The sequence below is a fragment of the Cetorhinus maximus genome, chromosome 2 (genome assembly GCF_964194155.1).
Source record: "Cetorhinus maximus chromosome 2, sCetMax3.hap1.1, whole genome shotgun sequence".
Classification (NCBI taxonomy): domain Eukaryota; kingdom Metazoa; phylum Chordata; class Chondrichthyes; order Lamniformes; family Cetorhinidae; genus Cetorhinus; species Cetorhinus maximus.
The window spans coordinates 204,542,798-205,696,230 of NC_135880.1; the positions used below are offsets into that span (position 1 = coordinate 204,542,798).

The following is a 1,153,433-nucleotide window of genomic DNA, read 5'->3' on the forward strand; positions in this document are numbered from 1 at the left end:
GGGATGGACAATAAAAATGCTGTCCTTGGCAGCAATACCTACAACCCATGAACGAATGAAAAAAAATGAAGTGTTTCCTGACATCAACCTTGAATAGCCTCGCTCTAACTTTAACGTTACACCTCCTTGTTTTGGATTCCCCTGTAGTATAAGGGTGTTTGGCATAAAAAGGGTTAATGTGGGACGGGAGAACAGTACCACCTACAGTGTGATGTAAAGAGTCACATGACAAGAGACCCAAGTCAATCTAAGAATATGCAGATATAAGCATGGCGTTAGCTCTTAGTTTGGGTTATACTTTGTATATATGTAAGTTGTTACGTGTTACCAATAAACACCACTGTTCCAGTTTACAAGCCTCTAAACCTCTTAGTGAGACCTACTGAACAAAGCCTTGCAGCATCCCTCACCAGAGGAAATAACTCTATCTACCTTAGCGATTCCTGTAATCATCTTATACACCTTGGTTAGATCAACCCTTAATTGAGGAAGTTCATGGACAGCACTGTTCATGGGCAATGGGTGTAAAGGATTAACAACCATTTTTATGCTGCCTTGCATGTCTCTTGTCTATTTCTTTGGAATGAAAACTTCATTCAGCATGATCCTAACTGATGTCTGCAAGGTGGTAGGGATGGGGGTGAGGGGTTGATGGGCACTATTTGGGAGCAGGGCAGAAGAAAATTGGCCCATATAAATTTACTAATCTCTAACCCTTTCAGATTCTACTGTTCTGGATTAAATACCCAAGCTCCATCAGGGCTGTGCAGTCCAGGATACTTCTGCACAGGTGGTGCCAGCAGTCCAACCCAGCATGGCACGCCAGAGGGACACTATTCACTTGCTGGAGCAATGAACCCTGAGGCCTGCCCACTCGGCACGTATCAATCGGTATGTAGGATTCAGTCTCTCCATACCTCAATCAACAAGTAAATGAAGTTCAGAACCTTAATATTTGCATATCCTGATTTTTCTGACATTTGCTGATTATTCAGACATGCTGATACATAATAAAGCAGATGTTGCACAAGATTGTATCATATTTTACAGAACAACTAATGCAACCATAACCTCATGTTTTAACCTATCACTACGACTGTGAAGGATGGCTGGCATTATCCCAGCATAAGGCACCTTCCCCTCCCATTTGAAAGCATTGTTTAAAATTCCTCACTATTGTCTTTTATGCTGGGACAGGGCTTTCAAGTAACGGAACCCTGGCAGTGTTAATCTGGCCTTGGAATCACTCGGAAGCTAGAGTTGAACAAGATGAGGTTGGTTTCAGTGCCAATAAACCAAGAGCACGTCATATTACTGCATGGTGAAGACTGCAGTGGATATGCTTCTCAGTGTAACAATTCAAATCCAAATTCATTAAACTCAAACATGTATCTACTACGGTGACAAGCAACACAATGAACTGAGAAATTATTTTGTTACTTGTCACAGGTTTTATTGCATTATTTCCAATTCCACCTTGACCCCCCTCCTCCTCCCCAGGTGCGTTTTCAGCAAAGGGGACGTAAAATACAAGGGGTTCTCTGCCCATCACCCTCCCCTCCAGCCCCAAGCTGTCCTCCATAATACAGTGGGTGGGCAGGTGCCAAAACCGGCAGTCTGCCCCCCTCCCCCCACCCCATTTTTAAATAAATTAATGGTTAGTTAAGCATGTTACCAAGTCGATTAACCTGAATATTCCACTGCCCACACAATAGTACAGTTGTTGTGGGCAGGCAGGCTGGAGTGGGCAGGCCATTTTAAAACACAAGTTGTAAAAAGGCAGGAAGGCAGGGGGGGGAAACCACCCTTCGAAGGGTGTGCACATCGGGGGGCACCACCTCCCAAAATGTTACCCTCCCTTTGTTCCTCTCTGCTTGGCCTCCAAATCTAGCCCCCAACCAACCCCCTTCGCATCCCCCTCCTTCCCAACCAAACCCTCTATCCCTAATGCAAAGGACCTACCTGGTTCCAGGATCCAGTGAAGTTCTACATGGGCTTGCTTACAGTCCCAGCAGTGCCAGAACTCCTATTGGGTGCTGCTGGGAATGCTAGAGCTGCCGGCCAATCAGATTGGCCTGCAGCTGTCGAGGGTGGGGCTTCTTCCTACATAGGGGCAGAAGTCCCTCCCTCTGCCTGTTTAGCCCACTGGCAGTGCACTCCGGCTGCTTGGCGGGTTTCTTCTTTAGATTCATCGGCTGCCAGCTGACTCTTGCAACGTGGGGTTTGTGGAACAAGCAATACACACTACCCAGCCCATGAAACCCAGCCCATGTTCTTAGTCAGTATTGACATTGGTAGGAGAAAATAGTAATGGTAGAAATGTTACATTAGATAAATGTTATGAAATATCTAAGATATGTAGTATTTATTATCTTCATGTTAATATATCCTCTTGATCTGATCCTCCAAGGCATCTCTCCAACCATCTTGTTCAGCTTGCCTGCAGGGCAGGTATTGTAACATGACGGGCCTGGTCAGTCCTCCGCTTTGTATCCAAGGACACTACTGCCCGACTGGGAGCATCCTGCCCATTCCATGCCCTGTGGTGAGTTATTTATGGTGATGATTAAGCCAAAGGGTGTTTCTTTGTTTTGCAGCTACAGGAAAGAAAAATGGTTCATATCTAATCACTCAGAAATGTGTTTGTTAATGAACCTAGTTACACAGGGAGAGGTTGTGTCATCAGAAAGTAAGCAAAAATTTAAAAGTTGGTGATTCCTTTATGAAACAAAATGTATCCATGTCCCACGTGTAGTCCCTTGCTATAACAGTAACTATATGAATATTCTCTAGGCCTAGCATATTTTGGTACATGTTTCTTCTGCAGTAACTTGTAAGATAACTGCAGTTATCAATGCATAGACTTCCCATAATAATTTACAGAAATAATATATATGGATAAACACCCCAACGTGTATGCAGAGTTTTAATCATAATCATTTCAAACAGGTCTAGCGACTCAAAACTAGATATCCATGAGGCACAGTGAGTCATCAGCAGCAGAATGATATACAATCACAATCTGTAATCTCATGGCCCGGCATATCCCACACTCTACCATCAAACCAGGGGATCAACCCTGGTTCAATGAAGAGTGCAGGAGAGCATGCAAGGTGCAGCAGCAGGCAGTCCTAAAAATGGGGTATCAGTTTGGTGAAGCTACAACATAGGACTACTTGCATGGCAAACAGTGAAAGCAGCAAGTGATAGACAGGACTAAGCAATCCCACAACCAATGGAGCAAATCTAAGCTCTGCAGTCATACAGTCATGAATGGTGGTGGACTATTAAACAACTAACTGAAGGAGGAAGCTCCACAAATATCCCCATCTTCAACAATGGGGGAGCCCAGCACATCAATGCAAAAGGCAAGGCTGAAGCATTTACAACAATCTTGAGCCAGAAGTGCCAGATGGGTGATCCATCTCAGCCACCACCTATCTCGGCCTCCTCCTGAGGTCCCCAGCATCACAGATGCCAGTCTTCAGCCAATTCAATTCACTCCACATGATATCAAGAAACAGCTAAAGGCACTGGATACTCCAATGGCTATGGCACCTGACAACATTCCAGCAATCGCACTGAAGACTTGTGCTCCAGAACCCATAGCCAAGTTGTTCCAGCACAGCTATAACACTGGCATCCACCCAGCAATGTGGAAGATTGTCCAATTATGTCCTGTCCATAAATAGCAGGACAAATCCAACCTGGCCAAGTACTGCCCCATTGGCCTACTCTCGATCATCAGCAAAATTATGTAAAGTGTCATCAATACTGCTATCAAGCAGTACTTAGTCATCAGTAACCTGCTCAGTGATGCTCAGTTTGGTTCTGCCAGGGCCACTCAGTTACTGACCTCATTAGAACCTTGGTCCAAACATGAACAAAAGGACAGAACTCAAGAGATGAGTGAGAGTGACTGAAGTCAAGGGCAATGCAGCATTTGACTGAGTATGGCAATAAGAAATCCTAGCAAAACTGAAGGCGATGGGAATCAGAGGAAAAATCTCTACTGGTTGGAGTCATACCTAGCACAAAGGAAGATGGTTGTGGTTGTTGGAGGTCAATCATCTCAATCCCAGGACATCACTGCAGGAGTTCCTCAGGGTAGTGTCCTAGGCTCAACCATCTTCAGCTGCTTCATCAATGACCTTCCCTCCATCTTAAGGTCAGAAGTGGGGATGTTCACTGATGATTGCACAATGCTCAGCACCATTTGTGACCCCTCAGATACTGAAGCAGTCCATGCCCATATGCAGCAAGACCTGGACAACATTCAAGCTTGGGTTGTTAAGTGGCAAGTAACATTCATTCCACACAGGTGCCAGGCAATGACCATCTCCAACAAGAGAGAATCCAATCACCTCCCTTGATATTCAATGGCATTAGCATTGCTGAATCCCTCACTATCACCATCCTGGGGGTTACTATTGACCAGAAACTGAACTGGACCAACCATATAAATATTGTGGTTACAAGAGGGTGGTGGACATCTGGAATTCACTGCCTAAGTTAGAGGTTGAGGCTAAAACGCTCAACTCATTTAAAAACTACCTGGACGTGCACCTGAAGTGCTGTAACCTGCAAGACAATAGACCAGGTGTTGGAAAATAGGATTAAAATTAGGGGCTAGTTTCTTTTTTATTTTTTGGCTGGTGCAGACATGATAGGCTTCGTGCATCATAACTTTTCTCTGGTTCTATGGTTCTAAGAGGAGGTCAGTGGCTGGGAATTCTATGGCGAGTAACTCACCTCCTGCCTCCCTAAAACCTATCCATCATCTACAAGGCACAAGACAGGAGTGTAATGGAATACTTTCCACTTGCCTGGATGAGTGCAGCTGCATCAACACTCAAGAAGCTTGACACCATCCAGGGCAAAGCAGCCCATTTGATTGGCGCCCCATCGACCATTGACGCAGGGTGGCAGCAGTGTGTGCCATCTATAAAATGCAGTGCTGCAACTCACCAAGATTCCTTTGAATGCATCTTCCAAACCTGTGACCCCTACCATCTAGAAAGACAAGGGCAGCAGATGCATGGGTACAACATCGCTGCAATTTCCCCTCCAAGTCACACACCATGCTGACTTGGAACTATATCACCGTTCCTCCACTGTCACTAGATCAAAACCCTCGAATTTCCTTCCTAATAGCACTGTGGGTGTACCTACACCATATGAACTGCAGCGATTCAAGTAGATGGCTCACCTTCTCAAGGGCAATTAGGGATAGGCAATAAAAATGCTGGCCTAGCCAGCAATGCCCACGTCCTGTGAAAGAATTTTTAAAAATGTAATTCCAAAGTTTAGGGCCTAGTGACTGAATCCATGGTTATCAACTGTGGGGTAAAGAAACGGGGAAATTCCCAAGAGTTAAAAGAATGGAGCATTCAGGGGAGGAATTATAGGACTAAAGAAGGACATAAAGACAGGAATGGGCAAAAATCATGATGGGATGAGAGTGAGGGGGGTTTTAACTTTGCATTGTTTTGAAGGCTAAGAGTCCATATAGGTCATGTAGGTCAGGGTTATGGGGCATGTAAGGTAGTGCAGTATTGGATTCAAACAGCAGAAGGTGGACAAAGGAGTAGACCATTCAGCCTCTTAAGTATAAAAATACCTGGAAAAACTCAGCAGGTCTGGCTGAGTTTTTCCAGGTATTTTTGTTTTTGTTTTGGATTTCCAGCATCCGCAGTTTTTTGCTTTTAGCCTCTTAAGCATGTTCTGCCATTCATGTAGATTATGATTGATAAGTATCTGAGCAACCTGAGAAGACCTCATCATCAGGAAGTATTTCCCAATAAAATCCTGATCTGTGGTGTTACTATGCACAATACATATTCTTACGAAATAGTTGGACTATTCCAGAGCTGCTCCATAACAAAAATCTAAAATGTTCATTTGGGAATCAAGAACATTTTTCAACATTATGCAGGCTGCAACTTAATCCTAGCTTCAGACAATCATATAAACTTCTGCGATCCATTGTTCCCTGCTTGGGTGAGGTTAACACTGAATCCCGATTCCATTTTTGCTCCCAATCAGTAATTTCTGTGGATTTGGTGGCAGGCAAGTAATGCACCGGCCAATACATAGGGGGCTGAATTTCAGACCCAATGCGGGTGGGAACAGAGCTGGGCAGGCCTTAAAAATAGTGCCACTCCTAGCTGCCAGCTCCTCTCCTTCCGGGCCATTTTCCCGGAGGTGGGATGTGGGAAGAGGAGGGCAGTGATGGCAGGGTTACTCTCTGCGAGCAACCAATTCACCTTAAGGGCCTATTAATGCGTGTTACCGGAGGCTGACTGGGATTTTCCAATCAACCTCCAGATCCACAGGCAATGGGGGACAGTGCAGCTGACTGGAGGTAGCATCCACAGTTACCACTCAAGGCCAGGGGGGCTATTTCTACAAGCAGGCTTCAAGGCCCTCCCTGCCTGTCTGGCTTTAGTTGCAACCGCAGGTTGCCCTGTGAGAGATCTCCCTCCACACTAGTGGCCTGGCTGCAAAAGCCTGTTTTTCATTGTAAAGTTCAAAAACTTAGAGAGAGAGTGCACTTCCATCTTGGGTCATCCTCTACTTCATTTACCTGCTCATGGCATCCTGCTGCTGCTTTCATGCTGGAATGTCTCCTGTTGGCCCTCCAGCCTCGAGAGCCCACCTGCCATCTCCATTGGATGGCAAACCCAAGCTCCGGCCATTAATTGACCAAGTTGGGGAAAATCACATTGAGTGACTTTTTCCCATAGAGTGCAGACTTCTGACCTCAATTTGACAGCGGGATCCTGAAGGCCACATGAATATGCTGTCCAGGGTAACATCCGAGAGAGGGAAATATGTTGTTCCAGGCTCTGCAAAGACAACCTTTAAAAATGGCAGTCCGCAGTTGAGATTTTCATTCCGGGGTCGGGAGGGTGCTGGATTGGAAGTCGGGCCCGCCAGCGCCAGAACAAATGTGCAGAGGCTGCCAGGTGCGAGGCAGGCCGGGCAGACAGTCTGCCTGTGTGCTCAGGACTTTGTTTTAGTTACTTTTTAAAAGATTTTTTAAAAACAGCCCTCCAGCCCTCACCCCTCAACGCCCCTTACCCACCCAAACCCTCCCTATTCCCCATCCGTGCCAAACTATGCCAACCCATCCCCCATCCACCCACCATGGCCCCTCATGCCCCCACATCCCCATGACCATTTATAGCCCTATGCCAATCCATGCTTCCCCCATCAACCTTTGCCCTTACCCCCTCCATGCCTACTCACCTAGTATCCTTTGACAGCTTTGACAGTTCGTTGACAGCTCGACAGTTCCTTGACAGCTTCAATGAGTTCCAATGAGCTTATGCGCTTTTTACGCACAATAATGTTTACTTTTGCCAATCCCAAAGGGTGCTTTACCTCTCCCAATGGTGTCCCATGACCATATCCAAAGGGGTACCCTAAATATTCAAACAAATTCACCAAGTTCAGATACCCTCTTGCCTGGACTAATATGCAAAATCTCACTTCAGTGGAGGCAGCTGGTGATTCAAATGGCCAGCTGTTTCTATAAACTGCACATGAGGGAGCCTCAGCCCAACTCTGCGAAAATAGGAAATGCCATGTTTAGGGACACAATTTAGAATTTCCGGCCATTTCCGGGATTTTCACCACAACAGAGGGCCTCTCCATCGTAGCAAAAACCTGGGCACTGTGTTGTGTTTCATTATGCCAGAACCTGGGAAGTGTGAGTTGTGATAAAACTGAGACATTGCCAAGTCATTTGTTTAAATTACACAAAGAATGTTTCTTTTAATCATCAGAGGAATGAAAATGTTACATTCTTAAACTACATTGAGTGAGGCTAGGCAAGATGGATGATGTGACTAAGTACAATAATTTGTGCTAATGTGTTTTTAAAAGTGATAACTGAATGGTTTAGTTCCTGTTTCCTTGCTTTTCAGGGATACTACCTACGTCAAAAAGGGGGAGTGGACATTACTTCATGTAAGCTTTGTGATTTGGGGATGTACTGCAGTGTGGCTGGTCTGACTGCACCTGAAGGACCCTGTCAGCCTGGTTATTACTGCACCAGGGGCTCCAACTCTTCCATACCTGTAAGTTCACAAAACACAAGTTACCTGAAAACAAAGCACTTCAAAATTATATCTCAGAGGAAATCCAACTATTGCTGTTTCAATTTACATTATTGCCAGTGTCAAGAATTTTAAAACATGCAACTGAATGTAAAATGCACCTGACTTCTGTCACGTTTTGTGTACCAGGCTTTGCCTTCCACCTTAATCAGGTAAATTAGATGGGAGCAATGGTAATTACAAGGTAGCAATCTGTTTAAGGGTTTCGAAGGATGTCATAAGCAACGATGTATTTTCAACCTTGACAAGATTGGATGACAAGCTAATCTTACTGAAGTTTTCCTGTGACCTTCAGCATAATCACTGACGGCCAATGAGATCTTATGGTCAAAATGGCATCACAACTGAAGGATTGATAATTAGGAGAAAATCATTGGACATTTGAGAAGTAATTTTCTTCCGATTAATAGGAAATGATATGGTCAATATTTACATATACCATGGTGAACAATGAGTGGGGCAGGTTATTTTTTTGTAGCATGAATTACTATCAGCTTCCTGCAAGTGGCACATTTTGCAATGAATGTATTGAAATTTTGATTTCCTGGATGCATTTAAAATGTCACCTCCTGGTTAGTGGCTGAGCAGGTACATGCACCTCAGAAAGAAACAGAAACACCAGCATGGAAGTCGCAAGAGAAAAGTGAGGATGTCAAGCTAAGAATAGGATTGAGTAGAAGAGACAACAACGCAGTGGGTCCCACATTAAGACACAGCTTGAGAAATGCCACAGCTGCCTTTGTCTTTCCATTTGCATTTCTTTTTAAAATTACGTAAATTAAATGCAGTTAATGATGCCAACATCAGCTCAACTGTTGGCATTAAGTCACAAGGTTATGGGTTCAAGCCCCACTCCAGAGACTTAAGCTGTCACTTCTGATTGAGACATTAAACAAACGCCCCATCTATTGTGTCAAATGATATTATTCAAAGAAGAGTGGGGGAAATTGTTCCCGTCTCCTGGTAAACATTTATCCCTCAACCATTATTTATCCCCTTGCTCATTGTGGTACCTTGCTGTATGCATATTGGCTACTGCGTGTACCCACGTTATCTCCGTGATGGCATTTCCAAAATGATTTCATTGGAAGTGTTTTGTGACAAGCTGAGGATATGCATAGGTATCACCTTCTTCCTAGTTGTATTTAACAATATCCAACTGGAATCCAAAACAGGATGAGTCCAGTTTTCAGTTTTGTTTAAAATGTTCTAAAGTGAAGGTAACACCTGAAGATATTTACTCTTAATCTGTTTTTCTAGGTGGAAATGTCCTTTGGTAATGTTTGCCCAGCTGGTTATTATTGTCCTCTAGGAACCAAACATGCTTTTGAAAAACCATGTCCAACAGGGACATGGAATAATGCCACAGGTGCCCAAGAAATTGCACAGTGTCTTCCCTGCACTCCTGGATATGCCTGCAGTGGTACGGCACTGACACAACCGAATGGATTGTGTGCTCCAGGTAAGAACTTCTCATTACCGCAAATGGGGGATCATCAAGGCCACCAACATTCTTCTAAAATCCTCAGGTTGTAATTTACTATATATCAACAGCATGTATTACATGTTAATTATTCACTATTACGTTTAGGTTTTTATTGCAAAGAGCGGGCTGAAAGCACAAGACCTTTGGATGGTGAAACAGGTGATTTGTGCCCTGAGGGTCACTACTGCCCAGAGGGTACAGCAACACCTTTACGATGTGGAGATGGATCTTATAACAATTTCACTGGTGAGTAAATAACTGAATGGAATTTATCCAGTTTTTAAACCAAATGGAATTTTATAGAAAAGTGGGACTAAAGAGATCAGGCAGAATTTTACCATCATAATTTTTAAACGACCATTTCAGGATCCTGACCCCGATAGTTTATGGGGTCTGCCCGCCTATACAATCTTCCCAGAGGTGGAAAATTAACAGATCGCCTCTGGGAATTCCATCCAATCAGGGTTGGTGAGCAGACTGCATAGCCGGGAGGGCCAATGGGAACGCCCAAAGCTCTGGAGGACTGGCAGCCCCACCAAGAGAGGTAGGCACTGCCAATGTAGGAAGGAGACAGCAAGGACACCTCAAGGTGGAGACAGTCTCTGAACACTTCAAAAGTCAGTAAAATTAAGTATGGAGACAACTGCCGGGCCATCACTGCGGAGGGTGAATGGGAGTGGTGGGGTTAATGTAGGAGGTCACTTTCCCCCCCCGTCCCATCCCTGGACTGCTGCTGAGAGGCCGTCTCCAGCCAACTCAGGATTCAGCTTCAACAGGGGCCACCCAGTCACCATCAGAAAAATCTGTCCTTAAATTGTCCCAAAGCAGCCACTTAATTGCCACTAACTGGCTACTGCCACTACCTGGCAGGTAACCGATGCCAGTATGGCTCCTCCCCTGGCAAAACCACTCAGAGGCGGGATCATATCAGGTAAAATTCCCACTAACCCTCTCCCCACCGCCAAAACCACCTCATAACTAATTCCTGTTGTAATTTTGTAATCACTTAAAACTGTGAAATATCTAAAAACAGATCATTTTTTTTCTGTTTGTCTTTTACTGATTGTAGGTCAAGAGAAGTGCTTTGATTGTCCTGCTGGGTTTTACTGTGTTGAAGGACATGCAATAAGACCCTGCCCAGAAGGTCACTACTGCACAAAGAACACAGGATGGAGCCATCTACCTTGCCCACCAGGAACCTACAATCCAGCTGTGGGATTGAGTGAAATGGAGCAATGTCTGCAGTGTCCTGCTGGTCAGTTGAAACAATAGAAGTTAAGCAGCATCCACTGTCTGATGGACATTGGTAAATGGAAAATAGAATATGGAATGTTAGAGTCCAGAAATGGAACCTTTTTCAAGCTGGATACTCAGGACTGAGTTTTTAGTCCATGCTAGGGCCAGGAATGGAGGTGGCTGGGAGCTAAAGATAGCCCGCTGGCCCGTTTGCCGATTCCCCGGCTCCATCAAGCCCCTGGGCAATTTTCACAGAGGTGGGATGGTGGAGGGGACAGAGCTACCTGTGCAAATGGTGGGTAGCCAATATAGCTTGTTAAGAACGCCCTAAGGGCAGTTAAAGGAAGCAGAATGGGATTTTTTCAGTTGGCCTCCAGGCCCTCACAAGTGGTGGGGGCCAGTTTAGATGCCAGAGGTGAAGCCCCAGCGGGTAAGCACTCCAAGAAGGCCCAGAGGCCCTCGCTGTCTGCCGGGTATTGCAGGTAGTGGCCTAGCTGCCAAAACCATTTTTTAATTTGAATCTAAAAAAGTTGGAGACAGGGTGTCTCCATCCTCAAGCATCTTCCCTTTCACTTAAGAACATAAGAAATAGCAGCAAGAGTAGACCATACAGCCCATCGAGCCTGTTCCACCATTCAAGAAGATCATGGCTGATCTTGGGCTTCAACTCAACCTTCCCACTTGCTCCCCACATCCCTTGATTTCCTGATGAAGAAATCTCACCTCATCTCAGCCCTAAATGATCAGCCCCTTATCCTGAAACTGTGCCCTTTTGTTCTAGATACCGCAGCCATTGGAAGCAATATCTCAGTGTCCACCCTGTCAAGCCCCTTCATAATCTTGAATGTTTATTGAGATCTTCTAAACTCCAGGGTATATGAACCTAATTTACTCAGCCTCTCATTATAGGGCAACCCTCTCATCCCAGGGACCAAGCTAGTGAACATTCTCTGTACTGCCTCGAATGCAAGTATATCTTTCCTTAAATATGGAGACCAAATTTGCACACAGTATTTCAGGTGTGGTCTCACGAAAGCCTCACAATTGTAACAAGACTTCTTTATTCTTGTACTCCAATTCCTGTTGCAATAGAAGCCAACATGCCATTTGCTTTCCTAATTGCTTGCTGTACCTGGATGCTAACTTTTTGAATGAATAAACCCAAGTGTAGCTGAACATCAACATTTACAAGTTTCACCTCTTTTTAAAAATATTCTGCTTTTCTATTCTTACTACCAAAGTGAATAACCTCACAGTTCCCCACATTGCACTCCATCTGCCATGTTGTTGTCAACTCACTTAACCTGTCTATATTTCTTTGCAGCCTCTTTGTATCCTCCTCACAGCTTCCATTCCCACTTCATTTTATATTGTCAGAAAACTTAGATACATTACTATAATAAAAACATTGTACTACAGAAGCTGGAGATCTGAAATAAAAACAGAAAGTGCTGGAAAAACTCAGCAGCACTGGCAGCATCTGTGGAGAGAGAGACAGCGTTAGTGCTTCAAGTCCAATATGACTTTTCCTCAGAACTCTGCTCGGTATTCCGAAGAAGAATCATATTGGGCTTGAAACATTAAATCTGTTTCTCCCTCCACAGATGCTGCCAGACCTGCTGAGTTTTTTCCAGCACTTTCTGTTTTTATTTTAGATACATCACTCTCTGTCTCTTCATCTAAGTCATTGATATAGATTGTAAATAGCTGAGGCCCCAGAACTAATCCTTGTGGCAATCTACTAGTCACAGCCTGCCAACATGCAAATGCCCCATGTAGGCCTATTCTGTACTTTCTGTCCATTAACCAATCCTCTAGCCATGCTAATATATCACCCCCAAATCCATGAGCCCTTATCTTGCCTATTAACCTTTTGTTTGGCACCTTATTGAATGCCTTTTGGAAATCCAGGTATACCACATCTACTGATTCCTCTTTATCTACCATGCCATTTACATCCTCAAAAAACCCTAATAAATTTGTCAAAACAGGATTTGCCTTTTGTAGAAACTTGTTCTAATCATGCTATTGTTATGGCCGATGGTAAATTCAATTTGCATAAATTTTGAGATACATGCCTTGAATTCAGTGGTAATAAAACCACCAAGTCTTATAGGTTTTTACAAAACTAGATTAAACATTTATTAATAGAAGAAATGACTTTATATGACATAATAGATCCACAAATTACTACCACGATAACTTCTCAATACCTGACTTAATTTGACTCCCAGTTACACCTTTGTTAAGGCAACAGTAAGATACATAGATTTTAAAAGACCCAGGCAAAGGAACATCATATCCTGAACCAGTCATATTCAAAGTGAGTTTTCTTAACTTCAGTTCTTTGAAAACAGCAGTTTGAGGCATAAGTGATGATGGATTTTCATACTTGTTAGTTCTTAAAATGCCTACCCTTACACACAGCCTTCGCTCTTTTATATATATTTTCCCCGCTGAATGCAAATTCCCATTGTTTCATTATGTCTTTGGACTTTACCTTCCTGATCATTAAAAATTAGCATAATCCCCATTTTACCAGTAATCTTTGGGAAAAATAAACACACTGTTCCTGAACTTCACCTGGCTAGGTGACACATTTCACTCCCTCTTTTGAAAACAATCTAGTCTGTTCTCTTTACCTCTATGTTTATCTACTTAACATTTCAACCCTAGCTTCCCTTCTAAACATCAAAGCCTTCAGACCAACTGCCTTTAATCCAATTAAGTCTCACACACCCCCACACACACAGACACATATAGACACAGATACCACTATTTTACAATAAATTCCAATAACAGTATGAGAATTATATCTTCCTGACACAATGCATTTCAAAGTGCATTGTTATGACACCCTTAATAATAGATTCCAGCACTTTCCCGATGATTGGTGTCTGGCTAATTGGCCTGTGGTTCCCTATTTTCTGTCTCCCACCTTTCTTGAATAGCAATGTTACATTTTCTGACTTCCAATCCACTGAGACCATTCCAGAATCTAGGAAATTTTGGAAAATCATAGCCAGTGTATTCACTATCTCTGCAGCTATCTCTTTGAGAACCCTAGGATGTAGGCCATCAGGGTCTGGAGATTTGTTGGATCTTGAGTTTGTCCAGTACTTTTTCTCTGCTGATATTAATTACCTTAATTTTCACACTCTTATTAACCCTAGGTTACCCTCTGTTTCTGAAATGTAACTTGTATCTTCTACTGTGAATACAGACACTAAATATTTGCCCAATGTCTCTACCATTTCTTAATTCTCCATGATCACTTCTCCTGTCTCTGCTTCTAAGGGAACAATGTTTACATTAGCTACTCTCTTCCTTTTCATATACTTGTGATAGCTTTTACAATCCGTTTGTATATTCCTGACTATTTTACTCTCATTCTATTCTTCGCCTTTTTATCAACCTTTCTCATGGCCCTTTGCTGGTTCCTAAAACACTTCCAATCCTCAAACTTACTGCTGTCCTAGCAACATTATAAGCCTCTTCTTTTAATCTAACATTATCCTTAACCTCCTTATTAAGCCACCAATGGTTCTTTTCACTGAGTTTTTATTTCTCAATCGAATGTGTTTTTGTCAAACATTTTGAATTGTTTCTTTAAATATTTCCCACAGTTTATTTATCACCATACTTTTTAGTCTATTTACCCAAACAACCTTAGTCATTTCTCCCCTCATACTTACGTAATTGGCTTTGTTTAAGTTTAAGATTCTTATTTGTGATTGGAGTATGCTATTTTCATATTAATCTGGATTTCGCTTGTATGGTCATTATTTCCAAGTGGATCTTTTACTATGATATTATTAATTACACCTGCCTCACTACACAATACCATTGTGCATTGTAGCTTACTGCTGCTTTCAAGTTGGAAGTCCTATGATTGGCCCTGCAACTTCGAGAGCCTGCTCATTGTCCATAATTGAACAGCATGCCTGTTGTTTGGAGAAAATCCCCTGTGCACTGCTGCTTTTTGTTTGTACTGTGGCTTGTCATAATCATGTGACATTTGAGGTTGTCTGTGGTAAAACAAAGCTGTTGGGCAGAAGCCACTTGACCCACCACATGGAACATGGTGTCAGGAGTGTGGGGTTGAAATTCAGTGGATTTTAGCTGTAGGAGAGTCAGCAGCTACTAGAAACAGCAGAGAATAGTCTGCAATTTTGTACAGAACATTGACAGCTGGGTAAGCCAGTATGCCTTTGAATATCCCAGTACCTGCTCCTATAGAGGTGAAGGGGGATTTGAAAATGAATTGGAAATTCTTCCAGTCTCAATGGCAGAATTATGAAATTGCCACAGAGTTAAACAGAAAACCCGAACAAATAAGAGTGGCAACTTTGTTATACATGCTGGTGAAAGAGTGTTACAAGCTTTACTGCACTGTAGATCTCAGTGAGGAGCAGAAAAGCCAGCCTTGTCAAATTTTGGAGGCTTTGAAAACCAACTTTGAACCCTCTACTAATGTTATTTATGAGCACTCCGTGTTGAAACCAGAGTTCAGCAAGAGTGGGAGAATATTGATCAGCATATGACTACCTAAATCTTGTGAGTTTGGGCTACTGAAGGACGATCTCATCAGAGACAGGATTGCCCTAGTAACAAGAGATCCCATGGTGAGAATACGTCTGCCAAGAGAAGTGAAACTTACTTTCAAGAAAGCCATTGACATGAGCAGAAGCTCTGAGGTAGTTAATCATCAGTTGAAGAGTATTGAAGAGAAACTTGACGAGGCTTTACACTATCTTCAGAAGCACGTTAGGCCTTCCAAGCACAAGACAACGGAGAAAAGGAAGAACTATTTATAGAAAGGCAGGCAGAAAGATCAAGGCCAGAGAACTGGTTGTAAATATTGCAGAGGACACTACACAAAAGAAAAGGAAGCATATCAGGTGTGGGGAAGCAGTGCTCTAGCTACAAGAAGCTGAAACACTTTGCAGGCGAGTGTTTTACTGGAAAGAAGAAAAGCAAGTCTATAAAGATGGTTGGCAGAGAGATGTTAGACAATGATTCTGATGATTCACTCTACAACCTAAACAAGGTTGGCACCGTCATGTCTCATGGTAAAAAATGGTTTGTGACTATTGAAATGATGACAGCAGAAGGAGAACATCAAGCTAATGTTAAATGTCAGATAGATACTGGTGTTATGTGCAACATCATGAGTTCCGCAGACCTATGAGAAGTTTCTCAAGATGGTGACCCAAACATGAAGCTATTAAAGGTAAAGTTGAAGCTATAAGAGGCTAAAATAAGCTACAAACCCAATGCAATGGGAAGAAAGAAGAACTGCAGTTCTAGATAGTAGACACTAAGCACATGTGCCAAGCCATTGACTGCTGAACATATCCTGACAAATTATAAAGATGTTTTCACAAGTCTTTGATGTATTCCCAGTGAACATCATCTTGAATTAGACGAGAGTGTTAGAGCAACCAGCATCTGCTGAGGAGAGTTCCAGCTGCTCTCAAGTCCAGCCTGAAAGACAAGATAGGGGAGCTTAAAAAGGTGGGAGGAATCAAGAAAATAACAATTCATACAGACTGGATTAACAGCATGGTAGAAGTGAAAAAAACACAAAGCTGAGAGTGTACATAGATCCAAAGGACTTCAGTAGAGCTTTAAAGAGATCTCACTACCCTATGCCAACCATTGAAGAAATTTTGTCACAACTTGCCAAGACAAAGGTTTTTACCACCATAGATGCAAAGGATGAATACTGGCAAGTGAAGTTTGACGTAAGCTCACTACAAAGGATGTCCAGTGGCATTAGGGCACAGAACAAGAAGCAGCTTTCACTTGCATCAAACAACTGGTGATGACAACTCCAGTGCTGAGGTACTACAATGTCAATGGTGAGGTTACCCTGCAGTGTGATGCCAGTAAAACAGATTTTGGAGCAACCCTCATGCAGCAAGGAAAAGCAGTTGTGTTTGCATCCAGAGCATTGACGCAAACAGAACGATGTTCCACACAGATTGAAAAAGAGTGCCTGGCAATTGGCTTTGCTTTTGAGCATTTTAATCAGTAACTGTGTGGGAGAGAGAAATTGATGATAGAGTCTGACCACAAGCCACTTCAAAGCATCTTTCTCGAACCCTTTATAGCTGCTCCAAAGCATCTTCAAAGGATGTTATTTTGCTCGCAGAGATATCATTTGGAAGTGAAGTACAAGCATGGGAAGTAGATGTACATCACTGACATGCTGCAGAGACCCACCACCTGGAACATGGTGTCAGGAGTGTGGGGTTGAAATTCAGTGGATTTTAGCTGTAGGAGAGCTTCCCTTTTGAAGGAAGCTAGTACAGATTGCGAAATCTTCCGTGTTCAATGAGAAACAATGGCACAACATACTATGGAAATCACCAACCCAGTAGAGGCATTGAATCTGACAGACAAGCATCTTGCTCTGATCAAGCAAACTACATAAGAGGCAACTTCCTAGGTGCTGCAGGAAGTAGTGATGAAAGGATGACCAGAAACCATCGAGGACACACCTGTTGCTTTGAGAGAGTATTGGGCATACAGAGGTGAAGTGGTGGCCCAAGATGACATAGTTTAACAAAGGAACTAGAGTCATCATCGCTAAGGAGTTGAAAAGAGAGATGCTAAAGCCCATCCATGCAACTCATCAAGGAGTTGATTCTAGTCTGAGGAAGGCAAGAGAAATGCTCTACCGGCCAAACATGAGCAATGAGGTTAAGGACCACATCAGCCAGTGCAGTGCTTGTAATACATCAAGCTAAACAAGCTAAAGAGCCACTCATGACTCATGACATCCCAGACATACCATGGATGCCACTTGGGGTAGACCTCTTCACTCTCTTTGAAACTGACTTTCTCATCACAGTAGACTACTATCCAGACTACTGTGAGTGAGACAAGCTGATGTCAATGACTACTAGTGAGATCATAGAATTCCTGAAAGCACACTTCAGTCGTTATGGCATTCCCAACATTGTGATGACAGACAATGGCCCTCAGTTCACAAGTGAAGAGTTCAGGCACTTCATGAATGTTTGGGAAATTCAGCAGTACACATCAACTCCACACCATTCCCAGTCAAATGGAAAGGCTCAGGAACCTGTGAAGGGGATCATCAAAAAATCGACTAGATCGGGCACAGATGTGCAATCTTAGAGTGGAGAAACACACCTACTGATGGCATGGAAAGTAGCTCAATCCGGTAACTAATCTCACGCCACACCCAAATTACTCTTCCAACAGCGAAAAAATTACAGAAGCCAGAAGTAGTGAGTGAGTGATAAAATCAAAGTGAAACAACAGAAAGCCAAATTTCACTTTGATAAACCTGCCAAATCATTGCCAGAGCTGAGTTGGAGAGCTGGTCGGAGTGCAAATATTCGACACACTCAACAAATGTCAGCCCACTCGGCAATTTGGAACCTGTGTAATGCAATTGTCACCTTGATCGTAAAGGGTGAAAGTAAATGACCAGATATATCTTCGCGACCACAGGCAAAGATGTGCAATGAGCGAAGCTGCTCCTTCACAGCTGACAGCTGATGAGGAAGATTTGATTTTGCCAGCTGAACAAGAAACGGAACGACCATCAGTCCCAGAGGTCAACTGCTGCCCAAAAAATGCAACAGATCAGCAGCAACACTCGCCACGGCAACGACATTCACCGGAGAGACAACATCACCTCAGGAACGAGCAGACATTAGACAAGCAATCAACAACTACGCACACACATACAGTTAGAAGCCCTGGACACTTTAAAGGTTATGGGCAAACTTTTATGGTCCTATTTCCATGGGGGTGGGGCCATAAAATGCGGCGGGCTGTTCAAAAATGCATTGACTTCGGCTGGACCATAACATCTGCCGGCATAAAATTCCATCCTATGTGGAGAGACAGATGAAAGTGAGACAGATTAGCTTGAATAGTTTCTGTTCACTCATGCAACTGCAAATGATATTGCAAGCAAAGTGGGTTTTTTCCTTTTTATGAAAAGAGGTATGTTTGGGGAAATGCCTTTGTGCACTGCTGCCTTGTGTGTGTGCTGTGGCTTGCCATAGTCCTGTGACCTCTGAGGTTATCTGGGGTTAAAAAATGATTTTGGGCATAAGCCATTTTATCCACCACATGGAACAATTTAGGGGGTGCCTCTGTGAAAGTTGGGGCCGGTGACTGTTAACCCTTGGGAGCAGGTTCAGGACCCAGAAATAATCCCAAACTCTGTTGCCCACTCCAGAAGGAAAATCCTACTCCAGTGTCAGCATCAAGTAATCTAGCATGGCTAAGTGCAGAGCAAAATTATTTCCAATTTGTATCAACTGTGTACTTTTCCCTAATCCTTGAAGAGCAGCCCATACCATTGCTGCATTGTTTATTCCAGAAATCGGCAGACTCCAGAAATCCCTGAATGATATTTCCATTTTGTGTAGAAGATGGGGTACTTATGTGGTGTTGGCCGACACACAGATGGAAGTGGTTTGAGGCTCCCTACATTCATTTCCAATTTAACACAATTTGAAATATGCATATCCAAGAATGTATTGAATGTATATATTTAAAGCATTGTTACAGTAAAATACCTGTTGGACCAATGAACTGATAATTTGTTGCCTGAAGTATGAATATAACATTTTTGCTAAGCAGAGCAGTTAATCTAATTGTTCCTCTGTAGTTACTCCAAAAAACTGATGAGAGGGGACTGAATAATATTCAATATTATTTATGGACTGTTTATTGGATAATATTAACATTTCATGATTTTTCACATTAGTTCTTCAACTATTGACTTTTAATTTGAAGGCACATTTTGTGGCGCATGGGGATTAACAACTCCGTCTGGATTGTGCCAGCAGGGATACTTCTGTTTAACAGGTTGAGTATTTGCATAGAATCAATTCTGATACTGACTCTTTAGCCAGATTTACAGTTGGTTATATAAGTTATGCAGTAACTATGTCCACAGACCAATCCAAACAAAAATGGAGACAATGCATTCTACATTATCTGGCAGCTTCACCTAATCAATAACCAGTTTTGCTGACAGTAAATCTGAAGAGGATTTCAGTTTGAGTTTGTCGAGTTGCATTCAAGGGAAAGTGATGGACTACATGAAAAATCATAGAATAATAACAACTTAGAGCACAGAAGGACCCCATTCAGTGCTTCTACTGGCTCTTTGGAAGAGCAGTCGTGCTTAGTTCCACATCTCCACATTTTGTCCGTAACCCTTTAAGTTCCTCAACCTTACTACCCACCCAACTCCCTCTTAAAATTAGTTATGGGTCAGCTTCCATCACTTTTTCAGATAGAGCAGCACAGATCATTCTCTGAGTGAAAAAAAATCTTCTTACTTCTCCTTGATCTTTTGACAATGATTTTCAATCTATAACTCCTAGTTATTGACCAACTCGCCAAAGGGAATCATTTTTCTCTATCTACTCTATCAAAACCTCTAATCATCTTGAGAAGCTTCATTAGGTGACCTCTTAATTTTCTCTGTTCAATGGAGAACAATTTTAACTTGTCAAACATCTCCTTGCAATGGATTTCTCTCATCCCTGGTAACATTCTGTTAATATTCATCTGTACTCATCCTCAAGCCTTTAGATCTTTCCTGAAATGTGCTGCCCAGAATTGTTCACAATACTCCAATTGAGGCCTGGTCAGTGATTTATAAAGTTATAACATGGTCTCTTTGTATTTATATTCTAACCCTCTGTTTAAAAAACAGATTTTGCCTGATTAATTTGAGACAAATGTAGCAGCCTGGTTCATAGAGAGAATTGAATCCAGTTAGAGGGAACTTTAATCAAAATAGCCAGTGAATTCATTATTTTTCTTTTTCTAGGAAGAAAACCTAGTTCACCAAATTTAAGCTGAGACAAAGCACAATGCTTGTGCTACATGAATTCGTATAACTTTTCATTCATGTTTACCTTCCATGTAACTTACATTAGCTTACATAATCATGAATTTGATATGAAAAATAATTACAAAGCAATTGTCGGTTAACTCTGAAAATTGCTTTCAAGTAGCCACCTATTCTCAAATCATGGGAATATAGTGTTCAGAAAATAATCATGCCTTTTATTATCACTGTAATTAGGTGTGGCTGTTGAAAACCCCAATGGTAACCTCAGTACAGGAGTAGGAGGGCCCTGCCCAGTGGGACACTATTGCCCAGCTGGTGCAAGTATTCCCCTGCCCTGTCCAATGGGTACATACTCTGACAAGTAAGTAAAATCTTTAGCTAGAGATTAATGAATGATTTTATATACAGTATGAAACATCCATCATACTTGGCTTCCTTGCAGATTCTTATTCTGAATTCATAATAACTGGGAATATAAAGGTTCATTTGGAACTATGATAAACTCCTATTAACCAAAATTAATTATCATTCAAAATTAGCAGCTTGATTGTTTGTCTGTTGTCCAAATTATTACTATTTATATTGCATTATCAAGTAAGTACTCTGGAACAGCCTACCCCAAAAGCTCTGTTCAAAGATCTCCACCTTAGCCACATGTAGAGGTTTGAGTTGTAGCAGAAACAGTCAGTGCCATAGCGCAAACCTTTCGGATTATTGTCCTCCGATTTCAATGCAAAGTTTTTAACAATAAAGTAGATGTGATGATACTATTGCATTACTGATCCACTCTGTTCAGCATATCTCTGCTTACAAAGTCTTCCAATATATATTAAGCTGATTTTATATTAGGCAATGCCAGTGATAGGACAGCCAGCTCCTGATTTGTTTGTAGGCGCTGTAATCTAAGAGAAATCTGTTGGTTTAATTAGTGTTGCACTCATACTCCACTCACACCCACAAAAACTGGAACTTTAAATCACATGTCCAGGCCCAAACTGACTGCAAAATGGAATGGACTGAGACTCCCTCCTGCAAGAATTGCACACTGTTTTGCCCCTAATGCCATATTCTGTCTGCAGACTGCAGTATCCATGGAAGGCCAAACCACTTTGCTCCTTAAGATTGGTACTAAGTTAAAATGCTCAGAGAGTCGGTGCAGAACAGTGGGTCTCTTTCTACACCGTAACAATTCTGTGACTCTGTGATCCAACACTGTGGGCGGAATTGTCCCAGATTTGCAATAGGTGCGGCAGCAGGCAGGTAAGACGTTTTACCCACCAGCCACAATGGCAGCTTTTCACTTCGTATCATCCCAAACCCGCCACGTTATTTATGCATTCCTGGAAAACACACCGTTTCCATGGCGGGTGGGCTGTCATTCACCCGCCACACCATCACCTCGCCACTTCATCACGCTGGGCGCCATGTTTAAAGTTCAGCCCACTACGCTTCCAGCCCACAATGGCTGCACAGAAGACAGGATGGCCCCGAAAGGCAAAAAGACTGCAGCCCCGGTTTAGTGACACATCCCTCGAGCACCTTTTGGACACATTGGAGGCCTCACGTGATGTCCTCTACCCCATCTCTGGCCGCAGGAGTGGGAGCGGGATCACCAATCCAGCATGGGAGGCAGTGGCAGCAGTGGGTGGTGCCACTGCCCTGCAAAAGAGGACAGCCACCCTCATCCATTCCGCCAGGGTATGTCACTCTTCTCATTACTCTCAACTCACACACTCAAACCCGTCACACATCCACAGGGATCTCACACCTCAAGGGAAATTATCATTAACCCTCACACACACCCTCACATCTCCATCAGGCTCATATCCTCTTGACTCGCACACTTTACCCGTCCGTCCCCGCTCACCGCATAAACATTCCACACAGTGCCAGGTGTCCTGCTCACACTCTTTACATCTGTTTCCATTCAAGAGAAGCCTGTTCACATCAGCAAGGAGAGGTCCCAGACTGGGAGGGGGAGTGTGCAGTGGAGTGGCCCACATTAGGCCCTTCACCCATTTTGAGAAGCTTGCCATCACACTGACTGGTGAGGACATGGACCCTGCCTGCAGTGACAGTAAGATCAGCGGCGAACACCCACCTGAGGATCCTGCACCACATCACCCCTTCTCAACGCAACTGTGAGTGCTCTCCCTCATGCTTTTGACCCTACTTCCATGCACCACTTAGGTCTACTTTGGTTCACAGGGACCTCTGCCAAGAGACGACACCCTCAGCCAACCAGTCCCTCAGCTCCATCCACGTCCTAACCTCCAGCCAAGAGAACACCTCCTCCATTGAAGAGCTGGAAATAAGCAGCTTGGAAGACCCATCACAGCGCTTACCCACACCCTCCACCAGCACAGAGACACACACCTTGCTGGAACCTAGATCTAGAGCAGGCTCACGTTCACAATCTGGTGGTCACTGCACGGACACGTCTGCAGCAGCAGGAAGCAGGGTCATGTGAGCTCCCTGGCACTGTGAGGACTGCTGGGGATCAGGCATCTGTGAGGTCCAAGTCAGATGACGAGCCTCTAGATTTGGCCTTCCAACTCATCCTGGAGAGTCAGCAGATAGTGGGAACATCACACAGAGCTGTTGGAAGTCTTCAACAGAGCAGCATGCAAGCCGGAGAAGTGCGTCCACCTGCTCTCTTATGAAGTGCTGCCATATGAGCATATGGAGATCTCCATGGGGAGGATGGTGGACACCATGGAGAACCTGGTCTGGCAGAACGCGGAGATGTGTACAGGTCTGCACTCCATCGCGGTAGCCATGGGTGAGTTCCTGCAGTGGCAATGGCCAGGGAATGAGTCCAGCAGGCTTCCCTTATAATGATATGCTGATGTATTACATTGAGATTTCCGATGTCCAATGGCAGGGAATGCAGCCCGCCATCAACAGGCTGAGTGTACGATTGCAAACTGGTTTCACGACATCGTGAAACTGATTTTTGGCCTTCTCACCATTCTCACTGCTCACACTGCCGAACACGCCCGACACCAGTGGGCACAGAAAATCCCGGCCTGTATTCAGAATGTGAATACACTCTGCAACCAATGACCAGCAGGGCTCATCAACAGGTGGCCTTTGCATCTGGCAGCCATGTCAAATTGAGTACATTTATCTTCGGGTTTAAGCTAGGGGTGAGAGATTCATGCAGCAGGAACTGACAGTTCTGGCAAAGATCTTGCATATTACAAGAACAGCTTTAGTGACCATAAGAAGATTTAGGAACATATGAGTTAGTACATCCACTATCTATTAATAAATTACATCCACCCACCCAGTTTTTTTACCATATACTTTATTCCTTTCTCTCTTCAGTAATGTACCTAATTGCCACTGGAATCCAATTTCTATGTCATTAAACCCAACTCTCCAGGTCAAAAAGTTCCACTTTACATCCCTTCTTTCTCCTAACTTAAATTTAGACTTATGGAAAACAAAGTCTAAGTGCATTTCTATTCCTGGTAACTTGTGATAATGCATGATTTTGATTTGGGTAACCTATTTTATTCCAAGATAGGAATTGTTTATTATCTTGTTCATTTGACTTACTCAAATTAAAATGTAGTTTTGCATACACAATTGTACCTGGAGTATGTCAGTGAACTGAGATTAATTTGCATTACTGATGATTTTCGGTCTGGATTTTATGTTTCTTTTCTCTCCATGTCACAGATTATACCTGACAGTGGCTTCTAACTGCACCATGTGCAGTCCAGGAATGTATTGTGGATCTACTGGTCTGGTGAAACCTTCAGGACTCTGTGAGCCTGGTTTCTTCTGCTTGGCTGCTGCCACTACATCAACACCACTGGGTAAACCAATCTTAAAACATTTACTGGTGATTGATTTTCTGTCAATTGAGCATTACATCGAGTGGAGCTTTTTAAAAAAGAAAGAATAGAATCTGAACTGTCTCTATCACTCACTTTTCAGCTATCTTACATACCATAGATCATAGTGTAGAAGTCAACACGGTGTATAAGACAATCCCATTTTTCAGCACCAAAAATCATGTTTAGGCCTATATACATATATAAGTAAACTCCCCAAGAAATGCTATACATGCATTAGGAGTCAGCCTCATTTCACCTGAGAAATGCATGTTTTACTCACCTTATAAATTGGTGCAAAGAATATTCAAATCAATGGATGGAGAGGAAGATGATTTGTTATGGAAGGATGATTTCTGAAACTGAAAGTGCCAAATGTAGGATCCTTACAGGCCATAGCCAAAGTGACTCAGAATTATTTTGATGAACTTCTTATACTGGATGCTGAAGACGATGAATTTGACAATTTTTAAAATGCCTCGAATATGGTTAAATGTATCCTTGTAGAATTAATGCGTTCAATAAAACATGTTACATTGATTTAATCTGAATTACAAGAGTTAGGTTTTCTTTTTATATTTCAAATTGGTGACCACCTAAGCCAACACTGATGTTTCACATTTTATGCTTGGCGCATAAGTCAACCTCCATTTTGGAAGGATTTTTTGAGGTTTCAAAGGTCAACTCATGTGCCATAATCGACAATAATAAACAAATTTAAATGGCAGGACCCTTAATGTTAACCTAAAGTAGCTCTGATTCAAATATTTTCACGAAATAAAACCTTTGAAGTGTGATTAATACACTTCCCCGTCTGTCTTTAAACTGAAGGAAGAGCACGTCGCTAAATCAGTAGTAATTTACATGTTGAAATGAACTCCTGAATACCACATAGTACTGAGAATAGGACTGACATCTACTCCTTTATATTGATTGTATGTTGGAACCCATACTCATTGAATATGTTGCAGCACTGGAACCTCTAGAATTGCAAATTAAGTAGCCTCTTCGTATGTCGAATCTGTAGGAGGATGTTACAGTATTGGAAGCCACACTGGTTACTACATTAGAACACATTATAGATAGCTTTTTCAGTTTCTCCCAAAAACTAGATAGGCTAGAGTTTCAGGGCGGATTCAACAGTTAGTTTGGGATAATCTTAGGATGAACTGGCAGTTATGCAGGCCTCTGATAGAGAAAAAGAGAACATGCATCCCTTGAAGGGCAATATAAGGGACTCCAATATCCACTATCCTACTATATGCTCTTTGCTAGATGGAGCCAGTAGAATGTTGAACAATCCAGATGACTGTAACTTTGGTAGTTTTTCAGACGCTCATGAAAACTCTTCATAAATCTGGTAGATCCACACTCCAGATAATTCAAAGCTCATGTTTCACTTTGAAGAGATTGCAGTTCTTGCTGTTTAAACATTGGCTGCATCGTAAGGGAATGTTTGCAACAACAGAATTTTCACATTGAGTTTTGAAAACCAAGACTAAAATCTGAAGATTCGGATGCTGAATTGACACTGTATAAATTATCTTTGACTCGGGTATCAACTCCTCTTCCTAATTAACTAACACACTTTTCAACAGAAAAAATAGGGATTAAAAGATAACTTGCAATGTTGTGTGCAGCTGATAATACCTGATGATTCTGCAATCAAGACAAATAATCAACCTTCGGGCTCAGACTGTGACTATAAACTGTTTGAACATTGATCTTGTAGTTTATGACCTATTCCGAACCCTTGTTTGGTCAGTTGTGAACCACAAAAAGGTGTCCATCATGTTTTGTTTTCATCTCTTCTGTTGGTCTCACCTAAAACAGGCACTCCCCAGAGTCTACCAGAAAACCGAAAGCAATGTAATGATGTCTGAAAAAGGATATTTAACATTTTGTATTTAAAATGTTGCTCTATTTGTAGGTTCAGATGACACTGGAGGCCTCTGTCCTGTGAGTCATTATTGCTCAGCGGGCACTGTCCAGCCCATGCCATGTCCAGCCGGGACATACAATAACCTAAGCGGACAAGCCAGATGCTTCCCCTGTGCTTTGGGATATTTCTGTCCGGAGAATGCTACCACATACAGTGACTTCCCCTGTCCTGCGGGATTTTACTGCCCCAGTGGTGAGAATTACAGGTCCTCTCTCTATATCTTTGTAGTGGGAGGGCAATGAAGTGATCTGCATTCATGTCATATGTAAGCTACCCACATTGGATACTCCATTGAGCCTTAAGTTCTGCAATTTGATTAGTTGAGAGCTTTCCGTAATCATTACTTTATTTATTTGCGAATGCCTGATGAAATCCTATTGGTTGTGCAAGAAGAGTATGATATTGTCATCGGCAGGTTTGTCCAACTGAACTCGGTTGCAGGGGAGGAAGAAGGCTATATCATTGGTGGAGAATTTTGGTCCGAATAAGGAAATGACATGGAACTAAAACATTAACACATTCATACTATGTTGAAATTGTAATAATTGAAGGTGGGGTGATCTGGTTGGACTATTTAATTAATGGAAGCTACATATTATCATTGATTTGGATTACTTAATTGAATAATGTTCATCTAATTATACTATCTTTAATAGTTCTGCAATTCATAATACTTAACATGCAATTTTATTCTCTGTTTCCAGGAACGAAGCATGCTACAGAGTTTCCCTGTCCTAGGGGTTACTATAACCCTGAGCCAATGACCCAAAGTGTAGACAGTTGCCTACCTTGTCCTCCAGGGCACTACTGTGAGAAAGAAAAGCTAACCAGTGTATCAGGAAAATGCAAAGCTGGTGAGTACTTCATTCAACTGACTGTATTAGAAGTCTAACTTGCTTCTGTTGGTACCACTCTCACCTCCAAGGCAGAATGCTGGAGTTTCAAGACCTACTCCAAGATTTGAGCATATAATCTAGACCTGATATTTCAACAGAGTATTGAGGCAGTGCTGCATTGCTAGAAGTACTGCTCTTCAGGTGAAACTTTAAAGTGAAGTCCTTGTCAATGTATTAATAATCACACCGCATGGCAATCACCTTGTTAAAGACAATTGCTAGTTAAACAGGTGATGGGCATTGATTATCCCATCTAAACAGAATCAAAAGGAACACTTTGGGGAAAGCTACATGGAAGTCAGTAGTACTGAGGAGTAGTCTTGAAAATAAATTCGCTTGAACCAAAAGACCAGCCTGGATTAATTCTTCCACCACAATCTCTTATTGTGAGTAACAGTCCTGTCTGACATAAATATCCCATGATGCTATTTGAAGAAGAGCAGGTAGTTGTCCTGGTTTAACCTTCCTCCCTCAACCAACGCTGCCAGAAACAAATTAAATAGTAATTCATTTGCTGTTTGTGGGACCTAGCTGCATATTTTTTCTGCCTAAAAACAGTTTTGCATTAAAAAAATAATTTATTGATTGTGAATCACTTTTGGTGTCCTGTGGATATGATAGTTGCTATAGGAACCCAAGCAGAAAATTAACATTCACACATAGAGGATGTACAACTATCTAACATCAAGGAGTGTTAAATGGGAAGGATTACAATGGGTTTTTAATGTACATTTTTAAAATCTAATCTTTCCAAATATATCTTTAAATTTTCCATCAAGTGTAATGCCTGTGTCCCAGTAATTGCTTTCACCATTTTTAAAAACCCATGATTTTATTGTATGAAGAAGTGAAGAAGAGTCATACAGACTCAAAATGTTAACTTTTTTTTTCTCTCCACAGATGCTGTTAGATCTGCTGAGTTTTTCCAGCATTTTCTGTTTTTGTTTCAGATTTCCAGCATCCCCAGTATTTTGCTTTTATCTTAAGATCATGGCTGATCTGATTGTGGCCTCAACTCCACATTCTGCCTACCCCCCCAATAACTTTTGACTCCCTTGTTAGTCAAGAATCTATCTACCTCTTCCTTAAAAATATTCATTGACCCTGACTCCACTGCTCACTGGGAAAGAGAGTTCCAAAAATTCAAAACCTTCTGAGAGAAAAAGATTTCTTCTCATCTCCATCTTAAATGGGAAACTCCTTATTTTTAAGCTGTGTCCCTTACGTTACCTAAATTAGTTATCACCAATTGGAAAATCTAGGCCATAAAGAACAGTTGTACATGATGCAGAACATTGAGGTTTAGAAGTGGGCCTGTGGCCTAACAGGATAAACTATAGCAGTGTATTTTATGTCACTATAAGGGCTTTCTGAATACTCCATTCCAATTGCATTGACCACAAATATACAAAGTGAAAGGCATTGAATGTGTATATATTGTTGGCATTGATGATATATTGTGTGGGTTTCCAGTTAACTTATGTAATTTTTCATGAATCTGAATGCTCATTGTTAAATTCAGCCTTTTACGTAGCATTTTTTAAAAATCCCCCTGGGGACTATACATAAATAATTACCATCATAATGCCTCTACACTGGATACTTAATCCTTAATGGTCTCAAATGTCAGAAGACGTTTAAGACTACGTATAGATTGGGGAAGCAGGTTTGAGGCCACAGCTGATATAACCTGCTTTTTAATTATATTCTCGCCTGGGACACCCATGGGATTGGGTCCAAATTGATTTAATTGAAAATTTTAATTCTATTTGCACGGAAATATATTGCAAGCAGATATGAACATGCTTAACAGAAATAAAAACACTTTCAATGTGACTGAACTTAATAGAAGAAGTGCTGATTTGTAATTTTCTACTCTAATCTTGTTAGGAATGTGATTTTGTTTCAGTATATAGACAACCTACGTTTGTATTAATAATGAGTTCAAAAGCGGCGGGGGTGGGTGTAAAGCTTCTGCTTTTGGCGCAATCAGCAATTCTGGCACAAACCGCATCCAAAATTGAGCCTGCTTTGGTTTTTATATACACATTTCTGCTCAAACTCATTTGCATATCGACAAATGCAAACTCTGTCACAAACTGGTGCAAACAAGCCTGGTTTTAAAATGTGCTTTTTTTAAAATATAAAAATAGATTCCTTGATAAACTTAAGAGTGGTAGCTTGGTAAAGTTTGACTAATGAAACTGAAGATAGGCTTATCACAAAATAAACATTTTAAATCAGCGTCAACTCGTGAGTAATCAAATTTTACTTAACTAAAAATGACTTTCTGTCATGTCAGAAAAAAAACACGCCAACCTGTTTTCTAGTTAGATTGGGATACAGTAATCAATTCCATAGGATATTTTTTTAAATTAGCTGCTTGTATGTAACGTGTCTTGATCACATTTAATTTTGTTTTCTCACATCACACTTGCTTTAGGCTGGTTTTGTGTATCAGCTGCTTGGACCTCCCAGCCATTTGACCTTGATAACTACACGACTGCAAATTGCCTCTGCCCAGCAACAGCTACGGGAGGAAAATGCCAACCAGGTTTTTACTGTCCTGAAGGTAGCGTTGAACCAATGCCCTGCCCACCAGGGGCTTACTGCAATAATTCAGGTTGGTTTGACAGTTTTTTTTCAGCATTCTTGTCCCACGTTTTGCACACTCGCTCAACGAGGGCGGAATTTTTCCGAGCCGAGTGAAAGCGGGTTCCAGTGCAAGTCGGGAGTTAAATCCCCTGAAATTGATGTTAGGTCAGAATCCCAATGCCGTCCTGCCCCCTTCGAGCGACCCCTGGGGCAGGCTCCAGGTCCAGCAAGAGCTGGCGGGAAAACAATTGAGCCAATTAAAAAGCAATCAACAGCCTTCAAGCTCACCGTTTCCACCAAGGTGACGTTCTTTATTGTGCAAGACCTGTTGCCAGATGAGCAGCAGACCCTAAAAGTAGTATCTATTGAAGTTTTTAAAACACGATTGCTTTGACTTGTAGTATAAGGTTGTTCGGCAACGGTTGCAATGTGGAACTGGAGAACAGCACCATCCACATTGTGATGTAAAGAGTCACACGATGGTAAACTATGTGTCGAGGGAGTTTGAGAGGTGTTGGCGCAAAGGTACCACCTAGCTAGGGGTATACCTTAGAGAGAGATATATATATATATATAGTTGTGTGTTAACGATAATGTTCAACCACATAAGCCTTCAGACCTCTTAGTGAGAGACCAAACAACCTTACAACATAACTAAAACCTGTAAGTCTTTAAAACAGTAGATAATTGGATATTGAGGAACATAATTTGAAAGTCCAATTATTATCTGCTTTGTGACATTTTGATCAATACTGATAGATTTTGATTGAAATTAAAAGCATTTGTGGTTGATACAAAATGACCTGGAAAATAAAAAGTTCTCTCACAGTATTTCCATAGGTTGCAGTTTATGTTTAAGAGTAACTTGTGGAATCTGTTTCTGTTTCTGTTTCACTCTATTCATGCTGTGCTGCAGGTTTGGCAGGGCCAAGTGGAGAATGCAGCCCTGGTTATTATTGCATAGGAGGAGCCACTCAACCACAGAACACTGATGGTATCACTGGCAATATATGTCCCCAAGGTTCATACTGTGGTAAGTACAGTAAATACAAAGATATGAAAACAACAAACAGAAAAAGGCAAGTCTATCCTAATCTGTCATGGTGCAATTTAAACACATTATGAACCACCCCCAAGCACTGCAGACCCTGGGACCCCACCCCCACCCCGACCCCCACCCTGACCCACCATCTCAAAAGGCAGCCGCACAGTCTCCTTCAAGATGGAGAGAAGAAAAGCCCATCTAGCAGTTAAAAAATCTGGGCAATTCCTCTCCGACCACCAAAATTCCAGGAGACCACTGCGACCAGGAGACGCATCCCTCAGTGTTTCACCCAGCTTTTAAACACTCTGATATCAGCCACGGGCAGGTATGCGGCCAACTCCAGTTTGAATGTTTGCAGCAAATGTGCACTTGCTGGGTAAGCCAGCAACTTGTTCCATTGGTCAAAAATCCCCTGTGAAAAGAAAAACCTCCTGATCTCTTAACCAAATTCTAAGCCTGCGTAACTTGTACACTTGCCCATGGTCAGCCGTAAATAATCTACCTCAAATAGCCTATTCATATGGACCAAATCTACTGGACAATAGGTTTGGGGAGTAGAGGAAGCTACTGCATTTAGAACTAAGATAATTATTCCACAAACTTAAAAATGAATAGTCAAACATACTGTTATCTTGATAGGCGGATAGATAATATGTGATAAGAGTCCATGAGTCCAATGATGGACTGACCTGTTAAATTAAAAATGACAAAGCCACCTTTTCTAATTTAATCCACCTTCCAGGTTTAACTCTGGCCAGCCAGGCTCCCAGCAGCTAAGGTTAAGTGAGGAATTCTGTGTGGAAGAGGTAAGGGCCTTTTCCCCCACTGTTTTGGGGTCAAAAGAAGCAGGAGTGCTTTCTCCTGGCCCACCAAGCTTATCTTCTTCGCTGCCTGCATCAGACCTGCCCAACCCTAGGAAAGACCCGGGGGAATCAGGGATCAGACTGCCCCCACCCAACACCAACCCCCGTGACTGAATCCCAGAATCAGAGATTATAATCTCCCTGATTAGATTTCCCTAATTTATGCCAGCTACAACTCCCTAACTGTTACTGGACTGTGGCCTTCACTGGAGTATTCGCCATACAACAGTCCCTCAAAATCAGGCTGATATCCAGGCAGAAACCTGCTTGGATTAGGTTTGCAGGTGAAAATAACTCCTCCTGCCCCATACCCAGTTTCTCCTCCCTCTACCCCTCCTCCTTCCTCTTCCTGCCACCACCCCCCACCCCCCAAGCCGATGGCCTTGTAAGGCGGGAGGCTCTGTCCCGCAGGGCCACCTCAGAAATTTGCACTCACCAGGATCCAAGCTTGTGGCCATTCTGATGGGCTCTCACTGGAATTATAATGTCCTTTAGGGAAGGAAATCTGCCATCCTTACCTGGTCTGGCCTACATGTGACTCCAGACGAAAAGCAATGTGTGACTCGTAAATGCCTTCTGAACAAGGGCAAATTGGGATGGGCAATAAATGCTGACCTAGCCAGCGATGCCCACGTCCCATGAATGGCTAACCTCAGTCCAGACCCTTAACGGCCAGTATAGAAATGTCTTCTTCAGTCCCATTGCTCATTGAAGCATGGTTTTGTTTCTACGTCACTAAGATGTGATCCCAGAGCAGCGACACTAGTGCGACCATTGCCAAATAAAATGTTTACTAAATAAAATTGTTTCTGGAAATACACACAAGTTGAAAATACTGGCATGCTCCATAAAAGGAAATAATAATCCAGCTATGTAAATAGTGTTAATGTGACAAATTCTGCAATGGTTCTTCAGAGTCAACATTTAACCAAAGTCCTGTCCAACTGTGCCTTGAGTTCAGGTGGACTTTACATGGAATTCACTTTTTTTAATTCTGTCGTGAGATGTGGGCGTCACTGGCAAGGCCAGGTTTGTTGCCCATCTCTACCTGCAGGGGAGGTGGTGGTGTAGTGGTATTGTCTCTGGACTGGTAATCCAGAGACCTTGGGTAATGCTCTGGGGACCTGGGTTCAAATCCCACCATGGTAGATGGTGAAATTTGAATTCAATAAAAATCTGGAATTAAAAGTCTTATGATGACCATGAAACCATTTCCAATTGTTGAAAAAACCCATCTGGCTCACTAATGTCCTTTAGGAAAGGAAATCTGCTGTCCTTACCTGGTCTGGCCTACATGTAACTCAGACCCACAGCAATGTGGTTGGTTCTTAAAATGCCCTCTGAACAAGGGTATTTAGGGATGGGCAATAAATGCTGGCCTAGCCAGTGATGCCCACATCTCGTGAACAATTTTTTAAAAATTGCCCTTGAACTGTGTGACTTGCAAGGCCATTAAGAGTCAACCACATTGCTGAATTGACTTGACAGATTAAATGCTCTTTTCTCTCTCTGGATTTCTTATAATTTAAAATGTTCTAATTTGGTTAACCAGGTCCTGGTTCAGGGGAACCAACACCATGCCCACCAGGAACTTTCTCTGATATCCAAGCACTGAGAGACGTGTCAGAATGTTTGCTTTGTACAGCTGGGTTTTACTGTGATTTGCCCGGTCTCACTGCTCCAACTAAACCCTGCTCGGAAGGTAAGGTCACAATCTTGATTTCAGTTGCTGGACCATGCTGTAACCAGTCTTCATATATTGTTTGATCAGAGCTAGATTTTTTTCATATTACATTGGCAATAACTTTGCATGATAAATGTGTAATTTCATGGGATCCACAGCAGAGAACCAGGCCATTCAGCCCTACTGGTATGTTGGTACTAATGCTCCATACGAACCTCTTCCCACCCTACTTCATCTAACACTATATATCCTTATGTTTCTCTTTCTCCCTCATTTACTTATCTAGCTTTCCCTAAAAAGCAACAATGCTATTCACTTCCCACGTGGTAGAAAGTTCTGCGTTATAATGCTATAACGACTCTCTGGCTAGTGAAGTTTCTCCTCAATCCTTTATTAAATTTATTGGTTGTTGTAATACGCCTTTAAGGGATATAAGCATGACATCATTGGAAGGGAATGTGTCATGTGGTACAATCTTAGTTTCACTTTTGCTTTGAGCAGAGCACCCATCTAGTCCTAATGCTTTTAAGGTTTGTGCTTATTTATAACTGTATAAATGAACCCACTACATGGTTACCAAATCCCTTATAAGCAACTGGTGCCCTGTATCTTGTACAGTAAATAAACTCAAGGTATTATATTATTTTGATGACTATCATATTTCTGGCCTGCAGATTTTGACTCACCACAAGTAGAAATAGCTATGTAATTTCTACCCTTTCAAATCCTATCCATTTTAAAAACCTGAGCCTTCTCTTTTCTGGAGAAAAGAGCCTCGGGCTCTTCGGTTTTTCCTGAAAGTTGTTAACTCTCAGTTCTGGTATCATCTTTATCATTTTTTTTTTGCATCTTCTCCGATGTCTCTGTACACATTTTGTAATACATTAACTAATATTGTAAATACTACTCTAAACATCTCTAACCAAGGTTCAATACAATTTTAACACAAACTCCCTGCCCTTCAATTCTAATCTTCTGAAATGTACACCACTGCTTTGTTTGTATTTTTATGGCCTTGTTAACTTGCCTTTAATGATTTTTGAATGTGCACCCTCGATCCTGTTGCTCCTGCACCCCATCTAGATCCCTACTTCAGGAGTATGTGGCCTCTTTATTCTTCCTACCAAGAAGGCTGCCCTCACACTTAGTCAGGCCTACATATAATTTCAAGGCAACACCACATTGTTTAACCCTTAATTTTCTCAGGACAAGTAGTGATGCACGAAATATCCTGCATCACCATCCCAAAAACAAATCTTAAAAAGACAAACATCCTAAGTTACTATGGCTGATTTATCCATATCTTCCTGTTCTGTCACTGTGACCTATTTAATTATTTAAATATCTGTTTGTCTTAGGATTCTTCTGTCCGCCAGGGCAAAATGTGAGCAGGGACGTTGCATGTCCTCCAGGACACTACTGTCCAGAGGGAAGCGCCATGCCTAAACTGTGCGACTCAGGCTCATGGCAGGACCTAGAAGGCCAGATGGAGTGCAAGACATGTGAAGCAGGTACAGTCTAATTGGTGCATTAAAGCATTTAGTACCTCAGTTTTGTTCAGTAACACTACTCTCCCCTTTGAATCAGAAAACTGTGGGTTCACGCTCCACTCCAGGGCTGCAGAATGTAAACTAAGGACAGTGTCGTCGCTTTGAAGACATCACGGGCAGCAATTCAGCCCAAAGCTGAGGGACCTAATTGAGGCCCATTTGCAGAAATTGCTTTGGATTGAAAGGGAAAGGCTGAGGGCTGATCTATAAAATGGTGAAGGGGTTTGATAGCCTAGATGTAAAGAAAATGTTTCCACTATGGCAAGTCCAAAGGCAGGGGCCATACATTTAAGCTAGTCAGCAATAAATCCAATAAAGAATTCAAGACGTTGAGGCAAATAGGTGCCAGAGCTGCAGAGAAACAAAACCTGGAGATCACTCACTCAATCATCAGATAGTACCATGGAATTTTTAATGTCCCCTAAACCAGTTAGATGGAACATCAAGCCTCATTTCTAGATTAGCTTCCAACCACGGTATAGTATGGCAGCCCAATAAAATCAGGCCCTGTGTTTTCTCAAGACAGTCAGGTTATACAACAGTTGATGATGTAAACTGGATGTATTTAAGCTTGCCCTAAGAGAGCAGTGCTGTAAGGACTGTAGCTTAAGTTCAATTAAAGATTTTATTGTCATTTGATGAGCGAGGTTTGCAACACTGCAAATTTCTGGCTCCAGATCAGAAAAATATAGAATGGCAGCTTTTCATTCTCTTTTTAATTGTGGTTCTAAGGTGTGACATCTGACATGTTATGAATACTGCCAAAATTTTAATACATAAAATAGAGCTGAACACTTCATTTGTAACATTGGGCTGGATTTTATGCTCCCCTGATGGCTGGTTTGAAGGGTAGGGGGCTCATGGCATGCCCACCACCTACCCAACCGTCCCCAACTTGTCTCAAATTTTACAAGGGGCAGTGGAGGTGTCGGCCAGTCCACCCTAATGAGGCCCTTAAATGCTGATTAATGTGGCCTTTAATTGACAGAAGGAGGCCCATGCCAGCCCATGCTAGCCCGACAGCTTTAGCTACGCAGGCTGGTGCTGAGCAAGGGGGCTGCATGCCCTCAGTTGGGGGTTCCCTGGGTCATCATAGGTAACCCCACCAAGATCATGATTCCCCCTCTTACTATCACTCATGGCCTCTCAAACCCAGCTCCCTGAACCCACTCAGTTCCCCCCTGCTCCTCTCAAACCCAGTCTTCCTACCCCTCTCACACCACACCCCACCCACCTTTGTTAGGGCCTGCCAGCCTGGCCTGAGAAACACTCCGAACTTAGTGTCTGGGCTCCTCTTCCTCAGGACAGCCTGTAGTCCCAGCAATGGTCCTCACTTGAACCTGGCACTGATTAGCCTGTATCTCCATGGCAGGGCTTCATTCCGAGATAGGGGCGGAAGTCTCACATTAAGGCAATTAACGTTGCTCCCAGTGTTAAATTGCTTCAGGGCAGCCAGCAGTACTGTGGGCGGGCATCCCCCCGACAATTTAGCCCCATAAAATCCAGCCCAAAAATTAAATGAGCAACATAAATTGTTGTTATCTTTCTACTCAGGCTATTATTGTGACAACAGCATTGGACCAGTTATTGATGTTAAACTTCACCCCTGCCCGGCTGGGTATTACTGCCCAATGGGGACTCGGGCTGCCACTCAGTATGGATGCCCTCGCGGTACGTTCGGTCCTAGTACAAGACTGAAGAATATCATTGACTGCCAGTCATGCTCTCCTGGAAAATATTGTGCATCATTTGGATTGAACGCACCTTCAGGTGAGTTGCAGTTCAGTCACCTGTTTGTGAAATGGGCAAAGAACTGGGTCTTCTTTTGCTGTAAGCAAATTCCTTCCTGCGTTTCAGTATCACAGTTGCTATCTCTGCACAGTAATCATTTGCATTTAGGGAATAAGCAGATATCCTGTCACAGTGGATTCTGTAACAGGTAAAACACCTGATCTAAATCCTATTTGGAAGAAGAAGCTCACCTCTTCTTTTGGTAACCTCTGCCTACAGGGCTACTGTGGATCTATGTAGTTGAATAGTGTAAGGTTTCCTTTTCGATAGTTGTTGTTTATACTGGGACCTTTGCAGTTACTAAATCCGTGTTCTTCATTGTAAGGCCCTCGAGCCAGTGGCAGCTCCCATCGACACTAAGTGCAGCTCCCCGACTCCGTCCATCCATTTTCAGTTCCCACTTTATCCTCAGAGGGTCGCAGCAAGCAGGAGCCCAACCCAGCATTGTATTCCTATTTATTTTATTTTTAACTTTTAAAAATGTGTACCGAGCCTATCAAAAGTCAGCCTTCGTTACATGTCAAATTGACCATGTGGTACAATGTGCACCAATAAGTATATCTAAGTATGTGCATTGTACAGTAACAGTTATATTACCATAGCAACCAGCATAGAACAAGCAGAGTATTCAGCCGTTGGTGCCGTGTACGTTTTTGGCCCAAGTGAGTTAGTGGAGTAGTAAGCAATGTGGCTCTCTCACTGCGGGTTGTTTTTGCTAAAGTGCTTGAAAAATAGTGAAGGCTAAATGGTTTTCTAACATAACTTACAAGATTAGGATACAATGCACAATATATTGTCTGCCGTTGATTGGGTTTTCCACTGCATTTGATGTAGGAATTCATTAACTGAGTTTTCAGGCATGTTGGGCCAGCGAGGTCTCCTCTATTTATCCCTTCGCCTCGCTGGAGCTGTTTCTGCCGTTAGGCTACAACTGCGGCTGAAGGCCATCCTCATCCTCCGCCATGATGGCCTGGCTGGTGTGGTCACGAATAACTGTAAGAATTTCATGCATCTTCCAAGGGCATCTCCATCTTGAAACGCCCTTGGGTTCTCCTGCCTGCTGCGGCAGAGTGCCCTTCTCTCCTAGTGAGTCTGCCAGCAGGCCCTCCCATCGGTGCCTGTTCCGCCTCTTAATCGGCCACTTCCGGGAAGATCGCGGGCAGCCAGTCGTCGCCAGCGAGCTTAGGACTTGCTTTTGGTCCCAACCTCAGATAATCTTCAAAGATGCTGGTCCCCAAGCTCCTTAAAGAACTGAGTCTGTTTAAATCTCTTCACTGACACAAGCTCAGCTGAAGCAATGCTTGTTGATAAAGTCCTTGAGCAAATCAGCGGAAAAGGTATTTGAATTGAATTTTTATGCAAAGTGGGAGATGGACAGACAGAGTCTTGAAAGGTGTTAAATATCTATCGAGTTTAGTCAGTCACGAAGTGCTATTACAAGTGCTAACATATCTAACAAAACTGATGAAAAATACCACAGAGATATCTTCGACATGCATATTAATACATTAAATGGGTTAGTGACTAAAAATAGCATACACAGACACTCAAACACACTGAGCATTTTTGTCTGAAATTATAAAAATGTGCCCAGAGGAGTAAAGATTTGATTTAAGTTTCAGAGCTTCCTTCATCTTCAGAAATAGTTCTTTTGCAGATTAGAAAGACGGTGAGGAAGATTTCTTTATGTAAAACCGCTGTAAGCAACCTCGTTACAACTCAGGACAAGAAGTGGTAACACGTGCTACCTCAAACAAAGGTTACTAACAGTTCATCAACTTGAAATGTTATCTCTGGCCTCGATTATCATTCTCACGTCAGGAGCACAGAGCCTGGTAAAGTCCTGACTCCACAAACCCGACTCCTGAGAAACTGCAATGGTTGCTCTGATTTTAGTTCCAGCGGGGGTGGGGGCGGGGTCTAAAGCGAGTCAGGCCAGCCATCCCGGAAGTAGTGAGGAGGCAGAGGCAGGCCAAATAAGTGTCGGGCATCTCGGTCATGAATAAGAAGCAAGGCAGGAAGGAGGTCCTGAGACAGTAAGTTGATGGTGGTGCCGCTGTGGCTTAGAGGAGACATTGAGCAATCAGGTGAGTGAAAACTGTAATAGTTGTCCAACCTGTTGCTGACACTGGACCAGATGGGCTTTCCATAGGAAAAAAATAGTCATTGCCTCTGCCTATTGAATGAGCACACTCAACAACTTTAAGGATTGAGAAGAGTCACAGGACACACTGGTCATTGATGAGGTATAGAACATGGTCAGCATATGTAAGCACACAAATATGTGTGAGATCATTCGAAACTGGATGCCTCACGAGACTTTTGATTTTAAATTTTCCATGCCGGAATGTCTCATCGAGGAGAGGTTGGAGGAGGAGGGGCTGGGAGGGGCTGTGCCCGGTTTCAGCAACTAAGACATCCAGACGCTGGTGGAGAAGGTAGTGGGACGGCAAGAAATGTTATACCCAATTGACGGCCATAACCCACCCACAACCAAAAAGTGGTCATGGCAAGATATTGCAGCTGCTGTGAGTGCAACAGGGGACCTTAGAAGAATATGGATACAGTGTAGAAAGAGGTTCCATGACCTGTTGCACTCCAGCAAGGTGAGTTGTTTGGCACAAGCACATGGAGTTCCAAGTGACAGTTCACAGCTGAATGCTCCACTTAAGGTGGGAGACCTGACACATATATCTCTGTATGTAACATGGAGACTTATATATCCAAACCACTCCTGGAGATGCACACGGTATGAATGTGAATAAACACTGTGTGGCACTAACACATTCAAAACATTTCTCCCTGGCAGCATTATATATTAAGCTAGCATTACCTTTTATTGTAATTCCAGGCGAAGAGGACCCAGAATGCCAGAGAGATGGCCCAGACTGGGGGTGGGGCCATGAGGCTCCAGCGACTAGGAGTATTGAAGTGACAGCCATGGAGGTAGACAAGGTGCCTGCTGGCAGGCTATCAGAGATGGAGAATCACCCGTAGCACTTGATAAAAGTGGTGGTAAAGGAACTTTGGAACATGGTGGCAATGGTGGATCTGATGCTGTTACTTCATTGAGCACAAGGGGACGTTGGCATGAGAGGCAGTGCAAAGATGGGGTTGCATGATAAGAGCAGTGTGAGCATGGTTAAAGAGCACATCAGAGCGAGCTTCCTCAATGAGAGTGGCTAAATAACTCCTTTTGTATTTGGCGTAGATCCCAGCGCTGCACACTCAGAACCCGGGGCCACCTCATCCCTCGGACATCACGAGGAGAAAGAGGTGATCAAGGAGGCAGCGTCACATCTTACTCGTCAGCACCCTGCCAACACAGATAACGGCATATCGGAGGGATATAGAGTCGGTGGCACAGGATGAAGGGCACCACACAGTTCGCAGTAGAAGCTGTCAGAGTCAAAGACATCCGTGCACAGTCCCCATTGAAGGAGAGGTGAAAGTCTCGATGATGCTGTAGTGGGCAGGAACGTGGAGCATCAGGAGTCACTTTTTGTAACATGGTATTTGGACAATCAGGTGCATGTGTGTGGACATCTGGCAGAGTTCCCCTAGGCAATGTGAGTTCATGCACTGCAGATGGAGGAGTCCATTGTGGTGATGATCTCCGCATTGTCTCAGGGGCTTGAGTGCATGAACTCAAACCATGAAAGAATGGCCAATCCCACGGAGAGAGACACACAGCAAACCTTTGAGTGGATGCAAGCACAGCATCACTGCCTGTAAATGGTGCAAGTCCCTCCCAGTAGCCTGGATCAGTCCACTGAGAGTACGAGTGCTGACATCCACGGAATACATGAAGAGCTGCGTTCCTTTAACAGGACATAGGCACAGCGGCGTTGGAATGAATGACTGCTGCACACCAGCAGCCAGCCCCACCTGAAGACCAACCTGGGACTGTGCAGCTAGTGAGGAGGGTGAAGACACCAAGAGCATCACAGAACCCCCACCTTCTTCCAACTTCCCAGCCGCTCTGCCAGAGCCTTCATCTGTTCCACAGGCGCCAGTGGCAACAGATGCTCATACAGAAATATGGAGGCTGCAGTCTGAAGGAGGTACCTAACGTGTCCCTACGTGACAAGGCTGGCCACTACACTCCTCATTGCTATATAGAATGATAAGTGAGCAGCCTATCCCCACCTCTTCTGAAGCAACATGTGGGGCACTTTGTAGGAGCGTACACAAGCACAGGGCACCCTCTTGCCTAGAACACAAATGGATTCACCGTAGTATTACATACAGGAGAGAGACAAACTTAACTTCTTTATTCCTCCCCCTATCTGTCTATAAGCAGAGGTGTTTTTGAATTAGTTTTAAAGTAGGCTGTAGCATGTTTTCCCAAACCCTCAGTCTATGTAGTCCAATTTTATAGGTAACATACAGAAAACTCTCTTTGATTATTTCAGAAGATTAATTTATTTCATATTGAAAGCCAAGGGTATTGTTCACAACAACGCAGACACACTCATACACACACAAATACACACATGCATGTACGCATACACAAGGGGAGGCAATGGTGGAATGGTATTGTCACTGGACTGGTAATCCAGAGATCCAAGATAATGCTCTGGGGACCCAGGTTCAAATCCCACCATGGTAGATGTATAAAAGCCTATTGATGACCATTAAACCATTGTCAATTGTTGTAAAAATCCATTTGGTTCACTAATGTCCTTTAGGGAAGGAAATCTGCCATCCTTACCTGGTCTGGCCTACGTGTGACTCCAGATCCACAATAATGTGGTTGACTCTTAAAATGCCCTCTGAATGAGGGCAATAAATGCTAGTGATGGCCACATCCCATGAATGAATAATAAAAAAACACACACACGGGGTGGGAATAGAAAAGAGGGAATTTTTACAACTATGGATAAAAACAGTAAAAGAAGCACAGAAATGAAAATCAGTCCACTTGAAAAAGTCAAAGGCCGGAGGGTGGTTTCCTTTCTGTCAAATGAGTTCCTAGTTGGAGACAGCAACACAAAAATCCTTGAAAGGAATGATGATGCAACACGATGGGATTTCAGAGACACTTAAAATCAAGCAGGCTTTGATGAGTTGAGACACGTGGGTAGGATTTTTTGGTCCATCCAGTGGCAGGTATCATCGCAGGCAGGATAGGAATATTTGGAGAGTGGCCGAAAGGGCCTTTTGGCCGCGCTTCAAATATTCCCGTCCCACCCGTGACGACGCCTGCTGCTGGTGGGACTGGAAAATCCTGGCCACAGTGACCAGTGCTTGGTCATCTGGGAATTCTACCGTCAAGACTGTTCGATTAGTTGGTAATTCAGCAGACTGAGGGTTTCTCAGCTCTCAAAGGAATATAGAGATTTCAAAATGATCACTCGAGTCATGTGACCTTTTTTCTCCAAAATGCTTTCAGAAGGGTTGTGTATCTAGTGTCTGAGACTGGCTTTGGTTTCAGGACTGATGATGTTCCAGCCATTAGCTTTTGAAAGAGTTGTCATCCATGTTGGGGTTTTTGGGTTAGGGTGTCATTGTCTGGGCAGACCCTCTGACTCCTCTAGAGCGATAAGCTTATCAAGATGCAAATGACATCCATTGTCCACTTTTGAAGTGGATCTTGGCAGTTCCAAGTGCAAGATGAGTCTGTTAGCACCTCTGCAGGAAGAACGAGTTTCAATCTGCGAGTCCCCAGGTTTCGTGAGTATAACGTCTTTACAATTGGGCATGACATTCCGCCATAATGAGAGGAGGATCCTTTTGTTCTTGTAACTCCTGTTGGGAACTTCCAGATCAAAGGGCCAATCTTATGGTCATGTGACTTGTAGCAGCCATCGTTAGGTTCAGCAGAAAGTCCATTTTAAAAATAGCAATAAAGAATAAAGTCTGATGTATACAGTTTGGATTTCTTTCATGATTTTTTGACATTACAGTAGTTGCAATGTTGCAATGCTGTTGAAATACTGAATCGCAAACTCCTGGAACTGGGCCCTGGAGCTGTATAGATAATGTGCAAGTTAATTCAAGGAACTGATCTACCAACAGCTGTGGCCTCACCCTACACAATGTGCATTAGCTTCAGTACTGTTACCACATACAATCATATCTGAAGGTATCGGGTGTGAAGTCCTGCTTCCTACTGGCACTCTCTCCATGGTGGGCATGGTTTGAGTATGCACAGGGTGGTGCCTTTGCCACCTCCTTTACTGATATTCCAGATATGTGAAGGGTCCAGGTTGTGAAGGACTTCTCAGGTTGTGCTTGTGCAATATGTTGAGACCAAGGGTTATATTGATGATGATTTCAGCCACGTTTATGTCACTGACTATTTCTTAGATGTTGGCTTTCTCCCTTGTTGGAGATGGGCATTTCCCTGAGGAACTGTGGCTTCCATGTTAAAGGTTCATTATGTGGAAGCTGCTCACCAGGGACTAACTGATGTTGATTGTGAGCTTTTAAGAGCCTAGGTAAAGCTATTATGGATTAGGAAGCTTCTGGCGATGACCCCCTCCTGCAGCCATGGCTACTTGGCCAGCCCCTCAGCTGCTCTGCCATTGCCACCCTCTTCCTCCTTCTCTGTGTTAGATCCCTGAGAGTGGCCAGGGGCCTCCTTGTCCTGCTCCTCAGATATTGTAACTATGTCACAGCGTCTTCTGCTTCCAGTTATCAGCCCCGCCACGGCACCATGTTGTGCAGAATCCAGCACGCCACTACTGTTTGGGAGACCCTTGCAGGGGAATACTGTAGAGCTGTTCCTGAAGCACACATTGAAAATGCCAATAACCTGCTCTATTGTACCCTGGGTCACCACATGGCCTTTGTTATAGTTCCATTCAGGCTCAGTTTGTGGCTGCCTAAAGGGAGTTATTAGCCGCTTCCTTAAGTGGTGCCCCTAGTCCCCCAGAAGTCAACCATAGGCCCGTGGCTATACTTGAATGAGTCATGGTAGCTACCAGGGTAGCATGAAAAGACATGCATGAACACATTGCCATGGTCACACACACCACCCACACATAAGGGATGGAGGATTTCCTGTTCACGAAGGTGTCAGGTTGATGAGTTGATGCCGTTATGGTGATGCGGGTAGCCGTACGTCAGTACATATAGCCCCCTGCACCTGAGGCCCCAGATGCTGTTGGAAAATGTCACAAATGTCGGTGACCAATTCCCAGCTTAATTTTAGCTACCACCTGCAGTGGTTCACAGTCATATTCAGATCTGACCTACTGTCAGTAGACCCTTACCTCAGGGTAATACGTGGTCATCCTCATCCTCCCTGGTGTGTGCAGTGCTGCCTTTGTCCTGGTAGCCTGGTGCCCTGCCTCTGGCCACATGTTGGTCACATTCACTTGCCTCTATGGTACGAATGTGTGAAGGTGCCATCTCTATTATGGCTCTCCTTTGGCATGATGTGCACTGATCCCATCTCTGGCGTACTCTTCTTCCTGCCAGCTACATGCCCAAGTCACTATGGGCAAAACCTTTTGCCCTTCCAAGGCCACTGGTCCCACCCTCCAACTCCCTTGCGTGTGAGCCACACACCTATGATTGATTTTTTTAAAACTTCTATACCAGTTGTTGCAACTTTTTAATGCTATCCAAAAGGGGACCTGAGCTCTCCAAAAGGGTTCCCAACCTACCAAAGAACTCCAGTAAGTTTAGGCCCTCTCTTGAAAAGTGTAAAGCCCACAAGTCCTGCTTCACATTCCTTGCTGATGAGAATCACATCTGATTGAAGGCAGCTGTAGTTTTATATGTGTCCATGAACCACACATGTCCAAAGTACCACCCAACCCTCACCCCACCCACCCCCCCCTCTGCCACCAGTCAAAATGGTGGGTGCAAGATTTGGGGTTAGGACTGCCAAAATCAGGGCTCGGGGCTATTTTGGCTAAGCCGGAGATCCTTACCATCCCAGTGAAAATTCAGACCTCTGTTTCTTTCTCCACAGATGCCTGACCTGCTGAGTATTTCCAGTATTTTCTGCTTTTATTTCAGATTTCCAGCATCCGCAGTAATTTGCTCTTGATTAAAGGTTTTTGCGCTTAGTTGCATATGTCTGTGAAAAATCTCCACTCTCATTCAAATGAACAGATTTTTCCCTTTGTATTTCACACCCAGGAAACTGTTTGATGGGCTTTTGGTGCAGAAATGGGGCTGAGACTGACAGTCCAATTGATGGGAAGACCGGGGGACCTTGTCCAACTGGAAACTACTGTCCATCAGGTATTTTCACTCACAAGCACCCAGTATTTAAGCAGCTCAATTGTCTTTAAAGAATTTACAGATGAGGAAAGGTCCACAACATGGAGCCACAGTGCAGCTCCCAGTAAGGCCACAACAATTTTAAAACAGTAATTCACAGTTAATTCCCTTAACTTGAATTCTGGAAATAACAAACTCTTTATGAATGTTGCAGAAATGGGCACACCTGAATTTCGAGACTATGATCCCCAGCAACCCATATTTCTCAAATGTTAGTTCTACTCCCTGTCTGTTATTGAGGTCTTTCCCAATTAGCTTCACCTCCAGCTTCACTCCTGTCTTCCCACCAAATTCCATCCCGGTTACATAAGTCCTGTGTTCTGTTCTGAGCAATGGTCTTGCTCCTTGCCGGTCCATGTGTTCGTACACTGTTCTCTGCATCTGTGTCAGGACAATGTAGACTCCATCAGCACTCGCACTGAAGCCCAACTGAAATACCGCCTTCATCCCAATCTGTACAGCATATCCTGGTCTCGCACAAGCCACAAGCTCACTCTCAAGCTCTGTTCCCTCCCAGTCCCACAATCTCCTTGCTCCCTCCCAACTCTGCCCGGTCTTTGCCAGATCGAAGCCTCACAACTCTATCGCACCCTGAGTGCACTCCCGCCCACTGATACCCTTGCTCTGGTCCCTCCTATCACTCTCACACAGGCATATTACAACTACCATTTTAATTGCGCGCTTTGAGTTTTGATGAGGGTAAAAGAAGCAAATTAAGTGAACTAGTGATGCAGGACATATATGAGGCATAAAGAAAATGTGGAAAACATACAGAAGAGTGAAGAGACAGGAGACAAGTCCTAGGGGGGCAAACTGAGTGTGCCGGTGATAGGATGGGATGGTGATGGTTAAAGGGGGCAGGGGGAGCTGGTCGGGTTGGAGGAATATGGTGCAGTGATGTCGAGTGAAGGGGTGACGAGGGTTGTTGGAGGGGATGCAGATGGTGATGCGGATTCAGGGATTCAGCAGGATAAGGGGGGTTGCATGTCTATGGTAACAGGATTGGGCTGTTTGGGAAAGTAAGACATTTCAAATTGACCTGTACGGGACAGAAGATGATGTGGGAGGGTTGGAGGGTGACCATGGGGAGGTCAAAAGTGATTCTTGGGGCGGTCAATGGTTATGGAGGGGGAGGGTGTGGGTGACGGGTGGGAGGGGAAAAGGTATTAGAATCGACCCCGAAGGTGACAATGACCATGGCGGCAAGTTACTATGCAGAGCTCATGGTGGAGATCTTGAGATTCTGCATGGGAGTTCGGTCATCGGGGGTGGGCAGAGACACAGGTTATCTCAACTGGACAACTGAAGGGGAATCCCTGCATGTAGTTTTAACAATGCTAGAGCCTTGGGACAGATGAGCATGTAAAGGGCAAAGGCTCCGTGTGCACAGGAGGCTTCTTGCACATAGCTCACTAGGGCCCTGGGGAAGATCTTTGCTTCCCTGCATATGCCTGATTCCAGAGGATATGAGGTATCCCTCGGAAGATGTTGGGGGTACAGAAGCTTAAGGACTACCACAAATAAACCACATCAGACATGATTAAAGCACAAGTGAATTACATTTTCAAAAGTGTGATATGTGTAACAATCATACTGCCCTGTGCAACCACTTGTGAAATCACAACTTCTTAATTTTTCTTTTCCTACCACTTCTTCCAGGTGCTTCCCCGACATCCGCATCAGGGGTGGAGGCAGCAGCAGAGGTGGAGGCGGCAGCAGGGCTGGAGGCAGCAGCAGGGGTGGAGGCAGCAGCAGGGGTGGAGGCAGCAGCTGGGGTGGAGGCAGCAGCTGGGGTGGAGGCAGCCTGCTAACCACTGTGCCCTGCTGCCTTGGACGTCGGTGGCCATCTTTGGAGACCTGAGGTCAGAGGGCCCCAGCTTACTTTGGCTGTCCTGCTGTGGGCCAGCTGCTCCCTCTATGGTTACACAGAATGAGGCTGAAGTGGTCACAGGAAGGGCCAGACACCCTCGGAGAATCCTGAGTGGAGCTCCCAGGGGTGTCACTGCCACTCCTCCACCCTTTGGGTGCCCGAAGGCCCCTGCCTGACTCCTTGAGGGGGAGGGGCACCTGAAGGGGGGTCGAGGTGCCCCGTCCCCCTCGTGTGTAGCCATAATGAAAGCTACAGTGATGGAGTGCAGGTCTGCGCGCATCTCTGGCAGAATCTGCTGGACCAGCTTCTCCATGGAGTCCTCCACCCTACCCCTGGAGGCCTCAACGTGTGCCCAGGTTGGATGGGCTCCTCCGCCTCACGTGCCACTCTGCTGAGGGCCTCCAACATCTCTGGCTGATTTTCCTCCGTCTCTTGCTGCCTCACCAGCATCTCGTGGAAGGCAGATTCCAAAGACCCATCATCGGACTCGAACCTCCCAGATGTCTCCTCCCCGGCAATCCTCCAAGTGCCGGTGAGCTTGGCTGACCCTGCCTCCTCCTGCTCCAAACATGTGTCAATGCAGTTACTACCAAAATGTGAGACCCTTCCTAAACTAGATCTAATACCCACCGAGGTGTGTGTCTCTGAGCTGATAAAGGGTGCAGGTGACTGCTGTGATGCCTCTACAGGTGCACTTTCTTCCTCTGCGATGTCCTCGCTCCTCTCCGGGCTTGTCTGAGTGCTGGACAGAGCTTCTTCACTTTGGGGCCTTGCCCTCTTCTTACTGGCATCTGTAAGTGAGAGAGCAGAGAGCGAGTGACTGCATGAGCTGCCTCCAACATGGAGGAATACGTGACCCTTAGGTTTCTATGACATGCATGGATCCTCACGGGATGGAGGCTGCAAGCCAACCTCTCCATCTCCAATGAATCTGTCCCACTCTACCCCAGCTGCCCGCTCCTCAAAGTCAGTCGGCTCTTTTAAGTGTGGCCGGCCCCTTCCCGTCTTCTCCCTCTCTCTCCGTATATTGTTTAACTGCTGCGCAAAGAGAAAAAATGGGGTTGAGAGAAATCAAGTTTCATATAGCTTTTCCATGCTCCCAGCCTTACACTGGATTGTGTGCTATCTGACTGATGCACTGTAGGTTGTCCAGAAGGATTCTGGGCCAGCACCCTCCAGAGTGGTTAAAATTTGCAGATATATGGATAAGGCTCACAGAGGCATGCCATTAGCGATACTTGTTGGTGCCCTGAATGCCTGAGACCCTTGCCCCCACCCTCCTCCCAGACAGCATGTGAACTCTGTGTGGAAGGGTGAGGGACCCACAGTAGACGGACTGCAGTGGGGCTATGAGGCATCACCTTAACATGGTGCCACTGAGGCCCATGTCCCCTGTACCATTCAGTGAGGTAAACGTGAGCAGTTGAGGGTTCACTTACCCTGGCGAGGCAGATGAGGTCATTCATCCTCTTCCAGCACTGCAGGGCAGTCCTCCAATCATGTCTTGGGCACTGTCTGCCATGGAGGCTTCCTCCCATGCCGGGTTCATCTCCCTGCCTGGCATCCTTCTCCCATCTCCTGGACAGAGGATGTCCCTCCTGGCCTCCACTTGGTCGAGGAGGACACCCAGTGAGGCGTCACTGAGGCACCGAAGCTCCCTGTCCTCTTTGGGCCATCCCCTCCCCCAACATTGTGTAGGTTGCTGTCCAGATGCCTTTTAAATATGGTGCCCAGGTATAACAGCAGGCCATGAGCCATCCAGTCCGTCCTGCCGCGCAAAACGTCGGGAAGCCTCCAACAGCAAAGTTATTTCGGCCGGGGTCGCGAGATACTGCGCAAATTCCCAGCAGCCTCTGTGGTGGACACACTCCTCGTCCCCACCCCCGGCACCGCACCACACCCTGGAAGGGAAAATTCCGCCCGATGGTTATGGAGGGGGATTCTCTCCTGCCCAGGGAGAGACTGGTTGCTGTTCATGAACCATGCAGTAAGAGCTTGTGTTTCCAAACATGCACAATCTTCAGAATCTGTTGGTCCAGCCAGTAATTCATGAAAGAGCCATTGATCTCTATTTAACGCATCTACAGGTTTAAAGTGCATTTCAGAATAACAAACCTCACAAAATTGTATGCTGTACATCTGAAACACGTTTTCTAGTTTGTGTACGATTTTATCCTTGACAGGAACCACTGCTCCAATCCCGTGCCCCGTTGGTACCTGGACAAACAACACAGGCAGTAAAACCCAAACGGGATGTGACCCGTGCCCCGGGGGATGGTATTGTAACAGGATTGGACTGAGGGCACCGTCAGGACCCTGTGCCCCTGGGTGAGTCATTATTTGGCTTGCAATGTAGCAGGATGGGTTTTTGAAACTATATTGCACTCTCCATCATATGTTGTAAACCAGTGCAGGTTGCTTATCTACAGAGGAGGGAATGATGGCTTACACTATAAAGACCTCCGTGCTCTCACATGATGCCTGTTTATCCAAAAGCAGTGCTGCATTTTTGGTTTGGATCTATGATAGACAGAGGGGCAAAGAAAAAACTAATTGAAAGCCGAATGGACATAACCTGAGTGGTACAAAATTTTAGGGCAGATTAAGAACTCAGGAGGAAAGATGGACATTTCACAGTGGTAGATGTTATTCCAAGGTTAGGCACATTGGTGGGGCACAGTAGAGGAAGCTTTACCACATACCTAGGAGTGCTTGATACTAGTGCTAGGGTTAAATAATGATAAATGTTCTATTGATGTGTCAGCCGTGGCTCAGCTGATAGCTCACTCATCTAAAAGGTTCTTGGTTCAAGTCCCCAATACAGGACTTGAGCATGAAAATCTAGGCTGACACTCCAGTGCAGTACTGAGGGAGTGCTGGACTGCTGGAGGTGCTAGTCTTTTGGATGAGATATTAAACCATGTCTGCCCTCTCTGGTGGACATAAAAGATCGCATGCCACTATTTTGACAAAGAGCAGAGGGTTATCCCCAGAGGCCTTCAGTCAAGATACTGGGTGGTCATGAAAAGCGCTATACAAATGTAAGTCTTTATTCATTCCTAAGGAATACACTGGGAGACAGTGATATAGCAGTAATGTCACTGGACTAGCAATCCAGAGGCCCAGGATAATGCCCTGGGGGTATAGGTTCAAACCCCGCCACGGCAGCTGGTGAAATTCAAATTCAATTACTAAATCTAGAATTGAAAGCTAATCTCAGTGATGGTGACTATGGCAACATAAAAACCCATTAGGGAAGGAAATCTGCCATCCTTACCTGATCTGGCCTACATATGACTTCAGACCCACAGCAATGTGGTTGACTCTTAACTGCCCCCTGAAATGGCCTAGAAAGCCATTCAGTTTAAGGGCAGTTCGGGATGGGCAACAAATGCTGATCTTACCCGTGATGCCCACATCCCATTAAAGAAAACATTTTTAAAAATTTATTTAATTAATACAAAATTTATCCCCCCCTCCGCCGCCACCCCACCACCCAGCCCAAAAAAAATATTATTTACAAAGTGTGAGATGTTTTTCTGCTTCTGAATTCATTTGGCTTCATTTTCTATTTGACAGCCCAGACTATCCTGTCTCCGGATTGCACTGATAGGCAATTCCCCTCCTTCCTGGGACCCTCCAAGAAAGTCTCCAACTCTGAGTTAAGGTCGGAGATTTCAGGCAGTCCCAATTTACTCACCTTGATGGTCACCCAGGAAATGCCAGACAGAAAAAAAACCTAAGGCTGAATTTTACGTGTCCCCGGTGGGCATGTTTCCCACGGTGGGGGGTGGGGGGCACATAAAATAGGGTGGGTGCCCATCTCACTACATTGCTGCCCATGCTCCAATCTCACCCCCATAATATGGGGGCCGAGGTGGGCACCGAAATTGGCAGCCCGCCCACCATATTAAAATGACCAATTAAGGGTCAATTAGGCTTGCTGTCAAGTCTATTGACCCAGATAATATGCTGCCCACGCCAGAATACGTTTGGCATGGGCAGCAGGGTGGGAATGGATAGCCCAATTTTTAACCTCAAATTGTTAAAGGGTGAGAAGGAAGAGGGGAGGGTTCATTCTTCGGGGTCTGCCCTTTGTCGATCGCAGAGTAGCCCTCCCTTAGATTGAACTCACCCTTCTTTCCTACCTGCTCCCTCTCTTAAAACCACCCTCCCCTCCACTGCCTCTGTCCCTAATGTGCCTGAACCCTCCAAGCCGAAGACCCCAGGCATAAGTGCTCTAGGATCCTAGGCCATGGGCTCCTCTCTTTTGCAATCCCAGCAGCTGCCATTGACGCCTTCCTGGCGTTGCTGGACTGATGGAGCTACTGGCCAATTGGATTAGCCAGTAGCTCCAAAGGGTGGTCCTTGTTAATAAGCAGCGCTTTTTTGCTGCGGGGCTGGTCAGTGTGGAGCTGGTTAGCTTCACACCAACATGGTTTCCGGTTGTCGGGGGTAGGGGCTTGTCATCCACTCCTCCGTGTTATTCGACCCCTAGTCTAACTCCTGAGCAACTATACAAGTGACCCCCCCCACCGACTCCCCCCTCAACCCCTCCCCCGCCAATTCCCCCCAGCTCTCCTCTGACCCGAACTGACTAACCTCCCAACCTGGCTCCCCTCTGACCCAACCTGACTAGGCCCCATCATCTGACTCCCCCACCCCTCCCATTCCTCGGCTGACCTGACTCTGCCCTGACCCAACCTGACTAGCCCCCACCGCCCAGCTCACCCCCTACCCGGGATTCCCTCCTGACCTGACCTGACCTGACTACCCCTCGCCACACAACTATCCCTGAGAGATCACCCGGACACCCCGAAATCCACCCACCCCCAGCTCGACCTGACAACCCCCTGACCCACCTACCCTTTCACCCATCTACCCACTTGCCACCATACCTGCCTACCACCCTACCCAGCTGCCTCCCTACCCACACACCCACTCACCTCGCCCACCTACTCACTTACAAACCTACACACACACCCATTCACTCACTCACTCATTCACACACAATTCACTAACACACTGTAAAGTGTTGGGAGCTTTAAACATTCCCGAATACAGCAGCCAATGTCGTAAAAAGGGGGCGTGGCTTCTACACCGATTCTCTCCGTTGCTCTCGCCATGGATTTGTAGGAAAGAAAGACAATTTCCGGGATTTTCCGGCCTTTCCGTGGCAGGTTTCCCTGCGGCAGATGCAGCAGGCCATTCAAATCTCCGTTGACTTTGGCAGGCCTGGAAGGTCCCACTGGCAGGAAGGGACAGAAAATCCTGTCCAATAATTCTACTAAACAGACTGAGAACTGGTTTCTATAGATACAACACAAATAATTATCAGAAGCATTCATGGCAGCTGAGTATAAATGGGCACATCCTTTTAAACCTTCTCTGTAATAGTTTTTGCTGAATAAAATAACTTCTTACAGGGTTCCCTTAACCTCACTGTCGTGATTGTAGGTAAAACCTTTCCTACTGTTCTAGGGGTCATGTGATTGTACTGACGAATCAGCCCCAAGTGCAGGTAATCTTAGGGGTGGAACTTTCTAGTCTTGGACATGGTTCACTCATGTAGCTTCTTCAAGAGCTCTGCAAATCAAGTTAACTGTCTCAAGTAAGAGACTGTCTGGTTCACCAAGTCTATTACAATTGGCAACGAGGATAAATAGCTCCGACACTGCACTTTGCCACCTGAATGTGAGTACATCAATTCTTAATTCTCAGAAAGAAAAGCATACTCACTAGTCATGCCACTCTTCAGCAGAATCAACCCTTATGACTCATCCATGGAAGACTGGAACCAGCACATAGAGCGCCTAGGTTTTTAATTCATGGTGAATGAAATAACAGTGGAGGAGAGGCAGAAAGCAATGCTTTTAAATGTCTGCAGGAGCAAGAAATATAATCTTACCTGTAGTCTGACGGCCCTGAATGCCCCCAATTTTAAATCTTTTAAATAGGCCTCATGAAGGCACATTTTCAGCCAAAGCCATCGGTGATTATGCAAAGATTTAAGTTCAACTCCAGAGTAAGAGGCCCAGGTGAGTCAATTCAGCTTATATCACGAAGTTAAAGCAGCTGACTGAGCACTGCAACTTCGGAAATTCACTCAATGACATGTTGTGAGATCATTTGGTTTGGCTTGTGGCATACACGACAATGCCATTCAGCACAGTTTACTTGCAGAAGTAATTATTGATCTGAAGTGCGCCATGGAAATACCGCTAGCAATGGAGAATGCTGAAAGGGACACGCAGGCTTTGCAGAGTGTGCAACATGGTGCCATTCTTCATTTGGGGTGGGAACCTACCACGGGCATGGCACAAAAACCAGAGAGACGGCCGCAAAGCGGGAAACAATCTCTACTGCTCGAAAAATGAAAAGGCATACTGGAAGCGTCTCACCAGTGATTCAGAAATTAATTTGTTACTGATGTGGGGATAACCATGTACTGGAAATCTTCAGATTTAAAGAGGCAAAATGCCACCACTGTCACAAAATGGGCACGTTATAAAGCAATGCAGGGTGAAACTGAGACAGTCAATGAGACAGCAGACCAAGATGATTGAAGTGTACAATATAACCGAACCAGAGGCTGATGATACTGATATCTATTCCCTTTACAATGTCAAAGCAGTAAAAACTGAACCAATCACCGTCACCGTTCAAGCGAATGGGAAGCCTCTAGTCATGGATGTTGACACAGGAGCATTGACCACAGTGGTGGGAGAACACACATTTAAATACCTAAATGAAGATACCCAGCCACTGAATCTGGAGCAAACCACAGCTCAACTGAAGACGTACACTGGAGAGGCAATACAGGTAAAAGGCATCGCCTCTGTACCTGTACCCTACAGGCAACAGACAGCCCAGCTTCCAGTGATTATTGTAACAGGTGAAGGACCTAGTCTTCTGGGCTGCGATTGGTTAAAAGAAATTAAGCTCAACTGGTCAGAAATTTTTCAAGTTAGAACAGGAGGAATTTCTGAGCTGTTAAAAATGTACTTTGGCATAATTCATGATGAATTGGGAAAGATAAAAGGCCCACAAGCAAAAATATATATAGATTCGGAGGCAACACCGAGTTTCTTTAAGGCCAGACCTGTGCCTTACACCCTAAAGGAGAAGGTGCTGCTCAGAGGAGCTAGGCATCATCCAGCCAGTCGAATTTTCAGAATGGGCAGCGCCCATAGTTCCTGTGATGAAACCAGATAAAAACTATTCGCATTTGCGGAAACTACAAATTAACTGTGAACAAGGCTGCTAAATTAGATAAATACCCTATCCCGAGGATTGAAGATCTGTACACTAAGCTAGCTGGAAGAAAACCTTACACCAAACTGACATGAGCCATGCATACCAATGGCTAGAGCTGGACAGCACATCTAGAGGGTATGTAACTATCAACACATACAAGGGCCTGTACCAATATATTCGCCTACCTTTTGCTGTATCATCTGCCTGTGCGATTTTTCAAAGAACCATGGAAAGCTTATTGCAAGGGCTTCCCTGAGTAGTAGTGAACCTGGATGATGTCCTGATCACAAGATCAACGGAAGTCAAACATTTGGCCAATCTAGAAGAGGTTTTAAGAAGATTTTTGGAAGCTGGTGTATGATTAAAGAAAGAGAAGTGTACTTTCCAAGTGACTAAAGTCACTTATTTGGGTCATCGAGTGGATGCCCATGGGTTGCAACCAGTGGAGGAGAAAGTCAGATCAATCAAGGAAGCATCCTCTCCTGCCAGCGTCACTGAACTGAAGTATTTTTTAGTCATGATAAATTATTACGGTCACTTTCCTGCCAAATTTATCAACAGTGTTAGTTCCTCTACACTTCTTATTGAAAAAGAACCACCAATGGTTCTTTTAGGTACCATGGAACACTCAACAACAAGAAACCTTCATAAAAGCCATGAAGCTATTATGCTCATCATGTCTACTAGTGCATTATGACCCATTAAAATAATTGATATTAACCTGTGATGCATCTCCCTACAGTGTGAGAGCGATGTTGTCACACAGGATGGAAGGTGGTTCTGAAAGGGCAATAGGCTATGAATCCAGAACCCTGTCTGCAGCTGAGAGCTTGAAACAGAAGGTTTATCCGTAATATTTGAAGTAAAGAAATTCCATCAATATTTATATGGTCAACATTTCACCATAGTGTCAGATCATAAGCCACTAATGGGGTTATTTAGTAAAGATAAAGCAATTCCGCCAATAGCCTCTGCTAGAATTCAATGAAGGGCATTGATTTTGTCAGCATATGAGTACACCTTTATGCACCGTCCAGGTGTACATATTGTAAATGCAGACGCCTTCAGTTGTCTTCTATTGCCAGATAGCATTGTACAAGCTCTGTTGCCATAAAAAGTAGTGCTTGTGTTGAATTTCTTGGACACTTCACCAGTCTGTGCAAAGTAAATACGGAATTGTACAAACAAGGATCCAGTTTTATCAAAAGCTCGAGACCAGGTATTGCAAGGATGGTCAAGTGGACCAGTCTCTGAAGAGATAAAACCATTCCATGCCCGAAAAACTGAGTTCAGTTATCAAGATGGAATTTTGTTGTGGAGAGCAAGAGTTGTCATCACTTTGCAAGGAAGAGAACCACCTTTGATAGAACTTCACAGTGGGCATCCAGGCGTGTCGAAGATGAAGATGCTTGCGTGAAGTTATGACTGGTAGCCAGGTATAACCAGTGATATAGAAAAAAATGATTAAACATCGTCTCCAGTATCAGCAACAACAGAAATTTCCTGTTTCAGCTCCACTGCATCCGTGGAAGTGGCCTGGTCAACCCTGGGTTAGACTACACATAAACTACGTAGGTCAATTTTTAGGTACCATGTTTTTATTGATCATCGATGCACATTCTAAGTAGATGAATGTGTATGAAGTTAGATCACTGACACTGAGTGTGCAGCTATTGAAAAACTGCGTCAATATTTTAGTAAACGTGGCCTACCAGAAGTCATTGTTTTGGATAATGGTACTGTCTTCACTAGTACAGAGTTCCAGAGATTCATGAGCTTAAATGGAATTAAACATATTAAAACAGCACCGTATCATCCCTCATCCAAAGGATTAGCAGAAAGAGCATTGCAGACCTTCAAAACAGGAATGAAGAAGTTACCGAAGGAATTTTAGAAACACGAATTTCACATTTTCTTCTCAACTATCGCACAACTCCTCATGCAACTATGGGTTTAACACCATCTGAATAGACCTACTTGATGTCTCAGTTGAATTAAATAATTTTGAGCTGCCATTGTCTAAGGATGTCCCTGATGCTGCAGTTCCTGATCATATCAATCCAGTGGGAGAATCTCAAGTTGTAGAGCTACATCGCTCTAACCAAATTAGAAAACCACCTCAGAGACTTAATCTATAATCGCATGACCTATGATATACGTATATGTTGTGGATCAAGATATTCTTGTAAATAAGGAACATAAAAAAAAGGGGAGTAGGAATGTAGTGATTGTAGGTAAAACCTTTCCTACTGTTTTTGGGGTCACCTGATTGTACTGACGAATCAGCTCTAAGCGCGGGTAATCTTAGGGGCAGAGCTTTCTAATCTGGTTCAAGCCTATAGCTTCTTCAACAACTCTGTAAATAAAGTTAACTGTTTCAAGTGAGAAACCTGTCCGGTACACCAAGTTTATTACACTCACACTCTGTGATTTCTAAGCAACTTTCTGTTTATCAGTAAACATCATTATTTTGGTTATTTTATATCCATAGTGAAATTTGTTTGCTTTAAGATCAAGGTGATAGTTTGAGTGTGTGCTAGAAAGTGTTAATTTGAATTTATAATTTTCTACAGAACTCCTTGATCATAGAGCATGTGGAGCACCTAAGACAATATCAGCAGCTAATTTATGAATTAGTAACAGGGTAGAAGGTTCAGTCTCCTCTGTTCTGACATATAAAACCGTAAAGGTTTACTAGAAAGCAGGAAACCACTCGATCCATTGTGACTAAAGCAATCCAACACCAATCCCATTATATACACATATTTGAAACGTTTCAACATTTTTCCTTAAGAGACCTAATGGTCTCTGCTTTAATCTTTCCCTGTGGGAAAGCATGCCACACTTCAAAATGCCTCCACGTAAATAAATCTCTCCTAATCTGTCTTCTCACTCTCTCAGTGGCATACCTTATGCTTTGTGATAATATCAACTGTGTGATGAGGGCGATAAAGAGGCATTTTACTGTTATTGTTTTAGTGCTTTGAAACAAAGCAATGGATGAAACTAGTACAGGAATCTTATTGAGGTTAGAAATCTGTAATAGTGGCTCTAAATGGTGATTCCATTGAAACAAGCTTGGAAAATGTGCTACAATTTTCCAGTAAGTCAGTTAATATCAATAGTTGGTTCTTACATTTGGGAGATGTTAGCTTGTGTCAGGCCATTTCAGTGATGCTTTTGATATTAAACTTAAGTCAGTGTGAGCTATTCCTCTTCCCTGCTTATTATTAACAGGTATTTTTGTACCGGAGGAGCTTCTTCTCCCAGACCCACTGATGGGATTACTGGAGGCCTGTGTAAAGCCGGCCATTTTTGCCCAGAGGGAACTGCTGACTCTATTCCCTGTAAGCCTGGAACCTACATAACAGTAACACATGCAAGTGAGTGTTTGGTCTGTCCAGGTGGCAGATATTGCATTACTGGATTGGAACCATCACAGTGCCCTTCAGGTAAGGAAGATACCACAGTTTTCTCATTTTCATGAAAAAGAACACTTCATATAATTTACATTTATGAACACTATCTTTAAAATCTGAATATCACTGCCATAAGTCTGTTTGATATGTCGGATCTTACCAATGTTTGTATTTGTACAATAGGTTTCTATTGTCCAGAGGGAACCAGCTACAATTGGCAACCGTGCCCACCTGGAACCTACAGCCCTGCAGATGGTTTGGCACATCGCTCTGAATGCAGACCCTGTGATGGAGGAAATTACTGTGCATTTCACAATGCAGTGAAAGTCACAGGGGAATGTTGGGAGGGGTACTACTGCATGGAGGGATCAGTCTCCCCAACACCTGAGTCCAGTCTAACAGGTAAGCTGAGAACCAGTAGATCCTCCTGTGACATTTCTCACAGCGAGTTACAGATTTACTCTGTCCATTATCTTACTGTTCCCTTTCTGTCAAGGAACATCCATGTGTGTACTTCCCTCCCTTTACATTTTCTTTCCTATTTCTGTCACTTATTTTTGCTTTTCTCTCTGTGTGCTTCTTTCTGCTTCCATCTCTTTATTCACATCCATGTTTTTATCCTTCTTTCTTCCCTCTTCAGCTTCTCTCTGTCTCTGCTCCCTTTCATTAATGCTCCTTTTCAGCTAGGATTTGTGAGTGTTCCTTTTTTGCATTTGAAGCTATTCACAACCAAGCCCAATTCATGTTTTACCAGATATCCATGCAGAACAGGAGTCACTGGTTGATGTTCAAGAAAGAAAATCTCAACTGACTTTATTTTGTTTTCCCGATTTAATATCATTAAGATTGATTGTAGTGTTCCACCCAGGGCCCTGGTTGAGATTCTCTATCTCACCACTTCATGCCTGGGACCTACTGGCACTTCAGATTGGAGGGTCTTTTTATCTAGTAAGAAATTGGGGCAGACAGGGACTGTTAATTATTGCAAAGATACCGGGCAGAATCTTCTCTTGGCGCGAACGTCTTGTCTGCCGGCTGAAAAGCCAACGAGAGACCCATGCTGCCTCTTCTTCAGAAGGCCCGATAGATCTTGTGCCAATCAGATAATCAGATCTGGAGACACCAGCGAGCCCTCCTCCAGAATCAAGTCTCCAAGGGCGACAAGTCCCACCTGTCAAGAGCTGCTGGCCAATCAGAGGCTGGCAGCTCCTGTGATTGATAGCGTCATGGAGGAAGCCATGGCTGCTGTCGAAACAGCAGCCACCCCACCCGCCACCTACCCGGAGTCCCAGGACCCAGGATAAAGGTAAGTAATGGAGGGTGGTGGGGGGTGTGGTTCTCAATGTAGAGGTCACTGGGAGAAGAGGGCAGAGGTGTTGGAAGCAAGAGTATGAGGGTGGTTCTCAGTAAGTAAATCCCCCACCCGATGCCCATTCCCCCGATCAGGCACTGAGTGCCTTTGATCGAGGGGCCCCGCCCTGCCCCACCCCACCCCAACCCTCACATGACAGACATCCCACACTCTTACCAGCAGTGACAAGAAGAGGCCCTTAAGTGGGCGTTAATTGGCCACTTAAGGTTCTTAATTGGCAGCGGGGCGGGAAGGTCAATCATGGGCCCTCTCGCCCAGAACTTCATTCTAGACCAGGTGGGAGGACAGCGGAATTTGGACACACCACCATCCTGCCTAACTAAAGGCCCTTGCCAGCTCCAAGCTTTGGAAGCAACAGATTCTGTCCACTGTGTCTAATATAAAGAAACTGTGTGAGACACTGCAATAAAAAGTCATCCTGTTGTGATGGGGTGGTGTAAGTGTCAGCCCTCTTATCCTCATTACTAATTAATGTTAGTATTTCTGGGGCATTATTGGTTTAAAAAGTATATATTTTCCTGCTCCAATATCTGGATATTAGGGGACATATTTTGGAATTATTGTTCTAATAACTCAATGTATCATATTCCTTTTATTATCACAGGGAAAGCTGGTCCTTGTCCAGTGGGACATTATTGCCCCTTTGGGACATCTAGTCCCAGGCCGTGTCCAGTTGGAACTTTTAGTAATCGATCCAAACTAGTTTCACAGGTACAGTATTAAACAAAGACACAACTCCTAAATGTGAGCTGGGCTGTACCTTTACTGGAATTATGTAAAATAAGGCATGGAAACAGGCCATTCAGCTCAATAGGTCTATGCTGGTGTTTATACAAGCCTCCTTCCATCTTATCTCACCCAATTAACGGATCCTACTTTCCCTTTCGCCTTTATGTACTTATCCAGCTTTCCCTTAAATAAGTCTTTGCCATTTGTCTCAACTACACCATGTAGTCACAGGTTCCACATTCTAACCACTCTCTGAGCTTTTTTTTATTCATTCATGAGATGCGGGTGTTGCTGGCTGGGCCAGCATTTATTGTCCATCCCTAGTTGCCCTTGAGAAGGTGGTGCTGAGCTGCCTTCTTGAACCGCTGCAATCCATGTGGTGTATGTACACCCACAGTGCTGTTAGGAAGGGAGTTCCAGGATTCCAGCAACAGTTTCTGCCAGAGATGCAGCAGACCTGCACTCCATCATGGTAGCCATGGGTGAATTCCTGCAGTGGCAACACGAGGGGACCTGGGCACCTCGATCTCCCTCCAGGTGCTTCTTCCCCTCAAGGAGTTAGGCCGGGGCCCTAGGACACCCAAAGGGGTGAGGAGCGGCAGCTGGACACCCTGGGTCATCCATTCAGGAATCTCAGAACTTGTCCGCTCCCTCTGAATCATATTTGCCTGTGACCCCTTCAACCTTGTCCTCCATCACCACAGAGGGAGTAGTTGGCCCACAGGACAGCCAGAGGAAGCCAGGGCCCTCTGGCCTCGCCTCTCCAAAGGACGACCACCGAAGTTATCAAAGGCAACAGGGCAAACAACTCCACAGGCTGTTTCCACCCCTGCTGCAGATTTCAGGGCAACACCTAGAAGTGGTAGGCCGAGGAAAATCATGAAATTTTCATCACAAGTGGTTGCACGGGTGTACACAATATTGTCACCGATTAATCTGAAAATATTTTACTTTCACTGCATTATGTCAGCTGTTTTCATTCAGCATCATTACATAGGCATTGCAAGGCCTCCTCCCCACCCCCTCCCCACTAGGAGTTCAGCTACATGCAGTCGGACCACCAGTGAATCCAGAGGGAGAAGTGGATGTGGCAGGGCCTTTCGGAACCTTGTACAAACGCTCTCCCGTGCAGATGGAGCCTTCATCCATCACACACGACTCGGTGTCCCGAGCGTTTTCACTGCTGCCTGCTGAGGTTCTCTTTCAGTTGTCCATCTGAGCCGACCTGCAATCAGCCTACAGATTGATCCCACTCCCATGGATCACCTGTGCCCATCCAACACGAGGCTCCTCTCAGTTTCGATTTGACCACCATGGCAGTAATGATATTCTTCATGAGTTCCCTCACCTTCTCCTCTTCCCCTCCCCCAAGTCAACCATGTCCTTTCCCCATAACCGTCAGCCCCCATGGCGTAACCTTTGACTTCCCACCGTCACCTACCAGCTTCAACCCTTCACATTCCGGAATGTCCAGATGAATGTGCACGTTCCCTTCCTCCCGGACAATCCCAACTCCATCCACATTAACCTCCTGGACCTGCTCCTTCCCATCCCCCCATCTCCATGTGATTCCCCCGTGTCCCCACCAACAAACCTTGCCACCCCTTCTGCTGATACCGTCGAACTCTCTCCTTCCCACCCTACTGGCTCCCTCTGTCCCCTGTTACCTGAACCATCCTGTCCTACCATGCCCACCCTCAGTTCACTCTCCAGAGTCAGATGTTGACTCCACTGACCCCTGCCTGTGAGCACATTCATCTGCACATTCCCCCCCTTCACACCTGGGCATTCCCGCCTCAGTGTCCCCCCCCCTGCCCTTCACCACTCATCCGTACCTGCCCATGCCAAAGTCACTGGAAGAATGTTGAAGTCCACGCCAAAGTCTCTGGAAGAATGTTGAAGTCCACGCCAAAGTCTCTGGAAGAATGCTGTAGCCTATGACGAAGTCTCTGGAAGAATGCTGTAGTCCATGACGAAGTCACTGGAAGAATGCTGTAGCCTATGACGAAGTCCCTGGAAGAATGCTGTAGTCCATGACGAATTCTCTGGAAGAATGCTGTAGTCCATGACGAATTCTCTGGAAGAATGCTGTAGCCTATGACGAAGTCCCTGGAAGAATGCTGTAGTCCATGATGAAGTCACTGGAAGAATGCTGTAGTTCATGACGAAGTCTCTGGAAGAATGCTGTAGTTCATGACGAAGTCTCTGGAAGAATGCTGTAGTCCATGACGAAGTCTCTGGAAGAATTCTGTAGTCCATGACGAAGTCTCTGGAAGAATGCTGTAGCCTATGACGAAGTCCCTGGAAGAATGCTGTAGTCCATGACGAAGTCTCTGGAAGAATGCTGTAATCCATGACAAATTCTCTGGAAGAATGCTGTAGCCCATGACGAAGTCTCTGGAAGTATGCTGTAGTTCATGACGAAGTCTCTGGAAGTATGCTGTAGTTCATGACGAAGTCTCTGGAAGAATGCTGTAGTTCATGACGAAGTCTCTGGAAGAATGCTGTAGTCCATGACGAAGTCTCTGGAAGAATTCTGTAGTCCATGACGAAGTCTCTGGAAGAATGCTGTAGCCCATGACGAAGTCTCTGGAAGAATGCTGTAGTCCATGACAAATTCTCTGGAAGAATGCAGTAGCCCATGACGAAGTCTCTGGAAGAATGCTGTAGCCCATGACGAAGTCTCTGGAAGAATGCTGTGGCCCATGACGAAGTCTCTGGAAGAATGCTGTAGTCCATGACAAATTCTCTGGAAGAATGCAGTAGCCTATGACGAAGTCTCTGGAAGAATGTTGTAGCCTATGATGAAGTCTCGGGAAGAATGCTGTAGCCCATGACGAAGTCTCTGGAAGAATGCTGTAGTCCATGACGAATTCTCTGGAAGAATGCTGTAGTCCATGACGAATTCTCTGGAAGAATGCTGTAGCCTATGACGAAGTCCCTAGAAGAATGCTGTAGTCCATGACGAAGTCTCTGGAAGAATGCTGTAGTCCATGACAAATTCTCTGGAAGAATGCTGTAGCCCATGACGAAGTCTCTGGAAGTATGCTGTAGTCCATGACGAATTCTCTGGAAGAATGCTGTAGCCTATGACGAAGTCCCTGGAAGAATGCTGTAGTCCATGACGAAGTCTCTGGAAGAATGCTGTAGTCCATGACAAATTCTCTGGAAGAATGCTGTAGCCCATGACGAAGTCTCTGGAAGTATGCTGTAGTCCATGGTGAAGTCACTGGAAGAATGCTGTAGTTCATGACGAAGTCTCTGGAAGAATGCTGTAGTTCATGACGAAGTCTCTGGAAGAATGCTGTAGTCCATGACGAAGTCTCTGGAAGAATTCTGTAGTCCATGACGAAGTCTCTGGAAGAATGCTGTAGCCCTTGATGAAGTCTCTGGAAGAATGCTGTAGTCCATGACAAATTCTCTGGAAGAATGCAGTAGCCCATGACGAAGTCTCTGGAAGAATGCTGTAGCCCATGACGAAGTCTCTGGAAGAATGCTGTAGCCTATGATGAAGTCACTGGAAGAATGCTGTAGCCCATGACGAAGTCTCTGGAAGAATGCTGTAGCCCATGACGAAGTCTCTGGAAGAATGCTGTAGTCCATGACAAATTCTCTGGAAGAATGCAGTAGCCTATGACGAAGTCTCTGGAAGAATGCTGTAGCCCATGCCGAAGTCTCTGGAAGAATGCTGTAGCCTATGACGAAGTCTCTGGAAGAATGCTGTAGCCTATGACGAAGTCTCTGGAAGAATGCTGTAGCCTATGACGAAGTCTCTGGAAGAATGCTGTAGCCCATGACGAAGTCTCTGGAAGAATGATGTAGCCCATGACGAAGTCTCTGGAAGAATGTTGTAGCCTATGATGAAGTCTCTGGAAGAATGCTGTAGCCCATGACGAAGTCTCTGGAAGAATGCTGTAGTCCATGACGAAGTCTCTGGAAGAATGCTGTAGCCTATGACGAAGTCCCTGGAAGAATGCTGTAGTCCATGACGAAGTCACTGGAAGAATGCTGTAGTCCATGACGAAGTCCCTGGAAGAATGCTGTAGTCCATGACGAAGTCTCTGGAAGAATGCTGTAGCCTATGACGAAGTCTCTCGAAGAATGCTGTAGTCCATGACGAATTCTCTGGAAGAATGCTGTAGTCCATGACGAATTCTCTGGAAGAATGCTGTAGTCCATGACGAATTCTCTGGAAGAATGCTGTAGCCTATGACGAAGTCCCTGGAAGAATGCTGTAGTCCATGATGAAGTCACTGGAAGAATGCTGTAGTTCATGACGAAGTCTCTGGAAGAATGCTGTAGTTCATGACGAAGTCTCTGGAAGAATGCTGTAGTCCATGACGAAGTCTCTGGAAGAATTCTGTAGTCCATGACGAAGTCTCTGGAAGAATGCTGTAGCCTATGACGAAGTCCCTGGAAGAATGCTGTAGTCCATGACGAAGTCTCTGGAAGAATGCTGTAGTCCATGACAAATTCTCTGGAAGAATGCTGTAGCCCATGACGAAGTCTCTGGAAGTATGCTGTAGTCCATGATGAAGTCACTGGAAGAATGCTGTAGTTCATGACGAAGTCTCTGGAAGAATGCTGTAGTTCATGACGAAGTCTCTGGAAGAATGCTGTAGTCCATGACGAAGTCTCTGGAAGAATTCTGTAGTCCATGACGAAGTCTCTGGAAGAATGCTGTAGCCCATGACGAAGTCTCTGGAAGAATGCTGTAGTCCATGACAAATTCTCTGGAAGAATGCAGTAGCCCATGACGAAGTCTCTGGAAGAATGCTGTAGCCCATGACGAAGTCTCTGGAAGAATGCTGTAGCCCATGACGAAGTCTCTGGAAGAATGCTGTAGTCCATGACAAATTCTCTGGAAGAATGCAGTAGCCTATGACGAAGTTTCTGGAAGAATGTTGTAGCCTATGATGAAGTCTCGGGAAGAATGCTGTAGCCCATGACGAAGTCTCTGGAAGAATGCTGTAGCCCATGACGAATTCCCTGGAAGAATGCTGTAGTCCATGACGAATTCTCTGGAAGAATGCTGTAGCCTATGACGAAGTCCCTGGAAGAATGCTGTAGTCCATGACGAAGTCTCTGGAAGTATGCTGTAGTCCATGATGAAGTCACTGGAAGAATGCTGTAGTTCATGACGAAGTCTCTGGAAGAATGCTGTAGTTCATGACGAAGTCTCTGGAAGAATGCTGTAGTCCATGACGAAGTCTCTGGAAGAATTCTGTAGTCCATGACGAAGTCTCTGGAAGAATGCTGTAGCCCATGACGAAGTCTCTGGAAGAATGCTGTAGTCCATGACAAATTCTCTGGAAGAATGCAGTAGCCCATGACGAAGTCTCTGGAAGAATGCTGTAGCCCATGACGAAGTCTCTGGAAGAATGCTGTAGCCCATGACGAAGTCTCTGGAAGAATGCTGTAGTCCATGACAAATTCTCTGGAAGAATGCAGTAGCCTATGACGAAGTTTCTGGAAGAATGTTGTAGCCTATGATGAAGTCTCGGGAAGAATGCTGTAGCCCATGACGAAGTCTCTGGAAGAATGCTGTAGTCCATGACGAATTCTCTGGAAGAATGCTGTAGTCCATGACGAATTCTCTGGAAGAATGCTGTAGCCTATGACGAAGTCCCTGGAAGAATGCTGTAGTCCATGACGAAGTCTCTGGAAGAATGCTGTAGTCCATGACAAATTCTCTGGAAGAATGCTGTAGCCCATGACGAAGTCTCTGGAAGTATGCTGTAGTCCATGACGAATTCTCTGGAAGAATGCTGTAGCCTATGACGAAGTCCCTGGAAGAATGCTGTAGTCCATGACGAAGTCTCTGGAAGAATGCTGTAGTCCATGATGAAGTCACTGGAAGAATGCTGTAGTTCATGATGAAGTCACTGGAAGAATGCTGTAGTTCATGACGATGTCTCTGGAAGAATGCTGTAGTTCATGACGAAGTCTCTGGAAGAATGCTGTAGTCCATGACGAAGTCTCTGGAAGAATTCTGTAGTCCATGACGAAGTCTCTGGAAGAATGCTGTAGCCCATGATGAAGTCTCTGGAAGAATGCTGTAGTCCATGACAAATTCTCTGGAAGAATGCTGTAGCCCATGACGAAGTCTCTGGAAGAATGCTGTAGCCCATGACGAAGTCTCTGGATGAATGCTGTAGCCTATGATGAAGTCACTGGAAGAATGCTGTAGCCCATGACGAAGTCTCTGGAAGAATGCTGTAGCCCATGACGAAGTCTCTGGAAGAATGCTGTAGTCCATGACAAATTCTCTGGAAGAATGCAGTAGCCTATGCCGAAGTCTCTGGAAGAATGCTGTAGCCCATGCCGATGTCTCTGGAAGAATGCTGTAGCCTATGACGAAGTCTCTGGAAGAATGCTGTAGCCTATGACGAAGTCTCTGGAAGAATGCTGTAGCCTATGACGAAGTCTCTGGAAGAATGCTGTAGCCTATGACGAAGTCTCTGGAAGAATGCTGTAGCCCATGACGAAGTCTCTGGAAGAATGATGTAGCCCATGACGAAGTCTCTGGAAGAATGTTGTAGCCTATGATGAAGTCTCTGGAAGAATGCTGTAGCCCATGACGAAGTCTCTGGAAGAATGCTGTAGTCCATGACGAAGTCTCTGGAAGAATGCTGTAGCCTATGACGAAGTCCCTGGAAGAATGCTGTAGTCCATGACGAAGTCACTGGAAGAATGCTGTAGTCCATGACGAAGTCTCTGGAAGAATGCTGTAGCCCATGACGAAGTCGCTGGAAGAATGCTGTAGCCCATGACAAAGTCGCTGGAAGAATGCTGTAGCCCATGACGAAGTCGCTGGAAGAATGCTGTAGCCCATGACGAAGTCTCTGGAAGAATTCTGTAGTCCATGATGAATTCTCTGGAAGAATGCTGTAGCCCATGACGATGTCGCTGGAAGAATGCTGTAGCCCATGACGAAGTCGCTGGAAGAATGCTGTAGCCCATGACGAAGTCGCTGGAAGAATGCTGTAGCCCATGACGAAGTCGCTGGAAGAATGCTGTAGCCCATGACGAAGTCTCTGGAAGAATGCTGTAGTCCATGACGAAGTCTCTGGAAGAATGCTGTAGTCCATGACGAAGTCTCTGGAAGAATGCTGTAGCCCATGACGAAGTCTCTGGAAGAATGCTGTAGCCCATGACGAAGTCTCTGGAAGAATGCTGTAGTTCATGACGAAGTCTCTGGAAGAATGCTGTAGCCCATGACGAAGTCTCTGGAAGAATGCTGTAGCCCATGACGAAGTCTCTGAAAGAATGCTGTAGTTCATGACGAAGGCTCTGGAAGAATGCTGTAGTTCATGACAAAGTACCGGCATGTTTTCCCACTGGCGTATGGAGAATTGGGCGTGCGGGGGTGGGGGGCGATTCCAGCCCAGCCTTCATTTACACCCCATTAGCGGGATTCCCAATCTGCCATGGCAGGCAGCATCAGAAGGTCCCACTATCATTTCACACTGGCATGAAACTAAATTTTGGACCTCCTGCCAAATTCTCCCAAACCCCCCATTGGTGGCGACATGGTAGAATTTCACCCTCAATGATCAACATTGAAGTCCTCCACCCAGAGTACACTCTGCGCCCATGCCACCCTCAGCGCTTCCTCCAAGCAGTATTCAGCATGGAGGAACACTGATTCATCAGCTGAGGGGAGAAGGTATGTGGTAATCAGCAGAGGGTTTCCTGCCCATGTTTGACCTGATGGCGCGAGACTTCATGAGGTCCGGAGTCGATATTGAGGACTCCAAGGACAATTCCCTCCTGACTGTATACCACTGTGCCACCACTTCTGATGGTGGATGATGTTGGCGGTGCCTGGGACATTGTCTGTAAGATATTACTCTGAGTAAGCCGATGCTTGAGCTCTCCCAATTTTGGCACAAGCCCCCCCCAGGTGTTAGTAAGATGGACTTTGCAGGGTGGACAGGACTGAGTTTGCCATTGTCATTTCTGGTGCCTAAGCTGTTGCCAGGTGGTCCAACCGGTTTCATTCCTTTTAGACTTTGTAGCGGTTTCATAAAACTGAGTGGTTTGTCTGCTCGTTTAAGAGTCAACCACATTACTGAGGGCCTGGAGTCACATGTAAGCCAGACCAGGTAAGGACGGCAGATTTCCTTCTCTGAAGGGCATTAGTGAACCAGATGGGCTTTTACAACAATCGACAGTGGTTTTCTGGTTATCGTTAGATTAGACTTTTAATTCCATTTTTTAAAATATTGGACTCAAATTCCACCGTCTGCCATGGTGGGATTCGAACCCAGGTCCCCGGAGCATTACCCTAGATCCCTGGATTTCTAGTCCAGTGCCTCCCATGTAAAGAGGTTTCTCCTTATTGGATGTATTGGGAACTATCTTATGTATAAGGCCCCTAGTTTTGGGCTCCCCCGAAAGTTGAAAACCCTTCCCTACCTCTACCCTATTGAAACCATTCATAATTTAAAATCAGGTCACCTCTCACATTTCTCTTTTCAAGAGTAAAAAGCAAACTAAATTTGAACAACAAAAATACCAGACAAAATGTAGACATTGATAAAGGAACAATCGTTGGAAACCAGTTCTGTGATGTTGATGTGAAAGTCTAAATTTGATATGGACAGGGTTTGAATTCTGAAAATATTGGATAAGTGTTAGAATTCTGTATTTAAGGTGCATTTAATTTCCTCACTATACCTTGTATACCTCCTCTGTAGAACAACAGTGAATGAATATCCAATTCCTTCCTTGTATGCAAAGGGTTTTGAGCAACGTGAGAAAGTTCCTTTCTTTTATTTTCCTCTCACTCAAAAATCTTTTGTGTAACCTGAATTTAACCTACGTTTACACAACTTTTCTTAAATAATTTAAACAGCTAGTTGTTCGAGGAGAGATTTTTTTAAAAAAACGTGATTATTTTATTTTCCCCATCATGAAAATTTCATACTGAGGATGACAACTTACTGGGGAAGCACTTATTCATTATAGGCAGGAAAATCAAAAGTATGTTGGTTGGGGTGTTTTAATATACCATATTGTCACTTAACGTTAGTGTTCTTTTTCAGAGTGACTGCACCCCTTGTGTTTTTGGTCATTATTGTGGTTCAGAAGGTCTTGTGACACCTTCAGGTGAATGCTGGGAAGGTTTCTACTGCTTACAAGGAGCCAAGGTGCCAGAAAATCCAGTCAAGGATGACACTGGAGGCCCCTGTCCCCCAGGTAGTTACAACGCTTTGAATTTTGTCCATTAATGCCCTACCCAGAGCTCATAGAGCCAGTTCCCCAAGCACTCTGGTGTTAGGTCTTGTGGACATTCCTTTTTGCATGTTCTGGATTTGCAAACTGCACTTGGAAATTGTCAGCTCATTCCTATGTCTCTGAATGGAACCCTCAGGCCTGTATTTGTGCCAATGACGGAGAGCCTCTTCGTATCGGCGAAAATCCCAGAAATGGCTGAAAATTCTAAGTCCTGCCCCCGAACCCGGCATTTCCCACCTTCTCAGGGATGGGACTGATTCACGGAGGTATCTGGCCATTTAAATCACCAGCTGCCTCCACTGAATTGGGATTTTGGAAGAAAAGGAGTGTGGAGTCTAGAGTGTGCAGATTAGAACAGGCAAGGTCAGAACTTAGTGGATTCTTATGGATAGCCAGGGTACCTCATTGACGAGGTAAAGTATATCTTTGTACAGGGTTCCAGGGCAACTTTGAGAGAGGTAAGTCTCACTTAGGGAGAGTTAAGGCACTCTTTGGGATTGTTAAAAGTGATTATCCACTTTTTACACAAACTCATTGGAACTGTCAAGCTGTAAAAGAAGTGTCCAGCTGTCCAGGAATGGCCTAACTGTCCAGGAGATGTCCAGCTGTCCAGGAGACGTCCAGCTGTCAAAGAGATATCCAGCTGTCAAATCTGTCAAAGCTATCCAGGAAGTGTCAGACCTGTCAAGTCTGTGTCAAAGCTATCCAGGAAGTATCAAAGCTGTCAAGAAATTGTCCAAAGATACTAGGTAAATTAGCATGGAGGGGGTAAGGGCAAAGGGTGGTGGGGGTATGGGTTGCCATGAATTGACACACTAAATTATTATGGGGGTAATGGGTCTGGGTAGAGGGACATTAAATTGGCATGGGGTGAGAGGGGCCACAGGGTGTGAGTGGGAGGCATGGGTTGGCATAGGTTGGCATGGATTGAGCATTGTGAGGGTGAGGTCTGGAGGGATTTTTTTTTGTTTTATTATTTTTTATTTATGAAAACACAGTGCTGGAGCACAGAGACAGGCCTTGTGTTCAGCTTGCCCCTGCTCCTGGCACCCTGTGGATTCATTGCAGGGTTCCCACCCAGGGCCCTGTTTCAGCCCACCCACCCCCGGCAACTGACAATCCCACCTGCAGGCGACCATTTTTAAATATCGGATTCGTCGAGCGGGAAGTCGCCTGACTCTGTGCCCCCGACCTGGGAACAAAAATCTGAGCCTCAGCTTTCAATAGAATGGTCAAGGTTTAAATACAGGGAACAGATATTCTACTTGGTTCTAAGGTAAAACTTTTATCAATATTAATAAGCACCAAGTTAAAAAAAATCACATCACTTAAGGATTAATGTACTTGAAAAATATAAGCTTTGCCAACAGTCATTTGTTGATGTTTAATGTTTAACAAATTACTCCTACATTTTGTCTCCTTTTGTTTATTCAAGTGCCCTTATAATTTTTATTTTGTGGAGTTTTTTTTAATGGTGATAGCGTGTTGGAAAGTTCGGCTGGTAGAATTTTCTGTTTCTTTCCCACCAATGTTATTCACTTTCCTCCTCCTCTCTCAAAGACACTGATTGTCACTAGGGTGCAGTTCCACAGGCACCAGTCACCCTCTGGTACCTTGACCAAGCAAATATTCTTCATTTGTGAACCTACAGCCAATGGGGTTATCACAGCCAAGGCTGACACTGTCCTCAGCTACTGTCCAAACACGGTGACTTAGAGCCAGGGTCAGAAATTAGCCAATTTTCCCCAACTCGGGCATCTGAGGCCAATTATAATGCCCCTATCACCACCCTGGCTGAGATCAGCTGCCTTAACACAATGAACCTGATCTTGCCTTAACGCTATGGCTCAGCCTGACATCTGAGAAACATTAAAAGCATTTTTGTAACTGATATGCATTAAGTAGTGTGCCAGCTACTTCATGCTCATGTCATGCTGGTTAGTGAGAATGTTACTGTGTCCCTATATTAACCTATAGGAAGGAAGTGGGGTCCTATTAAATATGCAGATCAATTATGTCTTCAGTACCCGATCAATAATATTCACCAGAGACCTGAGTGGGTTTTTAATTTTAGGCACGGGGGTTGGTCAGTGTTGTTCCCCTGTCATTATGCATGTCATAAGATAGCTGAAGCTGTGACTTGAATTAAACACACAATGGTTATTTTGATATTGGGTAATTGTATCCACTGTAACACTCATTTCTTTTGTAACAAATATCACAGCCGCTGTGTATATATTTCATAGACCACAATTATTTGACCATGTGAAAAATGCTAGAGTAATTTTGTTTTTTGCCCTTACACGGTCACTGATTTTACATTGTTACTTATTGCAGGTCATTTCTGTCCAAATGGCATAGCTTTTCCACTGGGATGTCCTGCAGGAACATACAGTGCTCTCGAAGGGCAGGGTAGTTGCAGTCCATGTGTTGAAGGGTAACTTGCATTCAATTATTAATTTACTTTGTGACAAAATTCATTGTAAACTGGTGTATGAATTGGAACAGATTGGAAAGCTCTCTGCATTCTTAAAATTTATATTACAGTGTAGTACAGCCGTAAAAGGCCTTAGAAATTCAAAAATGCCTTAATAATTTACACCTTTATGTTGTATAATTTAGAACTTGGTTACCATGCATTCACCGGTCCTAGAACTGTGACACCTTGCGAACGAATGAATCTAAATTGCTGCAGGTGGCATCGCTGAAACAATACATCATCTTAATGATCACCAATTGGGCAGTAAACCTACCATTCAGTTCAACAGAACAAAAATCGAGCAATTTTATATTTGGTGCTGCTGATATAACAATGGAGTAGTGAAGATGAAAGTTGTCCTCAATTAAGTAACTATCCTAAGAATACATGGGATAAAATATTAGTTTTATTAAAGGAAGTTACTATTTAACAATAAAATGATATGGACCCCGGACAATTTGTACAGCTTCACTGTGGAGTCAATCATTATCTTTGTTTATGGAAGACTCCCTTGATTTTCAAAGCAAGGCAAGCACAAGTCATTAGTGCACTTTTCATCAAATGTACTTCACGTGAGGCATAAAATATTATTTAAAATCTGAACAGAATATGCTGGAAATACTCAAGAGGTCAGACAGTATCTGTATAGAGAGACAGAGGCAGAGTAAAGAGGCTGGATTTTCCAGCAGGTGCAGAACCCTGACAGTGGGCTCATATGGCGTTGCCAAGCCCACCCATGTCATCAACACAGCACTGGCACAACCTTTCATGAGGCAGCTACTTAATTGACTACCTCTGCGCTTGCCATCCTATTAAGGCTGGCAGGCGGGCCCCAATTTTGCCGACCCAACCAGACGTCAGGGCAGCAGGCCCACCAGGAGGGTGAGAGTGAGGACACAATGACATGGAGGCGCCCTCTGCTGCCTGCACAGAATTAATAAAGAGGCCCGAAGCTGATGGGGACATCGGATTGGAGAGGACTGGAGCTTCGGCCTTTAATCCCCATCATTGGGGCACAGAGCCTCTGGCCTCAATTGAGTCAGTGGCCTCCGCACATGGTGAGGGGGAATACTGCTCTACCATTGGTTAAATGTTGTCTCAAAATGGTCCCTGCGAGGGACCTGAATCGCACTAAATGGCTAGCCACCTCCATGGAGCAGACAGATTCATAGCCTGCACCTGGGAAAAGTCTCTCGGGAAAAGGGATGTTTTGAGGAGCTATCCCCGTGCAGCTCCCCCAATTTTTCCCAGTACCCGCCCCCCTCCCCTGCCACCGCCTCGAACCCCATCTCCACGGGACTGGGAAAATTCAGGCAAATGTTTCAGGCCTGTGATCATTTGTCAGAATCATTCACTATAAACGATTATTTGCCAGCCTAACCCAAATTCTAGGCACCAACTTCTTCTGTAGCGCACGACCCACATGAGATAAAAACTGAAGAATATTTAACTAGATATATTTGGTATTGGGTTCAATGGAAATTCTCTTTTGCTTTCTTACAGGCATTTCTGTCCTTCAAATGCTTCATCTTATGAAAGAAACATTTGTGTGCCTGGGCATTATTGTCCTCTAGGAACAGAATCTAAAGACAAATATCCCTGCCCCAAAGGGACATACAACAGACTGTCAGGGAGGACCAGTATTTTGGACTGTATGCCGTGTGATGCAGGTAGAAAATTAAAATATTTGTGTTGGAACAGCTCACATTTATCACAAGGGCAAAAATGCAATGCACAAAATAATCTGATGAGTGATGTCAACCTGCAAAACTCTCAAACTAAAAGTCTAAATGAATTTTTTTTGCATATTCCACCAAATCAAGATTCTTCATTATATTGTTCATTACTTGGCAGCTCACATAGTTGACTTCACGTTTAACGAAACCATGTATGCCCAAATAGATGGTGTTGCTATGGGATCCCTCGCAAATATCTTTGTTGGGTTCCATGAGAAACATGTCTTCAATGGAATGACACCTAACCTCCTACCCCTCACATATTTCCGATCTGTGAATGATACGTTTGCTATATTTAAATCTGCAGCTGTAATAATTTCCTTACGTGTCTTAATGGGATCCATCCTGCACTCAAATTCTTTTGAAGTGGAGCAATCAAATGAGCTTCCTTCCCTTGACGTACTAGTTGAGAAATCTGCCGGGGGTTCTCTACCATGGTCTACCGCAAGCCTACCTTCACTAGTCAGTATACGCATTGGGATTCTTGCAGTTCCACACGCTATAAGATTGGCCTTATTAGAAACCTCATAAATAGGGCCCCAGAAATCTGCTCACCATGCAAATTTGATGCTGAAATAGAGTGCATAAAAGGCATCCTATGGGATAATGGCTACCCTGGTAAGATCATTTCGCGCTGTATATCATGCAAACTCATTAACAGGCCTAAGACAGTCACTTTCAGCCCTGAAAAGTGCCCAGTCTACCTCAGATTACCCTGGAAGGGAAAGGTATCTCAAATATTTGAGCACCAGGTGAAGCTAGCTATTTCACGCTGCTCCTGTGCAGTAGCAACATGAATGGTATCCGCCACTAACAAATCTGCCATCAAGCCTAAAAGACATTCTGCCTATCATACAAATGAGTAATGTGGTATATGAATTTCAGTGCCAGTGTGATGCTAGGTATGTATGCCGTTTTTCCAAAGACTGGCAGATCGTATCAAACAGCATGTCCCTTCCACTGTTCACAATGGGCAGGGTATAGACTGTAGTTGCCGTGCTTGCAAAACTCAAAACGCAGTGTCCAACATTAGATGTGATTCTGCAATTGGACAACATTTGCTAAATAATCCTCAGTGAGCTAAGAATTATGTTGACAACCAATTACAGATAGTCAGTCAGGCTCACAGTGTGGCACATTTGTGTGTACTGGAAGCTACATATATTAATACACAAGGCCCAGAAAGAACATATATACACATTGTGCCTGTTTCAGCTAAACAAAATAAGTGACAGCCATTTGCTGGTTCAATCCTCGGGGCAATGCCTTGGCCAATCAGAGTTAAGCTGCCTGGTTTAAGTTTCAAAGAATGCTTGGCAGTTAACTGTCAGTCACCATCAACTGGTGCATTCCCCATGGCAATGCTTCTACCAATCAGAGTCCACTTGCCAACCAATCAGCACTCTCTTATAAAGTATAAATTGTTGTTCCCTTTACATTTGGTGTTCTTACAAATTGTCCTGATGAGAGCAAGATGAAAAGCTTCAACAAAAAATGTCTCTTTTTTTCAGCAATATTCAAGTTCTGTACTACCAAATGACTATTTATTAAATAATCCTTAAAGATGGTTTAAGTTGTGGGGGGATTCATTGATATAATTTTTATTATAGTATAACAGTTAAAGTTTCTGATTCTGTCACAACACCTGGAAAAAGAAAAATCCTTGTCAAGTGAAACATCAATAATTTTTCTCATTCTTTCCCTCCCCACCATATAGTTCCCCTACATATAGTTCCTTACCACAAGCCTTAAAGACTGGGCAGAGTAATTATTCTACTTGTTTGATAAGACAACCTTATCATTAGATTTAAAAAGAAATCAGATAATGGATGCACTTCCACCCAAAATCTAGAACCATCTTCTCATAAATTGGTTAATATTGCTTACTGCTCAAGTCAATGCTTATATATGTTGACTCCACAATTTGCACAGTACATAATTGAATATCTTCTGTTATTATTACTCATACATCGCTATAAGATCCTAGTACTCAGGCAGTGACTTCAAAATCAACATGAATATTGTGTCATTTTGATATTTTCACATTGGTTTGTGGCAGTAACCATCCTGTTATATTGGTTATTTTACATTTATCCTTTAACTAATACCACCAAAAGAATTATCCCGTCATTTATCTTGTTGCTCTCAGAGAGATTCTGTGTGCAAATTGACTGCTGCATTTTCCCCATTACAACAGTAACAGCATTTCAAATCATTTCATTCACAATGAAGCACTTTGGGACATATCCTGAGTTCATGATAGGTACAAAATAAATGCAAGATCTTTCTTATCTGTTTTTAACAATCAGTCCATTTTAACCTAGACTTAAACATTATCTTTAAAAATGTATTAACTTACTAGAAAAATAGCTGATTATAACAGGACTACCACTTTCAAACCTATTCTTGTACCATCGCTCAAGTCCTTTACAGCTTATTCCCAACTTCCGGACACCAACTTTGAATCTTCCCTCAGTGGCACTCTGGTCTCTATTATCCTTCATAAGGCTCCCAATAATCATTGCTACACTTCTGTGCAAAAGCTTTTCACATTAAAGATAATTTGCATCCGCTGCTGTTAATATTTTAAACAGCTACGTACCTAAGAGCTGTTATATTTTAATTATACTTTTTGTACCCATCAGGGTTCTGTGAAGTAAGAATTGCTCACAGAAAATGATGTCTGTGTGTCTGTGTCTGTATCTGTGTGCCTGTGCAACTTTGTCAGTGTGTGTGTGTGTGTGTAGATGTGTGTGTGTGTGTAGATGTGTGTGTGTGTGTAGGTGATGTGCATAAAGTGGAAGAGCCTCCAAAAGGAGTTAATTGCTGGAGATATGGGCAAACCCAATTCTTTATTTGAAATTTTGAGATTATCCCCAGCATCTTGTCAAAGTGAGATGTCCTCTCACAAAGGGCAGTTAATATTCTGTGAAATTAATATTCTTATTTCTTCCCATAGGACATTACTGTGAACGAGCAGGTCAAGAAAATGTCACAGGATTGTGTGCTGCTGGTTATTACTGCGTGAGGGAAGCCACAACTCCCACACCAACTGATGGTATCTCTGGCAAAGTGTGTCCTCCAGGTCATTTCTGTGTCCGTGGAGCATCTTCTCCACAGCCATGTCCAACTGGTTATTATAGCAATAGCACACAGAACACTAGGGTGGAAGACTGCCTCCCTTGCCCACCAGGTATTCCTTCCTATTCCATCTCATTTCCCATTGCCTCAAATGGGTCAGTGAGTGCGAGAGCATCTTGGTGTGGCCAGCTGTCTTCGTCTATCTTGTAGCTCTCTTGTTGTTTCCTAGGAGGCTGTAATTCATTTTCTGTAGCCTTTCCTGTCATATGTTGTTAAATGTTTGATTAAAATTTATAAAATTACATAATTTTCTGATCATTGGCAAATGCAGTGGAGCACTGCTGTATGAATGGTCAATACCTGAAGGGAGTTTTGCTGTATGTTCAGCAGTATAACGGTATTATTCAGCTACTACTAGTGTACTGCTGTACAGATTAGTTGACCCTTATACTTTAGTCAGCTCTAGTAGCATTCCCGCCACTCGTCAGAAGGTTGTGGGTTCAAGACTCACTCCAGAGATTTAAGCACAAAATCTAAACCAACACACCAGTGCTGTACTAAGAAAGTGCTGCATTGTCAGAATTGACATCTTTCGGAATAGACATGAAACCAAGGCCATCTGGTCTGCGCTCTCAGTTAGATGTAAAAGATCACATGGCACTATTTGAAGAAGAGCAAGGGAGATCTCCTGTTATCCTAACAAATACTTATTCCTCAAATATATGATTTGGTTGTTTATTTCATTGCCGTTTTTCATGTCTTGCTTTGTGCAAATTGGCTGCAACGTTTTACATTACAAAATGGACTAGAATTCAAAACTACTTCATTGGTTGCGAAACACATTTAATGATCCAAAATTGTTAAAGGTGCTTTGTAAATGCAAGTCAGTCCTTTCCCCTTCCTCTTTTGACTCCACCTGTTGGGTCTACCACCTGACCGGGCCTCGTGCCTAAAAATTGGGAGGAGATCGGGATGGGCTACAGGCTTGAGATGCCTCTGGGATTCCTGTATAACCATTTGTCAATCTTCCCTCTGACTTTTAGGTGTAAAACCCAATCAGAGGTGCCTGTGCCTGGAGTTCCTCAGTCCCTTGGGCAATGCAAATCCATAGAGGGAATCTTGAGTCTCTAAAGTCACTGGCACCACTAGAAGAAATCTTGAGGCAGTACCCATAATGCTAAGTCATTTTATCCTTATAGGACAATTCCCAGCCACAGGGCGGAGGGAAATTCCACCCCCGCCCCCCTCGCACCCCTCCCCATAATAACATAAAACAGAAACCTACGTATCTAAAGTGCTTGCAAAGAGGAAATAGCAAAACAAGTCATACTGTTACAATTGCAATATAATTAGGGGTGAAAACAAAGGCAACTCGAAGATATGAAGTGAGGAAATATTCTTAACTATCAATTCTATTCCCTTCACAAGTCTTGGGAAATTTGTAGGATTGTAAGGCCCACCTAACGTATAGAGATCACTTTCAAGGAGATAAAAGCTCTCCAAAATTTCTCTCAAGCCCCAAATACAACCCCAAATGAAAACTAGCAAAACTTCAAGATGTCAAGCTAGCATTATGACCTACATTATTCAACCTGTCCATTTTAATTTATGTCTGATTTGCTGAGTCATTTATGTTGGTGGGGAGTGTGAGTCTATGATTGAGGGTTTTGGCTGCATGCCAATGTTAAAAAGAGTCTAGACTCTAAAAAGAGTCTGGTTTGCAAAGTTTTTCAGGTGCTTTTTGGAGAACACTTGATAGCCCCCTAATGGGAGTAAGCACATTGTAACAATTACATCCTGCTTCTGCCCCTTCAATGTAAATACCCTTGTACTACTTTGTTATTCCAGGAGTCTAGCAATGCAAACAGTGGTCTGTTTGTCTGAAACTAGACGTACAGTTTCTGGTCTCAGTCTCTGTGGTATAAATAAACACCGAGTTTCTTAATGGTGTGTTTAGTGATGGGGGGAATGTGCGTCTATCTACGTTATGTGGGACCGAGTTGTGTTTGCCTCCGAGGTGTCTGGTATTCTAGTTGGAAAAGAGGGTTTGCATACCAGTTGCTTATTAGCTGACTGGTAATAGTGTGGAGTGGGGAGAGACCCGTTAATGTTTCTCAGTGGAATGCCTCTCTGCCCTGCTGCCAACTTGATTTTGAACTATCAATTTTTAAGCAAGGCATTTGGAACAAAAAGAAAGTACTGATGTTCTGAGATGGTCCTTCTTTCTGTGGACTCTAGGCGTGGTACTTAGTTAGTAGACAGACTACAGTCATACTCTGGTATCTGTTTAACACTTGTTTATTAGTATTGCATCTAAACAGGTTACAGAGTAGGCATGTTGCTCCTAGGCATGATTCCAACCTCTCATGATTGACTGATGTCAGTGATACATCATCATCAAAGTCATACATTTGCATACCCCATCTGTTAACCCTTTATATTACAAATGTCAGTTTTCATTTCGCAACAGACTGAATTGAACAGTTTCTCTTACTGTTTTCTTTCTTAGGATTGTCCTGTGACAGGCAAGGACTTGTTTCACCTTCCCAAGCTTGTGAAGCAGGGTTTTATTGTCCGCCTGGTCAGAACTCCAGCAGACCAGCTTCTTTCATCTGTACTAAAGGAAACCAGTGTCCACAGGGGAGTGTAAAACCAAGACCATGTTCCCCAGGGACCTTTCAGGAGCAGATTGGGCAGGTACAAAGTTCAGATTTATTGAAGTTTTGTCACTGGTTTGGATGGAAAAGGCATAACATGGAGTCTACATCAGTAGATCAAAAACATAGGCTTTGCACCAAACATCACAAAAGCAGGTTAACTGGTCATTATCACATTACTGTTTGTGGGATCTTACTGTGCACAAGTTGACTGCCACATTTCCTACATTCCAATAGTCATTAAACTCAAATTTGACTGTTAGGCACTTTGGAACATCCTGTGGTTGTAAAAGGTGGTAAACAGATGCAAGTCTTTTCTCTCCTGCTAATAGTGAACACTGCCTATTTTTACATTGTAGTTGTCAGATGTAATGAGCCTGCCTCCAAAGATTTCAATTTAACTCGAGCATCCAGTAACTATGTAGCTTTGTTATAAATTTATCTTTAAACTGTTAAAAACTGCCTTATCTGCTTGCATTGAAGACCATTGAATATCTTTTTTAAAATATTTCATTACGCCCTCAAACTTTTTCTGTCTTATCATCGTGCTGCATCATAGCTACACAGTGGCAACACTCCACCCCACCCAAGGTGCAGCCACAATCACTCATGAAAATTGTATTGTACAAGATGCTTTGAATACCTTCCTCCTGCCTGCTTTAGCCACAAGTTGAAGTCAGGCCCCCTGTTCACACTGTGCCCAATTTTCAAGTGAAGATTTCGATGAAGTGAATGGGTTTGGGTGAACTTCATTTAAAATGCTCTGTTTACATATAGTGAGGTGCTGCACTGAATTTCATGATTTTGGTAAGATGAAAATCTCAGTGCAACATTGACCTCCATATTCCCGCCATTGTTTGTGTTGCCAACATTTTGATCAGTCTTTTCCTTGAAGAGAGTTGCCCAGGTACTTGCCGAATGCAGAATAGACCATGACGTCAGGTACTATAGTATGGGGCGAGCACGCGCTCTATTTATTGGTACTTGACATTGTGCGGTCTGAAATAGTGGGTCCTTAAAGGAAAAACTGCAGCCCTTTCAGTAAAAAGGAAGGGTTATGGTTTAAAACTGATTAATGCTCCTCGAGACCCCACATATGATGCCAGCAATGCTCAAACTTCCACTCCTCTCCACCAGGATCACCTCCCCCCTCTTTAACTCGTCTGCACTGGTTCATTTGGAGTTGCCAGATTTTCAGGGCCTCTTTGCTCGTGAGTTGCTTGAATTGGGCGAGCAGCTCACTGGTAGAATGGTAATGAGGCCAAACCACGCCGGCCATATTGGGTGGTTGGGCCAGTGGGCAAGCTTGTCAACAGCATGGTGACACACCTTTAATTCCAAAGGAAACCACTTTCTTTTAAGCTTTTTCTTTTTGTCTTCGGGAAATTTTGCTCATTGTTTGACAGAATTATGTGGCTGAATACCTAAACCATCATTTTTCCCATTTAGGCATCTTGTATCCCTTGTCCTGCTGGATTTTTCTGTCATTTAACACCCGACAGTGATTCTGATCTTTTACATGGAGTACAGACTCCCCTTCCATGCCCCAGGGGATACTATTGCCCAGAAGGTAATGTTCACGTTGCTTACTTTCTTGATTAAAAAGTTAACAAAATCACAGACGTCTAGCCCTTATGAAAGCAAGAGAAGTCTTTCTGGATAACAATTAAAATCTGATTTACTGTCATTGTGAAAAAGAGAAGATTAAAAGGAAATCCGATGGAGATGTTTAAAATGATGTGGGGCTTTAATAAGGTAAATAGAAAAAGATTCTTTCCAGTGATTGGTGAATCAGTAACAGGAGGGCATAAATTTAACCTAAAAAGAACACAAGGAGGGAATTTTGTCACACAGAGGTTTGTCGGATGTGGAGCGCTCTATTAGAAACAGAGGAGGCGGCAGTATCCTTAGTAGTCTTTAAAAGCGAAACATTCAATTTCTAAAAAATATATATGGGACAAGAGTAGTCTAATGGGGCTAAGACTAAATGGCCTCCTCTGGTCAATAAAATTCTGAGATACCCATCAGAAGCAGTAAAAAAATACAATGGCCTCGAACTTGAATCTGATCACACTTTTTTTTTACAAGCATAGTATGGGTGCCTGAGGTTCTACTATATAATCATGTTCATTTTCCTCATGTATCTTTTCCTGCTACTGAATGTTATTACCTTCAGTTCACATTCAAAAGCATGGTAAGGGTTAGGACTTGTTTGGTGAGAGGTTTCCGTGGATTTGCTTATATCCCGTCAAACTGAAAACCGTGTAGAATTTCTGCATTATTACCTGGAGTAACTTTGAAAGATCAGTAGAAGACCTTGGGAAACATGAATGAGAGATTGAGAATTGCCACGATATCCCACCTCAGTAGCTCCTCTCGTGAAGGGCCTTTGCAAACAATTGATTTCCAAGTCTTTCCTGGGGGGAGTTTCAAAATACTCCAGCCCAAAATATTATTCCTAATTAATGAATTCTTTCACTATTATATTCAACCAGCTTGTAATGCCAGGCCTTAATCTTTTTTCAAATAAATACAAACATATTACTGGAAAAAGAGACGTGTCGAAGCTTTTTGTCTTACACTCATTAGGATGTTCGCAAGAATATCAAATATAAAGGGAGCAACAATTTATACTTCATGAGGAGAGAGTGATGATTGGTTGGCATGTGGACTCTGATTGGTAGAATCATTGCCATGGAGAATGCAGCAGTTAACTGATGACTGACAGTTAACTGCCAAGCTTTGTTTAAATTCAGACCAGGCAGGTAAGCTCTGATTGGTCAAGGCATTGCCCTGGGGAATGAACCAGAACACGGCTTTGCCTCTTTTGTTCAGCTGAAACAGGTGCACATGTTCTTTCTGTCTGTAAAGAACCTTGCTCTGTGTATTAATATTTGTAGCTTCTAGCACATGTAAGTGCGTCACATTGCGAGCACGACTGATATTCTTAAATTGGTTGTCAGCGTGATTCTTAGAACACTCAGGATTGGTTAGCAAATGTTGTCCAGTCGCAGAATAACAGCTAATGTTGGACACTGTGTTTTGAGTTTTACAATCATGGGCTGATTGGATACAGTCATTACCTTTCTTGTTGCAAACAGCTAGAGACATCCTGTTTGATACAATCTGCCTATCTTTGGGACGTATGACCTACATACCTAGCATCATACCTATCACATTACTCACTTATGTGATAGGCAGAAGGTCTTTTTGGCTTGACAGCAGCATCCTGTTAGTGGCGAACAACACTCATGTTACTAATGCATAGTAGCAGGGTGAAACAGTTAACTTCGCCTGTTGCTCAAATTTTTGAGATACCCTCCCCTTCCAGGGTAATCTTAGGTAGTCTGGGCACTTTTCAGGATCGAAAGTGGTGGCCTTAGGCTCATTCATTAGTTTGCAAATGTACCTTTTATTTTGTTAAAAGTTTTATCATTTGGGTTGGAGAAACATAGCACCATGACCAACAGTTGCCAAACCACCCAACACAGGTAGAGCTCCTGCTTGCCCAATAGACAATACATGCCCATATTTTATTGCATTAGAACTGACCTGAATGTATGTTATTAATTAGTGAATGTGTAAAAAATCTTTCCCACAGTAGCAACACATCATAAAGGTGTGCCGAGGAAATTAATTGAAAAAAAGACACTGACTCAGTTCTCTTATTTTCTACTTGAAGGTGGCAAATATTAGAGATGCAAATGTAGGATGTGTTCTGTGGTGTATAGGTGAACTTATGTTTCAAAGGATATAAAAAAAGTTTGTGGTTTCTTTCGTGTTTTTATAATGGTATAATGGCACCAATCATTCACAAGGAATTGGGTAAACAGGTGAACAGATATGCATGGGTATAAAGCTTGAAGACACACCAGCAATAGAGCTGTGTTTGTGTGCTCTGATCAAAATCAAAAGTGAAACTAAAACTGGATCACATGACACACTTCCTTTCTAGTGATGTCATGCTGCAATCCCTTAAAGGCATATTGCAACAATTTTTAGGTGATGCACACACATGGATAATACAAAACAAAAGTTATTCAGCACAATCATTAAATCAATTAGTGATCTGTGGGGCAAGGGATTGGGGGGATGTTTTCTCTGTGTAAGGAAAACATAAACCTCATTTAGAGGAAACACGTCTGCAGTCACATTACGCAGAGGAAATCTGCCCCGCTGTAGTAAAGGCGGGTCAATATGGAATAGTCAAGGGAGAAAACCAAAAACATCAGTGCTCACAGTTAACTAAGAAATAGCATCCTATCAACAGTTGAAAATTGCGGAATAGAAACATAGAAAATAGGAGAAGGAGTAGGCCATTCAGCCCCTCGAGCCTGCTCCGCCATTCAATATGATAATGGCTGATCCTCTATCTCAACGCCATACTCCCGCGCTCTCCCCATACCCCTTGACAACTTTATTTATCTACTTATATATTTATTTATCTATTTCCTTTTTAAATATATGCAGTGACTTGGCCTCCACAGCCTTCTGTGGTAGAAAATTCCACAGGTTCACCACCCTCAGAGTGAAGAAATTTCTCCTCGTCACAGTCCTAAATGGACTACCCGTATCCTGAGAATGGTGCAGTTACTTGTTACTAACAATTCATCAGATCTTCTTGAATTCTAGGTACAAAGTCTGCTTCCCATTTCCCATGCCCTATTGGAACATATAGCAACCAAACTGGGATTGGTGCAGTCACCGATTGTCTTCCATGTCCACCTGGGAAATACTGTGACAGAAGAAGTCTGACCAAGCCAACAGGAGATTGCTGGGAAGGGTAAGAGACAGCTGTTTTTAGTTTTGACTTTTTGCAGACCAGATATTTTCCCCGATGTTTGGGAAGGAATATCTTATTGAAAGTGAAAAGCCGTGATTTATCTGCGGCTATCACATATTCAGGCAGTTAACCTTTCTCTCTGTACCGAAAAGATTAATGACTGGAAATTGCACAGACAGACTTGTTATAATTTTGTGATTTTGACAGAACCATTTCCCTCACAACTGTTTTTTAATAGTTCCACTAGGCAGACTGTGGGGTGAATTTTATGCTGATCGGGCAGGCGTGTGCCCAACCTGATCAGGCATGAAATAGCGTGAGATGAGGTTGGGTGAGCCGTTCCGGCGTCATCCCATGCTCACGCGATATTTCGCTCAGCGGGCGCGCACAAAAGTCAGAAGCGTGCCCGTCGACATTTAAGAGGCAATTAAGCCCCCTAACGGCGCAATTGTCTGTCATTTTATGTAACACGTCCAACCTTATGGTTGGCGGACGGGCGAATCAGCCAGGCGGCCTTTACATTTTTCATCAAACCTCATCCAAGGGCAGGGTGAGGTTTCTGTTACTAAATAAAATAAAAATAGAAATCTGCGGACAGAATTTTTTTAATCAGATAAAAGCGAAATACTGCAGATGCTGGAATTCTGAAACAAAAACAAAAATGGCTGGAAAAACTCAGCAGGTCTGACTGCATCTGCGGAGAGGAACACAGTTAACATTTCAAGTCAGTATGACTCTTCACCAGTTCTGATGAAGAGTCATACGGACTCGAAACGTTAACTGTGTTTCTCTCCGCAGATGCTATCAGACCTGCTGAGTTTTTCCAGCTATTTTTACTTTTATAATCAGTATGTTCAGGTGCCTGATTGTGATGCTTGGACGTTTTTTTCCCCTGATTTTAAAAAGCCTATTTCCTGGGTTTTGGGTCTTCAGCTCCCTGAGGCAGCTCCCTGCCTTCAGGGAGCTTTCTGACAGCGCTCGCCCGCTCCCGCGTTGACATCATCCCCCGCCCCCACCCCGGCAGTGCTGAGTTATTCAGTGTGCGCTTCACGTTGGCTGACCGTTAGTTGGCCAGCCAGCGTGAAATTGCGGTCAGTGGTCCGTTTTCCGGCTGTTCCCGGGCCCACCGATCGTGCCCGCCCGCCAAGCTGAAAATTCAGGCCAATGTTTCATACAATCCAGAAGTTAGATCTTTTCAGCAATCTACTTGCGCCATGTTATGTAACCTGTATGATTAGTCCTACTTGCAGTAATGTGTACATTGGATTGAAATGTACTTTTCTTGAAAAAGTACAGAGAGTCTCTAATATATTTATTTACAAAAAAGCAGCAGGAATCCACAAAGTATTCAGTAGATACTAGAATACACAAATATAAAAGTTAAATAACATTAGAGCTACCCTCCATAATAAATAAGTCTCTATATGTAAACAAGAAGTTTCTGAATTGCTTCCAAAGTCCCTGTTAAACAAAGTTATTACATGTGTAGTGTTTGTTCTCTTTTTCAAGTATCTAATTCTGTTCAAGAGCATTTCACAACTAGATCAACATCATTTGGAAGTCCCAGTGTTTTCTCAGTCTCCTGTTTTATCCACTCCATTGACTTGAGGCTAGGTTTTCATCCACACATAAAGATATTTATCGTAAATAAAATGTGACAAGAATGAACCACCAAATAAACAAGTGTGAAACTCGATGATCCTTGCACAGCAGGAAGCACGTCCCTGCACATTTTCCAATCCTACATTTTCCAAATAAATGAGTTTATTAGGTAAGAATTTTGAGAGATTCTCCTCTATCAATCAACTATTGAATACCTCTCTTTGAACTTTGTGCCATGCTGCTCCACTATATGGTCCTTTCTTGCACCATTTGTGACCCTCCCTCAAAAAAAGGTTGGTTTTCCAGGATTGCATTCACCCTGACCCTCCAGCACTAGCCCTATCAGAGATTGCAAGATCGGTAGCACTCAGGTTCACTTGAGACTGGCAGACATCACCTCTGCTATGCAGGCAGAAATTTCAGCATCTTGGGGTTAAGGGGACCCCAGGACCCCATTGGAGACCCTAGTCAGTTCATACTCACTTATAAATGAGGGGAACTGATTTACTCTTTGGGAATCTATAGTGCTTGCCTGTCCTGGGGCACCACCCACCAATCCTATGGGACCCACTTTAGTACTTCTAGAGGCCAATCTGTCCCATCTCACACCAGGTCCCGTTTAGACTCTGGAAAAAGGAGCTCCCTACATTAGGAGTCTCCTCCAACTGAGATTACTGGCTCACATTCCTGACTGGGATTTTCCAACTACAGTCAGGTCCTTTTACTGAATTAAGATGAGGAACAAGTTGAACCAGTGAGTGAATTCAGCCCGACTGTATTCACACACGTTTGTATGCCTACATTCAGAGATTGAAACGGAAAAGCGTGATCACGTTATTTGCTTTTACTTGCATTGGACTTGTGCATATTGGACGGGATTTTCCGGGGTCTCCTGGCGGCAGGATCTCCCCTTCCCGCCAAAGTGAATAGACGCTTGAATGGCCCGACACATCCTCTGCGGGGGAGCCCGCTGCAGGGTGGGCCGGAAAATTCCATCCAATGAGCTATCGATGATGACTTCTAGTAGTGTTTTTTAAAAGGTAATTATTTTACAATTTTTTTCTTAGTCATTGCTTTTGATAAAGCACATTTAATGAAATGCAGGGAACAAAATCAGCACTGACAGCAGCGTCAGAGCCACAGGAGAAAAGAATTTGTTGTGATTAGGGGTTTGTGTAATGTGCTTCCCTGTAGGAGGTTTAAGATGAATTTCCTTTGACAGATCTTTTTTTTTCCGCACGTTGCATTTACTTTGCTAGGATCACTTCAATCAGTGGCCGCATTTTTAAAACAAATGCAGTCAGCGATGCCGTAAGTATTCCAGTTCTCTAATGCTATATGTTTTGTTTCTTTTTCTGAATTCCAGATATTATTGCATTCAAAATTCTTCCTCTCCAAATCCAACTGATGAAATTACGGGTCGAAAATGCCCTCGTGGCTCGTACTGCCCTAGGGGTACGAAGAACATGTTGTCCTGTCCAGTGGGGCACTTTGGACCAGTGCAAGGTAATTAATACAACCAGAGTTATTTTCTCTTTCACAGACTCTGGAAAACAAATGTCTTTTCTTCTTTTTTAGGTAGTGGGTCAGAAGCTGATTGTCTCCCATGTCCCCCGGGGCTATTCTGTAACACCTCTGGACTGGTGTTTCCTGCTGGGAAATGCAGTGCCGGCTACTATTGCACAGGAAAAGCAAGAAGAGCAACACCCATTGATCACGTCACAGGTAAACAGCAATACCCACTCACCATAGCTGAGAAAAGCAGAAACGCCCATTAATCACGGGTGCAATGATATGTTTGCAAACCCATCAATCAACCTCTCCACTGTGTTCATTTGCTAATTAGAGTCACGAATCTGTGCCCCAACACACGTTTTGCACCATTTGTTGTGAGGCCTGGGTGTGCTGGATATGTACCAGACATATTGGGCTGGATTTTCTCATGGGCTTTGGGACTCCAACATCGGGATCAAATGGGGCTCCCGAGCCTACATTTGCCGGGAGCCAGACCAGTGGAGCTATTTTCCCAAAGGCAGCATCCTAATTGGCTGCCAGGGGCTCCCGGTGCTGCTGGTCCAATCAGAGGGCTGACAACTCTAGAGCCTCACCAAGGGTGGTGGGCGCTGCTGAGGTAGGTAAGAAACCTTGAGGGACCTCAAAATGGAGGCCCACCCTGGGAGGTATATATTTACAATATCAATTCAGAGGGACCAAACATGCAGGCGACTCGGAGTGTGGGAAAACACCTCTGGCATATTTTGGGCCATGGTTGTGGACTTTACAGGCGGCCCCCTCTTTGGGTGGGCTGGAGCTCCTGGCTCCAATGCAACAGCCCCACCCAGGCTGCTGTAGGGAGACCGCTTCCATGGAGCTGGTGGCCTCACCATACAATAAGGGGCTGCTCCGGCATTGGCAAAATGCCGGTCACCTGGAAAAATTGCTCCTAATTGGAGCTTTAATTATTTAAATTGGTTGCCTGTCTCCACTCAGGGGGCAGTTGATATGCATCCCAGCCCATCTTTTTGAAGCTTCCCCAGTGGCAGGATTGGATTCGTGGTAGCGGGGGGGTTGCCCCAACATGGCTCACTGCTATTTACCTGGCGTAACCCCCCTACCTCTTCATGCCTCCAAGCCGGTCATCCCCAGGCTGGGAAAACTCAGCCTGTAGTCTTAGTCCTTAAAGCACTCGATATAATCTGATGGTTTGAGATCCAATAGCTGGTTAAAAATGGAAACCACTATCTTGATATAATGGGGCTGGAAGAAGCTCAGGTTAAAGCATGGTCCTGATATTTATGTGGAGCCCAGCAGTGCTAATTATGTAGCGGTACTAATTATGTAGCAGCACTTGGCACCAGTGATGTTAAGTGGAAAGAAGTCCCAGTTTTCAGCAGTGACTACTGTACCATCATAAATATATGGATGAAATCAACTGAAGAGCCATTAGACTTGTGTTTCTCATGCGGCTGCTCCATGAAGAACCTGGCAAAATGATTCAGTAATATCTTGAAATCTTTGATTATATCACTGCATGGGCATGCTGTTGAAGCTTTTCATCTTGTGCTCATTAGGACAGACACAAGAATGCTAAATTTCAAAGAGAACAATAATTTATACTGCATGAGAAAAAGGGCACTGATTATTCACTTGTGTGGTAGGCAGAGCATCTTTTTGGCTTGATGGCAGCATCCTGTTAGTGGAAAATGTAATGTGGTATATGAATTTCAGTGCCGGTGTGATGCCAGGTACATAAACTGTCCATCCCAATGATTGGTGGATCGTTACAAACTGCACGTCCCTTTGGCTGTTCGCAATAGGCAGAGTACTGACTGTACTCAACCAACTAATGCTTAAAAAACTCAGAAAATAATGTCTAATATTAGATCTGAGTGTGCTAAGAATTACACTAACAACCAATTTATGATTATCAGCCAGGCTCGCAATGTAGTTCTCTGCTTTCTAGAAGCTACATACATTCATATGCAGGGACCTGTCCTCTGCAAACAAAAGAAATACATCCTTTAACCTTTTTTGAATAAACAAAAGCATGGGAGAACAATTACCCCCTGGTACATTCATCATGGCAAAGTCTCGACCAATCGGAGCCCACTTGCTAACCAATCAGCACCCCTTCTCTCATGCAGTTTAAATTGATGTTCCCTTCGAAATTTGGCATTCTTGTGTCTGTCCTGATGAGTGCAAGATGAAAGGCTTCAACAGCATGTCTCTTTTTCTCAACAATACTCGACTTCATAATCTCATCTCTTTCAAAGAAGACGAGCCCAGTTTAGCTACTCTCAACTTTCCTCGATACTTAATCAATGAATAACTTAAAACTCCTGTAATCCTCTTTGACATTGTGTGGGTGAACATAGTTTAAGTGGATACAAACCAGTTATCCATCCTTCATGATCTGGAGAACTGTGATGGGATTGGAGTCACTTTTCAACAATTTGCTCATTTGTAACTGTAACAATGTAACTTTTTTTTTACTCTTCATTTGAAGGATGACAAAGGACCAGGAAGTAAAATATTAAGGGTAGATTTCCCTCCACCACTGGAGCTTAGCAAGAGGGTGGAAGCCCTAATCACAAAATCAGGCACAATTCGCTCACAATTTCCAGCATTTAAATTGAATGGGTGGAAAATTGTTACCAACTCTTGCCTCTGCCCCAACAATCTCCAGCACTGAAGAGCAAAATCCTACCCCTTAATACTGCAAACATAGTCTCCCTAATTAAAATACAAGCTATTTTTGATAGAAATATTTGTAGTGAAGATCATTTTGCTTCATTGTAACAATACCCTTCATTTCCTTATGAAAAGCAGATTTGAACAGATTAAAAATGACAACATAAGCCGTTTCATGAATCGATTCAGCCAAGAATAACTTTTTTTTAAAACTTTTTTTGTGGTTAAGGTGACCATTGTCCAGTTGGTCATTTCTGCCCCCCTGGTAGTATTCAGCCATTGCCATGTCCTGCTGGGCAGTACACAGACATCATACAGAGCTTCATATGCCATTCCTGTCCTCCTGGGCATTATTGTCCTCTGAAATCTTCCATCCCAAAGGTAAGAATCAAAGTATAATGTGCTTAAATTGTTGGGAAAACGTGTATCTCCATTTAAGGGAGGAATGCATGTCTATTGTGAATGTACAATGATTAGTGTGTGTAATAGCAGAAGAAACAGCTTTCTGCGTTTCTGAGGAAGATGTGAATAATATACGGATATAACATGAGGCGAATTTAAGCTATTACCCTACACTGCACTTTCACCTGCTCTTACAACATTCTTGTCAGTAATTATTTTTGTTCTCTATCTGTCTTCAGTTTTCAAACACTTTTCATCACCTGGTTAGGTCCATTTGACCCAACCGAACATCTGACTGAAAGGTCAGGCAACAATCTGCTGTAACATTTAAGTAGCATTGCTCCATAGTTGGCCACTGGGGAGATGTATGTTAACTGATGTCTATTAAGAACATGAACATTTTTTGGAATGGGAAAAGGCCTTAAAGCCAATAAGTCCATCATTTTTAGGAGTCCAAGCCCACTTTACCTGCCTTCTTAGATTATTTATTAATCCTTTCTCTTTGCAGAAGAATATTCAATTGTGTCTTGAATCCATGCTTAATTTTTTTCTTCAGTAGCATTTATAATTAAATTACCTTTTGGGTGAAAACATTCTGTCTGACTTTCCTACTTATTCCTAACTTGCTAACTTTAACTTGAATACTGCTGAAAAATAGATATTTTTTTGTCAAAGCTTTTCTCTTCCCACTTCTGCACTCTCTTCTCATACAGTTTAAATTGTTGTTCCTTTTACATTTGGTATTCTTGTAATTTGTCCTGATGAGTGCAAGATGAAAAACTTCAACAGAAAATGTCCCTTTTTTCAGCAGTACAAGTTCTGTATTACCAAAGGACTATTAACTTTAACTTGTCAGCATGTCTCCCTTGAATATCAGCACCAACAACAGATCAGCTAGTCACTCAGCTCATTGCTCATTTCTATGTGAAATTTTACCTAGATAATGACTGTTAGCTTATTTGACAGTCACTGTGTGTGAAGTGTTTTGTAGAAAGGCGATATATAAATGCAAGAATTTTTTTTCCTTGTCTCCCTTAGTATTTGAATCCTTTACAATGTTAGACAATTTGCTTGCATCAATTTTATCAATTTACTTCATTATCTTGGCAAATTCAATGTTATCAGTTCCAGGTCTTCTCTTTTCCAAAGAAAACAAGCCTGCTTAACTTCTTAAAACTTTCCTCTTTTTTTGTGTAAATTGCCAGAGTTTGAAGTATTTTTATTTCCAATCTCCAGCAGCCATGGTATTTTGCTTTTACTTATTTGAAATATTTTTAAAGTGTTAGTTGAAGAAGTGTGAGATTACTTGCTTTAATTCATTAATTACCTCTTTACCCAAACTAGTGGTTTTCTGACATTTCTGGCAGTAGAAATAGAAGAGGTTGAATAACATGAGGATGAATTCTGAATTTGTGCAGGAAAGTGGAGTTGAAACACATGATCAGCTATGATCATATTAAATGACAGAGCAGGCTCGATGGGCCATGTAGTCTACTGCTGCTCCTATTTCTTGTGTACCTAAGCAGGTGTATCAGATTTCTAAACACTAAAGATCTTTATTTCTCTGTGCCCTGATATAGATGTGTCCTGTGGGATTTTATTGTCCAGTTGGTTCAAGTGATGTACTGAAACCTTGCCCTCGTGGAACCTTTGGAGATCAGACAGGCCTGATAAACTCTTCAGATTGTAAACCTTGCTCCCCAGGTTACTATTGTGATCGACAAAATGCAACGTCAGTAACAGGTACTTAAAACGAACCATTAATACCCTCCTCTTGTTGTAATATGCCTTTAAGGGATTGTAGCATGACATCACTCAAAGGTAACATGTCATGTGATCCAGTTTTAGTTTCACCTTTGCTTCCAAGCAGAGCATAGGACATACAGCTCTGCTGCCGGTGTCTTCAAGCATTATACCCATGTGTATCTGTTCACATGCGCCTAGTCTCAATAAATGAACCCACAATGTGTTTACACAATCCCTTATGAGAGATTGGTGCCTTCTTTCATTGTAAAAACATGACACCCCTACCCAAACCAGTGTATGTTTGGAATTAGTATGCCTTCAAAATTTAGTAGAACAGAACTGGGGAGCACATTTGTTGGAAACATTCTCCTTTCCTATTCAAGAACTAGGTTTAAGCATAATGGGATGAAGGTCATTACATTTTGATAGTTTCTCCTTGTGTCTCTATATCTATGTTTCTTTGTCTCTTTTAGTCTTTGCAAAATTAGTTTGGGGTATTTTCAAATCAGTGCCCGTTGAACTCATGTCAACTATACAACTGTACTCTCAATTTTGAATCAGCAGCTGCTCTAAAATGACATTCTCCAGGGGATCAACTTGATGCTAATTCAGCAGTTGTTCCAGTTGATTTAACTCAACAAACACCAATCCTTTTAAACCAAGTAGATATTATTTGCAAGGTTAGCATATAAACAAACTGAACCACTTTATCTATATCCAGAGATGCCCAGTTAGACCGACAGTCATTAGTTTTAGAGTAGAATTATGGTGTATCAGGCATTATGGGATGTTAAGCTTTAAAGTATAGAACATGCCTTGGTAGTAAAGCCCTCAGCACTTCAGGAAATAGCCTTCTATTTGCACTGCTTTAATTCTGAAAAGTTTGCATAATAAGGAATTGTGGAATTTGGTAAATGTTACATTCCTCTTGCAGGTCTCTGTGCTTCAGGGTATTATTGCCGTTCTGGGTCTGATTCTAAAGAGCCGACAGGTGATCACAGAGGAGATGCTGGTGTATGCCATCCTGGGTACTACTGTCCACTCGGTAGGACCTTCAACTGTTCGTAGGAACATCATTCCATCACTTTTCCCCACCACTTTCTCTTGCGTTTTTGGCCATACAGCAATTTTCACAAGCAAATCGAGCTCTTTATCAAGCGAAACCTGCATCTTTAATTTGTTGCTTTATGCCGATTAATGTAAATAATTAATGAAATGGATGTAGTAAACTGCTATACTGTTAATGTGCTTCCATTTCTTTTTATATCAGTTTCTTTTGAACATCAACATTTGCCGGTAAAACGTTAACTGGGACTTTGGCCCCTGTTTAAAATGGCATGACTGCTGCCCTGTTTCATTATCTGTGACTAAGCCCAGCTCTGGATATCCTACCAACAGTGAAGTTCAGTAACTTCTTCTTTTAGAACAGGAGGCAGGATTATTTGATACAAAAGTGAAACACTGCGGATGCTGGAAACCTGAAATGAAAACCAAAAAAATGCTGCAAACTCTCAGCAGGTCTGGCAGCATCTGTCAGAGAAAATGGAGTTAACGTTTCAGATCGATGATGACCTTTCATCAGAAATCATAGACCTGAAAAGTCAACTCTGTTTCTCTCTCCACAGACCTGCTGAGTATTTCCAACATTTTCTGTTTTTATTTTGGGGTTACTTGATGCTAATATTTATTTTATTTGTATGAAATGTGTGATTGAGAGTTTTTTCTACAGGAACTGTGAATCCCATTGCATGTCCAGTGGGCACATTCAGCAGTCTTCCGCAGCTCAGGTCTCTGGTTGAATGTCAGCTGTGTTTACAGGGTAAAGTATATTCATGATGCATGGCTACATCCAAATTCATATTCTGGTAAATAACGTGCATGGTTGTTGCATCAAATTATCACACGCTATAATTAAAAATATTCACTGACAGGCCTGCAGTAAGTCAGTGTCAGACTTTCCTGGTGTGTTTTATCATTTTTAGCGGGATCTCCTGTTATAAGTGTGGCTCGGCCTTTCAGACCAGCTTTCAGAACGCTTTACATAACAGTAGCTTTTGAGGCTAACTGCTGTTCAGAATTACATCTCTCTATATATTCATGCCACTTGTATTCAGTTTGCTGTCTCTTACTTTCTTTGTCTTGTTACGGCTTCCGTGTCAGAACACTTGGGGAGGGGGGGGGCGCGAGGACGATTGGGGGGCAGGGAAAAATTCTTCCAAATACAAATACATTTTGTATTGGTGCTGTCAGTGATTGAGTGCGGAATGTTTTTTTGGATCTCATGGGTTTTTTTTGAGGTCAGGAGCATTTCACACAGCAATGCACCTTAACTCCAAACAGCTCCGTTCCTGATACCTGTCAGACTCAGGGTGCCAGTTCAATGTCCTTTAGGGGTAATTTTGTGTCACAATGAACCAATGCCTTGAAGAAACTGGGTTGATGCCACACAAACAGATTCCACATAGGACCCTTGGAGCTAGTAGTGTGAGAGCACTGTCACTGCATCATTTTCAGCCAGGTTAGAAAAGATGAAAGGACAGTGCCGCCACCCTGATGCCACTCATTATTCCATGAAATGTTGCATTCATCTTAATGGCTGCCTTATAGATGAGTGACAGAAAACAGCTTAATTCACATTACGATGTTGTTTAAAAGCTAGAACTTTTATTTGAGACTACATATAGTCCACTCTGATTGGATTGAAAGTGTGTTATATATTGTATTTGTTTAGCTGACATAAACCCATTAAAGATGAAAATGCATTTTTTTTTAATTGGGGTGAGGGGAGTAATTTAATCTTCTATTTCCAATTATAATAATGAGTACAACATGATATACAGGTCGATTTTAACCTCACTCGCCCAGCAGACAGTTAAAAACAAACCACTTTCTTAGACTCACTCTGATCCCGATCCTTTCCAACTGTTTGTAATGTTAAACTGAAGAATTTTGTGAGTGGACGAGCCCCACCCTCCTAAAGCAGCTGAGAGCTTTGTATATCTTATACAAGTCCAGGTAACTAGGACCACAATGTAATTTTAACCAGGACCTAAGCGGGGAAGCCACTGCCACTGCGAGGTAAAAGCAGGCTGCAGCTGGTCTGAAAACAGGAATAGGCCCTTTGGTATGTGTAAAGATTTTCTATCTGGGACCTGAAGGATTCTCAACCTCGCTATTCCCTCTTGAAAGCTACTGCATGGACAACCAAAGGCCATCTCATCTTTGCCTGGTAGCAGCCATTTTGTGCCACCTTTATGGTTAGGCTGCTTCCTTGTTCAAATTGGTCTACCTTAAACAACAGGGTACACACACATAACCTTTGTAACGTTGCAATGTCAGGTCTTTATTAAGACCCCACGCTCATGATTCTTCTATGAGTGCCCCCATGCAGTTACACGTTAATCCAAAGTTTTTCTTTCATCATTACATTTCATGCATATTATCAATAAAGCAGCAGATACACATACAAGCGACAGTATACTCAATAGTGGTTAATCAAAGATACCTACACATGGCTAAAATACATGTTATCCTTCTCAATCCCTTCCAGTTATTATGTAACCATGGTTACATTGCCTTACTTAGCTCAGTATCATTTCTCATTAGCATCAGTAATCAGGCATATTCCAGATCACTTCAGACATTACTGAGAACTTACTTTCAGTCATTATATCATCCTCTTTACCTGTGAAGATGCCTGTGCCCTGCTTCTCATACATAATGGATGGCTTACAATCCTATATTTGGCAGAAAGCTGTTTTAACTCATTATACACTGGTCCTAATTTAATGTGTGGGCTGGTCCCACAGGCTGCCCAGGACATTGAGGTACTCGGGTAGTGTGGACTCTCATTCCCACATCCACGCCTAGCAAGAAATGAGCTGATGCAATTTAAATGAGGCCTAGTGATTGAAAACACCACAGTGTTGCCTCTGCCAAGTGGAAACAACTTGCTGGAGTGGTTCCTGCTGAAAACAAACCCAACATTAAAATTCACCCCTTACCATTAAAGGATTGGAATGCAGATTATAAATGACACGTATTTATTCTTGGAAATAGGCTATTACTGCGACCGAGTGGCCCTTACAACCCCTGTCGGGCTCTGTGAGGCTGGATTCTATTGTGTGATGGGATCAAACTCATCCAGACCAGCACAGGTAAACTTGCACAAGTGATTATTTAGAAATGTGAACGTCAAAGCTCAAGGATTAGGCTGGTACTAAATGGAAATTTTAAAAGTGATAGTGTTTAGATCTCCAATCACACTAACAAGAGCAGTTACATCATTAATTAATAACACGAGTTGTACGACTATACAAAGTGGAGTAGATGCCTATTGTAACTGACAGACCATTCCTCAAAGAGAAAGCTGCGGAACACACACCTAATATTCCAGTAGAGCTGGATTTTCATTCACCCATGGGGGTGAGGTTGGGTGCAGGCGTGCTTTGAAAATGGCTTTCCCGGATGGCGTGTCCATCTTACGTCATCTCCAGTACGCCTTGCAATTTTCAACACGATGGGGAGGGGCAACCGGCAACCCACTCATCTCCAATTAACTGCCTGTTAATCTCCTTGAGGAACTTGTTAACAGGCTAGGGAGGGATAGAAGGAATTGTTCAAGGGTAAAGTGAGTGGGCAAAGATCTGGCAAATGGAGTATAATGTGGGAAAATGTGAAATGGTCCATTTTGGCAGGAAGAATGAAAAAGAAGTATATTATCTAAATGGTAAGAGACTGCAGAGCTCTGAAATGCAGAGGAATCTGGGTGTCCTAGTGCATGAATCGCAAAAGATTAGTGTGCAGGTACAGCAAGTAAATAGGAAAGCTAATAGAATGTTATTGTTTATTGCAAGGGGAATTGAATACAAAAGTAGGAAGGTTATATTCAGTTACACAGGGCATTGGTGAGACCACATCTGGAGTACTGTGTACAGTATTGGTTTTATTTAAGGAAAAATATAAACGCATTGGAAGCAGTTTAGAGAAGGCTTACTGGACTAATACCTAGAATAGGAGGAAAGGTTGGATGGCTAGGCTTGTATCCACTGGAGTTTAGAAGAATAAGAGGCGACTTGATCGAAATATATAAAACCCTTTAGGGGTCTTGACAGGGTGGATGTGGCGAGGATGTTTCCTTCTGTAGGAGAATCTGGAACTAGGGGTCACTGTTCAAAAATAAGAGGTTGCCCATTTAAGACGAGATGAGGAGAATTTTTTCCTCTTGAGGGTCATGAGTCTTTGGCACTCTCCTTCTGAAAAGATGGTGGAAGCAGAGTCTTTGAATATTTTTAAGGCAGAAGTAGATAGATTCTTGATGAGCAAGGGGGTGACAGGTTATCCGGGGTAGGCGGGAATGTGGAGTTGAGGTTACAATCAGATCAGCCATGATCTTATTGAGTAATGGAGCAGACTCGAGGTGCCGAGTGGCCTACTCCTGTCCCTAATTCGTATGTTCATATGTATGTACAGCTGAGGACAGGAAGAGTGAAAGATCTGGGACACATTAGTGCACATCTGTCAGGAGAACAGTGGTATTTATTGTTGCTGCTGATTTAAAGTTTCAAGAAGAAAGGGTAATTCTAACTGAGGTGCTCAAGGGAGTTGCCAACACTTGAACAGAGCAGATCAATAATTTTATGACTGACCTTTTGGACACTGGCCCTCTGCTCTCCTGTCTGTTACTTCCTCTAAGGCACTGGCAAGCCCAACATGGCTGTTGTTTGCCTTTGAGATTCTTTTTTCAAAGCCAATTTCCACCTCCAAGCAAACACTAATTGGGTGCTGGGCTCAACTCTAAAAATATCATTGTGTCAGCGACATAGATGCAGCACCAAGTCGACACCCAGAAGTGATCTGGGCATCGGGTTCCCAAGCCCGGGTTGAAAATGAAACCCATAAGAGCAAGATTATTTCATTTAACCCTCGAGCCTCTTCCACCATTCAAGAAGTTTATGGCTGATCTGCTGTGGCTGAACTCCATATACTTGCCTCTTCCCCATAACCCTTAATACCTTTGATTAACAAAAATCTATCAATCTCAAATGAATTGCTATTTGTGAAAGTGAGCTCCAACTTCCATCATGTAGAATTGTTTCTCAACTTTGCTCCTGAAAGATTTGGATCTGATTTTTAGACTATGCCTCCCAGTCCTGGACTGCCACTGCCCAACCAATAGTTTATCTTTCTCTCGACCCTATCAGCTCCCTTTACTATCTTGAAATCACCCTTCCTTAACCTAATAAATTCCAGAGAACACAACCCTAGTTTGTGTAATCACCTCTCGTAATTTAACCCTTGTGAGTCCAGCTAACATTTTAGTAAGTCTACACTGCACTGCCTTCAAGGTCAATATTTTCTTCCTAACGTGTAATGCCCAAAACTGAACATAGTATTCCAGGTGTGGTATAATTAGTCTTTATAGACCTGAAGCATGATTTCTACCCACTTGTATTCTAGTCCTTTAGCTATAAAGGCCAGTATTCTATGAGTCTTTCTGATTATTTCCTAAACCTGTCTATGGCATTTTATGGAACCATGTACATGAATCCCTCAGTCTCTTTGGATCTCCAAGTTTCCAATATTTTGCCATTTAGAAAGTTCTCTGATCTGTTCTTTTCACGCCCAATGTGAATGACATCACACTTGCCTACATGAAAATCCATTTTACCACAATTCTGCCTGTTACTTAATCTATTAATATTTATTTGTAATTTTATGCTTCCATCTGAACTGCTTACAATGCAACCTATCATGTGTCACCAGTAAACTTGACTTTCTATCCCTTCAACTAAATTGTTAATAAATGCAGTAAATAGTCAAGGCGTCAACTAGAGAGAATTTTTATGTAAGAAGAAAATTCAGTGATTAAAGAGCTTGGAGGTGATTAATGCTGACACAAATAGAATACATCCTTTTAAAATCACGGTCATAATGACAGAAATAAGAGATAAAGGCAGAGAACATGACAATTGTCATGATGTAAATCAGTAATGAAAAGAAACAGCCTGGAGAAGAGACAAGGGGCAGAATTTTCTGTTTGCCGGTCGGGCGGGCAGCCGATTGCCGCTGCCAAAACGGCCCGCGCCGCCATTTTCCGCGGGCGGGCCAATTAAGGCCCACCCAGCGGGTTAGCGACTCCCGTGGAGAACGGGAAAATAGTCGCGGAGGCGGGCTTGCTCAGACCGCCGGTTCCAGTGGGGAACCTGCAGCCTGTATAAAGAGAGGCCAGGCAGCTTGCTTGAGGCAGTGCACCATGGCCACTCGGGGAGCGAGGGAGGGAGGTCTGCATGCACAAGAGCATGAGCAGGAGGAGGGGGGCAGGCTGTAGGATAGGCCAGCGGGGGGGGCCACTGTGCCCCTCGATTCTCCGATGCATGCCTTGCTGTCCTCCTCCAAGAGGTATCCATCCATCGGCACCTGCTGTATCCAGAGGATGGGAGGAGGAGGGCCCCCCATGTGCCAGGCGTGGGAGGAGGTTGGTGACGCTGTCACTGCTTATGATGATGTGCGGCGCACTGGCACCCAGTGCCGAAAAAGGTTCAATGATTTGCTGCGCTCTGGAAGGGTGAGTACCATGTCGGCCTTGGCCATTTGACCCTGAAGGCAGCCTTAGCCTTTGAGCTCCACTCCTCCCATGTCTTGCTGTCGTTACTGCATTGGGCATTTGGCACACGCTGGGTGGGCAAATGGGTACTGACCATGCTTACATCAGCCTTAGTGGTTGAGGAGAAGAAGGGTTCTCCCCGCAGCATATGTTGGTGTTTGTGGCATTTGAATATTCTGGGGGCAACCTGCAGGGGAGGCCGCTAAACACATACTCAGAACTCCAACACATGTCTTATTGATGGTGATGAGATGGTGGAAGGGGAGCCTCAAGGTGTTGTGGCCAAGAGCCATCTGCTGGTATCGGCGCCGCACCTAGTTGCGCCTCCTTGCCATGGGCACTAAGAGCCGTGTGATATTCAAAGTGATGAACGCCGAATGTGTCCAAGGTGGCCATTGGGGGAGGGGGTTAGGAGCAGCCGTACTATCTTCTGGGGACTGATCACCAGTAGTGTGGACAGGAGCCGCTGGAGGCCTCAGATGGGCCACTGTGGTTGGGGTGCGCCGTGCGCGTGCAGAGTACATGAGCGATCAGCCCCAGTAAATCCTCTTCCCTGTTTTGCAGACAAAAAGTCAACACAATCTGCGGGAGCGCCAGAGGACTGGTGGTGGGCACGCCCTGCTCTAGCGCCTCACAATATTTGAAGAGGAGGCCATGGAGCTGGGGAGAAGGCAGGAGGCCAGGGCGGCCGGGGGCGGCGAGGCTGGGGTCCAGCGACCAGGTATTTGAGGTCCACAGTCCCATCCACTCTCTGCCCACCATCCAAAGCACTGATGGTTGCTGCAATCGTTAATGCTGAAACACTGCTCATTCACAGACTGAGTCATACACAAAGGTCCCTCGTCCCCTTGAGGATTCGCGTCTCCACCACCTTCCAAAGTCATCTTATCCCATTTTTGACCACTATCCCCATGGCCTAACATGCCATGGCATCGCTGCTGCACATTCAAAGACTTATTGCACCTTAGGGGGTTTGGGACCTCCACCATCCTTTCAGCCAGTGCAGCCCACATTACTTTGTCCAAAAGGTCCTCAGCACCTCAGCTGTGAACCTTATGGCACTCAACTTAGATAAATGCCACCACGTAACTCACCCCTGCGCCAAGGGGATATGTTGCCTTCTGCCCACCTGGTCCATGACCCTCCTAATGGAATGAAGGTCAATAATGTGACCTCTCAATCTCCTGTTCTCCATGGCAAATGTCGCAAGTGTATGTAATGTTTTCTCAGTACCTCAACTCTCCAGGCCAGCATGCATCTAGGTCAGGAACCTCTGCACTCTCCCCACTCCAATGGTACATAACATGCCATGTGGCATTCCTGAGGCCATCTGACCAGCCTGTCTGCATGTGTGTTTAATGGTTGGGGCTCCTCTTGACTCTTTTTCATTCCACCAATGTTTGTCTCCTTAGGGTCTTGAAGGGCGAGTGACTTATGAGGCTGGGGGGGAAAGGAATGAAAGGTGTTACTGACTGTACGCTAACTGATGCACTATCCTTGTTGTTAATTTCAGCATCACCACTGCATGGCTGCGCCCAGAGACACCGCAGCCCCCCCTCCACACCTGAGGCCCAACATGTGCAACTTGTGGCACATCATTTCAGCCAGTCAGGCACGAGCGCAGACACAAACACCTCGGTGGGGAATTTACCGTCGGCTAGTGTCCCGGGTCACAGTGGAGAGGGCACTTCACAATCGCTGGAGGAGATGGTAGGGACAGAGAGTGCCGATGGCGCCAGCAGCCAGAGGGCTGAAGGGGACGAGGCACATGCTGAGTCCGGCACTGATGACGTGCCTCTGGAGTTGTCACCAATGCAGCAGCTGCAGGACAAGTGGCAGGAAGCGCGTTTGCATCTGGCAGGGTTGCATGAGGGAATGATACATTGGTCTCTGCGATGGAGGAGTCCAGGCAGAATACACGTGAAGGCATGAACCTCAGGGCAGAGCTTCAGGCTTCCTCCACTGAGAGATTGGCGACTCTCATGGAGAGGGGGTTCAATCGGATGGAAATACTTCTGATTGGGTTACGCTCTGACCTGCAAGCCCTCACAGCGGTACTGGCCACAGGTGGTCATTCCCAATGTGGGAGATGTTGTGGGCACCAAGCGTCGGTGCTCGATGCCCATGCACCTGCAGTGAGCAGGGAGGTCGAAAGGGACCTCACGTTGGTGTAGCAGCTGCCTGTCGTCTCTGCGGGCTCCTCTCAGGATGATCCGGATGAAGGCGGCAGCTCCTCCGCCCCTCTGCCAGTCAACATTGCTTCCATTGAGGCTGCAACAACTGGGGAGGTGCCAGTTCTGGAACTGGCCACTCCCTCCCAGGCGGGGCCATCACAGGCTCCACGGGCCAGAGGACACCCGCCAAGGTCATCGATGCCAACAGGGCAGCAGAGTCAGCAGGCTGTCTCACAAGCCGCTCCGAGCGATGGGGTGGCACCTAGACGTAGCACCCGCAAACGAAAGCATAAGGCACATTTGGCACTCAATGGGTATGTCACTGGTGATTTTGTGTTGGCCTTAGAATAGGGAACTAAATTCTTCTTATTGGAATGGAGAAGTATGTGTACTTTTTTTGGACATAATAAAGTCCACTTTTCTGAGCATGGCTGAGGGTGTTTCCTTTGTGCTGCATTTTTCTTTTTCACAGACATATCATGAGTGTTTGAGTGGACATTGATGTTTCTGTACTAAGCCCTTAGTTGCAGCTGATGAGGTGGAAGATGTAGCACCTAAGTGCCACGTGTGGAAGCGCCAGGCAATGCTGTTCCTGCTGATCCATGTGTTTGGAGCTAGCTGAAGGTTCTTTGGATTAAATTGTCCCATGTGTCCCTGCCTCCTTGGTGTAAACGCGGGTCAGCGTGCTGCCCCTCATCATCGCCCTGTGCTTCCTCATCCTCTGAGCCACTGCTGGATTCATCGTGTGCAGCTTCATCCAGTGCATCAAGGTCTTCATCGTCAACTGCATCTCCCCTTTCCAGTGAAAGATTTTGCAGAGCGCAGCATGCTACCACTATCACAGAGAAGCAATCTGGGGGGTACTGGAGTGTGCCCCCTGAGTTCCAGGCAACGGAAGCGCATCCTGAGAAGACCGATGGCTCTCTCCACCACAGCCCTTGTGGTGCTGTGGCTCCTATTGTAGGCTTCTGTTCTTGGACAGCGTACTGGTGTCATGAGCCACCTTCGCAGGGGATAGCCCTTGTCACCCAGCAGCCAACATCCAGCTGAGCCGGAGCACTGAAGAGCCCCGGCACCTGGGAGTGTCTGAGGATGTAGGCATCATGGGAGCGGCCTGGGTACCTTGCACAGACTTGTAGAATCAGCATCCTGTGATCACACACTATCTGCACGTTCATGGAGTGGAAACCCTTCCTGTTGACGAAGGCACCGGGCTCACCTGCTGGCGCCTTGATGGCCACATGTGTAGTCTATTGCACCCTGGACGCGGGGGAAGCCAGCAATGGCCGTGAAGCCTCTGGCTCGCTGTGCCTGACTTGCCTGGTCACAGCAGAAGTGGATGAAGGTCAATAAACATCAGAACAGAGCGTCTGTAACCTGCTTGACACAAGTGTGGACAGCTGATTGGGAGACACCGCAAAGGTCACCCACCGAGCCCTGGAAGGAGCCAGAGGCATAGAAGTGGAGGGCAACTGTGAGCTTCAGAGCCACTGGCATGGGGTGTCCACCCACACAGTTAGGGGAGATCTCAGGGCCAAACATCTGACAGATATAGTTGACTGTCTCCCTTGAGAGTCAGAGCCTCCTCCGGCACTGCACCTCAATTATATTGAGGTAGCTGCTTTGCCGCCTGTATACCCTGGCAGCAGGATAGTGGCATCTTCTGCAGCCCCTTGCACCTTGGACAACCTCTTGGCCCTGCGTCCTTGTGCCTGCGCCTGTCCTCCCAAAGGTGGCTCCCCTGGAGACTGATTGTCCAGTCCTGGCCTCCTCCTTATACTATCCCTTCCTTCCTCCTCAGGGGAGCTGCCTCCAGTGGAGATGTCAGAACCCACATCCCCAGGCTAAATGGAGGCCTCCGGAAAGCTGCAGGCCCGAGAAAGATTACAGTCTGCAGACTGGTTTCAAAGTACACAAAAAGCTTTTGGAAATCAATGAGAACTGCTAACAATCACACAGGCAACTTTAAAACACTTTCTGCAATTAAAACTTCATGGAAAAAATGAACAACCCCTCTGAGTCCATATATTCCGACATTGCATGAGTTTTCTTTATAAATCGCCTGCCCGTTGGGCCTGTGCGCCGACCCGAAGTTCGCACGGGCTCCTCAAAATCCTGGACAATTGGGAAGTTAAGGGCCTTAACGAGGCCTTCAATTTATGGCGGGCGAGCGCCCTGCTGAGCGCGCCCACCGACCGAAATATCGCGATGCCGCGCGCTGACGTCGGCACGTGCGACATTTTAAGCGCTGACGTGCGGGCTCCGCCACCCGCCCATCAGCCGGAAAATTCTGGCCAAGGTAGAAAATGAAGAATGCAACATGTTTAGTTATGCTTAAGGAAATACAGGACTCTTTAAAATACAGGTTCATGTTAAGTCGAGTTAACCTTTCACAAATACTTACTGTGATTTTAAAAGGATGTAGTCAGTTTATAGGCAATTTAAAAGGGTAATTTTTGTCCACATCAGGAAGAGGGATGTAAGATCTATGGAAAAATTATTTTTTCCATTTCAAATGCGCTGTGTCAGCATCAATCGCTTTCCAACCCAGTGTACATGCTGAGGAAAGGATCCTCATCCTGCCCTATCTACAAGTCTAATATTTTCCGTTTGTCACATCACTCGACCTGTGGATTTTATGAATAAGTTTCTCAATTAATTTTCAATTGGTAATTTTGCATGTTGACAGTAGGTTGACAATTGGGATCAAGTTAGCTGAACTCAATTCACAAAGGACTCTTGCAGCCAACGAAAGAAGAATTTCACCCCATCAGCCTGAGTGAGATTCAAACCCTAAGTCCCACTGGTGAACTGTGTTGATTCAGTGCACCATCCAGTCTCCTTTGGAAGGGTTTTTTTTAATGTCTTCTTAATTGTTTCTTAAGGTTTCCAACTAATTCAGTAAGAGGTCTTTGAAAATGAAGAACTGTATTCTGTTTGACTTGCATCCAGCTAGTACGTTATAAGAATATTTTTCATTTATTGGGGTTAACAAGGGATACGAGAAAACAATTTAAACAATAAAATCTGACAAAAGATTGAGCAAATGAACTGTTTCAAACTACAGACAGAGAATGGAGAAGATCAGTTCTGGGAACAAGAAAGATATGGGAATGAGAAGATCCAATTTATCTCACCAGCTTGTTACAGCCAAATTTCAGGTTGTAATGAGAATAAACTAAGTGTGTTTGATCTTGTAGCTTAGTGACTTGAGAACAATGTTTGGGAGGCTCCTTCAGTTAATTTTACAGAAATTAATTTCAAGAGCACTGTGAATCTGGTGTGCTGATCTTGAGACTGTATTTTCCTGTCAAGTGGGGGAAAAATGTATTCTTTGATCTCTGTAGTCATCTTTGTTGCCTACTTAATCCTCTCCTCTGTCCTTTTGTTAACTAGAATTGAACTCAGCTGGCCAAAGATGAGTATTCGCATTACTGCCCTTGACTTAACCTCTTTAATAGCACTCCCAGCCTTCTGGCAGCAGTGACAATTAATACATTACAGTATGAAGATATTTTCAGTGATTACTGAGAATGCAGATTCTTCTTCTGCAGTGACATTTCTGTTAAAGCTCTTCATTCACTGCTCTGTTTATCGTTATAGCACCTTATATACATTGCTTTTCAATCCTCCCCAACGATATCCCTCTCCACGGTGTACCTAACATTTCCATATGACTTGTTCTTAATCAACTTATGCCTTCTCTTTACAATATCCCTGCTGAAATTAATACATATTGTCAACTTTCTTTCTGATTGTCAATACTTTAATCCTATTGCTGATTCAAAGTTTACTTGCTATAATGCAATTAATGGTTTTATATATGTTTTCTCTTTGGGTGGCGTCATGACTTGACTGTAAACATGAAATTAGCATAATTTACATGTGTAAATATATTACAGATTAAATCTGTAATTCAGCAAAGACCATTTAATATGTTTAACAATTCCAGTTGCTTGTTCTGTAGGTAACACATACTGGCGGTCCTTGTCCACCAGGATATTACTGCAGTGAAGGAAGCAGCAGACCACAGCCTTGTCCTGCAGGAACCCACAACCCTTCCTGGGTGCAAAAAGAATGCTTGATCTGTCCTCAAGGCCACTACTGTGAAGCTGAGAACATTAACTCTACAGTCTGTCCCTCGGGTAAAGGATCACTTTCTTAGCATATTACCAGTTGCACAGTGACCTTGCACCTTCATGGTTGGTATCTGGTGGATTGGGTTTTAAAACCCAATAAGATATCCATATCAATCTGGAAACATAGAAAATTGCAAACAATGGGGAGGATCTTGACCTTGTGCAGTAGTAATAAAGATGAGTTACAGTGAACCAACAACTTACTCTGCCATTCACTTCCAACTCCTTCTCTCTCACCTGTGTCTCATCTGTTTCTGTTTCCCTCCTCCATTCATATGTTTTCTCTCTATCTCCTGAATTTCTTCTCTTCCTCCTCTATTTTATTTCTCTCACTAATTTTCTTTTTTTTCTTCCCCTTTCTCATATCTCTATTTTTACTCTTTTGTCCCATGTGTCATTCCAGCTGTAGATTCGAGCAGCCAGCAGCATTGGGTCTCAGGCAAGTGAGAGTCAAGAGCGTGTGGCATTATCCCCACCTACTTTCCCACTAAAGCCCTCAATTCCAGCACCACTGTGTGTTGGGTGGGCAGAAGTTTGGATATGCTTGGGCTCAGCTGCCTTTGTGAACTTTTTTTAAAGGCTGTTTTGGGTTAACCCAAGTAGTTCTAGCCCAGCTCTGACAGGAAGTTGCCTTCTTGCACCCCATTAAGCCTGCCCCAAGCAAAGAAATTAACAATAAATGTCAGTGGCTCACAAAAAATGTTAACAGTTTGGATTAGAAATGAAAAGTATTTTGAGATCTCATCAGGTCTTTTACTTGCAGAATAAATGTGTTCAACAGTTTAAGCAGATAATAAGCCATACTTAACCCAATCTACATCTGTCCAATCTATTTTTCACAGAGTTCATTTGCCCTACTCATCACCAATGTCCTTCTGGTAGTCGAACACCCAAACCGTGCCCATCTGGACAGTATCAAGATGAGATTGGACAAACGCAATGCAAACCATGTCCATTAGGAAAGTAAGTCCCCAATAAATTAAATATATCATTTTTTACAGACATTCTTATATGTTTACAGTTTTCTGATAAGAGGTAAAACGAATTGATGGGTTTTAAAATGGATCTTGAATGCTGAGGGTGAGGTAGAGGGTTTTATTTCAGAGTTCCCAAGCATTGGGTCTGGGGAGTATACAAACAAGTTCAATGTCTGAGGGAGGTACAGTTAGGAGGATGATGGTGATCGTAACAGTCAAGGAGGTAACAGAAAGAGAAGGGCAAAACCATGGAGAGATTTAAATAGGATGGATATTTTAAATTTGAGGCATTAGTGAACCAGAAGCCATTGACCTGTGAACAGTACAAGCAGAAGGATATTGGAGGAGCTGCTTTAGGAAGTCTGGAGGATGATGGTTGGCTCAGACAACATTGAGATGGCAAAGGCAATGAAGAGGGCATTAGTGGCAAGTGGGCTAAAGTGAAGAGAGGCAGTAGATGGTCTTTGTGATCAAGAAGCTATGGTGTACAAGTTTGGCTCAGTGTTGGAGAAGATACTGAGATTGTTGAGCTATTGAAGTTTGAGCAAAGAGCCAAGAAAGGTAATGGAAATGGAAAAAACGTATAGAGTTTTAGTGGGCGTTGGACAGAGTATTGTTAAGATGAAAAAAGCTTGTTTATAACATTGATACGTTGATTCCAGCTCAGTGGATCCCTGCTGAAGTTGTTTTTAGATAAATATAAAATAATGTAGAAATATTGTATACTATTTAATTTTTATTGTTTGATTGAAATGTGTATCTAAAAAAATCTTCAAATCTTTCAAATGTGTCTCTAGACAGGAAATTAATACCATATATTTTATTTTGTTTTGTTTCAGGCATTGTGACCCACTCCATGTAATTGAACAGAACAGTGAAAGTAAACCTGGCACAGTCCAGCCCATTGACTGTCCGGCCGGACATTACTGCATTAAAGGAATACTGTACCCATGTCCGAAGGGCACTTATAGTAATAAAACTGGCCGATACAGTGCTGAGCAGTGTGAGCCTTGTCCTAGTGGAAAATATTGTGCACTGAAAGGTATTGCTGTTTACTCCTTAATAATTATTAATGAGGTATATTGGAAGTGATGTTGCCACCAAAATCCATGTGGTCAGTGGTGTAAATGCACTTTTGTGATTTTAAACTAAGCTCAGTTTGGACACAACTTTGTGCTGCCTTCCTAAGGCCTGAATTTAAGGCTGGAATTTTCCAACACCCCCATCCCCTCGCCCCCCACGGCAGATGCAGCAGGCCAATTCAAACTTCCATTCACTTTGGTGGGACTGGAAAATCCCGGGCTTAAGTTTTGTATCTTTCTCAGTCGAAACAATTTGCTCAGTGCTCATCTTTAATCCTGCTGTATTCAACTTTTTCCAGGAATGAGTGGTTACTCTGGAACCTGTGACCCAGGTTGTGTGTGCTTCATGGGTGCCTCCTCCCCCTGTCCTTCAGATAACATCACTGGGTACAAGTGTCCACCTGGGCATTATTGCCCCCTAGGATCTGGCCGTGGAATTAAATGTCCAGCTGGAACATTTTGCCCTCGGGATGGTCTATATTCTGTGCTAGATTGCATTAGCTGTACACCAGGATTCTACTGTGACACGGAAGGTATGTGAAAAAACATTCAAACCTTGATCAACCCTGCCTGCCTCTGAGAAATTGAATGCTACCATGTATGATAACGATAGACAAAGGAATTTTCTACAGTCCCATATTTTTTTAAAAACGATAACTTTTAAAATGTTCTTATATTAATGCTCAGAATTTCCTGAATTACTGAACCCATAATCTTCTGACGTCAGGCAAGTGTGTTACCACTGAGCCAAAGCTGAAGTATAGGGCTTGATTTTAACCTGGTGCAAGAGGATGGATTTTGAATGAATTAAAGTCAAGCCCATTGTTATTCTTTACTCTTATCCGGGTGCAATTATTCTCATCATGGAAAATGAGGATGAAATACACCCTGTATCCAACATGCAATGCAGCAGATAGTTGGAGATGTATATATCTCATCATTGATTTATGTATTCACAAGCAGTCATGATGTGATATATTCAACTCATTGTGCAGGCCAATTTCAAACTCTGCATAAAAACTGTGTAAAACCCAAGTATGGTCCTTTGGCTCATATTAACATTTCATTCCTGGGATCGCAATACCAGGACATCTCATCACTCCAGCACTCTGGTTCCAACTCTCATTCAATGCAGTTATTTTTGACTGATTTGTTGCTTCCTTAACCAGTTTCCCTGACCTACAATCATAACAAAATGTTTTCATGAATCTACTGCAGTTAATATTGTAGAAAATAGATAGATTAATGAGTGCAGATATTTCAGTTTGTAGCATATTCAGATAATGTTCACTTGCATCCAAAGAAACCCTGCTTGATCCTAAAGTTGTTACAATCCTATAATTGTAAAATAAATAATCTATGAACTTAAATACCTGTATCCAGCATGGGAATTAAAAAGGGATAATTGTACAGATTGAAAGTTGTGTAGGTTAAAAAAAATGTTTTTCAATTAGTTCACATAGCTGTACTGCAGGACTGTGTAGCTTTGTTATTTTCTGTGTAATTCCTGTATAAATATGCAGTCATGTTTGAGGGTGTAGAGAATTAACGCAAAAATTGTTGTCACCTTATCCCCGATTACTTCCTCAAAATGTACCCCCCCCCCCACCCTACCCCTGCTGGCAGAATAGGATAATGGAATTTATTGGGTAGCGTTTTTGAGATATTTCAGGGGCTTATGCCTATGTAGGCAGTCATGGCTGTCTTGATCCTATAGCTGAGAGCCCTCTCTTTCTTCCCTCCCACAGGACTTGTTACTCCAACTGGACCTTGTTCCCCAGGATATTACTGCCTACTTGGTGCCACAATACCCAATCCTGTTGGAGCTCTAAAAGGTGATAAGTGTCCACCAGGCCACTTCTGTCCTTCTGGGGGCATCAGTCCCAAACCTTGTCCCCCGGGTACTTATCAACCTCTCCTTGGGATGTCTTCCAAAAACGAGTGCCTGTCTTGTACAGGAGGGAAATATTGCCAAGGTCAAGGACTGAGTGATGTGTCAGGTAAGGGTTTGTTCTGATATTTTAAGAATAAATTACATGATTTTAATTTCATTGTATTTCTAAATGACAGAATGTATTTGCATATTTATTTATTGAAATGTAACATCTTTCCTATTGTAGGGCATTAGTGCAACATGACACATTCATCTGTATATCATGTGAATATTAATTCAGTAAAATGACATGGCGTTCAAGGTTTAACAAATAATTGTAAAATGATTGATGTGGTGGTATAGCATGTTGGAGGCCAAATATGTACATGGTGGAAGGAAACATGATCACACTGTGATCTTCCACATGCTGTCATCTTGAACTTAGTCTGTTGAAATCTCAGTACAGTGATACCCAGATTCATCCCAATGTAGGGAAAATGGATGGAATGGTCCAGGGAGACAAAAGGGAGGATTTTCCCCTCGACGGGTGGACGCGGCAGGCAGGCCCGGGAGCGGCCGCACAACGGTCCACCCTCCGCAATCGGGCCCCGACCACGATTTCACACTGGCTGGCCAATCAACAGCCAGCCAGCATGAAACACACGCTGTTAACCTCAGCGCTGTCTGGGTGGGGGCGGGAGGAGTGCGAGCGCTGAAGTGTGCGCATGCACACCATAGAACACTACAGCACAGAAAACAGGCCATTCGGCCTTCTAGCCTGTGCCGAAATATTATTCCGCTAGTCCCATTGACCTGCACCTAGTCCATAACCCTCCAGACCTCTCCCACCCATGTATCTATCTAATTTATTCTTAAAACTTAAGAGTGAGCCCGCATTTACCACGTCAGATGATAGTTCGTTCCATACTCTCACCACTCTCTGAGTGAAGAAGTTCCCCCTAATGTTCCCCCTAAACCTTTCCCCTTTCACCCTAAAGCCATGTCCTCTCGTGTTTATTTCTCCTAATCTAAGTGGAAAGAGCCTACTCGCATTTACCGTGTCTATACCCCTCATAATTTTGTAAACTTCTATCATATCTCCCCTCATTCTTCTACACTCCAAGGAATAAAGTCCTAACCTGTTTAATCTTTCCCTGTAACTCAACACCTTAAGACCCGGCAACATCCTAGTAAATCTTCTCTGCACTCTCTCAATCTTACTGATATCCTTCCTGTAGTTAGGCAACCAGAACTGCACACAATACTCCAAAGTTGGCCTCACCAATGTCAAATACAACCTCACCATAACATCCCAACTCCTATACTCAATACTTTGATTTATGAAGGCCAGTATGCCAAAAACTTTCTTTACAACCTTGTCTACCTGTGACGCCACTTTCAGGGAATTATGTATCTGAACTCCCAGATCCCTTTGTTCCTCCGCACTCCTCAGTGCCCTACCATTTACTGTGTATGTCCTACCTTGGTTTGACCTTCCAAAATATAACATCTCACACTTTTCCGCATTAAATTCCACCTGCCATTTTCTGGCCCATTTTTCCAGTTGGTCCAGATCTGTCTGCAAGCTTTGAAAGCCTTCCTCGCTTTCCACAACGCCTCCAATCTTAGTGTCATCAGCAAACTTGCTGATCCAATTCACCACATTATCATCCAAATCATTGATATAGACAACAAACAACAATGGTCCCAGCACAGATCCCTGAGGCACACCACTAGTCACAGACCACCAGTCTGAGAAGCAATCATCCACTACCACTCTCTGTCTTCTCCCACACAGCCAATTTCGAATCCAGTTTACAACCTCTCCATGGATACCAAGTGTCTGAACCTTCTGAACTAACCTCCCATGTGGGACCTTGTCAAAGGCCTTACTAAAGTCCATGTAGACAACATCTACAGCCTTTCCTTCATCTACTTTCTTGGTAACCTCCTCGAAAAACTCTACAAGGTTCGTTAAACATGACCTACCACGCACAAAGCCATGCTGACTATCCTTAATCAGCCCTTGGCTGTCCAAATAATTATATATCCGATCTCTCAGAACACCTTCCAATAATTTACCTACGACTGACGTCAGGCTCACTGGCCTGTAATTACCTGGTTTACTTTTGGAGCCTTTTTTAAACAACGGACCAACATGAGCTACCCTCCAATCCTCCAGTACCTCACCCGTGGCTAAGGACATTTTAAATATTTCTGCCAGGGCCCCTGCAATTTCTACACTAGTCTCCCTCAAGGTCCAAGGGAATATCATGTCAGGCCCGGGGGATTTATCTACCTTTATTCACTGTAAGGCAGCAAGCACCTCCTCCTCTTTAATCTCTATATGTTCCATGAAACTACTGCTTGTTTCCCTTCCTTCCTTATATACACTATGCCAGTTTCCTGAGTAAATACTGATGCAAAAAAACGGTTTAAGATCTCCCCCATCTCATGAGGCTCCACACATAGACGACCACTCTGATCTTCAAGGGGACCAATTGTGTCCCTTACTATCCTTTTACTCTTAATATACTTGTAGAAACCCTTCGGGTTTACCTTCACATTATCTGCCAAAGCAACCCCATGTCTTCTTTTTGCCTTCCTGATTTCCTTTTTTAGTATTTTCTTACATTTTCTATACTCTACCTCATTTGTTTCTTGTTGCCTATACCTGCTATACACCTCTCTCTTCTTCTTAACCAGATCGCCAATATCCCTTGAAAACCAAGGTTCCCTATGCCTGTTAACTTTGCCTTTAATCCTGACAGGAACATGCAAACTCTGCACTCTCAAAATTTCGCCTTTGAATGCCTTCCACTTACTGAACACATCCTTGCCAGAAAACAACTTATGCCAATAAGTTGGCACACGGGTGCGCTCAGTGAAAGCTCCCTGGAGGCATAGAGCTGCCTCAGGGAGCTGAAGATTTTTAACATTAAAAAATAAAGATTTCAAAAATAGGGAGAACATATCCCTGCTCATGTGACATGAGCAGGGACATGTTAAAAATGAGTTTTAAAATTTTTTATTATTTTTTTAATCACTGTTCGAAATCTCATCCTGCCCGTGAATGAGGTTTCGCAAAAAATGCAAAGGACACTTGGCCTATTCGCCCGCCTGCCAACCCTAAGGGCAGGGAAAATTTCACTTTCAATTAATTGATTAAATGTCAAAATTGAAATATCGCGCGAGGGCACGAAGACGCTGGGGTGCTCGCCCGATGTCATCGCACGTTATTTCACACTCGTACATGTCGGGCGCGCGCCTGCACACCGAGCTAAAAATCTTGCCTGAAGAGTTTCTTTTCTTTTAAAACTTGGGTTTGAATTAGAACCTTTCTTCACCTGAAAGACATAAGTGTGATTATCACACAATCATCAGTGGCTGTTTTGAAGCTTTTGGAAATCACAAATTAAATAACTTCCAATAATTTTCAGTTCAGTTACCAATAAACGTAAGTACACAAGGATCTGGCACCAGCTCAGTAATCCCACAGTCAGAGGTCACCTATAAGGAGCAGAATACCTCCTCTTGTTGTGTTTCTGGAACATGTCATTGGAGTGAACGTGGATATTACATTTACAATCACATGGAGTAATGAATTATGATTAGAAAAATGCATTGTTCTATTGCTTCTACATAGTGCCAATTTGAAAAATGCTGCTACCTTCTCTCTGCCTCTGAACAAGAGGATTGCTAAACAAATTCTCGGAAAGTTGTAACAGCCTTTAGTCCATCTTGTATTCTCCTTTAAGGCAGAGTTTGCACAGGGGATTGACTTTAGTCTTAAAATCCAATCCATAGAGGGGAGTTCAGTTCGGGTTGTTGCAAATAAGGCTGAGTAATAAAATACAGCATAATGTTAAAACAATTTTGTGGAGAAAGATCTTATTTTTCAATATATTTATCAACTAGACTAATCAGAAATATCAACCATGGGTTTTGAAAGCAGAGTTAGAAGTGTCCATTTTCCAACAGAGTTTAAGAAAACAAGATGGAAGAAAAAGAAACCTTGTATAAGGCTGACCTAGTGGTGATTTTTGTGGTGATTCCATTTATGTCATTCTAAGTAATTGAGCCAACCACGCTTGATGGAAAAAAAATCTTATGGTTTGTTACAGTTGAAGGAAGCCTCTCCATTTCTTCACTCTTTTGTTTCAGGAGATTGTTCTGCTGGGTTTTACTGCATTTCTGGTGCTAGCAGTGCCTACCCTATGGATGGTATCACTGGTGGCCCCTGCCCACTGGGACATTATTGCCCAGCAGCCTCAAACCAACCATTGACATGTAAAAATGGTAAGTTATACTTGATAATGTTGCTTCATAGCAGGCGGATCTCTCTTCAGGGATTATTGTAGCAGTGCAAGGAATTCTGATGCAATTCAGTGCTGTAATTCACAAGCTGAATAGTTTTGTTCCAGTGTAATGGAGCTCAATCTTATCTCTGTCAGAAGAATTATGAAAGAGCTATAAATTTAGAATTAGGATTTGAAATATTTGTATATAAAACATGAGATTGATCTTTCAAAAGCCTGAAAACAATGTGGAATACCTCGTAAATCATGAAAGGAAGGATTGGGCAGTGCAGTAGGATAATGCATTGACCTATAACCTTGAGGATCTAGGTTTAAACCCAGCCAGACAGGTAACTAGAGCAGTTTCTCTGTCAGCTGTATATCCCCAATGAATTTGAACAGCCCAAATCCAATTCCCACTTGGCGTGAGTTTGTGACTTAAACCTACAGATAATTCAGCATTCACCATCTTATTGAGGAAGACAATAAGATAACTGGTGTTAAAAGCACCAGGTAGAAATTCTTGTGCTTTTTGAGATGTGAAACTGGCACAAAGCATATGAGTTTAGCAGTGTGAGGGTCTAAATTCTAACACAGCTAAATTCATAGGACCCCTTTTTAGGCAGCCCTCATGGACAAATAAAACAAGTGTTATGACCTTCAATATGGAAATTAGAAGCTTGATGATTGTTGAAGGACCTTGTTGGTAATGAGCGGGGAGGTGTCAGCCTGCTCCACTCAGAAACCGTCAGGTCTCATGGTTGCCAAATCCATGTGAATTTTTAAAAGTTTTTTTTTGGTTTTAAAACTCATTTTGTGTAGCAAGGAGGAGCAGGAGTGCTCACCTGACTCCCCAGAAGTAGCGATTGCTTGTTCCGCCACTTGCATGAGGACTGCTGCTGGTGAGGCAAGCTGACCAATAGTAAAACCTTCACGATGGAAGTGCGAATGGCACCTTAAGCCCACACCAAATATGCTGATAAAGTCTGAAAACCAATTCTCAGACCTATTGATTTGGGCACAGGCTAATCAAGCAGTGTCATCAAAAAGGGGCCCTGACTAATTCCTAGGGCCACATACCTGTATGTGGAATGGGGATGGCTTTACTGAGGCTAGGGTAATGGAACATTGTTGGAAAGAGTTGACAGATTTTTGCTCTACGTTTAACTTATTACCCAGACATGTTCTTTACTGACATTGCTGAGCATTGACTTCCAACATATGGAAGACAATAAGCACACAAGAAAAATGTTTTCCAATATGTGTTTCAGAGTGATGGGTAAGTCAAGAATTTCATGGTGCCCATGTCCTTTATCCTTTGCGACGCTATGGGTGACCTGGTTCGACTTTTAAAACTCATAACTAATGCCCTGCTTGTTTTAGTTATTCCACCGCAGAGCTAGGTAATCTAATTAAGGAAAATATTCATCTATTCATTCCTAGGAACATACATGCTATACAAGCAAGCTACTGCCTGTGACATCTGTCCATCGGGGCACTACTGTATTCATGGTGACAGGATTGAGAAATGTCCTAAAGGTTATTACTGTCCAGCTCAAACTAGTCTCAACCGGAAGAAATGCCCCAAAGGTAAATGTAACGTAACTGGACAGATTTAATTAGACAGCTTTACCAGAAAACCTTTCCTTTCTGATTGGCGCGCACGTGTGAACTTGCCACTAGCTCTTCAGTACCTAGACATAAAAGATTAACAATTCTTAGCTTTGAATAATCAGAATAGCGTGCCCCTTTCAGTGCTTTTCCAGGCTGTCTTATCCATTTTTGATATGATTTTAAAACGCCCTACTAACAGTTTGCCAATAAAATAAATTTATCAATGGCAATAGTAGAAAGGAGATGAGCACTCACAGGACAGAATGGAACTGATGTTGGTCAAAATAATAGTGAATATGTGTGTATTCACTCATTCTCTGGTAGTTTGCAGGCTACAGATCTAAACCTAGAACTAGGGGTTACTGTTTAAAAATAAGGGGTCACCCATTTAAAACAGAGATGAGGCGAAAGTTTTTCACTCAGAGGGTCGTGAGTCTTTGGAACTCTCTTCCTGAAAAGGTGGTGGAAGCAGAGTCTTTGAATATTTTTAAGGCAGAGGTGGATATATTCCTGGTAAGCAAGGTGGGGAATAGGTTAATAGGGGTAGGTGGGATGCAGATTTCAGGTTACTAACAGATCAGCCATGTTCTTATTAAATGGCGGAGCAGGCTCGAAGGGCTGAATGGCCTATTCCTGCTCCTTGTTCGTATATATGTTTCGTACGAGGGTTACCTTGGAGTCAAGTGGAGCAGAATTTCTCCAAGTAGTTCGGTGAGAAGATATGCCCAACTGAGCTCTGTTTTAGCCCACTTGGAAAAAGAGGCCATTTTATCCCTGGTCTTGTGAGGCTCTCCTCAGTTATTACTTTTCAGGGGCAGTGCACAATGTTCATATGTGCCAATCCTGTTCGAAATACTGATCCCAATCAGAAATTTGCACTTTCTCTAATTACTAGAATGTCACCAAAACATGGAATTAAACATATTTAATGGAAATTGCGAGAATATTTTTGTATGCATACAGGCAACATTGCAACAATTGTCAGTTTCAGTAACTCAATATATTTTGTTTTTATAGGTACATATAGTTCGATTGTGGGACTGCAGGCTGTGTCTGAATGCACTCCATGTGATGCCGGTTACTTCTGCAGTGAAGCAGGAGCGGATCGGGTGACTGGACCCTGCGCACCTGGGTATTACTGTGAGGGTGGAGTGGATACTCCCACACCAGAGGCCAACAACACAGGCAAAGGAGGTGAGATTACAACTGGCACCGTGAGATACTCAAGTTTCCTTTTGTCTGCACTTCCAAAGCAAATGGATGAGTCTTTGTGTAAATCTGTGATTTATAAATATCAGAAGATATCAATTGTCAGTTTTGTAAGCAAACTTAAAAGTCAGAGAAAATAGGTTGCTATTCCTGCAATTGGGCATAAAAAAAGAGAAGACTGATTTTGATGAAAAATGAACTTGGACTGAATTAACCTTTTGAAATTTTGGAGGTCTTAACCTTGCAAGGTTAGCCATACAATTTGTGTCAGCTGTGGCTGAATTGGTAGCACTCTCACCTCTGAGTCAGAAGGTCATGGGTTCAAGTCCCACTCTAGGTCTTGAGCATAAAAATCAAGGCTGATATTCCAATGCCATTCTGAGAAAGTGTTGTGCTGTTGGAGGTGCTATCTTTCAGGTGAGCTGTTAAACCAAAGCCCTGTTGGCCCCCTCACATGGATGTAAAAGATCCCACAGCACATTTTCAAAGAGCGGAGTGCTCCGGTGTCCTAGCCAATGTTTCTCCCTCGATAAACATCACAAAGTCAGATTATCTTATTGTTGTCTGTGGGAACTTGCTGTGTGCAAATTGGCTGTCGCATTTCCTATATTACAACAGTCACTATACTTCAAAATACTTTATCGACTGTACATCCAGTAGTCATAAAAGGAACTATGTAAATGTAAACCTGTCCTCATAACTATAATTATTTCAACTCTAGTACTCCTTTATGTTGAAAACAAATGGCTTTATACTTGGGGCAAAATTTTGCCCTGTCAGGTGGGTCAGCAGGGACGAGCGAGAGCGGTCGGGAAGCTGACCACAGCCCACACTCCGGCAGTGACCACAATTTCATACCAGCAGGCCAATTAAGGCCTGCCCAGCGTGAAACATGCGCTGTAGCACTCAGCGCTGCTTGTGTTGGGGAGGCGGGGCGGGGGGAGGTGGCGCGGTGGTGAGCGAGCTTCCCAGTTCACACATGCTCACAGGTGCACACAGGAAAAGTTCCCTGAGGCACAGAGCTGCCTCAGGGAGCTGAAGATATAAAAAATCAAAAATAAAGAATGGAAAAATGTTGAAGAAAACATGTCGCCTCTGTCACATGAGCAGGGACATGTTATTAATGAAAATTAAATTTTTTTTTTAGTTTTAATTATTATTGGAAGCTTCATCCAGCCCGTGGATGAGATTTCCTAAAAAGTGCAAAGGCCGTTTGGCCTTTTTGCCTGCCCGCCAACTGTAAGTTGGATGGGCAGCGAAAAATTACATTTAATTGGCACTTGAATGCCCTTAATAGGCCTGTTAATTGTCAGCGGGCACGCTGCCGACCTCCGTGCGTGTCCGCCGACCTAAATACTGCGCGAGTGGGTGATGACATCGGGACGCTCACCTGAGGTCATCGCGTGTCATTTTACGCTCATTCGGATCGGGCGTGCGCCCACCTGACAAGGTAAAGATTCTGGCCTTGGAAACTTTTCGATAAGAATTGGGTTTTACTGCAGGATCTGTAAAAAGAGTCTAACTGAGTGCTGCACAATTGCGACACAGACGTTAATATAACAATTGTAATAATTATATATAGTCATTACAGGGGTGTGATCACAATTCTTTTCATATTCATCTTAGGGCCTTGTTTGGCAGGAACCTTCTGCCCATCTGGGAGCTCAAGGCCAATTGGGTGTCCTGCTGGTAGCTATAGCAACAGAAGTCATCAGTCAGAGTGTGATCTTTGTAGGCCTGGATATTATTGCACACCATACTCCACCTCATTTCTCCTGACACCTTGCTGGTCAGGTAATTTCATAGTTTAATGGTTTTTAATGAGCAGCTAAGGTTACCATTACTGCTCGCCTACATGATGTTAAAATAAAAGCCTACAGTAAAATCTGTCCTAAGTAATTTGCATTTTAGTGCATTTCTCTAACCTGATGCCTTTTCTATGGCTTGTTCCAGTTCATGGTGACAATGTCTGTTGACAGCATGAAAACTTTCAGTATTAGTATTAATTTGTTAACAGGTTGCAAATTTATCTGTTGACTGGATGATTTTAGGTTATTACTGCCCTAGTGGTACTATGGATCCTGCCCAATACCCGTGCCCAGTTGGGACCTATAACAACAGAACAATGGCTCAGAGTGTCTTGGACTGCCTTTCTTGTCCAGGTTCGTGAAACAACTAATGTACTAAAGAGTTTGGTAGACACACAAAAGAAGGAGTTAGCCTATTTTAGGTTTGATGGGTAAATAAGTCTGAGGATTTGTTTCTGCAATAAACTGATATAGTGCTTTATTGTGCCAAAAAAATCTGAAATCACTTCATGCAAAATGAATCATTTTGAAGTAGGTAAAATACAGCAGCAACTTTCAACAAATGCCATGAGATGAATAACTGGGGATTTTAGTACAGCTGAGGATGTTGAGAGTTACCACCTCGAGGTTGTCATAATAGCGTCAGCTCTCTTAGATTACGTTCATTGCTCAAGTGAGTCAGTAATGATGTAGCCCAAATTTAGAATAATCACAAAAAGAACCAGAGAGGCATTCAGAAATGTTTTTAGCACAAAGGGTGATTAGAATGTTTTATTCACTGCCTAAAACATTATTGAAGAGAGTCAATACGTGCATGCGAAGAGATTGAATAGGAAAAGACCAACTGGTCCATCTCATCATCCAGCAAGCCTGTCCACTATACAACAGGATACAGGCCCTCCCCACCTGTCCAGTGTCATGTAATCTCCCGGGAGAAGTGAAAACCAAATAAGATGCCAGGCCAATTAGAGAAGATAAATCCTCCTAGACTGTTTGAGGGGACCAAATTACCCCTGTATATACCATAGAGCATCTATCTCTTGTACAATGCCCCGTCTGCCCTAGCCTGAAATAGGTTCAGCTCTTACTCGAAGGGACTCAGTAAATTAGTGCTCACCACATTTGGTCAGCAACCTGTTCCATAAGTCTGCTATTCTCTGAGAAAGGAAGAAGGACCAACATCCGACTAGATCTGCCCTTAACAACTTGTAAGCATGTCCCCTGGTCCTCTCCAACTTAGCCAGTTGAAACAATTTGCCCACATAAACGCAATCTAATTACTTTGTTATTTTAAATTTTGATTAAATTGCCTCTAAGTCTACACTTCTCTAGAATACAGCTCATTAAGCCTAAGGCATTTTAAACTTGAGAACCAACCTTGTGGGTTTCCTCTGCACCCTTTCCAAAGCCTCAGTAACTCCCGACATGTGATGAGATCAAAATTGAATGCAGTGTTCTAACTGGGGTGTAACCAAACTGTTGTATAAGGACAAAATGGGATGTTTTGTTTTGTGGTTAATCATCTGTTGAACACAATCAAATATCCTGTTTGCTTTGTAGTTGTGAATCTTTAGATTGTGAGGCACCAGGCCTTCATCTTTTGCCATTAGCATCAATTACCTTTGTAGGGTATATACCTATTTAACATTAGATCTACCCATGTGTGTAACACTAGACTCTTCAAGTTAAATAATCTTTTAAAAGGGACTTGGATAATTGTGTGAGAAAGAGGAATTGGGAGTGAGCAAGATGATGGGATGTGTTTAGAAGACATGTGGGAAAAGGCACCATTGCAAACCTTATGGGCCTGTTTCTATTTTGTGATAATATTTGACTTAATAACAGTTGGTTATTAAAACCAAAGTGATTAACGTTATGGTTGTTCTTTTTTGGTGAACATTGGTCTGAACATTAGCCATATTCTCGATGAGGCCAGAATACCAATCACTACATTTACTTTGTAATGATCAGAAGTTTGACCCAACACTGAGCTGTGAAGCTAATGTTGATTTTCATATCTTTTGGACAGATTTTGAACCATAACCTTTAACTCCTGCTTAAATTCTGGATTTTATCATCATTAACTCCATTTTCTTTTTTGAATTCATCTTCCACAGCTGGTCAGTATTGTGACAGTAAAGGTCTAAATGCACCTTCTGGCCCCTGCCCCCCAGGGTTTTATTGCCCAGGTACTGTATGCAGCAACCAACTTCAACTTCATGCCAACATATCGGATTATCTTGAGACCCATGCAAACAGCCTTGACCATTGCCAGAATTTTACAGGGAATGTTTGTCCTCCAGGTAGTGTCATTAATTCATGTTGATTATTACATTATATTGCATTATGAGAAAAATATAGCATTGAATATAGATTTTGATTATATGAAAAATAAAAAGGAAATCTCTGAGGCTCCAGATTTCATTTATAAATGCTATTAATATTATCTTATTAAATGTTTTTCTCTTCCTTCTGTGTTGTACTATTGCAGGGATTGGGAACATTTTTCTCATCATGAGCTATTCATATATAAACAAAATCAGTCGCAGGCCACACACACACATAACAATCAATTTAATTTAGTTTTTTTTAGAGAGAATATAGAAACTTTCAACTCACCCGTTGATTTAATGCACTGGCTGAATTTGAATATTATATTGTTAAGTATTATTATAGCAATTTAGCTGACGCTTTTATCCAAAACAAATTCATAATGATGATGATTAATGCCGTTTTGAAGGCGCTACTGGCGTTATAGGTCTATATTTTTCGAAATCTTGCTGCAGGCCAAATAAAATTGAGCAATGGGCCGGATTCGGCCCACAGGCCGTAGATTCCCAACCCTGTACTGTTGTATGATTCTATGATTTTCAGCTGCCTACTCAGTCTTTCTGGTAGGCCTAGCACAGGGAATAATCCCGAGATTACTGTTTTAAATTTTATATCACAATAATGATATGTGATCCGATAAAGTGTCTGAATGTGGTGATTTGACCAGTAGTAAGCACAGCTGCAAAGTTATACTGTTCAGCCCTCTCCAGTGACAGAAGCATGACTTTGTACCGTAACTTAGTTTATGAGTTGGCAAAGAATTTATTCTTTTTGCCAAAACTCGTAGTATTGCATTGAACGCTGGGGCTGGATTCCCACCACACCCCTCCCCCCACCCCCCACAGCCAGGTATGTTTTTGGCACGAGGGCACGCAAAATATAGGGGGTAGCTAGCCCACTACTTTCTTGCCACCCCAGAGCTGTCCCCCATAATACGGGAGGGGTATGGCCTACCATATGTAAATAAGTAATTAAGGGTCAATTGAGCTTGCTTATAAGCCAATTGACCTCACTATTACACTGCCACGTCTGGTTGTGACATCTGTCATCCCATTGATTGCTAGGGTTGGTCTGGCTGGCGAGGTGGGTGTCTCCCTTCCCTCACAGCTCCATGTGCGTCCCTCCCGAACCTCCGGTCGCAGAGGATGACCCCCTAGAAGAGGAACACTCTGCTGGTCTAGGGTATATGACGTAGCTACACTTCCCTGCTAGGCTCATCCTCCAAGACCATTTGTAGGATGACGTAGGGAAGTCAAGCTCCAAGACTTCAGATACATCCAAGTCAGGCATTGCACGTGGCAGTCTGCCGTTCTCAGAAAAAAAGATCGCTTGGGCAGGCAGGCAGGAGTGGCCAGCCCGTCCTTTCAAAAAAGTTTTTTAAAGGGCGGGAAGGAAGGGGGCTACTGTCTTCGGTGGGGGCTATAGGGGTGCCTTTTATGCATTGGGGGTATCTCACCAAAAATAGTACTCTCCTTCCACCCTCCCCGCAGCACTGCAAAAACCACACCCCTCTTGCCCCACTGCCCCAAGGTGCCCAATCCCTCCCCACCCAATACCCCTGACTTACCTGAGTCTGGGATGCATTGGGGCATTCATCCTGGGCCTGCTCGCAGTTCCACTACTGAGCTTTGGCGCTGCTGGCCATGCCAGGACTTCAGCTGCCAGCCAATCAGATTGGCCAGCAGCTCATGAGAATGGGACTTCCTCCCAGTGAGGGATCAAAGTCCCATACTTTCCTTGTGGGTTGCTAGTTGCTGCAGGACCGACTTCTTTTTGATGTTCGGTTTCTGACTGACTTTTTAGTCAGGGGGCGGGGTGGCTATCGCCCCCCCCATAAGATCCAGCCACTGGTATCCACTGCATAAAACACAATTTCCATGACACAGTTAAATTGTGAATACTAATGCTGATTCTGAACTTTTTAAATTTAAACACAATAATTAATTGGCTTTAGATATTAAAATGTTCAAATCAGCACAATAATGAAAAGATCTTTTAATTAAAATCGGATCACTGTCAGAAAACCAGCAAAAGCCTTAGCTATGCAGATAATAGATTTGATTTTAAAGAATATAATGAACATTTCTTAAATTAGTAAACCTAGTTTATATAATGCACTGGAAATTCTTTACTAATCTGCAAACGTCTGTGTAATCATTTTTTAACTACTATAGAACTGAAACTTTGACATTTTCAAAGAATTTACTGATACAGCATTTTAAAGCATTTATTTCATAAATACATCATAAGTTGGGATGAATCTAAAGGCTGTAATTTAAATAATTGCTTTGCTAATGTTGATAAACCAGTTGTTCTAGCTTATCATATTTCAATCCAAAAATTGAATTAAATCCCACTTTAAAGATTTCATTACAATAAATTACATGACGATATTAAATAAAACACCATGAATTCAAGGCAAAAATAAAAACATGCGCAGCCTTTTATTCTTTTAAGCAAAATGAGGTAAATGTTGCACTCATCCAGTTGAAGAACATTAGCAATGGAGGACATCCTCCCTTTTGATAATTGATGTCATCTTTTATTACCTGTAAGTGTTTCGCTCTGCTCTAATAATGGAGACAAATTTCTGCTGTTTGGTATTAATTGTCCTTGAGTGTTTACAAAATAACATTAAACAGCAAGCTGTGGGAATCTTTCCTCAATGTGCTTTAACTCAGCCTGTGAAGAACATCATCGTTTCCCATGGCACCTCCTGCATAACCTGTGTCTATGCCAGTTTGTGTTGCATTATGCATGAACACGTCCTTGTAAGTTCACAAACCAACATTCGTTGGCAACTGGATCGACACCACCAAAGCTGATTCTGCATGCAACCATTACAGCTGTCAAAGAGAGCTGAATCAGTGTCTGCTGTATTTGAACTCAAACCCTAGAGGTGAAAGAGAAGGATGTAGTTGCATGATTTTGCACATTCCAATCACAGAGTCATGCGCATAAGGAATACAGATGAGAGGATGGACTGCATCCCAGTAAGTGGGATCATAAAATCATCCCTAGTGTGTTAACCCATTGTATCACCCTGTCCTTTCCTTACTATTCTATTGATTCAAGAGCTACTTTCTATTTTGATTGATTAATGGATAGCCAGATGACAAACTTCTTTCTCCCTCAGGGTTCTACTGTCCTGAAGGTTCTTCCCAGCCAGCCCCATGCGATCTTGGCCAATACTGTGAGCAGTCTGGTCTGTCGAGCCCAACTGGACCATGTGCTGCTGGGTTTCTGTGTGGTGGCAATGCAACTGTCATCAACCCAAAACCCTGTCCTGCCGGACATTACTGCCCAGAGGGAACAAGGTATTCCAAACCCTGTCCTCCCGGAACCCTCTCAGGTGAGAGTGTTAGCTACATTAGTTTACAGTTCTGCTTTTATAAGAAGTTTTTATTATGTAAGATTAAAAAGCTATAATTTTAGTTATTTTTTTTATTATGAAGTACAAACCTACATCAAGGGAAGGAGGGAAGGACAGGGAAAGACCAGCTGAACCATCATGGCCCTAGGCCCCTTCACCAATCAGTATACTTTCCCTGGGATTGGGGGGTGGGGGTGGGTGGGGAATGCTCTTAGCCAACCATATTAGGAAGGAAAACAATCTCTGCGGAAATTCAAGTTTTTAATTGCTACTTAAAGGAATATTCTAAGCTTTCTCCTAGGAGCATCTTTTAGGCTGCATTTATATCAATGTTTTCACACCAGTATGATAGATAGATCGCTGCATTTACCAAACCTCATTCAGGGAACCATGTATCCCAGCCCACTCTTTAAAGACTCTTGGGTGCAAGTGGCAATCTGATTGAGTTGCTGATGCTGTCGTTTTGCTCCATAGTATTTCATGTTTCATTTATAAGGAGAAAAATAAATGATTTTGATTCTTTTAGAAGCTTTGAAAAATTTCAAATCTGTTCCAGGTGCTTGCTGATAAAATGCCAGTAGATGGCAGACAGGCAACATCTCTTTATTTCACATGTGCATTTGTTTTTTTTTACTGGTGTAATTCTCCAAATTTACAATACTCCTATCAACATGAGTGAGAAAAACATCCTTATGCAGGTACCTGAATCTCAGTTGAATTTTTTGTGAAGCCTTCGTGTAGAAAGAAACTCACTCTCACAGTCTAAGATAAAGACAAAATATTGCAGATGCTGGAAATCTGAAACAAAAACAAAAACAGCGCTCTGAAGAAGAGTTAAACGGACTCGAAAAGTTAACTCTGTCTTTCTCTCCCCAGATGCTGTCAGACCTGCTGAGATTTTCCAGCATTTTTTGTTTTTGTTTCACTCTCACACCTTCACCATCTGAGCAAGACTCCTACCTGTAACTGAAATAACTTACGAGAAACGCCAAGCTTTCTGATCAATAACTCCATATCCTTGACAGTGCAATTACTCCAAGAAGAGTTACTTGGTTCCGTCTTTCAGTAACAGATGCACCCTAAGGCTGCGCAAAAACTTTTACGCCAAGAACTACAATATGTAATTATTATATAAGTAAATTATCCATCGTGTTGCCCACAATCAGGTGATGAATCTGCCCTTTTTCCTACATTTGGCAATGGAGTTGGGGCAGAGAGACACACACAAACTCATAGCTTCCTAAGGGGTGATAACTTGCAACTACATTTTGATAGTTTGAATGGGAAAGTTTGGTGTAAGAATTACAGGGGTAAATATGGACATGGAAGCCTGGCCAAAAGCCATGAACTAAGGTTTTTGGACAGGAAGTGTGCATCCCAATGATTTTTCATATAGATGTATAAAGTGCCTATAATAGAATATATAATTTATTATGAGGTGGTATGGATGTTTTGTGTTAATTGATTCTTTTTGTTATTTTTCTCACACAAAGTTCGTCCAGGAGGAGCTGCATTGACTGACTGCAGTCCTTGCCCATCTGGTCATTATTGTGAGGCCTATGGCCTCTCAGCTCCATCAGGTTTATGTTCTGCAGGATATTATTGTCCTGGAGGACAGACTACATCTGAACCTTTAGATTACATATGTTCTCCAGGTCATTTCTGTCCTGAGGTCAGTATTATATTGTTTCCTAATTTTTTTAACTTGTTGTGAAGTACTGTAAAATAACTTGGTGGAATACCATTGTAGTGTATAAATTACATGTTGCTGATGTGGTTTTGGCTTTTTACCCTACACTTTTTCCACTGGTCACAGCTAGACTATAGCTTCCATAAATAGGACAGAACCAGAGGCTCGATAGACACCTTTGGATTTGTGTACCTGGCTTTAATAGGCAGCAACTACTTAGCATAAACCATTTAATGTAGGGATCCTCCGGACCAGATTTTCCAATTACTTCCAAAGGTGAAGATAATGTGATGTCAGACCAATGTTTATGGGCTAAAACTATTGGTCAGCTTTATTTATAGAAGAAAAATGTACAACCATCAAGACAAAATAAGATAAAATGGTGCAATAAGAAAATAATGCAATGTATCAATTGCTTTATAACAGCACAATCATTAATTCTTACCAGTGGTTCTTAGTAACAGTCTTTGATGATGACTATGAAAGAAGGTTACTGTTTAAGCTGGCTTTTAAACTCTGGCATATGTTTGGTTGTGGATAGGCTAGAAATTTTGGCAAATGTCGGAGTAGAAACTGGTGTAAATTGCTGGATATGCCATGTCAGGAAATTCCAAGCCATTGTGTTACTGGAGTGAAGGGCCCTTATTTCTCCACTATTTTGAAATGGACCATAAAGATAGAATTACACTGAATCTCATTAAAAATTTATCAAATCTCAAGTCCAATTAAAAGGAATGAATTTGGCACACATGGAGAGATATTTTCTGACCATAATTTCCCAACTTATGTGCACATATTGGTTGAACCCAATTGAGGCATAGAGGTATGTAGTGCCAAATCTCCACTCACTATTTCTGAAACCTAGTTCAGCATATAAACAGTGGAGACAGGAAACCTGGAAATTTCATTAACATAAGTAAATTAGTCACCCAGTGTTGTGTGCTCATTGTCCCAGACTTTGTGCAAACTGAATAGTCATTAATAATTATGCTGTGTGAAATGAACTCCCAGGCCTTCTAGCTAAATGGAAGTAGATGGAAGTTCATTTGAAGGCTCCACAAGCGTTGGTGTTAAGTGGTTTTTTATTAGACTTTGGGGGCCGGATCTTCGTCATGGAGTCGGGAGATCTTCCAACATTGCAATCCCGCCTTCCGCCCAACAGTACCAGACAACTCTATTTTCATGGCGGGGAGTTTGGGATGGGCTGGTGTCGAGCCGGCCGCCTCCTGCAGCAGCCCCAAGGTGGAAGTGGAGGCAGACCAATGCCAAGTTAGCCATGTTAAAAGGCCTGCCTCTTGCTTCCTGAAACATCAGACCAGTCCTAAAGATGTATGTGAAGCCCCTAACCCTCATCCCCTGCTCCCGTAACTCCCCTGTCACACCCTCCGCCCCCATAACCCCCTGCAACCCACTCAGCAAAAGGGATATTTCACACAATTAAACCTGAATTTCACTATTGTGCATTGCAGAATTGCACATTATTCAGTGGATAACGTACTCTAATGCATCTGAAGACATCCGTTTTCATAATGCCACTCATTGTCTTGACAGCTTGCCAGATATGAGAAGTGATAACCTGACAAACATATTATTTAATGCTCACTTATCTTTTCAAAACAAAACCCTATGATCACTCACTGTATTAAAAACATATAACTTATGATACAACATTTCCTTATGACATGTGAAGTTGGCCACATCTTTTGGACTTACCTTTCATATGGTTCCCAAATCCAAACTAGGGTTTCCCTATGGTTCACAGCACCTGAGCTGGTATGTAATGCACCACCTTCCAAAATATGCCCCCCTGCTTGAAAATTGCTGAAGTTCTGAAATGCCCACATCTGCAATGGAGCCAGCAATATTGGGACATCAGCGTGCAGACTCTCGATCTGCCCCTCATCTCACACCACTAAAAATCGTCAGCGATGAGAATGGGGGCAGAAATCCCAGAATCAGGTCCCGTACACCATTTTAAAATTACACCCGACAAAATTTGTCCCCTGCAAAAATTCAGCCATTTGTGTATGTTTTGCCATTCCTAAGTCTTGAGAGTACGTGAAAAAAAGCACAGTACAACCTAAACTGAAATACCCACCAAGGTGGCCCCAATCATATTTGTAGATGTAACCAGGCAAAGGTTATTGAGGAATTGTAGGCCAGGGTCTTCAGAGAGCCAGATGCAGAGTGGTATCAACTGCTACTAGGAGAATTGCAGCCAGTGGGACACAGCCAGTGACACTGCCAGTCAGCCGCACCTGAAACATGCCTTAATTCTTTCAAGGATGCTGCCATGCCCATCTACAGGGATAGTGCTGTGGAGAGACAGGGAGGGCCTCCTCACAACCACGTCATGCAGCAGCTTTACTTCAGCAGCCATCATGCACTAGGGAAAGTGTGGCACTGTCAGGTGCCTGTGGATTGATGCCTACCTACACTTAAATTTTCTTTAGTGACTGGTGCTCCAGGAGGGTAATCTTCCCCAATAGATGCTATAATGGGATTCTTTGCTTTTCAATTTTATTAAATCTGCTCTCATACAGGGAAGGGAATTGATTTTGAGTTTTCTTTTCATAAGTATTTTCAATGCTTCTCGACAATGTGGGTAAGGAAGATTAGAAAAATAAACTTAAGTATGTATTTAATAGCTGTGAGGAACATTAAAGCTACCGCACTGTAGATCTGTTCATAAAGACAAGTCCTGATTAGGCTAAAATATTACAACCTCAATTCCCTCGAATAATGTTGCTTTCAATATTCACAGGGGAGTGCCAATCAATCCAGCTGTGCACCAGGTCATTACCAGCCCAAATGGGCAAAGAAAACATGTGAGGTTTGTCCTCCAGGATCGTACTGCCAAACTCTAGGTAAAAATTGAATAAAACAATGCTAATAGTGTATTTGTCATAGGGCTGATGTGAGGAATGAGACTAATCTTCCCTCCCTAACAGCACTGTGGGTGTATCTACACCACAGGGAATGCAACGGTTCAAGAAGGCAGCACACCACCACCATCTCAAGGGCAATTAGGGATGGGCAATAAATGCTGGCCTAGCCAGCAAAGCCCACATCCCTTGAATGAATAAAAAACAAAAATCAATGGCTACTCTCAGAAATGTCATTCCATTTTTTTTAAACTCCTTCTTTGTAGTTGATAATATTTTGGATTACCTGTATTCTTTTCTGTGTCCGTTTTTCCAAGGAACACTCAAACCTGCCATTTGCCTCTTGGGATCTTACTGTCCAGCTGAATCTGCAAGCCAGCACTTCTGTCCTGAGGGTACCTATGGAAACCAAACTGGGTTACACAGAGCATCAGACTGCCTGCCTTGTGATCCTGGAATGTACTGTCAGGGTTCAGGTATCCTCCAATCACTTTGCACTTGTCAACAAATATATGGCAAAATTCATTGGGTGATCATGCATTCCTGTTGCATTGCACTAATGACCTGATACTTTGGGTGGGATTTTAACTCCCTCCACTTGGTGAATACGTGGCAGAACGCCGCTAAAATTGCACAATTCTATTTTCTGCTCCATTGCCACCCTACAGCAGTTTTAATGCTGCTATTTTTGCCAGCAGCTGAGAAATCTGCTTCACTCAGCCAGGAGCTTCATTGACATATGTTTATCAGGTCATGCAGGATCCCAATGGCATTTTAATAGTGTACCAAACAGGGCATGTGCCTGCTTGGCAAATCTTGTAACAATTGCTTGCCAACACATACAGTCTGGACTCAGACACAGAGAGTGGTTAGTTGGTTGTGGAACGGTGAACAATATAAAGTCCAAGCCTTGAGGAGATGAGTTGGGGGGAGTCACCAAGTATTTATCTAGACTTTTTAAAAATTCTTCTTACAATATATGGCAGCCTTCCACCTCACAGGACAACGGTTTGATCCGTGGTAGTGTGTGGCTGTACCCCTTATACTTATTATTTTCTTACTGACTCCAAGCAACATTGCATGTATCAAGCGAGTGAAACATCGTGAAGAGCAGTATGTCCCATTTCTGGAAACAAGAGGTATAAAATCCATGAGGGACGAAAGCTGAATTGAAATAAGAAGTCAAAGCAATTTAAATTGACCCATTTCCAATTTACTATACATTCCCAGACTTATAGTTAAAGTTGAATATTGTCAGATTTTGCTGCTTGAATGCAATTTGTTTTTTATTTATTTTTACATCCTGGATTGAACATCAAGCACCTTCAGGCCAAGTTAGTTGAATAGTAGCAACATTTGTACAGTGCACTAACAATCTGGCTTATGGTCTGAAACCTTAAGCATAGTACCCGGATTAAACTGGACAGGATAGCAGGCTTACATGTAATTCCTGGTGTTGATGTTCTCTGTGATAAAAGCTAATGTGAGATGTACAATGAGAAGAAATAGCAACAACTAGTTCAGTATTTGAAGGGACTGACTTGCATTTGCAAGAAGCATTTGACCTGGTAAATAGGGCTCTGAACTTCCATTTGTATCATTTAATATTTCACCCACTGACTGGACAAATTTTCTGCGGTATTGAGAAAGTTCTCCCCTTGTCTTTGATTTACATTACCCCACATACTAAAACAAATTGGCTGTTACCCAACAGCAGACAAATGTTTAATGGTTTAAACTCAGCAATTGCCTGCCAACTGGTGAAATGTGGAGGCCAAGTTGACCAAATCTGACTTTATTAGGCACTTCCAATCCCTTGACCTTAGCTCCACCCATGCTGAGTGGTCTTTGCCACCTCAAATTTTCCACATGAAACAAAAACCTATGACATCCTACAACTCCACTTCATTCTGCTTCGGATCTTGCTTTGCTAAGAAACTTTCAGGGTAAATTTTAACTTGTAGCTTCACATGGAGCTCTGTGTCATGAGTGCTATATTGCACATCACCCTCAATATGGCAGATGTTTAGTATGTATGTACCTAAAAGAATAAAACAGGAAAGGAAGGTTTTTGTTTGCCAGTTTCCTTTGTTTTTATTTAAGGGAACACAAAGCCAACCGGGCCATGCCATGCTGGGTATATGTGCCTCCTGGGTGCCACTCTACCAACCCCAACTGATGGCATTACAGGAGATAAATGCTTGCCAGGATTCTTCTGTACCAGTGGCAGTGTCACCGGGCAGCCTTGTCCAAAAGGAACCTTCAGGTATTTTTGATCAGATGGTCATTATTTAAGTGTAAAAAGTGTAGTTTTATAATCAGCACAAAATCAGAATGCCCAATAACGTTCCTCATGTATTCGATTCAAATCTCACACTGAGGGCCGATTCCCCAACTGAGTGCTCCAGGGAAAAAAATTTCCCCCCGTCGAGGGGGAAGTGCAGGAGTGGGTGCGCCTCCGATCGGCGCCCCCAATTGGGGGCATGCCGCCATTTTAAGTGGGTGGGCCAATTAAGGCCTGCCCACCGTGACGTCCGCCAGGAAGAGCTATGCACTCCCTGTGCGGGCTGGTGGGAATTCCCTCAGCCGGGAGTGCACTCTTACGCGCATGCGCACAAAAGAGCGCGCAAATCTCCCTGAGGCTAAGTGCTGCCTCAGGGAAATCAGCTCCGATTTAAAACATGTTTTAAAAATTTCCCTGCCGTGCTCCCTCATGTGACACTGTCACAAGAGTTGGGACATGTCCACAAGTTTAATTGAAACCTTTCTTAAAAATTTAAATACCCTCGTGAAACCTCATCCCGCCCGTGGATGAGGTTTCGTGCTTTTTCCGAAGCCCACCAGGGCTCCTGACCTGGACGGGCAAGTCCATTAATGATCTTAATTAGTTTTTCAATGGCCTCAATAGGCCGTTGATAGGTCGGCGGACACGCAGCTGACTCGGCTGCGCCCCCGCCGACCTGAAAATTAAAATGAGGCAGGGTGACGTTGGGAGTTCCGCCCAATGTCACCCCACCACATCATTTCACGCATCATGAGCCAGCCCCACCCCCACTTGCCGACCGGAAGATCCTGCCCCAGAATCACAATAGCTAGAATCTTTTCATGCCCCTTCAGTTTAGCCCCAACTTTAGAAGGATAAACATGGGTGTATAACTTTTAAGAGGCTGTCAGAAATACGTCTAGCTATTGGTCAATCGGGGCTTTTCTTCTGTCAGTTAAAAGAAAAATCATCAAGCATTGATGCAAATAGTAAAATTGGTAAACCATTCTACCCAGCTAGGCGTCTTCCACTTGGTGATGTTCTAGCTGTTGTTTGTAGGCAGTTGGTTTTGTATCAATGTTTTTAAAATTTCAGCATTTTAACATTTTACTCATAATATTCATCCAAAGCTCATCATAATTGATGTCCTCGACGTTGGTTTTGTGAACTGTCCAGAGGCAAAGTCTGATTTTTCATTCCCACAGTCCCCCCAAAAAAAGAGGATTGATGTTTTGAGGTGAATATTAATGCCTCAAAATGGGGTGAGTTTCAGTCAGATGTAAAAGTTTTTAAAATCTGAAACCTGCCTCCAACCTGCTCACTCCCCAGTTTAGAGAAGGTGGGCTAAGGCTGAGCAGATCAACCCACTATCTGGAAGCAATTTAAATATTTTGATGTGACAGGCAGACTCTGATATAACCTGCTTTGCACCTGTGTTAAGTGCCTTTACAGCACTGCTTGTGGACCAGGAGCAGCAAAAGTGTTTCCCCCCTCTCAACCCCTTCCCTCCGCCATTCAAAGACACACCCCTCCCTTTCAGAATTGGGTATTGAACCTACCAGCTTTTGCGACCTGCTCTGGAGTCCTCCCCGCCCAACTTGAAGCCAAGTTTATCAATTAGGCTGATTTTTGGGAGGGGAGCCTGTCAAGACCAAAAAGCACAAGCTGTGGAGTTAAAATTCCACAACATGCAGGGAAACCAAAACTTCCTGGTTTCCATCAGAAATCTCACCCGCATAACCCACCCCTATTAAAATCCAAGCCTTTGACCTGTACCTCTAAAATTCATATTCCCTCATATTTATTTCCTTTGCAAATGTTTGGAATAATACCATTACGCTGGAGTTCCTGTCAACCTTTTAGAATATGCCATTTGATTTGTGACTTTGACAGTGAGAAGCAAGGACTGTCTGAAGCTCGCCACTGTCAGACTTGTACTCCTGGGCACTTCTGTGCGGAGATGGGACTTACCGCTGTCTCAGGACCATGTTGGGCAGGTAATAAATTGAATGTATTAAGTATCACCATGAGCCTTCATGATACCTGTTGGAATTCTCAGGACTGCCTATACATGACTGGTAAACTAGCTAAAAATAAAATCTTTCCGCCTACCATTTCTAATCGTTCTATTAGATTTCAACCAAACAAATAGCTCAGGAGTAATGTGAGTTTTGGTTGGATTAATACCATAAAGAACCTCGGCATTTTGCATTCCTGTCACCTGCCAGAAGTGGTTATTCTATGTTTCCACTGACTCCTGTTCATTTTGGACGTGACTGAGCCAGATTGCAAAAAAAAACTATTTCTCCCTCTTAAAGCCAAGTGCAAACCTAAGCAAGAAAGGAAAATGTTCCCCAGCAGCCAATGCACTCACCCCATAAGCAGCAGTGCTCTCATAAAATGCCTCCATCTCTCTCACTCATGTATTTTTTTAAAAGTTAACCCATACCACATTTCAATGGAGAACCCAAATGCTGAGCCTATTATCTATATAATTACATTTTTCGTTATCACTTTCAAATCATTACTTCCTCCTCTTTAGGATTTTACTGTCTTGAGGGATCTAAGACTCCCACTCCCATTGCATCTGCCTTTGGTGACATTTGTACCTCTGGCCACTTCTGCCCCAGTGGTACAGCCCTCCCTGTCCCATGTCCATCTGGAACATTCCAATCCACATCAGGGGGAACAAGTGAGGAAGACTGCACACCATGTCCTTCAGGTTAGTGTGGATTGAGCAGTATTTATTTATGACTAGTGTTTTAGTGCTTCTGGTAACTTTGGAACTGATATTTTAAGACCAGATTGTTTATTTTTAAATTCATTTGAACTTATTCTCCACTGGGTCAAGTTGAATCATATCAATGTTTCTATAAGAACAGTGATTCCTGTTTCTCAATGTACCAAATAGCCTGAGATCCTGTATCAGGGATGTCATGTGATGAGCCTATCTGACTGTTTCTGTAGGTTCCTACTGTAAGGAACCAGGCAAGGACAGTGTCGAAGATTTTTGTGAGGCAGGATTTTACTGTTTGAAGGGAGCAAAGACTGCAACTCCTCTTGATGGCCTTACAGGTACCACACTTAATTATCATCCATTTTATTGACTTAAGTTGTATAAACAATGAGTAAACGTTGGTGTCTCTTGAGCTAGTCTCACAAATAGTGAAATGGCTACCAATATAATAAATACCAATATAATAGTTCTTGATCAGCGTTATGCTATACTAATTTTATCACTAGAATAAATGTCAAAGCATCAAATATGGAGGTAAGGTGGGTAAATAGAATTGAGATACCAAACAGCCATGACCTCATTTAGTGGCAGAGCAAGTTCCTGTTCCTAGTTTCCTATCCCTAACCTACCTTGCCTATACTTCCACTCAACCTTTGCCACCTCCAGATTCACTTGCTCCAAAAAAATTTCTCCTGTTCTGAAATCTCAACCGCTCATCTTTTCCTGAATTGACCCCCATCCTCACTGACCTCAGTTAGCATCCAAGAGGCCACCACCTTAATCCTGTCCAGAACTCAGTGCTCTTCAGCCAATCTCCTAATGTGCTTGTCAACTTCCAGTGGCATTGAGTTCCCACGATACATTGAATTCAAAATTCTTAGCCATATTCGCCAATCTCTCCAGGTACCGACCTTTTATTTCTTCACTGGTGGGAGAACATTCGGCCATCTCATTCCTGTTCTCTAGAATTCCTTCCCTAACCCCCTCTCTCCTGGTATTTCTCTCCTGCTTTTAAAAGCCAATCTTTTTGACCATCATTTTGGTCATTTCCCCAAACTCTTCCTACACTGATCAAAGTCCGTTTTTCCTCTGTGAAGCACTTTTGGAAATTTGACATTTCAGAAAACTATATAAATGTTACTACAGCTTCTTTCAGTACATTCTGTCAAGGTGAATACTGACCTGAAAACCTTCCTCTCAACTTCTTTTTTCAATTGAAAAGTACATATAATCGTTTCACATGGAATCAGAATGTATTAAAATGATTGTAGCGGAAGCTGATCTTTTCATTTTCACCTGTAGTATTCTTAACATATTCTTTCAGACGGCTTTCAAACTCTGTGAATTAGACCGAGGGGCTGTGATTTGACATGTTTTTCTTCATATTGGAAATGCTGTAGCAACATTTAATTTTTAAAATGTGAAAAGGATGTGATATGATAGATATGAATCAACTATTTCCTCTGGTGGGGAACCAAGAATATGGGGACACAATCTTAAAGTTAGAGTTGGACCATTCAGGAGTTAAATCAGAAAGCGCATTTTCACACAATGGACAGTAAAAATCTGCAACTCTCTTTCCAAAACGCCTTGGGTGCTGGGGCCATTGGAACTTTCAAGACTGAGATTGATTGATTTTCGTTAGGTCAGGGTATCGGGCAAGAAAATGGAGTTGAGATAGAGACCCGCCATAATCGAATTGAATGGCGGAACAGGCACAAGGAGTAAAAAATTATCTGCTCCTTTTCCAATTAGTTACAGCCCATATAACAAGAACAGCTCAATGATTTGCACTCTTCCTCCTGTTTTTCTAATTGCCTTTGCTCCAATTTGTCCTAAGGAATGAATATGGAATGAAAACCTGAAATATAAAATGCAGATGTTCAGAAAGCCTGCAGAAATGTAGCTCAATGAGTTATATGCAAGTCAGAATGGGTACAGAATGCACAGTAAGGTAGAATAAAAAGGGCAATCTTTCAGTCATGCTAAAAAGACAGCGCAATAATTAATGCTACATAATTTTTTCACCATTGAGCAGTTGTTCTTCGTTTTTGTGAATTCAGGTGACATTTGTCCTGTTGGTCATTATTGTCCATTGGGTTCTGCTGCCCCCATATCATGTGAGAATGGGATGTTTGTGAACTATACAGGGGCTGAAGAATGTAATGTCTGCCCTGTAGGGCACCTGTGCACAAGTAGGTAAGATATAAAAAAATGGTTACCGGGATTATTTTACCTCATCCAAAGATTGTTTACAGGTACTCTTTTCAAATCATGATGCTGCAAGTTTCATCTGGGGAGTCACAAAGTGAAATCTGGGGAGGAATTTTACGGCAGCAGGATTTTACCTTCCCGCCAAAGTCAATGGAGTCTAGAATGGCTCGCTGCATTTTACGGTTCTGTCCCCGCTGTGATGGGACTGTAAAATTCCTGCCCAGAACTTAAACGAAGGAAGAAAAATAACTATAAATGAAGAGTAAAAGATTCCAGAAAATAAAAGGACCATTAAGAAGATATGAAAATCCGAAAGAAGCATGTGTGAGAAATAAGAAATGGGAACATAACTTGCTGTGTTATGCAAAAATAAATAGACATCAGAATACATTATCACATTTACCAGGAGTTCAAACACACAGCAACTGAGAGACAAAAATTAACCAGCAGATGTTTTTGACAGAAATGTAGGTGCATTTATTCTTCAAAATTTACATAAAGATCTGTTAATAGTTGAGTAAAAAGCATCACACAAAAAAAAAGCTAAAATTTACAAATGCCTGTGAAATTTTTTTCAAAAGTACTGAGTGTTGTTAACTGGTTCCCAAACCTGGATGGAGTGCCCCCATGTGAATTTAAATAGAATGTGAAATCCAAAAGATGGTTTTAATAGCTTTTTTAGACATACCTGGCAGATTTCTGGTTGTGGATCGGGTGACATCGGGGTCAACTATTGATCCCGAACCCACACTGTGTCAGGAACAGTAACCTGGCATTGATTTTGGCTGGATTGCCCAATTAGTGGTCAGAGGGCATGCTCGCCATCCAATTGCAAACGACAGGTGGGCTCCAATACTGGACGGCCAATAGGAGGGTACCCCCAGCAGCCAAGGTGGAAGGGAGAGAGAGAGAGACGGCGCCTCACAACGCAGGCACTCTCTGAAGTGAAGGTAGAAATACTTAAATTTAGAAAAAGGCACAGCACTCCCCTGCCCCCGTCAGGAGGCCACCTTGTTTAGCTGCCTGTTTCATGGCTGCTATGTGGGGCCCGCCCGCCAACAAGAAAATTCCAATAGGCACAGGAGAGGAGCCTTAATTGACCCCTTAATTATCTCATTTGGCCAGCAGCTGTTCTGCACCTGAGCCAAACTTTCCAAACTTATGCACCCACCTGCCTCAGTTCCCACCCCATCACCCTCCGAAAATCCTGCCCATCATCTTACTTTACAGTCTATCATTGCCTTTCTTTAAATTTTCAGTGCCTTATAAGGAAGTATAAAAGCTATCATTTTGGCTAGCTAGTATTTTGAAGCTAAAAATTCTGTAGGTCAATTAAGTTCTAATGCTTACTGAAGATTGAAGTTTGTGGGAGTAAAACTGGTCTTCAGCAATGGTGTGAAGCAGACAATGGCGCATCAGCAGCAGTTTTATACAGTGCCCAATTTTCATTTGCATGGAGTGTAAAATGAGCGACTGATTCACACTCTCATCACTAAAGACCAATTTCAGCATCTATTTCTTTAAGGTTAACAGTTGCTATGACGTGAAGATGATGTGTGCCAGGCAGGCCAAATCCACAAGGGAAATTTGGTTGCGCTATCACAACAGTTTTGCCATTTGTATTTATTGCAAGATGTGTGCACTGAATTCAGAAGTAATAAGTCCACCAAGACCTTTGGAGATTTTAAAAATTAAACTAAAATATTTATTAACAAAACATAAAAGATTTCAAGCACCTACGTAAGACTACAAATTACTACAAAAATAACACCTAAAATTCAGGATTAATCTGACCCCCAGTTACACTTCCTTTAAGGCAATGGTCCAAAATAGATCTTATATTTAATACAAACGCAGTAAGGTAACACAATACTCTGGACAGTGGAATTCCAAATGGCTTTTCCCCAACTTAGTTTCGTTGGACTTATGTACAAATGCTGGATGCTTCATTAAGGTTATTTCACACACTCCTGTTTGGGTCTTACATGGCCTCTGACACATAGCCTTTCATTCTCCTTTATATATGTTTTTCTCTTTTTAATATGTAAATTCTATTGTCCCATAAGTCTTAAACTTTCATGTTGCCAATATTGTATTGTCAGTATCCTTTGGGAAAAATAAACACATTCTTTAGCCTTGCTTATCGGGCTAGTTGTAAACAGACAAAGATCCCTTTGAAATCCAAATATTCCTTCATTTATCTAAAAATGCAAATTCCCTTCATACCCTAAATGCTTAACCAGCATTCATGTTTACCCATTAGCATGTCAAGCACCTAGCTTCTTTTGATGATTTCAAACTTGCAGTGCACTTGACTCCAAATGTAATTAAATCACACTCAGACCCAACTGTACTTACCCCCATAAAATTACTTTACAATAAACCAGAAAAATATTATGAAAATTATTATGCTTTCATCACACAGTCAACATTTCCAATCACCTTTATTCACATCTCCTTTTCTACAGAGTGCGAGCTGAGCCATGCCCTCAAGGTTCATACTGTCCAGAAGGTACTGGTACCTTCCCAAAGCCTTGTCCTGTTGGGACATTTGGAGCATTCTGGGGACTAGGGAAAAGGTCTGACTGCACTCCATGCTTTGGTGAGAGAAATACAAAGTGGTTCTTGACTGTACTGATTTCCCTTCCATTTTCTTAATATTTTGGAGACCAAATAATAATCAATTGTAATCTTTCTCACTTGTATTTAGTACAGCTTTTAGACTTTCACAAACTCAAAAATGCACGATATATTTATAAAGGAGGATTTTTGTGTGCATTTATTCACTTTATTTCTGTAATTGTTTGTTCTATTTCAGAACTGTTTGTTAGATTGTTGAATTTTCAGAGACCAAGTTAAAAAGCATTTCATGAAGTTTCAAACTATGTCAGCATGAAGATCTTGTAGACATGTGGGCCAACACTGCGGATTATTCTTCTTAACTTACAGATTTTAATCATTTCTTGAACGGGAAAGAGTTAAATTTACACGGTGAATACCATAGATTATATGGGACAGAATTTTCAGGCTAGCGGGGGGTGGGGGGGGTGCGGGCGGGCGGGGACCTGATCGCCGCCCGCGATCGGGTCCGCGCCGCCATTTTACGCGGGCGGACCAATTAAGACCCGCCCAGCGTGAATCTTGGTTCCTGAGGACAGCGGGAGTGGGCGGGCGGCGGTGGGACTGCAATGAACGCCCGGCCCAATGGCGACCCGGCGGCCTGTTTTAAAAAGCTGCTGCAGCCCTTCAAAGGCTGTGAATCACGGCCAGTGGAAGGGCTCCCCAGAGCGCTGCTGGTGAGCAGGCCGGGCAGGAGGGTAAGGCAGGGGGTGGGGGGGAGTGGGCACTATGCCTCTCGTTTTTCTGACAATTGCCTTGCTGCCCTCCTCAAGGAGGTGGCAGTACAGCGGGAGGTCCTCGTACCCCAGGGGCAGGAGGAGGAGGCCCCTCCCCCACATGACCAAACATGCCTGGGAGGAGGTGTTGGAGATGATGAGCTCCCACAATGTGGTGTGATGCACATGGATCCTGTGTCGCAAGCATTTCAATGATCTGTTGCGCTCAGGAAGAGTGATTACCATGTTGGCATTGGTCACTTAACCCAGTAGGTAGGCTTGCCCCCTTGTTGCCCTCCAGCCCCCTCCAAGACTGTGTAGTGACTGCATTGAATCATTGCCGGCCTGTGTCCTTCACTGGGTGAACCAGCAGATATTGCCCAAGCCTAGGTCACCCTGAGAGGGTGGTGATGAGATGGGTTCCGCCCCCGCAGCATGTGGTACATTGAGACCCACATTACTGTTTTGGGGGCAACCTGGAGGAGCTGCACCCAGGCGCAGGGCTGGAACTCCAGGACATGCCAAAGTCAGGGTGATGACATGCTGGGAGGGGAGCTTCAAGGTGGAGTGGCACTATCGATCTGCTGCCCTCTGCGCTCCACGTGCTTGTACCTCCTTGCTATGGAAGGTTAGACCGTGTGGTGCCTAATGTGATGTAGACGGCATTTGGCCAAGGGGGTGGGGGTGTGGGAACAGGCCTAGCATCTTTGTGTGAGTGTTCGGCAGCAGCGGGGTGAGGAGGCACTGGAGCCCTGCAATGTCCCACTCTGGTTGGGGTGGGCCGGCTGCGAAGAGAGTCCAGGTACAATTAGCACTAATCAATGCTCTTCTCTCCTTTTCAGAAGAAGAATGCACATAATGCCGCCAAGCGGGTGAGGACTGGCGGTGGGCCGTAACAGTTAGCGATTCTCAGCTTGTTCGAGCAGGAGGCCCTAGATTTGGAGAGGCACCATGCGCCCAGGTCGTTGGTGAGGCTAGGGTGCCACAGGCAGGTCTGTGCGCCCAGCAGTGAGGCCAGCATTGTTCTCCCAACAGCCATAGCAGTGCTGAATGTTCAGTGATTGAAATTTGCAACATGGCTTGACCGTTGCACATGGATGGATGAACGCATAATGATCCGGGGGTCAGGGATGCACATTGACATTGTCTCCATATTAACTGATCCAATGTCCTTGTTCTTCCTTTCAGCATCAGCAGAGCAGGGCCAGGAGGAGAAGCAGCAGAAGGCCCCTCTCACACCTGAGGGCTGAAGTCTCGGTCTCACCAGCGTCACACCATCTCTGCCAGGCAGGCGCCAGCGCAGATACTAGCACCTCGGGAATTAAAACATCGGCCAGTGTCCCGGGGCACAGCAGTGAGGGCATTTCACAGTCACTGGAGAAGCTGGCAGAGACAGAAAGTGCCATGGTGCCAGCAGTCGGAGGACTGCAGGGGACCAGGCTCAGTCGGTGCCTGATGATGTGCCTCTGGAGTCGTCCACAATGCAGCAGCTGCAGGAAATATGGCCGGGTGTGCGGGAGCATCTGGGGGAGATACATGAGGCTATGCTTGGCTTGGTGCCCATGGTGGAGGAGTCTACGCGGACTATCGCCGATGCAATGAGCCACATATCCGAGCGCCATGCATCCTCCATGGAGAGAGTGGTGACTCTCGTGGAGAGGCTCCTCCAGGAGACCCATCAGGGCTTCCTGGGGATGCGCTCTGACCAGCAAGCCCTCACATTGGCATTGACCTCAGCTGGTCAGTGCCAGTGTCGGAGATGGTCTGGGCACCAAGTTTCCCAGCTCGGTGTCCATCCATCCACAGTGAGCAGGGAGGTCCGAAGCGACATTACGTCGGCGCAGGAGCTGCCTGTCATCTCTGCAGGCTCCTCCGGATGAGGGCAGCATCCTCCGCCCCTCTGCCAGTGACCATTGCATCCATTGAGGCTGCGACGACTGGGGAGATGCCAGTTGTGGAACTGGCCACTCCCTGCCAGGCGGGGCCATCACAGGCTCCATGGGCCAGAGGATGACCGTCAAGGTCATCAAGGCCAACAGGACAGCAGAGTCAGCAGGCTGGCTCAGCTGCCTCTTCCAGCGAGGGGGCAGTACCAAGATGTAGCACCTGAAAATGTAAACATAAGGCACCTTAGGCACACCACGGGTTTATCACTGGTGCTTTTGTGTTGGCCCGCAATGGGGTCTTTGAGTTGGTGTGATTTTGAACATCTTTGTCATTTTGTTTTATTAAGTTCCTTTGGTTGCAATATTAAATTCAAACATGTCACCATGGTTGAGGGTGCCCCTTTCCTTCTGCAGGTAGATGGTTTCCAATAATGTAATGAGTGTCTTATAGGACATTCAGTTTTATTAACAAGGATCTTAGTTAATGTTCCTAACCAGGCAGATTTTGCACTTAGGTATCGAGTATGGAGCCTACAGCCCAGGCTTGTCCTGGAGGTCCATATGTGGTGTGCTAGCTGAAGGTTTGTTGGATTAAAGCCTCCCGGGTGTCCCTGCCTCCCTGGAGTATGCCCGGTTCAGCGTCTACCCCCTCAGCATTTCCCTGTACATGCTTATCCTCGGACTCACTGCTGGAGTCATCGTGTGCAGCCACAGCCACTGTGTCGACGTCTTCACCATCCACTGCGTCCCCTTTCCAGCGCAAGATTGTGGAGAGCACAGCATGCTACAATTATCAGCGACACGTGGTCTGGGGGGTACTGGATTGTGTCCCCTGAGTGGTCCAGGCATCAGAAGCACATCTTGAGAAGACCGATGGTTCTCTGCACCACAGCCCTTGTGGTGCCGTGGCTCCTATTGTAGCGCTGCTCAGCTTCTGATCTTGGATGGTGGAGAGGCGTCATGAGCCACCTTCTGAGGTGCCCTTGTCACCCAGCAGCCATCCATCCAGCCGTGCTGGAGCATTGAAGAGCCCTGGAACCTGCGAGTGCCTGAGGATGTAGGCGTCATGGGAGCTGCTTGTTACCTTGCACAAGCTTGCAGAATCTGCATCCTGTGATCACACACTATCTGCACGTTCATGGAGTGGAAGCCCTTCATGTTGATGAAGGCACCAGGCTCACCTGCTGGTACCTTGATGGCCTCATGTGTACAGTCTATTACACCCTGGAGGCGGGGGAAGCCAGGAATGGCCGCAAAGCCTCTGGCTCACTGTGTCTGGCTTGCCTGGTCCCAGTGGTAGTGGACGAAGGTCAATGCCCGTCTGAACAGAGCATCTGTGACCTGCTTGACACAAGTGTGGACAGCTGATTGGGAGACACCGCAAAGATCACCCAGGGGCACCTGGAAGGAGCCAGAGGCATAGAGGTTGAGGGCAACTGTGAACTTCAGAGCCACTGGCATGGGGTGTCCAGCCACACAGTTAGCGGAGATCTCAGGCCCAATCATCTAACAGGTATAGTTGATTGTTTCCCTTGACAGACAGAGCTTCCTTCGGCACTGCAACTCAGACATATTGAGGTAGCTGCTTCGTCACCTGTATACCCTTGCAGCAGGATAGTGGCGTCTTCTGTGGCCCCTTCCACCTTGGACTACCTTTTAGCCCTGCACCCCTTGTGCCTGCGTCTGACCTCCCAAAGGTGGCTCCGCTGGAGGCTGAATTTGCAGTCCAGGCCTCCTCTCCCTTCTAGCCCTCCCTTCCTCCTCAGAGGAGATGCATCCAGTGGAGAGTTCAATTCCTATTCCAAGGCTAAGGGAAGGCTTCCTGAAACATGCAAGCCTAAAAAAGATCCCTCACTGCAGAGTGCTGACCTGAAGGTTGTGAGTCCAGACCAAGCAGCTGGTCTGCGTTTGGAAGTATTGCAGATCACACAGGCAAGTATCAGTAACTTTGAAACATCAATATTTGACAGAGCACACTCGCGACCCCACTGAGCCCTCTTATCCCGCCCGTGGATGAATTTTATACAAATGTGTCCTACCCGAATACCTATTGCGCCTAGTGGGCGACCTGAAGATTGCACGGGCGCCGAAAAATCGCCGTCAATTGGCGCCTCAAGGGCCTTAAGTGACAGGTCACTTAATGGCGGGCGCGCATCGGAGATCAACGCGTGTCCGCCCAACAAAATATCGCAATGGCGCACGGTGACATCAGGATGCTCACCCGACATCACCGCACATCATTTTACGCACGTACGTGTGGGGCCCGCCCCCGCACGCCAACAGGAAAATTCTGCCCCTAGTTTCCAGGAGGGTGGCCTGAAGAAAAGTGGTATTACCACACCCTGAATCTAGAGTATTTTGGTCCAGTGCCACATTACATCACAGGTGCAGCTTTTCAACTCCAGGTCCATACACAGCGAGTTCCCAATCTCAGAACACTGATTTTTATAGAGGAAAAGAGCAAAGTTGTTTGTTTCTGCTAGCTTCAATATAAGAGCAACATCAGTGGAAGCCTGGAAACAATTAATTGTCAACCTTTTTTACTGTCAGATTGTGAATAGTGTCTAAATACCTAAACTTCGAGGAAATGGCACATCTAAGATAGGAAATTAAAATTACTTTGTGCCATTCCCAATGTAGTTTGTTATTACGCAACAATAAAAACTCTCTTCGTTCATCCTCAGGTGGCTTCTACTGCAGTCGGCCAGGCCTCACAGAGGTTGAAGGTCCCTGTGATCCTGGTTTTTATTGTGAATCTGGAGTGAACTCACCTCGGCCTTCAATGCACCTGGGTCACACAGGGAATGGTGGTGAATGTAGTTTAGGTGCCTACTGCCCTAGAAACTCAACTGTGCCTATACCATGTCCACCTGGAACCTACAACTCAGAAATAGGTAGAGACCGTTCTTGTGTGAAATGTGAAGCTAGGACTCTGTCTTTAAATTGCATTAATCTTGAAACACGACAATATGAATCACATCACACTAATATTCTACTTTAATAACTTGGTTGCTTGTACATTATGAATAGGTAAAATAATTTGAATTATTCCTGCTTTTTCATCATTTTTAATAATTCAGGTCAGTCACTTTCTCTTACGCCTTGGAGAAATCCATGTTGTAGCATTTTGCACTTTCAATGAGTCTTCACTCCCAAGTTGAGCCTGCAACCAGAGCGTTGGACCATCGTATTCCTTCTTAAGTCTGAAATCAATGGTTCACACCAAGTTGTGTGGCCATTCAATAATGGAGTGCATACTGAAGGCATCTGATTATGAATTTAATCTGGCTTCAGTGGAGGGACTGTGCAGTGAAATCACGATGAGTCAAACTCAGATGACGCAAAATTCCCGCCAAGCTGAAGTCACCATTCCCACCAGCAGAATAGCAAATCCCATAGGATGATGCCTGTGATAAACCGAAATTCCCAACTGGATAACTCCAGATTAACCAAACTTGTTTAAGCTTGTCATATCACCTTGCCGCCGACAAATCGGAGCAGAGTTAGACCACACAAGAGCACAAAATCACGGAGCACTGGGCAAGCCATCGTTTGGCATTAAGATCTCCCTGTGAACGAACCTGAAAAACCTGCGAGTGTGACGAAACCTACGAGGAAGTTAAACACGTTGTGATTGGAGATTGGGTTCAAACAGGCTACGACTGCACAAGACGAGGAAGAGCCGGGTGAGGACAAACAACCCAATGATGAGGCACTTTTCGTTCGCCTGAGGGAGGCCAGCATGGAAATTCCAGCAGAGACAACCACGGAAAGCTACACCGAGGTGGATGGTGCCGTACGCAGCACGGCAGAAGCACAGATGGTGCAATACGTTCTTAACCGAGGAGGCCGATGACCCTGAACAGTCCTGCCTGCTCGTCTGAACAGAAAAAGAGTATAGAGCTTTTCCAGAGCTAACTCCCAACCTTTTTCAAGGCAAAGCTCTAGCCTTTTACAAGGCCAGGCCATTTTAAGGTGTAAACAAATTGAATGAAGGCTTTTACACATCTGCTGCTTCACTGTGTTTTCATTTGGCATGTTAACCTGTTCTTTTTGATATAGACCATGTTTGTAGGCATATCGGGTTACATAGAGATGCATCCATGTGGGAATGGGGCCTCCTTGACTATCATGAAGCTCTGCTTAGCACAAATTCCCTGGGATTTTACTGTATTTGAAATACGGTGTGCAGTATTTATTAATGTTACCGTGAAAAATATTATTTCATTGGGGGAAATTTGAGAAGAATAATGAGAATTAACCTGTATTATGAGACTCAAGTTACAAAGGTAGGGCTGAAATGTGGGCAAGCAACGAAAATATTTTATTGACTTATGAACAAGAGAAACTAAACAGCAAATAAGCATGGAAGTTTCCTTTTCTGTGCATCAGAAGCTCTTTCTGCATTCTTCTATCTAACTGCACATGCCTTTGAAAAATTTCAGGCCATAGAGTCTGCCAGATATGCTTGGCTGGATATTTCTGTTTGGGTGGTACTTCCAACCCCTTCCCACTGAAATGCCCGTCAGGTCACTACTGTCCAGAACAAACCCGCTTTGGAGAAGAACATCCATGCCCCCCTGGGACCTACAATAGTTCACCTGGTCAAGGAAGCTCTGCTGGCTGCTTAATTTGCCCTCCAGGTAAGTGTGAATGGTACAGTTGGGGAAGTATTCACTCTGACCCTTTTTCAGAAATGATCCCTGGGGCTGCATTTTTCTGGTCGGCGAGCAGGGGTGGGGCCCGCTCACTGACGCGTAAAATGACGCAGGGTGCATCCCGACATCACCCCGCGTCATTTACATTTTTAGTCAGCTACGTGCCCACCGACCTGTCAACGGCCGGGAGCCCAGGCGGGCTTCTGAAAAAACATGAAACCTCATCCACGGGTGGGATGAGGTTTCATGAGGGATTTTAAAATGTCACAATGTTTCAAAATAAAAGTTCTGGACATGTCCCAACTCATGTGACAGTGTCACATGAGGGAACATGGCAGCGAAATGTTTTCTATTGTTTAAAGTACTTTTCACATTTGAGCCGATCTCCCTGAGGCAGCACTTTGCTTCGGGGAGATCTGTGCACTTTTTCGTGCACATACGTGAAAGAGCGCGATCCTGGCTCAGGGAACTCTCCCCCCGCCCCCCAACCCCACTGCCTGCATAGGGAGTATCTGGGTACAATGTGTGCATTTCTTTTTAAAACTCTAAATCATTCAAAACCACCCACTTTGCATTTTGTTTTAGAGTAAAAGATATATTAAACTTGCAAGTTGCAAGCAACTACCTAGTAACCATAAAATGAACCCTGTTTAAAGGGTAAACAATCACCTATAAGGGCATCTAACATTAAAATTGTAAGTCATTATAAACACAGTTACTATATTTTCTGTATGATGTGTGAATCACTACAGTGTTTTCTGTGTTCTATTTATTTACTCTCATAAATAAGCTTATCAAATTCTTGTAAAATAATAAAGTTCATATTATATAAACATCTTCATATTAGTTAAAGAATGCTGTACTTCTTTACAGAATTGTGAAGTACAATTTAGAACTTCAGAAGTCTTTTGACTAAGTAACGGGGCATCATTTAGTTTGTGTATTTTAACCCCTAATATAACTATAGTTTAACCTTTGATGTGGGACCAGACACTAAGGGCTGAATTTTCATCCTGAGGCAGAGGCAGATTTGGAGGCAGGCGTGCTGGTGCTGTGTACCATGTACCCCCAGCAGCTGGTGGCCAATTAAAGTGCCAATTATGCCATGGGGATTTTCCAGATGGTGGACAGGCCCCCCCGATATGACCTGGAGCCTGTAGGTGGAATGGTGGTGACAGGCCAGGGGGCCAGAGACACATCCTGCAAAGCAGCCCAGCTCGGAACTCTGGCCTGCGAGAGCCAGAACTGTGGCTGCCAGGCCATCCTGTGGAGAGACTCTCCCCTCTGCAATGATGGCCTGCCAGCTGCTGTCACATTATGTTTAGACACAGTTACTCAGCTTCAGAGGGAGCTTCCAAGTTGAGGTGCCCTCTTGGTCCCCACCTACCCTAGCAGCACCTGCCTTTCCCAGCAGGGCTGCCGGCCACCCAAAGCCTTGCATACTCCTGGATATGAAGCCCACCTGCTGTTCTTAATTGGATAGGGCTCCCAGGCCTCTTACTTGGCTTCCTTCTTTAAAATATCCAACAGGGTCCCACCAAGGCCACTTCCAGATTTCTGACCAGAATTTGGCCTGGCATTGGGATTGGGATCCTGGAACTAAAATTCATACCCAAGAACCTCGGCACCCAGTGACAGAACTGCTTCCTTCCAGGTTCTGCTGGTGCATGGCCATCCTGCCTGGTCAAATATGAGAAATAAGGGGGAGGAAAATCTCTTTTAATTATGTAAGTAATTGGGAAAAATATTTTTGGGGAGGAAGAAGTAAGGAAATGAATTATTTATATCTTTCGGCAAGCATTAGAAATAATGGGAAGTATACGGCCAAAAATGAATATAATGTAATACATAATATAGGCTGAAATGAGGAGGTTCTAGAGAGCGAAGAGAGATAGTTACTTGCATTCATGCAACTTTCTAAAGTAACAGTTTAGTCATAATTAAAGATATCTCAGAGCTGTGCATATTTCAGTATCAGCACTACTGTGAAGGTTTGCAAGTTACATAAAATATATCTAAAGTTTAAGATCACAAAAAAGCTGGAAGTCTGAAATAAAACGGAAAATACTACAAATAGAGAAAGTTGTTTTAGCATCTCAGGTCATTTATCAGATAAAAGGGGAAATACTGCAAGGAAAAATGAATGCACAATCAAAAGCAGCACACATCTGATAGTGTTGGCTATGTGGGAGTACACAACAGTGGCATTAGCAAAATATCCTCTCTCAAGTTTTATCTAATGAAAAATAGAATCAAATATTATCGAAATATGTTCTGATTTTTTTTTCAAACCATTGTAACTTTTTAGGTCAGTTTTGTGAAGGGAGTGGTTTGAGTATGCCCAGTGGGAACTGCTCTAAAGGCTGGTATTGTACAGGAGGTTCAATCACAAGCAAACCCCTGCCTCCAGGTATGTGGGTGCCAGAGATCGCAAATTATCATGGAATATTTACTTCTTGTTCAAAGTGAAAAGGGTTTGCAGATCTACAGATTGTTACAAAATGAAATTTTCATAATAAGCAAGAAATATATGTGAATTGACCCAAAATCAAATCATTGATTTGATCAAATCATTAACCTGGACATCCTCATTACTTAGGTGTGTACTTTCTACAAACAGAAGATTAATCTAACCCTCCTAAATTGATAACTTCCCTATAAACCTTCAGTGTCCTCCCAGTTATCAGTAAAGTGATGGAAAGATTTAGCAATAGTGCATTGAGTGACATCTACCTACTGCTCACTGGTCTTGAATTCTACCAGGCCTTTTCCGTTCCCACCTCAACACAACCTTAGTCCAGATATGGCCCTAAGAGCTGAATGCTAGTTGGATAGTTTTCGGCTGAGTATGATGCCAAGGAGACCTTACCAAACTAAAGTCAATGTGGGGGAAATAAGGAAAAAGCCTCAGTGGTTGGAATCATATAGGCACAAAGAAAGATGTTGTGGCTGTTGTTGAAAGTCAGTCACAACAGCCAGAAGCACATGACAGCAGGAGTTCCTCAGAATGATCTTGAGTTTGACAATCTTCAACTAGTACATTGATAACTTCCCTTAAGTTTTAAAATCAGGAGTGAGAACTGTTCACTAGTCTTTGTTAATGCTTCCACAATGTCCAACTCCATTCATTGTTCCTGCAATTATGAAGTAGCCCATGCCAGGTCATAGCATGATGTTACTAACATCCAGGTGTGCTGCCACATGACAGATTACATTTATATGCAGAAAGCAAATGACCATCTCAAACAAACAAAACTCAGTCATCTCCCACTGACTTTCAATGGCACTGATATCATTGAATTCCCCCCACCAACAACATCTTGGGGTGCAACCATTGACCAGAAACTGAACTTGTGTAGCCATGCAAGAGCAGGGCAGAGGCTGGGTTTCTCCAACCTGTGGTTAACCTCCTAATCCCATAAAGACTCAAGCCAGGAGTGTGAGGGAATACTACTCACTTGCCTAAAGGGATGCAGCCGCAACAATACATGAGTGGCTCAGCACCATCCATGACAAAGCAGTATGCTTAATTGGTGCCCCTGTCATTAGATTCAACATCCATCACCCACTCCATCCCTGCCACACTGCTGCAGAATGTATTTATATGTATATATATGCTGCAGCAACTCATCAAAGTATTTCAATAACATCTCACTTCCTTCCTACTTCTACTGCCTAGGAAGAAGAAAGAAAGAACTTGCATTTATGAAGCACCTTTTGTGATCTTAGCATATCCCAGAGTACAGCCAATGGTGTACTTTTTAAAATGAAATCACTGTTTTAATGTAGAAAACATGGCAGCCACTTTGTATGACAGAAATGATCAGATCATCTGCTTTAGGTGTTTGTTGAAGGATGAGTGTTAATCAGGGAGAACTCCCCTGCTCTACTTTGGATTGTACCATTATTTTTTTTTTTGCATCTACCTGAAAGAGCAGATGGGGTCTCAGTTTAATGGCCCATTTGAAAGACAGTGCCACACTTTTAACACTGCCGCACTCTAACAGTGCTGCACTTCCTCCGTACTGACTGAAGTGCCAACCTAGATTATGCAAAGTCTCTGGAATGGGGCTTGAATCCACAACCTTCTGACTCTGATGCTTCAATGTTACCATTGAGCCAAGACCTAGTGAAAACTCCATCAGCTCCGACACACTAACACGTAAAATGACGCGCGATGACATCAGGCATCCTGACGTCATCGTGCGTCGTTTCAATATTTCGTTTGGCGGGCACGCGCTGAAGGCGGCTGCATGCCCACCGAACTGTCAACGGCCTATTAAGGCCATTAAAAAAGCAATTAAAGTAGATAACCACGCTGCCCATCCAACCTTAAGGTTGGTGGGCAGGCAAAGAGCCCAAGCGGCCTTCGCGTTTTTCAGGAAACCTCATCCATAGACGGGATGAGGCTTCCTGAAGGTTTTACAAAATAATGAATTAAATTTTGCAAAATTCACAAACATGTCCCAGCTCATATGTCACACGATGGGACATGTTTAAATAATTTTTTACTTCGTTTATTCAAAAGTTTTATTATGAGCTTAATCTCCCTGAGGCACGGAGCTGGCTCAGGGAGATTGCTGTGCTCTTTCTCCCTCCTCCCCCAGCCACGCATTACATGGGCGGGTCTTAATTGGCCCGCCCACGTAAAATGGCGGCACACAGCCGATCATGGGCAGCGATCAGCTCCCGCCTGCCCCCACCCTCTCCCACCCAGCCCACTCGACATAGGTAAGATTCAATCCTATCCTCACTTGAATACATGTCTACGTTCCTTCAATGTCATTGTACAAATATCCCGGAATTTCCGACGTAAAAGTATTGTGGGGACACTATAACTCCAAGGACCCGATCAGTTCAAGCAGAAAGCTAACCACCACAATCTCAGGGCAACTGTGAAGGGGTGACGGCTTTGCTAGCGTTGTTTGCATTCTGAGGAATAAAATTTTTCAAAAGAACTGAAAAGAATTTTAAACTACTTTCATAGTGTTTCTCAAAAGCTGCAGTTAAAAATTCACTTTTTTTTTTTCTAAAATCATATCTCTTTCCAGGTGAATTCTCAGAAAGTTCAGAGTGTGCTGGCCCAGAAGATGTTTCCCCAGGAAATCGTTGTTCACCTGGGTTTTTCTGCCCAGAGGGATCATCTCTTCCTCAGACCTGTATAGCAGGATGCTACTGTGATCAGTATGAGCTTGGTGAACCAACAGGTTTGATCTTCCTATGATTTGTTCTGAGGTGAAATTTCAGGACAGACCATTTCGTTACAGGTCATCTCCACATTTAGCAGTGGATGAGCATTTTTCCTCAGTTAATGCTGGGTATTTGGTTTTCCTTTATGTTTAATAACACTCCTTTCTCACAAACCATTCATTCACTGCTCCATGGTAGGAGATAAGCTTTCACACTTCTCCAAATTGAGGTTTGGACCCTTGAGTTTCAGATTAGTAAATAAGAATACAAAATTAACAGCAAATGAGGAAAGTTGGCAGGCAGAGCATCGCTAGATCACCATAGATGTCACCTCATTGGATACATAGCTGCCTAGACCATCGGGGAAATGGATGCCTATGACTCTTAGTCATTTAAGCCACTAGCACAGTAGGATTATCGTTACATTTTAGTCAAGCTTTCCATGGGTCAAAATCCTGGAACTCCCTTCCTAACAGCACTGTGGGTGTACCTACACCGCATGGACTGCAGCGGTTCAAGAAGGCAGCTCACCACCACCTTCTCAAGGGCAACTAGGGATGGGCAATAAATGCTGGCTCAGCCAGCGAAGCCCACATCCCATGAATAAATAAAAAAATGTATCCCTCCAAGTCATGTTACTGAGAAATGTGTCTCAAGTTGGAAGACAGCATGGTAATTTTGACAAATTAAAACGTAGTCAATTAAAATGTAGTCAGTCTTTTGATGGGATCTTTCTAAATTGAATTGAAATTGGGTCCGCAACCCATCAAACACCTCCACCCTTGACACCTTTATATTTTTCCAGATGATCTTCCACTGCACTTCGTAATAGCCGTCTCCATGGCATCAAATTTGGATGTTCCTAGAAATTGTGCAGCTTGGCTGTCCACCGCCAGATGTAGCTTGTATAATTACTCCCTTTCCCAGCCACATGCACTCTCATCAAGGTCATCTTGGGGTGTAAGGACAACTCCAGACTCCTCTCCTCCAACACGTCTCTGACCTCCCTGCAACACATGCTCCATCTCCACTTCAGGTACTTAACATGAGGACTTCATTAGGCCCAACACTGAGGCCATCCACATAGGCTGGCTCTACAGAGAGAAAACATGGATTCTGTGGACCAAGCGGCCTTGTTCTGTGCCATAATGACTCCATGACAGCATAGCTACTATTTCCTCCGCTGACCTATCTGCTCCCTGTCCCCTCAGCTCAGTGCTCTCTCTCCGAGAGAAAGAGAGAGAACGTGCTCAACAAACCCTCAGTCAGCCCATACACTGCACATTGTCACCCAACCCCCACTCCACTTAACTCTCAAGGCACTCATAACTCATATGAAACCCCCTTGATTCCTTTTTTGCCCCACCCCCAGCTCCTTGCTAGCCAATTTCTCCATGCTCACTGATGTCACTGTGATTGTATCTTCTGCCAGACTTTCAACCTCTCTTTAAACTGTTACTGTCACATCCTCTCCTGACAAACCACCGTCAACCCATATGTTCTCTTAGTGCAGTTGTATCTTCAAGACAGTCTCTCTTTCCAAAGCCTTGCAAAAGGTTATTGCTGAATAACAAGAACTGCCTATATGTGAAGCACTTTGTAGAAATGCAAGTTGGTAATTGAGGAACCAGAATTTTAAAATTGGATTTGGATTTTGGGTTAAAAAGCTATTGCCATTCTTTGAGGAAGTTTTGAGAAGATTCCTGGAGTAGTGTCTTCCCAAAACTCTGCTGTCATTCCTATCATATTGAATGCAAGGAGGATTCCTAACACAACAATTGCCATCCAAACTACCAGGATATTCCTTTATGGGGCTATTTTAACTGTATTTCTATTGTTATTGGAATAACTCAGATTAATTCAAATATATAGCATATGGTGTCATTGCTCTGTTTGCCATGTTTGATGAAATGTTAAACTTGTTTATAAAGAACGGCTTACAATTTCATCACACTGAGAATCTTTACTGTCGTGTGAAGTTAAATCATGATTATATTTTATGATGTTGTACATTTAGCAACAAAATCAACATATTTTTGATTTTTTTTTTAATAGCCAGTTGACCATTAAAAGTTATCAAAGAGAATCACTACAGTTCAGTGAGGCTATAATATTAGAAAACCCCTTCGGATCCAAAAGAATAAACATTATTTGCTATTTTTCATTGTATCCTAGGTCCTTGTGATGCAGGATATTATTGTCCAGTTGGCAGTGCTGAGCGTGCCCCAGACCCTTTCAGGTGTATTGCTGGGCATTATTGCCCTGAGGGATCACCATCCCCCAAGCCATGTCCCGAAGGAACATACTCCAGTACCCCCAGGAACAAGGCGCCCGAAAATTGCCTGCCTTGTACACCAGGTATAAAAACAGTACTCATCTCTCGAGTTGTTTTATGTGCATTTAAAATGGATATTGGCTACTTCAAAATAATTCACCAGCTTGCAACAATCTGTTTGTGCTAAACATACTTTATATACTTATACTTAAACATAATTTAACATTAACTCAGTTAACAATGGTTGCCGCAAGTATCTGCTGCGTCTGAAGCGAACATATTTACAGGGCTATGGAGAAAAGGTGAGGGAATGGGACTAGTTGTGTTGCTCTTGCAGGTGCTCTAGCTTGTCGTGCTCGAGCAATGACATGATAGGCTGAATGGCCTCCTTCTGTGCTGTAACCATTTTATGATTCTTTGATTCTGCTTAACATATCATTTGCTAAAGATTTTTGCTATTTGCATGAAATGGATACTGATGGTTGTCTTTTGTTAGGATTCTTCTGCGAAGGCATTGAGCTGCTTCACACGACAGGTCTCTGTTTATCTGGTTACTACTGCCCAGAAGGCCAGAGTTCTCCCACCTCAACAAACTTTTTATGTCCTGCTGGGTCGAGGTGTCCAGCAGGAAGTCCCAGTCCCGAACCCTGTCCAAGAGGTAAAGTGCTTCTTTTAAAAACCTATTCAGTAATGTAGTAATTGTGAATTTTACAAATTTAATCTATTTTTGATTTCAATTTCTGCATTTGCTCTTCTCCCCTGAGTTATCATTTCTACCCCTTTCTCCATCCTTCTTTGTCTGGTCAATAGAGTTAGCTATGTCTTCAATCATGGCTTGATGGCAGACAGTGGCAGATTGTCTGTTTTTCCGCTCCCAAGATGAGGTATCCAGTGTGTGCCTTTTGGAGGTAACCAAACTCATCAATGCTAATTAATTAGATCCATGATGTCAAGCAATCTTTCTGTTTCATCAATGGAGTCATAGGAAGATTTTCCTGATCCTATGCCCAATTGTATTGGAACATCTGGACACAGCGAATGCAGAACAATCCAGTAGGGAGGAGTCCACATCTGTACAAAGGTCCACCAAAAGATGGAAAATCAAATGCATTTCCTAAAAGACAGATGCTCGTTCTGCCTGATTTTCTTCTTTGCTGCAGCCAGGTGATCTAGGTGATCTACAATTGGTTTAGGACTATTTGGCCCATTTTTCCTTTGCTAGCACCTACTGTCATCCAACTTTCTTTCACTTTCTTTCAGTACCCTGTCTTGAATACTTCTCCAAAATGTCTTAATTGGCTTAACTTCAAAGACAGCTGATGGAAATGCATTCAGTATGTTGAAATGCCTTTCCATGAAAAGAATTCTTCTGACCCTCTCCCCACTTTAGGCTTCTAGTTTTATATCCTAAATTTAAGCCCCTTGTTCCCAGTTCTCTACAAGTAAAGATAATCTTTCAGTATTTACCCTGGCCATAATTTTCCAACCCTGTTGGCATCAGATGTCATGGTGGACAGGGGAGGACAATATGGCAAGATGGCCAAAAATCAGTTTCATGCCATCGTGAAACCAGTTTGCTCCACCTGTCAATGGCGGGCTGCATTTCCCGCTGCTGCACATTAGGAACCTAATTTTAATACTTTAACACCTCATTATAAGCCCTGTTGGCGAGCTGCACTTCACTCGGGACTTTGAGGTTTGTTTGCCTACATTGCTTCGGGCAGCACTCACGGTCATCAGTGCCAGGCTTCGCAGGCAGCACCACATCACTTTTAGGGGGGCTCACGGGCAGGTCTCTACCTACCAGACCAGACATAAGTCTGGGGTGGCTTTTCAACAGCTGCAGGGCTCGGGCTTGCTGGGGGAAGGAGGAGAAATGGCCTCAGGCAAAGGAAGATGCTGCAGGAAGAAGGTTGTACTGGGGAAGGAGAGTAACCCAGGGTGTGTGTGGGGACACAAGTTGACCTATGCAAGTGACCTCAAGACGGTGAGGGCTGAGGAGGCAGTCTCCAGAGGTGATGAGGCCAGATGGCGATGTGAGGATGTCTGTGAGAGAGTGAGTGGTGATGTCCCTTGAGCTGGCAGTGAGTGAGATGCCAGTGAATGTCTGATGGCCTTGTGAGTGGGTGAGTTTAGAGTGATGAGATGGTTGCCCTACCCTGGTGGCACAGATGAGATCATTCATCCATTTTCTGCACAGGATGGCCGATCTCTTGTGTGCAACATTGGCACTGACCATCTCTGCTACTGCCTCCTAAGACAGAGTGGTGAGACTGATGAGCCTCCTGCAGCCAGAGCAGGATAGAGGACATCGTGGCTGGCCTCTGCAGCATCTAGAAGGTGTCCCAGGGATGTGCCACTGAATCAGGAGAGGCTGCTCTCTTCTTTTGGGACCATGTCTGAGAGCAATCCTGGGCTACAAGCACTAAGAAGTGCGCACGCGGCTGCAGTTTAAATATGGCGCCCTGCATGAAGAAGCGGCGAGGTAACGGCGTGGTGGGCAAATCAGAGGCCGCCCGCCAGCGAGACGGCATATTTCCTGTGGCTGCATAATTAATGAGGCGGGAAGGGGATGATACGGCTTGAAAACTCACCATTGCGGCCGGCGGATGAAATGAATTTGTTCCCGCCTGCAGTCACACTTGGTGCAAATCTGGGACGATTCCGCCCCCTGTTTACACAGAACATGTGGTGAAGGTACTTCCGCAGTACTGTTTGGTGGGAAGTTCCAGGACTTTGATCCAGTGACAGTGGAGGAATGCCGATGTATGTCCAAGTTGGGATGCTATGTGATTTGGAGGGGATCTCGAGGTGGTGATGTTCTCCTGTGCCTGCTGCCCTTGCCTTTCTCGGTAGCAGTCTTGACTCTCGGGTGTGCTGCCAGAATTATTTGGTCACCTTAACTCCCAGGGTAAATATCCGAAACCATGAGAATTAGCTGGGTTCCCTTTATCCCACATCAGCATTTTTGTTGAGCAACACAACAGAGATTCTTTCTTAAGAGTTTTTTTTTCCTGGCTAGTAATACTAGCAACAATTTTTGTGATCAATAGGTTTCTATCAAGCACTGAAAGGCCAGCCTGACTGCAATCCTTGCCCTGCTGGAAGCTATTGCTACACATCTGAGATGGAGAACAGGGGAGTGGAAGTCCCTCTGCGATGTCCACCTGGGCACTTCTGCCCACTGAGAACAGAATTTGCTACCCAGTACAAATGTCCTCGTGGAACTTTCAGCAACAAAGAAGGACGAACCTCAGCAGGTAAATGCTTATTCCTCTTCAGCTAACCAGTCACTCTGAAGAAACAATTGGTATTGTTGCAGAAAACTGAGGTCAGTCAAGCATCACATGCGGCCGGCAGGGCAACAAATAAATGAAGTGCTTGACTAAAGAAAGAAAAGTACATTGCGATGTTACATCTAACCTAGATTAATCTTTGCCAATTTTCTCCTTTCCATTCTTCTGAAGATGTTGGTTGAGTTGTGTTAAGCTGCCAGCTGGAGTCAGGTTAAGTTGGACTTATCAGCAGAAGCTGGGTAAAGTCCATTGAGGTGATTCCCAAAGGGGGATGGCGTTTGGGCATGCGGCCTATGTCCATCCATCGTGACTGCATGCCTCCAATTTCTCAGTGTGCTCCCTGTAAACACTGCTTCCCACCAGAGGTGCTACATCTCACACTTGGCACTATTATCTATCCATAGTTGTTTGCTCCCTGCAGGCATTTTTAAAATTAGTCTGTCCTGTGGTCCTGAGTATTCAATCACTAAAATTAAACAAATGGGACAACCATGTGCCACATCTCTTCTTATTGCAGCTGTCTTTAACTGCACCCTCTCCTGTGTTTTCTTGTGTGCAAAAGCACAATCTGGAATAAAAAATATTGTATTCAAAAGAATGCTTTCCTCTGATTCTAGCCGAGTGTGATCTTTGCCCACCAGCCCAGTTCTGTAACCAAGAAGGTCTGGTTGAACCCTCTGGTCCCTGTTTTCCTGGTTTTTATTGCCTCGGAGGAGCAATATACCCGAATCCAACAGATGGCATCACTGGTGATACTTGCCCAGTGGGCAAGTACTGTCAAGCGGGCTCCTTTGCAGGTAAGAAGCCTTCATGGTTTAGTCTTTTTTCCAAAATTTGTACAAATATACCTTAGAAATAAGCCACCATTTTCATTTATATGTACGTTGTGTACATAGTCTGGAAATTGTGTGCGCAGCGACGAGTGAATAAATGTTCATGTTATTTTCTTCCATGAAGTAGGAAAGTGGAGATGAGCACTTTGCAAAATAAATGTCTCCATATTGTGAAGCTCTTACGAGAAAGAGTGAATGAAGTTCTCCTGCCCAAAATGGTGTTATTAAGCTGCTTAATGTTAAAAGAAAGAGCAAGGACTTGTCAGCAGCATTTTATTGTGACAGGCAGCTAGTTGTCAGGGCTTGCTTTCCCATAAGGCACATCAACATGACTCCAAAATGGTTACACAAAGGAATAGCTCTTAACATAAGTATCTTGCCTTATGTTACTTCTATTTTAAAGGCACCAGTGATGTTTTTCTTTGGCAGCACATTTGACTCCTATGTATCTCTTTTCACTTTGGTGCTCCATTCATCATTAGTCTGGACTACATGTAGAAGTGTCACTCATTTATGGGATAAAATGTAAAGACATTGAGAAGAAATGGCTACCCAGATCCATACAGTGAAATGCTAACCATATTATTCAATCTGTTTAAATATAAGATCATTATAGGATAAATATTACGAGGCCCTGATGCAACACACAGTCTTAATCAAGAAAAGTGCTGCTTAGCGAATTGGGTAGATGGGCCAGCACACCTGATTATTAGTGTTTCTGGTTTTTTTATATTAATTCACAGGATGTGGGCTTCGCTGGCTGGGCCAGCATTTATTGCCCATCCCTTGTTGCCCTTGAGAAGGTGGTGGCGAGCTGCCTTCTTGAGCCGCTGCAGTTCATGTGGTGTAGGTACACCCATGGTGCTGTTAGGGAGGGAGTTCCAGGATTTTGACCCAGCGACAATGAAGGAACAGCAATATATTTCCAAGTCAGGATGGTGAGTGACTTGGAGGGGAACTTCCAGGTTGTGGTGTTCCCATCTCTCTGCTGCCCTTGTCCATCTAGATGGCAGTGGTCATGGGTTTGGAAGGTGCTGTCGAAGGAGCCTTGGTGAGTTCCTACATTGCGTCTTGTAGATGTTACACACTGCTGCTGTTGTGCATCGGTGGTGGAGGGAGCGAATATTTGTGGATGTGGTGCCAATCAAGCGGCCTGCCTTGTCCTGGACAGTGTCAAGCTTCTTGAGTGTTCTGGGAGTTGCACTCATCCAGGCAAGTGGGGAGTATTCCATCACACTCCTGACTTGTGCCTTGTAGGTGGTGGACAGGTTTTGGGGAGTCAGGAGGTGAGTTACTCACAGCACGATTTCTAGCCTCTGATCTGCTCTTGTAGCCACAGTATTTATATGGCTAGTCCATGTAAATTACAGCAGAACCAGAAGGTGCCTGTCTAATTTCACAGCTTTTGCAACATCTGTAATTGTAAAAAAAAAGTGATATATCTAAACAGAAAAGCTATCAGTTCTTCTGATATTCTTTAAGTCTCCCTCTAAGTCAAATGTAAATTAACTAATTTTCTGTTTCTTTTTTTCTGGTGCTTCTCTAATACTTTCTTGGTCTAGCTGTTGTAAGAACGTTTTTTACTTTACTTAAATCACATCTTGATGTCGCCCTAGTGATTTGTGAATGAATAGCTCTCTTGCACTCTGGCTTGAAGTAACTGGTTTGTTGTAGAAAAGTTATGTTTCTGGAGTAAAGAGCAAGGGAGGGTTGTGTTATTTATGATTATTATTTCCTCCACTTGTCGTAGGTGAATGTTTTGCGGGATATTATTGCAATGCTGCCTCCGCTCAGCCTGACCAACACATCTGCCCTGCTGGTTTCTACTGCCCAAATGGTACAGCTATTCCTGTGACTTGTCTACCTGGTACTTACAGCAACAGCACTGGAAACAGAAAAGAATCAGACTGCCAGCCTTGTCTCAGCGGACAGTATTGTGATGGTAAAAATGTCCAATGTTGCACTTAAACCTGGATCTCAGTAAAAGGTTGTGTGTAGGCCTGGTTATGAGGCAGAATAATGTGAAAGAGCCATTAAAGATAAGATTACTTCAGTTGTTTGAGAAATTGTACAAATTTAAAAATAAATTGGCATTGTAACCACTGTCCTTTCTAAATCCTTTAAGATTGACGAAGGAACCATTGCTTGGGTGTATCTTGTTTGTTCCTCACATGGTACATTCCCGATTCCCGCACAGCTCAGTGGAAATGTTGATTTTAACACACTAGGAGGTGCTTTGCACCAATGTTAAAATTGCAGTATGAATGCACCCCAAACAATTCTGCCTAAGGGAGAAAATGTATTGATAAGCTTAGAATTTGCTTTGGCAATACTAGTGAATGAACCCTTAATGTGTTCATAATGGGGGTAGTGATGATGTCATTAGACTCGTGAGGCCCAAACTAATGCTCTGCGGACACAGGTTCAAATCCCACCACGGCTGCTGGTGACATTTAAATTCAATTAATAAATCCCAAATTAAAAGCTAGCCCTAGTAATGGTGACCATGAAACCATTCTTGGTTGTCATAAAAACCCATCTGGTTCACTAAGGCCCTTTAGGGAAGGAAATCTGCCTTCCTGAGCTAGTCTGGCCTACATGTGACTGCAGACTCACAGCAATGTGGTGTCTCTAAACTGCCCTCTAAAATGGCCTAGCAAGCCACTCAGCTGCATCAAACTGCTACGAAGCTTAAAAGGAATGAAACCGGTTGGACTGCCCAGCATCGACCTAGACATCAGAAACGAAGGGCAATCTTGCCCTTGTCGGGCGGGCTCAGCAGGGGCGGTCAGGAAGCCGACCGCCGCCCACAATCGAGGCCGGAAGGCGATTTCACATTGGTGGGCCAATTAAGGCCCACCCAGCATGAAGTGCAAGCGGCAGTGCTCAGTGCTGCCTGTGCGGGCAGGGGGAGGGGGGGGCGAGTGGGTGTGCGGGCGGGGGGAGGGGGGGCGAGTGGGTGTGCGGGCGGGGGGAGGGGGGGCGAGTGGGTGTGCGGGCGGGGGGAGGGGGGCGAGTGGGTGTGCGGGCGGGGGGAGGGGGGGTGAGTGGGTGGGCGGGGGGAGGGGGGTGAGTGGGTGTGCGGGCGGGGGGAGGGGGGGTGAGTGGGTATGCGGGCGGGGGGAGGGGGGGCGAGTGGGTGTGCGGGCGGGGGGAGGGGGGGCGAGTGGGTGTGCGGGCGGGGGGAGGGGGGTGAGTGGGTGTGCGGGCGGGGGGAGGGGGGGCGAGTGGGTGTGCGGGCGGGGGGAGGGGGGGCGAGTGGGTGTGCGGGCGGGGGGAGGGGGGGCGAGTGGGTGTGCGGGCGGGGGGAGGGGGGGTGAGTGGGTATGCGGGCGGGGGGAGGGGGGGGCGAGTGGGTGTGCGGGCGGGGGGAGGGGGGGTGAGTGGGTGTGCGGGCGGGGGGAGGGGGCGAGCGGGGCGAGGGCGAACTTCGTGAGTGTGTGCTTGACAATCTCCCTGAGGCACAGAGCTGCCTCAGGGAGATGAAGAATGTTAAAAAATAAATTAATAAAGAAATGAAAAATGTAATAAGACATGTCCCCTCATGTGACCCTGTCACATGAGCAGGGACATGTTATTAATTAATTTTTGAATTTTCTATTTTATTTTTATTTGTTTTAGGCAACCTCATCCCACCCATGGATGAGGTTTCCTAAAAAGTGCAACGGCCGCTTGGCCTTTTCACCTGCCCGCCAACCATTAGGTTGAATGGGCAGCGAAAAATGTCAGTCAATTGATACGTTAATGGCCTTAACAGACCTTTTAATTGTCGGCAGGCGCGCGCCCGCTGACTGAAATATTATGCAACTGAGCATTGATGTCAGATGCTTGCCCGACGTCAACATGCGTCATTTTATGCTCGAGCGGGTCAGACACACTCCCACCCGTCGAGCTAAAAATTTTGCCCAAGAATGGCAAACCGAGCCTGGTCGAACCTGAAAAGTTATCCTGACTAACATCTGCGGACTTGTGTCAAAATTGGGAGAGCTGTCTCACAGATGAGAAAAGCAACAGCCTGACATAATCATATTTTCCAAACCATACCTTACAAACAATGAACTGAATAATATTGAGGAGGGGTAGGTCAGATGACTCATTGCAACTAACCCCCTCCCAACCCCCCAAGAAGCAAAATCCACGTGGAGCCGGCCTAATCCGCATCCATGAGGTGCTGAGGGTTGGCTTATCAAGGGCCACGTGGGGCTTCCTACCATCACTGGGAGGAAGTCCCACCCTGAATCGGATTGGTCGTCAGCTCCATCAGTCCCAGCAGTGCCAAGAACGCATTAATGGCTGCTACCAAGATTGCAAGAAGAGGAATAAGAAGGCCTATGGATCCCCAAAGTCAGTAAGCCTGGAGACATGGGCAGGGAGGGGGGTCGGTAGGTCAGGCAGCTCTGCGGGGGGTTTTGGGTTTAAGGCTGCATGCAGGTCGGAAGAAAGGCCGGGGTTCGATGGGCCACCCCACACCGACATGCAAAGGGCAGCCCCTGAAGATCAAACCTCATGCCCCCTCCTTCCTGCCTTTTGATAAATGTCTTGTATTGAAGAGAGCAGGTGTGTCTTTTGCTCCAGGATTTTATTGGGAGAATTTTCTCCCTGTCGGGCGGGCCAGTCGAGGGCGGGCAGGTGCGGAGACGATCGCTGCATGCGATCAGCTTTGCGCTGCCATTTTAAGTGGGCGGGCCAATTAAGACGCACACCCAGTAGTGATCAGCACTACCTGTGCGGGCGGGGAAAAGAGGGAGAGTCAGGGCCTGTGCTCCTTCATGCATTAAGTTCAGTTTCAAAGTTTAAATAAAGAAAGTTAAAAATCACTTACACATGTCCCCTCATGTGACAGTGTCACATGAGCTGGGGCATGTTATGAAATGTTTAAAAAATATTTATTATTTTAATAAACCCTTCAAGAAGCCTCATCCTGCCCGTGGATGAGGTTTCATGAAAAATGCGAAGGCCGCCTGGGCTCTTCGCCTGCCCGCCAATCTTAACTTTGGACAGACAATCCTGTCAAATTGGTTGAGTGGTTAATTAATGGCCTTAACAGGTCTTTGACAGTTCGGCGGGCAAGCAGCCGACTCTGGTGCGCGCCCGCCAAACGAAAGATCGGAATGACGCGTGGTGACATCAGGACACACGCCCGACATCACCGCACGTCGTTTTACGTGTCGGCGTGTGGGGCCTGTACCTGCATGCTGAACAAAAAATTCTGCCCTACATGTACTACTGTTTGAGTGGCCATAAGACAATGGGAAATGCAGCCTGATAACTACCCTCCCCTTAAATGTCACTCTCCTCATGGGAACATACCTGTTCTTCACTCAGCATTTCCTCTCTGGTCAGCACATCTCCATTGCCGCATGACCAAGATCAGGAATGCAGTGATGAGTAGGTGAAAGGTTCTTATATCTTCACACGCAACTGTGTATTAGTGCTGCAGTGCATCCCTCCATTATGGCATCAGTGCTATGTTTCCCGTCATTTGCACAAATGATGTGAAGTCTACTGGTAAGGCTATTATTTGTAATGTGTGGTTTGTTTGAATAATATTTCTCTAAAATGGCATTACTTTCTTTTGCAAGGGCCTGGTAATGATGTTCCTGATGGTCCTTGCTCTGGAGGATTTTATTGCCCCCCAGGTCAAAGTTCAGCTCGCCCCGTATTGTTTGTCTGTCCACTCAGCTTCTATTGTCCTGGAGGAACTTCCATTCCATTGCCATGCAAGGGAGGAACTTACCAAGCCAAGCAAGGCCAAGAATCATGTGACCTGTGCCCAGCTGGTTTCTTTTGTCAGTTCACTAATGGTGAGGAAGTCAATATAATATTCTGCCCAGTTTCTAATTTACATGACATGTAAGTTGCTTTGAGAAAGAAAATGGAGGATAGTTGTTCATCAAGGCTTGGTTTTGTTGTAATCTAAATGGCGGTGCAGTTATTTGTTTCCCATGCTCTTTGATTCATGCCCTTACAGTCATCCACGTGTCAACCTGAATCCAGCTTTATGACTTTGGAATATGTCTCTGATTATGTATCCCCTTCAATTATACCACCACATGCATTCCTTGACTTGCTACGAGAATAGGAATGAGACACATTTAGGCAGGCAGACATTAGGCAGGAGAATAAAAGGAAGACAGATTAGAGAAAAATCAAGTCCAATACCGCCTGCTTTTAAGTTCCAACTGCTGCTCAGTGGCTGACTCTCACTGTCAGTACATGTCAACTGGTGGCATTGGCACTATCCATTTTTCATGCTTTCCAATTTGCCCATTGCATCCATTACCATGAGTCTTGTATCCAGTCTGATTTTATACATGCTGCAAGATCCAGTAGTAAGGGTCTGGAGTCATCTGATTGCAGTGTCTTCCTGTCGTGACTGCTGCTGTAGAGAGAAAGTTCACAAAGTAATTGATTGTATAGAGAGACTTATTCAAGGAGGATGCTGTGTCAAGCCCTTGTATTGAACTAAATCATTGGAACATATTTATAATTGTATCTTCCATGGCCTGTAATCCATGATCCTCATTCCATCAAAGAAAATTAATAATAAAAACTAGAATTTTCTTCATGATAATATGAAACCATTTGGCAAGATGAGCTCTTCAATGGCCCCAGAAGGCTCATCCATTGCACTAAAAAGGAAAATCGTATCTGATTGAATTATACAGTTAACATAGAGTATTTCAGAGCACCAAGCCATCTCTTTTCCTCCTGCTCTTAACTATTATACTGCTCGATTTTCTTTGTCATTTAAGGTTCAGGTGGGAAATTGCCTCAACTGTGCCCCCCAGGCTTCTTCTGTCCAGCTGGCACCTCTTTCGGCACAGAGCGTTCCTGTGCAAAGGGTACATTTGGTCCTCGGCCTGGTGCAGCTAATGGGTCAAGTTGTGTGCCCTGTTCACCAGGTAGGAAGCAACATTTAATATGACAGAAATAAAAAAATGATGAAGAGTACTGTATAAAATCTAAACCTTTGAGTTGTAATATACTTCAGGGTATGTTGTGAAAAGGGTGTTGTATCCAATTTCACTGTTGGAAAGGGAGTAACCTTAAGCATAGTAAGTTCTTCTGAGATAACGGTAGGTAAGTGCTTAAGCAACTTTTCTAAAAATAAAGATAATCTGCAGAATTTTCCCCTTGGCGATTTGGGGGCGGGGCCCGCTCGCCGAGGGGAAAATGACGCGGGATGACGTCGGGAGGAACCCCCAACGTCATCCCGGTCCCTTTAAATCTTCAGAAAGGCGGGCGGGCAGCGAAATCAGCTGTCCGCCCGCCGAACTGTCAATGGCCAATTAAGGCCATTGACAGGCTAGTTAACCTTGTTAAAGACCCTGCCCGTTCAAGTTTAAGGCTGGCGGGCAGGCCAGGAGCCCCAGCGGGTTCCAGATTATTCATGAAACTACATGAAACTAAGTGCGCGAAAGAGCGCACTTTGACACATGGGGAATCCCTCCACCCCACGCACAGGAAGCGCATCTGTCGGGCAGGCCGCTGGGCGGGCCTTAATTGGCCCACCCACTCAAAATGGCGGCAGGCCCCGTTTCAGTGGCAGGAGTCAGCTGCCCGCCCGACCATCAAGGGCAAAATTCTGCCCTATAAAATTTTGGAAAACAGGGAAATCTAATGTTAACATTGCTGAGATTATATAAATGTGTTCTTGTGAGTAAAATACAAAACAATATCAAGACATCTATTTATACAAAGTACAAGATTATAAAAGTTATATATTTTACTTAAAGTATCTTGCTTGACTTGGGAAAAGTCAAAACAATTATATTTTTGATCTAAATATATATATACTCTAGTTGTAGACAAACCAAATGAAAACTTCATACCAAATATGCTAAATGTTTAATGTCGTACAATGTGATTTTTTTCCTTGCATAAATGCATCTTGGTTTATGTATATTTAATATCAACAACAACAAATTTATATAGCACCATTAGTGTAATAAAACATCATGTCACAGGAGCCATTTATATGAAAAAATTTTCTCAGGATGTAGACCATGCTGATAAGGGTGCCTTTAACGCCTGTCGTCAGTTGCCCTGAGAAAGTGGTGGTGATGGGCCAAGGGCATTTCAGAGTCAACCATATAGTGTATGCTGGGGTAACCTAGGCATGGCACCTTCCCTTCCCCAAAGAACCAGTTAGCTTTCATAAGAAAATGGTAGCTTTCATTGTTATTTTTTATTAGATTAACTTAATTTGTCCTGGTGTGATTTGAAGTCACAGCTGAAGGTTGCTAGTCTAGTATCACAATCACAACAGTATTGTGGCCATGTAATAAATAAACTGAAGCTGAGTTCAGTTTTTGACATTCTGATAACTGCTCCATTGCTGACCAGTTTTTTTTTAAAGCTCTTGTGTATCTCCCTCACAGGTATGCATTGTGCTTCCGATGGACTCTCTAGTCCTACAGGACCTTGTCATCCTGGCTACTACTGTACTGGAAGTGCCATCAGCCCAACTCCTATCCAGCATTTGGTACAATCTGCTTCGACAAATTGGGATTAGATCTACTTAAAATGATAATTAAGCAGAATATTTTGGTCAATTACCTATAAATGCTGCATAAATTAATATTGCACTATAATATTTTACATTGCGCCCTCAGATCTTATATAGTTCCAGTAAGGAGATAATCACGATAGCAATATTTTACTATTTTTTAAGTTCGGAAGTTGATTTTCTTCCTTAGTTACTACTTAAGTTATAAAAAGGACTTTCTTTAGATTTTCTTTATTCAGTAAAGATGGTAGGTGCTCAGATATGCAGGAAGTGTAGATTGAATTGAGCTACGGATGGCTTAGAAGATGGTTTGTGGCATGTCCAGCATAGGAACTAGGAGATGAAAAGCCACCTAACTGGCTTTCTTTCATCCTGATGGTCACATGATGCAGCAATAATGGAATTGTTGACAAATCAAACTAATCAATCTCTGGCAATTAATCTACAATAGACCCAGACATGAAGTGACAAAAAGCTGCCAGTGCTGAGGAGATGTGAGAACCATAAGTCCAAAGTCACCAGTCTTTTCAAGCTTGCTACACTTATCATAAGTCATATCACATGTTACTCATTTACTGTATCCCAAAATATTATTTTCTGAAAGTAAACTATCTAATTTGAGCAAATCAGCACCTACTGCTTTGACCATTTCTAGGGGGACAGTTCCATAGATTTAATACTCGCTCACTGAAGTAATGGCCTAGCTATTAGCTTGGGGGAGCAGTGGGCTGTTTAGAAGGTGGGAAGAATGGGTTTTCCTCAAAGCCTGTTAAGTTTAACAGCAGAACCTGATTAACACTTTAGTTCCCTCCATCCCTTCAATCATTCTGCTAGCTCTTTTCCGTATTCTCTCAGTAGTTTCAATATCCTTCCGACTCTGCAGTGAGCAGAATTACCCAAGGGTACTCTCAGTGCAGTTGCACCAATGATTTATAGAGTTGCAGGAGTGCCCCACTATCTCAGCTTAACATTAAATTGATAATACATCCCAGCACCTGATTTGCCTTATTCACTGCCAATAAGCAGTGTTGTGGGGGCTTCAATTTATTGCCAAACATTTTCAATACACTTTATTTTCTTTCCTTTCGAGTAATTGTTCCTTCCTACATGCTTTTTGTCCCCATGCATTTCACTTGTCTCAACTGGGAATTTTATCTGCCACCTGTCTGCCTAATTCCCAAATACGTTCAAATCCCCCCTGTAGCTTACACTGCTCTGCTTTGCCATATACCCTTTTTATTATTAGTTAGGTTTTAAGCATGTTCTGGGATTACTGCATCCTATTTAGCCGTTAGAACAGGAATTTACGTGTTGGGTTTAGATACATAACCAACAGGTATGTGCTCCCATCAGTTGTATAGTCAGCACAAAAAAGCAGCAAATAAATTATTCTGCTTCAACAACATGCAGCCTATATGTAGTTTCTGCATTAATATGTCTCCATTAAAAATATGTAGACAGGTAGATATTGCAGCATATGTTTCTCTGTATAGCATTCGTCATGTTTTGAATTAAAGATTTTACAATGGATCTTGAATAGGTCCAATTATTGTTTTGTATATAACTTTTTTTTGAAGTAATGTTGTGGCTTGGTTTATTGAATATTAGCTGTTTGAGGCAGATGTTTACACAATGTGAGTTGCTGGATTAAATTATATCTATTTACATTTTAAATATTCCTTGTTATAGGTTGAATTTGGTAATGCCACTTTTACCGGTAACGATATCTGCCCCATTGGTCACTACTGTCCAAAGGGGAGTGAGCATCCACTGCCTTGTCCCCTGGGATCATATTCTCATACCACAGGGCTGGCCAGTGAAGCCCAGTGTCAACGCTGTCCTCTTGGGCACTATTGCAGCCAATTAGGACTGACGAACTTGAGCCAAGCTCAACTTTGTGACCCTGGGTAAGTGTCAGCCTAGTTCAGCCCTACATTTTAGTGTGTAACGGTTAATCTGTTCTGTACTAACAAGTTCTTAAGCACCAGACTGTGATGCAGGGTATGATGTAGTCAAACCTGCAACCACAAAACATTTGGCATCTGAATACCCCTATCAAGCATGTCACTTTCTCGCTCTCTCTCTTGATATAATTGGCTTATTAATTTGCATTCACTTTTAGTCATTATTTTAATTTCAAGCAAAAGCACCTTTCAGAAAAACTTAACCACAACACCCATTATCACTGTGTAACCTACAAATTGATGGTGCTTTGGAAGACTTGAGCAGCAATTAGATAGCCAGCAATTAGATGGTACTTTAGAAGGCTTGAGCAGCAATTAGATGGACAGTAATGATAGGACTGGACTGTGTCACAGTGACTGATCAATCCAATGATAAAGGAATGGGAAAAAAACTGCAGTCAAGTTAATCCGCTGCAGGATATTGGTCCAGTTGGATGTGAGTGATTAGTGAGTCAAACAAAGCTACTCTGAAAAACTGGCTTTCATATAAAGCTACTAAAGCTAAAATGGTTTGTAGTTAGTTGCTTACACGTCAAGTAATTCATTGCATGTGAAATGCTTCAGAGAGATATAAGGCTAGAATTTTGTCTCAGTTAGTGATGTAAAACAGGTGATATCGAATAGGCTGTCTGTTCTGACTACAATGAAACTGAGTATCCGGTGCTGTGTAATAGGTGGTTTATCCAATATGGCCTGTTTTGTGCCACCAGCCGTGATGAATTTCTCGTCCTTAATCAAGTTCTAAGAAAGCAGATTTGTCAATGAATCTAAAAGCTTTTCACCAGGAGAAGTCCTCTTTTTTTTAATATTTCTTATTCCACCAGCTACCTGCAAGAAAGTACCATAACCTGTTTTTGTGAATAGCTTCTCCTAACAGGTCTTGATATTTTTGCATTTTATAGTATCTCTTGGAGGGAGGTCTTGTGGTGCAATGGGCAGTGTCCCTACTTCTGGGTCAGAAGCTCCACGTTTAAGTCCCACTTAAGGACTTGATGACGTGGCCAAACAGGTAGATTATTAGCCTGTAAATTCTTCCAATATGCCTGATGGCAGGAAGTAAGAACGGGAGAGTTTCCTGGTCAGCCATACTGCAGAAGGCAATAACAAACCACTGCAGTATTTTGCCAAGCATAATCATAGACCAATCCAATGGGAGTCCGTTGTCACCAACTCCCTCTTAGAGGAGGAGGAGGAGGTTGAGTTCCTCTTGCCACTGCTAGAATGTTTGTGTTCATACAGATGTCATACATGTATACACAACTGTAACTGTATTCTGAGAATGAATATTTGCTCTTTGTATGTTCATCTGTGGATTTTTCACAGGTACATCTGCCATGCTGGAAGTACCATGGCTCGACCCTCAGATGGTATTCAGGGTTATGTGTGCCCCAGGGGCTTCCGCTGTCCTGCTGGTACGATCAGTGAGTTACCCTGTAAAGCTGGTACATACAATCCATCTCCTGGTGCTGGTATCTGTTTGCCTTGCCCTGCTGGTACCGTGTGTGGCAACAGCAGCACAGTGGAACCTGCTGCTTGCCCCAGGGGTAAGATTTTCTAATTAATCTCAAACAAGCTCACACCAGCCAGCTGACGAATGTTGCATCAGCGCAAATGGAGTTTCGGTGAAAAAGTGCCAAACTTCTTGAAGGTCATCATGTTAGAGCATACTACACTACTGTCAAGGAGCAGAGGTTTTCTTAGTTGGCTTCAAACCTGGAATATTGGCATAGCTTCAAAATTGAAGCTGATTAAGATCCAATTGGTGAGCATAAAAGCTCCCTTCATTCAGAAGTGGACATTAAAACTTCCTCTACCAATGGGAGTGTGAAAATTCAACGTGGGTAAAATTCAATGGCGGGATTTTCCGGTCCCGTCCACCACCAGGATCGTCCAGTCCCGCCGAAAGTCGATGGACTTTTGGCTGGGCCACCGAATCTCCCGTGGCGGGTCCCACCGTGACGGGGTTGGAAAATCCCAGCCAATGGCGGCAGGCGGTGCCGAATCAGACGGTCGGTATGGGCCCCGCCTGATTTTTCTTCTCTCGCTGAAGCTGAATTTTACCTCCAATGAGTGATATGTGCACTGGAATACCAGAGTGGGTGCACAGATATATACTCCTCTCTCCAGCACTAACCCCTAGACCTGCCCCTCCCCCAACCACCACCCCCTTAACACTAGAGAAAAAAAAAAGGTTTTGTATTTATATAAAGCCTTTCATGACCTCAAGACCTTCCAAAGCGTTTTACAGTAGATGAAGTATCTTTGATGTGTTCCATTGAAAGATTCTGTTGAAAGGTCATAAACCCGAACTGTTAACTCTGTTTCCCGCTCCACAGATACTGCCAGACCTGTGATTTTCCGGCATTTTCTATTTGTATTTCAGATTTCCAGCATCCGCAGTATTTTAATTTGTATTTTTGAAATGTAGTCACTGTTATTATAACATAGCAGGAATAATTAATACACTCCCGAATCTCAGTGAAATATTACGGATCAATCAATCTCTCTGCCCTGGCTATTAACGGGTGGGTTTTATGAGGGGTGGGGGGAGAGGTATTGGACGGAGCTTTAAACAGGAAATTTGGAAACTGACTCTGCATGCTTTAACTCCAGCATCTTTTGGCCCTGACAGGTTCTCTGCCCAAAAGTCAGACAGACTTGCCTTCCACAACAGGCTGTAGGGCCAATTCCTAATCCCGGGGCATAGGTGAGGTCCAATCCTGAACCCCAGAGGTGATCAGATTCCTGACTCCTGAGGGAGTAGTGTGAGTAGCCTGGGTGGTTGCAGGGAAGCACTCCTCTTCCTCAACCCCAAGCAATGCTGTGAAAATGCTTACCTTCTCCCCGAAGCAGTCTCCGCCACGCTTTAGCTGCCTTGTTCTCCGAGGCTTGAGAAACCCAGCCTCCCATTATAAAACCTGCACCAACAGGTTAAATCAGAGGCTGCCAGCCTTATTAACATATTTAAATGAATCCACCTCCTGGAAGTGGGTTGGTTGCCTGCCTCTTTTCCCCACTTCCCTAAAACCCAGAAGCAGGAGATTGGGAACAGGTTTTAAAATTTTTATCATATAAACCTACCTGGTTTTATGTGCTAAAACTCCCTGCTCTGCTTCTCTCTTTCTCCGTCTTTTCCTTCTCTCTGACTCTCCAGGATAAAATTAAACTTTAAAAATAGTATAGCTGCATCAACTATGTAGTCGATACATTTGTTTAACTTTTTCTTTGTGACCCTTGGCTTTGACAGGCTACTATTGTATATCAAGGACAGCTTTTCCATTGCCTTGTCCAGAAGGAACATATAATACATTGGATGGGGCCTCTTCTGCCACTGTATGTGTAAGCTGTCCAGCTGGGTTGTACTGCCAGGGCACGGCAAACTCTGAACCGGATGGTGGGTATCAATGCCTGATAGAAACATATATTTATCAAGAAGTGCTGTGGTTTGTAAAGGGGCAAGAATAAAAATCAGGAGTAGTATTGGCTTGGTCTGGTGCAATAATATTATGGAGTTAAAGTCACACTTTCAATTGGTTTCCCAGTCATTTGTCGGACTCTGGTTGGGTTAATGTGCCGCCTTCAGTCAATGAAATATAAAGTATCATCGGTCCTCATGAGCTGTGTGATCCTTCCAGTGGAACTCAGTTTGAATATGTGCTAAAGATTTGAATTGCTATAAATGTCTTTGCTGTAGGTCCATGTGCAGGGGGATATTACTGTCAAGGAGGTGCAAAAGGCCCCATACCACAGAGCGATCCAGAATTTCCAATGAGTGGTCTTTGTGCTGCAGGTTATTATTGTCCAATAGGCACCGAAGCACCAGTTGCATGCCCAAAGGGAACATTTAAGAATACAACTGGTGAGTGAAGAGAATTAACCTGATCATGGTTTGTCGTATAGACTTTTTCCGCAATTAGTTCCGCAATCCTTCAGTTTGAAGAATAAACTAATCTGAGAGACTTTAAGATATCAAGTGATGTGCCTATTGGCTGCAAAGGAGTAATTCTCCGACTTTCTGTTGGTGCCTTGTCAGAAATTGTATTTATGCATTATACGTAATGTTCTGACATTTGCTCAGCAATTGGAAAGGGTCACTACATCATGTGCAGCACCTGGATATCAGCTCCCAGCAGGTAAGGCTCCTTGTCAGCAGCCTGACAACCCATGGTCTCGTCACTTCTCCAGAATTTGATGATTTCTCTCTTCTCCCCAACCCCACCCGTCCTTTTGACATTTTGAAAAGTGCTCAATTAGCCCCCTGAAAGAAGGAGGGCAAGAACCGAGGCGACGTTTCCATTCAGATATATTGGTGCACTCTTCAATATAACCAGAGTTGTATGAAAGAACGTCATAAGAAAATGAAAATTAATGTGACTTGTACAAATCTGTCCCAGCTGTGTAACTGTAACAGGCAATATGTCAAAGAAAATCACCATAGCACGTGATGAGATGGATATTTTATTTTAAACCATATTAAGGGAAAAATCGTCCCAAATTTGCACAAAGTGCAGTAACAGGTGGGAAAAAGGCTGTTTTAACCTTGCTGTTCCATTCCCGGTGCATCCTGCCTCATTAATTATGCATTCACGGGGAACGCGCCAGATCGCTGGTGGGCGGGCTCGCATTTGCCTGCCACATGGTGACCTCAGTGCTTCCTCGCTCCAGGTACCATATTTAAAACGCACCAGAGCACATGCTTTCAAACCAGGACTGTTCCAGGTGACAGGTGGCTCCGAAAGCAAAGAAGACGGCAGCCCCCAAATTTAGTGATGCTGCTCTGGGGCACCTGCTGGATGCAGTGGAAGGCCAGCGCAATGTCCTCTACCCCTGCTCAGGAGGCCCACCAGCACCGCCAATCCAACCTGGGAGGTGGTGGATGAGGTTTCATGTTTTTTCAAAAGCCCGCCGGGGCTCCTGGCCTGCCCACCAACCTTAAGGTTGGACGGGCAGGGCCTTTAATTGTTTTAATTATCCTGTCAATGGCCTCAATTGGCCATTGACAGGTCGGCGGGCGGACAGCTGATCGCGCTGTCCCCCCCGCCTTCCTGAATATTTAAATGGGGCAGGATGACGTCGGGGGTCCCCCAAACGTCATGCCACGTCATTTTCGCGTCGGCGAGTGGGCCCCGCCCCCTGCTCGCCGACGGCAAAATTCAGCCCATTGAGTCCCATTAAAGGACCTATAATTCTTTATAAACTTACAGAGCTTGGGGAAAGAGTGGGGAATGGGACAAATTGGATGCCTTTTTCAAAACGTCAGCACAGACACGATGGGCCAAATAGCTGTTGTCTGTGTTGTAAGAAGGTAAGGAATTTTTGATGCCTTTCTAGGAGGCAGGGTGCCAACTTTGGCATTTTAAATAAGGGGCTAGCATAATAACTTTTGGCTATCATACATACTTCTCAATTAAAGACAATGACTGCTGAAAGACCCAAAAGGGTACATTTAAAAAAAAATGTTTATTCATTCATGGGATGTGGGCATCGCTGGCTAGGCCAGCATTTATTGCCCATCCTTAGTTGCCCTTGCTGTAACATCTATGTACAGTGTTTTATAATTCTGATATGCTGGTTAGGAGACAACATTAGGGGCTCAACTCTTCTTTCTGTCATGATATGAAATCACGTTCTAGAGATATGGACAGAAACAGGAGGCTGAAAATAGCACTCCCGTTCAAGATGTCACTGGACTAGAAATTTGGGATGTCATTATACAAAATGCATTCAAAATGGTGCTTAGAGACATCCTGCAGCCACCTTTAGTATGAGAACAAGAGGGGAAAAGTACCAATAAGTGCATTGTAAATTATCCAGAAGTATATGGAGGCATTGAAGAGGGTGCGGAGGAGGTTTACTAGGATGCTGCCTGGTCTGGAGGTTATTAGCTATGAGGAGAGGTTGGAGAAACTCGGATTGTTCTCACTAGAGCGACGGAGATTGAGGGGCGACTTGATAGAAGTTTACAAAATTATGAGTGGCATGGACAGAGTAGATAGTCAGAAGATTTTTTCCCAGGGTGGAAGAGTCAATTACTAGGGGACATAGATTTAAGGTGAGAGGAGAAAACTTTAGAGGAGATGTGCGGGGCAAGTTTTTTACGCAGAGGGTAGTGACTGTCTGGAATTCGCTGCCAGAGGAGGTGATGGAAGCAGGTATGATAGTGGTGTTTAAGAGGCAGCTTGACAAATACATGAATATGATGGGAATAGAGGGATACGGACCCCGGAAGTGCAAAATGTTTTAGTTTGACGGGCAATATGATTGGCGCAGGCTTGGAGGGCCGAAGGGCCTGTTCCTGTGCTGTACTTTTCTTTGTTTGTTCTTTGTAAATATTTCTTATAACATTGATAAATAATAGGTAGCGCAATAAACTATACTTTGATCATATTCATTTCATATTTGTAGACCAATTGAAGAGAACATTTTTAACCTGGGAACATAATGTTTCATAAAATTGAGCCCATCCTCCACTTCTATATATTAACAGACATTTCTTCAATTGTTCTGCACATTCAAAGGATGTTCAATGTATAACTTTCTCTCTCTGGGATTGGAGTTTCAATTACCTTCTATCTGAAAAGGTTAAGAGAAAATAGGGCATCAATTGAGAAATGTAGACTGGTTTTGTTGTGCTGGTACTACACAACTATTCAAACTAATCTGATTATGTTTTGCTAATAGGAGGAGCTTCATTGGAGTTCTGTGCACCATGTTATTCTGGCTATTACTGTGCAAATGAAGGTCTGAGCCATCCCAGTGGTCTATGCTTTGCTGGATTCTACTGTCCTGCCAATCACAGTTCAATCAGTCCCAATGCTTTCTCCTGCCCAAAGGTATGTGTTGGGATTTGAGTCAGCACAGATTGAAGTTGTTGCAGTTTCTGCCTGAACCTAGCTATCAGACTGATGATGGATATTAAACCCTATTGAAAATAATTGTAGTTCCTGAGTTCCGTCAAGTAAAATTAATCATCAATTTCAATTTGTATCATTATTCCTTAAATTCACTTTGCAGTGCGTATGTGGACAGAGCAGTCAGATGAGAACCATGTTACATTGATCTGATTTTGAATAGCTACATTGATGTATAATTCATAGCTGAAATTCTTAAGTATTTCAGAATATTTCTCCATACTTGTTATGCACTAACCTTAAGAATAGGTGGAAAAATGCAGTTAGAATTTGGTGATGCTTTAAAGTGTACAGTCAAAAATAATATACCTACAAGTATATTTCGTGGAATCACAAAAAATTACAAAACAGAAGGACTCCATTCAGCCCATCATGCTTGTGCTGAATCTTCATGCTTGGTCCCACATCCCCACTTTTTGCCTAGTGCAGTACTGAGGGAGTACTGCAATGTTGGAGGTGCCATCTTTCAGATGAGACATTAAACTAAAACCCCATCTGCCTGCTTGGTTGGATGTAAAAGATACAAACATGCAAATTAGGAGCAAGAGTGGGCCATTCAACCCTTCGAACCTGCCCCACCATTTAATGAGATCATGGCTGATCTGATCATAACCTCAACTCTACCCTCCTGCCTAAACCTGAAAACCTTTCACCCCCTTGCTTACCAAGAATCTGTCTACCTCTGCCATAAAATTATTCAAAGACCCTGCTTCCACCGCCTTTTGGGGAAGAGAGTTCCAAAGGCTCACAACCCTCTGAAAAAAAAAATTCTCCTCATCTCTATCCTAAATTGGCAACCCCTTATTTTTAAACAATGGCCCCTAGTACTAGATTCTCCTACAAGAGGAACTATCCTCTCCACATAGATCCTGTCAAGACCCCTCAGGATCTTATGTGTTTCAATCAAGTCGCCTCTTACTCTTCTAAACTCCAGCAGATACAAGCCTAGCCTGTCCAACCTTTCCTCATAAGACAACCTGCCCAATCCAGGTATTAGTTTATTAAACCTTCTCTGAACTGCTTCCAATGTATTTACCTGGTTCCTTAAATAAGGAGACCAATACTGTACACAGTATTCCAGATGCGGTCTCACCAATGCCCTGTATAACTGAAGCATCTCCCTACTTTTGTATTCAATTCCCCTCGTAATAAACGGTAATATTCTATTAGCTTTCCTAATTACTTGCTGTACCTGCGCGCTAGCCTTTTGCAATTCTTGCACTAGGATACCCAGATCCCTCTACATCCCAGAGCTCTGCAATTTCTCACCATTTAGATAATATGCTTCTTTTTATTTTTCCTGCCAAAATGGAGAATTTCACAATTTCCTAGATTATACTCCATTTGTCAGGTATTTTCCCACTCACTTAACCCATCTCTATATCCCTTGGTAGCCTCCTCTTCACATCTTACTATACTATCTATCTTTGTGTCATCAGCAAATTTAGCAAGCATATCTTTGGTCCCTTCATCAAAGTCGCTTATATAAATTGTAAAAGGTTGAGGTCCTAGCGCCGATCCCTGTGGCACACCACTCATTACATATTGCCAACCAGAAAAGACCCATTTAATTCTACCCTCTGTTTCCTGTTAGCTAGCCAACCTTCTATCCATGCCAATATATTACCCCCTACACCCTGAGCTTTTATTTTTTGCAATAACCTTTGATGTGGCACCTTAACAAATGCCTTCTGAAAATCTAAATAAAGTATATCCCTTTATCCACAGCATATGTTGCTTCTACAAAGAACACCAATAAATTGGTTAAACATGATTTCCCATTCACAAAACTATGTTGACTCTGCCTGATTACCCTGAATTTTTCCAAATACCCTGCTATAACGTCTTTAATAATAGCCTCTATCATTTTCCCTATGACAGATGTTAAGCTAACTGGTCTGTAGTTTCCTGCTTTCTGTCTCCCTCCCTTTTAAAATAAAGGAGTTACTTTCCCTGTTTTCCAATCTAATGGAACCTTCCCTGAATCTAGGGAGTTTTGGAAAATTAAAACCAACGCATCAACTTTCTCACTAGCTACTTGTTTTAAGACCCTAGGATGAAGTCCATCAGGATCTGGAGACTTGTCAACCCGTAGTTCCAACAATTTGCTTAGTACCACTTCTCTGATGATTGTAATTTTCCTAGGTTCCTCCCACCCTTCCATTTCCCGATTTACAGCTACAACCCATGGCATTATTTCGAAGAAGAGGAGGGGAGTTATCCCCTGTGTCCTAACCAATATTTATTCCTCGGTCAACAACACAAAAAAATAGACTATCTGGTCATTATCAAGCTGCTCTCTCCGAAACACATGGCGGGTCAGGGACTGATTGGTCCGTCCCGCTGTTCCTAAAAGAGTCGAAGGTCTGGACACCATACTCAGACGCCACCCGAGCGCACACATTCACTCTCTCCAGCCCAGCTGTCTCCAGGAGACCCACAGAGATGGCTCAAACCAGAAGCGGAAGACTACACCCCATTTATGGGAGTTTGTTGTGTGCAGAATTTCTGCCATGTTTTCTACTTTACAATAGTGACTACACTTCAAAAACTGCTTCATTGGCTGTAAAGCACCATGAGATATCCAGTGGTCATGAAAAGCGCTATATAAATGCAAATCTTTTTTAAAATTCTGTAAGTTCCTCATCCTCCAGCACGTGTCCAACTCCCTTTTGAAATTATTTATGGTGTCAGCTTCCACCACCTTTTCAGGTAGACCTTTCCAAACTCTGAGTGAAAAAAAATTACGCCTCATCTCCCCTCTTGGTTGATTCCTAATGATTTTGAATTTATGGCCTTGATTTATTCACTGGGGGGAATAGTTTTTCTCTATCTACTCTATCAAAACCTCTTACTATCTTGAAAAGCTCTGTTAGGCCACCTCTTAACCTTTTCTATTCCAAGGAGAACAGTCCTAACTTTTCCAACCTCTCCTCATAACTAAAATCTGTCACCTCAGTAAACCTCCTCTGCATCCTTTCTCAAGCCTTTACATCTTTCCTGAAGCGTGGTGCCCAGAATTGTCCACAATACTCCAACTGAGGCCTGGTCAGTGATTCATAAAGTTCGACATGATCTCTTTGTTTCTATATTCTATTCCGCTATTTATTAAGACCAAACATAATCCATATGCCTTTTTAACCATCATATCAGCATTCTCTGCCACCTTTTAAGGTTGGGCATGTGGATACCAGGTCTCTTATCAACGCTTCAAAATTCTGTCAAGTTGAACATTTTTACAGTTTGATATTTTCTGGTCTCTTTCCATTACTTTAAACCAAATGATGTTGTCGTCATTGTTAGTTCGATGATCTGCTACCGTAACACATTCCACTTGCCCTATTTCATTTCCCAGAACCAGATCCAAAACTTCCTTGTTGGACTGGAGACATATTTAAGGAATTTTGTGGAAATCAGTGAAAGTTTTTCAAATATAACCCTTCCAAATTTGAAATGTTTTATTTGTTGACGTAGACTAATGTGCATCATATTGAAGTTACAGTATCATTACCACAGCCAATTCACTATGATTTAACACTGAAGTCATTTTATGGTGCCTATTTCCTTCTGCAAATGGTTATGTTGCTTTATTTATTTTGTGGTCTGTTTTATCATTGACATTGACAATGACCAATGAATGATTCTGGTTTAATGAGTTAAATTTGCAGAATGGTCAAGGTTAATTACCAAAAGACAGTATAATGCATTTCCATACTTAGAATTGCGCTCTTGGACTGGTATCCTTTTCCTATCTTGTATTTCCAAATCATGCACCTCTGTGCACCTTTGCAATCTCTGCAGAATACACAGCTGCTAAATTCTATCAAATATTGTTTGAGAGATGCTTATTACAGTCGTGCTACCGAATTGAACAATTGCTGATGAACGGCTAAGCGTGACTTTCTTTATTTTCTTTGTTCAGGGTCATTTTTGCCCTGAAGGTTCAGGATCTCCAATCCCATGCCCAGTGGGAAAATATCAACCAAATGAGCATTCTGATACGTGTATCCCATGTCAGGCTGGATTTTACTGTGAGGAAGCTGCGGCAGTCAAACAAATACTCTGTCCGCCGCATTTTTACTGCCCGGAAGGTTAGTAATTCAATGATTTGTTGCAGGATAGATTTTTGTATCAGGTTTGCATTTCCACTGTGCATTTTGCTATGGTGCGTTTTACATTTATTATTATTAAGATAAAGTAACCCTCACTGTGAATGCTGTCAGTAACTTGAAACGCACTGAAGTCATAGCCACTCTCTGTCTCTACCATGGTTGTCAGACAATTCTTCAGTTTACATTTGGGACTCACGTTTCCATTCAATAATGTGCAGGCTCCATGTTCCAAAGCAGGTTATTAAAGTAAAACTGTGGAACGTGATATCCCCAGATTGTGTTGGCATCACTTGGCAGGAAAGATAATTCCATTTTTAATATCCTGTGCTGAGGTCATGATTCAATCTCCTTATTGCTAGCTTGCTGTAATTGTAACCCAGTTCCAAGGCTGAACAAAGTCAAAATCAGCCTTAAGTAAAGCGTCAAAATTTGTTGAGTAGTTTTGTAGTATATGCAGGCAGATTAAACTACATATTTCACAGAATTTTGGCTACGCTACTTAATTGAGTAGTTATTAGTTTTGGAACACCGTGCTTGTAGACTGAGAGTATCACTCTTCTGAGTACGATTTAACTGAAACTATTTCAAGCAGTGCTGTAGAGTGAAGCCCATTTAGTTTCACACTCACTGCAATCTGACTGTGTCTATTGTAGAACAAATTGTAAGGGCGGAATTTTCCATCTTTGAAGCTAAGTGTGGTGGCAGGCGGGTTCTGCGGCGCATTTCCCGCTGGTCGGAATGGGGGGAGATTGTGCCCAATTCCATGCTCGGTAGCTCATTAATTATGCACAGGCGAGTATCTCTCCGAATCACATGGCGGGTCAGGGACTGATTCGTCCAACCCGCTGTTGCTAAAAGAGTTGAAGGTCCGGGCACTGTAGATGCCACCCGAGCGCTCACATTCGCGCTCTCCAGCTCAGCTGTCTCCAGGAGGCCCACAGAGATGGCGCAAACCAGAAGAGGAAGACTACACCCCACTTCTGCCACAACACCATCCAGGCATTGATCAGAGCAGTAGGACAGCATAGGGGCGTGCCTTATCCCAGCGACGGATACAAGAAGCACGGAAGAACGTGATATCCCCAGCTTGTGTTGGCATCACTTGGCAGGAAAGACAATTCCATTTTTAATATCCTGTGCTGAGGTTATGACTCAATCTCCTTATCGCCAGCTCTTTGTAATTGTGATCCAGTTCTACAGCAGAATGAAACCAAATGCAAAATCAGCCTTAAGTAAAGCATCAAACCTCTCCGGCCTGGGAGGCCATAGCAGAGCAGGTCAGTGTGGCTGGCCTCTGCGCATATAACGCTGTCCAATGCAGGGAGAGGATTTCTTTTTTATTAATTCATGGGGTGTGGGCATTGCTGTCCATGCCAGCATTTATTGCCCATCCCTAATTGCCCTTGAGAAGGTGGTGGTGAGCTGCCTTCTTGAACCACTGCAGTCCATGTGGTGTAGGTACACCCAAAGCACTGTTAGAGAGAGAGTTCCAGAATTTTCACCCAACGACAGTGAAGGAATGGTGATGCATTTCCAAGTTTGGATGGTGTGTGTTACTTGGAGGGGAACTTCCAGGTGGTGGATGAATGATCTCATCCACTCGGCCAGGGTAAGTCAACCTTCAACTCCTTCCGATATCAAGCTCTCATCCTGGCATCATGTACTCAAATGGTTACTCTCTTCAGGGATCTCACACAACCACTAACGGGGGATACATATCGCCTCTGCTTGTCTCACGGATACCTTCACATCACCACCAGCTCATCTATCATGTTGCTCACACTCCATCCTCAGTCCCTTCTGGGGAGGCATGTTCTCCAACCTCTGCTCCAACCCTTCTCGTCACTTTCCTTTCTTTTGTATTCATGCAGTCAAAGCTGGCCCACAACAGAAGGGAAAGATCCCAGACTGGAGGACAGACGGCCAACATCATCGATCTCACTACATTCGAGGAGGATGCTGCCGAGCTGGCTGGGGAGGACAGGGATCGCGCTGGGGGGGGGGAAGGGGAGATCGGCTTGTCCCAGCAACCTAGTATGGATAACACCTCCATGAGTTCATCACATCCTGACATTCGCAGCGAGTGACATGCAAACTTCTAATCTGCTTGCTCATGAACTAAAATTATCTTTTCTCTCTTATAGGCACCAGCAGATCCAGGCAAACGAGGAGCATCAACATAAGCCCCAGCCCCACCACCTCGGAGGAGGAACCTGAGGAGCCCACTGAATGAGAACCATCACTGCACTCACTCGCACCCTCCACTAGCACAGAGACATACACCTCAGTGGGACAGAGCTTTAATTAGGCTCAGACTCCTGCTGGACAACACCTCACTGACACGTTTCTGCAGCAGTCAGAGGCAGGGAAGGTCACATTTAATGTTGACGTGAATGGCTTGCTCAACTGAAGGCATTGTGATTATTTACATATGAATCCTCTTATTTCAAGGTTCAGCCATCCTCTCACTCACTGATAGTCTCCCTTTGAGAGTTTCATGTTCATGTGATGTCAACCTCACTGAAGATAGTTTCCGCACCCTTGTGTGCTGTGATGGAGATGTGTTAAAATCTTTATTGGAAGTGTATGCTTAATGCGTTTGTAGCCCTTTTTTTTCATGACGCACCATTGTGCGAGGGCAGCTCAGCATTAGTTGCAGTTGTGTCTCCTCAGTGGGAGTGCCAAAGGACAAGACCTGGCTGCTGTAGTTTCTCATTAATGCGATGACGATTGCATCACGTTAGCTGACACAGTGTTCTTGCTGTTGTCGACTTTCACTTCCCAGAGTGAGTGCGTACAGCGTGCACTGCTGACCCTCTTAGAGATCATGGCCTGGTCAGTCATGAGGCTGAAAGGTGCAAGTCTGAATGCTGGACTTGCTCTCGATGTGACTGGATGGACATCCCTGATTGGAATGGCATTAAGGGACAGGAGAAATGTGGCCATTTCCCGTTGCCTTCACTTTACTCCTCCTGGAACCTGGTAGCGATTAAAGTGGCACAGGCACATCCTCCCCATCATGCTTCCTTGATGGCATCGTCCCGTGGAAGTTGACCCTCCTCACCCTCTTCAAGCTCCTGGCCCTTCTGATCTTCATCCTCCAAGGAGCTGTCATCCTCTTCCATTTCTTCCTCTGGCAAGGGATCACCCCTTTGCAGTGCCAGGTTGTGAAGGGCGCAACACACAACTATGATGTGGGAGACCCTATCTGGAGTGTACTGCAGTGCCCCACCTGAGCGGTCCAAACATCAGAAATGCATCTTCAGAATGCCAGTGGTCTGCTCATTAGGTACCGTGTGGAGCTTTGAGCTGCATTGTTCCTCTTCTCCGAAGCACTCTGAGGTCGATGCACAGGTGTCATGAACCAACATTTCAGTGGGTACCCCTTATCTCCAAGCAGCCATCTCTGTAGACACTCAGGCCCTTCGAAGCACCTCGGAGTGACTCAGGATATACCAGTCTGGGTACCTGGCACAAACGTACATTAAGTGCTTCCGATGATCGCACATCAGTTGCATGTTGATGAAATGAAAACCTTTACAGTTGATAAACATTAGGGACTGCTACCATGGAGCCCTCAAAGCCACATGGGTGCAGTCGATTGCACCCTGCACTCTAGGGAAGCCTGCAATAGCTGCAAACCCATTGAATCTCACTGCCTGACTATCTTCGTCAAGTGTAAACCTCACACAGTGGAGGGCATCTGTGACCTCTTCAATGCATCTATGTGTGACAGACTGCGAGATGCCAGACAGGTCCCCTGTGGACCCCTGGAACAATCCGCAGACAAAGAAATTGAGCATGGCGGTGACCTTCAAGGCCACTGGCAGGGGATGGCCTCCCACTCCACAGGGCGTTAGCGCTTCCTGAAGAATGTAGCAGATGTGACCCACCAGAGCTGGGGACAAGCGCAGATGTGCACGGCATTGTCTCTCACTCATCCGCAGATAGGAGAGTCTTCTTCGGTAGACCCTTAATCTAGCAAGTCACCTCTGTGGTCTGGGTCTATCCCCCTGATCCTCATGTTGTTGTTGTGGCTCCACTGCACCCTGGACCTCAGGTGGGGCCCCCTCCTGAGGATGCGCTCAGCGGCACCTCTCTCTTCTTCTCCTCTTCCTTTCTACTATGACCATCAAGAAGGCAGCATTGAGCCCTAGATCCATTATTGTTTTCTCCTCCTTTCTGCCAAATGATAGATTCAGGACATTAATGAATAACGGGTAAAAACAGTGAAGCTCAAAATCTTGCACCAAAAGCAACTGTAATGGCCTCAAATGGCTTTTGTCCTACTAGCCTTGGCGACAAAATTCCGGAATTCCCTCCCTGACAGCACTGTGGGTGTACCTACACCACATGGACTGCAGTGGGACACCATCTTCTTGAGGGCAATTAGGGATGGACAATAAATGCTAGCCTAGCCAGCAATGCCCACATCACATAAATAAATAAAAGAAGAGCCTTGTGTCTGAGGCACAAACAGACACCTTGAGGTAACCAAGATACTATCCCTGAGACTTAACAACTCAATCCCACAGAGGTTGGAGAAGGTTTGAATGAGATGCATAATCTAACCTAGCTCAGTGCTCCCATATAAGATTTGCCATACTGATTAACAATAAGTTGCTCATGATGAATGACTGGATGCCCTTTGGCCTGTTATGCATGCCAATTGTGGAAAGCACATGAAAGTTCATTGATAGGATGCCATATATGCAACAGCTGCACCTCCTTAATAGTTACCTGCATTCCTAAATTTCACATTCCTGTGTGTTAATGTTGAAATGGAGCATCTGTGATGTGAATCCAGTAACTCCTACGTTTCCCTATTAATGTGCGCAAAAGGCATGGGTTCCAATGGGAACCTTCTTAAGTAAATCTTCCTAACTTCTCTCAGCTCTGACTCAATTTTAATCTTGTGGCACCAACAAGCTGGAGGGTGCCCCCCAGAAAGAGCCCGTTAGTCCAGCATTGCGCTCCTCCCACACTCAGACACTCCGACAGAGATCCGTTTGTAGTTTCAATTTTAAACTACGCCATTACTTCGCGTGTGCAAGATAGTGGTTCTACACAATTATTTTGAGACCGGTTTCAACGCTCCCCATTTCTCTATCCGCATCCCAGAAATTTACCTGGAACCTCACGATGAGCAGGCAGACTCCCTCTTGTTACTCTCCAGCTCCCCTCAGTAATACTGGATCCAATTGTTGTGGTCAACATTCATACCTTCCCCCTGAGCCCATCACTGTTGATGTGCCCATGCCCCATGTGGACCTCACCCCTCCCCATCTTGAGGTTGTGTGCATGGTCACCTTCAGAGGAGCACCCCCCACCCCACAAACCCACTACCGCCCCCCCGTCACCACCCCCCCCAACCCCCCCACCCCCCCGACCCTTCATTATATTTTCCCCAAATACAAGCTACAGATGCCTCCCATAACCATTAACATCCTATCTGCAGACCAGTACAGAGCCAGACAAGCCAATGAGGACTGTGAAAACACCCTGCACACCAGGCTGTGCATGATCCCAAATGAGCACACAGCCCTTGCCCCTCCCTGGAGTTGGGGTACAACGTATGTGCCAAGCTTAGCCCTGTAGCATGGCCCACTGCACCCCAGGGCCAGAATTTTTCCATTGGCGCACGGGATTTGCCCCTGCATGCCAATGTGTAAAATGACGCGCAGTGACGTAGGGCGAACGCACTGTGCGCCATTGCGATATTTAGGTGGGCGGGCGCGCGATGTTCTCCAATGCACGCCCGCCATTAATTATTCATATAGTTAAGGCCCTTGAGGCGACAATTGACTGCAATTTTTCGGGGGCTGTGCAATCTTCAGGTCATCGCACGGCCGCAATGGGCAGGTGGGTAGGAGACATTTGTATAAGCCTCATCCAAGGGCAGGATAAGAGGGGTGAGTGGGGTCGGGAATGTTATCTGTCTTATGTTTAATTGTGAAAGTTACTGATACTTGCCTGTGTGAGCAGGAACATTTCAAAACTCATACCAGCTGCTTGGACAGGAGTAAAAGCCTTCAGGTCAAGACTCTACAGTAAAGATCATTTTTGGGGCCTGCAGGTTTCAGGAAGCCTTCCCTTATCCTGGGAATGGGAGTTGTGCTCTCCACTGGAGGCCAGGAGTCCACGTTCAGCCTCCAGGGGAGCCACCTTTGGGAGGAGAGGCACAAGCACAAGGGGCGCAAGGCCAACAGGAAGTCCAAGGTGGAAGGGGCCGCATAAGACGCCACTATCCTGCTGCCAGGGTTTACAGGCGGCGAAGCAGCTACCTCAATATGTCTGAGGTGCAGTGCCGAAGGAGGCTCCGTCTGTCAAGGGAGACAGTGACCTCCATCTGTCAGATGATAGGCCCTGAGATCTGCGCAAATGGTGTGGGTGGACACCCCATGCCTGTGGCATTGAAGGTCATGGTTGCCCTCAACTTCTATTCCTCCGGCCCTTTCCAGGGGTCAGTGGGTGATCTTTGCGGTGTCTCCCAATCAGCTGTCCACACTTGTGTCAAGCAGGTTACAGACGCTCTGTTCAGACGGGCATTGATCTTCATCCACTTCCGCTGGAACAAGGCAAGCCAGACACAGCGAGCCAGAGGCTTCGCCGCCATTGTTGGCTTCCCCTGCGTCCAGGGTGCAATAGACTGTACACATGTGGCCATCAAGGCACCAGCAGGTGAGCCCGGTGCCTTCGTCAACAGGAAGGGCTTCCACTCCATGAACGTGCAGATAGTGTGTGATCACAGGATGCTGATTCTACAAGTCAGTGCAAGGTACCCAGGCAGCTCCACGACACTTACATCCTCAGATACTCCCAGGTGCCGAGGCTCTTCACTGCTCCAGCCTGGCTGGATGGATGGCTGCTGGGTGACGAGGGCTATCCCCTCAGAAGGTGGCTCATGATGCCTCTCCGCCATCCAGGAACAGAGGTTGAGCAGCTGTACAATAGGAGCCACGCCTTCACAAGGGCTATGGTGGAGAGAGCCATCGGCCTTCTCAAGATGCGCCTCCAATGCCTGGACCATTCAGGGGGCTCACTCCAGTACCCCCCAGATTGTGTGTCACTGATAGTGGTTGCATGCTGCGCTCTCCACAGCCTGATGCTGGAAAGGGGCGATGCAGTGGACTAGATGCACATGATGAGTCCAGCAGTGAGTCCGAGGATGAGCACGCACAGGGAAATACTGAGGGGGTAGACGCTTACCTGGGCATATTCCAGAAAGGCAGGGACAACCGGGAGGCTTTAATCCGAAGAACCTCCAGCTAGCCCACCACAGATGGACCTTCAACACACACCAGGGCTGCAGGCTCCATACTCGATACCTGAGTGCTAAATTTGCCTGGATAATAACATTATGAAGCTCAATGTCAAACAACTCATTCATAACATCATGGGTTCCTGTCCACCTGCAGAAGTAAGGAATCACCCTGAGGCATGGCAACATGTCAAAATATATTGAGATAACAAACATGACTTCAGAAACCAAAAAAAAAGGTGTTGCACATCACACTAAGTCTTTAATGAATTACTGTGGGCCAACATAAAAGCACCAGTGAGAAACCCGTGGTGTGCCTTAAATTTACGCTTATGGGTGCCATGTCTAGGTGCTGTCCCCTCGCTGGAACTAGCATCTGAGACAGTCTGCTCACTGTGCTGTCCTGTTGGCCTCGGTGACCTTGGTGGCCGTCTTCTGGTCGGCGGAGCTTTTGATGGCCCCGCCTGGGAGGGAGCAGCCAGTTCCACAGCTGGCTTCTCCCCAGTCGCCGCAGCCTCATCGGATGCCACAGTCACTGGCAGAGGGGTGGAGGAAGTGCTGCCCTCATCCGGAGAATCCTGAGAGGAGCCCGCAGAGATGACAGGCAGTTGCTGTGCCAACGTGAGGTTGCTTCAGATCTCCCTGCTCACCGTAGAAGGATGGGCACCGAGCTGGGATACTTGGTGCCCAAACCATCTCCCACACTGGCACTGACCAGCTGAGGTCAATGCCGCTGTGAGGGCTTGCAGGTCCGAGCGCAACTCTAGGAGGACCTGACTGTTCTCCTGGAGGAGCCTCTCCATGAGAGTTGCCACTCTCTCCATGGAGGAAGCATGGGCGCTTGGCCATGAGGCTCATTGCATCGGTGATGCTCTGCGTTGAGTCCTCCAGCACGGGCACCATGCCACGCGTTGCCTCATGTATCTCCGCTAGATCCTCCCACATATCCTGCTGCACTTTCAGTGTTTGCTGCCTCATGGACGACTCCAGAGGCAAATTATCAGCCACCGACCGAGCAAGTACCTGGTCCCCAGCAGTCCTCTGACTGGTGATGCCCTGGGCACTCTCTGTCTCTGCCCGCACCTCAAACGAGTGTGAGGTGCCCTCACCGCTGTGCCCCGGGACACTAGCCGAAGATCTAATGCCCACTGAGGTGCTAGTATCTGCGCTGGTGCCTGCCTGGCAGAGATGTTGTGACACAGGTGAGTCAATTTCCTCTGGGCCCTCAGGTGTGAGGTGGCCCCTCTGCCTCTTCCTCTCAGCCCTGCTCCAGTGATGCTGAAAGGAAGAACAAGAACATTTGATTAGTTACAGTGCAGACAATGTCAATGTGCATGCCGGTCCCCCAGATCATTATGCGCTCATCCTTCCATATTCAAGGGTCAACCCATGTTGCAAACTTCAATCACTGAGCATTTAGCAGTGCCATGGCTTTTGGGACACACATGGTGACCTGAGTACTTGCCAAACATACCCACCTGTTGCACCCTCAGCCTCACCGCCCCTGGTGGACCTGGGGGCATGGCGCCTCTCCAGATCCATGGCCTACTGCTCAAAAGGTGTCAGGATCACCAACTGGGCCTGGCCTTTGCCAGTCTGCATCCACTCTGCGGAATTGTGTGCAGTCTTCTCCTGAAAAGGAGAGAAGATCATTGATCAGTCGATCTTGTACCTAGATTCCCATCGCATCCCTGCCAACCCAGCCAGAGTGGGACATTGCAGGACTCCAATTCTCTGTTATCCCGCAGCTGCCGCACACTCACGCAAAGAAGCCAGGGTTGATCCCCCACCTTTCCCAAATGCTGCCTCCTTCACATGTGGCACCACAAGGTGTAACCTTGCTAAGCAAGGAGGCGGTAGATGATGGATTGATGCCCCACCACCTGGAAGCTCCCCTCCCAGCATGTTCGCACCCTGACTTTGACATGCTTCCCAGTTCCTGCACTCTGCCTAGGTGCAGACCCTTGAATTTCACCCCCATTTTATACTCTGGGTGTCAGTGTCACACATGCTGCAGATGCAGAACACATCCTAGCTCAACCCTCTCAGGGTGAACTAGGCACCAGCAATCTCTGCTGGCCGACCCAGCAAAGGATATATGCCATTAAGGATTCAATGCTGTTACTGTATTCAGGGTTGGGGGGAGGTGGTGGAGAGAGTTTGGTGGGGAGGGTGGTGGGGGTGGGGTGGGATTAAGGGGAAAGGATGACGCCTGCATTAAGTGACACCAGCCAACATGGTACTCACCCTTCCCAAGCACAGGAGGTCGTTGAATATTTTTTGGCACTGGACCCATGTGCATCGCACCTAATCATGGGATCGCACACTCTTGGCCACCTCCTCCCTCCCACATTTGTCAGGTGGGGAAGCCTCCGCCTCCCGTCCCTCAGAAGCAGGACCGCCTGCCGCACTGCCACCTCCTCCACCCAGGCACTCATCCGAGAAACGAGGGGCACACTGCCCTGCTGGCCTACCCTCTGGACTTGCATGCTGCACAGTAGCCCTCTGCTGTGTTCTTGTGCCGGCCATTGTGAGCAGCCTTGCAAAGGCTACTGGGCCTTCATTTAAACAGGCCACCAGGTCTGTACACGCCCGCTGCCACCCGCCCACTTCCGCTATCCTCAGGAGTCGAGAAATGCGCTGGGTGGGCCTTAATTGGCCCATCTGCGTAAAATGGCGGCACGGACCCAATTGCAGGCGGCGATCGGGTCCATGCCTGCCCACACCCGCCCCCACTCCCACTCGGCCCGCCCGACATGGGGAAAATTCTCCCCCAGGACTGTCTCTGCTCTCTCACTCCTGACTGTGAGCCCCAGGATTGCCTCTACTCTCTGGGTGGACTCGTCCCAGATTTGCACTAAGTGCAGTAGCAGACGTGTAAAACAAGGTTTAACCCGCTGGCCGTGATGGTGGGTTTTCATGCCATATTGCCCCAAACCCGCCACATTATTTATGCACTCCCAGGAAATACGCCGTTTTCAGGGTGGGCAAGCTCTCATTCACCCGCCAGTCCTCACCCCGTCGCTGCATCATGTCGGGCGCCATATTTAAAGTCGGGCCGCGCACATATCTCAGTGCTTCCAGACCACCACTGCTGCACGGAAGGCATGGCCCTGAAACTGGAGAAGACTGCAGCCCCCAGGTTCAGCGACATGTCCCTCGAGCGCCTTTTAGATGCTGTGGAGGCCTGTTGGAATGTCCTGTACCCCTGCTCTGGCCACAGGATGGGCAGCAATAGCACTAACCCGGCTTGGGAGGTAGGAGCAGCTATGGTCAGTGCCAACACCCTTCAAAAGAGGACAGCCACCCAGTGCCGCAAGGGGATGAATGATCTCCTCCGTTCCGCCAGGGTAAGTCACTCTTCTCATCACTCTCAACTCGCACACTCACAAACCCATCACACACCCACAGGGCCCTCACTCACTGCCAGTTCAAGGTACACCACCATTCACTCTCTCACATTCACCATCATTATCCTCATCTTTTTCATGGGAACACTACCCCCCAACAATCTCTCTCCCCCCCACCCCCAATCTCTCTCTCTCTCTCTCTCCTTCCTCCCCCCACTCTCTCTCTCCCTCTCCCCAATACTTATCATCTGGCCTGGCAGGCATCCTGCTTACACTTTCTCCATCTGGCACACAAGAGGGAGAGGTTGCCATCCAGCTGGCCGGTGAGGATCTGGACCGTTCCTGTGCTAACAGTGAGGTCGGCGATGCTGTACCAAGTGAGGATCGAGCAGTTCAACATCCATCAGACAACCATGCCGTGAGTGATGTGTCCTGTCTCACAGGCCACTGCCATGCACTAATTATCTCTCCTTGTTTTCACAGGCACACCTGGGAAACAGCCAAAATAGTCCATGACCCAGGGCATCCAAACAAGTCCCAAAGAAACCCGAAGAGCAATATGGAGGCGCCCTCCCTGAAGTCCCATCACAGCGCCCACTCACACTCTCCACCAGCGCAGAGACACACACCTCAGTGAGACCTATCTTTAGAATAACCTCGGGATCACAATCTGGTGAGCACATCGCACTGTCTGATCCACAGCAGGCGGAGGCAGGGATTTCCCAGGTTTCTGGCACTCGGAGGACTGCTGGAGGCCAGAATGTTGCTGAGTCCAAATCACATGATGAGCCTCTGGACTCGGTCATGTCACAGTTGCTGGAGCTGCAAAGGCAAGCTCAGGAACATCAGGAAGGGATGTCCGCTGCACATTGCAAGGTACGATGGAGGAGTCCGTCCGCCTTCAGGCTGAGGTGATAGTGCCAGCATGCCAATGCACCAAGGGCAACACTGGCAGGATGGCTGCCGCCATGGAGACCTTGGTCCAGGACTTCGCTCCTGCACTGCTGCACGGACTCAACTCCATCTCTGATGCCATAGTTGGCCTTCAACAGTGTGTACGCGAGAGGGTTGCCAGGCAGCTCGATCTCAATCCAGCTACCCCTGCTCCTCAAGGAGTCAGCCTGGGGCCCCCAGCCAACCAGAGGGAGGAGGATTAGCAGGTGCACACTTTGGGCCCATCCATCCACATGACCCCGAGAGTGTTTGACCTATCCGACCCCCCTTTTCCTGTGACCTCAGCAGCTCCAGCTCCACAGGCTGAGGAGTGTGCCGCTGCCACACAGCAGGACCCCAAAAGCAGGCCCGGGCCCTCCAAGTCTCGGCCTGATGGGGCGACCTGATCGAGGTGTACAAGATTATGAGGGGCATGGACAGGGTGGATAGGGAGCAGCTGTTCCCCTTAGTTGAAGGGTCAGTCACAAGGAGGCATAAGTTCAAGGTGAGGGGCAGGAGATGTAGGGGGATGTGAGGAAAAACTTTTTTACCCAGAGGGTGGTGACAGTCTGGAATGCGCTGCCTGGGAGGGTGGTGGAGGTGGGTTGCCTCACATCCTTTAAAAAGTACCTGAATGAGCACTTGGCACGTCATAACATTCAAGGCTATGGGCCCAAGTGCTGGTAAATGGGATTAGGTAGGTAGGTCAGGTGTTTCTCATGTGTCGTTGCAGACTCGATGGGCCGAAGGGCCTCTTCTGCACTGTGATTCTGTGAGATTGGTCCAAACTGGAATGCTGAGATTGCAAAGAACTGTGAGCACCTCCAGCAGTGACTGCTACATGGCCAGCTTTAGCGAGGAGATTGTACAACGTGTTGCATAACGTTACTGTATACTCACCTCATGAATTCCCCTCAAAGTGCAGCCCGCCAAGTGTATGCCTTTTATGTGCTGTTGTAAAACACATTGGCGTGGACGGACGATCCAGCTGCGGCGGGGGGTGGGGGGATGATTCTGGCGGGCTGGCCTGATAATGAAATGCTGATGTATTAACAATGAGGTTCCCGACATCTGATGGCGGGAAACGTGGGTCGGCCCTGGCGGGCTGAGCAGACAATCGCAAACTGGTTTCCCACCGTCATAAAACCGATCGCGCCATATTGTCTGCTCACACCACCAAACACGCCTTACACAAGCGGGCATGGAAAAATTCCTCCCTCACTCCGACTTGTTGGCTCCGGACTGAGGACTTTGGCTTTCACTCAGCTCCCCATTGCCCTCATGACTGAACACTACACTGTCTCCCTTCCCACCGCACCCCCCCCTCCCCCACTTTATGAGTCTTAGTGCAACTCATCCCTCCTGTGCCACACTAACACCCACACCCCTCCCCCCGTTACCTTTCCTATTCTGGATTCTGCTTGCATCCCCTCCTATTCATTCATGTGGTATCCCATCCACCCCTTGTATGTTAGCATTTCACTTTCCCTTGTCGGACTCCAGCTTCCCACCAAGATAAAAGCAAAATACTGCAGATGCTGGAAATCTGAAATAAAAACTAAAAATGCTGGAAAAACTTAGCAGGTCTGGCAACCTGATCTGTGGAGAGAGAAACCGCGTTAATGTTTTGAGTCCGTATGACTCTTCTTCAGGCTGAAAAAGATCCATATAGAGTCAAAACGTTAACCCTGTTTCTCTCTCCACAGATGCTGCCAGACCTGCTGAGTTCTTCCAGCATTTTCAGTTTTTATCCCAGCTTCCCACTCCTCAGTCTCTTCTCTGTCTGCCATCATTCCCCCTCCCCCCCACACCCTTGCAACGCCTTCCTACCCCTTCACGCACCCCCCCCCCCCCCCCCCCGCCCCGTGTTCCCCCTCCTCCTACCGCTTTCCAACATCTTCTTGCCACTTTGCCCCCCCCCCCCTACAGTGTGTCTGTTATCCTCCCCCCACCCCCTACGGCCCACTCCAGTCGTAATGCTCTGTTTGAATGTGCAGTCCTGTATGAGTACTGCTGCACAGTGGTGTCCATCAGGACTACAGAGGGCACCCACCAGGAACAGGCCAACCCAACTACCCCAACAGTGTGGCTCACCACTGGCATCGCAAGGAGACCAGCGCAGTGCTGTGGCCGTTAGACTTTGAATGTTGCACTCACTTCAAAGTCGTGGGCCAAGTGGGGCCTGACCACTGCACGCCACTCTTTTTTTTTCAAGGCGTGATTCAGACCGTCGTGATTCCCCGCTGGCATGACGCAAGATTAGGAGTCGCTGCGTAATTCTGGAGAGAACCATATTTAAGGAGCAGTCATGAGACGGTAATGAATGCAAATGGCACTTATGTCACCAGTCAGCGGGATTCCCAAGCCGCCATTAAAGAGCTGTTGGGAGAATTGCAAACTGTTTCCATACTGGCAGGATGGGAGAATTCCACCCCAAGAAACTACCTGGGAGTTTTATAATACAATTTTTTAAAAACTTTCTAATGTGCAAAGCATTCTATTAGCTTTTCATTAATATTAAAAATGAACAAAACGATGCGTATTCAGAGCTCCATCTTCTCTGACTGTAGAACAGTCCTGGGCCAGCAGTATAACTCACCAAAGCAGGTACTGCAGTCAAATGGCTTGACAGAAGGAATCAAATTTAGTGCTTAGTTGCATAATGTGTGCTTTGGCTCAGTGATAATGCTCTTGTGTTTGATTCAGGTAGTGGTGGATTTGAGTCCCATTACAGGATTTGAGCACCTAGCCTAATGTTGCTAGTTCATTAAAGTACTGTAAGAGTGCTTCATTGTCAGCGGTGCTGTCTTTTGGATGAGATTTTACACGTCCAACTTCTCCAGTGAATGTAAAAGATCCCTTGATATTAATTGAAGTAGACCAGGGGCAATTCTGTTGGTGTCGTGGCCAATGTTTATCCCTCAGCAATGCTTCCAAACACAGATTAACTGGTTATTACCTTACTCCTGTTTGTGGAGCCTTGCCCTGTGTCAATTGACTTCAATTGCTGCACTTCAAAAGTAAGTCGTTGACTGCAAATTTGATTTTGTGATGTGCCAAATGTGACTGGTGCTATATAAATGCAAGTTCTTTATTTAAATATTAACAAAATAATTATTCATTTTTTTCATCAATCCAAACAATTTAGGAACCATTGTTCCCAGTTACCTCCTCCTAAGCTAATGTGATGAACAAGCTAAGAAAGACAATTGTTTTATTCATAGGCAAGTTTTATCTTTTTCTATATCTATCGCTTTCTTTGTAACAATTTTTTCAGGTACCCAAATTCCTTTCCCCTGTCTTAGTGGGACATTCAACTCAGGACAAACATCAGGCTTGAAGGAGGAGAGGGAATGCTTACCATGTCCCACTGGCAAGTACTGCAGGTCAGCCAATCCAGTTTTTCTTGTTCAGACACAAGCTTATAACTGTTCTATTACAATCTGTGCTGAAAGATAATTAAAAATATCTTTAAGATGCAGGGGCCAAGTGTTTTGTGCTGTCAGTAGGTCATATTAACATAACAGCAGTCAACACCTGTTCTTTCACTCACCCCTCCATTTCAAACCTCAAAAGCTTTCACACAAAGTGTCAACTGCCGATTCCTGTCTCTAATGCAGCACGCCCGCCGACAATAAAAAGGCCTATTAAGGCCATTAATAAGGTAATTAAAAGAAATTTTTCGCTGCCCACCCAACCTTACAGTTGGTGGGCAGGCGAAAAGGTCAAGCGGCCTTTGCATTTATTAGGAAACCTCATCCACGGGCGGGGTGAGGTTTCCTAAAGCAAATAAAAATAAAATGAAAATTTTTAAATTGAATTAATAACATGTCCCTCCTCATGTGACAGAGACACGTGAGGGGACATGTTTTCTAACATTTTTCATTTCTTTATTATTTTTTAAGCTCTTCGTCTCCCTCAGGGAGATTATCAAGCGCGCTCTCACACGCACGTGTGAAATTCGTGCTCGCCTTCCTCCCCCCCCACCCACAAAGTCAGCGCTGAGCACTGCCACTCGCGTTTCACGCTGGGCGAGCCTTAATTGGTCCACTAGTGTGAAATCGCCTACCGGCCTCGATCGCGGGCAGAGGTCAGCTTTCCGACCTCCCACCGAGCCCACCCGACAAGGGCGAAATTCTGTTCTTAGTGATTTTGTTGTAAAGTGAAAGAAAAGAGAATTCAGGTCGGTGGGCATTTGAAACAGAAAAGGCAGATGAGTAATAATTTTAGACTAAAAGATTAATCCTCTGATGAGAATGATTCTCTCAGGGCGTTAACCTATGTTTCTTTTCAGAGGCTAACTGACTTGCTCTACATTTCCTGAATTTTCTGTTCATAGTTTAGATTTCCATTGTTTTATCTATAACTTTATTGTAGAACTGTCCTTAAAAGCCATATCAATACACCCTCAAAGATTGATACTCCATGTTGCAGTTTTAATCTAGGTACTCTCAGTTTATAACTATATATAATTACAATTATTATGCAATCATTACAATCACATTGCTAATATATTAGCTTATTCGCATCCCATAAAGAACTGTATCCACTTGAGTTACATAATAAACCAAAGACTACGGGTAAAATTTTCCGCCTACTGGGCGGACGGGCCTGACCCAACCTCCAGCTGGCGGGGAGCCAATCCCTGCTGGAGAAGCGGGTCCCGCCGCCATTTCAAGTGGGTGGGCCAATTAAGGCCCACCCAGCGTGACACCCGGCGGGAAGCGCTATGCGCTTCCTGTGAGGGCGGGGGGGATTTCCCCAAAAGCGAGAGTGCGCCCTTTCGCGCATGCGCACGAAAGAGCACACATCTCCCTGAGGCAAAGTGCTGCCTCAGGGAGATCGCTGACATCTGCATAAACTTTAAAAATATAAAAATAAAAAATCCTTAATATGTCCCCATCATGTGACAATGTCACATGAGATGGGACATGTTAATAAATTTCATTGAAACTTTAATAAACTTTTTTAAACCCTACATGAAACCTCATCCCGCCGGTGGATGAGGTTTCATGTTTTTTCTAGTTGCCACCAGGTCTCCTGGCCTGCCCGCCAACCTTAAGGTTGGATGGGCAGGTCCTTTAATTGTTTTAATTATCCTGTCAATGGCCTCAATTGGCCATTGACAGGTCAGCGGGCGGACAGCTGATCTCACTGTGCCCCCGCCTTCCTGAAGATTTAAATGGGGCGGGGTGACGTCGGGGGCTCCCCCGCAATGTGATCCCGCGTCATTTTCACGTCGGCAAGCAGGCCCCGCCCCCTTCTCACCGACAGAAATATTCAGCCCTACATCACAAAATTACCATTATGAACCCATTTGTAAATTCAACAGGATAAATGTCACTGCTGCAGAGTTTCAGAAATTATAATTACAATTTTTAATTTAGAAATTGACATAAGATTCCTCCGTTTCAACCAGAGATTATCAGCACGTGCTGGGTAAGAACATAAAAACAAAGATTAAGAAAAGACATTCAATCCATTGACGCTCAACCTTGTAATATGTTAATTCTCCAGTTATAATATTGTGTTGTGCTTTGAGTAGCCCAAGGTTTTTATATCCATTGCTTTGTATGGAAGGTTATTCTAAAGATGTATTATCTGATAGATGTTCTAATTAAATTATCGCTCAATTTCATTTCTGCCCTTTGGCCCTACTTTCTTGATGCGCTAGGAAGTAATTTTTTTGGGCAGAGAATTATTGAACAGTAAGTTTCCAGTAATGTTGCCCACAAAGATATTGACCACAATCTCAAACAATGTTCTAAACACTTGTTCCAAAAATATAACCATACACTTGTGCTTGTACATTTGGATACATTTAAACCTTGTTTCATCTATATTTAAACCTTGTGCCTCTTTGCAGTGGAGGAAAGATTCAGGGATTCTGTGCGGCTGGTTACTTCTGCTTTGCTGGCAGCTATACTTCTACCCCTCACAAAATTCTCCCCAATGCCACGAATGATCATAATCTATGCGAGTGGGGCCAATCATGTGCTGGACTATGCCCTGCAGGTATGATTTTAAAATAACATTTAATTTAATAATAAGTTTCATTGTTGTTTCTCTGTGGTCCGTATTTCTATTCAATGCTAAAAACAAGGTTTCTTCATGCTACTTGGGGTCTACTTTGGAAGTCTTAGCAGTTTTACTGTGAGTTCATGGCATATTTCAGAATTTGTCTTTTATTTTCATGGAAAACAATTGAGAATTACCTATGTTTGGATTATTTAATGATAACAGTGAATTCCTGCCTCAAACTGATACAGTGAGGGTCACTTGTCTCAATCCCAGGCCCATTAAATCCTCATTCATATTCAGAATAGCAGGACGTATTTTCTTTAAACCCATAACCCATGGAGAGAAGGTATACTGCTTTACTGACAAGTGAATTCACTGACCAGAGAAGGAGTCAAGAGGTCCAACCATTCTTCAGATGGATCTATGGGGAAACTCATGAGCTGTCAGTCAGTCAGCTTGATCTGGGGAAGAGCTTAACCCAGTGAGAGGAAACTCACTCATATCAAAACCAGAACTGTTCAGGACATTTTTTTCTTGTTCCCAAGGAGGGATCATTGATTAGCTAAATCAAGGAGATATTTTATGACATGGCCAGAATCTTCCGTTTGGCGTGCAGGGGCGGGCCCCACATGCCGACGTGTAAAATGATGCACGGTGACATCAGGCATGCGTCCCGACATCACCGTGCGTCATTCCAATCTTCAGTTCGGAGGACACACACCAGAGTCGTCTGCGCGCCCGCCGAACTGTCAAAGACCTGTTAAGGCCATTAATTATCTAATCAAAGTAGTTATCAGGGCTGCCCATCCAACCTTAAGGTTGGCAGGCAAGGGAAGAGCCCAGGCGGCCTTCGCGTTTTTCATGGAACCTCATCCATGGTTTGATATGAGGTTTCATGAAGGGTTTATAACTTTAATTTAAAAATTTATTAAAATTCATAACATGTCCCAGCGCTTGTGACACTGTAACATGAGGGGACATGTCTGAATAATTTTTTTTATTCTTTTCTTTAATTTTTCATAATCAAATTAATCTCCCTGAGGCAGCTCCATGCCTCTGGGAGATTTCTGAGCTTTTTCACGCGAAAGAGCACAGTCCCCGACTCTCCCTCCTCACCCCGCCCGCACAGGTTGTGCTGAGCGCTTCCAGATTTGCATCACACTGGGCAGGCCTTAATTGGCCCGCCCACGTAAAATGGTGGCGTGCAGTCGATCGCGGGCAGCAATCGGCTCCGCTGCTGCTCCCAAACGGCCCGCCCAACAGGGAGAAAATTCTCCCCCATGTGTTATTCTATTCTATAACACAGGAGTATGCCACTTGAACCTGTTCCACCATTCAAAGACATCATGGCTGACCTGCTACCTGCCTTTGCCCCATATCCATACGCATTGGGGGAGACGGCTGCCACGGAAGAGCCACGGAAACTCCAGTAAAATGCCATGAGCAGCATCTAAGCCATTTTGCTGGTGCTTTCGCAGTTGTGCTGCTGAAGTTATGGTTTTTGGGAGGGGGGTGGGTGGGGGGGTGGATGGGAGAATCCTCTCTGGAAATTCACCCTCTAGGATTTTTGCGGAAGCCTCTTGGGTAAATTGGGAAATGTGGGGCCTGACAAAATTGATACGTTTCAATTCCCCTTTGAATGTGATCATCATAATTGTTCCTCCAGGTTTCTATTGTCCCGAAGGCGCTGAAGCAACCAAAGCCTGCCCGGCAAACACAGTTAGATTACTGCCCGGTGGGAGACAGCTAGAGGAATGCCAACCTTGCCCACCTGGGCACTGGTGTAAAGAAGGTACCTGTTGAACTTATTGGGCTAAAAATAACTTAACAAATATATTCAAGTGGAAGTGATATGAGATTTTGTACGTTAAAAAAATCAAATTGTTTAAGCCATTCTCTAGTACAATACCCTTTCAAATTCAATTTGAAATTCTGCTAACATGTGTAAACTTTACTGATGTTGTTAATAGCCAATAATTTTATAGTATGTGTTTCAAATCTCTTCCGTGGTGTGTTATAGTAAATATTTGCCAAAACTCAGGTGATCCTGTTCTTTATCATTGTCCTGCGGGGTATTTTTGCGATGGAGTTATCCAGGCGCCCTTTAAGTTCCCTGGTGGACCCCAGAAGTGCCCTGTCTACACGTATTCCAATGTCAGTGGAGCAGCCAGTCAGGCCGTGTGCCAGCCCTGCCCTCCAGGATACTACTGCAATGAGACAGGTACAATTCTGGTTCCTACCCAAAAGCAGCACCTATTTTCATGGAAACATCTAGCAGTACAGCAAATGAAGTTTAGCATCTGGAAAAAATTGTTTCCTGCGAAGTATAGTTAAAATGAACTTATTTTTCTATTGCTTTGACAAAAGGTCTCACATTTTTAACTTCAGAAGCAATGGAAAAACTGTAAGGCCTAAAGTCTGTGAATGCTGTGAAACACAACACCTACAGCAGCTTCTCAATGTCTCTCAGGAACCCCTGGCTAGCATGCTTTGTCTCCTGGAACTGCTGGGGGGGGAAACTGCTTGGGAAAAACAGTTTTAGATATCAAATATGGGAACAGAAGGTTGCATTCCAGTGAACAGTGGAACTTGAGGACTAGACTGTCCATGAATAGGGACTGTGTGTTCATTATTCATTTTTTAAAATGTCAGCTCTCAACCTGTGATTCAAAGCTTTTAGTTAAATACACAGACAAGATCCTTTATAACATTTAGCAGTTATGCAACATTCCAGAAGCATTTATTTCCATTCTAATGCACTAAAACATCCATTTAAATCACCTTTAATTTTTTTACTGAAATATTTTCAGAAATATTTGACATTGTATTAATTTTTATTTATGATTTTCATTTATGATGTACCTTGATGACCTTGAGTATTTAAATAATTCTGCCTCTTATGTGGCAAATGATAGTGTACTGCAGTAACTACTGTGACTGTTACTAGGATTAACGACCTATGAAAATTACCTCTGCCCGTTGGGGTACTGGTGTCCTGGGAAAGGAGGTCCTGCGCTCTGTCCTGGTGGAACTATAGGAAACAAGACTGGTGCCGCCTTTCACAAAGACTGCCAACCATGCCCACCTGGTTATTACTGCCCTGATCCAAGAGAAACCGGTGAACCAAATATCAATGGAGTGTCTTGCCGGGCTGGATGCCAGTGCCCTGGAGGTAAGATTAAAATAAAATCCAGACGAAGTTCCTTGTATGCTTCTGGTGCAGGACCTCACCTCACCGAAACATTGCATGTAGGAAACCCTCAGTCTTCCTTCCATTAATTTTAGTGAACAGATGTTCATGCATACAATTCTCCAATTTCTGATCCTGACTGGGAGAAGGCAAGAAAAAGAATTTGCCCTACCATTTTGAAATATGAGCAAGTAGAATTCAAGGCCACGATTTGAGCACGAGATCTGCGGCCTTGTGCCAAATTCTCAATTGAACAAGGTGCAAAAAAGGAGTTTGATTCTGATATTTGCAAATGGCGAAAATCCTTTGAAACTTCGGTAACTAATGGCAACGCCTCACAAGGCTCAAATAAAACACATGGGCAAATGGATTTTGATTTTACAAATCAAATTTTTAGGATCTGTTTTTTTCCTTTTCGAACACCACTTAAAAAGCAAGCATGCAACAAATCTATTTTCTGCTGCTTTTATCGTGAAAACACAACTAGCATCCATAAATTCAGTTATCTCAACTTAATGTTAAATGCTTGACAAGGAACAATTTGATTGTACAGAGCCTAATTTCTTTTGGTACCTATGAAAGAAATTCTGGTATTTGCTTGTGTAATAAATCTCCTATTCCATTTGTAGATATGCACATTGTCATGAATGCTAGAATTTCATAAACACCATTGACTTCGTAGAGACCCAGGGAGTTCCATTAATTTTTGGATGCTGTTTAAAAAAAAATCTCAGCTCCTATCATCTTCTTAGTGAAGTAGCTGTCAGTTGGCAGACTAGAGCACATAATTCAGGCTGACACTTAAGTGCAGTACTCTGAGATTGCCATATTCTTGGAGGTCTGTCTTTTAGATGAGATGGTAAACCTTTTATATGTCTGTATCCTTCTCCCACAGACATAGAAGAACTAATAGCACTGTTTGAAGAAAAACAACAGACTTCTTCCCCAGTATCCTGGCCAGTATTTATCCCCCAACCAATATTACCAATACTGATTTCTGGTCATTGTCGCAGTGTTGTTTGTGGGATCTTGCTGTGCACAAATTGGTGTCTGCTGTTTCCTACATTATAACAGTGACTGCATTTCAAAACTAGTTCATAGACTGTGAAGTACTTTGGGACATCTTGAAACTATAAAAGGCACTATATGAATACTAGTTCTTTTTATTTACAGCTTAGATTTTTGAACTGTGCTTAAATCTTTGAGAAGGTGATTATAACGAGTGTGTTTTTTTGTTGCAGGCTCAGTAACTGAGACTCCATGCAGGCTAGGTTCATACTGCAGCCCAATGACAGGGATTGCACCTGTCTGCCCCGGTGGTTATTTCTGCCCACAAGGTTCCCCCACATACAACACCCCAGAGCAATTGTACGTATCAACCAGCAGCTTTACTTACAGTTACATTGGACCAAATTTTCCTGTTAGAATAACAATGAGGTTAATGGTGTTCAATCTTAGTTATGCATCAATGGTACAGCAACTTCAGGCAATGCTCAGTTATAATTAAAAATCCAAAGGCTGCTGTAGGAATTAGTTTCACGAAAACAGCACCTTGCTGTCTGCTGCACAATTAAAATGCATTGAATGGAGTGTAGTTGCTCTATTTGCTCAGTAGCTACAAGCTAAACTCACCACAGAAAGTTAAGCCTTGCTCATTTCAATCTAAGTACCCTTTTAACAATGTGACAAATGTTAATTGCTGCTAAACAATCTCTGACACGGACAATTAACTTTTATAAATGTGGAACCTCATTCCTTCAGGTTTTAATTGTTGGAGATTTTAAAACTGTCATTTTTTTTTCCTTTCTGCTTTTTCCTCTCCCTTAATCCCTGTATTTCTCTTTCTCTACCAGATGAATTCATTCACTCCAATTTACACTTCCACACAAAGGTCGGAATTTTATGGCCCTGTTGTGGTGTGGACGGGGCCATAAAATGCGGCAAACCGTTCCAAACTCCATTGACCATGGCGGCGCTGTAAAATCCTGTTGTCATAAAATTCCGCACTTTCTCCATCCTTCTTTTAAAATTTGTTCTTGGGATTTGGGCGTCTCTGGCAAGGCCAGCATTTATTGCCCATCCCTAAATGCTTTTGCAAACTGGTGGTGAGCTGCCTTCTTGAACCGCTACAGTCCATGTGGTGTAGGGATTTGATACAACTGAGCTGCTTGCTACTCCATTTAGGAGTCAACCACATGGTCTGGCATCACACTTAGGCCAGACTGTTTAAGGATGGCAGCTTTCCTCCTTTGAAGGACATTAGTGAACCAGTTGGGCTTTTAAAACAACCAGACAGGTCGGGGAGTGCAAGGGTACCTTGGAGGCATTCAGGTCAGTAAAAAAATAGTTTCATAATCATTATTGATGAGACTAGCATTTAATTCCAGATTTATTAATTAATTGTACTTAAATTCTCCCAGCTGCCTTTGTGGGATTTGAACTCATCTCCAAAGCATGAGTCCGGGCCTCTGGATTACTAGTCCATTAGCATTACCACTAGTCCACAGTCCTGACAAATCTGATTGGTTTAGGCAACACACAGTTTTTTCCTGTTCACTCTAGTCCCAGATACCCCAGACTGGGTTTCTCCACAGGCTACAGGAGCCTGACATCAGGACCAAATGGGAATCGTGAGTCTGCATTTGACATAAGCAAGAGCGGCATCACAATCTTCTCGAAGGCGGCCTTCTAATTGGCTGCCTCTGAGCTTGCTGTCCAATTAAGGATGGACAGTGTCCTCTCTATGCTGCCAGCCCAACCTGGACCCTCAGCAGCCCCAGCAGGAGATGTGGGAGCTGCTGAGGCAGGTTGGGGAGCGCGAGGGCACCTTGGAGGCGTTCAGGTCTGTAAGAAAAATAAAATTCAGAGGGAAGAAGGCGGTAGGCTCCGCAGAGAAGAAGGGAACGCCCCACAGCAGCTGTATGTGTGGACTTTCCTGCCCGTGGCCTCATCACTGGGGGACCATTGAGCTGGCAACTACGCACCTAGTGGTGGGTGGGGAGGAGGGGGGGTGTGGTGGCACACTCTGCCCCTGACAAAATGCCGGCAAAGCTTCAAAATCACCCCAACTTGAGCCTCAACTGTGTAACTTGACATTCCACCTGTGCAGCAGGCAGCTGATTTGCTTTGCAAGTTGCCCCTGGAGAAAGCTCCATGGCAGCACGAATGCTTCAGAGAGCTGGGCCGAATCGAATCCCCCTATTTTCCTGGTCCCCCTGCCTCCAAGCCTGCCAACATGAGGCTGGGAAACTTCAACCCTCTTTTTCCCTCACTGTAAGATTAGAAGCTCATTCCTTTCAACAATTTACAGCCTAAAATAGCATCAAGATTAGACAGGCAAGTAAATGTCAGTAAGCAAGGTTAGCAGACAAAGAATATCCAACAGTCTATCAATATTTTTCTTAGTCTTGCTTCAGGGCTAAAATACATTCATAGAAGTTGGCACAAAATTGCTTGTGCAAGACAGTGAAGGCCTTCCAACAGCCACGTTAGAGAAATTCATGTGGAATAGCATGGTGCAGGATGAAAATGAAGATTTAGTACAGTAAAATAAAAGCAAAATCATCTCAGTCCCAGGACATCACCGCAGGAGTTCCTCAGGATAGTATCCTAGGCCTTGCCATCTTCAGCTGCTCATCAATGACCTCTCCATCATAAGGTCAGATGTGGGGATGTTCACTGATGATTGCACAATGTTCAGTACCATTCACAACTCCTCAGATACTGAAACAGTCCATGCTCATATGTAGCAAGACCTGAACAACATTCAGGCTTAGGCTGATAAGTGGCAAGTAACATTTGTGCCACACAACTGCCAGGCAATGACCATCTCCAATAAGAGAGGATCCAACCATCTTGCCATGTCATTCAATGGCACTACCATTGCTGAATCCACCTCTATCAACATCCTGGGGGTTACCATTGACCAGGGACTGAACTGGACCAGCCATATAAATACTGTGGCTACAAGAGCAGGTCAGAGGCTAGAAATCTTGCGGCGAGTAACTCACCTCCTGACTCCCCAAAGCCTGTTCACCATCTACAAGGTACAAGTCAGGAGTGTGATGGAATACTCTCTACTTGCCTGGATGAGTGCAGCTCCAACAATGCTCAAGAAACTTGGCACCTTCCAGGACAAAGCAGCCTGCTTGACTGGCATTCCATCCACCAGATTCAACATCTGGTCCCTCCACCACCGATATACAGTGGCAACAGTGTGTACCATCTACTAGGTGCACTTTTAGAAACTCGCCAAGAGTCCTTTGATCCTCCAAACTCACGACATTTACCACCTAGAAGGACAAGGGCAGTAGATGCATGGAAACACCACCACCTGCAAGTTCCCCTCCAAGCCACACACCATCCTGACTTGAAGCTACATCATTATTCCCTCACTGTCGCTGTGTTAAAATCCTGGAACACCCTCCCTAACAACTCTTTGGGTTTACCTACACCACATGGGCTGCAGCGGTTCAAGAAGATGGCTCACCACCACCCTCTCAAGGGCAATTAGGAATGGGCAATATAAATGCTGGCATAACCAGTGTTACCCATGTCCCAAGAACGAATTTTTTAAAAAACTACAGATGCTGGAATTCTGAAATTAAAAGCAAAATGTGTTGGAAAAGCTCAACAGGTCTGGCAGGACCTGTGGAGAGAGAACAGAGTTAACATTCAGAGTTGAATATGACTCTTCTTTGGAACTGAAGGGAGGTAGAAATGTTTAGATTTTGTACAACATTTGTACTGGATCTGATGGGTTTGCTGTATGAAGAAAGGCAAAATTTCTCATTTGTGCCATTACATTCACCAGATGTGAATATGAAAGAAAGGCACTCTCGTATTTTGCCGTGAAATATCCAAACACCTCTCTCTCAATTAATTACTTTTGGAGGACGGGTATTGCCCAGTTTTCATCTTTGCACACTGCTCGTCTCATCAGAGATCAAATATAATAATATAATAATAAACATAAGAATATTGAACTGATATTTCAGGTACTAAAGCACCACATGCACCTGCCATTTTGATTTTCATCCATTAAGATCGAGGCGAATCGGGCCATATCTACGAAAAGAAAGCAGGAAACTAAGCTCTTCAGAAGTTAACGGCTGTTTGGGCTATGTTGGATTCTGTGATGAGATCCCACAAGCTGCCTTTCAAACTCTGGCAATAATGGATTATTAATTCTCCCACCCGATGTACGGGTGATGTGTTTGCCACAGTTACAGAGTTGGAGTGACATTTCTAATTTTATTTAGTTACACATTACTCTAATAAGAACCCCCAATTTAGGAGGATGCTTAAGAAGGGTTGCCCCTATGGTAAATTAAGAACAAAATTCAACAAAAACTCTGTCAGACCCTATTTATAACTCTGACAAATCTGTGGTGAGGTAATTGCCTTCTTGTTGCAGGTGTGTGTTCCCGTACTTCTGTCCTGCAAATAGTTCTTCGATGCTGCCTTGTTATGGAGGGTACGTGCCAGTCAATGTGACAGGGCTAAGGGATCGCCTGGAGAAAGCTTGTCTAATCTGTGAGGCTGGAACCTATCGGAGCAGTTCTGCTGCTGAACTCTACTGTAGCCCTTGCCCAGCAGGCTTCCACTGCCCAGCGGGTAAGTCAGATCAGGGCCACTGTAGATACTATAGCCCCTATTTTAACTTGGAGCAAATTTTGGGCAGGGGGCATGGAAGAGGCCATTGGCAAACCTTACTGACTTGGCAATGCGAGGTCCAGGTGATTTAACTCATCTGCAGACTCAAAATGACTGAGAACTGGAAGCTGGCCGGTGAATGGGAGTGAAAGTTCAGCCAACAAGGTGTCCCTCAAGGTTAGCCTGCTGACAAGAAGGCAAGTTGTGGGACGATGTTGAGAGGATCATATGGTGAAGGGTGGGAGCCAGAGGCAGGAGAGGCCTAAACCTTCCTGCTGGGGCCTAGGATTCAATGCTGCTTCTCCTGACCCTACAAGGATAGTAAAAAAATCTTGCCTCTTCGGGTACACCACAGATCCTCTTGCCGCTATCTCACTTTTTTGGAAAGCGGGGGCAGGGGCGAGGAAACCACATCAGCTTCCCACTCAAGCCTCAAATAAAGTTGCATTCAGAGGCTGGGGGCTGGGGATGTTAATCAGACCACAGTCTACATGTAAAGAAGGAAAAATTATAAAGATGGTCCCTGATGCTTCAGGCAAGTGTCTTTTCTACCTGCCTAGAATAACTTGTTAAAACTGAAAGCAGATGATCAAGGTGTGCCATTGGTGAGTACTGGCCGATTTTCACTACCCTCATGCCTGATTTCTTTCCATTTTCAGGTTAACATTGCTTCTTAACACATTGAGATTTTCATACAATGTACTCTTAAAGTTGCTTATTTCAAATAATCTGATAGTTTAATTTGTTTCATCTTAAATTCCCACTTTGCTGTGTTATATTGCTTCATTCAAATTTGTAGATAATTCAATCTTTTGCATGAAAAACTTTGAGTTATCAGGAGTACACTGTATGGTTGAGCTTATGATTTATCTTGGCTCCTTTATCTACCCTGCTTTTATTTTGTTTGGATTTTGATATCATTTCTGTGAAAAATATTGGAAATTTTCTAAGAATTTTGGTTGTAGTAAAGAACTAATGTGTACCTTTCAGCGAATTTTGTGTGTAAGTGGGGATAACAGGAGTTAGTTTATTGAGTGTTCATGTCACTAACTTGAGGAGGATGTTTCCAGTAGAGGGCTATCAGTTGTTTTTTTTCCCTTCACCAAAATTTATTACCAAAATGTTCACCATTAATGGTTAGATTACAATTTAAAGTATGAAGTAGGCACATTATAATTTAATATATTCACAACTTTAGGAAGTAGTTCAAAATAATTACTTGTCTTTCGGATTGGAGATCTTCAATCTCTGGATTATTGCTGACAGAGAATAAAAACAGAACATTTAGCGAGAGAGTTGCGAGGCTCTGGAATTCACTTCCAGGGTTAGTGATTGAGGCAAAAACGGCATCAACGGGCGGAACTTTCCGTGCCCGCTGGCGTCGGGCATGTTTGGTGGACAATATGGCAAGAAGGCCAAAAATCGGTTTCACGATGTCATGAAACCAGTTTGTGATCATCCGCTAAGCCCATCGATGGCGGGGAACATGACCCACCATCGGACATCAGGAACCTCATTGTAATACATCAGCATATCATTATAAGGCAAGCCCGCCGGAATTATCCCCCCCTTGCAGGATCGTCCACCCACATCAGCAGGAAAACACGCTGATGCAGAACATGTCTCGACAAGTGAAATGTACAGAAGTCATGATTTACTGCCAGGCTCTTGCTCACATTGCGGACATCCAAGGAGCAGAAGTTGCTGGAGCCCAACAGCAATGGGACCCTGGAGGAACGTCCATGGCGTGCTGGGTAGATTCTCATGAACTTGGCTCCACTGCGAAGCAGCTCTGCAAAGATGGACAGTGTTGAGAGTCTGCTCACAATGGATGATGGTTGAGGGGGTGGGAGAGGAAGGTCTAGGTTGGGAGGGGGGAATTAAGGTGTTTGGGGGAGGTTAGGAGTGGGGATCGAAGGCATCATGTGGGAGGTGGGGTGTGGGGGAACAAAGGTGTCAGGGAGGTGAGGTGGTGGGGGGTAAAGGTATTGAGGGAGGGAGGTTGGGAGGGCGGGAAACAAAGGTATTGGGGGTGGGAGATTGGGAGGAGCGGAAACGAAGGTGTCGAGGGGGAGGTTGGGAGGGGAATGAAGATGTCGGGGGGGGAGGTTGGGGTGCTAAGACTATTTGGGGGAAGGAGGGGGTAACGGGGGAGAAGATGGCAACTGGGGAGGTAGGTGCAAGAGGAGTTGTTTAGGGGGGGGAAGGAAGGAGTTTGAGGGAAGGAGTTCAGGGGGAGGAAGGACTGTGGAGAGGGGATGGTGTCCTGGCAGAGGAAGGAGCCTGTGGGGCGGAAGGAGTACGGAGAGGGGAGGGAGTAAGGATGGAGGAAGAAGTAAGGGTGGAGGAAGGAGTTGGGAAGGAGGAAGGACTGAGGGCGGGGGTAGTCCAGGAGGGTTCCAAGGGGGGTGGGGTGTGGAAGGACTAAGGGTTTGGGGGGGGAGAGCCTGTGGGCGGGGTGAAGGACTGAGGGATGGGGGAGCCCGGGGGGTGCTGGGGAGAAGGAGTCCAAGGGGGGACGGAGTCCGGGGGGTGGTGGGGGGGATGTCCAGATGAACATACAATGGAGGGCTCTGATGAGTCCATGACTGCCTCCTGGGGAACGAACTGAGGTGGGTGTTGTATGAGGTAATGGTGAGAATGACTGAGGGCAGAGTGAGACGGTAGGGTGGGAGGGTGAGGGTTTAACAGTATCGGTAGAAGGGATGGCGAGAGTGGTTGGAGGGAACTCAGAGGCAGACACGGACCCTTGGGGGTGATAAGGAGGAGGTCAGGGAGGTTAATGTGGAAGGAGGTGGGATTTTCAGGAAGGAAGGGAAAGTGCACATTCACCTGGACCTGAAAGAAAGGGTTGTAGTTTGTAGGTCATGGAGGGGAGGTGGAAGGTGATGCCAGGGGGCGACGACAGTGATGGGGGAACAGAAATGGGTGACTGGAGAGGGGAAAGGATGGGGGAGCGAAAGAAAAACTGTAGCATTACCATTGAAAGTGAAACAAGAGTCATGGTGGGCGAGATCAGGAGCTGCATGAGAGTGTGATCAATGGGTGGGCAAAGATGCAGGTCGGCTCAGATGATCAACTGAAAGCAAACCCCAGCAGGCAGCATTGAAAATGCTCAGGACATTGAGATGAGTCTGATACTTGAAGGATCTGCGTGTATGGGAGAGTGCTTGCACGAGGCTCCAAAGGGCCCTGCCAAACACACACTTCTCTTTCCAGAATCATTCATGGGCCGGCTGTGTGCAGCTGAACTGCTAGTTGCAGGGGGGGAATGTTGTGTGAGGGCTCGCGAAGTCTGTCAATGAAGCTGAAAGACACCATTTCACATTATTCAGTGGAAATGGATATATTTCCAGATTATAAAGTGACAAAATGTGTTCACCCGTGCAACCACTTGTGCTCAGAATTTCTTAACTTCTGGACACGTTAGACTTCTAGGTGCTGCCCTGACATCTGCAGCAGGGCTGGAGACAGCCTGTGCAGTGGGTGGCCCTGTTGCTTCTGATGCCTTTGGTGTGGGTCCTCTGGAGAGCCTAGGCTCCTGTGGGCCAGCTGCTTCCTCTGGGGTGACAGAGGACGAGGTGAGGAGTTCACAAGGATGGAGAGGAGAGGACAGCCTCTGAGCTTCCTGAGTGGATGACCCAGGGGTGTTCAGCTGCCGCTCCTCCTCCTTTCGGGTGCATGGGGGCCCTGACCTGACTCCTTGAGGGGAAGGAGCACCTGGGAGGACGTTGAGGTGCCCTGTTTCCCTCTCGTGTTGCCACTGCAGGAACTCACCCATGGCTCCCGCTACGGAGTGCAGGTCTGCGCGCATCTCCGCGTCCTGCTGGACCAAGGTCTTCATGGCGTCCACCATCCTCCCCATGGAGACCTCCATACACGCAGATGTGGGCACCACTTCATCAGAGAGCAGGCAGATGCACTCCTCCGACTCATCTGAGAGCTTCCAACAGCTCTGCGTTATGTTCCCCCGCCTCCTGCTGACTCTCCAGGATGAGTTGGAAGGCCAAATCCAGAGGTTCATCATCTGACTTAGACCTCACAGATGCCTCTTCCCAGCAGTCCTCCGAGTGCTGAGGAGCTCAGCTTTATCTTCCTCCTCCTGCTGCGGACATGTGTCCATTCAGTGACCACCAGATTGTGAACCCAAGCCGGCTCTACATCGAGGTCCCACCAAGATGTGTGTCTCTGCGCTGTTTCAGGGTGTGGGTAAGCGCTGTGACGGGTCTTCCACGCTGCTTATTTGTAGCTTCTCAATGGAGGACGAGTCCTACTGTCTGGAGGTGAGGACATGGATGAAGCTGAGGGACTGGCTGGCTGGGGGTATTGGTCGCTTGGCAGAGCTCCCTGTGAACCAGAGTAGAGATAATTAGTGCATGGCAGGAGAGAGAGCACTCACATTTATGTTGAGAGAGGGATGATGTGGTGCAGGATCCTCATGAGGGTGTTCGCTATCGACCTCTCTGTCGCCGCAGGCACGGTCCACATCCCCATCATCAGCAATTCAGATGGCACACTCCTCAAAGTGAGTGAAGGGCCTAATGTGGGCCACTCCACCCTCAGTCTGGGACCTCTCCCTGCTTTGTGAGCAGGCTTCTCCTGCATGAAAACAGATGGAGAGAGTGTGAGCAGGACACATGGCACTGCACGGAATATTTGTGTGGCGAGCGGAAACATGGATGGGATGAGGCCGTGAGCTCCAGAGGATATGGGTCTCAGGAAGATATGAGGTTGTGTATGAGAGTTAGTGGTGTTGTCCCTTGAGGTGTGAGATCCCTGTGGCTGTGTGATGGGTTTGTGAGTGTGAGAGTTGAGAGTGATGAGAAGAGTGACTTGCCCCGGCAGAATGGAGGAAGTCATTCAGCTTTTTCAGCACTGAATGGCTGTCCTCTTTTGCAGGGCGTTGGCGCTGACCACCGGTGCCAGCACCTCCCAAGCTAGATTGGTGATGTTGCTGCCCATCCTGTGGCCAGAGCAGGGGTAGAGGACATCACAGCGTCCAAAAGGCATCCCAGTGACACATCACTGAATCAGGCGGCTGCTGTCTTCTTGCCTTTCAGCAATCATGGTCTAGAAGCACAGAGATGTGCGCATAGCTGCACTTTAAATATGGCGCCCCACATGATGAGGCGATGGCGTGGCGGGCGAATGAGAGCCCACCGCTATTGAATGGTGTGTTTCCCGGGAATGCATAATTAACACAGCGGGATTGGGATGATACGGCGTGAGAAGCCGCCATTGCGGCCGGTGGGTAAAACATCATTTTTCCCACCTGCTACCGCACTTAGTGGGAATGATTATGCCCAACATTTGAGATTATATTGGCTAGGTGGTTGAAGGGAAATGAAATCAAAGCAAGTAAATCTGATTTGGATGATATACTTGTGTGGCGGGTTAATGTAGATAGGGGCTGATCGGGCCAAATGGCTTATTCCCAAGTTGTCCTGTAAAAGCCACAACCCCCAAACTAGGTACCTAGTGGTGGTGAATGCCTGTGTCCTGATATAATACACCCGGGGCTGGATTTTCAAAGTGAGGTCAGAAACCCAGCACCCAGATGAAATCTGGGTGCTGATCCCATGCCTCAACTGCATCGCTATTGCAGCACTATTTTAAAAATTCAAATGGTCTAATTGATCAGGAGGCAAGCTCAGTGCCCAATTAGAGGCCAGACAGCAGTCATGCTGGAGCTGCTGCTGCCTTGCCAAAGAGAGCAGGCAACTCCTCAGAGGGCCAGCAGCATCAACAGCGATGAAAGAGGCCAGAAGGGGAAATGAAGGTACAGGACTCTCACTGGCGTAAGAAGGTCTATTAAAAAAACAATTACAAGTCAAAGACAAATAAACTTCATTTGCTCCCACAATGAACCCAACTACTGTGTGCTAATATACATCAAACTGCTCGGGCTCGCCAAAATAAAGTTTGAAAGTTCAATTATGCACTAGATGGGCTCCTTAATGAACGCCTTGAGGAGCTTAAGGAGCCATTAACTAGTGACAAGTGGGTTTCCTGTTCCCTCCCCACTGCCGGCCTTTTGAAAAGTGCGAACTGCCCCTCAAGTGTCAGGATCCCAAGATGACCTCCGGGACTGTGAGTTTCAAATCCCAGCCACACTGGGTCCCTATCCCATGGCCCGTTGAAATTCCAGCCCCAGATTCATTAAATGTTACTGAATTTTCAACCTCTGAAACTGATACCATAATGTATTTCTGATTTTCTTTCTTTGCTCTTTTGCTCTATTTCCTTTCCCTCAGGTTCCGAAAACTACTTGTCACATCCTTGTCCAGTCGGCTACTACTGCTCCGGAATGACCAGGCTCCCAGTGCCCTGCCCTCCAGGGACTTATGGAAACACTAGCCATGCTAAGCATCACAGCGAGTGCTACCCATGCCCTGAAAACATGTTTAACCATCTGTATGCACAGAGAGCTTGTTTTCCATGCGGAAGTACTTCATATTCAAGACTAGGTGAGCAACCAATTGGGGCAATTAAAAATAAAGACCAAAGATCCACTAATAATTGAGATAGAAGATCAGCCATGATCATATTGAGTGGTGGAGCAGGCTCCAAGGGCCAAATGACCTACTCCTGCTCCTATTCTCTATGTTTCTTAATACAAAGGGAAGCACACATCTGTTTCCCAGATCTGGTGCAGAGAGCACTTAAGAGCCATTTTTCCTAACCTTTGGCCCCAAGAAATTCTAGTCAAGTTGGAAGGTCTGATAGATGATCCCTAACAAGCATCTAGTCCTCAGCTCTTTCTATATTGTAGTCCTTTGATTTTATTATAGTTTTGCTGCAGTCAGCAGTTCTCTGAGCCTTCCTCTCTTGTACCTCTACATAAGCTGCTCTTCTTGCTCCAGATACAAGAGTGGCCATCAAAAGTTAATAATTTGAATGTTCAGAGGACGGAGAAAAAAGAACTCCCGCTTGCTAAGCATTTTAAAATAAGGGAAAATAGGTTTACAAAGTGCCCAGGGGGAGTATAAAGACACAGTCAATAAACATGGTTGGATAACACGCTAGATTTGCTACCCAAGCTGTGTCAAAGCAAAACATTATGAGACTGCCTCTCCAGGGAATCTCAGTCCACTTCATTCCAGACACAGTTAAGAATCTGACTCCAGGTTTGCACTGTCAATTCAGAATGGTGCCGAGCTTACAACGCTTCATGCAGATGCTAAACACATAATGTAAACACAGCCTTACTGTTGTCACCGTTTTATCAGAGGGACCAATCACTGTCATCCAGAGAGTTGTTAAATTAGAGAGGAAATACTTAAAAAGAATAAAAACACTTTTTCAGATGATTAAAAGGTCTGAAGTTTTGGCAATGCTTGAAAGTTATTTGTTTAATGATCCTTGTCTCCTCTAGGTTCCATGACGTGCAAGTGCCGTGGTTTCAATCGTGCTTTCCAAGAATCAGATGGATCATGTATCTGTAAGGCTGGACATGTTTATTACAATGAGGCAGATCAGAAAAGCTCAAATAGCAACAGTGACATGGACTGTTACCCAGAGGTGAGAGGAAGTTCTTGAGGAGTGATTCTAGCAACTCTGAATTATGTAATTGGGAGTTTGAGTGACATATTTGAGGCGAGTTGCCTTTTGTATGGGGAGCTCAACAGTCAACTACGGAGCCATGAATTGAAATTCTAGCATTGCCTATTAATTTAATTCTCTACTTTCACTCCGGCAGGTATTGCTACCACATATTGTATATGTGGTTAGATTTTATAGCTTGGCATTTCCAGTGTAGGGCATCACACGGCAAGAGTGCCTCAGGATTTCAAGCAGAGAGGCTTGATCAGTTGCAATGAGCAGAATATCGTGTGCCTCAATTCCTGAAATGCATTCACATCAAAACATACAAAACAGAAGACCACCATTCAGCTCATTGTGCCTGGAATAGATAGCTCTTTGATAGAGCTATCCAATCAGCCCCACTCCTCTGCTCTTTCCTCATTGGCCTGCCAATGTCTCCTTTTCAAGTAGTTATCCAATTCATTTCTGAAAGTTTCTATTGAATCAGCTTCCCACACCATTTGAGGTATTGCAATCCGGATCATTCCAGATCCAGGCATTGAACAAGGATCACAGTGATCCTAACATAAAATCAACTCCATGAATTTTAAATTTTTGTAATTTTTGTTGTTTGGAAACAACTGATTGCTAACAGTATCAAATGGTTTGTTTACAATAATCTATCCTTATTTTTAACCTTTAAGCTGTTTACAAGCTGTTCTCTGTCACTGTCTCTGTCAGTTTTGCATGTTGTGATGCTCAAATAAACATTAATATTATATGATGAAGTTACTTGGATTTCAGAAACGTTAATCCTTCATACCAAGCACCTAAAATATGTTTAAACATCAATAAAACCTGAGCACTTCTGCACGTTATTTGACGTTTTCCCCATCCACACTGTCAGTTCTTAACTTTATTTCTAATAAATTTATTTTCTATATCCTTCCCTTCCGAAAAATAGCTTTTTCTAAAACATTATTCTTGCGCTGAACATATTCTGAACATTCATTTTTCAACAAAATTTTTTAAGCTAGAAATAAACTCCACTTAATTTTCACACCGTTATGCAGTACTTTGAAATGGAAAAATAGTTCAAAGCAACATAGGCGAACAAGAGATGATTCCAACTCTCACATGAGAGCCCACGTGCCCGGACATGTAAACCTGACGAGCAACGAGATAAATAAGCTTTTCTCTCATTTTAAAGTCGTTTATTCCCAGTTTTCAGAACTCCTCAATCAATGTATCATTTGCGATCAAGACTATTGAAAGGAAGCCTTATTCCATTTCAAACTCATGAGAACAATAGGCTTGATATAATTGAGACTGTCACAGCCAGGATGCAACAATTAATTAACGTTTGTGTAGAGATAACCACTTAACTTCTGGCCTTGATTCTTTTTCATTTCTTTCAGATTTGCATATGGTGCATATTTAAGTTTTTGACTGGCATTTGTGTCTTGACTCCCTTTAGGTGGATCATCGTTGCAGTGTCGGCGAGGCTCGGCTGGCTTCTACAAGAAGATGTGTTCTTCCAGAGCATCATAACTGCACTCCAGCGTGCGGAAAATATGGGGGCAAGCTGGATGTGGAGCTGGGAATGTCAGTCACACAGAAATACCTTTCTAATATAGCACCTCAAGAGAATTACATTTGCAGTAAAAACGGGTGCTATCGCGTAATGTTTGCATGCGCTTATTGTCAGCCTTCTCCATTATGAATTCCTATGGCTGGGATTTTCCATGCGCACCAGCGTCAGGCGTGTTCGGTGGCGTGAGCAGACAATGTGGTGCAACCGGTTTCACAACGGCGTGAAAGCAGTTTGCGATCGTCCGCTCAGTCTGCCATCGCATCGCACGGCGGCAATGTCATTGTAATACATCAGCATACCATTTTAGGCCTGAATCGTTCCCCGTCCCCCGCTGGATCGTCCACCCGTGTCAGCAGGAAAACACAACACTTACGCGACGTGCACCTGGCGGGCTGCACTTCGCTCGGTACTTCAAGATTTGTTTGCCTACCTTGCTTCATTCAGCACTCGCAGTCATCAGCGCCAGGCTTCACAGACAGCACCACATCACTTTTAGGGGACCTAACAGGCAGGTGTCTACCTACCAGGTCGGCCATATGTGGGTGGCCTCTCAATGGCTGCAGGGCTAGGGCTCGCTTGGGGAAGGGGGAGAAGTGGCCTCAGGCAAGGGAAGAGGCTGCAGGATGAGGGCTGTACTGGGGAAGGAGGGTAACCCAGGATGTGTGTGGGGCACATGTTGATCTGTGCAGATGACCTCAAGATGCTGAGGGCTGAGGAGGCAGTCTCCAGAGGGGATGAGGCCAGCTGGACGTATGAGGCTATGTGTTTGAGAATGGGTGGTGATGTGCCTTGAGCTGGCAGTGAGTGAGATGCCAGTGAATGTGTGACGGCCTTGTGAGCATGTGAGTTTAGAATGGTGAGATGGTTGCCATACCTTGGCTGCATGGATGAGATCATTCATCCTCTTTCTGCGTTGGATGGCCAACCTCTTCTGTGCATCATTGGCACTGATCACCACTGCCATCGCCTCTCAAGCTTGGTTGGTCATGCCGCTGCCCATCCTGTGGCCAGAGCAGGGGTAGAGGATATCATGGCGGGCCTCCACAGTGTCCAAAATGCATTCCAGTGACGCTTTACTAAACCTGTGGCTGCAGTCTTTTTGCCTTTTGTGGATATCTTCCCTGCAATAGCCATGGGCTAGAAGCACTGAGATACGTGCACGCAGCTGGACTTTAAATATGGCGCCTGGCTTGATGAAGCAGCGAGGTTAAGGCGTGGTGGGCGAATGAGAGCCCGCCCACCATCGAAACGGTGTGTTTCCTGGGAACGCATAACTAATGCAGCCGGTTTGGGACGATACAGCGTGAAAACCCGCCATTGCGACTGGCGGGTAAAACATCAACCGCACTTAGTGCAAATCTGGGACGATTCTGCCCTATATCCATATTCATTCTGGAAATTACAGTGTTGCTGAAAGGTACTGAGCACTGACTGAAGGGTACAATTACAGGGTGACAGTGGCTTCATTATGAATGTGAACAGAAGAATTTATACAAGGAATTTAAATGCAAGGACAGAATACATGACAGTAAAATGGGGATTCCAATTACATCAATCCTGGTCCATTAATACTCAGGTCTTTAATCTCACTTTACCTGAAGACTACACTTAGTCCGGATTGTCTGTGTGTAATGTTGCAGGTGATTAACTAAATCCACAAAACGGTCACAGATTCATATGAAGGTCCTGCTAAATATAAACCTTATGAATAATTCTCTAGTGAACAATATAATGTGAATGGTATAAGGAGAGAAGAACATAAGGAGTAGGAGCAGGAGCAGACCGTTTGGCCCCTCGAGCCTGCTTCTCCATTTGTTACAACCATGGCTGATCGGATTGTAGCCTTAGCTCCACTTTCCTGCCCCTCATAACCCTTGACTCCCTTGTTGATCAAAATTCCGCCTAACTCAGCCTTGGATATATTCAATGACCCAGCTTCCACGGCTATCTGTGGAAGCGAATTCCAATTTAAATTTATCGACACTCTGAGGGAAGAAATTCCTTCTCATTTCCATCTTAAACGAGGGATCCCTTATTTTTAAACTGTGCCCCCAGTTCTAGATTCCCCCATGAGGGAAAACATCCTCTCAGCATCTGCCCTCTCAAACCCCCTCAGAATCTTATATATTTCAATAACATTACCTCTCATTCTTCTAAACTCCCAATGAGAATAGGCCCAACGTGCTCAACCTTTCCTCATAAGACAACCCCTTCGTCCCAGGAATCAACCAGGTGAACCTTCTCCAATCCACTTCCAATGCAAGTATATCCTTCCTTAAGCAAGGAGACCTAAACTGCAGAGAATATTTTAGATGTGGTCTAACCAGTGCTCTGTACAGTTTTAACAAGACTTGCCTAATTTTATTCTCCATCTCCTTTGCAATAAAGGCCAATATTCCACTTGATTTCCCAATTACTTGCTGTACCTGCACGCTAACATTTTATGATTTATGTATGAGATCCCGCAGCATTCTGCAATCTCTTCATTTAAAAATATTCTGCTTTTCTATCACTCTTGCCGAAGGAGACAACCTCACATTTTCTCACATTATACTCCACCTGCCAAAATTTTGCCCACTAACTTAACCAATCTATATCACTTTTCAGACTCTTTGGGTGGAATCGTCCCAGATTTGCACTAAGTGTGGGAGTGGGCGGGAAAAACGACATTTTACCCACCGGCCGCTATGGTGGCTTTTCATGCCGTATTGTCCCAAGCCCGCTGCATTAATATTGCATTCCCAAGATACACACCGTTCCAATGGTGGACAGGCTCCGATTCGCCTGCCACACTGTCACCTCGCCACTTCATCATGCCAGGCACCACATTTAAAGTACAGCCGCACTCAGTGCTTCCAGCCCAGGACTGCAGCAAAGGAGACATGACCCCAAAAGGCAACAAGACTGCAGCCCGCGAACGCCTTATGGATGCCATGGAGGCCCGCTGTGATGCCCTCTGCCCCCGGTCTGGCTGCAGGAGGGGCAGCAACATTACCGCTACAGCTTGGTAGGTGATGGTAATGAGCAGTGCCAATGTTAGTGAAGAGTTTGGCCATCCAATGCAGATAGAGGATGAATGATCTAATCCGTGCAGCCAGAGAATGGTAACTATCTCATCACTCTAAACTCACACACTCAAGCCCATCACGCATTCACTGGCATCTCACTCACTGCCAGCTCAAGGGACGTCAACACCCATTGTCACACACATACCCTCGCATGTCCATCTGGCCCCATCTCCTCTGGAGACTGCTTCCTCAGCCTTCACCATCTTGAGGCCACTTGCATAGATCAACATGTGCCCCCACACACACCCTGGGATACCCTCCTTCCCCAGTACAGCTCTTGTCCTGCAGCCTCTTCTCTAGCCTGAGGCCACTTCTCCCCTTTCCCCAAGCAAGACCTTGCCCTGCAGCTGTTGAAAAGCCACCCACATATGGCTGATCTGATAGGTAGAGACCTGCCCTTGAGCCCCCCTAAAAGTGATGTGGTGCTGTCTGAAGCCTGGCGCTGATGACTGCGAGTGCTGACTGAAGCAAGGCAGGCAAACAAACCTTGAGGTCCCAAGTTAAGTGCAGTCCTTATATATGCTGTTGTGAAACACATCGGCGTATTTTCCTGCCAACGTGAGCGTACGATCCAGCAGGGGGACCAGTGGGCTGGCCTAATAGTGATATGCAGATGTATTACGATGAGGCTCCCAATGGCAGGAAATGCAGCCTGCCAATGGTGGGCTGAGCAGATGATCACAAACTAGTTTCACGCAGTGGTGAAACTGATCATGTCATATTGTCAACTCACGCCACCGAACATGCCCGACACCAACAGGCACAGAAAATCCCAGCCTCTCAACTTTCTTTCCTATCTATTTTTGTATCATCAGCAAATTTGGCTACAATACCCTGGTCCCTGCATCTAAATCACTAGTATAAATCGGAAATAGTTGAGGCTCCAGCATTGATCCCTGTGACACTCCACTAGTAAAAATGTTTGCCAAGTTTAAAATGACCAATTTATTCCAATTCTGTTTCCTGTTATTTAGCTAATCCTCTATCCACGCTAATATATCATTCCCAGCTCCACGAGCTACTATCATGTGGCACCTATCGAATGCCTTTTGGAAATTCAAACACACTACATATATTGGTTTACCTTTATCTACCCTGCTTGTTGCATTCTCAAACAACTATTAAACATGATTTCCCTTTCATAAAACCATTTTTAATATGCCTGATTGTATTATGATTTTCTAAATGTCCCGCTACTTCCTTAATAATAGATTCTAGCATTTTCCCAATAGTTTCCTGCTTTCTGTCATCTGTCGTTTTTCAATCTGCTGGGGCCTTTCCAGAATCTAGAACATTCTGAAGAGTTGGAAGATTACAAACAATGCATCCATTATCTTTGCCACTACTTATTTTAAGATTCTAGGATGTGGGCCATCAGGTTCAGATAACTTGTCAGCCTTTAGTCCCATTAGTTTTCCTTGTACTTTTTCTCTAGTGATCGTGATTGTGTTAAGTTCCTCCCCTCCTTTTGCTTCTTGATTTTCTCCTATTCTTGGGACGCTTTGTGCCTTCTGCTGTGAAAACAGATGCAAAATATTTGTTTAAAGACTCTGCCATTTCTTTGTTTCCGCATTATTAATTCCCCAGTCTCATCCTCGAAGGGACCAACCTCCTTTTATATACTTGTAGAATCTTTTACTGTTTATCTTATATTATTTGCTAGTTTTCTCTCAAACTCTGATTTTCCCCCTTTTTTTTAAGTCATCCTTTGTTCGTTTCTAAAATTGTCCCTATCTTCTGCCCTACTATTAATCTTTGCAGTATTGTAAGCTTTTTCTTTCAATTTAATACCATTCTTAACTTCCTTAGTTATCCACGGATGGTGCATCCTTCTCATAGTCTTTCCTTCTCAGTGGATTATATCTCTTTTGAGAGTTATGCATTATCTCCTTAAATGCTGATTGCAGCTTCTCTACTGTCTTACCTTTTGACCTATTTTACCAGTCCACTTTGGTCAACTGCATCATCATACCCATGTAATTGCCATTAGTTGAGCTTAAGAAACTGGTTTTGGACCTATATTTCTCAACCTCAAACTGAATGTGAAATTCTACCATGTTATGATCGCTCTTGCCTAGAAGATCCTTCATTATGAGGTCATTAATTAATCCTATCTCATTACACATTACCAGGTCTGATGAAGCCTGCTCTATTATTGCTTCCAGAACATATTGTTCTAAAAACTGTCCCAAAAAAACCCTATGAACTCATCCTCCAGGCTACTTTTGCCAATTTGATTCAGCAAAAATCGCCCACAATTATTGCGGTACCTTTCTTACAAACTCCCATTTTTTCTTGATTTATACTCAATCCCACACCGTAGATACTGTTTGAGGGCCTATAATCTACTCCCACCAGTGACTTCCTTCCTTTGCTATTTCTTATCTCAACCCAAAGTGATTGACATCTTGCTGTGTTATGCATTGGCAGATCTTATAGTTTGGCCTTTTCCAATGATCAAAAGTACTGGGATTGCACCATTTTTAAACATATCAGAACTCTGAGTCTGTGGATTTAAATATTTCTCCCTGTTCATTCGAACAATTTCAAACATTAAAAGAGAAGCTACCTGTTGTTGTATTTTAATCCCACACTTAGTGCATCTGGGTTGATCAGAACTCTTCAATCTGTGATAAATTCACAACACGTAAGTGTACTCCTGCTGGAGTGGAGGGGGAGGGTTGGGTGGTGGGGGGGAGTCTTCTGCATAGATGCTGGTGGCAGGAGCTTTGCCTGCTGGAAGGGAAAATCAGAAATTTGAGTGTGCAGTTTGCATTGTTCAAATAATGATGGCAGGGGAGGCTCTCCACCCAGCAAGTGGCTGTGTTATTCCTTACTTTGGAGGTGATGAGTGCAGTGAGGACCAGCAGATTGAGCAATTTGTCATTTTCGCCTGCATTATAATAAATCTGGATGAAGAGCCAGAAAGACTTGCATTTATCTAGTGCCTTTCATGACCTCAGGATGTTACAAGCAAATAAATACTTTTGAAGTGTAGTCACTGTTACAGTGTAGGAAACAGCAGTGAAATAAATTACCTGATCATCTGCTTAGGTGTTAGTCAAGGGATAAGTGTTGGCCAAACACCAGGGAAAATTCGCCAGCTCTTCTTGGAAATGCACTTAAGCTGAATTACAAGGGTATGAAGATAGAGTTGGCTAAGGTAGACTGGGAAAATAGCTCAAAAGGTAAAATGTTCGAGAAGCTTTTCCTGGCATTTAAGGAGATTATTCATAACTCTCAACAAAGATATATTCCATCGAGAAAGAAGGACTCTACAAGAAGGATACTCCACCTGTGACTAACTAAGAAAGTTAAGCATGGTATCAAATTGAAAGAAAAAGCTTACAATGCTGCAAAGATTAGTGGCAGGCCAGAAGATTGGGAAATATTTAGACAACAGTAAAGGAAGACTAAAGAAATAGAGGGAAAAATTAGAGTATGAGAGAGCAAACAGTGCCTTAGTTTAACATTTCATACAAAAAATGGCACCTCCAACAGTGCAGCACTCACTCAATACTGTCTAGATTTTGTGCTCCACTCTCTGGACTAAGGCATATACCCACACGCAACATGCAAATAGTAGCTGCTTGGGTGGGGTATTGGAGAGTGTTTAGCATCCATAAGATGCTAGTAGAGGAGAAGAGAACAGGAGAAAACTAGCAAAGAACGAAAATGACCATTTATCCTTGAACACTCTCATCCCACCCATTCACTTCCAAATATTTTGTAACCTATGTTGAAGTGTTGGATTTATACTTTAATTGGCTCCAATGCCTGAGATTTCTCTCTTACTCCAGATGCCATTGTAATAAATACATCTCTGCTGAAGAGCTCTGCAACAGAATCTGTATGGCTGGAATTCTGAATATCTCTGCGAGTACCCGACCTACTGGGGAGCTTGTGTTAACCATTCAGAATAGGCCAGCGGTGACCAGGGACCATAAAAATTGGGTGAGTCAGCAAGATGAAAATCTAATGTTCTCTTCCCCCTTCCTCCTGGTATCAGTTCCTCCATGTCACCAATTTGCTCCTTCGGTAAGATGACAGGTAAGTAGTTTTTGAAAGACTTCAGTCACCAAATTGATGACTTCAAGTAATTGACCTGCTATTGTTGTGGAAATGTACAGTAAGATCCCTGACAACAGCAGCATAAATCCAGTCACATGCAACAGAAGATTAGATTTTTCTTTCCACTAGGCATTTAGGAATAGATTTCAGTCATGCATTCAATTAACTTATCTGTGATAAAATGCCTTCCTACCTTCAAAAACAGTATAAGACCCGTAATAATAATAATATGCAGTTTATGTCTGTCCAGATTGTTTTGATTGGTCAGTTTAACGTCAGGGTTTTATGGCCCTGCCGCAGGGTGTCTCCCCCTAGTGGATGCAGCGAGCCATTTAAATCTTCATTCAGTTTGGTGGGACCGTAATATCCCACAGGGATCATAAAATTCTGGCCAAGGGGTGCATCTATTGGTAGATTTATATGGTGGGTGGTGCCTGACTACACTCAGTACCCAAATCTTACAGTAAAGTTTTAAAGCATCTAATTAACCAAACTGTCAACCCACAAAGGCAGAACAGAGTTTTGCAGAACAACCTGACCCAACATAAAGCACTCCACAAGATGGGGAAGGAGGGAACAACGTGGGAGGGAAACCAGAAGGAAAAACCAGTAAAAGTTGGAAATGAAGGGTACCAGTACAACTTGCTCAAAGTGGTCTTGAATATCTTAAAATGGAACTCCAGTGTTACTGGCACCATATTACTGATATATTTTACTGGGATTTGACAATTTTTAACTGTTTTTTCCTTCTGTTGGGGCGTGGGGGTGGGAATGAGGAGGCCGGAACGGGGGGAGGGGGAAAATAGCATAGGAAGGGGGAATGCATGGGAGATATGGAATGGGGGGTGGAGATGGCAAAGGAAGAAGGAATGAGATTAGGGGTTGTCCCTGGGATGGGGATGAGATGAGCAGAATGAAAGGATTAGGATGGCTATGGCATGAGAAAGATTAAATGGCAAGGGATGGGGATTTAAAGAAGTCTTGTTGCAATAAAAATACTAATTGCATCGCAAATGTTTTGTGAGCCTCTGCTAGTTGTATTTTTTTTAATGATTCAGTTATCATTCACTTAACTGACAGATTAGGTAACTTTTGGTGTCTTTTACCTTCTTAGGTTGTTGATGATGTGCTGGGCCCAGAGGAACATATTTCATATAGTCTTAGAGTTCTGTTTATCGTATTTGAGCCTGATGGAATTTTTGGTTTGATTTTATCTGGGAAGAACGTGGTTGACACGTTCCTAACAGGTCAGTGACCAAAGTGAGTCGAGCTCTGATTTGCTACAGCAGGGACGTTGGCAGCACCCGGTATTGGATGAGTGCAGTAATCAGAGAGACATGGAAAATATTAAAGTATACCACCATGGCACAGGTCTCTCTTAACAAGTATTTCTAACAGGCCGTTTTGTATTGAGCATTTATGCAACAGGGGATACATATTAAATGATACACTGATGATATAATGAAATGTTTTCCTGTAGTTTAAAAAGTTTTCACCATTTGCTCCTTGGGTTTTGAGTCATGGAGTTATTTACAGTACAGAAGAAGGCCATTCAACCTACCGAATCCATGCTGCCTCGCCGCAGAGTAATCCAGTCAGTCCCACTCTCCTCCCTGATCTCCGTAGCCCTTCAAGTTTATTTCCTTTAAGTTCCCATCCAAGTTCCTTTGGAAGTCATTGATTGTTTCCACATCCACCACCCTCATGGGCAGCGCATTCCAGGTCATTATCACTCACTGCGTAAAAATGTTCTTCCTCACATTCCCCCTGTATCTCTTGCCCAAGAACTTAAATCTGTGTCTGCTAGCCCTTGTACCATCAGCTAATGGGAAGAACTTTTCCCTGTCTACCTTATCTAAGCCTGTCATTATCTTGTATACCTCTATCAAATCTCCCTTCAAGTTCCTTTACAATCCCAGCCTTTCCAGCCTAACCTTGTAACTAAGACCGCCCCCATGCCTGGAATTGTTCTGGTAAATCTCCTCAGCACCCTCTTAAGGACTTTCACACCAGCTATGAAGAGAGACTGGATAGGCCAGAGTTGTTTTCCTTCGAGCAGAGAAGGCTGAGGGGGGACCTGATAGAGGTATACAAAATTATGAGGGGCATAGATAGAGTAGATAGGAAGAAACTTTTCCCCTTAGCGGAGGTGTCAATAACCAGGGAGCATAGATTTAGGGTAAGAGGCTTGAGGTTTAGAGGGGGTTTGAGGAAAAAAAATTTCACCCAGAGGGTGGTTGGAATCTGGAACACACTCCCTGAGGGGGTGGGAGGAACCCTCACAACATTTAAGAAGTATTTAGATGAGTTCTCGAAACGCCATAACATACAGGGCAACAGGCCAAGTACTGGAAAATGAGATTAGAATAGATAGGTTATTGGTGGCTGGTACGGACACCATGGGCCAAAGGGCCTGCTTCTGTGCTGTATAACTCTATGAATCTATGACCATTCCTAAAGTGTGATAACCAGTACTGAATGCAAAACGCTAGCAGGGACCTAACCAGAGCATTAGAAAGGTATACGGTTTAAGGCAAGATTTTCAATCCTTTGTTTATAAGTGGGTAGCTATACATATATATTATACTTTTTAAAATTGCTTATGTACACATTCTCTGTCAACAGACTTCACTTTTTGTTGTTATGATTTTTGTCATGATATTTATGTCACTATTTTACATTAGAAATGGCAATGTAACCAGCTCTAATGGGAAATTCCTATCTGACAGGTCTCATTGATGCTGTAGTTGCAGGTTGAGGCCATTTGGCAAAAGTGCATGTCAGCTGAATCTTGTCCACTGTCTGCTCTAACACACTACGAACAATCCCACAATGAATCTACCAGTGAAGTTAAGTCATCTTCACTGGAACTTGGATTTAAAATAGAGCAAATTAGTTTTTAAATGAATAAAATAGACCTTTTGATGCAGAAGGCTATTGAGATAGGAGTGTCTTAAATAGAACACGAGACTTAGCCCTAGCTAAGCCCTATTACATCATAAACTAAAATAAAAAGGTTACTGCCTCAATTAAAGTAACATCATACAGAGAACCTGAGGCTGAAATTTTCCAGCACCACCACAACCCCCCCCCGCCAACCCCCCACCACCCGCACCCCTGGCGGTGCTGAGAAACCATTGAAATCTCCATTCACAACCGGAAGATCCCGTCGGTGTGAGGGGTTGAGAAATTCCAGCCTAAGCCAAAGGATCAGGAACAGAAGAACAGCCATAGTGGAGAAGGGTGATGTCATACATTACAAACTTGCATTTCAGTTCAACCAAACTCAAGATGATCAAAGCTGTTGAGATGAGGCAAGTTCAGAAAGTGTTGTTCCACCCAAATATCCATGATGGATGAATTACGACATTTCCCAAAGCTGTAGTTTGTCTAGTTCACCCAACTAACTCAATAAAACAAACATTTAAGAACACTTGTAACTTTAAACAAATGAAATCTTATTATATTTTGTAGATTTTGAGTGCATTTATAATCCTTTACTCTACCATTGTCAGGGTTCTACTATCTTAACCCCCTTGCAAGGTAAATTTATTCAGTCGAACTTGTCAGTCTTAATCCTCAATGAGGAAATATTTTAAATCATTATAAGAGCTTAGTCAGCTCTACTAGCTAGATTTGATCTTAAAAAAGTCCTCCCTACCAGGAGTATTTTAGACTAAACAAGGTATTTCAGAGTAAAAATAGGTATATTGTAGCAGAGATAACTCTTCTGACTTAACATTTGGACATAGAATTTTCCCATTGATGAATTCCAGAGAAATTAGGGTCCTGAGGTACAAAGTAAGTCTACAACTTTTTGTAATGGTTACTTAATATTTTATTATAAGCTTAAATCTTAGATTACATTATAGTGATGGTTGCAATATTGCAATGTGTAAAGTAAGTAAAATAGACTAATCCATCTAAAATATAAACGCAAAATAAACTAACCCACCTGGAAGTAAATGCAAGATACAAATCCACCTAAAAATAAATGTAGGATATTCAAACAAATATCATACTGAATTCATACTCTCAAAGTATAAAGCACTGTTTCTGTCTTGTCTCAGCTAAGAGGAGATCTATATGATCCCTACTCTGTGTCAGCCATACAGACCTGATCTGATGTTTACCAGAGAACCTAATTTGAAGAAAACCTTTTGCTTTAAGGATAACAGAACTATTGGTCTCTCAAGCTCTTGGGTTCTTTGCTTTAGAATTCTTGGAGGATCAATTAATATGTTTTTGTGTATGCAGGTGTCCTCAGCATGTTGAAAATAGTCTCAAGGCCTTGTCTAGCAAAGCCTCCTCAAGGTTTTCTGCTTTTCTGTGTGTGTGATGTTAACTCCCTGTTATTGGCAAAAATTCAAATTTTTCATCAGCTGAGTTAAATCCTTAACACCATAATTTGGCAGGCAGCTTCACTGTATAAAGAATGAGAAATAGATGGCCATTAATTTGGGATACTTATTCATTTGCAAGGCTTTTTAATGCTCAGAAGTCTGTTGAAGATTGTTCTTTCAGTTTATGGTGCAGTATGAGATGTTTGAATTGCTGCTGCACATCTGCCTCATATTGTATAGCCAAGACCCAATTTTAACATAACCCACCTAGCAGGAGCAGTTTCAGAGTGGAGCATAAAATCAGGCGGGTTAGGTTAAAATCAGGGCTTCAGCATTAATCACTCTGATCAGCGTTAATTTTCAAGTACTGTCTTCATTTTTCCCTACACAGAAACTGAATGGCCTGATATGTTTCGAAACCCACGATTCTTGGCAAAAACGGCAAGCTATTTGCAAAGGACCATTTCCACTGTTATGAATGGTGAAATTCCCAAAGTTCCAAACCCCATTGTCTGTCTGAGGCCAAACGATTTAATCCTCTTCAAACTCAGCGTCCATCAGAGCAGTGAGTGTCAATCTCCTATGATAAAAAAGCTTCTATTTAAAAGAACCAGACTTGATGTTATCCAACTACTGCCGCCTAATTTATCCCATTTTCTCTTCAACACCTTTTCAGCCTTGGTCAAGTCTCACCATGGGACGATGACTTCTTCAGGTGCCATGTTTTGCAATGTCGGTGATTGTGGCTCTCCAACTTCCACAGTCTTTTATAACAGCAAACAGCTTGTTGTTGATCTCAAACCCTGCACCTGTTCTACTTCTTAAACTGTGGGTGTATTTCCTCCTTTGTCTCCCTCTTGCTCTGCTGTCCTCAATTTTACCAGTCATTACCAGATGTTCTAGTTTCTATTTCCTAAGTACGTGCCCAAGGGATTGTAGTTGTCTCTTGGTGACCTTCTTGTGTGCTTACTGTAGTAGAAAGGTGTTTGGCATAGCAAAGGTTAACGTGGGACTGGAGAACAGTACCACCCACAGTATGATGTAGAGAGTCACATGACATTAGACAGGAGACAGAGTTGTATGGAGAGACTTGAGTAGAAGTCAGCATGAAGTTAGCTCCGAGTCTGGGCTATACTTTGTACATATGTATCTAGTTATGTCTTACCAATAAACACGACTGTTCAACATTACAAGCCTCCGAACCTCTTTGTGTGACCTACTAACAAACCCTTACAACACCTACTTTACTCAAAACTTCCTCGTTAGTTGTGTGTGTTGCCCAATTAATCCTCATCCACATCTCAGAAACCACGGGTTGAATAATACGGTCGCGAGTAGATGGCATGTTCCGCGCCCAGCAGTTGGCAGTGTTCTGACATCCAGCCCTGCCATCGGAACGCAGCCGATGATATGTTAATTGCCGCCAATTAACGGCAAGGGTGGGTTATAGCCTTCATCCCACCCAATGAGTGCTAGAGGGTGGGATGGTCAGCTCTCGGACGCTGCAGGCCGTGACCCAGAGCAAAGTCACAGCCAACGTTTCAAAGGGCCCCCTCATAGGGGAATATGTCAGGGGAGTTGTACAGTTGTTACATGTTTCCATACATAGATGCCTGCGACATCAGAATGAGAGGAGAGGCTAGAAGGGCCAAAACCAGCCCCTAGACTCAGTGAGGCCTCCCTTGGAGCCCTGCTGCATGCAGTTTATGACCGACATGAGCAGCTCATGCCAACCCTGACAAGAAGAGGAAGCTTAACCAGACCCATGCCGCGTGGGAGGGGGTGGCCCTGGTGGTCAACAGTGTGGGCGTAGTGAGAAGGACTTTAGACCCAGTGCCACAAGATGCTCAGTGACCAAATGAGGTCAGCCAGGGTGAGTATGGTTTCAGTATGAGCAACCTTGGTCCAGTGTGCTACAGATCTCATTAGCAAATGCAGGAGGTAAATGAGATTTGCTGCTCCTCAAAGGTGGAATGATTGCACAAGGACACATCTGTCCTGGCCAAGCCATTGTGCATTTCAAGCCATGGCCTTGTTATAGGGCGGGTGAATTGTAGGATCACCGTATGATACACGAGCAAAGGCTCCAGGCTGGCACCCACTGATCTGATAGTGGGTTGGAGGCATACCATATGATAGTTTGAAACTTTTGATGAATGCTCTGTGAAAAATCTTTTCCGGAGAAGCGAGCTCACAACACCCATGAGAGAGGCAGCGGCTGTGGGGATGCAGCGTCACGTCCTCTCACAGCACCCAGTGCCATCGCAGGTACTGGCACGTCAGCAGGGAAGGTTGCGACAGAAAGAGGTCATGCGCACACAGGTGAGGGGACTTCACATTCGTATGTGCAGCTGCTGGAGAGTGTGATGGAGCAAGCCTTGGGCAGCCGGAGCAGTGTCCGGGGTGATCCGGAGACTGAATCTGAGTCAGATGATGAGCCTCTGGAGTCATCGGTAAGGCGGCAGATGCTGGTTGTCCAGTGCAAGCTCCGTGAAGATTTGGCGAATATACCAGAGAGGTTGCGTGCTCTGGAACAGACTGTGGAGGTGTCCATCCAGGCCATGTGTGCTGCAATCGCCCACTCTTCGGAATGCCAAGCTTCCTCCATGGACAGACTGGCGACTGTCCTGGAGGGGCAAACCAAGTACATTACAGACACAATCGTCGATATGCGCTCCAACCTGTGCACCATCGCCCTGGCTCTGAGGATCAGGGGCGCAAATCTAGGGGAACTGGGAGCTTGGTCGCTCACCCAGGTCCTGGAACCTCGCCAGTTGGAAGGGGGGACCAGCCAGTCCTAGTGATGGGGGGTGAGCAGCTGCCTCCATCTGGAAGTTCCTCTCATGGCACTTCTGACGGGGGCAGCATCCCTTCTGTCCACCAGCCATTGACACAGATCTCAAGCATTGCCATGGTGACTGAAGACTCGCATGCATGTCAGCAAGAGTCTCCTGGAGTGACCAGCTACTCAAGGCCACAGCCATACAGAGGATGCCCGCTGAGGTCATCCAGGCCAAGGGGGGTGGCAGATCAGCCACCTCTCTGCAGCGCAGCCACAAGCAAGCGGGGAGCACTCCTAAACATGTTACTAAGCCACAAAGAGGGGCACATGAGTGAGCTTATCATTTACTGATGTTATTACTCCTTTGAAGTTTGCGAATAAACATACAACTCACATTCCCTCATGCTGATGTTGTCATTAATTGCTGTGGCTGTGAATGGTATCTGGAGGTTGAGAGAAGCAATAAAAGGCTAGGGGGGTGCGGCAGGAGGAATCATGTTCTCATGTGGGGTGATGGATATGTGTGGATATAAGGGCGACAAGTCTCCCTCATAGCACAAGGGAAAAGGAGGGCCAATATTTCCCCAAATCCCTTCTGTTCCAGTGACAAGACGCACTATTGAAACCTTTGCCATTTTAAGGCATTCCTGGTGTCACAGCCATTCATTCGATCATGGCCAGGACCATCAGCAGGAGCATTGCCATGATCCCTCAACCCTTCAGCGCCTTCGTCCTCAGAGAATTGGACCCCATCTTGCTTGACTTCATCCTCCACGGCATCTCCTCTTTGGATGGTGAAAATACGGAGTGCAAAGCAAACCACGACCATCAGGGACACACGTGACGGGGAGTGCTATAGTACTCCTCCAGATCTGTGCAGGCATCGGAATCTCATTATCAGGAAACCGATGGTCTGCTCCACTATGGCCCTGGTACTACTGTGGCTCTCATTGTACCTCTTTTTCACCTCAGTTCTGGGCGCTCTCACAGACGTCATTAGCCATCTTTTTAATGGATAGACATTGTCACCTATTAGCCATCTCTCCAAAGAATCAGGGCCGGTGAAAAGTTCTGAAATCTGTGAGTTCTGAAGGATGTAGTCTTCGTGACTGCTGCCCAGGTACTAGGCACACACCTGCATGATCTGCCAATGATGGTCGCACAGCAGCTGAACATTCAGTGAGTGGAAGCCCTTTCTGGTGATGAAGGTGCATGACTGGTCCAGCAGGAGCCCTTATGTCAATGTGTGAGCAATTAATGGCTCCCTGCACCCTGACAAAACCTGCAATTGCTGCAAACCCTCGGATTCTATCCATTTGATTCAAGGCATCCTGTGTGAAGGAGATGTAATCACCCAGCCCTTCGGAACATTGCATCCGTGAAGACCTTTATGCAATGGTGTGCAGCAGACTGTGCAATGCTACTAAGATCTTCACAGGCTGCCTGGAATGAGCCTGTTGCGAGAAAGCTCAGTGTGACAGTGACCTTCAATGCAACAGGGATTAGTGGCCCCCAGTGCAGTTGAATGCGACCTATCCTGCAAGCATGTCACAAAGTGATGTTACCATGGCTGTTGAAAGCCTGAGTCTTCTCCTGTATTGAGTCTCGGTCAGTTGCAGGTAGCTAAATCTCTGCCTGTAGACTCTAGGGGCAGCATAAGATCGTCTGCCCTTTTGCTGAGGATCTCTGGGTTCCTCCTGACCCTCGGGATGTGGCACTGCTCTGTCCCCTTCCTGCAATACCACAGCATCCTGAGCCTCCCTGTGTCCCCTTCTTCCCCTCATCCTTCTCCTCCTTCTTCTCCTAATCCTTCTCTCCAAAGAGGCCTCTGAATCAGAGGAGAGTCTCCAACTCAATCGCCAAATGGTCAGTCTGCTCATTCACATGAGCTCTCCCTGCAGTCACTGAAGTGTTAACTGCAAAGCTGAGATTCTAATACGCCTGAAGGCGTATTATTGCTTTCAGATTGTATTATTGTTGTCAGTTGGGTGTTTAATGATCTTAATTACTTTCTCAATTGCCATTTAAATAACACGGGCAGATTTCCAACTTTTTGCCCCACCTTATATTATTGCAAATCAGCGTGATGACGTCGGAAAAGGCACTTGAATTCATCTCACCCCATAGTACACTTGGCACTGAGGGGAACACCCCCAATCAGGGACCGTATTATTAAGGCCCACATCCCTGTTGCCTTTATCTTCCATTGCCTTGCTTATTCCAACTATCACATCCATTATTCATATTGGCCAGATGACTTACTCTCTGTTTCTCAATTAAAATTAATTGTTCTTAACACACTTCTTGATTTAGATTTTTCATGTAACTCCATTGTGTTAAAAATGCTACTGATTCAGAAAGAAGCAGTTTACCTGTACAATTGTTGAACTCAGATGCTCTGCTACCAAGATGTTGGTTCTCCCATCACCATTCCCTTTGGGCCTGCAAGACTAACTCTTCCTTCATTCAATCTCTCTTATACCGCCCCATCACAGACCTTCCTTTTGTCCTTTTCCCACCCACCCCTTATTCAAATTGGTCAAAATGATGTCTATAGCAGAATCAAGATGGCGAACCATTTAAGTATTGACATTAGTCAGCATTCATCTTTGCAGAAAGCAAGATTTGGGGGTATTACTTACCAAGGAGGCTTTAGTGGCTATGGAATTCCTAGGAAAGTATTTGTGAAATGGGTTAATACTTCTGTTTAAATAGTGGACGTAGGACTGTCAAGATAGCCATGTTGAGCTTTTGTTTTGTGAACACATCAAGCCATCATTTCTAGGCACGTGTTTTCCCTGAGTAACTGGTTCCCAATAACTCAATAGTCAGTTCTACACTAAGGGCAATTAGCGTTTTTTTCTTATTCTCTTTAACAGATCGCAGTTTGAGTCACTACCCTGTCTACCAGAAAGACCATCTTTTCAACACAAATTCGGACTGGGACTTTGGGCCCTTCAGGAATTTGGATCATTTCATTAGGGAAACGAATTTCAACATTTCCAGGTAACAGCATTTCAAATCTGTGGATTCATATATTTGCCCTTGACTGGCAAATGGAGTATTAGCAGAATTTAATTTACGGTCGGTGAGCTGATGCTCTTCAGTTTTCATTCTGGTTGTTTGATTTGATCTGAATACTGCAGCTGCTCATTAATTCTAAAGTAGACAGAATCTGTGTTGTGATAATTAGACTTTTGACTATCGGGCATGTTTCAACCTGGCTGAACATAAAGTGCATGAGCCACACATTCTGTCTTGCTCCATCACATACATGCACATTCTCTCTCACACACAAACAGGCCTGAGTTTTACAGGGCAGCTGTGGCCCCTGTTTACAAGCCGGAAAGTCCATGGGCATCTCGGCTGTTTCCAGCAGCCCCAACCCCATTCTGAGGCAATCATGCAATTCGCTGCCGCCATCGGGGCTCCTGTTTCTTTAAGGGATGAGATTCTGCCTCCAAGACAACCAACCAATTGGAAGGCTGGTAGTTCTTTTGTCCTAGCAGCGCCAATGGGTGTGGTGGCCACTGCTGGGACTGCACCCAACCCCAGATAAACATCCTGAATGCTTCCCATGGAACTGAAGTAAGTGGGACCACAGTCATTGGGGCCAGTCAGGTGGACCTTATAGGGAGAGGTAGTGGGCGTGGTTGGTGCGGGAGGGTGGAGAACAGTGCCGTCAGAGGTGGCCACCTGAGTCGCAAGGTGCCTGATTAGGAGGGCCTCCGGCCTTTTGGCTAAGATCAAGTGTAGTGTTGCAGGGGCGACACCATGGTCCTGCCAAGGCAAGGTCGGGATGGAAGGGCGATAACCAATCGCAATCCGAATCCATACCGTGGGTTACCTATCACCCTCCGAGTCACGGTGAACCACAGCGACGAAGGAGGATCACCTATGGATCGGGGCTTCTTCACCAGGAGGATCCTGTTGAAGGCGTGCGGCTTCCAAGCTACGGAGATCTTCACCCTGCACGACTCCCGCAAAGGTGGTTATTTTGACGTCACGTTCAAGCGAGTGGCAGACTGCGTCCGGCTCCTGAGGGTGTTCGAGGAGAAGAGAGACCTGCCGGAGATGAAGATCCTGACGGCGGAGCCGCACTTTTCTCTGCCGTTGCAACGGGAACGTGAGGTGATGGTGCATGTGTACAACCCCTTCGTCCCTGTCGCCGACGTGGTCACCTTCCTCACCAGGTACTTCGATAAGGTGGGGAGCGGCACTGAGATTCGAGACGACTTGGGGATCTGGACAGGCAAACGCCTGTTTAAGGTCACGCTAAAGACCGATGGTAAGGGAGCCATTTTCCACCCTCCTTCCAGTTTCGCTATCGGGGGAAACCGTGGCTACCTGGTCTACGCTGGGCAACCCAAGCATTGTCGCTCATGCGGCAAGGCTGGTCATGTGGCGGCCAACTGCAGCGCCTCCCTCTGCAAGATCTGCAAACAGGAAGGGCACCAGACAAAAGACTGCAAACAGGCCAAGTGCTGCAACCTGTGTGGCGAGGCAAGTCACCTCTACAGGACCTGCCCCAAACGCTGCCGTACTTACGCACAGGCAGCCAAAGCCGACCAGGGGGAAGCAGAAGAAATGTTCCGTGTCACTCCAACCACCAAGGCCCCCAGGGAGCTCAACAGGACAAAGGAGGACACAGAGAGAGACAAGGTGGAGAAAGAGATTGAGGCAACAGAGAGCCAATCAACAGCACTACCCCCTGAACCTTCCAGTCCTCAGGACAGCGAATCAATGGAGGAGGAGGCAGCAGTGGAAAAGCAGCAGGGGGAGTGGCGGACGGTGAAGAACAAGAAAAGTAAGAGGGAGCGAAGAAGAAGCAAAGGCGTTTCCCAGAGAAGCGGCAAGAGGCGTCTCCCATCCGACACGGATGACAAGGGCAGCAGCTCTTCGGATGAGGAAGTGCCAGAGCGGCACTGACAGAAGAGGCGGCAAAGCTCCAGGGCGTTGGAGGACGAGACACCCGAGCTCCAGAAAATTGGAGACAACAAGGAGCCCAGCGCACCCCAACTTTGCCTGCAACCTGAGGAGGCCAGTGCACCACAGCCCCTGGAATCTAGGAGCAGTGAGGCAATCATCGCACCCCAGCTCCAGGAAGCCGGGAACAGCAACCCCCCAGAGGGGGTGAGTTTTGGAGAAGCTTCTCCAGCAAAGGTCATCTCAAAACCCGCTCTCTACGTGAACCTCCAGATGCCACTGGAGCAGAACACGGCCAAGGAGATCTACCTCAGCCCATCCAAAGTGAAGGAATTTGAGCTCACTACGGGTATGAAGGAGCAGACTAAAGGTCTGGGACTCTCAGAGACAGTGGGTTTGGTAGGAGAATAAATGCTTTAAAATGGGTTTAAAGATTGTATCCATAAATGTGCGTAGCATTAAATCTACTACGCGATGTGTTGCGACCTTGGACTACCTAGCCAAGGTCAAAGCTGACCTGTTGTTTCTGCAGGAGTGTGCGATACCGCACCTCAGCTCCTACAGGCAATGGTCACGATGGTGGTCCCACGGGCCATCGATCTGGTCGGGCGGAAACGACTCTCGTTCCTCCGGCCTGGGTATTCTGCTGCGGGGAGGCAACTTCACCGTCTCCGAGGTCAAGGAGGTGGTGGGCGGGCGACTCCTCGTAGCAGACGTAATGTACAAGAACGCTCCACTCCGGTTAATTAACGTGTATGGCCCGGCACAAGGGGCTGAGCGGCTGGAGGTTTTTCAGCAACTCCCACTGCTGCTGGCGACCTCCAGGCCGGTCATTCTGGGCGGGGACTTCAACTGCATCATCGATGCGGCAGGACGATCCGGCAGGGCCGGAAGCAGATTGGACGCTACGTCCAGATCCCTGATGGAAACAGTTAAGGATGCCAAGCTGCACGACGTCTTCAGCAACCCTGCAGACGGAGCGCAGCGTAGATACACCTGGTCGCGGCCAGACGGGTCCATTCGTTCCAGGATAGACTTCCTGTTTGTGTCCCGTGCATTCACAGTCAGATCCACCGAGGTCAAGCCGGTGTTCTTCTCTGACCACTGCCTCCTACTGGCGGACTGCCACTTGGAGGAAGACCTGAGGGTGGGCAGGGGGGCATGGAAGCTAAATGTGCAACTGCTGACCCCAGAGAACATTGAGGAGCTCAAGAGGGATTACAAAGGTTGGAGAACCGTGAAACCCCTCTTTGAGTCCCTGACACACTGGTGGGAAGTGATCAAGGGAAGCATCAAGAGGTTTTTCATCCGCAAAGGCACCCAGAAAGCTAGAAAGGAACAGAGGGAAATGTCCCGACTCCAGGAAAAGATGCAGAATCTGCTCCGGCTGCAGTCGATGGGGGTCGATGTCAAGGAGGAGCTCCAAGAGGTGAAGGGCCAGCAAGCCTCGCACTTTGCCTCGGAGGCCTCCAAGATCATCTTCCGTTCCAGAGTCCGCTCCGTGGAGCAGGATGAGACGTGCTCACATTTCTTCTTCCAAAAGGTACACAGAGAGCGCTCTGTGATCAGCAGCCTGAAGGAAGAAGACGGCTCAGTAAAGTCATCACGGTCCGACATTCTGAGGATCAGCAAATCCTTTTATGCCGGACTGTATGACGTGAAGCCCACGGACAGCACGGCCTCCCAGTCCTTCCTGTCCTCTATCACGGAGGTCTTAGACCACAGTACGCGGGAGAGCCTAGACAAACCGCTAACTCCTGACGAACTGACTAAGGCCCTCGAGTCCTTCGAGAAGAGTAAAACCCCCGGAAGCGACGGCCTGCCGGCGGAGTTGTATTCGGCTCTGTGGGACTTGATCGGCCCAGACCTGCTAGAAGTGTACGAGAGTATGCTCCTGGCCGGCAGCATGTCAGAATCCATGAGGAAAGGCATCATCACCCTCATCTACAAGCACAAGGGGGAAAGGGAGGAAATTAGAAATTGGCGACCCATTTCACTGTTGAATGTGGACTATAAGATTCTGTCCAAGGTCATCGCCAACCGGGTCAAATCCGCTCTGGAATTGGTGATTCACCCTGACCAGACCTGCTCTGTGCCAGGCAGGAAGATCTCTGACAGCCTGGCGCTGCTCAGGGATACGATTGCCTATGTACAGGACAGGGGTGTGGATACCTGCCTCATCAGCTTGGATCAGGAGAAGGCCTTTGACAGAATATCACACACCTACATGGGGGATGTGCTCTCCAAAATGGGCTTTGGGGAGGGAATTCGAAATTGGATCCAACTGCTCTACACTAACATCAGTAGCGCAGTCTCAATCAATGGGTGGGAAACAGATAGCTTTCCGATTAAATCTGGAGTCAGGCAGGGCTGTCCTCTCTCGCCTGTCCTTTTCGTGTGCTGCATAGAACCCTTTGCCGAGTCCATCAGGAAGGATCCGGGCATAAGAGGAGTGACGATCCCAGGCAGTGGAGGCACTCAGGTAAAAGCCTCCCTGTACATGGACGACGTCGCCGTTTTCTGCTCGGATCCGCTGTCGGTGCGCAGACTGATGCACGTCTGCGACCAGTTCGAACTGGCCTCGGGAGCCAAGGTAAATCGTGGGAAGAGCGAGGCCATGTTCTTTGGGAACTGGGCTGACCGATCCTTTGTCCCCTTCACTGTCAGGGCTGACGGCCTGAAGGTGCTGGGGATATGGTTCGGAGGGACCGGGGCATGCGTTAGAAACTGGAAGGAGCGAGTGGCTATGGTGAAAAGGAAACTGGGCATGTGGGAGCGACGCTCCCTCTCCATTGCGGGTAAGAACCTGGTCATCAGGTGTGAGGTACTCTCGCTGTTGCTGTACGTGGCGCAGGTCTGGCCCATTCCACACTCCTGCGCGATGGCGATCACTCGAGCCATCTTCCGCTTTATCTGGAGGTCGAAAATGGATCGTGTCTGCAGGGACGCGATGTACAAGCCTCTAGATAAAGGGGGAAAAAACGTGCCCAACATCGCCCTCATACTGATGGCCACCTTTGTGTGTGGCTGCATCAAGCGGTGCGTAGACCCTCAGTACGCAAACACCAAGTGTCACTACGTGCTGAGGTTCTACCTGTCCCCGGTGTTGCGAAGGATGGGTCTGGCCACGCTGCCGCGGAACGCTCCAAGTAGTTGGACCGTGCCGTACCACCTGTCCCTGGTGGAAAAATTTATGCAGAAAAACACCTTTGACCACAAGTCCATCAGGCAGTGGTCAGCACGTAACGTCCTAGAGGCCCTGAGGGAAAAGGAGAGGGTGGACCCTGTGGGATGGTTCCCCGAGCAGACTGTCAAAGTCATTTGGCAGAATGCCTCATCACCAGAACTTTCCAACAAGCACCAAGACGTAGCTTGGCTGGTGGTGAGAAAGGCCCTCCCCGTCAGATCCTTCCTACACGCCAGGAGTCTCACCCCCTCTGCACGTTGCCCTCGAGGTGGCTGTGGTGGGGAAGAGACCGTTGTTCACCTCCTTGTGGATTGTGCCTTTGCAAAGAAAGTCTGGAGAGAGATGCAGTGGTTGCTGTCGAGATTCATCCCGAGCAGTTCTGTGACACAGGACTCTGTGCTCTACGGGCTGTTCCCAGGGACACACACCGAGACAAACATCGACTGCAGCTGGAGGATCATCAACTCGGTGAAAGACGCGCTTTGGTCTGCCCGAAACTTGTTGGTCTTCCAGCACAAAGAGTTGTCCCCGACCGATTGTTGCGGACTGGCACAATCCAAAGTCCAGGACTACGTGCTGAGGGACGCACTAAAGCTTGGGGCAGCTGCCGCAAAGGCGCAATGGGGAAGGGTCGCTGTCTAAGACCTTTCTACCACAGCGCACCGAGAGACTGGGAACTGTTTAGAGCCCCTCGGGCTGTACAGATCAAAATGAAAGGCTGTAAATGATTGTAATATTGTTTGACCTGATGCACCTGGTGATACATTTTGTAAAAGTTTAACCTGGATTGTACCCTTGTAATGTTGTTTTTGAAATGGTTTTGAATGTGATTGAAGATTTTTTATGAATAAAGTATATTTTTACAAAAAAAAAAAGATTAGGAGGGCCTCCCCCTTCCCACGCCACTCGCCCTAGCCCACAAAAAGGCTGCCAATGTATACCTGACAGTCTCCCCACATGGCAGAGGTAGAGCTGGGACTGGATAGCTTCACAAATGATATTTTGATTTAGGAAAGCACATTCAGAGGCCTTCGCTCATTCCTTTCCCCATCTGTAGCATCCTCATCGTGAAAGGGATGCAAAAGTCAGATTTGTTTTAATACTCTTTCCCAGCCGCCCATCCCCCACCCCGTTTTCTCTCCAATGACACAGAATCCCCAATTATGATGACATCATCGCTTAGATGGTGACATCATCTTGTGTGTGATGTATCACCAAGTGCATTTTGCAAAGGTGTCTGGTATTGGTGGCTTCTCCAAATGCCAGAGGCAGCGGGAACAGGCCATTAACTGGCCTTTTATTGGCCACTTAAGGTCCTCAAATGGCCTCATGGTGGGAGTGTTGACTGCTACCTTCCCTGCCACTGGTAGATAAATAGCTGGATAAATTGGCAGGAAGGTGACAGACATACCAACCCTCGCCATTCCAGCCAATTTTTCTGCACCCCCCCGCCCATCTCCCAGTCTGTTCCCTGAGGCCCCAGTAAATCCCATATACTCTCTCTCCTCTCTCAATCTCTCTCTCTCTTTCTTTTTCACACATACACACATGGCTGGATTTTCATTTTTGGTTTGGGAAATGCGAATTGGCATTCCTGACTTCAGAAAGTTAGCCCTTTCGTCCAGAATTTTGGTCTCCGAAAGTTATGTACAGATTGGAGTTGGGGCTACTGCCTCCCAAGGTAGTAACTGGGCGGTTGGAAGGACCATCTGGGACTTAACCCGGAAGTATTACTGGTTGTTAGGCCTGCTAGTCCTCAACCCCAACCTGCCCCTATGCATCCTCCATGTCCACCCACCCAAGGTATAGAACTAATGAGCTATATAATAACTTTGAAATGCTCTTAAAATTTTAAAAATCAGCCAATCAAAATTCCCTTTTGAAAATGTTGCTCCTGTTACTAGCTTATAAAGCTGTCAATCAAGCAAAGCCATTTATACTCCCATTGAATAAAAGTTTTAATCCATTTAACATCTCCTAGAGCAGAATTATTCGCTCGGCGTGCAGGCGCGCACTTGACCTGCTCAAGCGTGAAATAGTGCGTGATGATGTCGGGGCTTTTTCATTACCCATCCAATGTTATGGTTGGCAGGCAGGCGAATCGGCCAGGCGGCCTTTGCCTTTTTGAGGAAACCTTATCCAAGGGCAGGATGAGGTTTCCAATATTAATTTAATAGGATAAAAATGTTTGGACAGAATTTTCATCAGCCAGATGTTCAGGTGACTGTTTCTGATGCGTGGACATTTGTTTTGGCATTTCAAAATCGTTATTCATAGCTTTTGAATTCTTCAGCTCCCTCAGGCAGCTCTCTGCCTTCAGGGACCTTTCATTCCGCACTCCCCGGCGCCCGCACTTACATCAGCGCCCACCCTCTTACCGCCCCCACCCCAGCAGCGCTGAGCATTTCAGTATGCCTTTCACGCTGTCTGGCTGTTAATTGGCCAGCCAGCGTGAAATCGCAGGCGGCAGCCCATTTCCTGTCCGCTCCTAGGCCCGCCAACTGTGCCTGCATGCTGAACTCAAAATTCTGCCCCAAATCTGGTCCAGCTAAACAAACAGACATTGAAAGCCACTTCAAGGAAAGGTAAATTTATTACAACTTATAAAATTGTCAAACAAAGTTAGCAGTCCCCTCTGCAGCTGTGTAAACTGTATCAACAAACCTAGGCATCAATTTTGCCATATAGCCTCATTATGAATGCCTGTCTGACTTCCAAGACTCACTAATGGCTTCAGCTCTGTCAGAGTTATTTTATAGCTGGCTTTCTCTGAGGTTCATGAACTGACTTACCTGGTGTGGTTCCCACAGTCTTCATGAACCCACCAACCTCACTAAGAATAGTAACATAAGGGAAAGTTTTATTTGGAGCAGGCATTTAAAAAGGAGACCCAACCTCACATTAAGTGCATATCGGGTCACAACCAGCCATGTTTTCCAACCTGGGAAAAGGGCAGACAGCAGGAATGACCTGGTATTTTTCAATTTGCAGCCCCACACTCCTCCCATTCGGTCCTCCTGATGCGGGGTTGTTCAGCTTCGGGAGGTGTATATCTGGCCCACTCTCTCTCTCACTCTATCTCGCTCTCTCTCCCTTTCACACACACACTCTCCCACACACTCTCACAAACTCTTACACTATCTTTATTCCTCACACAAGCTCTCTCTCCCCTACCCACACACTATCCCTTATATCACACACCCTCCCTCTTACATTCTCCCTCACACACTCTCCCTCACTCTCTTGGAAACACTTAAAAAATGTTACATTTATGTAGGACTTTTAATGACCACAGGGCCAATGAAGTACTTTTGATGTGTAGGCAGTGTTATAATGTAGAAAATAAATCAGCTAATTCACACACAGCAAGCTCCTGCAAAGAGTAATGTGATCATGACCAAATAATGTAATTGTAATGTTGACTGAGGGATAATTATTGGCCAAGATGCCGGGGCTTACTCCTTGTTCTTCTTTGAAACAGTGTCATGGGATCTTTTCATTCACTTGAGAGGGCAGACAGGCCCTTAGTCTAACATCTCATTCAAAAATGCAGCAGCACAGTACTGCAATGAAGTGTCAGCCTAAATATTTGTGTTCAAGTCCTGGAGTGGGACATGAACTCACAACCTTCTAACTCTGATGTGACAGCGTTACCAACTGAGCCACAGCTGACACTTACAAGCACCCATATACAGATGTAGCAATTATCCAGATTGCTGCTCAAAATCTGGAAGAAACCAGAGAGAGAATCTACAGTGACTAGGAACCTGCCGAGTATTGTTGCTGTTTATTGTTGAATGGTACAATGTATTGTACCGATTCCTTTTGTTTTAATTTAGGTTTGCTCATGCTTTCATGGAACCTGGAAAATATGTTTTTCATGATAATGCTGAACCTGATCGAGCCTTTATCGTGAGTGTCAGTAAGTTTAATACAGATTGTGACTCAGTACCTTTACTTGTCCAACCATCCTCTCCAATCCAGCTGGTAAGACATGGAATTCTAAAACAGCAAAAACTCAATGTGGCACCTGATTGGGCCCTCATTATAGGTAAATAAAGAATTTTGTTCTAGCATTATGACTGATATAAAAAGTGCATTAAAATCTCTGATAGATGATCTCAGGCATAAATATAAGGATATGAGTATCTGTGGCAAGGAAGAATGACACTATCTTTATGATTTTTAGTTATTTGCTGGTAAATTTGTGAAATGAAAAAGAAACCTGGTGATAACTTGATGTGTTGACATTATCACTAGGAAATTTTTGACCATAATTTCAATCCTAAATAGGACTCAAAACTCCCATCTGAAATTGTTTAGTAAAAATCAGCTGCATTCATTCACCCCACTGACCCAAATAATGCTTTGGCAGTGGAGTTCAAGTGCTAACCGGGAAAGAGAGAAATCCTCTTTACCAATAGTAGCCTTGAGTATTAGGTCAATGGTTCTCAAGCTTCTTCATCCATGGACCATTAGACAGCATAAAAGACCCTGCAGACCACCTACTACTACCCCACCCTCTTTCACTTGCCACCACAAAACAATCTTCAGAATTAATGGGAACTAGCAAAAACTATAAATATTTTGTTGCTTTTTTGCCACTAAATGCAATAAATTTGTGCCTATTTTATTATATCTCATAAGTAAATTATTAATTTATGCCAGAAACAAAAGTATAACATTTTCATATCATAAACATACAAGAGAACATGTTTATTTAAAATATTCTAATATGTGTTACAACATCATCACAATAACCTTCTTCTGAGAAACTGATACTTACACCTATATCAATCAAACACAATCAACAGTAACATAAATCTTATGTATAAAACTATATTGTTGTTGCTTGCATTTCTGCTAGATTGTGCCGTGCACACGGGAGCCGCTCTGATCGTGTGAGGTTATGCAAGCGGTGAAGAGAGGGTTCTGGTTTGTTCTCTCATATAGCCTCAGCAGTGACATTGCACATCAGTGACTTGCTTTTTGGACAAGTCCACGGACAATCTGTAGAATCCTTGTGGAGCCTCAGTTGTCCACGGACCACACTTTGAGAACGATGTTGTTCATTCTTATTGAGCTCCTCGCATCTAGCAGACATCTCTCACACACTGGGCATCGATCACACTTTGTCTCAGATACAAAGTAATCAATGCAAAACTAGTTTTTGACCTCGAGCTGAAGTCTGCATTTGATTTCTTAATGAAATTTACAAGCAGCTACAATTGTCTACATTTCCAGGCAGTACACATGAGTACTAACCTTAAAGGGACTGGCCAGGTAGGAAGTTAAACATTACAACCATGCTCCAGATCATGAATAATGACACAGGAGAGCTGCTGGGGATTTGTGAAACCTTAGTCACACATGCACATTTTTGGGCTGAACATAAAAAGAACTTGAAAAAGCAAGCCACCCGGTGATGGCTGCTTCTGACCTTGGAAACCAAAAACTGTCATTTATACAGTTCCTTACACAACCTATCGAGAAACAGTTGGATCTATTTGATCTCAAAATCTGTTTAGTATCAGGCTAAACTATTTAAGGCAGATAGTCCTTGTATTCTTAAAGGGACAGGGCATTGAGCCCAGAGCTACATTTAACACTGCAGTAATACATTGTGTTACATGGTATAATAATAATACACTACATCTTCTACCTTAGTGTGAGCAATGTCATGGGATATCTGCTCGGATTTTTTAAAAATATAATTATTGATGTTTCCTTCAGTTCTTCAAAATTTCTGTAATCAATTCAGTAAAACATTTATGTTTTCCATACTAATTTGAAACTGGGAATGAGTTCGCTTGCTATTGTTTGCTTCAGGTACAATCTGTCTCCTTGCTCTGATTACTGCCCTGTTTACAGTGGCTGCTCTGCTAGTGAAGCCTATTCAGTCAGCATTAAACCCCATGCAAAAGTGGAAACCAAAATGGCGCAGTTTGGGGGAACCTTATATCCCTCCTGGGTATGTCATACTAAAGGACAGGTAAGGAAATAAATCACCTGTGTTTAATATAAACAAAGATATCTACTAGTTACCAAATAATACCACATAATTCAGATATTGGAGATGAAGTCCATGAAGATGTGCTTTGTAAAATGGTGCCATAGGGCTGAATTTTTAGACCTAGATGGGGATGGCACGGAGGTGGGTGGGTGCAGAATATCCCCCTCCACAATGATGGCCTGGTGACCATTTTTTTAATTTAAAGTTTAACAAGTTAGAGGGCACCTCCATCGTGGGACACTCTCTTGCTTACCCGAAAAGGCAACCTGCTACTTCTTCAGTGCTGGAGGCTGGAGGACGTCCTGTTGGTCCTCCTGCTTTGGGAGCCCACCTGCTCTTCTGAATTGTATGGCAAACCCTGAATTGGCCAATTTGAGGAAAATCACAGCCGGAGGGGTGGGGGGCTATTCCCCACAATACCCGGGCTTCTGATCCCCATTTGACCATGACAGACAGCTTCCGAAGCCCACAGGGAAAATTCTGGCTCAGAGTTCTGATGCTACAAATGACATTTTCCAACTTCTTATTGAAAGGATTCCCCCTACTGTGGCTTTCAGATTTGTAAATGCCTTTGCTAAAAGATGGCGCTGTTGTGCAGCATATTGTTCCAATGCATTGTGTCTTTGAGTGGCACAGTGGGATTTTTGCTTGCATCTCGCTCTCAGTTCTGCCACAAAGAGAGGCAGCAAGGAGAAGGCAACACCTCCTGAAAAGGGAAGGGAAAATCAACAGTTGAGTCACCATGTGTCTGGTCAGTTGCAGAAGGCATTGGCAGAGGCCTTAGAACACATCACCTCCCCATCATCCAAACCATCTCATGGAGGAACCAGAAAGGAAATAACAAAAGTGAATTGCGCATAGCTAAATGATGCTTTAATGTATAGTTTGCAGATGTGTTGTAGGCTGCGTGGTCACAGATTTTTCCTGTGACTAACGTTTTAGTTGCGGACAGTGAATAAGAATGCAATGTTTTTCCTTAGTTTGGATTTTTATGAAGCTCTTGGACCTCGAGGTGCTGGAGAAGGAGCAGAAGCAGAAGACGAGTCGACCATAATAGCAGGTAATTAGACCTCTGCTCCTCCCTCCCCTGCTCCCTTGGTCTTGAGTCAGCACATTTTGTCTGATAAAAATACTTCCTATTCTAGACTTTGTAGAGTAATCGTTTCATTAATTTATAAGTGCCCTATAAATAATTCAACATTTTTCTTATTTATTTATAGAAACACTTTCATGAAAATGAAGGCCTCCCCATAGCAGGGCCTAGGTTCAGCACTGGATTCAAGCCCCACCTCAGGGCTTGAGCACATTACCTAGGCTGACACTTCAGTCCAGTGCTGAGGGAATGCAGAGTGCCATAACTCGAATGACACAATAAACCAAAGATCCATCTGCCTGTTCAGGTGGTCACAAAAGAGTTTATGACACTTTTTTAGAAGAGAAGCAGGGAGCGTTCTGGTACCCAACGCCATTTGACCTTCAGTCAACACCTCCAAAGTAGATAAATGGATCTTGGGTACAAACTGTCTACCATATTTGGCTACACTACAACAGTAACTACATTCCATTGGCTGTGAAGATTTATGGGGATCCTGAAAGACAGTTTATAAAATACATTTTTTTCCTTATCTTCCTTCCTTGCATGCCCTAATTCATTGTTCTTATTAAATTCTTTGCCAACTTTACGAAATATCAGGATTTGAAGGCAGCCTCTCATTAGAGTCCTGCTAGGGGTAGATGCTCATACAGAATAAAAGGAACACTGAATTATCTAGTCAGATAAATATTCACTAATGTCCAAGATCATTTGCTCTTCTTTTATATACTACCAGGCAAAAGGCAAACAGAGACCGAACTGGAGGATTTTAGCGTCCGCACTTTGTATGACAAACTGGAAGATCAGAATTTGCATCTTGCTTCTCAGCTGAGTAAACACAAGAGTGATCTGCAGGCTTTTTATCGACACATCAGCCAACAGACCCAGGAGTTAAAGGTTTGAAATACAGAGGGCTATATTTCAGAGGGATCAAACTTCCAACTTGCATTTCAAAAATAGGGTGAAATACCATAAGATATTTATTTTCTAAAATGCAATCCTGCACCATAACAAAAAACAGCATTATTAAGAGTGCTCAATGTGAAGCAATTTCCCCATTACACAAATTTATAGTTAACATAATGTAGCTAATGCTGGCATCTTGGTAATGTATCCTGAAAATTGCAGCTCTCCATTGGCAGCATAGAATCTGGAATCAGCCCCATATTTCTCAAATCGGAACAAGGGTAGTTCTTTCGGCTCTCATATCTGTTCCCATCAAATTAGACCATGGCTGATCTGCACCTCAACTCCATTTTCCCACCTTAGATCCACATTCTCATGATACACTCACCTAAGCAAAATCTTAAAGGTTTTAATTGACCCCAGCTTTCAAAGACAGTTTCAGGCTATCCTTTCTGTATAGAAATGATTCATGATTTCACTCCTGAATGGCCATGATCAGCAATGTTTGATTTGAGTTTTTTTTTTAGGAAATGTTGGAATGTTTAAATCCTTATGAATGCCAAAGCCAGGAAAGAAAATGGATAACGGTAGAGGAATTGGAACCTGTGAGCAGAACACGGGCTGAAGCTTCGTGTATAATGATGAGTGATAGAGTTGGCAGCAGCACCACCATTAACTTCCAAGAGAGGAGCCCAACAATACAGAGTAAGGAAGACTTCTGTTCCTCTTCCGTCCTGCGCAAAATACATTGGCCCAGATTTTCCTGGAAATTTGCACTGAAACATCAGTGCAAATGTGGCATGATGTCAATTTTCAGCATGAAATATTGAAGGAATTCTCATGCAAGTGATTTACATTATGCCCAAACTTCCTTGATCCTGTGTGCCAATTCTGAAAAGTTTTGTCAAAATCTATGCAGCTGCATTGATGCAGGTTTTGAACAGTCTGTAAATTTCCGCCTAAAATGTTGGGCACAACGTGACCCAATGTCATATTCCTTGTTTTAACTTGCAGTTTTTAATTTTCTTTTTTAATTTCTCCTCACAGACCTGGGGGTTGTTTTTTTTTTCCTTTTGGGGGCTCAATTGTCCGAGTGTGCCGACTGGCCTCCCATTCCAGCATTAAAGGAGCGGCCACCATATTCTTGCCCCCTTTCTTTTGAATGTGGCGGGCGAGTTGTGGACTTCAAAACTGGAGTCCTAATGCAGATAGCCATGGCCAGGCCTTAGGAATGTCGGCTGACTGAAATGCACAAATAGATGCTGAGGAGGAACACGTGGCTGAAATGGGCCTGCGATATTTTTGTGGAGCCTGGAGGTGAATTCTTTTTCTGGCCATTCCCAGTTCGGAACCCCTGTAAACCTGTCCGGGTGTTCGTGTCACAAGCTTCGCCTCTGTGTCCCTTAAAATTGTGATCAGGGTCCTACCAACCTCATTAGGATCCCAAGTTACATGGGAACAAGGCCAATTCCTTGATTCAGGCAATCGTGTGGGCCAGCCAATGGTAAGCCTCTGTGAAAATTACTGTAAGCCCATCATTAGGGATAATGGGACCCATATGGCTACCAACTGCCGTTTTAGACCCTTACTACCACGTTAACAACAAATTTTCAAGTGAAAAGCAATTCCTACCATTCTTCCTTTCAGCTTTTTGGTGGATTTTTACGTCATCAGAATGAGTTATATTAAAAATTGAAACGTTTCCACAGTTGCATTTCCTTGAGTATGCTGTGTATAAGTCATGGCTTGATGGCTCCAAAATTTAATTTTTAAACATATTGAGGATTTGAGGAAGGAATATCGCAAAAGTTCCACGTTTTCCTTGGGCTTTGATTGCTTACGTTGTTTTCTGTTTATTTTGCAGCAGTTTTTAAATTCCAATTTTTGGCACAAGGTGCTGATGGAAACATCAATGTTAATTTCGGTGCAACCTTGCCGATCGCTGAGAATCTAACCCAAATTACATTTGATTTACCGGTTTCTTCCAAACCAGTTTTCTGCTGTTATTGAGTAAATGAGCAGTTGACAAACACAGGACAAAAGGAGGGTTCTCATGCATGTTTTGCATTTGTTTAATTTGAGAGATCTATTCTGTCCCTTATAGATTAATTCTAGTAGTTTGTGATCTGCATCACATGAATTCTATAAATGGGAACAATTTTTTGTTTAATAATAAAACTGTACAGCTCCACATTAAGCAACATTATCATGCAATGTTGTTCACACCTTAAGTTATATTTAACAGTTTTAATTTTACTTTTTTTCTATTTAGGAGACCAATCCAGCCAGTGCCTTGAGGAACTTTTTAATAGTCTACATACCTTGGTTCATAAAATCAACTCTGGACACATCACCATCTCCAAAGAAATGATTGCAAAAGCACAAGCTCTGTATAGGTTTCCAGATGGACTGACTAAGCCAGCTCATGACAGTACAGAACTAGAGGTAAAAAGTTATACAAGACGCACAGTTTTGTATTTGAACAAGAACTCCAAACAAAAATAGTATCATCAATTTTATGGCTTATTATATACTATAATAGGATCTCTCTGCAGTCAGCAGCCAGCATCCAGCATCACAAGCAGGCTCCTTCAGTAAACTTCTCAGGGATCTTCCACATATACTACTAATAAGGCAACATTTACGGTGACAGTGGTTCATAAAACAAGCCACACTGGTTCATGGAGCACAAGAAGACAGCAAAGTGGTGCATCATGATAAATGCAAGTGTTGAACATTTTAAAGCTTGCAGGAGATGCTTCCTGACAATGTAAAAAATAAATTATCCACATACAGAGTAATTATCAACTGTAATCCGCCCTTCATGCTAGCCAGTTCAGAAAGCCAAACTACTCAAATAATGCTAAGTCGTAAAACGATTGCCCTTTTATGCATGAGTAACCTGTATTAACTATACCACACAAAGCACATTATGCCCTCTTCGTTTCAATGCTTTTTCTATAGGAAATGAATCCTGTTGAAAAATTTGCCTTTAACAGTGCAGAAATATCGGGCAATGTTGAGAAAGAAGGAACAATCTTATCTTCGGTGAAAGGTGAGTCTGAAATTATTGTTCACTGTTCTTACAGTGAACTGCAACTTCCAGCATCCACACATACACAGTTAAACTTGAAAATCAGGAAGTTGCTGTCAGAGTTGCCCTGGCTCTCCAGAGGCTTTGAGATATTTGGTATTTCACCAAGAGACTCGGCATTTACTCTGGTTTGTTCCAATTATAGCAAGTTTTAAAATTGTCTTAGAATCCCATAAATTTCATTCTGAAAGCTGGCAGATTTAAAAATTTCCTTGCTCTTCACAAAAGCGTTTGGCCACTCCATGGGCAGTGGATGCCCTTCAATGGCTACCTAAGTGATGCACTATGTGGAATGGGGAAGTGGTGGCATACTAGACTAGTATTCCATGGACCCAGGGTATTGCAGTGGGCACGCGGGTTCGAATCCCACCACAGCAGATGGTGAATTCAATAAAAATCTGGAATTAAAAGTCTGATGATGACCACAAACCCATTGTTGTAAAAGCCCATCTGGTTCACTAATGTCCTTTAGGGCAGGAAATCTGTTGTCTGTACCTGGTCTGTCCTACATGTGATTCCAGCAATGTGGTTGACTCTTAAATGCCCTCTGAACAAGGGCAACTAAATGCTGGCCTAGCCAGTGACACCCACATCCCATGAACAAATAAAAACAATTGGTGATTATCTGACTATTGGGATCATCAGGCCACATGCAAGTGGCCACTGGGCACCTTGTCAAGTGCAGGAGTCTTGATTTCTACTCCTTAGGCCTAGGGCTCTGAGGATAAGTGTGCTGCACCTCCTGCCAGTCCAGCAAAGTTTAGCTAATAATACAGACCAAAAATTAAAATTGTATCTTCGAATCTGAATGATTCATTTACTGAATCATTTACCAACTGAGCCATTGCAGAAGCTTTATGATATTTTTTGAATGAGTTTGCCTGTTTTATTGCTGACATTTTTTTTCAAATTTTATTTTCAGCATGTAGGTGGCATCAACAAGGAAGTATTTATTGACCACCCGTTATGGGTGCGAGGCCATGAGGAGTTATTCAAATGGGCCATGAATTTCCCCAGAAATGCTAGTACTCTCCCATCATAGCTTCACCCAAAGTGCAGCAGAAACTCCACTCATGTGCATAAATTGTGTAACCACTGCACTTCTGGTGAAGTTGCATTAGCATAGAGGGGGCAATTTCAAGGAAAGTCCCGGCCGTAATGTGGGACTGGAGTCATGTGTAGGAAGCCTAGGTAGTCTGCTCATTGGGGTTTGACGACAATCCAGCAGCTTTTGTTGCCATTTTATCTGGTGCCATCCCACAAATTATCAGATTTACTGAATCCACATTTCACAAATTTCCATTGTAGAGATTTGAATATACAGTGTGTCTATGGTTGTGCTTTGAGTATCTAAAAGACACTCGATACAAAGTTGACTGTCGGTGAATTCAGTAGTAGTTCTTTATTAGTACAAGTATGCACACAAGGGAAATGCTCTCTCAGAATGCTCTAAATAGGCAGTTCGAAGTTACACAGTTTCTGTTGGTTATATATATATCAGCTTTTGGGTAACTCATCGTTAACTCACAATGTTCTTATCCTGTATGTCTAATTGTTACATCCTTAATTACAAATGAGTTTACACATAAACACAGAATGACCCGTTCATCACCTCTGCAGTTCCAGAGGAATTTGTAAAACAGTCACAGAATGACCTGACCTTCAGCATAAAATGATGTTCCAAAACATGTACTTTGTTATCTATCTTGATGTTTCACTGATGTCGAGCATTCTGCATATCTTGACGCTGAGGTCAAGCCATCAGTTTATTACAGTACAATCATAGACCATTCATCAACTTCCTGGCTTGGCCAGAAGACCTCATTCATTCCAGTTTCTTTTTAACTACAAACAATTCTAAAACTTATATCCACAACTTGACCAATCCCATGACGTATCCTGATGTGCCACTTCAACTGCTAGCCTAGTACCATAACCATGAGCATGTATCCCCAATGAACTCAAGAGTATGATGAAACGCAAGGAGCAATGTGTAAGAAAGAAGTTAAGAGTTGACAAGTGCATATTAGAATGAGCTGCAACTGACGGGAATATATCATGTGTTATTTTTCCCATCATTTGTGCTTTTAGCAATTTCTCTTCATTCCCTGTGAGGGGGTTCCCCAGTGCAAGCAGAACCCATCAGTAGCTTTCCCAAAATATTCAAATGGCCTTTGTCCTGAGATATTCGATACAACCAGGGGCATGAGCATTGAACAGGTGTAAAGCTCTGAAATTGGAGCAGCCCAGGAGGAACATTGGTCCTTTCATGTCAACTCATTTTCACCTTCATTCGAAATATCTTCTTTTGAAACAACAATAACTTATATTTATATAGCGCCTTTAATATAGTAAAACATCCCAAGGTACTCAATGACAACAAAATTGCAAAATATAAACTCAGCATTTATTTGAAAGAATCAGTGCTCTGCCTTCGCAACAAATTGGCCAATATATGTTTCACTTGGAACCTAAACCAGATCTGTACACTTTGTTAACTCTAATGACTATATATGCTTTTGCTTTCAATCTAAACAATGTGTTTGGAAATGTTTAAGGAAATGTTAGATAGGTTTAGTGGGTGTCACTAATTGTAGTGGAGAGTGCATGTGCTCCATTACGCTCTACGTAGACTCTATTTATGCCCTTCAGTCAACTAAGACAACAAATTCCAAACACCATCATGGCAGAAGTAGAACACAAACCTACCATAGGGCATGTCTTCAATCTCTTTGTAGTATGTTGTATTATTGATATGAGGAGAAAAACAACACGGGGGTAGGAAATATATTTGCGTTATTATTCTTTAATTCCAAATTCTTCCCCTAATCCACACACTAATTGGTTGGTAGGGAAATAATTCGCACACCATGCATTCTTTCCTTGAATGGTCTGTTCCTTGATTGAACCACCAGAGGGTGCAGCTAAACAATGAAAGGAAGACATGTCCAAGTGTAGATTGCGGGCAGTGTGCATTGTACATTATGTCTGGATAGGTTGCAAGTTAATCCATTGCTACTATATTTACAAATGTTCTCCTTTGGCAGAAGAGTTGTCAATGTCTGATTCATTCGCCGTGTCCCCTGCTTGTAATGAAGATGTAACTGAGATTCTGCTTTCCTCTCCACTTCTGAAAAAACTGAAAAACCTTAAAGATGCATTACTAAAAAATCATCATGAAGACAAAACAGGTAGGAATGGGAGCTGGTAAGACACAAGCTAATCAATATTTTCTGCTCCTAAAGTACCAAATTGAGAATTAATACCAGCTATTCTGCGTAAAGTAAAATTATTAATTACAAGCTAGCTTAGTTTAATTGCACCAAAGCCTCACCCTGTCTAATTTGTTGGTATTTAGGTTGTATCCAATTAGTGTCTGGCTCTAATTTCCTGGTAGGCCTCAATCAATGGACAGAAGTCTGACACGGGTGCCTGGATTTTTCTAAATAAAGCTGCCTGTTTTAGTGTGGTGTTGAGGCTATCTGGCAAGAAAAATAGGACAAAGAGCCTCTCCAAATCAGAAATGGCCAGCAAAATTTCCTTCCCTGATCAGGCCAGTAGATGCTCTCCCCACCCACCAAAATTAAGGGAAGTGGGCAGGGGGTAGTTTGGCCAAGTTGACCTCCCCCACACCATGAGATTTTCCTGTGTTTATGCCTAATTTGGTTATTACATTTGAACTGGGCTGACCAAACATAGAAGATAAAGAAGACATTAAGATTTTTCCAAATCAGTCCAGGAGCAATTTTAGCATGGAACTGAATTCACAACTCCTGGATTACTAATCCAATGTCATGACCCTTGAGCCAATGAGGCATTCTAGTCCTGCACCTAACTGTTTGATTTTTAATGCTCTCAGGGCAACTAGGATTGGGAAATAACTATGGGTTTTAAGCAAGCATGGTGCGCGAATTTTGAGCGAGAGATGTAGAAGTCCAACTGATCTTAACAGCTGGACCTTATTGTTGTGTGCTGTATGTTCAGTAGGTCTCACAAAGAGGTTCCGAGTCTTGTATGGCTGAACATGAAGTGTTTATTAGTAACATATAACTATGTACATATATACAGGGTATAGCCCAAGCTATAAGCTAACAACATTGTTGCTGCTACACAGATCTCTGTCTAGTCTACAACTGTGCCCGAAGTGTCCCAAGCGGTTGCTTTACTAGCTGGACAGTTGGGGTTGCTCTATACCATTGCTTGCTTTCGCCACGTAAAATGGATCGGAGCTGTTGGCAGATTTCAGATGGTCAGACTATTTGAATGGTCTTTTCTAGAGTCAGACTTTCTTGGCCTGTAGTATGTCTGAAAGGGCATTGTCAGCCACTGCAACAACTATTCTGTCCCTTTGAGTTCTGACTTAATGTCACCGTTATCACCGTTATTCAGCCAATCTGTATAATTTTTTAATAAAAGAATCAACCTGTTCTCCAGACTGCTGGACATGTTTGGTGAATTTCACTCTCTCTAAAATGTTGTCACTTCTTAGATTAAAATACGTACCTAATGATTTTAGAACTTCATCAAATTTATCTGAGGATTTATGTATTCCTTGCCTCAGTAATATCATTGGCTATCAGACCTACTGAATAAAGTAGCGTATTCACTTGTTCAGCTTCTGTCTCTTTATCTAATCCCAAAGCTATCATATATCTTAAGAAGCTTTTCCGCCAAAGTTCCCAATTTCATGTTCGGTCCTGCGCTTGGATCAGTCCACGTTGTTCTGGTAATGTTGATTTGTTGACCATGGTTGCTTTAAAGTTCAGGTGAGTACAGCTTTAAATGCTGAACAACATTTTAAGATGGTGCCGCGTAATCGTTTCTGAAAGAGTCTCCTCGCGTTTGTCACGTTTTGGCGGGCTTCCACAGCGACGGTGGTCCTGACCCCTTTGCCTTTAGTTTTGTGCAGCAATTTAATCAATAAACTATTCTGGGCCTTCCCCGCGACATCAGAGGAATTTTGGACGTTTTATAATCGATTCCCGACTTTGGCTGAGGTTTTTAAACCTTCCACTTCTTTTTCTTACAGCAAGCTCGGCCGCCACATGGCATGGTGCTGATTCTGAACTCGAGATAGCCGCAGTGCTTTTGGAAACGGGCTGTTCTGACTTTTTTTTTTACATTCACTGAAGATTTTTAAACTGGTCCTGGCTTAGAACGGAATCTTTTTGCTCACTCCTGCTAAGTCCTTTGGCTCTGCACTCTGTGGGCATTCACAGTGGATGTCCACGAGATCTTCTGGAGTTCTCAGCTGCACAGTGGAGTTTTTTCTTCTGCCTTTCTGCTTCCAATTCTGCAATGGAGCTTCTTTCAGGCCATTTCCCTCTATGTCTTCACTTCAGGTGCTTTCAGTCAGACCAGAACGCTGCTCCTTTAATTTTCCAGTTTTGAATTTCTGCTCCAACTTGCCTGAGTTTCTGGGTTTTTCCATTAGATGCCACCATGTTGTATGATGTATGTTCAGTAGGTCTCAAAGAGGTCTAAGTCTTGTCTGGTTGAACATTAACTGTTTATTAATACATAGCTATGTACATATATACAGAGTATAGCCCAAGCTATGAGTTAACTCCATGCTTGCTTCTGCACAGGTCTCTGTTCAGTCAACAACTGAATCTAGTCTCAGGTCATGTGTCTCTTTACATCAGACTGTGGGCAGCACTGTTTCCCAGTCCCACATTAACCTTTGCTATGCCAAATACCTTTATTACCATAATTTCCATCAGAGTCCCACCTGAACCAGGCCAAATGCATCACCACGCTGGGTGGGAACTGCAAATGCAACCAGAAGATGATCGGTAGGCCCTGATGTGCATATCTGAACAAGACCCCAACAGCACAGGACAGGCACCCTTCTCAAAACACAAGGTTAGCATCGGGCTATAGATAGGAAGGCAGTGAGATCTGAGCCAGTCAGCTGTTGCTCTTGTTTTGACTGAGCCTCCCACCAGCTTTCAGTTAGTCTGCGGGGGAGAGGGAGGGGAGGTAGTTAAAATCAGGGTCACTGTCTTTAAAAATAGTTGCTCTTTCTTTGGCCTGGAGTTGGAATAAAGCTGAACTTCACCTGATGCTAGAACTCATGTCCATCATGGGAAGGAATTTCTGCACTTGGAGGAAGAAGTAAGGGCCAGCCTCCTGGAACAAGGCTGATTGTGCAACAAGATTATCACCATGGTCCAGCAAGCTTATCCAGTGAGTAGCTCAGCCATAAAGACCAGGAAGATCTTGAGTTCAATCTGCGGTCCATGCTGAATTAACTAATCTTGGTTGGAGAATAGTAGCACAACCTTCTGGAATGGACAAAAAAAATGAACTGACCGAGAAACGTGTGTCATTTTACTTGATTATCGAATCTATTCTCTTGCACAGAAATCATTTAAAATTTTTAATTGTGTTCATTAACACGTTTTTCTTTATAGAAAGCTGTGATATTAATCAATTGGATCCCATTCCTTTGAGTGATCGAAGCCTCATTCCAGCTGACCTGGGCAACCTGTCCCCACACCACTTTGTGGTCTACAGATTTGGGTGTTACATCACCCGCCTGCTCTGCAATAGCTGTGGTCACTCTCCTCTTACCCTCCTACTGGCTGATAGCATTCCCACTGAAGTAAGGAACCGCTGCCAGAATAGTTCATACAGGAACAGTTTTTACTACGATGCCAACAACAGGATATTATACATCAGGTCAACCTGGCTTGACAATGCAGGAGGGTTTATCGTCAGCATTCTCCACACAATGGCACATATTAAAACTGGTAAGTGAAAAAGTATTGCGCATGTCAGGGTTTTGTGATTGTACCTATATCAGTATAGCTGGTCTCCAGCATCTTATGGGAAGAGCATTTGGAGTGTTATTCATAGTATCTCATAGTTAACACTGTAGCCTCAGGCTAACTGCTACATCATACATGTTCATACACTATGTCCTAGATTTTGCAGTCAGAGGCTGTGTTCGCCACTCACTGCACCAAAAAATTCGTACTCACATAGCTGGGTGGCTGGAGCAATATTTTCAACTTCTGGCTGCATCCAGGCCTGCCACAGAGTGAAATTGTGAAATTGTCTCCAAATCACCCAACAACTCCTCCCCAAACCAACTAAGAAGCCAGAAAGATATTGATAAATGATCTGTAAACATGAATGACTTTTTAAAAGTCACTTCAATTTTATTAAACATATCAGATAAATAAAAATCATTTAGGAAGCCTGATGTGCCATATGCTAAAGGGTTATATTAACAATTAACAAATAAAATTCAACCTTTGAAATGTTAGCGCTTACCTCTATTCTCATATGCTGCCGCCAGTGCCCTCTTGGTCAGAATTAGCCCTCCTGTGCGGGTTCTGTGCCTGATAATACCAGCTCTAAACAAAACCACATAAAAGTCAGCATTAGTTGTGGATAATTAACCCAAATTGATGAACTATGAGTCCCTACCATTTTACAGAACAGGTTGTCAAGGCCATCAGCAGAGAGCCCTTCCAGTGCACATTCTCATATGGCAGCTTCTGGTTTTTGGCACATGCATGCACATGTGTGCACGCCAGCAAATGTCTTTAAGTTCACCACAATTGCAACTGCAAATCCAGCCCTGCACGTACGCCAGTAGTGGGCAGTTAGCTACATAATACTTCCTAAAAAAAAATAAACCGAGCAATATTTATAAAACTTTTTCTTTAAAGTAAAAATGTATCTCTAGTAAAATCTCCCATTATTTGTCTGATTTGCATCAAACATTGGGAGAGATTCGTTAATGAAGTCCCTTTGGACATTGACATTTCCGATGGGCAGGTGTGTTTGGAGTTAAATAAAGAGGAAAATTAATAGGGGCACTAACCATATTGATGAAATAAAGAAAGGCAAGAAAACCTGCAATGGAGAGAGTAAGTAGTTGGGAGGCTAGAGATCAGTGACTTGTCAAACGATGATCTTTTTCTTGTATCCTATCCAGGAATGTGGAAGAGGCTGTAGAAGGTACTCTCTAGGTAAAGGAGTAAAATTCATGTCTTGAACAGATTTATTTTTTTAAAGAGTTAAGAACTCTTAATGAGGAAAGCTGTGTTTGGCAAAAAAATGTAAACTAAGTTCCCTAGAGGTATCTTCAGCAATGGAAAGGGTGTGGGAGTCCCATTTGAGATCAGATTCAATAGTAAGGCCAACAATGTTGAATAAACATAGAGACATCAACATTGAGCGTCAAGAAGAAATGACGTATTTAAAAGATTGGAAGAAACAAGGTTTGCATTGGCTTTTGAAGGTAATGGGGAGATCAAGACCGAGTGATTTATCCATTACATTGTTAGAGGATCAGAGGTTGTGATGATGAAGAATGTGTAATCTGAAGGAAGCTGATCAAGAGCAGCACCCTCAGTGTCCAACAGATGGGTTGAGGATATGGCTCAATGGCAAAATGGAGGGAATGCAGTCAAATGGCAGCAAAGAAGCAGAAACTAGTGCTCTTGGACTTGGCCACATGATCTAAGGCTTTAGAGTATAGTTCTGCATGAAAGTAGACAGTGTGAAAAAAAAACTATCATATTCTGATCATTTACTGTGGTACCTAAGGTCTGGCAATCATGCTGCATGATTACAGGGTATGAACACTCAATGCACATGATATACTTTTGTCCACTATTTATAAATGTAGTTAACAGGTCCACTAACATCTCACAGCACTCAACATGTCAAGCATTCTTGAATTATTACCATTGAATATAATTGCAAGCCCTATATTAACAGATTACAGTATGGACCGCTTTAAACTGGCATAACTGTGTTTTTGCATATAACTGACAAAGATGCATTTGTTTCTTAAATTCTCTCTGTGTCTTCAGGAATCCAAGTAAATGATGATCACCCCATCTTCATCGAAGAGTTTGAGCGTGCAGTTGCCACCTTAGGCACCACTCTATTCTTAATGTGTTGTGACACTACTGCTCATGAGACAGAAGAGCGCAAAGACACTGAAACATTGGTAACAAAAAAACACTGAATGTGTAGCCTGTAGTAATATGATTATTGGAATCCTGAAATTAAACAACAACAGGACAAGTAATTAAAGCACAGCACTGCTGGTAGTTCCATTAAATGTCTGAAATGGTTACATTTCCTGGGGTAGGGTTTCTGCTGTAGGCACAATCAACAAACGCGGAACAAATTGTTCCGCTTTCCAAAGAGAAGTTGTGGTTTAAGTTTCCGCCCCAAACTTTTTTGCATAATCACAAATGTAAAATCTTCCTTGAACGAGCATAATCAGGTACCATAATAGAACATATTTGTTTTTTCTTTCTTTGCCTTAAAAATATTCAAATATTGTTATGGAAAGGGAGGGATATGGGATAATTTTCCCCACTTTATCCCTTCTCGGCTGACTGCAACAAGATGTATTTTTAGAGGAATTTTTTAATCCCTTGAGTGCTGTGACTTTAAAGAACAGACATGAACAGATTTTCTTGTAAGTTTAAATCAAAAGAAAAGATAAATATTCATTTCCATAACACCCAAAATGTAAACACAACAAACACCCACTTCCCAAATAAATAGACACACACACTCACATACATAACAAGAAAATATGAATTGTAGAGTCGAGAGTTGTAGCTTGCACTTGGATTAGTAGAAGAGTAAAACAGAATGAGGTCACTTCTTTAGAGTCATTAAGATGGTGGTTGAAAATGTTGCAGGCCTGAAGGATTCTTTCCTGGTTCCTTGAAGACAAATTGAAGTTGGAGGTTTCTGGCTTTTCAGTTGAAATTATGGCTGAGTCTCTGTACTAAATAAATATAATCTTGCAGATAAAACAAATTGGCCCATCTTCATTGCCTGAGATGACTTTCTTTTCCTTTTGCCGGGAAAGATCTCTCCCTCAGAGGTGCTGGTCCCAGACTACCTTGCTAGGCTGCCCTTGTGGATTAATAAGGTATCAGCTCTGTTTACAGCCAGTTTCAGTCATGTGATGACCGTATCAATGTATTCCATTGCCCACACAATGGGTTGAAGCCGATGTAATTTTCACACAATGGGGAGATGTTTGATGTCCCACCAACATTCCGGCTATGATCATCCCCATTGAATGGCTTAATTTGAAATCCCATATTCATGGGGCTGGCAGATCTAGCAGCCTTTGTCATTTTAAATCTCTTCCATTGAAATGTTGAGGGGTAATCAATTAGTACCTGGGAAGGTCATTTGCATTTTAAGTAACTTCCTAGAGATATGTGGTCATGTCTGTCTCTGTCTATCCAGAAACCATAGAAGAAGTCACCAGACTTTCAGGAGTCCATTTTGTGAATGTGCAATGTCAATATTGAACGTTGCTTTTTCTTTCTCTTCAATTTTAAAAGTAGTGCCCATTTCCCAATAAGCTTTACTGGCATATGACGTAACCATGACAATATTTAAGAGTGGTAACCTGGAAAAGCTTTCTCATTACAGCTGGACATAGGTTTGTCACAAAAAAGTAGCATTTTTGATCAGTGTCTGGTTCATTATCTGAAAATGTCTTAAAAACTATACTGAACCATTTGCTGGTTTCATTGGTGTAAACTAGTCAGTTCTTAATAAATTAAACTTTTTTAATATTTAAAAACATCAAAAATATACCCTCACACCAAAAAAAAAACTTTAGCTTAATTAGAAGAACCATCTCGAACAGTTACACATGTTCATTAAACCAGCATTAAAGGTTGTGGAAACTCAGAATGCAACATGTGTTTAGAATTCTGCAATATTTTTCTCTGGTTTGGCTAACTTTGGACCAATTTCACTGAGTGGAAACTCTAGATCATAATGTCAATCCTGAGAGTCCAGTTCTAAGATGTGATTCTTTTTCAGATCTGGAAACGTTGGAGTAAATTTTGACTTTGTGTGGTAGTATAAAATGGATGATAGTTTTACAACTTATTTCCAATAAAAACAAAACCTGGAGAGATGCAACTTGGGATTCCTATTCACCAGCTCCCAATTTACACTGTCACACAGTCAAAATCTACCCCATCACATCACAACACAATACTTTGTAATTTTGCCTTAAGAAATTTATTGATCAAACTTAATTTTTTTAGCGAGCATGAGTATCACTATTATACTTGACACTGTTACCAATTTCAACCTGGGACAGTATCTTCTGTTAATGAGGACTGTCTATCAAAAGAATGCAAAAATCCAAAAGTCATAATTTTCATAGTCCGCACATCTTATTTCAGCTAGTTTAAATAAACACCGCAGGTTTGGCTGTTTGCTTATCTCTCATTTGTCTAAAAAAATATCTTCCCACCTACATCGTCCCACCTTAGACCAGACGTTCCAATTTTCATGGTTTCAACAATGGAACTCTTAACCTAGAAAGTCAAGAGTGACCTTTGGTGTTTTGGTATTAATTGGTCTTTTCCGCCAAGGTTGTTTGTAGAAATCTTGCTACCTCATTAGTTTTACCAGTTGCATGAATTCTTATCTGATAGTTCAAAGATATCACTTACATATTTTACAGCATAAGTTAAAGTCATCCTGTTGTGTATGTTAAAGTACAAGCATGCGTTTCTGCAATCTAGTTTGTCCTTGCTGTTTGTAACTAGCATAAAGTAGCACAATTAAGCGAGTATAAAAGAAAACTATTTTTTTTAGCATATCACAACCGACCATTATGCGTCACAACATCTGCTATGCACTACAACAGTTTTCTGCACTTTGTCTTTCCTACTCTCCATTTTAGTAGGAACAGCAGTGATTTAGTGTACTCGTGTTGGCTTCTCCTTCAGCTGAGAACTAAGAGTGAATTATGAAGTCAGTAATTGATAGAGGACTGATAGTAAAGAATGTCTAGACTGCTCCTCTATAATTCATTTATTTCATTTCCACAAATCATTATATCTATCCTGCTCTCATCTCTGCTATGCAACCAATTCAGTTTCAAGCATCTCCAATTTAAATCCTGATATTTGTTGAACCTTATCTAATGGATCATACCCCTCTGCAATTAAAAACCTTTCTTTTCGTAAAATAAATCTATAATTTCTGGATTAACCATATTGATGATTGATTCCCATATTCTTTTCCATAAAACTTTGATGTCCTTTTTGTGTTAAGTAAGAAAAACTTTCATTCCAACAATTCCTTTTGAATTTTAACTTCTTAACTTCTATTTTCTCCTCCTACTTCATTTGAGGAAGAGTAACGGATTTCAGGACCCATCGTCAGTACTTGAGTTCAAGCCTAAAATCATCATATTTGTTCTTCTCCTTGACCTTTGTAGTTTGTCTGTAGATTTAAGCATTCCTTTAGAATGGGACACTATTCCAAGTGATATCTTTGTGGAAAATCAGTAATTCTTCACCTTATTTGTATTTGGGCTATTTGCATTATGTCAACCACACTCCCATTTCCATATTTTTCACTTGTTCATTAGTGAGCCCCCCCAACTTTGTGCTACAAAGTAATGTGTATTGTCTTACCTTTTCCAACATTTGAAGCTATTTAACTCTTCGCAGCTAGGTACTCCATCGTTTCCATATCCTTATGTCTCCTCACAGTACGTCACTTAACCTGATCTTCATTATTTATAAATCGCTGTTTGGATGTTAACTGTGGTGCTGTTTCCATTTTACAGGACTCTGAAAACTGGAACCAAACTAAACATATTTCTTCTATTCAGTCAATGTTGAATGATCTCATCCATATCAAAGTGCCACCTGAAACAAAGTTTATTGAGGAAATCTTAAATGAAAGGTAGATATCTTCCCACATGATGTTAAATTAAACCATGTGATGCTCTTAGTTGCACTGAAGCACTGACTGATATTCAAAGATCATATGTTAATATCTTTTAAATTCCCAAAGGCCACTTACCCAAAAAGTATTGAGCAATTTGGCTTCTCTTTTCAAATATTAACGTCACAAGTTTAGCTCACTGAACAAACACAGTCCAATACTTTGGAAGGACTCATTGATTGAATGTTTTAACTGGGATGACCTGTCACTGCTGGCAAGCTCCAACCACAAGATATCAGTAATGGGGTGAAAATACTCCAGCTCCTATCTACCTTCACCATGTTGGCCTATGCAGGAATTTGTTAGTCAAATCATTGCAATATGGCTATGATAGGAAGAAACATTTGAATAAAGTTGTATAACCCAGTGCCTTCTGGGTGAGTGTTGAGCAGATAATGATTGCCAAGGATTTGGCTGTTGTATATATCTTTATATATATATATATATATATATATATATAATATATATTTATTTATATTAAACAAGTTGTGTAGGTTTAACACCCATATTTCTTTCGCTGCTGCACTTTGTTGACAACACACACACACGTTAATATGTGTAAATTAGATAAATAGAGCAAAATGTATCCCAGCAGTGCATTTGCAAATATTATGTTCATGTTCATTGAGTTGTACTCGGTGATTGTCACAGGAACTAGTGGAGATGAAACTGCCGCCAATAGATTCAAGCAAACTTCCCTCGTACCGCATTGTTCTGGTTTGGTCAAAAATCCAGTTCTGTCTAACAGGAAATACTTCTACCTGAAAATTTGTCTTAAAGATTGCAGGGTATCATTACCAGGTTAAGAAATGCTATCCAAGGCAATTTTTGGTATCTGTGTAATATTGTAAATCTCCTAAAGGGCAGTTTTCCTGATCCTTGCTCCCCAGGAATTGTGGAAATTCCCCAGGGTCAAAGGCTAGCTGAAAGTGCAATGGACCCGAGCTCTTTGTCTTCTGTTGCTCTGGGATTTCAGACTTTTGCCTCTGTTGGTGGGGGTGGGGTAAAGGGCAGCTGCTACATTTGGTACAGGCCTGCAGAAGATATATACTTTACACAGACATTTAAATGAAGGCACGCTGCAACCTTCGTTCCCAGTTTCCCACTTCATATTCTTTTTGGACAGTTGGCTGGGCTCCCTAAGAAATAGGGAGCTACAGCCTGCTCCCCAACCCTTGCTGACTGCAGGGCCTGTAAGATCCGAGGATGAGCTGAAGAATGGACGTAGGATTTCTTTTCATGACACTGTTCTGCTTGGCACTCAGTAGGTCTCTATCTCTGAGGTTCAAATCGCCTCATTTTCTACCCTTTCTGCTGGGGCCTCTAAGTGAAGCAATGCAAATAGTCTAGGCCAGGAGATCCCAGCGTTACTGGGTCTAAGGAAGAGCAGCAGCCTTCAGGTGCAGGGCACCTTTTCCACCACCAGGTGGTGTGACACTGCAAAATCTGCTCAACATATTTTATGGTTGCAATTCAGACAAGCTTTTATTGCCAAGAAATCATTTTTGTCATTATTGCTCTGGACCAATTTAAAAATTTAAATAAATTGACTGTTAATTGCATTCACTGGAAGCTGCCTTGGGCAAAGTGCCAAAGTGTAAAAGAAAATTAGATAGAAAATGTAAATAAAATTAAATCTCCTGAATGTTAATGCTGTTAAAGAAATGGGAGAGGCAGTCCAGAATGAATCAGCTGCTTACGTTCTTTCAGCACAATGTTGAATGTATAGTTTGCTGGTACAGTTGATCAATCCTGGATGAGCACTTGGCTAGTCATAACATAACATAACATTCAAGGCTATGGGTCAAGTGCTGGTAAATGGGATTAGGTAGGTAGGTCAGGTGTTTCTCACATATCGGTGCAGACTTGATGGGCTGAAGGGCCTCTTCTGCACTGTGTGGTTCCGTGAATCCAATTTTCATGTTTGAGAACACTAAACTGAAATGTAGGAATTTTATCCACAGTGCCAACTAAAACTGCCTTTTGCTTGTGGTGGACCAGCATGGAAAACCATTGGTTCTGAATATAAATTTGACTAAAGAGTATCCTAATCATAACCTTTCAAAATGAGCCAAAGTAGTGAATAACATTTCACTGAAATTTATTGAAGTTTGTAAAGAATATAGAATTGTATCAAATAAGATTTCCACAAGTGACAGTGGAGTTTCTTGTCGAGGTATGACCAGCAATAGTACTTGTCTGACCTCAAGCACCAACGTTATATGAAATGTTGCCAATTACCTCAAAGTGCTTACCGTTCCCATCCATAAGCTCTGTAATTTCCTCCCTAAGATCTCTCCCCTTCTCTCTCTCTGTCCTTTTAAGAAATACATTAACACCTACACTTTTGACCAAACTTTTGACCACATGTTCTAATATCTCCTTATGTGGCTCTGCATCAGGTTTGGTCTGAAACCGCCCCTGTGATGCAGCTTGGGACATATCATTATGTTAAAGGTGCTGTATACATGCAAGTTGCTGTTGTGTTGCCACTGTGTAAATTTGGATCAGAAGCTAAGACCTTTGGTCCAGCAGAAAAATAAAGCATCTTAAAATCTGTAGTTCCTATGACAAACCCCTCAGTGAAAAGGAGATAGCTTTTTGAATCTAATTTCAACCTGCATTACTTGCTTTTATTCACCTTCAGACCATTAATGCTGTTTTCTAATTTCCAGACTTAAGAAGTACACATTCTTTAAACTGCACAGTGTGCTAAAACAAATCCTGAAGCCTACAGGAATGTACAGGAGATTTTCAGTACAGGAGGGAAGAAAGGTAGCCGATGACATGCCTTGTACTGAAGCAGGTAATTTACGGGAACATTGAAGTAAATTTCTGTACAACTTTAACCATTTTTTTACCATGATCAGGTCACCTGAGTTCTTATTTAACGGAGAAAAAATATTAATTCATTGGTTATAGAAGGTTACAGGAAGTACAGAACGAAACTAGAGCTGGATCTTGAAACACATCTGCCAACACATTTTTTGATGTTGATGTGTGATTCTGGTCCTTTAAAATGATCATTTATGCCGCCAACAAATTCTGCAGATTATTTATTTCACTTTTTCACCCTCATGCAATGATGGGTAGTTGGTGTCAAGATCAAGTTGAAATAATGTCAGAGTTTGAAGCAGCTTTTTCCATTTCTAGTGAAGAATTTAGATTGACTAGTTATTAAAAATGAACAGGAAGTAAGTACTGAATATTAGAGTGACAGATTCTAGAGGATCTCTTCAGAAACTCAAACCATTGATTTTTTTGACAGTTATTAAATGACTTTAACTCTGAGTAGTTCAGAAGGCAAAGTTTTAGAAGAGGGAAAAGACAGTGGTACTTCTGGCCCAGGGTAACCTGTTTTGTTGTTTGAAGTACATTGCCAACAGATCATATTTCTGATTAATCTTAGAATATTAACTTTCTTACACTAGATCCTGAAGCTAAAGATGAAGGTCTTGTGGAATCCAACATACAGGTACTCCATCAGTATGGTGCAGATCATAAATACTACCTTACGTCTTCCACGTCCAATCATGCTATCTGACGTGTGAGGTTACCTCTCTGCTCTAAAGTGATCTATCAGGTTTGATGTGGTATATTGTTCAATGGCTGAACATCGGTTTGATGAAGTTCCTATCGAATTGCATTTCTTCACACCATTATCTCATTATTATCCTGAAACAATGAAGCATTTCTCCAAAATTACTAGAGTAGAAAATTTGTTTTAATTGGCCATCTAGTAATGAAAGTGGAAGATAGATTGGAAGTGTGAATTGGAGTAGAGAGATGTTTAGATTTCACTCACAGACATATCATAGTTGTCTTCAATCAATATTATATGGAGTCGTCAATGTGTGTCATGGTACGAGTGACTTTTGAAACATCCTGAAGCAGAGTTTGCTTATTTGGTGTCATATTGACATTTATTAGTGTTGCCATCATATATATATATATATATATGAATTTACAGGCAGCATGAAAACCCCTCATTTAAGATTTGCATTGCTTGCAAACAAAAGAAAAGTTAACGTAGATTTTCAAAATAGCCACAAAAATAAAACGAAGCAGCGTTTTCCTTCCAATGTTCTCGAGAATGTGGTGGAGACAAATTCAATGGCAACTTTCAATAGAAAATTATCTGAACAGGAAAAATATACAGGGCTACGGGGAAAAAGTGGGGGAGTGGCACTAGGTGAATTGCTCCTACTGAGAGACGATGGGCTGGATGGCCTCCTCTGTGTTGTAACCATTCTATAATTTCTTGGCCTCGCCCCTGCAGTGAGAATTTATCCCTGCCTCCTCAACTCCCAACTACTCTTCTTTACAAAAGCATGCATTTTCATTTCGAGCTACGCTATTTTGTTTTCTTAAACCAAGATCATCGATGTTATCAAGGCGTAGAGTTTTGCCAAGTAGGTCAGCCTTTTATTTTCCAGTAGAGGTGCATAAATACTTGACTCCAGGTCTAGATTGACTGGCTGTGCAATAGTATTGGGTTCCTCAGCAGGATTCCATATTCCCTCTGGCAACTTGCCTAAGGGAGAGGAAATTCAGCCAAAAATCCGGCTTCTGATCTTGGCCCAGTAACCTTTCTCGGAAATTGGCCACTTTGGCAGTGCCAGAGGGCTGCCAACACTGTTGGATTGTGCAGGAGCGTGATTCATCACCCTCAGGACAGGAAAGGGAAATTCATTTAAAAGAAATTCACAGTTGAAGTAGATCATTGCCCAACCGTGCAAAGCTAGACAATTGTATTCTTCCCACGCAAGGTACATCCCATTGCTTTTCTATGGGAAATATTTTAATGATATCAAAAACAAAAATTAGGAAAACCTACCTGTTAGGAAACAGTATAGTGATGGGAGATCTTTGTGAACTGTATGTGTAACAGGGCAGGACAAACACCTTGCCAAGTGTTTCAGATTTTCTCAGTGTCCTGTATTGCATAGTACAACTTCTACCAGCAAATTGTGACATGATGGCTGTTAGGTCAATTAATTGCTAAGACATGCTTACAATCTTTGTTGTAGACAAGAATTGTAGAACTGGAAGATGAAGTGGATAAAATGAATGAAGAATTTTCTCTTAACACAAGCAGGATTGCAGAGTACAACCAACAGATAGAACGTTTGGAGAAGGAACTAAGGATCCAGGCTAACTTGGGACAGGTATGGATCTATTTGTGGAAAATTTTATTTATTTTTTTACTGCCTTAGTAGTCATTTTTGCTCTTTCCTGAAGCACCTGCACAGATTAGAACTGATCCGACAGGGTTCATATTGGAATAGGCATTGATAGCTGAGTAAAAAGTGAACAAAGCCCAATTGTTCTGATTGCTTATGACCGGAACACACACTCCATCACTTCTAAATTAGAAGTGTCAACTAAATAGTCAATTGGACCATTTTATAGGATTACAATAACTGTTACAGTTTCAAAATACAGTACTAATATTTAAGTAAACTAATATTTCTACAAAACATTCTGCTCATGTTTCGTAACAATATTTGTCTGTGAAATAAATGGACCTCATGCCATACTTTGGCTTTAAGGAAGAGAGAGCTCTCATTTTTTTTCTCTTACTGAATATTGTTATGACACAGCAGTTGGTAAAGGCTGAGTTATTTAAAACCCCAGAGGGAAACTTCAAACAGCTGTCATAACATATATTTTCAATTGGTATGTTTGAGATGCAACTATGAATTCAGAAATGGAAACCACCAGAGGTTTTTTGTATAAATTAAATTAAACATTTATTAATTTTAATAAGAAATTAAACACACACATGTCTACAAATTATTACCATAATAACTATTAAACAAATCCCCAAGTTAATCACTCCCAGGTAATCTTCCCCAAGGCAACAATAACCCATTGACTTAGACACCAGGCAAAGTACATTTTATCTTACAAATTCAAAATAAGGTCCCTTTCAATTTGGTTCCTTCGCAGACACAATGGTAAGGCTTACAGGCTGCTTAGATATTACATGCCTCTGACCTGCACACAAACTACTCTCGGGTTATACCTAGCCTTTCCTCTGAATGTAAATTCTCATTGTATCACCAGGCCCTTTGAATTCCACTTCTTCTAACAATAAAACCCCTTTCATAGTATCAATTTTATTAGTAATATAAACATATTGCTTGATGTCTCCTAGCTAGGTGCAAGATTTCACCCCCAGTCTTTGAATGATTTATTCAACAAAATGCAAATGTCCCCTCTACCTTACTGTTTAACATCTCAAAACTACTATACACCAAAGCACCCAGACTAGCTGGCTTTAATCCAATTAAGACACACACACTCACACCCACAGATACAGACCCTACTACAAGACCAATTTAAAATAATTTCCAATAACATTATATACATTAATATCTTCATGACAAAACTCATTGTGACAAGAAGAGCTTGCACTTGCGTAACAATTTTAAGATGTTCCAAGGTGCTTCATTAATGGCATCAGTGAAAGGAAACTGGACACTGAGCCAAAGAGGTGACCACAAGTGTGGTCAAAGTTTCAAGGAAGATTTTAAAGAATGAGATGGGGATTGAGGAAATTCCAGAGTGAGAGGCCCCATGTGACTGAACTCACAATCACCAATAACCAGAAGAGAATGTATAAAAAGGAAGATTCAGAAGCCCTTCATGAGATGCATTTAACACCTCCTCAAAAACAGCTTGCCCTGTCAATGCAGGGATGCATACAATGTTTCCTCATCTAGAATTCTTGTTCTGCTCAAAGGAATATGGGGTCTATAGAGTTTCTATAAGTAACTTGACTAATCCTGTCTGAAATCTCAGGTGTTTGTCTTGTTTGTGATACCATCTTTTCATGGTTTCAGGAGTCTGGGGACAGATGTGAGTCGCCTCTTGAAGATTTCAGCAACCTGTGGGAAAAGCTCTCGCAGGCAAGAGACATGCTGTCAATGCTGCATTTACAGAGACGTTGTGTACTAAACAGGCTGACAGAACTGGAATCTGAATTAGCAGGACTTTACACAGCGCTGGAAAACAACTCATCCAGAACTTCAAACCCTGAGAACAGAAGCACGGTCAGGAAGTGAGGCGTAAAGTCAAGGAAGATTAAACTGGAAAACTTGTAACATGAAGCTTAAATAATTATGATTGTTACTGTATTTGAGTAATCAGAGGAAAAACAATTCCTATCTGCTCTCCTAATTATTTATCGACACTGCTTGGAGTCTAATGCTAAAAAAGCCCCTTGGCTCACCTTCCCATCCAACTCAATCATCTACCAAGGTTAGACCCTGGCCTTTCCAATTGGCAATAACATTCAAATGTTCAGGGCTTTGTAAGTGCTGTATTGTGTGTCGGGTGAGTATTACACCATTTATAAAGTAGCATGCATTGTGCACTCTAATGAATTATACTAATTTATTTGATTTCTCCATTATGATTGGCAAAGTATTGTAGTGGTTTGCTGTTGCCTTCTGCAGTATGGCTGACCAGGAAACTCTCCTGCTCTTTTACCACCTACCATTGGGCACATTGGAAGGATTTACAGGCTGATAATCAACCTGTTTGGCCACATTACGCACACACCTTCCGTGACCATCAAGTCCTGAAGTAGGACTTGAACCCAGAGCTTCTGGCCCAGAGGTAGGGACACTATCATTGCGCCACAAGACTTCCACAACCTAATATCACTAGCTACTTTATAACGTCAAAGTATAATCAGGGTTAATTCTGTGCTCTAGTAGGGAAGCTGCATTTGAAGGGGGCCCTGATTCACTGATCCTCCACACAAGAATGAACAATTATCCCTTTAGTAATTTAATATATCTATATATGGCCTAGAAGCAGAGGTTTTATCACTTCAACCACGTCAACCCACTTTTCCTTTCAGCTTTAGAATGCCACGCTTTCACTTATAATTATACAGCATTGGCTGTTCAGTAACCAGTGGAACTATCCTACTCAAAGTTGCCTTACTTAAATTTTACTTCAAATTTTCAGAAATATGGCTAATGTTTAGTTTGTGTCCTCATATTTTAATTCCTTACAACAGGATGCAAATAATAGATAACCTGACCTTGTAATTTATATGCTTCCTGCAGAAATGTGATGAGTGTTAATGTATCACACTGGTCAATCGCTTCTGATGATTATCACCAGAATGAGAGATTACTGCTTTATAAACAACTAAGCCTATGTTGTAATATGCCTTTAAGTGAGAATTTTGTTTGTTCACTATTTCACCAGCCTCTTGTGATTCAGATTTCAGTACAGAACAAAGTTCTAGTTTTTCTGGAGGTATCTTAGAACAGGCTTTCCCTGTTATACAGTTTGTTTATTTTGGAATGAGCGTTACCTCTGTTTCTTCCTGATCTTATTTCCTTGGGCAACTGCCCAACTAGAGCAGAAAGGGTAGCCAAGTAAACAAACCATCTAAGCCTCAGCCTGTGTCACTATAAACTGACAGTTAGAAGATGCACAAAAGCAGAGTGGGATCACACTCTCTTTTCTCTCTCTTTCTCACTCTCTCTCTCTTTCTGATTTTCCCTCCCTTTGGGAGGAAAATAGTTAAGACTTCAGAGCTTTATGACCTCACCACTGTGAGGAGCTAAGATTGAGACCCCAAAGTATGGGTATTTTATCCCTCTACAGCTTTGCTTCTCCCTCCTCTCCACAGTATCCCTGATTCTACCCTCACTCTTCAGAGTTTCTACATCAAAGCATTTGCTCTACCAGCACTGACAGATCCTTCAACCATCACGTCCCTACACTCCAGAATTATCTGCATGAAACCCTCCCACCTTGCTGTACCTCTGCCAAGCTTCCAAAAAAAAGCCTAATCAAAACCTCCTATTGCAATCATTTTCTCAGTTGCCTCCTCTAACTATCTCCTTCCACTTCATATTCGGTATCTGCTACAGGGCGTGGGAGTTCAGAGCAGTTTGCCTCAAGTGAGGAAATAATTCAAAATGCTGCTACATAAATTAAATTAACCTTTCAAATAATCTTGTTTGTGAACAACGTAGCAGAAGTTCAGTCAGCTGGAATAGCTGTTGCTATATAGCATTGTGTAGTAATATGGACATTTAGAAGTGTTGGGATTTTACCTGAAAATCTTGAGTTTGTTGATGAGTTGAATTTTAATGTGGGCAGTAGAATAGTTACAATATTCCTCATGGAAAGATATAGTAAATTTTATTTGAACAAATATTGGCAGTATGGTTTATACATAACAAACACTATCACAGCAGCAATCTAATCTCCCCACCCCACCATCATGTGCCTGCGTCACATTCTTTTCCGTCTTCTCTCCTGCCTGTAAGCAATGAGGCAGACAGCAAGATCACTAGGCTCCATTTTCCTGATGGTCTCCTCACTGCAAAATGAAAGCAAAAGACACAAGGGTCAGTAATGGTCTGTAAGGACCACTCTTGGTCAAATCATCACCTTCGGGTGACTCTCAAGGCCCCTTAACTAATGCCAGGGAGTTCTGACCACCAAATGGATGTCCAGAATTTAGTGCACATAATGGTTGACCAAAATCCCACCAAGCACTGCCCCACACCACATGATTGAATGGTGGCAGCTTCGGCCGCTCGACTACATCCTGAGCTCTCATCTCAGGCACAGGCATTGTCCTAACCTGCAACCCAAGGCTTCGCACTTTGCTTGGACCATGAGGGTGACTTTTCAATGTCAACTTAAACATAATGCAAGGGATTAGGAGTGCACCCCTCCATCGGTGTTCCATGGCCACCTTTCCCAAGGGATCCTCAAGCGTCCCAGTCACCCAATGGTTCTGTAGCACCATAGCACTAATTTGATTTTGAAGTCTACACGCGAGGGATTAAAAGTGGAGGAGCAATCATTGGCACTGTCAGGGATGATTGCTGCTTGAGTGCGTACAATTGATACAATTGTTTGACTAGCCTGACTCCAAGCATGTCAATTTAGCTCAAGCTAGATAGTCTCAGTTACGGAAGAGTGCTCATCTTTGACATGCTTTCTATTTGCCTGACAGTTTTCTACTTCCCCCACCCCACCCCACCCCCTCAGCATGCGTTAGTGTGCAACCTTCAGTCTGTGCCGCCGTGACTACCCCCTTGCACTGGCTACGAAGAAGCCACTGTGGAGACTTGCCTGTGTTGCCACCCCCCCCCACGCCGGACCCTGAATTTGTGGAGTCATTTTGTTTTGGAATCCTTGCAAGCAGTGTGCACTGACCTCCGTGTTCCCCTCAAATTTCAGGTCTCCTTTTAAAGGCAGTTGTAAATCACACCGTTCTAAAATCACACTGATGTGGGATTTAAATTTGATGTGGAGGAGGGAAGCGATTCCGGCGTGTGGCCGCAGTAGTGGTATGGAAACGTATCTAAATTAAATTCCCAACGTCCAACAGCGGGAAACATGGACAGCCATTGACGGAGGGAGGGGACAATTGCTTACTGGATTTACATCGCTGGGGAACACACCTAGGGTCTTTTCATGAGATTTTCCGATCTTTCCACCGAACATGCCCATCTCCAATCAGGTGCGGAAATTCCCGGTCATAATCTTCAACCCATAAAATTTGGAATGTTTGCCATTTTCAGGTACCTTCACTAATGGTTCTACATCATAACTTTGCTGGTCCAACAGTGAGGTATCAGGTCCCTAAGAATCCAGCGGAAACAGATATTGGCTTCCAAATTTGGGTAGCGCCTATTTTTGGGAACCTCAGCCACAGGATGCTAACCACCCCGGATTTTGTTCCTTGGGCCTCATTGTCATGTAGAAGGTGCAGTGGTAAAGCGTACACTGACTCATGTGCTAATGTGCAGGTAAGTGATTGGGTAAGCTCACAAGGGTCTGGACGAGGAACGGCAGGCCTCTGAGTGACATCAGTATGGGAGGCGAGAAGGTCAGGAAAGAAGGTCACAAGGGTCTGCAGTATTGTTGACTGATCCTCAATGTTGATGGGCCTGGAGGTCAGAGTCAGGACTGAAACTAAAGACCTCAAGATGGGGAGCGGCAGTGATTAAGGTGAGTACTAACCTTTTATCCATTCTATGCTGCCTAGTGTTAGTTTTTCCCCAAGACAATCAGCACTGTGCTTGTGCATTGGGCACAAGCTTAAAAGGGAGTAGAAGCAGCCATTGGGCCCCTTATCTGCATATGATAATTGCCTAACATGCTTCTAATGGATGCCTCTTGTTTGGCCCCTTACTAGAATGGTGCCCAGCATGACCCGCAGCAGAACTGTGCTCACTGTCCCCTCCCTCCGTCAATGGCTGCCATTTTGGACAGAAGATGGCACCCATTGTATCAAAATCCCAGGTCCTATGGAGCCAAATTTCTAACCCGTTGTAGTCGTTTTTTTCTGGTCATCTAGAGGCACATATCCCAGTGCCCCCATCGATTAGCTGTGGTACATCGAGCTCTGTGGGGTCTATTATGCCTACTTGAAAGGGTAGACTGGGCCAGTATTTAAAAGGCAGTACCTCCAAAAATTTAGCATTCCCTTAGTACTATACTGAAATGCCAGCCTAGATTACATGTTCATATCCTGATGTGGGACTTGAACCCATAATCTCCTGATTTAGTGGTGCTACTAATGAGTAAACCCAAGATAGAAAAAGTAGAAGCTAAGTAATTGGATAATAAATCATATTTATTTGATGAATAATGAAATAAGATCAGGTTCTACCTAACCCAAGGAACAGAACAGTATGTTCCTTCATGCGAGTATTATATTGTAAATGGCCTTTTAAAAAACCATTATGTTAAAAGCACTGAGGATTAGATTGGCAGGTTAAACCTCCTTAACCTCCTTTTCTTTTTCTGCATTACTTTTTGAAAGTATCCAATAGATACCTGAGCCACTGCTTGTTAATAATTAACAACATACCATATTTATCATTGATTATATTTTGCTTCAATTGAATCATTTAAGTGTTTACTTGCTTCAGGATAGGAACACGCTGCAACATGCCCAGTCTTGCATTGCTGTTGGTACTTAAATGAATGTTGCAGTTATCATCCAATGGACTTTTAACTGTCGACGTTTCAGAATTGTGTTAGAGTTTTACTGTAGTGATTGTAACACATCATGTTTATTACCGTGTTATATGGAGGTAAGTATGAGAATCCTTTCAACAGTTAAAATAATTGCCTCACTCCCAGAATCAGTATCTTTAGTTTTAACTGCAGGATCCTACGTTTCTAAACCTGGGTTGTATGTGATAAAAGTTAACAGTCAGACCTCAGTGTAACTTTGTGACTCTTTGGGCTGAAGGTTCACCCAATTAAAAGTGAAACATCTTTTCCAACTACGATGCAGCTTCAGCAAGGAGCAGAAGTTAGGAGATTTACAGTAATAGAAATAGTTGTAATCGTCGTCGGCTGTCCCTCTTTTCGAGGATGACATCCACTCAGGGTCGTGAGTTTCTGTCATGGGTTTTCATGTGACTGAACAGGTCAATTCTCAAACTGCAGATCTTTGGGCATATAATATTAAGTAACAGATGAAATGAGCATAATGTAGGGTGGATAGAAAGAAACAATTTCCTTTGGTGAGAATCCAGAACAAGAGAGCACAACCTTAAAATTTGGAGCTAGGTCGTTCAGGGGTGATGTCAGGAACTGAGGGCGGGGGTGGTGGTGGTGGAGGGGGAGAATAGAAATTTAGACCCCCCCCAAGGCTAGATTAATCGAAAATTTCTGAGATTCATAGATTTTTGTTTGGAAAGCATATGAAGGGATATGGAACCAAGGCAAGTAATGGAATTATGATACCGATCAACCATGATCAGGCTCTTAGGGCTGAATGGCCTGCTCCTTTTCCTAGAATCTGCAAAGGCTGGTATTTATACAGGCCAGGAAGATCCCAAGATCCAGCCCATCCTCTGTGTTGAGCTAGTGGACCTCAGTATGAGTAGGAGATGGAGCTTTACAATTGGTTGCAACAGCTCTTTGGGTCTCCATTCCCAAAACTAACCTTTCAATCCTGTGTCCATGTCAATTTCAATGTCCAGCTGTGTACATACCATTGGTTTGAGTATCCTATCCTATCTGGCTTTAGATATGAGGATTGAATGGGCAGTTGGTCTAGATAATCAAGAAACTTAACTCCAGCATGAGTTGGAACAATCAGAAAATGTAGGGGAAGAAATTAGGGGAAAAATTAAACATTTAATAACAGATGAAATATTGATTAGTCAAGAAGTTAAATAATCCTGTGTGTATTCATTGGCACAGAGGAACGTCTTCATAGAATTCTGTGTTTTTTAATGAAGTAACCATGTGTGTGTTCACTGCAGATAATGAATATGCTCTCTTCAATGCATACTGTAAGACTCAGATTTTGCTGGACTGTATCAAAAAGAACTGTCACTATGAGACTGAAGGTAAGAGCAACAATCTAGAGTTGCCACTTTTCACAACCTTCATGTCACCAAGAAAAACAGTCCCTATTTATAGGTAGGATGTGGCTCTATTTGTAATGAATGCGCTGCTTATATACTCACATTGACCTCTGACCCTCAACGCAACTCCAACATTGACACACACCCACTAAATGTCACGCAGCACACTTACATTAAATTGATTATGAATTTTCAAGCTCTTCATAGTGAGTGGCACAATTTTAAAACATTTAAAAGTGGCCTGGGATCCATTTTGCATGGTTTCTGTACCAAAAGTAAAGATAGACACAGTGATCAACAAACAATTGAAGGTTTGTGTCAATAACTCTCCACATGGTGAACTCTCGATCTCAACCATGTATTCAAGGAGGGGCAGAGGTCAAGTATTTTTCCATGGGGAAATAAAATAAGGAGACTCAGAGGGAAAATCTGTCACTACCATCTTGTGTACCACCTAGAAGTAGTTTCAGCAGAAGCCTAGAAGTAGAGTTTGTAAGTTTGTACCCACATTCTTTACCAGGGCTCACAGGGAAATCCAGAAGGTAGAAAAGGAGGGAAGAAATACTTTGGCTGTAAAGATCTAGTCAAAACAAGAAGTTCAAGTTGTCTAACCCTCCTGTTTAAATGTATTATTTTACCTGTTCTCAATGCAATTATGAAAGACTTTTTGAGTGAGGAAAAGACTAAAATGTAAAGATGGTGATAAGAACATTCAGTGCAGTTTGTAGCATGATTAAGTAAGTGGGAAAATCCCTATGGAATGATTATTTATAATATAGCTTTGGTGGAAGAGCTACGGAAACCCTGGGAAAATGGCATAAGATGAGTTTATTATAAACTTCCTTTCTCCAAAAGTATTGATGGATAACTCCAGGTGATGTTTCCATTTGTAAGGAAATCCAAGACCACTAGTCATCAATATAAGATAGTCCCTAATGAACCCAACTAGGAATTCAAGAGAAACAGCTTTGTCCAAAGAATGGTTAGAATGTAGAACTTACTAACACGTGGAGTAGCTAAAGTGAATAGCAGAGATGCATTTAAGGGGAAGCTAGGTAAGTATATGAGGAAGAAAGGGACAGAAAGATATTGTGATGACCTTTGACCTGAAAGCAATACAGTGAGGAAAATTTGTAACTTCTTTAAAATGTCTAGGGAATCTGTAATTGTTTTTAAGCAAGTTTGAAAAGAACTTTTAAGAGTTTGCATCAATTGTAAAGGGACCAATTGTAATTTTCTTGGTTAATGAGAAATACTGGTCCATGTAACCTGGTGACCCTTGACTTGGAAGCAGTACCAACAATAAGGCAGTGAAGAAAGAAGTAATGTGGCCAGACATGAAGGAGTGTTACAAGCAAGAGAGCTGGGGGATGAAGGTGACTAGTACACAGATGCAGACAAAGGAAGAGGAAGACGGAATTTGTGCAAGGAGGTGCCAGCAAAGCTCAATGAAAAGGTCAGTTTTCTGTTTGGTAGTAAGAAGAAAAATGGAATTCCTGAAGCTCTTGGGGAAACAACGTACAACCAAGCTAAAATGGACTGAATCTTAAAAATGGTGCGAATAGTTCAGACATGCAAAAGAGCTTAAGAGTTTGCATCAGAGGACTAGATGATGGACTGGTATTGTTGGTTAGTTAGTTGAAAAGGAACTCTGAAAACTAACTTGACCCAAGTGAGAGAGGGCTCGTAGACATGTGCCTTGTCAGTGTTAACAGTATCTGTGGACCTCGGATGCAGTACAGCTCCCAGTGGACGTGACCCGAGGGCCAAATTGATCGAGTGGGAAAGTGAGAGATCTTATGTACCACAGGCTGAGTTGGAAAGACTGAGATTGCACACAGTGCCGCATTTTTGCGGGGAATAATGTGTGCGCTTTTGGTTGTGTAAGATGTATCTTCATTGTATTGACTATTTACAGTATCATCTGCCTGTTAATTCATGTTTAATTTACTTTAGTTCTGATTCATGTTAAAGTAAAAGTTACAAAAAGTTAAGTCTTGTTGGTAATTTCCTCATTTGTGGGTCATATGGTAAGTATGGTCACTTTGGTTTACGGTTTCCCCAGTGATCGTAACAATAAGGCGAGCTGAATTAAAGTTTGAGGAGGCCAAATGGAACAGAAACAATGGTGCTTACCAGTTTAGTTGAAGAGCCTGTTCATGTGCTGTTAATTCTACGTAATTAATCCATCCATTAGCTAATGAATATCCTTACTGGCAGATCTGCTGTTGTGGTGTGTTAATAAGTCATGATGGAGTAACATTATTAGTAGAAATATTGCAATATTTGAAGTCCAGGCTTTCAACTAACTGATAAACCAACTGTTGGAGCCAGCCAATGAGAAAACACTTCCAAAACATGCTTCCACCTTCAAAAAAGGAGTAAGGAGAGCGGAGTGAGTAATTTTGTTAGGTAGCAAAAAAGGTTAAATAATACAACAATATAAGATTTTTTAGAAATGGTTAATTCTAGTTGTTTGTAAAGAAATGTAAGAAATCTGAAAAATTCCCAGTATTTTTTGCACTGACAGTTTTGATGTGTCTGCATTTAAGCCGAGGTTGATCTAGCAGACGACAGTGGACAAGTGAAGAATCTACCACAAAACCAACATTGCTACGCCTCTGACATCCTGACTGAACGAGAAGTTTATATTCTTCTTGGTGTGAGCAGTAAGTAAATTCCTCTAAAGAAATAAACCAGGTAACTATGTAGAGACCAACCAGCCCATGAGGATAAGCTTCTCAAGGCCAGAATAAAGGGTAAAGTTAATGCTTTGAACAAAATTGATTCATTCAGATCTGAAAATTTTATAGTGTTCTTTGAGGAAATAGTGTATTGGTGAAAGGAGCACTGCGGGTGTTTTGTATATATGTGAATTTTCAAAAGCGTGAAAACAGCAGTAAAGGTTGGGAACTGGAGAGAGAAAACAAACTCATGTTACTTGCAACTGGTGTTAAGAGTTTGGCAAGGCAAAGCTGAAAAATATTAAAGTAGTAGAATTTCAGGTAACATTCATTCCTGGAAGGAGAAGCTAGAGGATTCTATGTTATTCTGTAATATAGCCCTGATGACTGGTAGAGTGACACATGGGATCACCTGTAATTGCTGAGCTAGATCATTCTACCCTCCCAAAACTGGAGGAGGAAAGCAATGAGGTAAGAAAGCAGCAGCAGTTGGAATCTAAAAGGAAGGGTTGGTTTAAGAATCTCAATTATTTTGCCTTCTGCCTTGGAAAAGTGTTTCTCACACTGAGTGTGCATTTCTGTATCTTCTAGAACCAGCCTGTGACTCAACACCCGTTTATATGCCATTACTGAACAATGATAATATTGTCAATTCCAAATTCCTAGGTAGGTCAAAATGAACAGTTTCCATTCTTCATATGGGAATTAAGAAAGCAATTCTGCATATCAATATATAGAATGAGAATTAATACACCAAACATATCGTCATAATACATTTTGAAGCTAGTGCGTAAAAACTGCCATGTAGTTACAATTAAAGTTAGAAAAGCTATTCAAAAGCAGCGGTTTCTTATACAGGCAGCCTAATGCTCCACACAACATTAGGATATTTTTTCATACAACAGTGATTCTCAATGTGCAGAGTTCCTGGCTGAGCGTCAACTCGTAGACATTTCCTCCTACCTCCCCCTGGACCATGACCCCACCACTGAACATCAAGCCATTGTTTCCAGGACTGTTACTGACCTCATCTCCTCTGGAGATCTTCCTTCCACAGCTTCCAACCTGATAGTCTACCAACCTCAGACGGCCCGCTTCTACCTCCTACCCAAAATCCACAAACAGGACTGTCCCGGCAGACCAATCGTGTCAGCCTGTTCCTGCCCCACGGAACTCATTTCTTGCTATCTTGACTCCATTCTCTCTCCCCTTGTCCAGTCCCTTCCCACCTACATCCGTGATTCCTTTGACATCCTACATCATATCAACAATTTCCAGTTCCCTGGCCCCAACCGCCTCCTCTTCACCATGGACGTCCAATCCCTCTACACCTCCATCCCCCACCGGGATGGTCTGATGGCTCTCCACTTCTTCCTTGAACAGAGGCCCGAACAATCCCCACCCACCACTACTCTCCTCCGTCTGGCTGAACTTGTTCTCACACTGAACAATTTCTCCTTAAACTCCTCTCACTTCCTCCAAATAAAAGTTGTGGCTATGGGTACCCGTATGGGCCCCAGCTATGCCTGTCTCTTTATGGGGTATGTGGAACATTCCTTGTTCCAGTCCTACTCCGGCCCCCTCCCACAACTCTTTCTCCAGTACATCGATGATTACTTCGGTGCTGCTTCATGCTCTCGTCTGGACCTGGAAAAATTTATTAATTTTGCTTCAAATTTCCACCCCTCCATCATTTTCACATGGTCCATCTCTGACACTTCCCTTCCCTTCCTTGACCTCTCTGTCTCAATTTCTGGTGATAGACTGTTCACCAATATCCATTACAAGCCTACCGACTCCCACAGCTAACTCGACTACAGCTCCTCACATCCTGCTTCCTGTAAGGACTCCATCCCATTCTCTCAGTTCCTTCGCCTCTGTCGCATCTGTTCTAATGATGCCACTTTCAAAAACAGTTCCTCTGACATGTCCTCCTTCTTCCTTAACCGAGGATTTCCACCCACGGTGGTTGACAGGGCCCTTAACCCTGTCCGGCCCACCTCCCGCGCATCCGCCCTCACACCTTCTTCTCCCTCCCAGAAACATGATAGGGTCCCCCTTGTCCTCACTTATCACCCCACCAGCCTCCACATTCAAAGGATCATCCTCCGCCATTCCCGCCTACTCCAGCATGATGCCACCACCAAACACATCTTCACTTCACCCCCCGGCGGCATTCCACGGGGATCGTTCCCTCCGGGACACCCTGGTCCACTCCTCCATCACCCCCTACACCTCAACCCCCTCCCACGGCACCTTCCCATGCAACCGCATAAGGTGCAACACCTGCCCCTTTACTTCCCCTCTCCTCGCCGTCCAAGGGTCCAAACACTCCTTTCAAGTGAAGCAGCATTTCACTTGCACTTCCCTCAATTTAGCCTACTGCATTCGTTGCTCCCAATGTGGTTTCCTCTGCATTGGAGAGACCAAACGCAGACTGGGTGACTGCTTTGCAGAACACCTTCGGTCTGTCTGCAAGCATTACCCAGACCTCCCTGTCGCTTGCCATTTCAACACTCCACACTGCTCTCATGCCCACATGTCCATCCTTGGCTTGCTGCATTGCTCCAGTGAAGCTCAACGCAAACTGGAGGAACAGCACCTCATCTTCCGACTAGGCACTTTACAGCCTTCCGGACTGAATATTGAGTTCAACAATTTTAGACCATGAACTCTCTCCTCCATCCCCACCCACTTTCCGATTTCTCCCCTCCCCCCGCCCCCCGCCCTTTTTTTTCCAACAATCTATATAGATTTTTCTTTTCCCACCTATTTCCATTATTTTTAAATGTATTTCCATCATTGTTTTATCTCTACCTTTTCGCCTTTTTTGATTCCTTCACCCCACCCCACCCCCACTAGGGCTATCTGTACCTTGCTCGTCCTACTTTCTACTCTTAATTAGCACATTCCTCAGATAATATCACCACCTTCAACACCTCTTTATCCTTTTGTCTGTGACAACTTTTGGTTATCTCCACCTATCACTGGCCCTCTATCCAGCTCTAACCCACCCCCCCCAAACCAGCTTATATTTCACCTTTTTTCTATTTTTACTTAGTTCTGTTGAAGGGTCATTCGAACTCGAAACGTTAACTGTGTTCCTCTCCACAGATGCTGCCAGACCTGCTGAGTTTTTCCAGGTATTTTTGTTTTTGTTGCAGAGTTCCTGGTATCTCTTCTGCTGTGGAGAAACCCTGAATGGAAGAAAAAAATGGATCACTAATAACCCCAGGGGTGGCGGGGTGGGGGGTTAAGAGTAGTGGAGTTATCTCTCTGGCACCTCCTTGAATATATGGAGAGAATTTCGCCCCCGCTTGTCGAGGCATAAAATGACGCAGGGTGACATCATTTAGATTTTCAGTTCAGCAGGCGTGCAGCCGACTCGGCTGTGCGCCCGCCGAACTATCAAAGGCCTGTTAAGGCCATTAATTAACTAATTAAGGCTATTGAAAAAGCTACCCGTCCAACCTTAAGGGAGGAGGGCAGGCGAAGAGCCCAGGCAGCCTTCACATTTTTCATGGAACCTCATCCATGAGTGGGATGAGGTTTCATGAAGGGTTTATAAATTAAATCAATTTTTTCATTAAAGTTCATTGACATGTCCCAGCTCATGTGACACTGTCACATGAGGTCTTAAATTTTTTTTTCTTCATGAAAATTTTTAAAACTTAGCTCCCTGAGGCACCTCTGTGCCTCAGGGAGATTTCTACACTCTTTTGCGTGCATGCATGCGAAAGACAGCAAGCCCCGACTCACGGAAACCCCCCTGCCTGCCCGCACAAGGAGTGCGCACCGCTTCCAGGCGCTTGTCACGCTGGACGGGCCCTAATTGGACTGCCCGCGTAAAATGGCGGCACAGACCCGATCGGGGGACACCAATCGGGTCTGCGCCCACCCCCCCTGCACAACCCCCCCCCCCCCTCCCCTCCATGGGGGGAAAATTCTCTCCTATGATTTCAGAATAGCAGTGGTGGAAGACTGACAGCAAGTCATTTGCCAGCTTCTTTCAGAGACAGGTTAGGGAACAGGAAAAATGTTATAAGTAAAGTGCAAGCAAAACTGTGAAAAACAACACCCTTTTCGAGATTTCATTGCTCACAATATGGAATCAGTTTGCAGATTTACATAAAAAATGACTGTGTCAATATATTAGGTAAATGTTGAAAGGACAAAGTATGCAATGATTAAGAGTAACAAATTCAAATAATTATTTGTAAAAAAAAAGTTGCATCTATTGAATGCCTTTTATGGCCTCAGGATGTCTCAAAGCATTTAACAGGCTATGGGCAGTAGTCAGTGTTGTGTGTGGGGTGGGGTTGGGCAGGAGAATAGAGTAGCCAATTTGGGCACAGTATGATCCTAGAAATAATAATCAATTTTTTTTGATGAAGTTGGTTGAGTGATAAGTATCGCATAGGAACCATGCCGTACAGAAGGAGGCCACTTGACCCATCATACCCTTGCTGACTCTCTGAAAGAGGCTTCCTATTAATCCCACTCCCCTGCCTTTTCCCCAAAGACTTGCAAAATTTTCCTTTATAAGTAGACATCAAATTCCCTTTTGAAAAAGTTACTATTGAATCTACTTCCACAATGCATTCCAGATTATAACTTGCTGAGTAAATTAAATTCTCTTCATCTTTTCTTCCTCTGGCAATTTTAAATCTGTCTTTGCTGGTTAGGGACCCTCCTTTCATTGGAAACAATTTTACCCTATCTACTCTATCAAAGCTTTTAGAATTTTGAACACTTCTATTAAATCTGCCCACAACCTTCTCTGCTCTATGGAGAACTCTTCTGGTCTCTCCTTCAAAACGTGCCATGGGATCAATCAGAAGGTAACCATCCACCTGAAAATAAGTTCCAAAATCTTTGATCTCTCTTATTTTTCCATCACAGCCTCCAAACAGTTTGATGTTGCCAATAAATTAGAAATGACAAAGTGTAACTCCTTTGAAAAGGCTAAGTCGCTGTCGTCTTAAGTCACTGTTTGATAGCTCCGTGCTTGTTTAGGTCTGTGTTTCACTATTTTACTATAATGCTAATTGGTATTATAATGAAGTAAAACAAATACAGGCAGCTTGGACGAGTAGAGATTCAAGTCTCCCTTTGCTTCCTTTACCCTGAAGCTAAGCTCGGAGCCCGGTTAGACACTCTCAGTCAGTACCGAGGAAAAGCAAAGAAGGAGCACAAAAAGTCCACATCACCATCACCATCTCCCTCTCGCTCATCCACTGCAGACGGTAAGAAAGTTTATTTACTGCAGTAGCTTCGGTTCAAACTAGACATAAACTAGTACAGGTATCCCCTGTTTAAAGCACCTTCTAATACCTGCATTTTCATATTGGCACGATTGGTAAACTAGGGATGTTGCCCAGTGGCGTCGCCGCCATTTTCATTTCAGCACGGTTACTGAGCATGCTCAGTGTATTTAAAAACAAACTGTCATTCGCCTCTCCCGCTAACCGCCTCCCCCTCCCGGGTTCACCGCCTCCCTGTTCCCTCCTTCACACTCACAGCTCCTCCCGCAAGTCCAGGAGAGGGAAGCGGGAGGTAAGTGCCGAAAGAGTTAGTGCAGTTAAGTTATTAAGAGTTCGTAAGATAATTTTTGGACAGGTTAGGTTACAAGGCAACTAACTGATAGCTTTCTAATATAAAAATTACAGGTCAGGGATGTAACCCGCCCTTATTTTCTTACTGGAAGTGATTTTGTTTAGAGCGTTTTCATTTAGCACTTTTTTTTAGGAACACTAAAATGAGGAATAGCTGTATTGTTACCACTGACTATGTTGTGGCCACGTTTCTTGGATAATTAAGGGCTCTACCAAAAATAGTTTCATTGATCACATACCTCTGGCTGTTTGCGAGCTTTGTTTGGGAAAAAAAAACTGCGTGCCTTTGCCTAGATAGCAACAAAGGCTACTTGTCAAAAGAGGTCATTTATTGGCTCTTAAATGCTATGGGGGGGGTGGGGGGCCTGAGAATATGAAAGATGCTAAACAAGCACAAGTTATTTCCTAGTGCTATATATATATAGAAGCCAGTGGTGAAAGTTTTTTTTTTAATTAAAGGGTATATCAATCACTCACCAACATTCCTGCCCGTTAAGTATAAAACCGCATTAGAAGAGACCTGTAACATTCTGTTCACCTTCCTAACCGGGCAAGTGGTGTCAGCTGTGCCTCAGTTCATAGCACCCTGGCCTTTGAATCAGAGGGTTGTGGGTTCATGTCCCACTCCCGGAAACCAAGAACTGTGATTGTACTCGAAAGAGTTGCAATCTGTGACTGTTGGTAACTCGAAAGAGTTTCCTAACCGGGCAATCGAGGTGTCAGCTGTGGCTCAGTTCATAGCACCCTCGCCTTTGAATCAGAGGGTTGTGGGTTCATGTCCCACTCCCGGAAACCAAGAACTGTGATTGTACTCGAAAGAGTTGCAATCTGTGACTGTTGATAACTCGAAAGAGTTTCCTAACCGGGCAATCGAGGTGTCAGCTGTGGCTCAGTTCATAGCACCCTCGCCTTTGAATCAGAGGGTTGTGGGTTCATGTCGCACTCCCGGAAACCAAGAACTGTGATTGTACGCGAAAGAGTTGCAATCTGTGACTGTTGATAACTCGAAAGAGTTTCCTAACCGGGCAAATAGTGCATATGATAGAAAACCAGAACCTGCATTTATGAAGCACTTTTCATGACCTCAGTACATCACAAACTGAAGTTTATTGCTGTTGTAAAGTAAGAAACAGAGCAGCTAATTTCTGCACAGCAAGGTCCCACAAACAGCGATACATGTCTAGTTTTTAAAGTGACCATGGTTCAGAATAAATGTTGGCCAGTTCACTGGCAGAACTCCCTTGGCTCTTCTTTGAATCATGCCTTGCTATCCTTTATATCCACCTGACTGGGCCTCAATTTAGTGTCTTAACCTTATCCAAAAATATTTCCTTCAGTACTGCAACTGATGTGTGAGCCTCGATTACATGCTCAAGTTTCTATAGTGGAGTTTAAACACAAAACTGTCATATATGTAAGAGATGGGAGTGCTGCCACTTAATTTCTCCCCCCATGCACTTTCACGCATCAGGCGAGTTAAGAATTATAGCCAAGTTTATAGTGATTTGTATTCGTCCTGTTTTTTTTCTGCAGTTTTCTGTTAAACATGATGCCTGTTTCCTGTAATATTGTTCCCATATTTTGTTTGTCAGGTAAACAGAGTGCTTCACCCCACGGAAGACGTAAAAACTCCCCAACACCTCAGTCAGGGAAGCACACTCAAGGCACTTAATCGTGATGTTGCATTCAATTATTTACCTTGATCAATATTTATTGAAACGATCATTTATAAACAGAACTATTTTGTGGTCACAAAATTTATGAAACTGTGGCTTTTCCAATTGTTCCACAAGACTAGTAATGGAAGCAATAAAGCAAGTGATTGTCATACCCACATTAAACTTTTCTCCCACCCATCTTAGTGCAGGTATTATCAAAGTAAATGAGTTAATGCCATTAAAATAGCACATCTATTTTAATAGTTTGTGTTTTATACAACATTGCCCACAGGCTTGTTTCTAACCCTCTTAGTTATTGTCCCCCTTCGCCTCAGAGGTTTATTGTTTATTTGTTATCATCATAATCCTACACGATACAAGTATAAAATTGTGAAGTAAAAGCATAATAGAATATATTAAAAGCTTTCATTTTCTATCGATTCAATAATTAGAAAATTAATAAAGGTGCAAATTAGATGAAAGGCCACATATGATTATTTAATTAGAAATTCATTTGTGCAAACTGTAAAGGGCTGGGATATAATTATATGGATGTGGATTTTTTTTTTTACATTAGGCCTGAACCTGAGTTGCTTCTAGAGAACCCGGTGGAGTGAAGTAACCAGCTACTGTTTGGTGTGTTTAAACTGAAATATCTCCAAGTGTAAAATACCAAAATTACTCCTCTCCAACTTTAGTTACATAGAAGCAAAATATGGTGAAGAGAAAATTCTAATGTAGTTTTTTAACACATTTGTACAGCCAAGTCGTGATTGATCCTTCTTTCTACATGCTTGTCTGTTTGCTGCTGCTGGCTAGACCTCATCTTCTCCAGTCTTATAGACACATCTGAGATCTTCAGTCCGTTGGTGAAGGGGTTGCATTTAGAATCACAAGATGATTTTCAATAGTACATGTTTTTGTCCCACCAACCTGTAACAATCACATTATTCTATGAATACTCGAATTATTCAATAATTCTCTTCAGACTATCATGAATTAATAAATGTGCAATACATGTAACTAAATTACAAGATTTCACTATAAACAGATAAAAGACATAACAGTTTGTTCAGAACGGTATGCGCACAATCACCATTTTGTATGATGTGATATACGTTCTGGCAAGAAATGAAAATTCCCCAATTGTAAAAGCCCCACAAAAAAAACTTTCAAATTCTGAAAAAAAGACAAGTAACGAAATGAAGTAAAATATGTCCCAGGAAAGAATTAAAGTAAAACTTAACACTGACAACGGGAAGGACATGCTTGAAAAACTCAGGCCCCAACATCCCCGATGAACCAATTTCAGCTTGTGGAAGTAGCAAACTCTGCGTGAGGATATATCTGTAGTTATGGGGGACAATGTTCACGTCAGCGTGCGGGGGATGGCCCCGCATGCCAATGCGTAAAATGACACGTGACATTGGGCGTGCGTCCGAACGTCACCGCGCGTCATTCAGATCTTTTGTCCGGCGGGCGCGCACCAAAGGCGGCTATGCACCTGCCGAACTGTCAAAGGCCTGTGAAAGCCATTAAAATGCCAATTAAACTAATCAACGCTGCTCATCCAACCTTAAGTTTGGTGGGCAGGCAAAGAGCCCAAGGGGCCTTCGTGTTTTTCAGGAAACCTCATCCACGGGTGGGATGAGGTTTCCTGAACGTTTAATAGAATCTAAATAATTTATTCACATTTCATAAACATGTGACACTGTCACATGAGGGGACATGGCTAAATAATTTTTTTATCTTTATTTAAATATTTCAATATGAACTTAATCTCCCTGAGGCAGCTTCACTGATGAAGAAAGAAGTTGTTCAGGCAGGATTGCAAAGTGAGGATTTATATTCACGACAGCCCTCTGCAGCATTGCATGGCCCATTAGGGCCACTTCGAGAATCTACTGCAATTCCTTCCTTTTGAAATGATGCCCACTTCCTCATACATTCCTCATATATTAACCATGAGATAAAATGGACAACGTTCACAAAATCTCCCCTTACAAAAGTGAAGAAGAAATCATTCAAGAAAGAACTGTGAATTTGGGATCAAATATCAATTTTTTGATGCTTTTCTTGAAATACTTAACAGGTACATGGAGTTAGGTCAATTCACAGATTTCCAGCTGAAGATGGTGTGTAAATTGCAAAACCATGAATTTAGTGAAAGGTCACTGGTGCCAGGTATTTACTACACATTTATTTGTCATTTGCACTGAAGTTAAAAATTTAGGACTAGTTCATAAAGACTTACTTCCAGGGTACCTGCGAATGAAGAATTTACGGATTTCATCGTACACAAAAGTTAAAATTGCAAAAGGTGCAACCACAAACCAGTACTGAACCCTGAAAAGAAAAAAATATTTGATATTAGAATTTATGCCGTGTAACTAAACATATTGAACTCTTTCTACAATAACGAATCACAAACAAAATCTCGTCTCCTGGGTCATTCTGCGCTCATGGTAAAGAGTATCTTTGACTTTTGTCTAATGGTTTTATATAAATTTGTGCACCATTTGTAAATCTATGTCTAGAAATGCAGTCAGGCACTAAATGTCAGGGTTTATATACAGAACTGCAGGAAACAGTATGACTGCAATTTAAAATTTTATGCAGCTTCCAGCCAATTTTAGTTATGGAGCTAAGTAACCTCTTTGATAACAATGGCCAGAATTTTCCGGTCGGCAAGCGGGGACAGGGCAATGTCAGCGCGCGTCATTCAGATCTTCAGTTCGGTGGGCGCGCACCGGAGTCAGCTGCGCGCCCGCCGAACTGTCAAAGGCCTATTAAGACCATTTAAAAATCAATTAAAGGAATTAACGGAGCTGCCCGTCCAACCTTAAGGTTGACGGGCAGGTGAAGAGCCCAGGCGGCCTTCGCATTTTTCATGGAACCTCATCCACAGGCTGGATGAGGTTTCATGAAGTGTTTATAAATTAAATAAATTTTTTCATTAAAGTTCATTGACATGTCCCAGCTCATGTGACACTGTCACATGAGGGGATATATCTTAAAATATTTTCAATTCTTTATTTAAATGTTTGAACCTTAAACAAATCTCCCTGAGGCACCTCTGTGCCCTTTCACACACATGTGCAAAAGAGCACAGGCCCAGACTCAGGACATCCCCTGCCCACACAGGGAGCGCTCAGCGCTTCCGGGCCAGCGTCACGCTGGGTGGGCCTTAATTGGCCCACCCACGTAAAATAGCGGCACGCACTCGATCGGGGGTGCCGATCGGGTTTGCGCTCACTCCCGCCTGTCCCCGCATAACCCCCCCGACGGGAAAATTCAGCCCTATGTTGTTAATAAAGACTTGCTGTTAACATACTCCATGACTGGAAGCCATGGTGTCCGACGCGGGATTCTTCACCCAGCATGCTAGAAAACAACATTAGTGTGAATTCCTCACCTAAGATGGGTGAAGTGAAGGCTGCTTTGCATCCCTGGGCAATAACAAAACAGAAGAGCTATGCCAACCTGAGAGAGGAGACCTAGCCAGAGCACTTTATTTCTAGAAAAGATAAAGAAAAATTACTGGTTCAGAAACTTTAAAAGAAAAATTCCACTCCCCCCATTTAGCTTCCCAATTCCATTCCCAGTATCACATCCCTTCTCCTTGTGTTCATGTTGTCATCCCCTTTTGCGTTGTCACCCAGATGCCATGAATGCCCTTCTATGGTCAAACAGCTATGAGACAAATAAGTGTTGCAGGAAAAGTACCTCCCCATAAATAGTTCAGAAGTAAATTCTGTACAAGTACCAGATAATTGTACCATCCTTTTCAGTGTTTGATCTAAAACTTGAGTTTCTTTTTCTCACTTTCCCGATACAAAATTAAAGGTTAGCAATCAGGGTTTGCTTTCGCTCCAATCACTTCATAAAGTTAATAGTGTAAGCTATGAAAGTATCGCAGAAAATCAGGTGACCTACCCAAATATACCCTGTTGGAAAATGGAGTTCCGCCTGGTTTTACGAATGATTAAGTCAGCAAGCTGTTCTATGACAATTCCAACAAAGAAAGCCGTGTAGCAGGTCCACTCCATATACAGTCTCTGTTGATAAGTCTGAAGATAAAAGATTTGAACATTTACTGGTGTGTCTTCAGCAGCAGCTTACCTGGGAGGGAGCAGTTTCCCCAGACAGCCCTCTCCATGCTGACTTGGGATGGCTATAGGCTAACAAGATTTTAAAAAAGTAAAATGCTGGAAATACTCAGCACACCAGGCAGCATCTGTAAAGTGCAAAACAAGAGTTTCAAGTCGACCTTTCATCATTGATCAGAAAGGATGGGTTGAAGGGATGTGCGGATGTATAAAATGCCAGAGTGAAAGGAACAAAGAGTTCTAGGAGGGTTAGAGGGCTGGAGGAGATCACAGAAACAGGGAAGCCATGAAAGGATTTAAATACAAGGACCCAGTTGCACTTTTTTTTTGTGCAGTCCCCTGAAATCAGTGTAATTGGCTCAAAAGATTGTGGAATTTTAAGCACAACTTGAATTTCTGACATCCTTTGTGCTCATTTTTAAAAATGGCATACTGGAAGTGGGCACAAAGCCCTGGGGCAGCATTTTGCCAGCAGGGGGCGGGGCCCGCTCGCCGACACGGGGATGACGTCAGGCGGAACCCCCGACGTCAACCTGCCCCATTTAAGTTTTCAGGAAGGCGGGGACTCAGCAGAATCAGCTGTGCGCCCGCTGACCTGTCAATGGCCAACTGAGGCCATTGACAGGATCATTTAAACAATTAAAGGACCTGCCCGTCCAACCTTAAGGTTGGTGGACAGGCCAGGAGCCCCAGCGGCAAATAGAGAAAACATGAAACCTCATCCAGCGGCGGGATGAGGTTTTATGCAGGGTCTTAAAAAATGTAATAAAGTTATAGTGTAAATTATGAACATGTCATGTGACATTGTCAAATGAGGGAGACATGTTAGGGAATTTTTTTCTATTTTTAATCTTTTTCAAAGTGCAAGCGCTCTCCTTGAGGCTGCACTTAGTCTCAGGGAGATGTGCGCTCTTTCATGCGCATGCGCAAAAGAGCGCACTCTCGCTTTTGGGAAAATCCACCTTGCCCTCACAGGAGACGCTTCCCGCCAGACGTTACGCTGGACGGGCCTTAATTGGCCCGCCCACGTAACATGGCGGTGCGGCCCGCTTCTCCGGCGGGAATCGGCTCTCCACCCGCCGGAGATTGGGTCGGGCCCGCCCACTCGACAGGCAGAAAATTCTGCCCTGGTAAATTAAAATCACCATTAGGGATTTCCGCAAATTAGGCTCATTTGCAGCCTCCAAGGAGGCTCCAAAAAATTAAGCTGGGTCTCCTAGGTGCAAGGTGACTAAGAGGTACATTTTTAAAAGTTTTGAAAGAAATTTAAATAACCTAGGTAACTGAACACTTCCACAATTTGACTAGAAAATAGTTTTGTATATTTTAAATGCCATCTTCAGTGATTTAAAATCAGATACTGTCAGCTGGTGGATTGGCACTGTGATTTAAAATGCTTATTTTGCAATAAACCCATTTTCAATGCATTAGCAAAACTTTACCAAGTGTTAAAGTACCACCCTTAAATATATCAAGGGTGTTTTAAAAAAAAAAGCTAAAAATTGTTTAAACCGTGAATTTTAAACACGCGCAATTGCACTGGTTCATAACAGATTTTGCATATGCCAATATATAAATGAGGTTGAGTGGAAACTCAAGGTGGGGGGGTGTTAGAAATAAAACAATTTTGAAAACGGGCATAATTTGCGCTGGGATCAGCAATTATGTTCAAAGTAGAAACTCTACTCCCAGGATTTCAAAGCTTTAAATTGGAAGCATTGGGAGACAGAAAACCAATGGTAAAAGTAAGGGTTGTGGGTGAGTGGGAACTTAATGTGGGAGAGGGTGCTTGCGGCAAAATTTTAGATAAGTGTACATAGGATAATGGATGGGCAGTCAGCCAGAAGAGTTTAGAAATAGCCACATCTCAAAATGACAAAGACATGAAATGAATGTTTCAGGGGCAGATGGGCTGAGGTAGTGGAGCAGTGCTATAGAGGCGGAAGTAGACGGTCTTCATGATGGAGAGGATATAAGGGCAAAAATTCATCTTGGGTTAAATAGGATGCCAAAGTTACAGACTAGTTCAGCCGGAGACAGTGGCCAGATAAGGGATGAACTTTGTGTCAGGAACCAAAGACAATGGCTTTGATTTACCCAATGCTTTAGAGGAGAAAATTGCAGCTCATCCAAGACTGGATGTTGAATGTTCAAGTCAAGCTGTTCACTGCGTAGGCAGGAGAGCTAGATCCAAGTGTGATCGCTGTACAGGAAGCTAATCTCAACACAATCAACAAAGATGGCTGTAAATTATTATTATAAACATCTAAGTATGCATAAATTATCTGCTCTGCTGGTCTTCATAAGTGACTGCACTTCTCAAAGCACTTGAGATGTCCTGAGGACATCAGTGTGTTATATAATTGCAAGTTCTCTGAAGATAATGGCTTCATAATGCCGCAAAGAGCAAAATTCATACCCATTCTTGTCCGTAGCTGTCTTCAACGTCATTATTAGTGGCATCTTCCCAAGTTAGACGTATGCCAAGAATCCTTGAAGGAAGCCAGCCTTGGTCTGCCAAGACAGTGAAGTAACAAAGAAATCCTCCAACTGACTGTGTCACACCTATGTATACAGGTAAAATCAGAGAATCAGTCAAGTTTCCACATAAAGCTATAAACTGAAGATGGGCATGCAAAAACAGATACCTAGATAAGGAGGGCAAAAATATTCATGCAAAATGGCTTCAAAAATTTGTTTTCTTTCATTTAAAAAAAAAATGTAACTTATCTAATTTTTATTAGATCCAGAAGCAGGATCCAGGATCAAAAATGTTGCTTTCATCAAAAACACTATTTCACTGCTCTTTGCAAGTCTCTGTTTTTGAAAGCTGCTTCATTGGCCAGGTGAAGCTTCATAAACCTGAAGAGATACATTTTCCAATGAGGATAGATTACATATTTGCACACTTAAATTGCTTGTCAAATTCAGTGAAGAGACTATGTGGATATTTAATGGAGCTTCATAGTTACACGTTCAAAGACACAACTATTTGCCAATGACCTATGTTCTTCTAAAGACCAGTTTCCTTGTTTACTATTGTTACACATTAGTCAGATATAGTGAAAATGTGAGAGAAATTACTTCTAGGATTCTTTTAAGGAACGGGCATACGCCATTCAGATAGATCATGGTTGAACAGTACCTCAACTCTGACTTTGATCCATACTCCTTGAAGCCTCTTTCCTAATAAAAATCTGTTAATCACAGACTTGAAAATTGCAATTAACCCATCATCCATAGTATTTTGGTGGGAGAAAATTCCAGATTTCCACTACCCTATAAGTGAAAATGTGTTTCGTCACTTCACTCCAAAATAGTCCAGGTCTAATTGTGCCCCCTTGTTTTGGAATCCTCCACCCGAGGAAATAGAGTAGATAGAGAAAAGCTATCAAAAGCCTTGATTATTTTAAAGACCTGAATTCGATCATCCCTCAATCTTCTAAACGTTTAGGAATGCAAACCAAATCCAAGCAATCACTCCTCCTTTTATGGTGAATACACCCTCCTGTCCAGTCTCGCCCTTGGAGTTTTTGCTTCAATTTCATCACCATTGGAGCTTGTGCCTGATGCAGACTAGTACACGGCATTTACTCCCAGGCCAACTACAGCTCCTGGAAACTCCTCATCCAATTTTACCAGCCCTCTATTGCTTGCTTCTGCTCAGTATCTTCCTCTGCAGCTACTTAAGATCCAGAAAACAGCCCTGGAGGTCAAACCTGCCGATTTCCACTCTAGGGCACTGAACTCCGTTGTTCAGTGTCACCACTGCAGCTCTTCCATGTCAGAAAGAGACTCAGAGGCTTGGGTAGAGGAGCTTACAAATGAAAAAAAAATCCATTAGGATAGTTTCCTGCATAACTTTTAACAAATAGAATAAAATGGTTGAAAAGGGAAAGTAGCAAAAAAAAAACCCTTTAAGTTAAGTTGTTGCTCAAAGACTGACAAATATCAAAATATGTACTTTGAGAAAAATCCATTGAACCTAGAATGCCAAAATTGCAGACAATAGTTTGACTACCATTAAACATGCATTTCTAATATTATTTAACTGGGACTGACCAGTACTGAAGATAGTATTAAAACTCCACTCATGTACAGCGAATAGGGTAAACAAACAAGTAAATGCAACCAATTTGAAGGTTCTCTACTCACCAACTTGTAGATATGAATATGATGCAAGCTGCAAGTTCACCAGCCGATCTTTGCTGGGGTTTCGGGGTTGGACATCCATTATATCTCTTTCAGCTTTCTCATAGGCCAATGAAATCGATGGGATCTGATGATGAAGCAATAGGTTGATAAAAGCCTTACTGATAATTATGACTCAAAAACCTCTGCATGTGCGCAGGAGCAGAGGGACCTGGGTATATATGTGCATAAATCATTAAAGGTGGAGGACAGGTGGAGAGAACAGTTATTAAAGCATATAGTATCCTAGGCTTTATTAATAGGGGCATAGAGTACAAAAGCAAGGAAGTTATGCTGAACTTGTATACGACACTAGTTAGATCTCAGCTGGAGTAGTGCACACAGTTCTGGGCGCCATACTTTAGGAAGGATGTAAACGCATTGGAGAGAGTGTAGAAGAGGTTTACAAGAATTGTTCCAGGGATGAGAAACTTCAGTTATGAAGACAGATTGGAGAAGTTGGGACTGTTCTCCTTGGAGAGGAGAAGGCTAAGAGGAGACTTGATGGAGGTTTTCAAAATCCTAAGGGTGCTGGTCAAAGTAGATAGGGAGAAACTGTTCCCGTTCATAAAAGGATTGAGAACGAGAGAGCACAGATTTAAAGTGATTTGCAGAAGAAGCAAATGTGATGCGAGAGAAAAAGAAATTCACACAGCAAGTGGTTCGGGTCTGAAATGCACTGCTTGGAAGTGTAGTGGAGGCAGGTTCAACTGAGGCATTCAAGAGGGCAATAGATGATTATTTAAATAAGAACAATGTGCAGGGTTATAGGGAAAAGGCAGGAGAATGGCACTGAGTCATAATGCTCATTCGGAGAGCTGGTAGAGACACAATGGGCTGAATGGCCTCCCTCTGCAACGTAACAACTCTGATGTGTTATATGAATCTCTGCATTCAAATACATAATAAAATAAAACAAAAGGACTTTGTGCTTTGCTAAGGTTTCCTCCTATTCAAAAGGGGGAGATCTTTCTGACTCAACCTGTACCCTGACATCTATATGTTTTTGGTACTGAGTTTCACTTAGCTCTTTACAGGTCCGCAGCAGTATTTTTGCAGTATTCTCTTCAATATTTAAATACTGGGCTGAATAGCAGCAGCAACAGTAGAAAAATAGTGGTGAGCAGCTCCTTACCCCAACCTCAATTTCCCTCCCCTCTTGCCCCGAATTGCTACTGGTCTTCCTTTTTTGCATTATTTGTTGTAAATACTAACGGGGCAAGGGCCAAACCCACATTCCCACCTACCTGATTACCATCGCTTCCTGGAAGCGTCTGAGGTAGCAATGGCAATGACTCCATTGTCCCAAAGTGGAGGGAAAGAGCAAAGTAAAAGCCCTCTTTCCTTACAGTACAACTCCTATGCCTCTAATTTGGTGAGCTTCGGTTTCTGTGCAGGCCTGCAGCTCTCTTCACATATGGGGCTTTTCTGCTCTTTTAAAGTCCCTGGCCACATCCTGTAATTCAGCTGTGGTGAGTTTCATGATAGCACCACAAGAGTTCCCTCCTCGACTTTCGTATTGCAATATTACTTGAAGGGTAAAAATGCATCCATTATTTTGCAATGACCCAACATTCTTGTCAGACTGTCCTTTTATGTATGCTGACAATAATAAAATTAGTTATGTGACCATGAATAATGTGATGTGTGAAAGGGAAAATGTAACTTGAAATTAAACTGTCCGTTATCTTTCAATCCATTAAGAATGAAGCAATCATTAACCAGCAATGCGGGTAAGGAAAGAGGGAGGAAAGAAAAAAAGAAACTGGTATAACTGATTCTAGAGCATGAGTAATTACTTACAATATCTGTACCCAAGTCAATGAGGAGGATGGTAATAGTACCGATGGGGAGCGGTATACTGGCAACGACGTACACAAGGAATGGACACAATTCAGCCATGTTCTTGGTTAAGGTGTAGGCGATTGCCTTCTTCAGATTGTCAAAAATCAGACGGCCTTTTGAACACATTAAACTGATTTAGTAATCGGAAAACATCCACAGTCTGACACAAATTGACATATTACAATGATCTTTATGTATTCAATTGCAAATCATAAAAACACCAACCTTAAGGGATGCTTGAATGCACAATGTAGACATTTATTATTTTCCAGATTCCCAACTTAATTCCCACAAACCCTAACCAGAGCTGAATAATTGGCCTGGAAATATTTCAAGTGTGAAGACCAGTCAAGTGGAGTTCCTCCTCCTTGTTGACATTCCTGCCCTTTTATCTCGTGCAGCTGAATTCAAGTCAAGAACAAAAATACCTGGAAAAACTCAGCAGGTCTGACAGCATCTGCGGAGAGGAACACAGTTAACGTTTCGAGTCCGTATGACTCTTCAACAGAACTAAGGAAAAATAGAAAAGAGGTGAAATATAAGCCGGTTTAAGGGGGGGTGAGACAAGTAGAGCTGGATAGAGGGCCAGTGATAGGTGGAGATAACCAAAAGATGTCATAGACAAAAGGACAAAGAGATGTTGAAGCTGGTGATATTATCTAAGGAATGTGACAATAAAGGTAGCCCTAGTGGGAGTGGGGTAGGGGGAAGGGATCGAAATAGGCTAAAAGGCAAAGATAAAACAATGGATGGAAATACATTTTAAAATAATGGAAATAGGTAGGAAAAGAAAAATCTATATAAATTATTAGAAAAAAGGGGGATTGGAAAGGGGATGGAGGAGAGAGTTCATGATCTAAAATTGTTGAACTCAATATTCAGTCCGGAAGGCTGTAAAGTACCTAGTTGGAAGATGAGGTGCTGTTCCTCCAGTTTGCGTTGAGCTTCACTGGAACAATGCAGCAAGCCAAGGACGGACATGTGGGCATGAGAGCAGGGTGGAGTGTTGAAAAGTCAAGTGACAGGGAGGTCTGGGTCATGCTTGTGGACAGACCGAAGGTGTTCTGCAAGGTGTTCACCCAGTTTGCGTTTGGTCTCTCCAATGTAGAGGAAACCGCATTGGGAGCGGTGAATGCAGTATGCAGTAAATTGAGGGAAGTACAAGTGAAATGCTGCTTCACTTGAAAGGAGTGTTTGGGCCCTTGGACGGTGAGGAGAGGGGAAGTAAAGGGGCAGGTATTGCACCTTCTGCGGTTGCATGGGAAGGTGCCGGGGGAGGGGGTTGAGGTGTAGGGGGTGATGGAGCAGTGGACCAGGGTGTCCCGGAGGGAACGATCCCTGCGGAATGCCGCCAGGAGGGGTGAAGGGAAGATGTGTTTGGTGGTGGCATCATGCTGGAGTTGGCGGAAATGGTGGAGGATGATCCTTTGAATGCAGAGGCTGGTGGAGTGATAAGTGAGGACAAGGGGGACCCTATCATGTTTCTGGGAGGGAGAGGAAGGTGTGAGGGCGGATGTGCGGGAGATGGGCCGGACACGGTTGAGGGCCCTGTCAACCACCGTGGGTGGAAAACCTCGGTTGAGGAAGAAGGAAGACATGTCAGAGGAACTGTTTTTGAAAGTGGCATCATCAGAACAGATGCGACAGAGGCGAAGGAACTGAGAGAATGGGATGGACTCCTTATAGGAAGCGGGGTGTGAGGAGCTGTAGTCGAGGTAGCTGTGGGAGTCGGTAGGCTTGTAATGAATGTTGGTGAACAGTCTATCACCAGAAATTGAGACAGAGAGGTCAAGGAAAGGAAGGGAAGTGTCAGAGATGGACCATGTGAAAATGATGGAGGGGTGGAAATTGGAAGCAAAGTTAATAAAACTTTTCCAGGTCCAGACGAGAGCATGAAGCCGCACCGAAGCAATCATCGATGTACCGGAGAAAGAGTTGTGGGAGGGGGCCGGAGTAGGACTGGAACAAGGAATGTTCCACATACCCCATAAAGAGACAGGCATAACTGAGGCCCATGCGGGTACCCATAGCCACACCTTTTATTTGGAGGAAGTGAGAGGAGTTTAAGGAGAAATTGTTCAGTGTGAGAACAAGTTCAGCCAGACGGAGGAGAGTAGTGGTGGATGGGGATTGTTCGGGCCTCTGTTCGAGGAAGAAACGGAGAGTGATCAGAATTCAAGTCATGTCCAGACTGATGAGATAAAAATCTCTTTCATCAATGACTTTATAAAGATGACAATGAAGTAACGCACCTGAGCAAGGTGGTTGCGAATGCTGCAACATTTTTGAAAGGACCGTGCCCAAAATATTTCTTACTCACTCCCTTCCCACACCTGCTAGGTTGCAACATTTTCCACTTGTATTTGGATGCTGAATGGATAAGGGAAGAACATTGATTTCTGAATTACACATATTGGGCTGAATTTTATCTTGGTGGCAAGGGCGCCGACGACTGGCCAGAAAGCCAGGGCAACCTCATCCATTTGGGGGACCCCCAGTTGCATTTAGGCCCATCGTGCAGTTAATAAGCGTTTTTTTTATTCATTAATGGGATGTGGGCGTCACTGGCTAGGCCAGCATTCATTGCCCTAATTGCCCTTGAGAAGGTGGTAGTGAGCTGCCTTCTTGAGCCACTGCAGTCTATGCCATCGGAGCTCCTGTCCCTTTAAAAGGGACAAGAGCCCACTCCCCCAAGAGCTGCCAGACAATTGGAGGGACGGCAGCTCCTCATCCCAGCAGTGCTACCTCGCTGAGAGATGCAGCTATGGATGCCTTTGAACAAGGTGAGTGGGGTCGTGCATCGCCAGGGCTAGTCATAGAGTCACTGACAAGGGGGAGGTGGGTATGCGGAAAATGTGCAGCTGGTGAGGGCAGAGGGAATGTTACCACAGGGGGCAGTGTTTGCCATCAGGGTACTACTTATTGGACCAGGGAGCTCTTGATTAGGAGGAGCCCCCACCACTGAGCCAACAGGGAGGCTGCCAGGGTTCAACAAGCGGTGTCCCCACATGGCAGAGGGCTCCACCGCTGCTCATAAAATGCTAGCAGTGGCAAGAAGATGCCCTTAAGTGGCACAATTGGCCTCTGGTCCGGTGGGAAAGCCATCTTCCACCTTGCCCACCACTAGCAGAATGCAATGGTGATGGGCACTCCCCTTCCCTACTTTCTTCACCATATTGCGCACCCGCCCTCCGAGCCCATCCCTAGAGAGGGCTGCTAAGATCCGGCACACTGTTTTGTAACTTGTGTAAAAAATAATTTACTTTCCATCTCATCTGTATAGCGCTATGTATTTTATGGCACTTACCTTCTTCCACTCCAGTAACTATTGAGGCAAAGTTATCATCCAATAGAATCATGTCTGCTGCATTTTTGGCTGCGTCTGACCCCACAATCCCCATAGCTATTCCAATGTCTGCTTTCTTCAGAGCTGGTGAGTCATTGACACCATCTCCTGTAACTGCCACAATGGATCCCTGGTATACAAAGAGGAAGGAGAATCTGATGAGAACATCAAGTGCCCAAGAATCTTATGGTTGAAAAAATCCACAATGTTTTATGTTCCCTAATCTTCTACAATAAAGGTCAATCTTATTGTAACAGCAGTAGTTAGTCACCATGGCCAATATTTGAGGTCAAATTGCAAAGGGAATAATCAAACCAAATATAGGCTGTAAAAACCATTTCACCAGCTCATTTTGTCTTTGTAGGACGATTAATATTACTGAGAGTGGAAAAGAAGATTCTCCATAGTCCATTGCATTCAATCCATGAAGGGTCCGCAATGTACTGCAAAGGATGTTGCATGGGTTATCAAGTGACTTTTTCCATTCTAAGCTCCGTATTGTATCCACATACAAGATGCTTAACTCCCAAAGGTGTAGAATGACCTCAGTATTTGTTGTGATGCTTACTTATCTCCAGAATATTGTAACTATGTTTAATTGCTAAACTGTGGGTGTCACAAAGTTATGCCAGCCAGACCACTTCATTGTCTGGGGAAAATGTGCACAATCCAGATTTAAATTAGACCAGGTTTGTCTAAACTGTGACCTGGAGACCATGTGCAGCCTCCAAATTACTGGCAATACAGCAAAATCCAGGCAATTGAGTCCTATTTGGGATGGTATTTCTTATTTGCGCATTTTGCCCATTATAATTTTGTGGGCTTGGAGATGTCAAAAAGGATGTTCTCAATGCTGTTGCCTCATTGGTGTCTAAGTGTCAAATCAGAACACAATGAACGGTTATTATTCCAGAAGAGGACACATGATTGGACTTCCACCCGGGTAAAGATAGATGGTTTAAAATAAGCACAAAAAATGCTGGAAATACTAAGCAGATCTGGCAGCATCTGTGGAGAGAGAAACTTAATGTTTCGAGTCCAATATGACCCTTCTTCAGAACTGAAAAGAGATAGAAATGTGATGGGTTTTATGCTATGGGGGGAGGGTCAGGTGGAACAAAATGGAAGGACAGGGATGGGTTAGAGAGCAAGAGAAATTAAATACCAAAGATGTCATGGGACTAAAGGCAAAGGGAGTGTTAATGGTTGTAGTAAAGAAACAGAGCATAGGTCCAGAGTAAATGTTGACAGTAGATTAAAGGTCAGTGCTGTCTGAAAGCAAAATCAAGATACAGACCGGCACTTGGCAAAAAGAAAAATGAAAATGGAGGACAGAGTTCATGGTCTGAAGTTGTTGAACTCAATGTTGAGTCCAGAAGGCTGTAAAATGCCTAATCAGAAGATGATTGCTATTCCTCCAACTTGCATTGGGCTTCACTGGAACATTGTAGCAGGCCAAGGACAGAAATATGAGCATGAGAGCAAGATGGTGAATTGAAATGGTAAGTGACCAGATGGTCGAGGTTATGCTTGCAGACTGAGCAGAGGTGTTCTGCAAAGTGGTCACCCAGTCTGTGTTTGGTCTCCCTAATGGAAAGGAGCTGCATTGTGAGCAGCGAAGACACTTATTTCAATTTAATGTATTGTAAGTAAATCACTGCTTCACCTGGAAGGTATGTTTGGTGCCTTGGACAGTAGGAGAGAGGAGATAAAGGGGAAAGTGTTACACACCTGTGATTGTAGGGGAAGGTGCCATGGGAAGATGAGATGTTGGGGTGATGGAGACCAGAGTTGTCATGGATAGAACGGTCCCTTCGTAATGCTGACAGGGGAGAGGAGAAGATGATGTGTTTGTTGGTGGCATCATACTGGAAGTAGGGAGGACAATCCTTTGAATATGGATGGGTTGGAAAATGAAGACAAGGGAAAGCCTATCATAGATCTGGAAGGGAAGGGAAGTGGTGAGGACAGAAGTGTAGGAAATGGGTTGGACATGATTGAGGGCCCTGTCAACCACCGCCAGGGGAAATCCTCAGCTGAGGATAAAGGAAGATTTTGGAAGCGTCATTGTGGAAGGTAGCATCATCAGAATAGATGCAACAGAGACAGAGAAACTGGGAGAATGAAGGGAGTCCTTACCGGATGCAGGGTAGAGTAGTTAAGGCAGCTGTGGGAGTTGGTGGATTTATAATGAATATAAGCAGACAATCTATCCCCAGAAATGAGGTCAGAGAAGTCAAGGAACGGCTGGGAAGTATCAGAGATGAACCATATGAAGGTGAGAGAAGAATGGAAAATGGAAGCAACATTGATGAATTTTCCAATTCCAGACGAGCAGGAAGCAGAATTGATACGGTTATCCATGTATCAGAAAGAGAGGCTGGGAGGGTGCATTTGTAGGACTGGAACAAGGAATATTCCACATATCCCATAAAAAGACAGGCATAACTAGGGCCTGTATGGGTACTTTTTTTTATTCATTCGTGGGATGTGGGCGTCGCTGGCTAGGCCAGCGTTTCTTGCCCATCCCTAATTGCCCTTGTTCAGAGGCCATTAATTTTTTTTAAAAAGTCAACCACATTGCTGTGGGTCCGGAGTTACATGTAGGCCAGACCAGGTGAGGACAGCAGATTTCCTTCCTTAAAAGGACATTAGTGAACCAGATGGGTTTTTACGACAATTGACAATGGTTTCGTGGTCATCATTAGGCATTTAATTCCAGATATTTATTGAATTCAAATTCCACTATCTGCCTTGTTGAGATTGGAACCCAGGTCCCCAGAGCATTACCCGGGCCTCTAGATTACCAGTTAGGGTCAGGAAATTGTTGAAATGACGTAGGGTCTCAGAAGAATGACAAATATAGATGGGAAGAGGCTGGACAAAGGGAGAAAAAAAATAGTGTCAAGATAGGAAGAAGTAAGTTCAGTGGAACAGGAACAGGATGAATCAATGGGTCTACTAGGACAATTCTGTTTGTGGATTTTGGGAAGGAGGTAGAAATGGGCTGTACAGGGTTGGGGGACTATAAGGTGGGAAGCTCCAGAGGAAAGATCTCCAGAGGAGATAAGATTAGTGACAACCCTGGAAACAAAGGCCAAAATTTTACGTCCTGTGGACAGGTGCGTGCCCGACCCATCCGGCCACAAAATAGTGAGAGATGGCATCGGGCGAGCGTCCAGATGTCATCGTGCATTTGCGCGATATCTCGCTCAGCAGGCATGCGCGGCAGTCAGAAGCACGCCTGCCAACAATTAAGCGGGCAATTAAACCCATTAAGGAGGCAATTGAAAGTGATTTTTCGTGGCCCATCCACCTTTACAGTTGGCGGGGGGGTGGGGGTCAATCGGCCAGGCAGCCCTTACACTTTTGCTCAAGCCTCGATCCAGGGCGGGATGAAATCTCTGTGGGGAAATAAAATAAAAACATATCCCCATTTGCTGAGGTATGCTTTCAGGTGCTTAATTGTACTGCATGGACATATTTTGCAGCATATTTGTTGTTTCATTGATTCTGTGGAGGTATGCAGCTCCCTGAGGCAGTTGTCAGCCTTCAGGGAGCTCAGTGGAAGCGCTCACCAGGACCCGCGGTGACGTTGGCCCCGCCCTCTTCCTGGCTCCAACAGCAGTGCTGAGCCTCTCTCAGGCCGCGTTTCACACTGGCTGGCCATTAAATGGCCAGCCAACGCTAAATCGCGGTCAGGGGCCCATTTCCTGTCTGCTCCTGACTCTGCCGATTGCACGCATCCAACAAGCGAAAAATTCAGGCCAATGGCTTGATGTTCGTTGGTGGAGTCATGTTCCGGTGGGAGGTAGAAAAAATTTTTGAGAGTTGGTGCTCAGCCTCTGCAAGGTAGAGATCAGTGCACCAGACAACAACAGCACTAATCTTGTCAGCAGATTTGATCTGGAATCAATGGCTACAAACATTACCACTCCCTTTGCCTTTTGTTCCATGACATCTTTGGTAGTTAATCTCTCCCACCCTCTAACCCATCCCTCACCTTCCCTTTTCTCCCATCTGACCCTCCCCCCACTTCTTCAACAGCATAATACCCATCACATTTCTACCTCCCTTAACTCTGTTTCTCCAGAATCCAGTGTTTTGCTTTTATATAAAGGTAGATGGTTTAATGTCATATCTGAGAAAATAGTACCTTCGACAATACTGCACTTCCTCAGTACCACACCGGAGTATCAGCCTAGATCATGTGCTCCATTCCCTGCAGCGGGGCTTAAATCCACATCCTTCCAACATAGAGGCGAGAGTGCTACCACTTGTCCAGGCTAACTAATCAGATTAAGAGATGAATGGTTACCTGTCTTTGGCAGGCCTCAACGATAATTAATTTCTGCTGAGGTGATGTCCTGGCAAATACAATTTCACTGTGACTCCTCAAAATGTCATCCAAGAATTCAGGGTCCATGTCTTGGAAATCTGAACCATTAATCACAGCAGCTTTGGCGTCCCTTCATTTCAAAATACAAAGAACATTTACACCAGTTATATTTTACTTTATTTAATAATTTGCCATATTTTTATATCACAAGATATGCAGTTATTATAAGGTGTGTCAATTATGGATCTTCAAGTTCAAATTCTATATTGAAACCTCTGTTGCCCCTGCTGTCAGAACATTTCAAATCTGTTTGTGGATTTCATAAGAATAGCTTCTCTACGCCAGAGACCTCCATCTCTCCAACATATCAAGAGATCTTTCCCACACTAGTCAGGTTTCCAAGCCTATATCAGGAATACAACAGAACACCAAAACCTCATTTAAAAGCCCATACAGGGATCGTGAAGCATCTTTATGCTGTTTACCCTGCCTATGGAAGTCTCTCTCAGACAGTGGAAATTTAGACCTAATTCTATAATCCTGCACTGTGCTGATAGGGAGTACTGGGCAGAGAACTCAATCCATAATGCTCTGGACCTGTTTCTGACCTAGTGTGGTACCTGTCATTCCCCCACCCCCCCGACCCTGCATCCTTTACCATCCCCACAATGAGACCATGAAATTGGGCCTTCTGTTTCTTGTGTGCAAAATTTTAAGACACAAAGTTAACCAATAGCAAAAATACTGCAGATGCTGGAAATCTGAAATTAACAACAGAAAATGCTGGAAATACTCAAGAGGTCAGGCAACACCTGTAGAGAGAAAAAAATGAGTTAATGTTTCAGGTCGATGACCTTACATCAGAACTGAGTTAACCGATGCTGGCTCCATCAGGAGTACTCAAGAATGCAATGAATAGCTCGTGAGAAATGAGTGACCTGCGTGTTGATTGCCCAGTACAATTTCTGCAATAATTAAATCTCAATGGTAGTATTAAAGGAAGAGTCTTTTGTGTAACACAGATTACCTCAATCTACCTTTTATTCACTTGGGCGATGGAGACATTAAGGCGCTTTGCAATGTCTTCCACTGTCTCACTATCAGCTGAGATAATGCCAGTACTCCTTGCTATAGCCATTGCCGTGATTGGGTGATCACCAGAGATCATAATGACCTATCAGGGGGAGAAAAATAGGCATTTATTAATGTTTAAGGGGGGGGAAATCAATAAAAATTCAAGGATTTGCAATATATCATATACTGTTAATTTTGTGGTTTTATGGAATTTAATAGGTTCCGCAAAATTCTCAGGTTAAATACATAAAATCATTAAATTTTGATGTACCTTAATACAAGAAAAAGGTCCAATTTTATATCTTTTTATCTGACGTCCTGTGTAACAGAAGCTACTAACTTATTGCCATTCTATGTTTAAAAGATGTGAAGGCAGCAGAGAGAGAGCACGGAAATAATGCACGAGAATGGCTCCAAAGATGGAGTTACGGAGATTGATCAGAGAAGCTTAGACCGTTTCCCTTGGAGAAGAGAAAGTTGAGAGGAGATTTGTTAGGGGTGTTCAAAAATCATGAGGTGTCTGGACAGAGTAGATAGGGAAAATCTATTCCCACTGATGGAAGGATCAGAAACAAAAGGGCACAGTTTTAAGTTAATTGGTAAAAGAAGCAATGAAGACACGAGGAGAAACTTTTTCACGCAGTGAGTGGTTAAGATCTGGAATGCGCTGCCTGAGTGTAGGAGGCAACTTGAATTAAGGCATTCAAGAGGGAACTAGATTGTTATCTGAAAAGGAAGAATGTGCAGGGTTACAGGGAGATGGCAGGGGAGTGGCACCACGTGATTGCTAATTTGGGGAGCTGGCACAGACAGGCTGAATGGTCTCCTCCTTTGCTGCAACAATTCTGCAATTCTATGATTTCTTTAAGCCTTTGCTTCAAGTGTGTGTGTATATATCAGCACACGCACACATTTTATGAAATCCTCAATAAACATTTACAGAAGATATTTGTTGGTCACGTTACGATCAGTCCTCGGGCGAGATCCCCCAATTTGTCAACTTCCCAAATGGGACCCCAATTTTGTTATGCTCATGGGTGAGGAGGAAAGAGCTAGCTCCCCTTGTGATTAATTTAAAAGCAATCCCTTCTCCCACCACCACCACCCACTCCTCCCCCACCACCACATGAATACCTATTCCCAGTCCAATTTATTTTTTTTAGAAAGAGCCAATTTAACCAGGCTTTCTTGAGTCAAAGAAAGAGTAACTTTATGTTTTTCTCAGGTTTTAGTAACTAATAATAAAATGCAGCACAAATAGACACAGATCAGAAATGAGAAGTTAAATACCAAATAAAAGTTTAAAGAATATATGAATCAGTCTTTGGCTTTTCCTTGAGGCGTAGATGGCGGTACATTGTGGCTGTTAACTTGGGTGATTCCAGTAGAACTGACTTTGACAGTTTTGCAATTAGTTTTGGAGACAGTTCTGTAGGGTAGCTGAAAAGGCTGTCCTATTTCCTTTTTGATTGTGGTTTCTGCTGAGCCTTGCCTCCAGCAACAGAGCAAGAGAGAGAGAAAAGCGAGAGAGAGAGACTTTGCCTACAACTGCAGGGGTGACTAGTTGGTGGTCTTGTGTTGTCAACCTCACAGCACACACTGCACTGCTCTGCAGCTAGCTTTTTAACCCATCTTTCCCTGTGTATTCCTGTAAGGGAAAAACAAAACCATGTATTGTGCCCAGGGTCTGTTTCCTTTCATCTCTGACCACTTTACACATTCTGAGATATGAATCAATAGGAGATGGATTTTGGACGACTACTGAGACACAGTAATCATTCTGCGCAACCACAGGAGGCTAAAGTTCAGTATTTTGCATCTTTCCTATCTTCTTTTCAAGTGTCTCTGCTTGATGAAGGTCATGACTCCTTTTCAGGTGCAACAAGTCTGTCAGTATAATACACACAGGAATTTTCCAGAAAGTGGTCACTTCACATTATCAGCCATCTTTTGCTCAGTATCCTTGCTTGTATTTCTTTAAGAACACACATGTCTTCCTTAAAAAGTTCAAATGCCCATAAGTAATTCATGGCAGTAATTGGCTTTGCATGACAGTCACAAGAAACACATTCCTCCATTAAGCAATTCAGCACATTGGCATGTTAGCAGCAGACATCCCCGTGGATGCTGATATACTCCTAATTAATAGGCGTCTGACAGCTTTTTAAAAATTCATTCATGGGATGTGGGTGTCGCTGGCTAGACCAGCATTTATTGGCCATCCCTAATTGCGCTGGAGGTGGTGGTTGTGAGCTGCCTTCTTGAACCGCTGCAGTCCATGTGGTGTAGGTACACCCACAGTGCTGTTATGGAGGGAGTTCCAGGATCTTGGACCCAGCAACAATGAAAGAATGGCGATATATTTCCAAGTCAGGATGGTGTGTGGCTTGGAAAGGAACTTCCAGGTGGTGTTGGTCCCATGTATCTACTGCCCTTGTCCTTCTAGATGGTAGTGGTCATGGGTTTAGAAGGTGCTGTCTAAGGAGCCTTGGTGAGTTCCTGCAGTTCATCTTGTAGATGGTACACACTGCTGCTGCTGTGAGTCGGTGGTGGAGGGAATGAATATTTGTGGATGGGGTGCCAATCAAGCGGGCTGCTTTGCCCTGGATGGTGTTGAACTTCTTGAGTGTTGGAGCTGCACTCATCCAGGTAAGTGGAAAGCATTCCATCATACCCTTGACTTGTGCCTTGTAGATGGTGGACAGGCTTTAGGGAGTCAGGAGTTACTCACCACAGGATTCCTAGCCTCTGACCTACTCTCGTAGCCACAGTACTTATATTGCGAGTCCAGATCAGTTTCCGGTCTATGGTAACCAGGATGTTGATAAGGGGGAATTCAGTGATGGTAATGCCATTGAATGTCAAGGGGTGATGGTTAGATTCTCCCTTGTTGGAGATGGTCATTGCCTGGCACTTGTGTGGTACAAATATTACTTGCCACATGTCAGCTAAAGCCTGGATATTGTCTAGGTCTTGCTGCATTTGGACATGGACTGCTTCAGTATCTGAGGAGTCGTGAATAGTGCCAAACATTGTACAATCATCAATGATGGATAGTCATTGATGAAGCAGCTGAAGATGTTCGGGGCTCAGGCACTACCCTGAGGAACTCCTACAGTGATATCCTGGAACTGAGATGATTGACCTCCAACAACCACAACCATCTTCCTTTGTGCTAGGTATGCCTCCACCCAATGGAGAGTTTTCCCCCGATTCCCATTGACTCCAGTTTTGTTAGGGTTCCCTGATGCCACTCAGTCAAATGCTGCCTTGATGTCAAGGACAGTCACTCTCACCTCACCTTTGGAGTTCAGCTCTTTTGTCCATGTTTGAACCAAGTCTGTAATGAGGTCAGGAGCTGAGTGGCCCTGGCGAAAACCAAACTGAGCAGATTATTGCTAAGCCAGCGCCACTTGATAGCACTATTGAGGATCCATTCCATTTCTTTACTGATGATCGAGAGTGGACTGATGAGTTGGTAATTGGCCAGGTTGGATTGGTCCTGCTTTTTGTGGACAGGACATACCTGAGCTGTAGCAGTACTGGAACAGCTTGGCTAGTGGGCACGGCAAGTTCTGGAGCACAAGTCTTAAGTACTATTGCCAGAATGTTGTCAGGGCCCATAGCCTTTGCAGTATCCAGTGCCTTCAGCCATTTCTTGATATCACATGAATAGAATCAAATTGGCTGAAGACTGGCATCTGTGATGCTGGGACCGCTGGAGGAGGCCGAGATGGATCATCCACTCAGCACTTCTGGCAGAAGATTGTTGCAAATGCTTCAGCCTCAGCTTTTGCACTGATATACTGGGCTCCCCCATCATTGAGAATAGGAATATTTGTGAAGCCGCCTCCTCCAGAGAATTGTTTAATTGTCCACCACCATTCACGACTGGATGTGGCAAGACTGCAGAGCTTAGATCTGATTAGTTGGTTGTAGAATTGCTTAGCTCTGTCTATCGCTTGCTGCTTATGCTGTTTGGCACGCAAATAGTCCTGTGCTGTAGCTTCACTAGGTTGACACCCCATTTTTAGGTATTCCTGGTGCTGCTCCTGGCATGCTCTCCTGCACTCTTCATTGAGCCAAGTGTGGTATTGTAATACCATATACATGTTGTCATAACAGCCCTGCCTGATTCTGTGTAAATTCTGTGACATAAAAGCATTTACAGAGAAGGCATGGTATTTATATTGTACCAGGTTTAGGTTTTACAGTATTTTTTATTCATCCAAATGCATGTTCACTGTTTTTACTGTTATTAAAATAACCATTTTAATTTTTCAACAAGCTTGCTTTCTCAGTGCCCAACAAGATGTTGAAAATTCAAGTTAACAATAGTGACATATAAGGAATCTTTATTTTGTTTCAGCCAGCTTCGTGTTTTGCTATGGCTGATGTATGACTTAGTGGAGGAGAAAACCCTGTGGAGAATCTCCAGTGATGTGACATCCCAAAGCTCTTTGGGTTTCATTTTTGATAAACGTGTCTCAAGTGGTGGTAACTACAGATATATTTTATAAGAATACAATGCTCATTTCCTTTTCTTTGTTTTAAAGTTTCCACCACTTTGACATCAATTCTTTCTCACTTTATGAAGGCAAAAGGATTACCTCTTTATTAATAACAAAAAAAACATAAGCTTCTAATTCTGGCTGGCAAATGACTACGATAAACTTGGGATCTGCTCTAGATACAGAATCATGGAATCTAACTGTATAGAAGGAGATCATTCGGATCATTGTGCCGGTGTCAGCCCTTGACTGAGCTATCCAATTAATTCAAATCCCCTACTCTTTGCCCATAGCCCTATGAGCTATTGCCCGAAGAGCAGATTCAATTTCCTTTTGAAAGGTTTTACTGAATTTGCTTCAATCGCTATCATGCAATATATTCCAGGTATAACTCGCTGGGTTAAAAAATACTCTCATCTCCCCTCAATTATTTTTGCTAGTCACCCTGTATCTTAAATCAGTATCCTCTGGATTCCCTTTCTGTGGAAACAGTTCCTCTGTTTGCTTTATCAAAACACCTCAATTTTGAACACCTGTATTAAAATCTCTGCAAATCTTGGAATGCTTTAATACTAAACACAACATGCAGCAGGCCTTTACATTTTTATTCTGTAAATTAAGGATACCTGTATTTTGCAACATATTCTAATTATTTGCATATTGTAATGTTCATAATTGTGCAACCCTTTTATTATTTTTCACTTTACTTTTCTTTTAATGATTATCTATTGCTATGTTATGAATTATGATTACTTGGTTTTATTTGTATTGGCATCACAATTTGGCATATGCCACCATGAAGATTTTTCAAGAAAACAATTATCTGTGCTCCAAGGAGGACAGTCCCAGCTTCGGCAGTCTCTCCACCTCACATGGTCCCTCATCCCTGTTATCATCTCCTCTCCATTAGTTTGACATCCTTCCTAAAACATGGTGGCCAAGATTAGTCTAACCAGTGATTTATAAGGATTTCCTTGCTTTTGTATTTTATGCCTCCATTTATAACACCAAGGCTTCTAAATGTTCTTTTACCAGCTTAATATCAATTGTGCTACCCAGGCCATTACAATGAAACTCCATTGTTATATGAATTGGATATTAGAATCTCATGTGCTGCCACATTCATTTCTCCAATCTTCTGAAAGGCAGACTGATAAACATTTTAGCGAGATGAGATTGAATGTAACTCAACAAACTGATTTATTTTGCAACTGTAACTGGCTGGGTGGAGGAACGTCAATAACAAATCTCACTGTAATTTGATAGCAACAAGGAACGAATAAAACATGCCACACTACTCGTAGCAGAATAAATATCACTTTTCTGGTCAGCCTTCACAACACCCATCCCATCTCCCAATCCTGACAGGCTCTATCGTAAGGAGGTTAGCCTCCTCTTCCTCAATAAACCTTCTTAGACCTGAAGTGCAGATCAAATGCTTCTGTCCATTGGTTCCTAGCTGGACAGGAAGCCATAAGCATGGCGTCTGACCTTCTCAAAGCTCACGTTGTCAATGATTAGCTAGTCTGATATTTAACAACAACTTATTTATATAGTGCCTTTAACGTAATAAAATGTCCTTTAAATTAGCTACTGCCTCTGCCTCCTGGTCAGACAGCTTCATGCTATAAGAACATGAATTTAATTTAGCTTTTTTTAAAATATATTTATTCTTAGGATATGGCTAGGCCAGCATTTACTGCCCATCCCTAATTGCCCTTGAGCAAGTAGCAGTGAGCCGCCTTGTTGAACTGCTGCACTCCCTGTGTCATAGGCATAGCCACAATGCTGTGAGGGAGGGTGTTCCAGGATCTTGACTCCAGCAACAGTGAAGGAATGGCAATATAGTTCCAAGGCAGGACGGAGCGTGACTTGCAGAGGAACATGCTGTTGGTGGTATTCCCATACATCTGCTACTGTTGTTCTTCTAGGTGATAGATGTCATACGATTGGAAGGTGCTGTTGAAGAAGCCTTGGCGAGTTGCCGCAGTGCATTTTGTAGACGATACATATTGCAGCTATGATGCACTGGTGGTGGAAGGAGCGAATGTTTAAGGTGGCAAATGGGTTGCAAATAAAGCAGGTTGCTTTGTCTTGGATGGAGGAGAGTTTCTTTATTGTTGTTGGAGCTGCACTCATCCTAGTAAGTGGAGAGTATTCTATCAGACACCTAAGCTGCACCTAGTAGATGTTGGTCAGGCTTTGAGGAGTCAGAAGGTGAGTTACTCGTCACATGATTTCTAGCCTTTGTCCTGCTCTTGTAGCCACAGTATTTATATAGCTGGTCTAGTTAAGTTTCTGGTCAGTGGTAACTCCAAGGATGTTGATGATTGGAGCAGGCTGGGGGTGGGATGGTGTGGAATCTCACTCCTTAAGAAAATTAATGGTTGCAGATTTTTAAAATAAATAAAAATTATATTGTTTTGTTTGTATTTTTCAATTTAAACTTCTCCTTTAACTCTAGGTATACGGTCCATTCTCTTATTTTGTTTGTTTTTTTAACTTCAGGCCTAGCGGTCTGAGAAATCTTCAATCTGATTTGTTGTATGCTGTCCTCTCTACTCATGTCGCAGATTCCCCATAGAAGGTACTGAATTCAAACTGACGCTGAAATTCTGTGCTTAAAAAGTCTGTGGGCTGCTGTATGCGAGGTGAATAGAGCAAAGTGCAGACCACTATAGATTAAATTAAAAAGCACTCTGGGCCAAATTGATGAAAATCCCTGTGAAAATGATGTATACTGATTGTTTATTTTAAAGATATGTATTCCTAGAAAATAAATATGAATGTTTCCATAATATTTGATAAATTATTACAAACATCATACATCCATAACCATTTCCTGTGCATGAAGTAAGTTGTTCAACCATTGGTTCTCTACGTTTCAAGCCACCTTCTTGCTTTCTGCTTCTCTATAACAGGGCACCAAAATCACTTATAATTCAAATACAAAATCCATTCTAAAAGCAACAGGGTACTATTACCACCCCAAATACCTCATGTTGCCATGGTTGGGAATTCTGGCACTAAAATCCACAGAATATTATATTTTATTATACTATTGGAACATTTAAAATATGAGCTAACTATTTTGGTTAATTGCCTTTTGTCCAGAAGCTATTAATGTATATATTTTGGAAAATATTTTTCTTTTAAAATGGAGGTTTGGTCTGTGGGTAGATCTTAATTGCATTAAAGCCAGCAAGTCTGGGTGCTTTGATGTGCTAGTTTTGATATGTAAGAGAGATAGCGTGCATTTGCATTTTTTGAATAGAGCATTCAAGAAGTAGGGTAAAAACTTGATGCTTTTCTAACAGCTACCAAGCAATATGTTTATATTACTAATAAAAATGGTACAATGAATGGGTGAATGTTAAAAGGTAAAGTTCAAAGAGGTTGTTGATACAATGAGAATTAACATTCAATGGGTCTGGTAGGTATTACGTATCATTCTCTTGGAGTTAAACAGTTTTAGAGGAAAAAATGTACCAGCATTCACCAATTTAACCTTAGATGGAAAGTATGAAAAGCAAATTACATGCAATGGAAGACACATACTTTGATTCCTGCACTTCTGCATTTTAGAACAGCATCTGGCACACTCGAGCGGGGTGGATCAATCAGAGACAGGAGACCAATGAAGCATAAGTTGGAGATTGGGAAATTCCTGCTATCTGCGTCAAATATGTACAAATCTGGATATTTGTCTTTTGGCAAGTATTGATGACAAAATCCTAAAAGAAGTAAAAGCTGTTAGTCAAAAACTAACAAAACGTAATTGACATTAAATTTCCATCAAAATCTAGATGGTCAATGGGAAAAGAAGCTAAGAAAAGAGGGAACATTTTGTTGATTTAAGGAAGATAATTGCAAAATATTTAGAATTACATAAAGAGATTTGTTGAGATTTAGCAGAAAAGTCAAGAATCATACTGAGAGCTGGCATGCTCATGATGGGCCAAATGGCCTCCTTCAGTGATGTAACAGTTTTATGGTCATAAGTTAAACTTAGCACAGGAGAAATGTAAATTAACACTTACTTATGCTGAAAATAGAACCAGCCAACGTTTTAGTCCCAACCTAATCTGCACTGGATCTTCTGCCAAAGAGATGGCCTAGGAAAATTAGGCGTCCAGTGGTCACTTGTATTTGATTCTGTTTAAAACCCAGCAATAACTAGTCTGGTTGTAATAATGCCACAGAAAATATCAGGGTTACTGTGAATCATGCAGTGATCACTATATCTATACAGATATATAAGATTCAGGGAAGTGCAATTTTGTTTCAGGAATAATTTTTCATACATAAGAGTCCTATGAATTATGAGAGAGAGAGATGGTCTTGTGGCACAGTAGCAGCATCCCTACCTCTGGTTCAAAAGCTCTGGGTTCAAGTCCTACTTCAGAACTTGATGGCCATGGAAAGTGCGTTCATAATGTGGCCAAGCAGGTTGATTATCAGCCTGTAAACCCTTCCAATACAATACGCCTGATGGCGAACAGTTACAGGAGAGTTTCCTGGTCAGCCATACTGTAGAAGATAATGGCAAGCCACTGCAGTACTTTGCTAAGCATAATCATGGACCAATCCAATGGAAGCCCATGGTCATCAACACCTTCTTAGGGTATGAAGGCAGAGGAAGGAGATCTTTACTGAAATCAATGTTAGTTGAGTTAATGAATTTTTTTTTAAAAAAGCATAAATTATGGATCTTTGTACAATCTGCTGCAGCATTAGCGTAGGAACAAAAACTAAAATCAATAAATCAGTCTCGAACTAGGCCCTGGATGAGTTGACTGTTCAAGGGTCAATGGCCGTGATTTTCTGATCCCAAAAGTCAATAGATATTTGTCTGGGTCACCAAATTTTCTGCCCTGCCCACAACTGGAAAATCCCGGCCATTGTTTTTAGATGGATTCTTTAAGCTAATTATTATCTTCTTCAGTTGATGATAAATTCCAGTAAGGTAATTTGTTCAAATTAAATGCTCCAATAAGTAGTACATGGTGCAGTCCTCTTACCTAGAACTCTCTCCCCCAACCCTCCAAGTTCAAGATAAGCCGTCTGAATGACTTCTATCTCGCCATCATCCAGTGGAACCTCTCTACCCTGAGACATTATGGTGGAACAAGAATCCAAGATGCGCTCTGGTGCTCCCTTCATCACTAAGAGGAGACGTTTATCATATGGATTGTTGGTCCTATGAATGGACAGCTAAAAATAAAAATGCATTAGGTAAACATCAACTATATTGGCTTCATTTTGCTCAAAAGAGGAAAGTTTTAGGTGGAGTACTTTATGAATGTTAACGTTTCTAGTTAAGAGTTTTTAAAAAAAGAGAAATTGGGCCTTGCTACTCTTGTTGCTTGGACACAGAGCAATAACCAAGGAACCGAATTTTCATACTGTCACATGCCATGCCCAAACGGCGTCTGTAAAATGCCTGACCCCAAATTGGGAGGATGATTCTTCGAACATCCTTGGTGGCTGCCTAAACCAGCCATATGATTGAGAGGCTTAATACTTGTTTTAGGATCCTCCTTGTAAATTAGACTGCACTGAGGTCCTGGGTGGGTCCTGTTCCACTTCAGCACTCGTAGCAGCTAAGGAGCAGCCACCAACAACGAAGTAAACTGTTTTCAGTTTAATATGGAGCCAGGAGGACAAACTGCCAGCCCATAGCAGACTGTCTCTTCCTGTTGTCCTTCCCCATCTTCTACCCAGGACCTGCCTGATAGCAGTTGCTAGCAAAGAAAGCAGCCATAAATTGATCTCCTCAAAAAATATTGAAATCAGGCACAATGCCCAACTTAAGAGGAGTCACAATTTGTTATGTGATTGAAAATGGACCATAACCAATTTCTACTTCTGCATCTCTAGCCTTATTCATGGAAATTACATTTCTTTGTTATTACTGAAACCTGGAACCAACCGTCTCATTTTACAAATGCCACCCAGCTGCTTTTGAATATTCCAGTGTCTGATGCCTTGTGACCACAAAAGATACTTCTCAGCATGCCTGTAGCTGATGCTCTGTAGTAAGTTTGAGATTCAAAATGACAGAGATCCAGAAAGCTGCCTTTAAATAGATCAGATTGTACAGTTTGTTATCTAAAAAGGAAGCATGTGCAGGGTCATGTGGAGAAGGTGGGAGAATGGCACTAGGTGAGTTGCTCATTCAGAGAGCCGGTGCAGACACGATGGGCCGAATGGCCTCCCTCTGCACAGTGATTCTGAGCTATAAGATTGCAGAATTTGGGGCATAAGTGAGTTATTCAGACAAGAAAAGCCAAAGTCTCCATAAACTCCTCTGCTCAAACAAATCTTTGCTCATAAAACTTGCCTCATCTTCAAATCTCAAATGTGAATAGCTTCCAGTTGTATTCATTCAGACTGTGTCTTTCACGGCCGGCAGGAAAGATAGTCATTCTTCTGCAACTTTTTGAGCTTTTTCTTTTAAGTTATCCTCAATGAAAATTACTTTATTATTTCCTTCTTTTAATGAATTTTCATGTAATCATTACATGCTTACAGGTTCTTAAACATGCTGTGCCTGATCTACACAAATGATGGTTAGAAACATTCATACGTAGAGAAAAAATATATGGAATGGGTTCAGTTTTCCTTGGAAAGTTTATGCTGATTTACGCCCAATTTTGATTTTTGGGGTATTCTAACGAAAACAGGAGCATACTTTGATGTAACCTGACATCGGCAACATAGGCAGGACATTGGGTGCATTTTTGGTTGTAAAGTCCGAGTTGAGCAGAGGGAACTCCAGTGCTCCTCATTGGCTGTGGAGAATTCAGGCATTCATAGACTGTGAAGGACACTATATAAATGCAGAATCTTTTTTTTTCAAATTTAACAACTAATGGGCTTAGAAAAGTAGATTAGAGACTGATCACATACCTCAATCCTGTTACTGGGCTGTGAAATCGCTGTATTTATGAGTTATTCTGACAGAGACTTGGAAATGTACCAAAAATCATACTCTCCTGCGAAACTCGGAATTACCTGAAATTTGTTGGTTGAATTGAATGGTATTTCAAATAATTTGGTATTCTCCTCCCTGAATTCCATCACATTACCAAATACAGTTTCAGAGAACTTCAGAAGAGCACTTTCAGAGGCATCTCCAACCACTTGTCGCTGTAAGTGCCAAATATAAAATAACCTTGAGTGAAATAGCCCCTCTTCAGAGGAGAATCATTAATATTTATGGCAAAGCTATGGTAATCGATAACAATTCTACTGCAATAATTCACCATGGGCCTGGTTCTATCTACCACTGGCTCACACTTGCATTGATAGTACTTAAGACTCTTACTTGAAGCTGTAAATTGCTAATTATTTATAAAGTCACATTTAGTTGGAGGTGGGTGTGACAAATAACTTACTTAACATGATGTGCTGCTAAATCAGGAAAGATCAATAAAGTGCAAGTCTGAAGAAGTCCCGCTGAAACTTTACAGTCCGTTGGTCAGGCTGCACCATGAGTACCAAGTCCAAGCTTAGTCACCAAGCCACAGGAATGAAACATTAGTACTTTGGCAGTGGTGCAGAGCCATTGAGCAACCAACTATAAGTGAAGACTGAAGAAACCGGGGCTCTTTAATTTTGAATAGAGGCAGAGAGAAAGAACTTTATAAAAGTAAACAGCATATTAAACTGCCCATAGAAATGGTGAATTTGGAGTGAGTTACTTGAAGTTAACATGCAACAGAAGATGAACAAGAGGATAGACTAACATTGGTGAAAAATGAATTTGGGATCTATGACTGAAAACAAAAAAATTCATAAGATGGTCAACATTTGGAACAATCTACCAGATAGGGTAACAGAGTTGAAAGTCTGAGATGCAGTTGAATAATGTGATGAGATTGTGTATTTTGCTCCCCATATTGATTCAATAAAACGACGTGACCTCTCTTTCCTGCACTCATTGTTATTTTGCCTCTATTCTTCCACTACATTTGACTTTCACACTGCTAGAGACATTTGACTATCCATGTACCAGTCCATGGAGAACATGCTTTTCAGCTTTAATTTCATGTCTACACTCCAGCTAAAATTAACAAAACAGAGGAAAATATACCCCAGTGAAGATTTTGAAGATCCTGTAACTTGGATTTTACATTTAAAAAGAGGCTTAGTAAGCCTATTAATGCATTAAGCATTGTATTAAACTTAGAAATAGCTTATTCAATCAATTAGTGAAAACACAAAATCAAATTTTCAATTTGGATGTCAAAAGTACAGGTTCTGTTGGTGATTGAATACTCTCCCTCCAATACCTTAGTGTCCAGCAAGCACAAAGTTTCCAGATCATTAGAAATTATTTAAATGTTTCCATTGAATATCCAAGTTCCTTTACTTCACTCAGCTCCTAGCCTTTTGATTTCCTCCTCTCCATGTTCCTGTGATCTTCCCACTACATCTGACATTTCCCTCTCACCACCAAGCTCCATTTATTCCTATAACTCCGGCAATGCAATTTGATCCTATTGTCATATATCTGATGGATTCCAAAACAAAAACATAACAAATAAAGAAACTTTATTAGAAATGAACAGTTGACTCTGTCGTACCTTCATAATTGCGACATCCTCCTGCCCTGGTGCGAATTCTGCTCGATTACAGAGTGCGATAATCTTGGCCAGAGCTGTCCACGTTTGTGAAGTTTGGTCAAAGCTCTGAACTATGAATGAACACAATACACTACTTGTACATCAGTGATTCTTTTTATTATATTTTCCTATACTCAAACTGCAACTATTCCAAGTCAGCAAGGAATTTTAACTGGAGATGCGCTCTTGTTATAAACATTCACCTCACGCACACAATACTAAGTTGCTCATCCTGAGAGACAACTTCAACAACAACTAAGAATAATAGCAGCTGCTTTTATGTCTGCCAGAGTTTTAAGAACACTTATACTGACTTGCATTTATATAATGCCTGTCACGACATCAGGGCATTCCAAAGATTTTCGACCATACATAATACACAAGTCAAGATTTTGATAGAATGCTTCTCACTTACCCAGATGAGTACAGCTCCAACAATACTCAAGAGGCTCATCATTATCCAGGACAAAGCAACCCATTTGATCAGCACTCCATCCGCCGCCTTAAAACATTCACTCCCTCCAACACTGCTGCACCATGGCAGCAGTGTGTACCACCTTCAACATCCATAACAAAAACACACCAAAGCGACTCCAACATCTGCCAACTCTGCTACCTCTATCACCTAGAAAGACAAGGGTGGCAAGGGAATGGGAGAACCACCATCTCCAAGTACCCTTCCAATTAAGGCATGCATCACCCTAACTTGGGAAGATATCACTATTCCTACCATTCCTCTGTCACTGGGTCGAAATCCTTGATATTTCTATTGAGCAGTATTGTGGATGTACCTACTCCAGAGACTGCAGTGATTCAATAAGACAGCTCACAATCAGGGGCCAGTAGGGATGGATATTAAATGCTGGCCTTCCCAGAGATTTCCACATCCAATAATCAAACAAACAGACAAACAAAACGTTTTACAGCCAATTTTGAAGCAGTCACTGTTAGAATGTTGGTAACACAGTAGCCAATTTGAATGCAGAAAGTTCCCACAAGCTGTAATATGATAATGACCTCTTTGCTCAATCTCTTTGAGCAATATTGGTTGATGGATAAAAATTGGCTTCCTGTTGAACTCCCCTGTTCTTCTTTGTAATTGTGCCATGGAATGTTTTACTTCCACTGGAGAGAACAGATCAGCCCTTGGTTTAACATTATCTAAAAGTCAGCACCTCCAACAGTGCAGCACTTCCTCAGTATTCCAACTGGAGCATCAGCCTAGATGTTTATGCTTAAGTCTCTGAAGTTGGACTTGAACCCACAACGGTTTGCCTCAGAGATGAGAGTGTTACTAAAGAAACAAGTTCAAGTTCTACATACATACTGACAATATATAAAACTTTGGAGATGTCCAACATCCAAAGAACAATTCTCTCAGATGCTCTATCCCAGCACTACCTCTCTTGACTCCTCCATTGCCTCTGCTGTCAAGCAGCTTGGCTGACATTCAGTCTTGGATGAGTCAAGTTTCTTCCAATTAAACATTGGGAACACCAAAGCCATTGACTTCGGCCTCCACCGCAACCTCTGTTCTCTGTCAACCGATTCAAGCTTCCTCCCTGGCCATTGTCTCACGCTTAACCTTATCATTCTATTTGACCAGAGCGGAGTTCCAATCCCAAATCCTCTCCAAAATTGATCTTAACATCACCGATCTCAGGCCAAATCCATCTGCTGCCAAAACCCTCATCCATGTCTTTGTTATTGACTATTCCAATTTTTTTCCAAGATGGCCTCCCATCTTCTAACCTCCAAACACTCAAGTTCATCCAAATATCAGCCCATGTCCCAACTTGCACCAAATCCCATTCACCTGTCAATGACCTACATTGGCTTACAGTCCACCAACGCCCCAATTTTAAAATTTTTATCTTTATTTTGAAATCTTGGCGCCTCACCTATCTATGTAACCTCCTCCAGAGAACTCTGCATTCCTCCAACTCTGGCTTCTCATACTTCCCCACTTTTTAGCCATCTAGTGCCGAAGTTCTGGAATTTCCTTCCAAAAACTCTTCACCTCTCTCTCCTTCTTTAAGTCATTGATTAAAAACCAAGCACTGGGTCACCTGCCATAATGTCTCCTTCCTTGGCTTTAATGCCAATGTTTGTCTGCGTGCACTGCTTTGGGATGATTTAATAGGTTAAAGCCGCAATATAAATATAAGTTCTTGTCGTAACTTCTTAGTGTTATAGAATAAATATAGCCAAAGAAAAGGTCATGCGGTGCAGTGGTAGCATCCTGACTTCTGGACCAGAAGCTCCGGATTCAAGACTCACTTCAGGACTTGATGGCCATGGAAGATATATTCATAATGTGGCCAAACAAGTTGATTATCAGCCTGTAAATCCTTCCAATATGCCTGATGGCAGACCGTAAAAGCAGGAGAGTTTCCCGGTCAGCTATACTGCAGAAGGCAACAGCAGCCATTGCAGTACTTTGCCAAGCATAATTATGGACCAACGCAATGGAAGTCCATGTTAGCCAATGCCAAGTTATTTACCTGGTACCATGGTACCTGAAGGAGAAGGAGCCAATGAAAAACTTCACACCAACTTCTAGGAATACATTTTGCCATGGTATCACGTGCATAGTTTTGAAAGATATAAAGCCTGGAAATTGTTGATGGTTTTACAATGAACAGATGTTCAATTTGTGGTTTAGGCATCAGTACCTTTGGGAGGATACAGCAATGGATATTTAACCTCATGTTATGCAACACTGATAAATTACTGTTTGGAGCTGGTGGCTGATCATCATTACAGGCGCTGAAAACATGAGTTAGCCAAGTTGAGCTGATTATCACTGGCATCATTGGTGCTTAAATATAACTTGCAACATTTCACAAGGCCTGCACCTGTGGGGCTGTGCCTAACTCTTGTTTCACACCATATTGCAGCTGAGGCAGCAGGCTGCTTGGCTAAACTGACAGCTGAAAATCTGAGCTACAACGAAGAGAATTTTAATTGCACAAGATATTGGATCAGTGCCGCACTTGCACTATGATGAAGTGAGAACGGCCAGATGTAGGGAAAGACAGCTCGTCATGTGAAAAGGGAAAGTTATTCAATAAACTATTAGTGTTGGGGGAGTGGGACTGTTAATTTTAGTGAAAACTGCTAAAGAGATTTGCAGTTGACCCCCTGCCTGTGCTATGTTACCAGCTGTTAGCCAATTAAAACAAGTGCGTTGGAAAAACACATTGTGATAGTGTAGGCTGAAACGTAATATGAGTGCATTACCCAGTAAACGAAAACTGGTGCTCAGAGAAAATGAAATCCTCTTGATGTTTGAAATTATTCAAAATTCAAGCGATTGTCCGAGTAAATTTGGCAACACAGAGATCAAAATGACCGTTTGAAGTCCCCTTTGGGCAATTGTCTGACAAATATTTACTGAAAAGGATGATAAAGCTAAGACGCCTGCAAATCTTCTCTTAGCTAAAAAGAGTGTGCCGGATCAGAATCAGTGAAATTCGGACAACATAAACACGGATTCGAGCACATTCTTCAACAAAGAGTAGGAATAAACTGGTCTTTTTCTGAATGGCAGGCAGTGACTAGTGGGGTACCACAGGGATCGGTGCTAGGACCCCAGTTATTCACAATATATATTAACGATTTAGATGAGGGAACTAAGTGTAATATCTCCAAATTTGCAGGTAACACAAAGCTGGGTGGGAGGCTGAGCTGTGAGGAGGATGCAGAGATGCTTCAGTGTGATTTGGACAAGCTGAGTGAGTAGGCAAATGATTGGCAGATGCAGTATAATGTGGATAAATGTGAGGTTATCCACTTTGGTAGCAAAACAGGAAGGCAGATTATCTGAATGGCTATAAATTGAACGAGACCTGTGTGTCCTCGTACACCAACCGCCGAAGGTAAGCATGCAGGTGCAGCAGGCGGTAAAGAAGGCAAACAGTATGTTGCCCTTCATAGCTAGAGGATTCGAGTATAGGAACAGGGATGCCTTGCTGCAATTATACAGGGCCTTGGTGAGACCACACCTGGAACATTGTGTGCAGTTTTGGTCTCCTTATCTGAGGAAGGATGTTCTTGCTATGGAGGGAGTGCAGCGAAGGTTTACCGGGCTGATTCCTGGGATGGTGGGACTGACGTATGAGGAGAGATTGAGTCGGTTAGGATTATATTCGCTGGAGTTCAGAAGAATGAGGGGGGATCTCATAGAAACCTATAAAATTCGAACAGGAGCAGACAGGGTAGATGCAGGAAAGATGTTCCCGATGGTGGGGGAGTCCAGCACCAGGGATCACAGTCTGAGGATATGGGGTAGACCACTTAGGACTGAGATGAGGAGAAATTTATTCGCCCAGGGAGTGGTGAGCCTGTGGAATTCATTACCACAGAAAGTAGTAGAGGCCAAAACATTGTATGTCTTCAAGAAGGAGTTAGATATAGCTCTTGGGGCAAAAGGCATCAAAGGATATGGAGAGAAAGCGGGAGCAGGCTATTGAGTTGGATGATCAGCCATGATCATAATGAATGGTGCAGCAGGCTCGAAGGGCCGAATGGCCTACTCCTGCTCCTAGTTTCTATGTTTCTATGTTTACCTGCCTGTTCTTCACTGGTATCTGCTGTATGGTTTTGATTATCAAACCAAAGATGTGCTACAGTCATTCGATTCTGGGTAAGAGTCCCTGTCTTATCAGAGCAGATAACAGATGTGGATCCCAGAGTCTCAACAGCCTCCAGATTCTTTACCAGGCAATTCTTCTTGGCCATTCTCTTGGCTGTCAGGGTGAGACTAACCTGCAAATAAAAGAGCACAGGCAAACTTACATTTTGTTTGCTATCACTGTGTGATAGTCAAATAATTCTGAACAACAACAATTCAAATAACTAAATAGCAAGGATATTAGATTTTTAGGGAGAGCATAACCACTGACGAAAAAAGTACCAGGAACCCAGAACTTATGCTTAGAGATATTTGATGCATTAATCTGAAATTTCTCGCTACGCTCTTTTGGCAGAAATATGAGCTGGAGACAAAGGCATTGTATTCCACAATTATATTTTACAGCCTAGCATTTCAGTTGCAAAATGTGTCAATTCAGCAAACGTTAGTCATAAATGTGGCTCTTCACCCAATGCTCCATCTCCAAATATCCTAGCAAACTAACCCATCTTTGGGAGCCCTCTAAAGCTAAATGTTAGTTATTATTGTATTGAGAGTCAAGTAGCAATTGAGGATGGATTGATCCCTTGGATAAAGGATAGCTATTGACTAGGACCAGGCCTGGGCATCACCCCCCAAGGAATGTGGGTGATGGTGTTTCCAGCAGCTATGGGCAGGCAGGTACATTTGTCTGTCGCATGGTAGTCGCCCTTTGACTGACCTCACAAACTCCAAAAGGGTCAGTGCTGGAGGCATTGTAACCACTGGGTAGATGCAGAGCATCAATATTGCAGCTCCTAGTTAAAGAAGTGCATGCTTCTTAATCAGGAATCTCTAGATTATCTGCCTCAGCATAAAAATTTCAATTATGTTTGCCACTGCAAATTACTAACCCACAAACAAGTAACAGAAATGTGAATACCGAGGAAGTGTTTTGCTAGAGACCAAAAATCTGCCTATCTCAGCCTTATATGTATTCACCGATGGAGAGTGGAATTTTCCATGTCTGCTGGCTAGAGTGTGTTCGGTGGTATGAGTGGACAATCGGTTTCACAATGGCATGAAACCAGTTTGAAATCATCCACTCAGCCCACCAATGGCGGGCCGCGTTCCCCGTCTTTGGACATCAGGAACCTCGTTGTAATAAATCAGCATATTATTTTCAGGCCAGGACGCCAGAATCGTCTCCGTCTCCCCCCGCTCCCGCCCCCCCCCGATTATCCACCCACATCGGTGGGAAAACACATCAGTGCAGTACACGTCTTGACAAGTGTGACGTGCAGAAATTCACACTTACCTGGCAGGGCCTTGCTCACATTTGGGACATTCAAGGAGCAGAGGATGCGGGAGCCAGACAGCAATGGCACAGTGGAGGAACGTCCATGACATGCTGGGTGGATTCTCATGGACATGGCTCTGCTACAAAGCAGCTCACTGAAGTTGGAAAGTCACCGTTGATGCTCACAACGGATGATGGTCGAGAGGGTAGGAGAGGAAGGTCTAGAATCGGCTGGGAGAGGAAGAGGTGTGGGGGTGGAAGGTGCAAGGGAAGGGGTAAGGGTGTCTGAGAGAGTCAAGAAAGAGGAAGGAGTAAGGCTGGAGGAAGGAGTCAGGAGGTGGAGGAGAAGGACTAGGGGTGGTGGAAGGAGTCAGGAAGAGGTAGGGACCAAGTGGGGGGAGAGTCAGGGGGTGGGAGGACTGAGGAGGGGCAAGGGATGCAAAGGGTGCCTGGGGGGGGGGGGGGTGGAAATGTGCAAGGGAGGGGGTTGATAGGTCCATGTCTGCCTCCTGGGGAGCGAACTGAGGGTGGGCGTGGCATGAAGGAATGCTGAAAATGACCAAGGGCAGAGTGAAGTGATAGGGTGGGAGGGTGAGGGTTCAACGATAGTGATAGAAGCAATGGTGAGGGTGGTTGGTGGGAACTTGGAGGTGGACACAGACCCTAGGGGTGGGAAAGTGGTGGTCGGGGAGGTTAATATGGATGGAGGTGGGATTTTCAGGAAGGAAGGAAGGGAACATGCATGCTCACCTCGACATCCCTGAAGGAAAAGGGTTGTGGCTGGTAGGTCATGGAGGGGAGGTGGAAGGTGATGCTGGGGGTAGGGTGGGTCAACTGTGATGGGGGAAAAGGCGGAGGAGCTCATGAGAAAGTGAATTCAGGCCATGCTGTTAATCGAAAGTGAAAAGAGACCTGTGGTGGGTGAAATCTGGTGCTGCATGGAAGTGTGATCATTGGGTGGGCAGAGATGCAGGTCAGCTCAGATGGACAACTGAACGCGAACCCCAGCCGGCAGTATTGAAAATGCTCAGCAAGTTGAGGCAAGTCTGATATGTTAAGGATCCCCCTGCATGCGAGAGTCCTTGCACGAGGCTCCAAAAGGCCCTGCCACACACGCACTTTTCCCTCCAGAATCACTCATTGGCCAGCTGCTCCCTCTGCGGCAACAGAGGACAAGGTTGAGGGGCTTACAGGCAGGCAAAGGGGATTTGGAGGAAGAGGACAGCCTCTGAGATTCCCAAGTGGATGATGCAAGTGTGTCCAGCTGCCGGTCCTCCTCCCTTTGGGAGCCCGGGGGCCCCAACCTGACTCCTTGAGGGAAGGAGCACTTTGAGGGACATCGAGTCGCGACTGCAGGAACTCATCCATGGTTCCTGCGATGGAGTACAGATCTGCACATATCTCTGCATTCTGTTGGACCAGGGTCTCCAGAGCCCACCATCCTCCCATGGAGACCTCCAAATGTGCACATGTGGGCACCACCTCCTCAGGTAGCAGGCAGACACACTCCTCCAACTTGCATGCCACTCTGTTGTGGGCTTCCAAAAGCTCCGCATAATGTTCCCCCACCTTCTGCTGACTTTCCAGGATGAGTTGGAAGGCCGAATCCAGACGTTCGTCATCTGACTCAGACCTCACAGATGCCTCCTCCCCAGCGGTCCTCTGAGTGCCGGGGAGCTCAGCTGAACCTCAGGAGCTCCACCTGCTGTGGGCATGTTTCTGTGCAATGACCACCAGATTGTGAACCCAAGCCTGCTCTAGATCTAGGTCCCACTGAAGTATGTGTGTCTCTGCACTGGTGGAGGGTGTGGGTAAGCAACGCTCACCAGTCAGTGCAATGGCACGCTCCTCAAAGTGAGTGAGGGGCCTAATATGGGCCACTCCACCCCTGGTCTGGGACCTCTCCCTGCTGTTGTGAGCAGGCTTCTCCTGCATGGGAACAGATGGAGAGTGTGAGAGCAGGACACATGGCACTGCGTGGAATGTTTGTGTGGCGAGTGGAGCCATGGACGGGATGAGGACACGAGCTCCAGGGGATATGAGCCTGATGGAGATATGAGGGTGTGTGAGAGAGTTAGAGGTGTTGCCCCTTGAGGTGTGAGATCCCTGTGGATATGTGTTAGGTTTGCAAGCGTGTGAGTTGAGACTGATGAGAAGAGTGAGTTACCCTTGTAGAATGGGTGAGACCATTCATCCTGTAGCGGCATTGGGTGGCTGTCCTCTTTTGCAGGGTATTGGCACTGGCCACCGCCTGCCATGTTGGATCGGTGATGCCACTGCCCATCCTGCAGCCAGAGTGGAGCTAGAGGACACCAAGGCAGGCCTCCAGTGTCCAAAAAGCATTCCAGCAGTCTTTTTGCCTTTCATGGACATCTTACCTGCAGCAGTCGTGAGCTGGAAGCACAGATGTGCACGCGCGGCTGGACTTTAAATATGGTGCCCGGCGTGATGAAGCAGCAAGGTGATGGCGTGATGGGCGAATGAGAGCCCGCCTACCATCGAAACGGCATGTTTCCCATGAACGCATAATGCGGCAGGTTCGGGATGATGCAGCGTGAAAATCCGCCATTGTAGCTGGCGGTAAAATATCATTTTACCCGCCCATTATCGCACTTAGTGCAAATCTGGGACGATTCTGCCCAGAATACCAACAACCCTCTAGGGTAAAGAATTCCAAACATCCACAACCCTTTGAATGAAGTATTTTCTCCTCATCTCAGTCCTAAACGATCAGCTCCTTACTCTGACACCGTGTCCCCGTGTTTTACATTTCCTGACCAGTGGAAACAATCTCTCAGTGTCTACCCTAGCAAGTCCCTTCAGAATCTTGTCTGATTCAATGAGATCACCTCTGAATCTTCTAAACTCCAGAGAATATGGGTTCAATTTACTCAGCCTCTCATCATAGGACAACCCCCTTGTCTCAGGGACTAATTTAGTGAATCTTCACTGTACCGCCTCCAATGCAAGTATATCTTTTCTTAAAATGTGGAGACTAAAACTGCGCACAGTATTCCAGATGTGGTCTCACCAAGGCCCTGTACAATTGTAGCAAGACTTCTTCATTCCTGTACTCCAATCTGTTTGCAATAAAGCTAACATGCCATTTGCCTTCCTCATTGCTTGCTGTACCTGCATGCTAACTTCCTGTTCCTTGTACCAGCACAGCCAAATGTCTCTGAACATCAACATTTACAAGTTTCACACCTGTCAAAAATTTTCTGCTTTGCAATTCTCATGACCAAAATAACTTCATACCTCCCCAACTTGCTATCTTGTTGTCCACTCACTTAACCTATCTATTTCTCTTTGCAGCCTCTCTATGTCCTCCCCACGGCTTACCTTTCCACCTAGCTTTGCATCATCAGCAAACTTAGATAAATTACTTTCTGTTTCTTCATCTAAGTCACAGAATGTAAATAGCTGAGGCCGCAGCACTGATCCTTGCAACACCCACCAGTCAGCTGCCAACTTGAAAATGCCCCATTATTCCCCACTCTTTACCTCCTGTCTGTTAACCAATTCTCTATTCATGCTAATATATTATCCCTAACGCCATAAGCTCTTACCTTACCTATTAACTTTTTGTGTGTCATCTTATCAAATGCCTTTTGGAAATCCATGTATACTACATGTACCCCCTCTATCTACCCTACTAGTTACATCCGCAAAAAACTCTTAATAAATTTGTCAAACAGGATCTCCCTTTTGTAAAACCATGTTGACTTGTTCTAATCATAATACATTTTTCTAAGTGCATTGCTAAGACTTCCCAACGAGTGATGTTAGGCTAACCAACCTGTAGTTCCACGTTTTCTCTTTCCCTTCTTTCTTGAAAAGTATTGTTACAGTTGCCAACTTCCAAGCTAATGGGAACATTTCCAAAATGAAGTAATTTTGGAAAATTATAGCTAGTGCACCCACCATCTTTTCAGCTATCTCTTTCGATCCCCGATTTGTTGGATTTTAGTCCCTTAAGTTTCTCCAGTTTTTCTCTGCTGATAGTAATTAACTTTATTTCATCACTCCTTTTAAACCTAGCTCACCCTCCATTTCCGGTATTTTATTATTATTTGTTCATGTGATGTGGGCATCGTTGGTTCAGCCAGCATTTATTGCCCTAAAGCACAGTAATGAACCAGATGGGCTTTTAATGACAATCAACAATAGTTTCATGGTCATCATTGGACTTTTAATTCCAGATATTTATTGAATTCAAATTCCACCATCTGCTGTGGTGGGATTCAAACCTGGGTTCCCAGAGCATTACCCTGGGTCTCTGGATTACCAGTCCAGTGACAATGCCACTATGCCACCGCCTCCCCCTATTTCTGGTATGCAACTTGCATCTTCTAATGTGGAGGCAGACATAAAATATTTGTTCAATGCCTCTGCCATATTCTCATTCCCCATGATAATTTCTCCTGTCTCTACTTCCAAGAGACCAATGTTTAATTTAACTACTCTCTTCCTTTTTATAGACTTATAAAAGTTCTTACAAACTGTTCATATATTTCTGGCTAGTTTACTCTCTCATTCTATTTTTTCCGTTCTTATCAGCTTTTTGGTGCCCTATACTGGTTTCTAAAACAGTGCTAATCCTCAGAGTTGTTACTGTTCTTTGCAACATTATAAGCCTCTTCTTTTCAGCAGATACTATCCTTTAACTTCCTGAGTGAGCCACGGAGGCATGTTTTTTGCTGAGCTTTTGTTTTTCAATGGAATGTATTTCTGTTGAATATTTTGAATTGTTCCTTTAAACGTTTCCCATTGTTCATTTACCGCCATACCTTGACGTCTATTTACCTGATCAATTAGCCATTTCTCACCTCATATCTATGTAATTGGCTTTGTTTAAGTTTAAGATTCCCTTTTGTGATTGGAGTATGTCATTTACAAACTTGGAATTTAATGGTATTATGATCACTATTTCCCTATGGATCTTTTACAATGATATTTACTCATTAACCCTGCCCCATTACACAATATTAGATCTAAGATAGCTTTATCACAAAATTGGTTCCACAACTTATTGCTCCAGGAAGCTTGTCATGAAAACATTCTAGAAATTCATCTTATGGACCACGCTTGCCAATTTGATCATCCGTGCCTATAAGAATAATTATTAAATTGTCTTTGTGGATGAATGGTTTATTATCTACTAACGGAGTCTTTTTTTGTTATTGAATTCAAATTAATCACTATTTGGTTCAGTTAGCTTGCTGATGGACGTATGGATGATTTCAACTTCTGACCACCCGTTCCTCACTTTAAAACAGGGAATCGACAGAGGAAAATTGGCTGGTCTGGTTCAATTTGTAAGCAGGGCTTTAAGTGGGCACCCAAAAAAAGACAGGGGAAGGCTATTTAAATATGCAAATCAGAGTCCTACACCAGCTGCAAGATCCCAACAGCAATTTTTATGTGCAGGATCCCAACAGCAATTTTTATGTGCAAATGGGCAGACCATGCTCCATGCATGCTAGTCCCACTTTATACAGGACATCAAGTAGCCCAACCAGTGGCCTAAGGGGTCACTAGAGGTCACTCAGGTAAGTTTCGACTTTGTTTCTTTTGAAGATTTTTTTTGGGGGGCAGAAGCAGCATTGCTTCTCCTGGTCCCACAAAATGTTCTGACCCACGGTTGCCCATTTTCACCATTCCCCTCCCCCACCATCGAATCTACTTTCCTCCTTCTACAGGCCTTAACTGCTAGCTGGAGAGATTAATATCAAGCTGCTAGCTGGCTCTGTGCAGAAGCCAGCTAGCTAGACTTTTCTATTATTAGTTTTGTGCCCATTTTGGGCCCAAGTTAAAAGTCTGCCTTTCCTTCCCACCGCGCACCCCCCACCCCCTCTCCGCACCCCTCCCCTACCCACTCTGAGGTCATTTACACATCAAGCTTAATGGGAGACCAAGAGCAAGACCCTGGTGTGGTTGCTGTGAACTTACAGTGAGGGTGGCCAGAAGGCCTTCAGGCACATTAGCAACGATGATGCCAATCAGGAAGATGATGGAATCGAGCAGTTTGTACCCTAGAGTCAACGCAAGGATGAAAAACACCACTCCAATAGAGACAGCCAATGCGGTTACAATGCAGACAAAATGTTCAATTTCAATGGCGATGGGAGTCTTCACATTATGTACTCCTGATGCAAGAGATGCAATCGCTCCAATCATAGTTTGATCTCCTGTGCTTATCACCATGCCAGTAGCCGTGCCTTTCAAAATAATAATAAAAATAAAAAGTTACAAATAGGTGCATTTGTGGCAAGATATGTTTAATTGCAATTTGGCCTCAATTTTAAACCATCCGCGCTCCTCCCAACCCCCATGACAGCTGGACAACGGTCAAGATGATGAAATTAAAACATTAGGATTAGGAAACACCCCCTCCCCTGTCTTAAACATGAAAGTGCAAAAATTAGACCATGGAAGAAGCTCCTCAAAATCTAGGCTGGAAAATAATTAACATAATTAAGTCCCGGACTGATGACATAATCGGCGCTGCAGTAAATGAGGGGGAGGCCTGATCTGTGAGATTCCCAGCAGCGGATCCAAGACAGGAGCTTTCAGTTCTCTATGATAACTGGCTTGTTTATCACTCTTTGTAGGTCAGATGGAGTTGGAGTGCTCTCCCTCTAGGGTATCTTTGGCCTCTCCCAGCCCCAAACTCCAGCTAAACCCACTCACCCAATCCCAGCCCTCCCAATCGCCACATGGAGCTAATACTCCTTTCTCCGTGTCAGAGACCATTCCTAAGTGGCCCTGGGATTTGGCTTCCTACCACCAAGTGATCCCCCTACCTGTCAGCCAGGTTGTCAGTTTGGTTGGTTGCTGATCAAGAGGCAGTCATGCAACATTTTAATGAGACCCTGTCTTTATGATCAGCAGTATTCTCTATGTCTCCAGCTTTGCCAGGTTCTTCAGCTGATTTTGGCTTCCTCTGCACACTCCCCATGTCTCCCTTAATATCAGGGTCATAGAATCATAAAAACTTGTGGCACAGAAGGAAACCATTCTGCGTTTGCCAGTGAAAAAATGTCTCTCACGATAATCATGAAACTACCCATATTGTTACAAAAAAGCCCATCTGGTTCACTAATGTCCTTCAGGGAGGGAAATCTGGGGTCCTTATCCAATCTGGTGTACATGTGATTCCAGAGCTACAGAAATGTGGTTAATGCTTACCTGCCCTCTGAAATGGCCTAGCAAGTCACTCAGTTTCATCAAACTGCCACAAAACAAAATAAAACTGAATGGAACAGCCCTCATCGACCTAGGCACCGAAAATGACAAAGGCACTCCCTACCCAGTCAACCCTGCAAAGTCCTAATCACTGGGATCTAGGAGCCTGAGCCAGATTGAATTCCATTTTTCTTCTTTCCTCCTTTAAGATGCTCCTTAAAACCTAACCATGGCTTTGGCCATCTGCCCTAACATTCCTTATGTGGCTGGGTGTCAAATTTGCTTTGTAACACTCCTGTGGAGCATGTTGGAATGTTTTATTACATTAAAGACCCACACTGTCAATCTGTATCATTTGAAAACTGCTTAATCACGCCCCTACATTTCAATCTGAGCCAAAGAGTTTCTAATGATTAGATTTGCTCAGTGGGAAGCGTTGGGTTATTTGGGGGTTAGAATCTGGCTGAAACCCCAAAGTGACCTGCTTATTCTTTGATGCTAAACAAGTCTTCTCATTCCCTGGGAATGATTGGAGAATTTGTTTCACATTATTAAGAGGGAGATCTGCCCCAAGGAAGTCTTACACAGCTCAAGTTATCAGAATTCATTCTAGGGCAGGAAAATAACTAATTTTAGAAAATTCGCAGCCCAAACCTTCCAAAAACCTAAACCACAACAGTTACCATTTTCCACTAAATCAAGAACTTGGTAAAGATAAAATATAAATGTTTAACCATACAGTATAAATGAAATTTTGCACGTTTCCTTACAGCATATACACTTAAAGCAACTCCACAACCTATTATCATTTTGATTAGTCTTAGCTATGAGGTCTCCTTTCCCTGAACAGTCAACCTACATTCACTGTACACACTGGCATAAGGATTGTTATAGTCATTTGGGCAAAGTAATCTACATATCAGTGGAATCGTATCCCAGTGAAATTAATAAAATCATAAGAAATAAGGAGCTGAGTAGGCCATTTGGTTAATCTAGCCTGTTCTGCCACTTTCTTGCCTATTCCCCATAACCCTTGACTCCCTTGTCAATCAAGTATCTGTCTGACTCAGCCTTGAATATATTGAATGGTCCAGCCTACGCAACTCTTTGCAGAAGAGAATGCCAAAGACTAATGACCCTCAGAGAGGAAATTCCTCCTCATCTCCATCCTAAATGGGACTTTTCAAATTGTGCCCCCTATTTCTAGATTCCCCCACAAAAGGAAGCACCTCACAGTGTCTACCCTGTCAAGACCCTTCAGGATCCTTTATGTTTCAATTAGATCACCTCTCAATGTTCTAAACTCCAATGAGTGTGGGCCCAACCTACTCAACCTTTCCTTGTAAAACAACCCCTTCAGCCCAGTTGTCAGTCTGGTCAACCTTCTCTGAACCGCTTCCAATGCAAGTATACCCTTCCTTAAAATGGTACACAGTATACCAGGTGCAATCTCACCAATGTCCTGTATGTTTGTAGCAAGACTTCCCTACTTTTATACTCCATCCCCATTGCAATAAAAGCGAGTATTCCATTTGCCTTAGTTACTTGCAATACCTACATGTTAACCTTTAGTGATTCATGTATAAGGACAACCAGATCCCTCTGTACAGCAGCATTCTGCAGTCTCTCTTCATTTAAATGATATTTTGTTTCTATTCTTCCTGCCAAAGCGGACAACCTCACATTTTCCCACATTATACTCCATCTGCCAAATCTTTGCCCATTCACCTATATCACTTTGCAGACTCTTTGTAAAATCCTCACAACTTGCTCTCCTACCTACCTTGCTATCAGCAGCAAATTTGGCTACAATACAGTCGATCCTTTCATCCAATCCATTAATGTAGATCGTAAATAGTTGAAGCCTCAACGTTGATCCCTGCCCCACCCCACAAGTTACAGTTTACCAACCCAAAAGTGACCCATTTATCTGACTGTCTGTTTCCTGTTAGTTAGCCAACTCTCTATCCAGGCTAATATATCACCCCCAACACCATGAGCTTTTATCTTCTGTGGTAATCTTCTATGTAATTCCTTCAATAGCACAGGGGACGAGGGGTTAGAGAAAAATGTACTAAAGGACAAAATATGAAAATGTATTTACCTCTAGCAGTTACTTACCTTCAAGACAGGTGGTGGAGTAGAACCCAATATTCTTTGTTTCAAGTATGTTCTCATGTGTATATTCAGTGGTACGAGATTGTGCTTCAGACTCACCAGTCAGGCTGGAGTTATCCACCTGCCAAGATGCAACAAGTCAATTATATCTTGAACTGCATTAAAATTAGCAGTAAAATTACCTGGATTATTTTTTTTTCAATAAAATGGATCTAGAATTATATTGATGAAAGGATGACGGTAGCAGATTCAAGGGGAAACTGTGGTATAATGGTAATGTCACTGGACTAGTAATCCAGAGACACAGGTTAATGCCCTGGGCAGCCGGTGGAATTCAAAGTTAGGAGTTTAAAATTAGGGGCTGCCCTTTTAGGACAGAGATGAGGTGAATTTTTTTCTCTCTCAGAGGGTAGTGCGACTTTGGAACTCTCTGCCTTTGAAGGCAGTGGAGGCGGGGTCATTGAACATTTTTAAGGCAGAGGCAGAAGGTTATCAGGGGTAGACGGAGATGTGGAATTCGAACACAAACAGATCAGCCATGATCTTATTGAATGGAGGAGTAGGCTCGAGGGGCCGAATGGCCTACTTCTGCACCTATTTCATGTGTTCGTATGTAATATCATACTAGTCTCAGTAATGATGGCCATGACAACTAGAATCTGGTCCATGAATGTCCTTTAGGGAAGGAAATCTACAATCCTTACCAGGTGTGGCCTAAATTGACTCCAGACCCACAGCAATGTGGCTGACTCTTAACTGCCCTCTGAAATGGCCTAGCAAGGCACTTAGTTCAAGGGCAATTAGTGATAAATGCTGGCCTTGCCAGTGACACCCACTTCCCATAAAAGAATAAGGAAACTCTCAACATCCAAAAGGGTACTGGATCTCTATTTAGCAAATTTGCAGAGCTATGGGGAGTGGGGTTAGAATAAGCAAAGGAATAAGACTAATTAGTAACTCCTTCCAGAGCTGACACGACAAGCTAAATCACTACCTCCTATGCTGTCAGATACTACCACGCCAGAAAATGTCACTCCAAGTCTTATATCACATCAGATATAAAAATGATATAAAGAAATTTTTGACTTGGAAGTTTAGCCTTTTCCTTCCCTTCAAAGAATTATCTGTTGAACAGATTGAATCCATCTTGATTGTCACTGCTTAAGTGTCAGGGAAGGTGGAATAATTCCACATGGAAGGAAAGGGAAAAATAAGACTGACTTCCTGGGCTGCTTGCAGACTCCAACTGATGACGGGACCGGCTGGGAGTAAATTGACTGCTTATCTTCTCAAGCAGGAATTTGATTGGTAATATTGGGGAACCTGGAGAGCATCTGAAAAACGTAAACCATTTCTTGTTAAGGGTAGCAATAGCCAGCAGGATGCCAGCTTTTCTCAGTTGCCATCTGAAATGTAGGAGGTGTCTGTATTGAAATGGATTATTTTAAAAAGATAGTATCGTGGCTCTAGTTAAAAATAGAATTTTATAAATTGTTTACAGTGACCTGTTAATCTATAATAATAGATGGTCTACCTTGCAACCCTGAGCAGAGAGGAGGCGGAGATCTGCTGGAATTCTGTCACCAGCTTTAATCTGCACAATGTCACCAACAACCAGTTTATCTGCTGTAATCAGTTGCTTCTCACCATCTCGAATAACAAGGGCTTGCTGGAATAGAACATTCAACATTGTATCCAAGTTAATTCAACAAGAATTTATTCCAACTGTAACCACTACTCGCATTTGTGCGGATTAACATTTTTGTGCCGATAAAGAGCGGGACTTTACCTGTGAGGGAGGCAGTTCTCACCCAGACACAAAGCAGCGCTGGAATTCGAAAGGAGTGACGTCAGGACAAGGGAGAGAGCTGATTGGTAAGTAGTGGGTAAGTTTTTTTTTCCCCCCCCTCTATTTTAAAGCGACATCACAGTAGGTAAGAGTCTCAGCATTTGTTTCTTTTAAAAGAAAAACTAAATAGTTTTCTACTTAGTTTAAATTTAAGGGCCAGAATTTTCACGTCAGCTTGCAGGGGTGGACCCGGCACGCTGACACGTAAAATGAGGTGCAATGACATCAGCCGCACGTCCCGACATCACCGCGCGTCATTCAGATCTTTTGTTTGGCGGGTGCGCGCCAGAGGCAGCTGCTCGCCCGCCGAACTGTCAAAGGCCTGTTAAGGCCATTAAAAAACAAATCAAAGTAATTATCATTGCTGTCTGTCCAACCTTAAAGCTGACAGGCAGATGAAAAGCCCAAGCAGCCTTCACGTTTTTCAGGAAACCTCATCCACAGGCGGGATGAGGTTTCCTCAAGGTTTTATTGAATAAATTTTTTAAATGTTCACAATTCCTAAACATGCCCCAGCTCATGTGACACATAAATAATTTTTATCTTTCTTTATTTAAAACCTTTAATATGAACTTAATCTCCCTGAGGCAGTTCTGTGCCTCAAGGAGATTTCTGCACTCTTTCGCACACATGTGCGAAAGAGCGCAGGCCCCGACTCTCCCTCCTCCCCCTGCCCGTGCTCACGCTGGGTGGGCCTTAATTGGCCCGCCCATGTTAAATGGCGGCGCGCGGTCGATCGCGGGCGGCGATTGGCTTCACGCCCGCTCCTGACCGGCCCACCCAACAGGCAGAAAATTCTGCCCAAGGAAATAGTCTTTTACTTAAAAACAAACAAAAAGTATGGCAAGGGAGCTTAGTCCTGTGTATTGTATGGCCTGCAGCAGTGGGAATTCTTAGACATTCCTTGCAGTCTGGATAACCACATGTGCAGGAAATGCCACCGGCTTGACCAGCTTGAGCAACAGGTTTCGGAGCTTGAGCACCAGCTGGAGACAGAGTGGTGCATCCGCAAGGCTGAGGGTTACGTGGATAGCATGTATTTAAGATGTGGTCACTCCGCAGCTTAATGAAGTGCAGTCAGAGAGGGGAAGGGTGACCACCAGTCAGAAGAAGGGAGGCAGGCAGGTAGGTAGGTAGTCAGGAAAGCCCCAGAGTGCATCTCACTCAAGAACCGTTTTTCTGTGTTGGAAAATGGTGAGGGTGAAGGTTCCTCTGGAGAGCGCAGCCAGAGCCAGTTTCACAGCATTGTGACTCAGCTGCACAAGGCGGGAGGAGTAAGAGTGGAAGAGCAATAGTGGTCTGTGCAGACAGGTGCTTCTGCGGCCATAGACGTTACTCCAGGAGGGTGTGTTGCCTCCCTGGTGCCAGGGTCAAGGATGTCACAGAATGGCTGCGGGGCATTCTGATGGGGGAGGGCGAACAGTCAAGAGTTCGTGGTTCACATTGGTACCAACGAACTAAGTAGAAAGAGGGATGAGGTGCTGCAACAAGAATTTGGGGAGCTAGGGAGCAGATTAAAAAGTAGGACCTCAAAAGGTTGTAATCTCTGGATTACTCCCTGTGCCACGTGCTAGTGAGTACAGGAACAGGAGGAGAGAGAGGATGAATGCATGGCTGAAGAGATGGTGCAGGAGGGAGGGCTTTAGTTTCCTGGATCACTGGGTCTGTTTCTGACGAATGTGGGGCCTGTACAAATCCTGGAACAGGACAAACATCCTTGCGGGAAGGTTTGCTGGTGCTGTTGGCGGGGGCATGGTTTAAATTAATTTGGCAGGGGGATGGAATACAGAGTGGAAGTACAGTAGGGGATGATGCACAGCCCAATATAGAAGAGAAACTAAATCAGCATGGAAGGCAGAGCAAATATAGAGCAGATGGCTCTGAGGAATCATACAGACTCGAAACGTTCACTCTATTTTTTTTCTCTCCACAGGTGCTGTTGGACCCGCTGAGATTTTGCAGCATTTTCTGATTTTGTGGCATAGATTTAAGGTAAGAGGCGGGAGGTTGAGAGGGGATTTGAGGAAAAATTTTTTCACCCAGAGGGTGGTTAGGATCTGGAACATGCTGCGTGAGGGGGTGGTAGAAGCAGGAACCATCTCAACATTTAAGGAGTATTTAGATAAGCACTTGAAACACCATAGCATACAGGGCTATGGGCCAAGCGCTAGAAAACGGGATTAGAATAGATAGGTGCTTGACGGCCGGCATGGACACGATGGGCTGAAGGGCCTGTTATCTGTGCTGTATAACTCTGACTCTATAACTGAAAATGCCTTGTGTTAAACATTGGTTGGCTGAGCAGAAATGAGAAGTACTGAAGTTCCCCTTCAAGTCACATACTATCCTTTTCAAAAAGTTATAATTAATTATTTGGGATGGGGGAGTTGTTGACATTTATTGTCCATTCTTGGTTGACCTGGGAAGGTGTTGGTGAGCCTTCTTCTTAATCTTCTGGTAGCAATTTTGATACAGCAGAGTGGCTTATTCAGCCACTCCAGAGGTCAGTTAAGAGTTGATGTGGGACTGGAGTCACATACAGGCCAGACCAGGTTTCCTTCCCTAAAAGGCATTAGTGAACTAGTTGGGTTTTTAAATGATAGTCCAACAGCTTTGTGGTCATTTTTACCGGGACCAGTTTTTAATTTCTCAAGGCCGGAATTTTAGGCCCCCAAGAGGCTGGGTAAGAATAACACTGCCGGCCTACATGCCAGTTCCCTGGCTCCATCCGGCCCGCGCCCCCCCAAGACCATTTTCCTGGACTCAAGAGGAGGCGCTACCTGCCTGCATTTGGTGGGTAGCCAGTTAAGGTAATTAATTACTTTAGTACGGAGGCCAGCTGGGATTTTTCAGTCAGCCTCCAGGTTCCCGCAGATGGTGGGTCCAGTTTAGCAGCCGGGATGTGGCCTCCTAGCATCAGGCCAAGGAGGCCTGCATTTGAGGCTAGTCTGGAAGCCCTGCTTGCACCCCTGGGTGCAGCAGCAGATGAAGAGGGGCTTCTCTCCTTCCTTCCACCACCACTCCCACCCCCCAACCCCGCACCATTACCCCATCCCACAGTCACAGTCATCCCACATCCCAAAAGCCATTTTTTATTTAAGGATTGAAAAAGTTGGGGAGAGGCTGCCTCTATTTTGAACTACCCCGCTGCCGTATTTACCTTCCCATTGCACCCTGCCGCTGCTTTCAAGATAGTGGGCCCTCCAATTAGTGCTCCTGCTTTGGGAGCTGCTGCCACCCTGAACGGTGAGCCCACCCTCTGGCCATCAATCTGGGGAAAATCACATTTGAGTGACCCGTGACTAGTTCCCCACACGGTGTGCCCTTCTGACTCCCTTTTCAGCCTGATGGCAGAGTTCAGAAGCCTGCAGGGAAAATCCTGCCCTCGAATTCTAATTCTCAAGCTGCCATAACAACCATCAATAACTGATTAATAAACTATATTACACACCTGGGGAACCATCTTATGGAAGCTTGCCATGATATTGGTGCTCTTTGCTTCCTGGTAGTAGGCAAAGCAGCCAGTGAGGATGACAACTCCAGCAAGTACAATACCTAAATATAACTGAGGAGCCAAAACTGTTACCAAACAGAATTCGTTTCATAAAAATAAAAGTTTGATTTTACTCAATTCTTTCACCCCTTAACATGTTAGTAATTAAATTAATTAAATCAACTGTGATTTTTATTTCATGTCTGAATGTTTTGATATTCCTACTCTAGCTCCCACTTACCCACCTTCATCCACACAGCCAATTGGCCTCATCAAACCCGTTTTCATTTTTCTGGGATTTCCTACTTGACGTAGTTGAATATTATCATGCATATAATATCACAAGGTTCTTAAAAATTAAAATCGCAGCATCCAAAAGTCAACTTGACCAGAACCAGATCTTTTTGCCTTTACTGAGAGGTGCTGCATTGCCACAGTTGGAAAACATGAACAAATGAAGATCTACATCTTCATGACACCTCATACGCCCGTACACTTGAGGTTACAGAGAACTGAACCACAGTCAGACCTCACTAAATGGAACTACAAATTCATTCCTTCTACCAAGACTCAATGCTCCAGCTGTATTCAGCTTCCTTGGACTGTGGTTCAGTTCTCTGTAACCTCAAGTGTACGGGCGTATGAGGTGTCATGAAGATGTAGATCTTCATTTGTTCATGTTTTCCAACTGTGGCAATGCAGCACTTCTCAGTAAAGGCAAAAAGATCTGGTTCTGGTCAAGCCGACTTTTGGACGCTGCGATTTTAATTTTTAAGAACCTTGTGATATTATATGCATGATAATATTCAACTACATCAAGTCACAAAGTAAATTCAGTGCAAACCGAATTGCAGACCAATTTGGAAATGATCATAAATCCACCAGAATCCGAAAAGACAGTTTGACCAAGAGATTTGAGCACCATTTCTGGGCATATAGTGGGCCTGGTTTATGTGCCTGCAGGAGTGGAATATGAGGCGGGGAGTGAAAAATCAGGAAGGAGGTTGGGGGGGGGGGGGGGGCGGAGTTCTCATTGCCTTCTCACAGCCGTGGCTTTTTATCAGTGGCGGGTAAGGTGAAGGACAGTCCTCCTGCCCAGAGCCAATTGTGCTACTTAAGTAGCCAATTAAAGTTGCTGGCATTTTCCCAGTGGCAGCTGGGTACACCGCTACATGGAGGCGACATCCAGGTGAACCCTAGCGGATTCCCTGCTGGCTGAAATGGAGGGGATCTCCTAATCAGGTACTGTGGCCCACCAAGGGCCCCTTGGTGGGAATGGCTACCCCCATAGCAACACTCCTCTGCCCTCTTCAACCACCCCCACCTCAGCAAACCCACATTCCTTGCTGCGAGGCCAGAGTCCATCAATGAGTCTCACCACAGTCCTAGCAGCGGCCACTGCTCCCAATGCTGCTGCTGGGGCTGAAGAGCTAACAGCCCTTCAACTGGGCTTGGAAGCAGGCTCTCATCCCTTAAGGGTGTCCTGACGGCAGCTCATGAATTGCTAGATTGGCACAGAATCCAGCCAGGACTCTCCCAAATGGCCAAGATGGGGCTGCCCCCAACTTTCTTGTCCGTCATCGGGTCACTGCCACCCTGACAAAATTCAGTTCAGCGGTTGTAGGGGTTGATCTTTGTGATGAATGGTTAGGTCCAGGGCAGGCCTGATATTCAGCCCTGTGCCTCATTTCCATCGAGCCAGTAACAGGCAACTCATCTGTGAAGCAAGAGTGATAATCGAGCCACGGTAACTGTAGTGTTCAATTGTTCGAGTGTCTGTGCCTGGTGACTCTTCTCTGCACTGTGTCAGATTAGTTAAGGCTGGGTGTGGTCACTTAGAAAAATAAATAATACTGTAGGCATGCAGCTGTAAGCATGAGAGAGCAGACATTTTAAATCATTGGCCCCTGCATACATTGAACCTGGTGTGTCATCTCTGCATATACTTCAGAGGCATAATATACAACAGTAACATGAGCAGTCAGGTAAGTGATAAAGGGGAGTAACGAAGAACATATGGTCAGGAACCATTCCAAGTGATCAAGGCTGATTTGTGGCCTATTTTATATACCCACCTCTACCTAATATCTGTTAATACCTTTGCTAGATTTTTGTTAACCAATCTCACATTTAAAATTAACAATTGCAGTTTGTGGAAGAGGGTTCCAAACTTCCGCCACTCTTTGTTTGTAGAAGCATTTCCTAATTTCACCCCTGAAACCTCTGGCTCTAATTTTTAGAATAAGCCCTCTTAGTCTTAGACTTCCCAACCATCAGGAATAGCTTCTGTCTATCTACCTTATCCTCTTAATACTTTGAACTTCAATCAGATCAACCAACTAACTTTCTCAATTCTAGGGAACACGGCCCCAGTTGTGTAATCTCTCCTCACCATGTAACCCTTGGAGCCCATGTATCATCCTAGTAAATCTATACTGCGCTCCCTCCAAGGCCAATATATCCTTTCTGAGAACAAAACAATGACCTGAATAGGGGTGTAGGCAGCAGCCAGGAGAGGGAGGGATGTAAGAGGGTGAGGGGAGCTGGCTGCTTCAAGACAAACCAATCTTGCAGTGGGGCCTCACGCACATTAGGCTCCTTATTTACAAAGGATCTAACAACAGCTGTTTAAGGTGCGGGCAATGTATTTATCTATTTCTTGGTCCTTACCAATACAAAAGGCTGTGCGCTTCCTGTTTGTAATATTGAGGCCTTTAGAAGACATTTATCTCCAAAAATATAAGCGCTATGTGGTCGAGTTTCCAAGCCGTTAACTTTTCAAATGAAATCAGTAGGAAACATTCAATTTTAAAAATCAACACTTCCCAATCTTACAGAGAAAGTCTTGGTAAGAGGTCATCACTTACATTGTCTTTGGCCGAATGATTGCCTTCTCCTAATTGAATGGCATAAGCAATCCAGCAAAGTATAGCTCCAACCCAGAGCAGAATGGAGAATCCACCAATCATTTGCTTCAAGAACTTGACTATCTCGGGGGTCTGTTTGGGAGGTGTGAGCACATTGGGACCATGCCGAGCCAGGATCTCCGCTGCTCTGACACTGGTCAAACCCTGTAACAAAACCACTAAAGAGCTACAAAAGTAACAGAACTTCATACCAAAATTGTTAGTAGTCAAAAGGATCTAAAAGGTCTATACCAGGGATAAGCTAATCCATTCAATCTGACATGGCCCTTTAAGTATTTACAATTGATCAATAACACCCTTCAACTATCAATTGTTAATTCTTTCTATTGACAATTAATAAGAAATCTGATCCTTGAAAATCAGTTCTGAAGCCTAAATTTGAACAACATTGGTAGGAAGCCACGATTAAATAGTGTACACCATAGTGAGCTCCGGTACTGTGACTCTACTGTGAATTTTCAATAACATTCCTTACAAACAGTGCCTGAAAGACATATTACACTTGAACGTTCTTTTTTTGGAACACACACATTGTAAAGATTGATTATGGTGCAAATGTAAGAAATACTAGTTTCAGAACCCAGGCAGTCCATCATCAATAGCATGTTCAAGAGTAGTATAACCAGCATACTACCATTACACTTCCCACTCATACTGCAATTTAGCAGAGACAATTCATTTAGAGTGCTCTGCTCATTGCCCATGTTTTTTTTTCCATTATTAACCAAGCAAGTTATTTTAAACTTTAGAATTCAAGCTTTAAAAATTTGGTTACTTCTGATAGTTATACTTCTGCTACTTCTATAAACTGGATTTTCCCTTCAGGAGTGGGAAACAGGAGCCAGGTCCCAAATCCACCCTGGAGGGCAGGGAAAGAGTCAGGATTTTCACAGAGATACCCCCTTAATTGGTATGGAGACCAAGATTGCCAGCTGTAATTAAATATTTTCCTGGAGGTTTCATCACATGACTTGCACCGATACTCCAGCCATTAGTCAGTCAACACATCCATCCTTGCAACGTACTGCCTTCCTAAGCTAATTGGAAAGCAAAAAGACACTTAACCCAATTGGAAGATACTTGGCTGTCAGCCAAACAGCCTTTTCTTCCCCCCATTTTCAATATCTTTATATCTGGTAAAGAGAAATGTTTGAAGAAAATTTAAAAAAAGCTTCTTCGGCGTTGCAATGATTTTTCTCCAGAATTGCACACAACAGTGTCCTGGAGATTGATCTTTAACTCCTGGAGACTCCAGGCCAATCCTGGAGGGTTAGCAACCTTAATGGAACAAGAGATCAATTAAAGGCCTTCCAGCTCAAAAGAACAGCAGGCTGCAATGAATGGTAATTAACAAGGAGGGCACCTCAACATGGAGGTGCCCCTCTTTCCAACTTGTTTAAAAATTTATTTAAAAGGCACATTGAGCAGCCTGGCCACCACCGTCAGGAGGGGAAATGCTTCTACAGGGTGGCATTTGGTTGTGCCCGCATCCAGGGAGGCAGGCAGTGAGGGCCTGTCAGCCAGCCTGGAGAGCTGGTCCACTGCAGTCTGTTGCTGGGTGCCTGTTTCCAGGTAAACTGACTGTTTCCTCCCCCCCAACTTGGTCCAGGAAACGGGAAGCCAACTGGAAAATCCTAATCAGTATCTGTTGATTCCTGTTAACGAGTTGCTTAAATTGGCCTCCAGCCCAGCTTGTTCCAAAGATACCTTGTCAAAAATGGTCGATGCCAGAATTAAAAAGGTTCAGGAAACCGATACATCGGTGAGTGCCTTCATTTTCAGGCCCTGTCCACCTCTGTACCAAACCGGATAAATCCTTGGTTCAATCATAGGTATAAAGCTGAGTCAGTTGATGGTGACTTCAGTGCTAAACTGGACCTCAAACACTCCTGAGCTAAGATGGGGAAAATCGGACAGCATTTCCAATCCTGGTTGCTATCTAGAGATCCCCACTGGAAACACCCATTTGTGATTGTCAGCTCAGCTTGGGCAGTAAAGAATCGCCTGCTGCCATTCGCTGTCAGAGTTCACACACTGGAGAGCACTCACCACCCCAGGAAATCTATCTGAACAAGGTCTCCATGCCTTCAGGAGAAGAATAGATGGGGGAGATCAGCAAAGAAGGAACGGCAAGAAAAATAAGTGCAGGCATTACTCAAAAGATTGTACAGCATCAGCACGGAGCACACTGGGATATTAAATTCCATATCATTCTTTCCATTGTAAATACTTATGGCTATAAAATTACCAGTTAGTTCACATTTCCAATGGGTTAAAAAGCTTGTACTTTGGGTTGACATTCATGCTTCAAGCTGCTGTATTTAACAATGGCCACTGTGAAATTCTTGGCTTGGTCAACTGACGGATGAATAATTTAATGAAGTGTGGACATAAAGTCAGTTAGCTCCATACTTTGCTTTTCAAAATACCCTCAATCATGTTTTCTTGCTTTCAGAGAATTTTTAGTTACTCAGAAACCCTAAACAGGTGACGTAATGACCAAAAGCAGGTGGGGAAAATGCCAGACGTCTTAATCAAAATTTTCCAAAGCTCTCTTGATTTGGGGAAACTGCCTTTTGGTTGGAGAATTGCAAATATTCCATTAGTTAAAACACAAGGGAGGAGCAACCAATAAACTATAGGCCTATCAGTTTACTACAAGCTGTAGGGAAGTTACTGAAGTCTATCATCAGACATGTTGACTGAACATTTGAATAATTAAGAGCTGATCAGTGAGTCAGCATGGATTTGCACAGGGTAGGTCATGTGCTAACTCCAGTTGAATTTTTTGAGGGAGGTTGCTAACATTGTGGACAGAGGAGTGTCCATGGATGTTGTCTAAGGGGACTTAGAGAGGCTTTTGGTAAAGTCCCAGATTAATAGTAAAAATTAGAGGAATTGGAAGTAATTTTACAACATGGGTTAGAAATTGATAGGGAGATAGGATACAGAGTAGGGATAAAGGAATTCGCTGATTGATTGGATATGACAACTAGAGTTTCTCAAGCTTTGGGTTTTTCACCATTTTTTAAAAATTCGCTCAGGGGATGTGGCCATCGCTGGATAGGCCAGCATTTATTGCCCATCCCTAATTACCCTTGAGAAGGTGATGGCAGTGAGCTGGCCCCGACTCTCCCTCCTCCCCTTGCCCGCCCAGGTAGCGCTGAGCACTACAGTTCGTGTCTTGCGCTGGGCGGGCCTTAATTGGCCCGCCCAGCGTAAAATGGTGGCCCGGAGCTGATCGCAGGCAGCGGGGGCTCTGCAACCGCCCCTGCCTGCTTCCGCCAACTGAAAAATTAAGGCCATTAAGTTATGTGTATTGGAGCTAAAAGTGACATTAACTTAAGGTCGACTAAAAGACACACCATTGAAGCAGAGGACTTGAGAAAACTTGAGCAAGTTCGAAAGGTAGCATGGATGTTATTGTTGCTTCAGATTGTCTTGAGAACAAGAGCTTTGTTGTATTATCAAAAGACATTGATTAATAATGAGAGGCAAGACCAAGGTCAGAGATAAGACAATGATCTGCTGGATCTTGGCATGACCACGAGCAGGTTCTTATTGCAGGAACAAAAGGGTAAAAAAAAGAAACACTATTTTACAGGCATTTCTAGAAGTCCACAATAACCATTCGTAAAAGAGAAATTAACCCCTGGTATCCCAGAAGAAAAATTATTCAACCTTGCTTCTGAGATAAACTCCTAGATAAGGTTGTAACAATAACTTCATCTATTAAATTGTCTTGATGTCAATAAAACCAATTATTTAGAAAAGTAATTCAGTATCAGTGGATTCTTACCTCTTGTACCTTAAAGAGTTTAAAAAGCTACAGGTATCCAGGTACACAAATCACTAAAAATAGGGCACAGATATTAAAAGGTAATCAGAAAGGCTAATGAAATGTTGGCTTTCATCTCGAGAGGAATGGAATCCAGAAGCTAGGAAGTGAAGAGCCTTGGTCAGACCCCATCTGGATACTGCATTCAGCTTTAAACACAGTACCTCAGGCAGGATATACTGACTTTGGAGGGGGTATAGCAGAGATTCACAATAATACCAGGGCTTAATGTGATAAATTATAAGGACTGGTTGCATAAACTTGGCTTGTATTCCCTTGAATTTAGAAGGTTGAAGGGTTTTCCAATTGAGATGTTAACATTATAAAAATGATTTGATTCAGTAGCTACAAAATTTAATATTGAGGCGAAACTAGAACAAGGGTGCACAATCTTAAAATTAAAGGTAGGCCATTCAGGAGTGAGATTAGGAAACACTTCAACACAAAGGTTAGTGGAAATCTGAAATACTTGCCCAACACCCGTGGACCCCCCCCTCCCCCCCGCCACTAGCTCCTCCCTCCCAAACAGCTGTCATTGTGGGTCAATCGAAATTTTCAACGCTGAGATCAACAGGATTTTTAATACGCAGAAGGTATCAGGAATATGGAGCAAAGAAAGGTAAATAGAATTAACGTGCAGATAAGTCACGATCTGAGTGAACAACTGAACAGGCTTAATGGGCAGATTGGTCTACAAATGTTTTTATACAATACCAAAATCTTTACAAATCTAACACAAGGAAATATGAATTTAAGAGAACTGATCTGAAGAGAACAATTTTGTCCAAGACAGCTACACCATCCTGCGATGCTGCTAAAACATTAACTCTTTAGGCTGCAATGTCGGAAAGTCGAGATTTCACACAACCCAAAATAAATCCTTTGCTTTTGCAGAAGGAAATCAGAAAATCAACAGCCTTACATTCAGTTCAAAGATTCTTAATTAAACATCTGATCGTTTTTCTAGCCATGAATTCCAATGTTGCTTAAATCAAATTATTGGATAATTCATTTTTATTACACAAACATTTGAATTATCAAGATTAGACTGTAATAAAACATGCCATACTCTTACATAAACAAAAACAAAAAATGCTGGAAAAACTCAGCAGGTCTGACAGCATCTGTGGAGAGAAAGACAGAGTTAACGTTTCGAGTCCGTTCAAAGGCTCTGAGGAAGAGCCGTACAGACTCAAAACGTTAACTCTGTCTTTCTCTCCACAGATGCTGTCAGACCTGCCGAGTTTTTCCAGCATTTTTTGTTTTTGTTTCAGATTTCCAGCATCTGCAGTATTTTGCCTTTATCTTATGTCATACCCTTAGTTGCATTTCACATCTAATCAGCTGGTATTAAAGGCAGGGATTTTCTTTGTGAAAATGCCTTGTAGCGAAAACTAAAGATAGCGTCGTGAAGCCACGTGTACTCACTTTTACAAGGTTGGTTTCATATTTTTTTACCAATTCTTTAATGGAAATTTTGTGATCTTGCTGAAAAGAGGGAACATGGACATTATCAACAATCAAAGCATTTAAACTGCAGCTCACCTTATTTCATTTTACAATATTGAGCTGTTCACACTATTTTGAACAATATTTCAGTTATAATTCAGCTTTCTAATACTTAGCTATTAATTTAACATATTTTACCTACAGCAGCAGGTATGTTCCTGATCCCACTTATAATCATTGTCTAGTTGCATGTTGCCAACAAACGCAGTAAATTACTCATTGTAATAAGCAAAGCAATTATTCTCAAATAACAGAATATTGCTGAAGACAGCCAAACCACACTTTTCCTGCCTTCTGATATTTTTGTGGTAGAAGTGACAAGCTTAGAAATGATCAGAAACTTCCAAAATCTGTAGAGTCAGAACCTAAAATCGACTATTCATCCTCTTTATTACTAATAATCCTAGTTCAGCAAAATCTCCACATTTACAAATCTGTTCAAATGAAGGATTTTGTTCCGCTCCAGATGTGGATAACATTATGAGAATCAGATTACACATCAAATCAAACCAACATAACAGTATTGAGATAAAAAAATACAATAAAAATTGTGTAATTTGTTAATCAAGGCCAGTATTCTTTTCCAATTGGTCTCAAATACTTTCTTTTTATATCTAAAAATATTCTTTCAGTGAGTAATTTGTAATTACATTACTTGTTTTAGTCTCCAAGATTTAATCTGAGCTTCTTACTTTTCCATTTCAAGGTCACTGCGGTTATTCAAGAATACATTTCATTCAGTTAGCTCACTCGGAGACTAAAATCTCTGTCATTTCAGTGGTAGAGGAAGGGCAGAAGACTGACCCAAGATATTTTAAATGTTGCAGAAGATCAGAAAGACAGAGACAGAATTTAGGTCCTACGGTACAGCCAGTGTAGTCCAGAGCAGAAAGCATTGTGCTGATATCTCACTGCAGAGCCTGATACCCAATTGCCTTGGAATGTCCTTGCCATTGGACCAAGGCGCCGCTCTGCCAAGACCGTGTGGTAGTCAGTGTGCAACGACACCCCACATTAAAAACAAATCATGTACTGGCATCTTCCACTCATCAAAATCAAAATTAAGTTTGGGACCTGGAAGGTCAGGAACCTCATGGACAATCCCAACAGTGACAAACCTAAGCATCGCACCGGCATCGTAGCTTGGGAACACGGACTCCTCAACATTGACATTGCTGCCCTAAGTGAAACACGACATGCTGGAGAAGGCCAGCTGAAGGAACAAGACAGCCGGGTACATCTTTTTCTGGAAGGGCCTTCCAGAAATGGAATGATGCCTCTATGGGGTGGGCTTCGCCATCGAAAATGAGTTTGTCTGATGCCTCAGTGACTCCTCCCTTGGGATAAGCAAATGCCTCATGACTGCCTGATTCACCCAGGAACAAGGAATCAGCATTCTGTCATCAGTGCACATGCTCCTACACTGGAGGCAATAACTGAGACCAAGGAAGTCTCAACTGATTCTCCTTGGAGAGTTCAATGCCAGAGTCAGGAAGGGTGCAAGTCTCTGGAAGCTCGTGATAGGCAAGGAAGGAGCATGGAAAGCAAACTCCAATGGAGTCCTTCTCCTGACAAAATATCTAGAACATCACCTGGTCATAACCGACACCCTGTTCCGCCAGCGAGGCAAGAACAAGACCTCATGGCAATACCCACGGTGCAAACACCGGCACTTGCTCGACTGTGGCATAGTTCAGTTCAAGCAAGGGAGCACAGAGATGTCCACATCATCCGCGCCATAACAGGTACTGATGACTTCTGGACCAATCATCATCTGATCCACCATCTCCAGCCTGGCCCCCAAACAGCAGAGGTAACAGAAGCAATGCCACAAGAAAATGAACATCAATGGCCTCAAAGATCCCACCAAGGTGGCCCTTCTCAATCAGCGTCTCACTGTCAACCTGTCAACCTCCAGCCACTAGGAACTACATAATGCCTACTCGACACTAAAGTCCACCATAACAAGCACCTGTAAAGTGATCCTTGGTTTCTATTGTCACTGGTTTGACGAGAACAACCAAGAAATCCAGGACCTATAGAGCATAAGCGCAAAGCTTTCATTGACTGGAAACTTCACTTATGGAGTATCTTCCTCAAATTTGGCTACATTCAGAAATTTGTCACCATCCTCCACTTACTCCATGATGACATACAAGCTGTGACCCTCACCGACAGAATAACTACAAACACTCAGAGTGAAAACTTGGATCAAACAAAGTCATGTCATTATACCAACTCTCTTCTCCATTTTCCTCATTGCAATGCTGCACCTCACCTCCAGCAAATTACTCATGGGCGTGGAAATAATCTGCAGAACAGTTAGGAAACTATTCAACCTATGCATCCTTCAATCCAAACAAAAAACAATCCAACCTCAGTCATAGTTTCAGTATGCAGATGACAATTATGCATGTGCTCACTCAGGAACTGAGCTCCAGATTATTCTCAACTCCTTCTCTGAAGTATATGAGAAAATGGGCCTTAGACTAAATATACAGAAATCTAAGGTCTGCTTTCAACCAGCTTTCACATCAAAACACTTTCCCCAGTTGATTAAGAGCAACAGCGAGATCCTGGAAAATGGAGACCATTTTCTGTTTCTTGGGAGCCTCCTCTTGACAAAGGCAGACATAGATGGCAAAATTCATCTCTGCCTCTAATGTGCAAGCTCAGCCTTTGGCCAACTGAGTGTTGGAAAAGAGTATTTGAGGGCCTGGATCTCAAACTTCAGACTAAGGTCATGGTTTAGCAAGTAGCAGTGTTCCCCATGTTCTTATAGGCTTCAGAGACTTGGGTGACCTACAACAGGCACCTCGAAGTACTTGAGCACCACCACCTGTGGTGCCTTCACAAGATCCACCAAATCCAGTGGCAAGAAAAGCAGTCTAACAACAGTGTCCTCTCCTAAGCCAACTTGCTCAGCATCAAGGCACTAATCACTCAAAATCAGATCCACTGGTCGGAACATGTCACAAGCGTGCGTGACACCAGACTCCTGAAGCAACCGCTCTCCTCAAAACTCATCACAGTGGGGCACTCCAAGCAGGACAGCAGAAACCCTTTAGGGATGTCCTCAAAGGATCGCTGAAGAGGTCAAACACACTAATGGGAGACCCTGGCTTGTGACTGACCAAAGTGGAGAAGGCTCATTCAGGAAGACACCAAACACATGGAGAGATTTCGTTAGTAACATGCATAGATGAAATAGAGGCAAAGGGAACATACAAACCTCCAAAGAACCCATCTACCCAACCCTTCAAGCACCACCTGTCCCACATGTGGCAAAGATTGCAGATCATACATTGGATTTATCAGCCATCTCAGAACCCATCGAACCAGAGTGGAAGCAAGTCATCCTCGATCCTGATAGACTGGTGAAGATGAAATTATTCAGTTCAGTGAGTATGGTGATAATGATGATGTGAAAGGAGTTGAAAGGATATGGGAACAGAGTATGTAAATGTGATTCGTACTAGTTGTTCGTGCAGACAATAAATTATATCATAGACTGGTTGGGCAGAATGGTCCGCTTCCATCTTGTAAAATCCTCAGGTCATACAGAGTGGAATATAGCTTCCATATTATAGGTCAATTAAGGGAGCTGCTGTGAAATGTTTTGAGATTAAAAATAGTTAAATAAAATGTCAAGAAATATTATAATAAGACCTTGTTAAAGTTTACCGAGCTTATGCAGAAGTGAAATTTCTACACCACATTTTCCTAGATCTAGAGTTAAAGAGAAAAAGGAGAAATTCACAGTGAGAAAAATGAAACATAAAGCAGATTTTTCATTCAAGAACATGGGGATGGAGGCTATTTTTGGCACAATGAAAGGATAAATTTGATTTACTTTAGAAAGAAATGAATGTTAACTATTTATGCAGTGCTTCTTTCATACATGTTGAATGTGTTCACTGCCATGAGCTAATGCGATGTAGCTGTGTATTTGCCCTGAAAGTAATTGCTCTCAAGCTGTGAGAGTACCATTGGTTGATGGCTGACAGTAAACTAACAACCTGCATGTATCTGTGTCTGTGACTAACCATGATGGGCCCGTATCAGTGTTGGTGTTGCTATTTCTGTAATCATCATAAGCTTGTTGTTTTCAATGCTGGTGCTGATAGCAACTCGAGAAAGAATACAACATGGCAGACAGCCACCACTGACCAGTGAATATAAAACAGTGTCTCTAAAGTAAAGGAAAATACAATTCAATCTGTATTTCAAGATATTATGGACGATGTTGAAAGCTCAATGTTGAGAAGGTCACACTAGTGGAACACAGAGTAAAGTTAACCTGCAAAATGATTCCCAATTTTAATAAGCTCAAACATCCTTCTCTACAACACATCAATTTCTGGAGCTTTACTTGCCTGTTGGATGTCCATTGGTTCTTGATAGTTCATTATTTTCAGGATAAATTCTACAGGCAACAGTTTCACTTGTGTCTGGTCCATCCTGGATCATTGTCCAAACCTATGGACCAAAACAGGCCCACAGTGGAGTCTTCTATTTTTGGAATTATCCTCCTCAGAGCCACCATGACTTTACTTTGCTTTACAGCCCCATCAGCTGCTGTCAGTTATAAGGTGCCAATTAATGTCATGTTCAATTGAGGTTGCTTAGCAGCCCATTGTTTGCCTGTCCAGATGATGTGGCAAAATTGCAATGAATGGACTGATTAACAGTTCAGGAGGTCATAGACAGCTTATCTTAAATGCTTCCCTTTTTGCTCCTCATTTACCACTCTGAATGCTGCTATAGTACTTAGAGTTGACTGATACGAAGGTGAGGAGCTATTGCAGCGTCTTGCAAGCCTTTTAGCTGATCCAGGCAATACAATATATCAGTGTGTAGGTGGGCTCTTCTTGTTCTTCATTTTGGAGAGGAAAAGTTGAGGATTAATGTATGTTGTGCTGAATTTTCAATGTATTATTCTCTCAATGTTGTTCAGGTCTCCTATCTATGTGCAATAAGATAGGCTTAGTTTTCAAGTTAGATACTAATGATTGTATTTTAAATGACCTGAGATTTGACATCTGGTTATTAGACGAGGAATAACATTTTTTAATTTCCAGTTGCCTTCTCCCTTTTAAATCACATTGTTTCCAGGTGGGAGTGGTGTCCAGTATGGGCCATTTATCTTTGTCCTTAGATATATTCAGCCTTAAGTGAAAACAGAGAAAAGCCACTTCTAGAACTCTACACTTACACTCTCTCATTTGTATTGCTGAAAATAAGCATTTTCTGAAATTATCAATTATCAGTTGGTAATGTTACAGTCAATCAGAAAACTTGGATATTATTGATTAGGGTCCATCAATTGAAAGTGAAAATATGTAATACTGAATAAGGTAGTATTCCTAAGCACAGGTATTAAACTAGTTCGAATGATCTAGAAGACATTGTTTATAGTGTCATCAGATATGTACTCTAAACCAATACTTGCGGCACATTTGTACTCCAACTAACAATGACACAAAAGTTGTAATTAGGTCAAGGCCATGTTAAGAAGACATAAATAAAGAAATCTGAACACTTTTACTCCCATACAGAACTGTAAACTTCAGATTGTTTTTCAGTCAGTCCATATAGCCAGAGAGAAAGCTTGATGAAAGTTGATCCACCTGAAACGTTAACTTTATTTCTACACAGATACTGCCTGACCTGTGTTTTTTTTTTCTAGCATTTTCTGTTTTTGTTTGAGAGAGAGACTGTTGTGAGTCATTCCACACACTCAAGTAAAAATCTCTATCACTAAGGTACTGCAATTGCATAGCTACATAACACTGGATCCAGCATTCCTTTTTCCTGCATAATTATAAAACACTATCAATTCTAGTGAGAAAACTGTTTAAAGAATGCAAGACTTATTGGAAATCTACCTTTTGTAAGGCATCCTTTATGACAATTATATCACTAGGGTACTTAATAGGCTTTTAAAAATTTTACTTCAAATTCAATCTGGTTTCTCTTCAAATATTTCTATTCTCACCTTTTTCTGTTGTTACAGTTTTTTCAGGATAAAAAAAGGTGAGATACTTTAAAAACTCTTTAGGGAATGCTTGATACGCCATTTTGTCTAATTGTTGGCTAAGCCAAGAACCTGAATTTAAAAGTGCTGGAACCACAGTCCTGTAGATAGGTTACCTTCCCATTCCCAACTTTACATCAACAATCATCAATCTTTTTATTGAATTCTCTTTTCTATGATACTTTAATCTATTAGAATTAATCACCAACTCCAATTTTAAAAACCTGACTCAATTTCTTCGATTATGGCTTCCCCTTTTATTGAATTAAATAAATCATTGTCCATATTTCCTGCAACACTCCTGGCCAGGGACAATGGAAAATTACGTCGTGAGAAAGAAAAAGGTCAAACAGGATGCACGAGGCTTTCAATGGCCTGTCAAAATGATGTGAAAAGTTGTCCTTCATATCTGCCACATGCATTGTAGAGAAGCCAATCTCATTCCTGATTTATCACAAGGCCCAGAGCCACGATTAGCAACAACAAAACAATGTATTAGAATTATGTACCAAAATAAACATGATCCAGGGGCATCTGAAGTACTCTGTCTGAAAGGGCGGGGGATGGCTGGCAGCTGATACCACAAGAACTTTCAGAGAGAATTAACTGGAGACGTACTTGAAAAGGGGGGAAAAACGAAGGAGTCGGATAGCTCTTTCAAAGAGTTGGCACAAGCACCCTAAGTTCTATCAGCCTCTGAAGGAATCAGGAACTGGAGGCTAAAACCCAAATATAGTTTTGTTTTTGTGCCATCCACCTCCTTGATTGCAAGTATGAAGAGTCCAAACTGACTTCATCATCAGTTATTATTGCACATAATAATAAATGTCCATAGCTACTAGATTGAAAAGTGATTTATTTTCCAGAAATAAAGTTAAATACGAATTGCTCCGAATTCAACTCGGAGAGGCATCGGTTTTTGCTGGAAACTGTTTTGATTGGAGGGGCGGTTAAACTATAAAACATTTCTCTGTGTAAAATTAACCAGCCTTTTGCTGTCCGTTTTAGACTTACACGTCAATCTGACAAAGCCTCCGATTGTCTACAAGCATAGCATCTTCACCTAGATTTTAACATGCTCGCGCAAGGAGAGAGGCCACTGCACCCTCCCTCCTGGAGCAGGGGACAGTCACCAGCCCTTCCCTCTCACTCTGACATGACAGCGGGACGCGGTCCCCTGACCCATTGTTACGCACTCGCTGCCTTCACTCGTCCCTGAGACGCTCGCCTGCCCCTCGGCTTCTGGACGGGCCAACTCATGGGCCTGTATGGACGGCAGACAGGGTCCACCGACCCCATCATCCGCCCCACCTTGAGTTTCAGACTAAATCTCGCAAATTAAAGTGGGGAGGGGTGTGGGGTGGGGGAACTTTCCCGTCAGTGAAGATTTCCATCAACAGGATTCTGATGAAGGCATCTGATGGCGATCCGTTTTACTGGTCCGTGAACCCATCTGTCCACTCTTAACCATTCTCTGACCGTGGTGCCTTAATCCCTGCTTGCAATGTTGACTAGTATCCTCCTAGTCAGATGAAGGGTCAACTGATGCTGCCTTTTGTTCTTGCTGTTGGTAGATTCCAAATACCTCATAATATTCCCTCTTTCCCCTTGTTTCAGCTGAGATTGTAATGAAATGCTTTGAAGTGAGTGCCTGTGGTTATATTTAGGATTGCTTTGAAAGAATTGTTAGATAATCAAAAGCCCATTTACTGAAGATTGTACATGTAAGCCCATACTCAATCCAAATATCATTGTACAGTCTGTTCAGTGTTGCCACTGCAAAGTGGATGTGATATTTTTCTATTGGCAATTATGTTGATTTTTCTCCTCCTCCTCACCTGCAAGGTTTCAAATTACTGCTCTCTGATTAGGGGAGTGGGGGGCGGAATCAAACCAAAGACAATCATCCAACTACTATCTGAGCCCTCAGCAACCTCGCATTGTACAGCAGTGAAGTACAAATGATTGAAATAATTCTCTCTTGAATGAATGTTGCTTGGTGCACTCGTGTCCAGTGACTCGACATCATTGCTGTGCCACCTCTCATCAGTTCTAAAAACAGAATATGCTGGTAATGCTCAACAGGTCTGGCAACATCTGTGGAGAAAGAGAAAGTTAGTGTTTCAGGTTGATAAATCCTGCTACATCTCTGATGAAAGGTTAAGGAAACACAGAGGCAGAGAAAGGTGGTGAGAGAACAACAGGGAAGGTCTGTGATGGGCAGGAGAGATTACCTGACAAAAGGAATGATGTTGCAAGACAAAAAGAGATGACCATGGGACAAGTAAAGGAACAAAAGCGTCAAGAGGAGGTGTGAATAATCTCAATTCCACAATCATAACCAACACCTGTTTCCAAAAAAATGGGAGTGGTGGTTATTGCTAAGCTCAGCAAGACTCAAAGTGCCTAATTGAGAGATGAGGTGCTGCTCCCTGAGCTTGCGTTGTGTTTTATTGGAAGAGTCACTTTGGAATGGTGAAACAAGAGGAGAGAGGAGGGTGAGTTTGCTAATGACTTCATGCTGGAGGTGGCAGAAATGGTGGAGGGGAATCCTCGAATGAGGAAAAATGGCGACATATTGGAAGGAGTTTGGAAGATGTGTACTCAAAGTGGCAGGAGTCGGCAGACTCAAAGTGGATATTGGTTGTTAGCCATCCCCAGAGAGCAGTTCTGCTCTTTCCCCTTCCTGTAAGAACGCAATTCCATTCCGCAAGTCTCTCAATCTCTGTTGCATCTGTTCTGACGATGCCGCCTTTCATAAGAGTGCTTCCTATATGTCTTCTCTTTCCCTCAACCGAGGATTCCCACTATCATGATTGACAGGGCCCTCAACTGTGACAACCCCATTTCCCTCATTTGTGTTCCTAGCCCTTCCTCTCTCAAAATCACAATAGGGTTCCCCTTGTTATCACCTTCCAGCTCATTAGTCTCCAAATTAAACAGATCATCCTCCGCCATTTGTGCCACCTCCGACATGACAGCTCCAGCAAACACACCTACTTTGGCCCCTTTCAGTATTCTGGAGAAATCAATACATCAGTGACACCCTGGACCACTTCATATTCACACCCAACGTCCCCTACCCTTCCAAAGGCAGCTCCTCATGCACGTGCAGGAGATGCAAGACCCTGCCCTTTCAACTTTCCTTCCTTACCATTCTCCAGTGCATCAAATGTTTTTTCCAGGTGAATTGGAGATTTACTTGTATTAATTTCAATTTAGTATTCACTGCTCAAGATGCAGTCTCCTCTCTACATTGAGGAGACCAAGGCAGATTGGGCCATCACTTTGCAGGACCATTCAGACCGCAAGTGTGACCCCCCCCCCCCCCCGAGCTTCCGGTTACCTCTGCCATTTTAAATCTCTGTCCTACTTTGATCTCTCTGACCTCAGCCTCCTACATTTTTCTAATTAAGCTCAATGTAAACTCGCTTAACAGCACCTCATCTTTCAATTGGAAACTTAATAGCCTTCTAGACTGAACATTGAATTCAAAGATTTTATATCATAACCTCTGATCTTATTTTGTCAGGCAGCAGTTCGCAGACCTTCGCATTTGCTCTCCCTATCCCCTTCCCTGCCTTGCATTTGCTTAAAAACTGTTACATTTCTAACTTTCCAGTCTTGATGAAAGGTCATCAACCAAAACATTAACTGTGTCTCTCTCCACAGATGCTGCCAGATCTGCTGAGTATTTGCAGCATTTTCTGTTTTTACTTCAGATTTCTGGCATCCACGTGCCTTGCTTTTGTATCTGTTTTCAAATAATCTAAATGCCCCTGTGCTAATGGTCCCTTTAAATAAAGTCCTGGGTACAATAGCAATGTAACAAAATGTACATGAAGCAAAAATGAAACAACATTACCTTCAAGTGAACAACAGAATTTATCAACCATCTGTTACAAAATTCAGCTGTGCTAAAAATGGAGCCTCCATGAAGTCTGTAATATAATATGTGGGGCTCATATATCTGGAATCTCTCATCACTTTTTCAGAATCTCTCCTGATACTGTTGACTGTTTAAGTAATATTGCAGAAATTGCCATCCTTTATCAAATTTTAATGCAGAGGAACTGCATGAAACTTTAATACTTGTTGGAAATAATATAGTCTTCTTTGCTGTCCTGTAAATCAACAAGCTCCTGGCTACATGCCTAAATGCTATTCAGAACTAAATATTTCTCTATCTAGTTTTACTTTCTGCTGTTTTACAGCTTCTGTTGTACAAGCAGAAAGGAAAGTGGCAGCTTTGTGCTGTCATGTATAGAAAACTGTTGAGTCTTCAATGGCAAAACCGGCCTTGCCAACACAGGACAATCTAAGACAATTTGTAGTTAAATAATAACGTGTCAATTAGTCACATTTCAACTTAATCCTATTACTTTATACCATCACAGTGGATAATTAGCAGTTGCACTACTTCCAAAACAGGAAACAAGTAAAACAAAATAAATTACCTTTTTTTCATACATTAATTGCTGATAATATAATTCAGGAAAGAACCTGAAAGGAGTTCTTGCACTTGTATAAGCTATATTAACATCGATGGAATTGCATTATTGAATGGGACACTTTAGTGATTTTATCATTTAAACTGTACATGTTCTAAATTAACACTCAAGTCTGCAGCTTGTTGTAAATGTATTTAAACTGAAGCATTTGTTTGTATAGCCTCTTGGTAAACTGTGCAAAATGGAACACATGGCCAGATAATGCTTTAATTAGTGATTTTTGTTGAGGGATAAGTAGTGGCTAATACAGCAGGAGAATTTCCATGTTCTTTACAAATAGTGTCATGGGATTCTTTTACATCCATCCAAGAGGGCATGCAGGGACTCAATTAAACATTTCATTCCAAAGATTCCACAGTACTACACTGAAATTTCAGTCTGGATGTTGCGCTCAAGTCTCTGGATTGGGGCTTGAACACACAAACCTCTGACCCAGAGACAAGGGTGCTGTCATTAAGCTAAGGCTGCCAAGCTATAAGCAAATAACAATCAGATATACAAGCATTTGTTGGTCTGTAAGAAACATCGAACCCATTTGTAGACCGGAAGAATAACAAATATCTTAAGACTGTTTATCAACAATGCAGTAATCTAACCCCACCCTTCAGGTAACCGTTATGAACCTGCTATAAATCTCAGTCCTCCCATGAGGTTTGAAAGCTTTGATTAGATTATGCCAATCACTCCCGCTTATCCATTATGGTCTATTTATTCTGTGGATGAATGATAATTCCAACAGCCACTGATATAAAAAAAAGTTTCCTGTTGAATAATCACCTCAGAGCCGTGCTAAAATTATCTGGGAGTTTGGGGATGGTTCTGTGGCATAAAAATAAACCCTTGCTGAGAACAATAAGTTTCAGAAGTACATAATTATAGCTCAAGCACAAACATCCTGCTCTTGAATTATGAGTCATTCATATTTTGTGTAACATTCATTAATTAAAGTCACAATCAGAAGATAGCGGGTGGTGGGAAGTAACAGTTCACCTGCTATTTGTTAAAAACTTTACATTGGTTAAAGTATTGAGTATAGGAGTTGGGATGTTATGATGAGGTTGTATAAGACATTGGTGAGGCCAACTTTGGAGTATTGTGTGCAGTTCTGGTCGCCTAACTACAGGAAGGATATCAGTAAGATTGAGAGAGTGCAGAGAAGATTTACTAGGATGTTGCCGGGTCTTAAGGAGTTGAGTTACAGGGAAAGATTAAACAGGTTAGGACTTTACTCCTTGGAGCGTAGAAGAATGAGGGGAGATTTGATAGAAGTTTACAAAATTGTGAGGGGTATAGACAGAGTAGATGCGAGTAGGCTCTTTCCACTTAGATTAGGAGAAATAAACACGAGAGGACATGGCTTTAGGGCGAGAGGGGAAAGGTTTAGGGGGAACTTCTTCACTCAGAGAGTGGTGAGAGTGTAGAACGAGCTACCATCTGACGTGGTAAATGCAGACTCACTCTTAAGTTTTAAGAATAAATTAGATAGATACATGGATGGGAGAGGTCTGGAGGGTTATGGACTAGGTGCAGGTCAATGGGACTAGTGGAATAATATTTCGGCAAAGACTAGAAGGGCTGAATGGCCTGTTTTCTGTGCTGTAGTGTTCTATGGTTCTATGGTTAGGAAGGGAATAAATAATTACCTAGAACCACCTTAATAGTATTCATAGTCAATTAATTTTGAATCAATGAAGAGGACACTGAGTAAAAAAAAAAGTTGTATTTATTGGCAATGAAAAACTATGATGACACAATGGCATTAGCCATTTTATTAAGTTACATGTAGGTGAAGGTGTGCCTTAATTAGTCAAAGAAATAAATTAATATAATTGTCAAATATTAAATAATTCTGCATGAACACAGCAACACTAAGATTATCTAAACTAGCCAATTTATCCCATTTGAATCATTCTTCCCATCCTAGTGAACCACTATTATCTGCTGCTGCTTCTTGTAGCTACTCCTACCAGGAGACCTGCTATAATGGTATATCACACTCATCTGTCTTGCGCCATCCTCACAAGTCCATCGTAACCACTCTGTGACATTTATCATCCAATTACGCCTCAGTCAATCCCTCGTTCTGCTGCTATTATCAAATATTGATACATTTATATGCCATCCTTCCTCTTAGAAGAAAGAGATTTGTGATAGTATCCAGTTGAAAAACTGAGATATGGAAATGGGATGGAATGCAATCTTCACATCCCCTTGAGGAAATTTGATAATGCATGTTCACTCTCAGATAAACACAAACGGACATGACTAAAGGCTAAGTTTAAGAGATCAACACAGCTAGATCCCATTTGGTTCAAGAGAACTAAACAGCCATGTCCAACAAATGGTCCACACTTGAAAAGTTAATCTATATTTTTTCAGATGCTGATGAACTTGCTGTGTATTTCCAGCATTCTCTAATTTAATTTGATATTTACAGCATTTGTAGATTTCCTTCATTTCGATTCTACTGCCATAATCAACTTTCCCTGTCATAGAACAGTGATGCAAGTTTTGTGTGACAAAGTTTCTCTCATGGTGCTTAACCAATTTCAAGGGAAATGCTGTACAGAGCCCAGGGTCTTCCTTCAGACCTCTACAGTGCAATCATACACTTCCCAATTATATCTTCATTTGGCATCTTTGACAGGTACCCAGAAGTCACCCCATCAACCATGCTGTGTGAGGTGACTTAAAAAAGGGAATAGGAAAAGGTCAATTAAGTGAAATGAGAAGTGTTCTGTAAATGCATTCCATGTGAATATTCAACATATAACATTCAGCCATATAAGGGTGTGCTTATAATCAATTTGTGAACTATCTGAACTCACCTGCTGCTGAAACCCACTTTCATGTCTTCATTACCTCTAGATTTGACTATTCTAATGCACTCCTGGCTGTCTCCCACATTCTATCCTCCATAAACTTGAGACGTGCAAAACTATGCTGCCCATGTCTTAACTCGCACCAAGTCCCAATCTCCTAAAGCCCAGTGCTTGCTGACCTATATTGGCTCTTGGTCAAGCAATGCCTTAATTTGAAAATTCTCATTCTAAGTTTCAAATCCCTTCATGGCCTCATCACTCCCTATTTCTGTAATCTCCTCCAGCCCCACAAACCTGCAAGATATCTCCTCCATTCCTCTAATTCTAGGCTTTTGTACATCCCCAATTCTAATCGCTCCACCATTAGTGGCCACGCCTTCAGTTGCCTAGCTCTGGAATACCCTACCTACACCTCCCCTCCTCTCTACCTTGCTGTTCTCCTTTAAGACACTACTGTTTTGGCCAAGCTTTTGGTTATCTGACTGAATATCTCCATATGCGACTTAGTGTCATACTTTGTTTTCTAATGCTCCTGTGAAATGCCTTTAGGTTGCTTTATGATGTTAATGGCGCTATACAAATATAATTTATTGTTGTTGCGATTAAGTTACTGATCTATTGACGTTCTTAAAATTTTCACTAATTTTACACTGGACATTTACAGTCAACAGACAAATCATCCCATATGATTGCACAGCATTTGTATGCGGACCACAAAAAGAAGGGCCCGTGTCTAGTGCATCACTGAGTGCTTCAATGCTTTTAAATGGGGAGGAAGATGAAGATTCTCAAAGCCCCAGTTCAGACTTCATCATCTGCTACCAACATGTACATTTTGAAAGCTGTGAAGTGAGATCGTAACAGCTCGTTCTCTTCTAATTCTCCAATTTTTACCATTTACAGTTTCACAAACATTCTGGGTTTTGCTCTTTTATTTGCTGTCTGCTGATTATTTCTTCCAGAAGGCAGTTTGCCATCAATTATGCTGCTGTATTTTAACTCCAACAGCTCCTGCTCTGTGTGAATGAGATGAAAATCTGGTGAAGCTGATGACCTGTCTCCCTGATCATGTGCCAGTTCCCAGTTAAGTAAAGACATAACAAGCAGAGACACAAAAGCCAATAGCACTGAATGTACCATTATGGCAGCCTTAAAGAAGGCACCTCTGCTTGCAATGGTTTCAGAGTTATTAAGAATGATGCTGTACTGTATGACATTTTTTGTTCAGGTAATGACGGAAACTTTAAAAAACAAGAAACATTCCAGGTATACTTAAAGCCTGTAATGTATGATTTAACACATCTTTTTATTCAGCAACTTGTGCATGAGAAATGATGCAGCTTGTTAAATTGCCTCAATTAACTGGGATCACCAGTTCTGATTCCCAGAAGCACATTATGAATTAGCTTCTACTAATGTTGTCCTTCGCATCTTTAAAATAGCCAAAACTCTCTTGAGGTTCCATATTTCGATGCACAAGGATGGCAGAGATGCAATATACTGTGTGTCCAGAATCACTTAAGAAGTTTTTAATTCGCTGCTTGTTAGAATGTAGAATGAGAGGACACTGGCTCATAATTTAGCAAAAGTTCTCTTAAAAGAGGCAGCTTAAAGATTGAATTTAATTCTGCATGCAGAATAAAAAATGATTTAAAAAGTGAGTTCATTGTCAAATCAAATTACTGATCTCCTGGATTGATTTAATTGCTGACTTTGATTCTTGAAGGGTTATTGTTCCCATGGAAATAAACATTTCGGTTTGGGTTTTTTCACTTGAGCACTTAAACCCAGTTGGCGTGTCAGTGCAGTGCTGAGCTGAGGGACAGCAGCTTGTTTCAGGCTCCATCTTTCAGACAACATGTTAACCTAAGGGCTTGTCTACATCAGCTGGCTCAGTGGAAGCAAATGATCCCACACACTTTGAAAAATAGGGAATTGTCCCAGTGCTGTAGCCAATATCCCTCACCTCCTACCAACAGCAAAAGCAGATTTGATTGGTCTTCCCTCTAAATTTCTGATTGTAAGATCTTGCAATGCACAAAATGGCTGCCCAAGATAAGAGTGACGTCATTTCAGAAGTAAGTAATTGGATATGAAGCACTTTGGGACACTGGAGGATGTGACAAAAAATTGGATAAATGAAAGATTATCTTTCTTCCTTTCTATTCCTTTCAATTGCAAAGTAACCATTTCGCAGTTTTGTAATTATGATCCAACGAAGAAGTCACAGTGGAGGTGTTTATTTTAATTCTACAGAATCCTAATTTTAAGGCTGCAATTCAACAACAACCTATCAATCAATCAGTATCCTTGTAATACAGCTACCACAATAAACCAGTCAGCGCAGGCATTGAAAGCTTCTTGAACTGAACTATTGAGAAATAACAGCGACAGCTACATTAATCCTGGTAGTCCTTTTCTTTAAGCACCACTTCAGGACATACTGTTTATTTTCTGGGTGCATTTATACTACAACTGCAGCTTTGTACACATGCAATGTAAATGAAGACCGAATTTGGATTCAGGCCTCCCTGGAGAATTCAGACTTATTCTATATCATTTCAGTCAATTCAAACCTTCAGATCTCACTTATAATCCAGCCTTAGTGTCAGTGTGAAGCAGCTTAGGCCTCACGCCAATGTTAAACCCTTGGGGCAAGATTTTCAGGGTCAAGAACGGAGGTGGATAGAGCACAAAAATACTGGTCGTGGCTGGTGTGCTGGTTTCCTGACCCCATTCCCGGCATCAGCCATTTTGAAATGGCCAAGGTGTGGGGTTTGGGGCCTGCAGGTTGCCCAACCCCCACAAGGCAGGTAGCTGATTAGGGTCATTAAGGACCTTATTAAAGGTAGGTAATAGAGGCCAACTAGGGATTTTCCAGTCAGTCTTCGGTTTCCTGATGCGACGGAGGTAGTTTTAAATTGTCCAGGAATTCGTGGTAAGGTTAATGAAAATAAATAACTGAATAAAATAATTAAGCAGTTTCATTAACAATCATTAAGGATGATGTGATGTGTCACAGCTGCAACATATGGGTGGTCCTGGTTGCCAGTGGGATCCAAGGCAAACAAATCTGTGATAAGTGTTTGCAGCTCAAGGGGCTTCAGCTCAGAGCCATTAAGCTAGAGGCCGAGCTACAAACATTGTGACACATCAGGGAGGGGGAAAGTTACCTGGATGCTTTGTACCAGCAGGCACACCCCTTAGGACAGGCTCTTCTGATTTGGGTAACTAACAGGAAACAGACTAGGCACAGGTGGGTCTTTTTCTGGTTAGCAAGGTGTATGTAACGTGGTATGACTCATTTTTTACAGTTTGTACAGATGACTTTGATAGAGGGACCAAAGGTATTGTTGCTAAATTTGCTTTTGACACAAAGATACATAGGAAAGTAAGTTGTGAAGAGGACATGTGGAGGCTACAAACGGATATAGGTAGGCTAAGTGAGTGGGCAATGATCTGGCAAATGGAGTATAATGTGGGGAAAGTGAAATTGTCCATTTTTGGCAGGAAAAATAAAAAATAAGCATCTTAAATGGTGAGAGATTGCAGACCTCTGAGATGCAGAGGAATCTGGGTGTCCTAGTGCATGAATCGCAAAAGGCTAGTATGCAAGTACAGCAAGTAATTAGGAAAGCTAATAGAATATTATATTTTATTGTGAGGGGGATTGAATATAAAAGTAGAGAGGTTATGCTTCAGTTGTACAGGGCATTGGTGAGTTCACATCTGGAGTACTGTGTACAGCATTGGTCACCTTATTTAAGGAAGGATGTAAATGCATTAGAAGCAGTTCAGAGAAGGTTTACTAGACTAATACCTGGATTGGGCAGGTTGTCTTATGAGGAATGGTTGGACAGGCTAGGTTTGTATCTGCTGGAGTTTAGAAAAGTAAGAGGCAACTTGATTGAAACATATAAGATCCTGAGGGGTCTTGACAGGTTGGATTTGAATAGGATGTTTCCTCTTGTGGGAGAATCTAGAACTAGGGGTCACTGTTTGAAAATAAGGGGTCGCCCATTTAAGTTGGAGTTGTGGAGAATATTTTTCTTTGGAACTTTGGAGTCTTTGGAACTCTCTTTCTCAAAAGGCAGTAGAAGCAGAGTCTTTGATTTGTTTAAGGTAGAGGTAGATAGATTCTTGATAAGCAAGACGGTGAAACATTATTAGGGTAAGCGAGAATGTGTAATTGAGGTTACAATCAGATCAGCATCACCTCATTGAATGGCAGAGCAGGCTCGAGGAGCTGAGTGGCCTACTTCTGCTCCTAATTCGTATGTTCAACTGCCTGGAGGTGTGCACCCAATTGTTGGCCTGAGTCCCAGCTCTCCAGACTGGCCTACAGACCCTCCCTGTCTGCCTGGGTGGGGTGCAGGCAAAGGCCGCCCTGTAGATGGGCAGAAACAGTCCCGGTTTCTGTTTCCTGCCCCCAAAATAAAAATTGAGCCTGTGGAGTGTGAATTCACAGTAACTAACCATCTCAGCTGCCTAGTACAATGAGCTTTTTGGTGCAATAGACCGTTTAAAAATGCTAGCGTTATGCTGAGCATAAAATAATCAATAACTGGAAGACTTTACAAGCCAAACAGGAATGTTTTGCAATTTCTGATATTTTATCTGGAAATGAGACTGAAGAGAGAGAGAGAGAAGGATCTGTTGTGACATTCCTCTGTTGACTTAGCTGACCTCAGTTAGAGGTGCTTCTTTTTTTTGTTCCCTTCCCTTCCTTTGTATGTACCATTATGCAACCCAAGGACAGGCAGGCAACCTGCTTCCAAATCTCTGTCAATGGCCCTTGAACGAGCGGTAAGAGCTGTGCATGACAACCCTTCAATGACTCACTCTCTGGATATCTTTCCCTTCCTGTGCAGAATCATCTAGCCCCTTCCTCTGATGGCTCAGACAGCTGAAAATAAAATAAGCCATTGGCATATGTGAAACCTCCTGATGGAATACAATTTGAATGTAATATCGAGTAGTACCAGTTCAGGAAATGGAATAAGCCAGAAGTGGTGGAATTGTCTGCTCATGGAAAATCATGCCAGTTAGCACTAAATTCAGAACTCTTGTTCTGCAAGCAGCTAAACTGAGATTTCAAACTCCCATTCTAATTGTAGGTTATAGCAGCTGTTACCTCTTTCCTTCTTAGACAGTCCCTCTTGATCGATTTGCCTCCTCTGTGGTTCAATAGTTTCAGAGATGGCTGATCAGTGCAATGCGTGATTTGCAGACTCCGTCACATGTGGGACAGATGTGCTTGAAGGGTTGGGTAGACAGGTTGTTTGGAGATTTGTGCACTTCCCCCCAACCCTTCAACATTCTCAAACGCAGTCCCTCAATGTGTTTGGTGCCTTCTCGAATGAGCCTTCTCCATTTTGGTCAGTCACAAGGCAGACTCTCCCAAGAGTTGACGGGTGTGTTTGACCTCTTTAGAAGCACTTCCAATGTCCTCCTGGGAGACTCCTGCTGCAACTGAGTTCGGAGCAGAGCAGTTGCTTAGTGAGTCTGGTGTCAGGCATACACGTCAGACCCAGTTGTGCTGGTTTTGAGTGATTAGCACCTCGATGCTGGGAAAGTTGGCTTGGGAGAGGATGCTGCTGTTGGACTGCCTTTCTTGCCACTAGGTTTGGATGATCCTGCGAAGGCACCGCTGGTGGTACTTGCACAGTGATTTGATTGTCCAACTCTTTGAAGCACGTAGGAATGTGGGGAACACTGCTGCACAGTAAACCAGGACTTTAGTCTCGGGTTTCAGATCCTGGTCCTCAAATATTCTTTCCCTCAGACGACCAAAGACTGAACTGGCACACTGGAGGCGATGAAGTATTTCATCATCTATGTCTGCCTTGTTCAAATGGAGGCTGAAAAGATAAGGAAAATGATCATTGATCTTAACCAATGGGCGAAGGTTCTTTAGCTGCGAGAGCTGTTTTCCTCTTTCCAAACTGAATTTAAATCTAATTGCTCAAGCTCCAAACAGCATCGTCAGCTCTACAACATTATGTCTGAGTGCCACAAATGAGAGGAAGTGCAGCTATTGTGACTTCAGTGATAAAGCATTCAGTGACTAGCAGTAAACAAGAAGGGAACAGGTGCAAGGTAGCCACTGTGCTTCCCAATTAATTGTATGATGGAGTAACTGTGTCAGGGAGCATTTGTAATTAAGAGCAGAACTTTGTGTTCACATCACTAGTACATTGCTTTCTCTTGTCAAGAGCTGCAAAAGTGACTTTCATGCTGACATCTAAGAGTTGTAAATGCAGAACTACTTAATATTTCTCGTGATATTTGTTGAGTTAATCCTCAACTAAATTGATCATGACAAGTAGTGGACATAGTTAACATGAGGCTCAAAGGTTTAAAATCTTCAGTTTTACTCTTAACGTACTGTGCTGTTATTTCGCTGTTGATGGGACACTATTCAGATGCCATGACATGAATTCCATCCTTGTCTCATCATTTATTCAACTTGTGTGTGTATCATCGTCTGTGATTCCTTGGCTGCTAAAACAAAAAGATTTCAGGTCCAACTAAAAAAGTTCCCCACAGTAAAACTTTCAGACTTCAAGAAAAAATCATACTTAACAGTATGAAAATAATTTGTCCACCTGGGTTTACTTCGTTTAACTAGGTCAGTGAGCACTAAAGAAAATAGCCGAATATTTTAGATTTATGACCTCTGTCAAATGAAAGTTGATCAAGTGGCTGTATTCAATCGACATTAACTGCAAAACAGTTAGAGATCTCAGTCCGAAGTAAAAAAGTTACATTACCAATTGTAACCTCATTACAACTTTTATTTGCTCTTGAAAAGGTCACATTTGTTGTTGATCCACAGTTGCCCTGAGAAAGTTGTTGGTGGGCCTTCTCCTTGAACCACTGAAGTCCTTACAAATGATTGTGCTCCCACAGTGGTCTTAAATAGGGACTTAAAAGATCCTGACCTAGAGACAATAAAGAATTGCTGACATGTGTCCACGGTCAGAATGGTTTGTGGAGGGAACCTTGGAAGTGATGGTGTTCCTAACATTAGCTGCTCTTGTCGTTCCTGGTGGCAAGGCACAAGTTAAGAAGATGCTATTGAAGTCACCTTGGTGAGTTGTTGCATTGCCACAGTGCATGAGTGGTGGAAAGATAAACACTGGGTCCAGTAGCAGGTGCACCGATTAAGTAAACTGGTCTGTCCAGGAAGGTATTAAGGCTTGTGTGTTGCTTCAGCTATACACATCCAGGCAAGTGGTGAACATGATTTTAAACTCCTGACTTAAGCTTTGTAGATGGTAGAGAAACTTGGAAGGCTCAGATGAAGCTTCTACTTAATGATGACCCACAGGATATTGATGGTGGGGGAACCTGATGATGGTAGTGTCATTTAGCTTTCAGCAAAGATGACTGGGCTTTCTTTTCTTTAACATGCTTATTATTTGGCAGTTAACAGCAGGTAACAGCTCAACCCAGGTTCTGCTGTAAGCTTCCATTGACTGCTTCATTATTGGAGGAGTTGCAAATGAAGCTGAACATTTGTTCAGTTGAATGCTGCCTGACTGTCAAGGGAAGCTGCTATGAACTCTCGCCTGACACTCAGCTATTGTGTCCATGTCTAGGTCAATACTGCGAAGAAGTCTCAAGTAGAGTGGTTCTGGTGGAACCTGAACTGAGTATTAGTAAGCAGGCTATTAGTGAGTAGGCGTTGTTTGATGGCTACTTCCATCACTTAAATTGAGATGAAGGTAAAAGATCAATATTGGCTGGATTAGATCTGTTCTATTTTTTTCTAGATAGGATAACCTGGGCAATCTTCTCTGTTATCGGATAGATGTTAGTGTGATAGCTGTGAAACAACTTGGCTAGCAGAGTGATTAGATTAGTTATTTGCATAATCTAAAGTCTATATGTGGTTATCAATTGTATAAAAATGGCAGAGCCCTACACAATAATAAACCTGCTTGTTGAGTCTTAGACTCTAGCAATCTACACCAAATCACACATTGTCCTGACATATTGCTACTTCTTCATAGTTGCTGGGTCAGTACCCTGGAATTCCGCACCTAACACCATTGTGGGAGCATCAATATCCCAAGTGTGCAGTAGTTTATCAAGACCCACCAGCACCTTTTGAGGGCAACCATGGATAGGCAGTTAATGTAATCCTGCCAGATTCTAGCAGCACATCCTAACAACAAATGAAAAAAAAAGCAATAGCCTAAGTTTGAACCCAGCATAATGAATACATATTTCACTCAAGAAAATTGTCTGATGCGCAGATTCTGCTTAGTTGTCAATTGAGGTTTCTTATAAATGTTTTAAGATTTCAGCCACAGAAAATTCCTACCATTTCTTGCAGCAATAATTCATGGGTTGATTTTGACTTGTTGTCACTTCTGTACTCTATGTCCATATTTCCTCCTAATAGGCCAAAACTCAGACACATCTCTCACATCTATCAGAGGGAAGGCACTAACATCAAGCTCATGCTGTGACAGGCTGAATGTAACATATTCTGATTCATTATAGGGGAGTCTACACAATAAATACGATGGTCTGACATTAGATAGAACACACAAAAGTGGGAATTGTTTAATATTGGGACTTTACTGAGCCTGTCAAGTATTTTAACTAAAAGTGGCACTCAATCAAAACTTATGAGATAATTTTCCTAAGACTAGGCTTTATAGCTGTGGAGATGCAAAGATGCAAAAAAAAGTAAAGCTCATCTCCTATGAAGGTGATTGAAACTAGTTTAAATTGTATGGCTGAAATTATTCAAATGGATAAAAAAAACAAGAGCAAAGTTTTGTACCATCTCTCCTGTCCATTAAGAAAGAATAGCCTGGCTTTGCTTTGGATATGCAGGAACTACAATCTAGCCAATATAATATATTGCCTATCAAATCAATGAGAATAAATGGAGCACTTCCAATTACACAGTTGGCAAAGCCAGAATTTAGCTGAGCCACACACGCTAGGTTCAACTCTGTGCGAAGTTAGCTGCTTTCATCAGAATGGCAATAGTGTTGTTACAATGAGCCTCAGTATCTCTGAACTATGGAATGGGAAATTAGTCAAGGTTTCCAGCTTAAGTAGGTGTTACTTAAACCAGAAAGTGCACAAGTGGGAATGGGAAGTAAGGACTGGGTTAGGTTCATCTGGCATGCACCAACTGTCCAATACCCTGCAGACATTCACTATCTAGACTTAGTTACAAAAATTGTGCACTTAGGCAAGAGTTTGGAGCTAGCGAGTGACTGTGGAGTCACAGCTTGTCAGAAGATCAAAGGAAATAGAAGGAGTAGGCCATATGCCCATCAGCCTGCTTTATCATTCAATAAAAACAAGGCTGGTTCCCAACATAACTCCACCTTCTTGTTCGATGCTCCTATTTCTTGATTCCATTCGAGTTCAAAAATCTATTGATCTTGGCTTTGATTAGGAACTGACAGCATCAACAAACAGCAGAAGAAAAATAAAATTTAACAAAAAAGCTTTAAAAAGCGTAAGATTGTTATTTAGCATGATTATAGCCACATTTCACAAAAAGATAAATCAAATTATTAACTTCCATGGGTATATTTTATTTGAAGCTTTCACTGAGGCACTTTCTATCACATAATGCAATAATATCTAGTCATTACTGATGTCCTCCCATGTCAACAACTTTGCCAAGCATCGCAGCTGTAAAATTATCGCCTGTGTCTACTTGAATGGTAAAATAGATTACAAGAGAGGATTGGAAGTAGAATTGCAGAGATCAATGAAACATGTTTTAAATACCTTACTGAAGGTCTCTTGGAGGGCAAACCTTAATACCAATAGCACAACAAATATTACATTAATATCTCTGGTTCCTGAGGCACTATGGCAATGTTGGTTTAGCTGCTGAGCTAACTGTAAAAGTGTTCCTTGCAGTATGACATTTTACAAAGTTAGTTTTGTATTTAATTTGACTGCCATAGATTTGAATGAAGTGATAAATAATATCACTGTATAACAAATTACATTAATACCACATTTCTGTGTTTTTCAAAGAAACATACCATTTGAAAACAATCCCCAGCACATAACATCCCATCAAAGCTACATTCAACTGGAGTGGTGAATTATATCCAAACCCTTTGTGTATCAATAAATCTGTTGAAATCTCTTTAAAAATGAAGGCTAAAAACTAGAAACATGGAAGAATTTACAGTACAGGGGCCTGTTCAGTTCATCATATCCTTGCCAGCCAAAAAATGAGCTAACCAACCTAATCACACCTTTCAGCTCTTGGTCTGTATCCTGTGGCTTACAACACCACAACTGCATATCAAAGTGTTTTTTTTTAAGTGCAATGCAGATTTGTGTCTCTACCATCCTTTCAGGCAGTGAGTTCCAGCCTCCATTATGCTTTGGGTGAAACAATTACTCCTCAGGGAGAATTTTCCCCCCATCCGGGGGGGGGGGTTGTGCAGGGGCGGGCACGGACCCGATTGGCACCCTGATCGGGTCCGCACTGCCATTTTATGTGGCCGGGGAAAATTAAGGCCCACCCAGCGTGATGTGCGCCTAGAAGCGCTGAGCGCTCCCTTTGCAGACGGCGGGAGGGGGCGCATGGGATAGTCAGGGCATGCGCGCAGAAATCTGAGGCACAGAGCTGCCTCGGGGAGATTAGTTTAAGTTCCCAAAAGTTTCATAAAGAAAAGAAAAAATTTTAAGACATCCCCTCATGTGACAGGCTCAGTGTTACATGAGCTGGGACATGTCAATGAACATTAATGAAAAAATGTATTTAATTTATAAACCCTTCATGAAACCTCATCCTGCCCATGGATAAGGTTCCATGAAAAATGCAAAGGCCACCTTGGCCTCTTCGCTTGCCCGCCAACCTTAAGGTTGGACGGGCAGCTCAGTTTATTAATTTAATTAATATTTAAATGGCCTTAATAGGCCTTTGACAGTTTGGCAGGTGTGCAGCCAACTCGGCTGCGTGCCCGCCAAACTGAAAATCTAAATGACACAGTGACATCGGGACGCCCGCCTGACGTCACCGCGTGTCATTTTATGCCTCGGTGAGCGGGCCCTGCCCCTGCCCGCTGAGCCAAAGATTCAGGCCCTCGACTTCTCTCCAATCCATCCACCAATTACTTTAAATCTACTCTCTGCTAGAAATGGGTTGTTACGTATTCTGGTTTCCACAAGTTAGAAATAATATTTAGTAGGGTTGCCAAAAGTGTTCCTGGAGATTTCATCACATGACTTGCCCCTACACTCCTGCCATTAGTCGGCCAACTCAACCATCCTTGTGATGCGCTGCCTTCCAACACCAACTGGAAAGCCAGAAGACTCATTACCCAATTGAATGATGCTTGACTATCAACCAAACAGCCTTGCATTCCCCCCCACCTCCCTATTTTCAATATTTTTATATCTGGTAAAGAGAAATGTTCAAAGAAAATGACAAAAAAATATATTTTTCTCCAGGGTTGCACACAGCAGTGTCCTGGAGATTGATCATCAATTCCTGGAGACTCCAGCCCAATCCTGTAGAGCTGGCAAACCTCTTCAAAATGCTGCAGCTTCATCAAGTGTGTCTCTTACAATTCTCCATGTGGCTGGTGGACTGATTAGATGATACAATATACTTGGCACTTGACTACGATGTGACAGTGAATGTTGCACCCCATATTCACCTAACAATTAGTTCCTAGCTCTTTACAAATAATATAACAGTATAACATAGTTCCTTCCTATCCACTCTAACTAAATCAAACAATGGTTTCCAGAACAAAGTAAAAAGTGGTCATGTCTGCTAACCTTAGTCCTATTGGACCTCAGGTTATAGCCACTGTAATATAATTTCAATTTTCCAAGCAAGTGTCAACATGAATAAGGCAGGCAGTTGATATTTGGCGGTAAGGGCGGTGGTTTCCATTAGCAAACATCTGATACCATACTTGCGTTGTTTTGCTTGTCTCCAGTGACTCTGGAGTAGGGTGAGGTGGAGTATTCCTAACAAATACCATATTGGCCTGGAATGGATTAAATATTATTGATAAATACAGCAGGGCTAATTTAAAAAGACGAGCTGTACTGATAATCCACCACTGTTATTTAACCTTTTAATTCGCACACTTCAAAATAAAACGTGGTCTGGCTTAAAATAGGTGCTGAGGTAGAGGCATTCTCTTCCATTTCGCGCAGCATATCTTATTGCTGAAGTCAGTGTTTGTTTCATTCTGCCTGCAAAAAGCAGTTCAGACAGATCGCGCAGACAACGATTTTAACTGGCCACACTGTGTGTGCTGCCGACGCATGCGTGTTCGTGTTGTTGCCCATTCTAGAAGGAAGGTGGAGTAAGCGTGGGAATATTAATAGAGAAAGCGAGACAGGCAGACGGCACGAAACAAACAGGAATCACGAGCAACCCGATCAAGCCACAACTAACTGCCCCTCCGATCCATCAATACTCGTGGTGATCGGTTGCACGTCAGGTCGATACGTTTGCAACACGAAAGACATTTTCTTTGTTCTCGCCTGACCATTATTTGAAGATGCAATGAACAAATAGATTGGACATTTGGTTTATTTCTGGGCTGTGCCAGTGCCTTTATCAATAAGAGAATTTGGGGGGCGCCCATTGTTACCCTGAATACGCGTCACTTGGCGCTGTCTGTGGTGCTGAAATCCCAAGTGAAACAAAGGCGACTCGGGGGAAACTCAACAACACAAAGGAATCCAACGTCGGTGGATGAAAACCTGTTGGAGACTGTCTTTAAACCACCACACGGAGCCATTGTGTTGCAACCCTGTCGACTGCTTTATTCAGACATTGTTCTGTGCATCGGCAGGCGGAGAAGAGTTTCCGATAAACAGCTACAAGTGGATTCCGCACAAGGTTTCAAATTCAGCTGCACTTGTGTCTGACTGTCCCTGACCATGAGTTCGTGGAACTCGATTCTTCATTTTGTTCCACTGCTCATTATTTTGTTAGGTAAGTCCACATTTTTTCTTAAATATAGATTTTCTTTATCTTACTATCCATTGTATTTGATTTAACAAGACACATGGCTACAAACATCAAGCGTTATGAGACGTAAGAAATTGAACGATTTTTCAATGAAGAACAATAGCGGTTCTTCGCATCTTAACGGAAAAGTAGATATACTAAATTTTTTAAAATGAATTAGAAATGGATAAGCCAATGCTTTATTTTCTTACGATAAGTATTGGCTTGCGTAATTAATCTAATATCATAGCATATAGGTTCAGATCCTCAACAATTAAACTTCCAAAGATGATGCTAAGTGCCTGCAATATCGATTTTTATTACTGTTTCCTATCATTTTTAACTGTCGGCCTGATGGGAGGGGGCGAGCAGCGCTGAGATCAGCAGAGCAAGAGAACACCAGTTTCTAAAGCAGCCATTAACCCCACCTAATTACATTTAAATTTGCTTTTACATTTACCAGATTCATTTCAGTTTCTGTTTGGAAAGAAAGATCTCCATCTCTCCCCGACCTCATTATTATTTAATATTAGGTGCTGGATTCTGGTTGTGTGTCCAGGTCAACAAGTTGTATTATTTTAAATAACACTGCCCCAAAGACCCTTGACCAATGAAGTTCCAGAAAGGGAGAAGGGGGTCCTCATGGAAGAACTCAGAAAAAATATTCCACTAAAAATTCATCTCACCAGGAGCTGGAAACACCCACATCAAACACCCCACAACGTCTTCGACGTCATTTATATTTTTGATAGATTGGCAAATCAGGTATAAAAGTTGTTACCTGTATGAACATATAACAAGATCCCATGTGTAATTTGTAGAAAGATGAGCTGAACCTAAGGTCACATTGATAGATCCAGATTTGGGGGGGATTCTGCGCTACCATCAATCTACCCGCAGCACCTCTTCCCCCCACCCATTTTATTTCAGGGTGCAAGAGCTGGAGACTGCACTTAGATTACAGGAGTGGTTCGCCATTCTGCCAGTGGGATTTGGTATTTCCCTTCTCCCCACCCTATTAGCACTCACTTCTCCTCTGCACCCCCAACCCCCCGCCTCAAAAAACAAACAAACAGAAGAACTTAAATCCAAAAGCAAACACAATGAGCATGTGTCAATTATTCGGAAACATTTTTGGGGGGAAAAAAGGTAGTCAGGGTGAAACCCAGTAAAAATGTTTGTTTCGAAAATACACACATCAAATCAAACACCATGGGTAAAGAAATAGTGCTCACTAAACCAACCTTCCCCACCTCCCCCCCAACCTCCCTTTCTAACTTAGGCTGAAAGGACAAGAAGTTTAGTTAATTATCAGTTGTCTGATATAACATTATTTTATGCCCACTCAGTATACATGTGACTAAGTAAGAAGAAAACACCTAGGATGCTGTACACTTCAACATACAGACAACACAGACGATAAAAGCAAAATACCTCGAATGCTGGAAATCTGAAACAAAAACAGAAAATGCTGGAAAAACTCAGCAGGTCTAACAGCAGCTGTGGAGAGAAAGACAGAGTTAACGTTTCGAGTCCGTATGCCTCTTCTTCAATACAGATGACCTCATTACTACTTAATTTAATTTTCCTTTGAATTTATGTTAGACACGTATAGATTTCTTGGCTTTGTTAACACTGGGACCGCCCAGTGATTCTATGGATTCTAAAGGTATCATAACACTCCCTCTGTCTGATCTGTCACCTGTTGCTTGACCACTCCTCCTTAACAAACAGTTTTACATCTCTGTTTAATGCCTCTAAAATCTAATGCTCACCAAAGGATAGTGTGGAATAAATTAGTGTTATATTTAAATTAGCAGACACATTGGCAGGCATTCGCAGTTGAGTCTGTGTCACTCTCCGAACCAGCATTTGAATTTTTAAGCTGCCTTTCTCTGAATAGGATGGTGTTCTGAGTATTCCAGTTCATTCCGGTTTTCCACTGCTGGTGGGCTATTCAGAATCAGACAAGCAGCCTGACACCACCACATCACTGATAACTCTGCTCAGGGGGTGTTCAAGAAGGTAGTGATCTCTGAATTCATTTTCATGCTTCACAAAAGGTGAAAATAGTTGCTAGGAAATGAAAAAATATTGTCATAATTTTAAAATGATTTGACTGACAAGGGAGATATTTTATTTATTCTATCGGGATATTCTGAACTGCAATTTTCTGAATTAAAAAAAAACCCTCTGTTTCAGCTTTTGGTGCTCTTCAATTAATCTCAGAAGTGTTTCCAAATAAGAAGGTCAGCACATTGATATCTTCACAAGAGCACTCCGTATCATTACCAAACTGGCTGAAGTATAATATGATTTTTTGGCACTTTTCACTTGTGTTTTTCTTATTCGTTCATGGGATATGGGCATCGCTGGCTAGACCATCATTTTATTGCCCATTCCTAATCGCCCTTGTTCAGAGGAAGATTCAACCACATCGCTGGTGTGGGTCTGGAGTCACATGTGGGCTAGACCAGGTAAGGACGTTGATTTCCTTCCCTAAAGGACATTAGTGAACCAGATGGCTTTTGACGACAATCAACAATGGTTTCATGGTCACCAATAGACTTTTAATTCCAGATTTTTATTCAATTCAAATTCCACCATCTTCCATGGTGGGATTGGAGCCCAGGTTCCCAGAGCATTACACAGAGACCCATACCAGTCCAGTGGCAATACCACTACACCACCACCTTCTTTCTTGCATATACACAACTGGAGTATAATGTGAGCTCAGTAGCCTCCAGGCCTGAATTTCTGCAAGTGAATCCAGTTTTGAAAAGCCATATTCACATATGGGGGTGAAGGATAAAATTGACTAAAGCTGAAAAACAGTTTATCAAACAACATACAGGACTATGCCATATTCTGAGCAACCCCAACAATATAAATAATACCAACCTCTGCAGAGAGTATTCTGGAGGTAATGATGCAGCTTAGCAAGGTAATATGGACCAAATAATGACTTTCATTTCCTAATCAGCAATGTCTTAAGTTACTAACAGATCTACTTCTTGATACAGGAGAACTTACTGAATTTGGCATTTAATATAGATATCTTGGCTTGAGCCTGCACCTTAGGCCTCAGTCACATTCTCCGAATGGTTCAGAAATCAGAGAGAGAAAGACAGAAGAAACCTGTTCAAAACATTGAAAATACACAATGTTCATCAGCAGCTGTGAAGAGAAAAAAATGGTTTGAGATTTGGAGGACTCTTTGTCAGAACAGGAATTGCGAGATAAGTAAATAAAACAAAAAGGGGTGGAAGGATAAAGATGACATTAGGATTTAACATCCAAACCGTTTTCTTTCTGAAAGCTGATAAGAGGTGGAACTTGTTGCCTGATTTATGGAGTGAGATAATTAAAATTCAAAAAAAGAAAAAAAATCCTCTTCCTAATGAACTACCAACATAAAGACAATGCAGAAAATTTGAGATTGCATATTTTCAATAATAATTTTAGAGAATCCTGGTTGATATAAAAGCACCCATTTTTGGGAATTCCATACATATGCATATTGCAATTAAAGTTTCACCAATTTGGCATGAAGTTTCATCTCTCATTAACACTTCCGTCTACAAAGATATTAATGATTCATATAGCAGACTGACATATTCTTAGAGCTAGTGCACTCTAAAGTAATGAGCAACAATTATTTTACTTTCTAGCATTTTCTTACATGATAGAGCTACAGAATGTCACTCTTAACTTCAGCAATTAACATTCTAGGAACTTGGGAACATTTGTCTCATATCTATTTTTAGACTACATCTGTATGAGTATTGATATTTCTTGATCTCTGGAAAATGATATTTACTGCATTTATCTAGACATTACACTATTTTGACAAACCTAATTTGTACCCAGCTTAAGAGACATTTTGGATTTGGACTATAAGTTACTAAAGAATAGATGTGTTACAGTGTAATATCAATATATAAATTAAAATTATAATTAGAAGGCAAAATTAAAACAATTGTGTACCTACTTTATGTGTAAATATTCTTCGTTAAAAAATACACAATTGAAGGGGAACTTAGTGGGCTACAAATTGCCTTTTTACCTCTGAAACCTAGACTAAAACTTAACACAAAATACTAGAACAAAAGTCTCTTTCTATTGGGTATCACAGGTGCAATACAAATTACATTTGGATAGTCTTAAGCCCATTTCTACTGGATGCAATTCTACAATACAGAAAATAATTCAGTCTTAATCAGATATACAATGTGGAGAATATCAAGTTTCTCCACATAGATAAACTTCAGACATGATGTGGCAGATGATGTGTGCCAGGCAGACCAAATCCACAAGGGAATGTTGCACTATCACAATGGTTTTGCACCTTGTATTTATTACGAGAAGATGTGGGCACTGAATTCAGGAGTAATGAGTCCACCAAGACCTTTAGAGATTTTTTAAAAATAAATTAAAATATTTATTAACAAAATAAAAGATTTCAAGCACATATATAAGGCTACCATTACTTACTACTATATCAAATCCTAAAATTCCTAATTAACTCGACTCCCAGTTACACACCCTTCTTTAAGACAACAGTCCAAAATAGTTTTTTGATTTAAAACATAACCAGCAAGTTAACACAATACCCACTTGACAGTGGAATTCCAGATGGCTTTTCCCCAACTTTAGTTACTTTACATAGCAGACTTATGCTTAAAAGGCTGGAGGCTTCTTGAAGGCTGTTAGATTTTACATGGTCTTCTTTACATAGCCTTCATTCTCCTTTATATATTTTTTGCTCTTTTTAATATGTAAATTCTATTGTTCCATATGTCTTTGAAACTTTATCTTTCTCATAATATAAAAACTTTCATGTTGCCAATATTGTCAGTACCCATTGGGAAAAATAAATGCACTCCTTAGCCTTGTTTCTCTGGATAGTTGTAAACAGATTAACATCCCTTTGAAATCCAACAATCACTTAATTTATCTAAAAATGCAAATTCCCTTCACACCTTACATGCTAAGCCAGCATCCATTTCACTCATTAGCATGTCAAGCACATTTCTACACCTAGCTTTTTTTTTTGATGATTTCAAGCTTGCAATCTACTTAACTCCAAATGTAATTTAAAACACACAGACAGACCCAACTATAATTACACGCATAAATCTACTTCACAATAAACCAGAAAAATATTATGAAAATTATTTTACTTTTGTCACATGTCAATGTTAACATTTTGCTTTTTTTGTTTTAAATTGCATTCAGTGGAACTTTTAGGTCCTATACAATAGCAACATAGTAAGTGGAATGCTTAACAAATTACTGCCAAAATGGCAGTTATGTACATTTTCATACATCAATTTTTCTGGATTTGAACACAGAAAAGGAGTGACTGCAATTTTGTCAATTACCTCATAGCCTCTTCCTTCTTTACAGGCTCTAGCTGATTCTATGATTTTACAGAACCCAAAGCAAATAGCAGAAATATCACAATAAAATTTCAGGATCCTCATGGGCATTTATTTATAGATTCAGCACATAAATTAGTGCTGAATGTCTAAAACTGATTCATTTATTAAAATGTTGAGTAAGCCAATTATCAGCAGACTGACCTATTTTATGATTTAATTCAGCAACTTTAGCTTCCTAGTCAGAAAACAATAGCAGAAGCTTTCCTCTTAGCAGAAATTATAGCATTTATAAAGATTGCCATTATGATTTCTCTACACTAACACACAGAGACAACATTTTCTCCATATGCCAACTTGGGATAACTTGACCATAACTGAAAGTTACTTCCATTGTCTTGGAGTTAAATAGTAAAATAGAAGAGGATCAGTGTCAGCTTGGATAAAAAATTGGCTTAAGGACGAAAACAGCAAGTCGTGGCAAATGGTTGTTTTCAGAACAAAATGACAAAATATGCCCATGATACCAAACTTTGGCCAGGATTTTTCAGTCAGCATGCAGGGGCGGGCCCAACGCACCAGCGCATAAAATGATGTGCGAAGATGTCGAGCGTGCGTCCCGACATCATTGCACTGTATCGTGATGTTTTGTTCAACAGGCATGGCCAGAGTCGGCTGCGCGCCCGCCAATAATTACAAGGCCTGTTAAGGCCATTAAGGAACTAATTATAATTTCAAATTTACGCTACCCATCCAACCTAATGGTTGGCGGGCAGGCAAAAAGGTCAAACGGCCTTTACGTTTTTTAGGAAACCTCATCCACAAGCGGGATGAGGTTTCCTAAAGCTTTAACAAATTGAATAAAAAATGTTTCTGAAATATAAAAACATGTCCCATCTCATGTGACACAGTCACATGAGGGGACATGTTTCATTAAATTTTTATTCCATCTATTTATTTATTTCAAAAATGCTTCAATCTCCCTGAGGCAGCTCCGTGCCTCAGGGAGATTGAAGCGCTCTTTCTCGCACATGCAAAATACTCTCCCTCCTCCCCCTCCCACACAGTGCTACCGCTCACATATTATGCTGGGTGGGTCTTAATTGGCACACCCGCGTAAAATGGTGGTGTGGAGCCGATCGCGGGCGCTGGGTGGCTCTGCGACTGCTCTTGCCGAGCCCACCCGACGTGGGGAAAATTCAGGCCTTAAGATTTGGGGCAAACGGTGAGCATAATACAAATTGATGGCCACAGGACATAGATGAGGAGAATGGGCAGACAAGCGGCAGATGAAATTTAATACTCAGCAATGTGAGGTGATGCATTTTGGTGGAAAGGATAGGGCGAGGCAACATATGCTTAATTTCACTGTTCTAAAAGTGTGCAGGGACAAAGTGACCTGGGGATCCATGCGCATAGATCTTTGAACTTGGTCGGACATACTGGGCTGGATTTTCATTCTAGAGGTGGGTAGCTGGAGTCAAGAAATTTAATATCTCGCTGTGCCCGCCTTGGAAGAAAGTGCCTTCAAAGTGGGATTTTCATTCCTGGGGTTCCGGCGGGTGGCAGGGGTGGGGTGTGGGTGCTAATTCAGAGGCAGATACAGGAGCTGCTGGGTGCACTGGCAGGCTGTTTAAAAGTCTTGGTGCTCCGAGGCTTCATCTAAGTTACAATAAAACAGAAAACAGCTCTCTAGCCTTCACCCCTCATGACCACTCACACACTACCCATGCCAGTTATGCCCTCCACACACCCATGGTACCACACATCCTTCATGCCAACCTTTGTCCCTCCACCTACTCCCAACGACCCCTCATACCCTCCTGTCAACATATGCCTCTGCAACTCAATGGTGACTCCTTATGCATTCTTGGCCGAGAGCCCAGACATTCATTAGTTTGTTGAAACAGCTGTGACGAAAGGAAAACATTGTTAGATTTACAGCTTTCTCATTTAGATCTATTTCTCAAATGCCCAATGTTTATTTACATAAGATAAAGAGGTGACAAGTGCAGGCAGTTTCTGCTATTGATACTTTAAAGGGCAGGTTGATTGACACGTTTATAGGGCTGTAGACAAGGAGATTTTTGTAAGAAAGTTATGAATGAATGACTTTTTCCACACATGACATTGTACAGAATTAATTAACTCGATAGTAACAGAGTGTACACTGGGTAAATGGTCATTGAAAAGCTAAAGGTTGGCATGGAGGTTCTGAGTGGCCATTGGAGACGGGTGGAGGGGCATAGGTTAGTACAGAGGATGAGTGGCCACTGGGGGTGGAAGTGCATAGGCTGGCATGGAGGGTAATAGGGGCCATGGGGTTAGTTGGAGGGGCATAGGTTGACATGAGGCATGGCTAAGACCTTTTGAATTTACCTTACAAAAGGTTCCCTCATCCAGACTACGGTTCACGACGCCTATGAGGGTCTGTGAACCACGAATCATTGAAAACCTGGCCCAACTCCACAAAAACAGCGGGCGGCTAGGAGATGCCTATCCCTACAATGGAACCAGCCGCGTCGGGAGTGTAGGGTGCAGGTTCGCGCCAGCCCACACCCTTATCCTATGCTGTTGAAAATTGAGAGAATTGGGAAAGGGGCCAGGAATCCTGGAATCAGGTCCCAGCTGCCATTTTAAAGGTCTATGGAGCCTCCCTGACTCTATGAAAATCCAGCCCATTTGGAGAGCAATTAGCAAAACATGGGTGATCTTGAACTACACAAATAAAGGTATTGAGTGCAAAAGCAAAGAAGTTATGCTAAACCTTTATAAAGCTCTGGCTAGGCCACAACCAGAATACTGCATCCAATTCCAGGCATCACACTTTAGATAGGATGTGAAGGCATTAGACATGGTGCAGAAAAGATTTTAGGGTAAGTTCCAGGGTTGAGAGTCTTCATCTCCATGGATATATTGAAGAAGCCAGGGCTGTTCTCATCAGAGAGGAAGAAGTTGAGAGGAGATTTGATAGTGGTATTCAAAATCATGAGTGATCGGGGAAGAGCAGATAGGGAGAAACCGTTCCCATGGGTGGAAGGGTTGATATCCAGAGGACACCAAATTAAAGTGATTGGCAAATGAACCAAAGGCGGCTTAAGGAAAAACATTTTTATGTTGTGAGTGTTTAGGATCAGGAATGCAGTGCCTTAGAGTGTGTTGGAGGCAGATTCTTATTGAAACATATAAGATGCTGACAGGACTTGACAGGGTGGATGCTGAAAGGCTGTTTCTCCTTGTGGAGGAGACTACAACTAGGGGATACAATTTAAAAATAGGGGGTCTCCCATTTAAGACAAAGATTAGAAGAAATTTTTCCTCTGACGGTAATGAATCTTTGGAACTTTCTTCCGCAGAGAGTGGTGGAGGGAGGCTCAATGAATATTGTTAAGGCAAAGGTAGATAGATTCTTGACTAACACAGGAGTCAAAGGTTATCGGGCGTAGACGGAATGTAGAGTTGAGGTCATAATCAGATTAGCCATGATCTTATTGAATGACAGAGCAGGCTCGAGGGGCCAAATGGCCTACTCCTGCTCCTAATTTGTGTGTTCGTATGTTGAATCATGGTTTTCTAAAGAAGATAGGATAATCGTCTGAATAGAAAACAATTGCAGGGTCATGGGGAAAAGGCAGAGGAATGGAACTGAGTTGCTCTTGCAGTAAGCCAGCACAGACACAGTCTGCCAAATGGCCTCCTTGTGTGCTGTAACTATTCTGTGACACTCTCAATAATTGTTATTTTCTCATTACTTCTGGTAACAATACGTGGCTCTCTGTTAATAGGTAGCAACATTTTTCCTTAAATATGGGAGACCTTGTTCATCATTTGTGTTGGGCTTCAGAACTAATACCCCCAAGACCTCCTGCTGGTTATGAACTTATAATTAATTTTTTCTTGGGAAAATAATTTATTTCTTCCAACTTCTGCACTCATGCTGTGATACTGACAAATTGGTATAGCGATACATCTCCCCAGGCATCAAAAATATGTTTATTAGCACAATATTAATTACTGAATTATTAAATAAACACAAACATATTTTTGCACTAGTCGCATTTCTTTACACCTGTAGTCTCTTCATCTTTTCCTGTTTTTTTCCTTTCTTCTATTCAAACTTTGATCTGATAGCTTCTTCAAATATTACAAATGACATTATTTTTCCTAATTTAATTTACAATATTTACTATGCGCATTCTCTTGCACCTTCACAGATCTGCACTTCTGAGTGGTGAATCACAGGCAAAATGTTGTGTCTGGTTAGCTGAAAGTTGACAATTATCATTTTTTCAGCTCTGCAAGTGTAAAGACATTTGACTTGTTTATATCATTGAATCAAACATATCAAGTCGAGCATAGTTTTTGTTCAACACAAATTTAGGTGCCTTCTCAGTTGACTTACCTTGATGCCTATGAAAGTAGGCACTGTAAACCTAATTAATTTACCAGCCTTCTCCATGATCATGCTTTCCACTGTAATATTGGTTGGAATTTTCCCAGAATTGCACTAAGTGCAGTAGCGGGCTTGTAAAATGGCAGGTTTTCACGTCGTATCGTCCCAAACCTGCCTCATTATTTATTCACTCCCGTGAAACATGTGGTTTTCATGGCTAGCGGACTCTCATTCGCCCACCCGCCATTACCCCACTATTGCATTGCGCCGGCCGCCAACTTTAAAAGACAGCCATCAGCAAGCGCTCATAGCCATCAGCTCACCACCGCTGCCCGGGAGACATGGCCAGCAAAGGCAAAAAGACTGCAGCCCCCCCGCTTCAATGACGGGTCCCTCGAGTGACTGCTGGATGCCAGGCAGGATGTGCTCTGGCCGCAGGATGGGCAGCAAAGTCACCACCCTGGCTTTGGAGGCGCTGGCAGCGGTGGTCAGTGCGATCGCCCTGCAGAGGAGGACTGCCACCCAGTGCTGCAAAAGGATGAATGATCTCCTCCGTTCCACCAGTGTAAGTCACTCTTTTCATCACTCCCAACTCTCACACTCACAAACCCATTACATATCCACAGGACCCTCACTCACTGCCACCATTCACTCTTTCACACGCAGCGTCATTATCCTCATCCCATCCATAGGACCACTCGCTTATCATCTGGCCTGGCAGGTGTCCTGATACACTCTCCCCATCTCTATCCATGCAGGTCAAATTGGCTCACAACAGGAGGGAAAGATCGCAGACAAGTGGAGGGATGCCGGAGATCAAAGTTCTGACAGAATTCAAAAACAGAGCAATCCAGCTGGCCGGCGATGACCAGGACTGATCCTGTGCTGATGCTGAGGTTGGTGCTGCTCTACCAAGTGAGGATCCAGCAATGCAACATCAGACAACCATGCTGTGAGTGATGTGTCCTCTTTCACAGGCCACTGTCATGCACTTATTATCTCCCCTTGCTTTCACAGGCACATCTGCCAAACAGCCGACAGAGTCCATGACCCAGGGCCTCCAATCAAGCCCCAAAGAAGCCTCTGAAGAGGAATCTGGAGGCACCCTCCCTGAAGTCCCGTCACAGCGCTCACCCAGACCCGCAGAAACACACAGGAGCCTAGCTTTAGAGTAGCCTCGGTATCACAATCTGGTGAGCACATCGCACTTTCTGATCCACAGCAGGCGGAGGCAGGGACTTCCCAGGTCCCTGGCACTCGGAGGACTGCTGGAGGCCAGAACGTTGCTGACTCCAAGTCAGATGATGAGCCTCTGGACTAGGTAATGTCACAGTCACTGGAGCTGCAAAGGCAAGTTAGGGAACATCAGGAAGGGATGTCCACTGCACTCCTCAGATTGCAAGGCACAATGGAATAGTCTGTCCATCTTCAGGCTGGGGTGATATTGCCAGCGTTGCAACGCACCGAGGTCAACACTGGTAGGATGGCGGCCGCTGTGGAGACCTTGGTCCAGGACATCACTCCTGCATTGCTGCACGGGCTTAACTCCATTGCTGATGCCATAGTTGGCCTCCAACAGTGTGTATGTGAGAGGGGTGCTGGGCAGCTCGATCTCACTCCAGCAACCCCTTCCGCTCACGGAGTCAGTCAGGGGTCCTCAGGCACCCACAAGGAGGAGGATCAGTAGATGCATGCTCCGGTGCCATCCACTCAAGGAGACTCTGGGAGTGACCAGCCCATCCAAATCCCCTGTTCCTGTGACCTCCACAGCTACAGCTTCACAGGCCAAGGAGGGTGCCACTGCCACTGAAAGCAGGTCAGGGCTTATCAAGTGTCAGCCCTCCAGAGGACGCTTGCCAAAGTCTTCACAGGCAGGGCGTCACAGTCAGCAGGCTGATTCCACCTCTACTGTGGATGTGGGAGCACCAAGATGTAGCGGCAGTGTTAGGTAAAAGTAGTTGCACAGCCTGGGCACAGGTGTTGATCACTTGTACGTACTGTTCAACTCCTAAGAATGTCTCCCTGCCTATGGCTCCTTGTTCTGATGAGCAGTGTTGTTGTCACTCAGATGTGAAATCTTTCTGCACAAGACAAAGGCAGGTGTCTCAGTCCAGGGCCTCTTCCCTGTGCTCTGTGCAGCCTTCAGACCACAGTGATGGTCCAGCCTCACACTCCCTGGAGGCATTACTGATGCCTGCACCTCGGTGGTGCTGGTCATTGCTGCCAGAATGTAGTGGGCAGGTGCCACAGAGTTCTCCCATTCTCTCTGTGTGCTCTCAGCATCTTTAAGGTGGGGCTGGCCCCCATCACACCAGCATCTGCAACTAGTGATGCTGTGTACCAGCTCCTGAAGGGCTGAGGTGCTGAAGGTGGACACAGCATCAGGTGTGTCTAAAGTTTCATGGCTGGTCTCTGAGATGGCCCTGATCATGGAGTGCAAGCGAGCTGCCCTCGGCCAGTCAGGAGTTAGACATTCTCAGAGGCTGTGTGAAGATTTATGGAGTGTCCTCACTACATGCTGTCATCATCCTCCTGCGATTGAGTGACTATTAGGGCCTCCACTGCATCTCTCTGACAGGAGCATTCTCAAAGAGTGTATTGGCGCTGCCATAAGCCAGACTGGAGTCAAACTTTCACAACTGTGATGAGTGGATCTATGGGGTCACCTCACTGCATGTCGTCATCATCCTCCACAAATCTAGCAGCTATGAGGGCCTCCCAAGTGCGCCTCCTTGTCTAGCCAGTGCGAGAGCCTCATCCCCATCGTTGGCACCACCGAGGACCCCCTCACCCTCATCCCTGTCAGTGTGCGCCCCATCCAAGGAGACTTCCAGCTCCTCCAGCTCCTCCTCAGCCAGCTCCTCTCCCCGTTGCAGTGCCAGGTTGTAAAGGGCGCAGCAGATGATGACGATGATGTGTGACACCCTCTGTGGACAGTATTGCAGGGCTCCACCAAACCAGTTCAGGCACCAGAACCACATCTTCAGCATCCCGATGGTCTGCTCCACCAAGTTGCGAGCTGCAGCATGAGCCTCATTATACCGTCGCTCTGCTGCAGTCTGAGGCTGCCGCATGGGTGTCATCAGCCACAGCCTCTGCGGGTAGCCCTTGTCCCTAAGGAGCCAACCCTACAGCCTTTGTGGACCCTGGAAGACTGCAGGGATCTGTGAGCAACTCAGATGTAGGCGTTGTGCACACTCCCTGGAAACCATGCACATGCCTACAGGATGCGTTCCTATTGGTCGCATACCAGCTGCACGTTCAGTGAGTGGAAGCCCTTTGATTGATGAAGTCCACCGAGTGTAGCGACGGAGATCTGAGCGCCACATGAGTGCAGTCAATCACATCCTTCACCTGTGGGAATCCTGAGATCAGGACGAATCCAATGGCCCTTGCATCCTGGCTGTCCCGGTCCCGGGCGAAATGCACAAAGTTGTGTGCCATTGAGATGATGGCATCCGTGACCTCATGGATGCATTTGTGGATGGTGGATTGTGAAATCCCACAGAAGCCACCTGTGGAGCCCTGAAAGGAGCCACTGGCATAGAAATTAAGCACCACGGTCACTTTGACAGCCACTGGCAGTGGATGCCCTCCATGTCCCCTTGGCGCTAAGTCCTGCAGTAAGTGGCAAATGTGAGCCACCAGTTCCCTGGACATGCGCAGTCATCGGCGCCATTGGTTCTCAGTCATCTGTCGGAATGGTAGGTGGCGTCTATAGACTCTGGGTGTTGCTAGGCATCGACCAGCCACGGCTCACTGTCACTCCTGGGCAGCGTGTGCGGGAGCCCCTGGTGCCCCTTCATGAGGTTGCTGCTCCTGCCTTTGCGCAGCCAGGAGCCTCAGTTGCGCTCTCCTCAGTCTTCTAAGTCTCTGTAGGCCATACAGCTAGGTCACCAGGACCCATGATCCTGACACAGTCCTCCTGCAGCATGAAAGAGAGACGGACGTGGTTATCATGGCTGTACTTAGCACCATTCATGTCTCTGTGTGATTGCCCCTTAATGCTTCCCGGAGAGCGCTGGTCACCCTTCAGATGGCCAGAGATGAGTGCGCTACACAGCTGCCCTGTCAACCTGCGACATGGGGGACACTGGTCTAGACCGGGATGCTGAGATTGTAAAGGGCTGTGAGCACCTTCAGCAGTGACTGCTACATGGCCAGTGTTGGCGAGGAGATTGTACAACGTGGGCAGTCCAACTGCTCAACGGTCCAATAAAGTGGTGGCGAACTCGAAGTATGGGGTGGGGTTGGGGATGGGGATAAGGCCTGGAGCACTTGGTGGCCCTTTGGTGCCTCCATCTTGCTTGTGTGGGCGGGCAGGCCAGGAGCCCGACCCCAATCATATCACTGTGGCTGCGCCTGATCTGTCTCAGTTGCAGAGGCATGGTCAGTTTATACAGGTGCCCCTAATGTGTGGCCACTTCCCTCGCTTACCCTGCCCCCCACCTTGACTGCCTGTGCGCGGGATGCTGCGCCAGGGCAGCACTTGACACCCCCACCTCCCCCCTCCCCAACCGACAACAGTTGCCGCCAAAGTGAAGGTTGCCTAGTGCACGTCGCGTGCGTGCTGTTGTGAGACGTGGATGTTCGATACGGTGGGGTTACAAGAGCCTGGCGGGATGGCCTTTTAATTATATGCTAATGTATTACAATTAGGTCCCCGCCGACCGATGGTGAGAAAGCCAGCCCGCCATTGGCGGGCTGAGCGGACGATCGCGACCTGCCTTCACGCCGTTGTGAAGAAGGTCGCGCCATACTTTTTGCGCACACCACCTACCACGCCTGCCACCAGGGGGGGTCGGAAAATTCTGCCCATTGTCCAGTATGTAGGGAAACACTGTAATACAGAGCCACGGACTCATCTCACTGTTTCCATCATGATCTCAGTCAAGTGTTTTCAATGCATTGAAGATGAAGACCCATTTGACAGACAATGAGTGGATCAATGTGGTTGACACTCATGCACCTCTAAGCAACCTGTTAAAGGTCATTATTGCTTCAGAATGTCCATTGCACTAAGGGCTGGATAGCTCAAGTTGTGAAATTTCCTGATGTGCCAGACAGATTGGTTTAAAGGGCCCTGTTAACCCCACTTTTTGCTCTGTGGAGGCGAAGGTGGGATCAAGTCTGGCTCACTGGTCCCGGAAGCAAATTCTAGGTGGCCGCAGGGGCAGGCGAGTGCCGAGGCAGCTGGTTAGAAGGTTCTCTGGGACTTTGTTCCAGTTGTTTTGAAGCTATTAGGCCCTTTTTCCCTCACTCTTCCCGCCCACTCAGCTTCCCCCCCCCACCCAATTCCCAAGGTCCCTATCCCTGTGCCTCCTCATAACCCTCAAGGTTCCTCAACTGATGTTCCCAATGCCCCCTCATACCCCTATACCATCTTCAAAACCACTCACCCAGTATCCACCATGGGCAGATAGCAAGAGCCACAAGGAACTGAGAAAAAAAAACTTCCAGCAATCTAATACAGCTCTCAATCATACAAACTTGATTGTGAAAAAAATTACCTTTCATGAATCCCATGCAAAGCTTATAAAAACAAACTTCTATTCAGATCCCACATCAAAGACAGCTAATACTTTAATAGCCAGTTCAAACTGTAAACTGAGAATCCCCTGCTGAGATAATTTTTGCTTCTGTCACTCAGCAAAGCATTCATAATGACATAATAATAGTCCCTGGGAAATTTCAGCAATAACTCTATTGAAACTGCATGAACAGATGGTAATGTTTGGATTTCTAACCTATACAAGATGTCCTGTCAATCAAATAAGTCCAGGAGATTATTTTTTAAACTTTGACACCTTCAACCTCTTTTTTTCAAGTTTAAAGAGCAGGGGATTAAAAATCCATGACACTGAAACAGGCTTATCCATCCTTCAAGAGCATTAATGTCTAGTCCATCAATTCATGACTTCCTCGCTGTGGGGTAAGGCCCTTGGAACAGCCAAAATGGGGTCTGTTTGAATTCAGCACTCAGCTCATATGATTCTGTTGAGGTCGAGTTTCCCTCCTGTGTGAATCACACCCGCTCCCCCTCCCCCACCATGGATGAGTCAGAAATAGGGAACGGGCGTCTCCCTCTGGGTCCCACCCCACCATTTCTAAAGGTCCGCAGCCTCGGAAAGACTCCGTGAAAATCCGGCCCTAATTGTAATGTTGTGACACCAATCCTCTTTGGGCAGATAGATAATCTATCCTGCCTGATGTCTTTTTTTTCCAGGTTTTGGTGAGACACGCGAGATCATATTTAACACATGCTCTTTATTTTGTTTGTTAAACTGCAATTGTGCAAAATTTGTAAAGATTTGTTTGAGGAATTTACATGTTGCCCAGTTCACTTAAATCCCCTCAGCCCTGTGACTGATGCTCACGGAAACAAATCTACGTCCATGTCATAGAATCATAGGGCAGAATTTAGCCCTTGTCGGGCGGGCTCGGTGGGGGCGAGCGGGGGGGGGCGGTCTGGAAGCCAATCGCCGCCCGCGATCGAGGTCGGAAAGCGATTTAATGCTGGCAGGCCAATTGAAGCCCACCCAGCGTGAGACGCGAGTGGCAGCGCTGCCTGTGGGTTGGAGTGAGGGGAGGTGGGGGAAGAGGGTGAACGCCAACTTCGCACACACACGTGAGCGCGCGCTTGAGGAACTCCCCTGAGGTGTCAATTATAAGGGAGCATAGGTTTAAGGTGGTTGGTAGAAGGATTAGAGGGGGCATAAGGGAAAACTTTTTCACCCCCAGGGTAGTGGGCACAGGGCTGCCTCAGGGAGATGAAGAGTTTTGTAAAAAAAAAAAAGAACAATTATAAAATGTTATAAAACATGTCCCCTCATGTGACTATCATACGAGCAGGGACATGTTATTAATTAAATTTTAAAATTTTAATTTCTTTCTTATTTGCTTTTAGAAACCTCGTCCAGCTCATGGATGAGCTTTCCTAAAAAGCGCAAAGGCCACTTGGCCTTTTCGCCTGCCCACCAACCGTAAGGTTGGACAGGCAGCAAAAAATGTATGTTAATAGAGACTTTAATGGCCTTAACAGACCTTTTAATTATCAGCGGGCATGCTGCCAATTCCGGTGCATGTGCCTGCCAACCAAAGTATCACTCGACTGCATATTGACGTTGGGACACACGCCCGGCATCAATGTGCGTCATTTTATGTTCGAGTGGGTTGGGCATGTGCCCGCCCGCTGAGGTAAAAATTTTGCCCATAGAAAAGTTACGGCGCAGAAAGAGGCCATTCAGCCCATCATCTGTGCCGGCTGGAAAAAAAGAGAACAAAAGAAACTAGCCGCTCATTTTTAATCCCGCTTTCCAGCACCTGGTTCGTAGCCTTGCAGGTTACAGCACTTCAAGGTGCAGAGTCAGGTACCTTTTAAATAAGTTGAGCATTTCAGCCTCAACCACCAATTTAGGCTGTAAATTCCAGATGCCCACCACCCTCTGGGTGAAAACGTTTTTCCTTATGCTCCCTCTAATCCTTCTATCAACCACCTTAAATCTATGCTGCCTTGTAATTGACGTCTCAGCTGGGGGAAACAGGTCTTCTTGTCTACTCTATCCAGGCCCCTCATAATTTTGTACATCTCAATTAGGTAACCCCTGAGCTGCCTCTATTCTAAGGAAAACAACCCCTAGCCCATGTTACCTTTCCTCATAGCTGCAATTTTCAAGCCCTGACAACATTCTTGTGAATCTCCTCTGTATTCTCTCCAGAGCAATTATGTCCTTCCTGTGATGTGGTGACCAGAACTGTACACAGAATTCCAGCTGTGGCCTAACCAGCATTTTATACAGTTCCATCATTACATCACTGCTATATATATTTTTTAATTCAATAAAAATCTGGAATTTAAAAAAAAAAGTCTGATAATGAGCATGAAACCATTGCCGATTGTCACAAAAAATCCATCTGGTTCATTAATTTCCTTTAGAGAAGGAAATCTGCCTGGCCTACCCTACATGTGACTCCAGACCCACAGTAATGTGGTTGACTCTTAAATGTTCTCTGAACAAGTGCAATTAGGGATGGGCAATAAATGCTGGCCTAGGCAGCAATGCCCACATCTCATGAACAAATTTTTTTTTAAATTCAATACCTTGTCGAATAAAGGAAAGCATTCTGTATGCTTTCTTTATCACCTTATCCACTTGTCCTGCTGCCTTCAGGGATCTGTGGACATGCACTCCAAGGTCTTTCACTTCCTCAACCCCTCTTAATATCCTCCCGTTTATTGAGTATTTTGTTGCTTTGTTTGCCCTCCTCAAATGCATTACCATGCATTTGTAATCAAAATAAAGGAAGCAGTGTAACATGCCTTTGTGAGGTTATACATGGAATATCCTATTCAATCTGGACAATAAACGCGAGAGAAGGATTTTATGGAATCTTTCCATTTATGAAAGATAATGGGCACACGGCAAACAATTCCATTTCCCTTGGCATGTTTTCATGTGACACACTTTGCTGATGGCTGAAGATCCCAATCCTTGAGAGGCAGGTTCTGCCACAGATGCCGCACATGAAGCTACCGTGTCATTGTGGGTTGTTGATTTTGGTGTTAGCATCTCTTGCCGAGCTACTCTAGCCAATGGGCGTTGTGGTGGTGCACGCCAGCCCACAGGAGGTGCCACCAATTTCCTCTGCTGTCAGCTAGTGGCTCCCAGGTGCAATAATCGATGTCTAGGGCCTTCATGTCAATCCTCGAAGTGGAGGATTAGAGACAGTAATACAGGATTCTGGAAAGGAAGACATGAATAATTGCAGGAGGTTTTCGGGTATCCAGTTCTACAGAGAGGCTAAGGAAATTAAATCTATTCTGCTTAGAAGAAAGGAAGTAAAAGATCATGGAGTGGAAATAAGCCTTTTATGATCAGAGAGAATCTGAGAGCCCATCAGTGGGTAGACTGCAGAGAAACAAGTGATGAACTGTTGGGACCAACTTACAGTGATGTTTTACTTCACTCATGTATTTAACTCCAGTGGTGTTTAAACCACTGAAAGCTATGGATATCTTTGATTTGCTATGCTAAAGTTAAAGACAAATAAGATGAGAGTTCTTTGTTAATTTCTAGTGGGTTATAGAATGTTCTTTTGTCAAGTTTTAATTTAAAATATTTATCTTTAGCAATTTTTAAATGATGTACAAAAATGGCACAAAGAAGCAGTGGATCTGAATGCTGCACCTAAAGTGTAAAGAGAGTGTAGATTTCTACCCAGAGTTACCCACACATGACCTTGTTTGGACTATCTGGGACAGGTCTAAAATAGTCAAATCATTTTCTCATCAAGGGGGGACAGGTAAGGGGACTATTACCCTCAGACCATTCACATGCTTTACATAGCCATGACTGAAAAGTGGTAATGGCAGAGATCTAGGTGTAGGAGTCGGTCTGCCCTTAACTCCAGAGAATAGGGTGTGGTGAGACCCAAGATAAGACAAATAAAACAAGAAAAATATGTTAAACAATGATTGTTTTCGTAGATCTAGATATCTAGAAATTGCAGGGGACAATTTCAAAGTTTGCGGATGACACAAAACTTGAGAGAATTGTAAACTGTGAGGAGGACAATGTAGAACTTCAAAAGGACATTGACACATTGGTGGAGTGGGCAGATAGGTGGCAGATGAAGTTCAATGCGGAGAAGTGTGAGGTGATATACTTTGGTACAAAGAACATGGAGATACAGTATAAAATAAAGGATACTATTCTAAAGGGAGCAGAAAGACCTGGGTGTATATGTACATAAGTCATTAAAAGGTGGCAGAACATGTAGACAGAGCTGTTTCTAAAGCATACAGTCTTCTAGGCTTCACTAATAGGGGCAAAGAGTACAAGAGCAGGGAGGTTATGATGAACGTATATAAGACACTGGTTAGACCTCAGCTGGAGTATTGTGTACAGTTCTGGGCACTACACTATAGGAAGGATGTGAACACATTGGTGAGAGTGTAGAAGAGGCTCACGAGAATGGTTTCAGGAATGAAACACCAGTTAAGAGGAAAAATTGGAGAATTTGGGACTGTTTTCCTTGGAGAGGAGAAGGCTAAGAAGAGACTTGAGAGAAACTGTTCCCACTCGCAAATGGATTGAGGACCAGAAGGGCACAGTTTTAAAGTGTTTTACAAAAGAAGCAAACGTGAGGTGAGAAAAAACTTTTTCACACAACGAGTAGTTAGGGTTTTGATTGCACTGCCTGGAAGTGTGGTGGAGGCAGGTTTAATTGAGGCATTCAAGAGGGCATTGGATTATTATTTAAATAAAAACAATGTGCAGGGTTATGGGGAAAAGGCAGGAGATTGGCACTAAGTTAAAATGCTCAGAGAGTCGATGCAGACACAATGGGCTGAATGGCCTCCTTCTACACTGTAACAATTCTGTGACTCTGTAGGGCAGTGGAAGCAAACACTCAGGAATAATTTAACTTTTTAATTCTGTGCTTGGGGAGTTTCGGGTCTTTATAGGTGAGTGAACCAAAATGAATCAATAGACATTCCTTACGCGTGTCCATCTCATGTTCTTAAGCACGTTTCATTTAAAAAAATTCATTGGAATGAATAATGCATAGATGTTCTTACATTACTTTTCATTGAGCTTAAGGTTAGGTAAAAATGCTGCCAACATTTTGAAAAAAAGACACTGGAAAATGCTTCTGAAAAAATAAAGATGGTCAAATAAATACTGCAATGGAAATATAGATCAGTGTATAAATGCATCTCACCAGCTGAAGAGGGACATAGAGGGATAACAGGAATTGAGTACTGAAGCCACTTAGGATGAAATGTTCAGCATTTTAAAGTGATTCAAGTTTTTTTTTAGCATCTTTTGCGCATTTAGAACGGTCAAAAAAATTGATTTTTATTTAGATCTGTAGTTCATCAGTGTATCATATAAATGGAAAATAAAGAAATGCATAGTCTAAATAAAGATGCCTTTGACCCACATAACAAAGAATAATCTAGTACATCTAAAGCTGGATGCTCTCCGAGGATCACTGGAATGAAAAGGTGTGAAGCATAGAGCCATAAACCGGTACAAAGGAAATGTGTATAGTTAGACATGGAGCAAGCAAGGTAATACTCCTATAGCAGTTTTTATAATGGAAGGGTGAAGTTAATCATTAAATTACAATTACAGGATTGTACAATGATATTTGGTGCCCTGCCACACACTAAATACCCAATTACAATTTTGTTTCCCTGAACTGATTATATTTCATTTTCTGCAACATGCATGAACCAAGTTAAAGTATGAATTGACATTTTGGTTGAGATTAAGACTAATTGCATTAGCTACTCGCTTTATTAAGTTAAAAGAGACTGTAGCTCAGAACTCAAAAAGATTGGCTGTAGTAATCCATCTTCTAACATTTACTTTCCAACTGAGCTAGAAGTCAGGCAACATCAAGTGCCAGAACTTTGAAAAAGGCTCCTGCCAAATGCTTCTGAAAAAATATTCGAATTGATACGACAAGGAAAAAATTGATATGGTCAGTGATTAACAGTAAAGAAAGAAAGAAAGAAATTGCATCGCTATAGTGCCTTTCATGACCTCAGGATGTTCAAAGTGCCTTTTAACCAATGAAGTATTTTTGAAGTGTAGTCACAGAGGTAGTATAAGAAACATAGCAATCAAATTGTGCACACAAGGTCCCGCCAACAGCAACATAATAATAATCAAATAATCTATTTTTATGGTGATTGAGGGTTAAGTATTGGCTAGGACACTAGGGAGAACTCCCCTGGTCATTTTCAGTTATAATACCATGGCATCTTTATGTCCATCTCAGAGAGCAGATAGCCCTTGGATTAATATCTCATGTGAAAAGTGGTGCCGCAGACAGTACAACCCTCCTTCAATACTACACTAGAGTGTCAGCCTGGATTTTCGTGCTCAAGTCTCTGGATTGGGACTTGAACCAACGACCTAATGACTTAGAGACGAAAGTGCAATCAACTGAGTTACAGCTGACGCTCGAGTATTTACAATGCAAACGTTTGCGATGTCGAACATTGTACCTGCTACACCTAGCAAATAGAACAAGTTCTTTGCATCCATTAAGTTGAATGATTCGCAACAAAAAATAACCTTTTCTTTTTAATTCTAAAAACAATCAATTTAGTAATACATTGGTGTGCAATTTGCTTTCCCGTTGTAGCTATGCAAATCTATAGAACAAAACTGATCATAATTCTGCCCAAATTAACCACCTTATAACATGAGACCATGAGGATTGGTGGTGTGGAAAAAAGAAATGTCAGAATGGTGCATTGAGGTTACCCTATTAAGACTGATTTGAGGAACATCATTGTTGCAAAGTGGACAGAATTTTATCATGCATATAATTTATGCTATGTAGTCAGGGTTGCTCTGCTGCAGCTTATACTCAACACTGAGGGGATGCAATCTTGAGGAGAATTTAGACTGATTTGTGCTTCTGTCTCTTACAGTCCGCGGTTGCTGGTTAGTCTGTGTTGAGGTTCCTTCAGACACTGAAGCTCTACATGGAACCAATATGAAACTCACTTGTATTTCCTGTATGAAGAGAGAAGAAGTGAACACAGACACCATGGTTGAATGGACCTACGTCAGCAATGATGGGAAGGAAATATCAGTACGTGTTTACTTTAAAATAAAAATATAGATGCAAATAGGTCATATGCTATAAAACAATTTGTAACAAAACTAACAAAGAGTTACGAAATCTGTTAAATGCATTGGCCAGTTTTCATAATGAAAGATTATACAATGGACCAATGAAAACATCTTGTTCACACAGCTTATATTGAACTTTTTCATAAAAACAATTGTACTAAACTCAATACATCAGCTAAAAGCACAATACTAAGGGAACATCATTTACCACTGATTCTTTCCATATGGTAGTTTAATGAGCCTTGATTTGCAATAAAGTCGATGTATTAATGGGAACCACCAGAGATAGCTCATTGCCAGGACAGAGAGAATGATGGTTGTGTTACAACACAGTTGGACCAGCATTTCGTAACACATGTTCCTGGAACCAATTCTAATTCACTAGGCCGTTTTATTTGACCCACAATGCATTGTTTTATTTTTAACTAGGGCTGGGTGCTAGTGATTCTAACAGAACAAGCAGACAAAACACTTGAACAGCTTTTACCCATTGATCGGTTCATTTCCAAATCTCTGCTCTGAAAGGCTGTTCAAGGCAGCACACCATATTGCCACTGTCCGCATCATCTGTTTCATCCTCAGTATGTTGGAGGAGACAAGTCATACTTCTGAAGCTGAAGTTACGTACTGTCAACATAAACAAACATACATTGACTACATGTCTTTGGTGTATAGGTGCACCAAGGATAACTAAAATACATATTATGTCCTGAGTTCATAATTAATTGCATTCTTAATTATACTTTATTTTAACTCAAACAAACTGATTGGATGAAAGTTTTGCTGTCAGTTGTAAAGACCCCCAACACTAAATAATTTTGTATGTTATCATTTCAATTCCAAAAAAAGCTGTCCTTAACAAATTAGCTTTAAGTTGGTACTCTCATTGAAAGTGACCATTTCAGGAGGGGCTATTCTTCTGTCAATGGGTAGGTTGAATGGAGGTGAGAGGATTACTCTGCACATGGGTATGATCCGGGAGACCTCAATACTAAAAGTGGAAAAATATTCCATCTGCCAGCATTGGCAGCTTAAGCAGTAAAGAAAAGTGTCATAAACACAAAAAAAGCACACTCTTTTAAAACATCATGGCCTGGAAATTCAGCAGCGTCCATTTTGAGGCCCCTCACCTGTGGAGTGCTAACAGCTAACAAATGGGCAGGTTGAGGAGGATGGGCCTAGGACGGTGATCGGGTTGAAGGTAAGGAAAGGATATTGCAGGGGTCTGCAGTATTGTTGAGGGAGAGGCCTCAGGGTTCACTCAGTGGGTGTGGGGAACTAGGAGGTAGGCGCCTAGAGGTCAGAGTCAAGAGTGGGGTCAAAGATCTCAGGATTGACAGCAGTGATGATTATGGTAAGTACTTACTTTTGTTTCATTCTCTGTTGCTTTACATTGGTTTTCCCGGAGACAATCGACACTGGTGTTAGCTGCCGCAGGTGAGAATCGATGTTGCAAGAGGGAGCAGAAGCATACTAAGTCCCCTGTTTGCATATGTTAATGGCCTAACGTCTGCTACTGATGTGGGCATAGCACATATCTTGATTGGCCTTTACCAAAATGGCAGCTGGTATGGCCTACACCTATTCTGTGGATGCCATTTTGGAAACATAAAAGCACTGGTAGCACTGAAAACTGGGTTGCTAAGAAGCCAAATTTCTAGCCCCATGAGTATAAATGAGTAACAGGGTGGCTTTGGGCTTTACAAATAAAGCAGGTGCCAGACTCAAATCACAGGTCCAAGCTGAATTATCTGGTATCAGCAGAAGTGGTGGTATAATTGTCATTAACAACTCTGGATTGGGGAAGAAATAAAGCAGCCAAGGTTCCTAATCCCAATCAGTATCCAGTGTCTCCTGATAGCTGCATCCATTTTCCCTATAAGGGAAGGAATAAGATCAAGAGCAAGTTAAAACGTGACATCCTCTTTGTCAAATAGCTCATTGAAAATCAAAACGGAATAAACATTATTTGCCGACCAAATGGGAAAAGATCAATTATTGAAAATTAGAAACATCAATTAAATGCCAAGCAAATTAAAGTTGAAGGCCACAAGAGAAGAATAATGTAGGTCATAATTTACTATATTAAAATTGATGCATTGGCTGTAATGTAAAATGATTAAGGCCCTTCTCAATGAGGTGGAATCCACCTTACACCTCATTGAGCAGGCTTTACTCAAATAAAATTTCTTCAAAAATATCTTGAGTGCAGTGGGCATTCCAGTTAGTCAGTATGTATTTCTACTCTATTTCACAGAATATATTTTTGATGAATATCTACAATATATTTCTGTACACAGTGTGCACTAAATTAATACAATTTCACTCTATATAAATATATATATTAATGGGGGTGTTGGGTTAGTGCTCATCAAAGAAGAATACATATTGCTAGCAATATACCACTAGTGTCAGCATGGAACACTCCCCAGCCAGTTGAGACATAGATTAAATATTTAATCTTCATGTCTGCTGGATCAATTTAGAGTCGGTTAATGCAATGTTAAAGAGAGAGAAAATTTGCATCCCACAGTTAGCTTGATATGCAATCAGGTTTCAGAAGAAATTACAATCTTCTGATTGCAATATCCAGTCTCCCATGCAACATACTTTGTTACATGATTGAAAATATATCTTAACAACTTCTTGGCTTATACGTTACTTTATGCACATCTTTCAGAGTAGATTTTGCTAGTCTGTATTTCTCAGTTTTGATCTTTAGAAACATTTTAGGACTAGCTCTATTAGTTTATAGTTCGTTTATCTAACAAGTCCATACTTATGTCATGTCATGAGTTTTCACTCATCATGCAAGCCTTTTGGTTAAAGTTCTCCAGAGCTTTCCAGTGGTTCAGTGACTTAGGTGCGGGATTGAAACTGTTGGCAGGTTTATGCTTGGTTAGCTAATCTCATTGAGGTGCTGGAATTGACTTCAAGGGTCCCGGGCTAGGGTGCGAAAATAACAAGGTAGATTTCCCCGGTCCTGATCACTAATGCTTAGTCCTTGGTGGAAGGGGTATATGTGTGTGACTATTGAGTGGAAACGGGATCAGTCCTGGCTATAACCCTGCTCCGTGGTCAAACAGTCTGCCTACATTCACCATCTTGGTTTATATGTGGTTAAGGCAACTGCATCTCAGCAAGAGTCGACGTTTTTGGGGTAAGAGGGGTTAATACTGAGGGGAAGAAGACTCTGAAGTATAATAAAAGCAAAATACTACGGATGCTGGATATTTGAAGTAAAATCAGCAAAGTGCTGGAAAGTCTCAGCAAGTCTGGCAGCATTGCGCTGGGAGCCAGAGTTAACATTTCAAGTGCAATATGACTCTCTTCTTCAGAACTGAAGTGTGCCAAAGAGTTCTTTCTGTTTTTATTTAACTCTGAAGTATAAAGTTGGTGTTTTAGCAATTCATCGCCTGATGAAATCTGTGTCTTTGTGACAGATTTATGAGTACAACGGAGAGCCACGAGAGCTAAAAGGACCTTATCAGGGCAGAATTCTGTGGAATGGAAGTAAAGATCTGCAAGATGTATCCATAACCATAGTGAATGTTACACTTAACGACAGTGGTCTGTACCGGTGCACGATCAAACGGTATTTTAATTATGAGATGCACAGACCTTCTCTGACAGATGTGAAAGAAGTGCAGCTAACAGTGCATGAAGACGGTGAGGAGATTAAGTTCGGTGTGCTGAGAATTGCAGAATTTAATTCACAGCACTGGTGGTTAATAATGTTTAACCTTTAAAAAGCTACCTGAGTTTCGAGTATCCCATAATGAAAAAAAGGCACTTACGCGGTGCTGCTCTCTGCCTTACAGACTTAGAAGGTCCTAAGTTCAATGCCTGTCCTGTGCTGATCTCAGCTTGGGTAGCAATTAGGTGCTACAATTGGGTTCAGTACCTCCGGGACAAAAATAGATCAGTGTCGGTTTTTTGTTTGCTATCCAGTGATTTCCATTTTGTCCATGGTGGAATAGGCTGCTGACACTCTGATGGTAGTTTTAGCCTTACTTACCAGCCAAAAGCAAGGTCAGGAGAGAGATGTCCAGTAGAGCATGGGAAACCCAGACTTAACTTTAATTTAAATTTTTGAGAGGGATAGGAGGCTACGGGGAAATCAGATGGGGTGTGGGGGGGTGGGGGGAGCAAATTGGAGGCCTTGAAGGGAGAATCATAAGAGTGGAAGATGAGGTATCCAATCGCTAGGGGGAGGGGAGAGTGATGGAGGGTTAGCCAGGCAGTTGTGCTTGACCCAGCTGGTCATTTTTTAAATTCATTCATGGGATGTGGGCATTGCTCACTAGGCCAGCATTTATTACCCATCCCTAATTGCCCTTGAGAAGGTGGTGGTGAGCTGCCTTCTTGAACCACTGCAGTTCAAGACACTTATGTGCTGACCCAGCAGTCCCTTACTTTGGTTTAGTCAGCAGGTTTTTTTCCAAGGCATGGGAAACACTGCCAGACAGGGTTAAATTCAAACAGATGAATAAAAATGGGGGCCGACAGCCTCATTATAATATTCAAATTGTCAACCCGCCTCCTGGGAACAGGTTGGCTGCCTATCTCCTCATCCAGTCTCTGTTAAACCAGGAGGTGGGTTGGGGACAGGCTATTAACATTTTAATTCTCTCCCCAAGCCCAACCCAAACTCCCCTGCTCTCTAGGGTTAAAACTTGCCCCACTATTTCGGCTCACACATAACCAATTTTACTAGAGATCGAAAGGTTACAATGCCCATTGAATGGTGTTTTAGTAAGAACAGCGCCTTCAGGGGAGGTTATGCACGGAAAGAAGATCCCTTAACTGAAAATTTGGTAACTACCACAGTTTTTTCTGGTTGGAATACAAAAGGCTATGTGACACTAACGTATGTGCAACAGGGGAAAGAATATATTCCACCTGTCATTTGGCTATAGCAATAATATCATTCAATTAAGTGGATTAACTATTATTGTGAACATTTGTTTAACAGAAAATTACTTTGAAATTATTTGATCAAATTCTAACTACAGTGCACTGAAAATGATTTACTGTTAATTTCTGAATCGTTGAACTGATCCAATATAATTTAGTGGTGAATTATCATTGCCAAATATTCGTTTTAACTTTTTGCATACCACTATCATCAAGACCACGTGACCTACACCAAGCAAACAATTTTGGAAACAGAGTTAAAATTTTTAAAAATTCTTATGTATTTAGAATTCTAAAAAAGGAAATTCTGTGCAAAAAGGGGACAGTTAGAAGACAATCAGAATAGGATAATGTGAAGTTTTATAAAAGTCAGTAAGCAAAGATAATTAACAATAAGAACAAATTGCAACAACCAAAGAAGCATTGTCTCAAAAGGAGCTTCTGCATAGGCAGCTCAATGCATTGATACGCTAAAGGAAAAGGAGAATATAGAAATTATATTATCCAAGAAATACTTGGATTCATTCACAAAATATATATTTGTTTGGATGGTCAGATTCCTTTCTTGAAGCCAGAAGCTGTCAACATGCACGGTCATAAATAAATACAGGGCAAAGTACATCTCTGTGATACAAAACTTGGACAGAAGTGAGAGAAAAAGGTAGGAAAAGCCATCTCTGATCAATTTAAGAGAGACTAGGTTCTATAATGAGCCAGATTCTACTGCCAAAATATCAGTAAGGCAAATGGAGTTGCCATTATTTATGCATAAATGGTGCAGCAACATCAGTTGAGGAGCACGGTTAATTAAAAATATCCAAAAGTTGCTGTCTCAGTTGCTCCATTAGCTTTGTAGAAGCAGCACTTTGCTGTCTGTCTCACCATTGACATGCATTGAATATTGTGAAGTTGCTATAGTTGTGCACTAGATAAGAACTAAAATGTGACACATGTCTTTAGGGCTAATAATTCCAAGTGTAACACCCCTTCAAGAGTTAATGGCTGCCAAACTACCTCTCTGACACCAAACATTAACTAATACAAGTGTAGAGTCTCATTCCTTCAAATTTTGAATTTTTTGGGAAAGTTATAAAAGTGTCAAATTTTAAGCTATTTTTTTCTTACCTTTCCTTTCTGACCCTTTCCCCCCTATTTTTCTTCATCTAATATTTTTTCCCCCTCTCTTTCTGGACCTGATTTGATGTTGAATTTACACCCTTTAACCTTCTTCTCAGTTCTTCCACTGTTTATGTTCCAATCTCTAAATCCCATTTGTTAAGGGAATACCGTGTTACTTTCCTTGTTCACTCAGGTCTAGGATACCCTGCTTTTCTTGCCCTACCATTGTCAACTCACACCTTCAATAATGTTTTACCCACAAAGGGTGGAGTGGTGGATGCCATTAGATTTCAAGCTACAGCATAATGTGGCTCATTATCTCACCTGATGGTTATTAAGTAAATTCATTACATGTATATAGACAAGGAAAGTCCCATATTTAACCTTAGGCCTTTGCTAAGCAGCCATTTGTGGTCTCCAATTGCTCCAGCAGCCCTGGGACCAAGGGGGAGAAAAAAGAAAACAGCCAGAGATTTTTTTGGCTGATCACCATACAGTGACAGTGCCCCACTGGAAAAAGCACTTCAGGATTTGATGGCTACAAAAGGTGCATTCAGCCTGTAAACTCTTCCAATATGCCTGATGATAGGTGGTAAGAGCGGGAGAGTTTCCTGGTCAGCCATACTGCAGAAGGCAATGGGAAACCACCGCCGTACTTTGCCAAGCATAATCATGGACCAATCCAATGAAGGTCAATGATCACCAACGCCCTCTTAGGAGGAGGAGATATTGGATGAGGATGGGATTGGGCAGATTAAATGGAAAGTGTTGGGAATGGCGCCAGTAATTGTGCAATGATGCACTCCCACTTTTATGTATAGGAAAGAGAAAAAATAGAACAGATTTGAAGTTTGAAGCCAATTCTTTTGCAAATATTACATTCTGCAGCTGTGAAGAACTGGTGGCCTACATAATAACCACATTCAAAAATTCCTCAAGTTAAAGTCCCTCTTAGCTGAAGCACCTCAAATAAATCAGAGGCATTAAGTGTCAAATAATTTGCTAGTGGCCAATGTGTTTTAGACATCAAGTTCCAACCTGATCACCCTAGTAATCGACACATCTCAGGCTAAACAGGGCATAAATTTAGCAATGAAATGTGTCTTGCACCCTATGTAGACTTCATCTAGGATTCAATTACATTTCAGACTGTCAACTTGAAAGGGATCTGTTCCCACCAGACAAAGTGGAAAAACAGACTTTCCAGAAAGTTGGAATAAAGAGCTTTGGTTCTGAGGAATGTCTAGCCCAATAAAGGAGAGAAGATTTCAAGCAGAATAAGCTTTAAAGCTAACTCATTTCACTTCCATTTCTTTCTAGCCCTTGAAGATTTTACTTCATACATTTCAGAAATCATGATGTATCTTCTCCTTGTTTTCCTCACTTTATGGCTTGTTATAGAAATGATATATTGCTATAGGAAGATATTGAAATCAGAAGAAGCAGCACAAGAAAATGCGTAAGTTACCTTAGGGCACTGCATGTATATTATTTATGTACATGTTTTGAATATGAGTTTATTGAGACATGGCTAAGAAAATGTAATGTTCTTTAATGTTGCAACTGCTATCCAATAGATGCACAGATGGGAAGCTAAGGAGTGAATGACTTTTACCATCACTACCTCCAGCAGACTCACATATGGACTATGTTTCTGTAGACAGAGTAGAATCAGTCCATATTTGTTCATTTTTATTCAATGGCAGCAGGACTCAGACACAATGAGTGTTGTTTAAAATCAGATATTTCAGAACCAACTGTATTTCCAGCTAAATCAAGTCTCTTTAACGTTTTAGAATCTTACAGTTTTGAGGCTGTTTTCACAATTTCATTTGAAAGAGGTGAATAGTTACAGTTTTCTTTTGCCATGTGTTAATTATGGGCTATATTTATGTTGGACTCCCAATGCTGTGTATGAATTTGGCAATCATGAATTTTGGCAAAACATTATTTAGTCCCATGAAAGAAAGCAATGTCTTTCATAACCAATGTTTTAATTATTTTGTCTGTGAGGAGCTCATTAGGGAAGGAGAATGGGAATTGACATTGGTCGACTATTGAATCCATATTTATTAAGGCATTGTCAGCAGCATGGGCCTCACAGTCAACAGGGGGGATCAACCTACCTTCAAAATAATTAAGTTCAAACAATTTAAATGAGGCTGCTCTATTGACATCCACAACTTCATGGGCAGTGTTTTCCCCCTGTCGGTGGTGGGGGGGAGTTTAGGAGCGGGTGTGTGGAGGCGCGCCTCCGATCAGTGCCCCTGATCGGGGGCACGCCGCCATTTTGCATGGGCGGGCCCATTAAGGTCCACCCAGCGTGACATCCGCAAGGAAGCTCTATGCGCTCCCTGTGCAGGTGGAGGGGGATTCCATGAGCCAAGAGCACACTCATCTCCCTGAGGCTAAGTGCTGCCTCAGGGAGATCGGCTCCTGTCTGAAAAAATTTTAAAAACAGAAGATATAAATTTCCCTGACATGTCCCCTCATTTGACACTGTCACATGAGTGGGGACATGTCCATCACTTTCATTGACAATTTTATTAAAAATTTAAAAACCTACATGAAACCTCATCTCGCCTGTGGATGAGGTTTCATGCTTTTTCTTAAGCGCACCATGGCTCCCAGCCTGCCCGCCAACCTTAAGGTTGGACGGGCAAGTCCATTAATTACTTTAGCTACTTTGTCAATGGCCTCAATTGGCCATTGACAGGTCGGTGGGCGCACAGCTGGTTCTGCTGAGCCCCCGCCTACCTGAAAATTGAAATGAGGCGGGGTGACGTCGGGAGTTCCGCCCGACATCATCCCGCGTCATTTTACGCGTTGGCAAGTGGACCCCGCCCCCGCTCGCCAACCAGGAAATTCTGGCCCATTTTTTGAAATGTAACTATACCTTAAAAGAAATGGATCTCAGAACAAATCTCATGATTGTGGGTGAGCATTCTGCATAAAAATCAGCAACCCAGGACACACAGACCTAGAAATTCAACCCCTTTTCAACAGAGACCAAACGGCTTCCTGTGCCTCCAATATAGCGGGCATGAAGTACACATTCATATTGAGCCAGAGATGCGCCACCTGTCATAAATAGGTGTAGATCAACCTAAAAAAAAATTGGCATCCAAGAATCATAACTTTTTACATCTAAATAAGGAAAAGGAGCCCTATCTCTTACTGAAGCCCCCTCTGTAATATTAGGTTGCCCAAAACAAACATCCAATTGCACTTCTTTCTGACTTGACTGCCCTCCTCATTGATTTCAAGGGTTTAATATTGTTGTTGCAGCTCTTGATCCTGTTCAACAGCTGGATAATAATGAGGCCAGAGGTTCAATATCTCACGAATTTCGGACCAATCCATTCAGGCACAGGAATAGGATTCCTTAGGCATTCTCTAATATCTAGGCTATAGGATGTAGTTTGCTTGTTAAAGTCAGGTACTTAAAGTCATTCTTTTAAATCATTTTATTTCCATTTTGCTGTAGTTTGTTCAATACCAGAGTTGGTTATTTTCCTTGTTACTGCTCAGTTTCATTAGTTTTGGTTCCTTTGAAATCACACCATTTAAGAGATGAGGATGGATTTCAAGGAGCTTACCGGGTAATAATGAAAATGGCCATGTCTGCATTTAGCTGTTACTAAGGCAGTCGTTGAATATATATATATATATATATATATATATATACTGTACACAATATTCTGAAGATTCAAAATGGTTTCCAATTCAATTATCATTACAGAACAGACTACCTGGCGATACCATCTGGAAACAAAGAGAATCATTCCACAGTTCCTGTGGAAGAGTAGGAATACTTTCACTTCGGACAGTGGATAGCTTGGTAAGAACAACATGAGGGGCTGGAATAAGGTTTTTATTGAAAGAAATGAAGAATTTAAGGCTCAAAAGTGAGAAACGTGGAGAATTGCCAGGTAACATGCGAGATTTTATCATGGTTATGTTTAGGGGAACTGAAAAACCTGTTTAAATCTAAGTGCATTATTTACTTAACCTGGTGATCTGGTGATTATTTAATTTCTGCTGAAAGCTGATAAGGGATCCAGATACACACCAGGAGCAGCTGTTTGCTGAAACAGTCTACATTCAAAATAATCCCATTCACATATTTTACATGTTAAGCTTATTTTCACATAGTAGCACATTCATTTCAATTAAATGCAGGAAAAACAATCACAGTTTATTTTCCAACAGGGCTATACATACTTGCAACTAGTCCCTATTAAACGTCGTTCATGCTATGTTAGACAATTTTAAAGTAATGCCAGAGGAATAAAGGTTTTAAAATAAGCATGTAGAATAAATGAGGGATCCAATATTCCATTGAGCATTATGATTGCAGATCTGTTGTAGATCTGAATGTCATCTGCAGAACGTAACTGGTTAAAGCTGATTATTATTAGATGGAAACTTCTGCTTCAGGGACGAAAGAAGGAAATTCCAGAGCTTCTCTTGAAAGTTTTACAGGTCTCAGTCTAGTCGGGGAAGAGCAGTGCAAATTGTCTATGGCCTGTTAGAAGACGTGAGCTTGAATAGCCAGGTGCCCTTTTCTTGTTCCGCATTTTGTTGTGTTCTCATTGAAACAAAATTGTTTGCAGCATCAAAGCATTCACGCGAAAGAAAATATAAATTTGGAAAGTGCCAACTGTGGGAAAAAAAATGTACTGTTGTCTGTGAATAATTTTTAAAAAAAAAATAACAGCACATGTAATAAATCTTTCCAGAATTGACAGCATCTCCCATTCACTGGACCTCATTCTGATCGGCAATCACCAGATTTTCAATATCTGAACCATATTGACATTTCCCCCAACACCTCCAGTAACAGACCATTTTACATCAGAGAAAGGTAACTTCCGCTAGGTGTATTCATGAAGTTTATAGAATATGAAAATACATCTTGGGATTTGAAAGTCGGACTTGGGCGCAGCAACTATAATTTCATTATGGACACTCGTTCATATACGTAGTGTTCGTTTTGTTTTACAACCAAAGGTGAGAATCTGCTCCTGAGCATGTCTTGTACTGATTCAATGTGTATGAAAAACTGTATGAGGGAGCTTGATTTTCATGTGCTATGTGCTAACCAGTGGAACGCTTCAGGGAGGTGATCAGTTACAATTTCACTGGTGCAACAATATTTCCAGGATATATATATATATACCATACATAAAATGTGAATCTGTTAATGCAAAGTTACCATATAATTTAATTGATCTTTTGTGCGTGCTTTCATGCCTACACAGATGGCGTTAATGCATCACTTCTGGGCACAGTGTGTTACCAGTCATTTATTACCAATGTCAGGTGTAGTGGCACAATAACATCAATTACATCTGCGCCATCAAGTTAAAAATAGACAAAAACATTTCTAAGATGCACTGTTAATTTGTCTTTGCCTCAACCCTGGAGAATTTTCAACAGAGTTTTCTGTCGCCAGGCTATAATGGCAATATGAAGACTATATGCCCCATTAAGCTGCAGCTCCGGTTTGTAAAAATGGGCCAGTGTTTAGCAAAACTATCAAAAATCAATGATTTAAACATTTCATAGATAAATTTATAGATAAATTCATGAAATGGACTTCTCTGTGCTAGTTCAATGAATAGTTAAACAATCAATTGCAAAAAAAAATTTTTGCTTCCATAAGAACTAATGCTTAGTGCAAAGTTCTCTGCTTTTATATTCAATTGGTGATCAAAAACTTATACCAAGTGCAGATGCATTTCACTTATATCTAAAACAAAATGAAATCTAATATGAACACTGTGGAAAAGTTGCTTCCTTCAGTTCAGACTGATTATATCTTTAATGAAGAGAAAAATCAAACAAAAAACAGTTTGGTGTACTTGGAGTGAAAAGTGAGATAACAATATAGAGTACATCAAGCCGAAATAATCAGAAACCCTCATCTCAGAGGTTAAGCTAATCCTGTATTTTGGGAAACATTCTCTTAACTAATGGATGTGTTACAAACATACAAAAATGTGGGCTGGAAAGACCTGCCCTACATTCATGATGCCTGGATAAAACCTGATTGGACACTTCGTATACCTCCCACCCCGTTTCATCCATAGAACCATAGAACACTACAGCACAGAAAACAGGCCATTCGGCCCTTCTAGACTGTGCCGAAATATTATTCCGCTGGTCCCATTGACCTGCACCTAGTCCATAACCCTCCAGACCTCTCCCATCCATGTATCTAATTTATTCTTAAAACTTAAGAGTGAGCCCGCATTTACCACGTCAGATGGTAGCTCATTCCACACTCTCACCACTCTCTGAGTGAAGAAGTTCCCCCTAATGTTCCCCCTAAACCTTTCCCCTTTCACCCTAAAGCCATGTCCTCTCGTGTTTATTTCTCCTAATCTAAGTGGAAAGAGCCTACTTGCATCTACTCTGTCTATACCCCTCACAATTTTGTAAACTTCTATCAAATCTCCCCTCATTCTTCTATGCTCCAAGGAATAAAGTCCTAACCTGTTTAATCTTTCCCTGTAACTCAACTCCTTAAGACCCGGCAACACTGGCAGCAGCCTTGCAATATTCTGGGTGAGGCAAAAAAAGAAAATTAGAAAAGAAACTAAAGGTCAAACAGGATTAGAAATCTGGAAAAATTCCTTTCCAACCCTCCTCAGGTGGTCGGAATCAGTCCAGGATACAGCAACCATGATTATGTGAACTGTTAAATCACTTACCTTTAATCTGTTGAGATCTTTGCCTCAGCCAAGAACTGGTTAGCTTAAATTTTTAGCATTTGTGGTTCTTTGCATTTCTTCAGTTAATATGTTTCTAAGGAAACAGAAATATTTAATTGCATTAAATAATTGAGAAATGCATCATAAATGTAAATATTTTCACATCACAATGTTAAAGTTGAATAGAAATGCTGATCTACATTGGTTCCTGGTTAAGCAACACCTCATTTCCCATCCTAGTTTTCAAATCTTTCCATGACCATGCCCTCCTCATCTTCTTCAACCCTACAATCCTCTGAGATCCTTGTAACCTGTCAATTCCGACCTCTTCAGCATCCTCTGTTTTAATCCTGGCAGCTCTGCTTTCAGTTGCAAAGGTCCTAACCTCTGAATTCCCTTCCTAAACCTCTTTGCCTGTCTACCTCTCTCTCCTCCTTCAGAATGCTCCTTAAAGCCTACCTCTTTGATCACGTTTTGGTCATCTGTCTTAATATTTAAGGAGACTTGTTGTTAAATAATGCTCCTGTGAAGCTTCTTGGGGCATTTCATTATGTCAAAGGTGCTTGGGGCATTTCATTATGTCAAAGGTGCTATGTAAATCAAGTTGTTGTTGTTGTGAACCTCGTGGGCTATTTCAATGGAATTAGGATACACTTTTCACAGTTTTTTTTTGCTGTGAAATATGGATAGAATGTAGATTTGGTACCATGTCCAACTTAATTCGGTTCTCAAAGTCAATGACTGACTTTCCTTTGTTTAGGTTCTGCAATCCCCAAGAAGATCAGCCACTAGCATCACGATCGACTGAAATGTTGGAAAACAGAGAAAAACAAGTTTATAGAATTCTTTGGTTTGGCCTCCATGCAGCATTCATTATTTTCCTCACAACTTACAAACAATAGGCAAGTTGTCACCTGGAATCAGAAATTTTCATTTTGTAGTATGTTTTACAAAAGAGTTCTTTATGTATCAATTGAACTTTTTAAGTTTGGATCAGCCAACCTCCTAGTTCAATGGCTGAATCGTTTCGCCAAATGTGGTGTTTGGGCAGTTGATAGCATACCTGTAAATATGTTTGCAAATGGAGTATAGGCTCACTGAAAGTCCATTTGCTTTCCTGAGCTTGATTAGAATTTTCAGTTCACATCATTGACAAATCATTTTAATTTTCCATGAGAGAATAAAACACGAGTTATTTATATCATTTGCTGCACCAAATTGCGTGCATTTGGCCACATTTAAAGATAGGTTGTCTGCTTAAAGATCTGGAATATTTCAAATATCATTCTAGTGGTGAAAGAGCAAGGGGATTGCATTACTGGTGAACAATTTAAACCCAGCTCCACTTTTCTTTGACCTTCTTTGTAATTTTGAGGCCTATTAACAACTATTGTTGTATAGCCATTAATACTACTTTCGTAGCAAAGTGTTAAAAAGGAGATAATTGCTGATAAATTTTATAAGAATCAGTTGCTGTCAGTCGTTCTTATATGGTGTTCAGACACATTGCTAATCAAGTGTTATTTGTGTGGATCATGTTTCAAATTGCACATGTAGAAGTCACATTGCCAGATGTGGTCATTGCATGGTTGGTTCTATTCTAATGGGCTGGTACATCCAATTGCTGCATTTCCTTAAATATCATATACATACATGTATAATTAAGTATCCAGGAGAGAGAACTAAAACCTGCTTACACAGCAACACTACAGTAAGCAATAGTGAAAACTGAAGAAAATAAGGGGCACAGGAGTTTAGTTAATCCAGTTCATTCCATATTAAGTCACTTCTCCACACCAGTTTAGTAGACTGAGATCCCTTCATATTGTTGTGAATCAAGAAACTAGCTCTTATTGGTATAATTCAGCACACTCTAATGCTTTATCATTGCAACTCAGGCCTATATGCTCTTTGTCCTTGAATTCAGTATAAGGAGCTTTCAGCCTCCAATTTATCTATTATTTTGATTATATTAACTACTCAAGTTAATTAATGCTCTTTTTCTAATATTGTTAGTAATAAACACCCTGAGGCTGTTCTCGTAAAATGATAAGTACAGTGCCTAAAGAAAGTATCTTTCTTTAGACCGTCTCAATGCACCAGCCTGCATTTGGAGATGTAGTCATTTGAAGGTGCATGTGGTGTACAAAGTATGGTCCAAAATTCAAATGTTTGCATAATCATAGAAATGAAACACATTGTAACAAATTATATAGAACACTTAAGAGTGAAGGAGCTGTTCATCTGGAATTACTTAAAAAGTTATTTGGGAAGAGGACACATTTTCATATCCCAAAACGATTTCAGAGACAATAGCAAGTGTACTGTCTGATTTTTGATAGTAACAGTTATATTTCAATTCCACATAGATGGCAGTTGCCTGATTATACTTAAATCTAATAGAATTTTTTATAATCCCATTTTTAATGAGTGCTGTAACTTCTAATAAAGATGATTATTAAACAACACAACTAACAGAAATTGCTGAGGAATGTCAGTCTTCTTTTAAAATCTGCATCAGACTCTGGTTTCGTAAAACCCCTGGCTGATGCTCCCCCACCATTCTTTACATGCCCCTTCAGCTGCAACAGTCACAGTTAAAAGGCCCAAAAAAACGTTAGTTTAACCTGAATGCTTTCCCGCACCCTAATATCAGAAAAACAAGAGGAGATATATTTTACCAGTTGTATAATTTTTTTTTCTGGATTTTAAAAATTATCCTCAAGCATGTTGACCAAAATCAGAAGATGTTTATAAACCTCAGTAAAATACAATCATGATTTTGACAACCACTGGTAATATTATTTAGGATTTGATGGTCAACTATTAAACTCATAGGCTAACCTTACTCACAGTAAAGTCTCGCTAGTGATACTGTTAAAGATGGTAAAGAAAGCCCTTGCATTTTTACAGTCCCTTTCACATTGTTAGGATGCCCCAAAGTGCTTCACAGTCAGTGAATTATAGGTGAATGATGAAGGCTGCCCAAGATTGCTTAGTCTGATCAAACCAAATACCTTTACTCAAAATGAAAGACTAATGTCAACAATTGGTGCCAAATATTGCAATTCAGAAGCATTGATTTTATTCAGCCAAGAATTAACAAGGGTCGTAGACTTTTTCCCCAAAGCGAGATTAAGCGGACTGACATAAAAATATTATGTTGACATACACTCACTTCAAAGTAGCAATAGAATAAAGGATTCAGTAATTAAATGTGCCTCAAAAAGGATGCCTTGGCCCTAACTCAATGTCTGCAGAGATCTTTTAAATTCCAAACTTCCTTTGTGCGATTGCTAGGTGCTCAAACATGCTGGAACAAAGAATGTTCAGATAACATTTATTTCTCTCTTTCCCTTTTCATATCCCTGAAATTAACTGTGCAGTTGGAAGAGATACTTAAGAATAAATGACTGAGGATAAATGCATCTATATAACAAGAGAAAGCAGGATCAGTGAATAAATCAACCCAGTTTATTCCTATACATTTCCAACTATCTGATCTCAAAGCAATCTAGATGTCGATCTATAGGGGACCTTGTGTTCTCAATGTCTGTCAAACAATATATAGGAGAGAAGAAAACTAAATTAAAATATTTAATTTAATTTTCAATATCATGTAGCTCATGATTGTTATTAGATTCTAGTAATGTGCAAATTGTTTTCTATTAGTAGCAGTTTGAGATTTTCTTTCAGTTTTTATACTCACCTCTTCAGCTGGATACTGAAATTAAATTAAAATGAGACTAGGCTGAATTGCAAATTTATTGAGGCTTTTACAATGCAGAAAATCAGATTGCATGTTCATTCATTCTTTCCCCAAATCTAATGTTAAGATTTATTTCAATATTTGGTTTTATACCTAGCTTTTACAGAGACTGTATTTTGCAATGTTAATATTAACAACAATGTTAACATTAACGGAAGATAAGAAGGCAGAAAATATTTCTTTAAAATTCATTTACAGGATGTGGGCTTTGCTGGCTAGGCCAGCATTTATTGTCCATCCTTGAAAAGGTACCCTATAGGTCTACACCCAGATTGCCCATCCCTAATTGCCAATAAATGGATTGGTTTAAACAAGTATTGTGACTTAGAATTATATGGGCAGATTTTTTGCCCTCTTTGGGCAGGCTTGGCCGATGGGGGGGGGGTTTGTCGGGCCCGGACTTCATCAGGGCCAGACTGCGATTTCATGCTGGGCCGCAAAGCATGAAATGTGTTCTGCAGCGTTCAGCACTGCCTGTTGTGGGGGGGAGGAGGACGCGCAAAGGGCTGCCTCAGGGAGATGAAGAGTTCTGAAAAACAAAAATAAAGAAATTTTAAATGTTTAAAAACATGTCCCCTCATGTGACTCTGTCACATGAGCAGGGACATGTTATGAACGAGATGTAAAATTTTTAATTTTATTTTTGTTTGCTGTCGGAAACCTCATCCCGCCCATGGATGAGGTTTCCTAAAAGTACAAAGGCCACTTGGTTGGACGGGCAGTGAAAAATTCAAGTTAATTAATACTTTAATGGCCTTAACAGACCTTCTAATTGTTGGCGGGCACGCTGCTGATTCCCACACACACCCGCCGACTGAACTATCACGCAATTGCGCATTGACTTCGGGGCGCTCACCCGACGTCATCGTGCGTCATTTCACACTCAAGCGGGTTGGGTGCACGCCCGCCAAAGTGAAAATTCTGCCCATATGTGTATTGGAAGGCATACTTAATATTTTGTATCTGTGGAACTTGTACATTGTTGTAGATTATTAAGTTGGAGCTGGTGTTCAATTATAGTCTTGACTCACAATAGTAGCCAGGTTTCTCCTGGCAGAGTGTTGATCACACTTAGACACAATGAGGAGGGAAAGGAAAACAGACCAGGTATTCCTTTCCTAAACTGCTGAAATGTGCACTGTGGTTGCTTTTGCTGATGGTGTGCTCCTCCCAGTAGTTAGAGAGTTACCCATATGCTGGTCCATTCCAGTGTGCTAGTCAATGATGATAACATGGATCTGAAGGGGAGTGAGAACAAAGGGAATTGAAAAATATAGCAGAAATTACAACAAGTAATCACAGCTTGTTTTAGAATTTAATTTTGTGGGAATCTTGGTATTAATTCAAACAATAAAAACATCCTAATTATTATTATAGTCAACCTTTGAAAGCTCATTGTATCTACTCCTGTGAGCTGACCTACAGCAAGAAATGATCTGATCACGATAGCCATTATCTAGCAGGATTCCTTTGATGCGCCTTATTTCAGCATCAAGCTTGCATGGTGAGCAAATGGCTTGGGCCCTATTTACATTATTTGATGCTGAAACAGGGCACATCAAAGGTATTCTGCAGGATAATGGCTACCCTGATCAGATCATTTTGCGCTGTGTATCACACAAGCTCATGAACGGGACTTTCGGCCCTGAAAGGTGTCCACTGTACCTCAGATTACCCTGAAAGGGCAAGGTATCTCAAAAATTTAGTGAAGCTAATTAAACGCTGCTACTATGCAGGGGGCAACATGAGTGGTATTCGCCACTAACTGGATGCTGCTGTTAAGCCAAAAAGACTATCACACAAATGAGTAATGTGGTATATGAATTTCAGTGTCAGTGTGATGCTAGATATATAGGCCGTACATCCCAAAGACTGGTGGATCAGATCAAACAGCATGTCCCAGCTGCTGTTTGCAACAGGCAGAGTACAGACCATACCCAACCAGCCCGTGCTTGCAAAACTCAAAACACAGTGTCCAACATTAGATGTGAATCCGCGATTGGACAATATTTGCTGAATAATCCTCAATGTGCTAAGAATTATACTGACAACCAATTTAAGATTGTCAGTCGGCACATTTGTGTATGCTGGAAGCTACATATATTAACACACAGGGCCCTGTTCTTTGCAGACAGGAAAAACGTGTTGCACCTGTTTCAGCTAAACAAAATAAGTGACAGCCATTCGCTGACTCATTCCTCAGGACAATGCCTTGGCCAGTCAGGGTCAAGCTGCCTGGTTTAAATTTCAGACAATGCTTGGCAGTTAACTGTCAGTCACCATCAGTGGTGCATTCTCCATGGCAACGTCACTTTCCAACCAATCAGCACTCTCTTCACATACAGTATAAATTGTTGTCTTCCCCTATATTGGTATTCTTGCAAGTGTACTGATGAGCGTAAGATGAAAATCTTAGACATGTCTCTTTTTTCAGCAATACTCAAGTTCTGTACTACCAAACAAAAATTATTATTAGTAATCTCAATAAATAAAAGAGGGAATGAGTCCATGGTGAAACTAGTTGAGGATCTTTTCAAGGATTATGACCCAGTTGTTTAGACAGCAGTTGCACCAAAGGATGTATTGGGAGCTCTCCAATGAAGAAACTAGACTGAAGCGAGATGCATAGCTAGAACAATATCCCAGCTGTCTTCCACCTTGCTCAAGGCACAGATCTAGGAGTATTTTCAAAGCCCATAATACTGAACGAGAAAGGTTCATCCATTGGTGTCAAGATTGCTAACTGACAGATGTTAGAATACCAGCCATTCTGCTTTAATTTATATAAAAGCACACAATACTGCAGATGTTAGGGGGATAGTGATATTGTCACTGGACTGGTAATCCAGAGACCCAGGGTAATGTCTGGGGACCCGGGTTTGAATCCCACCACGGCAGATGGTGGAATTTGAATTTAATAAAATTCTGGAATTAAAAGTCTGATGATGACCATGAAACCTTTGCCGATCGTCATAAAAACCCATCTGGTTCACTAATGTCCTTTAGGGAAGGAAATCTGCTGGTCTGGCCTACATGTGACTCCAGACACACAGCAATGTGGTTGATTCTCAAATGCCCTCTGAACAAAGGCAATTAGGGTTGGGCAATAAATGCTGCCAGCCAGCGACACCCACATCCCACGAACAAATTTTTTAAAATGCTGGAAATCCAAAATAAAAACAGAGAATTCTGGAAAAACTCAGCAGGTCTGAAACAGCTGAGCTGAAGAAGAGTCATAGGGACTCAAAACATTAACTCTGTTTCTCTCTCCACAGATTCTGCCAGGCCTGCTGAGTTTTTCCAGCATTCTCTGCTTTAATTTATAGGTGCTTCTGAGACATATCCTGGCACCAAGCTGACTGTGGGACCATGTAGCTATCCCAGCTTGCCATCCATCTTTGGTAGCAAATTTAATAAAGAAACACAGTCTGTTGTATCTTGATTTGTGGAAGTTCCTGGAAAGCAAACTATTCTTTTGCCAATTGATGCCCCCCTTGGAATTTGCACTTTACTCTTAGAAATTTATGACTGAGATCAGGTAGCTCTGAAATCTTAAATTTCTAGCAAAATAATGATTGGGTTGCAGGCAAAACAGATAATATCTGCTCTGTCTCAGCAATTGCCATTGCATTCTTACACTGTAGAATTTTCTAATCGAGAAGAACCAAACCCTAGGTAGTATGCCCCAATAAAAAATGCTATTTAAAAGCGGCCATGTCAAATTAAAGCATACTGAAATCCGAAAGATTAAGAGGATCAGCCCCATTCACAAAATGTACTGCATCTTTGATGATGTCACCAGAAATCCACAAGCTATAACCAGATCACTATCACTTTCAATCATTTACACAGAGGAAATTAAAACAATATTGTTATATTGGCTAAGTATTTCTTGAAGTCAACCATGCAAAGAAAAATTGGGGAAAGCATCTCATTACCTAATTCTCCCAACCGTCACTTTGATGAACAAGACATTTAAGTTGGTATCGGCAACTTCATTTTCGGCTTATTTTGTTTAACATGACGCAAATTGTTTTTAACTCTGAGGTGCAAACACTAACTTCTAGTCAATAAGCTGATAAACTGTTAATTAATTGAGGCTTTTCTGTCCCAAAAGTATTTACACTCAAATATCTAAACATTAAATGGAGGACTTCCAGTGTTGTTTTTCTTGAAGTTTCTATGAAAGTCAGATTTTTTTTTTCTGGACAATGCTAAAAAGCCATAAGGAGATATTTTTGGGGGAATAACAGGTTAAAAACAATCATTTTCTCTCCCACTGAGCCAAGCAAGTTGGAACCTCGCCCATTTTTTTATATTGTGTGTTATGTCTGCATGTGATTGTATTTACATGGGAGCTGGTAGCATTGTGATTGTAGTTCGCAAGACACGATATTGCACATCCCAAGAGTCGCTGCTGGAATGTCTTTTCAAAACTGGTGTGTTAGCCAGAGGATTCGAACAAGACTATATCAAAAATACCTCTCTGGTGGATCACTTGAATACGATGCCATAATTCCCAAAGTAAATGGCAAGACTTCTCACTGTGGATGAATACTTGAGACAACTTAATTTGACCTGAAAATAAATGAGGCTTTTAAAAAAAAAAAAATCCTGGTGAGTGCAGCGGTGAGCTAATTGATGCCAGTTCCGTAGTCAGGTAATTTGTGTTCTGTGACATATGCTTATATTTCTATAATTTGATTAATATATGATCTATGTAACTACACTCTTATCTACCATGGCTGTGGATCTAAGGGCAGCTGGGGTAAATTTCCCTGGATCTTCCCCACAAGACCAAAGTTATAGTGCGGAGTGGAAGAAGCCCCAGAGAAAATTCTTGATAATGAGTTTCCACCACCTGACCCCATGTTAAATGGAGAGTCCACTTTGAGTGAAGACTGATTAGGAATCAAGAACCTCCAACTTGGATATTATAAGCCATGAAAGTGGAGCTTGAGCAGTTTATAATCATCATCGGCGATGAGATTACTGTCTTGAAGTCACCACCAAGACTTTATTTGGACATATGTGTGGTTGGTGGAGGCAATTTTATTCCATTTTCATCCCTGAATGTTATATATTATGGCAGATATTTGGAGTGAAATCAAAATAACCACAAAGATTAGAGGATTAATAATTATAACAATCACATACTCGTTCTATTGCTGTATGATTCGAAATGACTGTTTTCACCTAGAATTAATTTTCCCTAAATATTACTTAAAAGGATTTTTGCCATACTAGTCAAGGGTTGTGCTAATTACACTTAGTTGTGGTATATTTAACTGGGTCATGATTTTGAGATGTAAATTGCTCCTTGTTGTTATAAGTTTTGATTCACTGTGTGCTTTGGTATATTGTAGACAAACCAGATGTTTTGTAATGTGTTATGAGAGTGAAGGTGTTTATTTAGAGCTGCAAACCTGGTCAAATGATTTTAATCTACAGAACAACAACATTTGACAGGATTGATTAGAAGTAGTACAAGTAGAAAATAGTTTGAGTTTTAGATTCAGGTTATTTACAAAAATATTAACTTGTGAGGAAATGACTGATAAGCAATTGATTTAATCTCATAGTCCATTCAGAGTAAATGTTGATGAAGTACAACATATGAACTGCTTTAGTAATAAAAACCTGACTTTATAAGGTTTTCAATTCCAGTTTTGTGTGTTTTAAGGTACTGATCCTGACCTTTTCAGGTTCCATTTTATGCGGTGTTCTGAGATACTACAATTTGTACAAAACACAAGCTGCCTGGCTTCTGAATGCTGTTATAAATGAGGTGGAGTTTACATTGTAAAATCCAGGTTTATTGCATCAATTCCAATCTAATTCAATCCACCTGGATTTTATCCTGCCTACAAATAGGGTTCTAAACCTTGGAGGGCTATTAATTCTTTCAAAGGCCTTCCCATGAAAAGTTATCACCTATTTTCTGGAATACATTGCGTGTCCCCCAAAGAAGACTTCGGGACTCCAACTACTAAAGAGTACTTAACTATGTCAACTATATCAAATCAAATTACAATACAAGAAAAAATGTAATATTTGAAATGACTTGCTGCCTACTTTTTAATTCTTAATTTGCTGTGGACTATCCAAATGTGATTGTTCTGAAATGATACTGAGAGTCTGCAGCAGCAGTGTGTACTGGTAAAAGTCTTACTGTTTCACTGTTCCATTCTCTGTCCCCACTGAAATCAAACTTGCGTTCAACTGCAACAATAATGGAGTGGCCTACAAGTGCACTAATGACACAGGAACATTTTTAAATTAGCCTTTCACTGGTCTACATGACCATTCTGGGCTTTTGCAGATTGCGCCTGCAAGGAATTATTGCAGAGTAATAGATACAACCTGGGACCAATTCCTTTTCATGATTTTTAAAATTGAATTTTGATGCCAGTATAAGTCGATCAAACACCCATTGGGAAATTATGTCTTTAGTCATCATCTTGGGCACTTTTGAGCCAAATATGGTTGAAGAGAAATGATTAGAAGCAGACTTATATGATTCAGAATTATCCAGCTACTTAGAAGGGCTGGATGTTTTGTTGAGTACAATATCCAATTTTTAAGGGAAAATTATTTAGCTGAAATGCAAGCATCTATGCGGACATTAATAAAAAAAAATTGGCAAGGAGATTGGACTATTTATTAAATATAATACACTACAAATGGGTGGTTATTGATTCAAAAAATGCATTTTTATAGTTTTCTTTACATTTTGACACCAGCCGGCGATTAGATACTGACCATTGTCCTGACACAATGCTGCTTTTCAGATTCTCTGTATGGTAACAGTTAATACTGATCCACAAGATGTATTATGCAATGTATGTTTGTATTGTGTTTTCCAGTGAAATAAATGTCTTTACAGCTTTAAACCATGATTGTGTTGCATAAAGGTCCCATCAAGGAGGGCTTGGTTAGTGTGTAATGTTTAATCAGTTGAAAGTCTGAAAGTCAAATTGAATATATAACAGAAATCCACATGTAACACGCTCATGAGAACCTTTGTAAAATTAGTCGAGAAGGAGCAAGTGTTGGATCTGCTCGAATTCTTCCGCGGCTCCCAATAAGAAGCACTTTTTAAAATATTTTTAAAAAAATAAACCTTCCTCTGGAGCCAGGAAAAGCGTGAATGTATCTTGACTCCACAATTGCTGGGATTTCCCACTCCTGTTCCAACTACTAATTCCACCTTTGACCCATTTTGTCTGTCAGTGGAGGCGTGAGACCACAAGATCGAATTTCCTCAAGACTCTGGTGGACTCAATGTCTGCCCAGCGTCAAGTCTGTGCCCAAAATCAACTCGGGCAGCTTTCTACCCATAGGTCTGTAATGTATTTAAAATGTCTCTAACATTACATTCCACTGTACCTCTCTGAGCAGTATAGGCCTAGGGATCCTCAGCTTCCCAGAGGTTACATAGGATACACAGCACAGAAACAGGCCACTCAGCCCTACCAGTCCATGCTGATTATGCTCCAGTTGCGTCTCCTCCCATCTTCTCATCAAAATCAACCATCGTAACTATCTATTCCCTTCTCCCTCAAATGCTTGGCTAGAGCTGCCTATATGAAGAGATTAAATCAGCTCACAGTCTGTAGCTAATAGCATGAATCAGAGCCTACAACTCTCAGAATTTGGATTTATTTTGACAGCAATCTGGTCATCCACAGGTCATGTTAGAACTAGCTGTTTTAAGTCTCAGTTTTCCTTCTTGGCTAATCATGGCAAATTATTGTGGTTTGAGGACTAAAAATGCCAGGAAAATTATTTGTAGCAGCAGAGAAAGAACTTAAATGTATATAGTAAAAACTTGCATTTAAATAGTATCTTTAATGTGGGAAAAAAATGACACTTCATAGAGTAATAAAATAAAGGCATGGACACTGAGCCAAAGGAAGAGATATTAGGAGAGATAACTGAAGCTTGGTCAAAGAGGTAAGTTTCAAAGAAGGTTTTATAAGAAGAAGGGAAGTAGGCGGAGAAATGGAAGGGTTTAAAATGGCTGAAAACACACGTCTCAATCAGCCTCTTGTTCGGTCAATTAAGGGAGGAATGTTAGTCAAGGCACTGAGAGGCACCTGGTTTTTTCCTAATTGTGCTATGGGCCTGAATCCTCTGGTCAACATGCGGGGGCGGGCTACACTCGCCGGCGCATAAAATGACGCATGGTGATGTTGGGTGTGCGTCCCAACGTCACCGCGTGCCATTCCAATCTTCAGTTCGGCGGGCGCGCACTGGAGTTGGCTGCGCGTCTGCTGAACTGCCAAAGGCCTATTAAGGCCATTTAAATAGCAATTAAAATAATTAACAGGGCTGCCCGTCCAACCTTAAGGTTGGCGGGTAGGCGAAGAGTCCAGGCGGCCTTCGCATTTTTTATGGAACCTCATCCACAGTCTGGGTGAGGTTTCATGGAGGGTTTATAAATGTAATAAAAAATGTTATTAAAATTCATTGACACTGTCACGAGGGGACATGTCTGAATAGTGTTTTTTTTTTTCTTTATTTAAATTTTTCATTACCAAATTAATCTCCCTGAGGCAGCTCTGTGCCTCAGGGAGATTTCTGTGCTCTTTCGCGCACATGCATGAAAGGGCGCAGGCTCCGACTCTCCCTTCTCCCACCGCCCGCATAGGGAGTGCTGAGTGCTTCTAGGTTTGTGTCACGCTGGGCGGGCCTTAATTGGCCTGCCCACATAAAATAGTGGCGCGCAACTGATTGCGGGCACCCATCCATTCCCGCTCAGTCCGCCTGACGGGGAGAAAATTCTCCCCCTAGGATCTTTTATGTCCAATTTACCAGGCAGAATGGATTTAAATGAGTTTAAGTGAATGGGCAAGAAGGTGACAGATGAATTATATTGTGGGAAAATGTGAAATTATATACTTTGGTAGGAAGAATGGAAAAGCAGATTTTTTCTTAAAAAAAGGTAAGAGATGAATAAATGTTGATATTCAGATGGATTTTAACATGAATCACAGAATGTTAGCACACAGGTACAGCAAGAAATCAAGACGACAAATGGTATGCTAGCCTTTATTGCAAGAGGGATGGAGTACGAGAGTAAGGACGTTTTGCTGTAATTATATAGAATTTTGAGAGACCACCTGGAGTATTGTGTACACTTTTGGTCTCCTTCCTTAAAGAAGGAAATACTTAATTTGGAAGGAATGAGACAAAGGTTCCCTAGATTGATTCCTGGGATCAGAGGGCTGTTGTATGAGGAGAGCTTGAGTGGGTGGGTCTATATTCTTTGGATTTAGAAGAATGAGAGGTGATCTCAGCATTTAAGATTCTTAGAGGGCTAGACTGGGTAGATGCCAAGAGGTTATTTCCTTTGAATGGACGGTTTACAACTAAAGATCTAGGTCTCAGGATAAGGGGTCAGTCCATTTAAGACTGAGATGAGAATAAATTTCTTCACCTAGGGTGCTGTGATTTTTTTTTTTTTAAAAATCTCTCCGCTAGAGGGCTGTGTATGCTCAGCCGATGAGTATATTCCAGAGTTAATTGATAGATTTATGGGCACTCAGGGCTGGCAAGTAAGTGGGGGAGGCTGTGGCATAGTGGTATTTTCACTGGACTGGTATTCCAGACACCCAGGGTAATGCTCTGGGGACCCGGGTTTGAATCCCACCATGGTAGATGGTGAAATTTGAATTCAATAAAAATCTGGAATTAAAAGTCTCATGATGACCATGAAACCATTTCCAATTGTTGAAAATACCCATCTGGTTCACTAACGTCCTTTAGGGAAGGAAATCTGCTGTCCTTACTTAGTCTGGCCTACATGTGACTCCAGACCCACAGCAATGTGGCTGACTCTTAAATACCCTCTGAAAAAAAAAAGGGCAATAAATGCTGGCCTAGCCAGATGCCCACATCCCATGAATGAATTTTAAAAAATCAATTTGAGGGGTCATATAGCCAACTCCTGCTCCTATTTCTTATGTTATGGTCTTAATATCTCATCCAAGGGACTCACTACCTCAAACACTGTAACACTCCCTCAATACTGCATTGGAATGTCAGCTTATATTTATATATTGAAGTTCTGGATTGAGATTTGAATCAAGTCCTTGCTACTCGAGGGAAGAATTCTACCAACTGAGCTAAGCTGTCCATCTGACCTGAAATTGTTTTAAAGAATATAAAACATCAATATAGCCCAAAACAAAAACTACTCACCATTTTCTGAAGTAACTTTGCTGAACTAAACAACGTTAACAAAAGTTGATGGAGTTGTTTACTTAGAAAGGACACCATGCTCTGTGTGACAATACTTTTCCTGTTGCAATTTTGCCATTAGTTAATAGTTTTATTTTGCATTTTTCAGTACATGATTACAGTAGCTGTAGTTCTTTTATTCATGTATATTCTAGAGAACTGAAAAGCACTGCAAAAAAAATTACTAAGTTGCAAGCCCTGGAATCATTGTATAATTATTCAAGTTTGGAGGGAAGTGTTGAACAAAAAAATCATAAATGTATACATGTTTATTCAAGCAAAATCTCTTCAATCAACATTGTTTTATAAGGAGGAATAGATGCAAAATATTTTAATGTTTAAGCTTTATTATTTTTGGTCTTATTTTAAAAACAATTAAGCAAATGAGGCAAACATGACATTTATTTCCTAAGACCAATAAAAAACACTTGGCTCACCGTTTTGTGCAGATCTTACAAATATCATGCATATACTTCAGTGGACACCGTTTCCTCACCTTTGACTCTCTGTAACCAACACCACAGATGATAGTTTAATCTAAAAGCCTGTTGTCCCCTGCTCATTAGGTTTAAATATATTGCACACTCAATATAATCAATCCATTCCAATATGAGGCTTACGGACAGCAGCACGTTATATCAAATCTACATCCTCCTTCAATGATTTGATTTGCTGAGTAAGATCGATAAAGAAGCAACCCTCAAAGAGATTCATCGTCTGATCAAATATGCTCAGTCTGCAAGTTTAACCTATTGGATATTTAATATCATTTTTACCTTTCAAGATCTACTAAGTTAAGATTCCAGGGGCCATGAATGGTCACGAATAAAGAGAAATAAAGAGAAATGTGTCTGCTGAAAATAGTAAGGATGTGTGAAGTGGTGGAAGTGATTGAGGCTAATAGCTAAGGTGCTTTCAAAAGGAAATTAGATGAGTACATGAGAGAAAAAGGAATTGAGAGATATGCTGAAAGGCTGAGATGAGGCAGATGGAATGGGAGGAGACTCATGTGCAGCGCAGACCGCAGACTGGTGGTGGTGGAGGGGGGGGGGGGGGCAGAATCAATCGTTTCTGTGCATATTCTTCTGTAATTCTATGCAATTTATTACCTGAGAAAATGCTCTCTTGTATTTTTTTCAATTATTTAATCTGTTCCAGGGGTTGTTTTGTATAATTCAATTTCAGATGCAAAGTGATTTCAGCAGGAAAATGTTCAGCAACAGGGATGAGAATTTATTATTGGAAATTTTGGGGAACCAGGAAGTAAAGTAGGTCAGTAGAGAGGGAGGGAGGGAGTGTTTGGGCAGATCTACAGCTGCAGAAGTATTATAGCAAATTGAAGGTCAAGGAATAAGCAGCTGGAAGTTTGAAAGTGCATTTAGAAATGTAAGCACACTGGGACCTTATTCCTGTAATTTACATGAGCAGACTTGTGTGATATAAAAGAAAAGAATCTATGCCAAACTGTTATATATTTAATATGTTTGCCTCCTAATATTACCTTGCCACTGAAGTATCATTATACTCCCATTCTTAACTAGATATTAGGTTGCACACAATAACAACTGCAACTCCCTTATTTTGTGGGTGGCAGTTTAATCCAATTTAAATTTAGCATCAGGAGGTGGTAGAGTTTTAATTTCAGAATTAAAGCTAAATATTTCCAGAACATGCCTATAAGAAATACTAGGAAATTAGAAATAAAGAGAGAAAATGCTAGGAAAACATTGCACACCCATCAATACCTGTAAAGAAAAACAAAGGGCGGAATTTTACAGCTCCTCCTGCCAGCGGGATCTTCCAGTCCCGCTGATGTCGATGGAGTTTTGAAATAGATCGCTGCATCTTCCAGCCTCGCTCCCCGCCACGATGAGACCATAAGATTCTGCCCATAGTATCAGGGGGCTAAGACCTCCCTCTATATTATTTTACAAAGAATATATATCATCATGGCTAATTTATAGAATTTAAAAAAGAAAGGACAAAGACTTTAAAATGACTGAAGCCATGGCTGGCCATGGTTCAAACAAAAGGAACTTTCCATTCAGAGAAGCTGCCACCTTGTTATCTCTAGAGAGGCGCTAATAACCCTGTGAGCTGCAAAAGACCAACTTCTAAGGGAATTATACAAAGGCCATTTACATTTCTTAAGCTGGGCCTGGCCAATTGAGACTGCCAGTCTGCTAGGGCAAAGGACCATGAAATCTCTTTTGAAATTCTAAATGGTTGAAACATTAGCAATCTGAAGAATCCAGACTAAGGAATATGCATTCTTTGTCAAAGCCAAAGTGGAGGCAGGAGTCACATGACCCCCTCTCCCAAGATGGTGGAACCTGTAATATTGCCTTCTGGAGCTGCAACGCTCAGTCTGTCATCTTCTATCAACCAAGCAGCAGTTCAGAAAAAGGGCTCTATCCAGGTTGTATGCCTGGCCCCATCTATGCTGTTTCCTGGAACTTCTGTACCAGCACCTACAAGGCTACTTCATCTGTACGTATCTATCCCATCATGGAAGTCATAGCTACTGGAAAAGTGAATTATCCAGCACCAGTCTTCAACCTACCGACTTCTGTGAAAAAATACACCATTGGAGTTTGATTCTGCACTCTAGGCTCATGTGAAACAGTAATTCTTTTCTCTGTGGTCTTTGCCCTATAAACCCTTTCTCTCTCTATCCCACCTTTATTGTATGAATGAAAAGGAGGCCATGTTGCTACCCTCCTCTCGCGTTTGAGTGCGTGCAAATAAACTAATGCTTTTAGTTCATCCGATATCAGGTTTGCTGTGGGCATTATTAATAGAGAATTGGATCACACCAAAATTGAAGGTTTGGGAAATATGCCACTGCTTATAAAGGGGGAAATCAAACATCAAAAACACCTTTCTGTTTAAGGATGGGCAGAGGGGAAATCAGGGTTATTTAAATTAAACCCCCCCTGTCCATAACAATAGGTATACATTTCAGATTGCAATCATTAGGTTTTTTTGTATTTGAAATATCTACAATTTAACAGTCTAAAGCCAGGGTATTCTTTCAAGAGACTGCAATAGACTGGCAGTGGTTACACACAATACTTCCTCCAGACCATCAATTGTTTGATCCATAGCCATTGCACTGGCTGCTATGATCTATCATTAGACCAGGGATCAAACACTAGATTTCTAACAAATGAGGCTTAAAAAAACATTATCACAGAAGAAAAGTCACTCACCATTTTGGTGCTGAAGGTCCAGTTACAGATAACATCTGTCGTTGACAACGTCGATGAGATGTGAACTGTCCCACAATGCAGACTTATTCTGCTAAATTGTTGTGAATTGCTTTTAATTCCTCTCAGTTTTGTTTCATATCTGTTATAGAAAATCACTTACAGCAATGTCACAATAATAGAAAATGACGACAGATAGGAAAAATGATCATTAATTACTCAGAACTTATAGTACAGATACAGGCCTTTCGGCCCAGGGCTCCATGCCTGTGTTTATGCCTCTTACGAGTCCCCTCCCACCCCTCCATCTATTAGTATAGCCTTCTATTACTTTCTCCCTCATGTGCTTATCTAACTGCCTCTTAAATGCATCTAGCTATTAGCCTCAAATATCTGCTATTGAGTTCCATTTTCAAATTACTCTCTGGATAAAGAAGTTCTCCTGAATTCCATCCGCCATGCACACATCACAATTTTTCCTCCAAAGTATATAGTGCTTTTTCTCCCCCAGACAGGCTAGGAGTAGGTTTCAAAACAACAAAAGCTTTTTTTTTTATTCTTTCATGAGATATGGGTGTCGCGACAAGGCCAGCATTGGTTGCCCATACATGATTGCCTTTGAACTGAGGACAGTTAAGAGTCAACTACATTGCTGTGGGTGTGGAGTCACATGTAGGCCAGACCAGGTATGGATGGCAGATTGCTTTCCCTAAAGGACATTATTGAACCAGATGGGTTTTTAACAAAAATCAATGATAGTTGTCACGGTCACCATTAATGGGACTAACTTTATATTCCAGATTTATTAATTGAATTTAAATCCCACCAGTTGCCGTGGTGCAATTTAACCCATGTCCCCAGAGCATTAGCCTGAACCTCTGGATTTACTGATCCAGTGACATTATCACTACGCCACCACTTGCCCCCAGTCATTTCCCCACTTATCTTAAAAACAAGTCACTGGATAAAAATTTGGCTAAACAATGGTGACTATTAAGCACCACAGATTTCTCATCATATGAAGAGGCAAGCTGAGAAGCCAACATATATTTTAAAAATTCCGTCACTCGACTTAAAATTTCATTAAAATAAATCATAGACCGACAGAATGAAACATCACATAGGAGGCCATTTGGCCCAACCTGCCTATGCCAGCTCTTTGAAAGTTATCGAATTAATGCCACTCATCTGTCCTTTCCTCAGAGACTTGCAAATCTTTTCCCTTCAAGCACTGATCCAATTCCCTTTTGTAAATTATTACTGAATCTTTACGACCCTTTCAGAAAGTGCTTTTCAGATCATGACAAAGTAACAATGTTTTTTGTCATGAGCTGATCATTATACCACACATTTGAGATGGTTTACCAATTTGTAAAACAAGGTATCAATAAACAGGCATTTGAAGATAACTCTTAGAAACATGGGAAAAATGACAGAAAGGAATTGAGAGTTTTCAATTTCAAATGTCTCATGCTAATATTGACCTACCTTGTTCTGATAAAATGTCATTGACCTGAAACGTAAACTCATTTTTCCCTTAATACACGTTACCTGACCAGCTGAGCAACACCAAGCTGTTTTCATTTGAATGCATATACCTTTAAATCTTTTTGAGGGCTATCTTAAAGGGGACAACTTGTGAGTGGTCTGCACGGTACTTTGCGGGTTTCTGTGCAACCACACAGCTTATAGGGAACAATGCAACTGAGTATTTCTAGCATTTTCTATTTTATTTCAGATTTCCAGCATCTGCAGCATTTTGCTCATCTATTTAGTCCTTGATTGTGCCATGGACAGTCGGGATCTGTATTTATGTCTGCAGCTCCCCATAATATACATTTCCAGATCATTTGGGAAAGGTTTCAAATAGAAGTGCTATGTTGAATGTGAAAGGAAAGATTGGAGACCCTGAAAAGCTACTTACAGGGCAACTTTGATACAAACTTCTGAGCATGTGGCCATCTTTCCTTAAATAGTCAAGTTAAATGGTAAAGTTATGCCACAATTGCTGGATTGATTTCTGACTTGCAGTAACTCACACCCAACCAGTTAAGAACGGAATCAAGTCCTGAACCTCACCAGTGTGATTTAAGAGCCAAAGGGAAGCATTGTCCTGGATGGCATCTGACTTCAATGTGGTGGCAAGCTGGATTTTTTATAAATGCTCAATTATAAAATGCTTGCACCATCTATGTACCTCATAAATTGAAGCAGATTTTTCTCTTCAAATGATTTGAAAGCACCAATGTTACTACCCTGGCTTGCAAAACATTCAAAACTTGCCATTCAGGAGCTGTTTGCATATATGTAACCATTTGAACCCAGAACTCTTCTGATAATGCAACATATGATTCAGCCTGCACAACTCAGGTGTTGATACTGCAAAGTGTTCTTTCCAGGTTCTGGACTTACAATAATACCACAGTAGCTGCAAAATGGTGAATGGATTGGAAAATCTAATGTAAGGAGAAGTGGAGATTCAGGATGCAGATCAATGGGCTGTAATTTATCCCAAATTGGGATTACCAGATAACACTCAATCAGGAGTGAGTTATTGTTAGTGCTATGGCTGAGAGTATTCAATTACCATAGCACTTCATCATATTTTCTGTTTATATCAAATAGTGAATCAAATACTCATTTTAAATCAGGCCTGAATTGGTACAAATTCAAAAGTGGTTCATGTAAAGTCAGTAACAATTATTTTCACTTCCTAATTTCATGATGACAAATCCAATAAATGTAAAATAGTATTGAATGAGAATTATATTGTGCAGCATTTTTTCTAAAAAAAATGACACCACTGCTTGTATTTATTAGCCAGTTAAAAACACCATTATTGTTGGCTCTTCCCTTAATAAGCAGATACAGAAAAAGAAACGGAGATGAACAGAAGGATTGAGAATGGGCCAAGTGTTTGGCCATGAAAATCCCATCATTCATTTTCTAAGCCCCTTATTTACAGGTAAGAAATAAAGACTCTAATGACCAAAAGTAATTTCAAACACTACCAAAGAAAAAGAGGAGACAAAAGTATTAGGCAATTTTTTTCAACACTTTTTATTCATACCTTGTGTCTACTTTACATTAACTTACATGTGGGTTGCCATAGTAACCTAAACTCTAGTAGGCAAGGTTATTAAAACTAAACCTGCGCACAGCGCAAAGTTTACAGTTAAGTTTCATATATGGAAATCAAAACAGTTCTAAAAAATGTACCTTATATTTGAATGCACATCGTGATACTTTATTACATAATGTCAGGCATAGTCAAGCCGCACAATCCAATTTTACCTCATTTCATCTGATGATGGTTGCATAGCCTACAGGCTAGCATTAGGCAGCATCAGATATACATGCACCTTATTTAAAAAAGAAATATCTGCCTGGAGTGGGCACCATGTTTATTTGAACTAAATTACATTATAGTACAGCATCAGCCAGTTAGTGGACACCCTGTTCAATAGGAAGGTTCATTTCAAATGGGGAATTTTCTTCAGGCACCAGTCCTACGGAGATAGAATCCCATGCATTCTACAGAGTTTACTTAACTGAAACAATGGGATAAAGGAATCAATTAGCATTATCAGGGCATTTCCAGTAGAACTTCTACTGTATTCTTGTACACGTGAAAAGCTTTTGCACATTCTTCAATTGATAATATTGTAGAGTCGATAAAAACAACAATTAGCTTCCTTGGACTCCAACTGTTGCAGTAAATACTTAGATTTGTTCAGTTCCCCATGCATCTTGTCAGTTTAAGAATCCCAATGCAACGATCAATTACGACTACTTGTGTGATTCTTTGCATTACTTAAAAAGAAACGAACAAGTGGAATGACCCACATGAGGCAGACACTGTCCCTTTTAAACTATACTCTCATTATATTCATATTTTCAAATCCAGCAAACAGTCAAATGATCATCGTTCAATGTCTTGTAACACGACGGCAATCAGTTTAATAAAAAAATTCTTACCACAGTCCTGAAAATGTACAGCCCATAAAACTCCTCTGAACAGCAAGTTCCTTTAATGTATTTTGGATGATAATAAAGAAAATTCGACATTTTGATAGCAGTATGATTTGTTTATGAAAAGGTAACTGACTCTGCAAGACTTCATATGGGCTGTCTATTTCCTTCAGAAATAATACTATTTAATTTTGAGTTCAGGAAACGAAAATACAACAATACAGCTTTTACCTTAAGTAAAAAGAAATGGTGAGGAGGATGACTACTGTGCATTGACAGAACACATTATAGATTTAACAATAGGTGCACAATAAAAACAACCATTGCAATGTATGCAACAAGAATGGTGAAAAAACTAAGGTCCATAGCCTAGAAATTCGGGTGCACCCATATTTGGACACGGTGGGAGGGTTGGGGGTGGTGGTGTGGTGGACAAGGTTAGATCCCTGCATCTGAATGTTCAGACCCAAGGTGCATCTGATTTTCTGTCTCAGGCCTCAGTAACATTGTGTGGTGAGCTCGTAACAAACAGCTCGTCAGTGAAGCATTACTGATGATCAGGCTGCTGTCACAACAGGGTGGATGCTCAAGAAGAGGAGGTGATCATATTGGGAAGGAAGCAGTGGTCAGGGATGTATAGTGGTGGTGAGTGGCAGTGTGGAAAGTAGCAGCGTGGAATGAGGTAGGGGGATGGGTGGGGGAAAACAATGGCCGATACTCTTTCAATGTTGAATACAGGGTCAGGAGTAGCATTCCTAACTCCCCCCAGTTCCACATTCAGGTAAGTATACTTTAAAACCTTAACTTGTTAGTTGCGCTATAACAGGTGGTCCCTTTTAGACCGCCTGCAGTGCTGCATGTAAAATCAGTTTTACCTGAGTGTAGCTGGTGCCAGCACTGGCTGACTCAGGACAAAACAATATAAAAGCAGCCTACTGCAGATGCTGTAAAATCCGAAATAAAAACAGAAAATGCTGGAAATATTCAGCAGGTTAGGCAGTGTATGTGGAGACAGAAAGAGTGTTAATGTTTCAGGTCAATGATCTTTCATCAAATGAAAGGTCGCCAACCTGAAATGTTAAATTTCTCCCACCACAAATGTTGCCTGACCTGATATTTCCAGCATATTCAGTTTTCATTTCAGAATAAACCAATCTGCAGTGGGGGCCTCAAGCAAGGGTTAGGCCCCTTATGCATATGATTTTTGGTCTTTACTAAAATGGCCAGCAGCAAATTTCCAGCTTGTAATGAGTGTGCACTTTCTACCCGCTGTATTAAACTTAGGAGGCTGTGCGGCTGAATTTCTAGGTCCATATGTGTGAGCTAATACACACAAAGGGCCATATACAGCGTAGCTCTATCTGCTATCAGGAACAGTGCTTCATTTAGCTTGATCTGATTTTAGATTTCAGATTATGCTTAATTTGGGAATGACTGACAGATGTATATTCAATCATGTTTAACCATAAAACGCAAAAAACAAGAGACAAAAGGTGGACAAAGTGCACTCCCCAAGAACTTGAGTATAAATCTGAGTAAAAGAGGTAACGCATGTGTAAGTGGGCCCTGAACACTCATACACATTTTTTGTATATTTTGCAATAGAGGACACCGTTTCTACAAATGCACTTTAGCTCTAAGTAGTATCAATACATCGATATTTCAAAAGTGCTATATGAATACAAAATGATTAGAAATAACGGTTTTCAAAAAGTTTACCATAATTCAGTGGGCCAAATCTATTTTACCGTTGCTCTATATTTTTTGAATTCTATAGGTCACAAGTTATTTTCAGGCACAGGGGTCACTTTACTACCTTAATTGCATTATGATTATTACATCATGGTAAAACACACTGTGCTACCTTAAAAAAATGAATTTTGAAACGTAACCAAATCATCCTTTACTCAAAGTGTCACTTATTATACAGATTAAAGTAAGAAATAAAACAAACTGATAGCTGGTAAATTCCATCATGTAAATGAATACAAAACCTACCTTTACCAAATATCCAGTAGGATTTACTATTCCTTCCCCGATTTTGCTTTAGGCTTTGTCCTAAAACCTTGGGTGATCCAAATAAAACATTTTACAATTTCTCAAATAGGACAGCTGTGGGGTATTTCTGTAAGAACAACCCACCGAGAATGATACTGGCCCATGTACATTTTAAGAAAAACAATAGCTCAGTTTTGATGGGAGTATACTTTCATTCCTACTGCTTCAACAATGTCATGTGAGGAACTTAAATTTGATTCACGGATTATTGCCCAGTGGTTGGTACAGCAATTTAAATTACAGAATTGTATTTTATACAATTTATCTCTTCCCTTCTGATAGATACAGGCACACACGCACTCACTCACTCACTCATGGCTTGTAAATTTACTCTCAGGCCTGCATTACTATTTCCTTATCCTGACACTTTTCTCAAATCCTGCTCGACTGATTTTTGGTGTTACACATAATGTAAACTCTAAAAACAAAACTAGCCATATATCTTAGCCAGTTTAAAACCAAGACAGTTTCGACTCATAATATGCTGGCAATCCTATACAATACTGAGCACAGACACAAAAATAGTACAACGTCTGTAAGCAACTGAATAGCATCAAGATATCCAAAATTACTTTTCTGCAGTGCAAATCTATTTTTTTGACTATTTTTGAATTCTGTTCCATGAATTGAAAATACAAACTCAAATATTAAAGGCAACACAAAATGTAGCAATGAATTCAGAATTTAAAAAAAAAATAAGTTAATAACTTAGCACAAAAAAAAAGTGTGCTCCTCAACATAATGTATGGAGTGATCGACATCACAAACCTATCAAATCTGATTAGTGACATTACTGCAAAGTATCTGCCACTTGATTCTGCCAGTCATGCTGAGTGTGGATGTGCTGCATGACAAAAAGCAAGGTAAATGTGGTACTTACGAGTGACCTGTTCACAGAATAATATGCCATAATTCAGTTAGAAATAGATTTGTCATTATTTATCAAAACATCCAAAGTCAATATTAGGATTGGTCATTGCCTTTTTTCTATATTTCCCACAATTTAAGTGAATTGTGGGACATAAATTAGGCTGTGCTTATCCTTAAGACAAAATATTGTGGGCTTACTGATAAATTGCACTGAAATACTCTGTCAATAGGAGACAACAGTGCACTGGTATATACTGGGCATGTGTGCGCATACTTACAATGCAAATAACTCACTGATCACACACATCTTGCTTTAATTGATTAAATATTGTTAAATAATTTCAGATTGACAACACAAACTTTGGAACTAATAGAAAGATTTGTTCTGTTTAGAAAGCATTTTTTTTTAGAAAATGTCATATCAATCATATTAAAGCACCTTATATTAGATATCAAATCTTATTGTATCTGACTGCATTGAAATGGTACATATTGGCAGCTGTGTTATAAATCTAGTAATTGTCCACACAGGAACACCCTCAGGTAAGATGCGCTTATGGAGTTAGTTACTGGAGTCCAATTTTTAAAAAAACTCTAAAGCACACTGTTCTTCCTCCAGAATTCATTGCAAGTCTTTGAAACTTCAGTTTTCACTAGACTGATAAAATAGCACTAATACAGTCCACAGTTCTGGGAAAAACCAAGTTGCCACAAATTGCATGTTGAAAAACATCTGGTGACAAGTTCTTTTTGTTTCCGATTCAGTCAGAATTCAACCCCCGCTCCCCAACTTTGTCCCAGCAAACTTTAAACATATTAGGTTCAGGGTGGCCCATTGAAACTAATGCTCACAATACTGGTAATTCTTTGAACAAAATGAAAAAGCCTAATTCAGCACTTGTCGACCATTGCACCGAACTTTCCAATTCTGTCAGCTCACAGTCAAGCACGATAATATGTTATAGAGTTTAAATACAATTTTTTTGGACTATAACAATAGAAGATAATTTATTCTGTCCCAAACAGTTCACAGGTGAGCATCCAATTCCAAGCTCCCATTTTTGAAGATTGTATCTTAATGGGCCGTATTGTTTTCAGAATTCACTTTGAATTTGTTTTATTCTTGTACATACTATGGCAAATTATCTACCGACATTTGTTTAAAGTGTCAGCACGCACAAGTTCAATGATGACAATGGGGCTTGGGTGAATTAAAGTGCTTGGCTGTTGCCGCTTCATTGTATCAGCTCTCTGCCCCTATTCCACCAAGCAGCATGTGTGTTCCTGCACCATGCTCTTGTTGTCACATGTATTTCTGTTCTAATGAGCCAACCACATTGCATTTTGGTCACTAAACATTACATCCTTGTCTCTAGTATGTGTTGTATTAGCAAGAATACAGGGTAGTTTTTTCTGTTCTCTAGTGAGACACTTCAAAAAAATGGCAGGACACTCAAATTAAAAATCCCACTGAATCCAGTAAGATCCTACCTGGTCTGTGGATCAAATCACACAGGGAACCTTAAGACAAATCCATAATTCTTTATTTTAATAAATTGTGGTTCATTGACTCCTATTGGGAAATTTAAATCTCATTAAATCAGTCAGGGTCAATAGTATATGCATATATTAAAAAAAAACTGTACTAATCTGTAGTTTTTCAATTTTCTACTATACAACTGTAGAAATAAAAACTGACATTCCACACTTCTGCAGCACAGCTAAATGTGACAATGCACATCTCAGCTGCCTTGCACTTCCCTGCAACTGCCTCAGCACATTAATGGTGATGAAACTCTCTTCTGTAACTAACTGTTACCGTTTCAGCGAAGAACACGGAATGCTTCACAGTCAGGTTCCACACATGCACTCTGCGAGCATCAGGTGAGCAATCTGCATCTTTTAGACATGCTGTAAGGAGAGTTACAGAACAGAGACACGCTTTTGCCCTATATATTCTGGGACCTGCCTATGATAGATTGTTTAGTCTGTATTTACAATAATAAATATCTAAGTCAGTCACATCAGGATTCCAGTTACTTTTCTGTAGTTTTTTTCAATTTTCTACTGTACAACTGTAGAACTAAAAACTGAACAGACTGACATGCCACACTTCTGCAAGTCACTTGTAACTTAGAATGTCTTCAAGTTTTATCAATACAGATATTCACAGTTTCGTTACCCATTCACTCTGAGCCAGAATCAATACATTTGATTAATTTTGTTAATAATGTGTATAAGTGGTGTTTTCGCAGGCACAATGACCTGTAATAGTTTCAAGATCCTCACCCTGCTCCTAATTGTGTTTGATGAATATCTTACTTTAACACAGAGCACACGGGACTTCAATTACATGTCTTCCACAACAGACAGCCCACAGATAATATTACATGCTTTTGTTACATGTTAAAGCTTACAGTACAACATTCTAGGATTTACAACATGAGTGTGTAGGCAGATTAGCGGGGCTGTTGTCTTCCCAAGATGGTTCAGTGCTGTCAGAACTTAGTTCTGCCACAGTTTCTAACTGATACAGGATCTTGATTTTGTCAATTTTGATTCCGCTGACTGGGGCAGCATTCCTGGAGGTCCAACTCAGCCTGTGGTTCCAGTGTCTTCTTTTTATTATATATATATTTATATAATTTATATATATCTATATTGCACACTATTCCCTCTTCGGCCTTGGTAATGCCCATCAGTGAAACCGATCTCGCTTGTCTGTTTCAGAACTGTAATCACGCAAACCGATGCCTTTTTGTAGAGTTATTAACGAGTCTCTCATCTGTAGGATTAATTTATTAAAAAATAAATGAAATTCAAAAGTCTTTCTGACCATCTCCACTTTCAGCATCATATACAAACGAGGTCTGAATCCAGCCTGGCTGATGGCCAGTTTTTCAAGATGAAGCAGATTTCCAGATTCCATTTGTGCCAACATAATATACATTTTTTAACAGATGTAGTATATGTTAAAGGGAATTATCACTGCCCATGGCTCCCTTTAGTCAATCAGAGAAAAAATTGAAGGGCACAGTTTTCATGAAAAACTACGGTAGTCCCAGGGCAGAATTTAGCCCTTGTCAGGAGGGCTCAGTTGGGAAGTCTACCACTGCCTGCGATCGGGGCCAATTAAGGCCCGACCAGCATGAAACACGAGCGGCAGCGCTCAGCGCTGCCTGTGCGAGCGCGAACTTTGAGCATGCGTGCAAGTGCGCATTTGCAAATCTCCAAGGCACAGAACTGCCTCAGGGAGACAAAGCTCAGGGAGATGAAGGCTTTTCAGAAAACTAAATAAAAGCACATAAAATGTTATAAAACATGTCCCCTCATGCTGTTTATGAAGCCCAAGGTTCCATATGTGACTCTGTCACATGAGCAGAGATGTTATTAAAAATAAAATAAAAATTTTAAATTTAATTATTTGCTTTTGGAAACCTCATCCCGCCCATGGATGAGGTTTCCTAAAAAGTGCAAAGGCCACTTGGGGACCATAAGGTTGGGCGGGCAGCGAAAAATTTATTTTAATTACTTCGTTAATGGCCTTAATAAGCCTTTTAATTGACGGCCGGCATGCTGCCGACTCCAGTGCGCGCATGCCGACTGAAATATCTCATGACTGCCCATTGACGTCAGGACGCTCACTCAACATCAACGCGTGTCATTCTACGCTCGAGCAGGTCGGGCGTGCGCCCGCCTGTCGAGGTAGGAGTTTTGCCCCCAGTGTTTGCACTAGTCAATAAGAAATAACAGTCACCTGATCTAGAAGCACTACTGATGATTTTAAAATCTCTCTCCATTTCTGTAGTTCAGTATCATGGTAACGCTGTTGTGACTCTAATAACTGGGCCCACTCCGCCTGTGACTGGGGAAGTTTGCTGTATGGAAGAAAAGAAGCAAGTTAAAGTCTTTGGGCTAGGTTGTGCTGGTACTTCCAGCCTAACCAGTGCAAAATATCACAGAATTTCAAATGCAAATTACATCCCATGCAAATCAGATTTGTGACCTTCTGCGCTTGAAGGAACATTGAACTGGAAGCCAGCCCTTCCAGTAAAATTGACCATGCCCCAATCAAATTATTCACTATAAGTTTCCACTAATTACATTCATTTATAAATCCTCAAGAAGGCTTTCAAAGTTAAGTTTTTTTTTTAGGTGTAATAACACTAATAGACACCTTTTCTAAATATTAAAAAAGACCTAATTTACTAAAAAAAACTGTGCATCAATGAAATTAGTAAATTGTTCTGCATAGTTTCTGCAAAGTAATTTTAAGTTATTTAAAATTAGGTTATTCATAAGTGGCAGACTAGATAATTCCTATTAAAAATGCTTACTTTTGTGATAAACACATTTTCAGCTGTAAGTTCAACTACACCAGCCCACAGTCTTAAATATATCAAGGAATCTTTTTTAATGCAAAGGGAAAAATTTATCAATTCCATTTTAAGATGCTGCCTGATTGCCGTAGTTCATGGACAATTTTATGTTTGTGATTGTGTACATAATTTTGAGCAAAAACTTGTGCCACAACTTTACTTTTAGAAGCTTGCCCAAATTTGAGCACAGCTTACGCTTGGATTGCCAACTGCGCCAAAAGCGGAAGCTCTACGCCAATATCTTTAATCAAAAAATAGCATTAAAACATATACAATGAAGTGAAAAATAGGCCAACGTGGTTAAGTTTAGTGCATCGATGAAGAGTGGTAATGGAGAGGTGGGATGATTATTTGGAGACAGATTTAACTCTGTTTAATTCTTGACTATATTATCTATTATGCAATAGTCCAAAACATTCACTAGGATGTGAGTTTAACAAGAAAAGGATTACTGAGTCTTACACAATGAGTCTGAGTATTGGCTTGCTTCTTTCATAAATCAACAGTACTCATTTTGTCTAGGCAGCAGCACTCACGAAAAGCAGTCTGTTTCCCGATCAGAACATTGAAACTACAGCAAAGCTTTCTTGTAATTACGGAACAAGTGACCAATTCCATTGGTCCTACGCAAATGGTCGTGTTTAAGTGATGATTATTTAAGAAAATATGTAGCAGTAGCAGCAGAAGTAGGCCATATGGCTCCTCAAGCCTGCTTTACCATTCAATAAAAACATGGTTGATTTGACCTCATCTCTACTTACCTGACGTTCCCCATAACCCTTGACTCCCCTATAGTTTGAGAATCTGTCTTCTGAACAGACTTAATCACTCAGCCTTCATTGTACTCTGGGGTAGAGAATTCCAAAGATCATGACCCTCAGAGAAGAAATTCTTCCTCTTTGCCATCTTAAATGGGCAACACATTATTCTAAAGTATGCCCAGTGTTCAAGATTCCCCTACGAAGGGAAATATCCTCTCAGCATCTACCCTGTCAAGCCCCCTCAGAATCTTACATGTTTCAATAAGATCTCCTCTCATTCTTCTAAACTCCAATGAGTATAGGCCCAACCTGCTCAACCTTTCCTCACAGGCAACTCCTTCATCACAGGAATCAGCCTAGTGAACCTTCTCTGAACTGCCTTCAATGTAAGTGTTTCCCTTCTTAAGTAAGAAGACCAAAGTTGCATGCAGTGGTCTCAACTGCATGGATGTAGCACAACTTCCATACTTTTATACTCTATCCCCTCTTGTATTAAAGGCCAACATTCCATTTACTTTCCTAATTACTTGTGGTACTTGCATTCTTACATTTTGTGTTTCATGGACGAGCACATCCAGATCCCTTTGTAGTGCAGCAATCTGCAGTTTCTCTCCATTTAATAAAATATTTCCTTTTTTATTCTTCCTACCAAAGTACAAAACCTCATATTTTTCCACTTTATACGCCATCTGCCAAATTTTTGGCCACTCACTTAACCTATTTATATCCCTTTGCAGGCTCTTTATATCCTCCTCATAACTTACTTTTCCACCTATCTTAGTATCGTCAGCAAATTTGGCTACAATACACTCAGTCCTTTCATCCAAGTTATTAGATTGTAAATAGTTGAGGCCCTAGCACTGATCCCTGTGGCACCCAACTAGTTATTAATCCCGATGAATTGTTTTCTGTTAGTTAGCCAATCCTCTAGCACCATGAGCTTATATCGTGTCTACTAACCTTATATATGGCAGCTTATTGAATGTCTGTTGGAAATCCAAATATGCAATATTTCCCTGTGCAGTCTACTATCATTAATTATGCATAATGAAGACACAGTATTTCTGATTGCTTTGATTGACAGTTTGAGTACTTCAGTAGTAATGTGTTATGCAGGAGATGCAATTAACTTTATGTAGGAGTGTATTTCAACCATTTTACATGCAAACTGCAGTTCCAAGTAAACTGGTACAGTACTATTTAAAAATGCAATTATTATTTACAATATGCGAGGTCCCAGTGTCCTGTTGATCATCTTGATTTTTTCTTATGACACTCTTTTTGACCTGAAAAGCTTTTCTAACGTAGTTCTGTCTGTATTTTAAAAAACATTGACTGCATGCATAATACTGTGTGCTCAAAACTAAAAAAACAAATAAGTGATTCCCATAACATTACTAACCATGAATTCATTTAGTGAGTGGTTGCTCTAATTATGTGGATCTCTGAACTTGTGCTACAGCCCATATGATTTAGCCACAGGTTCATTATTTTACTAGTAGGGAATCATTTTAATTCCAGTAGGAACATAAGAACAGGGGTAGAGGCCATTCAGTTATGTGACCCTGTTCAGCCATTTCTTTAGTTCATGGCTGACCTATACCCCAACTCCATTTGCTTGCCTTTGCTTCGTATCACATGATACCCTTACTTAACAAAAAACCATTCATCTCACAAATTAAACTTGCTAAGTTGGCTGCTTTACTGTTTCACTCTGATTTCACTAGTGACACTTCCGGTTGCTTCAAAATCATATCATGGGTGGTGAAAATGCAATGACGCTCCTTGCCTACACTACATCAAGAGAGGAACAGTAGAGTTATAGTCCAGCACCTGTTGAAGTCATTTATTTTGTTAAGTCTCACTTAGGTGGACTTTGCTAGGTGAAAAATGTCAGAGTAGAAAATACCTCTCCTGGAGCCTGATCCCATGCCAGGTAGTGAGACTCTGCGTTGTATATTCCAACATCCATAGCTTGTAAAATAACATCATATTCAGAAACACTAGTAGCACCAAGCTGTGGAGAAAACAACAGTTAACATAAGAACTAGGAACAGGAGTGGGTCATGCAGCCCTTTGAGCCTGCTTCATCATTCAATACGATCGTGGCTGATCTTCTACCTCAATTCTACCTTTCTGCACTATCCCCATATTCCTTAATTCATTTAACATCCAAATATCTATTGATCTCTGTCTTGAATATACTCAATGACTTAGCATCCACTGCTCTCTGGGTACAGAATCCCAAAGGTCCACAAACCTCAGTGAGGAAATATCTTCACATCTCAGTCCTAAATGGCTGACCTCTTATTTTGAGACTATGACACCCAGTTCCAGAAACCCCAATCAGGGAGAATGTCCTTCCAACATCTAACCTATCAAGCTCTTTAAGAATTGTGTATGTTTCAATGAGATCACTTTCCGTTCTTCTAAACTCCAGAGAACGTAGTCCCAGATTACTCAATCTCCCCTCATATGGTAATCCTCTTATGCCAGAACTCAGTCTAGTGAACCTCCCTGCAAGGTAAGTATATCCTTCCTAAAGTGAGGAGACCAAAACTGTACACAGTACTCCAGGTGCGGTCTCACTAAGGTCCCATTCAATTCCAATAAGATTTCTTCACTCTTACGCTCCCTTTGTGCTAAAGGCTAATGTACCATTTGCTTTCCTAATTGTTTGCCATACCTACAATGTCATCCTGAAGAATGAGACGAGGGAGATATGTATGGAAAAGGCAAAGCAGACAAAGAACAATTCTCAGCATTACATGTGTGTATTTACTGGCTCTGGTCCAAGGGCAGGCAAAAACATGAAATAAAAGTTATCTTTGAAAATCATTCCTTTAAGTGGTTTGATTGGTCTTGTGCAATTTCATAGAAGTGTCCACTATCTTACTTGGATTATTTCAGTATTATGATGAATTAAACTTTAATCCTTGAATGTTACATAAGGAATATTATGTGTCCCTCATCAATTCTCTTCTCTCCCCAAGCTGCTGACTCCTTACTGGGTAACAGTTTCATGGACATCCATTATCCCCTGTAACATGGTTCAAGAGCCTATTTACATAGGATTACATTACAATGAATATATGGCACAGAAACAGGCTATTCAACCCAACCATTCCATGCTGGTGTTTATGCTCAACTCCATCTTCCTCCCATCTTTTCTCGTCTAAATCTACAATCATAACACTTCTTCCTCACATGCCTGTCCAGCTTCTCTTTAAATGCATCTATACTGCCACATGTTCATACAGTGTAGAGAGCCAGAATCAGCCATCAGTACTACAAATTTATTGTTTTTGGCTGTTTTAATTTTAAAAAAGACAAAATGTAAAAGTTAATTTTTTATTACAACAAAACTGGATAACGTCTGCTGCAGTTTGAGTTTCCCCAACGATACATTTGGAGTATAGATTTTACAGCAGGCTGACCAACAACTCAATTTACTTTAAAACCCCTTTAACCTCTCCTTTAAACTGGATATCATCTTTTTTTAAACTATTAATTCTAGCAAGTTGTAAATATGCAGTTATCCAACCACTTAACCATTTGTCCCTTCTGGAGTGCAAGTATTTTATAGAAAAGAGAACTGAAGAAAATGCAGAAGAACTACAGTTGTACCTTAAACAGATCCTAAAGGGAGCAGTAAACAGAAGAGGAAAATAGTGATCAGAAAGGAAAAACTTCTCAGGAGTTCGAACACTGTTAAGGTTTAAAGCAATTACTGAAGCTTGCTGTCTCAAATGGAAAGGTTCATCGATATCATTTACAAAGATTGCACCAATCAGCATGGCCAGGATTATAAATAGTGGACATAGTTTGAAAGCAACTCAAATCAAAGTGAATCCATTTTAAATAGAAATAAAGTTATGTACAGTAATTTCAGCTTCAGACGCTGTGTTCTGGCTTGCAAAATCGTACAAAAAATGCCTTATAGCAGCTTCTAATCATCCTTAGACAGTGGAAAATACAACAGAACCTTTAGCCCATTTGAAATTTGGAGTAGATTTAACCCTTTGAGAAAATTAGCAACAATTCCTGCACTATTTAAGCATTTTCTCCAAAACATTACAACACTTGATGCTAAAGGTCAGTTCACAATCTCATATACCCACTGAAACCTACACTCACAGGGAGCATGAATTAAAGATAAGGCTATATCTTTCTACACCATTCTTTGACCAATGTTTCATGGTACACACACTAGGAGAAATTGCCCATTAAAATTATCCTTGCAGTTTTAAAGAGTACAATGGCCCAGAATTTGCTGGAGGAATAAGATTCTACAGTTCCAGTTGTTCCTCCTCTGGGCCAGATAGGTTGAATGGCATTTTAGGATCATAAATCTATAGTCATTATAAGTGCCAGCCCCAACTTGCTGCAGCAATTTTAATTTGGCTTATAGCACAAACGGAGCAATTTCTTGAAACTCAGTGAGGTTGAGGGGGTGCTCAGGTTTTCACAAAGGAACTGATTTAGTGATGGAAATCATCCAGCAACTTATGGTAATTAACAACACAGTGTATCTGTTCCTTACCACAAATTGCTGGCTCCTTTACACATTAATAATGGTGTGTATACTAAACTCACCTTTAGTTTTCTAGCAAATTCTGGGCCAATAATCATTTTTGCAGTATTTATCACTTTTTCTCAACAGAACGTTATGGAAATCTTAAGTGATCTCTTTGACACACTACAGTTACATACTATAAGTTTGAGTATGTTGCTTATAGACCTGAAGCTCTTCTTCATTCAATATCGAGCAGTTATATACGAACATACAAATTAGGAGCAGGAGCAGGCCACTTGGCCCTGCAAGCCTGCTCCGCCATTCAATAAGATCATGGTTGTTCTGATTTTAACCTCATATTCCTGCCCATCCCTGCTAACCTTTCATCCCTTTGCTTATTAAGAATCTATCTACCTCTGCCTTCAAGATATTCAAGGACTCTGCCTCAACCACCTTTTGAGGAAGAGGATTCCAAAGTTTCACGGCCCTCAGAGAAAAAAAATCCTCATCTATCCTAATCGGGTGACACCTTATTTTGAAACCGTTCCTGCCACTGATGTTAATTATGGGCCACCCAATTCTAAATGAGGAATTTTCTAATCTTAAAGATTAGATAACGTATCCTTGCCATAAATCACCCATGAAACGAGTTGACATAATCTTCCAGTGAAAATAGAAACCACATAGAAACACATTCCTTGCAAGTAGAATAAAGAGCTTTAGGTTGGTGCCCTGTCATACTATTAAGTAGGAAAAAAGGAACCTGGAAGCTATCATACCTCTTCTCAGTTGCCTAGCATTTTTGAAGCTTTTGAAAGCATTTTTTGTCCAGATGCCTCCAAGAAGGAATAAAAACAGTAACATTTTTCCACCCATGTAGAACAATTTAATTCTGAGCTTTTGCACTGAGCACACAAATGGACTCATATACTCACTGAAAATCCAATGATTTTTACCAATGAATAAACATTACATAGTAAATCACAAGTGTTTTGGAGTCAGCAAATTCCTGCTGCTCTGAGTCAGATATCCTGATTCACTTACCCACAGAATTTTATTGGACAGAATTGGACAATTCTGCATATTTCATTTTCACTGTCTTTCTGACAGACCTAACCATTTAGTTCCATTCCCATGCCCTTTCCCCAGGACCTTTCTTTCCCCCTTCTCTCAGTACTCAGGTACTTCCTTTTAAAAGTTATTATGGTTCTGCTTCTGGCATTGTTTCCAGGATAGCATTCCATCCCAGCAACCTTCTGCATAAAAAAGTCATCCAGTCCATCCATTCCTTAGTTGATGATACATTTATGTCTTTGGGTTACCTACTCACTGACCAACAGAAATAATTTATCCCCATTTATTTTATTAAAACCCTTCAGAATTTTGAACAATGGCCGTTTAAGAACCAAAAAACCCAAATTGTTAATCCAATGCCTTTTCTGGCAAAATAGTTGTGTGCTTGGATTGAACAGATGATTTTCCCACCACAACTCAAAGGAACTGTGCATATGACATTTAGTTGTGCATGTCTTTTGTACCATATGCATATTAACAGGAGACTGCAATAAAAGTTTAATTTGAAATATAATCTTTTCATTTAACTATAAGTTCCATGGGCACGTTCACTAAATGATTTTAGGAGCTTACAAAGACCACTCTTGTGCCTCCCTAGATCTCAGGTGCAACTGCAATGAAATTGTCAGAGAGAGCACCTTGTAAAGTCGTTACTCACACAAAGCTTATGATCAGCAATAACTTGGAAACACTGTAAAGCTGAATTCCTCCTGGAATATCTTCTGGGATGTGTTTTGTTTGTGTGGAACCTGTGGCAAAACAGAATGCAGGGAGTTTTAAGTAAATGACAATGAAGCTTGTATCAGACAATAGTTGTGTCAGACAGCGTTTCAACATTAAGAACTGATAACGTCTCCTTGTAACCTGATTAAATTTCCCCAAGCAATACAATAATTTGGTAGACAACCTGAGTGCAAGAATTAGGTACAAAAGCAGACAGTTAAGACAATGGGCTAAATCACCCTGGAAAATAATGGTGTATTAACAATTGTTATTAATGTAAATCAGCCAGCAGGTTTTGGGGATGAAGAGATGCATCATGAATTGCGAATCTCTAGGGCTTCCTGGTCAATTTATTTTGCTCCATCATTTGTTTCGTACAAACAGCATATCATCCTTAGCCTCCCTGTTATTTTTAAGAGCTTGCTGGGTTTGCACATTAAACTTTCTGCAGAAAGTTAGGCCTCATAATTAAAATTGTAAGTACCCTTTTAATGCCATGGTAATTGTTAATGTCTCTTTAGCTTAGGATGACAGCAATTTAACCTGTTGAGTACATTTGTGTGTGCAATAAATGATTGCTCAAAGATTCTGAAAATTTCAAATTTTAAAATAATCTTACTTTTCTTATCTGTCTAGTATTCCTCTGTCCCTTAATGCAAGCTTTCTTCCCCTCTCTTTATTTCTTTCCTTGCACCTGATTTAACTCTAATTCTCACAATGTAATTCACCCTCCTCGTTTGGTTTTCTCGGTTTCTTTTCCAATCATTGATTAAGGAGATAAACTGTTCCAGGAGATAATCTCATCCACTGCGGTTCCAGATGCTCCACTGTCCTCACTTGCAGCAAGTTACCACGCAAAAAAAAAAAATTGATTTGAAGGGTGCAGGAAAAAAAATCTAACTGTAGCAAGATGCAGTCCAATTAGTTTTGATGAAATTAAAGATATGCAGGTAATTTTTTTACATTCATTCATGGGATGTGGACATTGCTGGCTAGGCCAGCATTTATTGCCAACCCTAATTGCACTTGAGAAGGTGGTGGCGTGCTGCCTTCTTGAACCACTGCAGTCCATGTGTTGTAGGAACACCCACATTACTGCTAGCGAGTTCCAGGATTTTGACCCAGCGACAGTGAAGGAACGGCGATATAGTCTCAAGTCAAGATGGTGCGTGACTTGGAGGGGAGCTTGCAGATTGTGGTATTCCCATGCATCTGTTGCCCTTGTCCTTCTAGGAGGTAGAGGTCATGGGTTTGGAATGTGCTGTCGAAGGAGCTATTTCATTAGTTATAGCTCGTTAAATTAACAAGTGAGCTGTTGAGTTGAGTGGTCAGGTGATGCCCGAGGATGCTTTTCCTTTGAGTTTTCATCCTCACAAATAGGCAGAGGTGCCTGAAACAAGGTGCCATGTGGGACACCGGGATCTCCAGTGACAATAACCCAGTGGTTCAAGTCTTCTTCAGCTCGATGGCTATCATAGAAGGTGTTGGCAGTGATTTCATACTCTCTTCCAAACGCTGTCCAGAAGGAGTATTTCTGAAGTTTGGTTAAAGCCTGGTTTGTACGGGTATGGTTGATAAGTACTTTTACAGTTGCTTGCCCTGGGTATCCATCATATTAAAGGCGCATCTGTGGATCCAAGTATAAGACCTGCCAACAGCTTGGTGAGCTTCTGCAGTGCATCTTGTAGATGGTACACACTGCTGCCACTGTGCATCAGTAGTGGAGGGAGTAAATGTTTGAGGTGGTGGATGGGGTGCCAATCAAGTGGGCTGCTTTGTCCTGGATGGAGTCGAACTGCTTGAGTGCTGTTGGAGTTGCACTGATCCAGGCAAGTGGGGAGGAGTATTCCATCACACTCCTGACTTGTTCCTTGTAGATGGTGGACAGGCTTTGGGGAATCAGGAGGCGAGTTACTCTCCGCAGAATTCCCAGCCTCTGACCTGCTCTTGTAGCCACAGTATTTATATGGCTAGTCCAGTTTTGTTTCTGGTCAGTGGTAACCCCAGGATGTTGATAGTGGGGAATTCAGCGATGGGAATGCCACTGAATATCATGGGGCGATGGTTAGATTCTCTCTTGTTGGAGATGGTCACTGCCTGGCACTTGTGTGGCACGAGTGTTATTTCCCACTTATCAGTATGCTGCTACATACGGACACCATATGCTTCAGTATCAGAGGAGTCATGAACGGTGCTGAACGTTGTGCAATTATCTGTGAACATCCTTATGGTGGAAGGAATGTCATTGATGAAACACTAAAAATCGTTGGGACTAGGACTGAGCACTTGTGCTCCAGAACTAGTCGCGTCCCTGAGAAACTCATGCAGTTATGTCCTGGGGCTGAGATGATTCACCTCCAACAGCCATAACCATCTTCTCTTGTGTTAGGTATGACTCCAACCAGTGGAGGGTTTCCCCACGATTCCCACTGATTTCAGTTTTTCTAGGGCCACACCTTGATACCACACTCGGTCAAATGATGCCTTGATGTTAAGGGCAGTCAACCCCACCTCACCTCTTGAGTTCAGCTCTTTTGTCCATGCTTGGACCAAGGCTGTAATGAGGTCAGGAGCTGAATGGCCCTGGTGGAATCCAAGCTGAGCAGTGAGCAGGTTATTGCTGAGTAACTGCCGCTTGCAGCATTTGTGCTCCAGAACTAGTTGCTTCCCTAGCCAAGCTGTTCCAGTATAGCTACAACACTGGCATCTACCTGGCAACATGGAAAATTGCACTGGTATGTCCTGTACACAAAAAGCAGGTCAAATCCAACCCAGCCAATTACCGCTCCATCAGTCTACTCTTGATCATCAGCAGAGTCTTCAATACTATTGCCAGAATGTTGTCAGGGCCCATAGACTTCGCCGCATCCAGTGCCTCTAACCGTTTCTTGATTTGACATGTAATTTATCGAACTGGCTGAAGACTGACATCTGTGACACTGGGAACCTCAGGAGGAGGCTGAAATGGATCATTGACTTGGCACCTCTGGCTGAAGATGGCTGTAAATGCTTCAGCCTTGTCTTTTGCACTGATGTGCTGGGTTCCCCCATAGAAGATGGGGATATTTGTGGACCCTTCTTCTCCAGTTAGTTGTTTTAATTGTCCACCACCATTCATGACTGGATATGGCAGGACTGCAGAGCTTAGATCTGATCCATTGGTTTCAGGATTGCTTAGCTCTGTCTATCCTATGCTGCTTCTGCTGCTTGGCACACAACTAGTCCTGTGTTGTAGCTTCACCAGGTTGACACCTCATTTTTTGGTGTACCTGGTACTGATCTGTGCATGCCCTCCTGCCCTCTTTACTGAACAGTTGGTGATCCCTGGCTTGATAGTTATGGTAGAATGGGGGATATGCTGGACCATGAGGTTACAGATTGTGCTTGTATACAATTCTTCTGCTGCTGATGGCCCACAGTGCCTCATGGATGCCCAGTTTTGAGTTGCTAGATTGGCTTGAAATCTATCCCATGGTAATGCCATGCAACATGATGGAAGGTACCCTTAATGTGAAGACAAGACTTAGTCTTCACAAGGATTGTGGCTGGTCACTCCTAACAATACTGTCATGGACAGATGCATCTGCGACAGATAGACAGGTGAGGTCGAGGTCAAGCAGGTTTTTTCCTCCTGTTGGTTCCCTCACTAACTGCCAAAGATGCAGTCTAGCAGCTATGCCCTCAGCCAGCTTGGTCAGTAGTGCTGCTACAGAGCCACTCTTGGTGATGGACATTGAAGTCCCCCACCCAGAGTACATTCTGTGTCTTTTCCACCCTCAGTGCTTCCTCTGAGTAGTGTTGGAGGTGTACTGATTCATCAGCTGAGGGTGAACAGTAGGTGGTAACCAGAAGGAGGTTTCCTTGCCCATGTTTGATCTGATGCCAAAGACTTCATGGTGTCCAGAGATGATGTTGAGGACTCCCAAGGCAACTCCATCTGAAGTGTCACCACCTCAGGGATGGTGGTGGTAGTGTTTGGGACATTGTCTTAAAGGTGTGATTCCATGCGTAATACTATGTCAGGCTTTTGCTTGACTCGTCTATGGGACAGCTCTCCCAATTTTGGCAGAAGCCCCCAGATGTTAGCAAGGAGGACTTTGCAGGGTTGTGCAACTGTCATTTTCAGCTGGGTGGTCCTTCCGGCTTCCTTCCTTTTTTTTTGGTTGGTTTTATACAACTCAGTGGCTTGCTAGCTCATTTCAGAGGGCATTTAAGAGTCAGCCACATTGCTGTGGGTCTGGAGTCACATGGAATCACATTCCCTAAGGGGAATTAGTGAACCAGATGGGTTTTCACAACAATGGACGTGGTCAGTGTTGGACTAGCGTTTAATTCCAGGTTTATTAACTGAACTTAAATTCCACCAGCTGCTGTCGTGAGATTTGAACCCGTGTCCCCAGGGCATTGGCCTGGGCCTCTGGATTACTGGTCCAGTGATATTACCACTACACCACTGTCTCCCCGACAGTGACAAAGAAATGTTTTTAATAAAAGCATGGGAAGTAGCTAGTGAGAATGAGTTACTTACAAAAATAAATCATGAACTGGTCATTGTTGCATAACTCACTGGTAAGTTATTTTTGCCACATCACAAGTTTGTGCCTCTAATTCACATCCATCCCCAAGTACAAATAAGACATATTTTTCTTTTAAATATAAAAATGTATGACAAAGAAACTAAAGGGCACTGAAGGAATGTTCTCGCCACTGACATTCTTTCACCATTTTCAATTTTACCTGCCACATGTTTAATCCTCTGGGCTACCTCTTCATCAGTTGGTGTAGTAACGGGGCTGACTGTTTCATCGAGGTGTTGGCTTCGCACGTGCATGTGAGGCCGCTTTCTCCTTCGAATTGTGGATGATTTGTTGGGCTTTTCTTTTGGAGATTGCCTGTGCAGTTCAGCAGCATATTGTTTCTCTATTTTTGCAAGCTCAATATCTATGGATGTCAAAAATGGGAATATTTCAAGTTGCAGTCAGCCAAACAAAACCGTGTCTTATCTGATTAAATATTGGACCTGAGGTTCCGTAAAGTGGCAATCAGAGTCCGATTGCAACTCCGCTCCTACTTTCTAACCTTACAATCTTTTTGATCCCATCTCGCCCGATGTTCCAACTCAGGCCGGGCAAGAACTGTGCAGGGCAGCGTGCTCCAGAGGCCTTCAGCTGAGTGGTGCTGAGGCCATGCACCCCCCCCTTTTTTTTTTAAACAGCACCAGCTGCCATAAAGCAGGTAAGTTTAAAGGTCCAGCCAGGTTTAAAGATCTTTGACAAGCCAGGGAGAAGATAAGCGGATAAATTAAGCATGTAGGATTTGTTTGGGGGCGCGGGGAGACTATTGATTCAGGTCGGGCCTTGGCAGGGTGGGGGGAGGGGTGCTGGTGGTGTTCAGGGTCTTGGAGGGGGGTGGGGGGGGCTTGTCAGGCCTTGAGGGAGTGGGAGAGGTTGGTCGGATCGGGTCGTGTCGGGCCTTGGCGGGGTTTTGGGGGTGAGAGTCGAGTCTGGCAGGTCGGGATGGGGGGGCAGGCGGAAGAGAGGGGTTGGGGGGAGTGAGCGGTGAGGGTGAGACTTGGGTCCGGCAGGTCTGGCAATGGGGTGGTGGTGAGAGACGGGCTTTGGGTGAGGGGTGGGGTGGGGAGGGTGAGACCCCATGGGGGTGGGGGGGGGGGCTGCAGGGAAAGCGTCCTGTGGGGTGGGGGTAGTCAGAGGGTGGGGTAAGTTCCATGGGGTTCGGGAATGTTGGGGGAGTCCCACGGGGAGGTGGGTGTGGGTCTGTGCAGTAATTACCCAGGTTAGAAGTGGTTTTAATTCTTCTAACTTTTTCTGGGTAACTATTGATGTAACACAGCCATAACCATCCGAAGTTTACGATTTAAATTGCATTTTCGGACAGTTCCCAGTGCAGGGCAATCATCCATGAGAAGTTTGTGCTTCTCAGGCAATTGCCATGCAAACCTTGCCTGGGAACTTCTGGGGCTGGGGCTCCCCAGTGCCGCTTTGGGTTACCCCCAGATACGACACCCTGTCACTCTTAAGTTACGACCTGTTATGTTATGCAGAATTGAACCCATCTATTCACTATCTCCTGATTAACTCATCGCCTACCAGTACACCCATTTTGTGTAGAAGTTCAAATATTAAGTTACAGTACATTAGATCAGAGGATGTCTTGTGTCAAAGTGGGTAGTGTTCCTGCCTCTGAGTCAGTAGCTCCAGGTGCAAGTCCCACCCCAGAACTTGATGGCCAAGGAAGGTCCTATGGCAAATGTTACCCAAACAGGCTAAGTATCAACCTTCAAATCCTTCCAACACATGCCAATGGCAGGCAATAAGAGTGGGAGAATTTCCTGGTCGGAACACTGGAGCCTCTACTATCACGATTCATAGATCCAGACTACAACGCGCACGTAAAAGTGCATGCTCCCATATCAACTCGGACCTCCTGGTCTGATTCTTACGGACTGCCATCTCAATACACCTTGACCTGGCCTACTGTGATCTCAGGAATTATCATGGTAAATTTAGTAAACAATTAGCATTTAACATAGTACTGCTCAAAAGAGTGTTAAAATTATTATTACAACCAGTAGGTCACACTTAATGTGTTTTGCGATCTCCAATTGTTCAAAGAAAAATAGATGCAGGCTGAAATTGTTCACACCTGCTCAGGATAAAGTTCTTTACCCAGAAACAAGGCTTGTTCCTAAGTCTATGCTGATCTTAATCTTGGCAGTGATAGCCTTAGCATTTTGCACTGAGAATGAAATGTACTGAAGTTCCGACTCCTGGGTCAATATCCAGTGACCAGGAAAGGGTATTGACTAAGCACAGGCTCAAGTTTTGGGTGTGATAGCACATGGGTAAAATAATTTACCATCTCTCACTGTTGGGCTCATTGGCATGAAGAGATATGAATGACTGTAATGTTATTGAAAATTATTTTTAAAATGGAATTGTAGTGAGGTCTGTGTCTATGTGTTTGACGGAGTGTGTCTTAATTGGATTAAAGCCAGTTAGTCTGGGTGTTTTGATTTATAGTAGCTTGAGATGTTAATTGGGTAAACAGTAAGGAAGTTAAAAGGTAAATTATACATTTGCATTTGTTGAATAAAGCATTCAAGAGTGGGAGTAAAATCTTGCACCTAGCTGGGAGATGCCAAGCAATGTGTTTATATAACTAATAAAATTAGTGGGATGAAAATGTTTTTGTTAGGAGATGTAACGTTAAAAGTCTACTGATACCATGGAAAATAACATTCAAAGGAAAAGCTAGGTATAAACAGAAAGGAGTTTGTTTGTGTAGGTCAGGGGCATTTAAGATCTAACCAGCCTGTAAGCCTATGAATGTGTCTGCAAAGGAAGCAAATTGCAAGGAACCTCATTTTGAATTTGTAAGGTCAAATGCGCTTTGCCTGGTGTCTATTTAAAGTCTATGGGTTACTGTTGCCTTGGTGGAGATTTACCAGGGAGTGATTAATTTGGGGATTTGTTTAAAAATTATGCTAGTAATTTGTAGATATGTGTATTGTTTAATTTGTTGTTAAATTAATAAATGTTTAATTTAGTTTTATATTAAAAAACCTCTTGAGGTTCGGTGGTCTTATTCCTGAATTCAGAGCTGCATCTCAAACATACCAACTGAATATATGGGTTATGACAGTTGTTCAAGTTTCCCTCTGGGATTTAAACAACTCAGCCTTTACCAACTGCTGTGTCTTAACACTCATACATGAAAAACAGTCACTTAGATTTGCCACATGTCTGTCAAACCCCATGATATTATACTTTAGCAATAAAAGAGGGGAGAAAATTAAATGTTTCTCACCAAAATGTCTAAAGTAGTCATCTAAACCACTCCAAAAATTCTTCTCAATGAATGATTTCACCAAACCCCATGGCTGTTTCCTATACTTCAGTTCTGTTGATATCCTGGGCATAAGAAGTTAAATTAATTGATTAAAGAGTACTTTCACAGTTCAGTTATCTTACAAAACTTTACCTCATTTACACATACAATCTCTAACGCCATGTCAAACATAGAATGAAAATTTACTTACCTGCTAAATTTACCAAAGATCAGTGTGCTTGAATAGGATCTTACCCTCAGTGGGGTAAATGACTACTGCTGGTGCAGCCTTTCTCCTGGGCAATGAGGTGCACAATTTTGGAGGCATGAAATAAGTATTAGAATGAGCCACAAAGTCACCCTGAACACAAAATGACTGAGGTTCATCCAGTTCTAACATGCAAACATTTTTCCCTAACCAACTTAGGGAACAGGGGAGATGGTGGTGTAGTGGTAATGTTGCTGGACATCCAGAGACCCAGGCTACTGTTCTGGGGACATGGGTTCAAATCCCACCTTGGTAGCTGGTGGAATTTAAATTTAATTAATCTGGAATTTAAAGCTTGTCTCAGTAACCGTGGCTATGAAACATCAATTGTGGTAATCTGCCATCCTTACCTGGATGTGATTCCAGACCCACAGCAATGTGGTTGACTCTTAACTGCCCTCTGAAATGACCTTACCAAGGTCAGTTTCAGGGCATTTAGGGATGGGGCAACAAATGCTGGTCTTGCCAGTGTTGCCCACACCCCATGAAAGAATTTTAAAAAAAACTTTGCACTCATCATCAAACAGCAAGGCACAACATTCACCTTGCAGTTGGACAAACAACTGTCACAATGTAAATTGTTCCTCTGTCAGGTTTGTTTTGAAAACCAAATTCAATTTAGGGTAGCTAAGGCGTCACACATTGCTTGTTATTTAACATGTGCTTTAATGCAGGAGTGCAATAACATAGAACCAGTGGTCCACCTATGAGGAGCATGGAGTTTCAGTTACGAGTCTAATCTCAAGTCCTACAGTCACTGGTGAGCAGATAAAATTCATAGTTTATATGTTCAATTGAACAGACAGGGTGTTGTTCCATTGTAAATACATTTTGCTTGTAAAATTTATTCAGAGTAGATGAAGTTCAATCTAGAATAATCTGACACAATGGCTTGCTTTGTTCTGCAAGTCACCATCAAGGTGAAAGAAATTTGTAGTCAGATGATGAACAGACTAAAAATTTATTGGCTAGACACTGTTGATACTCCAAGAAGCAATCACTTGGAACTGCATCCATTCGATAAACCTTTAAATGAATGCTTGGCAACTTTACTTGATGTTTTTTTCCCCTTCTCAAACTTCAAAGGTATTAGGGGCAAAACTCAGAGAGTGTATGTCCAGAGCTTTCTAATGCCATAATAAGGAACATAGGTCCAGGAGTCAACCATTCAGCCCCTCAAGCCTGTTCTGTCATTCTTCAATTAGATCATTATCAAATTAAGAAATACTCCCACACACAAAGGCTGGTAGAAGTTCGAAACTCCCTTCTGCAAATGGCAATTGATGCAAGATCAATTCTTTGGGCATTAAGGGGTTTGGAGAAAAGGCGGGTTTGTGGTGTTAGGTTGCAGATAAGCCATAATTTCACTGAAAGGCAGAACAGGCTCAAGGGCATAAGTAACCTACTCCTGTTCCTACTTCCAAAGGCTGATCAGTATTTTAACTCCATCCACCCGTCTTGGTTCCGTAACCCTTAATCCTCTTGCCTAACAAAAATCTATCAATCTCTTTTTGAATTGCTCAAACATCAACAGCAATTTTGAAGAGAGTGTCCCATATTTCCATTAACCTTTATGTGAAAAAGTAGCAGTACAAGTGGTGGAATGCTCCATTGGGGAGAAGACAAAGAATACCATACAAGGTTAAGTGATATTGCATTTTTAAGCATTATTAAGAATATAAGTAAAGGCTTTGTAATGTTTATTATTTTCTGTATGCAAGGAAGAATACATTCTAGGAAGCTGTGCAATCGTCTGGATTGATTTTGCTATTGGTTATTAGTAATTATTATTAAACCCTTTTGGTAGGTTATGATGCAAGAGTGTTTCTTCTATTGCTTTCCAAAATCTAGGAGACCAACAGAGGGCTCATGATATAGTAAGATAAATAGGGGGGCAAGAGTTACTGCTTGAACCCTGGGCTTGCTACGTTATGAAGGTGTATGAAGGTGCATGTTGGTTCTCAGAGAGAAATGGCTCATCCACGGGGTTGGTCTTTGACACTGAACATGAGATCATGTCAAATCATCAAAACAACAACCTAAAAACATAACACTGCAGTGGTGAAGATCTATTCCAGCTCCATTCAGATTCCACTGATCTAAAATTATCTCCTTCATGTTAATTGATGCTCGAGAAGAAATGCAAAATGATGAAGAACCGCAGACGTTTTTGTGACACTTGCTACAATTAGAAGTCATCACTGGGTGAAAATCAACATGTTTCTGCACGAAAACAACTAAATCAGGAGTAACAGCTTCCATACCTCAGCCTGCTTTTGTTTTTTGCCACCCGTGTAAGGCTGTATCTGTTGATTGTGTAGAAGTAATCATGATATGGAACGTCATGTGTAATCACCTCTGCATCGATCACATAACACTCACTCTCCTGGCTGGCTTTGTACAAAGTCTGTGAATGAAAAAAAACTTCAATGTGCACAAATCGCATTAATTATATTGGAAGAATACTCTGGGGATACACTTAACAAATGATAATTGCTTACTTCAAGAGCAGTCGTCTTCAGTTGATATTAAGCAATATTATTCCAAACTAATGAGTTATTTAGTTTGGTGATGGTTGAAATTACTGGCTGAAGTAGCTGATAACAGCTAGGAAGTTGTTGTCTTACAGTGCTATAAAATGCTAATTTTAACAACTTGTTTGTCAACAGCAGTCTTTTTTAACATTTTGGTTGGATAAAGTAGGCTGCAGTATACCATAACTAACTGTAGTCTTACAAAATTGGTGCTGGCAGTTGTTAGAAGTATAAATACCTGGAGAAACTGCACTGAGATAACAAGATTTGCTTGCTCCAACAACACTGGCACTGGAATCAAAGATTAACTCTGTAAAGTGTTAAAGATGCGAGCAAAGCTGTATTTAATGTTAACTTTGATGGGTAAGTCTCACCTGGGTCTCGGTGACTGTGGCAGTTTTTGGCGCAAGTGGGTTTGAGAGAGCAATAGTGTACAATATTACGCGGGTCTGATTGCCGTTAACTTCTTTCTTCCAAGGATGGCGAACCATGTCTAGAGGGAAAAAAAGATAAGTATTACTGGCCGTTCTTCATTGTTCTAGAGCCTTCATCTGGAATGCAGGATTTGTAGAAGTAGGTTTCATTATAGCTAACATGAGTATTCAGTTTCATCATACACATAGGCCTAAACTTTTAGCTTAGCAGGCGGGCACGATCAGCGGGCCTGGGATTGGCCTGGAAATGGACCGCCGACCACGATTTCACGCACGCTGGCCAATTAACAGCCAGCCAGCGTGAAGCGCTCGCTGCAAAGCTCAGCGCTGTCGGGGTGGGGGCGATGACCGTTAATGCAGGCACGGGTGAACACTAAGAGAAAGCTCCCTGAAGGCAGAGAGCTGCCTCAGGGAGCTGCAGACCCAAAAATATTCCAATGACATTTTAGAAAGCAGAAAAAAATGTCTGAGGATCACAGTCAGGCACCTGAAAATATACATGATAAAATTGCTGCCCACAGATTTTTATTTTTATTTTATTTCAAAATGGAAACCTCATCCTGCCCTTGGATGAGGTTTCATGAAAAATGTAAAGGCCAAGTAACTGATTCACCCAACCACCAACTGTAAGATTGAATGGACAACATAAAATAGCAGACAAATGCGGTGTTAATGGGCTTAACTGCCATCTTAATTGTCGGTGGGGGCACTTCCGACTTTTGTACACGCCCGCCAAGCTAAATATTGCGCAAGTGTGCGATGACATCGGGACACTCGTCCGACGTCATCTCGTGCGATTTCATGCCCAATTGGGTTGGGTGCGTGCCTACCCGATCAACGCAAAATTCAGTCCATAGAAATTGAGTGTGTTTTTTAAACATCTCTGTCAATGAGATTATGGAAGTTGGTTGAAGGTAAAAAAAAACTGTTATAGCAGTGTTTGATTAAGCAAAACAATTTTTTCTCTATTGAAATGTTTGTGAATGCATTATCAATCATGTTAAATATCATATAATCTATTTGCAATTCCTGTCCACAAATTCTTACAACTTGTCACACTTGCGTCAATTTTTCACTTTATAAATTCCAGCCTTGATACTTACATTGGAAACTTCCTACATAAATTTATCACACTGAGGGGCACTGTATTGCTTCAGTTTTGTCTCCAGCTCCTCAGCTTATATTGCATAAAGGGCCTCATGTTCCAACTAGCTCTACTTTTATGCTTCACAAAATGCCATAAATTTTGCATACACAATTTCAAAAGGAAATTGGATGGGTGGCCACTTGAAGGAAATACACTTGCAGGCTACAGCGATAGAGCAGGGAACTGGACTGACTGGATTGTCTGATAGAGAGCCAGCATGGACTCGATGGGCTAAATGGCCTCTATGTGTCAGGAGGCTATGCCACTTTATTTTTTGAAAAGAGATTTTTCAACTTTCAACTGACTGGAAATTTTGCAATTTAAACTGAGTCAGAGCCAACTGCTTAGAAATGCAAGGCCACATTCCAAGGTGAAGGTGAGAAACAAAGAAATCACTCTCAGAAGAGTGTGAAGAGAGAGACATTTCCTATAATCCAGTCACCATTGAAACTTGGTACTGTCTAGGGAAGAGATATTAAAAATTAAATGTACTTAATATTGAAACAATGGTTGCCACAGACAGACACACCCAAAACCTCTTGGAAATACACAATGGGTGAAGTATTTTATGGCAAGGCTGCCCAACCACTTGAGAGCGATTGCAAGTGACACAGGTGGTGTCATGAAAGTCTTCAGCAAAGGAAACAGAATTAAGGCTGCTCTCTCTCCCTCCCTCCCTCACTTTTGGAATAAGTGTGTCACCCAACTGGAGAAGCCAACTCGACCAGAAACCTACCAGCGAACCAAGATCTTGTAATAATTACAACATCTTCCACAGCTGATCACATCCAAGAAACCAGCTAATCTAAATCAGCCACAGCATTTAAAATCTTCGTCTCAAGGACAATCAAAAGACACTTAACCAAATGTTCTTTTACCTTCTTTTTATTGGACTCTAACTCCCCTTATTTTTGATACCTTTGTGTGTGTGTGCGTGCATGCTCAAATGACTGCATGAGGACCAAATGCTTGATGTCACGTTATGATTATTTTTCTCTGGTTTAGTGGGTAATAAGTTTGTTCTCTTTTTGACTCAAGAAAACCTGGTTTGATTGGCTTCTTATTGCTCACAGCTTAAGTAGTTAAATAAATTTTGATTTGGAAAAGGCATATCTTCATGAGGAAGAAACTTAAAACTTTGCTGTGGCCAACCAAGGGGGTTGAATAGAGGGGAGCCATTTCACCCCTTCTCACCTGGTCACAGAGTTGAGGCGAGAGTGACTGCCCTTGACATCGAGGCCGCACTTAACCGAGTGTGGCACCAAGCAAAACTGGAGTCAATGGGAATTAGGGGCAAAGCTCTCAGCTGGTTGGAGTCATACCTGGCACAAAGGAAGATGGTTGTGGCTGTTGGGAGGTCAGTCATCTCAGCTCTATGACATCACTGCAGGAGTTCCACAGGATCGTGTCCTCGGCCCAACCGTCTTCATCTGCTTCGTCAATGAACTTCCCTCCATCATAAGGACAGGAGTGGGGATATTCGCTGATGATTGCACAATGTTCAGCACCATTCGCGGCTCCTCAGATATTGAAGCAGTCCATGTGCAAATGCATCAGGACGTGGACAATATCCAGGATTGGGCTGACAAGTGGCAAGTAACATTCATGCCACACAAGGGCCAGGCAATGACCATCTCCAATAAGAGAGAATCTAACCATCGCCTCTTGACATTCAATGATATTTCTATCACTGAATCCCCCGCTATCAACATCCTGAGGGCTATCATTGACCAGAAACTGAACTGGACTAGCAATATAAATACTGTGACTACAAGACGAGGTCAGAGGTTAAGAATTCTGCGATTGGTAACACACCTCCTGACTCCCCAAAGCCTGTCCACCATCCACTAGACACAAGCCAGGAGTGCGATGGAATACTCCCCACTTGCCTGGATGAGTGCAGCTCCCACAACACTCAAGAAGCTTAACACCATCCAGGACAAAGCAGCCCACTCAATTGGTACCACATCCACTAACATTCACTTCTTCCACCACAAACGCACAGTAGCGGCAGTGTGTACCATCTACAAGATGCACTTCAGGAATTAACCGAGGCTCCTTGGAAAGCACCTTCCAAACCCACAACCACTACCATCTAGTAGGACAAAGGCAGCAGATAGATGGGAACACCACCACCTGGAAGTTCCTCTCCAAGTCAGTCATCATCCTGACTTGGAAACATATCGCCATTCCTTCACTGTCACTGGGTCAAAATACTGGAACTCCTTTCCCAACAGCACTGTGGGTGTACCTACACCACATAGACTGCAGCAGTTCAAGGTGGCAGCTCACCACCACTTTCTCACGGGCAACTAGGGATGGGCAATAAATGCTGGCCCAGCTATCAAAGCCCACATCCGATGAATGAATAAAAGAAAAAGTATATGCTATAATAACTCTATGATATAACTATAAATTATCTAAAATAGAAGTACCATATAGAAATAAGAATGGAATGGATGATTATAAAGTAGGAACTGAAGTAAGCTTGCAAGCTGTGGTCCATTGTTACCTGCCCTCTCAACCTACTTCACCTGAAAAGTGCCCTTGGTTTGAATCACCTTGTACAATGTCAAGGACAACTGACTAGTTTGTGTAAAAAAGTGTATCACAATTCAAATTAAAATAAATATTTAAATCTTTGGGAAAAGAACTGTGTGCTATTTTTGTCACATCTAAACTGATACGACAATACGTTTTGATACAGTCATTGTCTCATCTGCTTGTAAACTACAGAAGGTTTAATATATTTTTGTGGTGTTCATGCCCTTTAAGAACTCTGTGCATAGATATGTTCCAGTAATGACTGATCATGTATTGCGAGGGGAATTGAATATAAAAGTAAGGAGGTTATGCTCCAGTTGTACAGGGCACTGGTGAGACCACATCTGGAGTACGGTGTACAGTATTGGGCTCCTTATTTAAGGAAGGATATAAATGTGTCAGAAACAGTTCAGAGAAGGTTTACCAGACTAATACCAGGAATGGGCAGGTTGTCTTACGAGGAAAGGTTGGACAGGTTAGGCTCCACTGGAGTTTAGAAGCAGAGGCGACCAGATTGAAACCTTTGAGGCCCTGAGGGAGCTTGACAGGATGGATGTGGTGAGGGGGTTTCCTCCTGTGGGAAAATCTAAAACTAGGGCCACTGTTTAAAAATAAGGGTCATTCATTTAGGACAAAGATGAGGAGAATTTTTTTCTCTCAGCGGGTTTTGAGTCTTTGGAACTCTTTTTCTCAAAAGGCAGAAGAAGAAGAGACTTTAAATATTTTTAAGGCAGAGCTAGATAAATTCTTGGTAAGCAAGGAAGTGAAATGTTATCAGGGGTAGGTGGGAATGTGGAGTTGAGGTTACAATCAGATCAGCCATGATCTTGTTGAATGGCAGAGCAGATTTGAGGGGCCGAGTAGCCTACTCCTGCTCCCAATTCGTACATTCATATGTTCGTATTTGTGCCATCACTAAAACCGCCTATTTCTACCTCCCAAATTCACGCCCATCTCAGCTCATCTGCTGCTGAAACCCTCATCCATGCCTTGTTGCCTCTAGATTCAATTATTCCAATGCATTCCTGGCTGGTCTCCCACATTCTACCCTCTGTAAACTTGAGGTCATCAAAAAGTCTGCCGCCTATGTCTTCACTTACAGCAAGTCCCACTCCCTTTTCAAGCTTGAGCTCACTGACTTACATTGGTGCCCAGTCAAGCAATGTCTTGAGTTTAAAATTCTCATCCTTGTTTTCAAATCCCTTCGTGGCCTTGCTCCTCTCTAGCTCTGCAATCGCCTTCAGCCCCACAACCCTCTGAGATACCTGTGCTCCTCTTGCGCATTTCCAACTATAACTGATCCACCTCTGGTGGCTGTGCCTTCAGTTGCCTCGGCTCTAAGCTCTAGAATTTTTCCTTACACCTCTCTGCCTCTTTACTTTGCTTTCCCTCCTTTAAGACGCTCTTTAAATCCTACCTGTTCAACCAAGCTATTGGTCATCTGACCTAATATCTCCTTCTGTAGAGTGGTGTCATACTTTGTTTATAATATTCCTCTGAACTGCCTTGGGACATTTCATTAATTAACAGTGCTATATAAATATAAGTTGTTGTTACTGGTTTGGGATGGTAACTTACTTTGGGACAGTAATTTGAATCTTTTCACCTTTAATTATATTTAGAATTTAAATAGTTTCAGCGTATACATTTCATCTTCATTCTGAATAGTAAAACTTAGGGCTTGAGTAAAATAAAACAGTTTTTCAGTTCTTCTGAGACAGAAGAACACCATTGTCCTGGAAACACTGAGCTCTCCACAGCTTTATTTACACAAGGTGTTATGAATTTACCAGTGAACCTTCGCTGCTCAAAGAAATCTCGTAGAAACTGGGAGTCAGTGAAGAGTAGATCATACAGCTTGTCCACATTGACATGAAAAACCTCATTAATGTATTGCCGGCCATTAAGATCTTCATAGAATGCTTGCACTTCTCCTGGTGCGAGGCAGGAAGAGATGTGAAAATAAAATTAGACATAAATTCATCCAACACTACAAAAACAAAGCCACTACACAACTGGCGGAAGATTATAGTACCAGCTTTGTAAGATGATGCAGATCATCATCTAATTTCCCTTCATTTAGTTTTGTATCCTGATTTACAGCCACCCATGCATAGTTATAATAGCTCACCAACTAAATAGTCAAACTGTGGACCTGCTTCAGAGAGCTTCAGACAGTATGGTCTCCTGTTCTTATAATTCAATCTAATCCCTTCCAGATGCATGCTTGCTTGCAATATTTCTTGCAGGGTCCTTCATCAATCAAGTTAACAAAAACTGCTCCTCATAGTTACTTAAGAAATGATTGGGTTATTTTCCAAATAGAAGCAATAATAAAGGTGACATACATGGGATGGGAGAATTCCAAATATATAACATTGGTATACACTCATGATTATCTTCTTTGAGAGAGAGATGAGTAAGTGACCACACTTCATTACTAGCAGTTGATAGTAGCTATCAGTAAACACCTGTGCTTTATCAGCTATTATTACAGGAGATACCTTCCTCTCTGTGTTGCATCTAATCCTGTAGCCCAAGTAAAAGAACAGTCTGTTTTAAATTTCATGCTGTCTAATAACCACCATTCTAGCTTATCACTTTTGCTCTATGAACATTTGTGAAAGTCTACTCCAACATGATAATTTGGAGTAACATTTTTTTTAAACACTGACATCTTGCTCCAGTTGCTTGCCAGTTAATGATCCACATCATGTGTCAACTTTGGGGCTGAATTTAAATCAAGTAGAATGGGCCATGCGCTACAAAACCAGATTTAAAATAAAAAGAATATTGCACTGGTGATATTGCATCCCAATTTCTTTACACTTATACCTCTATACCTGCATCTCACATAGGACTGTGGGAAATTTTAGAACTGAAAGCAGCATTACAAATGCAATAACTTAATCTAGTAACAGCTTTTGTTACATGCAGAAAAAAGTCCATTTTATTTGGAAAAAATTAAAGGAAATTTCAACCCCATTTAAAATTGGAAAATGTGTAGTCTCCTCACCAAAGCAATCCTTTACTTTGCTTATTATTTCATACTTGTAAAATCATTGCATGTTTCTACAAGGCTCGTGGTGTAACTTTCTTTAAAAAAGAAAAGCCGCCTCGATAAAAACATACTTTGCTTTGCCAAAAAAGAGAATCCATTGGGACAGACTATGCTCAATAAGGCTTGGGTTCAAAACACTTGAAGGGAAAGAAATTGCTAAGCAGTTAATTAGTAGGCAATGTGGGAGGATGCGGAAGTGGAAGTAAAAATGTTGTCTGTGGAAACTTGTTGTAAGTGAATAATTCTAGATTATGATTATGCTACGTATGCTTAACTCAAGGAATGAAGGGATTAAGTAATCATGGCAAGGAAAGTCCTGCCAAATTTTACAAAATGCTGTACAGTGATTCCATAAGCTACAGAATTCTGAGGCTTCTGTTTTGAGCATGATGAACAAGATACAAGACTAACCTAATTTGGGAAAGCAATTTTATAATGGCAGCCTATGAGACAGCACGAATTTTCCAATATCTTGAGAAAGGTTTGCGTTTATAACTAACTATATGATATATACTATACTATATGATCATTTATTTTCAATTGGGTTGAATTCCCTTTACGGGTAAGGAACCGGTGTTCTTTTTTATTATTCACAAGACACAAAAAGATTTATTAAGTACTCTTAAAAATCTAGAAAAAGTGTATCTTTAAACTCAATGGTTCCATACCTGTTTTCAGTTTTTTAAAATCAGCTGTAGTTAGTCCCACTGAAATGAATGCAGACAGGAAAAATGAAAGTGAAAATAGGACAAAATTTTCTAATGTGTGCTGTGCTTAGACTAGTTATCATTACAGCTGTCAAACGTATTTTGCGAAAATAATTGATTCCATTTTTAAAGAATGGTCGAGCAAGTATTAAAATTCTGTTTGTGTATACGTTTGAGGCAATCAAAATGTACTGAAAATAAACTAAGCTGCTTCTAAATATATAGAAAATTAAAAGAAATAAAATCACATTTTTGAAAATGCACATTATGCTATATTTGACATGCAGACTCTATTTTTTTTTAAGAAGAAACCTGGCTGCTCTTTCCTCTCCCTAGCTGAGATGGCTTGACCCTCATGCAGTTTTAAAAGCAGATCAAGCTAGATAAAAATTATGTAAAACATGCCTTGGCTAATTTAAAATAATCCCCACAAAGTTCACAGTTTCAGCATGATGGTCGATCAATATCACATGATCAATATCGCCTGATCAATTTCATAGGCGTGGTAATTTCTAACAAATAACATCTCTGTCTAATCATGGTTTGTTGATGTTCCCTTCCCACCCCCTCAATCCAATCTAGGTTTCAGACCTGAAGTGGCAGACAACCTCCGAAGACATGTTAAAAGTGACAGCAGGTACAGTTGGTTAATGACTTACCCTCGTCATGCGTTTCAGAGGAGTCGCTAAGCTCTGTTGGAATGTCCTCATTATCGTTGAAGTCCAGGGAAGGAGAGTTTACAGGCAAAATGATTTCATTCTTGTCAATGGCCTGAAGGGCTTCAATTTCACCTTCTAGGTGACGGTCATCCTCCTCTAGTGGAATGCCATCAAACTATGACAGTAGAAATAAGAGAAATTCAGCTTGCAATGTGAGTTTTGAAGATGTCTTTGAAATCCAACATATCATTGCCCCGTTTATATTATGATTATGATTCCATTTTCCCCGCATTGTTACAATTGAAGTATTTGTAACGTTATCCTGGTTTTAAATCCCTTGAAATTCAGGTTTGTTAATTCTTCCACTCTTGATGCTCACCTGAAATTGATCAATCATTTGAAAAAAACTGTAAAAATTAAACCTATTTCTTACATCAGCCAATATCTTCCTTGCAGCAAGAATCTCGTCGCATTAAATTGAGCTTTCTTTATATTTTATGCCTATTTCAGTGACTTGAGCCTAGAAATTGGATCCAAAGCAAAGCACAATCTGTATAAAAAGCCACTGCACACGCCTAATGAGGCTGGCGGCAGGATCATGAAAAATTGGCCCAATGGCCTCATTAATAAAGGAACATCAAAGGTCTAAGTTGTATCTGGGGGAAGTGGGAAAGCTATTGGTGGGGAGCGGTAGGGTGGGGTAGTGAGCAGTGGCCCACAGTCTAAGGTACATTAAGTATTTTTTTTAAACTTATCTTTTTGGCATCAGCCTTCAGTGATCTCTTTATGGGCTGCAGGTGCACGTGGGCCAAATAATCCTGTTTGGGTCAAGTTCAACCTTGTTCCAGAAATGCATCTAAACATGCTTTCTTCCAGTAGAAACAGTTATATGGCAATTAGGAACAAGAACCCTAGCTATTTTTTTACCTTCCTATAATCTAGCTCTTTGAGGCTAACTATAACACTGCTTCTGTTGCTTCAGGTAAAATCAGCTAACTCAACGCAAGCAGGAGTCAAACTGGGACCTTTCTGATATACAAGGCTTAGAAACTTCATTTCTGAGCCATTGGGTTGTCAAACGGCCATTTTTATATTCTGCCTTGCCCTTATTTAATTGTTTTCAGGTCATTCACCAACAGGAAATCACCTATTGCTATTTGACTCTTCGACTGCTAGGTAGTGGTTCAGAGCAGTCCGGTGACTCTCCACATTGTCGCTTACAGAGACGGTGGCCTCCACATTGCTTACCACAGCAGTGCAGTCAATACCAAAAATTTAATGGAGTGGAACCATACTACTATCTGACTGCTCTATAACACTGTTTGTTGGAAGGTCAAACAACCTATAGGGAGTTAACATTATTTACATTATAGCTGTTGCTTATAGATCAAGGGCATTATTCAACACAGATCTTTCAGGGCTAAACTGCAAAATTAGAAGTTCTACTGAGATTATGATGATTTACGTATAAATTGGGAGGTCTTGTGGTGTGCTAGGTGGTAGCATCCCTGCCTCTAAGCCAGAAGTTCTGGGTCCACCCCAGCACTTGATGGCCAAAGAAGGTGCGCGCATAATGTGGGCAAACAGGTTGCACATCAACCAGCAAATCCTTCCAACATATGCCAATAGCAGGCAGTAAGAGTGAGAGAGATTCCTGGTCAGCCATGTGATGAAAGAACGACGGAGCCTCCACCATCGCTATCCATGGCTCCAGATTACGATGCGCTTGTAAAAGTGAATTTTGTCACAGCAACTTGGACTCCGAGTGAACTGTAACACACCGCCATCACGTATAAATTCGAAACAATCCCATGCAAATGAAGTATAGCAAACTTCTCAGCTTTGATTCAACGCAGATCCAGCTGTGTCTGATTCTCAGATTGATTCTGAGTTCTGTGCAAAATATAGGCTCTGTATCCAAATCCTTACAGCTAATAAATAACTGCCATTGCCACTGAACAGGAGCAGATATTAAACTGCTGCTATTTAGAATAAGGCCTGATTTCGAGGGAACGGAAAAGGTCTCCACCTTAGTCAAAATGACGCTGATGCCTTGATTCCGGAAGTCCCGCCCCCAAACCCAGCACCCACCATTTTTGCCAGGGTGTGAAAGTAAAAGGGTTGTAGCTTGCACATGCTTGGTTCATGGAGGCAGCTGCACATGGAAAAGTGCACCTGCTTTCAGTCAGATTCAATTTTCATCGCCCAGGTTTCTGAAATATGATTTGTGGGCTTTACACTTTTCGGGAGAAGGTCTAAACTTACTGGAGTTCTTTGGAGATTAGGGTACCCTTTTGAGAGGTAAGGGACCCTTTTGGAAACCTTTGGGAGAGGTCAAGTGCCCTTTGGGTATGTAAAAAGTAGACATGAATGCGTAACAAAAGTGGATAAACTCATTGGAACTGTCAAGGCTTTTAAATCCCCTGCCCTTTAAAAAGGTACAGCTTCAAAACAAAAATCAGGGCACTATTTCACTATGTTTGCTAAATTTCCCTATTTCTCCTCACCATAGGTATTAACTCCTGCTGGAGTACAGCTCCAAAAGCGCCTCCTGGTACCTCAGCCTAGTTGTAATTATGGCCATTGACCATTGACAGACTATTTGAGACATCACAGCTGAATCTGTTCCCGACCTTACCAGACATCCCAGTGTGCATTTTCCAGCAAGAATCAGTAAATAGCAATTAGCAGTAAGAATCTGAATTGATTTCCCCTCCATTAGCCAGGGATAATTTGGTCATTTGCAATGCCCTACTGCCATCTGGTTTAGATCATCTAACTCAGCATAATCTAGAAATACAAATAGGATCTTGAGGTCATTCCCCAATATGCTTGATGGATGCAGCTGGAAGCATAGGGAAGGTGAAGACATTGGGCAGAATTTTGCCCTCGGATGGCGGGCGGGCCCCACCAGCTCGGCGGCGGGCAGACAGCCGACCCCTGTCACCAAAATGAGGCCCGCCGCCATTTTGAGTGGGCGGGCCAATTAAGGCCTGCCCGATGGGAAGTGCTATGTGCTTCCTGTGCGGGGGGGGTGGGGTTCCCCATCTGTCAAAGTGCGCTCTTTCACTCATGCGCGCGAAACATCGCACTGCTCCCTGAGGCAAAGTCCTGTCTCAGGGAGATTAGTGACAGGTAAGAAAAGCCAAAAAATAGAAAAATTAAAAAATTATTAACATGTCCCCCTCATGTGACAATGTCACACGAGATGGGACATGTTAATAAAAGTGACAAACTTTATTAGACATTTTAAAAACGGACATGTAACCTCATCCCACCAGTGGATGAGGTTTCATGTATTATCAGAAGCCCGCTGGGGCTCCTGGCCTGCCCACCAGCCTGAAGGTTGGACGGGCAGGTCTTTAATTATCTTAATTAGCCTGTTAATGGCCCTAATTGGCCATTGACAGGTCGGCGGACGGACAGCTGATTTCGCTGTCCGCCCGCCTTCCTAAAAATTTAAAGGGACCGGGATGACATCGGGGGTTCCTCATTTTCCTGTTGGTGAGTGGGCCCCGCCCCCAAATCGCCGACGGGAAAATTCAGGCCATTAAGTTGCTAAACATTAATATGCCATTTATAAATGGTTTATAACACCATTATCTCTTAGGCATGATACTTAAACTGATTTGTCTGAATTGAAATAATAATTGCAGTTAAGGCTATATTAATTCTTTTGAGGATTTGGAGATGCAGGGACAGAGGGGTAGTGTTTGACAAGCAAAAAAGCTGCCATTCTTTCCTGGATTGCCTCTATGGTTTTCTGTGTATTGAATTTTTCAAGTAAGCCACTACAATTAGTCACATTAAATGTAAAAGAAATTAATATATGGGGAGGAGGCAGATTATTTTAAAGCACTGAAATATAGCACCTATAGTTCTCTTAAATACCAGTATTTTCATTAAATTTTCTTATTTCAAAAAGGTTTGCAGTATTTGAGAGGGTTTTTTTCATATTTTGAAATATATTGTGAATTGAAAATGTCCGAGTAATTTACATACTGAGGTAGGGGCCTCACTGCTCCCTGTGGAGGTTATTGTACTGTTCGTGATTGATTTCTTTTGCATCTGTGGACTGGCATCCGTTTTTACTTCTATGCTGCTTTTAGATGTATTATCATTCACCTCTACTTCTTCCACTGGGATTTCTTCGCAGAACCTGCCAGAAATAGAATGCGTGCCATTACATATGACAATAAATACCGACATATATTTCACAACAGACAAAGGCGGCAGACACTGAAAAGCTCTGTTTTTGTCTGTAACATTTGTTAAGAGTCTTTCATCCGTTTAATTCTTCAGATGGAAGCAGAGGAAGAGGGACTAAATTTCTGATATTCATTTTTCCATTTTAAATAAATGCATTTAACGCCAATTGAAAGAGCTATGCTGAGAAGTCTGCCTATTCTGCAGTTACTTCATAAGTATCATGTGTTATTTCTTTGGATGTAATCTTTAATTTTCTGAAATATATTTATTTTAATATTTATAAAATTACTATGTAACATTTGAGTTTTCAATTATAATTAATTCTGCAAATTTCTCAGAATTCCTTTTCTCCCAACTATTTCAACCAAGTGCTCCTATCACTAATCAATCCTCAAACAGAATGGTTCCCATTTAGTTTAATTACCAGAGATCTGACTTGTCTGAGCTGGCGTATGATTCAGATGCTTATTCTCTGACAGATATTCCAAACAGCACTGCGGGGGTTCCTACAACACATGGACTGCAGCGGTTCAAGAAGGCACCTCACCACTATCTTCTCAGGGGCATTAGGGATGGGTAATAAATGGTAGCCTAGCCAGCAACGCCCACATCCCATGAATGAATAAAAAAGAATACATGCTAGGAACTAAGATGAGAGAAGCTCTGCACTTTTATTGAGGCTTACAAACAATTAAGAGGCACAGGCTTACAAAACATACTTAGGAAATAACCAAATTTAACAAATCTCAAAATAGGAATTAATTCAATCCTATGTTCATTATGTAAGTAAAGGCATGTAAATATGTACAAAATTGCTGTGATTTTTTTGACACAAACTTATTTTTACTTCCATGTGTGAGTATTGTTGTCAGCCTACTGAGCCTGTGTATTTGTAAGTTGTATAATTTTGCCAGTTTTCACCTTTTTAGTACAGGGACAGTCCAATGAACAGTTCACTGGGAGGTACAGAAATATGTCTGGCATCGACCCTAAACCACATTGATTTACATAATGTATCAGTTGCGTTCCAACTATTGTCAAATTATTTGCCTCAGCCAATGTCTGCTACATTCATTTATATTCTGAGGTCCAAATTAGAAAAATATAGATTGTTGATTAGATTTGATCATTGCAGATATACTGCTTCCTTTTAATGTAGTGTTGGATGTAACAGATATCATTCAGTACGTTCCAACTCAAGTGAAAGGAAAAATATAGTGCCACTTGCCCTGCTTAGACGTAGTACAATTATTCAGCAGTCCCCACCCATTCCATGTTCCAACTGCCATGCTGATTTTACATCAAGGTGAACCAGCATAAGGAGATAGCGTTTGTTTAATGGAAAGAAAAGATCTCACCCCATTGTGTTGAAGTCATCATCTGGAGGAACATAATCTTCATCATCACTGGTTAGACCAAGCTCATTCCCATAACACTGATGAACAAAGTGCCACAGCTCTTTGGGACAAAGAGGCTGCAAACATACCAATACAGTAACATCAAATTGAATCTCAGTTCACAGCAGAAAATCATTGTTCTTAGTGCTACTGCCAATAGTTTACATGACAATTACACTGGCTGTATGAACCAGCACACCTGTTGTAATGTGTTTAATACATGGAAAACTTACCAATAAGATATATTTTTGTAAAAATGTATAGGTTAATTTCTCACTTACATGCTTATCATAAATCACTTAAATTTGCTGATGGGTGTGGAATATGCTTGCGATACCAGCTTTACTAAATTGTAGGTTAAGTATCCCATAATAATAGCTTGGACAGGAAAAAACAGTATTCCCCATGAGGGTGGGGGAGGCTTGGGGGGGTGGAGGTGTGTAGAAATTCAACCCAAATATCCATAAGATGTTAAAAGCCTAAATACCCAGATCATGCCAATTTCTTTTCCATTGCAAATTCCCATGTCCACTTTTATAATGGGAAGAATTTTCCCCCGTTGGGGTGGGGGTGGGGGAGAAGGAGTGCAGGCGCGCCTCCGATCGGCGCACCGAATCGGGGGTGTGCTGCCATTTTATGTGGGCAGGCCAATTAGGGCCCGCCCAGCGTGACGTCCACCAGGAAGTGCTATGCGCTCCCTGTGTGGGCGGGGGGGGGCCGATTCCCTCAGCCGAGAGTGCGCTCTTTTGTGCATGCGCGCCGAAGGGCGCACTCATCTCCCTGAGGCTAAGTGCTGCCTCAGGGCGATCGGCTCCAAATATAAAAATGGTAAAGGTGCAAAATCAAAATTTCCCTGACATGTCCCCTCATGTGACGCATGTCCATCACTTTAAATCAAATATTTATTAAATTCTTAAAAACCCTCATGAAACCTCATCCTGCCTGTGGATGAGGTTTCATGCTTTTTCTGAAGGCCGCCAGGGCTCCCGGCCTACCCACCAACTCTAAGGTTGGACGAGCAGGTCCATTAATGAGGTTAATGACTTTGTCAATGGCCTCAGTGGTGGCTGCGGGGTGACGTCGGGAGTTCCGCCCAACATCATTTTAAGCGCCAGCGAGCGGGCCCCGCCCCCCACTCGCCGACCTAAAGATCCTGCCCAATGAAAACCTATCACATTGTAATTACTCGTTCTAACTGGAAAATCCACAATGCAACAACCAGCAGGATGATCTAATTATATCATGCTAAGTTTATCTGGACTGTACCCACTATAAAGTCTTATGTTCATATTCATAATGGCTGTACAAAAATAAGGGCACAGTGTATAAATGTTAAAATGGGAACTGAAATTAGCCTCCACTTTCCAACCCTATTTCACATGAAGACAACGATGTGGACTCAATTATAACTCTGTGTAAATGAATGGGTTTTGAGCGAGTTAAAATGTTGCCCTTTATCTTGACTCACCTTGTGCAACACAGTGGAAACTTGATTATGTTTTTAATTTTTTTTTAAGCTGATATCCCTAAATTTTCCATCTTTTTCTTTTCTGGGGTCTTGGCATGTCATAACATTCAAAGCTATGGGCCAAGTGCTGGTAAATGGGGTTTAGATAGGTAGGCCAGGTGTTTCTCACGTGTCGGTGCAGACTTGATGGGCCAAAGGGCCTCTTCTGCACTGTGATTCTGTGATGGAGACAGATTCCTTGCAAATGTTGCACCAAGCTATAATTACATATTTCATTTAACTGGTCTGGGAATGACTCTTCTCTCTCTGTCTCGGTGATTGCTTTTGATATCTGACCTCAAAGTAATTAAGCAATAAAGGAAAATATGCAGAGTAGGAGAAATCAAGTCTGCATCACACCTTTCCATGGGAAATCACCTTCCTAATCTAGCATGTTGCACCATCCAATGTTATTTCTTCTATAGGGAATTTAATTCTCAATAGTTTTCCATTATTACCTTTTCAAGCAGTGCATTTTGCCAGAGTCTGAACATCATCATGTAGGTTCTGTCCCGGGCTCCAAATGAAGTAAAAAAGTGCTACAAACAAATAATAAATATAAACCATTGGCCACAGAAAGTAAAGAACAAGCTTTCATCACATGAACTGATGTGATGAAGGTCAGCTAGTGCAATCATATGCACTATGCAATCAAATATGCACTCTCTGCACATTTACAACATAAGTCACAAATTTCAACCACTGTAGTGATGCAATAGCAATTCCCAGCAACTGAGGAGCAGTTAAGAGATGTGATGAAACAATAAAGTTTCTGAGTACAATTCCCAAGTATTAAAAAGCCATTAGTGAGTGAGGACTGTACAAACATAAACAGCACAAGTGAAATGGACTTACTCGATCACCAAGTTAGGCCTGGTTCAGCTGTCACTTACTATCAGTAGGAAAACACGCAAGTAAACTGTGTGTCACCATTAATTTCTTTTTCATAGCCATGCATGCACAGTATCTAACCTGGAACCAGGCCTGCGCAATACTTTCAAGACGGCTGCTTGTCCACACACATATATACAGCTTCGTGGGAACGTAGCTGACCAGCCAAAATGGTATCATATTTTCTTTTGGGCAAGGGCGATGTGATTTCACAGTTGCCATATCTGCTAGATCTTGAATGATGTGTTGCCTCTGCTTCAATGGCTTCAATTGCCTCTGCTTCAATATAACTCAGCTGAAACCATCCTGATAAAGAGTGGTTTCACCAGCAAGTGCACATGAGTCAGAAGGGCAATTGTTACTCATGTTTTTTAGCATTGATGAAACACCTCACAGCTTTCATAATAAATTTCTCTATGATGAAACGGATGGGCAAAGATCTGATTTAAACTGATTTCAGGTTGACTGAGGAAAACATATCTCACTGGCTTTCCAGCAAACGAAATTTAATGCTTTCCCTGAAGCATTATGTTCAATTCTTTATATAGGTTGACTAGTTCAGAGATACCTTCTATGAAACACTGACTGTACCTCACCTTTTCAGTGTCAGTGCAAACTTGGACAGCATTGGGGATGAGGCGAGCTGTTTTCTCCTTTGTCATCGAGCAAACATCCTTGAGACGTACAGTGAGCTAGACCACACAAGAGATTATATATTAAAAGGTCGCCAACAAAATACATTCTGTTTTGAAATAGTCAGAGTATTGTTAGGAAATAGAGACAGTTTAAGTAAATTATATTTGTATTTGTGGGCGTTAGGAACAAGTTTTAGTTTTAAAGTTTAAGTTTGATTTGTCTTCCTGTATTTGTGTGCTTAAAAAAAGGTCAAATTGAGTTTTAGTTTCACTTTAAATGGTGCAACCTGGGATTTAGTTTCATTTTTGAGGGGGACACCAGGTCTAAAGTTGTTTGCATACCTGCATTTCTAATGAGTTTTACGACACCTGAAGAGAAGTTAAAGCAAACACAGGAGTAGAAAAAACTGTGCTGTTGCCCAGTAACAGGGGTCCAGAGGTCCCACATACACACACACAGAAAAACTAATGAAACAGCAGTTTTGAGTTCAGTTTGAAGCCAGCTGCTAAGCAGAAGCAACCTAGAAGGGACAGGTAGCCAGTCCCAAGCTAAAGAAGAAAGTCCCCAAATCCAGGGGAATGGAACAGGAGAAAGTCATAAGAAACCTTCTACTCAAAGGACAGGACAGGAACCTGGAAAAAAAGGTCCTGTTAAGTGAAGAGTGAGGAGCAGAGAAAGGCTCCAAGCTTCAAACTTAAAGAGGCAAATGCTGCAGGGAACAGATTTAAAGTGGCATAAAGGCTTGTGAGAGGCCAGAAGATCCAAAGAGACAGCTGAAGGTCTGTAATTTTTTGCTATGGGCATGTGAAGCAGTGGTGTACTGTTGATGACTGAGTCAGTGAGAGAGAGTGTGTGGAAGGCGGCTTGAATGCATGTGGTGACCCAGAGAAGAGGAACATCAGAAGGAGAGTTCGAAACAGGAGAAGATTCCAAAGTGATTTCTTGGGGAGTGGAGATTGGAAACCCCCGTGTGAAAGACAGAGTTCAGTGAGACTGCTTGGCTGGGGGGCGGTGGGGGTGCGCGGTGGAGTTGAGGAGAGATCCATAGCATCTTTGTTGGGTGGTATCTGTCACTTGGTTTCAGAGTGCGGTGTGTCTGACCACAAGTCGCCAGTTGGTTTACATGGACTGTGTACTTACTGTGAACATTTGAGTATAAGAAAGTTTTTGTAACTTGTGCTATCCTTACAAATCTGAATATATCTGTAAAGCTATAGTTGTGGGTGAAGGAGTATTGTAATACTCTTGTTAAATAAATGTTTTATTCTTTTGTTAAAAGTTCATCAGCTGACTTCTGTTACTCTGTTCAGTAGCCACTCTCCATGTATCTAAACAAACAAATTAAAAGTTAGGATCTAACAAGCTGGGTTCCACTCTGGGATCAGGCTTGCCCAGTGGTAACATCAGCTGGGATCATAACAGTATCCTGTTTATGGAAATAAGCTTGTGTTTTCTATTCAACTGGATGGAACTTGCACATCTTAAATGTACATTTGCCACTTGTTAATGTGCATTTGAAAGCACATTGCCAGAAACAGAAGCAGTTTTGTGTACAATTAGAATATCTTTAATGTATTGGGGTATGACATTTTCTGGAAATGAGTAAGTTGGAAATGAACAATATATTCCTCCCAAAAAACTTTATAGGTATCATTGCTACAGCAGAAGGTCAAGTCAAATAGGTGTCTCATTGAGACAGGCGTTAACTTTTCTAACTTATCTGCAACAACAGAAAATAATACCATCAGCCTCTTTTCCACTCAGTTTTCAAATGACTGCTAGCAACAACTCAGGTTTCATTAAAATCCCAAATATGATAAGAAGATGCACTTTAAAAAAGAATCTGGAAAATGCTTGACTTCTAACTTGGCTGCAACAAAAATATCATCTAGAAAGTATTGGAGGAGAAATAAATCGACATGATGTAGCAAACGGGACAACTGGCTAAACTACATAGGGACATTTCATGAGGGTCAGGGTTCCATTTACTTTTGGAAAGAGTGACAAAAAGTCCAGTGAGATCAATTTTATTAGCAACAAGTAACAAAATTAACAGCACGAAATGCTGCAGAAGATCACATCCTGACTGCTATAATAACTGTGGAATTTAAATTCCAATCCCTGCTAATTACAGTAAAAAGACAGGCATTGAGGGAAGGGAATATTTCACCATTTTGTTCTACAGCAGATTTTCACCTTTGCATTTAGTTATGTTAAAGTTGGGTGAAGACAGATCAAGACAACAGCTGAACCTCTATCTTGTGCTCATTACAAGGCTGTCAAATGATTTCAGTGAACTGTCGAATCTGCCATCATCTTTAATTTACCAGCTAACACAATAGCTATTTGCTATGGTTTAACATCATCCCAAACACTGAAATCTGAGTTTGATGTTATTAAAAATACTCACCATCTATTTATTTTGTTTGTGTTTAATGAATTTGAAACATTTTCATTTAAACGTATAAATTTTAAATATGTTTATTTAAACAGTGAGGGTTGATGACTGTATCTGGAATTTCAGCTTGGATGAGTCATGAGTCTAAGGGTTCTGTGTTAACACACAATCAATATTAAAATATCATAATTTGGGAGTTTATGTTTCAATTGTAAAGAATGACTCAGTGCTGACTATTTATACGAGTTCAACTCTCTTGCAATCAAGATCAGTAAACTTTCAGGGTTGCCCTCAGCATTCAGCAGTTAGCACAGCCTTAATGGATTTGGAGGGCCAAGTGGTGGTCTTGTGTCGTAATGAATCTGACAATTATATATTCAAAAAATGTACAGAAGAAAGCAAAAAAAATGCCGACTTCTATATTAGTAATAATTGTTTGATTTCTACAAGTCATCCTAATTGTTGGATTCCTCATTGGCTGCATTGACAAAAGCAATTTTGATTGTTCACTTCAATTTGAAAAAAAAACAGATTTTGGTTATGTTTTAAAAAGGTCAACTGGCTGCACTGTAGATTGTTAAAGATCATTTAGATCGCCTGATGGTCAAAAACCACAGGGAGGTGAATATGGGTTTGTATGTGTAGGTTTTTGCAGAGTGAACGCAAAGCTTGATTGAGTCACAAAAACTGAACAGGAGGTGGAAGTTCAACTGATTACCGGAGGAAAAAATCAGTCACTGTAGGCTGTACTAATGCACCTTGCTGTTGTTGGTTACAGTGCAACAATCTCAAAGACCTGAGGGTGATTATCCTGTCCCGCTTGCTTGGGATGTTAAAATGAAAGAAAGTATTCAAGAAAAGGGGAACTTTAAAATGTTAAGGGATAATTAGAACCCGTCATAATTTTTCAGAAGGCGATTATGAGTTATTTTGAACGACTAACCCTTATTTGTTTAACAAGTACGGTTTACATGAAATTTGGGCTTTAAATTATTCACCACCACAAATAAGTGTGCCCTAAGCTTTCCAGGAATATTGCTAAGAAAAGAGACATTTTTGGTCAAAGCTTTTCGTTTTGCACTCATCAGGAGTTTCAACAAAATCATCTCTTTTTTCAGCAATACTCAAGTTCTGTAGAACCAAATGACTTTCAAGGAATGTTACCTTTGGAAGAGATTCTATTATGCTAACAATCTAATGTCTTAACTGCTTCTTTTGGTGGATTGGCAAGATCTCAACATCGTGCAGACTCTCTAAAATCAATTTATTGAACCTCCACCGCCACCCCTTGTGCTGCATACATTTCAATTGTTTTATCTATTTCTTCATCAAGGAGGTCCAAAACTCGCTAAATGTGCAGAAAGGACTTGGTCGAAATGTTTAAAAATGAAGATGTTTGTTGTGATGCATTCCATTGGAAAATAATTTTATTTAAAATTATATGCGTGCATTAGTGAAACAATAAAGAATTGGGCTACATCTAGAGACATAAGAACCTTCTTGAAGAAAGTTTTAAATAATGATTTTCTCATTCTTTCAAAACCTTGCAATTACAAGAAAGATGTCCACTCCTGGACATCTCCTATTCAGAAGATCTTAATCTTTAAGAGCAGTGCACAAATGCCAATACAGGACAAATTGAATTTCTGAATATTGGGTTAAAATTTTAATTTTAGCAAACGAACCTCTTACTTTCAACTTTTCAAAAATGGTTCCTATATATATTCTCTCCTTCGTAGCTCCTCAAACATTCTGACAAACCACTTGGCACCACCCATACTAATATGGTGACCTATACAATTAGTTTCACATATCATCATGGTGACCTTTGCATTTAGCATCCCACACCAACAAGATAGTTGTTTGTTTGGTTTCTTACCTCATTCTATTTCAATTGTAAAATTTCAATTTAATTTTAAGTTAAATTTCCATTTGGCAAAAATGATCTCTCCCATTAATTTAATATTTTAGGTAATGTAAACTTCATTATTTTTACTTATGCTGAACAAAATTCAATTAGGAAATGAGTTTATACACTTTCCTGCGGTACTAACATAGCCCTATTAATGGGTTATATAAAAATAATCACCACTATAATACAACCTATCAGATCTGTTATAGCCTGTGCTATTGGATCCTGCAGCCTATATATTTACGCTTATCACTGGCTAAAATGGGTAATTCTAGTTGACATGTTAACTCAGATTTTATATTAAACCAAGCAGTATAACCTCAGTTACCTACTAAATGAACTAAATTTTATTTGGAAAAAATTGTTACACTAATGATTTTATAACATCTTACAATATTTTATTAGGCAATAATACTGTTCATCTGACTATTCCCATGACATTTTATAAGCTTGCCTACAGGAACATTCAATTTGCCAGCTGATACAAATCATAATTCCAATGCTTTGTCTTTGTGGTGGTGCACATTGGCTTCTTAAAACCAAAGAAAAGTAGTATCTGTATTAGTTCAGGACTACATACCAGTGTTTCCCATCTGAAGATGTTGCTATAGAAGCAGATCCAATTTTCTGAGAGGTAGAGTCGCCCTTGCAGGAGGATGTCCCTTTGCAAGGCACAAGAGTAATCTGTCAGGTCAAAACAGAAACTAAATTACTATTATTAGTATGCATAAAACTGTCCACCAGAACCCCAGTGCCACCCTATATTTAATACTATCTAAAGCAATGTGCACTCCTCAGGTCAACAACATCTCAATGTTAATGTTAGTCAACATCAGCACTGAAATGATATGGTAAACCAAGGAAGTTGAGCAGTTGAAACAAGTGAACCTACAATTAAACTGAGGTGAACGAACTTGCTATAAAAATAGCTTTGGCCACCCACAAGAGTCAAACGTCCAGCTGCCAGAAACTGTTCCATGTTTTAGAAACATTTTAGTCTATCGTTGAGGCTGCCTCTGCATTCAGTGGTAGATTTAATTAACGTGTATAAAATTATGAAGAGCCTAGTTAAAGTGGATACAAAGAACATAGTTCCCTTAGAAGGGAGGTCAATTAACAGGGGTCATAGATTTAAAGTAATTGGTGGAAGGCTTAGAGGAGAGTTGAGGAGCAATTTTTTCACTCAGCAGTTGATGGAACTCACTGCTTGAATGGGTAGTAGAGGCAGAAATCTCACTGTGTTTAAATAAAAACACTAACGTTCACTTGAGGTACCATAGCCTTCAGTGTATGTGGACCAAGAGCTGAAAGATGAGATTAGGCGGAACAACCTTTTTTGGCCAGCATGAACAGTATAGGCAAATGGCCTTTTTGCATAAATTTTACTATATTTCTATATCATGTCTTGTTTCCATCCTTCTGTCTCCCATGGCAAATCAAGCCCATTTTGAAAAATGTATATAACTTTCAAAGTATTAAAAGTACACCAATTTCAAATTAAGTTAAAAAGGTATGTGATTTGTTTTGAAAGTTAAACCCATCGGACAGAAAAAAGTTACAGAAATTACAAATGAGCAGCGAATGGCTCTTTTACTAACAGGCAGTCATAGCGATTTTTGCTCCACCCCAACACTAAAGTTGAGAATTATACGTCAGGTATGAAAACTCAAACTGACTCCGAAATAAAGGGAGGTGAAACTCCTGCCTCCAGCGATCTCAACTCACTTCATCTTAGTGCTGGATTAGGTTCTGATTCTGGTTTCAGGTCATATTTATGTGACAAATGTGATATTAGAGAAGGAGCACACCACAAATATCATCCTAAACTCCTTATAAAATTATTTCAATTGAATATCAGTACTTTAAAAAAATTTCCACAAGGCCTTTAAACACATCCAATTTTTCCTGTAAATTGCAGGAGCTATACAAACTTAAATCCAAATAGTAAGCTGAGCTGGAAATAATACAATAACATTGGAGTTCAGTGCTCTTGTTTTTTTTCCCTGAAAAGGAAATCCGGTCTACCAATAATTCATTCCTTTCCCATCATCTAAATGTAACTTATTTAGTATGGAAATGTTTATCTAATGATAAATATTTAGTCTTTTCAAGCAGCCAGTCTTGTTTGAAGCATGCTTATACAACAGTGCGGTCAACATGAGCAGATGTCTTTTCTTTACCAACAATGAGTCGCTCTGTGTCTGGCAGCTGCTTAAAGAGCTTTCTGAAATCCTCATTCCGCTGTTTGTAGGTTGGACTCAAAACCTGAAATACATAAGCATGTTAAGAATTTTGACTCAAACTAATTGCTATATTCTAGAACCAAAACCTTTGTGGAGCATTTAACAAGCCTTTCTTTCTGAAATAACTGTGGAATTCCTTGCCATCTAAAAATACAATGTGGGGGGGTCAGTTTAATGTAATTTGTCAAGTGGGAAACCTATGTGATCAGGTAGTATGTATTTTTTTAATTCATTCAGGGATGTGGGCTTTGCTGGCAAGGCTAGCATTTATTGTCCATTCCTAATTGCCCTTGAGACAACGATGATGAGTCACCTTCTTGCACTGCTGCAGTCCATGTGGTGAAGGCCCTCTCACAGTGCTGTTAGGAAGGGAGTTCCATAATTTTGGCCCAGCAATGATGAGGGAATGGCGATATGTGTGACTTTGAGGGGAACTTGGAGGCAGTGGAGTTCCTCTGCACCTATTGCCTTTGCCGTTCTAAGTGGTAGAGATTGTAGGTTTGAGAGTTGCTGCAGAGCATTTTGTAGATGGCACACATTGCAACCATAATGCGCAGGTAGTGGAGGAAGTGAATATTTAAGGTGGTGGATGGGAGTTAAGCCAATGAGCTGCTTTGTCCTAGATGGTTTTGAGTCTCGAGTGTTTTTGAAGTTGCATTCATCCAGGCCAGTGGTGAGTTTTCCATTACACCTTACTTATGCCCTTGCAGATGATGGAAATACTTGGAAGAGTTAGGAGGTGGGTCACTTGGTGTAAAATACAAGGCCTCTGAGCTGCTCTTGTAGCCATAGTATTACTGTACTTGGTACAGTTTCTGGTCAATGACCGCCAGGATGTTGATGATAGGGGATGATGAAGGTAATGCTGCTGAATGTCAAGGGGACGTAGGTAGATTGTCTAGCACTTGTTTTACACATTGCCCAATATTACCCTTTAGTGACTTCAATGGAGACTGAAGTGGGATGGGGTGTAAAACTAGTGTTGTACACAATCCTGTCAGTTTCCTGATGATTGAGTTAAGTTAAAAGTGCTCCTCCGATGCAGTTCCTCTAGGACTAGATTGTTGAACCCTTATGTCTCTGTAATCCACAGGAGCCATGGAGCCCCTGGGCGCATATCATACATCTACACTCCTGTTAGTTTGCATATATTTCAAGTTGCTGTTGCTAATGGATCTTGGTGTTGTGTTTTATCCGTGAATGAAGCAACAGCGTTTAAAATCTCAGTGTCCTCAAAACACAAACAGGACAAACCAGCAAATAAGAACTATACAAATAGGACAGAGTTACCAAGGCTCATAATACATTTGGCATATAGTCTGGTCACCTCTGCCAAAGGTGGTGGTTTTGGACACATAAATAAAAGAGCTTTTTCAGGGGCCCTCGATTAATGAGGAAGCATAAACAACGTCAATTACTTACAAGCACATTCAAATATGTTAACTAGTTTTATTGGAAAGATGACTAAAAAACAAGTTAAAAAAAATCAAATTGTCACAAAACCACAAATATTTAGTTGTCTTAAATAGTAGCTTGCATGACTAATATATGTGTACACAATGAAATTCTGATTACACAATACATTACAACATAAACATAATTCCATTAAACAGCATTGAATACTCTCCATTTGCTAGGATGAGTGCAGTTCCAAAAACATTCAAGATGTTCAACACCATCTAGGGCAACAGCAACTTACATTTATATAATACCTTCAATGTAGTGAAACATCCTAAGGCATTCGACAAAAACAATATCAATAAAAACAATGAGTCATTGAAGGGAATAATAAAAAAAAATCAAAAGGGCAAAGCAGCCAGCTTGACTGACATTCCAGTCACCACCTTGAACATTCACTCCTTCCAATAATGGCACACCGTGGCTGCACTGCGTACCATCTACAAGATGCATTACAACAACTTGCCAAGGCTTCTTCAACAGTGACCTTTGCCACCAAGAAAGGCAAAGGCAGCTAGCACATGGAAACACCACCATCTCTTAAGTTCCTCTCCAAGTCACATGCCATCCTGATTTGGAAATATATTGGCATTCCTTCATTGGCACTGGGCCATATTTAATAATAGCACTTTAGGTGTACCTTCACTTCATGGTCTGCAGCAGTTAAAGAAGGTTGCTCATGTCATGAAAATGTAATAATTTTCATAATTTTATTGTGATTTATTGTAAAGGTAGATTAATAGTGGGGTTTGGGTTAGTTTTTGTGTGTGTGCGCGCGTGAGTGTGAAAGAGAGAGAGAGGGGGATTTAATTGAATTAGAGACAGCTAATCTGGAGCTTTTGAGTGATCAAAAGGGAAACTAGGTTTGAAATGCTAAATACTTAAACATGGCTGAAGTTTTAGAATGTCAGGTGTGAGGAACATTTGCATTTTTAGATAAACCAGAATAGTTTGAATTTCAAAAAGACAATGAGATGTTACACCTAGCCATATGAAGCTAAGTCAAACAGTGTGTTTATCTTTCCCAAACGTTACTGATAATATGATTATTATGGAAGATTTATATTATGGAAAAAGTAAAGTTGCTAAGACATATTGGAACAATGGAATTTATATTAAAAGGGGAGAAGACATTCTAAGATCTAACACAGGTGTGAAAAGCCTCCAGCCTCTATGCATCAAGCTGCTGCCTACAGGAACCAAAGCTAAGAAAACTCACTGTGAATATCACTGTCCAGTGTATTGTGTGCTTTGCCTGTGTCTGTTGAAATCTATTTTGTTTTACTGTTACCTTAACGGACGTGCAACTGGGAGCTAAATTAATTAGGAGAGTTAGAGGTTATTATAGTGGTAATTTGTAGACCAACGTATGTGCATAAAATCTTTTCTAATAAATGTTTAGCTTAGTTTTGTAAAAAAAAAACCTCTAAGTGTCAATGGATTTATTACTACTGAATTAAGGCACGCATCTCGAAATAAAGTACAAATTACAAAACAGTTGCGTCAGCTGTTTCAAGTTTCCCTCTGGAATTTGAGCAGCTCGGCATTTACCATCGGCTGTGCCATAACACTCACTATAAACTTTGCAAAGGACAATTAGGGATGGACAATAAATGTTGGCCTTTCCAGTGATGCCCACATCTCATGAATGAATAAAAATGTATATAACCAGTTTAAGATGGCAAAGAAACTTGATTGTAACTCAGCAAAAATGTGCATCAGGTACACGTACATTTAATCATATTTGGATTGCAGCGTGCACAATAAGTGTAAAGGGCTTATTCAAATTTGCATATTTATAAATTACTTGCTGAACTTTCCATCCTTCAGTTTACATACGAGTCCCAGAAATCTTAGCTGATACTTTAAGACATGATTTTTCATGACAACATCCAATATGCAGAAATATACAGAATACAAACACACAAAAATATACTACTGGCATCGACAACATTGGCACTGTCTAGAATGATTGCAGGGCATCTCCAACATGATTCAAATCTTCCATTTAGTTCATACCTATTTCAGTGCTCCAGAATACATGATAATTCTGTTAACTTCCCTTTGGTCTATGACAATTGGAGTGGTAATGAAGCATGAGAAGGGAAGCACCTTTTTATTCCTCCTCTGTCCCCACTCTAAAGTAAATTCTACATGTCAAGAAACTGACACGTGTTAACCAAAGCTTGTTCCCCCAGCTTTTGTCCTGACCAACACAGGCAAGCAATGTAAATGGGGCTATTTTAATCTAAGTAGTTCATGTTTGGAGCACCATTAGACTGCAAGACTACAAGTACTGTCTCACAAGTTGTACATTTGGCTTATGCAAGAGTTGACACATCAGAATGTGTCTTAAAGGTAACGTGGAGATACATTTTAAGTATACGGAAATTATGAACCTCCAATGGAACCAAGCTGATATGCTAGCTAGGGTATCAAAAAACTTGAAGGTGCTGATTTATGCTGGGGTTCAGTACTACAGTAACCAGACCTTCCGATATGATGCACACTGGTCATTCTATCTCCTAATCTTAACTGGGACGAACAGCAGACTGACCGTGGACAATATCAAAGCAAACTGAATCTTATCCTCAGCTGGCAACCACAAACATACACTTTCCAGCACAAGTTACTGGATGGTGATCAGGAGCAGCAAAACTGCTTCATTTTCCTCCTCAGGAGAGATGTATTGTGGCCGATTGCAGCACCTTAATTATTCACCTATCTAAGATCAACTATTTTACCAGAGGCCAGAGTACAAACCTGGGAGACCCTCAGCTTCTGGATCATCAAACACTACAAATAATGTTCACATTGTCATCAATAGTCACCTAGCTTAATAATATTGAGGCAAGTAAAGTATGAGCTGAAAAGACAGTAATAAAATGCTTTCTAATGAGTAACTCAGCAAGACAAGTCAAGATTAGAATGTGTCATTAGAATTTGACATTATTTTGCAGCTGTTGTTTACTTTTGTTTTTTACGTATAAATGCCTACACATAACATACATGCACAGGATTGGTTTAGAGTCTTGGAAGTACATGGTACAAGTACCTTATACACTTTAGGAGATTTATTTTCGCTTCCATTAAATCTTATTGCAATCGGAACAATATATGGCCGATACAGAGGCTATGCTAATTAAGAACAAGTCAGGTAAGAGCAAACCCCTCTCAATAGTTTTTAATCCCTGTTAAATACAAGTGATTATACAGTCAGGAGCAATAATCAAAAAAAAAGGTTCAGAATCTAATAACCTAATTAAAGGCTGGTTAGCTCAGTTGGCCAGATGACTAACATGGTTCAGAATAACTCTAACAGCACGGGTTTGACTCTCGGTCCAGCTGAGGTAGGCTTGGGACCTGCCTCCTTGCCGTGCCACCTGAGCACCTGGAAGGTAATGGCAAACCACCATTGACAAAAGCTGCCAAGATAACGGCTCAGGATGAAGCATCAGCTGACAATAAACCAAGGACCTGCCTTCCAGCAGAGCACCCATACCATACTGTACATGCCAATTTTCTATCTAATGTGAGAATTTCTTCTGCTTCAAAGCTTGAAGGGCAGAAGTTACAAACACTTGATTTGGATGATATCATATAATCCCATGTTATGAATGTGTAGTTGTGATATTATAGATTTTTGTAAAATAAAAGCTAATCTTCCTTTTAAACCTTAAAGATGGCTGCCAAAGGTCACCTGATCCTTTTCAACTGCAATGTGATCAAGCTTTAGAAGGCTCCAAGTAGATTACAGGCAGACATTATCTAACATGTGAAGACATTTGAAATTTAATTCGCATTTCCACAAGGGTAAACAGAAACTCAATGTGGCTTCCCTGAAGATGTGAATACCACGCTCTTATCTCCTCAAGCTCAGGAGAATGGGAATCCATTCAAGTTAAGACATGAGACATTTAAAAGGTTAATTATCTCGGCTAAAAAAACAATGGATGGGGCTATGCCCAATACCTATATGGAAGCATTATTCAACAGTTTGGGATAGCAACCATTTTAAATTTTGGAGCTGTATAAAGTCTGACTAAGAACAGACAATTTGTGTGCAGAATCTCAGGAACAGCTCTGAGAAACAATATCAGAGCAGGTTCTTGGCCAAGGGAGGACAACGCAAAAGGCATTAAGAAATCAACTGCTGTTCTGCCGAAGAAGTCCAGACAATCTGCAAGTGCTAGTGAGGAATAGGAAACCTCTCTCTCCCAAATACCTGTTGACCTGCTGAGTCCACCTAACTCTGACAAACCTCTGAATAGTCGACTGCAGAAGACACTGCAGCTACTAAACCAAACCTAAGATTCAACCCCTTCACTTCAGAAAGGAGGAATGTAAGCAATGGGCCCACAATGGTATCTCACAGAAATGGATTTGAAATCTCATCTTTAAGTACCTTTTTCTTATATCTGCATTTTAATCTTATAACCGTATTTTAGTTAATAACTTTATCACTTTTACCTAAGTGACTTTCAACAGTAGTTTTTTTTGTTATAAACTCACCTTTATCTTGTTTAAGACCAAAGCTTGTCTGCTGGGCTATTTTTAAATTGAACCACTTATAAATTAAAAAGGATGCTACATACGTAGACACAAATTCTTAGCCCACAGACCACTTTGAGGAAACACGTTTTACGTGGCTGTGACAATTTGGATCTCAAGTCGGATTGCACCCGTTGCAAAAGGAGCCAAAGCCAAACTTGTACTAAAAGCCAGGATATAATCCATTGCGAAAAGGTCCAAATTTTGAACTGCAAAACAAGTGGAACTAGAAAGGAAGTTAACAGAGTCCAAATTGTTTGAAACCAAATCAGAAGTTACAGCAACAAGCTTTGTTTTAAAGAAAACTACTGACAATATGTTTATATGACAACTTTTGATATACAAGAATTTATCAATCTGGAGCTGAATTGGCAAAAGTTAGCATCCTTGGGCATGGGCCAACTAAAAGCCATTGCTAAACAGGTAGGACCTTAAGATTCGCAGTAAGACAAAGAAACAGGAATTCCTGAAAATGCTGGCTAAGCATTCTGAATTCTGTCCAGAGTCAGAACAGGTAGCAGAAACTGATTCAGAACCAGACCAGGTTATTTCGCCAAAATAGAGCTACAGAAGATGAAAATTAAGCTGAAATTTAAAATCCAGGCCGAAAGGGAGGAGCAGCAAGCTCAGAACGTGAACAGTTACAGGGACAAGCTCAGAAAGAAAAGGAAGACAGGCTAGCCCGAGAAAAGGCATTAGAACTTCAAGCCCAGAAGAAGGACAAGCCCATAAAGGGAAGAATGTAATTTCCAGCTAGAGGTTGGAAGTGGAGCTGCAGGTAAAAATCTCACTCTGCGTAATGATAGCTCAGATCCCCTTCACCCTGGGGCCCTAAAATTCTCCAAATTTATTCCCAAAGTCGAAGAGGAAGCTGTAGAATCCTTCTTAACCGCTTTCGAAAAGTAGATGATCAGCTACATTTACCCCAGGAAATGTGGACTCTGATGATCCAGGCTCAGTTAACAGGAAAAGCCCAAGAGATCTTCTCCACATTGGCTCCTCAAGTGACTGCTGATTATAAATAGACTAAGGTTACAATCCTGAATGCTTATGAACCCATGTCAGAGGCATTTCGTCAACAATTCTGAAATACAGAACGCCTTTTACATGGCCAGGACAACCAATTGGTTTCTGGTCACTTGCAATCAGCAAATATGTTAGATATTTGAACACACTTCCAGTCATTTTTTTCCCACTGTCTTCCTTCTTTACCCCTCCATTTGTGAAATTCCCTATGCAAATTTTATAATTTTCCTTTACTATTGAACATCAGCAACATGGAATCTTATAGCACAGGAGGCCACCATTCAGTCCATCATGCTGGCTCTCTGGAAGAGATATCCAATTAGACCCACTACTCTGCTCTTCCACCCCCTAGCTTTTCCTTTTCAAGTGTAACATGTGGCTGCATGCTATGCAATAGGAAGAGGTTTATTTATTATTATATTATTATTATAAAATCAGCCTTGTGATGTTTGGTGCTCATGAAGGCAAGAGATATAAATATTGGATAATTAATAATTTCCTAATTTAGGCATCACATGATAGCATCAAGCACAGGTTACATGCAGAGTAAAGAACCTTCTGCAATAATATGCCTTGTATCAAATTTCAGAAGTAGCCCCATATGTGTAAAGTAACATCAATTCATACCAAATTTGCAGCACCTTTGACATCTGGGCCCTGTAGGTATTTGATTGAAAATTAATTCTGCATTGGGCCCTTGCAGACAGGAGGCTTTCATTTATCGCTCTGGGTTAGATTTAAAAGCAGGCCCCTGACAGGAAATAACAGTCTAACCAATGGCACTAACCAGTTCCCTCGTGTATAAAATGCAAGTTGATGGCACGAAATCAGGGTAGTAACAGCATTCATTGACAGGAAGATGGCAGTCTATTAGAAAACATAGCCCATTTTATTGGGTTATTCTATCCCTAAATAAACCGCCATAACCATAGGGAGCATGGAATGATGCCAAGGCTGAAACCTAGTTAATGTTTGACTTAAAAGTATAAGATTGCTGATTTTTTTTTTGTCATCAAAACACTGGAGATTACATCTTTGAACTTTCTTGAATTTGTTATTCTTATACTGCATGCTGGATATTTCTGTTTGTCAGCAGGATTATCACTGTTACCAGATATTGTGCCAGGTAGCTGTGGGAGTTAAGAACTTATGCGTAATTCATCCAGACAACATTTTGAAAAAAAAAGTTAAATGTATTGTGCTCCTTCTTCTGGTAGATAAAATTAAATGTCTACTTGCCATCTAAAAAAGATTATGACAGAGGTTGAGGTAATCTTTTGAGATTCTGTTGTTTCAGCCTGTTACAAGTTTTTGGGAGCTTGACAGCTGAAAGCAGACATTCACATGATTAAGGGTGTCTATGTCATTACTTATACAGGCAGAAAATAGAGCGGTGGAGTGAGTATGCTAATGGTGATCGCCTCTGGACTCAAGTAAGCCTCAACCTAACCCAGAATAACGCAAGTCTCAGTCTGCTGCCTGTAAGGGGACCACTAAAAATAAACCCACAATACAAATGTGCCCCATATTCAGCACAAATCAAAATCCCTCTCATGTGGATGTAGAATGGCTTGTAGCAGTATAGAAATGTTAGGGTGATACAATGTTGGGTGCTTTACTGAGACTACGGTTAAAGCATGCAGCTTGAGTGCAAGACATAGAAAGTGCTCCATTCTTTAGCTTGAAGTGCATAAATTAAGCTCAGTAATTATTTCTTTGCAGCTTCAGGCATTGCACATTCAACATGCGCATTAAACTATCACTGCTGTAGATTATCTCCATAGGTTAACTCAACTTAAAATAAAATACTGTAAATGCTGGTGTATATGACATAACGTCAAGGATATTCCTTGATGCTCCAAGAGGCATGTAGCTTATATCAAAAAGACACAAATAAAATATGGGTGAAAGTTACACACCAGACACATGCACCAGACTTAAACAGTCTATTAAATGAAATAACTTCCCTTTTTTGATTAAATACAAGATGTGAAGTTCTAGTCAGGAATCAATTCAAATAAGAACAATTGCCTTAAGGGAAAAATCTACCTATGCTTAAGGAGAATTGAATTAGGATGGAGGTATGGATTTTATGAATAGCCCAGTAGAATAACAAATAGGACACTTGCATTGCAAACCTGTGGTTACGGATTGGAGTTCCAGGACCTACTGTCAGTCCAATCTGCCAGCTACATGTGCAATAGTTGTTTGTTCTCAACAGGGCCACTAGGTGGGACGGTGGAAAAACATCGTCCAACTCACCCCGCAGCAAGCACAACTCCTATCAACTGAACATGGAGAATCATCAGAAGATGTCGTCAGAGAGAAGCCTGTGTTCCTGTCCGCCTCGCCCTCCAGGATTAAGGAGCATGCTTTGGGGTGAGTGGCCTTGGGGTGGGGAGGGAAGGGAAGAAAAATGGAGGGCAAAAAATACATTTGAATTGAATTATTACAAATGACTGATATAAACAACAAGACTGCAGAAGATAAAATCTTGAAGATTAATTTAAACAGGGACATTTACCATCAAAGCCAGTTTAAAAAAAAACCTTGTTTTTTCAGTCTGTAATATTTGATATTTTCGTACAAACACTGATTGTTGGTGACATTATTAGGAGCACTAGTTTGGTTGAGTTTTTGGTCCAAGAGCGGAAGGGAACTGAGGGTGGGTTAGCACAGTCTGAGTTAACCGGAGTTACTTTAACTAACTTCTCAATTCAAATAATTCAGCCCCTTCACACATCTGGACACTGGAACTCCTCCCAGCCAATTGACCCAATGACATCATTAGTACCAACTGTTCAAGCAAAAGTGCAAACAAAATTGACAGAAAACAAGCTCAAGCAATATTGAAGTGAAAGGGGGTTGAATATCTAGAGGGGGTGCTCCTTACTTAAAATGCTCAACCATTCAATATTCAAAAAATACATATCCAGAAAAATTATCCATGGCTTTAAAAATAGAAAAAACTAATGAACAGAAATCTGCCAGTTTGTTTCGTGCTCACTCCTAGACCATCCCATAACATCAATGATAGATACTCCAATCACAGAGCTGCTCTAGAGTCACTCTGCTCCAGAAAAGCATTCAAGTGTTGTATATTGTTTGAAATGTAGACAAGGGAGTACTTCAAAATAAAAGTACTCCCCAGGCTGTTTGTCTCCGTTTGACATCAGTTCTGGTAACAGCATAATTTTAGAAGAGTACTAATGATGAGAACACCTCACTTGCAGATCATGTCATGTGTCTGTTACGTTGCAAGACATGTTTAGTAGCTGCAGCATTCCAAAGCTTATAGGGGAGACAAATTTCAAAATAAAAACAGAAAATGCTGGAAAAGCTCAGCAGGTCTGATAGCATCTGTGGAGAGAGAAACAGAGTTAACATTGCGAGTCCATATGACTTCTTCAGAGCCACAAATTTCAAAATGTGCTAGAAGTCAAGCTGTTGAAATGCAGAGAGTTGGTTGAATGCAGAGATATTAAAGTGTGAGGTTCATGAGGTAGGAGCTGATCTCAGTAATTTTGGAAACCTGGGTGATGAGGTTCTTAAGGTGGCTCATAAGGTGACAAACAGGATTGTGTGTGTTCTGTAGAGAGGGTGTCAGGGCGGCTCACTATCAATAGGAAAAGGCTCCAGAGCAAAGGTGATTGTATATGGGTCACTGGGAAGGTCCATCGACACCCCAATAGCTGGCTGAGTTGTAGGGGGGCAAAACGGAAATGATGCCTGGTAGCAACAAATGATCTGCATGTTGGTAAAGGTAGCAGTTTGCATATTGTGTGTTACAGTTTCCTCATATTTTCCATGCATAACAAATAGATACAGGGTAACCTCCCTTATATTGCAGTGTATATTGCCTGTTAATATTTTACCTCACATGACTTGGTGGAATCTGGTACCTGGCACTATTTTATCAGGCTCTCCTTACATATGTAAACAAAACGAAGAATGTGGTCTCAAGCCAGTTGAGCAATGCAGCCAAAAATCCTCAAATTTGCCAAATGGCAATTCATAGATTAAACATTCTTAACAGCAACAATAAACTTAACTCCTTTAACCCAACTTATATTTGGTTGTCAGGCAAATAGTCAAATCAGCTTGAAGAAAGGGTATCCTGCATTTTTATCAGGTATTTCAGTATGACAGCCACTAACTGTAATCCAAAACTCCCTATCCAAATCAACAGTCGAATGACAGCAGACCCAGGTACAAAGGATTGATATGTTCCAAATAAACTCCCTAGATGTAAAACGTGCCTCAAAATGTTACCCAGGTGTAAAATGAAAAGGGTCAGAAGCACATTTACAAAATAAAAGACAAGAGGAGAGTTGGACTAAAACAAATACATGTTTATGGATTTATCTGATGAAGCACTGAAAGGAAAGTTAGAACTTGAGCAGGTAATGGTGATCCTGCACATGCCAGTTGCAAAACATTAAACTGCACTGACTTAAATCTTCAATCCAAGCCACAAAACTTTCTAAATAAATTTCAAACCGATGCACATAAGTTCACAAGTAACCAGCTTATTGCAGGCCCAGAAATGAAGAGGATACACATAATGTAAACTTTAAACATTGATAAAAGTTTCATCCCTCCCTTCGTATGTTTACAGTTGCAAATTTTCATCTTGTAAATCCTGTTTTCAGAGGAACCACCAACAGTAAATTATTGCAACTGCATTCTGAGCAGCCCACACAGGTCACGATTGCATAATTTGCAAATGATTATAATTGTCGACCTTTTGGAAGCATTTTTTTTGGTTGGTCTGGAAATTAAGGTACTGTTCATGAGGAACATTATCCATTGCTACACAGTCTGGTGAAGTGACTTCTGATGTGCTTTGTTTTCAATTATTGAAAATAATTCACAGTGCTCCATAATCATGAAATTTAAGTGATGCTACTTGACTCCCACATGAACATGACACGAAGTGAAGTGTTCCAAAATAGTTTGTGAAGTGCATAGAAAACGGCAATAAACTTATTTGCTTGCCTTTTGTACACATGATTCCCAGAGGCATAAGAAAATTTTTTTTTACATTAAAATCAGAAATTGCACTTTAAATTCTGTACAAACAGTTTTGTTGCGCTATAATTGCTAATTCCAATCATTTCAGACTGCTATATATAAAACAAATTAAACTGAAACTAATCTTCATTAAAGCAAAACTCTCCTCCTAAGGTAAGTAGCAAATTAAGCCAGCAAGATAGATGAGGCACTCCAAAAGACCACCTTTTGCCATTGATTAATTTAGGCAGTAGTTGATTCAAATATAACATCGACATGTTAAAGCTGGCCTTGCTTGCAGACTGAGCCACTTCACCACACCAGGTATAGCAGCACATTGGAAGATGCACCACTCATTTGCTCATAATCTGGGCTGACATTTCATTGCAGCACTGCATTAAACTGGGGTCTCGGCCGCCCCCTCAGATGGGCAGGCATACGTGATCCCATTTCACTACTTGAAGAAAAGCACAAGCTCCCCTAGTTTCTAGCCAAAATATAAGCCTTAACCAACACCATTAAAAGGTTATTTGGTCACTTATCTTGTTGCTGTTTGTGGGATCTTACTGTGCACAAACTGGCTATTGCGTTTCTCAACATTACAACATTTTCAAAGTACCTCAATGGCTGTAAGGCGTGTTAGGATGCCCTGAAGGCATGAAAGGTGCTATATAAATACAACTCTCTTTCCTAGTTGCAGACGAATCACTATCTTCTTGAACTAAATGAGCTGATCTGAGTCAAAGCTACGAGGGCAGCATATCTAATGAAATTAGCAGGTTTTGATGAAAGAGACAAAATAGGATTGCAAGATAGATTTTCGGTGACTGCATATACTTTCTGTTTCCCCATTACTTTCTTCACTCATTTGCTCCTCTGCTGCTCAGGGGAAATTGACCCACTTGCTTATTCACAACTAATTGTCCTCCAAGGCAGCTGTGTCCTTTGGGTGAAATCGGAAATGCAGCAAAATGGGAGACTGCCCTGGTGACCCTCCACTATACAGCACAACAGATTTGTGCTCTAATGCACATGCGTGTTGCACATGGCTGTCCAAGACTTTACAAGAGAATTCTAATACGTTACAAGGGGTCATTGCATTCTAGTTATTGCAAATGAAATGAAAAGATGTTCTGCAATAAAACACCCAGAGTGTAAAATAAGCAGCAAAGGGAATTTTTCAATGAAAACAGCAATTTTGATTCATTTTTAATGAATTTTTAATCTTGCAAAGGGTTTCAGTTTCCTCTCCTTGTTAATATGTTGAAGGAATCAGTTTGTTATATTTTGAAATATGGCACTTAACTTTATGCAGTGAATCTTCGTTAATAAGGCACTTACTGTTTCAGAAGTCACTCAAAATCATAAGATAATGACATATAAAAATGAAAATTGGATGTATAATCTACATACATTTTTAGAAAGCATTTGAAAAAGTTCCACAGGTGAAGCTTTCAGTGATTATTAGGGTTCATACAATGATTGGCAAACATTGGATTGAAATTTATCGAGGAGAGAGGTACCAAAAAGATGAAGGCTTTAATCTGTGGTTGGGGGTGGAAGGGAAGTCACAAGTGGCATTTGAAGGTCATAGTATTAGTATGATTCAGAAGTGAATTGGAGAGACAGACATCTAGTAATATTATGGTAAATGCTTAATGCTGCCAAGCCATGTGGCTAGGAGACTAATACAGGAAAGCTGTTAATATTTAAAACATGCAAAAGGTGGGCCATGAATAACAAGAACAAGAATTAGGAGCAGGTGTAGGCTATTCAGCTCCTCGATTGAGCCTGCTCCACCATTCAATAAGATAGATCATGGTTTATCTGATTGTGGTCTCAACTCCACTTTCCTGTCTGTCCCTCATAACCCTCGACTCCTTTGCAGGTCAAAAATCTATCTAACTCTTTGAATATATATTCAATGACCCTGCCTCTGCTGGTCTCTGGGGAAAAGAATTCCACAGGCTAATAACCCTCAGAGAAAAAAAATTCTCCTCATCTTAGTCTTAAATGGGAGGCCCCTAATTTTTAAACTGTCTCCCCTGGTTCTCGACTCCCTGCAATGGGAAACATCCTCGTAGCATCCAACCTGTCAAGTCACCTCAGGATCTTATGTTTCAATCAGAACACCTCTCATAATTTCCAATAGGTATAAACCCAATCTGCTCAACCCTTCACCATAAAATAATCCCTTCATCCCAGGAACCAGTCAAGTGGAACTTCTCTGAACTGATTCTAATGCAATTATATCCAAGTAATGGGGGCCACAATGGTACACTAGACTCCAGATGTTGTCTCACCAATGCCCTGAACAACTGTAGCATAACTTCTCTACTTTTATACTCCATTCCCCTTGCAATAACTGCCAACATTCCATTTGCTTTCCTAATCACTTGGTGATTTTAATGTAGATTTAAGCATAATGTAAAGGACAAATTATACACATGCACACAATAATAACAAAGTGAATTCAGTTCCACTTCCAAAAACTTAATGAGCATAATTATCAAGCAAAGTATTCAGCTAAGCAGCTATTATTGATAAAATTAATAGGGTTCCAGTCAGTTTTGATAGATTGAAATAGATCATTTAATTCTCTATCACCTTGGCAGTGATTTTTTCTAAAGTTGTGTTTCCCTCTTCCAAAAGCTCACTTTGATATTGGTCAGAGTTCAGAGGAGACAGGCAAGAATGCTTACAAGTCTTTCAGCTCTCAGTTGAAAGTAGAGATTCAGAGTTCAATTAATCTTCACTGGAGAGATATGGAGAGCAGTCATTATCCAGGTTTTCAAAATGATTAAAAGATTAATGCCTTGTTTAACACAATGGTTAGAGAAATGTGAAGTATTGAGCTCACAGCTATTTTCACCTGCATTAACTTGTTGCTTTAAGTTCTTTCAAGGGGGTTGTTCATCAACTTGGACTTACACAATACTTTGATATAGAGAAGTATCTCAAAAACATTCACAAAGGTGAAAAAAATGGTTTCAGGTCAAGGAAGGTAAAAGGAGGAGTGATTAAAATCTTGGTCAAAGATGCTGGTTTGAAGGGCAATTGTAAAGGAGGAGGATATAGAGAGGTGGAATTCCAAACTATGGCATCTACATGGTTGAAGGCACAACTCCCTGTTATTTTACATGCCACATCCTTGATTTATTCAGTCCTATTAAGGTGCTTGCTTCTCTTTTAGTTTCCTATCCTAACTAAGGTCTAGATTCAAAATGTTGATCTGTTGTTTATTTCCAGTATTTTCTGTTTTTAAGCTTGGGTTTTCAACACTTGCAGTTTAAAAAAAAAATACATATCTGAATTAATATATTCAAGATTTCTTCAAATATCTTTGATCTTGGAGTGAAATTTCTCAGTGATTTTTTGATGGGGCAATTCAGCTGTGGCCGTTGTTTCCCTCAGGAAATTAAATATGTTGTTAAACTCCATAAAGGACAAATTATGCATGGCCTGTGGAGTGTACAGACTTAGTGGTATTTTATTTTTCAATAATTTCTTATTCTTGCATTCTCTACACATCATAGTTTGATTTTCTACAATCTAGTTCCAGTAATCGCTAGTCAAGAACATGGTACGAAACTGGCTGTCTAAATCAGAGCGGCTACAAGAATGGTGGATGTACTAGAGCTCAAAAATAGATAAACATTTACCGGTAAAGTTTATCGGTAAAGATCACTTATGTGAGGCCAATGCCTTATTTCTGACAGTAGAGGAAACCAATTATAGGTAACAGTCCAATTAATGGCATGATGAAAGCTGGAACTATTCACTTTTAACTAATCAAAAATCCGTAAAGCCACATAACGGATACAATACACAAGTGGAATTAACTGTTATCCAACTAAGTAAATATTGGGTATGTAAACATTTCTGTTAAATGGATATTTATCAGCCTCACACTGCCCACCCAGCATTGTATTACATAGTTTGGTTAATGTTATTATAAGTGAAAATAAACAAATTATCTTTAACTAGTCTAGCATCCTACAAGTGCTATAATTAAGCCATTTCTCTGCCATTTTAAATTTGCAATAGAATTTCAGAGAAATTTATTGTAAATGTCACAAACAATTTTTCGCAGCCATAAAATCAGCTCTGCTCAGGATTGGGGCCTGAAGAGACAAAGGGTCAGTTCCCAACTTGTGCTCTTGGCAACACCACTGATATTAAGTATAGCTGAGTTTATATCCAAGGTCACTCACTGAGAATAAATTTCTTCCATGAGTAACACAGTTATATCGATCACAAATATTACGATATTATTAACTCTTTTGAAAAAGTGCTATATAACCAATATCCAAAACTTAGTAAGACATATTTGACTATTCTTAAATATATCCATAATTTCAATTGCTGTTAACAAAACATTATCACTACCTCACAGACAAATACAATAGGACCTTAAACCGTAAAGAGGTAAATCCCTAAGTGGAACATGTTGATGCTTCATGAAGTTGCAACAAGTTCTGGCTGGTCAAGGGATTTGATTTATGATTCCAAATTACTTTGATCATCCAAAGAGAATCTGTTAAGAATTCGACTTTTAAGAAAACACGGTGGTTTAAGCTTACCCTTTCTCCCTTCTGGACATAAAACTTCACCCATGACAATGGCATTCATTGGAAATTATGCTATTTTCTGCACATTTTTATAAATGGGTGTTTGCTCCTTCAACAAAGCAATTTGAGCTCTAATATGTAACAAGCTACAAGTGTTACAGATATGAAAACACTAAATATCATTAGTTGAACTGTAAGAAGTTGGAAAATTGTTTTATTAATTATGCCTAAAATCAATATCAGTGAGTGACATCAGCAGATACTGGTAGAGAGTAACAGCCTTGCCCATTTTCTATGATCTCCAGAGGTTAGTTTTCTGCGTCATTGCCTCCCACCCCCCACTTCTTGTCCTCTACCATCGTTGGCAAAGCTTTCAGCCTTCATGACCCTATTCTCTGGAGCTCCCTCCCTAAACCCCTCAAGCTTCTCTACTTCTCTTCTACCTTTAAAAGCTTTCTTAAAAACCTTTCTTTGGCCAAACTTCTGGTATACTCTCCTAACTCTCCCACTAAAGCTCAATGTCCTTTCGTTTATTGTGAAACAACCCTGGGATGTTTTTCTACATAAAATCATTGTCCCAGATTTTCCATTGTCACTGAAAGCAAACATGAAGGTGCAACAAGCAATTAGAAAATTGCAAGATGATTTGAGTACAGAAGTAGCGAAATCTTGCTTCAATTATATAGAACGTTGGTTAGACAGCACCTGGAGTAGTGTGTGCAGTTTTGGTCCCATTACCCATATTACTGCCATAGAGGGAGTATAACAAAAGTTCACCAGACTTGTTCCCGGGATGGCAGGATTGTCTTATGAAGAGGGATTGGGGAAACTGGGCCTGTATTCTCTAGAGTTTTGAAGAATGAGAGGTGATCTTATTGAAACCTACAAAATACTTAAAGGAATATACAAATGCAAGTAAGGTGTTTCCGCTGGTTGGGGAGTCTAGAAACAGGGGATACAATTTCAAAATAGTGATAACTTAGGACCGAGTTGAGGAGAAATCTTTTTACTCAGAGGGTTGTGAATCTTTGGAATTCTCTACCCCAGAGGGCTGTGGAAGCTCAGTTATTGAGGATGTTTGAAGCAGAGATTGATAGATTTCGAAATACCAATGACAAAGGAAAATTGGGATCTTGTGCAAAAAGGGCACTGAGGTGGATGATCAGCCCAGGTTGTATTGAATGGTGGAGCATGTTCGATGGGCTGAATAGCTTACTCCTGCTCCTATGTTCCTGGAACAGGACATTTCAATGCATTAGACATTTTCCTGCACCCTTCAGCTCCAAATCTTTTTGTCCTGTAATGTGCTGGAAGTGCGAGCTGATAACATGACAAAGGTTAACAGGACATCTGGGACCTTAGTGAAGGATGCAACCAACAATTTACCTTCCAAACCAGAGATTTAAGATTAAGAAACAGAGGAATGAGGAGGATGAATTAGAACAGTGTAGTGTCCTAGGCCAAACCATTTTCAGCTGTTTCATCAATGACTTTCCCTCCTTCATAAGGTCAGAAGTGGGATGTTCACTGATGACTGCACAATGTTCAGCACTATTTGTGACTCCTCAGGTACTGAAGCAGTCTGTGTCCATATGTAGCATGCCTGTACAGTATTCAGGCTTGGGCTGATAAGTGGGAAGACCTGGACAACATTCAGGATTGGGCTGATAAAGGGCCAAGTAACATTCATGCTGCACAAGTGCCAGGCAATGACCATCTCCAACAAAAGAGAATCCAACCATCTCCTTATGATATTCGATGGCATTACCATCACTGAATATCAACATCCTGGGGGTTACCATTGACCAGAAACTGAAGTGGACAAGCCATATAAATACTGTGGATGCAAAGTAGGTCAGGCTCTGGGAATTCTGCAGAAAGTAACTCAGCTCCTGACTCCCCAAAGCCTGTCCACTCCCCACTTGCCTGGGTGATTGCAGCTCCAACCACACTCAAGAAGCTCAACACCATCCTGGACAAAGCACCCTGCTTGACTGGTGCCCCATCTACTACCTTCAACATTCACTCCCTCCACCACTGACACACAGTAGCAGCAGTCTGTGCCATCTGCAAGATGCACTGCAGCAACTCACTAAGGCTCCTTTGACAGCACCTTCCAAAGCCATGACCTCTACCTCCTAGAGGGACAAGGGCAGCAGATGCATGAGAACACCACTGCCTGCAAATTCCCCTCTAAGTCACACACCATCCTGGCTTGGAACTATATCGCCGTTCTTTCACTGTCGCTGGGTCAAAATCCTCGAACTCCCTCCCTAACAGCACTGTGGGTGTACCTACACCACATGGACTGCAGAAGTTCAAGAAGGCAACTCACCACCACCTTCTCACCGGCAAGTAGAGATAGGCAACAAAAATGCTGGCCTAGCCAGTGGCACATTCCATGGAAGATTAGAAAATAATCAGTATAGGGTGAGAAATAAAGAGCAGGAAAGAAGGATTGGAATAAGAAAGAGAGAGAAAAAAAAGATAAAAAGAAAAAAATTGAAAACTTCTAATTTAAAGGCAGAATAAAAACATGGATGCAGCGCAGGGTTTGAATTTAACCTAGGACTTTTCCAATAATTTGCCTTGGGTGGACGTGAAAGATCCTAAGACAATACTGCAAAGAAGAGCGGGGGAGTTATTCCAAGTGTGCTGGCCAATACTTATCATTCAATTATCAATAAAAAGGATTATACAGTCATAATCACACTGCTTTTGTGGGAGTCTGCTTTGCGCAAATTGGCTGCCACCTTTCCTATATTACATCAATGACTACTCTTCAAAAAGTACTTCATTGGCTGTAAAGCACTGAAATGTCCTGTGATCATGAAAAGCGCTATATAAATGCATATCTGTCTCTCTTTTATAGATTCAATGAAAGATCTGTGAAAACCCTGCAGAAATTGCATAATCACAACTTCTCCAAGCTTTCTGCAAATGTTGCATTGAAGTTTCAGCAAACAATTGGGAAAGCCCCTGTGGAAATTCATTCTGTAGGGCCTTTAGATAGTAAATTACTGCTACTTAAGTTACAATAAGAACCTCCGATATGCAGTCACTGAGTTCAGTTTGTGGAAATTAGAATTTTTTTTAAGTAGGAAGTGCTAGCTTTTCTGCGAACAGATAAAGCCGAAGAAAACAAATTACAAAACATTAAAAGTATAAGGGTGCACTTGAATTGACTGTTGGCTGCCAAGTGCAGTTTGTCTCTGCGGCCTGAATGATTTTGTTTTACCTTGATACCATGAGCAGTCGCACAATATGACTCAGTTCCTAGTTTGAGAATTTGACATTTCACTTACTAGAAGGAACTCTTGGAGGAAAGCTGCATTCACCAGAATGACTGCCCCCAATATTAAACACATGTTCTACCACTAAATGGACACACCAAAATTGTGATATACATTAAACTATTTTTAAAACTGCAGAGTATATTAATATAGAGATACACTATTCCCTATTGAAAGAGTTAACACATCTCCAAATTCTATTTAGTTTAAACTGAATTCATTTTTATAACCTGCACTTAATACTGTTTACTTCAAATATACAGGTTCCTCATCTAGTGAGAGATATTTTGAAAATTTACATGTCCCGCGGCAATAGTTTTACAAAGATCAGGTAGCATTTAACTCACTGCTGGGATTTCTTCTTCATCCATGTCTGGGTCAATCCAAATATTAACATCGTCTGGCAAATAATTCATCCTCTCCAGATACCAAGCTGCAGTCGCCTCTTTAGGCTGGCATGGGATGTCCCAGCCAGGGTAAAGCTCACTTCCAATATTCATAATTCACAATGAGTTAAACTCAAGACTTCTAAATCTAGTTTAAACCTTCCCCTGCTTGACTGTATTTTGCAGCTTCTCCTGCGGTTGGATGTGTACTTTGTTCTCAATTTAATTATTTTTGCAGTAATGTTGGAAGATGAAATCAGCCTGACTCCCACATGCATCAAATTATGTATCTGACTGTCTTGATTTTGTGTGTTTCCACTGTCCTATAGTGACTTAGCTCTCACACATTGGCAACTACAGATGTTTCCTGTCAACAAGAATGAAGAAAGGCTGTTCCAAGAACTAAGTTAGTGCAACTCCACACAATCTGTCAAGTGTCTCCCTCTGTGTTTTTAACTAAGCACCAGAGCATCTTCAGCCCTTTCCAATATATAAGCAGTTCTGATCCCTTACTGTGGGAGGAGTTTGGTGTGGTTCCACAACCTGAGCAAACATTGGTGGTGCAGATGTGCCAACTGGGCGATGGCAATATTAACTATTAACCTGTTGGCAAACAATAAACGCTGGGACCTATTGGTACGTAAACAGGCTCTCCCCTCCTCCACAAGGAGGTTTGCCCTGCAGAGTGACTCAGATTGTTTTAACTTCACAAAAAAACAGAACCTTGCTCTCCTGCAGTACAAATCATCAGGCAGCAGCCAGCATGCATGTATATGTTATAAGGGTGGACACCTTCATAAACACTGCACAATGATTCAATGAAAGGCCAGATGAAATTGAAACCAGATGAGGTATTTGTTACAAGGGAGGAAAGGCACCAAGTTCACAGGGTGAATGAACTTCAGGCTCTGTTTCTCAGTAATCCAGAACACACAGATGACAAACTGCTCGGCTGTGAAAGTTTTTCATTTACAGACTACGTTAACCTCTTCATATACACTTCTTCTAGTTTCTTGATGTGTAAACATATAATAGTGCACAATATCACTTTAACCAACTGCAGGCGACTTCAATAGTTCTGCCCTGATTATATCACATTTATTATGAATATTATACTGTTCAACTAACTTCTCAGTTATATATCCTCAAAGAAACAACACTATCACGTTGAAGTATAGCTTGTCAGCTCTGTCACTATTATTGATAAAATGAGTTGTTTGGTCCATTAGCAGGAGAACAAAAACAAAACCAAACTCACAAAGCTTTCAAGCACAGGGTCAGAGGTAAAAGAGTAAGTCTATAAAATTTAAACAAAGTCCATTATATAATTATTGTAAAAGAAGAAAGGAGGGTTTTTGAAATTATAAGCCGATCTTAGGTTTTAGGAAGTCACATTCAAATAGCAAACATTTCATTGGGGAAGGTATCAACAAGTGTACATAGAATCACAATAGTGCAGAGGCTTTCTGCTCTCAATTTCCTTTTCTCAAGTTTCATTGTTAAATAATCTTCATTTACATGATTCCTCCATGAAGCTTTCTAAATGAAAATTATGTGTGTTCTTCAGTACGTCCGCTCTACAGTTGCCTTGGTCCCATTTGAGGATAGGCTGCAAATTTTCCACATCAACATTTTGTGGTCTTCTTGATTATGCCTGATAGCTGGAGAGATGTTTGAGAGTTCCAATTTCTAGACCATGGTTGAAATGGGCTTGCATTTGTTGTGTTCTGATTTTACAGGTGTCCCTCAGACATTCCACTTTTAGCGCTCAGTAGGTCAGCGTTTGAAGACAGGAAGAGACAGCAAGGAAGTTACATTGTGCAGTTGCATCACTAAGTGTCACTATCAGAAGTCATTTTTCGTGTTTTGCTATGAGTAATTCTTCATAGCACCCCTTTGTGATTTCTGTTCCATCACAAAACATTTCTTGGGGAGCACAGAACAGGTGACCTGCTTCCAAGCTTCTACTGTACAACTGAACATTGGAAAGTGCTTAAAAATGAGTAGTAACACTCTCTTGATCTTCTATTGGAAAGTAAGAGCCTTTTCCTGAAACCGCCCCAGCTGACAACACGGCAGAGACCAGGAATTGTGTGGATAAGGTATAACACCAATCCATGGTAATTATACCAAATGACACCTATGCTTCTACAGATAGATTTTCAATAGACGAGGGAGTCAAGGGTTACGGGGGGTTGGCAGACAGGGGAGTGAAGTTAAAACCACAATCAGATCAACCATGATCTTATTGAATGGCGGAGGAGCGTCAATGGGCCAAATGGCCTGCTCCTACTCTTAAAGTCCTATGTTCCAAATGAATTAATTCAGGAGTTAAACTTCCATAACTATCGAGCCACTAGGCCTTTCTTTGTTTCTCACTGTGTAGCCTTTTATGGATTTGATTCTAGTCAGTGACAGGAAATGTCTTGAACCCCAGCCTGAGATCACAAGAGACTTGATGTTTTGCAGGTGCCACACTATATTCTTAATCAGAAATCTTGTTTTCCAAGATGAGAAACAGTAATGGGAATCCTAAAAGGAGAAACAGGAGAGAAAGAATTTGGCAGTAGAAACTCCTATAATGTAGAAACAGACCAGAGTAAGTATACACCTAATACAAGGCCACAGTTGCCCTGAAATTTGAACTTGTAAACATGTTTCCAGTTATTGAACAGGATGAAGAAAATCGTTTTTAAAAGTTTACAAAAGACCAAGTAGAGGCAATACAAATGTGTCATGAACTTGTTTTATATATCTGGTATATTATCTGATTTAAATGCCTCTCTCAAACAATAGCCCCTTTTCAAAAGTCTTTAATGAACATCAATAAAGAAGCAGTTATATAAAGAGACAGCTGTATTGCAAAATGAACATAATGTGATCCAATTAAAAATGAGTTGTTTGAAGTTTAATGAAAAACAGAGTTTAAAAAAAGATTTTATGACAAGGAGTTAGAGGGATCTGTAGTAAGAAAAGAACTACAATTGACTGAAGATAAATATGTAGATATTAGAAAACTGGTGAGTTACTTGATTTTTAGTTTGCCAACACATCACAGCTCTTCCTTGTAATCAACAAATAGAAACCCTGCAACTTTAGGCAAGACATTCTCAAACTGGCATCACATTGCAGACTGCAGCAGTTCAAGAAGGCAGCTCACCATCAAGTTCTCAAGAGCAATTATGGATAGGAAATAAATGCTGGCCTAGCCAGTGGTGACCACATCCCATCAATGGATAAAAACAATCCCACACCTTGCACCAAACCTGTGCAGATCCTAAAGGCAGTCAAAGATGTGAAAACCAGCAGAAATTGTAATTTCTCATTTGTTGCATGTTATATCTTATATAATTCAAATTTGGATGGATCTGCAACATGTCATATCTTCAATATTGGCCTGAAATAACACAATATTATAGAAAATAATCCACTAAACAATCATCTTATTTAGTAAATCCAACTATTTTGGATGAACAGAAATAGCCAAGATTTCCCGCTTTGAGCACTATCAACAAGTCGTGGCACAAATTGAGCTCAAAACTGTGTTCATTTTCTGAATTCAATTTCTTAGGTTTCTGCTCAAAATCATTTTCATACTGCTGAACATATCTTCCATGAACCGGTGCAACTGAACAGCGCCGAAATAATTGCATTTAAAAAATTCCTTGATACATTTATGAGTATTGCTGGAAAGAGAGACATGCTGCCAAAGCTTTTCGTCTTGCACTCGTCAAGACAAACGCAAGAATGTCAAATTTTTTAAAATCACAACAGAGAAGGAGCACTCATTGGTTGGCAAGTTGACGCTGATTGGCTAAGGTATAGCCATGGAGAAAGCAACGGAGAACTGTAGGCTCCCATGCTTCCAGGTAAGTCAAAAAGGCATTTAAGAACAAAGAGTGGTAATCTGTAGTTTTATTAGTACTGCTGATAATGGGGTTATCACAAAAAATGCGTTTTTAACCAGAATGTTCAGTCCTAAGAGTAACTTAATTTTAAATAATTGAAGAGTGACATAAAAATATAAGCAATAGAAGCACAAGTACACCATTCAGGCCCTCGAGCTTGCTCTGCCATTCAATAAGATCAGAGTTGATCTGATCTTCCCCGCGAGTGCAGGGAAGCTTCAAAAAATGATGTCAGCACAAAGGTGAGAGCTGATTGGTGAGTAGTGGGTAAGTGTATTTCTCTAGTTTAAAATAGATTAAGCTAAGGAAAGGTAAGAGTTCTAGTTTTTATTTAAAGTACATAAATAATTTAACTTTTTTTTACTGTATTTAATTTAAAGTAAGGGGGTTTTTTCAACTAGAAGCATGGCAGGGCAGCTCAGTCCCGTGTTATGTACCGCCTGCAACACGTGGGAAGTCCTAGACGCTCCTTGCGCTCTGACTGACCACGTGTACAGGAAGTGTCACCAGCTGCAGCTACTTGAGCTCCGAGTTTCGGAGCTTGAGCGGCAGCTGGAGGCACTGAGGTGCATCCGCGAGGCTGAGAGTTTTGTGGATGGTACGTTTTGGATGTGGCCACCCCACAGCTTACGGAAGGGCAGACAAGAGAGGGAATGGGTGACCAGTCAGAAGAAAGGTGTCAGGCAGGTAGTCAGGAAATCCCCAGGGTGCATCTCGCTCGAGAACCATTTTCCTGTGTGGAAATGGTGAGAGTGACAGTTCCTCTGGGGAGTGCAGCCACGCTCAGGCACTGTGAGTGGCTCAACTGCACAGGAGAGGAGGAAAAAGAGGGGAAGAGTAATAGTGGTAGGAGACTCAATAGTAAGGGGAACAGATAGGTGTTTCTGCGTCCGTAGACGTGACTCCAGGATGGTATGTTGCCTCCCTGGTGCCAGAGTCAAGAATGTCACTGAACGGCTGCAGGGGATTCTAAAGGGGGAAGGCAAACAGACAGAGATCGTGGTACATATTGGTATCAACGACATAGGTAGAAAGAGGGATGAGGTCCTGCAAGCAGAATTTAGGGAGCTAGGAAGCAGATTAAAAAACAGGACCTCAAAGGTAGTAATCTCTGGACTATTTCCGGTGCCACACGCTAGTGAATATAGTGAATATATTCTATAGTGAATATAGAAATAGGAGGTCAGTCCAGATGAATGCATGGCTAGAGAGATGGCGCAGGAGGGAGGGCTTTAGATTTCTGGGACTTTGGGGCCATTTCTGGGGTTGGTGGGGCCTGTACAAGGCAGACGGGTTACACCTGAACTGTAATGGGGCCAATGTCCTTGCGGAGAGGTTTGCTAGTGCTTGCGTAGGGTTTAAACTAATTTGGCAGGAGGATGGGGTCTTGAGTGGAGGTTCAGCAAGGGGAAATGCACCGCCAAAATTAGAAGAGGGAGCAAATGAGTCTGAAAGGCATAGAAATTATAGGCCAGTTAAGGCACAAGGGAGTTTGGCAAGGTTGGATGGTATTTATTTTAATGCAAGGAGTCTGACGAATAAGGCAGATGAGTTGAGGGCACAAATTAACACATGGAAGTATGACGTCATTGCTGTCACAGAGACATGGTTGAGAGAGGGGCAGGATTGGCAGCTCAACATTCCAGGATACAGGGTCTTCAGGCAAGAAGGAAGGAGATAAAAGAGGAGGGCGTATCGCAATATTGATCAAGGAATCAATTATAGCATTAAGGAGGGATGATATCTTAGAAGGCTCCTCAAATGAAGCCATATGGGTAGAACTGAAAAACAAAAAAGGAGCAATCACATTGCTGGGAGGGTATTATAGGCCCTCAAACAGTCAGAGAGGAAATAGAAGAGAAGATATGTAGGCAACTTTCAGAGAAGTGTAAAAATAATAGGGTAATAATAGTGGGGGAATTTCAACTTCCCTAACATTAACTGGGTTAGTCATAGTGTGATAGGTTTAGAGGGAGCGGAATTCTTAAAATGCATCCAGGAGTGCTTTTTAAGCCAGTTACATAGAAGGTCCTACAAGAGAGGGGGCAGTCCTGGATTTAATTTTAGGGAATGAAGCCGGGCAAGTGGTAGAGATATCAGTGGGGGAGCATTTTGCAGATAGTGGTCATAACTCCGTTAGATTCGAGGTTGTTATGGCAAAGAACAAGGATGGGCCAGAAATCAGAGTTCTAAATTGGGGTAGGCCGATTTTAATAGGGTCAAATATGATTTGGCCAGAGTGGACTGGGAGCAGCTACCTTTAGGTAAATCTGTGTCAGAGCAGTGGGACTCATTCAAGAAGGAAATAGGAAGGGTACAGGGCCAACATATTCCAGTAAAGATAAAAGGTGAGACCAACAAATCCAGGGAACCCTGGATGTTGAGGGATATACAGGATTGGATAAAGAGAAAAAGAGAGGCTTATGGCAGACACCAAGGGCTCAAAACAGCGGAAGCCCTAGAGGAGTATAGAATGTGTAGGGAGGGAACTTAAAAAGGAAACTAGGAGAGCAAAAAGAGGGCATGAAAAAACATTGGCAGGTGAAAATAAAGGAAAATCCAAAGCTATTTTACAAGTACATTAAGAGTAAGAGGATAACTAGGGAAAGAGTAGGGCCCATTAAGGACCATAGTGGTAATTTGTGTGTGGAGCCAGAAGACATGGGTAGGGTTCTAAATGAATACTTTGTATCGGTGTTCGCAAGTGAGAGGAACGACGTGGGTATGGAAATCAGGCAGAAGGACTGTGATATAATTAAAGAAATTAGCATAGAAAGGGAGGAGGTTCTAAGTGGTCTGGCAGGCTTAAAAGTAGATAAATCTCGGTCCAGATGAAATGTATTCCAGGCTTTTGAGTGAGGCAAGGGAGGAGATAGCAGGGGCGCTGGCAATAATTTTCAATACCTCTCTGGCCACAGGAGAGGTGCCAGGAGACTGGAGGACAGCCAATGTGGTACCGTTATTCAAGAAGGGAGGAAGGGATAAACCAGGGAACTACAGGCCAGTCAGTCTAACCTCAGTAGTGGGGAAACTATTGGAAGCAATTCTGAGGGACAGAATTAATATACACTTGGAGAGGCAGGGATTAATCAAGGACAGTCAGCATTGTTTTGTTAAGGGGAGGTCATGTCTGACCAATTTGATTGAATTTTTCGAAAAGGTGACCAGGAGAGTAGACGAGGGCAATGCATTTGACGTAGTCTACTTGGACTTCAGTAAGGCTTTTGATAAGGTCCCGCATGGGAGACTGATAACGAAGTTAAGAAACCCTCATAACATTTAAGAAGTATTTGGATGTGCACTTGCGATGCCATGGCATACAAGGCTATGGGCCTAGTGCTGGAAAATGGGATTAGAATAGTTAGGTACCTGTTTGACTGGCGCAGACTCGATGGGCCGAAGGGCTTTTTTCTGTGCTGTAGACCTCTATGACTCTCTGATTGTGGCCTTAACTTCACTTGTCCCCCATAGCCCTCGTCAATCAAAAATCCGTCTAACTCAGCCTTGAATATATTCAATGATCCAGCTTGCACTGCTTGATGGGGAAGGGAATATCAAAGGCTAACTGAGAGAGAAGAAATTCATCCTCATCTCTATCTTAAATTGGAGACCCTTTACTTTGAAACTGTGCCCCCAATTATAGATTTTCCCATGAGGAGAAACATCCTCACAGCATCTACCCTGTCTAGCCTTTGAAAAACTACAGAGAACTATTTAATAATTACATAAGAACATGCATAAGAACTAGGAGCAGGAGTAGGCAATTCAGCCCCTCGAGCCTGCCCTGCCATTCATTATGATCATGGCTGATCTCATTTCAGCCTCAACTCCAATTTCCCGTCCTCTCCCCATAACTTTACAACCCATTACTAATTAAAAACCTGTCTATCTCCCCTTAAATTTATTCAGCGTCCCTGTATCCACTACACTCTGAGCTCGTGAATTCTACAGATTCACGGCCCTTTGAGAGAAGTAATTCCTCATCATCTCTGATTTAAATCTACCACCCCTTAACCTAAAACTATGGCCTCTCGTTCTAGAATGCCCCACTAGGGGAAACATCCGCTCCATGTCTACTTTGTCTATTCCCTTTAGCATTTTATATACCTCAATTAGATCTCCTCTCATTCTTCTAAACTCTAGCGAGTATAGGCCTAAACTGCTTAATCTCTCCTCATAAGACAAGCCCCGCATCTTTGGAATCAATCTAGTGAACCTCCTCCAGTGCAACTACATCCTTCCACAAGCAAAACTGTGTACAGTACTCCAGGTGCGGTCTCACCAATGCCTTGTACAGTTGCAACAACACTTCCCTATTTTTATACTCTATTCCTTTAGCAATAAATGCCAAAATTCCATCCATATTAACCAACTCATGAGTAAGTTAAATATTTTTCAACACTCAAGCTTTTTAAAGGTGCTTGTTAGTGTCTTTGTGCCTTAAAAAAGAGCTTAATTTTTTAGAGTCCCTTTGATGGCCTGCAAATGGGCACATTTCATTGAAACTTGCTGCGTGCATTAATTCAATCTGGGGCCGTCACCAGGTTTGTGGGCAGAACTGTCTTCTAACACTGATCATGGCAAAAACAGAAATACCTGAAAAAACTCAGCAGGTCAGAATTTCTGTTCTGTTGAAGGGTCATGAGGACTCGAAATGTCAACTTTGTTCTTCTCCGCCGATGCTGCCAGACCTGCTGAGTTTTTCCAGGTATTTCTGTTTTTGTTTTGGATTTCCAGCATCCGCAGTTTTTTGTTTTTATCACTGATCATGGCAACTTGATTTGCGCTGGGCATAGTGTGTACTTAAACTTTCTTTTTTTTGGGCCAAAAAAAGTGCAACTAGCAGTAAATCCAAGCCAATGTGCTTATGCCCGGAACTGGATCGTCAGTTAGGCAGACAGCTTAGAATCACTGGTCTAAGTAGTCTTACATTTTCTACAGGAGCTATCTTCTAGTACCAGTGGCAGGCATAATTTGAAATAAATATTTTGAGAAGCATTCCCAGTTATCAAGGCAACAGGAGCTGGGCCCAGGTCTTCTGAATAAAGCACAAGTCATTTTCCCTTTGTGAATAGCTGTTTGCAAATTGATAAGGACAGTTTGCCGCATCACCATCAGTGGTAAATTAACCTCCTGACTGAAAACACTTAACACTCCCCTAATTAGTCTCATCAACAAATATGGGCAGCAAGTATTTACCAATTTACACATCACTGAGCAGCAACCGTTCAGCAAAACTCAAGTCAGCTCTTTCAAATCCATATAAAAATAAAATCAACTGTCTCATCCTTTCACTTTTTGACTCTCTTCTCTCTTAGGTAGCCCCTCGGGATCAAGGGTGATTTGCCTTCTCTGCTGCCGCTCTGCCACATCATTAAGGCATTTGGACTCGAACCATGATGCAGCTCGACAGATAAATTGTCACCATTTGAATGGTTGGTAGCAAGCTTCTCCCATTCATTAATCTCAATGCTACTGTATTTCAAGGAGAGTTTCAAAGTGTCTTTGAAGCACTTTGAAGCATTTCTTTTTTCCTCCCTGGAACGAGGGCCAATTGAGAGTTGAGGAAACAGGACCTGGTGAGGGAGACACTTTTTGGCCATCTGGACACACTGTCCAGTCCATTGTAGTTGATTTTACAGGAGTTTTGCCTGAATGCTTGTGAAGTTATCTTCAAGGAGGACACGAGCATTTGTTCAATGGTCCTCCCATTGAGTCCGGAAGATGCGGCTAAAGAGTTGCTGTTGGGATTTATCTTTAGCACTGCTATGTGTGGCCGATACACAGTCCAGGTCTCACTGCAGTGCAGGAGTACTGCTTTGTACACAAGGATTTTGTTGACTTCCGGAGTTCTTTGTTGTCAAACACGTGCTGCCGTAGTTTGTAGAAGGCTGAGCTAGCGCAGCTGGTCCAGTGTTGTATCTCCTCATCAATGGTGGCCTTTTGAGAGAAGTAGATGCCAAAGTACGGGAATGCTCAATATTTTCCAGAGTCTTTCCTTCAACATATTTGGGGGGTAGAATATTTGACTGATCAGGTATGGGTAGTAATAGCTTGTTTTGGCAACGTTGAAGGACAGGCTGAGTCACTTGTATGCAGAATTGAAGAGATCAAGAGTGACTTTCAAATCTGAGGTGTAGTGGGCAACAACACTGCAGGCATCTGCAACCTGTAGATCATGTATATGTATACTGCTCAGTTTAGTTTTGGCACGGAGGCACTGAGGTTTAGGAGTTTTTCCATCTAGGCTGTAGTTAATATTCACACCAGAGAGCAGTTGATCTTTGATGAGGTGAATAGCCACTGTCGGGTAGATTGTAAACATTCTGGGGGCAATCACAAAGCCTCCTTGACTCTGGTCTAGATTTTGAAGGCATTTATTTCAGATCTCTCACTTAAGACACTGCAAGGCCAGGGAGAGAATCCATGCATCCCAGCGCTTCTCCTGTTTCCGGGCCCCTTATCCCCCTCTATCAATCATGTTATATTTACCCCTTGCAAGACCAACCAATCAATCCACCTAACAATCACAGAAAAGTTGTAGTAAAATGATATTGCCCATTGTTGGCATTTGGTCACAAACATCATCAGAGTTATATGCAGGATGGGTCATTAATATTAAGAGCAGCAACACTATCATGCAGTGTTAATTTGTGCACACTCAAGTGGTGATCCAAAGTGACTATTAAACAAATCGACAATAATATTTTGTCATGCAATATTGTTAATCTGACAGGAACAAATTCAGAAAGATAAGGTTTGGCACAATCTTAAACTGAATTTCAAAAAAAGAAACAATTGCTGAGCAGAAATAAAGCAATGTCATGGCAATAGCTTGTTAAGTTAAAAATATGGTGATTAATAAAAATGACCAGAGTGTGAGGGGGTCAGTTTATGTATGCCAGGCTCACTCCCAGTCTCAGGGTGTTCACTCACTCACCCTCATCCACCGTGAGAGGGTCAGTGTGTGTATGCCAGGCTCACTCCCAGTCTCAGGGTGTTCACTCACTCACCCTCATCCACCGTGAGTGGGTGTGTGTATGGATTGGTGCGTGGTGACGAGAGAGTGAGAAACCTGAGATGGGGAATATGGCAGACACACATACTCACTCGCTCCAACACACAAACATACTCACTCACTCGCTCCCGCACCCACAAACTCTCACTCCCGCTCTCACTTGCTCCTGCAAACACACTCCCAAAATCTCTCATACATGTCAGTCAGCCTCTTCCCCACCCCACACATCCACCCCCCGCCTCCGACCTGGGCCTCCCAGCGTCTCACTCCCGGGCCTTGCAGACAGCCTCTTACGCTCGTGCTCTCCGACCACTGGGCCCCGGTGCTTGCGTTTCCCCTCCCTGGGCCTCAGCACTTGCGTTACCCCTCCCCAGGCCCTAGCACTCACATTCCCCCTCCCTGGGCCCTGGCACTCGGAAGAAAACTCCTTCTGCTGGTGTGCGCTTCTCCCCTAATCGCAGACTGTCTCTCAGGTTTGCTGCTGATAGGTGAGCAGAGGAGCAGCTGCTTACAGAATCTTCTACTCCAACTTACCTGTTTGACTGGCCTTTTGAAAACTGGCTCCGGGGACTGTGTAGATTGGCTTCAGGGGCCAGATGGGCCCACAGGCCATCAGTTGGACAAGCCTGCATTAGTTATATATAACTAAGTGTAGATGATAACACTGATTTTGGTGGCTGCCTAATTAACAAGTTCTGCACATTGCATCATATGTACACGGTGACAGTAAATTCATATTTGGGGAGAAGATTCAATATTTGCAACCTAGATTGCAAGAAAACCTTTCAGGTTTTGTACAGTATACCTTGACTATCTGTTCCGTATAGAAAAGGAAGACTGTCTCCATGCTGCAGCTCACATTGTTTCATTGTTGGAGAGTTGTAGAAGGGAAAGAGAAAGGAAGGGAGAGGAGGTGGAGAGGAGAGGGTTCCATTCACTTGCTGTTGCCTAAGCTCCCTCCTCCCTCCCTGGACACATTGACACAGCACTCACTCACCTCGCTCAAGATAGTTCAGTATCACGAGTAGTGAAGTTCCAGTTCCCTAGGAGTGGTTTGTGCTGCAGATGCAGATGACAATTGGGTCTGGCTTTGCTCGTGGCTGAGTGAGTACTCCCCTGCACCTGCTCCAGCCTCATTACTAGTGGAGATTTCTTCCTGTTCTTTCATTTTCTGTTTTCTCTTCTAGGCCTCCCAGAAGATGCCATCACAAATCATTCAGTGCAACTAAAAGGCTCCCGCGTGGTGGACAGTGGGAATGAGCAGGATAACTGTTCCCACCCTTCAATCACAGGTTTGCTCCCTCCCACCCTTCCTGCTCCTCCAATCATAGATTCTGTCTCTGGAGGAATGACAAGAACTGGAGGGAGGGAGGGAACCTGTGATTGGAGGAGATGGAGCAATGATAACTTGAGCACTGAAGGCACAGTCCTGCCTTGTTTCATTGGTTTCCCCAATAGATTGCATTCAACAGGTCTTAGCAACTTCAAGGGAAGGTAACATGAGGGCTTCAAAAGAAAGCCCTCAGCAGTGTACACTCACAGCAGATCTGTTCATACACCATAACGTGCTCATTTCTTTCTCCTACATATAACAACCTTTACAGACCAATGGGCAAATCAGAAGCAAGGTAAGCAGCAAGAAAATAAAGAATGAGAATCTAATAAATACTTAGGAAAAGTAGCCAACCCTGAATTGCCAGTCAAGAGAACCTGCCAATAATAAAAGGAAAATAAAGATGAACCAATTGAATCACTCAAATATTACTCGTTAACAATTTAAATTTCTAAAAGATCCAAAATAAGAATTTCAACAAAATAAAAATATTTCATAATAATACATATTTCAAAATAACATGGTTATAACAGCTTTTAATTCCTATTAGGGTCAAATTGCCACAGCTGGAAGCACAGCCTCCTCTGAGTCAGAAGGTTATGGATTTGAACCTCACTTCAGTGTAACATTAAGGGAGTGCTGCATTATCATAAATGCCATACTTTAGATGAGATATTAAATAGAGACTCTGACTGTCTGCTCTTGTGGCCATAAATAGTTCAACTACATAATTGCTAGTGTTCTGCATAATATTTCCTCCTCAACCAGCACTATCAAAAGCATACCTTCTGATCAATCATTCATTTCCCATTTATGCAAATTAGAGGAACCCCAGAGGGTTTCAGGATGTACTCTGGGTAGGGGTCTTCAACGTCCATCACCAAGAGAGACTCGGTAGCACCAACACTGACCAAGCTGACAGAGTCCTAAAATGCAAAGCTGCTAGACTGGGTCTGTGGCAGGTGGTGAGGGGACCAGCAAGGGGGAAAAACCTACTCGACCTCTTCCTCACCAACCTACCTGTCACAGATGTATCGATCCATGACTGTATCGGCAGGATACCCGTCTTCACACTGAGGATACCCTCCATTGTGTTGTGTGGCACTACCGCCATACTAAATGGGATAGATTTCAAAGAGATCTAGCAACTCAAAATTGGGCATCCATCAGGCACTGTAGGCCATCAGCAGCAGAATTGTCCATAATCTGGCATATCCCCCCTCTACCAATACCATCAAACTGGGGAATCAAACCTGGTTCAACGAAGAGTGCAGGAGGGCATGCAAGGCCAGGCATTCCTAAAAATACGGTGTCAACCTGGCGAAACTACAACACAGCACTCCTTGCATGCCAAACAGCAGAAGCAGCATGCGATAGGTGGAGCTAAGTGACCTCAGAACCAAAGGATCAGATCTAAGCTCTGCAGTCCTGCCACATCCAGTCATGAATGGTGGTTCACTGGAGGAGGCAGCTCCACAATGATGGAGGAGCCCTGCACATCAATGTAAAATGACAAGGATGAAGCAATTGCAACCATCTTCAGCCAGAAATGCCAAGTAGATGATTCATCGCAGCCTTCTGCTGAAGTCTCCAGCAAGTCTTCAGCCAATTCAATTCACTCCATGTGATATCAAGAAATGGCTGAAGGCACAGGATGATGCAAAGGCTATGGGCCCGGACAACAGTGCAGCAATAGTACTGAAGACTTGTGCTCCAGAACTAACAGAACCCTTAGCCAAGCTGTTCCAGTACAGCTACAACACTGGTAGCTACCCAGCAATGTGCAAAATTGCCCAGTTATGACCTGCTGACAAAAGCAGGGCAAATCCAACCCAGCCAATTACTGCCCCATCAGTCTACTCTCGATCATTGGCAAAGTGATGGAAGATTTTGTCAACAGTGCTATCAAGCAGCACTTTACTTGGCAGTAACCTGATCACTGACATTAGGTTGGGTTCCACCGGGGTCACTCAGCCCCTGACCTCAATACAGCTTTGGTCCAAACATGGACAAAAGAGCTCAACTCCAGATGTGAAGTGAGGTGAGAGTCACTGCCCTTGACAACAAGGCAACATTTGACCTAGTGGGGCATCAAGGAGCCCTAGCAAAACTGGAATCAATGGGAATAAGGGAGAAAACTCTCCACCTGTTACACAAAGGGAGACGGTTGTGATTGTTGGAGATCAATCATCTCAGTCCCAGGACATCACTACACGAGTTCCTCAAGATAGTGTCCTAAGCCCAGCTATCTTCAGCTGCTCATCAATGACCTTCCCTCCATCATAAGGTCAGATTTGGGGATGTTTGCTGACAATGTTCAGCACCATTTGCAGATCCTCAGATACTGATGCTGTCCATGCCCCTATGCTGCAGGACCGGGACAACATTCAGGCTTGGGTTGATAAGTGGAAAGTAACATTCGCACCACACAAGTGCTGGGCAATAACCATCTCCAACAATCCAACCACCGCCCCTTGACATTCAATGGCATTACCACTGCTGAATCCTTCAGTATCAACATCCTGGGAGTTACCATTGGCCAGAAACTGAGCTGGACCAGCTATATGGTCCACCATAGGCCACTGTGGCTACAGGAGCAGGTCAGAGACTAGGAATTCTGCAGTGAGTAACTCACCCCCTAACTCCCCAAAACCTGTCCACCATCTACAAGGCACAAGTCAGTAGCGTGATAGAATACTCTCCAGTGACTCGGATGAGTGCAGCTCCAACAACACTCAAAAAGCTTGACACCATCCAGGACAATGCAGTCTGCTTGACTGGTATCCCATCCGCTATTTTCAACATTCACTTCCTCCACCACCGATGCACATTGGCATCTGTGTACACCAACTACAAGATGTACTGCAGCAACTCACCAAGACTCCTTAGACAGCACCTCTACAACCGAGAAGAACAAGGGCAGCACTTGCAGGGGCTCGCCACCACCAGCAAGTTCGCCTCCAAGCCACACATCATTCTGACTTGGGGCTGTATCGCTGCTCCTTCACTGTCACTGGGTCAAAATTCCTGGAACTCTTTTCCTAACAGCACCGTGGGTGCACTTACACCACATGGACTGCAGCAGTTTAAGAAGGCAGCTCACCACCACCTTCTGAAGGCCAATTAGGAATGAGCAATAAATTCTGGCCTAGCCAGCAATGCCCCGATCCTTTGAAAGAATCTTTAAAACAGTAACTGTCTGCCACTGGTTCACCTACCGAACAACAGGGACCACTTCAAAGGTGATTCACTGTTTATAAAGCATTTAGGCTTATCGTGAGGACTTGGTTAAGTTCTATATAAATGCAAATTATTTTTATTTTTGTTACTCTTCACCTGAATGCCAGTTTCATCCAAAGCTCTGGCCTTAATGTAGTATTTTTTTCCTAGAGCTGTAGCTCTGCTAGTTGAGAAGGCAGATTCGACAGTCTGAGCAGTACTGTTTATAATTGCCCAGGATGGATTAATAGCAATTAGTGAGCTCAACAGATGCTTCCCTTCTGTTTCTTCATATCTTTTTGGCTATTTTTCAAATTATTTAAAGAAAATCTGGCTGCATAGTTATTTTCCAAATTATTTAAAGAAAATCTGGCTGCAAATTACAAGAACTTTATTTGGTAATGTTTATATTAAGTTTATAACAAAGAAGAAACAGGCTGTTTGTCTGTGAGCGAGTGAAATCAATTGTAGATGTGACAGGCTTATATGGAGCAGTGGTAGAAGGAATGGTGATATAATTCCAAGACAGGACAGTGAGTGCTTTTGAAGGGAGCTTGGTGGTGATGTTCCCATGTGCTGGTAGCCCTTGTTCTTTTAGGTGGTAGAGGTTGTGGGTTTGGCAGGTGCTGTCTGATGAGCCTTGGCAAGTTGCTGCTGTGCATCTTGTGGATGGTACACACTGCTGCCGATGGTGGAGGGAGTGAATGGTTAATGCACTCCTGGCTGATCTCCCACTTTCTACCCTCTGTAAACTAGAGCTCACCAAAATCTCTTCTGCTCGTGTCTTAACTCTCAGCAAATGCCCTTCCCCTATCACCCAGTGCTCACTGACTTACATTGGCTCCCTGTCAAGCAACGTCTGAATTTTAAAATCACCATCTTTGTTTTCAAATCCCTCCATGGTTTTGCCCCTCTCTTTCTCTGTCATATCCTCCAATCCCATACCTTTCGAGATATCTGTGCTCCTCTAATTCTGGCCTCTAGTGCACTTCCAATTATAATTGCTGCACCACTGGTGTCCGTGCCTTCAGTTGCCCAAGCCCCAAGCTCTGGAATTACACCTCCTACCCCTCTCCACCTTTCTATCTTCTTTTTCTCCTTTAAGACACTTCTTAAAACCTAACTCTTCAACCAAGCTTTTGGACACCTGACCTAATACCTCTTTATGTGGCTCGGTGTCATACTTTATTTTATCATTCTCTTTTGAAGTACCTTGGGACGTTTCTTTACGTTAAAGGTGTGATATAAATAAAAGTTGTTGTTAAGGTGGCAAATGGGTTGCCAATCGAGCGGGCTGCTTTGTCCTGGATGGTGTTGAGCTTCTTGAGTGTTGTTCAAGCTGCACTCATCCAAGGAACTGGAAAGTATTCCATCATGGTCCTGTCTTGTGTCTTGTACATGGTGGAAAGGTTTTGCCAAGTCAGATGTGAGTTACACTCCACACAATTCCCAGCCTCTGACCTGATCTTGTAGCCACAGTATTTGTATGGCTGGTCAGGTTAAGTTTCTGTTCAATGGTAGCCTGCAGGATGTTGATGGTGGGGAATTCAGCAATAGTAATACTGTTGAATGTTCAAGGGGAGATGGTTAAATTCTCTCTTGTTGGAGACGGTCAATGTCTGGCACTTTAGTGACACGAATGTTACTTGCCACTTATCAGCCAAAGCCTGAATATTGTCCAGGTCTTGCTGTTCTTTTCCCAGCAGGTTATGTGGTGTGTGCACTCCTGCCACCATATTTAATTCATATTTCTATTACTTCTAGTCCTAATTTAATTCTAATTTTAATTCTATTAAATGCAAAAAGGAATCCTCCTTTATGTGTTGTATATTGTCACACACACCAGCCAACACTTCATCTAAAATGCTCAAAGGTTTCTTTGTTCATATATTTAGCACATTTCTATATTTCTACTCAAGAAAATATTTTTATTGAAAAGAGCATATGGGTCTTACATTAGCTCTCAGCTACTGTATTCATTCAACTGTGAGAAATAAAATCTAATGCTGCAACTGGCACAGAAAATCTTAACACCAGGATCTCTTCTAGAGAAATCAACTACTTGTTTTATCATTGTGTTTATTTCTATTCAACACTTGGAAAATCTGTTTCTTCTCCCAATTAAAAAGAAGTGTCTTTTGCTTTAGGTCCCTTGAAATGCTGCCGTGATGTTACTGTGCCTGGTCTCGCCTTCTGAAAGTACTAGAAACACTCGCAGGTCTGTCAGCATCCAAGAAGAAAACAAACACGCTAATGTTTCAACTGTGGACTGTTTGAGATATTTTAACAGTTCTCAACCACCAAATCCATAGAGGGATCCCTTGGGGTTTCAGGGCAGAGACCATTTTCATGGCAGTAACAGTCCTGTGTATAGCGTGTTCGATATAGTCCCCGATGATATTTTCCAAGAAAACCTTCAGAACGGGTTTCCTCACGTTTAATGCCCTCACGACAAGCAAGGTGGCGAATGGCAGGCTTAGTGATTCTCTGGACATTGTCTCGGAGAACTTTACAGTACTGTTTAACACCACCTTTACCTTGACCAGACATTTCTGCCAGAGACAAATGGTGCAGCGTAGGTTATGATGCTGGGATAGTGGTAGGGTGTTTACCACTACTGGAAGTTCACAGCTTTCTTAGCCCTGACCCAGTGAACACAGATGGAAACATTTTCTTTGGCACTTCATATGCACAATTAATAAACAGTTTATTACAATCCCAAATGCCTGACTAGTTAGTTCAAATTCTAGATTCCGAGAACTCACTATACCAGCTGCACCTAGCAAAATGTTTTCAGCTTGTTTAAAATTCCTTATGAGGATTCCAATATAAGCAACATAGTAATGGCTGTCCTACTTGATCGTGCCAATTCTGCTCTGGATCCCTGGGATTTCATTAGTATACTCAGCTGTTACCCAATTTATCAGCACTCTGTTCCATACTCCAGGAATGAATTTGCATGTTTCAACACCTCTGGCCATTAACTGGGCCAAATGCCGAATGTGCGTCAGTAAGCATCAACTCCTGTATGTATAAAGGTTTCAATAAAAATTGTCAAAACACTTCCAAAGTCACTGGGTTTTATGATCAACAGTTAAACCTACAGCTTACATAATAACTAAAGTCTAATACACTTAAACAGATTCACACAACAGTGCTAATGATCATGGAATTTTAAGTGGAAGTGAGTTACATACATACAAACATATGAACAAACAAATTAGGAGTAGGCCCCTCAAGCCTGCTCTGCCATTTAATAAGATCATGGCTGATCAGATTGTGGCCTTTACTTTCCAGTCTAGCCCCTTAACCCGTTGACTCCCTTTTCAGTCAAGGATCTAACTTGGCCTTAAAAATATTCAATAATCCTCCCTCCACCACTCTCTGGGGGGAGGGGGGAGAATTCCACAGACTAAAGACTCTTGGGAAAAAAAAATTCTCCTCATCTTCTTCTTAAATGGGAAGCCCCTAATTTTTAATCTGTGGCCTTTTGTTCTAGTCTCTCCCACAAGGAGCAACATTCTTTCAGCATCCACCCTGTCAAGTTCCCTCAGGATCTTAAAAGTTTCAATAAGATCATTCTTATTAACTCCAATGGATACAGGCACAACCTATCCAACCTTTCCTCATAAAATAAACCCCTTCAACCCAGGAACCGTGGAGAGAGATTGCAGAACTCTGCAGTACAGAGGGTTCTCGGTGTTCTGGCACACGAATCACAAAAAGTTAGTATGCAGGTACAGCAGGTGATTAGGAAGGCAAATGGAGGTTGTCATTTTTTGCAAGGGGAATGGAATATAAAAGTAGGGGAGTTTTGCTACAGTTGTAGAGGGTATTGGTGACAGCTCATCTAGAGTACTGTGTACATTTTTGGTCTTCTTATTTAAGAGGGGATATAATTGCATTAGCAGTGCAGAAAAGGTTCACTTAACTGATATAAACAGCATACAAACGCATGAATTAGGAGTAGAAGTAGGCCACTCTGCTGCTTGAGCCTGCTCCGGCATTCAATGAGATCATGGCTGATCTGATTGTAACCACAACTCCACATTCCAACCTACCCACAATAACCTTTCACCCCCTTGCTTGTCAAGAAACTATATAGTTCTGCCTTAAAAATATTCAAAGACTCTATTTCCATCGTCTTTTGAGGAAGGGAGTTCCAAAAACTCATCACCCTCTGAAAGAAAATCTTCATCATAGTTGGTTCTGCTGAAGTCAAGTGTCCAGCACATTGTGGGTGTATTTTGGCTATTGCACACAAAGCAAAATGCCGCCCCCATGTATTGTAATATTGTTTCCTATGGACATCCTCATGTATTGTAAAAGTGTTTCCTTTGGATACCCTCAATCCCCATGACTGAGGCAGGTTATACCAAAGCAAGTAATGGGAAATGGAAAAACTGACAGATTTTTAATGCAAAATTCAAGCAAAGTCCACATTAATAATTTTGAAAGAATAAATTATGACTTTACGTTCAATATAAAACAAAAAGCTCATTTATTTATCTTTACCCTCTGTTTTGATTCCCAGACAGCCCCTTTATTAGAAACAACGCTTTAGGGATTTGTCAATGCTGGTACAGCAGGATTGTAAGAGAGACACAAGAGTGTTATTGGTCAGTTGACAGCAACAACTTGCATTTATATAGCACTTATACTGTAGTAAAATGTCTCAAGGTGCTTCACAGGAGTGCTATCAAGTAAAATTTGACATCTAAACATACAAGTAGATTAGAACGTGTGACCAAAATCTTAGATACAGAAAATAGGAGCAGAAGGAGGTCATTCGGCCCTTTGAGCCTGCTCCACCATTCAATATGATCATGGCTGATGCTCTATTTCAATGCCATACTCCCACTCTCTCTCCCCATAATCCTTGACGCCTTTTGAGTCCAGAAATCTATTTTCTTCTTAAATATATTCAGTGACTTGGCCTCCAGAGCCTTCTGTAGTAGAGAATTCCGCAGGTTCACCACCCTGAGTGAAGAAATATCTCCTCATCTCAGTCCTAAATGGCCTACCCCAAATCCTGAGATTGTGACCCCTTGTTCGAGACCCCCTAGCCAGAGGAAACATCATCCTTGCATTCCGTCTGTCCAGCCCTGTCAGAATTTTATACGTTTCAATGAGATCCCCTCTCATTCTTCTAAACTTCAGTGAATACAGGCCTAGTCGTCTCAATCTCTCCTCATAAAATAATCTTGCTATCCCAGGGATCAGTCTGGTGAAGCTTTGCTGAGCTCCCTCTATGGCAAGTATATCCTTACTTAGGTAAGGAGACCAAAACTGCACACAATACTCCAGGTGTGGTCAAAGTAGCATACCTTAACAAGCATCTTAAAGGAGGAGAGAGATGGAGATGTTTGGGGAGGAAGTTCCTGTGATTAAGGCCCAGGCAGCTGAAAGTATGGCCACCAATGGGGGAATAACTAAAACAGGGGATGCACAAGAGGCCAGAATTGTTGGAACGCTGAAGTCTTAGAGGGTTGTAGGGCTGGAGCAGGTTACCGAGAGAGGGAGAGAATTGAAAACAAGGATGAGAATTTTAAATTCAAGACTTCCTTCTCAAGTGGAATAATCTAGTTTCCCCTCTGCACAATTCCAATGACACAGAATCTAAGCCACCCCATGCCATGTGCAGAATTGTTAGCAAGAACCCATGTGCTAACGCTTCATGAATTAGTGCATTTTAGTACCAACACAGCACAGCAATTAAATACTCAAAAGTTTACCAAAATTGTAGCGTATCAACTACAAACAAATTTACAACTGTTGACCACGTGTCACCATACTGCTATATATTAATGTATTGAATAAATTAATCACTGCAATGTGGTAGCACACCAGTAAAATTGTAGATATATAAATAATTAGTTCAGGAGTTGTCAAACATGCATTAAAGATGGTGGGACTGATCTGTCTCCCAGTTCCCCTCTCATCTCTTAATTTATCAGTAGGCATATTTACACTCTTATCTGTCAATACTTGGCATTCCTATGTATCAATTATTGATATTCCACAAGAAAAATGAGATTTGCTTTACAGAGATTTGAAGTTTTCCTCATCAGTCAGTCAGAGCAATTGGAGGGCAGGATTTTTTGCCTGCTATTTTACAACACTGATTGCTTCATTTCTCCCACTACTGGTTACAATCAAACTTAAATCTGATGATTTCAGAGAGCTGCTTACAGGTTCCTTTACTTAATGTTTGTAACCTAAAACATTATATAAACCAATTAACTGCAAAAATGCAGGTTTAAAAATAAATATTTATCTTAAAGAATCTTTTCTGCTGCCATGTTACGATAAAAAACTTTTATTCTGTTCTAGAATGGGTACAGTTGCATTTTAAGATATGCTTTCACTGTCTTTATCTTTATCTGTACTTACCTAGCAAGGTTAGTGTAATATTGAGCTTTACCTGCACTTACATTCCTATTTGTATGATGCTACGACACTACAATACAACAACCTACCACTTGTGTTTGTTTAAAAACTAATTTCAAAATTACAGTCTAGTTTGTGTATATTGAAATTGCGGAGCTCAACATTTACAGGGAAATGTGAAGGATCATAATAAATAAGAGTACATTTGAGAGCTAGTGCCAGATGGAAGACAAGTCAGTTAGGTCCCACTGTAGAGTACAAAAATTTCATCTACCCAGACCTGTCTCTGTAAACCACATTTTTTGTGCAGTGTGGGATTTTTTAAATAAAAATAATAATGGCATGCAATTTTCTTTTAAAAGAAAATACCTTTCCTGGAACTTTCAACTTCCAAGCATACACTCTGCCAACTAGAAAATAAAGTATGCGCCTTCAGCACTCATAGATCCTTTTAAGATTTCAGTATTTTATTGGACTATCTTAGCTCTTCAAAATCTGTTGGTCATCTTTTGTTACTTTCAATGTTGGCATAAACTGGGGAGAAGTCTCACTGCTGTGCTTTCTCATTAACAGGCAGGATAATGTGGTGTCACTGGTGCAAATGAGTTCTGATAGCTCTGACCAGAGAGAAGTAAAGCAATGAATTGTTTGAGAGAGGAACTAGATTGTTTGATTTGCATTTATACAAGTCTGAAATTTTGTTTTTAAGATAAATAGTAAGTGTTCTCATGTTTAGGTTCACAAGCTGGAAAATTCTTCAAAAAGTGCCTTCCCAATCTCTTCAGGGGAGAGCACTGTATAAAGTGCTTTCCGAGAGAGAGAAACACAGAGGAAATATCAAACAGGGCCACTCTCGTGCCCATCCTAGTGATGGAGAAAATTAACAAGAGGATTGAGAGTACTACGTTTTCATCCTGTAGGGCAGGAGAATGGTGCACACTCAAAGGAGGAAAAGAAATAAAAAGGGAATAAAAGATTATTTTTCTAGAAAATATACCTTCAGCATCTTCAGTTTAACCCTACCTTGAAGTAACTTCGTAATTGTACAAAAGTCCAGACAGAAACTTGCTGCACAATCACATCTGCTCAGAACTTAGTGGATAGTTAATCACTGATCAGTCAGTGCCATGGAAATTCATCATTGCAATGTGCAAACACCATTCCTGGACAGAGATGAGTCAGAACTTCAACACACGGCCTTTTATAATTGAAACAGCGTCAAACAGATGGAATAGAAATCTGAAGTATCCTTTTTATTCATTTGCTACTTTAAAGGTCCAAAATATCAAAACCTGAAGCAGCAACCCTGAGAAACAATCAATTTTTTTTTGCATTAACTGAATACAATTTTCAAGTTCTCATTTCTGATTCGTTTCTCAGACACTGTTTCCAAAGCCTGGCAAGGTTAACACTCCAAAAATAAAGAAAATAGAGTGTGATGCACTGGCTTCCATGGTCTCTTGTACTACATGTTGCCATACCTAGAAGGGGACAATTCTAAGTATGGGGAAACAGAACTCTATTTAGCAACAGCTATTTCAGCAAAATAAAAGGACGGATGTTAAAATAAAGATTACTTATAGTAATATAGATATTTTGTACTCTTAGGTAACACTGACCCAGAGCTTCTGTTCCCGGAGGTAGTGGTAGCGGGAATGGGCGTGGGGGGCGCAACTGGAAGCTACCCCAGAACCCAGATGGTGTGCTGGGTTCTGGGGTACTTCACCCCCCTCACCTGGATGACCTCACTCAGTGACTGCACAGCAACTGCCCGGGAAGTTCAAACTTCTGATTGGCAATTACCCTGTACTGGGAACCATCCAATAATCCGATTGAAATTGGAGACCTCGGATGGTCCTGACTCTCTTAACAGAATAGTTATCCAGGAAAAATTAGGCTAACTATACTACTGACCCTCCAATGCCCTCCCCAACCCAACCCAAACTCCCCCCCACCCCACTAACCTCCTGAACCACCGACTACATTCCCTAAACCCTACTGGCAATCGATTTTCCACCCAACCCATCCTATCCCTCCTCCCGACCCATTCTACCACCAACCCCCCCTATCCTACCCATTTACCTTGTACACTTACCTTCTCCTTGGCTACTTAAAAGTAGCTGGGGCCTTTAAAATTATCCGCTTTATGCAGCTAGTGCCGTAAAACAGGGGTGTGGCTTCACTTGCCCCAACGCTGCTGCCCTAGACTGAAGAGCTTCAGGAGCCAGTATGCTGCACATTTCACAGCAGCCCCAAGTCAGCAGGTCGGGGAGAAATGTGCAGCTCCTGACTCAGTGGAGTGGCAATCCGGTTATGGTTACCACTCCATGGAAGTTCTGACCCACTTGTATGTCTGCTTTTTGAAAAGTGAACTTCTTTTGGACATTGTTTCCCATAAATTGCCAATGCTCTAGGGTGCCACTGGTATTATGTCACCGCCAGTGCTCACTGATGATTTCTGCACTCTTTTCCCTGGGGTACACTCCTCTCCCAAATCCCACTCACTTTCAAGTGTCTCTGTTATTAACATGCTGACTGCCCAACCATTACTAAGAATGGCAGAGAAACAATTCCACGTTGCAGTGTTTTACTCTGTCACTTAAATGCACTCTACTTGGTGGCCTAGCTGAGGAATAACAACCTTACCACAAAAGCAGCTTGCAGTTCTGATGAATGGGAACCTAATGTAATCTACAGCTACTGGGTATGAAGCGCTCTTCGAGGCTGCCCAGGGTTCTCACCGTTTCTTAATCCTAACGTCTCATCTCCCATCACTCAAACAAACTTCAAATCAGGAGTTTAGTGTAGCCTGAGAATCAGACTTCTCCACAGCATCTCTGATCAATTAACCAGAGATAGGCTAACAATAGACTTAAGTAGCTTTGCTAATTTTTCATCCGGCTGCTAGAATCTTCTCGTAGCCAGGCTGAAAGCACAATGAAAGCATATAAGCATAACCCAGACTCAGAAAGGGAGCTAAACCTGCAGTGAAGAAGGTCCATTGTGCCCCATGGCTGCTATCAAGGATGCGCCACTCAATTTTTGTGGTAACCCCTCAACATGTGTAGATGCCAATCATCCACATTTCACACAGTCAGCATTATGGATTCTGCATCCACGAGCTTGATGTGGCTGGTTTGTTCCTGGCTATGCTTCTCACTGCTGCTCCTGAACTCCTGCTCATAGCTATCAGCAATGACCTGCAGGGAAGAGTGGAGGAGACTGCTTTCAGCAGTGTTCTATTGGCTGAAACAGCAGCACAGAAGCAACGGGTAGAGAAGAGAGGTAGGGAGGTGGCGGTTGTAGTGCCAGCGTGAACTGAGATAGTGGGGAGGGGGAGGATGAAGTGACAAGAGCAGAAGGAAGTGTGGCAGCTTCAAATGAGGACAGAAAGGGAGATGAGCGCGAGAACGACTGGGGGAAGATGGAGAAGATTTCTGGGTCGAATTAATGGGTGCAATAGAGAAAAGTGTAAGTGTGAATAAGACCTGATGTACAGTGTCACTGTGAGCTGGGGCCTGAACAGGGAGAACAAAAGGGCCCCTCTGTGAATTGGGCAGAAAGGGGGAGAATGCATTCACATCATTGTAGCAACTGTATGTACAATTTTGAAGCAAGTTGTCAGTTCATTAACAGAGAGGACCAAAGCATACAAGCAAAAGTATAAAATTTATCCACAGGAAATAAAGGAAAAATCCTAGAAAAATTACCACAATCTTCCACTATATAAGTGATGGAATGTTGTGACTACCAGTTTTACATACATATATAAGTTATGACAAAAATTTAGTGCTGTGTCTTAGTTGTTATGGCATGTTGGTTTCTACATCATGTTATGGACTGTGATGGGAGAAGTGCGCAGTTAATTCTAACCCCACTTCTCCACAGATGGTAACAATAGTTTAAATGTTTAACTCACCCACAAAACTGGCCAATTGTTACCCTTTGATACTGTTATTCCCAGCATAAAAATACTCTAGCCAGGCATCTTTCAGCACACACAAAAATATTGATTTATTATAAAAGAAGCTACTTTTGAAAAACAAGTTAATAAACTGGTTACCATACAAGTTTTAGTTTAGAAGTGTAACAATTTTCCCCTTTTTTAAAAAAGCAGATATTCGAACCCCCATACACTCACACACAAATACAAAACAGGACAAAACAAAACACAGTCCCCTGCAGAGGCTGGAGTATTGGAAAGTTTCTTTTAAAAGGATAGAATTCAAAGAGATCTTGATGCTGTTGATCTAACAATATTCTGGTCACAATAGATCTGGAAGTTCTTTCAGATGGATCTGGTGGTGAAACTGTCCTTGATTACTCTGACTTAACACAACTGTGCAGACTTTCAAAAAAAACAGATGAGTTATCCTTATGAGACGTTTAGTTTAACAAAGCTGAGACAGAGAGAGAGAGAGAGAGAGAGAGAGAATTTTCTTGCAGCTTGCTTCTAAGGCACACCCACACTCAATCTCTCACAGACTTCCAAATAATGTAAGAAAAAGGTAACAAAAATGTAAAATTATAATAGGCCTCTAATTTCATTGTTACTTTACTGAAACTTGTTTTGTCATATCCTTCTCTGAATCAGGTGACAGTATTGTTGCATCCCGCAGTACAACAATATCATAATAGCTTTTCTCAGTCTTCAATGATATTTCAGGTTTGCTGCCAACTACCATCAGCAGTCTATTCATTTCATTAAAAACGTAACATATGGTAGAATGTGAATAAATTATTGCCGATTAAGTGATTTCGAGGTTCACGTCACATCATAAATAAGTTGAGTCTCACTCAGTGTATGTGGCTTCATCTGAACTAAGACCAAGCATTTTTTCATGAACAATTCATATGCTGTCACTTCCAAAACACTCCTTAGAAGGAGTATCAGATTTTTAAAGTTGAAGGGGTGACAGTCACATGAAGCTCTCTCTCTACCATATTTATATATACTATTATAGTATTTGGCTTTTTAATGTTATGGAAGTACATAGTCTCAATCAACAAAAATAGGTAAAGAGATGGTGCTTACTCTCATGATATGCTGTCTTTCATGCTAATGGAACAATGAAAGTTATAGAGGAGAAAAGAAAGGAAACACAAGATACATATGGTTTCATAACAATACAGACATGACTCAAGCCAAAAACAAGGTCCACAGATAAGTGTAAAAAAGACTAAAGAAAAATAAAACTGCACTAAGCAAAGTCAGTCAAAGCCTGAAAAAAAAGGAACATGACACTGACAGCAACTTTAATTTCTGCTGAAGAGAGTAAACAATCAGAAAGATCCTTCACTTCTATAGCGCCGAGAAACAGTGCACTCTCAAAGAATTCAGATTTCATTGAGGGAAAATTTCCTCTGTATATTGTTTGGAATAATGACATAAATCTGTCCTTTTTGTCTTGTTTCAAGTTCCACTACAAACAGCAAGCAGTGAAAATATTCTCTGCTTGCTATTTGTAGTGAAATTTTAAACAAGGCAAAAAGAAAATCTTCTCTGGTCTTTAAATAATGGAGTTTTAAAATACTGGAAGCAAAAGACAACTTGAAATTATCTTTAATTGTGGAGGACAAAAATAATCTTTCCCTTTGATCTTTTTTGTAACATCTTGCTTAAAGGCAAAGAAAGCGGAGAGATTGGCACTTAGTAAGTAACAAAAAGGGGCTATGGAACTTCATATTAAAAAAACTTAAACCTCTTCTTCAAACTCACCGCGAATTTAAGTTCAGAACAAATTGATCTGAATGGATTCACTCCCCTTGAACAACGATGCAAATTAAAATGACCCCTGTGCAGTCCAACAGCAAATGTACTGGAATCTATGAAGTAAAGTTCTTTTCTACCAGTTAGCTTTCAATCTAATTGTTTTGAGACTAATTCTAAGCTGTGGGCAGGACCTGGAGCCTCTGTATGATGCTGACAACAGAACATATGAATGTAGGTAGCTGGAAGTTCTGGGTTTCTTTGGTGGGGAAGCAGGGGTGGCTGCGGGGCAGGGGCGGGGGTGGGAAGACAGGACCATTGGGGTATTATCAGCTAGGGCTGAAACTGGTAGTCGTGGCCTCCAAATCGTCATTCCTCCAGTTTCCTGATTCATTCAAATAGCGGACTACTGTATAATGAAGGCATGAAGACTGCCCACTGGATTTTGGTTATTAATTCTTATGAGGATCTGACATCACAGGACATCAACAGAACAGAAGACATTTTGGTTCATACAGGCCTTGGAAATGGCGAGAGGGAAGCAGCACGAAGATCCATATTGCCAGCAAAAGTTCTATGCCGTGTAAAACTAATGTCTGCTTTACTCTGAGGAAGTGATAACATTGTTGTCCCTTTCACTCAAATCTGTTACCTGGTTGACACAGTGGTGCACAGAAGACTATCTTACTTGGCACACATGGTTGCTGGTGACTTGGAAGGATCCAGTGATATTGAAATGTTATGGCATTAATTCCTTCACAGCTATGTGCAAAGTCATCCCTCTGGTGAAAGTGGTTTGGAAATTAGCTCGAGGAGATGCAAGTTAGTAACTGTCTCCTTCATGAAGTATAGGCTATGAGGGAAGCTTTATCCTGATGCATTCCCAAGGAATTGGTAAAGTCAATGGAAGAAGGCCATCAATAGATTGGAAAAGTCAATGAACAGGGACCATTGCAGGTCTACCTAGGACTGAACACAAAGCTCGTGAGATGGCAGCAAATGCCATTCTATAGAAACTCATCTTCCTTATTCAAATGAAAGCCCAAATGAATTACCACACTGAGCAATTTTCTGGCGTCAGCAAGAGTGTACTGGGGCAAGGACTGAAGAGAAACCATCTTGAGTGGAAAATAACATGGCTACATATCAGCAGGAAGTAATGAACTTAAGTTCTGGCCTGACTCAGCAAAGCACCTTCCAAATTGTGTGGATGAACTCTCAGAGCACACTATCGCTGAGTTGGTCCTACAATATAACAGCTAGCAAGACAGTAAATACAATAATAATCTAATCAATAAGTTCAGACCTAGAATAATCCATTGCCAAAGTGGTAGCATTCACACTCTAAGTCCAGGATTTTACATCGGTCGGGTGGGCTCAGTGAGAACGGGCAGGGTCTGTCGTGGAGCCAACTGCGATCGGCTCAGCGCCGCAATTTCACACAAGTGGGCCAATTAAGGCCCGCCCAGTGCGGATCGCGAGTGGTAGTGCTGTAAAAGTCTATGAGTCTATAAAATTAGAAATCAGCTATTTAGATATAGAATTAGTAAGTATTTCTTCATCCAAAGAGTAGTCAAAATTTGGAACTCACTCCCCAACAGGGTTAATTGATATTTTCAAAACTGAAATCTATTAAGGGTATCAAGGGATATATGGAACAAAGGTAGGTAAATGGAGTTGTAGTACAAAACAGCTATGATCTAACTAAATATTTGATCAAGCTTGAAAGGCTGAATGGCCTCCTCCTGTTCCTATATTACCACAAATTCAAAGAGAATCCTTTAAGTACATACTTTGGTGCCACCTAGAGGTAGATGTTATTGTTACTGTTTGGACAGAACTTCAAAGCAAAATGGTTTAAATTAAAGCTAGGATTTTCCATTTCTGCACCGATTATCTTACAATTTTTTGACTACTAAAGCGAACAGTCAGGAAATCATGGACAGGAAAAAGCAAAAGCAGAAAACTCCAAGACCTATGCTTAAAATTTTAGAACTTTGCAGGGTCAAACAAATACAAATTGTTTGAGGAAATTTATGGGACCTTAAATTCAAACTTCACACATAGTTCCCATGGCTTCATGACTTGCACAGATATAATCCATGGAGAAATGAAATTTGGACATCCAAACTTCACTATATGCTCTATAATGATTTGGTAAAAAATAAACATTTTTTGCTATGAGGCTATCCCCTTTCATGGACTTCTACTATGTTAATTTTGTACTTTTTTTTTAGGAGAAATTAATACAAACATATGAGTAGGTCACTCGGCCCCTCGAGCCTGCTATGCCATTCAATAAAATCATGGCTGACCTGAATGTAACCTCAACCTCACATTCCTATCTACCCCCCTTAGCCTTTCGCCCTCTTGTTAATCAAGAATCTATCTAGCTCTGCCTTAAAAATATTCAAAGACTCTGCTTCCGCCACAGAGGAAGAGAGTTCCAAAAACACACAATCCCCAGAGAAAAAAAAATTCTCCTCATCTCCGTCTTAAATGAGCAACCTCTTATTTTTAAACAGTGACCTGTAGTTCTAGATTCTCCCACAAGAGGAAACATTCTCTCCACATCCATCTGGTCAAGACACCTCAGGATCTTAAAGGTTTCAATCAAGTCGCCTCTTATTCTTCTAAATTCCAGTGGATACAGGCCTAACCATAAGACAGCCTGTCCATCCCTGGTATTAGTCTAGTAAACCTTCTCTGAACTGATCTAATGCATTTACATTTCTTTTAAAATAAGGAGACCAGTACTGTACATAGTACTCCAGATGTGGTCTCACCAATGCCCTGTACAACTGAAGCATAACCTCCCTATTTTTGTAATCAATTCCCCTCACAATAAATGATAACATTCTATTAGTTTTCCTAATTACCTGCTGTACCTGCATACTAACCTTTTGTGATTCATGCACTAGGACACCCAGATCCCTCAATGTCAGAGCTCTGCAATGTCTTACTATTTAGATAATAAGCTTTTTTATTCTTCCTGCCAAAATGAACAATTTCACATTTGCCCACATTATACTCTATTTGCCAGATCTTTGCCCACTCATTTAACCTACCTTTGTCACTGTGTAGCCTTCTTACATCCTCTTCACAATTTACTTTCCTTAGTATCTTTGTGTCGTCAGCAACTTTAGCAACCATTCCTTTGGTCCCTTAATCCAAGTCATTTATATAAATTGTAAAAAGTTGAGGTCCCAACACTGATCCCTGTGGCACACCACTCGTTACATCCTGCCAACCAGAAAAAGACCCATTTATGCCAACTCTCTGCTTCCTGCCAGCCAGCTAATCTTTTATCCATGCCAATATGTTATCCCCTGCACCATGAGTTTTTATTTTCTGCAATAACCTTTGATGTGGCATTTTATCAAATACCTTCTGCAAATCTAAGTACAGTACATCTACTGATTCCCCTTTATGCTTCAAAGAACTCCAATAAATTGGTTAAACATGATTTCCCTTTTACAAAACCACGTTGACTCTGCCTGATTGCCTTGAATTTTTCCAAGTGCTCTTTTATAATAATAACTTCTAACATTTGCCCTATGACAGATGTAGGTTCCTGCTTTCTGTCTCTCTCCCTTTTTGAATGAAGGAGTTATATTTGCTATTTTCCAATCTAATGGAACCTTCCCCGAATCTAGGGAACTTTGGAAAATTAAAGCCAATGGATCAGCTATCTCACTAGCCACTTCTTTCAAGCTCTTGGGGTGACATCCAGCCAGGCCTGAGGATTTGTCAGCCCGCAGCCCCAATAATTTGATCGCGGCCCTCGTGATTGTAATTTCCCGAGTTCCTCCCTCCCTTCCATTTCCTGATTTACAGCTATTTCTGGGATGTTACTTGTGTCCTCTATAGTGAAGACTGAAGCAAAATACCTGTTTAATTCATTTGCCATCTCCCTACTTTCCATTATCAAATCCCCAGATGCACTTTCTATAGGACCAATAAACACTTTGTTAACTCTTCTCTTATTTAAATAGCTATAGAAATTCTTACTATCCGTCTTTGTATAGCTAGCTAGCTTTCTCTCATACTCTAATTCTTCCCTCCTTATTAATCTTTTTGTCATTCTTTGCTGTTCTATATATTCTGTCCAATCTTCTGAGCTGCCACTGTCTTTGTGTAACTATATAATTTTTCTTTAAGTTCAATACGGTCTTTAACTTTTTTAGTTAACTACTGATGGTGGGCTCTCCTTTGGAATTTTTGTTTTTGGAATGTATATATTCTGTGTATTCTGAAATATCCCTTAAATGTCTTCCACTGAACCTCTATTGACCTATCCCTTAATTTCAATTGTCAGTTCACTTTAGCTAGCTCCACTTTCATGCCCTCATAATTACCCTTATTTAAGTTTAAAATACTAGTTTTGGGTGCATTCATTTCTTCCTCAAAATGAATGAAAAATTCAATCGTATTATAATCAATAGGGTTGACTTCACTATGAGGTTATCAATCAATCCTACCTCGTTGCTCAATACCAGGTCTAATATAGCCTGCTCACTGGTTGGCTCCAGAACGTGCTGTTCTAAGAAACTAACCCGAAAACTCCTCATCTATGCTACCTTTGCCCATCCGATTTTTCCAGTCTATATGTAGATTAAAATCCCCCATTATTGCTGTACCTTTCTGGCAAGCTCTCATTACCTCTTCTTTTATACTCTGTCCTACCATGTACTTACAATTAAGGGGCTGTACACCACTCCCACGTGACTTCTTGCCTTTATCATTCCTCATCTCAACCCAAACCATGTCTTCATCTTGGTTTCCTGAATTTAGTTATCCCTCCTTAATGTGCTAATACCATCATTAATTAATAGAGCCACTCCTCTGCCTTTTCCTAACTTCCTGTCCTTCCTAAATGTCACATACTCTTCAATATTCAGCTCCCAATCTATGTCATGCTGTAGCCATGTCTCTGTAATGGCTATCAGATCCTACTTATTTAGCTATCAGATCATCTGTTTTGTTTCAAATGCTACGTGCATTTAGATACAGAGCCTTTAGCTTTGTCCTTTTATTATTTTTGTAGCATCTAGCCTTATCTGCTGATTTACTCTTAGGATTGTACTCTCTGTCCCTTCCTGTCACAATCTGTTTAGCATTTCCCACACTAATACCTTTCTCTCTTGCCTCAACTCTACTCTTTGGTTTACCACATCGTCCCAAATTTGATCCCTTGCCCCCATTATATAGTTTAAAACCCTCCTTACTTCCCTAGTTATGCGGTATGTGAGGACACCAGCCCCAGCATGATTCAGGTATGAACCATCCCAATGGTACAGGTCCCATTTCCCCAATACTGGTGCCAGTGCTCCACGAACCGGAACGCACATCTCCCACACCAGTCTTTGAGGCACACATTCATTTCTCTAATCTTATTTGTCCAATGCCAATTTGAACATGGCTCAGGTAATAATCCAGGAAAATCTGGTGAGAGATGTCAGTGCTGGGTAATGGGGCACACTTTCATTTCATTCTCAGTAGTTTAATGGTAGGACCGTGAGCTATCCGGGGGGGGGGGGGGTTACACAGGTATCTGATTTCTAAATGTTTGAGAAAAGGGGAATGATACATCTATCTGAATGATTGCACTCAAAAGAAAATGGTTGAAGTGCTTACTTTATACTCAATCAGTCTTACCACTCGTAAGAGCATCACAAAACAACAGTTACTGCTGTGACTCATGCACACTGTATTACAACCGGAATCAAATTCAGACCTAAAGCACAAACAAACATTAACACTCATTTCTCACTTCTCTCTTGCATGTGTTTGAACATCAAAAGCAAATCAGAAGCTGTGACTTGCTAGACAAGGCTCCCAAAAATAACATTTCACTGTCGAAAGCAATCCCCTAATATACCATCTTAATTTGGTTGCCATGTCACTGCAGCTGATAATTAACTGAACTCAGAATTATTGTACTTAATGTTATAATCTCATGGTCAACTTCTAATTTCAGTACAATGTCAAGGAAACCATATCTGAAAAACCCCAACTCCGCAAAGAAAGAATGAGTTTGTAAACTGCAGAGTTATTATAAATTAAAATTGTGATTTGCATGTGCAATACATCAAGTTTTTTTAAATGCAGGGTTAACATCATCTTTCATGAAAAATTGAGTAATTCCCACTTAGGTGTTTTGTTGGTGTCTTGAAATGATCCTATTTTGCAGCCCATTGCTGTATACATCCAGAAGATGAGGTGCAAGTAGTGATACAGTGCAGATTAAAACATTCAAATCATTTCTGAATCAACCAGTAGTGGAAATGCACAGGTTCAGTGCTGTTATAGGCGGGGACGAAAATGGTTTTAGTGGGCCTTGTAAATTAGCCCAAATAACAGGGCAAGCTAACTGAATTCCGAATAGAATGATATATATTCTGTGATCTGTTATTACAGTAGCTTCTTCATAAATTCAAAGCAGATTAGGCACTTTTACTCAATCATTTTCACACTCAGAAGTTATGTTTTAATCATTGTCAAATAAGTGCATATGCACATGGGCAAAAAAATGAATAGGGGGGAAATTCAGAGTAAAACTTCCCCGGAGCACATGTAATTTCCCGTTATTAAATCTTCTGGAATTATGAGATGTGCTGGATCAACTTACATTTCTCCATTACATGATATCTACTCTTTTGCCCAAAGGATGTTTATTTAAACTGGCTTGACGAAGAGAAGAAAGGAATTTAACATGAATGTATTTGTATTATAATGTCATCTAATGTTCTACAGAAACAGAATAACGCCACTGGACCAAAGCAAGTTGGATCAACTGTGACAGTCAAGGAAGGGTTGCTTGTCTCCACGCTATTTAAATCATAGTATACGACTGCACGGAAGGAGGGCAATCAGCGCATTGTGGTGAAAGAAGTGTTATCAGTCCTGCTTCCCTGCCCTTTCCCCATAGCTCTGCAAATTTTTCCCTTCAAATATTTATCCAAGTCCCCATTGGAAGTTACTACGAAATCTGCTTCCACCAATCCATCAGGCAATACATTTCGCTGCTTAAAAAAATGTCATATTCCATCTCTCAACCTTAAATTTGACTCTTCTTGTTACTGACCCTTCTGACACTGGCGTGCAGGAGTACTGATATTAAAAGGAATAATCTTGTCACAAAATGTTTTTGGCAAACCTTCCTTTGGCAAAGGGGACACATCAGAAGGAGCCAGTGTTCCATCATCATGTTGTTATGCACAAGTGACAGTATTGTGTGTTTTTGATGAGATTTATCTAATTATGATGTGGCGGGCTTTGTAAACAAAGTACTGAAAGATATTTACATACTTCAACTCTGGTTTAGTTTGTAGCCACTGAGGGGGCAGGAATCAGAAGTCCTGGTGAACGGTGCAACAACTATATAAATACTTTCCAAAATGCAACACATACTTCTGCCAAGGACAACAGTCCTTTAAACATACATTATAAAGAGTTGAATGTCAAGTACTGATCAGTCCCTTAGAAGTTGTTATAACAATAATTTTGGAAACATCTGGTTAGCTCTAATCTTAAATTCTGCCTTTGCAACCCTAGATATGAAGTATACAGGAAAAACATTAGAAGCCATCATAGCTTGACATAAAATTACAGTAATCAGCTTTAAAAAATCCTCCATTTTGCATATAAAATTTTGCGTTTAAAATGATTGAACAGTAGGTGGCTGTTAAACATGTTATATCATTTCTTATAATTTAACAACGAAAGGTCTACATTGTTAAACATAACTTTCCTAGAAATCTCACATGGTATTGTTAGGGCATGTGATGTGTTATGCTTAGAAACTGGCATTTTAACTGCTTCTAGGTTTTTAATGACAAATTACAATACAGCACTTGGACAAGAGATTCCATGACACGCAACAAATGTAGAAACACAGAATTTGTTCCTGGATGTCATGTCACTTGGGTTACCTTTCGTTAAGAAACAAGTCATGCAACCTGAATACTCTCCAAAGAATGTGATTGTTCTTTTCCATATTAAATACACTCAGATCTTACAGTAATGTATATTTTGATAACAGAGTAAATACCCAGTGCAATTTAACACTAGCAATATTTACATAACATGCATAGGAAGAGAGATGCAACTATACTCAGCCTTATGGTGTTAAAAACTATATTCTATAATATCGTAGTGCAGAATAAAATGATATGAATAAAATCAATAATGCATTGATCAAGACACAAACAGTACTTTAAAACAAATATTATTCTATTTACTTCATGCATTCAAGAAAGCAAAGTCAGTAAACAATGCAATATGAGGTCAGCATTTCAGCATGCACCATTAGAACCCCTGATTAAAATGCATTCCATTAATTCATTATAAAAAAACTTCTTCATTGAAAGAAAGTAGCATTTGCCGCTGGTGGTGATAAATATTAATAACTAATAGCTACCTCAGACGCTGGACAATGGTGATATCTAAAACACGACTGTTCCAGAGAAGACAAAAAGTAATCAGGGCAGGTCCTTAAACAATATCCAAACTTTCTGCTCACACCAGCTGATCTGTGCTGTGAAAGAAATTCAGTCAATCCCTTGAACTGAAGCCCAAGTGAGACCTGAGTCACAGAGACATATTAATGGACTACAAGGATATTCAACAGATGCACTGTTTCAGTGCAATTGCAGCCCAACTTGAAAATTGAGGCAGCAAGAAAATGGGAGATGTGTCAATCAGATTGATTGTCACCCTTTTGCATCGGCAATTCAGTTGAGGCATTTATGGCAACTGACACACTTTTGTGCTTCATCCATCCCTGCAATGGTCAATACAGGGCCAATAATGGCCAGTACGTGCACCTATAGAGTCTTACTTAAGTACTTGATATTGTAAGAGGAATGGGAAAAAATGCTCTCAATCCCAGGGCTTTTGTTTTCAACATGTGGTTTTCCTTCTGATAACAAAAGGCTATTACAGAATATGGCAGTCAACATACCTGCATCTTGAAACAATACACACTCAAATGCACTTATAGTTTCTTTGGCCAAATTCATTCAAAAATGTTGTGCTGCACATGGCTGAGAAAAGAAACTTCAATTTGAGAGTGGTCTTTTAATAACCTGCCAAGACAACTCATTAGATCTAAATTATTCACTCATGCAGTATGTTCAATTGATACTGAAGCTTGTTTATCATTTGAGAGTGCATGCAATATGAAAAAATAGTTGACTAAAATCACTTACAGCAGTCAAATGGGATCATTTGTGCTCTGAAGGACGACTAACACAAAGAAAACATAGATATTAAACAGGAAGACTTACGTTGTACCAGCTCTGGCTTTTCTGTAAAAGAACAAAGCAAAAAAGAACTGTAAATATCAAAAGTGGAGAACAAAGTATTCAAGGAAAAGGCAGGAAAAATTTACACACTACCGTGTCCCTATTTGATATAGTCTGACACAACAATTCCAACCTAACCCACCCACAGGGAAATTCACAGGATTGGGTGCAATGCTAGTTTTATATCCCACCCAATTTTACACTCCATTGAAGTCAGTGGAGATCAACATTGGGTGGGATGTAAAATCGCATTCCACCCAATCCCATGGATTTCCACCCTGGCAAGTTAGGTTAAATTTACTCTCGAGTGTCAAAGCAAAAGAGGCCCATTAACCCTTCAACATGTGCCAGAAACAAGGAAAATGTTACTACAAGCATTAGGGTGAGCTCCACTAGGTACAAATCTATAGTACTGTATGGTACAAACTAACATGCCTTCCAAGTTATGACTTTAAACAATGGAAGTTAATTAAATCTGCCATTTTTAAAATAATTTCGATTGTAGTGTTTGCATGGTTAAATTCCAGTGACGTTCTAACCCAGCAGGATTGCTGACACTACTTATATCTCATCATGCGATATTATTTGTGTAAAGAAAGCAGGTGCTTGCTGACCAAGCTTATGCTAATGAACATTTTACTTCCAAAAGACAGAGAGATAAATGGTCTTGTCAGTAACAGCTCTGCTGTGATCACAGGTCTCAAAGTGAAAAAAAATGCATAGTAGTGCATTTTAATAGTAAGAGCTTTAGCATTTATAATAGAAAGGCTTACTCATATGACGTAAATGTCACTTTTTCCATTTCAGCTACTGAAGTGGAAAAAATTGAGACTTCAATCTAACCTTACAGAAGGACAAAAGGTGGCCTATAATCCACAAAGAAAAGCAGCTGGAAAAAGGATTTATTCTGCATAGGCCTACACAAGTATCCAATTTAAGACACCTGAAAAAGACAATTGCTCTTCACACTTAAAATGAACAAGATATTTCCACTGCTTTTTGATTAAAATTGTACCTACATATGTTTAAAGCATTTTTAAAATGCTAAGTACTTATCCCTGAAATTATTATTCTAAAGACTATCTTAACATACCAAAATTAAGGCATGTGTGCCTTAAAAATGTGGCAGCTTGAAGAGAAGACGTGGTGGTGGTAAGAGTTTCTGCTGCACCCAAAATGCGCTCAAATTGCACTGATTAGGCTATGCAGGTTTCTGTTAAAATTTATTTGCATAATCATAAACTCAATCTTCAATCAACTGCTGTAATCAGGCAATAGTAGAAAGTAATTGTTTCTTTTCTTCATCACCAAAATTAAACAATTTCTATAAGGGTATCTACATATGAACATACAAACATACGAATTAGGAGCAGGAGTAGGCCACTCGGCCCCTCGAGCCTGCTCTGCCATTCAATACGGTAATGGCTGATCTGATTGTTGCCTCCACTCCACACTCCTGCCTACCCCCGATAACCTTTCACCACCTTGTTTATCAAGAATCTATCTAGCTCTACCTTAAAAATATTCAAAGACACTGCTTCCATCACCTTTTAAGGGAGAGAGTTTCAAAGACTCACAACCCTATAAGAGAAAAAAACTCTCCTAATTTCTGCCTTAAATAAGCAACCTCTTATTTTTAAACCGTGATCCCTAGTTCTAAATTCTCCCACAAGAGGAAGCATCCTCTCCACATCTACCCTGTCAAGACCCCGCAGGATCTTAAAGGTTTCAATTATGTCGCCTCTTACTCTTCTAAACTCCAGTGCATACAAGCCTAACCTGTCCAACCTTTCCTCATAAGATAACCCGTCCATTCCTGGTACTAGTCTCGTAAACCTTCCCTGAACTGCAGCTAACGCATTTACATCTTTCCATAACTAAGGAATCCAATGCTGTACACAGTACTCCAGATGTAGTCTCACCAGTGCCCTGTATAACGGAAGCATACCCTCCCTACATTTGTAATCAATTCCCCTCACAATAAACAATAACATTCTATTAGCTTTCCTAATTACTTGTTGTACCTGCACACTAGCCTTTTGCGATTCATGCACTAGAACACCCAGATCCCTCTGAACCTCAGCTTTGCAACCACTCACCATTTAGATAAAATGCGTCTTTTATATTCTTCCTGCCAAAATGGACAATTTCACATTTGTCCACATTATACTCCATTTATCTGATCTTTGCCCGCTCACTTAACCTATGTCACTTTGTAGCCTCCTTATGTCCTCTTTATAACTTACTTTCCTACCTATCTTTGTGTTATCAGCAAATTTCTCTGCTTGTGACTAAACCAATATAAAGTCACTGAAAACGACTTAAGCTATACGGAATCATTTACTAGTTCCATTGGTGCACTAAGTTAGTTTCTTCATAAATTAAATATTTTTGAAATGAAAACTCTTTCAATATACTCCTATTGGTGCTTTTCACTTAGAGTGAGCGCAATTTGATGAGGCTTCCTGAACCAGCACAATGGGCAGAATCTCTAAATTTTATCTTGGGGACAATTTTATGGTTGTCCCCAGATTTGGATAAATAGAACTGAACCAGCATAAAAGATCATGGGAAACACAAGCTAACTACTTTTGTGCGTAACTCACTTGCGTTATAAATTCCTCGAGTTTTTGCGCTGGTTTAGCCAATTCCACTGAGATTGCATTGGATTCTGGACACAAAACTAGTGGAAACTTCCTCTCCCCCAGTAATTTTAGATAGGGTTGTGTGGTATTAGAGTGAAGCAACAGTGATCTGCCTGAGTAAATGAGCAAGTGTGAAGAGAAGGGCTCCAAAGCTGAAAATTGATCCAGAAGTTTGGTAGCAAGAGTACAATAATTGTTTAAATAAGTTTTAAAGAATACAGGATCTAGGAGGTTGGTGGTGGCCTTGGGATTCTAACTGTGTATTGGCTACCTTGGAGAAAATCACAAATCATACTTGGATCAAATTTACCTTGGAGAACAATAACAGGCTGTCTTCATAAGGGGATATACAGTCTATGTTACCCAAGAGTGGGAGGAGGCTTTTGTGGAGTATTTACACAGACCAGTTGACCTGAATGGCTTTTGTGCTGTAGGTACTTTGTAATAGTTTGGTGGGAGACAGAAACAGTTGATAGAGAATTGTTTGCAAATCTAGCTGGGCTGCATTGTTGTATTCATTTTTAACTTGTTTTAAAACGTTCATCATCTTTAATTTCATATGTTACTGTGTTATTTTATACATTCTTTTGCGTTAGGTGGGTAAATGTGATGATTTAAATAAATGTTAAAGGCTGGAGAGTTCTTTTTCACAAAAGTAGGAACATGAATGCACAATTAGTATCAGAGACCCTCCACCTGTATAGAAAAGGAACATTGTCCAAAAGTTGGAAATATTACATGGTTCTTGGTATCAAAGGACACGGGCTACATTTGGATCTATACAAAAGCTTTGAGAATGTTCAAGATACTCTAGAAATCTTGCTTAAAAAATTTCAAAGCACAGAACAAAAACCTATTTTTTTCCCCACAGGAGTCACAAATTTATAAACACCCGCAATCTGCACATGCCTCTCCGGCCTATTTAGACCACTTCCCCTCTGATAGTACCCCAGCATTGTAAAAGGGACAGGACAAGGAAGTAGCAGAACATTAAAATTATGCTGCCGATCCCAGGTCTTTGGTCAATATCATGACCTCTTGAGTAAACACCATAAAAAATCTCTTTTGTTTTAAAAAATTACAAAATATGCATTGCTGTATTAAGACTGAACTACTATGCATGAAAAAAGAGATGCAGTGCACAGTCCTTTCAAATTCGCCCTGAGCAGTAACAATAATTGGGAGTCAGTTAAGAGGAAAGGTTTGAAAAACTCTTCAAACTTGATCAGAGGTGAATGAGAGGGTACCTTATAAAACTTTATGACAACCTAAATGGAATGGAAAAAGAAAAGTCCGGAACACTACTCTAATCGGGTTCAGCACTGCAGAACACGAGGAGACACATAATAATTGAAAAAGGTCAGAAATTATGCTAGGAAGAGTGAATGAGCTTCTGGATAGAGTACAGAAGGTAAAAACTGAATCATTCAATAGAAAGTGAAATGCTATGATGGGTGAAATTCTTAGTCAAATGCATCAAATGGGCTCCCTTATTCTTAATAAATTTAAAAAGGTTAGTATATTCGGAGGAAAGGTGGACCATCAAATCAAATGTAACTATTTTAGACAGGGGATGGCAAATATTGGGAAGGATTGCAGTGGGAGGCAACTGAACATAAGATCAGTTAATTTAAGAGGGAACTGGTCAAATATTTAACAAAAAAAACCAAGAGTTGAAGCTAGAAAAATGCAATTTGCTGCAGTTGTTGATTTTGTGTACTTATGTAGCCTTTTCAGAGCATGTAATCTTCTAAATTCCTTGTAATGTTATGAATTTTTAAAAGAGAGGTACTCAAGGCAAGATGCTCACTTTAAATAGGCAACTAAGATAATTTATTACTGTTCAAAGTTTGAACCCGAAAAAATAATTCCAAATTACTTTCTGCAAAATGTTTACACTTGTATCATGATTACGTACTGAAGTATCCTTGCTGTAAACACAGTGTCCAACAATGTGAATATCAATTCATTGATATTTTTGAGAAGATAATTAATTTGCAATCCTTGGTGCTGACTTTGTTAGGTTCAACCCTGTAGTGTGCTGCTATGATTATGAAGATGGAAGATTATTAATGTGCTGAAGGCACACTTACAACCCAGGATATCACTTGTGAGATCCAAGGAGGAACTTGAATGTAGCCTGCGTTCTCGTTTTATGATCATTTTCAAATGGGATGCGAGACATGTCCTTTCAACACAGAATAATAGAACATTACAGCCATTTTCTCCTTGCGGCTGCATCAACACTCTGAAAGTGCAGCCCCATTTTCCTGTCCCTTACACAAACACTTATAAATGTTTCCTTTTTCAAATATTTATCCATTTTCCATTTGAAAGCTTTTGTGCAATAAGCAGTATATTGACATTATAGTGAATTGGCTGGATTGAGAGGAAACTTTAGCAGTCATCATTTCAAATGTCAATTATATATATTACATATATAGGGGGCTCCCTTAGGCCAGCACTTAATGAAGTAGGTTATATTTCATTGAAAAATAAATTACTTAAGACCAACAACTTGTTGTGTCCTGTAGTTAAAGTGGAACAAGTCCTTTAACAACAGATCAAATCAACTGGTGTACTAAGGTTCAGTACTTTTACAATGGAGAACACTAGTGTCTATTAATTTGTGAGGGGTATTTTCTCCACTCCTTTCCTGGCAAAGGACATCAAATAGAATCCAAGGTCCTATATGTGATATTTACTTAATTATAACTGAAATATTTGTATTGATAACATTATTATACAGGAATGACAACTGTCGAAGTTGCTCTGTGTCCCTGTTTGATAAACTTAATGATGAAGTGTTAATAATTCTGGTATCATTACCATCAATGCATGAAGAATTGATCAGCAATCATTACTGGGAAGTTCCATGCATGTCCAAAAAATTTTATTAAGGTGTTAATATATGGTATACATGATCGAGTAGTTATGCTACACGGTGGACAGACAACATGAGAGGAAATTAAACGAGGAAACATAAAAAGCTTCTCATTAAAAGGAACAAGAGCTAGTATCAGTGTACAATGGAGTTCCTAAGCAAATGTTCCTCTGCACTTTCCTGTCTCATTCTCCCCAAGTTTCAAATTTGGTATTTTACATTTTCCCCCTCCACTCCTCTCCAGTGCCTTAAGGACAAACCTCTTTGCAATAGCTTGGATTCAAACTTATCCTCAGCCAGGGTGTCATAATTGAGATCATTACCGCCACCCCCACACCTCCCTCCTCACCTTCTTCTTTCCTAGTTACAATCTTCAGGCTTTTAAAACTCCAACTTGGCATTAGCTAATCAGGACTTCTTTAGATAATTTGTCTGCTCTGCTATGGGCCTTGGTCGTGTGGTTAGGTTTCTCAACTTTAAAAAAGCTCTCAGAACATCTAAGCGTCTTCGAATTGATAACTCCAGAAACACTGTGATCATCCGAGTATTTATTAGCTGCATAAATTCATCCTGATCTCACTGTGTCAGGTTATGGTGACCATGCAATTTTCTCATAAACCACTTTGTAATGCACTTTGTTAGAGATCATCTTTCCTTGAAAAAAAACTAACTCAAATAAGTCATAAGGCAGACCATACAGTTAATTCAAATTGAATTATTGTACCCGTATCAAATAATTTCTACAGATAAATACGAACAAAGGATGTTGAGATCATGTGATAGAGAGAAAATTCGGTCAATAAATTTCAATCTGTAAGGGATAGGTTAAGGAAGTAATCATGTTGCAAGCTGTGGGGAATTGTGTCTGGATGACAGGTTCAAATTAACGGCAAGTCAGTGTCACTGCAAAATATAGCCTCAAAAGAACAGACATCTTTGCATCCTTCAATTAATCTGCACCATTTTATTTTTGAAACAATTCAACTTCACCAAGCGACCAGTAATGTGCAGCTATTTAAAAACTTAACTAAAGGTATTTTCATTGAAAAGATACTTCTTGCTTTCCTAAACCAATTCAAATTGTCGAACTGAAAAAATTGTTCGTGTCTCTTGAGGTGCTACTTTATCATATTTACAAAAATAACAAATGTATCCATTTTAAAGTGCATTTTCTCCGTATTTATTTTGATTAGAGAATTGATAGCTGCAAAATGGCTGAAGTCGCTGCGCTCAACTACTTGACATTACGAGGCTGGTACTTTGTCTCTCATAGTTTGTAAACAAATAGCTATCCATCAATCTGCTTCCCATCGCCACCACCACTGAACCAAAGATTATTAAACAAGAAGACAGCAGCGAGCAATTTGAAAGAATTCTGGAATTACTATTAACTTGAGCAATTATAAAGCAAGTTAAATTTAAACACGAATCCTTCGCATTAAATAAATTGAAACTCTAAGTGTAGGTATTTGAGAGAAACAGATTTTAACATTACAAGAAGCCATAATCTATTATGGAACATGTAATTTAGATATTTTAGCTCATTAGGATGAGATATCATTCAAAGGGGGCACATTTTTCCAAGATAATTTACCAGACAAGAATTTCTCTTTGAATGATCTCTCAACTTAAGCACTTAATTCTATTATTTTGTCTAAACAGCTATAAGAGTAGTTTTTAAAGGAACAGTGTTCAGTGAGAGAAATCTTATTAAGTTGACAACAGACAATTGCTTGGAACATGTTACAAAGCTGTAACACACTTGAGTACAAGACAGAATCCTGAGTGATTAATATGGTCATCTAATAAACCCATCCTTTTCCTTCCCACATTGTCAGAGTATTGAAGAAGTTCCCAAACTGATTTTCATTTTTTATGGTTCACACTTTTGAAGCTTCCTATTGAAATGTTCGTGCATTTCATTGGGGTGTTTTTGAATGCTATGTTACAACAGGATCAGAGGATGGGTAAAGCAGGTTTTACAAATAAATATCCTGTTATATATAACTTTGTTCTTGTCAGTCCAATTCTGTATTTATAAGGTTATCAGAAAATGAGCAATTTTCTTGTGGATTATAATATATAAACAATCTCAGAATATGTATATTCATTTATCACTCTCACAAAATGTTTGAATAGAGTATGCAAATCTCCAAGCTATTTCAACATCATTAAAGGTATTCGCTCAATATGGCTTCAAGATGGCAAACTGTAATCGTGGAAGCAGCTAACTATGCCTTATTATCACTTATAAAAAATTGCCATTGATCTTTTATTAACACAAATTTTTATTTTCAAGCATTCTGCAGCACAACACTTCTGACACGATATCTTTGATGTTTTAAAATTGCTATCTGAACTGTGTTTTTCTCACAATATTTATGCACAATGGCACAGATGTTGCGGTCAGTAATTGCTATTTATTACAATTACACACAGACTTTACATGGGGTTTCAAGAAGCAGCTTACGATCACTCAAGTCCAAATCAACACAGTGACCTTTAAAGGGGGTCTGGAAACCTGAGTGACTAGGGCAAGTACAGTGTGTGTCTCTTCAACCAATTAGATTGAAGAATCCTTACTGAGACACGCAGAGTCTAAATCAGGAAGCATAAATTAGGACATTTAATATAATGTAAAATTATATATAGAAAGCAAAATAAAGATAGGAAAGGAAAGGCAGAATTAAGAGTGAGAGAGAAAGAAAGAAAAAGTGAAGTTTTCATTTTAACATTTTTAGCAATAATTAAAATCTGAAGGAACAGAGCTCAGGGATCTAGTAACATCTGAAAAATGGAGTTGTCTTAAAAAGTAGTCAGTAGAAGTTAGTGGAAAGAGATCAAGCCATCAGGAGATAGATTCTCATGGAATAGATTAGCTAAGGAAAGTTGATCGGGCAGAAGGTGAAAGATATTGGAAGTAAGAGTGGAGGTGTGGACAGGTGTAGTTTTAGCAGACAAGTCACCATGTGCTAACCCTTACTTTCTAAGATAATTTTGGAGTAATCTGAGGATTTGGCAGAAGAGAGCAATACACATTAGAGCTTCATACTGTTGATCTGGGAGATGTACTGGGGGCTGGTAAGAGTGAGAGATAGTGATTTGATATGAACATCAATAACAGAAGTAGGTGATTCAGAGAACAGATTTACAGTGGGCAAAAACATGATAGTAGGACATAGAGGAGAGGAAATTGGGAAGCTGAGAGTGAATTTGTGAGTGAGCTCAGATCGAAATCAACATATTAAATTCGTATTGGCCATAGGATTTGTACTCATCCTCATTCAACCATCAGAATGGCATCACTGTATGACTGTACACCTTCACATATGTCAGTTATGTGTCATGATAGTAATATCACACACTTTACATTACAGTGCAAAATAATAAGTCTGCTCCCTGATTCCTCTACTTAATAAATGGCATAAGATAAGCTCCTGTTTAAAACAGCTGATATATCTAAAGCATGTTTATCCTACTACTTTTCTTAGTTATGTGGTACCAGCTCATATGCTTGCCGAGTTCTTTGCTAATTGGTTTGCCTAGTTGTCGACAAGGTCACAAAATATACAATAGAATTGGAACAAAATTACATTTTCCTACACAGTTCCTTATACATGGAAGTTTGGGTCTTAGTGAAGTTTTCTTTGATTTTACTTTGGTTTCTTACAGTGAAGTCACTGCAAGGCTAAGTGCCATGGGCAGAAATCCCCACACACTGAAGGGGAATTTTTCAGATACTCTGCTCTATTTTTCATGAATTTGTAGCTGTAGGGCTCTCTGTAGAATCCAGAATGCACTCACTTAATTCATGGAAGTGACAGGCAGTAAAGACTGATGCTGATTTTACAGGCAACTTTTGTGATGCGTGTCTGCTACCAGGTATTGGTCAGGCTTGGATCATTTCACACTGAATAAACTTATCCTTAGAATTCTTTTTGGTTACTTGATATTTCTAAAGATTGAAATGTCACCAACATAGACATGAAAGGATAACTTTGTAAATCTGAATTACAGGAATCATCTGCTTAACTCAAGTATTTCCGGAGAAACAGGGATTGTAATACCTCGTAATGGCCTGTCGAGGGCTCTCCTTCCCTCCATTCTTAAAAATCACTAAACTATAAACAGCATTATGTTCAGTGTCTCCCTTTAATCCCACTTTGATGGAACATCTTTTAGTTTAATTCAGTTAACGTCAGGCTCAGGTTCCTATTAACAATGAAGGGAAAAGGTTCAACTCTGCTTTACATGTCTCAGATAGAACGAGGAGGGAAATTTCTTTGAGTTTAGATTCTATAACTACTGACTGGTTGACTTCGTCAACGCAAAGGAGGGTTATATTTTATGATCTACCTTGTAGCGCCTCATGAAAGCAGCACAAGAATCTGTAGGCAAAATGAATGCTTCTGATCCTCTTATTCAAGGGTCATAAAATAGAGATTTCAGTGGTTTCTTTGAGAGGGATTAGCATTTGTCCATAGGCAATTACAAACAAATTCACACACACGACAAACAAATGCTTGGTATTTTACAGGTTTAACTCTCTACAGGTGGTAAATATTTTAAAAAAGTTACCCTCAATGTGAAAAACAAATTCAGCACATAAAGGGGTTGAAATACATTTTTTTGACATGCCATGCTCATTTTCATTTGTCCTCTGATGATCAAAATCTTGAACAATGTAACTGAGAAATTCCATAAGGAAGGATATGCTAATTAGTGCATTAGAATTCAATTCTGCCACTGTTCATTAGTGTGTAACATTGCCAGAGAAACCAAATTTTGTCCTCAAATACAGTGACAATCATCATACACAGAAGGAGCAACAGTTGAGGCAGCATAATTCTACCTGTGCATGGGTAAATAACTGCGACCTTATGGAAACTAACCTATCCTAGTCAATGCACACACTGTTAATCTGTCAAACTTCTAGTTCTACAAGAAACCTGACTAGCAAATAAGGAACAGGTTTTTGGAAGAACAACCTTAGGAGCTTGAATAAGTGCCCAAGGATATATGATCCTACTCTCAAACAGCATAATGATCTGCCATTAGGTGTCTCTGTTACTTACATCGAACTCTGGAATTCGCCAGTCCTAACAGGAGTATTTTCTTCTCATGGAATTTCTTTCACAATGACTTGCATTTCGATAGTGCCTTTAACATAATGCTTCACAGAAGATTTATCAGGTAAAATTTGAAACCAACCACACAAAGGAATAAAAGCAAAAAACTGCGGATGCTGGAAATCCGAAACAAAAATAAAAATGCCTGGAAAAACTCAGCAGGTCTGACAGCATCTGCGGAGAGGAACACAGTTAACGTTTCGAGTCCGTATGACTCTTCAACAGAACTAAGGAAAAGCGGACACAAAGGAATAGCAGGCCTGATCACCAAAAGCTTGGTCAAAAAGGTAAGAGACTTAAAAGAGCAGAGAAGTTTTCCAGCCCTACCTGTCACCGGGATCATCCAGTCCTGCCAAAAGTCAACGGATTTTTGGCTGGGCCACCAAATCTCCCATGGTGGATCCTGCCATGATGGGGCTGGAAAATCCCAGCCATGGAGTGGAGGAGAGGTTTAGGGAGGGAATTCCTGAGCTTAGAGTAGCTTTTTTAAAAAAAAATTTATTCATGGGATGTGGGCATCGCTGGCTAAGTCAGCATTTATTGACCATCCCTAATTGGCCTTGAGAAGGTGGTGGTGAGCTGCCTTCTCGAACTGCTGCAGTCCATGTGCTGTAGGTACACCCACAGTGCTGTTAGTAAGGGAGTTCCAGGATTCTGACTCAGCGACAGTGAAAGAACAGCGATGTATTTCCAAGTCAAGATGGTGAGTGGCTTGGAGAACTTCCAGGTGGAGGCTTTCCCATTTGTCTGCTGCCCTTGTCCTTCTAGATGGTAGCTGGGTGTGGAAGGTGCTATCTAAGGAGGCTTGGTGAGTTTCTACAGTGCATCTTGTAGATCATACACACTGTTGTCACTGTGCAGCAGTGGTGGAGGGAGTCAATGTCTGTGGATGGGCTGCCAATTAAGCAGGCTGCTTTGTCCTGGATGGTGCCCAGCTTCTTGAGTGTTATTGAAGCTGCACTCATCCAGGCAAGTGCAGAATATTCCATCACACTCCTGACTTGTGCCTTGTAGATGGTGGAAAGGCTTTGGGGAGTCAGGAGGTGAGTTACTCATCGCTGGATTCCTAGCCTCTGACCTGCTCTTGTAAGCCACAGCATTTATAATGCTAGTCCAGTTCAATTTCTAGTCAACAGTAACCCCCAGGATTTTGTTGGTGGGGGATTCATCGATGGTAATGTCATTGAATGCCAAGGGGCGATGGTTAGATTCTCTCTTGTTGGAGATGGTCATTGCCTGGCACTTGTGTGGCACAATCTTTACTTGCCACTTGTCAGCCCGAGCCTGGATATTGTCCAGGTCTTGCTGCATTTGGACATGGACTGCTTCAGTATCTGAGGAATCGGCAATGGTGTTGAATATGGTGCAATCAGCAGCAAACATCCCCACTTCTGATCTTATGATGGAAGGATGGTCATTGATGAAGCAGTTGAAGATGGTTGGGCCTAGGACACTGCCCTGAGGAACTCACGCAGTGATGTCCTGGAACCGAAATGATTGATCTCCAACAATCACAACCATCTTCCTTTGTACTCAGTATGACTCCAAACAGTGGAGAGTTTTCCCCCTCTGATTCCCAATGACTTCAGTTTTGCTAGGACTCTTTGATGCCACACTCCGTCAAATGCTGCCCTGATGTCAGGGGCAGTTACTCTCACCTCACCTCTGGAGTTCAGCTCTTTTGTCCATGTTTGATCCAAGGTTGTAATGGGGTCAGGAGCCAAATGGCCCTGGTGAAACCCAAACTGAGCATCATTGAGCAGGTTACTGCTGACCCCTTCCATCACTCCACTGGTTATAGAGTAGACTGATGGGGCATTTACTGGCCGGGTAGGATTTGTCCTGCTTTTTGTGTACAGGGCATACCTCGGCAATTTTCCACGTTACTGGGTAGAAGCAAACATTGTCGCTGTACTGGAACAGCTTGGCTAGGGGCATGGCAAGTTCTGGAGGACAAATCTTCAGTACTTGCTGGAATATTGTCAGGGGTCATAGCCTTTGCAGTATCCAGTGCCTTTGGCCATTTCTTGATATCATATGGAGTGAATTGAATTGGCTGAATTGGCATTTGTGATGCTGGGGACCTCCGGATTAATCATCCACTCGGCACACCTGGCTGAAGATATTTTGTTTCATTCGTTCATGGAATGTGGGCATCACTGACTAGGCCAGCATTTAATGCCCAGCCTATTTGCCCTTGTTCAGAAGGCATTTAAGAGTCGACCTTATTGCTGTGGGTCTGGAGTCACACGTAGGCCAGAACAGGTAAGGACAACAGATTTCCTTCCCTAAAGGATATTAGTGAACCAGATGAATTTTTACAATAATCGGCAATGGTTTTGTGGTCATCAGACTTTTAATTCCAGATTTTTATTGCAAATGCTTCAGCCTTATCTTTTGCACTGATGTGCTGGGCTCCCCCATCATTAAGGGTGGGGATATTTGTGGAGTCTCCTCCTCCAATGAGCTGTTTAATGTCCACCACCATTCACGACTGGATGTGGCAGGACTGCACAGCTTGGATCCAATCCGTTGGTTGTGGAAGCATTTAGCTTTTTCTGTCACTTGCTGCTTATGTTGTTTGGCATGCAAGTCGTTCTGTGTTGTAGCTTCACCAGGTTGACACCTCATTTTCAGGTATTCCTGGTGCTGCTCCTGGCATGCCCTCATGCTGATGGCATAGCTACCAATGGTAGAGCAATTAAAATCAGAAGAGGCTCGGAAAAGGGCACAGAAGTCTTGGAGGGTTGTAGGGCTGGAGATGTTTACAGGCATAGGAAGGGCAAGGTCATGAGGGGAGTTGAAAACAATGATGAATTTTCAAATCGAGGCACTGTTGGATTTGGAGCCAAACTAAATCAACAAGCATAAGATGATGGGTGAATGGGAATTGAGATATGGGCAGGAGAAATGGGAACAGTGAATGTGCATAAGAGCAATTGCACTTTTTTCATTCATGCCTTTGTTCAGTGTCTATTTAATGCACATGCTCAGCATTTTTAGATTAGTTTCCACATGCTTAAGCATCACCAGAACCTCATTTCGTAACTCTTTTGCTGAACAAGTGAGGATTTAATTAGCTTCAGCACACTGTTAGTAATGACATCTCTGTATAGGCTTAAGCCTCTAGTGAGTATCTGTGGTCCCTCCAAGGAGCGGGCTGGCATATCTGAGAAATGGAAGTTCACTTTCCGCCATTGATGACATCAAATACACTCAGGAGACCTGGTCCTTACTCAGGTGTAATGTGGTGTTCTACCCAGGTATCGGTGGCAAATTTAATTTTAAACAATGCACACTAATGGCACCATTTGGGAAGACTACATTGAGGTTATTGCAAGCCTGTAAGAGTGAGGAAGCTAAATATAATAAGTAAAGGAAATGGCAAAAATCAATTCCCCAGATCAATGACTCTTTTATTTTGATGACAGTAACTCATCTCCCATTGGGCAGTGACTCAGGAAGTTCCTTTCAGCCAATTTCCCCTGAGAAGAAAATCAACACTCATTGTTTTAACAACATCCTGAACAGTAAACTGACAAACAAAAGCAATTCAAAATTAATTGTAAATCTTTAGAATTGAATTTTTTTGAATAAAGGTTCTGATTGTGCATCTCGCCAGCACCATTTTCTGAAAAATGCTGCATGGAGTTATTTGTTGCCAAAAATGAGAAATAGTTCCATTTCTCAACACGGACATCCTTGGCTTTGATGAATGCAACTAACAATGGGCACTGACTTGGATACTGAGCCTGGTTATATGAAGCAGCATAATTACTAGAGTACATTTCAACGGTATAAGTATAAATTTATATCCAAATAGGATCAGTGAACTTCCTCCCTACAAAATCAGCTGAAGATACTGCATCACTATTCAAAAGAATTGACGGAGAGAAAAGCATATTAATTGTAATCATAATTCATTATTAGAATGTTGGTGGATAAAGTCCATGTAGAAAATAGAGGATCCACGATGAAAAAATAATAAAAATGCAGATATTTCAATTCTGGTTCTGTACATCAGCTTGACAGATAAAATGTAAATATGAGCAAAAAAAAATTTTAATACCTAAAATCGGAAACATCTTAATACAATTGTGGGGTTGTAAAGTGGTTTGATTGCTGATCCTCCTCTTCTCAAACCTGATCCGTACTCAGTGACAGGTTGACCAATCATATTTTTAGACTATGTAGGGGTATCAGGGACATTAATGTTGTTTTAAGTCTAGGGAAAAGGAGATCAGATATTGATTTCAAGTGGCATCATTCTGCCATCGAGCTTCTGTCAAAATTTTGAAACAAGATTGATCTGCATTAGTCTGTTTTTTGAGAAAAGATCTTTTTTGCTGTATATCAATATCAAATCATGAGTTACAGTTTCTCCTAAATCTGCAAAGGCCACCCTTGCCAAATTATGATTTCATTTGTTATAGGATCCTAAGGGATAGGTTAAATCAGTGTTAAATTAAACTCACTTATATGCATGTTTATCATCTCACCTAAATAAACGCTGAGCTATATTACCTCTCTTCGAGTGTTCACTTTCCATTCTACTGTACTTCCCAACCTCTCTTGCTGGACCACTGAACAGAAGCTACAGGAAGTAGGCATATAATACTTTTAATGTGAGTTATGTCTGACTTAGAATCACCACATCTCTCAGTTATTTTGTTTAGCTTTTTACATATGAATAAAAATCATGTATTAATGGTTTATCCTTTGATAACTAGTGGCATTTCATGCTTAATGCCATGACTAATGATTAGCAGCTTGAAAGATAAATGAAACTAAATGTCATCTTACTCAATACTAGAGGTCAAAAGTTAGATTTATTAAGCAACTAACGCCGCAGCAAATTGGTCTATGCTGTTTACTGTACAGAGGACGTATCTGCATTTCTGTAACTCCACGCAGGGAATTTTTAATCGGGGTATAGCATTAAGTGACTTAATGCAGAGACAGGAAACTCCCCACAGGAAAAATGGCAAAATGGGGGCTTTCCCTAGTAACTATAACAAGAAATCATAATGCCAGAATCCTGCAGTAGGTCTACAGATTGAAAAGTTGAATGGTGGTTTGGACAGCATCTTACTCTGAAATTCAGAGGGAGATTTTTCTGAGATCACAGGATGTGGCTGTAATATGCTGAGTGTACACAAAAACCCAAAGTTGCTTCATTCTTTTTCTGAAGCCCCAGTGCTAATCTTAGACTAGCTGTGGAAACATGATATTTTGATATTTTATTAAGCAATCACAGGGTCCTTTGAAATCAGTATCTACGTAGGTAATTATAGGTGATTGAAGAGCTTTGCCCATCCCTCATCTCCCTCAGCCTTCCTTACCTGTCTACACACTTTTCAAACTCAACTTTGGCATCATTAAACCATTACATCTAGGTTCAACTATTCCACTGGGATCAGCTTCTCATCCTCCAACCTTCATATACTTCAGCCCATCCACAACTCTTCTACCTGTGGCCAATATCCAGGTAGTTGGTGACTTTTGTTAATCCTTTCTGATCTTGACCCTGTCTCTACAACATGCTGAGGAACAGGCTGTCTCTCATGAATATTGTCATTGCTGATTCATTGTGGCATTACAAGTGCTATTGTGAACAATGCCACCAGAAATGGGATATTTTATTCAAAACACAAATTCTAAATAAGTTATCGCCTGAAGTTGGAACTAATCATTCTGAGCTCCACAGCCTGACTTACAAATATGAAATAAGGGAAGTAGGCCATTCGGCCCCTCGAGCCTGCTCCATTATTCAATAAGATCATGGCTGATCTGTTTGTATTTCACATTCCCATCTACCTCCGATAACCTTTGATTCCCTTGCCTAACAAGATCCTAGCTACCTCTGCCTTAAAAATATTCAATGACCCTATTTCCACCGCCTTCTGAAGCAGAGCGTTCCAAAGTCAAACAACTCTCTGACAGAAAAAAATTCTCATCTTTGTCCTAAAAGGATAACCCCTAATTTTAAATCAGTGCCCCCTAGTTCTGGACTCAACCACAGACGAGACATCCTTCCCATGTCCGCCTTGTCAAGGCCATTCAGGATCTTATATACTTCAATCAAGTCACCCCTCACTTTTCTAAACTCCACTGGAAACAAGCCCAGCCTGTCCAACCTATCCTCAGAAGACAACCCGCTCCTTCCAGGTATCAATCTAGTAAACCTCTTCTGAACCACATTCACATCCTTCCTTAAATAAGGAGACCAAAACTGCACACATAATTCAAGATGTGGTCTCACCAATGCCGTGTATAACTGAAACATAACATCCTGACTTTTACGTGCAATTCCTCTCGTAATGAAGGATAGCCTTCCATTCGCCTTGTAGATTAGGTGCTGTGCCTGCATACTACCTGTAGATGTACTGGACTTGGATTTCCAGAAGGCATTTGATATAGTACCACATCAAAGGTTATTACGGAAAATAAAGCTCACATGGTGTAGGGGGTAACATATTAGCTTAGATAGAAGATTGGCTGGCTGGCAGAAAACAGAGAGTATGCATAAATGGGTCTTTGTCTGATTGACAGGATGTGATGTGGAGTCCGTGCTGGGGCCCCAACATTTTATAATTACATCAATAACTTAGATAAGGAGAGCGAAGGCATGGTAGCTAAATTTGCAGATGACACAAAGATAGGTAGGAATAGGATGCTACATAAATTCAAATAGTTGTTCAATAATGTCATTATTTATGTTGTTTTCTTATGTAATTTTGTACAATGGGCTTTGGCTCTTCCATCAGGGCTTCTCAATTAAACAAGCTATCTGATTAAGTAGATATGTAAGAAAATATGCATTCCTCTTGATCACTCACAACAACATGCCAAAGATCAAGCAATGCCCGAATGCACAACAACGCTGTTTTATATAAGAATGTGCCATAAAATAGCAGGATGGAAATTTGAGTGATTTAATCACTCCCAATCCCAAAAGAATTATGGTTCAGTTGTAAAATATAATCTTCATGAATCAAAGGATGGTGTGGCAGGAGGCAAGAAGATAAAAGGAGTTTAATGATTTGGTATTTAACCTTTGCTGATCAGCTGCCATACCTTTTTCTATTCCTTCATGGGATGTAGAGAGTTGGTGATGAGCCACCTACAACTGGATGGGTCATTAGGCCCTTTTTAGAGGGCAGTTTGGAGTCAACCAAATTGCTGTGGGTCTGGAGTCACATTTAGACAAGACCAGCTAAGGATGGCTGATTGCGCTCCCTAATGGACATGCGTGAACCAGGCGGGTTTTATGACAATCAACGATAGCTTCATGGTCACCAATATTGAGACTAACTTTCAATTCCAAACTAACTGATTTAATTGAATTGAATTTAATTTAAATTCCACGGGCTTCCGTGGTGGGATTTGAACTTGAGAATCAACCTGGGGCCTTTGGAGTACTAGCCCTGTGACATTACGACTACACCACCATCTCCCCACCATGTCATGTGGCTCCATGTAGCCTCATGTGACAGTTAAACAGGCTGTTTTATAAGTCTTTTTTAAAACTAAGCCATGTGGAAAGGTTGGCTTATTGAGAAATAAAATGTCTCTCTCACATAGCTATATTATAATAACTCCAGTGTATATTACATAAGATTTAGTTCATGATAGGCACAGTAAGCAATATATCCATAACAACAATTAGCAAATTTGATTAGTAACAAGTTGCTTCCCGCCCTTTTAATGCTTGTTGCACATTTCATTCAACTTGTAATATACCAGCTTTTTGGTAATCTGTTGCAAAGACAGAATTCCTTCAGCACAGTAACTTGAGTGGGTGGTAAATATGTAGTTGTCATTTATACATTGATTAAAATGTAATAAATGAGGGTAGAGCTTGTAAGGCTAAATGGCTAGAAATAGATGCATGGGCGCAAACTGGACGCTACTAGCATATAAAAGGAATGAAATAATCACAAACAAAAACACCGGTGAAGAAAGCATTTCAGAGCTATCAGTTCAATTCTATTTAGACAAAAGGAGGGAAATGGGGAGAGCAAACTTGATTTGGCCTTACTTTTATCAGGTTTAGGCGGTCATACTGAGAAAAGAAACACAAATAGGAAACAAATAATCAAAAACGAGAAAGCAAAGAATTAGAAATATTCATGCATTGGTTTCAACTAACAAAATAATACATTCAAAAAAAAATTGGCTGTTCGATTGAATTTTAATTTAAAATATTGTTAAATAAGTAAGAGTTCCAAAAATCATGATCATGCTCTTTGGTTATGCTACAGCTGAACTAAAACTCTATCACAAAGAGTAACAAGGTCAGGCTCACAAATAACAAAATTCATGTAGTCAACAGTGTGAGGGCTGATGATTGATAAGTACTGTAGCTACTTTTCGTTGGAGCAAAGAAAGAAAAACCAGCTGATGGTTATGAAACAATGCTATATCTATGCAACAGCAGAAATATCAATTCAATCATACAGGGGTGCTTAAGGGGGGGACAACTTTCCCATTCTTCCTTTCTCAATTTCCAAATATACGGATAACCCCAGTTTGCAAATTTTCCTGCTGGGGTATTTACAACACTTCTCTTCTCACAGACACATTCAAGACAAATCTTATTTGCAGCAAAAAATTGATTTAGATCAAAGTTGCTTTTGAGTGATGTTTACTGTAATTTAATGAAAATGTTAGTTCTCTGAAGAGAGAGAAGACTGTAATTTAGAGAACGATGGGACCAGGAACAATTGCATCTAAATGGATATGACAGGAAAGTGTATTTATTTATAACAATTAATGTGCAGAAGAAAATGTTAACAGAACAATATTAATCAGATAAACAGACAAAAATTTGTCAAAAAATGCTGGATTTTTACAAAGAAACAATAGCTGCAGACAGATGGGAAATGTATTTTAATTTTTGTATATCTCTGTAATCCTCCTGCCTTCTGAGCTTCTCTAACTTGCAGATCTGCTGACCATTACACAGTCTCCTTTAATGATGCCCAAAATAGAAACCGTAGCCACATGTCCATAGTCAATGACATTCCACTGTTGGTTGACAGAAAATACCCAGGGTGGGTCAAGATGGCTGTCACTTCCTTGGTTCTGCCTTTCTCTAGCAGCAACTCCTCTCCAGCAGCATCTCCCCGCGCAGAAAAACAGGCAATGCCCTCACAACAAACCAGACCATCTATTGGGCAACTAAAACTTATGGCATTAAGTGCCAACAACAGCAGCTGGCTTGAGTGACATATACCTGCTGCATTCAATCTCATGACCAGCTGATTTAAAGGAAGGTTGCACTTGGTCATGATCAGCACCATCCATTATTAACGCAGTTTTAATCAAAGCACCGAAATGTAAAACCATCAAGTGTCAGGATTATTACATAAAACTACCTTCTCTCTTTGTTTATTCCCTCCTTTTCTTCTGCTCACCACCTATGTTAGATACTTGTGAAGCAGGCTGACCTGCTGTATCACACCCTTCCCAATCCAAGATAGTGCAAGCACTGCGACTCCTGCCAATACAGTGAACACATTTTTATTATGAGGTTATTGAAAGGTCTGGGTTCTATCTGTTCCTATAGACTAGGAGAGGAAATGAACATTCTGCACCTGCTGAATGCATCAGTTTGGCATTAAGTAGACTTGTTAGAATCCTATTTTTTTTTAGATCAGATAGAGTTGGAATATCTGCATAATTTATATGGCGCCTTTTATGGGAGAAACCAAATAATGTCATAGTAATATACTGAATATGCCCATATATTGTACCTCAGAACCTGAACACTGTGACACAATGGAAGTCCCAAATCAGTAACCCTTATATGAGAAAGTGTTCAGGCCTTGGCAATGATCCCTACAATATTTACTCTTATGATAGCACTGACACATGCTGGGGTACAATTCTATGGGTGCCCGCTGCCTTGTGTTATCTCACTCAAATCTCTGTTCTTCATGCATGAGTCAAGACTGTATCAGCAAAATATCTAACCTTGAGGGGCAACACAGCCGAGCCCAATCCTTCTATCACCAGAACACTTTTCAGCACAGGCGGTTAATTGGGAATAGAGACCTGACCAAATTTTGCCCCCTCTACCAACCATCATACAATCAATTGTAGCGTTTCTGCCATGATGACAATTAAGATGAGAGCAAGAATCTCAGAATTGTTACGGTGCAGATGGAGGCCATTTGGCCCATTGCGTCTGCACCCGCTCTCCGAATGAGCATTATGACTCAGTGCCATTCTCCTGCCTTTTCCCCGAAACCCTGCACATTGTTTATATTTAAATACAGTAAAGTCCCGCCATTTGAGAATTCCTGGTTCGCGTTTTCACTTACCCACACTTTGAACTTTGTATGCAGCATCACATGAGCAATGTTCGCTCATTCGCGGTTTCTTCCCCCTCTCTCTTCTTTTCCCGGGGAGACAACAGCCATAACGGAGCAGAGACCGGAAATGCTGCAACTGAAGTGCAGCCTGAATGAAGGGATTAACACGGATATGTCTGAATCTCATTGCCATATGGCTGTGTTCATTTTGAAATCTTCACCGATGTATCGCTCAGAGGCTCCTCTGTCTGTCGGACATAGATACTGTACCACAATTTAGAGTAGAGTAACTGCCCAAATCAATGCTCCCCTCACATGGCTCAAACCTATCTAACTCAGCTCCATGGAAAAGCATGTTCATTATTCGCGATTTCGCTGTTTGCAAGGTTTGGCAGGAATGTAACCCCCGCGAATGGCAGGACTTTACTGTAATCATCCAATGCCCTCTTGGATTCCTCGATTGAACCTGCCTCCACCACACTTCAAGGCAGTGCATTCCAGGTTCGAACCGCTCACTGTGTGAAAAAGTTTATTTCTCACGTTGCATTTACTTCTTTGGCAAATCACTTGAAATCTGTGCCCTCTCGCCCTTGATCCTTTTGTGAGCGGGAACAGTTTCTCCCTATCTACTCTGCCAAGCCCCATCATGAATTTGAATGCCTCTATCAAATCTCCTCTCCAAGGAGAATAGTCCCAACTTTTCAATCTATCTTCAAATTCTCAAGTTTCTCATCCCTGGAACCATTCTTGTAAACCTCTTCTGTACTCTCTCCAATGTATTCACATCCTTCTTAAAATGTGTGTACACAATACTCCAGCTGAGGTCTAATCAGTGTCCTATACGAGTTCAGCATAACCTCCTTGCTCTTGAACTCTATGCCCCTATTAATAAAGCCGAGGATACTGTATGCTTTATTAACTGCTCTCTCCACCTGTCCTGACACCTATAATGGCTTATATAGACCCAGGTCTCTCTGCTCCTGCATAACCTTTAGAGTTGTACCACTTATTATATAATGTCTGTCCATGTTCTTCCTACCAAAATGGATCACCTCACACTTCTCTGCATTGAACTTCAGCTGCCACCTATCTGCCCAGTCCCCCAACTTGTCTCTGTCCTTATGAAGTTCTATACTGTCCTCCTCACAGTTTACAATGCTTCCAAGTTTTGTATCATCTGCAAATTTTGAAATTGTCCCCTGCACCCCAAGATCTAGATCATTAATATATATCAGGGAAAGCAAGGGCCCCAGTACCGACCCCTGGGGAACTCCATTACAAACCTTCCTCTAGCCCGAAAAATATCCATTAACCATTACTCACTGTTCCCTATTACTCAGCCAATTTTGTATCCACGTTGCTACTGTCCCCTTTATTCCATAAGCTATAGCTTTACTCACAGGTCTGTTGTGTGGGAAACTCGTAGGATCTTTAGTCTGACTGGCACAATACTACAAAAGGCAGTGCAGTTCAAAGAATGGTCACACAGCACAGAAACAGGCCAGTCGACCTGTTGCGTTTGTGCCAGCTCTCTGCAAGAACAACTTAGTTAGTCCCAATTCCCTGCCTTTTCTCCAAGCTCTGCAATTTTTTTTCTATTCTGATAATCATCCAATATGCATTTAAAAAATGAGACATCAGGAGAGTAGCGTTATTGGTTTGTGGATGTGAAAGGAGTAGTTGAATGAAACATTTGAATGCCTTTAGCAAAAGCTAAATGGAAGGAATTTGCAGGAATGTTCAAAATAATAGTGCATTGTACTCCTTTTAATTCAAAGTTGTTGAATTCAAATTCCCTAACAAGTCAAAATTAGCAAATTCAAATTCACTCTCTCTTGTGGTATTTTGCCACTTAATGCATTACTTTTAGGACAAAGATGACTTTGAATTACTAGTAGATTATATCTCATTAAGCAGATTGGGAACAATTCCATAAAAAGGATATCGGGTCAATTGTGGCAGTGTACAGAATAGTGTTTATTGCCATAAATGTGTTTATTTAGCAGCACGTCATGTTAATTGGAAATATAGTTTATCATCAGGTAATTCAATTTCTAAATATAGAAATGGCTGTGAAAATGCAACAGTTTCAAGTTATAGTTTCCTCTGAGAAATAAACAGTGGTCACTTAAACACATACTAAGAAATGGAAATTTGGCCATCAGCACTTGGCAGCAATTAAGTTACCTTGCATTAGGTAATGATTTTTTAAAACTTTCTAGAGGTAGAAATAATGGCCCAGCAAAATAACAGATTAGGGTCGATTTAAACTCCTGGGAGGGAGGTGGGGAAAAGTAGGCTCACAGGGCAGTGGCAGCAAGAACTTATTACTGAATCCAGTGGGAATGATACCCAGGGTTAAAAGGTTTAAATTGTGCAAATAGGTTGCATTGACTAGGCTTGTAATCCATTGAGTTCACAAGGTTGAGGGCTGAACGAATAGAGGTTTTTAAGGTGATTAAAGGAGTTGATACGATAGATAGAAAAATAATTTCCCACAGCTGGGGAGTTGAGAACAAGGGGGCAGAATCTTAAAATTAAAAGTCAAGCCATTCAAGGGTGTTGTCAGGATGCTATGCTTCACACAAAGAGCAGTGGAAATCTAGAACTCTTTCCCCAAAAGGTTGAGGGGCTAGGTTAACTGAAAATTTAAAAACTGACTTGTTTTTAGGCAAGGGCAATGGAACCAAGGCAGGAAGATGGAGTTAAGATATAGATCAGCCATAATCTAACTGAATGGCAGGAGATGCTTGGCATCTATAATTTAAAATTGCAGTCAATAGAATCGAGAGGGGCAGCTAGCACATGATTTCCCTTTGCATTTTAATTCATCTGGTTTCTCAAGGGCAGGAAAGAGGTTAAAATTCTGCTATCTACTTCAATCCGGTCAACTACATATAATCCCAATTTCCTTTCTGCTAGTGTTGCTTGATAACACACAGAATGTATAACAAATGATTCAACATTTTGTTGCAAACTGTGTTAATGCACAGTACTGAAAGTATTTACAGTATTTCTACTAAAATCAATGTTTGTAAAAATCCAGCTGTCAGCGTTTGCCAAGGCATCCAAAATCACCACAAGAAAAGTGATGCAAAGCGTAATTAAAACACAGTCTTACAAAATATATACAACAATGGATAGATTGAAGTGCGGTCATCTTACCTCAGGGTTTAGACAATATAGTTAACCACTTAAATGATGTCATCTGCAGGGATTAAGCGTAATATCTTGCCATACCAGATATCCATTACATGTCATTTCAATTTATGATCATATAGGAGAATGAGATGTTTGGATTAAAAGGAAAAGGATAAAATTCCCTTTCTAGTGTCAGGAATATTTCTTTGAAAGTTTACGCACAAACAGAATTAAGAGAAAGTTATTAATGACCCACGTACAGATATTAATTATCAAATTTGTTTGGGCACTCAGCCACTCTAGTTCGGCTACTAAAAAATAACAAGTTTTCAAGTAATAAGTTTTCAAAGTTTCCTCGTGTTGTCTAGCCATAGCTTCAAGAAATTGTCCACCAAAGTTGTAGTTCCTTGTATTTAACAGCCTGTTGTGCAGAGTTAATTTTTCAGGAAGTTGTCATGCTACTGCACAAAGTATTCTCAGGATTTTACTTTTATAGTGTGGCAGGTCAGCTTCTAAAACTCCTGCTAGACCTTCCAGGTTGCTCTCCAAGGTGGTTGCGCTCTTTTAAAAATAAATTTAAAAATAACAAGACAAGCCAATGACACAAAACCCTGATTTGATTGTGAAAAATAACATTCTAAATAAAGGGTGTAAACAGATAGAGTTGTATTCCTGCTGAATAATTGTACACAAGCACAAGAATTCAAATATGAAACAGAAAATGTGGAGAAAAAAATGGTCAGCCAGCATCTGTAGACATTCACAATGTTATAACCTGACTTTTCTCTTTACAGATGCCTAATTGACCATTTTGAGTTTTGTTTTACCAGCTTACTGTTTTAATTTAATTCAAATATCTCTTAATAAAACTTAAGTGTAAACTAACATTTTTTTTAAAAAGTAATTTGTTGTTCCAAAGTTTTGTTTCAAATTTTACTTTTGAAACTATTTTTTTACCTGGAGGAGGCACACTTGAAAATATCAGGATGAGCTAATGATGTTAAATATTTAAAGACACCAATTCTCTGGTCATTGTATATGATGACAAAGGTCAATTTGCCCTCATTTAGGCCTGGGCCTACATATCTTAAGAGTACATTGGTCCTTATAGTTTTGAGCACACAAAAGAAGAGATATGCTTTAGAATGAGCTTGGACCAAGAAAGCAGCCTGACTGGCTTGAACTGCTCAGTCTGTTGGTTCATGATATGTAACAGTACAAAGAATGCAATCAGAAACCACAGTCTATTAAGGAAACAGAAAAGAAAATGCTTACTTTTGAAAGTCGCTTGTGAGACTAGTAGAGACAGAGCATGCACAGAAGAAAACAAAGAAATCACAACATAAAATTGGTTGAAATGTTAAGAAAAAAACACTTAGAAATTGAACTTCAAAGCCAAGATGTTAGTGGGTTAAAAGGTCAAAAAACAGTATGCTTCCATTAACTAACTGAGCCCATGGGAATCATTATTCTGAGCTATACTGGGTGCAGTACTTCATATTCACGTGAAACATGCATGCTTATAAAATTAATTGCTGAGATATTTATACTAAGATGGACAATCAGTCCAGCGACCTCATATTTGCCTAGTGTTACCGATTAACTAAACACTATAGCTAGTCAGGTTCAAAATAGTTATTTTCCCTGCAGGCGTGCAGGTGTAGGAATGCCTTTTTATACTGGATGCAAATATGCAGGTGAATAGAAGCTCTACTGAAACTATTGTGTGTGGCTGTGGGTGCAAGCAGAGCAGATTTAATTTTGTTGCTGCCTCCTGGGACACTCCGGCCATTATGGACGTTTCCGACATTACAACAGTGACAACACTTCAAAAGTACTTCATTGGCTGTAAAGCACTTTGAGGGATCTGGTGGTTGTGAAAAGTGCTATTTGAATGCAAGTCTTTATTTTTTAAACTAAACATTAAAATAACAAATATTTGGAAGAGGAGTTCAAGTGCTGGCACACCACCACTTGGAAGTTCCCCTCCAAGTCACTCATCATCTTGATTTGGAAATATGTCGCCATTCCTTCACTGCCGCTGGGTCAAAATCCTGGAACTCCTACCCTAACAGCACCGTGGGTGTACCTACACCAAATGATCTGCAGCAGTTCCAGAACGCAGCTCAACACCACCTTCTCAAGGTCAATTAGGCATGGGCAATAAATGCTGACCTAGCCAACCCACATCCCATGAATGAATTAAAAAAATTATCACTGCTTAGCACCAAGAGCATTTGTGCCACTGCAGCTGAAAAGATTCAGGGCCACAGTGTTTTATGTAAGTTAACAAAAGAAGTAAGATTTCATGTGAGCAGATAGTAATTAACTAGTAAGCATACAATCCTAGGTCATAAGCTAATTACAGATATGATGCAGCCTGTGGAACATGGTCCTTTGGAACAAAGCCATTCAATATTCAGTGATAATTAACATTGTATACTCAAAAAAAAAAGGAAAAATTTCAGAATCCTCCTCACCCTTTCCATGAAACAAGGGTGAGTTAGATAAATGATCTTTTGATATTTATTCTGAAATGTGTGGAAACATATAAATACAAGTAAATCATGTAGCACAGGAAATTCTTCGTTTGCAAATTAAAATTTTTTCTACCATCAGCTCTTGAAGGTTTAAAGTTTAAGTGGATAATTTTAACCTAATTCACTAAGTGTGAAACCCATTGGATCAGCTAAATGCTGGTTTTACATCCCGCCTAATATTACTTTGCAGTGACATTAATGGAGAGTAAAACTGGGCAGACTGTAAAACCTGCATTGTACTCGATCTGTCAGTTCCCAACAGGCGGGTTAGGTTAAAAATTGCCCCCAATTCCTTTAACTCATTCACATAAGGGAAGGTTCCAGGTTTAAACTCCAGTCCAAGCTGGGTTAGGCCATCTTAGTCAGGAAAGCATAACAGGAAACAGACTTGGCAGCACCCCTGCCAAGATTCTCCTAATCACCACACAATGATCCCTAGGAGTATGCCTATGCAAATGCTGAGTAAGCATAATATTGGACTTGATTATGACATCAAGAATCACTAAAATTTACACAGGATGAAAAGACATTAGGTCAAGGCAAGGGCAAATGACTGCCTCCATAAAACCATAGCCTTTGAAGAAGTCAAATCTACAGGAGAGAAAGTGAAAGAAGAAAATTGGAGAGAATTTATTGCATTTATTTTGGGAAGTACTGAGGACATTGAAAGAATTTTTCCAAAAAGCAAGCTGTTTCTTTATAGAATCATAGAATGGTTACAGCACAGAAAGAGACAATTTGGCCCATGCTGTCTGTGCCAGCTCTCTGGAAGAACAAACTCACCTCGTCCCACTCTCATGCCTTTTCTCTGTAGCCCTGCAAAATCTTTGGCTTCAGATAATTATCCAATTCTATTCTGAAGGACTTGACTGAATTTAGATACACAAACCTGCCTATATCCATAAAACTGAGCCACTCGACTCACAAATGAATCAAGCTAATTTGTACTTCAAAATTCTCCTCAATCTTGTTAATTGTGAAGAAGTCATCACATGATCCATATCAGTTATTACCACAGAACTGACAGGGTCAGCTGGCACACAAATAGTAAGAGGGTGGTAAAAGGAAAAGTAGTGCTGATTGGGGACCAAAAAGGGGATTTACACATGGAGGCAGGGACCATGGCTGGGGTGTTAGATGCAAAGTATTAATTTGTCTTTACCAAGGAAGCAGATGCTACCGAGGCCACAGTGACAGAGAAAGAAACTGTCATTAGTAGGGTTCAAAATTGATAAGGGGAAGTGTTGGTACCCTGCACTGTAAAGATACTGTGAATTAAAGTTGACAAGACACTGGGACTGGATGAGATGCATCCAAGGATATTGAAGAAAGTAAGACAGGAAACTGCAGGGGCAGCCGCCACAATCTTTCAGTCTTCCCTGGACTCAGGGGAGGTGTCAGAGGACAGGAAAATTGCAAACATTACACCCTTGTTTAAAAAAGGTTGTAGGGTAAGCCCAGCAATTACAGACCAATCAAATTTAACTTCAGTGGTGGGGAAGCTTCTTGAAACAATTATTCAGGATAGAATTAATAGTCATCTGGAAAAATATGAGTTGATTAGGAAGAGCCAACATGGATTGCTAAAGGGGAAATTGTGTTTAACTAGCTTGCTGGAGTTTTTTTTGAAGAGGTAACAAGGAGGGTTGATGAGGATAATGCTGTTTATGTGGTGTATATGGACTTTCAAAAGGCATTCAATATGGTGCCAAACAGACATGAGAAAAGTTATAGCTCATGGAATAAAAGGGACAGTAGCAATGTGAATACACAATTGGCTGAGTAATAGGAAACAGGGGGTAACGGTCAATGGATATTTTTTGGGCTGGGGGAAGGTTTACAGTGGAGTTCCCCAGGGGTCAGTATTGGGACTCTTGCTTTTCCCGATATATATTAATGATCTAGGTCTTGGTGTGCAGGGGACAATTTCAGAGTTTGCGGATGATACAAAACTTGGAAGCATTGTAAACTGTGAAGAGGACAGTATAGAACTTCAAAAGGACATAGCCAAGTTGGTGGAGAGGGCAGATAGGTAGCAGATGAAGTTTAATGTGGAGAAATGTGAGGTGATGCATTTTGGTAGGAAGAACATGGAGAGACAATATGAAATAAGGGTACAATTCTTAAGGGGGTGCGGGGGCAGAGGGACCTGGGTGTATATGTGCATAGATCATTGAAGGTGGCAGGACAGATGAAGAGAGCAGTTAATAAAACATACACTATCCTGGGCTTTATTAATAGGGGCATAGGGTACAAGAACAGGGAGATTATGCTGAGCTTATATAAGATGCCAATAAGACCTCAGCTGGAGTGTTGTGTACCGTTCTGGGCACCACACTATCGGAAGGATGTGAATGCATTGATGCATTGGAGAGAGTGCAGAAGAGGTTTACAAAAATGGTTCTAGGGATGAGATTGGAGAAGTTGGGACTGTTCTCCTTGGAGGGGTGAAGGCCAAGAGGAGTTTTGACAGAGGTGTTCAAAATCATGGGGCTAGGTAGAGTAGATAGGGAGAAACTGTTCCCACTCGTAAAAGGATCGACGATGAGGGGACACAGATTTAAACTGATTTGCAAAAGAAGCAAATTTGATGTGAGAAAAAACTTTTTTCACAAAGTGTGTGGTTCAAGTCTGAAATGCACTACCTGGAAGTGTGGTGGAGGCAGGTTCAATTGAGGTATTTAAGAGGGTATTAGATGATTATTTCAATAGAAACAACGTGCAAGGGTACAGGGAAAAGGCAGGAGCGCCGGTGCAGACACAACAGGTCAAATGGTCTCCTTCTGCGCCGTAACATTCTGCAATTCTGTGATGCATAGAATTACAAACACCACATAAATCTTCACATCAGCTGTATAGATCACCATTAGACTACTCTATCATGTCTGTAGTTAGGCCTGAACCAGGATCCTGCATCAGCTTGGTTGTGGTATTGTTTCATAGGAGGAGTGTCAGTTCCTTAACCAGTGGTTGTGGGCAGGATCACAATCAGACTATCCTCATCTGACTTTACAAATGTGTTTTCAATGTCGGAGGCCAGGCTTTATTTATTATACGTTAATGGGATGTGAGCGATGCTGGCAAGGTCAGCATTTCTTGCCCATCCCTAATTCCGAGGAGTCCATATAGTGTAGTTACACACCCACAATGCTGTTAGGAAGGGAGTTCCAGGTTCCAGCAACAGTGAAGGAATGGTGATAATAGTTCCATGTCAGGATGCTGTATGACTTGGAGGGAACTTCCAGATGGTGGTATTTCCATGCATCTGCTGTCCTGGTCCTTCTAGGTGGTGGAGGTTGCAGGTTTGGAAGGTGCTTTTGAAGGAGGCTTGGTGAGTTACTGCAATGCATCTTGTGGACAGTAAACACTGCTGCCACTATGCACTGGTAGAGGTGGGAGTGAATAATTGAGGTGGCAGACTGGGTTGCCGATCAAGTGGGCTGCTTTGTCCTGCATGGTGTCAAGCTTCTTAAATGTTGTTGGAGCTGCACTCATCCAGGCAAATGGAGGGTATTCAATCACATTTCTGACTTGTGCCTTGTGGATGGTGGACAGGATTTTGGGAGTCAGGAGGTGAGTTACTCATTGCAGAACCCCCAGCCTCTGGCTTGCTCTTGTAGCCATAGTATTTATATGGCTGGTCCAGTTAAGTTTCTGAACAATGATAATCCCAAAATGTTGATGATGTGGAATTCAACCATGGTAATATTGTTGAACATCAGGGGGAGATGGTTAAAATCTCCCTTCTTGGAGATGGTCATTGCCTGACACTTTTGTGGCATGAATGTTACTTGCCACTTATCAGCCTAAGTATGAATGTTGTCCAAGTTTTGCTGCATGCAGCACAGACTGCTCCAGTATCTAAGAATATTGTGCAATCATCAACAAAAATCTCCGCTTCTGACCTTATAATGGAGGGAAGATTATTGATGAAGCAGTTAAAGATGGTCTGGCCTGGGACACTACGCTGAGGATCACTTGCAATGGTGTCTGCAATTATCATCAAAAATTGGGACTCATTTCTCCTTTTCCTAGTTTCATTGGGGCATCCCTACTGGAACCTAAACTAGATAAGCCACACGGATCTGGGATCGAAATTGGAACCTTGCTGATCTGCATAGCTTAGTTTCTCACTGGACATGAGTTAAGCTATCGTTAAAAAAAGAGTAAAGCTCACCAGGGGGAAAAAAAAATGACACATTGCTGTCAAATTAAAACTTTTTTCCATGTAGCACTGATGCTGTGAACATCTGCTCCAAGTAAATGATTAGCAAAATAGGTTTCACTCTACTATTCCAAAATGATGAAAGTAGTTAGTCATACTTTTTTAAACATTTATGTGGTGCTATGCTCCATTCTTAGCTCAGAAAGGATCAGCACTTTTACATTCAAACCTGAAGTCAATATTCATCCCACAAGCGTTGCGGTCCTCATCCCAGCACCACAGTCTGATTCATTGGAGACTACTGTATGGAACTACAATTAAATCTCCATTTTTTCCCCACCCTTTAATAGTTAATAACAGGTATTTAACTCATTTTTTTGCAAAACAGAACTGGTAAGCAGTCTCCACAATAAAACATGCAAAACAAGGAAACGTCAGAAAGTAAAGCTCCAATACTAACTTAACCTGCTTGGCAAGAATTTGGTTGAGTCTGCTGCTCAATTTACATCTTGCTCCATTTTACAATACATTGCAATCATGTCCAACAGAAATTGTTTCAATCCTTCTGACCAATTGCAATAGTTAACATTGATGCTCAAGTCGAGTTTGGTTGACAGTTACTGCATTAAAAGTTGCATACACAGAATTATTGAATGGCTTCAGCACAGAAGGAATTCATTCGGCCTTTCATGTCCGTGCTGGCTCTCTGCAAGAGCAACTCAGCTGGTAACACTCTCCTGCCCTTTCCCTGCAAGTTTTCTCTCTTAATGATCCAATTGCCTTTTGAAAGTCACAATTGAATCTGCCTCCACCACACTCCCAGGCAGTGAATTCAAGATCCTAACCACTTGCTGCATAAAAAAAAATTTTCATGTTGCCTTTGGTTCTTTTGTCATTCACCTGGTTCTTCAGTTATTCACCTTAAACCTGTGTCCTGTGGTCCTTGACCCTTCCGCCATCTATTCTGTCCAGACCCCTCATAATTTTGAGCACCTCTATCAAATCTCCTTTGAATCTTCTCTTCTCCAAGGAAAACTTCTAAATTTCATGTCATCAGTGCTGTATAACTGCTAGAATATGGAGTAAATGCAAATTTCTTATGAGGAGACTTTCAGCATCTTAATCCTATTATAGAAATTGTAGCGTACAATAACTCTTCTGCACTAGGTAAATGAAGATTCTTTTACATCAAAATTATGGATCAGCTAAAGTTAAACCATTAAGGAAAGCAAAGCACAGAGACCTTTCTATAAGGAGAGAGAATAAATAAATCATCCTATTTCCTTCCAAATATCTCTAATTGCTCAGCTGATGATACCTAGCAGAGGCCTGGGAGCAGATTTCTTGCCTGACCACTCTCCCAGAGCACAGTCACCCAAACAGGGAAAAAGGGACAAATACCTCAGAAAATAAAAAAACCCAGAAATATGGCAGAGGCAAAAGGAAATCAAATCGACTGACTATAGCTGCAAGTTGCCTCACAGCTGACAAGACATTCCAAAAGGATGAGTTTCAAAATTAGTGTGCCGGAAGCTGAGAACTTCAAATTGTTATGGCACAGCGAATAGTAAATGCTGAGCTGTTCAAATTCCAGAGGGAAATTTGAAACAGCTGTCACAACTATTTTACAATTTGTATTTATTTCAAGATACGTGCCTTTAATTCAGTAGTAATAAGACCACCAAGTCTTATAGGTATTTTATAAAACTAAATTAAACTTCATTAATAAAAAAATTTAAGCACATACATAGGTTTACAAATTACTACTATGATAACTCCTAGCTCCCCTAGTTAATCTAATCCCCTGTTACACCTCCTTTAAGGCGACAGTGAAACACACAGATTTTAAAAGACCCAGGCAAAGTAACACAATACCCTGGACAGTTGAATTCAAAGTGAGTTTTCTTCACTTCAGTTCTTGTAGGCAGCAACGTGAAGCTTAGAGGCTGGGGGCTTTTCATACTTGTTAGAATGCCTTTTCTTACACACAACCCCATCTCCTTTATACAGGTTTCTCTCTTTTTAATGTAAATCCCATTGTCCCAATATGTCTTTTCAGCTCCACTTTTCTAATAATAAAAATCTTTCAGAGTACCAATTTTATCAGTAAGCTTTGGGGAAAAATGAACACACTGTTTGTCTTCTTCTGGCTAAGTGTAACATTTCACCACCTCTTTTGAAATTTAAGTTACTCCGGTTTATCTAAAAATGCAAATTTTCCTTTTACACCTCACATTCTAAAACTTCAACCATGTTTACTTATTTAGCATTTCAAACCTAGCTTTCCTTCTGACACATCAAAGCCTTCTGACCAGCTGTCTTTAATCCAATTAAGTCACACACACACACCACACTACTCCTACTTTACAAAAAATTCCAATAACATTATGAAAATTATTATATTTTCCTGACAAAATCATTACTTTTCTTCCTTATTTTTCATATATGTTTCCTTCTGCTTCACTACATCAGTTGTGCATTTTAGATTTGGGAGAAATTTTTGTTAAGGTAGTTTATTGAGATTTTTAAATTATAACAAGATTGGATGCTGCAAATTTGGATAAGATTATCAAAATGATTAGTGACAGTATGAATAGGGCAGATGATCATGAGCAAAAATATACTTCCATTCAATCGGCCTTTTGACTAAAGGATACCCCAAGGAACTTCAGAGCCAATGAAATACTTTAGAAGTGCAGACACTGTTGTAATGTAGCAAATGTGGCTCCCACAAATAGCATTGTGATAATGACCAGATATCTTGTTTTTGTAACATTGATTGAGGGATAAATATTGACCAGGACACTGGAAATAACTCTCTTGGCCATCTTCAAAATAGTGTCATGGGATATTCTCACCTGAGGAGCAGATAGGGCAATGCTTTAATGTGTCATACAAAAGACAGCACCTCAACAGTGCAGCATTCGCTCGGTACTGCACTGGAGCATCAGTCTAGATTTTTGTGCTCAAATCTCTGGAGTGGGATTTGAACCCACAATCTTCCACCTCAGAGGCAAGAATGCTACAACTGAGCGATGGTTGACACCACAACAATAATAATTATATCGGCAAACAATCTGGTTAGAAATTATTGATTATTTTTTTCAGCTGGTTTGTCACCCTATGGAACAAGTTATCTGTGTAAGGTCTGAGAGAAAGGCATCGAGAATATGTAGGTTAGTCACATTTACCTACTGATACACAGGTAGCCAAGGTCTCCTGGAGCTGCCTTGATTGTCTTATGGAGAAAGGATTTCCTCTATTTCATGGGGAGCCAAAATTGCAAAGCTTTTTGTTATATGAGTTACGGTTTCACACACCTACTACACAATTTGGAAAAAAAAAAGAACTACCAAATTAAATTATCAAGGAATATTAAAAGAAATAATAAAGTACTCTACGGGCACATAAGTAACAAGAGGAAAATCAGAATATGGATAGGGCCACTAAGGGATGCAAACAATAAACTTAAAGATAACTACAGCAAAATGGCAAAAGTATTAAATAATTACTTTGTCTCAGTGTTTACCAGAAAATCTAACATGGTGGTGTATGATTGGAAGAGGACATCAAAAAATTTGTGAAGACACTTAAGAAAGAAGGTAGATAATTGAATAAACTAATCAAGCATAAAGAGAAAAAAAAACCCTGCTCAGATGGACTGTATCCATGTATATTAGGGAATGGATAACAAAGACTCTACTACATGTAAATCAAACTTAATTCGAAAAACAAATACCAGAGGACGAGCAGACAGCTAATGTTATTCCTATATTTAAAGATTGTCCAAAGAAGTATAGGCCAGTTAGCTTATCAGTAGTGGGAAAGGTAATAAAATATTTACTCAAGGATACAATGGAAAAATATCTGGAATCCAAAAATAGGATAAAAAACCTCACATACTTATGTAGCCTCACCTTAAATGCTTCTATTCTATTTGCCTCAACTACTCTTTGTCGAAGCACATTCCACATTTTACCACTGTTTGGATAGAGTTTCTCCTGAACTCCCTATGGGATTCTTGGCCTCTAGTTATGCACTTCTCCACAAGAGGAAACATTCTCTCTGGCCAGAATTTTCCATCCCAATTGGCATCAGGCGTCATGGTGGGTGTAAGCAGATAATATGGCAGGAAGGCCAAAAATCGGTTTCATAAAGTCGTGAAACCAGTCTGCAATTATCTGCTCTGCCCATCAATGGCAGGCTGCGTTTCCCACCACCAGACATCAGAAATGTAATTTTAATACATCTGCATATCATTATAAGCCCTGTTTGCTGGAATCATCAGCCCACGCTGAATCATCTGGGCACGACGACATGTTTTCACAACCATACATAAGCTGTGTAGACTTGGCGAACTGCACTTCACCCGGGACTTCGAGGTTTGTTTGCCTACCTGGCTTCAGGCAGCACTCGTGGTCATCAGCGCCAAGTTTCGCAGTCAGCACCACATCACGTTTAGGGGGGCTCACGGGTAGCTCTCTACCGACCAGGGCTAAGGCTTGCCTGGGAGGAGGGACAAGTGGCCACAGGCAGGGGAGAAGGCTGTGGAGTGAGGCTGTACTGGGGACGGGGGTGTGTGTGTGTGTGTGTGTGTGTGTGTGTGTGCGCGCGCGCACGCGTGCATGGGGTGGGGGGGGGGAAACATGTTGATCTGTGCAAGTGTCCTCAAGATGGTGAGGGCTGAGGAGGCTTTCTCCAGAGGAGATGAGGCCAGATGGAGGTGTGAGGGTGTGTGTGAGTGAATGAGTGGTGATGTCCCTTAAGCTGGCAGTGAGTGAGATGAATATGTGATGGCCTTGTGAGTGTGAGAGTTTAGAGTGAAGAGGTGGTTGCCTTACCCTGGTGGCATGGATGAGATCATTCATCTATTTTCTACACTCAATGGCTGAGCTCTTGTGTGCAGCATTGGCACTGACCACCTCTGCCAGTGCCTCCCAAGCCAGAGTGGTAAGTCTCAGGAGCCTCCTGCAGCCAGAGAAGGGGTAGAGGACATTGGTGAGGTAGGGGCCTCAATGGTTCCCAGGGATGTGGCACTGAAATTGGGGGCGGGGCTGGGGGCTGCACTCTTCTTGGCTTTTGGGGCCATGTCTTCACTGGTGCCCTCCTGGGCTGCAAGCATTAAGAAGTGCCCACGAAGCTGCAGTTTAAATATGGCACCCTGCGTGAGGAAGCGGCGAAGTAACACCATGGCCGGCAAATCAGAGACTGCCTGCCACCGAGATGGCGTGTTTCCTGTGGCTGCATAACTAATAAGATGGGAATGCAGTGATACGGCATGAAAAGCTGCCATTGCAGCTAGCGGATAAAACATCCTTTTCCTGCCCGCTACCGCACTTTGTACAATTCTGAGACGATTCCGTCCTCTGTATCCCCTCTATCAAAACCTATCATAATTTTAAAGACCTCTATCAGGGCACCCTTCAGCCTTCTATTTTCAAGAGAAAAGAGACCTAGCCTGTTCATCCTTTCCTATTATGTACGTCATTGCAGTTCTGGTATCTTCTTTTGTCTTCTATATCTTTTCTTTTATAATATGGTGACCAGAATTGCACTCTGAGCGTGGCCTAACCAAGCTATGATAGAGGTTTAACATAAAAACTTTCCTACTTTTCAATTCTATCCCTCCAGAAATAAAGCTCAGTACTTGGTTTCCTTTTTTATGGCCTTGCTAACCTGTTGTGCAACGTTTTGCGATTTGTACTTTGAGATCCCTTGTTCCTCTACCCCATCTAGGCTTGTACTTTTGAGTACGAAGTGGCCTCTCTATTCTTTTTACCAAAATGTACACTCTCATATTTATCTGTGTTGAATTTCAATTGTCAATTATTTGTCCATTCTAAGAGTTTTTTTTAATATCCTCCTGTAATTTGCTACAGTCTTCTTCGGTATGGACTATTCCCCCCTACCCCCCAATCAATTTGGTCCCAGCACAGTTTCTTGTGGAACACAACTGCTCACCCTCTGCCACTATGAATAGCTCCCCTTTATTCCCACTGTCTGCTTTCTGTCGTGAAGCCAGCTACCAACCCATTCTGCCTTTTGTGCCCTGACTCCACATTCTCTGGCCTTGTTCATTAGTCTACCATGGGCACATTATCAAAGGCCTTTTGAAAATCCAGATAAGTTATATCTACTGCATTACCACTGCCTACTCTCTCTGTTACTTCCTCAAAAAATTCATTAAGGTTGGTTAAGCAAGATTTTCCTTTTTGAAATCCATGCTGACTATTCATTTTTCTTTTTCTTTTCTAGATGTTTTTCTATTGAGCTTTGTTAGGGGTTTCATTTTTTTCCTACCACTGGCGTTAAACTTACTGGTCTATAATTCCCTAGCCATGTTTTATTCTCCTTCTCAAACATAGATATTGTGTTAGCTATCAGTCAATCCTCTAGCACCACATCTTCTTCTGAAAAATTATTAAGTACATGTGACAATGCCTCTGCTATCTCCTCCCTGGATTCATTTAAAATGTATGGATGCAATCCATCTGGACCAGGGGCTTTATCCTCTTTTGAGTTTGAATAATTTATTTAAAATATTCCCCTTTTTATTTTAAAAGCACATCTCTCATTACTTATTTCACAATCTAATGTCATATCCAGCTGTTCCATCTACCTGGTAAATACTGAAACAAAATAATTATTTAATATTTCCGGCATCTCTATCTTTAAGTGTGAGATTAACCTGTTGATCCTTTAATGGCCCTATTCATATCCCAGCCTTTCATTTTTATTGATGTGCCTTCAAGAATATTTTACTATTTTGTTTGATGTTCCTCGATAATTTAATTTGATGGTTCCTCTTTGCCTTTTTTTGATGTCCCCATATCTCTTCAGTTCTCTCTAATATTACACTTCTCTGCTGTTATGTACTTAATGCATACCTTTTCCTTATCCTTAATTGTTCCCTTATGTCTTTGTTCATCCATGAAGCCTCACTACTGTTTAATTTGTTCTTTCCTTTTAGTGGAATATATTCCTCCTGCACTCTGTTGAACACTACTTTAAATCATTCCCACTGTTGTTCTACAGTGAAAAATCCTTGTTTGGAAGATTGTCTGTAAAATGTAGCTAGGTCAAAATTTTAAAGTTAAAAATTTCACTCATCAGGAAGTGCGGCCAGTGAATAACCTCATGTCAGAGGTTCACACACCAAAAAGTTTTGATAACTCCAGGTTGTTCATTGTATAAACGTGAAAAAATGTAATGTTTACCCAGATTGCACTGTACGTTGGTGCTCCAATACATTATGATATAGTTATGAGAGACAACTTCCCACTGGGCTTACTCATTAATTTCAAAATCTTATCTGGGTTATTGACATAGAGCCCAGGAGGTTTTCTTAATGGAAGAAAAATGGAGAGCAATGCAACTTTCACAACTGGGTAACAAAGAATCTTGTATGCATACCTAATTAGGTTATTTGTGTTATACTGTACTGCTATTCCTTGAGAATGGAGAAATTTGCTTATAAAGTGAGGGTTTTTTGAAAAGTAAATATATAACTTGAACTGGGATACATTTGACACATTGTGCCTTCACTAAAACACATTAAAGTTCAATTTCTTTTTAAAAGTATAACATAATTTTCAAATTTGACCGTTTTGGTTGTACAGTTGGTTAAGCCTGACCTCCAACTCTCGTTTGTCCCTCCCAAGAGTCCAACCTGTGTTACGGTATAGTTCCACAGATAACCAGCATATAATTCTTTGTGGGAGCCCAGCATTGAGTATCAGTAGGCTATTTAACCAAGAAATACATCACCACTGAATTCAACTATCCCTCACCTGACACTCATTCAAAGCCAGATAGTAGTCAGAACTGAATATTTTGGCTGGCTTTCCACTCCGTAGCCTAAGGGAGCTGAAGTAAATTTTAACCCATGTTCTTTTAGTTAACTTAGCATAAACCAGAGATACAAGCCTGGGAATTGCCTCCTTTGCATGGTTCAGACAGCCTTTACATAGACTCATAGCGCCCTAATCAAATGAACCATCAAATGAGCCCACATATCCAAGCCTTGGAACCACAAGAATTTGGGTGTGATGAAAAATGGCAAACTCCATGGCTGACAGATCATTGTAAATTATCAGCTATATGAAAACTTATTTTGGACAACAACCAATATTAACAAAAGAAATGAGATTTCACACGAACACAAGTACAGCACCCATGGGAACTTCCTTGAACAAACTAAAGCTAGCTACTTTTAGACGTTGTAAAAATGTTGAAAATATTAAGTGACATTTTTAAATAGCCATGACCTAGAAAATACCTGAATACTTTAGCCTCATTTCTTCACAGTGTAAATGTGTGCCTTTCCTCAGAATGATTATTGCAAGACTTTTAGCAGATTTCTATATTGCTCAATAATGGGCCTGCATTACTGACACAAAGATTCAGAATCTTTTTATTGATTGATTCCACCCCCACCCCCCACAACCTCCAGCCCCCACTCCTCTCATTACTTATCCCTCTCACCTTACCACTAAATTCAACTCAACTCACCTTGGAGTTCTTGCTGCTTCGACCAGACTGGGAAGAGTAGCTCCGTTGGATACCTTGTTCGGGGGTGGAAGGCGATTTGTCTGAGGAGTGATCTGAGCCTTTCTCCACCATGTTCTCACCCTCTAGGTTCTGAGGGGTCGGGGATCTCGATCGTTTCCTCAGGATGGGGGAGCAGGCTGGGGTGCTCCGAGCAGAATTACTGGCAGTGCTGATGAGAAAAGGGAGAATCTGGTAAGAAAAGTATCAGAGCTGTAAGAGTATAACTACTCAAAGACATTGTGCCAACACTTCTTTTCAGTTGTTAATCAGTTTAAAATTCCTTCCGTTCTGCATCCCAGGGGATTAACAAGTTTCTGACCTTTATTTTGCAAAAAGTAAACTTTCATTTCCGCCTGCACATTCTGTACATGCAAGATCCTGCTTGCAGGAGGAATATATTTTGTAGTCTTTTCCAATAATACAAGCTGCCTGGGTAACTTCTCTCTATAATTCAGATAAACAGGTAATCTGCCTCTGATACAGCACTAATTAGCAACCTTCCTATACTATATGTGTTAGAAAGTCACTCCAGGGTGAAATTAATCCCTTTAATAATTTCAGCTGATGTTTTTTTTTTAAAAAACTATCAACAGAATAATTTCATCCATGCATAAGCTTCTTATAAACTATTGTGTATAAACTATCTTCTACAATTCTTACACAACTGTATTGAAAGATTGCACATCATTCTACTACAGTTCATGTGAAATGTCTCTCTACGTTACATACAGCATCCCTCTATTATTTACAGTTGCTGTGTGATTTCCCTGATTCAGTTTGTAATAGCCCTATATTGTGTACATTTAGGTAATATTCCTCTATATTATCAATCCCTGTGTCACTGCCTAATATTACTACAGCAAAAATGCCCCAGTATCAGTGATCCATCCTGCCACATGACATGATATATGTGAGAACTTGTCCCTGATCTGATCAACAGAATGCATTTCAACCTATCGCCCTTTTAATCCTTGAGCTTTTTATCCCTTTTTCTCCTCTCTTGCAGATGATTCCTTGTTACAATCCCCATAGAGACTGATTTAATGTTTGAAATAAAACTTCCAGTTAATAGCTGAAAAGAATGAGACAAGATTTCACGTTAAAATCTTTATTGTAACAAATAACTGAAAGTACTATTGACTATGCATTATTTTCTTTTTGTAAGCAACTTATTCTTTAAACTACAGAAAGGAATGTTCCCCTTTTATTGTCATCACACACGGCACTCTCCACAGAGTAACAATCCTTATAGCAAACAGTCCACAGTTATTCCCAGCTTGCAATGGGTTTGCATTTCCCAGTTTTGCCAAGTAATAATTTTGAGTAATCACCTCCAGGCGCTTCCCTTAGTTTTTGGAGATTTTCTGAAATACCCTACCAGCAGTTAAAGCCTGTCCTGATAATTCTTGCCTTCTAGCCAGGCCAGGATGAATCTCCCAGAATCCTTAGATGGCTGTGAGACGTGTCTCTTCAACGAGAGACTGTCTCAATTCCACATCCGGCTGTGGTAGTTCGCAAAGCCAAACAACCTGTCCTCTCTGCTGACCACACAGAACTGTTGTCTGTCTGTGATGTCACTGATTTATAGGGTAGCCTGTAACCTAAACTCAAAAATAGCCTCTTCTGCATTCTTTCCCATGGCAACATGAAACACATTAGCCTTTCTCCAGGGAGAAATGCTGATTAGCTATTCTTGGCCCCAATTCTCTTTCATCTTATAAGTAAATGGACAGTTTACAACACAACTGTTAACAACATACGTTCAACACTTTTTTTGGACTTTGGGAGACTCAGAGTCTACTCATTGTGAACTCAGAGTTCACTGCCATTGTCTCCAACCATGAACACATTATACCTTTGCCCCAGTAACTCAACCTGGGCCTTCCTTTGATCTTTAACTGCCCTGCACTGTTGTCAAGCGGACTTCAGAACAGGTCACAGGACTCCCTCTGTTTTACCTTAAAAAAGACAGTTCCGAAACATTATTTTATAAACCTCATAATTTTAACAGTACTGTTTCATGGATTAACCTTTTGGTATCTGACCCAGAGTTATTATTTCTAATAACCTGAAACAGCATGCCACTGGCCCACTCAGTATTAGACACTTCTCCTGGTCAGCAACATAAACCACACATAAGCATACACACTTCCAACACAGGTTGTTGGATATTGGGTAATGATCAGAAAAGGAATCCCATGCCAGATTTTTCTCTTCCCAGATGCGAATTCCAGCTTTCCTACTGCTGTGTGGCCAAGATCAACTCAATCAGCATGGATTGGGCAGCAAGCCTTTTTTTTTCCATTCACAGGATGTGGTTTCGCTGGCTGGGCCAGCATTTATTGCCCATCCCTAGTTGCCCTTGAGAAGGTGGTGGTGAGTTGCCTTCTTGAACCGTTGCAGTCCACGTGGTGTAGGTACACCAACAGCGCTGTTAGGAAGGGAGTTCCAGGATTTTGACCCAGCAACAGTGAAGCAACGGCCATATAATTTCCAAGTCAGGATGGGAGTGACTTGGAGAGGAATTTCCAGGTGCTGGTATTCCCACCTATCTGCTGCCCTTGTCCTTCTAGGTGGTAGTGGCTGTGGGTTTGGAAGGTGCTGTCTAAGGAGCCTTTGGTGAATTCCTGCAGTGCATCTTGTAGATGGCACACACTGCTGCTACACTGCGTCGGTGGTGGAGAAAGTGAATGTTTGTGAATGTGGTGCCAATCAAGCCTGCTGTTTTGTCCTGGATGGTGTCCAGCTTCTTAAGTGCTGTGGGAGCTGCACTCATCCAGGCAAGTGGGGAGTATTCCGTCACACTCCTGACTTGTACCTTGTAGATGGTGGACAGGCTTTGGGGTGTCAGGGGGCGAGTTACTTGTTGCACAATTCCTAGCCTCCGACCTGCTCTTGTAGCCACAGTATTTATATGGCTAGTCCAGTTCAATTTCTGGTCAATGGTAACCCCCAGGATGTTGATAGTGGGGAATTCAGTGATGGTAATGCCATTGAACATCAAGGGGCGATGGTTGGATTCTCTCTTGTTGGAAATGGTCATTGCCTGATACATGAGTGGCACGAATGCTATTTGCCACTTATCAGCCCAAGCCTGGATTATCCTCCAGGCCTTGCTGCATTTGGACATGGGCTGCTTCAGTATCTGAGGAGTCGCTGAACATTGTGCAATCATCAGTGAACATCCCCACTTCTGACCTTGTGATGGAAGGAAGGTCATTGATGAAGCAGCTAAAGATGGTTGGGCCGAGTACACTATCCTGAGGAACTCCTGCAGTGGTGCCTTAGAGCTGAGATGACTGACCTCCAACAACCACAACTATCTTCCTTTGTGCTACGTATAACTCCAACCAGCGGAGAGTCCCATTGACTCCAGTTTTGCTAGGGTTCCTTGATGCCACACTCGGTCAAATGCTGCCTTGATGTCAAGAGCAGTCACACTCAACTCACCTCAGGAGTTTAGCTCTTTTGCCCATGTTTGAACCAAGGCTGCAATGAGGTCAGGAGCTGAGTGGCCCTGGCAAAATCCAAACTGGACATCAGTGAGCAGGTCATTGCTAAACAAGTGCCACTTGATAACGCTGTTGATGACCCATTCCATTACTTTATTAATGATCGAGAGTGGACTGATGGGGCGGTAATTGGCCGGATTGAATTTGTCCTGGGACCTTCCTGCTTTGTATGGCTCAACGTCTAACTGGATAAACTTACTGCTTCACTGGGGAGCCATAAGTGCAGCCTTGTATTGTAATCCTACTAGGCTCTTCATCCTGTCATGTGCCACTTCTTTAGGAGGCCAAATGTTTGTAGCCAGGGTTGAACACTACAGGCATAGCAGGATTTATAGAAAATTAAGCACGCTTGCAACAAAAAACTCTATATTATATCAGTTAAGTAGTCATCGTGGAGTGTAGTATAAGCTGTATGACAGCCTCAGCAGTTCTGGGGTTACATAAATGATTTGAAATTTTTTCAGTTAAAGACACTATTAAACTTTAGAATTATTCTTAAATCTGTAAACAGTGTGTTAAAAAGGATTCTAATCAGAAGTTTTGGGGAAAATGTATTAAACAGCATGAGTACAATATTTAGAAAGACCACAGAGCATCCAGGTATCTTCACCGAGCAAATTTTCATCAATAAAAATTAATTACTTGCTAAGAAGTTAATTATTTAATCCTGCTTTAATTATAATAACTCAATAAACTGAAATCCAGAAGCCTCTTCAAAGCAACTGTTTGACATAAAAAAATGCTGTTTTGTCTCTAGTACCAGCATTGGCTTCACACCAAGGGCAAGAATTTAAACACTTGAGCCCCCTTAGCATTAAGGTGGAATAAAAATCAAGAATTGGAAAAGTACTCACTTGTTTAAACTTGCTGGTTTTGACAGTAATTTTAAGCCTCTGTTGGTAGAGTTTGCTTTGCCTTACCAATATTTATATGTAAAAATGCATGTCAGTGTGATGACAGAGGCAGGGTGACATTGTAACTGTTGCTGTGAGGTGGAGGAATGTCTGTGAGTGGGAAGAGCCGAAGGAAGGGGGGGAAAAAATCCACAAAGCAGCTCGGGGGAGAATTATGGTTCTGAAAACAAGAACGAGAAAATAAACCCTGGAATCCATTTTAAATGTTATGTAGATGGGGTTTTTTTTTTTAGTTACCAATAGAGGATAACACAACAAAAGGATTGTGTAGGAAGTGGCACAGTGGTGCATCCTCATGCCACTGAATGACAGAATGTTTATCTCTGCCTGAGTCTATATGTGGTGCTTTCTTGATCCTAGATTGGCCATCAGGGAGAGGGACCACACAGAGGGAGGATGGGTAAAAATACTTTGCTTGGACGGAAGTCATGAGATCATAGGTTTTATCAATTCAACCAACCGAACATAGTAACGGCAGGCTGATGGTGACAGGGGTTGGAAAGTAAGCAATCACTTCATCCTATTAGCATAAATAGGGCATAATGTGCATACAAAATCAAAGGGAGGAAATTAAAAATGGAACATACATTTTGGAGGATAACAGATTTTAAGGTGATTTTTTAAAGCTTGAGGCTTTGGCTCAGCAAAAAACTTGATCTGTTGTTATTGAGCAAGAAAGACTGCCTCTTCTATTTGCCAATAAAAAAAATTGCAGTCAGTTATGGTTTGTGATAGCATCAGTAGCTTCATCATTAATACAACATTAAAGAAGGCTAACTCCCCTTCACAAGTTATTTTACACCATGTACACAAATATTTTTATTAAAAGGTCTGATTTTGTACCGAGGTGATGAACTCTCATTTGCAAGGTGATGAAGCAAGGAAATATTTATTTACATTCCTAGCCCTGTTCTTATACATGGACAGATTTATGCAGCTTTGTCCAGAATGAGAAATGTTGATTCTGTAAAAGCCTTTGGTGAAAGAACTAGAAATCCTGAATTTAAGTGAGTACTATAGCAATAAAGGTACTAATTTGACCACAAATGTTTTACAGGTCTCTGCTGGTACTGAAATAATACCAAGTCGAGTTCAAGCAGAAGGTGTATAGCAACAAGTTCAGCAGTTTACTGTCTTTAATACCATGGTAAACTCAACTCAAAAGCAGGCCTAATAATAGTACGTTGCACTATAAACAGATTTCTCCTCTTTTATTTTGATGGGAGCAAGTTCCTCTTCAGAATAAGCAGTGGTGCTTTTCTCAGATCACAATTAGATCGATAATGTATTGAAATATTTGTTTTGAAAAGCAGTGGGGTTGATCCACCAACTTGTGTGTAACTATGAAAACTGTCAACAAGCCACAAAAACAGTGATCTGCAGTGAGAAGCAGCCTGGCCAAATGACAATGCATCAGTCTTTCCCATGCTATTTGTCTGCCCTTTTTACTGCCTTAAGGTTAACAACGTATTCTGATCCATCTCAATGGCATTTCACACACATCCTAATGTCACACCGCTGTGAAGATTGATCAGCTGGATAAAAGATACCATTTTAACACAACCTGGTACTCTGTTAATGCTTTAGTTTATGGAATTACATTGTTTTTCAGAAAGCTATGTAGAAATTCTTGTGGTGCTTAACATTTTCCGGGTTTATGAAATGGTTACTGAGTTACAAATATGTCTCATACATTTTAAACAAAGAATACAGTGCAGATGCAGTTAGCTGAATATATCAGAAGTATAGAGGACACTGAACCACCAATGACGCATTACAATGGTGTTACATTATGTTATTTTAAGGGAAATGGAACACTGAATGCTAGTTAGATGTTAAACTGAAAAGAGGACAATTATTCCATTGGTTCTTTGTTAACATTAGTTTAAAAGTTCGCAACACTTCTGAAGAATCATCATATTGGAATCGAAATGTTAACTCTGTTTCTCTCTCCACAGATGCTGCCAGAGCTGCTGAGTTTTTCCAGCACTCTTTGTTTTTATTTAGATAATAATGCGTTATGTAGGTTTTCTGTTCCCAATCTCGCATTCTGTTCTCCCCAACATATACAATTCAAAAACTTTACAGTGATGGACATGACAGGGAATGGGGATGTCACAGGGGTGTGTGTTGGCTCCTACCTACGTTTGGGGTTATAATCCATCCCTGTGCTAGATCATTTGCACGCACTTGACCTGACATGACACTCAATGCTGAAATTTTTGCCAAAACGCAAAAATTCATTCCAAGAGCTGACAACCTGCGTCACAATAAACAACAACAGAAAAGAAAATCACCCATAGTTGGAAAAGGTTTGTGTTACTTAGAAGGCATTTTCTCAAACTTAATGAATCACCATGATGTTTCACATATCACAACTGAAACACGTTTGCCTTGGCTCAATTGTGCTGAACATGTAGTATGAAGAGCATACTGTCTAAATTGTACCTAAATATAGTTTTATTCATTACCTTGTTTTCAGCTGCCTGTTGTCCCATTATGAAATTTTAGAATGCAAAAGTGTGACCCTGAAGCTTTGACAATCCTCTCATTGTTCCAAGGTTAATGACGTTCTTACCAGAACGAATGGAAGCAAGCAAACATAAAATTACTGGATCCAACTGCAGTGAATAACTTGAACAGCACAGTCTGTTAATATACGTACCGAAATCTTATGTGCAAAACCTTGCTGACAAAATTAACAAGTCTGGTTAATGCCTACAGTCACACAATCTTCTGGAACTTAATGTCTTGTTAAATAATAAGCAACGACTAATCGTTTGAACATGCATTCAAATGTGCCCAGGAGGTCACATTAGCTGCACAGAAACACTGGGCAGAAGTCATCCATTTACCAAAAGTATCATTGCAACATCCAGAATACAAAAACTTACTAAGTGAAGTTATTTGGTAAAGGGTGGGGAATTCCCTCTTTAAGGCATGAAGGGACAGATATTCAATGCTCAGCCATTCATTTTGCAACTGAGAAATGGAGGCAAGAAATTGAAAATGCCTCATTGGTTGTGGGGGCAGTGGTGTGAGGGAAGAACCACTGCTGCTCCACTCATTCCTAAGGACTGCGTCATACTAATCAGGCAGGCCTGCAAATGGACGGCCAACTGCCTGCCCACTTGCATGAAACAGGCATATGACTGCTTTACAATGCAAATTGTGATCTCGCGTCAGGTGCAGGACCCCGATGTGATTCTGCATCAATTGTAAGGTAAGGCCCCAATGTGCTTCTGCATCAGTTGTATGACCCCAATACAGTTTTACACTGGTTGTAGGGCCCCGATGCAGTTCTACACCAGTTGTAGGGCCCTGTTGCGGTTCTATATCGGTTGTATGACGCCAATGGAGTTCTACATCAGTTGTAGGACTTTGTTAGCTGTAAGATCCTGACGCAAAATTCAGGTACATATGATGTATTTGCACAGTGCAAGTTCCTTTTACTTGTACGAGATCTTGATCCACCTAACCAGTGGCCCTTAAAAGGACTGCAGGCACCACTGGCACATACAGCAAGTTGAATATCACCCCCAATGATAACAACTTGGCCACATCCTAACATCCTATCTGATTTGTTAAGTTGCTTTGGTATAGTTATCTGTATTTTTCCCTGCGTAATCACAAAACATACGAATTAGGAGGAATAGGCCACTCTGCCCCTTGAGCCTGCTCCGCCATTCATTAAGATCATAGATGATCTGACTGTAACCTCAGCCCCACATTCCTGCCTACCCCCGATAACCTTTCACCCCCTTGTTAATCAAGGATCTATCTAGCTCTGCCTTAAAAATATTCAAAGACTCTGCTTCCACTGCCTTTTGAGGATGAGTTCCAAAGACTAGCGACCCTCTGAAAGAAAAAAAACTTCTCATCTCGGTCTTAAATGTGTCATGAAACTATAATACATTTCATAATATTACTGTAGTTTATTGTAAAGTAGGTTCATGGGTGTGAGTGTAGATGGTTCTGTCTATGTGATTTAATTAAATTAGAGTCAGATAGGTTGCAAGCTTGAAATTATCAAAAGTAGTTAGGGGTAAAAGGCATTTGAAATGCTAATGAGTAAACATGGATGAGGTATTAGCATGTAGGGTGTGAAGGAAGTGTGCATTTTTTTGATAAGTGAAGGAGTTGTTTGGGTTTCAAAGGGGTGGCAGGATGTTTACAAATAACAAGATGAATAGGGCAAGGTTATGATGTTTATTTTTCCCAAAAGGTACTGACTATGTTGGCAACATGAAAGATTTTTATATTATGGGAAAAGTACATTTCCAAACACATGGAACAATGGAATTTACAGATTAAAGAAAGAGAAACATATATAAAGGAGGAAGGAAGGTGATGCTGTCGGGCTCATGTGAGAACTAAAAGGTGTGCGTAAAACAGCCTTGGGGAAGCCTCCAGCCACTTTTGTAGAAGTTTGCTGTATCCAGTAACTATAGCTGGAGAAAAGTCTTTGGAATTCCACTGTTGAGTGGGTGCTGTGGTAAATTTTCTGGCTTGCTTTTTAAATTTAAAATCTATTTTGGACTGTTGCCTTAAAGGGGGTGTGCAGTTGGGAGTCAGTTTAATTAGGAATTTTGGGATTTGTTATAATATTAAGTAACCGTAATCTTATGTATGTGCTTAAAATATTTTCTTTTGTTAATAAATGTTTTAATTTAGTTTTTAAAATCTCTAAAGGTGTTATTAGACTCATTACTTCTGAATTCAATGTCCAAATCTTCTCATAATAAATACAAGTTGCAAAACCATTGTGATAGTATGGCCAAGTTTTCCTTGTGGATTTGGTCAGCCTGGCACACATCATCTGTCACATTATAACAAATGAGCGACCCCTTATTTTTAAAAAGTGACCCCTAGTTCTAGATTGTCCCACCAGAGGAAACATCTTCTCCAAATCCACCCTATCAAGACCCCTCAGGATCATAAATGTTTCGATCAAGCTGCCTCTTACTCTTCTAAACAGTGGATGCAAGCCTAACCTGTCCAACCTTTCCTCATAAGACAGCCTGCCAATTCCTGATATGAGTCCAGCAAACCTTCTCTGAACTGCTCTAATGCACTTACATCTTTCCTTAAATAAGGAGACCAGTACACAGTACTCCAGATGTGTACACACTCACTCACTCCCCCACACACACACTCATTCACACTCACTTCCACACATGCACTCAACAGTCAGCCTCTTACTTCCCCACCTGACCCTAACCTCCCCATCCCTCCCCAGCCCCACCCCACAACCTGGGGCTCCGCTTTTCAGTGACTCACTCTTGGATCTCGCAGCTAGCCTCTCCCTCCCTGTGGCCCCGAATCCCGCAGCCAGCCTCCCCCCACCCCCAGGGGCCCGGGACCTTGCAGCCAGCCTCTCCACCCCGGGGCCCGGGACCTCGCAGCCAGCCTCTCCACCCCGGGGCCCGGGACCTCGCAGCCAGCCTCCCCCCACCCCCAGGGGCTCCGGACCTCGCAGCCAGCCTCCCCCCACCCCCAGGGGCTCCGGACCTCGCAGCCAGCCTTTCCCCACCCCCAGGGGCTCCGGACCTCGCAGCCAACCTCTCCACCCCAGGGCCCAGGGCCTCTGCTCCGCCACGCTCCACTCTCCAATTTCCCTATGACAGATGTTAGATGAACTGGTCTTAGTTTCCGGCTTTCTGTCTCTCTCCCTTTTTGAATAAAGGAGCTACATTTACTATTTTCCAATTTAATGGAACCTTCCCCGAAACCAAGGAATTTTGGAAAATTAAAACCAATGCATCAACTATCTCACTAGCCACTTCTTTCAAGGCCTTAGGGTGAAGTCCATCAGGACCCAGGGATTTGTCAGCCCGCAGCCCTACCAATTTACTCAATATCACTTCCCAGGTGATTATAATTTTCTCGAGTTCTTCACTCTTTTCCATTTCCCGATTTACAGCTATTTCTGTGGTGTTACTTATGTCCACTATAGTGAAGACCCATGCAAAATAACTATTTAATTCATCCGCCATCTCTACTTTACATTATCAATTCCGCAGACGCACTTTCTATAGGACCAACGCTCACTTTGTTAACTCTTTTATTTAAACATTTATAGAAACTCTTACTAGCCGTCTGTACATTGCTAGCTATCTTTCTCTTGTACTCTCATTTTATTCTCTTGGTTAATCTTTGTCTGTCTTTGCTGTTCTTTATATTATCTCTAATTTTCTGACCTGCCACCCATCTTTGCGCAATTATATGCTTTTTTAAGTTTAATACTGTCTTCGGCCGGGATTTTCCATACCTGCCGGTGCCAGGCGTGTTCGGTGGCATGAGTGGACAATATGGCGTGATCGATTTCACGACAACACGAAACCAGTTCACAATTGTTCGCTCAGCCCACTCTGCCATCGGACATCGGGAACCTCAGTGTAATACATCAGCATATCATTATTAGACCAGCCCGCTGGAATCATTCCCCTCCACTAGATCATATGCCCATGTCAGTGGGAAAACACGCCAACATGTTTCACAACAGCACGTAAGTGACGTGCACTTGGCGGACTGCACATCGCTTGGGGCTTCAGGGTTTGTTTGCCTATCTTGCTTCAGCCAGCACTTGCGGTCATCAGCACCAGGCTTCACAGACAGCATCACATCACTTTTAGGGGGGCTCACGGCAGGTCCCTACCTATCAGGTCAGCCATATATGGGTGGCTTTTCAATGGCTGTTGGGCTAGGGCCTTACTTGGCGAAGGGGGAGAAATGGCCTGAGGCAAGGGAAGAGGCTACAGAACAATGGCTGTACTGGGGAAGTGGGGTATCCCAGGGTGTGTGTGGGGGCACATGTTGATCTGTGTAAGTGGCCTCAAGTTGGTGAGAGCTGAGGAGGCAGTGTCCAGAGGAGATGAGGCCAGACGGACATGTGAAGGTATGTGTGAGAGAATAGGTGCTCATGTCCCTTGAGCTGGCAGTGAGCGAGGTACTAGTGAATGGTGAATACTAGATGGGCTTGAGTGTGAGTTTAGAATGATGAGATGGTTGCTATACCCTGACTGCAGGGATGAGATCATTCATCCTCTATCTGCATTGGATGGGCAACCTTTTCTCTACAGCACTGGCACTGATCACCACTGCCTTCACCTACCAAGTCACAGTGGTAACGTTGCTGCCCCAGGTTGGTGAGGATGAGGTCAAGTATGTTTTTCCCTCTTGTTGGTTCCCTCACCACCTGCCGCAGACCTAGTCTAGCAGCTATGTCTTTTAGGACTCGGCCAGCTCAGTCAGTCGTGGTACTACCGTGCTGCTCTTGGTGATATACATTGAAGTCCCCCACAGAGTACATTCTGTGCCCTTGCCACCCTCAGTGCTTCCTCCAAGTGGTGTTCAAGATGGAGCAGCACTGATTCATCAGCTGAGGGGGGCAGGGGTGGAGCGGTACGTGGTAATTAGCAGGTTTCCTTGCCCATGTTTGACCTGATGCCATGAGGCTTCATGGGGTCCAGAGTCGATGTTGGGGACTCCCAGGACAACTCCCTCCTGACTGTATATCAATTTGCCACCATCTCTGCTGGGTCTGTCCTGCCGGTGGGACAGGACATATCCAGGATGGTGATGGTGGTGCCTGGAACATTATCTGTAAGATATGATTCTGTGAGGATGACGATGTCAGGCTGTTGCTTGACTAGTCTGTGAGACACCTCTCCCAATTTTGGCACTAGCCCCCAGATGTTAGTAAGGAGGACTTTGCAGGGTTGACAGGGCTGAGTTTGCCGTTGTCTTTTCCAGTGTCTAGGTCGATGCCGGGTGTTCCGTCCGGTTTCATTCCTTTTTTGTGACTTTGTAGTGGTTCGATACAGCTGAGTGGCTTGCTAGGCCATTTCAGAGGGCATTTAAGAGCCAACCACATTGCTACCGTGTAGTTACAATTAGTGGACCTGCACATCACACCCACAAGTGACTTCTTGCCTTTATCATTTCTCATCTCAACCCAAGCCACTTCTCCATCCTGGTTTCCTGAACTTAGGTCATCCCTCCCTAATGAGCTAATACCATAATGAATTAACAAAATTAACCTCCACCTTTTCCAAACTTTCTGTCCTTCCTAAATGTTACATACCCTTCAATATTCAGGTCCCAATCCCCATCCTGTAGCCATATCTCTGTAATGGCTATCAGATCATACTTATTTATTTCTATTTGTGCTGTCAGTTCATCTATTTTGTTTTGAATGTTATGTGCGTTAAGATACAGAGCCTTTAGTTTTTTCCTCTTAATATTTTTGTAGCATCTAGCCTTATTTGCTCATTTACTCTTAGATTTGTATTCTCTGTCCCTTCCTGGTGTGGTCTATTTATCACTTCCCCATATTAATACCCTTCTCTCTTGCTTTGTCTCTATCCTTTGGTTTACCACAACTTCCGAAATTTGATCCCTTGATCCCCTGCCCCCGCTATTCAGCTTAAAACCTCTCTGCTTTTCTAGTTATGTGGCTTGCAACAACACCAGCCCCAGCACAGTTCAGGTGTAGATTGTCCAAATGGTGCAGATCCCACTTTCCCCAGTACTGGTGCCAGTACCCCACAAACCAGAACCCATTTCTCCCACACCAGTCTTTGAGCCACGCATTCATTTCTCTCATCTTATTTGTGTGATGCCAATTTGCACGTGTATTATAATAAATTTCACAAAGAATTCAGGTCATTATCTACCATCCAGGTATAAGGGTCAGAATGAAACAAGATCTATGCTCCAAGCTATAATTATGGTGACAGATTCCAAAGCATGCTCTTGACGGATCCCATGGCTAAGAAATTCTCTCAGTGGGGGAAAGTTCACTTTCTAGCCAAAGCTATTTCATTAGTATTACGGCACATCACCAGTTCCTATCTATTCATGAGAAATGTGCAGATTTCTATGGCAGCTGCAAAAGTATTAAAATACACCAATGTCAAATCAACGATCCTTGAATTTTGATTAATTGTTCCAGCTGACCAATTGGAATGGATCTCTAAGTGCAATAGTGAGGTAACATTGAGCTCTATAATGTGGCCCCCCCACAATACCAAAAGACAATTACAGTCGCCCACCACTTTCAATAACATAACAGATAAGCACATATTTCTATTGATGCATATACATAAATATATATATTTTATACACACATTTACATGGAGAGAAAAGGATTGAGAAATTAGGAACTGCTATACCATTCAAAGATTTATGTGCAACCTGAATTGAACACCATTTGGTTATAGTGTAATATAATAGATTTGCCAAAAGAAACTGGGAGGCTCTATCATTAGCTCAAGGAAGCCTAAAGGGAGATCTGATGGAGGTGTTCAAAATTATGAAGGGTTTTGATGAGGTAAACAAGGGGGAAAAAATTCTACTTGACGGTAACTAAATTTAAGATAATCAGCAAAGGAACAAACAAACGGGTTAGAAAACCTTTATTTGAAGACAGAAGGCTGTTAGGATACGAAAGGATCACCAGAAACAGCAACTGAAGCAAAATCTATACCAGCTTTCAAAAAGGAAGTGAACAATTATTTGGAAAAGACCATTTTAAAGGAGAGAGAAATAAAGAGAATGGGATGAATATTTCAGAGAACAAGCACAGAAGGGCCAAATAGTGTCCTTTTAGGCTGTAAAATTCTATGATTCGAAGTAACACTGGCTTTGATTCATAAATGATTCATATTAAAGGCGAGGGTGGCCAAATCACAATGTCAGTGAGATTTAATTCAAGGGGTAGCTATTGAAAGAAGCAGGTAACATACTTTAAGATAAGAACATGAGTCCAATCAAAGTCCCACTTGATAGACACTTTACAGCAAGACTCATTGCTTAATGATCAGGAGAGGGAACCCCAGCTGATTTCTCCCGTTCAGCTTTTTGGTACTGAAGCCACCTGCAAGAATCAAATATTCATTGTGAATTAGGAATTGGGAATAAGACTTTCTGGTCTGTATGGCTTAGTGCTACATTGTTAGTGTCTACAAGGCCATTGGGAGAACTCCCAAAATGCTTTTGTTATACAGAATGTTACAAAATGAACTTTATTTGAGTTCCCATGTATTTGTTTCTTCTCACTGTATAACTGTGCAGCAATAATAGTGATCTCATGGGTATTAGGAAACTAATACCCTGATACATTATTCAAAAGGCACATAGCTGCTAATACATAATCTGGTGATGCCTTACCCTAGCTAGGAAAACAGGTGAAATAAAGGATTAGATTTGAATGTAATGTCCTATTGTATAAATCAAAAATGGAAGAAATCGGTATCCTAATAAAGTTACTAAGAACCCATTACAAAGTACAAGCAAAAAAAATTGCAATTTAGGCTCGAAGGAGGAACTACTTGCATTTGAGATGTTGAAAATTGTTGCACGTCACAAAATTAGTTAGTTGGTTACCATCTGCATACTTAGACCAGTATTGCAATGACGACATCAGTCTGGCTCTTTTGTCTATCTACAAAAAAAAAAATTTGCGTTTGCACGCATTACCTGCCTGTGCCACTTGACCTCCAGTCAGCCTTAAGCCTTGTAAACTTTATTAGCCACATTTGTAATAGCAACTGCCTGGTATATCTGTCACATTGTAATTATACCCTCCTGCCAGTGGAGGCACTGCAAGGCCAGCACAAAGGGAAGCTGCATTTACAGCAAAAGGTTTATATGTCAGTTTGTAATTGAAATATGACTTTAAATTGGGAACTGAATATGTCTGCATGATCTTGGTCTAATTATCTCTTGGCTACTTATTTTGTTTTGCCTGAAAACTACACAATGTCAATATTCAACACCATAGAAGATAAGGTAATATTATTTTCATAAAGGTATTGATAACAAGTTCAGGAACATGGTTTTCCCATCTTCTTATGGCTCTTTTATTAAAAAGGCATTCTTATGATAAGACCAATTATTACTCATTCTTACTGTGAAACTTATTTGAGATGACATCCACACTCATGGATGTTGTGTCACCATTGGGTGAATAATCAAATGGTAACTAATAGTTAGTATATTTTACAATGAAATCTGTCTAAACCAGGTAGAGTGATGGGCTTTTCAATGACAGTTCTGACAGTATGTTAATGATTCAGACTCGAACTTTAGTTGCAATGAGCTGAAGTCAGTCGAAAGACAGCCATTGCAGACTATTTTTTTTAAACCTGCGATATTAACATAAGCATCAAACATATAATCTTAAAAAGCCTTCTGTGCTGCAGTCTAAGGTTATCACTCCCCACAACACCACACCTTACTTGGTGTTCTAAAATTGGATAGAATTGTCAGAAAGACATAATAATTTTCATAATGTTATTGGGATTAAGTGTAAAGTAGAGTAATTGTGGGCTCTGTGTGTGTGTGTGTGTCTTAATTGAATTAAAGGCAGCTGGTCTGAAGGCTTTGAAATGTTAACTGGGTAAACATGGGGGAAGTTTTAGAATGTAAGAGGTAAAGGGAATATTTGCATTTTAAATAAACCAGACTAGCTTGAATTCAAAGGAGGCAGCAGTTTGAGGCTTTTCACACCTGTTAGAGCTCAGAATGCCTACTCTTACACAAAGCCTTCTCTCCTTTATACATATTTTCCCCTTTGAATGCAAATTCCCATTGTTTCACTATCTTTGGGCTTTACCTCTAATAATAAAAAATCTCTCATAGTACCAATTTTACCAGTAATCTTTGGGAAAAATAAACACAATGTTTCTTAACTTCTCCTGACTAGGTGAAAAATTTCTTAACTTCTCCTGACTAGGTGAAAAACTAGGTGAGAGATTTTTATTATTAGAGAGGTAAAGCCCAAAGATAGTGAAACAATGGGAATTTGCATTCAAAGGGGAAAATATGTATAAAGGAGAGAAGGCTTTGTGTAAGAGTAGGCATTCTGAGCTCTAACAGGTGTGAAAAGCCTCAAACTGCTGTCTACAAAGAACTGAAATTAAGAAAACTCACTTTGAATTTGACTGTTTCAGGGTATTGTGTGTTTCTTTGCCTGGGTATTTTAAAATGTGTGTGTCTTACTGTTGCCTTAACAAAAGTGTAACTGGGGGTTTAGATTAATTAGGAGATTTAGAAGTCATCATAGTAGCAATTTGTAGATCTATGCATGTATTTGAAATCATTTCTTCCATTAATAAAGGTTTAATTTAGTTCTGCAAGAAACCTGTAAGACTTGGTGGTCTTATTACTACTGTATTCAAGGCACGCAACTCGAAATATATACAAATTGCAAAACAGTTGTGGCAGTTGTTTCAAGTTTCCCTTTGGGATTTGAGCAGCTCAGCATTTACCATTGGCTGTGCCATGACAGAATACTTCAATACTTCTTCACTCTTAGGAGGCTTGTTGCAACATTCTGTGCAAGCCTTTTGGGCAGTGTGGGCAAATGTAAGCCCCATCACCCAATCAACAAGCTAACTGCACTTACTAGTGCTTCTTTGCATTATAAATGATGGCGTGTCTTTCCTGACAATCTTATTGCCATTTATGCCTTTGAAGCAACCTTGCTCTCTGATTCTGTCCAGTTTCCCTACAGATTCCATTTCATAATGTTCTCACTCTTTGGGTAAGCAAGGTAAGAATAAAGAATTGCTTTGCCTGTTTCTAAGTAAGCTATCGACCAATGAATGATGTTCTGACTGCACTGTTTATATTTGCTCATTTTTAATCAGTATGTGAAGAGTTAGAGTTCTAGTGAGCCTGGAATACTAAAGCAGGTTTTCGCACCTTGTGAGTGATTATACCATATGCAGTTATAGCTGCCAAAACGCCCACAGCTGCAGTGTCAATGGTCCTGAAATTACTGGGAAAACCGATGATTACTAGTGTACAAAAAAAACCACTACAATTTGTCGTGAAGAAGAGATACACTATTAGTTTCGATTCAACACAAATTGCTGCATGAGTTTTTTTTTCCTTTATTCTTTCATGGAACGTGGGCATCGCTGGCAAGATCAGCATTTGTTGCCCATCCCTAATTGCCTTTGAACTGAGTGGCTTGCTTGGCAATTTCAGAGGACAGATAAGTCAACCACATTTCTGTGTGTCTGTAGGCCAGACTAGGTATGGACGGCAGATTTCCTTCCCTAAAGGACATTGTGGATTTTTACAACAAGCGATAATGATTTCTGGACTAGCTTTATGTTCAAGATTTATTAATTGAATTCAAAATCTACCAGATGCCATGGTGGGATGTGAACCCCTGTTCCCAGAGCAGACTGGGCCTCTAGATTACTAATCCAGTGACATTACCACCTCCCCCGCTCCACCGCTAGCCTCGTCAAAACTAAAAGAAAATACCATCTCGCTGTGAGTGTCCCCATTGTGTTTCATAAAATTGTTCAATTTTCACCATTAATACAAAAGAATCTTGATGCAGTCATTTAGGGCTGGTAATTCTAGTCATAAGGGTTTGGTTAATGAAGTGAGTGAAAGCTATGACATTCTACTCAATCTTGGAGGCTCAGAAAGCGAACAATGACACTATGAATTATCACTCCAGGAACCAGTAATCTGTTCTGTGTAGTTTTTTTTAAATTTCTTACTTTTCCTTTCTGGTTCTTTTTTTCTCTCTTATCCATTCTTCTTCTGTATCTAATTTTACTCTAATTCACCCTATTTGCTTCTCCATCATTTGCTCTGTTTCTCTATCCTTAAATTTCATTGGTTAAGGAGCTAGACTATTGAAACTGAAGTTCTGGAGATCGTAGGTGCCATGCTAACTTTGTTGCACCACTGTCAATTAGAATTTTCATCAATTGGTGGTGCAAAAATAATTAGAGCTAAAAAGTGAGGAAAAACATCCAATTCAGGGCTCTCGCTCCAAGATGCCCTGCTTCAGCTAATGCTGAACCATTGTGTTTACTTGAAATGCATAACCCTGTCTTCTAAGACAAAAACATTGTAGATATAATCATGAACAGCCAGCTAATGAAGGGTTGACCGGAATTTCCAGTTTTTGAACAGTTAAATGAATGATATAAAATAGCTCAACATCAATTTTTAAAAATGCAATAAATGATCACTCATATTCATACATGAGTGAAAGATGTGGAAAATGGAAATATCACTGAATACAGTTCTTAGATTGGCAAATATAGAGGGTGCTTTACTTTGCATCTAACATCGCCATACCTGACACAAGAATATTTCGGAACCTGAAATGAAAGGGGTTCCATTTCCCAGCACTGATATCCTTCATCTTGATGAGTACAAAATTCTAAAACATAGCTGTACAAAAATAACAGTGATCACTATTATTCAAGATATTCTAATAGTTTGTCATTTAACCCTGAAATATTCCTAGCCTTCAATAGCTTATTTTAGAGGACTATTGCAACTCAAAGGAAAAGCATAACTACCACAAAATACTGTCAGGTCAACCCCATTGTATTTTCGTCTCTTAGAACAGTAATGGCTGGTGGAGGCAAGTTTTAAGTCCAGCATGGCAAATGATATATTATATATAAATACCAATACTGAATAGTCATGAATGGAAGATTGAGCACCAAATTATTCAACTTTAGGCATTTGGTACATGAGTATTCTTAATTAAATCGAAATCAGGGTCCCAACATTCTCTGCCTCTCCCTATTATATTTACTCCTGTTAGCAGAATTGCCTTAACTGTAATTTCTTGTTGAAGGACAAGTCATATTCTGCTTAACTTTATGACTCACTTCCACACTCTACCAAGTATAATGCATTAAAAAATAATGGATTTATAAAACTATTTCTTCCACAGATGATAGTATAAAAATTGTGCAACATAAACATTTAACTTTGATGTGCTGTTTTTTAACCTGGATAAAAAAATAATTCAGAAGGAATTGCTTCCAAATATTATTGATAATTGAAGGAAGGACTTGCATTTGATGTGTGCCCATCAAACATTAAAAGGTCACACATATAAACAGGACAACACACTTCAAAACCTCACAAATGTAAAACGTATATTAAAATTATCTAATCGCTCAAACATATTGATTTTAAAAAGTAAAGACTAACTGAACAATTGAAATAGCCTGAAATATTACTGAACAGGAAAATTACCAAACTAGAATGGGTAACAAACAACTAGAAAAGCAGAGAAGGGGAAATCAATAACATTGCTCAAAATAGTTTTTGAAAATGCTTTCAGCTGTCACTTTAAATTTGCAGTATCCTGAGGATATAGCAGCAAAATGAAATTTCTAACTTAATGTACACATTACAATTTTAACAATTCAAAACTAAATTTACCATCACATTCTTAGAGTAGGCCATAGGTTATAGAGCACTCTATCTAGACTTTACAGCCTGAGGACAGCATTCTGTGGCATCCGCATGGGCTTTTTTTCTTGAGGTCTACAGTTCTGCTTCATTTCTGGAGTTTGCAAAATTTTCCCTGCTGATACAAAGACTCAGCTAGGTATCAGACTTCAATAGTCAAGAAAGCATCAGAATCACTCTGCACAACTTTCCAAATGTACCATTGTGCCTCTCTCTCTGGTGGTCTCCCAGAATGCATCTTAAACTGCCATTTTCTGCTCAAACTGATTTGTTATCAAAAAAATAACAGCAATCTTGCCTGCCAGTGCTCTGAAATTTGCCCATTTACACAGGGTGGGTTCCAGAGCACTGCCAGCAAGAGGGAAGCTGTGCACTCAAGCAATCGTGTACCATCACCACTCCTGTTTTCTGGCTGTCAGCCTTCAATTATGGCTGGGAAAGGTCATGCAGGTCAGCAATGAACAATCAACAGTGCTGGACTGATGGGTAGGCTGAGTAGTAAACCAATAGCTGGCAGTGGCAGTCAAGACCATTCACTATTTTGACAGGCCACCTCAAGAGGAATTGCTTCATACAATTTATTGCTTTAGCTTTAGTGCAAAACCCCACACTACACTGAATTTAATAATATAAATGAAATTTATTAGGAAGGTTTGTTTAAAAATGTTTTCACAAGGTAAACAAATATCCTGCGAACAATTTTTAAAATAAATATATGGATGGGTTTACTTAAAATGCTGCTAAATAATGTTTGAGGAAGTATCCAAGGATTAAGTAACAGATTACCACATGAAGCGAAAAACTATAACACACATGTAGAACGTGCCCTGATATCTCTGCAATGACCCATACTAATATGCTGAATTGAAGGTGTTATTTTGTCTCTCGGGATTAAACATTGTGTCACACACTGAGGAGACATATGGACGATGTTCTCCATCACACGCTGCATTGACTCAGACTCCAGTGCTTAATGCCAGCCAGACCCTGCACTCGCTCTGTGACGCATTCAGAATTGAATTTTTTTTGAGTGGCCAGGTATTTTAATTTCCTTGAAAACATGGAGGCAGCGTTGTGAATAAATCAACTCAGCAGAAACAAAAAAAAGCATGATGTAACTAGGCCTCAGGATTATAACGATTCTCTTTCCCCAACCCCCTCCCATTCTAAAGAGCTTTGAATTAAATCACTTGAATAGGCATGCCTAGGAAAAGCAAGTATTACTGCCCAGACATCAACAATGAATTCTAACAATTCCATTTTTTGCGTGTCATAAAAATACACAAAAACAGAAATTTTATCAGGATCTTCTCTTTCTCAACTAGACAGTAGATAAATATATAGAAACATATTGTCCAAACAGCAGAACTAACCTGGAAGCCATTAAGGACTGCACCACACTGACAAGCACCTAGAGCTTCATTCATACATTCAGGGTCTGTGAGGAGGTGGGAGGATACTCACCTCCACTACCATCACAAGACCAGAATTAAAGGAGTCAAATCTTGTTTTGAAAAGAAAATTCGGCACTGTAAACAGCCAGTCAGGTTCACTTCGATCATTGCTATATTGTGGCTGCTTTTCCAGTCTTGCTCCTCACACACAAAAAAACCACTCCGATTCAGCTGTTTTACAAAACGCTGCTGCTTGGTGCAGTCTGTCAGTTGTTGAATTATTCATGCTCCTCATGAATGGAGGTGACATCACTCGCCTCAGGTCAATTTACACCCCTTCCCTGGCTTGGTTTGACTGCATGTCCAGATCAGATCAGCCAATCTGTCTCGTAAACTACATTATTTCAAGACCTCCCTGCCTTGTTTTAACCATTACAAATCTAAGTAATTAGATGTTACCATAACCTGGCTCCTGGAGTTTCCGATGTTTTCCAATACCTCAGATTTTGATAATACTCGCTTGCAATGTAATTAATATTATATCAATGTAATATGTTGTAACCATATTTCAGAAGTCTATATATGGTGTAATATTATAATGGGAGCTGGTTAGCTCAGTTGGCTAGACAGCTAGAAAGTGGATCAGATTAACGCCAACAGCACGGAAATCGATCCCCGTTCTGGCCAAAGTAGGTTCAAGGCCTGGTTCCTTGCCCTGCTTGCTAGTAAAAAGTCACGGCACTTAGCTGTGGTTTGGCAAATAATCGGCAAGGACCTGCCTTCGGGCAGAGTACTCAAGTAATAGTAGTATTATAACCCCTGTTTTTTATTCAATAAAGTATATTCAGTTATGTGAAGTATTCACATATCAAAATAAAATGTTTAAAAATCCGAACATTGCCACCGAGTGTTTGCCAAGGCTCCATTGGCAACAGTCTCATCTCTGAATCACAAGGTTCTGGTGAAAAGTCCACTCCGGGGCTTAAGCACAAAAGATCTATGCTAACATTTCAGTGCAGGGAGTCCTGTACTATCTGCACTGTTAAACCGAGGCCTTATTTGCCTGCTTGGGTGGATGCAAAAGATCACTAGGATAGACAAGCTATCCCTGGTGTGCTGGTCAATATTTAACCCTCATCAACACCACAAAAAAATAGATTATCTGGTCATTATCACATTGTTGTTTGTGGGAGTTTGCTGTGCACAATTTGGCTGCCATGCTTCTTACATTACAACAGTGATTATATTTCAAAAGAATTTTATTGGCTATAAAGTACTTTGAGACAGCTTGTAGACATAAAAAGTATAAATGCAAGTCTTTCTTTTGCATAAAACCCACATAATAAAACAGCAACGTGGAAGTCATTGCAAAGTGAGTGGCCAGAAGTAGCAATGCGAGTTATAGGCTTGAAGGGCAATGCACAGTAGTGCGTGTTATTTTAAAAACCTGTGTGTACTGCAAGGATAAAGGTAGTCTAGGAAGACCCTCAAACTGCTGCATATCATTCATAAACTACTTCAGTGATGCTGTAGTTATGCGACAATTGGCTGTGCTCCTGTCACACCGGCACTCCCGGTTATCCGTATTATGTAGCTTAATCTGCTGAATACTTATGTGGCAACAGGTAACCACTAGTCTGAAGACACCTCTATGTTTATTATTTTAGTATTTCAAATTTTCATGTTATCAAAGCTATTTAATCCTCCAACAAAGCTAAAGGGGCATTTATCTACAGGGAGCGATCACACAGGTTTGTAAAATCAACTCCTAAATTGTACTCTATCCTGTGGTTAGCATATAAAGCTTCCTACATCCAAATGTGATAAGAATCCTTGAAATGTATCTAGGATAATGTGTCATGTTTATGCACCAATACACTGTCCCAAGGCAGTCCCTGGACAATGGTTCACACCCACAGTTCCATACCTTGCAATATGTCAGCAGCACCATTCTAGGGAGACGTTAAGCAAATGACCAATTCTTTCTTTATGGGGAGGGTGCTAAAGTCAACTGGAGGAGGTGCCCTTTGTTCCTCTGTTGCAACTCCTCATGGCTGGTTATGCTGTTCACACGGTCACAGTTCTAGGAGCCACGCAACAGACAGATATTATCAGAAGCACAAACATAGCGGTTGTAGAAAATTGAAATTGGCTCACCAGATAAAAGTTTATATTTATAAGGCACTTTTATGATGCCTAAAAAGGTTCACATACAATTATTATTTTAAAAGTCAGTCACTTACTACGAAGGCAAATAGGACAGCCATTTGCCTTTATAATACGGCAGTCTTCTGCAGTAGGATCTCACAAAACACCAATTAGCCATCTGTTGTCAGTAATGCTTAAGGAAGACCACCGGCCAGCACACCAGGACACTCGTGCCTCAGGATCTTTAATATCCACTCGATCCATGAGAACAAGCAGACATGGGGCAGGATTTTCCGTACCAGCCCACCACCGATCTTCCGGTCCTGCTGCAAGTCAATGGACATCTGCCTAGGGCGCCACCTTGCCCGCGGCAGGTCCTGCCCGCAGCGGGTCTGGAAAATCCCGGTCTCACTTTAATGGCTCATGCAAAGAAACCTCACTGAACCGTCAGCCTGGATGCATGCTAAAATCCTGGAGCAGGGTTTGGAATCCATTACCTGCTGGCTTAGAGATGAATGTCTTACCAAATGAGCTGAATGACACATTTTAGTAAATGTGACTACACTAAACAGAATCACTAAATCCAGAAATTGAGCTTTTGAAAGCAAAGTCTATAATTTCCTGTTTGGCCACTTTTTCAGCTGTTGAGGGGCTTGGATACCTCAGTACTGCATATCACAAGGGAATTAGTGATATCCTCTGCCAGGGGATCTGAGGCAGTCATTGTGCACTTGTATATGTAAAATCTACATTATTTAGACAGTCACACAATAGTCCAGACACTTGACTCTGTTTGTAGCTCAACAGCAGTCCATATCTGTAATTGAACTCAGGACTTTTGTCATATCACAAATGCCACGTATTTCATGGAGCAATTCACATTCCCACAGGAACCTGTTTTGTCTTCTCCGCTATACATTGCTACTGAATACCCCACATTGTCTCTTACAGGGAATTATTTTTTCCCTATGGGAGGTGTCAGATAATGGATTTTGTCAAATTTATTAACAATATTCCTTGTTGCCATCTCTTTGCACCGACTTGAGCAATTATATGAAAGGCTTTTTCCACACGTATTGATAAATTAGTTAAATGGCAGTGTTGCTTTTGGATGCAGCAACGTATTGCATTTTTAAAAAAATGGTGCATGCTTGCCTTCAAAGCCTGATAATAATTGGTTTCCAAAGTGGTTCCATTTCCTCACTCAGGCACAAGGCATCTTTGGCCATACCAATTTTATGACAAGTAGGATCTATATTTATGGTGAAGTTATATCCCATTCACAAAGCTGACCTTTTCTCATAAGGAAGCAACTCCACTGTACAATGCTGCTGCCATGTTTGGAATTTGCTCAGTAGCTCCAGTATTGATGACAATGCTTTCAATCAATTCAGTTGTGTACGTGGGATCAACTTGGCACATTAGCAGCCTCAGCCTTCATCACAGAGTTACTTCCACTGAATGGTTCTACAATATAGATGGGGTAAGAATGGATGGGAAACTTGCTTTGTATTCCCTCCAGTTAGTAATAAGAATCAGCAGCATGCTCTCTGGTATTGCACTACTGTCTGTCATGGAATACTGACAAGATCAATTTTGTATTTAGCATCAGAGGTCAGAATTATGATCCCAAAATAGCTATGATTAGGAAAAATATGAAAATACTGCAAATAGTGAGTATAATTAGACAATGTGATAGAATTTTAAAAACCATAAAAGATGTGAATCAAATTTCCTTTTCTGGATCAAGTGCAGCCTCAGATTTGGTAGAAAACAATATATAATGTGACAGACAGAATTTGTTTCTTAATGTCCATGTTCAATGTGTTTTACATATGTATTTGTACGTGAGATATGTGTATTTTCTTAACCTCAGAGTGAGTGTCCCAATTTAAATAATTCAAGCAGCAAACTTTGAGAGTTTTGAAAATAAAGAAGGTTATTTATTACACCCTTGCTCCGGAGGTTTAAAAATGCAATGTCTCACTCGCTCAACTCACCCACATTAGCATTCACACAAAAATTTGATACAGTTGAAGAAGAAGAAATAATACAATTACGAAATATAATTGTCTCAATCTCTCTTTCATGGCAGGCCTGTAGTTTCTTAGCTGAGTTGATGCTTTTAGTTGAGGTCAAGGTCTTGTAAGCAGGAGGTTGGGTTCTCAGATGAACTTCAGGTGGAAAAGATTGGGACGAGTCCTTCTCCAACTTTCAAGCTTTTGCTGTTTATTACCTTGGCTGCTTAGTTGACTGCAGCTGGTTTGATGGCTTTGTAATAGTCTCTGTCTCTGCAGAGCTGATTCTTGCTGTTTTAAAAACAGGCAACAAACACAACTGACTCACTATGTGACCTGTCAGAAGTTCAAAGTCCCTTTCCAAATAAGTTGGGTGGTCAGGTCCATAAGCATCCTGTGCTTCTCATTTGACACTGCAAATTATCCAGTCTGGCTTTGGATGAAGGACCATCATAATACAATGGGAGGCTGATGGGGACCCAAACATATTTGTCTAATACACACTGAGTTTCTATGTGTCTTTTGTTCATAGTGAACCAGAGAGACAAGTAGGCTGGAATGCTATAGCCCTTTTGTTGATGTTCCATCCTTAAACAAATGTATGTGTGAATTTTTGGATGGCTGTGAATTTGGTACTTGCTGGAGTTTCAGGACTGTCTAGAGCTGATACTACACCCACAGTACTGTTAGGGAGGGAGTTCTAGGATTTTGACCCCGCGACAGTGAAAAAACAGCGATATAGTTCTAAGACAGGATGGCATGGGCTTGAGGGGGGGACTTGCAAGTGGTGGTGTTCTCATGCATCTTCTGCCCTTGTCCTACTAGGTGGTAGATGTCACGGATTGCAAGGTATCTGTCAAAGGGGCCTTGGTGATTTGTGGATGGTACAAACTACTGCCACTGTGCGTTGGTGGTGGGGGAGGCTGGATGTTGAATGGTGCCAATCAAGCAGCCTGCATTGTCCTGGATGGTGTCAAGCTTCCTGAGTGTTGTGGAGCTGCACTCATCCGGGCAATTGGAGGGTATTCTATCGCACTACCGACTTGTGCCTTGTAGATGGTGGACATGCTTTGGGGAGTCAGGAGGTGAGCTACTCTCAACAGAATTTCCAGCCTCTGACCTGCTTTTATAGCCACAGTGTTTATATAGCTGATCCAGTTCACTTTCTGGTCAATGGTAACCCCCAGGGTATTGATAGTGGGAGATTCAGCAATGGTAATGCCATTGCATGTCAAGGGGAGATGATTGGATTCTCTCTTGTTGGAGATGGTCATTGCCTGGCAATTGTGTGGGGCAAACGTTACTTGCCAATACTTCAACCCAAGCCCGAATGTTATCCAGGTCTTGCTGCATAAGCGTATCTGAGTCGTCACGAATGATGCTGAACATTGTGCAATCATCAGCAAACGTACCCAATTCTGATCTTATGATGGAGGGGAGGTCATTGATGAAGCAGCTGAAGATCGTTGGGCCTGAGGAACACCTGCAGGGGTGTCCTGGGTCTGAGATGATTGACCTCCAACAACTACAACCATCTTCCTTTGTGTTAGATATGACTCCAGCCAGTGGAGGGTTTCCCATAGATTCCCATGAACTCCAGTTTTACTAGGATTCCTTGATGCCACACTCTGTCAAATGCTGCCTTGATGTCAAGGGCAATCACTATGACCTCACCTCAAGTTCAGCTCTTTTGTCCATGTTTGGACTAAGGCTGCAATGAGGTCAGGAGCTGAGTGGCCCTGGTGGAACCCAAACTGCGTCAGCAAGCAGGTTATTGCTGACTAAGTGCTGCTTTTAGCATTGTTGATGACCCCTTCCACCAATTGTCATGTAATGCTAAAGAATCTATGCATTAACAACTGTATAATTATTGATTATAATTCAGCTCACACACTCTGGTAGCTTCAGTGAATAGTTGATTCCTGCAATGTAATTTCTGCTCTTAGCTTACATAAACATACAGACAGCAGGGAGAAAAACTCCATCAGCATTAAATAACCAGAATTTGTACAACCATTTTAAGGGGTCATTGTCAATCACTTTTTAACTTTTCTTTTGCAAACTAATATCAAAGACAAGGGGGTGGATTTGACTAATAAATAGGGGCAATACCTGAAACTACCACCTCTTGTTTCTCTTCTTACCCTTTTGAAATTTCCTCAATGTCTATGGTACTCCAAATATGTTGTTCTGCAAATTCTTCCTCCTCCTTGCGCCATAACTGTGTTGAAATAAGATTAATTGCCCCATCTCCAATTCATTCCTTCCCAGAACCTCAAGACATAGTGTCAGGGAAACAAAATAACTTTCATAATGTTATTGTAAGGTAGGAACAGTGTGTGCCTGTGCGTGTGCACGTGGGACTTGACTGAATTAAAGACAGCTGGACTGAAGGCTCGATGTATCAGAAGAAAAGCTAGGTTTGAAATGTTAAATAGGAAAACATGGCTGAAGTTTTGGAATGTGAGGTGTAAAGGAAAAATTTGCAGAGTAATTTGAATTTCAAAAGAGGTAGTGACATGTCAGAAGCCAAACAGTATGTTTATTTTTCCCAAAGCTTACTATTAAAATTGGTACTATGAAATATTTTTATTATTAGAAAAGTAGAGTTGAAAAAACATATTGGGACAATGGGATTTACAATAAAAAGGGAGAAACCTGTATAAAAGGAGATGAGGTTATGTGCAAGAGGAAGGCATTCTAAGATCTAACAAGTGTGAAAAGCTTCCAACCTCGAAGCCTCAAGTCGCTGCCTGCAAGAACTGAAGTGAAGAAAACTCACTTTGAATTCAACTGTTCAGGGAATCGTGTTACTTTGCCTGGGTCTTTTAGAATCTGTGTTTTACTGTTGCCTTAACGGAGGTGTAACTGGGAGTTAGATTAACTAGGTGAGCTAGGAGTTATCATAGTAGTAATTTGTAAACCTATGTATGTGCTTAAAATCATTTTGTTTATTAATAAAGGTTTAATTTAGTTTTGTAAGAAACCGATCAGACTCGGTCTTATTCCTCCTGACTTCAAGGCATGCATCTTGAAATAAATACAAATTGTAAAATTGATGTGGCAGTTGTTTCAAGTTTCCCTCTAGGATTTGAACAGCTCAGCATTTACCATCCACTGTACCATAACAATAGGAATTCCTTACTGGCCTCAAATCTTCCATTCTTCTGCCAATCAACAAGCTTTTAAAGCCCAACTGTGGTATCACCTCAGCACTGTTTATTGACTTGTCTACTCTCCTACTCCTGATGATATCCTACACTATGGGTCTTGGTCCTTCACCTAATTTTGAAAATTTTGAAAACCAAATGCATGGAGTTAATGTGTTTGGGGAAAGAGAGGTACTAATTACTAAATGGATTTCAACACCTAGAATTATTTAAAATCTTGGGGGTATTTGGGAAACATAAGTATTTACTGTGGAAAATGTGTGTTTATAGTACTATTCAGTGCAAAAGTTGCCATGAAGTTCTGCCAGGGATCGCAAACTTTTGTATTCAAACCAACGGAACCCAGCTTCTCCTGACAATTTTGAGGTTGATTACACAGGGTAGTTCTCGAGGGAAATCTATATTGTTCAATAGTTCCTCAGTTCCTGACAGAAGCCCTGTTACTATTTTGGAAAGTATTTTCATGGGTGCTATTCCTTTTTCATTAACCTGACATACTCCAACAACTGAGTGAAATTGCTTAGGAAGTGCTCGCTCATGATCATTTTTACTGAAAGCCCAGGGACTGGTGAAATAGTTACTGCTAACTTTTCATTTCTTGTTAAGAAGGTAGGTGCCTCCACATCAGGAAGTTTTCCAGGAGTGTATTCAGGGAGCAGCCCTATCCTGAAAAGTTCACTGCAGAGCTGCCATCTAGACACTGATGTTGTCATATGTGTTACTGCAAAAACCAAGCATTTTAAAGATAAAGATAAAAACACTAAATTTGTTGTGGCAGGCACTATCATTGTACTTTCCACTTCATTTTGTATAAATGTGACAAATAAAATCTCAAGACACTTCATGATAGCAACACCGCCATTTTAATAAAATTGAATAACTTGCTTATGAAAAAGACAAAAGAAACCACAGAAATGGTCATGGCTACTCTGTGGAATGATCTTTATGGAAGTAAGGACCCTGGAGAGCTCATAGTACTTCTGTGCACGACAAAAAAACTTCCTTGTTTTATCATCTTCAGACATACTAGCAGCAACATTACAACGTGGGGCAGTGGTGAGGGGCTCTCTCTTGTGCACTGTGCTTTTTATAAATAACAATTTTTCAACATGGGGCTTTATTCATATTGAATGAAACTGCTTCATGTGTTCCTAAGTTCTGGACAAAATTGGGAAATTGTGTTTGAAATTTCACTAGTTAGGTTATTCTTCAAGTTTCCAATAAAATTCATTTGCATCAGAAATGTAATATTTTCCATAATCCATTGCAACTCAGTAGTGTAACAGAAGATAATCATGAATGTCTTTTTCTTTCTATTAAGAGCATTCATTGATGTATTTGAGAGTTGCAGCCTGGCAGTTTTTTTTAAATACAGCTAAAAATATTTTTTTTCACCATTTTCTTTTACTAAGGCCAGGATTTTACCTTGGGCATGCGGGTGCGTGCCTGACATGCCCGAACGTAATATGACGCATGATGACATCGGGCATGAATCCCGACGTCATCGCGCACTCACGTGACATTTCGTTCGGTTGGCGGGCAGGCGAAAAGGCCAAGCGGCCTTTACATTTTTTAGGAAAAGTCATCCACGAGCAGTATGAAGTTTCCTAAAGCTAATACAAATTAAATAAAAACTTTATTTTGAAAATAAAAACATGTCCCACCTGAGAGACATGTGTCATTAAATTTTTTATGTCTTTATTTATTTATTTTTTTTACAAAGTGCTTCAGTCTCCCTGAGGCAGCTCCGTGCCTCAGGGAGATCGAAGAACTCTTTCGCGCGCATGCACGAACTGCATGCCAGACCCGCTCTCCTTCCTGCCTCCGTCTATACAGGTAGCACTCAGCGCTCAGGTAGTGTGAAATCGCAGTGCGGAGCTGAGGGCAGGCGGCGGTCGGCTCCCCGACCATTCCCACGAGCCCGCCCAACAAGGGAAAAATTCAGGTCTATGAGTATTTAATCTTGCACCTGAGAGTAGCTAGATTTAAAAATCACTGGAAATAAAGGAAAACTATACTGAAACATTTACTTAGCTTCATTAGTGTGCCCTGGTCAGTTTCCTAGTAAACTAAATATTTTTGAGATGAAAATTTTTTAAAACATGCCTATTAGTGCCTGCGCATATAAGAAAATGAACAAAATTTGAAGAGCCTTCCCAACCAGTGCAGTTTATAGAATTTTTGCAATATTAACTTGGGGACATGGCCAGTTTTGAGAGTGGGGCTTAATTTCACAGAATCACAGGTCACAGAATCTCACAGTGCAGAATAGGCCCTTCGGCCCATCCAGTCTGCAACGACACGTAAGAAACACCTGACCTACCTACCTAATCCCATTTACCAGCACTTGGCCCATAGCCTTGAATGTTATGACGTGCCAAGTGCTCATCCAGGTGCTTTTTAAAAGGATGAGACAACCCGCCTCCACCAACCTCCCAGGCAGTGCATTCCAGACCGTCACCACCCTCTGGGTAAAAAGGTTTTTCCTCACATCCCCCCTAAACCTCCTGCCCCTCACCTTGAACTTGTGTCCCCCTGTGACTGACCCTTCAACTAAGAGAAACAGCTGCTCCCTATCCACCCTATCCATGCCCCTCATAATCATGTACACCTCGATCAGGTCGCCCCTCAGTCTTCTCTGCTCCAAAGAAAACAACCCAAGTCTATCCAACCTCTCTTCATAACTTAAATGTTTCATCCCAGGCAACATCCTGGTGAATTTCCTCTGCACCCCCTCCAGTGCAATCACATCCTTCCTATAATGTGGCGACCAGAACTGCACACAGTACTCCAGCTGTGGCCTCACCAAGGTTCTATACAACTCCAACATGACCTCCCTACTTTTGTAATCTTGATTGATAAAGACAAGTGTCCCATATGCCTTTTTCACCACCCCACTAACATGCCCCTCCGCCTTCAGAGATCTATGGACACACACGCCAAGGTCCCTTTGTTCTTCAGAACTTCCTAGTGCCATGCCGTTCATTGACTACTTCCTTGTCAAATTACTCCTTCCAAAGTGTATCACCTCACACTTTTCAGGGTTAAATTCCATCTGCCACTTATCTGCCCATTTGACCATCCTGTCGATATCTTCCTGTAACCCAAGACACTCACCCTCACTGTTAACCACCCGGCCAATCTTTGTGTCATCCACAAATTTATTAATCCTACCCCTCACGTAGTCGTCTATGTAGTTTATATAAATGACGAATAATAGGGGGCCCAGCACAGATCCCTATGGTACGCCACTGAACACGGACTTCCAGTCACTAAGGCAGCCTACTGTCACCACCCTCTGTCTCCTATAACTAAGCGAATTTTGAATCCACCTTATCAAATTACCCTGTATCCCATGTGCATTTGCCTTCTTTATAAGTCTCCCATGTGGGACCTTGTCAAAGGCTTTGCTGAAATCCATATAAACTACATCAACTGCACTACCCTCATCTGCATACTTGGTCACCTCCTCAAAATATTCAATCAAATTTGTTAGGCATGACCTCCCTCTGACAAAGCCATGCTGACTATCCCTGATCAAACCTTGCATCTCCAAGTGGAGATAGATTCTCTCCTTCAGAATTTTCTCCAATAGTTTTCCTACCACTGACATGAGGCTCACTGGTCTGTCGTTCCCTGGCTTATCTCTACAACCCTTCTTAAATAGCGGAACCACATTAGCTGTTCTCCAGTCCTCTGTCACCTCCCCCGTGGCCAGAGAGGAATTAAAAATTTGGGTCACAGCCCCTGCGATCTCCTCCCTTGCCTCCCTCAGCAGTCTGGGACACAAATCATCCGGACCTGGAGATTTGTCCACTTTTAAGCCTGCCAACACCTCTAATACCTTATCACTCCCTATGTCAATTTGCTCAAGAACCTCGCAGTCTCTCTCCCCAAGTTCCATACCTTCATCCTCATTCTCTTGGATGAAGATGGATGTGACGTATTCATTCAACACTCTACCAATGCCCTCTGGCTCCACCCATAGGTTTCTCCCTTGGTCCCTACTCGTTCCCTGGTTATCCTCTTCCCATTGATATACTTATAGAATATCTTGGGATTTTCCCCACTTTTACCAGCCAGAGCTTTCTCATATCCCCTCTTTGCTCTCCTAATTGCTTTCTTAAGCTCCACCCTGCACTTTCTGTACTCCACTAATGCCTCTGCTGATTTGCTCCCCTTGTACCTGCTAAAAGCCTCTCTTTTCCTTCTCATCGTATCCTGAATGTCTCTGGTCATCTATGGTTTTCTGGGCTTGTTACTCCTTCCTATCACCCTAGAGGGAACATGTTGAGCCTGTACCCTCCCCATTTCCTTTTTGAACACCCTCCCGCTGCTCTTCTGTAGATTTCCCCACAAGTAGCTGTTTCCAGTCTACCTTGGCCAGATCCTGCCTTATTTTACTAAAATCCGCTCTCCCCCAATCCGAAACATTTTTTTGCAACTTGTCTATTTCTTTGTCCATAACAAGCTTAAATTGTAACAAGCTAAAATTTGAGCAAATTAACTCTTGAATCAACATAAAAGATTACAGGAAACATGAACTTTGGGTGTAACTCACCTGTGCTTTCAATTCCCTAATCTTTTGTGTTGGTTCAGCCAATTTCAGTTGGATTGCGCTGGAATCTATAATCAAAATTGGTGGGAACATCTCCCTGATGTCTTTAACAACATTATGGCCAAATCAGATTAATGATCATTGCTCTGTAGCTGAAAGCCTCATTGTTAAATGGATGTTCAGTTTGTAAATAACATAACATTAAAGTGGTTAGACAAACCAACACTCATCACTGTACTATTAGATACTTTGCACAAGCATAGCGTTCACATGAATTCCAGCCTCTCCAAGTGCATTCACTAAGGGGGCAGTTTTCACAGTTCTGCTTCTATCTCGAGTCACTGAACAAAACTGATGACAGACCAACCACCATCGCTCCCCCACAAACCCCACCACACAATATGATGCCATCATCAGGAAATGCTTAACTCACCTCTTGATATGCTTATAATCTTTCTCATGACACCAGGAATATTTGCAAATACAGCTCAGAACTGTAGTTATGATGTGAAACACAAATTTGTCTTTGTATATTTTTGACTTAGTGGTAGTGATTTTAAATCTAGCTTAATATGCAAGGCATTTAAAAGCCAGTTGCCAGAATCATTTGCCAAACTTCACTTGATACAAATGCCTCAAGTTCCATAGTTATCTGCAAATTTGAGGGAGAAGCCAAATTTTCAAACAAATGTATGATTTATTTAGTTACATGCGTAACAACCAGTCATTTCAGAATGCTATTCTAACGCAGGAGGTCCTGGTAATTGTTGTCAGAGATACTTTAAAAAACTTTCATCAGGTTCTGCTATTGGAAGAAATATAATGAAAGGAACACGATGTATAATAAAAGTATTCCACAAAAAAATTATTTAGAGTTAGGTTATAACCTTATATCAAGGAGTTAGACAAAAGTATTTCTAAATCATTTAGTTATTCACCTGTTTATCTTTTGGGATGTAAAATTTCTTTACTTAAATTTAAAATAGGGTCTGAACTTGTGGTGCTGTATGTTCACTGAAAACGGGAGATGTGCCATAGGACATGGGATAATTTTAGCATTTAAATCATTAATGAAAAGTTGTTCTGTTCATTATCCTGTGGCACGTTGCCAAAAAGTTACCTAGATATCATGGCTGTTGGAGGTGGTCACAAGGGTTAATGGAGTAGGAATTCAATTATGATAGCGATCTATAGATGCAGCTAGTCAAAACAAGCACAATCTATTTTGTGGATTGTACCTCATACTCATGCTGTGGTGACATTTTTACATACACAACTCCAGACAGGGTACAATCACTACCTTAGACAAAAATGCCATCTTTCCCCCCAACTCCAATCTGTATTTTATCCATGAAGATATCCAATACAGGTACTTCATTTGGCACTGGGATGATGGTTTCAATAATCTTTCCACAAGAAGTCCCAACTCCACCTTCTGATGATTGTATTATATGATTTTTCCATTCAACAGACTTCCTTGCTTACTTTGTGTCTTTAACTTTAGTTTCAAAGAAGGCATTGCATTTTTTTCTTCTGGGTTTATATAAATCATTCTAAGAACCGGGAATGATGGAATGTGAAACCACACCACCAAAGTGATAGGAGTTTTAATCTGAGTTTTAAACCAACATTTCCCTTACTTCCGAACAGAGCTGAAAATGGAAAGGGAATTAGAAGTGTAGTTAATGAATACAAATAGTTTCACAGAAAACTTGGAAATCTGTTACTATTAACAAAGTTCAGTATATGGTATTGAGGCATACAAGTGGTTTTGATTAAATAGTCTGGACTACAATTCTATACAGTCTGCTTTTAATGCAAAGTCGTTTTTGCACCAATTGAATTATTTGCAAATTCACATTGCCTAATTTAATTAAAACTGCAACAATGGCCTTCTAGTGCTAAAGCAAACTTTGCATTAACCAATAATTTGAATTAACAGGAGTAGATTGCAGTACAACTGGACCCGTAACTAGTTAAAGAATAACTAATGGCCGCACCAAGTTCTGCTATCAGCGGGACTGAAAGAAGTTCATTTTGGCATCACTCTCTATCTGATACGTCGACTTGTCTGGTATGTACAATATGGTGAAATGTAAGACAGATGTTGTCCTGAATGAAGAATAAAACCTTAAGCATCTGACTCATTTGGTTCTCTCAATTACGTGGCCCTCTTTTGTTCTGAGTATTAAATATTCACACGCTCCTCCCACTGGTGAATCAGCTCAGTTCATGAGATCTATCAATTCCACTATAATTTTTATGCTGAGTTTACAACTGAAAACAATAGCTTCTCCTGTGAATCCAGTGCAGAAAGCCACTGTAGTTGTTTACTAAGCTGACCGCTGATCTAAAACAAGTGAATTATTTTCACTAAACAAACTAGAAACCATTCAAGTATATTCGTAGTAATTAAAATATGATAAGCAATTAAGTTCCTGGAAATGAACAACTTCCATTAAAGAGAATAATTATGTTTCCTGGAGGGCAAAGGGGTTTGGAAAACAGTAATCTTTACACTTTTGCAAAAGTAATGATAGGATGCTATGTTATGTAAGGTGATAATAAACGAAAAAGTCAAATATGTGTCTCCAGATCCGAGATGGGTTATGGTAACTGCTTCTAATTCATTTAGCCCTGAAGTGTAAGAGCCCTTAGCAGTTTTCAAAATATGTAATGAGGCATTGCGCAATACCTAAAATATTACATTATTAAGCAGGGAATGATATATAACATAATATATATATGAACTTGCATCAATTCTAGCATTATAAAGATGACTTAGTGCATTATATTTCATTTGGGCAATAAAGCACATCACCCTGCCAGCTTGGGGACTAATCATGAAATTTGACACAAGGCCAAAAGGCCAACTTGTTCCATCGTGCACATTACTATCCATCTAACAAGATAGGGCATACATTGGGCTGGATTTTACACTAGCCTGCCACGGGGTTTGAAGGCAGGGTGGTTGCATATATAATCCAGTGTGTGGCCTGCCCATTGCCTACCTGCCTTCTCCAACCTGTCTGAAATTTTAAGGTGGGGGGTAGGCATCAGGTGGCCCGCCCAAGGCCCTTGTGGCCAATTAATGTCCACTTAAGGGCCTCATCCCGCTTTTGCTGCTATTTTCCTGCTGCAGGAGAGGCCCATGTCATGTGGGAAGCCCAGCAGCTTTATTTGCACGGACTAGTGTCGAGCAAAAGGAGACACCTCCTTTTGGGGCCATTGGAGGCAACTCACCCAAAGGTATTTTTTCCCCTCTTTAAGCCTCCCTCCTGCTCTCTTGGACTCCACTCTCCCAAACTTCCTACTCGCCCCTCTCGTCAAGACCCCTGACTTACCCGTCAGTCCAGGCTCCTCGGCAGTGGGGGATTCTTGCAGTCACCACTTTCAACTGGCCGGCAGCCCTCTAGGGCAGGACTTCCTCCTGTGACAGAGGCAAAAGTCTTGCCCTAAACTAATTAAGACTTCTCCCTCTGTTAAGTTGCTGCTGGTCAGCCATTGAGATGATCAGCGGGCTCCCCCTGATGTTTTAGTCAGGAGGCGGGAACCACGGCACCCTGTAAAATTCAGCCCATTATTGCTGCTCAAATTGCAGGCATCATCATTTTTATTATTCAGCCAGTTTAGCAAATGTGACTCAGTTGAAAGTTACACCAAAACATTTGGCCTTCAACTGAGTTTAATTTTTTAGCCAAACTTATAACTGCAGCTTGTATCATAGATGACATGAGCTTAGTCTTTTGTCTGGCTTTCTACTGTCAAGTAGAATTGTGTTATTGCTGGATAACTTGTCAAAACGATCATGCTTCATGAAAAGGTTCAGATAGTAAGTGTTGGCAGAAACTGGACATTGGCTGACTATATCCCACTCAACATCTGTCCATATCCACTATCAGGAGCAGTAACCCTTTAACTCTCTCTCGGCAGGAGACAGGAAATTCAACTCCACTTACCCAGCTGAGAAGACTATGGCCCAGGGTTTGAAGCTGAATACATCGTATAGAAACTGAAATGCATTGAAACACCAATGGGTTGGATTTCATTGGGAGCTGACTTTAAGTCCATGATCTTTCAATTATGAGTTTCCAATCTCAGATCTCCATTATTACGAAACTTTGTAAGTCAGTGTGGTACCATGCAGTGCAAGTACCAGTCATCTATAAGAGACAGGGTTGAATTACTAAATGTGCTTGCAGCTCTCTCTTAGTTAATTTTCTCCTTTCTTTGGTCTCCCAAACCACTAACTTTGGAATGGGATTTGAGAAACCCACTTTCATGCCTTTGTCAATGTGTGCTTAAATTGGAATGCATAAGGATAACATGGGGTCGATACACACATTGATTGTGTCCGGCTATTGGGAAAGTCCTGCATCACATTCAGCACCTCCTTCCGTAGTAATGGAGAACTGAGATTGGAAACTCATCATTGAAAGATCATGGACTTAAAGTCAGCTTCCAATGAAATCCAACCCACTGGTGTTTCAATGCATTTCAGTTTCTATACGAAACTGAAAATCAGTAGGTTACATCATTCACCCTGTATTTTTGGCCTACATGAAGTAATTTGACTGCTTTAAATACACAGCGTAACAGTTCCTCCAAATTCATTCCCCCAGGAAGGACAGCATTAATAAGTAGGCAATTCCCTTAATGAGTTTTAACAATGATATATGCAGATTTGAAATTGATGCTTTCATCCTATTAATCCAGTTTTTCATATCCACTTCTCAAATCAATCCAAATGCATGAAGATAACCAGTCACTTCACTCTGAAATTATTAAATTAATTGTAGCCTGAGAAATACTGTATAGGGTGTTTGCACGGAGAAGTGAAATGAGTATACATAATGTCACTTCTGTTAGAGTTTTACAGCAAATCAAGCCTGTGTAACTAAACATATTCCACTGATGGCGGATGAAGTGTCTACACCATCTCTGGGTCTCACTCTTCCTAATAAATTGTTGGTAGCATTGGTAACATGAAGTTTTAAAATTTAAAGGGAACAACACAATAATGGTCAGGGAGGGTGGTGCGAGGGGAGAAGTGGATTGGAAAATCTCCCTGTTCAAGAAGAGAGGGAGACAAAAAGCAGGAAACTATAGGCCAAGTCAACCATACATCTGTCATTTAGAAAATGCTAGAATCCATTATTAAGGAAGAAATAGCAGGACATTTAGAAAAGCTTAATACTATCAAACCAGAGTCAACATGGTGTTGTGAAAGGGAAATTATGTTTGACAAATTTGCTAGAGTTCTTTGAGGATATAACAAGCAGAGTTGATAAACAGGGACCGGTAGATGTTGTGTATTTGGATTTCCAGACGGCATTCGATAAAGGTGCCACATAAAAGGTTATTGCACAACATAAGAGCTCACGGTATTGGGAGTAATGTATTAGCATGGATTGAGGATTGGTTAACACACAGAAGACAGAAAGTCGGGATTAATGGGTCTTTTTCAGGTTGGAAAGACGTAACTAGTGGGGTGCCACAAGCATCAGTCCTGGGGCCTCAATTATTTACTATCTATATTAATGACTTGGAGGAGGAGGCAGAGTGTAATGTATCCAAATTTGTTAACGATACAAAAATAGGTGGGAGGGCATGTTGTGATGAGGACATAAGGAATCTGCAAGGGGATATAGATAGGTTGTGAGTGGGCAAAAACTTGGCAGATGGAGTTTAATGTAGGAAAGTGTGAGGTCATGCACTTTGGTAGGAAGAATCAAAAGGCAGACTATTATTTAAATGGAGAGAGACTCCAAAAAAGTGCAGCACAGAGGGATCTGGGTGTTCTTGTGCATGAAACACAATAGCTAGCATGCAGGTGCCGCAAGTAATTAAGAAGGCAAATGGAATTTTGGCCTGTATTGCTAGGGGGTTGGAGTTTAAAAATAGGAAAGTCTTGTTACAACTGTGCAGAGTTTGGTGAGGCTGCATCTGGAGTAGTGTGTCCAGTTTTGGACCCCGTATTTAAGAAAGGATATACTGGCATTGGAGGCAGTCCAAATGAAAAATTCACTAGACTTATTCCTGGGATGAAGGGATTGACTTATCAAGAATGGTTAAATGGGTTAGGCCTTTATTCATCAGAGTTGAGAAGAATGAGGGGTGATCTTATTGAAATGTACAAGATTCTGAGGGGGCTTGACAGGGTAGATGTTGAGATGATGTTTCCACTAGCGGGTGATTCTCGAACTAGGGGACATAGTGACAGAATAAAGGGGCACTCATTTAAAACTGAGATGCAAAGGAATTTCTTCTCTCAGAGGGTAGCGAATGTCTGGAATTCTCTACCCCAGAGAGTTGTGGAGGCCAGATCACTGAAAGTATTTAGAGAGGAAGTAGAAAGAAATTTGAAATATCGAGGAGTTGAGGGTTATGAGAAGCTGCCATAAAAGAGGAGTTGAGGCCTGGGCCAGATCAGCCATGATCTTATTGAATGGCGGGGCAGGCTTGAGGGGCCGAATGGCATACTCCTGCTCCTATTTCTTACGTTCTTATGGAGGGACAGAGGTAAAAAAGAAAAAGAGTTTGTTTAATTCAAATTACTCTGCTCAGAAACAGAGCCGACAGATACTGCACCTATGACTTGGATTTCAAAACCAGGATCAATATCCCAGACCAAGAAAGATGCTGATCCACACTGAACTCAATGGCAGCCAGCCATACACTGACCTATCAGATACTTCATCCGAGTGGGTTTATTCTACTCAGGAGAGTCAACATGGTAGCTCTCCGCTCTTTCAGAGCAGCTCCTCTCAATATTCCTTTCAAATTTTCTTGGAAGGGTACCTTTGATTAAAAGTAACTTTTTGTGGATAGAATTGAATTATCCATTCTATTACTTGCCATTAGTTTAGAAGCAGGCAGCAGGCTATATAAGGTTAAATTATACTTAATATGACAAAGTATGCGCTCTATTCATCTGATAACTCTGGAGACCTCTGAACAATCCAGTTAATATGCTCTTGCTTTAAATTCAACTTTGTAAAATAGCAACAGGGATAAAGGGTGCTTAAGAGAATTACTGAGATTGGAATTTCACATGATGGAAATAGGGTGTCCATTTACCAGATATTTGTCCTTGTAATTGTGCCATTGTTATGCAATTTTGCAGCACACTGGAGTAGTAAACATAATATACATAAACCTGATTCACTTAAGGACACCAGATTGCCACCATGGAGCAGCTTCGTGATTTTTTACAGAAGGATTTCTGACACAAATCATCAATATGATTCTGCACTATGGTACTGTACATGAAGGATAGAGCTTATGATGAGAGGATTTCACTCAATGCAAAGAACAATGGCTGATTTATGGTACATTAAAATTGGGTAAGGTTATTTTGGTCTGCAATTTACAGAAATGAAATCAAAGCCTAAAATGCATCTGAAAATCATTCCTAATCATCCCATTGCAGGTTTAAACCTGCATGAGTTCTGCTGAGGCCTTAAGGATATTAAATGAACAATTCCTAATCATCCATCACTTTCTGCAGCCAGCTTCAGAACCAAGCTAAAACACTAGACATCTCATTCAGTCCAAAGTACAAATATCCTGATTTGCTGATAACATTCAAACGCGTGTGCAATACTCATAATAATGCACAGCACTAAACACAATCTGCTGCTTGAGGCATTATGTGATCACTTCCATATAAAGTTTAAGTTTTGGTTCAGTTTTTTCTTTTTAAGACTGACTTGCTGAGGGAATAGTATGGTACAAAACTGACAACTACTGCAGTTTACAGAAATTCTGATCATTGGGATATGGCGGGCCTGAAATTCCTAGGGTTTGATAAGATACAAGTCAAATTTATGAGCCTGATCCTCCATTTGCTCTCTAACATCATGGGAACACGTCAGGGGAGTTCCCAGGCTCTCAAAGAAATTGTTCATTTAATGTCCTTGAAAGGCCTCAGCAGAACTCATGCAGGTTTAAACCTGCAATGGGCCCTTTCTCAGGGTCCCAAATCATTACAACAACAAAATAATTCATCCACTGCAGGCCTCGTGAGGGTGTAAGTATCACTGCTTGTGCACCCTTGCAAATGACACAATTCCTGGAATTTGGTAAAGGAATCTCCAGCCTTGTACAAGAACAGGCAAGGGTTATACTCAAGCTGCATTTACCAGCAGAGCAGAGCTCCAGGAATTCCCAGATGCTATATTTAAGGTCACACACCCCTGTGCTTCCTTCCATTTTCTACATTATGGAAAACTCACAACAACTCTAGCATGTAAATCAATGAATTTGCCTGGGCTATATCCTATCAAAGAGGATATGCGCAAGTTATATGTTTTTAAGATACTTACTTTTGTAGAAAATAGCTAGCACTGCATCACCTCTTGTAAAGAAGCTCGAGTGAAGGACTGAAGCCAATGGTGGGGGACAGTAACAAACTTGAGAACACTACAACCATGTTCTGTACATAGGTGAGGTAGCCATCAGTTGAGATACGAGATTGAATACAGTACTAAAACTGCAAAATTACAAGAAAGAAATGTGATATTTGACCTTCTGATATTTATGTGTTATAAATGGAAAAGTTCTGCACATATGAAACAGTTAAATTTTGCATTGAAAATATTGGGTGATTCAGTGGGTTGTATATAAAATTGCCCAAATAAATGCACAGTTGATGCTAGACTTGCGTATTCTTGTTATATTCATTGAGAGATTTTTATTTAGTTCTTTTGCACGGAACATTTTGAAATCAAATTGGATTGATTGTTCTCTGCTTTTCATTACTACTGCATGTAGATTTCCTCTCTGATGTTTTGTAATCTAACCTACTCATACTTTCCAGAGGCAAGCCACTATGTGCGAGTTGTATACGCACCAGTTGCAACACAGTTATGAATCAGCTAGTTACAGCCTCTCATAAATCAGACTGACCAACACATGAGAGCCGAAGACTTATGAATGAAATTCAAGCAGCTCTGCATGACTGCCAAACAAATAGCCAAAGCCAAATCTCTTGGAAAGTAGTGGCCAAAAATATATCTATCTAGATTATACAGAAAATTAAGTGCTTAGATATGCAACTTGTGTCCATTTGATCTTCATAGTACTTGGGACTTGCAGGCATGGAAATGTGCAGTAAAAGTACATTGGCTGGTGATGTGTAAGCCATTGGAAGGTGTAAGAGCAATCAGTCCAGAAGTAGGATCATGTTTAACTACATTAAAATAGCTTCATTAATAATGCCACTTTTGCAATCATAAAACTTCGCAATCATGTGTTTGAATGTATTTTTGGACACAATGCAAGAAGTTTCAAAAGACCTTTCTCTGACCTTGTCTACTGCAGGCATCTTGCACTGAAATGCTACTGTTCCACACAGTGTTGTTGTGTATATATCATTCAAACCAGTCTGTTTTTCAACTCACAAGTAGGCCCATTCAATTCATTCCTGGCACAATTTTCTAATTTACATCTATTTTGTACAGAAAACTGAATTTTCCAATTCAAATCTATTTCTTTCACACAAACAGTGAAGGGTTTTCTTTTTTAATACACAATTCATTTCTATAAATTGCATGTATAGTTTGAATAAATTTAAGACATTTTAAATGAGACACATTTTGAAAAAAAAGACAGGATCAGCATTGCCTGTGTCTGTTGATCCTAGAAACTGCTGCAGCAAAAAAAAAATATTCTCAACTTTGTTCCCAAGCTGTGAAAAATAATAAAACACACATCAATCTAGAAAACACCACAGTTGAAGGAGTACATGAACAGTTCTCTGGACTATTATCCATTACAATCTTGAGTTGGGTTTACAATGGCTTTTTATGTGAAGTACTCCCATTGCCAAAAAATTGTGGTAGCCCTTGTACTAAAAGCAATGAAGTCATGTGTTTAAACTCTCCAGTGAACTAAATGTGTCAGCATCTTAACTAGGGCACAGGGAAAGCTGAATATCTTTAAGCCCCTAAATCTGGATTAGTATAATGTGTTAACCCTAGGAAAACTTCTGTGCATACAGTCAAAAATACTTCAATTTCAGTTTAATACTGAATGATAATCCAGTTATTAATTTTGTAAAATCTGAAATTTTGCATAGATTCCAAGTATTTGGTAACTAAGACACATAGAACTGGAGTTTTTCTTTCCAATTTGTGTTACTATTGATTATAGTGGGTAACAATATATTGGAGTATTGTTTCTATTTTGCAGTCAATTCTCAGATCCATAAGTTGCAAAACAATTTTGAGTATGCTGCACACCAGTGAATAACAATTAGTTGCGCTACCCTTTCTTATCTGCCCTTTAAAAAGTCTTATAGATACATAATAAAAGGAGATGCTCAATATGAACTTTATACCATTTTGAACTGACCATTAACAAAGAAAACAGGAGAAGTAGTAGGCGTAACTCAGAGATAAGCAAATAAAACTCTCAGCTCAAAGACTGCACAGTGAAGCTCCAAGATACCTCATCGTGCAGTGCACATCTGGAACCATCCTCTAAACTACCCATTTTAACTGTAGCAGAGGGAAGGCACAAGGGGTGGCCATTTGCTTTCCCCAGAGAAAGGAAAGCAAATCAGAACAAGAGTCATCCTTGAACTTTACTTGTACATTGCATGGTAGCCACTGCAGAGTTGCACCAGGAGCAGGTCCCATGCTGTCCTCTCAGTTGCCAATGGTGCAAGAATACCGTGAAAGGGAAGAAAAATAAGAGAAATGAAGGTGAAAAAAAAGCTTTCAGCAGTGAAATTACAGAAATTGCCCATATTTTACAGTATATAGTCAGAATCAGTAATGTGGCCCAAATAATAAATTGCTTAGAGCTTGAGCTGCTTGTGAACTTATGTCAACACAAAAAGTAAAATAGGACTGTCAGATTGGAAGACCGATATGGGTTTCAGTCATAGTTTTGCTGGATGTACAATATAACAGCAGAACACCAGGGATATCTCCCAGATATTCCGTGTGTTTTGGCTTGTACAATATCTGTAGATAACATTAATTATTTGACTACTTTTTACAATCATGCATGTAAAATTCAAATTTGACTGTCCTAGTCAGATAGTCTAAAAGTTGCAAATCCAATCAAGATATAGGCATGATATTTTGGCTAATTTCTAGGAGTCAGCATATGCTTGAATATCCAAACATATCAATAGCATCACATGAACTACAAGAACTTGCAGTTTAACAAATGTGTTCTTGTCACCAAAGGATCATATATCACCTCGCTTAGCTGCATATTTTGGGTCCATTGATGATGAAGTTATATTATTTTAGTTAGGGATGAACCTGCTATAATCGCCAGCCATTTCATTAGTTGCTAGGCAGCCCCAATGAGCAATGGTGCCCCCCGCCACCACCCGCTATGGTGAGTTAGGTACAATACTTCAGCCTGCTGAACATACACTTGTTGGTTTGACAATTAAACTAGCTTTCTTTAAACTGTATTAGCATGCCAGTGAAGCGGTTAAGGTGCTCAACCCATGGCAGTATGTATTTCTACTTGTAAAGTCCAGCCTGTCAGGGTTGAATCCACCCGCTGCTAAAATTTAGCAGAAACATTTCTCATCTCAAAGGATATGAGCATAAACTAGCACAATTTTGACAATGTGACAAATTTAGAGCGTAAGTGGACTCCACCTTTTAATAATACCTGTCAGTTCTGGTCAAGAGTTGTCAGCTTTTTTTTGGCCCCTAGCTTCTCAATGATCTTGTCCAGTGCGAGATGCAGGGAATGCCTCTTTTTGTTTTTTGCTGGGCAATAATGAACTGCATAGATTTCTCTTTCTTAGGAACCAAAGTTTCTAATGTTAACTTCGAATTGAACATCTATATGTTCCTGGCTTTGCATTCCCTCATGCCAGCAACAATGAGAAAGAACGTTGGTACACCGGACATGCAGCACAAGCTATTGTACATAACCTGACCTGCTTGAGAATGGTCACTGAAGTCTAAGCAAAGCTCCTTATATTTCTCTGTATGACAGGGGTACCTGAACCACAGATCATGACGCCCAGGGAGGAGTCGTGAGCTCCAAGAAAGATATGGCAACTGTGGAGTGAAGGCACTGATTGGAGTGTCCTGGGACTGACTCCATGAAGGTTTGATGTGCGCATGCAGGTTTTTATTTCTGTGATCGGAATAATGCATCCGAAGAAAATTTTCACTGAGTTCCACTAACCTGCAAAATGATTGCAGCTATCCAGCAGCTGCCCCCGCCCCACCCCCCTGTTCTGCCAGTTCTCCACCTCCCTCCTGCTCTGACAGTGCTCCACCCTAACCCACACCACTTTGACTCTGGGGTCACGACAATTTAGAAACATTAAAATGGGGTCACAGTGGAAAAATGTTTTGGGAAACACTGGTTTATGGGTTAACTGGACTGCAAGGTTAATCATGTTTATAATGGCATCTTTCTGCAATGGGTATAACATATAGAATCACCCTCGGGGTAAGGTAAGATTGCAGTATGCTCATGTTGTATAGCTGGAATTTGCATGCCTGATTAGGGATCTACACTGCATAATTTGCATTGTTACCTTTCCACATCACCAAGCATGGATGAATCTGCCCAGTAAACTTACAATTTGTTTTCTCTTATTCTTAACAAAGCTAGAATCCTCTGGTGCATATGGTATTTCCAATACCTCTAATTGTACCAGATATTCTGCCACTCTTGCACACATGCAGGAGTGATTTCAAGTATTCAGTTGACCAAATGAGTTATGAATATTTTTAAGGCAGAGGTAGTTAGATTCTTAATAAAGCAAGGGTGTAAAAGGTTATCGAGGGTAGGTGGGGATGTGGAATTGAGGTTACATTCAGATCAGCCATGATCTTATTGAATAGCAGGGCAGGCTTGAGGGGCCAAGTGGCCTACTCCTGCTCCTAATTCGTACATATCTCTCAACTTCAGCAAATCCTACTTCACCTCTTCCACTGATGCCCACTTTTTAAAAAATTGTGTTGTTGCAAAGCTGAGAAGAGCCTTGCTCTGCTTCCTAGCCCTCCCCCTCACCCTTCAATACCAACTGACTGACAATCAAATAGATACACCAGAGAACTGGTTAACATTAGACCCTGTTTATGAATGTCTAAACATAAGAATGCACTGATATACAAACATATGCCTATTTGGCTGTTTTACTCCTCATGATAGATCAGAAAAATCTTTTCAAATGTGTGGTGATAAAAAGTTGATACTTGAATCAAATGGCACAGTATACCAATACTATCAGTAAATCCTCATGGTATGTCATTTCGAACAGATGTACAGGCAGTATATTCCCAGTGGGTGTATTTGCTAAACCAGTTCTTGGAACAACCAGGGCTGATACCTCAGATTTAGAAATACCATAACTGGTCTACGTGCACGGCACCAGACTAGATACCTTAATTCTTAGTAAATAACAGCATCATTGTGCACTCCACTTGTCCATTTATATAAAAACAGTAAATTGGCAAGCAAAACACGTGATCTTCTGGACCATAATCCTTAAATAGGTTCATGGTGTTGGATCGATGATATTCAGTAGACCTTTATCCAGTGTTTGGATCAGTTTCACAAAAGCATAAACTCATTATTGCACCATCAAAGTTAAATGATTCATATGACAGAATGCCAATCTTACAAGGGGCATTCTGTGTTGGAAAGACATTTAGAAACATTGGTATTGTGAAGCATCACCATACATCCCACACAGCCTGGCAATTTAATGGAAGTAGTTTGGGAACAAATCCAACAACAAATGAATCATTCATTAGACTGGACATGAGTGCTTCTTCTGAAGTAACCTGGTGCCAAGCATTACTGCATAACTTCTTCCCGGAAAAATGCGAGACAGCTGACAGGCATGCTTTCCAGTTCAATGCAGACCAATTGATTGCAAATCCAGCTTGAAATAAAAATGACAAGGGAAGCCAAATATGAGGGGTGGTTGCATTTGTTCACTTCTGCTTTAGCTTTGTGGTGGCAGTTGTTCTTAAGCTTGTGCAATTCCACATAGACCTCAAAATACTGAGTAGCTCTGCTTTTATTCCTACAATTTTAAGTCCATTTAAAAATTACCAATGTGAAGCCAGTCAACCTGCAGCAGTGTGAATTTTTTATCAGCTTCATAAAGAATTCATTAAAAAGTTGCTTTTAAATCAGTCTTTGCACTGTTCCTTCACCTCTGGGACATGATTTCAATGCAGTGTGGACTAATGGGATGAAGCCCTTCTCTCTACGTCTATCTTTGGGATGCCACATCAACTGATGCAGTTTCGATTCAGTTCTGGGGGGAGCGGGTCATGGAGGCAGAAGAAGGGACATATGTACACGGCACAAAATCTGCCCACAATTGAAGACAACTTTACATCTGACTTCGAGAAGTCACAGGACTATTGTGGATAAAAATAGGAGATGTAGAGGCAGGTCAGAGGGTGAATTACTGCTACGTTTGATTTAGGAAAGATTAGGTGCTAAAAACAGAAAAGAATATCCATTTCCTGATAGCTGACTCACTGACAGATACAGCATGAACCACCAAAATGTACACCAGCTAATAGACACCTTGCAGGCCAGTTCAGCTACACACTCTATTTATCAGGGGCCAAAGTGATTTTATGATTTTGCATTTCAACATATTATGGATCCTGTTTAGTGCTACGTGTGGCCTGGTAACACAAAATAATCAAGTTATTTGACGACTGTGGTACTTATTGTTTCACAGTAGAAATGGCCCAACAGCACTGACCAATGCACAACGGGGCTTCTGATCTCCTTTACACTCGTGGCGTTCTAATATCATTCCATTTGTATAGAATAGGGGAAAGCTTCAAATCCAAGAGAGTTTGAAATAGAGACAGTTCAGGTTCTTCTAAATTTTACCTAACCACAATTATTTCTTTTGTAATCTTTAAAATATTCCTTTTCCCATTTTTAAAAATCTTTCATACACCACAGCGTATGTGTTCTCTCCAATGCTTCTTTGCAACAGAGTTCTATAAGTCCACTAGGTCATTTACTTGAAGATCGGTTTCCAGCACTGTCGACCAAGTGCTGACCATCCTGAGCTACAAAGTAAAGACAACAATATTTTGGTGAAATCATGCGAGTTGCTGCAGTTATCTGCTTTAGACAGTGTAACAGCAACTTCTCTAAAGGTTGGCCCATGTATTGAGCACAGCACAAGTAGATTGCAGTCTAACTTCTCCTGCTGGCATCTGCCTTTTAAGAGATTAAGATAAAAGATAATATTGTCATAAACAATTCACTCATCTCTTTTTAGTGATACATTTATCTAAGGTTTTATTCACATAGGTTGTAGACATCCAGTTTGTCAAATATCCTAGGGTCCATTTAAGTGAAAAGTTGAAGCTGTGTAGTTTCGTATACATACTGCTGTAATTAATGAGGATTCAGAGATTACTCTGAGGGACAGGTTATTCAAGCTTCAAAAACTTTGAATTTATAACCTTTACGCAGTCTCATGAAAGGTGCCAAGTTGTATATAGCCTGTGACTTACGTCAACACAAGTCTACTAAAATTATTGTAAAACTAGCTCTATTTCTACTTGTAGAAAACAATTTTATAAGCTGCCACTAATTGTGGCATTAACACTGCAAATATATGGAATAACTATTAATCAGGGGCAGGAGGAGGAGGAGGAAAGCTATCTGACAAACTGCAGAGAAAAAACAGCCCAAGCAGGGTAGAGGTACCTGAGAGAGTAAAGCAGCAAAGTAGAAGAACAAATTCAATTAGACTTAGTAATAGTTAGACAGCTAGCAATAGTTAATCAGTGATTTCAGAAATGAAGGATAAACAAACTTACTTTGCCTGTACTAACTTCGAGAATGTAAGTTTCTTTTAGAAATTTCTTAGAATAGAAACCATACCATTCACTTTAAAATATTTTGTGTTTTCTATATAACATTACCAAATATCTGGTAAGTTTCACATTTCTAACACTCGTGAAGATACTGGCTACAACAGAATTCCACACATGACGCAACAACAAATCAATTCAGGTCATCTGTAGTCTTCTGCAGTGCATTATCATGAAGGCTACAGCTGCAGCACAACAAGTACTTCCATCCAAACTGTTTGATGACCCTTATATTCAGGGCCACTATTTTCACAGGATCTGAATAACATTTTATCAAAAGGGGCGGTACGTAAAAAAGAAACCTGTCACTTTGATTGGTTAAACTGGTGTCCATGGTTATACTTTAAATGTAAAAACACATATAGAAAGTTATTATTTTCCAAAAGATGAAAATAGACATGTATGTTTGAAGGATTTAGCACCCAATTTTGGCTCTAATTACGGATTACCACAGCTGAAACTTGCCTGGAGGTGCTATGCCAGAAACCTGCAAGTTAGCACTCAATTGATAATTAAAGCAATTTGCATGCAGTAGTACATTTGGTGGGGTCCCTTAACATCCACTTTCACTAAAAATGGTCTGGCTGGCACATAACAGCACATTGCAGGATGTCACAGGGATCGAGGGAGAGACCATTGCAAGTCCTTGGATGCGGCACTGGAGATCCTGGTGGAAGAGATCCAGTGATGGAGGGAATACCCTAAACATACAGGAGGTGGATAAAGAATGCCACTTCATCCTTGTGTCCCTCTCTTCTGCAACAGCTGGTACTTTGCCTGGTCCAGACAAAGTACAATCCCTAGCAAGGTGCATATGATCAAACATTCCCTTTCTCCTGGTGACTCCTAAGATGGAGCAGTACAGCATTTACTCTTTTTAGATGAAGCCCTCGAGTGTTTCTGGAATAAATGTTGCTCAAGTATTGGCTGAATCTTGACAAAGTGTCCCAGAAAGTCTCTCAGTGTGTTACAGAGGTACTTCACAGCAGCAATGACCACGAAATGGCAAGTATCCCTTTAAGTTGTGAGTTTCCCTTTTGACATCAATGCTATATTTACCCCCAAAAGCTGATCACTGTTAAATAAAACGCTAGCCACAAAATGCCATCCAGCCACTTTGATGAGCGCCAGCAGGCATTTTACTATTTAACCAGGCGGTCATTTCTAGCATTGGCTTCAACTCCTTTACCAAACTGGTACCTTGCATTGCAGGCGGGCTACAACAGCAATACAGCTTATGACTTCAGCTTGGCTGCCTCAACGGCTATTTGGCACCTGAAGTATTGGGTGAAAATCACCCCCATAGATTTTAGTTAAGGCCTAAAATCAATATTTTTATAATTCTTACCCATATGTTTTTTAGGTGTTACTTTCTTTGCTTACTACCTCTGCTTACTACCTCTAACTTGTCAGCTTAGTTCACTTTAACCATTTTAGGGTACTTTCACTTAACAACTATAGTGTTGCTGTAAAGCAGTGCAGCATCACACTGATGTAGCAGTTACCATGTATGTACAGACTGAATCTAGCACCATGGGCTAACCTGACTGAACCTAGTGAGAAGTCTCACGTTAGGCAGTGTGACTCTGCTTTGTTTCAAGATGAGGTCAGGCATCAGCACCTTCAAGTTTAGTGTTGGTGCAAAGTAGTTTGAGTTGGAACTGTTGCTAAGCTTGTGGAGTTAGAAGGCACCTTGGTTCCGTGAATTCTCCAACTCACTAACAGATGAACAGCCAAAAGGGAGAGTTTTAGTTTTCTACTATATAAAAATGCACTGCATGGTAACATGGATATATTGTTATTGCAATGTATCATGGCACGCATGGCTGCTGACTGGTTTACTGCTCTGCAGATGCTGATCTAATTAATTTCTACAGAATGTTCTAGCCAGTCGCATGTGGATACACATGGGCACCTTCAGGTACCTTCCAAACTGCTGCCCAGTGCCAACTCGCTTCCCACTTGGCAGCACAAATTGTTCTAGTTTCCCATAACAAGATGATTTGTTATTCACCCCGAATATTTATTGACTCAAAAATAATCTCCCCACATACAGGGCATTAAGAGCTGGTCCTTTGAAGTAAGTGCAAAAAACGCATAATTTTATCACTCTGCTAAATGGAAAGCACTGGTACTGCAGAATCCTGAAATGAGGTCCAGTTATTTTTCATTATTGTAACGTTATTTAATTTGGAGTAAATATTGACACCATCGCCAAACCATTGACATGAAAGCATCACATCCATAGTTGTTCAATTGTTAGTGCTGTGTTCAAGTCCTATATACATTGTTGACTTCTACACTGAGCCGTGCAGAGAACTTCAATGCAGCACTGTCAATCTACAGCCTGACTGCATCAAATTACACTCCATTAGTTATATCAGTGGTGCAACTAAACTCAGCCTTCTTATTAATTACTAGGCAGCAATTTGGAAGGTACTGAAAGGCTTCCATGTATATCCACATAACTGGCTAACATTCTGCTCACAGGGTTTCTCACCATCTCTCCTGAAGTTATTCGTAATTGCCACTTTTGCCAAAAATATGCAAAGTAATCTTGTAATCCTATTCCAAGCCAAACAGGCCCCTTTGCTGACATGGGAAATAGGAGCTGCAGCATAGAAACAGATGATCATGGAGAAGAGAAAGGGAGAACTTATGAAAATATTTAATTGTGCAACATGTGAGCTATAGGTTTTGCCGTAACAACAAATCTTAAAGATTGGGGTCAGTAACTGTGCTGACACAGACATTGCAATATGATTTTGTAACTGACATATGCATGTTGTAGTACAATACTCTATGAAACAGCATAAAGGAAAATTCATATATTGCAGTATTGAAAGAAATGAATATAATGTGCATTACTAAAATCTAATCACATACTTAGCCAACCATAAAACAAAACAAACTCTTAAGCACCAATGTGCTAACAATAACGCACCTATAACTAATGAGAGAGAGAACAATTTAATTAAATAAAAGCAAAATGCTGTGGATGCTGGAAATCCAAAATTAAAACAAAAACACTGGAAAAACTCAGCAGGTCTGTCAGCATCTGTGGAGAGAGAAACAGAGTTAACATTTAGAGTCCATATGACTCTTCCTCAGAACTAAAGAGAAGTAGAAATGTGATGGATTTTCTACTGTTTAAGAGGTGGTGGAGCAGGTGGAGTAAAATAGAAGGTCAGGGATAGATGGGAGCTTAGGAGAAATTTAACAAATATATCATGGACACAGGACAAAGGGAGTGTTAATCGTGGTGTTAAAGACTAAAGAAGGTGATGATAGTGGCATAAAGGCAAGATAGAAAAATGAGTTGATAGCAGAACAAGGGTCAGCGCTCTGTGAAAGCAAAACAGAAAAACAATTGATAGATGGCCTCGTGTGTATGTGTGGCGGGGAGGGCGCAGTTGGGGAAAAAAGATAGAAAAATAAATTATTAAAAAATTATTTTAAAAAAATAAATAAATAACATTAAAAAGTTGGATAAAAATGGAGGAGAGAGTGCATCGTTTGAAGTTGCTGAACTCAATATTGAGTCCGGAAAGCTGTAAATTGCCTAACTGGAAGACGAAATGCTATTCCTCCATTTAAGAAAAAAAAATGTATTTTTTAAAACATATTTTTAAAATTTATTTTTCTTATTTTTCCCCCAACCCCCGTCCACCCCTGCCACACAGTCTCTAAGGCCATCTGTCACTTGTTTTTATGTTTTGCTTTCTCAGAGTACTGACCCTTGTTCTGCTATGAACACATTCTGTTATCTTACCTTTGAGCCACTATCAGCACCTTCTTTAGTCTTTAACACTACCATTAACACTCCCTTTGTCCTGTGTCCATATCATCTTCATCAAATTTTTCCTTAGCTCCCACCTATTCCTGATTTTCTATTTTGCTCTACACCCTCTTAAACAGTATAAAATCCATCACATTTCTACTTCTCTTTAGTTCTGAAGAAGAGTCATACAGACTCAAAATGTTAACTCTGTCTTTCTCTCCACAGATGCTGTCAGACCTGCTGAGTTTTTCCAGCATTTTCTGTTTTAATGAACAATTTAATTAATTTGTTAGAAAAGATTCACAAAAATGTGCCTGATATCCTAATTATACTTAAACTCAGTTTGGAGTCACAGTCTATGTTTGCAGCAGTTTTTTCATATTTCATGTTAGCAGGAGCTAATGTATCCCAAGTTCTCATTATCTATCAAGATCCTTGTTTAGAGTACATCTGGTTCCATTGTTTTATCATGTCAGCACAGAAATTCTGGAGCAAGTCTGACCCCCAGGCCAAGCAAATAATCTCATGCAAATCTCAGAGAAGTACTTAGCTCATCCAATGCTTGTTACGTACATATGGCACTTCACATACATTCTGTCAGTTTTTATGTTCCTGTAACCATTGAAAACCATAGTCTGAATATGTGTAGTTAAACATGTATTAAAAAGCATAGTTTTGTTTAAGTACACAAATTCTTAATGTTGATTCTTGAATACAGTATAATTGAACCGTTAACCATTTTAGAGCTTTTGGACCTGTTACTTGGGGGTGCCAAGTGCAAGTTCAAACCATCTGGTCTGGCAAGGCTGAATAATAGATTTTCCAACAAGGCAAGAGCAAATTACACACCAACTTTAGTAAGAAAGAAAAATAATGCCTCCATAGGAATTTTTTCATCTTAATCTTTCATCATTTTGCTGCAAGTTGTCTGCTTGGTCAGATACTTAGCAGCTTATTCTCCTCTCGACCATCAGCTAGTTTCTCTCCTTTTCCTTATAGATAAATTTCTTCCACTAAGTTCAGGTAACTATTTAACCAAAAAGTTAATGTTATTTTTAAAACACAACTACATACTTTTGAGGAAGCAGCAAATTAGTTTAAAATTTCCTGCCTGCTAATAATTCACAAGCCATTTCATGTTCGATTGCAGTTCAGAATTTTTACACATCCTGTAACTATCAGAATCAGGTAAATGTGACTTGTCCTTTAATGGGAAGTTGGACTAAGTTGAAAGTTTTCCTGGTGATTCCCTACCACTATGTTATTCTGACTCTCAGCACCCTGTCTGACCTACACTCTTCATTTAATTACGGATCACTAAGGTGGTCAGCATTCAAATTTCCTCATCATGTAAAATTGTAGTCCTCCCCAAATGTAATAGCTCAGTGCTAACCAAACAAAGGCCAAAACTTGCAGGAACAGTCAAGCTTCAATGCCAGAGAAGGGGAAAAAAATCTGAAAGAATGTAGACTCTCACTTGACAAAGACATATGAACAAAGAGCAAGAAAGGGCCATTCAGCCCCTCAAGCCTGCTCTGCCATTTAATAAGATCATGGCTGATCCAATAGTAACCCGAAATCTGCACCACACCTACCGCTGATAACCTATCACCCCCTTGCTTACCAAGAATCTATCCACCTCTGCCTTAAGAATGTTCAAAGACTCTGCTTCCACCACCTTTTCAGGAAGAGAATTCCAAAGGTTCCCGACACTCTGAGTGAAGAAATTTCACCTCATCTCTGTTTTCAATGGGTGACCCCATATTTTTAAACAGTGACCCTCTTTCTAGATTCTCCCACAAGAAGAAGCATCCTCTCCACATCCACCCTGTCAAGACCCCTCAGGATCTTAAAGGTTTCAATCAAGTTACTCTTCTGAACTCCAGCGGATACAAGCTTCGTCTGTCCAACATTTTCTCATAAGACAACCCACCCATTCCTGGCATTAGTCTGGTAAACCTTCTCTGAACTGCTTCCAATGCATTTACATCCTTCCTTAAATAAGGTGACCAATGCTGTACACAGTACTCCAAATGTGGTCTCACTAGTGCCTTGTACAACTGAAGCATAACCTCCCTACTTTTGTGTTTAATTCCCTTCACAGTAAATGATAACATTCTATTAGCTTTCCTGATTACTTGCTGTACTTGCATACTGGCCTTTTGCGATTCATCTACTAGGATGCCCAGATCTCTCTGCACCTCAGAGCTCTGCAATCTCTCAACATTTAGATATTATGCTTCTCTTTTAGTCTTCCTCCCAAAATGGACAATTTCACATTTTCCCACATTATACTCCATCTGCCAGATCTTTGCCCACTCACTTAACATATCTAAATCTGTTTGTAGTCTTCTTATGTCCTCTTCACAACTTACTTTCTGACCTATTTTTGTGTCATCAGCAAATTTGACAACCATCCCTTCCCCCAAGTCATTTATATAAATTGTAAACATTTGAGGTCCCAGCACTGATCTCTGTGGCACGCCACTTGTTACATCTTGCTAACCTGGAAAAGACCCATATCTGCCTTCCTGTTAGCCAGCCAATCTTCTATCCATGCCAATATGTTACCCCCTATACCATGAGCTTTTATTTTCCACAATAACCTTTGATGCAATCATAGATATGACATATATAAAAGTGCAAGGACAGGATATTTGTCATATGCAAGGTAAAAAGAAAGTGACATAACACTGCAGATTTTAGTTTTAACTAGCAGGTCTCAAGTGGCATTGTTCATAGACTCCAATGTTAACAAAATCCACATCAATTGGTGAAGTCAAAACTAAAACAAAGAGCCTTTCCTTGCTCAGAGAGTTTATTGACTTTGTTCCGTGTCAACATTCCTCACCTACACATTGTGTCCCAGCTATCCCCAATTTATAAGTGTTCAACTAACCATTATCTGTTTCACTTAACTATGTAATTGATAAGACATTGACATACAATACACAATGTCACTTAATAGAAGTGTGCGTGACATGCATGACTGCTAATATATTATACGCCAAACTCCTATACTATGGCAAATGGGGAGTCAAGACTAATTGTACTCTTCAAATGAAGCAGGTTTGGAGGCCAAGTGATCCTTGTATTGAGCGTACAAATATAAATCAATCCCCATTATGAAGTCATATGTTTCACCCTCTTCTCATGTTTCCATTGTAAAATCCTATGGCAAAGGTAAATTATGTTGTATGGTTCGAGGGATGAAGGGTTTCAGTTACGTGGATAGACTGGAGAAGCTGGGACAGTTCCCCCTAGAGAAGAGGAAGTTGAGAAGAGGTGGGAAATCAAATTGCTCCTGTTGGTGGAAGGTTCAAGAAACAGAAGATGTTCAAAGACTGTTTTAAGCCAATTAGCAAAGAATCAATGGTGACATGAGGGAAAAACTTTACACAGCAAGTGTTTAGGATCTGGAATGCACTACCTGAGAATGTAGTGGAGGCAGATTAAATTGTAACTTTCAGAAGGGAATTAGATCAATGCCTGAAGAGAGAAAATTTGCAGGGCTACGGAGTAAGGATGGGGAAGTGGGGCTAACTGAATTACCCTGCAAAAAAGTTGCAGGCAAGATGGGTCGAATGGCCTCCTGCTGTGCTGCAACCATTCTATGATTAAATATGCACAGAGGAATTACAATGGAAATGCTGAATAACAGTGTGTGCAGGTGCAAGACTTATAAAATATACTGTATATGGATATTTCATTACTTGATAAAACTAAAAGCCTGTAATACTGTCTGAACGTTTCTTTATTTACTGATGTACATACTTTTACATGCAATCCATGTAAGGATCTGAAAGATTATACCAGCTGTGGCTCAAGTGCAAAATCTTACATCCATGATACAGCCTCACATTCAATTATGAATCTGCTATTTGATATTGCTCCAGCTCTGTGAAATCTATACATTTCCTTTCATTTAATGACCTTCAACAAGATGTCATACAAAACTTGTAAATGTATTTGGCATCTCATGTTATCACGGCATCCCAAATTGCTTTATAATCAATGAATTAGGTGTGGACTTGACGCCATCAATACCAGTGCTGCTTCAGTCAGAAATTTGAGAGCTCAGGTCTCATTCTAAATTCAACTGCCTTTTGGATGACATGGTAATTTGAGGTTTCATCTATCTGCTCCAGAGGGCATTAAAGATCCAGTGGCAAGTTTTTGCTGAAAAAACAGGTAGCCCTCCCAGAACTCTGCCAATATTCCTCCCTCAATGAGCACCATGAAAAAGAGTTTAGCTAATCATCCATTCTTTGTTTTCTGTAGGACCTTGCTGTGCACAGACTACAAACTGACTACTGTGATAACATACAACAGGCTTCACTCGAAAAGTAATTCACTGGTGGTAAAGTGCTCAGAACTTGTACAGTAATGTTTATATATCTTTGTATCTGTATTGAATAGGTATTATGAGAGAGAGATAGTGGTTCTTTGTTGCTTTTCTCTGTTGAGCCATCACTGCTTTCATGTCGGCAAACAGGCAACCAACCAGCATATAACAAGGACCCACAAACAACAAATTAATTGTGTGATGAATTACATTGTTTTGGTTACATTGATTAGGGAACTAATGTTGTCCAGGGCATTAGGATAACTCCCTGCTCTTCCTCAAATCTTTAACGTCAACCTGAACTACCAGAACATGGCAAATGTGGCCTTGTATTAATGTCATATCCAAAAGAAGCCATCTCTGAGAACGTAGCTCTTCCTCAGAACTATGATAGGGAACTGACAAAGTATTTAGAAGCACATTTGTGATAGCATGGTAAACCATTAGTTATAACTCCCATTACACACTGGATCAATTACTGATCCCAGTCTTGACTTTGAGGTGAAACACCAAGATGATATCACTTCAGATCATTCTCACATACCTACTACCAACAGACCAAGAGAGTTACAGACAACAGCCTGTCTTGTTGCCTAAGGATGAATGTGTGCTATAGAATATCTGACAAAGAAGAAAAATTGATTTTAAATCTATATTTCCCAACATTTTAAAAAAGGGCAGAGCTGCTAGAAGATACTTTTGATTCATAGTTTAAAAGCTAAATACCAAAACTTGTATGATGATTTAAAATTCATACAAACTACAACACAGTTAATAGATTTCAAAACTTATATATACATGCACTAAATCAAAGGTGTTTAAGTTGTAGCAATGAGAGTCAAATGGTCCAGAAGCCCCAAAAATCAGGCCTGTGAACACCAAGCAATTCAGGTCTACTTCTGTTTATATTTCTCCCTTGGTGGTTTGTCCCTTTTATATTTTGTGGGCCTGGAAGTTTGAAATGAGCTGTTCATAAGGCTGTTACAAAGTTGGTGGATAAATTCTGAATCAGAACATAAAGATCTGTTAGTGTCTACAGCTGGAGACATAGGTGAACTCCAAGCTTCTACGGTACACCTAGGCAAGCCACAAAGTGACAGCTAAGAGTTAGCTACACTTAACTATAATCATAAAGATGAAAATTAAAAATAAAGCTAGATTCTTTGTGGTTATTAGGTGAAAAAAAATTTAACATTCAATTCAATAAATTAAATTAGACCTTTGCAGTTAGCTATAAAGTATAGAATTATACATAATATGATCTTGCATTAGACAACAGGCAGCTGGTAAATAATACAACAAATGCAAAGTAACTAAATAACTTACAGAAAGAATTTCAAAGCCAAAATTCAAGGATTAATTGAAATTAGTTGGACTTTGTAAATTTAACAATTTTGTATAAGAGTGGTAGGAGGTATGGTTCATTGATGCTTAATACAAGGGAGTGCATGTGTTTGTCTTGCTGTTGTCATAGTTCAAGAGCAGACCCTTATCCTACAAATAGGGCATAAAATTTCTTAGATCAGAAAGGCTACCCTTTCATATCTATCCCAGAAAAAAGGTGATTCCAAAAGTACTGCTGGCAGAAATAGATCGTCTTTCAGCTGAAGGTGGGATGGGAGAAATCAAAAGTAACAGGGCAAAAAAAAAATGTATAGATGGCCAGATGAATAAAAGGCAACAGTTCCATCAGCAAAGAAAATAGCTCCATTGAAAACAAAGGCAGGGGAGGTCATCACCTACTGCAATAAACAGTTGGAGAGTTGGGTGGAACACTACCTTGAGTTGTACTTTGTCATCGTGGAAGCACGAGACACCACGAAAGCCTGCCTGTCCTAGTAGAGCTGGATATCAAATTCACAATGGAGGAGTTCAGCAAAACTATTGACTCGCTTGTCATGGGCAAAGCTCCAGGTCCTGATGCTATATCTACAGAACTCATGAAACATGGGAAACCAGCACTCCAGCAGCATCCGCACAAACTTTTCTGACTCTGCTGGAGAGAGTGGCAGTGTTCCAGGATGTACGTGAAGCAAAGACTGTGACCCTATACAAGGACAAGAGGGGCCACATGGATCGCAACAACTATCAATGCATCTCCCTGCTGAGCATGGTGGGAAAAGTATTTGCCTCTCTTATCCTTGTCAGGTGCAGATCCTAGCTGAATACATCCACCCCGAATCCCAGTGTGGTTTCAGAACTGGAAGATCTACAATGGACATGATCTTCTCAGTCCAGCAGCTGCAAGAAAACTGAACAAAAGAGACCATTGTATATTGCCCTCATTGATCTCACCAAGGTATTCGACCACGTGAACGGAGGTGCTGGAGAAAATTTGCTGCCTGCCTCACCCGAGATCCAAATCTGGAATTAAAAAGTCTAATGATGACCATGAAACCATTGTTGTAAAAACCCATCTGGTTCACTAATGTCCTTTAGGGAAGGAAATCTGCTGGCCATACCTGGTCTGGCCTACATGTGACTCCAGACCCACAGCAACGTGCTTTATGCTGAAATGGCTTAGCAAGCCACTCAGTTGTATCAAACCGCTACAAAGTCTCAAAATAGGAATGAAACTGGACGGACCACCCGGCATCGACCTAGGCACCGGAAACGACAACGGCAAACTCAGCTCTGTCAACCCCGCAAAGTCCTCCTTTCTAACATCTGGGGACTAATGCCAAAATTGAGAAAGCTGTCTCACAGACTAGTCAAGCAACAGCCTGACGTAATCAGCCTCATGGAATCATATCTTACAGATAATGTCCCAGACATGACCATCACCATCCCTGAGTATGTCCTGTTCCACTGACAGGACAGACACAGCAGAGGTGACAACACAGTGGTGTAGTTGGGAGGGAGTTGCCCTGGGAGTCCCCAACATCGATTCTGGACCCCATGAAGTCTCATGGCATCAGGTCAAACATGGGCAAGGAAACCTGCTAATTACCATGTACCGTCCTCCCACAGCTGATGAATCAGTGCTCCTCTATGTTGACCATCACTTGAAGTAAGGACCAAGGGTGCAGAATGTATTCTGGGTAGGGGACTTCAACGTCCACCATCAAGAGCGGCTCGGTAGCACCACTACTGACTGAGCTGGCTGAGTCCTAAAGGACATAGCTGCTGGACTGGGTCTGCAGCAGGTGGTGAGGGAACCAACAAGAGTTAAAAACATATTTGACCTCATCCTCACCAACCTGCCTGCCGCAGATGCATCTGTCCATGACTGTATCGGTAGGAGTGACCGCTGCACAGCCGTTGTAGAGTCGAAATCCCGCTTTCATGTTGAAGATACCCTCCATCGTGTTGTGTTGCACTACCACCGCACTAAATGGTATAGATTTCAAACAGATCTCGCAACTCAAGACTGGGCATCCATGAGGCACTGTAGGTCATCAGCAGCAACAGAATTGTACTCGAACACAATCTGTAGCCTCATTGCCCGGCATATCCCCCACTCTACCATTACCATAAAGCCAGGGAATCAACCCTGGTTCAATGAAGAGTGCAGGAGGGGATGTCAGGAGCAGCACCAGGCATACCTGAAAATCAGGTGTCAACCTGGTGAAGCTATAACACAGGACTACTTGCGTGCTAAACTGCATAAGCAGCAAGTGATAGACAGAGCTAAGCAATCGCACACCCAACAGATCAGATTTAAGCTCTGCAGTCCTGCCACATCCAGTCGTGAATGATGGTGGACAATTAAACAAATCACTGGAGGAGGCGGCTCCACAAATATCCCCACCCTCAATGATGGGGGAGCCCAGAACATCAGTGCAAAAGAAAAGGCTGAAGCATATGCTACAATCTTCAGCCAGGAGTGCCAAGTGGATGATCTATCTCAACCTCCTCTGGAGGTCCCCAGCATCACAGATGCTAGTCTTCAGCCAATTCGATTCACTCCACGTGATATCAAGAAACGGCTGAAAACACTGGAAGGGCTAAGGACCCTGACAATATCCCGGCAATAGTACTGAAGACTTGTGCTCCAGAACTTGCTGCGCCCCAAGCCAGGCTGTTCCAGCACAGCTACAACACTGGCATCTAGCCGGCTATGTGGAAAATTGCCCAGGTATGTCCTGTACACAAAAAGCAGGATGATTCCAACCCAGGCAATTACCACCCCATCAGTCTCCTCTCGAATATCAGTAAAGTAATGGAGGGGGTCATCAACTGGGCTATTACGTGGCTCTTGCTTAGTAATAACCTGCTCATTGACGCCCAGTTAGGATTCCGCCAGGGCCACTCAGCTCCTGACCTCATTGCAGCCTTGGTTCAAACATGGACAAAAAAGCTGAACTCCTGAGGTGAGGTGACTGCCCTTGACATGAAGGCCGTATTCGATCCAGTGTGGCATCAAGGAGCCCTAGCAAAACTGGAGTCAATGGGAATCAGGGGTAAAACCCCCTGGTTGGAGTCTTACCTGGCACAAAGGAAGATGGTGTAGTTGTTGCAGGTCAGTCATCTCAGTTCCAGGACATTACTGCAGGAGTTCCTCAGGGTAGTGTCCTAGGCACAACCATCTTCAGCTGCTTCATCAATGGCTTTCCTTCCATCATAAGGTAGGAGGTGGGGATGCTCTCTGATGATTGCACAATGTTCAGCACCATTCGTGACTCCTCAGATACTGAAGCAGTCCATGTCCAAATGCAGCAAGACATGGACAATATCCAGGCTTAGGCTGACAAGTGGCAAATAGCATTCGCGCCACTCATGTATCAGGCAATGACCATTTCCAACAAGAGAGAATCCAACCATCGCCCCTTGATGTTCAATGGCATTACCATCACTGAATCCCGCACTATCAACATCCTGGGGATTACCATTGACCAGAAACTCAACCGGACTAGCCATATAAATACTGTGGCTACAACAGCGGGTCAGAGGCTAGGAACCCTGCAATGAGTAACGCACCTCCTGACTCACCAAAGCCTGTCCAACATCTACAAGGCACAAGTCAGGAGGGTGATGGAATATCTGCCACTTGCCTGGATGAATGCAGCTCCCACACACTCAAGAAGCTTGACATTGTCCAGGATAAAGTAGCCCGATTGATTGGCACCACACCCACAAACATTCACTCCCTCCGCCACCGATAGCAGCAGTGTGTACCACCTATAAAATGCACTGCAGGAATTCACCAAGGCTCCTTAGACAGCACCTTCCACACCAATGGTCACTACCATCTAGAATGATAAGGGCAGCAGGTAGATGGGAACACCACCACCTGGAAGTTCCCCTCCAAGACACTCACCATCCTGACTTGGAAATACATTGCTGTGCCTTCACTGTCACTGAGTCAAAATCCTGGAACTCTCTTCCTAACAGCACTGTGGTAACACCACATGGACTGCAGCACTTCAAGGCAACAGCTCACCATTTCCTTCTCAAGGGCAACTAGGGATGGGCAATAAATGCTGGCCCAGCCAGCTCTTGTAGCCACAGTATTTATATGGCTGGCTGGTCCAGTTTAGTTTCTGGTCAATGCTAAACCCCAGGATGTTGATAGTGGGGGGATTCAATGATGGTAATGCCATTGAATGTCAAGGGGTGATGGTTAGATTCTTTCTTGTTGGAGATGGTCATTGCCTGGTACTTGTGCGGCACAAATGTTACTTGCCACTTGTCAGCCTAAGCCTGGATATTATCCAGGTCTTATTGCATTTTAGAGTCAGAGACCTACAGCACAGAAAAAGGCCCTTCAGCCCATCGAATCTGCGCCAGTCAAACAAGTACCTAATTATCTAATCCCATTTTCCAGCACTAGGCCCATAGCCTTGTATGCCATGGCATCGCAAGTGCACATCCAAATGCTTCTTAAATGTTATAAGGGTTTCTGCCTCTACCATCCTTTCAGGCTGTGAGCGCCAGGTTCCCACCACCCTCTGGGTGAAAAAATTCTTCGGCACATTCCCTCTAAACCTCTTGCTCCTTATTTTAAATCTATGCCCCCTGGTTATTGATCCCTCCACCAAGGGGAATAGTTCCTTCCTGTCTACCCTATCTATGCCCCTCATAATTTTACACAGTGGAAAGCAATTTAACAAAAGTCTCTTCCAGGTTTGGCCATTTAATCAAAATTCTAATGCTTTATGTTATAAATGTTTTGAAAATTAAATATCCAGTGAAGAATGCAGAATTGGGCATAGAGTAGTTTAGCCTAAGTGGATTATGCAGCCCTTCTACATGAAAAAGAAACATTTTTTAACCATTGTACATGGACTGTTTCAGTAACTGAGGAGTCGCGAACGATGCTGAACATTGTGCAATCATCAGTGAGCATCCCCACCTCCGACCTTATGATGGAAAGAAGGTCATTGATGAAGCTGCTGAAGATGGTTGGGCCGTGAACATTACTCTGAGGAACTCCTGCAGTGATCTCCTGGAGCTGAGATGACTGATCTCCATCAACTATCTTCCTTTGTGCTAGGTATAACTCCAACCAGTGGAGAGTTTTCCCCGATTCCCATTGACTCCAGACTTGCTAGGGTTCCTTGATGCCAAATCGCAGTCAAATGCAGCTTTGCTGTCAAGGGCAGTCACTCTCATCTCACCTCAGGAGTTCAGCTCTTTGGTCCATGTTTGAACCAAGGTTGTAATGAGGTCAGGAGCTGAGTGGTCCTAGCGGAACCCAAACTGGGAGTCAGTGAACAGGTTATTGCTGAGCAAGTGCCGCTTGATAGCAGTGTTGATGACACCTTCCATTACTTTTACTGATAACCAAGAGTAGACTGGTAATTGGCTGGGTTGGATTTGTCCTGTTTTTTGTGTACAGGACATATCTGGGCAATATTCCACATAGTGGGTAGATGCCAGTGTTGTAGCTATACTGGAACAGTTTGGCTCGGGGCATGGCAAGTTCTGGAGCACAAGTCTTCAGTACTATTGCTGGAATATTGTCAGGGCCCATAGCCTTTGCAGCATTCAGTGCCTTCAGCCGTTTCTTGATATCATGTGGAGTGAATCGAATTAGCTGAAGACCGGCATCTGTGATGCTGGGGCATTCCGGGGGAGGAGACAGAGATGGATCATCCAATCGGCACTTCTGGCTGAAGATTGTTGCTAATGCTTCAGCCTTAACTTTTGCACTGACATGCTGGGCTCCTCCAGCATTGAGGACGGGGATATTTGTGGCGCCTCCTCCTCCAGCGAGTTGTTTAAATGTCCACCACCATTCATGACAAGCTCCACAATCGCCACCAACTGCCACTTGATGCTGAAATCAACACACACATCACAAATGCTGTAGCTGTTATGTCCAAGCTGAGTAGGAGATTGTGGAACAACTGCAACCTGACTGAGAATAAGCTACGAGTGTACCATCCTCAGCAGACTCCTCTAAAGTGGTGATGCATGGACAACATATGATAGGCAGGAGCAAAAACTGAATAGATTCCACTTTTGCTGCCCAGATGTGCCCGCATCATCTCTTAGCAGGACAAGGTCACCAACTCAGAGGTCCTGGAGCATGCTAATTCCATCAGCATGCACCCACTCCTAAGCCAACAATGTTTACATTGGCTCGGCCACATTCATCAGTTGGATGACAGCCGTATACCCAAAGATTTTCTGTCAAGTGAATTGGCCACTCAGTCACAACCTCCTGGGCGTCCATACCTCTGCTACAAGGACGCCTGCAAGCTAGATATGAAGTTGGCAGGCATTGACACTGGGAACTGGGAGACAGTCGCCAATGGTCACGGCCTCTGGAAGCTGACTGGAAGGGCATTGGAAGAGGTGAGCAGGAACAAAAAGCTCAGCTGGCCAAGAAGAGTACCCAGAGAAAACAGAGACCAACAAATTGCGCACTTTCTCAGCCCAATGTCTTTCTCTGCAGCAAATGTGGCAGAGACTGCCATGCCAGAGTGGGGCACCTGAGCCATATCAGGCGATGCTTAACAGAGAACTGACCACCATGGCACAAACCATCATCTTACGAGTTGGAAGGCAGCCACCAAGATACTTCCAGTTACAATCAGATTTAGCCTGGTGAAATGTTACAAACCCATAACCAAGAAATCCAAGTGGTCTAAACCATTAAACGTGTTCAAAGTGTGTAATAAGGCTTAAATATTTGAAGTAGAACAGTCAGGACAAACTACTTACTAAAGTAACTCATTTGAGTCCTGCCCGAAACATGAAATGGAATAGAATATTGGGCCTAAATTTGCTGGAAACTTGCACCATTGCAATGGCTGCACACACCATTGCTATTTCCAAGAAAGTATGGCATGATGTAGGAGCTTGCTTTATGCCAAATGTCCCAAAGTTAATCACATCTCAAGGTCACTGTTCAATAAGGATATTTGTTGATATTGGAGGTTAGCTGGAACAATGAAGCGGTAGAAAACTAATGAATAGACTAACTCGTAATCACATTAACTATTTGGGATGATCTAAGGCATCCTTTGCAATGTCAGGCAGCTAACATCAGATTAAATTGTTAAGCACTCAAACCATCAAGATGGTCATTGTGTAAAGGTCTGGAGGTTTGATGGAAAAGCACCTCACCTCAATATACATTCTGAGTATCATTTGATATGACTGCATCAAAAAGAAAAGATACTTTAAGATAAAAAAAATTCTGGAAATACTCAGCAGGTTGGCAGCATCTGTGTAGAGAGAAACAGGGTTAGCCTTTCAGGTCATGACCTGAACTCAAAAGGTTCTTTATGATGTCTGGAGGGTCTTTTGGACATGTGACAATGGGTAAAGAGAGATATGCAAGAAAAAGTAGTGTAATTAGAGCTCATGGGACAGTCGGAAGTCCAACATCTACCGAAACCAAATTTGATCATGTTGGCTCTGCAGGAAACCAGGTTATATGAGTTTACTGTGTTAACATTTTTAACAGTTATTAGGCAATAAACTTGCATTTGCTCAATACACTCAAGCCTGAAACAGAGCGAATCATTTATTTGACTTGATTTCCTTACACAAGAAACTTAGGCCATTAGTTTCATAACACCCAAATTTACTGATACTTTTACTCTGCCCTGTCCCTCATCGAAACAGTTGAACAGCTAGTTATCATAGGTCCACTCCCAATAGCTAGATGGAAATTGCTGGATTAAGGCAACCGAGATGGACACTGTCAGTTAGATTATCATAAAATGTTGCTGATGGGCAGAGTATACAAGAATCAGAACAGGAACATGTTTAAAAGAGGAAACGTTACTTCTAGGCTTTAAAATAGAGTTACTGTTTGAATTCGAAATTTGCTTGATCAGAGAGATAAAAGCAGGGCCCACATTTTTGAAGGTTTAACATGATGCAAATGTGACTGTTATTTATACTTATTTCTGACATTACTAAATATTATAATCAAAAAACACTTAGGACAATCCTTGAAAGACTGAAATTGCCTCTTGACATGACTGGATTGCTTCTGAAATTGTTCTATGGTGTCAATCACTGGTGAAGTGCTGCAATCTTAAAATCCTCAGCTGCCAGCCATAACCTCATGACAGTGCAAGAGTCACAAAAGAACTGTTTGCTCTTGGGGCAATATTTATTTAATATTTATTCATTTGTATAATTTTCTGCCAGATATAAATAAATTAGGTTGAAATTCCCACAGAAATCAACAATCAAAATGATTCTTAATTGTCCATTGGCCATACTGCTCCTGATCCATTGTGTTTCCTATGGCGTATTTGAATTACTCTTCCAGCAATTTATGGAGTAAATGCAACGCTGAAGAATTGGGGAAGGCAACAGTTCAATATACGGCATTCATCACCAGCGTTGCAATTGTTGAGAATTGGTCATTAAGTCTGATGGAGCAGAAAATACATTTTATGAATTGGGCTGACTCCCTAAAGCCTGTCCACTATCTGCAAAGCACAATTCAGGAGTATGATGGAATAATCTCCACTTGCCTGGATGAGTGCAGCTCCAACAACACTCAAAAAGCTTGACACCATCCAGGACAAAGCAGCCCGCTTGATTGGCACCCCATCCACCACTGACACACAGTGGCAGCAATGTGCACCATCGACAAGATGCACTGCAGCAACTCACCAGGGCTACATCGACAGCTCCTTCCAAAACTGCGACCTCTACAACTTCGAAGGACAAGGGCAGCAGATGCATGGGAACACCACCACCTGCAAGCTCCCCTCCAGGCCACAAAACCATCCTGACTTGGAAATATATCGTCGTTCCTTCACTGTTGCTGGGTCAAAATCTTGGAACTCCCTCCCTAATAGCACCGTGCATGTACCTACACCACATGGACTGCAGCAGTTCAAAGCAGCAGCTCACCACCACCTTGAGGGCAATTAAGGAAAGGCAACTAATGCTGACCGAGCCTGTGATGCTCACACTCCGTGAAATTAAAAAATTATTACAAAAAAAAAATGCATCAGAGAATCTATCACAGCCAACACCAATCCCGCCACCCCCCCTTGCCTGATGTGAACACAGGCACATTGTCAACAAAGTTCACAGCTTTTTTTCTCTGATTTGGGGGAGGGGTGTTGTGTGTGGGGAGTGGGGGTGGGGGGGTGTTGTTGGGGAACCAGAACTATTTGTATTACTCCTGCAGCTCCCCCAGCTGAGGTCAGATAACGGAGTCGAGAACAATAGCTGAGCCTAGGACCTTTTTGTTCTGTATGGCTTAACTGCTCACTGGCAAAATCTATACTGATTTCTGCTGAATAGCAAACCCGAGTCATGCTGTCTGCAGCCAGATCAGATAAAAAAAACAGGTTCCAGGCTTCTCGCATGTTTTAGGTCACATGAAAGGAATAGCTGAGCCACACAGGAAAAGGAGGTAGCAGTTGGACCTCGACCACTGCTCCTCACATCCTGCTTCCTGTAAGGACTCCATCCCATTCTCTCAGTTCCTTCGCCTCCGTCGCATCTGTTCTGATGATGTTAACTTCAAAAACAGTTCCTCTGACATGTCCTCCTTCTTCCTTAACCGAGGTTTTCCACCCACGGTAGTTGACAGGGCCCTCAACTGTGTCCGGCCCATATCCCGCGCATCCGCCCTCACGCTTTCTCCTCCCTCTCAGAAACATGATAGGGTCCCCCTTGTCCTCACTTATCAGCCCACCAGCCTCCGCATTCAAAGGATCATCCTCTGCGATTTCCACCAACTCCAGCATGATGCCACCACCAAACACATCTTCCCTTCACCCCCCCCTGGCGGCATTCCGTAGGGATCGTTCCCTCCGTGACACCCTGGTCCACTCCTCCATCACCCCATACTCCTCAACCCCCACCTACGGCACCTCCCCATGCATACGCAAAAGATGCAACACCTGCCCCTTCACTTCCTCTCTCCTCACCGTCCAAGGGCCCAAACACTCCTTTCAAGTGAAGCAGCATTTCACTTGCATTTCCCCCAACTTAGTCTACTGCATTCATTGCTCCCAATGCAGTTTCCTCTACATTGGAGAGACCAAACGCAGACTGGGCAACCGCTTTGCAGAACACCTTCGGTCTGTCCGCAAGCATTACCCAGACCTCCCTGTCGCGTGCCATTTTAACACTGCACCCTGCTCTCTTGCCCACATGTCTGTCCTTGGCTTGCTGCATTGTTCCAGTGAAGCTCAACGCAAACTGGAGGTACAGCACCTCATCTTCCGACTAGACACTTAACAGCCTTCCGGACTGAATATTGAGTTCAACAACTTTAGATCTTGAACTCCCTCCTCCATCCCCACCCCCTTTCCGTTTCTTCCCCCTCCCTTTTGTTTTTTCCAATAATTTATATAGATTTTTCTTTTCCCACCTATTTCCATTATTTTTAAATCTAAACCTTTTATGCTCTTTTAGTCTTATTTCACCCCACCCCCACTAGAGCTATCTGTACCCTGTGTGTCCTGCTATCCATTCTTAATTAGCACATTCTTTTAGATAATATCACCACCTTCAGCACCTCTTTGTTCTTTTGTCTGTGACATCTTTTGGTTATCTGCTCCTATCACTGCTTGCTTGTCCCTACAACCACCTCCCCACCCCCCCCCCCCCCCCCGCCCCCCACCTTAAACCAGCTTATATTTCACCCCTCTCCTATTTTTACTTAGTTCTGTTGAAAGGTCATGAGGACTCGAAATGTCAACTTTGTTCTTCTCCACCGATGCTGCCAGACCTGCTGAGTTTTTCCAGGTATTTCTGTTTTTGTTTTGGATTTCCAGCATCCGCAGTTTTTTTTGTTTTTATATATAGGTAGCAGTTGGATTTCAGGTCTATTCTGAGCTGTTCTCAGCCAAGGCAAGGCGACGTGCTAAAGTTGACCTTGATGTAACAATGCTGGAGTGGGGAAGGGCAAAACAAAAAGTCATGATTTTTGATCCTGATTGCTATCCAGTTATCTTACTTGGCTATGTTATCTTCCTTAGTTGGGTTGGCCTGCGGCATTCACTGTCTAGATTAACACAAAAAGTAATTTGAGCAAGGTGATGAAGGACTGCAAGGTGTATGGAATTATACTCCAGCATGAGTCATTCCCTTTGCAATAAGAGGGGAGCAAACAATAAAATTAATTCATCTCTCTCACCCCACCTTGACAATATTCCTGTGTATAACTTCTAAAATGTTTAGACAGATTCAATTAACCAACTAACCAGCAAAGCAAGAGCCACACTGCTTGGTGTGGAGAAAATGTTCTAAATGTGTAGTAGTGATGAGTTGAATGTGCAACAACACAATATTTCTCCACTCGAAATCATATATTATTTAAGACTATACATTTATATATAGATCACTAATGACAGTTAGATAAAAGGATCAAATATGCATTATCTTCTCAAATGGGCAAACCCGCAGTGAGGAAGCGCAAGATCTTTATGTGAAGACCGTCACTTTTCAATCAGTCCTCTCAATTTCTCATGGGAATCACTGACTGTGGAAAAGCATTTGGATCAAACACACATTCAGGTCTCTGTATACAGTGAACGGGTGGCTGCACACCAGTGCATACTTTGACAGCGGTATTTGGCCAGCTTCCTAGTGCCTACTCATTACGCCTGTTGTGAAGTCCAGAGGTCTTGCCAACAAATGACTAATACTCTATTATCACATTGCTGCTACACAGCAATTTCACCTAAAAATACAGTCTTGAATGAGAAAAAAATAGAAACATTTAATAAACACAGTAACTTTCCCACTGTCTTAGATGTATAGGAATTCAGACACCTGGGGGTCAATTTTAAAAACTCCTTTTTTTATTCATTTATGGAATGTGAGGCTTCGCTGCCTAGGCCAGCATTTATTGCCCAGCGCTAACTGCCCTTGCGAAGGTGGTGTTGAGCTGCTTTCTTGAACTGCTGCAGCCCCTGTGGTGCAGGTACACTGACAGTGCTGTCAGGGAGGAAGTTCCAGGATTTTGACCCAGCGACAGTGAAGAAACAGCGATATACTTCCAAGTCAGGATGATGAGTGCCTTGGAGGGGCACTTCCAGGTGGTGGTGTTCCCGTGTATCTGCTGCCCTTGTCCTTCTAGATGGTAGTGTTGTCAGGAGTGTGATAGAATACTCTCCACTTGCTTGGATGAGTGCAGTCCAACAACACTCACAAAGCTTGACACCATCCCGCTTGATTGGCACCCCTTTCACAAACATTCACTCCCTCCACCACCGATGCACAGTGTCAGCAGTGGTCCTGCCAAACAAGAGATGGGCATCAAGCTGGTCGAGTGTCCATGTTACACTCCACATGATTTTCCTTTCTATTGACATTAATGGAAGAGTGAAGACCATAAATCTTTAGTTAGAGTTTCAACTACCAGATATGTATGAAACCTACAGCTTCAATCAACATGTGATAGATTTTGGCAGCTGTTCCTGACATGATCAACTTAAGGAAAAGTGAATGGACCTGGAATACAGCTCACAACATAGTAGAGGCACAGCACAAAGCCCAGATTTGACCCTAAGGGAAGAATGGCTCTTGAAGTTGAAACTCAAATATACAGGTAACATGGAACAACTGGTGGTAAGAAACAAGTATAAATCACAAAATTAATTATATTAATAAAGGCCATGTTTGACAAGGACTTTTAAAATTAGAAAAAAATTATTCGTATATGGTCATCAATCCCAAATGGTTTTCCATTCATTTAAAATATCATTTGCTTCCTTTTACATTCCATCTTTGCCCCTTATGCCAATACGGTCATTCCTAAGAGGAATGTCCCAGAGGAGACAAACAGGATATAGAATCATAGAAAGTTTATGGCACAGAAAAAGGCCACTTGGCCCATCATGTCTGCGCTGGGTTCCATAGGTTCCAACATTAATGGACTGGGTAAGAATAAATTAGCAGGAGGCATATCTAGATAATGTGGAATAAAGGCCATTATGTGATGCTCTCCTTTTAGCAGCCTGGCTGTCAACTCATCAAAGCAGTAATCTTGCTGATGTTTCTCCTTGCTGAACAAGGGATGCAGAGGCCAGATATAGCACCTCAATTTATTATCAAATAAATCAGCAACCTGAATCCTTCCTGGTCTATATGGCTCAGTACCAAGGCAGTCTATGAATTTACCCATTAAATCATCTTGCGACATAAATATAAAATTTTTCAGGTGACTTCAAACAGTAATTATGCTAGTGTTTGGCCGGTTGATCTAAGGCTCTCATTTAATCTTTACGACAATATCTTGAAATTGAATGAGCTCCTTATAAGCAATACAATGCTGAATCTAAAAAAAATGCAGTACATTTTGAAAGTCAATGTGTGACCTACCCTGATGCATAAGACGGAGAAATGTAGATGGAAATGGAAGTATGAGTAAAGTGAAAAATCTTTACTTAAAATAAAGAAAAAACCCAAAAGAAAAAACATTATTTTAATATTAGTGTGCTGTGCCTGATGTTTCATTGATTCAACTTAATATCACGTCATTTATAAGCACCTGGAAGGAGCTAGTCTAACAATTAAGAACAATTAAATAACATGCATTTATGTAGCACCTTTCAAGACCTCAGGATGCTTTAAAATTTATTGTTGAAGTACAGTCACTATAGCGACGTGGGGAACTGTGCAATTTGTGCACTGAACTTTTCAAAGTCTACTGACATTACAAACACATCAGATGTTAACTGTTCTTCCCTCATTAACCACTATGTCAAGAACCGTTATAGACAATCCACTCTCAGGACTCTGCCAAGCCACTCTTCAAATAAATCTGGTTTCAGTAATGGTGACCGTGACAACTATCATCGATTATTCTAAAAACCCATTTGGTTCATTAATGTCCTCTAGGGAGGGAAATCTGCCATCCTTACCTGGGCTGGCCTATGTATGACTCCAGACTGATAGCAATGTGGTTGACTCTTAACTTCCCTCTGCAATGGCCTGGCAAGCCATTCAGTTCAAGGGCAATTAGGGATGGACAACAAATGCTGGGATTCTCAGTGAGGCCCACATCCCATGAAAGAATAAAGAAAAAACAAAGCTGCGGAGTTGGAAAGACTTAATTTTCACTGCCTCACCTCATTGTAACTCTGGTCAACAGCTCCCCTTGAATTATGCATTATGACCAAGGTCAGGAACTTTGCCTGTGGGGCATATAGCCAGAATTCAAATTTTAATATTCTTTGCAGTGAATTTTCTTCATGCCAATTTCAAGATGTTACCTAATATTTCTGGTTGCTTCACATATCCTTGGCTTTACAGAAATTAGACACCCAAGGCATACGAGGAGTAGGTCATTCAGCCCCTCCAGCCTGTTCTGTCAATCTGTTGGATAATGAAAATTTATAGCTCAACTCCATTCACCCATATCCCTTGATACCCTTAATTAACAAAAATCTAGCAATCTCAGTCTTGAAAATGTTAATATTTAAAATCATGTCCCATGAAATTGTTTCAAAGGAACAAATCAAAATCAAGTTAAATACAAAATTGCTCATGATAAGCACCATTAATATTTCCAGACTTCTGTCACTGATTTCACAATTAGTTAATTGATCCAATTTTCTCCATCTTCCTTTGGGGCACCATCTCAGCACCCATTATAGCATAGTGAACGTGTGGGTGTGAACCCACATTCCACAACTTTGAGGTGCAATCAGATACATCTGGAAGACCAACATCAAAAAATTGAGTCCCATTTTGGATATTTTGATTAGTCCAAATCCAAACAGCCATACATCCTAGCATGTCCTGCTTTCTGGTGGACAACCACACAGAGAACAATATTCACTGTACCAAAATAAAAAAATGAAATAAGATTACAACATTTTGAGAATCAATTTGTGCACCATATACTGCAGAGCTTATTTTGAAGAGATGCAGTTCCTTTGGAAAATGTTCTTCAGGTGGAACTCTAAGGTTTGATAAGTAGCTGAACTGAGGAGAACGATGAGTTAAATAAAAGGAAATAAATGCATATTCATTTCAAACAAAATAACATTCTTTGAAATGAGACGACCAGGCATTTGTGGATAGATATGACAATTGGAAAAAATATCCCTCACAGTATAATGGGATTAAAAATACTATTGATAAACAGGTTCTTTTACTCAGATTTTTACCTTAGCATCAACTCCATACTATATTGTGACTGCAAGGGCAAAACCTATAGCAACTGATAAGAGTCAGACAGATTCAATGAAATTGATTGATTACTACTATTATTCATCCAGATTCACTAAACTAATCCATTTGTTGACAGCACTTCTACAGAAATTCCTGACTTCATTTTTATTTTGTGATTTAGGGGAAGAGGTGAATTTTATGCCATTAATAGTGAGGATGTCAATATTAAGGAATGCAACATATTTTCACTTTCTGTACCCATTTTTAGGTCAGGTACAATGAAGATACAAGGCTAAGTTGTTCTGCAATTACTCCAACAAAGGGTCTTAGTTCTGTAATTCTACTGTGGCAGCATATATCTGGTTACATATAGCTACAGCTCTTGAATACCATTCTAGAAATAACACAAGTCAACAATTAATCTTTACCTTGGGCAACTCTGATTTGTTGGCCCAGCTAATGGAAATGTCTTGCCCAGATCAGGCTTTTCCAGGGATTGAAAATATGAGCAGGATTAACTGCCAGAGAGGGAGCGAGATGCTGCAGCATAGAAGAGTTTGTTCATTCTTTCAATGTGCACATCAGCAAATGCATTTGGTGACAATGGCCTCTCTTAATAAAGTTTTTCCATACTTCAGAATTTGATTAATAGAGCGGAAAAGGATCAAAATTTGTTCATTTACGATTCATTTCAGGGTTGTAATTTGGAGCCAACATGAAATTGAGATAATCTGGGTAGGTTAATAACTGAGTTAAATGTTGTGTGGTTTTTGCATTTAAATAACTTTGAATGCTTAATTAGAGTGAGGGGATTCTCAGCCTTTATTACGTTATTTTGAGTTTTTAATAGCAGTCTTAACAGGTTAGGCTTAGTTAGGCTGTTATGTGACTCACTTTTTGTGGTTTAGGTGTAGTGCTTGGGTATCAAATTAATCCAATCGTTGGGCTCCCTGACCTCCAATTTCAGTCTAAGTTTGCTCAGGAGGTGCAAATCTATCAAACATCATTTGGAATGGGTTGCAAAGTATAGAAAACTGGCAGCACATCTGCGCATTGGGAAATCAGATCTCTTATGCTGAAAACAGCAGCTTGTGGTTCTGTGTCACCATGTAACTTTCTTGGATCTTTTGAGCTTTGAAAAGTTGGCACCATCATCCGGCTGCACCTGCGTGACATTTTCATTTTCCAAATGATGACCTTTGAACTGTGAACTAAAGCTCTAAAAGACCTCAACTGAAACTGCATTACTAGAAAAAATGACTATTTCATTATCTCCCTTTTCAGCAGCCATTTACAGAATGAGGAATTCTCCTATCTGATTAGTCCAGGCTGGAACTGAACTCCAGTTTCAGAGGAGAAAGGCAGTATTTAACCTAATGAAATATCCAATGCCTCTCTGCCTGTATCCATAGTGTGCAAGCGCTTTTTTAATTAAGTGGCATTTATACAATATATTCTCTCAAGCTCCTAAATTAAGGATAGCTGTATGTGTTAAAAATTGCATTTTAAGTAATTTTCCTTTAAATCACTAGCTGTAGTCAAATTTAGTGCCTGCACTGTCAAAACCTGTCCACATCCCTTCATGCTGACTGTTATAATCTAATCTGTTACAGCTTGAAAAATCAGTAGCTTGGGTTGCCTCATCGCACGAGTGCATGTGTGTGAAGGGGAGGGAAGTGGACATGAACAAATCAAGACAATCTGATTAAAAACACAATTATCTTTTGTGAAGAGAGAACAAACTGACCAAGGTTATATTTTACCAGGAAAACAAAAATAATTATGCAGCTTCCAGCTTGAGAAGTACAGTGTATCAAAACAGTACTGGACAATTAACGTTTCTTAGCAAATATGGGTGCAAATCTCTTTGCACTGCTAATAAAGTGTAAGACTTTACAAATGTACGTACCAGTCCTGCAAATGACAAGTCGATGTAGCAGCTTATATTTATTTACTAATACAGCTGAAAAATTAAAAGGAGGCAATAATACAAGATGCACTGTCTTCCAGCACAGCAATACTGCAATCAAACATTACCACAGCTGCCATTTCTAGATAGAGATTAATGTTCAGTAGTTAAAATCAATTTAAAGTCTCCAAAAATCTGCAGATTCAATGCATGGAAAACAATGGAATAAAACAGCTCCCCTTGTAGACTCAGTTGGAACATTAGGCATATAACTGAGCTAAATGGACCAGATGGTCTAAGGTGTGATTTCAAGTCTCTGCTGCTTTCTTTCAGTTGCCTGGGACCTACATTTTGGAATTCTCTCCTTAAATGCTTCTGCCCCTTCATCTTTTACTCTTCCTTTAAAAACCTTCCTAAAATCCACCTCCTCCATCAAGCTTTCAGTCATCACAAATCATCTCTTGCTTTCTGGCTTGGCATCCAACTTCCTTAGCTTATCTGTAACACCAAATACATTTTAAACATGTTATCCATATACAAGCTATTGATCTGATTTGATCAGTCATAGGGCACTACAATTGTTTGCAATGTCCTCGGCTAGGGAGAAAAAAAAAAGGCAGGATTCCTGATCACTGACCAGTGAACCCTTCTGGAAAGTGCATCTATTTGGATAGGGTCAGGCTTAGGTGTGATGCTTTTCTGCCTCAAATGTCTTACCCACACATGCCAACTAGGGCAGTTTCCCAAACTGCCATCTATGGACCCCTGGGAGTCCAGAGTGACTGGAAAAACAACAAGAAGCAAAATTAAATTAGAAATACCAGAGTTTGGTCTAATTTGGATTTGTGCTAACTTGGTTAAATAAATGGCTATGATAGGAAATAGAACATTTTTCTATTTTGTGTCAACCTGGCCATAGAGTCAAACAGTTGAATGCGGAGGGATTCAATTTCAAATCCCAAGGTGTCCCACTAGTTTAAACTTGAGTTTTGCTGAAAAAATACATTTTCTCAAAGTTTTTTGTCTTTTACGCATCAGGACAATCGCAGGAATACCAATGCCAGGGGAAGCAACAACTTTATATTGTATGAGAAGAGAGTACGGATTGGTTGGCAAGTGGACTCTGATTGGTAGAAACACTGCCATGAAGAATGCACCAGTTAATGGTGACTGACAGTTAACTGCCAAGCATTGTTTGAAATTTAAACCTGTCAGAAACTGTCAGTAATATTGTTGTATGTTTGGTAATGTTGTCAAATTATGTTTGACATACATTATCAAGGGTATCCTTCAATGTTGGAAATGTTTTCATTAATACTATTTGTGTTATCTTAGACTGCTCCTAAATGGAGTGTGCAGAAAAGTCTATATTCTCACACCTTTCCAAGGCAAAGTAGATCTAAACAGTTCATCAGCAAATGCAATGAAAATATAAGGGTGAAAAAGAAATATCAGTCCCTGAAAAACTCTCCTAGACCTGATGTGCAACACCTTCCACGAAAGGAAGTAACTATGCCGAAAGAAGATCTTAAGAAGCGCATGCAAAGCTATTAAACAAGAACTTAGAAGAAAGGACCTTGACCTGAAATGTTAACTGTCTTTCTCTCTCCAAAGATGCTGCCAGACCTGCTGAGTATTCTCAGAACTTTCTTTTTTCAATTAAATTCTGGCATTTATTTGAGCAATGTTCAGTCACTCCTGATATGCTTGAAATGACAATTACATTTCCACCAATGTAAAATGAAGCAGGTGAAAACTGTTGATATGACACAACAGTAGCACTGATTGAGGTAATGCAACTGTTTATGCCTTCATGATCTGAATTTTAGATATACTTATATTCAGTCATTTTTTGCTGAGTAAATTCAATCTAACCAGTAGCAAAATGCAAGTAATTTTATTAAAATCGTACAGGGCTTTTTTTGCACAATTTCAATCCAAATGAACAAATAACTTGTACAGGTACAGATTAAAATTAGGCTGCAGATGGTGCATTTTTGCTATGCAGCAAAACACAATAAAGAATTGCAATTGAAATTGCTTACAAGAGAGAAAATTGTGCCCCATGAGGTAGGAATCACCAAAAGCTGGTAATAGCCCAAATCTTTTTTTGAAGAACAATGCTGCTCTGCAAAATTTTCAACAACAGATTCCCTTTGAAGTGAAGGACCAAGTTTAAAGAAAAACTAGTGTATGCCCTTACTTTAACATACCAATATACTGTGACCTGACCAATATCATTTAACTTTCTTCAGAAATAAAATGAAGTGTGCTTATAATGTACCTCTCATATTAACACATTCTTTGCATTACTCTCAAAGGCAGACATCTGAGAATTATTCTCTCCCCTCTTGCCTTCTCTTTAGCTAAGAGGTCTAGAAGAAGCAGCCATTGACAAGAGATTTAGATCAGAGAGCAGGAGGAGCTATTTTTTTTTGATATACACAGAAAATTGCAAGGCTGTAGAATTCAGTTCCAGGATTATGCAAGTGAGGCAGAAGCTCCATCAAGATTCAAGATTAAATTGTATAGGTAGATTGGATAGCCCAAGAATATCAAAATAATGCTACCCCCAAACTCTGTAATCTGGCCCATGATGGTCAACTTAGTTGTATCTATGCTGATATTTCTTATCTGTTGGGATGTCTTGTTTGAATTTAGTGACCTGGTGGTTCAGAAAGGGCTGATTCTAGTGATATTGGCAAAAAGCTCAGACCTATTACTATCAGCAACTTGAGCTATGCAAATTAATGTGAGCATGTGAGTATGGATTAAATCTTTTTACGTGGCCCTTAACCTAACATAACAGATGAAGGGTAAAAAACCTAAACACTCCTGATAGAACCAGATTTACACAGCTTTAGTGTGGATTGCAATTTTCTGTCAGTTGTGAAGTGATCTCTCCAAAAAGGAGCTTAAACGTTATAATGGATTGGAACAAGACCTTGCATAATTTTCCAGCTGCTCAGAAGAGGATGGGATAGGCTTCAATCAGCTTCAGTGGGCCTAAGCAAAGCACTATGAACAATACAAAAAATTATATAATTTTTAATAGAAACAGAAAATGCTGGAAAAACTCAGCAGGTCTGACAGCATCTGTGGAGAGAGAACCAGAGTTAACATTTTGAGTCCACAATGCAGATGCTGTCAGACCTGCCGAGTTTTTCCAGCATTTTCTGTTTATATTTTGCATTTCCAGCATCTGCAGTACTTTGCGTTTATCTTAGTATACAATTTTTATCCTTTATTATTCTTGCAACTTTAAAATTTGTTTTTAGTACTGGCTTGTGTCATGAATTGCTGTTTATAATTTTACGCAGTTTATTTTCACCTATAACTGACCAAATTGTTACTAAACAGATCCATGGCTCTTGGCACACCTACCTCACTGGCCAGGGGAAATTAACTTGCAAGCAGAGTCATCGCAAGTGTGTACCATTTGCTCTCAGGGCATCTGTATCAAGATGTCACTATCTGTGGGAATCATGTTTTCCTTCTCCTAACTTCTTCCTCTACCTCTTGGAACAGGATAATTTTCAGGATGAGGAAATCCATTAATTATATTCAATAGGTCGCTGGTTCATAGTTTAGCATGACTGGCACCTCCATCTCCTATCTCTGCTTGACAGAGTTGCCCAACTGCTCTTTTTAAAGGAGATGATGGGCATGAGTCCATCTTGCAGTCCATCACATTTGTCAGCTAGCAATTATGCATCATGTACTGAGGTAAAGATATAATGATTTTATGTGCAAAGCCCTTTGTAGGTGTGTATGTGCCAAAGGCAGGGCTTGGGAGAGGAGGGTGCACAAGGTTCAAAATAGGCCTCAAGCAAATATTTTCCGTGCCATATGATTCTGAGGTGTACTTTTATGATTCCATCTGATTGACCAGCTGCCTCTGGCCAGTTGATATGACATGGGATGGGTCTACCCTGTTAAGATCCGGTCTGCCACAGTATGATCGGTCACACTGTTTAGTTCCGAGACCTGGAATGATATCGGCAGCTTGTTGTTTCAGTCCCAAGAATACAAAGAATGTGAATAGGGGGGAGAAAGTATGGACATTCACCAAGTTATGATCATAAACTGGAAATGTTTACACAACCGTCCATGACCAGAGACGCAGCTACAGCCTTGACTTTACTTGACAGTTATTTTTAAGTGAAGTGCAATGTCTTTTTTTTTTAAATGAAATCTTTCAGCAACTGCTCCACTTTTACTGGGTGGTCTTGTTAACCGTAGGGGAGATTTTCCATACAGCTTCATAACACTCACTGTTAGGAAGATTTCCAGACCGGGTTTCCAGTACACTTATTGGAGCTGAGTCCACAGCAGCAGAGACCAGATGAGGTGAGAGATACTGTGAAACCTTGGTTAATTGGATAACACAGTAGCATTACAGAAAAGGTATGGTGTGCAGTGATAGAGTGCGGACGTTTTGGTTTGTACACTTAAACAAAATAAGAGGGGGTGCTTTGCAACATGGACCAGATCTGGTTTATAAGTTGCCTGCTCATGGGAGACAAGTTAAAGCACTGTTTAAGAGATTAATACTTAAGTATTTTTTATATAATTTTAATGTTCCTCTGTGCTATGTCAACACTCCTATAGATTGTTTTGTATATCTTACAGCTACTAAATTTCCTGCAAAAATTACATAGCTCGCACATCTTCCGCAGCAACGTAAGCCGGAGTGGAGAATTTATTTTTACATAGACAGGAGTGTGACATGCTGCAATGCAAAACATATTATTCTTCATAGTCTTAAACCCCCCTCTCAAACCTCCTCAGAATCTCATCTGTGCTACTGAAAAGATAGCTTCAGTTTTTCAAGTCTTTCTTTATCATTTGTATTCCCTAGAACCTAGAAAGTCTATGCTGTACCCATTCTCTCACTTCAACAGATTTCTTGAAGCCCAAAACTCCACACAATACTCCAACTGTGGCCCTGTGAAGATTTTTGTAGACCCACCATTAGATTTTAATTTGTACATTCTACACGTCTTACCACCAAGACTAGGCTGCATCTGTTTGAGATGCTGCTTTTAATAGCTTGGGAGCTGAATCCCCAAAATCCCTCCACTCTTCCACATGACCCAGACTTTCTCCGTGCCAAGTGTTCAACTTTTAACTGAAATGCACCAGCTGACATTGAATTCCACTGCCACTATTTTAGCCTATTCCTTCGTCTAATCAGTATCCCCTGTATCCTTTGATCCTCTGAATGATTTACTATTAACCACAAATTTGGCCAGCAATGTACAGCACAATCATTAATGTACATGGTTAATAGAGGTGGCAGCAGAACAGAACCCTATGGTACACCACCACAATTTACAACCATTCTGAGAAACTGCCCTTAACTCCTCTATTGTCTATTTTCCCCTTCCAACCTGTTATTAGTCCAATTCACTACCCTCCCACTAATTTCCTTTGCCTTGATCTTCCCCAACAGTCTCATTGTGTGGTATATTGTCAAAGGCATCTATTACATTTCCTACATCCAATATAATTGTCAGCTCCGTGGAGAACTATCAGCTTTGTTAAGCTTGATCTTCCTTTCTAAGGTCGACATTGGCTGCTACAGGTTATTCTTTATCTTATTAACTTTATCTTTAATCAAAGATTACCCAGGTTAGCTCCATCTCCCCTGTTGAAAATGGGCACAATGTTAAACTCTCAAACCTCTGGCACATGTCAACTCTCAACAGATCCCCGAGGGTGGGGGAGGGTGCAGCCAATAGGCTGTATGAAGCATCTCGGAGCAGGGAGAGCCTTAAAACAATAACCAAGTCAGTCTTAAATAGAAGGGGAGTGAAGAGTGTTGGGGAGCATTGAGGGTTTTGAGTTGAGGGATAAGGTTCTCACCTGAAGCTGTAACACATTTAAAATGCTGAGGTTCAGGCTGGAAGGTTGGCCACGTGCCCAGGCGTCGACACCCAGCTGAGATTCATATTTAATTTTGTTGAAATTCTGCTGATGGTGCTTGCCATGGGGCTGCTACATTTCCCCTATATTTGCAAAATTTTTACACCCTGTTGACCCTGGATTGCCAGGGAGGAGGGATGAGGGAGATCGTGCAGTGGGGAGAGGGTGGGTTCGCCTGGCATGCCCAGGCTCAGACAGAGGAGAGGCTTCCCCAGGATTCCCAGATGGTTCTGACGCACGCGGCACTCCTGTTCTACTACTTTTCTGCATTCCTGCAGCTGAGGAAAATGCGGAGCCCCCTGTCCCATTCATTGCTCATCAACATGAGACATCAGGATGACAAACACAATAAGTTCCAGGTACATCACTCCTATGTTTTGGTTGGGATGAGAGTCTCTTTAAAAATATTTCTTGATGCCGTTGTGGCATTTAAAGGGTTTGGCCTCCTGAAAAAAAGTGATGTGCAAACATCTTTTTCTGGATTGACTAAAGGGACCCAGAAACAGGAGAAGCACCAGGGCCTGTGTTTCTCTCCTGGACCCTGGCCAAGGGTGCAGGTTGCAGCCTGAACGTGATCCCTTCTGGGCATACACAATAAACAAAAAAACAGAGCTGTTAGGTTATGTGAGAGCTTGGCATGGGCTAAGAGTAAATGAGAAGCAGCCTGATAGCATACATGCCACAAAGCATTGCCTGTCAGCCATCTACTGGATAGATGTTACAGCTGGGTAATGTTATCTGTCGAGCCTTCTAAAAGCGTGCCATTTTTTTTTGCTTATGTTCAAAGGCCTGTGGGCAATTTAAACAGTATGGAGCCTAGCCACCAGCTGCTGCCAGACATGCTGCCCTGGAATGGCAAACAGAGCAACCCTCCTTTCTCCAATGTCATAGTGTAACACCTCTCTTTCAGCAGCATCTAACAAAAGGTTCTATATCATTCTGTCGCTTAACTACCGGCCACTTAATTGCCTCAAGCAGCTTTTGTATTCATTGAAGTATACTTTTAAAATATTTATAGCCTTTATAAAGGTTGTAGCATGTCCATCCCCTTTAAAGGCTGATATCACATCCTATTTCCCAACCCCCATTTGACATTTTGTGAGCTACCTAGCCAGGCCTAAAATGAGCTGGGATGTGTTAATTTTCATTAATTAAAGAGGACCTGGAAAATTTTGGAATCTGAATCCAGAAGCAAGCCAGTCAGCATTATAACCCGTTTAGTAAAGTTAAGTAAACACTGGAAAAGTCAATTCCTGATGGTAATTTGTTGAGAAGTAATCAGATCAGAGGAAGTAATCTCAGGTTGCTTCTAGTAATTTCTGCTTACTTCTTATATGAAACTGAATACGTTAAGAGTAACAGTTTATCACAAGAAATCAAAGACCCTTAACTAAGTACACTACTCAAACAGGTCAGACATAATAAAAACTTCATAGTGCTCACACTTCAAGAATCTGACTGGGGCAGATTAGTGCCATATCTGCAATTACTCCATCACCAATGCTTGAAATTTCTATCTGTCGATGAAATACAGAGCCAAACCGAAATTCAACATCAGCTACTGATGAGCAAATTAAACTAACACAAATGAGGGGCTATAACTTCTAGTTCAGTTCTCAACATATCCTTCCACTTCCATGTACTAAGGTCTTCCAAAATACTTGCCGAATGCATACATCAATTTACAGCTAAAAGCAATCAGAAGTGAGCATCTAGTCTGAGTACATTTTGGCATTCTCATTTCACAGGAACAGGAATAGGTAATACATCCCTTTGAGCTTGTTCAATTAGATCATGGCTGAACTGTATCTTAACATTTGCTAGTCTCATTCTGTACTCACAACAGTCCAAGTGCCATTGAGGATAAGGAGATCGTGATTTTAGTTTGAAATCTGATCAGAGGAAATAATCTCAGCTGTTTGTACTTCCCCACCAGTTGGCTATCATTGTTTCACAGATGTACAACAAATGCGCATATGCTTGCACTTGCAAGGCTATAAGTAGTATACAAACACACAAGTAGTGAAAACTACAATAGGATGTTGAAGTTTGTCTATCTTTCCACTAATTCAAAGGCTTTTCATTGTAAAACAGAATATATTTAAAGACTTCCTATCTTCTGCCATTAAACCAGCCTGTTTATAGTACAAGGGTGTTTAACAGCAATCGGGAAGGGGTGGGGGGGGAGGGGGGGGGAAGAGAGAGGCAAGGTAATATGGCTACTCATCGTCATTTGCTGCCCCTCAATTTGAGGATGACGTTTACTCATGGTCGCAAGTTTTTGCCATGGATCCCATGTGACTGAATCGACCCACAAGTCATTGGACACGTGGGCAAGATGCCCTAACAGGCATTGGAATCCAGAGTGCACGATTTGCTTCATTTTCTTTCCTTCTCTGCCGCCACTCTGCCTCATCATTAAAACATTGTGACTCAAAGTGTGATACAACTTGATGGGCAAGTTGCCATCTGAACAATTGGTACCAAGTTCCTCCCAGTCATTAATGTCAATGCTGCCACACTTCAAGGAGAGCTTTGGAGTGTCTTTGAAGTTTTTATTTTGCCCACGCCTGGAATGTTGACCATTTGAGTGTTGAGAAAATAAGATCTGGCAGGGGAGACAGTTTTCGGCTATTCAGACACAATGTCCAGTCTAGTGAAGTTGATTTTGCAGGAGTTTTGCCTGAATGTTTGTGAAGCTGGTCCAAGGACACTACCATTTGTTCAATGGTCCTTGTCTTGAATCCTTAGGATGCAGCGAAGGCATTACTGACAGGAATTTCTCTAGCATGCTTGTGTGTCACTGCAGCACAGAAACGTGGTGATGACAACTGCTCTATACATTAAGATTTTTGATGACTTGCGGAGCTCTTTGTTGTCAAACACTCACTACTGTAGTTTGTAGAAGGCTGAGCTGGCACAGCTGATAGTGTTGGGCCTCATCGTCAACATGGCCTTTTGAGAGAGGTAGCTGCCAAGGCTGGGAAGTGCTCAACACATACCAGAGTCTCTCCTCCAACATATTTAGGAGGTGGAATATTTGGCTAACCAGGTATAGGTTGATAAGTGTTGCCAAAGCAAAATTCATATAAGGATAGGCAAAGTCTCTTATATGCAGTATTGAAGAGAGTGAGAGTGACTTGCAAATCTAGCGCAGAGTGGGCAATGACACTGCAGTCATTTGCAAACTGTAGATCATGTATACCTTTGGTGGTCAGCTTAATTTTGGCACGGAGGCAACTCAGGTTAAAGAGTTTTCCATCTAGACGGTATTTACTATTGACACCAGAGGGGAGTTGATCTTTGACGAGGTGAATAGCAGATAGTATGGGGGCTATCACACAGCCTTGCTTGACTTTGGGCCAGATTCCTAAAGTTGTCTGTTTCAGATCTCCCATTAAAGACAGTTTCAGTCATATCAGTATGAAGCATTTGCAGGATTACAATGAGGTTTCTTGGACATCCAAATCTTTGCAGCACAATCCACACAGCTACGTGATTGACTCAGTCAAATGCTTTGGTCATAGTGATGAATGCAATGAAGAGTTTCTAGCTTTGTTCTTGACATTTTTCTTGGATTTGTCTGGCAACAAAGATAAACAAGAGCTTCCTCTGAAAGATCTAAAGCCACGCTCTATCTCTCTGGGAGGATTTCCTCAGCCACAGGAAATATGCAATTCAGGAGAATGGGTGTCAGGATTTTCCCTGCTATGGACATGAGCAAAATACCTCAATAGTTACCACGGCAAGACTTATCTCCTTTATTTAAGATAGTTACTACTGTCGCATTTCTGAAGTCAGTGGGGAGTACTTCCCCCCTCCCTAATCTGCAGAACGAGTGCATGGAGTCTTGATGCAAGAAAAAGTCCACCAGCTTTGAAGACCTCAGCTGGAATACCATCGGGGCTTCAGGCATCTTTGGTTTTTATCTGTTTGATTGCTTGTTGCAGCTCTCTTATTAATGGTAGTTCATCTATGGATACTACCAAATGGTACTCGGAGAAAGCCTGGAAGTATCAGCTGTCACTGTGGATTCACGGTTGAGGAACAGTTCAAAATGTTCTTTCCAGCTTTGATGGATGCCATTGACGCACTTAAGAGAGACAGCATCTTGTGAACAAAATCTAATTTTGTCCATAGAATCACTGAATCATCACAAGGCAAAAGGCAGCCATTCAGCCCATCATTTCTGTGCTGGCTCTCCTAAAGAGCAACTCATGTACCACCACTCCCCCACCCTCTCCCCACACCCTTGCACATTCCTTATCAGATATTTAGAAAATTTATAAAAATGTAGAAAGATTTATGGCACAGAAGGAGGCCACTCTGTCCATCATGTCTGGGTCAGCCAAAAAAACAAGCCCCATAGCCTAATCCAATTTTCCAGTGTTTGGTCCATAGCCCTGAAAGCGATTGGACTTCAGGTGCATATCCAGACATCTTTTAAATAAGTTGAGGGTTTCTACCCTTTCAGGCAGTGAATTCCAGACCCCTGCCACCCTCTGGATGAAAACATTTTTCCTCATATCTCTCTAATCCTTCTACTGATCACTTCAAATCTATGCCCTCTAATCACTGACCTCTCTACTAAAGGAAATAAGTCCTTGTCATCCAACCTATCCAGCCCCCTCTCAACTCTGTACACCTCAATCAAATCTACCCTCAGCCCTCTCTGTTCGAAGGAAAACAACCCCAGCCTATCCAATCTCTCCTCGTAGTTGCAATATTCCAGTGTTGGCAACGTTCTCGTAAATCTCTTCTGTGCCCTCTATGCTACAATTACATCCTTTCTGTAATGAGATGACTAGAACTGCACACATTTTTCAAGTTGTGGCCTAACTAGTGTTTCGTATAGCTTCAGCATAACCTCCCTGCTCTTATATTCTATGCCTCGGCTAATAAAGGAAAGTATTCCATCTTTAAATATACCTTGTTGACCTGTCTTGCTACCTTAAGGGATCTGTGAACATGCACTCCCTCTACACCTCTCATTATCAGCCTATTTGACTATAGATGGCCCAGGTGGCTTCAAAAAAGCTTTGCATGTCATGATAGTCAGCATATTGTTGGATCTCTTGGGCTTTCTCGTCTCACCACATGTACTGCATCTTTCAGATTTGTCTTTGGACATCAGCCTTGAGCTGTTGGAATGCTGCATTCTTGACTAGCGTCATTGGGTGGTCCTGTCAGATAATGGAAGGCTGCTTGTTTTTGTTCCAGGTTGTCACATATTTCAACATTATTTTTGTCAAACCAGTCCTGGTGACAACGATGCTCAAACCCAATCTGCATTCACAGGAGTCTCGTACAGCTGACTTATTTGATCCTACTGTTCTGGAATTGAGTTGGATGTGTGAAGATTTCTCAAATTGGTCGAGAGCTGCTGAAGGAACAAGCAGGTTTGTGAGCAACACTTGGAATTACTCTCGAGTTGGGCTGCTTTAGGGCTGAGACATTGAACTTATTCCCCCTGGGCCTTTTGGCCCTGTGACATTTTGGTGCTATGTGGATGTTCATGACTGACCAAATAAGTCATTAAGCTATCCTGCAGACATCAGTTCCCTGCATGGAGCGAGTGATACAGACATCACTTAGATCTTTGATCCAAAAAATGTCATAATCCAGGAGGTGTTAATGATTTGATCTAGGGTGCCACAATGTGGTTTTGTATTTGTTCTTCTGACAGAAGATGGTGTTTGTTATAATGAGGCCATGCTGAGCACACTTTGTCAGCAGAAGGACACCATTTGCATTGGCTTTTCCCACCCCATTTTTTTCCAGTGGTTCAGTTCCAGGCATTGGAGACAAGGCTAACGCAGGCTTAAAGTCCCCCAGAAGAATTATTTATTTTCCCCTTCTTTTGGGATGGCACAGAGGACTTCAGCATTGAACTTTTTGTTAACATCTTCTGAGTCAAGAATCGGGGCATAAGCACCGATGATGGTGGTGTACTAGTTACGACTGAACTGTAGGTGACGTGTCACGAGTCTTTCGTTTATGTAATTTGGGAGCTCTGGCAGTGTATTCAAGATTCTACTCAGGATGTCAAAACTAACTCCGTGGGCACGAGGGTTGCTGTCAATCTTTCCTTTAGTAGAAGGTGTATCCCTCTGCTTGTTCCTCAGCTGCCCCTCCCCAGGGAAGCAGATCTCGCCGAGGGTGGCAATATAAATTTGGAGTCCTGATGGCTTACTTGTTATAATTGCAGTTCTTCTTTCTGGAAAGTCACTCCTGAGATTATCCATGAGTGTTCATAAAGATGGTGATCCTGCAGGATGTGCTTCCCCAACCAGGAGAAAGTCAGACAACCTATTTTTAGAGCACCTTCTTCTATATGCCTCCCCAGCTGGGGTGAGTAGAGGGTCTCCTGAAGAGGGCAGCTCAGTCACAGATGCTGCTGCCCAAAGACACCTCTGTTCCAACGCAGGTGTCCAATGACCTTCACACACCTGTTGCCTGCATTCAGGTTCTTGACAAAAGGCTCCCAGGTTCACAACTCTGTCCCGTCACCTGTCCTCCACTACCACAGAACTTGGCAAGTGAATCCTGATTGAAACCTGAGCATTACTTTTTTTAAACATGGGGACCTTGGGGTGTAGTCATTGTCCATGTGATCTTGACAAGTGGATGATCAGATTTAGGTGACGTGCCAAACTGCAATGACCAGGGACACTTTGCCGTTACAGCCTTCTCCACTTCTGCAGCCAGTCAGACACAAGGTCTTCCTTGGACAGAATGTAGCCATATGTTTCCTTTTGTACAGATAGTGAAGTGGTTTTGCCACAATCCACCTGTGTAGAGCCAATATAACATAAAGCAACCCAAAATTCTTACACTTACAAAATTCAGCAACAGCTTATAAACAAACCAATTTCAGAAAAGTTTGAAGGATTTGTTTTCCTCTGCTCCAATAAAGATCAAGGGAATGCAATACAGTAAGCAAGCTAGATTGCTCCATTGTCTGTGTAACTTCAGGTACTATAGTAGACAGTGGCCATGATATTTGCCACCACTTTTACTGTCATTGGCAACAAAAAGGTAGGACCTCCAATACCTGGAAACCACCTCGAGTGGATTTCTTAGAAATCAAAGACAACAACGTCACATTTAAGATAAAAGCAAAATACTGTGGATGCTGGAAATCTGAAATAAAAACAGAAAATGCTGGAAAAACTCAGGTCTGGCAGCATCTATGGAGAGAGAAACAGAGTTTATGGTTCAAGTCCGTATGATTCATCTTCATAGCTAATGTCGTTCAACAACCCCCAGTGTGAGCAACTGTTGTTGATAAATGAGGAGCAAACCGTTGTTTTCCATTTGAAAAGGGAGATCTTTCCAACTTTATGGCATGGGAACAGCACAGGAGGCAGCTATTTGGTCTGTCATTTTCATGCTTCACTGTCTGAAATATCAGTCATCAGGTTATCCACTGTCTAAACATCACAAAGATATGCATTCTAAATCTATGCCTCCGCCATTTCCGCCAACTCCAGCATGATGCCACCACCAAACACATCTTCCCTTCACCCCCCCGGCGGCATTCCGTAGGGATCGTTCCCTCCGGGACACCCTGGTCCACTCCTCCATCACCCCCTACTCCTCAACCCCCATCTATGGCACCTCCCCATGCCCACGCAGAAGATGCAACACCTGCCCCTTCACTTCCTCTCTCCTCACCGTCCAAGGGCCCAAACACTCCTTTCAAGTGAAGCAGCATTTCACTTGCATTTCCCCTAACTTAGTCTACTGCATTCGTTGCTCCCAATGCGGTCTCCTCTACATTGGAGAGACCAAACGCAAACTGGGCGACCGCTTTGCAGAACACCTGCGGTCTGTCCGCAAGAAAGACCCAAACCTCCCTGTCGCTTGCCATTTTAACACTCCACCCTGTTCTCTTGCCCACATGTCTGTCCTTGGCTTGCTGCATTGTTCCAGTGAAGCCCAACGCAAACTGGAGGAACAGCACCTCATCTTCCGACTAGGCACTTTACAGCCTTCCGGGCTGAATATTGAATTCAACAACTTTAGATCTTAAACTCCCCCTCCCCCCATCCCCACCCCGTTTCTCCCCCCTCCCTTTTTTTCAATAATTTATATAGATTCTTCTTTTCCCACCTATTTCCATTATTTTTAAATCTAAAACTAAAACTTTGTTAGTCTTTCCACCCCACCCCCACTAGAGCTGTACCTTGAGTGTCCTGTCTTCCATTCTTAATTAGCACTTTTCTTAGACAATATCACCACCTTCAACACCTCTTTGATCCTTTTGTCTGTGACATCTTTTGATTATCTGCTCCTATCACTGCTTGCTTATCTCCACAATCACCACACCCTCAACTTCTCTCTCCCCCCGACCCCCCACCTTAGACCAGCTTATATTTCACCTTTCTCCTAACTATACTCAGTTCTGCCGAAGGGTCATGAAGACTCGAAACGTTAACTGATTTCTTCTCCACCGATGCTGCCAGACCTGCTGAGTTTTTCCAGGTAATTCTGTTTTTGTTTTGGATTTCCAGCATCCGCAGTAGCTTTTAGCTTTTTGTTTTTATCTAAATCTATGCCTGTTCTTTAAGGAGATTGGATTTCACAAAACTATTATAGAAGGCATTTGTAACTTTATATTTTATTGTAATGTTGGATCTGTCAGGTTAAGTGAGTCTTTAACATATCTACAAGGGCGACAGAGGGATGCAGGGGAGTCTGGTAGTACAAGAGAAATCCAGCAAGGCCGGGGACATGAAGGTCAATCCAAGCTTAGTGGCAGAATCACATTATAATTTTTTCTTCCCATTTCATGCTGGCAGCTTGCCAAATTAGGTAAGAAAACCAGTGTCAGGAAAATATAATAATTTTCATAAAGTTATTGGAATTTATTGTAAGTTGGGAATAATGTATGTGTGTGACTTAATTGAATTAAAGACAGCTAGCCTGAAAGATTTGATGCATCAGAAGAGAAGCTAGGTTTGAAATGTTAAATAGGTAAACATGACTGAAGTTTTAGGATGTGAGGTGTAAAGGGAAAATTTTGATTTTTAGATAAACCAGAGTAATTTGAATTTCAAAAGAGATGGTGAAATATTACAAATAGCCAGAATGAAGCCAAACCGTGTGTTAATTTTTCCCAGAGCTTACTGATAAAATTGATACCATGAAAGATTTTTATTATTAGAAAAGTAGAGTTGAAAAGACAAATTGGGACAATGGGATTTACGTTAAAAAGGGAGAAACCTGTATAAAGGAGATGATATTGTGCGTAAGAAGAAGGAATTCTAAGAACTAACAACTGAAAAGCCTCCAACCTCCAAGCCTCAAGTTGCTGTCTACACAAACTGAAGTGAAGAAAACTCACTTTGAATTCAACTGTTCAGGGTATCATGTTACTTTGCCCAGGTCTTTTAAAATCTTGTGTGTTTTACTGTTGTCTTAACTGGGGTGTAACTGGGAGTTAGATTAACTAGGGGAGATGGGAGTTATCATAATAGTAATTTGTAAACCTATGTATGTGTTTAAAATCATTTTTTTTATTTAACAAAGGTTTAATTTAATTTTGTAAGAAACTTATAAGACTCGGTGGTTTTATTACTACTGAACTCAAGGCGCACATCTCAAAGTAAATACAATTTGTAATATAGTTGTGACAGTTGTTTCAATTTTCCCTCTGGGGTTTGAACAGCTCAGCATTTACCATCTGCTGTGCCATAACAACCAGCAGCAGAAGAATGTAGCTGGGAAACCATGGGGAAAGTCCCTCGCAATCATGTGGTTGCGGATTGGAGCTTGGGTTGGGGCAGGTCACCAGCTGTAGCAGGGATTGGAAAGGCCACAATTGGCAGAGGGGAGGTTGAAGGCTTCCTTGAGGGGCCAGGGGACAGGGGGGGGTCTGAAACCGCCAGCTTCTGCCTCCATCTTGCTGTCAGGTTTCCTGAGCCCTGGGAAACCTGCGCAGCGAATGTTAAATTTAAATCAGGTGCCCAGCTCTTTGGGAGCTTATATGAATATTTTAATGAAGTATTTCATCTCTCCAAAACAGGGTATTTACATACCTTGCAGCCTGCTACTGTAGAAGTGGCAGCCAGTGTATTTGCCTCTTCCTCCCCACTACAGTTAACATCAAGGCCATTATTTCCCACTCAAAAGCTGTATTATGTCACTATTGATTGAATTTACAATTACCAACAAACTATTGCACTCTCAACTGCGTTATTATAATACACGGAAGAAATTAAGCAGACATCCATCTTCCATTTTCCACAAAAACATTCTACCGCAGCTTTGCTTAAAAATGGAACCGATTGCCATACTGGGAAAACTGACTCCATCAACCATTCAATAAAATACAAAATTTATCTCTTCAAATAAAAAATAGTTTCAACTTTATTTTATGGCTGACACCAAAAGGTCTTCTACCACAAGTTTGATTGAAACTGGTGTTCCAAAGGACTCCAGTTCGTATGTCTGTACATTGTTTACTTTAATGACTTGTCAAAAGTTTGTACTCATTCTCAAGTCTGCTTCTACATCTTTGACAGTAGTAAATTATATTCATTAATCTGTAAAAAAAAAAACACTAAAAATATCCTAAATGGAAAATGTTAAATTTCCCAGTGACTCAGTGAAAACCATCTGACCTTTACATCAAGACGAAAGTAGATCATTACTGAACAGATGCAATGGCTCCTTTGCCTAGCTAATATAGTCCTTGGGAATATTAATGATATTTTGTTGGAAATGAACTCAAATCAAATAGTGATAATGTTTTCCTTGAAGGCACAAACATTCAGATGTATCACCGTGCTTTACTTGGAGGGCAGCTGGGACCAGGTTCCACTACCACAGCTCTGCAGACCTGGTGAAGGGATAGTGCAAACAACAAACATCTAAACAGATTACAAAGGACCATGATAGAAAATAAAATGCATGAAGGCTGGGTTATCAGGGAGCGTAAATCAGGGCAATGGTAGGGAATCGTTTATTGGGGAACTTGGGAAATTTCCCGATATTCAGCCTGTCCCTAACCAATGAGAAGAAAGATTTATCATAGTCTCACAAGGAACAAGACCCTCAACTTCAGGGACCCAACCATCACAAGATTAAAAACAACAATTACATGATCAAATGTCACGTGGCCATAGCTCCAGGAGTGTGTCCAAATTTGAGAACCCTATTACTAAATGAAACGGGCAATCATAAAACATAGAGCACACTTATGCTGGGCTAAATTAATGCAGTGACACGGTTTGAAAAATTTGGTCCCAAGATGATTTTACGGGGGAGGGGGGAAGAGAGGGGAACTCCAGTCGCCAGCATGTACTTACATTCATCAAACTAGGGGCGGCAGTAGACGTGTCTGTATAACCGTAAATGTAAAATTCAATAACGGGAAAGTATAATTTATCTGTGCTGTCAGTTTCATTCAAGTCACTTCCGTGCAATACACACACAGTTCCTAATTGGGCAATACTTTAACAGATTGTCACACTTCAGAACGAGATCTGATAGGCTACAACATGTAGTTATTCCATCTGTACAAATGCAAAGTTTTATCATGTTCTGCTTGTAAAAATACACCTAGTCTTATTGCAACAAATACATTCATAAAACTGCCTGACTGTAAACAGTTACGCGCCTGACAACATTCAGAACCGGCAACAAAGTCAAACTATATTTTGCCCTTAATAACAAAAGTTTTTTCGATTTAGCTGGTCGATTAAAAGGATGTGCACTGATAACCGCCGATAATATTTTTGCAGTTTTAATGGAAACAACGGGGAAGCTAATTACCATGAGTTATTTCCCACTTTACTCTGTAGCTCTCCCAGAAAAAAAAAACTGGGCCGATTTAATCCTCTCGGTATGCGCTCTGTGCGGCTGGACTGAGCTGCGGATGCTGCCGCTTCCACTTACCAGGCAAGCTTGAAGCCTTTCATCAGTGCAGCACACAGTCTCCAGCATCCATTGCCTCTTCTCCCCAGTCACCGGGATGAACGCGCCACAACATGCTCGCATGCAACGGCGGGGGCTCATTCACAGGGATGCAGCAAGAGCTTCCCAATCTGTGCTGTAAAAGAGAGAAGTGCCTCGCCCGCACTTGACACTTGACGGCTGGCAACAGTTCTACGCGGGACCAAGGCTCACACAGTCTTGCAGCTCCCAACTCTGCTCCTAACATTCCACACCGGGCATGGATGACTGAAGCAGGCTGACGAGAGCTGGTCGATGCAGTAACGACAGACCCATGTTATCACGGTTGCCCACCTTCCTGTTCTGAGAATGCCTGCTAATGAGTAAAGGATTAAATGCGCACCTAGTGCAGCCATCCAGAGCACACGTCACTGGAAATCGCTGGTGGCAGCTGTGAGTGTAATCTCTTAATCAATGCAGAAATGCTGCAGGGAAGGGGATCAGATGCGTTTCCCAGCCCCCACCTTGAGATCGTGATCCACTATAGATTTTAACTCCCCTCACTAAATTTGCACGGGAACTTGAACACAGAAACTACTGCGCTGTCCAAGTCTCAATAGTAAACGCAGCTTAGGAGAGAAACATCCACTCAATTTTATCTCATTACGACTCTTTTCATTGGAATCTTGTCCATGTAAGCACATTTTGACTTTTAACGGAATATATCCAACAAAACTGAAATACAGCCCCCACTGCAAGAGACGTATTTGGAATGCAATTTCCGTATCCACTGCAGATTTCTCCGCAACACACGTGTAAAAGAAATGACAAGAAACAGTAAGAATTTTGTGAATTTCGTCAATGACAGGGAGTGAGTGTCATTTCTGTTTCATACCTCAAAAATACGAACAAAGGGTGACACTTCCTCTCAGGGATGGGGTGTACAATCTCTCTGGGGGGAGAACTGTTCAAAAAAAAACCACAAACGATACCAGTGATTCAGTTCAAATAATTGAACAAATGCCAGGCTTCAAGTTTGTTCTAAACTGCGTTGGCTTTATTTTCCAAGTTTATGCCATTAAATAATCCACGTTTAGGGCAGCGATCAGGAGATTTTTGTTCTCTGAGAGTTGAGAGTCTTTGGAACTCTCTTCCTCAAAAGGTGCTGGAAGCAGAGTTTTTGAATATTTTTAAGGCAAAGCTAGATAGATTCTTGATAAGCAAGAGGGTGAAAGGTTATCAGAGAGAGGTGGAGTTGAGGTTACGAATCAGACCAGCCATGATCTGGTTGAATGGCAGAGCAGGCTGGAAGGGCCGAGTGGCCTCTTCCTGCTCCTAATTCAAACATATGTACGTTTGTTTAAATTACACCAATCCATTATGGATAATCCGAGTGAACAATAGATAAAACAGCACAAAAATGTAATTAGTGAATTATGCTAGTTGTGTACTTTCAAGTAGCTTCGTTTTGACTGGTTTTTGAGATTGATCAAAACCGCTCATCCCCTTACAACAACTTATATTTATGTAGCACCTGCAGTGCAATAAAACATCCTAAGGTACTTCACAGGACTATTATGAAACAATTTATGACACCAAACCACGGAAGGAGCTATTAGGGTATGTCAGTTTTAAACATCAATAATTTTGGAACCCAATAATCCAACGTCACAGGGAACTCCTCTAAGTGAGAGTTCAAATCCTTAATCTTTCATGAGCCAAATTTCTAATTTTAGTACATATTGCTGTGGGAAGTGATAACAGGAAGCTATGCATTTCCCAAAGAGATAGTCATGTTTGGTCTTAAGTGTAACATTATGACTGATTCAGAACAGCATGGAGTGGAGTTAAAGGTGATATTTCAGCCAGCTCAGAACCTTGAGTATCCTGCCATCCATTCTTAATTAGCACTTTTCTTAGATAATATCACCACCTTCAACACCTCTCTGATCCTTTTGTCTGTGACATCTTTTGATTCTCTGCTCCTATCACTGCTTGCTTGTCCCTACAACCACCCCACCCTCAACTTCTCTCCCCCCGCCCCCACCTTAAACCAGCTTATATTTCACCCATCTCCTAACTATACTTCAGTTCTGTTGAAGGGTCAAGTTGGACTCGAAACGTCAATTCTTTTCTTCTCCACCAATGCTGCCAGACCTGCTGAGTTTTTCCAGGTAATTCGGTTTCAGTTTGCCACTGATGTCATTGGCACATAGTGCAAGAAAACCAGGAAATGGGATTTCATTCAAACAAAATAATAAATAGCTAGTTGAAAAATATCAACAAGTGCTTATATTATTTCTTAAAACAGTGGCACTGCATTTGTTGGGCAAATGTTTATTCAAAGGGTGAGGGTTAACACATTTCGTAGCTACTTTGCAGCTATATAATTCAAATAGCATAGGGACGGTGGTATAGTGGTAATGTGACTGGACTGGGCCGGAAATCCAGAGCTACCATGGTAGCTGGAGGAATTTAAATTCAACTAATAAACTGAAAGTTAGCCTCAGTAATGGTGACCATGAAACCATTATTGATTGTCGTAAAAACCCATCAGGTTCTCGAACGTCCTTTAGGGAAGGAATTCTGCCATCCTTACCTGATCTGACTTGCATATGACTCCAGACCCACAACAATGTGGTTAACTCTCAACTGCCCTCTGTATTGGCCGAGTAAGTAAATTAATTCAAGGGCAATTAGGGACGGGCAACAAATGTCACCCTTGTGCCATTGATACCCACATCCCGTGAAAGAATAAATTTATAAAAAATTAACACACCTGAAGTAGAACAAGCAAATAATGAACATGGTGACAGGATAGAGAGTACAATTAACCATTCATCATTTAAAATCATACAGTGCAGGAGGCCATCCAACTCATCGTACTTCTGCTGGCCTTTGAAAGCTGTTCAATTAGTCTCACTGTCCCTCCTCTTTCCCTATAGCTCTGCAAATTTTTGCTTTCCATGAATTTATTCAATTTCCTTTCGAAAGTTACTATTGAATCTGCTTGCACCACCCTTTCAGATAGTGTACAGCAATTTGTTTCATAAAATACTACTCATCTACCCTTTGGTTCTTTTGCAAATAATTTAAATCAGTGCCCTCTGAATACCAACCCTATCAGTTCTATCTCATCAACTTCCAGCTGTAACCAAGGCAACTGGTGTAGAATGAACTTCAGTCTAACTATTGAACAACACAGATCAAACTACAGATATGGTAGGCTAGCATAGTAGTTATATTACTGGCCTAGTAATCCAGAGATACAAGTTCAAATCCAACATGACAACTGGGAAATTTGAATTCAATGAATGAATAATGGAATTAAAAAGTTACTATCAGTAATAGTGGCCATGAAGCTACCAAATTATCATAAAAACCCATCATAAAAACCATTCACTAATCTGCTACTCTAACACACAGCAATGTGGTTAATTCTTAATTGTCCCCTGAAATGACCAAATCAACCAGTTAAGGGCAATAAATGCTAATCTTGTCAGCAGTGTTTACATCCTGTAAAGAACAGAAAAAAATGAAGAATAACATTCTGCACTTCTCATCGAATTCCCCTACTTATATCTTAAGTTTCTTGATACTTTGCTGAATTTATGCACCTTTACTTGAAAATTGAAAATGAAAAATATTGATAAATGCTCTTCTGAAATAGGAAAAGGTATGGGAGAAAAAGCAGGATATTGGCACTAAGTGAATAACACATTCATTATAGCTTGCACTGTTTTCTACATAAACAGTACATGACAATAAAACTGGTTTCTAAAAGTAGAATGAAGTGCTTAATCTTCCAATACTGAAATCAGTAAAAAATTCACCTAAATATATGTCACACACCTATATAGAAAAAGTTGTTTGCAGTACACATATCACACGCACAAAAGTATTACACCCATCAAGTGTATTTTATCGTTGTTGAAATATCATATGCACAGTATAGAAATTTTAAATAAAACTATAAACCTGCTTGACGAAAACAGAAACAGAAATACCTGGAAAAACTCAGCAGGTCTGGCAGCATCGGCGGAGAAGAGCACAGTTGACGTTTCAAGTCCTCATGACCCTTTAACAGAACTAAGTCAAAGTAGGAAAGGGGCGAAATATAAGCTGGTTTAAGGTGGGGGTTTCCCCCCCCCCCCAAACCAGCTTATATTTCACCCCTTTCCTATTTTTACTTAGTTCTGTTGAAGGGTCATGAGGACTCAAAACGTCAACTGTGCTCTTTTCCGCCGATGCTGCCAGACCTGCTGAGTTTTTCCAGGTATTTCTGCTTCTGTTTTTGTTTTGGATTTCCAGCATCCGCAGTTCTTTGCTTTTATAAACCTGCTTGCTTCTGCTGAGCTTGATAACTGGCCCCTTTGTAAATTAAGCAATGGCAATTCACAAGTGGCTGCCAATAACTCCAGGATGTGCCAAGTGTAAATGTGCAGGTATTTCAGATTGCTGCCCTGTTCTAATTATGATTAGTGGCCTTAAAGACACAGCTGCACTTTAACAACATCCAGATTTGCTGAAGTCCCCCAAATGCTCATTATCCAAGAGCTACCAAGATACAAATATTTCCCTATTTATAATGCAGATGGTGTGTTGCGTGGTATAACTTTTCTATTGCTCTCAAATTACTGTGAAGAGCACTACAAGAGATTTGTTAATATAGATTAATATGACAATGTTCGTGCTTTTACAGTGGAGTTCAATCTCAGTGATGTGGCGATTTGTGTAGTTATTCTGCACTTTGCACCTTGGTTTCTGAAAATCAGAGCCACAACACTGAGGTAAAGGTGAGTGGAATAAATAAACTTAACATTCATTGAAAAAATCTGAACATCAGATCAATGAAACTAGGAGACTGTGTAAACTTTCTTTGCTCCAAACAATACACTTGCAACAAAACAAACTACCACAAATGTGGTACACTGCAACTTCAAATAGGTCAACTGAAGAGAACTTGAAGGCTCTACTACCAGAGCTGTTTCAGCAATGAATGCTGAAAAAAGATCCTGTACTGCACCTGACTAGGTTAATATGTTTATTGGATATGCTGAGCCACGATAGGTCTAATCTGTTCATTATCTGACATTGTATTTTCTCAAAGATCTGTTAAGGATTGCTGCTTAATGTCTTTTTCTGCTGTTTCCTGTGTTTTCTGGTTAATCAATATGCCATTGTGCAAGTTTTCAACAATGCGTTAGATCAGGAGATTTTTAAATCAGGACTCAGCAGGCGGTAAAGAACGCAAATGGTATGTTGACCTTCATAGTGAGAGGATTTGAGTGCAGGAGCAGGGATGTCTTGCTGCAATTATACAGAGCCTTGGTGAGACAACACCTGGAATATAGAGTGCAGTTTTGGTCTCCTTATCTGAGGAACGATGTTCTTGCTATAGAGGGAGTGCTGTGAAGGTTTACCAGACTGATTCCTGGGATGGTGGGACTGACATATGAGGAGAGATTGAGTCGGTTAGGATTATATTCGTTGGAGTTCAGAAGAATGAGGGGGGATCTCATAGAAACCTATAAAATTCTAACAGGACTAGATGCAGGAAGGATGTTTCCGATGGTGGGGGTTCCAGAACCAGGGGTCACAGTCTGAGGATACGGGGTGGACCATTTAGGGCTGAGATGAGGAGAAATTTCTTCACCCAAAGAGTGGTGAGCCTGTGGAATTTGCTGCCACAGAAAGTAGTTGAGGCCAAAACATTGTATATTTTCAAGAAGGAGTTAGATATAGCTCTTGGGGCAAAAGGGATCAAAGGATATGGGGAAAAAGCGGGAGCAGGCTATTGAGTTGGATGATCAGCCATTATCATAACGAATGGTGGAGCAGGCTCGAAGGGCCAATTGGCCTACTCCTGCTCCTATTTTCCATGTTTCTATGACTCGTGGGATAACTTTCTCTGGTGCCTCCAAATGAAATCTTACCATCTGCTCGACGAAAATTGTAATCCCATGACCTATCCATTTCCAAGAGCACTTTGTTCTACCCTCAAAACATTTCCCACCTCTAGATTTGATTCCTCTAATCCCATTTGCTAAAAATTCCAACTAATCCAACAGTTGTATATGTTGTATTAAGGCCTGCACACCCATTACCCCCAACTTAATTGGCCTGAACTCAAATTACATAGTAACACGATCATCTAGGATGCACAATATATTGCAGTGGGGCATCAAAGTGGAGAGATAACTAAAACATTTATTGAAAATTTGAAAGATTGTAACAAATAATCAAGATCAAAATGTTCTGAATGCCGCTCAGTTTTCCCATTTAATCACTCTGGGGTAAAACAGCTCGGCCTGATTTTGTCCTCTTTTCTCATCCACACACACAGAATGGCCCCTGAATGCCAATTAGGAACGGAAAGCCAGAAACTTCAGGTAAATTTTTAGTTCCTCAGCTCAGGGCACAGAGGTCTATTTATATTGCCCCTGTAAACACCCACCGAGATCGACTAACTTGGCACAAACCAAGCCTTTAACCTGGAAACTTCTTGGTCAGTGTGCTTTGACACCAAGTGGAATACTGGCGCCCACTGAACCATTGGAAGGGCCAAAAATTGCATATATAATTCTCACTGATTCAGCAAACTAATGCCTGGCTAGCATGCTGCAAATGTTTAGAGAAAGTGTAAAAGTCACTGGTTATGTCAGTCAAGATATCTCTCATCATGTAGTTAGATAGGAGTGATAAAGCATCAATATTCAGCCTATTTTTTTGAATTCATTCATGGGATGAGTGTGCCACTGGAAAGGCCACATCATTGCTCATCCCTAATTGTCCTAGAGAAGATTATTTTTAAAGACACCCAGTCTTCAAGAAAATATGTTTGGCAAAATGACTTCCTGTTCAGAGAGGAAGATGATTTAGAAAAGCTGCGACCATTTACACCATGAAAAGATCATGTGCAAATGATAGCACTGATTTCCCCAAATCTTTTCACAGCCCATAAAAAACTAATACATATTAACATTAAAATAAAAATCAGTATTCAAGCAAGTATTGTCCTGCAATTGTCCAACAGTTAAGAGGGTCTTGCAAGCTGTGGACAAGAGCGGGGACTGCAGGGAAGATGAGCGAACTGAACTGCACTGTGGTGCAGGGAGACATTCAAGTGGGGGGTGGAAATAGGAACATAGTAGTGGTAGGGACAGTATAATTAGGGAGATAGATACTGTTCTCTGCAGCCGTTGAGTGAGAGTCCCAAAGGCTGTGTTGTCTGCCCGGAGCCAGGGTGAAGGATACCTCCTCAGTGCTGGATAGGAACTTGGAATGGGAGGAGAGGGATCCAGGTGTCGTCGTCCACGTTGGTACCAATGACATCTATAGGACTAGAAAGGAGGTTTTACTGAAAGAATTTGAACAATTAGAAGCTAAATTATAAAGCAGAACCTCCAAGGTAGTAATCTTGGGATTACTATCTGACCCACATGCAAACTGGCATAGGGTAAATAAAGTCAAATGCGTGGCTCAAAGATTGGTGTGGGAGGAATGGGTTTCAGTTCATGGGGCACTGGCACCAGCACTGGGGTAGAAGGGAGCTGTTTCGTTGGGACAGGCTTCACTTGAACTGTGCTGGGACTAGTGTCCTGGTGAATTTAATAACTAGGGCTTTAGAGAGGGCTTTAAACTAAATAGAGTGGAGGTGGGGGGGGGGGGTTCTGGAGAGGGGATACGTAGGCTTACAAAGCAAAAGGATATAGCAGCATTGCAGGTGCAGGGCAGCTATTTAGGTAATGATACCCAGAGCGTGACAGGAAGTGACAGAGTGTACAAACATAAAAAAAAGCAGCAAATAGGGTCAAAGCGGGAAAAATGGTAAAAAGGCAAAATTAATGACTCTTTACTTAACTGCACATAGTATTTGGAACAAAATAAATGAATTAACGGCACAAATAGAGGTTAATGGGTATGATCTTATAGCCATGACGGAGACATGGATACTAGGAGATCAAAGCAGGGAAATATTCAGGGCAATGTGACTTTTTGAAAGGACAGGCAGGAAGGAAAGGGTGGTGGGGTAGCTTTGTTAGTACGAGATGGAATAAGAACGATAGCAAGAAATTATCTTGGATTGAAAGATGTGGAATCCATATGGGTGGAGATAAGAAATAACAAGGGGAAGACGACACTGGTAGGAGTAGTCTATAGGTCCCCTAACAGTAGCTATACTGTAGGACAGAATAAATCAGGAGATAATGAGGGCATGTTAAAAAGGCATTACATTAATTTAGGGTGACGTTAATCTTCATGTAGATTGGGAAAATCAAATTGGCAGAGGTAACCACGAGTAAGAATTCATTGAGTGTATTTGGGACAGTTTCCTAGAACATTATGTTGTGGATCCGACCAGGGATCAGGCTATTTTGGATCTGGTAATGTGTAATGAGGCTTTAATCAATTATCTCAGAGTAAAAGATCCCCTAGGAAACAGTAACCATAACATAATAGAATTTAGCATTCAGTTTGAGAGTGAGAAACCTGGGTCAGAAACAACTGTACTAAACTTAAATAAGTGTCATTAAATAAGGGTATAGTTGGCTGGAGTGTACTGGGAAAGGAGTTTAGCAGAAAAGACAGTGATGAACGATGGCAAATGTTTAAGAAAATAGTTCATGGCTCATAACAATGATATATCCCAGTGAGGAAGAAGGATTCTAGGAAGGGGATAAAACAACCATGGTTAACCAAGGAAGTTAAGGATCATATCAAGGTGAAAGAATAAACATAAAATGTGGCAAAGATTAGTAGTAAACCAGAGGATTGGAAAAGTTTTAAAAATTAAAAGACAAAAAAAAAGGAGAAAATAAACTTTGAGGGTAAGCTAGCAAGTAATATAAAAATGGACAGTAAGAGCTTCTTTAAATATATAAAAAGGAAGAGAGAGGCCTAAGTGAACATAGGTCTCTTAGAGAATGAGGCTGGAGAAATAATAATGGGGAATCAGGAAATGGCAGAGGAGTTGAATAAATACTTTGCATCAGTCTTCACAGTAGAAGACACTAATATCATTCCAAAAATATGAAATAATCAAGGGGCAAAGGAGGGGAGGAAATAAATACAATGACTACCACTAGAGGAAAAAGTACCAGGGATACTAATGAGGCTAAAGGCTGGTAAGTCCCCTGGACCCGATGGGTTGCATCCTAGGATATTAAAGGAAGTAGCTACAAAGATAGTGGATGCACTGGTAATAAGCTTCCAAGAATCCTTTGATTCTTGAAAAAGTCCCAGAGGATTGGAAAACTGCCAATGTAACACCCTTTTCAAAAAGGGAGACAAAAAACAGGTAACTATAGGCCAGTTTGCTTACCATCCGCCATTGGGAAAACGTTAGAGCCTACTATAAAGGATGTAATAGCAGAACATTTAGAAATACATAATATAATCAAGCAGAGTCAGCATGGCTTCATGAAGGGGAAATCGTGCCTGACAAATTTATTAGAATTCTTTGAGGAGGTAAAGAACATGATAAAGTGGAACCATTAGATGTGATATATTTGGATTTCCAAAAGGCAGTCCATAAGGTACCGCAGATAAGGCTACTTAATAAGGTAAGGGCCCATGGTGTTTGGGGTAGTATATTAGCAAGGGTAGAGGATTGGCTAACTAATAGAAGGCAGAGAGTTGGGTTAAGGGGGGCATTTTCAGGATGGAAACCTGTAACTAGTGGAGTGCCACAGGGATCAGTGCTGGGACCCCAATTATTTACAATATATATGACTTGGATGAGGGAAGTGAATGTATTATTGCCAAGTTTGTGAATGAAACAAAAATAGGTGGGAAGGCATGTGGTGAGGATGACATGAAGAGTCTACAGACGGATATAGACAGGTTAAGTGAGTGGGCAAAAACTTGGCAGATAGAATATAATGTGGGAAGATGTGAGGTTATGCACTTTGGCAGGAAGAATCGAGGAGCTGAATATTATTTAAATGGAGAAAGACTTTAGAAAGCTGCAGAACAGAGGAATTTGGGGGTCCTCGTGCATGAATCACAAAAAGCTACACAAAAAGCTAGCATACAAGTTCAGCAGGTAATAGGGAAGGCCAATGTAACATTGGTCTTTATTTCAAAGGAAATGGAGTATAAAAATAGGAAAGTCTTGCTAAAACTATACAAGGCACTAGTCAGACCACACCTAGAAAACTGTGAACAGTTTTGGTCCCCTTATCTAAGGAAAGATATACTGGCATTGGAGGCAGTCCAGAGAAGGTTCACTGGGTTGATACCGGGTATGGAGGGATTTTCTTATGAGAAGAGGTTGAGTAGGTTGGGCCTGTACTCACTGGAGTTTAGAAGATTGAGAGGTGGCCTTACTGGAACATACAAGGTAGTTAGGGTAATTAGGGTAGATGCTGAGAGGTTGTTTCCCCTTGTGGAAGAGTCTAGGACCAGAGGGCATAATCTCAGAGTAAGGGGTCACCCATTTAAGACAGAAATAAGGAGGAATTTCTTCTCTCAGAGGGTAGTGAATCTGTGGAATTCTTTACCACAGAGGGCTATAGAAGCTAGGTCTTTAAGTATACTCAAGGCAGAGATAGACAGATTTTTAATCAGTAAGGGAATCAAGGGTTATGGGGAAAAGGCAGGAAAGTGGAGTTGAGGATTATCAGATCAGCCATGATCTCACTGAATGGTGGAACTGACTCGATGGGCCGAATGGCCTACTTCTGCTCTGACATCTTATGATCTTATGGTGTTGAGATCATTCTAAAAAGTAAAAACTTCAGAAAAATTATTAACCAGGATTAATCAGGCTTTTATTTTTACAAATTAGGTTGGAGAGGAGGTGGAGGATAGCTCAGATAATGGATAAGAAAATCATAAATGCCAAGTATTACTCTCTCCACTTTACAGGTTACACTTCCTACACTTTTGACACAGGTTTTGCTTTCCCACCAGGTTCCACCTGCATTTAAAAAAAAAACTAGTTGCACTGGAAAGAAGCTCTACTTGGATTTGTATGGAGTCACATTCCCACCTGCATACTAGCAATAAAGGACGAGTAATGGAATATGTAGAGCTCAGCTGGGTAACGCTGTAGGTTTAAATTAAATTCTGTCAATTGACTGTATGGTATTGTTCTTCACGCTGACATTCAGACATAAAACATCAAAAATTCGCAACAGCTGACACTAAGTATTGTTATTAAGACACAAACATGCACTTGATTTTCTCAAAGATTATTACAGTAATTAAAATGGAAACAGGACTTATGTTTTCCTTAATTTGATCTTTGTGGGTAATTGATGCTTTTTAGCTCTTGAGGGTCAAATGAGATTTCTACATTATATGGCTGTGATCTGCTTTTTATTATACAATGATCAAGAACTCAAAAAGCCTTTAATGCTCAGTTCAGTAAATTTATCTAAACTTCACAAAGTATTTTAAAACATTTGACATAGATTGGTTGGTGTTCTAGCCAAAGTACTATGCTGGATTGCTGAGAACAAACACTTACCTCAGGGCCATCATTCTTGAATCAATGTTGAAAGCTGTGTAGTTGGCACAATTTTGGAAGCTGTAACACCTTAAAATCCTGAACTCTGAGACCTTGACACACTCGATATTATGGGAACCTCCTCCTCCTTCAGGTACCATGCCCTAGCCTAAGAGGGCATTAATGACCATGGACTTCCCTTTGATTGGTCCATGATTATGCTTGGCAAAGTACTGCAACATTTTGCTGTTGCCTTCTGCAGCATGGCTTGCCAGGAAACTCTCCCGCTCTTTACTGCCTGCCATCAGAGTATTGAAAGGATTTACAGGCTGATAATCAACCTGTTTGGCTTCATTATGCACACACCTTCCATGGTCATCAAGTCCTGAAATGGGACTTGAACCCGGAGCTTCTGGCCCAGAGCTATGGGGACGCTACCATTGCATCACAAGACCTTCATTAAGGAAACAAAACATCTTAATCTCAAGATAAAAACAAAAAGCTAAAAGCTACTGCGGATGCTGGAAATCCAAAACAAAAACAGAATTACCTGGAAAAACTCAGCAAGTCTGGCAGCATCGGCGGAGAAGAAATCAGTTAACGTTTCGAGCCTTCATGGCCCTTCGGCAGAACTTCTGCCGAAGGGCCATGAAGGTTCGAAACGTTAACTGATTTCTTCTCCGCCGATGCTGCCAGACTTGCTGAGTTTTTCCAGGTAATTCTGTTTTTATCTTAATCTCAAGTACTGAATACATAAAATTTACAGCACAGAAACAGATCTTTCAGCCCAACCAACAGTCCATGCAGGGTTGTTTTTGCTTTCCCGCTTTATAATCCATCTGCCAGTTTTTTGCCCACTCACTTAACGTATCTATATCCCCTTGAAGTCTCTTTGCTTCCTCCTTACTCATCTTTGAGGAAAAAATATTGTCAAATCTGGCTACAATACACTAGGTCCCTGAGTCAAATTCATTAATAGATTGTAAATAGTTCAGGCTCCAGCATTGATCTGGGTGGCACTTTCCTAGTTACAGTTTGTCAACCTGAAAATAACCCATTTATCTCAACTCTTTGTTTTCTATTAATTAGGCAATCCTCAATCCATGCTAATAATTTACCCCCAGCAGTATGAGCTCTCACCTTGTTCAGTAATCTTTTATATGGCACCTTATCGAATACACTTCATGTCTATTTGTGTGGTTATGTGGCAAATCTTGTTTAATAAAGCTCCTGTAAAACACCGGTGCTCTATATATATACATATATATCTATATATATATATATATGCAAGTTCTTATTTTTATCCCCCCAATACTTACCTGCTTCCTCTTAAATCTATCTTTGCTATTCGCCTCAGCCACTCCATATGAGAGTGAGTTCTACATTCTCACCACTGAGTAAAGACATTTCTCCGAATTCCTTCTTGGATTTATTAGTGGGCATCCTATATTCATGGGCCCTAATTTTGGCCTTCCCCACAAATGGAAACATCGTTACTACATTTACCTTTTCCTAATTTTAGCCCTCTATCAGGTCACCGCACAGTCTTCCCTTTTCTAGAGAAAAGTGCTTTAGCTTGCTCAGTCCTTTCTGATAGACATATTAAGAATCAGACAAAATTCAGTAATCTTCAAATGAAATCATTTGAATTAAGAAATAAAGGTAATACTGCAAACTGCCATGGATACGCAGTGTGCACATGCCTCAGGGTACAATTTAAATTTCTACATCGTGCTGCAAATACTGTTATACAGTGTCATTCAGCAATGAGCCTTGTGGCAACTTTTCTCACATGACAGTGAATAGTAAATGGCAATCTGACATGGCGGTGGGGGTGGAGAGGGGGGTTGTGTACTCAAACCCACATTGTACTCATTCAACATAATTTCTAACACTGGACAGTAGTCAAGAATATCAATCCTGCCTGTTAATCCCCTTCCTAATCTAGGGCATCAAGACCAACTGAAGTAGGACAAGAATTGAACTTCTGTCTGAAATGCATGATATTAAAACAGCAGTGTGGTCATCCTGGGCAATAAGGAGAATTGCTACTTAATAAACCAAATGTGCCCATATAATACCAGGTCTTTCTGGACTGGCGTGTGAAGTTAGCAGCTGTGATTATGTTCATAAATCCCTCAATTTGAAAAGTAGCTGGGGTGGAGGGATGGAAAGATATTAGAATTGTAATTTCCTAACCGAATAGAAACCTGTAGCTTGCCTTTGTACCCTCAGAGTCTGAAAAATTAGTTTATCATTTGTTTGGTACAATGAGACACCATGTGTTCCTGAAATACAAGACACCAGACTATCCAGGAAAAGCTAATGAGACAAACTCATTTCAGAGCATAATCTGAATGTTGTGAACCTTACCCAAGTCTAGTAGCAAAATGCTTGTACAACCGTGTTGGAAAAATATAAGTTAGGAAATCATAAAAATCCCGACATTCCAGAGTTAAGGGGAAAGGGTAATAAGTAACTTCAGACTGTTGGTTAACAACTCTAATAATAATATTTCAGACTATTGCAGAGAGGGATGTAATTCACCAACAAACATCTGACATTTAAAGTGGGCAATAAACAACAAAAACACTCTTTAAAATCCATTGACATTTAGCAATCTTACTGGAGGTGAATTTGAAATACAAAATCTGTACAGACTGGTGCCTGCATCAAGCAGAAGCAATAGTCCTGGATTTACAACAAAACCAGTATTTATATAGCACCTTTAAAGCAATAGATGTTCCAAGGTACTTCACATAGGCGTTAAACAAAATATGACACTGTGCCACACAAGGAGCTACAATGGAAATGACCAAAAGTTTGGCCATAGAGGAAGATTTTATGGAGTGTCTTAAAGAAGGCAAGCAAGATAAAGGGGTGAAGAGGTTTATGGAGGGAATTCCAGAGCTTAGGGCCTCGGCAGCTGAAGGCACAGCTGCCAATGGTGGAGCAATTAAAATTGGGGACGCTCAAAAGGCCAGAATTAGAGGAACACAGATATCTTGGAGGGTTGTAGGGTTAGAAGAGTTTACAGAGATAGGAAGAAACCAGGTCATGGAGGGATTTGAAAACAAGGAAGAGAATTTTAAAATCAAAGCACTGTTTAAGCAGGAGCCAGTATAGGTCTGTAAGCACACTGGTAACGAATTGAACATGGTTCTTAGTTAGGACACAGGCGGCAGAGTTTTGGGTGACCTCAAATTTACGGAGGGTGGCATGTGGGAGAATAGTCAAGACTGAAGATGACAAAGATATTGAAGAGGGTTTCAGCAGAAGAGCTGAGGCAGGCAATTACGGATGTGGAAATAGGCTGTCTCTGTGACGGTGTGGATATGTGGTTGAAAGCTCATCTTGGAGTAAAATATCTCTGTAAACCTCCTTTGGCCCCACAATCTTCTTGAGATGCCTGTGCTCTTCCAATCCTGGCATCTTGAGAATCTCTGATTTTAATTGCTCCACCATTGATTGCTGTGCCTTAAGTTGCCTAGGCTTTAACCTTTGGAATTATCTCCAAACCTCTCTATCTCTCTGTCTCCCTTTAAAATGCTCCTTAAAACCTATTGGCTTGACCAACCTTTTGGCCATCTTCCCTTATATCTATTTTATCTGGCTTAATGTCAAATTTTGTTTCATAATACTCGAGTCATTTTTTGACGTTAGAGGTGCGACATAAATATAAGTTGTTGTACATATATGTATCTTAAAATTTTACACCTGCACACACTTCCTATCAATTTTTTAAAAATTAAATTCCTAGCTCCATACTTCTAATGGAAACTGTCTACCATACTGACAGTAATTATATGTTCCTGCCATTAGATGCACAGCAGCGCCATCACTGACAGGAGAGTATAATTGTGGCATGTTGAGCTTCAAGGACGGTCACCATTTCAAAAAAGTAGATAGTAACTTTAATAGAAATATAAACACAAACACAGATTGCATGAATATCAGAAGGCAATGCAGTTACAGCTATGTTCAATGATATTCCCCTCTTATCAACAGCACTTCAACTAAAAAGACCACAGGAGAACAACTGGCTATATATTGAAAGTGTTGCATCTAAGAGCAAGAAAAGAGAAAATGCATTTTAGTCAGACTGGGAATTATTGGCACAGATTTACAAATGCTTGATTTTCATCACTTGAATTGGGTCATGTCTATCAAGTGTCTTGGATTGACAGACATAGGATAAATAGCAGGTAAATATCGACCTCACTGCAGCAGAAATTAATTATAAATAACCAGCTCATGAACTAGCATAATCCTGAACATACTGTGTTGCTGTTAAACTAAAGGTGGGATAGAAAAAAGATTGGAATATTCTGCCTTTGGCCTCTGAACTTCATCAGTGTTTTAACAGAATAGGCACATCTATATTTAAAGTCTCCCAACTGGCTTAAATTCAGGTGTTTTACAAAGTAAGTCGACCTGCCCTACATTAGGTCACAATTTTTGAACACAGGTTAGGGTTCAATGACAGAAAAAACTAGAGATCATGAGAATCCAGTTTACAAATGGGGAAACAGAAAAGATGGACTTTTGAGAGAATTATGAAGTAGGTTTCAGACAAGTATAACACTTCTATTACCTTAGTTTTCATAAATATTCTTCTGAATATCTCAACATTATATTTTACTTTTAAAAAATATATTGGGGGGAATTATCTACTTCTAAGCTTTAAGGCCATTTGTGACTACTTCTAAGCAAGAAAAACAGAACATATTACTTATATGCGATGAATTAAAATTTGTAGCATGTAATTCCTGTTAATAGGAAGAGTACAAGCAAACGCATTATAAAGCCTTGAAGATGAATTTTAATCAGCCACTTATAGCAAAGTTAGATTATGCAATTTCAAAATTTTGAGCCTTAGGAATGCACTCAGTAGATGGTAAAATAGAATGTTTGGGTGCAATTTCTTCCAAAACAAGAAGTGGCAGTTCAGGCAGATTGCTTACCTTGTAAACCCTTAATTGCTCCTTGATAGTTTAATATAAACTACTCTGATAGATAAATAGATAAATGTGGCAGGGACTTGCCACACAATATGATAATAAAAGGCACACACAGGGAAAAACACAATCCTTATAGCTGGGATGGGGGGATGGGGAGATGGCGGGGGCGGGAGGGTGAAAATCAACTAGCACAATGTTGTCAGCCCTGGGTTCTATAGTACATGAGAGTAGGAATCAACAAACATCACTGATCATCTACAAAACCATGACCACATTGTATGTATGTGCTAAGCAGGTCCAATCAAGCTAGGCTTTACTTTGCAACCGATGCAAATTCTCAAATGAAAATGAACAATTTTCTAATTACTCTGTCTTCACAGAGTTTATCCTTTGCTCAAAGCCTTTTTTCAGCAAGGCCAAGACGAAGAAATTGGTGTATAAAGAATTGTGATCAAGAACCAACACTGGAGTTAGTTGGTACATCAGGTACACCAGTTAATTACTAGACTCACTGCAAAAAGTCTTGAAAAAGTTGCTTTACAAAACATATACATGGGCCTATAAGGTCTACAACATTTTGAATACAAAGGACTATTCACTTTTTGGGAAGAGAATTTTTAACAGCTGTCAACGAACAAATATTTTTCACCATTCAGAAATTTGAAATCAACTTGAATTAAAGCATCAGAAAATAAAATATCCTTTGTCATAACATGTGTTTTTCCATAAACTTGTTCCATTACAGATACTGGACAACTTCATAATCTTCAATACTACAAATTTATCATAAATTCTCAACTTTAAAAAGTGAGTGGTATTTGCCAAAACACATAATTGACAACTATCAAACATCCAAAACCAACTGGCAATTAATATTATTATATAGAGAACGTATAAAGTCAAAACTATATACAGTAGTGACAAAGTCCAAAATATTAATGAGAGATAAAAGACGAGGGCAGCAATATCATTGTAATATTATCATCTCAAAGTCACCCAGCTTTTCTCTAAAAGTAATCAGCCTCTTATCGACCTCATAATACAGCAATTAGATTCTGAATCCTTAAAAGGAACAGATCAGTTTACACACAACTGTTCCTCAAGGGCCAAGTAGTTTATTGCTTTCTGTTCTCCTTGTATAGTCTAAAATTCTGATGTTCAACATTTTTGATAGATATATATTTTTATTACATCAGGATGTGTTGAAAAGTTGTTGACTATGACATAAAAACAAATACTATAAGGGGTGGCATGAGTCAACAAGCTTTGCTACGCAGTAGTTGCTTAAGGAAAGTTGGTGAAGCTTTGATTGGGTTCCTATCTTGATAAAAAAAGTCTCCCTTAATATGTGAGATACAAACAGAAAATAACACCAGTTCTTTTTTGGGATGCATGCAAAAAAAATCAGTTATGTATTTAACAATACCCAAATTCAGTACAAATCCATACCAGATTTTCAAACTTAAATAAGAAAGGGTTGGATGAAATGAGGCTACATTGCAAACTGACCCAATTCCAAATGAAGTTCAAAACACATCCAACTTAATACATGAAAATCTGCTTTATCAAAGGAGTACTTCTCAACAACTCTAAAGACATAACTGAATATCAGTAATGTATTTGCATGAAGTATGATTGCTCCTTTGATCTGCTATTTATACCTCCAATTGCCTGGAACAGTACAAAAACATCAATCCATCATTACTTAATACAATTCAATTATTCAACTAAATTTATTGGATTCTATGAAAGAAACAACAAAAGAATTTGCACTGTATCACAACTTCAGAATGTCCCAAATCTAATGGAGTACTTCTGAAGTGTAATCACGTTTATAATGTGGCAGCAAGCTTCCACAAACGGCAATGATATAAAATATGTTTTGACGATGTTTGTTGAAGGTTAAATGTTGACTAGGAGTAACACTGGGGTAATTCTTCAGCTCATGTTTGAAGTATTGCCATGAAGACAGCACCTTTGACAGTGCAGCACACCCTTAGTACTGTACTGAAGTGTCATCCCAAATTATGGGCAACCATTTCAAGTAAATCTGTTAGATTACATTTTAGTCTGAATAATTATTAACTTTGGAACCACCTTTGATTTTGTTTGCTCTATCATCCCTTTACTTACTGTATTCAAGGTCCACACACCATTCTTCATGAATCTAGCTGCAAGGAGGTATGTAACGGCAGTCCAGATGACTTACTTCTGATTTGGTTTTCCTTGGTTCCTGTGCATAAATCCATGACCTCTGCTTGCCATCTCCCTCTGACTGAATCTGAAAACAGCGCCATATCTTTGACTTACTGGGCACCAGTGATGGAGCACTATATATTCCCATTTATGGATCTGGGTTCAAATCTCAGTCACTAGCATGGTGATTGACCACTGCCAAGTGAACTGGTGCATGGCAAAAATAAATCCCCGAATTCCTCTCAATTAATGTGTTGGGTCATCAGAGGCGCTTCATTATTGCAGAACATTCGCTCTGAAATGGGAGGAAAATTAACATTGGAATTCTCATATGGAAAAGTGCAAAAGCAGCTGGCAACAGGGTTAAAAGTAAGACTTAAAATTTAAATAATCATATTTTGCATTATTATTTATGTAGCACTTTTCCCAACAACTTAACAGCCTTCTCTGAAATTGTTCAGACCATTCAATTTTCCCTTATCTTTCTGTTTCTCTCTCTCTCTCCAGGACGAATCCCTTTGCATAATGGAACTTTTATCAGTGTTTTCCAGTAATTGAATGATTAAGCAAGGCCTGGCTTCCTGATTACTGACACCATTCAATGCAATTGCCCCAGGAACTGTTTCCATGGTGACTAATGGGCTCTCGATTCAAGGCAGGAATATTCAAACATGCCTTCTTAAAAGTGCTCCTTGCCCATTTTCTCTAAATGAAGGTTATATTTGATTCTCAAATTACTCAATTTTCTTCTGATTTTAAAGAAACATCAAAACACTCAGGAATCTTCTCAGTTAAATTCAAAATGACCTAACCGAAAGCACCAACCATCAAGAGCTTTAGACAGGCAAGTTTCTAATAATAAAAAATGGAGTAGGAAGATACACAACAATGACAGCCTCAATCTGCATCAGTTTTTTTTTCTTTATACTCTACTCTCTAGTTACACATAAATCACAAGATCAGAAATCAGCAGTGTGGCAAGAGACAATTAGGGCAGGGAGCAAAGGGTGAGGTGGGTGGGGGTGCCAGTCCTCCATGATTGTCCTAGTTTCCATAATACTGCTGTGAACAGCTCTGCGTTGTCAGAGGTGCTTTCTCTCAGATGAGACATGAAACAAAGTTCTATTTACCAGGCGATGTAAAAGATCACATGGCACTATTTGAAGATGAGCAAGGAATTCTCCTGGTATCTTGGCCAACATTTATCCTTAATCTACACTAACAAAACAGATTAACTGGCCATCAACATTACTGCTAGTGGGATCTTCCTGTGTAAAAATGACTGCCTCATTCACTTACTTAACAATGACAACATTTTAAAGGTAATTCATGGGCAGCTATAATGTTTTGAAATATCCTGAGGACATGGCAGCTACCTATTTCTTAGCAAATCAATCTACTTATGTTGACAATGAGAGATAGAGAAAAGCCACCCTCTGCAAAACTACAACTTGCTGAATAGATCACTCCAGAGTTGCCAGTGCGTAAATGTGATGACTCTATGGAGCAGACTGGTTTTGTCAAGAAATAGTTAAGCTTTATTACAGAAACATTTTCAGTGCTTTCATGCTTGACCAGATCTCTCATCAGAGAAAGCCCCACTCTGCAGATTGCCTGCGCCAAGAGCTCACTGGTCACAGTCCCCACAGTACATCACATGACCTGTGATTGACAGAAGGGAGTGACAACACATCCAGTTACCACATTTCCTCCCTCTTTAGTTTTTTACAAGTACTCTTTACAGAAAAATATTTAAACAATCCCCAACAGACATATACACAATCTCAGGTGATTATAAATCAAGTCTCTGAGGTGCTCTTCTTATACAGCTAGAGCGACGTAGCCCTACCACTGGAGGTTCCTGATCAGGATCGACAGGATCTGGAGCTGCACTGTGAGACATGTCACCGGAACTAGGCAGTTCAGGATTTGGAACTCTTCTGAAACATCTAAATTGTCTGTTCTAGGTTGATCACATTCCTCAGAAGTCGATGGTTCAATGTTAATCACAGGTTGATCAGTTAATTGTTGGAATGTCTCTTTGGCACGGATATGATCCACGTGCTTACAAGATGATTCTATCTCCCACCTGCACTTGGAAAGATAATGGACCAGTCTCTGAATCAACGGCTCCCGGAGCCCAGCAAGGTCTGCAGAAATTTTGCACGTAAACTGTGTCACCTACACTGAATGTGCAAGCTTTACTGTGTATGTAATGGTAAATTTTTGATTCCTCTGGTTCTGCGCTACCTTCCCCTCTAAATTTGGTAACACCAAGTGTAAATGTGTATGCAGACGGCACCTCATTAATAACTCCGACAGTGTTGAACCCATCGTCAAATGTGGTGTTGTACAATAACTGAAGAGAAACCAGGAAAGTGGAGATTATAGAGTGCCTTCCGATAACTTTTTCATACCAGACTTAAAAGTTTGTACTGCCCTCTCAGCTAGACTATTCGACGAGGGATGCCAAAGGGCTGTTTTAATATGTCAGATTCCATTCAGATTAATAGATTTCTGAAACTTGGTGCTGGTAAAGGCTGTACCATTATCAGAAACAACAAACTCAGGTAGGCTATGAATGCTGAAACAATTACATAGCTTCTCGATAGTTGCGTTCGACGTTGGTGATTTAAATTTGTACACATTCACCCATTTTGGATGTGCATCTACAATTAACACGAACTTGGTAGAATGGACCTACATAATCGATATATAATCAAACCCAGGGTCAACCAGGCCACTCACATGGATGCAGGAGAGCTGAAATAGGTAACTTCTGTTATCGCTGACAGTGGAGACAGTGTTGACCATGCTTTCAATGTCACTGTCAATGCCTGGCCACCATACCTATGTATGGTGCAAGCATTTTCATCTTTGATATGCCTGGATGCACACTGTGAAGCTCTGTCAAGAGTGGCGCTCTACCTTGGGATGGTACGACAACTCTTGAACCCTACAACACAATTCTGTCTTGACAGCTTAATTCCGTGTTTCTGACATGGAATGGTCTTAATTCTTCAGATACAGGCGAGCTTGACCATCCTTGCAAAACAAAGTCTCTGACTTTCGACAATATTGGATCTCTGTTTGTCCAATTTCTAATTTGATTTGCACACATAGGTGAAGAATCTAAGAAATTCTGTAATTGTACTCATTCTTGTGGAACGAGAGTATTTACAATACTATCTGCTAACGGGAGACGACTGAGTGCATCTGCATTTGCAATGTGTAGGCCAGGATGGTACATAAAAGTATACTCATACGCAGATAATGTCAGAGCCCAGCTTTGTATTCTTGCTGATGCCATTGGCGGAATGGCCTTATCCTTGCTGAATAACCCCGTTAATGGTTTATAGTCCGACACAATGGTAAATGTCATCCATGTTGGTAATTGTGAAACTTTTAGCACCAAATACTACTGATAATCCTTTTTCTAACTGGGACTATCCCTTCTCGGCTTGGGAAAGGGTTCTCGAGACATAGCCAATGGGCCTTTCTGATCTATTTTCCATTTTATGTGATACGCCGCAAGGCAAGGCATCAAGTTAATACCAGCTCTTTCGATGGTTGAAGTGTGCCAATAAACACAATGAGTGCAGCAATTTCTTTGCTTTCAGAAAGGCTTCTTCCTGTTGTGAACCCCATGACCAACAGTGGTTCTTTTTTTAGTAGTGAGTGTAATGGTGCCCAAACAGTTGACCAGTTGGGTAAGAAGCGGCTATAGTAGTTGATCATACCCAGGAAGGACTTGAGCTCTGTTATATTGGATGGTGATGGTGCATCTTTTATTGCCTGAACTTTATCTTCTACCGGATGTAAACCATGGTGTCCACCTTGTAACCTAGATAAGTGACTCCTGGTGCTTGAAATGTGCATTTTTCCTTCTTTAACTATATGCCGGCTTCCATGAACCATTTTAGCATCTCTTCCAGCTGGGCCAAATGTTCCGTCTTAGTTGACCCAGTGGTGAGAACATCATCCAAATATACTGCCAATCGTGGGACTCCTTGCAAAAGACTATTGCTCTCTGGAAAATAGTGCATGCTGACGAGACTCCAAAGGGTAGATGAGTGTACTGATACAGGCCCTTGTGTGTGTTAATAGTCATGTATTCTCTCGGCATGCTATCCAGTTCTCATTGTTGGTAGGCATGGCTCATATCCAATTTCATATAGGACTTGCCTCCAGCCAGCTTGGCATATAAATCACCTATCCTTGGAATGGGGTACTTGTCTAGTTTTGCTGCCATATTTACAGTCAATTTATAGCCTCCACAGATGTGTATGGTGTGGTCAGATTTAACCACTGAAACTATGGGTGTGGCCCGCTACGAGAATTGGACAAGTTGGCTGATACCCAGCTTTTCTAAACTGCACAGCTATGCCTCCGCCTTTTCTTTCAATGTATAAGGCACAGGTCTGGCCTTAAAGAAGCATGTTGTCACCTGAGGATCAACATGTATCTTGGCGTGCATACCTTTTAACTTCCCTAATTCATCCTGAAAAACCATGTTGTATTTCCTCAGAAGTTCTGGGGTTCCATCTAATTTTAGGTGAAATATCTCAGACCAGTTGAGTTTGATCTTCTGTAGCCAATCCCAACCTAAAAGACTGGGGCCCTCTCTTTTCATTATTATTACAGGCATTTGGGCTGTCTGTTGCTTGTTAGAGACTGGGACAGTGTGATGCCCTGTACTTGAATAGATTCTCCCGTGTAAAGTTCTTAATTTAGCAGTTGTCTGCTCCAGGTTTACTGGCTGTCTTCCTTCATTAAAGTACCTGAAAGGTGTGCTCTCCTACCACCGCAGTTAAGGTACCAATATCCACTTCCATTGTCAGTGGCTTCTAATTCACTTGTACCGTCACCGTGATAGGCTTGTCTTCACAGCAGTCACATTATATAAGGAGTAAACGTCAGGAGCAGCAGCTTTGGCCTTTGCTGTACCCGTCACTTCCATCATGTTTGTTTGCTGTTTTGCAGACTGCTTCAACTTTGTCCGGCATTGCCTAACCAGGTGACCCTTCTTATGGCATTCTGCCTCTTTGGATTTACAGGTATCTGCTCCACATCTACAGCAATTTTGTCTTGAAACCGATGATGAAGCATTTCTGTTAGGCTTCTTAATGTTTCTCACAGTGGCTATTGAATTGCGCTTTAATTCTGCAGGTCTGGCTTTCTTGCCATGCTTGCCAGCAGGTTCCTGCCCAACATTAAGTATGGCACCATATCCATGTGTTGCAAAGCCTGCGAGCCTCTCGCACCACTTTCCATGGTGAGGGAGATTTCTAGGGTGCGTTTAAAATCGATTTGGACCTCAGCAAGCAATCGGCGCTGGTTGACATCGTCCTTGACTCCACATATCAATCAGTCCCGCAACATATCGTTTAAAATGTCTTGGAAGTCGCAGTATTCTGTTAACTACAAGTACTTCATTGGAGTGTTATCAAACAAAGTTTGACATTGAGCCACGTAAGGAGATTAACAGGGCAGATGACCAAAAGCTTGCTCAAAGGGGTAGGTTTTAAGCAGCATCTTAAAAGAGGAGAGTGAGTAGGGAAAAGAGGGGTTTATGGCTAACGGTGCAGCAGTAGAAATTGGGGATGTTCAAGAAGCTAGAATTGGAAGCGTGCAGATATCTCAGAGGGTGCAGATAGACAACGTTGTTTGCAAGAATGTTTTGGAATGGTCAATGTGGTCGATCGTTCACGCAGTGCCAGTGAACCTAAGGTGAAGATGTCAGTCTTCAGATATCCCATGTTTTCCAACTTCACAGTTTCACCCTCAAAAACAAAATAAAGCATCCTTTGCACGTGCACTCTACGCAGTTAAGGGACCGAAAGAAAGTAGCTCACCTTCATCTCTCTGTTCAAATCCCCCCCCTCCCCTTTGTCCCACAGCCCCTCACTGGGAAGGACACTTGGATGCAGGAAGGAGGAGTATTCCTCGGTGCCCTTCTTTCTGCACAACTGGTGAGGCTGGGGGGGAGCAGCGCTCATTTAGAAAGTGTCCAGAGGCTCAGTCCTTCACCAAGTCAAGATAAGAGCAATAAACGGAGCATTTCACAAACTCAAAACACAGAGTGCTGGCAATAATCAGCAGTTCTGGCAGCCTCGGCAGAGGGAGAAAGAGAGTTAACGTTGAAGTTGAATATGACTCTTCTTCAGAATATTTCTCAATGCTGGCTGACATAGCTCCCAGTTTCTTTCTGGCTGGGTGAAGCAGGAGTTGGATGGGTGGGGAGAAAAAAACGGGATATATCCTCTGCAGATGAGCAGCTTTGTAAAGTTCATCTGCAGGATGTGAAAGATGTGGCGATCATGCCGTGTACCAGGATTTAGAGGTTGCAGAGAAAGAGGGAACCCCCCGGGCACAGTTTTAAAGTGTTTTGCAAGAAAAGCAAATGCAAAGTGGGAAAAAAACCTTTTTCACACAGTGAGTAGTTAGGGTTTTGGAATGCACTGCCTGTAAGTGTGGCGGGTTCTGTCGAGGCACGTTGCCAGGGTTAGAAAAGTGTAGCTACGAGGAGAGATTGGATAGGTTGGGGTTATTTTCCTTGGAACAAAGAAGGCTGAGCGGTGACTTGATTGAGGTGTACAAAATTATGAGGGGAACAGATAGAGCGGACAGGATAAAATTGTTTCCCTTGATGGAGAATTCTAGAACCAGGGGACATAGATTCAAGATAAGTGGCAGAAGGTGTAGGGGGGACATGAGGAAGAACTTTTTTTACACAGAGGGTAGTGGGTGTCTGGAATTCGCTGCCCAAGTAGGTGGTAGAGGCAGAAACTTTAAACTCTTTTAAAAAGTACCTGGATCTGCACCTAAAGTGCTGTAAGCTGCAGGGCTATGGGCCGAGTGCAGCAAGGTGGGATTAGAAAGGGCACCTGGGTGTCCTCGGGCTGGCATGGACAAGATGGGCCGAATGGCCTCCTTCTGTGCTGTAACTTTTCTATGGTTCTATGGTTGTAGGGCTGGAGGTGGTGATAGAGATAGGGAGGGGTGAGGCGATTAAACAACTTGTTAACAAGAATGAGAATTTTAAAATTGAGTCATTGCTTAACAGGAAGCCAATGTAGGAAAGTGAGCACAGAGATGATAGATGAATGGGACTTGATACGATTTATTATGATACAGGGAGCAGAATTTTGGATGACCTCAAGTTCATGGAGGGTAGACAGTGGGTGGTCAGTCATGAGTGCATAGGAATAGTGAAGTGTAGAGTTAACAAAGATAGGGGTAAAGGTTTCAGCACCAGAGGAGGTGAGGCAGGGACAAAGTCAGACACTGGAGGAGGATGGCATGGCCAACAATTTGAACTGCTGCAGACAGGTCAAGGAGGACAAGGAGACACAGTTTACTTTTATCGCGGTCACATAGGATATCATTTGTATCATTGATAAGAACTGTTCCAGCACCATGACAGGTGCAAACCTGATTGGAGGGGTTCAAGCATGAAGTTTGGAAAAGCTGGGTATGGATTTGGGAGGTGATAGCATGGACTATGGAAAGGAAAGGGCGGTTGGAGTTCCAGCTGATCGGTCAAGGAATTTTTTTGACGGGAGATGTGATTACGCCTTATTTGAAGGGAGACAGTACTTGAGGGACAGGAAAAATTCTCTATTCATTACTTGTAGCAGAATTACAGAACTGTACTGATGAATAATAGGAAAACAGTGATCTTCTTTAAAATAACAAACAGAAATTCTTTTCCCAATATCAAATCTGAATTAAGCCTTTGCAGGTTTGGGGGGACGGGGGGAAGGCACCAAAGAAAGCAGGAGGGTAAAGACAATGAAGAGTTGCTTATCATTCAAAACAATGCTGATTGCTGGTTATTTTCAGAGATTCACCTGAGCTCTTTACCTGCATTTTGCCTATGTGCAAACATAACCAACATCTTGTTTTCTTTGTTATTTATCTCACTCTGAATTGTTTGTGTTAGTTTACAAACACTATGCACAACAGAGTTCCAAAGTACAAAAACACAAAGTAAACAGCAAAAAAGAAAGCTATATGTTGCACCCTAATTTGGAAATAAATTTAGCACCCTGTCACAGAACCATGTGCCACACATTTTGTTCCAAATTCGACCTCTAAGGAGTTGAGATGTTTGGCCAGGTTCAAACCGAGTTTTAAATACTGGCATACATTGTACATCAGCATTACCTCATGTTTGGCAGAATTTATCAGACTCCGGAAGCTATTATGGGCTTAAATAAAATATTACAGTTGATTTTACTCTCTGAGGAATTCAATCTTGCATTTACATCATAGTAGTATCTCCATTAATTCAAGTTGTACAATCATGCAAAATGAATGGTTGTATTGTGCATATCTAAAACGCGAGATCAATGTTTTTCCAATTGCATGGGCTACGAAGGCAAATTTCAATTGTAGTAATTCACGTGAAAATAATGAACTTGTAGCTCAGCTTTTCCAGTCACCAAAATTCATTTAATGTTCAGAGACGTTAGACACCAGCTCCATGGTTAAGGTTAGCGAGAAGAGCGGGAACTGATGTTAGACTGTGTTTCAAGATTCACATCTTCAAATTACACCACTTTTAATGTTAAAAGTAGCTGGGTATTTTCTAGCATGCAGAGTTTTGAATTACATCTTTACGGATATATGACTGTGTAACTATGTCTATCTGTTTATGGGATCAATGCCCAACACTTGTTCTGTTTGAATGAGGTCTTCTAATGAACAGAGGTCTTTGATTTTTTTTGTAGCAATTCCATTTGTACATTTGGATGACCGTTACAAACATTACATCTTTACCATGTTCAACAGACAATTAAAACTAAAATAGAGCAGCTACAGTAGTTGATATCTAATATGCTCTCCCCAGTTTTAGCACCTGCAAACTTGAGGTCATTCAAAACTCTGCAGGTTATTTCCTAATTTGCACCAACTTCCACTCACTCCTGTGCTCTACACTGGCTCCTCATGAAGTAACGCTTTGATTTTAAAATTCTCATCCATCCTTGTAATCAAATCCCTCCCTAACTCTATGGGCAGAATTTTCTGCCTACCAGGCGGGCGGGCCCGACCCAACCCAATCTCCAGCGGGCGGGGAGCCGATCCCCGCCAGAGAAGTGGGCGGGCCAATTAAGGCCCGCCCAGTGTGACGCCCAGCGGGAAGCGCAATGTGTTTCCCTTGCGGGCGGGTGAGGATTCCCCAAATGCAAGAGTGTGCTGTTTCACGCATGCGCACAAAAGAGCGCACATCTCCCTGAGGCTAAGTGCTGCCTCAGGGAGATCGCTGAAAGTTGTACAAAGATTAAAAATAGAAAAATAAAAAAATCCTTAACATGTCCCCCTCATGTGACAATGTCACAAGAGATGGGACATGTTAATAAATTCCACTAAAACTTTACTGAAGTTTTTTAAACTCTACATGAAACCTCATCCCGCCGGTGGATAAGGTTTCATGTTTTTTCAGAAGCCCGCTGGGGCTCCTGGCCTGCCCACCAACCTTAAGGTTGGACGGGCAGGGCCTTTAATTATTTTAATTATCCTGTCAATGGCCTCAATTGGCCATTGATAGGTCGGCAGGCGCACAGCTGATTTCGCTGTACCCCCGCCTTCCTGAAAATTTAAATGGGGCGGGATGACGTCGGGGGTTCCCCCCAACATCACCCCGCATCATTTTGCGCGTTGGCGAGTGGGCCCTGCCCCCTGCTCGCCAACAGCAAAATTCAGCCCAATGATCTTCTTTAGCCTTACAATCTCCTGAGATCTCTGCACTCTGCAAATGCTGGCCTCCTGCACATCCTGATTTTAATCACTCCAATTGGTGATTGAGCTTTCAGCTGACAAGGCCTAAGCTCTGGCAATCTCTCTGCCTCTCTCTCCATATTTCCTTTAAGCTGCTCCTTAAAACCAATCTTATTTTTTTAATCAACATCTCTTTATATGGTTTGGTGTCAAATACTTGTTCAATTAAATATTTTTCTGTAATGGGCCAGATCTTCCGATGTCAACAATGGCAAATGTTTCTTTTAGATCCTAACGGAAGTCACGATGAGCACACAAACACTGCAATTGCTCAAGAAATTTAAATTTCCAATGGGCTAATTTGCACTGTCCCAGACACTATGAATATTTCTGACAATGAGATCAGTGTTGGAGGCTTGGGCTAGATATACATTACTTAGTTGATACTTAGCCTAGAATTGTTAATTGTTACACTGTTTAATCTCTGATGTAACTCAGTGATTAACAGCATAACTCAATCTATCACCCAAACAACCCCAATCATACCCCAACTACCTTGACTACCCACTTCCCCGAATCCCCCCCACCTCACCTGACCGACATGACTGCCCACCTCACTGGATATTCTCAAACTGACTACTCACCACCCACAACCCCAACTGCTCTGATCCAACTACCCACCTCCCGATCCCACCGACCTGACTGCCTAGAGCCTGAATCAATTGTCCAACAACCCTGACTCCTCACCAAATTGATTACCCAACCACCCTGCTGGCCATACTGGCCACCCCCTGGCCCCCCACCAGCTTGATTACCCAACCCCTGGAAAATTGCCCAGATATGTCCTGTGCAGAAAAAGCAGGAAGAATCCAACCCGGCCAATTATCTCCCCATCATTCTACTCTTGATCATCAGCAAAGGGATGGAAGGTGGCGTCGACAGTGCTATCAAGTGGCACTTACTCAAAGGTAACCTGCTCACTGATGCTCAGTTGGGGTTCCACCAGGGCCACTCAGCTCCTGGCCTCAGTCCAGCCTTGGTCTAAACATGGACAAAAGAGCTGAACTCGAGGTGAGCTGAGAGTGACTGCTCTTGACATGAAGGCAGCATTTGTTCGAGTATTGCATTAAGGGCCCCTAGCAAAACTGAAGTCAATGGGAATCAGGGAGAAAACTCTCCACTGGTTGGAGTCATACCTAGCACAAAGGAAGATGGTGTGGTTGCTGTAGGTCAATCATCTCAGTGCCAGGACACATCGCTGCAGGAGTTCCTCAGGGTAGTGTACTAGGCCCAACCATCTTCAGCTGCTTCATCAATGACCTTCCTTCCATCATAAGGTCAGGAGTGGAGATGTTCGCAAATGATTGCACAACATTCAGTACCATTCACAACTCCTCAGATACCGATGCTGTCCCTGTCCAAATGCGGCAAGACTTGGACAACATTCAGACTTGGACTGACAAGTGGAAGATTACATTTGTGCCATACAAGTGCCAGGCAATGCCCAGCTCCAACAAGGGCGAATCCAACCATCAGCCCATGATATTCAATGGCATTATCATCACTGAATCTCCCACTACCAACATTCTAGGGGTTACCATTGACCAGAAACTGAACTGGACTAGCCATATAAATACTGTGGCTACAAGAGCAGATCAGATGCTGGCAATTCTGTGGCGAGTAACTCACCTCTTGACTCCACAAAGCCTGTCCACCATCGACCAGGCAAAAGTCTGGACTGTGATGGAATATTCTTCACTTGCCTGGATGGGAGCAGCTCCAACAACACTCATGAAACTTGACACAGGACAAAGCAGCCCACTTGACTGGCACTCCATCCACCACCTTCAACTCTCACTCCCTCCACCACCGATGCACAGTGTTTACAAGATGCACTGCAGCAACTCACCAAGTTAACAGCACCAACTTATACTCACCACCACCTTCTCAAGGGCATTTGGGGGTGGGCAAGCGATGCCCACATTCCATGAAAGAATAAAAAAATACAATTCCTGTTGTAGCCTATTCTATTATAAAGATGATTCTATTTATATGCTTATCATTCAGCGTTCTAGATATGCAACCAACAATTTAATGACCCTAGAAAATTCAAATTAAATATTAAAATTAACTTTGTTTTTGGCACTTATTGAAAATATGAACAGGTGTGCTAGCTACCACATTGAATGCATCACTTCACCAAGCTAGCTGCGATGGAATCAGTGTAACACTATGACATACAAATGGCCAGTGTTTAATTAATATTGATCCCTTGACATTTATGGGAGTGGGGGTCGGACAGTGTTTGAAAATTAAAATAAAAGAAGAAATTTTTGGAGCCATGTAGAAAATTTGTCACAACTCAAAAAAGAGAAAGGAAAGAAAAGGACTTGCATTATATAGTGTTTCTCAACTTCTGGGCACCCCAAAGCACTTTACAGTCATTAAGTTCTTTTGAAACAAAAGTAAAATACTTTGAAATAAAACAAAACAGAAAATACTGAAAATACTCAGCAGGTCAAGCTGCATCTGTAGAGAGAGAAATAGAGTTAATGTTTCCGGTCGACGACCTCTCATTCGAACAAAGTTCTTCTGAGATGTAATGACTGTTGTAATCTGGGGAAATGCAGCAGCCAGTTTGTGCCTAGCAAGGTCCCACAAACAACAATGAGATAATTGACTAGATAATCTGTTTTCATTTTAGTGATGGAAGTTGAAGGATAGCTACTGCCAGGAGACCAAACAGTCCCCTGAGTGTCAGAATAGTTATGTGCTTAAGTCTCTGGAGTGAGACTTGAATCTGTAACCTTTTTGTCTCAGACGTGCAAGTGCAACCACATGGCTGATATAGGCAATAGGGAGACAGGTCAATGCTCTGTGTAGTACAACCAACCCCAGAGCTCTAGGTCTTTGGTCTGTAGTCTGACTTACCATCTCAACCACCTCCCTCATTTTGTTCAGTTTCAATAAGGGGTGTATCTTCCAATTTGTAGCTCTAACAAAAGGTCTAACCCCACAACGTAAATTAGTCCTTCCTCTTTTCAAATGATGATGGATTTGCTGTGTATTTCCAGAATTTTCTGCTTTTTCTTTACCCCACAGACTGTAGCAGTTGAAGAAAGAGGTCTAAAACCATCTGCTCAAGACAGTGATGGCCAACATCCTGAGAATGAATTACTTAAACAGTACAAAACAAACAAAGAACACGATATCTAGCCCCAAATGGGCACCAATGCTAGCTCTAACATGAACTGTAATTCTGCTGGAACCCAACACATTTATTGTTCAGTCCTTGACATTTTTCATCTGGCTGAGGTTCAACCTTTCACTGCAGTGAGTGGAGCTCAGACTTTGATTCATATCTCAAAGCTACAGATGACTATTATTGGTGCTATCAATCGGCACTACTGTCACTGCTCATTTGATTTACAATGCAAGGGGAAGAAAAATTTCAAAGAGATCAACGTCAGCCCACAATTAAGAGCTGCCTGCTGCTCTGAAAGAGAAACAAAGAAAGGACTTGCATTTGTATAGAGTCTTACCCACATTATCAGGATGTCTCTAAGTGTTTTACAATCAATAAATTACTTTTAAAATGCAATCATTATTTTTAAACATGCAAATATAGCAGCTAAATTGCACATATCAACATCCACAAAGAACATATGAATGAATGACTAGATAATGTGTTCTTGTGAATACTGGCTCAGTGATGAAGATTAGCCAGATCACTGGGTGAACTCTCTGCTTTCTTTCAATAACGTCAACCAAAACAGACAGACCCTCAGTTAATGTCTAATCTGAAAGATGAATATCTGAAAATAAAGTATCCCCTCAATGCTGCACAAAAAATGTCAACATAAATTATATGCTCAAGTCAACATTGGGGTTTGAACTGACAATGTTCTGACTCAAATGAGTGTGCTACAAGCTGGCTAGTGCTTAGGGTTAGTGACTTTTACTCAGTGCCAGAATTGGTTGTGTAACATCAGGGCCTGAATTTTACGTTCCACCACTGGCAAGTTTTCAGGCAGGGGTTTGGGGTGGGCAGGGGAGGGAAGCATGAAATTGGAGGAACGGGATTCTCTCTGGGTTCCCGCCCACTCCAACCACACAGTGATTTTATGCTGGGGCGGGCAAGGCCTCAGATGGGAAGCCCACCCTTGCACCCCCACTCCCAGGCCTTCCCTACCCTCGCCGTCCTGGGATCCTTTAAACTTACCTAGTTCTCCAGTGTCCAGGCTTAGTCTCAGGCATCCTCATGCACTTCCTCTTTTGTCCACTGCAGCTCCTGCAATTTAGAGACTGGAGAGCTGCCAGCCAATCAGATTGGATGGCAGCTCTCCAAGGCTGGACTTCCTCCCAAGTAAAATGGGGCACTCAAAATCGGTGGGGATGTGTTCACTGCTGACTCTTTGGATGGTGGGAAGCGAGACCCCACCATCTAAAAAACTGAGGCCCAGGCCTTCGTAATGTGATATTATTTTACGGAGTAAGGAAAAATGAATGCAATACAATAGCACACAGTCATTTAAAGTGGAAATTATTCACTTCCTATTGGGTGATTGTGTCAAAATCCAATTCCAGAGTTAGAGCTTTAACAACCATCCAGTTAAAGTAATAACTTAATAACTAAACTTCAACAGCAAAAATGTTATTAGCAGTGCATTCCAATGATTATAACATGATTCAAAGCCTTTGAAGTATAGGATTCTACTTCAAGATCCATTCTGTAAAGGAGTAGTCCAAATTTCCCACTCAAAAGACAAATCTCCAACTTGACCAGTCTCAATTCAATCTAAATTATACACAGTTAGGCCTCTAGTTGTACATCTCCACATACTGCAATCTGATCATAATATTTCATACAAGATTATAAGACTTTTTAAACATTGGAGTTTTGCTGTTAATTCAAATAATAATGACATAGTCTCATAAAAATGAAACCCAAAACTTTACTATGTTTTGTGTCTGACATGGCTTTTGTTGTGGATGGGTTTGCTTATCTAGAAATGAGTGTCTTGTGTGAAAAACCCTTTGGAAAATTCAATACGAACATACGAACAAGGAGCAGGAGTGGGCCTTCAGCCCCTCAAGCTTGCTCCGCCACTTAATAAGATCATGACTGATCTGATAGTAACCTGAAATCTGCATCCCACCTATCCCCGATAACCTATCATCCCCTTGCTTACCAAGAATCTATCCATCTCTGCCTTAAAAATATTCAAAGACTCTGCTTCCACCACCATTTCAGGAAGAGAGTTTCAAAGACTCACAACCCGCTAAATGAAACAATTTCACCTCATCTCTGTTTTAAATGGGAGACCCCTTATTTTCAAACAGTGACCCCCAGTTCTAGATTCTCCCACAAGAGGAAACATGCTCTCCACATCCATCCTGTCAAGACCCCTCAGGATCTTATATGTTTCAATCAAGTCGCATCTTACTCTTCTAAATTCCAGCGGATATAAGCCTAGTCTGTCCAACCTTTCCTCATAAAATAATCCACACATTCCAAGTATTAGTCTGGTAAACCTTCTCTAAACTGCTTCCAACACATTTACATCCTTCCTTAAATAAGGTGACCAATACTGTACACAGTACTCTAGATGTGGTCTCACTCATGCTCTGTACAACTGAAGCATAACCTCCCTACTTTTATATTCAATTCCTCTCGCAATAAATTATAACATTCTATTAGCTTTCCTAATTACTTGTATACTAGCCTTTTGTGATTTATGCACGAGGGCACCTAGATCATTCTGCACCTCAGAGCTCTGTAATCTCTTACCATTTGATAATATGCTTCTCTTTTATTCTTCCTGACAAAATGGACAATTTCACCTTTTCCCACATTAAATTCCATCTGCCAGATCTTTGCCCACTCACTTAACTTATCTATATCTGTTTGTAGCCTCCTTATGTCCTCTTCACAATTACTTTCCTAGCTATCTTTGTGTCATCAGCAAATTTGGCAACCATCCCTCATCCAAGTCATTTATATAAAATGTAGACAGTTGAGGTCCCAGCGCTGATCCCTGTGCACGCCACTCGTTACATCTTGTCAACCTGCAAAAGACCTATTTATGCTTACTCTCTGCTTCCTGTTAGCCAGCCAATCTTCTATCCATGTCAATATATTACCCACTATACTATGAGCTTTTATTTTCCCAATAACCTTTGGTGTGGCATTTTATTAAATGCCTTATGGAAATCTAAGTACAGTACATCACCGGTTCCACTTAATCCACAGCATGTCACTTCCTCAAAGAATTCCATTTACTATTTAAATCATGGTCATGATGCAGAAAAAACCTTCTCATTCTGATAACTCATAACAGACGGACAGATCACCTTTAGATAAAATGATCTCATGCTGTATTATGATGATTGAATGCTAACAGGTCTCAAGAGAATTTCTCATAGGCATAATGATTAACAGAACAAATCATTTCAAAAAGGTTTGCCAGTTCTGGGGATACTTGCACTTCAATCAGTTTATTTTCATCTCATTATTATTTAGAAGACAAAGCATGCCTGTTGAAATCAAAGTTATCTTGGCAACAGCAACAAAAATATTACAAAATTACTTTGAATAAATGAGTATGATAATGCACTTATAAAATGAATTTCCAGATGGCAGCCTTTTGTTCAACAGCTTATTTCTAGTTTGCCAAATGTCCAGACATTTCTCTAGCATTAAAAAGCTGAAAAGTGTTCTGTCCTCTGGGTAATAAAGTCAGGGGATAGATTACATTCTATTTTGTTCTCAGCAAATATAAGGAAAGCACAAGTTAATACTTCTCAAAATTGGGATTCAAAGTCACTTCTTGCAGTTCAGGTGTTTCAGAAAACAATAACTGTGTCCATAAATTCATGGGTTGGATTTTAATTTGCTTTTCCCGATCCCAGCATTGGGACAAACAAGTCAGCCTTCAGGAGCCCGATCCAATTAAGAATGATGGGTGGGACCCTAAGGATCAATAGGAGGCCTTCCAGGACTGAGGGGTCGTCGGTCCCCAATGTCTAAGCTGGGAACTCTTGATGCAGACAGTAGGAAGAGATGGCAGTGCCATCTGAAGAAATTTTACAAACTTTTAAATTCTAAGAAGCCACAGATGTCAAGCCATCATCATGTTTCGGCTCCAACGGGAAGGGGGGGTGTGGCGTGCAAATGCCAATTGGAAAATTCCAATCAGTGTGTGGAAAGTGGCCTTACTAGATCCTTTAATTGGCCCAATTGACTACTGACTACCGGCAAGTGGGTAGCCATCACCTTCCCCCCGATCCTACTTTCATAAAAATTTCCCAGAGGCAGGACCATGGCAACAGCCTGGTATGTTGGCCAGTTGTGGGAAATTGCAGGCCTATCCACCTCTCATCCTGCCTCCATAACCAAATGAAAATTTGGGCCCAATAGTCTAAATGCTGTTCTTGCAATTGAGGAAAATATTACAAATCCTACGTAAAGAGTAAAAAACACCAAAATTAAATGGAACAAAAACATTTTAAGTATTCCCCAAATGTACCATGAATACAGTCCAAAATTATAAATTCAGTGGAATCCCAGGTTAATCCTCAAATTTACATGTTAACACCAAGATGTTGATGGTACAATAATGCTGACTCAGCATGCGGCTGCTTTCTAATCAGAATAACCAGGCATGAAATCTACAGTTCTGCCCAAACCCATCCCAGTACAAAATTGATAGAAATTAATTTACAACAAATCACATTTTACGGCATTTGGCATCAGCATGATGTCTGATCAAGTGGTCAGATAAATGAAAATCAACTGGGAAGGAGATTAGGTAGAATTAATTAATGGCAGACCCAAGAAAACAGTTGAAAAGTTTTTGGCAGGCTTTTGAAAGCAGTGAAGATGAAGGTGAAGGGATGTTGGGGAGAATTCTGATGGACAGGTGCAAGGCAGCTAAAAGAGCAACTGGCGGGCAATACTGGCGTGGAGAGGTGGGGAAAGATGATTAAGGCAATATTAGAGAAGTGAAGGATGTGAGCAGGGACATGAGATTGAAGGTAGTCACTGAGTTTAAGTGGAGAAAGTATCTGAATGGATTTAGTGGTATGGATCTGGAAATTGATTCATGGATCTTGAAATGGCTTAATGGTGGGACAGGGAATTAAAGCAGCCTCATGAGGACTAGGGTGGGGCTTTAAGTGGCTAAGAATGAGTGGCAACATTGTGGGCAAACCTCGCTAGAGAAAAAAAATCTTTCATTCTGATAAGCTCCTCCCCAACGTGACACGTTATTTTAATAGTGCTCCACTTCCAACACCATCAGTGCCCCTGATTTGTTTGAACTGGGCTGATAACACTGATAAATTGCTTACCACCGATCAGGAACATGTATTCAAGTGAGTCTAACCTAATTATCATTCATCGAAGTGTCATAATGATCCTTTTTTCACTGGAAGCAAACACATTGGACTTAGATATTTTTCAAACTGGTCTTTCTCGAAATGTACAGGAATGTCAGCTTCACTTCTAATACTATGCAGCCTTATGGTGTGATTAATGAACTAATTCCAACTGTACTGAATACAAGGGTGCCTTTTGTAGCCTGGGATTGTAATCAGTTCCTCATTAGGATAAACAGACTACTTCTGGACTGGATTCAAAAGTGATGAAAAGGACAAACTTTCAACTTGTCCGCATCAGCCTGTACTTTATGCTGGCATTTTAATATGTTTAGATATGTCCTAATTTATCCTTCTACAGCAGTAGATTTACATTAAAAATAATATTCAACAAATTTTACAAAAACAGTTACCTTTTTAAATATTCATGCTGCTTTTCCAAGTGGAAAAAATGTTCATTTATGCCCTAGCAAACGAAGATCATAGTATCATTTTACCATTGTTTCTATGAAAATTGTACATATAACAATTTGCCATTTTTCTTGAATTGCAGGTTTTGACGCTAACATTTTAATCTTCCAATGTGAAATCCACAATTGGATAAGTAAACTGGTAGGGGTATAAGATAAACTCATCTGAAATCAAGCACTGCTCCATGCCTACAAAGCCAGAAGCACTATGAGGAAGGCCAAAAGGAAATAGATGAATTGGATTGAATGAATGAATACTTAAGCTGATCAGAGTTTGGAAACATAAACAGCACTCGAAGATGTTCCAAAAGCCAACACTAATTTATCTTATCACTGCTTTCTACAAGGCAACATTTGTTGCATACCTCAACTAGCGCACAATTCCACTAATCAGATAGTAAATTGAAATCTTAATGCATTTAGTCATTTGGTATAGTACAGAACTTGAGTACTACTGAAAAAAAAATCACACGCTTTTCATCTTGCACTCCATCAGGACAGTTGTACAATATAACACAAGTTATCTGTTGAAACCCAATATTTATAGCAATAAGGAATTTATATTTTGAATTTTTTCCCCCCTCTGACAATATTGAGTCCACCATGCTACACAATTTCCAGTTGAAGGTGTAGGCATGTGAGCAAACTGCAGGCCTCTGCCAATGCTATTCTTGAACCGCATAGCGAACTGGATTGGTAAAGACAACAGCTATGATTTAAATACATTCACAGGTCCTGGGCAGAATTGTCATCTTACCTTTGTTGCTTCCAAATCAGCTTTTTCCATTTCTTCTGCATCGTTTATCAATGGTCAGTGGAGTAGGGGAGGGTCAGGAGCAAATGTCATATGGGAAAAGAAGGAGCATATTTAATGAAGGGAAATGCTTTTACAGCAGGGTTCTACATGCGAAAAAAAAACTACACATACTGGACAATGAAAAAGAATGGTCCAAATCTGCAGCATGCATTTTTACAAATAGATATTAGCTCAATTTTGTCATTCCCTTGTGTTGATGATTCATGAGAAAAAAAAAATTATATTACATACCACAAAATCATCACCATCGCCTACAATACTGCATTTGTCACAAGGTCAATTGTAGGAAAAGATCATATACTCATGACATTCATAGCAATTGCCATATGTTTTAAAACATTGATGCCCACAGAATAAAACTATTGAATTATTTTGGACATGACTGAATTTACTTTATTCATCAGAACGCATTAGAATTTTTAAATATATGTGCTTCTCACTCAGTGGGTGTAATATTCCATAATGCATATTGGGCATCTCCTGTAGCCAACTCCAATAATTTTTCCAAAAAAACACTAAAAAGAGCATTGAATATCTTTTTGATGCTGCTCTGTGAATGTCACCATCAGCTTAGCACACAAAAAAGAAAGAACCTGAATCAGCAAAATCTTAAGAACAACAAAAGAAACAATGGGCATATTTAATGGTGCCCACCCCCCCCCCCCCCCCCCCCCCCGGGACAGCAGGGAAGGGGGGCCATCACCGCCACCTACCCCACCAAAATGAACCATTAACTCAGAAACAATGGAAGCTTGTGATGAGACCAAAAACAGAGATAAAAGGGGCCCCAGCACTGTATATGCATGTATATATTGCCAATATGCTTGGTAGGTTAGCGGGAATATGGGAGAAAACGTGATCGGACAAACTCTGCTGCAAGTTACTGTTTGAGGATTATAAACTGTGGGCTGGAACCATTTCCTGGGTAGAACATTCAATAGCAAGCTTCTGGAGTCTGAAATTGCAGAAGAAGCATGGAACAGTAACGTCACTGTTTCCACCCAAGGAACACTGGGGAAATATAATACTAAACCATACCTTGTAAACTATTGCTCAAATACTGTCATGTGTTCAGTCTTACTCATATCAAATAAAAACCACTGGCACCAATAGGGCGTCAGCTTCGGAAAAATTTGAAAGAGCCCAAAAAAGGCAAAAATACATCAATCACTAGATGGTTCATCAGTCTTTGGCATAGACAAAATTCTTTAATCGTGAATGGTAACAACTTTAATATCATATACTTCACAATTTACACAGTCCAACCTAAATGGTTGAGCCACATTTTTGTGGACAAATCATCAAAAGCAGAAGTTCCATTTTGGGTCAAAACATTTCTGTATCTGGGAAAGCCAAAGCCATTGTCTTTGGCTCGCTATAAACTCTGTTCCTTCAACACTAATTCCATCCCACTTCCTGGCCATTGTTTCAGGCTAAACCAGATTGTTTACAGCCCCAGAATCTTATTTGACCCAGAGCTAAGCTTAACAACATATCCTATCACAAAGATCACCTATTTCACCTCCATATTATCCTGTCTCTACCTCTTCCTCAGTTTATCTGCGCTTGCAACCCTCATCTATGCCTTTGTTGTGAAACCATGCTTTATGTCAAAAAATGATTTTTGTATTCACTGGCTGGAAACCCCTAATTGAAATTTTAAACAAAGACTATAAGAACATTCCAGGGACTTGAGATCACAGTAAAAGGAGGCTGAACATTTTTGCATCACTGTATCTTCTATATTCCAAGGCCATTAAGTGGAGCCAACCTGGAAGCCTCACCAGGCCATCTCTTATCCCATTAACAAAACATCCATGTGATCACCTGGACACTCAGCTGCGTAGAGATAAATCATTTGCCATAACCACAAGGACAATGGGACCCTGGCTGAGAGAGGAATTCCCAGACATGATTTAATCAAGTTACAACTGGAATAAATTAGCCAAGGCCATATTTGGGTCACTGGGAAGTTGGAGAGAGAGGGTCATCGACAAGCCAGCTCTTTGTGTGTTTAAGCACCTGTTTTCTCTGCAGAACAGGACAAGTAACTGATATGCTGAAAAAGCAAGACCCTGAGTCTCTTTTACTTTCTCTCTCTCTCCATCCAACTTGCAAGTTTGAATCCTGTCTGGTGATGTTGACTATCCAGGCACCGTAGACAGAGATTTTTAACAACTCAGCAGCTGCTTTTTTCTGAAGAACAGATAAATTGTGCATCTACGTTTTTAAACTGCATCGATGTTGAACCCAGGAGGACCATCCCATTGCACCCGAAGCTAAACAAGTCACCAACCTCAAAGAGCTGTATACACTTTCAGTTTAATAGACACTAAAATGCTTAATCTATCCTCCCACTCTGTAATCTATTTTTCTATGCGTGTGTGGGCTTTTATAGTCACAGCACGTAAACAGTTAAACACTCACTGATGTAGTAAGCATAACCTTTTAAAAAAAAGCTGTTGCGGTCAAACGGGGAGCGAGAAAAGAGAATGGAGCCAACCTACCCCTCCTCACTTGGTCATAACACATTCCTTATCTCCAGTGTCGACTATTCCAATGTTCTTCTGGCTGGCCACCCATCTTCCACCCTCCATAAACTTCAGCTGATCTAAAACTCTGCTGCTCATAACCTACCATGCATTAAGTCCCATTCACCCATTACCCTTGTGTTTGCACAACAACATTGATTTCCGCATCCAATAATGCCTCCATCTTAAAAATCTCATCTTCATGCTCAATACCTTGCACAGCCCTACAATTCCCCAAGAACTTTATGTTCTTCTAACACTGCATTTATGTGCATCTCCCACTCCCTTCACTCCAGCATTGGCAGCTGTGCCTTCCACCTTCCGGGCCTTCATATCTGGAATTTCCTCCCTAAATCTCTCCACCTCTCTCGTTCTCTCTCTTTCTTTAAGACATTTATTAAAATCTACCTCTTTGATCAAGCTCTTAGTTGATGTCCTAATTCCTCCAACTTTGGCTCTGTGTCAATTTTGGTCAAATTTGATCCCTTCTGTGAAGTGCCTTGAGGGCATTTACTACAGTATAAGCACTCAAAAATGCAACTTATAAACATTTGTTGCAGTTGATCACAGTTGAAAATGACATCTTACGGATGTAAGTGGATCGGAGTGGCTAACACACGAAAGTGAACAAGAGGTAAGAGGGAAGTCGATTGCTCTTGTCCAACATCAAGGTGGAAGGTTGAAAACAAATTGCCTACATAACAAGGCTAAATTGTTTATTCAATTAGCTAAGATACAGAAGTTGTGCCCTAAGTGTTAATCAAATTATGACTGCCCATAGGACAAATAGATACATTTGTCAAGTGATTCTACCATTTATGACAAAAAATTAATAGTACCTACTTTGTATTGCTGGAATCAGTATGTAAAGTATACTACATAGAGAAAAGTTTTCAAGTTGACTTATCACCAGCTTGATTTGAAAAGTGCCCAAAGAACAATAAAGGTAGTACAATGTTAGTGAGAGGATAAGCAACATTGCTTGCAGTACTTTAATTGAATGTGTATCACTTCACATTGCAAGAACTGTGATATTATCAGTGCAATCATTGGTCAATATCTATTTTACATTCTAGTTAGATTGCAAACACCCAACCGTCAAAATCTCATTATTCAAAATTTATCTTCTTCATACTTCACAGTTACTGTGAATTGACAGAAACATCTAAATGGTAAAATCACATTTCACTTGTAAAGCTAACAATGTAAAGGTAACTGTAAAACCGAAGGAAAAGTACTGAACTTGCCTGAATGGCAAAAGAAGTCTAGGTGACATGTGAGAAAAAAATGCAGTGAGTAAAACACTGCCTGAAAGGCTGGTGGAAGCAGATTCAATAATAACTTTCAAAGGAAATCGGATATATATTTGAAGGGGAAACATTTACAGGGCTTTGAGGAAAAAGCAGCGGAGTGGAAAGGATTGGGTTGTTCTTTCAAAGAGCTGGCACAGGCATGATGAGTTGAATGGCCTCCTTCTGTGCTGTATGGCTTTAACACAGCTCACCACTTTTGCCATGATCAACATAACTCTTCTGTGTAAAAAAAAATTGCAATTTCGATAGATAACCCAGTATTTGATCGCTAGCACTTGCGGCTGCTGTGGAATATATTTTATGTCAATGACTCATAAAATCTGTCATGTCCCGTCCGCATATACTGTTGCTTGGATTTAATGCACTACTGTAATTAAATCTTCCTTAGGATGTTATTCAGTGACTGGCCTCCAGGAGGTGTAAAAGATAACTCACTGACTTTCACCTTCTGTGCTGAAATGCCTTGCCTCCACCACTCAATGCTTCCTGATATCCCAAGCAAGATCAGGAATTTACGATATAATCACAAAACTTATATCTTATTATTGTATACACAAGCACACTGTGTCACCACAATAGCCTAAAGTGCTCCACAAACACAATTTCTAGTTTCAAAAAATATTTATTTTAACCAAAAGATTATCCAACAACTTGACCGCATGTGTTGTCCTCTATTCTGCGTAGGTTTGAGCAATGTTAATGTAACTTGTCAAGAGCCAATAATAACGACGCTAGATAAAATTACTGGCTACGTGGGTGAGACATAAACTATCAATATTCAGTGGCCTAAATTTAGTAGATTACCAATAGAAAGGTTCTTTTTATTCAAATGTGCTATGCTGAGTGATCAATTGTTTTTGGAAAAATCAATGGGTGTCATTATGAGAAGACAGGATAATGACAAACTCAGTAGAATGGTTTAAATTATGTCATGTCACTTTTGAGCGGTTTTTGCACATTAACAGAGCCCCAAAACCAGAAGACAGCGTTAAATTTATCCTCCATTGTATATAATCCAGCAGAATACTTTACGGAAAGTAATGATTGATTCTTACTATTGTATGATGGATGCACCGACTGCTCATTGACAATAATAAAAGGGAGAAAGAATCACATGTCATCCAGGCTGTGGCTAAGGAATTTGCATCCAGTGTTTTCAGCAGTGCTCAATTGTTTAACAACTGTAAAGCAAAGTAAGAGACCCAGAGTAGTGTTGGAGGTGGTATGGGACTAGAGAGATCTGCGAGGGAGGTGAGGGGACGGGGAGGACAGAGAAATGGGAGCCCAAGACAGCAATGGAAGAAATGGAGAGCACAACAGCCTGACATCAATGCTGGAGGAACAATGCTAGGAGTCAGGGGGGTAAAGTTTGAGAGCATCAATTGGCAGTGTGATCTGAGGGGTCTTGGATGCCTAGGCGCTGCCAGGTATTGAACGGGTTCATGTGCTTGTAGCTTAGAGGTGAGAAGGTGGAGGAGAAAATGTCCCTCTGTGAACTTGGCCAGTCTCGGAAGGAGGCAGAACAATTGTTGAGGCTTTTGCAGAAAAAGATGGCTTGGTTTGGCCGTAAGAAAAACAAAAAAAACACGTTCCCACTTTATTAAATATTGAAAACAAAATTAAGTAACAGCATTTAAGATGAACAAGAAGTTACTAATGAAACGTTAAAAGTCAATATCTTCCTCAGACATGTCAGTGGCCCTGGTCCCTGTTGGAAATTAAACCCTGAGCCTTCAAAGCTTGTCTGTTGGGAATAGCAGCAGCCGACATGCCTGTGGGGCACTGCAACTCTGTTCCGCAATGTTCCGGCTCATATTCAAGGCATTTTTCAGTTTTTAAGTTTTTGTGTCGGATTTTTTTTTCAAGGTATCAAGTCAGCTTGCATAGCTTTCTGAATTGACACGTTTGCAGTAGGTTACCTCATAACTTGGGAAAAAATCCAGAGCTAGGATAAATAAAAAAACTAACTCCAGATGCCGATCTGCCCGCATGCCGGAAACGTTGCGCGTGCGCGCGCGCGCGCGCACACACACACACACACACACACACCGTCGGACGGCTCATGCTCACGCTACCTTCAAAAACAGCTCCTCTGACATGTCCTCCTTCTTCCTTAACCGAGGTTTTCCATCCACGGTCGTTGACAGGGCCCTCAACCGTGTCCGGCCCATATCCCGCGCATCCTCCCTCACGCCTTCTCCTCCTTCCCAGAAACATGATAGGGTCCCCCTTGTCCTCACTTATCACCCCACCAGCCTCCGCATTCAAAGGATCATCCTCCGCCATTTCCGCCAACTCCAGCATGATGCCACCACCAAACACATCTTCCCTTCACCCCCCTTGACGGCATTCCGTAGGGATCGTTCCCTCCGGGACACCCTGGTCCACTCCTCCATCACCCCCTACTCCTCAACCCCCACTTATGGCACCTCCCCATGCCCACGCAGAAGATGCAACACCTGCCCCTTCACTTCCTCTCTCCTCACCGTCCAAGGGCCCAAACACTCCTTTCAAGTGAAGCAGCATTTCACTTGCATTTCCCCTAACTTAGTCTACTGCATTCGTTGCTCCCAATGCGGTCTCCTCTACATTGGAGAGACCAAACGCAAACTGGGCGACCGTTTTGCGGAACACCTGCGGTCTGTCCGCAAAAAAGACCCAAACCTCCCTGTCGCTTGCCATTTTAACACTCCACCCTGTTCTCTTGCCCACATGTCTGTCCTTGGCTTGCTGCATTGTTCCAGTGAAGCCCAACGCAAACTGGAGGAACAGCACCTCATCTTCCGACTAGGCACTTTACAGCCTTCTGGGCTGAATATTGAATTCAACAACTTTAGATCTTAAAACCCCCCTCCCCCCATCCCCACCCCGTTTCTTTTCCCCCCCCACCCGCCTTTTTTTTCAATAATTTATATAGATTCTTCTTTCCCCACCTATTTCCATTATTTTTAAATCTAAAACTAAAACCTTTAGTCCTTCCACCCCACCCCCACTAGAGCTGTACTTTGAATATCCTGTCTTGCATTCTTAATTAGCACTTTTCTCAGACAAAGACCGCCACCTTCAACACCTCTTTGACCCTTTTGTCTCTGACATCTTTTGATTATCTGCTCACACCACACCCTCAATGTGTCTCTTCCCCCCCACCCACCTTAAACCAATTTATATTTCTCCCTTGTTGAAACTATGCTTCAGTTCTGCTGAAGGGCCATGAGGGCTCGAAACGTTGACTGATTTCTTCTCCGCCGATGCTGCCAGACTTGCTGAGTTTTTCCAGGTAATTCTGTTTTTATTTTGTCATGCACAGTTGCTCATTTCGGTGAGCTGGTGCCAGTATGGGTTTGCGCCTGCGTAAAGTGACGTCACTGCTTGCAGCCTGGGAAGCCGCTGTCCCGATCTCTGCGCTGCCTCTGCCTCAGACTCTCACTCCCTGCGCTGCCTCTGCCTCAGACTCTCACTCCCTGCGCTGCCTCTGCCTCAGACTCTCACTCCCTGCGCTGCCTCTGCCTCAGACTCTCACTCCCTGCATGATTCTGCCTCAGACTCTCACTCCCTGCATGATTCTGCCTCAGACTCTCACTCCCTGCATGATTCTGCCTCAGACTCTCACTCCCTGCACTGCCTCTGCCTCAGACTCTCACTCCCTGCACTGCCTCAGACTCTCACTCCCTGCATGACTCTGCCTCAGACTCTCACTCCCTGCACTGCCTCTGCCTCAGACTCTCACTCCCTGCGCTGCCTCAGGCTCAAACTCTCACTCTCTGCGTTGCCTCTGCCTCAGACTCACTCCCTGCGCTGCCTCTGCCTCGGACTCTCACTCCCTGCGCTGCCTCTGCCTCTGCCTCGGACTCTCACTCTCTGCGCTGCCTCTGGCTCAGACTCTCACTCCCTGCGCTGCCTCGGACTCCGACTCCCTGCGCTGCCACTGGCTCAGACTCACTCCCTGCGCTGCCTCTGGCTCAGACTCACTCCCTGTGCTGCCTCTGCCTCTCACTTCCTGCGCTGCCTCTGCCTCAGACTCACTCCCTGTGCTGACTCTGACTCAGACTCCCTGCGCTGCCTCTGACTCTCACTCCCTGTGCTGCCTCAGATTCTCTGTCCCTGCGCTGCCTCAGATTCTCTGTCCCTGCGCTGCCTCCTGCTCAGACTCTCTGTCCTTGCGCTGCCTCAGACTCTCACTCCCTGCAAGACTCTTCTCCCTTCCCAAGGAAAACTTTTATTTTGTCCAAACACGGCTGCTTTCTTCTCCATGTTTCAGTTGATTGATTGAAAACATATTTTCCTTGAGCCTTTTGTTATTCCCCTATAAGAACCCCAAGTTGTTGGGAAAACGAAAAGGTTTTCAAACTCCACTAACCTTTAACTTCTCCAGCTTTAACTTAAAATAAGGCAGTTTATTGTACACAGCTTGATCGTGTGTATTTGAGTGAATAGTTCCACCCCTTCCACATATCGGTGCCATCAGTTGTGGCATCAGCAAACTCAGCCATAAAATTTTTTTTCAAACTATAGTAATAGTCAAGAGCATTACTTTGTATTGAAATAATCCCACACACATTATTCTCCTTTAACAATCTTTTTTTTTTTTGTTGACCTTACAGAATAGTTTTAGTGAAGCATTGAGAGTGCCACCACTGACAAGAGTTACTTGAGTTGCTGTGCACAAAGTTTCTTTGACAACAGTGTCAGCACGGTACAACATTTGAGCAACTGTAGAGACAGGAAATATGCACCCATTCACATTACAAGTATAACTGTTAAATATTTTGTTTGCAAAGTCTCCAACTACCGATCTACTCAGCTTTTTTGCTTGATGTAGTACCTTTTATTTAGAAAGATGTCATCTTGCATCACAATAACAACACAAATGGATGTCAAGCCTTAAAAGTGCTGCCATATATTGTGGTCAGTGTAAAGTAAATCTGATGTGTAGCAGACAATTGGAGTGGATTGGTTTGCATGGATAGTGGGGCCATAAAGCTGCACAACTGTACCATACTGTTGGTCTGACCCACTTTTGACCCCTTCATAAAAGGCACTTTTATGAATATGAAAATGGGTCTTCCTGGTAGCTCATTCCAACAGTTTCATGTTTTGCTTGCAGATTGCTATATAATACCAGTGCTTGAGGAATCTGACAGTGCTAGCCTGAGTCTCTCAATATACATGAGAAACATTTCAGTGCAAGAGAGGTCAAATACAATGCACATTTGAAACTCAAGCACCTTAGACTAATAACTATCTCTATGGATGTTAAATAACTTCCTCATACTTGAAATCTACCCTCCTCCTTGAACCAGAAATTAATTTATCAACCTTAACCAGTTTCGAAACCCTCCAGATCTATGCACTTGTTTGAGAAAATAACACAAAAGTGTTATTTTTATGTCGGTTTTTAAAATTCAATTCTCACTCATCTCAAGTATAAAGTCTAATTGGGTACACAGAGATAATCCCTTTGCATATTTGTGAAATGTCCCAATGCATGGCCTTTAAATATTCTTACTAAAATCAACGTAAATGTGCCAGAGGCAAATTACAAGACCATGGTAAAGGATTACATGACTGTTGTACACTGTCTGGAGATTGAGTCATTAGTGTCACCAATGTGAGAATTGTGCATCTGTTGTTAACAGTACCGGAAAGCAATAGATTTATAACATTGGGGCCTTTGTGGAAGGCTCATACTTAAAAAACTTATGGAGGACATTATTTGTTAAAATAAATATAAAAAAGTTAGGTAAACACAATTGAATTTCAAATAATCATCCAGTGAATCAAATAGCTACCCTCCGGGGAAATTTTCATCTGGACTAACATCCAGAACTACTATCAAGGAAGACAAATTCTAAAGGAAGCAAAAAAAAAGGACAGTCAGCAAATGACTTATTAATTATGATTCAAATTGTTACAATGAACTTAAAATCTAAATTTGGAGTAGTCATTAATTAAGCAAAAATTGTAACTGTGGTGTGTTTAAGGGATTTTGTGCATTATATTAATCATATAAGCAAATTTTGCATGATTTAGAGTTTGTTTGTATTCTTGGATTTTATAATTGAGGCCAACTGCCTGGATTTTGACTTATGTTTCCTGCAAAACTGTTCCCATCTGGGATCACATTTCATGACATAATTTGAAGGAAAAATTGGTTACTTTTTAACAGTTACAAAAAGGCGGCAGCTAAAAGCCAAGAAGGTCTAAGTGGTTTGCTGTGCAGGAATATGGGTGAAATCTTGAGCTCGGATTGAAAAGACCAAATTCGTGAGAGTTAAAATGAGGTGATTTTACATGTCTTTCTAATCCTGTTATCTAACCAGCCTGTCCTTCTCTATCTACATCACCTGGATGAGCAAAACGGTGGTGACGGTTGTGGTGCAGAAGCCAGGAAGAACTGAAGGTCCAGTTACCCTTTTGCCTGTGTGCAGATTACTAAAGAAATCATGTTGTGGACTCAGGCTGTTCATTATAACAAACTGAATCTGTGAGGAGTCATATCTATGCTGCATTTAATACTGTGATGAACCCTGTAGAGGCCGTAATGTTTTAAAAGACATTTTAACTTCCAGTTAATAGCTGAAAGGATGGCATGACAAGAATTCATGTTTTAAAACTTTTACTGTAACAAATCACTAAAAGTACTATTAACTGAACACTATCTTTGTAGACAACTTACACTTTAAACCCAAGAATGGAATACTTATTTTTAACCCAACCAAAAAAAAAAATTACAAATATACTTTACACTGTCTTTTATGTAGACATTCAATTTTCCCAGAATCAAAGCAAAATGATTCTTAGCTACCAGGAATGTATTCCTTTTTTTCTCTTTTCTCAGCCTGGTAACTTTCAATCTTAGATCTGTCTTTCACAGTGAAGTTTTCTTTTCCTAGAGACTCTTCCTCTAGCCCAAGCTAGGCAACTCTCCCAGTCTCATTTTAAACCCCATGAATTTGGTCTTTTTAATCCCAGAGATAAAAACAAAAAGCTAAAAGCTACTGCGGATGCTGGAAATCCAAAACAAAACAAAAACAGAATTACCTGGAAAAACTCAGCAAGTCTGGCAGCATCGGCGGAGAAGAAATCAGTCAACGTTTCGAGCCTCCATGGCCCTTCGGCTGCAGTTCTGCCGAAGGGCCATGGAGGCTCGAAACGTTGACTGATTTCTTCTCCGCCGATGCTGCCAGACTTGCTGAGTTTTTCCAGGTAATTCTGTTTTTGTTTTGTTTTTAATCCCAGTATGAGCTTCCACCTGCATTCCTGTGTTGCAAACCATAGAGACTTTTTTGGCTTCTAATTGCTCCCTTTCTCCTGGATCCAGGCAGACTCCAAAGACTGTCTGTGATATTCAGTGATATTCTCGGAAAGTCCGTAACCTGATCTTTACAATGGTTTTCGCTGCATAATTCGCCATGGCAACATGGGCATTGTATGTAGTTAGAAATGCTCGAAATTAATTAGCTTTCCTTGAGAATCCAACTCTCTTTCGTCTTGGAAGTAAATGGACAGTTCAAAGCTGTTTACAACCCAACATTCTCAATACTTTTCTAGGACTTTGGAGGGACACTGTCTCCACTGTTAACACACAGGCTGCTGTCATTATTTCAGAGCATAAATACCTTAAACGTCCTTCCCAATAACACTTTGATCTCTAACAATCAAACCACCCAGGCTTACTATCATACAGACTTCAGAACATGTAACATGATCACCTTCATTGTACCTTAAATTTAAAGACACATTAACAATCTTATAAACCTCATAATTGTAACACTAAAGACATAATTAATCACAGCAGAGAGCGCTTCATCTAGTCATGTGCATGTAGAGCTTATATCAGCAAAAGGGATTTTTTAAATTAAAAAATCTTTTTCTTCCCCCTCACTAATACAAAATAATGGTGGAAAGCCTTTCAAATTAGCACTGCTACAACCATGTGACTGCTTAATTCTCTTGTACAATGCTCATATTTTTTAAAGCGTCCCGTATATCTATTTCAGCTTGGCTATTTTATAATTTTTTTTCAGTTTTTCAAAATGGACAATTGCTGGGCTGATAAAATAGCTGCAGCTGATCACCTGCTCATAGTTCTGGAAGATCCTAAGCTGTTCCAATGGACAAAGGCTACCTCATCATCTTGCTGGAATGTGAATTGTATTGTATAAACATCCCAGACAAGCCAACACAAAGGATTTGTAGACGATAAGTCTGCACCTGACAGCTATGAACAAAGGTAGAGGTATTTGCAACTCCTAATCTCCAATGTTGTGCTAATGGCATCACCATTACCTGCTCCAAAACACAATGGGTTTCAACTAGGCACCCCGTTAGCCGAATAGCTTGACCTGAAACTACCCTGTCACATGACCAAAACTTGAGCTGTTTGAATTCCTTTAATTACACAGCTTTTGCATTTCATCTTCAGTCACTACTTGACCCCAGAAGAGGACGACGACTCCAGGCAAGCAGCCTGCTTCTGTCTACCATTTTATTATCTAACAGATAGCAGCAGAAAGAGCTCTGTCCAAGTGAAGTGCCTGGCCCTCATCTACAATGTGAACTACTGGAACTTCTGTATCTGTGCCTAATCTTCTGTATCTATGTGCCTTCTCCCATCATGGAAGTCCTCACTTCTGGAAAGTCGAATCGCTCTGCAACAGTTCGGCCTGCTAACCTCTGAAGGAATACGCCATTGGACCTTTGATTCTGGACTGCAGACCCACGTGAAAACATAACTCATATTTTTTTATTGTGCTCTTGCCCTGTATCCCTTTCTTTCCCTTATCCCTCTTTTATTGTATGAGTGCAAAAAGGGGGGGATGTTGCAAAACCCCTTTCCTGTGTTTTGTGTGTGTGAGTAGAATAAACCAACCCTCTTATTTTATCTTATCTCAAGTTTTCTATGGGGTTATTAATAGAGGATTGGATAACTCCAAAACTGAAGGGTTGGGGAAAATACACCACCACTTATAAAGGGAGAAATCAAAAATCAAAAACACCTTTCTGTTTACAGACTGGTACTGAGAGGAGAAATCAGGGCTGTTCAAATGAATCCCCCTCTGGTCTGTAACTGAAATTATGTGAATAATTTGAATTAAGATGTGCGATGAGATCAAAAATTTGGTGAGGGGTATTTGCATTTTCAAACAAATGAATACACTGTCATTCCTCAAAAGGGTACTATTTTAAAAAGCTAAAATTATTTAACTGTTATGTAATAGACTTCGATTGGCTAATCTGGTCAATTGTGCTTTTGTACATTACAACAGATGCAGTGGTGTTCCTATCGCTATTGTCAGAGGACCACATGTAACCTCCTAATAAACAGGCTGCAGGAAGGTGGAACTGACAAATGCAATCAATCACTTAGAAAATGATGACAAAAAAACTTGAGTTGTAACTTGTGCGCATGAAATATTGTCCATTTGTATCTGGCAGATTGTTAATAGTAGATTAATTAGACTTTACTAAAAATCTATAATCTTGGCTCTCCAAATGTCTTAATGGTTAAATGTAATGCATTTATGCTAACTCATATAACTGCCCCAAATTTGTTTCCCTGTCTGTTCTCAGATGGCTGATCTCAACAGGGACAGCAGCAGAATTCTAGACAGTGTCCCCACCCCCTCGATGGGCTAGTTATTAAATGATGGCATAAAGATCCACAGATGCCAGAAGCCATCCAGTACCTCTCTGAAATAGTCATTGTTTAAATGTAGTGAGTGGCACAAACTATTCAGCTACGGAAAGCATCACAGTTAACACATGCCCTCATCTGACAGCCACGTATGAGCACTGAGATTGCACTCTGGTGCACTCTCACCATGAGTTTATTGGGAAATGTTCAGGAGAAGAATGTCTACATGATTTCCCAATCCCCACACCGTTTCCCCATCCACTTAGCACAGAGATCCTGACGATGATTGCAGCAACCTGACTGCTACCTCAGCGAGATATGCTAACTCAGCATAGGCTTGAGTTTGATCCCGGAATCTTCATAGTTGTTCACTTATAACAACTACAATTGCCATGTTTTTCTCCCCAGAAGGTGGAGTTGTACAGAGTACACTATTCACTTCTGTTTGACTTTGGCTTCACTAGACTACTCTTGCCAGCCAAAGATCAGCTGCTTTCTGAATTGGTGAGCACCTGGTGGCGGTAATGGGTTAACAGCACATTCTCGACATGGAACTGAATTATTAATAAATTCCTAAAAATAAAGTCAGGCTAGTTCTGATAAGCAGTCAGGATAAACAACAGTTTCTGTGATAAAAAAATATGGTACACAAGTTGCAATCAACGAACTATTTCTAGCTATTTCTAACAAAAAGCAATGCTCTTAAAATATTAATGTGGCCCTTAAGAAATTAAGCCATCCTGATCATTATTTATCACAATTAAAGTTTGCAATTACACCTTACCAATTCAACCGTCATACTAATCAAAGACAGCAAAGGAGAACAATATAGTCCTGGCTTTGAAAACAGAAGTGGCCATTTTTTCTGAGCAAGTCTTTTTTTTGAGATCAAAAACACTACAAATATAATTGTATTAGTGAATCATTTCAAGTGTAAATTCAGTTAAGTTGATCATTTTTTTGATCAATTTAAGTTTCCTCACTTCCCCATTTACATTACAGTTTATAAATAACCCCGTCTGTTACACTTATAGAGACAAGATCAGAATGACTTCAAATAAAATCTAAAAAAGATAAAAAATAAAATGGATTTTATACATCGTTTTCCTCAAAAGTTTTTAAAAATTAAAAACACAAAGAAATATGAATAACTTGATAAAAGTGAGCTTATTTACCTAATCAGAAATCATTATAAAGGGCGTAGTATGGTTTTTACTTTGATTATAAAATAGGCCGTACCATAGTCATGCTAACCCTTCAACAAATATCATGATTAATACTGCACATTTTACATTTAGGTATGGCTTCTTTCTAAATCACTAAATAGCATTGCCACTTAATAACAGTTCATTATCTAAAACATTGTCATATACAATTGCATGTAAGCCAGGTATCAATAGCCTGCTAAACAGAGATTCATAAGTGCCGGTTACAGAGCACAATGTCGCAGTTAATCCGGGGCAGGGCTAGGCTGGCTGTAAGAATACCTGACCTTGTGTCGGTGCATTGTACTGGAAGTGACTGCTGAGTGACCATGCTGCACCCCTGTTCATCGGCATCGCTAGAAAAGATAGATATTCTGAAGCCATCAGATTATGTAACACCTTATCCTCTGGAAAGTGTTAGTCCCACTGCCACATTCTATAGCACAGCAATTTCAAAAGTATTCAGTGTGATGCAGCATTGCTGCTCATTGGATGCTCCTGGTGCCACCTACAACAGATGGAAGGCTTAATGCAGTTTTGAAACATCCAACTCTCACTGCTGAATAGCTGAAAGGTCTTGAAGTTGCAACTGTAGAAAAGATACAAGGATCCTGATCAGATGTTTACTGTACATTCTGAATGATCAAATTGAGGCAAAGCATTACCCTCAGGAGAAAGACAAAAAAAAAGCTTCCAGTAGTCATAAGTGGGCACTAAGTACTCTCTAACTCATAGAGATCAGTGACAGCATTACTGTCTCCAAACAAATACAAGTCCAATTAATTTATCAACAACAGAAAAAAAGCATCCATCTCATACAGTTGCATGCAATAGCTTGCTTTTGCATTCCTAATTCCCCTGATATGAGAGAGTCAGAAAACCTAACAATTAAAATATCCAGAATTTCTACAAACTCCAGTTTTAAATGCTTAAAAGTTTAAAATGATGGCACTTCACAAAACAAATTAACTACTCCAATTTGATATTTAGGATACTCTCATTTGATACTTTCATTAACCCATCAACGTATTCTAATTTCATGACCTTATTTCAATTCCTAACACCTTGCATACAATTTTCTTCAACAGTTTAAAAGTAAATCCAGTGTCACTCAATAATGCTTCAGCGAGCAATCAAAGCAGATCCATCCCCTCAGTGACACAAACGTCCAGCACAATTCCTGGCTTTTAGGAAAGCACAAACACAGAAGCTCACACTGAGATTGCTGACTCTCACAGAATCCTATTTTTCAGCTGAGCTGTGTGTCAGCAGATTTTCTGCTCTGATTCAGCCCGAAATAATATTTAAACAAAAAAGGAATCAGAAGCTGCCTGGTCACATCTTGGTCAGACTGTTTTTGTGTCAACCAGGAAATTTTTTGATGGCATTAAACTCCGACAGGAAGGATTTGTCTTTAAAAAAATTACAATCTCTTCTCCATTTTGAACATCCTTGCTGGAAATTAGCAACCGCTTATCAATGTTTACAAACATATATACATACAACCTAATTGTTTCTAAGGCATTTAAGAGCTTGAATCTATAACAATTAATTTGTATTTTAATTCAAAGTAACCCAAGGACCTTTACAGAAGGGCATAAGGAAATGGAAGCCAAGCCAGAAGAGATGAGAAGCGTGACCAAACATTTAGCTGAAAAGATCGATTTTGAGAAGGCTTTTGAAGGTGAAAGTGAAGTGGTAAGTAGAGAGGTTTATGGAAGGAGTTCTAGAGATCGGAACCGAAGGACCTAAGCATTATGCCAGCAACGACAGATTGAAATGGTCTGGAATCAAAGAAACAGTTATAGGAGCTATAGGGCTGGAGTTGCAAGCAGAAGTAGGATTGCTTGATGGCTCAAAAGGAACTATTAATGCATTGGGGAACGGGGAGCTAGTAAAGGTTAGATGGGCATTCATGCATTCACATATTTAATCCCTTTATAATATTGGACCTTGGTAGACTACATTTAATTTCATAGCTTTGATAAGCCACAGTTACATTCAATCCTCTAATTAAATCAATAAGGAAGAAATGTATTGAGATTATTGCAGTCAGTCAGGCCATTAGTTTAATGGTCTGGAAGATAAGGTATGAACACAGACAATAGGTGCTTGTCATGAGACTGAAGCCAGAGTTAAGGAGGACTCAAGAACAGTCTGTGACTGCACGTACTGTCAATATGATTAGTAGGTTTGAGGAAAGGGGCAGAGCATTGAAGTATGAGAGGAAACACGATTCGTCTCTCTCTGCTTCAACTTCCTCTTTTTGGAACTATAAAGGCTTGGAAGCACTCTCAAGTGTAGAAGATTCAACAGTGGGCAATAGGTGAACGATAGGGGGAACATGGAACAGCAATCACAACTTCTATGCAAGTGACTGTCAATTGTAACTTGTACACTGCTGCTCAAGTACTGTAATGTATTAAATATTGCCTATATCAAATAACTTACTAATAAGGCATCAGCTTTAGATAACTGGAAAGAGTCCAAAGGGGCTATAAGACTTCTCCAGTCTATGTATACCACTTCATTAGAGACATTAATCTCAGTATTATTTGACAAAGAAATAATTGAGTAAAAATAAACTTTTGTATCTTATAGTATTCCAAATTTATCTACCTGTGAAAATTGGAAACTTTTGAAAATGTGCTCTGAAATGTGGTGTTCCTGACCTCAATTAATTAAGTATAAATTATATTATATGTACATCAGAGGATCCTGCAGCCTGGTCTGCCCTTCTCTATGTTTTTTAATTCAAGGATACCCAGATTTCAAACTTCCATTTGAAAATATATCTACATTTCCTTGACTGGGTAAACTGAAAACAGTCGCATTTTTCTATTAGGAGCATGAGCACCATGCACCGAATCTGTCAGAATAAAAAAAACAGAAGCCGCAAAGGTTTTCAAAAACCCCGAAGCTATAAATAATCATGATGAGCACTCCAGTTGTTTATCCACTGGATTTGGAGATGTTGGGAATACTAAAACACTTAGTAATCACTTAACACAACAAAATGTTTACCATTGCCAAGTCCAAATCTTGCAGCAGTTCAATATATTTAAATGTTAGTATACCTGGCTGCATGAGAAAGGTGACTAAAACAAAATAATTTCCTCAAAACAATTTGAAAAATAAATCTTCCACATGCTCCACAGAATTCTGAAACATCCTCAAAGTCATTGCATTGAAACTCCTAATTAGGCTTTTAATTATTTATGAACATATGTTGTAAGATATTGTAGTACATCTGTGAAGGCTTTGAGTATGTATTACGAAATCAATATGGAAGTTGAAATAGCACTTATATCACATTTCAATCCTTTAACACAGTGGTTCCCAAACTGTGGGGCCATAAGACAAGATTTTGGGGTCGCGAGCTCCGAGGCACCAATGGCTGCCATAGAGCTCAGACTGACCAGGTCGTTGTTGACATCTGCAGCCTCTCGGAACAAAACCTCCTTTCCAGTGGACCTGGTAGGTGTGCATTACCAATGGCCATCAATTGTGGCCATTACCTGTTACTAGATGGTCACTCTGCCTCACCCCCTCCACCTGTCACCTCCTCCCCTCTTCCCCTGGGTCTCTGCCTCTCCCTGAGGTTATGTGCTCTCTTCTGCTGCAAGGAGATAAAGCTATGAGTGTTAGCAATGGCTTGTGTGTGTAACAAAGAAAAACAGCATTTGTGGAGGATGAGTTTAAGGAGGCAAGAGAGCAACAGGATGAGGATGTGCAACAGCTGCTCAGATAGGGTTGCGAGGTGCATGGAAATGAGTGCATGGAATGAGTGCAGCTGCAAGGAATGTTGTCCTGTTAAGTGCTGTACAGGAGAATGCTGGGCAAATCAGAATGTAGGATTTGGCACCTGAAATTGCTCTGTCATTCACCTTTCCAACGTTCTTGAGGTCCTGGACCTTCTTGGTGCACTGTCTCCAGGTTGGAGGGACTGTATTGCTGATGCTGACATCCTTGATCACTGCCTGCTTGGACGGTGCTGTCCTGAGGAAAGCTCACCTCACTGCAGTCCCTTAGATCCCACAACAGATCCCCTAAGATTGAGACACCTGGGGAACAGACTTCCCAGGGCTCTTCTCCATTCCTGTGGTTGCTGCATCCTCATGTCCAGGTGACCCATTCTAACCCTCTGTCAGATCCAGCTCGTAATCCCACCTGCACACTCTGATTGGCCAGGGAACCGAGAGGTGGTGTGCCAATACCGTGGCCCAGTTAAAGCCCACTGGAGAGTTCAATGGGTTCCCGACCCACCACTAATGTTCCTGGTGTTTCAGCAGAGACTAAGGTGAGAAGGCTCCACCCACATTTAACAAATGCAGTTGCAATAGAAGGTTTGTAAGTCAGTTCTACAAGTCTATATGTAAATATCAAATAATCTGAGAGATGGATCTTAAATCAATCAGTATTTGCAGATGGCATTATGGTGTGTAATTACGGCCATTGTATAGCAAGTGTACCTGCTTCATGTCATATATGGGAGGTTCTATTCAGAAGTCCCGTTTACACCTCAGGGCAAGTGTGCCATTTGTTCCATTACTACTCAGTGTATCCACCCCAATTATTTATATGATGCCATACCCAGGATTTGGGTTAGCATCTGGGCAAGGGCAAACTGATGACAGAAATCTTGCCTGGCCAAGGTTCTAGTGGTTGATAGGGTTTTCATAATTTTGGGCTACTATTTCTAAAGTTGATGCATTTGTATTTGAATAATTTTCCTTTTGCTAGTGTTTTCTAGCCAAGTTTTGTTATACCATCACTACTATGAATATTATATCACATTTTTAACATAGTAAACTGTCCCAAGACGTTTCACAGGAACACTATCAGATACATTTGATACCAAGCCACATAAGGAGGCATCAAGGCAGATGACCAGAAGCTTTGTCAAAGAGGTAGTTTTTAAGAAGCATCTTAAAGGAGGTAGAGAGATAGACAGACTTAGGGAGTGAATACCAGAGCTTAGCTCCTGAGCAGCTAAAGGTATGCTTACCAATGATGGAGTGATTAAAATCAGGAATGCTCAAGAGGCCAGAGTTGGAGAAATGCAAATATCTGGAATATTTTAGGGCTGGAGGAGGCTACAGAAGTAAGAAGGCCTTGGATGGATTTGAAAACAAGAGTAATATTTTTAAAATCAAGGCATTTCTTAACCAGGAGCCAATGTAGGTCAGCATTCACAGGAGTGATGTGTGAACAAGACTTAGTATAAGTTAAGACATGAGCAGCAGAGTTTTGGATGAGCTCAAATTTACAGAGAATAGAAATTGGAAGGCCAGCCAGGAGTGCAATACTATAGTCAAGTCTAGAAGTAACAAAAGGCTTGAATGAGGATTTCAGCAGCAGCTGAGCTAAGGCATGGGTAGATTTGTAGGATGTCAGAGGTGGAAATAGGTAATCTTAATAATGGCATGGATATGTGGTGGGTAGCTAATCTCACAGTCAAATATGCTACCACAGGTCAAATATGCTACCATAGTTGCAAACTTTAAAGTTCAGCCTTGGACAGTTACAGGCACAGAGATGGAGTTAGTGTCTAGGTCAGGGAATGGGGTTTATGGCGGTGATCGAAGTCAATGGCTTTGGAGGAAATTTCTGTTCACCCAGAAATTGACCAGGTAGTCTGACAATTTAGACAGTGGAGGGTATTAAGAGGTACAGCTAGATTACATCATCAAGAAGCTATATGTAGGTGAGAAATATGAGGGGGTCCTATGATAGCTTATCTGGGGACACCAGAGGTAGCACTGTAGGAGTGGGAAGAGAAGTCATTGTAGGTAGTTCTCTGGCTTGGACTGGGTAAGGATGGAGCCAGGTGAGTGAAGACCCTTCCAGCTGGACAACAGTAGAGAAACATTGAAAGAGGTTGGTATGGTCAACCATGTCAAAGGGTACATGTGGAGAATGAAGAGGAGGTTGAGCTTACAATGGTCACAGTCACATGGGATGTCATTTGTAGCTTTGATGAGAACCATTTCAGTACTGTAGCAGGGATGGAAACCTGATTGAAAGGATTCAAACATAGTATTACAGGAAAGATGGACATGAATTTGGGAGGTGACAACATGTTCAAGGACTCTGAAGAGGAAAGGAAAGTTGGAGATGGGGCAAGGACAAGGAGGTCAAGGGTTGTTTTCTTTTTCAGGCGAGAGGAGTGATGGAGGCAGATTTGTACAGATGTCATCCCATCAAAAACTGCCCCTCTAAAGCTGAATGGTCTAACTGCAACAATTATTTATTTCATTATAACGTTCACTTACATAATGTATTTTCTGACTCTGTCCTGCTCTACCACCTCTTATAACCCAATGTCAGATTGAATAGCACCATTGCTGTGTGTGTTTCTTATATCAATATTGTGTTCAGGATCAGGTTTTCACTTCAATTGCAACCTTTATGAGTTTTCCAACCTATTCTTGGCCACCAGTAGCAACTACATGTGCTCCTATACATGCTTTCCCCTTTCATAATAAAGTTCCTGGTTCAATTCCATTCCCCCTCCTGATCTTGTGATTTACAACAAATGTTCAGAACTAATTTCCTTCCCCTCATGCCTCTCATCCCTATCCATAGGGTCTCCATTTTTGTTATAATGAAGTTCTAAGGCTGGGTTTTTCCAGCCCTGTCGCGGGTGGGACCCGCCAGGAGTGAGGCGGTGCCTCAGCCATAAGTCCATTGACCTGTGGCGGGACCGGAAGATCCCTGCAGTAGGCGGGTGCGGAAAATCCCACCCTAAAAGGTAACACCCATCGTAGTTTATCTTTTCTATCAATACAGGACCTGGAAAACTCCCAGGGTCTCTCTGGTGAGTCTATCCTGCAGCAATGGCTCACAATTGAATTTAGACTTCAGAGAACACAGAGACAATTATATAGTGTAAGATTAGTGTCATACACCGGCATACTTAACACATATGAGATTGAGTAGGGGCCATGAACCCTTTTCTCAAAATGACAATTGGGAAGCTATCATGGTTCATTTTCTGAATGTGCCGAGTTCAATATTCATAACTTTTCACTGGCTTATAATGCATAATCACTAGGCTACTGTTTGATAGAACAGCATAGATGGAGGTTTATTCTGAATCTCGCTTGTTCTGTATCTGACGTAGAATTGGAAGAGCAGATGAATTAATGAATTGTGTGGAGTCTTTATAAATTTTCTTAAATCTGATTTAATTGCTTTCTCACACAGAAGGAGTGTTTGGGTTCCTTTACAGTGATATCTGAGGAGGAGAAGAATGGCCTTTTGTGTTTGAAGGGAAGGTACCAGGAAAAGAATTGTAGGGGATGAGAGTGAAACAGAGTGGCACTGAGGAAATGGAAAGTGAAGAGAAAAAAAGGGAGGGGAAATGTGGCAGAAATGGTAGAAGATAATTTCTCAAATGCAGAGGCTGGTGATGTAGCTAAGAGGGATGTAAGATGGGGAACGGGAAGTGGGACAGTTCTACCTGAGGTAAAAGGGAGACTTTCATAAGCTCTGGTGCGGAATGTGGCAATATCAGAGCAGATGTAGCAGGGACAATGAAACTGGGAGAAAGGAATGGAATCGTTACAGGCAGTGGGTTAGGAGAAACATGATTAAGGTACTGGTAAGTGGCTTGTTAGCGAAAATCCTATCTTGGAGATAGACAGAAGTTGTATAGCAACACCAGTGTGCCATGATGTACCCCACGCAAATTGTAACACACTAAGTTACGACCTAGGGAAAAATGTTTCAACCCACCTGTCAACAAGGGTGCAAGAATGTAATAATCCAAAAGATATCCTACAATATTAACTATTAACCCATTGAGTTTAGCAGTTACTTTCAGCTTTCAAAATAACACCTTTTCTCCATGTTTAACAGCTGTGAAAAATTTGCCTGTGAAACATTCATGAACATTAAGGTTGAGGGTGGAAACTTTTAAATCACAGACTTTGAGCATTAAATTCTGAAGGGTATCAGTTCACAATGAATCGGCCTGACAAAATAGCACATTACTAAAAGACAATATTAGTGGAGATTAATAGAACTATCTTTAAACAAGACACTATTTCCTGTTCTAACCCTGCATTAGCATCTCTTCATTATCTGGAAATGAGCCATGGGGTGGAGAAAGACAAAAGTTCTGATGTAAATTAAGGCACTGTAATTACTGGTCTCCATAGCAAGCTGAAAAGATAGATAGCTATTGGGGTTAAGAGTCGAGGCAGGCATTACTTGGATCTATTTCACCATCCAGAAAACCTTTCTATAATTAAAACATGTCTATGTGATTTTGATGTTTAAATTACTCTGTGTATAAAGTCTTCATTTGGATTTCTGTGGAATAAACACAATTTTCCATAAAACATTAGACTGGATTTATTGATCAATTTAGTTGAATAATTTAATCCAAATTACATTTTTAATAGTCCTTGAAGATGTAATATATAGCATCGACTGCTAGTACATGGCATTAAATCTCTGCAGCTAAACCAAAATGAGCCTGCATTATCCCTATTTATGCCACCACAAAACTTCTTATTCTAATGAAGAATGCAACTGATTTTAAACAAGGCTCTCAATATCTACTGGTTAAGCAATAAAGTCATGCGCACATGGAGAACATATACAAAATATGTTTAAACTGAGAAATTGTGTTGTACTGAGACCACAACCATGGTCTTATTGAATGGCGGAGTAGGCTCGAGGGGCCAAATGGCCTACTCCTACTCCCATAATCCTATGTTCCTATACAAGGTACAGAACAGATATTCAAACAGTAAGGATTCTGTACACTGGAAGTGGGGGGGGGCAGCAGGATTAGGGGCAGAAACTGGTTCCGCCAGAGACCCAAGGGAACAGAGCATGAAAATCAGTAAGTGCTGGGATGATGGAGTGCAGAGCTATGCCAGGCAAGGGACTGAGATGCAAAGCTGTAGGTAGTGTGGCCCAATGACTGTTGCATGGCCTGTGGGAGCACTTCAGAATTTTTTTAAAAATTGCTTTCTTCACTTTTTATGGTCTCTTATTTCTCCATCTTAATCTCATCTTTCTTTCCTTCTCTTTATTTTGCTTTCTGTACTTGATTTGATATTGAATTAACTATTCTGACAGTTCTTGATTCAGACTCTGCACAGTTGATTAATGAGCTGTTTACAGTTTATATCAATGACTCAGATGAAGGGACCTAATGTATGGTTATTAAATTTGCTGATGACACCAAGGTAGGTGGGAAAGTGGGTTGTGAGGAGGGCATAAGAAGTCTGCAAAGAGACATAGGTTAAGCGAATGGGCAAAAATTTGTTAGATGGAGTACAATGTGGGAAAATGTGAACTTGTCCATTTTGGCAGGAAGAATAGAAAAGCAGCATATTATTTAAATGGAGAGACACTGTAGAACTTTGAGGTACAGAGGCATGTGTGTGTCCTGGTATATGAATCAGGAAAAGTTAGTATGCAGGTACAGCAATTGATTAGGAAGGCAAATGGAATGTTGTTGTTTATTGCAAGGGGAATGGAATATAAAAGTAGTAATGTTTTGCCACAGTTGTACAGGGTGTTAGTGAGACCCCTAATGTACTGTTTTGGTCTTAAGAAAGAACATAAATGCATTAGAAGCAGTTCAGAGAAGGTTCAATTGACTGATATCTGGGATGGGGGAGTTATCTTAACAGGAAAAGTTTGACAGGGTGGGCTTGTATCCATTGGAGTTTAGAAGATTGCAAGCTGATCTTATTGAAGCATATAAGAACCTGAGGGGACTTGACAGGGTGGATGCTAAAAAGATGTTTCCTCTTGTGGGAGAGACTAGAACTAGGGGACACAGTTAAAATTAAGGGGTCTCTCATTTGAAATGGAGATGAGAAGAAATGTTTCCTCTCAGAGGGTCATGAATCTTTGTAACTCTCTCCCCAGAGAGTGGTGGAGGCAGGGTCAATTAATATTTTTAAGGCAGAGATAGATACATTCTTGACTAACAAGGGAGTCAAAGGTTATCGGGGTAGGTGGAATGTGGAGTTGAGCCCACAGTCGGATCAGCCATGATCATACTGAATGGCAGAGCCGGCTCGAGGGGCCAAATGGCCTACTCCTGCTCCTAATTTGTATGTTTCTTCACTCTGATTGGTTAAGGAGATGCAGAATTCTTAGCCCTGTTTATACAGATCTCCTGTAGGGACTATGCACTCTTTAGCTCTCTAATTGACCGTAAATTCTAGTGAAAAATCCCACAGAAAGGTTCTGGACAAGTGTAAGTGTAACATAAGGCTGGCACCATTCATTCGCCACTGATGGCTAAATCTGGCCCATGATTTTTCCCATGGCAGATAACCTGACCCTTCTGTAAATGCAACCTTTAAACTGGTCATTAAGGTGCTCACAGGTCATTAAACGTAATTCCTTTCCTCACAAAAGGGTCTAGATTCTGCACAGTATTTATGCAAATAATTCATCACTCTAAAGAGGGAGAACCACTCATATTTCACTACCAATGGCAAACATACGGCTTTTTTGAAGTAAACTGTCACGGCAAGATTTTGTAGCAATATAAACTTTTCACAGTCCCAGCAAATCTCCTGTCCAATTGCTCACAATAGATCAGTACGGATTATAGAGCATTAGACAATGTAGAGCATAAAATGTTCTTCTATGAAGCTGCAGCCGTTTGCTGTTATAGAAACATAGAAAATAGGAGCAAGAGTAGGTAATTTGGCCCTTCAAGCCTGCTCGTCCATTCAATATGATCATGGCTGATCATCTATCTCAATGCCGTACTCCTGCTCTCTCCCCATACCCCTTGACGCCTTTAGAGTCCAGGAATCCATCTATTTCCTTCTTAGATATATTCAGTGACTTAGCCTCCACAACTTTTTGTGATAGAGAATTCCATAGGTTCACTACCCTCTGAGTGAAGAAGTTTCTCCTCATCTCATCCTAAATGGTCTATCCCATATCCTGAGACTATGACCTCTTGTTCTAGACACCGCCTCCCCCACCCCCACAGCCCAAGGAAGTATCATTCCTGCATCCAGTCTGTCCATCCTTGTCAGAATTTTATATGTTTCAATGAGATCTCCTCTCGTTATTCTAAACTCCAGTGAATACAGGCACAGTCAGCCCAATCTCTCTTCATATAACAATCCTGCCACCCCAGGAATCACTCTGGTGAACATTCACTGCACTCCCTCCATGGCAAGTATATCCTTTCTTAGGTAAGGAGACCAAAACTGCACACAATACTCCAGGTGTGGTCTCACCAAGGCCCTGTACAGCTGCAGTAAGACATCCTTGCTTCTGTATTCAAGTCCTCCAACAATGAAGGCTAACATACAATTTGACTTCTTAACTGCTTGCTGCACCTGCATGCTTGCTTTCAGTGATTGGTGTAAAAAGACACCCAGGTCCCTTTGTGCATCAGCATTTCCCAGTCTATCACCATTTAAATAATACTCTGCCATTCTGTTTTCCTACTGAAGTTGAAAACTTCACACTTATCCACATTATACTGCATCTGCCATATATTTTCCCACTCACTCAACTGTCTAAATCACCTTGAAGCCTCTTAACACCCTCCTCATCACTCACATTCCCACCAAGTTTTGTGTCGTCAGCAAACTTGGAAATATTACATTTGGCTCCCTCATCCAAATCATTGATATATATTGTGATAGTTGGGGCCCAAGCACTGATCCCTGTGGTACCCCACTAGTCACTGCTGTCATTCCAAAAAAAGACACATTTATTCCTCACCACCACCTTCTCAAGAACAATTTGAAATGGACAATAAACGCTGGTCTTTCCAGCAACACCCACATGCCATTAACAAATGAGAAAAAGCACACTCTAATTGGTATGCATTCTTGTGGTCAATTTGATGCTAATTGATCTTAAACAGATCCTGACACCCTGAGAGGTAAGAAGTAGTCAGCAGGAATGAATTACCTTCTTTCACTTTTTAATCAAATGTGTGACATCTGATTGATCTGTTATATATAATGGTATTGCTTAGAGCAAGTCTTCTAAGGACAAGACTATTGTATCTCATAATACTACAATATATTATTCTGCTGAAATGGAGTTGTGCTCCATCCAACGTCGAGACAGAAATTTGAATGACATTCGTTGTGTGAACATATGAAAATGTGCACTAGATGTACCATTTTTATTACATAACAGATTTCCTATGGCATTGGTCAAGCAAATCAAGTATGTGCCATATGATTTGATTTAAGTCACATAGTGCGAAATGTATTTTCTGTGACGAAATAAGTCAAATCATTTTTTTAGATGGTATCATGGGATACTGTCTGTGAAAATGTCATCAATTTTTTTTATTATCATGTTCCTTTCCATCAATACTCGGTTTAATCTTTTTAAAAGCCCAGACTATGCGACAAGATTATAGGCAACTGGGTTGGAATTTATCAGCAATGGAAACTGTGGGGTCTAGCAGAAGTGAGGGATATCCTGGGCTTTGGAAAGAGGCCAGTGAAGAAAAATCAATTGAGTCTCAGAATTTGATCTTCAAAATCTCAAGACACCACACCATAAAAAAGGCAAATTTATTTCTCCAGACACAATAAATCAGTGGGTTTGACAATTTCAACACAGGCAAGCTCTGCGATTCAATTATGGAATTTATTACGTGTTCTAATGCTTATTTACATCTTACTGAAAATTCAAATCTGGTTTAGGTACAAGTGGGAATCTTCTATTTTATACACTTCTCTCATCCTCATACTAAATCTATTTTTGCATTAAATAACAACACATTTATGTTTTGTTAGTTATCCATACATTGCATGAGTTATAAACTTAGATCATCATTAGTGATGTTACTATTCACTTATTTTTGTGAAGGCTATTCTTCAAAGTAGTGCAGGTTCCGTAACTGGCTTAACCTTTGCAGCATTTTAATTATTTCTACTGATTTACACAGAAAGTGAATCACTCACTCGTTGGATGAGATATCTGCCAGATTCAAGAGATTTAAGTAGCTAATGCTGAGCCAACACTTGGAAGGTAAATCTTTGAAACATAAATGATTTGACAAACATGGAAATAGATGACAATTTACACTACACATGGCTTCAAGGTGTTAAATTGCACATATTGACTGAGATTCACAGCCACAAATATCACTACTCGCCAAGCTAGTAACATTATAAGCAATCCATCTCAGAGACAGGTGTATGAAAGCAACTGCTGTGATCAAAGGTACAATGAGGTCTTACTAATGGCTGCAAAATAGTTTTGGTTTGACTTTAGTAAAATCTTTGAACCTTTCTTCCCTACACTCCCCGCACATGCTAACAAACCACGTGCACTACAATCAATTTGTAAATGCAAATTTGACTAACCAATAATCATTACCAATCAAGAACATCGTTAACACACTTGTCATTGCTAAATAATACTGAAAAAACCTACTACTCCTTGAAAAAAAAACATACAAATTAGGAGCAGGAGTAGGCCACTCGGCCCCTCGAGCCTGCTCCACCGTTCAATAAGATCATGGCTGACCCGATTGTAATCTCCTGCCTATCCCCAATAAACCTTGTTTATCAAGAATCTATCTACCTCTGTCTTAAAAATATTCAAAGGCTGCTTCCTTCCACCACCTTTTGAGGAAGAGAGTTCCAAAGACTCACTACCCTCAGAGAGAAAAACATTTCTCCTCATCTCCGCCCTAAATGGGCGACCCCTTATTTTTAAACAATGACCTCTAGTTCTAGATTGTCCCACAAGAGGAAACATCCTCTCCACTTTCACCTTGTCAAGACTCCTCAGAATCTTAAAGGTTTCAATCAAGTTGCCTCTTACTTTTCTAAACTCCAGTGGATACAAGCCTAGTCTGTCCAACCTTTCCCATTCCAGGTATTAGTCTAGTAAACCTTTTCTGAACTGCTTCTAGCACATTTACATACTTCCTTAAATAAGGAGACCAATACTGTACATAGTACTCATGATGTGCTCTCACCAGTGTCCTGTACAATTGAAGCATAACCTCTACTTTGATATTCAATTCCCCTCACAATAAATGTTAAACAGGGTAAGGCCAGAAATTAAGTTTCATTGTTTCTAATTTCCTAATTGGAAGACAAGAGGTCAAAAGAAAAGATGTCCTATCTTTTAATTATTCAGATGTTGTTGGTACAAATGTGTAAATTAATTTTGTTTTGAGGAAGTAAAATCAAGATCATAATATAGGAAAGTACAAAATACCAAGATTTCTGAGTTATAATTGGGTTACTGAGAAATTATAAAGAAATAATCTACAGCAGCAAAACAAACAAGCGTAATTATGTAGCACTGTTAAGACTGTTGTTGCAGTATGTAATGTAGTCACAGGATTTTCATGTCCTTCCAGTAGGAAAGCGGGTCGAGAAACACCAAAACTTCACTGTTTTTTTCATGGTAAATTTAATTCCCATGTATAAAAAGGGGCCCACACAATCTTTCCATAGGCGGGAAGAGATTCGAGTTGGAGTCGGGTCACTATCCTGCCTGAATGTCCTTGACACCAGGATTGTCATTGACAGGCCTAGGGGAACTTTGTATTTCCTGTCTCCCTTTATATTGTCAGGTCAGGTGGGTTTTGGAAGGCTTCTGAAAACCTGATTTGTTTGAGAGCTCAGAAACCTTGGGGGAAGACTGCTGAGGAATATGGCAATATTCTGACAGGCAAGTGTTAAATTTTTTAACAAATTCAAATGTCATTATTAGAGGCTGTGTAATAAGTTAGATGTGTTTTTACTGCAGTGATTGATCATAGGGCTGTCCTGAAAAGATAAGTTAATCATTACATTGATCAGAAATATGTAAGTGCTGCCGATTTTGAAAAGTTCTATTCTCCATTCAAAACTTAAGAAAACAGTGCTGGGAACTGTAGTGTCATGCTCTGCAGTGATTTAAATGTCCACAATGCATTACATTTGAAAATAAAATGGTCTGTAGCTTTCTCTTCGAGAGGAAAAAACACAGCCACCTGTTCCTGGACTGCTTTGATTAACTGTCCATCTGGTGTTGCTTAAATAAAGCTGAGCCATCTGTTTTTCCTGTTTTAACAGGTTCCATTGTTTGTAGTTGTAAGGGGTTTTTTGGACAGCTGAGCCCATTATGAATGTTTTGCTTAGTTTCAAAAGCTGGAGAACCATTTATCACAGCAGGGCATTGTGCACTCAGTTTGATTGACAATTTTAAGAGGTTAATAAAGAATTATCTATTTTTGATTTGGTTGCTGAATGGGTGTTTGTGTTTGTTTTTATAACGGAATGATCACTTGAGGGGATTTAACATTTTGGGTCTGAATTTTTTTCAAGTATAAATAGTTATATTTTTGAGCGACACCTCTTTTAGATTGTGAGAGGTGTACTCTTTTCATTTCAATTTCAAAGATTTCCAATTGCTGTTACATGGCTCCTGAGGACTATACATTAGTGGATACTGGGTGAATGACAAAGGAGGGGGCATGGGGAACATGAGAAGACATTGGGGGGGGGCGTGGGTGGTGAGGTGTGAGAGTTGGGGCATAAGAACATCGTTGCGAGGGCTGGTCCAATATCCCAGTGAACCAAGGTGAGCCTTTTAACCAGCCTGCCTCAGCACACACACTCCTCCACGCAGCCTCGGGAACCAGGAATTCTCTAGGAGACGAAATTATGGCTCAGGTTTCCGAAGTCAGGAAATAGGCCGACTCCCATTTCCTGAGCCCAACACAAAAATTAGACTCCAATATCAGTCAAAAATGTATTCAGGTGTAATATGCCCAGATAAAACATTACAATTATAAGGTTAGATTCCACCACCTCACAATCCTTGCCCACTATTTTGGTGCTCATATGGTGCAGCCTAACTGTATTGTTATTATTGTTAATATTCAACTCATATCAGTATAACTAAATTAGAAACAGCATATCAGCATCACATTTACAGCCATCACTGGACAGATTCAACCTACATTTGTATATATTTACTTAATTTTAAGGCTGCCTTTTGAGTTAAGAATGGAATAGGAAGTATTCTTCCAACAGAAATAAATTCCACCACTAAACAACTAGATCTGGTTCTGTAATCAAAAAGATCAATACTCTTCCAATTGGTAGTTTAACACTAAGATGTAAAGAGATTGTTAAATATTAATAAAGAAAACAATATGAAAGATGTAGTGAAAACTACGCTTTAGACCCGTGTTAAGCATGACGTAAGACCAACAAGCGTTTGTGTTTTTCTTCCAAGTACATACAGAATCTCGTCAATGACAATTGGTGCCATTCATTGATTTGTGAAAGACTTCCATAATATCGTGTTTTTAATCTTACCACAAAAAGACAACAACCATAACAATTTGCATTAAATAGTGCCGTTAATACAGAAAAATATCCCACAGAGGTGAAAATGGACAAAAATGAAAAAAAAGCCAAAAGAGGAGATATTAGGAGTCGTGATTGAAAGTGTGGTCAAAAAGATGGGTCTCAACAGATGAGAGTGAGGTGGAAAGGCAGATAGATTTACAAAGAGACATTTGAGCATGCAGCGGATAACGAAGTGCTGAACAAACAGAAGAGGGGGAAGGCACAGTTGACAATAGAGGCATTTAAAAGTAGGGAAAGAGGCAGCTGAAGTAGGAAGTTCCACATGACAGAGATCATTGGTGTAGCTGCAACCAACATTGCAGCAGTGAAAGTGGGAAACAGGAAGTAAGCCAGTGCTGGAGAAATAAACGGTAACAAGAACTTAGGAATGGAAGTGATCGTGAAGGGGGGACAAGCCTATGGAGGGATTTGAAGGTGAGTTTGAGGATCCTGAAGTTGATTTTATGGGCCAAAGGAGCCAGTGGAGTTTCGCAAGGGCAGGGACGATCATTCCAGGAGACATGGTGCTGATGAGGACAAGGTGAATGGTTTGTAGTTTATGGAGGGTGGAAGCAGGGAGATAAGAAAAGCATTGAAAACAGTCACAAGGTGAAAAAGACATGAATGAGGACTTTGGCAGGAGAGGGGAAGAGGTAGGCAATATTTCTGATGTCAAAGAAAGAGATGTTAGAGACTCGTCAGGTGTGGGGGAAAAATGCACCTTGGGGTTCATCAATATACTCAAGTACAAAGCTCTGGTCTTAGCCTCAATCACTAGCTACATAGATTGATGGCATTGAGATTTGAGATATAGCAAGGACAATGTGTTATATTCAAATAATTTGACATGGTAAAACAAATGCAAGAAATCTACAAGAATATTGTCCATAAACAACAGAAGTTTTGTTTGCAGAGAAACACGTTTAAATTAACAGTATTAATTATGTTTCAGAAAGCAACAAAACATTTGAATTTCATGTGCATTTATATTAGAAGGAGCATTTTATCAACAACATGCAACATGCTACTTAGGCAAACCCTCAAATAGCACTTTGCTTATTAAATCATGGGTCAATTGTGAATGAACAATTATAGATTGTTTACAAATAGTGCCAATAATCACTATGTTTGCATACATAAAATTCAAAACTATGTTGCTACTGTCTGTATTAAATCTTGAATTCACAAATCAGTCTAAGCTTAGCAGCCAGTTTTTTTTTCTTTTTGATTGAAGAGATCATCAAAAAATTGATTTACTTTTCTGACAGGCTTACTGCATTAGAGATTGAAATAAATACAAGTAATATACTTTAATGCAAGGGTAAGCACTCAACATTTAACTTCAGCCTCTGCCGAGTATTCTCTATGTTGCCCAAACACAAATTTTAAAGCAATGTAAATAGACTTATCTCATTGCTGATAATTATGCTAAGAAGGACTTGCTGCACTTCAATAGGTTTCAGTCTGTTCAGCCTATCTACTCTGTAATTATAGTTTTTTTAAATTTAGCAAGATGACAGATAATACTCAGGGAATGAATGGTGTGAGTGCTTTCGGTTCAGGTACAACATCGGCCAACGTAAACTAACGAATCCTCTGCTCTGCCCACAATCTCAACTTCGATTAAGCACCACCTACAACACTGGTATTAGCATTTCCATTTCCTATAACAGTCATGTGGCTTCTCTGGAATGAGGTTACTATTGTTTGCCAAATTACAGCTAGACATGGGTGTGGACATGCATCCATTAGAAACTTGTTGGAGATCATCTCCAGTCTTGCAACCAGCAGACAGGGATTAGCTCAGTTCAGACAAGATTCAAGGTCAAATGACAAAAGACCAAATACAACACTCAGTTGCTGAAACCTGCTCCTTTAAAATGCAGAAGGAGCAGATAACTATCATTACCAAAGGGACCAAAAGACCAGATTTACACTGGGTCACCATTACGGATACTTACTATTGCATAAACCTTCACCTTTAACTGCATGCTTGCGTTAGCTCGATTAATAGATTCCAGCAATATATCTTGTCTTAGTAATGTTATGCTTCAATTTAATATATAGCCCAGCAAAGCTCCAATGTTACACACTGAAATGAACTTCATATTTATGCAGCTTCCAATGCCATTTTTCACTGTAAGGTAAAGTGACCACTTACCCAAACCTGTCAGTAGTACTGTCTGACCTGAAACAGAAATAACAAAATATTAAACAAAAAAACATAGTTCAAAATAAATACTTTCATCATTCAGCTCATTTATCTTCTTGAGTTTTGTGTTAATACTTCATGCTACCTAGTTATTTAGCAATAATCACTCAAATGATTGGTAACATTAAGCTAGTCAGAGTTTCATTTAAATTGCATGAATTAAAAGATTAATTTTAAATACAATTCAGCACCCCTGGTCAACCAGCAGCAACAAAGCATGCTACTTCAGATTCTTAGGGCAGGATCTTTGGGTCGGTGAGCGGGGACGGGCCCCACTCACCACATGTGACGTTGGGCATGCGTCCCAATGTCACCGCGTGTCATTCAGATCTTCACTTCGGTGGGCGTGCAGCAGAATCGGCTGCGCGCCTGCTGAACTGTCAAAGGCCTATTAAGGCCATTTAAAAACTAATTAAATGAATTACCTGAGTTGTCCGTCCAACCTTAAGGTTGGCGGGCAGGCGAAGAGCCCAGGCGGCCTTCGCATTTATCATGAAACCTCATCCACGGATGGGATGAGGTTTCATGAAGATTTTTAAAGTTTAATAAAAATTTTTAATAAAATTCATTGACATGTCCCAGCTCATGTGACACTGTTGCATGAGGGGACATGTCTTAAAAATTTTTTCTTCCTTTATTAAAATTTTCCAAAATCAAACTAATCTCCCTGAGGCAGCTCTGTGCCTCAGGGAGATTTCTGCGCTCTTTCATGCGCATGTGTGAAAAAGCGCAGACCCCGACTCAGCCTACTCTCCCCACCTGCACAGGGAGTGCACAGCGTTTCCGGGTGTGCGTCACGCTGGGGAGGCCTTAATTGGCCCGCCTACGCAAAATGGCAGCGTGCAGCCGGTTGCGGGCGGCGATCGGCTATGTGCCTGCCCACACCCACTCCCGTCCAACCCCCCCCTACCCCCCGACGGGGAGAAAATTCTCCCCTTAGGGACGCAAGAAACTGTTCTACATTTGGAAGCTACCAAAAATCAAATACCATGATGATTTGTCTATCTTCAATAATATTTGAATGGCTCATCTGGCAAAACATAAAACAAGGGTACATTTGAAAGTAATAAACAAATTTTGTACTCATGCCAATTTTGTAATTGGGGCCAAGGAGGTATTTTTCATATCTCCACATATACAATGGCAAGTCACATTGATATATGTGACTATGGCTTCCATTCTAGAGTATGAACAGCATTGACAAGTAGCTGTACTAGCATAAGATTCTTTTTTTCTTGTATAGTCCATCCTCTTGCCTTGTAATGGAATTACTACTTGATTAAAAGGAGTGATGTCTACTCACCTAAAGTTAGAAATTAAATGTCAATTTAGAAATGTACAATTCAATTGTTCAAAACAATTTGCATTCTTGCATTACAGGAAATTAGTAAACAGCAAAGACAAGAGGATACGAGGTCCTGGCTGTGAATAGACCTGATTTTTGGTTAATACAGTTGACTCCATGTAAGTTAACACCTACACCAAGTACAACTTTATTCCAACCTCAGAATTCCAGTTTATCAAAATCATTTCCTAGTTTAGATCAAATTTTTAATCTAAAACAATTGTTCATCTAAAACAAGTGAATATGCGAACAAGGAAGTCATAAACAGCGAGATAATTTTCATCCTAAGATATCCTAGTTGTTTCCCAACACTCAATGCCCATTTAGCACAATTAACACTCAATTATAATAGCTAAGAATAGATGTTTTTTTTTAAGAATGTATATAATATTGCAAAAAAGCATTGAAGCTACTTTGCAGGAAAAGCAAATGAATGATTTCCATGCAAAAACTAGAAATGGTTTTTCAGATAGAAAAGGGCCAGAGAACAGATGTCTTTAGTTTTTTTTAAGCACGACGAAAGAGAAGCACTGTACCAAACAATGAGGAATAAGGAATGAACTGATGGTTCACTGTTGATAACTATAGTCTATTGACTGCGTGCTATTTACTCCCCATTCCCTATAATGAGAGTCATAGATCTGTCAAAACGGCCAAAATTTAACAGATGGCAGGGCTCCCTACCCCATCACCGAAAGAATTGGCGGGGAACACATCGCCACCAATGCTCGCTGTCCTTAATTCATTTTACCTTCCTCGGAGCATGGATTGTCTGGATGTGAGAATTCCACCCGTTCACTTAGGTGTAATACAACCTGTAGTCCATGCAGCACCACCTGGAGCAGTGGCCACTGCTGGGACTACAAGCGGTCCCTAGGGTCTAAGTCCCAGAGTCCAGGACCGGGTAAATGTGGGGGGGGGTGGGGGCGGTCTCACCACAGGGAGGGGAGGTGAGGCCGCAAGAGAATGCTGGGAAGGGAGTGTGAGGGGTCATGGCGAGGCTGGACAGGAGAGAGTACCCTTGGAGTCTGACGTTGGGGGAGTGTCCGATGTGGAAAGTGGGTCCTGAGGGAAGCACCGCCCCCCCCACCTTTGCCCGAGGTCTGAGCTGGGCCTCTGAGCATTTTCAAGAAAATGTAATAATGTCTATAATGTTATTGGAAATTATTTTAAAATAGAGTTCTAGGGGTGTCTGTGTCCATGTGTGTGTATCTTAATTGGATTAAAGCCAGCTGGCCTAGAGGCTTTGATTTATAGAAGAGAAGTAGGTTTGAAATATTAATTAGGTAGACATAGGAAAGTTAGGTGAATTGTAATGAGGAAAATTTGCATTTTTAAATAAACCATTCAAAAGAATGGGTGAAATATTACACCTAGCTAGAAGTCAAACAATGCGTTTATTTTTTCCAAAAAGCTCACTAATAAAATTGGTGCTATAAACGTGTATTTATTACTGTTGGAAGAGGTAAAGTTCAAAAAACCTAGTGATACAATGATTTGCATTCAAAAAGGAAAATATGTATAAAGGGAGAGAAGGCTGTTGGTAAAAGGAGAGGGATTCCACCAACTAAAGCCTCCAGCCTGTAAGCCTCAATCCGCTGCCTGCAAGGACCCAGAGCTGAAAAAAACTCATTTTGAATGTGACTGTCCAGAGTGTGCTTTGCCAGGGGTCTGTTTAAATCTGTGTTTTATTGTTGCCTTAACAAAGGTGTAACTGGAAGTCAGATTAATTAGGAGATTTTTAGAAGTTATTATAGTAGTAATTTGTAGACATATGTATGTGCTTACAATCTTTTAATTAATAAACATTTAATTTAGTTTTATAAAAAGACCACCGAGTCTCAAGAGGTTATTATAACTGAATTCAAAGCCTGCATCTCGAAACATACAAATTGCAAAAATTGGTTATGACAGTTGTTTCAAGTTTCCCTCTTGGATTTGAACAGCTCAGCATTTACCATCAGCTGTGTCATAATAGCATCACCCCCTGCCAGGCTAAAAATTGAGGCCGGGCGGCAAGTGGCCATTAGTCTGCCCCGACATAAAATTGAGGACATATCAGGTGAGCGTGAGGGAAGTAAGAAGGCAGTCCAGGTAATTGAACAGCCCCACTCCCTCCTGGCATGCAAACCCACCAGCAGGGGACCTTTAAATTCTGCCCAAGGTGTTAGCCATTGAGAAGGAACTATCTACAAAGGTGAAACTACCAATCCAGGTTTTACATTAGAGAAAAACCTGGGTTTAATTTTGGAGATAATTATATAACTGCTTTTTCTCTCCAGTACAGCAAAGAGAAGTTTACAATGTCTGTTGCTCCAACTTTCTGTGGCCCAAGCCAGATACACTCCAAAGAGCAGGGCAGAAAATGAGCAACTATAATGCTGTGCTCTTGTGTAATGTAATCTATTTGATATTAAATGCATTGCCTAATTGTGAGTGGAATGAACCCGAAAAAGGGCAAGTAGGTGCATAATGGAGCAGAATCCCAGCAGGCTATGTCGTCATGTTGCAATGTTCAACAACCTGTGTATCCTTGTCTCACCAAATTGCTTGAATTTTCCCCAAATACCCCAGTACTATATCCACACTTTGAATCAGTCATGCTAGATCAACAGACAAATCCAGTTACTATGTTTTACTTAAGACAACAGAATATTTTACAGATCCACCACTTTTCTGGGAAATATTTGTTTATTAATGTTTGCTATTGTTCTTATTAGATTGAATAACTGAACTGATGCAATTTTTAAAAATGGCTTTTTTGATTTAAAATTCATATAAATTCCCGTTAAAAATTCTCTGATGAAGGTAATTAAAAACTTGTCAAAAATGTAAGAAAGGTGCCAGTAATAGATGCTGTGATTTGGCAGTAGGCATCTTTTGCAAAAATGGGATCCTAATGAAAATGCTATTTTATCACAAAGAAACCAAAAAGATTCTTAAAAGACTTTTAAAGTTATTGGTTCAAGTTTTAAAAATTTTTCAGAATTTAAAAGAATATTTGAACGCACATTTATATATCAGATTAACTATTGTTCGCATTGATATTTTATAGGTATGCATCAAGTGTGTTGGCCAGGCTAAATGCGCTTTGGTAGCATCGTGCAAAGGACGATAAATGAGATGTTAGCAGGGACCTTTTGTCAAGAGATCAGGCTGAGCTACTTCACCTGCCACTAAAGAGTAAATCATATTGTGCTGCGGTGATAGTGCTCCGGCTGTGCTGTGCAGGGCTCCAGGTTAGCTGGCATTTCCTCAGATCCAGAACAGAGGTTGTATTTTTAAGATAAAAGGAAAGAAACTTTGAAGCTCCAAACTGAATTAAGAGTTAAACGTACTTGAGCTAGGATGCGGGACCATAAAAAGCTAACAGGACAAGAGGATTTTCAGGGAAATTAAAACATGATTTGGGAAAGGTGGCACATGTTAAGATACAGGCATTGTATAAATTGTTTTATTCTTGAGCCTTAATTCAGAACAATGCGTCTTCTCAAAATGTTTGTGGCTTAGAAACAGGAGTTGAAAGAATTGCATGTTATGACATAAATTCCCTCACATTTTTCCCTATTTCCCCTACGCTTCATTTCTGGTAGCTGTTGACTCACGCTGAGGTATAGTTTCAAGGGCATCAATAGTCCTGGACACTATTCCACCAAGCATTTTCATGCATGACCCTGGGAAAAGTTATATAAGGCAGAAAAATTTGAAACCATTTATTATGTCTTTCTTTTAAATAAGAAACAAAAACTCTTTTTGGAACCAATGGGTTAAACAAACAGTTGACTCGTGATGTTAGTACTCTGATGTAATTCAGTAGGGACTTTGGAGATTAACTGTCCTGCTCAAAAGAACAGGTGTTTTTGTTAATAGGGGAAATTGATATTCAGTTAAATTCTGATAATTAATGCACTTCTGATCTTGACTTTGGAAATGCTCATATGCCATCTGAATTTTTAGTCACATGGGCTTGAATTTTGCGCTCATCAGACATGAGCGATCGGTTGGCCTTGAAACAGATGCGAGATGTGCTTCCGCTCACGATCAGCCCCCGACCATGATCTTATGCTAGCTGGCCACTTAACAGCCAGCCAGCATGAAACGCACCCAGAGAAAGGCTCAGCACTGGCGTTGGGGGCAGGAAGAGGGAGGGTGCCGATGTCACTGTGGGTGTGGGTGAGCGCTTTGAGAGAGCTCCCTAAAAGCAGACAGCACCTCAGGGAACTGCAGACCTGCAAATAACAAAATAAAGCCCAAAAATGCTGCAAAAAATGTTCATGCAGCACAATCAAACACCTGAAAACAGACATCATAAAAAAAAGTCCCCAGATATTTCTTTTTATTTCAAATCCTAATGGAGATTTCATCCCACCCTTGAATGAGGTTTCATAAAAAATGTAAAACCCGCCTGGCCGACTGGCCCGTCCTCCAACCGTAAAGTTAGACAGGCCGTGAAAAATCACTGACAATTGGGATGTTAATGGGCTATAATGCCCACTTAATTGTCGGCAAGTGCTCTTCCAACTTTTGCACGTGCCCATTGAGTGGAATATCGCGTGAGTGCGCGATGACGTCGGGACGCTCGCCTAATGCCATCTTGTGTGATTTCACACCCCGTTTGGGTCGGGTGCAAACCCGCCCGCAGGAAGCAAAGTTCTGGCCATGGTGTTTCAGATACTCTGGCATTTTTCTTTGCAAATGTGCAAACCTAGCCTCTAGGAATATTACAGTGAGAAGGTAATGATGCTGGGAATATTCCAGGGAGAAAGTAATGGGGAATATGCATGCCTTTCACGATGTTCCTAACATTGCAGAGAACATTATCCAACTGTGTGTGGTGGGTCATTAAAGCCCAGTTCTATCTTGCCAAAAACACAAATGTACCATTTTTGGTAATAATCTTTTCACACAAATCAGGAGCAGGAACCCTGATCGATTTTCCACCACCCATTCCCAATCCAGTGCTATTGAGGCCAGCAGTCATCCTACTAAAATAATTTTTCAAACTCAGATCTGACCAGAGGCAGAACTAGACTGTGGCTCAGGTTATACTGGTCTGTCTGTTTAATCAATAACCATTGGATGGCTTTAAACAAGCTATAGTAAAAATAAGCTTTCCGACTCAGCACCTGACCACTTAACCATTGGAGCATAAAGCTTGTTTTAAATCTATTTTGCTTTTTCCCCACTCACAGTTCTCATGCCAAGTTGAACCTGATGTGTTTCTCATGTGTCGGTGCAGACTCGATGGGCCGAAGGGCCTCTTCTGCACTGTGATTCTGTGATAATAAGAACATAAGAAATAGGAACAGGAGTAGACCAATTGGCCCATCGAGCCTGCTTCGCCATTCATTAAGATCATGGCTAATCTTCTACTTCAACTCCATTTTTCCCCATACCCCTTGATTCCCTGAGACATCAAAAATATGTCCATCTCATCTTTGAATATATTCAACAATAGAGCATCCACAACCTTGGAATAGACAATTCCAAAGCTTCGCAACCCTTTGAATAAGAAATTTCTCTTCATCTGAGTCTGAAATGATCAGCCCCTTATCCTGAGATGGTTCCCCTGTGTTCTGGATTCCTCAGCCAGGGGAAATAACTGTTCAGTTTCTACCCTATCAAGACCCTTCAGAATCTTGCAATGAAATTACCTCTTATTCTTCTAAATTCCAGACAGTCTAGGCCCAATTTACTCAGCCTCTCATCATAGGACAACCTCCCAAGAACCAATCTACTGAATTTTCACTGTACCGCCTCCAATAATGGTACATTGTTCCTTGAATATGGAGACCAAAACTGCACACAGTACTCCAGGTGTGGTCTCACCAAAGCCCTGTACAATTGTAACAAGACAGCCTAATCCGCGGCAATGTTCACCCCTGCCCTCACCCCACAACAATACTCAGTCCTCTCACTCCCAACAATGCTCAACTACCCCCTCCCCTCAACACCCCCTCATGGCTCACCCACCCCTCTCACCCCGAACAATGATCACTCCCCCTTCCCACGTACCCCCGACAATGCTGACTCTCTTGACATCGGCTGGACAGGAGCCAAGGATTCCAAAAGGCGAGCCAGGAAGGGGTGAACATTGCCACGAGGGGGAATGTGAACATGGTCATGGGGAGAGTGGTGAACGCTTTAGGGAGGGGTAGTGAAGATTGTCAGGAGGGAGCGAGCACTGTCGAGGGGGAGCGAGCACTGTCGAGGGGGTGTGAGCATTGTTGGGAGGGGCTTAGCCTTGTTGGGAGGGGGCGAGCATTGTCAGAGGTTGGTGAGGGGTGGGGGGGTGGGGTAGCAAGCATTGTCACGGGTGTCGTGGTGCTGGAATGCTTTAACAGGCCAATTGATTTACTTCAAGCTGCGCTCCTGAACAGGCTATGCACTCCCTCGGAAAAGTAAATCTGTGTAAAAACCAGGGTAAGTATAGCACAAGCAGCCCAAATCTCTGGGGTTCTGGCAATCTGATCCCACTGTTACAGGGAATTGCGCAGCAATCCAGGCAGGGTAAAAACTGCAATCAGAAGTGTAAACTTTCAGTGTAAGTACCACGCATGTGCGCATGTCGGGGCTTCCTCAGGGTCTCAAGGCACATCAGCAACTTTAGTTGAGTCGTTCACTATAGTGGAAGATTTAGGGCATTATTCCTCAACTTCTAAATTAAATTACCTTATTGAAACTGGTATTTTTCTACATAACTGCGCAGAAATTTACAACGTCAGCCAGTAAAAAATACACATTTTCAATCATGGCTTATTAACCTGGAATTATCTCCTTGTGCTCTGTAAATTAATAAGACAATGCCATATGGTAGTTTAGTATTTTGGTCATGCACCTTTATGGAAGGAATAGAGGAACTCAAAGCCTATTGACTGGGATTCTTAAGAAAGTGCTCTTCCATCTTTATACCCCCATAAACCCCACCCTGAGTTAATATATGAAGTTTCCAAAGAAGACAGAAACTACTCATACCTGACAAGAGTCAGAAATAACTTTTCAAAGTCTTCATAACAGCTGATTGTTATGAAATTGGCATGGTAACCAATGATCCTGATAAGCATCCAAGTAATGTTTAACCAACTAACAAGTTGTTGAATATAGAATGAATAAACAAAATGTTCCAAGATACAATGGCACTCTCATTCAGATGTTTAATCCAAACATCATATGAATGTTCATTCAGCTGTGAAATTAAACACTCAATATCCATACAGATACATTAGTTCATTAATCTCAGGCCTTAATTCAACATATCTTTTGGATTATCAACAGGCTATCAAAGAAGTTCCAACATCATTGACATTACTGCTACTTCTAACAAAATCTATACCATCTCCATTCCAACTAAAGCATCAATAAGTGGCTGAAGATGGGATATATCGTTTAGGGGAAACAGTGCTTTCTTTTGGTTAGCTCAGTTGGCTGGATGGCTGGTTTGTGATGCAGAGTGATGTCAACAGAACAGGTTCAATTCCCGTACTGGATGAGGTCATCCATGAAGGCCGCAGCTTCTCAACCTCGCCCCTTGCCTGAGGTACGGTGACCCTCAGGTTAAACTCGCCACCAGTCATCTCTCTCTCTAATGAGAGAGCAGCCTATGATCCTCTGCGATTACGGCGACCTTCATTTCAAATTCTAAAGGAGGCAAAAGCCATATGTGCAACAACAGAAGTAAATAAAAAAGGAAATACATGTCCTTCATGTTGATGTGGAAGGAAGCATTCTTGTACAAACGGCTTCTGTTTAGCACTTGACACAGTTGTCCACATGCACACAGATATACAGGCCTTCAAGCTTCTGCTGGGTGGATTGCATGCTGTTGGAATTTGGCTTTGCAGGGCTTCAATCTATTCAGCAGGTTACCACAACTAACAAATGGCTTCTTGAAATAAGAACTAGAAATACTCAGCAGGTCAGGTAATAATGGAAGGTCATCTCGACCTGAAACATTGGCTCTGTTTTTCTCCACAGATGCTGCGTAACCTGCAGAGTATCTCCAGCAATTTTTATTTTTATCTGTATCGTTCGTGTTAGGTCTTCTTGAAAGCTCTTTTAGTTAGTTAAACATCAGTTTAGCTGACAGTTGGAATGGCTTGTCCTGAGTGCTATATGTGGAATTAGCCATTTTGAAATGTCATCCAGGCAACCTGACTTAATTACTGGACCACCAGGAGCATCTGCAAGCTATTGTTTGATTTGGCCTGGAGCACCTTAAGCAAGATGAGAGCTCTCTGGTCAGCAAAAGGCATTTAATGGTGCCAATTCTAAACAACTTTTGAGGTGAGAAGAGAAGCTATTCTTTTTATCTGTAATTAGCAGGCACAAGAATGAATCAAGACACTACGGTCACTCCATCGCCCCTCCCCACACCTCCCCCCACCACCCCCCCCAAGTTCTTTGATTCTACACGTGGTACTGGAGGTGCTTTCTTGAGACACGAAAGTTCACTCCCCCCCAAAAAAATCACCAAATCTGTGTTCAGTTTTCACTTGATACTATATGCCCAAACCTAATCAAAATAAAGACTTAGTCCATACTAGATGCACTTGTCAATGCAAGCAGTTTATCCAAAGTCATCATGTCTGCATTGTTCCCTTTGGCTTTGTGCTGATTGATTTGGATTTCAAATTTGACAGCACAGTACAGATTATTTGTCAGAATTATTAAGGAAAATAACTGCCTTTGGAATGCTTCTGTTGCTATTAAGATGTGAGGAATGTGACTAATTACTAAAAGGAGCATTCCTGTCAAAGAAACCATATCCTATAAATGGTAAAGGCATATACGACAACACACATAAAACACTCCAACCTATAGCTTTCATTTACCTATTTTATTTCCAATCCTTTTTTCCTAACCCTCTTGTAAGCAACAAACTTTGCTGTATTCAAGTTTGAATTACTTTAATACCCATGATTTGGCAACATTGGATTATGAAAACACAATAAGTAACCCAGAACAAAAACAAAAATACCTGGAAAAACTCAGCAGGTCTGACAGCATCTGCGGAGAGGGATACAGTTGACGTTTCGAGTCCGTATGACTCTTCATCAGAACTAAGATATAGAAATGAGATGAAATATAAGCTGGTAGAGGGGGGGGTGAGTGGGACAGGTAGAGCTCGATAGGAGGCCAGTGATAGGTGGAGGCTAAGAAGAGACTGCCAAAGATGTCATAGACAAAAGGACAAAGGGGTGTTGACAGTGGTGATATTATCTAAAGGATGTGCTAATGGGGACATTAAGGGTCTTAGTTCTGATGAAGGGTCATACGGACTCGAAATGTCAACTGTATCCCTCTCCACAGATGCTGTCAGACCTGCTGAGTTTTTCCAGGTATTTTTGTTTTTGTTCTAGATTTCCAGCATCTGCAATATTTTGCTTATATCTTAAGAAGTAACCAAGACCTGTTCTAATACAAGAATAAAAATAGGAGTTACCTTCACTTTGTCACAGAAATCAAGGTATCACATTTGTAGATGACAGAAAAATCAATAATTTTACAACAAAACTTCAATGGTTCCATGGCTTGCACAAGGCAAAAATATTGATCATCTTACTGATACTGAAAGACAGATTTTCACAGGTATATTCGTAAAATATGAGTTACTTAACCACCATAAAAATTTGCTTAAATACAATTAAGTTAGTTTTCCGCTCCCCAAAAGCTTTCATTCTCTGTTCTTTACATCATTTTTATTTGCTGCACATGCCAAAGCAGATCTGCAATTTTACTTACTTGTCTATTTTGCTTTCCTTGCTGCCCTAACATTCCTTTTTCTCAGATATTTGCATGATTAGGAAGGGAATATTTTTTACTCACCATCAGTTCTCACAGTGGATATGTAGTTCTTCTGTTCTTGCGCAAGGTAAAAATTGGATCATCCCATCCCAAAAGCTTAAAGCAGTAAAATAACTTGGGGATAGTAGCAGTCTTGTACTATATATTTTAACAGTTGTCATCAACCTTAGGCCAGGTTGCTCCAGTGGTTGAAAATAAAACAAGGGTCAGGATTTTATGGCCCCGCCGTGGTGTGTCTCCCCCCGGCAGATGCAGCGAGCCAATTAAATCTCCATTCAGTTCGGCGGGACCATAATATCCCACCAGGCGGGAGGGGCTGTAAAATCCTGGCCATAGTCTGTAAATAATTATATAAATGACATTCGTACATAGTATTCTTTGTTCATTGGTAATTAGGTGAGGTAGCTTCCGTAAACAAAGGATTCAGATAGTTTTTCCAATTTGAACAAGATAGATTGATAATTAACTTTTAAAAAGAATCTTGGGCCAAGCAGGTTTATCTTTTAAAACAGCCTATTAAGTTTTAAATAAAACTGCTAATCTAACACAAATTTGAACAAATGCTTGTATGTAACTTGAATGGTCTTAGGCTGTCCCTCAGACAACTGTCATAAATCAACCAACTATACAGGTAATTACATCGAGTTAAATCAGCCCATTGTGCGTCATGGTAGAATTGAGTAAGCCAAAAATCTTCCATTTTAGTTACAAAGACTACACAACAACTAAAAAATTGCCACCAGTGCACACTGCAACCATTTTATTTATAGCCATTTGCAAAAGTGTAAGTTATACAAGGTAAATGGAACTGAAGTGTTACCACATTTCATCCTGACAGGAAAATCTAAAGCTAATATTGACAAATGGACTCTGATTTTGTACATATTCTGCATTGAGACATAAGGGATTAAAAAAAAAGGAATTAAATGCGTGCCTTAATTTGGAAATGGTTTCATAATGTAGGTTGGATCTAAATGAGAGGGTGAAAGGTAACTTCAGAAAATTGCCCACCTTGAATGACAGTTACTATTTCAGTATGAATCATGGATTGAGACTGCACAGTGGGTTATTCTTTCCTGACTACATTAAATTTCCAAGACTGACGAAAACATGTTGCTTACCAAATCTAGTAGGCTATATATTAAATCCCATTCTACCGGTCTGATATAGCATAACCTATACAACAACAATAAAACAATTGCAACCAATGGTGTACTAGCTGTAGCTCAGTTGGTAGTCCTCTTGCCTCCGAGCCTGAAGGTTATGGATTCAAATCCCACTCCAGGACTTGAGCACAACAATTTAGGCTGACACTCTAGTGTAGTACTGAAGGAGTTCGGAGGTGCCAATTGTCTGCCTTCTCAGGTGGACGTAAAAGATCCCATGGCACTATTTCAAGAAAGGAAATGGAGTTATCCTCAATGTCCTGGACAATATTTAATCCCTCAATCAATATTACATAAACAGATGATTTGATCATCTCTTTGCGCGAGTTTGCTATGTGCAAATTAGCTGCCTCGTTTCTTACACTATAACAGTGACTACACTTCAAAAAAAGAGTACTACGTTGGTTGTAAAGCACTTTGGGACATCCGGTGAATATACTATATAAACGCAAGTCTTTCTTTTTTTTTAGTAAAAAGGAATAGCGATCTACCTTGCACCCAAAGAATACTTTTCAAAGAAATTCTGCTTCTATTTTTAACAATTCAATTGAGTTATTCTTAACACATATTTTTGAAACAATGCAATAGCGCAAGTGAAAAACAAGGAAGAATTAAAAATAGTGACAGAGTGATAGAGACAGTGCAACGTAGCTGAATTAACACCTACTGATGAAGCTGACGCACCCTAAGAAGCTATATTTAGGTTTGTACTGTCAGCTGATTAACTCCTTCAAGCCAGTTTTCTTCTGCATTTGATTTTTGATTATGGGCAGCACTGGCAAGACCACATTTATTGCCAACTTCTGGCTGCCCTGAGAAGGTACTCTTGGGGTCATCTCTTGAATCGCTGCGGTCAGTGTAGAGATGGTACACCGGCAATGATGTTAATTAAGGAATTCCTGCAGAGTACCCCAACAACAATAAAGGTGTGGTGATATATATCCATGATCTGAATCTTGGAGCTGATGTGCTCCTATAACAATGCTGTTCCTGTCTTCTCCATAAGTGTCACAGTGCTGGAAGGCGCTATTGAAGTAAGTTTAGTGAGTTGCTGGAGGACGTAGTTGTAAATCGTACTTACAATAGCCCACAGACGGGTAGATATTGAGACTGATGGCAATGTCACCCATCAAATGAACTGCTGAATCCTGGATGGTGTTTTGTTTAAAAAAAAAGTGCCTATAGTAATACCCACTTTCAGATTCTGGCATCATACTTTTCTAATAGACAAAAATACATTTGATCATGAAATGCTGTATAAGGCCAAATATGATACGGCCGGAGCAAAAGTGAACCCCGATGTACTTGTTTCTCAGGCACAAAATGGGAGCATGAAGGTAAAATTCGTGGGGCTATGTACCTGGAACATGTCCAATGCCATATTGACTCAAGCGATATTTAACCATCCCTGATGGCCACATTAGCCATGTGCATTAGACCCCTTATATGTGCTAATGAGTGACATGACACCTGTAATGTCTCTGTCCAATGTCAAGCCTAGACAACCAAAGTAATGCTACAACTACAGCAAAGGGCTAATCAGACCTGAAGAAACACTTAATTACTGGATTAAGGTGATGTAAAAATATCACAATGGTCAATAACATTTTTAAAATATTAGTCTGTAGGGTTGTATACATCAAATGACATGTTAAACTTGCCAGTTGATAGCTACAAAAGAGCATCAACTGACTGGTACAACAAACAACTGATGGTTCACGATTTTATCTTCCAGTATGTCATAGATAAAACAGATTTTTTTTCTCTCACACATTACTTTATCAATGGCTGATCTAATAAAATGTCAGTAGGTGTATTTTGTATGTCGGCTTATAAGGAGCCAAATATGACTATGCATTAATGTACAGTGTTATACAGTCTAGTTAAAACAATTACAAAGATAACCAAATTATGCCAAGTCTCTAGATTCACATACACCGTCCTCTTTGTGGAATATTAATATTTTTGAAGGAAGCCTTATCAAAATACAACAACACAATTAAACTCTAACTGCACAATGAAATATCAATGACACCAAAATAAATCAGCTTAATATATACAACCCTCAATCATCTCATCTCCACGTTAATTAAATACTGTGTCTGACTAATGAATAAATATTCATGTGCATCAAAAATATTTTGAATAAAATATTTTTAATGCTCTTTTTAAATAAAGATATATATCTCTTTCATCTGGTTTCTGGCCTAAAGGCCCATTTCCATTCCAAGCGTACAAGGGGGATAACTTGCTTCAGATAGTGCCATTCTTTAACAGAGATGTAGCATTCCATTCACAAAAAGCCTTGAAGGGCATCTCCCCAAGAGAACGGTCGGCATAATATTTTCTTCCAGGCCACTTGGCACTCAGGAGTCTGAACTCACCATTCAGCACTCAAACTCATGCATAATAATGGAAAAATGAGACCTGAATAGAAATAAAATAGAACAAAGGTGGGTATATTTTACACTCATTTTTAGGAAGTAATTTAGGAATCTTGGCTGGAGTACATTCTTCATTAAAAGGCAAGGATGAAAAGGAAGGTATAACTTTTTCACCATGCTCTCCCGTTCCCTGCAGCAGACTTTCTCCACTCAATTTATTGTCAATGTAACTAAACTGCCTTTTTGCTGAGAAACTGCTCATTGCAGAGTGCAGTCATTAAAGCAAAACAATACAATCTAAAACTTACTTGGATCTTTTAAATTGCAGTCGTTTTTTGAGAGAGGAAATGCGAAAGTGGTAGCCCTGTTTTACAGCTGATGCACAGGAAATTGGCTCCGACATCTCATTCTCTATTTGAACCATCATTAATCAACCTGTCTAACAGCTGGACGCAGCCAAGTCGCTCCAAAATATACATTTTCAGTGCTGCTATAAATACAACAGGATACTGTATAAAAATCAATTCTTCTGAAATAGTAGAGATTTCCCTCACAGTTTTAATGTGGTGCAATTTCCTGCAGATTACATGGATACTCTGGCTTGGAAAAAGCACAGGTGCTTTTTCAGGTACTTGTTTTCTGCTTCTGTGCTGTAGAATATCAGGCTCCATTAGTGACTGCAGGACTTGCAGAAGCATACTCCTTCAATCATTTGAATCATACTCGAGCATGAGACTAAATTATTTTTTCTGCCTCAATTATCCACAATTACTCAACATTCAAAACTGGATGTAGATAACCAGGGAACCTGACCTTGGTGCAGCAGCAGAAAGCCATTTGTTCTTGCAGAATCAAACTAAGGTGACTGCCTTTGAGCGTAGCTTCCTGTTGGCCCAATTGTGGATAAGCATTTTTTTTGTACTGCATTTTAATAACAGGCAGTGAGCAATGTTCTTTGAAAGACTCATAAGCTTAGTCAAACCATCACACACAGCCCCAAGAATGAAACGTTCCTCTCAATAACTTACCATTCTTTTCTATTAATTAAAGTGAGACAGATACTTTCTTATACGTATTCAAATGAATTCCATGGGTGACATTCAGGATTAGTTAAATAAATTCTTCCAATTAACATTAACTACCTGATAAAGGCAAGGCATTTCAACACAGAGGCAACATAAAAATAACCTTTGATTTTGGAAACACCTCAAATGCAAAGCTACAATAATCAGTTATTTAATTTTGGAAAAGCAAAGGCAAAGTATTTTACTTTCATAACTAGACTCAGCTGGACTCTACCCTCTGAAATCAAACACATGTGACATTCAGTCATTTGATATGGAAAGCAAAATCCCACATCTGGAGCCAGCACAGCATATAAAAAAGTGTCCCAATTCTGAGATCCGGGTTCAGTCGGCGGTTTTAGGTGAGTGAAGTTGTATTTTTCAAGGTCTTGCTTTGAGAAACCAAAATTGACCAAGAAAGCCCAAACAAAAACTTAAAATGCTGGAAAAACTAAGCAGGTCTGACAGCATCTGTGGAGATAGAAACAGAGTTAACGTTTTGAGTCCATATGACTTTTCTGTCAATGCAGTATATGAGGAGGTGACAGAAGTGAGAAGTTTCACTGTGGGAGGAAATGATGGGGTCAGGTATAATGAGCGATATTTTCTTATCCCTGCTATACTTGCTAGCACAGATTCACCACTACCTTTAAGTGTCTCCAGGAGTTCTATAATCAGGGCCAAAGCAAAGGAATTTGGATTTTTTTTGATATTCTTTAAGAGTCATTAACAGTTAGAATAATAGGTAGAGGTCTACAATATTCTTTGGCATTATTATGGACCTCTGCAGCATTATTATTGACTGGACTCCTTCACAAGATGGAACATAAGCATTGTACCTTGAAAAAATATTTAAATTATTTTTTTTGTCATCAGAAGTATAATCGGAGATCAAGAAAGAAGGACATTGCATCTCTGCAGCACTGGACAACCACTGGACTACTTCCAAAGTAAGAAACAAATCTCCCAGCAGCAAAGCTCACAAACAATATCCAGAAAAATAAATTGATACCCATTAGCACAAGAGTATCAACAATCATGATCATCGAGCAATCAATTGCACAGCACTGAATTCAAAGCCAAAAGTCTTCAAAACACTTCGTAAATTTGCAGCTAACGGGGAATGACTCAGCATAAGGAACATGAGGGAAGATACAGGCATGTGAATTTCACCAAGAGCATAACAAAAGTCTAATGTAAGTCTTACTTATAGTTGGTACAAATTAAATCAAATCAAAATCAAAGACACTAATAATGATTTTAGCACTGTGGGTTACACTTCGCTTCATAAAATATAATCAATATTGTCATGACAGCGGATCACAGCCCAAATTACTTATGGGCATATTGAACTTTTTGAGGAAGCCATGTTTTTTTTAAAAAAAGACATACAAGCAAAAACTGGTTGAGACTGTAAAGTAACCAGTTTCTGGAAAATTCCTATGTGCATTATACTTGACCGACTAGTCCAGACAGCCCATGGAATGTCGCACCTAAAAAGGTGTCAAGGCCTACGTCAGACAGAGACACTTGAAGGGCAAAGATGCAATGCAAAAGACATTTTAAAGGAATTTTAATCTCCTGTGGTTGCGGAGACAACGGAGGCTGATTACCATCTCAGCAGAAACCATCTCCTGTTGAGTTATATATCAGAATGTGGAAATGATCGGAGTTGAAAGAAAGCAGATTCTGGGTGAAAGGCATGTTTGTTTTTCCATTCCAGGAATACACAAGAAAAAGGGTTAAATAGCTAGCTGCAAACCTGATCAGTGTGTTCTAGTTTAGGTGTGCTAGTGTGTGATGTGAAAGTCACAGCAGAATAACAGCAACTAGGTATCCCTGCGGCTTGCAGTTAAAGGTCTCTCTCATCTCTCTCTCTCTCTGTTTGTTGCTGGAGGCAAGTCACAAGTCAGCAAAGTCACAGTCAAGAAGGTAATAGGACAGCTCCTTCAGCTAACCTGCAGAACCCAGTGTCTCCAAACCAACTGCTCAATTGCCAAAGCCAGCACTACAATCACCATAAGACATAGGAGCAAAAATTAGGCCATTCAGCCCATCGAGTCTGCTCCGCCATTCAATCATTGCTGATAAGTTTCTCAACCCCATTCTCCCGCCTTCTCCCCATAACCTTTGATTCCCTTACTAATCAAGAACCTATCTATCTCGGTCTTAAATACACTCAATGACCTGGCCTCCACAGCCTTCTGTGGCAATGAATTCCATAGATTCACCACTCTCTGGCTAAAGAAGTTTCTCCTCATCTCTGTTCTAAAAGGTCTTCCCTTTATTCTGAGGCTGTGCCCTCGGGTCCTAGTCTCTCCTACTAATGGAAACATCTTCCCCACGTCCACTCTTTCCAGGCCTTTCAGTATTCTGTAAGTTTCAATCAGATCCCCCCTCATCCTTCAAGTATAGACCCAGAGTCCTCAAACGTTCCTCATCTGTTAAGCCTTTCACTCCTGGGATCACCCAACGTAATGGCTGCAACGTTATCTACTCCTCATAGACAAGCCAAAGGGTTATTCGCATATCTTTTTTAACTTTATTTTTGGACTTAACCTCTCATTTCTGATCTGTGTGCATGTGTGTTGCATTTTTATAATTTTTTCTCGGGTTTTTAGTAACTAATAAACTCACTCTTTCTTTGACTCAAGAAAGCCTGGTTAAATTGGCTCCTTCTAAAGCATAAATACATTTGGACTGGGAAAAGGTATCCATGAGGGAAGGGATCCCGTTTTAAATTAAACCTTGTTGTGACCAATTGAGGGGGCTGAATAAAGAAGGGGAGCCAGCTCATTTCTCCTCGCCCGGGAGCCTAACAAAATTGGGGCCCAATTCGGGAAGTTAATAACTTGGGGCATCTCGTCCAGGATCATAACAAATTAGTCAGCCTCGCCCAGGGACCCATCGTAACAATATATCATGTCTATAGCAGGCAACAAAACACCATATCCTGCATTTAGCTCCATTTTTCTTTCATCTTTTTAATCCTAAAAACTATAGTCAAAAGCCTAATTAGCGAAATAGAACATCTTTTCAAAATTTTCAGCCCAACATCATTTCCATAAAGTAGCTGCTGTGTGTGTTTTGAATTAATAAGGCAATGATTAGCCAACTACGTTGTGTCAATTGGTCATAGCACAATAAGGGACTTCTGTACTCTCAAAGCACTTGAAGCATGAAAAAACAAGGGAACGATGGGAGTATGCTTTCACTGGGGAAAACAATATGCGGCTCAATGACACACTGCTGGAACACTTCATTCCAGGAGATTTTCCAAAGGCAAAAAGGGCACTGCAGTGTTTTTTTTTGCTTCTTGATACAAATACCATAATATTTGTAAAGTCAGTAGGAATGTTAGTTTTTCTAGTTTGTAATTTTCAATAGCATAATTTGAATTGCCATTAAATTTAATAGATACTATTATTTTCTATATTAGGCCTTTGTTTCTATTTTGAGCAGAAAAGTGGGAGGAACATCTGACGCAAAAAGGCTGTTAGCAGCTTTATATCCACAAATAACAGCTGGATCTAGTTTGTGTTCCTACCTTCCAAATGGTAATTCTGAAGACAGAGCATAGTTGGTGGAAAGTCGTGGAAGTTCTGTATCGCATACCATTTTCTGGTTGAAGGTGATCTTAGGGATGTGCCACTGCTGCTCCACGTGCATCCACCAGTCCTTACCTCACTTGCCTTTGGGCCACTACAGTGACAGCAGCAGCCAGATCTGCAAATAACATTCACCAGCAACTCTGTGCAGCTGTTGGTTCCATGGAAATGAGAAAAAAGGCCGAATATCAAGGAGGCTTCAGGTCTTGCCGTTCCAGCATTCTGTGCTCTCCACATGAGCCAGCCAACCGAATTTTGAGGCCATGATTCTACCATTAGGTCCAATACCGACCGATTTGTTACATTTCTGATAGTATTTTCGTAAAATTGTTCACTTAGCTGTCTCATTTCTTTTTTTTAAAGAATTCTGAAACAATTTTCCCAAAAAATACAACACTTACTCTCTATTTTGTTAAATACAAAATGCATTTTCAAGTGAACAATCCCGCGGCACTGAGGAACAGAATGAGTTTTCAGGGGTCCTGGTCAACATTTATCCCTCAACCATCACCAAAAAGAGATTAACTTCTCATTCATATAATCTGCTGTTTGTGGAATCCTGCTGTGCACAATTGTGTAATATTTATCTGCATCACACAGTACCTATAATTTTAACAGTATTTAATTTCCTAAGGAATGCTTTGATGTGTCTTGAGGTCATGAAAAGCACCGTTTAATACAAGATTTTTCTTATTTAACTGTATTAACTCAGGATCCTGAATGAAAAAGAAGAAAAATACTTCACAGAATTGTTACGGCACAGGTGGTGATTTGGCCCGTTAGGTCATTTAAAAATAATTCCTCAGGATACAAAGGAATAGCTTACCTCATCATCCCCCCTGCATTAAAAGTATATTTTAGCTACAGTATATAATTAATGGCTTTTGTGATTTTCCATATCCTTTACTTGCAAGCTCTTCCTTCTGGGCAAGTTTCTCAAACAGACTTTTTTTATTCTTTCATGGAATGTGGGCGTCACGGGCTAGGCCAGTATTTATTGTCCATCACTAATTACTCTTGAGAAGGTGGTGGTGAGCTGCCTTCATGAACTGCTGCAGGCCATGTGGTGTAGGTACATCCACAGTACTGTTAGGAAGGGAATTCCAGGATTTTGACCCAATAGCAGTGAAGGTAAGGCAATATAGTTCCAAGTCAGGATGGTGTGTGGCTTAGAGGGGAACTTGCAGGTGGTGGTGTTCCCATGCATCTTGTCCTTATATGTGGCAGAGGTCACGGGTTTGGAAGATGCAGTTGAAGGAACCTTGGTGAGTTGCTGCAGTGCATCTGGTAGATGGGAGACACTGCTGCCACTGTGCGTCAGTAGTGGAGGGAGTGAATGTTGAAGGTGGTGGATGGGGTGCAATTCAAGTGGGTTGTTTTGTCTTGGATGATGTCAAGCTTCTTGAGTGTTGTTAGAGCCACACTCATCCAGGCAAGTAGAAAGTATTCCATCACACTCTGCTTTGCAGATGGTGGACAGGCTTTGGGGAGTCACAAGGTGAGTTACTCACTGCAGAATTCCCAGTCTCTGACCTGCTCTTGTAGCCACAGTTTTTATATGGCTGGTCCAGTTCAGTTTCTGGTCAATGGTAACCCCCCAGAATATTGATGCTGGGGGATTCAGTGATGGTAATGCCATCGATTGTCAAGGAGAGATGGTTGGATTTTCTCTTGCTGGAGATAGTCATTGCCTGGCACTTGTGTGGCATGAATGTTACTTGCCACTTATCAGCCCAAGCCTGAATATTGTCCAAGCTTTGCTGCATATGAGCACAGACTGTTTCTGTATCTGAGGAGTTGTGAATAGTGCAATCATCAACGAACATCCCCACTTCTGACCTTACGGTGGAGGGAAGGTCATTGATGAAGCAGCTGAAGATGCTTGTGCCTAGGACACTACCCTGAGGAACTCCTGCAGTGATGTCCTGGCACTGAGATAATTGACCTCCAACAGCTACAACCATTTTCCTTTGTGCTATGTTGGGTCTAACAGGTGGAGAGTTTTCCCCCTGATTTCCACTGAGTCTAGTTTTGCTAGGGCTCCTTGATGCTACACTCCGTAAAATGCTGCCCTGATGTAGCAGATGATGTGTGCCAGGCAGATAAAATCCAAGAGGGAAACTTGATCACACGGTCACAACTGTTTCACAATTTGTATTTTATTTCGAGATACGTGCCTTGAATTCAGAAATAATAAGACTACCTCAACTTCAGAGATCTTTTAGAAAACTAAATTAAACATTTATTAACAAAAGAAAAGATTTCAAGCACATACATATGTCTACAAATTGCTATGATAATAACTCCCAAAACCCCAAACAATCTGGCTCCCACTTACACCTCCATTAAGGCAACAGTAATAAGAAATATATTTTAAAACAGACCCAGGCAAAGCAACATAATACCCTCAACAGTAGCATTCAAAATGCGTTTTCTCATCTTCGGTAACTGTAGACAGCAAATTAGTGCACTGAGGCTGGAGGCTTTTCAAACTTGTGTTAGATCTTAGAATGCCTTATCCTCTTACACATTGCCTCGTCTCGCTTATACTTGTTTCTCCCTTTTTAATCTAAATTCCATTGTTGCAATATGTCTTTGCAACTTTACTTTTCTCATAATATAAACCTTTCATCGTACTAATTTTATCACTGACCTTTGGGAAAAGTCCTGTTTGGCTTGGCTTCTTCTGGCTGGGTGTAACATCTTACCATCTCTTTGAAATTCAAACTACTGTAATTTATCTAAAAATGCAAATTTTCCTTACAACTCACATTCTAAAACTTCAGCCATGTTTACATATTTAGCATTTCAAACCTAGCTTCTTGTTGATGACTCAAAGACCTCCAGACCAGTTGTCTCCAATTCAATTACATCCCACACACACATACACAGAGAAACTAATCCAAACCTCACTATTAACCTACTTTTACAATAAATCACAATGACATTATGAAAATTATTATATTTCCATGACAGGCAGTCACTCTTGCCTTACCTCTTGAGTTCAGCTCTTTTGTCCATGTTTGGGCCAAGGCTCTATGAGGTCAGAAGCTGAGCCCCTGGCTGAACCCCAGCTGAGCATCAATAAGCAGGTTACTTTTGAGTAAGTGCTGCTTGATAGCACTGTCAACCACACCTTCCAGCACTTTGCTGCTGATCAAGGGCAGACTGCTGGGGCGTAATTGGCCAGATTGGATTTGTCCTGCTTTTTGTAGACAGGACATACCTGGACAATTTTCCACATTGCCGGGTAGGTGTCAGTGTTGTAACTGTAGTGGCACAGCATGGCTAGGCAAATGGCTAGTTCTGGAGCACAAGTCTCCAGTGCTATTGCCAGAATGTTGTCAGGGCTATTGGCCTTTGCAGTATCCAGTGCCTTCAGCCTGTAGTATAAAGGGTCTGGCACACATAGGGTTAATGTGGAACTACTGAGTACAGGACCACCTACACAGTGATGTAAGAGAACACATGACCCACACCGAGGGGTCACTCTATTGTTGGACAGAGCCGTGTGCACAAGCAAGCATGAGACAGCTCCCAGCTTGAACCCTTTCCTGGATATGAAGTTAATAAATAATTACTTAAGGCCATGAGGATTTCATTATGTCCTACCGCACGGTATCCAAACCCTTACAACATGGCAGCAGTGAATGAAATAACACAAAACCTCGCAAAAAATGCAGAGCAAAACTAAGGACTGCAGGACTAAAGAAAAATTTGAAAGCACATTCTGACCTGAAGAAAAGCTTGAGAACCAGATGCACAGATGAAAATCGCCAGGGAAAAGCTCCAAAGAAAAGCTTGGAAGTTGAAGGCAGAAATTTAAAATTCCTCACCGCAGCAGGAGACTCAAGTGCAGAATCGGCCGACCTAACAGCGGCGAGCTAAAATTTTTAAATTCCAGAATAAAGCAAGTCCTGAGAAACTTTTAAATAGTTCAGTGGTCAGAAATTGCTATTGAAAAACTCGGTCAGAAAAAACAAACTCCTGAATCGGAGCTCATCTGAGGTCCAAGCTCGCTCCGAAAAGGAAATAAAAAACTTAATTAATTAATTTGGAAGGATCACAACTAAAGAATCAGCTTTATAGAACAGCAAAGACCAGGATTCAACACTTCTGTGACCCTAAATTGGTGCACTGAAATGGAGAAGTCTACAGCTGATTGATCCAAGCGGCCACTGCTTAAAATATTTTCAAGGCTGAGCAGAGTGCCATTACAGCAGGAGCCCGCCAAAACCAGCAAGCACGGAAAAAGCTCTTTGTCTTCAAACAAACGGCAGTGCCATCTTGAGTTTCAGCAATTTCTTAAAGTTGAACCTACACTTGAAAATTTTTAACCATGGATCAAAAATCCAACTTACCAGATCAGTTTGATTCAGCCAAGGGCCAAACCTAACAGAAAGCTGGGCATCCTGGAGAACAGAAATTTTAAATTACCGTGATACATCACTCTAAGTGGAAAGGCAGAAAAAAATCCAGATGAATACCTTTTCATTGGATTGGTGAACTTGCTGATGAAGTAATCCTAATGCAAAGCATTGATAAATCCTCATGAGCTTCAATGAAATATTAAAAGTTTTTGACAAATACCTTAATCTGCAAATTGTGGAGTGCGCAGAGCTTAAGTCACCAAAAACCTCCAGTAAGGTGCAGAAAAGGTATAAGACAATACTCCAGTAAACCACATCAGAGAAGCAGGAAACTTTCTGGAAGTCTCAAAAATGTATCCTTTTGGAAATTCTGACACATTACTTGAACTGCAACAGTAGGTGACAGTGTGGAGCGAGCAGCTGGCTGTGAATGAAGGAAAGCAATCTGATAAAACCCAAAATAAACAAACCCTGCAAAAGGAAAATGAAATAAGGTTGGACAATGTTTGTATCAGAACTGAATTAGAAGATTTGAAAGTCAAGATTCCAGCTGAGTATATACCCTTGAAAACCCATGAGACACTAAAGTTGCCAGTGAATCAAACTGTTCAAGATCTGAACAAACAAATTTTGAGGTGTCACAGAGTCATAAGTAAGAGACTATACAAAATAGTTGGATATTTGAAAAAACACTACATGTCCAAGGAGATATATGAAGAGATGAAAATCAAGAACCTAGAATGGCAAGAAAAAGTAAAAATCCTCACAAAAGAGCGAGAGAAGTTTCAAAAATTAGCAGAAGCATAATTACAGAATGTAAGCTTGAACGATAGCATAGAGGAATTATACTTTGCCAAGGAAAAACTGATCAACGCAGAGAATCAACTTTTATGCACGAAAGATAAGTAAAAACATGCATTTGATAAGGAAAAACAAGAAGACCATAAGACATAGAAGCAGAAGTGGGCCAATTGGTCCAACAAGTCTGCTCCACCATTCACTGAGATCACGGCTGATCTGATAATGAACTAATTACAAGAACTAGAGCGAATGAGAAAATTCGGGGTGTTGCTCACAGGAAGTAGAACACTTGAAAGAGGGCTTGAAATGCTTAAATGATGAAACTGTAGAAACAAATTCAACAAAAATGGATCTACAGTTAAAACCTGATGAACTTCAAGCATCAGAAGTCTCTAGTAAGCATCGTGCAAAATACTGGGAACAGAAGAAGGAATTGCTGATGAATTAGAACAGTTGCTTGAAAGCAGAATTAACAAACAAAACTAATGAACTTATTGAGCTTTGGTCGAATCTGAATAACAGGAAGGATGGGATGCACAGTATGGAAAAGCAAATCCAGACTTTCAAAGCAGAAAAGGTGAATTCTGCGGAACAGACTGAAGATCTAATGAATGAAATGAAAGTCAGTGACCATGTAAAAAACATTCCTAAAAGAACTAAATGCCCAGGCGAAGTTGTTAAACTTATATAGGCATTCCACAGATAACTCTGAAACAAAAACAACTCAACTTACCAGAGTTGTTGCTGAGCTGAATGAAAAGGTCATAAGCTCAAAAAACAACTTGAAAAGAAGAAAATAGTCAAAAAGTTGGCTAAAATTGTGAAACAATTGGGAATGAATATTCCATTGTTGGAACGTGGACTTCCATATTTGTCACAGAGAGGCACACGACGAAAGAGGAGGAAAAGTGTTATGAAGTCAAGCACAGCATTCATCCATTCTGGAAAAAATGGGATAAATTAACACCTGCTTATCACCACAGCTGCTGAATCAACAAAGAGCAGTTCAATACCAAGAAATGGAAACAGAGGATGAAAAGATACCCAAATGTCAGAATGACCTCTAAATCAACCTGCAACAACAGAGCCTACCACTCCTCCAATAGTAATGCGAATGAGATATGGAAAGATTATAAGGCCTCCAAACCGCCTGAACCTATTAACTTAGAGACTTAAAGGGGGGAGGGGAGATGAGTTGGTAATAATGATGTAAATACATTGGGTAAGCTAAAATAACTTGAAATACATTGGCTAAAGACTTGGGGGAGGTGTAGTATAGGGGTCTGGCACACACAAGGTTATTGTGGGGCTGAATACAGTACAGCCCACAGAGTGATGTAAGAGAAAACACGGCCTGCATTTACGGGCCAGTCGGGTGTTGGATAGAGCCGGGTGTGGAATCAAACATGGAGACAGCTCCTAGCTTGAACCCTTTCCTGTAAATATGTAAATTATTCTTGCAGCTAATAAATACATACAGTTTTAGCTACTTAAGAATACGAGGACTTCATTAAGACCTGCTGAATGGTGTCCAACACCCTACAACACAGCCGTTCCTTGATATCACATGGAGTAAATCGAATTGGCTGAAGACGGCATGTGATGCTGGGGACCTCAGAAGGAGGCTGAGATGGATCATCCACTCAGCACTTCTGGCTGAAGATTGTTCCAAATGCTTCAGCCTTGTCTTCTGCACTGCTGTGCTTGGCTTCCCCCATCACTGAGGAGGGGGTTATTTGTGGAATTGCCTCATCCAGTTAGTTGTTTAAGTGTCCCCCACCATTCGCGAGTAACAGAGAAAGAACAGTGGATCTACCACGAAATCTACTTTATATGTACTTTGCATTCTCTGGAGAAAAGAATACAACAACACAACGCATATTTATGAAATATTAGTACCAGCTCTCCAAAGGAGCAATTCACCTATTGCCATTCCCCTGCCTTCTCCCCATAGCCCCACACATTCTTCCTTTTCAGATAATAATCTACTTATCTCGAGTTCCTCAGTTGAACCTTCCCCCACCACACTCTCAGGCAGTGCATTCCAGATCCCAACCACTCATTTCATGAAAAAAATTCCTTCTTTTGCTAATTTTCTTTAATCTGTGCCTTGATCCTGCTGCCAATGGGAACAGCTTTTTTCCTATCTACTCTGTCCAGACCCATCACAATTTTGAATACCTCTATCAAATCTCATTTCAACCTTCTCTTCTCCAAGGAAAAAACAGACTCAAAATCTACCTACACAACTGAAATTTGTCATTCCTAGAACAATTCTCATGAATCTTTTTTCAGAACTGGGCGCAAAACTCCAGTTTAGGCTGAACCAGTGTTTTATACAAATTTAACATAACTTCCTTACTTTTGTACTCTATGCTTCTGTTGATAAAGCCTAGGATATTGCATGCTATATTAACTGCTCTCAACTTGTCCTGTCAACTTCAATGAATTATACACATATACCCCAGGCCCCTCCACTTCTGCACACGCTTTAGAGTTGTGCCCTTTATTTTGTCTCTCCATGTCCTTCCTGCCAAAATGAATCATTTCACACTTCTCTGCATTGAACCTCATTGTATTTATAAAGTTTCATTTGAACACAGGACACCCCAAAGCACTATACAACTTTTGAAGTGTAGTCACTCTTGTAGGAAATGAAGCAGCCAATTTGCACACAAGCAGCAGTGTGTTAATGACCAGATAATTGTTTTTTTTGTGATGTTGATTGAAGGATAAATATTGGCCAGGACACCAAGACTAACTCAAAAACAATTACCTGGAAAAACTCAGCAGGTCTGGCAGCATCGGCGGAGAAGAAAAGAGTTGACGTTTCGAGTCCTCAGTTCTGCTGAAGGGTCATGAGGACTCGAAACGTCAACTCTTTTCTTCTCCATCGATGCTGCCAGACCTGCTGAGTTTTTCCAGGTAATTCTGTTTTTGTTTTGGATTTCCAGCATCCGCAGTAGTTTTTTGTTTTTACCAAGACTAACTCCCTGGTCTTCTTTGAAATTGTGCCATAGGATATTTTACATCCACTTGAGGGGGCAGGCAGGTCCTCAAGTTTACCATCTCATCCAAAAGTAACACTCCCTCATCACTGCACTGAGCTTAGATTTTTGTGTTCAAGCCCTGGACATGTATCCATAACCTTCTGGCTGAAGGGGCTAGAGTGCTACCAACTGAGCTACAGCTGATACGCAAAAAGGGATGGTTGTATAAAAAACGGAAGTCCTGCCATAGGCTCAGTATTAGTAATTTTAACATTTTAAAAAATAATTCCTCAGAATACAAAGGAATAGTTTCCCTCCTCGTCCCTCCTGCATAAAAAGTATATTTTAGATAAAGTATACAATTAATGTCTTTTGTAATCTCCCATACCCTATACTTGCAAGCTCTTCCCTTTGGGTATGATTCTCAAATAGAATAATAGAGCAAGAACTGTATCTAAATAATGAATCTAGCTTATGCATACATTTGCTTTGAATTCTCTGGAGAAAGGAATACTACAACACAATGCAAATGTATGGAATGTTAGTGCTGTAGCTGCCGAGCAATATGCAGAACACAATTAGCTGCTGGTACTGTGCTAAGAATAAACTATGAACAGAGCTCATACTAAAGAGGATATATAAACATAATGGATGCCCCTCAATGAATTACAAGTTAATAATCCAATCAAAGAGTTCCATGGCATCATAGCTAAAACACACATTTGTATATTATTTCTCGCAGCAGTCAATAAATGTTCAGCCATTAAAATAGAAACATTAGTCCTCAAAGATGGGTGTCATCGTACATAAATTAAGTGTAATATGCACCATGATTTTTAAAAAAAATGGAATTAGAGATTGTTTACAAATTCCACAAAATATACAATATAGAAATGAGGGATACAAAAGAGACCTTCTTCTTCGTAAGGGGACCACTTCATTTGTGGCTTCAGATGATGGGGAATAAAACAGGAAAATGCTTCGGAACACTTTACAATGCCAATAATAAAGAAATGGACACCAGCAGGAAGGAAGATCAGGTTGATTGAATTAAAGGCTTGTATCAAAATAGCAGGTATAGAAAAAAGATTTGAGTAGCTTCTTGAAAAGCAGTAAGGGATAAAATATTGGGGTTTGCCAGATGGTTACAGCAAAGATAAAGGGATTTATGAATGGAGAATGAAAGGGTATGATGGCAGAAAGAATGGCCACCATTATTTCTGAACCTTTGTACTTCACCAATAAACAGGGCAATGTCAATGAAGCAAAAGGGTGTGATCAGGGAAGTAGGGTTAAGATATGTCATTGAGAATAGAGTGGAGGCAAGTTATGGGGGCATTCAAAGCAAAAGAGAAGGATTTTGAGATTAATAAGAGACACAGAAAATCAAAACACACAACTTTTGAGAGGAAAGGGACATAATGTACAGGAAGCTAGACATTGGCCAAGAGAGAAATGGAAAAATTGAGCATGGAATAGTCTTGGCAGCGGCGGGGGAGGTAAGGCAGATTACAGGTGGTGGTTCAAGGGCGGAAGGCAATGGTTTAGGTAACAGGTCAGCTGTGTAGTAGGAAATTGAACTCCAGCTATCAAGTCAAGATTTTCCATGATCAGGCTTATTCTGAAATGGCAATAAAGAAAATTGATGGAATTGAGAGAAGAAACAAAAAGTTGAAAAGAAACAAAGAGGATACATTTAATTTTGCCTACATTGACTTTGGTAAAGTTTTGACTCATCAAAAATGTTGGACTGGTGGTAGGAGAATCAAGTAAGAACATTGGAATCAAAAGGAGACAGAAAGAAAGTATGTAACAAACAACATGATTTCACAGTTGCTTTAGATGGTATTTGAACACGTCAATGCCAACACCACATTGTTTGTGCTATTCTCTTGATTTTGTGATCTATGATTAGAAAAAATATTGGTTTTGTAACATTGGACACGAAAGTAGATTTGATTCATCTCCAACATTACCTTTTCTTATACATGAAGTGACACAGAGAATAGAAACTACATATTTCAGGACTAAAATTGTAGAATTCTGCTGCTTGTGCAATTTTGAACATGGGTTGCAGAATTTGGATTAAATTGCCATAACCAACGCTCGCATCTAGCGAGACTGCATACCAGCAGTTATCATACAGTACAGCACAGGAGAGTGTGAGAATCAATATCAATTGACAAGAATTATTGGTCATGATAATTGGCCAATTCCTGTTTCTGTTTTGAGGTAAGATTTTCTATTCTAAAGAGTTGAAAATACATTGTTATAGTAAACTGATTTAAGGAAATGAGATAATGACAACTTTATGTTTGTATTATCTACTCCTCTTTTATGAATGACTATTAAGAAGGTGGTCTTGGTTACCTGTTCATTACAAACTATGTCTTAAGTATTTAATCCTTGAATGAATCACTTTTATTACAGATATTGGATAAGGACAGCATCTGATTGAGCCTCAAATTTACCCAAAATTAACTCTCCGATAATGTAGTTTATTTGTTCTGATATTGCCACACAGAATAAGATTCATATTTTCTTGGACAAGCTGGGAAAGTCCCCAATTTCTGACTAGCAGTCAAAGGAAGATACTTAATTCAGTTTTATGACCAAGACTTCCAGTACAATCAGTTCCTCAATCTTGTGTCAATTGTCAAAAGAAAGCATTTAATGCAATCTGTATCAAAGCAGAACGAATGATTAAAAAAAAACTGCATCCAGAATGCTCCTGAAAAGGTGACGTTCAGGAAATTAAAAACCTGTCTTGCTAATACTACTTTCCTGGCCACAACATAGAGCACCACAAAAAACTAAACAGTCATCATCAAAAGAGTTCAGAACCAAGCCCGTTCATGTGCTAGAAGTCATAACAGCATGGCATATGCTGTTGGTGTTAAAAACGTTAAAATAATTATTAGATATACATCCATTATTTACAGGAAATGCTCTCCAAATTCTCCACTTAAGTGCAATTTCTGCACGGAATGTATATCTGTCTGATCACATGGGCCTTTTTTTAAAAACTGCCTGATCAGCAATAGGTTCATCATGCACTGCAGCCAGTGAATCTGATTTCAAAGTCACTATTTCAGATGGTCATAAAAAGCTGAAATTTTCTCCCAAGCCTAACTAAATCAGTTTGGTATTTCTATACTATTAGGAAGATGGTCTTGGTTACCTGTTCATTACAAACTATGTCTTAAGTATTTAACTCTTGAATGAATCACTTTTATTACAGATATTGGATAAGGACAGCATCTGACTGAGCATCAAATTCACCCAATATTAACTCTCTGATAACGTAGTTTATTTGTTGTGATATTGCCACACAGAATAAGATTCATATTTTCTTAGACAAGCCTGGAAAGTCTCCAATGATAGAATCATACAGCACAGAAGGAGGCCATTTGGCCCATCATGATTTTGAAAGAGCTATCCAATTAGTCCAATTACCCTACTCTTCCTCATAGTCCTGAACGGGCTTTGTTCTGAACTCTTTCTAGTTGATGACTGTCTAGTTTATCATGGTGCTCCACATTTATCATATAATCATGGTTTCTGTGTTTCTGCCAGTAAAATAAATATCCAATTCCCTACTGAAAGTTACCATTGAAATGACTTCCAACATCTTTTCGGGCAGTGCATTTCTGATTTATATCATTTCATTAAATTTAATTTAATCTCGCCTTCACCTTTTTTGAAGTTACTAATAACATCAAAATCTTATCTGGATAGTAACTGTTTAATAATTACTTCTTGTCACTGTAATGGTGGAATGAATTCAAATTTTATGATGAAAACTTTGCAATGTTGCAGTACCCAATTCCAGCCACTGGGCGAGGTAGACAAACTATATCACTGTCTGCTGGTCACTACCTAGTGGCTGAAACTCTTTCGAGTTATCAACAGTCACAGATTGCAACTCATTCGAGTACAAACACAGTTCTTGGTTTCCGGGAGTGGGACATGAACCCACAACCCTCTGATTCAAAGGCGAGGGTGCTATAGACTGAGCCACAGCTGACACCTCCAAAAATTCTTTCGAGTTATCAACAGTCACAGATTGCAACTCTTTTGAGTACAATCACAGTTCTTGGTTTCCGGGAGTGGGACATGAACCCACAACCTTCTGATTCAAAGGCGAGGGTGCTATGGACTGAGCCACAGCTGACACCCTAGTGGCTGAAACTGGGACTGTTAATTAATGACAGTTAATTTCTGTGATTATCACATTAATTGTTTTGGAGTGTTTTTAATCCCACAATAATTATGACAATTATGTCTATACAATGCATCAGAATTACTTTTAAAAACAACAATTCAACAGAAACCACATCGAAAAATTAAAATTCACAATGAATGAGATTCCACTTGCTTTTTGCAAACTCACTATCATTGGTTCTGTAATATACTGACTGTGTATTTAGGTGTTGTTGTTCATGCAGAAAAGGCAGGCAATCTGCAGGAGGGGTCACGAGTGCAAGAGTGAAGCTGTTAACTGGCACAGAGGGTACTAGGAAGATATGAATCAGGTTTCAGAGGACAGGCATATACACACGGAAGATGATTTGCCGGATGAGGGATCTTGAGCCATGTCCGTAAGTTGGATTTCTTGCCTCACCCTTCAGTTCAAAAAAATTTTTTGCTACAAATTTCTAGAAATGCAAACTGATAATGGTATGGCGAAGGCAATGGATCACCTGGGACTTTGATGAATGAAACAATTTCTTCAAACTCACAGGGAGCTCCGATCATTGTATGGCTAATGACGAATCAAAACAAATCATCCAGTAATTTGTGGCCATTTGCCACTCATGGGCTATCACTTCCTCACCATAAATTGCTGCGTCCTTTACACACTAATAATGGGGACACAGACAGGCAGACAGAGAGAAGGCGGGCACCATTCAATACACCAAATACATCGATACACAAACGAGTTAATAATAAGGAAGATAGGAAAACTCGGACAGAGATCCCAGGAGACAACAATATAATGTGAGCAAACCAAAAATATGGGAGTGGTGTTATCCTAAAATTGTGTGCAGATAGCAAATATTGAGGTTAAAATTTACCCGATCCGTTAGTAAGCACGTGATTACGTGAAGCTCAGAGAAAGACAGGGAAACCAGAAATATGGAAGGAAGTACCAAAAGTTATAGTTCCATTAGATGACCAAGTCCAAATCAGGAACGTCAAGTGGGTGGGAATCCACTATGGTATATTGTAAACTTCATTTTTTATCCGTTTCCTCAAGTTTTCTTTTTGCAAACTCTCGCAAATAGTTACTTTGCCTCAGCATTTACCAGGAAGGCTAATAAAGTCGAAAATATATTCGGAGGAGGAGATATAAATATATTTAAGATAGAAAGGGGAGATTTGATTTAAAAAAAGTTAAATTTGGAGAGGATAAAACCCCTGCATTGTACCTGCACATATTTAAAGTAGTTAAGGAAGAGATAGTAGAGGTATACACACACACACATACTGGAGTCAGCTAATGGACTTTTAACAAAAGCATAAAACATTTATTAAACAAGAAAAGATGAACTATACTACAATATTCCTTCACCCACAGCTATACCTTTACAGATATATACAAATTTGTAAGGATAATACAAGTTACAAAAGCTATCTTATACTCTAATGTCCACAGTAAGTACACAGTCCATGTAAACCATTAGGCAACTGGTGGTCAGACACCCCACACTCTGAAACCAAGTGACAGATGTCACACCAAACAGATACTATGGATCTCCCCCTAGACGTTTGTCAGACTGTGAGCCAACTGATCTCACTAACTCAGTCTTTCACATAAGGGTTTCCAATCTCCACTTTCCAAGGACTCGCCTTGGAATCATCTCCCAAACTGACGGTTTCTCTCAGACGACTTCCGCAAGGGTTCACCTCCAGGATTTCGAACATTCCTTCCAATGTTTCTCTCTCCTGGGTCACCATATGCATTCAAGCATCCTTCTTCACACTCTCTCTCACCGACTCAGCTGTCAACAGTACACCACTGCTTCACATGCCCATAGCAAAGAGTTACAAACCTTCAGCCATCTCTTTGGACCTTCTGGCTTCTCACAAGCCTTTATATTGCTTTGACTCTGCTTCCTGCAACTTGAAGCTTTTAACTTGAAGCTTGGAGCCTTTCTCTGCCCCTCACTCTTAACTTCACTTAACAGGACCTTTTCCAGGTTCCTGGCCTTCCTTTGACTAGAAAGTCTTCTTGGGACTTTATCCTGTTCCACCCCTGGATTTTGGGGTCTTTTCTTTAGCTTGGGACTGGTTATCTGTCCTCTCTGCTCCATTCTCTCCTGACAGCTACTTTCAAAACTAACTGAACTTAAACAACTTCCAAATCAAACTGCTGTTTCTAGTTTCTTCTATGTGTCTTTGAGAGGGATCTGCCTCTCTGGACCCCTGTCGCTAGGCAACAGTCCAGTTTCTCTACTCTTGTTTGTTTAACTTAGCTGCAATAGTCCTAAAACTCTAATTAGAAATGCAGGCACCTTTTAAAGTGAAACCAAAACTCAATTTGACCTTTTCTTAATACGCAGATACAGAAATATAAATCAAACTTAAGCATTAAAGCTAAAACCCATTCTTAACACCCACAAGTACAAACATACATATATATATATATATATATATATATATAAATTCATTACAAAAGGAAATGGTACCAGAGGACTGACAGTTAGCTAAAGTAATTCCTATATTTAAAATGGAGATGGGACAAGTCCAGGGAACTACTCACTTAACGACAGTAGTAGGAAAGATAATGGGATGTTTACTCAAAGATGTAATTGAATAATCTCTAGAAACAAAACTTCAATAAAGAATAGACATGAGGCAAAATTAATCACAATTTTTAACTTAACAGTGCTAGCCGAAACATGTGACAATACAGTTATACTTATGTCTTCTTTTTTATGCAATGAAATAAATATAGATCTAGACTTTGTTAAGTCATAAAATGGCATGAGGGAATATTGGCACACTAGGTTCTTGATGCAGTTAAACAGAGGACACAACTAATGTAACAATTCTGCAAGATCAAGCATGTGCCAAGGAATCTCACAAACTTGCATTTTGAGCTGTGTGGAGCTTTAAGGACCCATTCAAACAGTAAACTAAAGAGGTTACGGAATAATGCGGATGCTGGAAATCTGAAATAGCAACAGAAAATGCTGGAAATACTCAGCAGGTCAGGCAGAATCAATGGAGAGAGAAACAGAACTCTGTTTGCTAGGTCAGAGGGCTTTTAAGGGTCAACCAAATTGCTGTGGGTTTAGAGTCTCATGTAGGCCAGTCCAGACCAGCAGATTTCTTACTCTAAAGGATATTTGTGAACCAGATGGGCTTTTACAACAATGGTCATGGTCATTCATGGTCATCATTAGACTTTTAATTCCAGATTTTTATTGAATTCAAATTTCACCATCTGCAGTGGTGGGATTTGAACCCAGATCCCCAGAGCATTATCCTGGGCCTCTGAATGACGAGTCCTGTGACAATATCACTGCAACACCGCCTGACCAGCATATTCTCTCTATCATAAAGTTGCTTTGCTCCATTCCCATAACATAGCCTGCCACATCCTCTTTCTCAGTCAATCTGCTACTGAAACCTTCATTCACACCTTGGCTATCTCCAGATTCAGTTATTCCATTGTGCTCATGACTGGATCCCATCCTTCAACCAATGTAATTTTACGGTCATCCAAATATCTGCTGCATGTATCCTTCTATTCATCAATTAATGTCCCAACTGACCTAAATTAGCTCCTGATCCCAAAACCTTACATTTAAAATAGAGACCCAAATTTTTAAATCCCTTCATAGCCCTGCCTTTCCCTACCTATGAAATCACTTCCAGATATACAACCTCACCTCCAGAGTTCTCTGTTTCTCTCACTCTGGCCTCTTTCTCAATCTATCTCCTTTCACCCCACCATAGTCAACCAAGGCTTCAGTCATCCAGGCACCACATTATGGACTTCCAATCTCAAATCCCTTCAGTTACCTATCCTCCTTGAAGGCCATTCTTAAAACCCAAATCCTTGATCAAACCTTTGGGCATCCCTCTTTTTAAGGAAGTAAGGGATTTGAATTTAGAGAGTGCCTTTCATATCTGAAGATGTCCCAAAGCAGTCCCTTAGAAGTGTAGTTACTGTTATAATGTATGGGACCAGGCTCTCAATTCCCACACAGTACAATCTCAGAAACAGCAATGAAATAGATGGCCAGGTCATTTGTTTTGTGACATCAGGAAGCCTCCCCTGTACTCAAGATATTTTACATCATCCTGAAATGGCAGGCAGGCCTTTATTTAACATTTCATCTAAATATGGCTCCTCAAACAGAGTAGCACTTACCCAGTACTGAAGCGTTTTACCAGGTTATGTGCTGAAATCTCCGGTGCAGGGTTTGAACGCAGAACCGAGGCAAAAATGCTTAATTGAGCCAAAGTTGGCCCCCAACACCTCCTTCTTTGGCTCACTATACATCTTTTGATTATACATCTAAAATGTAATTTGGGGTGTTTTTCCATGTTAAAATGCACTACATAGATGCAAGTTGTCGATGACTGTATTCCTCTCCCGCTGAACAACAGTTCAGTTCTCTCCCAGATTCCTTTTGTACATTCTGCGCTCTCTTTTGATCTGGAGACTATGGGTGGAAATGTGTTTGTTGGATTTTGTTCAAGGGTATGCACATAGTTTTATTTTGGCAGGAAGTCAGAATCCATAAACAAATGGAAATTTTGATCCCTGCAATAATCTATTAAATATTCTTGAGAATAATTTGATTTGGACAGGAATTCTACTGCTAATATCTATGGATAGGGCTTGCTATTTTCTAATCAGAATTATTCATACATTGGCTGTCCCTGCTTAACACCAGATATTAGAACTAAAATTCATAAAAGGGAAGGAAAGTCCAGAGGGAATATTCTTAATCGGTAAACACAACCACATTTTATATAAGTCTCTGGAGCATTTTAATTGACTTTAAAAAATGTTTATTTTGTTCCTTAGTTAGGATCTTCCTCTCTAATAGGCTGCTTATTGGTATCACTGATGGACAGAGTACCTTTGCAAAGGGGAGGCAGAAGGGGTACAGGACTCTCTTGAAATTTCAGTGCTGCTGATTGATATAAAGGCACATAGGGGAGCTTCCCTATGATGTTGTGGGCCTGCCTGGTAGCAAAGAGGCTCAACTTGAGGGTTCCCCATGCCAGTCAGGGCATTAAGATATTTAAAAATATCAAAATTCCTCTGAGGTTGGAATTTTCTTCTTTAAAATGAAGAAATCTTGGAGGCAAATTGCTTCCTCTGGATTCTTCTAACCCTTTGTGGAAATGGTAGCTTGCACACCTATCCCAGGTAATCAGCAGTAGGCAAAATAAAGACTTGCATTTTTAATGTGTCTTTCATCACTTCAGGACATTCCAAAGTGCTTTGCAATTAAGTAGTTTCACTATTGTAATGTAGGAAATGCAGCAGCCAATTTCACATAGCAAGTTCTCACAGACGCCAATGTGATCATGTCCAGATAATCTGTTTTTGTGATCCTAAAAGCACGACTGAAATTAAAATCAACTGGAAAAACCCACAGAAAAGCAGTTTCAGTTTCAAGGTTCTGCTTACAGATTTTCACAATCACTGACAAACAAGCGCCTCAGCTTTTACAGTTTGTGTAAAAACAAAATTACCAAAAGCTTGAGCCCTTGAAATATGAATAAGTTTTGCCACCTATTTTTTTGGAATACTTTTAAAGGAGCACTGACATTGGTGAAGGATCTTGTAAGAAGATCATGATCGAAAAACTAAAGGAACTTGCCAACACTATGTGCGGCTTGACAACTCCTCCTGTCTACTATACCATGAATTTTTATGGTGTGCTTTTAACAAAATCTTAAAGCTTACAAAATATTTAGAGTTAAATATAAATAACAATACAATAGCTTAATGCAATGCTCTGTATATATGCACTGTTAGCAACTTAAAATCTAATTTATGATGCAATGGTGTCCCTTTAAAAAGACTTAAGACAGTTAAACTGCAGACACAATCAATATTGCTTTGAGAAGGGAATCTGATTAAGTGCTTTGTGACTGGAGATGCCTTGATGTTATTGGCATGCACTGAACACATCACATGCAATTGTGGGGGAGACGGTGGCATAGTAGTAATGTAACTGGACTAATAATCCAGAGGCCCAGACTAATGTTCTGAGGACACAGATACATATCCCACCATGGCAGCTAGAATTCAATTAATAAGAAAAAAATCTTGAATTGAAAGCTAGGTTCAGTAATGGTGACTATGAAACTATCATCGATAGGTAAAAACCCATCTGGTTCACTAATGTCCTTTAGGGAAAGAAATCTGCCATCCCCTTGTCTGACCTACATGTGACTCCAGATTCTCAGCAATGTGGTTGATTCTTAAATGCCCTCTGAAATGGCCTAACAAACCATGCTGTTCTAAGGCAATTGAGGATGGGCAACAAATGCTGGCCTTCTCAATACCACCCACATCCCATGGAAGAATAAAGAAAAAAAAATAAAAGGGAGAGCATTGCAACTTTGTCTAATCAGAACTTATTACTTTCAAAGTGCTCAGTAAACTCTTGTCAATGCTGTTCTACAACTGAAATGGTGAGTAACATCAAAATGGCAAACATTTTAAACGCAGGCTGTTGGTTTAAACAGAAATTCTTGGTATAGAAAACAAATTACAAGAAATTACAATATAATTTGTGTTTTATTTCAAAGGGCTATCAAGTGATTATCCATGTCATTGTGTCTTGTGAATCAGGAGACAAATGACAGTGTTCAGATATGCATTGTTCTATTTATTGCATCTGTGAAATTTTTCACAACTATGAGTGGTTGTAATATAAGTTTAAAAGCAGTAAGATTACCTTCAGTACAATACCCTGCATTCATTAAATTTCATTTGTCCTGCATGCAACCATCATAATTGGCTGAGCATCCACTTGGAGAAATATTATTGGGCTTTTACTTTAGGAACTCATGTCAATCATCTGATCTTGCCCTGCTGTATGAATGTTGCACACACAGCCTAGTTCTTTTTAATAGAGGCAATTTATGGTGTGGGCTTTGATTACATGATGAAGCAATCAATTCATTAAACTGAAACAGTAAAAGTGCAAACGACCAATCAGAAATAGTATTAGTGTGGGAAGCAGGGTATGAGTGAAGCACATACAGATTAAGCTATGGGGTAAGAATCCAGTGCACCCATTCCCACTATGCATCAGGAACACATGCTGCAAAAGTGCACATTCCCAACTTTTGATTTAACTTCCATGGAAAGGAAAGTCAGGTGCGAAGTATAACAGGCACCCAATCTGCTACCACCTATCTTTTGCCACCGCTGAAAATTAGTTACCAAATGTAATTTTATGTCGGTGTAAATTTTATTTGCACAGGAATCCATATACAAACTTGGAGGACAGTGGCTGAAAGAACACAATAGCCTTTTGAAAACCGAAATTCTAGGGTAGATGTTAAGTCTTTGCCTGGGGCAAAGTTATCTCACACAATATTATGATGTATGTTCACAGCATGCAAAGTACTTGATGGCACACAATAACATGGAAAATGTACTGCAAGTCAATTTTAGTAAGAAGTTCATGTGAAATCCAAGATTCTGAATACCAAATAAAGATAAAACGTCTACTATGAGAGTTTGAAACAATATATCACTGTGACTGTACAGTAAAAACTTTAACGCTGATTATGAAGATTCAAAAGAAAGAGGGACATCAATTTACTACAACACTGAAGTCTACAATTATGCTGACATCTCAGCAGTCAGAACAGGGATCTGCGCAACCTAACTCCACCTCTGAAGCTGCAGCAGTTGCATCATGTACTAGGAAGGGGAAGTGTAAAAATTTATAGTTGCCCAATGGTGTGCACATGGATTCATTATACAATATTAGAATATTAAGTTCCTGTTATCTATTTCAGCTATATAAATGCATTCATTTCTATAATTTTCCACTCGTTCCAATTTCGATTTCTGCCTGGTAAGAGGCCTTTTTATTTGTGATTAACGGAGACAAGAATTGATGCTAAGCAACGGGGTCTGTGAAAGCGATATTTGCAGGAATGCCTTGTGTTTGAGGAAGGGGTGGAAGTGGCTTTTTCACTAAGGTTGCCAACTTTGATTAAATATGTTCCTGCAGGTTTCATCACATGATTTGCTCCCATACTTCAGCCATTCGTTGGCCAACACATACATCCGTGTGACGTACTGCCTTACTATGCCAATTGGAAAGCAAAAAGACTCAATATCCAATTGAATGACGCTTGATTGTCAGCCAAACCACCTTCCCCCGCCCCCTATCCCCCCCTCCCCAATTTTCAATATTTTATATCCGGTAAAGAGAAATGTTCAAAGAAAATGACAAAAAAATCTTTTTTAATGTCCAGGTGATTTTTCTCCAGGATTGCACAGAGCTGTGTCCTGGGATACTCCAGGCCAATCCTGGAGGGTTGACAACAGCTGTCAGTCTGGTGGGCTGATGAAATCTAAGTGAACTTTGCAATAAGAGGGGCTTCCTGGGCAGCAGTATGCATAGCTGCTGATGCCTTGGTCATGTCATGTTCCACCTTCTCCTACTTGAAATTACCTGACAAAGCTCTGTGCTTTGTTCTTTGTGCAGGGAAAAGCCTTGCTGCTATGTGATGTTGTGCAGAGTGCAGCACATCATGAACATTCAGGAGACTCTGGCTGATGCATATTGTAGGATGCCACCAAATCCAAAGCACACCTTCAGCATGCTGGTGTCTTGGTCAATGAGACATCTGGTATTTCTCCTGGGATCCATTGGTTGGGGTCCTCACCAGTGTCATGAGCCACCTTTGAATTGGGTATCCCTTGCCTTCAAGCAGTCAGCTGATAAGAACGCTTCACGGTGGTTGACTGGGAATCTTGAACACACCTGCATAATGGTGGTTATGTACCAGCTGCACACTGATGGAGTGGAAGCCCTTGCAGTGGATGAATTTGACAGGTGATCTGTGAGTGTTTTAGTTGCCACATACATGTAGTTGATGACGCCCTCCACCTTTGAGACACCAGCTAGAGGTACAAATAGAAGTGCCCACTCACTGATCGGCACCATTGGTTGCAAAGCTGACAATTTGCTGCCTAGCAAACAAACCATCAGTATTTTCTTTTATTCATTTGTATGCTGCCAACTGCGAGATCCTGAAAATGTCTTCAGTAGAGCACTGGGTGGGGGGGGAGCAAGAGGCAAAGGAGTTGAGGATGGTGGTGACTTTGACATGCACTGGTAAACCATGGCTACCAGGTCCACTTGGCAGCAGGTCTTGTTCCGGCAGAGGGGGGTGGTGGCATAGTGGTAATGTCACAGGATCTAGAGGCCCAGGCTAATACACTGGGGACGTGTTCAATTAATAAATCTGGAAGTAAAAGCTGGTCTCAGTAATGGTAACCATGAAACCATCGTCGATTGTCATAAAAATGTCATCAGGCTCACTAATGTCCTTCAAAGAAGGAAATCTGCCATCTTTACCTTGTCTGACCTATATATGACTCCAGATCCATAGTAATGTGATTCTTCAGCCTTAAATGATTCTTAAATGCCCTCTGAAATGGCCTATCGAGTTCAGTTGTATCAAACTAGAATCAAAAGGAATAAAACCAGACAGACCACCCGGCATCGAGTTACACATCGGAAATTAAAGCAACAAATCCAGCGCTTCCAACCCTGTAAAGTCCTCCTTACAGACATCTGAGAGCTTGTGTCCAAATTGGTCAGCTGTCCCACAGACTAGCCAAGCAACAGCCCGACACAGTCATACTCACTGAATCATACCTGACAGACAATATCCCAGACACCACCATAACCATCTCTGGGTACGTCCTGTCCCACTGGCAGGACGGGCCCAAGAGAGATGGCAGCAGAGATATACAGTCGGCAGTGAGTAGATATAGGAGACTTCAACATTAACTCCAGACCCCATGAAGTCTTATGGCATCAGGTCAAACATGGGCAAGAAAACCTCCTGCTGATTACCACCTATTGCGCATACACACACAGCCGCGCCCTCAGCTGATGAATGAGTATTCTGATGCATGGAGTTATACCTAGCAAAAAGGGAGATTGTTTAACTCTAATTAGAAAAAGCACTGAGGATGGCAAGGATACAGAATTTACTCTGTTGGGGGACTTCAATGTCCATCACAAAGTATGGCTCGATAGCACCACTACTGACCGAGCTGGTTGGGTACTGAAGAACACAGATGCAAGACTGTGATGAGGGAACCAACCTATTTGACCTCGTCCTCACCAACCTATCCGTTGCAGATGCATCTGTCCATCACAGTATTGGTAAGAGTGACCACCACTTTGTCCTTGTGGACACAAAGTCCTGTCTGCGCATTGAGGATACCCTCCATTGTGTTGTGTGACACCACAACCATTCTAAAAGGGATGGATTTTGAACAGATCTAGCGACTCAAAACTGGGCTTCCATGTGGTGCAACATAATTGTATTTAACCACAATCTAGAACGTCTTGCCCAGCATAGCCCTCACTCTACCATTATCATCAAGCTGGGGGATCAACACTGACCCAATAACGAGTGCAGAAGGACATGCCAGGAGTAGCACCACACATACCTAAAAATGAGGTGTCAACCTGGTAAGGCTAAACGGGGCTACTTGCATGCCAAACAGCGGAATCAGGATGCGATAAGACAGAGCTAAGCGATCCCACAACCAATGGATCTGATCTAAGCCCTATAGTCTTGCCACATCCAGTCATGAATGGTGGCAGACAACAAACCAGAGGAGGAGGAGGCTCCACAAATATCCCCATCCTCAATAATGGGGAGCCCCGCACATCAGTGCAAAAGACAGGGCTGAAGCCTTTGTAACCACCTTCAGCCAGAAATACTGAGTGGATGATCCATTTCGGCCTCCTCCTGAGGTCCCCAGCATCACAAATGACAGTATTCAGCCGATTTGATTCACTCCACTTGATATCGAGAAATGGGTGAAGGAACTGGACACTCAAAGGCTTTGGATGCTGACAACATTCCGGCAATAGTACTGAGGACTAACCGGATCCCTAGAAAAGCTGATTCAGTACAGCTCACTGGCTTATGCCCAGCAATATGGAAAGTTGCCCAAATATGTCCTGTACACAAAAAGCAGGACAAATCCAATCCAGCCAATTACTGCCCCATCAGTCTATTCTTGATTATCAGCAAAGTGATGGAATGGGTCATCGACAGTGCTATCAAATGCCACTTACTCAGCAATAATCTGCGTTGGCACTCAATTTGGGTTACGTCAGGGCCACTCAGCTTCTGACCTCGTTACAGCCTTGGTCCAAATATGGACAAAAGAGCTGAACTCAAGAGGTGAGGTGAGAGTGACTGCTGGTGACATCAAAGCAGCATTTGACTGAGTATGGCATCAAGGGGCCCTAGTAAAGCTGAAGTCAATGGTAATCGGGGGAATATTCTCCACTGGTTGGAGTGACACCAAGCACAAAGGAAGATGGCTGTGCTTGTTGGAAGTTAATTATCTCAGTCCCAGGATATTACTTTAAGAATTCCTCAAGATAGTGTCCTTGGCCCAACTATCTTCAGCTGCTTCTTCAGTGACCTTATCTCCATCAAAAGGTCAGAAGTGGGGATGATTGGTGATGATTGTACGATGTTCGGCACTATTCGTGACTCCTTAGATACTGAAGCAGCCGTGTCCATATGCAGCAAGACCTGAATAATATTCAGGCATGGGTTGATAAGTGACAAGTAACATTCATGCACACAAGTGCCAGGCAATGACCATCTCCAACAAGAGAGAATCTAACCATCTCTCCTCTTGACATTCAATTGCATTACCATCACTAAAACCCCAGTATCAACATCCTGGGGGTGCCACTGACCAGAAACTGAACTGGGCCAGCTATATATGTACCGTGGCTTCATGAGCAGGTCAGAGGCTGGGGATCCTGCAGCGAGTAACTCACCTCCTGACCCCTCCTCCAACAACTCTCAAGAAGCTCGACATCATCCAGGACATATCAGCCCACTTGACTGGCACCCCATCCACCACCGATGCATAGTGACAGGAGTGTGTACCATCTAGGTGCGCTGCAGCGACTCACAAAGGCTCCTTCGACAGCACCTTCCAAACCTGTGGCCTCTGCCACTGAGGAGAAAGACAGCAGATGCAGGGGAACACCACACCTCCAAGTTTCCCACCAAGCCACACGCCAACCTGACCTGGAAACCTACTGCCGTTCCTTTGGTGTCGCCAGGTCAAAATCCTGGACCTCCCTTCCTAACAGCACTGTGGGCATTCCTACAACAGATGGACTGCAGCAGTTCAAGAAGGCAGCTCACCAGCACCTTCACAAGCGGAATTAGGGCTGTGCAATAAATGCTGGTCTAGCCAGCAACGTCCACATACTGTAAAAGAATAAAAATTCAAAAATGTCCGCCACCACCCCACCCAAGATTCTATGCCTCCTGAGACATTGCTGTTTAGACATGTCAAGGGAGCTTAATTTCCATTTTTACACTCTGTGTTGCGGCTATGACTTCCTGCAAGCTACATCTTTCAGCTTATCCCTTCTCCCTATGGAGTGATAGACTTGAGGGGTGCAAGATTTTGCTGCCCTTGCTGATGCTGTCCCTGTTGCTAGTTCTTTTGATTCATATCTGACACCCAAATTAAAACAGCATAAGTGGCACCCATGCTGATTCGATAGATACGAGCTCCAGATCTGTGTAAGTAATCTCTCAGTACATGCACTCTGTATAAAGTGTTTTACATAATCATGCAAGAAAACAGTTGTGAGGTTTCAATATGTATTGCATCTTTCCTGGTCGCATCTTTGGCCCCTCAACTATCGTTGTATTCTTGCCTTGCTTTCACTGGTGAGTTCCAGGAAGCCTGGTAATCAATGGACCACAGTTAAATTCCAAAAGCCACATTTATATCACCATAATTGACTGGTTATCGTATCAAAATTGACAGCCTGCCTCTTCTGAAGGGAGTTGCTCACAGGCAGCCTAACACATTGCAGTTAAATGCGCAAAGTGATGGGTTGGAGCCGGCTTTCTGATGTGCCGTCAATTTCCAAGCTTTTAGCCCTCCAACCAGTTCCAAACCCACATGTGCCTCCAAGTTGAGACTCAGCCCAATAGCTTTTTCTTTGGTGCAAGAGTACTTATTCTTATTTAAGCATGAATATAGTTTTGTGACGTTTGCCACAGATGGCAGAAACAAACAGCAAAATCTACATTTGGAACAATATATTCCATCAACAGAAGTGTCATCTTACGCGGTTTTCTGTTAGCTTGGTTTATAAAGTATTGATGTTGCCATTTGTCTTTTTGATTTTTTTGATTTTATCACAGAATATGTTGGAAAGCATTAGAAGCCAGACCCACTAGAATCAGAGCCTACTCCTAGTTAAAGGGGTACAGGCTTCATGAAAAAGTATTTGGCAAACCCTTTTTTGAGCTCTGCTCATCTTTTTTCTTGCAGCCACCTAATTCTAGAATTATTATTGCACTGGGATTAGAAAAGCTAAATAATCACTCCACAAACTATTAACAATAACAATTTAACTCCACACTATGGCTCTCCTACAGATCTGTACTCCTAAGAGCTAACTTCTTGAGAATCAACAAACACTACCTGTGAAATGCACCAAGACTTGAAATTAATTTGGATATTAGAGAAATAACAAAGGACATCCAAATAGGCTTACATCTAAAGTTTTGGAATAAGCAATCTACTATAACATTTCTATTCTTCCCTCTTCCTAATCATTATCTATTTCCCAATAATACACATAAATCACTGGACAGACAGTGAAACAAACTGGCTATTAAGTTGACCTCTTTTCCTTGCACAGACTCACCAACTCTTTTGACCTGAGCACTTCTACTCTCAAATCAAAATGATATTAGCTTCAGTACTTTCCTGTAGTAGAAATGATGCTGTTACCTTAGACACTAAAACAACCCAACAGCTCTTCTAACTTCCCAGTTGCTTTCTGGTGCTCCATCACTTAGATGCTGACACACAAAATGTTTGATCTTTGAAGTTGGGAGGGGGTGGAGATGGGGAGAGCAATCCAAGGGGAAGGGAAAAGAATACTTTTATTTGAATTATTACCTCTTTTATGGAAAAAAGATAGTCTCATTATAATCATCCAGAACCCATGATACTAGTAAGACAACTACCCAACTATTACAACTAACCTCACACAGCAGTCAGGACCTTATGTCTATCTGAATCAGAGGGACCAAGGCTGTTTATATTAGAATCTTGCTCCATTTAATGATCATGTTTCATCAAACTGCCCAAAATTCTGGGTAGAAACATTTCACACCATTTTAACGCCCTCAAAGAAAGAATAAAATTCAAACTCATATGCTAACAATCTACTGAATTACTCACCTCAGCCATGTTACTTTGGGCATCCTTTGCTGGTATATAAAACTCTCCCCATCCTCAGGCTTACTACTCTTCCTGGCCATACCATCAGTCTTTCCCTTTAATCTAATATTATGCTTCAAGTTTTTAGTTAGCCAGAGATGGATCATTTTTCCCCATGGAATCTTTCTCATTTAATGGAATGTAGATGTGTTGAGAATTTCATAATATTTCTTCAGATGTTTGCCATTGTTCAACTACGATCATAACTTTTAATCTGATTTCTCAATGTACCTCAGACAATTCACTCCTTATCTCGATGTAATTGGTTTTATTCAAGTTCAATATTCTAAGCACTGTTGGCTTCAGTTATTCCTACTGCAAAATCTTTCCCTTCTTTCTAATTGAAAAAGTGTTTACATCAAAACTTACACGAGCATTATCAGAGCTATAAAGTGTCCATATAAGGAAATGAAGCTTGCTGCATCCTTAATAAATTTAATTATGAAAGCTGAATTACAAACCTTGATTTTCACACTTTGAATCCATTACCTCCTAATGGACAGGCTGTAAAACATAGGCACCTGCTGCTGCTACATGGCAGTGTGGTGAAATGTGAGCCCTTGTTAGTCAGCTTCTGAATCCATAAGTTCATTGCCTAAATAAACTGTTCTTCTGTAACACCCAGAACCTGAGACCCAAAATCGTTTGTTCTTGGTGCTAGTAATGGAAGTTTGTAATGTAAGAAGTGACCTTCAAGTGAATTCTGGTGTTACAATGTACAGGCCAGACACTAAAATTCCATTCACCAACCAGTCAGGGACAAGGTTCTCTCTATCTGTGTTAGCTGAAAAGCAATGCAACTTACCAGTCTTCAAATATTAGGAGTGTATTTATCTTCCTCATCCAATCTTACCCTTTTCTTCATGTATCTGATATATTTGTTGCTTTGTTTTTATTACGATTCTAATTTCTTGACCATACAAAAGCTACGGATTATTTCTTCTTGAATGTGTTTTGCCTCAATGTTTTGCTTTAAGGCAAACAGTGTTTTGCCTTAAGAGTGAAAATTCAAATCAGGTGAACTTTTAAAAACTCAAATTGTCCAACAAAGAGTGGCTTATAAATCCATGCTATAGCCCTGAGTACAGATAAATCACCAAAGGAATGCTGCAACATTCATTTCTCAAGAACGTATCATTTCAGAACACTAAGGTTCTTGAAGAAAATGAAGTCCTTACTTAGAATGACTCAAACACTTCCCTTGACATTCAAAAAGGATGGCTGAATATAAAGGGATATTGCAGACACCAAGGTCTGTACTATTCAAACACTGCCATCAAGTGGTAACAGTGAGTGATTGAATCGAGTTCTGCTTTATAAAGAAGCGATTTCTCTGAGATATAGACAATATGCAGCTATCATTGACTGATGCCAGTGAGTACGCGAATCTCAGTGTGATCAAATTTAATCGTTATTCTTGAACTGGCACTTACCTTTCCTCTCGTATGTATGGAGTCAGGAACCGAGAAGAATCATCTTCATGGCTGCTTTGTTGACTGCTCTGCTGGCTACTAAAGATTGAAAAATAATTATTATTAGAGTAGAGATACCAAGGGTAACAGTACTTCAAAGTTTAATATCATTAAGCTTTTGATAGTCAAGCTTGCTTTTATTCTCAGTATTTAGTATGACTGTTGATTGCCTTTCCCACCACTAACATATTTAACCTCTCCTTCTCCAGCAAAATAATCAATCGGCAATTTTCCTTCCTTATCTTCCTGACCAAACTTAGAGTCGTCAAGAATGCTAAAAGCATTCATTGAATTGACATCACAAATGGAGATTACTTGTACGCATCATCTACACCCTAAAATGAAATAACAGTATTGTTAACTCATTCATAATTAGATACTTTCAGAAATGAATCATAAATCCCTCATACCTGGTAATACAAAAGTCTAATGTGGTGGATATCTGTACACCCCTGTTTTAATATAATCATCTGTTTACTAATTAATTTATCAAACTGATTGCTAGTTTATATTGGTACAGACTTCCTGGTGACTGAACAAACTGACTGTGAACACCAAAAGCAGCAAGTTGGACAGCAGCTTCTAGTGGTTGCACATGCACAGTTGAACACGAAAATCAGGAAGTTACTGTCCGGATTGTCTTGCTCCTCCAAAAGCTTCACTTTAGCAGTATCTAACCAAGAGACTCAGCATTCAAATATATGGAACAACGAGAATTTGCAGCACTGAAAATTAGATTTTATAAGAGTGGAATTTCAATTAATCAAATTATAATTATTCTTGGAAAATTATTTTTCTTTAGTATCTTTTATTTAGTTCTTAAGCCTATCTTTCTTTTATTCTCTATTTCACTTCTTGTACATGCTTTTACATTGAGATAACTATTTTAACTGACATTCCCTGGTTTAGACTCTGTATGCCTCAGAAAGGATTGTTCAATGAAATTGGTTAAGGAGATACATTGTTCCTTGCCCGGTTTACACAGATCTGCTGTAGACCGTGTCCACTGTTTTTGCTCTCTGATAAACACATGCAAAAACTGACAGAAAGTCTGTGGACAAATGCAACAAGTAGCATCCTTCATTTGCTGCTGATCACAAAATCCAGGTCGTATGTACTTATTGTTTCAATGGCGTGTATACAAAAAGAACTAATATACAGGAAATTAGGAATCAAAATATAGCACTATCTATATGTAGTGCTTAGCAAGTTTCTATAGCATCGGAATACAATTTGCGCAATCTAAGCCACTATCCAACTTGATGTGGCCAATTAGAGGCATGATTGCTTCTAACATAAGAGTGTTTTAATTTTAGGTAGATTTGATGTTAAAAGTTTATTGGCATTAGAGTAACTATACAGCATGTGAATTCATGCAATATGGTCTCTTTTCTGTAAACTCCATAAGACATTTCTGGTGTGAAGAAAGTCACTATGAAATTTTCCACTAGATGTCAGCATTGGCCATAAACAAGTTTCCCATGCATTATATAATTTTCCCTTTCTGATTTAAATAAAAGTACATTTGATTTTGTATGATATTTGTATAGTAATTGTTGGAAATGACATTGGGTAAAACTTTATTTTGGAGCAAGTTTACTTCTACTCCAGAAACACTTTTTCCATTCCCCATCTACACTCTGCATATTAAGTGCATTCAGTAATCATAACTTAAAAACCATATTCTCCTCTGGACAGAATTCCAGCTGTGCGGCTAAAGAGCAAAATCCTGTTATAGTAATAACTGTTTGTGATAGTTCCTCATAATGGTCAAAAACAACCACAATCATTTGTTGTGACTATTGTAATCATTTATAGTAATTGGTACGTTTTGGTTGTGTCCAACAAGTTGTTGACAATTCCACATTATTAAAAGAAAATTGCCTCAGTTGTAACATTACTAATCTGCACCATCTAGACCATGAATGAATAATGATATTCCTAATGGGCCACTAATTGTGTTTAACTGGATATAACTGTCAACAATCTTGAGGATGCCTCATTGACGACACTGTAGTGTTGCATTATGCTCATCAGCACTTTCTACAGCTGAGCATTGCTCCATTCAATGTTGATTCTGGGTTGAGAACAATAAATCTATCAAAATAAGACTGTTAAGAAACAAATACTAAAAATGCTAGAAGCACTACATAGCTCAGGCAGCAATTCTGTGGAAGAGAGCAGAACAGCTAACAGCAGGGCTGCAATGTTAACTGAGTGGTTTGTGAACTAAGTTGAAACTGAAGAATTTGGCGAGAGTCCGAATTTGGTGCAGAAGGGGAATGGAGGTGCTCCTTTATGTCTTTCACACTTGTAGTGGTTTGCATAAACTTGAAGTAGTATTTAAAATTTTATTCAGTGTTTTGGAATTTAGTGCAAGTTAGAGTTTTAAAAAAAAACAGGCTAAAGGGTAATTGCCTGTAAAAATTAAATATAAACTAAGATAAATAACTAAGATGCTCAAACTGGATTTCAAAAAATGTTAGATTTTCCAGTTGCATTTATTTGGCTAGGGTAAACAACTCCCAGATTCAGTGACATCACAGGGCAGCAGGTTAATGATTGGTTGGCGAGTACTACTTTTTATTTGCTTTCATGTGGGTAACAGGAAGTATTTTTTAAAAAGAAAAGCAGTCTATCTAAATGGGGGCCGGTTAACTCAATTGGTTAGACTGTGGTGGCTCAGTAATGCCAACCCCATACCGGCTAAGGTAGTTCTTGGGATTTGCCTCTTCTTGCCTCATTGTGCTAACAGGTATTCTGTGTAGGTATGCTACCACGAGGCAATCAGAAACATATCGTGCAAGGAACAAACAGGTTGCGCAAAAGCAATGTTCCCTTTAATACGCATCCATGCATGGCCAAGCATCAATCTTAAAGAGACAGCACAATGCAACATTATCGGCCACATACTGCAAGGGAAGTTAGAGGGAACATTACTAGAGATGGCAGGGTAGTGTTTGGGAGTTGCTGGCTAGAGAGATTGCACCAGATCCTGTATCTTCAAGAAATGTCTCTGCTTTGAGTCATTCTGGCTCAGAGTCATTGCACTTTAGCGTAAGTTACAGAAACTCCAAAACGTAAGGAGGGTAAGGAAGTTTTGGAGTTTCTTGATAGTTTTATCCTATACACAAACACATCCCAGAGGAAATCACAGGTTCAGCAGGTTCAGGAAGCAGACGGTGTGACTGACAGGAACAATTAGTGGGAGCTCAGCAGAAGTTGAGAAGGCTGTCACACAGACATTTGTCCTGCGTAACAGGAATAATATACTTGCTACTTGTGAGGACAAGGAGAAAGGCAATCAGAATGCAGAGCAAGGCACCATGACTGTCAAAGACAGCCAAGAGCAGAGTAAAAATGTGGTAGTGAAAGGGAATTCTATAATTAGGGGGCTAGAAGGTGTCCTCTGCAGCCATGAATGACAGTCCTGAATGGTATATTGTCTACCCAGCGTCAAGGGACTTGGAAAGGGAGAGGGAGAATCCAGTTGTTTTGAGCCATGTCAGTGTAAACGACACAAGGAGCGAGTTAGGAGCTAAATTAAAGAGCAGGATCTTGAGGATGGTAATCTCTGCATTATTGTTCAAGGCATGTGCAAATTGGTAGACAGCCAGACAGATCAGAAGAATTAACGCATGGCTAAAGGGCTGGTGTGGGAAAGAGGGGTTCCTTTTCACAGGGCATTGGCACCAATACTGGGATAGGAAGGAGTTGCATCAATGGAATCGGCTCCACCTAAAATGAACTGGGACCAGTGTCCTCGCAGAAAGAGTAAACAGGGAGATGGTAAAGGCTTTAAAGTTGTGGATCCCTCCTCCTGTCTTACAAGAAATGAAACAAGCCTAATTATAAACAATAGGAAAGCAGAGCACAGGAAAGACTAAACTAAGGGAGGACAGTGAATAAGTAGTTGTAAAAGAGGAGTTTAAAAAGATGGTTCAAAATAAAGTAAGAGGAACTACTATTAAATGAGTTCAACAGTCTGTACAGCAATGCACAGTGTTTATAATAAAGCAGGGGAACCAGAGGCAATAATAAGTTGCGAGAAACCACATATGGCCATGATTATGGCTACAAAAAAATCTGGATTGGGAAATAAACATTTCAGGCTATCACGCATTTAGAAAAATAGAGAGAGAGAGAAAAAAAGAGATGGAATAGTTATATTGATTAGAGATAAGGTAATGGGAGTAGAAAAAAGTGGCACAGTCATCAGTAAGACAGAAATAGAATCCCAAAAGATAGAAATAAAAGATAATAAAGGCTGATTCACATTAATAGACATAGTTTACCATCCACATAATAGTGGGGGGGGGGAGGAGAGAGAGAGAAAGAGGGCAAGGAAGATATGCAAAAAAATTAGGAAAATTAATTTTTAAAAAAGAACAATCATCACAGGATTTTAACTACTCCAAAATTAATTGGCCATAAGAGACAGCTAACAGGGATAAGGAAACAGAATTCCTACAATGGATACAGGACTCCTCTCTAGCTAGTATGTATGGAGCCCAAAAAGGGAGTATTCACTACTGGATCTAGTAGAGAGAAAATGAACCAGAGCAGGTAAAAGAAGTAAAAGTAGAGGAACATCTAGGCAATAATGACTCTAATATAGTACATTTTAAGACAATAATTGAGAAGGACATAAGCATGACAAAAACCAGAGTAATAGACTGGAGAAAAGCCAATTTTGAGGGGCTTAAAATTGAACTTGTCCTCGTCCTTCTCAGGTCCCTTAACCTCTTTAACACTATTCTGATGACCTTGCTGATGTTGTTTCATGCTCTCATCTCAATCTAGAGGATTTCAATAACTTAGTTTAAAATTTTCACCTCTCCTAAATTTTGTGGCCTGTCTCTTTATCTCCCTTCCCTTCCCTTCTCAGACTTCTCCCTACCACTGGGGATGCTCACTGACATCGATGATAAAACCAATAACTCCCATCAGTACTTAGATTTTATTTCTTCCCACCCACTTCCTGAAAGGACTCTGTTCCCTTCTGCCAATTTCTCGGTCTATATCACATTTCTCTGATGATGCCATCTTCCATAACAGGGCTTCTGAAATGTGTTCCTTTCTCTTGGCTGGGAATTTCCCATTACCTTGGTAATAGGACCCTCAAGCAGGTTCACCCAATTTTCCATGCCTCTGCTCTCACTTCATCCTCAACAGCTCACACCACGATTCCCCTTGTTCTCATCTTCCACCCTACAAGCTTCCATATTTGACAATTCTTAACGGGGTGCAGGAGCAGAGGGGCCTGGGTGTACATGTGGATAAATCATTGAAGGTGACAGGACAAGTGGACAGAGCAGTTAATAAAGCATACAGTATCCTAGGCTTTAGTAATAGGGGCATAGAGTACAAGAGCAGGGAGATTATGCTGAGCATATATATGGCACTAGTTGGACCTCAGCTGGAGTATTGTGCATAGTTCTGGGTGCCACACTATAGAAAGGATGTGAATGCATTGGAGAGAGTGTAGAAGAGGTTTACAAGAATGGTTCCAGGGATGAGAAACTTCAGTTATGAAGTTAGATTTGAGAGGTTGGGACTGTTCTCTTTGGAGAGGAGAAGGCCAAGGAGATTTGATAGGTGTTCAAAATCATGAGGGGGCTGGATAGAGTGGATAGGGAGAAACTGTTCCCGCTTATAAAAGCATCGAGAACAAGAGGGCACAGATTTAAACTCATTTGTAAAACAAGCAAATGTGATGTGAGAAAAAACTTTTTCACACAGCGAGTGGTTCGGGTCTGGAATGCACTGCCTGGAAGCGGGGTGGAGGCAGGTTCAATCTAGGCATTCAAGAGGGCATTAGATGGTTATTTGAATAGAAACAACGTGCAAGGGTACGAGGAAAGGGCGGGAGATGTCACAAAGTCATAATGCTCATTTGGAGAGCCGGTGCAGACATGATGGGCCGAATGGCCTCCTTCTGCGCTGTAACATTCTGTGATTCTGTGAAAAGTGACTGTACTTCAAAAGATGCAGTTTTTTAGTTGTGATTCATTATGGTTATCAATTTCTTTTCCAGAGCTCTGGGAAGCACTTCATTCTTCTTAGTAGCTGCAAAAGCAGGCCACTGTGTGCAGGATACTCATCCTCCAGGAAGCAGAGGCACAAATTGAGCTAAGCAGATGCAAAGATAAACTACAATAATACATCTTTCTAACACAGCAGCACTGCATAAGCTGATAAGAAATTGCAGTAGGCCAAGGTCCCTTGAGCCTGCTCCACCATTCAGTAAGATCATGGTTGATCTGATTGTGGCCTTAACTACACTTTCCTGCCTGCCCCCCCATAACCCTCGGCTCCCTTGTAGATCAAAAATCTATCTAACTCAGCCTTAAATATATTCAATGATCCAGCCTCCATTGCTCTCCGGGGTAGAGAATTCCGAAGATTAAGAATGCTCTGAGAGAAAAAAATTCTTTCATCTCCATCTTAAATGGGAAACCCCTTATTTTTAAACTGTGCCCCCTAGTTCTAAGTTCCACTGGGGGTGGGGGTTTGGGGGGGGCATGAGGACATCCTCTCAGCATCTACCCTGTCAAGTCCCCTCAAGATCTTATATGTTTCAATGAGATGACCTCTCATTCTTCTATACTCCAGTGGATATAGGCCTGACCTGTCTACATTTTCTCATAAAACCCCTTCATCCCAGGAAACAACCTAATGAATCTTCTCTAAACTGCTTCCTATGCAAGTATATCCCTCTTAAAGGAGACTAAAACTGTGCACAGTGCTCATCAATATGCTGTACAGTTGTAGCAAGACTTCCCGACTTTTATGCTCCATCCACCTTGCAATAAAGGCCAACATTCCATTTGCTTTCTTAATCACTTGTTGTACCTGCATGCTAACTTTTTGTGACTCATATACAAGGACACCCAAATCTCTCCGTATCAAAGCGTTCTGCAGTCTCACCACCATTTAAATAATATTCTGTTTTCCTATTCTTTCTGGCAAAGTGGACAACCTCACATTTTCCCACATTGTGCTCCATCTGCCAAATTTTTGCTCACTCATTTAGCTTATCTATATCTCTTTGCAGACTTTTTCTATCCTCCTCCCAACTTGCTTTCCTACCTATCTTTGTCTCACAAGCAAACTTGGCTACACTGCAGTCGATCCCTTCATCCAAGTCATTAATATACATCTTAAATAATTAACTGAGGCTCCAGCACGGATCTGTGCGGCACTCTACTGGTTAAAGCTTACCATCCTGAAAATAACCCAGTTATCCCAACTGTCTGATTCCTGTTAGTTAGCCAATCCCCTATCCATGCTAATATATCACCCGCAACACCATGCGCTGTTGTGTATTAACCTTTCACTTGGCACCTTACTGAATGTCTTTTGGGAATCCAAAAACACATCTACTGGTTCTCATTTATCCACCCTGCTACATCCTCAAAGAATTCTAATAAATTTGCCAAGCATCATTTCCCTTTCACAAAACAGTGTTAACCCTGCCTTATTGTATTCTGATTTTCTAAAGGTTCTGCTACCATCTCCACAATGATGAGTTATACTATTTGCGCAATGACAGATGTTAGGCTAACTGCATGGTCTATAGTTTTATGCTTTCTGTCTCCCTCCTTTTGGAAATGTTACATGTGCAGTTTTCAAATCCACTGGGATCTTTCCAGAATCTAGGGGAGATCAGTAATTCACATAAACTATTGATCAAGCGCAGAATATTATTTTGGTACAGTACAGCAGGAATTTCCTACCAAAAGGAATTGTAAAGACAAAACCACTGAAGATGCTTGAAACAAGCCGGGATGCTTTACTTATAGTTACTAGTGAAACGAGCTTTAATAGACTGGATGGGCATTTTTCTTCATCAATTTGTCTCACATTTTTATAGCTTTACCGACGGATTGATTTCATAGATGGGTGAAAGCAAGATTTTTTTGATATAGAATTTCACTATCGAGAATAAGTTAAGTGAAAAGATCCAAATAGAAACTTTAGGTAAGAGTCAGTTTCAAATTTCTGGGTCTGTACTTGTTGTGCTTTGTATATTACCATTATGGACAATTATCAATTTAGTACATGTACCATATACCCAAATGCCAACAAATTCCAAATTGAGTTTGCCTGAAGAGATTTGAAAATACATTAACTTTGACAACATTGCGATGAAGAAGTTAGAAACCCCTGCAAAAAATCCAATGGCCATTTTGACAAAGCTGATTCTGTAGACCAACTGCATTAAAGGAGCTGCACCCAGAACATCATAAAATTTAGACAAAGCAGTGCACTGAAACAGGCTACATACTGTTGGAATCATATCTCAAGACTGAAGTTTCCTTTCACAAAATGGAAGGATTTGGCATGGTCTGGACATGTAGATACTAACCTGGGATTTTTTTTTTTAAAAGGTCATGAGTTCACCTTGGAACAGTCAACAAACATGCCTCTTCCAAGAAATCACCTGACCTATATGGTACTTGAGGAGGAGCTGTTTGTTTGTGTTGAACTGCAAAGAAACTTTAATTAATGAAAAGCTGGGAGTCAAAAAGGCAATCACATGGGAGAGAGGAAAAAAAACTTAAGTTGTGAACCTACTTGTTTTGAAGTCAGTCTTATTGGAGGGCAAACTGAGAAAAGAAGGCTACCTTGACTGGGTCCCTCTCTCTATCTTGCCTAAAATTGTGTGTGGCTATCAACCTGTAGCCAGAGAACCCTTATCTGAGTGTAACTAGTCTGCATTTGGACCTGCAGAGCCAGTGTTGAGAACTTCCAGGCATCCACTGGGTCCAGCGGCCCGTCTGCACATGAGAACTCCAGGTTGACAGCATTGAGACCCTGCAGACTTATGCTTTATTTGATAACGCCCACCCTCCAAAACCCATCTCTGCAGAGAGACTATCTGTTTGTCCTTTGTTTGTGTGTGTGTGTGTGTGTGTTTATATCTGTGCGTGTGCTGGGGGAATTGCTTAGGGATAGATAGTTATACTTCCTGATTACAACCGTGTGTTAACCAGTTCTTGCAACTTGTTAAAAGAAGTTTTGTTTTAAAATCTGAGTTTTTGAAAGAAGCTGGTCAGTCTATTTTCTTCTGGGTACTAGAGGTATAGGTACACAATTCGCCATTTCAGTAAGAAAGTTAAACATTTAAATTAATAGTACGGCCTGTGGGGTACTGGGGCTGGATAATTTGCGCACTCTTCCCACCCCGGTTGTAACAATACTAGTTACATAATAATATATACCAATAGGAAGGACACGTGTATTTGGACCACTGTGTTTCCACCATTCCAAGTTAATTTGCAGTTATTCTGCTGAAGAATTCAATGCAAATAATTGTAGTATACTAATAATGCTGCTTACTCAGATATCAGTGCTGTTGTTTAGCCCAGTTAACTACATAGAGTCAATGCAATCTTATTAAGTGGGCCCTCTATTTGTTTCAACTGTTCCGTAACTGTGATGTTCTGGGAGATTAAAACTTGTTCACTGTTTGCTACTTGCAGACAAGCTATCTCAATTTCCTGAAAAATAGGACACCCTGATTGGGACAGCTACTGGCTTAAAATAACGCAGGAAGTAAATGTAGATATTGGTACGTGGTTGCAATTAACTTAAATGACTAGTAAGCTTTTAGTGACCCATAAACTAGGTCCAAAAATCTTTCAGTGACACCAACACAATAGAAGCATTTCCTCTTCATGGAGACACAGGAGGAAAGCATGACAAGAATCTAACAACTTCGCAGATTACAATCAACCTCACAAGATGATCAGACAGTTGCATGTCCATTGAAACATTTAAACTATTTTGCTTAGTAAAAATTTCTGTAGGTTTACTATCTGCAGTGGAATGCATATCATAGTCCAACACTTCCAGATGTCATACAATGTGCCTTGCTTGTTCATCTTGTTGCACCCAGCAAATCTGCCTATTCCTTTCTCACCAATGTATACATTTGAAATATATGTTTGCTCTTTTTGTCATACCAAGAAACAAAGAGATGTCACTGTAGTTGGTGATATCACACAATGCGAAATCTATCTACTGTAGAACAAATAACGAGGCATTGAGCATCACTGGTGCGAAATGAGCAGCAGATCGATAAGCAAAACAATATATTTGAGAAAGGTTCTTTATTTGGAGGAAACCTGAACCGTGCATTATTTTCATTCTGATGACATAATGAAGGAAAGCACATTTTAAAACCTATTTTACATTGCTTCACTGTATGTTTGTAAAATAAAAAACAGGACTACATGTTGCTAAAGGACAGCCTCCTACGGCCAACTAATTTTAGCTACTTAATCAATGACACTCTCTCCATCATAAAGTCAGAAATGGGACCGATGATTGCAGTGTTCAGTTCCACTCCCAATTCTTAGATAACTAAGTTGTCTATGTCTGCATCCAGGCCTGAGCGGATAAGTCGCAAGTAACATTCATGGCACATAAGTGCCAGGGAAATAACCATCGTTAATATAAGATAACCGAACCACCGTTTCAACAGTGACGTTCCCACCACCAAATTCTCCATTAACATCCTGGGTGTCAGCACTAACCAAAAACTCAAAAGAACTTGCTACATAAATGCCATGACTGCTAGAGTATGTCAGGGAATCTGTATTCTGTGGCAACTCTCTCAACTCCTGACTCCCAAACCCTCCTCTTGAGACTCGGTGGTCCTATTACTAATGAATTCAAAGCCTGCATCTTGAAACATACAAATCGCAAAAATGGGTTATGACAGTTGCTCAAGCTTCCCTCTGGGATTTGAACAACTTAGCCTTTACCATCGGCTGTGTCAGAATAATTTAAAGAGGCACCAGGGGCACCATGATCTTATTGAATGGCGGAGCAGGCTCAAGGGGCTGAATGGTCTACTCCTGTTCCTATTTCTTATGTTCCTATTTCTTATGGAGGTTCAGGTGCATAAGTCATGAAGGTGACAGGATAAATTAAGGGAGTAATTAGCATTTTCAAGAGGGAAACTTGAGCCTCATATATAGAGATATTGAATACAAAAGCAGGGACATTATGGTCAACCTTTATAAAGCTCTCATTAGGCCTCAATTAATGTATTGCATCCAGTTCTGCTCACCACACTTTAGGAAGGATATAAAGGTCTTTGAAAGGGTGCAGGGAAGATTTACCAGAATGGTTCAAGGGATGGGGATTAGCTACAAGGTTAGGTTGGAGAAGCTGCAGCTGTTCTTCTTAGAGCAGAGAAAGTCGAGGGGGGATTTGATGGAGGTGTACAAGATTATGACAGTTTTAGATAAGGTAAACAAAGAAAAACTGTTCCCATTAGCTAATGGTACAGAGACTAAGGGGGCTCATATTTAAAGTGTTGGGCAAGAGATACGAGGGATGTGAGGAAAAACATTTTTACGCAACGAGTGGCAAGGATCTGGAACTCGCTGCCTACAAGACTAGTGAAAGCAGAAATAATCAATAATTTCTAAAGGAAATTAGACGGGCACTTGGGGGAATAAATTTGCAGGGCTTCAGGGATACAGTGTTGGAATGGGACTGGACTTCTCTCCAAAGAGTTGGCATAGATTTGATGAGCTGAATGACGTTCTTCCTGCCATTATGACTCTATGAGTCTCCCCTTATTTGGATAGAATCAGCTACAACAATGCTCAAGAACCATGACACGATCTAGGACAATGCAGAATGTTTGAACAGTACCACATACATGAACTTAAACATCCATCCCCTAATATCTACAGGATGCACTGCAACAAGGCACCTTTGAAGCACCTCCCAAACACACAAAACTCCACCACCACCTCGAAGGACAAGCTCAGCAGATGCATGGGAACACCATCACCTCCAAGTTTTCCTCAATTCACAAACCATCCTGACGTGGAAATGTATTGGCATTCCTGGAACTCCCTATGCAGCGTCCACATGACACTAACTGTGGTCGTTCAGGAAGTAAGTTCAACACCACCTTCAGGAGTGACTAGGGATGGTTAATAAAAGGCCATTCTTGCCAATGATGCCTACGTCCCAAGAAAAATTTAAAAGAATGAAAAGTTTGTGATCAAGCAGTGAAAAAGCCCATCGTTTTCATATTCCATATCTGAAGGAAATATAAATTAATTTACAACTGCCGTTCTTGTGGCGCAATTATCAAATTGGGTATTTAAAAAAAACTAATTATTACTGACTAAGTAAAGATCAGTTTAATTTTGTGGTAGTCTGAATGACATAAGCGCACGTGAGACTTTGTCTCTGACCAAAATATTCCCATATAGCTTCAAGCATCCTATGTGTAACCAAAAGATAATTGTGGCACCATCTATTAAATATTTCATAGCTGGTCAATGTTAAAAGTTAAGATAAGTTGAAAAAAAACACAGCCTTCTAAACTTAGATGCACACTGACTGCTTTTCATGCTGGAGTGCTCCCATCCACTGAGGGAGTATTGACCTTGAACAGCGTTTTGGAGAAATGCCCCTACAAATAGAACATATTATGCCTAATTTCTGCAAGGTCTGACAGTCATGTTATTGCCAGGCATTCACCAAGGAAGTAGAGGCGTTTTTTCTTACTTAAAGATAGATAAAGTCCTGGATGATAAAGAATAGTCAAAGAAGTGAATTTAAAATGCTTTCAGAAAAATAATAAATAATCTACATGATGAGAAAAAATTGTTGTGAACTGGCCCCAGAACGTTGTTGGGCAAACACTTAAATGGACACAGTGCGGGTTCAGATATCATTTTCCAGTCCTCTTATTTTCAAAAGGAATGCAGAGGTGGATGCCAGCAAACCAACAAAGGGTCTGATAAAAATCCAGAGTTTATAAATTACTGAAATATTACAGCTGTATTTTTATATGTCTGCCACACGAAGCCTTTGTCGAGTTGGGAAGAGATTCAGTATTAATGCAAAGCCCTTTTTTAAAAAAAACAAGGAAAAACTTTATAGAGAAGTTCCAATAGTTCCAAAATTAATATTAGCCCATGTAAAAATAAAAGCACCATCTTTGAATGCTTTCTGCATAAATACTATTGATACACTCTTTTAGTCAGTTTTGTAAGCTAGCATTGCGAACAAATCAAAAATTTAAATCTATTTAATCACGTCTGTAAATTGTATAGTTTGTATTATATTGTACCACTGCTTATATTATGTTATATTGTAAACCAAAGTTCTATATCGCCATCGCACTAACCCTTTAGCCAAATAACACCACTTCTACTTTTTTTATTATTCATTCACGGGATGTAGGCTTTCCTGGCTGGGGCAGCATTTATTGCCCATCCCGAGTTGCTCGAGAAGGTGATAGTGAGCTGCCTTCTTGAACCGCTGCAGTCCATGTGGTGTAAGTACACCCATAGCGGTGTTATGAAGGGAGTTCCACATTTTGACCCAGCGATAGTGAAGGAACGGCGATATATTTCCAAGTCAGGCTGGTGAGTGACAGGTGGTGGTGTTCCCATCTATCTGCTGCCCTTGTCCTTCCAGATTGTAGTAGTCGTGGATTTGGAAGGTACTGTCTCAGGAACCTTGGTGAATTCCTGCAGTGCATCTTGTAGATGATACACACTGCTGCTACTGTGCACTGGGGGTGGACGGAGTGAATGTTTGAGGATGTGGTGCCAATCAAGCGGGCTGCTTTGTGCTGTCAAGCTTCTCGAGCATTGTGGAAGCTGCATTCATCGAGGCAAGTGGGGAGTATTCCACTACACTCCTGACTTGTGCTTTGTAGATGGTGGACAGGCTTTAGGCAATCACGAGGTGAATTACTCATTGCAGGATTCCTAGCCTCTGACCTGCTCTTGTAGCCACAGTATTTATATGGCAAGTCCGGTTCAGTTTCTGGTCAATGGTAACCCCCAGGATGTTGATAGTTGGGGATTCAGTGATGCGATTGAACGTTAAGGGCAATGGTTAGATTCTCTCTTGTTGGAGATGGTAATTGCCTGACACTTGTGTGACGCAAATGTTACTTGCCACTTGTCAACCCAAGCCTGGATATTGTCCAGGTCTTGCTGCATTTGGTCATGGACTGCTTCAGTGCCTGAGGAGTCACGAATGTTGCTGAACATTGTGCAATTATCAGCGAACATCCCCTCTTCTGACCTTAAGATGAATGGAAGGTCATTGATAAAGCAGCTGAAGATGGTTGGGCCGAGGACACTACCCTGAGGAACTTCTGCAGTGATGATCTGGAGCTGAGATGACTGACATCCAGTAACCACAAGCACCTTGTTTTGTGCTAGGTACGACTCCAACCAGTGGAGAGCTTTCCCCCCGATTCCCATTGACTCCAATTTTGCTCGGGCTCCTTGATGCCACACTTGGTCAAATGCTGCCTTTATGTCAAGGGCAGTCACTCTCACCTGGGGAGTTCAGCTCTTATGTCCATGCTTGAACCAATGCTGTAATGAGGTCAGGAGTTGAGTGGCCATGGCGGAATCCAAACTAAGTGTCAGTGAGCAGGTTCTTGCTAAGCAAGTGCCGCTTGATAGCACTGTTGATGACCTCTTCCATTACTTTACTGATGATTGAGAGTAGACTGATGGGGCGTTAACTGGCCGGGTTTGATTTGTCCTGCTTTGTGTACAGGACATACTTGGGCAATTTTCCACATAGCCGGGTAGATGCCAGTGTTGTAGCTGTCCTGGAACAGCTTGGCTAGAGCCGCGGCAAGTTCCGGAGCACAAGTCTTCAGTACTATTGCTTGAATATTGTCAGGGCCCATAGCTTTTTCAGTATCCAATGCCTTCAGCCGTTTTATGATATCATGCGGAGTGAACTGAATAGGCTGGACACTGATATCTTGATGCTGGGGTCCTCCGGAGGATGCTGAGATGGATCATCCACTCGGCACTTCTGGCTGAAGATTGTAGCAAATTCTTCAGCCTTATCTTTTGCACTGATTTGTGGGGCTCCCCAATGATTGAGGATGCGGATATTTGTGGAACCTCTTCCTCCAGTGAGTTGTTCAATTGTCCACCACCGTTCATGACTGTACGTGGCAGGACTGTAAAACTTAGATCTGATCCGTTGGTTGTGGGTTCGTTTAGCTCTGTCTATCACTTGCTGCTAATACAGTTTGGCACACAAGTAGTTCTGTGTTATAGCTTCACCAGTTTGACACCTCATTTTTAAGTATGCCTGTTGCTGCTACTGGCATGCCCTCCTGCACTCTTTATTGAACCAGGATTAATCCTTTGGCTTGACGGTAATGGTAGAGTGGGGGATTTGCTGGACCATGAGTTTACAGATTATGTTAGAGTACAATTCTGCTGCTCCCACAGCACCGCATGGATGCTCAGTATTGAGTTGCTAGATCTGTTCAAAATCTATCCCATTTAGCATGGTGGTAGTGCCACACAACGCGATGGAGGGTATCCTCAATGTGAACGGGGGGCTTTGTCTCCAGCATGATTGTGCAGCGGTCACTCTTACCAATACTGGACAGAGGCGCCTACGGCAGACAGGTTGGCGAGGATGAGGTCAAGTATGTTTTTCCGTCTTGCTGGTTCTCTCACCACCTGCCGCAGACCCAGTCTAGCAGCTATGTCCTTTAGGACCCGGCTAGCTCAGTCAACAGTGGTGCTACGACATTGAAGTCCCCCACACAGAGCACAATCTGTGCCCTTGCCACCCTCAGTGCTTTCTCCAAGTGGTGTTCAACATGGAAGAGCATTGATCCATCAACTGAGGGAGGGCAGTACATGGTAATCAGCAGGAGGTTTCCTTGCCTATGTTTGACCTGATGCCATGAGACTTCATGGGGTCCATGAGTCAATGTTGAGGGCAACTCCCTGCCGAGTGGGTGGGTGCTGCTCCATCCTGCTGGGTGTATCCTGCCCGTGGGACAGGACATAACCAAGGATGGTGATGGTGGTGTCTGGGACATGTGTGTAAGGTATGATTCCATGAGGATGTCAGGTTATTGCTTGACTGGTCTGTGAGTCAGCTCTCCCAGATGTTAGTAAGGAGGACTTTGCAGGGTTAACAGGACTGAGTGTGCCATTGTCATTTCCAGTGCCTAGGTCGATGCAGGGTGGTCTGCTTGGTTTCATTCCTTTTTTGCGACTTTGTAATAGTTTGATAGTATTCAACCACTACAACTGAGTGGCTTGCTAGGCCATTTCAGAGGGCATTTAAGAGTCAACCACATTGCTGTGGGTCTGGACTCACATGTAGGCCAGACCAGGTAAGGATGGCAGATTTCCTTCCCTAAAGGGCCCATTACAACAATCGACAATTTCATCGTCATCATAAGTCTTTTAATTCCAGATTTTTATTGAATAAATTCCACCATCTGCCATGGTGGGATTTGAACCCAGTTCTCTGATTACTAGTTCAGTGACAATACCACTACACCATCGCTTCCCCCTACTACATTTAGTAAGTCCACAGTATAAACTTCAACTTAACAAAAGTAAACCAGACATGGAGATGCATTCACACAGTTACTAAAGCATCAATGCAAAATGGTTTTATTTCATACCACCACTGCAGTTGTAGTGTACAAGCTGCTAAATCAGGTGGCAGACATGATTGAAGGGGGTCTCACTCTGTATCAGAGCTGGTTTGGACATTGACACCTGATTTAAACTCCAAGTTCAGTGCCAGGGAGAAGCGGCTTTAGCTTTGCACAAACACAAAACATCTGGAGTATGAATACAGCATTAGAAACATGAATCTGAAAGTTAATGTAACATAGCAATTCAAACTGCATGTTCTGACAGCATTAGTAAACCTTTCTGGATATCATCAGGACCACCTCATTGAGTTACTAACTGCCAAACCTGTCAAACTGCCATTACTCTGCAGACACTCAACATTCGAGATCATTTATTTAAAGAGGGTTACCACAATGTTCTGAAAGGAATCTCATGAATGTGACAATATTGTGAACAAAATTAGCAGATACTTTAAGCAAACTAGATTGAAAACATTAAAACATTTAACTTGCAGCAGTAAAATCAGTACTTAAGAGAACCAATTGATATCTGTCTGTGAGTGGATTGCACAGGCACCTACATGAAAAGGGCATCAGGTTGATCTGACAGTGTAACCATGTGTACTGCATTTTCCAGTTGTTTTTACATTATTCAGTATCGATGAAGAGGTGGGACATGATCCATGTGGAGAATAAACACTAGCATGAATGCTTGGGCTAAATGGCCTGTTTCTGTGCTAAATATTCTATGTAATTCTGTGTAATTTAAGAAATTTCTGCTATAATTTTGTACTGAATTGCATTCATGAAATTATAACCATTCTCAAGATTATCCAGATTCAAAATTTTCCAACAAACTAACATTAAGGTACAAGACAGAGTAAACATATAAGAATCACAGTCTAGATATTATGTTGGGTTGATACTGTCCCTTTCATTTCTCGGATGTGTTTTTGAATCCAGTTAAGACTACCAGGATGAAGTTTTCTTCCATACTGCTCTTTTTCCTACATTGCTCAATGATGACCCAAACTTGGAGTGGTGCAAACTGGTCAATTATTTAACATTGACCTGCAATTTTACTCAGGCCACGATGGCAGTATGAGAAACAGAAAAAAAATCACGCTCAAGCAATGGACAGTGTTCTTCGGATACTGCACTTGAGTAATTGTCATGGAAGAATGGTCTGTTCTGAGGTGCTGTAAATAGAAATGTATACTTGTCAAATAAATTTTGTACCATTTGCAGTCATCAAACTGATGGGTAGTGCTGCCAAGCTAACCCATTGAGGAGCTGCATTCATTCATGGGACGTAGATAACTTTAAGTTGCTTGAAGGTTGTGAAATTCAAGTAGATGTGTACATGGCCAATAACAGTAATCCTGAAGGGCTAATTTTCTAAAATGTAGAAATAAGCCATCCCTTCTAAAATAATAACATGCCACAGTGAAGGTATTGAACAAAAACATAATTCTTAGAATGTTACAAAGACCCCTATGCAAGGAAAGTAGTTCCTTTATCAAGGGTTATTACTCATTTTAGAATAATGTATTCTTTAGATGTTAAGCGGAAAACTGCATTCAGTTCTGAGCTTTAAGGAAAAACTTCAATTCAATACACAGGATATGCCTCTGGCATCCAGTTCCTGGCAAAGATTCAATTTTGTCATGTCAGCAGCATAATAAAGTTGTTACTAAAATCTATTTACAAGCGGTTCTTAAGAGCTTTGTAGAGATTGTAAATAGTATTTTCCTACTGGATGTTTATGTCAAAAGGCTACCCATTGTTGGCTGAAACACAGGAACTTGGAGCTCTAGGTTTATTATCTGCCCTCTCAGGAGAGTGCAGCATGTGCCGTAACAGCAATCTATTTTTCATTTCTAATTTTTCATTTCTCTTTAGCTCTGAAGAGTCATATGGACTCAAAACGTTAACTCTGTCTCTCTCTACGGATGCCTACAGATCTGATGTGTTTTACCAGCATTTTCTGCTTTTATTTTATATTTTTCAATATATTTGTTAAATAAAACTCTATTATTGACACTTCTGCTTTCATAAGTATTTCTGCAACTAACACATGACATTTGGACATCAACTGGGAACAAAATTTAAAAGCTCACTGGCAAATAATGTCTTCAATCATGAAATAGAAAACATCCACATTCCATGACATTCTGAAAAAAACCTGTCTACGTGAAATGGTACGTCATTGAGGCAAAGATAATTGGACAACCAGCATGCTTTGAAACGGAACTTGACTGGATTGATTTCATCAGCCATAACTGCTCTCTTGTCAGTTGAATCCAGATGTTATAGGCAACTGAAATATCTGGTTCTCCACTTTCTAGCTATACTGCACTCGCCATAATGAAAAGAAAATCAATTGATGTGCCTTAACTTCATTTAGAAAGCACTGACAAAATATCATCTGACTTCGATTGAAAGAGCATAATCTTCATAAAAAGCTTTTATTTTTCTAATTTTTCATTTCTATTTAGCTCTGAAGAAGAGTCATATGGACTCAAAATGTTAACTCTGTCTCTCTCTCTACAGGTGCCGACAGACCTGATGAGTTTTACCAGCATTTTCTGTTTTTATTTTATATTTTTCAATATATAAATAAAAGAACTCTATTATTGACACTTCTACTTTTGTAAATATTTCTGCAACTAACACATGACATTTGGACATCATGTGTTCATGGGGGGAGGGGAAATGGGTGTGTGGGGGTGGTAGTGCGATGATGACAGAGAAGAGCCAAACATGCCCTGCGTTATTTTTATCTCAATGGCATTAAGGTCTGGAGTGTAGGAGTATGTCAATGTTTTCTGGAGTCCCTCAGGAGTGTTTCATAATATGGAGAACTTCCAGAACTGCATCAAAATTGGGCATAACGTTGGGAAGTGCAGCAAGAAGTCGGAAGTGTATCAACATTTACAGGGGTTTCTGGGAGTGCAACAAAATTTGGAGGGGATGCTCATGACTGCATCAATATTTGTCAGAGGCATGGGGAGTTTGCTAATATTTGCAGACTCTAGTATAATGTTTATTACTACTTTCTCAAACTTTGCTTCTCATCTCTATATCTGTTTTGTCTTACTGCTGTTTTATTTTATGTTTTCTCTTTCCCACTCTGCTCATCCAATTTTTGTTTGGAATCACCAAATTCCTACTGCCTTAGACTCTGACATATTCAACAATAAATGTCCTGGAGCAAGGAGCCATTGAGATTCGGTGGAAAAATACAAGGGGTGCATCTTCTCAGGGAACTTCAGCAACAACTTGTACAGTTAAGTGGAAGCGGCCAATCAATATATTACCCATTCAAGTTGTCAGTGCTTTTATCAGTTTTTCAACCCAGATGTTTCATAAGCTATTGGCATTCCTACAAAGATGAAAACGTACTGCATAGATTTTTGGTATTAAAAAGAACTTCACAGCACCTCCTGATGAACCCTCACATCTTAAAGAACTTGTTGAGATTGAATTAATTGCTTATGGAGATTAGGTTAACCATAATTAGCAAAATTCAGAGAGAATTTTGTCTCACTACAATACAAAGTTAATATTATATAAATTTAATTTCAAGTTCATGTTGCTACTGTAGAAACTTGGCATAAAATTCAATATAGAGGCCAGTAAATTCAAAACTAGTGCATCTAGCCTCCAGTGAGACATAATTAAGTGGTCCAATGCTGGAGAAGTCCTAAACTAGCTTCAGTAACTGATATGGCATTCCTAAAGTCTATGCAAGTCATGCCTGATGTGTATCATGACACCTCAAATTAATAATATTAAATCAACGCAGGCCTTTAAGTAAATAGAGTTCAGCTGGTGAGGCTGGCGCATGCACTGGGAATCAAGTTTCCTTTGAAACTTGAAGCATCTCCATGTATGGCATCATTGTGAAACTTCTACTAGTAGATGCAAGGACAACAGCTTTGCATAATGATGTTTCGCCTGTATCATGCCCAGGTATTGAAGATATTACAGACTTTAAAACTATAGTTTAAAAAATTGACACCTAAAGCTGTTTAAGGTGGCAGTAGCATATAATTTGACTTGGCAGTATGTAGAAAGGACCATGGACAACAAAGACAACGAAACTCAACGGGTGTTAGGCGAATATGAAATGGATCTCATCGACCTTTCACTGTTTCGTGATTCCTTCATCCCAACACCTTGGCTGTTTTTTTTATTTGTTCATGGGATGTGGGCGTCACTGGCTCGGCCAGCAATGTTCAGGGGGCATTTAAGAGTCACATGTGGGCCAGACCAGGTAAGGATGGCAGATATCCTTCCCTAAAGGACATTAGTGAACCAGATGGGCTTTTATGACAATCGGCAATGGTTTCACTGTCATCATTAGACTTCTTAATTCCAGATTTTTATTGGATTCAAATTCCACCATCTGCCATGGTGGGATTTGAACCCGAGTCCCCAGAGTGTTACCCCGGATTTCCAGATTACCAGTCTAGTGACAATGCCACTAAGCCAACGCCTTCCGCTGTCTGAAACTCTGACGATGTTAAAAGCCACATGGGTAAGTTAGCCATGTCTGTTACCTGCTTTTAAAATATAACAGCAGAAGCGGTTCTGAAACAAATACCATCAGAAACACCATCGAACCAACTGCAAGACAACTATGCAGCCAAGGTAACATACAGTTATACAAGTAGTCATTTGGTAGTACAGAACTTGAGTACTGCCAAGAAAAGAGACATGTCAAAGCTCTTCGTCTCACACTCATCAGGACACTTCGCAAGAATACCAATATAAGGGGAAAACAACAATTTATACTGTACGCGAAGAAAGTGCTGATTGGTTTGCAAGTGGAATCTAACTGGTAGAGGTGTAGAGGTAAAGCTTCAACATTTCTCCTTTTTCAACAATATACAGCTATACTTTGAAAGTGGGAAATGGATTCTCTCCCCAACTTGTTCCACTTCAAGTTCACCTGAGAGCCATCTTCCTGGCAATTCGACTCCAAGAAGCCTCACATCTTTCTGAGAGTCCTCTGTTTTTACAAAACCTCCAATCCAGTTAAAGCATCAATTCATCTAAGAAATTACAGGCCTGCCATGAAGGAGACTGAAATTATTCCAAATTGTAATCGTATTTTCTTCTACATCTGTACCTAATCTTTGTGTGTGTGAAATAGTGTGTGTAACTCTTTCGAGTACATTCACAGTTCCAGGTTTCCGGGAGTGGGACATGAACCCACAACCCTCTGATTCAAAGGCGAGGGTGCTATGAACTGAGCCACAGCTGACACCTCAAAAATTCTTTCAAGTTATCAACAGTCACAGATTGCAACTCTTTAGAGTACAATCACAATTCTTGGTTTCCGGGAGTGGGACACGAACCCACAACCCTCTGATTCAAAGGCGAGGGTGCTATGAACTGAGAGGTCATATTTAAACCTCCAGGACAAGTGTGTGGTAATTGTTAACTATATTATTAGGATACACAGGTGAAAGGCATTGTTTAATTAAATACTTTCAGAACACAAATAGGGGACACCCTCTCGGCCTCAGAGCTCGCCCATACGTAACCATGGTTCATTTCTTTTGTTACAATTCCCCTTTAAGGGTCTGTCAATTTAATTGGTTTATTTGTTTATTTTGTTTTATTAGTTTCAAAAATAGCATATAAATAGGGGACATCTAGGACACTGGATGCGTGTGAAGGGAGCTATGAGACTGAACAAAGTCAATAAACTATCAATAAAGGAAATCTCTGTGTCTTGGTTTCTACTTCACTAACCAACTTGGATCTTGTTAACAGTATAAATAATTTTTTTTTTAATTCACAAAAGCTTGCTGCTGGAACCATTTAATTTGAACAAAACTCTGAGGGTAAGAAAGCACACTAATCTCACGCATTAAAACATTTTGATCATGGACAACAATAAAACCAATCAACTCCGTCCACAACAGCCTCGTTAAACAGCAACAGATCATTCCTCATTTTTATGCTTGTGTCGCTGTTGTGCCAGACGGATTTGAATTCAACTCTGGAAAAATACTAAAATTAACTTAACTTTTCTTTTTAATATTAAAATAAATTAATTCAGGAACTCATCCTTCTATTGAAATGTACTGGCCAGTTCAATGATAAGACACAGGCTGATTGATCTATAGATCAAGCCACAATTCCCAGGATGCACAACAGGGGTTCCAATTAATGAGAATGAAACATCCAATATTTTCCTCTTGCCATGGAAACAACTCCCTATTTTCATGATCCATCTACTGGATCAATCCAGATGGCTTTTTATAAAATGAATTTTATATGTGTGTGTATGTATATAATCCTGCTGTAACTAATATCTATTTCAATAACACATAGCGATCTATTCAAGTGTTCAACTGGAACCTCTTGCAACAGACAGAGACAGGAACCGATATGATGAGGTCTAGCAGCGTATGCGGAGAGAGAAACAGAGTTCACGTTTCAAGTCCGTATGACTCTTCTTCAGAGCTCATATGATGAGTTTGTTAATAATGCTTCGTGGAGGAAACTAACAGAAACAAAAGTAATTATTTGAAGTAGGCATTGGTGATGTGTTCAACACAATCATGAGACCACATATGGGATGTTTAAACTGTAACCTTATGGGATAAACAGCTGATGAATAATGACATACTTTAGTTCCTCAATATTTTTAAGGTTAACATTCTTTATAGCTCCCAACAGAGGATGTATGATTCCCCATATGTCCATAAGACAATAAGACATAGGAGCAGAAATTAGGCCATTCGGCCCATCGAGTCTGCTCCGCCATTCAATCATGGCTGATAAGTTTCTCAACCCCATTCTCCCGCCTTCTCCCCATAACCTTTGATCCCCTTACTGATCAAGAACCTATCTATCTCGGTCTTAAATACACTCAATGACCTGGCCTCCACAGCCTTCTGTGGCAATGAATTCCATAGATTCACCACTCTCTGGCTAAAGAAGTTTCTCCTCATCTCTGTTCTAAAAGGCCTTCCCTTTACTCTGAGGCTGTGCCCTCGGGTCCTAGTCTCTCCTACTAATGGAAACATCTTCCCCACATCCACTTTATCCAGGCCTTTCAGTATTCTGTAAGTTTCAATCAGATCCCCCCTCATCCTTCTAAACTCCATTGAGTATAGACCCAGAGTCCTCAAATGTTCCTCATATGTTAAGCCTTTCATTCCTGGGACCATTCTCGTGAACCTCCTCTGGACCTTCTCCAGGGCCAGCACATCCTTCCTGAGATACGGGGCCCAAAATTGCTCACAATATTCTAAATGTGGTCTGACCAGAGCCTTATAAAGCCTCAGCAGCACATCCCTGCTTTTATATTCTAGTCCTCTCGAAATAAATGCCAACATTGCATTTGCCTTCCTAACTACCGCGTCAACCTGCAAGTTAACCTTAAGAGAATCCTGGACTAGGACTCCCAAGTTCCTTTGCACTCCAGATTTCTGAATTCTCTCCCCATTTAGAAAATAATCTATGCCTCTATTCTTCCTACCAAAGTGCATGACCTCACACTTCCCCACGTTGTATTCCATCTGCCACTTCTTTGCCCATTCTCCTAACCTGTCCAAATCATTCTGTAGGTTCCCCGCCTCCACCTATCTTTGTATCATCTGCAAACTTAGCCAGGATGCCCTCAGTTCCTTCATCTAGATCATTAATGTATAAAGTGAAAAGTTGTGGTCCCAACACTGACCCCTGCGGAACTCCACTAGTCACCGGCCGCCATCCTGAGAAGGACCCCCTTATCCCCACTCTCTGCCTCCTGCCAGACAGCCAATCTTCTACCTTGCCTCTAACGCCATTGGCTCTTAATGTCATGACCATTTTATTACAATTTGTAAAGTAAAGATGGTCAATTGTTATAAGCACCCATTATTTTACATGTCACTAAACACAGTCATTAACACAGGCACAGAGAATTTATTAATGCCAATGTTTTGAATAGACTTTTGATGGGGAATAGGAAATTGAGTGGGAAGTGAGGAAAGGCAAAGGCAGAGTTAGTGTTAGAGCTGCAAGCTAATAAACAAAAATAATGCCAAGATATCAGAACTCTATCCTTTGATCAGAATTATATATGGGGCTGGGGATTATTTAAAAGATTTAATTGGGAACTTGATTCATGACCAAGAAGTCCAGAGCTTGAGTTTCAAGATATCATCTTACTCAGGCTCGCTTTCTCTAGGTGGATGTGTTCACCAGATTTAGCTTCATTACCTCATTTCTATCCGACATTCATTCTCATTGGAAGCGAAACCAGATATCTTCCAAACTTCAACTTGGACCACACCTGCAGCCTGTGATAAAGCATCAGTTAGAACAATTGTGGAAAGAGTGCTCCTGCCCACCCATATTTCCAAATGGAGTAGTATAGGCAATGTTGGAATGTCTGAAAATGGAGGAGGAAAATTGAAGCGGTGCACTGTCTTATTGTCACGGAAGTCACTGAATGCAGGCCAAACTCCTCCCAACTAACAGGAGGACGCAGAACAGACAGCAACATTGGCAGGGATCTGAAAGTAGAGTTCTGCCTCATGAACTTATAAATAAAACGTAAGTAAGGAGAGGAAACCTCTCCCATCTGTGCTTTTAATATGGAACATCATCATCATCCTATTTGTGCGTATTTTTTATCACTGCCTGAGTTTACCATCTCTTGATTCTGCCCCCTTATATATTTCATTCTCCAGTGTAATTTCAACACTTCCCAGGATTCTGTGCAACAGGTTCATTTAGACCACCCTCTAATCCCCTTGATTATACGTCAGCAAACAAAACATTTAGATTGCACTTTACTCTTGTCACATAAAAGCTCTGATTTACATTTCATTCTGCATTTACCCCCAAAGCTATTCTACCATTTTCTAGCCTTTATATTTCATTCCCTTTTTTAATTTACCATGCCCTTGCAAAATTGTTCTTTAAAATTAATTTCCTTACAAATGTTTCAAATTTTATTGACAACATACTTCAAGCGATTTTTCTTTTTATGCAAAATAACATCTGTCTCACTTTGTTTCCTTATTATCCAATTACCCACTGGTAAAAATACATTAATATAAATCAGAGACCTTTAGAATACAATTTTGGGACTTGGGAGGCCGAGAAAACTACCTTTATTGTGCTGCCTGGCTCTGCACAAGGGGAGAAAGAAATAAAAGGAAGAGAACTTGCATTCATTATACACCCTTAGGACATCCCAAGATGCTTTACAACCAATTAAATACTTCCTTAAAGAAAGTACCACTGTATAGAGTGTGCCACATAAACAACGGGCAGTTGAATTATAACAGTAATTCTATCACAACGTTGATTGACATTGTTTCAGATTCATTTTCACCATCCATTAGAGTACTAGAACTGATTTGTAACACACTGCCAATCTATATTCAAGTTTCATAAAAGCAGAAAATGTTTTTCTTAATAATCTCTGTAAACCAATATTGATTATGCTGCATATTTCATTAAGGAAATTGCCACATTCTTCAAAGGTTTTGTGAATTTTACATACATAGCTTGAACCCGAATCATCACTTTTGAGACAACGGAATCAACATTTTCAAATGTATAAAGGCATTACTCATAGTTACAATTTATGTTAAAAGGATTCCACTCCAGCTAAATATAGCTAGGAAACATGTCTCTGATCTTATACCTCTCTCCTGTGGCCCCCTTCCACCCCCAACGCCCTCCTCTCATGCAGCACCCAAAAGTTCTAAATAACATGGAGAATTAATATTTGTTTAAGAGCAGAAAATACGTAGGTAACCTAGGCAATCTAAGACAAAATAGCAGATTTGACTAGGCTAAAAAGCAGCACTACAGGTTTTTACTGTTGAAAAAGTATGACACTAGCAGTTTCATTACCTGAATTCAGTAACACCAAACATAGCTTACGCAGGTTTCCTATTGTTTGATAGTTCACAGCACTATGAGATGGGTAATACTTGAAAGGGTAACTAGAATAGTTTAAGTATTAAGCCTGTAAGGCACTATTCATTAACTCTTAAATCCAGAAGTTGCATTCACTGAGTCCTACACTCATCTTAACCACATATGACCTTCAGAGCTCTGAAGAGTCACACGGACTCAAAATGTTTACTCTGTTCCCCTCTCCAAAGGCACTGCGAGACCTGCTGACTTTTTCCAGCATTTTCTGTCCTTATTCTATATCATGCATATGGTTTATGATACCACCATTAAGGAACCATAAATTTCAACTTTGAGTTGTAATCCATTTCCCCATCACTCCCAAATGTAATCATTGTATCTATCAAAACATATAATTTTTTTTTAAAAAGGGAGTGTCATGGTGCTGGGAGTCTTGTCGATAAGGTTAGCTTCTGAACTAAAAATCAAGTGTGGAAACCTCAATGTTTGCTTTAGTCATTACGGCAAATAAGAAGTGCATTCACAGAAATGGGTTTGCCACCATCACATTCAAGTATTCTACTTATTCTACAGTCACTCAGTTCCCATTTTGCATCCTGGGAATTGTCTACAACAATCACTTTCTGGTGCAGACCCACCATACTACACTCAGGTCATCAGGATGTACCATCATAAAGGGGAAGCTGTTCCCACTGAATGAAAATAAGCAGGTTGTCAGCCATGTTACCCTCACACACTTCTGGTTAGATCAGTATTGTGACCTTCTCTCAGGTCTGTCATGCCCTCTGAGCCATGTATTGACAACTTGGCCTAGGGTCAAAATCCACAGATAGAATTAAAAGAAACATTTTCTGCCTTATATACGTGACTAAAACACATGCAAAAAAAACATCCTGACATCAATGATTTACCTTCTTGAAAGCCTCTCAATTTTCTTGAAATTAGCTGCAATAATAAGTAATTTGCTTTAGCACCATCAGAAAATAGATAAGTGAATTACGAGGAAACTTGAATCTGTCTCAAAGTAATTACAGAAATTCAATGTGTTTACAAATGCTGTTACATGTCCCATTGTGATTCTTTGAAAGACATTGGTACAAGATATCCTCTTTTCCACCTTGCTGTAAATAACCTCCTGAGTGAAGGCAGAGAGACAATCACCCATCTGTAACACAGTCCACTCAATTTCCTATCTATTAATTTAAAGGAAGGAAGAAAATTGCGTAATCTGTATTATAAGCATATGATCCTCCCCATGCAATTTTTCTCTGTGTTTCAGCCATGTATTTATTTACACCAAGCACAAAAGGGAAAAAAAAGCACTCCAAAAATGTTTGTGAAAGTGTCTGGGCCACATATGCATTGTTTATTTGTGAATGTAACAGTTCACATAGATCATAAGGGTATAATTTCTCCTCTTCACTAATGTTGACAAATGAGTTGGCATAAGTACAAAGTGTTTTTCTATAGTTTATACACATGATAACCTTAGCAAAAATTACTGAGCTTCAGGATTTCTACCCATAAATTTTAAAGATATTCAAAACGTAGTATAGTTCCCGGACTGCAGAGTTAGAAAAACAGTGAATAATGGCCATATAGACCAGAAGATGCCAGGATTTACAGTCTGTGACGCGTTAGCTGAGCTCAGTAATAGTGGCAGAGCTGCTACGATTGATTTTAGTCCTCTCAGGAAAGAAAAAAATCCACAGTATTGTGTCTTATTGTTGTCCTGAAGATCTTGTTAGGAAACATACCTTTGAGGACATCAAGTGAGGCAGGATTCAACCCAGCCATGATGCATGCCATACAATCCAACCCCAAGGTCACATTGCCTGCGAATATTCAGTGTCTAACCTCACATGTCACAAATAAACACTCTGGCAAAGGGCTGGTGGGTGCCCTAAGGAAAGAGAATTGGAGGAGGAGAGTTTTTTTCAAAAAGGGTGGGGGAAGGTTCAGAGACTTCGAAGAATGTATAATATTGCAATTAAAATGGCTTGTAATGGATTAACATTTAATTCTCTGTTATAAAAGATGCAAAACTTGTCTTTGAGGAAGCTGGTATCCAAGCAATCAACTGAAAAGGCATTCATGCTCAAAAATGCATGAGAAGTTCTATGTGGTTACACAAGGCTGCCTTGCCTACTCCATTGTCATGGCAATGGACTTCGGAAGTACTGTGGTAACATGAGACAAACAAATCTTTTTGGAGGAGTTCCTTGTTGAGATTTTTTAGATTGCCAACCTAGTAAAAGTATGCTATAATGTGGAAAATCTTTCTCCTCATCTGACCCAAAGCAATTCAGTCATGCCAATCAGCACCTAAAAGGCAAAATCCATGGATTGTAGAGGGACATGGGCCGCAATCATCAACTTAAGATAGGAGAAGTCATTCTATTTTAGAGAGGGCATTTGATCCAGTACTAGATCACTTTACCAACTGCAAACTATTGGCCTCAGCCATCCTGGGGGCTAGGGAAGGAAAATTAACTAGTATTCCAGGGTCTGATTAGTCAACAGCAAATGCTAGAAAATATACCTTTGCAGGCACCGCATATCTCAAATCATATCAAGGGAATTTCTACTTTTGCCAAAATCACTCAATATCCACGCGAGCCAAGGTCCATTTGGGTTTCAGGCCTTTTTAAATAAGCCAACGAGCTGCAGGCATCAGACACCCCAACACAGCCAGTTGCGGAGAACAGGAAGTCAGTGGTTTAAGCAGCCAGCCGGCAGGTTAAGTCCACAAGGAAAGCCTTGAACTTCCCTGTTGCGGGTAAGATGCATTTGTGAGTGCATTCTTGCTTCTCCTGGGCCCATTAAACAAACTGAAATTATCTTAGGCCTTTTCCTACAGTGACTACAATTCAAAAAATTCTTAATTGGCTGTAAATCTCTTTGGAACATTCTAGGTCCCAAAAGACACCAAATAAATGGAAGGTTCTTTTTAAACTATACATACAAGATCTTGTGCTCAAGTTTGGAGCGGGACTTGAGCCCACTGCATTCTGATTTGGAGGAAAGATGCATTTTTCAATTTGAAAGCTGACAATGTAATTAGGTCTAATTTATGACGCATCAATATTACATGCCAGAAATGATATACAGGCCTGTTTATCATTTCAGTTTTGTACCCTTTCAGGAGTTGAAAATTTGCTTCTGAAAATCAGCTATAAAATAAATATAGGTTCAATTTATGTGATGATTCGACGGAGCAGGCAGGTTTCATCCAGAAACAGTTCAACTTTATTATATTTATTATAGGGATTTTCAGGTGCTTTCACACCCACCCCCCTGGATTTACCCGTGCTAAAAGCTCACTGGTCTGAGCCCCCACAGTACATCACGTGGCCCCCTAGATCACGTGATAGAAGGGAGGGACTATACCCCCAGTTACCATATTTCCTCCCCCTTTAGCTTTTTTACAATTTCTATTTACAGGAAAACATATGAACAATCCAACAAACATATATACAATTTCAGGTGATTATAAATCAAGTCTCTGAGGCGCTCTTATACGGCGAGAGTGGCATAGCTCTACCACCGGAGGTTCCTGAACGACATCGACAAGGTCTAGAACTGCAGTATAAGGCACATCATTGGAACATGGCAGTTCATGATCTGACAACTCTTCAGAGACATTTGGCATGTCTATTCTAGGTCGATCAGATACCTCAGGAATTGACGTTTCGATGTTAATCACAGGTGGATCAGTTGATTGTTAGAATGTCTCTCTGGCACGAATATGATCTACATGCTTTCGGAGTATTCTATCTCCCACTTGTACTTGGTAAGATAGTGGACCAGTCTCTGAAACAATGGTTCCAGGAGCCCAACAGGGTCCTGTACGGAAATTCTATACATATACTGTGTCAACTACGCTGAAAGTGCAAGCTTTACAGCGTATGTCATGGTTAAACTTCTGATTACTCTTGTTCTGTGCCACCTTCCCATCTATGTTTGGAAACACAGATGTAAACGTGTACACAGATAGCGTTTCATTAATAGCTCCAATGGTGTTGAACCCGTAGTCGAATGTGGAGTTGTACGATGACTGAAAAGAAACCGCGCAAGTCGAGATTCCAGACTGCCTTCCGAAAGCCTTTTTATGCCAGAATTAAAAGCTTGTACTGCCCTCTCAGCTAGGTCATTCGATGAGGGATGGTAAGAGGCTGTTTTAGTAAGTCAAAATCCATTCAGATCCATAAATTTCTGAAACTGAGAGTGTGCTGGCAAAAGCGGTGCCATTAACCGAAACAACAATTTCAGGTGATTTCATGCCATGTATGCTGAAATTGTGATGTAGCTTCTCGAAAGTTGCATTTGACATTGGCAGCTTGACTTCATGTACACCCATCCATTTGGAATGTGCATCTACAATTAACAAGAACATGGCACCCAAGAACAGTCCTACATAATCGATATGTAATCGAACCCAGGGTCGACCGGGCCATTCCCACAGATGCAGGGGAGCCGGAACAGGCAACTTCTGTTATTGCTGACAGTGGAGACTGCATCAATGCCCAGCCATCATACATAGCTTTGCGCAAGCATTTTCATTTTTGATATGCCTGGATGGCTGCTATGGAGTTTTGTCAAGAGCGGTTCTCTGCCTTGCAGTGGGGCCACCATTCTTGACCTCAAGAACAAAATCCAGCCTGAGCTGCTCAATTCTGTCTGTCTGACATGGAATGGTCTCAATTCTTCAGATACAGCCTAGTTTGGCAAAGACAAAGTCTCTGACTTTCGATAATGTTGGATCTCTGTTCATCCAATTTCTAATTTCGCACACATAGGCGAAGAATCTAAGAAATTCAATAATAGCACTAATTCCTGCAGAACAGGAGTATGCACAATACTGTCTGGCAATGGGAGATGACTGAGTGCATTTGCATTTGCAATGTGTAGGCCAGGACAGTACATAAAAGTATACTTGTATGTAGCTAATGTCAGAGCCCATTGTCGTATCCTTGCTGATGCTATTGGTGGGGTGGCTTTGTCCTCGCTGAATAAACCCCTTAATGGTTTATGATCTGACACAATGGTGAAATGGCGACCATACAGGTACTGGTGGAATTTTTTCACCCTGCATACCACCGATAAACCTTCTTTTTCTAGCTGGGAATAACCCTTCTCAGCTATGGAGAGGATTGCCGAGACATAGCCAATGGGCCTTTCATGCCCATTTTCCATTTTATGGAATAACACAGCTCCCACCTGTAGGGAGAAGCATCACACGTTAATACCAGCTCTTTCGGCAAGTCGTAGTTTACCAATAGACATGATGAATGCAACAATTCCTTTGCTTTCACAAAGGCTTTTTCCTGTTGTGACCCCAAAGACCACTGGTGGATCTTTTTTTAGTAAAAAGTGTAATGGTGCCAACACAGTTGATAGGTTTGGTAAGAAGTAGCTATAGTAATTGACCATGCTCAGGAAGGACTTGAGTTCTGTTACATTGGATGGTGATGGTGCATCTTTTATTGCCTACACTTTATCGTTTACTGGGTGCAGTCCCATGGCATCCATCCTATGGCCTAGGCAAATCACTTCTGCTGCTTGACATGTTCACTTTTCCTTCTTTAACTGTACACCAGCTTCCATGAACCTCCTTAGCACCTCCTCCAGGTTGGTCAAGTGCTCTGTCTCGGTTAACCCCACGATGAAGACAGCATCTAGGTACACAATTACTCGTGGGAGTCCTTGCAAAAGGCTCTCCATTGTTCTCTGGAAGATAGCGCACACCGATGAGACCCTGAAGGGTAGACGGGTGTACTGATAGAAACCCTGTGCGTGTTAATAGTTACATACTCCCTCGGTGTGCTATTCAGCTCTAGTTGCTGGTGGCTCATGTCTAGTTTTATACAGGACTTGCCTCCAGCCAGTTTGGCATATAAGTCATCTATTCTTGGAATTGGGTATTTGTTTAGTTTGATTGCCTTATTTATGGTCAATTTATAATCTCCACAGATACGTATGGTGCGGTCAGGCTTAACCACTGGAACTATGGGTGCAGCCCCTTCCAAGAACTGAACAGGTTGGATAATGCACAGCTTTTCTAAACAGCAAAGCTCCACATCAACCTTTTCTTTCAATGTCTAAGGCATAGGTCTTGCCTTAAAGAAGCGAGGTGTCGCCTGTGGCCTGCGTGCCTTTTAACTTCCCTAGCTCATCCTGAAAAACCATGTTGTATTTTCTCAGAAGTTCTGGAACTCCATCTGATTTTAGGTGAAATATCTCAGACCAGTTGAGTTTGATCTTCTGTAGCCAGTCTCGGCCTAAAATACTGGGTCCTTCACCTTTCACAGTTATTACTGGCAGCTGGGCTGTCTGTTGCTTGTAAGAGACTGGGACTGTGGGGATGCCCTTTACCTGAATGAATTCTCCCATGTTTGGTCTTAATTTAGCGGTTATTCGCTCCGGGTTTATTGGCTCTCTTCCTTCATTAAGGTACCTGAAAGAGTATTGCCGTGGCCGAGGCCCACTTTCATTTTCAGTGGCTTCTCATTAACTTGAAATGTTACAGTAATAAGCTCGGTCTTCACAGCAGTCACATTATATAAGGAGCAAAGGTCAGGAGCAGCAACTTCAGCTGTTGTTGTACCTGTTACTTCTATCATGTTTGTTTGCTGTTTTGCAGGCTGCTTCAACTTTGTCTGGTATTGGGTAACCACATGACCTTTCTTATTACAGTAATGGCATTCTGCCTCTTTGAATTTACAGGTCCATGGTCACCCACACATCTATAGCCACTTTGTCTTGAAATCGCTGCTGAACCGTTTCTGCTAGGCTTTTTAATGTTTTTCACATTGGACATTGAATCGTGCTTCGATTCTGCAGGTCTGTCTTTTGCACCATGCTCAATGGCAGTTCCCACCCAACATGAATACGCCCCCATTTTCAATGTGTTGCAAAGCCCGCAAGTCTCTTGCAGCACTTTCCGTGGCAAGGGAGACTACTAGGGCACGCTTAAAGTCAATGCCAACCTCAGGGCTGTCATGAAGAAATATTGTGTATAATGTTATTGGAATTTTTTTTAAAAATAGAATGCTAGTGGGGGTCTGTGTCTAGGTGTGTGTCTGTGTCTTAATTGGATTAAAGCCAGCTAGTCTGGGTGCTTTGATGCATAGTAGTTTTGAGATGTTAATTGGGTGAACGGTAACGTAAAGAGTTCATTTGCATTTGTTAAATAAAACATTCAAGACTGCGGGTAAAATCTTGCACCTAGCTAGAAGAAGCCAAACAATGTGTTTATTTTTTCAGCTTATTAATAAAATTGGTGCTATGAAATGAGTTTTATTGTTAGAATAGCTGAAGTTCAAAAGACCTAGTGATATAATGGAAAATTAACATTCAAAGAGGAAGCTAGGTATATAAAGAAAGGAGTTTGCGTGTGTAAGGGAGAGGCATTTAAGACCTAACCAACCCGTATGCCTCCAACCAACTTGCAAAGGAACCTCATTTGGAATTTGTAAGGTAAAATGTGCTTTGCTTGGTGTCTATTTAAAGTCTATGGGTTACTGTTGCCTTAGTGGAGATTTACCCGGGGGTGATTAATTTGGAGATTTGTTAAAAAGTTATTATAGTAGTAATCTGTAGCCATGTGCATGTGTTTAATTTGTTGTTAAATTAATAAATGTTCAATTTAGTGTTATATAAAAACCACGAGACTTGGTGGTCTTATTCCTACTTAATTCAAAGTCTACATCTCAAAATTACAAATTGCAAAAATGGATTATGACAGATGTTTCAAGTTTCCCTCTGGGATTTGAACTCAGCCTTTACCATCAGCTGTGTCACAATAGCGTGTAAACGGCACTGTATTGTGTCATCCTTAACTCTACAAACTAATCAGTCCCACAACATAGCTTTTAATGTGTCTCCCCCAAAGTTGCAGCGTTCTGTTAACAGCTTGAGATTCGCAACATGGGTCGCGATGGACTCCCCTGGGGCCCTAACTCTTGAATTAACTTTAAAATGCTTCATTATTACGGATAGCTTCAGCTGGAAGTGTGTTTTCACGAGGTCCACTAATTCATTATAGGACTTTGAATTGGGCGCACTCGGGCTGGCAGTTTTTTTTGGAGGTTGTATGTTTTACTGCCACATGTACTTAAGAGGATCGCTTTCTGCTTTTCTTCCATGTTAATCTCGTTTGCTATGAAGTAAAATCCAAGGTGCTCTACATGCTGGCTCCAGTCTTCATATGGATCAATTCTGATGAAGAGTGGCATTACTGGTGAGTAGCTTTTTAAAAAAATTCTCGGGCAAGGTGCAGAGTCAGAGCTGATTTTACCCTCGTCACCAATTGTGATGACTAGACGGAGCAGACAAGTTTTGTCAAAAGACAGTTAAACTTTTTTGCAGAGAGGCTTTCAGGTGCATTCACGCTCGACCAGGTGCTCGTGAGGAAGCTCCGCCCCCCCAGAATTGCCCACGCTAAAAACCAACTGGTCGGAGCCCCCACAGTATATCATGTGACCCCCAATTGATAGAAGGGAGGGACTATACCCCCAGTTACCACAATTGGTGGGTCTAAATTTAAAATTACTCAAATTCTATCTACAGAACCTAAAACACTCATACATGAAAACAGAAACCATTTATTTTCATAAGTAAAATATTAGCATAGGCACAGATTGATCAAGGACAGTCAACATGGTTAGGGGGAAGTCATGTCTAACCAATTTGATTGAATTTTTCGAAGAGGTGACCAGGCATGTAGATGAGGGCAATGCATTTGATGTAGTCTACTTGGGCTTCAGCAAAGCTTTTGATAATATCCCGCATGGGAGATTGATAACGAAGGCAAGAGCCCATGGTATCCAAGGCAATTTGGCAAATTGGATCCAGAATTGGCTGAGTGGCAGGAAGCAGAGGGTGATGGTCGAGGGGTGTTGTTGTGACCGGATGCTTGTGTCCAGTGGGGTTCCACAGGGATCGGTGTTGGGTCCCTTGCTGTTTGTGGTATATATAAATAATTTAGACTTGAATGTAGGAGGGTTGAGCAGTAAGTTCGCAGATTACTGAAGATTGGTGGGGTGGTAAACAGCGAGGAGGATAGCCTTAGATTACAGGAGGATATAGACGGGCTTGGTCAGATGGGCTGATCAGTGGCAAATGGAATTTAATCTGGACAAATGTGAGGTGATGCACTTGGGCAGGACAAACAAGGAACGGAATACACAATGAATAGTAGGACCCTGGGCAGTACCAAGGATCAGAGGGAACTTGGTGTGCATGTCCACCAGTCCCTTAAGGTAGCGGGACAGGGGGATAAAGTGGTTAAGAAGGCATATGGGATACTTCCGTTTATTAGCCAAGGCATAGAGTATAAGAGCAGGGAGGTTATGCTGGAACTGTATAAAACGCTGGTTAGGCCACAGCTAGAGTATTGCGTGCAGTTCTGGAATCCGCAATATAGGTAGGGTGTGATTGCACTAGAGAGAGTGCAGAGGAGATTTACCAGGATGTTGCCTGGGCTGGAGAGTTTTAGTTATGAGGAGAGATTGGATAGACTGGGGTTATTTTCCCTGAGCAGAGGAGATTGAGGGGGACATGATTGAGGAGTATAAAATTATGAGGGGCATAGATAGGGTAGACAGGAAGGAACTTTTCCCCTTGGTGGAGGGATCAATAACCAAGGGGCATAGGTGAGGGGCAGGAGGTTTAGAGGGGATGTGAGGAAGAATTTTTTCACTAAAAGGGAGGTGGGAATCTGGAACTCACTGACTGAAAGGGTGGTAGAGGCAGAAACCCTCATAACATTTAAGAACTATTTGGATGTGCACTTGTGATGCCATGGCATACAAGGCTATGGGCCTAGTGCTGGAAAATAGGAATAGAATAGTTAGGTTTGGCCGGCACAGACTCAATGGGCCTTTTTCTGTGCTGTAGGCCTCTATGGCTCTATGACTATGACATATTTAATAGCTCCTATATCTCCTTAAATAAATTCTAGAAATCTAAAAAATTGTATTTATGCAATATTTGGACAGTGATCCCAGCAGACATTATGATAATAGATGAAAAAAGATGGATTTTAGTTCTGTGGAGCTTTGATGTTTTAATTATGTCTGTGACTGTGCACATTGGACTTGGTTTTTTAATTTAGGCATTGTTGACCTTAAAAGATCATCATTCTATTTTAAGCAAAGAGCCTAGCAGTTCACCTTTCTCACCAGTGAAAGGGATGTCTTGTTGCCTGTGTGTTGCTAAAGCAAGAAACACTGCAAGTCGCAGAAACCAGCACATAAATTGTCTGCTACCAGAATCAGGTCACATGTTTCGGGCTTTCAGAGTGCATTATGTTTTCATGCTTACAAAATCTTCTGGACACGAGCATCCTTGCTGAAATTTAAATACAACATACATCACTACACGAAAATTGATTAGAGCAAGCATGAATCAATTTTCTGCGGCTGAGATTTAATGAGGGGTATTGTGCCAAAAGTGCTGAATGAGGGCTGGGGCGAGGCCTACTCAAGGATTCAGTCAGGGATACAGGTTTGAACACGAAAGATGGGAATCCAAAAACTGGCATCCTCCCCTTACCCTGCTAAGCTTCCACCAGCATTTCTGGTCAATCTGGTAAGAGGCCTGCAATTCATTGCCTCTCCTGACCCCATGAACCTTGCTGGGGTCAGCTGAAGAAGTTGGAGGCAGGTGAATCTCAGTACTTATGTCAGCATTTACTCCACTCATTGAATTTTAGGGCTAATCTACAGAGAAACAATTATCCCCTTGTTGATCTCAGAATATATCTAAATAGAATTAGCCAGACCTCAAATTGCATCCATTCACACCATCTGCATTGGATATAGTTCCACTTACACGTTGTGTTAATTGCATAATGTCCCTGCCTTTGTAAAAATGAACATCCTTATAATTACTGTGAGCAATGACATGCGGCAGTCACCATTATTAAAGAAAAACAAATGTGTCTAAGCAATTCCAAGCTGCAATTATCCTGGGATTCTGACTGTGGCTTATTTATCATGGTTTATGAAGCCAATTCTACAGCAATGATACTATATCTGTTAAAATATAATCCTTTTACAATGTTGTTGTTATTTTGTCACAGTGAACATCACAGCTGAGGCCAAGCTCATTTAAAACTGGAAATGAGGTTTTTAGCATAATATAAAGAATTACAACATTTACAAGCAAACAGTTGCTTAGACAGCAACATTTCCTAGATTTTAAATACCTCCAATATTTTCTACCTGGAGTATTTGTCTCAGAAGCCAAAATCTGGAATGCTAGGAGTCACCAGAGTCATCACTGTCAGCTCAAGCACATAGTAACTGGCTGCAGCTACCACAATTTTTTTCTGTGCTGGACAACTTACATTTACATAGCGCCATTAACATAATGAAACATCTCAAAGTGCTTCACAGGAGCAATACAAAACAAAATATGATACCAACCCACATGAGGAGATTTAGGTCAGACGACCAAAAGCTTGGTCAAAGAGGTAGGTTTTAAGAAGTGTCTTAAAAGGTGGAAAGCGAAGTAGAGAGGCAGAGAGGTGCAGGGAGAGCATTATAAAGCTTGGGGCTTGCAGCAAAGCAAATCCAGGAGACACAAGAGGATAGAATTAAAAGAAGAGGGCAGAATGAGTTCACAGAGATGGGGAAAGTCAAGGCCTTGGGTGAGTTTGAACACAGGTAAGAAGTTTAAACTTGAGGGGTTGTTATTCCAGGAGCCATTGTAGATGAGCGAACACAAGGATAACTGAAAGAGGAGCCTTGGTGCAAGTTAAGGTGTCTGCCATAAATGAGCTCAAATTTATGGGGGGGGGGGGGTGAAGATGAGACACTGGCAAGTAGAGTATCGAATAGTTGAGTCTGAAAGTAACAAATGCGTGGACGAAGGTTTCAACAACAGATGGGCTGAGGCAAGAGTGGACATGGACGGTATTACAAGGGCAGAGGGCAGTCATGGTGAAGAAGGGAATATACGGTGACAAGTTCAGCTTAGGTTGAAATAAAACGCATAAATGAGAACACAGCTTGATTCCACATCAACGACCAGAAAGAGAGATGGAATTGGTGGCAGAGAACTAAAATATTGCTTTGGTATTCCCAATATTTAATTGAAGAAAAGCCCTGCTCATTTAATACTGGATGCTAGACAAGCAGCATGACAAATCAGAGGCAGTAAATGGTTCAGAGAGGTGGTGGCAAGGTAGAGCTGGGTGTCATCGGCCTACATTTGGACTGAATTTTAAGCTAAACAGAAGAGGCGGGTGGGGTGGGATGAGGATTTTAAAGTCTCAAAAATACATTTCCTGACCCAAGCCTGCCCATCTCCAGCTTTATCTGAGGTCAGAATGTGGGCAGGCAACCAACCCAATCCAAGTAGGGGTTAGAACTTTAAGTACATAAGTGTGATAATGCAGCTGCAAGTGTCATTATTATTTCAGCTTTTCAACTTCAACTGTGTAGATCAGGTTTCCTGAACCCGGCAGCTCCATCTAGGTGAAGACTTTGTGGAACTAAATGCCTTCACACTTATCTCTTGGATCCAGATGCATGATCGAGAAGCCTCCAAGATTGGGCCTTCAATCTCCCCTCCCCAGGCTTCGGATACCCACCTGGGATTGGAAGCCTATTCCATCGAAGCCTATTCCATCGAGCCCTGCTCTTTGCCCCAACGATCAACATCCTGTCAATTAGGTAAGCCTCCAAGCAAGAACCAATTAGTGACATCAGTGGCACACCCCAAGTGAAATCGCCACAGTCTATGAGGGAAATCAAGAATTGGGGATTCACTGAGGCTTTCTGACCAACTCACTCCCTGCAGGTCAAGTCTGTAAAAGTTCTGCCTTTGAATTTGATGTGTATTCAAATTAAGTCACTGGGGACGGTGTGTAGGTCAGAAATAGGAGGGGGGCAAGGGCAGATCCTTGGGGACGCTAGAGATGGGGAAGAAAAGTAATTGTAGCTGGTTCTCTGGCTACGACTGATAAATGACGATCCCCACAAGAGGGCAGTCGCACTCACAGAATGCTTATAGCACAGGTGGAGGCCATTGAGTCTATCATGTCCGTGCCACCTCTCTGCAAGAGCAACTCAGTTAGTCCCACTCCCACATCCTTTCCCCATAGCCCTCCAGATTCTCTCTCTTCAGGTAATTATCCAATTTCCTTCTGAGAGCAACGATTTAATCTGCCTCCACCACACTCTCAGTCATGCATTTCAGATCCTAACCACTAGCTGAATAAGATTTTCTCCATGTCGCTGTTGATTCTTTTGTTAACCAACTTAAATCCATGTCCTCTGAACCGTCCAACATTGGGATCAGTTTATCCCTATCCACTGTGTCTAGACCCCCTTATAATTTTGAACACTTCTTTCACACCTCCTTTCCATCTTCTCTAAGGGGAACAGTCCCGGTTTCTCCAATCTACCCAAGTAACTTAAGTCCTTCATTTCTGGAACCATTCTCATAATTTTTTTTGTATCTTTCCTTAAGAACAGTGTCCAGAATTGGACACATTGGCCTGGCCTTTCATCCTCGAAGCGGGGAGCGGGAGTCGGAAAAATTCCCAGCTCTGCCCACCCGCCACGGGAGAAAGCGCCCGCAAAGGCGAGAGCTTCATTGCTGGCCAGTCAGGTGCGGGCTGGAGTTGAGCCAGCCGACCTGGGAAAAGGTTTGGAGACAGCCACAGCAGCTGCCAGGTTCAAAGGTGAGCTGTTAAAGGCCCACCTTGGCGCAGTGAACTTCATCCCGGTTAAAATAAAAATACAAAAGGCCCCCTAGGCATCATACCCCCTCGCCACCCCACACACTCCCCATACCACCTCATGTTCCCCAGCCACACCCATGGCCCCCACAACAAGCCTCACGCCTCCACATTCCATGCCAAGCTCTGTGCCCCCCACCCTTTCCCCCCCATGGTCACCCACTGCCCCCACACCGTTCTGCTCCCACCCACCTCCATGCCCTGCAGATAAAGTTCCACCCCTCCACCCATCCCATTCAGCTAGATGACAGAGAGCATTGGGAGGCGGATGGTGTGGACAGCCATGTGAAAGACGACAGATAGGTAGAAAAAGACGAGGAGGAACATTTCATACGGTTACAATAATATAGGATATCATGTGTTTTTAAGATCTGTTTCAATGCTGCGGCTAGGATGGAAACCTATTTGGAGATTCAACCATGGAGTTGTGACAAAGATGGGCACAAATTTGGAAGGCAGCAACCCATTCAAGGGCTTTGGAGAGGAAAGACAGGTTGGAGATGGAAGAGGGGGTTTATAAGGACAGACGGTCAAGAGTGGGTTTCTTGGGGAAATGGGGTGATGATGGCAGATTTGAAAGAGAGGGAGATACCACCAGAGTTGAGGGAACCTTTAACATCATTTGGCAAGGGAGACCAGAAAATAAGTTATATGTCAGTAATTTAATGGAATACAAGGATTAGTTTTAGATCTGATTCTAAAGTAAGACTTCCACCCTGGAACCAGACTTCAGATGCATGCAGATAAGGCGATGCAGTGGTGTAGAGGTACTGTCAGTGAACTAGTAATCCAGAGGCCCAGGGTAAAGCTCTGGGTACCCCGATTCAAATCCCGCCACGTCAAATGGTGGAATTTGAATTCAATAAAAATCTGGAATTAAAAAGTGAAACGATTGTTGAATTTTGTAAACCATCTGGTTCACTAATATCCTTTGGGGAAGGAAATCTGCCATCCTTACCTGGTCTAGCCTACAGGTGACCCTAGTCCCATGCCCTCTCCAAGCCATTCCATTGTATCAAACCGCTAAAACATCAGTAAACAATCAGAAACCGGACGGACCACCCGGCATTTGCCTAGGCACCAGAAATAATAATGGCAAACTCAGATCTGTCAACCCTGCAAATTCCTCCTCACCAACATCTGGGGGCTTGTGCCAAAATTGGGTGAGCTGTCCCACAGACTAGTCAAGCAACAGTCTGACATAGGCCAGGATTTTCTGGCCCCATCGTGGCGGGACCCACTGTGGGAGATTTGGCCAAAGGTCCATGGGTCCGGTGAGTCTAGGTGATCCCGGAGGCAGGCGGGCCTGAAAATTCCACCCATAGCCATATTCACAGAATCATAACTGACAGGTAATGTCCCAGACACTACCATCACCATCCCTGGGTGTGTCCTGTCCCACTGGCAGGACAGGCCCAGCAGAGGTGGCGGCACAGTGATATAGTCGGGAGGGTGTTGCCCTGGGAGTCCTCAACATCAACTCTGGACCACAGGGAGTCTCATGGCATCAGGTCAAGCGTGAACAAGGAAACCTCCTTCTGATTATCACATACTGCCACCAACCCCATCCACCACCCTACCCCACCCCCACCTCAGCTGATGAATCAGTACTCCTCCATGTTGAACACCACTTTGACAAAGCACTGAGCGTGGCAAGGCCACAGAATGTACTGTGAGTGGGGAACTTCAATGCCCATCACCAAGAGTGACTCTACAGACCAAGCGGGCTGAGTCCTAGAGGACATAGCTGCTAAGCTGGGTCTGTGGCAGGTGGTGAGGGAACCAACAAGAGGCAAAAATATACTTGACCTCATCCTCACCAACCTGCCTGCCGTAAATGCATCTGGGCAACTATGAGACGCTGTGGGCCAACAGCAGCAGCAGAATTGTACTCAACCACAATCTGTGACCTCATGGCCTGGCATATATCCCAATCTACCATTAAGTGAGGTATCAACCTGATGAAGCTACAACATAGGACTACTTGCATGTCAAATAGCAGAAGTAGCAAGCGATAGACAGAGCTAAGCAATTCCATAACCAACAGATCAGCTCTAAGTTCTGCAATCCTGCCAGATCAAGATACGAACGGTGGTGGACAATTAAACAACTCACTGGAGGGCGAGGCGAGAAATGCTGAGTGGATGATCCATCTCAGCATCACAGATGCCAATCTTCAGCCAATTCTATTCACTCCACATTATATCAAGAAACAACTGAAGCCACTGGAAACCACAAAGGCTATGGGCCCTGATAATATTCTGGCAATAGCACTCCAGAACTTGCCAAGCCCCTAGCCAAGCTGTTCCAGTACAGCTACAACACTGGCATCTACCCAGCAATGTGGAAAATTGCCCAGGAATATTCTATCCACAAATAGCAGGACAAGACCGACCCGGCCAATTACAGCCTCATCAGTCTACTCTTGATAATCAGTAAAGTGATGGAAGGGGTCATCAACAGTACTATCAAGTGGCACTTGCTCAGCAATAACCTGCTCACTGAGGCTCCATTTGGATTCCACCAGGGCTACTCAACTCCTGACCTCATTACAGCCTTGGTTCAAACATGGACAAAAGAGCTGAACTCCTGAGGTGAGGTGAAAGTGACTGCACTTGACATCAAGGTAGCATTTGACTGAGTGTGGCATCAAGGGGCCCTAGCAAAACTGGAGTCAACAGGAATCGGGGGACAACTCTCCACTGGTTGGAATCATACCTAACACAAAGAAAGACGTTTGTGGCTGTTGGAGGTCAATCATCTCAGTTCCAGGATGTCACTGCAGGACTTCCTCAGGGTAGTGTCCTGGGCCCAACCATTTTCTGCTGTTTCATTAATGACCTTCCTACCGTCATAAGGTCAGAAGTGGGGAAGTTCGCTGATGATTGCACAATGTTCAGTACCATTCGCAACTCCTCAGGCTCTGAAGAAGTGCATGTGCAAATGGCAAGTAACATTCGTGCCAGGCAATCGCCATTTCCAACCAGAGAGAATCCAACTGTCATCCCATGACATTCAATGGCCTTACCATCACTGAATCCCCCACTATCAACATCCTGGAGGGGTTATCATTGGCCAGAAACTGAACTGGACTAGCCCTATAAATAATGTGGCTACAACAACAGGTCAGAAGCTAGGAATCCTGTGGCGAGTAACTCACCTCCTGACTCTGCAAAGCCTGTCCACCATCTACAAGGTACAAGTCAAGAGTGTGATAGAATACTCCACACTTGCCTGGATGAGTGCAGCTCCAGCAACACCGAAGAAGTTTGACACCATCCAGGACAAAGCAGCTTGCTTGATTGGCATCCCATCTACAAACATTCACTCCTCCACCACCTGCACAGTGGCAGCAGTGTGTACCATCTACAAGGTATACTGCAGGAACTCACCAGGGCTCTTCAGGCAGCAGCTTCCAAACCCACGACCGCTACCATCTAGAAAGACAAGGGCAGCAGACACATGGGAACACCACCACCTGGAAGTTCCCCTCCAAGCCATTCACCATCTCAAATTGGAAATATATCGCCGTTCCCTCACTGTCGCTGGATCAAAATCCTGGAACTCCCTTCCTAACAACACTGGGTGTAGCTACACCACATAGACTGCAGTGGTTCAAGAAGGCAGCTCACCACCACCTTCTCAAGGGCAATTAGGGATGGGCAATAAATGCTGGCCTAGTAAGCAACACTCACAACCCCTCACAAAGAATTAAAAAAAATAAGATTATTAACTGACACAACATTGTGTTCAACTAAATTTAACAGATGAAGTGATGCTGCTTCTCTCTCCCAAACACTCAGCTTCTGTTTTGTAGGATTCTATGATGATGTTTCCCTATTTGAGTTATTATAATTGCCTGAAACTCAATTCCAGATAAAACTCATTCACTGATGAGGGGAATTACCTATATTTTGTTTTCTGCTGTGGAAAATCTTTCACATGGTTTACACCAAAGGATTTGCACAAAACCTTCTTTACACTGAATGATGGGATGTGCTAGTTGCGGGTAATAACTACATTGATAAACATGCAAGATTGCAACTCCTTCATATCTTGGCCAGTAAATAGAGTTCATGAGTGTTTTTCATTTTACATTGGTCATTATAATCTGGATTATATATTCATAAAAACCTTTCGCCTTTTTTTTTACTGCTGTATCATGATTTTTCATATCTGGTAACAGCTATTCTAGTAAGTGACGGTACTGATTTGTATCTTGATCAATTTTAATGTATTTCGGAGTCCTAATTTGGGGCAGGGGTCACAATAGAGGAAACAGAACAAGACTTTGTGAATTTGAATAGTAGTTTTTGACAGTTGATTGATGACTTACGTACGAACGGAGGGGGGTTAATTTAAACAGCCCTGATTTCTCCACTCACTACCCGTCCGTAAACAGAAAGGTGTTTTTAAGTTTTGATTTCCCCGGTTATAAATGTATTTTCCCCAACATTTCCATTGTGGAGTGATCCGATCCTCTATTAATAACCACACAGCAAACTCGAGATAAGATAAAATAAGAGGGGTAGTTTTTTTCCCCCCACACACACAAAACGCAGGAAGGGATTTTGCAACGTCCGCCTCTTTTGCATTCATACAATAGAAGAGGAATAAGGGAAGGAAAGGGCTTCAGATAAAAATAAGAATTATGGTTTCACGTGAGTCCAGAGTCCAGAATCAATGTCCAAGGAAGGTTCCTATGGGTGGCTTTGTCTGGCAGAATTCCGAGGAACTCGGTTGTAGGGCAAGTCCATTGAAGATGCAGCGATGACCTGGGTATCAGGTCACTCTGAAGGCAAAATACAGGGTTCTTTCTGGAGATCGGATTCAGAGAGATGGAAGTCAAAGACATGCCTCTAGCCTGGAGTCCGGTTTTCTCTTTTGAGGTTAAACCACAACTGAAGACAAAATTCAAAAGCTGTAAAATTAAAGGAATTCAAATAGTTCAAGTCTCGGTCATGTGACAGGGTGGTTTCAGGTCAAGCTATTCGGCTAACCTTGTTACAACCCATTGTGTTTTGAGCATGTAACTGTAAAACCATTATCACAGTGTGGGAGAGAAGAATCCCAATAGCTCTGCCTTTGTCCAGCACTGGTTGGAGCAGATGCCTCGTTTACTAGCCCTTTGAGTTGGCTTGGCTGGAATATTTATACAATGCAAGAAGCGTTACAGTTTCTGTGCTGAGTTTTCGCCACAATTCTCTCAATAATCGGCATAATTGCCACAAAAGATTGCAGAATTTTATGTACAAATTGCATTCAATGCAACTCAAGTTTCCATGACCTTTTGTGCTATTTTTAAAAGCAATGCGCTACAAGCAGCCTCAAAACAAAAAAAAACTGATTTCTGCCATTGTGCTCATCTGCAGGCCTTTGTGGAGGTTGCAAAAATTAACCTGGATCTTTTGGATACTAACAGGTGCATTTTGAATGATTCCCTTTTTTCAGTTTAGTAAGGAACTGACTACTGCAACCCAATACAGCTAGAAAACAGATTTGGATACTTTCTAAAAGTCATTTTATGTCATTTAAAATCGCATTACTCCAGGTGGTGGATTCACATTGTTTAAAATTACTATTTTTTGCGCTAAACCCATTTTTATCTGTACTAAATCAAACTTTACTAAGTTACGGTTCTTAAATTTATAAAGGAACATATTTTAAAGCAATTTTAAAAGTTACATTATTAAGCACCAATTATGCTGGTTCATGGCAGATTTTGTGTATGGCTAGACACAAACATGGAGGAAAATATACTTTACAAAATGGCTGCTATTTTGGGTGCAAATTGGGCTAGAATTGCTAATTAATAAATGGAAATTCTATCCCCCAAGTGTCGTGTACAAAAAAATAATTTCCCCTTGTACCCCATTCAGGTGCCCTCTTCACCAATCCATCAACCAGGAGACCACACAAGACTTCTATACTATTGAGACTGTTGGGGCAAGTGCAAGGAGATGCTATGTTGCCATGAAGCAAGATTCAGGTCTTGATTTATTATTTAGTTTCCCTTCTGGGATGCACCTTACTCTGATGGCCACAATTGATTAAGAATTGATATTAAAACAATGGTGTCAAATGTATAACCCATGGACTAAATGGATCAAACTAGCAATCCACACAATTTATTCACCTCCCTTCAACTTAGTGAGTGATTCAGAAATTCTGACCAGCAGATCCAAACTGAATTGCCCTGCAAACTTAATGCATATGTTCCTGCATTTAGGGTCAAATACAGCTTAGTATTTATAATGTTGCAAAATTAATTTTAGACATTTGCCAACCTATAACTAAGGAGAAGCAGTAGATGTAATGAAGTGAAAAGCAATCCAATGTGGAGGTACAAAATAAATTCTGAAGGCAAGTGACAAAATGTTCGAGCAGTTGACAGCCATTTGATGGCTGGCAAGATGGACAGGCAACTGTGTGGTATACAGAAATGGAAGGTAATTAATTTTCGCTATGGAGTACTGGCAGTTTTAAAATGATTGAGTCCATAAGGAAGAAACTAAGCCTCTGCTTATTTTGGCTAATTTGCTTGTTAATTCATTAAGAAAACCACAAATATTGTCGCAGAAAATTCATAAGCGGTATGCCAAATATATTACCAAATATATTTAATTGCCACCTAGATCTAGCCTCTTCCTCCCTCTCCCCTGATCTAGATTGCTTTCAACTATTGTTGCTTATTAAACTGAGACGGTGTCAAGGTGCAAAGTGGTCATTGATACCTCGAGGGAGTATTGAATCTCTAACTTATAAAATATTCAACAGGTATTTTGTTTTCTTTGTATCAGCACTAATTAAGTTACCAATATAAAAATGCAATATTGCTCCTTGTTACACCAACATTAAGTGCGATAAGCCAGAGCATTCTATTTTTAAAAAAACAAAAAATCGGGGTAGGTGTCTAGTTAGGATATTTGTGATATATCCAGCGCTAGCATTCTGTAGTCAGATAAACTTTACAGCATTTTGCGCCAAAGTACCAGCAAAGCCATTCTTTTCATGCAATGGGAGAGGAAATGCTTACCTCATCACAAAACAGTGCTACTCAGCTGTAAGCTATAAACCTTGAATTGTAGAATGATTTACCTTCTCAGTCACCATCTTATATTTACCAGTTCTAATATGGTGCACAAAATGTGTGAGTGGCTAAGGAGCACCACTTTTGTTGCAAAGTAATCAATTGCTAAAAACAATGCTGAGCTGTAATCAAGTGCAGACAATCTTATAAAAATCTACATAACAAAAATAATTAGTGCCATGCTGCATTGTAATCAATTTCCTTTGTGATGCCCATTTGAGGTATTTATAAAATCACAATAATAAACTAGATTAGGCAGAATATAAAAAATGCAAAACATTTTTATTCCATTAATATTTCAAAATATCTGTTTACTGCACACAGTATGTGTATTTGGAACAGTATATTTAGAAAGGCGCCAGCCAAGAAAAATCTAATTAAAGGCAAAAACTAAATGGTGCTGTTTATTGGCACAACCTTTTCATCTCTCAGACTCTAGAACAGCCAGGTGGGAGTAAAGAATCCTCTCCATTGACTGTACAGCTTCATATGCAATTAGTCATTCATAACTCAGTCAATTTAGGATATGATTCAACAGCCCAAAAACGTCCATCACCTGGCCCAAATTAGCAATGCATTCACAGCCTCAGGTACAGATCTGCGGACTTGAGATGGAGGATCTGCATTACTTTTCAAAGTTTCACTTATTAAATTAGGCAATGAAGGTAGATTGCCAAGCAAAGCTGGATTGTAGAGGCTAAGAAGGTACCAAGCTCAATCCACAACTTTGTGCAGCTTCCTGATGTAAACCACAGACAGAAGTAATACAATTGGTCTCAGTGCCTTGAGCAGAGGGGCCAGAAAAACAGTGGGAGTTCAGTGAGCAGAAGGGCCGGAACAAGGGGTGAGAGTTCAGTGAGCAGAGGGACCAGAACAAGCGGCCTTATTCGAAAAAGGTATAAAGATAAGCCCAGCAAATACAGGTCAGTCAGTTTAACTTCAGTCATGGGGAAACTTCTAGAAACAATAATTCTTTCTTTTTATTCATTCACAGGATGTGGGCTTCGCTGGCTGGGCCAGCATTTATTGCCCATCCCTAGTTGCTTGAGAAGGTAGTGAGCTGCCTTTTGATCCACTGCAGTCCATGTGGTGTAGGTACACCCACAGTGCTGTTAGGGAGGGAGTTCCAGGATTTTGACCCAGCGACAGTGAAGGAACGGTGATATATTTCCAAGTCAGGATGGTGACTTGGATGGTGACAAAATTAATAGCCACATGGACAAATGTGGGTTAATTAAAGAAAGCCAACATGGATTTCTTAAGGGAAAGTCCTGTTTAACTATTTTTTTTGAAGAGGGTTGATGAGGGCAATTCTGTTGATGTGGTGTACATGGACTTCCAAAGGCATTAGATACAGTGCCTCACAACAGGCTTGCAAGCAAAGTTATAGCTCATAGAATAAAAAGGGCAGTAGCAGCTGGTGCAGATACGATGTGCCAAATGGCCTCTTTTTGTGCTGTAACAATTCTGTGATTCTGTGAAGAAAATAGATATAGTCCAGTACCTCATCACCATTCACTAATAGTAGCAGGGATTACTTCTATGATCCCCTAAAGTTGATTATCGTTGTAGAAATTATTGCCTTGGATCAAACATTAAGAATGTCTACATAGACAAACTGTCCCACAGGATACAAAATTGACTGAATAATAGGAAACAGAGAAGAGTGGTTAATGGATGTTTTTCAAGCTGGAGGAGTTCCTCGGGGGTCAGTTTTAGGGCCCTTGGTTTTCCCGATGCGTATTGACGACCTGGACCTTGGTTTAAAAGGCACAGTTTCAAAGTTTGCATATGATATAAAACTTGGAAGCATTGTAAACTGTGCTGGGGATAGTGTAGAACTTCAAAAGGACATAGATGAGTTGGTAGAATGAACGGGCAGGTGGAAGATGCAGAGAAGTTCAATGCAGAGAAACTTGAAGTGATTCATTTTGGTAGGAAGAGCATGGAGAGGAAAAATAAAATAAAGGGGATAATTCTAAAGGGGGTGCAGGAGCAGAGAAACAAGGGTGTATATGTGCATAAGTCATTGAAGGTGGCCAGTCAGGTTGACAGCGTCATTAATAAAGCACATCCTAGACTTTATTAATAGGGGCATAAAGTATAAGAGCAAGGAGGGTATGTTGAACTTATATAAGAGACACTGGTTTCGCCTTAGCTGGAATATTGCATCCAGTTCTGGGTGCTGCACTTTAGGAAGGACTGAAAGCATTGAAGGGAGTGCAGATAAGGTTCTTGGGAATGGTTCCAGGGATGAGAAGCTTCAGTTATGAAGAGAGATTGGAGAAGTTGGGACTCTTTTCCTTGGAGAAAAGAAAGCTGAGAGGAGGTCTGATAGAGAAATTCAAGATCATAAGGAGTCTGGACCGAGTAGATGGTGAGAAACTGTTCCCACTCACAAAAAGATCAGAATGAGAGGAATCAGATTTAAAGTAATTGGTAAAGGAAGCAAATGTGACACGAGGAAAAACTTTTTCACACAGTGAGTGGTTGGGGTCTTGAATGCACTGCCTGAGAGTGTGGAGGGGGCAGGTTTAATTAAAGCATTCAAAAGGGAATTAGACTGTTAACTGACAAGGAAGAATGTGCAGGGTTTTGGGGATAAGGCAGGAGAATTGCACTAATTGAATTGCTCATTTAGAAAGCTGGTGCAGATACAATGTGCCAAATGGCCTCTTTCTGTGTTGTAACAATTCTGTGATTTTGTGAAGAAAATAGATATGGTCCAGTACCTCATCATAATTCACTAATAGTACCAGGGATTACTTCTATGATCCTCTAAAGTTGATTATCATTGTAACAATTATTGTCTTGGATCAAACATTAAGAATGCAAAGTGCCAATGCAGCCAGCACCCACAGGACCACACCCAGCATAAATCTGCGTCTTCAGGACAGAAAGCAAAAAAAATCAGCAAATTGGAAAACAAAACTAGGGTTAAGTAGAATTGGGATAACGAAAACCGAGAGATAAGTTTCTTGGGATCCTGTCAACACCTAGAGCAAGCTTTATGTTTTACTTTGTTGTCCCCACACTGAGCTGAGACACTGCTGTTGGAGCATCTCCAAGCTCTTTAAAATATGTTTTATTTTACCCATTAAGCAGCTGGGGTTGCTGATGGGAGGAAAGCTAGAACGAGGTCTAAATGCTCAGACCCTCTGACTATTTTCAGTCTTAAGCCCCAGATGAGGCTCAAAAAATGAATACATGTTATTGCATAAATGAATATCAAAGACAAAAGAAAAAGAATGGAGATAAAGAAAGCAAATAAAAGGGAACAGATTTGAGCACCTGTCAATTCCTGATCCTCTATTGCAGCCTATTTTACTCTTAACAGGCCTACCTGGTTTATAATCCTTATCAATATGCACATTACCAAATTTTCATTGGCCCACTCTGGAATGTACTGTTCACCTTTCTACAACTCTCATATTTCCTTTAAAACTCATTTTAGTTTCCTCAACTCACTGTTACATAATGAGGGCAAGTCAAAATCAGTAACATGACTACAGCACTCAGGCAGCAAATCACATTATATGCGATATATGTCACAGTGCAACAAATCACTTATCTTGTGTATAACTTTTCTAGAAAGCTTCTGACAGCTTTAAAGCTGACTATTCTAAAGTCCTGCACAATCTCAGTTATTTTTATCATACTGTCTTCATCACAGTACCAAAATGATTATTAGAATCAAAGTGCTTTCTTACTCTTATTTAAAGCCATTTCAACCTGATTAAGCATTATTTAAGTACAGGTACTATTACAATAAGAACAAGGTGGACACAACAACAGGAGTCAAGGCCCTTTGAGTCCGTTCTGTCACTCTTATTAGATTATGGCTGATCTGTTTTGACCTATATTCCTTGATACTTTTACCCGATAGAAGTCTAGCAACCTCATGATCATTTCAAACGATCCAGCATTCACAGCTTTTTTTTTGGGGGGGGGGGAGGGGTGTGTGTGTGAGAAAGAATTCCAGATTTCAACTACCTTTCGTGTGAAGAGGTGCTTCATTATTTCACTCCTGAATGGACTAGCTCTAGTTTTAAGACTCCTCCATCAGAGGGTCCTTTTTATTATTTTAATTACTTCAATTAAACCACCTTTCAACCTTCTCTACAAGCCAAATGTCCTCAGAACATGACCCTTTAAACCTTGGTATTATTTTGGTAAATCTGCCCTCTGCCTCCTCCAAGGTCAATATATCTTTCCTGAAATACGGTGTCCAAAACTGAATATAGTACTCCAGATGGGGTCTGACCAAGGCTCTGTACAACTGAAGCATCACTTCTGCACTTTGTATTCCAGTGCCCTTAACATAAGAGCCAGCATTCTTTTACCGTGCACAGTTATGATATTACAATTATTTAGAAAAAATATTTTGTAAACCTTGGGCTGAGTTTAAAAACTGTTTCCAAAATGGATCCTGAGAGTCACATGGCTTTCTCCCTGTGGATTCAGATTGGAACTCCTTCAACTAGACAAAGAGGAGACATCCTCAGGCAGGTACATTTAAAATTCAATGAGTATTCTAAAAGAGCAAACAGAAACAAATTGATTTGATGGCTTTTCCTCCAAACGCAAAGATACTAACTGATAAGCCGCTACAAGGTGTGAACAAGCTTGACCCTTTTGGTCACTACAGGGGGTAAGGAAACTTTGGATAACTAATGAAATTACCACTTGCCTTACATGGGAAGTGACTGGGCATTCTTGTACAGGTAATTTAACGATGGTCATCTTGGTTTACCTGCAAGACGCATTGAAAAGGGCAGGAAGCTGGGAAATCCATCTTGCAGAACCATCTTAAAACAGCTTCAACCCAGGGACAGACAGAGAAAGGCATCCAAAGACAGTTCGTTCTCATGCCCACATGTCCGTCCTTGGTCTGCTGCATTGTTCCAGTGAAGCTCAACGCAAACTGGAGGAACAGCACCTCATCTTCCGACTAGGCACTTTACAGCCTTCCGGACTGAATGTAGAGTTCAACAATTTTAGATCATGAACTCTCTCCTCCATCCCCACCCCCTTTCCGATCCCCCCCTCTTTTTTTTCCAATAATTTATTTAGATTTTTCTTTTCCCACCTATTTCCATTATTTTTAAATGTATTTCCATCCATTGTTTTATCTCTACCTTTTAGCCTATTTCGATTCCTTCACCCCACCCCACCCCAACTAGGGCTATCTTGCTTGTCCTGCTTTCTACCCTTAATTAGCACATTCCTTGACAATATCACCACCTTCAACACCTCTTTGTCCTTTTGTCTATGATATCTTTTGGTTACCTCCACCTATCACTGGCCCTCTATCCAGCTTTACCACCCCCTCTCCCCTTAAACCAGCTTATATTTCACCTCTTTTCTATTTTTACTTAGTTCTGTTGAAGAGTCATACAGACTCGAAACGTTAACTGTGTTCCTCTCCGCAGATGCTGCCAGACCTGCTGAGTTTTTCCAGGTATTTTTGTTTTTGTTTTGGATTTCCAGCATCCGCAGTTTTTTGCTTTTATCAAAGACAGTTAGTGGTCAGCTGTAATTTACTGTGCAGTTTTGAAAGTGTCGCTCCTGCAGAACCAGGGAAGAAAGGAAACTTTTCTCCTCCCTGTAATCCTGATTCCACTTACTAAGCTCACCTGTTAAAGCAACCTCTGGCAATTCAACAGTGGAAGATATCACAGCTGCAAAGTCAACTCTACAACCTCAAGATCTTCACTTTAGATAATGCAAACATCTCAACTTTAAAACATATGAGGCCTGCATCAAATATGGGCTAAACTTGATTCATGTTTATAAGTACTGTTTGATCTTCATTTGTAACTAATCCTTGTGTGTGTGTAATTTTACTTTTCTTAGGTAACTTCCAGAGCAATAGTGTGAAATAAATTAACCTAAAAAGGCTTTACTGCTGGCTTATTTTTTTCAATGAATTACTCCTTCCAAGGGTGAAATATGCACACTCACATATAAATACATTATTCATGGCCAAATTTGGGGAAACACCTTTAAAGCGTCTGTGACGATTCCATTAGCCTTTTGGTCACTTTTTGTACTTATGAGTAGTATTACACTATCAGGTTAATAGCTACTTTTGGTAGACTGCTACATGCAAAATCTCATGTTACATCTCCATTTCTCGCTTCACATGGTAGGTGAATATTAATTTTCAGAGGAGCCAGACTTTAAATCGTTGAAAAGCAATAACAAACCCATGTGCTGAATTAAGCTCAATATTCGCTGTTCAGGCAATGGCATTACAATTCTGAAAGAATAACGCTACTGCTAAAGTTAAAGAACTGCTTAACAGGTTAAAGGTTAACTTTTTCTCACTCTACAATTCATCTTCATTAAACAAACATTTTTAGCATAAATGACCTGTTTCTTATAGAAATTCTAACCGTCCTCACTTGCACTTGTGTCAAAGCCAGAGACCAAATCAGACAAGAGTAAGGAGTCAACAGAAAATGTTACACAACATCCTGCAACACATAAATTGATCAGTTATTTAGACATTAAAGGAAACATGGCTCAGCTCTGTAAGCAATTTCCAAAAAAAAAACTAGCCTTGTTCCTAAAATTAACTTCTATCTTAAATTCACTTGGATGAAGGTTATTTTGATAAGTTTTGTACTTAACATCTTGATTAGTCAGCCCCCAAAACACATGCTAAAACGTTTAATAATTCCACTAAATGCTTCCACACAGAGAGTGCAATCCAGATACTTACGATACTTGAAAGCTTGTTATCTTAACCAAGCTGTTTACATGGAAAATGGTGTCTAGTCAACAGTCTTATGATGTAAGACTATTTGCAAGGTACAAAACAGACTCACAGACAGCACTACATTTTTTCTAAGAATTGTTACTTCTATAAATTATACAGGTCTGAAAGCACCAAATTAAGGGGCTATCTATTTCCACATATAATATGATTTATGATAGTCTTGGTTCTTCCAAGAACTTTGCGTACAGGCTTGACTCCCTCCAATGTCATTGATCAATGCTAACTATGTAGTAACTTGTGACTTTTAATTTTAATTTTCTTTTACATGCTTCCATTTTCTCATTCCCACCACCTTTCTAAATATATATTATCCCTCTTGGTAGTAAGGCTAAAATAATCTATTTTGGAGCAACTGCAAGATCATTAGTAGATAAGTATGAGCAATACAAGTAAAGATTATTCCACTGGCCAGATAGTTTCACTCTCCAGTAGGCCTATTAAAGATTGCTAAAATCTTTGTGATTTTTGTAACCAGTACCAAGCAGTAAAGTTCAAGGTCATTTCAGGAAAAAAAAATTCATCACAATTTAGTTAGAGAGAGATATGTGCTCTCCATTAAATTACTGTAAACTCCTGTGGTTGGATATTTACTTACAAACATGCAAATGACTGATGGGAAGATTTAGATAACTATATTGTATCAAAAATGGAAACATACAGGCCACACCTCATGAGTCATATGTAATTTCTCTGTAAAGGCAAGTAAATGATAAACAGCACTCATCTTATGGTCTAGTTCTTTTTAACTTAAAACCTAGTTAGCAGTCACTAAGAAAGCAGATAGTCATCTAGTTGCTACATGTTCTAAGAAATGACAAGGTTTTTTTGGTGTTAACATTTTCATGACAGATTTCTACTTTTCAGCACTTCACATTATCTGTTCATTTCTCAGTTCTATGTTCAATATCTACCTGGTCTCACTTGCTTCACCTTTCTCACGAATTTTCAACCATTTCTTCAACAGGAAACGTTTGCGGCGTGGCGAAGCACTTGGCGTGGAACAATTTGACCAAGGAGTATCCTCATCACTTGATGGAGTGATTTCAATAGAAGGAAGCTGTAGGTACTCTTTGGTTATCGGACCACAGTAAATATTGTTCACCATTTGTTCTTTCTCACTCTGAACATTCTTCCAACGTTTCATTTTGAAACGCTTCCTTCGAAGCGTTGGAGTTGAGGATCTTGACCAAGCCACAGTGCCATTGCCTGAAGATGAAATCTGTACAGCTGGAAGCTGCAGCATATCTGTCATTTCTATAGTTCGTGCAAGATTCCTTTACTGTGCTGTAAAACGAAGTTGTAAAACAGTCTTATACAAGAAAAACGAACGCTCACCAAGTCACACACCAGGAAATGGTAGCTGTCACTGTGAAATCACGCACATCTTAAGATTACATCCAGTACCTGTTCACTGTACTTGTTTTTGTTGTTCCTTTAAATTAAGTGATGTTGTGTGCAGTCAAATACTTCATATAAATTGAATTAAAATTTTGAAAAGTGTCGTCTTATCTAGCTGTTCATCAAATTGAAATATTATAGCTGGAACTTCTTCAGTGCTCTTTAGCCCTCCAGAGCAGGTTAACTGTCAGCAGAAAGCTATTCGCAGGCTGGACGCCTATTGACAAAAACGTTTTGAGGGCAGGTATTATAAACATAAGTTAAAAACCAATCAAAATCCACAGAAGGATTTGAACAGCAGCAGGGTGAAGAGGAGACCGGTGCTCATCAGGGAAGTTGTAATATTAAATAATGCAGAAGATAAACACGCATAGGCAATTGTAGCATGTAATTATAGTCTCCGCCACATGGGACTAGCTTACATTATTAACTGGCTGTAACGAGCAGGACCGCAAGTTGTCAAACCTTCGACAGATGAATGGCCAAACTCCTAATCCCACATCTACATGGTAATGCCATTCTTCTTCCACATCATGGTATCAATTAATTTTCACAGTTTAGCAAAATATATTTTTCGATGTAAGCAGAATGAGAGTGAAGATTAGTGAGTCAATAACCAGGATGCACACACAAGTTCAACCAGCAATGCTCTCCTAAAAAGAATAAAGATTTGTTTTATCTATTGTAAATATTCACATAAATGATAAGCAACTAATTATGCATTGTTTGCTGATCATATTATAGATTATACAACATTTTATATTCATACTATAAAATATGTACAGTTTGAAGAGACAGTACAATTATTTGCTGACATACCAGTGTTGTGATTCAAATCTACCAAAAAAATTAACTTTTTGAGGTGCGGGTGGGGTGGAACACTACAATGGCTTTTAAAGTACTCACTTAAAAACGCTCCTTGAATGAGATGCTTTTATTTTAAAGTAGCTGAATAAAATATATAGATGAGTTTTATTAAAAGAAGATTGATTTATTTTCAAATTTCCATTATAAATCTTACTCAGGGCAAGAGCATATGCAAGATATTACAAGTAGAAGTAGGGTGCAAAAACTTTCTATCAGAGATAACTCTCAAAACAAGTGTTGTCGTAGAGGAAACTACAATAAATTAAGAGGTTAGAATAATCCGCAGTATGCTGAAAGCAAAATCTATATATTCAACATAGGTAGATGGATAAGCACATAATGAGACAGAATAAGATTTTTTTTTAAAAGAAGAATTCAGTTTGGCACTTAAGTATGTTTGAGTTTCCTGAGCTACACTGAATATCAAGTACTGTACCTCCTAGTGTCCAAAAAAGCATGTTGTTACACCCTAAAATTCTCAAAATGACATTTAATCACAGACATCAATGAACTGAATCCAAATTTCAAATCTCCATGTTAATTTTCAGGGCCCGGAGCAATGTTGAATTAAAACAATTCCAGTTCTTGCAGTGCAACAGTCAAATGGACAATACACGATCTAGATAATTGGGCCTCAAGTTTGGCTTTGCACAGAAAGATAGAATATCATTTATGGGTAAAGGCTAAATCTGATCATTACAGCTGGAATTGTTTTAAAAAGGGACAATACACTACTAAGCCCATTTATTTAAATCACTTTTCCTACACTAAGGGCTAAACACCAGCATTTGTGTCACTAGCTGAGTATATGACAGATGTTCAAACTTCGAAGCGTATACATGCGCAAATATGGCCGACGTCACTTTCAGACATTTCTACAAATTCTGCAACATTTCATGACAAAGCAATAAGTCAAAACTGATTTAATTAAAGGGGCATAAAGATAATTCAAAGAACATAGAAGGTTAGGTCAATTTGTGAAGGGTTCTGGTAAGTACGGACGGTCAACTATTTGCTAGGGAACTAATACCAACCCCAGAAAAAGGCTATTGGAGTAGATGCGAACGTGATATATAAAAAGCGCAATCAGAAGCATATTATAAAGCAAATGGAAAGAAGGCAATTTTGTAAACTTTTGTCTGATTACACTCCTGTGAAGCACCTTGGGGCACTTTTCTAAGTTGAAGGCATTGAATAAAGGTAATTGTTGTTGTTGGCAGATCTGTCCTTTGAATCATTTGATTATACATAATTAGTCTACAGTTTTTAAAATAAGATATCAAAGATGCTGTTGTAATAAATGTCAAGCTGTTCTATTCCGTGTGTAAACCAATAATCTTTGTGCAATGAGCTACGAGGGCAATAGTGCAAATTACTAAATGGACACAACTGCCACATGTAATTACTACCGCTAATCTTATATCCTCAAAACAAATTAGGGAAAGTTTGCTCAGTGTTTTGATAAAAGTGGCCCATTAGCTTGGTTACAAATAAAATTAAGATGAAGCTGTCCTTCAAAATGTGTTCGTTCTAACCTGCAATTTCCAAAAGACTTTAGCAAGTAACAGCTGAAATTTCTCTGTGGCAAGCAAAATGTAATAACTTACAGATGAATCACATTACTGATAACGCTTAGGCTAGCATCAACTAAGATCCAGAGATGATTAATTAGCCTTTTTTGTACAGCATATCCTGTTATTAAAGACTTACCCTTCTAAAAGTTATTCCTTACATGAAGAATTTACAATCTCAGTCGAGCCAGCAAAAGCAAGGTGGCAGTCAGGATGAGAAATTGGAAGATAACCTAATCTCACTCACTTCCAGATGTCAATGTCTTCTAAATCACATTGTTAAGGTTTGTCAATGTCAATTACATTGTTAAGTGAAACAGGTGATGGATATTTCAACACATATAAATAGGGGATAACTGGGATACTGGGTGGAGGTGAGGAGTGTTGACACGGAACAAAGTCAATAAACTCTCTCAGCAAGGAAAGGCTCTATGTCTTAGTTTTGACTTCACCATCTGGCGTGGATCCTATTAACACCAGATACCCAAGATTCAAAAGTATTGGCAGAGGTATGGCCATGGAGAAAGAATACTTTAAAATAGGTGGAGAATGAATAAAATAAAAATATGAGCCAAAGTTAGCAGTAAGTGCAAACGCAAACAGAGACTGAAAAATTTACAACATATAACATTATCCCCCATCTTTGGTCAGTTTGAGTCATTTAATCTGCTATTTATACAACTGAGCAACATGTTATCTACCTGCTGCAAGGACAATAACCTCCTATAAGCCTGCTGCAAGGAAGTACTGGAGACCCTCCAAGTGCAACTTGCCTCCCCCAATTTTCACACTCTTCATTGGGACATACGACAGCCATCTCTTGGCTGACTGTTAGAGCTGGAATGCAGAAGGCTCACTGCCAAGGTGATGAGTCTGCTTCAGTCACTCTGGGTCAATATAGCACTTGAGCACAACCCGGCTAGGCTGAGGTCTAAGGATTTTCGGTTTTCACCAGCCAGCAAAGCCTGGAAAGAAAAACCTGAAAATCCAAAGGATATGAGCCATCAATAGGGTAGCAACTCTGCATCATCAAAAGGGAGCAGAACCAAGACTTGGGGTCTGTTACTCTATATCAAATCAGCCCATGGCCTTGGCCTTTGTTTCATGTCGCACAGGTGAGATTGAGTTTTAAAAACTTTTTAAAAAGCAAAACATGTAGGAGCCATGTCGAAGGTACAGGTGAACAATGTGGTGTTGCTGGGCAACCCACTGCCATTTTCAACCATTTTCGGTTTGCGGTCATCTTTGAATGCATCACAGATCTGCCCAAAGAATTGGAATGTAAAATTGTTTACATCGTCTTAACTTTGACTTTTGGTTAACCTAAATCTTGGACTCTGTGCTTTACCTGTTTTTGCAGGCTGATAAGGCAATCCTCCTCTTATCAGAAATGCAGATGCAATTGAAATAATTTATTTCTTTATTTCAATTTTATTTCAATAATCCACACTTAACCAAGGTCCAGAATATGTCAAGGTTGTCTATTATTCTAAATAATGGACACTAAAGACGAGAACTGCATGAAAATCCTCCTGTGAAATAGGTATTAAGCTATAGCTATTAAGGAATCTTAATGTATGTTTAATGCCATCTTCTTCTTCCATATCCAAATTCCTCAACAGGATCATTTTTCACTTTCACCATACTGCCAGCCTCTCTCTCTTCCCCTTCGCCACTAAAAACATAAATTACATTTTAAACACTTCAACAGGGTTTCTCCAAAGCTTTACTTCCTTATTTATCATATCCATCAGCTACAAGTCATTCGGAATATTTTGACTGCTTCCACATCACAATCTGCCCTGACCAAACTCCATGAGCAACGTGTCCCCCATCTCATCTTCACTTTCAAGTCATTCTGTGGCCCCATGTCCCTTTGTTCTGCCAACACTGACCCACTTTCCGCTTCATAAGATGCTGTTCTTTGAGCCACCTTAAGCCATATTCTGGAATTTCCTCCCTTAGCTTCCCTGCTTTTCCAGCTCCCTCCTGTTGACTATTATCATGTCAGGCCAAGGAAAGCATGTTGCTGAAAACTATCGGAGGGAAGGTCAGAGATGAAGAATGGTATAGAAAGGTTTAAAGATGTTCAAAACAGAGACAATATGCTTCAGTGCACAGTTGGAGGTAAAACGCACACGCGTGTATATTGAGGAACAGCCTATAATACCTGGATAAATTAAATGGAAAAGCTCTACATGTCCAGGAAGTCCTTTGTAGCCAAACGTGAGAAGTGAAAAGAAGAGGCCAGAGCAAAATTGGTGGGCAGGATCAAGACCTACTTGAAAGTGAGGACCAAGACCAGTGTGGTGAACAGGGTTTAGTGTGGTGAAGATTTATCTCTCAACATAGTTCTTTTTAAAAATAACTTTATTCTTTTTATTTGTCTTTTGGAAGAAACATAAACCAAGGTCTCATGTGCCCTCTCGGATGGCTGTAAAAGATCCCATCGCACTATTTTGAAGGTCAGGGGAGTCCATCCAAGGGTCCTATCCAATATTTATTCCTCAGCTAATATCATTAATACAGATTATCTAGTCATTATCAAATTACTCTTCGTGGGGCACAAGAACTCAAGAAATAGGAGCAGTGGACCATACAGCCCATCAAGCCTGTTCCGCCATTCAATACAATCATGGCTGATTTTGGGCTTCGACTCCATTTTGGGACCTTTCGTTGTCAAACTGGCTGCTGCATTTCCTATATTACAACTGTAACTACGAAAAGTATTTCATTGGAAGTGCTTTGGGATGTTCTAAGGTCCTGTAAGTGCTTTGCAAGAGCAAATTGTTTATTTATTTCAATCTCTTTTATTTCTTACTCTCTTCCCCTTCTCAGGATCCTTAAAATTGTTGCTCCTTGCCTTCTTCATTAAACCTTCCTCTCATGTTAAGCACCCTTTAAGCTGTGTTTCTCTTTTTCTTCTTGCATATAAATAATGAGCTGGTGCTGAGGAGGACTGTAATATCAAGGAACCCAAGAGGCCACAAATATACACTTCAAAGCGACTGAAGATATAGGACATCAATGGGTTAAAGCTTTTGCTTTCAGCAAATACACATGTAACATCTGGATCTAATACTAAATATAAAGTTCAAAGGCATTCATACCAAAGCAGATTCCCTGACTTGCTGAATTGGACTGGCAGACTGAGTCAATACTGCTGCCCCCACCTCCCCCCAACATTACAAATATTACACCCTTGTTTAGAAAAGGGCGTAAAGATATGCCCAGCAGTTAGCCAGTAAGTTTAACCTCAGTGGTGGGAAAGTTTTTAGAAACAATAATCTGGGGTAAAATTAACAAGTCACTTGGACAAATGTGGATTTATTAATGGAAGCCAGCATAAATTTGTGAACGGCAAATCATGTTTAATTAATTTGAATGAGTTTTTGATGAAGTAAGAGAGACAGCTGACGAGAGCAATGTGGTGCACATGGACTTCCAAAAGGCATTTTATAAAGTGCCACATAACAGGCTTTTCAGCAAAGTTAAAGCTCATGGAATAAAAGGGACAGCAGCAGCATGGATACAAAGTTGGCTGAGTGACAGGAAAGAGAGTAGTCATTCCTCAGGGATCAGTACTAGGACCTGTGCTTTTCCTGTTCTATTTTAATGACTTAGACTTGGATGTACAGAGCACATTTCAAAATTTGCAGATGACACAAAACTTGGAAGTACTGTGAACTGTGAGGAGGATGGTGATAGACTTCAAGAGGACATAGGCTGGTGGAATAGGCAGACATATGGCAGATTAAATTTAATGCAGAGAAGTGTGAAATGATACATTTTGGAAGGAAGAACAAGGAAAGGTGTTATAAAAGATAAAATTCCAAAGGGAGTGCAGGAGCAGAGGGACCTGGGGTATATGTGCACAAATTTTTCAAGGTGATAGAGCAAATTGAGAAAGTGGTCAATAAGGCTTACAGGATCCTGCACTTTATAAATAGAGGCATAGAGTACAAAAGGACAGAAGTTTTGGTGAACCTTTATAAAACACTGGTTCACCCTTAACTGGAGGATTGTGTCCAATTCTTGGCACCGCACTTTAGGACGGATGCAAAGGCATCAGAGACGGTGTAGAAAAGATTGACAAAAATGGTTCAGGGGTGAAGGACTTTGGTTATGTGGATAGATCGGAGAAACTGGGGCTGTCCTCCTTAGAGGAGAAGATTGAGAAGAGATCGGATAGAGATATTCTGGATGAGGTGTCTGGACAGAGCAGACAAGGGAGAAATTGTTTCCTTTAACTCGGTGTCCTCTGGCTCTTAACTTTTCTGTCAAAGTGAATGGTAAAAGAATCAAAGGCGACACGAGGAAAAGTATTCTTATGCAGTGAGTGGTTAGGATCTGGAATGCACTACCTGAGAATGTGGTGCAGGCAGATACAATTGGACTTTCAAAAGGGTTAAGTGCCTGAATAGAAAAAAAATTCAGGGCTATGGAGAAAGGGAAGGGGAATAGGACTGGCTGAGGTGCTTTTTCAGAGAGCCAACACAGACGCAGCAAAGCAAATTGCCTCCTTCTGTGCTGCAACCCATTATATGAATCTATGATTTTGTGTGTGAAAGCAGCAGCAATCCTCCAAATTACAAACTGCAAAATCTACACACAAGGACATCATCAGAAAATTAAGCAGAACTTAACAATGGTTTACACTGATTACAATAAATAAGCACTAAAGCCATCAGAAATATTAGAAGGCACTAACTCACATATATTCATTTGCAGAGGTTTGCAATAGTAGTGTTATTCTCATGAGCATCACCCAAGCACTGTATCCCCTTAGTATTACTCCTGATGTGTACACACCAAAGTCTGCTCCATTTTGTTCTGATGAAAGCTGAAAGTAAACACAGTAGCTATGCAAATTCCAATTTGCATAATAGATGAAGGTTCTGAAAATAAGTTACTTAACTTACAATAGGCCTTTAATCAGAACCACTATTGCAATTTACTCGATACTGTCACTGTACTTTTGACTGTTTTGCCCTGAAAGGTTGTTGTCTGCTGGTTGCTGAGCCTCACAGCTGAACATGTTTGCTTCCAATCTGCTCCCTTGGTGACAATTCTGCTGCGTGAGCATGTGTCAAAACAACAAACCTCAACCACTTCCTCATCTGATCCTGTTCTCCCATCTGCCCCAGCTACAACTACAGACCATGTACAAATCTCCCCTCTTCCCAACTCAGGTTTTGTCAAAACGATCCTTAAATGCTAAAGTTTGACTTAGTGGATTTGTGCCATGAATGGCTGATAGCTGATGGATCTTATTTGTGTGATTTTACACTCTGGGAAATCATCATCAGCTGTGTTAATTATTCTGAGCAAAAAGATTGGAAACCTTACATGGTAGATTGTGACCAGATATTAGCAAGTTGGTGGGTCTGCAAAAAAAACTGCTAAAATACCATTCATGGTTGGAATAATGTTTTAACCTTGGGTTACAGATGTTGGAAATAATATAATTGAAGATTTTAAAAATTAATAGCCTAAATCTGATAGCAACCTGTTAGGACAACAAATTTGATATTAGCTATAGCTTTTAAACAGTATAGTCTGTGTGCTAATTCCCAACACAGGGTACTGAGGCCAACTGCAGTATACAACTGACATCCAGGCCAACATCAAATTATGAATTAAATCTGAGAGTTTCTTGTCAGCATGATTCAGTTAGACATTGTCTTACCCACTGAGCTAATGGCAGAGCTCATAAGAACAACCTATTTTTATGTCTCAGTCACCAGCTTCTAAAGCTCGTTGAGTTCAACATAAAAAAAACCTTTCACTGTTGAAAATCTGTTTGATCATGGGACACTAAAAATGAAATCAAAATTAGTGTCTTCAGGGGTTCACATTCTTCATCTTCAATCAAGCAATTCAGTGAAACTGAAAGCCAAGATCAGTGTGCCCTTCTGCATCAGAAACTACTTATACATCACAAAACATAAAATGGAATGATTCCACATATTATTTTAAGAATGATAGATGGTTTCTTGATGAAAGGAAATTCATTCAACCATGATTACCCCCTGCAAGTAGAAGGCTGCCATTATTTTCAACACCTGATCATACTGCAGTTTTGAAACCAGAATGGCTGTGAAGAGAACTGAGATCCAGTTCCAAAAGTGAACTACGACAAGCCTCAGTTCACTCCCAAGCTGCTTGGCACTAGAACTTCACTTTCAACAGCTCTTGGCTCCTACACAACTGTAAATCTGTTTGCATTCCAGATTCCAAATGCCAGAAATCTGTTATATATTATAATATATTGTGAATTAATTGCTGCCCAAGGCATTTTGGTTTGGTGTCCTTATGTGTTCTATTTGGCTTTTTTTAAAAAAAAACCACAACCAGCAAGCTGATAAAAAATATGAATTCTATTTCTGGCACCGCAATTTCAATAAGTCAAAAATCAAGAAATGAGCTTAACGGATGCATTTGAGATTGACGACTTTGTAACAGCTTTGGGAAAGAGAGCATTGTCCATCTAATTCACCGATCTACATGCCATACCAGAAAACCATGGCATCATTTTGTGTTCAACAGTGCCCATTAAGCATCATATGTGCTCATTTGTGAGAAGCACTGCAAGGGGAGAGGTTGTGAAAAGGGGGAGAAATGGGGCTGCAGAAGGGGAAGAGGGGGCTGCAAAAGGGGGAGAGGGAGGTTGCAAAGGGGGAGAGGGAGTCGGCAAAGGAGGAGAGGGCGTTGGCAAAGGAAGAGGGGGAGTCTGAAAAGGGGCAAATAGATAAAGACTAACCTGGACCCAGTTAATTTTTTCAATGATCTCTGTGGATTTAAAAAAAAATTCAATTATGGAATGTGGGCGTCGCTGGCTAGGCCAGCATTTATTGCCCAAGCCTAATTGTCCTTGAGAAGGTGGTGGTGGTGAGCTGCCTTTTTGAACCCCTGCATTGCTATGCATGCCAAAATTCTGTTTACTTTTTTTGAAAAAAAAGAACTTGTGAATATTGTGCTGATGGTTTTCATGACCAGTCCACTAAAATGCCAAGATTTCTGTCCTGCTCGGATATCTTAAACGTAAACCCATTTAGCACAAAATTCATTTCAACTTCCACTGTACTATATCTCAATCTTACATTTCACTGTATTAAGCTGGATCGGCAATTTCTCCTACCACTGATTAAGCTCATCCAAATCTTTTTGAATTGGTACTCACTGATAGTCATCATTTGCCATTGCATACAATTTGGTATTATCTTCAAATTTGGGTATAATTCCTTCCTCTACATCCTTTATAAAAATTATAAATGATTGTGGCCACAACACAGCATCTTGTGACACTCCACTGGTAACTGGCTGCCAACTCATGATTACTCATTGTTCTGTACGAAATAGCCATTTGCCAATCTAGTTTAACACATTTCCATCTATCCCACATACTTGGACTTCATGTAGTAACTTAATTTGTCAGACAGTGTCAAATGCCTTCATGAAGTCCACTGCCTCGATCATGTAGTAGGTCTGTGGTTAAAGAAATCCAATAAGTTAGTGAAGAACAACACCCCACTCCAAAATTCATGCTGACTGTAGAATGAAAGATGTCCTCACATTTTTGCCTTATGTTATTGCTCATAGTACTTACAAACACTTTTTCAATAGTAAAAAAAGGCTTACAGGCCTATAACTTGATGGTTCATCCTTCACCTACTTTTAGAAAATGAGATTTCCATTTGTTATTTTCTCACTCTGTCAAACATTACTCCTATCTGGGCAGGAGTGATGTTCCATATTATTTGTGAATTGCATCCCCACTCGTGTCTATACTATCTAAGGCACATGTAAGTCGGGAAACTTGTGCAAAAACAAGAGAGATAGTGAATGTTCCATAATGCATTTTCAGTGCAAATGCGATAAACCTGAAGCCAATCCTTTGAACTTTAAAGTTGAAAAAATTCACACAGAACACTAACTTGCTATGGTTAGTAAAGACATTACTACACTCTTGATTCTTCACCAACAATATGAATGTCATCTCGTCTTTGATAGCAGAACACTGCAAAAATGTATTGGTACGTGCAGAGCACTTGTATCTTCCAATCTCACAGTACCCAAATATATAGCCCTGTTGCTGTCTGCTCTCGCTGCTCTACATTGGTTTCAAACCAGTTGTAGTTCAGTATATAACGGCATAAGGGTCTCAGCCAGTTTTAACTTCTGTTCCCCTGTTTTACCACACAGCCTCATTGATAAACAGGAGTTTGCTCAGCACGTACTGTACAAACAGAGTTATCTAAATGAGAATAACCTATTATAACAACAGTTATAGTTACAGAGAATAACAGTTGCCCTCTTGGTCTTCTGTCAGGTATTGGAGTGTTTGTGGACTCAGTGCAAGCATTCGATTGACACATCTGGTAGCAGCAAAAATCCATCAATAAAACATTAACTAGTTTAGTAATAATCTCTCCAGAGCTAACATGCAGTTTTTGAATTATTTTATTAGCATTTTTTCCCAGTTTCAAGTGTGGATCACACATGTTCGGAGAATTAAAATCTTTTAGTTGCAGAATTGTTACTATGTTAATTTTGAATTAATTTGGAAAATATAAAAATAAGATGCAATTGTTTCTCCTAAGTTCAACAAGTGAATTTAGTAAACATTAAGCACTGTACATTTTTAAAAAGCCCTTTAAATTCTGTGAATTATTCTTCCACTTTCCAAAGCTTAAGATAATTACAAGACCATGGAATTTTAACTGAAATAAAATACTCTGATTTTTCAGCATTAATTTACTTGAGATCTAGGCAAGTAAAAGGAGCAAAGGCGTACTACGAGGCTGGTCTGAGGTACTGAGCTGTAAATAAATTTAGATTTTCTTTTTAAAAAGAAAAATCAAATCATAACACAAGCTTTATCCTACAAAGAGATTAAAGCAATAAACATCACAGAATTTAAACTTCTCAGGTCTTTCACTAAAGTCCCACAAGAACTCCTGCAGAACACTGGTAGAAACTCCCAGAAAAGTGGAAACCCAGCTGCACAACGTTGCTGCCATTTCCAGGGATCTTGTACACATCTTATATGCGGCGTGAACAAACCACTGAGGTTGCAAATTACAGGATCTTCAGGCCCAGTAACTTGAATCTATTACACGGCAACAGGCAACAAGGGGGCAAAACCACAAATAAACTCTATACATTGGGATTTCCAAATCCGTTAGTTCTACTGGGTCCTGCTATACTAGTGGAGGCCAGTACGAGTCGAGGTGTATGGCGTTCAACAGAGTAAATATGATTTTCATGAGCATGAGGTCCACCCCACTCCCTTTCCACAATGGTATGTTGGAGATGCACTTGAGGTGGCACAAGCACCGATCTGTCCCATTGCAATAAGGTAGGTGCCTTTCCACTTAATTCTAACTGGAAGGCACAGATAACAAGACCTCAAAGATCATTGAGATTGCAGACTACAGATTTTCAGTACTTCTACTCCCTTATAAAAGCCCATTTTTTTCAATTACCAGTTTTTGTCCAACAATGCATGTAACGTCACTCTTGATCTGAACACTTTTGATCAGATGGAGTATATAAAAAAAGACTAAACTATCCTATTAATGTTCTTCAACTCCAACTTGTTTCTGCAGTTTGAGTTTGATAATCTGTGGTGAATGATGTGCTATTTTGAGTTATGGGCTCTTCACCGTTAGGAAATGGATTAAGATTATGCAATGTGTTTTCGGCTTTACTTCATACAGACATATGAATTAGGAGCAGGAGTAGGCCATCGGGCCTTCGAGCCTGTTCTGCCATTCAATGAGCTCATGGCTGATCTGATTGTAGCCTCAACTCCACATTTCCATCTACCCCTGAGAAAACCTTCACCCCCTTGCTTGTCAAGAATCTATCCAGCTCTGCCTTAAAGATGTTCAAAGACCCTGCTTCCACTGCCTTTTGAGGAAGAGGGTTCCAACGACTCACGATCCTCTAAGAGAAAAAAATTCTCCTCCTCTCTGTCCTAAATGGGCGACCCCTTATTTCTAAACAGTGACCCCTAGTACTAGAATCTCCCACAAGAGGTAAGATCCCCTCCACATCCACCCTGTCAAGTCCCCTCAGGATCTTATATGTTTCAATCAAGTCACCTTTTACTCTTCTAAACCCCGGTGGATACAAGCCTTGCCTGTTAGGTTTGAATTAAGAGTCTGAAGGTGAAAGGCCATCATATAGTTCAGTAGCCAATAACTTTCTTTTTAAAAACATGAATATACATGTCTTTCACCATGTTCCTTTATTCTTTCCTGTAATTTTGACAGCTTTTCTCCACAGTCAGTTTAATCATTCATCAGTCAGCTGAGATGCAAACGTGTTGATAGCCTTGCAAAATAATACTGGTGATTCAACGAACAGCAACATTTAGCAGATGACAAAGATAGTGCATTAGGGATAAGCATCAACAGTGACTATCCTTATTTTAAATGTTAGATACTCATTTGAAAGATACATGAGGAACACATGTCAGTTTACAAACTGACAGTGAAACTGATCTGCATGATATAAAAGTCCCAGTTAAGGAGTTTTCATATAGTGATAAAGGGAGTAAACCATTAAATATTAAACAAATAGCAGTTTTATATTGAAAAATTAACTGCACTGGATTAATATTTTCGTATGCTTGCATGACCAAAAAATAATTATAAAGCTATTAAATCTAGCTATATATGCAAGATATTTTTCATTTCACTACAGTAACATGGATTATAAATGCATGTCAAATCTAAGTTTCACAGGAGATATAAAGGTGTTGACAAGTTTTGGATAGTCTCAGTTAGCTATATTAATTGATTTGTCAACATGAACATCTTTGGGGTCATACCAAGGGCGATGGAATTAGCTCTTTCAAAGAGCTGGCACAGGCATAGAAGCATAAAAACTAGGAGCAGGAGTAGGCCATTCGGCCCTTCGAGCCTGCTCCGCCATTCATTTTGATCATGGCTGATCATCCAACTCAATAGCCTGCTCCCAATTTCTCCCCATACCCTTTGATCCCTTTCGCCCCAAGAGCTACATCTAACACCTTTTTGAAAACATACAATGTTTTGGTCTCAACTACTTTCTGTTGTAACGAATTCCACAGGCTCACCACTCTCTGGGTGAAGAAATTTCTCCTCATCTCAGTGCTAAATGGTCTACCCCATATCCTCAGACTGTGACCCCTGGTTCTGGACTCCCCCACCATCGGGAACATCCTTCCTGAATCTACCCTGTCTAGTCCTGTTTGAATTTTATAGGTTTCTATGAGATCCCCCTCATTCTTCTGAACTCCAGCGAATATAATCCTAATCGACTCAATCTCTCCTCATACATCAGTCCCGCCATCCCAGGAATCAGTCGGGTAAATCTTCGCTGCACTCCCTCTATAGCAAGTACATCCTTCCTCAGATAAGGAGACCAAAACTGCACACAATATTCCAGGTGTGGTCTCACCAAGGCCCTGTACAATTACAGCAAGACATCCCCGTTCCTGTACTCGAATCCTCTGGCTCTGAAGGCCAACATACCATTTGCCTTCTTTACCACTTGCTGCATCTGCATGCTTACCTTCAGCGACTGGTGTACAAGGACACCCAGGTCTCGTTGCACATTCCCCTCTCTCAATTTATAGCCATTCAGACAATAATCTGCCTTCCTGTTTTTGCTACCAAAGTGGATAACCTCACATTTATCCACATTATACTGCATCTGCCATGCATTTGCCCGCTCACTCAGCTTGTCCAAATCACACTGAAGCATCTCTGCATCCTCCTCACAGCTTACCCTCCCACCCAGCTTTGTGTCATCTGCAAATTTGGAGATATTACATTTAGTTCCCTCATCTAAATCATTAATATATATTGTGAATAACTGGGGTCCCAGCACCAATCCCCGCGGTACCCCACTAGTCACTGCCTGCCATTCAGAAAAAGACCCGTTTATTCCTACTCTTTGTTTCCCGTCTGCCAACCAGTTTTCTATCCATCTCAATACACTACCCCGAGTCCCATGAGCTTTAATTTTACACGCCTATCTCTTTTGTGGGTCTTTGTCGAAAGCCTTCTGAAAGTCCAAATAAACCACATCCACTGGCTCCCCCTCATCAACTCTACTAGTTACATCCTCGAAAAATTCCAGTAGATTTGTCAAGCATGATTTTCCTTTCACAATATCCATGCATAATAGCTCAAATGGCCTCTCTGGAGCTTTAAGATACGATTGTTGTAAAGAATATAAATTATATTTTAGTGGCAACTCAGAAATAAACATTCAACCTTCGTACACTGTCAACTAGCTGTTGAAACACAAAAATTGTAGACACCATCACCGGTCGGACATTTTCATGTCAACCAGGTAAGCTTTATTCTCATTCCCAAATAATATATGCTGTCACAATGCTGTCATCAAATTAACTGGCACCACTAGAGTCTCACTTAACTTTTTGAAATGAAAAATGCTTCAAGTAAACCATACATGTTTATTATTATGAGAAGTTACTAGCTTCCTCTGCTTTCCTCTCTCTTTAAACTTGCTACTACCAAGGCAGTAATGATGGAATTTCAAAAGTAGACTATATCTTTACCTTCTAAGCTTTTCAGACTCCCATCTCTCCTGTTGGGTGGATTAAAAAACATGTTTTATTATAAATTGTCTCAAAGAAAAAATATTGTTAATGTGTTACCTTTTTTCCTGTCTAACTACGAAAAGTAGATTATCAACTGAAATTTATTTTCTTTGTATTACTGTACAGCAGCATACTGGGTACATTACTGAATGAATAATCCATAGGCTTGGACTAATGATCCAGAGGCATAAGTTCAAATCTCACTGTGGCAGCTGGGGAATTGAACTTTGGTTCATCTTCAGCTGTTTCGTCAATGACATTTTCTCCATCATAGGTTCAGAAGTGAGGATGTTCGTTGATGATGGCACAGTTTGAATAATAAGAAAAACAACTTGTGTCTATATAGCACCTTTCATGCAACAAAATGTCCCAAGGCGCCTCATCGAGGCATTATTTTAAAAAATGACACTAAGACACAAATTAGGACAGGTGATGAAAAGTTTGGTCAATGAGGTGGATTTTAAGGAGTAAGGGAGAAAGTGAGGTAGAGAGGTGAATAGGTTTAGAGATGGAATTCTAGAGCATACAGCTGAGGCAGATGAAGGCACAGCCAACATTCCATTTACAACTCTTCAGGTAATGAAGAACCATGTCCATATGTAGCAAGACCTGGACAACATTCAGGCTTGAGCTGAAAAGTGCCAAGTAACATTCATATCACACAAAAGGCAGGAAATCATCATCGACAACAAGGGAATGTCTGACCACTTCCCCTTCACACTCAACAGCATTACCATCATTGAATCCCCATCAAAATTCTGGGGTCACCACTGATGAGAAACTTAACTGGGCCAGTCACATAAATACTATGGCTTCAAGAGCAAAGGCTGGGAATTCTGTGACAAGTAACTCACTTCCTGTCTCCCCAAAGCCTGTCCATCATCTACAAGGTACACGTCAGGAATGTAATGGAATACTCTCCATTTGCCTGGATAAGAGCAGCTCCAACAACACTCAAGATGCTTGACTGGCACCATCTAGGACAAAGTAGTCTGCTTGACTGGCACTCCATCCACCACTTTAAATATTCACTCCCTCCACCACAAGCGCTACGTGGCTGCAGTATGCACCATCTATAAGATACACTGCAGCAACTTGTCAAAGCAACCTTGGCAGCACCTCCAAAAGGAATAGCTTCTAGCACCTACAAGAGCAAGGACAGCAGTTGCATGGGAACACCATCTCCAAGTTCCTCACCATCCTGACTTAGAAATATACTGCCATTCCTTCATCATTGCTGGGTTAAAATTGTGTAATTCTCTCCCCAACAGCACTGAGAGTACCTACACTCCAAGGGCTCAAGAATATGGCTCACAACCACCTGCTCAATGGCAATTAAGCAGGACAAGAAACCTTCCTTAACTTAAGACAATTTAAAGGAAACCTGTTAATAAAACTTGACATTCATAACACCTCACTGTGACCTGGAGACTAACAGTCTATCCACCATCAGCATGGCTGCTTTGGTCATTGTTTACAGGTGTGAGTACCTTGCACCTTCTTCCCAGTAAGGCAACCTGGATTACCCTTTAGCCTTTAACAATCCAGTCACCCCAAACTTGTTGTCAGGTAGAATTCTGAACAGGTCACATGACTCCCTTCAATCTTCCATTTTACCCTAAATTAAGGAGACAGTCCCAAAACATAATCTTACAAACATCATATTTACATCACAACTCAGACACCAACTTCCAGATATCCGCATTTAACTGTACATTTACGGGTGCCAGAATTTGCTGTCTGATTTACTCTTTCAAAACCGTAGGCTGAGAGTATAATCAGGTAAAATGTTAATATTTAATTTTTAACAACATTGCCCACATTTGGCGTGCATTTAGCACATGATTACATGCTTCTGCCTCAATGCTGCAATTTCACTGGGGCTATACTGACTCCACCACTAATTACTGTGTTGACAGTCCGAAGTTTCTCCATTTTACCTTCACAAGACAGAAGCTTTGCCAACATTCATTGCATAATGAAGCATGCTACTGAGAAGAGAGAAAGGGAAAATTAGAGAAAGAAGGGATATTGACAGCAAGACAGGGAAGGGGGAAAAGAAGTGTTTGCTGTTGCTTGAGACCTTTTTGGTGGCGCCTTACATCAACTGATTTAATTTTACAGCCAATTCCCATTCTCAATGCTTTGAGACCACCTGGGTTATTTCTGCTTTGTGACTGGCTAAAGCCACTTGTTCTAATAGTTACTTCAACAATAACAGAACAAAATCAGCTACATAAAACAGCCTCATTAGCAGCAGTGGGAGAGGAACTAAAGAAAAATGTAACATGCTTTTAACTGTTTTTATGATTTTAATGCAAAGCAACTTATCTAGTATTCATTGAGCATACTTGCTGATTCACGTTTGAAAAGCTTGACACCTAGGAGTTTCCCAGTGTTGGCAATTCTATTTTCTCATTAAGGAATGGATGAATGAAACTTTCTGAAGACGAAATTATTTCCACAAACTCATCAAAAGAATAACCATTTTAAAGAAGTATATTTTCACAAAGAATTCTCAGAGTGATTCAAAAATCGCTATAGATGTGAAAAATAGCACAAAAAGAAAATATTACTTTGTGCATGTTCTAAAATAAGTTTCAGAAAACTGATGGTATCAGAGAAGAATAAATAAAAAATTTAAAAGGTTTTGCTCACTGTCATGTATTGTTGCTATCAGAAATATATACTCCAACATAAAGCCCCTAGTTCAGTAACCAAAATTTAAATGTTTCTATGCCTGTAAGACGCTAACAGCGAGAATGATTGGCAGCCCTAATATAATTTGGAAGATTGGTGGACAACAATCAACCAGATCAGAAATCATGAAAAGCTAATTAATAGACTAACTACACATTAACGGTGAGCACCAAGGTATTGGTGACTGATTCACATACTTTCACCAAAGATCTACATTAGCTTTAAATAAACTGTACTTATAACATATCTTCTGTTGTTTGCACTGAAATCTTTAGGAGATTTAAGACAAATTAATTTCATGTTTTGGTGATTTTTTGTGTACACACAAATTTGGTATAGTTCAACTATGGGTTCAACACCTTCTGAATTATTAATGGCAACACTACAGAGGCATCGGGTATGTTTATTCTAGGTCAATCCGTCAACTCAGGGATTAATGGTTCAACGTTAATCACAGGTGGAACAGCAGGTTGTAGGAATATACTCCTAAAATGGTCCTCATGTTTTCGAACAATTCAGTCTTCCACTTCCACCTGGAAGGACAGGGGACCAGTTTCTGAAACAATTGTACCAGGAAACTAACAAGGTCCACTTCCAAAATTCCACACGAAAACTGTATCCCCCTACAGTAAACCTTTGAGCTTTGCTATGAATATTGTGATTCAATTTTTGATTACACTGATTCTTCTCTACCTTCCCCTCTAAGTTTGGAAACACCAGGCTTAACCTTGTATGTAGGCGACGTTCCATTAATAATTCAGAAGGTGTTGAACCCATAGTTGAGTGAGGCGTTGTACAATAGTTGAGAAGAAAGTGGAAAAGTCAAGTTTCTAGGGTACCTTTGGATAACCTCTTCAGTCCGGATTTGAAAGGTTGGACAGCTCTTTCAGCTAACCCATTTGATGAGGAATGATGTGGTGCTGTTTTAATATGTCTGATTTCATTTTAACTCATCAATCTCTGAAACTCTGTACTGGTAAAGACTGTACAGTTATCAAAAGCGATGACTTCTGGTAGGCCATGTATACTAAAACACTGATGCAACTTTTCAATAGTTGCACTCAATGTCGGTGATCTGACTTCAAACACATCAATCCACTTAGAATGCACATCTATGATCAATAAAAACATGGTACCAAGGAATGGGCCGACATAATCAATATGTCATCCAACCCAGGGTCGACCAGGCCACTCCCACGGATGCAGTGGAGCTGAAACAGGCAACTTCTGTTGTTGCTGACACTGGGAACAATGCTTGACCATGCTTTCAATGTCACTGGCCACCAGACATAGTTTCACGCAAGCATTTTCATCTTCGACATGCCTGGGTGCGCACTGTGAAGCTCTGTCAAGAGTAGTTCTCTTCCTTGCGAAGAGACGACAACGCTTGATCCCCACAAGATTCCATCTTGACAACTGTTTTTCGAGCATGGAATGGTCTCATTTCTTCAAACACTGGCGAATTCAACCACCCTTGCGATACAAGGTCTCGGACTTTCGACAATATTGGATCCCTGTTCGTCCAATTCCTTATTTGCTTCACACATACACAGGTGAAGAGTCCAAGAAATTCAGTACAAGCACAACTTCTCGTGGCACTGGAGCATGTACAATGCTATCTAGCAACAGGAGACGACTGAGTGTGTCTGCATTTGCAATATGCAAGCCAGAATGGTGCATAAAGGTATACTCATACGCAGATGATATCAAAGCCCAACGTTGAATTCTTGCTGAGGCTATTGGTGGAATGGCTTTATTCTCACTGAATAAACCCATTAATGGTTTATGGTCTGACACAAAGGTGAAATGTCGTCCATGTAGGTACTGGTGGAATTTCTTCATTCCAAATATCATTGATAAACCTTCCTTTTCTAGTTGAGAATAACCTCTTCGGCTGCAGAGAGGGACTGGAGACATAGCTGATTGGCCTTTCAGAACCATCTTCCATTCTGTGTGACAATGCAGCTCCCACACCATAAGGAGACACATCGCAGGTTAATATTAATTCTTTTGATGGGTCATAATGTACCAGTAGACATGGTGAATGTAATAGCTTCTTAACTTTCACAAAGGCTTCTTCCTGTTGCGAATTCCATGGTGAGCGATGATTCTTTTTTAACAAGAAGTGTAATGGTGCTAACATTGTTGACAAGTTTGACAAAAAATGCCTATAATAATTGATCATGCCCAAAAAAGACTTCAGTTCAGTTACACTGAACTAGCGGGAGCCTCTTTGATTGCCCAAACTTTCTCTTCTACCGGTTGCAAACCCATGGCATCCACCCAGTGACCCAGGTAAGTAACTTCAGGCACTTGGAATGTACATTTTTCTTTCTTTAATCGTATGCTGGCTTCCAAGAATCTTTTTAACACCGCTTCCAGGTTAGCCAAGTGTTCGGCTTCAGTTGATCCTGTGATCAGAACATCACCTAGGTATTCCGCTACTCGGGGAAGTCCTTGCAAAAGACTTTCCATTGTCCTTTGGAAAATTGCACATGTAGATGATACTCCAAAGGGTTGGTGTGTATATTGATACAGGCCCTTGATGGTGGTTACATACCCTCTAGACACTATCCAGCTCTAGCTGTTGGAATGTATTGCTCATGTCCAATTTGGTATAGGATTTGCTTCCAGCTATCTTTGCGTACAAATTGTCTATCCTCAGGACAGGTTATTTATCTAGTTTAGCTGCCTTGTGCGCGGTCAACTTTTATTCCCTATAAATGCGTATAGTTTGGTCAGGTCTCACCACCGAGACTATGGGCGCTGCCCATTCCGAAAATTGGATTGGTTGGATGATGCCTAGCTTTTGTAACTGGCAGAGTTCTGCATTCACCTTCTCCTTTAGGGTATAAGGCACAGGTCTGGCTTTAAAGAAATGGGGTATCACCTGAGAATCTACAAGTATTTTTGCTTGTAAGCATTTTAACTTTCCTAATTTATCATGAAATACACTGTCGTATTTCCTTAGCAGCTCAGGAACCCCTTCCGTTCTCAAGTGAAATATTTCAGGCCAGTTGAGCTTAATTTTTTGTGACCAGTCTCGTCCCATAAGACTAGGTCCTTCGCCTGTCACTATGATCAATGGAAGCTGGGCTGCCTGTTGCCTATAGGACACAGGTACTATGGCAATACCCTTTACCTGTATGGATTTTCCAGTGTATGTCTTCAATTGAGCTGTGGTTCACTCCAGATTCAGTGGCTGAGTGCCCCTTCATTTAGGTATTTAAATGTGTGCTCTCCCACCACTGTGGTTGAGGCTCTCGTATCTACCTCAATTATTAGTGGCTTCCCATCCACTTGAATTGTGACGGTTATAGGTTAAGTTTTTACTACTTTAACATTGTATAGGGAATAGATAACAGTATCAGCAACTTCAGGTTCTGTTATATTATCCACTTCAATCGTTTTGGTCTGCTGCTTTATGCGCTTTTTCGATTTCGCCCTGCATTGCTTTATTGCGTGATCTTTTTTATGGCAGTAATGGCATTCTGCCTCCTTGAATCTGCAGGTGCCCAGTACATGGTTACCCCCACATTTATAACAGATTAACTTCGGAGTCGCTGCTGAAATACTTCCACTAGGCCTTTCTGCCTCTCTAGCAGCAGAGACTGTCCCTCACTTCCCTGTCTCTGGTTTTTGCGCCATGCCTGGCAGTAGGTTCCTGCCCCACCTGAAGAACGGTGTCATGTTGCACGTTCTGTAAAGCTTGCGAGTCTCTCGCAGCACTTTCCATGGCTAGCACTATTTCCATGGCGCGCTTCAAATCGCTGTTGACTTCTGCGAGTAAACGGCGCTGAACTCCGCAAACTAATCGGTCCCGCAGCATATCACTGAGTGTAGCTCCAAAGTGGCAGTGCTCAGTCAACTGCTTCAACTTCGCTATATAGATTGCGAAGGACTCCCAGGGCCCTTACATTGGAGTTAAACTTAAACCTCTTCATTACTACGGATGGCTTCGGCTGAAAATGCGTCTTCACGAGGTCTACCAATTCATTAAAAGATTTAGAATCAGGTGCGTTCAGGGCCATCAGACTGTGGATGAGATTGTATGTCTTGCTACCACATACACTCAAAAGGATTGCTTTCTGCGTCTCCTCCACGGTAATTCCGTCCATCACGAAATAAAAACCAAGGTGCTCTACATACTGGCTCCAGTCTTCCACAGTCGCATCATAAGGGTCGATTCTGCTGAAGGGTGGCATGACTGGTGAGTATACTTCTCTTTTTTTCTTAAGAACTGATATGCTCACATTCACAAGGCAAAGTACAATGTCAGAGCTATTTTACCCTCATCACCAAGTGTTAAGGCTTGATGTATCGGACAGGTTTCTACTTGAAACAGGTAACCTTATTACAATCAGCTTTGCAGAAGCTACATTCTTGAACTAGGTCCTCGACTAGAAAGCCACATCCAACAACCCACCCCCCACCCCACAAACCCCCTCTGGATTACCCGCACCTAGGGCTCATTCATCAGACTCTACAAGAACAATCACGTGGCCCCTGATAGGCAGTAGGAAAAGGCTTTATCTTCAATCACTACAAAAACTATATCCTCTGACTGACCATGAGCAATGATACAGGAGAATAGGAGACCCCTGGCATGTCATAAAATAGTTAACATTAGCTAATGGAAATTAATATCCAGAGAAACCAATGCCTCAGTGACCATTTGGCTTGATGGTTCCATACACTTGAAAGCAACTTTGTACTAATAAGAACACTGCATTGTCCGGACATATTCTGCATTATCAATCTATCAGGCCACTGAATAGGCTAATCTATCACTGTAGAACGAGGTGCACGTGCAGAATGAACTTTTTAAGATAAAGGCGCAAGAACAAACAATAGGTCTTTTTTGTTTGTCATTCTTTAGTGAAAACTGAAGATAAACATCATTGCAACCAGGCACGGAACAAATAAAAGAGGCCTTGGTAGCTCAATTCTCTTCGCTACCACTGTTGTTTGAATAGAAATACATGGCAACCTATTTCACCTCAGATTCAGGGGTGTGGAGAGGTGAATGCAAATTCTGATGCTCCTGCTCCCTCACTTGCCCACCCTTAAACCAATCTTAAGTACTAAAATCTCTGTCAAGTTCTCTTGGGTAAAGAAACAAGCTATAACATTAGCAACATTATCAACCAGAAAATATCTGCAAAAGAAAACACAAACTCCATGGTGTTGGGATTATTTTAAAAGAATTGTAGAAGACCATTCCTCTCAATCCCGTGGGGTACTATTTACTGTCTGATAAATGTGTTTGCAGGCATGGTTTTATCCACTATTTATTTAACTCAATCCATTCTGTCCTCAGATATTAGGAATGCCATGGAGGTTCTGTTATAACACAATGCTGCTTCAGATATAAATGAGACCCATTTTCCAGGCTTATCATAAGCAATATAGTTCATTAATTTTATAATAATGATAGTGAAGCCTGAAGCCTTTCATCTTTGATGATTGACGAAAAAAATCAAAGCTAGGAACTTCCTTTGGCTCCTAGTCTAATTTGTGCATCTATATTTGTATGATATCCTTTACCAAACCATTTGCTATACCCAAAGTAATCAACATAGCAGCTTCCAAATTACTTAACAGCTGCATCAAGACTGAAATGATCAATTCAAAAATTAATTTAAGGACTATCCAGAGGCGGGAAGGTCTTCCAGCTCACCAGCCCAAAACGGAGCCATTTTAAATGCCATATTTTTACCTACCTTCTGTGCCCACCCCTGCCCTCAAGTCACTTACACCAGCACATTCAAACTCCTCACTATATAGTCCTTCACATTTCTGCAGCTGGCATTGTGCACAATCATATCCTCACATTCATCTTTGATGCCCTTGTTCCCATTAAAACCATTACACACTCTCACCCTGGTCCTTTCCTCAGTACAGGCCTCAGCTCTGCTCCCTTAAGTCCAAGGGACACAAACTTAAATGTTTATGGTGGACAACGGGTTTAGCCATTCACCCCCAACTCTGGCTGGATCACGTTAAAGCTCAATCAAGTCCTCCTCTCCACTGCTAAAACTGCTCACGATTCCAGAATCATCCTGGGATGCAAAGGTAAGTTGCAACTTCTCTTCTCCATAACAAAATGTCTTCTTAAACACCTTTCCTCTGCCCCTCCACCTTCACCTCCAAAAAGTGTGAGCAGCTCTTGAACTTCTTTATCACTAAGATTGAGACCATACTTTCAGCTGCCTCTGCCATATCCCACCCTCAACAAAACAAAAACTTACCAAGCAAAACCTTCTCTCAGGGTTCCCCTTGACCTAAACTCACATCTTTCTCTCATTTCTCAGCTATATCCCCAATGCCCTCTCAAAGCTCATCTTGTTCATAAGGCTTACCTCCTGCTCCATTGGCCCTATTCCCTTACAAACTACTAGCCACTAAACTTCTCTTCCTGCCCCATGCTAGCTTATACTATTAATGGTTTCTCAACCTCAAGTACTGCCACCCCACATTCAAATCTGTTATCATCACCAAAGATCATCTAATTTTGTTTTCTTATTCCGGGGTGATTCATTTAAATGCATTGGCAAATTATATGTTTTTTGTGCAGCTGTGCACGTGCTGTAATTTAAAGGGGTCGGCTTGTGCATAGCCTGCATGCAAATTTGTTATCTTACAGATAATGTCCCAGACTCCACCACCACAATCCCTGTGTACATCCTGTCCCACCGTCAGGACAGACCCAGCAGAGGTGACAGCACAGTGGTATACAGTCGGGAGGGAGTTGCCCTGAGAGTCCTCAACATCGACTCCTGACCCCATGAAGTCTCATGGCATCAGGTCAAATGTGGGCAAGGAAACCTCCTGCTGATTATCACGTATGGCCCTCCCTCAGCTAATGAATCAGTGCTCCTCCATGTTGAACACAACTTGGAGGAAACACTGGGGGTGTCAAGGGTGCAGAATGTAATCTAGGTGGAGGACTTCAATGTCCATCACCAAGAGTGTCTTGGTGGCACCACTACTGACCGAGCTGGCCGAGTCTTAAATGATATAGCTGCTAGACTGGGTCTGCGTGAGGGAACCAACAAGAGGGAAAAATATACTTGACTTCATCCTCACCAACCTGCCTGCCGCAGATGCATCTGTCCATGACAGTACTGGTAGGAGTGACCATCGCACAGTAATTGTGGAGATGAAGTCCCGTCTTCACATTGAGGATATCCTCCATTGTGTTGTGTGGTATGACCACCATGCTAAATGGGATAGATTTCGAACAGATCTAGCAACTCAAGACTGGACGTCCATGAGGCACTGTGGACCATCAGCAGCAGCAGAATTGTACTCGAACAAAATCTGTTGCCTCATGGCCCGGTATATCCCCCACACAACCATTACCATTAAGCCAGGGGATCAACCCTGGTTCAATATAGGAGGGTATGCCAGGAGCAGCACCAGGCATACCTAAAAATGAGGTGTCAACCTGGTGAAGCTATAATACAGGACTACTTGCGTGCCAAACAGCATAAGCAGCAAGTGATAAACAGAGTTTAGTGATCCCACAACCAACGGATCAGATCTAAGCTCTGCAGTCCTGTCACATCCAGTTGTGAATGGTGGGGACAATTAAACAACTCACTGGAGGAGGGGGCGCCACAAATATCCTCATCCTCAATGATGTAGGAGCCCAGCACAGCAGTGCAAAAGATAAGGCTGAAGCATTCGCAACAATCTTCAGCCAGAAGTGCCAAATGATCCATCTCGGCCTCTTCCGGAGATCCCCAACATTACAGTTACCAGTCTTCAACCAATTCGATTCACTCCACATGATATCAAGAAACAGCTGAAGGCATTGGATACTGCAAAGGCTATGGGCCCTGACAATATTCCGGCAATAGTACTGAAGACTGGTGCTCCAGAACTCGCCGCGCTCCTAGCCAAGCTGTTCCAGTACAGCTACAACACTGGCATCTACTGGCTGTGTGGAACATTGCCCAGGTATGTCCTGTACACAAAAAGCAGGACAAATCCAACTCGCCCCATCAGCCTATTCTCGATCATCAGTAAACTAATGGAAGGGGTCATCAACAGTGCTGTCAAGCGGCACTTTCTTAGCAATAATCTGCTCACTGATGCCCCGTTTGGGTACCACCAGGGCCACTCAGCTCCTGACCTCATTACAGCCTTGGTTCAAACATGAACAAAAGAGCTGAACTCCTAAGGTGAGGCGAGAGTGACTGCCCTTGACATAAAGGCAGCATTTGATTGAGTATGGCATCAAGGGGTGCTAGCAAAACTGGAGTCAATGGGAATCAGGGGGAAAACTCTCTGCTGGTTGGAGTCATACCTAGCACAAAGGAAGATAGTTGTGGTTGTTGGAAGTCAGTCATTTCAGCTCCAGGGCATTGCTGCAGGAGTTCCTCAGGGTAGTGTCCTATGCCCAACCATTTCAGCTGCTTCATCAATGACCTTCCGTTCATCATAAGGTCAGAAGTGGCGATGTTCGCTGATGATTGCACAATGTTCAGCACCATTCGTGACTCCTCAGATGCTGAAGCAGTCCATGTCCAAGTGCAGCAAGACCTGGACAATATTCAGGCTTGGGCTGACAAATGGGAAGTAATATTCATGCCACAGAAGTATCTGGCTATGACCATCTCCAACAAGAGATAATCCAATCATCGCCCCTTGATGTTCAATGGCATTACCGTCACTGAATCCCCCACTATCAACATCCTGGGGGTTACCAGAAACTGAACTGGACTAGCCATATAAATACTGCAGCCACAGGAGAAGGTCAGATTAGGAATCGTGCGATGAGTAACTCACCTCCTGACTCCCAAAGCCTGTCCATCATCTAAGGCACAAGTCAAGAGTGTGATGGAATACTCCCCACTTGCCTGGATGAGTGCAGCTCCAGCAACACTCAAGAAGCTGGACACCATCCAGGACGAAGCAGTCCGCTTGATTGGCACCACATCCACAAACATTCACTCCCTCCAGCACTGACGCACAGTAGCAGCAGTGTGTACCACCTACAAGATGCACTGCAGGAATTCACCAAGGCTCCTTAGACAGCACCTTCTAAACCCACGATTACTACCACCTAGAAGGACAAGCACAGCAGATAGATGGGAGTACCACCATCAGGAGGTTCCCCTCCAAGTCACTCACCATCCTGACTTGGAAATACAAGCTACAGCGTTTCAAGAAGGTAGCTCACCACCACCTTCCCAAGGGTAACTAGATATGGGCAATAAATGCTGACCCAGCCATCAAAGCCCACATCCTATGAATGAATTTTTAAAAAGTTGCACAACTTGAAGAGAACATTGATTATTTCCCCCTCAAAAATATAAGCTTGGACTCCTCTATCCTTGTGAACCATTGCCTCTTTCTCCAATCTCCCTTTTCTCTCCAATGTCCTCGCACATGTTGCCTCCTCCCAAATGTTCATCTTTCTTGCAACTCCATGTTTGAACTCCTCCAATCAGATTTCTGTCCACCACATGCTGAAAAATATATAAATCCTTATGGCTAATTTCTAGAAATTTATGAACTGGATGAAGGCCCTTTTTTAAATGGCTGAAGCTATGTTTGTCTGTGACCCTTGAACAACAGGAGCTAATATGGCAGTTTTGCACTCTATCTCTGAAGAGACCCTAACAACCCGCTGTGGGCTGCAGAGACAAATTACAAAGGGAATTACAAAGGCAACTACATTTCATAAGCCGGGCCTGGTCAACTGGAGTCTACTAGTCTGCTAGAGCAAAGAGTCCTGCAACCTTCCTTTCAATGCTTAATAGCTGAGACATGCAACAATCTCACGAATCCAGACGAGGAATGCACTTTCTTTGTCAAAGGTGGTGTGGAGAGATGGGAGTCATGTGACATGAGCCTTGAGCTGCTGGAACCAGTTATATTGCCTCGCAATACTGAAAACTCAGTCTGCCATTTTACCATATACAAGGAGCAGCATAGAAAAGGGGCTCAGCCCAGGTTTAAATACCAGGCTCCATTTACACTGTTTCTACTGGAACTGTTGTATCATTGCCTGCAAGACTGATTCATCTTTGCATGCCTATCTTCACATGTGAAGTCAACTCCACTGGAAAAGTGAATTATATGGCATTGGTTTTCAGCTTGCCAACCTCCGTGAAGGAATGCTTCACTGGACTTCGGACACACGTGAAACAATAATTTTTCTGTCTGTGGTCTTTATCCTGTAAATATTTATTTCTCTATGCCCCTCTTTTATTGTATGAATGAAAAGGAAGCAACATTGCTACCCTCCTCCTGCGTTTGAATGTGTGCAAATAAAACAAATCCTTTGAGTTCATCCCATCTCAACTTTGCTGTGGGGTTATTAATAGAAAATTGGATCATGCCAAAACTGAGGGGTTGGGAAATACGCCATCGCTTATAAAGGGAGAAGCAAATCAAAACACCTTTCTGTTTACGACGGATGGCAATAGGAGAAATCAGGGCTGTTTAAATTAAACCCCTTCCTATCTGGAACACGAGCCACCAACTCCAAATCCTCCCACCATACCACTGTCTGAGGCTGAAACAGACTGTTCACAACCTTGACACGCGACTTGGCCCAGAGGTGAGCTTACAACGCCATATCTGCACCATCACCAAGACCGTCCACTTCTACCTCTGAAAAATCCCGGACTCCATCCCCTCCTCAGGTGTGGAACCCCCATCCAAGTCACTAGTACTTCTCAACTTGACAAATCCAATGTTTTCTTGGTCGTCCTTCTCTGTAGCTGCCATAAACTGGAGTTCGTTTAGGTGCCCACATCCTAACTCACACCAAGTCCCATCACTTATGTGTTTGCTGACCTATACTGACTCCCATCTGGCAATACCTTGATTTTTAAATTCTCATCCTTGCTTTCAAATCCATCCTAGCCACTCCTTACCTCCTCCATCTATTCAGCAGATCAGCCATGATCTCATTGAACAGCACAGAACTGGCTTGAGGGTCTAAATGGCTTACTCTTGTTCTTATGTTGCTAAACCACAAAGATCTCTGAGCTTCTCCAAATCTGGCCTCATGTACATCCCAATTTCAATCACTCTACCATTGTTGGCTGGGCCTTCAGCTGCCTAGGCCCTAAGCGTTGGAAATACCTCCCAAAACCTCCCCATCTATCCTCCTTTATGACATTCTTTAAACCTAGTGCTTTGACCAAACCTTTGGTTACCTACCCTAATATGTCATTATGTGAGTCGGTGTCAAATTTTGTTTGATAACACTCCTTTGAAAGGCGCTGAAACATTTAACTACATTAAATGAGTCAAGTACTGGTAAATGCACATTGTTAGCGTTGTTGCTGCAAAGCAAAGGAATGGCATCTTCATGAGTACAGATTATGTTCCCCTCAGTGAGGCTTCTCCCAAAAGAGATAGCAAGATTACTGAACATTAATTGCTGCTGAATTGTTTTCCAAGTTATAAAATGCAAACTACCTCCAGTTTTTAATACAGACTTTTTTATATAAAGAAATATAAAAATATAAAACACAGCAGATTAAGTAAATCTGAAATAAAAAAAACTGAATACATTGGAAACACTCGGCCAGTCAGGCAGCACCTTTGGTGAGAAGAAAGTGGAATTAACATTTCTTTGTCTGTTCTTTGTTAGAACAAACTCTGAAAAAAAAAATCACTATTCATGATTTTTAAAATTCTTTCATTGGATGTATGTGTCGCAGGCAAGGCCAACATTTGTTGCTCATCCCTAATGGCCCTTGAACTGATTGGCTTGTTAGGCCATTTCAGAGTGCAGTTAAGAGTCAACCACATTGCTGTGGATCTGGAGTCACATGTAGGCCAGACCAGGTAAGGATGGCAGATTTTCTTCCACAATCAATGATATTTTCATGGTCACTATTACTGAGACTAGCTTTTATATTCCAGATTTATTAACTAAATTTAAATTCCACCAGCTGCCACGATGGGATTTGAACCCATGTTCCCAGAGTATTAGACTGGGCCTCTGGATTACTAATTCAGTGACATTACCACTATGCAACCATCTCCTCCTAACTGCCCTACCTGTACTACTCCCAGTGCAGCTTCCCGATGTGGTGTTATAGTCCTCATACAAGAACCGTGTAGTGAAATGTGCAGTGGATTTGTGAAATATGTACGAGAAGGTACTCTCTCATAGTGTGTGTCGTTGAATACCTAAATACTGGTTACAGTGATATCAAGTATCTATCTGAATGTATCCTATATGAGAAATAGCTTTATAAAATATATGCATGAATATACATCCATGCCATACAATGTGACAGCAAAGATTGAAGCCATTCAGTCCATTGTTGCTACATACATACAAATTAGGAGCAGGAGTACGCCAATTGGCTTCTCGAGCCTGCTCTGCCATTTGAAAAGATCATGGATGATCTGATTATAGCTTCTACTTTCAACTCTACTTTCCTGTCTACCCCCTATTAGCTTTGACTCCCTTGTCAATCAAGAAACAATCTTTGCCTTAAAAATATTCAATGACCCTGGCTCCACTGCTCTCCAGGGAAAAGAATTCCACAGACTAATGACCCTCAGAGAAAAAAATGTTTCCTCATCTCAGAGATTCAGTCTTAAATGGGAGATCTCTTATTTTTACACTGTGTCCCCTATATCTAATCTCGACCACAAGGAAGAGACCAGATCGACCCTTTAACCTAATTTTCAATTTCATTTTAGCCAACTCTATCTTCATACTCGTATAATTGCCTTTATTTAAGTTCAAAACACTAGTCTTAGACCCACACTTTTCACCCCCAAACTGACTGCTACCTAGAGGTTCCTGTACTATGAAGTCATTAATTAATCCTGTCTGGTTACATATTACCAGGTGTAGAACATGCTGCGCTAAGAAAATGCCCTGAAACTCATCATCCAGGCTACCTTTGACAATCTGATTCATCCAATCTATATGTAGATTAAAATCACCTATGATTATTGTTGAACCTTTCTTACAATCCCCCATTATTTCTTCATGTATACACTGTCCTACAGTGTATGACTGCTGGGGGACCTATAAACTGCTACAACAAGTGACTTATCTTTACTATTGCTTACCTCTACCCAAACTGATTCTACATCTTGAACTTTAGAACTAAGGTCATCTTTCACTATTGTACTAATGTCATCCTTAATTGAGAGCTGCCCCATACCTTTTGCTAGCTTCCTGTCTTCCTAAAATGTAAAGTAACCTTGAATATTCAGGTCCCAGCCTTGGTCACCGTGCAGCCAGGTCTCTGTAATGACTAACTATCAGGCCATACATATTTGTCTATTTAGGGCTGACAGTTCATCTGTTTTGTTACAAATGCTATGCGAATTCAGATACAGAACCTTTTGTTCTGTCTTTTGACAATTTTTGACAATTGGTCTTATCTGTTGGCACACTCTCGAGTTTGTTCCTTCCTGCCACACTCTGGTTATCATTACCCATGTCACTACCCTGCACTATTGCCTTGTCCTTTCCCATTAATTTACCACATCTCCGCTCACTTGATCCCTCCCTTTCTAGTGCCCCAGTTATATGACTCACCAGAACACCAGTCCTAGCATGGTTCAAGTGAAGATTGTCCCAGTGGTACAGCTCCCACTTTCCGGGGTGCCAATGCCCCATGAATCGAAACCCATTTCTCCCACACCAATCTCTAACCTCCAATTTGCTTGTGGCTCAGGCAGTAATCGAAAGATTATTACATTTCTAGTTCTGCTTTTCAATTTAGCCCCTAGCTACTCATAATCCATAAGCAGAGCCTCTCTCCTAGTCCTATCTATGTTGTTGGTACCCACGTGGCTGATGACCACTGGATCCTCCCCCTCCCACTATAAGTTCCTTTCCAGCCCTGGGCAGGTGTCTTGAACCCTGGCACTGGGCAGGCAATGCAGCCTTCTGGACTCATGCTCTTGGCTGCAGAGAACTGCGTCTAACCCCCTGACTATACTGTCCCCTAATGCCAAAACACTCCTATTTACTTCAACCACTTGAATGGTTCCCTGCACCATGGTGCCATGATCAATTTGCTCATTTACCCTGCAGCCCCCACTCATAAAAGCTGCAAGAACCTTGAATCCATTGGATAATTACAAGGGCTGAGACTCCTCCACTCCTACCTTCTCGATCCCCATACCTTCCTCACTCGCAGTCGCACTCTCCTGTCCCAGACCACTGACCAAACCAGAAGTACATAGGCAAAGGGTACGAATGCCTCCTGAAATAAATTGCCAGGTAACATTTCCCCTCCCTGATGCATCTCAATGTCCAAAGCTCCGATTTCAGCTCATTAACGCTGAGCCAAAGTTCCTTAAGCCACAGACACTTGCTGCAGGCATGTTTACCTTGGATCACACTGGTGCCCATGAGCCAGCTGCAACACCTCGCCTGCCCAACCATCCTTATTGTGTTTTAAGTCGCCAAACAATCATTTTCTAAATGAAAAAAATGTTTAATTAATGCTTTTAGACCTGCATATGCTTATATTCTTATTATTTCAATTAATGTTATACTTACTCTGATAAAAATTTCCTAGTTTAGAGAAAAAAAAGAAAAAAACTCACCAACCAATCACTGAACTGCATCCCTGTGATGTCATGCCTCAATTTTTATGCTGAATAATAGTCGCTTGCCGACGCCGGGTTCCGCAACCAGAAGTCGGCGGCATTTTGGCTTCCGGGCCTGCCATCAATCAGCGCCCGATAACCCACTAAGTGCCGCAAATTGGCCGCAAAGGCAGCTTACAGATCGTCATCTCACCCAAAGAGTGCTGGAGGGCAGCATGCTAAGTCTCGGAAGTTGCAGGCAACTTGAACAAGGGCAATGGCCAGCATTTTAAAGAGCCCCTAGCACCTCACAGTGGCACTTCATGAGGATCACTCGAGTGCATCTACTATACACAGTGAAGATTTGTGCATCTTCCCAGTCTTGTCAGGTCAGTCAATTTAAATTTTAGCTAGAATAAAAGGAAAATTCTGCGGATGCTGGAAATCTGAAATAAAAACAGAATATGTTGGGAAAAATCATCAGGTCTGGCGGCATCAGTGGAGACAAACAGAGTTCACATTTCGAGTCCATATGACTCTTCTTCAGAGCTGAACAGAGGTAGGAATGTAAAGGGTTTATACTGTTGAAGAGAGGAGTTGAAACAGGTGGAACAAAATAGAAGGTCAGGGATAGGTGGGAGCTCAGGAGAGATTTGGCAAAGATTTCATGGACAAAAGACAAAGGGAGTGTAATGATAGTGTTAAAAACTAAGGAAGGCGCGAATGGTGACATAATGATCAGACAGCATAATGTATTAGTAGCAGAATGAGGTTCTTGGCTCCCTGAAAGCAAAACATAAGGACAAGTTACAGGCTGGCCCTGTTGGGAAAGGTTGTTGAGAAAATATCAAAATGGAGGGCAGAGTTCATGGTCTGATGTTGTAATGTGTTAATAGCAGAACATGAGTGAAAGCTCTCCAAATGCAAAATTCAAGAGCAAGTTACAGACTGGCCTTGTGGGGACGGAGGGTTGGCAAAAAAATAGCAATGTCGAGGACAGAATTCATGTTCTGAATTTGTTGAACTCAGTTGTTTAGTGCAGAAGGTTGTAAAGTGCCTATTCAGAAGATGAGGTGCTGTTCCTCCAGTTTCCGCAAACTAGAGGAACAGCGCCTCATCTTCCAATTAGGCACATTACATCCTTCTGCACTTAACAATGAGTTCAACAAACTCAGATCATGAACTCTGTCCTCCATGTTGCCATTTTTTCCCAACCCATTCCCCGCAAAAGGGCAGTCTGTAACTTGTTCTTGTATTTTGCTTTTAGAGCATTCAAGCTTGTTCTGCTATTAACACATTCTTCTACCTGATCTTTATGCAACTTTTAGCACCTGCCTTATTCTGTAATACTATCATGAACACTCACTTTGTCTTGTGTCCAATGACATCTTTGTCAAACTCTCCTGAGCTACCACCTACCCCGATCTCCTATTTTGCTCCACCTGCTCCAACCCCTCTCTTCAGTTAAGATCCATTACATTTCTACCTCTGTCCAGCTCTGAAGAGTCATACAAATTCAAAACGTTAACTCTGTTTCTGTCTCCATAGATGCTGCCAGGCCTGCTAAGTATTTCCCAGCATTTTCTGTTTTAATTTCAAATTTCAGCAAATCTCTGCCAACCATGAAAAACTTCATAGGTAGCAGAAGTTTTAAACTTCTGCAAGTCTCCCAACTTTTGGAGTTGAAGAGTTGTATATTTATTACATGTTGCCTTGTTTGGATGTTTGCACCATTTGAGCGAGGGAGAGGCATTCTGGGAAGGGCAAAGCTGTCTCCAGATTCAATGAGGCCACCTTTGGTGCCCTGCTGCATGCAATACATTCTAGACGTCACCAGCACATGCCAAGCACTGGGAAGGAGGAGGAAGCCAAGGCATACCCATGCTACATGGGAGGGGATGGCCGACGAGGTCAACAGTGTTGAGGTGGTGAGGATGACTTGGTCCCAGTGTCACAAAAGGCTCAATGACCTCATGAGGTCAGTTGCAGATAGCTAGATCTCTGCCTGTATACCCCTGGGCAGCATAAGTTCATCTGTGCCTCTGCTGAGTGTTTCTGGGTTCTTGCTGACCCTCAGGGTCTGGCGCTGCTCTGTCCCCTTCCTGAGGAACCACAGAATCTTGAGCCTCACAGCATTCCCTTCTTTCTCTCACCTCTTCCTCCTCCTTATCCTCCTAATCCTTCTCTCCCCCTCACCAAAGGTTGTGTCTCTAACTGTGACAACAATTCCAATATGTCTCAGGCACATTTTTTTTATTCATTCAAGGGATGTGGGCTTTGATGGCTGGGCTAGAATTTACTGCCCATCCCTAGTTGCCCTTGAGATGGTGGTGGTGAGCTGCCTTCTTGAACTTCTGCAGTCCATGTGATGTAGGTACACCCACAGTGCTGTTAGGGAGTCCCTGCATTTTGACCCTGCGACAGTTGAGGAATGTCGCTATATTTCCAAGTCATGATGGTGAGTGACTTGGAGAGGAACTTCCAGGTGGTGGTGTTCCCATTTATCTGCTGCCCTTGTCCTTCTCGATGGTAGTGGTCGTAGGTTTCGAAGGTACTGTCTAAGGAACTTTGGTGAATTCCTGCAGTGTAGCTTGGAAATGGCACACATTGCTGCTACTGTGCGTCAGTGGTGGAGGGAGTGAATGTTTGTGGATGTGGTACCAATCAAGCGCTTTGTCCTGGACGGTGTCAAGCTTCTCGAGTGCTGTTGGAGCTGCACTCATCCAAGCAAGTGGGGAGTATTCCATCAAACTCCTGACTTGTGTCTTGTGGGTAAGCTTTGGGGAGTCAGGAGGTGAGTTACTCGTCACAGGATTCCTAGCCACTGACCTGCTTTTGTAGCCACAGTATTTATATGGCTAGTACAGTTCAGTTTCTGGTCAATGGTAACCCTCTAGGATGTTGATAGTGGGGGAGTCAGTGGTGGTAGCGTCATTGAATGTCAAGGGACGATGGTGAGATTCTCTCTTGTTGGAGATGGTCATTGCCTGACACTTGTGTGGCGCGAATGTTACTTGTGACTTGTCAGCCCAAGCCTGGATATTGTCCAGGTCTTGCTGCATTTGGACATGCGCTGCTTCAGTATCTGAGGAGCCGTGAATGTTGCTGAATATTATGCAATCATCAGTGAACATCCCCACTTCTGACCTTATGATGGAAGGAAGGTCATTGATGAAGCAGCTGAAGATGGTTGGGCCAAGGGCACTGTCCTGAGGAACTCCTGCAGTGATGTCCTGGAGCTGAGGTGACTGACTTCCAACATCCACAACTTAGAAACATAGAAACATAGATTCCTTTGTGCTAGGTATGACTCCAACCAGTGGAGATTTTTCCCCAATTCCCATTGACTCCAGTTTTGTTAAGGCTCCTTGATGCCATACTCGGTTAAATGCGGTGTTGATGTCAAGGGCAGTAACTCTCCCCTCACCTCAGGAGTTCAGTTCTTTTGTCCATGTTTGAACCAAAGCTGTAATGAGGTTAGGAGCTGAGTGGCCCTGGCAGAACCCGAACTGAGCATTAGCAAGCAGGTTAATCCTAAGCAAGTGCTGCTTGATAGCACTGTTGATGACCCCTTCCATTACCTTACTGATGATCGAGAGTAGACTGATGGGGCGGTAATTAGCCTGGTTGGATTTGTCCCTCGTTTTGTGTACAGGACATAACTGGGCAATTTTCCACATAGCCGGGTAGATGCCAGTGTTGTAGCTGTACTGGAACAGCTTTGCTAGAGGCGTAGCAAGTTCTGGAGCACAAGTCTTCAGTACTATTGCCAGAATATTGTCAGGGCCCATAGCCTTTGCAGTATCCAATGCTTTCAGCTGTTTCTTGATATCACGTGGAATAAATCAAATTGGCTGAAGACTGGCATCTGTGATGCTGGGGACCTCCGGAGGAGGCCGAGATGGATCACCCACTCGGCACTTCTGGCTGAAGATTGTAGCAAATGCCTTATCTTTTGCTAGGCTCCCCCATTATTGAGGATGGAGATATTTGTGGAGCCTCCTCCTCCAGTGAGTTGTTGAATTACCCACCACCATTCACAGCTGGATGGAGCAAGACTGCAGAGCTTAGATCCGATCCGTTGGTTATGGGATCGCTTATAATTTGCTGCTTATGCCGTTTGGCACTCAAGTAGTCCTGTGTTATAGCTTCACCAGGTTGATACCTCATTTTTAGGAATGCCTGGTGCTGCTCCTGGCATGCCCTCCTGCACTCTTCATTGAACCAGGGTTGATCCCCTGGCTTAATGGTAATGGTAGTGTGGGGGATATGCCGGGCCATGAAGTTACAGATTATGTTCGAGTAGAATTCTGCTGCTGCTGATGGTCCACAGCGCCTCGTGGATGCCCAGTCTTGAGTTGCGAGATCTGTTTGAAATGTATCCCATTTAGCATAGTGGCAGTGCCACACAACACAATGGAGGGTATCCTCAATGTGAAGACGGGAATTCATCTCCACAAGAACTGTGCAGTGGTCGCTCCTACTGATACTGTCATGGACAGATGCATCTGCGGCAGGCAGGTTGGTGAGAATAAGGTCAAGTATGTTTTTCCCTCTTATTGATTCCCTCACCTCCTGCCGCAGACCCAGTCTAGCAGCTATGTCCTTTAGGGCTCAGCCAGCTCGGTCAGTCATGGTGCTTCTGACCCTCTCTTGGTGATGGACATTGAAGTCCCCCACCCAGTGTACATTCTGTGCTTCCACCAAGTGCTGTTTAACATGGAGGAGCACTGATTCATCAGCTGAGGGAGAGTGGTATGTGATAATCAGCAGGAGATTTCCTTGCCGATGTTTGACCTGATGCCATGAGACTTCATGGGATCTGGAGATGATGTTGAGGACTCCCAGGGCAGCTCCCTCTCAACTGTATACCACTGTGCTGTCACCTCTGCTGGGTCTGTCCTGCTGGTGGGACAGGACATACTCAGGGACTGTGATGGTGGTGTCAGGGACATTATCTGTCAGATATGATTCCGTGAGGGTGACTATGTCAGGCTGTTGCTTGACTAGTCTGTGAAACAGCTCTCCCAATATTGGCACTAGTCCCCAGATGTTAATAAGGACGGTTTTACAGGGTCGACAGGGTTGAGTTTGCCGTTGTAGTTTCCGGTGCTTAGGTTGATGCTGGGTGGTCCGTCCGGTTTCATTCCTTTTTTGAGACTTTGTAGCTAGGTTATTTCAGGGGGCATTCCTGCAAATCTGGAGTCACATGTAGGCCAGGCAAAGATGGCAGATTTCCTTCCCTAAAGGGCATTAGTAAACCAGATGGTTTTTTTAACAACATTAGATCATTATCATTAGACTTTTACTTCCACATTTTTAAAATTGATTTCAAATTCCACCATCTGCCGTGGCGGGATTTGAACCTTGGTTCCCAGAGCATTAACCTTCGTCTCTGGATTACTATTCCAGTGACAATACCACTACGCTATCGCATCCCCCTTTTCACCCCTCATGCCTGGGTAATGGGAAGGAAAATAATCCATCAAAAGAGCCTTCCAAATCAGAGGTGAATTCTCCTCATGCAAAGTATGCAAAGGATCCTGTCCACTCAAATGAGCAGTCCCTGCAGTCAACAGAGTTTGAATTGCAAAGCTGAGACTCTGGTCTCAACTGCAAGTTTAAAACCCACCCAAATAAGCTTGTCTTAAAAAAAATGGCTCCCCCACCTCTCGTAAATCTCGCCTTGAAAGTGTAACATTGCCTTCTGATCGTATCATTGCTGCAGTGAAATGGGTAGTTAATTGGCTAAATTGCCTTTTAAATTGATATTTAAATAACACAGGTGGGTTCCCAACTTTCTGACCTGCCCGTGTGCTGTATTATCGGAAACTAGCGTGATGTTGTTGTAAACAGCGCCCGACATCATCACACTCGAAAATATGCTCTGCAAAGCAGGAAACGTCCTGATCTTGGAGCGTAAAATTAAGCCCTTTCTTTCTGAACACAGATGCTGTAGTGCTGTCTCATTGCTCCCTCACAGGCTCACTGTTTAAACTTGTACCGCTGTCACACTGCTCCCTTTCAGTCTCACTGTTTATGCTCTTGCTGCTATCTCACTGCTCCCTCAGATGCCCTCTTTCAATTCCCACTGCTGTCTCACTACTCCCTTTCAGACCTGTTGTTTAAACATTCGTCCCTGTCTCACTGCTCTCTTTTAGGCTCGCTGTTTAAGCTCTTGCCACTATCTCACTGCTCCCTCTCAGACTCGCTCTTTCATCTCTTGATGCAGTCTCACTGCTCCCTCTCAGGTTCGCTCTTCAAACTCTCCCCACTGTCTCACTGCTCCCTTTCAGGCTCGCTGTTTATGCTCTTGCCACTATTTCACTGCTCCCTCTCAGGCTCACTCTTCAGACTCTCCCCATTGTCTCATTACTCCCTTTCAGGGTCGCTGCTTAGCCTCTCACCACTATCACGCTGCTCCCACTCAGCTCGCCAACTCTCCCCAATGTCTCATGCTCCTCTTCAGGCTCGGTGTTTAAACTCTCGCTGCTATTTCTCATTGCTGTATGTAAAGATGTATACTTGTATGTATTATAGATACATAAACTGCAAACATATTTCCTTGAGAGCCTTTTAAAAAGGGTATTCATATTAAGTTAATGTATAATTTTAGCTCAGTGTTAATCCAGGAAGAACCCACTCAATAGGAGAAAAATATTTTATAAATTGAGTTTAATTTGCTATTGTGCAAGAGATTTTGGAGCTTCATGAGGTCTTTCAGTTAACATATTAAGGCACTGTACTTTCAGCTGCTACTTTTATCTCTTAACACTTGGGTAGTTTTAGATCTTTATCCAGATATGTATCACAATGACATGAAGTTTTCAGTTAGCCTGCCTGCAGGTCCTTGCATAAATGACAGGAACAATGTTTCACAAAACTTCCCATCTGTGCATAGCTTGCAACTAAACCTACAGAAAAAAATGAGATTCATAGAATGCTTAGAAAGAAGCCATTCAGTCCATTATGTTTGTGGAGCAACCCAGTTAGTCCCAATCCCTGGTCCTCTCCACATAACCCTGTAATTTTTCTTTTCTTCAGGTGCTTATCCAATTCCTTTCTGAAAGCCACAATTTAATCTGCCCCACCACACACTCAGGTATGTATTCCAGATCTGAACAACTTGCTGCATAAAAGATTTTCTTTTATGTCGCTGTTGATTATTTTGCCAATCATCTTAAATCAGTGCCCTCTGGTTCTTGAACATTATGCAAATAGAAGCAGTTTATCCCTACCTACTCTGTCTAGACCTCTCATGATTTTGAACACTCATTTCACATCTCCCCTCAAGCTTCCCTTCTCTAAGGGGAACAATCCCAGCTTCTCCAATCTATCCATGTAACTGAAGTTATTCATCTCTGGAACCATTCTCATACATCCTTTTTTAAACTTTCTCTAAAGCACAGAATTGGACACATTATATCCATAGGTGTACTGGAAATCACTGTGATATTAGGGGAAGAGACTGTGTTGTAGATTTTCAGCATATTCATCCCAGTCCATGAGTCAACTTACAAGAGTTCGGGGTCTCCTTATTTCACCTGCTAGTTTGGTTGGTAAAAGGGTTCACCATGAAGTCTAAACATGGAAATTTACTCAAACGGTTTGATTATTTTACCCGATGTCTTAATCTAAATTGACTTCCAGTAGATCAGCTCAAGCTATTATATTAAGTTTTATTACCAAAAATCAGGATACTGAAGATGCTGGAAATATGAAATAAAAACAAAAAGTGCTAGAAATACTTAGTACATCAGGCGGCATCTGTGGAGAAAGAACAGTTTATGTTTCAGTTCAATGACCTTTCATCAGAAACTGTTAAGAATGGAACATAATAGACTTTGCTATACTACTAGGAAAAAATAGATTTCTCCTGATAATCAATTCTATTATTTTACACAGAATTAAAGAATAATAGCCACGTAGTTACCTGTGTCGGTTTTTGAATATGGACACCACATTAGCCTGTTTTTAATCGACTGGTAACACTGCACATTGACTTCCTTATAATAATTGGCAGTGCCTTATAAATCTTCTTGCCAGTCTCAGTGTTGTGGGATAAATACCATCAAACTCTGGAGTTTTATTTGTTTTAAGCCCTTCTACTTGCCTAGTACTTCCATCACATTTACATCAAAGTTCCGGCTTATACCTAGTACTCTTTTTTGGAGAGGGCATGTTGTGTTCCATTCCAGAAAGCTACTTGGTAAAGGATAGAACTACAGCCAATCTTTACACACTTTTATATTACAGGGTTAGATAATACCTCCTAACCAACAACCACAGTTTTAGTCTGTCTCTATTTAGGAACTTTTTTTTAACTAAAATCACTGCAAATCTGTTAAACTCTCATAAATCTGAGATTGGTCTGGCATCATAATGCTGAAAACTTTCTATCATGAAATACAGTGCAAAACTCTGCAGTCTCCATAGCAGCAACAAGTTTGAAAATATGCATAAAAACACAAATAAAAATGCTACAAAATGGTTAAAAAAAAAGTCATGTAAATAACAAATAGCCGGCTCAGGGCTGCCAATCCCTCTGACGTTTAGACAAATGTTTAAGATGTCATCTAAAATAGCTCAGTCTTATAACACGCCAGTTATTCTCTGAAGAATACAATATATAGGGCTTGAATATAACACTAGTTTTATTTTTTGTATGTCACCACATACAATAGAGATATAAACAATAACCAAATAAATTACTCTTCAACCAACACAAATCAACCTTACCCCTTTATATAACAACTATTTTACAAGTTTAAACAGTGACAATCTACAACAAAGGATGCAGAAACCATAATCAGTGGTGTGTGGAAGGGGCCCTATTGCAGCTAGAGTGAAAAGCCAGGACAAAATAGGTCAAAGATCAGCATTACCACCAAACACTGACTTAATGCAAGTCTTTTAATGATCAATCAAGATGAACTGTTCTTGCCAAATCTTGAAATCAAAAGCTGCATGGCAGTTCTATATGCTAATCTATTCAGTTGTAATGGTGAAGAGCAAGATAAGGCATTAAGCCTATGGTGCCACTTTTAACTATTTTCTAGCCTCACCTGGGCCACCAGATTTGAAAGAATCACAAGAAGAAAGGGAAAATCAGAAGATGGATCACTCTTAATCACTCCAGTGTGCCTCCTACAAATGTTTAAGGCTTTTGCAGAAATCTAGAGGCATTTGCCTACAACCCACTCAGATGGAGGAGGAAAGCATTCCAGAAGGGGATAAGCAACAGAAAGAAGCTAAAACATAAATTTAAAAGCTGGAGTAGAATATTATTTCCAAGTAAAAATTAGCAGGGTACAATGGATAACAATTGCACTGCTATAATTGCAACTGAAGTGAACAAAGGAAGATGAAGCCGCCAGTTTAAGCAGGGGAGTAAAGAGAGGAAGAGATACCTTTTTGCGGGGATGGAGAGAAAGAATCTGATTTATACATATGGTTAACAAATTATCCAGAGTTTTAATATATGTATAAAATAATAAATTCTCAAATAACTGCTATTTTCAATAAAATTAAGCAACTATTCTTTATTTTCAGATTTAAAAATGTCCCGGGATTTACCACATCCCTTTAACCTTTTGTACTTTTTTCAATCTCATCTTGAATATTAGCATAGTTCTGCTTCTACCATCAACTCAGGCTTTTCTTTCTCTCTCCTCAGTCACAACTTTTGAGCTCCCAATTATAATACTCCTTCAATTCTGAATGCTGCTGTGAACAGTCACAGGAACTCCTACTCTCACAGGAGTTTCTGGTGGAGTGGGCAGCACTTAAAATTTAAGAAGATGCCCAAGAATATCCGCCATTTTACCTCTAAATGCAGATTTGAAGATGCTGATGTTTGTGTTAAATGTAGAAAATCCATTTGAACAATGGTGGTGAGAGTGGGAGGCAGAGTTTATGTCAAAGTTTAACAATACCTTATGAAATAGTACATCCTCCAAACTGTCCTGATTAAGACTAAGAAAAATTCTTTCGTAACAGGTTTATTAATATATTAATATGTTTAAAGGGTATTTTAGAAAAAGTATTAAAACTTAATTGGATTTGCATTAGGAATACTCTTCTTCCTCAAACAGCACTGTCAGCTAATAACTGATTAGTATATGACAATATGTATATGAAATGGGTAGTTGGTTCAAGGAATTGCTCTTTTTTATTATTTATTCACAAATGTGGCGATACTGGCAAGGTCAGCATTTATTGCCCATCCCTAATTTCCCTTGAAAAGGCGGTAGTGAGCTGCCTTCTTGAACTACTGCAGCCCATGTGGTGCATGTACACCCAAAGTGTTTTCAGGTGGGATTATCACTCGGCTCTGTTCAAGTTAACCACTGAGAGTTCTCATAGTGTATTTTATGTGACCAGAGAGGAGGCAGGAAAAAGGTGCACTATTTGCATCACAACAATGGGGTCCAAGTAGCACCATAATGCATTTCAAAGAGATTTACATCATTGTATTGTATATTCATTTTTTTAAAATGGCTGACACCAACATTTTTTTCATGTTAAGATTGTCCCTTTAATCAACTGAAATCCTTTCACTTACTAAATCACTTAGTATAATCTTAGTATACTTTCTAAATCTTAGTATACTTTCTCAGTGACTAAGTAGAGTTTGCTGAACCACTCAAAAACACAAGATAAAAGATGGCAAAAAAACAAATTTTATTTAAAATGTTCCATCCTTTTATTTACAGTTACCCCATTCTTGGGCCCATAACCACATTTGCAGTTTCTTTCAGCTGGAAAGGTGGATTGGAGAACCACAGTTATATATTTTCATTTTCACAATCTGATTCTGAAGTGTAATCAGTAAAAGTCATTTCCATCAGACTACTTCCACCTCTCCCTGTCAGATGTTGCCCATTACCACAGAGCTCAGAAAATCTAAGGTCCTATCCACTTCACTACTAGCTTCGGCTTTAAACAATTAGGTTTTAAGAAATTGGTACATATCACTATATTTTAAATATACCATCTTCTTGTCCTCAGTTTCTAGCTAGATTGTCTACTATTGGTATCTAGCTAGGCTGTCCACCATTGGTATCTATTACAATTTCCTGCATGGCACACCACATAAAACCAGTTTCCATTAACTAACTTGCCTATGACATACAATTTGCACCTTTTATACATGCCATTTCTGGGATGATGTAACACAGATGTAACAATGACCCCTCAACCACAATATATCACAATGGAAACTATGCAATTTGCCTGATTTATTCAGAGAGATTAAACACCACCCTTCAGATAGCTCTGGCTAAAACACTTTTTGCATCAGGTTGCAAAAAGGCAAACCGCAAAGTGATTTGATAATTGTGCTCCAGGGCAACCTACTTTCTCTCCCCTCAGATTTACTTACAAGTAAGGCATCATACAGAAGAACAAAGGAAGAGCAAAGTTACTGATGCCGCAAATGCTTGAGAAATAAGAAATATAGACTTCGTTCACACGCATTACAATACCCCCTATGTTTCTTACACGATTAAAGACATGATAGTGCTATTTGATGAATAGTCTTTTGCAGAATTTAACACAGTGCTCAAAACAATTCCTTTGCCAGCCCATGGAGTTAATCAAGATTTTGAATTGTAGATAATGAGACAAGTCCGTACTATATACTCCATACCAAAATGCCCCCTGAAAGTAGCTGGGTACTCAGCTCAAAGACACAATAACAAAACATTTTGCATTCCATACCAATGATTAAGTGCTGAATATCAGTTGTTAACAAAGACATAATGTTTTAAAACATTTTAATTTAAACTTCTCCTGTTGATTGCTGCACTGAATTGGAATATTGAGCCTACTAAGATTTTGTGTCTATTTTAGCTTCATCCTTAACTAATTCTACACCATTTACATGGTGTGTACATCACCTATTTTTCCTTCCTTTGTGCAATACCTTTCACTGCTATGCATTAAATTTCATGTCATGTTCCAATTAGGTGCATATTTTGTATAACTAATTCTGTCATTTCTCAGCACTCTCTTCTGAAAATCCTGGAACTCCCTCCCTAACAGCACTGTGGATGTACCGACACCAGATGGACTGCAGCGGTTCAAGAAGGCAGCCCACCACCGCCTCCTTAAGGGCAATTAGGGATGGGCAGCGACACCTCCATCCCATGAATGAATTTAAAAAAAAGATTCCACTCCCCTTCCTGGTTTGGCATCACCTCATAGTTTTATCAATTTGCACCAAGTTTCTGAATCCATGTTATTGATGCAAATGAGAGAGTAATGCTCACAACAGTGATCTTTAGAACACCTCAATAAAGTATCTCTTGCCACCCACACAAAATTCCCCCAATAAATATCCCTTATTTTGAGACAGTGGTGTAGTGGCAACATCACTGGACTAGTAATCCAGAGGCCCAGTCTAATACTCCAGGCACATGGATCAAATCCCACCATGCCAGCTGGTGGAATTTAAATTCGATTAATAAAATCTGGAATTGAAAACTAGCCTCACTGAGCGTGACCATGAAACTATCATCAATTATGGTAAAAACCCACCTAGTTCACTAATGTCCTTTAGGAAGGAAATCTGCCATCCTTACCTGGTCTGGCCTATGTGTGACTCCAGTCCCACAGCAATGCAGCTGATTCTGAAATGGTCTAGCAAGTCACTTAGTTCAAGGGCAATTAGGGGTAAGCAATAAATTCTGGCTTTGCCAGCAACATCCACATCCCATGAAAGAATAAATAAAAAAGAAAAATTCTCCACTGTCCATATTTTTCCTGAAGCATCACATCTAAGTGTGACTAATAACCTTCCAAGCAGAGCTTTGCCAAATAACATTTTAGAGTCTAGGTATAACTTTGAAATGAATTAGTTAATATTCTATTAATTAATCTCTCACTTAAATTATTTGATGCGTAGTAAATGGATGCAGAACAGTGAACAATGCTATTTAGATTGGCCTGTAACTTCTCCGCTCCCCAGCTTCAGATTTGGAGGGTACCCCAAAGATACGCTGGGGAATCCCTCTGGCAAGTTCCCAGGTAAGGGTTTGCATGGCAACTGCCCAGAAGTGCGAACTTCCTCAGGACAATTGCGCTGCCCTGGGACCATCCAAAAATGCAATTTAAATCACAAACTTCGGATAGTTCCGTTGAGGTTGTACTAATAGCTACCCAGAAAAAGTTAGAAGAATTAAAACCTCTTCTAACTTCTGGGTGACTATTGTAAAGGCCTAGGCCGGCCCCACGGGATTCTCCCACGCCCCCAATCCCCCACCTCCTCCCCTCAACGGGAAACCCCCAACCTCCCCTTACCTTGGACCCCCCACAACCACGGAAACCTCCCGACCTCTGCCCACCTCCCCAACCCTGCCCGCCCTCGAACCTCGGAACCACCAGACCCCCCCTCCTAATAACCCACCCCACCCCCACGACGGCCGACACCCCCACCCACCCCCCCGTCCGCCCTGCGACGGCCAACCCCTCACCCACCCCCCTTCCCAATGTCTAACTCCTCCAGTCCCCCTGAATGTCTGAACACCCCACCCACATGAATGTCCAGCCCACTGCACCACCCTCCTCTAACGATGTCTGACCCCCCTTCCCCAATCCCCACCCGACCTCCAAACAGCCCCACCCCCAAATCCTGTTCACTTACCTCAGGTATTTACCTTCTCCCTGGCCTGACAATTTCAATGGGACCTTTAAACTGACCTGCTTTACAGGAGCCAGTGCCTTAAAAATGACGGCGTGTCCTCCTTCAATTTGACGGTGCTGGACTTCAACGCTGGGCTTCGGAGACAGCTGCACTGCCTGGACCTCATCCTGCCTGAGTTGGAAGGTTGGGCAAGATAGGCATGGAAGGAATTTGGTATAGCTAAGTGGGCATGGAGTGGCAATCCGACGCTGATTGCCACTCCAAAGAAGTTACAGCCCTAAATGTTATCCCCAATTGCAGGGACTTAAAACATAAGCTTTTATGTTATTTCAGGGGAATAATAAAAGCAGAAGTAGGATTACTTGGTATTACTCCACAGTTCTTTCAACACACACTGTGACTGTATTTGTTAAGTCATGCTATACATTTTAGATATTCTTCCTTTTTCACTTATATTCACACCATAGAAATTTGAAACAAAGGGATTTAAGATAAAGTATATTTAATTTAAATTGAAGAATTGCTCCATTTTTTCAAATTTGTTTGCTGCAATAAGTGGCAAAAAACTTAGCTTGGTTAAGTCCAAGATTTCAAAATCACAAGTAATAGAAAAAATATAGCATTTTCCAGATCAAAAAGCAAAGTACAAGCTGCATATCTGAATTTGAGCACATATTTAAGCTAACACTGTGGTACAGTGCTGTGAGAATGGTGCATTGTAAGTGGCACAATTCTACAAATGAAATATTAAACAAAGGTTTTCTCCTTATAATCAAATCAATATTTAATATCATACTGTATTATTCAAAGTAAAGCATTTACCAGGATTCATCTGTTGACTGATAACACAAGCAAAAAATAGCAACACTGGTCTGTGTGATGGGAAGAAAGAGAGGGAGAGGGGGAACTTAAAATCACATAACCTTACAGCACAGTAGGATGCCATTCAGCCCGCCATGCATGTGCCAGCATTTTGAATGGGTTGTCCAATTAGTTGCTCTTCCCTACAGCCCTGCAAATCTTTCCTCATCAAACATATATCCAATTCCATTTTGAATTGGAGAAAAGGAGGGGAGGGAAGAGGGACATGTCAGAGCTGAAATTTATGCACCTTTTAAACTGATCATTGAAATCAGCTTTAATTATTTAAATTGTGTAGCCTTTAAAGGGAGCCATATCATCACCATAGCTGAAATGGTTTATCCTGAAATAACCCACCATGTCATATTTGATTCAAACATTATAATATGCAAATACATGATTTAGTATGAGCAGCACTACAGTAAATTTTCATACAAAAAAATTGAATTAAATGCATGATAGAGCTGATGTTTCTAGTACAAGTCTCCAGTTCTTTAGCTGAACAAGATGTATCCGATTTAACTTGGTTGGGTCCTTCTTGCTAAAAGAACCAAGTACACAATTATGTATAAAAGATGCTAAGGCGAAAACAAAAAGAAGGTTAAATCAGAGCATTATTTCAAGTTAAACTCAAGCTGCAGGACAAGGATACATAAGTAGAAAAGGATCAAGGTTGACTTAGGAACCACTACACACAAAGAGTGACTAAGACTTCTAATCCACTGAGTAGAGTAGCGGAGGCAAAAACTACTTCAAGGAGACAGTTGGATATTGTGATAATAAAGCCCTAAGTTTGTAGAGAAGGAGGAGCTAAGTGAGATAATTTTAAGATAACTTTTTAAGCTAATTATCCCTGTGAAATAGACATCACAAAAACACATACAGAAAGTCTGTATTTGTTTTTGTGATGTCTATTCCACAGGGATAATTAACATAAAAATTGTATCTTAAAATGATCCATCAAGTCAAATTTCATTCACAAACTTTAGAATTTATGGGCTCAATTTAATGGCCATGGTTCACCAGCTGGAAAGACGGTGGCAACCCTAACATGGCCATTTCCGGGAGCCCTGATGGAACTAACTCTCAATCAGGTATTTTCCTACCTGCCATTGAGGTTCACGGGTCTTTAGAGATGAGGATCTTTGAGTTGTTGGTCAATCAAAGGGCCGATAGCTCTTCAGTCCTAAGAATGCCACCAGGAGCGGTGGCCATTGCTGGGAATGCAGGAGGCCCAGGACCATCAGCAGCACTGGAGGAGAGGTAAGTGGGGCAGGCTCATCAGAAACAGTCAGGCATATCCTATGAGGGGGTAGTGTTGAGTGGGAGTGGGGGGGCGGTGTGAAGGGGAGGGCTTTCAGTGGGAGCAGCTCCTGCCACCAGCAGGGCTCTCTGTGGGGCTACAGGGTGCCCAATCAGCAGGACACCTCACCCCGAGTCCATAGGTACAATATCAACCTTTACCTTCTCCAGCCCTGATTTGATCAAGGGGAGTCAGGAAGGCAGCGGGCTCTCCATTCTGCATTCTACCAGTGGTATGGGAACCACGCCACACGGAGAGGCCTCAAGGTATACCCTGGCGGCCTGTCTGCAGGGTGGTGGGGGAGGGGTGTGGTGCAGGAGAGGGTTCCCTCCTGATCGACCACCCTTTCCTCCACAGAGGGCCCCAATGGCAGCAAGGGCAAAGCTGTAATGGCGATGCACCCAAAATTCCTGTGCTGGCCGCGTCTAAGTTGGCCCCTTTGAATTACCACACGAGGCCAGGCAAAAAAAATGTAACAGTACTGCACACTTAAGCAAATTACCCACTCGCTCCACACACACAAAAATTAGACGGAACATTGTTTAGAATATGCAAATCTTAGTCAGACAGACGTTTGTAAATTGTGCATTATTAAAATACGTTACAACAAACACAGATCAATAAGAAGGTTCGGCAATCTAAAGTTATTACTGGTTCCACATAGCCTCAGGGGTATAAACAATGAAACTGATTTCTGCTTTGAGGAATCTGCTAATAATTACCCGCAAAATAGAAGTGTCACTCTAGATACAAATATAATAAAGAATGTGAAGTGCTCTTAACTAGCCACAGCTTTGAAGTGAGAACTGGAAACAAACAAACTAGAAACAAGATGGGATCCTCATCTCCAAACTGCTCATTACTACAAGTTACAATCCCCTTTCATTTGACAGTGGGTGGCTTTAAATCACCACCACTTGGTACATTCATAACATCCCACGGGTACAATTTCTTGTAAACATATATGGCAGTTTTCACATTCGTTCCATCATTTTGCAAATATTTCTACAGTTTAGCAGTTTATAAGTAATGTTTTATGTTGATTTCATGGAAACTTCACTATGTGTACCATAGCTTGCTTCTAATGAGGCCTCTGCCAAGCCTGAGCCAAACAAAAATAAAACTCTAAATGCTTCAGTCAGAATGGGTATATGTAATAACAGAACTTGACAGCTTGATCTGAAACAGGATACAGAGGCCAGAAAACATACATTAAGACCAGATGCGAGATACGATATGCGTCATAAATCAAGAAATTGATGAAACCACAGATAAATTATGTGTCAGCACCCATCCACAGTGGATGATAAATCATATCCTTGTAGTTTCCTCAAAAATTGCATTTGTACCCAATTCATGTTTAATGAGGCAGAGTTGATAAGTAGTATAAGCAACTTATTTTAAAGCAGGTCTTTATCCCCCAAGTACAGAACTTTGACACACTGACTCATCTATTTCTGGGCACTGAAAAGTCCAAACTGTTGGTATATGAATTTCTCTTTTCTAGTATTCCAGTTTTATTTTGCTTATTGTCATACTCATAGAATTTTACATTTGTTATTTCCTCAGGTTCATCATCATTAGTTACACTCATAAGTGGACCTCACATTCCAATGATCCAGAGTGCCCCATTTGCTGCCTATTATCTGGGTAATAAATGGCAAAACCCAGGCATTGTAGGAAAATCTTTCTCGGTACTCCAGCTATTGAAATGTATCATACACTCCCATATAATATTTCTCTCTTCAAGGAAAGACTCATATCTCCATCAGGCTCACATCCTCCGGAGCTCGCATCCTCATCCTGTCCATGGCTCCGCTCACCATACAAACATTCCACGCAATGCCATGCGTCCTGCCCACACTCTGTTTTCATGCAGGAGAAGCTGGCTCACAACAGCAGGGAGATGTCCAGACTGGGGTTGGAGTGGCCCACATTAGGCCCCTCGCTCACTTTGAGGGGCGTGCCATCGCGCTGAATGGTGAGGATGTGCACCGTGCCTGCAGTGATGGTGAGGTTGATGCTGAACATGCACACGAGGATCCTGCACCACTGTGAGCGCTCTCTCTCCTGGTTTTGACCTTGCTGCCATGCACTAATTATCTCTACTTTGGTTCACAGGGAGCTTTGCCAAGCAACCATCACCCTCAGCCAGCCAGTTCCTCAGCTCCATGCACGTGCTCACCTCCAGCCAAGAGAACACCTCCTCCATTGAAGAGTTGGAAATGAGCTGCCTGGAAGACCCGTCACAGCACTTATCCACACCCTCCACCAGCCCGGAGACACACACAGGTATTAGCAGTTTTAGCAGGCTTAAAAGTGGATAAATCCCCAGGCCCAGATGAGATGTATCCCAGGCTGCTATGTGAGGCAATGGAGGAGATTGCAGCGGCTCTGAGTCTAATTTTCAAATCCTCTCTGGCCACAGGGGAGGTGCCAGGGGATTGGAGGACAGCAAATGTGGTACCATTATTCAAGAAGGGTGGTAGGGATAAACCAGGTAATTACAAGCCAGTGAGTCTAACATCAGTGGTAGGGAAACTATTGGAAAACATTCTGAGGGACAGGATTAATCTCCACTTGGAGAGGCAGGGATTGATCAGGGGTAGTCAGCATGGCTTTGTCAGGGGGAGATTATGTCTAACAAAGTCGACTGAATTTTTCAAGGAGATGACTAGTTGTGTAGATGAGGGTAGTGCAGTTGATGTAGTCTACATGGACTTAGTAAGGGTTTTCACAAGGTCCCACAAGGGAAAATGGTCAAGAAGGTAAGAACCCATGGGATCCAGGGCAATTTGGCAAATTGGATCCAAAATTGGCTTAAAGGGAAGAGGCAGAGGGCGATGGTCAAAGGTTGTTTTTGCGATTGGAAGCCTGTGGCGAGTGGTGTACCGCAGGGATTGGTGCTGGGGCCCTTGCTGTTTGTAGCGTACATTAATAATTTAGGCATGAATATAGGAGGTATGATCAGTAACTTCACAGATGACACAAAAATGGTGTCATAAATAATGAGGAGGAAAGCCTTAGATTACTGGACGATGTAGATTGGCTGGTACGATAGGAAAACAGTGACAAATGGAATTTAAACCTGAGAAGTGTGAGGTGATGCATTTTGGGAGGACTAACACGGCAAGGGAATGCACAATGAATGGTAGGATCCTAGGAAGTACATGTCCATAGATCCCTGAAGGCAGCAGCACAGGTAGATAAGGTGGTTAAGAAGATATGTGGGATACTTGCCTTTATTAGCCAACGCATAGAATATAAGAACAAGGAGGTTAAGTTAGAGCTGTATAAAATACTAGCTAGGCCACAGCTGGAGTACTGTGTGCAGTTCTGGTTGCCACACTATAGGTGGATGTGATTGCACTGGAAAGGGTACAGAGGAGATTTACCAGGATGTTGTCTGGGCTGGAGCATTTCAGCTATGAAGAGAGGCTGGATGGGCTCAGGTTGTTTTCCTTAGGGCAGAGAAGGCTGAGGGGGGACCTGATAGAGGTATACAAAATTATGAGGGGCATAGATAGGGTAGATGGGAAGAAACTTTTCCCCTTAGCAGAGGTGTCAATAACCAGGGGACATAAATTAAAGGAAAGGGGCAAGAGGGGATTTGAGTAAAACTTTTTTCACCCAGTGTATGGTTGGAACCTGGAACACACTGCCTGAGAGGGTGGTAAAGGCAGGAACCCTCACAACATTTAAGAAGTATTTAGTTGAGCACTTGAAACGCCATAGCATATAGGGCTACAGGCCAAGTGCTGGAAAATGGGATTAGAATAGATTGATGGCTTGATGGCCAGCACGGACATGATGGGCCAAAGGGCCTGTTTCTGTGCTGTATAACTCTATTTCCTGCTGCAGATGTCAGAGCAGCGCCTGGAAGAAGTGGTAGTCCTAGAAAAGTTAAGCGATTCTGATCACGAATGGTTCCATGGGTGAATACATTTTGTCACTTTATAATGTGAAAATGTATTCATTTTCACTGAATAATGTGTAATGTTGTCTTTCAGCTTCATTTACAGGCTTTGCGAGTCCTCCCACTGCATACCCTTAACACTAGCAGTTCAGCTGCACACAGTTGGACCGCAAGTGCTTCTGGGGGGAGGAGTGCATGTGGCAGGGCCTTTCAGAGCCTTGTGCAAGCACTCTCGCACACACGTGAAGCTTTCATCCATCACACTCATTCTCACTCTCAAGCATTTTCAATGCTGCCTGCCGGGGCTCTCATTCAGTTGTCCATCTGAGCTCACCTGCAGCTCCGCCCATCCACTGATTGCACTCCCATTCAGCACACAAGTCCATCCAACATGAAGCTCTGTTCACTTTTGATTTTGACAACTATGGTAATCATTAAGTTTCTGATCAGCTCCCCCGTTCTTTCCCCTCTCCCAGTCACCCATGTCCTCTCTCCATCACGGTTGACCCCTTGGCATCACCTTCCACCTCCCCACCATCACCTACCAACCAGAACCCTTCTCTTTCCAGGATGTCCAGCTGAACATGCACGTTCCCTACCTTCCTGAGAATCCCACTCTCATCCACATGACCTTCCGAACCACCTCCTTCCGACTCCCAGGGTCCGTGTCCCCACCAACCACCCCTGACATCCCTTCTGCTGCTAGCGATGCACCCTCACCCTCCCACCTCACTCTGCCCCCTCTCATACTCACCATTCCCTCCTACCGCGCCCACACTCTGTCTTCAGGGGAGCGAACTGTCATTGACTCCATAGACCCCTCCCTCGCATGTTCACCTGGACATCCCCCCTTCCTTACTCCCTCCTCTTCCCAGACTCCTTCTGCTCTCCGGACTGCTTCTCCTCTCTGGACTCCTTCTCTTACACCTTCCTCCCCACTTGCCATAATCTCCCCCATTACACCCTCCTTCATCCATACTCCCTCCTCCCCTGACCCAACCCCACCCCTCCCCCCCAATACCTCCATTCCTCCCACCACCAACCTCAACCCCCAGTATACCTTCCTCTCCAATCACATCGAGACCTTCCTCTCCCACCCTACCCCGGTACACCTTTCTCTCTCACTCATAAGCTGGACCTTCCTCTCCCCATCCCTCACCGATCATCCATAGCAGCCCATAGCCAGGGCCATGATGTTCCAAAGCAGACCTGAGAGATCAACGGAGACCTCCCCACTTTCCATGAGCTGCTTTGCAGCAGAGCCAAGTCCAAGAGAATCCACCCAGCATGGGATGTATGTGTTCCTCCAGGGTCTGGTGGCTGTATGGCTCCAGCAACTTCTGCTCCTTGGATGTCTGATCTGAGCAAGGTCCTAATGGTAAGTCCCAACTTCTGCTTAGCAAACTTGTCCAGACATGTTCTGGGCTGGTGTGCTTTCCCGCCGACATAATGGTAAATCTGGCGTGGGGGGACGATTCAGGTTGGGCCTTATTTTGCATCCCATTAGCAGAATGCAGTGGGTTCATGCTGGCCTCCAGTGGGATTTGTGTTCCAGCACGACGGACACCAGCGGATGATCGCGCTTGTGCTTTCACGCTGGCATAAAACTGATTTTTGGCCTTCTCACCATACTGCTCCCCACCACCCGTGAATGCCCGAAGCAAATGGTGCCAGAAAATTCCAGGCATAGACTTTAAATTACTGATCCACTTCTTACCCTGTGAAATAATGGGCCATAACTTCCTCAGAGCAGCAATCAGCTACAGATTGCCAATTACTTGCTCTAAATTTCTTCAGTGCTTGTCTCGCCCGACCTTCCGATTCATGCCAGGCAAGGTTCAGGCAACGCAGCTATCTCTAAGGCCGGCGTCGCAGTACAGCTCCGTTGGATTGAAGAAGGACACACCCCTTTTTTAGGGCACTAGTTGTCATAAACCAGTTAAGTTTATAAGATTTGTTTGGGGGGGGGGGGGGAGGGGTGGAGGTGGCACGAATCAGAAGTCTTGGGGGGGGTCGGATATCAGGGAGGGCGTGGGGGTCACGACATTGGAAGGGGGTCCAACATCAGGGGCGGGGAGGGTCAGGTCAGACATCAGGGGAAGGGCTGTCAATATTGGAGGGGGGTGGCGGGTGTCAGGCATCAGGGGGTGGTGTTGGGCATCGGGGAGGGTGGGGGGGGGGGGGGGGGTCGGACATCGGAGAGGGATGGGGGGATCAGACATCAGGGGGCTGATGTCAGAGGTCGGGAGGGAGGTCGAGTCAGGAAGGGAAGTTGGGTCGGGAGGGGGGTGGTTAGGACCTGCTGGGATGGGTGGGGGGATGTCTGGTCAGGTCAGGTGGGGGAATCTCATGGGGAGTCGGAGGGTAGAGAATATCATGTGGGAGTGTAGATGGGGGAGTGGGGGAACACCCCTGGGGGTTGGGCGTGTGTGGGGAGTCCTATGGTGGGGCCGTTCTGTGTCTTTACAATAGTTACCCAAAAGTTAGGAGAGGTTTTAATTTTTCTAACTTTTTGAGTAAATCACATTTTCGGATGGTTCCCAGAGCAAGGCAATTGTCCAGAGGAAGTTTGCACTTCTTGCCAATTGCCGTGCAAACCCTGACCTTTGAAGTTCCAAGAGGGGTTCCCCAGCGCATCTTTAGGGTACCCCCCAAATCTGGTGCTGGGGAGCTCAGAAGTTACTGCCCAGTGTTTGAAACCCACCTTAGTATACTGCTGGTTGGCCCCAGAGTTCAGTAATACCAAATTCTCAGCCTGTGTCGACAGAACTCAACTACTACCTGAAGAAACTATTCACGCTGTCCATTATTATCCATAAGAACTCTGGCCTGAGCTGTACGACGAAGAATGCTACAATCAATTACCCTGCTGCCTTTCCAAAAATCTCAGTCAAACTGTCATTTAAAAGCATAATCCCAGCCCAATTCCTTGTTCTATGTTAAATTGCATGGGGCCACATCGATCCTGAAATAAAATCAATATATGCCCATATTCCTTATAATTGCATCAGATCAAACTGCTATTAATCAACATACAAAATAGAATCTCGTAAAAATAAGTAGTAACCTGCTGCGGTGGATTGACAATTGGCTAAGTGCCCGTAGGAAGAAACTATTGTCAATGAATTTGGATCTGTTATCAGTGGAGCCCCACAGAGTTCAGTGTTAGAATCTTTGCTTACGAATATTTTCACAAATGACTTTGGTGTTGCAGCTGAGAGAATAATCCACAAGTTTGTAGGTGGTACCACATTACGTGCGAGTCTTAGAACTGTAGAGGATGCTCAACTATTACAAGCAGATTTCAATGTGTTGGGGGAATGAGCCTGTATTTGACAACTAATGTTTAACTTTAAAAAGTCTCGTGTTCACATCGGTCTACTTACACCAACAGTGAACAGAATTAAAGGCATTGTTGAAAAAAAAATCTGGACATTTTAGTGGATTACAATCCAAAGGGTTATGGCTAATCCATCAAGCTATAGCTAAAGCAAACAGGGTTCTGAGTTGTAATCACAAGACAATTCACTACAAAACATTTTGCCTTTTATTCTGAGATCTTACAATATCCAGACTTCTCATATGGTGGTTATTGAGGTTTTGGAAAGGATCCAGAGGAGGATCACAAGATTACTTCCCAGTTTAATATACCTTGGAAACCCAGACATGCTTAAAGAACTGGTCTTTATACTTTAGAGTAACACAGACTCATGAGCAATTTGATTGAGGTTTATAAAATAACAAAGGGACTAGACTACATTCATGTGGATTAATTCTTTCAACTGGATAGGCCAGGGAGAACCAAGGGGCTTGCTTAAATTTTATGTAAGGTGATGCTAGCTTTGCATGGTGGATGAGGACAACTGTATAATATATTTACAAAAGCAAAATACTGGAAATCTTAAATGGGAACAGGGAATGCTGGAAATACCCAGCGAGTCAGGCAACATCTATGGAGAGAAATGAGTTAACATTTCAGGTCCATGACCCTTCATCAGAATGGTCATCAACCTGAAATGTTAACTGGTTTGCTCCACAGATGCTGCCTGACCTGCTGAATATTTCCAAAATTTTCTGTTTTTAATGCATAACATATTTCCCCAAGTGCTCATTCACTTCAAAAGTGCAAGTCATTTTGCCAATGTTTACTTACTTCTTTATCAAGATACCAATGAATGCAACAGTTATTTCACACATTTCATTTATCTGTCAACAATTAAGTTCATGCAGTTTCACATCTGTTCTATCTGTCATAAATAAAATTAAACCATTGTGATTGTTTTAACCTTATTTATCATGAAAAGGTCAAAAGTACTCAACTGCAAAAATTTAGCCCCAGGGTCGATTAACAATAGTCTACTAAAAATTTCACCCTCTTGATCTGCGTATGAGCAACTTCAAAAAAACAAGCTTCTACTTCAATTAACATGGACAATTTCTGTCAGGATTCCCTTTTAAAACTAATCATGGCAAGTTTAAACTACTTCCCTCAAAATTAGTTATATTTACAAAGCTTGTGTTTGCAGCATGAAAAAAAAATCAAAGAATATTCCCAAAAATGGCTAGATTAGCTGAATTTCTCATTGCTCTTTCAGAATATTGTACACCATCAGTTAGCTTTATTTAATTTACATCACCAAAACTAGTCAGTATGGAGTTAGTTTATAGAAGACACTATACTCAGAAGCAAACACTGAAATACGTTCTGCTATTTTTAAACGTTACACTTCTACATATTTGATAACCTCCTGTACTGATTTATTTCAAGGAATTGGTTTAACCATATGACTAAGAATTGTTTTGAATCTTTTAATGCTTGAAATGCATAATCATGACAGGTTTTTTTCCTGCAGTTGAATGAAAGGAACAATTTAGTTTATTTTATTAGGTTTGCTCATATGCTGTTATTTTTCAAGCACTCACCATTAATGAACAAACAGTAATACTTTGTGCACGGTGAGGCAAGGCCTAAGTTTCTGGACATAAAATATTACTAGCTTTCACTCAGTCATCAGGCAATAATACAGTAGTCAAATTGCATCTGGTTAATTTTATCAACATGTTTTATAAGGTATTCCCATAATTAGTGTTCCCTCTAAGCTGTGCATTTGCACAGCTGTGCTTTGCAACTTTCTGACAAAGGTCATGTACACAATTATTACAGTGGCACACATCCTGATGGTTAAATGAGGTTTACTCGTGTGCTAGAGAGGCAGTAGAGAACTGGGAGGCTCCCCGATAATAGGTAATTAACAGACAAGAGCCAAGCCTATGATTGATGAGGTGGAATTAACAGCTGAAATTCACTTGTGTCAGTTCCTGGAGCCGAATCTGTTCGCCGACACTCCCACTCGCCGCCTCTCTCCTGATCACTGCGTCCCTCCCCAATCCTCCCGCTCACTGCCTCTCTCCCTGAGCCTCCCACTCACAGCCCCTCTTGCTCCCTCACTTGCTTCCTCCCTCTTGCCGCCCCTTTCACGAGGCCTCCCCCACAGCGAGGGTTTGGAAGAGGGAAGCGGCGAACGAGAGGGAGCCAGCAAGCGGGACAGACAGCAAGCAGGAGGTACGTTAAAAAAGTTTGTATGTTATTAAGAGTTGTTAAGTTACTAAGAGGATGTTTGGGCCAGTTAATGTCATTGATCTAGTCATTCTGCTGCAGCTCGTTTTGTAAAATTATTAAAGGAAGATTGATCCCAAAGGCATTCGACACATTAAAAACGCTAGGATATTTCTAGCTAGTTTGTGGAACGTTTTGGATTCCTAGCCCAGATCTCCAATATAATAATGCAAAGGTTTTTGTGAGGTTCTCTCATGGGTCGTCTTAAACCGTGCATAGTTAGGAAATAGAGATAGTTTAAGTAAGTTATATTTGTACATGTGGGTGTTAGGAATGAGTTTTAGCTTTAATGTTTAAGTTTGATTTGTATTTCTGTATTTGCACATTAAGAAAGGTCAAATTGAGTTTTAGTTTCACTTAAAAAGGTGCCTGCATTTCTAACGAGAGTTTTATGACTGTTGCAGCCAAGTTAAACAAACAACAGTAGAGAAAATGGGCTGTTGCCTAGCAACAGGGGCCCAGAGCGGCAGGTCCCTCCACTTCAACAGACACAGAAGAAACTAGAAACAGCAGTTGACTTGGAAGCTGTTTGAGTTCAGCTGGTTTTGAAAGTAGCTGCCAGAGAGAGACTAGAGCAAAGGGGGCAGATAGCCAGTTCCAAGCCAAAGAAAAGGCCCCAAAATCCAGGGGAGTGGAGCAGGAGAAAGTCCCAAGCAGACCGTCTAGTCAAAAGAAGGACAGGAACTTGGAAAAGGTTCTGTTAAGTGAAGTTAAGAATGAGGGGCAAAGAGAAAAGCTCCAAGCTTCAGATTTAAAGAGAAAAAAGCTGTAGAAAGCAGATTTAAAGTGAGAACAGCTTACAAGAGGCAAGAAGGTCCAAAGAGACAACTGAAGGTCTGTAACTCTTTGCTATGGGCATGTGAAGCAGTGACGTACTGTTGACAGCTGAGTCGGTGAGAGAGAGTGCGTTGAAGATAGCGTGAATGCATGTGGTGATTCGGGGAGACGAAGATTGGAAGGAGAAACCCTGGAGGTGAGGCCTCACAGAAGGCGTCTGAGAGAAAGCATCACTTTGGGAGAAAATTCAAAGGTGAGTTCGTGGAAAGTGGAGATTAGAAACCCTCATGTGAAAGACGGAGTTTGGTGAGACCAGTTGGGTCACAGTGCGACAAGCATCTAGGGGGAGTTGAGGAGAGATCCATAGCATCTATCTGGGGTGGCATCCGTCACTTGGTTTCAGAGTGTGGTGTGTCTGACCACGGGCCATTAATTGGTTTTCATGGACTGTGTACTTACTGTGAACACTGGAGTATAAGGTGGCTTTTGTAACTTGTGTTATCCTTACAAATCTGTATATATCTGTATAGTTGTGGGTGAAAGAGTATTGTAATATAGATAATCTTTTGTTGTTTAATAAATGTTTTATGCTTTTGTTATAAGTTCACTAGCTGACTCCAGCAACTCTGTTCAGTACCTCCTCTCCACGTATCTAAACAAACAAATAAAAGTTAGGATCTATCAAGCTGGGTTCCACCCTGGGATCAGGCTTGTCCTGTGGTAACCTCAGCTGGGGATCATAACAATACTATTACCTCTCCCCAAATCATTTATGTATGCATTGTGAGAGACAGTTTACTTTAAAAATGGTGAACCAAATGCTACTTCACAATTCATAGAGTTTTGAATCTATGGAAAAAATGCCACCACTTCCCCAAAAATTACCTCAACAGCCACTTTTCCTCCTGGGATTCCATTCTTTCTTCACCACAGGACACTCTTCCCCAGTTCCCAGATGTAATTTTCCCCTTCAATATTCACTTAATTCTAGCTCCCTAACCATTACCCTCCAGTTTACAAGAGCTACCTCTCTCTAAATTCAGAGACATTTTACTCTGCCTGAATATTTTTGTTTGTATGAAGAAATGACTGAACTATTTTCTGTACTATTCATAGCAGTTGTAAGTAAAGAAAAGACTCAATAATCTGAAAAATTAAAAGTTGTCTTTTCCACATTTTCTATCAATTCAAAAGGTTAGCTCTTTCAATTTTGAGCTGGTCAAACTGAAACAAAAATTCCTCATCTTGCCTTGAGCCATCGCTACCAATTCAACCCTTCTTCTGTCAAATGACTAAAATATAAGCTAAAATATAAAAAAAAACTAATAAATGCCTCTCTTATGTATGGTAATGTAGTGGTTATGATACAGTACTGAACTAAAACTTACAGGTCACAAGTTCAAATGCCATCATGGTAAATTTCAGATTGAATTCAGTAAATCTGGTAATTTTTGGACTGGCAATTTACTGTGTCATTGGCTGAGGGTGGTATTCTTTCTTCTTCTTTCATACCTATGATAACTTTTTAAAAATATTATATATCATTTTTTTGTTTCTAATGATGGCGCACATCTGCACATGACCTTGATAATGGTGCACATAACAACATTTATCCCACATGTGGATGGAAAAAAATAGAAGGAACACGGATTTGACAATGAAAAAATAAGTACTGACACAGTGCCTTTGCATCACAAACAGCTTCACAGAGGTGAAAATAGCCAGACAGTGGTGACAAAATAAATTAGAGGTGGTGATCAAAGGGTAGAAGGCACATGAAGGAAATGACAAGAAATATATGGAAAATTGGAAGAAACAAACAGGGAGTTTACCCTTCAGTCTAAAATAAAAGATAACATATGGTCTGAAAATTTAATGGAAATGTGCTTCCTCCTATTTTTAGTATATGATGACAAACCCAAATAACTAATTGTTTCAAGAATCCATTCTGTGGAATATTTTGAAATGTCTTCAGGCTTTATCCATCATGAGCTAAACAATGACAAACAAATCAAGAAAACATTTAATATGCCTTTTTCCAAAGTTAAGTTAGTAATCTTGATGTTAATCATTATCAGGCTTGGAATTGCTTATAGATCTGTACCATATTTGCATGCTCAATAGTTGAGCCACACCAGTAACTATTTTCTGACTGTTGTACGTACTAACTTCAACCGTCTTTAGATGAAATTCTGCCTACCATACGCACCCTAAGCTATCCCCTTGTCTCCTCCTTCAACATTCTCAACCTAACTCTACTTAGCCTTTCCGTCACTTTCAGAAATCTCTAATGATTTCCCTGTTTTATCCTCACACTATATAATTCTCCTAGACTCTCTCCCAATTCCTCTTTTAATATCATCCACGTCTTAATGCCTCTTTCCCATCACACCCAAGTTCAACTCTGCTTCCATCTCTGATTTTATACTGTTCTTTTCACACAAGGATCTACCTTTACCATTTTACTCCACTTTCAAGAACATAATAAGAGCTGTTGTCAAGTTAAATATTTGCTTCTCCCATAATAGTCCTGTATTAAAATTCCCTTTTGTCTATCACCTTCACAATATATTTCAGACCACAGCAGAATATAATTTCCATTCCATTACAAAGCCTCAAACACAAAAGCCACACAATAGGTAATACAAATCTATTAAAGTGGTCACCAATGTTTACCACAAAATATGACCTCAACTGCTTGTTTCTATGTCCAGAGGCATAGGATACAAAAAAAGTAATGCTCAATTTGCCCAAGATCTTAGGAAGGCTGCAACTGGAGTATTGTGTGCAAACATTTGCACATTTCATTGAGAAAGCCAATAAACTGTCAAAATGGCCTTGAACTGGCCATCTGAATTCCTGGGATGGATAAGGGGATACTGATCTCACTAACAGAATTCAATGATGCTACATACTATAAGAGCAAAGGTCAACCAAGTTCAATCATTGTATGAAAAAGTTGTGACTACTACCCAGGGGACTCCCCGGGATCCACAGCATATACAGAATTCAAGTCTCACTTTGTTTCTTTTCAATTTTGTCAGCGACAGGTATCATGATGGACGTCAGCAACCAGCAGAGGTTCCTGCACTTCATGCATGATTACATTGCCAGTGAAGGATTTGATGATAATTACATCCTGACAGCTGGCTTGACTGGAATACAAAGAATGAATTTCATATGAAGAATGAAGAAGCAATAGCAAACATTAAGTTATTTTTTACATCAATTTTTAACATAAATGGAAAAATCAGTCATGAAAGTTAATGGTACATAAAAGAGTATTTCAAAGCATCAGTGAAGAGGAAACTAAGATACATTTACACAGTGATCCTCATGTTCTCAGGAAGCCCCAAGTGCTTCACAGCATGTTGTTCTGTTAAAACACAGTTAATATTGTTATGTAAGCAAACAGTGCAGTCAAATTATGCACAGCAATGTCGCACAAACAGCAAAAAGATCAGTTAGTCGTTTTGGGTAGTTTTGATACATGAATAAATGTGGCTTAGTCAGCAGGAGAATCTACTCTTCTTTGTAGATGTGCTGTGGGATCTTTTACATGGACCCAAACAAATAACCTCAGTTTAACTTCTCATCCAAAAGGTGACAATCCCTGACAATTCAATACTGCACTACAGCATCAGCTTAAACTTAAGTGCTCAAAAAAGTCGGAAAGGAATGAAACCGGATGGACCGCCCTGCATTGACCTAGGCACTGGAAACGACAATGGCAAACTCAGTCCCGTTGACCCTGCAAAGTCCTCCTTATGGACATCTGGGGGCTCATGCCAAAATTGGGAGAGCTGTCTTGTAGACTAGTCAAGCAACAGCCTGACATAGTCATACTCTCCGCCATACCTGACAGCCAATAGCCCAGACACCACCATCACCATCCCTGGGGATGTCCTGTCCCACCGGCAGGACACACCAAGCAGAGGTGGCTGCACAGTGGTATACAGGAGGGGTTGGGGGGGGGGGGTGTCGCCCTGGGAGTCCTCAACATTGACTCTGGACCACATGAAGTCTCATGGCATCAGGTTAAACAGGAAAACTTCTGCTGATTACCACGTACTGTTTCCCCTCTGTTGATGAATCAGTACTCCTCCATGTTGAATGCCATTTGGAGGAAGCACTGAGGGTGGCAAGGGTGCAGAATGTACTCTGGGTGGGGGACTTCAATTCCAACACCAAAGGTGGCTCGGTAACACCCCTACAGACCGAGCTAGCCGAGTCCTAAAGGACATAGTTGCTGGACTGGGTCTGCAGCAGGTGGTGCAGGAACCAACAAGAGGGAAAAACACGCTTGGCCTCATCCTCATCAACCTGCCTGCTGCAGAATTATCTGTACGTGACATTATCAGTAGGACTGACCAACACACAGACCCCTTGTGTAATCGAAGTCCCAGCTCCACATTGAGGATAGCCTCCATCGTATTGCATGTCACTACCACCTTGTTAAATTGGATAGATTTCAAACAAATCTAGCAACTCAAGACTGGGCATCCACGAGGCGCTGTGAGACATCAGCAGCAGCGGAATTGTACTTGAACACAATCTGTAACCTCATGGCCTGGCATATCCCTCACTCTACAATTACCACCAAGCCAGTGGATCAATCCTGGTTCAATGAAGAGTACAGAAGGGCATGCCAGGAGCAGCACCCAGCATATCTAAAAACCAGATGTCAACTTGGTGAAGCTACAACACAGGACTACTTGTGGGCTAAACACCATAAGCAGAAAACAATAAAAAAGCTATGCGATTCCACAACCAACGGATCAGATCTAAGCTCTGCGGTCCTGTCCCATCCAGTCATGAATGGCGGTGGACTATTGAACAATTCACTGGATGTGGAGGCTCCACAAATATCCCCATCCTCAATGATGGAGCAGCTCAACACATAAGTGCAAAAGATAAGGCTGAAGCATTTGCAACGATATTCAGCCAGATGTGCCGAGTGGATGATCCATCTCGGCCTCCTCCGAGGTCCCCAGCATCAAGATGTCAGTGTTCAGCCAATTCAATTCACTCCACGCGATATCAAGAAACAATGAAGGCACTGGATAATGTAAAGGCAATGGGCCTTGACAATAGTACTGCTCCAGAACTTGCTGTGCCCATGGCCAAGCTGTTCCAGGGTAGCTACAACACTGGCATCTACCCTGCAATGTGAAAAATTTCCCAAGTACGTCCTGTACATAAAAAGCAGGACAAATCCAACCCGGCCAATTACCACCCCACCAGTCTGCTCTCGATCATCAGTAAAGTGATGGAAGGGGTCATCACAGTGCAATCAAGCGACACTTGCTTAGCAATAACCTACTCAATGACATTCGGTTTGGGTTCCGCCAGGGCCACTCAGCTCCTAACCTCATTGTCTTGGTTCAAGCATGGACAAAAGAGCTGAACTCCTGAGGTGAGATGACGGTGACCACCCTTGACATCGAGGCAGCATTTGAACCTGTGTGGCATCAAGGAGCCCTAAAAAAACTGGTGTTAATGGGAATCAGGGGAACACTTTTCACTGAATCACAGAATCATGTAATTTTAACATCACAGGAGGCCATTTGGCCCACCAGCTCTCCAAATGAGTGTTATGACCTAGTGTTAGTACCTGCTGAGTACTGCTTTGAGTCATAACTATCATAAAGGAAGTTGGTTGTGGTTGTTGCAGGAGTTCCTCAGGGTAGTGTCCTAGGCCCAACTATCTTCAGCTGCTTCATCAATAGCCTTCTTTCCATCATAAGGTCAGAAGTGGGGGTGTTTGCTGATGATTGCACAATATTCAGCACCATTCGTGACCCCTCAGATACTGAAGATACATGTCTCAGATACATGTCTAAACGCAGAAGACCTGGACAATATCCAGGCTTGGGCTGATAAGTGGAAAGTAACATTCGCACCATACAAGTGCCAGGCAATGACAATCTCCAACCAAAGAGAAACTAACCATCGCCCCATGACATTCAATGGCATTACCATTGCTGAATCAACATCCTGGGGTTTACCCACTGACCAGAAACTGAACTGGACTAGCCATATAAATACTATGGCTACATGAGCAGGCCAGAAGCTAGGAATCCTGTGGCGAGTAATTCACCTCCTGACTCCCCAAAGCTTGTCCACCATCTACAAGACACAAGTCAGGAGTACGATGGAATACTCTCCACTTGCCTGGATGAGTGCAGCTCTAACAATACTCAAAAAGCTCAACACCATCCAGGGCAAAGCAGCTCGCTTGTTTGGCACCCCAGCCACCCACAGTCACTCCCTCCACCACCAATGCACTGTGGCAACAGTGTGTACCATCTACAAGATGCACTGCAGCAACTCGCCAAGGCTCCTTAGACAGTACTTTCCAAACCCACAGCTGCTACCTTCCAGAAGGACAAGGGCAGCAGACACATGGGAACACCATCACCTGGAAGTTCCCCTCCAAGCCACTCACAATCCTGACTTGGAAATATATCACTTTTCCTTCATTGTCGCTGGGTCAAAATTCTGGAATCCGTCCCTAACAGAACTGTGGGTGTGCCTCTCACACATGGACTGCAGTGGTTCAAGAAGGCAGCTCACCACCACCTTCTCAAGGGCAATTAGGGACGGGCAATAAAATGCTGGCCTAGCCAGCGATGCCCACATCCCATGAATAAATTTTCAAAACGGTCTTGGAATGATGCTTCAGCCCACAACCTTCTGTGGTACCAGAGTCAAGTTAACATGCAGAGAAAAGAAAGATTCTGAAGAAAAACAAAAAGTCAAGTGAAAGTTTGGCTGAGGATGATGACTGCATGCTACATGTGCAAATAAAAGATCAAAGTCCTGAGTTTATGAGAGTACTTTTACAGTGCTACTATTTCAATGTTATTTCATCAGCACGACAGTCTCTTTTTGTTTCTCTTTTACAACTGATCCTCCCCAATCTCTCACATATTTCTACAAAGCAAATGTTGCATTTGCTGAAGCCACTGGATTGTGAGTTGCCATTGTATTTACTTTTTTATTTGGGCTTACTGAATGGAATTGTGTTCGGGCTCACAGGGCATCCCAGGATTCAGTTTTATTAAAATGCAGCATCAGTTCAAATTTTCCCTGGCTATTCCGGAGATGATTTAAATCAGGAGGTTTATGGAACACCCAGCACAAAACCCAGAATTGCTTTAGCTTTTTTTTAAAAACTTCAGGAAATGGATTCATGTTGCACATAATGTCACAGAGAAATTCCTACCTTTTTATAAGGTAGAGATATGCCAATGAAAAATGGCAACTAAATTTATTGTAGTTTTATTTAGTCATCGTTATCTCATCTGAAGTAATTAGCTTGTCTGAGGTAAAACTGCTCTGCCCTATAATCAAACTGTTTTGAGTTCAATCACAAGCTTTAAGGACACAGACAATTTAAGACATTGACGGCACAAAATTAGGTAGTAGTATAAAATGGGGCATGGTGAATCAGCAGGCAACTTTACATCACAATGGATTATCTTACCATTCATTTCACTAAAACAGAAAATTCAGGCAGCAAGTAAAACAAGCTGCTTATTCGCTGCTGCCCATTTTGCGCCAATGTGGAGTCTAATTTCACCCTCTGAATCTCTGCACTCTCATAGCAATTTTGTTTACAAACTGTGACAGAATTTAAAATACAGTGATATAGTTTTGATTGCTCACTCAGTACATGATTGAGAAGTATAGAAAATTACATCATGTGCTTCAGATCACTGGAGAAAGGGAACATTGGTAATGTTATATATAAAAAAAGGCTTTGTAGCCAGGGTAGGATGTCATTTCTATTTTGTGTACAATTGATTTTTTAAATTCAAATTATCTGCTAATTCAACTTTGAGCACTAAATTCCCTTGTGCTATTTACAATGTCTAATTCAAAGTATTGGGTATATTTTTGAATACAAAATGCGACCTTGAATTATGGGGACTAGATAGTATCTCAACTCTTATATTCCCATACCAAGAGCAGGAAGAAATCAAGGCAGATGAAAGCAAGTAGGTTTTAATGGATCCTTATAATTGTTCCAAATAGAGCAGCAAAATGGATTAATTCTACATTGTTTATAAAAGTACTGAATTTATTTAAATGTTTCTCATAAACTGAAGGAAAGCAGATCTTTACATTCTAACTTTACTTGGTTTCTATATAATCTTTATTTCTGCCATTTGAGGTTTCTTTCTAAATGGCACGCATTCTTACCACGAACCCAAGGCTTCAGTGAGATTGCTCCATATGACATGTACTAGCCTTATACCAAATATTCCCTGAAAGGGTGCATTGAGACTGGTTGCAATTTTTTTTACCTTATACTATACCTGCAGCAACTGTACAAATGCAACCTCAATGTGGACTCAAGAGGCTTACCATAGCAAAAGGAAATGAAACTGCATTGAAAAGAGATTATAGTCTTACTTTGAGTTCTGATGAAAGGTCATTGACCTGAAACACTAACTTTGTTTCCCTCCACAGTTGCTTCCTGACCCGCTGAGCATTTCCAGCGATTTTTGTTTTTTTTTATGGTAGCCTCACTTTGGTTTGCTTTGAAATCAGTTTAAACCATTACACAAAAATTGCACACCATTACTTGGGAGCCAATGTAAAGCTTAAACTCCTTGGGATGAGCATTAGTCTTTACAGTATTAATGGGTCACATGAGTCAATACGAATCAATATACGAAAATCTTCATATCCAGTCAACATATGATAGAATGCAAGTGTTATGGACAGAATTTGTGTGGTCCCTTCCTGTCCATAAGCAGAATGATTGTATATCCAGCGACTCACCAAAGCTCTTATGACAGCACCTTTCAAACCTGCGACCTCTACCAGCTAGAAGAACAAGGGAAGCAAATGCATGGAAACACAACTACCTGCAAGTTCCCCTCCATGCCAAACACCATCCTGACTTGGAACTATATTGCTGTCCCTTCACTGTCGTTGGGTCAAAATTCTCCCTTCCTAACAGCACTGTGGGTGTACCTACAACACGTGGACTGCAGCGGTTTAAGGTGGCTCACCAGCACCTTCTCAAGGGCAATTAGGGACGGGGAATAAATGCTGGCCTAGCCAGCGATGCCCACATCCTGTGAATGAATAAGTTTTAAAAAGCAAGGTGTGTGTATTTTCTTACTCACAGAGTGATTTTTCCTAATTTAAAATAAATTTGAGCGCAGGCTTTTGGGTGATTTAAAAAATTAAAGAGGGCTATTTATTATCGTACACTTGCCCCGGATGTTTGAAATGCAAAGTCTCAATCACTTGTTTCACTCACACGATCACACACGCAAAGATTAGATACAGATGAAGTAAAAGCCATAATTATAAAAATGCAGGTCTGATATCTTCTTAGTTGAATTGATACTATAGTTGGGGTGAAGGTCTTTTAGAAACAAAGCACTCTCATGGAACTGTGAAGCCTCCTGTAGACAAATAGCCAGGAGATTGGTTAATTGGCCACAAAATTGATTACTGCTGACAGTTTAAATGCCTATAGTCACGTTGCAGCCACCTTAACAGGTTTTGTGGCCACTTTCACAAAGTATGATTTTACAGTTCGTAATATCCAATATCCTCATGTTTGTACTGAGCATGACATAAACTACCTTAATAAAACAGTACAGTCCAAGGGAGATACTTATGCAGACACACTGATTACAAATTCAGGATCTGATCTTACATATTCTTTCAGGTACACTGATGCTTATCACTCCCGTAAGTGATTTGAACATCTTGCATCAAAGAGGGTGTCCATACTGCCCAATATTTAATGAGAATAGTGAAAATGGGGGTGTAACAATAGCACCCCCTTGTGATCTGAATTAGATGTCTTATGCACATCCTTCCTCAGATGTACCTTTTCAATCCTTAAATAGGTGAACTGAGAAAATGGTTGACAAAATAAGGCCTCAAGTAAATCATTAAGCTGCTTTATTTCACATAGAGTGACAGTTAATTTAATCAATAAAATCTGTCTGGTTTATGCATAATAATACAAAATAGCAAACACTCCGTGCTTCTCCACATTGCAGTGGATCACCAAGCTCAATTTAAGCAAGCTAATTTCAAATTTTTAAAAATTTATTCATGGGATGTGGTCACTGCTGGCTAGGCTGGTATTTATTGCCCATCCCTAATTGCCCTTGAGAAGATGGTGGTGAGCTCCTTTCTTGAACCGTTATTGTAGGAACATCCATAGGGTTGTTAGGAAGAGAGTTCCAGGATTTTGAGCCAGCAACAGTGAAGGAACGGCGTTAATTTTCCAAGTTAGGATGCTGTGTGGCTTGGAGGGAACTTTCTGGTGGTGGTGTTCCCATGTGTCTGCTGCCCATGTCCTTCTTGGTGGTAGAGGTCACAGATTTGGAAGATGGTACATACTGCTGCCACTGTGCATCAGTGGTGGAGTGATGTTGAAAGTGGTGGTTGGGGTGCCAATCAAGCAGGTTGCTTTGTCCTGGATGGGTCGAGCTTTTTGAGTGTTAATGGAGCTGCACTCAGGCAAGTGGAGAATATTCCATCACACTCCTGACTTGCGCCTTGTGGACAGATTGTGGACAGACTGAGCACTCAGGTGGTGAGTTACCCTCTCCAGAATTTCCAACCTATGACCTGCTCTTGTAGCCACAGTATTTATATGGCTGGTCCAGTTCAGTTTCTAGTCAACCATAATGCCTGGGAGGGTGATAATGGAGGATTCAGCGATGGTAGTGCCATGGAATGTCAAGGGGAGATGGTTAGATTCTCTCTTGTTGGAGATGGTCTTTGCCTGGCACTTGTGTGGCACAGATGTTACACAGTGCCACTTATAAGCCCAAGCCTGGATATTGTCCAGGTCTTGCTACATTTGGACGTGAGCTGCTTCAGTACCTGAGGAGTTACGAATGGTGCTGAACATTGTGCAATCATCAACGAATATCCCCACTTCTGACCTTATGATGGTGGGAAGGTGAAACAGTTGAAGATGGTTGTGCCTAGGACATTACTCTGAGGAACTCCTGCAGCTGATGTCCCAGGACTGAGATGGCTAACCTCCAACAACCACAACTTTCGTCCTTTGTGTTAGGTATGACTCTAATTTTGGAGAATTTTCCCAGTTCCCAATGACTCCAGTTTTGCTCCTGCTCCTCGATGCCACACTTGGTCAAATGCTGCCGTGATATCAAGGGCAATAACTCTCACCTCATCTCTTGAGTTCAGCTCTTTTGTCCATGTTTGGACCAAGGCTGTAATGAGCTCAGGAGCTGAGTGACCCTGGTGGAACTGGGGCGCTACTAATTACTCCTCTGCAACCTAATCTTCTGAGTTTAGTGAAAGCTTCCCTCAACAGTTTCCTGTCAGTGGCTTGTCTTTGTCAGTTTTAAACTCTTAGTCACCAGACAAACCCTGCTGACCATCCAGGAGCAGGGAGCTTTAAACATAATTTTGGGGTGTTTATCAAATACCAATACAGGCTAACAAACTACTTATTGTTTACAGTCAATCGTATCAATACTATCTTTAATATTCTGTGAACATAGTTCCACTAAAAATGTAACTTAGTGGAACAGTGGTCAGAAATTCCAATTTGTGACTGTTCCCAGTGATTAAATCTGGACTCTGAGTGACACTGACTGTGATGTACCCATGGTCAAATAACCTGCCAAAGCTCATGGTCAAAGATCAACATAAATAATGGTCATGCGGATGAGGTATCAAAGGACAGTCAGGTCTTTCGCAGCCCTACCTAACAAAAGAAGGAAGCTGGCTTTGTTGGCCAACAGCTTGTCTGAATCCAGTGTTGGACAAACTACAACTTCCTTCAATTTAACATTTGGAAAATGAAGCCAACATCTTTGCTTCTTGCCACAAACTATCACCATCAATTACACCCCCGCCCTTCCCATTGACTCAGGCTAAACCAGACAGTTCGCAATCCCGCCATCATATTCAACCGTGAGCATAGTTTCCATACAAAGACAGCCTACTTTCATCTCCTACTTCTATTGCTGCATCAGGCCATCTAGTACAGAAACTTTCATCCATGCCGTTGTCACCTCCAAACTACTATTTTGATGGGTCTCCTAGGTAGCCTTTCATCCTCCACTCTCTGTAAACTCTTCCTAAGCTCAACCAAAACTGTCCATTTTTTACCCCAATCAGGTCTCAATTGCTTATTATACCAACTCCTGACTTCCTACTTCATTACACCACCAATTTAAAATTATCATTCTTGTATTTGAATCAATTCATGGCATTGCCCCTCCCTCATTTAGCCCCCATGTTCTAAAATTCTGTTCCTAAACAGCTCTCTCTCCTCCTATTAAGTCCTCCAAAAAACCCAGCTTTCCAAATAAGTTTCTGATCACCCCCTCCCAATATCTCCTCCTTTAGCATTGTGCATATTTTTGTCTTATTAACCTTTGTGAAGCTTCTTAGATTGTATTTGTGTTAAAGGGGCTACATAAATACAATTTATTTGAAAATGGTAGCATGGTGCTCAAACTTTCACTAAAGCAGGGAAAATATTTATGTTAAGAATCAGCCATATATGAAGAGACCACTTCAAAATGGCTGCTTCAAAGATACAGTTACTCAAGCTGCTGCAAGTGGAAGGAGATTTATATGAATGAAATAGAGAGAGTAGTCAAAATTGCAGAAGACTGAGAGATCAAAATGGAATACAAAACCGTCCGACCATCTAAAGACCTACAAACCATGTTTGCATAAGTGGAACAGAAGGGCAGGGGGAAAGCGTGTGTGTCAACCATGTTATGTTAGGATTGAGAAGGGAAATCTGATGGAAGAAGAAAATGTTGACCCTAGATCATGGGAAATAGCTGGTACAATTTGGTCCACATCATGACCTTGAGACAGAAATTATTTATTATTTCTCTAGGGAAACAGACCTCTTACTGTGTGGAGCCAAAGCCCTATCCTAAGAGCGGGTAGTAATGAAAAAAAAAACCCAGAATAAAGGTTCTGCGAATACAGTTTCAGCCAGTTTCCTAAAATTTACCCATGTCAGATTCAAACAGCAGTCTTGTAATGATTTGAAACCATTCAGTATTTATATAATAGATGCATCTCCCACCACAACAAAAGACCTGAAATTATCCAATCAGAGATTGAATTCACATGACCCATGAATTAAATTCCAAAATTAGAAACAAATCAAGACTGAATTCTAAACAGGCTAAGTGTACAAGGAAGAATGAGTAAAAACCATTCAGCACTACAAACCTATATTTTTCACAAATTATGTACTATTTACCTCATACCAAACCCAATTTATCTAACCTCTTCAAGGGTCATTTTGTAAAGTGTTTCCCTTGTACTAAAGGTAATTGAGCAAAATGCTGAAGACTCTAGTCTAAAATGACAGGCTGAAGCATTCTAAAGGGGAATACAATTGTGCTTCAATACATTGATGAAGAAAACATTCTGAATGAGTTTATCTTCTATCCACACAAAATTGTACAGCACATTTATTTTGCCCAAGTCTCAATTGTGGGGGAGGAGGCATCTTCCATGAAAAAAGAATAACTTCAGTAGGGTTTTCCTGTAGTTAGCACGCATTTACCAGGCTCCACCTAATCTCTTGCATCTAGTGTGATATTTATGGAAATCAACACTTCTTACAAAAGTACTATACACACCTTCCCTACCTATTTCAGCAAAGGAGAATGAAAGATAGTATCCCATAACGGGTTGAGGGATTAGTGAGGGAGGGGGGGGGGGGGTGAAGTAGGGAGGAGGGGAAGGGGGGGGCAGGGGATGCATAAAATTCTGGCCATAATATTGGAGAGGGTAAGATGCACAGCTAGAGCCAACCTCAGAACAGGGAGCATGGCTCTGCCTCCTCCCCCAGTACATCAAAAAAATATTTGCAATTTCTGAGATTGCCTTTAAAATGCTGATTCAGCAGAGAATTCAAGCCAGACACAACAGTTATAACAACAGAAAGTCTTCCTCAAAGTTCAGTTGATTCAGCCACTGTTCTCATCACTTAGGATTGTTTGCTGATCACCACACAGAAGAACAAAGGATTGGATGGGCTACTGGAGAGTTCCGCAGCTTCGCACCCTGGCCTTTATCGCTTTTGTAGCAACAAACCTTTTTATGTTACTTTTTTAGTTTAAATTTCACACCATTATGACTACCTAATAAGGAAAACAAGATGCCAGGAACAAAACTGGAGACTATCTTTAGGCTTCCTAATATACTCATCAAATCAACTTTCTTTTCCACCCACACACAAATCTGAAGGGGGAAGTGTCTCGAGGTATAAATTTTTCTAAACTTAGCCTTTACTGAGCAAGAACATGGTGCTTCCTACAAGTAGCACACACAATGACTCAGCTCCAGCAATACTAGCAATGAACCTGAACAATTCTGATCAGAGATTATTTGTAGGCTAATTATATCAGAAAGCCAATAAACTTTGCACGTTTAATAATAACGGCTGAATAATATTATCTAAGACCACCAGTCTTCACAAACAACTTTTGCCTCATTTCAATTTATTGTGTTTCTTCAGAGGCCTGCCCCTGAACTTGAAATCCTCACTAGCAATCTGGAAGGCCATTTCATTTGTGTCTTGACTGAAAACAGTTAATTTGCTCAGAACTATTACATGCTACATTCAGAGCTGTAAATGTTTTCTAAACTATAAGTAAATGTAAGCATTTTGAAGAGTCTCTATTCACAGTACTGTTAAAAAAGCAGGCAAGACACTGTCTACTTTTAGCAGTTTATTTTGCTACAGAAAATAATAAAGGAAAACCATAGGCTCAACGTGAAGCAAACAGCTGACCAGAAAGGATGTGGTCTATTAAGAAGGCAGTGTATATATGGTTCTGTTTCAATGACAACAAAGCTTAAAATAACTCAGCTTTGTTTTATTAATATTTAATTTGTGAAATTGCTACTAGACCCAGTTTCAAAAGTAATACTGCAGCATGATTTTCAACTCAGTCTTCTGCATGTGGGGGTTCTGTGAAGCAATAGGTTTAGTGTGGTCCCTTGACACTAAACACTCCGTTGACTTGCTTTACCATTTCTTTTAAATTTACTTCACCACATAAGAATGTGAGACTTTATAATGCGGCTATGTTTTAACTACCTCTTTTAACTTAAAGTAAGGCAGAATGCCCTGGAATGGGGGATGGTAATAATGTTGAAACCTGCCCAGAGACGGGCCATATAATTTGGTTACCATTGGGACAGGGGTCCAGGTTGAAATTCATAGAAACTCAAGTGCCAGTTTTCACATCTTGACACAAAAGGGCAGCTGATTTTGCTGGATACAGACACTCAGTCTGTCAGACAGGGAAACCTGGAGAGGGAGACCAAAAATAGCGGCTGCTGTGCCTTGCAGAGGAAGATTACTTCTTTGTTTATTTTTCTGTTTCCCCAAAAAGGAATTGACAGTAAGTTACTTCAAAATTAGAGTACTTAGTTTTTCCATGAACTCTATTTTTCAGCTTATCTATTTTTAAACTATTTTTCATGCAGTTAATTTCGTTATACATGGGCGTTACTTTGTCAGATTAGTGTTCTCTCTGAAAAAATACATCACAACCTCAACCCCTTACAACTGAAGCTTGAAGCTCACCATCAGAAAAAGCTGTAAAACACACACACGTGTTTCATCCCACAAAATATCCTCCTCCTCCCATCTACTAGGCCTACAAAAAAAGGGTTAAGTTTTGAGGACCAGTTGCATGCAGTAGGCTTGTATCCACCTGTGTATTGAAGAATAAGGAGTGGTCTAATTGAGGTGCTTAAGATGATTCAAGGAGTTGATGGTTAGATAGGTAGAAGCTATTTCCTTTTGTGAGAGAGTCCAAAAAAGATGCCAGAACCCTAAAATTAGAACCAAGTCTTTCAGGGTGCACTTCACTCAAAAGATATTGGAAATCTGGACACCGCCACAAAACTATCACATTTTTCATAATAGTATTGTGGGATTATGTACAGAAGGCATGTGTGTGTGTGTGTAAGTGTGGTTGATTTAATTAAATTAGATAAAAACAAAAAACTGCGGACGCTGCAAATCGAAAACAAAAATACCTGGAAAATCTCAGCAGGTCCAGCAGCATCCGTGGAAAGGAGCACAGTTAACGTTTCGAGTCCGCATGACTATTCAACAGAACTCTTAAATTAGAGGTGGGTAGACTGCAAGGTTGAAATTATCAAAAGAGTTAAATGTAAAAGAGCATTTGAAATGCTAATGAGTGAGCTAGGATAAAGTTAGCAAATAGGGTGTGAATGAAATTTTTATTTTAAGATAAGCGGAGAGATGTTTGGTTTTCAAAGAGACATGACAAGCTTTTTACAACTGGCAAGATAAATAGGGCAAGGTTATTATGTTGATTTTTCCCAAAAGTGCTGGCCATAATGATAACATAGAAGATTTTATGTTCTCCCAAAGACATGGGGGAACAATGTGATTTACAAATCAAAGAAGGAAAAATATATTTAAAGAAGGATGGAAGGCTATGTGATATGTGGCCGTGTGAGATCTGAAAGGTACACTGTGTGAAACAGACTTGGGGAAAAGCCTCTAGCCACTTTCCAGAAGTCTGCTGTTCCAGTAACCAAAGTTGTGTTAAAAGCCTTTGGAATTTCACTGTCGAGCGGGTGCTTGTGGTAACCTTGCTGGATTGTCTCTATAACTTTAAAATCTATTTTGAACTGTTGCCTGAAAGGGGGTGTATAGTTGGGACTCTAGTTAATTGGAAATTTTGGGAATTGTTATAATGTTAAGCAACTGTGTAACAGCAATCTTGTGTATGGATTTTATTATTTTCTTTTGTTAATAAATGTTTTAATTTAATTTTTAAAATCTCTAAAGGTGTTTGTGGACTCATTACTTCTGAATTCAGTGCACAAACCTTCTCGTAATAAATACAAATTGCAAAACCGTTGTGATAGCGTGGCCAAGTTTCCCTTGTGGATTTGGTCAGCCTGGCAAATACCACCTGCTGTATTATAACAATACTCATCCTCAAAAAGCTGTTGAGGCTAGGTTAAATGAAAAATTTAAAACTGGGGTAGATACATTTTTGTTAGGTAAGGATATTAGAAGGTATGGAACAAAGGCATGTAAATGGAGTTGAAGTATAAATTTCCACGATTTAACCGAATGGCCAAACAAACTCAAGGAGCCGATGTTCCTAAAGGATCATAAGTAGTACACTGGGTTTAAACTCCTAGAACACAGCATAGTAAATACATTAAACAAATGAATTGATTACCAATACTAATATTTTTATTTTAAAAACTAAATCCGTAATTACGTAGAATGGTTATAAAAAAGAATCTACCATGATCACAATATTTATGAGTTAGGCTTGCCTACAAAATATGGGAGCAAAACGTTTGCTCAATTTGTTGACTCACGACGTGTATAAATAGTTTATTGTACATGCATTCTGAACAGTAAAGGATGAATTACAACAAAATCCTTCTATATTTTGTCTGCCAGAAAACACCACGAAACAACTTATACAATTCACACCACACTCGCAGTTTAAAAATTATCAGCCCCACAGCATCGGCAACAACTGACAAAACTGCTCCAACTAAGGCAAGTAAGTGCAGTGATCGGCAACCCAGGGTTTAAGGCAAAAAGTCATGCACCTCCAACAATTACATTAGCATTAAATCTCAACTTTTATTTCAGATTGGGAACACAAGTCTTTCATGCCTAGATGGCTCATGAGTTATCCTGGCATTTTCACTAGTGAAACAGAAGTTGAGAAATCATTACACAATCACCACTTTCTTTTCATTACAAAAGCCCGAAAAGACTGAGCTGTTCTATTGATGAATGTAACGTCTGTGCCATTTGCTCAGATCCTTCAAAAGTTCATATAATTTGGTAAAGTACACCAATTAAACAATCATCATCTCAGGAATCAATATTAACATTTCTCTAGTAGGTGTTATATTAATTGTTAACTATTCTGATATTATAGCAAAACAGTCAAAGATGTTACTATGATGGTTTCTTAGCAACATGCAGTGACTAGCTATTTGCTCAGGAACAGTGTGACCTACTGGGGAACTGAATAATAAATGACGCATGACATCATTGCTTTCCCATCATAAAGGCAGTATTGTAGGTTAGCCCTTGACCAGATTGTTATATGTGTACAAGTTTCATTTTCTAGTATATAAAAATACAGGTCCTTTATCTGACTTGCAGTAATTAAAATAGCACCATTTCCAAGAAAATGCCTAACCTTTTATCATTAATTTACAAAGCAGATGATGTGCACCACAGTTCATGGCAAAATACATCACTATGTCCCTTTCAGGTGACATCATCATGCAATATTTCTCTGGATTTTTCACCCTTCCCAAATTAAAAGTTAGCAAAACACTTCTTCTTTACCTGAAGAGAATTCCTCCTTAAATAGGAACAATGTGTAACTAGTTAATAATCACAGCAACATTACAACAGATGGTTATTACATTAAAAAACATATATTACATTAAACATGTGAGAAGTTGGGAGTGTTCTGGTATCTTAACGGCAAGAACTCTACTGTTTACAACAAGTATAGAGATTCAAAAATCCTGCAATATGACAATGGGAGAAAGTGAATTGAACAACTCTGATAGTGTCAGAAGTCTGTATTTGTCCCAGTTACCATGTTAAGAACAAGCAGCGAAAGAAGATGCATCATGCAGCTGTTATTTGTGTTTTCTACAGAAAACTGTAATTCTGAAATGTTATATCTAGTGTGCGTGTAAGTGATATGGAATTCACACAAATATTGTATAAATAAAATAGTTCCAACATGATAACACAAACTTCCTCACCTTCTTTTATTCATTCTCGGAACATGGGCATCACTGGCTAGGCCAGCAGTTATTGCCTTGAGAAAGTGGTGGTGAGCTGCCTTCTTGAACCACTGCAGTCCATGTGGTATGGGTACACCCACAGTACTGTTAGGGAAGGAGTTCCAGGATTTTGACCCAGCGACAGTGAAAGAACAGTGATATATTTCCAAGTCAGGACGGTGAGTGGCTTGGAGGGGAACTTCAAGGTGGTGGTGTTCCCATGTGTCTGCTGCCCCTGTCCTTCTAGGTGATAGTGGTCGTGAGTTTAGAAGATGCTGTCTAAGGAGGCTTGGTGAAACCCTGCAGTATATCTTGTAGAAGGTACACACTGCTGCCACCGTGCATCAGTGGTGGAGGAGCGAATGTTTGTGGGTGGGGTGCCAATTAAGTGGGCTGCTTTGTCCTGGATGGTGTCAAGTTTCTTGAGTGTTATTGGAGCTGCACTCATTCAGGGAAGTGGAAAGTATTCCATCACACTCCTGACTTGTGCCTTATAGATGGTGGACAGGCACAGGGGAGTCAGGAAGGGTGTTACTCACCGCAGGATTCCTAGCCTCTGTTCTTGTAGCCATGGTATTTATATGGTTAGTCCAGTTAACACAACTTCCTCAGTTGCACTAAGTTGAAGAAAAAGGTCACACTGCAACAAAACCAGGGGAAATGAGATGCTGAATCAAAGGCAGATAATTGGTGCATAATCTGGGGAGGTAGTGGTATTGTTGCTGGACTCGTATTCTAGAGACCCAGGGTAATGCCCTGGGAATCTGGGTTTGAATCCCAGAATATAATGAATTCAATAAAAATCTGGAATTAAAATCTGATGGTGACCAAAAAACCATTACCGATTGTCAGAAAAAACCCATCTGGTTCACTCATGTCCTTTAGCGAAGGAAATCTGCTGTCCTTACCTGGTCTGGCCTACATGTGACTCCAGACCCACAGCAATGCGGTTGACTCTTAAATGCCATCTGAACAAGGGCAGTTAGGAATGGGTAATAAATCTTGGCCTAGCCAGCGACACTCACATCCCATGAACGAATAAAAAAAACAATCATTCAGACTCCCCCACCTCCCACCCACCTCGGGGTATGTGTCATTTAATTACAGGGGAAAAAATTTAAAATTGCCGTATTCCTGAATTGGCCTGTACTGTGATATACAGTGCACATCTCAGTCAGATGCATGACTAAAATTGGCATGGAAGACAGGAAAGAAATAAACATGCTAATTGACCAATAATACAGACCATTTGACTAGAAATTACATTTATAAAAAGAGCAAATACTTGAATAATGCACAGAAAGGGTAATCAAAAAGGTCAATTCACCAAGTTCTGGTAATAGCCAGCATAAATGATACTTGCAGGGATCTTCCAGTAAGCAGTAATTCCTACAATAATCCCCAATTGCTCATGCCTGACTAATGCAGCTCTTATTCTATTACAAAGTTTTTACAGCACTGAAACAGGCTATTTGGCCCAACAGGACCATTCCAATGTTTATGCTCCTTACAAGCCTTCTCCCACATCTAACCTTATTAACATACCTTTTTAATTCCTTTCTCCCTCATGCTCATCAAACTTCCGAAGAGGAATGGATCTACGTACGTTATTTGCCCCAACTGCTCCCTGCAGTGCGAGTTCCACATTCTCACCACTTTCTGGTTAAGAAATTTCCCCCAAATTTCCTGTTGGATTTATCAACAATGATCAGACAATTATGGCCTCTAAGTCTCGTCCTTCCACACCTGAGAACATATTCTCTATGTCTGCCCTATCAAACACAATCTGGGGTAGTCTTGAATCTCGTACCTAATTTTTGCATTCCTTACTGCTTACATTTCTCCACACAAGTTAAAATCAATGTAGTAATGCTGATCAGAATGCAGCTAAAATTGTAAGTGTGTGTCTCAAGTCCAACTCAAGCTCAGTTTCTGGACTGTCTCCCAGGCTGCCATGACAACAGCAATGACGACACGACCCACCTGAAAATGACATGCTCAAAATCAGTTTCAAAATACTCCCAAATCTCGGATCTCATATAAGAATGCTATCTATAGCTATTAAAAGCCCCAAAAATGTTTCCGCAATAGTTTTTTTCCAGTTTCTATCCATTTTTCTCTCTCAAAGGAGTATTTAGTTCACATATGAAAGCAGACAAAGTTGAAAGTACCATTCCATGGTCAGGCATCTGGTATCAGCTCAGCACCTGCCTTCAACACCACAACCCAATCATAATCTTATATCCAGCACACTGCATCACCATAATCATTCACCTTTTAAAATAGTTTTCTCAACTGCCTTCTCTAAACCCCCAAAAGCTATCAGCAATTTTTTTAAAAGTTCATTTCCAGGTTTATGCCAATTCTGTAGTTGTAGGAATCACCAGGAATATACGGACAGGAGTAGATCATTCAGCCCCTTGTTATGGTCAGGTGAGAAATCCAGAACAAGATAATATAATAACATTTGAGGTCAGCCATTCAAGAGTGAAATCAGGAAACATTTTTTTTTACACAAACCATTATAGAAATCTGGGATATTCTCTCTCAAACGTCTGTGAATGCTGGTTCAGTTGAAATCTTCAAGACTGAGAATATTTTTATTAGATATGGATATCACAGGGCTTGGAACAAAGCAGGATACATGCATTAGAGATGCGGATCATCCATGATCTGACTGAATGGTGGAGCAGACTCCAGGGTGTTATAAAACCATATTTTATATCAAAAATGACTTTATTTATGGTAGAATGGCTCCCCTTTCTTCCTATCCCTTGGCTGGCTGCAACAATTTTTTAAAGAATTTGCTTGCCAATTCAGTGAGTGTTTAACTGTTTAAGTGCTATGACAGGTTTCTTGAATGCTTTTAAAAGAAAATAGTATTTATTCTGCTTAAAAGCCGATCTAAATAAAATAATGAAAACGCTCCAACTTACACATGCATTCGAGAGTTCACACACGCGCACAAAAGTAAGTTCCAAACTGGGAGGATAGTTTAAATAATTTAAGAATGCAAAAAAAAAGGTCAATCATACACAGATCCTGTAAACTGATGACTTGTATGGTTTTAGACTGGGCTCAACAGTCTTTCTGGAGTCTGCATCAAGATGATTTAAGATGTTGATAGACTATTTCTGTCTTTTCATCTGGAGTCAGCAGCTGCTGGGTTAATATTTAAGACGCTGCCTGCAGCATTTGGCTAATCAAAAAATAAGCAGGACACAAGCTTCCAGGATGTCTCAGGAAAGAGAGTACCAACTCAGGGTCTTTCTGGTCTCACTCTGACTGTCCTGGAAAGAAGCAGTTTCTTAAAACACACAGAATGTTAGTTTGCTCATCACATGATCTCTCACAAACAGGCCAGTTACCCAAACATGGTCATAGCAAGCTGATTCCAGGTCCATTGTTTAAAAATGATTAGATTATGGAGGGTGGAGCTCCCTTCCCAGCCAGGGTCTATTGTCCAAAGTAATTGGGTCTAATGGCTTGGTCCACACTCAGGTTATGTCTGGATGTCGTGTGAATGGTTCAGGAGATGGGTTATTTACACTGGTCTAAGTGGATTATCTCTGGTGGGCTACTTCTAGACATTCCAGTGCCTTGCTGATGGCTTTGTAATTTGTAGGGTACAGCTATGTAATTGTTTAGCCATCTTAGGAGCTGCTGTTTAAGTCATTTAAAATGCTGCTGTTATCTGGTGGTTTCAGCCCACTCAATAAATAAAGTCAATTTTGATATAAAATATGGTTTTTTTCACACCCTGGAGTCTGCTCCACCATTCAGTCAGATTATGGCTGATCTGCATCTCTAATGCATGTATCCCGCTTTGTTCCAAGCACTGTGACATCCATACTTAATAAAAATATTCTCAGTCTTGAAGATTTCAACTGAACCAGCATTCACAGCCTTTTGAGAGAGAATATCCCAGATTTCTATAATGGTTTGTGTAAAAAAAAAAGTTTCCTGATTTCACTCTTGAATGTTATTATATTATCTTGTTCTGGATTTCCCCAACAGAGGTAATATTTTGTCTGTATCTAGCCTCCGAAATTCTGTTATCAGGTTAAAGGCTTCAATTAGAATACTCCTTAACCTTCAAAACCCATGGAAAAACAAGCCAAGTTTGTGCAACCTTTCCTCTCAATTCAAACCTTTTGCATATCATCCTCAACATAAATCATCCTATTGTATTTGTGGTGGGAAAAGAAAGGTTCTGGATTGTATCCGGCACATTATCTTTAAGTCATGGGTATTACATTTTGCTACAGCTGAACAGGGCATTGGCGGGACCATATCTGGAATACTGCGCACAGTTTTGGTCTCCTTACTTAAGGAAGGATATAGTTGCATTAGTAGTTCAGAGAAGGTTTACTCAGCTGATTCCTGGGGTGAATGGATTACCTTATGAGGAAATTTTGGACAGCTTGGGCCTGTACCCATGGAGGTTTAGAAGAATGAGAGGTAATCCTATTGAAAGATGTAAGATCTTGAGGGGATTTGACAGGGTGGATGCTGGGAGGGTATTTCCCCTAGTGGGAGAAATAGGGCTATGGGACACAGTTTAAAAATGAGGCGTTTTCCATTTATGATGGATGAGGAGATATTTTTTCTCTCAGACAGTCATTAGTCTGTAAAATTATTTTCCCTAGAGAGCAGTGGAGTAAGGATTATTGAATATTTTTAAGGCCGAGTTAGATAGATTATTGATTGACAAGGATATAGGGGGTAGGGAGCAAAGTAGAGCTGAGGTCACAATCACATCAGCCACAAACTTCTCAAATGGCAGAGCAGGCTCAACGGTTTGAATGGCCTACTCCTGCTCCTAATTGGTATGTTTGTATTCTGGTGAATTTGCACTGTAACCTTTCAAGGCTTTCCTCAGGTGTTCTTCCTGAAACTGAATACTGGTTCCACACCATTGAAACATCACTTCTTTGAGATAAAATTCAACATATCATTAGCCTTTTTGATTAGTTTTTATACCTTTGTGCTAGATTATAGTGGTTTGTGTACATGATCACTGAAATTGTTCCTCCACAGCTCCCTGTCTCTCACCACTGAGAATACATTCCAATTTGCCTTTTCAAGTCCAAATCAATTAACTCTCAGTTTTCCACATTGAACTCTGTCTGCCAAAGTTTTGCCCACTCATTTAGTCTGTCCATGGCCCTTTGCAATTCTGTGCTCCCATCCACACAATTTACTGTGTCTCCGAACTTAGTGTCATCTACAACCATGACATACAACTCCCTGTTCCTTCATCCAAGACATAACACATACGATTAAAAAGCTGAGGCCCCAATATAAAGCCTTGGAAAACACCACTTGTCACACCCTCTAATCGATCAGAGAATTAACCTTTTATCAAGACACAACCTACCTCCCAACCAATTACCTACTCAAGTCATAAGGTTACCTTCAATCCATGTTTAAGTGATTAAAAGTAAACCATAACAAAATGTTAGAGATACTCAGCAGATCAGGCAGCATCCATAGAAAAATAAATGTTTACTCTGTTTCTGTCTCAACTGGTGCTGCCTGATTTGCTAAGTATTTCCATAACTTTCTCTCTTCATTTCAGATTTCCAGCATCTGTGGCACTTTGTAAAATTAAACCAAGTTGATTTCCTTATTCTGTTTTTCCCCCCCTGTACCTGGAAAGTTGATGGTTCCTGCTCAGCACCTCTATGAACTGACATGAGAACTCAGTTAATGAAAGAATAGCAGACACAAACCCTTGTCTTGCAACAACAGAACTCCACACTTGTGACCATAAGGTCATTGTTGTGTTAGTACATATTTGCAACACAAATAAAGAGCTGCCATATAACAGTAGCCTGTCCCCTTTTTTCAAAATTCATTCGTTCATGGATGGCTAGCATATATTGCCCATCCCTAGTTACCCTTGATAAAGTGGTGGTGAGCTGCCTTCTTGAACTGCTGCAGTCCATGTGTTGTAGGAACAGTGCTGCTAGGAAGTGAGTTCCACGATTTTGACCGAGTGACAAACAGCAACATAGTTCCAAGTCACGATGGTGTTTTGCTTGGAGGGGAACTTGCAGGTGGTGATGTTCCCATGTGTCTGCTGCCCTTGTCCTTCTAGGTGGTAGAGATTGCAGGTTTGGAAGGTTCTGTCGAAGGAGCCTTGCAGAGTTGCTGCAGTGCATCTTGTAGATGGTACACACTGCTGCCTCTGTGCATCAGTAGTGGAAGGAATAAATGTTGAAGATGGTGGATATGGTACCAATCAAGCCTTGCTTTGTCCTGAATGGTATTGAGCTTCTTGAATGTTGTTGGAGCTGCACTCGACCAGGCAAGTGGACATTATTCCATCACACTCCTGACTTGTGCCTTGTAGATGGCGGACATGGCTTTGTGGAGTCAGGAGGTGAGTTACTCACCGCTGAATTCCCAGCCTCTGACCCGCTATTGTAGCCAAAGTATTTATATGGCTAGTCCAGTTTAGTTTCTAGTCAATGGTAACCCCCCAGAATGTTGATAGTGGGGGATTCAGTGTTGGTAATGTCATTGAATGTCACGGGGAGATGGTTAGATTCTCTCTTGTTGGAGATGAGTCATTGCCTGGCACTTGTGTGGCATGAAGGTTACTTGCCACTTATAAGCCCAGACCTTGGACAAGAACTGCTTCAGTACCTGAGGAGTCACGAGTGGTGTTGAACAGTGTGCAATCATCAGTGAGCATCCCCACTTTTGAACTTATGATGGAAGGAAGGTCATTGATGAACCAACTGAAAGTATTGGGCTAGGACGGTACCCTGAGGAACTCCTGCAGTAATGTCCTGGGGCTGAGCTGATTGACCTCCAACAACCACAGCCATCTTCCTTTATGCTAGGTGCGACCTATGCTAGGTCGAGAGCTTTCCCCCTGATTCCCATTGACTTCAGTTTTTCTAGGTTCCTTGATGCCACATTCGGTCAAATATGGCCTTGATGTCAGGGGCAGTCACTCTCACTCATTTTTCCATATTTGGGCCAAGGCTGTAACGAGGTCAGGAGCTCAGTGGCCCTGGCGAAATCCAAACTGAGTGTCAGTGAGCAGGTTATTGCTGTGTAAGTGCCGATTGATAGCACTGTCAACAACACCTTCCATCACTTTGCTGATACTTAAGAGTTGATAGGGTGGTAATTGTTCGGGTTGGATTTGTTCTGCTTTTTTTTGGGTAGGGCATACCTGGGCAATTTTCCACATTGCCAGGTAGAAATTAATGTTTTAGCTGTACTGGATCAGTGCGCTCGGAACGCAGCTACTTCTGGTGCACAAGACCTCAGTATGATTGTCAGAACATTGTCGGGACACATAAGACTTTTCAGTATCCAGTGCCTTCATCTGTTCTTGATATCACGTGAAGTGAATCGAATTGGCTGACTGACATCTGTGATGTTGGGGACCTCAGCAGGGGATTGAGTTAGATAATCCACCTGGCACATCTGGCTGATAGTGGTTGCAAATGCTTCCGCTTTGTCTTTTGTGCTTATGTGTTGAGACTAGCTTTTAATTCCTGATTTATTAATTGAATTTAAATCCCACCATGACCCATGGCCCCAAAGTATTCATCTGGGCCTCTGGATTACTTGCCCAGTGATGTTACCACTACACCACTGCCTTCCCTGTACTAAGAGAAGTGTGACTGCTTATTCCCATTTACCAGTAACATATACTGTTTCTCAGGCTCACAATGTCATCTCTGTTACATTATCATAGACAGAAATATGGAGGTGGCCAAGAATAGTCCTGGCAATTTTCAAAACCAATCCAAATTTTTTTTAAAAATCAAAATTTGAAGCAGCGAAATTTTTAAAATTTGTAAAATAAAATCAGTAGCTCCCCCAACGGCTCTGAGAGTTCAAACAGTGAGTAGTTGGTCTATCCAGTAATCGCTGCTGGAGGTGTATCTGTGTGGATATTGAATGATGAGTGAATTGGATTTGGCTGTGAAGCTTTCCATTGGCAAATCATTTGTCCAAATCAATGTCAAGGCTATTTAAAATTGATCATAGGGGCAATGTGCTGGACAGTTAACAGTACTCCACATCTATTGGATAAGAAGTCAATGCCTTCAGGACAGGGAAATGAAAAAGTCTTTTAAAATAAATATAGTGCTCAAATTTTTTGAAGAATTTGCTTCTTATTCCCAATTTCTGCCTCCTTTTCTAAATATACCAACTCACATTGGGAAATATTTCCACACCAAGGTGAGTAATTTTTACATGAAAGTCAAAATAGCGTTTTAGTCAGATATGTGACATGGGGAGCATCATAGCAAAGTCCATTTTTGTCCTCAATAGATAGCCATCCATCACCTTTTCAAGGGCAATTAGCGATGGGCAACAAATGGTGATCTTGCTAATGATTTTCACATCCCAAGAATGAACATACGAACAAGGAGCAGGAGTAGGCCATTCGGCCCCTCGAGCCTGCTTCGCCATTTAATAAGATCATGGCTGATCTGATAGTGACCTCAAATCTGCATCCCGCCTTCCCCTGATAAACTATCACCCCTTGTTTACCAAGAATCTATCCACCTCTGCCTTAAAAATATTCAGGAAGAGAGTTCCAAAGACTCACTGCCTTCTGAGTGAAAGAATTTCACCTCATCTCCGTTTTAAATGGGAAACCCTTATTTTTAAACAGTGACCCCTGGTTCTAGATTCTCCCACAAGAGGGAACATCATCTCCACATCCACCCTGTCAAGACCCCTCAGGATCTTATATGTTTCAATCAAATCGCCTCTTACTCTTCTAAACTCCAGGGGATACAAGCCTAGTCTGTCCAACCTTTCTTCATAAGACAACCCGTCCATTCCTGATATTAGTCTGGTAAACCGTCTCTGAACTGCTTCCAACGTATTTACATCTTTCTTTAAGTAAGGTGACCAATACTGTACAAAGTAAGTACTCCAGATGGTCTCACTAGAGCTCTGTATAACTGAAGGATAACCTCCTTACTTTTGTATTCAATTCCGCTCGCAATAAATGATAACATTCTATTAGCTTTCCTAATTACTTGCTGTACCTTCTGCGATTCATGCACTAAGATACCCAGATCCCTCTGCACCTCAGAGCTCTGCAATCTCTCACTATTTAGATAATACGCTTCTTTTATTCTTCCTGCCAAAATGAACAATTTCACATTTTCCCACATTATACTCCATTTGCCAGATCTTTGCCAACTCACTGAACCTATCTATATCTTTTTGTAGCCTCCTTATGTCCTCTTCACAGCTTACTTTCCTACCTATCTTTGTCATCAGCAAATTTGGCAACCATCCCACACATCCCTTCATCCAAGTAATTTATATAAATTGTAAACAGTTGAGGTCCCAGCACTGATTCCTGTGGCACACCACTCGTTACATCTTGCCAACCTGAAGAAGAGCCATTTATACCTACTCTCTGCTTCCTGTTAGCTGGCCAATCTTCTATCCATGCCAATATGTTACCCCCTGTACTATGAGCTAATGAATTTTTAAAATGTCCATGAAAGCCCACAACCAGCTCCCCCTCCCTCAATAAAGTCTCAACTGCCAACTAGACAGAGTCCAGTTAACTCTGGGATTAGACTCATGAACTTTCAAGTTTATTTCACTTAGTGCAAAACAGTACAAGGGCTGCACAGTACTTTATCCACTGACCAGCCTGGAAGAACTTGTTACGCTCAAAATTTCCACAGTGCTTTAAACTTAACAAATACATTTTAAATAGGTACCAAGGTGAGGACAATGGCCTTTGAACTGGGACCTTGATTCTCATTCAAAATCAAACTGATGGGCTGTGAGGGTCCTATTTATAATGAGTTGGAAAATTGGCCTACAGCGCAAAAATAACTGGCACTATCCTGGTAATTGGACATGTCACATTAGTTTGGTACAGGGAATAGAAAAACAATACACTCACATAGTAAGGGGGTAGTCTCCATGGATTGGAACCAGGGCACATTCCAGATGCACAGAATGAAGCTTTATTTTGTATCTAACCTGTGCTACACTTGCACTGAGAGTGCTTTATGCTAATGGGGGGGGGGGGGGGGGGGAGGAGAGGTGCGCTGGGTTAACATGCAAAGTTTATTTCACTTACCCGCAAAGCTCCATCATCTCCAGTGCTCATAGACCCTGAAATCCTGAAATGTTAAATCAGATGAGATTCTAGACAATTATTTGTTTATCTCCTTATTGTAGAAGCTTTATGATAATATTTCTCCCATGATTAGACTATCGAGAGAAATTTTGCACCATGTGTCAAAATAATATTGTTGCTTTGGTCTCCAAAGGACTTAAGAGAGGTCAAAGACAAGACCTCTCCAATGTTCATTATTGTTTTTTGCTGGATTTCTGGAATTGCTCAGACTAAACAATTCTGTTAGTATTTGGTTTATGTATTTCGTGGGGAATTCTTTACCTGAAAATAGTGTCTTACTCCAAGAAGCTTTGTTCATTTTGGCAGGAAGGATAAAAAAGAGGATTATCTAAACGGTGAGAGATTGAGGAGCTCTGAGATTCAGAGGGATCTGGGTGCCCTAGTGCAAGAATCACAAAAGGTTAGTATGCAGGTAATTAGGAAAGCTAATAGAATGTTATCATTTATTGTGAGGGGAATTGGTTACAAAAATAGGGAGGTTATGCTTCAGTTGCACAGGGCATTGGTGAGGCCACATCTAGAGTATTGTGTACTATTCCTTAAAGAAATAAGTAAATGCATTAGAAGCTCTTCAGAGGAGGTTTACTAGACTAATACCTGGAATGGGTGGATTGTATTATGAGAAAGGGTTGAACAGGCTAGGCTTGTACCACTGGAATTTAAAAGAGTAAGAGGCAACTGAATTGAAACATATAAGATCCTGAGGGGTCTTGACAGGGTGGATGCGGAGAGGATGTTTCCTCTTGCGGGAGAATCTGGAACTAGGGGTCACTGTTTTAAAATAAGGGGTCACTCATTTAAGACAAAATGAGAATTTTTTTCTCTCAGAGTGTTGAGTGCCTTTGGAACTCTTTTCCTCAAAAGGCAGTGGAAGCAGAGTCTTTGGATATTTTTAAGGCAAAGTTAGATAGATTCTTGATTAACAAGGGGGTGAAAGGTTATTGGGGGTAGGTAGGAATGTGGGGTTGAATACTATCTGATTAGCCATGATCTTATTGAATGGCAGAGCAGGCTCAAGAGGCAAAGTGGCCTATTCCTGCTCCTAATTCATATGTTCGTATGTTTGGTAACTGTTTTGTTTCAAGTGACAGCTCTAATTATGGAGAAAGGTTGCTAAGAGCTCTACACAGTTCATCTGTACTTTTGTATTTGTATTTCCATAGTATATGCTTCGTATCTGTTTCAGTATGAACAAATTGCACTAATTGATTTAGCCTGTATGATCAGTTTAATGTGTGATATTTTCCACCATACAATAAACTACAACAACAACCCAATTTAAACTCTTCATAAATTTATCATAGATCATGGCTAATTAGACCCAAGTTAAAATAAGGTTAGACGAAGTAGGCTTGTGTGAGGCAGGAACACCGGCAAAGGCCTGTTGGATTAAATGTTCCGTTTCAGTGCTGGAAATTTTATATAACTATCTCTATAACTGTATCTCTACAAGAAAAGAAAGTTGAAGCTCAGATTTCAGATAATAAAAGGCAAGAAGACATCAAGCCACTTGAGTGAGAAAATCCAAACGCCAATAGGAACTCTCCCCTGGAGTATGTCCTCACGTTCCATTTTACTAATGTTTTTCAGACTCTGGGGAATCTATTGCCTCCTCTCTGCTGCATTGGCCTAAATAAAACGATAGTAAAGCAGCCTACCGCTTCAGCATCACACAATAGTGATCAACAATGTAAACAGGGATCACTAGTCTATTTGACATCATCAAAACAATCTTGAATAATTTTCACTGATACATTTCTCAAGTAGACTATTATTTGTACAATATATCATCATTGGAATAAGTCTTAACAAATGGAAATAAAAATGGCCATCAGGAGCACATTTTTTTTAAAGGAAAGCCTAGGAAGGTCAGCTGAAGGCTACAGGTATTAAGTTAGAAGAGTTATAAGTAGTTATAAAACTTGATCAAATTTGCCATGAGTTGGGAACTGTCTGGTAAACACCACCAATTCTCCTCTAAACCTTGGATTTGAGTGTAGCCCAAGGCGGGGGAGGGGGAATGAAGGCTTCCTCTCTAGTGATCATTGCACAAAACTATCTATTATCTGATGTGAATGTAATTGGCATTAAATTGCAGTCTAACTCTGACTCAGGGGCAGTAAGAATGAATGGTGTGGGAATTTTAAATGGCACATCGCTGCACTAAGATAGTTTCCTTTAGTTGGGCTGAATCTTATACTTGGCTGGTGTAGCAATAATTCATCCAGCATTAATCCTACACTATATATAATTTGGGACTACTTGAGTTTGAACGGATGCAAAAAGTGTAAAATGTTGCTTTCCTCAACTAACATTCCTCAACTTGATGAAAACAAAATTAGCCTTTTTAATTAAAATGTAAAATTCCCAGAAGGGTTGAAAGATTTATTTTTACAGACAGGGATAGAAAGTACGTGCTATCTTTCTCAACATTACTAGCTACTAATGACATGTGGCTCAAAGGATAGTGGTTTCATGCAAAAGATGCAACTGCATAGTCATTTTCCTCAGTGACAGTTTACTGATTTCTATGCGTGACATTTATTGTATTGCGTATTTATGTATGAACAATGTACACACAATAAAAACATACAGGAATTTATTTTGCATAACAGATAGGCATTGAAGAAATTCTGGGAGCAGAAAAGTTCACAAGCCCATTTCTTTTGATTGATCTCAATCCCAGTTAACCACTTTCTCACTATAATTGGCAATACGTGCTCCCATCAGAAATCCATCTAGTTACCTCTTGAATTTATTTATAAAGATCTTCCCTGATACTTTACTCCACAATTAAAGAAAAACTACTTCCTAACTTTTTTTCTTACTCCTTAATGTGCAGGTTTAAATTTTTTGTCCTTTACTGTTTAAACCCCCCACCATGTGAACAATTTTTCTGGGTTATCCGTTTCTAATTTCAACATTTTCTATTCTTATTGTAAAGAGAGTACCTCAAGATGTGACTCCTACAATGAGAGTATTTTTATCTCAATTACGTTGAGCAATCTTTGAAAATTTACAGTAATTGACATACAATGGTTACAACTTAGACTTTGCATAACTAAAACTGAATACTTAGTAGTGACAAGAGACGCTTTGAGGAAATAAAATCTCAGCATTGACTTGAATGACAGTATTTTAATTAAGAGGTTCCAATAACCCTGTTAAGCATGAAAGTGAAGTTTGAATAGTTACCATCAGGGCCTAGTGAACAAGCATTTGTCTGAAATTCACTATCACACTTCTTTTAAAAGCTTTATAATGACATATAATCAAAAGTTTCAAGGTGGTAATAGTGCAAGAGCCAAAATTATATGGCATCATAATATGCCAGTGCTGTGCCAGTGTCTGTGCATTTTCCACTTCCTCTACAAAGTAAATACACAAGGAACTGTATTGGAAATACTACATATTATAATATATAACAGCTGTCATATTAAATCTGAGTATTAATACCTACGTGAAAATTTAGCACTATTCAGGGCAATGATGGCAACTATACCAAAATGTAACATTGCTGAGGTCCTGTATTGTTATTGTGAAGTAACAAAAAAGTTCCCTGAACTCTAAAATTAGCTGAACAGCACCAATGAACGTTCTCCCACAGGTTTGTTGAGTGCCTCCTCGCAAACTAAATCTATTTCAGTGATTCAATGCAACTATTACTTCCAGATGGTACTCTGACAAATGTAGCCTTTAAAAAATAGTTCAACTTAAGCTCAGTGTCTGCCACTTCACAGCACTGGAACGTAGAACGTCAGGGAGCTCCTGCAATGAGGTCGGGATGGATATCCGATCTTGGGGGAAAAAAAAGGTACTCGGAATGGCTCTTTAATTCCCTGAATAACTGTTCTTCCTACATGTTGCAGTAACTTTCCGTGAACACACACTGTATCAGCCTGGAGCTGTCACTCGACAATGTACTCAAAACTCCAGCAACTTCTCTACTCTACATCCTTCACTTACCTTAACTTTAAACACAAAATGAAGAGTATAAAGCCTTGCTTTGACTCCGGAATGTTTTAGAACCGAGACACCAGTTTCCTCTGCTTTCGAGATGTCTTTTTCTCACCGCTTTAGATTTCCTGTCAAATACAGCAAACATTTACCGGCTTCGGGGGTAGGGGTGAAAGTAGAGCCTCCAACTGACTAAACGCAAGTTGCTTAACTTTCTCAATCATAAAACACTTTAATCTTATGTTTGAGCTGGTAATGGAGTAATTTATTAAATACACACAAACAGTAAGTTCCACTGATATATTTGTGAAAGTTAAAAACTGTAACCCAGATAATTCCCCCACCCCACAAGATAGTAGTTGCCTCCATTCACCGGCTCGGCCAGGAGAGTTAGAATGTGGGGGCGAGAGGTTACAATTGACAGTTGCATTTACCAATCACTGGCTACAATCTAGGATCAGTGGCATCCGTACACCAATCATTCCCGGCCCGGGGCAGAGCCTAAACTGTCCCATTGGATACAGTAGTCTGTGTCAAACTGCAGCAGACCACTGAAACCAGCCTATCAGCAACCAGAGTAAACAGTATGTAACTAGAATAAAAAGTCCCACTACATTGCAGGCAAGAAGTTTTATTGTAATCTATTTATGTTTTATTTTAGGGCAGAAAGAGGATATCACAGACCACTTTTGTGGCCTTGCTGAATACTGCCATTTAATGTATATATCTGACTCGCAAGATAAGAAAATGCCAGTTTTAGATACTTCTAAATTATTTCATTAGAACCAATGGCAAGATGTGATTTAAAACATATATGTGCAAGGAACCCAACTGTGATGAAAGGAAATACAAAAATACATTTCATTTTTCAAAAATACACTGCTTTTTTATGCAAAGGATGCTGTTACAATGGTAAATATTGTGGTTCTCATCAGATTGTTATACAAATTGTAGGCTTACCATCTACCTTTTTTTTAGCATTACCCCAAATGCATCAGTGCACCGACTCCTGCCTGATTTCACCATAGCATCAGGTTGGTGTCTAAATTTTGGCAATTGTACACCTGATCAGTGTATGCCTAATGAAGCTGCATAATTGTAATAATGTTGAGTTAATGCACTTGAGAAAGTATGTGTTCTACTGACTGCCCTCTTGTTATATTTGTAACCCACGTTTCCTGACAGGACTTTTTGTGTAAACAGGTTTTTAGAGCTGTTAAATGTCACCACATCTGGTTAATGCATAGTCTACACAATCTTTTGAAGCGAAACCATGGACTTTCTGATAAAGAAAGGACTGGAAGAATATTGGGCCAGAATTTACTGTATTGGGGTTTCTCTTGATGTGCCTTGTGAATTGTTTTTTTTCTCCTCACCCTCCAGCTTTTAAGGCTTTTGTGTTGCAAATTGCTCGAAGTGAAAGTTGCTAATGGCATACTGATGTCAACAGGGCATCTGGGACCTTGGTGGACAACAGGACCAATCCTTCCAACTAATGAAATTTAAGGTTAGATACATAACAGAGGAATAATCGAGAAGGAATAGGGTGGATTGGAGTAAAATTAGTTACCGAAGGAGGGAAAGATCGAATGGATTGAGAGAGAGACACAAAAAGGAAAAGTAAGAAAAATGAATCTTACAAACCTTCAGGAACAATTTACTACCTACAGGAGTGAGACTTATTGTTTCAATTGTCCCCTTTCAGTTCTCCAAGATTAGATGGCATTGCAGAAACAAATCTTAAAAGAGCTCTTGCCGTATTAAATGTCACCCCTAACTTGCTGCAGTGACTTAAACTTGCTTTAACAGCACAAATTCAGCATTTTCATGAAACTCATGGTGAGGTTAATGGTTCCATGATTACTGTGAGATAATTGAAAAAAATAATAGAATGAGCAAGTAAAGAACATGTGTGTGGGTGAGAGGCTTTACAGAATATAAATTCATGCTCTTGTGTTCATCAATTACAAAATCACTTTCACATATTTTTCTAAATATAAAATGAAAGCAGAATTGCTCATGTCTTGTTACTCACATAAATAAGCAATTTTAATTTTCCTTTGATATGATAAAAACTCACTGACTAACCTAATGTTTAAAATACATAGCAGCAGCTTCCTTAGCCAACACTTCACTTTTTAAAAATGTGGTTATGATGGAAATGCACAGCAGCTTTCATTCATAGGAATACTGATTTTACAGATCTAAAGTTAATGTGTTTGGCATTAGAATTCCTTGAACATTGTCACACTGCTTGTTAGATTTTGTTTAAAATACACCAGGAAACTAACTACAGTAGCTGGAACATATAAAAGTGATGGACAGGAAAAGACAAGCCAGTCCATTGAGCTTGTCCTATACAGTCACCGCTTTTTGCCAGCGACCATGTTGGCTATGGAAAAGAGCAAAGAACCTAGGCCAACTCAGGATTTTTAAAAAACTGCCAAATTTCTTTGTGGTCTGTCAACAAGAGAACCCTTTTTCAATTAGGGGATTAATTACTACAGTTTTTTTGAAAAACTGATTAAATAGAAGAAGAGTAATCAGTATAGCTGGAAAGCAGTTTGACGAAAAAGAACTTTAAATGCACAGAATTTCAGACTTCCATTAACTTCAGGTAGCAGAAGCATTGCAGTGTCGTGATCTGGTGACAATAAACTGCCAACAATATTGCCACAGCAATAGCTGCTATTGTCAGTGAATGGAAGAGATCCACTTGGTTACTGCTTTTCCTATGTTTATGAAACTATTTTCTAAAATAATCAATTAGTACTTCAAGGTAAATATAGGAGGAATCTCTTAAATGGAAATTCCCTTTAAGAGTGTCACAAGGCTAAGATTATGGAAACTTTATTCATGATATTCAGCAACATATTCAGCAGTATGTTTCCAGTCCAGCAAGGAAGCAGACACTGCTCGATTTGTTCCTTGGGAATAAGGTGGGCCAAGTGAATCAAGTGTCAGTCAGAGAACTTTTAAGGGACAGTGATCATTGTATTATTAGGTTTAGGTTGGCTATGGAAAAGGACAAAGAACAATTCAGTCAGAATAATTGACTGGAGAAAAGCCAACTTCAATGGGGAAAGAATGGATCTGGGCCAGATAAATTAGAATCAAAGTTTGTCAGGAAAAATGGTAACTGAACAATGGGCTATCTTTAAAGAGGAGATAGTTTAGCACAGTCAAGGTATATTCCCATGAAGGAGAAAGGTAGGACAAATAAATTCAGGATTCCCTGGATGATGAAAGAAAAAGTGATTAAGATGAAGAAAAAAACGTGTGCATATGATAGATGTCAGGTGACTAATACAACTAAGAACCAGGCTGAATATAGAAGGTTCAGAAGGTAAGTGAAAAAGTCAGAGAGGCAAAGAGAGATTTGAGTATTGCTGAAAAAAAGAGACATGTTGAAGCTTTTAGTCTTGCATTTAACAGGACACTTCACATGAATACCAATATAAGGGGAAAACAACAATTTATACTGTACGAGAAGAGATTGGTTAGCAAGTGGACTCTGATTGGTAGAGGTGTTGCCATGGAGAATGCACTAACTGATGGTGGCTGACCCTTAACTGCCAAGCATTGTTTGAAATTTAAACCAGGCAGCTTGACCCTGATTGGTCAAGGCATTGCCCAAAGGAATGAGTCAGTGAATGGCTGTCACTTATTTTGTTTAGCTGAAAAAGGCACAATATGTGTACATGTTCTTCCTGTCTGCAAAGAACAGGGCCCTGTATTAATATATGCAGCTTCCAGTACATGCACATGTGCCACACTACAAGCCTGACTGACAATTTTAAATTTGTTATCAGCATAATTCTTAGCACACTGAGGATTATTCAGCAAATGTTGTCCAATCACGGAATTACATCTAATTTTGGAAGCTATTTTGAACCAGCACGGGCTGGTTGGGTATGGTCTGCACCTTGCCCGTTGTGAATAGTGGCTGTGACATGCTGTTTGATACGATCCGCCATTCTTTGGGACGTACAGCCTACATACCTAGCATCACTCTTGCACTGAAATTCATGTACCATATTACTTATCTGTGTGATAGGCAGAACACCTTTTTGCCTTGATGGCAGCATCCTGTTAGTGGCGAATACCACTCATGTTGCTACTGCGTAGTAGCAGCGTGAAACAACTAGCTTCACCTGTTGCTCAAATTTTTGAGATACCTTGTCCTACCAGGGTCATTTCAGCTAGACTGGGCATTTTCAGGGCTGGACGGCCTTAGGCCCGTTCATGAGTTTGCATGATTTACAGCATGAAATGGTCTGATCAGGGTACCCACAGGATGCCTTTGATAGGTCCTATTTCAGCATCAAGCTTGCATGATGAGCAAATGGCTCTGGCCCTATGTACAAAGTTGCCGATAAGACCAATCTTGTAGCGTTTGGAACTGTAAAAATCCTAATGCATATATTGACCAGTGAAGGTAGGCTTGCGGTAGAAATGGTAGAGAACCCCCTGGCAGATTTCTTAACTAGAACGTCAAGGAAGGGGAGTTCATTTGACTGCTCCATTTCAAAGGTCAATTTGTGCGCAGAATGGAGTCCATTAAGACATGTGAGGAAATTATTACATGCAACTGCAGATTTAAAGAGAGATTATGAGAAGCGATTAGCAGCTAACTGGGTGCAGGAAAAATGGTACACAGGAATGTTTTAGCATACATGGGCCCCATAATGGTAACACAAGGGAGTCTTCTATCCCCTTATCAAGGAAAAAGAGCTTAGATCTTAACATTGCAAGTAATATCAAAACTTGTAATGATTACAAGTGTTTATTATCTGAAAAATGTTGTATATGGTTAATACACAGAGGAAGGATGAAGCTAAGATCAGCCTGTAACATTCTACTGTTTGCCATGTGTGGTGATTAGACAAAAAATAAATGCAATCTTAAACTGGATTCACTGCATCATAAAGTTATTGCTACAACATGAAGCCATTGCTAAGAACAAGACAATATGTTTATTTATATAATATATAATGTAAAAACAGAAAATGCTGGAAAACTCATAAGGTCTGTCAGCATCTGTGGAAAGAGAAACAAGAGTTAACATTTCAAATCCGTATGACGACTTCTTATAGCTCTGAAGAAGAAAATCATCCAGACTCAAAACATTAACTCTCTTTCTCTCTCCACAGATGTTGCCAGACCTGCTGAGCTTTTCCAGCATTTTCTGTTTTTATTTCAGATTTCCAGCATCCGCAGTATTTTGCTTTTATCAATTTGTTTGTTTAACTACCTTTGTATAATGAAGGTTGTAGAGTTGCTTGCCAATGTTAAAGATGTTGGAATTAACTACAATCAACTAATCTGGTTAATGGGACTTAATTTAAAAAAAATTAATGCACAATGTTTTGCATCAAAATTCCACTAAATTGACTTTCTAGCCTTTCTGTAATCAGTGTCATAAAGTTGTGTTTCAAAAGCTTTAGTATGTTTTAACTGCTTATTTATAAAAGGCGAGAATAAACTGGTGTTTATTCCCAATCTCACTAACGCAGTAGGGCCTGCTCTGTAATCTAGCTTTGAAACATATACAAAACTATGCCATTGGTATGATTGAGCTAGTAGCTGTCCTGCCAAGACTTAGTTGGTTTTGATAGCTAATGTTAGCAGTCCTAGTACTAATATCAGCCTGTGTTCCAGAAGGTATGCATGGAGTTAAAATTCAGTACCTGTACCTGCAAATACAGGTTCAAACTCAATTGCACATTGTCTACGCAAATGCTCACTATTTAGTACAGGCTCAATGCCTAAAATATCATCCTGATTCAGTACAGGTACTCAGCGTGTAAAATTGGCTCAATACACACCTGATACAATTCTGGTTCTTCAGACTGGTCGATCAATATAATCTTAAAAATTAAAATTGAGGTGAAATTGGAGGTCTTGTGACGCATCCCTGCCTCTGAGCCAGAAGCTCAGAGTTCCAGTCCCATTCTAGGACTTAATGGCCACAGAATGTGTGCGAAGGGCAGGAGAGCCTCCTGTTCAACCATGTTTGATGTGGAGTAGCCCCCCTCAAGCTATATAGCATCTGGCTTCAGGATAGTGACTTGTTCCAGGAAAAACAACTTACAGAAAATAAACGTAACACATGCTTTGTCTGCCTCGTGGCTTCTAAATCCAAGTCTAAGAGGTGAAATTGAACATAGGTATGGACACAAAACAGGCAACAAGCCAGAAATTTAGTGCTTGAAGTCAGTGCAACTGAATATAGGTCAGGGCATACAACAGGTGACAAATGTGATACCACCTGTTTTGCATATCTGCCTAGGTTCAATTTCAATACCATGCTCTACTTTTGAATACGTAGGATTATTATCCTGTAGGATGGTTTAGAAGGAAGCTGCTGACTTTTTGGATAATGAATTAGTATGTAGGTGGTCTTAAGGTACATTTGCAATGTTAAGGTTCTTCCTCCCTACAATGCATATGAATGTTTCATACACACAAGATATTGTGAATGACAGATTTTACATCAGAAGGAACAAACCTACTCCTACCTAAATAGTGGGGAAATTCAGGGAAATCTAATCTGGAACAGAATAAATGAAGTCTATGCATGGTTCTGGTGGGAAACGGAGAAATGACTGATTGCTTATGCTTATCAAGTTTAAGAATATAACATTTCCATTTCACAAAAATCTACAGCACAGAAACAGGCCATTCAGCCCAGCAGATTCACGCCAGCAATTATGTTCTATGCGCATCTCCTCACGTTTTATCTGTCAGTATAACCGTCTATTCCCCTCTGCTCTATATATTTATTTAGCCCCCTGTTAAATGTATCTATACTGTTTGCCTCAACCACTTCCTGTGGTAGCAAATTGCACATTCTCATCACTCTGAGTAAAGAGGTTTCTTCTGAATTTCATATTTGATTTCTTAGTTACCATCCTGTATTGACCCTCCGCTTGTCTCTAAACCATCAGACTGTTTGTCCAACATCTAGTACTGGATGAGCAGAGATTACCTCTAACTAAATAGTGGAAAGACAGAAGTATCTTCAGTCCCCATCACAAATTCCTTGCCACACATTCCATCACGCTCATTAGCAACTGTCTTAGACTGAACCAGACTGTTTGCAAACTTGATGTGATACTTGGCCCCTCAATGAGATTCCTACTACATATTGGTACCATCACTACAGCCACTTGTTTTCACCTATATAACAATGCCCGACACCACCCTTGCCTCAGTTTATCTGCTGCTGAAACACTTGGTCCATGCCTTGTTACCTCTAGGCCTATTCCAATGCACGCCTGATCATGGGAAAATTGTATCTGCAAACTTGAGGTCATTCAAAACTCTGCTGCCCTGCCCTAACTTGCACAACGTCCCACTCACCCACATCCTTTGTGCTTAATTAACCACAGTGGCTCCCAGTCAAGCAACACCTCGATTTTAAAATTTTTATCCTTGTTTTCAAATCCCTTCATGGCTTTTCCCCTAACTACTATCTCTATAATCTCCTCCAGCCCTATAACCCTCCCCCCTAAACACACCCCCAAAACCGCGCCCCCCACCAGATCTCTGCGCTCCACCAACCGGGGCCTATTAAGCATCCCCAATTTTAATTGCTCTACCATTGGCAATGATGTCTTCAGCTGCCCAGGCTCTTAGCTCTGCAACTCGCTCCCTAAACCTCTCTGCCTTACCTTTCTTTCCTCCTTTAAGATGCTCCTTAAAACTACCTCTGACCAGCTTTTTAGGCATCTGGCCTAATATCTTCATATATGGCTCAGAGTCAAATTTTGTTTGATAACACTCTGTAAAGCGCCATGGGACATGGCTATGGCTATATAAATGGAAGTTGTTGTTGTTGGCCTCTAGTTTTGCTCTTCCCAACAAGTGGAAAAACTTGCTCTGTGTTTACTAAGGTCTATCAAAACCTTTCATAACTTCAAAGACCTCTATATGGTCCAGTGCCTTTATATCATTTTAATGATATAGGAACTGAATGGTACACACTATCTGCACCTAGTGTTTTAATCAAACATTTCAAGTTCAGGTACAACACAGGTTAAAAATGTATGATAGAAAATAGTGTAGTCTCAGAAAAGCAGCCCTATTACACCAATGTGATATTTCCATTTCCCAAATCAGCTATCGTTATGGTCTTTACAAGTGAGGCTAGCAACTTAGACAACATTGCCTGCAATTCCACACGAGGATCTGGGAGTTCATAATGTCATTCAAAATATTACAGATATGCAAAAAGAGATATTCCCAAAACACAGGCAGAATTTTTAGGCCCCAACAGGGGAAAGTACAGAGGTGGGCGAGTGCTGACTGGCGCCTTTTATCCAGAAACAGGATGGGGGCAGGGGGCCCGCAGGGATACCCGCCCGCAAGCAGAGGGTAGCCAATTAAGTGTCTTCAAATGACTTTTGCCAGAGATCAACTGGAATTTTCCAGTCAGCCTCCGGCCTCCCAAGGTGTCAGGGACTAGTTCCGGAGGAGAGTCATATTGGACTCGAAACGTTAACTCTGTTTCTCTCTCCATAGATTCAAGAAGGCAACTCGCCACCATCTTTTCAAGGGCAATTAGGGATGGGCAATAAATGCTGGACGAGCCAGCGACACCCACATCCCACGAATGAACAATAAAAAAGATGCTCCCAGGCCTGCTGCGTTTTTCCAACATTTTTTGCTTCTATTTCCAATCTCCAGCATCCAGAATATTTTGTTTTTATCTTAGTGTTTAATTCACTGCCACTTCTCTTCCAGAAATTTCTACCTAGAAGATGTTCTGCTCGTCTCTCCGATGGAATTTCTGTTTGCCTCTTTCACCTTTTTGCCTTCATTGCTTTCCATTTCCCTCCTTGTATTTGATAAGGTGTCTACCAAAACTTGCTTTCACAGTCACATATCCTTCCTCAGTGACTGTCTCCGGCTTTGACTTACCCCACGTGGATTCCAACTGAAGTTCCTTCCTTCATGTTTCAAATCCACCCAAGATTGTAATCTTGGGTAGATTTGAAAGATGAAGGAAGGAATTTCAAGATGTACAACATTCCTTGGACTGCTGTTCCCGCCGTATCCCAAGATTCTCACACAGTGCCATGCGCCGCCACATTTACAAACTCAACCGAGTTCCGAAGAAATCATACTGGACTTGAAAAGTTAACTCTGTTTCTTTCTCCACAGATGCTGTCAGACCTGCTGAGTTTTCCAGCACCTTCTGTTTTAAATAATGCAGGGGACTAGGCCAGCTGCCTGGAGGTACTCTCCCAGGGTAGACCAGGGACAGCCAGTCCTCCAGGCAGGCTTTGAGGCCATCCCTGCTTGCCTGGTCACAATAATGGCCAGGATGCCAAAAACACTTTTAAATTTAAACATTTATAAGAGTTGGAGAGATTCACATCCTCTCTGCCTTACCTGAAACACAAGTTTTTTAAAAATTCTTTCACAGGATGTGGGAACCATTGCAGTCTGTGTGTTGTAGGAACATGCACAGGGCTATTAGGAAGGGAGTTCCAGAGCTTTGACTCATTAACAGTGAAGGAATGGCGAAATAGTTCCAAGTCAGGATGGTGTGTGGCATGGAGGGGAGCTTGCAGATGGTGGTGTTGCCATGTAACTGCTACCATTGTCCTTCATGGTGGCGGAAATTGTGGGGCTGGATGGAGCTGTCGAAGGAGCCTTGCAGAGTTGTTGCAGTGCCTCTTATCGAGATTTTTGAGTGTTGTTGGAGCTGCACTCATCCAGGAAAGTGGAGAGTATTCCATCACGCTCCTGACTTGTGCCTTATTGATGGTGGACAGGCTTTGGGGAATCAGGAGGTGAGTTACTCGCTGCAGAATTCCCAGCCTCTGACCTGCTCTTGCAGCCAAAGTATTTATATGACTTGTCTAGTTCAGTTTCTGGTCAATGGTAATCCCCAGGGATGTTGACGATGGGGGATTCAGCGATGGTAATGACACAGAATGTCACGGGAAGATGTTTGGATTCTCTCTTGTTGGAGATGGTCATTGCCTGACACTTGTGTGGTGTGAATGTAACTAGCCACTTATCCGCCCAAGCCTGAGTGTTGTCCATGTTTTGCTGCATATGGGCACAGTCTGCTTTACTATCTGAGGAGTCATGAATAGTGTGAACATTGTGCAATCATCAGCGAATATCCCCACTTCTGATCTTATGATAGAAGGAAAGTCATTGATGAAGTAGCATAAGATGGATGGGCCTAGGACACTACCCTGAAGAACTCCTGCAGCGATGTCGTGGGACTGAGATGATTGACCTCCAACAACCACAACCATCTTCCTTTGTGCTTGATATGACTCCAACCAGTGGAGAGATTTCTCCCAGATTCCTGCTGATTTCAATTTTGCTAGGGCTCTTTGATGTAACACTCAGTCAAATGCTACCTTGATGTCAAAGACAGTCACTCTCACCTCACCTCCTGAGTTCAGCTTTTTTGTCCTTGTGTGGAGCAAGCCTGTAAGGAGGTCAGGAGCTGAGTGGCCCTGAGCGTCAATGAGCAGGTTGTTTTTGAGTAAGTGCCGCTTGATAGCACTGTTGATGACCCCTTCCATCACTTTGCTGATGATTGAGAGTAGACTGATGGGGTAGTAATTGGGGTTGATTTGTCCTGCTTTTTGTGGATAGGACACACCTGAGTAATTTTCCACATTGTCGGGTAGATGCTAGTGTTGTAACTGTATTGAAACAGCTTGGCTAGGGGCACGGCTAGTTTTCGAGCACAAGTCTTCAGCACTTTTGCCGGAATATTGTCAGGGCCCATAGTCTTCGCAGTACAGTGCTTTCAGCCATTGCTTCTTATCACTTCGAGTGAATCGAATTGGCTGAAGACTGGCATCTGTAATGCAGGGGACCTCTGGAGGAGGCCAAGATAGATCATCCACTCGGCACTTCTGGCTGAAGATGGTTGCAAATGTTTCACCCTTGTCCTTTGCACTGATGTGTTGGGCCCTTCCATCATTGAGGATGGGGATATTTGTGGAGCCTCCTTCTCACCCTGCCCCTCCCCCACGCCCCAGTTAGTTGTTAAATTGCCCACCACCATTCATGAGTGGATGTGGCACGACTGCAGGATTTAGATCTAATCTGTTGGTTATGGGATTGTTTTGCTCGGTCTGTTGTATGCTGCTTACGTTGTCTGGCATACAAGTAGTCCTCTGTGTGGCTTCACCAAGCTGACACCTCGTTGTTAGGTATGCCTGGTGCTGCTCCTGGCATACACTCCTGCGCTATTCATTGAACCAGGGGTGATCCCCTGGCTTGGTGGTAATGGTAGAGTGTGGGATACGCCATGCCATGAGGTTACAGATTGTGTTCGAGTACAATTCTGCTGCTGCTGATGGTGTGCAGTGCCTCATGGATGCCCAATTTTGAGTTGCTAGATCTGTTTGAAATCTATCCCATTTAGTAAGGTGGTGGTGTCACACAACACAATGGAGGATATCCTCAATGTGAAGGCGGGACTTTGTCTCCACAAGGACTGTGTGGTGGTCACTCCTATCAATACTGTCATGGACAGATGCATCTGCAACAGGTAGATTGGTGAGGATGAGGTCAAGTGGGTTTTTCCTCTTGTTGGCTCCCTCACCACCTGCTGCAGACCCAATCTAGCAGCTATGATCTATAGGAATAAGCCAGCTTGGCTGAATCAGCAGTGGTGCTACTGATAAAAGCAAAATACTGCAGATGCTGGAAATCTGAATTAAAAACAGAAAATGCTGGAAAAACTCAGCAGATCTGGCAGCACTTGTGGAGAGAGAAACAGAATTAAAGTTTTAAGTCCGTATGACTTCTTCAGAGTGGTGCTACCAAGCCAGTCTTGGTGATGGACATTGATGGCCCCACCCAGGGTATATTCTGTGCCCTTGCCACCCTCAGTTCATCTTTCCACTGATGTTCAACAGGGAGGAGTATTGATTCATTAGCTGAGGGGTGGAGGTGCAGGGGGAGAGGCGGTAGGTGGTAACCAGCAGGAGGATTCCTTGCCTGTGTTTGACCTGATGCCAGGAGACTTCATGGGGTCCAGAGTTAATGCTGAAGACTTCCAGGGCTACTCCCTCCCAACTACTTACCATTGTGCCGCCACCTCTGGTGGGTCTGTCTTGTCATTGGGAAAGGACATACCCAGGGGTGGTGATGGTGCGTCTGGGACATTGTCTGTAAGGTATGATTCCATGAGTATGACTATGACAGGCTGTTGCTTGACTAATCTGTGGGACAGCTCTCCTAGTTGCAGCTTCTTTTGAGCTAAAGGGCCCCCTATCGGATGTGAGTTTCATTTGACCCCAGCTTCAGGTCCCGACCCAAAAGGCAAAATCAAACACAAAGTGTCTGACTAGATTTAATCTGAGCTCTAAAGATAACAGCACCATGTAACTCACTGGGCCACTCAATCCCTGTTTAAATGGACGCCTTCTGCTTTCTCAACCCTACTGCTATTAAGCTGTTAAACATCCAACTTCTCTTCCTGGCCCCCATGTTGGCTGATGTTGTAAATGGTTCCTAGCCCCAAGTACTATCTCCCTCCATTTGAAGTTTTCAGTCACCATGCTCTCTTCACAAGACCTATGCCTCTGTCCTTGCAAACTACTGACCAAGCTCCAATCTCCATTTCCTTTCCACAGTCCTTGAAAATGTTGTTGCCTCTCATTGTCCACCTTCCAGAAATTTGAGATCATTCACAACTCTGCTACATACCCTAAATCGCACCAAGTCCTTATCATCCGTTTGCTCACTGACCAACAATATCTCTTGATCCAGCAACAATTTGATTTTAAATTTCTCATCCTCATGTTCAACTCGTTCAATGGCTTCATTACCCTTTATCTTTGTAACCTCCTTCAGCCCTATAAGACTCCAAGACTTCTGCATTCCTCTAACTCTGGCCTCTTAAATGTACAAGCGTATGACAGTTGGCTGTTTCGGTTTTTCTCTCATCAAAATAAAAAGTTTCACCTGCCAATTATTCACAAAAAATAAACTCCTTTTAAAAATGCTGGCAAGGCTTGCGACTCAACATTAGATCATCTCATCAACATCACAGAGGTTGACTAGAAACAATTATTTCTGAGACAACACATGGCAGCCAGTTCTAGTGCTGTACCTTTGAGGCGGCCAATGTCAGTGCTGCTTGCCCCGAGGCGGCCAATGTCAGCGCTGCTTGCCCCGAGGCGTCCAATGTCAGCGCTGCTTGCCCCGAGGCGGCCAATGTCAGCGCTGCTTGCCCCGAGGCGGCCAATGTCAGCGCTGCTTGCCCCGAGGCGGCCAATGTCAGCGCTGCTTGCCCCGAGGCGGCCAATGTCAGCGCTGCTTGCCCCGAGGCGGCCAATGTCAGCGCTGCTTGCCCCGAGGCGGCCAATGTCAGCGCTGCTTGCCCCGAGGCGGCCAATGTCAGCGCTGCTTGCCCCGAGGCGGCCAATGTCAGCACTGCTTGCCCCGAGGCGGCCAATGTCAGCGCTGCTTGCCCTGAGGCGGCCAATGTCAGCGCTGCTTGCCCCGAGGCGGCCAATGTCAGTGCTGCTTGCCCTGAGCCGGTCAACAAAGAAAAGTAGAACTTTTTGAAAAACTGCCAACTCACTTAAGGCTATTCATAAACTCATGCAATAAACTCTGTGGAGGATAAATTCAGGAATGTTCATTTTTGGATGCTTTATCCACACACTGTTAAAAGTCTTGAATGGTGAGTTCTTGAGGAAGCCTGAATTTTGGGCCTCAGACCGCATCATGATGTGGTGGGGTAGGAACCCGCACAGGTTAGTGTTCCCAAGTTCCTGGTAAGTGATCTGGATGGATTGCCGGGCCTGGAAGAGGAACAGGTAGGCCTCAGAGTCTGTGATCACGGTTCAGTGGGGAATCAGGTAGGTCATGGTTAGGATAAGGATATTGGGAGACCTGGGAGTTGCAAGAAAATTTTATGATTAGAGATCTTGAAACCAGGAGTGGTGGTGATTATTGTATGTACTTTTTAAAAAAAAACATACCTGATATATAATTGTTTTTCCTGGAGGCAACTGGCACTGGCGCAAGCTGGCTACCTCAGAGCCAACTGCACTGGCGATGACTAAACAGCACTGGCACTGACTGTCTCAGAATGAACAGCACTGGTGTCGACTATCTCAGAGCAAACAACACTGGCTTCCTCAGAACAAACAGCACTGACGTTGACTGTCTCAGAGCAAAAGCATGAGCATTGACTGCCTTAGAGTGAACAGCATTAGACAATTTGCAGGCCATAGATGCAGCAGGGGCCTGCAGCAGGCATGAGAAACTTTATGTATGCAAATTGTCTAATGCTTGCTTCAGACATAGGTAAAGAACACCCTTTATTTGTTTTTTTTTGCAATATAGCAGATTGGAAGTGTGTGTATGCTTCCTATCTGCCATTTGGTGTTTTTTAATAGGCCGGGTAGCACTTAAGAAATAGACGCTATTCATCCCAAATTAAATCCTTGTATAGAATTATTTACCAATACACTTAAGTTCTTTATTTTTAGGACTAATCCTGCAAGATAAGTTCCAAATCCATCAGAATTTTAATAGCTTAATGCACCAAAGAAATATTCACAGTGCTTAAGCATTAATTTCTTGAGCTGGTGATTTTAATTAATTTATTTTTAACAAAAGCACAATGTGCTTTGAGTGGGCACGAAACTATAGATTAAACACATAGTTCTAAACACTGAAGTCTCTGTAATACTTTAAATGAAAACCTGACAACATGTAGACATTAATGTAATTCCTGCTTTTAAAGTATCACACGTCTTTCCTTAAACTAGACTTGTGATTGCAACGTTTATCCAAACACAATTTCATCTTGCACCTATCTTAATTACTACAAGCACAAGGTGAAAGCTATCGCAATGCTGGCATTTATCAGTGGAGAATGGCATGCAAACTACAGGCTTCTAAAAATAGTAATGACCAAGACACTTTTGGGAACAGACAGAAAACTACTACAGGGTGGCTAATAGATGTAAGATAACCTTTAAATTTACTCACCCACAAATGGTACTTTTTTCAGTTAAAAAAAATCAGTTTAGTATTAGCATTGCCGCAAGTTAGAAATCTTAGGTCCAGGAATTCATCCGTGCCATCTGTGGGTGCATGGGTTGCAGGGTCAGGGAGTGGGGGGAGCTGCAAGGAACAATCCCCAAACTTGAATACTGTATCCCTAAGAGCACCCAGGATTACAAGATTATGCCCGAGCCTCATTTCCACTGAGCTGCAAACAGTAACATCACCATGATGCATGAAGATGAAGCCACAAACAAGGGAAACAGGTGTACATCACTGACATGCTGTCGAGAGCAGCATGCCCCATGAAGGAAGTGAAGAATGCTACAGCAGAATGTGAAATCTTCCAGATTCAATGTGAAGCACTAGCTCGACATGCTCTGGAAGTCACTGACCCAGCAGAGGCATTGTTCTGACAGACAAGCACCTTGCTCAAATCAAGCAAACTACCCAACAAGATGCAACTCTCCAAGTGCTGCAAGAAATAGTGGTGAAATGATGACCAGCGAGCATCAAGGACACACTTGTGGTCACAACAGCTTATTAGGCATACTGAGATGAATTGACAGACCAAGATGGCATCTTGTACAAAGGAAATACAGTCATCATCCCTAAGGAGCTAAGAGGAGAGATGCTGAAGCACATGCATGCAAGCCATCAAGGAATTGAATAGAGTCTGAGAAAGGCAAGAGAAGTGCTCTACTAACCAAACATGAGCAATGGAATTAAAAACCACATCAACCAGTGCGGTGCTTGTAACGAGTACCAAGTTAAACAAGCTAGAGAGCCGTTGATGACGCATGACATCCCAGGCAGACCATGGATAAAACTGGGAGTAGACCTCTTCACTATAGCAGGTGCGGATTATCTTGTCACTGTAGACTACTATTGTGAACTGGGAGGTGGAACAGCTAACTTCAACGATGTCAGGAGACAGCAGAATGCTTGAAAGCACGTCTCAGTCATTACAGCATCCAGACATTATGGTGAGTGACAATGGCCCTCAGTTCACGAGTGAAGAATTCAACCACTTCCTAAAGGATTGGAAAATTCAACACCACACATCTCTGAAGTGTCCCCAGTCGAATGGAAAGGCTGAGGTGGCAGTGAACATTTCAAAGGAATTATCATCAGGCAAATCTAGCACAAATGTATACAAGGCAATCCTTCAGTGGAGAAACATACCGACTGAAGGCATGGAAAGTAGTCCAGCCCAAAGACTACTGTCACGTCGCACCCAAACTACTCTTCCAATAGCAAAATAGCTACACTCACAGCTGTGAATGAAAAATCAAGATGATATGCCAGAAAGCCAAATTTCATTTTGATAAGACTGCCAACCAGAGCTAAGCATTGGAGAGCCAGTCAGGGTACAAACCTTCAATGCTCTCAACAGGAGTCAGCCCACGTGTAAACTGGGGACATACATAAAGAAGTTGTCACCTCAATCATACGCAGTGGAAGTGAACGACCAAATATACCAGCGTAACCACAGGAATATACGAACAACTGGAGAAGCTTTCCTTCACTGTAGGTGGCTGATCAGGAAGATGGGATCTCAGCAGCTGCACAGAGTTCAGGGCAACCAGTACTCCCAGAGGTCCACTGGTACCCAACAAAAGAAATGGAACAACAGCAACAAGGGCCACTGCAACACCAAGTGCCATAGGAATGACACTCCCCGGAGAGGGAATGCCAACCTGATGAAAAGCCAATGGCAATATGCATGTGTACCATTAAGAGACCTGCATGATGTAATGACTATGAATGCAATCTAGGTGCAGAGATTGACTGGAATAGCAACAGTTTTTTAATGCATGAGAACAGTTACACATGATAGTGCGTGTAAATCTGTCCCTTGTTCGTAAGGAAAAGGGATTATTATGTCTTTGTTTGTTGAGAAAAGGGGGATGTTTGTGTCTTATCTGGCTTGCTGTAATCATGTGATCTCTGCTATAGGGACACCCTGAAGGCAGCCATCTTACAGTTCAGTTCAATAAAGACACCACACTAGAAACACTGTAATCTTTGAGCTCATAACAATGACTGTGTACTTCCTACTCATCATATTGGTGGATGAAAAACAGGCACAGCGCAGCCAAAATTCTAGGTCACTGAAGTTCAGCATAAAGAATGATAGCAATTCACCACTCACACTTGCTCCTGTTCTCTGAAGTAACTATCCATTTAATCCCATTCTCTTGCACTTTCCCCTTCTCATAGAGTCATAGAGGTCTACAGCACAGAAAAAGGCCCTTCGGCCCATCGAGTCTGCGCCGGTCAAACAAGTACCTAACTATTCTAATCCCATTTTCCAGCGCTAGGCCCATAGCCTTATATGCCATGGCATCACAAGTGCACATCCAAATAGTTCTTAAATGTTATGAGGGTTTCTGCCTATACCACCCTTTCAGTCAGTGAGTTCCAGATTCCCACCACCCTCTGGGTGAAAAAATTCTTCCTCACATCCCCTCTAAACCTCCTGCCCCTTACCTTAAATCTATACCCCCTGTTTATTGATCCCTCCACCAAGGGGAAAAGTTCCTTCCTGTCTACCCTATCTATGCCCCTCAATTTTATACACCTCAATGATATCCCCCCTCAATCTCCTCTGCTCCAGGGAAAATAACTCCAGTCTATCCAATCTCTCCTCATAACTAAAACCTCCAGCCCAGGCAACATCCTGGTAAATCTCCACTGCACACTCTCTATTGCAATCACATCCTTCCTATAATGCAGATTCCAGAACTGCACGCAATACTCTATGGCCTAACCAGCACTTTATACGGTTCCAGCATAACCTCCCTGCTCTTATATTCTCTGCCTTGGCTAAGAAAGGCAAGTACCCCATATGCCTTCTTCACCACCTTATCTGCCTGTCCCGCCACCTCAAAGGACCTATGGATGTGCACACCAAGGCCTCTCTGATCCTTGTTACTTCCCAGGGTCCTACCATTCATTGTGTATTCCCCTGCCTTGTTTGTCCTGCCCAAGTGCATCACCTCAGACTTATCTGGATTGAATTCCATTTACCACTGATCAGCCCATCTGACCAGCCCTTCTATATTTTCCTGTAACCTAAGGCTATCCTCCTCACTATTTACCACCCCACCAATTTTCATCTCATCCACGAACTTACTGATCAACCTTCTACATTCAAGTCTAAATCGTTTATATAAAGCACAAGCAGCAAGGGACCCAAGACCAATCCCTGTGGAACCCCACTAGACACAGGTATCCAGTCACAAAAACACCCGTCGACCATCACCCTCTGCTTCCTGCCACTCAGCCAATCCTGGATCCAATTTGCCAAATTGCCTTATATCCCATGATCTCTTACCTTCGTTATCAGTCTTCCATGCAGGATCTTATCAAAAGCCTTGCTGAAGTCCAAGTAGACTACGTCAAATACATTGCCCTCATCTACACACCTGGTCACCTCTTTGAAAAATTCAATCAAATTGGTCAGACATGACCTCCCCTTAACAAAACCATGCTGACTGTCCTTGATTAATCTCTGCCTCTTCAACTGTAGATTAATTCTGTCCCTCAGAATTGCTTCCAATAGTTTCCCCACCACTGAGGTTAGACTGACTGGCCTGTAGTTCCCTGGTTTATCCCTTCCTCCCTTCTTGAATAACGGTACCACATTGGCTTTGATACCTTCTAAATATTTTTTTTTCAAATGCTGTATTTACACATTTCTCTTTTAAAAACTATTATGGAGTTTGTTTCTGTTAAGACATTCCATGTCCTAACAACTCCCTTCATATAAAAAAAATCCCTTAATTTCTATGTGATCTTAAATTTATAGTCACAGAACCGAATCTTCATCTGGGCTCAGGAAAATCCAACCTGTACATTTTCGCAGCTCACAAACTGCACACAGTGCAGGGGAGTGTCATTTTGTCTCTCACCCTGGGGGTGGGTTCATAGTGCAGTTTGCAAGCTGCGAGCCAATGCAGGCAGAGTCTGGGCGGAGAAGTGGGCCAGTTAATAGTCAAGTGAAATTCCCTCACAGTGAGTTGTTTGCCCCCACAGCCCTGGGAATCTCAATCCCCAGGTGAAACTCCAATATATCTACCATGTTTAGAACCATATTTTTAAAATGGAGGATATATCTCTATCTTAATAAAATGTAGCAATATGTAAATCAAATTTACCAATCTTTGGATCCAGATAACTGTTATAACATAGATGCAGAAGAACTGGCATAAATAAACTCAGGTTATGGTCTGACTTAAAGAGAATGCTCGTTAATTGATTTAATCTCTAAGGATCAAAATCTGGTTGTACTTGTTCGAAGAATGAATTCAGAAGATATGAAGAAATTCAGAAGCTCTTTCACATTCTCATCAACAGGTTTGAGAAACTGACATATCGCACCATTGTGAAATAGTTGTGATGCAAAATCTTCAGATATTACTCTGATCATGCCACAAACTGAACTCTCTTACTCTAACTGAAAGCAGATGCAAACTCTGCCATAAAGAAGAATTGGCAAAAACATCCAAAAAAGCAAGGTACTTGAAGTGCTTTGTTACTCCCTAACAATTTAGAAAACAAGTGCACACACACATCTATTTGCTTCTGAACACCAGCTTCCTGTGTTAAACCAGAAGGTACCTTTATGCCTTTTCAACACCAATGGACAATACATCCGGGACTTAGCACACCCTACTGGCAGGTTTTTTATATAGCAATTCTTTTTAACTAAAATGTCCTTTTACAAAAAAAGCATAAACGTTAAACACAAACATCAAAGTACTAATCAAGGACAAAGAAATTATAGCATGGAAATTGGAAACAACCTTTTTCTTTCCTCAAAATTAGATTCTTAGATGGTCCATAAAGTTTGGACCAAAAGCTCCCCTGCACTACCTAACCAAGGAGCTCCATTGTGGGGAATGACTCAACAACACCCAACAAGAATACATAGCATCAACATGAACAAACAAGACCTAATCTGAGTAATCAAGTCCTCATGTTTGCCAGCATCACTCCTTATTGGCCAAGTCATCTTCTGCGATTTAAATGCCTTCTAACATCTTCTTTCCCCATTTCAAAAAAAAAGTAATCAGGATTTGTATTTATATAAGAGATCCCAGCTCAAAACATGTAATTTGTATTTTCCACGAAAGGCTGGTTTCTCCTCCATGCAAAGCTGTGAAAAGAAATAAAACTTGACAATAAAGAGGACATCAGCTAACTTAGTGTTTCACTATGAAAATAAGAATGAGTGCCAGCAACAGGGAAACACAATCATAAGGCTTTAAATGGTTTAAGTTACTGGAAAGGTCAGCAGGTCAGCCTGAGGTGGTGGTAGAGGCAGGAACCCTCACAACATAAGTAGTATTTAGATGAGCACTTGAAATGCCATAGCATACAGGGCCATGGGCCAAGTGCTGGAAAATGGGATTAGAATAGATAGGTGCTTGATGGCTGGCACGGACATGATGGGCCAAAGGACCTGTTCCTGTGCTGTATAACTCTATGTGGAAAGTCTGGTATGACAGGATGAAGACTAAGATGGCATTAAAACTGATTATGAATTTGTATGGGCATTGCAATTGTTCATCTGAAGTGGGACATTGTGCAATTTTATTCAAAACCACTTTATTTTCTAAATTTTTAAAAAACTTTAACATTTTGCTTCTCCAATTGCTGTAGATAATCTCACTGCTGGAAGAAAAATGTTTAAGTTCTGCAAATTGAAAAATTTGCTGACCATGGCATCATTCTAGTCAGGGCTGCAAGAAACAAATTTAAATTGTGTCCTCTCCCTCCAAATACTTCCTTCCCTACCTCAGTCAATCAATGCTGCATTTTTAAGGACCCTTAGAAAAATAGACATGAAATGTTTACATTCAAACAGTGCATTTTTGTTAATTGTTTCTAAAATTAAATTTGATAATTGAGTTTGGCCACTTCATACTGTGGACCAGAGTTCCTGATTTGGTAAGAATTCCTGCCTACAGAATGCATCGGCAAAATTCCCTTCGATTACTAAGGTTGGGGAGGACACATAAGATGATGTATACTGATTTTCATTCTCAAACACATTCACCTAGGTTGTGCAGAGGCTCAAAACCCTGACGTAAGTATTGCTAAGTTTCCTCTGTAATGTAGAGTTACAATGCAGCTGGAAAAATGATCATGCCTTAGAAAATATTAAGAAATTCCAAACCTGGAAAAGTTACATTTAATACACAGAATAAGAATAGCAATTGCAAAGTGAGCTCCATTTGCTGAAGGTAGCTTTTTGCTAGGAGATCACAAGAACATTATGGCTTGTTGTACCAGTCTAAAATATACCAACCAACCACAAATACCATTATGGGACAGACTGGGAAAATGGGAAAAACTGTAGAAACAATGTGTTTGGGGAAACACATTAATAAGGATTCCATTGTTAGTCTGAACCAAAAACAACTCTTAAAACAAACATTCTGCTCACGCTCCCACCAGCAAATGATATGCATTGAACACCAGATCAAGGTCTCTGGATACAATATTATTGTAATCAGCTCATGAGACGCAAAAGAAATGAAACAGAAAATAACATTCTGTATATTTTTGAAATCTTGTGTTTTAATAAAAGAAAATAAATGAATTTAAATTAAAAGGTAAATGTGGGGCATTTAAAATTTCAGCTAGTTGCAATTTAGAGTGCCCCTACACTTGCAATGCACAATACACCTTCACCTCAATTAACCACTGCCCCTGCGTGCACCCAATCCTCAAACAACCCCACACCATAATCTACTTTTTAACCGATGTTAGTCAAAATAGAGTCTGTAAAATAACCTTCCTTGTAAGTGACAAGATAAATGTAATAGAATTTCACCTACTCAATTGAGTATTGCCATTTCACATCTCCAAGCTAATCAGGGAGCTGATCACTGGATGACATCTATAGGCTCAGTCAACCATGTTATACCTGTTGTGAATGCAAGGTTTTATATCATAATTATTTTGTTTTTCTTTATTCTTTTATGGGACATGGGCATTGCTGGCAAAGCCAACATTTGTTGCCCATCTCTAAGTGCCTTTGAACTAAGTGGCTTGCGAGGCCATTTCAAAGGGCCGTTAAGAGTTATCCACATTGCTTTGGGTCTGGAGTCACATGTAGGCCAGACCAGGTAAGGATGGCATATTTCCTTCCCTAAAGGACATTGACTAGTTTTACATTCCAGATTTATTAACTGAATTCAATTGAATTCCACCAGATGCCATGGTGGGATTTGAACCCATATCCCCAGAGCATTAGCCGAGGCCTCTGGATTAATAGTCCAGTGACATTACCACCATCTCCCCTTTTGGGACTGCCTCTTTAATTCAAGATAAAAATGGAGGAACGAAGGAGGTCAAGATCTGCTTCCAATTCTGCCCGACAACAATCCTGGGTGGCTTGGTTATCATGAAGACCAAGGGCCCAGGTTGATACTTGCTGAGAGCAAGGTACAAAACATTCACACCTGAAAACAAAGGCAAGAGCAGCTAGGCTAATGGTGGACATACTTTCAATTTCGAAGTTTTGAATTAAAAAAAGGTCTCACGGAGAAACAAAAGACTGGTGGCCTTGTTTGCAGGAATAATGAGCCAAGACACTAGGAACATCAAAGGTCTACAAAACTCTTGCTGCAGTGTAATAAATTAATGAAGAGAAGGAAAAACACAGAGGATTTAGGCCAAGAGCACATAGCTGAGAAAGATGATTTGATGAACATGATGCACTAAATATTTATTTCCAATACATTCTGTCTTGTGCAATGTATTAATTAGCGTACTCATGATTCCCCTGTTGAGTTACTGATTGCAACCATACTGCCATAGTGGAATATCAGACATGGGTCGGCCAATTCTCCAGAAGAAAGGAAATTTTAAAAATGTAGCCACTCTTGTCACTCTCTCTCAATTCCCAGCTACCAGTTCCCACAGTTGCATTAGTGGAGTCCTGCAGCAGGATGCCAATTCATCCTGTGTCAGCATGGCACGTCATGCAGTGCAGAAGAACAAATAGAAAAAGATAGAAGTGAAAATATATGTGCCATTAAAAAAATATTTCACAGTGTAATAATTTAAAAATGACTCTTGTCACAGGTGGGAGAACCTCCCATTGAAACCATGTTTTCTTGCACTTAGCTTCTCTTTTAAATTCAAATGAATTTGAGAAATACAAATTTCAGCTAGTCGCAATTAATGTGGCAGAATGATTTATTGACGAAAGGGGATGATTCCTCTTCACATCAATGACTGCTATGTCTCAATAAGCTAAAAAAATAAATTCACTCTGAAATTTACAATGCAAGTGAAGCGCGGGAAAAAGATTTGACTTAAGAGATGGATATTGGTGATGTCTTCAGTCTGCAGCCCAAAATTTTCAATATCATGTTTTCCATAAAATCCAAAACCCATTTTATCACAAATAATGGTTCCCTTCAACTAAAACTGGAAGCATGTAATAGTAGCACATATTTCATTTGATGGGATGTTGCTTAGTAAGTTTTTGGGTAAGCACATTTCCTGGAACAATCAGAACAACCTGCTCTCAAAGCACTGCACACAGTAGCACACTGGTTTCCATGTGCCTGAATTAGCAAAATATAATGCTTGCACTTTTACATCTTTAGACTGCTTGCTAGCATAACTGCATCACCAATTTGTATATTTGTGTCAGTCTGGCAATTGGTCTTTCAAAACATATTATAGAATGGCATATTTCTTTAGGAGTTTACTAAGCAATGCTCCAGGTTTCTAGTGGACAGTGGAGCAGAATAAAAGAAGAAATTACTTGCATTGATATTGTATCTTTCGCATCCTCAGCCGGTGAAATACTTTTGAATTATAGTCACTGTTGTAATACAATGAAAGACATCTGCCCGCCTCCCACCCCCCTCCCATACAAATTCAGTGGAATATGGACATTAGTTGGAGTCATTAAAGGCAGATTTCTGATCAGAGAACTCAGGCTACATTTACAGTAGTTTTTTGATGCCTGCAATCAAGAATAGTTTTGTATTTCAGATCATATATTGATTCTGCCCTTTTTTCAAAACTTTTTGTCAGATGGAATCTATTCCCAGTTATCAGGCAACATAAATTACACACAACGGGCACATTTTGGACAGAAGCTATGAAGCAGAAGCCAGCCTAGTTTCCTGCAATCAATTCTGGCTAAACAAAAACAAACAAACATGCTTCCCACCTTGTGATAAATGAAATCACACTATGTTGAGTGATCCATGTCTCAGAATTAGAGATTTTAATATCCTAGCAACACTTCACCACTTGTTTGCCATCCAGTTGTCTGTAGTAGGATGGGTATTGCAGGGTATAAATAAATTTAACAAATAAATTCTAGCAGCACCTCAGCCACTATAATAATCTGCATTATGCTATGCGACAAATATATATGCTAATCAAAGAGGGGAGAAGAGGAATGTGACACTTGCAGATCTCAAAATTTTATTTGCATCATTGATTGCATGTGGTGTAACTACAATCTTGCAGTGCTACTAGGCTTGGAAACTCACGCTCCTCACTGTATCCCATAACAGCCCAGAATCCCTGAAGCATTTCAACAGTGCCACACAGAAGCCAGACAGAGAGGAAAACTTAATTTCATGAATCTGAATTGAATAGTGTTTTTTTAAAAATCACACATTTACAGCAAAGAGAGGCCCATGACCCAAACAATCCCTCCCTTCCGCATACAGGAAACCTAATGGTCAGCAACCTAACAAAATAACAAAATTAGGAGGAAACTAACATTTCCAAGAAAAGCAAACAGACTTTGTGATGTTTTCTGTGTATTTTTCTATCTGCTCTCAGAAACTGTGTATCATTTCCCCCACTTGTTCATTTGAAAACTGTTACAATTAATTTTGAAATTCATTTGTATAACTATTAATAAAATACCTTATGATAATGTGCTAAAACCACCTTTCTCAGCTGCCTCACTTGCAGTACAATTTATAAATCTGACTAGCTCAGGACTAATAAAAACTGAAAAAGGAAACTGGTTTGCTTTTTAAATGTTTTTCAATTTTCTATTTGTAAATAAAGTATACAGAAAAATGAACACCTTTTCCCTGAGACTCACTTACCTGAAAATATCTGCCTGACTGGGCCGCTGGCAGGTGGTGAGGGAACCAATAAGAGGGAAAAACTTATTTGACCATGCAACAGACAGAGCTAAGCGATTCCACAACCAGTGGATCAGATCAAAGCTGTGAAGTCCTGCCACATCTGGTTGTGAATGGTGGTGGACAATTAAACAACTAGCTGGACGAGGAGGCTGCATAAATATCCCCACCATCAATGATGGGGAAGCCCAGCACATCAATGAAAAAGACAAGGCTGAAACATTTGCAACCATCTTCAGCCAGAAGTGCAGACTGGATGATCAATCTCAGCCTCCTCCTGATGTTCCCAACTTCACAGATGCCAGTCTTCAGCCAATTCGATTCATTCCACATGATAAGATTTAAGGAACTGGTTACAGCATAGGCTATGGCCCGTGGCAACACCCAGGAGTGGTACAGAAGACTTGTGCTCCAGAACGACCCACGTTCCTAGACAAGCTGTTCTAGTGTAGGTATATCACTGATATCTACCCAACAATGTGGAAAATCACCCAAGCATCTCCTGTCCACAAAAAGCAGGACAAATCCAATCCAACTCATTTACTTCTTCCTCAGTCTACTCTTGATCATCAGCAAAGTGATGGAAAGTGTCGTTGATATTGCCGTCAAGTGGCACTTACACAGCAATAACTTGTTTACTGATGCTCAGTTTGGGTTCTGCTAGGACTACTCAGCTCCTGACCTCATTTCAGCCTTCATCTAAAATGGACAAAAAAGCTGAACACCAGAGGTGAGGTGAGTTACTGTCCTTGGCATCAAGGCAGCATTTAACCAAGTGTGGCATAAAGGAGCATTTGCAAAATTGAAGTCAATGGGAATCAGCGGGAAATCTCTCCACAGGTTGGAGTCATACCTAGCACAAAGGAAGATGGTTGTGGTTGGTGTAGCTCAATCATCTCAGCCCCGGGTGCTGCAGGCATTCCTTAGGGTAGTGTCTTCGGCCCAACCATATTCAGCTATTTCATCAATCTTCCACCATAAGGTCAGAATTGGGCATGTTTTGATGATTGCATAGTTCATGACTCCTCAGATAGTGAAGCAGTCCGTCCATGTAAAGAAAAACCTGGACAATATTCAGGCTTGGGCTGATAAGTGTCAAGTAATGTTTGAGCCACACAAGCGCTAAGCAATGACCACCTCCAACAAGAGAGAAATCTAATCATCTGCCCTTAACATTAAATGGTATCACCAACATTAAATCTCTCACTAGCAACATTCTGGGGTGGGGTTACCATTAACCAGAAACTGAACTGGACTAGCCATATAGTGTGGCTACAAGAGCAGGTCAGGAGGTCAGGAGCTCGGAAATCTGTGGTGAGTAACTCACCTTCTGACTCTTCAAAGTCCACCACCTACAAGGCACGTCAGGAATCTGACTCTCTACTTGCCTGGATGAGTACACCTCTAACAACACTTATGAAGCACGGCGCCATACAGGCCAAAGCAATCCATTTAATCCGTACCTGACCATCACCTTAAATATTTACTTCCTCTACCACCAATGCACTGTGGTCGTAGAAGGACAGGACAGCAGATGCATGGAAATGCTACAACCTGCAAGTTCCCTTCTAAGCCATACACCAGCTTGGAACTATATTGCTATTTTTTTCACTGTCACTGGGGCATAAACCTGGAACTCCTTTCCTAACACCACTATGGGTGTACCTAAAGTGGATGGAAAATAGCTCACCACCACCTTCTCAAGGGCAATTACGGATGAGCAACAAATGCTGGCCTTACAAGTAACCTCTCTCATCCCATGAAAGAATAAAAAGAACACTGCCTGGTAGGGATACTGAGAAATCTACAACAGCATAGAGAACCCTCAATCATGCAGGATGACCCCATTTTTTATGATGTTAACGTATACCATCATTCATCGTATTATATAAATTACAAATGCTGGAAATTGGAAATAAAAATGTCATCAATCATGGCAGGCAAGGAGAGGGAAGGCATTGGTGCAACACACTAAAACGTCAACAAGCCGTGCATGGAGTGCTGAATCTTAGGAGTATGGAACATTTACACTGATGTCCACCTCCATGGAGAGAGCAGCACCTACGTAGAAAAATCAAACACAGCAGGCCACTGAGTGCACGCTGACCCAGACCAATGCCCTGCACACACTGACTGCTATTTTACATTGGATGGAGCAGAGCCATGCTTTGGTAGCTCAATGCCGCATTGATATGTTGTAAATAACTGTGGCCCCAGCACTAATCCCTGTGGCACTCCACTAGTTACAGGTTGCCATCTGAAAATCCCCCACTTATCCCAAATCTCTGTCTTCTATTAGTTAGCCTGTCCTCTACCCATGCTAATATACTATCCCAAACACCATGGGCTCTTATCTTATTAAGTAGCCTTAAGTGCAGTGCCTTATTGAATACCTTTTGGAAATACAAACATATTATATCTATTGGTTCCCTTTTACCTATACTGTTTGTTACCTCCTCAAAGAAGTCTAATAAATTTGTCAGGTATGACTTCCCCTTCATGAAGCCACATTGATTGTACTTGATTATATTATGCATTTCTAAATTCTCTGCTATTGCATCCTTTATAATAGACTCTAACATTTTCCAAATGACAGATATTAAGCTAACTGGCCTACAGTTACCTGTTTTTTGACTTCATCCCTTTTTGAATAAGGGAATTACATTGGCAGTTTGCCAATATTCTGGGACTTTTCCAGAACCTAAGGACCAGTGCACCCACAATTTGTGTAGCTACTTCCTTTAATATCCTAGGATGCAACCCATCCGGTCCAGAGGATTTATTACCTTTTAGCCCCATTAGTTTTCCTAGTACTTTTCCTCTAGTGATAGTTATTGTATTTATTTCCTCCCCCCTTTTTGCCCCTTGAATATTTAGTATTTTTGGAATGCTATCGTGTCTTCTACCGTGAAGACTGGTGCAAAGTATTTATTCAACTCCTCTGCCGTTTCCTGGTTCTACATAATTATTTCCCCAGCCTCATTCTCTGAGGGGCCGATGTTCACTTAGACCTCTCTCTTCCTTTTTATATATTTAAAGAAGCTCTTACTGTCTGCTTTTATATTACTTGCTAGTTTACCCTCAAGGTTAATTTTCTCCCTGTTCATTTTTTTGGTCATCTTTTGTTTGGGTTTTTAAAACTTTCCCAATCCTCTGGCTTACCACTAATCTTTGCCACATTGTATGTTTTTTCTTTCACTTTAATATGATCTTTAACTTCCTTGGTTAACCATGGTTGGTTTATCCCCTTCCTAGAATCATTCTTTCTCACTGGGATATATCTTTGTTGTGAGTCAGGAACTGTTTCTTAAATGTCAGCCATTGTTCATCACTATCTTTTCTGCTAAACTCCTTTGCCAGTCCACTCCAGCCAACTCTGCCCTCATTCCTTTGTAATGACCCTTACTTAAGTTTAGCACAGTTGTTTCTGACCCAAGTTTCTCACTCTCAAACTGAATGTTAAATTCTATCATGTTATGGTCACTGTTTCCTATGGGATCTTATACTCTGAGATCATTTATTAAACCTGTCTCATTACACATTACCAGATCTAAAACAGCCTGATCCCTGGTTGGATCCACAACATATTGTTCTAGGAAACTGTCCCAAATACACTCCATGAATTCTTGTTGTCGTTACCCCTGCCAATTTGATTTTCCCAATCTACATGAAAATTAAATTCACCCATGATTAATGTACTGCTATTTTTACATGCCCTTATTAACTCCTGATTAATTCTCTGTCCTACAGTATAGCTACCATTAGGGGGCCTATAGACTACTCCCACCAGTGTCATCTTCCCTTTGTTATTTCTTATCTCCACCCATATAGATTCTACATCTTCCGATCCAAGATCATTTCTTGCTATCGTATTTATTCCATCTCGTACTAACAAAGATACCCCACCACACTTTCCTTCCTGCCTGTCCTTTCAAAAAATCACATACCCCTGAACATTTAGTTCCCAGATTTTATCTCCTTGTAACCACATCTCCATAATGGCTAGAAGATCATACCCATTAACCTCTATTTGTGCCATTAATTCATTTACTTTTGTTCCGAATACTATGTGCATTTAAGTAAAGAGCCATTAATTTTGTCTTTTTACCATATTTCCCCTCTTTGACCCTGTTTGCTGCTGTTTTTTGATGTTTATACACTCTGTCCTTCCTGTCACACTCTGGGTGTCAATCCCTAAACATCTGCCCTGCAATGCTGCCATATCCTTTTGCCTTGATAGCCTACGTACCCCCTCTCAAGAACCCTCCACCTGCCCCCCCCCCGGCCATTTCGTTTAAAGACCTCTCTACAGCCCTAGTTATTCAATTCATCAGGACAATGAAACCAGCATGGTTCTAGTGAAGCCTGTCCCACCAGAACAGCTCCCTTCTACCCCAGTACAGATGCCAGTGGCCCATGAACTGAAACCCATTCCTACCACACCAATCTTTGAGCCACATATTTAATTCCTTGGCTTTATTTACCCTATGCCCATGGCTCCGATAGTAATCCCAAGATTATTACCTTGGAAGTTTTGCTCTTTAATTTAGCTCCTAACTGTTCAAATTCTTTCAGCAGAACCTCCTTTCTAGTCCTATCAATGTCATTGGTACCAACGTGGATGATGACAACTAAATCCCTCCCCTCCTACTCCAAGTTCCTCTCTAGCCCTGAGATGTCCTTAACCCTGGCATCGGGCAGGCAACACAGCCTTCAGGACTCTCACTCTAAGCTGCAGAGAACAGTACCTATCCTCCTAATTATACTGTTCCCTACCATTATTACGTTCCTATTTCGTCCCCCCACTTAAATGGTTCCCTGTACCATGGTGCTGTGGTCAGTTCGCTCATCCTCCCTGCAGTCCCCGCTCTCGTCCATACAGCTTGCAAGAACCTCGTAACTGTTGGACAGTTGCAGGTGCCAAGGCTCCTCGATCGCTACCTGCTGGGTCCCCATACCTGCTTCACCTGCAATCACACCCTCCTGATCCTGATCACAGACTAAATTGGAATTACCTAATCTGAGGGATGTGACTGCCTCCTGGAGCAAAGTGTCCAAGTAGCTTTCCCCCTCCCTGATGTGGCGCAACGTTTGCAGCTAAGACTCCAGCTCCTTAACTCGGATCCAAAGTTCCTCGAGATGCAAACACTTACTACAAATGGTATCCAGCAGATCCCAGGTGCTACAGCAGCAACACATCACCTGTCCTGCCATCACTATTGTATTTTATTTAATTACTTAATTAATTACTCTAGTATCCCCGCTCTTTATGCTTTGCTGCAATTTTTCACACACCAGTATCGACCTTATACTTAACAAGGTATTTTTAAGAAAAAGAGAAAAAAAAAGAGACCGAAACACAAACTAAAGGCCTTACTTTTACTTTAAAGACTAGAATTACTCAACATTCCGACTCACCAAACAGCTACTCTCCATGCTCCTTAGTGGTCTCTCGCCTCTCTCTCTCCATGCTGTTTAATGGTCTCTTACTCTTCTCGCACTCTCTCGTTGTTAATGGCCCCACTGCTCCTCTCAATCTCTGTGTTAATGGCCACATTGCTCCTCTCGGTCTCTCACTGTTAATGGCTCCGTTGCTCCTCTAGCACTCTCTCACTATTAAAGGCCACACTGCTTCTCTCACTCTCCCTCACTTAATGGCAGAATGAATTAATCATGGCAGCTTCCTAGATATCTAGCGCAGACATTCAGGATCGCCTTCTGGTGATCAGAAACTAACTAGACATTGAATGAGTAGAATCCTTTGCAATTAATGAAAACTCCTGGCTGAACTGAAAACACAATGATATGTCACATGCATGCAATCAATTACTCCCAGCACCTATGGGAAGCCAGCCACTACAGGGAAGCAAATGGACCTCTGTGTTTGATTAGTGCCATCATGGCAAAGTGCACGTAGGTAACAGCCTTAGAAAACAAGGCATCAGTGACCTTGGAGATGCACAAATAGGTATGTTACGGACAGGAGTGGGTTTAATTTAAACAGGCCTGATTTCTCCTTTCTCCACATGTCCACAAACAGAAAACTGTTTTGATTTTGATTTCCCCCTTTATAAGCAACCCCTCAGATTTGCTGTATTCCAATCTCTATCAATCACCACATAGCAAACTCGTGATACGTTAAACTCAGAGGGGTATTTGATTTGCACACACTCAAACACAGGAGGAGGGTCGCAACGTAGCCCCCTGTGCATTCATACAATAAAAGAGAGATAAAGAAAGAAAGATTTACAGGGAAAAGACCACAGAGAAAAGAATTATTGTTTCACATGTGTCCAGAGCCAAAAGTCCAATGGTGTATTCCTTCATAGAGGTTAGCAGGTTGAAAACTGATGCTGAATAATTCACTTTTCTAGTAGAGGTGACTTCCATGATGAGATAGGTATGCAGAGGTGAAAGTCTTGTAGGCGATGGTACAGCAAGTTTAGTAATTCCAGTAGAAACTGTGTAGATGGGGCCAGGCATTCAAACCTGGACAGAGTCCCTTTTTTGTGCTGCTGCTGCTGTACATGGAAAGATGGCAGACTGAGCTTTGCAGTAAAACAAGACAGTATAACTGGTTCTCCCAGTTAGGGGTTCATGTCATATGACTCTCATCTCTCCAAACCACCTTTGACAAAGGACACGAATTCCTCATCTGGGTCTTCGAGGTTGTTAAATATCCCACTCATTAAGAATTGAAGGAAAGGTTGCAGGGCTATTTGTCCTAGCAGACTCTGGTTGGCCAGCCTGGGTTCTGAAAAGCCTTATAGTTCCCTATGAATTGGGTCTCTGCAGCCCTCAGGGGGGTCGTTAAGGTTTCTTCAGAGATAACAAAGTGCAAATTCCTTCGATACTGCCAAATAGCTCTTATTATTCAATGGGCCATAGACAGACATAGCTTCAGCCATTTTAAAAAGTCATTGTCCAGTTTTAAAATTTTAGAATTTAGCCATAAGGGGATATAATGATAAAGATAGAGTATGAGGTCTTAGCCCTGTAGCAGATTGGGAGATCCTTGAGATGGTACCAGCAGATCTCTAAAGAAGGCAGAGGTAAAAAATTTCAGGGCTGTGGTGACCTTGACAGTAATGCATGCCCACTTGGCCTTCCTGGGAGAAGTCCTCTTCCAGGATGCTGCAGCTGCCAGCAATGACTTGACAAAAAATTGAATTTCCTGAGGCAATGCTGTTCTGTCAGGCTGAGGAAACATTGTCTATAGATCTTGAACTGAGGGTATCACCTTTTTCGAGCTGCTGCTCTTTGTCAATCCTCTCCATCATGTACGGCAGCATGTGGCTGCAGAGAAGAAAGATGCTGTTGGTGCTATTGTTGCTGCTGCGGTGCTCTTATTATTGTTATTGCTCCTGGTGTTGTTGGTGTTGTTAGTGTGGCGTACCTGACGTTTCTCGTCAGGGGTCCAGGTTACTCCTTCATATGTTGCTCCCATGTTGCAATGAAGACTAACATCAAAGAAGTAGAGATAAAGGTGAAAATCAGTTGAAAATGCTTCCAAAAACTCAAAACTGACCCTCAAAACAGTGAATTAAGGCTCTTAGAACTAATCCTGAAAGCATAAGCCTTTCACCATGGCTGGCCACAAGCTTTGCGATTTCACTCGGAAGGTTTCTCCAGCTTGTCAATTTCATTAAGCAATTATTCCCTGCTATAGTCCCACCTCGTTGACCCTGGCAAATAGCAGACCGCTCGGTAAACCCACGTGTTGGCTGTGAAAGCCAGAATGCTGGATTAAATTCAAGTTAATTGCCTGCTTGCATATTGTAAGACTTGCCCAACAGCTTCACAGCAAAAATCACCCAGATCAAACCCAGAAGTGGATGGTTTCATGCTGGTCCCAATGCAACTTTTCCCAGATTTAACCCCCACTTCTGCACCCAAACCACTTCTCCCTGGCAGTTAAAATTCTTCTGGGATTTCTTGAAACTTGAAAACACAAAAGGGCCATTTGTCTGACATTATACTAGGCCCTGGCAGATCTACAATTGCTATTCTAAATCATTTTGTCTTCAAGAAAACTGCTAAGTAGTCAGCGCATGAGGCAAATACTGGGGGTTGAATGAAATCCACCACAGTTTGGTAGGGTGCAGTTCACACTCATAAACCTCTAATTCCTAGTTTCAACAGTGATGATGTTTGGGTTAGGATTGCAAAAAGGAAAGGGCATTTATTAACAAAGAGGTCAGGAAAATCAGAAGGAGAACCATCAATAGTGAAGTAGATCAAGTGTATCACAGGCAGATGCCTGAGAACAGGTCAGCATGGGCTGTATTTTAGGGTCATTAACAAAAATAAAACAATAAAATTTGATCAAAATTGTACTTTAAATAACAAATAAGAATAATCACACACTTTAAACCAATCATGCATCTCCAGGGTTGAGTCAGTGTCTAAATATATTAAATGAAAACACAGGTTTAAACAGTCTAAAACTGACTTAAAACCAGGCATCGTTGAATCCAAGGTATATTTAACTTCTAAAAATAATTATAATTAGCCCAGTAAGATTGCCACCTTGTCAGAGAACTCAGCTGATTTTTCTTAAAATTTCAGAAATAATTTGGCTTTGGATTTTAAAATGAATGATTAGGAATATTAAGTATATTTTGAAGGAGATGAAATTACATATCTACATAGGTGTGATTTCAACAGTTATTAATTACATATAAGAGGGAAGCCATTACAAATTGATCACTTTGAGTGACAGCAATACTGAGTAAATGTAGAGATCCAATGAATTCCAACTTGATACTTGTAACCATTTCAAGGTGCTTATTTCACAGCAATTTTTTCAGTTTAATTTAATCTGAAAAACAATCTCCAAGTGTTGATGATCGTTCTATCCAATGCTGGAAAATCCTGTGGCGATAGCCAAAAAGAGGCATTCAGCCCCTCATTTACACATGTACGGAGTCCAACACTAGTTGTAGACGACCACTAGAGACACTTGAAAAACTTCCCAACCCAATATATAGTTGCACTGTTCTCAGACATACTTTGGGCAATGCACATTGATCCTCAAAATTATTTTAATTACAAAAGGTAACGAGACCCAGTAATGTAATCATTAAAATTTACTTTTAATTAGTGAAGTACTTCTATTCAGTACATTTTTTAATTAAAACATTTCATGTAGTTGGAATTTCATTCATTTTACAAAGCAATTTTACCTGTAGAATTAAAAATCTACAGGAATATAAATTTAGAAAACAGGAAGAAAAGCACCCGCAATACATGTGACAATAGATGTCAAATACATGGTTTAAGTAGGATGCTGGTCGCATAATAGGTTGGTATGCATGCCCTGAATTCTACCTAGACTGTATTTTCCACCTTTATAGGAATGATGGCCCAGAAATTAATTTGTGATGGTCTACTGGCATGAACTGAACACACGGTTTGATCCTTGCATGGGATGTTAGACATAGGCCATTCAATATTGGGTCTCAGGTTCAAATTCTCATTTAGATACAAATATCTACTGGACATCACCAGGCTGCTTGATGATGAATTTACATTGGATTTCAGGTCTCTGCTTTGCATTGTCCAGACATTCTGCCCTGGGGGTTGAAGAGAACACCATCAGCAGAGGCCGCAGCTTTTTTTTCTAATTCTTTCAAAGGATTTGGGCGTCACTCATAGGGCCAGCAATTGTTGCCCATCCCTAATTACCCTTGATTTAAGTGGCTTGCTAGGTGCAGGGGGCACCAGCAACCTCCGCAAAGCAGATGCTTGGCTGAGCCTTCTCCTTGCACGTGGATTGGTTCAGCGCTCTGGAGGGAGCTGGCCCCCAACCCTTCTTGGTGACAACTTGCAGTGCAGTAATGCCATACCACACTAAAGTGGGGTATCAAACAGTGGAATGTGAATTGAATGTCAAAATGTAATGTACAAATGGACGCAACATACAGCTCCTCTCTAACATCTTTTCTGCTGTCTTTGAGCAGGACAAGATAGGCACAACTCAGAATGGGAAAAGGCGGGGGGTGGGCACCCACATCTGACGCATCTCACGGAGTTCAAGGAGAGGGCAGTTCAGCTGGCAAACGTGGAGTGGAACCGGGCAGTAGGCGATGGGGAGCTTGGGCTTGGGCATCCACCCAGTAAGGATCCATCCATGGTATAAAAACCTGAGGGCCAAATGTGCCTCCATGTTGAAGGCAATTCATGCTGTCACTTGCTTTCTCCTTTCTCACTTTCAGGTGCCACCAGGAAGAGGCCAAGATCCGAGGATGAGGACTCCCTGTCAGGCCTCAGCAGAAGCCCTAGCCCAAAGAGAAGCCAGGAGAGAGAGTAAGAGGAGAGATGTGCACCTGCAGAGGCATTGCAACAGACCTGCAACCTCCACCAGGCCAGGGACACACGCCTTAGTTCTAACTTAGAAAGGGTCTCAGAATCTGTTGGTCACCACACAGACACGTGCGCGCAGCAGGAGGAGGCAGCGTCAGCCGAGCTCACTGGCACTCGGAGGACTGCTGGGGAAGAAGCATCTGTGAGGTCCGAGTCCAATGACGGGCCTCTGGAATCGGCCTTCCAACTAATGGTGAAGAGTCAACAAGAGGCTGAGCAACATCAGGCAAAGGTGTTGGAGCACCTAAACAGAGTGGCATGCGAGTTGGAGGAGTCCGTCCACCTGCTCTCTGATGAAGTGGTGTCAACACGTGCGCACATCAAGGTCTCAATGGGGATGTTGGTGGACTCCATGGAGATTCTAGTCCAGCAGGTCCTGGCAGAGATGCTGCACTCCACCGCCGTATCCATGGGGGAGCTGTTCAGTTGGCACCCGATTAACGTTGGGGCACCTCAACCTCCTTCCAGGTGCCCCTTCCCCTCAAGGAGTCAGGCAAGGGCTTTTGGACACCCAGAGGCAGGAGGAGCGGCAGCTGGACATCCCTGAGTCATCCATTCAGGAAGCTCAGAGGCTGTCCAGGCCTTCCAAATCCCCTTTGCCTAAGACCCCTTCAGCCTCATCCACTGTGACCACAGAGGGAGCAGCTGGCCCACAGGAGGACAGCCAAAGGAAGCCCGGGCCCATGAGGCCTTGGTTCTCCAGAGGACAGCTGCCAAAGTCATCAAGTCAACAGGGCCAACTAGTCAGTAGGCTGCCATCACCCCTGCTCTGGATGTCGGGGGAGCACCTAGGAGTATTAAATAAAAAATAAAAACACTATAATCACAACTGGTTGCACGGATGAACAAGTCGTTGTCACAATTCTAACCTCTAAATATGTTCGCTTTAACTGCTATGTGTCTGCTGTCTTTTTTTAGCATGGTTCTTAACGCTTAGCGAAGGCTCCTCCACCTCCACCCCAACCCCCTCTCCTGCGCAAATCATGTGCAAGCACTCTAGCACATGCTGAGCCTTCATCAGTCAAACTCATGTCCTAAGTCCCTAGCATGGCTGCTTTGGTTCCCTTTCAGTTGTCCAATTGAGGTGACCTGCATCGCTGCCCACCCACTAAACTCCCATGCAGCATTTCAGCAAATCCAACACAAAGCTATGCTCACTTGCAATTTGATTAGCATGGTAGTTGTAAGATTTTTTCTTCACTCCAACAGTTTCCCCTCGCTCAATCACCCATGCCCTTTTCCTCATCACCATTGACCCCCCAACACTCCATCATCACCCAACAGTGCCTCTCGCTGCCTTCTATCCTGCAGCTCGAGGATCCGATCCCATAGCTAAGTCCCTGGAAGAAGGTCAGAAACTTGAGTGAAGTCCCTGGAAGGTCTGAAGCCTAAGCGAGGTTACTGCAATGAAACTCCCACCTTCTGTAAGCTGCTTCACAGAGGAGCCACATGGACGAAGCTCCATCCACTCTATGCAGCAGATGGTGCTCCAGGGTCCAGTAGCTGGAGGCCTCCATACTGTCATCGGATGTCCAGGAGCTGACCAAGGCCCTTAGTTAAGTCCTGACTTTGGCATGCCACATTGGTCCAGACATGTTCTGGAATGGCGTGTTTTCCTGCTGGTTTGGCAGAGAATCAGGCAAGGGGAGAAGATTATGCTTGGGCCTCCAGCGGGAATCACAATCCGTCATGGTGGGCATTGTCGAAAGATCCTGCTGTCATTTCATGCCAGTGTGAAACTGATTTTTGGACCTCTCACTGAATTCTCTCTGCCTCACCCCCCACCGCCTGCCATTGATCCCGCCGACGGGGGCATGGGAGAATTCTGCCCATTGTTTGTTTTGATACCCCAATTGGCACCTGTGCAAAAGTGTTCAAGTAATGCACAAAAACAACTCCATAATACAAAGACAATGGAGCAAGCATACTATCTCCAATTAAGCTCCTCCAGACTTATATCTTTACCCCCCACCCCACCATCACCCCTCACAACCCTTGGGCTTTTGGATCTCACTTTTTGAGCACTTCGCCCCTTTCTTTGCCCCACAATTGTGGTAGAGCCTTCAAGCACCTTGGCCCCACTCACTGAAGGTTCCTGTGGGTCAGGAAACACATGGAGGCCAGACCAGGTAACGCAGATTTCCTTCTCACAAGAACATAAGTCGACAATGGTTTCATGGTCATCATTAGACATTTAATTCCAGATTTTTATTGAATTCAAATTCCACCATCTGCCCAGCATTACTCTGGGTCTCTGGATTACTAGTCCAGTGACAATATCACAATGCTTCCGCCTCCCCTACATATGGCACAGAAATAGGTCATTTGGCCCAATCTGTCCACTAAATGCCTTCAATTTTGTACTTCTCTCTCATATTTCAAAAACATTATCTAAATTAATCTTGTTACAGACAGAGAAGAGAGAGAGAGCGCGAGAGACTGAAACCCCCAAATCCCTTTCCTGTTAGTGTGCGGTCAATTTAAGTCACCAGCAACAGGCTTTCACGGATTTAAACAAGGAGCATTATTTATTCATACACACGCATAAACCTCGGAAAGGTGTATTGCTACATCAATCACACAACACATCCCCAAGAAGGATACAATTAAAGACAGTAGTGCACTTCTACAAATATTAAAAATAAACAGAATAGTTAGCAGTTCATTTATCGTTGAGTCCAGTCAAGCAGGGAGCTTTTCCCACTCTGGAATTGGAGTTTAGGTAAAATGGTTGCAGTCAAACCTGGATTAACTTCAGGGTCAAAGAAAGCTTGCAAGAGACAAAACAGTCCAAAGGGATGGTTGAAGGGCTGTAAGTCTTTGCTATGGGCATGTGAAGCAGTGTGCACTGTTGATGGCTGAGTCGGTGAGAGAGAGTGCGTGGAAGACAGCTTGGATGCATGTGGTGACCCAGAGGAGAGGAACATCAGAAGGAGTTCGAAACCCTGGAGGTGAACTGAAGGCATCTGAGAGAAAGTGTCGGTTTGGGAGAAGATTCCAAAGCGAGTCCTTGGAGAGTGAAGATTGGAAACCCTTGTGTTAAAGACAGAGTTCAGCGAGACTAATTGGCTCACAGAGTGCCAAGCGTCTGGAGGAGGTAAGGAGAGATCCACAGCATCTGGTTGTGGTGGCATCTGTCACTTGGTTTCAGAGTGTGGTGTATCTGACCACAGGGTGCCTATTGGTTTACATGGACTGTGTATTTACTGTGAACATTAGAGTATAAGGTAGCTTTTGTAACTTGTGTTATCCTTACAAATCTGTATATATCTGCAACGGTATAGTTGTGGGTGAATGGGGTATTGTAATATAGTTAATCTTTTCTTGTTTAATAAATGTTTTATTCTTTTGTTAGAAGTTCATCAGCTGACTCCTGTGACTCTGTTCAGTAGCTACTCTCCACATATCTAAACAAACAAATAAAAGTTAGGATCTATCAAACTGGGTTCCACTCTGGGATCAGGCTTGTCCAAGGGTAACCTCAGCTGGGAATCATAAACTGAGCAAGGCACTGAAGCTAAATACGACACATATCATTTAACATATACTATCATTTATCAACCAACAAAACTCAACATAAAATTAAAAAACAGGAAATTGTAGAGATAGAGAGTAAGTCAATATCAGCTGAAAAGACAGGCTCCCAACCCAAAACACTGAGTTTTTTTTAAGATGCTGAGAGGTTTGCCGTGAATTCCAGTATTTTTTTTCGTTTCAGATTTCCATTTGGCCCGGGTTCTTTTTATTAACTCAGAGCACTCAACAATGCAAGAAATCAATGGCAAATACCTGTGAAGAAAATGTCATCCACTGAATTCCAGTACAGCTCACGAAAGTGTAAGATAATGAGCTCCAATATTTTGAAGTTCTCACATGCTCACAACTCTAAATAAAAATTAAACTCCCTGTGCCATGGTATATATAACACTACTAGTCAACGTTATCCCATAAGCATCACTTCTGAATAAATTCCATGTGAATCATTCCCTGAACAAAACATGAAGGTCAATGAAAGAGAGCTACTCACAATCATCATTCACGGAATAATTATACTTAGAAGTTTTGCAAATGTAGTGGTGAAATGAAAGCACCGTAAATTTAAATCTAATGGTGTAATTTTAAAATTGACAATGCATTTTTATGCGCAAAACCATCTAGATTATAAAAAATTCAAGGTTAATGCCTTATCCATGTTTTCTTAATGACTTATTTCAAAACTTCCCATCTCAGAATGCAATGGACATGCTTTCATGAATACATTGGAATAGAGTCCAATTTGTATAGTATACATAAATTAGGCAGTGGTGTGCAATCTAGTGGATACTGTATTTCTTCAGTATTCTCAACACTGACTCACTGACTAGCACAGCGAGTCCTCCTGAAAGATATGTCCATTTTGGATATTGCATATAGAATTCATTGTGTTCATGTACAGGTGGTTATAATGAGCTTCACATGACTTGCAGTGCCAGTTAAGAGTAATCTGTCAACTTTGATCCACTAAGCTACAGTAAATTGTTACAGTTCTAAATATGCTTCTTTTCCTAACCAGGGTATAATACTAACCTGTGGTGCCTCCCAGAGGCTACCAAATGCAACATCATACCAAGGCCAAATGACAATAGCTGCCTAAAAATATCACCCATTTATATTCAGTGCAATCTCCACCAATCTCCTGATTAAATCTTATGTATTTCCAGACAAAAAAAAATTAATACTCCTGATCAAAAACATCTTCTCCCACGGGTTAATCCCTCTGTCTTTTCCCAGAAAACTTTAACTAATATTAATGTGGCTTTGAGTTAACAATGACAAGCTTCATTTATAGAAAATAATCTACTCTGACTATTCCTGTGATCATTTGAAAAAGTTAATATTAAAAGGGGAAAAAAATTCAACAATTTGCATTTTTATCTGGATAAAATGTCAAATTTGGCACCAATTATTGATTACAATTAATCCAATTATTTTAAATAAGCACATTGGCTGGTGCTCCTAATAAGATTAATATGGTTTATAGCTTTAGTTGTCCTCAATAAAAAAAAAATCATGGAAGTTCAGATAGCGCAGAACGCTTCTGAATAGGAGTAAATAAAGTTGGGTATCAGAACAATAATAATTAAAACTTCTTTCGGGAATTCAAAAACCACGTTGGCTGTCTGACTTTCTGGCAGCAGCCTTCCATCTATGGTTTGCGCCATAATGGTCAATTCTGTGATAAACATAGCCTGGTGTGGCTAAGGAGCCCCACTCTGGCATGGCAATGGACTGAGGAGGTGTACAAAGTGCTGGCCTCTGTTTTCACTGAGCCCTCTTCTCAGCCAGCTGAACTTTTTGTTTCTGCTTACCTCTTCCAATACCCTTCCAAACAGTCAGCCTCCAGAGGTCACAGCATCGGTGACTGTCTCCCAGCTGTGTCTGCCATTTTCATATCTTGCTTGTAGTGGAGGTATGGACACACAGGAGGTCATGCCACTGGCAAGATCACCATACAGAAGGTCTCTGGGTATACAGCATCACCATTTAACAAACAGGGCAGAGCCAGCACAGATATCATAATTAGCAATGAGTGTAGACTGATGGAATTAGCACTCCAGGACCTCTGAGTTGGTGACCGTGTCCTGCCAAGAGATGCCAAAGTTACGTCTAAGAAGGCAAAGGTGGAAACTGGTCAGCCTTTTTTTCTGCTTAGCATATGTTGTTCAAGCTATAGAGGAATACGCTGAGGACGCATGCTTAATAGACTCTCAGATTAGTGTTCTCAGTCAGGTTGCTATTGTTCCACAATATCTGACTTTTGATTCCATATTTCAATAACCATGAATTCTGAATGATACCTGGCCCATAGATCTGTGAGTTCTCAGTTGATCATAATAATTAAAGAAAGCTAAACTAGTAACAATTATAATAAAATCTGAAATTAACTCAACGTCTTATCCACTTTCCGTTTGCCCTCCATATCATCCCAACACCCAACAATAGCATTTATTTCCTAAAACTACGCAGCTTTGATTAAAACCTAAAGGAAGTGTTTACACACAGATTGTCTAGTATAAGGGTGTCATGAAGCTATTAATGTATATATTATTGGAAAATATTTTTCTTTTAAAATAGAGGTTTAGTCTGTGGGTGTGTCTTAATTGGATTAAAGCCAGCTAGTCTGGATGTTTTGATGTGTACTAGTTTTGAGATGTAAGACAGGTAGAGTGTATTTGCATTTTTTGAATAGTGCATTCAAAAAGGCGAGTGAAATCTGGCACCTAGCTAGAAGAGACCAAGCAATATGTTTATATTACTAATAAAATTGGTACTACGAAAGGGGTTTTATTATAAGAAGAATCTGGTGATGCAATGAAAATTTACATTCAATGAGCTGTGCTAGCTATAAGGATAGCAGTTTTGGGTGTTTAGAGCAGAGGCAATGTGAGATCAAAAGGCAGCTGTAAGCCTCCAACTGACTCCACAGGAACCAAAGTGAAAGGAACCTCATTTTGAATTTGTAAGGAGAAAATGCTTTGCCTGGTGTCTGCTTAAAAATCTATGGGTTGCTGTTGCCTTAATGGAGATTAGTTTGGGAATTTGTTAAAAGTTATGATAGCAGTAATTTGTAGCCATGTCTATATATTTAACTTGTGTAAATTAATAAAATGTTTCATTTAGTTTAATATAAAACCTCTCGAGAACTGGTGGCCTGATTCCTGAATTTAGAGTTGCATCTCAAACATACCATTTAATAATATAGGTTATAACAGTTGTTTAAAGGTTCCCTCTTAAATAACTCAGCTTTACTGAAAGGTTGTCTCATAAGGGTCTGGCACATATAGGGTTAATGTGGGACTGAGTAGAGTGATATGAGCGCACATTACCCACGCAGGGTCAGTCTAGTGTTAGGCAGGGCAGTGTGTACCAGTAGGCATGGAGACAGCTCCTAGTATGTACCCTTTACTGTATGTTTGTAAATAATTCTCAGTCAATAAATGCTTACAGCTAACCTACGTATGCCTACAAAGACTTCTTCAGATCTACCAAACTGTAACCAACACCCTACAACAGATTAAGCTTGTGCTTTTGCTCAAATATTATCCATAATAATTAATCTGAAATTCAATGTCTATGTCTGCACTGATTGCTATTTTTAGATATGACATAAAACACAAGTAGTGTGGTGCACATGAAAAGACTCAATGCCTTCTTTTGAAATAACGGGGTTTTCCAAAGGATTTTCTGTAGGTGTTTGACGCAGCTGCCAGGGAAACTGTGAAAAATTGCTGCTTACACCATTTGTCCTGGAGTTCCACCAATCTTCCACTGAATTTATGATGGTGGAACCCATAGAAATTCTCCTTCCTTTCATGCTACTAACGAGACTGGCTGCAACAATGTTACAAATTCATTACAGAAACATGGGATATTTATGCCACAGAAGGAACCCATTCAGCTCATTGTGTCTGTAGTGGCTAAACAAAAGACTAATCCAGCCTAATGCCACTTTCCTGGTCTTGGTCCATTGCACTTTGGATGAAGGCGTATTCCTAAATTATTCAGTAAATTTTACCCAGAAAATACAAGAAACATGTTTCACAAGAAAATGTGGTGTATCCTTGACAAACACTTGGATCAATGATACAGATTCTAAAATCACATACATGATTGCAAATACATTGCAGTCTTCCATGATGGCATTACCAATGAGGGCCGGAATTTTCCCATCTTACCCACGGTAGGTTTCGTGGCGGGCAGGACCAGGGAATCCAGTAGGAACCAAAATAAACCAGATTTCCATCGGCATGAAAACAATTTGCAATTCTTCCAATGGCGGGTCGGGTGTCCCACTGATGAGTAATGTGAATTCCATTTGCATTCAAAACCATCTCATGAATATTCATTAGTATGCTTCTCACTGGAATTACTTGGCGCCTTCCAATTTTGCATCACGCCAGTGGGAAATCACGCCAGTTTGAAGCATGTTTGATAAGGGCAGCATGCAGTGGTCAGATCTCACTTTGTTCGCAACTTCAAGGAGAGTGCAACATTCATAGCCTACCGGCCACAGCACTGCGCTGGTTTTGTTGTGATGCCAGTGGAACACCACACTGCTGGGGGTGTAAGGTTGTTCTGCTCCTGGTGGGATCCTCCACAGTCCTGAAGGATACCACTGTGCAGCGGTACTCAGGGAGGACCAGTATTACAACTGGGGAGGCGGGGTGGGGGAACAGGTTGCGATGGGTGAGGGGGTAGGTGTAACAGACACACAGAGTGCAAAGGGGCAGGAGGGCATTGCAAAGGGTTGAGAGGGGGGCTGGAGAGGGAACGATGGCAGGCAGAGGGGATACCGGGGGAACGAGAAGGCTGGATCCTGACAAGGGAAATTGAAACTCTGACAAACAAGGGGGTGGATGGGATACCACAAGTACAAACAGGAGGGGGTGCAAGTAGGCTCCAGAATAGGAAAGGGCGCAGGGGCAGGGGTGGAGGGTGGGGGTAATGTGTTAGTGTGGTACAAGAGGGATAGGTAGCACTAAGATTCATGAAGGGACAGGGGGGGACGCGGTGATGGGAAGGGAGGCAGTGTAGTGTTCAGTCACGTGGGCAATGGGGAACTCGTTGAAAGTCAAAGGGCCAGCAAGACGGAGTCAGAGAGTAGAGGCACGCCTTGGGCTCACAGTCAGGAGTGAGAGAGTACAGACTGCCCTTGGGGTCACAGTCAGAAGTGACAGAGTAGAGACAGTCCTTGGCTCTGTGGACCTCACAGTGTCAGGTACCCTGGAAGTTCCCATGACTCATACATCCTGGTTCACTCGCAGATGCCTCAGATATTTGAAGGGCCTGACTGCTTGGAGATAATGGATACCACTGAATCGCTGGCTCATTACACCCATGCGTTGTCCTCAGTGCTTCGGAGGAGAGGTACAACACAGCTCCACATGGTCCAGAATCGAGCAGACCATTGGCATTCTGAAGATACGCTTCCAATATTTGGACTGTTCAGGTAGAGTTCTGCAGTACACTCCAGATAGGGTCCCCCGCATCATTATTGTGTGTTGCGTCCTTCACAACCTGGCATTGCAAATGGGTGATCCCTTGCCAGAGGAAGAAATGGAAGAGGATGACAGCTCCTTGGAGGATGAAGAACAAGGGGGAGCCAGTAACATGGAAACGGTGATGAGTGTCAATGTCCACAGTACAATGCCATCTAGGAAGCACAACATGGAGGACGTGCCCGTGCCACTTCAATTGCCATCAGATTCCAGGAGGAGTAAAGTGAAGGCAACAGGAAATGGCCACATTTCTCCTATCCCTTAGTGCCATTCCATTGCATTGAAAGGGATGTCACCCTGTCACATCGAAAGCAAGTTCAACATCCAGACTTGTACCTTTCAGACTCATGACTGATCAGGACATGATCTCTAAGAAGGTCAGCTGTGCACCCTTTATGCACTTGCTCTAGGAAGTGAAAGTCGGCACAACAGCTATGGCAACTTACTTGATGCAGTCGTCGCAACATTAATGAGAAACTACAGCAGCCAGTGAGATGAAGACATGGTTGGGGATATCATCCTCCTGTCCAGGTCTTGTCCTTTGGCACTACCACTGAAGAGGCACAACTGCAACTAATCCTTCAAGACTGCTGAGCTGCCCTCACACAGTGATGTCGTGAGGAAAAAGGGTTACAAACGCATTAAGCACACACTTCCGATAAGGATTTTAACACATCTCCATGACATTACACAAGGGTGCGGAAACTATCTTCAATGAGGTTGACATCACATGAATGTGAAGCTCACAAAGGGAGACCATCAGTGAGTGAGAGGACGGCTAAACCTCGAAATAAGAAGATTCATATGTAAATAATCACAATGCCTTCAGTCGACCAAGCGAACCACATCAACATCAAACGTATTAACAAAAGTGCAATATTTATAAAAGTGGTTGCACATCTGTGATGTAAAAGCGATTTCAATATTTCTTAATTTTCCTAGCCTGACCACTACACCTGGGTGCAGCCCTGACATCTGCAGCAGATGTGGAGGCAGCCTCCTGACTGCTACGTCCTGATGTCTAAGATGAATTTGGTGGACGTCTTCTGGTGGCACGAGGCCTTGAGGGCCCCAACCTGATAAGGGTCTCCTGTTCAAGGGCAGATGCACTCTCGCCAGCCTTAAGCTCACAGGGGCTCATCATCTGACTCAGATGGTGGCTAATCTCCAGCAGCCTTACAAGTGCCAGAGACCTGGGCTTTCCCTGCCTTCAACTGCTGAGGAGATGTGTCAGTGAGGTGTTCTCCAGTAGGTAAGCCCTAGCTTAATCAAGAGCTATGATTCATGGAGGAGTGTGCCTCTGCGCTGGTGGAGGGTGCGGATGAGCACAGTGACAGTTCTTCCTTGGTGGCTTCTTCAGGTTCCTCCTCCAAGGTGGTCTGGGGGCTGGGACTTATGCTGTCCCTCCTCGTGTGCCTAGATCTACTGGGGCCTACAAGAGAGAGAAGATAGTTTTGTTCATCAGCAGGCAGATTACAAGATTGCATGTCACTCACTGTACATGTCAGCATGTGATGAACTCATGGAGGTGTCATCCATACTAGGTTGCTGGGACAAGCTGATCTCCCCTTCCCAACAGGAGCAAACCCTGTCCTCCCCAGAAAGCTTGACGGCATCCTCCTCAAATTTGGTGAAGGGCATGATGTTGTCTGTCCCTCCTCCGGTCCGAGATCTTTCTCTTCTGTTGTGGGCCAGCTTGGCCTGATGAAGACAAAAGGGATGTGATGAGAAGGGATGGAGCAGAGGTTGGGAAACACCTCTATGAGTGGTGAGCCCTCCCTAGAGGAGGCTGAGGACGGAGTGTGAGCAACGTGATTGATGAAATGGTGGTGATCCGTGAGGCTATCAGTGGTGATATATCCCCCCGGCTAATGGTTGTGTGAGATCCCTGAAGAGAGTAGCCCTTTGAGTACATAATGAGAGTTTGATATTGCGGAGGGTTAAAGGTCGACTTACCATGGCGGAGCAGATTAAATTATTCATCGCCTTCCTTCACTAGATGGCATTGCGAGTGCAATGGCCAACTATGCTGGCCTGCTCTGCTATGACCTCCCAGGCAGGAGAAATGAAGCTGCTGTGCTTCTTGGGACCGTCGCTGAGATAAAGCACATCCCTATGGGGCCCTACTCCTCTGATCAATGCCTGGAGGGCATTGTGGTAGAAGCGGGGTGTAGTCTTTTTCTTCTGGTTTGCAGCCGCCTTCTTCTGGTTGCTGGACATCTCTAAAGGTCTCTTGGAGACAGGGGGGCCGGAGAGAGTGAGATGTGTGTGCTTGGGTGGCATTTAAATATGGCAGCTGGACCTTCAACCCTGTTAGGTAACAGCGGGGTTGTCGAATCAGTTCCTGACCCGTCAGGTGATTTGCGAGGTATTCACCTTTGCATAATTAATGAGCTTCCAAGCGTGGAATAGGGCGTGGATACCTGCCATTCCAATCAGCGGAAAACATGCCACGGAACACGCCCACCACCGCACTTAGTTTCAGAAGCAGAAAATTCTGCTTGAGGACCCCTAGACATTAAGGCAGAATACATAGTAGCTCATGTACAGAATATGGACCATTACCTATACATTTTAAATGAATGCTGTTCATGCTGCTTCACTGGAAGTCACTGGGGAGGTGAAGAGAGAGTGACTTCATATGTTAATAGGTTGCTATCTGCTTTGCATTCCCAATGTTTTCAAATATTTCTTTGAGGAACTTAAAGTAATTGATATCAACAGGGGAAAAAGCGTTAGAGAAATTTAAGAACCTGGTAGCCTACATCCTATGGTTCTAAAAGAAGTAGCTATAGAGGCAGTGAGTGCATTTGTCACAATTTTCCAAATTCCCTACATTCTGGAATGGTTCCAGCATTTTGAAAGGTAGCAAATGTAAAACTATTCAAGAAAAGAGAGAGAGAAAAAACAGGGCCAGCTAGCTTGACATCACTTGTCATGAAAATGCTGAAATCTATTATTAAGGAAGTCTTAACAATGCATTTAGAAAATCATAGTATGATCAGATGGAGTCAAAATGGCTTAACAAAAGGGAAATTATGTTTGCCAAATTTATTAGAGCTTTCTGAGGATGTAATTGGCAGGGTAAATGAAGAGGAAGCAGTAGGTCTGGTATACTTGAATTTCCAAATAGCATTTGAGAAGGTGCCACACAAAAGTTTCCAAGATAAGGACTCATGGAGTTAGGGGTAAGATGTGAGCATGGATGGTGGATATGAGCAGGGTGTACAGATAAATGAGACATTTTCAAGTTGGCAGGCTGTAACCAGTGGATTGCTGCAAGAATCAGAAAAGTGTGGTGTACCACATTTTGGTATTAAGAATGAGGAGAGACAATACAAGCTAAAAGATACAATTTCACTGAAGGTACAAGACACAATACCTGGGGAAGCATTGTGCAAAAACTTTGGAGGTGGTGGAAAGATTAGCAAAACAGCTCATAGTGCATTTCAATCCTGAGCTTTTTTTTAAAATTCATTCATGAGCGTACCCAAACTAACTATCCTTCAAAAAGTCAATTAGGATGGACAATAAATGCCAGCTTACCAGTGACACTCATGTCTCATATGCAAATATTAAAAAAAGGGGCATTGAGTGCAAAAGCAGGAAGATATCTTAAGCCACTGAAGTATTGCACTCAATTTTAGGCACCACACTTCAGGAAGGACATGAATGATTTTGGAGAAGGTACAAAAGTGATTTACTGGAATGGTTCCAGAAATAAGAAATTACAGTTACGTGGTTGGACTGGAGAAGCCGTGTCATTCTACCTAGAGGATAGAAGGTTAAGAGAAGATTTGATAGAGGTGTTTAAAATCAAGAAGGGTTTAGATAGAGCAAATAAAAACAGAAAATGCTGGAAATACTCAGCAGGTCAGGTACATCTGTGGAGAGAGAAACAGAGTTAACCTTTCAGGTCAATGACTTTCCATCAAAATCAAATAAAGACAAAAGTTTTCCAATGGCTGAAGGGTCAATAACCAGACAGCACAGATTTAAGGCAATTGGCAATAATACCAGGGGTGACATGAGGAAAACTCATTTATGCAACATGTGGCTAGGATTTGGAATGTACTGCCCGGTTGAGTGGATACAGATTCAACAAAAGGGAAATGCATAAAAAATTGAAGGAGAAAAAAATTCAGATAGGAAAGAGTAGGTGTGTGGGACTATCTGGCCTGCTCTTCGAAAAAGCCAGCACAAATTTGATGCACCTAATGCCCCCTTTGTGCTGTATTATTCTATGATTCTGATTTGATCTCCTTGTGTAATAATGGGACCCCAGGGCTATAACAATGAAAGCCCCTTACAACATGACCTGGAGATGTATGTCTTCTGCAGATGTATTTCTTAAACTTCTCTGAAGCCAGACCAAGTTCACATTGGTTAAGGTGAGCCTTGGTTTAAATCATTAAGCAGCTTTACTTCACAGTAAGGTGAAAGTACAGATTAACTATTATGATCAGATTCATTTGGCTCAATCAGTACAACCTATATTTGTGTTATGATGTGAGATAAATATTTAGTTCACGGGTCATGTTAATATTTTAGAGGTAATGTTTAGTTCTGGGAAGATTAAAGTTTAACTGTAGAAATTGGGATAATTGCAACTAAAGCAGCTTGGAGTCTATTGCACTTAAAGGTTTGAGGCCATGTTGACTTAAGGAGTTAACAGCTAGAAAGGTAAAATCATAAAAGAGCAGGTGGGCTTATTTAGCTGGAGTGCTGGAAACATGGTGTCTATTCTTCTTGCAAAGAAGTGCAATACAGAGAGATGTTTTGTTTTGGGAGTCAGAACTAAATTAGTTTAAAAGCATTCAATGAACCCTGAAAGGCTACAGCATCATGGAGAAGAGTGGGACATAAGGCTGTCTGATTTCAATTTATCTGAGTGCTCGGTAGCAGGGGAGAGGCTGTACCAAAAGGGTGCTGCTGTTTGCAGGCTCCAGGCAGTTAGGGCTCGAAGAAGCTGATGGTTGCAATTTGGACCGTGTGTAGTTCACAGCTCACAGAGGAGCAATGGGAGCTGTTGGCAGGTTCCAGGCAATTAGGGCTCAGCAAAAAGGTCTCAGCTTGGGGAGCTGGGAAGGTAGCAGAAGGTCGTTGTTCCTGTGCTGGAGAGGGTCAGAGTTCTGAAGAATCCCTGGGAACCATTTATAGCTCGGCGTAGCCTGAAGACTGGAGTTTGGAGAAAGCCAGGGGCAACGACAGCTTAATGAAGCTAGTGGTTTGCAAAAGAGTTGGAATTGTACCAGTAATTAAAGGTGGGAGTGCAGCTTTGTGAAATGCAATGTCAGGAGAAGAGATTGAACTTCTAGGGCAGACATTAAGGCACTCCGAGTCAGAGCATCACAAAGTGGTGATGGGCATTTCTCTTAACCTTCCCTAATTAAGATGCTTACTGAAAATATGCAAATGTGTAGAAGTAGAAGTTATTTTAGTAAACAACACTATGGTTCAATAGTTTGATAGGAAGCTCATTAACAGGCCTTATGAACAGCTTTAAACATTAATAAATGGAGATAGGACAGGTACAAATAAATGAAACTGCTACAAGATAGCTTTGAATGCAGAGATGGAATATTTCTGGGGAAGATAGCTTGACTTGAGATAAGAAAAAGATGATGTAAAAGCCTGGTTGATCAAAATGAAAGGTATATGAAAAAAGGCTCAAGAAGTTAATGCCAAGGGAAAAACATTAAAGGTGGGAATTTACCCATAATATAGCTAAAGAACTCAGCATTTTATAGGGTATTTCAAAATAGATTTAATCTTTATAGTAGCATAAGGCCTGTCAATAAGCTATCCAGCTCCACACTTGAAAAGGGTATAATAAAGCGAGAGACTTTGGGAGGCCTCAGTACAGGCGATGGACAGAAACTCCAAAGGCAGATCCATGCTCATACTCTTGGGTAGTTTGGAGAGCTGTGAAGATGTGAGGCACTGAGAAGAGAAAAGGAACAATAAGCATGCAGACATCCAGCTGGATGTGGATCAGTACTCACTACTTGGAACAGTGGTATGTTTTTGCTATATAACTAGTGTGCTATATCACATCTTAAGCTCTGAGTAAACACAACATACCCACCATATTGGTTGCAATCAATCCTGATTGAAAGATTAAAATTGGTCTGGCCATACTTTTCCACATCAGTGGGTCGTCTTACTTGACTTAAACAACAGGCAGTCGAACTATTCTTCTGCATTTTCTAATCCCGCCACTTCACTGAAGTCCCCTCAAACACAGGCCCAGCAACTAAATCAAAAGACAACTATGGAATATATTTTCCACTTTTGCAATGAGATATTGAACTTCTCATTTTTCATTTATTGTAGTGGCAGTGAATTAAAAATACTAATTACATAGAATTTACAGCACAGAAACAAGTCTTTCAACACAACTGGTCTGTGTCAGTGCTCCACACAAGCCCCCTCCCATTTTACTTAATCTAATCCTATCCACATACCCTTCTATTCCTTTCTCCCTTGTTTTATATTATAGTTATGTTGCAAACTGCACTTTCACTTGCTTTAATTACACTCAGTGAATTTACCCAGTAGCAGAACTGTTAAAGGAAATAAAATATCTGTTGACACAATTCCATTTTAAATATGCAGGTATCATCTGCTAACTCTGATACATATTATTCACCTTAATAACAGCAATAACAGGGAATAAAGATTTTTGGGTCATTTCAGTTTTCTGATAGAGTTTGTTGGATGGAATTTCATCAGCTTAACAGACAGAAACATATTCAATTGGGACTGATGCACAGTAATGTTAATTTTGCACCTATCAAGTGGTTTAGCAGCCACTTAGCTAGTTACATAATAGCCTAATAGCCAAGGACGTTAAACTAACTCCAGAGAATAGGGCACTGTAAGATTAAGCAAAGTCCATACAGCCCAATTCACTTACGTGTCCATCTCTAGCTTTTTACAAATTGAATTTATCATTCTAAGTATTTGCTTCATTGTGTGCAATTAAACTCTTGAGTTTTACATTGGAATGGATATTTAAGGTGGTAGATGGGCTGCCAATCAAAGAGATTGCTTTGTTTTGAACAGTATTGAGCTCCTTGTGCATAATTGCAAATGCACACATCCAGGCAAAGGGGTGGGGGGAGGGGTGGTATTCCATTATACCCCTGTGTATTGTTGATGACAGGGAATTAGGTGGTGTCCCCCTAACTCAGCCTCAGACCTGCTCTGACAGACTGCAGCATTGAATGTATTTGCTTTTAAAATCCATCTTCCCCAACCCCCACCACCCCACCCCCCCCCCCCCCCCCCCCACAGCACCATCTGCCACTGGTTTCTATGTAGTGCTTTCACAGAGCACTGACCCTCGTTCTGCCATTAACGCATTCTGCTCTTACCTATATGCCACTATCAGCACCTTCTTTAGTCTTTGCCACTTCCGTTAACACTCCCTTTGTCTTGCGTCCATGACATCTTTGTCAATCTCTCCTTCGTTCCCACCTACCGCTGACCTTCTATCTTGCTCCAACTGCTCCATCCCCTCTTAAACAGAATAAATCCATCACAGTTCTACTTCTCTTTAGTTCTGAAGAAGAGTCATACGGACTCGAAACTTTAACTCTGTTTCTCTCTCCACAGATGCTGCCAGGCCTGTTGATTCTTTCCAGCATTTTTTGTTTTTATTTCAGATTTCCAGCATCCGCAGTTATTTTGTTCTCAGCATGTTTGCGGCTGGTCCAGTTAAGTTTCTGATGAATGCTGACCCTGGGAAATTGATGATGGGACATTCAGTAGTTGTAATGTCGTTCAATGTCAAAGATACGGGGGTTAGACTCTCTTATTGGAGATGGTCATTGCTTGCCATGTGTATGGTGTGCATTTGACTTGCTACTTATCAGCACTAGCCTGGATGTTGCCCCAGTCTTGTTGCATGTGGCATTTCGTACCAGTATCAAACAGCTCTTATATATTTAGTATTGCATCTCAATAATGCCTTAAATTTTCAGAGGCACTTCTCAACTGCTTCTGTGAGATCAATGTTGAAGTGACAAGATGTTTAAATTTATTAACTGTGTCCCTAAATCCATTTAATTTAGAACTGATGTATAGACAAGGGTGGCTATTCGGACCAGGATTGAGTATTTATTTTATTTTTTCATGGATGTGGGCAACACTGGCTATGCCAGCATTTATTGCCCATCCTTAACTGCCCATGAGAAGGTGCTGGTGAGCTGCCTTCTTGAACCGCTGCAGTCCATGTGTTGTAGGAATGCCCATGGTGCTCTTAGGAAGGGACTTTCAAGATGTGGACTCAGCGACAGTGAAGGAATGGCGATATATTTTCAAGTCAGCATGGTGTGGCTTGGAGGGGAACTTGCATGTGGTGGTGTTCCCATGCATCTGCTGCCTTTGTCCTTCAGGTCGTGGGTTTGAAAGGCCCTATTGCAGGAGCGTTGGTGAATTGCTACATGTATGCTCCTCATTTTTATACAGGAAGTCAGCGTAAATAGCCAAAACCTCCGATATGATTTCTAAGAGCTCTAAAGCATGAAGCTGGTATGCTATGCAAAAAAAGGAGAGAGATAACTACACAATGGGCAGATAAACTAGTTAACTAAAAACAATTGGGTTCTTGGTTTATGCCAGGAATTGTTTCCACTAAGTTTTAAGAAGTAGTACAGACCAACTACTAGTCTTGTGTATTATTCCAAAGAAAGAGGATTGTTACTAACAACGATTTACATGATAACAGCTCAACTCATCAATCTTTTCTCATGCTCTAGGGTTTTACATAATACTTGTATGTTTGCACATAAAATATAAAACAGACCAGAACAGTAATACAAATAACTTATGTCTCTTTCCTAACTCAATTTTCTCCATTACTTTCTGGAAATCTAGGAAAACAGCTGTTGTGAATTTGTTTTTTATTCCCTCAGCAGCTGTCCTTCATGGAAGCTAAGATCACATTCTACTAAACAATGGTTCTCATTCTAGGCTCCAAATAAATCTGAATCATATCTAAAAGATTGGAGACTGGATACATAAATCCGTGAGCTGCCAAGAGTCTCAAATGTCCCACTATCCAGCCAACCAGCATTACTGCGTAAAAGAAACACCTGTAGAGCAGTGCCCAAAATGAACAATGTTTATTATCTAAAATTGTGCAACATAATAGCATATAGAGGGTTATATAGAAGGGTAAAAATTCTTATGTTAGCTTGCTGTAACATTTATTTCACAATATGATAAAAATATACAATACTGAAATTACTGAAATGTGACAATAAAAAGAACAAAAATATTCAGTTGATTGTGGAATAATTGATTATTCACTCTCCTATTGTATTTCAGAGATTGATTTCTGGGTGAGTTAAAAAAGTCAAAGAGATATTCAGTCCTTTTAAACATTGGACTTGATTTTCCTCTAATGGTGTAAATTATGTATAGATGTTAAAAACTGGAACAAATCCAATCTTGGGAACATGCCAATCAGTTCATTGTATAATTAGCAGATCTAGTCGTAGATTTGGCAGATATATGGAGCACAGCATTGGTGAGGGAAGAAAAACTAAGTTATTGAAACATAAGGATGGGTTGTGTTAAAATAGGGTGACAAACATTCTGAAATCCTTTAGAAAGGCTGAAATGGATCTCAATCCATTAGCATACTTTGACAAGGCTGAAGGGGAAAATATTAGGAAGTGATCAACTAAGTTTGGGGATAGGAAACTGAATCCCATGTAGATTCACAAGTCTACAGACAGGCATTGGAGCAGCAGCATTCAATCCCATCTGTTTGGTAGTTGAAGTCAATATGATGCTCCATCAAATGGTTGCAAAGGAGGTCGCCCTTTGTGCTTCTCCTTCCCCATAAAGTCTGCACTGTAGCTTGTTTGGAATGAGGTGGGGATCGGCTTGAGGCTGTGTGGGTGGCCCATACAGTTCTAAGCTGTGATAACCCTTGGCATGTTAGTATCAAGTGTTCTAACTCCAGATAGCACAGCCCTGCATCTGGCTCTCTGGAGACCTGGACCATCTGAAAACAATGCAGGTAGTTGCAAAAAACAATGCCTGAAAAAGTGACTTGCAATATCTTGGTGAGTGCGCCCAGAGAGACTTTGCTGACCGATGATTACTCTAGTATGGCTTCTTTCATGCTCCTTAAGAATAATCCAGCAAAGCTGTTTGGGCATTCACCATACTTGTGCCATCAGGTTCGTTGTAATATCCTACTTTCAAAGGCACAGTCTGCATGCGCTAATTTTCTACCAGTGTGAGGTTATTACTTTTCTCTGCAGACAAGTGTGTACAGACACAAGCAGGTGGATATACACCTCCTCCGCTTAAAAAAAAATCATTTAACATTAAGGCTCATGAAAATCTAATTTCCAGCAGGGAAAGGAATACAGAAAACACAAAAATTGCCTAAAAACTTGTGAATCAATCTTTCTCATGGTCTTCTTACTTACTTTTGTGCACTGTTCAGCGTTAAGTAAAGCTGGTCATGCATGGCCTTTGGAAATGGCATGAGCTCAGTATAAAGGTCAGAAAAAGACATAAGAGGTGTTTTCACAGTGATGCCATCTCATTTCAATATTATAATGAACTGCTCCTCACTTGACCCAACCACCCAGGAATGTGCAGCATGAGTGAAAGGGTATGAGGCCTTGGTTAACACATCGCACCCCTTTTTTTCTACGCAATAATACCTTGTGAACTGGTGCAAAGGCCCCATTAACCTTTCTTTCCATTCTTCTCCAAAGATGGCTCGTGTATTTTATTCCTCTCCAAAGAATTGAGCAAAATGCCAGACCACTAACACTGACATTATTTACATTCAGAAATGTTCTTCTGTTGGACAAGCAGACAAGTTCATTTTCACTGTGTTCATTACATTGCCCTAGACTGATTCGTAAAGTGAGCACTTTTAGCAAACTAAAATGTGGTTTTCAGCTTCTAAAAAGATAGCGGCGGAATTCTACTTAGATTAACAAAACTTGTTCATTTTTTTCCCATCAGTTGTATCTAAATGGATAAAGGAACATCTGAGCTGAATAGTCATATACCTTCCAACAATTCTGTTACATAAATTCAGGACCTTTCCAGAAAATGGGTAGAAATTAGTGTTTGACATTAGCATTAAATGGACTGTAGGTGCATCAGCCACTAGCTATAGGCCCATTTGATATTCAGTTCCAGTGAAGGCAATGGAACTGAATTATCAGGTGGGGACTGTAACTGGTGGCCAAAACAAGAGTGCCTGTTGTGCGTTATCACCTAAGACAGATTTCTACCTCACAATGTGTAGGTTCATAAGTTATGTTGGGTTACTTCTTGTCATCAAAAGAAATTGGAATTATATATTGATAGAGCAAAGCATATTTAAATTAATGATAAGCTGTTCTACTGTAATTAGAATGTGGAATGATGAGGTGAAAAGTATGGCCAAACATCTGACAACCCTGCATGTTTGTTGGCCAGATATAATTCTTTAATTTTAGCAAATTTTACTGTCTGATTTTTTTAAATTACAGTTTTATAGTAGGTTTGTTTTTGTGAGGAAATTCTAACAAGGTGGCACATTTGCTCTTAACATGAGCATTTCAACTGATTGCCATTCATTTTAAAACTATGCATATGCAAATACGGGGCCTAACGTCCGTTTGAGGTAAAAACAGGAAACGCTGGTATTACTCAGCAGGTCTGCCGGTATCTGTGGAGAAAGAAACTGAGTTTGCACTTCAGGTTGTGGTCTTTCATCAAACCACTCCTAGGAATCATCTGCAACAAAGAAAGTAAGTAATTCACCTAAATGTGAAGCTGGATGGAGTAGAAGTGCCCCCCACCCCCACCCCACAGCCCCCACCGGCCCACATTTAAAGAGCACGGCAGTAATACAACATGATTTTTACTTTTTACTTTAACAAAATTTATGGTTTACAAACAACCTACAGAACCCTTTGTATATCTGCTTAAATATCTTCATGTTATTTAAAAGACACATTTACATTAATGCTGTTTTTCATTCTCAGAAGTATTCATTAATACTGATCTGTTGCTCACCTTGAACCATAGTCATCCTGCCATACTTCCTGATAAGAGCTTTCAGGGAAACCAGGGGACAAAGTAGGTAGAAGCAATTTATCCGACTCTATCCATTTATAGAAAGGTTTCCATGGCAGCCAAGGTGATGGGGCTTCAGATAGTGCTTTTACTTTTGCAAAAACATAGTTATTTATCATCCCTTAACTGATAGTTAACAGATAAGAAATGATCTACAATTACAGTACTTCAGCACTGTGTTTTGTAGGTGGAACTTTCAGTACAGCTATAGAAAACTAAAATGTAGCAGGGAAAGAAAGCAGTAAAGATGAATATGTCCCATTTAAACAGAAAATCACATATAACAGTTGTTCTTATTTTCACCAGTATATAATCAAAGAAAAAAAGTCTGAATTTAGGTGGTGAGTAATCAACAGGAATTTCAAAATTTACTTCCATCAGTAACCTGAAAATAGCAAATTCAGTTACAAAAATAGTTACTTATGCTTTAAGTATCTGGCAGACTAGCCATAAAGCCACATGGGAATCCTAGCTGAAAGAGTGGCTTTGGTACATGAAAATTATTGCCTATCAATGTGCTGAAATTTTGCCAAATTGGACATTCTTTCATCCCCAATGTTAGATCCTGGTCACCAGTTTGTTGGGACTTACGGATCTGGGTGGCACGCTTGTTTTGGGATGGCTGAGTTGGTACAATAGACAGAGTTGATCAGCAGACAGTTCTTAGGTGGAACACATTCTGTTTATTTACAAAGATACTCAGCAGCTACAGTTGAGTGCTTTCAACTCAAACCGTTTCCATACTTCTGCTCTAACTCAGACTGACTACAGAGGTAGCCTAAGCTACTCCTCCATTGGTTCCATAAGATCATGTGATCCTCCTTTATAACATACTTCTTAAAGGTATACTACACTTTATGTAAAATCATAATTACCACACCCAACTTTTTTTTCAACCCCTGTTAACTTTTGCCCTTCTAAGGCCTGAGCTGCAGCATTTCCACTGCAATTTGGAGCACAAAGCTTTGATATGGAACTGGCAAATAATGGTACTGAAGATACAAATTAGGTCTAGAGGTTGATTTAATCTACCTGCCATACTGTTCACAACTGTCCACTTACACTGACCCAATATATGACTGGAACAGAAGAGCAACTCATTTAGTTGAATTAAGGTACAAAATATGGTCTTTTCATTCCTCTATAATAAGTGTCATTAAAATCCTTTTAATGTTCTAACTCATTAAATATGAGGACATTTATTATGTAACATATCCAATACAATATGCAATTGTGTTTACAACTTAAAATTGTGTTTAAAAAGAGCTATGGATGCAATTTAAAGCAAATCAATCACATCACTAAACCAGCTTAACTGGTTATTTATCTCTTTGCTATTGTGGAGTGTTTCTGTGCAAAGCTTAACTGTGGCCTTTCTCTATATTAGATAGTAACAATAGTTGAAAAGTATTTCATTGGCTGTGGGGAACTTTGGAAGACCGTGAAATGCGTCACATGAATGGAAAATCAGGACTGGATTTAATGTGCAAGATTTCAATATTCACCTCCCTAACTCAGCAACTTATCAGCTTCAAGCAATTAATGTCCTTATTGCAGCTGTATTTGCAAGCATTTATTGGGAGCAAAAAGAATGGAAATTGTACACATTTCTTTCTGCAAAATCAGTTTTCACATATACTAGCCACAGTTGTACCCTAATGAATTTTTATTGATTACATAATTTTTAAACCACAGAGGGAAGCAATTCTATTATTTGTCACATGTTATTGTAATAATATATTAACAATTTTACGTTACTGTGTTTTGACTAACCACACTTGGCTGGGAATACAATACATATAACTGGATAAAATATAAAATGCTAAAAATAATTTTCATCTGTGTCTGATGATTCAGTGAAGATAGTTTTAATGCATTCTTGAGATAGATATTAAAAGGCTACAGATGAAATTATTATTGTTCTCTGCATGAGATTTGTCACGAGGCTATGCCCCTTTATTTTTCAACTTTCAATTGACTGGAAATTTTGCAATTTGAAATGAGGCAGCACAAACTACTTAAAAATGCAAGGCCACCTTCCAAGCTGGAGGAGAAAGAACAAACAAGTCACCCTCAGGGTAGTGTGAAGAGAGGGGCATTTCCTATAATCCAAAGATCCACTGAAACTCATCACTGTCTAAGGAAGAGATGTTAAAATTCAAACTGCTGGGTATTGAAACAATGGCTGCCACAGACAGACCCACCCAACACTCCTTGGAAACACATAATAGGTGCATGCTAGGCTGCAACCACTGCAGGAGGATTGCAAGTGACACAGGGAGTATCAGGAAAGCTTTCAACAGAGGAAACAGGTTGAAAAGCTGCACTCTCTCCCTCCCTCTCTTTTGGAAAAAGTGTGTCACCTAGTTCAAGAAGTTCGACTATCAGAAACTTACCAGAAAACCAAGATCTTGCGTTATGGCACAGTGGATGGTAAATGCCGAGCTGCTCCAATCCCAGAGGAAAACTTGAAACAGTTGCCACAACTGTTTTGCAAATTGTACTTTATTTCAAGATGTGTGCCTTGAATGCAATAGTAATGAGCCCACCAAGACTTAGAAGTTTTTTTACAAAACTAAATTAAACGTTAATTAATAGAAGAAAAGATTTTATGGACATATATATGTTTACAAAACACTACTATAATAATTCCTAAATATCCTAATTAATCTAGCTCCCAGTTACACCTCCGTTAAGGCAACAGTAAATCAAAAATAGATTTTAACAGACCCAGGCAAAGCACACAATACCCTGGACAGTGATATTCAAAGTGAAGTTTCTTAGCTTCAGTTCCTGTAGACAGCAGCTTGATGCATAGAGGCTGGAGGCTTTTCACACTTGTGTTAGATCTTAGAATGCCTTCTCCCTCACACATAACCTCACCTCCTTTAAACATGTTTCTCGCTTTTTAATGTAAATTCCATTGTTCCAATGTGCCTTTACAATTTTACTTTTTCTATAATATAAATCTTCCATAGTACTCACATAATCAGTAACCTTTGGAGAAAATAAACACACTGTTTGACTTAGCTTCATATGGCTAGGTGTAACATCATATCTTTGAAATTCAAACTACTCTGGTTTATCTAAAAATGCAGATGTTCCTCACACCTCACATTCTAAAACTTCAGTAATGTTTACTTATTTAGCATTTCAAACCTAGTTTCCCTTTTGATCACTCAAAAGCTCCAGACTAGCTGTCTCTAATTCAATTAAATCCCCTTCACACATACACACACCGAGAAACTAATCCAAATCCCACTATTAATCTACCTTTACAATAAATCACAATATTTTGAAAATTATTACATTTTCATGATACTCGTAATAATTGCAACATCTTCCACATCTGGCCATTTCCAAGAAACCAGCTAGCCTAAATCGTCACAAAGTTAAAATCTACACCTCAAGAAAAATCAAAGGACACTTAACCATATATCCTTTTAACTTCTTTTTCTTGGAGACTGTAACTTGCCTTATTTCAGATTGCTTTGTGTGTGAGACGTTGTGTTTTCATTATTTTATTCTCATGTTTAGTGGTTATAAATTTGCTCTTACTTTAACTCAAGAAAACCTTGTTTGATTGGCTCCTTATTACTCGCTGCATAAACAGTTAAATACATTTGGATTCAGAAAAGGCATATCCTCTTGAAATAGAAAATTAAACATTTGTTGTGACCAAATGAAGTGGTCACCTGGTCATAACAGGTTACAATAAAAAAGAATGTCAGCTCTTCAAATCACATTAAAGTTTTGCTTCCCATGTCTCAAACTTGCATGTTTGTTTTTTAAGTTGTGACAAATAGATATAACAATCAAATTGCTGATAGTTATTCCTTGATACACCTCTACCCCTCACTCCAACCTATCTGAACAATCATATTCGTCTATTCCGATTTACCTTCTATGTGACTGCTGCCTCTGCTCCAATACTAAAACTGCTCTTTCATCCACAGTATCTCTGCTGTTTGTAAGTCCCTCCATAAAGCAGTTTATCTTACTATTTCCCTTCCTGTTCCTTAAAAACCCATTTGTTTGACTGTGTCTACAGAACCCATCAGGACCAGAGCAAAGGTAGAGATGGGGAATCATGCAAGATAATTCTGTGACTTTCCTAATTGAGAGACCTAATTAATGCGCTAGTATAAAAACAAAGTGCTGAAAAAACTCAACAGGACTTGCAGCGCCTGTGGAGAGAGAAAAGAGTTAACACTTAAAAGTCCAATATGACTCTTCTTTGGAACTGAAGAAAGGCAAGAATGTGATGGATGTTATCTGATGGGCTAGTAATCTTGTTGTGATGGGCTAGTAATTTTGTATTCTCCATGAATGTTGATTGAGCTGCTCTGTGTTGCCAGATTTCTCTGCTTTCATTTTTCAGTTACATTGCATGTTGGTCAATTCATGCATGGCTTCACTTTGAAGGGCTCTCCCTTTCAAGAAGGAAATCACACTTCATAAGATATCAACAGTTTTACAACTGAACGTGTGTAAGTTTATTTGGCTGGTCTTTTCTCAAGCTCCATTCAGAGGTCTGAACAGCCATTCACCAGAGAAAACTCTTCTGTATTCCAGCCAGTCTGTTACTGTTTATTGTTGAATTGATGGTCGAGTGTCCCAAGATGACCTTTAAATAGATCCAATGTATGGCCAGCCAATTCAACAACATAGTGATTAAGAAGCTTTGTTCAATTTTCTGTGCTCTCTGGTGTGTCTTGCAAATAATCATCTACATATGTGAGAAATGGCAGCAGTTCTTGCACAGCATAGTAGCTTTTCATCTGAACTGCTTTACAGCCAGTACAGCTTGAATCAACAAGGTCGAGGATTGAAGGAAATTGACCTTTGGCCCTTGTCAGCATATTTGGCTTGAGCCACAAGAACTGGTCCTGTCCCCACATTACTTCAATTCTAGACACCAGCCTCAATGTGCAAACTGCTGCCAACGTTCAGCACCATTCAGGACCCCTCAGGTACTGAAGAAGTCCGTGCCAATATGCAGCAAGACCTGGATAACATTTAGGTTTGGGCTGGTAAGTGGCCAAGTAACCTTCGTGCCACATAAGTGCCAGGCAATGACCATCTCCAACAAGAGAGAATCCAAACCAGCTCCCCTTGATATTCAATGCAAACATATGAACAAGGAGCAGGTATAGGCCATTCAGCTCCTGGAGCCTGCTCCACCATTTAATAGTATCATAGCTGATCTGATAGTAACCTGAAATCTGCATTCCACCTACTCCCCGATAACCTATCAGCCCCTTGCTTACCAAAAATCTATCCACCTCTGCCTTTCAAAGAGGCTGCTTCCACCACCTTTTCAGGAAGAAAGCTCCAAGACTCACGACCCTCTGAGTGAAAAAATTTCATCACATCTCTGTTTTAAATGGAAGGCCCCTTATTTTTAAACAGTTCTAGAGTATTCCACCAGAGGAAATATCCTGGCCACATCCACCCTGTCAAGACCCCTCAGGATCTTATATGTTTCAATCAAATCACCTCTTGCTCTTCTGAACTCCAGTGGATACAAGCCTAGTCTGTCCAACCTTTCCTCATAAGACAACCCACCCATTCCAGGAATTAGTCTGGTAAACCTTCTCTGAACTTCCAACGCATTTACATCCTTCCTTAAATAGAGTAACCAATGCTATACACAGTACTCCGAATATGGTATCAGTAGTACCCTGTATAACTGAAGCGTAACCTCCCTACTTTTGTATTCAATTCCTCTCGCAATAAATGACAACATTCTATTAGCTTTCCTGATCACTTGCATACTAGCCTTTTGTGATTCCTGCACTAGGACACCCAGATCCCTCTGTACCTCAGAGCTTTGCAACCTCTCATCATTTAAGATAATATGCTTCTCTTTTATTCTTCCTACCAAAATGGTCAATTTCACATTTTCCCACATTATATTCCATTTGCCAGATCTTTGCCACTACTTAACCTATCTATATATTTTTGTAGCCTCCTTATGCCCTCTTTACAACTTACTTTGCTGACCTGTCTTTGTGTCATCAGAAAATTTGGCAACCCTCCCTTCAATCTTTTCTTCCTAGTAATTTTTGTAAATTGTAAACATTTGAGGTCCCAGCACTGATCCCTGTGGCACACCACTCATTCCATTTTGCCAACCTGAGAAAGGCCCGTTTATGCCTACTCTCTGCTTCCAGCCAATGTTCTATCCATGCCAATATGTTACCCCCTATACCATGAGCTTTTATTTTCCTCAATAACCTTTGATGTGGTACTTTATCAAATGCCTTCTGGAAATCCAAGTGCAGTACATCCACTGCTTCCTCTTTACATACAGCACGTTACTTCCTCAAAGAACTCCAACAAGTTGATTAAACATGATTTCCCTTTCACGAAACCATGTTGACTCTGCCTGATTACCTTGAGCTTATCCAAGTGCCCCGCTATAGTTTATTTAATAATAGCTTCTAGCATTTTCCCCACAACAGATGTTAAGCTAACTGGCCTGTGGTTTCCCGTTTTCTGTCTCCCTCCTTTTTTGAATAATGGAGTCACATTTGCTATCTTGCAATCTAATGGGACCTTCCCTGAATCTAGGGAGTTTTGGAAAATTAAAACTAATGCATCAATCATCTCACTAGACACTTCTTTTAACTCCCTAGGCTTTTGTCAGCCCCCAGCTCCAACAATTTACTCAGTATCACTTCTCTGGTGACTGTTTTTTTCCTGACTTCCTTCCCCACTTCCATTTCCTGGTTTATAGCTGCTTAAAGGATATTACTTTTTTCCTTTACAGTGAAAACTGATGCAAAATGCCTGTCCAATTCATCTGAAATCTCCTTGACTTTTTCATCATCAATTCTCCAGACTTGCTTTCTATAGGATCAAGGCTCACTTTGTTAACTTTTCTTTTTTAAATATTTATAAAAAGTCTTACTATATGTTTTTATATTTCTAGCTAGCTTCCTTGCATACTCTAATTTTTCCCTCCTTATTTGCCTTTTAGTCATTCTTCGCTCTGTCTTATATTCTGTCCAACCATTTGGCCTGCCACATATCGTTGCACAATTATACGCTTTTTCTTTAAGTGTCACACTATCTTTAACCTTTCTAGTTAACCACAAATGGTGTGTCCGTCCCTTGGACTTTTCTTACTCGTTGTAATGTATCTATTCTCTGCACTCTAAAATATCCCCTCAAATATTAGCCACAATGCTGTTACATTGCTTCTGGCTTCTTTCAAAACAGTTCCACAGATGGTCTAGCAGGGCTGCTTTTGGGGCTAGAGAATGAGGGGCAGCAACCAAGAAGACTGGAGAAAGCAGGAGCAGCTGGGAGAAGAGAAGCACCATGTGCAAGAGGCCATACTGACAGGACGTCTGGTGATTTATGTGCAAACAATTCCTCACACAGCCTCCATCAGATTGAATAGTAAAGTAAAACCGAGCAGGGGCTTAAGTGTCCTGGACACTTGTCTCAGCTGTTGACCAACGCTTGTGTTAGCAGATACTTCCTGGCATTTGTCCCAAATTTTGTCCTTCATAATCCTGAATCTGTGACTTATTATCCTGCTAACCTGCTTTATCTCCCTTTCTCCAAGTGATGTGAGCAATACTACAAAAATATTTTCAAAAACACATTAACACATTGTTTGCTCTTTTTTTTCCACCAATGACTCACCTTCCTTGCTGGTTCTCGTTTACCTTCTCTGCAATTTTCCATTTTCTAGTCCTTTCGACGCTTTTTACACACTTTCACAGTTCTCCTTCTCCTCTTCTGCTGTTTATTTCCATGATTATTCCTTTCCATTCTTATATTCTTCTTAGCAAGATTAAATGACTTGAGTATAGTCTACAATAGATTGTATAAGATGAAGCTTAATAGCCTATTCTCACTCCATGAGCTGGATTTTATGCTCATTTTGCATAAAATGAGCATAAGCAGGTTTGAAGGTGGGAGAGGGGGCACATAAAATACAGCACGTGGCCTGCCCGCTGCCTACCCATCTGCCCCTCCCCTCACCGCAATTATACCAGTGGTGTATCACCTTAATGTTTGAAATTAATGCCCATTCAAGGGCAACCTCCTGCTGCCACCGGCATCTCACCAGAGGTGGGAGAGGCGTATGCCAAGCAGCCAGATTGACAGGTTCCCCTGCACAAGCTGATGGTAGGAAGTGGGAGGGTCTCTCTTTAACCAGCCCCTGGGCTTATTGGAAGGCTCCCCCAAGGTTGCCCAGCCCCCATGTCCTCTCAAACTCTGCCCCACCCTCACCAACCCCCAAACACTTACAAAGTTCTGATCCATCGCAGCTTGCTACATCATCGCCTAAGTGCAGTATCGCAAGTGGTCATTGCTCCCATTGGCATTACTGGTACATCGAGAGCTGCCAGCCTATGATTTGTCAGGAGTTCTCTGAAGCGGGACTTCCTGTCCCTGAGGGCCATAAATTCTGCCTCCAGCCTATAAACAGTCAATTTGTTTTAAATGGCTGCGGGGCAGCTGGTTCTCCCCTGGGCAGGCTGCCCTACTCAGTTGTTTCAGCTGGGGTGGGGGTGGGGAGGCAGGGTGCAGGGAGATACTGATCATGGTGGCCCGGAAAATCCGGATTCATGTTTTTTATACTATATCGCACAAATAGTGGTATTTTTTATTCACAAAGCAAACAGTTGTGTGGTAAACTATAAATGGTACTCCTTACTGGCAAAGCATGCAGAGTGCCCAGAGTTATTTCTAAAAGGGAGGTTTTAAGTGTCCATTACTACATAGAATTAGATAGAATTTACAACACAGAATCAGGCCATCCAGCCCAACAGGTCTATCCTGGTGATTAAACTTCACATGCTCCGTCCACCAGACTTTATCTACCTCCATCAGCATATCCTTCTATTTCTTTCTCCCTCATTGGCTTATCTAGCCTCCCTTTAAATGTATTGATGCTGTTCACCTCAACTATTCCATGTGGCAGCAAGTTCCACATTTTGAATACTAAGTGAAGAAATTTCTCCTTTTTACTTAATGGAATTATTAGTGACTATTTTATATATATGCAGCACCTAACTTTAGTCCTTAGCATAAATAACTAACCAGAACTCCTCCTGACTGCAGGATCCCTTCAAATAATTCTGGTACAACCTCCTTTGCAATTTGCCATCAAGAATTTGTTGGCAGATTTTTGACTGAATAAATACACAGTTCCAGAAGTTCAATTTGGCAGAAGGGTCCTTAAAAGTACTTCATTGGCTGCTATGCACTTTGAGATGTTCAGTGGTCATGAAAGACACTGTATAAATGGAAGTCTTTCTTTTTCTAAATATTTCTAGGCCCTTGCTGCTTTCAGATGGAGAAGCTAGATGATTAAAAGTCATGCGAGTCAATATGGCATCGAACATACATTCAACAAAGTTTGAGTGTAGCAGAAAATAACACAAACTATATCGATCTAACACTGCTTTTACATCAGGAGCACAGCTGACAATGAGTTGAATTTCTAAGCTAAAGAATCACCAGTGAGTCAAAAATTCATATTTAACACTGCCTCCCCATCCCCCACAAGTGGAGAAGCTCAATTCTGCCTTCCATCATCATCAGCAATCCCTCATGTCAAGGATGCTTCTTCCTTGCAGATGGCATTGACTGTGTTGGTTTGCAGATGGCTTGTGCGCCTGACCTTAGCCTTGTAGTCTCTCTCACAAGATGGCTGACTCTTAAAAGTGGCCTCTGAAATGGCCTAGTAAGCTATTTAGTTATATCAAACTGCTATAAACTCTAAGAAACGAACGAAGCCGGATGGACCACCCGGCAACGATCTAGGCACCAGGAACGACAACGGCAAACTCAGCCCTGTCAACTCTGCAAAGTCCGCCTTACTAACATATGGGGGCTAGTGCCGAAATTGGGAGAGTTGCCTCACAGACTAGTCAAGCAACAGCCTGACATAGTCATCCTCATGGAATTATATCTTACAGATAATGTCCCAGACACCACCATCACCATCCCTGGGTGTGTCCTGTCCCACCAGCAGGATATACCCAGCAGAGGTGGCGGCACAGTGGTATACAGGCAGGAGAGAGTTGCCCTGCAAGTCCTCAACATCAACTCTGGACACCATGAAGTCTCATGGCATCAGGTCAAACATAGGCAAGGAAATCTCTTGCTGATTACCACATACCGCCCTCTCTCAGTTGATGAATTAGCACTCCTCCATGTTGGACCACTTGGCAGAAGCACTGAGGGTAACAAGGGCACAGAATGTGCTCTAGGTGGGGGACTTCAATGTCGTGGCACCACTACTAACCGAGCTGGCCTGGTCCTAAAGAACATAACTGCTAGACTGGGTCTGCAGCAGGCGGTGAGGGAAACAAGAGGGAAAAACATACTTGGTATCATTCTCACCAACCTGCCTGCTGCAGATGTATCTGTCCATGACAGAATCGGTAGGAGTGACCACGGCACAGTCGATGTGGAGACAAAGTCCCACCCTCACATTGAGGGTACCCTCCAACATGTTCTGTGGCACTACCACTGTGCTAAATGGAACAGATTTCGAACAGATCTAGCAGATCTAGCAACTCAAATGGGCATTCATGAGGTGCTGTGAGCCATCAGCAGCAGCAGGATTGTACTCAAACACAATATGTTACCTCAAGGCCCAGCATATCTCCTGCTCCACCATCACCATCAAGCCAGGGGGATCAACCCTGGTTCAATGAAGAACGCAGGAGGGCATGCCACGGGCAGTACCAGACACACCTAAAAATGAGGTGTCAACCTGGTGAAGCTATAACACAGGACTACTTGCGTGCCAAACAGCACAAGCAGCTAGTGATAGACAGAGCTAAGTGATCCCACAACCAACAGATTAAGCAACTCACTGGAGGAGGCAGCTCCACAAATATCCCCATCCTTAATCATGGGGGAGCCCAGCACAGCAGTGCAAAAGATAATGAAGCATTTGCTTCAGCCAGAAGTGCCGAGTGGATGATCCATTTCGGCCTCCTCCGGAGGTCCCCAGCAACACGGATGCCAGTCTTCAGCCAATTTGATTCACTCCACGTGATATCAAGAAATGGCTGAAGGCACTGGATACTGCAAAGACTATGGGCCTTGACAATATTCCAGAAATAGTACTGGAGATTTTTGCTCCAGAATTTGCCGCGCCTCTAGCCAACCTGTTCCAGTCCAACTACAACACTGGCATCTACCCGGCTATGTGGAAAATTGCCCAGGTATGTCCTGTATATAAAAAGCAGGACAAATTCAACCCGGCCAATTACTGCCCCATCAGTCTAATCTCGATCATCAGTAAAGTAATGGGAGGGGTCATCAACAGTGCTATCAAGCGGCACTTGCTTAGCAATAACCTGCTCACTGATGCCCAGTTTGGGTTCCGCCAAGGCCAATGAGCTCCTGACCTCAATAAAGCCTTGGTCCAAACATGGACAAAAGGGCTGAACTCCTGAGACGAGCTGAGAGTGACTGCCCTTGACATCAAGGCTGCATTTGACCAAATGTGGCATCAAGGCGTGCTAGCAAAACTGGAGTCAATGGAAAATTCTCCGCTGGTTGGAGTCATACCTAGCACAAAGGAAGATGGTCATGGTTGTTGGGGATCAGTCATCTCAGCTCCAGGACATCACTGCAGGAGTTCCTCAGGATCGTGTCCTCGGCCCAAACATCTTCAGCTGTTTCATCAACGACCTTCCTTCCATCATAAGGTCAGAAGTGGGGATGTTCGCTGATGATTGCACAATGCTCAGCAACTCAGATACTGAAGTAGTCCATGTTCAAATGCAGCAAGACCTGGATAATATCCAGGCTTGGGCTGACAAGTGGCAAGTAACATTCACGCCATACAAGTACCAGGCAATGACCATCTCCAACAAGGGAGAATCTAACCATCAGCCCTTGACATTCAATGGCATTACTGTCACTGAATCCCCCACTATCAACATCCTGGGGGTTACCATTGACCAGAAATTGAAGTGGACTAGCCATATAAATACTGTGGTCGTTTAACAGCACCCGTGGAGAGAAAGACAGAGTTAACGTTTCAAGTCCATATGACTTTTCTTTGGAGCTCTGAAGAAGAGTCATACAGACTCAAAACATTAACTCTTTTTCTCCACAGATGCTGTTAGACCTACTGAGTTTTTCCAGCATTTTCTGTTTTTGTTTCGGATTTCCAGCATCCGCAGCATTTTGCTTTTATACAGTTTTATATGGTTATTTGATCAAACGATTTCTTAACTCATTTCTCTTTCCAATGCCTAACTTTCTCCTCTCTGATGATTGTTAATTCATACAACGTGATGCCTTTTCATCAAGCTGCATTCATTCCCCATTTTCTATAATGTTATCAGGTCCAATTTCCATCTTTCATAAATCTAAACTTTATTACTTTAAACATATGAAGTACTTTTTCAAAAATGCTACAATTACAAATTTATCCAATTATCTATTCAGGACAATACACTTATATAACATAACACTAACAGATGTGTTGAACATTGCGAACCACACACCAATGTTGGAAAACATCTTTTGTGTGGGTTTATGATGAATAATAAAACATTAGTAGGATTTCAAGAGTCACATCACTGCTCTGTCAAATTAAACAAAACAAAAGATATAATGTGTGTCTATTGGCCACTCATGGCTTAAGTATGATCTCTGTTCCTGATGTAGGAGGTTTAAAATATTGGAAATGAATAAATAAGGTTATATAAATAGTTGTTTGGTAGTACAGAACTTGACTATTACTAGGAAAAAAAGAGACATGCTGTCGAAACTTTTTGTCTTGCACTCATCAGGACAGTTCACAAGAATACCACGAGGAATGGGAACGACAATTTATACTTCATGAGAAGAGAGTGCTGATTGGTTGGCAAGTGGACTCTGATTGTTAGAGGCGTTGCTGTGAAGAATACACTAGGGAACAGTTAATTGCAAAGCTTTTGTTCAAATTCAAACCAGGCAGCTCAACTCTGATTTGGTCAATGTATTGGGGAGCTCTGATTAAGTAGTTCCACAAAGTGCTCTTTCCAGCAGGTTTGATGCTGTCCATTTCTTTGAGGAGAGTCTTACCATCTTTGGATATTACCGTTTGTTTGTTGAGGGTCCATAGATCTCCCTCTCATCCTTCCAGTCTTACAAATAACCCACTGGATTGTGCGCCATGTGATCGATGCACTGCAGGTTACCTACAAAGGTTCTGGCTCTGAAGAAGGGTCATACGGACTCGAAACATCAACTCTGTTTCTCTCTCCGCAGATGCTGTCAGACCTGCTGAGTTTTTCCATAATTTTCTGATTCTGTTTCAGATTTCCAGCATCTGCAGTAATTCGCTTTTATGCCTTGAGCAGTGTTCGCTGGTACCCTCAACAATTAACCCCTTTCCACGCCAGACAGCATTTGAGTTGTCTCTGTAGAAGGGTCAGCGATCCACAGTGGCTTCTCCACCTGCAGACTAGATGAACTGCAGTAGGGCTGAGAGGCAACACCTTACAATTTTGAGTAGCTCTTTTATGTATGGGCCGCATGGATGGTGCCCTTGCCACTGAAACCCATATTCCCTGTACCAGTGAGGTGAATGTGAGCAGTTGAGGGTTCACTTATCCTGGCAGAGCAGATGAGGTCATTCATCCTTTTGCAGTATTGTAGGGCAGTGACTTCCCTGGAAAAATCCTCCCATGCTGGGTTGGTGTGATGGCTCGGACTGCTCCTTCCATCCTCTGGATAGAGGATGGCCCTCCTGGCCTCCACTGCACTGAGAAGGGCTTCCAAAGATGCATCACTGAACCTGGGGGCCAGAGGTCCCTGCGATCGGCGGGCCATCTCCTCCTTTAATGGTGGGTAAATTGATGTCTGGGCACCTTTTAAATATGGTGCCTGGATATGATGTTGCACCATGCGCCATCCAGCCCGCCTCACCGCGAAAAATGTCAGGAAACTCCCAGCTGCATAATTAGTGAGGCCGGCATCACGCGGTACAGGGCAAATTCCCACTGGCCTCTGTGGCAGGCAACACTCCTGGTTCCTGCCCCTGGCACAGGACTTAGTCCCGGAGCGGAAAATTCCACCCTATAACTTTCAAAGCAAAATGGAATTGATGAGCTTCTTCAGAACACACTGCTTCAGTACGTAGACTCTCAGTTTATTATGCCAGTCTGGTAATTCCTATTAAAAATCTTCTGCTGCATAAAGACAGAGCTTGTGTTTGTGGCTGAATCTTCCGAGCCCATTGCTGACACTTGAGGCAAAAAAGCTGGCAAAATGACAGGAGCAGATAACAGGAGTGTGGCAAATAATTTCCCACTGCCATGCCATATTGCCAGCAGTGTGAAAGTTGGAACATTGGCTGCAAGCTAGGGGGCCCATTGTGTCACTTAAGTAGTCAATTAAGAGCCACTTTCTGCAAAGTCTGGAACATGGTCGACTTGCGATGCAGCTCTCCGCTGTCAGGAGTAGCGGCTATCATCAGAGAGCCACTGCTCAGGACTCCGCCCTTTTCAGTGGCTGGCGGAAAGAAGGGTTGTGGCTGCCGGGATGACCAGGATCAGGGAAGTGCTACACTTGTCAAGATTGGCAAAAGAACAGAAACATCAGTGACAAGACAATGTAAAGAACATATCTTCTTATTTCTGTTGGACTGTGGATTAAAATTACAATGGCTGCAATTTGAAAGACTAGTCTGCTGGAACAATGTGAGGGATATATACAATGTTGCTGTCCTGAAACAGATTGTGCCATGAAAGACAGGAAGGATGGTGCCAAGGAGGAGTTTGATCTAATGGGGAACTGCTGGCAACGTTTTAATTGGCTCCTGACCAAGTGACCAGGGTTTGCGTGAGAGCAATGCAGCAGAATAACTCCTAGCCTGAAATGAACAAGACCTGTCTCCCCTGTGAGTGGGATTCAAGTAATTCTACAATAATAGCTAGCTGGCTTTTTCCCCTCATATATCTACAACCTGCTCCCTCTCTGAAAACCCCTGTCAAGAGGAAAAGGGGAAAATCACCGTTAGAGACATTGAAAAGCAAGCACTCAACCAGTGAGCTAAAGACTGAAAGTGCTGGAAGACTACCTCATGTCATCAACAAAGAACTGAAAGCAATTTGGAAGACATCGGTCAAAATCAACCCATCGAATCCTGTACTCCAGAATTGGTGCTATTGAATTGTTCTATCCCACCCTTAAAATCCATGTGTTTGTGTCTTATGTGTCTGGTATGTGTGTATAGGGATTCAAGAAGGGGTAGAGTTTAGGTTATAGAGTTAGAAAATAGCAGTTCATATTTCTTTCTTTCGCCACTGGTTAAAGATAATTTGTTCAATAAACAGTTATTTACTTATTAAGTTTACAAACATGGTGCTTGTATTCTGTTAATCTAAATTAAACAATTAGGTGGGTTGGTAAATTTTTTTTACATTTGTCGCAGCTTGGGGAGCAGTGGGCTTGATATTGCAGCTCACTATCCCCAGTGACCGTGACAACAATGATTCATAGTTAAAAACAGAAAATGCTGGTAGTGAACATGCGTTATCTGAAAATTAAGCTCTGACAAAGGGTTGCATATTAAATGTTGATTATCCTTTCTATCTAGTTGTTCAGCATTTTCTTTATGTTACAGATTTCTAGCATTCAGTGTATTTGTTTATCCATAATAAAAGAGCTGTTTTAGCACAGTCTGTTCAGTGGAATGATCTGTGCAACTTATCTCCACCAATCCTGCTTCTTTCTCACGGGTTGGGATCGTCTACATCTACCTGAGGAGGCAGATGGGACCCTGGTTTAATGTCTCATCCGACAGTGCAGTGCTCCCTCAGTACAGCACTGGAGTGTCAGCCTTGATTTTTTGTGCTCAGACACTGGAATGGGACTTGAGCCTTGTGGTCCAGGGGCAAGAATGTTACCAACTGAGCCATAGCTACATGAGTGTCAGTGACTGTTCCTACAGGTCCTCAGCCTGCAGCCTCCTGTGTGCAAGATTCCACTTACACCTACTAGCCAGCTACTGCATTGAGCTAAAATCCAGTGTCAATCACTACTGTCAAGAAAAGGGGGATAAAATAAGAAGGAAATGGAAGGGATTAAACTAACATTGTGTAACAAAGATCAGTAGGGTCTTCAATGAACTTTGTTGGAAATAGTACTGTTTTAAACCAAGGTCTTATTCTCTTTATGTTTGCCTAGTAAAATATTACAGTTTGAATAAAGAAATAGTATTAAAAGCATTAACTAGTACCTGGCACAATCTGTGTCATGCACCAAGCCTTAACTCCATTTATCGCTCTGCCCTTTTTATTCTGAAAGAATCTTTGCTTTCCTTCAGGACAAAGCAAATAAGGATCTAGACTGAGAAACTCAGTGTCAAGTATTAAGAATAAAAACATGTTTCATATTTAATAAAATTATCTTGGGAATTTAATATTAAACTTTGATGAGTACTCAGCTGGGCTGTGAGCTGGATCTTTACACCTCTCAGAGAATGTTTTGACACTTTCTCACCCTGCTGGAAAATAATGGCGTGCCTTCTGCACAAATGCACAACCATAGGAAGCTATGGTGGGAGTCATGATTCATACACCCACTCTCCTGTTCAATGAAACAAATGTGACTGTAAAGTGGAGGAGAAAATTGCATTAAAAATATTTATTAGAGGTAACATTGGTCTCAAAAGCAATATAGAAACCATCTCTGAGCAACTTACAGCAATTTTAAACAGGTTGTGGCAAAATTAGATAGGGAAGAGGAAAATATATTTTTTGAAAGTGTGATATTTCCTAACTAGCATCTCTGACCAACTCCTCAAATACACAAATAATTGCAACTTCTTAAAAAGTCGAATAGTATGAGCTCAAAAAATTCTTTGTTTGAAAAGACTGAAACATAAGAAATGCCGGTCAAATAGAAACAAATGCTAGAAATCCAAAACAAAAAAACGAAAGGAACTGGAAACATAAAGCAGATCAGTCAGCATCTGTCAACGTATCAGGCTTGTTCACTTCTAAGATATAAACTTGAAATGCCAACTGTCTATACTCTCCATTACAACAGCTTGCATTTCTGTAGTGCCTCCAACGTAGTAAAATGTCCTAAAGCACTTCAGAGGAATGTTACCAAACATGATTTGACACTGAGCCACATAAGAAGATATTAGGGCAGGTGACCAAAAGCTTGTTCAAAGCATTCAATTCAATGGCAAATAATCATGCTGGTGAAGCCTATTCCTGCTGTTACTGTTCAATAGCACATCTTCAGTGCAGTCTGACAAGTCACCCTCTAGACATACAGCAGCGGTTACAATTGTGGAAATTTTAAACCCCAAAAATGGGTGGGTTTAGGTTGGATGGGAATTTAAAATATTAGAACTTTCAGACTTGAATGCAACTCACTTCCAGTTTTAATGGAGGTGAGATCAAGCAGGCAACCAATTGATTATTCCATCCTCAGGAGGCAGTTTGGCCATTAAAAAAAAAATTCTACATTACAACAATGACTACATTCAAAAGTACTTAATTGGCTGTGAACACTTTGAGGTGTCCAGTGGTGACGTAAAGCACTAAAGGAGAGGAGGAAATGGGTCAGAGACAAGAGCAGGGGATTGGCTCTCAGTGGCACCCTCCATTCCCAATGCCAGGTCCCTCAATCAGACACTGAAAACCTTTGAATAACGGACCCCTGGGGAGCCTGCAAGCAACCATGCAAGGGTTAGCTTTTGGTGCTACCTGCAAGGGGGGCATCTGCTTCTGGGTTTATATCAGTGACAGCGGAATGAGGCCCTTAAGTGGACAATTAATGCAATTAGCAGCAGAATGGGAAGGCCTTCCTCAGGCCTTGGACTTTATAGGGGTAGAGGCTGGAGGGTACCCTCCTATCTGATTAAATGCCCCCATCACCAAACTCGCCACGGGAGGAGGGCATTAAATTCCGTCCATTGTGTGAAAAGGCTCCTATTGTTATAAAGCTAAAATGCTAAACATTAAAAGAAATAATTCATAATTCACAAACAATCACTTTAAGAATGAAAATCCCATGGGAAAAGTGGTCCAACAATGGCTTAAAAGAGAATTTAAAGGTAGTCTGAAGTTAAAGGAAGAGGCTTATAATGTTACACAAAGTGGTCAGACTGAAGATTGGGAGGATTTTCAAATTCAAAGGATGACCAAGAAATTGATAAAGAAAGAGAAAATTGAGTGTGAATGTAAACCAGCAAAAGACATAAAAATAGATTGTAAACGCTTTGAAAAATATGTAGAGAGGAAGAGCTTAGCAAAAATAACTACGGATCCCTTACAGGCATAACAAGAGAAATTATAATAGGGAATAAAGAAATAGCAAAGCCATTAAATGCATACTTTGTACTTGGCTTCTCAGTAGAAAACACAACAAAAAATTCAAATAATGGAAACTAAGGGTCAGGTGGAAATGAGGAACTCTGGGATATCATTACCAGTAAAAATGGAGGAAATAAAGTCAACAAATCCTCTGGACCTGATGGCCTACATCCTAGGGCTTTAAAAGAGCTGGCTACAGAGATGGTGGATGCATTAGTTTTAATCGTCAAAGAATTGCCTAGGTACTAGAACAATTTCATGGATTGGAAGGTAGCAAATGCATCCCTACCATGACAGAAGGGAGGGAAAGAGAAAACAGGGAATTATAGGGCATTTAGTCTGTAGCTTAATAGTAGGGAAAATGCCAGAATTATTAGGGGCACGGTAATGGGGCAATTAGAAAATCATAATATGATTGGGCAGAATCAACACAGATTTATGGAAGGGAAATTGTGTTTGACAAATCTGTTAGAGTTTTTTTGCAGGGTAGATAAGGGGGAACCAGAAGATATATTGCATTTAGGTTTTCAAAAAGCAATTAATAAGGTGGCACACAAAATTAGGCCTTATGGGATTGGAGGTAATACATTTGCATGGATTGAGGTTTAGCTAACAGACAGAAGACGGAGAATAGGAATAGACAGATCTTTTTGATTTGGCAGGCTGAAACCAGTGGGGCACCGCAAGAATCAGGTGCTTCTACCTCAGTTATTTACAATCCAAGTCAATGACAGATGAGGGAACTGAGAGTAATGTATCCAAATTGGGCTGATGATACAAAGCTAGGTGAGATAGTAAGCTGTATGAAGGATGCAAAAAAACTGCGAAGGGATATAAATAGGTGGGGTCAAATTTTAACAGGCACACATGCAATGATGGGGCCATTAGCTGCGTTTGTAATTAAAGTGGGCTTTGCCGTAGCTTTTTAACACGGCAATGACATTAGCATCCCGCTTCTGGGTCCTGACCAGAGAGCATGACCACATGTGACAAAGGGAAGGTTTCTAGTTAACTGGACCCCAGCAGAGATTTAAATGGATGAACTGTACATTTATTCCTGATGCTTCAGCAACCAGAGGAATGAAAAGGACACCTGGTAAGTTTTATCTCCAGGATCTGACTCTTACCTCGAAATCCTGCTGCAGAATCGGAGGGAGAGAAGTGAGGTGATGTTTTCCAAGGACTGGAAGAAGAGGCCAGCCTCTCAAAAAAGTCAGCTTGGATGGAAGTGCTGAGGAAGTGAGCAGCAAGGGTGACCCCTGGAACCAGTTTCCAAAGAGATTCATGGACCTCAGGAAGGGAGGAAAGGTCAATGGCATTTCACATTTGGGTCCAACCCCCACACTCTGCCTTCCCTAACATTTTCCTACACAAGGCTCCTCAGACCAATACGCCTTACAGCTCCACTCATTCCTTTCTCTTTAGACACCTCCTCACATCTCCATCAGAACAGCCAATAGCAACACTCACCCTCATCTTTGTGCCTCACCGTCACCTTCCACAAGTGTTGTCCTTCTGTCCTCTCACAGCTCTCTGCTTTCTCTCTATGCCGAAGAGAGGGAAGGGTTCCAGGGAGAGACAGAGAACTAAGCTGGGTTGGGGGAGGGGTCTCCAGAGATAAGGACTTTGATGTTCACTGGCAGAGGGTGTACACATGGTTCACTGGGAAGGAGGTATTTTTCCAGGAGGCTGCAGATATCAGCAACAACATGCTGTGATGCATGAGCCTTCTAAGGCATTGGTGCTCACACATCGAGAGAGTTGATCCACTGCCTGTAGAGCCTTTTTTGGGGGTCTCAACGGAGCTAGATCTCTGTGTCCATCTCCATGAACATGTGAAACGGCATGTGGTTAGGAGAGGGTAACTTCTGCTGGTGCTGTCCTTCTGGTCCCGCATCAGAGGTCCAAGATGAGCTGAGCTACACAAGCTGCTCCCATGCCGCAGTGATGGCTGACAGCAGGGAAGTACAGATCAAGCTGAATTAAGCTCATGGCAGGTGAAATTACTTTCAAGTTGAAAATCACCTGTCAAGCCAGGAAAGTAGGCTCAGAAGAATTGCAGTGAGCACCAGTCTCACGTAGGCATTCAGTTTCACTTTTTGAATGCTTCCAAGCCTAATAGTTTCACTGAACAAGCGCTGCCCATTGTACTCTGGCTGGTTGACCCTGGTGAGTTTCATACAGCTCGGGAAACTTGTGCATTGGTTCTTGAACTCAGGATTTAGCCCAGAATTTTGGCTTTATCGAGGAATTAAATAATTTAATTACTTAGCCGACAGCTCTATGAGGGTTTCCTGCTTGCCTGCAAACCCACCAAGGTTAAACCTAGAAGTGGGCAGGGTCATGTTGGATTTATGACCTAATGCCATTTTTCAGAGCTTCAAAACCCCACCTGCACTCAAATCTGCACTCTCTTGACAATTAAAATTCTGCCTGTTAAGTGAGTGGGTAAGAACGGGACAGATGGATATAATGTGGAAAAATATAAAGTTATCAAGTTTGGTAGGGAAAATTTAATAACTTTTTTTTTTAAAACAGATGAGAGTCAGGAAATGTGCACAAATCACAAAGTTAACATACAGGTACAGCAACCAATTAGGAAAGCAAATGTTACGTTTACTTTTATTGCAAAGGCTATTGAGGACAACAGTAACGTTGTCTTACTGCAATTATATAGGGCCTTGGTTAGATCACACCTGGCGAGTACAGTGTACAGATTTGGTCTCTTTACTCAAGGAAAAACATGCTTGCCTTAGAGGAAGTGCAACAAGAATTCCCTAAACTAAGGCCTGGGATGAAGGGATTGTCCGACGTGGAGAGATTGAGTATACTAGCCTTATATTCCCTAGAATTTAGAAGAATGAGACAAGGATAAAGCAATGCAGAGAACTGTGGATGCTCAGTCGTTGAGTATATTCAAGTAAGAGATCAATAGATTTTTAGATACTAAGGAAATTGAGGGAAATGGAGAGGATGTAGCTGAATGGCAGAGCAGGTTGAAAGAGAAAAATGACCTACCCCTGCTTCTATTTCTTATATTCTTCTGTTCTTAATGAGAGTTGATCTCATAGAAGCATACAAAATTCTTAAGGGGCTTGACACAGATGCTGGGAGGATGCTTCCTCTGGTTGGAGAGTCTAGAACTAAGAGTGAGAGTTTCAGCCATTTAGGACTGAGGAGAAATTTCTTCATTCAAAGTGCCATGAATCTTTGAAATTCTCTATTCCAGAGATCCGTGGATGCTTAATACTTAAAAGAAGATACTAATGGAGTCAAAGGATATGGAGATAATGCAGGATTTGTGGTGCAAGATCAGCTATGATTTTATTGAATGGTGGTGCAGGTTCGAAGGGCTCCTAATTCTTATGTTTTTATGTATCTACTGCACATCTCAACCTCAAATGAGCAATTCGAAAATATGTACATAAAATAGAGCAAAAACTCTCTGGAAAATTTGTAACAGAGAAAGAGGTAATGGAACTATCAAAAGGAAGTGGTCACTTCCACTACCAGCTGAGAAAGTTTATGGTTTTTAACTGGCAGTTAGTCACTTTTAGGTGTAAATGTCGGGCAGTTAATCTCCTTTAGTAAATCAATAATGGTAAAGGGGTCCTAGCTATTGGCTGTGGGAAATCTCAGGAAGCATAGTAGATACAAGACACTGAGCAGGGATGAACACTCATCCTTGTTTCTGTAGTAGCACTCTCATCTATGAAGCAGAAAGTCGTGGGTTCAAGTCTCACACCAGATATCTGGGCATGTCCTCTCGGCTAAGACTTCACTGCAGGGCTGTGGGAGTGCTGGGCTATCAGAAACAGTTTTCGAATAAGATATTCACTAAAATCTGGCCCTCTCAGGTGGACTTAAAAGACCTCATGGCACTATTCAAAGAGAAGCAGAGAGATGTGCTCATGTTCTGGCTAACATTTATTCCTCAAACACTGGCGTTTGTGGGATCTTGAAAATTGTTTGTCCCATTTCCATACACTGCAACTGTGCACTTCAAAATACATCACTGGTGTGAAACACTACGGGATATCCTGAGGTTTGAAAGGTGCAATGTAAATTCAAGCTACATTTCTCTGGATTTTTCAATTCAAATGCAGTCAAAGAAAATGAAAATTGAGAGAGATGTGGAACAGGTGCTGATTTGTTATTGCCCACTTTACACTATTGCCTAAAGTCAAATCTACCCCACAGAGCGTAGCCTTAAGCTTGATCCCACAAAGGATATTTTTAGCATGAGCTACCATGGCCCACTTGCTTTCACTTCCTCTGACCAAGGGAAAGCAAAATTGTTTAGTCTCCCATTTAGGGAACTTTAAAGGGGAAGGGCAAAAAACAAGATAAAATATTAAATAAATTGATGACTTCCAGTATTCATTTAGCAGTAGACATTGGGATTGTTATAGTTAGAAAGCACAAAGCAGAAATTGCTCTCTAAATAATTGACTTTTACTTAGTGGTTAAAATACTATCTTTGACAAGAAGGCCTTTTGAAATTGTAACAGATTAGTGCTTCAATGCTTAGCAGCCATTTTAAAGTGGCATTGTTGGACATTTGGGTAGTAGTCACCTGCCAATGATGCTGCATGGTGTAACGGGAGTTTCTCAAAAAGGAAACAGAAGAAAATATTTTTACTTAAAGGAAGTCTCATTAAACTTCAATTCACTTGGAATAATAATCAAAATTAAATGCTTTGTGTGTTTTACTCAATATGTACTTTGCAATCTACAGCAGTAGAAATAATATAGGTTATAGGTGATAAGCATGACTGAATGATGGATGTTAATGTGAGCTGATAATAATCTTTGATGTACGTAGGCCTTGCTTACAATTAGTAAAACTAGTTTAGAAGTCAGAAGCTGCCTCTGATAATAATGCTTAAAACATCCTCAACAATAGTTGCAGTTATATAAAGAGAAAAGAACACCAACACAAAGGTCGTGCAGCAAGAACAGAAATAAATGAAGGTATATGTGGCATGACAAATCGAACTTTGATGTCTTGAGAATTATTAATCACTTGCAAGTAGCTCCTCAGGCACTAGATGAGGTGACAGAAAGGCCATGATTTGAATGAAAACTCTTCCATCAAGTTAAATTCATGCGTAATTTTATTCTCTGCTGCTATTTATTCCAACAATGTGATAATCAACACTAAATATAAAAAATGAGGAAAAGTAGTTTATCACCATCATACCAATTTTGTTTAAAAGAAATCATTACAATTCTACCAATTTAACATGGCAGTTAAAACTATGTGGTTAATTTTTCTAGCACCCAAGGAATGTTTATTCTCCAGGCATTAATAATAGGAAATGTGGGGCAAAGACACATGATACTGGGTCTCTGCCCCCTTTATGTGGGCCCAGGGTTTCCTCAAGAGGGCTGGAGGTAGAGTGCCTGCACTCTGACACATGGATTACTTGACCATAAAAATAAGACAGGCGAGAGCTTAATTTTTTTAACTTTTGCCACCAAGTTACCTTTTGGATGAGACTTCCAATTGGAAGAGCAGTGAGGACACCTTCTGCTCTTTAAAAGGATTCAGGCTACAATCAACTGGAGGCCTTCTCGTTGCTGATTTGCACAGCAGAAGGCATGACTGCAGCAGTTTTGCCAAAGCAACAGTAGGCTTTCATAAAGATTGTACAAATCAGATTGATAAAGGTGGCCTATGTGATGCGTTCATAGGGTTTCTTAGAGCACCAGAGAGCAGGCTATTCTAGGTCTGGTAATGTGGAATGAGACAGGATTAATTAATGACCTCATAGTGAAGGCACCCCCCCCACCACTCCCCCCACACACCCCTCCCGCCGCCCCCCCCTTCCCCATAGCAGTGATCATAACATGAATGAATTTCACATTCTTTTTGAAGGAGAGGGAAGTACAACTAAGACTAGCATTTTAAACTTGAATAAGGGCAATAACGAGGGCATGAAATTTGAGCTGGCTAAAGTGAACTGGGAAATTAAATTAAGGGATAGACATGCAGTTGCAGGCATTTAAGGAGATATTTCAGAATACTCAGAAAAGATATATTCCAGTGAGAAAGAAAGACTCTAAGGGAAGGACACACCATCCGTTGCAAACTAAGGGAGTTAAAGATAGTACCAAATGAAAGAAAAAGTACATAATTCTGCAAAGATGAGTGGCAGACCAGAAGAGTGGACAGAACATAAAGAACAGCATGGATTGTTTAACAAAACTCACTTTCACAGCCATATTTCTTTCCTCAGTGACTGTCTCCATCTCCGACTTACCCACGTGTTTTCCAACTGAAGTTCCATCCCTCATGTTTCGAATGCACCCAGGATTATAGGTATCTCCGGGACATACGACGTTCCTCACATCACAGTTGTGAATGTTTGACTCCAGTCTGGCTTATTGTAGTGCCAATACCCTCCGAGAATGCTCCTGTCTTGGAGATGCAGTGGAGGCCCTAATAGTGGCTTGGTCGCAGGAGAATAATGACAACATGCAGTGGGGACACTCCACAGATCTTCACATAGCCTCTGAGAATGTCTGACTCCTGTCTGGCCGAGGGCTTGCGCTCCACGATCAGGGCCATCTCAGAGACTTAGTCATGAAACTTTAGACGCATCTGATGCTGTGTCTGCCTTCAGCCCTTCAGGAGCTGGTGCACAGCATCACTGGTCGCAGATGCTGGTGTGATGGGGGCCAGCCCCACCTTAAAGGTGCCGAGAGCAAACAGAGAGAATGAGAAAACTCTGTGGCACCTGCCCACTACATTCTGGCAGCGATGACCAGCACCACCAAGGTGCAGGCATCAGTAATGTTTCCAGGGAGTGTGAAGCTGGACCATCGCTGTGGTCTGAAGGCTACACAGAGCACAGGGAAAGGGCCCTGGACTGAGACACCTGACTTTAATACTGTGCAGAAAGATTTCACATCTGAGTGACAAGAACACTGCTCATCAGAAGAAGGAGCCACAGGTAGGGAGACATTCTTAGGAGTTTATTGACAATAATGAACAGTATGTAGAAGTGACCAACGCCCATGGTCAGGCTGTGCAACTACTTTTACCAAACTTTCCTAACCCTGCTGCTATGTCTTGGTACTCCCTGGACATCCACAGCAGAGGTGAATGCAGCCTGCTGACTGTGACACCCTGTCTGTGATGACTTTGACGGGCTTCCTCTGGAGGGCCGAGACCTGGAGGGCCCCGGCCTGTTTCTGGGGTCCTGCTGTGTGGCAGTGGCACCCTCCTCGGCCTGTGATGCTGGATCTGCGGAGGTCAGACGAACATAGCATTCAGATGGGCCGATCACTCCCAGAGTCACCTGGGTGGATGGCCCCGGAGTGTACACCTGCTAATCTTCCTCCCTATGGGTGTCCGAGGGCCCCTAGCTGACACGGAAGGGGTAACTGGAGTGAACGGAAGAGGTAACTGGAGTGAGATTGAGCTGCCCAGCGCCCCTCTCGTGTACACACTGTTAGAGGCCAACTATGGCATCAGTGATGGAGTTGAGCCTGTGCAGCAGTGCATGAGTGACGTCCTGGACCGAGGTCTCCATGGCCGCTGCCATCCTGCCAGTGTTGACCTCGGTGTGTTGCAATGCTGGCACTATCATCTCAGCCTGAAGATGGACTGACTCCTCTATCATGCCTTGCAATCTGAGGAGTACAGCAGACATCCCATCCTGTCGTTCCCTAGCTTGCCTTTGCAGCCCCAGCAACTGTGACATGACCGAATCCAGAGGCTCGTCATCTCACCTGGGAAGTCCCTGCCTCCACCTGCTGTGGATCAGACAGTGCAATGTGCTCACCAGATTGTGATCCCGAGGCTACTCCAAATCTAGGCCACACCGAGGTGTGTCTCTCTGTGCTGGTGAAGGGTGTGGGTGAGTGCTGTGACGCGACTTCAGGGACAGTGCCTTCAGAATCCTCTTCAGAGGTTTCTTCAGAGCTTGATTGGAGGCCCTGGGTCATGGACTCTGTCGGCTGTTTGGCAGATGTGCCTGTGAAAGCAAGGGGAGATAATTAGTGCATGGCTGTGGCCTGTGAAAGAGGACACATCACTCACAGCATGGTTATCTGATGTTGCATTGCTGGATCTTCATTTGGTAGAGCAGCACCGACCTCACCGTCAGCACAGCAATGGTCCCGGTCATCACTGGCCAGCTGAATGGCTCTATTTTAGAATTCTGTCAGAGCTTTGATTTCCGGCATCCCTCCACCTGTCTGCAACCTTTCCCTCCTGTTGTGAGCCAGTTTGTTCTGCATGTATAGAGATGGGGAGAGTGTATCAGGACTCCTGTTGGGCCAGTTTATAAGTTTGCCTGGCCTGTGTGGGTGGTGAGTGGTCCAATGGACGGGATGAGGATAATACGGTGTGTGTGACAGAGTAAATGGTGATGACTCTTGCACTGGCAGTGAGTGAGAGCCCTATGGATATGTAATGAGTTTGTGAGTGTGAGAGTTGGGAGTGATGAAAAGAGTGACTTACCCTGGAGGAACGGAGGAGATCATCCATCCTTTTGCAGCACTGGGTGGCTGTTCTCCTCTGCAGGGCGATTGCGCTGACCGCCGCTGCCACTGCCTCCCAAGCCAGATTGGTGACATTGCTACCCATCCTGCAGCCAGAGCAGGGGTAGAGCCTCTGCATTCAAAGGATCATCCTCCATCATTTCCGCCAACTCCAGCATGATGCCACCACCAAAACACATCTTCCCCTCAACTCCCCTGTCAGCGTTCCATAGGGACCATTCTCTCCAGGACACCCTGACCCACTCCTCCATTACCCCCAACACCTCACCCCCTTTCCATGGCACCTTCCCATGCAATCACAGAAGGCGCAACACCTGACCTTTTACCTCTCCCCTCCTAACCATCCAAGGACCCAAACACTCCTTTCAGGTGAAGCAGCGCTACACTTGCACCTCCTTCAATTTGGTCTACTGCATTCGCCGCTCCCAATGCGGTCTCTACATTGGGGAGACCAAACGCATACTGGGTGACCACTTTACGGAACACTTTCAGTCTGTCCATAAGCATTACCCAGGCCTTCCTGTCGCTTCCCATTTCAATGCATCATCCTGCTCTCATAGCCACATGTCCATCCTTGACCTGCTGCAATGTTCCAGTGAAGCCCAACACAAACTGGGGGAACAGCACCTCAACTTCTGATTAGGCAATTTACAGCTTTCTGGACTTAACACTGAGTTCAACAACTTCGGACTATGAACTCTCTCCTCTGCCTTCACCCTTTTTTAAATCCCTTTTGTAAATATATTTTTATTTAATTATTTTTATTCATTTATTCATTGATCTATCCCCCTTTTTATCCCTTTTCCCCAACCACTGCCCCTCCGCCCACCCCACCCCCAAAAGGGTCATCTGTCACTTGTACTATGTTGTTCTTCCACAGAGTGCTGACATTTGTTCTGCTTTTCACACATTCTGCTTTCTCACCTTTATGCCACTACAGCACCTTCTTCAGCCCTTACCATTAACACTACCTTTGTCTTGTGTCCATGACATCTTTGTCAATCCCTCCTTAGATCCCACCTTCTAACCAGCTTTACCTGTTCCATCCCCTTTAACAGTATAAATTCCATCACTTTCAACTTCTCTTTAGCTCTGAAGAAGTCATATGGACTTGAAATGTTAACTTTGTTTCTCTCTCCACAGATGCTGTCAGACCTGCTGAGTTTTTCCAGCATTTTCTGTTTTCATTTCAGATTTCAAACATCCACAGTATTTTGCTTTTATATCAGCATGGACAGAGGATTGGTTAACAAAAAACAGAGTAGGCATCAATGGATCATTTTCAGTTGGCAAGATGTGATGCCACAAGGACTAGTGCTGTGGCCTCAACTATTTACAATTGATATCAATGACTTGGATGAAGGGCCCAAATGCATGGCTGCTAAATTTGCTGATGACAGAAAGATAGCTGGGAAAGTAAGCTGTAAAGAGGACATGAGGTGTCTGCAAAGGGACACAGCCAGGTTAAGTGAGTGGACAGAAATTTGGCACATGGCGTATAATGTGGGAAAATGTGAACTTGTTCACTTTGGCAGGAAGAACAGAAAAGAAACATATTATTTAAATGGAGAGGGATTGCAGAGGTCTGCCATAAGAGGGATCTGGATGTCCTCATACATGAATCACAAGAAGTTATTATGCAGGAACAGTAAGTGACTGGGAAAGCTAATGGAATATTGTTGTTTATTGAAAGGGGCATGGAATATGTCACAACGACAGGAAGCTGTGACTAAGTGATATCTACCTACAATTTCACCAGCTAACCATAGACTTAATGAACTTGTTTTTTAAAAAAAATACAAGAGACACTGATCAAACAATGGCTGCCACAAGTCACCTGATTTCTGATACTCTAAGTTGAACACTTCTCTGGAAAATTTCTATATGATTTGAACTGCAGACTTGTTGCGTGGAATTTCACATCTGGGGGAGTGTCAAGGTCCACTTCAAGCAAGAACTCTCTTGAAAGGAAGGCATTAAAAATGCAAAGGGCTAGACTTTGATCAGCTTTAATTCTATCAAGACAACGAGAACGACTAACCAGTCAGGTACTCATGAGGCTTTCAAAACCCTGTGGAGGACAAAATAATCCCACCTCCTGTTGATTTTTATCTTTAAATGCATCAAAAGTTTTGGAGATTAAAAGATTAAAAATGGGATTACTTGGTCTGCAACAATGATGGCGAGACATGCCAATCAAATTCCTTTCTGGGAATATGCAGACAGGAGTTTTAAAAACTGGTTCTGCCAAGCAGAATCAGAAGAAGGAAGAGGAGGAAAAAAGGAACTTGACAGTTGTCTAAAAACCGCTGTAAGAGAGCAACAAAGATCAATCAATCTCTCTCTCTTCTAAGCTAAAAGAGTGTCTTCAACAAAGTGCAGACCTGAACCAAGTCAACTTCAGGATTCTATTGGAAACCAACTAACTTCAAACAGCCACAACATTCAACAATTCACACCTCAAAGACAAGCAAAGGACTTAATCATATATTCTTTTAACTTCTATTGGACTCTAACATTCTTACTTCTGATATCTGCGTGCATGTATCGTTGCATCATTATTTTCTTCTCACGTTTAGTTGCTAATAAACTTACTCTTCCTTTGACCGTAGAAAACCTAGTTTGATAGGCTCCTTATTAACAAATAAAGACATTTGGATTGGAAAAGTAATTTGCAGGGAAGATAAATTTTTTAAGTGTTTGTTGCGACAACTGAGGGGGCAGAATAGAAGGGGAGCTATCTCATTCTTCATCTGGTTGTAACAAATATAAAAGTAGGGATGTTTTGCTACAGTTGTACAGGACATTGGTGAGACCACATCTAGAGCACTGCAGTTTTGATTTCCTTATTTAAGAAAGGATATAAATGTGCTATAAGCAGTTCAGAGAAGATTCACTCGACTGATAAATGAGATGAGGCATTTATCTTACGAGGAAAGGTTAGTCAGACTGGGCCTGTATCCATCGGAGTTTAGAAGATTGAGAGGTAATCTTATTGAAACATAAGATCCTGAGGGGGCTTTACAGGGTTGATGCTCTAAGGATGCTTTCCCCTTGTGGGAGAGACTAGAACTAGGGGACACAGTTTCAAAATAAGATGTCTCCCATTTAAAATAGAGTTGGAAGAATTTTTTTCCCTCAGAGGGTCATGAATCTTTGGAACTCACTTCCCCAGAGTCATTGATTATTTTTAAGGCAGAAGTAGACAGCTTCTTGACTAGCTAGGAAGTCAAAGGTTAGCAAGGGTAGATGGAATGTAGAGTGGAGGTCACAATCAGATCAGCCATGATCTTATTGAATGACGGAGCAGGCTTGAGGGACATAATGGCCTACTCCTGCCCCTAATTTGTATGTTTGTAACCAACAATTTACTTCTGGAGTACAATCACAGTTATGTAGGCAATACAGCAGCCAATTTGTGTACAGTAACGTACCACAAATAGCAAACAAGTGACAAACAACCAGTTAATCTCTCTGTCGTTTCCCTATCTGGAACAACCTGCCCAAAATGCTGAAATGGAAATTATGGGCACAAACCTATGACCTAGGTGCTGCTGTTTGAATTCCCCATTCCACCAGACAGGCAATGGCGTCATTTTTATTATTTTTTCTTTGCAATAAGTCAATTAATTTCATGTAAATTTAGATACAGCCATCTTTAAGCAAGTATTTAAAGGTGATTTCAATGTAGTTAATGCATCTCAAGTAATAATCCTGTATTTAAAGTAGTTCATTTTCCATGCTATTCACTTAAAGCTTAAATTTATTTGAAACAAAATGATTGATTAAACACTTTCACTTTCAATAACTGCTACATTTTACATTAAAATACTTTCTGTGACATGTATAATTATTTGTGCAGACCATATCTACTTAATATAAGATGGCATGTGCAATTAACACAATCACAAAAGCACTCTATTAACTAATATATGTAGTCAAAAATAGCTTTAATTAAAGATGTTTCTTAATTGCAGTTAAAATTGACTGAGGAGATTGAAACAGTTGATCCATTGGTGTCAGGTTGGTGAATTATTCATGTAGTTCTCACTTTTACAAGTAGTTTATCCTGTAAAATAGCCAAAACAGCTACTGACAAAACAATCTGTGCTGCACCAAATTGCATAGTAAACCCTTTACTCATGATTTGCACTATACTCAGTACAGTTGCATGTTTAATTAAAAGAATTAATCTTTATTTGATATGGAAAATCATTAGTTTATGAAAAGTGGTGCCTTTTTAAGACTCCAGCCTAAAAAAAACAGACTTTGGTTTATATTTGTTGTGTTATGGATCATTTGCTAACTGAGATTTTGGCTGGCAATCTGATCATACAGCATGGAATACGACTTGCTCGTCATTGGAAGTGAAAACAATTATCTGCCAAATTTGGAACTTTCATTGCTCTGTATGCTCTAAGGCTATTTTACCACAAAATTATAGTCATTCAGAGTGTTCACCACTAGAACTGATTAGAGAAGAGTAACAATTGTAAAAGATGCTTTGGCTTACAATCGGGATGATCAAAACCAATTACCTAGAGATCAATTACCAGCATAATCCGAAAAGTAAGCTAACTACACATACCGGCATACTGCTTTTATCAGGTCCAAAGTGTTAATCATTTTGTGGTCTTGGCAGGTAAATTAATTATGTAAATCCACTTGGAAATAACAGATTAAGTAGTTATTATGGAAACTCACTTAAATGCATTCACCTGAACAACTGCAAGTTTGTGTACATTTTTATTCCTTTTGGTACAGAGGGTTAGAAATTGACTAAGATTGTGCTATTTTGGAATAAAAGATGGAAAAGCATATTAATTTAGCAGTGGGTCTGCTGGGGAAGTGTTGGCTCCACTGCTGAAATCCAGGAGCCCTTGTTAAGGCATCCGGCCAATAAGCCTCTTAGATATGTAAATTAAGAGCCTAACATTTGTGGAAAGGTCCTACAAAAGGTATGTTAAAGTTTATTTTTCTTTCAAAAAATGCTTGTTGGGGAGAGTTGTTTTGCATAAGGAAGTGATTATTCAGAATATTTACCATCTTGAACTAATCTTCAGTTTCAAGTTTGTCTGCATACTTTAATGGTCACACCCCCAATCTGACAATTCTCATGCCATTGCAATTAGATGATTCAAAGCAGTACAGTCCTCCCAAATATGTCCCCTAGATTACTTTATTTCCAATGAACTGAATCCTTGGGCAGAATACTACGGTGGGGAGGGCTGCGGATGGGTCGCTTCTGCCACCACCCCCGGAATCAAAGTTGTCAGCATGGAGCCCACCCACTCCACTCCATCCCACCATGCAGCCGTGACGTGCTGCAGGCAGGCTGAACTGGGGAGCTGGAGCTGTGTAGGACCCCTTCACTGGGGAAGATTGGCTGGCAGCTCCATCAGTCCCAACAGCACCAAGACTCCCTGGACTGCAAGCAGGCCCAAGAAGGAAGCCCATGGATTCCAGAGCCAGGTAAGTCTGGGGTCTTGGGCAGGGAGGGTTTGGGCATTTTAGGGAGGGGGTGGGTGTTGGGAGTGGTGTGTCTTATGGTGCACACGAGTAGGAAGAATGGGGTAGTACTATTTTAGGGGGCCGCCACCCAATCTGAAAAGAGCCCCCCTACCAAAGATAGAATACCCCCTCCCTTCCCACCCTTTGAAAATGACTTTTTGAAAAGCAACCTGCCCACTCCCACCCGGCTGCCCACACCAACCGTATTATGGCGTGGCCAGTGTATTATCAGGGTCAACTGGCTTGTAAACAAGCTCAGTTGGTGTTTGATTATTTATCTAAGTATGATGGACGAGTTGTTAATTTTGGTGCCTGCCCACCCCTCTGGGCCCCGCCACCACCAGTATTATGGGCTAAGCTCAAGAGTTAGCTGGAAGGTGGTGGAATAGGCATCTACCCAATTTTACATGCCCCCTGGGGACAAGTAAAATCCAACCTCTTATTTACACTCAACAAGACAAAGTTCAGAATATCAGTGATTTTTCAAATTCTGTGACTCCATTTTTTTCTGATCGGACATATGTAAATAAAAACAGTGGTTGAAAATTGAAAATAAGAGAGTTTTGCACTGGAAGTTAAACAAACGTGCTGTTGCAGGTATTAATTGACACCTGCAGATTTGTCAACTCTGAAGTTCAAATTATTGGTGAAAGGATCCCACCCAGATTTTTCAATCCTGTAAGTATTAAATGAACCAAAGCCTCAACAACTATGTAAAGTTGACATATAAATAGGTAACTAACTGAGTCCACCCACAAGATCCGTATGCTGAAAATGAAATAAATATATGGTCATGCTGCAGGAATCAACTGATTCATTGACTCTTGCACCTTGTACTGGCTATGTGGTGCTCCCAACATTTTTTGTGAAGTGTGATGAAGGTACAATAATTTGCATATTTTTCTGGTTTATTGTGAAGTAGGTTTATGAGGGTATGTATAGTTGGGTCTGTGTAATTTAATTACATTTTGAGTCAAGCAGGCTGCGAGCTTGAAATCATCGAAAGAAACTAGGTGCTTGACATGCTAATGAGTAAACATGGATGCTGGCTTAGCATATAAGGTGTGAAGGGAATTTGCATTTTTAGATAAATGAAAAGATTTGGATTTCAAAGGGATCTTAATGTGTTTATGACTAGCTAGAGAAACAAGGCTAAAGGAGTGTGTTTATTTTTCCCAAAGATTACTGACAATATTGGCAACATGAACGTTTTTATATTATGAGGAAGATCCAAGATTTGGATTTCAAAGGGATCTTAATCTGTTTACAACTAGCCAGGGAAGCAAGGCTAAGGAGTGTGTTTATTTTTTCCCAAAGATTATTGACAATATTGCCAACATGAACGTTTTTATATTATGAGGAAGATACAGTTTCAAAGACATATGGAACAATAGAATTTACATATTAAAAAGAGAGAAACATATATAAAGGAGAATGAAAGGGTATGTGTCAGAAGGCCATGTAAGATCCAACAGGAGTTTGTGAAATAACCTCAATGAAGCCTCCAGCTATGTGTGCATGAGCCTGCTATGTAACAAAACTGAAGTTAGGGAAAAGCCGTTTGGAATTCCACTGTTAAGTGGGTATTGTGTTCACTTGCTAGTTTTATTTTAAATCTAAAATCTATTTTGGACTGTTGCCTTAAAATGATTGTGTAACTGGGAGTCAAGTTAATTAGGAATTTTAGGATTTGTAAATAATTGTAGTCTTATGTATGTGCTTGAAATCTTTTATTTTGTTAATAAATATTTTCATTTAACTTTTAAAATCTCTAAAGGTCTTGGTGGAGTTATTACTCCTGAATTCAGTGCACACATCTTCTCGTAATAAATACAAATTGCAAACCGTTGTGATAGTATGCCTAAGTTTCCCCTGTGGATTTGGTCCGCCTGGCACAAATAATCTGCCACGTCATAACAGAAGTTACATATAAATAAATAAATAATTTGTGCCCTGCTAGCCGAAATATATAATGCTTGGACGTGGGTAGTTAGCAATGAAAATCTAGAAGTTTAATTTGTTTCTTGTGTCAAAGACATAAATATTAATTTTTTCCTACATGGTACACACTATCTTAATTCAAGCCTTAGTGCATGCTGTTTCTTTTCTTGCTCTATTTTCAAGCAATGTTTTCTACATTTTTGCTTCCCTGTTCCCCACCCCAACCACCATCGTCTCCCCACCGTCATCCAAGTCCCTTGTTTTTCCACTCTATTCCTTTACATCTGGTCATGCATTCATTTTTCTCTTCCCTGTCTCTGTTTTTTAAAGGCATTGTCAATTTCGTTTTTAAGACACTTACTCCATTTTTTTTTCAAAAGAACAATTCCCTAGTTTTTTAAATGTCAATTCCAAAAGAATTTTTTATGGGTCAATTTTCCCACTACCTTTTACTGAATATTTTTCCCCTAATATTGTCTTCATTTTTAACTCACATTTGTCAGCCTTTTTTCTCCAGGCACCCAAACAATTTCTTAGTATCTCACTCCACACACCCAATCCTTGCTATCTCATTCTCCTTAAATACTGACTACTCCTTAACTACTCATTAACCTATTTTTCTTCATTATTATATCCTAGGCGCCAATTAACTTCCAAAAAATCCACAATATTGACCACCCTGAAACTCCTCACTTCTCCAACCGCCTTATTTACTTCCATATGCTCCTAAATCCTTACAAACCAAATAACAGGCTTCCACAAGAAATATTTCATTTTCCATAACCAATGCCAGAACTGATTAAATTCCCTAAAAAAGTGCATATACTCTCACTTTCTATGGACAATGCCAACTGATCCAATTCCTTATAAAGATGCATATCTTCTCACTCCTCATGAGCTAATGACATGCTACTGCACAGATGCAAAAAGCCTGTAGAAAAGCCTTACACCTACAGCTACACTATTTTAATGTTTTAAATCCCACTTTTATTTGGTACTCTTATGAACTAATATCAAACAGACAAGCCTCAGAAGCACTGAACATCAAAGATAGATTAGCACTCAATAATTCTTCTAATATCCTGACCAACATTTATCCCTCAGCCAACTACATCAAACATTGGTAAGACAAATACTGGTGGGCACCCAAGCTAAAGATAATTTGTTCATAAGGCATAAGGACTTCATTTATTATTTCTCATTCTGCTTATATGAAAAGGGGATAATCTGGATTTGTTGCACTTAGTATCGTCAAGGCAAGGATTTTTTTTAAAAATTGGTTTCTACAAACAGCATCAAGTACTCCTACTGCTGGGAATGTAGAGCAATTAAAAGTGCAAAGTAGAACTGGAGATTTGCCACAGGATTAATGAAGAGGGGTATTTAAGTAAATACCTGCATTTATTAATTGATTGAGGAAAACCTATTTCTTTATAACATTTATAAGAATAGTTATCTATTTAGTTGGCTTCCTGATGTCTCAGGTCTTTCTCAGGAATACGTGTGTGCTTGAAAAAAAATCTACATCTTTGAAACCCAAAAGCTGACTAACCTAATGTGGCAAAAATATCAGAACTGGTGATCAGAGAAATGCTTTGGAAGATATTATGGATCAGTATTTAAATACCTCATCCAGCAAAGGCAATGAACACACTTACTATTCAAAGTGTTCTGTATTAAAGTGCGGTTTGCATTCTTCCGATTAATTTTATTAAGTTGTTTCCCCTGATGAAAACAAAGCAAAATATGTGTTCATCACAAATGTAAGGAAGAAATTGAGAAAAGATCCTGGAATACTTACTATAAATGGCAGTAATTCATCTCTCTGGGTTCTGCGTATGAGAAAAATGCTTCCTAAAAATGGATAAGCACTGTTTTTGTCCTCAGCTCATTTAATTCACAGCTGGAATGTGTTCGAACAAACTCAGAAAGAATTCAAATTTCAAAAGTCCACTATATTAAATGGCTAAATAGTGGGTGAAGTTAATTCAGAATTCCTGTTGGTATTTCAGTAAGGCCCAAAATGTTTTAAATTACTTATTAAGCACATTCAAGCTTTATTGCAAAAGTATAATAACAGAAAGCTAATAACTGTAAATCCTCTAGCTCTGAAAGCAGAACAGATGCAACACCCTAGGTCACTGAGTGGGAGTATACAGTTTTAGATCCTGGCCAAGCTGCCTAACAAAATGACAAATAAAGGCATCGCAGTGAAGGAGGGAATAATGTTTTATAGGGGTAGGAAGATCACTTTTGGGAGCTCTTGTGAATTTCTTGGTGTCTAGCTATAGTGTGGTACAGGCCTAGAGACACATCACTTCTTTATTTGGGATCACTGCTGATTTCGGGTGATGAGAGGTGGTGTCACTCTTAAAAATTAATAAGGGGAAAGGATAGAAATTATTAAAATACATGGAATACAGGAGTATTCTCAATGTATATTGTAGTGTCACACAGTTAGCACAATTATTAGATAAACTCATTAATTCAGCCCCTTAAATGAATTAATAATAACGAATCACAAAAATGGTATGTCATCTGTCATGCAGAATAACCCATTCAAGCAAGGTCTTTTTAATAAAAGACTGTATCAGTTCACACACAATTTGCACAATAATAAAATCAAATAATGAGCATTATTTACTGATCACTTAAAGTCTATAACTACTGATATTTAACTATTTTTCTTGAATGCTTTTCTAAGAACTTTTCCACCAGCATCTAAAATGCTGAATTGTACACATTCACTTTGGGAAAAAATTCCTGATGAGAAAATTGAGTGCATCATTTTGAATTCAGCTGGTTCCAAAAGAACAACTCCCAAGTACAGGAGACACAGATAGATACAGTACCTCAGAACATAGTCAGGAGATTATTTTTTTCCTTGAATTTGTACTTTTATTTAAATACATCTTTGATCCAATAAGTATGTCAAACCACAATGCAACTGCAAATGTCTCCAAACCTGATCATAAATAACACAATATGGGTACAAAATGCAAAGACACAGACATTCAATTTCAGATAACCATCTTGAAGCTCCATGTAACTTCAGAAGTCAAGCTTTCATTGGATGTTTCAAACTACATTACTTTTTTCTTAATCCCATCCTAAATAAAAATGATTTTTATTTTATTCTTGTACTGAAGTTTAAATTTATAAATATATTTTCTTATTTTAAAATATATTTTCTGCTCCTCCCAGTACTGTTGGAACTAATGAGTAGGTGGAAAAGTTGGCATCCTCTTGTCTGCCAATGATACTTAAGTCTACCAGTGTTGGGCATATAGGCAGTTTGACTCATATTTTTATAGAAAAATGCAAAGCCTCCAATCAAGTCCTGGCCTTAATGATAGTGCCATAATTGGGAACTCAATATTATGAGGATAAGGAAGTTCAATGCCCTATCCTGTGAAGCACATCAATTGTTATTTTGTTTAAAATCATACATGTAATTATAAATGCTATCATGCCTGAAGACATTGGGCCGCTATGCAGTAACTAGATGCTCCAATGAAGCTCAGTTAGAGTGATGGTACTGAATTGTTTTCTTCTTTGTGAAAATTGACTATGTTGCCTCAGATGATCTCTTACCATCAGTTGGACACATCTGCAAGATCCCATAACAAGCCATTAAGTAAATGACAATTTAACCTATCTTGACATAGTTGGCCGAAGGATAAATGTTGGTCAGGCTCTTCGATGAATGCCACTGTTCTTTTTTCAATAGTACATTGGGGTCCTTTAGATTTACTTCAATAGGCAGAAAGTAAATTAAGCTCCCGTGGCAATGCAGCACTACTTCAGTAGTGAAGTGCCAAAGTCCTATAAACGTTCTCTGCACATTGGCTGGATTCAAACTAATAGCTCTAACATACTTGTCTATTTATACAGCACATTACAAAAATTCCCTCATTCAACAGAATAGTAATAGCAATTCATGATTTTCAAAAATTGTGTCTTTAGCCCCATCAAACAATGTGTGTGTGTATACATATATATATATATAGGTTGGCCATAAGAATACCAAATAACATAAACTAATATACTGGTTAAAACTTGTTATTTAACTGAAATTGCAACACTGAAATAGTTGATAACGTAAGTATCTCTTCATTAAAAAAGAGATTACTCAATATTTTAACTAATTTATTCATCCCTAATTGTTTACATAAATGTCATTGCATAATTATTTTAAAAAATATAACAGATCAATTAACACTATAGACTTTAGACTGTAGTTCAGAGACTGTTTTTCAAGAATAGTGTCAGCAAAGATCTCAGTATTGTGGTAAAGTTATCTTGAGCTGATGCTGCTGTACAAATTCTCAGATGATAAAGCTTCAAAATATTTCTCCATTTCAACTCTTTTTTTTTTAGACCTGGCACTGTTCAGGCAGTGTGCACCCCAAACAAGAATAGAACATAGGAACTGCTGGACAAAGAAAAACTAACCTCCATTCAGTTCACCTTCTATCATGTCAGCAGTATTGTATATGATATAACAAAAATGGAACTGTTAACTAATTATCAGTTAATCTACAACGGGCCCAGGCAAAACTTGAAGAAAACCACAGTGGTGGAGAGATTCAAGAACTATAGGACCAAAGTCACCTGTTCCTCCCAAGCATACTACACTTATACCATTCCATGTCTCAAATTACTCAAACTGTACCCCAAAATGTTATTTTGTAAAATAATTCTAATTTGCAGTTGAATGAAATAATACCAACTGCTTCCACGAATAAAATAGGCACAACAAAGCCCAATTTCTACCTCATGAACTCCAATATAATTTGAATGTACTTCTTCCATTCATAATTTATTTTCCAAAATTTGTTTTACATGATGCAAGGCAAATGTAATAATTATTTTAGAATGATTCCTATGATTCCATGGCTTATTGTGATTATGAAGTTCTGTTTAATATGAACTTGCTAGAATGCTGTAAGTGAATAATGTCACAATGAAGTGATCTGTGCATGAGTGTTAAATCTGTACTTTCACCGGCTGACCAAACATATACTGAACTGTTTAAAAAGGACTTTTTTTTTTAAAAGGCAAGAAAAGACACTGACTAAAGATGGCTGCCAAAAGTCACCTGATGCCTGATGTTGCCAGTTAACCAGCTTCTGGCAAGTTCCAATGTGGATATACAATTTAAACTTTGTGAACTGAGACAGAGCAAACTGATTTAAAATGCAAGGCCACATTCCAAGGTGAACCCTCGGGGGGTTAGCGGGAGGGGATGGTGTGAAGAGAGAGACAATTCCTATAATCCAGCCACCCATCGAAACTCATAACTGTCTAAGGAAGAACATTAAAATGCAAAATGCTGGATATTGAAACAATGGCTGCCACACACAGACCCACGCCAAAACCCCTTGAAAATACATAATGGGTGAAGTATTTCAAAGCCTGGCTGCAGCCAGTGCAGGGAGGTTACAAGGAGGTTTTCAGCAGAGGAAACAGGCTGAAAGCTGGGCTCTCTCTCTCCCTCTCTCTTTTGAAATAAGAACGTCACCCAGTTTGATAAACCAATTCTACCAGAAACCTACCAGTGAATAAAGATCTCATGATAATCGCATCATAGGAACTTAGAAACTAGGAGCAGGAGGAGGCCATTCGGCCTGTCAAGCCTGCTCCGCCATTCATCATGATCATGGCTGATCATCCAACTCAAAAGCCTGCTCCCGCTTTCTCCCCATATCCTTTGATCCCTTTCGCCCCAAGAGCTACATCTAACTCCTTCTTGAAAACATACAATGTTTTGGCCTCAATCCTTTGATCCCTTTCGCCCCAAGAGCTACATCTAACTCCTTCCTACAATATTTTGGCCTCAACTGCTTTCTGTGGTAGCAAATTCCACAGGCTCACCACTCTCTGGTTGAAGAAATTTCTCCTTGTCTCAGTCCTAAATGGTCTATCCCGTATTGTCAGACTGTCACCTCTGGCTCTGGACTCCCCCACCATCAGGAACATCCTTCATGCATCTACCCTAGTCCTGTTAGAATTTTACAGGTTTCTATGAGATCCCCCTCATTCTTCTGAACTCCAGCGAATATAATCCTAACCGACTGAATCTCTCATCATATGTCAGTCCCGCCATCCCAGGAATCAATCTGGTAAACCTTCGCTGCATTCCCTCTATAGCAAGAACATCCTCCCTCAGATAAGGAGACCAAAACTGCACACAATATTCCAGGTGTGGTCTCACCAAGGCCCTGTATAATTGCAGCAAGACATCCCTGCTCCTGTACTCGAATCCTCTGGCTATGAAGGCCAACATACCACTTGCCTTCTTTACCGCCTTCTGCACCTGCATGCTTACCTTCAGTGACTGGTGTACGAGGACACCCAGGTCTCGTTGCACATTCCCTTCTCTCAATTTATAGCCATTCAGATAATAATCTGCCTTCCTGTTTTTGCTGCCAAAGTGGATAACCTCACATTTATCCACATTACACTGCATCTGCCATGCAATTGACCACTCACTCAGCTTGTCCAAATCACATCTTCTACATCTGACTACATCCAAGAAACCAACTAACCTAAATTGGCCACAACGTTTAAAATCTATGCCTCAAAGACAAAGGACACTTAACTGTATATTCTTTTACCTTTTTTTGGACTCTAACTCCTCTTATGTGTGTGTGTGTGTGTGTGTGTGTGTGTGTGTGAGAGAGAGAGAGCGCATGTCTGAATGACTGCATGAAGGTTGAATGCTTGACGTCATGTTTTTATTATTTTTTTCTTCGGTTTAGTGGTTAATAAATTTGCTCGCTCTATAACTCAGAAAACCGTGTTTGATTTGCTCTTTATTGTTCACGGCTTTAATAGTTAAATGCATTCTGATTTGGAAAAGTCGTATTCCTGGTGAAAAAGAAACTTAAACATTTGTTCTGACCAACCAAGGAGGCCGAATAGAGGGCAGCCAATAAAGTTAGGGTAGCAAATTGTGACTTATTTCTGAGATTATGATGTATATTCTTCACATTTATAAACATTACAGTCCCTGGCTCTGATTTATAGAAGTAACCAAATTAATATCTATTCAGCAAGCTGCCAAAATTCAGCATCAGACATCTGCAAATGAGCAAAGAGACATTGAAGGGTGGCACACTACCCTCAAAGTACTAAATAGCCTGCACTACTTTACTGCAGGTATTCTTCAACTGTTGCTAACATCAACCCTATTTCTCATTATCAAGCCCTTATTTTAAGCTTACATTCTACAGCCTCCACCTGTGGCAGAAATCTATGAAACTGATGAAACCGTTTATACCTATGTAAGAAAAGAAGTAACTGTGCTTGAAGTTTTCTAATTTTAAAATGTTTTCCTCATCTCACAATAATGTGTTCAGTTGAAATAATTTAAATTCTTCGACTTTATCAACGACCTTAAATGAGCAGTGCCTTCTTGAGTAAATGTTTGACAAGACTGCTATTCTTTTGTTTCTAAACACAAGCCACAATTATACTCATTACACTGAAAAGCACCAACAATGCTGATGCATGTTACTGTTTAAAGAATGGCACATTTTGGCTCCTCCTTTCCCAAACAATAAAGGGACTATTTATTACATCATCATGGAGACAGTGCCGCTTTGAAATTAAACCTTTCATTGTTATGTATTCTTTTTTCCTGTCTTCATAGAGAAACAAACTCCAAACATTTTACTTTTATTTTCAAAGCAACTCTAGTAAGTTACTGCAGGTCATTCCTTGTGATGAAGAAGATAGAAGTTATGACACTTCTGTGGAAGTGTAATGGGAAATCAAAGTTCCCTGTGGTGTACCTCCAAGCATCCATTTATGATGAATAGAGTTTGGTATAAAATAACATGAAATACACAGCAAACACAGCATGAACCAATACCCATGTTTCCATGGCAGGCAATGAAGGATATCTGATACCCCAAGAATGCTGACACTTACCCTATATTTTTCTCTGCAAAATACTACCCTCAGTTCAGTCATACCACATAGTCCATTCCACCCAATGATTCTACAGCCATATCATATGCCTCTTGCACGTCACTAGCTATATTACTAGTAACATTTACATATTTACAAACAGATATTCCACCAGATGCACACGAAAAACATGTGGCATGACAGGCACACACAAATATCGGACAGAAAACCCAGTGAAATTTTCAAAGCAGAGAATCAAAACCAGAACAACTTCTAATACTTACAAATAAAATATTCCTATCACATCAATCCAATTGGAACAGAGCTGATTATTCATTGTGCTGAAGATCTCCATTAAGTGCAATCCGTGCTACCCAGCAAAAATAGCACAAAATTCATTTTTAAGGAGGGTACGCAATATTTATCTGCGCCTAGAAAATATAAACACAATGGCGGCATTTTCCTATCCTGGGTGTGGCAGGTTTTGTGGCGAGCGGGAGCGGAGAATGTAGTGGGAGCCAAAAAATGGGAAGCCTGCTGGCGTAAAAATAGTTTGCAATTCTTCCGATGACAGCTTAATGGCTGGATGGGTATCCCACTGACTAGTGGCATGAATGCCATTTGCATTTATTACCATCTCATGGATGCTCATTAAATTAGCTTCTTGCCGGAATCACGTGTCGCCTTCTATTCTTGCGTCACACCAGCGAGAAATCACATCAGTCTGGATCTCGTTTGAAAAATGGTGGTGTGCACTGGTTGAACCTCACTTCACTCGCAGCTTCGAGATGAATGTAACATTCATAGCCTACCTGCCACAGCGCTGCATTAAGGGGCACGAAAGCTTTGCAAGAGGTTGTGGGGTGGGGGAGAGGGAACACACAGGTAGGCAAAGAGGCAGAATGCTTTGCAAGGAGCTGGGGGGAAGGAGGCATGATGGAAGGCAGAGAAACAGAAAGGATTTGCAGGGAGGTGAAAAAGGGGGAAACGACAGCAGGCAGAGGGGAGACCGAGGGGTGGGGAACTGGAGCCTGACAAGGGAAACTGAAATGCTGATAAACAAGGGGGTAAATGGGATACCACATGTATGAATGGGGGTGGGAAAATGCACGCAAACTCTAGAATAGGAAAGGGGGAGTGTTAGTGTGGCACAAGAGGGATGGGTCACATGGAGACTCATAAGAGGGGTTGGTTGGGAAGGGAGACAGTGTAGTCTTCAGTATGAGGGTAATGGGGGGACTCTACGAAAGTCAAAGTCCATGGTCTGGGGCTTGCAGTCAGGAGTCAGCAAGTAGAGCCACCCCTGGAGCTCTAAGGACCTCACAATCAAGAGTTAGAGGTTTGAGACAGTCAAGGGATGCAGGGCTATTCATGGCCAGCACAGTGTATCCACTCCAGGGAGGGAGAAAGCTTAATTGTGCTCAGCTGGAATAATGCACAGCTTCTTGTGCAGGGCTTTTCACAGTCGCTGTCCATGGGCTTGTCGGTCTCTGTACTGGGCTGCAGATGGAATGGTAATGGTTATAGGAGGCATCTGCAGCCTCTATTTGGGGAAAACATAATAAAGGCAGGGTATGTGAAGCTTTCCTGAGGTAGTTGACTGTGCACACAGCCTCTAGATGGGGAGCGTAGAGGCCCATATGGGGAGCAGGCACATGGGTAGTGATGGACTCAGTGGGGGAAGGTAGGAATGTTGACCATTAACAACAATGGGATCCAGTATTACTAGGGGAGGCTAGAGAATAATAGGAGGGACAGTGAGAGAGGGAACGTCAAAGCTGGTCTCGAAGTAATAGCGAAGAAGCACCATCTTGTGCTATTGAAGTTATGCCGCAGTTATAAATTGAAAGTAGTAGTGAATCTGAGCAGGAGGGGTCTGGGGCAGTGTGGGAGGAGCACATTCTGGACTAAGGGGCCCTTTCTTGGGACATGCTCTAACTTCTTGGTAACACAAAAGTAAGCTGGAGGCTGAGCTGAGCTGAGAGAAAGGACCTCTTTGAGGAGATAGCCATTGGAACCCATGCTTTTTTCAGCGCCGTCACAGGCCGTATATGGCTTAACACCACAGTCACTGCATTTCAACATTAACACAAAGAAATTTGAAATTTTGGAATGCAGAAACCGTTAAGGCGGCACAGGTGTAACATATATGGCATCCCATCAGTGCTTTCCAGAATTGGCATTTATAATGGACCAAAGGGCATCCAGTCATTAATCATGAGCAACTTATTGTTAATTGGTATGTCAGATCAGAGACTGGAGTACTGAGCAAGGTCAGGTTGGGCATGTTATTCAAACCTTCTCCAACCTCTGTGAGATTGAGATGTTAAGTCTCAGGGATGGCATCTTGGTCACCCTGATGCATCTGTTAGCACCTCAATTACAAGGCTGCATCAGCAACAAGGCTAGCAGGCAGAAACCACTGTGGACCATTGCAGTTGCTAATGGTTACAGGTTCTGAGCTTCACTATGATCACCCATTAATCAGTTCAATCTTTCATCTCAGACAGAAGGATAAAACAATTGTGGATCCAGGGTTCAATGCTGCCTTTTTGAGGGTTTTGATTTAATGGAGGAGGAAAAGGAGGGAGCGGCAACGCCGAGAGCAGCTTCAGAAGGAGGCACTGCCTGAGGTCCAGGGTTAAGGGGAGCCAAGCAAGAACATGATGATCAGGAGGATAGACCCAAACAACGGAGATGACACGCCAGACCTAAGGTATACCTCGGAAGACTCTACTATTTACAGATGAGTGGGAGACAAAGCCATGCACGTCTTTGCTTGTTCCGAGCACTGGTAGATCACATCTGTCACGTTCTTCGTGATGACCTAATTCCCCATGGAGTGGGAGGGATTAGTGACAATTGTGTCTGATCAACGGTAGTATGGTCACATTTCTCTTGGCCCTGAATGCCATTCCATTTCATTGAAAGGGATCCAACCTGTGACATCGAGGGTTAGTTCAGCACACGCACACACACTTCTAGCCTCATGAGTCACCAGGCCATGATCCCCAAGGTCAGCTGTGTCCCCTATATGCGCTTGCTTTGGGAAGTGAGAGTCCACTCAACAGCAAGGAGGCTGCGAAAACTCATTTGAAGCAGCCATCACCACATTAATGGGAAACTACAGCAGCCCATGAGATGGTTGGGTATTTCCTCCTCCCATCCATGTCTTGTCCTCTGGCACTACCTTTGATGAGGCACAACTGTTGCTAATCCCTCAAGATTACTGAGCAGCCCTCACACAATGGTGTTTCACCAGGAAGAGGGGTTACAAGTTCTTCAATCACACACTTCCAATAAAGGCTTTAACACATCCCCCTGACATCACACAAGGGTAAGGACACTATCTTCAGTGAGGTTGACATTGCATGAATGTGAAGCTCACTGAATGGGAGGATGGCTAAACCATGAAATAAGTGGATTCAAATGTACATAATCACAAAATCTTCATTTGACCAAGCAATTCACATAAACATGTTATGTATTGACAAAAGTGCAATATTTTTACAGTGGTAGCACATCTGTGACCCAAAAACGATTTTAATATTTCTTAACTTTGCACATCCTTCCACTATGCCTGGGTGCAGCCCTGACATCCACAGCAGAGATTGAGATAGGCTGCTGACTGCTACATCCTGACGTCTGTGATGACCTTCGTGGACGTCCTCTGGTGGCCCAAGGCCTGGAGGGCCCCGGCCTAATAAGGGTCTCCTGCTCAGGAGCAGCTGGAGTGGATGAGGCACAGGCAGAGGGGACTCCGAGCGGCTTGACACCCTTGGAATGTCCTGAGTGGAGGCCTGGGGTGTTCAGCTGACACTCATTCCCCCTCTAGGTGCCTGAGGGCCCTGCCCTGACTCCTTGACGAGAAGGTGCACCTGGAGGGAGGTCAAGGTGCCTCATCCCCCTCTCGCTTACACAGTGATGGTACCCACCAGGGTGTGTGGCCATGGAATCCAGGGCCGAGCACAAATCCGGAAAAATCTGCTGGACCAAAGACTCCATGGTGGTCGCCAACCTCCCCATGGTGACCACAAGGCTCCCGCATGTCGGGGCAATGACATCAGACAGTACACAGACGGTTCAAGTCTGCTAAGTGACTGCCGAATCTCTGCCTGATGTTGTTGCATCTCCAGCATTGAGCTGGCGGCCTCTCGCAGAGGCTCATCATCTAACTATGACTGAGTGGGTGGCTGGTCTCCAGCAGCCCTCCGAGTGCCAGGGACCTGGGCTGTCCTTGCCTCCAACTGCTGCGAGGACGTGTAAGTGAGGTGTTCTCCAGTAAGTGAGCATGAGCCTAATCTAGAACTATGCCGCATCAAGGTGTGTGTCTCTGCGCTGGTGGAGGGTGTAGGTGAGTGCTGTGACAGTTCTGCAGTTTCCTCTTCAGAAATGTCTCGGGGCTGGAACTTACACCGGCCATGCCTTGTGGGCCTTACTGGTGTCTATAAGAGAGAGAAGAGTTTTAGCTCCTGAGCATGTGGGTCACACGATTGTATGTCACGTACTGTGATTCTCAGGATGCAATGAAGCCATGGAGGTGTGATCCATTCTAGGTTGCTGAGACAATCTGGTCTTCCATCCCCCCGCAATCCTGGCGGCATCCTCCTCGAATTCCATGAGGTTGACAATGTCGGCCGTCCCTCCCCTGGTCTGCGATCTTTCCCACCTATTCTGGGCAAGCTTGCCCTGGGTGAAAACAAAATAAAGGCATATGATGAAAAGGGATGGAGCAATGGTTGGAAAAGATGCATGCCCCCTGTGTGTGGTGAGCTCTCCCCAGAAGGGGCTGTGGTTGGAGTGTAAGTAGCATGATAGATGGGGTGGTGGTGATGTGTAGGTTTCAGTGAGACAATCAGCAGTGATATGTATCCTCTGCTAACGGTTACGTGAAATCCCTGAAGAGAATAGCCCTTTGATTATTGATGCCATGAGAGCCTGATATTGGAGGAAGTTGCGGGATGACTTACCCTGGCAGAGGGAATGAGATCATTCATCTTTTTCCTACACTGGATGGCGTTTCTGGTGCAGCAGCCACGCTGACATCCTTTGCGATGGCATCCCAGGCCAGGGAGGTGAGGCGGGTACACTTTCTGGACTTGTCCCTGGGATAGAGCACACCCATATGCACCCTCACTCCTCTTATCGAAGCCTGGAGGATGTTGTGGCTGAAGCAGGGTGCAGCCTTCTTCTTTTGATTCGCCGGCATCTCTAACAGTCTCCTGGAGAAAGGTGGGCTGGAGAGAGTGGGATGTGTGTGCTCGGCTGGCATTTAAATATGGCGCCTGGTCCTTTGACCCCGCCTAGTGACAGCGGGGCGGACAAATCAGCTCCCAACCCGCCAGGTGTTTCGGAAAGATACTCATCTGTGCAAAATTAATGAACTTCCAACACCGAATCAGGCACGATTTCCCACCATTCCGAAAAGTGGGATACATGCCTCAAAACCGGCCCACTATCAATTATTAGTTTCAAAAACAGAAAATTCCGCCCAATAAGCGTGGAGAACAAGCCATGAAGTAACAATCTGATGACAATTTGGATGCATCTATAAGTAATATAAACAGTTTCTATCTACAACAAGCTAAAAGGGAAACAGATTGAGATAAATCTGTTTAAATAGTCTACAAGTAGACCTTAAAATTCTAGGGGAGTTGAGAGGTGCGATGAGGAAAACATAATTCTAAACATCTTCAGAGTGTAATCCCCAAGATCCTGTCTTCCTGGCGAATAGCAGATACTTAGCATAAAGAAACCCAGCTCACTACTGAAGTGGATCTAGAAAAATACCAACTGGGATTTTCCATGTAGCCTTGATAGATCTCAACATGGTCAAGCATTTGTGTTTTCTACCAACTGCTCAAACAATGTGGATCAAATTACAGTAGCAGGCAACTCATTTAGAGAAAAAAAACTCGTGTATTCTCGGAGACTGAAACAAAAGATGTCGATACTAATCTTGGCCTGCTGCTATACAATCACATCAACAGCATTCCCATGATACTGTCATCCTTATTCTCTGGAAATATAATGAGAAATCAAAGTTTCCTGTGGTGTACCTCCAGATATCCATTTAAGCGAAATAGATTTTGATAGAACATGAAATCTGCTATATAGGTACAACACACAGAAACAAAAATGCTCTTTGCAACCCACCCAACCAAAAGAAAACCAGTGAGTCATGAAAGGAACAGATGAGCAGTCCATATAATAATTCATTTTCAAAACCTCCAAAACCAGTCAATATTACTGCAATCCACAAAGCTCACAAACTATGCATTACTGCATACCACTTACTATCCTATACTTAATACATATCAGCAATGTAATGTATTAAACAATATATCAGCACACACCAAATATAGAAAAAATCTAAAATACAAGACTTTAAAAATTACATTAAAGGGCAGTAATGGCATGGCTTCATACTGCATCACTTTGCTCATAACGTTGTTGCAGTTAGGCAAAAAATAATCAAAGTGCTGCAATTGACTCTAAATGTGCAAAAGAACTCTAAAAATAGGCACACCATTGCAGTGATTGTAGTTGTTATGCTTAGTTCATTATTAGTGCTGTTCAGCTAAATGGAAGGAGCAAAATGCGCGATGGATAAAGGGGAGCCTTGGATTTCTAGAAGGCATTTGATAAGGTGCCACATCAAAGGTTATTGTCGAAAATAAAAGCGCATGGTGTAGGGGGTAACATATTAGCATGGATAGAAGATTGGCTGGCTGGCAGAAAGCAGAGTATGCATGAATGGGTCTTCTTTGGATTGGCAGGATATGACAAATGGAGTCCCAAAGGAGTCTGTGCTGGGGCCTCAACTTTTTACGATAGGACAGAGTGTTTGAAAAGGGCTAGGAATCTAACTTCAAGCACATCAGATAAAGGGACGACAATGAGAAAGGGGACGGGAAATACAGGACTGAAGGTGTTGTATCTGAATACACGCAGTATACAAAATAAGGTAAATGAGCTTCTGGCGCAGATTGAAATTGTAGGTATGATGTGGTGGGCATCACAGAGACATGGCTGCAAGAGGATCAGGACTGGGAGCTAAATATCCAAGGATATACATCCTATTGAAAAGATAGGCAGGTTGGCAGAGGGGGTGGGGTTGCTTTGTTAGTAAGAAATTAAATTAAATCGATAGCAAGAAACAACGTAGGGTCAGATGATGTAGAATCTGTGTGGGTACAGTTGAGGAACCGCAAAGGTAAAAAAAACCATAATGGGAGTTATGTACAGGCCTCCGAACAGTAGTCAGGATGTGGGGCACAAGATGCACCAGGAGATAGAAAAGGCATGTAAGAAAGGCAAGGTTACAGTGATCATGGGGGATTTCAATATGCAGGTAGACTGGGAAAATCAGGTTGGTAGTGGATCCCAAGAAAAGGAATTTGTGGAATGTCTACGAGATGGCTTTATGGAGCAGCTTGTGGTAGAGCCCATTAGGGTACAGGCAATTCTAGATTTGGTGATGTGTAATGAGGCAGATTTGATAAGGGGGCTTAAGGTGAAGAAACCCTTAGAAAAAAGTGACCATAATATGATAGAATTTACCCTGCAATTTGAGAGGAATAAGCTGGAATCAGATGTAACGGTATTACAGTTGAATAAAGGCAACTACAGAGGCATGAGGGAGGAGCTGGCTAGAATTGACTGGGAGATGAGCCTAGCAGGAAAGACAGTGGAACAGCAATGGCAGGAGTTTCTGGGAGTAATTTGGGAGACACAGCAAAAATTCATCCCTAGGAAGAAGAAGCATACTAAAGGCAGGACGAGGCAACCATGACTGACAAGGGAAATCAGGGACAGCATAAAAGCTAAAGAAAAAGCATACAATGTGGCGAAGAGCAGTGGGAAACCAGGGGATTAGGAAGCCTACAAAGACCAACAGAGGACAACTAAAAAAGAAATAAGGAGGGGGAAGATTAAATATGAGGGTAAACTAGCTAGTAATATAAAAGAAGATTGTGAGAGTTTTTTTTAGATATATATAGGGTAAGAGAGAGGCAAAAGTAGACATTGGGCCGCTGGAAAATGACGCTGGAGAAGTAGTAGTGGGGAACAAAGAAATGGCGGAGGAACTGAATAGGTACTTTGCGTCAGTCTTCACGGTGGAAGACATGAGTAACATCCCCAAAGTTCAAGAGAGTCGGGGGGCAGAGGTGAGTATGGTGGCCATTACCAAGGAGAAGGTGCTTGGAAAACTGAAAAGTCTGAAGGTGGATAAATCACCTGGACCAGATGGATTACACCCCAGAGTTCTGAAGGAGATAGCTGAAGAGATAGTGGAGGAGTTAGTGGTGATCTTTCAGGAATCACTCGAGTCAGGGAGGGTCCCAGAGGACTGGAAAATCGCTAACGTAACCCCCCTGTTTAAGAAGGGAGTGAGGCAAAAGACAGGAAATTACAGGCCGATTAGCCTGACCTCGGTCGTTGGTAAGATTTTGGAGTCCATTATTAAGGATGAGATTTCAGAATACTTGGAAGTGCATGGTAAAATAGGGCAAAGTCAGCATGGTTTCATCAAGGGGAGGTCATGCCTGATAAATCTGTTAGAATTCTTTGAGGAGGTAACGAGTAGGTTAGACAAAGGAGAGCCAATGGATGTTATCTACTTGGACCTCCAGAAGGCCTTTGACAAGGTGCCACACAAGAGGCTGCTCAGTAAGATAAGAGCCCATGGTGTTAGAGGCAAGGTACTAGCATGGATAGAAGATTGGCTATCTGGCAGGAGGCAGAGAGTGGGGATAAAGAGGTCCTTCTCAGGATGGCGGCTGGTGACTAGTGGAGTTCTGCAGGGGTCAGTGTTGGGACCACAACTTTACACTTTATACATTAATGATCTAGATGAAGGAACTGAGGGCATCCTGACTAAGTTTGCAGATGATACAAAGATAGGTGGAGGGACAGGTAGCATTGAGGAGGCGGGGGAGACTGCAGAAGGATTTGGACAGGTTAGGAGAATGGGCAAAGAAGTGGCTGATGGAATACAACGTGGGGAAGTGTGAGATCATGCACTTTGGTAGGAAGAATAGTGGCATAGACTATTTTCTAAATGGGGAGAGAATTCAGAAATCTGGAGTGCAAAGGGACTTGGGAGTCCTAGTCCAGGATTCTCTTAAGGTTAACTTGCAGGTTGAGTTGGTAGTTAGGAAGGCAAATGCAATGTTGGCATTTATTTCGAGAGGACTAGAATATAAAAGCAGGGATGTGCTGCTGAGGCTTAATAGGGCTCTGGTCAGACCACATTTAGAATATTGTGAGCAATTTTGGGCCCCGTATCTCAGGAAGGATGTGCTGGCCCTGGAGAGGGTCCAGAGGAGGTTCACGAGAACGATCCCAGGAATGAAAGGCTTAACATATGAGGAATGTTTGAGGACTCTGGGTCTATACTCGATGGAGTTTAGAAGGATGAGGGGGGATCTGATTGAAACTTACAGAATACTGAAAGGCCTGGATAGAGTGGATGTGGGGAAGATGTTTCCATTAGTAGGAGAGACTAGGACCCGAGGGCACAGCCTCAGAGTAAAGGGAAGGCCTTTTAGAACAGAGATGAGGAGAAACTTCTTTAGCCAGAGAGTGGCGAATCTATGGAATTCATTGCCACAGAAGGCTGTGGAGGCCAGGTCATTTAGTGTATTTAAGACCGAGATAGATAGGTTCTTGATTGGTAAGGGGATCAAAAGCTTATGGGGAGAAGGCGGGAGAATGGGATTGAGAAACTTATCAGCCATGATTGAATGGCGGAGCAGACTCGATGGGCCGAATCTCCTAATTTCTGCTCCTATGTCTTATGGTCTTATAGTCTTATGATTTACGTCAATGAGGGAAGTAAAAGGCATGGTAGCTAAATTTGCAGATAACACAAAGATAGGTAGGGAAGTATGTTGTGAAGAGGACACGAGGAGGTTGCAGATGGATATAGATAGATCGAGTGAATGGGCAAACTTCTGGCAAATGGAGTATAATGTGAAGTTGTTCACTTTGGCAGGAAGAACAAAAAAGCAGGGTATTATTTAAATGGAGAACAGCTGCATAATTCTGAGGTGCAGAGTGACCTAGTTGCTCTCATGCATGAGTCACAAAAAGTTAGTATGCAGGTACAGCAAGTAATTAAGAAGGCTAATGGAATGCTATCCTTTATTACGAGGGGGATTGAACATAAAAGTAAGGATATTATGCTTCAGTTATACAGGGCATTGGTGAGACCTCAAATAGCGTGTGCAGTTTTGGTCTCCTTATTTAAGGAAGGATGTAAATGCATTGGAGGTGGTTAAGAGGAGGTTTACTAGATTGATACCTGGAAATGAGTAGGCAGTCTTATGAGGAAAGGTTGGACAGCCTGGGCTTGTTTTCACTGGAGTTTAGAAGAGTGAAGGGTGATTTGATTGAAGTATACAAGATCCTGAACGGCTTTGACAAGGTGAACATTGAAAGGATGTTTCCTCTTGTGGGTGAGTCCAGAACTAGGGGGCACTGTTTTAAAATTAGGGGTCATCTTTTTACGACAGAGATAAGGAGAAATCTTTTTCTCTCAGAGGGTTGTGTAACTTTGGAACTCTCTGCCTCAGAATGCGGTAGAGGTGGGGGTCATTGAATATTTTTAAGGCAAAGGTAGATAGATTCTTGTTAGGCAAGAAAATCAAAGGTTATTGGGGGTAGATGGGAATGTGGAAATTGAAATACAAGAAGATCAGCCATAATCTCATTGAATGGTGGAGCAGGCTCGAGGGGCCGAATGGTCTACTCTTGTTCCTATTTCTTATGCTCTTCTTAAATGCTGAAGTGCATATAAGGGAGGAATGGCTCTCTGAATTTTACATACGTGCACTCTGTTTCTGATAGTTAATTAAGATGATTGTTTTATCAATGCATTATGTTACAGAATAACAAGATTTGCATCTGCGATCCTGCAAATGAGTTCCCAGTTTCAACTAGTCAAAACAAGCAGATGCCAGGCATTTCTTTGCCGTGAAGGAGGAGGAAATAGGGCATAATTCAGTCAAGTTGCTCATGTGCGATCCTAACAGTCAGCTCCAAAACAATACTGCAAAGGCCCAATACCAAAGCACCCACCCAAACTTTTGGCTATGGAATGTTGCAGGAGCATTTAAAAGAGAGAAAAGTTTTAAATGGGAAAACTATTATTTTCATAAGTTTCATCAATATATAAATTAACACAAATCCTCTATAAACAACTTAACAACTTCAAACTGCTATAAAAATTAAATTTAATTCTAAAATATAATGCATTTCACACTGCAATACTTCAGTTATAGATTATAGCTAATTCTTCTTGGAATAAAAGTTTTATATCAGTTCAAATGTTAACATTTTATTGACTGCAATTTACTGTTTTAAATATTTCTATTAAGAAAGGAACAGGGATCTAAATGGGTGGTTAAAATTATTTTGCTGAAATATATATGCTTGTATTAGCAACAGGATACATATACAGTATTTTAAAAATATATTGTCACTGATTGAATAGAATATACTAAAATGCATTTGTCACTGACAGTAAACTTAGTGCCAATTACTGTGGTTCACTGAGCATGCTTGGCTATACTACATCTTTAAATACTTACAGTAACAAATTTACAAAAAGATTCTACAGAATATCTCCCTTTGAATGTTCTATTTTGGTTTGTAAATATATGCACAAAAGATTATTAAATTTTTTGAATGTAATACAATGAGATAGTTCTTGTAACAAAACAAAGGAGATAAATGGCAAACTGAAGCCAGTTTGGCTATTCCACAAGACTAAACAAGACTAAATGCTGATCAAACTTAGGCTTCAGGCTGTAAACTCTTTGTCATATACAGTATAATGGTTGGTGGTGGGTGATTGGAGCCACAGTCTGAAGGTGGTTTAAAAACAGGAATGATTAATGGTTGTATGGGTAGTGGGAAATGGAGGTGGTGTGTCCATATTCCCAGTCAAACTTATTAAAGCACAAAGGGTATTTATCATGAGGCTTTAAAATAGTTAAAATTTGTTAGCTTAATTAACCATGTCCACAGTGTATAATAGAGTAATGTTAACCAGGTTTTTTCATCACAATTGATGCTGAAATTGGAAAAAAAAAAAGGCTCTTATATCTACATACAACTGGCAATCAAGTCAGCCTGTCGGCAAACACCCATAAGAATGCATCTTAGTTTACAGGTATTATGTTAAGTAAGAACAAAGCCTAGGATGTACTTTGGAAATGGTCATGTCACCAACATATTACTATAGTCTCTGCTCCTATTTCCAAGCCAGTAGCTGTTTATCCTCTTCCCCTACTAAATTTATAATTCACTCCCTTTTTTACAGTAATTGTTAGAAAGTTAAGTGTCATTACAGCATGTGGAGCAATTAGACAGAATACAACCAGCCATGATACATCAGGACAAAAACTTGGAACAATAATATGAGGTGGACACTGATAAATTAATGAAATTCAGATGAAACTAGTTAGAATGGATTACCTGCAACCACGTGGAGTGGTTGAGATAAATAACATAATACATTTAAGGGAAAGCTAGAAAGTAAATTAAGGAGAAAGGAATAGAAGGGTATGTTGAAAGAGTGACATGAGCAAGGTACCGGCACAGGCTTATTTGACCAAATGACTTGTGTGTGCGTGCTGTAAATTCTATGTAATGCTATGTAAAGCATAGAATGAGAAACCTCACCTTAGATTCCGAAAATATTCTGCCCACCTGTCTTTGCCAAACAAGAGATGTTATTGTTGTCCGCCTGGAACTTCTTTCTTACACGTGCAGCATTCCATATTGCACGTCATACACATTAGCTTCTGCATTCCCACTTGGGAACAACTTGAAATTTTTCTTCAGATGTAACATGCTGTAAATCACCAAGTGTGCAGAATGTGTTCCTTCTATAATTCAGAACGGATTCCATTCATGCCAAGGCAGATAGGGTCTTGCAAGAAGCAACATGTCTTCAGACTAACAGCCTTAGAAGTTATGGAAGCCCTGGAGGATTTGTAGAGATGTTGGCCTGGATTTTTATTCTCGAGGTGGGTAGCGGGAGTCAGGAAAATTCCTGGCTGGTCCCACCTGGTTCGAAAAAAGTCCCAAGGATGGGATTTTCATTTTGGGCTGTTGGGTGTGGGCTGCAGTCGGGCCAGCCAACACAGGAAAGAGTTCAGAGGAAGCCAGTATCAAAGGCATGCCTTGAGGGTGTGGAACTTTGTCCCAGTTAAAAGAAAAATAGAACGGTCCTCCAACCCTCATGCTTCACAACCCCTCACCCCCCCCCCTCCCCAACACACTCTATGTCCCACCCATGCCACCTCATGCCCTCCATCCGCTTCTAGGACCCCTCATGCCAAGCTATGGCCCCCAAACAATTTACTTATGCCCCCCTCATTCCCAAGATATGGCACTTCCACCCACTAAATACCGTATAGAAGCAATGAACCCCAACATGACAGTAGGGTGTGTTAAAAAAAGCTTTACAATAACAGCCATTAATTCATAAAAATAGCTTTTACTATAGCCCAATAAAAGTCTCAATCACCCTGACCCTTTAAATCTTTAACAGCAGAAATACAAGCACCCCAAACATCTTCATCTTGTATAAACATTGTAAAATTGACAGAAGAGATCAGAGAGCCAAAGCTGTCAATCAAGCAATGTTCTCTTTGGGGTTCAGGTATTTCAACAGGCAAATGGATTTCTGGGCTCTCAGCCAAGCCTCAATATGCATTCTTGACTGAAAGCCCAGACATCTATTAGAGTACTAAAACATCTGAGCCCCAAATAAGACAATGCTTGATTGACAGCTCTGGCTTTCTGAGCTCTTCTGCCAATTTCACAATATTTATTTACACAAGATAGAGAGGTTTCAAGTGCTTGTACTTTCTGCTATTGAAACTTTAAAGGATCTAGATGATTGACATTTTTATTGGGCTGTAGTAAAAATTACTTTTATGAATGAATGATCTTTTAAAATGTTTTTTTACGCATCCTATTGTCACTATAGGTTCATTGCTTCTATACAGTGTGAAGTGGGTGAATGGATATGCAAGTGCCTTAGTTTGGCGGGTGGGAAACTGGCATGAGGGGCCAAAAGTGCGGGACATAGCCTGGCATAGCGAGCATTGCTTGGCATAGAGGCATGAGGAGGAGCTTTTGAACTGACCTTTCAAATGGTTTCCTCATGCAAACATGCAAACCTCAGGTGCTGTGAACCACGACTCTCTGAAATGCTGACCCGATTCCATGAAAGTTGTGAAGGGCATGCCTACCCCTGCAATGGAGCGGGCCAGGTCAAGAGGGCACATTCTGGTTTTTGATCTGAGCCATTTCACACTCTTAAAAGGTACTCTCGAAAATTGGAATCCCTCAGAATGGGATCGGGAATCCTGGAATCAGGACCTGCCCGCCATTTTCAAAGAACTCCTGCGTCATCCCAACTTGGTGAAAATCCAAGCCATTGAATTTAAAAGATAGTAAACATTCCACATAATGACTAAATGTGCTACCTAAATTGATTCTACCATATCTAGAGCCTTGAGCAAATGGATAATTATTTTTTAATTTATTGTCTTATTCTTCGTTTTTTTTTAAATCTTCTGAATCTTGATTTGTGACTTACGTTGTTTTAAAAAAATCACAGTTGTTATTTGGCAAATATAATTTTCTTTCATTTGCAATTCTATGTGCAAAAACAGGACATTTTTTAATGTTATTTAATGTTAAGAACACAATTTTAAATAACAATCATCCTATCCAGTGAAGCTAGTCTTGCTAAGCAGCAACTTAATTGTGGTTTGAGACAGGTAAGAAACATTTTATTTTATTGGTTAATTCTATCTTGTGGTAAAAATCGGTTAAAAAAAAAAATCCAAAATTCTAGGTCAGTCGGCTGACCATTCTTAGTATTCTGATGGCTATGCAAAAAGGGTTACAATCAAAATAGAAGATAAAAGCTAATTGAACCAATGAAATACACATGTCAGGGATTGGATGATTGCATGAGTGCCTCACACACACCAACCTATTTTGGCATACCTTTACCATAAACTACTGGCTTAGGGGCTACTGATATGGAGGTGTGTTGATGTCGTTATGGCACAGCCGATGGTAAATGCTGAGTTGTTCAAATCCCAAAGGGAAACTTGAAACAGCTGCCACAACTTGTTTTGCAATTTGTATAAATTTTGAAATGTGTGCCCTGAATTCAGCAGCAATAAGACCACCAAGTCTTATAGGTTTTTACAAAACTAGATTAAACATTTATTAATAGAAGAAATGACTTCAAATATACATAGGTCTACAAATTGCTATGATAATTTCTAAATCCCCTAATCAATCTAACTCCTAGTTACAATTTCATTAAGGCAACAGTAAGACACATGGATTTTAAAAGACCCAGGCAAAGCAACATGATATCCTGAACAAGTCGACTTCCAAGTGAGTTTTCTTAACTTCAGTGCTTTGAAGACAGCAGCTTGAGGCATTGATGTTGAAGACTTTTTCACACACTTGTAAGGTCTTGAAAATGCTTTCCCCTACACACAGCCCTTGCTTCTTCTTTATAAATATCTTCCTCTTTGAATGCAAATACTCATTGTTTCACTATGTCTTTGGACTTAATCTCCATGATAAAAAAGCCCTCTCATAGCACTAAGTTTTACCAGTAATCTTTGGGAAAATAAACACACTGTTTCTAAACTTCACCTGGCTGGGTAACACATTTCATCGCTCCTTTGAAAACAATGTAGTCTGGTTTATTTCAAAATGCAAATGTTCCCTTAACACCCATGTTTCTAAACGTACCCATGTTTATCTAATTAATATTTCAAATCTAACCTCTCTTGTTAGTTAAAAGCAGCCAGGCTAGCTGCTTCTAATTCAATTAAATCTCACACACACACATCCCACTATTACTCTATTTTACAATAAATTCCAATAACATTGAGAATTGTTATATCTTCTTAACAATGTCAAATATTAAATTTCAAATTCATCTGCCCATCTCGCATATGGAACTTTTTTCAAAAGCAGTTTGTACTGTTAAAACAAAGACACTGACTTAAGATGGCTGCCACAGGTCACCTGACACATCTGCAACTGCAAGTTGGTCAAGTTTCTGGATGTTTCCAATGTAGATTACAATTAGGACATCCTGTGGAATTTCATACCTGCTGATGTCAACGATTACTTCAAAGATGGACTGAAACTTAAAATGACTGTCATTATTTGCATCACTATAAAAGCCACATTCCATTCCATCAGGCAGAGACAGGAAGTCTACAGAGACAACAGCCACATTGGGGTGTTGATATGTTCTTCCTAGATCATCACAGGGAAGAATGGAACATTCAGGAGTGATGGCTTGGACATTAAAAAAAATTAATCACCTAGGCCATAACAGAATAGCCAAGGTCTGTCCAAACATGAGCTGATCATTTACCTTCTGCGGAAGACTCAAATCATTTTAGAGAGCAAGAGGTCATGTGATCAAGATCACCATTTTGAAATGCCTTTTATTACAACAACCTGGTACCTTTTGGCTTGGTCTAGAGAAGAAATGCCTGAAGGTAGCAACAAAGCTGCATGCCTCTCTCTCTCTTTCAACTAAAGTGAACTCTGCCTATATCATATTGTGAACAACAAACAGAAATTCTGATGAAGCCTTCAAAATTCCAAAGCAGCATTTCCAAGAAAAAAAAAACAAGGACTACCATTTAAAGAACTGCCTTAGCCACGAACAACAGTGAAGTACTCATAATCAATGAACTCTGTTTACTTGCCTTTTATCATTGAATCTTAATTTGGCCAAAAGTTAACCTCCTCTACTTTATAACTTGTAATTTTGCATGCTTTTGTGTGTGTGTGTGTGTGTGTGCGCATGTGTGTGTGTGTGTATATATGTGTGTGTGTGTGTGCGTGTATACGTGTACGTATTTGTGTTGCGACCAGGGCATGTGTTTATCTTTTAAAATATTTTTATATCTTTACCCAGTGGGTTTTTAGCACAATAAAAGCTAATCCCTTTTGTGTTTAAACTCAAAAATGCCTGTCAGACTGAGTTATTTGCAATCAGCAAGTCAACTGTTAAGTACATACATTGAATTGGCACAATCATCCTTACAAATTTCAAAAATCCATGTTACAATCAATCAAGGAGTGGGGGAAAAAAATCAAGGGGGTGGGGTATGTTTGTACCTGCTCACCTGGTCGTAACACGACAATATGCTACAATACAACAAACACTGCAAAAGAGCCTTCCATCCATTCAGAAACTCTATTTCCTAAATTCTGGTTTCATTTTTCTGTTAGACCTGCAACAAAGTTTTCTGAAAATAGTTCTAAATCTAATGAAGGTCAGATTCAAATATTTGTTACCATGCAGAGCAGATTCATGAATTTTGAATCTGGAAAGCAGCCAAACAAATATTTGAAATTCATAATATTAATATCATGCAGTCAATGTTAAAAGATAGCAGCCATTATAGCTAAGATGCAAGCTAATGGGCAGCATCCAAAGTAGATTTAAGAGCTACATTTAAAAAATAATAATTAAGTTCAATACCAATAGCAGAAAATGAAAATGGTTAAATATAATTTGTATATTTATGCAAAGATTGTACATTATTAATATTTCTTTTTGTGATTTAAAAGGCTAGCTCTGGAAGAGAGAAAACTCTAAGAGGCACTTCAGAAATCTGAACCTTCCCACTATAAACAGCGCAACAAAAAACACTTGAATAATCTTTAAATCAATGTCACAGTAGTAAGCTAAGATTATATAGGCATCAAAATTACATTTCACCATTCATTCAACTACTACTTAAGAATCGTTACTTACATCAAATTCATTCCTGGTTCATAGCAGACGTGTAATTACATAATCTAAAACAAAATCAAGAACTCCACCAAAATGTCCATAGCTCATTATAATAGCAAGTCTCTAAGTGTGTTCAATTAATCTAACATTCTGGCCTGTTTCTTTTAGGAGATCCACTCAAACCTTTATGAAAAGGTTGGAAATTAATTTGCATAGATCAGTTTGTCTTTATAACTAGACCAATAAAAATCTAAAGGTATGTAAGCTATTGAAAGGTACATTACAGGCCACATAGAAGGGAAGTGCTTAAACCTAAGTTTGACCATTCCATGTAATATAACCTTTTTTCTGATACTGCACTAGAACATTTGCTACAGTCATAGGTGTCACAGCTACGATCTGGATTGCACGCAATCCAAGTTTATAATTATCAGGATAAACAATATCAGTGAAGAACTGTACAAATTTGATTAAAGTTTCCATTCTCAGTGAGATTCCTGTTTTATGTTTCCTCTGACTTGGTTAAATTTTGACCACAACAATGTGCAGGAGCATTATCAGACACTATATGACATTGAACCACATAAGATCATCATCAAGGTTTCATCAAAGGTGGGGCGGGGGGGGGAGTGGGTGGACCATGGAGAAGGTCCTAGTTCATGAATTATCCATGGATATATCACAATAAATTTGAAAATATTCCTGAGATGACCCCCCAAGAAATTCTTGTGCCAATCACAGAACAGGCTCCCTAGGTTTTTAAGCAATGTTTGAAATGCAATGCATGTTGTCTATTTTTAAATTATGGCAAAATTGATGGCTGGATCTTGACTTGTGATTTTTGTCACACATCCCCAGGCTAGGTGATACTTACATTGCCTGTCCAGCTTTGTTTAAAACAAGGCACTAGGAGGAAAATTGAAAACATTTCATCGTTAGCTTCCTTCTGGAGATCCCGTCTCTTTAGTTCTGTAAAGCAAAATAATCTTAAAGGGAAAAACTGCTGTTTTTAAACAGAGTTAAGTGATTTCACAGCAACAGCAGACATTACAGGTTTGGAGACACTTGGCATAACAGAATGGTTCTTCACCACATGAACCTGTGTTTTAAGGACATGGAGAACTCAGAGCCGAAATTTTGATCAAAGGTTCTTAGGAAACCAAAGACTTAAGTAGGAAATTAAGTCCTGCGCATAATTCCCAAACTACGTTGCACATCGCCATTGGCATCCCTTATGAGAAGGGAGAGTAATCATCCATTTTCACATCAAACATATTCCAAATAAACCAACTGATTTCATCCAGTTATTGTTTTCCTTTCATTCATTTTTACATTTTTAAAATGTACTTTAAGCAAAAGTTTGAGAAAAACGGAAATAGAGCGTTAAAATAATATACGAATGGTGTAAATGCAATGAGAAAATGAAAAAAAGGAAAACGCTGTACAGTTCCGATAACTGGGTCTGCTGAAACAGTGAATCATTTCGACTAATTGAGCAAAAACTCACTTAAACGCCGTAATCCTTTAACCAAGTCCATGTGCAGAGAAGAAGAATACGGACAAGCTGCTTTCTCCTCGGCAGAGTATGTTCGGTTTGTACGGAAGATGTGAGCGCTTCGCGGTCTACGGCGCTCGGATTTAAGACTGAGTGAGAATGGGGTATTTGCGATCCAAGTGCCTCCCACTGCCAGCCCTCCGCGCCTCTATGGCAGCGCGCACACATACACCCACACAGCTCGGGAGACAAGGCATGCAGAACACCACCCAGGTAACACTCAACACCAACCTCTCGCTACATTCTCACTGCTGGCGAAATCCAAAGAGGTGGATACACGATCGGATCACTGCAAGCACACAGGTAAACTCGAAGAAAGGAGCTGAACGTATTCCGTTGTCGCTATATACATTGGCAGGCAGAAAATTCGGAAATTATAGTGGGATACATATTCACACACAATAAAACTAAAAACTTGGCAGCATTTTTCCTCAACCCTTTTGATATTCAACGTCAACGCTTATAAGGTGAAACTCGGCATGTAAACTTGTCATGCATTTATTATAACTGCCCGCCAGTAGAAGTGCCATACCACTGGCAGGAGGGTGTCTTTTTGCAACAAATTTATTTTAGCAGTTTCAATTATAAAATTTGGCCCTCATCTTGCGTTAAGAATAATGGCGAAGCTACAGCCCTTATCGTTATTATGGAATAAATTGGACATCAACTTCTGGACTCCAAACATGTGCAATTAAATGTAAAAATTAGGAAGTTATTATCAAATTTATACTGGCTGCTTCACAAGCTGCTCCACATCAGAACCTCGAGGATCAGACTCGACACTGAAATCTATGTAAGGGGATGAACTTGGCGTACTAACCCATTAGTTACTGGTAAATGTGCCAGAAAAAAAGTTAGAGCTGGTGCATTCAGATGTAAATGAATTTTTAATGCTGTGTTTTTTCCCCTGAAAATTGAATTTGACAAGTGTGGAGTCTCACTCCTTGAGGATTTGATTGTTGGAGATTTTAAAAATGTTTTTTACTTTTTATTTCTGATTCTTTTATCCCTTTCTCAATCCATTTCACTCACTTTATTTTGTTTACCATACATAGTTTTACAATGAATTGAATATTCTAATTTATATTTTCCTGGTTTAGATTCTGAGTGCCAGATTTTAACTGACTCAAAAACCAGTCATACAGAATTAAAATTTGGCCCTGCATGTCTGTGAGGACCCTTCAATCTAATTAGCTGAAGAACCTCTCTGTTGCTCTCAAGCTCATACATTCTACAAATCCTCTGTAGAGGGTGCTGTGGTGGATCAGATGCCCACAGACAGCAAGCTGTGACCAAAAGCCCACAAAAAATCCGTGAGCAGCTGTAAGCATAATGAAAGGAGTTTCCTCCACTGCTAACTGTAAAATCCAGGCCAATAGAATATATACATCAGATTTTCCTATCAAAATAAGGGTGAGGCAAATGGCAATTGCCATTATTTATGCACCAATGATGCAGCAACTTGAGAGGGGCAGATATTTTTTTAATTCATTTACGGAATGTGGGCAGCACTGGCTAGGCCAGTGATAGAGGGAGTGAATGTTTTTGGAAGGGGTGCCAATCAACCGAGCTGCTTTGTCCTGGATGGTGTCAAACTTTTTGAGTGTTGTTGGAGTTGCACTCATGCAGGCAAATGCAAAGTATTCCATCACATTCCTGACTTGTGCCTTGTCGATGGTGGGCAAGCTTTGGGGAGTCAGGAGGTGAGTTACTCATCACAGGATTCCTAGCCTCTAACCTGCTCTTGTAGCCACAGTATTTATTTGGCTAGGCCAGTTCAGTTTCTGGTCAATGGTAACCCCAGGATGCTGATAGTGGGGGATTCAGTGATGGTAATGCCATTGAATGTCAAGGGGCTATAGTTAGATTCTCTCTTGTTGGAGATAGGTCATTGCCTGGCATTTGTGTGGCACGAATGTTACTTCCCACTTGTCAGCCAAGCCTGGATATTGTCCAGGTCTTGCTGCATTTGGACATAGACTGCTTCAGTATCTGAGGAGTCGCAAATGGTGCTGAACACTGTGCAACCATCAGCAAACATCCTCACTTCTGACCTTATGATGGAAGGAAGGTCATTGATAAAGCAGCTGAAGATGGTTGGGGTGAGAACACTACCCTGAGGAACTCCTGCAGTGATGTCCTGGAACTGAGATGATTGTCCTCCAACAACTACAACCATCTTCCTTTGTTCTAGGTATGACTCCAACCGGTGGAGAGCTTCCCCCCACCCCTGATTTCCATTGATTCCAGTTTCACTCGGGCTCCTTGATGCCACACTCAGTCAAATGCTGCCTTGATGTCAAGGGCAGTCACTCTCACCTCAACTCTGGAGTTCGGCTCTTTTGTCCATGTTTGAACCAAGTCTGTGATGAGGTCTGAAGCTGAATGACTCCGGTGGAACCCAAACTGAGCATCAGTGAGCAGGTTACCGCTAAGCAAGTGACGCTTGATAGCAATTTTGATGACCCTTTCCATCACTTTACTGATGATTGAGAGTAGACTGATGGTGTGGTAATTGGCCAGGTTGGATTTGTCCTGCTTTTTTGCGTACAGGACATACCTGGGCAATTTTCCACATTACTGGGTGGATGCCAGTGTTGAGACTGTACAGGTGTACAGGAACAGCTTGACTAGGAGCACGGCCAGTTCTGAAGCACAAGTCTTCAGTACTATTGCTGGAATATTGTTAGGCATATAGCCTTTGCAGTATCCAGTGCCTTCAGCCATTTCTTGACATCACACGCAGTGAATCGAATTGGCTGAAGACTGGCATCTATGATGCGAGGAGCCGTTGGAGGAGGCCGAGATAGATCATCCACTCGGCATTTTCTGGCTGAAGACTGTTGCAAATGCTTCAGCTTTATCTTTTGCACTGCTGTGGAGCCTTCTCCTTCAGTGAGTTGTTTAATTGTCCCACCACCATTCATGGTTGGATGTAGCAGGACTGCAGAGCTTAGATCTGATCCGTTGGTTCTATAATCGCTTACCTTTGTCTATCACTTGCTGCTTATGCTGTTTGGCATGCAAGTAATCCTGTGTTGGAGCTTCACCAGGTTGACACTGTATTTTCAGGAATGTGTAATAAACTTGGGATGCAGGACTGGTTTCTTGTAGGAAACAGTGGACTTTATTTACAGGCTCCTGGTGAGGCTACTTGTTCCAAGATCAAGGCTAAAAAGCTCTGCCCCTAAGATTCCCTGCCCTTAGGGCTGATTCATCTGTACAGTCACATGACCCCCATAACAGTAAGAAATGGTTTAACTTACAATTACTACATTCCTCCCCTGATATTTTGTCTTACCTTCTTGTTTACAAAAACATCTTAACCCATATTATATATAATTACATACAATTCATTCCTTTATAAATTTAGTCTTTGAGGAGGTTTCCGGATTCGGGTAGAGCGATGAAACTCTACATCTAGAGGTTCTTCCATTGGATGAACTTGAACAGGAAATGCAGGTTCAGGGACATCCTTGGCAACAATGGCAGTTCAGAATTATTCATTTCAACAGAGATGTCAGGTACGTTTATTCTCTGTCGATCTGGCACCTCAGGGATCGAAGTTTCTACTTCAATTTCAGGTGGATTAACTGGTTGTTAGAGTTTCTTGACTTTCGAATGATCCACGTGTTTCCTAACAATCCCATTTTCCACTTCTACTTGATAAGATAAAGGTCCTGTTTCAGAGATTATTATACCAGGGACCCATCTTGGTTCAGTTGAAAAATTTTGTACAAAAACTGTCCCTCTCACAATAAACTCTCGACCTTTACTGTGAACGTCATGATTCGCTTTGACTATCTTGGTTTCTTTCCACCTTTATAAATTAATTAATACTAGACTCAATTTTGTATGAAGGTGGCGCTTCATTAACAATTCTGAAGGTGTTAAACCAGTGGTCGCATGAGTTGTGCAATAGCTGAACAGAAATCTTGAAATTCGTGTTTCCAACGTTCCCTCTGTTAGTTTCTTCATGCCTGTTTTAACGGTTTGTGCTGCTCTTTCTGCTAAGTTGGACAAGGGATGATTCGGTGCTGTTCTGATTTGTTTAATCCCATTTAGGTTCATGAATCTTTAGAATTCAGTGCTAGCGAAAGCAGTGTCATTTTCTTACACAATATCTTCAGGTAAAACAATGAACACTGAAACTCTATCGCAGTTTTTCAATGGTTGCAGACAAAGTAGGTGATCTCACTTCAAAAACATCCATCCATTTGGAATGTGCATCGATAATCACAAGAAACATGGTATCTAGAAATGGACCTACATGGTCTATATGTACGGCGGGATTTTCTGCACCCGCCCACCGCCGTGATCTTCCGGTCCCGCCGCAAGTCAATGGGCTTCCGGCTGGGGCGCCACCTTTCCCACAACAAGTCCCGCCCGCGGCAGGGCCAGAAAATCCCGGCCGTAATCCAACCCAGGGTCGACCAGGCCACTACCATGGATGCAGCGGAGCTAAAACAGGCAACTTCTGCTGCTGCTGACATTGAAGACAGTGTTTCACCATTTTTTCCATATCACTGTCCAGACCTCGCCAACAGATATAACTGCGTACGAGCATCTTCATTTTCGATATACCAGGATGCGCACTATGAAGTTGTTCCAATAACAGTTCTCTTCCTTGCAAAGAGATACAGTGCTTGTTCCCCATAACAAAATACCATCTTGACAACTCAGATCTACAGGCAAAGAATGGTTTTAATTCTTCAGAGACTTGTTCATTTGACCATCCTTGCAATACCTGTTCACGGACGCTTGCTAAAATTGGATTCCGATTTGTCCAATTCTTTATCTATCTCATGCAGACTGATGAGGAACCCAGAAAATTCAAAACAAGTACCTTGAGGTACTGGAACATGTGTAATACCGGGCAAAGGGAGACGACCGAGGGCATCTGCATTTGCTATATGCACACCTGGACGGTGCATAAATGTGTACTCACATGCTGACAAAATTAAAGCTCGTCTTTGAATTCTAGCAGAGGCTATCGGTGGGATTGCCTTATCTTCACTAAACAACCCTAACAGTGGTTTGTGATCTGCCACAGGGTGAAGTGTTGACCGTGCAAATATTGATGGAACTTCTTTACTCCAAATATGATAGATAAGCCTTCCTTTTCATTTTCAGAGTAACCTTTCTCAGCTGCATAAAGGGTTTTGGCTACATATCCTATTGATCTTTCAGATCCATCCTCCATCTTGTGAGACAATACTGCTCCCACTTCATAGGGAGATGCATCACAAGTATCAATTCCTTAGACGGGTCATGGTGCACTAGCAGACACACCTAGGGCAGAATTCTCCGGTCGGCGAGCGGAGGCGGGGCCCGCTTGCCGACGCATAAAGTGACACACGGTGACGTTGGGCGGGCGTCCCGATGTCACCGCGTATCATTTAGATTTTCAGTTTGGCTCTGTGCCCGCCGAACTGTCAAAGACCTGTTAAAGCCATTTAAATAGTAATTATTTCAATTAGCTGAGCTGCCTGTGCAACCTTAAGGTTGGTGGACAGGCAAAGAGCCCAGGCAGCCTTTGCATTTTTCATGAAACCTCATCCACGGGCGGGATCAGGTTTCATGAAGTGTTTTAAAAGTCAATAAAAATTTAAAATAATTCTTTCACCTGTCCCAGCTCATGTGACAGTGTCACATGAGGGGACATGTTTTAAAGTTTTTATTTTCCTTCATTTAAATTTACACATGTGAAACCGATCTCCCTGAGGCACCTCCGTGTCTCAGGGAGATCTGTGCACTCTTTTCTGCACATGCGCAAAAGAGCGCAGTGAATGACTCAGGGAATCCCCACCCACACAGGGAGCGCTCAGTGCTTCCAGGCGAGCGTCACACTGGGCAGGCCTTAAATGGCCCGCCCATGTAAAATGACGGCGTGTCCCCGATCGGGGGCACCGATCGGGTCCACGCCCGCCCCCGCATAATCCCCCAACGAAGGGAAAATTCAGCCCCTGGTATAAAAGCTTCTTGACTCTTGCAAAGGCTTCCTCTTGCCGTGTCTTCCAGGATCATCTGTGGTTCTTCTTCAGTAGTAAGTGTAAAGGGGCTAACACTGTAGATAGATTAGGCAAAAATCAACCGTAATCATTCATCATGCCCAAAAAAAGCTCAGTGACATTGGTAGGAGAGGACGCTTCCTCGATTGCCCTGACTTTCTCCTCTAATGGATGCAATCCCTGGGCATCCACTCTGACTCAGATACGTAACTTCCTTTGCTTGGAAAGTGCACATTTTTTTTTAAACGATCGCCAGTCTCTAAAAATCTCTTCAGAACCTCTTCCAGGTTTGCCGCATGATTTGCTTCTGTGGATCCTGTGAGGACGTCGTCCAGGTACACTATAACTCGGGGGAGTCCAAGTAGTAAGCTTTTCATGGTTCTTTGGAAAATCACACAGTTTTCTCTGGGATTGGGCATTTGTCTAATTCTGAGCCTTGTTCACCGTAAATTTATGATCTCCGCAGATGTGATGTGATCTGGTCTGGTTTCGCAGGGACTATGGGTGCTGCCCATACTGAAAATTGGACTGGCTGTATTATTCCTAACTTCTCCAAATGACATAGTTCTGCATCTACCTTTTCTTTTAGAGCGCATGACACACATCTTGCCTTGAAAAAATGGGGTGTTGCTTAAGAGTCCACGTATATTTTAGCTTGTAGACCTTTGATTTTCCCCAACTCATCTTAGAATACTTTTTTAAAAACTCTGGAATTCCTCCTGTCCTGGCCTAAAAAATTTCTGGCCAGTTTAGTTTTATTTCTTTCAACCAATCACGGCCCAGAAGGCTTGGTCTTTCTCTTGTTACAACAATTATTGGCAGCTGAGATGTCTGTTGCCTGTAATTATACTGGTAGAGAGGTGATGCCTTTCACCTGTATTGCTTCTCCTGTTTATGTTTTTAAGCAGCAGTTTTCTTCAAACTCAATGGCTAGGTACCTTCTCAGAGGTATTTAAAGATGTGTTCTCCCACCACTGTGGTCAATGCTCCTGTGTCCACCTCCATGAGCAAAGGCTTTCCACTTACTTGAAGTGTAACCGCGATTGGTTCAGTTTTCCTAGCCTTCAGATTGTGTAGGGAATAAACTTCAGCCTCAGTAGCTTCTGGCTCATCTATATTGTGCACTTCATTTAATGATCTGATGTCTGAATGGCTGCCTTGATCTAGTCCTGCACTGTTTAACATAACATGCCTTTTTTGTGGCAGTAGTGGCTCAGTCCATAGCACCCTCGCCTTTGAATCAGAAGGTTGTGGGTTCATGTCCCACTCCCAGAAACCAAGAACTGTGATTGTACTCAAAAGAGTTGCAATCTGTGACTGTTGATAACTCGAAAGAATTTTTAAATCTACAGACTTCGGGTGCATGATTTCCTCCACAGCGGTAACACTAACTTCTGGGTTACTGGTGAGTTGCTTCTAGTATTTCTTATTTTTCTAGTGGTAGGGACCGTGTCCCACTTCGTGGTAGCCTCCCTAGTCTTGGTGCCACGCCCGATGGCAGGTTCCCGCCCTAACTGCAGAACGGTGCCATGTTACACATTCTGCAAAGCCTGCAAGTCCCTCTCAGCACTCTCCATTGCTAGCGCTATCTCCATGGCTTCAGGTCTATCTCAGCCTCTACAAGCGAATGGCACTGAATGGCGTAGTTGTTTATGTCATAAACCAAATTATCTCACAACATGCCATTTAAAGTATCACCGAAGTCACAGTGCTCTGTTAACTATTTTAGCTTCGCAATGTACATTGCAATCGACTCACTGGGAGCCCTTACCCAAGAGTTAAACTTGAATCTTTACATGATCACTGAGGGTTTAGGCTGAAAACGTCCCTTCATGAGGTTGACTAGCTTGGTGAAGGATCTAGAATTTGGCACATTTAGAGTCGTCAAACTACAATTGGGTTATATGTTTTATAACCCAAGGCCATTTAGGATAATTGCCTTCTGTTTCTCCTCTGCTGTTATTTCGTTAGCTACAAAGTAGAAACCTAGTCGCGCGATGTATTGAGTCCAGTCCTCGACAGATGAGTCGTACAGGTGCGTTCTGCCAAAGAGAGGCATTACTGGTGAGTATACTTCTTTCTTCCCTTAAAAAAAAATTGAAATACTCACGGTCGCGAGGTGAGGTGCTGCATTGGCGTTATTTATCCTCGCCGTCAATTAGAATAAACTGCATATCCCATTTAGCATAGTGGTCGTGCCACACAACATGATGGAGGGTATCCTCAATGCACAGATAAACTCGGTTGTTGAAAATTTGGCAGCCAAGTTGCGTTGTGTCGCTCCACTGATAGCATCATGAAAATAGCATCTCATTGCCTGCCGCAGCACTGAAATGCGTAGAATGGAGTGAATTTGGTATATTTGCATGGTAGGTATGAACTAAACTTACCACAAAAAATTAAGTCTTGTCCATTCCCATCTACGTACCCTTTAAATTACTTGAATTACTAACAAACAATCTTTCTGGCACTGAAAATTAACTATTACAAATGGTTGTTGAAGATTTTAGAAATGTAAAATGTTAAACATTTACCTGGATGTGGGTGATTTTATAGTATTGTCACTATTCGGGGCAAGATATCCCTCTGCTCTTTTGCAGAGGCAGGTGTATGCAAACAGTATATTCATACACTTTACTACTTTACCTGGTATCCATTTTATATTGTAATTGATTCAGATTCGATTGGTTTTATTATCGTTTTCATTTCTTTGTGTAAATTTAGAATATAAAAGAAGGATTATGAGAAAAAAAATCCCATAATGGGCTGGACATGTAACTTACAAATGATCAAACCAAGCACCATAAATGGAATAGAAAGTACTTCCCCAGTTCTTCAGGATATTTTCTGTTTATATCATACTTTAAAATGCATTTAAACATGAGTCTTGCATGAAACTAAGTAACTTCATGGATTGTGCATTGACTCCAGTAATATCTTTGTGACTGAGTAAATTTAAATTTAGCTGTCAGCTTGACGCTGTCTGAGCACTTTACTTTATTATTGTGTAATACAAGTCTAGAATATTAATGTAAACAGTCTCAATTTTTTTTTACAGTCTGGTCACTTGTTCATGGGAAATGCTGATATATGAAAAATAAAATGTATATTTAATACACAAAATAAATTTAACACATTGATAATGATCACAAATACTTAAATATTTCTCTGATTGACAAACATTCTCATTGGAAAATGGCATTTAAATAATAGTGTTTAGATTAGCACAATTTAGCATCAGCATATCCAACAATGCTTGGTGACTTTTTTCCTTGGTTACTTAGGGTTGTTGCATGAAAGGATGCACTTTTCTATCGGCACTATACAGATTTGCCAAGAGCAGTTTGTAGTGTCAAACAAAATGCAAATGATTGCATACATAAATTAAAATCATCATTCCTAACGGCAGTTCCTATGGAATGTAGTAGGTCCAGCAGAGGAAGAAGAAAAGTGAAAGGGGGAGAAAGAATAGGTGAAGCAAAGATGAAGGAGAAGGAGGGAAGGGGTAAGAAGAAGCATAATCAAAAGCCAAATGAATAAAAGTGCATCGCAGAACCTAAATAACATTAAAGAAAACAAACAAAATTAGAGATTCAGAACTGAGTCAAGAAATCGCAAGATAATGGACAATAGAGAACACTTTCACCTTCTTGCACTTAAGAGGAGAAAAAATGTTTTTTGATTTGGCTCTTCATTACTCTTCTAGTCTTATTAATAAACTCCAACCTCAATGCAATATCATTTAACAAAGATGAAAGATCATCACTTATTCTGACAAATCATAGAATAATTGAACGAAACAGAGAGAAATAGAACAGTAGATGAAATTTTATTTCAGTTCCTGCCCTCACATATTGGGCACTGCTGAGAATTTTAGCTTTGTTTAGGTTAGTACATTTCATTGGTCTCTAATTAATTTTTTGAATAGTTTCTCACTTCTGTTCAAAAGTAATAACTTATTCTGACAAATTAGTCCAAAACTGGGGGCCATAAATATGAGACAGTTACCATTAAATCAAACAGAGAATTCAGGAGGAACTTCCTCACCAACGAGTGGCTAGAACACGGAACTCACTATCTCAAGGAACAGTTGAGTCAAATACTGTAGCACAGGTGCATTTAAGAGGAAGCTAGAGATACCATGCCTATGATTCTGGGCTTTTGTGCATTTTTCCCTTCACCCCAGATTTGGAGTTAATTTTTAGCCTCCTAGATCCCACTCTAGAATTCCTTTCCTAATCTTATCCACCTCTCCAACTCACTCATCTCCTTCAAAACCTTATCAAAATTCATCTGACTGGCAAAGCTCTTGGGCACTCTTTCTGAATTTTGTCTGCTGGTTCAGCATCCATTTCCTTATGCCCAGAGTTTTTACCTCATGCAGAAACACAAATTTATGCACAGCAATTTTCTTGCTTCATGAATGACAAGTGCAATTTGAGGCTGGATGCCTGCACGTCGGCAGCTATAGTAGTGTCCGAGAAGCAAGAGACATTAAGAGTTTCACAATTTGCTCGTTGAATGTGACAATCAGTGAAATGTAAAGTTGGAAGTAAAAATTTATTCTGGAGTTAGAATTGAAAGAATAGATCTTTTTTCTGCCTTATTAGTCTGTGGTGCATCATAGACAGAAGAAAATGGCCTACATTTTATCTTTTTTTTTTGCTTGACCCTAGCAATTCTTGACTCGGTCAATTAAGGTACAGCCTTTATTTTTATAACTCTACCTTTTTGTAATCTTTTCATTAATTTATTCACGGGATGTGGGCTTTGCTGACTGGACCAGCATTTACTGTCCATCCCGAGTCTCCCTTGAGAAGGTGGTGGTGATCTGCCTTCTTGAGCCGCTGTAGTCCATGTGGTGTAGGTACACCTACAGTGCTGTTAGGAATGGAGTTCCAGGGTTTTGACCAAGTGACAGTAAATGAACGGCATATTTCCAAGTTAGCATGGTGAGTGACTTGGGCAGGGGAGGGGGGAACTTCCAGGTGGTGGTGTTCCCATCTATCAGCTGCCCATGTCCTACTAGATGGTAGTGGTCATGGGTTTGGAAGGTGCTGATCAAAGAGCCTTGGTGAATTCCTGCAGTGTATCTTGTAGATGGTACACACTGCTGCTACTGTGCGTCGGTGGTGGAGGGAGTGAATGTTTGTGGATGTGGTGCCAATCAACTGGGCTGCTTTGACCTGGACAGTGTCAAACTTCTTGAAGTGTTGTGGGAGCTGCACTCATCCAGGTAAGTGGGGAATATTCCTTTCCATTCCAGACTTGTGCCTTGTAGATGGTGCACAGGCTTTGGAGAGTCAGGAGGTGAGTTGTTGTCGCAAGATTCCTAGCCTCTGACCTGCCCTTGCAGTCACAGTATTTATATGGCTAGTCTAGTTCAGTTTCTGATCAATGGTAATGCAGGATATTGATAGTGGGGGGATTCAGTGATGGTAATGCCATTGAATGTCAAGGAGCGATGTTTAGATTCTCTCTTGGAAATGGTCATTGCCTGGCACTTGTTACTTGCCACTTGTCAGCCAAAGCCTGGATATTGTCCAGGTCTTGCTGCATTTGGACATGGACTGCTTCAGTATCTGAGGAGTCAGGAATGGTGCTGAACATTGTGTAATCGCCAACGAACATCCCCACTTCTGACCTTATGATGGAAGGAAGGTGGTGGTGATAAAGCAGCTGAAGATGGTTGGGCTGAGGACACTATGCTGTGGAACTCCTGCAGTGATGTCCTAGAGCTGAGATGACAACAATCACAACCATCTTCCTTTGTGCTGGGTATGACTCCACTCCAAGTGGACCATTGACTCCAGTTTTGCTAGGGCTCCTTGATGCCATACTCGGTCAAATGCTGCCTTGATGTCAAGGGCAGTCACTCTCACCTCATCTCTGGAGTTCAGCTCTTATGTCCATGTTTGAACCAAGTCTGTGATGAGGTCAGAAGCTGAGTGACCCTGGTGGAACCTAAACTGAGTATCAGTGAGCAGGTTACTACTAAGCAAGTGCCGCTTGCTATCATTGTTGATGACCTCTTCATTACTTTGCTGATGATCTAGAGTAGTCTGATGGGGCAGTAATTGGCCAGGTTGTTTTTGACCTGCTTTTTGTGTACAGGACATACCAGAGCAAATTTCAACAATATCAGGTAGATGCCAGTGTTGTCGATGTACTGGAACAGCTTGGCTAGGGGCACGGCAAGTTCTGGAGCACAAGTCGTCAGTACTATTGCCGGAATATTGTCAAGGCCCATAGCCTTTGCACTATCCAGTGCCTTCAACCATTTTTTGATATCACATGGAGTGAATCGAATTAGCTGAAGGGGGATGCTGGGCACCTCCATAGCAGGCCAAGATGGATCATCCACTCAGCACTTCTGGCTGAAGATTGTAGCAAATGCTTCAGCCTTATCTTTTGCACTGATGTGCTAGGCTCCCCCATTATTGAGCGTGGCGATATTTGTGGAGCCTTTCCTCCAGTGAGTTGTTTAATTGTCTCCCACCATTCACAACTGGATGTGGCAGGACTGCAGAATTTTAATCTGATCGGTTGGTTGTGATATCAATTAGCTCTGTAACTTGCTGCTTAAGCTGTTTGGCACGCAAGCTGTTGTGTGTTATAGCCTCACCATGTTGACACCTCATTTTTAGGTATAGCTGGTGCTGCTCCTGGCATGCCCTCCTGCACTCTTCATTAAACCAGGTTGATCCCCTGGCTTGATGATAATGGTAGAGTGGGTGATATGCCAGGCCATGTGGTTATAGATTGTGTTCGAGTACAATTCTGCTGCTGATGGCCCACAGCGCCTCATGGATGCCCAGTCTTGAGTTGCTGAATCTGGTCAAAATCTAACCCATTTAGCATGGTGATAGTGACACACAACACGATGGAGGATATCCTCAATGTGAAGACGGAACCTCGTCTCCACAATGATTGTGTGGTGGTCACTCTTATCGATATGGTCATGGACAGATTCATCTGCGGCAGGCAGTTTGGTGAGGATGAGGTCAAGTATGTTTTTCCCTCTAGTTGGTCCCCTCACCACCTGCTGCAGACCCAGTCTAACAGCTATGTCCTTTAGGACACGGCCAGTTCGGTCAGTAGTGGTACTACCAAGCCATTCTGGGTGATAGTCATCGAAGCCCCCCCATCCAGAGTACATTCTACGCCCTTACCACCCTCAGTGCTTCCTTAAAGGAAGCACTGATTTATCAGCTGAGGGAGGGTGGTATGTGGTAATCAGCAGGAGGTTTCCTTGCCCCTTCTTTGACCTGATGCCATGAGACTTCATGGGGTAGTCCAGAGTCAATGCTGAGGACTCCCAGGGGAACTCCTTCCCTACTGTATACCACTGTGCTGCCGTATGTCCTGCCAGTAGGACAGGACATACCCAGGGTTAGTGATAGTGGTGTCTGGGACATTATCTGTAGGATATGCTTCTGTGAGGATGACTAAGTCAGGCTTTTGCTTAACTAGTCTGTGAGGCAGCTCTTCCAATTTTGGAACTAGCCCCCAGATGTTAGTAAGGAGGACGTTGCGGGGTCGACAGGGCTGAATTTGCCGCTGTCATTTCTGGTGCCTAGGTCGATGCCACGTGATCTGTCCAGTTTCCATTCCTTCTTTGAGACTTTGTAGCGGTTTGATACAACTAAGTGGCTTGCTGGGCCATTTCAGAGGGCATTTAAGAGTCAACCACATTGGAGGACAGAACAGGGTAAGTACGGCATGAGTGAGCCAGATTGGTTTTTACAACAATTGACTATGGTTTCATGGTCATCGTTAGACTTTTAATTCCAGATTTTTATTCAATTCAAATTGCACCATTTGCCATGGCGGGATTCAAACACAGGTCCCCAGAGCATTATCTGAATTACCTGGATTACTAGTCCAGCAGCAATACCACTACACCATCACTTCCCCTCTAAGCTTTTCTCTTTCCAATGTGGCATAAAACACCTTTACTACCACTGCCAGTTAATACATGGAATCTTTATATGGTCTGTGCTAGATAGCTAAGTTATCAGCTGTCAGATATATTGGAATATATAATATTTTACCTTTTGCAACCAGCCTAAATGATCATTACTGAGCACTAAGCTACTCAAGTGTCCTTACTAGAGACAAGTAAAAGATACAATGACCTGATATCATACACAAAAGCAAAAAAGAGAATACCATGCAAGATCTGAGCTAAATAAAACAAACTGTTCAGACAGGAACAGCACAGCAAAAATATAACAAAAAATAACAGATGTTTCTTAGTAATTTCAGACATGGTGACTCAGATATAGAACTTGATATTTTTTGAAAGATGTTTTTATTATAGATAAGTCCTAATAACACAGGTGCAGTTACATAATAATATGCACATTTATGCATCTCTGAGGCTACTTGGCTCTTTGTGCTTGTGCTGAATTGCAAGAACAATATTTGGACTTCAGTAATCATGGAGAGTTCTCATTTCTTAGCATATCTTTTGTCAACATGTAGTATGTATCAAAAAAAAAATCCAAATAATAGCAATTGAACTGCAGAGTGTGGCACTACTTTTGGAAGGACAAATTTTCCAATATTGGTGTTAGCAAATTTCATGAATATCAGGCATCAAGTTATCCCAACCCTGAAGTTCTTTCTGTAATGCATTATTTCCATGTTTGGTACCACGTACATGTGTAAACATATGTTCTCCAATATGAATAGTAACAAGGTTAAATCGTGTACTTCATACTCAAGAAATCTCAAAATAGTCAGTTGCTCCAAATTATGCAATTATTCACACTAAGAAATACCAAGTATTTCTATTTTAATAATGCTTGCTTAAAGTGGGGCCCTTCTAAATGCCAAGATATCTCACCAGGCCTACCATATAAATTGTTGTTGACATTCCTGCACAGGAACTTCACGCAAAAATACAATTGTTTCAGGAGATCTGGACTGTATATTTTGAAATGAAATCAAACTTCAAGGAGTGTGTTTAGAATGAATTCTTCTTCATGAAATCAGTGTGGAAAGGGACACTGAACAAGCCTCTACCTGTCCCACCCGCCCTTAAACCAGCTTGTATTTCACCTCTTTTCTATTTTTCCTTAGTTCTGTTGAAGAGTCATACGGACTCGAAACGTTAACTGTGTTCCTCTCCGCAGACCTGCTGAGTTTTTCCAGGTATTTTTATTTTTGTTAAGCCATCAGATCTTCTTGATTTGAAGCGTCCTCGTGCATTTTTTCCCACCTTTACCAATATAGCAGGTAGTTCACTTTCAGTGCATAATAACATACACACCATACCTGCCATATTGAGTCCCTCAGCACCCATTTTGCACCTAATAAATTTCAAGACAAACAAAAAAGGTATCTACAAAGTTAATTCAAGTCGTTCAAATTGTCTTGAGGTGTCTTATTTATCACAAATGGTCTTCTTTAACAAAAGAATTCTCCACTGTGACAGTAAATCAATTACCAAAACTGCAGGAGTGAGGCCAGACCAGATCATTAGTTCTTTGTCAGGGGACTATGATCTCAAAAGCAACTGGGTCATAGCATTCGGGATTTCCTTATCAAAATGTTTCTCATCATGACTGGGGATTCCTCCTGCAGGCAGATATAAATGAAAAAAATAGTGTTAGAGTATTCTCAATGTTCTTCACCGTTTTATTTGTCAAAATGGAATTGGTGGCACGATTACTTTTTAAATAAGGTAAATTTTAACTTTGTACTGACTCCATGAAAACTAATTACCAGCGTGAATTTTAAGTGAATCATTGTTCAAAAATAGCATTTACCAGATGGTTTCTCCAACCTCAAGTCTCATGCATTCAAGCTGAAATTCCCTTTTGGTTAGTTGGTTGTTGGCTCAAATCAATAGATACATGAAAATAACCAACTCAAACATCACTCAGAAGATTTCTATTCCCACAAATAATGGCTTTCTGAACTCACGATTCTATGTGAACTAACTTTTTAAATATCTATTTCTAGAATATATAAGTCATAGAATTCTAATTAAGAATTGGTAGTTTGATTTGATTTTGTTTAAAATAAACATATAAATAAAAGATATATTCTTATTTGGTAAATTATGCATGGTAAATACTCATGCCTCAGAATGTTGTGGTTTCAACTCCCACTTCAGAGACATGAATGCAAAAGCATTTCTTTGCTGTGAGACTAATGTAAACAGAATACTTATCATATAAATAGATGCCAGTATCATCAGTAACAATATTCAATAAAGACTGACAGCATACTAAATGGACAACTACCTACAGAATCTGTGCTCAAAATACATAATTTTTCCATCTGACTAAAGATATCTGAACTGTAGTGAAATAAGTTTTTTTTCTTCTGGAATGATCTGTCCAATCTTTCAGAGAAACATAAGTACCTTGATCAATGATTTTTCCCCTCATTCCGCTTGACTTCAGTTTAGTATGTCAATACAAAGCAAACTAAATGTGCTAGCAGAATGGAAAAATAGAAGCAAAATTGAGTTCTGGTAAAATCTTTGGGGATATTTTTTGACTTCACCACACATGTGGTAATCTGGATTGACCTCCCACCAACCTCAACCATTAAAGAAACCAACCAATTTTTATTCTGTTGATTTAACAGAATGGAAATCAGACAGGTTTGTTAACAGAAAGGCAATTCGCACTTCACCTGCAACCAAGACAAATATTTATCCCATTGTGTTCATTTCACACACTCCACTTCAATAATACCCTGATGATGGCGTAGTGGCACTAGACTCGTAATCCATTGGCCCAGTCTAATGCCTGGGGTCATGAGCTCAAATCCCACCATGGAAGCTGGTGGAATTTGAATTCAATCAATAAATCTGGAATTACTGATCTCAGTGATGGTGACCACTGCCAACTATCATCAATTGTTGTAAAAACCCATCTGGTTCACTAATGCCATCCTTACCTGGTCTGGCCTACATGTGACTCTAGATCAACAAGAATGTGGTTGACTCAACCACCATCTGAAATGGCCTAGCAAGCCACTTAGTTTAAGGGCGAATAGAGATGGGCAACAAATGCTGGTTTTGCCAGCAATGCCCACTTCCCATGAGAGAAAGAAAAAACTGAAGTATGTGGCATTACTATAATTATAACCACAATTATAATAACAAATCTACAGCATCAAAATATATATCTACAAGCAAAATAAGCATAATACAAAATTCTGAAGCCAGATTTGTTTTCACCATTTGCAAGTTACCAACATCACTGTTGGCCATTTTGGTTCACATAAATGAGTTACAGGAATCTTCAGTTTCTGAGGCATCAATAAAAGGTTAAGACTAAATTAAAGCGATATCACCTCCTAGTTAATTTAGATTGTAATAATGGATTGCCACTCTGTTGTCTACATATAAATAATATGCTGCTGGCCCGCCTCAGCTAGATGAATAAATTATTCTGTTTCTCCTTTAAGATATTTTCTTTACCTTTCCATATATATTCTTGTCAATTTTCCATCTGATTTATATCTTTCCCCTATTCTTCTGTGCCATCTGCAGTGCTTTGTTCTCATTTTTAATACTCTGTAACAATCTTGATGACGAGGGGAGACAATGCAGTTAATATTAGACCTTTCTTTAACATTCCTGGCATTGTACAGCAAGCTTACTAAGCACAGCTGTGGGAATTCAGAAAAAAAAATTAAAGCCATTTACATCATTGTGCTGATTATTGCCACAATGCCTCAGTGACATGAAGTTGTATCATTTATGAACTGTGAAATTATGTCACAAGGAAATTAAACTGAGATTACACCTTGTGCTTCACACTAAGCAATCAATGAGAATGGCAATATGCTCAATCAGCAAGCATCCATCAAGTTAGATATTTTCTGTGAGAGTCAACGGCCGAAAAACTCAGCTCCTTGGCACTTATTTGGTAGCTACTGATGTCATTTCAGTTTCAAAATGGCATCCATGGCATGTGTACTATTTTGGGTGCACCATGCTGACTGTCATCTTGGGTAGAGTGTTAGCATGGGCAAAAGAAGCATGAACTGGATCACGCAGATGTAGGCAAATCATGACATAAATCGCATGTAATATTCATTTGATGCCAGTCGTAACATTTTGGAGCTCAATGCTCCAACTAACGCCCTCTCAAACATTTACAGATGAGCATGTACTGAGTGGCAGGAAGGTTCTCTCCCCCCCAACGCCCCCCCACCCCAGCCCACGCACCGCCTTCGCTCGTCAACCCCCATTACTGCTATTTAAAGGGTTATCAATTACTTTCAGGTAGTTGGTGACTGATTTCTTCTAGCTGTTGCAGAATTTGTAGAAGTGTTTGGTGATTTGTAGTTAATTAAAGTTGCTGAAATCTACACTAAGTAGTGTAGCAGATGCTGGAAGGTTATTCTGACTTCAAGAATTCTGCACAAAATATTTGCTACCAGACATGGGTGCAGTAGTTGGCATTCCCCTTGGACTGTAGCACAACAGAGAAAATTAGAAAATGTAACACAGAGCAGCATAAGCAGCTAAAAAAGGAAGGAGGGCTGAGAGAATAAAGGGCTTTCAGCAAGTAGCCATATCCACCCAGGGTGTTCAAGGAGTAAGTCCTTGGCAATGAATAGAGTATCAGACGTACCCGCATCACTAAAGAGGTCCTCGCTAAAATCTGCTACCTGCTGTAGCCACAACTGCGCCCTCAGAGCAAGGAAAGGATGGCATTGCTAGTGTCTGTGAAGGTGGCTGTGACAATGAACTTTACAGTGTCTAGCTCTTTCCAGTTAGGGGTGATATTTGCAACATCTCCTGTTGGTCATGCATTTTTGCATAAGGGAGATCACTGAGGATCTCTATGCAAAAAGAACTGAATATATTTCATTCTCTTATCGGACAGAAGGAAATAGAGTGAGCACATGGCCCGTTGAGGATTTCAGAGTTCTCCAGGCTGTCCTGACTGCATGCACAATGCCTTGAGGCCATCATGTGTCAACTTGAGATGTACACCAAATCCATACCCTCAGTGTATAGCTGGTGTGTGACTAAGAGCAGTCCTGCAATATGCGGCAGAGTGAGTGTCAAAATTTGTCATGGCCTGTTGCGTGCTGCACAACTTCACCAGCATGAAGACACAACCCTTTCAGCCAGTACAATTGCCATCTGAAGAGAAGAAGCAAGAGGAAAAGGAGGAAGGTAGAACGCAACCAACACATCCCCCTTTTTGTCAAGTTGGACTCATTAGACTGTAGTATCAGTGAACACAACCCTAATTTCTGTTCACCTTCCCTCTGTTACGAGGTGTCAGCTGTGGCTCAGTTCATAGCACCCTCGCCTTTGAATCAGTCCCACTCCCGGAAACCAAGGACTGTGATTGTACTCGAAAGAGTTGCAATCTGTGACTGTTGATAACTCGAAAGAGTTTCCCTCTGTTACTGATCAGCACAGCATTCTCTTGACAACAATGCTAAAATAAAAACCATCACAAAACCAACATGTCAAACCAAATTATAAATCAAACCATACAAAACTGCATATAAAAGTCAATGAATCACCCTTGTGCATTCTCTTAGTGCCTTTGCCTGACCTAGTTCTCTTAGACAGTGCTATCCCAGTAGCTGCAGCATGGCTGATAGACAGTTGCTGATTTTCAGTGGGGGAGACTGCAGGTGGCCTTGCAGGGCGATATCAATCAGCTCTTGTCCTAGAAGGCATGCATTTGGACTGCATCAGACTGGCATGGTAGTAGTCAAGGCTGGCTGACTGAACGGCAAATTCAAGGGCATTGGGAAAGTGGCAGTAGTGGGAGGATGAATGCTGTCATTCTGAGATGGGAAAGCAGGTTTGTGCTCAACAATTCTACAGCCACAGACCCGTGCAGCACCTCAGCAATCCCAGCAATGTGTTGGTTAGCAGATTGCTGAACTGCTGTGACATCTTAAGCATTCACTCCCTCCACCACTGGCACACAGTGGCAGCAATGTGTACCATCTACAAGATACACTGCAGCAACTTGCCAAACCTTCTTCAACAGTACCTTCCAATCCACAACCTCTAACATTTAGAAGGATGAGGGCAGCGGGTGCATGCGAACACCACAAGCTGCAAATTCCCATCCAAATCATACACCATCCTGACTTGGAACTATATCAGCATTCCTTCATTGTCACTGGGTCAAAATCCTGGAACTCCCTCCCTTAAGTACAGTGCACCAAACCGCATGGGCTGCAGCAGTTCAAGAAGGCAGTGTACCAGCACCTTCTCAAGGGCAATAAGGGATGGGCAATAAATGTTTGCCACGCCAGTGATGCCCACATCGCAAGAATTAATTTAAAAACATCCTGCAAGTCCTTTTGGACAATGATATTCACAGTTATGATGGCAGCAGTCTGAGCCTGTGTGACAGTAAGATGAGGTTGCACAAATTCAATCTGAGATTCCACTGCAGCACTCAGACATTGCACAGCTTCCTCTTGTACTGCAATGGAAGCTGAGAGATCAGTCATTAGATTCTGCACTACGGATGCATCTGCACATATTTTCATGGCGTTGACCACAACTTACATGGAGATAATGGGCTCCAAAACTGACACATGCCCTGTGCCAATTTGGTGCCAGACTCCTTTATATTCCTTGATGTTGACTGTGCATTGACAGGATTGCCAGAAAGTCTGCAAAGTATTTTAGTGTGCATACCCATCAGCCTTCTTTTGTAAGCCACTCACCAAACTACTCTTTTGAGTTTTCTATATCAGAATGCTTGTGCAATCTCATCTTCTGGTAAGCTGGCACCTGTGCTGCCCTTGCCCTGCTCTGGCTGTAGTCCACTTATCCCAGATACCTCACCATATACAGGTCCCCATCCCTAAGCTATCCTCTAAAGTATACAGTGTCAGTGTATGAGCTGGTGGCTACAAGTGAGAGAGCAAGTAACAGTGTTTCTTCTTCACCGCTGTCTTCCTGTTCTTCCACCTTTGCTTAGCTAGACTGCAGCTCTTGGCTATCTGAAAAGAGAAAGATACAAAGGTACTACTGTGTTTAGAGGTGGGGATGGAAAGCAAGAATCACAGAATCACAGTGCAGAAGAGGCCTTTTGGCCCATCGAGTCTGCACTGACATGTGAGAAACACCTGGCCTACCTACCTACCTAATCCCATTTACCAGCACTTGGCCCATAGCCTTGAATGTTATGACGTGCCAAGTGCTCATGCAAGTACGTTTTAAAGGATGTGACGCAACCCGCCTCCACCACCCTCCCAGGCAGTGCATTCCAGACCGTCACCACCCTCTGGGTGAAAAAGTTTTTCCTCACATCCCCCCTAAACCTCCTGCCCCTCACCTTGAACTTAAGGCCGCTTGTGACTGACCTTTCAACTAAGGGGAACAGCTGTTCCCTATCCACCCTGTCCATGCCCCTCATAATCTTGTACACCTCGATCAGGTCGCCCCTCAATCTTCTCTGCTCCAACGAAAACAACCCAAGTCTATCCAACCTTTCTTCATAACTTAAATGTTTCATCCCAGGCAACAGCCTGGTGAATCTCCTCCGCACCCCCTCCAGTGCAATCACATCCTTCCTATAATGTGGTGACCAGAACTGCACACAGTACTCCAGCTGTGGCCTCACCAAGGTTCTATACAACTCCAACATGATCTCCCTACTTTTGTAATTTATGCCTCGATTGATAAAGGCAAGTGTCCCATATGCCTTTTTCACCCACTAACACGCCGCTCCGCCTTCAGAGATCTACGGACACACACGCCAAGGTCCTTTTGTTCCTCAGAACTTCCTAGTGTCATGCCGTTCATTGAATGCTTCCTTGTCAAGTTACTCCTTCCAAAGTGTATCACCTCACATTTTTCAGGGTTAAATTCCACCTGCCACTTATCTCCCCATTTGACCATCCCGTCTATATCTTCCTGTAGCCCAAAACACTCAACATTACTGTTAACCACCTGGACAATCTTTGTTTCACCTGCAAATTTACTAATCCTACCCCTCACATAGTCATCTATGTCATTTATATAAATGACAAATAATAGGAGACCCAGCACAGATCCCTGTGGTACACCACTGTACACTGGCTTCCAGTCACTGAAGCATCCTTCTGTCATCACCCTGTGTCTCCTACAACTAAGCCAAGAAGTTCATACTTACACCACTTACTTGCTTGTAAATTGGAAGAGGTATGGGGTGAGAGGAAACAGGATGTGAGGAGGAGGATTAGGTATGAACATACAGTCACCTTCAATGGTTGTAGCCACACCACCAAGGCTTCAGTCATGGCTGCTCCAATGACGATGACTATCGTTTCCTACATTAGCATAAGGGCAAGCAACAGTACCTATCGCTGCCAGTAAGGTGCTGCTGCCTGCAGTTATTTGTCACCTTATCTTGCAAGAGAAAGGGAAGTATGTCAGTGAATGTGGTACAACATGGAATCGCAGGATCATAAAATTATAGAAACTTTGAGCACAGAAGGAGGTTTATGTGGCCCATCATGTCTATTCTGGCTCTCCTCAGGAGCAACTCGGCTAATCTCACTTCCCGGCCCTTCCCCCGTAGCCCTGCAAATTTCTTCTCTTCAAGGCTTACCCAATTCCTGTTCGAAAGCCTCAAAATCAATTAATTACTTTTAAAGTGCTGTCACTGATATTATCCAGACAAATACACTAAGCAAGATCTCACAAACAGCAAATGAATAAATGACCAAAATCTGTTTCTGGTGGGGTGTGAGGGATGAAGATTTGCTTCACTCAGGTAAATTTCCTGCTCTTTTCAAATACGGCCATAGCATCTTTTTTTATTCACATGAGATGATGGAACAAATATAGGGCCCAATCTTAACTTTATGCTGGTGGGCAATTTGAAATTCATTGGAAATTTGGTACTTCCAGCAATGTTGCACTCCTTCAGTAATGCACTGACGTCACTCGAGAGTGTGTGCTTAAGTCCTGAAGTGTACAGAAATTCAGATTTATTTAATTTTATAGAAACTTTTCAGTCACAATTCCAGTTTTAAATGCTTTCAGTACTGTAAATAGGTGATTGAAAGATTATTGGATTCTGATTGATAGGTTATTGAATCTCACACTGAGCAGTTACTGGATTTTGAGCTGAAGTAGTGAACTGAAGTTACCACACATAATTCAGCCCTGCACCACAAATAATAAATCTAAATTAATGATTAACCTTTTCAGGAATAGACAGAAATATTTTTAATTCCTTGCTTGAAAGAGACAATAACTTGTTTTTTAGACCAGGCATGATCTAATAAGCAAATGGTTTCAGACCACTGGATAGAATGATAAACGATCAAAACATTTGGATAAATTTGATATTCATGGAGTATCAGAATAAAATCTGATTTGTTTTGGTGAATTTTTGTGCTCATCGAAGTGATAATTGACAGTTCTGGAAAGAGAAAGGCTTCTATATTTAACACTCGTACTAGCATCAAGCACTCTTATGTCAGTTAACAACTGAGCTTTAATGCAGGTTTCCATTATCCCCCTTTCCAAAGGAACCCTTCACGAAACACACCATCCTTAATGTCAAGTGGAGCGAACCAGATTGGCTCAGCACTGGTATTCACGATGGCAAAGACCTTAGGTAGAGGAAGAGTAGGATCATCCCCTTGGCAGTTTTGGCTTAAATCTCTTGCAAACATTTCAGCATTGTCTCTTTCACTCACATACTGGACTCCACTCATTGTTACATGGATAGGAAACCCATGTTCAATGATTGGACGATACTGCTAAGAACAAAAGGCTAAAATATTAAATTAGAATGGGTTCTTTTTTCAGAACTTACTGCAAAGAATAGAATTGCTCAGAAGTCCTATAGGTGTCGTTAACGAAAGAAAAATGCAATTTTCTGAAAGGCTGCAAATAAAATTTTTGGAAAATTCATTCCCCTATGCTGTCTCTCTACCAGGAATTGGCCCCTTTAAGATCAAGAGGCTTACTCTTTACTCCACCCTTGTGAAGTAAACAAGGGCAGGCCTGTGCCAGGGTCAGAGTTTGGAGTGGGGCAAGGTGGAGCGCCTCTTGGGCTCAGGGCAGGATTGCAGTGGCGGCACGGGGACTGTGGCTGAGTCGGGGCTGGAGCCAGTGGACCAGAGCCCAGATAGGTACAGGCTAGGGGTTCATCAGTCATGGTGGGAATCTCACACCAAGCTCATTGGCTGCAGGGGAATTTCACACACTCCAATGAAGATAAACAATTGTGGTTCTTAGAGGCGTTTCAAAATAAAAATACATGGACATAAAGGTGTCCAGTCTGGACAGAGGCCAAAGCAGTTGAAAACCGGGCTAATGACCACCCTAAGCCATGGCAAGTTTCTGTAGTACATCTTGTAGATAGTATACACTGCAGTAGAAATCAGTGCTATCCATTATTATTTAGTAAATCAACTTCTGGCATCTGCACATGTGCAGTTGAATGTGAAATCCGGAAGCTGCTGTTTGATTCGCCTGGTTCTCCACAAGTACTGCAAATAGATTTAGCATTAAAATACACAAAGGGCAAGAAATTGTGGTACTTACCCACTAAACACACCAGAAAATACTAGGACTGATGCATTCAGGTGTCAGTGAATTTTTAACAGCTTCAGAAGTCTTAATTACTGCCAATCTACCTCTCTCACCCTGAAAATTTAATTTTATAAATGTGGAATCTCATTCATTCAGAATTTAATTATTGTTGGAGATTTAAAATAATTAAAAATCAAAACACAAACTTTTCCCGTATCTTTCATTTTCCTCTTTCTCAGAAGAAGGCTGTATAGCGGTAATGTTACTGGACTAGTAATACAGAGGGCTAGACTAATACTCCAAGGGAAGAGTTCAAATTTCATCATGACAGCTGGGGAAATTTAAATTCAATTAATTGAACTGGAATAAAATGCTAGTCTCATGAAAACTACCATAAAAAACCCATGTGATTCACTAATGTCTTTTGGGGAGGAAATCCAGTATGGTCCACATGAAATTGCAGACCCACAGCAGTGTGGTTGACTCTTAACTGCTCTCTGAAATGGTCTAGGCAAGCCACTCAGCTGTAGGTGGCTCACCAGTTAGACATGGGCAATTAGGCATGTGACAATAAACGTTGGCTGTGCCAGCAGCTCTCATATCCCAAGAACGAATGTTAAAAAATCCCATCTATCTTTCCTGGTTCAGACTTGGATTTCTCAGTGAAAATTTATCAGATTGGCTCAAGAGCCTCGCTGTTGTTTGCTCAGCTCACACATGCCACAGATCCCTCCTGGAGGGTACTGCACTGGACCAGATGTCTAATAACAGATATTGCTACTCAAAAACCCACAAATAACCCACGTGCAACTGGAGGTACTATATACTGAACGGTGAGCAGCATTTCTTTGCTGCCGTCCTCAAAATCCGGGCCAATGAATGTATAGTCCCAGATTTTCCTGTCAGAGCAAAAATGTCTCAGTAAAGATTCTCCATCTGATTGGTTAAGGAAACACTCTGTTGCCTGCCCTGCTCAAACTTGCTACAAATCCTCAACAGAAGGTTCTGTGCTGACTAGTAACTATGTTTTTACTCAAAAGCACACAAGTCTATGAGCAGCTGTAATGAATGACAAATGCCACTCTTTTGTCAATGACTGCAAAATCCAGGCCATTATCTTTGATTTTATACAGATGTATTTTTCCTGTAGGTATAATGGGACATAACTACTTTTAAATGAATGTCTTTAGAAAACATCTGCGTGGTACATTACAATTAACCTTAAGCTCTGCTAGTTACATTTTCCCTGCTTAGGAATTCAAGTTTTTGTTGTTCAAAATGCAAAATTAACATACAATTAATGATACCAAGACAAGAAATACAAGAGCATAGCTAAAACAGTGACAAATTGCACTTTCACAACTGGAATTCAGTTAGATCATTAGGTCCAAAGGGAATCACTAAATTGACTTACAATATCATTGTTCACATTCATATATGATTGATAATTTCAAAGAAACTGACTGAATAGCCACTCTTGCATTTTGACTCTAAGAAAAGAAATTTAAGTTTAACATATATATTGTGAAGATATTAATGTATATAATATTGCTGGATGTTATTTTAAATAGGACTTGTAGTAGGATCTGTGTCTGTGGATGCGTATGTGCGTGTCTTGGGTTAAAGCTCAGCTAGTCTGGGTGCTTTGATGTATAGTAGTTTTGAGATGTTAAAACAGTAAGGTAGAGGGTACATTTGTATTTTGTTGAATAAACCATTCAAAGACTGGGGGTGAAATCTTGCACCTAGCTCGGAGACACCAAACAATATATTTATATTACTAATAAAATTGGTGCTATGAAAGGGGTTTTATTGTTAGAAGAGGTGGAGTTCAAAGGGCCTGGTGATACAATGAGAATTTGCATTCAAAGGGAAGGCTAGGTATAGACAGAAGTCAGAGGCATGTAATATCCAAGCAGCCTGTAAACCTTACCACTGTGTCTGTGAAGGAACAAATTGAAAGGAACCTCAGTTTGAATTCGCAAGATAAAATATGCCTTGCCTGGTGTCTGTTTAAGTCAATGGGTTATTGTTGCCTTGGGTAAGATTACCTGGGAGTGATTAATTTGGAGATTTGTTTAATAGTTATAATGGTAGTAATTTGTAGACATGTGTATGTGTTTAATACTTTGTTAAATTAATAAATGTTTAATTTAATTTATATAAAAAAAACCTCTCGAGGTCTGTTGGTTTTATTCCTGAATTCCGAGCTGTATCTCAAACATACCAATTGAAAATATAGGTTATGGGATTTTAAATAACTTAGCCTTTACCAACTGCTGTGTCATAATATATATTAAAACATTTTAGCAAAATTCAATACAGTAAAGGTTACTGATTTGGAAGAAAGATTTCAAAAATTCATTTAGCAGCTGTCAAGAAAGATTTACTGATTCCACAGCAAAATCTCTTTAATAACTCACCGAAATAAAGTCACATTCATGTTTTGTGCAGCAATATTAGTGGAAGACTAAGGGAATGTTTCAAGTAATATTTTAGGAAAGATATTAAAAACAATGTATCATGGTATCACAGAACATTTTGTGAATATATTTGTTCCAGGGCATTCACAGAATGAATTAATAAGTCAACTTTCCAATTGTAGTTATAGCCATCAGAATTTTTTGAAGACATTTAAAACTCCACATAGAAATAAATAGGCTGACATTCAAAAAATAATAATATGCACCATATGAGCAATATGGATCCAAATCGCACACAATTCATAAAAGGGGCAGCAATGTCCCCATACAGGAATTGAGAGATTCGGGTGAATTCTATACAAAGAAAGGAGGAAAGATAGTCATAATGGCATAAAAAAAAGAGGCAATTCAACCCATCAAGTTCATGCCTGCTCTCCATTGGAGCAATCCAGTCAGACCCATTTCCCTGCTCTATAGCCATAGCCTGCAAGTTTGTTTCCCTCAAGTACTTTCCTTTTGAAATCATCAATTGTCTCTGCTTCCGCCAACCTTGTAGGCAGCAAGTTCCAGTTCATTACGACTCGCAATGTAAAAAAGGTTTTCCGCATACCCCATAACTCCTGCCGAAAACCTTAAATATATGTCTCTTAGTTCTTGTGTCAGCTAATGGGGAGAGGTTTGATTTGTCTGCCAGTGTTCTTTAATTATCTGAAGCTCGTAACAATTGCACCTATCCAAAATGTTCTACTTGCTAATATGGTTGAATGGCATCTGACATGGCTTCTTTCGGTGTTTTAAGAGTGAGAACAATAACCTGACAAGAATAGTCATCAAGTGCACCAGACAAATCCTCAAATGCTTTACCTTAGCTCCTCGTCAAGTGTCATGAAGAGATATTAATGTATAGAATGTTATTGGAACTTATTTTTTTTAAATAGAGGTTTAATCTGTGTGTGCTAATTGGATTAAAGCCAGCTAGTCTGGGTGCTCTGATTTATAGTAGTTTTGAGATGTAAACAGTAAGGTAAAGGGTGCATTGCATTTTGTTGAATAAACCATTCAAAGACTGAGGGTGAAATCTTGCACCTAGCTAGGAGAAATCAAGCAGTGTTTATATTACTAATAAAATTGGTACTATGAAAGGGGTTCAAAGGGCCTGATGATACAATGAGAATTTACATTCAAAGAGAGAGGCTGGGTATAACAGAAAGGAGTTTGTGTGTGCAGGTCAGAGACATGTAAGATCTAAGCTTTAAGCCTACCACTGTGTCTGCAAAGGAACCAAATTGAAAAGAATCTCATTTTGAATTCATAAGGTGAAAAATGCTTTGCCTGGTGTCTGTTTCAGTCTATTGCTTATTGATGCCTTAGTGGAGATTAGTTTGTGAATTTGTTAAAAAGTTGTGATAGTAGTAATTTGTAGCCATGTATATGTGTTTAATTTGTTGTAAATTTATAAATGTTTCATTTAGTTTGATATAAAAACCTCTCGAGAACTGGTGGTCTTATTCCCGAATTTAGAGCTGCAACTCAAAACATACCAATTGAAAATATAGGTTATGACAGTTGTTTAAAGTTCCCCTCTGGGATTTTAAATAACTCACCCTTGACAAATTGCTATGTTAGAACATAAAGGAATTGTCCAGGTTTTACTATCGTTCAATGCTTAGGTGCTAACTATGCTAAATTTGGCTTGCCAAACAGCTTTATGTTAGCCAGTTCTGATTATATTGGTATTTACATTTCAAACCTGTCATGAAGCTATTAATGTACATAATATTATTGGAAAATATTTTTATTTTAAAATAGAGGTTTAGTCTGTGGGTGTGTCTTGATTGGATTAAAGCCAGCTAGTCTGGGTGCTTTGAAGTGTTTTTGAGATGTAAGAGAGGTAGAGTGCATTTGCATTTTTTGAATAGAGCATTCAAGAAGTGAGTGAAATCTGGCACCTAGCTAGCAGAGACCAAGCAATATGTTTATATTACTAACAAAAGTGGTACTATGAAAGGGGTTTTATTGTTAGAAGGGATTGGTGATACAATGAGAATTTACATTCAATGAGCTGTGCTAGGTATAACTTCAACAGTTGTGTGTGTGTGGGGCAGAGGCAATGTAAGATCAAAGTAGCTGTAAGCCTACAACTGTTTCCACAGAAACCAAAGTGAAAGAAACCTCATTTTTATTTCATAAGGTGAAAATGCTTTGCCTGATGTCTGATTAAGTCTATGGATTGCTGTTGCCTTAATGGAGATTAGTTTGGGAATTTGTTAAAAGTTATGATAGTAGTCCTTTGTAGCCACGTATATATTTAACTTGTGTAAATTAATAAAATGTTTCATTTAGTTTAATATAAAACCTCTCGAGAACTGGTGGTCTGATTCCTGACTTTAGAGTTGCATCTCAAACATAACTACTCAAAAATATAGGTTATGACAGTTGTTTAAAGTTTCCCGCTGGGATTTTTAAATAACTCAGCTTTACCGAAAGGCTGTCTCATAACAAACCTCCCACCAGGATACACATAAATTACAGAGTGAAATAATTTTACACTTTCTTTCCATTAATCAAAGTGTTATGATCCCAAACCACATTCCCAAATTTTGTTACGATCCTGGATGAGACTCTCACATTTTGTTAGGATCAGTTAGGGACCATTAACTTTTGTTTTAAAGTAGACAAAATTAAAATCATGTTACTTACTAAGAGGATAAAGTCACAAGATTCCACAGTTTTAAACAAACAGAAGAACTTTTACTATGCAAAAGTCAGCAAAGCAAACAGTCAACACTATTTATTTTATACTCTACCTCATATTGGCTCTGGATGTTAAACATGAACTAACAGGCAAATTGTGGTCCTACACACCACAAATGACATGTTAAAATGGCAGACATAACCAAGACAGGTACCCTGAATTTTATCAGCCAAGATGTCATGAGGCATTTCAGCTCCACTCTTTTGAAGATCTATCCTCTGGTTTCTGTCAAAGGCCGCCCCATTAACTGCACCAACAAATGCTTGTCTCCCAGTTGCTCAGTCTCTTCTCCCAAGACTGCATCCCACTGGATTCATAAGGCTGTACCCCAGCATCTGCTTACTGGCAAAGTTGCAGCTCTCCAGCTACTCTGACCAGAACCCCACTACTCACAGTCTTTCCTTTGCCCCAAATGCCAACTTCATGGAACCAACAGCTGCTGTTTACTTGAGTTTCACTGTGCTAATAACTGCCCTAGACTTCTCTTAACCCAACCTCCCCAGCAACACAAAGCTAGCAATCTTCTTCTGCTACCTCCAGCTCCAGATTCATCTGTGCAAACAAAGCTCACCACAGGCCGCTGTTCCCTCTGCCCCTTGAACTGATCTGTGACCTTTTAAATCTTAACATGGTCAGCCCCTGTTCTTAGGAAGAGTCTGAAGTATCAAATCTTGGTAGATTCTGTACTTTAACTGTTACAATATCCAGTCAACCAAAGGTCACTCTCACAGGTAGTAACTTACAACAGACAAAAATCCAAAAATATAGATTCCCTCACAAAAATAAGACAATAATGTCATAAACCAACAATTGCTTAATAGCCTAACAATCATAGTTGGCAAACTTTAAACAGTGAACATACAGATTATTAACAAATATTCTGCATTAACTGCTTACCGATTATACATTTACAGTTGAAATCAGAGATCAACATAAATTGGTGAAGATAATTTAGGATCAAACTTTTTAGCTAGCTGACAAGTTAACATTAGATAATAACCCTATTGAATAGGTTATAATCTATATGCTTGTTGTTTTGGAAAAGTTCCTAACTACCACAATCTCATCTATATAAGCTGGTGGGGATAAACTGGTTGTCTATTTTCCCCTAGGAGAATAGTTAGCCTTCTAACACAGTGTGGTGAATCTCTATTTGCATAGGTTTCTACTTATTCCTTCTGCATCATCTCTCTGGGGTAAGTTCACCTTCTGTGCTAGTAGCAGTATCTGCGCTAGTTGATCTGAAGGTAACTTTTATATCTACCTAATAAACTTACATTGGCCCCTATTTGACTATAGCCATGCAATTCTAACTCTGGATGCACGAAAGATGCCAGCAGCTTATCCACATAATGTTAATGAAGCTGTCTCTGACTCCGGAGTTTCAGCCCAAAGACAGGCCAAGCAAATTTCTACCCATGGTGTTCTCCATCTATTGAGTTAGGAATGAATGAACCCTACCAAAATTTAATTCTGTAACAAATTTAGACAATTTACAATCTTGTTTATTGTGCTAAATTGATGAATCACCCACTTCCTTTTTAAATGACTCACCTACCAGTTGTCACTAGGAACAATGTTATAAACCAGATAGCAATGCCAAGTTAGAACAAAAAGAGCCGCATGCTGGGTTTTGCGGGGTTCAGGACCAACTGAGCTATTTGTAACAATATTGTTATGTGTACATATTACATAAGGTGTAGGGCAGGGGAGAGAGAGAGAGATATGTGGGAAAAAAAGGAAAAATAATGCAACATATTTTATAATGAACGATAGTAAGCAAAGAGATAATGATGAAATAGAAATAAAAGCAAGTAGAATTAGACATAGTAGACTGAGGATTTATAAAGATGTCAGTGGATTGAAAAACCAATCTTGCAATAGCACTATGATTTCTAAGACAAGTTTTTTTCCCCCCACCCTATGATTTCTTCCATTTACACCATGAATGCTGTCAGGCTTCCCATGTGGGCAGGTAATGCGGACTGGTAATGCCCAGATCCTAAGCCTGAGTCTCAGTGTTCAACAACCTTTGCCAAGCTAGAAAAAGCTTATTGAGCGCTGGCACCTGGCCAACTAAATTCAAATGAAGCCTAACAATAAAAACAGTTTGGGTCTCTTGCTAGACCCACTAGGCAGATGGTGTAATTGCTCCGCCCAATGTCTACCTGCTCTATTTATTAATATAAATCCTTATTTCTTTAAAATTTGATCCAATCTCACCTCCAGTAAGTTAGCTGAGCTAGAGGAAAGGCCTCTTAACATCTTTACCAGATAACTGTAATAAGCAATGCTGATATGAAAGAGATATACTGACATATTCCCCCATTTACAAAAGTGGAATTTAAACTGATAGGCTTTTAAATGAAGTTGGAGATAAATCTATTAAAAGGGTCTAACCTCAGATAGCATAAATAAGTAAATTAATTACACCATGTAGAACTTTGGTATCAGTCCTGGAAAATCAGAAAAGCCACTTAATTTTTTTTTGATTGGAATTTAATTATGGTGAGGATAAATTAAAACTGATAAGGAATAACTGAAATTTGTTTGATGCTTTGGTATCAAATTGGCTAACAGAAAGAATAGCACAATATTCACTGGATAGGCATTTGAGTGCTGAAGTTACTTCACATGGATGATTGATTTTAGAATGAATTATATCGTCAGATTAAAGGCTGATTATTGCATTTTTATTCAACCCTATTATGTGGTTTTACTTAGCTTGGATTTAATTATAACTATTACTTTTCTAACTCACTCTATTGGGCATTGAGAATTTTTTTTTCTGGCTTTGGGGAAACTCAGAAGTGGCAATTTAGCTAATGCTCTAATGAAAGTGAAACTAATATTCATTAGCACAAATTTTTCAACAGAAATAACTGAGAGGCTAACAACATGCACCATTTTTAAACAATAAATTGGACAGCAATTCCTATCTTCTGCACAAACAAATTAAGTGTGGAAATCCATTAAGTTGAGGACTAAATTACTCTGGGCTGAGCTGTAACAGTCCTTGCTGATCGACTGGGTTTGTGAAGTTATGATAATTACACACTAAAAACACAAGGAAAAAAATCTTCCGGGCCCCACCTGCCGCCACCACCACCCCCTCCCCGGCCAAAAGCAGGAATGGAGGCAGGAGGGCCCTGAAAATACCGGCATCGGGCGGCAAGCAAGGCATCACAGGATCTGTTGAAGACAAAGCTACTTGGAGATGACCAAGACCCAGTGCTGCAGGAAACAGCAACTATCCCAAGCAGATGGTCACAGACAAGTGCGCCTTGATCATTGAAGACTTTGCACCTCACAGCACTGGTCACCATATCCTGCCAGTAGCCTTCAAAGTCTCTGTGGCCTTGAACCTCTCCACTTCTGGCTCGTTCCAAGCAACAGCTGGGGACCTTAGTGGCATCAAAAAAAAAGACTGCACACGACAGCCAGGGCTACACAGCACATTCAACGGTCATGACCTCAAAGGAACAGAGGGCACTTGGTTTCGCCTCAATCATTGGATTCCCTCAGATGCAGGGCATCATCGATAGCACCCATGTGGCCATCAAGGCTCCAGCATGGGCCAGTAAGATCAATCAACAGGAATTCCCTTGAATGGGTCCTAGAAACAAGGGATATCCCTCGAAGAGAGGGCTTCTGACCCCTCTGTGTGAGCACAACACAGAGACAAAAACACAGAGAGGATACAGTCAATGCCACCTACTCACTAGGACAACCATTGAGCATGCTTTCCAGCCTCTGAAGATGAGATTCTGGTGCCTGGACCAGTTGGTTGGTGCCCTTCAATACTCTACTGCAAAGGTCTCATCATCTGCTGCATTCTCCATAACATGGCCCTCCAGAGAGGTGTGGTCTTTAAAGGAAGGTGAAGATCTGGATGGAGACAGCTCATTGGAGAAGGAAGAGAAGGCAGTGAGAGATGACACCAAACAGAGAAGTGCCCCTGCTATATGACAAGGTGCTTCCTCCTGCCAACCTATGGGAAGAGGACCAGCCCACTCTCTGTCACCGCCTCCAGCATTAGATCCTGGTGAGTAATGAATAATCGAGAGGCTCCCTGTTTTTCGCAATGTTCTCAACCGCCCCAGATCCTCTGGAGAAGACACCATGCTGGAAATGATCTCTAAATAGTGAAAGCTGCCGTTCAAAAGCTAATCCAGCCAATATGTTCCTGTGACTATATTTTGTTTATGATATGTAACCTGGCCTGTTGGAGAGTGCTTTACAGTAATTTCTCACTTAACATTATAGTAGCATTCCTGAAAGTGTGACTTTAAGCGAAACAACATAAGGGAAATCAGATTTTCCCAATACAATGAAAGTAAAAACTGTAGTTGGGTTCTTATGGACATTTCTCGTCAGGGAGAAAAAAAATAATATATTACAAGTTGAAATACTAAACATTCTGAAAACGAAATAACTTTTAAAATAAATAAAATTATAAATATAAAAGCAAGTAAATGTAAATAAGATTACATTCACCAGCTGCCTGGTTCCGGAGTGGATGGGCTCCATCTAGCAGCAGAAGGTGGCATTGATGCTGGAGCAGTTGAAGGAGTTCCCAGTGATGGTGGCAGACACCAGGAACTTCAACATCAAGACCAGGCAGGTGGAGGGGACCAGAGGGAAAGGAGCAGATGAAAGGTCATCCCAGCTGCCGAGCCCAGAGCACTGGACAGTTTTTCTGGCAGTGAGTTGGGAATGGAATGTCGGATCCCTCCAGGTCAATGGCAGGTGAAAGAACTCTTAAGCTGTGGAGGGCAATAGCAGTGTCCACTGGCTGCACCTTGGCCAATGGATAGCAGGGAGAGTGGACCACTGAAAACCGCACAACCGAGGTTGCCATCTGTGGGTGCATTGTGAGCATGTGGAATGTGCAGATCATGGAATTGGATCGCTCTGGCAAGCGACATTGTAGCAAATGTCAAAACATTAAAAGGATATAAGATTCCTAATTATCAGCAACATTATAGCAAAACAATGTTAATCGAGTCAACATTAAGTGAGGAGTTACTGTATACACTTAATTCACATAAGGATTAATGTGACATATATACAGTAATGATGATGGCAGCATCAAACTGGGACACATAAATAACCATTTCCGAATTGCCCTGATCCTTGTCAATGTTAATGTCAATTACATTGTAATTGACAGTAACAAATCTTAATATTGTTAAGGGAAGCTGATGACGGGTATTTGAACCCATAAATAGGGGACAGCTGGGACACTGGGTGGAGGTGAGGTGTGGCAACACGGAACAAAGTCAATAAATCTCTGAGTAAGGAAAGGCTCTGTGTTTTAGTTTTTACTTCACCAACCAGCGTGGATTCTGTTTATGGTCCTCACTACCGAAGGACATTGATACTGATTAGGAATCAACCTAGCTCACTACTAGATCCTGATGTCCCAAACGAGTAGGATGGTTCTAGTAGGACTCAGAGGAAAGCTAATCTGTGCTTTGTGCTGGTCAGCTATGTAGTTTTAGCAAGTACATCTCCAGCACTCTCCCTTCACATGCTTGGGAATTGCTAAGCCCTGCATTTGCCATTCTGTCTCCAAGCTCTTTTAGTAAGCAGTAAGTGTCTCTTCAGAGAGGACTTTGCAAGCTACATTAGCAAACAGAAGCTCTACAACTGTGGGTTTCTCAATAACTTATTTTGGAGACCCTTATGCTGTTTCTACATGGCTATCATGAGGGTTTTTGTACTCTCGCTTTTCAAAGCAGGTGTTTCTTGCACCTGGCTGAAATTCTAAAGTAAACTAGTCAGATCACCAATATTTGCAAAGAAGATGATTTGTCTTTTTCCCAGCATCATCCTGAACACCAGCATAAACAATTTTACATTGGGACGCTGACAGTTGTGTGAAACTTACATTTTGACAACCATTGTAAGAAAGACCCATTAATGCCAACATAAAAGTAGCTTCTAACATGATGAGAGACACCTATGAATGTTAGGTACGCCTTAACAAATAAAAGACGTATTCCTATGATATCAAAATGGGTTTGTAAAGTTCTTTATCTGACAACTACAAAAGACACATTGCTTATATGGAATAGGTATGCTATGTGAACAAACATATAAAAATGACAAGCAGAAAAAGACCATTAAGCCTGCTGCACATGGTCGTGATATCTAAAGCATCACTCCCTACTCAAAAGGAGCCATACAGTCATCTGGACGAAGCTAGAAAAAAATCCAAGGTTGAAAAATCCCAGTTGGAATTAGGTAACTGAAGCTAGCCCAGTACACTACATTGATTATTGATTTATTAATCGATATTTCACCTACCTTCAATAAGACAAAAACTCCTTGCCAGCCAGGAACTGATCCAGCTCACTTTTAAAAATACAGTCCCCACCATTGATAGCAGGCTTGGGTAAACGTAAAGGTCAGTATTACACTATTACAGTAATCAACAAGAATGTTGCAAATCAACGCTGAATAAACTGAACAAGAGAACACACATTGCAATAAGCTTTATTTAAACTGCAGTCAGTGCACAGTGCAAGCTGTAACCCCCATACCACTTAGATGGGATTAATAGGGTTTAAGTACACAAAGGGTAATTGAAACTTAATGAAGTGTTATTTACTTATGTTTGTTCTTGCATTCAGTGCACTATAATAAAGTGCGAACTAGTGAATAAGCAACAGCTGTTCATGCCTGAAATAAACAGAGCAGTTAAGATTTTATAACTGACAATTTTGAAACTAACTTTATTGCAAATGGCTATCGCATTTTCACAGGATCTTTACAGTGCAGAAGGAGGCCATTCGGCCCATTGAGTTTGCACTGGCTTGCTGAAAGAGCAATCTACCTAATCCCACTCCCCTGCTTATTCATGTAACCTTGCACATTCTCTCTTTTCAGATAAAAATCCAAATCCCTTTTGAATACCTCAATCAACCTGCGTCCACCACCCTTCAGGACGTTCGCTCCAGACTCCAACCACCCTGAGTGGAAAAAAACATTTCCTTACATATCTCCTTTTGCCTATTATTTTGAACCTGTGCATTCTAGTTCTTGATATACTCTTGAGGGGAAACAGTTTCCTACTATTTATCCTGTCCATACCCTTCAGGATCTTGAATACCTCCATCAAGTCACCTCTCAGCCTTCTTTTCTCCAAGGAAAACACATCCAACCTCTCCAATCTATCATCACAGCTACAGTTGTTTATCCATGGAATCATTCTTGTGAATCTTCTCTGTGCTCACTCCAATGCCTTCACATCCTTCCTCAAGTATGGCACCCAGAAGTGGACGCAGTACTACAAATGAGGCCTAAGTAGTGTCTTATACGAATTTAACATGACCTCCTTGGTCTTGTACTCAATGCCCCTATTAATAAAACCTAAGATACCATATGCTTTATTAACTGCTTTCTTGACACTGTCACCTTCAATGACTAATGTACATATACACCGAGGTCCCTTTGTTCCTGCACCTCCTTTAGAATTTCTCCCTTTATTTTATACTGTCGCTCCACATTCTTCCTGCCAAAATGAGTCACCTCACACTTCTCTGCATTGAACCTCATCTGCCATTTGTCTGCCCAATCCACCAATCTGTCTATGTATTTTAACCCAATATCAGCAACTTCCCATTTTAAACGTGAATTCATGCCTTTGTTACCTCTAGGCTTGACTATTAGAATGCACTCCTGGCTGGTCTCCCACATTCTATCCTCAGTAAATTTGAGATCATCCAACACCCTAACTTGCAGCAAGTCCTATTCTCCTATCGCGCCTGTGCTCACTGACCTACATAGGACCGCGGTCAAGCAACATCTTGATTTTAAAATTCTCATCCTTCTTTTCAAATCCCATCATCGGCCTCGCCCCCTCTCCTGATCTCCTCCAGCCCCACAACCCTACCAGATATCTGCATTCCTTTAATTCTGGTCTCTTGTGCATCCCCAATTTTAATTACTCCACCTTTCCTCCATTAGTGGCCATGCCTTCACTTGCGTAGGCTTCAAGCTCTGGAATACCCTCCCTACAACTCTCTGTTTCTCTACCTCACTTTCCTCCTTTAAGACACTCCTCAAAACCTGCCCCTTTGCTCAAGCTTTTGGTTATCTGACCTAATATCTCAAGTGACTCAATGTCATACTTGGTTTTAAAATGCTCCCATGAAGAGAACCAAGAATCAAGGAGGAAAAGAAGGTTTGTATATGGATGTCAAACTACATTCAAAACTTTCATGTAAAAATATATTGTACCAAAGCAATGGTCCTGGGAAACTATGACCTAAAAGTTGAGGCCAACTAAAAAAAAGACCAATTTATTCAGATATAAACGCATGTTAATGACAGAAGTTTGTTACAGATATCTCACCTAACAAGACACAATTCAAAAATCAAGATTTACGGATAATCCATTCAGTTAAAAGTCAGTCAATCAGGTACAGTCATTGCAAATTAATTTTGATAAAGTAATATGAAAAAAATCCAAGCTTAAACAGGAAAAAAAGTGTTGTTGGTTAGTTTCCAAATATATCAAATCCACTTATTCCCTTATGGCATGCACATATTCTACATGGATCTCCTTGACTGATGTCACCTCAGACTATATCCTTCATTGATATTTAAAGGAAATGGGCAGCACAAATGCTCTAGAAATGAATCATTATAGTTACCAGGTATATAATTTATTTATAAAGATACTTCCTCATTCAAAAAGACCAACAAAGAAGAATCTCCAAAATAGCACAATACGCTGAATCTTACAACACTACTTGTGGCTGAATGTGAGAACATTGCTCCCAGTTACCACTCTTAGCTGTCCTATCATTAAGAAGCACCGAAGTCCGTAACTTCTCCACAGAAAGGTATCAGTTGGGAAAATGATTCTGGACAATTCGTGTTCCTCATTATAGTTAGTATTAGCAGGAGCCTCTGTGTACAGCAATTTGTCTAACCTCTTGGTCTGCAATGAGCAGCAAAACAGCAAACTCCTTTCAAAACAGAGTGCAATGGTATTCAATTGCCACAAGATGTCAGCAAATACACAACTTATACAGTTGCATTTTAAAACTATGTAGCATATGGAATTGAGGATTGCATTTTTTAATCGTTAAATATTCTGACAAATAATTTGGTTAAAGAATTGTGATGGGAAGGCAGTGCTGTAGTGGTTTTGCCACTGGACTGGTAATCCAGAGACCCAGGGTAATCCGGGTTCGAATCCCATTACAACTGATTGCGAAATGTGAATTCAATAAAAACCTGGAATTAAAGTCTAATGGTGACCATGAAACCATTGTCGATTGTTGTCAAAACCCATTTGGTTCAGGAAATCTGCCATCCTCACCTGGTCTGGCCTACATGTGACTCCAGATCCGCAGTAATGCAGTTGATTCTTGAATGCCCTCTGAAATGGCCAAGTAAGCCACTCAGTTTTAGGTATCCCTGTGCTGCTCCTGGCATGCCCTCCTGCACTCTTCATTCAACCAGGATTGATCCCCTGGCTTAGTGGCAATGGTATGTGGGGGATATGCCGGGTCATGCGATTACAGTTTGTGGCTGAGTACAATTCTGCTGCTGCTGATGGCCCACACTGCCCCATGGATGCCCAGTCTTCAGTTGCGAGATCTGTTCGAAATGTATCCCATTTAGCATGGTGGTAGTGCCACACAACATGGACGGTATCCTCAATGTGAAGATGGGATTTTGTCTCCACAAGGACTGTGCGATGGTCGCTCTTATCAATCCCGTCATGGACACTTGCATCTGCGGCAGGCAGGTTGGTGAGGATGAGGCCAAGTATATTTTTCCCTTTTGTTGGTTCCCTCACCAACTGCTGCAGACCCAGTCTAGCAGCTATGTCCTTCAGGACTAGGTCTGTGGTGGTGGTGCTACCACCATCACCATTCTTGTTGATGAACATTGAAGCTCCCCACCCAGAGTACAGTCAATAAAAAGGAACAAAACTGGATGGACCAACTGGAAATGACAACGGCAAACCCAGCCCTGTCGACCCTGCAAGGTCCCCCTTACTAACATATGGGGGCTTGTGCCAAAATTAGGAAATCTGTCTCATAGACTAGTCAAGCAGCAGTCCGACATAGTCATACTCACAGAATCATACCTTACAGACAATATCCCAGACATCGCCATCAAGAAGAGCTGGAGGCACAGTGGTATACAGTTAGGTCATGGCATCAGATCAAACATGGGCAAGGAAACCTCATTCTGATTACCACCTACCAACTAAGCTCATGAATCAGTACTCCATGTTTAACACCACTTGGAGGAAGCACAGAGGGTGGCAAGGACACAGTATACTCTGGGTGGGGAGCTTCAATGTTCATCACCAAGAATGGTGGTAGTACCACCTGGAACCTAGCCCCTAAAGGACACCGCTGCTACACTGGTTCTGCAGGTGAAGAGGGAACCAACAAAAGGCAAAAACATACTTGGTCTCATCCTCACCAACCTGCCTGCCCCAGGTGCATCTGTCCATGACGGTATTGGTCGAAGCGACCACCACACAGTCCTTGTGGAGACGGAATCCCATCTTCACATTGAGGATACCGTCCATCATGTGTGGCACTACCACCGTGCTAAATGGGATAGATTTTGAACAGATCTAGCAACTCAAGACTGGACATCCATGAGGCAGTGTGGGCCATCAGCAGTAGCAGGATTGAACTCAACCACAATCTGTAATCTCATGGCCCAGCATATCCCCCACATACCATTGCCACCAAGCCAGGGGATCAACCCTGGTTGAATGAAGAGTGCCGGAGGGCATGCCAGGAGCAACACAGGGATAACAATGAGTTGAAGAGTCATACGGACTTGAAACGTTAACTGTGTTCCTCTCCGTAGATGCTGTCAGACCTGCTGAATTTTTCCAGGTATTTTTGTTTTTGTTTTGGATTTCCAGCATCCGCAGCTTTTTGCTTTTATGATAAAAATGAGGTGTCAACCTGGTGAAACTACAACACAGGACTACTTGTGTGCCAAAGAGCATAAGCAGCAAGTGACAGACAGAGCTAAGTGATTCCACAAACAATGGATCAGATCAAAGCTCTGCAGTCCTGTCACATCCAGTCATGAATGGTGGTGAACGACTAAACAACTCACTGGAGGAGGCAAGTGCTCAGCACATCAGTGCAAAAGATAAGGCTGAAGGCATTCACAACAACCTTCAGCCAGAAGTGCCGGGTGGATGATCTATCTCAGCCTCCTCCAGAGGGCCCCAGCATCACAATGCCAGTCTTCAGCCAATTCGATTCACTCCACGTGATATCAAGAAACAGCAGAAGGCACTGTATACTGCAAAGGCTATGGGCCCTGACAATATTCCGGCAATAGTATTGAAGACTTGTGCTCCAGAACTTGCCATGCCACTAGCCAGGCTGTTCCAGTACAGTTACAACACTGAATCTACCTGGCAATGTGGAAAATTGCACAGGTATGTCTTGTACACTAAAAGCAGGACAAATCCAACCTAGGCTAATTACCACTCCATCAATCTACTCTTGGTCATCAGTGAAGTGATGGAAGGGGTCATCAACATTACACCAAGCGTCACTTACTTAGCAATAAATTGCTCACTGATGCTCAGTTTGGGTTCCACCATGGTCGCTCAGCTTTTGACCTCATTACAGGCTTGGTTCAAACATGGACAAAAGATCTGAACTCCAGAGGTGAGGTGAGGTGAGAGTGATTGCCGTTGACATCAAGGCCGCATCTGATTGTGTGTGGCATCAAGGAGCCCTAGCAAAACTGGAGTCCATAGGAATCAGGGGGAAAACTCACCACTGGTTGGAGTCATACCTTGCACAAAGGGAGGTGCTGGTGGGTGTTGGAGGTCAATCATTTCTGCTCCAGGGCAACACTGCAGGAGTTCCTCAGGGTAGTGTCCTCTGCCCAATTGTCTTCAACTGCTTCATCAATGACCTTCCTTCCATCATAAGGTCAGAAGTGGGGATGCTAGCTGATGATTGCACAATGTTCAGCACCATTTGCAACTCATCAGATACTGAAGCAGTCTATGCCCAAATGTAGCAAGGCCTGGACAATATCCAGGCTTGGGGTGACAAGTGGCAAGTAACATTCATGCCACACAAGAGCCAGGCAATGACCATCTCTAACAAGAGAGAATCTAATCATCGCCCCTTGACATTCAATGGCATTACCATCGCTGAATCCCCCCCACTATCAACGTCCTGGGGGTTACCATTGACCAGAAACTGAACTGGACTAACCCTATAAATATTGTGGCTACAACAGCAGATCAGGGGCTAGGAATCCTGTGGCGAATAACCCACCTCCTGACTCCCCAAAGCCTGTCCACCATCTACAAGGTACAAGTCAGGAGTGTGATGGAATACTCTCCGCTTGTGTGGGTGAGTGCAGCTCCAACACCACTCAATATGCTTGACATCATCCAGGACAAAGCAGCCTGCTTGATTGGCACCCCATCCACAAACATTCACTCCCTCCACCACCGACAAACAGTGGCAGCAGTGCGTACCATCTACAAGATGCACTGCTCCTTAGGCAGCAACTTCAAAATCCATGACTGCTACGATCTAGAAGGACAAGGGTAACAGGGAGATGGGAACACCACCATCTGGAAGTTCCCTGCCAACACCACCATCTGGAAGTTCCCTGCCTAACAGCATTCTGGGTGTGCCTACACCACAGCGACTGCAACGGTTCAAGGCAGCAGCTTACCACCACCTTCTCAAGGACAATTAGGGATGGGCAATAAATAATGGCCTAGCCAATGAAGCCCTCATCCCATAAAATTAATAATAAAAGAAATCCAAGTGCAGATATTTCAGTATTTCCACTCTGCTATGTATCCAAAAAATAATTTTGCACCAAAAAAATGCTAGATTTCCAAAACAATAATCATTGAAGGACCACAAACAGAAAACGTATGATTTTTGCATGACAGCAACAAGGTCTCCTGTCTTTTATAATTAATTCCATATTGCATTCACCCAATTGAAAATTAAAGCCATACATTTACAATGTATTTAATATTTAGTCATGAAATAGTTATTAAAAATCAAGAGGAAAGGGTGGAAATGGCAATAGATTCCTGTCAGAAATATTGACCACTAGTCATTTAAGTTCATAGTTACCAGAGTCAGTGGAGACAGAGGATGGGTGAAGCCTTCATGCTTGTAGCAAAAACAACTGAATTCCTTCCCACCCTGGCCTCAGCTGTACCCTGGTCATTTTTAGCCCTTTGACTCTACTTCAGCCTTTCCAGTGACTCTTTTGTTGTTAAGCTCTTTTCCTTAGTTCAATACCACTCATTGATGCACTTTCTGCATTATGGTTAGCAGCTTAATTTGCATTAATACATCAACCTTTTTAATAGATTTATTTGCTTCTCGTTGAGATTTGTGTGTCCAAAAATAAATTATTGCTTTAAAATATACTTGAATATTTTAAGGGCACACTGAAAAACTTAATTGTGTATTGTTATGTTATGGCAGGTGGTAATTGCTGGGCTGACCAAATTGCAAAAGGAAACTTGGCCACGCTATCACAACGATTTGCAATTTGCATTTTTATTACGAGAAGGTACGTGCACTGAAGTAAGAAGTAAAGGGTCCACTACAACTTTTGGAGATTTTAAATATTAAATTAAAACATTAATGAAAGAAAAGTAAACTTAAACACACAAGATTACAGTTACACAGTCTTACAACATTTCCCAAAAGATTTCTACTTAGCTAGACTCCCAAATTAACACCCTTCTCCCACGCAACAGTCCAAATAGATTTTTACTCTATAAAACATCCAGTCATTTTGCCGCAAGGCGTCCACTGTTACTATTAGGGAGTTATGTTACAGCTTCTCCCTCCTTCTCACTCAACAATAGAAATCCAAGGCTTTTAACAAAACCTTGCTTTCTGGAACAAGCAAGCACTTCTCTCGGGTGGCTACAGGCTGCTTTTTCACAAGTCTGTCTCCGCACTGCCCACCTTTCAAGATCTCACAATGCCACTCCCCAGCTTTCAACCTTTCCTTGAATATATTTTCTCCATTTTGATCTTTAAAACCCATTGCTTTAAACTTTCTTTGGAAGTTATCTTTCCCAGAATACAAAAATCTTTCATGCTGTCATTATGGCTAGCACTTTTGAGAAAAATAAACTTAATAACTTTGCCTTAGTTATTTACAATTTGGCCAGTTCTGAAACTTCCAGTCATGTCTCTTTGAAATTCTAACAGGTAACACCACACTTCACTCCTCACTTATCCTATATAATTGTAAATTTGGTGTTGGAAAGCTAAGTGTTGTTGTTGGATCCTAATCATGGCTTGCATGGCAAGAGCTCCTAACCTCCAAATAGAAAGCAAACATGTCATCATTAAAAAGCCACTGTAAATGACTACTGTTAATATAGAGCAAGTATTCTCTAGAAGCATTTATTTCAAATGAAACAAAAACCATAAACATAGACCCATAATGAGACATGAATATTCTATTACAGCTCTTTGCTGATAGTATGGAAAATTTTTCAAAACAGCATTTTATTCTGAAAAAAATAAATGGAAGTATTAAGCTCCACGTATATATTACTAATGTTTTTAAAACTTGTACCGTGCAGTAATTCAAATTACTTCCCCATTTTTATTCTATTTCGAAACACTTCACTATCCTAATAAGTACAATCTTCTACTGGTTAATATTCCATGGTACTGTTATCTTTAAATCAGTGAATATGCTATTTTATAATGATGGGTGTATTATTAACCTTCTGTTATTCTGTTGTTTAGTATATTTAATATAGCCTGTCCCTTGAAGACCACCAAGTCTAACTGCTGCAAATTATTAGATCATTTGCAGTTTAATTGCTGTTGATGAAACGAGTTTGCAGTTTTCCAAGGTCCTAAAAATTTATGTCTCTAGCAAAACTTGCAAATATATCCTTCTGACAAAAATTAACCTTTAGTTGCTCACAGCATGAAATGACTGCCTTCCTTTTTAAAAAAAATTCTTTGAAGTGTGTTGTTTGAAATATGATGGATTCTCTTCAGAGTTGTTGACAATGCTTGAGCCCCCTAGAACAATCTGGGTATCTGAAACACATGTTCAATGTGTCTGTGCTCTATTATGATTCTAGTAGCTGCGTTGACCTCATTTTACAGATGCCCAGCTTGTGCCCTGACTGACGACACACAGGTATCATCGGTTGTGGCCGCAAAAGATATTCCTGATCTCCCTGGAGCCATCTGAGACTTACCTTTCAAAATGGAATAGTGCAAGCGTGCTGCATTGCTTTAAAATTAATAAATCACTGCAGTTTCAAAGGATGTGGACATTCACTTCCAAGATGTGACAGTGTTGAGGTTTCCTAATTTTACTATAAATAACAGTAAAAGCTGCAAAGATCGTCAGAAGCCAGAAGGAGCAAATTAAAAATCTACAACTGTCATCTCCTTGAAACTAGAAAAAAAATATTCAGTATACTAACCGAAGAACTGAGTGGAAAAAAAAAGAGGTAGAAATTCTAATTAGGGTGGAAAAACTGTGGAGCAATCCTGATGAGAGTGGTACAATCTTGGGCCTAACATGAGTGTTGTCACTGTTCTCAACTATCCTAGCTGCACTAGAAGGGTCTGGCACATATAGGGTTAATATGGAATAGAGTACAGTACCATGTGCATAGTGATGCAAAAGAGCACATGACCCGCGCCCAGGGTCAGTCTACTGTTGCAGAGAGCTATGTATGTACCAGCAAGCATGCAGATAGCTCCTAGCTTGTCCCCTTTACTGTATATTTGTAAATAGTTGAATTAATATAGACTTACAGTTAACCTGCGTATGACTATGAAGACTTCTTCAGACCTCCCGAATTGTAACCAACTAAATTGTAGAACTACACTTGTAACTAATGTGTGGTTATCAGGTTATCTGCATTTACTAATTTTGTAAGCACAGAAGCGCAATACTGGAGTCTAGGCTTCCCCAGAAGCATTTGTGCAGCAATTTTACTTCATTGTCTGGAAAGGAGAGATAGTTATAATCAGCTTCTGTTGGAGCAGGTGACACTGAAAGTCATGATTTTCGAGTCAAGAACATCGCAGAGCATTTGCTATGCAATCTATATTAATTGAGAAAAGTTCCAGTACTTTAAGTAACATTACATACCAAATGTTAACCTAATTATTTATGATGCTACATAATCTTGTACAATTCCAGCATTTTATTTTTTTATCAATGAGAAATTATTATGCAGAAGTGTACTTGAATTGTTGATTGTATCAACACTATATGTATGTGGCAGCATGACTAAACATTTATGTTGCAAAGTTAAGTTTTAATAAATGTGATCAGGAAAAACAGATCTCCCCATTTTAAAATTTGATGGGCTGACAAGTGTTTTGGTTATTATATTTTATTAAGGAAATTCTGACTTTGGTTCCTGAAGTTTAAACTACAAGAGTACTTTGAAGAAAAATTGATGTTCACTAAAATTTTTAATACATTAAAAACATATAAATGCTTTGACACAGATATCAAATTAAGGTACCCCATATATTTTATTTGCAAAAAAAAAATCAATCCTGATTTGTTGAGCACAGAGTTCTAGTAAAGTACACTTACAAATACGTAACACATCAGTTTAATGCATTAGCTGAGCCAATGACACCTGGAAAGCAGTTGATGAGAGATGATGATGGAAGTTGGAAATGCAGTGCAGCATCACTAGCTGTGGTAATGGAAACTATCTATCCCATTAGGATATTCAGTTACTGCACTCCGTGCCAAGTACAAGAGCGTGGGTGGGCAGGTGCAGAACTGCTAGATAGAACGTGGCAGCAATATTTCATCATCTTGTTGATCAATGAATAGGTATAGGAAAACTGACACCTGTAGAGAGCGTATTACAGAAATAATTCAGTTCAAGAGCTGATTCATAATTATCCCCAATATTGTAGCTACACCTTCTAATTTGGCTAGATACAACTTGTATTTATTTAGTGCCTTTAATGTAGTAAACTATGTCAAGACACTTCACAGGATCATTATTAAGCAAAATTTGAAACCAAGCCACAAAAGGAGATACCAAAGCAAGTGACCAAAAAGTTGGTCACAGAGGTAGGGTTAAGGAGTGCCTTAAAGGATAAAAAAAGAGGTAGAGACATAGAGAGGTAACGGGAGGGAATTCCAGAGCTTAGGGCCTCAACAGTTGAAGGCATAGTTGCCAATGTAGAACTATCAAAGGCAGAGGTGCTCAAGAGGCCAGAATTGGAGAAGTGCAGATATCTCAGAGGGTTGGAGCTTAAAAATAGGGCGGGGCAAAGTCATGGAGGGATTGGAAAACAAGAATGAGAATTTTAAAATCAAGATGTTGCTTGACCAGTAGGCAATGTCAGTCAGTGAGCGCAGGAGTGATGGATGAATTGGACTTGGTACAAGTTACTATATGTACAGCAGAGTTTTGGATGGCCTGAAGTTTACAGAGGTCACAAGATGGGAGGCCAGCCAGAAGTGCATTGGAATAGTCAAGTCTAGAGGTAACAAAAGCATCAGTGAGGATTTCAGTAGCTGATGAGCTGAGGCAGGAGCAGAATTGGGCATTGTGTCGGGCGCTAAGAGGCAGTCTTAGTTATGGTGCAAATGTGTGATTGGAAGCTCTTCTCAGGGTGAAATACAACACCAAGGTTGCAAACAGAGTGGTTTAGTTTCAGACTGCTGCCAGGGAGAAGGATGCAGTCAGTAGTTAGGAAAAGGTGTTTGGACTGGAAACCTAAAACAGTGTCTTCAGCTTGCCCAATGTTTAGTTGGAGGATATTTCTGCTCAGGAATCAGGAGAGGTGGTGGTGAGGTAGAGTTGGGTGTCTTCAGCATACATTTGAAAACTAACACTGTGCTTTTGGATGATGCACCCAAGGAACAGCATGTAAATAAGAAATAGGAAGAGGGCCGAGAATAGATCCTTGGGTGATACCAGAGGTATTGCGAGAGTGGGACAAGAAGCAATGGCACGTGATACTCTGGTTGAAATTAAATAACTAAGAATGAAACCAGGTGAAATCAGTCCCACCCAGCTGGATGAGAGTGAGGAAGCTTTGGAGGAGGGTGATGAGGTTAACCATGTCAAAGCCTGCAGACATGTCAAGAAGAATAAGGGGAGGATAGCTTACCTTCGTCACAGTCACGTGGGAAGTCATCTGTAACTTTGCTAAGAGCCATTTCAGTACTGCGGCAGAGGCAGAAACCTGAATGAAGGGATTCAAACATGGAGTTCCAGGCAAGATGGGCACCAATTTGGGAAGCAACAGCACATACAAAGGCCTTGGAGATGAAAGGGAGGTTGAAGGTGAGGCAGTAGTTTTCAAGGATGGTGGGATCATGGGTTGGTTTTTTGAGAAGCTAGGTAATGATGGCAGATTCAAATGAAAGGGGGACACCCGAATAGAGAGAACTGCTAACAACGTCAACTAACATGTGGATCGGGAGGGGGAAGTTGGGTGGTCAGCAGTTCAGTGGAAATAGGGTCAAGGAAGCAGGAGGTGGGTCTCATGGATAAGGTGAGGAGCTCGGGGAGGGTATTGAAGGAAGATAGGAGAGAAGTTAAAGATGCAAGCTCAGGGCTTAGCAGCAGAGAAGTTTAGAGTAAGTTTGACCTGATTTGCTGGGCCTGTGGAAGGAAGGAACAAGGCACAGACAGCTCATCAGGTTTTCTTGAACTTAGTAACAAAGAAGTCCATGTGCTCCTCATATTTGTTGTTGGAGGTGAAGGTGGAGAAGGCAAGGAAGAGGAGTTTGAGAAGACAGTTTGCTGCAGAGAAAAGCTGGGGGTTATTTTTACATTCAAGAAACAGAGTAGTGGTGAACGGTTGGTTGCTTTCCAGGCTGGAGGAAGGTATGGGGTGGGGGTCCCAGGGTCAGTACTAAGACCGCTGCTTTTCTTGATATATATATTAAAGATCCAGACTTGGGTAAACAGTGCACAATTTTAAAATTTGCATATGGCAAAAAACCTGGAAGTATTGTGAGGAAGATAGTGATAGATTTCAAGAGGACACAGATAGGCTAGTGGAATGGGCAGACATGTAGATTAAATTTAAAGCAGAGAAGTGAGACATGGCACATTTTGGTAGGAAAAATGAGAAGCAATATAAAATAAAGAGCGTCAATTCTAAAGCAGATGAAGGAATAGAGAGACCCAAAGTATATGTGCACAAATTGAAGGTAGCAGGGCAGGTTGAGAAAGTGGTTAAAAAGGCTTACAGTACCCTGGGTTTTATAAATAGAGGCATAAAGTACAATAGCAAAGAAGTTATGGTGAATCTTTATAAAATACTGATGATGCCTCAAGTGGACTATGGTGACTAATTCTGAGCATCACAGTATAGAAAGAATGTGAAAGCATTAGAGAGGGTGCAGAAAATATTTACAAGAATAGAGAGCTTCAGAGAAGCTAAGGCTGTTTTCCTTAGAGAAGAGAATACTGAGAGGAGATGTGATAGAAGTGTTCAAAACCATATGTCTATCAGAATAGTTAGAAACTATTCCCATTGGCGGGAGGGTCAAGAATCAGACGATACTGATTTAAGGTGCAAAAACAAAAAATGTTGGAAAAACTCAGCAGGTCTTACAGCATCTGTGGAGAGAAGGACAGAGATAACATTTCGAGTCCATGACTCTTCTACAGATCTAAAGGGAGGTAGAAATGTGTGAAATATATACTGCTTAAGGGGGGTGGAACCGGTGAAGCTGGATAGAAGGCCAACGATAGGCGGAGGCAAAGGAGAGATGGCAAAAGATGTCATAAAGAAAAGGTCAAAGGGTTGTTAATGGTGGTGATACTGCCTAAAGGAGGTGCTAATGGTGACATTAAGAAAGCAAAATGTGATAATGGCCAGCCCAGGTTAGGCCCTAGAGTGGGTGGGGTAGGGGGAGGGGACGATGGTGGGAGGAAAGATCGAAAATAGACTAAAAGCTGGGGATAAAACAATGAATGAAAATGGAAGTAAATTTTCAAAATAATAATGAAAATAAATGGAAAAAAATTAATAAAAATTAAATTAAAGTGAATATGGAAAAAACGGGGATGATAAAGGAGGGTGGGGATGGAGGAGGAGAGAATTTATGGTCTGAAGTTGTTGAACTCAATGTTAAGTCTGGAAAGCTGTTAAGTGCCTAATCGGAAGATGAGGTGCTGTTCCTCCAGTTTGCGTTGAGCTTCACTGGAACATTGCAGCAGGCCAAGGATGGACATGTGGGCATGAGAGCAGGGTGGGGTGTTGAAATGGCAAGCGACAGGAGGGTTTAGGTCACGCTTGCGAACAGACCAAAGGTGTTCCGCAAAGCGGTCACCCAGTCTACGTTTGATTTCTCCAATGTAGAGGATACCGCATTGAGAGCAGCGAATGCAGTAGACCAAAGTGAAGGAAGTACAAGTGAAGGTTTAAGGTGTTTGGCAAAAGCACCAGCAGCAACATTAAGAAAACCATTTTTATGCAGAGTGGTTAAGATCTGGAAAGCTCTACCTGACACTGTGGTGGAGGCAGATTCAATAAGTGCTTGCAAAATGGAATTGAGTAAGCACCTGGAGAGAAATAAATTGCACGACTACACGGAAAGGGTGGGGGAGTGGGACTAGCTGAGTGACCATTGCAAGAGAGCTTACACAGATCTAATGGGCTGAATGATCTCCTTCCATGATTCTATTTTATGATTCTATGATCAAAAAACCACTCATCTCAGAAAATCTATGTACCCTCTCTGCTGCCTTCAGACACTTTCTAAAGTAGGGCACCCAGAAACTAGGCACAATATTCTAATTATGATCAGTACAGGTTTAGTAATACTTCTTGGCATTTGTACTCTATGCCTCTACTTATAAACTTAATGTCATGACCACATAAAAGGCGTTTCCTCAAAAATGGTCTGTGAGGTAAGTGTGCGTGTGTGCGCGCATGCGTACGCACATGTAGCACCCTTTTAATTAATGAGTGGTTCAATTTGAAAATAACCCAGCAGGTAAGCTGTGGTCTTAAACAAGATAAAAGGTTAGTTTATTACAAAAACTACTGCTGAAAGTTACCTAGGTAAAAGTGATAACGTTATTAACTAAAATACAGATACAAAGATTAAAGCAGATAAAGATAAAAAGGTACTTAAAGATGAGATTTCAAATCAGTCTGAGATATCATTGCAGGCCTATTGCTTGAGTTCTTTCTTTATGAAGTGAAGGGCTGAAGTAAGAGGTTCGGTTTAGCAGCTGCAATGGCTTCTGCAGTCAACTAGTTGGTGCTTGCCTTTTTCAGGTGGACTCAGCAGATCAGCAGGTGTTTGGGACAGAGAGGAGGTTTCATATTCCTCAAGAATTCTGCAGTTATGGCACTTGTAGATTGCCTGGACTTCTTCAGTAGATCAGTTGATTTCTTAATACCTTCCTCTTTGTCCTTCCTTGGCCAAGAACCCTCTCTGATGCGGTTTCTCAAAGCTTTTCCTGGCACAGAAAATGGTTGTTCTCAAACAGACTTTATACAGCTCCAAAACTTAAAATGATTGCTATGTTAATGTCAATGGAGCATTGGTTCACCAGTCCCAGAAGCTAATTATGTTAAGGTCCTTTGAAGTCCTTTCCTGTCTCCTGTTCCCTCAGAAGTAAGAGGGTTTTTCACACCTTTTAAAATTCAATAGACATCCCTGGAGGGGTCTTTCCATTTTTTAATGAATGTTTTTTAGCCAGCCCTAGAGTTATGAGTTTGACAAGGTTTGAATAAACATTGGAAGGTGCCATGTTGTCTGTCCATACTTCCATTTTGAAAAAATACTTTTAAACACAATGTAAAGATTTGAAAACAGAAATATGCCTTTAAAACAGCAGTCCTCAAAATCTATATTATAATCACAGGATTGTGACATTAACATCCAATATGCTTTTCCTACAAATTGTTGATCTTGCTTTTTCACTTTTGAAAATTTCTCTTTCTGAATCTCTAAGTCTCTGTGCTCTTCTACTCCTTTTAGAGTTTTACCACTTAGTGTGCATTTCCTCTCCATATTTTTCCTTACAAAATCTCTTTATGCTGTCTGCAAATTTTGATATTGTGCATATACCCTGAGAAGAGTGATGGCCTTATATCTGATGCTAAAGGATCACCAAAGTTTACAACCCCCCAGGCCAATAAAAAAATCCATTAACCACTACTTTTTTATTCAATTTCTCCTCCATGTTGCCATAAGCCTTTAATCTCAAGTGCCCTAATTTTATCAACAAACCTCTTACACAGCGCATTATTAAATATCTTTTAAGATCAATGCATTTCCTTTATCAGTATTATTATTTCCTCAGAAGAAATCAGTTAAATTTTGCAGATACAACTTCACTTTTACAAATCCACGCTGGCTCCCCTTTCTAAATGAGTGTTAATTTATCACTTTTTTTGACCTCTGAGAACCTATCCACTACCGTTCTGATGAAAAGTCACAGACCTGAAACGTTAATTCGGTTTCTCTCTGTGCAGATGCTGCTAGACCTGCTGAGTATTTCCAGCACTTTCTGTTTTTACTTCAGATTTCCAGCATCCACAGTGCTTTGCTTTTCTATCCATTACTGATGTTCAATCAACTAGTCTATAGTTACCTGATTTATCCTTTACTTCCTTCTCAATATTAGTTGGATCTCAGGTACAAGTTTTTGGCATAGGAATTGTATCCTATGCCCAATTTGCATTGACAGGGCAGAAAATATGAATTTCTACCACAATGTGGTACAAATGACCAAAAATAGGTATTCTACGTTCTCATGCACATTAAGCAATAACGACTTGCAGCATAGATTGATCTGCTTCACTGAAAAGCATAAGGAAGCACAAGCCAAGTAAATCAAAGGAAATGTCACTCTTATAAACATTCTTGAAGGTGACAAGATTTTATTACAGGGATGAATCTGAAGCTGAAATTGTACCACCTTTTAAAATATTTTTGGGGCTTACAATGAGTTATTAGAGAAATATCTAGAGATCCAATAGTAGTGACCTACTTAACCAGATAAAATGTATGAATATAAAAACAAAAAGCTAAAAGCTACTGCGGATGCTGGAAATCCAAAACAAAACAAAAACAGAATTACCTGGAAAAACTCAGCAAGTCTGGCAGCACCGATGCTGCCAGACTTGCTGAGTTTTTCCAGGTAATTCTGTTTTTAAAATGTATGAAGCCTGCAGACAATGTATTATCAAGCAACTAAAACAGTTTTTTTTAGGTTAAATAAATCTGGAGGCAAAATGCAGCAAATTTTGTGCAGGTTATTCCAATTGAGAACAAACCTGAATAGAGGCAAGTTTCAGAAGAACACAAGAGATATGAGCAAGAATATATAATATGGCCTGTTGAGTTTGCCCCACCATTCAATATAATCATGACTGGTCTTAGGCTTCAGGTTCACTTTCCCATCCACTCCCCATATCCCTTGATGCCCTGAGACCAAAGATTTGTCATTGCCTGGCACTTGTGTTGTGTGAATATTACTTGCCACTCGTCAGCCCAAGCCTGGATATTGTTCAGACCTTGCTGCATTTGGACATGGACTGCTTCAGTATCTGAGGAGTCACAAATGGTGAATATTGTGCAATCAACAAACATTCCCACTTCTGACCTTATGATGGAAGGAAGGTCATTGCTGAAGCAGTCGAAGATGGTTGGGTTGAGGACACTACCCTGAGGAACTCCTGCAGTGATGTCCTGGAACTGAAATGATTGGCCTCCAACAACCATAACCATCTTTCTTTGTGCTAGGTCTGGCTCCAAGCAACAGAGAGTTTCCCCTACCCCCCATTCCCAATGACTTCAGTTTTGCTAGGGTAACTTGATGCCACACTTGGTCAAATGCTGCCTTGATGTTAAGGGCCATCACTCTCACCTTACCTCGAGTTCAGCTCTTTTGTCCATGTTTGAACCATGCAAATAACATATGTAGAAAGACAGCGATCAAAATTTACTAAACAAAAGAATCTAATTTTTTAATTATGTTGTTCAATAACCTGATTTAAAATGTTATGGTATTATTCCTCTGGTTGATAATTTTATCAGAAGAGTGGCTCCAATGCAAAGTATGATTTCGTTTTGTATTCATGGTGACTGCATGGTTATCTGCATGAAGCATAAAACATTTATTTTTCTTCTGAAATGTTTCCTTTATTTTGCATATAACCTGAATTTTTATATGTTATATTTATTGCAACTGGATTTTAAAGTATCAGTTAAGGGAAAATCATGGCTAACTAACTTGCTGTAGTTTTTTTGAAGGGGTAACAGGGAAAGTTAATAAGGGCAACACTGTTGATTTGGTGTATATGGATTTTCAAAAGGCATTTGATACAGATTTGTGAACAAAATTCTAGCTCATGGAATAAAAGAGAAAGTGGACACTTGGGTAAGAAATTGGCTGAGTGACAGGAAACAGAGTAGTGATAAATGGTTGTTTTTCAGATTGGAGGAAGGTTTGTAGTGGAGTTCCCCAGGATTCATTGTTGGGACCCTTGTTTTTCCTGATATATATTAATGACCTAGGCTGTTCAGGACATGATTTCAAAATTTACAGATGATACAAAGACTGAAAACATCAACTGTGAAGGGGGTATTCAAGATCTTGAGTAGTATGAACAGGATAAATAGTGAGAAACTGTTCCCACAAAAGAGATCATTAAGAGCTAGAAGGCACAGATTAAAAATAGTTGGCAAAAGGAGTAGTAATGATGTGAGGAAAATTTTTTTTCACCCAGAGAGTGGTTGGAGTCCAGAACAAACTTCCTGAGAGGGCGATAGAGGCAGGTTCGATCGAGCTATTCAAAAGGGGAATTGGATTGCTATCTGAAAAGAGAATGTGAAAGATTACGGGGATAAGACAGGAGAGTGGGACTAAATAGAATGCTCTTTCAGAGAGCCAGTGCAGACTCGATGGGCCAAATGACCACCTTCTGCACTGTAAAGATTCTGTGTGATTTTGATTCAGTTTGTATACCCAGTAAGAAATTATTACAGTATTAAAACAGTTGCAAACACTTCAAACTAGATTTTAACAAATGGCTTAGAACTTAAATATTGAATAGCTTTCTTCATACCTTCTCCCTCATTTATTATTTTTTTTTAAAAAAAGGTTTTCCTTCTAAAATATTAACAGAAGCTGGAATATTTGAATATTATCCACTTTTATAGGCATCAAACATTGCCGAGAGGGTAAGTTGTGAAAGCAGCAGCAAATAGCACTGGCTTGAAAAAGTGTAGAACAATAAAGCCTCGCTGAGCTGAATATCAAATTAAAATTTTCTTTTTTCCCTGCACCAGTAGGCTTACTGAGATCACGCATGCAACAGTATTTGCTCAACTGATACTGCACTCTGCAAATTTTTACTCAACACCATTCATTCGTATTGAGTAGCAGTTAAAACATAGGAGTGGAACAAATGCCAGGTGGTTGTCTTCATGGGCATAATTAATTCTATTTGAGTGGAAAGATGTAGGAGGGAGAGGACTGATTATTTAGAACCTTCACAGCGCCTCCCTGGTCATCCACTGAATTGCATCTACTGCTTCAAGGCAAGCTACTATACTTAGATATGACTACAGATCACTTGACAGAACTCAAAGTGATCTTATGTTCCTGAGTTGGCCCTCTGGCCACCTCATTCCTGCTCCTCAGCTGCCACTTGCACTTCCTTCTGCTTGTGTGCTTAACCTGTGCTCTTTTCTCAAAGTCGAAACCTTAATCCCCAGAGTGGATATTCTTGTGCTAATACTTGCAATAAGTGGAGCCATTATGTGCTGTGAAGTGGTAGGTTAAGCATCCTCTGATTTTACAGCTGGCACTCTTTGGGAACACCTGTGGAAATGCACCAGAAATAAGCATAACAATGATATCAACAACATATCACTTGTAACATAACATGCCAATGAATGCTGTGTTACAATGTCATGGTGCAAACTACATTGGGGTCCTTGATGAAGTACCCAGATGTGTTAAACATTAAGCAGATAAAAATAAACAGCAACAATAGGTAGGGGCTTGGAATCGCAAAATACATTCCTACATGATCCTCTCTATTTGGCTCCACCAATTCAAGGCCAACTATTTGCAGGGCAATTTCTCAAAGTAGGTTAGGGCTTCAGAATGGGCAGTGGAACCACATCATGTGCGTACCTCAGCCTTCTGGACTACTTTTTCCTGCAGGTTGATATAGTACTGAAATTTGAAGAGCTCTCACCACTATACAAACAGCCAGCTTGCCCCCCAAAACATGTAACTATGAGCATGTAGCTCAATGAATATTGTTGATTGAAACATGGCCAGAAATCTACATTAATTGTGTGCGCGTACGCCTAACCCGGAGGTGTCAGCTGTGGCTCAGTTCATAGCACCCTCACCTTTGAGTCAGAAGGTTGTGGGTTCATGTCCCACTCCCGGAAACCAAGAACTGTGAATGTACTCGAAACAGTTACATGAGATCTGTTGATAACTCAAAAGAGTTACGCCTAACCCGAACGCAGGCAAAACTGCGCAAAATGACGTCGGGCGTGTGTCCAAACATCATCCTGCATGTGAGCAATATGGAGGTTGGTGGGCGCGCGGAATCGGAGCCACGCCCACAGAAAATTAGAGAGCCAATTAAGGCCATTAAAAACCCTATTGTCCACGATTTTACATTGCCCATGCAATTTTCTGCTCGTCGCACAGGCAAAATGGGCAGGCGGGGAACCCGTTTTTAACGAAACCTCATTCAAGGGCAGGATGAAATGTCCGGGTGAAGTATAATAAAAAAAGTGCTATCTGGGGACTAATGTTTTGAGTTCTGCTGTCAGGCGCTCGAATGTGCTGCATAGACACAATTTGCTGCATTTTTTTCTTTTCATTTAATTTGTACAGGTCTGCAGCTCCGAGGTAGCTCCGCAGCAGCTGTCTGCCCTCAGGAAGTTTGCTAGAGGCACCCACATACACCCTCACGTTTGTCGGTGCCCGCCCTCTTCCCATCCGCTGCACTGAGGCTTTCTCAGCGTGCGTTTCACACTGGCTGACCATTAATTGGACAGCCAGAATGAAATTGCGTCCAGGGGCCGATCACGGGCCAAGGCGCATTTCGTGTCCACTTCTGGGCCCGCTACCAAGTGTGAAATTCAGGCTATCATTTCTGATAAATGAGCCACAGCACTGGATGTTTAATTCCTCCAAGCTCATGATTGTGAGAGAAGCTCATGATTGTGAGAGACTGAAGAGTTCACAAATGACAATCACATATCCAAAGTAAGGAACTGTTCATTGAATTGAAAGTTTGTGTTTCAGCAATTGTGTTTATCCTGAACAGTTCCTCATAGACATCTTCACAAAATGCGGAATGTGTTTTTTCTGTCATTTGTGCTAATGGCTACCTCACATGTGGACCAGCATTCACTTGTTCTGTCATCATTTCCCAAGTCACCCAAAAAGCAGACTTCTGAGGAATTTACCCCTTTGAGCCTAAAGGATTACATCATAATTTTTCTTGGTTCAATTTCTTTTTTAGTATCACAATAATTCTCTCTATAATGGATGCACGTATTCCCTATAGCAACCTCAGCCATCTGTTTTATTACAGTCCATATAATTTTCCTGCTACAAACTTTCAGTGCTAAATCAGTGTCAGCTCTTTTAAAGGCACAGTAGTAGCATTTTAAATCTGTTACTGCGTCGGATATCCTATCTGGGGCCTGATGTTTTCAGAAGGCGGTCCAATCAGATCTGGCACTAAATAATTATTTAAATGAGCAGAAATCACAAACTCTTGCAGAGGATTGATGCTTTCCCCTATAATATGATTTTGAGCAATTCCAGGCATGTGCCTCTGCACCCTTTTTCAAAATTGGCTCCAAGGTTGGAATTTTACATGTAGGTGGTAGCCCTGCTCCCCCACTGAAAAATTGGAGGCAAGCCCGTCTCCGCTTGACAGGTCTCCCCTATTTTATGTCAGGCCATTAATTGTGTTACGGACAGCAGGGGGTTTAATTTAAACAGTTCTGATTTCTCCTCTTACCACCTGTCTGTAAACAGAAAGGTGTTTTGATTTTGATTTCCCCCTTTATAACGGTGATATATTTTCCAACCCATCAGTTTTGGCGTGATCCCATTTTTATTAATTACCCTATCTCAAGTTTGCTGTGGGGTTAACTCAGAGGGTCAGTCCATACACGCACACAAAACGCGGGAGGGGGGTGTCGCCACATTGTCCCCTGTGCATTCATACAATAAAAGGCGGATATGAAAAGAAAGATTTACAGAACAAAAGCTACAAAGCAAAGAAATTTTGTTTCGCTTGAGTCCCAAGTCCAGAATCAAAGTCTAGTGGGGGTATTACTTCAGAGGTCAGCAGGTTGGAAACTGATGCTGGATAATTCTCTTTTCCAGTAGAGTTGGCTTCCACAATGAGATAGGCACGCAGAATTGAGTTAGTCTTATAGGCGATGGTATAGGTGGTCAAAAGTCCCAGTAGAAACATTGTCGATGGGGGCCAGCATTCAGACCTGGAGAGAGCCCTTTTTGAGCTGTAGCTTGATAGATGGAAGACTGCCTTGCAGACCAGCAAGACAAGGTGTTCTCAGCTGGGGGGGGGGAATTCATGTCACATGACTTCCACCTCTCCACTTTGGTTTTGACAAAGGATGAATATTCCTTTGTCAGGGTTCCTGAGGTTGTAAATGTTCCAACGGTTAAGAATTTGAATCCACTCTATTGGCTGGTGTCCATGCACATATTGTGCACCGGAAATGCACTGCTGACATTGTGGTAAAGGCAGAGAAAAAGGCACCCAAGGTCCACAACTGAAACAGGTGTTCAACCTTTGCATATGATATAGGGAACCTAATGCCTGTTTGAGGCCCCTTTCTCAAAAACATGGCGTTTATGTTCAGCTATCCTTGGGGAAACCATCAGAATCCGCTAACAAAAAGATAAACTAATTTGAGAATAAATGCTTCAATGTGGAGCAGGGAAATGTAGCCTTGGTCTTCTTAACGTCACTGTAGTGCCATTGCCCCCACTTGGCCCCTCTTAATTGTCCCTCACCCTTCCTGATAACCTGTCTCGCAATTACTCCCTTCCCTCACAATCACCACCCTCTTCCCTGTCAATTCCCCCTTTCCGATCACTTCACCCCACCTTCCTCTTCATTTTCTCCCATACTGATCGATCGCTTCCCCCCCACCAATTACAATTGCCTTCCCCTAGGACCTGCCTGGCGGCCACTGGCAGCTATACATGACAAAATCCAGTGTCAATACAGCAGCAAGTTGCCTAGCAGCCCAGAGTGCATCTGAAGCTTATATTTATCTCATTAAAGAGGCTTGAGATTGGGTGTGCCTTGGGTCTAACCATTTCAGGACATGGATTATTGCCTACACCCAGTTCATGTCCGCCTCTCACTTTCTGAGCCATCATTTGAATAGAACTATCCCTCAAAGTCAGTCAAAATTATTTCGTCCTGCACTGTCTGTAGCTAAGCTATAAAGTACAAGATTAAAACAAATTAAACAAAATTTAAATTAATTTTATGGCTTTAACTGATACTGGATCGGGAGAAGGAAAGGGAAAATCACAGTTCCTGACAACATGGGCCTACAACTACATAGCATAGCCCTTTCTAGTAGCATGGTGCATTATAAAACAGCCACAACATGTCATTTCATTTATTTTGCCATGTTTAATTGAAAGAGATTCATTTGTGATTTTGTTCTATACTTTCCTAATTTAACACTCCATTAATTTCATAACTATGTTTTTCAGAATATTTACTTGTGCAGTGTAAATCTAGTTCCTTATGTATCAAAATCCAGACACCTTTCTGTTCAAGATGGTGCTTGGAGCTTTGGATCTGTACATCCATGCAAACCCTAATTAGCACTGGAAATCTCATATGGATATTATTCTCCCAAGTGCTGTTCAGAAAGTCAATTGGTTGCTATATTGAAAGGGTCTCCACAGCAACCATGAAACCACAAAGCACAATGGAACAGTGGCTATATCGTAATATGAAGACTCTTAACCATTAATGTCCTTTCTGTGAAAGGAAATGTACCAAATAACCATTTTAAAACATAAATACCATTTATTTTCCCTGATAGAAAAGCAAATTCTACAACCAAGCATTCAGAAAACCAAGATACATAAATTGGAAACCATTTTTGAATTCTATATTTAGGGCTACAATTTTTAAACTTAAGACAATTCTGATTAGAGATACAAGATATGAAAATGCTAAAAGCTGTAACTAAAAAGAAAGGCTTGCATTTATATGATTCCTTTCACAGCCCAGGAAATCCCAAAACACCTTACAGTCAATTAAGTACTGTTATGATCCCAGTTGAGGTTACCCCTGGACAAGCCTGATCCCAGAGTGGAACCCAGCTTGATAGATCCTAACTTCTATTTGTTTGTTTAGATATGTGGAGAGTTACGACTGAACAGAATCACAGGAGTCAGCTGATGAACTTTTAACAAAAGAATAAAACATTTATTCAAGAAGAAAAGATGAACTATGTTACAATACTCCTTCACCCACAACTATACCTTTACAGATATTACACTGATTTGTAAGGATAACGCAAGTTACAAAAGCTATCGTATACTTTAATGTTCACAGTAAATACATAGTCCATGTAAACATATGGCGACCTGTGGTCAGACACACCACACTCATAAGCCAAGTGACAGATGCCACGGATCTCTCCTCAACTCCCCCCAGATGCTTGCCACACCGTGACCCAACTGGTCTCACTGAACTTTGTCTTTCACATGAGGGCTTCTGATCTCCATTCTCCAAGGACTCACTTTGGAACCTTCTCCCAAACTGATGCTTTCTCTCAGGTGCCTTCCACAAGGATTCACCTCCAGGGTTTTGAACTCTTCTTCTGATGTTCCTCTCCCGAGTCACCACATTTATTCAAACTGTCTTCCACGCACTGTCTCATCGACTCAGCCGTCAACAGTACCGCTACTTCACATGCCCATAGCAAAGAGTTACATGCCTTCAGCCATCTCTTTGGATCTCCTTGCCTCTTGCAAGATGTTCTCTCTTTAAACCTGCTTTCTGCAGCTTTTGTCTCTTTAAACCTGAAGCTTGGAGCCTTTTTCTCTGACCCTCACTTTTAACTTCACTGAACAGGAACTTTTCCAGGTTCCTGTCCTTCCTTTGACTAGAAGGTCTGCTTTGGACTTTCCCCTCTTCCACTCCCCTTGATTTTGGGGTTTTTCTTTAGCTTGGGTCTGGCTATCTGTCCCCTTTCTAGGTGGCTTCTGTTTGGCAGCTGTCTTCTAAACCAGCTGAACTCCAATAACTTCCAAAACAAACTGCTGTATTTCTTCTTGTGTGCGTGTGTCTGTGGGAGGGTCCTGCCTCTTTGGCCCCCTATTGCTAGGAAACAGTCCAATTCTTCTATCCTTGTATGTTTACATTCTCTTTAGGAGTCATAAAAAACCTCATTAGAAATGAGCATTTCACTTTTAAAGTGAAACTAAAATTCAATTTGACTTTTCTTAACAGATAAAAGAATATAAATCAAACTTAAACTTTAAAACCAAAACTCATTCCTAACACCCACAAATACAAATATAACTTACTTAAACTATCTCTGTTTCCTACCAGTACTTTAGTATGAACTTTAGTCACTGCTATGACGTAGGAAATGTGGCAGCTAATTTGCTTTAGAACTATGGAAAGCACTTACAAATGACCACAGTGAGAACTGGGCTTTTTTTTAAAAATTAAAATGTAACAGGCTTTTCTTTCTGGCAACCATTCTGCTATCCTTACCATGGGCAGGTTAAGATCACCTAGCTAAACACGAGGCTTTCCTATATCTGTATGACTCCATTGCGCATCAGGCAGTGCATATAAACACTAAGCTGCCATGACAGCTTATACAATCAACTTAACAACATCTAAGGCTCACATTAATATATTGTCACTTTCTTTCACAATCAACTGCACAAATTAATCAAATCAACTGCGCTGCAGAATGCATCCATCACTCTACGACATTCTTAAATTGGCTATTACAAAAATGAGGATCTATTCTTATACAAAGTAATCTAATAGTAAGCAGGAACATGATAGTTTCCACAGCTGGGCTGCATTTTATTTCAAAAAGCTTCCCATGGTTTCATAACATCCCCTCATATTAAATTAGTCAATTCATTTTTATCAGTGTTTACATAAAGAAATCCTGATGGTAGATTCTTTGCATGTGTACTCAGCAGTACTGTTAAAAGTACTACAGAATAGTTGTGCCAGCAGTCATAAATCCCTTTATTCTTTTATTCGCGGGATGTCGGCGTCGTTGGTTAGGCCACCATTTATTGCTTATCCTTGTTCAGAGGACTTTTAAGAGTCAATCATATTGCTTCGGGTCTGTAGTCACACGTAGGCCAGATAAGGACAGCAGACTTCCTTCCCTAAAGGACATTGGTGAACCAGATCATCATTAGATTGAATTCAAAATTCACCATCTGCCGTGGTAGGATTCGAACCCTGGGTGTCTGGAATACTAGTCCAGTGACAATACCACTACCTCCCTTTATTAGCATTGTTCCAACATTCAGTCAAGCGAAGCCTTATAAAAGCATCCTTTGCTACAATCATGGGGGCTTTACATTGTCCACAATTTAAATCTTCCAAGTGTATGAAAGTATTCCACAACAAATTTTTGTACTTATTTTTAAGGAAGTTTGATACATTGGTGACATATAACAACATGGACTAAGTTTACAAGAATTAAACAAATGTATAAATATATCCATTTACAAACGTTATTGGTTGCAAAGAATTACTTTTCTCAAAGGGTCGTGAATCTGTGGAATTCACTAGCTCAGAGTGCAGTGGATGCCGGGACGCTGAATAAATTTAAGGACGAGATAGACAGATTTTTAATTAGTAATGGGTTGAAAGGTTATGGGGAGAGGGCGGGAAATTGGAGTTGAGACCAAAATGAGATCAGCCATGATTGTAATGAATGGCGGGGCAGGCTGGAGGGGCTGAACTGCCTACTCCTGCTCCTTGTTCTTATGTTCAAAGTGTTCTGGGATGTCCCTCGGTCCTGAAATGTGCTTGGTAAAGGTAAGTTTTTCTTTCTTTTTTTCAACAAATTGTTTAAAATAACTCACCTCCTGACTCTCCAAAGCCTGTTGTTCCAGACCTACGACCTCTATCACCTAGAAGAACATGGGCAACAGATGCATGAGAATACCACCACCTCCAAGTTCCCCTCCAAGCCACACACCATCTTAACTTGCAACTTCACTGCCATCTAATCAAGATCCTGGAACTCCCTTCCTAGCAGCACTGTGAGTGTACTTGTACCAAACAGATTGCAGTGGTTCAAGAAGGCAGTGCACCACCACCTTCTCAAGCGCAAGCAGGGATGGGCAATAAATGTTGGCCTAGCCAGCGATGCCCACATCATATGAAGGAATAAAAAAAGATTGCGTTCACCTCAGAGTCAGAGATTCTGGCTGCCAGGAATTGAGCACATAATCTAGCTCAGCTAACATTTCCAATATTGTACTGAGATATTGATGCATTGCTGGAGGTGTCATCTTTTAGTTAAAACATTAGACAAAGGTCCTGTCTGTCTGGTCAATTGTATATCACATGGGATTATTTGAAGATGTGCAGGAAATTCATTGTGTCCTGTCCAACATTTATCCCTCAAACAAGTCCCCAAAGCACTTAGATAAAAGCAAAATACTGCGGACGCTGGAAGTCTAAAATAAAAACAAAACTACCTGGAAAAACTCAGTAGGTCTGACAGCATCTGCGGAGAAGAATACAGTTGGCGTTTCGAGTCTGTATGACTCTTCATCAGAACTAAGGAAATGGAGAAATGAGGTGAAATATAAGCTGGTAGAGGGGGGTGGGACAGGTAGAGCTGGATAGGGGGCCAGTGATAGGTGGAGGTAAAGAGATGTCATGGACAAAAGGACAAAGGGGTATTGACGGTGGTGATATTATCTAAGGAAAGTGCTAATGGGGACATTAAGGGTAGCGATCAGGACAAGCTAGTGGCAGATGGCCCTAGTGGGGAAGGGGTGGGGGGAAGAGATCGAAATGGGCTAAAAGGTGGAGAAAAAACAATAGATCGAAATAAATTTAAAAATAGGTGGGAAAAGAAAGATTTTTTTAAAATTATAAATTATTGGAAAAAGGGGGATTGGAAAGGGGGTGGGGATGGAGGAGAAAGTTCATGATCTGAAATTGTTGAACTCAATATTAAGTCCGGAAGGCTGTAAAGTGCCTAGTCAGAAGATGAGGTGCTGTTCCTCCAGTTTGCGTTGAACTTCACTGGAACATTGCAGCAGGCCAAGGAAGGACATGTGGGCATGAGAGCAGAGTGGTGTGTTGAAATGGCAAGCGACAGGGAGGTCTGGGTCATGCTTAAGTCCCCAAAGCACACTGGCCTACATTTTCATTCTTGAGGTAGGGAGGAGAGGGGAGGGGGTCAAGATAATTCTCAGCTCGGCCTGTCCAGCTCAGAAGAAAGTGCCCGCAAAGGTTGGATCTGCATTGCCAGGGGGCGGGGTGGATGTGGGCTGGAATCAGGGCAGCCAGAAAAGAGATCAGAGGCAGCCATGGATGCCGAGGCATGCTGTTTAAAAGGCCCACCTCAGTGCTGTGGGACTTTGTCCCAGCTCAAGTAAAAACAAAGGCCCTCCAGGCCCACCCACACACTCCCTATGTCTCATCCATTTGCCTCTTCTGTTACTGATACTTTAAAAGATCTAGATGATTGACACTTTCATTGCCTTATAACGAAAAGACTTTTTACCATAACAGAAAGTTATGAATGAAATACTTTTTTTTAAACAAAAAGCTTTTTTTTAAAAAACACATCCTACTGTCATGACAGGGTTCATTGGTTCTATATAGTGTTTCGTGGGTCGATGGGCATGGAAGTGCCATAGTATGACATTGTTGAGGGACCATGGAGTGGGGTGGGTGCGGGGGTGGAGACAGTTAGAGGGGCATAGTTTGGCATGGGGAAGAGAGCCATAGGGGTTGGTTCGAGGGGCATAGCTTGCCAATGGTGGTGAGGGACCATGGGAATGGGTAGAGGGGCATAGCTTGGTGTAAGGGACATGAGGGACCATAGGGGGTGGGTGGCGGGGCATATCTTGGCATGGGAGCATGAGAAGGACCTTTTGAACTTATCATTTAAAAGGTCCCCTCATGCAGACGAGGGTTTAACAACTTCTCTGAGGGGCCATGAACCACAGCTCTTTAAAAACTTGGCAAGGAGTAGGACATGTCTAACTCCACAATGGAGCAGGCCAGGTTGGGAATGCCGGATGTAGGCATTTGACAGGAGCCAGCCCGCACCCTTAAAAGACACTCCTAAAAATCAGACAGCCCCAGAATGGGGTTGGGAATACCAGAATCGGGACACGCCTGCCATTTTTAAAGAGCTCCCGAGTCATCCTGACTCAGTGAAAATTCAGTCCACTATCTCGTTGTTTATGCTTTGCTGTGTGCATCTTGGCTACTGTATTGATTTAATATAAATTAGCCAATTACAACTGCTCATTACAAATTCACCCTGACTAAGCTTAGCAGGAGACAAACAAACAGAGATAAGGCTGTATCATTACAGTTCCAATTTTCTGGTACATCTGGCTGCCAGCAAGACTGTGTACTTAGTGGAGCCTCATAAAATTACCCTAGTCCCAATAACTTTTTAATAGAACCATTCTTAATATTTATCACAAGCAGCAATTCTCTACATCTTTCTCAGGTACTGAGAAATTGGTAGAGCTGTCCCACAAACTAGTCAAGCAACAGCCTGACATAGTCATACTCATGGAACCGTAACTTACAACCAATGTCCCAGATACCACCATCACCATCCCTGGGTATGTCTGGGGAGTTGCCCTGGGAGTCCTCAACATCGACTCTGGACCCCATGAAATCTTATGGCCTCAGGTCAAATATGTGTAAGGAAACCTCCTGCTGGTTACCACCCACTGTCCCCTCAGCTGATATATCAATACTCCTCCATGTTGCACACCACTTGGAGGAAGCACTTGAGAGTTGCAAGGGCACAGAATGTACTCTGGGTGGGGAACTTCAATGTCCATCACCAAGAGTGGCTTGGTAGCAAGCTGGCCAAGTCCTAAAGGACATAGCTGCTGGACTGGTTCTGCAGGTGATGAGGAAAATCCCTACTTAACCTTGTCTTCACCAATCTACCTGTCGCAGATGCATCTATCCATGATAGTATTGGTGGGAGTGACCACTGCACAGTCCTTGTGGAAACAAAATCCCGTCTTCACATTGAGGATACCCATCGTGTTGTGTGGCACTACCACGGTGCTAAATGGGATGGATTTCAATCAGATCTAGCAACTCAAAACTGGGCATCCATGAGGCATTATGGGCCATCAGCAGCAGCAGAATTGTACTCAACCACAATCTGTAACCTCATGGCCCAGCACATCCCCCACTCGAACATTACCATCGAGCAAGGAGATCAACCCTGATTCAATAAAAAAAGAGTGCTGGAGGGCATGCCAGGAACAGCATCAGGCATACCTAAAAATGAGGTATCAACTTGGTGAAGCTACGACACAGGGAGGAAAATTTTCTCCCCGTCAGGGGGTTGTGCGGGGGCGCTGCCATTTTACATGGGCAGGCCAATTAAGGCCCGCCCAGCATGACATGCGTCTGGAAGCACTGAGCGCTCCCTGTGTGGGGATTGCCTGAGTTGGAGCTGCATGCATGCAGAAATCTGTCACATGAGCTGGGACATGTCCCTTAATTTTATTAAAAGTTTTTCAAACACTTTAAAAACGTTCATGAAACCTCATCTCACCTGTGGGTAAGGTTCCATGAAAAATGCGAAGGACGCCTGGGCTCTTTGCCTGCCTGCCAACCTTAAGGTTGGACAGGCAGCTCAACTAATTGCCTTATTGGCTTTTTAAATGGCCTTAATAGGCCTTTCACAGTTTGGCGGGCGCACAGCTGAGTCGGCTGCGTGCCCGCCGAACTGAAAATCTAAATGATGCACGGTGACATCGGGATGCACGCCCGACGACACCACGCATCATTTTACACCTTGGCAAGTGGGCCCCGCCCCCACTCGCTGAGCCAAAGATTCTACCCAGGGATACTTGAATGCCAAAACAGCAGAGCAGCATGCATTGGACAGAGCTAAGCAATTCCACAACCAACTGATCAGATCTAAGCTCTGCAGTCCTGGCACTTCCAGTCGTGAATGGTGGTGGACAATTAAACAACTAACTGCAGGAGAAGACTCCACAAATATACTCATCCTCAAACGATGGGAGAGCCCAGAAGATCAGTGCAAAAGATAAGGCTGAAGCATTTGCAGCCATCTTCAGCCAGAAGTGCCAGGTGGATGATCATTCTCGGCCTCCTATTGAGCTCCCCAGCATCACAGATGTCCGCCTTCAGCCATTTTGATTCACTCCACATGATGTCAAGAAACAGCTGAAGGCACTGGATACTGCAAAGGCTGTGGGCTCTGACAACATTCCGTCAACAGTACTGAAGACTTGTGTTCCATAAATAGCTGCGCTCCTAGCCAAGCTGTTCCAGTGCAGCTACAACATTGGCATCTATCCAGCAATGTAGAAAGTTGCTCAGGTACTCCCTGTCCATAAAAAGCAGGACAAATCCAACCTGCCACATTAGTCCACACTCGATCATAAGCAAAGCAATGAAAAGTGTTGTCAACAGTGCTATCAGGCAGCACTTAGTCAGCAATAACGTGCTCACTAATGCTCAGTTTAGGTTCTGCCAGGGCGACTCAGCTCCTTACCTCATTACAGCCTTCATCCAAACGTGGGCAAAAGAGCTGAACTCCCGAGGTGAGGTGAGCATGACTGCCCTTGACACCAAGGCAACATGTGACCGAGTATGGCATCAAGGAACCCCACCAAAACTAATCAATTGGAATCAGGGAGGAATCTCTCTACTGGTTGAAGACATAGCTAGCACAAAGGAAGATAGTTGTGGTCGTTGGAGGTCAATCATCTGCCCCATGACATCACTGCAAGAGGTCCTCAGGGTAGCATGCTATAGGGTCCAAATATCTTCAGCTGCTTCATCAATGACCTTCCTTCCATCATAAATTCAGAGGTGGGGTTGTTCATGCATGACTGCACAATGTTCAGCACCATTCTCCTTAGATACTGAAGCAGTCTGTGTCCGTATGCAGCAAGACCTGGACGATCTTCAGACTTGGCTGACAAGTGGCAAGTAACATTTGCGCCACACAAGTGCCACCTCCAACAAGAGAGAATCTACCCATCTCCTCTTGACATTTAATGGCATTATCGTCACTTAATCCCCCACTGTCAACATCCTGGGATGACCATTGACCAGAAACTGAACTGGACCAGAAGAAATTGTAATGTTTTCCTTCTGTTAATAACCCTTATATTTCTTATGTACTGGAAGTTGGGGGTTTATAAATATGGTAATTGGAGTAAGAATTTTAGATTCTTGACTGCAAGAATCTAATACCAAGAGGAACTTCAATGACAGCTTTACATAAAGCAATAATAGGAATGGTTTTGAATTGAGTTGTTGGGGATATATGCAGGTTGTAAAAAGGTGTAAAGTAAAGATAGGGTAAGTTAGTTTTTAATAAGTTTAAGATTTAGGGTAAAGTAACAAATTTAATCAATTCTGGGAAGAAAGCATTTCTGGAGATACTGGTTGAGACAATAGTTAGGTCAAAGGGAAGGAACGCATTTAAGGAAATACTGAAGTCTAGGTGGGGGTAGCTGTTTAGATCTCCCAGATGACAGCGTGAATAAGACCAGACCGGGAGAAGCAGATGCCGTCAGCCTCAACGGACACCCCCAAGGCAAAAAAAGACATTATGGTAAAAATTACTGGAATTTTATAGATTTTGAAATCTATAAGGATAGTTGCTGATCAGAAAAGAGGACGATTAGCTCTGAGGGTAGCTAAATTAAGATCTTGTGGAACTGTTTTAAAATACTGTTTACTGTGTGAAGTTATTCTTATGTTGAATTGTAATTGTGTTTTTATTTGCTTTATTCTTTTAGTAAATGTTTACTCTACTATAAAATCATCACAAGTAGTCAGAGACATAATTTCCTGCTTTCAGAACCTCCCTTCATACTATACAAATTGCAAAAACCATTTTGCCAGCTGTTTCAAGTTTCCCTCTGGGATTTGGGCAGCTCAGCATTTACCATCAGCCATGCCACAACACTTCCCAAAACCTAAAACAAAAACAGAATTACCTGGAAAAACTCAGCAGGTCTGGCAGCATCGGTGGAGAAGAAATCAGTTAACGTTTCGAGTCCTCACGACCCTTCGGCAGAACTGAGTATAGTTAGGAGAGAGGTGAAATATAAGCTGGTCTAAGGTGGGGGGGGCGGGGAGAGAGAGAAGTTGAGGGTGGGGTGATTGTGGGGATAAGCAAGCAGTGATAGGAGCAGATAATCAAAAGATGTCACAGACAAAAGGATCAAAGAGGTGTTGAAGGTGGTGATATTATCTAAGAAAAGTGCTAATTAAGAATGGAAGGCAGGATACTCAAGGTACAGCTCTAGTGGGGGTGGGGTATTCACTTACTCTCGAGTACAAAATTTACCCTTCTTTAATTATTCATTTAATTGCTATTTCCCTTTACATTGTGAAAGATTTGCAGTCATTCTCCACTTTCTACTCATCCCTTTGAAGTTTCTTCTAAAAACTTTCTATGGTACTCACTTTAATATATTCGCCCCCCCCCCCCATTTTAATCATGATCCTTTTTAAAAACTTTATTTTGCTCTCACCTCTCTATCATCTATGGCACCCTTGCTTTGGTACATTACCTCTAGTTGAAATGCGTCTGATATTTAAATATCCACCCCACCCCCACTAGAGCTGTACCTTGAGTATCCTGCCTTCCATTCTTAATTAGCACTTTTCTTAGATAATATCACCACCTTCAACACCTCTTTGATCCTTTTGTCTGTGACATCTTTTGATTATCTGCTCCTATCACTGCTTGCTTATCCCCACAATCACCCCACCCTCAACTTCTCTCTCCCCCCACCCCCCCACCTTAGACCAGCTTATATTTCACCTCTCTCCTAACTATACTCAGTTCTGCCGAAGGGTCGTGAGGACTCGAAACGTTAACTGATTTCTTCTCCACCGATGCTGCCAGACCTGCTGAGTTTTTCCAGGTAATTCTGTTTTTGTTTTGGATTTCCAGCATCCGCAGTAGCTTTTAGCTTTTTGTTTTTACTTCCCAAAACCTGCCCACCATCTACAAGGCAAAAGTCAGGAGTGTGATGGAATACTTTCCACTTTCCTGAATGAGTTTAGCTCCAACAAGAAGAAGCTTGACACCATTTAGGACAAAATAACCCACTTGACTAGCACCCGATCCACCACCTTCAACAGTCACTCCCTCCACCACCGATGCACAGTGGCAGCAGTGTGTACCATCTACAAGGCGCACAGCAGCAACTGACCAAGGCTCCTTCGACAGCACTTCCAAACCCACCACCTCGAAGGACAAGGGCAGCTTATGTATGGGAACACCATCGCCTGCAAGTTCCCCTCCAAGTCACACACTATCGTGACTTGGGACTATATCAGCGTTCCTTCACTATCACCAAGTCAAAATCCTGGAACTCCCTTTCTAATAGCACTGTGGGTGTTCCTATAGCACATGGATTGCAGAGGTTCAAGAAGGCAGCTCACCCACCACCCTCTCAAGGGCAGTTAGGGATGGGCAGTAAATGCTGGCCTAGCCAGTGACGTCCACATCCCCAGAATGAATTAAAACAAGTTACAGTGCTAACTTGAACCGTCCTCTCCAAACTCTGATACAAAATATTTTCACATTTCTGCTAATTACTTACTCTCAAGTACAAAATTTACCCTTCTTTAATTATTCATTTAATTGCTATTTCCCTTTACATTGTGAAAGATTTGCAGTCATTCTCCACTTTCTACTCATCCCTTTGAAGTTTCTTCTAAAAACTTTCTATGGTACTCACTTTAATATATTCACCCCCCCCCCATTTTAATCATGATCCTTTTTAAAAACTTTATTTTGCTCTCACCTCTCTATCATCTATGGCACCCTTGCTTTGGTGCAGCCCCATTACCTCTAGTTGAAATGCGTCTGATATTTAAATATCTCCAACTGCTGTTCAGCTGTTTGGCCTTTCATTTTTTTTTTCAATGAATAAATCTGGCCTAGCTACCCTTTCAGCCCACTTAAATAATTTAATTTTGAATCCAACATCTTTATCTTGAACCTTTTTTCCTTACCTATTTTCAGTGTGAACCAAAATTAGTTTATAGCCATGGTGTCATGTTTTCTCTGAACTATAGGTCACTTATTATCCTGGTTTGTTACCCAGAACCAGATTTATTATTACATTTTTCTACCTGGGGATGCAATGTACTAATTAAGGAAATAATCCTGGGGTCCTAAGAACCCTCCCAATTTGACACAAAATTGTGTCTTACTCCGGTTATCCTAGGGTAATTAAAATCCTCCATTACTGCAACCCAATTAATATTGCTAACCTCGCGAAGTTGTCTACTCACTCGGCATTTCTTCCCCAGTATTCATTAGTCGATAATTCATTTCCAATATGGTAACATATCCTTTATTTGTTAACTGAAGCTTCTTTCTGAGCATCACATGGCTCTAATCTGTGTCTTTATTTAATGAGACCACCCATGCTTATTTTTTCATCTTTACCTCTCGGTGAATATTTTAACTGGGAACATTGTCCTAACTTTAACTAAGTTTATGTCAGGTCACAACATCATGTTATTTATTCTAATTAGTGTTTCTAGTTGCCTAAAAATTGATGCTTGACAGTACCTTTTTGCCCTTTTGTTCCATCCCTCGGTATCCTTTTCCTCTAAGTCACATCACATCATATCTTCCTTCTTAAGGTTACTATTTTAGACTGTTTTGTTTCTTAACTGTACTAATTTCCCCAATGTGCAGTATGTTTTCCCCTTCTCACCTGACAAACTAGTTAAAGCCCATAATACTATATGTTCTAAAGGAACATACAAATTGCCAGGAAAGAACATATATGTATGTTCCTCATCAGGCACCCATGCAATAAGCATGCCTCTGTGTTTGTAACTTGAAAATATCAGGATATGTCAGCTAACTTTCAAAAATATTGTGCCCTTTAAACAGATTGTATTAAAAAGCATATTTGGGCAGAATTTTGGTGCCAATATGGAGATGGGAACTGATGCAGGCAGGTGCAGAATTTTTGCCGCAGTCCCAACTGCCAGTCATTTTCCTGGAAGCCAGATTGGGCGCAAAAGGGCTATCTGCCCGAAAGTGACATGAAGCTTGTTAACTCAATTGAAAGGCCATTTAAGGCCATTGATTAGAGGCCAACTGGAAATTTCCCTGGGCATTGGGAACACAGCAGCTGCCTGGAGATGGACACCCAGCAGCATACTGAGGAGGTCAGCACTCCAGGAATACTTTAAAGCACCAGCCACCACCATCTACAATGCCCCCCCCCACTACCCCACCACCAGTGCACCACTATACCCACCTAGTTACAGTTGAGACCCTAGGCCACCGTCCACAATGGCGGTCTGGCAGCTGTGGCCATTTTTAATTTCAAATATTTTAAAAGTGCAGAGATGGCTTCCCAAGATGAAAGCACCCTCTTTCTCCCTTATCTGCAATGGCAGGCTGCAGCTGCTTCAGTGCTGGAAGATCTCCTATTGGGCATCCAGGCTTGTCAGCCTTAATTGTATGCCGAGCACACCCTCTGGCCATTAATTGGCTAATTCTGCAAAAATCGCAATTGGGTCACTGCTCCCAACCCATTTTGGGTCAGGGCCCCCATCTGCTCCTACCTTAGTGTCAGTGCTTGTGTAGCTCACCATGCCATAATTGAGGGTGGTAAGACTCCAAAGCTTGCACTTACATAATTCATACTAAGGCTGCATTCTGCTGAGGAAATGATTGCTTATTTTCTTCCTGAGAAATGCTTAATCTCAATATATGTATTGCTGAAAAAAACATTTTTTGTCAAGGCTATTCATCTTGCACTAATCAGGAGAATTCGCAAGAAAATACCAATGTAAAGGGAAACAACATTTATACTGCATGAGAAGAGAGTACTGATTGGTTGGCAAGTGGACTCTGATTGGTAGAGGCATTGCCATGGAGAATGCACCAGTTGCAATGCCTCGACCAGAGTCCACTTGCTAACCAATCAGCACTCTCATCTCATACAGTATAAATATGCTGTTTCCCCTGAATGTTCTTGCAAATTCTCTCGAGTGCAAGATGAAAAGCTTTGAGGTAAAAAAAGTCTGTTTTCAGCAATATATGTAAGTAATCAAAGGGATGGACCTGATTGTTTTGTTTAATTAATCCCTTAGGAACTGTTTTCAGACCTTTTGCTTTGTACTCAACTGTTCAATGCTTCATTATTCTATGGCTTCAAAAAATTAAGTAAAAAATAAACTTGCTACTGAATCTGTTTATACCATCCTGTCAGGCAGCACATTCCAACTTGTAACAACTCACTGCGTAAACAACTGCAATTATTTGTGGGGCTTTTGGCGGCAGGCACATATTATTCACTCCTGATATCAAAGAAATTCATAATGTAAAACATAAGAACAGAAGTAGGCTATTTAGCCCCTCGAGCCTGATCCACCCTTAAATGAGGCTGATCTAGGACCCAATTCTATACACTTTCCTTTGCCCCATATTACTTAAAAACTTTGGATAATAAAAATCTATCAACCTCAGATTTTAAATTTACAATCAATCTAGCATCAATTATTGTTTGCGAAGGAGAGTTCTAAACTTCTACTACCCTTCTTGAAAACATACTGAAAGGTACTTTATGAGGCAAATGCTTTTTTTTTAAATAAGAAAGCCTGCATCAGCATTGCAGACAATGATCACTGACGCTCATCTTTGGCAACTCCCTTCATGTTTTGTGGTTGCATATTAAAAATTGTGCATTGTTATTTTTGTTTAGTCTATTCTTACCTGTCTCCAGTGGTATGTTGTGTGCAAGCAATCATAAAATACTAAAAAATATTTTTTAAAAAATATAATTGTCTAAGAATAAGCATCATTAAACAGTATAGACAGTTGATTCTGCAAATTACAAAATGTTACATACAATCAAACGAATTAGGAACAGGGGTTGGCCACTTGGCCCCTGGCCAAGCCTGCTCCGTCGTTAAATAAGATCATGGCTGATCTGATCGTAGCCCCAACTCCACATTACTGCCTACCCCCGATAACCTTTTATCCCCTTGCTTATCAAGAATCTATCTGATAATTAAAGACCTTATTAAGTTTTTTTTTAAAATGTATCATGCCTAGTAGCATATTCCTGACTTTCAAGATAGGGACTTTATTCAATGTGAACTCTTTGAAATTGATTTTTCCTTTAAAAAGTGGGCAATATGCTGCAAATACAGCCACCAAATGTCAGGTAACCTTTTGTAGTTTATAGACGGACAAGGATTAGCTCATGTCCGAACATGTTCCTGGAAAGTCATTGAAATGAAAAACATCCGTGGGTGGAAGACCCTCTTTTGAAAAGACATTCAAAATGCAAAACCACTTCTGATTTTACACCTGCTATTATCTGGATATTTATCGAAACTCAAATTCAATGGTCATCCCCAGGCTCAGTATCTGCGAGCTTGAAACTTAAAAGAGGTGCGGAGAAACCAGTTTATCACAAGGTGTGAAGAGCCAGCATACATTCCCGCCATTGTGTAGCAATGGCTTCTAACTTCTAATCATTTGAGTAGACAATAGAAGTATTGATCATGTGGTCACATGATCAAAATTGACTTCAGATAACAAATCTTGTTATTCCAAGAACCAGTCAGAGACAAGTCAGTCTGGAGACCAATAGGACACAAGAAGGACCATCCTCCCACAAAAAAGGATCCCTGCCTAATGCATCCAGTCAACTCAGGCAGTGACAGAGAAACTAATTTGTCTTCGCCTGCAAAGATTCACCTCTATAGAAACTCGGCCACAACTCTGTCTGGAAACCCAGAGACATCCAACTTTCATTCATCTCCAAAGAACAAGAGAGAACTCATTGGCTTCCATCATGTGCATCTTAATGGAATGATTTAAACATGAAATTTGCTTCTTGTGATTCCATTAACAATCTACTGCATATTTCATCTCCAGAGCTCAACTTTACTTGTGTTGTATGTTTGATGGAATGAATGTTTTTGTTGCATTTACATTTCAGGGTGTTGTGTGAATAAAGGTTCATCTTAACTTCTGATTTTAAACCTACTAGAAAGCCTGTCTTATATTAAAAGTCACAACACTCAAAAAGTTTAAAGCACTCCCTCTACAATACACATCTTGTTGTGGACACTCTCTCCCTAACAAACATAACAAGGAACAAATGCATATTTTGTCAAAATAATGTGAATCCACTTAACCAATGCACCTTGCACTATTTGTCACAACTGAAGTGAAAAACAAAATAGATTTAGAAAAGATAGATTTCTTCAAAATATTAGCCATCAAATAGGATTAACGTACTTCCAAACGTACTCATGCCGAAGTAAATGTAGGCTTTTTCCCAACACCATGTGTTGAGAACGGCTAGATGATAGTTTGATTAAGCAGACGATAACTTCTATGAGCTGAAACCTTATTCTTTTCCTTGCTGCCATTCTGTTCGTGTAGCCTGAATTTAGCAATTAACCACAACGGGACTAAATTACTTATTGAATTACAGGTTATGTCCATTACATCTCTGGCCAAATTAAACTTTAACTATATTGATTAAAATGCCAAAACACTGATCCAAATGGGAGAATGGCGGGTGACCCCAAAAACAGTGCAGAGGCAGCACAGAGGCTGCCAGGTGCGGAGACTGGCTAGGCAGAATGTTCCACAGCACTGAAGCAGGCCTTTGTCACAGCTTTGAAAAAACAAAACACGAAAAAACTGCCCTGCAGCCCTCAATCCTCACATCTCCTCACCTCCTACATTTTCCTACGTCCCATCCATGCCAACCCATGCCTCCCATGGTGCCCTGTACCCTCCATGCCAACTTATGCCCTACATTCACCTCATGGCCCTCATACCCTACATGCCAACTTATATCCCACCACCAAATCCGCATGGTCCCGCTTACCTTCCATGCCAATCTATGCCCCTGCCATCTCCATGGCCCTATATACCCCTTACACCAATCTATGCCTCTCCACCCAATCCCCCACGGCCCCATACCCTCCATGCCAACCTATGCCTCCCCACCTACCCCCATGGCCCCTTATAGTTCCTAAGCCAACTTAGTTCCAACTCATGCCAACCCATACCCCAACCCACCACCCTTTGCCTTTACAGCCTGGACAGGTCTCAGGACCCATGTTGAAATTAAATAAATTTAAGTGTTAATTGATGAATTCATTAAAAAAAACTCTCATTGATAAAAGCCCATTGACTACATTTAACTCCCTTCAAGTACTTAATCTCTTATAACAGCAAACATCTGTATTCACAGTCCCACTTTTGAGAATTTATAAGTACTTGGAGCTGCCAATCAAACTGCGAACTGACAGGTGCCCAATGTGATAATGATAGCTTGTGAAATCAGTCATGCAGCATTAATTGATTAATGATAACCTTCAGGCTTATGTCAACAGCAAGCACTGATCCTTTAAACACTGAAGACAGTTTCTCCCCCCCCCCCCCCCACCAAAATATTTAAAGGACAGGAGATTTAAATGATTTGACAGTTCCCTTTGACAGTCTACCATTATATTATGCACATCCATATCTACTTCTAACAATCCCAAAGGGTACTTGACCTCTCCAAAAGGCAACTTACAGAATCACAGAATGTTATGGCGCAGGAGGAGGCCATTCGGCCCATCATGCCTGCACCAGCTCTCCAAATGAGCATTATGGCTTTCTGACACTCTCCTGCTCTTTCTCTGTACCCTTGCAAATTGTTTCTATTCAAATAATCATTTAATTCCCTCTTGAATGCCTCAAATGAACCTGCCTCCACCACACTTCCAGGCAGTGCATTCCAGACCCGGACCACTCACTATGTGAGAAAGTTTCTCTCACATCACATTAGCTTCTTTTGCGAATCATTTTAAATCTGTGCCCTCTTGTTCTCGATCCTTTTACAAGTGGGAACAGTTTCGCCCTTTGTACTCTATTCAGCTCCCTCATGATTTTGAACACCTCCATCAAATCTCCTCTTAGCCTTCTCCTCTCCAAGGAAGACAGACCCAAGCTCTCAAAACTACCTTCATAACAAAAGTTTCTCATCCCTGGAACCATTCTTGTAAACCTCTTCTGCACTCTCTCCAATGCGCTCACATCCTTTCTATAGTGTGGTTAGATATTGCCAACGTTGCAGGCAGACAAGGCTTCAACATCAACAGCTACCTGCGTTTATGTAGCACCATTAACGCAGTCAAATGAGATTCACAGAAAAGGTTTTTTTTTCCAAACACTGAACCACATAAAGAGATATTGAGGACAGGTGACCAAAAGTTCAGTCAAAGTGGTCAGTTTACTGTAGACCTGTACACAGTACTCCAGCTGAGGTCCAATTGGTGTCTTATATATGCTCAGCATAATCTCCCTGCTGTTGTACTCTATGCCCTTATTAATATAGTCTATGATTCTGTATGCTTTATTAACTGCTCTCTCCACTTATTCTGCCACCGTCAATGATTTATGCACATGTACACCCAGGCCCCTCTGCTCCTGTACCCACTTAAGAATTGCACCCTTTTAAAAAAAAGTATTGTCTCTCCATGTTCTTCCTACCAAAGTGCATCATCCCACACTTCTCCGCATTGAACATTATCTGCCACTATCTGCCCACTCCACTAACTTGTCTATGTCCTTTTGAAGTTCTATACTCACCTCCTCACAGTTTATAATGCTCCCAAGTTTCGTATCATCTGCAAATTTTGAAATTGTCCCCTGCACACCAAGATCTAGATCATTAATATATATCAGGAAAAGCAAGGGTCCTAATATTGATCCCTGGGGAACTCCACTACAAACCTTCCTCCGGCCCGAAAAATATCCATTGACCAGTGCCCTCTGTTTCCTATTGCTCAGTCAATTTTGTATCCATGTTGCTACTGCCTTTTATTCCGTGAGCTACATCTATTCTCAAAAGTTTGTTCTGTGGTACTGTATCAAATGGCTTTTGAAAGTCCATGTACACCACATCAACAGCATTACCCTCATCAACCCTCTCTGTTACCTCTTCAAAAAACTCCACCAAGTTAGTTAAATACAATTTCCCCTTTTGAAATCCACACTGGCTCTTCCTAATCAATCCACATTTTTCCACGTGACTATTAATTCTATCCCAGATAATTGTTTGAAGAAGCTTCCCCACCACCAAAGTTAAACTGACTGGTCTGTAATTGCCAGACTTACCCTTACAACCTTTTTTGAACAAGGGCATAATGTTTGCAATTCTCCAGTCCTCTGGCACCTCCACCAAGTCTAAGGAAGACTGAAAGGTTATGGTCAGTGCCCCTGCAATTTCCTGTCTTACTTCCTTTAATGTCCTTGGATGCATCTCATCTGGTCTCAGTGCCTTGTCAACTTTAAGTACCAACAGTTTATTCAACACTTCCTCCCAGTCAATTTTGAACCTTTCTAGTGACAGAGTTTCCTCCCCTGTCACCGTGGCCTCGGTAGCATCTGCTTCCTTGGTAAAGGCAGATGCAAAGTTTCATTTAACACCTCAGCCAAGCCCTGCCTCCATGTATAAATCCCCTCTTTGGTGCCTAATTGGCCCTACTCCTCCTTTTACCACCCTCTTACTACTTCTGTGTCAATAGAAAACTTTGGGAATCGCCTTTATGTTGGCTGCCAGTCTTATCTCATAACCCATCTTTGCTTCGCTTATTCGCTTTTTCACTTCTCCTCTGAACCTTTTGTATTCAGCTTGGTTCTCAATTGTATTTTCTACCTGACACCTGTCATAAGCACACTTTTTCTTCTTTATCTTAATTTCTACCTCCTTTTTCATCCAGGGAGCTCTGGATTTGTTTGCCCTACCGTTCCCTTTTGAGGGAAGATACCTTGACTGTGCCCAAACCGTTTCTTCTTTGAAGGTAGCCCATTGTTCAGCTACAGTTTTTCCTGCCAACCTCTCCTGAAGATGTCCTGGGACCATATCTAAAAGGGTACCCTATCTCGCCAAATAAAATTTGGACTTTCTTTTACAAGGTCTATAATGCACAAGCTGTGTTTGTAACTGCCCACTAGTCAAAATCAGAACAGCCTGAAGGCAGGTGTACTTTAACATGCAGTTGCCTCCATGAACCATAGATGTGAAGAGTTGCGACCCACCCCGTTCCCTTCCCCCCACTCCCACCATGAATATGGTGGGGGTGGGGTTCAGGGACGGGACTTCCAGATCCTGACCTCCATGGTGTAGGGTGGATTCAGGGGAGGGACTCCTGGATCTGGCCTCTGTAGCCATTTTCACTAAGCCTCTTCATCTTAGCAAAAATTAGGCCACAGTCTCCTATTTGAATATATCAGCCACCCACTTATTGATTCTTACGTACACCAAATGTTAATCAGTTAATGCCTGAGCCACTTATGAATATAAAAATTAGGAGCAGGACTAGGCCATTCGGACCCTCAAGCCTGCTCCGCCATTTGATAAGATCACAACTGATCTGACTGTCGCCCAAAATCTACTTCCCTGTTTACCCCCTAAACCCTTTGACTCCTCTGTCAATCAAGATAATTAGCATTGAAAGGCTTCTATGTTTCACACACTTAGTTTTTTGTTATAGATTTCTTCAAAGATTGTAAAACAATAAATTTTTAAAATTTGATCATGGGTTGCAGGCAATACTGGCAAGGCCAGCATTCATTGCCGATCCCTAATTGCCCCCAAGAAAGTGGTAGTGAGTTGCCTTCTTTAACCACTGCCGTGTATGTGGTGGAGGAATTCCCATAGTGCTGTTAGGTAGAGAATTTCAGGATTCTGACCCAGCAACAAAGAAGGAACGATAATATATTTCTAAGTCAGGATAAGGGGGAGGCGGTGGCATAGTGGCACTGTCACTGGACTAGTAATCCAGAGGCTCAGGCTAATGCACTGGGGACACGGGTTCAAATCAATAAAATCAGGAATTAAGAGCTAGTCTTAGTAATGGTGACCATGAAACCATTGTTGATGTCGTAAAAACCCATCTGGTTCACTAATGTCTCTTAGGGAGGGAAATCTGCTGTTATTTCCTGGTCTCATCTACATGTGACTCCAGATCCACAGCAATCTGGTTTACTCGTAAATGGCCTCGCAAGTCCAAGGGAATGAAACTGGACAGACCGCTGGGCATCAACCTAGGCGCCAGAAATGACAACAGCAAACCCAGCACTATCGGCCCTGCAAAAGCCTTCTTACTAACATCTGGGGGCTTATGCCAAAATTGGGGGAGCTATCCTACAGACTAGTCAAGCAACAGCCTGAAGTAGTCACACTCACTGAATCATACCTTATAGACAATGTCCCAGACACCACCATAACCTTCCCTGGGTATGTCCTTTCCCACCAGAGGTGTGCCACAGTTGTATGCAGTTGCCCTGGGAGTCCTCAACACTGACTCTGGACACCATGAAGTCTCATGGCATCAGGTCAAACAAGGGAAGGAAACCTCCTTCTGACTACCACCTTCTGCTCCCTCCCACCACTCCCACTCTCTCAGCTGACAAATCAGTGCTCCTCTGTGTTGAATACCAAGTGGGGGAATCTAGAACTAGGGATAAATAATAGCAAAATACTGTGAATGCTGGAAATCTGAAAAAAAAACAGAAAATGCTGGAAAAGCTCAGCCGGTATGGCAGCATCTGTGGAGAGAGAAAGAGTTCATGTTTGAGTCCATCTTCAGAGCAGGAAGAACTAGAACTAGGGGTCACTGTTTAAAAATAAGGGGTCACCCATTTAAGACAGAAATCAGGAGAAATGATTTTCTCTGAGGGTAGAGAGTCTTTGGAACTCTCGTCCTCAAAAGGCGGTGGAGGCAGAGTCTTTAATATTTTTAAGGCGGAGCTAGACAGATTTTTGATAAGCAAGGGCGTGAAAGGTTATCGGGGGCAGGTGGGAATGTGGAGTTAAAGTTACAATCAGATCAGCCATGATCTTATTGAATGGTGAAGCAGGCTCAATGTGCCAAGTGGCTACCCCTGCTCCTAATTCCTATGTTCGTATGATGATCACCAAGAGTGGCTCGTAGCATTACTACTGACCAAGCTGTCTGAGTCCGAGAGGACATAGTTACTATACTGTGTCTGCAGGAGATCGAGGGAACCAAAAGCAAGACGGAAAAACCTACTTGACCTTGCCCTGACCAAATTAATTGTTGCAGATGCATCTGTCCACAACAGTATTGGTAGGAGTGACCACCGTGCTTGACATCAAGGCAGCATTTGACCAAGCGTGGCACCAAGGAGCCCGAGCAAACCTGAAGTCAATAGAAATCAGGGGGAAAACTTTCTTGGTTGGAGTCTAGCCCAGCACAGAGGAAGACAGTTGTGGTTGTTGGAAGTCAATCATCTCAGTCCCAGGACATCGCTGCACAAGTTCCACAGGGTAGTGTCCTAGGTCAAACAATCTTCAGCTGCTTCATCAATAACCTTCCCTCCATCATATAGTCAAAAGTGGGGATGTTCGCTCATGATTGCACAATATTCAGCACCATTCACAATTCCTCAGGTACTGAAGTAGCCTGTGTCCATATGCAGCAAGACCTGGATAATATTCAGTAAGATAAAAGCAAAAAACTGCAGATGCTGGAAATCCAAAACAAAAATAAAAATACCTGGAAAAACTCAGGTCTGGCAGCATCTGCGGAATTCTGTTGAAGAGTCATACGGACTCGAAACGTTAACGGTCTTCCTCTCCGCAGATGCTGCCAGACCTGCTGAGTTTTTCCAGGTATTTTTATTTTTGTTTTGGATAATATTCAGGCTTGGGCTGAAGTGGCAAGGAACATTTGCGCCACACAAGTGCTGGGCAATGACCATCTCCAACAAGAGAAAATCCAACCATCTCCCCACGACATTTAATAGCACTATGATTACTGAATACCCCACTTTCAACACCCTGGAGGTTACCATTGACCAGAAATTGAACTGGACCTGCCATATAAATGCTTTGGCTAAAAGAGCAGGTCAGAGGTTGGGAATTCGGTGGAGGGTAACTCACTTCCTGACTCCCCAAAGTCTGTCCACAATCTACAAGGCACAAGTCAGGAGTGTGATTGAATACTCTCCACTTGACTGGATGAGTGCAGCTCCAACAACACTCGAAAAACTCAACACCATCCAGGACAAAGCAGCTCGCTTGTTTGGCACCCCATCCACCACCTTAAACATTCACTCCCTCCACCGCCAATGCACACTGGCAGCAGTGTGTACCATCTACTAGATGCACTGCAGCAGCTTACCAAGACTCCTTCAACAGCACCTTCCAAACCTGCGGACATGTATCTACACCATGTGAACTGCAGCAGTTCAAGGCGACGGCTCACCAACACCTTCTCAAAGGCAATTAGGGATGGGAAATAAATGCTGGCATAGCCAGCAATGTCCACATCCTGTGAATGAGTAAATAAAAAACTTGGAAGAGAAGCTGCATTTACTGATGTTCCCACGCACCTGCTGCCCTTGTTCATATAGGCAGTAGAGATTGTGGGTTTGGGAGGTGCTGTCTTAACACCCTGGCAAGATGCTGCAGTGCATCGTGTAGATTGTACACACTGCTGCCACTGTGTGCTGATAGTAGATTGTTATGGAGTGAATATTTGAGATGGTGGATGGCATACCAGTCAAGCAAGTCAAGTCTGCTTTATTCTGGATCATGTCTAGCTTCGAGTGTTGTCCAAGCTGTGCTCATCCAGGCAAGTGCAGAGTATTCCATCACACTCCTGACTTCTGCCTTGTAGATGGTGGGCAGGTTTTGGGGATTTTAGACTTGAGTCAATTGCCACAGGATCTCCAGCCTGTGACCTGCTCTTGCAGCCACAATATTAACGTGGTTGGTCCAGTTGCGTTCCTGGTCTATGGTGATCCCCAGGGTATTGATGGTGGGGGATTCAACAGTGGTATTGCCTTTGAATGTAAAGGAAAGGTAGTTAGACTCTTGTTGGAGATGGTCATTGCCTGGCAATCGTGCCACAAATGATACTTGCCACTTACCAGTCCAAGTTTCAATGTTGCCCAGATCTTGCTGCATGCCTTCTGCAAGTTATATATAATATAAAGCTCCAAACAATGCAATTATGGATTGGGACTTTTGTATCACTGCCTGCATTTTGCATGCATTACAACTAGACTGTATTAATAGAGAAATTTGAAATTGCATTTTCAACTATTATACCATTAATTTATGTCACATTTTGGTTAGCAATCAAAATTTAACAAATCAAACATAAACAAATGGCTATGACAAAATGCAATGGGCTCAAAACTTAATTATACCCATTAGAGGCACGGTAATCGCATTGCATGATTACCCCACACTTGGTCGAACTGAGACAGGCAGCCGACAAACTTCGTGCTGCCTGTTCATTTCAACAATTGTGGTGAAACATGCTGCCGACTGGCTGCATACTCAGCAGGTGACCAGGACAGGCTAGAGACAGGTATCCCAGGTTCTCTGATGTGGCTCTGGAGGCCAAGATGAGAGAGATGATGTTTTTACAGGGAATAGGAGCAGGTGGTCATGGAGGTCAATTCCCAGAGTCGGACTCTAAGGATCTGGCTGTTACCTCAGAAAGTGTTCAATTACCTCACACAAATGGTCCAGGTTAGTGAGTGCATCCACAAGTGACACCTTCCACCCACTGCACCACCAACCTCTCTCATTGCTTAATGCACGACAGTCCTATCACTTATCCATCAGTAATCATGACTGATGCCGACCAATCAGATTCTCCAACTCAACTTCAGACACTTGCCAATACTGCCAGCCTCACATGCACAGTTTCTACATACTGCCAGCTATTCAGCCATGGGCGGGCACATTACTCAAATACACTGCAACACACTCACAGACATCCTTCCCTCTCTTGGAGGACAAGGTTGCATGTAGCCTCAGGGAGCATCTGATAATTGTTGGGGGACAGGTACACCTACATCACGTGAGCCTTTTGGAGGAGACAGTGCTCTGCATTATAGAGCCAAGAGTCACAGAGGTCACTGCATCTGACTTCACTGAGAACATTAAGGATGAAAGTATGTTCCTGCCTTATGCCCTTTCTTAAATACCACCTCATCCTGGCACGAACTGCAAGCTGCTGATAGTGTGACCATTTGCTTTCCACTCCACACACCTTCCCCCACCCCAACCCTCCCCCCCTTCTCCAATTTTGTTTTCAGATATCAAAGACCTGTTGCCTGGCTAGCAAGTGCAGCCTTACCAGGAAAGGTGCAAGTAACAGATGTCTGCCCCATCAAAGTCCTCATCTGATTTCTCTGCAACAGACATTGCCCTCTGGTAAGTTGGCATGCACACTATCTTTCCCCCAGCCCCAAGCTTCCAGTCACTTGTCATTCGATTCCCAACCTTGCTGGAAATGTTTGGCTGCCATTTGACAAGCTGCAGGCTTGTTTAGCACCAACACAAGCAGGGTTGAGGAACCAAATTTTGCAGCCAAATTTTCAAAGCATTCAATGTAATTTATTATCTTTCAAAAAAGAATTGATTAATCATGCTGATCTGGATAGTGTGTGAGGGTCCCAGTAATAGAAAGTCTTTCTGAATGTAGCTGGTGTTTTCATTTAATACATTAAAAAGAACCACCATGAATTTTCAAATTCCTAACAGATTAGTTAAATTATTGGTCAAATGTTTAATACACTGCTTTTTGTGGGATCGTGTGTGCAAATTGGCTGCCCATTTCACTATATTACAACAGTGACTACTTTAAAAGTGCTTAATTGACTGTGGAGGACTTTGGATTTTCCTGTGGTCATGAAAAATATTATAAAAATGCAACCTTTTTTTCACAATACAAAGAACAACACAAAGTTTTCCCAGTGTCCCGGCCAATATTCTTCCCTCAAGAGTCAGTAATTAGCCATAGTCCACAAGGGGCCATAGGCGTCTCTATCAGAGAGACACAGGTGGTTATATCACTTGAGGGGCACCACTCTGCATCAAACATGGGGTGAGGCAAGGGGGCAGGCCTCCATGAACTGCCACAGCTGGTACTGGGATTGAACCTGTACCATTGGCGTCATTAAGCAGCGCTAAAAGCAGATTATCTGGTCCTCATTCATTTTCTGTTCGTGGAACCTTCTTTATGTAAGCAAATCAGCTACCATGTTTGCCCATGTAACAGTGGCTGCACCTGAAAAGTAATCCAGTGATGTAAAGTGTTTTTTGGATTTCCCTAAGGATTTAATAAAAATGTTACTAAAATGCAAATTATTTCTCCTTTCTTTACATCTAGCTATGTAAACTATAACCTTGATGCTGGTCTCATTTTGATGATCAAAATATGCAATAGTTATTTACAAAAAAACTAACAGTATTATATTTTTAATATTTTTCTGTGTGCATTTTAGTTCCTTTTGGTAATCAAGAATAACAAAGAAATATAGGAAATAAAATGTAGTTGCAGAAAAGTCTTGATTGTATTCGAGGAACACTACAATGAGGAAAAATAAATCAATGCAGTTATTAAACTGGAGTGCTTTGGTAATCAAGGTCAATTGTGTGCATTAATTCAGCTCCTTAACATAAGACAGGACCAACAACAACTCCAAAATCATTCAAAAGAAAATCAAATAGAAAATAAAAGATGAATTGCAATTCTTTATAACCTGTCAATCCCAGTCTTTAGCATGAACTAAACTGATGTTCATGGATTGAAGTATCTCTGAAGAGTCACTTGGTAGTACAGAAGTTGAATATTGCTGAAAAAAGAGACAAGTTGCCAAAGCTTTCATCTTGCACTCACCAGGACAGGACAAACGCAAGAATGCCAAATTTCAAGTGATCACAATAATTTATACGATAGGAGAAAAGGATGCTGATTGATTGGCAAGTCAACTCTGATTCTCCATGACAATACCTTGTCCAAAGCAATGGGGAACTATAGGCTCCTCAAGCTCTCAGGTAATTCAAAAAAGGCGCGAAGGTTGAACAAATTCCATTTGTTTGGCGAGAATGGGTCCCTCCATATGAAAGTATATCACTTCTAGCAACCATAAATGAGCACTTTCCAAGTTCGATTGATTACCTTACATTGGATGTTAGTGTAGCTATTGGCACACTCAGCATTGTTCAGCAAGTGCTGCCCAATCATAGAATCACATGTAGCAATAGATGTTTTCTTTTGGTTTTGCAAGCATGGGTTGGTTGAGTACAGTCTGTACTCTGTCTATTATGAACAACGATTGTGGCTCATTTACGTTTGCTAGAAGTGACATTTTATTTTCTAGCCCTCCTATTTATATTTGGCCATTAGATTTTCCTTCTCATCATCAATCAGTTGACCATTTCACTCTGCTAAGATATCACTTCACTCCTTTTTAACTTCTAGCTCTTTTACAATTTCACTTCCACTGTCAACCTTGCCCCATTTTATTGATACACCATTGCTTAACAGAAAGTTACCGCACTGATCTACTTAATTGCAGATTTAAGCAAATTTAATGCAAATGTAAATCAAATAAAGCAAAAAACTCCAGGTATCCTGTCGTCATTTTAACTGCGTGAACTAAAAATGGATCTTTAATAGTTTTCAGACATGGAAAGAACATTGCATCCTTTTTTCTCAACTTGTGTCATATATTCTGGTGATAATGCTAGAAATATAAATTGCATCTTTGAGAAGCATGCCATACTCAACACTATGTTGGCAATTTAACTCCGTTCAACATATGTAATGTAAGCTTGTTAAGTGATCAACCATATTATTATTTAGTTTTGATTCAGCTTCTTCTCCAATTAATTTATTTATAAGTGTAGTACTGTGGTAGCTGCATTTTATTAAAGCTGAATTCTTTTCATTGCACAAGATTTTGCTGAAAAAATAACTGCATGCAAACTGTGTAAATCGGATCAGAGACCCCTGATTGCAAATCACTAAGTTGCTGGCCGATTTGCACCATTCCTCTGTTAGCTTTGTGAAAATTGCTTCTCACCCTTGACCTCCCTGTAATTTTAATGAAGTTTCTGCATTTACACATTAACTGCCCATTGAACATATTGCAGAAAGTTAAATCTGGAAGAACACAAGTACCCCTTTAATAAAGTGAAAATTGTTAATGACTATTGATCAACAAATAATTGGTCACTTTATGGACAAAGTAAGTGTGGAATTACCTCTCAGGTTGTGAATCGTTGTTGGAGCTTTAAAGAACTGTCATTTTTTTAATGTATCTTACTTTCCAATTTTTTTCCCTCAAACTTTGATTCCCTCTCTTTATATCTCTTTCTCTATCTGATTTCATAATTCATTCTAAATCATACTCCTTCTCTGTCCTTCCTCTACTTATTTCTCAATCTTTTAATCTCATTGGTGAAGGTACATTGTTTATTGCATTGTTCACCAAGTCTCAAATGCCCTATTGCTCTCAGTGCACGTTATCAATTTGCACATCCAGCAACTTACAAAGCATATTTTTTTAAAACCTAAATGTGCATGAACAAGTCTAACCGACAAGACAATGCTGTAAGATGCCTTGCTCCAGCAAAATCTGGTCCTTTAGCACTGTTCCTTAACAATAATTCGTTTGGCAATAAATTTAAGTTCTCAAACATTATGGCCTCAAATTTATTTCATCTCAGTTTGTATCCAATAAAATTACTCTATTCTACCCTGTCTGAGGTTACTTTCATTTTTTTCTGAAAATTCTTGTCAGAATTAACATTCTTTCCCGTTAAAGGAGGCTTTCAACACATCATATCCACAAAAGAAAGAGGAATCAGAAGTGCAAAGAGAAAATCCCAGTGATCAATGGGATTTTATCAATTGTTTCTACCCTTTTCAAGGCTCAAAAACATTGACTCTGTTTTGAAGAGTCAGAATCTTCTGCAGACCATAAAAATGATGGAAGCTGACAATGTATGAGTCAGTTAACTTTACTATCACCAAGATTGAGGGTGACAAAAAAAGTAACAAATAGTGGTCCAAACAAAACTGTTGTTATCTGAATATTAAATTCATTGGAAGAGATTTGCAGAAATCAAGGCAGGAGTATCAGAAAGTCTAGATGGGCTTCTGGTATCTTTTTCCACAATTTTCATGTACATTTCTCAAAGTTGGTTCTTGCAATCTACATTTTTGTTTGACCTCCTGGCTATTAATACTGTTTTATAGATGCCTCCCAATTACCTACTGTTTTATATATAAAATGTATCTTCTGCACACTACTGTTGTCTGAAAATATTATCCAGAATTCTGTGCAAAACAAGTAGTTAGTATATGTTTCAGTAACATGAAGATATATTCTTCAACTCCTGCAGTGTCTTATTTTACATCTCAGCCTAGAAAGTGGTCCACACAGCACCCAATTTTTGGGGGTGTGGAGGTGCTACTTGGACTATTAACGCCCCAATGTGGCAAGAAGGAAGGAAGTGCACATTTTCAGGCAAAAGCATGTTTTCCATCATATTAGGCAAGGACAAAAAAAATACATCCTCTGCCCATGCTTAAACGGACGTTAGAAATTTCTCATATGCAAACTAGGTTGAGGTCCCCTCCCCAAGATTAATTCGCCGAGGCCGTGTCTATGAATGCACTTATCCGAGGGCTGCGGTGATGCTAGCAGTGGCAGAATCTTTTACCACACTTAATGCCCTGCAGATTCCATTATAAAGATGGCAGGGCTCTCCAGAGATTAACCACTTAGGCACAGGGAATGAAATTCCTAAATATGGGTGTGTCACATCTTGGGATCACTATTGCTCGAAACACAAATTGATTTCTAGATTGACAGCACTAGCCTTTTTATCTTGGATCTAGATTGTAGAGCTTTATGAAAATCAATTCTTCCATCCTCTATTCAATTAGCTGCAAATGAGTCTTTCATCATGCCGTTGCATGCAGTCTCAGCAATACTTCTTCCAAATGTAGTTATCCTTCGGGAGCTATTTTTGACAAAATAGAAATCTACTAAGACTGCAAGTTGTTTAAAGTTTATTCAGTGAATAAGGTAGCTAAGAAATATTCTATGGTTAATATTTTCAAATTCTTTTTTATAAAAGAATAGGAGAAATTTGTCATCAGTGTATTTTTTAGATCTTTTCTGATAGAAAAGATTCTCATTTAGAAGATAATAGTGCTCAAAATGGTAAAAATACTCAAAATTGCAAACTGTTTCAAAGACATGCTTTATAAAAAAATAAGACAATGGCCAGAATTTTGCCCTTGATGGGCGGGCGGGCCCCATTGGCTCAGTGGCAGGTGGGCAGCCGATCGCTGCCACAGAAACAGGCCCCGCCGCCATTTTAAGTGGGCGGGCCAATTAAGGCCCACACAGCGGGCCGCCCGACGGCAAGCGCTATGCGCTTCCTGTGCAGGCAGGCGGGGGAACTCCCCAACTGCCAGAGTGCGCTCTTTCACCCATTCGCGCGAAAGAGCGCACAACTCCCTGAGACTAAGTGCTGTCTCAGGGAGAGTGCTGAAAGTTTTTAAAAGTTTAAAAATAGAAAAATAAAAAAAATTATTAACATGTCCCCCTCATGTGACAATGTCACACGAGATGGGACATGTTAATAAATATCACAGAAACTTTATTAATGTGTTTTAAAACTGACGTGAAACCTCATGGTGGATGAGGTTTCAATTTTTTCAGAAGCCCGCTGGGGCTCCTAGCCTGCCCGCCAGCCTTAGGGTTGATGAACTCTGGCTCAGGAAGGAAACCACTCCAACCATAATCTAATCAAGTCAAAACCATCCACCTGGAATACACATACTTAGGTCACACTGGTCAGTTGGAGGGAGAGGATCATGTGACAAGTCAGCTAGCTCTGTTTACGAAACTGTTTTCTCCAGACCAGAGACAGAAGCAGAAAAGACGCCGAAATGGCAAGGACCCTGCGTGGGCTTTGTCTTTTTTCTCCATCCATCATGCAAGCTCAAATCGTGTCTCTTGTTTGACTATCCATGTGCCGCAGACAGTGATTTTAAAAAGAACTCAACCCAGCAGCTGCTGTTTCCAGAGGAACAGATAAATGGTCTGCCCCCATCTTTAAACTGCCTTGATGCTGAAACCAGCAGGAACATTGAGCCCAACTAGGATCCACCCAAGTCATCAACCTACAAGAAACATTCCACTTTAATCTTTATTGGACTTTAAAGATATCATTTAATTGTGTGTGTTTGTCCTTGTGTTAAAGTTGGAGCTTCTTTTATTATTTTTCTTAGACCGGGTTAAAGTACAGCTTTTTCTTTTTGAAAAGCTCAAGGAAACCTGTCTGTTTGTGTTTCTTACAATCATAGCACATAAACAATTAAGCACTCACTGAATTGACATGCATATCCTTTTCTAAAAAAAAACATGTTGCAGTCAAACGAGGAGTGGAGAAAGAGGGGAGCCATTTGATCCCTCCTTACCTGATCATAACAGAAACACAATAGAAACTGCACACAGCAACTGTTAGAATAATTTCTAACTTAATTTTACTGAACCAAGCTGCCATGGCTGTTGGTCACCCTTCAAAGGGATTTCAAGGGACAGAGTTGTGCAAAGTAGTGGTAAGTTATAGGAACATATACTGGACACAGAGGTCAAGATGCAAAAACTGCAATGATCACCTGAGCAGAAGTCCTTAAAAATATATCAGTTTGGCAAGTCCAAAGCATTAATGACTACTATAAAATATAAATTTGCTTACAAAACTAATCCATAAAATAAAACCTTATCATTATCAGAGCAAATCCTAAAATATCCAAAGGAAAAACTTCAATTTCATAGAATACCATAAGTGTACAGTAAAATTGAATGCATGAATCCTTTATTGCATCAGTGAAAACTGCTGTCGCGGATACATTTGTAATTGTAAAAATCAACGAGGTTGCAACACAAATATTTCAATACTACTATTTCAAATAATAAACTTTATTACAGCTTGAGCAGACCGTGTACTGGAAAACATGGTCTACGTGCAACCGAACTAGCAATCCTTAAAGAGAGACTACTGGATGCCAAAAAGGTAATTTTTAAAAAGTACTTAACTGAATGGGGAGACAAAAAGTGTTGCCTGCCCCACTCTGATCCTTCCTCCCTTCTCCTGATCCTCCCATCCCAGGCAACCACTTCTCCCCTTTCCTGATCACCCCCCTCCCTCCTGATCACTTCCCCTCACTCCCATAACCTACCTTTGCAAAACTAAAATCTGCTAACAAACTGCTTGAGGAGACCCGGCCAGTGCCCGAGACCTCTCTGGTCTCTTGCAGTATGAGAACCTAGGCTAGAATACAAATGTGCTGTGTCTACCCATTCTGGAACTGGGAGAGTTTCAGGAGCAAACAATTTTCCTAGACCACATTAATTTCTCTACTTGCTTTTGTGTGTTTTGTGATTGCTTCTAGGAAACAAAATTATCTGTAAATAATTCACCCTGTTTCTTTTAGGATGGTATAGTAATGCTTTCCCAAATATTTCTAATTGATAGTAACTGTGTTATGGGGAAAGGCATCTGATTCTAACAGATCACCCAGCTCTGAATTCTAGGTAGACCTCCAATGGGATACTCGCATCTGGTGGGTTGGGGTTCTGCGAGCTCAAAAAATCCTCCAGTCGCGCAGGACCATCAGTTGGTATAAACTTACAACCACAGAAAGAGCATTTAAGTCAGACTATTAAATAGCCTGTGAATTCTTCCACTATTTCAAACTATTCTTCAAGGAAAGAATGTATATAAAAAATACAACTCACTGACACCACAGCATACACTGAAACACAGTTCCAAGTCATTTAATGGAAATCTACATTCAAAAAAGTTTCAGTATGACACCAATGCAACACATGTTTTATTTTTCCCAATGTGATCCATCAAACTAAGTCAGGTTCTCGGAATCTATAAGGAAGCGAGGAACTCCCTTGGACACTGCAAGTTACCAGATTCAGTACATCCACTCCAAGGAATTATAAAGTGAGGTACAAGAGAATGCACTGAGTGATACACAGAGCATGAGTGATCAATGATAGTGACACAGAAGAAGCAGCAAATTACTATCTAAATGGGTCCCTTCTTAGCTAATGAAAGCTTTTACTTAAATGTCTGAGCAGGAAAGGTACCTTGAAGTAGATTTTTGAAGAGAGTGTGGAGGCAGTGGTTTTGAAAGGAAGAGCAAAGCATCCTATTTAAAACATGAACAAACATGGTTATCAGGAGTAGCGGTTCAGTGTGAACTTAAGTAAAATGATATGAGTCTTATAGAGACACTAGGGGAACAGAGAAGTGGGAGAAAAACAGAAAAGTGATGGGCTATCAGGGTAGAGTGAGAGTGAGACTGGCGGTGGTGTCAGGAACAAGTAGGGAGAGGAGGGAAGGTAACCACGGAAGCTGTTGCATAATAGTTTCAATCTTAAACCCAAAGAAATCCAAAAGCTCTTGGTACTTGATATTGAAGATTGGTAGAGCGGGCAGGGAAAAGGATTTTGGAACAATTAATCTGAAAAAAGTCATGTATTGTCCTGGTCCACCAGGTTGGTGCTGTAATAATAGGAAGATTTGGCTGAGGATTGCAAGACTCTGTTGTGCTATAAAAAAAATTGTTTACACAATGCATTTACACGGGAAGAGTGTCCTATTTACTCAGCAGAACATAAAAGCCATAGATTTCATCTGCAGTAGCTTATATACTTTGAGATGAATAATTGCTGTGGTATTAGCCAAAATTTAATGTAACTGCCAGTTTTCTTTATCTGATGTTTATATAGGTTTCTGAATAAAATTATGGCTGAAGCTCAGCCTTCCACACAGTATCTTTGGCTGTATGGTAGGAGGCAGAGGCAATGCTGGTGAGGGCATAATTGTTAAGGCCACGAAAATGCACAGGTGACAGTTGATGCAATGTAGGGGGTAATTTGCAATTCCAGACTAACCTTTAGAATTTACTTCCACCAATTGCAGAGCTAATAAATAGCAGACAGTTATTTTCAAAATCACATAATAAAGTCTTTGAAAAGCTTCAGATTTTGAGTAGTATTTATTGCTTTAATCTGAACTAACTAAATTCATTTTATAATTGATTCAGGTTTACTTCAAAACTTCTTCAGAAATGAGAATTAGATGCAACGGTGAGAATCATGTGGGCTATTACTTAATATTATTGACATTTATTATTGACCTCATACTCATATTTCAGATACGCCATCTCACTTAAAATGGACCAAAATGTAACCTGTGAATACTAGCCTGACTGAAATTTGACTCTGCTTCATATGGTTAAAGCTATAAACTAAATAATGAAATGATAATGGGAGTCTGTTCATGGGAGCTGTCATATTAGTCCTATCTTACAAAAAAATGAAATTATAATGCTTTTCTGCTTTATCCTTAGATCATCTTGATGCCTGACAGACAATCCAAAAAAATGAAAAATTCATTGTACTAACTGCATTAGTCAAAAGCAAATTCTATGCTTTAACATTCCGTGATATAGACTGGATTTTCCAACCAAATTATTTTAATGTTGGTTGTCACTGCCATATAAAAATATTAATTGGAAAATCTAGTTGATAAGTTATAATCATGTGTCAACAATTGAGATTGCATCAATATAGAAATCAACATATATTATCCAGTTTCCCAAGGCAAACAGCATTTCCTTAATAAAAAAATTGCATTACATATTGCTTGTGGCAGGTGTTCTGAACTGCCACAATTATCAAAGTTTATTGAATGTAAATGTATAAAAACTGCTTTGTGTTTAAATCAACCATATTTATTCAAAGCTGTAGAGGGAGGGAATGACCATCACATAACACTCCATTGAATGATCTTGTAATAGTTTGTTTTTGCTGTATACACAATAATGCCTCAAAACACTCCACATTTTCAGTTTCATGACTGATTTTATTGCATACAGTTTTGGCTACATGGTGCTAGACATATGAAGGTAAATTGAGCAAATACCTTCTTCCCCAATCAATTCACCCAGGTAATAACTCAGAATGAACAACAGCTCTTTTATTACATTTCTTTAAGTTTTAGCTATACTTATTATCAGTCACTCACCAAGAAACAAACAAATCTATTAAAATCCAACAATATCAAACAAGTATATAAATACAGATATAAAAGACAACAAGTTGTGCCTTTTGTGATGAGTGAAACTTTGCTGTGCAATACTAGGAAATGGATGCACAACCTTATTTTAAATGGATTAATGCCTCCATGAAATGGCAGTCCAAGAATTGCATAAGAATATGTTAAGCATGAAATGAATATCACAGAATATGATCTCACTCAGGAAAATGTATCAGCTGCAAAAACCAGCGCACAGATTATACTCCTGTATCTTGGAAAATAAAACATATGCGTGTAGTTACAACATGTACATCAGATAGCACTATATTTTTGCAACACTTTAATAAATTTTATACACTAGCTATTGTTGGATTGTAATAATTTTGGCAGTATCCTGGGCTGTTCCCTGTGATAAAGACTGAGGAATCACATGTATATCAATGATATTTTGTTGAGAATACCAGCAATCCAAAGAAGGTACCCATTATTTTATTAATACAAAATGAGCAATGATCTGCAGTTTAGTTTTAAAGCAGCTGTTTTCTTTTAAAACCGAGTGCAACATTCATGCATATTTCCAAAACATTGCACATTGCTTTTCTGAAATTTCTCCTAGAGGCCTAGCTCCTTTTATCTAGCAGCATGAGTTCAACACACAATATTTAAGAATATTTCAAAACATTTTTACTTAGAAAAACCATTAAAACCAAATAGTTTTGCAAAACATTGGTTCACACATCATATTAATGCAATACATAAGACTAACAGCAGAACTATGCAATTTTACTTAAACTTTAAATATTTCACTACCTGGTCACATTACTAGTTTCCCCAAATATCTTGCTGCCATTGCAATAGCAGCAAATTAGGATTAATAATTAATAGCCATGGTATTCAGGAATGCTACATACTACTGAGGACTAATAAATGATAGCTTAATTAAGCATTTTTAATTGGCGCTAATCATCTCTTACTGGGGCAATGAAAAGAGCATTCATTAGCAGAAAATATTACAGTATTTTATATCTTGGCACTAGAAGCAAGTTACTAAACATTAATGCCTTTGTCATAAATTTCAGATGACAGCATAAACATTAAGAACTGTTTAGCAGTAAGAAAATATTACTTCAACCCACTAATGAAACTACCTTATCACCAATAGATGCCTGGGGGTGATTACAAGGTGGAATTCTAACATCAAACTATGCATGCAAACTCCAAACCCCAAGATTAAAAAGCTGCTTTTTAAATCACTCTATGATATCCTTTCAAAAATACCTCTTAACTTTACAAGCTGTTGCATTGTTATGCATCCATTTTTGTGCTCAGCATGAATTCCAACCTCAAATATAACTACATTAAGGTATGATGGCATTCTAATTGAAGAATTAAATGATATCACCAACATTACTGCAAATATTTTAAGATATAATCTGTGATTGACTGTCAGGAAAATCCATATGCAGTATATAATTCTACTTTATAAATAATGTGTTTCTCATTTCAAATTTACTCTACGAGTTTCAGTTATTCATGGCAGTTATTTTTTCCCCAGAGGGTTAAATAAGTTAGGAGAATCTGATTGTGCTTCTCATATCCATTAGTAGTCTTTAGATCAATTCTGAACAAGCTGTTCTGAAAAATTTCAGTACACCAGCTAAACAGTTGCACTTTGGACGGTTAAAACTGTTGAAGATTTATAAACAGAAAAAAATATTGGCCTTAAGAAATCTGTAGGAGTTTCATGCTTGTAATGATTTCTAAAGTGTTTTACGGTTTATGTTTCATGGGATAATTTTGCCCCATCAAGAAGTTCAGCTTTGCATCAAAATTTGGTTCATTTGCATGCTATCAGGCAAATTACAGGGTGCACTGACAGGCAAATAAACTAAACACAAATGTTTCACAAATTTAACCCCAATAATTTCTGGAAACATAGAAACATTTAGAGAAATAGTTATGGGGCACCAAGGTGTAAATGACAAATTCCACAGATAAAGGCACAACAACAATTCACAACAACATATGACAGGCACTTTTTACAAAAAGCAATCATTAGGGATCACCACTTAGGATATGGCATATAGGAATATCATACCAGAAGTATATTCCCATTGCCACATCTGCAAAAGTCCCACTGCTCAGGCACAGGAAGTGGGAAGGCATGTCAAAGACCAAATAAAACAATACCCAACTAAATATGAACATACGAATTGGGAGGAGTAGGCCACTCGGCCCCTCAAATCTGTTCCACCATTCAATAAGATCATGGTTGATATAATTGTAACCTCCCACCTACCCCCTCATAACTTTTCACCCCCTTGCTTATCAAGAATCTATCTATCTATCTCCGCCTTAAAAACACTCAAAGACTCTTGCTTCCATTGCCTTTTGAGGAAGGGAGTTCCAAAGACTCACTACCCTCAGAGAAAACAATTCTCCTCATCTCTGTCTTAAATGAGCGGCCCTTATTTTTAAACAGCGAACCTGAGTTCGAGATTGTCTCACAAGAGGAAACATCCTTTCCACGTCGACCCTTTCAAGAGGAAACATCCTTTCCACACCCACCCTTTCAAGACCCCTCAGGATCGTATATGTTTTAATCAAGTCACCTCATACTCTTCCAAACTCCAGCAGATACAAGCCTAGCCTGTCCAACCTTTCCTCATGAACTTGCCCATTCCTGGTATGAGTTTAGTAAACCTTCTCTAAACTGCTTCTAATGCACTTACATCCTTCAATTTGTTTCATCAGGCAGGAACTGAAAGCATATCCAAGTTTGCAGAGCATTTTTTTTAAGGTTCAAAAAAGTTTTTTTTTTGGATGAAAAGATGTGAAGAACACCTTATGGAAAATGCGGCTGTAACCAAAGCCTGCAGTGCCATTTTTGATAGCATGATGAGAACAACCAACTTGTCAAAAAGTTTACCATTTAAAAAAAAAACATCCGCAATATCCTGAAATAGACACGATGGCCATTTGCTAGGGAGCCACTTAAGCAAACAGACTGCTCCCCCCCACCCCTCCTCCCCCTGCTTTTGCCACCGTTATGTTTGGCAGAGACCCGTTAAAGGGCAAAGCCCGGGGACACCCCATCGGTGCAAAAACTGACTGGCTCTCTCCCCTCCTACCTGGGATGTCTCAAGCCGGCCGGGGAAGGCGGTTTGTTCCTCAGGTGCTGGAGCTGCTGGAGCGACCTCACCGAAATGTTCTTGAACAAATTGTCCTCAGCCGCGTCCTCCAGCTTCAGCTGTGGGATGATGTGACCCGGGTTGGCGAAAGCCATGCTATTTTACTTTAGCTTATTATAACAATATAGTTCGAAATTAAATATATATATATATATGCCCGCGTATCTCCAATTAATATCCTGTGATATCTTTCCCCGAGGATATGTAAGCCGTTCTTATTGTTGATGGATCCGATTCTAATGCTGCTGCTGCTGTTGTTGCCTGGCGGCGGCGGAAGCTGCTGGATGCGCGCGCACCCGCGCGAGACCCGAACGTTGGGCTCGTGGCGGCGCGCGTGCCCGCGAGTCCCTGCCATGGAGAACTGAGCTCGCGCCCAGCTGCGCGTGCGCGTTCGGGTCCGTCCTCGCGCGTGCGCGTGCGCTCAGGTAACCCAGACACCCGCGTGCCCCGGACTCCCTCCCCTCCCCCCGCCCCCCTCCTGCATACATACACACACTCTTCCATACACAGTCGCTCATTTGGGACCCGATTTTAACCCCATGCGAGTGAATGAGTTAAAATATTTAAGAGTCAGAAACTGGCTCCTATTCGTTTTGCATGATGCAATTATTTTGAGACATCTGCTCTGCAAACATATATAATCTGTAAACATATATATATGTGTATATATACAGCTCCAGAAATTGCAATAAGTCTTCAATATGTCTCAATCTCTTGATTCATAATTTCCAAACCTAATGCTTTCCCCACCGTTCACAAACCTGCCTATTAACTCCCCAGTTCTCAGGAGCATGGATGTACAAATGGTACACAGATGCTGCCTGACCTGCTTTGAATTTCCAGCACTTTCTGCCCTTATTTCAAATTTCAAGCATCTGCAGTATTTTGCTTTTGTACAAATTTAATGCCAGCTTAAATCTGTAATTTAGTTAAGTATTTTAAAGCACGTTTCATGTGAATTTTTTTTTCTAAAAATGGAAACAAATAGCTGGAAATACATTTTCAGGTAAGTCAGCATCTGTAAAGTGAAAAGCTAAGTTATACATGTCCAGGATGTCATAAGTTGTTACTTTTTGCTTAGAGATGCTAACTGATCTGCTTTATATTTCCAGTATTTTCTAGTTTTTATTTAATTTTTCCAACATTTTCCGTTTTTTCTCTTCTAATTTATCACTTGTATAAGTCGTATCCATATTCATCAATATAAATATTGGGAGCTATTACAAGATACGTTAAGATCAGAATATTATTGTTTTTTTCTGCAAAATTGGGAAGTCATCCTCAATGTGAAAAATCTACAATCCTGCCCAGATATTAAGTGCTAAAATCATCATTGGCACCTCTTAGGAGCAATTACAGAAATAAAAATATAGATTTGTAGAATCAATTCCAGAAAAGGACAAATAAAGCTTTTCCTGCTCTTTGGTTTGTTCATGTAACAGACTGATCACAATTTCTTTTAGAGAATAAATTCAGCAGTAAACCAATAAATATTATCTCCAATGTAAGTCAACAGAAAATTTGCAGATACTCCCATTTACAGTACACTCTCATTTAAATATCCATCTGAAAACATGGTTGACCCAAGTTAAACTGTTCACGCCATTTTGCTGATGAAGGGCAATTGAGGCATCTGTTTTACAAGCTTGCATTGCTTAAACTTTATCGTATCACTCAGCAAGTTAATGAACAGGTAGCGATTATAAGTGCTAATTTGCTCTGTCAGTGAACATAATGTTTTCTGCAAAACTGACACAACTATGATTCCATTGGTGCAATGCCAAAGAACAGGCACTCTCCTCAAATAGACAATTCATGGCTCAAGCACATAATTTAGGTGGACACTCAAGTATTGACCAAGTGCTGCATTGCTGAAGGTGCTGTTCTTTGGATGAGATGTTAAACTTAGGCCTTTCTGCATGGTTCATGGTTCAAGCAAATATTAACAATCCCACCACATGATTCAAAAAGAACAAAAGCCCTCTCTTAACCATCACCACTAGAAACAGATAAGCAGTCATTCATCCCATTCAAACATACAAATTAGGACCAGGAGTAGGTGACTCAGCCCCTTGAGCCTACTCTGCCATTCAATAAGATCATGGCTGATCTGATTGTAACCTCAACTCCACATTCCCACCTACCCCGATAACCTTTCACCCCCTTGCTTATCAAGAATCTATTTAGCTCTACCTCACAAATATTCAAAAACTCTGCTTCCACTACCTTTTGAGGAAGAAAATTCCAAAGACTCACAAGCCGCTGAGAGAAAAAAATTTCTCCTCATCTCCATCTTAAATGGGCAACCCCTTGTTTTTAAACAGTGACCCCTAGTTCTAAATTCTCCCACAAGAGGAAACATCCTCTCCACATCCACCCTGTCAAACCCCCTCAGGATCTTATATGTTTCAATCAAGTCGACTTTAACTCTTCAAAACTCCAGTGGATACAAGCCTAGTCTGTCCAACCTTTCCTCATAATACAACCCACCCAATCCAGGTATTAGTTTAGTAAACCTTCTCTGAACTGGTTCCAATGCATTTACAGCCTTCCTTAAATAAGGAGACCAATACTGTACACAGCACTCCAGATGTGGTCTGACCAATGCCCTGTTTAACTGAGGCATAACATCCCTACTTTAGTATTCAATTCCTCTCACAATAAATTATAACATTCTATCAGCTTTCCTAATTACTTGCTGTACCTGCAAACTAACTTTTTTGCGATTCATGCACTAGGACACCCAGATCCCTTTGCATTTCAGAGCCCTGCAATCTTTCACCATTTAGATAATATGCTTCATTTTTTATTCTTCCTGCCTAAATGGACAATTTCACATTTTCCTACATATACTCCATTTGCCAAATCTTTTCCCACTCACTTAACCTATCTATATCCCTTTGTAGCCTCCTTAAGTCCTCTTCACAAATTACTTTCCTATCTTTGTGTCATCAGCAACTTTAGCAACCATACCTTTGGTCCCTTCATCCAAGTCATTTTTATAAACTGTAAAAACTAGATGCCCCAGCACTGATCCCTGTGGCACACACTCGCTATAACTGGCAAACCGGAAAATGACCCATTTATGCCATTTATGACAATCCCTTGATTGCCTGAGAGATCTCCTTGTGCAAAAAAAAGCCACATTTACTTGCATTACAACAGTCTCTTCACTTCAAAGTAATTCATGTCAAGTACTATCATATGTTTCTGAGAGAGTTGCAAAGGCACTATGTAAAAGGTTCTTTTCTACTCGAGAGAGAACCATTCCTTGTGTGTGTTTCAGTAAGAAGCAAGGTGAATCTGTTGACTGCAATATTCTTTCAGTTTTTCTACTCAATAGCTCTGGCAAAAAATCCTAGCTCGATATGACAAAAATACAAATAAAGCACCTGTACATAGCCCCAACAGTGTTTCAACCAAAAATGTATAGGAGAGCTGTTATTGCAGCAGTGTGCCATTTCATCTACCACAACAGTTGCACTAACCTCTCTGAATGATGCTGGTCAGTTAGGATCAATTAATGTTAAAATTATGGGCAATTTTGAGCTGCACGAAATGAGTCTGCTTAAGGAAATTTTATGTGGACACTTACAGCCCCCAGGGATGGTTTCAAACTCAGGTACGAAAGGCAAGTGGTGGGCGTTCCAATTCTCTGTTGCAATTGACCTGCTAATAGGATATAGTGATGATTAACACAACTTAAATCACAAATTGCTAGAATGCTTCCTCATTTTATCCATTTGAATTTAGGGTGTATGGTTGGTCATATCCAGATCAGCAAACAGTATCTGTTCTAACTAGGTGTTTGAAAGCCAAATATGCAAAAGACTCAGTATGAGAATCCAAAGCATTTTACGAAGGATTGGGGGAGGCAAAATTTACATTCTTTAGACAAAAACAAAAATAAAATGCCTGGAAAAACTCAGCAGGTCTGACAGCATCTGCGGAAAGGAATACAGTTAACGTTTCGAGTCCGTATGACTCTTCAACAGAACTAAGGAAAAATAGGAGAGAGTTGAAATATAAACTGGTTTAAGGGGGGGGGGGGGTGGGACAGGTAGAGCTGGATAGAGGGCCAGTGATAGGTGGAGATTGCCAAAAGGTGTCATAGACAAAAGGATAAAGGGGTGTTGACGGTGGTGATGTTAGCTAAGAAATGTGCTAATAGTTGACATTAAGGGTAGAAAGCAGGACGAGCAAGGTACAGATAGCCCTAGTGGGGGTGGAGTAGGGGGAAGAGATCGAAATAGGCGAAAAGGTAGAGATAAAACAATGGATAGAAGTACATTGAAAAATAATGGAAATAGGTGGGAAAAGAAAAATATATATAAATTATTAGGAAAAAGGGGGATCGGACAGGGGGTGGGGCTGGAGGAGAGATTTCATGATCTAAAGTTGTTGAACTCAATATTCAGTCCGGAAGGTTGTAAAGTGCTGTTCCTCCAGTTTGCATTGAGCTTCACTGGAACAATGCAACAGGCCAAAGACGGACATGTGGGCATGAGAGCAGGGTGGTGTGTTGAAATGGCAAGTGATATGGAGGTATGGTTCATGCTTGCGGACAGACCGAAGGTGTTACGCAAAGCAGTCACCCAGTCTGTGTTTGGTCTCTCCAATGTAGAGGAAACCGCATTAGGAACATTGGGTCCCCCTTGTCCTCACTTATCACCCCACCAGCCTCCGCATTCAAAGGATCATACTCCGCCATTTCCACCAAATCCAGCATGATGCCACCACCAAACACATCTTCCCTTCACCCCTCCTGGCGGCATCCCGCAGGGATTGTTCCCTCTAGGACACCCTGGTCCACTCCTCCACCTCAACCCCCTCCCACGGCACCTTCCCATGCAACCGCAGAAGGCGCAACACCTGCCCCTTTACTTCCCCCCTCCTCACCATCCAAGGGCCCAAACACTCCTTTCAAGTAAAGCAGCATTTCACTTGCACTTCCCTCAATTTAGTCTACTGCATTCACTGCTCCCAATGCGGTTTCCTCTACATTGGAGAGACCAAACGCAGACTGGTTGACTGCTTTGCGGAACACCTTTGGTCTGTCTGCAAGCATGACCCAGACCTCCCTGTCGCTTGCCATTTCAACACTCCACCCTGCTCTCATGCCCACATGTTCGTCCTTGGCCTGCTGCAATGTTCCAGTGAAGCTCAATGCAAACTGGAGGAACAGCACCTCATCTTCCGACTAGGCATTTCACAGCCTTCCGGACTGAATATTGAATTCAACAACTTTAGATCATGAACTCTCTCCTCCATCCCCTCTGCCCCCCCACCCCCCTTTCCAATCCCCCTTTTTTCTAATAATTTATATATTTTTTTCTTTTCCCACCTATTTCCATTATTTTTCAATGTATTTCCATCCATTGTTTTATCTCTACCTTTTCGCCTATTTCGATCCCTTTCCCCCACCCCACCCCCACTAGGGCTATCTGTACCTTGCTCGTCCTGCTTTCTACCCTTAATGTCAACTATTAGCACATTTCTTAGCTAATATCACCACCGTCAACACCTCTTTGTCCCTTTGTCTATGACATCTTTTGGCAATCTCCACCTATCACTGGCCCCCTATCCAGCTCTACCTGTCCCACCACCCCCCCCCCCCCCCCCCCCCCCCACCCCTTAAACCAGTTTATATTTCACCCCACTTCAATTTTTCCTTGGTTCTGTTGAAGAGTCATACGGACTCGAAACGTTAACTGTATTCCTCTCCGCAGATGCTATCAGACCTGCTGAGTTTTTCAAGGTATTTTTATTTTTGTTTTTGTTTTGGATTTCCAGCATCCACAGTTTTTTTGCTTTTACATTCTTTAGAATTGTCTTATTCTGTCTGTATCAATTGAGCAATGCTCATTGTGATTTCTCAGGTTACCTTTGCTTTGCTCACGATCCTATCAAATTTCCAACATCCTTGCAATAAGAGTAGAGAGTGAATACATTATTTTTGCCACTATTATACCTTTCAATGTCTTAGATTCAGCCCACTCCATTTCTATACTCTATAGGAAAAACTTTCATTTTCTTAATATAGCTGTACCAATAACTCCTTGATTATTCTAGATTAGTCAGCAGCTTTAGGGAAGTAGAATTGCCTTGTGAATACTTGCCAGGTAAAACATTGATATCTCTGTTTTCTATCTGAACATTTTTCTCTTTGCCGACCTACAATCTGGAGTTGTGATTTGTAATTCAAATTACAAATCCCCAAAATCCAATGTTGTAGCTGTACTGGAACAGCTTGGCTAGGGGCGCAGCAAGTTCTGGAGCACAAGTCTTCAGTACTAT

At 41.6% G+C, this 1,153,433-nt stretch overlaps 5 protein-coding genes and 4 long non-coding RNA genes across 14 annotated transcripts; 6 read left to right on the forward strand and 3 right to left on the reverse strand.

The window, feature by feature from the left end:
• The first annotated feature begins 68,889 nt into the window (after positions 1–68,889).
• Positions 68,890–73,161, forward strand: LOC144669380 (uncharacterized). The gene is made up of 3 exons (XR_013573666.1): positions 68,890–69,010; positions 71,387–71,486; positions 73,032–73,161. It is a non-coding gene; the product is annotated as an uncharacterized LOC144669380 (long non-coding RNA).
• A 36,467-nt stretch (positions 73,162–109,628) lies between these two features.
• On the forward strand, positions 109,629–125,731 carry LOC144691558 (uncharacterized). Its single transcript, XM_078559761.1, has 9 exons — positions 109,629–109,704; positions 113,742–113,876; positions 115,319–115,465; positions 116,507–116,683; positions 118,325–118,492; positions 118,750–118,860; positions 120,624–120,809; positions 123,974–124,154; positions 125,704–125,731. The coding sequence occupies exons 1-9, from the start codon at positions 109,629–109,631 to the stop codon at positions 125,729–125,731; spliced, it is 1,209 nt and encodes a 402-aa protein (XP_078415887.1).
• Positions 125,732–130,968: 5,237 nt separating this feature from the next.
• LOC144669376 (uncharacterized) lies at positions 130,969–134,112 on the forward strand. Its single transcript, XR_013573665.1, has 4 exons — positions 130,969–131,051; positions 132,942–133,045; positions 133,591–133,770; positions 134,016–134,112. It is a non-coding gene; the product is annotated as an uncharacterized LOC144669376 (long non-coding RNA).
• Positions 134,113–135,871: 1,759 nt separating this feature from the next.
• LOC144669365 (uncharacterized) lies at positions 135,872–144,190 on the forward strand. The gene is made up of 3 exons (XR_013573663.1): positions 135,872–135,984; positions 138,468–138,601; positions 143,905–144,190. It is a non-coding gene; the product is annotated as an uncharacterized LOC144669365 (long non-coding RNA).
• A 19,457-nt stretch (positions 144,191–163,647) lies between these two features.
• Positions 163,648–260,712, reverse strand: LOC144669370 (uncharacterized). Its single transcript, XR_013573664.1, has 4 exons — positions 260,432–260,712; positions 255,264–255,346; positions 193,877–193,963; positions 163,648–163,854 (listed from the first exon to the last, which is right to left on the reverse strand). It is a non-coding gene; the product is annotated as an uncharacterized LOC144669370 (long non-coding RNA).
• Positions 245,439–269,873, forward strand: LOC144669358 (uncharacterized). Its single transcript, XM_078531733.1, has 10 exons — positions 245,439–247,333; positions 247,853–247,943; positions 251,033–251,173; positions 254,399–254,737; positions 256,817–256,956; positions 260,587–260,705; positions 263,423–263,553; positions 264,179–264,222; positions 265,778–265,915; positions 267,596–269,873. Exons 1-10 carry the CDS (start codon positions 247,037–247,039, stop codon positions 267,815–267,817), a joined length of 1,662 nt encoding a protein of 553 aa, XP_078387859.1. The 5' UTR covers positions 245,439–247,036; the 3' UTR covers positions 267,818–269,873.
• A 14,212-nt stretch (positions 269,874–284,085) lies between these two features.
• Positions 284,086–349,420, reverse strand: LOC144669384 (potassium-transporting ATPase alpha chain 2-like). Its single transcript, XM_078531779.1, has 22 exons — positions 349,344–349,420; positions 344,891–344,946; positions 339,565–339,768; positions 336,656–336,769; positions 332,890–333,024; positions 331,359–331,476; positions 328,002–328,270; positions 320,706–320,904; positions 316,096–316,205; positions 314,522–314,656; positions 312,526–312,718; positions 311,063–311,238; positions 302,957–303,093; positions 301,899–302,049; positions 297,542–297,710; positions 294,193–294,347; positions 292,354–292,477; positions 290,618–290,763; positions 288,026–288,159; positions 287,505–287,606; positions 286,344–286,435; positions 284,086–285,022 (listed from the first exon to the last, which is right to left on the reverse strand). The coding sequence occupies exons 1-22, from the start codon at positions 349,378–349,380 to the stop codon at positions 284,994–284,996; spliced, it is 2,985 nt and encodes a 994-aa protein (XP_078387905.1). The 5' UTR covers positions 349,381–349,420; the 3' UTR covers positions 284,086–284,993.
• A 21,298-nt stretch (positions 349,421–370,718) lies between these two features.
• On the forward strand, positions 370,719–408,170 carry scn3b (sodium channel, voltage-gated, type III, beta). Of its 2 annotated transcripts, none has more exons than XM_078531792.1 (6): positions 370,719–371,308; positions 393,552–393,715; positions 397,200–397,425; positions 401,113–401,251; positions 403,535–403,633; positions 407,272–408,170. In XM_078531792.1, exons 1-5 carry the CDS (start codon positions 371,254–371,256, stop codon positions 403,599–403,601), a joined length of 651 nt encoding a protein of 216 aa, XP_078387918.1. In that variant the 5' UTR covers positions 370,719–371,253; the 3' UTR covers positions 403,602–403,633; positions 407,272–408,170. The 2 variants fall into 2 exon arrangements, with proteins under 2 accessions (XP_078387918.1, XP_078387928.1); XM_078531802.1 differs by having other exon boundaries at positions 370,901–371,308; positions 401,194–401,251.
• A 23,051-nt stretch (positions 408,171–431,221) lies between these two features.
• Positions 431,222–931,796, reverse strand: gramd1ba (GRAM domain containing 1Ba). 5 transcript variants are annotated; one of them, XM_078531845.1, is made up of 22 exons: positions 931,747–931,796; positions 784,981–785,058; positions 737,421–737,447; positions 573,001–573,208; positions 533,649–533,669; positions 476,420–476,504; positions 474,820–474,923; positions 469,890–469,985; positions 468,861–468,941; positions 466,857–466,972; positions 465,292–465,448; positions 461,290–461,464; positions 460,592–460,630; positions 458,653–458,796; positions 453,112–453,230; positions 452,468–452,610; positions 449,915–450,018; positions 446,825–447,028; positions 442,023–442,113; positions 437,684–437,791; positions 434,392–434,512; positions 431,222–433,419 (listed from the first exon to the last, which is right to left on the reverse strand). In XM_078531845.1, the coding sequence occupies exons 4-22, from the start codon at positions 573,109–573,111 to the stop codon at positions 433,333–433,335; spliced, it is 2,106 nt and encodes a 701-aa protein (XP_078387971.1). In that variant the 5' UTR covers positions 573,112–573,208; positions 737,421–737,447; positions 784,981–785,058; positions 931,747–931,796; the 3' UTR covers positions 431,222–433,332. The 5 variants fall into 5 exon arrangements, with proteins under 5 accessions (XP_078387971.1, XP_078387939.1, XP_078387962.1 ...); XM_078531813.1 differs by lacking the exon at positions 931,747–931,796 and adding an exon at positions 839,881–841,016; XM_078531836.1 differs by lacking the exons at positions 737,421–737,447; positions 784,981–785,058; positions 931,747–931,796 and adding an exon at positions 704,180–704,186.
• Between the last annotated feature and the right edge of the window lie 221,637 nt (positions 931,797–1,153,433).

What these genes read in the sequence shown, in the direction of transcription:
- gramd1ba (XM_078531813.1), bottom strand. Translation starts at nt 840,221, where the DNA reads ATGACAGATATGCTGCAGCTTCCAGCTGTACAGATTTCATCTTCAGGC. An exon ending in TGAGCAGCGAAGGTTCACTG is followed by an intron (nt 453,231 to 458,652) that starts GTAAATTCATAA and finishes TTTTCCCTCTAG; the next exon opens with ACATGGTTCGCCATCCTTGG. An exon ending in CCACAGTCACCGAGACCCAG is followed by an intron (nt 452,611 to 453,111) that starts GTGAGACTTACC and finishes TTTCATTCACAG; the next exon opens with ACTTTGTACAAAGCCAGCCA.
- scn3b (XM_078531792.1), top strand. Translation starts at nt 371,254, where the DNA reads ATGAGTTCGTGGAACTCGATTCTTCATTTTGTTCCACTGCTCATTATT. An exon ending in ATGATGGGAAGGAAATATCA is followed by an intron (nt 393,716 to 397,199) that starts GTACGTGTTTAC and finishes TCTTTGTGACAG; the next exon opens with ATTTATGAGTACAACGGAGA. An exon ending in GAAGCAGCACAAGAAAATGC is followed by an intron (nt 401,252 to 403,534) that starts GTAAGTTACCTT and finishes TTATCATTACAG; the next exon opens with AACAGACTACCTGGCGATAC.
- LOC144669384 (XM_078531779.1), bottom strand. Translation starts at nt 349,380, where the DNA reads ATGAACTATCAAGAACCAATGGACATCCAACAGGCAA. An exon ending in CTCCACCACCTGTCTTGAAG is followed by an intron (nt 328,271 to 331,358) that starts GTAAGTAACTGC and finishes TTATTTTGAAAG; the next exon opens with GCACGGCTACTGGCATGGTG. An exon ending in TTGAGGCCTGCCAAAGACAG is followed by an intron (nt 297,711 to 301,898) that starts GTAACCATTCAT and finishes TTTGTATACCAG; the next exon opens with GGATCCATTGTGGCAGTTAC.
- LOC144691558 (XM_078559761.1), top strand. Translation starts at nt 109,629, where the DNA reads ATGTCTTCCAAAAACGAGTGCCTGTCTTGTACAGGAGGGAAATATTGC. An exon ending in CAACAACACAGGCAAAGGAG is followed by an intron (nt 116,684 to 118,324) that starts GTGAGATTACAA and finishes TATTCATCTTAG; the next exon opens with GGCCTTGTTTGGCAGGAACC. An exon ending in CCTGACACCTTGCTGGTCAG is followed by an intron (nt 118,493 to 118,749) that starts GTAATTTCATAG and finishes GGATGATTTTAG; the next exon opens with GTTATTACTGCCCTAGTGGT.
- LOC144669358 (XM_078531733.1), top strand. Translation starts at nt 247,037, where the DNA reads ATGGGAACAATTTTTTGTTTAATAATAAAACTGTACAGCTCCACATTA. An exon ending in ATGACAGTACAGAACTAGAG is followed by an intron (nt 247,334 to 247,852) that starts GTAAAAAGTTAT and finishes CTTTTTCTATAG; the next exon opens with GAAATGAATCCTGTTGAAAA. An exon ending in AATCTTATCTTCGGTGAAAG is followed by an intron (nt 247,944 to 251,032) that starts GTGAGTCTGAAA and finishes CTTTGGCAGAAG; the next exon opens with AGTTGTCAATGTCTGATTCA.